The sequence below is a fragment of the Globicephala melas genome, chromosome 12 (genome assembly GCF_963455315.2).
Source record: "Globicephala melas chromosome 12, mGloMel1.2, whole genome shotgun sequence".
Taxonomy (NCBI): domain Eukaryota; kingdom Metazoa; phylum Chordata; class Mammalia; order Artiodactyla; family Delphinidae; genus Globicephala; species Globicephala melas.
The window spans coordinates 53701742-54855174 of record NC_083325.1 but is presented as its reverse complement, the minus strand read 5'-3'; the positions used below and the strand labels follow the sequence as shown (position 1 = coordinate 54855174).

Sequence of the window (1153433 nt, the reverse complement as noted above, 5' to 3'; positions counted from 1 at the left end):
AGATGTACATGAAAATCATTTGAGAAGTATAAAAATGTTACCAATATTGGTTAACTTGTAACCTAGGTTTGAACCTCAAGGGATGAGGTTAGAAAAAGAAATGCTAAATAAGTTAAAGCAGACTCTTACTCATCTTTGTGTTTGTATCCTGAGAACTTAGTGCCTGGCACATGGCAGGCAATCAGTAAGTGATTACTGAACTGCTCAAAGGATTAAGAATAAAATTAAATAATATAATGCTTTATAGAAACCTTTAATATGGTTACTTAACATTTCATGTCATTATTTAACTTTTTGTACTTGTTTTTATCATCTCTCCCTGGACTTAATCTCCAGTCTTAATACACAAAATGAATGATCTAAACTGTTAATTTATTTAAATGACCTGCAACACCTCCTTCCTGGGAGGTGAATGAAGTACCTTAAAAGACACTTGGCCGAAAGAATGAAGTCATTTTTTTTTTAAACAAAGAAATACCACTCTATTTTATCATAATTTCTAGCAAAAAAGCATGGGACTAGAACTCAGGAGGCCTGAGTTTTAGTCCAAATCTTTGCTACTATGAACCATAAAAGAGGTACCATCTATAAAAACATAACAAAATTTCTCAGGCCTTTGCACAGACAGTGCCCTCTAAGTGAAATGCTTTTGCTCCCACTCTTTATGTGGCTGGCTCCCAGTTCATCCTTTAGTTCTCATCCCAAACATCACTTCCTCAGAAAGATCTAGTCTGAAACAGATGCTTTCTACAGCACTTTCCGTTACAGCAATTATTGCATTTTATGGATTCATCTTTTTAAGGTCTATCTTTAGAACAAGACTGTAAGATGTGAGCCATAATTATTTATTGAAGGGCAGGAGGGAGGGATGGAAGGAGGGGAAATTGGTCAAACTGGGAAGCCACTCAAATATTATCAACCACCTTAGTTAAAGGACTTCATCCAGGAAGTTTTAGGTGACGAAATCTGCCAATGCCAACTTATAAGGGTTCATGATGGGAGACGCTGTATCAGATCTAAGTTAGAGCTTAGTTTCTCTCAAGTCAGAGCTTAGATGATATTATGCCTCTGTTAATTCACCATACCTTCTGCTAAGGTCACTATCCTTCAATTATTAGATATCATTTGAGATGACTGAGTAAAGTATCTTAAAAATCCCTACAACAGGGCTTCCCTGGTGGCGCAGTGGTTGAGAGTCCGCCTGCCGATGCAGGGGACACAGGCTCGTGCCCTGGTCCGGGAAGATCCCACATGCCGCAGAGCGGCTAGGCCCGTGAGCCATGGCCGCTGAGCCTGCGCGTCTGGAGCCTGTGCTCCGCAACAGGAGAGGCCACAACAGTGAGAGGGCCGCGTACCGCAAACAACAACAAAACCCCTACAACCACTATCCTAATTCAGATACTATTAATCTCACTGTCCCCAACCCCCTTTCATCTATCACACATTCTTCTGCTAGTATAAATTTCTTTCTAACACTGCTGAGAGTTCACTGTCTTCTGCATGAACTCAAGCCTGCTTATTCTGATACTGAAGGGTCTCTGGGAACAATCTACCCTTACAAAATACTTCCTATAAATCCTATACCCCAGGATGAAAGAACTATTTAAGAAATCAGAAAGAAATAAAACTCTGTTTGCAGATGACAAGATATTATATGCAGAAAATCCTAAAGACTCCACCAAAAAACTATTAGAACTAATCAACGGATTCAGTAAAGCTGCAGGATACAAAATCAACATATAGAAATCAGTTTCATTTCTATCCACTAGCAGAATATCTGAAAAAAATAAAATACCATTCACAAGATGAGCAAAATGATTAAAAAAAAAAACAACCTAGGAATAAATTTAACCAAGGTTGTGAAAGATCTGTACACTGAAAACTGTAAGACTTTGATGAAAGAAACTGAAGACATAAATAAATGAAAAAATACCCCGTGTTCATGGATCAGAAGAATTAATATTGTTAAAATGTCTATACTATCCAAAGCTATCTATAGAGTCAGTGAAATCCCTATCAAAATTCTGAATGGCATTTTTCACAGAAATAGAAAAAACAATCCTAAAATTTGTATGGAACCACAAAAGATCACAAATAGCCAAAGCAGCCCTGAAAAAGAACAAAGCTGGAGGCATCACACTTCCTAAAACTACACTACAAAGCTATAATAATCAAACAGAATGGTACTGGAATAAAAACAGAAGCAAAGACCAATGGAACAGAATCAGAAATAAACCTTCACATATATAGTCAACTAATATTTGACAAGGGAGCCAAGAATACTCAACAGGAAAAGGATAGTCTCTTTAATAAATGGTATTGGGAAAACTAGATAATCACATGCAGTAGAAGAAAATTAAACCCCTATCTTTCACCACTTACAAAAATTAACTTGCAATGGATTAAAGACTTTAACATAAAGCCTGAAATCATAAATCTCCCAGAACAAAACACAGGGGAAAAGCTCCCTGATACTGGTCTTGGCAACAATTTTTTGGATAAGACACAAAAGCATAAGTGAGAAACGCAAAAATAAGTAAGTGGGACTACATCAAACTAAAAAGCTTCTGTACAGCAAGAGAAACAATCAACAAAATTAAAAGGCAACCCAAGAAATGAGAGAAAATATTTGCAAGTCATACACACACGCGCACACACACACCACACACACTATTCAGCCATGAGAAAGAAAGAAATTCTGCCATTTGCAACAATGAAGATATACCATGAAAGCATTATGCTAAGGAAAATAAGTCAGACAGAGACATGGAAAGACTGTATGATATCCCTTACATGTGAAATCTAAAAAAGCTGAACTAAAAACAGTGCATAGAATGGTGGTTGCCAGCGTCTTGGGGTGGGGAGAAACGGGAGATGTTGGTCAAATGGTACAAACTTCCACTTCTAAGACGAACAGGTACTGGGGATCTAACGTACAACATGGCAGTCATACTTAACAATACAGCGTGCACGTGCACGTACACACACACACACACACACACACACACACTCATATACTTGAAAGATGCTAAGAGTAGATCTTAAATGTTCTCACCACAAAAAAGAAATGGTAATTACATGAGGTAATGGAGGTGTTAACTAACACTACAGTGGTAATCATTTTGCAATATATAAGTATATCAAACCAACAGGTTGTACACCTTAAACTTATACAATGTTAAATATCACTTGTATCTCAATGAAGCTGGAGAAAAAACAGGAACTACTTAGAGACTTCCCTTTTCTACTTCTTTGTTCTACCTCTAATACCTTTAATACATTGCCCAACCCTATCAAACTCCCAAACGTGAACAGGACTTACCACATCCATCAAGCCACACCCTAAACCTCATTTTCTCAATAAAGTCTTACCTAATTTCCTACACTGGGAATAACTTTCTCTCTTGAACTCTCAGAACTATTTGTATTTTTCTTACAGCAGTCAACACTTCTCAGTCTTATATAGACATTATCTTCACATATTAATCTCACGTTAGCTCCTTGAGGGTGGATTTAAGTCTTATTTACTTTTCTCTCTCTTTTACTAGAAAATAACACTCTTTCTGAGTATATATACAATAAGAATACATATGCTCATTACTGAAAACTCAGAAAATATAAAAAAGTATATAGCAAAATGCCAGCTATAATTCCACCCTCCTGCAATAATCCATGGGTAGAATTAAAATATAAAACTATGTTAAAACGTATTATATATATGTATGTATACCAACTCATTTTAAAAGCACAGGTCATATTATACACTGAATCTTGTCTCTTTCTTTACTTAATGAGACCATTTGTATGACTTGGTTTATCTTATCTCCCACAGTGTTTCAAATACAAAGAAGCTTTATTGTATATTTTGCTTTGGAAATTCAACTCTAGTGAATCTACCCATTGATAAGACACTATTGTGTTTGGGGGAATAATAAAAATGTTCCTCAGTATTTATAATATTCTTTCATATGGTGATACAGTCCTAGTTTATTAATTTTCATTACTTTTAATATTTCCAATAATCCTCAGAAAACCACAAGAGAGAACTCCAGGTCTTGAATTTTAATAGTAAAAAAATCAAGTTCCCACTTTAATTCAATTCCAACTAACCATTAAAAAAAACAAAAAAACCCCTAAAAACGTGCTTCAGTATATTTCCATATATTGCACACCCTGCTGTCCTACCCTAGGGTACTGCAGAGGGATTCTGTAAAGTCTATTCTGTATCCTTTAAGCAATTCTGTACACATTCACTATAAAAACTGTGTCATCAGTAGACAGCCATTCCTAAATGATTACACTCAATGATGTTGTACATTGGCAAAGCTTTAAAGTAATTAAGATGCAGCCTCCTCTCGCCTATTCATGTGACAAACATGCACCTTATGCTAAGCATCATACTGTGAGTTACGTGGAATGAAGAAAACACAATCTCTACCTTTAAGGGGCAAAGAGAATTAATAATATTGATTACTACCATAATCCAGGAAACATGCAAGCTGCTTTACATACATTATGTGATTGAATCTTAAAGAAAGATACTATATTCCCTTTTAGAGATGAGGAAGCTTAGAAAGGTTTAGTAACTTATTTATTATCACACTAGCAAGTAGATGACAGAAGGAGAACCCACTCATGCCTTTTGTGCTTCCTATTATGTCTTGCTTATTACACAAAGAGAGCCGCATGATTTCCTGCTGTAGAATCTCTAATCACTATTATCTGAATACCTGAGCTTTATTTCTGCTCTGATCAGTGCCTTACTAATACTGATAACATGCATACAGAGTACAGAACTCAACAGGCAGACAGCTTCTCTCATTTTCAGATACATACACTGTGCACCTTCGATGAGAGAATTTATAACATTTTCTAGAAAATACAAATGAACTACTCGAGCTATAGAAGCACCTGTCCAAGACAGCATACTCCACACTTCCCTCCGACAGGAGGACAGATTGAGTTAAAGACAGAAATATAAGAAAGTTCTGAATTAATTTCACAGTCCTTTTTCATACTAGACTTTTCTTTGAAAAATGTCAAGAGAAACTAATAATTTTCTGGGATGTGTGCCTCTATTTTCAAATCCATTATAAGCAGTCATCAACATAAAAACAAGGAGGCCAAACACCACCTTTATGTCTCGTCCACCATCGGCACTTTTGGGAAAAGACATGGAGTAACAGTAAAGTATACCTGAGAGAAAAATGATTACTGATGTATTCACAAGTTTATTTTACTCATACTAAAAGTAATATTTCTTAAGGCGATGGGTCCATCTTCTCTGAAATGATTTTTTTAGGAGATACAGAATTGTTTAATAGTGAAATTAATCACAATTTGGACAGACTTTATCGTTGCCCTTTGACTTATCAATTTCAGTAAGCAAAATTTCAATCAAGCCTAGATAAAATATACTAATCCTAAATAGCCCAGGTTTGTCACCTACCATTTCCCGTAAGCTGCTTACCATAGTGAAAAAAAAGAAGAAATTTTAAATTAAATGCCAAACACCTGCAGACAGCACTTGTTTGGCTGATTAACTTATAGACAAGCATTACAAATAAATCTGAGCATGGTCTGCAGCAAATTAAATTCCACTGCTTTTAAGAACAAAGAATTCCTTGGCAAAGAGGATTAGCAACTTTACACACAGGAATGCCAGTTTAATTTAATTGTTCCACAATCCAAGATTTAATATGCAAATATCATTTTGATATATAACAGTGAATTTAACAAAGTGAAGAAACAAATTCAATATACAACCAGGCTGCCTTTTCTGAACTGTAATTATATACAATAAAGAAGCTGGCCGAGTCTCTCCCTCTCACCCCACATTATTGAGACTGAATTATATTAACATGAATCAGAACATGTGTAATTAAAGGTTAAAATTTGTAAACATATTCTAATTAAGAGTCTAAATAGCTGTACAATTAGAATACTGGAGTTAAAATCATACCTCAATGATCTTCTTGGCCTCTTTGTAATTTCCTGTTTGTAGGAAGGCAAAGAAGAGATCATACAGCATAGTCATTTCACCTTGTTCTTGGCTCACAAAGTCCATTGCTAGAGAGGAAAGAAGAAAATATATTAGAAGACAAAATATAGACTAACACTATATCACTTGAAGAGTTCTGAACAAATACAAGAAAACTTTAAAACAAATATTTAGAATAACTTAAAGGTTATAGCTAAATCAACCAATTTTCTGTCACATTCCTTATGTAACAGCATACATTTATGACATTAAGTACCTGTGACTAGCTTCAAAGAGAACTGGTGAGGATAAGGCTGAAAATCTCACAAAGGCAGATCATCAAGAAGCGGACCAAAAAATAACAGAGAGGGGCTTCCCTGGTGGCGCAGTGGTTGAGAGTCCACCTGCCGGTGCAGGGGACTGGGTTCATGCCCCAGTCCGGGAAGATCCCACATGCCACGGAGCGGCTAGGCCCGTGAGCCATGGCCACTGAGCCTGCGTGTCCGGAGCCTGTGCTCCGCAACGGGAGAGGCCACAACAGTGAGAGGCCCGCGTACCAGACACACACACACGCAAAAAACAAGAGGGGTGACTTTTCAAAATGAAGTTACTAAAATCAAGTACATTTATAATGTTAAAAATATACCTGATATTTTTCAACTCAAAAGTGAAACAAAGTTTCTCTGGATGTGCTTGCCTTCCTGTTAAATTCTCTCTTCACAGCAACACATTAAGATTAAATAAGCAAGAGGGGAAAAAAGAAAACTAACAACACTAACGAATTAGAAGGTGACTAACCTTTCTGAATTAGATCAGTCTCGCCTTTCTCTATCAGTTTACATAGGACATCATGAATCCTTGGTAGTATTTTATACTTTTTATAGCAGTCAATCGTGACTTCAAGAGCAGTAGGTAAGTCATCCCTTGGAAACATCAAAATATTAACAATGAATAAAATATATCTAATTAATTTGAGAGCTATACAATGACCAGTCAAAAGGTACACGAGTGAGTTTTATTTAAGGTAGAATACCACGAAGCCAAATTGGAAAAAAAAAATACAAGAAACAATCCTTATATAAAAATCAATGTTCAGAGTACAGACATCATTAGTGGTTCCCTGTTTTCCCTGCTTCAACTTTTATTATTTTGCTTGCTAAATGGTACTTATTAAAAAGTCCAAAAGATGAAGGCATTCTCTCAGATTATATATAAATTGCTATAAGAATGCATTATTCTAAAAACAAGGACTACTGTCAAATATTTTTTCCAACTACTTTGTGTTTATGGTCCTCAATAATTCCAGATTTGGGAAACTTTATTAAATGTCCATCAACAGTCATCAAGAACTTTTCAAGCACTTTCACCTTTCTCATCATATGTTTCATACTGCTGCCTCTCCAGATAAGGAGGAACTAACTTTTTTTTTTTTTAATTTACTTTTGGCTGCGTTGGGTCTTTGTCGTTGCACGTGGGCTTTCTCTAGTTGTGGTGAGCAGGGGCTACTCTTCGTTGCAGTGCGTGGGCTTCTCATTGCTGTGGCTTCTCTTGTTGCGGAGCACAGGCTCTAGGCACTCGGGCTTCAGTAGTTGTGGCGCACGGGCTTAGGTGCTCCGCGGTATGTGGGACCTTCCTGGACCAGGGCTCAAACCCATGTCCCCTGCATTAGCAGGCGGATTCCTAACCATGTGCCACAAGGAAATCCCAGGAAGAAGTAACTTTAGGATTCATACATATAGAAACTTACTGTTGCTAAACCTAGGATATTCTTAGGGTTGGTGAATTCTAGAACTCTTTAAAAGCTTTTCATAAGAGGGTAAGCTTTTAAAAATTATTTCCAATTATAAAATCGAAGCTTCTCTTATGTGGTTAATTAATTAAAATAAAAAGATATTTTCATTAAGTCAGTTTATTAAATAAGAGTGTGGAAACACATTCTTTTGTGTCCTCAAAACCTACTATTTCCCTTGGAAAATGACAGTATGAGAAATTATTAAGACCTTGAAAAAGCTGTAGAGATTATGTGATCCAATTCTACTTGCCACCTTCCTTTATTTTTAAATAGATGAGGAAATTAAGGCATCTAGAGATTGACTGATTAGCCTAAGGCCACCAGGTAAACAGAGAAAGGCACTGTCATCAGGTCCCTGGACTCTCCCCCGGTTCAGTTGAGTACATCTAATTATACATTATGCTCTATTAAAAGCAATGTTGTTTGTTTAACCTAATAAGGTGGTGTAATATGGAATAAGAAATTAAAGATTTTTGAAAAGAAAGTATGAAATGTATTAAAAAAAGAAGCATGGTTAGAGACATGGACCAAAGTACAAGTAGCGATAACAGTGACAATCTTTGTGGAGAAAACACATTTCTCTCACATGTGCAACAGTTTTCAAAAGGAAGAAAGCCTTTTAAAATTTTCCATTGAAGCCCTAACATTTTGGTTCATTATACAAATGTTATGTTGCCCTAGACTGAATTACCATTTTATCTAGATTAAGGTTTTAAACTGTACTAAAAAGTAAAATATCATGAAGAAGCATTAATTTTACTACAATACTGACACAGTGAAAATGAGCCTATCCTGACGGAACTCTACCTTATCCCCTTACTAAGCCCTGTTTACAGTGCATCTTCCGGCACCCCACAGAGTCATTTGAATTTTTGTCATTTGGGGTGAAGACTAAATTACAGGTTAATTTCAAAACTGCAAGTAGATGTTGCAGGCTAGATTACTGTCATACAAGAGAAATGCTACCACATATGATATAAAGCTTTATATAATCAGTATTTTCCCTTGCTTCAGATACAAGTTATTACCTTTTTACAATTCCATTTAATGGAAAACTACCAAAATATTTAAGAGAAAAACTAACACACACTGATTTTTAAAAAGCAGTATAATTTGCTTTTTCAGATCAATTTCCAAACTAGGATAATATTGTCTCAATTGTATTTTCCCTACATTAGGTCAAAGCTATCAATAAATGAGTGAATAATTGTTCTGTCAATCAAAGAGACATGTTAATAGTCTTTGGTCTCCAAATATATGCTTCTGAAGATTATACATGCTCAGAACAACAACAGAAAAGACAAGTATAGCAAAATGGAAATAATTCATATATATTTGTTAGTAATTTTAAGTAACAATGTCACTGACCCCAGGTTGCCAACAAAATGAATTAGAAATCTATAGTGAAACATTTTGTACAAAGTGTGCTTACTGATGATAGAAATGAACTAAGGTCTAGTCCTTTCTTTTCAGTCCTTATTATCTACATTCTGACTTGTGTTTGGTTGGATCACGTCACTTTAAAGAGATAAAAATGTCCACGCCTCGTATGATTTGATGTCATCATTAATCTTTCCTATTAAAGCTTGAAAACTTTGGGTGAGGGAAATGAAAAATATGAGAAAGTATATAAAATTCACATTACTGTGAAAATAGTTGTATACGCATAGGACTTTTGAATTTCAATCCCAATTGATAAGTACTACATGCAGCTTGGCTACAGCAGTGTGACACATTTCTAGAAGTGGTGATGAAAGCAGATTATCACAAGAGTTGAACTCAAGGACCTTTGGGTTCCCTCCCAGTTCTAATACTCTAAAGCGAGGTTCTATGAACTTGAACTTGTTAGGTTCATCATCTCAAATGTTTCACACCAGCAGAAAAAATCATCACATGAAAATACCACTTTTATTAGGCTGGATGAAATCAGTAAGTGCAGTAAAATATCAAATGGGAAAAGGTGGAAACTGCCTTATACCCAAAATGTGGGGGAAGACTTTATCAATCAGTGTAATTCTAGTTTCTGTGACCTAAAATGATTCTGTGATTTCCTTTGTACACTTTAAAACACTAGAACTGATTTAAAACTCTACTCTAAAATAATAATCTTTTGAAGAAATCTTGTTGAAAACATTAATTCTGGATTCAAAACTTACTCCATGCTTATTTCAGTATACACACACGCATAATTCCTAAAGCTTTATATACAAACGGGTCACAAATTTTTAAAAGTCCAATCCTGATAAAAATTTAGCCACTGCTTTCACAAACCTCAAATAATACTAAGTGAAAATCAACTCTATAACATACTATTATCTCTAAGAAAAATCCACTGTGATATTTTCAACGACTAGACACCCTCCCAAAGTATTTCAGTGATATACATAAAGTGATTTTCATAAATAAAACTATACATGCTAATAAAAAGTAATCAATCATTTTAAAATATTTTTGATTGATGTAAATTAACTCAACATAGCCTTTATCAAAATTCTGGGAGCCTATGAAATAAAAACAGAACAGTGGAAAGGAAGATTCTATAATTCTAAATTTTAAGAACACACATATATATAATAGACTGAGTCCAATAAGAACATGGCAAATCTGATGTTACCTCTTGTGTTAGTCCTTATTATGAAATGAAAGTATGCTTTATGTCATTGACAGAAAAACAAACCCTGGACATAACATTTATATGAGGCTGATCATAAAACTATCTACTTAAAGGTACCAGAAAACAAAGTCCTCCTAACTCAAATTCCTTTATATATAACTGTAAAAATCACAAATGTGTTTCATACAATCTTGAACAAGAACAACCAGTGACAACTATCTACCTACTGGTAGCTTTAAACTTAATCTCCTTACCTATAGCAAATAACTTCCAATTTAATCAAAATTTTAAATGACAAATATTAATTTTTAATTGGAATAAAGTGCTTCAACATTATGCATAAAGTGTTAGTGAAGTGGCGATTTACCTAAAGAGCTTACTGACTGAAAAGCTCTCAAAATCTGAAATCACTGGAGAAAAGAGGGGCTTTAGGGGAGAAAAAAGTTCAAAACAAGGGAGGGGGAAACAAAAAACACCTTAACACTCTAAAAACTGACTATTCTATAAATCTTAAGCAGATGTTCAGTGTGGAAAGAAATCAATTCAGGAGAAACCATCGACTTCACAAAAATTATTCTGTGAAGAGAACCAGCCCTTGAAAGAGCTAAATGTTTCTTTTTCTGTTCATCATCTATAAATGCGGAATCTTCAAGGAGACTAGTGTTGCAATTACAACTAATCCTCCCAAAAAAATTAACTGTGTTGAAGGCTTTGTAATTTCCCTAGGTACAATTTAGCTGTCACTTACTTTCAAATTTACTCAAACATGCTTTCGGAACAGCACTAACTTCACATGTCAAGTGCTTTCCAGCCAATTGAGTCTAAACTGGAAGTCAGTGTTAAACAACTGAATGATTAGACAAGATAGCTCATTTCCCTGCTCTTTTGTTCAGAATAAAATGCCACATTTACATTATCAGGCTCAACAGGATTTTCTGACAGAGGGAGAAAAAACCCTACTGAACACTGTCCGTACTAAGCACATGAAGCCTGTCATTTACCAATCATCCTTCAAAAAGCAATAGCCATGAATGTAACTTAATTACGACCCAATGATCCTTGACGAAAAATCATCTTATCACTGTCCTGTCCCCCTAGGGCAAATGAACCACTTTTGTCCTTTGGCACTGATGATGCTAAATTCTTAATTGCAATAATGGAGTAAAAGAGCCAAACCTCCTTAATTTCCTTTCAGCACATAAAGAGTTTTACTCTAGAAGGCGAGCATTCCCACAAATAATAAAAGTATCCAGTACAAATGAAGATGCCAAAATTAAAGGGGAGTATATATGACAGAATAACCAGCATTATAAAAAGTGTATTTCCCACTTCTGCAACATATTGAAGTGTTACAGTAAGTTTTAAAACGTATTGGTATAGGTTCATCTTACAGAAATTGTGACCTTTATGAAGAACTCAAGATTAATTTAGCAAGAGTTCTGGGAGGATTATATGGACAAAGTCCATGATTCACTTAAATGAAATGCATGTGGGTATATACAGATTATAGCACAAATCAGCACAGAAAAATCCTAAATGGAAAGCAGAAATTAAAGATTCTTTGATCATTTGCGCTAAATAATCCAGTTAAACAGCTTCAGATATTTTTCATATGAAATGAAACCAAAATGGATCAGCTATACAAGTGAATCTGAAACTGCATCATACAAATTTTTATGCTTTAAAAACTAATGGCCCAAATTTCATTAATTTTATTTCCTTTATCATAGCATAAAGACTAATCAAAAGCTCTTTTAACCTATTTTAAAGCATTTCTTTCTTCCTTAATATGGAGGATCCAGGTCATCTTTCTGGATCAGGCATGATTTCAATTAAAAAAATTTTTTTAAGTAGTTACAAAGGAAAATGTTTAACATTCATGTGGACTACATGTAGACATGTGTCTTACAGAACAGTCCCAGTGTAAATGAAACACATGAAAATTTTGTTCAAATCAGCAAACTTCTTTTCAGTGCAAGTATTATTTTGATAATACAAATCAGATTAGTTTAACAAGTTCTTCAAAATTTTGCAAACCTGTTATTTTGGATTTCCTTTGGCAAATGAATAAAAACAAAATGTATTATTTTTCATAACTGTAAAACTTTTAAAACAATATCCAAGTAACAAACTGATACAATATTAAATTTCTCCTGTGTTTTATCCAATGCTGGAAAAGTCAGTCCAAAATTAATATCTATTGAATCTTAAAGATCATCTTTCTAAGGAACTCAACCTCGCAAATTTGTTCTAGAATTACAATTTGTAAGTGACAGCCTTCTTCAGAGTCTTTGCAATGACTTTCCAAAAAGATGCTTGCCTTTGAAAGGATGAAGATTTTGTAAAGTGTTCTGAAATGTTTCTCATAATTCTACCTCAAGTTTGAATAAAAGCCTCATTCTCCAGATGAGTTCATACCTGCTGAGGCCAATTACCTGATATTATTGAAGATTAAACATATTTAATCAAATCAAATACATGTAGACTTTTGGGCAGGCTAGCATAGTTAATCCTAGTACTGCACTTGTCATGATTCTGAATTAATTAGCTATCTTCCATCAGTTGGGAAAACACAATTGAAAATAAGTTGCAAAGTCAACGTTTTCCTCCAACTTAGCCCCCACCAGGAGTGCTACTACTGTTTTCTGCTAAACATGAAATTTCCTTTATCTCCTTTTAATTATTCTCCTGACTCTAAAAGAGTCAACAAAACCTTTTTATCATGACAGATGAAACTGAAGATCTTGTCATGGAAACTGCCTCTGCAAAGCAAAGATAGCAAAAAACAAAAACAAATTCAGGCAAATAAAAATAGAAGGTAATTTCTCTTTGTATCTGAAAGTAGTAAAAAAAAAAAAAATCATAAAAGAAACTAATTTAGATTTCTCTAGCCCAATTAACAGGGACAGTCAGATTTTACTGAGACACACAAATCTCTGACTGTACAGTAGAATCTGAAGCACAGAGTATGCTCCACATTAACATCTGAATCCCATGCTATTTCCATTTTCCCTTGGGGGAAGTTCTCCTTGGTTCATGAGCCCCATCTGCAGACTTCTTCTGGAAAACTTTTGTATCTCCTCTGTCTTCAAAGTATTTCTATTTGTAAGATACTTTTTCTACCATGGCCTCATTTTCATTGTTAATTATTTTATTTTTGCCCAGTGGTGGAGGAGGGCCTAATTCTTCTGGGCACTGGGCCCATTTCTTTCAAATCCCTATGCAGAGCTCCACATGCAATTTGCAGAGACGGGTCTTTTAAACAATCAAAAAAATTCTAGGAGGAAGCATATTAATTATAGGATTTCTATATAAAGTAGGCTGTGAACATGAGAACTCAATAACACAATAATTGTTTGAATCACTATTTCTTTAAAAAGATGTAATGCTGAGATTGTGGAGGTTAAGATTTAGCCAAATCATATTAAGCTGATAAACTATTTTTTGATTGATGGCAAAGAAATTATTTCATAAAACATTTATGTGCATGTATGTGTGTGCATATATATATGTGTGTGTACACATATTTCCTAAAAAGAGTTAGTTAAAAGAGATGTTTTTATTCCACATTTTAAATTCAATACTAAATCATTCATTATATTCAATTAATTATACCCCCTAATAAATAAAGAAAAACTACCCGAAATGTGGGAAGAATATGAGAACCGTTAAGATTTATCTTTTACTTTTCTCCTGACACTGATATGGCAACATCCAAACTAAAATTAGAAAATCACAATCACAAAATAAGCAGATTAAAAATTGCATTAAGCCATGGAAGAGATGACAAAGAGGTAAGATCTGAGAAATTTTTTAAAATGGAAAAGAAAAACAAACACAAAAGGAAAAGAATAAAGGATACTTTATCATCTTACTAAAATGTTTCACTCATTACAAGAGAGTAGGTTGACTTTATGATTTGCACTGGAAAAAATACCTTAAATTGGGCACCAACATAAACATTCCAAATGTAAAAATTTTCAAATTCAGTAAATCTCACCCTAGTAACAAAATTCATCTTCTTCCCACAAGACACAGAGACATCTTCTACAGTATTTATCGAAGCCAGAGTAACTACTGTATTGGTACATGCAATTAAAATACTACATGGAGGAAAGGACCAATGAAGAGACGCTGCCACATCATTACCTGAATAACAGTCATGAAGCATAATCAAAAGCCCCAGAGAATCCTTCTTTCTTATATTTATTAATAATTAACACTTATAAGGCTCAAAACTGGGAAAAACTAGATTTGGCTTCATGTAATATCATCACATGCCCCATACAAAAAAAAATCACCATAGATCATTCCATTGAGAAGTAATCCACAGGACCACAGGGCGGCTGGTGATTTTATAGGTCACCTACTCCACAGAAGTCCTCTTATTCTGTGGTGAATAACCTCCAAGGCTTCCACAGCACTACAGAGAATTTACAAAGTATAATCCCCAAATGATTAGATTCATTCTTTCAATGCCAACATTTAAAATTGAAAATTCAATTAACTTACTTTTCCAGATATAGGGTGACCAATGGGGAACTTAAGGTAGTAGATGGTTTCGCTAACCCTAGAGTCACGATGGCTTCATGCAACTGTTTTACTGTTTCAGTTTCACCTCTTAAAGCTGCACCATTTAGGATGTGGAAAAAGGACAAGACTGTTGCATCTTTGATAAGAACATCCTTCTCTTTCATCTCCTTTAGAATGTTAATAGCATCTACAATGAAGTAGCACAAAAGACCCTTAGGTAATTTCATGTAGGGAAAACAAACTGCTATTAAAACAGCATTTCAAGCCCAGCAGGAATGTAAATTCTAGTGTATAATGCCGATTTCAAGTTAATTACTACTTGCATTTCTAAACGAGACTACAATTATAAATCCACAATAGCATGGTTTTATCATTTCCCTGCAACTTTGACTACAAATTATAGATAGGGACTGTGTGCCCACTCTGCACCACATAACCCTGTACTGTCTGCCCTATAGCTGTAAGATCCTCCTAAATGGATGCTTTTATCGTTCAGAGCTAACATCTGCTAAATCACACCATTGTTTCTTCAGCAGATGGCTTGTCAGGAGGCCAGATAATAAAGATGTGTTTACACTGTATATACAGCCAGACTAATGGTCTGATACCGATAGGGCCTGTTTGCTATGTCGATACTAATTAGCCAAGCAGAGCCAATGAAAGCTTTCCAAAAGACTGCATGTTAATACATTAGATTCATTAAGCTTCATTAGGAAGGCAGAAACAAACATTTTAGGATATGGAATAAGTTCATTTTTATAATGTTGTTCTTAATTATTGCACAGAAAAAATGTTTTGACCGCTTTACAGAAAATGATTTTTAAAAAGCAGTCTAATCTTCATAAAGAATTTTGTGTTAGAAAGGCTTCCTAGGAAAAAAGTCAATGTTCAAATCAAATATTTTCTCCACATTTTTGACTATAAAGATTTTTTAAAAAATCTTCTCTAGGAATAAAAGAGAGGGAGGTTAAAAAAAGAGTTTCAAAATAAAGCCCAATGAGAAAGAAACAAGCAAACAGTAAGAATAAATTATCAAGTGTAATTATATTATGTTTAGCATTATCTCAACTACGAGAAAATTAGAGTATATACATCAACAATATAATCGGCTAGGCTCTCCCCACAAACTTCTATGTAAAACCTTATTAAAGTACACATTTTGTTAATGTTATTAAAAGTGAAGACAAAGACTCCTGCAAAATTCATATTCTTGAATAAAGGTTATATTTATAGGTTTTATGTTCAGCCTTCTAATGTTCTTAAGCGAAAACAAAGCCATTAGTGCAGGCATATAGGCAAATTGTGCCATAAGTCATGATCTTCAAACTCAATCCAAACAGCAATGCTAATAAAAACTAGCTGCAGAAATGCAAAAAGCACTGAGCTGTGCAAATGTAAATGACAAGCTTGCCAATCCATTAAAACTAATGGCCTACACTGTCCATGCAGCTCTGGCTGGATTCACATGCAAATTTTGCAAAGTGTTCAAGCACTTTGCAAGACATGATATACCATTAATATCAATTCACATGTTATTCCAGTGGCAAGATACTTGCATCACATGTTTCCTTTATGTGCTGACGCTTACCTTGGAGCTTGCCATGTTTTCCCAATACTTTTACAAGTCTTACATACTTGCTGGTATCAAGGACAGCAGAAGAATCTAAACGGTCACTAAAAATTAAAACCATATTTATATTATGTTAGAAGTTGTTTAACTGTTAAAAGGACTGCAATATCTACTTGATCACTTTTCAAAAACTCATCAGAATCTGAACTGTTATTAACATTGGCCTCTACAATTTAGTTAAGGTTTATTTTTGAAGCCATATACAAATCCACATGTAATTATATTCAAAGTGACGAAGTAAAAATCTAACACTACATATATATTGCATCTTTCCATCTGCAAATGACACTAATAAGGAACTCTTTTGCTTCATGGCACTTAAGGTGATTCTAACTTTGTCATGAATACTGAAATACCCCTGAAAGACATATTTTTATTTGGCAAACGTATCAGGATGGGAAACCAAAGATACCTTAGAAATGGACAGAATTTTGTTTACCCTACAGTACAGAAAGTGGAATATTTAACAAGCTTTATAAAATAGTTACCATCACCACTGTTGTCATATGCAGTTGTATAATCAAGAGGAAAAAAACTTTGGCTTTAAGGAATAGAACGTCTTATCATACTTAAACAAAGACTCCTTGCTGAAAACAAGCCATAATTAATCAAAGAGTCTTATAGTATGAAATTTCAAAAACACAAAAGAGAATTTTTTAAATTCACATTGTATGAGAGTAGTAGTCAATCTACATGATCCATCAAGGACTGTATATCAGCATACATGCTGATGATTTGTTTCAGTGCCAGGGTACTCACAATTCTCGTTTCAGGTTCAATGCCTCTTCTGCATTATCATGTCGACAGCACAAATTTATTAAAGAGGCATAGCCACCGATAACCATATCTGATTCATATTTTGCTTTCAATTCAAGAGCTTTATGCATGTTCTAAAATAAAGGATGGAAGTGAAAAAGAAATAAGAAATTAATATAAAAATAAAATAAAATTTCTAGTTTCAATGTTCAGAGTGTAAAAAAAGTTAATAGTACTTTTAAAATAAATGGATTCATGTTATTAACTTCACCTTGCTCCCTGAAAAGAAATGGATTCATGGTATTAACTTCACCTTGCTCCCTGGTATTTTTATTTGCCTTTTAAAAAGCAGGAAAAGATATATATATGTGGGGTTTAAAAGATTTGTTATCTACACTGCAAAACAGGCCACTATGCCAAATTTGATGTTTTAAGGTTTGGGTACTGTATTATAAAAAAAAGACTTCCAGATTAAATATGTACCAAGTGAGCCCTTACTCACCGTCCAATTTCCAGGCACAGAAATGTCTATCACTGCAACGTTCCTCACAGTCTAGTCAATATCCAAGTAATGTAAGGAAATATTTTAGAATTTAATAGTACCATGTTATAACCTTAAAGTCAGCTGTTATTTCTGTTCCCCTAGAAACACAGGCATAAGACCAAATGATACTGAACTAAAAACCGAAAAAGTCTAGTGATATACCACAAATTGCAGACGCACACTAAAATGAACACAAAGTACAGCTGGACGCCTGCTGAAAAAAGGCAAGAGACCCTTTATCTCAGAAAGACTTTTTTCCAGCAGGAAAATGGAATTTCAATCCCTGCATTAACAACCCAGTAATATTTGACTTGCAAATGACGACTGCATGTATCAGTTGCTTGACAATCTAGATATAAGAGACCGGAGCCATGGCTTGAAAGGACATTTGGCATGTATGATAAACCTATCATGGCTGTTACTATCATTCACTTTGCAGGTTATTGTAAACAAACTACAGTAACCGGAAAACATGCCATTCAAGGTGTAGCTGAAATTAGCTAACCTTTCATTTAATTGCATTCTTCACAGACATGATGTATAATAATTAATTGTAAAAATCATAAATATTATATTTGGCTTTGCTTACTTTTATCTATAAAGAATTTTTTACCTTAATAGCGTATTTGAAATAGTTATAAGTTACCTCTTCTGAACACAGCATTAATATGAGTTGCTTCAGGACATCTCCTATAGGTTGATTTTCAGCTTTTAGTTTTTCAAGTTTAGACTCCAAATCAGATGATGTAGGCTGCGTAGTCTACAGAAATGGAAAGAAAAAAGAAGGAAAGAAATTTCCTACAAAGAAAATGCACCCTTTGTCACTCTTCCCTTTAAACTGACCTTTCCTAAATGTCATAAATGCTATCATGGATATTAATCTAGGGATCTGGGGATGGACTCCAGGGGTTTATAAAGCTCCTGAGATTATATGCAAATTTCTCAGATACGCCGATTTTTTTGAGATATGCTGATTTTTCTGAAATAGCTTTTACCAACTTCTTAGAGGTACACTGATGACAAAAATGTTAGGAACCACTGGTTTTATAAGGACACAGTCTAGAACTCTCATTAAATGTGGTTACTATAGCATGTAGAATCTACTCAAAAAGCCTACTTACTTTTCGAGAGTCTGTCTTCTCTCTTTCAACCAACATATTAACATCCTAAAATTGGGATTTAAATTAGAATCAGAAAACATGTGTAAAATATATTAGCAAATGTCAAAAGCAAATTTTGGAAATTTCATTTCATTTCACTGTTATTTTTCCATCTTCCAAAATTTTGCAGAAATTCTGTTCATACTTTATAATCACTGTAATAAATACTTTAAACACGTTCTTCAATATATAAACAGCATTTACCAACGATCAATGAAAAGCCTTGTTTTAAAGGTTGTCATTTAAATAAACTTTTGGCCAAAAGCAACATATTTAAATAAAATTTTAACATGCTTTTATATATAAATTAAGCATTTTAAAAAGTTAATTACTGTTTCACACACACCTTAATCAATTCAGGAACGTGGTAGCTATCCAGCAGATTACGAATGCCTCTGTATATATTTTCAGGAATTTTTACATTCTGTGCAAAGGGAAGGGAGGAGAAAAAACAACTGAGTTTTAGACAACCAAACTGAGATTTGTCTAACAGAAATTATCTCAGACATAATTTAAGTCTCCAACTCGTCTATGTCATTGAGAAGTGGTCTGGTTGTACTTAAAAGCAGCAATTTCAAATCTAATAGATACATGTCAGGCAGGACAGGCATTATATAGCAAAAAATGAAATGGTACCATCTCCATCAGCTGATGGAAGTATTGTCTCAAATGCTCCTCCTTGGCCTGTACCTCTGAGTCACTCATGCTGTCAATCAAGTTATAAAGAAAATAGCCAACAGCTTCTGTGGAAAAAAAACAAGAGAAAGCACTCCACTAAAATTACTGAGACTGTCATGTTATCAAGATTAATTTATAAGAAATCATTTTGGTGTGAGATGTCACCCTGATGAGAGGCTCTGAAATGGCAACAATGATCACTGAGGCATAGAGATTATGTGGTTTGGGAGCACATATCTAACTGGTGAGTGAAAGGAATATTAATTATTTTCAGACCGAGTGACAGCTTTTCAGTACTGAATCTTACTTCAATCTATTTTTTTCCACCACTCTGTGACAGAAGTTGTCCTGCCCAAGGCCTTACCCCTTTCCTGTCCAAATCACAAATAGTGAGAATAAATAAATGCCTTGTACACATTTCTATACTAATTTTTTGGTGGGCAATACTTAGTAGGGAAACATAAAATTAGAGAGGACTGTTAAATGTTGAGTATAGAAAGTTAAATAATTTTAATAAGCAGATACAGTAATCCTGTGAAGAGCTGCCTATTAAGCCAATGAAAAACCGAGATTATCAAAGATGCTTTGTAACAACAGTAATTTTCCTATGCATTCAAGCATAAAATGTATAGGGCCATGTGTTAATACCTAGGATAGAAAAATACGAACTTTCAAGAAGGGTACCTTCTTACAGAAACCCATATATTCTAGGCTTTATTATGTGAAAACAAAAATCATTAAATGTCAAATAATATATTTTAGGTAATAAATTATATTTAAGTGGAAAAATCTACAAGACCGCTTTACTATTTTATATGTTTGATTATACTGGCAAAACATTAAAATCACATAAACACTAAGGATTACTAATTTTTAAGCCTATTTTGATTGATTCTATAAGAAGCATTTCCTCAATATCTAAAAAAAAAAGCCCTCCCAACCCTCCCTTTAAAAAAACAATTATGATAAAACCAAACACCTCACAGATCTCAAAATGTTGTGGTTATCAATATAAAGATTTATAATCAAATGTTTTCAAATTTCACTTTCAAAAAGAAAATGTTTACTGCTGTAATCCTTCTAGTCCATCATTACACAGAAGAATGGATTTGTGGATAAGTTACAATCATCGAAATTGAAACGCTACCCGTTGGTCCTGGAGGCTCCTGGCAATAACGTCCATCCTTGTACAACAGTTCTGTTATCTGGTAAGACAGGAAATGCGTGCATTGCAGCAAGAGAAGCAAACAAGAACAAATACAATCTGAAATTGAATTCTTGAAATAATAAAGCCTCTCCCCAGTAAGGTGTTATTCTGTATCATAGTAATTCAACACCATCCCCACCTGCCAAGGAGATTGTTTCGTTTTTAAATAATAGGCTTGTCTTTTAAAAACAAAAACAAAACAAATCCATGTTGAAGGAAAACTGCAATGTTTCATGAAATGTCACTAAGAAAGCCTCTAAACTGATCTTTTATATACTGTTTTAAATAAACTGTTATAACAGGAAATATCTTATAGAAATTATCAACCAATGTTATTTGTCATTGTATTGTTTTTGGTCTTGTTGAAATTGGTCCAGTTTCCTCCTTTTAAGTGTAGTTTTACAGAAATAAGAAAGTAAAATTCCCTGAACCACTAAATAACTTTTTTTTTAAGTCATTTTAATGGCATTAAAACAAAAGGGGGTTGAAAGTTCTAACATGTTTGTTCTCATTGATTCTTATCAACCGAATACACAAAAACTAAAGACTTACTCATCAACATTAATTCTGTCCACAAAATTTCAATTTAAAAAATTCAAATATATATTTTATGATGAAAACGATTACAAAACCTACATACAGTACTGACATCTAACTTTTGATCACAGTACTTGACTATATATCCACGGGCAGAAGATAATAAGAAAGGAACATAGTTTTCTGAAGTGATATGAGTTAGGAATTCTGAATTACCTCATGTGTATACTACGATTGAACTTATTTGTTCTTTAAATAGTGCCCAGCACATACCATAAGTATTAACAACTCAAACTACAGCAGCTTCTTCAACTATTTATTTTCTAATATGGAAAATAAGGCAAAACTGACCATACCCCACTTCACTCCACCATAAAATCATGCTACTGTTAATAGCAATTCAAAGGTTAAGGTAGAAACTGTTCAAAAGCAAAGCAAAACAAAACAATCCTTACCTACAAACTGTTTTTTAACCAACACAGACATGCGTAGAAGGTAGACAATAAATTCTACCAGAAGCTGTAGCCATACATCAGACATGACAGCCAAATTTAACACCACATTTTGAACAAAGACACATTTAATAAACCAATGAAAAATCTTCCTAGTCAAAAAATTAGTTCTAAATATAAATATCTCAACCATATATTATAACTGACTATATAGTTTGAATGGCAGTTTAAGTAATACTAAAAACAGAACTGAATGAAAATAAGATTTTAAAAATTATTTAAATTGGGAATTCCAATCAATAATGTGCATTCTGATTTTATTAAGCTACAAATATTCTTGTAATTCAGCATAAGGATCATTGTACTTCCTGCATAAAAGCAGTTAACTTCTTAAAAAGATAACAGTTTAAAATTTATTTGTATATCATTCATATATAGATATACATGTAGATACACAAACATATACACACATGCATATATTTTTAAAAATAATTATTAAATCTGTATGGTTACTGCAATAACGTTAACAGTCGTTTTTTGGAAAAGTTGAAAACCTTATGAAGAATTTAGGACAAAGTAAAGGATCACCTCAATAATAAATTTCATGCTCCAGGAAAGCAGTTTTAAAACTAAAATGACCAACTTGAAGATTCTAAATTCACTTAATTTATAATGATACATGACAAATATATGAAGCTATTATAACTTTTGCTTTTTATATACCATGTTATGATTTGCAATATTAGGAATACTTACCTTGCTCCAAAGATTTATATTCATAGACCTGCAGGGGGCAGCAAAGGATTAAAAATAAACCCAAAAGTTTAAGAAACATTTTTAAGTTAAAAGACACTAGCAATTATTATATGCAATGCATACAGATCAAAGTCCTAAAAAATGTAAGTAAATAAGTGTTTCCAAAATCAAGGTGAATTTTCAAGCCAAGGTAATTTAGAAAGATTGACTCTCATTTACTTCGAACCCTCAAAATAAGATTTACTGATTCTTGCTCTTGCTCTGATTCAAGAACAAGAATCAATAAATCTTGGGGTCCCAGTTTGATGGAGCAGGATATTTGCATGGTCTCAAAGTGTCTACCCAAGACTGCTTATTACTTGTAATGGTAAAGACAGTAACCACATAATGGAGAAATCGAACCAATATCTTCACTGAGTGATCAAAATTAATACCACTAATGAAATGCTGATGGACACATTTTATTTTTAATTTTGTTTTTTTTTTTTTTGCGGTACGTGGGCCTCTCACTGTTGTGGCCTCTCCCGTTGCGGAGCACACGCTCCGGACGCGCAGGCTTAGCGGCCATGGCTCACGGGCCCAGCCGCTCCGCGGCATGTGGGATCTTCCCGGACCGGGGCACGAACCCGTGTCCCCTGCATCGGCAGGCAGACTCTCAACCACTGCACCACCAGGGAAGCCCTGATGGACACATTTTAGATTTAATTCCCTGAGAAGGACAGAACATCACTCTTGCGGTATTCCAATCAGGGATGTAACATGAAACTAATTATGGGGAACCATGAGGAACATTCTAGAAAATAACCAGCCTGTATTCTCCAAAACTACTAATGTCATAAACGACAAAGCCTGAAGAACTGTTCCAGATCAGAGAAAATTAAAGAGAAAAGACAACTAACATCCATCCCTGAACTGGATTCTGTTCTGTTCTGGAGGAAAAAAAAAAGAAGAGCGAGAAAGAGAAAATAATTGATAAAACTGGTATATGAGCTATATTAGATAAAAATATTCCATCAACGTTAAATTTCCTGAATTTGTCAACTGTGATGGAGTTGTGTTAAGGGAACATCCTTGTTCTGTAGAATTATATACTGACATATTTAAGGATAAAGGGTCATGACATATGCAACCTAAGCCCAAATAGTTCCAAAAAATTAAAATTTATATATACATGCATGTATAAATAGATGGAAAGAATGTATAATGATAATGTCAAAAATGCTAAAAGTTAAATAAATGGGATATATAAAAGTTCTCTGTACTACTCTTGTAATTTTCTATAAATGTGAAATTATTTCAGGAAAGCAAAAAGAACGGCTCACCCAAATTCTGACTGTTTAAATGAAAAATCATTTACAAAACTGGGTAACCAATGAATCCTAGTCTTATACTATTTAAGCTTTGTAAACTTAATGTCTATAAGCTTTGTATATTTAAGTCAAACACAGAATCTACTTTAAAGAGACTAGTTACATTTTAATGATAATTTTACAATGCGAATATGATTTATATATTTATTATAATTATGTATATTATACTTAACATTGTAAAATACCCACAAAACTTACAGGCCTTTTTAAAAATTCATAGCCCTCTTTAAACTTGAGGTTGGGTAGTTTAGGGTGGACTGTTTTGGTATAGTGAGTTAATAAGGCACTTATTTCAACTTTAAAAACATTCAGAATGAACTACTGACACACATGACTACTTGGATGGATTTCAGGGACATTACGCTGAGTGAAAAAAGGCCAATCTCAAAATATGATATACTCTATGAGTCCAGTTATATAACCTTTGCAAACTAAAATTATAAAAATTGAGAACAAATTAGTGGCTGCCATAGGTTAGGGATGGTGGATGGGAGATAAAGAGGTACTGGGGGCAGGGGGTAATTTGTAGTGATGGCATAGTTCTGTATCTTCACTGCAGTATGGTTATGCAAATCCATACGTGTGATAAAATGAGATGTAACCATTGGGGGAAAATGGATGGAGAGTATACAGGCCCTTTGTGTCCTATCTTTGCAACTTCCATGACTCCATAAGTACTTCAAAACAAAAAATAAAAACATGTTCCATGCCCCTCTAGAATCCTCTGCCTTATGATAAAAACCATCCCTCCTACTAAAGCACATTAAGAAAAAGTTTTGAAAAAGATGAAATCTTATTCGTAAGTGGGGGAAAAAAATGTTTACGAAGCCCTGCATTTAATAGTGTTTCTTCCAGTTTTGGAAAAAACTCTTTGAGTAATCAGTTAGCAGAAGACATGATAAACTGACCTAAAAAGTGTATCTCTAGGCTGAACTGGAAGACAATCTCTCAACTGTTACAAGAAAGTTTTTCATCTCATCCATCCACTGATTACAGAGCAGCCTCCTCTGACTACCTGACACTTCCATATGTTAAAAAAAAAATTTTTTTTTGGGGGGCCAAATAGTAAGTGAAAAAGAGTGAGCACTCAAAATATGAAGATATGGACTTCCCTGGCAGTCCAGCAGGTAAGACTCCACGCTCCCAGTGCAGGGGGCCCGGGTTCGATCCCTGGTCAGGGAACTAGATACCACATGCATGCCACTACTAAGAAGCCCACATGCCACTACTAAGAAGCCCGCATGCCGCAACTAAGAAGTCTGCACGCCGCAACTAAAGATCCCTCATGCCTCAAAGAAGATCCTGCGTGCTGCAACTAAGGCCTGGCGCAGCCAAAATAAATTAATTAGTTAAAAAAAAAGAAGATAAAATGCTGTGCAGTGAAGAATAAGATACACTAAAAATCTATATTGATAAAAAAATCAGTCATCTTTTTTGGTTAGGCTAGAATCTGCTTTAATTCCAAGAAATCTGAACCTGTAGATAGATGCTTACCACACCTAAGGAACTGGGGTCGGGGGTGGTGGTGCTGGGGAGGAAGGTGGGAATAAGGGGAGTAGGGAAATCAGCTTGCAAGGACTTGAGAAGCCAATGCCCAAAATTGCACAATATTAAGTGGCAAGATTTGCAGTGGTTTGTCATCTGTCCTGTACCATGGACCCCTTTGGGACTTCGGTGAATTCGTTTTCTCAATTACTGTTAGTTTTGTCAGGTGTGATAACATTACAGTGGTTGTTTTATTTAAAGTAAGTTCTGAGGTATATAAGAGACAGAATGACAAGAGGTCCATAATTTTAAACAGTCTAGGGGAAAAAAGGGGGTGGGGGTGGGGAAGGAATAAATGAAACAAGACTGCCCAAATCTTAACTGTTGAAGCTGGGCAGTGGCTACTTTGGAGTTCTACTTTCGTGAATGATTGAAAGCTCCATAATGAAAAATAAACACATACCATCTCTGGTCTAAATTTTACATCTCTATTCTAACTCTCAGCATTAATAAACTGGGCTTTCTTTTTAAGAAAAGCTACTTTAATCATATCTTTCATCAAACATCAACTTAATGTAGAACAAAAAGTATCCCTAAGATAGTAAATTGCCATCAAACCTGGCATGAAGTACCTAGGGAAGGCACAGAGGCAAACTTTCAAAATTGTACATACATCTAAAGTAACTGAAAATGACTAAAAGCACTACCTTGAATGTGAAGCTTCATGACAGATGGCACAGGTCCAGAAAAAACAAACTAAAAAACCCCACACAGAATCTTTTCAACTAAGCTGTGTGAAGGATAGTTAACACTTCTTCATCACACACTCAATCCGTGCAATCTGGCTTCTGGCCCCAAGCCTCCACTGGAAGTACTCTTACTATTACCACTCATCTCAATTCAAAATTCAACTAACAACTTCTGGTCCCCTTTGACTAAGTTTTGAGATTTGTGTTGTTGATCATTCCCTGCCAGTCTTCCAGTGATGCTACTCAATCTGTTTCAGAAATTCTCCTTCCCTAGGTGCTCCTTAAAAACAATCCTCTGTACTAGGTTCCAAGTGCATTTTATTTTTTAATTTTTAAGACAATCCTGCAAGCAGGCATTTAAATTCCCTGTTTCACAGAAGAAGAAACAGACTCAGAAAGGCTAAGTTTAGAATTATCTTCACCGGAAGTTCCACAGGCACCTAAAAGGATCCCACGAATTGTTGATTATCTCTTGCTGTTGTCCTATTCCCCCACCTACCCTTACCAGTACCCTTTTCTCCCCGCTTCAAATATCCACTGTTAGTCTTAACCTTCATTATGTCAATCTTTCAGCAGCTGAAAGCCATGACTCAAGGTCTAAACTTCATAACTTAGAATGAGAGCAATTGTGAAGAGCCCCAGGCTACCACTTTGGCTTTATTTCTTGCCATTATTTCATGGGCAACCATTATGTCAATCTATCATCAGGTTCCCAAATGCACTGTTCCCTCAGCTTCAATGCCTTTGCCTGGAATGCCCTTCCTTCCCCTGGGCAAATGCTTATTCATCCTTCAGCACCTTCTCTACACATCTTGCCCTGACCCATTCCTCCCCTAACCTTGGCAGAAAGAGACAGTGATTCAGTTATATATACATATATATATATATTCTTTTTCATTATGGTTTATTACAGGATATTGAATATAGTTCCCTGTGCTATACAGTAGGACCTGTTGTTTATCTCTTTTATATATAGTAGTTTGCATCCTAAACTCCTAATTTATTTCTCCACCCATTTCACCTTTGGTAACCGTAAGTTTGTGTTCTGTGGCTGTGAGTGTTTCTGTTTTGTAAATAAGTTCACTCGTATCATATTTTAGATTCCACATAAAAGTGATATATGACATTTGTCTTTCTGACTTACTTCACTTAGCATGATAATCTCTAGGTCTCTCCATGTTGCAGCAAATGGCATTGTTTCATTCTTTTTAGGGCTGAATAGTATTCCATTTTGTGTGTGTGTGTGTGTGTGCATGTGTACACACCACATCTTCTTTATCCATTCAGATAGTATCTTCTCCTCTATATATTCATAATTACCAAGATAAGTTTGCAGTTGCTTTCCTATTTTCTGGTACCTAGTTAACAAGTTGGGGGCAAGAAGATTCCTTTTCATTCCTGAATTACCTACTACCTCACAGTCCCAGCCCTTAACACACGCTAAGAGCTAATATTTCCTGAGTACTCACAAACTGTACTTCATGAAGTACTTCCCTTCTCCTTGTAAAAATGTCATGAGTGGGAGCCTCACTGGCTGACTGAAAAGAGGAACTTAACACTGGCACTTAACTTGGTTGACTGTGACAGGGCGAGTGTCAGAAACTTGATTTTTTTCAACATGTGAAAGGCAGCTCTGCTCCAATGGTACAGATTCCCACTTGTCAAGTTCAAACTCTTGCCATTGGGTCAGAAAAATCTCTCCTTATATCACACAGAACTCTTTATCTATGGACTACGAAGACTTAAGTGCCTCCAAGCCAATTCTCAAACATTTCTCTTTTTGGTATTTGCCAACCAAATTTTTGAACTATCTTCAGCGACATTTTGTCTCTTAGAAGTGACAATATTTCTGGGGTGGAGTTTTCACTAATATACAAAATGTACACTGCCTTCCTTCTCATTTGAACATTTTTCAGCTGGAACTATTGTTAAGAGGAAAGAAAGTCTTATTCATACTAAACATATTCTTGCCCTGGATTTGACAGAAGAATTCACTAACTTTACCAGAGTAAATGCCCTTTCAAATACTTTAAAATAGCTTTATTTTTTTAAAAAAATTTTAAAGTAAAAATTCCCTAATAACCTTGAATAATCTCATCCTAACTAATAGCAATACTGAATTTTAAATATTTTATATAGGTGACTTCGCCTCTTTAGGCTACCAGTTTGGTTTATACACTGGGAAACTTCGGGAAGGCATGACACTTAATTGGTATTCAATGACCATCTCCTGAGCTTATCAATTTACAGAAATACTAGCTTGCCACTTAAACACCACTCTCAAAATATATGAAGAAAATAGTGTTGGTCTTTCAAAAATATTGTGGGATAGCATAAAAAATTAATCTGGGCCCAAATAGGTTACAGAACACATGGGAGGAACTACTGCCTCTTGGACCATGGATCTACCACTATTAGGCAGGTAATACTAAAGGCAGATAACTCTTACAAAAATTGCATTCCAATACCGAAATGCACATCCAAGTTTCCCTTAGAATTAGCTGAAGTGACTATGCTATCTCATTTAATGTTTTATAACTTATTTCTGATAACTATGAATAATTTTTTCTGGTAACTTTAAGTGAATCTCTTACGGGCTAATCCTTACAGGAGCTGCAGGAGTCTACTGGCAATACCAATCAGTTTGGTTTTCAGAACAGCTTTCAGTCACTCAGCCAATTCTAAAGTTGCCAGAAGAGTACAACAGGACCCTGAGAAGCATGTGATAGGTGACTGTTTCAAAAGCTGTACTGAATGTACTGACAAAGGGATTTGAAAATACATATACTATTTGGCTCAGCATCAAATGAAAGAATAGAAGGCTACATTAATGCCAAGATAATGGACTGTAATGACTATGTTTTGAATTTTTAATAGTTTTGGGGGTGGGAGGAAAAGAAAGAAATTACCTCTGGTCAAATACTTCAAATTTTGCACATTCTTATGATTAATGCCAAATTACCACAACCTGAAACTTTTCGGTATCTGCAATAAGAAATTCATCAACATAATATAGTTTTAGAACCTACAGATTTAAAATATTTCTCTGGAAGGGACTAATTAAAACTTGTTTTTATAGGGCAGACTATCAGAGCAGAGAGACCTTGACAAATACAGAGCCCTGGAGAACTGCAGAGGGTTGTCCTCAGGCTTCAGCTAAGTACTGATAAGCATGTTCGAGTGAAGAAACAATCTGAAGTCCAGGAAACTACCTGAGAACTTTCCAGAAGCTCAAAAAAAGACAATGCCCAGAACCCACACATGGAATTGGAATAGTTCACATTCCTAATAATCTCAAAATACATGGGCTAGCAGATAGAATTATCAGTATCAGGAGGATACTACCTTAATAGTAGGGCTTGACTACTTTAGTGGGAATAATCCTAGACTAAAAGCTGCTCTAGGACTTCCCTGGTGGCGAAGTGGTTGGAAGCCTGCCTGCCGATGCAGGGGACGCAGGTTCGTGCCCCAGTCCGGGAAGATCCCACATGCCGCGGAGCGGCTGGGCCCGTGTGCCATGGCCACTGGGCTTCCGCGTCCGGAGCCTGTGCTCCACAGCGGGAGAGGCCGCGGCAGTGAGAGGTCCGCGTACCGCAAAAAAAAAAAAAAGAAGTGTCGGATTTGTGAAATATAACAACTGCCTTTCAAACTGACTACGAAAAATAATAAAGGTAAAGAAGGAAATACCCATCATCTGCAAGTTTATATGAAAAACTTTTTTTCAAGTCTTTTGTCAAGGACAATTATATGAAAAGTCACTATATTTCACTTCATAATGCATTATGGGTTCTTGTTTTAAAATCTGGCTCTACTAGCATTTTTATCTACTTGATTATGTGTTCTGTATTTTCAAACTTTATAGGCACAGACCTTGGTTTTTTTTTTTTCTTAACTTCAGGAAAACGGCAATTATTTAAATGTATGTAGGTGTACGAGAGGAGTGGAACTGCACTGGCTAAATAAAGAATGGCAACAAGAATCCCTCCTACTTGTTCTATCTCTTCTTGCCTGCAATGGAGGTTCCGGAGATGTCAACAGAAAACCTAGTGCTTCCATCAACAAACAGTCTAAAAATTACTGGGATCAATATCAGAAGTCATTAACATTACAAACAAAGAAAGAATGACAATATTAGAAACTTACCCTTTTGCAACCACCTCTGCTAACACCTGATTCAACAAGGACTACCAATGGCTACTATCACCACTGAGTGAAAGGTGCTAGGAAACAGGGTAGACGCACTATCTCAAAGTATCACCCCACAGACGCCTTACTAATTACAAAGGAGATGAGATTCCTTTGCAAGGAAGAGAAGTGGGGGCCACCAATGTAAGCAAATGATCAAAATTAGCTGATGGCACCAAAGTTAGACACCTGACATTATATTCCTTAAGAACTGCCAATCACCTATGAAATATACTTGCTAAAAATGTTCAATCTGAGTCTGATCGTGAGGGAAAAATTAGGTAAACACAAAATATGAGAGGGACATTCTATAGAGAAAGAAGCCTTGACTCTTTCCCCACCACCACCAAAAAAGTAGGGAATTGTTTTTAAGAGAATAAAGAGATAGCAATCAAATACCATGCATGAACTTAACTGAATCCTCAAAAAGTAAAACAGCTGTAAAAGAATTTTAGAACAGCTGGGACAATCTTAACACAATGTATATTAGCTGATATTATAGTATTGTTAATTTTTAGGAGTGATACTGGTATTGTGATTACATAGATGATGACCTTATTCTTAAGAGAGATATATTGAAGGATCCAGTATCATGATGTCTACAACTTCAAGGAGTTCAGCAAAAAAGGAGAAAAAGTGTATATATGTATATGTCCACATGTATATATTATAGAAAAAGTGTATGAGAGAGAAAGCAAGTCAATATGGCAACATATCAACAATTGGTGATCTACATAAAGGGTATGTGAGTATTTCCTTTACCACTCAACTTGTCTTTATGTTTGAATATTTTCAAAACAACAAAATTGGGAAAAAAGGTCATTAACATTCCCTGAGCACACCGAGGAGGAGAGTAGTATTACACTGAATAAAATTCCTCTTGTAATTAAGTGCTCAAAGTATAAATCAAATATACATGCAAATCTGTCTATAACTCCAACCTGCCATATTCAAAGAGTGCTTTCTTTTTTTGAAACAAGACCTCTACCAAATCAGTATGAATTTCTTGGAATAGATGATAAAAAAAGGCAGCCTAAACTCACAACTACTTAGTAGGAAGAATAAAATAGATAAGGTTATTTCAGGTAACTAGTATACTGGAAGATAAGAATATCTGTTTCTTTCCTCACACAGTACGTCAAAAAGGAGAAATCAGTCTATATTCAGGCAAAGATTATATAAGGTGATCATCTTACCTCCTAAAGCCTAGAATTAGGCTGCCTCTCAATGAAGCAAATGAGAGAGGCAATGTATTTGATTCCACTGCAAAAGAAAATAATCATCATAAAACCCCAGACCAAAACCAAAAACTTAAATTATCAATTTATTTGAAAGCACATTTATACCAACACCTTTCAATTTTCATCTGGGAAATATTATTTTTAAAATGTTAAAGTTTGCATACAAAGTTAATTAGAAATTGCAGAAATATATACTGGCAATATAAGCTATCCTTTTAAAACACTTTACTTCATTTACATAAATCTATACAACTAATGAATTTATAAATATTCTTTTCTATAAATGGCAATTAACTAATCTACCAGCATACTCAAAGTCAGTCTGGTACACATACCAAGGCTGTATGTTACTGGACAACATGGCACTATGAAGGGAGAGACTTTAACTACCCTTTAAAGACAGAAGATGAGGGGGAAAGTTCTTTTCTGAGAGTGTTGTTGGATTCTGTTGAACCACTCACACTTCCTCATTCTATTTTCCACATGATCTATGACCTGCATTCATGCAAGAGTGACAATCTAAAGTCATAATAACCTCTTTACCTCTGTTATGTAACTGATTTATACTGATCTTTCACTTTTCTGATGATTTGTTTGCTCTACTATTCATTTTGGTATTTATACAGCCTTGTATGTTTCAATGCTGACATTCTAAGCCTGATTTGCCTTAGTATAAGAATCAGGCCTTAATGCATAAGACCTGGTTCTCCACATAACCCTTGCCATAATTATCTTGGGACAGAATCACAGTAGGCATATCCTGAATTTATTTTTCCCTGTCACTATATTAAAATAGTGCCATGTTATAAGTAATTGTTTTAATCTTTTCAGTATATATGCAAAGCAGCTGCTGAATGATTCAAGAGGGATGGAATTAGATAGGAACTCATAGTGGAGGCAAATTCTGAAGACAGAATTAATAAATACAGTTTAGGTAAAGATTAAGATAGCTGGTTAACTTAAAAAAAAACTCATGGGAAAAATCACAGTAGGTTTTAATATTTGCTCATCTCCCTAAATATGAATAAAAATTTAACCCGCACACACAAGGAGAAATACTTTAGACTGACTGTTAGATCCCTTGAACAGGAAGCATAAGTTTCTCAGTGGTTTCATGTGGCATTTAAAACTCTAAAAATCGTCTCTGAAATGAGCTGTATTTAGTCACTCAGGAATTTTAAAGTGGATACACCACATGCTTTTCGGTAACCTTTAATTTTGCTTGATCAAATTAATTTCCATGCCTATAAAATCAAGTGGGAAAATGTTTCTTACTACTCCACAAACTTGATCAAAATAAGCCATTTAATAAGTCAGGGGGATGGAATGTACAGCATGGTGACTACAGTTAATAATGCTATATTTCATATGTGAAAGTTGTTGAGAGAGTAGATCTTTGAAATCCTCATCACAAGAAAAAAAAATTTTTGTAACCACGTATGTGGACGAATGTTAACCAGACTTACTGTCGTGACCACTTTGCAATATACACAAATACTGAATCATTATGTTGTACACCTGAAACTAATATAATATTGTATATCAATTATACCTCAATTTAAAAAAAAAAGACAAGGGCTTCCCTGGTGGCGCAGTGGTTGAGAGTCCGCCTGCCGATGCAGGGGACGCGGGTTTGTGCCCCGGTACGGGAAGATCCCACATGCCGCGGAGCGGCTGGGCCCGTGGGCCATGGCCGCTGGGCCTGCGCATCCGGAGCCTGTGCTCCGCAACGGGAGAGGCCACAACAGTGAGAGGCCGGCGTAACCACCCCACCGCAAAAAAAAAAAAAAAAAAAAAAGACAAGCCATTTACTTTTCTCTACTACCTGCCATTCCTTGTAGTAACCAAAAGTGCCTATCTATAAGCAGCCTACAGGGAATACCAGCAATTATAGAACTAACTGCTCTTCAAAGATCTGTAATTCAAAGGGTGAGGAAGCTGAAATCTTCTTTAGTCTTTAAGTTCATGGCATTTTTCTTCTTCACATTTAATAAACAACCTCTTGGAAACTTATTTCTAAACTATTCAAATTAGTATTTTACAGAATATTATCAAGTTTTTATTCATTAAAAAGGTGACCAAAAAAAAAAAAAAAAAAGGTGACCAGAAACATCTCAGCAAGCTGGAAGGCTGCTGACAAAAAGCATCTAGTTTCCTTAGCAACAAACAAGTGTGAAAAATTTCAAGAGATTGACAATGAAGTGGAATGGATGGTATGATAAAGGGAAAAGGCAGCTCTCATGTATCCACCTTATGCACCTAGATTCCTCAGCTAATGCTTCTGTTTTCATCTTGTCAGTATGGAAAATCTATATATTATACAGAGTAGAAGGCAAAATCAATACTCTCGGATAGCAGCCAGCATTAATACTCAACCTTACACTCAAATAACTACACCTCTAACAGTCAACGCTTTCATACTGAACACTTCGCCTTCCCCTTTATAATAATACAATAAACTATTTTAAATATCTCAAACACAGATAATATATACCAGTAATCTGGTTTTAACAAAGCTTCCACTTACACAATTTGAATATACGTTAATAAAATCTTAACTTTTAACATTTCAGTGTGCTAGAAATTGATGTTTGTATATTTATTTTTAAATGATATCTCTTTCACAAGATATGAAACACTGTCAAGATAATGCCATAGATATGTTAAAAATTAAAATTAAAAAATGTCTAATTTATTAAATTAAAACATAGTACAGTGGAAAAATAAGTTCATAAGATTAGATGATCTTGGTTCTGACTCAATCACTAACTTTGGGCAAATCATTTAACATCTCTCTGCCTTTCTTCATCTATCAATGGAGGAAGTTTATTAACATGTGATGAACGTTGTAAAGCACCCTATCATTTATAAGTGTTTGGAAACATTTACTGTGTTTTTAATAATGAGGACTGGGAGATGGCTTCGTGTCACTTAGGGCCATAATAAGCATTAGTTTAGAAAACACTTTCAAAAGCAAGATCTCATATGGTTCTCACAACTCCCACAAGGTAGACAGATAGGCAATACTATCCCATTTCATAAAACTGAAAGAACAATACGGGTATTTGTTTCAGGTCCTATAATCAGCAGCTAAATTATAAACATGGACCCAAGTCCTCTGGGTCCCCAGTCCAACCTAACACCATGTTATCTCCAAGGTCCTATTAACTTTAAAGTTACTTCCAAATTATCTACAAGTTAAACTCATAAACTATCTTATAAGACTAACTTAAATAAAACATATAAAAACTTCCTTGCTTTTGAGGAAAATACTTTCAACTACCTGAGGCAGGCAGTGAGGGCATGAACCACCCTGTATGCCCTCAAAAGTAACTGAAATTAACACCTGTCAAGCTTTCTTCTAATGCTGCATACTTACAAAATGATAAAATATAGTCTAAGTTTCCATTTACTGCTTCAATTCTCAATTCAGCTTGAGAAAATATACTATCTTCATGTAGACATCCATTTTCCTAGGGATAAAGCATATTTCAATGATAATACACCTCAGCAAAAAATATTTTGATATGTCATTCAAACTTCCTGTTTTCCCATTTCTTTATATGACCGTATTCTGATAATCCTTCATTTAAAAAAGACCGTTTTCTAAAATAATGCAAATAAACTGAATAACCAAACTTCAGCAAAAGCTATGAGATACAGTTCCAACATCCCAAATTAAATGCTTATCTTCAAATTCATATAATCTGTTACCCTTAGAGTGTCTTCCTTCTAGGAAGAGTTTACTATTGAAGACATTAGAACAATTCTCTAATTAACAACAAAATGAAAATTGAATGCACTGATCTAAAATGATATTTTAAGACATATAATGAGGTAAAGATCAAATTTATTTTTATTTAACTTCAAATGGCTAATGACTTATCTCAACATCGTATTTAATAATTTAAGTATATGGGCTGAAATTTAGCCAAACATGTTTACTGAACCACTTTATAATAATAGCACAATATTGAAAATTAACTAATCAATAATAAGAAATGAATAAAGATAAATTACAGTATATCCACACAACAAAACATCATACAAACATAAACAATTATTTGTGGAATTACACACTATAATGTAAAGGTGCCGTGAAAAAAGTAGGCTTTGGGGAAAAAGAACATGTGGGAAAATTACTTTTTTAACAGTAAAATATGTATAGTACAGTGTCAAAATACACTGTTAAATACTCAGGGAAGAAAGGTAAAGACACTCAAGACATAAACTCTCCCTTGAAGAGGACTGGAATTATGAAATCATTTCAAGGAAAGAAAAGAACACTCTAACACAATATTAGAAAAATAAAGGCGTTATGTGAATAACCACCTAGGAAACAGGTCTTCTGAACAAAATATTTCTTACTAAAATGTGTGATACTCCGCCATGTTGTTCCTAATTGCATAGCACTTTATTCTGAAAATGGAAAGTGTAACCATTGCTGCCCCAGTGCACTGGGTCAATTTTTCATATGCCCCTTTATAAATGCCTTACTTATTCTGGTGGGCAGAGGAATTATCTGGCAGGAAAACAATGCTCTGGGGTCAAACAAAAGATTACTTACAAAAAAAAAAAAAACAGAATAGTAAATATACTAAGAGTTTATTATGAAAATTCATATAGAGGTGAAAAGTAATATTCAAAAATGAAAGGTGCAGTTGCACTGTAGAGTGGGATTAAAGAGTGAAACTATTTCATTTAAATTTTGTCTGATATTGACATACTGTCTTTTCAACACACAAGAAAAATACTACTTCACCTTTATAAGACTTTTAAGTTTAGTAGCTACAGATGCTAGACTTCCCTGGTGGTCCCGTGGGTAAGATTCCATACTCCCAATGCAGGGGGCCCAGGTTCGATCCCTGGTAGGAGAACTAGATCCCGTACGCATGCTGCAACTAAGAGTTCACATGCCACAACTAAGAAGCCTGAATGTCACAACTAAAGATCCCACATGCCACAACTAAGACCTGGTGCAGCCAAAATAAATAAATAAATATTAAAAAAAAAAAACTACAGCTGTTACACTAACCAATATTTTTACAAAGCTTCAGAAAATTATATACCAACATAACCATTTTAGTCTCAGCTCAGTGACTTTTTTTTTTCTTTGATTACCACAAAACATTAGGGAGGAAAAATGTTCTTCAATTATGAAATTAAAACCACACTTGCACTCACCTGCAAAATAGCACGAACTGACTTTACACTATCAAAGCATGGAAACACGTAATTTATGTATGTCTCCTGATTAGGAGTTACTCCTATTTCATGCATTTCTTTGAGGACTTCAACTATACCTGTAAAATCAAATTTAGAAGCACAAAGATGAGGAACTTGGAATAAATTAACAAAAAAATCAAAAAGTTCAGTTCATTTACTTTCTGAATTATAATGTAGGAAAAGTACTCAGCATTTTGTTTATCTGAAAGAGAAAGAACAACAGAACTGGATAATAAGATGATAAATGAAAAAATTTTATTGCTCCTTCCTTCATCTCTCCCTATTAATTCAGGAGAAAGTGCTAAGGAAATACCCTAGAAATTAAAAGAAAAATGAAAACAAGCAAGATGTTTAGTAATTTCCAGTATCCCAATTGAACAGAGATCATAAAACACCACTGCTATCACAGAGCAATATGGATCTACAAAATAAAACTTGACATGACTAAATACTGCAGAGAGAAGAGATTAGAGGAATGGGGTGAGAGGAAATCTTTCCAAGACAAAAGTGTTGTTTTTTTTTTTTGCAGTACGCGGGCATCTCACTGTTGTGGCCTCTCCTGCTGCAGAGCACAGGCTCCGGATGCGCAGGCTCAGCGGCCATGGCTCACGGGCCCAGCCGCTCCACGGCATGTGGGATCCTCCCAGACCGGGACACGAACCCGTGTCCCCTGCATCGGCAGGCGGACTCTCAACCACTGTGCCACCAGGGAAGCCCTGTGCTCTTCTTCATATGCAAAGATTACTGAGCACCTGACAGGAGGACATAGCTGCTTTTCTTTTCTTTTTAGCTGCTTTTCAATTACTTGTAATAGTCTTGTGCTAATCTAATGTCCTCAATGTCCCTTCTGGCCAGTATTGACTGCTTTGTCTGATAAGACACTACAGAGAAGTGACAAAACAAAAACAGGTTTTGCAATTTAAAGAGACCCTACCTTTCAACCCGGGTTCTTCCACTTAATGGCAGTGTAAATCTGAGCAAGTAACTCCACTTTTCTGAGCCATTTTCTTAGCTTACACACTAGAAATGGCAATATGCCAGAACCGTGCCTTCTAGACACTTTAACATGTACCTTTTGGCTTGATCCTTCTACCCACCATCCATGGATTAAGCAAGGCAATACGAGTCAAGGCACTCAATAAATAGAACAATTTTCTGACCTATAAGATTCAAAAATTGTAAATATTACCCACAGGTATGGAAGAAATTCTGTGGTCTAGGCCTACAGGAAGATGGAGGACAATAGAAAAAACAGAACATACTGAACAAAAAGAACCGCAGTATTACAACTCAGTTTAGATCAATATATCAGGTTCATACTAACAAGGCTTTCATTTCAGCCTACTGGGTGGGCAGGGAGAAGCGGGGGTGTATACTTCTCTATTTAAATAAAGCCGGAAATGCCTTTAGAAGTCCAATAATCTGTATTTTAACAAAAGTGTTAAAGTAAGCGATTTCTTCAAGATCAGAGACGTGTCTTGAAAAAGAAACCTTGTCTCCTAATTGCTGGCAGGTGCTTGTAACACTACAAAACTGCAAAAACCTACACTTTTCCCTCCAATCAGAAGGATGTGGGATCAAGTCATTTTGCATACAGGAATGATAATACAGCTGCCTATTTACTTCTCAGGATGGTCATTAAAACTAAAAAAAAAAAAAAAAAGTGTGAAACCCTAAAAATACTAAACAAATGTTAACAGTAACAGTGATTTAATTTTTTTAGCTGTCTTAAAATACTCTAATAATTTCTAAAATTTAGCATAAGGTAACTCTATTTCATTTTCTAATGTTTGAAAACAGGCCAACAAATTGATTGCAGATAGAAGATTCCTATTCCTATACAAACACTTCCCCTCATCATCTATGCCTCAAATATATTTTATTCTCTTAATTTATTTTTCCAATAATGTTTTTCAGGGAGGGGAGTGCATTCTGCTCATTTAGATGACCTGGGTTGGTAGCATTTGTAACTCATGTATCTTTCCAACTGAAACTAAAGCAGGTTTAAGAAAACCTGGGTTCACACCATTGCTCAGCCAAGTTCAATCACTCCCTCAAGCACTCTTGAGGAAGCACACAAGGATATTCCCTTCAGTAACTATAGTTGGACAGGAAGAGGGAAACACTTCTCAATAAGGAGAAAGAAAGGTGATTGATCTGACATACCTACAAATATCCTCCTCAAAAATACAATTCATATTTCTTTTTAAAATAAAAGATTAAAATAATCATATATTAACTTAGATAAACGAGGATCCCAAACCTCTGTGAACTTAGAAAATCTAAACAATCTAGTAAAAATATTTCAAATGTAGGCACAAGAAAGTTTATGAATCTAAAGGAAAGTCTCCATTCAAAAAGTTTTATAAGAATTAAAGTAGTTCAAACTATTGGGAAAGATATATGGTTTTCCTGAACAAATTCCACCAACTAGGACTCTTTACTCCACATAATTTTAGACTCTGCCCAGAGCGCTCACTTTACGAGGAGGCAATTTCTTACTTTTTAAAAAGTATCATCTACTCAACCATTCACTCAACTGGCATTTAGGTTTTCATACCAGCCCTTCCTTTTATATTTTACCTGTTTTATATTCTTATTTTCATGTTTCCTAAATATACCAAGGGATGTAGATAATCCCTCAATCACTCTGCATTATTTCCTCTCACTTGGGCCAATTTGCTAAAATTCTAAGAGAGGACTTTTCCATTTGCACAACAGAGAAAAATACTAGCAAGATAAGCCATGAGGAAGTCATTATAAGAATCTTTTTTAAGGGTTGGCCAAATTTGCAGCCAGGAAAATTCTAGAATTCAATGAAAGTTTGATCATCCTATTGTTGAACACTTGGTTCAGTCTGATCTGACCTCTACATACCTTTCTTTGATTTCCTGAAGGGTTTTATTTATTCCTTATGAAACACTCCTCTACATCCTCCATCTCTGCAGCCATTATTTTCTTCTGTTAATTATTTATTTCTACCAGTTTATAATGACTTTCCCCAGACAAAAAACAAATTCACTGCACTAAAAAGAATCTTACTTTCTTATCTTACACTAAAGAAACTATATAGAATATATACAGCCATTTCCCTGTTACATGAAGAAAAGACTATAGAATACATACTTTACTCTATTTCAGGACTTCCTGCAAAGGAGAAAGTACTTTTTAAAAACTGTAAAACAGCTGACAATCTCTTGTACTCTCAAGTTAACTTTCCAGCTTTCCTATTTTTCCAGTTAAAACCTTCACTGATTAAAAAACTTGGTACCACTTTTAAAATATGTCCTTAATGCCAAAATCGATACCTAATTTTTAACCAATAGCTAAGAATTTTTATAAAACAAGTACGGCATATTTACAAGTGTCTAATATGGAGGTGTTACGGTATTAAAAATAAGTATTTACAACAGGAGGACAGAAATCCTAGTTCTAATCCCAGCACTTCTGACAACTAGATGTGGAACCTAAGATCAGCCACTGAATCTCTCTGGGCTCTCAGTTCCTTCATTAATATAATGTGAGCTTTCAACAAGGCACCTTTGATTCTACGATTCTAAGAAAAAAATGGCTTCAAGATAAAGTCCACTTTTCTACTAGTTTGAGCTACAACTATGGAAAGAATTACCTGAATTCTTTCATGTTTACTAAGTAGTAAAAATGTAGTAACCAGTTCAAGTCTAGATACCATGATAGGCTGAGAAAAGGAAATTTACCTGATGAATAAACAAACATTTCAACAGGAGTACCAGAAGTATTTTCATATCTGTGTATTGTGGACAATACTAACATGGCCAAAGATTTTCATGGAATGATGTAAACTTTCTGTGGTTCAAAAATACTAGGGTTAAAGGTTAACTCTTAGAGTTTTCAGAACTGGAGGATATGCAAAGAGTTAATCAACAAGCATGTTGTTTTCACAAAAATTTTTCTAAAAAGGATTTAGAGACTTTTACAGCCAGAAACAATTAGGGAATACTTGTTTCACTATTTCCTTTAAACCAGAAGACGGCTATATATTTAAATAAAATTGCAATATGAAAGTCTGCTAAAAGCACTTTTTTTTGTTGTTTGTGCATTTTGTTTGTCACCCAATGTCATACTAACAACTCTGCATCTCATTCTAAAGCACATTATACGGCGAGATAAAATGAAAAAGACCATTTTTTGTTTCCCCAAGGGGGAAGTACTTCTGTTAAAAGCATCTTTTTATGAGACTACTCTTTCTGAATTACCAATAATGCAAACCAAAGAATTAGATACTGTACTCTAAAATTTAATATTTGTTCAATTCTTATTCATATCCTATAGACATCCCATGTGTACAGGTAAAAGTATGCTAAATGCTTAAACGTACTTAAGAACCTGAAAGATTGAACATTTCTGTCCTTCAATCAGTTGGCTGTCAGGTCACGAGCATTCATTTTGCAATAAAAGTTTTCCTGCCTTTCCTATTATTTTAACTCAGCTCAGTTAAGAAGAAATAGACTGGTCCACAAAGAAAATGGTCTGATTGTATATATTTTATCTTTAATAAGGCTAAACTAATTTCAAACACTGTATGTATGTAAAATCAAGAACTAAAGAGTTTTTTGAAAAACTTAAAAACAATGAACTATTTAAAACCACAATCACAAGTCTGAATATCAAGATCAGAGATGAATTAAGAAATGAAATTAAGGGCTTCCCTGGTGGCGCAGTGGTTGGGAGTCCGCCTGTCGACACAGGGGACACGGGTTCGTGCCCTGGTCCAGGAAGATCCCACAGGCCGCGGAGCGGCTGGGCCTGTGAGCTATGGCCACTGAGCCTGCGCATCCGGAGCCTATGCTCTGCAACGGGAGAGGCCACAACAGTGAGAGGCCCGTGTACCGCAAAAAAAAAAAAAAAAAAAAAAAATGAAATTAAGATGAAAGAAATCCATTATGTTTGTTTTTTAAACGTTTACCTAATACTTTACTACGACTTAATTCTATTTTCTCATAAGATCTAACAAGCATGTTTTCCCAAATAATTAAATGTGTGTAGAAACTGTTATACTGGATATCTAAACCACTATTAAATCTGTAAAAGGTAAAACCTAACCTTGAACATTTTTCTCCTTCTGATGTCCAACTAGTAATGGCCAGAAATAATGAGTTCTGATAGGAAAACCTTCTTCCTTCAGAGCCTTCATTAGAGCTTTTGCCAAATCTGAAAGAGACACCATAAAATATTACAAAGCTACCTCAGCAAAACTTACTTATGTGGGTTTCAATTACGAGAATATAGTACCCATTTTTTTGGCTAGTAAAGCACAGTGGAGTGTGAACTGGAAAGGAGATGTGTGCATCTGGGCTTCCTTTAACTTCTTACAGTAGTCTTTAAGCTTCTCTGCAGGCTAGAAAAGAAAGGCACCACATCAGCTGAATCTGCAAATATCCTACCATTTGACCTTCTGCAAATATTCTACCACTTTTGAGATAAAAAATTTGAACTTCTCACCCTCTTTCTATCCAATAATCTTCCAACACAAAAACAAACTTCTCTTAATATTTATAGTTGGTCTAATCTCATAATACGTTCTCTTATTTTAAAGAATATTATTTCACTGCCAATTACATTGTCTACAAAGAAAAAATGGACTATGTAAATACCGTATTCATAGTCACACAGTGTCGTAAAAAGAAACTGCCAAAGTCACTCAGACTGTCTTCCCTTGATACAGGACATGCTAATAAAATCTGCAATGCTGTATCTTCCAATTTTTCTGTGACTAAAAGCAAAATGAGGTTCATTGTATCTGGAAAGAAAACAAAGACATCTTTTGTTACCGATTTGAACAATATTTCTACACTGCTACCAATATGAAAGACAAACTTATGAACTACAAATACGAAAAGGATTTATCTGCCTACATAATAGTGAAACACTTCCAAATCAAAACATTCCCACGTATTCATTCACTCAAGTTTTTCAGTTTATTAAGCTGACTTTAAAAGAATCCTATGTTCATCTACCACAATACCCTATTGTTAAAGAATGCCCTTTCCATCATATAGAAATAGTAATTCTTATTTTTAGAAAAATCATGAAAGTAAAAATTGTAAAACTACCTGGAATATATCTTCTTTCATATGTAATTTTTTCCAAAATTTCTGAGACATATTGAGGATATCCAGCTTTACTGAAGCTAAAGATAATTTGCAATATATCACGATCCATAAGGTAAAGATCAGACTTCTCCACTTTCTCCAGGGTCTATAGACAGTTCCAGAAATTAGAAGAACAAGTTAGGCACAAGTTTGTTTTTTTTATTAAAGCTAAATAAATTAAAATACCAAGATTTTAAAAAATTAGAAACACATACCATCTAAAGGTTTAAGACTTCTTTTATGAAACAGAAAAACATTCTATTCCAACAATAACTGTTACATCAACACCAAAGTACTGAACTATAGTAAGAATTCTCCTTCAAGACTGTCTACAAGAGATATCTTTAAAAACATATAAACTACACTTTTCTGCATCCTGCAAAATGTAGCACAGTTTATACAAATGATTTTAAAGTATGTTTATTTATATAAGTCACACCTGTTTAACATGGTCAATGTCACCCTTCTCGGCATATGCATTCAACAGTGCTAGGTATGTGTCTGGACCAGGCTCAATTCCAGCCTCTTTCATCACTGTGAGAATATTTTCTGCATTCTCCATATCTCTGTAAGTTAATTCAAAGAAAATAAAATAGATTACCATAATACTGCCAAATGTCATATCATTTAATCTAGAAAGTATTACTTACGCTTATTAAAATTAAAATTCTTAAGTACCATTTAGAATCGTTAACATCAGAAAAGAATAAATACATATTAAACTGGTAACAGATTTCTGAAATAATAAAGATCATAAACATCTCAAATTTTTATAGGTAACTTTTCCAAAAGAGAAACCAAATTAAATAATAATTACATAGACATTAAATAACGTGCCCTCTTTCACTTGGTATGTTGTGACTTAAATTTACCTTTTTAGGAAAGAATAACATTTAGTAAATTATTCTTCAAAAATAAAAATATTTTCCAGGTCACTAGCAGAGTAGTTAATAAACTTTACAAAGTCAGTTACTTTGGATCAAGTCCAATTTTTAAAACTGAAATCTTCAAATAAAAGTTTGATGAAACAGATAAATTTAAGAATAATTTATTTTAAGATGTGCATGTTCTACCACACACACTCAAGATTTTTTTTGAGAGGTAGATAAACATAGTTTAAGAATTTTCCACAATAATTTTCTGTAATTTAAATCTCACTTGAGAATAAAACCTTAGGTGGAACATTACCCAGCTCTTGCATGCCCTGTAACAAGAGCACTGAATACTGCCTCTGTGACTGGAAGATCCTTAGTTTTCATAAATCCAAGAATCTTGCTGCAACAAAAGAGAAATAAAAATACTTCTTGGAAATACACATGAAAAACACCTTTTACAACATGTGCACACAAAATTCCACTCCTTGAAGTTCTATCAATAGTCTTGAAGTACTCTTGTTAAAAACACTAGGTAAGTTTTAAAAATCTGATTGTTTCTTCTGTACTAATTAACCTTTAAAAAGCATAAAGTTTAGTGATTCATTTCATTAAAAATGAGATTGTACATTTCAATTTATTTCTTATTTCCTAAACCCTCCATCCAAAAGTATTAATAAATTTTACATGAGCAGAGAAATGTCATAACTAATTTTATACAAATCACTGAAAAAAGAGAATATTATCAGTTTTATAAATGAATACAGTGTAAATGGTTAAGAACATTTACTTTTGGAAACAGCAATTAAAAAAAAAGTAAAGTCAGCTATGTACCTCAACAATTTTAAACTTCTGCTCCAGTAAATGAAATTTTTAATTAAAATAGCAATTTTCAATTACATTTCCCCTTTTACAAAATTTTATATTTTATCTAAGTCATATGACCAAATTTGCTAGGTTAAAATACTTCTGAAATAATTTTCTTACTAAGTAGAAACTTAAAAAAAAAAAAGAATGAAAATATTCTAGGTTTACAAGACTTACAAAGTTGTTGGCTTAAACATACATTCATAGAACTACATACCTGGCACCTTCAATATCTCCCATATTACAATAAGCAGCAATCAACCTTTGGTATGTCACCTGTCAATGAAATGGGCCAGTTAATACTGCCTAAAAAATTTTTTTTTCTGGGTAAAAATAAAAGTGGATATGATCAATAAACATTTATAATAACAACTACTTACTCGATTTGGTTGAATGTTTGCTTTCTCCATTTTTTCCAAGAAGTCAGTTGGTGAAAATTTATACTCATTTTGAAGGTAGACTTTAAGCAAAGCATTATAGTGACTTACATCATACACAGTACCTACAAATGAAATTTAAATCAAATTTTTGGAAGAGCACTTAAAGTCATACCCTTTAACACAACTGAAATATGTGCACTTAAATGTAACAAACAAGGAGGGTAAAATGATCACTTCAGCATTATACCCCATATTTAGACCCACCTATATAGAAATTCTGCCAGAACAAAGGAAACTAAGTATACAAGAGAATAATTACTGAATTAATGGACAGTTACAAGTAACTGCCTATTCAAGGATTAAAAGTTCTCTTACTTATGAAGCACAGTATTCCCTTCCTGTTAGAAAATGCTGACAAGACCCCTGTATTTTTTTTAACATATTTATTGGAGTATAATTGCTTTACAATGCTGTGTTAGTTTCTGCTTTATAACAAAGTGAATCAGCTATACATATACATATATCCCCATATCTCCTCCCTCTTGAGTCTCCCTCCCACCCTCCCTATCCCACCCCTCTAGGTGGTCACAAAGCACCAAGCTCATCTCACTGTGCTATGCGGCTGCTTCCCACTATCTATTTTACATTTGGTAGTATATATAAGTCCATGCCAATCTCTCACTTCTTCCCAGCTTACCCTTCCCCCTCCCCGTGTCCTCAAGTCCATTCTCTACATCTGTGTCTTTATTCCTGTCCTGCCCCTAGGTTCTTCAGAACCATTTTTTATTTTATTTTTTTAGATTCCATATATATGTGTTAGCATACGGTATTTCTTTTTCTCTTTCTGACTTACTTCACTGTGTATGACAGTCTCTAGGTCCATCCACCTCACTACAAATAACTCAATTTCATTTCTTTTTATGGCTGAGTACTATTCCATTGCCTATATGTGCCACACCTTCTTTATCCATTCACCTGTTGATGGACACTTAGGTTGCTTCCATGTCCTGGCTATTGTAAATAGTGCTGCAATGAACACTGTGGTACATGACTCTTTTTGAATTATGGTTTTCTCAGGGTATATGCTCAGTAGTGGGATTGCTGGGTCATATGGTAATTAATTCTATTTTTAGTTGTTTAAGGAACCTCCATACTGTTCTCCATAGTGGCTATATCAGTTTACATTCCCACCAACAGTGCAAGAGGGTTCCCTTTTCTCCACACCCTCTCCAGCATTTACTGTTTGTAGATTTTTTGATGATGGCCATTCTGGTGTGGGGTGATACCTCAATGTATTTTTGATTTGCATTTCTCTAATGATTAGTGATGTTGAGCATCTTTTCATGAGTTTGTTGGCAATTTGTATATCTTCTTTGGAGAAATGTCTAGTTAGGTCTTTTGCCCATTTTTGGATTGGGTTGTTTGTTTTTTTGATATTGAGCTGCATGAGCTGCTTATAAATTTTGGAGATTAATCCTTTGTCAGTTGCTTCATTTGCAAATATTTTCTCCCATTCTGAGGGTTGTCTTTTGGTCTTGTTTATGGTTTCCTTTGCTGTGCAAAAGCTTTGAAGTTTCATTAGGTCCCATTTGTTTATTTTTGTTTTGATTTCCATTTCTCTAGGAGGTGGGTCAAAATGGATCTTGCTGTGATTTATGTCAGAGTGTTCTGCCTATGTTTTCCTCTAAGAGTTTTATAATAGTAAGACCCCTACATTTAAAGTGGCTGAAAGATTTTTCCTTATAAAGCAGTCCTTGCCACATTACAGATACCCTGAGATGGATGAATTGTGACTGCAGTTGTTATATACAGGTAGGACTGTGCTAACAATTTTGCTTATTTACTAACCAGGCTACTCAGTGTTTGAAGGCTCCATTTCCACTCCATTTCTAGTTGCTGAACACCATTTCTAGTCTGCTATTGTTAATTACCTGTATTCCAATGCCCTTTGTTTTCTTTCTATGTTTTTTGTTTTTGTTTTTTTTTGCGGTATGCAGGCCTCTCACTGCTGTGGCCTCTCCCGTCGCGGAGCACAGGCTCCGGACGCGCAGGCTCAGCGGCCATGGCTCACGGGCCCAGCCACTCCGTGGCATGTGGGATCCCCCCGGACCGGGGCACGAACCCGTGTCCCCCGCATCGGCAGGCGGACTCTCAACCACTGCGCCACCAGGGAAGCCCTCTTTCTATGTTTATCTTGCCTAAGGCCATATCAATTAAGGTTACCACTCAGCCTTACCATACCAACGCACAACATGACATCAGGGTTACCATATCAATACAGTGCTAACATGTTTTACTAAATTGTCAGGAATTAAATTTTATATCTTTATTCAACTGCCTGTGGCTACACAGGCCTGTGGTGTCAGTTTGACATTCAAAGCAGTAGAGTCCTGTTCTATTAAATTAAAACTTGTGTTTAACCTTAGACATGTAGTGTATTTACTATGTTTCAGGCACTGTACTAAGTGCTCTGCATACAAAGGTTGAATTACTCTTCACAACAGCTTTCAGGAAGGTACTGTTATCATCCCCATCTTACAGATTAGGAAAACTGACTCTTCCATTTACCCAAGGCCACAAGGCTAGTATGTGACCATAAATTTGAATGTAGGTAGTCTGCCTTGAGAGCCCAATCTCTTAACCATTGTAATACTTTATACAGGGCCTTATAGGAAACCATATGCAAGTCCACACCTGTAATATAATTATGCAACAGGGTTACCATGCAGTGTCTGAGAACTTTCAAAAAACCATCAACTCAAGCTGAACTCTTAACAATGGTTGGCTACAGCTCTAAGGCTGAGGAAGTTATATTCTATAATTTTATAAAGGTATTTACTCTAGTGTGCTGGAAAAGCTGAGGAAACTGCTGAAAATCCAGATAAGTAACATCTACTCTGGATTTTCATACAGATTTTAGTCAAGATCAATGTTAACATAACTGGGTTTCATTTCTTTATTTCTGCCACATTGACATGGTTCTACAGATGACAAAAATGTTTCTGTGAACTTCAGTAAAAATTTTATCCCCCTATTTACTATTATGTCTAGTTAATTTCATGGGTCATTTCTCGAAGAATAATTTTTTAAAAATACATAGTGTATCTTTCATAGAGTAAATTAAAATCTTTAAAATTTAAATTAAAAACTCAAAGTTTAGGGACATAATCCTAAAATATCTTACTTTAATAATCAAAAGCTATATAATAGCATTTCCTTATGTACCTTACCATATACCCTTATACCTCTAACACTATCTCATGGCTCTGGCTCTGCTATCCATTACTTTTAATGTTTTAATATTATGTTCTTGTTCAATCTCGTTATGTAATAATTTTGTAAATTGTCATCCACTTACATTTATCTTATACTTATTTTGTTCAAACCTGAAAGAATATCCTAAAATATTACTATTTTAGATAAAAGCCAGGTTTCTTGCTAGATTAGTGCTCATCCATTGGTGTATTTTGGATAATTATTCTCTCTTCCATGTATTACCTTGTGCTTGCCCACAGTAAAAGTTACCTGTCACTTTTGTGTCATCTCACAGGGCTTTTTATGTGTAGTTATGTTAATTAGCTTGGCATTTTACTGTTCAAGAAAAATATGTGTCATCTGAAAACTTTAAGATGTCATTATATAGTCCCCTTCATTAAGATTATATAAATATATTAAATGTGGACCTGTCCTTAATACCAATACTTAAAAACATGTTTGCACTTTTTTGTTCAGAGTAGTTTTTATCCCCCCCTACCTTTGTCTCTAAACCAGAGTTCTAATGATCAAGGTTTTTTGCAATCCCAAATAGATTAACAGCCTTTGTAAGAAATAGTTTTCTAAAAAAATTACATCTATCTTTTTCCAAAATGTGATTATTTTCTTAGAGAATTTTTTTTAAGTTAGATTTGACTGACTGGCCCCAAGAGTGGAACTGGGTGTCTGGGGAACATAGGTCAAAGCCTTTCACTATAAACTTTATTGAACCTTTTGCATTTGAACCATGTTAATATTAACAGATTTACTATTTAATGAAGTAGAATTTGAATTTTTTTGAAGTCAAGTTAAATTTGCTTGAACATTTTCTACAATTTCAACTATTACTACTTTAGTACCCAAGATGTGCAAAACACTGGAAGGTTCATGACAAAGATCTAAATATGAATAAGATAAGATCATCAGCCTCCAAGAGAAGAATATCTATTAAAAAGACAAATTCAGGGACTTCCCTGGTGGCGCAGTGGTTAAGAGTCCACTTGCCAGTACAGGGGACACAGGTTCAATCCCTGGTCCAGGAAGATCCCACATGCCGCGGAGCAACTAAGCTCGTGTGCCACAACTGCTGAGACCGCGTGCCATAACTACTGAAACCCACATGCCTAGAGCCCGTGCTCCGCAACAAGAAAACCCACCACAATGAGAAGTCCACACACCACAACACAGAGTAGCTGCCACTCACTGCAACTAGAGAAAGCCCGCGTGCAGCAATGAAGACCCAATGCAGCCAAAGAAAAAAAAGACAAACTCACAATTCTAATGCAGGAAACTGATGAGACACTAATTGGGACTGGAGGTAAAACTCTAGAAAGGAGGGATTTAAATTATAGCTTGAAAAATGGATTGACTTAAAGAGTAAGAAACAAAAGAACACTCCAGAAAAGATAAATAACCTGAATAACAAAACTTAAGGAGACATATATTATCATGATGTGGCCAAGAAGTACACCAGAAGTAATTCTATTTTTAAAAATTTAGGGCTTCCCTGGTGGCACAGTGGTTTAGAGTCCGCCTGCCGATGCAGGGGACACGGGATCGTGCCCCGGTCCGGGAAGATCCCACATGCCGTGGAGCGGCCAGGCCCATGAGCCATGGCCGCTGAGCCTGCGTGTCCAGAGCCTGTGCTCTGCAACAGGAGAGGCCACAACAGTGAGAGGCCCACGTATCGCAAAAAAAAAAAAAAAAAATTTAGCATATGGCAACATTGAAATGAGAGCCTATCATTTCCAGACTAAAGGGGACTAAAGAATCCCCTTTAGTCTGGAAAACTCAGTTCCAGTCTCGGATCTGTCACAGCTCATTCTGTAACTTTGGACATATTACCTAAGCTAAAAAAATCTCTTGCAGCTTAAAAAAAGTCTGTGAACAAGAGTCACGGTGGCAATCTACCAGGTTTCTAACAATATTAATTCAACAACTAGTTAACAAGTGTAGTAAGTTCAAAGCATTATTCTACCGGCAAAGAGAAAAACAAAGATGTTATGAATTCTACTCTCACAAAGGATATACAGTATAGAGAAAAGACATGTTTGTGAACAATTATAATAGAAAGTAATGCGTGTCTATCTTTCTATTGAGGTATTAATGTTATGACTATTATGTAAGGGCTCTTTTCTATTTTAGAATATAACCATTCTCACAAATATTTCTCCCAGTTCAACATGTGTTTTTAAATTATGTGACTTACTGACATACAGATATTTCTTGTTTGCTTTGTTAAGATTTTCTTAAATCAGGAATGAACACTGAATTTTATCAAATGATCTTTTAAACTATTTTATTTTTTGAATAGGTACTATTCATAGCCCCAAAATGAAAAAGTATAAAAGAGTATAGGGTAATCAACTATAATTTTTTTAAAAAGTATACAGTAAAAATTGTATCTAGTGTTTATCATCCTTCCAGAAATATTTTAATATCATATGCACATACACATATAAACATTTTTCTTCAGAATGGTATCAAACTATACACTCTGTTCTGCATCTTAATTTTTAATTATATTTTGGAGAAAACCCCACATTAGTATATGAAGAACTCCATTCTTTTAATGGTTGCACCGTATTCCATTTTACAGACACTCCATAATTTATTTAACCAAACCTCTAGTGAGGGACATTAGAGTTGGTTCCAATTTTTACTTTTGCAAACAAGCTACAATGAAGAATATCCTTTTGCACATGTGAGTATATCTATCTAAACTCTAACAAACAGACTATGTTGTACACCTCAAGTTAATATAATATTGTAAATCAACTGTACGTCAAAAGGAATTTTTTTAAGTATAAACATATTAAAACACTGAAATGCTTGATATGTTAATAAATTCTAACAAATAGAAATGCTTCGTCAAATAGTATGTGCACTTATAACTTTGACAGACTAAATGTCTTTCTACTTCGTTCTTTTTAACTTACCCTAAAAGTAATACTTGTTATGAAAAATTATTTTATTCTTAATGCCCCTAGATGTCACTATAACTCACCAAATAAGTCATATCACAAAAAAATATGAATCAAGTAAAACCCTTCCATAAAACTGAACTACAGCATTTATGAAAAGAAATTCTTTTTTACTAAAAGAGAAAGTATCTACACCCTTCATACACATCGTATATTCATACAATCATACCCAATTTCTGAAGTTTGTCCCATATCCTATGAGCAAATTCTGTTCTCTCTGAGAGCTTTAGTTCAGGCAAGAGAGAACCACAGCTGCGCAGCAGAAGCAAGGCTTGATTACCACCTCGGCTACCTATGAAAACAGGTTAATGTATAATATTTAACATAGTAACAATACCATGCAGATAAATATCAAAACTTAAGCTGAAATCTGTAAATATTTTAAAATCTCCTGCCTCACTAAAGATAATATTAAAAGAATACTCATAAATCAGAAAAATCCTATCCCAATCAACAAGTATCATTTACAATGTTACTACAAGTTTTTAAAACTGATCTGTTTTCTTACGGAAGCTAAGGTTATAAATCTATACAATCTGCAAAACTACAAAGAACCTAGTGCTTACTGCAATAGAAAGGCTGAACTTCTCAGTATCTTATGAAAATAGTACAAAGCAGTACAATTAAAACCCAAGAATATCCAACTTAGGTTTATAATCCTCTACAAAATATTAACTTCCTTCTCCCTTTATCCACATGTCTCTGAAAGCTGACTTTAAAACAAAAACAAAAATAAACCACTTATTGCATGATTCCATTTATATAAAGTATCCAGGATAAGCAAATCTACAAGGAAGTACACTAGTGGTTGCCTAGGGCTGGAAGGGATGGAGGTCTGGGGACTGATGTTTAGGAGTATGGAGGTTTCTTTTGGGGGTGATAAAAATGTTCTAAAATTGACTGCGGTGATAGCCGTACAACTCAATGAATCAAAGAGAGAAAATGATAAAAACTGTCTTTAAATGCAAGTTATTACTGATACTTCTTTAGTATCCCTCATCATTAGATTCTACAGCTTAATGTGACTGAAATCATGGATGGGCTTTGGGAAGCTGGTGAATGCTCTCAAACTATATACAAAATTATGTGTGTGGCTTGCACGTGGGCTTTTGTGTGAGCATGTGTGGTTAGGGTTTTTTTTTTGGGGGGGGTGTTGAGGGCAAGTTTCTATCAGATTATCAAAGTTGCATAAGTGACTCAAATAAATTTTAATAGCTAAGTGAAAATGAAAGGGAAATAGTGATTATCAGTCTTTCTGGGAATTTGTCATATGTGATTATCTTAGGGAAAGCAGACACTATACAACAGAAGAAAAACTAATATCTTCCAAGAAAATTTACCACTCAAAGTGATTCCTTCATAAACTGTGGGAGAAGACCATTTTTATTTGCTAATTTTGAAATAAACATGCAAAACAAAATGTTTTACTCAAAACTTTGCTCTGATGAGTTGGAAAAACAGATCACAATCATAACATAAAATCATGAATAGAAATAACAAAATTTGAAGTATCAAGTAATGTGCTCTATAATGAGCTTACCACCAAACCACTACTTAAGTTCAACTTTTTTAACAGAAAATCTTGAAATACCTGAGTGGCAGGTGTTATCAAAGACTTTTTGTAGAAGAGTCTTAGGGATGCGGCCAGTTCTTCGGACAGAATTATCTAGCCTCATTAGAGCCCAATCAAACTGACTGGTATTCCTTCTATGAGAAGAAGTGGCCTCTTCTTGAAGATAATTCTTTTTTTCAGCAGCAATGGCATACAGCCTGGCTTGGCTCAGTAGCTCTCTACAAAATGAAAGACAATTAGAAATAAACTATGTCAACTACTAACCACATAGGTCATCTTTGTGAGTAAAATTTATACAAAGCTTTCTTATTAGTTACTAAATACCTAAATTCATAGCACAATAGCAAAAATGCACAGGGAAGTATAAATTGGTAGGGAAGAAAGTTTTGACCTTTGCTTTAAATGAAGTCACATGCACATAAATTGCATGCAAATTAACCTCTTGAATAACTGTTTGACAATATCTGGATAACTTTTCACATGGAATCAACTCAAACTAAGACAATAATACAGTATGTTTTAAGTGTTTTTAAATCTCCCTTAACCAAAACCAAGTCAGTGAAGGAAAATGAAGATTATGCTACAAAGCTCTTCTCACCTCTGCAAATGAGACAAGAGATATAAAATATATCTAAAATTCTGAAGAATTCTAAAGCAGTCTTCAAATGCTTTCCAGGTGTTGCTTATTATGAATTATTAAGAAGACCAATTTCCAAGTTAAAATTATACATTTTAAAGGATCATTAACAACGAAAGAATTTCCCATCTTTCTAAATAAATCTGAAACATTTTACAGTGATGTTTCAACTCTCAATTCATATGTCAAAATGCTAACTGTATACTTTTCTAATCATTTTAACAACTGTAACCAACAAATATAAAACTAGATTTCTGCTGTTAAACATCATTAATTTGGGGAAAGTCAAAAGGAAAAAAAATTAAGGTCAGACTAGTACATATGTATAAAAAGCAAACAACCTTTAAACCATTCAACATTTTAATAAAAGAGGTCTAGCATGCAGACCAAACGCTCCAAAACGTGAAATCAGAGGTATTCTACGCTGTAGAAATAGGCTCTACCTGATTTACAAACATCAAACTTAGAAATAATCCTTATGTGTGAAGGAAACCCTGTCATAAATCTTTGAATTGAATTTAAACTCTTTCTGTGCATTCAAATCTCACACAAAATTATCTAATTCTCAGAGATTTACATCTTTACCTCCAAATATCTTAGACTTTTCAGAAGTAGCCAGTAAGTATAACTAAATAATACTAAGTATATAGTAACTAAGTATAATGTAAAAACACTCTACTTACTAATTTGAGAATGCGTTTAGGATGACAATCACATTTTTCTAGCATGTGCACATTTTTTACCACAATTACCAAAATAAATATTTACATACTAGTGAGTTTAAAAATAAAATTGTTGACTTCCTATCCTATGTTATTAACCTGGAAAACCAGTCACAAAACTGAATGATTAAGTACCTGATGTTACATTAAAGAAAGCTACACCAGTAGTTTCACAACAAGGTTATGTAAAACACAGAGGCAGTAACTGATACTCCACTAGAAATTCTACCACTGTGACCTGGGACAAATCACTCTGGCCATCAATGATTCCACCTATGTAAATCAGTAGACTGGAAAACAATGGAAAAAATCAAAATAGTAACTAAACAAGACAATGTCTTATCTTGTTTAGTTAAGAAGCCTAATGATCAGCACTTGCAGATGGCTAATTGATTAAAGTTAGTTAAATGAACTGAATTAATTAAATGCTAGATTTTTACCTATAAACCACAGAAGATACATGCCTACATATACTTATCCCTTATTTTCAAAAGTTTTCTCTGGCTGTTTGTCTGGCTGTTACTAACCTATGCCCTTGTTAGTCAGGCAAACACAAAATATTATTTTAAATCACCCAGAACAATGTGTCAGGTTCAGGAGAGTGTGCAATAATATTGTTCAACAATGAAAGCTAATAACATAAGAGATTTCAAAACTGTAGTGAAGTGTATTTGTCAATGTTTTTTACACAACCCAAATCTGATAAACTGTGAAGGGGCATAAAAATAAAACCTCTGTTTAAAATGCAGTTTTAAAATGTAAGATCAGGGACCTCCCTGGTAGTCCAGTGGGTAAAACTCTGCGCTCCCAATGCAGGGGGCCCGAGTTCGATCCCTGGTCAGGGAACTAGATCCCGCATGCATGCCGCAACTAAGAGTCCACATGCCACAACCAAGACCCTGTGCAGCCAAAATAAATAAATAAATATTAAAAAATAAAATAAAATGTAAGTTCAAACAAACACAAATAAAATCCAGGCAGAAAACAGAGACGTTAACAAACCAGCACTGCATGCTGAACATTCTAAAGCTAATTTTTCTCACAAAATAAATCTTTAATGCTGCTAAGTCTCCTTCACGTGTGTTTGGCTTTAATTAGTTAAGTCAAAATATGAATCTACTATAAAATAAACTGGGGAGGGGAAGAGTTACATATTTAAGTCAAAGGATTCTTCACTCTTCAAAAGGATTCTCCAGGGCTTCCCTGGTGGCGCAGTGGTTGAGAGTCCGCCTGCCGATGCAGGGACACAGGTTCGTACCCCGGTCCGGGAAGATCCCACATGCCGCGGAGCGGCTGGGCCCGTGAGCCGTGGCCGCTGAGCCCGCGCATCTGGAGCCTGTGCTCCACAATGGGGAAGGCCACAACAGTGAGAGGCCCGCGTACCACAAAAAAAAAAAAAAAGATTCTCCAGTGCTTCCTCACATGGCAGCGCTTTCTACATTTCTTATTTGACACAGAATTTATTTTTAAATTCACTTGAACACACCCTGAAGGAAAAAGGGTGTGTTCACAGCCTAGAACGATAGGTATGTTGTGATAGAAAAGAAAGGAAAGAACAAGTGCAGGGGTTAAGGTGGGTCCATGCAAGGTAGGAACCTAACCATCAGGCCTGAACAAGCTGGAATGCACTGCCTCCAAAACCTGATGACCAAGTGATGTAAACACATAAGGGAAAATTATTTTATCATTTCACCCAAGTGTCATAAATGGCTCCTTTATATTTTTGAGTTAAATTTCTCAGGTTCCCTCCTGAGACTCCAGCACTCACAACCAACTTCCAGGTTACCCATGAATTTTCTCTGGCAAAATCTGGCATTTAAAAAGTTATTTTTCTCAGGTTTTGTTGTTTTTTTATAATGGGTGCTAGTGTTTTTTGACTCTTTAGTGAAAAAAATAATGATTTTATAGTTGAGCGTCCATATTTCAAAAAGGTACAAGGACTAGATTATTATTAGATTATTATAAACAGGCTTCCATGGGTTCCCTAATTAACAGGCTCCCCTATTAAGCCTGTCACTTTTAAAAATCAATGCCTTACTTTTTCAAGGCATTTTTAAGTTTACAGAAAAACTGTCCAGAAAGTACGGAGTTCCCATGTATTAGACCCTCTTCCCCGTCCACCTAATTTCCTCTATTAACATTCTGTATTAGTGTGGTACATTCGTTACAAATGATGACCAATATTGATACATTTTTATTAGCTAAGGTCTATAGTATACAAAAATGTTCACGCTCTGTGTGTACATATCTATGGGCTTTGACAAATACATGACATGCATTACAGAACCACAGAATATTTCACTGCCCTCAAAATGCCCTATGTTCCACCTAACTCATCCCTTCCCCCTCCTCCTGAACCCCTAGCAACCACTTTTTACTTGTCTTGTGTTGCCTTTTCCAGAATGTCATATAGTTGAATCATACAGGACGTAATCTTTTTCAGATTGGCTTCTTTCACCTAGCAATACACATTTAAGGTTCCCCTGTGTCTTTTCATGGCTTGATAGTTCATTTTTTTTAGTGCTGAGTAACATTCCACTGTATTGGATGTACCACAATTTGCTTATCAGTTCACCTACTGAAGGACATACTAGTCGCTTCCAATTTTGGGCAATTATGAATAAAGCTACTGTAAACATGTATGTGCAGGTTTTTGTGTGGACAGAAATCTTCAACTCATTTGGGTAAATATCTAGGAGTGTGACTGCTGGATCATATGGTAAGCTTATGTTTATTTATCTTTGTAAGAAACCGTCAAACTATCTTCCAAAATGCCTGTACCATTTTGCATCCCCACTAGCAATAAATGAGAGTTCCTATTGCCCCACATCTCACCACAGATGCCATAGGTGTTTTAGCCATTCTAACATGCATGTAGTGGTATCTAACTGTTGTTTTAATTTGCAATTCCCTAATGACATATGATATGAGCATCTTTTCATATGCTTATTTGCCTTCAGTATTTCTTTGGTGAACTGTTCAGATGTGCTAATTTCTCAACTAGGTCATTAAGTTTTCTCATTGTTGAGTTTTAAGAGTTCTTTGTATGTTTTGGATAGTCTCAGTGTTTATTTCTTTCAAGTAAACTTTTTATTGAACTGTTATTCATTCCTTTTAAACTCTGAATATACACCAAACTAATCACATACATTTTTAAAACTCTCCCTTCCCTATTCTCTTCTTCCTTTTTCACTGCTATTATGAGCCAATTGGGCATCACTCTAGAGCTATCAGAGTTTAAAGATACAGCGATAGAATAGGTATAGTCAGTAGCTAATGTTTATTACGCATTTAAGACATGCAAGGTAATAGAAAATTAGGACTATAATCTTGATTTTACAGATAAGAAAAGTAAAGTAACTTGCCCAAAGTCACAGTAAAAGCTAGTTAAATGACAGGACCTGTACCTGTACATGGGTAATTTCATTCTGAAATGAGCTCAACATGGCGGAAGGGCATCAAGGAAACTAATCTGGCTGCAACAGGCAGTTCACACTGGAAAGTGGTAAAAATTAAACCTAGGCAGGGAATGTGAGACGAGATAAGGGGAAGTCTACAATGGCTGATAACGACAGGATTTGGATTTTATGACATGCTTATAAAATACAAGACTGATTTTCACAATGCTGCTCTCACAGAAGCATATTTTGCTGAACTATTCTGTAGGCAATAGGTATCCAAATTTCTCTTATGTTCTCACCAATCCCTTATTTTAACTATTCTACTTGAGTTTTCTTTATTTAGTCTGTTGGTATGGTTGATTACATCAATTGACTATTCAAACCTTGAACCAGGCTTGCACACCTGGAATAAACCCAACTTGGTTGCAGTATATAATTATTTTATACATTTTATGTATATACTGATTCCAATTAAGTTTTAACATGTTAAAAATTCAAAAAACAATGACTCCTCCTAAAAGTGGTTGGTATTCCTTTCAAATTTCTTCACTGCTACTGACTACACCACCTTTACATTTTTCCCTCAAGCTCAAAATCTTAGGATAATTGCTCAATCCCCCTCATCCTTCACAGCGCATCTGTTGAGCCCTCAGATACCTCTTTATTTCTGAGTTCCTTGTTCAATCCAGAACACATGGATTTTTGCAACAAAACTCATATTAGTTTCTCAGGCTTCAGCTTTTCTTCATACAACTGCCAGATCAATCTCCCCCAAAACCGTCTCATGCCACTGCCTCTTTAGGATCCTATAACTGTTTTTTTTACTTTTATCACAACACCTAAATTCTTTCATTTATTGATTCAAAGAAGATTTATCAAGCACCTTCTATGTATAAAGCACTGTGCTAGGATCAGCCTTTCTACTTATCTAGTAAGTAAACCTGATAATCAATTAGTTAAACTTAAAAAACAAAACAACAAAACCCACGAGTTGTGTTAAGTTCTATGACTCCAATGAAACAACAGTAGGGTTCTACTTTGGATTAAATGTACAAAGATGATGACACTCAAAATTTTTAACTAAGGATGAAAGGCAGCAGCCATACAGATATCAGAGGATGAGTATTCTAGGCCAAGTAGAACAGTCAGTAGACCAAGTGCGTGAGCAACAGATGGTATGAGATTGGAGAGGACGGCTGGGCTAGATCATGGAGGATTGCGAAGGTAAGGAGTCTGGATTTTATTCTGGATACAGATTTCATTCCAAGTACAAAACTGTATATAACCCTACTGAAGGTTTTGTAAGCAGGGGTTGTGGTATGATATATTTCTGTTTAGAAAAGATCAGTCTAGCTGCAGGGTGGACCAAAAATTAGACAGCAGCAAGAATTTAATAGAGATACCATTTAGGAAGCTGTTGCAGCAGTCCAAGTGAGAGACTGAAGCTTAGAGGGTGGGCGCGGAGATGAGAATCACCAAGGCTCCCACCTGATTCAACTGCAAATTCCAGGCAACAAGTCTTGCCAGTACAATTTGTTAATTCTCACTTCCATGTAATAGAGAAAAATTCATGTAAAAGAGCCCTACAGAGTCTCGATTAATCCTCTGTATACATCTTAACGTATTATGTATCATTTTCATAACACTTGATAAGCACAATCTTAGAGACAAAAACAGAAGGCTCCATGGCATAGTGGAAACACACCAGCTTTCAGAGTGTGGGCTTGAATGTAAAAATGTAAAATGGTTATTGGGATAAGGAGGGGAAATTTTGGCAATTACTCCTGATTTTTGTCCTTAAAATTCTTGTTTAAAGTCAAATTTAACAGGAATATTTTATGTGTTTAAAAAAATTAAGAATTTCCAACATGGCCCCTAACTGTAAAGTCTATATTATAAGGAGAAAAGAAAGAAGCTTAAGAACAGAAGAGCTTGTACTGAGAAGTCTAGTATTCCAAATTTGCTGACACCAGACTCAATAGAAACCTAGATTCCAATAAGAAATGTCTAACATATTCTTTTTATATCTGTTGCCATGTTTCCTGGGAACTATCACTAATTGTAAGCCAAAAGTCTCTAATTATATGAAAAAAAAAAAAAAGGATAAACGGTTAGCCATTATGCAAAATTTAGGCCATTCAAGACATTCTCATTGGAAGGGGAAAAAAAAACAGACTGTCCTGATTTCAGGCTCTGCCATTTCTAAGATATGTAACTTTGGGCAAGTTACCACAACTCTCTCTAAGCCTGTAAAATCTCAGAGATAATAGTATTCACCGCACAGGAATATCACAAAGACTGAGATAATGCAGTGTTTCCCAAAATATTGCACTTCTGCCAGGAAAATGGTTTTAGATAGCATGTAGACAAAGACTTTCTATTTCTGTAGTTTTATTTACTTCAATAAATAGTTTAAAATAACTATTGCATCTAGCTCTTTATCTTCCTAGAATTCTTGCTTAAAACAAAATTAAGTTATAAAATGTCAGTTTAAACCTAAACCCAATGAAAAGAAAAATGCTAAACATAAATAATAGTTTAGGTAGTACTAGATTTGGCAAAAAAATGTGAAGGCAGTACACAAATGCCCAAGGTCTGGGCAACACTGAGAAAAGTATACATAAAGGACCCAGCAAATTAAGCATAATAAATATTAACTACATCATTTCTTCTTTTAAAAATGTATTAGCAGAAAGTACAAGACTTATTTTAAAAGGCCTACTGAAATCCAAGCTATGCTGTTTAACAGGTACGTGACTCTGGGAAAGGTATTTGGTTTAAGCATCAGTTCCCTCAAGTGAGAAAAAGTACCTACCTTGTAAAGATCACATAAAAAATAAGATTCCTAACAAAAGAGTGCTCAATAAATAGTTCTTATTATAGAAGGTACTCAATAAATATCTGCTGTTTGATCTTTTAAAAAATCTTTTGTAAAGCTGTCACAATGAACTTTCTCCCTGAAAAATTCTCCCTGAATTTTCCAAGACCTCAGTTCTCCGAAAACTCTTGCCCAGCTAAGCTGTCCCCCAAACACTGCTTTATGCTCTACGGTAAGTCACAGAACTTCAGAGTAAAAAAGTCACTTGCAACCCTTCTACACTTGGTAACAGTCTTCTGACTTGAAACACCAATGCCATTCCTTTCCACCTATCCAGATGTCCCCTCCATCTCAGGCTCCTCCAGTCCAAAGGGATGTCTCCTTTGTCTCAGCCATGACAGGAACTAACAAGAGTCAGTTACCCAGGCTGGGACCTTAGATGTCACGTGGAGCAAGATATTCTGTAGAATCTATCAATATAAAGCAAGAGTGGGATAGACTAGATTATTCTAGAGATGCCCTCCAGAGTTTACATTCTGAGATCTTATCATGTGCTTACTTACTTGTGATAGTCTCTAATTCCTCAATTTATACTGTATTATGTATTGCCTTTTTTAAAAAATGTTTTTATGTCCATAAGTAATCCCTTTAGCACCTAAAACACAACATATTCAAAGCACTTGGGAACTGAGAATCACAGCATCTGCAGTTGAATCCCAACTGGAGATTCCGGATAAATTACTTCACCCTTCTAAACCTCAGTTTCCTAACTTGTAATATCAACCCACAGAAGATGAAACGTGTGTGTGATAAATTCATACAAACACAGTTTGACAATGGTAAAGATCTACCCCAAAGGTACTATTATTTATCCTAATCTCCAAATCAATTCTTCCTAATTCTAACATTCTCTCCAAGCTCCTGTTCTCTTTCCTTCAGAAAAGGAAGTATCTTTTCTTCAGTTCTGCACCACCTAGTTGTGGCCCTATTAAGCCTAATCTGCAGTATGTATCAATGTTGTTCCTCACTGGTCTATCTATCCCCAGTCCCTATTTCTCCTAGGGTCTTTGTAAACTTTGTCAAGAACTGTACTTCTCAAAAGCCTCCAACGGCTTCCGACCAACTTTCTAATCAACGCTGGTAGCTTTAAGAAACTGATTGGGGACTTCCCTGGTGGTGTAGTGGTTAAGAATCCACCTACCAATGCAGGGGACACAGGGTCGAGCCCTGGTCCGGGAAGATCCCACATGCCATGGAGCAACTAAGCCTGTGTGCCACAACTCCTGAAGCCCGCGTGCCTACAGCCTGTGCTCCACAACAAGAGAAGCCACCGCAATGAGAAGCCCGCGCACCCGCAACCAAGAGTAGCCACTGCTCGCTGCAACTAGAGAAAGCCCACGTGCAGCAACAAAGACCCAACGCAGCCAAAAATAAATTATTTTTTTAAAAAAAGAAATTGATTGACTTTTGCAGTATCAACTTCCACTACATCCCACCCCACGTAGACACACAGGATAAAAGTATGGCCTCCAAGTTTCTTCCACCTCTTTCTTCCCCTGGAACATTCTGACTGCTCATTACCACATGGCCTCTTAAACTTGAGCAATCCCCTACCACAAAACAAATGTTTCTTTCCTTCTTCTCTCTGAAATGCCACAGTATTATATTCCTCTCTATGGATAGCACAAACATAACATGTTGTACATGTGCCTATCATAGTCCTCTGTAATTGATAAACTTAAACCCACAGGGAGCAGAGGCTGAATCGCAACTCCAAAGGACCCAGACAGACTTTTAAATGTGCTGAGAACGTTTTTTTAATGAGAGGTAAACAAGGAAAAGTTTTCTCTCCTTTCAATTTTAGAAGTCACATCATTCTGTCATAGGGCAATATGTGCTCTTCACCTTTAAGATAATCATCAATCCAGATCCGCTTCCAAACTGATTTAACTCAAAGCTTACCTTTCCTCTGAAGCACCTAAGTATTAATAAATTCTAATAATTTCACTCAATAATACTCATCTGTCCTTCTCAGACATTCCTGGAAATCAAGATCAGGGTGAATTTGTGGAGATCCACTGCACTACATGAGTGGGTTAAGTACCCCTTCAAACTCCTTTGCATCCCACAAATACTCCTCCCTCAATATCTAAGATTTTCATTGATTTATTCAACAAACATTTGACATCTACTATGTGCCACAAAGTCAGACACCAGGGGAGGCAAAAAGAGTAAGACAAAGTCCCTGCCTTCAAGGAACCTTCAACCAGGTCTGGAGTGCTGGTGGGTACACATGCAATAGTGTTAATGGGTGCTTTAGTGATTCCGGATCTGAGAGAAAGCACAAGAAGGGAGTGGTCAAAGGGAGAAGCCAGCAACAGAGATTAAACAGAGAAGAGGAGACACATCCCAACAATGAACATCACAGTCAAAGGTAAAGAGATGTGCAACGTGCTCCATCAAAGCCTTGCTGGTTCACAGACCAGCAGCACCTTTATCATCTGAGGGCTTGTTAAAAATGCAGAATCTCAGTCCCCTACCTATACCTACAAAGTCAGAATCCTCATTTTCAGAGGATCCCCAGGGAATTCTTATGCTCATTACGGTTTCAGAAGCCCTGCTGTGGAGGACTCTGAAGTAGTTTGAGATGGCTAGCACAGAGGACACCATGGGAATGAACTCACAAGAAGTGAGGCTCCAGAGGCATCTCCAGATCATGAAGCACCTTATCCTGGAACAAATGGAGCCACCACAGTGTCTAATTCTTAAGTAGGAAAATGACAAGATCAAATTACCAGGGTAACTACAGAATAAAGTAGGGGTTGGAAGAAGAGGGAAATCATTCCAGATGAAGTAGCTCTAACAGAACTTAATCATTTGTGCAATCAATACATAGGAGGGAGGATGGGAACAGGGAAGTGTCAAAGAAATATGAATGAAAAATTTCTATAAAGCTGACAGAAATAGCAACATTCACTAAAACAGGGGACGCACGAGGAACAGACTTGGGAGGAAAGATGAATCCAGTTTGATATTTTCTTTTTTTTTTTATTTTTAAAATTGAAGTATAGGGCTTCCTGGTGGCGCAGTGGTTGAGAGTCCGCCTGCCAATGCAGGGGACACGGGTTCGCGCCCCGGTCCGGGAAGATCCCACATGCCGCGGAGTGGCTGGGCCCGTGAGCCATGGCCACTGGGCCTGCGCGTCCGGAGCCTGTGCTCCGCAACGGGAGAGGCCACAACAGTGAGAAGCCCGCGTACCACCAAAAAAAAAAAAAAAAAAAAAAAAATTGAAGTATAGTTGACTTACAATGTTGTGTTAGTTTCTGGTGTACAGCAAAGTGATGAATCCAGTTTGAGATGTATGGGTTTGAAGTACCTATAGGTCAACAAGTGGAGGTGCATAGTAGCAGGCAGGCACCTCCAGGAGGGAAAATATTGCCATCATCAGATAGGCAGGTATCAGCTGATGCCCTAAAAATGGAAGAGGTCACCCAAAGGGAATGAAAAAAAATGAGAAAACAAAAGGACTAAGGACAACCACCGCCACCCCCCAAAGATATCAGCATTTAGGAGATGAACAGAGGAAAAAGGATGCAACAAAATGAGAAAAATTCTAAAGAGAATAAAATCAAGAAAGAGTGGTGTCATCTTCAATGCCAATAAAAGGGTTTCATTAAGGGGGAAATGGGAGACAGTAATGTCAGAGGTCAAGGCCTAAAGAGTGGATCTGGGGGCTTCCCTGGTGGCGCAGTGATTAAGAATCTGCCTGCCAATGCAGGGGGCACGGGTTGGAGCCCTGGTCCGGGAAGATCCCACATGCCGTGGAGCAACTAAGTCCATGTGCCACAACTACTGAGCCTGCCCTCTAGAGCTCACGAGCCACAGCTACTGAGTCCGCGTGCCACAACTACTGAAGCCCGCGCACCTAGAGCCTGTGCTCCGCAACAAGAGAAGCCACTGCAATGAGAAGCCCGCACACTGTGACGAAGAATAGCCCCCACTCGCCGCAACCAGAGAAAGCCTGCGCACAGCAACAATGACCCAACGCAGCCAAAAATAAAAAAATTTATATAAAAAAAACCAAGAGTGGATCTGGTTAAGAAGTCCCTTAAAAAATTAAATGAAATAAACTTACATCTCACACATGCCTAATTTTAAAAGCACCCTCTCTCTCTCTCTGTATATATATATACACACATCTCAATGGCTCTCTGTGGGTGATAGAATTAAGAGTGATTTTTAGTTTATTGCTTCCCCCCCCAATATTTTGCAATTGTTCCTGAAGGCACATAAGTTCTAAAATTTAAAAATACATAATAAAAAGCTAATAAATAAAACAATGATGGCTATTCCCAGTGGTGTGACTGCAGTGGGTCAAAGAGCAAATTCGAAGTGAAGAAATGAAGGAGACAGGAGTACAGACAGGAAGAAGAGACTGGGGAGCATGTGGAGTTAAGTCCAGTTTCAGGAAAGGTTTTGTTTTTCAGGTGGGAAAGATGTGAGCATGCTTACAGGCTGTGGGTAGGAAACTGTATAGAAAATGTTCAGAGTCCAGGAGAACAAGAAAACAAACACTTCTTTACTGCCTGCTATGAGCTGAGCACACAATGGTGAACAAGACTAAGTTCTAAGGAAACAAGCAGCGGGCAGATAAATAATATCAGACAAGTGAGCCATGCTGTGATACAACTAAAATAGGGTTTGCACTGAGTGTTGAGGTTAGGCCTCTCTGAAGAGATAGCATTTAAGTTGAGTCCTGAATGACAAGAAATGAGCTTTAAAAGAAGAGGGAAAGGCCTTGTTACCTCTACTTCACAGACAACGAACTGAGGATCAAAAAGGCTAGGTAAGGTTATGCAGCAAGTAAATGGAACCCAGGTCTGATGAGCAGACCAACACCCTCTCTACTAGATTGTGTTCCCCCTACTGTTTTCCTCAAATGCAACAGCGAAGATGAACTGTAACATCGACCCTCCCCTGGCCTCACAGGGATGTTAAGGACTAGAAAAATATAAATCATTGGCACAACTTTCTCAAAAGAACCTCTCTGAAAGCCAAGAAGTGTAGATCTGTGAAAGCAGAGGCACAACTTCTAAAGGTTAACTGTTCAGGCCTAATGAGAAAATTCAGGTAGGCTCCAAGTCATAAGCAGACTACATTCCAAAAATGTATAACTAAGTTGCTAAGAAGTCATAAAACATTTCCTCCATGTAATTCTACACATAAAGTAGGTTTCCAAGCAGGACCACAAAAAATCCACGCAATCACAGCTATTACTGTTACTATTATAGTAACTAATACAGCATTTACGAGGAACCAGGCCCTATGTTAAGAGCTTTATATAGATAACCTCATGTAATGTCACCAACACTATTACTACTCCCATCTTATAACTAAAGAAACTGAGGCCTGTCAACGTTACGTAACTTGTCCAGTGGCATCATGCAAATAGAGAAGCCCACAGTCCAGCCCTGGTCTATTCCAGATCCTCAGCTCTTAGTCCTTATGCTGTCTCCCAAAGTACCTCTATTTATAAACACTCGTCTTTCAAAATCAGTTTTTCTTCAACTCTAAAACCTCAGTGCCCATCTACCCTTCTCAGGCGATCAGAATACTACTCAAACGTAAAACAGATAGCTAGTGGGAAGCAGCCGCATAGCACAGGGACATCAGCTCGGTGCTTTGTGCCCACCTAGAGGGGTGGGATAGGGAGGGTGGGAGGGAGACGCAAGAGGGAAGAGATATGGGAACGTGTGTGTGTATGGCTGATTCACTTTGTTACAAAGCAGAAACTGACACACCATTGTAGAGCAATTATACTCCAATAAAGATGTAAAAAAAAAAATACTACTCAAATTAACACCTTCATCAAGCTTCCTTATCCTCTCCTTGGCAAAGTCTATACCAAACTTACCCCCTGATAAACCTCAATCCATGAGAGCATTTATTCACATATTTGACACCCACTGAGAACTTAATTTGCCTTTGCACCCCCAGTTCTCACAGAGTGCCTAGAATGTGTCCACTTACACATTCACTGACATTTACAGAGTCTACTGTCCCGACTCCCAACCCACTGCACATCTTCGTAAATACTGAGGTAAACTCCACTGAAGAAAACGGAGGCAAAAGCCCACACTGATGATAATTAAACTTCCACCTCTAAATTACCCTTTGCTCACCCAAAATTCCCAACCTATCCTCCCTCCAAAAAGAAAGCTCTCGAAACTTAAATCGTAGATGGTTACTAAGCACCAATAACGCTTGCACGTGGGACAACACCCGAGCCGGTCAATCATAGAAGAGTAACACTTGACCCCCTGCAGCAGCCTTCAAAGACCCTCTCAGCTTCTTAGGACGTCGATAACCCGAGGGCAGGGTGACCGAGTCCGAGGCGGCGATGGCAGGATCCATGACGGAAGCAAGCCACGTCCGTGGCCGTAACCTTCGAAGGCGACCAACCCTGTCACCCTAAACCCCCCGGTGAGGAGCGTGATACGAGGCCCGGGGACGCCTGGCCCTGGAGCAGCGAGGAGGGTGTGGAAAGAGCACAAGTGGGACCCGGCCCTCGCCCACGTCCACGACCCCGAGGAACTGCCGCGCTGCAGGCGGGCTGAGAAAGCGGCCGGACACTCACCCGGCGACGCGCCCGGCGCGAGCGGCGTGAGGACAGAAGGCGGCGTGCGGCCGCCTCGGGCCGCCCGCTAGAAGGCGCAGGGAGAGCGGGAGGTGCGGGGCCGCCCCAGCGCGGAGGAGCCAGCGGGCCGGTCTCAGCAAGGCCGCCATGGCTCCGCCGTCCCCACCGTAGGCTGCACGCTGGGCAAGGATGGGGGAGCACGTGACCGCGGGGTCGTCCGGCGCGGGAGAGACCAAAGGCCGGGCGCGCCAGACGTAGGGGGAGACACGTGTTGTTATAACTTGGAAGATTGAAAAACCTGTTTCTCCCAGGACATATGATCCCCACGAGATATGTGCATTACAAGGTAGCTTGATATATCATTCCAGGGAGCGTCTCTTTCCGTTCTCTTTCCTTCACGTCAGCATGTTCAGTCTCTCCACCCCTTCACTTTTCAGTTGGTAGAGTCGGAAGAGGTCGACTCCTCCCAGGTTCGCGCAAGGGCTTGCGGGGGGCCAACTAGCGAGAACACCCGGGAACTCTCGAGAAGAGCCGACTGTGAAGAACCCGGAGTGTGGGACTTTTCTCTGCAGAGTGCGGGCGTTGTAGCCAACGTTACGCGGTTCCCGCTCCAAGCCGAAGATGCCGCGCCTACTGAGAGGAACGTACTATAGTCAGAAGTGTGGGACAGGAAGAACGTTAAGGACCTTTGCACTGTGCTAGGGGCCTCCAAGGTTAAATGTGATGTGATTTGTGTGCTTGGGGCCAGGGGACAGTGTAAAGGTATACGGAGGTACAACTTTTAAGTCCATGAGCAGTGCCTTGCTTTACGAAATGGATGGATTATAACGAAGGTCGTATAGTTTTAAAGCTGGCGGTGAACGCATTATATTCCCCAACTCCCACCCCACCCATTCCTTCAGTAAATGCACCAGCAAGATAACAGTATAATTAAGAGTCCTGAAAAAAAAAAAGTCCTGAGCCAAATCTGGGGATAAAATAGGAGGCCCCCAGCCTTACGACCTGGAAGGGTACCCTGTGCATGTAAATCAACTTAAAAGATTTTTTGCATATTATATATGTAAATTTGGGTTACAAGTTCCCAAGTTACCCAAAGGTTTCGATTCATAAACATAACTTTTAAAACAGTACTGTAATATGCCATCTCAGTTTGTAAAAACACTAATTGACAGTCAAGTTATGTATGTATTTTCAAACACAATTCAGAGCAGCTTTCTCAGCAAAGTTTTGCCGGTTCAGTATCTGTTGGGGCAATCGGAGTTATGTGGGAAGCCGAGAACAGGCTTCAAAAGTACAGACAACTCTCCAGCGCCCTCTTCACCTAGCTGTATTCTAAGCATTCCCAGGTGAAAGCTCAGAAGTTTTTTCCGGAAGCCCGACAAGGAGCTCCTTGAAAGCAGGAACCGTGCGACCTTTTCCTGTAGCGGAAGCACCTACCCAGTGCCAAGCACACGGTAGGTTGCATTAAATAATTACTGAATAAATGTGTTTGGAGGTTATCCAGCTCATTTCTCCTTTGAGAGATGAGAAAAATGAGATCCAAAAAAAGGTTAAATGATTTACTCTGGGTAATACTACTAGGCACTAGGATATAATTTATTCACTCATTCAACACTGATTTATTGAACACATATAAATAGTGTTCTCAAATAGTGCCAGGCACTATTTGAGATGCGGATACAGCAGAGAACAAAAGAGACCAAGTCTGGATTTTGATTCGATTGGCTCCAAAGTTTAGTTTGGGAAGACAGATAAGAACTGTGATGTAAAATAAATAAGGGGAAAGGAATTGAGGGTGGTATGCTTAACCCCCTCGGAGAACAATGAGGACGGTGTGGATGAGAAGAAAGAGCAAAGGGGGTGGCGGGGACCGTGGGCGTTGGGCCTCATCATGCAGAGTGTTGTAGTAAGGACTTTGATTTTTATTCAGAATGAGATGGGAAACCACTGGAAAGTTTAGTATGTTGTGATATGAATCCATTTGCATTTTTAAAGGATTACACTGGCTGCTGTTTGAAAAGGTGATTTTAAGGGAATAGGGAGACCAGTGAGGAGGCTTTTGCAATAATCCAGAGTACATACAGATGGTAGTGGCTTGGAGAAGGGGGGTGGCAGGTGAGAGAATGAAAAAGGGTCAGATCCTCACTCTACTTAAATAGAACCAAGAGGATTTACTGATGGATTGGCTATGGGATGTAAGTCAAAAATGACTCCAAAATTTTTGACCTGAGCAATTAGAAAGATAGAGATGGCACTGATTAAGAAGGGAAAGACTGAGGGAAAAGCAGATTTAAAAGGTGAAATCAAAAGTAATCTGGAATATTAAACTTGAAGTGCCTGTTAGACATCCAAATGTCAAGTTTGAGTAGGGGGTTGGCTGTATGATATACAAGTCTGGAGTTCAGAGCTAAAGATACACTTGGGAGTTTATAGTCTGTATCTATTATTTGAAGCCATAGAAATGAATGAGAAATGGACGAAAGCACCTAGGAGGAAAATATGGATAGACAAAAGATGAGGTCGAAGGACTGAGATTTATGACACTTCAGTATTTAGAGGATGCGAAGATGAAAATCCAGCACAAGAAACTGAGAAAGAATAGCCAGAGAGGTAGGGGGAGAACCAAGAGAGAGTAGTGAGTTCACAAATAACAGAGAGAAACCTTTCAACCATGGGAATTATCAACCATGTAAAATGCTGCTGTTCTGGTAAAATGAGCACTCAACATTGACCATAGGATTTCTCAACTCAGAGGTCCCTGGTGATGCTTAGAAGAGCCATTTTGGTGACATGCTGAGCTAAATGATTGAGCGAAGCAAGTTTAAGAGTACATGAAAGAAGGGGAAGTGGAGATTTAAATTTAAATAAATTTTAAAATTCAGTTCCTTAGTAATTAACCACATTCAACCACATATAGCTAGTAGCTACTGTATTGGACAGCACAGAGAACATTTTCATCATCATAGAAAATTCTACTGGACAGTGCTGCAGTAAGGGGTGAAAAATTGATAATGCAGCATAAGACGGAGAAAGAGTACATTGAATATGCAAGACGGGATGGGATCCAGTACAAAAGTGAAGGGATTGACTAGGTAAGAATCCAGACAGTCCAACCAATGTCACGGAAGGAAGGACAAGGCATGTGGTTGCAGAATCAATGAGGCTGGTAGAGGCAGTAGTGAGAATGAATGCATATTCTTTTCTACTTGCTTCTAGCTCTGAAACCCTTAATCCACAACCAAGATTCTCTCTGTTCTTGTACCAGGCTTCCTCTTGAAGTATGAGGCAATACTGATGAAATTTGTCTAGGCATTCATTTATTCAATCATGAATGTATTCACTATTAAACCCCTAAGTTCTGCCAGGCAGCAAGTTAAGTGTAGAAAAAAATATGATGGGCAAAAGCAGGCATGGTCCTTACTGTTACGGAAGTTACCTTCTAAGGGACAAGGCAGATATTAATCAAATAATCACACTAAATGAATTAAACACTGAAACAGGGGTTCTGAAGGAAAGAGACATGTTTCCTTGAGCGAGTATGCCTCACCTGGGAATCAAAAAACGTTTCCAGGGAAGGGATCTTTAAGTTGAGGTCTGAAGGATGACTAGCTGTTAACACATGCAAGGTATGTGCTGTGTGTGTGTAAGAGAGAAAGAGTGGTTTTGCCTGTTTTTCAGTCCAGACGTAACCAAGTTGTTCTCAGATTTCTTTAGTCTCCAGAAGATGTGACAAAGTGGAAGAGGAGCCCAGGTTGAGCATCCTTGGTTTCTCCCTCAAGTTATTCTGAACTATGAAATGCGTTCAACTGTTGGTTAGAAAATTAGGGGTCCCCATCCCAGTAAATAGAATAGCCTCTGAACAGAATTTTAACAGTTTAGAAGCCAGACTTTGCAGAAGTACTTAACTGCTTTTTTTTTTTTAATGTGTAAAACTGGTGATATCTACCCTTTCCTCCCAGGATTATTTGGGAATATTAGTGACGTACTTACAGGCGCATAGGAAACTGTGAAAAATAATGTTACTACCATCAATATTGTTGTTGCTTTTCATAATCGAGTCTAAACCTCATGAATTTGGGTTCTTCTCCAGTCTCTCCCTGGGGTCCAGTTTTTGACCCCAACATCTTTTCTGCCTATTAATCTATGGCCAGTGTCCCAAATTCCTAACTTAGTTTTCCAGTTGTTAAATGCTTAATGTAAGCAAAGCACGGGACAAGTTACATCTCAGGGCAAAGAAATTATTCATACTACATTTGATGAGCTTAATTTATACGACAGGATAAAACACATATTGTATATAGATAACCATTACATTAGGCAGTGTGATGAGTAGAATGAAGAAGAGACAAGCCAAATGATAGCCAGGCAGGAGAACAGAAGAAGGTTTCATAGTGGGAATGATATTTCAGCCCTCATAGGCTGGGGAAGATGTTAAGTAGTAGACATCATGGCGAGAGGACTTCTAGTTAGAGGGAACAGTAAAAATAAAGATACAGAGCTCTCCTTTCTGTATATACATCTTAAACTGCAGAAAGTGTTTTTGGACACAGAAGTTTGCCCAGAGCCTATCGAGTAAAGGAGAGGATCTGTAAACCAGTGGTGTTCACGCTTCCGTGGCTATGACCAATGGTAAGAAAATACGTTTTATAAGTGACACAAATACACACATACCAAAAACTTTTATAAAACAGTAATGAGCCTTGCTACACGTGATGCCATTAGATATTTACTTATCTATTTTCTATTTCATTTTTTAAAATGCTGATTGATCCTAATTCAAACAAACCAGCTATAAGAAGACTTTTTTAGACACGAGTATAATGCACAATACAAGAATTATTGCTTTTTTAGTGTAATAATGGGCTCTGTTGCTGTGTAAGAAAATACTTGTATATTTTTAGAGATACATGCTGGCATATGTAGAAGTAAATTAACATGCTGTGTGGAATTTTCTTGAAGAAACCTCCCCAAGGAATAAAAGTTAGAACAAAAGGACATAAGAAGCAAGTGTGAATACCCTGCTATATTTAAAATCTGGGTGGGTGTATAGGAGTTCATTTTACTATTCTCTCTACTTTATATATGGTTTTAAGTGTTCATAAAGAAAAAGATCTTAAATGCTGGTTGTATTTTGATTTCACTATTCATTAATACAGCATGACTTGGAGTTTGAAAAACACTGTACTCAGTCATGTCAATATAAGTGCAGGGTAAACAGAAACAGGCAGATAAATGTATCAGACTGTACCTCTTCGAACTGGAGACGTGTTCATGGGAACAACATTGTTGATTGACTTCTCCAGCAAATAGTTGCTCACACGTTAAAACTTGCTATTGTTGCTAAGTCATTTTACATAAAACATGAAATATCTGAGATTGTAGCTAATACAATCTAAGAGAAAGATTTTCATTTAAGACCAAAGTTTAAAAAAAAAAAAGATTTAACTTCAAAATTCTTAGCTGAAAGTATGGTACTCAACGCCCTGAATGGGAAATTTACAAGGCGGTGGACATTAATCTCACTTAGGTCAAATTAACCTTTTCTTGGCCTCATATAATTTATGAGGAATCGCAAAGAATCAAAAACTAGAGCTGATCATTCATAATTGTTTGTTGGCCTTTTTGGAGTCTCCTCCGATTTTCACACAAATACATCCAAACTACTGTGAGCAAAGAACCAAGTGATTGCCTTGAGTTTAAAAGCCTGGTTTGCTTAAAAGCCTTAACATATTTTAAGCAGCAGATTTAATGTTTAGTTATGATTGTATTTTTCCTTAAGGCAACTTGTCTGATGAATCAAGGGCTTCTTCCATCTGTGACTACATTTTTCATATCCAAATTTTTACATGTATGTAATTCCCAATTATTCAAAAAATATTCTGCTCAGACCTTTATTTGCAGACAGCCCCGAGATTCTCATTATAAGTGGAGGTCCAATTTGTCATTGTTACACCCTTCAGCAACACTTCCATCAAACAATAATTCTTTCCTAAGTGCACAAACCAGGAAGACAGGTGCAGGGTCATTTACTGTAAGAAAGTAACCAGCATTGGCAACAAGGGGTTATTGCTGATATTTTCCCAGTGTTACCATGTGTGAAGGCTGAAAGTTTATGTGTTTCCCACAGGGCGGATAGTGTCCGGATAAATCAATATAGAATAGTAGTCAAACGTAATTGGCATTTCAATGTACTATACAACTAAATCCCTTCAAGACAGAAAACAGTTATCATCCTTGTAATAGCTGAACATAAACTTTAGGAAGTCTTTATTAACAGTCATTGTTAATTCCTAAAATGTGACATGGGTCTCTTAAATTTCCTGTTTAACTGAAGTTTTTGTTGTTGTTGTTGTTTTTAAGGAACTAGAAAATATATTTAATTTTCTAAGAGCAATAGGTAATACGAAATTTTGTTTTAGCTTGTGTCTCTCCAAGGGTTGGAAAGTAATTTCTTTTACAAGTTGGATACTTTTATGCAATTTACCTTCTGATAATTTCAGTTTAAGCTGGAGAGGGAAACTAATAGACTTTACTTGTGCTTAGTAAAGAATATATGGATTTTTCATTGCATTAAGTTGCAAAGACATTGATATGGCTATTGTTCTTGGCTGCCCATCTTGCTTTCCAGGCCTGACTGGGAGGAATGCAAATCACCTGCAAGTGTGGCACAGCAAGCAGGATGTAGAACCAATGTGTGTCTTGGGGTTGTCTCCCACTGGAAAGTGAGTGGTGTGTTTTCGTTGAGTGTGGGACAGTTGAATTATATTAGATTAAAGCACTTTTTTGAATTATATATGGCAAGAAAGATACGTGTTTATCACTGCATGTTAGAAGGAGACTGTCAGCATTTTTTTGTCATTGTTCCACAATGTTTCCCCTACATTCATGCTTCTTCTAATTTCCAATATTACACCCCACTAGTGGTCAAGGGATCAGCACATGAGCCAGGCCTAGCCTATGAGAGAATCCCATCCTTTTGGCTAGAGTAATAGGGACCCAAAATAAAGCAAATGGCATAATTCATAGAATTTTTAACTGCAGCTGGTAGGAAAGACACCTTATTGTAGAGTTATCAGCTATGAAAACGTGAATCAGTAATTGCTGGTGGCATTCTCCCTGCCCCACCAAGACACCTGTATGTAGTAGGAGAGAATGAGAACAACACAGAGAAGCAGAGCCAAGGTCTGGAGAGAAGGCTTATGACTTTATTGGTGTTTCCGTATCCAGTTGTGCTTGAAGACAGATTTACCCCTGGACTTAATTACCAGGTACATGAGCCAATAAATCACCTTTGTACTTAAGCTGGTTTCAGAGAGCTTTTGCTGTTGCACTAGAAAAAGGCCCAACTTAATACATACTGACTTTGGGTAGTACCATTATTCTCCATAGTTTTAGGTTTAATTCTTTAACAGCATGCTTCCTCTAAACATCAGTAAGTTGATTTTTAAATTATTTTTAGTGTTTTAATTCATTCTCTGTGTTCTCACTGCTTTATCATTTTGTTGATTATAACTTCATTACATTAAAAAAAGATAACACACTGAAATGTTGAAAGATTAAAATATAAACAAGCTATACTCCAAAGTTTCAACAAAAGGGAACAAGTCAAGAATAAATGAATTTTTTAAAAAATCAGATATACTCCAAATTGAAACTAACACACCAAAAATATTCCAAAGCAAAATTGTGCAAGGAGGTTGAGGAGAAACACCCTAGAACAAAGGTGAAATGGTCTGCTGACCAAGTGGCTTGGAAATAAGACACTCAAAGAAAAAAGTCTTGGGGCTTCCCTGGTGGTGCAGTGGTTGGGAGTCCGCCTGCCGATGCAGGGGACGCGGGTTCGTGCCCCGGTCCGGGAAAATCCCACATTCCACGGAGCGGCTGGGCCCGTGAGCCATGGCCGCTGAGCCTGCGCGTCCGGAGCCTGTGGTCCGCAATGGGAGAGGCCACAACAGTGAGAGGCCCGTGTTACCGCAAAAAAAAAAAGAGAAAAAAGTCTCCACACTATATTCTACCACCATCTCCCCAAATGTAATTAGCTGCACTAGGGAGCTTAGTTTCTTTAACTTCTACAGACCCCGTATTTTACATAACTCCCCAGGTGATTCTGATGCACACCAAATTATAAACTCATTGAGTGAATTACATACGTTAACTAATTTAATGTTCCGAACGGTTCTATAAGGTGGGATCTGTTAGTAACTACATTTTATAAATGAGAAAACTGAGGCACAGAAAGGCTAATTTGCTCCAAATCACACAGCTAATAAGTGATTGAGCCAGGTTTGAAACCCAGGCAGGCGGGTTCCAAAGCCAGTGTGTATCTAACCACTATCCTACACTGTTTTCAAATAATAACCACAATGCAAAGGCACAGCAGTGATGGTGACAATTGCAGGCAGGCCTGTAGAGGAATATGTCTTCGTTCATTGGGGGTCTTTTGCTACTCTGCCTCCCAGGAACTCTTCCACCCCAACCAACACTGATTTCTCTCATTTCTGAATTTATATTCAACTTAAAATCAGTATTGCACAATTTGGCATTTAATTATGCCCCTTTCATTCTGTTAGTTTGGCCTTCTCAACTGGATGAGAAATTGAGAACTCAGGTCCAGTTTTACTTCTCCCCTTGCTTGTAGCACCTGGTGCAGGGCATCAGAAAGTTATTTGTCGACCAGATTTGTAAGCGCTAAATTGACTTTAGAAACCTGTGACGTGTGAATTTTAGATTCATTTAGGACTGATTTCATGAGATTGACATTACATTTAATCAGTTCCTACCCATTTGCAGTTTTAGATATTTAACCAGAGATTTCCTTCCTTCAGTCACACCAGATATTCTTTTGTTGATCCGCACTGCTCAAAGCCCCCATTTATTTTGCTGATCAAATCGGTATGGGAACGTTCCCTTCCTGCAGCTGAGAGTGGTTCGTGAAAGATTTTCCTTTGGAGAAAGTTTCCAGCAAGCTCTTTCCTCTTTGACTTTTTTTTTCTTTTTTCCTTTAACATCTTTATTGGAGTATAATTGCTTTACAATGTTCTGTTAGTTTCTGCTGTATAACAAAGTGAATTGGCTATATGCATATGTATAGCCCCATAATGTTCCCTCCCTCTTGTGTCCCCCTCCCACCCTCCTTATCCCACCCCTCTAGGTGGTCACAGCACTGAGCTGATCTCCCTGTGCTATGCAGCTGCTTCCCACTAGCTATCTATTTTACATTTGGTAGTGTATATATGTCAGTATTACTCTCTCACTTCATCCGAGCTTCCCCTTCCCCCTCCCCGTGTCCTCAAGTCCATTCTCTACGTCTGTGTGTTTATTCCCGTCCTGCCCCTAGGTTCACCAGAACCATTTTTTTTCTTTTTAGATTCCATATATATGTGTTAGCATACGGTATTTGTTTTTCTCTTTCTGACTTACTTCACTCTGTATGACAGACTCTAGGTCCATCCACCTGACTACAAATAATTCAATTTCGTTTCTTTTTATGGCTGAGTAATATTCCATTGTATATATGTGCCACATCTTCTTTATCCATTCATATGTCAGTGGACACTTAGGTTGCTTTCGTGTCCTGGCTATTGTAAATAGTGCTGCAATGAACACTGTGGTACATGACTGTGTTTGAATTATGGTTTTCTCAGGGTATATGCCCAGTAGTGGGGTTGCTGGGTCATATGGTAGTTCTATTTTTAGTTTGTTAAGGAACCTCCATACTGTTCTCCATAGTGGCTGTATCAATTTACATTCCCACCAACAGTGCAAGAGGGTTCCCTTTTCTCCACACCCTCTCCAGCATTTATTGTTTGTAGATTTTTTTGATGATGGACATTCTGACTGGTGTGAGGTGATACCTCATTGTAGTTTTGATTTGTATTTCTCTGATGATCAGTGATGTTGAGCATCTTTTCATGTGTTTGTTGGCAATCTGTATATCTTCTTTGGAGAAATGTCTATTTAGGTCTTCTGCCTATTTTGGATTGGGTTGTTTGTTTTTTTGATATTGAGCTGCATGAGCTGTTGTATATTTTGGAGATTAATCTTTGTCAGTTGTTTCGTTTGTAAATATTTTCTCCCATTCTGAGGGTTGTCTTTTCATCTTGTTTATGTTTTCCTTTGCTGTGCAAAAGCTTTTAAGTTTCATTAGGTCCCATTTGTTTATTTTTATTTCCATTTCTCTAGGAGGTAGGTCGTAAAGGATCTTGCTGTGATTTATGTCATAGAGTGTTCTGCCTATGTTTTCCTCTAGGAGTTTAATAGTGTCTGCCCTTACATTTAGGTCTTTAATCCATTTTGAGTTTATTTTGGGGTATGGTGTTAGGGAGTGTTCTAATTTCATTCTTTTACATGGAAGTGTCCCGTTTTCCCAGAACCACTTATTGAAGAGGCAGTCTTTCATCCATTGTATACCCTTGCCTCCTTTATCAAAGATAAGGTGACCATATATGCATGAGTTTATCTCTGGGCTTTCTATCCTATTCCATTGATCTGTATTTCTGTTTTTGTTCCAGTACCATACTGTCTTGATTACTGTAGCATTGTAGTATATTCTGAAGTCGGGGAGCCTGATTCCTCCAGCTCCGTTTTTCTTTCTCAAGATTGCTTTGGCCATTCGGGATCTTTTGTGTTTCCATACAAATTGTGAAATTTTTTGTTCTAGTTCTGTGAAAAATGCCATTCGTAGTTTGATACGGATTGTATCGAATTGGTAGATTGCTTTGGGTAGTATAGTCATTTTCACAATGTTGATTCTTCCAACCAAAGAACATGGTATATCTCTCCATCTGTTTGTGTCATCTTTAATTTCTTTCATCACTGTCTTACAGTTTTCTGCATATAGGTCTTTTGTCTCCTTAGGTAGGTTTGTTCCTAGGTATTTTATTCTTTTTGTTGCAATGGTAAATGGGAGTGTTTCCTTAATTTTTCTTTCAGATTTATCATCATTAGTGTATAGGAATACAAGAGATTTCTATGCATTAATTTTGTATCCTGCTACTCTACCAAATTCATTGATTTGCTCTAGTAGTTTTCTAGTAGCATCTTTAGGATTATCTATGTATAGTATCATGTCATCTGTAAACAGTGACAGTTTTACTTCTTTTCTGATTTGGATTCCTTTTATTTCTTTTTCTTCTCTGATTGGTGTGGCTATAACTTCCAAAACTATGTTGAATAACAGTGGTGAGAGTGGGCAACCTTGTCTTGTTCCTGATCTTAGAGGAAATGGTTTCAGTTTTTCACCATTGAGAATGATGTTGGCTGTGAGTTTGTCATATATGGCCTCTATTATGTTGAGGTAGGTTCCCTCTATGCCTACTTTCTGGAGGGTTTTCATCATAAATGGGTGTTGAATTTTGTCAAAAGCTTTTTCTGCATCTATTGAGATGATCATATGGTTTTTATCCTTCATTTTGTTAATATGGTGTATCACATTGATTGATTTGTGTATATTGAAGAATCCTTGCATTCCTGGGATAAACCCCACTTGATCATGGTGTATGATCCTTTTAATGTGCTGTTGGATTCTGTTTGCTAGTATTTTGTTGAGGATTTTTGCATCTATGTTCATCAGTGATATTGGACTGTAGTTTTCATTCATGGGACATCCTTATCTGGTTTTGGTATCAGGTGACGGTGGCCTCGTAGAATGAGTTTGGGAGTGTTCCTCCCTCTGCTATATTTTGGAAGAGTTTGAGAAGGATAGGTGTTAGCCCCTCTCTAAATGTTTGATAGAATTCGCCTGTGAAGGCATCTGGTCCTGGGCTTTTGTTTGTTGGAAGATTTTAAATCACAGTTTCAATTTCAGTGCTTGTGATCGGTCTGTTCATATTTTCTATTTCTTCCTGGTTCAGTCTCAGAAGGTTGTGCTTTTCTAAGAATTTGTCCATTTCTTCCAGGTTGTCCATTTTATTGGCATAGAGTTGCTTGTAGTAATCTCACATGATCCTTTGTATTCTGCAGTGTCAGTTGTTACTTCTCCTTTTTCATTTCTAATTCTGTTCATCTGAGTCTTCTCCCTTTTTTTCTTGATGAGTCTGGCTAATGGTTTATCAATTTTGTTTATCTTCTCAAAGAACCAGCTTTTAGTTTTATTGATCTTTGCTATTGTTTCCTTCATTTCTTTTTCATTTATTTCTGATCTGATCTTTATGATTTCTTTCCTTCTGGTAACTTTGGGGGTTTTTTTGTTCTTCTTTCTCTAATTGCTTTAGTTGTAAGGTTAGGTTGTTTATTTGAGAGTTTCTTGTTTCTTGAGGTAGGATTGTATTGCTATCAGCTTCCCTTTTGAACTGCTTTTGCTGCATCCCATAGGTTTTGGGTCGTCGTGTTTTCATTGTCATTTGTTTCTAGGTATTTTCTGATTTCCTCTTTGATTTCTTCAGTGATCTCTTGGCTATTTAGTAGCCCACTGTTTAGCCTCCATGTGTTTGTATTTTTTACAGTTTTTTTTCCTGTCATTGATATCTAGTCTCATAGCGTTTTGGTCAGAAAAGATACTTGATACGATTTCAATTTTCTTAAATTTACCAAGGCTTGATTTGTGACGCAAGATATGATCTGTCCTGGAGAATATTCCATGTGCACCTGAGAAGAAAGTGTATTCTGTTGTTTTTGGATGGAATGTCCTATAAATATCAATTAAGTCCATCTTGTTTAATGTGTCATTTAAAGCTTGTGTTTCCTTATTTATTTTCATTTTGGATAATCTGTCCATCAGTGAAAGTGGGGTGTTAAAGTCCCCTACTCTGATTGTGTTACTGTTGATTTCTCCTTTTATGGCTGTTAGCATTTGCCTTATGTATTGAGGTGCTCCTATGTTGGGTGTAAAAATATTTACAATTGTTATATCTTCTTCTTGGATTGATCCCTTGATCATTATGTAGTGTCCTTCTTTTTTTTTTTTTTTTTTTTTTTGTGGTACGTGGGCCTCTCACTGTTGTGGCCTCTCCCGTTGCAGAGCACAGGCTCCGGACGCGCAGGCTCAGCGGCCATGGCCCACGGGCCCGGCCGCTCCGCGGCACGTGGGATCTTCCCAGACCGGGGCATGAACCCATGTCCCCTGCATTGGCAGGCGGACTCTCAACCACTGCGCCACCATGGAAGCCCTGTAGTGTCCTTCTTTGTCTCTTGTAATAGTCTTTGTTTAAAGTCTATTTTGTCTGATATGGGGATTGCTACCCCAGCTTTCTTTTGATTTCCAATTGCATGGAATATCTTTTTCCATCCCCTCACTTTCAGTCTGTATGTGTCCATAGGTCTGAAGTGGATCTCTTGTAGACAGCATATGTATGGGTCTTGTTTTTGTATCCATTCAACCAGTCTATGTCTTTTGGTTGGAGCATTTAATCCATTTTCATTTAAGGTAATTATTGATATGTTCCTATTACCATTTTCTTAATTGTTTTGGGTTTGTTTTTGTAGGTCTTTTCCTTCTCTTGTGTTTCCTGCCTAGAGAAGTTCCTTTAGCATTTGCTGTAAAGCTGGTTTGGTGGTGCTGAATTCTCTTAACTTTTGCTTATCTGTAAAGGTTATAATTTCTCCATCGAATTTGAATGAGATCCTTGCTTGGTTGTAGGTTTTTCCCTTTCATCACTTGAAGTATGTCCTGCCACTCCCTTCTGGCTTGCAGTGTTTCTGCTGAGAAGTCAGCTGTTAACCTTATGGGGATTCCCTTGTAATTTGTTGCTTTTCCCTTGCTGCTTTTAATATTTTTCTTTGTATTTAATTTTTGATAGTTGCATTAGTATGTGTCTCAGTGTGTTTCTCTTTATCCTGTATGGTGCTCTCTGTGCTTCCTGGACTTGACTATTTCCTTTCCCATGTTAGGGAAGTTTTCGACTATAATCTCTTCAAATATTTTCTCAGACCTTTTCTTTTTCTCTTCTTCTGGGACCCCTATAATTCGAATGTTGGTGCATTTAATGTTGTCCCAGAGGTCTCTGAGACTGTCCTCAATTCTTTTCATTATTTTTGTTTTATTCTGCTCCTTGGCAGTTATTTCCACCATTTAATCTTCCAGCTCACTTATCTGTTTTTCTGCCTCAGTCATTCTGCTATTCATTCCTTCTAGAGTATTTTTAATTTCAGTAATTGTGTTTTTCATCACTGTTTGTTTGACCTTTAGTTCTTCTAGATCCTTGTTAAATGTTTCTTGTATTTTCACCATTCTGTTTCCGAGATTTTGGATCATCTTTACTGTCATTACTCTGAATTCTCTTGCAGGTAGTTTGCCTATTTCATCTTCATTTATTTGGTCTTGTAAGTTTTTACCTTGCTCCTTCATCTGTAACATATTTTTTTGTCGTTTCTTTTTTTTTCTCTCTTTTTGATGGGTGGTACTGTATTCCTGTCTTACTGGTTGTTTGGCCTGAGACGTCCAGCACTGGAGTTTGCAGGCAGTTGGATAGAGCCTGGTCTTGGTGCTGAGATAAGGACCTCCGGGAGGCCTCACTCTGATTAATATTCCCTGGGGTCTGAGGTTCTCTGTTAGTCCAGTGGTTTGGACTCGGAGCTCCCACCTCAGGAGCTTGGGCCTGACCTCTGGCCTGGGAACCAAGAACTCGCAAGCCTCGTGGCGTGGTTAAAAACATGAAAAGAAAGAAAGAAAAAAAAAGGAGCAGTACAATATCAAAGAATAAAAAACAAAATAAAATTAGAAAGATAAAAAATATATTAGGAAAAATAAAACTGTAATTGAAACAACTACAACAAGGTAAAATAAGACCACAACAGAAAAAAGGAAAAAGGAAGGTTGTGTGTGGTGGTGGGGGGGGGGGACAAGCCAAAAGGAGAGAACAATAACAAAGTATAAAGAATAAAATAAAATTAGAAAAATAAAAGATTTATTAGGAAAAATAAAAATTTAAAAGTATCAACAGCAATGAATCAACAAGGTAAAACAGAACCCCAATCTAAAAGAAGAAAAAAAAAAGCCTTGGCTATGGGGGCGGAGTTTAGGCGGGGGTGGGGGGGGTGTGGTGGAACTTAGGTAGGGGCGGGGTTTAGGGTGGGGCAGGACCTAGGAGGGTGCGGGGAGACCTTAAAGCGTCGGGCAGGGCTTATGCTTAGGACCTGTGCAGGTGGGGAGAGGCAGCATGTGGAAGGGAGGGTCTCTGGAGTGTGGAGTTCCCGAGTTTGGAGGTAGGGCCCTGGGTGAGGGTGTGTGGGTGGGGTTTAGGCCCAGCTCGTTGGAGGGGGTCTCAGAGGGGGTCTCCGAGTGTAGAGGTAGGGCCCTGGGCGGGGGTGTAAGGGCGGGGCTGGGGTTCTGAGAGGCAGGGGGGAGCCTCCAAGGGCAGAGGATTAGGCCTGAGCCCAACAGGCTCCCTGGTGCCTAAGTGGACAGGGAAGGCACTGGCCGCATTCCCTTCCATTCCTTCGTGCCCTTCCCCCACCATCTCCCCCAGGGTGTCCCCCGTCACCGCTGGACCCCTAACCGCGGGTGGGTCCCGCTGGCTGTAGGAACTCCCCTCCCCCAGCCACCCCTCAGGGGTGCCTGTCCTGGAGGTCCGGCCTTTACTTTTACTCCCCCTTCCCTCCCTCCCACTCCCTCAGGACCTGCGTGGCTGGAGGGGGCCTCGGGGGGCAGAGGATGAGGCCCGGGATCTCAGCAGGCTCCTGGGGGCCCAAGTGGTTAGGGGAAACCTGGTCACACTCCCTTTTGATCCTCTGCCCTCCCAGTGGTCCCCCAATTTACCCCTTACGGGGTGGGATCCCTTCCCCTCCCCCAAATGCCCCTCAGGGGAGCCAGTCCCGTCCCGCCTCCACTTCTCCTCCCCCTTCACTCCCCCAATGCCCCACATCCTACCTGGTCGCTGGGGGTTCCTCCCGTCGCCTGAGGTGTCTGCGGTACCCCACCGGTGCCTGGTAGGTGCCCTAGTTGTGAGGAGACGTGAATTCTGCGTCCCCCTAGTACGCCATCTGACTCCGCCCTACTCTTTGACTTTTGTTTGCTTCCTAGAAATGCCCGTGCTGGGGCAAAATTACTTTATCCAGATGCCAGTGATTGAAAAGACATTCTAATTATCTGTTGATGGTAAATCATAAAACTTTTTTGGAAACCCTTTTGTCTAGCCTGTGAACCTTCAGAGGAAAAAATGTTTTACGTGGTATCACTAAAATAAGCTTGGTATTTGGAGATGCTGTAGGCTTGATTGTGTTGAATTATAAATTGAATCATTACTAACATCTGAGAGGTTTTCAGGGATTGTTTTATTCAGCTTTGCTGACTACGCTGCCCATAGCAACTCTGGCAGTGATTCCCCTACTGGCGCGAAGGGGCTGCCCCGCTGCAGAAATTCATGACGGCTGCGTTCGCCTGCAGAGTTTGGAAAGATCTAAGTCTTTGGAGACTAGAAATGTGTTTTTCCCTTGTCTTAACTGGCAGTATGAGCCTCTGGCATTTCAAAGTGCAAGTCATTAGTGTCCACCGGGGTGATGTTAATCTGTCTGTGTTTCAGTCCCAGGACATTTTCCAGTTGCTTCTGCCACAACGATCTCTGCTATCTCAGTGCCTCTGATGACCCTTGTGAATTCAGGAAGCTCTACAGTGCCAGCTGGACTTCACAGAAGCCAGTTGCTACCCGATCCTCTTTCTCTTCCATCTTTCTGCCATCTTCAAAGAAATCTCAAAGCTTATTTAAAAGGTGTAGCTTCTGCCTGGCATTTTCAAATTTGAACTGAGAGAAACCTGTTCTTGTTTGGGTTTTTTTTTTTTTTTTTTAATTCTCAATAGGAAGGAGACTTTCCTTTATTTTGAATTTAGGGCTTGAGTCATACTTAAGCTGACTTTGATCACATTCAGGAGAAATAGAAGACTAGCAGACGGAGAGGAGGGAGACATGAGAATTGCCAGAGAGCAAACAAAAACAAGGCCTTTGAATGGTTGGAAGGGACTCAGGAAAGCCAGAGGGCCCTGGTGATGTTCAAAATGGGTGTGTGGAGTTGAAATTGTCAGGACATCCTATCCTCCTCCATCTTCCCAGAAAGACTAAGCTGAACCCCTGCTGTCTGAGCTATGGTTTGGGGGAGGACCCAGAAGGGGGAGGGTGTGCCCCTTTCATCAAATTGTTCCAGACTTCCCAGTGGGTTAATATGACATGGAGCCAAACCACACCAAAGAGCTAGTTGACGGTTGTTAAGAGCGTTGGCCTTTTATTTCATCAGGAAAACCAAGGCTGTAGGTGCTGATAAAATGCCAGATTATTCAGAAACAAGTGTCTGGGATTGGACCAAGTGTTGTCTGATTAGCATGCAGTGTCCATGCTGGAGTCTGGAGAGAAAAGCCGCAGAGGCTGCAGGAGGGGTCGATGGCAGGGAACCAGGAGAAAAACAAAATTACCTTTCCCTATGTTGTGTGGTGAAATATCATACTGTAGAATGCCCCCATCTCCAATACAGGGTACTCTCCAGTAATGTGCTTTGGCCTAGGCCTTGTTCTAGAATATGTGAGGCAATTATTCTACCAGCCTCCTGAATCTCTGCTCATAAACTTGGCTTTCTTTCCTCTTACAATTCACTGTGTGTAAGACCAACCCTCCCACTTTCTTCAGATCTCACCTCCTCTGGCCTACTCAAGGACTTCACTCCTGATATTTTCACTTCTTTTTCCTGCACCATTAATTTCCCCTCTCTATTAAATCATTCTCATCAGCATGCATTCTAATATGCTTTCCATCTTAAAAAAAAACTCTCAAGACTCTACTTCTCCTTCCAGCTATTCTCTCTTTTTTTCCCCTTACAATAAAATCCCTGAAAAGCGTTGCCTATACTGGTTTTTTTTTTTTTTCCTCCATCAGTTTCCATTCATTCTGGAACTTATTCACATCAGGCTTTTGTCCCCACTATTCCACTTACCAACATGTTTGTGTAGCTAAATCCAGGGGTGAATAGTCCTCCTAAGTCTATTTTACTGGACTTCCTCCTTTTCCAGCCTCTAAATGTTGCAGTGCCCTGGGCCTCAGATTCCTTCTGTCTCTACCTTGGCAATCTCCTCTTCTCGTGGCTCCATATACCATCTTTAGGATGATGACATCCAAATTCCTATCTCACTTCTCCTCTGAGGTCCAGTCTCCAGTTCCTACTTGGGTGTTTAATAGGTATTGCAGACCTCCCATGCCCAAAGCAGAACTCTTCATTCCCTGCTCTCTCTGACCCAAACTGCTTCTCCCACAGTCTTCCCTGTTTCATGGCTATTCCATTCTCCTAATTCCTCAGTGCAAAACCCTAAAAATCATATTTTTCCTCCCCTCTCTCTCATACGATGCACCCAGTCTATCAGCAAGTTCTGTCAACTCTACCATCAAGTCATACTGCACTTCAAAACACTTCTTGCCATTTGCATCATCATCTCCCACCATTATCAGTTCTCACCTGGACTCCAAAAATAACCTCCTAATCACTCAACCACAGTCTGTTTCCTGCATAGCAACCGAAGAAATATTTTCAAAACATAATCGAAAAATTTTATTCCCCTAATCAAAACTCTTTATGGCTTTCCCATCACACGGAGAACAAAATTCCAAAGTCCTTACTGTGGTTGCATGAGTTCCTACCTGATGTGGCCCCTGCTCATTTCTGCAGCCTCACTGACTTGTTGGTGCCTCTTTCCACTCACACTAGCCTGCCTGTGGCATCTCCAACACGTGAAGTTTATCTCTCAGGTGTCATAGTCCCAGGTTTCATTTATAGTAACAGTATACCATTTAGGGAGCTCCTACTGCAGGCAAGCCAATACATAAGGCATTTTTACCTATATAATTTTTAATTCTAACCATGGCTCCTCAACACAGATATTACTATTATCTCCTCTTTACAAATGAAGAAACTGAGACTCAGAGAGGTTAGGTAATTTGCCCAAAGTAGCAGAGCCAGACAGTGGTAGAACTGGGATTCACATCCAGATGTGTCTGGTTTTAAAGTCTAAACTCTTCCCACTGCACTCTGTTACTTCTTTGTGATCAGGATATACCAGTGCAGACTTAATGCCCTCAGTAAAATGTTACTTTTTTGGTGGGGGTGTGGTGTGTGTGTGTGTGCATGTGTGCGTGCACTCATCTCCTGGTGCTCATTATAAAGTTGACTTAATGCTTTTTAAAGAGGTTACTGAGGAAATTGATCTTGTTTGTAAACTCCTTAGATTTCCAGAAGTGTTTGTGTGTGTGTGTGTGTGTGTGTGTGTGTGTGAGGGATATAGCATCTTCCCACCTGAGTGATGGAGCCTGTAGGGCTGGGGAACAAGCCCCAGGGTATCAGCTGCAGTGAAGGCTCTTTTTTGTCTCCAAATGCTAATAGTTCTGGATTCAAAATCTTTTCTCTCTTTGACTGGACCCAGAGATAAAACAAAAAACTTACAGCATATAATTTGGCATTTTACTGGTACGGTAGGCTCACAAAAATTTTGTTCTTCCTGACAAGGCTCAGATAATTCTATCAAAATAAATCTCTGAAGGAAAAAAGCTTTCTTTTAAAGTCTATGAGAAACCTTTTCAAGAACAAAAATAACACTTAAAACCAATATTCTATGTATCTTCTTTTTCTTCTCTTTTTCAGAAGAAATTCTGATAATAGAAAATAAAAATGTCAGGGGGGAAATGTCAAAATTTGGCAAGTGTAGAGAGTAAAAATTTCCTCCAACACTGCACTTTGAATTTTAAAGAGTTTTGGGCACAGGTTGTGCAGGAGTCAGATTTTCACAGCTACGTGTATCCTTCGCCAGTCCCCACATCCATGAGTTTTGTACTTGGTCATCGGACCTTGACTGAGAACATGACTGTGTTAGGGCTCTCCAAAGAAAGAACCAATAGGATATATAGAGAGATATATAAAAGGAGTTAATATTATAGGAATTGGCTCACAGGATTATGGAAGGCAAGAATTCCCCAAATCTGCCATCCACAAGGTGGAGAACTGGGAAAACTGGTGGTATAATTCAGTCTAACTCTGAAGGCTTGAGAACCAGGAGTGCTGATGTCCAAGGACAGGAGAAGGTGGATGTCCCAGCTCAGGTAGAGAGCAAATTTGCCCTTCCTCCACTTTTTTGTTCTATTCAGGCCCTCAGTGGATTGGATCATTCCCACCTACATTGATGAGGTCACTTTCTTTACTGAGTCTACCCATTCAAATGCTAATCTCATCCAGAAATACTCACAGACACACCCAGAAATTATGTCTAACCAACTCTCTGGACATTCCTTTAGCCCAGTCAAGTTGACACATAAAATTAACCATCACTATAACCATTTCAAAAGCCAAGTCGTTTAACATCTACTCTAATGGTCTCTCTTAAGTTTGCTCTCTCAGGCCTTGTGGACACTTCTCTGCCCAAAATGTGCTTGATGAGAGATGGCCAGTTCCTTGCAGGTGGATTTCACAGAAAAGCTGAGTAGTCAAACTGAATTTTCTGTGCATTTCAGTAAAGTCACATTTACCATATGTTCAACATTGTGCTAGGTAGTATGAAGGCTACAGTGGGGAGGAAGAAGAGAGCAAAAACTCATTTACTGAGGGCCTATTGTATGCCAAATAATTTATAATGCATATATAATTTGATGATATATAGGTTAAACATTTTTCTTCATGATTAGAGAAGAAAGGAGGCTTTAAAAGGTTAAGTACCTCAACTCAAGCTAGGGAATGGAGGAGTTAGAACTGAAATTAAGAATTGTCTGATACTAAAAAAAAAAAAAACCAAAATTGTCTGATACTAAAACATATGCACTTTCCACTGCACTGTTTTGGCACAGGCATGGAACTAAAGTTGAGGTTCCCTTCCAAATGTGCTATGATCCCAGATGCAATGCCAGATTTTCCAAATAACAAATTCTGAAAGAATTTGGAGAAGAGGAAGAATGAAGTAATTGGATTATCAAAGAAGGTTACATGGAGGAGGCAGGGTAGGAGCTGAACATTGAAATCTGGGTAGAGTTTTTATGAGAAAGAAGGAAAGTCATAGAGGGGAATTACAGTCTGGGAGCCAGAATGAGTCAAGAAATAGAGGGGATTGATAGTAGCATGTGAGGGGTGAAAAGGCAATTGCTCTCTGCTGCTGAGAGTGTGTGCTGAAAGCAGGAGATAGGGATATACAGGTATTATGCTCAGATTGGAGAGTACTTTCAAAGCCAGGTAGAGTTATAAGTAGAGAGATATGGGGAAGAGTGGATAGCCCATGTGCCTTCCAGAGGGAGATATTTTATCATCAACGGAAACATGGTAGAACTCTCAGTGTATGTGAATCCTCTACCTACACTGGAAAATGTAAACCATAATTTTGTTATGCAATATAGTAAAAAATAAAGTTACTCTTCAGATAGAAGATAAAATACATACAACTATGACCATTTTGACATAGTGCACACAAGGACCTTCAATTCACCATCAACAGTGTCTCAGAAATAAGAGAAACAACCATGTCTGCTTAGCGGAACAGTGGTTGTCAGCACCATGGACAGCGATGCTGTGGCGGCACGCTGCAACTCCAGGCAGAGGAATTTAGACTTGGTGAAGTAGATCTGATAGTACCAAACCAGTGGAATGGAATCTTTCAGGAATTTCAAAGATGAATCTTTCTACCAAGCTTCCCTTTCTTTGGACTCCCACCAGGGGGAGGAGAGCCCCAGATGTGCTCTCTTTAGAGACTTGATGTACAGATGTACAGAAAACTCAAAGCTTTCAGAAAATTAAAACTAATTGTTTTTACAAAGATTAAGGACCCTGGAAGAAGAAAATGAGTAGTGGCATTTTTACCCTTCTGAACTCAACTTTCCCTTACTACCAAGACATGGAACTCTGTTGTCTATAATAGCATCCTAAGACCAGCCAATCCTCCCTAGTCTGAGGCCCCCAGCTTGCTTCCTGCTGAGGCCCAGGATAGAAAAGGACAAGAAAGCTGCAGAAGCTGGGTGGTCTAATTCTAAGAGTATAATCTGAGGTTGTCTTTTTTTTTTTTTTCTGGTTTCTTAATTCTCATCTGCAAACTTCTCAATCAGGCTTAGCTTGAGGTTTGACATCTGAGGGCTGGAGCCAACCTAGTATTCTTTGATTAAGAGAGAAAAAAAAAGGAAGGAAAGATAAGTGTAAAAGGATTTAGAACCTATTAAAAGCATCTGAAGCACATCTATTTTTTTTTTTTAAGGGACAATTCTGTCGCTAAGGGGCATTATCAGGTTTGTTCTTGCTTAGAGATGTTAACATGACTCTGATGGGACTTCTTCCTGATAACAAATCTTCAGTGCATAAAGCATTCTTATTGTTCTAAGTCGTCAGCATGCCATTCATGGGGTCTTCTTCCACTCTTTCACTCCAGGCTGACCTCAAACTAATGACTATCACCAATTGGAAAGTTCTACTTCTCTTGTCTAGTGCTTTGCCCAATTCAGACCTTAAGGGCCTCCACACCATAGTTCTTACTGTTCGCTCTGCCTGCCATGCCCTAAACACTCCTCACCTTTGTCTATTCCTGAAGATTTTGCCTATTGTTTAAGCCCTGAATATTCAGAGGCTTTTCCTTGTCTCCCAACTAAATAAGGAGCCTTAAGGCCCCATGGTATCTATAATGCATAGCTTTGCATATTGGTAGTTTGTGCCTTTGGATTATCTCTCTTCCACTAGATTGTAAATTCCTTGAGAGCAATAATTGTGATTTATGTTGTGTGTACCACAAGCAATCCATAAGTATTGGTTGAATTTAATTATTTGGAAAAATGCTATCTGGCTACATTTGTGTACCAGTCCTTCAATTAGACCTTCAAAATAGACTATGAAGGCTGAGAATCTCTTAGAAGTGAAGGAAAAACAGACAGGACTTAAGTGGATTGCCACCAGTCACCTCCTCTTCTTGCCTCTCTTGAATTCCTTTGTAGCAAAGAGAATGCAGTGTTGGCTTCCTCATTTAATCATTACTGTGGTTTTTGAGGCTCTTAAAAATTAACTTTAATGCTTTTTTAAAATGCCACTTGACAACAGTGTACAGGATTTTACATAACTACTGTATACCGGAGGTGTCTTCAATAGAACGTAGTGATCAAAATCCAGATCATAATTATATCCCGTCAGTGTTTCCATTATAAGCTCCTCTCCAGAAGGGTTTGTTACCCATTTGTTTAATTTCTATCAGGCTTCACCTTGACATGCAAGTTTCTCAGTGCCACTATAATGTAGGGAATCTTTTTCTGCCTCAAAATATACATTTTAATCAGTACAGCAGTTCTGTATGTGGAATACTGGGTTTCTCTGCTGGGCAAGCAGACTCAATTACCCACACTGGACATTCATATCAGCACTGGATATTCATATCATATCTGGGGCAACTCTGATGGTCAAGGCTGCGGCACTGCTCAGGGTCCCCTGCGAGCCATCGTGTGGATTGGGTGTCAACCCTGAACACAAGTGATACAAGGGCTCTTGGGAACATGAGTCACTTGTGAGTGTTTATCACCCTGAATCCTCATGTTAAAATGCTAAAGACAAGGGAGAACTCAAGGCATTGCTCATCCAGGATGCCTGGCCTCCTGTTATCTGCTGACCTGGACTAGCAATGGATCCTCAGGAAAACAGGAGGCTCTCTGATCCCCTCCCCAGGAACCAGTCTTGTTTTCTTTCCTCTGGGTTTGCCTCAGCCTTGGAGACCCAAGTTTGTTGCCCTTTCACTCCTCCTAATTCTGAGAACTTTGTACCTGTCAAGGTCAGGGGTTAAGGGGGGAAGTGCTTGCCCCTCACAGTTCTATTCTGGGTGGAGGACATTCCTGCTCTTCTCTTTTTCCTCAAGTCCTATTCCTCTTGATATTCTATTTGTTTTTAGACATCTCTAGTGGATTTTTACCTTCTTTATCTTTACATTGAATTTTCCTGGGGCACTTCTGTGATATTAAAGCGCAGAGAGAGGCAGGGACTGGAAGAATAGAGGGAAAGTAAAATTGAAGTTGGTTCTTTTGATTCTCACAAGTTTGTTGTGGGAATACCTCCTAGAAAACTTTCTATTTAGAAATTTCCTGCTTTGGGAATTCTACCAAAAGACTTGCTCTGTAGCTCAGGCCAATTACTTATTTGATCTGTTACCTTAAGTGTCTGGGGTGGGGATTCATTATTCAATGCACTCAGCAAACACTTATTGAGCAAGCAGGAGAAATACAAGCCCTTTCCTTATGCTGCTCACAAGCTAGCTGAAGTAATAAACAGTTAAACAAGCATGGACAATATGAAAAAAGGAAATATAGGTCCGGAGGGAAATATACAGGAGCTCTGGACTGCAGAAGGTTTAAAGGTGGTTTCCCAGAAGTATCACTTTAACTAAGGCCTGAGCATGAGTAAAGATGACCTGGCAGGAGAAAGAGAAAGTGCATTCCAGGCTGAGGTCCCAAGGCAGAGAGAGCCTGGTCTGCAGTGATGCACCTCATATGTTGGATACTCAGAGCAGATTCTTGTTAAATACTCCCTTGCTATTCAACACAATTATTCAGTAATAATCATAGATGAAACAAAGGAATAATGAAAGTCATCACGAGAAAAAAATTTTTTGTGACTGTGTATGGGGACAGATGTTAACTAGAGTTATTGTGGTGATTGCTTAGCAATATATATGAATATGGAATCATGTTGTACTCATGAAACTAATGTTAATTAGTTTATAATTAACATTAGTTATAATGTTAATTATACCTCAATAAGCACACACACAAGAATAATGGCCAGTGAAAAATGCAGATAGTGAAAAATCTTTTGCTGAATATCATGTGTATAATCATGCCTGTAAAACTTTAAATAAAACAAAAAGATATTATTATACAAAAAAGAAAAAGGTAATAAAATGACACATTAAATTTAATAATTTTTTTTTTTTTGAAAAAGGGGAAAAAACTTATACCTACTTATTGGTCTGTAGCTGAACAAATACTAACATTATAGTTTCTGGTTTTGAAATATAGCTTCTGCATCTTTGTCATTGACTATATCAAAACTGCTTTTCTTTGCACATTCCCATTCAGTAGTCAGTATAGCCAGATTTGTCAACATGTCTTCACTCATAGTTGATCAAAAACATTTTTATTTAATTGTAATTTTGATAAGTTTCTTTCACGTGAGGCAACAAATATGCAAATAATTAGGAAAAGTTTGGTAGAGATTCATAAAAATTCCATTTCACAATAAATTCCAGAGACTGCAATATTCTTTTTTTTAATTTTATTTTATTTTTATACAGCAGGTTCTTACTAGTTATCTATTTTATACATATTAGTGTATATATGAGACTGCAGTATTCTTGTCTTTGTTTCTTCAGGACTGACTCTAGAGACTTTTAGATATTTCCATTTGGAGCTTGTATTTGTGTTTAAAATTGTGTTTCTTTACAATCACTGTTTTGTATACTGTTATTGTTATTTTTAATCTACTGTTAAGTGATGTTTGTGCTTTGTGGACTTGGATGATCTCTCCTTCCACTAGAATATGCAGTAGAATACACATCCACAGGAATATGTAGTATCATAGGGGCTGGAGACGTAAGAGCAAGAACCATACCAAACCGTTAGAAACTTACTCTTGAGATAAATGCACATAGCTGAATTCATATGCATGGGACACAACTGTATAACTGAGTGTCCCAAATTAACTTTCACAAAGAATACAGTGTTTATTAAAAGTAATAAAAATGGCCTAATTTGAAGGTAGTGTATGTTTTATTAAAAATCAACAGATACTACAGCAATTGTTTAGATGTTAGAACTACCAAAGAGGCTTTTGTATTTTATCAATGCCCTTCAGCCAAACACAACCAGGGACACACCCATAATGTAGTTGAACAAACTGGGTTTATTGTTGCAGTGAGGGAGCGCACACCCTGGGGAACCATGGGATGTCTCAGTAAGAGGGTGCTAGAAAGAACCTATTTGGTTTGGATTTGAGCTGTGGTTGGGTAATTTGGTGGAACGTCTAAGGAAGCAGGTCTAAGAAATACAAATTCCCAGACCTCTCAAGAAATGTCAAGATCCAATCTCTGATGGCATGGTCCTGTCTATTTAGATCCAGAGCAGAGTCTGCTCCAGTGTTTGCCAAACTTCCTGGATAAGAATCACCTGGGGGTACTTATTAAAATATATAAATTCCTGCACACACCCCTGCCACATTAATCAGTCTCCTGGGTAGGGGCCTGGGAACTTATATTTTAATATGTGCCTTAGGGGATTCTTGCCACCAGGGAATTCTGGGAAATAAATATTGATGTCTTCCTTTTCCTTAAAAGGGAAGCTTTATATTAGATAATTTAATAAAGCTTAAGAGTACCTGGCTAGTGTTTGGAGGAAGGAATACAGCTGATACATCAAGATAAAATTTGGATGAGTCTATGATTTAAACATAAAAACATAAGTCCAGGACTTCCCTGGTGGTGCAGTAGTTAAGAATCTGCCTGCCAAAAAAAAAAAAAAAAAAAGAATCTGCCTGCCAATGCAGGCGACACGGGTTTGAGCTCTGGTCCAGGAAGATCCCACGTGCCGCGGAGCAACAAAGCCCGTGTGCCACAACTACTGAGCCTGCGCTCTAGAGTCTGCGAGCCATAACTACTGAGCCAGTGTGCCACAACTACTGAAGCCCATGCACCTAGAGCCCATGCTCCGCAACAAGAGAAGCCACCGCAATGAGAAGCCCGCGCACCGCATTGAAGAGTAGCCCCCACTTGCCGCAACTAGAGAAAACTTGCATGCAGCAACAAAGACCCAACGCAGCTAAGAATTAATTAATTAATTAGTTAATTAATTTTTAAAAAGAGTGTAAGTCCATAAAAATTGATAGGGAAAGTATAGGTGAATTTTTAAAATATAATCTTCAATAGAGATTTTGAACTTTCTAAATTTCAAAATACAAAACCATAAGATATTAAGGAAAAGACTGACATGTATGCTTGAATGTGACAAATTTCAAAATATGTATATTAAAAAATAACCACAAGGTTAAGACAAACTTGGAAAATACTTGCAACCCAATGGCAGACCCAAGTTGTGTTAAGTTGTTAAGAAAAAGATAAACAGTTCTGTTAGAATGGTGAAAGGATAGCGTCAAAAGATAGTTCACAGAAAAAGAAATAAAAATGTGAAATCTCACTCTGAATTAAAGAAGTTAACTAGCGTTTGGGGTTCTGTTTTATTTTTTCGTTTTTGTTTTTTGCCCACCAGAAGGTTGTATCACTCAATCAAACATTTAGGCATCTTTACTAATAGTATATTTTTAAAGACCAAGATGACAACAATGTTTTAAGATTTTTCTTGTTTTAACATTTATTGTTGCCATTTTAAATCATAGCAATTTAATGCCTTGATTGCTCTGTACATCTGAGTTAGATTGTATTCAAAATTATATTTTGAGGAATATTACATACCTGCAATTGGATACTCTGGGTAGGTGAGGTAGCCACCTTAGGTTTCCCTAAGTTTCTTTAAGAACAGTTGTTCTCAAAGTGTTGTCCCCAGACTAGCAGCATCAGCATCACCCAGGAATTTGTGAGATATGCAAATTTTCAGGCTCCTTCTCAGACCTACTGAATCAGAAATTCTGCAGGTGCAGTGTACCAATCTATGTTTTAACAAGTCTCCAGGTGACTCTGATGCTAGCTTAAGTTTGAGAACCATTGCCTGTGAGAGTCCTGATCCTATCTGCAACTTGGCCAGTCATTTCATCATGTGGATCTGTACTTACACGGCAACTTAGAATACTTACACGTATTTGGAAATATGTCCTTGAACTCACTACCACTTATTGCTACTTTTTAAAGTTATTGCCAAATTGTCTTCCAAAATAGTTGTGCTAATTTGCTTAGTGTATTGCTGAATAATTGTTGCCCCATGTCCTTAGTCAATACTGATCCAAAGTTCAGCTTCGGGGTATAATTACGGAGAATTGTCTAAAGCATTTCATTCAAGATGTGATTCTCTGAATTTACCCTTGAATCTAAGTCGGGATGGTGGCTTCCAGAAGTTGTTCTGCTGAACCTCAGAGGTTCTCGGGCAGGTGGGGATGGACAGGAGATGGAAGGACAAGGGCTCTGCTTTCCCTTTCAATCAGAACTGTTCCAACTGAATTGGTTTTAAGTGTTAGTACTCCGCATGAGATTTCCTTTTTAACAAAGAAGTCTGCTGTTAAAATGTTTGAAAATACGGGCTTGGTTGTCAAAGACCAGAGTACCTGGACTACATTGTTTTGGCCCTCCATATATTTACTTTAAAAAAAATCAAATTCATCAATATTGGGAGGCATTATTAAAAAAAAAACAGCTTGTAGAAAAACATCATTGTATTTACTATACTAATATATTTTGAGAACACACCATAACACAGTGCAATGTCCCCTTTATGCGGACTTTATGGGACCAAAAGCTTGTGTCTCAAAACCGTGAATTCTGTACTTCTATTGAGCAAATAGTGAAATGTATGTGTTATTCTGTTTTCCTTTTTGCACTGGCTACAAGAAATCTTAGAACCACATTTTTGTGTTCTACCTTATTTGTAGACCCCCACCACCACCCTTTGCCTAGATTTTCTCCGTTAATTTTTTCACTGTTTATCTTACTAAAAGGTCTTAAGTTAATTTTTTAATAAGGAGGGGTATAAATAAATAAGTAGTAAATAGGAAATGATTAACATTGGAGTGGTAGTGGAAATTGAGGCAGTGAATGAGATCACCCAGGGAGGGCAGACGATAAGAGGAGAGACCAGGGCCAAGGATGAAACCCCCAGAATAGCAAATTTATGTGGTTGGCTGAGGAAGGAGAAATCAAAGAAAGAGAGCTAGCAAAGGAGAGCATTTCAGGAAAGAGGAGGTAGTCAGTGGTGTCTGAGAGTAGAAACAGGTCACATAAGATAAAAACTGAAAAAAGGTCATTGGATTTAACAACCAGGAAGTCACTTGCGACCTCAGCAAGAGTTTCAGCAGAGGGGTGTAGGCATCGGCTAACTGACACGGGTTGACAAGGGAATGGAAAATGAAGTAATGCAGACAGACCTTGCAAAAGGTTGGCTAAGAGAAGAATAAGAGAAGGAGATGGCTAAAGGGGGATATAAGATGGGAAGGGGGGCAGTTTGTATTAATTTTTAAAGATAGGATAGATACAAACGTGTTTATATGCTGAAGGAAAAGTTCCAGTAGAGAGGGAGGGGTTAAAAGTACAGATAAAGAGAAGTGACAGAAATTGGGGGTATCAAGACCCTGGAGGAGTGGGGAGGGTAGAATCTCTGAGTCAGTTCCTGGGAAGGGTCCTGGGTGGAGGTGTGTAGAGAGGAGTGAAGATGAAGGGCACTGAGGCTGGGGCATCAAGGAAATATTTTCACCCCCACACTAAAAGCCACTTAGAAAAAGGTGTTCATGAAACGGATGAAAAGAAGGTCCTAATATTTCAGACAAGCTAAAAGAAACTTTTTAAACTGATAGAAGATATAAAAGAATGACAATGTGGAATCTGAAAATTTTGGAAATGAAGTGATAAACCCAGGAAAGAATTCGAAATAAAGGGAAAATTTTATTTCAGAAATGAAGACTAAATTAGGAAAACACAAAAGAGAATAATAAGCTCAATAGATAAATGAGTGACTGAAGGGTAATAGAGAGTAAAAAGGAAAAAAGAGATTTTAAAAGGGATATAGGCCAAAACAAACTAAAAACATAAACATGTTTCTTAGGGGAGAGGGAGAGAATAGAATAGGAGGATCAGGGATAGTTAGAATTCTTTGAACATACATTGTTTTGTAGATTTGACTTTGAAACCATGTTAGTATGTTACATAGCTATAAAACAAAATATTTAAAAAGCAATCCTGAAAGTAAAACACACACACACACACACACACACACACACACACACGGTAGTCTGATTTAATCTCTAAAGATTTCAGTATTCTTCAGTAATCCTAGCCAAAGTCCTTTCTGCTTCAATCTTGTTTGTTCCTATGGGAAGTCAAGGAAGACTTGAACAGTTTCCTCACAATAGACTTTTTCATGGGAAGGGAGTTAGTAGAACTTCCCTTATCCTGGGCCAAAAATCTCAATTCTATTTCACTTTTCTCTGAGGTCCAATTTTAGCCAGATTCCCAAACTTTCCCTTGATACTTTTACAGTTTTTTTTAGATTTGCTGCAATAGAGACAGGAGTCTGATTCATGACAAAAACATTGTAAATTTGGCTTTCATTCACAATTACCTATGACAGCAGCATTACCAGGAGATTAAAGAATATTTAAAGAGGCTTGGAAATTGCCACAGAGTGATTGGGGAGATCCCAGGACATGTAATTTTTACTGGTATTGCTTATTCTCATCAGTTTCTTTGTCAACATCCCCAAGTAATTTGGCAAAGAACACTCCCTCCAGGCTAGATCTGGTGGGTGACAAGAGATGATATGCTACTTGCCCTCATAGAACTTACAGTTTAGTGGGGAGAAGTGGCTGCCATACACGAAACCAGGAACAGAGCCCAGATTTAAACTGAAAATAATCACTCTTCAACAATGTTGAGCTGTCCCCTGTATTTTCCGAATGCAAAGTGTTGTCAGTTCCCAGGGAATTACAATGAGGTGCCCTCACCCGCATTAGAACTAACAGGTATGGACATCTAATTGATGAGACCAGCTGTCTCAAGAGAGACTTCATGGTCTGAAGATGGGTGAATGAACACCTGAAATGGAATCTCCAAGATACCCGTGGATTAGATGAACTCAGTCAGAAAAAAAGAAAAGCAGTGATTTTCCTGGAATCTGGAAAGCAGGGTGAGGGGGATGGAGGATGTATAAAAGAGAAATAAACCCTTGGTAGGATTTGGGATCAGGCAACTGCCATATATCATCTCACTTAACCAATAAACTTGTGAGGCTGATTGTACCTGCTCACTGTGCAGATGAAAAAAAACAGAAATTTAAGTAACTAGGCTTAAATAATTTGAGATCCACCTGCTTTTCAAAGCTATAAGCCTCTCATCTGTGATAGCAATGATCTCTCTTTTGGAATGATCCTTGACATCTCCTAGAGCATCTGTTGGTAGGAATACTCTTGCTGTAGGAGTAATGTAGAGCTGGGAGGTAGCTGAGTTGGGAGCTTGGCCGATTCATTTTTCCCATCTGCTGTTATTGGATCAATAGTCATTAGAGACCTCCATTTCACAAGTGAGACATCTTCTGTTATAGGTTGGGGCCTCCAGGAAGCAGATTTTTTTTTTTTAATGGTTGTTCTTTCTCACCATCATTTTTTAAAATTTTATTTTACTTTTGGCTACATTGGGTCTTCGTTGCTGTGCGCAGGCTTTCTCTAGTTGCGGTGAGCAGGGGCTACTCTCCGTTGTGGTGTGTGGGCTTCTCATCATGGTGGCTTCTCTTGTTGTGGAGCACGGGCTCTAGAGCGCAGGGTCAGTAGCTGTGGCGCACAGGCTTAGTTGCTCCGCGGCATGTGGGATCTTCCAGGACCAAGGCTTGAACCCGTGTCCCCTGCAGTGGCAGACGGATTCTTAACCACTGTGCCACCAGGGAAGTCCCCGTAAACAGATTCCGAGAAGGAGTTTAGCAGTCAGTTTATTTGTTAGGGAGTCCTCTTGTGATTAATACCTATAGGGAGGAGAAGAAATTAAGCTTGGGTAAGGGAGAAATTAGGCTGCGATACTCTCCCAGCAAAGGCCTTAGCCAACCCCCCAGGGAACTCCAGAATCAGAATGACCCCCTTGGAGTTGTTCCAAGTCAGGCCAGTCTTTATACCGCCACATTGATCAGTAAGTGGGTGCCAGCTGCCCCTGGAAAGAAGCATGACCTTGGAGGGGCAGTTTCCTTCACTCAAGGCTAACAGCTGAGGGCCAAATGCCAGCAGCACTCCCAGCAGCTGGAAAAATAAGTCCTTCCTACCTGAAGGGCATCTGGACCATGCATCACAACATCCACTAAACCTCCCAAAAGTTGTGGAGGCTCAGCCAAAGTGAAGACTTTAGCCCAAAGGATTATCCTGTTGTTCCAGTTCCCATGATTTATTAGTTCACATTTGCCCATCTCAGTTCATTTCAGGGTATAGCAGATTTTTCACAGTAATTGACATGCAAAGAGGAGAGGTGTTGTCTGGAAGAATAAGCCATCTGACTAGAGGGAAGGGCAAAAAGCAAAGTTATACAAGAGTGACCCTGTTGTCATGGTTGGTGGGAAAGAAATCAGAATGGCATGATATATCCGCCAGAGGTCATTGAGAATGGCTGGTAAGCAGGTACCATATTAGTTCTGAATCAGATTTAAAGGTCACGATGCATGGTTCCTCCTCCATCCACTATAAGACTTTCTTAGATATATTGAGAAATCATTGTGGGAAAAAGCTTGACCAGCCTCATTCTCCCTAGCTGCTCCTCTGGGTCCTACTATTCTAACCCAGGGCCTCCAATGCAAGCCCAGAGATGAGAAAGAGGAAGAAAATATCTTTTAAAAATGATGATAATATTCCCATTCTCTGCTCACCCTGGAGGCTTATTTTGAAAATCACAGTGATTTAACTTGTTAGCGGTTTAATTCACTTTTAAAAGATTAACCAGACTAATTACTCATCAGATTTCACCACCTTTGTCAGCCTCAATAAGGATCCTTTGTTACAATGATTAATCTGTTTTAATTGCAGCTTCTCTCAGAGCAATAATTCAATCGCACAGTATTTGCCGAATCTATGGAAATCTTGGAAATGCTTTGACAGCTGAGCTATTCTTGGGAAATGAAAGTAAAGGAATATATGTAACTAACAAAAAGTGTTTTATAGCATATCATTAATATGGATTTTCCCTCTCTGACAGACCTTGCTCAACTTCAGTCCATGAAGCTGCTTGCTGTGCACGTCAGTTTGCCATTCAGGAACTACCAGGAGGTAGAGATCAATTAACACAGGTGACTGGATTTTCTCCAGTTGGTGTCCTCAAACATACGTTAATCGTAGTAATAATCATAGCAAATATACATCGGTCACAGGGAATGTTAATTAACTAGCCAGTGTCCATAAATAATCATCCAGTTAAGGGAGTGGATCCTGTGTTGATCATTCTATTTTCTACCCAACGCTTCATCTTCATTCATTTAACTGCTGTGTGCTTTCCAAGTTAAGGATTTTACAACATTAGAAAGATGTCTGTAGAACCTGGTAGAGAGATGAATTGTATGTGGCCAATACTGATCTCAAACTTACAATGTATTTTAATGGTATTATTGTTTAAAGCACAGTGGTTCTAAGACCTTTGGAGTTGATTCTTGGCTCTATCACTTATTAGCTATGAGACCTTGGGGAAAATGAGCAGTATCTGGCCTCCCAGCCTTCAGTTTCCTCATCTGTAAAGTAGGTATGATAATACCCACCTGATAGTGAGGATTAAAATGAGGTATTACATGTAAGACCCAGCACACCACCTAGAATATAGTAAGCATTCATTAAATTATTTTTGAAAAAGCTATAAGCCTTTATACTTTAAGAAAACCATATGAAGATGAGAATCAGGGATCTGATCTCACAATAACCCAGAGACAGGTAGGAAAGGTGTGCTACTGTTGTTGTTTTTCACAGAAGAGGAAACGGCATAGGGAGGCATGATGATGTCAGTAAACACATGATATATGTCCATCAACTAACTACTCAATCAAGCAAAAAGGTTGCCCTAAAGCCCACAGATGCTGAGTCCCATTGCAGTGCTTTTCCTACTGCCACCTTGGAGGCATCAAGGTCTCTGAATGAGTAGAGTAGTTGAGAACAGAATAACTAACTCATTATTTGTTGACAAATATTAGCCCCTCTGTGGGATATATGCATCAATAATAGCTAATAGAGCCAGGAATTACCTCATTTAATTCATATAGCAAGGCTAGCAGGTAAATATCATTATTGCCCCCATTTTACAGGTGAAGACACTGAAGCTTAGAGATATTAAATAACTTGTTTGACAGATTTAAACCCAGGTCTGTCCAACTCTAGTGTCTGTGTTTTAACCATATACAATTCTGCCTCCTGCCAATCCCACTTTATAAGATGCCGTTTTAAAAAGGGAAAGTTTTAAGTAAGACCTACCTGGTCTATATGGTAATTAATCAGTATGCTTTAAATTTCCATCCTAGTGGTTCAGGCAACCACGACTCAACAATTTTCTTAACTTCTGAACCAGAGGTTGTGAATACTGTTGTTCCTTCACTTGGGGAATGGCACTGGCTGTGAAAAAAATTAGGAAGTAAATTCTTCCTTGGATATTTATAATACACATTTGCATGGGGAAGGCTCTGAGAAATACTATGGTTTTAAAAAAATTGTTTAATTGTGTTAAACCTGATTCATAAGCTTATCTGACCATAGAACTCTTCTTTTTAGTTATAATCATTGAGAACTTATGGGAACCCATTTATATTCATTTACATAATAATCATGGGCAAAATTTATAGAGTACTTAGTATACTTATAGAGTACTTAGTATACTTAGTATAGAGTACCCAGACACTGATCTCAGAACTTCACATGTTTTCACTGATGTTATCTTTTTTTAAATATTTATTTATTTGGCTGCGCTGGGTCTTAGTTGTGGCACATGGGATCTTCGTTGCGGCATGTGGGATCTTTTAGCTGCGGCATGTGGGCTCTTAGTTGCAGCATGCGGGATCTAGTTCCCTGACCAGGGATCGAACCCAGGCCCCCTGCATTGGGAGCGTGGAGTCTTAACCACTGGACCAACAGGGAAGTCCCTGTTGTATTCACTGATGTATTCACTGATGTTATAATACTCTTTTTTTAACATCAGTATTAAAAAAAGAATAACATCAGTATTCACTGATGTTATAATACTCTTTTTTTTTTTTGCGTTACGCAGGCCTCTCACTGTTGTGGCCTCTCCCATTGCGGAGCACAGCCTCCGGACGCACAGGCTCAGCGGCCATGGCTCACGGGCCCAGCCGCTCCGCGGCATGTGGGATCTTCCCGGACCGGGGCACGAACCCATGTCCCCTGCATCAGCAGGCGGACTCTCAACCACTGTGCCACCAGGGAAGCCCTATAATGCTCTTATGAAGCAGGTGTTTTCAGAATAACCTTATGAGGTAAATGTTTTTCTTAAACAATTTTCCCAAGATCACAAACTATTAAGTGGCAGAGGCAGGATCTGAACTCAGGGTGTTTTTCTCTAGAACCTGTGCTCTCACAGCTGCCATGGAAGAGCTGATGTAGCAGGTCATACTCAAAAGCATGTCATGTTTTTCTAATTTAAATATGGAATAAGTATGCTATATCAAATTTCCATTTTGATTAAATTGACTCAACCAAGGAGGAAAAACCTGGCAAAACCACCTCTGTGAATCAGACACTCAACACAATCAAATTTGTCTATATGTTATTGATAACTACATTTTTTCCCCTATAGTGCTGTTTCATTCTTAAAATACTTGATCCAGTTTTGGGCATCTGCTTATATTTTGTGACAGACACAGAGGTAACATCCTCTTATCACCATATCTCTTGCCAGGTAATAATCACTTCAGGTTTCCTCCAGGACTAGTACGCCAAGATCAGACAAGTAAGAATTCTCACTTAGGGACTTCCCTGGTGGCACAGTGGTTAAGAATCTGCCTGCCAATGCAGTGGACATGGGTTCGAGCCCTGGTCCGGGAAGATCCCACATACCGCGGAGCAACTAACCCCGGGCGCCACAACTACTGAGCCTGCCCTCTAGAGCCCGCGAGCCACAACTAGAGAAAGCCCACGCGCAGCAACGAAGACCCAACACAGCCAAAAATAAATGAATAACTAAATTAAATATATGATCGCCTTTAAAAAAAAAAGAATTCTCAGTTAGAGAAAGTGAGGTGATCACCCATCTCAAATAGGAAAGCTGTTATTTACTCCAGAATGGCAAAGGCACAAGAATTCTCTTTTCTCTTCTTTGCTTTTCCTTTCCTTACTTCTCTTTTACTTTATTTGGTTTCAGGTGGAGCAATGGCTTATGGAATGACAAAGTTTGGGACTCACTCACTTAACTGAAGTTACCCCAGCCTAGAAGAAGGACGAGGAGAAAAGGCAATGGCCCCAAAGGTGCAGAAAGCCCAAAGAAAGCTTCCAAGTACTGTTCTTGCCTTCTTTTTCTTTTGATCCTCTCTCCCCATAGGGTGGCTTTTTTTTTTTTTTTTGAAGCACACTTTTCCAAGTTGTTACATTAACAAATTTGCACTGATTTATTTATCCTTGTCATCTAAAGACCACCTTGTTGGCGGATGGTGAACTTTTCCTTTATGCCAGGCCTGCTGCACTGTCTAATGTCACAAGTGTCTGCTCACATTAGCTCCCGGAGACTGGAGAAGATTCTGCATAGTGCCTTTCCAGCAAGTTGATTTGACAGAATGAGTCCCCATGCTAGCTCATGGCACTTATCAGTTAGTCAACTTTCCTCGGGGAGGAGAATTTAGAGTGCACCATATTCAGTTTCCAAATCAACTGCTGTCCCCTCAGGAAGCTGTGTGTTGCATTATTAAAAGAGATGCCTTCAACTACAGCACCATACTTAAACATTCATCCACATTAAAAAAAAAAAAAAAAAAGAAGCAGGAATGAGGCAGGCAGCACCACAATTCCCCACACTCTTCACTGTTAACTCTTTCTCCCCAGGTTTCAAGTCTCCCTCTTTGAACAGTCCTGTAACTTTTATTGGTGAGCATGAACAGTGTGATTTTGTGACTGTTACCTTTACATAAAGTGGGGGTGTTTTTGCATTACTTAGGCTGGCTATAATCCCTGAGCTCCAATAGCAAAGTTAAATCCAAAAATCTAGCTGCCGGAAACGGCAACAACTTAGATTTATCTGTTACCTACCTCTCCCAGGAGTTCAAATGAAAAGCAGGAATTAGTTCTGAGTTGAAGATGAACAGATTCGAAGCTCACACTTTCATAATTATAACTTCAGATATTTCTAATTTTTTAGAACAACAAAATTTGTGGCCAGGTTATCTTTATCGTTCCAAAAGAGAAATCGACAAGATTGCTGGAGAAAAGGAGGGATCCTTTTTAAAGCTACATGTTGATATAAATATGAAAATGGATTAAACTCTGCTTCCAATTTCCAAACTTGTGTACTTCAATGAATATTAAATGACAGGACCCTATCATCATCATGACTTATTTACTCACCAGAGTTTTTATCAAAAAGGGACTGGAATTGCCTGTGGAGCCTGAAAGTCTCCTGTAATTGAGTTTAGAGTGGTAAATCCACTAAGCAGGCCACGGCCCCAGAGACACCCCTGAAACCCACCTGTCAGCTGGTGTTAGATCACAACTCAAACAAGGCATGGCTGCCTGCTCCTGCGAAATGCTGATGTGGCCCAAAACAAAAAAAAGAGAAGTGATTTCCCCAGGGATGAGGGAGGGCTGGGGGCAAATCATGGGGGTTGGGAGGGCAAGAGAAAATCTCTCATCTAACAGCTGCCTGATGTCAGCTGGAATCATGATCTGAAACTCAGCTTGGGAGGGGAACTGGCCAGGGCCTCATTCGGTAAGGTGTCATTTCTTTATTCCAACATCCGTTAGGTAGGAGCGTAATGGAGTGGACAAGAAGCTTTTTCATCACGGATGAGCCATGGAAAACAAAGCCCAGAGTTTCAGTGAGGATAGAGATACAACAGGCTTAGGACTGATGCAGAAAATTTCACATCTGAAAATGGAGGAAACTGTCCAACTGAGAGCGGCTGGACCAGTCAGGGATGGGAGCAGAAACATTTTAAGCCAAAAGACTATCATTCAGCCAATAAATGTTTGTTTACTAGTGCTAATTACTGTATCAGTTGCTGAATATATCAAAAGAAATAAGACATGGAGTTCACGGGTTTTTGAGCACGAGCCACCCTGTTCTTCTTGCTTGGCCCTGCAATAAACCTTTCTCTGCTCCAAACTCTGACAAAAATAAATAAATAAATAAATAAATAAGACATAGTCCTTGCTCTGGAGGAACTTAAAATGTAGTTGGGGAGACATGCAGATAAGTCAACTATTACAATACAGCGTGTGTCAAGGGCTATGAGAGCAAAAATATGTGCCTGAAACAATAAGTAAGGAGAAGGTGACATTTAAGCTGGGTTTTTCAGGATAAGTAAGGTTTTGCCAGGCAAAGGAGAATAGGGTGTGTGGGGATGGCAGTAGGAGTGAGAAGCTCTTGCTGTATGGAGGAGACACATGATCAAAAGGATCAGAGTGATAGTCTTATAGGGCTCCCAGAGGCTCGATGTGCCTGGATCATCTCTCAGGACTAACAGAGTAGATGCTGAGAGAGATGGGACTAGAGAGGGGGAGAGAGAAGCCGAAAGATCAAGGACTTTTGTCAGCCTGGCTAATAAGTTTATCCTGAAAGCCATGGGGAGCAATGGAATGAAAGAATTTTAAGCAGGGGAGTGGTGTGGTCAGGTTTACCTTTTAGAAAGACTAGTTTACCTGTTGTGCACAGCACGTATTAGAAGGGGTAAGGCTGGAAATAGGAAGGCCATGAAGGAAGCCATACAGAAGTATCTGAGAGAGGGGGTGATGGCCTACACCAGGGAAAGCGCAGTGGAAGGGGAGGGGACAGATTGAGAAATACTGTAGAAAAGAATCAGCAGTATTTGGAAGACAATTCAAAATGGGAAAAGAGGGAGGTATTCAGGATGGCTTCAAGGCTTCTGGCTTGGGTTTAGGGTTGCTAGATTCATCAAATAAAAATGCATGCAATATTGGGACATATTGATACCAAAAAAATAACTCCTTGTTTATTTTTTTTTTTTTTTGGCTGTACCACAAGGCTTGTGGGATCTTAGTTCTCCAACCAGGGATTGAACCTGCACCCTCAGCAGTGAAAGCTTGGAGTCCTAACCACTGGACCACCACGGAATTCCCAAATGATTCCTTGTTTAACTGAAATGTAAATTTAACTGGGAATCCTTTCTTTAATCTGGCAAACCTACTTAGGTGACTGGATAAATGTTGGGTCATTTATCAAGCTGGGGATTAGAGGAGGAGACATAGACATGGGAGAGGGGGCCAAGAAGGTGAGGAGTTTACTTCTATTTATATTGAGTTTCAGATATCCAAGGGATATATCTGACTTCTGATTAACCCCCAATACCTTTCTGCCCTTCTTCTGCAAGGATAGTGTTAGCTGGCACATGGCCACTCAGCTAAAGACTTTACTTCCCATCTTCCCTTGCAGAAATCGTCCATGTGACCACACTCTGGCCAATAGGATGTGAGAAGAAGTGATGTGTGTCTTTTTTTTAAGATAATGCATATAATTTGTAATTTTATTTTATTTTTAAAATTAATTTTTATTGGAGTATAGTTGATTTACAATGTCGTGTTAGTTTCTGCTGTACAGCAAAGTGAATCAGTTATACATATATCCACTCTTTTTTATTTTATTTTTTAAATAAATTTATTTATTTATTTTTGGCTGTGTTGGCTCTTCGTTGCTGCATGCGGGCTTTCTCTAGTTGCAGCGAGTGGGGCCTATTCTTCATTGCAGTCAGTGGGCTTCTTATTGTGGTAGCTTCTCTTTGTTGCAGAGCAAGGACTCTAGGCGCGTGGGCTTCAGTAGTTGTGGCACGTGGGCTCAGTAGTTGTGGCTCACGGGCTCTGGAGCACAGGCTCAGTAGCTGTGGCGCCTAAGCTTAGTTGCTCCACGGCATGTGGGATCTTCCCGGACCAGGGCTCAAACCCATGTCCCCTGCATTGGCAGGCAGATTCTTAACCACTGCGCCACCAGGGAAGTCCAAGAAGTGATGCGTGTCTCAGAAGGATCGGGCATGAATTCTCTGGACTCTTCTCCTTTCCTCTGGCTGAAAGATAACCAAAACTGAAATAGCCACCTTGGACTCCGAGATGAAAAGCATATGTTGAGGATGGCAGAGCCATCTAACTTGCCCTGGGCCATCTACCATATGAGAGAGAAATAAACGTAGCCTCCACCTTAATTACCAAGAGGAAATGTTCAATGAGCAGCTGGAAATACAGGCCTGCAGCTTAGAGAGAGGTGTGCGCTAGGGAGGGAGAATTGGGAGTGATTAGTACACAGGCACTGAATGAGGCTTTGGGTTAGATTTCCTAGAGGAAAAGTGTGGTGTGAGAAGAACTAAGCACAAGAAAGTCAAATGCTATCTTTTTTCTTTTGACGTGTTGTTTTTTGGAGACACGACTTTAAATTTACCCTCAAGTTAATAGAGATCTTCCAGGATTACTAGCATGGATGTTTGAGAATTTTGTTTTCATTTCCAAAGCTTTTCCACTCTATCTAGCCATGCATTAATATTCAGTACTACTGAATTTGTTTGTATTTGGATTTATATTTCAGCACTGTCTGGGAAGGGGTAAGTTATCATGTTCTGTGAGTATTTGGACACTTAACACACGTCCTGGTGGCTGTGCTAGTGTCTGTGGTAGGGTCAGTATACATGTGTGTAGTTTGTGCCTTGGATGTGTCAGCACACGTGGTCATGTGTTCCTCTGTGTTCTCGCTTGTTGATATGCCCTAAAGACATCTTTGCTTGTTGTCTGTGGGAGGTGCTGGTTATATTGGCTAAGTTAGTAGCCAGTCCCTAGCACTGCCAAGATATAGCGTTTTAGATTCTTCTCACATGGAAGTCTTTTGTCCATTTTGGAGACTGTAGAATATTTTTTTAAAAGATCATTTCAATTGCCTTTTTAAAAAAATAGACTTTATCTTTTAGAGCAGTTTTAGGTTCATAGCAAAATTGAATGGAAAGTACAGTCATCTCCCATGTATCCCCTGCTCTCACACATGCATAAGGTCCCCCGTTATCAACATCCCCCACCAGAGTGTTATATTTGTTGCAATTGATTAATCTACATTGGCACATCATTATCACCCCAAGTCCATAGTTTACATTAAGGTTCAGTCTTGGTATTGTACATTCTGTGGGTTTGGGCAAATGCATAATAACTTGTATCCATCATTATAGTATCATACAGTATGGCTGAACCATTTTGCATTCCCACAAGCAAGGAATGAGTGTTTCTGTTGCTCCACATCCTCACCAGCATTTGATGATGTCAGTGCCTTGGGTTTTGGCCATTCTAATAGGTATGTACTACTCTCTCATTGTTTTAAATTGTCTTTTCAAATCCAAAATGTTTGAAGGAAGAGTCTCACAAAATTCTCCATGGTTATTCCTTGCCGCTTCTATGTAAGTCTACCTATTCTTCTCAAACCCCAAACTGATGCTGAGTTTTACATAATATCATATGAACTGAGATCCGCACAGGGGTTAAGGACACCACAGTGTGTGTGTGTGTGTGTGTGTGTGTGTGTGTGTGTATTTTGGAAATTTCTAAACATACTCAAAATTAGAATAAAAAGAACCTCCATGTACCCATGACGCAGCTTCAATTATTATCAACATTTTGACAATCTTGTTTCATCTATCCCTCCCTTTTTTCCTGCTAGTGTGCTTTAAAGCAAATATTAGATAGCTGAAACATTTCAGTTTGTACATTTCATTCAGTTTGTATCTCCAATTGATACGACTTTTTCCATTCCACAGTGTCATTATTACCTAACAAAATTAACAACAGTTCTCAATCTCATCTAAACCCAATCTGTGTTCAAATTTCTTGATTATCTCAGACATCTTTTTAGAGTTGGTTTTTTTCAAAATCCATGTATTGCATATAGTCATGTCTTTTTGGTCTCTTTTATTCTAAAGCAGTCCACCCTCACCATTGATTTGAGGAGGAACCAGGTAATTTGTTCTGTATAATATCTTGTGTTCTGTATTCATCTGATTGAGTTCCTGTGGAATCAAGTATGTAATATCAATGTAATACCAAGTGATATCAAGTAATATGTTCCTCTATCCTCCATATTTCCTATAAACTGGTAGTTATCTCCAGGGTCTTGATTAGATTCAAGATCAATATTTTGGCACCCGTACTTCGTAGTGTGGTGCTATTACTATGAGGCATATAGTATCTGGTTGTTTCACTTTTAATGATGCCAAGATTGATCACTGGGTTTAAGTAGTGTCAGCCCACAAAGTTCCCATTAACCTTTCACCTGATGATCTTAGCATCTATTGATGATTTTTACCTAGACCCATTATTTCATTTGGAGTATTAGTGATTTTTTTAAATTCTTTTTTATTAAAATGCCTCTTTTTTAAGACTTTTTTTGATGTGGACCATTTAAAGTCTTTATTGATTTTGTTACAATATTGCTTCTGTTTTATGTTTTGGTTTTTTGGCCACAAGCCATGTGGGATCTTAGCTCCCCGACCAGGGATTGAACCCACACCCCCTGCATTGGAAGGTGAAGTCTCAACCACTGGATCACCAGGGAAGTCCCTAAAAATTCTTTTATTCCTTCTGCACTTATTAGCTGGCACTCTTCTAGTTCCAGAATATTGCTGATAAAGGCAATAATGTAAGTGCCAGGGGCTCAGGGTCAAGTGAGTGTCCTGTTTTCCTGGCCTTGTTCCATAGTTAAAAAGATCAGTTAACTCTCCTAACTACACTGGTGGTCAGGCCTGAATTCCAGGCTCATTTCAACTGAAGTGACCCTTTGTGTTCAGATAATGTTGAAGTCAGCAAGTATCCTAGAGATGGGTCCACCTTGTGCTCCAGGAAAAGGGGGCTCTAGGAGTTGCAGGGGGGCCTCTTCCTAAGACACCAGGAGCTGAAGGCCTCTCAGAACCTGAGGCCTGACCACCAGAGACTGGCTTTGCTGGTTTGGAGAGGGCTCTCTTTAGCCTCTCCCACCCGAGTCAGGCTCAGTCTGGGGGCCCTGGCTCTCCTGCTTTTCAAGGAAGCAGCAGCCATTCAACCACTGGCCCTAGGGACCAAATGTCTGAGTCTCTGGTGCTTTAATTTTCTGGTGCTTCCTCTGTGTCCTCAGATGGACTCTGGGCCCTTTTCTCCCCTGGTTTGGACACTGGGCTCCACACCTTCTTTGAGAAATAGAAACAGAGCTGATCTCCTGCCTCGTGTACCTCCATTAGCCCTTTCCCCCATCAGAAGTCTCTTGAAGAAAGCCCCAGGATGAATGGTCCTGCAGGCAGAAGCCAATTCTGGGATTAATACTCAGCTCTTAGGGACCAGGATGTGAGGGGAGACTGGGATCCATCAGGTTGTATAGACAGCTCCCTACTCAGCAGGTGAGTAAATCATACAGACCATTCTTTCCTTAGAAGGTGAGCCTCTATGGGAAAAATGGCACCAACATTCATTTCTGGGGGAGATGTATTTTAAATTCTGTATAAAAATGTACCATAGTAAGAGTTCACGGTACACATTGTTGGGTTTTAAGAAATGAGACTTTTAGTCCCCTCAAGACGCTAATTTTAAAAAATATATATGTATATTCTTCAAAATAGTCACCTGCCTTTAAATGGTTACAAACCACAGAGGAAAACCTGTGTTATTCTTCAAATTCCCACCAATAACCATTTGGCTTTGCGTGACTTTAAGCTGTTTCTAAAAAATCAAATCCACTCTGAAAGCACAGTGGTTTGCCTTCATGGAGGGCGGCCAAAGAATATGCTGCAGGCTGAATGCAGCCCCCAGAGCGAGGAAAGCGTTTGCCCCTGAGCTACCCATACTTGGACACTAGATGGCAGGCTTACCTTCTAGATGGAAGTAAATGGCCCTGGCAGCCCTGCCTCTGCTTCTGGCAGCCTCACCCTTGGGACAGATCCCACAGGCATTTAGTGGGCTCCCCAGGGAAGGTGTGACCAAGCCTTGGTGTGAGGAGAGGGGAAGAGGTGTCTGATTTGGGAACTCTTGCCTGCCTGTCTGCAGTTGCAATGGAATCAATGTCGGGGCCCACAGGATCCCAAAACTCATGGTTTGTGGCCATTGTGACACCCCTGGGGTGCCAACCGGGCCCTCCTCACACCTGTTTGTCCCAGGTGTGGGACTTAGAAATGTCTCCAGCTTCCCTCGGTTTGGCTGAAGGTGCAAGGTCTTTCAGATGTCCCAAACCTGGGAGGTTATACTTTATGCAGGCTTTTATCAAACAGAAGCCCCTGCTGAGTGTAAGGACTGCTGAGGGCCAGGAAGGAAATGTACAAGCCTGTGCTGACCCTGGGCGAGGTCTGTGGTTTCACTAACATTCAAGACTCATGGCATTCTTTTTTTGTTATTATTTTTAATTTTCTAGATAAGTTTAGTTACCATCTGTCACCATACAAAGTTATTACAGTATTATTAACTATAGTTCCTATGCGTACATTACATCCCTGTGACTTACTTATTTACTTATTTATTTTTATTGAAGTATAGTTGATTTACAATATTGTGTTAGTTTCAGGTGTATAGCAAAGTGATTTGGTTATACATATATATACACACATATATGTATATATATATATTTTTTCAATTCTTTTCCACTATAGTCGATTATAAGATATTGAATATAGTTCTCTGTGCTGTACAGTAAATCCTTGTTATTTATTTATTTTGTATATGGTAGTGTGCATCTGTTAATCCTCTACTCCCAATTTATTCCACCCGCCTTCCCCTTTGGTAACCATAAGTTTGTTTTCTATGTCCGTGAGTCTGTTTCTGTTTTGTAAGTAAGTTTATTTGTACTATTTTTTAGATTCCACATATAAGTGATATCATATAATATTTGTCTTTCTCTGTCTGACTTACTTCACTTAGTATGATAATCTAGGTCCATCCATGTTGCTGCAAATGACATTATTTCATTCTTTTTTATGGTTGAGTAATATTCCATTGTATATACATGCCACATCTTCTTTATCCATTCCTCTGTTGATGGACACTTAGGTTGCTTCCATGTGTTGGCTATTGTAAATAATGCCACTATGAACATTGGGGTGCATGTATCTTTTTGAATTAGAGTTTTTATCTTTTCTGGATATATGCCCAGGAGTGGGATTGCTGGATCATATGGTAGTTCTATTTTTAGTTTTTTAAGGAACCTCCATACTGTTCTCCATAGTGGCTGCACCAATTTACATTCCCCCCAACTGTGTAGGAGGGTTCCCTTTTCTCCACACCCTCTCCAGCATTTATTATTTGTAGACTTTTTTTCTTTCTTTTTTTTTTTTTTGTTGTTTGTCTTTTTGCAGTACGTAGGCCTCTCACTGTTGTGGCCTCTGCCATTGCGGAGCACAGGCTCCGGATGCGCAGGCTCAGCAGCCATGGCTCACGGGCCCAGCCGCTCCGCGGCATGTGGGCTCTTCCCAGACCGGGGCACGAACCCGTGTCCCCTGCATCGGCAGGCGGACTCTCAACCACTGCGCCACCAGGGAAGCCCTATTTGTAGACTTCTTGATGATGGCCATTCTGACCTGTGTGAGGTGATACCTCATTGTAGTTTTGATTTGTATTTCTCTAATAATTAGCAATGTTGATCATCTTTTCGTTGCCTGTTGGCCACCTGTATGTCTTCTCTGGAGAAATGTCTGTTTAGGTCTTCTGCCCAGTTTTTGATTGGATTGTGTGGTTTTTTGTTATTGAGCTGTATGAGCTGTTTGTGTATTTTGGAAATCAGTCCCTTGTTGGTTGCACCGCAAATGTTTTCTCCCAGTCCGTAGATTGTCTTTTCATTTTGCTTTTGGTTTCTTTTGCTGTGCAAAAGCTTGTGAGTTTAATTAGGTACCATTAGTTTATATATTTATTTTATAACTGGAAGTTTGTGCCTCTTAATCTCCTTCAGTTGCCTCATAGCATTCTTAACACGCCTTCTTTTGGTTGCTCCTGCTTTCCTCCCATCCAACCTAACCCTAAACCCAGGGTTTAGACATCATTATAAGTCCTGCTTGAGGACAAGAACCTTCACTGGTTTACTTCTGGATTCCTTGTGTCTGGCACAAGGTGAGGGCTCAGTGAATGTTTTTTAAATGAATGGTTGATCAAATGAATTAATGTTGAAACTGAATAATCATTTAGTTTAACCTCCTAATTCTGAAAAGGGTCCCAAATGAATGGAAATGTATTATATTTTCTAGATTGCCTATTGAGATTCCACCCCAGGATCTGAACTTGGGATATGCCTGAACCTTTCTTACATCTAGCTGAAATCTCTCACGCTGCAACTTGAGACAGTTCTTTTTGCTGTGACCTCAGTGCAAGTTGATTATGGGATTGGGGAGTAATATTTTTATGGGCTGAATTCTGTCCCCCCCAGAATTCATATGTTGAAGGTCTAGCCCCCAGAACCTCAGAATGTGGCTGTATTTGGAGATAAGGCCTTTAAAAAGGTGATTACAGTAAAATGAAATTGTTAGGATGGGCCCTAATCCAATCTGACTGGTGTCCTTACAAGAGGAGGAGATCTGGACACACACAGAGACACCAGGGGTGCATGCACAGAGTAAAGGCTGCAGGAAGAGGCAGCAAAAGGGCAGCTGGTTGTGTGCACACCGAGCAGAGAGGCCTCAGAGGAAACCTAACATGCTGACACCTTGATCTTGGACTTCCTGCCTTCAAAATGGTGAGCAAATAAATATCTGTTGTGTAAGTCACCCAGTCTAGGGTATTTTGTTATGGCAGCCCTAGCAAACTAATATAAAGTGATATGATATGATATGATATGATATGTGATATATGGTTATAATGTAACAAAACACATGATACATCATGTTTTGCCCCTTTTGTCAGCATGTCCAGTGTCTAAATGACTCATCTAACTGCTGTTCGATATAACATCAGGTAGGTGAGGTTTTCACCCTACCTCTGGCCCCTGGCTCTTACCTGGCAGGCAGGAGGGCTGAAAGACACCCTAAAAAAGGAGAGATGTTCACAGCATGGGCTGCCTTCCCAGGTCCTTTTTAGAAAAAATGGGCTCAAATGTGATGCAGAATAGGCTGATACAGTCCTCAGGAGAGGGGCTTCCCAAGCATCACAAAAGCCGAGCTCCCCAAAGAGGTCAGCGTGGCCTCAGTGGCCCAAAGTTCGACACATCAAGATAAATCAGGTTTGTCAGAGAGAAAAAGCAACAAAAGAGGCTGCTTGTTGGAGATTAGATTAGATCAGAGAAGATTTCATAACGGCTCCACATCTTGAGGATGGAGGACTTGGGAGGGCAGGAGGGAGGGCACAGGGCTGGCTGAGGACGCAGCAGAGACTCTGAAGCAAGAATCAGCTCAGTGAACAGGGAACAGCCCAGGGTCAGAGATCACTGCAGTGAAGCTGTGAAAAACAAGGCAGTGCTGTCTCCTTCCAGAGTCACGTTTAAGTGGTAGGATTTGGTCTTGAGAAAAGTGACTGAGGGTAACTTACTCTCTCTAAAGTGGAAGCTCTGGGTCAAGCTAAGGGGGAGGGGCCAGGATGGATGGAGGAAGCTAAAACTGAGACTCAGCTCTTCTGGGGCGTGGCCACTAGGACGTCTCTGGGGCGTGTCAACCCACCTTCCTTATGCTGATGGAGACCCTCTCTCTCCTCTCAGAAATGCCACTGTGAGTAGATACCACTGGAGAGGAGAGAGACACACCAGCAGGAGCACACATAGAAGGAAGATCATCATCCGTAAAGGGTTTCTCCTGCCTTGGCACAGACATGCAAGAAGGGAAGTGGGGAAACGACCTTTTTCCTCTGTCCCTAATTTCCAACTTAGCCTGGCTCCGATATGGGAACTAAGACTGGACCTTGGTCCTTCCTCTGTTAGTGCCCTTGGCCTCTTGGTCCTGGACTCCAAGGATTAGCCTCCCTCTTCCCTCTGCCCACCCCTCTGTCTCACCACATTCCTCCCTCCAGGTAGCTGGTCCTGCAGCTCCAACTATGTGTCGGTGGGTCACAGAGCTGGGTGGGTGCACTTCAGTATTGGGTAACACTGGGCCCTGAAGAAAGAACCAATCATGAAGATATCATCATCAAATAGATGATGGTATCATCAGATAAACACCCCCATTTTTCTGATGAGGTTGTTGAGACGAAAAATGGGGAAAGGATCTGCTGAAGGTCACATAGGGCTGATCAAATCTTCTAATAGACGTTACCAGAGACATATGCCAAAGCCATGTGAGTCATTAAAAAACACATCCCATAGAGTAATAGCTCAATTCCAGTCTTTTTTTCTGCCTATGTACCAATCCAGTCTATTTTTAAAAAGTCAGTCCTTGAAGCACTATATTATCCCCCCAACCACTTTATGTCAAATAAAATTCTAACATGAAAATAGATGCACATGAAAACAGATGGAGACTGCTCCCGTGAAACCACATCTGGGAGAGTGGTTACTTCTGGGTCCTGGGTTCTGTAAGACACATCAACATGGTAGATGAGGGACAGGCTGACTCTGGTGGTGAAACATCTGAGAACCAGGCCATTCAGAGGGGGAACTAGGGAAACTCAACCTGCAGAAGAAAATACTAAAGAGAACCATGACAGTGAGCTTCAATCATGAAGGATGAAGGTGGGAAGGGCAGAAGTCACATATGTATTGTTCCTTAGGGCAAAATTAGGACCTAATCCTGCTAGAAGTCAGATTTAGGTCAAGAGAAGAAAGAACTTTCCAGGCTAGAATGGGATATTTCTTTCTCCTCAGTCCTCTTGGGAAAGCGTTGTCTTAGCTTGGGCTCCTATAACAAAATACCATAGGCTAGGTGGCTTAAACAACAAACATTTATTTCTCAGAGTTCTGGAGGCTGGAAGTCTGAGGTCAGGGTGCCAGCATGGTCAGGTTCTTGGTAAAAGCCTACTTCCTGGTTTATAGACAGCTGCCTTCTCCCTGTATCCTCACGTGGCAGGGAGAGAGAGATGGATCTCGTGTCTCTTCCTCTTTTTGTAAGGGCATTAATCCCATCAAGATCCCACCCTCATGACCTCATCTAACCATAATTACCTCCCAAAGGCCCCACTTCCAAATACCATCATATTGGGGATTAGGGTTTCAACGTATGAATTTGGGAGAGACACACACGCACATTCAGTCCATGACAAGGGTCTTTGGTCAGACATAATTGATATTAACAAGAGAAGGGCTATTACCTTGTAGCCGTTTCCCTCTGAGAGACAAAAACCTCCTCAGGGACCTCAAGGAACTGAGTACTCTCCATGATGCAGCCAGCATTCTGCAGAGAAGGCAAAACTATAGGAAAAATCCAAGGAGGCCGTGGGGGAGGAGAAGAGAGGAGAGAGAAGGGGCTCCTGAATGCTGGGTGTTGTGGTACTTCTCAAGCAATGGTATCTGGCAATTCGGCCTTGGCTGGGGGTAGGCAGGACACGGGGCTCTCTGGCTATCACGAGGTTCTGGTGCTTCCTGTGTGGGGACCTGGGAGCCATTTTTCTGAGCACACGGGAGTGGAGCAAGCCCACAGTTGTGTTGTGGTTTCCTTTGTACATGATGATTGCAAACCCACAGTCGACATCACACGTGGGATATTTTTGAACAGCATGATGACAGTGGCACATTGAGGGCCCTCAGTCCTCTCCACTGGAATGGAGCAGAGAGGGACGCAGTGGCAGTAAAGGCAGGACCATTGTTGTATAAGAAACTCCAAGTATTTGCACTCTGTCGTTCTCTTCTTCCACCCATGTAAGCTCTCTGCAGCAGAGCTGCAGCGTATAGTTGTGTAGGTACACTACAACTGCTGAAGGCGTCATTCACAACCTGTGCAGCTCTGACTGGCAGCTCTCTGTGAAGTCCGAGACCACAAGGAACCCAGGAGCCATGCCCAAATTGCCATTTCAAAAAGACCTGTCACCTTGAGAGGGGCAGCTGACCTTTTCACAAACATCGGTATGAGATTGACAGGATTCCAACCACACAGCCAGTGAAAGATGAGCGGCCCCCGGTTATCTCCCTATGGGAGATGACCTTCGGGAAAATTACAAAGTCAGGGGTTCTCAAGTTTTCACACCAAGTTGGATATCTTTCTGTTCTTTTTCTTTGACATCGCACAGAAGCAACTTACCAGTGGAATATGCTGATGGAAAATGTTGCATGTTTACATCCCAAAGTATAAGTTATAGGCTTAATTTTAGCCTAATGTGATTTGAAATGGGAAACCATAGTTGCAAATAGCCCTGAATGTGATTAAACTCCAGGGGGGGTTGGGAATAATGGAGACATGACAGACCACCTCACAATAGCTTGCTCCACACAACAGGCTAATGAAATTACGTACCTGACACACAGTGTATTTTCTGAAAACTGAAAACGCACTTAACATCTCTGCAGTTGATATGCCAGAGATTTTTTTTTCCTATAGAGAAGAACATTACATTTTAAAATTATTTGTTATATCTTTTTAAGTTGCCAGGAAAACCTCTCTGATTTGGCAGTACAACTTCCTAGAGAACATATGACTCTCCTGAAAAAAATCCCCCTTCCTTCTTTGTTTTAGAAGAGAAATTTGGGAAGAAGAATGATAAATTGGTCATGATGTTGGGGAGGAGAAAGGTTGATGTGGCCAGAGTCACAGGACTGGGTTTAAAATAAGAAAGAGTTATCCTGGTTTCCAGAGAAACTTGGGATGGGGATTCCTGCAATCACTGAGAGCTGAACTGTGGACATTATTTTGGTCAATCTGGAAACTTTCTCCATCTCTGGGTGGGAGGAATAGAAGGGAGTAGAGGGTGAGGGCAAGTGTTTTTTTTTTTTAATAAATTTATTTTATTTATTTATTTTTGGCTGCGTCGGGTCTTCATTGCTGTGCACGGGCTTTCTCTAGTTGCGGCGAGCAGGGGCTACTCTTCGTTGTGGTGCACGGGCTTCTCATTGCAGTGGCTTCTCTTGCTGTGGGGCACAGGCTCTAGGTGCGTGGACTTCAGTAGTTGTGGCTCGTGGGCTCTAGAGTGCAGGCTCAGTAGTTGTGGCACACAGGCTTAGTTGCTCCACGGCACGTGGGATCTTCCTGGACCAGGGCTCGAACCCGTGTCCACTGCATTGGCAGGCGGATTCTTAACCACTGCGCCACCAGGGAAGTCTCAAGTGTGTTTTGAAGACATTTTTTTTTCCTGTGAAAACATTCTTTTTTGATCCCTCTACTCCACCTGATTGATCTGCTTCCCTTTATTGCAAAACTTCTTAAAAGTTCACTAGTCCCTCTTGAAACCACTACACTTCGGGCTTTTGCCTCCACTACTTAATAAAACCACACTTGCCACTTGTCACCAAAGGCCTCCCCATAACTCAACACAATGGTCAGCTCCTAGCCCTCCTCTCACTAGGCCTATTGGCTGTTTTCAACATGACGGATCATGCTTTTCTCCTTAAAATAATTTCTTCCAGGAAACCACCCTCTCCTGGTTTTTCACCTTAAATATGTCCAAAACTAGACTCTTAATACCTACCACTGAAATTTGTTCTTTCCTCATGCGTATCAGTTAACGCTTAGGCCAAAAATCTTGTAATCATCTTTAACTCTTTTTAATATCCCACAACCAGTCCCTGGGCAATTCCTTCCCAATCTACCTTCAAAATATAACAGAATATAACCTTTGCTCACCACCTCCACTGCTGTCCCCCCGCACCCCGGTTCAAATCATCTGCCTCCCTCCCCTGGGTGATTTCAACAACCTCCAAACCACTTGCTGCTTCTGCTCCCCTCCCCCAACTCAGCGACTGCTCTCAACACACTAGCCCCTGTGAGCTTGTTAACATTAAATCAGATCCCAGGATCCAGACTTGGGTTCTTTCTCTATTATCCTGCTGTCCTCCTCCTTCCAAGAAGGGCATGGTCACTTCTAGATAGGGGGACAAGGAAAGGACTGGGGGAATTAGGACCTGAGTCGAGCCTGAGTAACAAGGAGGATTTGAATGGGTAAGGGGGGACAGTGCACTCTGGGGAATGCCACAGGCAAGGTCCTTAAAGCAGCCAGTCTCCTGATGCATTCAGAGATTGGAGAAGGGCCCAGGGGGGTAGACATCCAACATTCATGTTAGGGAGTGCCTGGAAAGGTTAATCTGCGTCAGCTGGTAAAGGGCCTTGAATGCCGCACTCAGGAGTTTGGTCCTTATCCTGCATTTTTCCAGTAGGCTTGGGCAGATGGTGAGTGGGAGCGACTATGAAATTCACTTAGCATAGTTATCTAGCTGCCTGCCAAGTAGACTATTTAGTCCAATTCACAGGCAGAGCTTTGTTGAGCATTGAGAAGTCACTTGCTCCGTATGAATCCAATCACCGCACCTCAAAGAGGGAACACACAGCTGCCTCTGAAAAAGCCTGCCCCACACTCTGACAACTCAATTCATGAATATGCTTTTCCAATGTCTGACACTGCTGCTTAGCAAAGATATTATGGGACAAATCCTTGATTTGACCTTTTGTATCTCTATCCATCCCACTGTGCTAAAAGCAATTACGTGCATCTTGTGTGTGTCTGCTGGAATGGGAAGTCACTTAGCCAGGGTCCTTTTCACACTCCAACTGTCCTCTCGCTCATTCCTTCCCCCTCTCACCACAGCAGCACAGCAGGCCTCCTCCCGCTGCTTGGCAAGCTCTGAAATGGCATTAGGGGAGGTGAGCAGGGATGTAAACAGGTGGAAACAGTTCTGTCATGGTGATTAGCATTCCCTCGACCAGGCATACCTCCAGATGTAAAAACGGGGCTACAAGGGAACAGGGAGGAGAAAGCTGGCAGTGGAGCGGGAGGCAGAGGAGGGCTGACCCCACTGTCAAAGGGCGGCCAACCTTCTACAAAAACTTCCTATGAAACAAAGCAAGCCCAGTGTCAGGGTGGAGGTAATGGTCCCTGTCTAGGGATAGGTAACCCATCAGCCACCTTCTTCACCTGTAGTAGATTTATGTGTGCTAGCGTCTGTGGGATTAAGTGTGTGTGCAAGTATCCACATATGCGGGTGTGAGAATGCACAGTTGTCTGTGGGTGTCTGCATGTTGTTGTGTGCTTTCCAACACCTGTGGGAGTGCCTGTGTGTTATCTATGTGTATGTGCTTATAGGTCTGGATGCCCAAGAGAACGCATGCTGGTATCTGTCTATATATGTCTGAGGGCGCATAGCTGGAGCTTGCATGTATGCACGACTGCACGCATGGTACGGTATATTTGTCTGTGTACAGTCTGTGTATGGGGCATTGTTGGCCTGTATGAGAAAAGGGCTGGGTGCGGAAGAGCGCCCCATCCTTCGTTTTGATGGAGCGGCTTGGCACGACCATGGAAACCACTCCAATCCTGGCCAGGAAGAGGAGCCTTATTTTGCTAAATAGCCTAAGGGTCTGGTCCTTCAGGAACTGATACCCTCGACTCAGTTCCCCAATTCCCCCAAACTCGAGCCCTGAATGTGGTTGAAAGACAGACTCAGAGCTAGGGAAGATGTCCAGGAAGACAACAGAGGGAGAGGGTTAAAATGCTGGAGGCAAGACCCTGGAGAAATTGGGAGAAGATCGAGGATCTTTTTTCTGAGTTTTTGTATATAAATAATTTACCTTGGAAAAGTGAGCTGGCCTCTTGGGCAGGAGGTAAATGCAGACAATAAAATAATGGTGAGTAAAGTGATCTGCTCCCAGCCCAGGCTCACCCCTGATTGAGTTGAGGCTAAACTGGAGGAGAGGAAACAAAACTGGCAGGTGGGGGAAGCTCATCAGAGCTGATTTGGACCATCTCTGCTGCCTGGAAGGGCTCTCTGCTCCCAGCCCTAGGTACAATCACCTGATGGTGCCGCCATTGACTCTGGAAACTAGGGTAGAAAGGAGATTAGCAATGCCTGCAATCAGAACTATATATTGTTATCCAAAAAGACCTCCTCAACACAGAAGATTTTACTGCAGTTGGCAGTTTCCTGCCACTCCAACTTCCAATCAGCAACGTGTGACCCAGAGTGATCTTATCACCCATTCCAGGCCACCTCTGAGCCACTCAGATTATTCTCAAGATAGGGAGGGGTTGATGAAACCCCAGGGTCAGGTTGTATGCTTTTAAAATCATCCAAGAGTCTCACTCAGACAGACCTTTTATGATTACTCATTGATTGCTCATGGTATGCAAGTTAAGAATAGAGATAAAAAACAAAATAAAAATTATCCATGAGGATACAACCTGGAAATAACCAACATTTAACATTTGATGTGTATCTTCCCAGGCTTTTTTTCCCTTCTGTATGTCGCTATATCTATATATATCTACGAGCTGTTTTATAACTTATTTTTTCACTTATTAATATGTCAAATATCATTTCATGTCAATGAAAATCTACACCATCTTTTTGTAAATTTATTTATTTATTTTTATTTTTGGCAGCGTTGCGTCTTCGTTGCTGCAAGCGGGCTTTCTCTAATTGCGGTGAGCGGGGGCTACTTTTCATTGTGGTGTGTGGGCTTCTCATTGCGGTGGCTTCTCGTTGCAGAACACAGGCTCTAGGTGTGCAGGCTTCAGTAGTTGTGGCATGTGGGTTCAGCAGTTACGACTTGCAGGCTCAGTAATTGTGGCACATGGGCTTAGTTGCTCTGCAGCATGTGGGATCTTCCCAGACCAGGGCTTGAACCCATGTCCCCTTCATTGGCAGGCAGATTCTTAACCACTGTACCACCAGGGAAGTCCCTACACCATCTTTTTAAATGGCTGCTAAACATCTCATTGCATGGGCATACCATAATTTATTTAACCAATCTTTGTTTTTTAGATATTTAGGTTTTTCTTTTTCTTTTTAGTCCAGATTTTAAATTTTGAGATCATGGTGTCCAATGAGTTGTTTTTTTTGTAAAGTCTTTCATTGTCCCTTTGGTGGTGCTGGTAGCAAGGGTGATATTAAAAGTAGAGAGCTTGACCCTAGGGTTTCATCACTCCCTCCCCACCTTGAGAATAATCTGAGGAGGCCCAAAGGTGACCTGGGGTGGGTGATAAAATCATGCAGGTCCCACTCTGGGGACTGGAAGCTGGAGTTGCAGGAAGCTGCTGGTCGTTATGAAATCTAGTGTTTGGAGAGCTTTCTGGAGTGATGTGTGTGTATTATCTGACTGCAGGCACTGCTAACTTTCTCTGGGAAGCTGCCTTTCTGTCCAAGTTCCAGACACAATGGCAGCATCGCTGGGGCCCCTACAGGGAACAACCACTCTCTGCCCTCAGTCCTTCCAGACAGCAGAGAAGGCCAGAACAGGGAGCAGAGACTTCCAGCAGACCTGCTCAACCTCAGCAAAGGGTTTTTTCCTATTCTGCATCACTCACTCTGGTTTTTATTTCTACCTGGATCTCCTAAAAGTTTGTTTTGTCTGCTTCTGCTCCCAAAAAGGAGTTCCTTACAATCAATTCTGTTTAATCAGTTTACTCATTCATTTAGTCCATATACATTTATTGAACACCTATTATGTGCCATTCCATTGTGCGGGCACTTGGGGAGACAAAGATAAGTAAAACACAGTCCTTGGCCTTCAGATATTTCCTGAACAGAAGCAGGAAGCAAAGAGATAAAGCCTGAATCACAGCTCTCATTTTCCAGACTCAGGTGAATGCCTCCCTACTCCGTAAACCCTCCCCAGGCAGGGGGCAGGGCTCCCCCATCGTGACTCCCACATCTCAGCCACCACAGCCCTGACCACAGGATGGTCCACAGTTGAGACTGAGAGCCTCTCAAGGCCAGGGGCTGGATTCTACCTACCCGTCTGTGCCCAGTGCCTGACCAGTGCTGGATACGCAGCAGAGAAAATGCTTAGTGAGTATTACATAGGAGAATGCAGTGTGGTCACCACCAACAACCAGCCTTAGCCCCACTGGATCATCATTCCAGTCATTTGCACTGATGACCAGTCCCCTCCACTCCTGCTAAGGATCTCAGCTAAGCTTGGAGGCTCTGAAGCCAGAGTGTGTGGGTTCAAATTCTTTTTTTTTTTTTTTGCGGTACGCAGGCCTCTCACTGCTGTGGCCTCTCCCGTCGCGGAGCACAGGCCCCGGACACGCAGGCCCAGCAGCCATGGCCCATGGGCCCAGCCGCTCCGCGGCACGTGGGATCCTCCTGGACCGGGGCACGAACCCGTGTCCCCTGCATCGGCAGGCGGACTCTCAACCACTGCGCCACCAGGGAAGCCCTCAAATTCATTTTTTATACTTACGGTGTGATCCTGGGCTAGTCACCTGACAGGTCCGTGCCTCAGTGTCCTCATCTATGAAATGAGGGTAAGAATAGGACCTACCTCGTCACCATGCGTGGTGAGGATTATATGGTTAATACTTGTAAAGCACTGAGAGCAGGGGTGGACACATTGTAAGCTCTCAATAACGGCCAGCTGTGACCATTACCATGATTCATGTTTCAGCTAACCTTGCAAGGCTTGGCTTCTTGTGATTAACTCTTTTGATTCTTTCAAAGTAGCTCTGCTCTTTCAGGTTCCTCTCCCCAGAGACCTGGACTGTGCCTCCTGGAAGCTATTAAGCATAGCTATTAAGCATAGTAATGCCCTGCATTACTCTCCTGCATCAGACAAAGTTCTTGGCCTCTCTCAAGCACATGTCTCAGGGATTAAAGGAAGGTCTCTGTCCTCCCACCTTTGTATCAATACAATGGAAATCTGACCATTGGCTCCAAGGTGGCCTTTATAACTTTTCCCAGGATCTTGGAAGCCCCACTCATGCTAATAGGGTGTTGGTGGTCTGCAGCGATGTCTAAGCTTCTGAGGTGGGCACATAAACTCCCAGGCACAGTGGCACATTGTCTCCCATCAAAAGAAAATGACGGGGCTTCCCTGGTGGCGCAGTGGTTGAGAGTCTGCCTGTGGATACAGGGGACACGGGTTCGTGCCCCGGTCCGGGAAGATCCCACATGCCGCGGAGCGGCTAGGCCCGTGAGCCATGGCCACTGAGCCTGCGCGTCCGGAGGCTGTGCTCCGCAACGGGAGAGGCCACAACCGTGAGAGGCCCGCGTACTGCAAAAAAAAAAAAAAAGAAAATGATGTGTGCTCCAGGTTGTCCATCTAGGCTTGGGAATGGGTTGCATGGAATTATGCACATTCTCAGTCCTTTGTGATTGGTCTACAGTACACTTTTTAGCAGAGGCTTGTCTGGAGTTAGGAAAACTACGTGGGGCTCAAGCAAGGCAATTCCTTGATGTGAAGGAGGTGAAGTCTGTCCCCAGTACACTCATCTGTCCAATCGATGAATTTTTGATTCATTCAACGAATATTCTTTGAATGACTACTATGTACCAGGCAGTGTCTGGTGCTGGGATGGTGCCAAATCCAACATAGAACCTGTGCCCTTGGCGCTCACAGTCAGCTGGGGATACGGGTGATAAATGATCATATTATACAGTGCATTATGTGCTACGATTCGGGAAGCACGAGGAGCTATGGGGATGCATGGCAGGGGCATCAAACCCACCCTGAGATGAGTAGGGAAGGCTTCCTTAAGGAAGCAATGTCTGAACTGAAATTTGAAGGGTGAATAGGAGTTAAGACAGCCAAAGAAGTGAACACAGTATGTCTTAAGGCCAGAAAGCAAAAGAGAGCAGGGCATGATGAAGGGTATGAAGTTGGGTGCCACAGGATTATAGCCTTACAAAGGCAAGAGTGAAGAGAGATAAAGCTGGGGAGGCAGGTAGGGGCCAGATCCTGACTGGTATTCTGAGTCTTGTTAAGGAGCTGGACTGTGTTTCCTGCCCCCAAGCACTTATCCCATGTCCCATTCCTCCTGATTCCCAGGTATGATGTTTGCTGATAAGGCCTGATACCCATGGGAAAGGTGGAGAAAGGGGCTGCATTTTAGAAGAGACCTCAGAGGAGGAATAAAAAATTTTGTCTGAAAGAATGACAGCCAGTGGGATGGACAGCTTGGAAGTGAGGAACCCTGCCTAAATCCTCTTCAAGCTGCAACTTGTAAGTAACTGCTTGCTTCTAAACTCAGGGAACAAGTTCTTTTCTGTTTTTCATAAGAATCAGGTGGACCAATTTTTGCCCCATGAGGACACATAAGCCTTAATCCTGTGCACAGTGTGAGGAGAGAAGCCAGTGAGCACACAGGAGCAGTTTAAATAGACTTAGTGAGGTGACCTCTGTGACAGGGCCTCAAACAGCAGACAGCACATAGTGGACATTAAATAAATAACTGCTTAACTTGCTGACACCATTTCCACTAAGCATCCTCAGATGTTCACCCTGCCTGAGTGCCAGGCACAGAGTACAGTGAGGGGGCAACGAGCACGTGGTCCAGCCCAGCAACTCAGACGTCTCCACTGTCGGTGCTCACCGCACGCAGTGTAAGTGCACGTGGCGGCGCACAGTGGTACTGAGGCCTGACCAGTGGTTGGCTGAGACAATTAGAGCTTTGGAGCTCTCTTCTGGACAGTTTCCTGGAGGAGATAGGACTTGAGGAGGGCCAGAGAGTATTACCCAGGCAGAGAAGATGGGAGTCAAGGATGGGAAGGTGGCATGGGTTTTGCTAAGAGCTGAGAGCGGGACCAGGATCAGCAAAGGCATGGGCAGAAAAGGCAATCCCAGCCAACCACAGCTAGGTTCTGCAGTCAGCTGGACCGGAGTTTGAACCCTAGCGTCACCTCTTATAAACTGGGTGAAGCTGGATAAATTACTTACATTTTGTGAGTCTCAGTTTTCCTCATCTTTAACACTAATAAGAACTCAACTAACGTGAGGAGCAACATGGCATAAGCCCTACGCTACCGAGGTTAAGAGCAAGGATTTAGGGGTCAGAGAGAACTGGTTTCAGCTCACACTCAGCAAGCTACTATTTATATGGATTTGGGTAAATTAATTACCCTCTCCAAGGCTTACTTTCTTGTTGGTCATGGGGATTGTTGTAGTAGATGTCAAGATGAATGAATGAGGTAATGCAGGTAAAGGATGCAGTGCTTGGCATCTCCAGCATGATTGAGTGCTAATTACTAGGTAATAAGGTGAGAGAAATCCATCTCCAGGAGGAGGGGAGCGTGAAAGCAGTGCATTGCAACTTCTTCCAGGCTGGAGGGTCCAAGCCTAGAGGCTTCCTCCCATCCCCATTACCCAGTGGCTGGAAGCTGCCTTAAGCAAAGCATACGATCTACCTGGAACTGCTGAGCGCCCCTAGAGCTGCCAAACCAGACATTACCATTATCATATGAACAGCATGGGTGCTACCCATAAGACAGCTGAGTGCTACCATCTGTGTTTCAAAGGACAGGAAGAGAGTAGTCTAACCAATCAGCTACAAAGGGCTGAATGTGACTGCAGATGCATGGGTATGGTGGGCAGTGTTGAGTGAAAAGAGTGGGGAAAGAGGAGGTGACATCAAGATTCATTAAGTTCTATTGACCTGTAGGTGGTGAGAAGTCAATGCTGGTTTCTAGTGGAAAGTTTTATTGTGGATCAAAATCTAAAGAACGAAAGGGTTTAATGTTTTCCAACACAGACAGCTCACTGCTGTGTAGGTTTGGCTATCATTTTGTTTTGCCTCCTGAGGCAAGTTAATTTGCAAGCAGAAACATATTCTTTTCCCTACCTGGAGTTGGATCAGGTCTAGCTAGATTAGAGAGGGTCCGTCCCATGGGAAATGGAACACAGGGAAACCAGGGCCCCGGCCCCAGCCTCTGCCTCCTTCTGCCCTGCACTGCTTTGAAGCATACCCATTCTGGCTGTCTTTATTTCCCTAGCTGCCGTTTCTACCTCCTACTTAAAAAGGATCTCTTTCATTAACATATTTGTTTATGTTTGTTTTTTACCCTAAATTGTTGAGTGCCTTTTAATGTGCTAAGTGTTGCATCAAGTTTTCACACTCTGCTGGGAAAGGCAGACACATACAGGTAACATTTAATGCAGGTGATAATTGTTTTCGTAAGGGAATGAGCAGGTGCCATAGTTGCTTAGAGGAGAGGATGTAATAAACATTTCAAAGTGCAGTGGCAACGCCCACTGCCTCTCTCTGTCCTGAGCCCCTCACTGGAGAGCAGAGCAGGGGTCAATATGGAGAGAATACCCACTCCAGGGGGACCTGGGAGTACTGGTACCCTCAAGCTCGGTGACAAAGCCTGGGCTACATGTTTCCATCAATTGCTTTTTTGCTGTTGTTTTTTGGTTTTGTTTTTTTTGGCCACACCGCACAGTTTACGGGATCTTAGTTCCCCGACCAGGCCCATAGCAGTGAGAGCGCCGTGTCCTAACCACTGGACCACGAGGGAATTCCCTCCATCAGTTGCTTTATCTGCAAATCTTGGCTGTGTGTCTTCTGTGTGCACAACTGCATGCTTGACGTTTTTGTGTCAGGAACTTGGGTAAAGAGATCCTCGTATGGACGGTCTTCAAGGGGTTTATAGTCTAACTGGAGAGTTTAAAAACTAAGATAGCAAACAGATGTGATGGGAAGGCATTTTTTTCTCCTTTCCTTTTGTTCTTGGATTTGGGTGCCTAGCAGGGTGGGCTGACAGAGGATGAGAGACCCTTTTCTAGCACGATTGGGTACAGGCTGCTCACGGCCCAATTTGAGGGAGAGCCATTCACATAGACAGTGGGTGACACTACAGGAGGAGTCCCGGGCAGTGCAGAAGGTCAAATAATTTTAGAGATTCCATTCCCTGACAGACCACTATGAAGCCCTCTTTCTCTACTTGCCGGGGTCCAGGATCCAGTACCCTCTAGAGTGGATCTATTCAATAGAACTTTCTGATGCTGTTCTTTATCTGCGTTGGCCCATACAGAGGTCACTAACCATATGTGCCTAACGAACGTTTGAAATGTTGCTAGTGTGACTGAGGAACTGAATTTTTAATATTATTTAATTTTAATTAATAATCTAAATAGTCCCATGTGGTGTGTGGCTAGCATTGGACAGCACAGCTCTAGCGTGAATCTGTATGGATTGAAGGGTAGATAGCCTAACAAGAACTAAGACCCCGGACATGAGAGCAAAGAGGTAAAAAGACTCATGGGCTGTTGAGGAGGAAGAAGATGTAAGCAGTTCAAGCGTGAAAAAGTTTCCTCTGCCAATCACGAGGGAGCAGACTTTTAAACAGCACTAAGAAAACCAGTGCAAAAAAACTAAGTGGCAGGTCACGTATGTATGATTTCGTTTATATGAAATGTTCAGAATTGGTAAATTCATAGAGTCAAAAAGTAAATTAGTGGTTGTCAGAGGCTGGAATAGGGAATAGGGAGTGACTGCTTAATGGGTACAGAGTTTTCCTTAGGGCCATGAAATGCTTTGGAACAAGACAGAGGTGGCGGTGGCACAGCAGCATGTAGTACTGGGTACCACTGAATTTTGCACTTTACTATTTTTATTTTATTTTTTATTTTTTCAGAATTTATTTATTTTTTGGCTGCATTGGGTCTTCATTGCTGTGCGCGGGCTTTCTCTAGTTGCGGCGAGCGGGGGCTACTCTTCATTGCGGTGCGTGGGCTTCTCATTGCAGTGTCTTCTCTTGCTGCAGAGCATGGGCTCTAGGTGCGCAGGTTCCAGTAGTTGTGTCTCACAGGCTCAGTAGTCATGGCTCACGGGCTCTATAGCGCAGGCTCAGTAGTTGTGGCACCCAGGCTTAGTTGCTCTGCAGCATGTGGCATCTTCCCCGGACCAGGGTTCGAACCCATGTCCCCTGTATTGGCAGGCAGATTCTTAACCACTGTGCCACCAGGGAAGCCCAATTTTGCACTTTAAAATGACTAATTTTATGTCATGTAAATTTTGCCTCAACTTAAAAAAAAAAACCAATTAGGTGGCAGAGCGTGGGAAGGTTGAAGGTTATTACTGAGAAAAACAGGTGAATGCTCCTACATCGCTAACTTTCCTTGTGGTCTCGAAAGAGATGATGTATGGTGAACACCCAAAGTAAAGGACTTTTATACATTCTTCAGGATTCTGTGTGAATGTGTGTGTGACCACCAACATGTAAGATCATTTAGAGCCTAGGCTATCCTACGTCTTCCTATCCAGGACAGAGGTGTATGCTGGCATGGTCAAGGAGTATAGTTAGCAATGACCAAGGACTAGACTATGAAGGGGAAATGATATCAATATGGCTTGAAAGAATACAACCTCAGTCATTTGTCTGCTCTGATTTGGTCATTTGGGTTTTGTTAGTTTCTATAGATTTGAGGGCTTGAGAGGACCCAAAGAGATCATTTGGCCATTCCTCTTCCCTTGGACAGTACCACTCTCAAGTGAAGGTGACCAGATGGCCCAGACTGGCAGTTATAGAAGTACTAGTAGTAGTAATGACTTCTATTTATTGAGGGCTTACTCTGTGTGCAAGCACTGTGCTAAGCACATCACACATATTTTTGTGTTTAAATCTCTCCACAAGTACGTACTTCACAGGTGAGAAAGCCAGTCCAAGACACTCATTCAAACCAGAAAGCATCAGAGCCAGGATTCAAATCCACAAATCTCTGACCCCAAAGGCTATGCTCATAACTGCTACTCTACATTGCTTCTGATGTACTGTATTTATTTCATTATGTTTCCTGGGTAAACGTGACATCCTAAATGGGAAAAAGAAATCATCCCTTGGCCATGCCTTATACATTTCCTCTGCCATAACTTTGTTTGATTCTCCTCTTTGTCTCTCAGATTCCACTCACCCCTCAAAGGCCAGCTCAAGCCCACAGTCTCCGTGACGCCTTCCCATTGTCATTTTAGATCAGAATGGTCCCTCCCACCTCTAGATTCCTGTGGCACTCTTTCTTTAATTTCTTTGATAGATTATATTTTAAGTGTTAAACTATAATAAATTTTACTGTACAGTTCAATAAATTTTTGTGTATTACCTGTATGGCCATCAGATCAAGATATCAAAGGTTTCTGACACTCAGAAGATTCCCTTGTGCCTTTTACCAGTCCACAATCCTCATTAGACTTCTATTACCATCTGTTAATTTGTCTGTTCTTAAAATTTATATAAATGGATAATACAGTATGTAGTTTTGTATCTGGCTTCTTCGCCCTGTGATATTTGTCTATGATACTCATCTATGTTGTCATTTAACAGCATTTTATTATTTTTATTGCAATGTAGTATTCCTTTGTATGAACGTACCACAATTTATTTATCCATTTTCCTGTGGATGAATGTTGGGTTTGCGATGGTTAGTTTTATGTGTGAACTTGGCTAGGCTATAGTACGCAGTTATTTAATCAAACACTAATCTAGGTGTTACTGTAAAGGTAATGTGCGCATGTCGTAACATCTACAATCAGTTGATTTAAGTAAAGGAGATTGCCCTTGATAATGTGGGAAAGGCCTTACCCAATCAGCTGAAGCCCTAAAGAGCAAAAACTGAAGTTTCCCAGAAAAAAAGTTCTGCCTAAAGACTGCAGTGTTGGGAATTCCCTGGTGCGTGCCTCAGCCAAAAAAAAAGACTGCAGTGTTGACTCCTGCCTGAGTTTCCAACCTGCTGACCTGCCCTACAGATTTCGGACATGTCAGCCTCCACAGTTGCATTATCCAATTTCTTGAAATAAATTTCTTAATATATGTATGTATATGTCCTATTGGTTGTTTCTCTGGAGAACTCTGGCTAATACAGGGTTGTTTCCAGATTTTGGAGATTATGTATTCATAATATATATGCATATTCTTATATATGTCTTTTGGTGGACATATACACTAATTTCTCTTGGTTATATCCCTAGAAGATAAATTGCTGAATCATAGAGCTTCTTTTCCGAATCACACACATGATTATTACTGACTGCCTGGAATAATCGGTTACATATAAGGTAAATTGGTTAGGGCTAAAAGGGACTGTAGAATTTGTTTTGTCCATATTCTTTACTTTCCATGGGAGAAAAGTGAGGTCTAGAGAACAGTTATCTGCCCATGGTGATAGAATTAGTTAGGTACATATTTAATTATTGCTGGTAGAATATTTTGGGCTGCAAAGAACAAAAAACTGAATTCAAATTAGTTTAAACAATAAGGAAATGTATTACTTCATACAAGAAAAAATTCACTGGTATGGGAGCTTCAGGACTGGTTAATTCAGCAGCTCAACAATATCATCAAAGATCCAAATTCTTTTCACTGTCCTGTCATCCTCAGGGTATTGGCTCTGACATCAGGCTGGTCCTTGCGTAGTCAAAAATTGAGTACAGAAGTTCCAGGCATCAGGCACATCAATGTCCAAAGGAAGAAGAGTTTGTCTCTTCTTTTCGTCTCTTTTGGAAGCAAAGAATCTTTCTCTGAAATCCTCCAGCACATTTACCCCCATATCTCTTGGTCAGAACTGGGTCAGATAGTTACCCTCATGTCAATTACTGTCAAGGGGAATGAGAACCTCATGACTGAGTTAAATCAATCAAGATTTATTCCTGGATCAAGGATAGAGTCTTTCCTTCTGGACTCATATGGAAAAGAGGTGGATATTTGGACACAACTGGGGTTCTGCCAGCAATGGAAGAAGGGAGGATGGATATTGTGTAGTGTATCCTACATTAGTATGCCCAGGTAGCTTAAAACCAACTTGAGGACAGGAACAGTTTTGCACTTTCTTGACTCCTCCACAATACCCATGAAGATAGTCAGGGGCCTCTAAGGATTTCTCTGCTAGTAGAGGACAGATTATTTCATTTTATTTTATTTTAAATTCATGTCCCGTTTTACATATATAGAGTAAATAAATGTATATTCACTCAATCCTTAAAGGTTCTGAGTGTAGTTTTCATTTTTCTTGTATTTGGGATTTACTGGGTTTCTTGGACTGGTGGGCTTGTAGTTTTTATCAAATTGGAAAATTTTCAGCCATCATTCCTTCAAGTAGGTTTTTCGTCCTCCCCCCTTTCAGGGACTGCAATTATACATATATTAGGCTGCTCAAAGTTGTCCCAAGGTTCACTGATGCTCTTTTTATGTATTTATTTTTATTTTTTTCTCTATATATTTCTATATATATTTTTCATTTTTTGACTATATCTTCAAGTTCAGTAATATTTCTTCTGTAATGTCTAATAATCTGCTGTTATTCCCATCCAGTTTATTTTTCATAACAGATGGCACAGCTAGAAGTTTGATTTGGATTTTTAAAAATATCTTCTGTTTCTTCCCTTAATTTTTTGAATATGTGGAATACAATTACAGTAACTGTTTCAAGGTCCTTCACTGCTAACTCTAATATCTGCGTCAGTCTGGATCAGTTTTGATTGATTATTTTCCTTTTTATGAGTCATGTTTTTTGGCTTCTCTGTGTGCCTGGAAATCTTTGATTGGGTCCTAGACATTGTGAATTTTACCTTGTTGCCTGCTGGATATTTTTGTATTCCTCCACCCAGTAATGCCAAGCCATCATCTAAGGCTTTTCTCATTGTCTAGAGGTTTATGTTTATCTTATTTTTGGTAATTTTGCTGGGAATATACCTTGGAAATCACAGTAGTTTGTCACTCAAGTATCTATATAAAATCAGCAGTGCTTATTGCTCTAACAACTTGTAAGGGATGAAAAAAAATTTTTTTCATCCTACCCTTCTAGGTTCTTGGCTGGGGCTCTGAAACAAAAGACATTTTAACAAGATAAAAGCATAGACATTTATTTAATATAAATTTACATGACATAAGAGTTTTCATAAGGAAAAAAAGACCCAAAGAATGGTGAAACCTGAGCATTTTTAGGCTAGGTCTGATGAAAAGTGGAAAGTTGTGGAAAAATGTGATGGGACAAAAGGGTGTGAGCTAAGAGTAGTAAACTATGGGAAACTTAGCAAGTCCTGTTCATTTAGATTTTTCTCTGTGTCCCTCTGTCTTTGGATATAAAAATGCCCCTTACCATGTTTTGGGGTAGTGTGTCCTGAACCCCATCAAACTCATTTCATCAGACTCAAAGAAAATTCAGATGCTCATAGATTCCTTGTTGATTGGAGAGTGTGTGTTGCTGTCCCTCTACAGAGAATTATGATTGTTTTCTGCCCTCATAGGTAAAATGTGTTCCCAGCTTTGGGAGAGCAAGGAGCAAGGAGCCACGGCTTCAAGTTGCCCCTAAAGACTCTTCTCATTCTGGGCCTACACTGTGCTTCCCCTGGTGGGCTGTGAAGCTTTCTTCCTTTAGGGCAGCAAGACAAGTTGAATGAGGGTGGAGGAGAAATAGATCGTTCCTGAAATCAGACTTCCTTGTCATGCAGCAACTGCTGTCAGGCCTAGGAGAGAAGAACATCTCAAAATTCATCTGCAGAAAGGGAAAAAAGAAAGTCCACTCACATTGGGGAAAATGCCACAGTTAATCACTGACCAACAAAAGCTCTGCCTGAGTTAGGAGTGCAAAACTAGACCCTTTGGCTTTACCATTGACTGAAATTTCTGTAGTCTGATCTCTTAGTAAACACACACACACCCACACACACCCCTTCTGACCCTGGTCCTCCCCCTTACATCAAGGGGAGGGGTGATTGCATCATGGTTCTCCCTGGCACACACAGCACACCAAGTGTTTGCCTATAGTCAGCCAACATGAAGTCACTGAAACCCTATGCCCACTAGATGCAATCAGTGCTTTGTTATTTGTTGCTCACGTGGTTTCTATCCTGACTGCTCTGCATAGTTTGCATCCTGAGATGAATTTAAAAGGACTGAAAAACCTTTTGTTGCCTGGAAAACTGTTTGGGGGGTAGGAACTGAAATCCCAAGTCAATGAACCCCCTGGAAGGGACGCTGAGGTGAATACTAGATGTCTCCCATGGGCCAGGGAGACCTCAATTATCCTCCTCTTTGATGGCAGGCTGAGGAGGGGGTGTTGTCTATATTCTATTCAATTGGCAAAAGCAGCCCGTCTGGTCACTGGCTCCCAATAATGGTCCCAACTCCACTTTCCTTCCAGCCATCAGGAATGACACGTGGAACATAAAACACAGAGCAGCAGGGCTGACTGCAAGTGGACGAGGGGGGGTTGCTGCCTACAGGGTGTGGTTTCAGAGGTTCAGCCTGTTGGCTATTGCCTCAGTTTTACTCTTGGGGCCTCCTTCCTCTAGTTTAAGGCTCTGAATCTTGTGTGCATGTGTGTGTGTGTGTGTGTGTGTGTGTGTGTGTGTGTATCAGTGGGAACATTAGCTTAAGAATCCCAATTCTCAAATTTTTGTTTCTCACACATTTTCCTCACTTTGGATGACAAAAACTTACTTCTATCAGAGAACCCAGTTTTGTTTTATTTAACAAACAAAATAACTTCCGGGGAGTAGGCAAAGAAATAAGGCCAACACCACTGAAAATCTGTCTCAAGTAGATAAGGCATTCATAGCAGTATTTTACATAGTAAGGTAAGATATTCCTGAGGCCAGGGATCCTATACAATATTTAGAAGACTGTTGCCACTTCTTTATGCCCTAGAACGTTACCATGCTCTTGTTCTCTGTGTCTCATTTCATCAATCAGGACTTTTGTTCTGCTCCTAAAAATCGATATTTTTATGACGAAAAATATATTAAAATAACTTAAAATAATCTTAAACTCTATTTCGAAAAACATTTTCTGAAAGTACCGTTTTTATACCACAGATTTGATTAAAAGTGAGTAAATATTTCAGAAAAGGATCAACAAGCCCTATTTCATTTATTAGCCAAATAAACACAGATTTTAGTAGGTTTAAAATATTCATTCATTCAACAGTATTTACTGAGAACCAGTGTGAATAATAGTAGCATGCATTTCATTTGTGTCATTGCTTTATGTCTTTCATTAAGTAATGATAATTTTTGTAACTTTAGTAACAAGTATGTTTCCAGTATCGTACTTCCTCCCTTGCAATAGAGATTTGGTGAACTTATTAAAAGTTTATCCCTGGATGACATTAAAAAGAAAATGAAAGCAGCCGTATAAGCTGAACTCACCTCATACAGCAACTTGAAGTGGCCTCAGCTATTAATGGTACATCATCATATCCCCACGGACTGTGACAAAGAGGTCCAGACAATTACCAACACAACTTCTTCTCTCTCACAAAAGAAGTATGCAAATAAGATCAGGTGCACTCATTTCCGTGGGAACATTGAGCCAACTTAGAATTATTAGTAAAGTGCCTCAAACTTCAGCATTCTATTATTGGTCACAAGTTAATTTCCACATACCTCACACTCTAGTGGGAATAGCTGTGTTGGCTAGGAACCAGTCATCAACACCTCAGTGTGAATGAAGATCTGAGAGGAGATTCTAAGAGATGAAGTGAGGTAGAGAGGAGCAGAGAACAGTGGGTACTTGGAGTGGGGAGGGGGCACCCTGGGGGGAAAATGTCTCTAACTTTCTAGTTTTGCACAGAAACCCTGGTCTCTGGAATAACCTCCCTAGGTCCTAGTCCTACTTTCTCCAAAATCATACAAACTTAGTTCCTTACAATTACGATTCCTATTTTATTTCTACTAATTGCTATGATTACCACTACTAATTACCATGACAGAAAAGGGAAGTCTGCTCCTTTGAGAGCTTTTATATATTGACACTCATTAGAGTGACCATTTCTGGTTAAGTTTTTAAATGCTTTAAAATGGCTGCAGTGAGGTTGGGAGTAAATATTGTTACTATAGTTTTAAAATATAAATAAATAAAAATAATAATTCCATTAGTTACAAGAGTTAAAATATGCCATAGAAGAATTGGCAATAGCTTTTACTACTATAAGTATATAGTATATATACTTGAAATTTAAAAAAAATTTCATAAAGATGATGTATTTCAAATCTGTGTGAAAAGGATAGATTATTCAATAAATGAGGTACCTATTTGAAAAGAAAATAAAGGTGAATCTCCATCTCACCTCTTATATAAAATACATTTTAAAAGATCTACAATTAGAAATAAAATAAAGGAATCCATTAAAATTCCAAAAGATAAACTGAGTGTGTATTTTTATAATCTTGGAGTAAGGAAGATCTTTTTAAATAGAAACCCTCAGGAAAAGATTGTCAGTTGGGGCTTTTTTTAAGTCAAAATATCCCCACAGGGGAGAAAAAGTCTCTTTATTCCACAGAAACAAGGATGAAACAATAAGATGAAATACACATACAGCATTTACGTACAGTGACTGTAATGTTTTATGTATTAGAACAAATAGTCCTATTTAAAAAAAAATGGGCAAGGACTTGAACACAACTGTCCCCGAACTGTTGAGCACAGTAAGATGCTAGATGAAGACTCTTTCGAGGTCACCAGCCCAATGCCCCATTTTACACAGGAGGGAACAGGCTCAGAGAGGTTCAGTGACATGCCTCATGTCATCCAACCCGTTAGTACAGAATTAATTCCACTTTACCTTGACAACCATCTATAGAGGTCTTTATACATCAAATGTAAACAAAAGCAGATCAAGTTGCGGCCCTCCCCATTCAGACCTGCATGTGTGGCCCCTGGGAAATCATCACCGAGAGCACTGGAGAAGCAAAGGGACATCCCAAGGCTCCATTTGCACTCTTGGCTGCAGAATTCCAGGGACCCAGCTCATCTAGTTTGGCTGCTCTTACAGCAGCCTTCAGAAGCTTGGGAAGTGAGGCACTGAGTTAAAAAGACATTCCAGGTCAGCCCCCATTTGTTTGGATGACAACCTCCAGCCCAGATCCGTTAAAGGTCACTGCCTGCAGGGCCAGGCCTTGCCAACAATGGATGCAAAGATCAGACCTGCCATCCAGGAGTGGACGATTATACAATCTGAATGGGAACCAAGAGGAGGGCAAAGAAAGCAAACTATGTACAAGCCTAGTGGCTTCCGTTCTCACCCAGGCCAAGGGTTCCCTCAGTCTAGCCTGCCCACAACTGAAGGCATGGGAAATAAGTATTATAAGGGAAATAGGTAGTATACCGATAGATTAAACTTTTCTAATGGCCTTGTATTTGTTATTGAAACAAATGTATGTATAAAAAACATAACTGGAAAATCACAATCATGATTTCATTTTATGTTTTTTAAGGATGAGCCTGCAGTAAATATTTGTGTAAAAAAGTGACTTCAGAACAATAGTAAGCAATTAATGGTGCAGGTATTATTTGAATATGGCAGAAATTCTGAATGTGATATGTAAATGACTTAAGTCTGAGAAACACTGATATACTCCATTTTTAATAATTTTTTTTACCAGCCCTGGAAAGAAATACATTTTACAAAGACTGCCAACCCATACATACATCCATTTATGCAGCTGTAACAAAGATTTTGAGACATGATATTTAACTCTATTTGTGCGATAGACTCTGGACCCTAGATTCATCTTAGACTCCCATTTCCTTTCTCTTTCCCTTTCTCTTTATGTTTAATTGCCTTGAAGTCCTTCCTGTCAGTTCTGCTTCTAAAGGCTCTTTCTTCATCCCCTTTTCCCATCTTCAGTGCGTTATTCCTGGTCAATGTCCTCATCACCTTTCACCTGGACTATATCCTAACTTATCTCCTTCCCTCCAATCCAATTTTTCTCCTTCAATCCACCCTCCACACTGCTGCCAAAAAGGTTTTTCAAAAACTCTGATCTAACCCTGTTGTGCCAGCGTGCAGGATTAAAAGTCCAAGCTACTCAGTAAGGCTAATTTAAAGGCACCTGGTTGGTGGCTCCTGCTGACCTTCCAAATCACAATACTGGCAAAATCAGGACTAGAAACCCAGGTTCTTCTCGACCTATTATGCTGCCTCCTCCAAGAACCTCTCCTTGTTGTTTTCATTCCACAGGTGATACTTGCATGGGTAAGTCCTTGCCGTTCTGGCACAGGGAGTTTTAAGGAAAGCCTGTCATGAGGCAGAACAACATAATGTCACAAGTAGACAAGACACGCACAAGGGTACTGTGTCCCTTGTGCATTATGAACACTGAATGTCATAGTGTAAGGCATAAAAGGAGATAGGGATAGAAGTGAATAAAAAGGAATTGAAGTGTCTATTAGGCAATATTGAATTCATGTTGGAAACCACCAATACTGCATAAGGATTATCTTGGCCATCCTCACTTTGCAGTTCTCTCACAAGAAGCAGGTGTCTCCAGTGAGCAGACAATGACTCACTGGTTAAATTCTGGTGTGGATCAGTTTAGGAGAGTAGAGTTTATCCCCCTCCCCTCCTCCCACAGGTGATGTTGGACTTGCCTTACCCAATGGAATATTAGCTGACAGGACACAAACAGAGGCTCAAACGTGTTTGTCTATTCTGACTTGGCCTCTTGAACTGACCACCCTATGCCAGGAGAAGAGCATGCCTCAGATAGCCATTCGCCTTCCATCCTGGGTCTGGAAATGGAAATAAGAGGAGCAGACCTGTGTCAGACCATAAGCCTGGAGTCTAGCCTAGCTCAGCCAGCCCAGGTGAGCCCAGTTGGGATCAGACGAAGGCTGCCTTGCAGACCTATTCACAAGAAAAATAAATGTACGTTGTCCTCAGCTACTGAGATTTTGAGGTGGTTTTACAACGCAGCAAAAACCAACTAGTCCAAAAGTAAGGCGGTTTTTGTTTTCATCAAATTAAAAATCAACTCTTTGTTTTCCTTTTGTGGATCAACTACAGGAAGAAAGTAATAAGGACGCGGCTGACCTTTTCCTAGCCCCCAGCACATTTCTAGGGCATCTCCCAGCATGCCGGTTGCATAATGCGAAAGCTCCGCAGCCTCATTCTCACATTAGCCTGACGAGAAAGTAAATTAGGACTGTTACACTCCTCACTCCCTCCCCCACTCAAGTCACGGTGACGCTCAAAATAAAACAGAAAATCCAGTGACCCTTTGTTTTTAGAATATCCACGCCACTGTTTCTCCTTTCAGAAACTGGGGATTGCTTTTATCAAGGGTCTCCGGCGTTGGAGATCCCATCCCCACGTAGTTCTAACCATAATTTTTTCTAGCGAGAGTTCATGATGCCCGAGTCCTTTTATAAAAGGAATGTTCCCAGGAGGAAGCCAGCAGGGTCAACGCCACAATGTCTTATGGCCTGGATTACACAGACCTCGTTTTCCTCTAGCTGAGGTCACGGTGCAGCTTCTTTCCTATCTTTTTAGGCCCCTCTGTGTTTTCCTTCCCCTGCCCGCGTCTCTACAGCTCGCTCCCGTTTTCACCGGTTCCTTCCACCGGCTGAGGACCACTTTCCCGCAGCACGGAGCCTCCGCGCCATTGAGGACGCTGTCCTCCAGGTGGCAGTAGAGAGCTACTCCCTGCCCAGCCGCTTACGTCACCTTGTTTACCCGGCTCCGGGTCATTTTTAGATCTAAGATCACAGGATGTTAATTGGGCCAATGATTTCCCATTCATTTTGGCAAAAGGCCCTTCTTGTGGGCGTCGGGACAAGGATGATGTCCTTCTTGACAGTGAGATTTTGCTGCGGGGAGTATTTATTTGCAAAAACTTGGAATTTCATCCTTAGGAGATGGGAAAGCAGCACGTTGGTCTGTGGTATGGACTTGTTTTGGGGTCACTGTAGTTTTGGAGCCGAACCAGGGTGGCGTTAACTAGGGACAGAGGGGAGTCATCGCCAAAGCCAGCTGAGAGCCCTCAGGCAGAGTCTGCCTTTTTACTTCCCCTTCCTCCTTGTAAAATAACTACTCAGCAGGAAAGCATTTGGACTTTGGAACTTGGAGAAATAAGGAAAACGGCTGATTTGGTCAATTTGTGTCCTGATACATTGTGGGGAGACGCCTTGAAGCTCAGGGACTGGGAGGCTCCTATTTCAGTTGCCTTCACCCAGAAATTGGATCTGAATATCTCATTGTTATAAATCACAAGTTTCATGGGCTGGAGCTTTTCATCCTAACAACAACAAGCATCACTTATTACTCCTTATTTATTACTTCTACGCTACCCAGCTACTGGTGAGGAATGGTGAGGCACAGAGGAGCTGAATGGCCTAGCTCATGTCCAAGTTCTGTGTATGTTTTGCAAAAGTAAGACCTTCAGAAGCCCTGGGATCTCTGCTCTTTCCGTACCAGCTTTGGTGGGTAGGGGACGGAAGGAGCTGGGAGTTTGTCTGTGACTGTACAAGAGGTAAAATAAATGAATAGAATTCCTTAATCCCTTACAAGAAGAGAGTAGATGCATCTTATGCTAAGGGAAAGAAAGAAAATCTATAGAGTAATGTAAAAAATAAACGGGCCTCCAAGTTTCTTAAGTACCTGTTTTCCCCAACCACCTCCTATCTCACTCATCCTTTTACACACTCCTGCTGCTGCTGCTGCCGCATGAAAACCAACTACCAGAGAGGGCAAAGTCCCTCTCCCTCAAGCAGTGTGCAATCCAGCAGAGTAATCACGCTGGCCTGGAGAAATAGATAGTTTTCATGCAGCCAGGAAGGGAAGGAAAATTCAATTCGGTTCCATTCAACAACCATTTCTTGAGCTCCTAATCTGTGTCAACTACTCAGACAGGCTATATAGGTTATAAAGACATGAAAAAACATGGTTCCTGCCACTGTGGAACTTCAAGTCTAGTAGAGTTTATAGTCATAGGGAGTTTTTTGTTCCGGTTTGAAAGCGCATAATGAAAGAAGAATTGAAAGAGACAGAACAATAGAAAGGGAGAATGCCAGGTAAATGGCTTGGAAAAACATTCCTCCGCTTTGGCGTCTGCTTGCGGGTGGTGCTGGGGACAGGGCCTGGCAACAAAGGCAGAGATGCTCGGTGGAGAACGGGAGCCCCCCACTCCAGCCACTTGGAGGTTCTAAGGAGGCCGAGAGAGGGAGAAGCGGGAAGCTGCTTGCTCAGGGTCAAACAGGGCATCTAAGGTCAGGGATTTGGAGCCAGTCAACAAGAATCACGTAAACCTCCCGGTATACATCCAGGGCAAGCATTTAGATCCAGCTTCAGTTTCTCACACTTGTGGATAGGAAGAAATCTGTGACTGGGAAGACATAAGTGGCCCCAGGTCCACTTATCACAAGTAAAATCACCTTTTTAAATGCCTTTTGTTAAGAATTTGGTGATAATTCAGATCCATCTTAATCACAGGGAGGAGCAAATGAAGAGGAAGCAAACAATGAAAATTTTAAATTTTTTACAGTTATATAAAAATGTTAAAAGATTTTTAAAAACTTTTTGTTTATAAAACAAATACAGACAACAGCATAAAACAAACGTACAACTTAATACATTATAGGGCAAATGCCCTAGTAACCTTCTAACAATTCAGGAATGGAGACAGAATCATGTCAGGAAGAACTTTTGTTTTTAAGATTTTGTATGCATTTTAATTAATTTATTTTAATGTTTATTTTACATTGGAGTATAGTGGATTTACAATGTTGTGTTAGTTTCAGGTATACAGCAAAATGATTCAGTTATAAATATACATATATCCATTCTTTTTCAGATTCCTTTCCCATATAGGAAGCAAGAACTTTGTAAGCTACGGTAACTGCTGCAGCTTCCAAGGAACAAGTGGACGTGTCACTTGTAGGATGTTCTGAGACCTCCAAGGAAGAAAAGGGCCCTTCCATCATCAATCAAGCAATATTTATGGAGTGTATATAATAATGCCACATACCAAGTATAGGATCGCATCCCCACACATTTACCTGAAGGAGGTGAGAGAAGAAAGAAACCAGCATTTAGTGAGTGCCTACTGTATGCTAAGTGCTTTACCTATGTTACCTCTAAAAGAGATGAACTAAGCGTTAACCCTCACTACAAGTCTGTGAGGCTGGTGTTATCCCCCCTTTACGGTTGAGGATACTGATGCCTGGAGAGGTGAAGTAACTTGCTCACGGTCACACGGTAAGTAACAGGCAGCTGGCACTTGAACCCACGCAGCCTGGCTCCAGAGCCATTCTCTTTACCATCTCTCTACATAGTACGCTAGAAACTTCTGTTTGCCCTCTTAGGTCACTCTCACCATTCTCCACCCTGCTCTGTGCTGCAAACCATATCAATGGGCTCCCTTACCCTTAGGCTTCTAGTTGGGTTTACCAGTGGGTATCTCAGGCAGGAGGGCAGAGGGAGGGGGAAGCACCTGTAGGAGGGCTGTGTCCCTTGACGCATGGCCAGAGCTCTTATCAGGTGGCTCTAAGCACACAGGGCACTCTCTCCAGGTTCTGGTGACCGCATCTCCGCTCCCCACTTCAGGCCTAGGGGTGGTCAAGTAGCTGTTACTTATTGCGCTACCTCTGTGGTTTCCCTACATCCTGCCCACACCTTTGTAAATAGCCCCTTTATTCAACACTCTCCTCAAATTACCCAATTTGAGTTGCCATCTGTTTCCTGCCCAGGTCTGGCCTGATATAAATAGGAAGTCAGGAAAGCAGCAGCTCAGAGGCCCCTGTCCCTTTGTGGGCAGCATTCCTCATGGGTATAGGACAGTTGCAGGTGAATCAAGACCTGTCATTTGAAAGGCTTCAGAATGTTTGTGTGTGTGTGTGTGTGTGTGTGTGTGTGGCCCTGCAGAGGGAGATTACCCCCAAAACTATGGGCTTCCTGAGTCAAGACAGACCATAAGCAGTTCTGTTGGTTTAAGGAATACTAGGCCTTCTGGCAGAAGAGCTAAAGGGAGGAAGCAGAATGTGTGGGGAAGATAAGGAGAGGGGCTCCCATTGCTGTACTGCCTGGGTTCAAGTCCCAGCTCCTCCCCTTACCACGTGTATGACCTCTGGCAGGTCATTTAACATTTCCATGCCTCAGTTTCCCCATCTATAAGGTGTGTTCGTAACGGTAAATTACTCGATAAATGTAATGTCTGGCCCACATTAAAGGTTATATTGTTGAGGGAGCTCAGGAATGAATTTTTCGACCTTTGAGAAATTCAGGTCAGATTCATCTTCCCCAGCCCTTGGGAATGATGCAGTGGGATATCAGGAAGCGAACTGTGTGAAGCAGATTGCCATAGCTGGGATCCTGGGAGAAGTATGGAATCCCAAAGGAGACTCAGAGCATGGAACCCTTCCAATCAGTACCTCTTGGCTCTGTCCTGGATAAGACTGCTACTTAAGAGCACACAGAGCAGATGTCCATCAGAAGACCAGAGCAAATAAAGTTACTAGAAAGATCTCACACTAAGAGAATGAAGAACCTTCTTCTTCTCCCCTTCCCAAAAGCTTCCCTTCTGTAAATATCACTTCGCTCTCCTGCACTGTCAATTTCTCTGTCTCTAAAGGACTGTTCCCATAGGTATATAGATGCTCTAATATCTCCTATCTGAAACTCTCCTCTGATTTCATATCCGATTCCATTTCTCTGATTCCATTCACAGCAAAAGTTCAAAGAGCTGTCTGTAGATACTTCTTCCCCTCCTATTCTCTCTTCGGCACAATCCATTGGCATTGCACTCCCTACCGCTCCCCCAAACCTCTCTTCCCATGGTCATCCAGTAAGCTCCACATTGCTTCAGCTAATGGTCAGCTTACCATCGTCCTTGGCTCTCAGCCGCATTTGGCCCCGTGGGATGACGCTCTTCATGTCGACATATCTTCCTGCCTCGGCTTCCGTGGGTCTCTCCTGGATCTCCGCCTTCCACTCCAAGTTCGTTAGCGTGCAGTGGCAGCAAGCTTGCTACCCGAGAGCTCTCGGGGTGTATGGTGTGCAGAGATTAGCTCATTTATCGGTTCGTCACAGTGCCTCAGGAAATGTGAAGAAACTTTCGTCTTCAGTAACCATTAGATGCACGAGGCTGATGGGAGTTGGAGAAAAGATGGGGAGCCAAGGGGAAACACTGGAGTCAGTGCAAGAATGACCTCTAGTCTGTCTGACCTCGCAGCCCTGGGAGCTCCCAGCAGTCAGATGCTGACATTCGTCTCTGCATTTGTATGGTCCACTGGCCCTTATTATTCCTGTTTTACAAGGGAAGGAAGGAATGGGATTTATTCATGTTTTTTTTTTTTTGCGGTACGCGGGCCTCTCACTGTTGTGGCCTCTCCCGTTGTGGAGCACAGGCTCCAGACGCGGAGGCTCAGCGGCCATGGCTCACGGGCCCAGCCGCTCTGCGGCATGTGGGATCTTCCCGAACCGGGGCACGAACCCGTGTTCCCTGCATTGGCAGGCGGACTCTCAACCACTGCGCCACCAGGGAAGCCCTATTCATCTTCTTGGACATGGACATATAAGGAGAGGCAGTGCCCGGATAGGATCCTGGGCAGAAGAAACCCCCACCCTTCCCCATCCATGTCCTGCAGTGTCTCCAGAAAATTAAATCCAGTCTACAACACTTTCCAAACCTTTACCAGAATCAGTCCTCTCTTGAGCAAACTGGATTGGACGTGGGACCAGAGCTTAGTCCCAAGAGATTAGCACCAATAAGGAAGATTTATCATCTACTTAAGAAATCCAGAGGTAGCTTCAGGGATGGCTGGTCCATAGCTCAACAATGTCAGAGAGGCCACACATTCTTCCATTTCTCTGTTCTGAAGCCCCAGCCTGTCTGCCTTGTCGGCAAACAGTCTTCCTCATGATTTTAAGATGGTGGGCACAGTTCTAGGTGTCACATGGAAACACAACAGCATCCAATAGCAGAAGAGGACTGTCTCTTCATATGCCTTTTTATGCAAGGAAATCTTTCTGAGAATTCCCTCAGCAGACTTATCATCATATCTCATTGACCAGAATGATCTTATGTGCTTATGTTTGACCAAGAAGAAGACAATCACCACAGTTGGTTGTTTCAGTCAGATTTTATTCCTGAAGCAGGAAGGATGGTTATTGTCTAGACAACCAGCCAGTCCTCTGCTCCATTGTTTGTTTAGCAACATCCCAAAAAAGTCATCTTCCTATTATGTGTGGAGGCTTTGGAGGCACTGACATGACGGTTTAATGTCAACCACTGCAAATGTAGAACCTAAATGCTAGAGATCTTCACACACAGAGAGGAGGTGTTCAGGGAATGTCCTCTGAAGCAAGGCAGAGGTGCCTGGGTCAGGTTCATTCATGGCCAAGAAGCAGCAGTCTTGGAAGCAGGGCTTGCCAAGGAAGCAAGGGAGCTCCCCAAGCTTCAAGCTGGCACTCAGCTCCCAATTACGATTGCAGAATTATTAGCTTTAATTCTGTGAGAAAGGAGCACATCAAAGCCAGAAACCTATGAATTAAAATGTTGACTAATCAAGCTAATTATAGTTCAGTCATCTGAATTTTCACACAATGAGCCCGAGTTCTCATGAAAGCCTTCTCTTGGGCAGGAGGCTTTGATGATGAAGCAGCTATTTATGTCCCAGATCCAGTCCTCCTCATTCTGGCCAGGGAATCCTCACTGGAGTGCCTTTTGCTCACTGAAAACCCTGATGGGTTCTGCCCCAGGTTTTTTGAAAGCTGAAGCAAACTCAATTGAAGCAGAGATTATGAAGATGTTGGGAGAAAGATTCCCCTCCCTGGAGAAAGATCTAACCAGTGTGTCAGGATGTCATGATGGGATTCTTTTCATTTTCAGTTTTATTCCAGATTTAAAAATACTTAGGTAATTTACATAACCTAATTATACTTTAGGGAGAACCTCTTCTCACTTCACATGTCTCAGTTATCAGATGCAGAGTGGTATAATAAATTTTAATCACTGTTTAGATGTTCTTTGCTGCAGAGTTAATAATATAGACTAAGCCTAAATCTTTGATGAGCTACAGGAGACGCTTTTTGGTTGTCACAACTGGGGAGGAGGGATGCTGCTGGCATCTAGTGTGTGAGGCCAGGGATGCTGCTAAACATCCTGCAGTGCACAGTTTAGACCCCTACGACAAAGAACTATCTGACCCAAAATGTTAATAGTACTGAGGTTGACACCCTGTGTTAAAGGGTGAAGGTTCACTCAACACTGGTTATCCATTCGACAGCGTTTTTACTTCAGTGGTGTTACCTGCCACCAAGATATATTTGGGCAGATTCCTTTACAGTTAGCATTTCTGAAATAGTGCTAGGAATAAAGAAACAGCTTAAATCCATGACAGTCATAGTCTCAAGTCTTGCAGAAGGTGATTAATTCCTCCTAGTCAATATGCTTGCTCTTCAGGTAGCTGGTACTTGATGAATAACAATGATGTTTATGGATGTGCAGACCCACTAGTTAGGAGTTCTTCCTGTGTGGATAAAGAAGTAGGTATACAGAACATGATCCACTCAGTATGTTCCTGTCCCCAAACTACCTCTTTTTAAAGGAAGTTTTAATTAATTCTATCATAGGACTTCCGTGGTGGCACAGTTGTTAAGAATCCACCTGCCAACGCCGGGGACACAGGTTTGATCCCTGGTCCGGGAAGATCCCACATGCCGCAGAGCAACTAAGCTCGTGTGCCACAACTACTGAGTCTGCACTCTAGAGCCTGCAAGTAACAACTATTGAGCCTGTGTGCCGCAACTACTGAGCCTGTGTGCTGCAACTACTGAAGCCTGCGTGCCTAGAGCCCATGCTCTGCAACAAGAGAAGCCACCACAATGAGAAGCCCGTGCACCACAAGGAAGATTAGCTCCCACTCACCACAACTAGAGGAAGCCCATGTGCAGCACCGAAGACCCAAAGCAGCCAAAAAAAGAAAAAAAATTCTATCATAAATATTATAATAGATAAGCAATAACAAGGTTTAAAATCATGTAAGATCTAGGTACAAATTAAGTCCTCTTATTATTAAACTTAACTGTTATCAAACTGTGAAGAGTGCCATAGGCCTTACTCTCACTTACTAACTCTTTCCTGTTTTATCAACTGCATTTGGAGCTTGAAGTAATTTGCTTTTCAACATACTTTTGACTGCAAAGATGTTCTGTTCCGTCTTGTCCTTTGGAGAAAGACCACTTAAAAATTGTTTTAAAGAGCACATCCACATAATTTAAAAAATCAAATACCCTTAAATGACTAATGAAATTCAGCAGTTTCTTTCCTCATTCCTTTCCACCCCTCCTAGTCTTACTTCTTCTGGCATTCACACATTACTATATTTAAAATAATATGCATGTGCTATTCTCTTTTGGTTCAACAATTTTATTTTATTTTATTTATTTATCTATTTGGCTGTGCAGGGTCTTAGTTGTGGCACGCAGGATCTTTGTTGTCACGTGTGGGATCTCTGGTTGCGGCCTGTGGGATCTAGCTCCCTGACCAGAGATCGAACCCAGGCCCCATGCATTGGGAGCACTGATTCTTAGCCACTGGACCACCAGGGAAGTCCCTGGTTCAACAAATTTAAATGTATTAACTTCCTGTTTTGGTAAATAAGGATTTAGCACTCTTTCCAGCTATCCCCTCTGTTTTACCTCCCTAGTTCTCCCTACATATTATATATTATAATTTTTGGTTAAATTAGTATTTGGCTTCTACATCGTACACATGCAAGGAGAGCAGAGCATTGTAGTATACTATTATTTTTCATTATTACTTTTTGTTTTTCCTGATGTTAATAATGGTTTTTAAAATTTTTTTATTTTTTATTTTTTTACTAGTGACTACTTTAAATTTCCTCTTTTACAGTGCCTTTGGTCAAAAGTGTCACACTTATGACCTAATTTCTCTTTGCAGGGGCCAAATTTAGCTGACATTCTGAGTTTTCAGCCCTGGAATGCCCTCGACCTCATGACTTACTAGAAGGAGACTCCAGCCTACAGGCATAGCCCGTTTCCCACCACCAGCTTTATTTTTCCAAAACAGGTCATTCTTCCATCAGAGGTTTTTATCTCCATTTAAGAACCTAGCTCCGGCTCATTTTTTATGGCTTCTTGCTAGGAGCCACGTAAAAGTAAATATTTGAACCCTCATCACTATGGTTTCCTGAGTCACATATCACACGTTATTAAACAGCCAACACTGGTTTCTTCAGAAGGTCCCGGGGCATTACTGGTTCCAACACAGGTGAACACAAATTCAGTAGCTTTTAAAACTACCGGTGGGCAGCATTTACAGATGGGGCCTCTGGGACCTGTTCTCTCCTTCTTGGCTTTATGCTGTTGCTAGCTGCCCTTTGGATCCAGGACCTTTAGGATGCCTGGACTCTGAACCATCCAGGTTTAGAATGGTGTGGAACAAGTAGCAACCATCTTTTGGCTTCTGCTTTCACTGAACATGGTCTATCATATCGCCAGGATCCATTGCCCTGTCCCTAGTCCTCTCTATAAGGGTCTATGCTATTGCCAGTACATGGAACCCTGGTATACCTGTCCCCAAGCGTGAGTTGGTTTGCCGTAGAAGATGAGAACACCAATGTTGAGGAGAGCAAACCTCACTAAAACATATTCATGGTTCAATTCATCCAGAAAAGAGCTCATTCAGCAGAGGGTCTCCATCAGAAGAGCTCCTTTCCTGAAGTATGCTGGCCTCTCAAAATGCTGATAGCAGCTTCCTGACTTAGCTGATTCAGCCCTGGTCTGCCTGCTCTTGGAGGATGCTTGATCACGTCAGCTTCCTGGCGATAACTGGGCTGAGTCTATCATGCCTGTGTCTATTCCTATACCCTGTCTTATAGACTTTCTTTACACCCCAAACTGAGCAGTGTGGAGGGAAGTCAAACAGTACATACTACAAAACCTTGAAGCATCTGGATCTCTCCCCAAACTCAGTGACCACTAATTTTTTTTTTTTACATCTTTATTGGCGTATAATTGCTTTACAATGGTGTGTTAGTTTCTGCTTTATAACAAAGTGAATCAGTTATACATATACATATGTTCCCATATCTCTTCCCTCTTGTGTCTCCCTCCCTCCCACCCTCCCTATCCCACCCCTCCAGGCGGTCACAAAGCACCGAGCTGATCTCCCTGTGCTATGCGGCTGCTTCCCACTAGCTATCTACCTTACGTTTGGTAGTGTATATATGAGTGACCACTACTTTTAACAGAAAGATGCTCTCACAGATGCTGAAACAGTGGCACTGTATCTTTTCCTCAAATGCAGCCTTGGCTTTCTACTTCTGTATTTATTTTTAACAGAACTACATTTAGAAATACATGACCAACTATACTAGTAATAATAGGTGGAAGAAGAGAAGGCGTGTGTATGGATTCATCTTCCTAGGTATGTGTGGGTCCAGTTAATATTTAAAACGGTCTCGAGTTCTCCAAGCACACATTGACTGTCTGATGGGGGAAGGGGTGAGGAGAGGGACAGGTGGCAGTGGGAAAGTTGACCTAAGATTAAAAATTAATGTATTCAATTTTCAAATTAGATCATTGTTGGCAGATGGCTATGAATTTTAATATAATTTCGTATTTAACTTTTTTGGAGGAGATTTAGACTCTATTATTCACCAACTAGGCAATTTATGAACTCACATTTCAGCTTTAATTCTACCTTATCACAAGGAGAATTATAGGGCTTGAAAACCTCCACCAATCATCCTCTATTGGAAAGAACCGCACCCAAAGCCAGCCAGGGCAACAGGGATCCCTAACACGTTTTTCTGAGACTTCTAATTTAAGGTATTCGACAGCAAGTTTCCTTTGGGAGCAGAGTGGTGTGCCACTTTTCCATTCTGTTCACCTCTGCTGTGTTTCCTCTTCCCATGCTCCATGCAGCTGGATAGACTGAGGAGCCCCACCCCCACCCCAGGCTTCTTCCATCAGCTTCAGCCTCAGTCTTAGAATCTTCAGGAGCCTGCATTCCTGTTCCATGGGCTGTGAAGTTAGGCATGCTGGATCAGGCCACAGCCCTGGGCCAAAAGGGAAGGAGAGTAAACCCCACTTGGGGTATGGGATTTGGGCTGGAAGGAACTAACCTGATTCCAGAGGCTGGCCCCACAAGAGTGCTTGGTCTATTCAAGACACAGTGGCCAAAGGGAAAAGAAAGCTTGGGCAAATAGTGGTACTGTAGTGTCCTATTTGGATGGTATGTAACATGGAGAGATTCCAGGCAGCAGCAATCATGCAGGAATTAGATCCAGCAGAGATGTAGTTCTGGAGGAGCTGAATGTTCACGGAGGGTATCAGCAAATGGATGTGGCCACCAAGAGGAGTGTGTTTTCCTTCAGGGAAAGAAATTGGCCAGAAGGCAGGGTATCGGGGCCTTGAATAAGCAGTCTAGGGATCAAAATAAGGCTCAAGGGCTTTCCTGGTGGCGCAGTGGTTGAGAGTCTGCCTGCCGATGCAGGGGACACGGGTTCGTGCCCTGGTCCGGGAAGATCCCACATGCCGTGGAGCGGCTGGGCCCCTGAGCCATGGCCGCTGAGCCTGCGTGTCCGGAGCCCGTGCTCCACAACGGGAGAGGCCACAACAGTGAGAGACCTGCGTACCACACACACACACAAAAATAATAAGGCTCAAGTTCTAGATGGAAGGTGGGGTCTCTTCTAGTGGTCATTGCTGATGCAGCCCTCCTCACCCCACCCACTGTCTCTGGACACCTAATTATATCTTTGGAGTCAGTGACCACCTTGCTGACTTTTAGATCTCCAGTCTAGACACCTTACCTGGACTCCAGACCTTCATATTCAGCTGCCCATTGGACCCCTCCACTTACATGTTCAAAAAAACCTCACCAGCTTTTCCCAACCTACTCCTCTTCCTATGTTCTTTATCTCAAGGAAGGGGCTCGTTCTTGACTCTTCCTTCTTCTCATCCACCATATTTAGTCTTTCATCAGCCCAGTTGCACCTGCCTTCTAAATAGCTCCTAATTTTCTTCACTCCTTGCCATTTCACTGTTAATGTCTTAGTTCCGGTCACCATCACCTCTCACGAGAATCTGCACTATAATCTCTTAACTGTTCTCCCTGCCTCTAGTTATGCATGTCCTATGCCAATCCTTCCCCCTAAATACAGCTTTGATTTTTATCTCTCTTTTGCTTAAAATCCTTCATTGGTACCCATTGTCCTGAGAATAAAGTGCAAAATTTACTAGCATGACTTAAAGGCTCATGACCTGCCCTGCCTGCCTGTCCATCTTCATCTCTTCCCCTTTCCTCCACATCATCCTCCCACCGTATTGAATTTCTTGCAGGTCCCTGAGGAAGCCTTGATTTCTCTGGCGTCCTCAGCTGTGTATGAGGGGTTCTCACTCTCTTCATCTGAGTAAATCTGACTCATCTTTTAGGGTTCAGTTCGAGGTATTATCTTCTTGAGGACTCCTTCTCTGGGTAGGTCCACCTCCCACAGCCCAAATCTCCTCCTTCCCTCATGCTTGTCGCCACTGTGTGTCTTCCAGACTAGACTGTGAACACTTCCAGGCAGAAACCAGGTCTCTGTCAATGAGGAGCAGCACAGCAGTGTGAGACCACGGGCTTTGGAGTCAGCCAGACTTGTATTTGAAAGCCAAACCTGGAGTAAGACACCCTGGGCAAGATTTTTATCATCTCAGGATCTCTGTCTCATTAGCTGCAAAAACAGTACTTCCTCATAAGCTGTCATAAGGATTCAATGTGGTAATAATACAAAGCAGCTGGCACTGAGTCTGACACATCATGGTTGCTCAGTAAATGTTGGATGAAGAAAGTGCAGGAAGAGAAGCTCCAAACAGAGCTTGTGGTGAGCTGTGAGAGAGCCTTTGTGGGTCACCATGGCCTCGGCCATCCTGGCAGAGATGAGGCAGAGCTGAGTGGAGTTAAGGCCAGACTCTGTCTCTAGAGGAGGTGCTAACTGAGCAGGAGGAAGGTGACATCCAGGGCCGGTGGAGAGCAAGACAAGGAAGACTAGAAGTGAACGTGGGAGGTCTCGGTGAGATTGCCTGCATCACTTGGCTATGACAGGGCCGTCACTCCAGGCCCAGCTCCAAGGGGCAAGCTTGACAAGTGCCTGAAGCTGGCATTGGACAGTAGGAAGCACATCCTCCTCTCTGACTCGGGAGCTTTAAAAACACACTTGCCTGGTCCCCACCTCCAGAGATCTGGTTTCAAGTGCTCTAAAGTAGACCCAGGGCTGAGCATTTTAAAAACTCTTCAGAGAATTCTAAGGCAGGGAAGGCTGAGAATCACACTGTAGAATAGAGGAGGTGCTATACCTCATAGGCCAGATAAGGACCGAGTTTGCTCCTATAGCCCCAGACTGTTCCGCTGAGCATCACTGAGGGGGTGGGAGGTGGGAGGTGGCTGCTGCTCCCTTGCCTGCCCTGGTGAGGACTGGCTCAGTACCAGAGCGGGCCCATCCACAGACCAAGTGGCAGGGAGCAGGGAGACACAAGGGTAGAAAAAAATGAGGCTGATGGACATAGTCTTTCTGACCTCAAAATCCCAGCCTGCCTCTCTAGCCCCTCCCCAGAGGAGACCAGTTGCTCTTTGGGAGAGGGAGGTCCTTTGGGAAGTGACGGGTTGGAGGAACACCTTCTCTTCCTTCATATCCACTCTGATGGCACAGGGGAAACCAGCGGGGAGCTGCTGTTCGCTTCTCCGGGGGGGGGGAAAAACTCAGTGATGGAAGCTTAGAACTCATGGTCATTCTAAGAATGTAAGGAATTTTTTTTTAGATAAGAAGTAAGTCCCCAGCCAGCTGCAGAACCCTTTTAGCTTGAAGAAGTCATAAACAAGGATGAGAAAAAAGGAAGGGAGGAACTCATGAAAAATTAGATCTGCTGACATTTGTTTGGAAACTGCCTAGTTCTCCACTCTGTGGATTGCCACAATCTGTATGTGTAAAAGGTAATCAGGATGATGACACCTATTACAGTTCACAAGGAATAGACCCACCAAGAAGTGGTATCATGAAGTGACTTCTAGTAAAAGCTGCCCTTTATTTTATCACCCTGGTCCTCACTAGACCCTGCAAATATTTCATCATGCAAACCCGATCAAAAGTTATTGATCATGAAGAAAGAATATATATATATATTCATATATATATAAAGAATATATATATGTGTGTATAACTGAATCATTTTGCTGTACATCTGAAACTAACACAACATTGTAAATCAACAATATTTCAATAAAACTTTTTTTTCAAGTTATTGATCGTGAGTCTATGCAATGTAAGCAGTCTCTTTCTCAGCTTCTTCCTGGAAGGGAATGAAAAAAAAAGATGGCCATGGATCAGTTAGAAGTAAAAGTGGCATCTCCTCTCCTTGACATTGAGTGCAGCGGCATAGCCCAGGGAAGGAGAGCAGATGGAATAAAAAGTAACAAAGGGCAAGAAGTTTACCTGTTCCTGACCTTGATGTGCTCCCATCTCCCTAGTCCCACCCCACCCTCATCACCCTTCACCTATATACACCTGTATGTACACCTATACCTCTTATCACCTTATTGTAATTTCAGTGCTGTACAAAACTAAAGCTTTTGTGTCAACAAAGTATTCCCTCCTTCCCCCACAAAAGAGCATGAAATTTTGTAAAGCGGTTCATTACCTTCCTGGAACTTACCTCATTGTAGAAAGACCTGAAATTAAAGGGGCTTCCGTTCCCTATGGGCAGAGACTCGACATGAGACTCGACATAGACTATTTTAGTTCAAGCATCTCTTCCTTTCTGGAAATTAACAGCTCAAGTCTATTGATTTAACATGCTGTCCCTGTGATGCAGTGGGGATTTCACACAACTAATGGGGACAGGCCGTTCTATGATTACTTAACCTTTCCGGTCTTTTGTTTTTCATATTTTCTTTAAAATGAAAACAACTCAAATATATGAATCTCTTAGAGCGAACAAGACAGAAATATCTGCACTTCCTCTTGTATTTTAAATATATATATTAAAATATACTGTCAAAATAAGGGAATTTCAGTCTGTGTCTCTGCAATGTCCTTCTGATTTTTTTATAAAAGAGCAGGCTCCAGGACACATTAGGACAAGAAGTAAGTGACTGGGCAGGGGAGGGAGGGAGGAATGAATATAAGCCTTCATTTTCTTTCTTGGGTCTCTGTCTCTCTGCCTTAGAGTAAGTCTGGGGCTGTGTTTGCTTGCGATGATATCAGCTTGCTGTGGGTAGAAATTATGATGGACTAAATTAGGAACCATGACCTCAGTGTAGGAAGAAGGAGGAGGAGAAAGGAAGGGAGGCCAGAGCTGCTGTTTAAAGTACAGTTAATGGAATAATTGCCAGGATCCATCAGGTACTTTATACAAAATTGAATTGTCAGGGAAGATTCTCCACGCCCCCCCGCAACTCTTTTTTATTGAGGAAGAGGCAAAGTCCTTTTACCTCATGATTTTAAGGGCAAGGAAATTCTTCCAAATTATGGGGGTGGGGGAGAGATAAAAAAGAAGTCTTATTACCCAGGCCACTTAGCAAATGTTCAATGAGCACCTGCTATGTGCAGAAGCCTGAGCGGGGCGGAGGAGAAACCCCACCCCCATCATGGAATGTGGAGTTGCCTGGGTGGAGAGCTCACTGTGACATCCTGGCTTGGGCCCTGCTTAGACAATGTCTCAGTCTCACACACTATCATAAGTTGGTAAAATTTGTCTCTGGAATCCTCCTCTCTACCCCTACCTTGTCTGGGGTCATTGCTGTGTGGTTGACAGGTATTGCTTTTGTGGCCCCCAGCCAGAACTCTTCCCTTTTTTTTGTTTTAGTTCTTTCCTGAGTGGGGTAGTTGAAAGAGCCCTCCCTGGGTGAATTTTGGTGAGTCATTTCACTTCTTGGAGTCTCAACTTTTTCTGTAAATAAGAATAGTAATAACACTAACGTTGTGAGGATTAAATTAAATAATGAATGTGAATTAACCACAGCTAATTTTTATAGAGATTGTAGCTTACGACAGGTGCTGTGCTACTAAATGTTCTGTGTACAATATCCCATTTCATCCTTCCAACAGCCAGTCATGCAGGCGTTCTCATCCCCCTTTTACAGGTGAGGAAACTGAGGTTTAGAGAGATTAAGTAGCCTGCCCAAGTCACAGTGCTAGTTCCTTTAGGTGTTAGGATTTGAATTTAGTTCTGTCTTACTCTAAAGTCTATGCTGGTAACCACAGTGCACCACTGCCTCTATAAATATCCCTGTAAAATGCTTTGTCAACAGAAGATAATTTTATTAGATACAGCTAATACACGGAACCATTTATTATTTGACAGATTTGAAGGTACCAAGGACCACATCATTTGCATACAAAAAGTGCAGAACAATTAATTTACGTAGAATTTCAGGCTTTTACAGGTGAAAGGGAACTTTGAGATGATCTAGGCTGTGTTGTTCAAACTCAGCTTCTCAGAGGTCCCGTACTGAGCTATGCTTTTATCTGTTTTAAAATTTATTATGATTTCTAAGTAGGATTTTGTCTAAGACTTACTCTTTTCTAATTCACTCACTGTTATTTTACAGTGGCCTTTTGGTGGGGCATTAAGAGATAAAGAGACTCAAGATTTCCTGACTTCTGTGCAGGTCTCTCTTTACTCCTCAGGGCTAACTCTTGACACGATGTGTCCAATATGGTAAAGAATTGAGAATATGAAAAATTATAATCAAGAGAGGCTTTTTCAAAAAAAAAAAGAGAGGCTTTTTCAAGGGAATTTCTTAAGAACACACATACATCTGGCTGATCTAAGCAAAGGCAGTGAAGGACTCAACAAGTAGAAAGTAATTAGGGGCTTCCCTGGTGGCGCAGTGGTTGAGAGTCCGCCTGCCGATGCAGGGGACACGGGTTCATGCCCCGGTCTGGGAAGATCCCACATGCTGCGGAGCAGCTGGGCCCGTGAGCCGTGGCCACTGAGCCTGCGTGTCCAGAGCCTGTGGTCCGCAATGGGAGAGGCCACAACAGTGAGAGGCCCGCGTACTGCAAAAAAAAAAAAAAGAAAGAAAGTAATTAGGCATGGTAACAAAAATGAGAAGAGAAGATTTCAAAGGGGGCTTGGAAATGATGTCAGTGATAACTATTATGTTGTTGTCTCCTATGGGAATAAGCAGATAAATACCATCCAGTGAGGCCCTTAAATTCATTTGTTCATTCAACCATCATTTATGAAACATCTACTGTTTGTCAGGCACTGTACTAGGCAGAAGGACCACAAAGATGAATGTCCCTGCACTCAAGGGGCTGACTAACTGGAGTGGGAGGCGAGGAGGCATAGGCATTAGTGTGGTGAGAGCAATGATAGAGATTTACAAAGAGTCCTGGGGATACTTTGAGAAGAGACATCTCATCCTGGTATTAGTGGGGAGAGGATGGTGGTCAGGAAACCCTTCCCAGAAGATGTAACACCTGAGAAGAATTTCAATTAGGGGAAACTGTCATGGGAGGACATTGTTCTGGCCTTAAATAGAAGAGAATTTAGGTTTTTTTCTACCTTTTTCTGGTGAGGCAGAGATGAGCTATCCAGCAAGCCTCCTTGACCATAAGCCACAAACTGATCAAAACCCTAACCACATTGCCTCAGGGATATTGCTAACTAGAAGTTCTGCTTTCAATTACTATAAATAGTTTCTTTTTACAAAGATGAAAACAGCTATTCTTCAGAATCACTTTCCTCAGTGATCACCTGGGTCTCATCTCCTTTGGATGATTTCTAAATAAGCGTATGCTGTGGGAGCCGCGCTACGTATCTATTGGGTACTTGAGGAAATACAAAACTGAAGTGTACTAGTTAGGGAAGGCTAAATTGTTGAAACAAATGGACCCTAAAATACAGTGGCTGAAATCCAGCAAAAGTTTATCACTAATAAATTGGAGAGTATTCCAAGTCAGCAGCAGCTCTCTTCCACACGGAGAATTGTAGCCCCAAGCTCCTCCATCTGAGATTCTGCTTCCCTGGGGCCTTGATGTCTATGTTCAGTTAGAGGATGGGGAAATAATGAGTAAACACTTTCTGAGAGGGCTACACCCATGACAGCACATATCATTTTTTCTTGTATTTTATTGGCAAAAATTAGTCACATGGCCACATGCGGTTGCAGGATCTGCTAGGAAATGTGTTTCCAGACTGAGCAGCTGATTTCAAGCACAGCCGCTGATAAGGAAGAAGAAGATTTTGATGGGCAGCTACTGCTTTCATCGTATAAACTGAGAGAAAGAAAATGGATAATCACAGAAAATCTAAGCTAGAAAGTTATTAATAAAAATGGCTCTCACAGGGACTTCCCTGGTGGTCCAGAGGTTAAGACTTCACGCTCCCAATGCAGGGGGCCCGGGTTCAATCCCTGGCCAGGGCACAAGGTCCCACATGCCACAACTAAAAGATTCCGCATGCTGCAATTAGAAGATCCTACACACGGCAGCGAATATACCACACGCCGCAACTAAGACCCGGCGCAGCCAAATAAATAAATAATTTTTTTAAATAAAAGGGTGTGGAGCCACTGCAGAGCCCTGAATGAAGATGAGGCTCCCTGCCCTGGTAAGACCTTTAAAAAAAAAAAAAAAAAAAAAAGAATGGCTCTCACAAATCAGCAAGTGGTACACCTTAAAGTTACTCAAGGTTATATGTCAATTATACCTCAATAGAGCTGGGAAAGAAGAAAAGCATGCTTCTTAGCTCCAGAGCATTTTATAGTCATTCGCTTGGTAATATCAAAGGATTTATCAACCCTTTCAAGTGGATCCCCAACAAGGGTCCTCCTGCCCAGTGTCATTGGAGCCAATCGAACAAGACCAAGTTTGGTTCAAAGCAAAGTTCTATCCTTTAATCAAAGAATGGAGAGGTGCAGCCTTGCGCGCTAGAGCACAGGCTCTCAGGACAGGCCGTGGGCGTGGGCGGGGCTGCTTCATAGGGAACTTGGCAGTAGGGGAACGGAAGGGAGTGGAGTTCCCGCAGGGAGTGGGCGGAGCGGTTGGCGGAGCCGGGCGCGGTGCCGGTGCAGCATCTCTGCACACGGCCTGCCACCGCCATCTTGAATTGGGTGTAGTTTGCAGCTTCTGCGCACGGTCTCGAAGCTGAAGTGTCGGGTGCAGCCACGTTGCACCAGGATCTCTGGTCTGAGGTGCCGGGGGCAGGGCCTCTGCACACAACACCCCGTGAGCAAGTGAAACCAGACTAAGCACAAAGGAAAGGAAAAAAAAAGGTTAGACTTTATTACCCAGATTCTATTTTTATTTCCTGAGTATTGTTAATGGGCTTTGCCGGTGACACCTGCCTGCTTTCTTACAAGTGTCAGAAAAAAAGCCTCTTCATAAATGGAAAACACAGGGCCGCAGCCACAACCAGGTGATGGCTTGTTGGTTAAAACGCTGATTAGTTTAAAAATAATTAAGGAATCTAACAACTAGGTAGATAATATCAACAGCAGTAAATCATGAGCAACTGTCAGATTTTTCCAGTCAGAGCAATTTAGTAATACTACAAATATTTTCCAATGCCTTTCCTGCACTGAACACTTTGGAGTAACATACAAAAAGGCGTTGTCATTTGAAAATTTAAAAAATATATTTGTGTGTATATGTATGTATAAATGAAGATTGAAATAGAAGTGGTATAGCCCAATGACACTACTGATTGCCAAATGGATTGTACAGAAGAAAAATGTAGGTATGGTCAGAAGCATGGAGAAAGCAGGATTTGGGCAAAGTCTCGAAGTGTATGTGAAATGTTCATAGGTGTAATGGATAGGAAGGCATTATGTATGTGAAAGTTCCAGAAATAAAAGAGAACAGAGAGAAGATTGTGGATAAAGAAATGGATGACGTTGAGTCATTATGGTGGTGATTCTCTATGAATGGGGTGAGGATGGGCAAAATAGGAAGCAGTCTTCTCCCTGTGGAGCAGAAATGAGGCAGAAAGTTGTGTGTGTTGCTTTAACAGCTCCCTAAGTAATGCTCTTATACATCTTCACTGAAACATTTTGAAATACTATTTAAATATGTTATATTCGTTTATTGAAAATATTTTGCTTTTGTTTAAACCTGGAGTAGACTTCAAGTTTTGAAGCACCTGAAAAATCTTTCAAACAAAAATTAAGATTCCACTTAGTATAACTGTAACTGGTACAGTGTGCTTAATAAGTGGCCAGTTGATTATTGAATTGATAGACACCTTAAGGTAGGTTTACAGAATAACATGGGATAGGCAGAATTCTAAAGGTATCCCTCAAGATTCCTGTCCCTGATTATTCAGTCAAAACTAATATAAGTAGTGGTGTGAAGCAGCTATAATTATGGTCCCAAATTAGTTGCCCTTAAGACACAGAGAGCCCTTTAAAAGCAGAGCTTTTTCTCTGGTCGGTAGCAGAAGAAGCAGAGATTGGAAGTGTAAGAACTCAGTGTACCATGGCTGACTTTGAAGTTGGAGGAGGCCATGTGAGAAGGAAGGTGGGTAGTCTCTAAGAGCAGACAGTGGCCCCTGGATGACAACCAGCTGCCAGACACTAGATTCTACCAACAAGCCAAATGAAGTTGGAAGCAGATTGTTTCCAAAAGCCTCCAGAAAAGAGCCCCACCTGGCCAACACTTTGATTTTGACCTTGTGATACTCTAAGCTGAGAGCCCAGTTGAGCCAGCCCAGTCTTTTGTCCTACAGAACTAAGAGCTAGTAAATAAATATTGTTTTGAGCTGCTAAATTTACAGCTATTTGTTACATAACAATAGAAAACTAATATAAACAGATACCTGAATTCAGTTAAGCAGAGGTTGTACACTTCAAGACTCAGCTCCAATCCTCTGTGAAAACTTTCCTGATCACCCCAGAGTGATCCTTTTCTCCTCTTTAGTCCTAATAGACTTTGTTTTTATCATTTCGGAGTTAGATATCACAGTATTGCCTGGTACTTTGTGTACATGACCTTTTTATGTCCCCAGATGGTAAGCTCCTTGATGGCAAGGAATCCAGTCTTTATGGTTCTGCTTCTAAGAGTATTGGAGCATAGGAGGAGGTGGTAGGCAAGTCTGATTTTCAAGAATTTTCTACTAACAAAAGCAAATGAAATGTTCTTGAGACAGAGCAAGTAGCTATCGTTTTCTCTCAATAAGTAAGAAGCTGAGACAACATTCAGCTGCTAGGATCAAGGTTACGGATCTCCTGTAACTGCCAGCCTGACCAGGTCCTATCGCTACATAATGGGCAAACCAGAATGACTAGTCTGACTCATAAAGGTATAATTGAGACCCTTCTAGTTATGAGTCTGTTTTATTCTTAGTGCCAGTTATTACTCCATCAACATTGCTTCATCCAGTCCCTGTCAGCTGCTGAGGCTGTGACCATGGCAGGGTGGTAAGCCCTGACTTGAAAATTATTGATACAACATTCTTTTCTTAGGTAATCACATGAAGACAGTCTTACCAGCTTCCAGGAGCAATATCCTTTTTTTTTTTTCCTATAACTTTATTTATTTTTGGCTGTGTTGGGTCTTCATTGCTGCACGCGGGCTTTCTCTAGTTGCGGCGAGGGGGTGCTACTCTTCGTTGTGGTGTGCAGGCTTCTCATTGCCGTGTCTTCTCTTGCTGCAGAGCATGGGCTCTGGACACGTGGGCTTCAGTAGTTGTGGCACGTGGGCTCAGTTGTTGTGGCTCATGGGCTCTAGAGCACAGGTTCATTAGTTGTGGTGCACGGGCTTAACTGCTCCGTGGCATGTGGGATCTTCCCAGACCAGGGCTCGAACCTGTGTCCCCTGCACTGGCAGGAGGATTCTTAACCACTGAGCCACCAGGGAAGCCCAGCAATATCCTTTATTTCTGAGAAACTCTCTCATGCATATGTAATCCTAATATGAGTGGATTTTATCCTTTTATCAATACCTCTATGTGTGACCCACTAGTGTAAATAACAAATTTTAAAAGCACCCAGCACATTTTATACACCTGTAGACTGATTCTGTAACGAGTTAGCAGCGTTCTTACATAGTTCAGGAAGAAAATGTCTGCTCCAGGACAGGGAATTAATTTCTCCTTCATCCCCCCATAGGTAGCAAAGGAAGAATGATCCTCTTTTGAGGTGCTCTATAGTGCCAGAAGGAGTGATCGGACAATGCCTGAAATAGAAGAGTTTTGCTTGGGACTAGTGTTTAACCTGAGGTTATAATGCCTGGTTTTAGGAAACTGTCATGACATTCAATGGTGATTTTATTTGTTAAGTTTCAGAAACTAAATCAAACACAGACTTAAATTTTTTTTCAGATAAAAAAGATTTTTAAATTTACTACCAATATTTTTACTGGACTTTCTCAGCCTCATGCTGTAATTGTCTTTTTATTTTTAGACTGATCTGTCTACTCATTTTCCAGTTTTGCAGTAATTCAGAAAGTATCCTAAACTCCGCCTACTCAGTCACCCTTCCCCCCCACCACATTCAAGTTCAAATCCATGATGTTCTACCTCCAAAATATCTTTCAAAAACATTCTCATTTCTCCATCTTTATCCTCACTGCATTGGTTAAGGTCTCCAGTCTCCCAGACGGTCTTTCCTGAAAACTAGACCTGGAATTATTTTTCTAAAACAACAATCTAGTCACGTCATTCACTGTTTTGCCTAAAATGTTCTGTCCCGCCGCCAGAGTATACTTCAAACTCCTGAGCCAGACGGGTTGTATCTTTGCCTGCTTTACTAGCCTTACCTCCTCCCATCACCCACATCCTTTACTTCTTCAGTGTTTCTCAAAATGCTGTCCTTGCACCATCCCCAAGAAAATCACCACTTATTGGGAATTCCCTGGTGGTCCAGTGGATAGGACTCCGCACTTTCACTGCTGAGGGCGAGGGTTCCATCCTTGCTAGGGGAACTAAGATCCTGCAAGCTGCATGGTGCGACCAAAAAAAATCCTGAGTCCTGTCTGAGGTCTATAGAATCAGAAACTGTGAGGTACGGGGCCAGAAATACGCATTGTTAAACTCTGGGTTGATTCTCAGGCAACATGAAGAATTCGGTAACTGCCAGGAGCATTTGCCAACTACTTGTTCAATGTCCCACATTCTCTCCTCTACATGCCTTTACCTTGTGCTGTGTGACACACACACACACGCACACACGCGCGCGCGCGCACACACACACACACACACGGTTTTTTTTTGCCTGGCTGAGTTTGGACTCTGCTTCTAAATTAGTTCTAAATCTTCCTTAAGAGTCACCTATGGCAAACCTTCCTTGACTCCCCTAGGCTGGCTGAAGAGTTAACCTCTGTATTGCCCTTAAGGCATACAAGTGCAATTTGTTATTGTTGCTGCTGGTTATGCATCTATTTCACTGCCAGGTGAGCTGTTTACAAATAAGTGCTGTTTCTTTCACCTGTGTCCCCAGAGTCAGAGTCCTGAGAATGTAGTTAGTGGTCCCTAATAAGTATTTGTGAATGTGTGAATAAATAAATGCACAATTTTAAGATCTTATTAAGAAAACATAATTACCATAAAAAAGATAAAAATTTTAAAAACCTGGGAGTATGATTAATCCAGACGATCATGTCTGAGAAAATTGATTAAAAAAAGACAAAGAAAGAAAACATAATCTGATATAGAGGAAAAAATTAAAAGAGCTTTTCAAACTCAAGGAATTTTGCTTTTCTCTTTTAGATGGTCATTGGTTGTGACTCATAGCATCAGTGATTCCAATAGCTATCACTGATAGATTGCCCTGTTAGAGATAAAAATTCCTGCTTCTCTGAACTGTTTATTTCTTTTTTTATTTTATTTTTTTTTTGTGGTACGTGGGCCTCTCACTGTTGTGGCCTCTCCCGTTGCGGAACACAGGCTCCGGACGCGCAGGCTCAGCAGCCATGGCTCACGGGCCCAGCCGCTCCGCGGCATGTGGGATCTTCCCGAACCGGGGCACGAACCCGTGTCCCCTGCATCGGCAGGCGGACTCTCAACCACTGCGCCACCAGGGAAGCCCTGAACTGTTTATTTCTTCCTGATGATGTTCTGAGTTTGGATGCACTGTGCTATAGAAAGCGTAGATGAATCTGGGAGTTGGACAGTCCTGCCAAATACTAGCTGTATAACTTCAGGCAAATTGTTTTTCTCTGAGTCTCCTTCCTTATTATGTACGTCAGAGAAGACTTTCTATGTATGCCCAGAGGGAATAATACATGTTCTCATAGAGGGAAAATGGGATAAAATGAAATAAAGTGTGTAAGACATGCTAGGTAGTGAAAAAAATTATTATTGTCTTTATAGTAAGAAAAAACCTAGATTGTTTCTGAGTTTCTATTGTATGTCAAGTATTTTATTAGATATTGGGGAGGGAAGAGGAATGCAAAAAATAGAGAGTGCATATACCTTCTAATTCAGGGCTGCCATAACAAAACACCACAGACTGGGTGGTTTATACTATAGAAATTTATTTTTTCATAGTTCTGGAGCATAGAAGTCTAAGCTAAGGTACCTGGCAGGTTTGGTGGCTTCTGAGTCCTCTCTCCCTAGCTTGCAGATGGCCATCTTCTTGCTGAGTTCTCACATGACCTTGTGTCTGTGTGGGCACATCCCTGCTGTCCCTTCTTCTTCTAAGGACACTAGTCATATTGGATTAGGGCCCATCCTAAAAGCCCCATATTAACTTAATTACTTATCTTTAAATACTTATCTCCAAATACTGTAGGTTGGAACTTCAAATATGAATTTAGGAGGAGGACACAATTCAGCCTCTAACAGTCACTGCAGTTTTGGGATTTACTTTGTCATCACAGCATGGAATAGCTTATTGTGATCAAAACAGTTTTCCTGGGAACAGGAATGAAGATGTGTTTGTTTTGAACATACAAATTTATGTTTATATATGAGGATGTGTGTTGGCATAGGTGTGGGTATGTGTATATGTGCTGTGCAGAACGTTATAACCTGTGAATGAGTTATGTGATACCAAGATATCATTCATTCATCCTTGAGATAGGTAGGTAGGTAGGTCCTGGGAGGTGGGAATCTCTAGACTACTCAACTTAGGTCATGAGCAGCCCCCTCTGTACACCGAGTGTATCATACAAATATTATCTTCTATGTACATAATGGTTTTTTAAAAATTCCAAAGTACTTTTACACACTATGAATAATTATATACCATGTCAACATAAATATTTTATGAATGTCCCCTATTTTATGGAATATAGAGAAAATTTATTGATAACCTAAGTGCCAAGCACTGTTCTAAATTCACTATTCTAATACATAAAACTCTAAATGAGTTATATATATTGACTCATTATATTCTCAAAATAACCCTACAAAATAACTTTACAAAACTATTGATATCCCATTTTACAGATGAGGAGACTGAGGCACAGGTGGGTTAAAGACTTGCCCATTTGCAAAGATGGTAAAAAGTAGAGCCAGAATTTGAACCTAGGCAGCCTGTCTCTAGTCTTTCTGGCGCAGCACTTATAGCCGTTGACAATTTCAAGCAAAAAAAAAAAAATTAGTGAATGAATTTCATAGTTGAATTTTGGAATTTCCTTTTTTCTCCCCTTATGTCTAACAGGCAGTGATTGAGTCAAGTTTACCTCTTTGATGCCTTTGAAGTGTGGTTATTTTGCTTTATAACAAAATTAAATCCTTGCTCTGAAAAACGATGTACTCCAAGACATGAGTAAGCACAGTGTAAGCTGAAGATCAATGCCATAATTCCAATCAATTCAATTCAGCAAAGTATTTGTTGAGTAACTGCCATGTGCTAGGCTTTGTGCTGTGTGCATGGAACACAGTAAAGACTGAGATGACACTGTTCCTTGCATAATAGTCACCGTTACAGAGGGGTTTATGGTATTTTCCTCAAATGTGTTACTGAAGAAAAAGTTAAGGGCCATGGTCGTTTAGATGTCCACTGAGCTACTAAGGAGAACTAAGAAATTAAAATGGAGAATTTAAAAATATTTATTCATTCATTTAAAATGTAATAAACCCATTATATGTTAACAAAATATATTTTATGAAAAACAATTATTTCCAAAAACAAAAAATCCAGTGAGAAAAGTGACATTTGATTTGTTTTTTTGTTTGGCTGAGTTCCATAATGTCATGCTTAATAAAAACCAGATTCTCGTATTTGCTTCTCATATTTGCATTCAGTTTGTTGACATATGTTGTTTGGGTTGAAACACACGGAAAAAAATCTAACCTCACACAGGTAGTCGGGAAAGGAGGAGAATTTTTAACAGTCTTTTCAGATGATTATGGACAGTCTTTGATATTACACCAAAACTTGACAAGTTGTAGTTTCTTAAAGGTTAGTTGGAATCTAAAAGCTGACCTTTTCATATGCTGTTATATTAAAATCAATTTATCTATCTCACACTTTGGACATTTTACCTATGCATGATTTTATAACATCATGCATTATCATTCAGAAGACATTGAATGATAACTTCTGTGAAGTTATGCAGATCTTCCAAATGTTGACACATATTATACAAACAAACAAAAATCACATTCTTTAATATTACCACTGACCTCATTGGCAAGGTCTTTAAACACTGGGAAGCTGTCAAGTTCGCAGTGTCAGATACAAGGTTCCTAAAGCTTGAAAGCTCAAATTTATCACTGGCTACAAATACCGTCAATTGTCTTCCTTGAAGTGACAGACCTACTTCATTCATTTTTGAGAAAATGTCTACCAAATACCCAAGTTTAAATAGCTATAATTTGTTTACCAGTCATTCTTTTAAGTCAAAATGGTGTTCCATGAAAAAAGCAGTTAGTTCAGCTTGTAACTCAGGGAACAAGTGCTTTTCCTCATAGCCCCCTATTTTTCAGTATGCCGCACAAGGGCTTTATGTGTACTTCCCATTTCATCACAGATGTTAAAAAGACATGTACTCAGGGATAAAGACTGAATAAAATTGAGATGTGTAATTGTTTCATCAAGAACATTCTTAAGTGAAAATGGCATCTGAAATTTAATTTATTTTTTTGTTTGTTTACTGCTAGTGCTTGGCAGAGAACAATATAATGGCTATTATTACAGTTTGGTACAAATGCTTTCACTTATGTTAAGGCACCAGGAGTTTTACCCACCATTGCTTTTGTAGCATCAGTGCAAATGTCAACATAATGAAAAAGGCAAATAATAGTTGATGTTATTAGGAAAATAGTTTTGACCTTGTGGACCTCATGAAACGGTTTTGGTGACCCCAAGGGGTAGGCAGACCACAGTTTGAGAACCACCATCACAGAAAATAACCATATTTCCTCACAAAGAACCTTTGACATCTGAAACAGAATGCTGGAGTAGAACACTGATTATGATATATGCCTTTTTAATGGGGCAACTACTATAAAAATCACATAATGGGAAAACAATATGATTTAGGACTAATTTAGATTTTCTAATATGCTTAAAAACAAACTTCGGGTCAAAAGTTTAAAGACTTTAAAGTTAGCTTAGCTAATTATATTTTTGTTTTCAAGCATTAAAAGATCTGTCAATGAGACAGTTTTCTCTCTCCTGTTACTTATTCTCTAAAAAATAATTACATTAATGGGAAAGTATCTGAAAAGGCATTTCTCCAAAGAAGATACACAAATAGCCAATAAGAATATGAAAAGATACTCAACATCATTAGTTATCAAGGATGTACAGATCAAAATCACAATGAGATACCACTTCACACACACTAAGATGGCTAGAAATAAAAAAGCCAGATACTAACAAGTATTGGTGAGGATGATGAGAAAGTGGAACCCTCATATACTGCTTATGAGAATGTAAAATGGTCCATCTACTTTGGAAAACAGTCTGGGAGTTCCTCAAACAATTAAACGTAGAATTTCACCAAGAGAAACAAAAACATGCCTACACAGAAATTTGTATATAAGTTCATAGCAGCATTATTTATAATAGCCAAAAAGTGAAAACAACCCAAATGTCCATCAAGAGACAAATGAATAAACAAATGTGATATATCCACACAGTGGAATATTATTTGGCCATAAAAAAGGAATGAAGCACTGATATATTCAACAATATGGATGAATCTTGAAAACATTATGCTACCTGAAAGAAACCAATCACAAAAGACTACATATTATATGATTCCACTTATATGAAATTTCAGAATAGGCAATCTGTGGAGATGGAAAGTTGATTAGTGGTTACTTGGGGTGTAGGGGTGAGGAGTTTGCAGGGGTAGATGAGTGATAGGGGTTTCTCCTTGAGATGAAAATGTTCTAAAATTGACTGTGGTGATGACTACACATATCTGTGAATATCCTAAAAACCATTGAACTATATACTTTAAATGGGTGAATTGTACGGTATGTAAATTATATGTCAATAAAGCTGTTCTCTGCCCCCCCAAATCAACTACATTATAGAAAAAAATTAACTGTATGAAAAATTTTTAGATAATTTTATAGAGGGGAGACTAAAGCCCCAGAGAGAGGGGTGATTGACCTAAACTCACTCAAAAGCTGGGACTAGAACCCAGGTTTCTTGTTCCTGTAATAGAATGCATTTCATCCCCCAGAATAGTATTACAATACCCCTTTCACTTCTGGGAAGAAAATTCCAATGATCATACCAAATGCATTCAAACTGGAGTTAGCCTAAGAGGTAAAAAGAAAGTATCTACTAGAAAAGTACTCTATCTACAATTCTGCTCTGAAAAAGGTCACCCTTTGTGGAAAGAAATGGGAAAATGAGCAGAATAAGAGAGGAGAAATAGAATTCACCTTCTTGCTTTAAACACTAGGCCATTTATGGGCAGGCTTGTAAGTAGTCACACTAGTTGCACAGGCTTTTGCCAACTCCTTTAAAAATAGCTATTCATAAAAACAGTAAACACAAAATGTAGCACAAACGTTTTTGTAGGTCCACAGACTAGTAAATATCATACCCCTTCATGGTCGAACACATTGTAGTGGACAGCTTGGTGCTTGTCTCACAAATGATTTTGTTCCAGTGCTAGGCAGAGCTATAGGGATGCCTCTGATATGTGTAACACTTTGAGTTTCAACCTGCTTTTACATAGTATCCCTTCTGATGCTTGCAACAGCCCTGTGAAATCAATAGGGTAGGTATTATTAGCACCATTTTGCAGATAGGAAACTATTTTTAGGTAAGTAGGACAAGGTTTTGTTATCATCCTCATTTTATGAATGAGGAGTCTTATTTTACACAAGCGGTATGGTATAAATAGCTGCAAGAGAGAACTTAAACTTGTAGCTGATACATGAAAATTTGGGAACTATTTAAAACTGGAGAACAAGGGAACAGTGTACAGCAGGGATACTCACGGAAATGACAAATTTATTGGTGCTTTATATTTATGACTTCCATAAACTACTTTTAAACTGACCAGACCCTGAACTTGCAAGCCCTGATATGCTGTAGAATGATTGACAGTGCTGCCTCCTTGCACAGCTTTAGGGGACACCATTCATATGGAGGTGACACCATCCCCATAGCATTAGACATTAGTGGTAGGTGTCCCGTGGAATTAAATCAGATTCCTAAATTAGACATGCTATGTAGATATCACAGACACGAGTCAGGCAAATCTCAAGGTCCATCACAAATTCCACCTCCTCCAAGAAATCTGCCCCAATATTCTGTCCTAGCAGTCCATTATATGCATTGTATATTTTGGTATTTCTTTATATTTCATTTCATTTTATTTATTTTTTCATTTTTAAAGACACATTGTTTTCTTTCTAATCTTACAATTGATACATGTTCAATTCAGACAATTAGGAATACATAAAATCATAAAGTAAATAATAATTAACATCCATAATCTTCATCCCTTAGAGATAACCACCATAGCCTTTGGATGCATTTCCTCCCGTTTCCCCTCCATTTTAACTATAATTTATCTTTTTATATTATTCTTCCATGTTTCATCTTTAAGTATTTGACCCCTGTTAAGTTTTATCTTCTTCAAAATATGGTAACTTTTTGAGGATAAAAACCATGTTATTTTCTACTTCTTTATGCTCTACACTTTCTTATGCATAGTGATAAGTACAGTAGTCAATAATTCAATTGAATTAGTTTATCTTCAATAATTTGGTCGTTTGGTATTATAGGTACAGTAAAGAATGTAAGTAAATCTACAAATATATCAGTTATTCCATGAATAATAGTTCCCTTTGAATTTACTAAGTTACTTACATTTCATGTATATAATTTTTTGTTTGTTTGATTGTTAGTTTTGGTTAAACTTGGGAGACTTTATTTACTTCCCCACATCACCAATCATGGATATGAGTGGCTAAGGCTTCTATCTCCTCAGGAAAACACAGCACAATTGAGTGATCACAACCTTTGGAGAACTTCAGTCTTTGGTTGCAGCATTTAAGAGCTCCTGGTTTTGGTCCCACAAGCCCTTTTTGAAGTGACCTATGTATGTTTTTGGGTTTTTTTATTTTCTGTGTTGGGTGTTCATTGCTGCGCGCGGGCTTTCTCTAGTTGCAGCAAGTGGGGGCTACTCTTCGTTGCATTTCGTGGACTTCTCATTGTGGTGGCTTCTGGTTGCAGAGCACGGGCTCTAGGCGCGCAGGCTTCAGTAGCTGTGGCACGCGGGGTCAGTAGTTGTGGCGCACGGGCTTAGTTGCTCTGCAGCACGTGGGATCTTCCCAGACCAGGGACCCAACCCGTGTCCCCTGCGTTGGCAGGCGGATTCTTAACCAGTGCGCCACCAGGGAAGTCCCTATGTTGTGTTTTGATGTTGGGATTATTGCCTTAAATCTTTTTGCTTCTTTTGCTGAATCATATGGAAAACAAATTTGAATTCTGTTTATTAATGCTATTAAGTTTCAAGTGCTAACTTCTGGTAGAACAAATACCCAATCATTTGAACTGTTAAAAGATAAATTGAGGCATATTAAAAATTTTAAGAGTTTATCTGAGCAAAACTCAGTTTAAATCAAATCACCAAAGTTAAATCAAATCACCAAACTGGAAAGTGCTCCACCAACAGGAGCTAGGGGAAAGATTTTACAGAGAAGAAGGAAGCAAAGCAAGGAGATTATTTGATGGGCTATAGCTTAAGCATTCAGTTTACTTGGGAAAACCTTATTGGCTGTTTGTGATCGGTTGTGCTTAGATTTTAATTTCTTAACCTTGAGAAATTTACAGGATTGGGTTTGGTTTGCTTATGTAATGCCACTAACACATTAGAACCATCTCAGTTTAATGACCTCCTTTTTAATTAATTTAACAATTGCTATATCTGGATTGCATTTTCTAAGAAAGAAAATATTATGTAGCTCGTAATTCCAAATAGTTAATCTAAAAATTAGGGCTTTAAGGAAAAGTCTAAAATAATTTATAACAATTAATTATTTTAAAAAAATCAGGGGTTGACTTCAGATGTATAGAAGAGAAACTTGACTACAGTAGTAGCTTAACCAAATAGGAATTTAATTTTCAAATAGCAGGAAGTCTAGAAGCAGGTAGTGTTGCCAGCTTTAACAAATAAACATACAGGGCATCTAGTTACATTTGAATTTCAGATAAACAATTTTTTAGTATAAGTGTCCCATGGGACAAATGTAACTGGGCCACATGCATTTTATTTGGCATTCATAGATGCAAGCTGTTTAGGGCTGGTGCAGCTGCTCAAGGATGTCAGCAAGTTCCTTCTAGCATCCTACTCTACTATCCTTTCTTTGTGGCTTTTGTCCTCATGGTTGTAAGATTGGATACTGTACCTCCAGGCATCAACTCCATGTTCTAGGCAGGAAGATTGGGGGAAAGAAAAATGGAGAATACAGTAGTCCTAAACCAACTGAGTCTGATCCTTTGAAACAGGAAAACAGTAGCTTCTCTGGAAACTCCATCTTGTAGACTTTACTTATATTTTATCCGCCAGAACTGGGTTGCCTGGCCACTGCTAGCCGCAAAGATGACCAGGGAAGTGAATATTTTTAATTGGGTACTCTGCCACTCTGAAAAAATTTGATTTTCACTAGGAATGAAGGAGAGAAGTGTAGACATAGGATAGGCAACATGCGATATCTACAATGAAAGGTAAAAGTAATTTTCAGTGACTATTTTGAATTTTATTTTGACCACACAAATATGCATGGTGAATTTGAAAGGTGAAAGAAACTCAAAAAGTAGAATTTCCCATTGTTAGTCTTAACTAGTCTTAGGGTCCTCTACCTTCCTGAGAAATTATCACCCATAGATTTAAGGATAGCCTTAACTCTAGCAAATTAGTGGTGAAAGCTAAAGAGACTGCTGGTAGTTTGACTCAAAAATGGAAATGGGGTCCCTAGAGCCATGCCCCAAAGACTATAGCAAGGAAAGTGTGTCTCTTGCTATAAGATGCATATTGATTATGTTAACTTACTGAAGTCTATTAAAAGAAATTCATCTCAAATAGCAATAGTGAATCCTATCTCCGTAGGCCAAAACCTCTTAAACCTGATAGAACAATTGTCCTCTCATCCAACACAATTTTACAATGAGGTTTTCTCCCTTATCTAAAGCGATTTTCTTACCAAGAGACAATTAACTAACACTGGACTCAACCTTTTCAAACAATTAGCATCAAATTATTTCTTTTCTTGTGGAAATTGAAGAGAAAATCATTAACAAATGGTACCAAATTGTAAGATTTTTTTTTCTATTTAGTATTTCTGTTTTGCAGTGGTTTTACAAACACTATTGGTTCTTTTTTTCAGCAGGAGTTTCACAATCATGATGGGACATTTTCTGCCAATAACAAAACCAGGGACTCGTCTAATTTGGGACTATCAAAAGCAGTATCATGTGGTGACTGTAGCCAGTTTCATTTTTCTGTGCCAGTAGAGAAGTATATGTAAATAAGAATATAATTTTCACCATGACTAATGCATTTCCAGTAATTATTACTAAGGTAAATTCTCAAAGCAAAACAGACATTTAGTTGTACTGAACTTTTTTCATTTTGTTTTGTTTTTACAACTTGGCTGCCTGTCTGTCTTCATTAAGGTAATACTTATTTGATTTCTAGTTAAAATAAAAGATTTTTGTCCAACCGAATTAACAGAATGATTATCTTGTCAGGGAATAATGAAAATGAATATTTCCTCCATTTTTTTGGAGTGGTATAGTTTTTACAAGCTCCACAGAGGATAGCATTCAGATAAGGTCACACCAAATAGGAGTTTTGCTCATTGGATTAAAAATAGATCAGCTCAAAAAAAAAAAAAAAAAATAGATCAGCTCAATGACTCAGCAGGTAGCTTATTGCAGTTGCCTACTAAGAACATCCTAATTCTTCCTTGTACTACATCACAGTGAAGTACTCATGTGGCTTTATGGGGATTAGCTTATTCAGCTATTAGAAATAAGATCACAGTATATCTAGGACATTCTGTGAGATACAACAGCACTGAGAGTATTATGGGTCAAATTCTGGTTAAGTATAAGTAAGCATATATTCAAAGATTTAAGTTCCTTTTAAGAAATTTATAATAATGTGGCTAAATTGAAAGTGAACTGTGGAATCAGGTTACAGAGAGCACTTGATTGTGCTTGGATTTTAGAGCAGTGCCTGTTTCATTGTTCCATGAGGCTTCCTACCTGATTTCCCCTCCCCCTGCCATATGGGAAACCTCAGGGGGGCCTTTAATGTTTTCCTTTTTTCTTACTCGCATTCAGGCAGTGGCCAAGTCACCTCCAGTCCCAGAATATTCAGGGATGGTCTAACAAATGGAGTTGGTATTTCTCCTGAAAGGAGACAGGAATAGAAGGCCTACCTTCCTCAAAAATATCTCCCTCCAAATTATTGGCTATCCATAGGGAAACACTTTAAGCTAGTATCTTCCATTAACATATATTAATATATCCAGCAACTACTTGATAATCATCCTTTTACAGCCTCCAGATATTAGGTGCCAGAGTAACGTAGATGAATAAAACCAGATCTTGACCCTCTAAGGGCTCCTTTTAACTCCTGATTTATTAGACCCCTGAGTAAATAGATAGGTAAGTTACAATGTGAGGAAAAAGAAAAGCAGGAAGGTGGGAGAGTCAGATCTTGCAGGGCTCTGTACTGGAGAGTCAGCCAAGGTAGCAGGCCAGGGAGAAGGAATGGCGTGAAGGCTTGTAGGGGCTTTGAAGGGAAGGAAAAATCAATGTAGAGGCTCTGAGAAGTGCAGAAAACAAGTTTCATTCTCATTAATTCATTTTTTTATTGGAGTATAATTGCTTTACCATGGTGTGTTAGTTTCTGCTGTACAACAAAGTGAATCAGCTAAACATATACATATATCCCCTCCCTCTTGGGCCTCCCTCTCCCCCGCTTCCATCCCACCCATCTAGGTCATCATTAAGGCTCACCTTGGAAACACTGCCTAGTGCAGCCCATTCCTCTCCTAGGTCAGGCCCTCAGCAAAACAGAGGTAGCTTCAGTTTGGTTGGCAGGCAGTGTGTTTTCCGTTTGGGTGGCTGTTTTTCCTCCAGGATCACCAGAGTTACCTCCCCCTCCCCACACTCCCATGTGGAGACCTGTTCTAAAGCTACTGACTGAGAGCAAAAAGTTAAGGAAGACTTCATTGATAAAGGCTTCAAGTGAGATCCCTGCTAGTAATGTTTGCTTTTTTACACAGGAGTCTGGGAAGCTCTTAAGACTGTTCAAACCAGACCACTAAACTCCAATCTAATGCCATCCTATAAGGTTAACTTAAAAGGTATTACATTAATTCAGCAGGGAGGCCATTAGACTGAGGTGGCTCTGATGTACTGGCCGCCTACAGAAGCAAACCAAAATCTAAGCATGCAAATGCTGAAAAGTTAGGACAACCAATCACAAACTGCCATCTAGGCTTTAGCTATAGCCAATCAGTAATTTCCTTACTTTGCTTCCACCTTTTCTCTATAAAAGGCTCACCCTCACCCCCCACCCCCCGACCAGCTCCTGTGGGTGGGACGCTTCTAACAACTTCTGGTTTGGGGCTGCCCAATTGGAATAGACTTTTGCTCAAATAAGCTCTTAAAATGTTCAATATGCCTCAGTTTATTTTTTAACAAAGATTAATCTTACTCGGTATCTCAAGTCTCTGTCCTCGACCTCATAGTTTTACTTATTTTCATTGTGTTAGTTACCCTTGTAAATGGCTTTCCATTCATTTGTTCAGAGTGAATGCTATTTTTGTTGTCAAATATGAATCCCAATGAGAGCAGTAAAAAATATTTATACTTCCTTTAAGAGTAGACCTGACTGTAAAAATAGATAGATAGAGAGAGAGAGAGAGAGAGATGAATAGATAGGTGGATTGATAATTTTCTAAGCATTATTTCAAGGTTCATCGATCTTGCTTGGGAGCCAGTAATAAGGCAGACTTGAATATATCCTCTACTCACATATTTCTTGGAACATGATTGTTCATAACCTCCAAGAGGGCAGAGACTCATCTATTGTCTTTGGTCCCCAGCACATGGCTCCTGCCTGACACTGGTCTGGGGATCAGTGGATTGAACTGCAGCAGCTTCACAGTTGCTCCCAGGTGCTTGAAGCTGAAAGCTGTCAATCATTTCACAAGATTTACTGAATCTTCTTCTTGGCAGAGGAATTGTGAGTTTATATAAAGAGAATATATAATATTTAACTGTGAGTTTATATATCGGTCTAAGAAAATGACTTCAAAAAATGTACAAGGCAATATAAAATTGAATATAAATAAATGGAGTGAAAATATAGTGTATAGAGTTAATCTCTGAGAATACTGACTGATCTTAAGTGCTGGAATAAGTATAAGGGCAAATACAGATTTTCTCCCCCTCTGAAAATAAGCAGAGAGATTTTCCCTTTCTCCATTTACTTTCTGAATTTCTTTCTCTGTCCTTGTCAAATGTATGTAAATCTTTGTAATGGCTACATAAGCCTCTGGCTAGTCTCACAACTCAGGAATGTTTCCTCAAGGACCTGGGAGCCATCTCTTTGAAGTGTAATCATCAAGGAAAATAATTCCAATCTCCTGGAAGATGGGTTTTTTGGGAAAACATGGGTCTAATTTGTCACCTGACTGTAAATTGTAAAAGCTACCTAAGTATTGAATGATTTGTGTCCACTTAGCTGTATAAAAGAGGGAGATTCCCTTCTGTCTTTGTAATCCCTTTAGCAGGTTACCTGTGTGGCATATCACGTTCTGGTTTAATCTTATTCAAAAAAAAAATTTTCCCTTTTTTTTTCCTACCCTTGTGGAGAGCTTTTGAATTGAAGAAAGATTTGTTTTGATTATATTTCCCTAACACAAACATGGGCTGAGCTTTCTGGCAGCTGAGATATTGATGTTTGGTAGATTTCAATCATGACATTAATTCTGTTTTCTTTAAGTAATGGAGAATCAGTGTAGCGTGGTGGTCAAGGATGTGAACTCTGGAGTTAAAACACTTGCCTTCAAATCCTGGCTCAGTGACTCACCAGCAGTGTGACCTTGTACCAGTCAATTGGAAATCACATCGAACTTCCCCCAAGTCTAAATTTCCTCATCAACTTTTTAAAGCCTCAGTTTCCTCATCTCTAAAGTTGTGAATGACAAATCAGCCCTGCCTGAACCTCATGGAGAGCATCCCCCCACAACAAAGAGAGGCTCTGTGGCTGGCAGAAGTAGAAGGGAAGGCTAGGCAGCCCACAGCAACCGCTGTGCAGACCACTGTTAATCTGCCTCTCCGTGCTAACTCTGTGAGGGATGGGGCTGTGTCTCACTTTATAGCTTCAGTGCCCAATGTAATACCTAATACTTAATAGTTGTTATTTTAATGAATAAACAATGAATGAGTAACTCCCATAAGCAAAGTTTTAGGGGTCACAAAGCTGAAACAAGGACTACAGAGAGTAACAGTGGGAAATACAATTAAAATGTAGGTTAAGACCATATAGTAGGGAGGCTTAAATGCTAAGCTGAGGTATTCATGCACTATGTAGGCGGTAGGGAACCACTAAAAGTTTATGGGCAGGGAAATAATACGATCAGAGCTAAAGCTTAAGAAGAGTAAACCAGTAGCAACATCTAGAATGAATGGGTGGTAGGACTCCTAGTAGATGGGAAGATGTTTCTAATAGAAGATGTTTCAAACAGAAGGCAATCATTCAGGTTAGAGCAGTGGTTCTCAATTGGGAGTGATTTTGCCTCTCAGGGGACATTTGGAAACGTCTGGAGACATATTTGGTACTCATAAGTGAGGGGGTGCTATTGGCATCTAGTGGTTGAAGGCCAGGGATGCTGCTTAACATCAGCAAAGTGTTATCCTGCACAGCAAAGAGTTATCCTGTCCAGAATGTCAGTAGTATCCCACTTGAGAAACTCTGGGTTAGAGATAATTAGAATGCATAACAAGAAGAGAACAGATGCGGCAGACATGAGTGGCACTGTGGAAGGGGAATACATAGACTTTTGAAAATGACTGTGTCTATAGAGCAGAGGAGAAGGCAGAATTAGAAGCAAACAAACAACAACAACATAAAACATTCCAAGGTTTAAAGCAGGTATCTGGGAAGATGATGTCAGGAACAGGAATAGAGAAGTCAGAAGGAGGGCCAGATTTTAAGGGGGAATGATGAATTTGTTTTGAGTTTGCGATTTAACTGGATACCTTAGCATAATTCCAGAGGCAGCTAAAAATGTACTTGTGGAGCCTAGAAAGAGGCTAAGACCAAAGATATAGATTTTAGGAGACACTTGCAGTGAGTTATTGGTTAAAGGAAGGTGAGCAGGTAAGAGTACTGAAAAGGGGCAAAGAGGAGATGTGGTCTGAGAACAGAATTTTGAAAGCTTGGGAGAAAACACAAAGGTCATATTACTATAAGACAGTGATGTTTATAAAATCATCTTATTTTTCAGAATATTGCTCTACTTTAGCAATTAATTTCCTCCCACAAATCCAACATATTAATTAGACTACCTGGAAGTGGGTCATTCCTAACTGTTCCTAAACTCTTCTTAAATCCATATCAAAGAACCTCTTGTTCTCTTGTTTTTAAATAATAGTTTTATTAAATTCCTCAAATCCTCTTATAAATCCCAAACATATTCTCAAGCTTGGCTCAGTAGAACAGCATTTTTAAAGCGTTCTTTTCCTTTTATTCTGTGACTATCTTTAGCATTTAAGAATTATTTAGAAATTATTTTCAAGACTGGCCTTCTGCAAAATTGAGAAGTATGTTATTTGATTTCAGACCATAACAAGCCTCTGGCTTATTTGCTGTCCATAGAGGAAAAGAGTGTGAGCATGAGTTTATATCCCAGCTTTGCCATGAGTGAGCTATGTGATCTTTGGTAATATTCTTTCTCTCTCTCATTTAGAAAATTTAATTATATCTACAAAAAGGTACATGAGTTTTGTCAGAGACTAACATAAACATTTAATGTGGTAGTTGCCCACAGACCCATCCCAGTATAATATTACCCAAACCTTTACTGTAAATTCCTAGGCACAATTCAGAGGCATTACAGATTTTTTAAAACTTTCCAAAGTTTTTATTTTGAAAAATAGCAAACCTACAAAAGGTTGAAAAAATAGTGCAATGAGCAGCCATATACCCTTCGCCTAGATTCATCTATCATTAACTTTTGTGACATTTGGTTGTTCTCTCTGTCTTTGTCTATCTATCTACCTACTTATATTTATATTTTGCTAAATGACTTGAAAGTAAGTTATAGATATCATGAAACTGTATCCCTAAATACTTAGTATACATATCCTAAGAACATGGACATTCAGCTATAAAACCACAATATTATTATCTCACTCTAGAAATTTAACATTGATACAGTGTACTATCCAATATATATACAGATTTTAAAATTGTTCCCCAAATGCCCTGTGAAACAGTTTTTTTTTTTTTTTTTCAAGGTAGGATTTGGTCAAGGTTCATGTTTTTCTAGTCTGCTTTAATTTAGAAAAGTCGTCTACATTCTTTGGTCTTTTGTGACACTAATCATTTTGAAGATTACAAGCAAGTAATCCCACAATCTGGAATTGTCTGATTGTTTCCCCCTGATTAGTTTTGGGTTAAATATTTTTATAAGTATACTACACAGTATACTACACAGAGGATATAATGTATCCTCTCATTGTATCACTTCAGGAGACACGTCATATCAGTTTGTCCCATTATTAGCAATATTAAGTTAGGTCACTAAATTAAGTCTTTCAGATCCCTCCTTTGTAAAAGTGGCTTTTCCCTATTTTAGTTAATAAGTAATCCATAGGGTGATATTTTAAGACATGTAACTAGCCTATATTGTGGTCTTGGAGTTCTCATCTGGCCTAACCTTCTTAGTAGTTTTTGCCAGTTTATTAAGTATGGTTCACCAGAAAACTTTTTTTTTTTTTAGTATGTATAGTATCCCTTTTTTTTTTTAAGTATGTGAAGTATCCTATATAATTTGTTTTGTTTTATTTTTTGCTTGAGTTAGCTAGAATTGGCTTCTGTTATTTTCCACCAAATACCGATTCCTACAATATGAGAAAACATTGTATAAAATTCCTACCTCACTGGGGTAAAGATCAACATTATCTTCAGGGTTTCAAATATGACTGTGATACCACACAAAGGCCCATGCCTACAGGACCTCCAGATTTTTCAGGATACATGTAGAAAAACATTTTCTATCAGGATGTGTAACTGGTGAGCCCTCCTATGCCTCAGATAAATGATACACAAGCCCATGGACTGATCATTGTTACCTAGCTGCAATGAGACTGTGCTGTTTGTGATGCTTAGTCATTGTCATAACTCTGTGGACAATGTAGCATGATGAAACTAGTGACAGACATTATATCCAAATCCCAGTTGCTAGATACAGATGACCTGGCTTGCTAAAGGCAGATTTTACAACCATATTAGGTAATTTTGCTGGGATTTCAGGGTGACATGGGTTGTATTTGTTAATATAATAGTCGTAGTAATAGGAAAACTAAAATCTCAATGACAATTCAATAGAAACTTAATTCCTCTCTCAGTCAATGTCCAATTGGTGTTTGGTGAATGATCTTCCACATAAGAACTCAGACTCTTTGATATCTTCCATCTCATGATCTGCCATCTTCTGGTCCTTTGCTTCCAGTGGCAGAAGAGAAAGGTCACGTAGGTTTTTGATTTTGGTTTTAGAAGTACATGGTTTATACAATCAATTTTAAACATAGAACAAGAAAGAAAATGAGATAAATAACCAGAGTTAAAATAAGGTACCAGTAGGGTGGACGGATCACTGGAATTCTATGTTATGCAGTGTTCACAAGTGGTCGAGCAAAGAGTTTCAGCATATGGAAAGCACCGACACAGGCTACTTCCACTGGGGAAAAGCAGGGGCAAATACACCCGGCCAAAAGCTATTGCTCACCGGCAACTATGCAGGAGGGTTTCATGGGCCAGGCTGAAAGTGCTGCATATCACTTCTGCCCACATTGACATTCTGTCAGCCAAAACTCAGACCACACCCATCTGTAAAGGAGGCTAGGAAACAGGGTCTAGGAGCAAAGTGATAACAGCTTTGAAAAGAGCCAGTCATTCTCTCCCACAGAGGCTGTAGGAGTTTTGGCAAACCTCCACCTCGTGGTTACCTGTGAAGCTGAGAGGGACTGTGAATGCTAGAGAAGTTGCAGTCACCAAACACTCCAAGCCTGATGGTCTCTGTTGTTTTTGGCTGGTTTGGCCTCACTGCTGCAAACTTTTACTTGTATTAAATATATGTCAATGAGTGCTACATTTCACTGAGGTCTCAAACTTACTCCTCTGCAGGATTACTTCAATAGCTGAGAAGCACTCCCACTACTTTCTTAATGTTTCTTTAGAAATGTTAAAGGCATCTCTAGCTAGTCACCTAATTGTAAAGAGTGTATGATAAGTTTTAGATAGAAGCTGAGCTCAGCAGTGTACAAGTATGAAAGTGACCCTATTCATCACCACCCGTTTTAGTTAAACGTCCCTGCCCGGGTGAAAACTCAGACTTATATCCAGTTACTCCCCAGATAACAAGTCCTTTCATCTCTTTCAAACATCAGGGGGTCTTGTCCAGATTTCCAGAAGTATGTATGTCCAGGAGAAAAGTGACACAGTTTTGGTGAGCAGCCAAAAGTCTGTAAGAGGTTTGGTAAACCCTCACTTGTGGTTTTACCTGGAATAAGTTATTGAAAAAAATATTGAAAATGTGTTGCTGACGGGCATGGTGCAAGGAGAACTATTAAGGCCTAAAATGAAGTTAAAGCAGGAATTCAAAGAGGTAAAGTGAGCACCAAAGTTGGATTAGCCCTAAAGTTTCTGAAGAACTCTGGTGACCTTGAGATTCCACTCTGATGGCTGCACAGAGTTTGGGGGACAGGAGATAAAGGTTAGGGCCTATTCAGGTAGAGCGTCTACTAGGAGATCTGCATAAAACCAGGACCCCAAAAATCCCAAGGAAAAATGAACTTATCACTCAGGAGTAGACAGCAAGAAACTTGTATCTTGAACTTGATCCTAGTTGAAGACAATGAGATAGAAAAATGAGACAGAAAAATTTCCCCTGAGCATTTATAACACAAGCTGATCTCCAAGTGGATTTTCATTCCAAAAGCCTGCCCCCTGTGAGGTTTGAAAACCTCAAATGATCATTGAACTTGAAGTGGTCTCAGGTTGGTAGTTCCCCCAGGCAACAGGCAGGAGGACTGCAATTTCAACCTGGACCTCAAAGAAATTCCACAGATGAAATGCCAAGGCCAATGATTCAGCTCTCAGTAAAAAAAAAAAAAAAAAAAAAATTTAACAATGCGAGGAAATAAGGCACTCAAAGCTAGAACTAGCAGAAACAAAACAGAAGAATCAGATCTGCAAAGACTTCAGAAATTGCAATTGTCAGGCCCAACATAAAAGTACTGTGTTTAATGTGTTTAAAGATATAAGAGTGGCTTGAAAATACAAGCAAGGAACAAAAGACTATAAAAAAGGTTAAGCAGATATGATAAAGAGCCAAACAGAATTTCTGGAGATGAAAATTTTAATAATTAAAGTTGAAAACTCAGTGGACAAATTAAGCATCAGAATACACTACCCAGCAAAGTTATCATCAGAACTGAAGGAGAGATAAAGAGTTCTCCAGATAAGCAAGAGCTAAAGGAGTTTATCACCACTAAACTGGTCTAACAAGAAATGTTAAAGGGTCTTCTTTAAGATGAAAAGAAAGGGTGCTAATTAGAAATAAGAACACATATGAAAGAGGAAATCTCATTGGAAAAGTAAATATATAATCAAGGTAGTGTGTTAATTACTTAAAAAGCTAATATAAAGGTTAAAAGACAAAAGTAGTAAAAACAACCATAACAACAGTTAAGGGATATACAAGATAAAAAGATGTAAAATGTGACATCAAAAACATAAAACATGGGTGGGGAAAGAATAAAAGTGTTGAGCTATAGAATGGGATCAACCTTAAGTTGTTATCAACTTAAAATAGACTGTTATAGACATAAGCTGTTATATGTAACCCTGATGGTAACCACAAAGCAAAAACCTGTAGTAAGTACACAAAGATAAAAAGAAAAGAATATAAGCATACCGCCAAAGAAAGTCATCAAACCACAAAGGAAGAGAACAAAAGAAGAAGAAAGGAACAGAGAGGAACTATAAAGAGAGCTAGAAAATAATAACAGTATGGCAATAAGCACATAGCTATCAATAGTTACTTTAAATTTAAGTGGACTAAATTCTCCAATCAAAAGACAAAGTGGCTGAATGGATTAAAAAAAAACAAGATCCATCTGTATTCTGCCTACAAGAGACACACTTTAGATGTAAGGACACATACAGACTGAAAGTGAAGGCATGAAAAAAGATATTCCATGCAAATGAAAACCAGAAGAAAGCTGGAGTAGCTACCCATGTATCAGGCAAAGTAGACTTTAAAACAAAAACTGTAATAAGAGACCAAGAAAAGGGTATTACATAATGACATAATAATAAAGGGGTTAATCCATCAAGAGGATATAACATTTGTAAATGTTTATGCACCCAACATAGGCGTACCTAAATATTAAAGTAAATATTAACAGGCCTAAATGGAGAAATAGACAGCAATACAATAATAGTAGGGGACTTTAATATACCACTTACATCAATGGACAGATCACCTAGACAGAAAGTCAATAAGGAAGCATCGACCTTAAGAAACATGGTAGAACAGAGTGACAACAAATATTTACAAAACATTCCATCCAAAAGCAACAGAATACACGTTATTCTCAAGTGCAATATGGAATATTTTCCAAGATAGACCATGTATTAGGTCACAAAACAAGGCTTTATAAGAGAACTGAAATGATATCAAGAATCTTTTCCAACAATGGTATGAAACTAGAAATTAATTACACAAAGAAAACTGGAAAATTCACAAATGTGTGTAGGTTAAACAACATGCTACTGAATTGCTAATTGGTCAAAGAAGAGAAACATTTTAAAAATACCTTGAGACAACTGAAAATGGAAATGTAACATACCAAAATGTATGGAATGCAGCAAAAGCACTTTTAAGAGAGAAGTTCTTAGTGATAAATGCATACCTCAAGAAATAAGAAAAGCCTCAAGTAAACAACATAACTTCACACCTCAAGGAACTAGAAAAACAAGAACAAATGAAGCCAAAAGTTAGTAGAAGGAGAGACATAAAGATTAGAGCAGAAATAAATGAAGCAGAAACTAAAAAGACAAAGAGATCAATGAAACTACGAGCTGGTTCTTTGAAATGATAAACAAAATTGCTAAACCTTCAGGTTGACTCACCAAGAAAAAAAAAAGAGAGAGGATTCAAATAAATAAAATCAGAAATGAAAGAAGAGATATTACAACAGATAACACAGAAATATAAAGGATCATAATAAAATACTATTAAAAAGTACATGCCAACAAATTGGACAACCTAGAAGAAATGTGTAAATTTCTAGAAACATACAGTCTACCAAGAAGGAATCATTATGAAATATAAAATCTGAACAGATCAATTACTAGCAAGGAGCTTGAATCAGTAATCAAAAGCCTTCCAGCAAACAAAAGTCCATGACCAGAGAGCTTCACTGGTGAATTCTACCAAAGATTCAAAGAAGGATTAATACCAATTCTTCTCAAACTCCTCCAAAAACTAGAAGAGGGGGAAAATCCTCCAAACACATTTTATGAGGCCAGCATTCCCCTGATACCAAAGCCAGACAAGGATACTATTAAAAAAGAAAATTACAGGCCAATATCTCTGGTGAACACAGATGTAAAAATCCTCAACAAAATATTAGCAAACCAAATTAAACAATACATTAAAAGGGTAATACACCATGATCCAGTGGGATTTATTCCAGGGATTGCTAGGATGGTTCAACATCCGCAATCAGTCCATGTGATATACCTCATTAGCACAATGAAAAATAAAAATCATGTCATCATCTCAATAGATGCAGAAGAAGCAGTTGACAAAATTTAACATCCATTTATGATTAAAAACTCCCCCCCAAAAAAAAAACTCTCAACAAAGTGCATATAGAGGGAATTTACTGCAACAAAATAATGGCCATATATAACAACCTAGAAGAAATGTATAAATTTCTAGAAATATACAATCTACCAAGAAGGAATCATTATGAAATATAAAATCTGAACAGATCAATTACTAGCAAGGAGCTTGAATCAATAATCAAAAACCTTCCAGCAAACAAAAGTCCAAGATCAGAGAGTTGACAGTTGACATTATACTCAATGGTGAAAGGCTGAAAGCATTTCCTCCAAGATCAGGAACAAGACAAGGATATCCACTCTCTATGATTTTATTCAACATAGTAAGCCCTAGCCAGAGCAATTAGGTGAGAAAAAGAAATAAAAAGCATCCAAATTGGAAAGGAAGAAGTAAAACTTTCACTATTTGCAGATGACATGATGTTATATATAGAAAGACTATATAGACCTAGACTCCATCGAAAAACTGTTATAACTAATAACTTAGGTAAAGTTACAGGATACAGATTTTTTTTTTGGCTGCGTTGGGTCTTCCTTGCGGCACGTGGGCTTTCTCTAGTTGCAGCAAGTGGAGGCTACTCTTCGTTGTGGTGTGCGGGCTTCTCATTGTGGTGGCTTCCCTTGTTGTGGAGCACAGGCTCTAGTTGCGCAGACTTCAGTAGTTGCAGCATGCAGGCTCAGTAGCTGCGGCACATGGGCCCTAGAGTATGCGGGCTTCAGTAGTTGTGGCACTTGGGCTCAGTAATTGTGGCACATGGGTTTATTTGCTCCACAGCATGTGGGATATTCACGGACCAGGGACCGAACCCATGTCCCCTGTGTTGGCAGGCGGGTTCTTAACCACTGCGCCACCAGGGAAGTCCCAGGATACAAAATTGATACACAAAAATCTGTTGTGTTTCTTTACACTAATAACAAACTATCAGAAGGAATTAAGAAAACAATCTCATTTACAATTGCATCAAAATAATACAATACCTTGGAATAAGTTTACCCAAGGAGGTGAAAAATGTGTATTTTAAAACTGCAAGACATTAATGAAAGGAATTGAAGAAGACACAAACAGAAAGATATTCCATGCTCATGGATTAGAAGAATTAATATTGTTAAAATGTCCATTACTACTCAAAGCAATATGCAGATTCAAGACAACCTCTAACAGAATTCCAGTGGCATTTTTCACAGAGATAGAACAATCCTAAAATTTGTACAGAACTGCAAAAGACCCTGAATAGCCAAAGCAATCTTGAGAAAGAATGACAAAGCTGGAGGCATCATGGACCCTGATTTCAAACTATATTACAAAACTATAGGAATTAAAGCAGTATGGCATCGGCATAAAAACAGACAGACAGATCAGTGGAACAGAATGGAGACCCCAGAATTAAACCCACACATTTGTGGTCAATTAATTTACAACAAATGAGCCAAGAATATACAATAGTGAAAGGATAGTGTCTTCAACAAATGGTATGGGGAAAATTGGACAGCCAAATGCAAAAGAATGAAACTGGACCACTATCTTACACTATACCCCAAAACTAAATGAAAATAGATTAAAAATTTGAAAGTAAGAGCCTGAAGCCATAAAACTCCTAGGAGAAAACATAGGTAGCAAACTCCTTGACATAGGTCTTGGCAATGATTTTTAAAATCTAACACCCAAAGCAAAAGCAATAAAAGCAAAAATAAACAAGTTGGGACTACATTAAACCAAAAAGCTTTTGCACAGCAAATAAACCAACAGAAAAATGAAAAGGCAACCTACTAAATGGGAGAAAATATTTGTAAATCATATATATGATAAGGGGCTAATATCAAAAATACACAAAGAACTCATACAAATCAATAGCAAAAAAACCAAACAATCTACTTTAAAAATGGGCAGAACATCTGAATAGACATTTTTCCAAAGAAGACCTACAGATGGCCAACAGGTACATGAAAAAATGTTCAACAACATTAATCATCAGGGAAATGCAGATAAAAACCACAATGAGATATCACACCTGTTAGAATGGCTATTATCAAAAAGACAAGAAATAACAAATGTTGGCACAGATGTGGCGCAAAGGGAAACCTCATGCACCATTGATAGGAATGTAAATTGGTGCAACCACTGTGGAAAACAGTATGGAAGTTCCTCAAAAAATTAAAACTAGAACTACCATATTATCCAACAATTCCATTTCTATATATTTGTCTGAGAAAAACAAAAACACTAATTCAAAAAGATATATACAATCCATTTTCATTGCAGCATTATATACAATAGCCAAGATATGGAAACAACCTAAGTGTCCATTGATGGATGAATGGGTCAAGAAATTGGGTACACATATGCAATGGAATATTACTCAGCCATAAAAAGAATGCCATTTTTGATAACATGGATGGATCTCGAGGGCATTATGCTAAGTGAAATATGTCAGACAGAGAAAGACAAATACTGCATAATCTCTCTTATATGTGGAATCAAAAAACAAGGCAGGCTCATAACTACTGAGAACAGATTGGTGGTTGCAAGAGGTGAAGGGTAGGGAGTGGAAGAAATGGGTGAACTTTTTTTTTAGTTTAAATAAATTGAATAAAAATTTAAAAAAATAGGGCTTCTCTGGTGGTGCAGTGGTTGAGAGTCTGCCTGCCGATGCAGGGGACACGGGTTCGTGCCTCGGTCCGGGAGGATCCCATATGCTGCAGAGCGGCTGGGCCCGTGAGCCATGGCCGCTGAGCCTGCGCGTCCGGAGCCTGTGCTCCACAACGGGAGAGGCCACAACAGTGAGAGGCCCGCGTACCGGAAAAAAAAATAAAAAATAAAAAAAAATAAGTTGAAAACTCAGTAGACGAATTAAGCTTCAGAGTAGAAACAGCTGAGAAGAGAATTTGTAGAAGAGTCCAGTTCAAGCTTTTAATCTTGTAACTTCAGTTCCGTTGAGGGCAATTTCAAAATTCCAGATTTGTTCAAAGCTGAATCTTCTTTGCTTCTCTAGCGCAGGCCTGCTTCAGGCCTCAGAGCCTGAGGTCGGGGAGATGGCCTTGTCAGCTGCTTCTTTCCTCCGAAAATACCTCCCCCACTTCTGTGGGCTGTTTCTGACCTCTGCCACCCTGCGCCAGGGGAAAAAGTGATTAGGGGGAAAGGGAAACAGTTTTGTATGCCTGGTACTGTGTTATCTGGTGTCAGTGCCCTCTGGGTATGAAGACTATCCAAAGACGACACTTTTTCTCCAAAGATGACACTTTCTCTCCAAATTTTTTCCCAGAAGTACACCGTCTGCTTCCACATATTCTGACTATAGCTCCTTGTTGCAGACAGCACTTCTCTGGCTGTCAGCTTTTGATAACTCCCTCAGATCTGGACTTCTGGTGGTTTCTTTCCCAATTGGGGAGCAAGAAGACAAGATTCCTTTTCAGATGATCACAGGCCAGTGCTTTTTGTGGATTCCACTTTATTCCCTGAAACATACTACCCTTTGCCTCCTGTATGTGAAAGGCCATTTTACACCCAGTATGGCCCTGCAAACAAGTGAAGCTTCAGCTGTGTCTGCAGCCTTCACATTGGCAAGGATTAGACCCAAGTCCTTCTTCCTGAGACTCCTGGAGACAAGTTCTGGGAGGTCTCCTTGAGGTACTTCTCATTTGGCTTGAAGTGAGGGGGCAGCACACTTCTCCCTGACCCCGTGTGAAGGTGGGGGGAAGAGAAAGCCCTTTCCAAAGAAATGCTCACCTTCCCATCTTCTCTACCTCAATCTCCTTATACTGTCAAGGTCAATGGTGAGTTCATGAAAGACAGAGTATTTACACACTTAGCAGGTCCAGAGTGACTTGGGAGTACTGGTTACCCATTGTGTTGATTTCAGCTTTGGGAGCCTGGCCAAAAATGAAGAGAGAAGTGCCATTTGAATATCTTGTTTCATTGGATTTTATCCCAAATAATTAAAATAATTACATTTTTTTACTGAAGCAAAAAAATGCAAATAAGATGCTATAATTTCTTTGATGTCAAAAATTCAAGACTGAGGGCTTCCCTGGTGGCGCAGTGGTTGAGAATCCGCCTGCCAATGCAGGGGACACGGTTCGAGCGCTGGTCCGGGAAGATTCCACATGCTGCGGAGCAGCTAAGGCCGTGCACCACAACGAAGAGTAAACCCCGCTCGCCACAGCTAGGGAAAGCCTGCATGCAGCAACGAAGACCCACCGCAGCCAAAAATAAATAATAAAATAAAATAAATAAATTTATAAAAAATAAAATTCAAGACTGAAAATGCAAACCACATAAGGGCAGAAGATATTTGCAATGCATATTACAAAAGTTAATGCATATTATTCAGACTACATAAAGAATTCTTACAAAGAGATAGAAAAATGGACGAAAACTTGAACAGGCCCTTCAAAAAAGAGGATATCCAAATGACCAGTGAACATAAAAATGTGCTCAAGCTCAGGAGTTATCAAGGAAAAGCAAATTTAAAACACAATGAGACACACACACACACACACACACACACACACACACACACACACACACACCATTATGCACTCACCAGAAGAGTTAAAATAAAAAACGGAAAATACCAAGTATTGATGAGAATAAGGAGCAGCTAAATTTTTCCTACACCAGTGGGGTGAGGGTGTAAATTAATACACCCACACTGCAAAAATGTTTAGCAGTAGCTATTAAATCTGAACTTTTGACCCAGCAATTTTATTCCTTGGGTATTTACTCAATAGAGCATGCATGTTGTACTCTAAAAGATGTTCTCATGAATGCTTCTATCAGCATCATTCATGACAGCACCAAACTGAAAACAATTCAAGTATCTATAGATAATAGAATGGATACATAAATTGTGGTATATTCATACAATGGAATACCATACAGGAATAGAAATGAATGAACTACTGTTACAGTAAAATAGATGAATCTCATTTATGTAAAGGAAGTAGAACACAAAAGTATTCATACTGCACAATTTCATTTATATAAAGTTTGAAAACAGGCAAATGTATGGTATTGAAAGTCAGAAGTGTGATTTCCTTTTGGGAAGAAGGAGGGAATAGTGATTGGGAGAGGACAGAAATGTCATATCCAATTTCATGCCCTATTGGTATTACATGGTGTGTTTGCTTTGTGATTTCTCATTGAACTGTACCCGTATGATTTGTGCACTTTTCTGTACCCATTTTATACTTCAATAGAAAAGCAAGTTTTTTAAGGGGGAAAGAACATTCTATAAGAAGACAAAGATCAAATGTGGGTCAGAAATATTAATAAACACTGATTTTGAGTCTGTGTTGTTTCCTTCCTAGATTAATGACAACGAACTGATCTCTGTGAGGCTCAGTTTCTTCATTTATGAAATAGGAATTATGTAATTAATCCTTCCCCAGAGGATTGTTGTAAATGTCAAACGACAGGATATATATAAATGTGCTTTGAAAACTGTAACAAGCATCAGTTACAATAGCAGATATATATAAATGATAAAAATTTCAAGGCCAATTTTTCTTCACAAATTGTTCTCTTTCAAAAAATCATATAACACCCAACTGAGAATCAGGTAACGGAGCCCTCCCATACTATTTAATCCTCATGAGTCACAAACAGATGTACTATATGGCCACATAGATATGTGAGTCTACAAGATAAATTTAGAAGCTTTTCACGGTAACAAAATATTGGCATCTTAACACAACTGACTTGTCTCGGTGGACAAGTGTAGGAAAGACTCTTAATCTCGATATCTCAACTATTTGGTTGCAAATAACAGAAACCAACTCAAGCTAACTTAAGCAAAAAAGAATGTGGAGGTGTCTCAAAGAACTCAAGGGTAGTAAAGCAGTTGGGCTTCTGGAATCAGAAACTATTCAGCCTTGAAGAACGTGGCAGAACTTGCTCTCCTGTCTCAGCCGCGCCTCTTTAAGGTTGTCTGCTTCATTCTTCCCTCACAACAGACTGGTTCTCTTTCCTTCCCTGTGCACAGAATGGGGAAGGATGGTCCTAAAACAGTTCTGAGCTGACAGCCTTTCCTCTCAAAAGACCAGCCTAGCCTGATGGGCAATTTCTTGGCAATTTCCTGGGAGAAAATCAGTTTAGCCTGGCTTGGGAAGAATGATCACTCTGGGTTGGTCAACTGGCCAGAAGTACAGGGTCATTTAGTACAAATGTGTTCAGTGCAAATAGTCCACTAGGGGACTACTCCAGTGGGCAAGACGTAAGTTTTCAGTAAAAGGGAGTTATGAGCTGGGAAGACATCCATAAAAGCTTTTGTTGCAATTTCCTATAGATTTTAACTGTAGTAGTTGCCTGCTTTCTACCTTTCCTCTTCTTTGAGAGTTGTTCCCACAACCCTGCTGAGAATGGATATCAAACCACTTGACTCTTGCTATCCAGGTGACAGCTGAGTGGGCCAGGGTTTAATATCTGACACATTACAGGCCAATCATAGTTTTTCTGTCTGAAATTTGGAAATGGGATGTGAAGGCTGGGTCAGTTACTCATGGGTCCTGGACTTGTAAAACCATGGAAGGTTGATATTGGAGTAGCCATGCTAAGGCACATTCAGGCAAGGGAAACTGACCTACAGATACACAGTGAGATAGAAGCAGCTGACTGGAGAAATGGAAGAAAGACCATGCTGGTTTTAAGAAAAAGACACTGACTGGTTTCTGACCTTCCAATTCCCAGGTTCAGTCTCGTGCAGTCTTAATCACCAGTGTGCAGTTGGGTTCCATGAAATCATCTTGTCTGTTTATTGCAGATACCAAACTAGCTCAGTCAACTTGAGTAGATTTATGTTTACTGTAACCAGGGCAATCTGAATGAATTTGAAAACATCAGGGCCCAGCGAGTGTCCTTTCTACCCCACACAGACATGAAGTTTTTTTGCTTTGAGCTCTGGCCACAGTTGTACAAAATCAATGGCTCTTTTTAGATTTTCCAGCAAGACATTATTTCATGCCTACCATGTTTAGCATAAAAAGCATTAACAAAGAAATAAGACACGTGGTTGTAGCCTCAGGGGCTACAATCTAGTTGAGAAGAGAATACAAAACACACCTAAAACAATTAGAGACTAGAAAAAACCAGTATATAATTAAGTGTTAAATTTCAGGACACAGAAACATTACTATCATACAAGAGACAGATCAAGATCCTTGTGGCTTGAATGGGCAGAGCTGAGAGAGGAGGGGGAAGGGTTCCACAGTGAGCAAACCAGCAGGACTGGAGAAGAGGGTTCCCATGGCTAATTGGTAGGAAATTTGCTTAAGAATAGTTCTCTTATTTCTGATTACTAGCTTCTAGTTGGTGGAGAGTTCTCTTGTAATGTTGGGAAATTATGAAAGCACATTGCTTTAATTGATGTTGTTCTTCTCTGTAATCTCATAGCATTTTCAATGCTCGGTCTGCTTTCACTCACTTCAGCTTAATATAAGGAGATTAAATTTCCTGAGGCCAATCAGCTGTTTGTCCTACTCAATGAAGTATTTTGTAAAATACATTAACAATTGTGTCTAAAAATCTCACTTTCTTTATTGTATGTTGTCCTGTATGATGATGATTAATCACAAATAAACCAAATACAGTCATCTAAATATGAACAAACATGTGAATATTCATGTAGCAATTAAAATTCACAAAGTGTTTTGCTTTATAAAATAATCACCCTACAGTAAGTACATCTGGGAGGATCCCACATGCCGCGGAGAGGCTGGGCCTGTGAGCCATGGCCGCTGGCAAGGTTAACACCAAATAAAGGTCATTGTTCATTAATTTTACAGGTCAATTCTGGAATTCTAATAATAGTTTCATAATAATGTCATAAAAGAATGTACATATATATATATATTTTTTTTGCGGTACGTGGGCCTCTCACCGTGGTGGCCTCTCCCGTTGCGGAGCACAGGCTCCGGACACGCAGGCTCAGCGGCCATGGCTCACGGGCCCAGCCGCTCCGCGGCATGTGGGATCTTCCCGGACCGGGGCACGAACCCGTGTCCCCTGCATCGGCAGGTGGGCTCTCAACCACTGCTCCACCAGGGAAGCCCAGCAGGCGGATTCTTAACCACTGTGCAGCCAAGGAAGTCCCATAATTTGTTATTTTTTAAATGTCATATTTTAAATTTATAATTCAGGCATAAATACTATCTAAACAAAATTTAAAACATATTTAGATTAAAATGTTAATTTAGAATAGTAACGCTTTTGTCTTAAATTGTTTTTAGAAGTACTTTTTAGAAATCATTTTACATAAGAAACTCAAAACGAGGGTTCACAGATATTACTTTCAAAATATAACTCAGAAGCAAAGCAAGGTAAAATGTAGTGTAAAACTCCAGTCTGGACTTTCTTTTGCAATTCACTTGGCAACAAAATATTCAAAGAAAGAATCATACATAAGAAGTTTACCAATCTTGAAATACCCCATTCTTAGACAAAAAATAGGGACTTAGGGGAAAGGAACCGGCATTTATTAAGCTTCTATGCTATGCTAGGCATTTGCATAATTATCTCATAGTAATCCTTACTTTACAAAGTAGATACGATCTCCTTCTTATGTAGTAGAAAATGAACCTCATAGCAGCTAAATAACTTCCTCAAGGAGTCCTGACTGGTGATTGCTGGAACCCAATTATTATCTTGTAAATTCACAGTTTTCTCTTTTCCCTTCAGTAGCTATTTTATTTGAAACTGTGTCAACCAATGATCAGGTTAAATTTCAAAATCTCAGAATCTCAGAACAGGAATTTCTTTTTCTGTAATCATATGAAACTGAAAAATGTCTCTCTTACAGAACTATTTAACATTGTTAAAACTGTTTCTACAACTCCCTATCTCTTTTAAAAGTCGATGAAATAAAGAAAGAGGGAGGGAGTCAAGATGGCATACTAGGAGGACGCAGAATTCGCATCTCCTCACAACTAAGGCACCTACCAGGCACTGTGGGGGACCACAAACACCTAAGGGGACGGGAAGAACCCCCAGCAACTGGTTGTTTCCATTATAGTTTTACTCTTACTAATATATTCTTTATCTTTCTAATTTTATTTCCTTTTTTATTCTTTGATATTTTACTGTTCCTTTTTTCTTTCTTTCTTTCTTTTTTACTGCGCCACAAAGCTTGTGAGATCTTGGTTCCCAGGGTGGAGGCTGGGCCTGAGCTCCTGTGGTGGGAGCTCTGAGTCCAAAGCGCTGGACTAACAGAGAACTTCAGACCCCAGGGAATATTAATTGGACTGAGGCATCCTGGAGGTCCTCATCTCAGCACCAAGACTCAGCTCTGTCCAACTGCCTGCAAACTCCAGGGCTAGACGTCTTAAGCCAAACAACCAGTAAGACAGGAATACAGTACCACCCATCAAAAAAAAGAAAAAAAAAAAAAAGAAATGACAAAAAAATATGTTACAGATGAAGGAGCAAGGTAAAAACCTACAAGACCAAATAAATGAAGATGCAATAGGCAACCTACCTGAAAAAGAATTCAGAGTAATGATAGTAAAGATGATCCAAAATCTTGAACACAGTATGGAGAAAATACAAGAAACATTTAACAAGGATCTAGAAGAACTAAGGAGTAAACAACCAGTGACGAACAACACAATTACTGAAACTAAAAATACTCTAGAAGGAATGAATAGCAGAATAACTGAGACAGAAGAATGGATAAGTGAGCCGGAAGATAAAATGGTGGAAATAGCTGCCAGGGAGCAGAATAAAGAAAAAAGAATGACAAGAATTGAGGACAGTCTCAGAGACCTCTGGGACAGCATTAAACACACCAACATTCAAATTATAAGGGTCCCAGAAGAAGAAGAGAAAAAGCGTCTGGGAAAATATTTGAAGAGATTATAGTTGAAAACTTCCCTAACATGGGAAAGGAAATAGGCAGTCAAGTCCAGGAAGCACAGAAAGTACCATACTGGAAAAACCCAAAGAGAAACACGCCAAGACACATATTATTCCAACTATCGAAAATTAAATAAAAAGAAAAAATATTAAAAGCAGCAAGGGAAAAGCAACAAATAACATACAAGGGAATCCCCGTAAGGTTAACAGCTGATTTTTCAGCAGAAACTCTGCAAGCCAGAAAGGAGTGGCAGGACATATTTCAAGTGATGAAAGAGAAAAACCTACAACCAAGATTACTCTACCCAGCAAGGATCTCATTCAGATTCAATGGAGAAATTAAAACCTTTACAGGTAAGCAAAAGTTAAAGCACCACCAAACCAGCTTTACAACAAATGCTAAAGGAACTCTTCTAGGCAGGAAACACAAGAGAAGGAAAAGACCTACAATAACAAACCCAAAACAATTAAGAAAATGGTCATAGGAACATACATATCGATAATTACCTTAAATGTAAATGGATTAAATGCTCCCACCAAAAGACATAGACTGGTTGAATGGATACAAAAACAAGACCCGTACATATGCTGTCTACAAGAGACCCACTTCACACCTATGGACACATACAGACTGAAAGTGAGGGGATGGAAAAAGATATACCATGCAAATGAAAATCAAAAGAAAGCTGGAGTAGCAATCCTCATATCAGACAAAGTAGACTTTAAAATAAAGACTGTTACAAGAGACAAAGAAGGACACTACATAATGATCAAGGGATAAATCCAAGAAGAAGATATAACGATTGTAAATATTTATGCACCCAACATAGGAGCACCTCAATACATAAGGCAAATGCTAACAGCCATAAAAGGGGAAATCGACAATAACACAATCATAGTAGGGGACTTCAACACCCCACTTTCACCAATGGACAGATCATCCAAAATGAAAATAAATAAGGAAACAGAAGCTTTAAATGACACATTAAACAAGATGGACTTAATTGATATTTATAGGGCATTCCATCCAGAAACAACAGAATACACTTTCTTCTCAAGTGAACATGGAACATTCTCCAGGATTGATCATATCTTGGGTCACAAATCAAGCCTCGGTGAATTTAAGAAAATTAAAATCATATCAAGTATCTTTTCTGACCACAATACTATGAGACTCGGTATCAATTATAGGAAAAAAACTGTAAAAAATACAAACACATGGAGGCTAAACAATATGCTACTAAATAGCCAAGAGATCACTGAACAAATCAAAGAGGAAATCAAAAAATACCTAGAGTCAAATGACAATGAAAACACAACAACCCAAAACCTATGGTATGCAGCAAAAGCAGTTCTAAGAGGGAAGTTCATAGCTATACAAGCCTACCTCAAGAAACAAGAAAAAATCTCAAATAACAATCTAACCTTACAGCTAAAGGAACTAGAGAAAGAAGAACAAACAAAACCCAAAGTTAGCAGAAGGAAAGAAATTATAAAGACCAGAGCAGAAATAAATGAAATAGAAACAAAGAAAACAATAGCAAAGATCAATAAAACTAAAAGCTGTTTCTTTGAGAACAAAATTGATAAACCATTAGCCAGACTCATCAAGAAAAAGAGGGAGGGCTTCCCTGGTGGCGCAGTTGTTGAGAGTCTGCCTGCTGATGCAGGGGACACGGGTTCGTGCCCTGGTCTGGGAAGATCCACATGCCGCGGAGCAGCTGGACCTGTGAGCCATGGCCACTGGGCCTGCACATCCGGAGCCTGTGCTCCGCAATGGAAGAGGCCACAACAGTGAGAGGCCCGCGTACCGCAAAAATAAAAAAAAGAAAAAAAAAAAGAAAAAGACGGAGACAACTCAAATCAATAAAATTAGAAATGAAAAAGAAGTTACAACAGACAACACACACAAAAAAACTCATCCTAAGAGACTACTACAAGCAACTGTATGCCAATAAAATGGACAACCTGAAAGAAATGGACAAATTCTTAGAAAGGTATAACCTTCCGAGACTGAACCAGGAAGAAATAGAAAGTATGAACAGACCAATCACAAGTAATGAAATTGAAACTGTGATTAAAAATCTTGCAACGAACAAAAGTCCAGGACCAGATGGCTGCACAGGTGAATTCTGTCAAACATTTAGAGAAGAGCTAACACCCATGCTTCTCAAACTCTTCCAAAAAATTGCAGAGGAAGGGACACTCCCAAACTCATTCTACGAGGCCACAATCACCCTGATACCAAAACCAGGCAAAGATACTACAAAAAAGAAAATTACAGACCAATATCACTGATGAACATAGATGCAAAAGTCCTCAACAAAATACTAACAAACCATCAAACAACACATTAAAAGGATCATACACCATGAACAAGTGGGATTTATCCCAGGGATGCAAGGATTCTTTAATATGCAAATCAATCAATGTGATACACCATATTAACAAATTGAAGAATAAAAACCATATGATCATTTAGATAGATGCAGTAAAAGCTTTTGACAAAATTCAACACCCATTTATGATAAAAAACTCTCCAGAAAGTGGGCAGAGGGAACCTACCTCAACATAATAAAGGCCATATATAACAAACCCACAGCAAACATCATTCTCAATGGTGAAAAACTGAAAGCATTTCCTGTAAGATCAGGAACAAGATAAGTATGTCCACTCCTACCGCTATTATTTAACGTAGTTTTCGAAGTCCTAGCCACGACAATCAGAGAAGAAAAAGAAATAAAAGGAATACAAATTGGAAAAGAAGAAGTAAAACTGTCACTGTTTGCAGATGACATGATACTATATGTAGAGAATCCTAAAGATGCCACTAGAAAACTACTAGAGCTAATCAATGAATCTGGTAAAGTAACAGGATACAAAGTTAATGCACAGAAATCTCTTGCATTCCTATACACTAATGATGAAAAATCTGAAAGAGAAATTAAGGGAACACTCCCATTTACCCTTGCAACAAAAAGAATAAAAAACCTACCTAAGGAGAGAAAAGACCTGTATGCAGAAAACTATAAGACACTGATGAAAGAAATTAAAGATGATACACACAAATGGAGAGATATACCATGTTCTTGGATTGGAAGAATCAATATTGTAAAAATGACTGTACTACCCAAAGCAATCTACAGATTCAATGCAATCCCTATCAAACTACCAATGGCATTTTTCACAGAACTAGAACAAAAAATTGCACAATTTGTATGGAAACAGAAAAGACCCTGAATAGCCAAAGCAATCTTGAGAAAGAAACACGGAGCTGGAGGAATCAGGCTCCTGGACTTCAGACTCTACTACAAAGCTACAGTAATCAAGACAGTATGGTACTGGCACAAAAGCAGAAATATGGATCAATGGAACAGGATAGAAAGCCCAGAGATAAACCCACGCACATATGGTCAACTAATCTATGACAAAGGAGGCAAGGATATACAGTGGAGAAAAGACAGCCTCTTCAATAAGTGGTGCTGGGAAAACTGGACAGCTATATGTAAAAGTATGAGATTAGATCACTCCCTAACACCATATACAAAAATAAATTCAGAATGGATTAAACACCTACATGTAAGGCCAGATACTATAAAACTCTTAGAGGACAACATAGGCAGAAGACTGGCAGAAGACCTAAATAGACATTTCTCCAAATAAGATATACAGATTGCCCACAAACACATGAAAGGATGCTCAACATCACTAATCATTAGAGAAATGCAAATCAAACTACAATGAGGTATCACCTCACACCAGTCAGAATGGCCATCATCAAAAAAATCTACAAACAATAAATGCTGGAGAGGGAGTGAAGAAAAGGGAACCCTCTTGCACTGTTGGTGGGAATGTAAATTGATACAGCCACTATGGAGAACAGTACAGAGGTTCCTCAAAAAACTAAAAATAGAACTACCATACGACCCAGCAATCCCACCATTGGGCATATACCCATATAGCACAATATTCATTGCAGCTCTGTTTACAATAGCCAGGGCATGGAAGTAACCTAAGTGTCCATCAACAGATGAATGGATAAAGAAGATGTGGCACATATATACAATGGAATATTACTCAGCCATAAAAAGAAACGAAATTTAGTTTTTTGTAGTCAGGTGGATGGACCTAGAGACTGTCATACACAGTGAAGTAAGTCAGAAAGACAAAGAAAATACTGTGTGCTAACACATATATATGGAATCTAAAAAAAAAGAAAAAAGGTTCTGATGAACCTAGTGGCAGGACAGGAGTAAAGACACAGACGTAGGGAATGGACTTGAGGACATGGGGAGGGGGAAGGGTAAGCTGGCACGAAGTGAGAGAGTAACACTGACGTATATACACTACCAAATGTAAAATAGGTAGTTAGTGGGAAGCAGCTGCATAGCACAGGGAAATCTGCTTGATGCTTTGCGACCACCTAGAGGGATGGGATAAGGAGTGTAGGAGGGAGACTCAAGAGTGTGGGGATATGGGGATATACGTACGGCGTATAGCTGATTCACTTTGTTATACAGCAGAGACTAACACAACATTGTAAAGCAATTATACTCCAATAAAGATGTTAAAAAAAAAGAAAGAAAGAAAGAGGGAGGACTCTTTTAGATTAAAAGCATATAAAGAGGGCTTCCCTGGTGGCGCAGTGGTTGAGCGTCCACCTGCTGATGCAGGGGATGCGGGTTTGTGCCCCAGTCCGGGAAGACCCCACATGCCACGGAGTGGCTGGGCCCGTGAGCCATGACCGCTGAGCCTGCGCGTCCAGAGCCTGTGCTCCGCAACTGGAGAGGCCACAACAGTGAGAGGCCCATGTACCGCAAAATACATAAATAAATAAATAAAAGCATGTAAAGAGATTGACGGGACCCAGGGCACACTACCCCAAAACATGGAAAACCATTTCCTCCTCTACAAGATATAACAAACAAATGCAATGCATACAACTTTATTGGATCCCGTTTAGGAAAAAAACAAATAGAAGAGATATTCTTGGGACAATGGGGGAAAATTGAATAAGAACTGGATATTGAATGACATAAGTGAATTAATTATTAATTTACATTGGGTAACATCTTACGGAAAAACCCGAATGAATTTTTTGGCCAACCCAATATTTAAGAGGTAAGTGTTATGATACCTGCAATTTATTTTTAAATGATTCAGCGACAGTATAAAATATGTATAGATAGTTCATTGGTGAGTGATGAAATAAATATGGTAAAATCATAAAAATTGTTTGATCTGGGTGGAGAGTATACAGATATTCATTGTAATTTTCTTAAATTTGTCTCCATGTATGAATAAGTTCATAATAAAAAGGTTAGAGAGATAAAAATCAAGTGTGTAAACTTCTGCTTAACCTCAGTTTTTTTTTTAAGGACACCACAAATTATGTAAATTAAATAGGTGAACTTCAGTCAACTGTCCTACAAATTCAAACCAGTTTCATTCAAAAAGTGAGTTTTATTCATTTGTTGAGTATCTACTCAGTTGATAACATTGCATTCATGCAATGCTGATTCAAAAGTGATGGAGAAGACAAGAATACAGCGTTTGGGATTAGGATTAGCACATGTTAAGAAATTAGGATAATAACGAGAGTTGGAGAGTTTAAGAGTAATGGGAGATCTCTGAGGACTGCACTAGTGGGATCTTGAGCCTATCCTTTAAAAATGGGGAGGATTTGAAAAGGAAGAATTAAAAGATTACAGTTGAGTGAATCAAAATGAGCAAAGACATGGAAGTGAGGAGGAGTTTACATGTTTCATAAATCAAAGATATAAAACTGTCATTCTAAACTTCAGATCTCTTGGAGAATACTGGTACTTCTTCACTGAGTTGGCATAATTCCAGACTAAAAGTAAGAAATGTGGTCAATGCCACAATATTACAAGTAAATGCATGATTTCCTTTAGGTTTTTTGAAATTTGAAAATAGCTATGTTAACCAAAATTTCAGAAATGGAGACTTAATTGAAATGAAAAGGTGCTTATTTGGGGCCTTTATAAGCCCCCCCACTTTGTATTTGGGGTTTGTTAGGACTGCAGCCCAGGAGACACAGATTCAAAAAGCACTTGAACTATTATACAGAGCGGAGGAGGCTTTTAAAGGCGAAAACAGCAACGGTACATTAATTACATGAATTGTTTATCAAGAATTATAATTGGAGCTGGCAAGAAGTACAGGTGCTTGTTACATAAAGATTAGTTGGGGTCCAAAATGGTTGCAGAGTTACAAGGGGAAACTCTGAGACCCATAAGGTTGCGGTTGGCAGGTGCTATTCTGAATATGGCAGGTGGTGTCCTTGGGTCTGGTACAATTCAAAGAAAGTTCAAGGCCTCAGAGATGGTGCAGAGATGTGTCTAAGACTAGATCCTGAATGGCTGCCCAATGCTTTTTTGTATGCCTGAACTGTGAGCTCTTAGGTTCCTTTGATTAATTTTGCACACCATTAGAGGTGCTAGCTACTAATGCAGGGGCTGGTAACTTTCATTGCCAGTAGCTATTAGGTTCTTTAGGTGTGAGATGTTGGTCTGGGCTAATACGGTAGCCAGTAACTAGTGGCAGCTGGTAAAATAGGCCTCATGTAAAAGCTAATCTGGGCCCCTCCACGAGGGCCTCCAACATATAAGGGAGATGAACAGATGATCTCTCTGCACATTGTACGGAGTTAGGCAGGCCATGAAGTCGTTCTCAGAAGTATGGTCCCTGGTTCTTTTTTTTTTTTTTTTTTTTTTTGTGGTACGCGGGCCTCTCACTGCTGTGGCCTTTCCCGTTGCAGAGCACAGGCTCCGGACGCGCAGGCTCAGCGGCCATGGCTCACGGGCCCAGCCGCTCCGCGGCATGTGGGATCCTCCCGGACCGGGGCACAAACCCGCGTCCCCTGCATCGGCAGGCGGGCTCTCAACCACTGCGACACCAGGGAAGCCCGTCCCTGGTTCTTATAAGCATTATCTTAGCCAATTTTAATGACGTTCTTTTTCACATAAAACTAAGGCCTACTTGAAACCTGCTGAGTTATCGAGGGTTATGAGGTTCTGATATTCATAAGCTAAAATTAGTGATTTGTTAGAATTTAGTGAGGACTAATGCAGTGTTTTTCTAGGAAGATAGGGTGCATGCAAAGCTATAGCATATGCACATAAATGGTTGGCGGAAATTCCCACAATTTTCAGGAAGGACACTTTTGTTATCATTGCTTCATCAGTATTCTTTTAGGTTGGTTATGGTTTTCCAAAGTTGCTGTTCTTCCATTCCATGCTCAATTAAGCTTCAATAGGGGTTTTGATTAACTAACAACATGCAGTACTATATGTTTGCATCAATAGTGTTTTAGCATGGAATTTTACAATATTTAGACTTCAGAATATGTACACATTGTTTAAATAATAAATAAGTCATACTAGAATTGCAGAAATAGATGCATACATAATCTCCCCCAACTTTCCCATTGAGTGGTACTTCATTGTTATCTGCAACTCTTTTTCCATTGGGAAATGAGAATGAGTATATAGGAAAGCAAGTATAGGGTGTAGATTTTTCTAGAGTTTTCTCTACTGCCTAAAGCTGTCATTGGCAAAAACTGTTTGAGACCAACAGTTCTGTTCCTATTACCTGCTATTAATAAATGCCAGGGCTTTCTCTTTTTATGAACAAAACAGCAATCTAAATTATACAGGGTAAATTTGACAAATACTATGATCTATTAATATTAAAATATCCATCTGTTTACATTTCTTCTCTAGAGTATAAAATTGCTAATCTGAGAAGCAAGACACTGATGACATTCAGACAACAGAACTTTTCTAAAAGGATTGTTTTAATGGTCAACCGTTAAAAATCAACCCAATGAAGTGATGTAAGAATTATTTGCTGTAGTAGTAGTTAGAAGTGACAGCATGATCTACTTAGGATATAAATGATGGCTTAATTTGTCTGAGAAACTACTGTTTCAAAGTGTTAAATTGAAATTTTATATCTGTACATATGTTACATGAATATATAAAATGTATATGAATATTAACTATTAAGCTTATAATAGATAGAATGGTAAAATGTCTCTTTTTTTTTCTTTCATCATGCACTTTAGGATACCTAAACTCCAGAAAATTCTTTGCTCTGTTAAAGATTAAGCCACAGAAATTTAGCATGAGTGATTGCTCACTGTTCTGTGTAATCTGAGTTTACGGGTGTCTTTCAGTTATGAGGATGGACCATAAAAGATGCCGTTGATAGGCTGACTGGTCTAAAACTGACAGAGGTGTGTTTGGCCCAGGCAATTTTTAAAAAGGAATTGAATTAATTCTTAATATTGAAAAACTGGGAAATTTACATAAAAGTCCAGATGTGAGGTTTCTCTTGGGAAAAAAATAAAGAAGAGGAATGCTTTTGCCACTGGGCCTTTATTCACTACTTAGCCAGAGTGGTGAATTAGCTGGCCCATTAGCTGGATACTTGTTATTCCCTGACACGGATACTGAGGACCAACTGCCATTTAATATCATGCTAGTGCTGTATGTTTTCTTATACTCACGTGCTTCACTCAGTTACTGCTTGGCCTCTGTAGGCATTTGAGTATAGGATATCTGAGTTAACTTACAGAGACCTTGGGATATTTATGGAATTTCACCTACTGTATTATCATGTAGGCTCAGTCCCATATAAAAGTGGGAGGCGGGTACCAATTTCAGAATGCTGCCCCTGTATTTTTAAGGAAAATCCAACTGCAGTTGATTTCTATTCAAGTATAATTTCATTTGTTAGCTAATGTTACCGTGTTCATTAAAAATACACTGCCTTAAACATTTTTCCAGTTATGTTCTGTGGAACTCCAGAAAATGGTGACTGGAAAACAAATGCCTCTCTAGTCAATTAATTTAGGGAAGCACTGAACAGTAGTGTCTCCTCTTGATTCTTAATGCATAGAAGCGTAGAGAAGGCTCTGAGAAGTCCTGGAGCAACTTTATTTAATGGTTAATCAAATAAACAAACTTATTTGGCAGAGTAAGATTTCTTTCTCTGAAAAATTATTCACTGAAAAATCTTCACTTGGAAAATGCCTCATCCATCCCTCCATTCATTCATTCAACAAATAGATATTGAATACCCACTATGTGCTAGACTCTGTGAAGAAGACAGAGATGGCCATGACCAATATTTTTACATTATATGAGCCCCTCACTTCTCATGAAGGCATTAACTGCACTATTTTTTGTTTTGCCAGTAAGAGTAACTTTGTTAATGGAGAGTAAGAAAAAGTTGGAAAGAAACATTGACAAGGGCTTCCCTGGTGGCGCAGTGGTTAAGAATCTGCCTGCCAATGCAAGGGACACGGGTTCAAGCCCTGGCCTGGGAAGATCCCACATGCCGCAGAGCAGCTAAGCCTGTGCGCCACAACTACTGAGCCTGTGCTCTAGAGCCCGCAAGCCACAACTACTGAGCCCGCGTGCCACAACTACTGAAGCCTGCGCACCTAGAGCCTGGGCTCTGCAACAAGAGAAGCCACTGCCATGAGAAACCCCCACACCACAACAAAGAGTAGCCCCCGCTCGCCACAACTAGAGAAAGCCTGTGCACAGCACCAAAGACCCAACACAGCCAAAAATAAATAAATAAATTTATAAAAAAACAAAAAAACACTATAAAAACATTGACAAAACTGGCTTGTTATGGGGAATTATATAGAAGACTGAATGGGGAAATCGCAGTGCCTTGAAAGAGGCAATAAACTTGAGCAAGCTTTGGGGAAAAGAAATCTTATTTGGGGCATATGTATCAATTAGGATGTTTTGGGCTATGAATAATAGAAAATTCAACCAAAGAGACACATATAATAAGGAAAATTATTCTCTCCCTTACTGAGAAATTCAGGGATAGAATGATTCCAAGGTTGTTTAATTCAGTAACTTGACATCAGTGATTAAGGTCCTTTCTACATTTCCTCTCATGCGCAGTGAGTTGGTCTTTCTCCTCAAGCTTGCCCCTCCATAGTCACAAATGGCTGCCACAGCTCCAAGCATCACATCCTTATAAAATAATAATAATAGCTAAAATTTACTTCATACTTTTATTTATTTATGTATTTATTTATTTGGCTGCATTGGGTCTTTGTTGCTGCACGCTGGCTTTCTCTAATTGCAGTGAGTGGGGGCTCCTCTTTCGTTGCTGTGTGCGGGCTTCTCATTGTGTTGGCTTCTCTTGTTGTGGAGCATGGGCTCTAGGCACACAGGCTTCAGTAGTTGTGGCTCGCGGGCTCTAGAGCGCAGGCTCAGGAGTTGTGGTGCACAGGCTTAGTTACTCCACGGCATGTGGGATCATCCTGGACCAGGGCTCGAACCCATGTCTCCTGCATTGGCAGGCAGATTCTTTTTTTTTTTTTTTTTTTTTTGCGGTACACGGGCCTCTCACTGTTGCGGCCTCTCCCGTTGCAGAGCACAGGCTCCGGATGCGCAGGCTCAGCGGCCATGGCTCACGGGCCCAGGCGCTCCGCCGCATGTGGGATCTTCCCGGACCGGGGCACGAACCCGTGTCCTCTGCATTGGCAGGCAGACTCTCAAGCACTGCGCCACCAGGGAAGCCCGGCAGGCAGATTCTTAACCACTGTGCCACCAGGGATCAAAAATTTTCATTAGGGAAATTTTCAGACACACACAAAAATAGACAGTGATATTACATAACGAACCCCATGTACCTACCACATAGCTTAAACAGTTCTCAACATTTGGACTATATTGCTTCAACCATCCTTCCCCTGAACGTCTTTAAGTTTCAGTTTTTAGTCCTCTGATTTCTATACCATCTTCCTCAGAAATTTGTCCCATTCTTGTGACTCCCGGTACTGCCTCAGTGAATCTGAGCCTCAAATGTGGAGCACAAGCCCCTTCCTTTGAAGAACCTCACTTAGTTGATGTATAGGGGGAGGTTTAGTTACCCTCCAGCCCCAGAGATTACTCTTGGTTAGTCTAAACTATCTATGATAATTTCATTCCCCTTAGGGTGATTTGGTTTAGGAATGTGCATGTGATGCAAATCAGGCTAGCTAGTGACACTTGAGGGGCAAGAGGCAGGAAATGGGAGGTTCTAAAGAGTTGTCCTTACCCTTATAAGGGAACATGAAAAAGGTATGCTCTTTTGTTGGAGCCAGACTGCCTGCAGTTGTATCTCAGTGATGCCACTCACTATTTAGGTAACTCTGAACAAGTTACATAACTTCCACACCTCAATTTTCTTATCTGTAAAATAGGATGACAGAAACAATTCATGGCGTTGTTGTTGTAAGGAACAAAGGAATTAATATATGTAAAGTGTTTAGAACAGTATCTGGCCTATCAAGTTGGAGACTCTGGAAACTCTCACTTGGAAGGGACTTCCTGTCCTTGCTTCCCCAACCCCTCTGCGGCCTTGTACCTTCCGTAACCCTTGTCTAAGGTTTGAACCCACTCTGGGACTTTGAGACAAGTTCTGGTCCCAGGCAGGGAAAACATAAGAAACCCTAGTTTGGCCTCTCACTGGTTCGGTTTCCATTCATTTCTGCTGCTGATCTCCCCTGGCTGTTCTCGGATTCTCTGGCTTCCTCTCCTGTCGCCATTTCTACTTGGCCTCAGAGCCTGAATTTCTCAACCCTGATCTTCAATCTTTCTGTGGCCAGGTCCTGATAAGATACCTTTCTCTGGACTAGTTATCTAACTGCTGGGGTCTCTGCTATTTTCCAGAAACATAAGGCCTTTATCTAAAGGACATTAAATGTGGGCCTTATTATGAAACATTTTAAACTAGTAGCATTCAAGTCCGGCATGTCCCTTTCATCATGAATTTTTCATTTGAGAGTTTTCTTACAACTATATCCCTCCATACTTGTCGCTAATATAACCAACCTGTGACTTTACTCCTGTGCTCATCACCGTGATGACTGCTTCATCCTGACAGTCTGCTTAGATTCTCAAGATCAGCACTCGTATCCAGCTTTAATAGCAGGAGGTAAAGAGCTTTCAGACAAGGTAAACAGGAAAGGAGTACTTGCAGGTGTGGAAGAAAAATAAGGGAAAAGTAGCCCAATGTTTCCCTTTAGGTTTCTGAAACATGAGCAAACTACCAGATTGCATAAGCAAATGGAAGTGCTACCAAGAAGCAAAAGACGAAAAGTTGGCAGAAATGTAGTTTACTGTAAAAAGAAAACAAAATATAACAAAGCAAATGAATAATGTAAATGAGTTTGGGCATAAATGCTCAACATAAATGCCTGATGGTAGTTTTATACAGCCAAGCATGTTTAAACATTTTGTAGTTTTGCAGAATTTATATCGCTGGGCTCCAAGTAAAAAGTGTTTCTGATAACACCCCCGTGTTGTAACCATAATCTCAATGATCTCTTATGCATGACACTCACCTTAAAACACAGAGGCGCATCTAGCTCTGAGGCAGCCAGCTTTGGCCTCCAAGGCTGTGGGGATTGCATGCAGGATGGCGAGAGCTTGATCAACTTCCTGTCTTCAGAGGAAGCAGGGCAGGGCCTGCCCAGCCTTGGCAGAGTGGTGTTGAGGAAGGGGAAATCATCCAGTGAACCACTCGAGATTCCCCCGAATTCAATTCAATAAGTGATTATTGAGCAGCCACTGTGTACGATGTACAACAAAAGAAATAACGTCTTTGCTGAACTGGAGATTACTGTCTCACCAGGATTATTACTCCTCAGAGTTTACCTTTTCTTTTCTTTTTTTCTTTTTTGCAAAGGGGTCCTTTGGTGAATCCTGTGGATCCCTTCCCAGGATAATGTTTTAAAATACATAAAATAAAGTTCATAAGATTTCAAAGGAAACCAATTATATTGAAATAGTCATCAAACTTATTAAAGAAGCAAATTTGTGATACAGTGGTATATATGTTTCTTCATGAATAAAAAGATCTAATGGTGAGTCTAATAATTCCTGTAATTTCAAAATAGTGTTGATTGTAAATATTTCGAGAGCTCTGTAACAACTCTAATGTGATATAAAGAGATCAGTAATCTATGATGATGATAAAGTCACAGTACAGTTACTGCTACTGTGGTATGTTGTCTACATTCATAAGAAAGAAAGGCTAAATTTCAGTTAGAGGTTAATAAAAATAAATGTGTAACTTTTTTCCCCTCCAAATTCATAAACTTGTGAATTCAATCCCCTTGGACTCTGTGGACCTCAGGTTAAGAACTTCTCATTGGGGGTGTGTGTGTGTGTGTGTGTGCACATGTGCTCATACACGTGTCCTTCAGACGGGGTAGCATGTTGGAATTATAAATTACCTAAATAATTAAAATATGAGGTAGAATAGGGTAAGTGCGGTAGGATTGCAGCAGCAAAGTGCTACAGGGATTCAATAGGGAGAGGAAATCTGAAAAGGCTTAAAAATAGGTAAAGGGGAAGAAAAGAGAGTGGAGAGAAGGGAGGCAGGTATATTAGCTTCTGGGTCATCCTTTTCTTCCCATCCTCCTACTCCTCAGCTCATTAAACTACCACTGGCTTACTTTTGGAGCTGGCCCTAGGTGGAGTATGATTTAGAGCAGTTCTCAAACAGTCTGATGTCAGTATCCCTTTGCACTCTTATAAATTATTGAGTATCCAAAGAGCTTTTGTCTGTGTGGGTTATATCTATAAATATTTATTATACTATAAATTAAAATTGAGAAATTTAAAAATATTTATCAATTTATAGTATATGTTACATAAATAGCATTTTTTGGTGACACATCACTATTTTCTGTAATAACAAAAATATTAGTGAGGAAAGAGACATTGTCTTATATTTTTGCAAATCTCTTTAAACTCTGGCTTAATAAAAGACAGTTGGAGGGGCTTCCCTGGTGGCACCGTGGATAAGAATCGGCCTGCCAATGCAGGGGACACAGGTTCGATCCCTGGTCCGGGAAGATCCCACATGCTGCGGAGCTACTAAGCCCATGCGCCACAACTACTGAGCCTGCACTCTAGAGCCCGTGAGCCACAACTACTGAAGTCCGCCTGCCTAGAGCCCATGCTCCGCAACAAGAGAAGCCACTGCAATGAGAAGCTCATGCACCACAACAAAGAGTAGCCCCCACTCGCTGCAACTAGAGAAAGCCCACATGCAGCAACAAAGACCCAACACAGCCAAAAAAAAAAAAAAAATCCTAGTTAAAAAACCAAAAAAAGACAGTTGGAATCTGTATTTGCTTTTGCATTCAGTATGTTGCAAAAGCAACATACTGTTACATAGCCCCTGGAAAGCTCCACTGTATTCTTGTGAAAGAACAGGAGTGAAACAGGCAAATAATGTCTTAATATCATTGTGAAAATAGTTTTGACCTTGTAGACCCTCAGGGGTCCTCAGACTTTGAGATCTTTGATTTAGGGATTTCTTTGAACATTTTTCTTCTTTGTTTTATGACTTGAATTTTCTTCAACTACGGAAAAAGACGAATTCTATAACTAGAAATACATGATATGTGTGTGCTTGTTGTCTTCAAATATATGTGTGTTGGATATCTCTTGGTGTCCCTCTAGACATCCAGGTGTCCCTCCATTTCTCCATCTTGTTCTGTGACCTATATGGATAGCATCAACAGGCTCCAGTTGGGTTTGGCCAATGGGTAGCACCTGTGGGAGATCAAAGGGAGGGAGGAGAGTGAGGCTGGGGTATTTATCCCCTACTTGAAGAGGGCTTACTTTGTCCTTCACCACAGGTCAGAGTTCTTGTCACGGAACCCTCTGCATACAACGCTCTCCAGGTACAGGTTTCTGGAAGCCCTTCCTACTCTCATCCCTTCAGGAACAGAGGTGATACCATGCTTCCCTATTACTAGCCTGAGGGGATTAGACTTTATGATTTATCTCTACCCTGCCTGCATCTTTGAAAATAGTCCCTTTATTACACTCTCCTCAAAATTCCTAATTTGGTTGCACCAACTGTTTCTTGCCCAACTCTGATTCATGCAAGCTTTGAGAGTTACATGACCTTAGGGATAAACTTCAGTTAAAGTATCATCCATGGCGCCAGATCCACTTAACCTTATGGAAGTTAGAAAGCTGTGAAGCCCTGGTGTCTCAGAGCCTAAGGTCTTTAATGGCTTGGGAATGAAAGAGCTAGGTGCGTTGAGGACCTACTGGTATCTGCAAAGATTTCTTGGTTTTGCCTCTGCTTGATTTTACTTTCATCTGTGCGTGCATACATAAAACAGAAACATGGCTGCAAAACTATGTTTGGATGAAGACCAAATATATATTTCTTATTATACCACAATATCAGTTAATTAATTCCACAGGCAGCAATGCCTATCACCTACCATAGTACCTGATTCACAGTGAACGCTTAATACATATTTGTAGAGTGGAGCTGGTGAAATTTTTTTAAGAAAACAGGTTTATTAGTGGAACATTTCCAGTGGTTAAGAAGGGAGAGGATCATTCTGCTCAAATCAGACTACTTGAAGTTTGATTCTGAAGCTCCTTGTCAGAGAATATAGAGAATATAGTCTGCATATAACAGACTGCATATAACATCTGCATATAACAGGCACGTAAATATGCTGAATGAATAAATGAAATTTCTTCTCTATGACATATATTCTGATTCAACTGTGACAGGCACTGTATTTGGTGCTATTATATACCATATCTCATTTAATCTTTAAAATAGTCACGTGAAGTAGGCAGCACTGGATTACCAAGTGTGGGCTTAGTGCCCCAGCAAAACTGGGGCACCCAAATTTGGAAAAAATTGATATCTGATGTCTTATTTAAAAAAGAACTTGAGAATACTATAGTCAACATTGGAAAAATTAGAACCTTTTCTACATTACGTTTAGTATTATTTCCATTTTAAATTATGTATTGGGGAGTGCTTTGTATTATTACTGAGAGTGTCTAAAGCTCTTCATCTGACTTTGGAAGATGTTATGATTGCTATTTTACAGAAGGGCAAACCAAGGCTTGTTGACTAGCTGAAGATAGCTTAGTTACTAGCTGAAGCCACATAGCTAGTTTGTAGAAGAGCCCACTATGATGGTATTCAATGTTTCTGACACATTATATATGTTATAATGGTACACATCAATTTTGTGAATCTTCTTGGACCTTCTCTATTGGTTTAGTGTTTTAATTAGATAAAGTATATAACAAAGTTAACCTAAAATCTTTTTGATCCCTGTTATATTCTCAGCACCTAGAACAGTATTCAAAACATCCTTATTTTTAGTGATTGAAAGAATGCATGATGAGCCCACCTAAATGATTGTGCTTTGTATTAATTTTGAGGTCAACCAAGGGAAAGTGAGAAGGACATCAAGCAGACCAAGAAAATTCTCTGATGCCCTTTGCGGTTGCTTGGATTCTCAAGACAAGGGTCCCTAGATGTCTCCATTTTTATGATCTTTAGCATGATTCCTGTTTTGGAAGCTGGGATCCTAGATTCCCTTACCCCTATATAAGGTGTGTCAGGCAAAGGAGTATGATTTAAAGAAACAGATTTTATAAGTCATTGAAGAAATATTTCCTGAGGACTGTATGATCCCATACTGATAATAAAGGGGACAAGGGAGAGGCAAAATCTAAATGGGTCTACTTCTTTTTCTTATTATTTGTCTTCCCAAGGTGCAGAAGTAGGGAAACTGAATTTTAGTTTATGGTGTCTTCATTACCTATGCTAGAAGGTCTTAATTTTTGGTGTTCATAAAAACCACCTTGGGGAATCGTTTAAAAATTCAACTAAGTCTTGTCCCCAGAGTCCCTGATATTATAGATGTGAGTGGACCCAGGAATCTGCACCCCAGGTGATTCTGATGCTGGTGGTCTAGACACCATGCTGTAAGAAACACTATCCTTACACAAACTTGAGTAGATCAAGACATCTGAATTGCAATCAAGTCTTTATTTCTGCCATCCTCACCATGGCTAGGACAACTGCCCTATTCTTAAATTTGCCCTTCTCCCGCAAACACTGACAGCCCTTAAGCTGAACAGCACTCTGTTGGATCTTACCTTAAATTGTCTACCCAAACCAATTTACACCGAAGTATGAATAAGGTTTAAATTCTTTTTCAGGGAATTTTCATTAAAAAAAAAAAAGTGTCTTAAGGTACTAGAATGCCTTCGTTACACTCTAGTTATCATTCTTTTGTTGGGGGTGGAGGAGGGGCAGATTAACCTGGCAGTACCTTTTAGTCTAATTCAGTTGCTGGAAGAATTAAGTCCACTTCCCTCACCCTCCTATTGAGTCATTCATTCTAGACTAATCCTGTATCTTTGTGAAGCCTTCCTCCGTAAACTTACTCACAGGAGATCCTTTACTTCACCGTCACCACGTTTCAGTTATAGCACCCATCATCTTATACCTAATTTTTGTACTTCAGCTCTCCGAACAGTGCCTGGCAAATAGCAGGCGTTCAATAACTGTGGAGCGAACGAATGTCAAAGACTAGGCCAAGAGTTTCTAAAATCAACGTTGACTAAGAAACAAAACACGGAAATGTCAAGGGCTGAATGCCAGGCAGTGCGGGCCGAGAAGGAATAAAAATAACCCCTAACAGCACAGAATCCTCCTGAAGGGATCGCCTGTCTCATTTTCTCACGTCGCTTTTTGTCCTCTCCTGACACCCCAATTTCCCGCTCTCTAACTCATTTTCTTCGCTTCTGGGGACAGGTTAGGCAGGTATCCCAGTTCAGCTGCTCTGATTGGTCGGCGATGATTTCATTGTTAGGGAGCATCCGGGCCTTTCCCCTCCCCGCAACACCCCCTCCAGAGCCCTGCCTCCCGAGGTTCCCTCTCCCGCGTGCGCCCCACCCGCTGGCTAAAGCAAAACAACCGCCTCTCCCTAGATCGCTTCTTGTCCTCGCCTGCGCCTTCCCTTCCCGTCTCGACGTCTAAGAGAGGCGTTTATATCCTCCAATGGGGGCCTAGTAGGACTTTGTTTGCCAATCAGCAGCCAACCCCCTGCAATTCCGGGTGGGACTAGGCCTCCACACCTATAATTGGACAGCCCGCTGGCTCCTTTATGGCGTTTGTTTTACGCGAGGCTTGGAGGTCAAAAATAAAGGGACATGGTCCTCACAGAACGAGAAGCCTCCGCAAAGACTCTGGGTTTGACCGTTTCCGAAGACTAGCCAATCGCTTTTCGAATACTTCCCCGCCTTTTGCGCGTTCATTTAAAAAAAGCCGGTGTGACGGACTTGGAAATTGGTTCCGTGACGGACATGTAGAGAAAGCCAATGATTGAGAGTTCGGGCCACCCTTTATACCAATAAGAAAAGACTATCGCTAGGACTCGGGCTTTGAGAGGCGGAGCGCAGGTGGGCGTTATTTGATTGACGACGGTCTCTACGTATGGCTGTTAGGGTGGGTTGGTCCCTGACGTCCGGAGGTATAGCAGAGGCGGGGCTGAATGAAGTAAAGGGTAATGAAGGGTTGGGTCTCACTCAGTGGGCGGTGTTTGATGGATAGTTGACCTTGCCAATTGAAGGTGGTCACTGATGCCCAATGGGAAATTAGGAACACAGAGGAGGGGCATTGTGGGCGGGGAAAACTAAGGACGGCGGCACAGGGGCTGCGGGACTGGGAGGGAGGGCGGTGATTGACGGGCCGTCCAGCAAACCGGGTACAGCGAGATACCGCGCGGCGTGCCAATGGGTGGGAGCTGGGGGTGGGGCTCTCCGAGGGGCGGGGAAGGACAGGGTGCGGGGAGGGGGGTTGCAGAAGGAGCCGAGCGGCTGCTGCTCAATGGCGGAAAAGCCGCCGGTGTTCTGACCGCTTCGTCCCCCTAGCAGTTGCGGGGGAGTTTCCTGCCGGCGCGGCTGGAGTCTCTGTTTCTCAGGGTTCGGTGGCTGGAAGATGCTCCAGAGAGACGAGGCTGCGGCGGAGGAGGTGGCGGCGGCCGAATCGGCAACGGCGCTAGGGTGGAGAGAAGGCGGCAGCGGCGGCGGCGGCGGCGGCGTGCGGGGCCCAACGGTGTAAACAGCCCCGGAGGCGGCGGAGGCGGTGGCCAAGACCCCGAGGGGGAAGCGGCGGCTGAGCCAGGGTCGCGCCTCCGTTGGAAGCCTGGGCTGAGTGCAGCAGAGGGGTTCTGCGGCGGGCGCGAGCGGACGCCCTAGACCTCGCCTCCCTCCCTCGCCCCAGGTAAGGCCGCTGGGCGCCCCGCCGCAGGGGGAACGGCTCGCGGGCACCGCCGAGGCCCCGGACCGTTTTCGGGGTGCCGCCGAGCTGCGGCCGGGACCTCTCCCCGCTTAATCCTCGCCTCTTGCCCTCGGCCGCGGAGCCCAGAGGAGCGGAACGCCGGGCCTGGCTCCTGGCTAGGCCCCTTCCCCAGCCGCCGCCTCCGCGCTCGGCCGAGGCTGGGAGAGGTTCGGGGCAGGGAATTTTAGTTTGCTCAAAAGCCTGGAAGTAAACTGCTTGTCCCTGTTCTCTGCGAGCATCTCTTTCACCTGAAAGCACTGGGGCTACTCCAGGCCGTAACTCGTCCCTTCCTGGTGCATGCCTGTTTGAAAACACTACCTTTTCCCATTTGTTTCCTCATTAGCTTCTGCCTTCCTCTGCGCTCCATTTCACTTCCTCGTTAAATCTTCTTTCTCGCTCTTCTGTCTGCGCGTCTCACCACCTCCTTCCTCCTTAGCGACTTTATTTAAATCTTTTCTCTTTTTCTTCTCAGGAGACTCCGGTCTTCTCTTCCCTGTCTTCCCCAGCAATCCTTTTCGGGTGTCATTCTTTTTACTAGTGAAGTTCTTAAATGAAACTGCTATCGTCAGTATCCCAAATCTACCAGAGGCCCATTAAGAATAGACTCACCAGCTTTAAGTGGCAGATCAGTTTCTGATTTCACCGAGCCTAACATCCTTTTTAAAAAATTGTATTATTAAATGTAGAGTGTGGAAATAGCCCTGAAGTTATGTTTAAAATGAAGGGCTCAATGAGTGTTGGAAATAGTTATTTCATTTTTCAAGTTGCATGACCTCTAATGTCAGATTGAGCAGATCTAGAACATTTTTGCCCATCTTGTTTGGCAGAATGCTTCTTAAGCGTTTTGATAGCGGCTCACATTCATCACTATTCAAGTTGGCTTAAAAACAATTTGAAAACTTTAGAAAAAAGACATGAGAACAGCTAGGAAGCTGTTTTGATGAAGTCACTGTTAAATACCTTTTAAAATAGGCTCCACATGTTTAATGTATCAAAATAAAGTTGGTGGGAGTCTTGTAAAAAGGATTATTTAGGAATTTGAGTAGTCTTAAGAGTTATGTAGCTATTTTGAGAAAAACATTCTTTTTCTGTTAACAAACGTTTACAACTCCTGTGATGTGAGAATTACCGAGGTTTACTGTGGGATTAACACAGGAACTCATTTTATTTGAGCTACTGCATGGATGTGGAAGTGGTAAATTGTTCAGATTAGCGTAGATCAGTATGTTCTAGGAGATGCAGAAACATGTTATCAACACTGAATGTTAATAGACATTATTTCATTTACTTTCTCTGTTGTGCAATAGCAAAGTTCCTAATGTTGGCCTGCTTTTAAATAGAGCATTTCTAAATAAATGGTGAGGCAAGTTGTTCTAATTATTATAGTAGTCTTTTCCAAGTGTATAGCCTTTTAAAAAGATACAGTTGCAGTTTTACTATTAAAATGGTAATTTCTTTTTTTAAAAAATTTATTTATTTAATTTATTTATTTTTGGCTGCATTGGGTCTTTGTTGCTGCCCACGGGCTTTCTCTAGTTGTGGCGAGTGGGGGCTACTCTTCGTTGCGGTGCGGGACTTCTCGTTGCGAGCAGGGGCTCTAGGCATGTGGGCTTTAGTAGTTGTGGCTCATGGGCTCAGTAGTTGTGGCTCGCGGGCTCTAGAGCTCAGGCTCAGTAGTTGTGGCACATGGGCTTAGTTGCTCCGCGGCATGTGGGATCCTCCCAGACCAGGGCTCGAACCCATGTCCCCTGCATTGGCAGGTGGATTCTTAACCACTCTGCCACTAGGGAAGCCCTGAAATGGTAATTTCTTAAAGGAATAATATTGTAGGCTTCTTGAATGGACAAGGGGTTGTTTCAATAGAACTTTTATTTAGTATTTAGAACAGATTTTGTTAGTCAACAGATTTTCTTTCAGGGATAATCCTGATTTTTACTGTGCTTCTTACCTTCTCTCAGTGTCTTCTTTATCTTTTTTTTTTTAAATGGTTGTTTGTCTTTTTTCCTCTTCATTTATTTTTGCTCTCATAAAAAGTCTTACTACAGTTTCTGCAGTGTTTATGTTGCACTGTCAGCATGGAATAGTATTTTTATTTGATCTTTCATACCCGTTAGTTAAGATTTCCCCAGTTTCTTGGACATTACCCTTTGGATTTGTTCATGTTGTGATTATTCTCTGTGATGTGACCATCAGAGCTTTCAACACCTGTTTTCTTATACTGGGTGATTTCTATAAAGACTCCAGGAACAGGTGAAAGCCTTTTCAGTTTGTCTGATAGGTCAGTAAATATTAGCTTATGTTAGTAATTCACATGTAATTACCAAATCCCTTAAGATTACAGCATTTGAAGGAATAATATAGTGTCTAAAATATCTGTGCTTCTAAGAACGCCTCATTCACAAGTTGACGAGGTCAGAAAAAGTGGCTGTCGTTGAAAGTTTATTTTCTTATAACGTACATTTTTTTTATGGAGTTTTTTGAATTAAAATGTGACGCTGATACACTATCTCTTGGCATTCGTGGAAGAGTAGAATTTGCCATAGTATTGTTTAGCGATTGTGGAGTTTCATTGAAAACTGGCTGAGCCAGTAGTGGAAAGATTGCAAACATGTCCTTGTAGATGGATTGGTAAACATTTATTGCACGTGATACTGGGAGTGAATGTTCCCCCCCATACTCAGTGGTGGTAGTTACATGTATTATCTACATTATATGAATATTTGTATATTATACGTAATTATTTAAAAGTATTTTTGACATTATCTAGCATAGAAGGTAAATAAAATAGAACTCTACAGTAGTCCTTCATAAGATATTAATAAGGTGAATAAAATCCACTTATTAAAATATACATGGCATTTTACTTTTTTGTGAAATATGCCTTTCACAGTTCACTGATTTAAGGAAAAATTAGTAGGGAAACAACTGAAGTATCAGAGTTCTAAGAGTTAAAATTTTTTTAAGTTCCAAAATTCTAATAGGAAAATTTATTTAAGTAATACTTAGGTTAAAATTACAATGAGTGGTAAGAGAATTTTGGGGAATATGGATTTTTGATGATTTTTCACACTGTGTGGATTAGGAGGATTGAGTAATTGGGGATATGAATAAGATTCCTAGAAATTGAGAAAACTACAAAAGTGTAATCTGGATTACTACCCATCTCACTATCCTGTACTCAAACTGAACGGTGAAGGTAAAATAGTGTCGATTTGGGGAGTATTGATTTTTATAGTTTTTGCTTGACTGTCATAAAATTTATAAAGTAACAGAGCTTGTCATCAGCTTCTAGCAGCTGATCTAACAAGTACAGGTGAAGAAAAAGATACATGGGGACTTCCCTGGTTGCGCAGTCGTTGAGAGTCCGCCTGCCGATGCAGGGAACACAGGTTCGTGTCCCGGTCCGGGAAGATCCCACATGCCGTGGAGCGGCTGGGCCCGTGAGCCATGGCCGCTGAGCCTGCGCATCCGCAGCCTGTGCTCTGCAACGGGAGAGGCCACGGTAGTGGGAGGCCCGCGTACCGCAAAAAAAAAAAAAAAAAAGATACATGGGGTTCATAATCTGTTTTTTATTCTTGTCTTTGTTGGTGATACTTCTTTACATCAAAACATTGATTTAAAATAAAATAACTTTTGATCTTTCCAACTAATTTAAGTATGCTTATATCTCTGATTAGCCATTTTTGAATCTTTTTTTCAAATGAAACATTTCTAAGGTGATTTAACCTCCTTGTTTAGATTTGACTTGAGTTACACTTTTCAGCATTCTGTCTCTCTGGTTTGTCCCCAGACCAGACCACCACCATTTAGACTAGAGTGATTTGATTAGATAGTTGAATCAGTGTTATAAAAATAAGTCTTCACTGAATTCTTGATAAAGGTATAAAGCTTTCCACAAGTGTAGTCTATCTACTGTAGTTTCATTTCTCAGGTGTTATGAAGATTTTGAGATTTAGTTTTTAGTATCATCTAGCAACCTAGGAAACAAATACCATGTGGTAGCTCATACCTTTTTTTTTTAAGTTTTCAAGTGTTTTATTTCTCCTCTTAAGTTTAATGTTAATGACAGACATAAACATTTTGCTCTGAATTATGGTAAGCCATGACACAGAATTTCTCAAGTAAATTTTTTTTTCTTTTACTACAGCTAACTTCTGACCACATCTGCAATATCTTAACATGATACCCTTCGTAATAACTTACTGAAGAACCCAGTAGTTTAACAATCAATTGTAGTTTTAGCTTGTTCATATATTTAGACATTTAACATGATTTGTAACATTTAAAGCATAGTTTGCCAATTTCATGCTTTTATGACTTAATAAGTAGTTTAATAGTAACTTGCTAAAAATGGATTCATAGTTTTCTTTTGGAGTATGTTAAAATATCAAGATTATATTTATTGGCTTTAAATTGATTTATTTCTTGAAAATTAAAGATCTTAAAGTTAAGAAACATAATGCTAGTTGGAAAACTTGTTTTGCATCCTTTTGAATAAAAGAAGATCTACTAAAACATGGTCTGAAGTTTAGATGAGAGAGAAACATTGCAAGACTTGTATTTAATATTAAGGAACTTGTTTTACTTTTAGAGATGGGACCAATTACTGGTAGTGATATAGGGAGGGTAAGACCTGTGTCTGGTATTGCTGGTGCTTTTTGTCTATGTAGAATGATCTCCATTTCAAAATAGGCTGTGAATGAAAAGTGCATTTGTATGAAAGAAATATGAAAAACCTTTTCTTTCATGGAAAACTGTTGTCAAATGTGGTTATGTTATTAGGTATAATCAAGTTTGTTATATAAGAAAAAAGCCAAGTGTATAGAGTTTGTTTGATAGGTAGTACATACCTGAGAAGTAGGTTTGATAAATTTGTGAAGTTCTGAGGGATTTCAAAGAACTTTTAAAAGCTTGAGGGTAATGTCACTGATTCTTAAGTATAATTGCATTTTCTTGGTGTAGGTATGTATAAGTGCGCTCCTAACCTTGAAAAGGGATGGTTAATAGATGTTCTTATGAATAGGAGAATCTAGGAGTGTCCATATTACTCATGGGTGCTTAAGCTATTTTGGCAAAGAGTTTTTCTTTTTCCCTTTTCTGATTAAAGCAATCAACTCTGAGTTAAGGAACTGGTGCTATCTATTGAACACAGGTGGCCCTTCCTAGTCTCTTACAAAGAGCAAATAATTAAACTCAAAGCAACTCTAAATGATAGAATGTGTGGGAGATCAAGTTTAGATATGAGAGGCTTCTTGTTACTTTTACTTCTCTAGGCTACCAACCCATTGAGAAGTAAAAAAATTCAGTAGAGCTTAATAGTATTTAGTCTGTGGGCTACCCTCCTCTTACGCCCCAATTATTCTTGCATTCAGAGTGCCTTCTAATATGCAAGGTTCCATTCCAGGCAGGAGGCCCAACAAAATAGACACAATCCCTGCCCTCGGAGATCTTCTGTTCCGATAACAAACTCTTCCTTAATTTACATTACAACTCTGCTTCCTTTGTGGATGATTTAATTATGAGTGGGATTTGGCATGTATGGTGTTTTCTACACTTTGCTGAGAAGCTATGATTAGAGCTTTACTATTTTTGACAAGAGAGAGGGAAGAAGAGTTTTTCTGTAACTGGACAAAAACTGGAATATGAAAAGAGGAAGTAGGAAGGGGGAAATATTGTTGTACCTAAGATTAAAATGTGAGCCAAAGATAAAAAAAGAAATCCCTACATTAGGCATGAGGGAAGCTGGGGGAAACACCATGTACTGTCCAACTTTGGATAGAGGGGTTCTTGGACAGGAGAATGGGAGAAAAGATGGGAAAATGGGAGGAGGGCAAACAGGTCTTTTAACAAGTCTGGTTTAAATAACTTGGGATGTACCTATAAAATATATGTTATTATTTGTGTTTAGAAAAGACCCTGTTGTTTCTCTTCTTTTGCGAATATAGCTGAAAGATTAATGGTTGGCCAGTAGTGTCTGAAATACTGTCACTGATTTGTGACTGCTGTTCTGTCTCTAGTTATAAGACCGTTCTCTTGAAGATAGCTGATGGAGTCAATCTGTCTCTTAGGTTTATTGTGCTCATATTGATCTGTATATAGCCACTGCGTCCCTTAATTCCGTAGTTGTGGTATATTACTTGAAGTTGTGTCTTTGTCTTCCTGCATTGTAAGTTTCTGGATGAGGATGTCCTCTTGCACTTATGATGAAGTAGGTGCTTAGTTTTCTACTTCTGTTCTTTAACTTTACTAGTGATGATCCAATTTGGTAAAGATGGCTCTTCTTGAGTTTACGCAAACATTGCACACTTATAAGCATGAGAGATCTTTGATGTTTGTTTTTGTTTTAATGCATAATGGTCTTTTGCTTTCATTAGTGAGTCATTGAGTTAGAGTTTCATGTGATCTTGCTTGCTGCAGTGAATTGAGATCGATTTTTTTATTTTAAAGCAAATCAACTTGTGTTTATTTCAGTGCCCCAATGTAAAAATGAACACTAGTTCCATTCATGACCTAAGATACCTCCTTTATAGCACTCAAATAAGCCTTCAAATTTCTAGTTTCACTTTTAATGTGTTTATCACTTTTATCAAAATTGATGTGCAAAAGAACTTGTACTTTTGAATATATTAAATTTAGTACTGTAATTCAGACCAGGTTCATGAAGCTGTTCAACATTTGGACATCTTTGAGTGCCTGTATTTTAGATGGAAAAACAAGACAAAAACAACCTTACTTGATTTCTTAAATTATCTCTTATAATTGGGTTTGTTTATATGATTCAGAATTTAATTAAAGCTTTGGTGGTTCTAGGTCCTAAATGTAAGGAAACTGAGTTTAACTTCTTTATGTTCAGCTCTTCTGGAGTGTTTTGAATCAAAATGTGAAAGTGAAATGGTAACTTTTAGCTCAGTACATAATAGAGTTAAGTTATACTTTCATTTTGTTTTTGTTTTATAAAATCTAACTCTAGTTCATAAGGGAAGTAGAGGCTTATAAGGATTAAGTGATGATTTAGAATGTTATTGCTCTTATCTTACATCTTGAGTCTTTTTCTCAGAGATAGGTTTGTATTTTAGTTCTGGTTATTTGCTGTTGTACTTTTGATTTGTGTTGCTTTTTCTGCCTCTGTCTTTGCTTACTTGATTTTTATTTAAGTACAGGGTGGCTACCAGGTCTGGAAACACAGATGCATACACAATAAATGGTTTATTGATGTTATAGAATATGTTAAAATAATATTTATGTTTTCAGACTTTATGACCATCCTACAAAGTAGAATTCATGTAGGTGGGTCTTTTGTTTTGGTTCGGATATATATTACATGGCCAAGTTACGGAGTCAGGTATAAGGTATATTTTGAATATAAAGGAGTAGAAATGCATAGTTAATTATAGAGAGCTGTCTGGAATAACACTGACCCTGGGTTTTAAGAGGACTGAAAACGATCTAACAAGGTAAAAATAAGTGTGATGGTTAACTGGTTGTGTGATATTTTGTCTAACAAAGTTTGGGAGATGCTAGATAGCAGTAGCTTCAGGATTATACTTGAACGATGGTCAGAGGTGCTGGCCAAACAGTGATGACATTAAAAGAGTATGTTTTTAGGCCTTAAATCTGTTATCTTCTTAGTCATCTAAGAATGAAAACTGGTCTACATCCACAGACCTAGGTGAGAATTAACTGTTTCACAAATGCGCATGAGGCGTCTTTTCCAAAGATTTAGATACATATTTCTGAATCTTTGCTACTCTATGCTTTTAGGTAATGCTGTAGGATGCTTGGCACTGTTTTGTTGCATATGTTTGTATGTGTATATTAAGTGTAAGAAAGCTTTGTACTAGGAGTGGGCTATGTTTTTGGAAAAAGTTCCAAAAGGAGGAAGGTGATTGGAAGCATAGACTCTAAAGTCAGACCACCTGGATTTGAATCCCTCTTCCACCACTCTGTAGATGGGTAATTTAAAGCAAGTTACTTAATGTTTCTAAGCCTCAGTGTTCTTGTTTGTTAAGTGAGAATATTTCATAAAATTGTTGGGTTGGGGTATTCCAGGTAGTCATTACCATAGAGCCTTGGAACATTTGAGTGCTTTCTCTTATTGCTATACTAAATGATATATGGTAAACCAGGAGGCAGAAGACCCTGTTTGAGGTTCCCACTGAACCTTTTAATGATCCTGTGACTTTGTGAGTTACTTATTCTTTCTCCAATTTAGTGGCTTTAATCTGTAATGTAATATTTTTGCATTAAGGCAGAGGGTTGGACCATCTGATGTCTTGAGGTTCTTTTGACTCTTAAATTAAGAGTTCTGGGCTTCCCTGGTGGCGCAGTGGTTGAGAGTCCGCCTGCCGATGCAGGGGACACGGGTTCGTGCCCCGGTCCGGGAAGATCCCACATGCCTCGGAGTGGTTGGGCCCGTGAGCCATGGCCGCTGAGCCTGCGCGTCCGGAGCCTGTGCTCCGCAGCGGGAGAGACCACACAGTGGGTACCGCGAAAAAAAAAAAAAAAGAGTTCTGTTTTAAGATTGTCATTTTCTACCAAAGTGTAAGCAACACAGGGACAACAACTGTGTTAGTTTTGTGTGCAGATTTATCCATGTATCTATATTATATTCTATAAATAGTTGCTGAATAGATTTTCCCATAAAAACAGTATCTTTCAGGGGGAGGAGAATAGAGAGTAAGAAGAGGGGAGGGAGGTTTGCATTCCTTCTCAAAGATTTGATGCTTAACGTGTTAAAGGTATGAACACAAATTTCCTGCTATTCAATTTTTATTTAGTAAGTAAATATTGTCTGCTAGTGTTAGATACTTTGGGGGACGAAGATTATCTGAGTCTGCCATGTGTGGTATGAGGAAAGGAGTAAACGTGTATATGAATTATTATACAAAGTGAAAAGTAAAAATGCTATAAAGGAATTATCAGTATGTTTTATATATTAAGAATCTTTATAAAATGTATAAAAGTCAAATGGCAGTATAATTAGATTGTCTTACCTTGTAATTGCCTTGTTCTCACTTTTAGAAATCAGATGCTTAAAAGGAAAAACATCAGGGTTGTGAACTTTAGGAAAGTTTAGGACCTTGAGAGCTTTTAGGGAAACTTAAGACTAATATTTGTGGAGGAGATTGATGAAAAAAATTTAATAAGTATATAATCTCATTGCATTCTGGTGTTTTTATTATGAAAATTTTTAATCCTATGGAATATTGTAACAGTACATTGAGTTCATATATGCCACCACCTAAATTCGATGGTATTTTATATTTTTGCCCTATTTGCTTCATCCATAATCTTGCCGAACCATTTAAAAATAAACTATAGACATCATGTACTTCACCCCTAAATACTTAAGTATGAATCTCCAAAAAATGACATTTTCCTCAATACTTAAAATATTTTTATCGTACGTAACACAATTATCTAATCCCCAGAAGTCATGTAATCCCCAATCCAGATGTATATAGTTTTTTCCCCTCCATACCAAGGTCCAGTGAGGATCTTGTATTACATTGCATTTGCTGTTGTGTCTCAATTCACTTTTAAATTTAAACACCAGTTTTAAAAAATGACTTTCTCAAGAGACCAATTATTTTGTAAAATGTCCTGTATTCAGAATTTGTCTGTTTTTTTTAAACTTGTTTAAAACTTAACTAAAGACTGCGTTGAATTCAGGTTAAACATTTGGCCGGGATACTTCATAGGTGATGCTGCTTCGTATTACATCACATCAGGAGGTACAAAATGATTGCGTCGCACTATTTGTGGTACTAAGTTTGATTGCTGGGTTAAGGTGGTGATTGCTAGATGTCTCCATGGACAAGAAACATTTTCTCTTTTATGATTACCGGGTAATTCATGGCATACTTTGTTACTATAGAAATCCATTTCTCCTTCAGACTTTGACTTAATGGATTTATTGATTTTTTAAAAAAATTATATTTATTTTATTTTATTTTTATTTTATTTTTTGGCTGTGTTGGGTCTTCTTGCTGCGTGTGGGCTTTCTCTAGTTGTGGCGAGTGGGGGCTACTCTTCATTGCGGTGGCTTCTCTTGTTGTGGAGCACAGGCTCCAGGCACGCAGGCTCAGTAGTTGTGGTGCACAGGCTTAGTTGCTCTGCGGCATGTGGGATTTTCCCGGACCAGGGCTTGAACCTGTGTCCCCTGCATTGGCAGGCGGATCCTTAACCACTGCGCCACCAGGGAAGCCCTTGATTTCTTTTTTAAAGATGGATCTTGACAGGGGTTATCAAACCGTAGCTCACTGGCCAAATTTGGTATGCTGCCTGTTTTTGTAAATAAAGTTTTATTGGAACACAGCCATGCTCATTTGTTTGCATACTGTCTGGCTGCTTTCCCACTACTATGGCAGGGTTGAGTAGCTGTGACAGAAACCATATGGCTCTGCAAAGCCCCGAATATTTACTATTTGGTTCTTTAAAGAATAAGTTTGCTGACCCCTGATTTGTATTCTTCTGTTTTTCTCATTATGTTGCTAGTAGTGGTATAAAATTGGTGTTTTATATAATTGGTGTTTAAGTGTTGCCTCTCCTGCATCCTGATGTTATTCAAGGTATAAAGGTTGTAAAATTGTGAAGTTTTTGCTTATGTCCCCCAAACCATAAAGTATACCCAGTTATAGTGCTATACATGGTATACAAAATCATATATTAAAACAAATATTTCAGGCATAAAAAGAATAAAGAACATAAAGTACCCACTACCCAGCTTATTTTAGGGTATGGAACACTATCGGTATAGTTGAAGCCCTTCTGTAATCTTCCTGGATACCATCGTTTCTTTCCCACTGTCTTGAATTTTGTGCCTGCCCTCACATATACAATCTCCATGTGTATCTATGTGAAAATAGCGTATAAGACTGTTTTAAGATAGTTTATAGTTGCTGAGCATGATTGTATATGGAATTTTTTAAATAAAATTAGCTTTTTTTACTTAACATTTCTGCAAAGTTTTTCCTTGTTGATCTATTCCTCTTTTTAAATAGTATTGCATAGTATCCCATTGTGTGATCATAACACATTTTGTCTAGAGTTTCTGGATGAACATTTGGATTATTTTTGTATTTATATACAATTGTGCTGAAACATAAATTACATCTTTTTGTATATATGTGTGAGAGTTTCTCTAGAGCACAAAGTTAGGAGTATAACTGCTGAACTTAGGTTATTCTTATCCTACAACCCACCTAAATATTTTGAAATTCTCTCCAAAGTGGCTGTACCAGTTTATACTCTGACCAGTGGTATATAAAAGTGCCTGTTGCTCTATGTCAATATCAGTGCTGTCCTATATAAATATAATGTTGGTCATACATGTAACTTAAAATTTTCTTGTAGTTACATCATGTATTTTATGTTTAACAGCAAGTCTCAATTTGCATTAGCCACATTTCAGATTCTTACTAGTCACAAGTGGCTAGTAGCTACTGTATCAGACAGCACAGCTCTATATCCTTGTCTCCATTTGGTACTGAGAATCTTTCTCCCCCTCAATGTAATGAGAGAGAAATTATGTTTCATTGTGACCTTAATTTTGCATTTTCCTATTACTGTGAGGATGAACATTCTCATATGTTTATTGGCCATTTAAATTTCCCCTTTTGTGTATTTGCTATTATCATTTCCCCTATTTTCTATTTTCTTGTTTTTTTCTTTTTTTAAAATTTTATTTGTTTATTTTTGGCTGTGTCAGGGCACTCGGGTTCTTCTTCGTTGAAGCAGGCGGGATTGTTTGTTGCCGTTGCCGGCGGGTTTTCTCTTCTCTAGTGGTGGTGCGCAGCCTCCAGGGCGTGTGGGCTGTGGAGTTGAGGCACCGCGTGGGCTTAGTTGCCCCGCGGCATGTGGGATCTTAGTTTGCTGACCAGCGATAGAACCGGTGTCCCCTGCATTGTAAGGCGGATTCTTTACCACTGGACCACCAGGGAAGTCCCTGTTTTTTTCTTAATGACAAAATCTTACAGGCATAGATATGGATTTACTTTGCCATTAGAATGCTGGTGTTTTTGTTAATCGTGTTTAAGAGTTTTTACGGATTAATTAGACAGTATCTCTATAAAATGACACATTAAACATTTTAACCTAAAGCCAGTTTTAAAACGACTCGAAAAGTATTTGGATTGAAGTGAATCCTTGGAAGAATAATGCTTGAATGGTTATATGAGGGAGAGAAGGGGGACACAGTGATTGCTTTATACTTAACAATCCTTTGTGTATATTTGTTTTCCTTCCCTTTGCTCGGGGCTTAGTCTTGCTGCTTCTTTCCTTGACTCTAATCTCAAGGACCCGTAGGAAGAGGTAGGCGGAGTGGATTCTGGCCTAGAGCCAAAGATGCTTTCAAAAAGGGCTGTAGGGCTCCACTGAGGTAGGGAGTTGGGGATGCTTTATGCTGCATCTGGAAACAAACCAGGTGACAAATTCATTAGTGTGTCCTATGTCTGCAGTTAAGTGGATGTAGTTGTCTGGGTGCTTTAAATGTGAAACGCAAAAAGTAAAATTCCTGGAAATCCAGAACTGCCTGTACTTAATAAATGTTACAGTGGATGATAGGGGTTAATCAGTCTTCCAATATAATATTTTTGTGAATGTTGGAATGGCTGACAGGATATCTTTTCTTGAAGAAGTATTTTTTACCTTACTGTGTATTTTACTCAATACTTGCTAGGTGCCAAGGTCACAGATTAGGATGTGAGGGGATAAGGAAGGTGAAAATGTTAAAAGGAATATGAATGATTGTATAGGAATGGTGAGAGGGTGGGGTGAAAGGTTGAAGAAGGCATCAAGGAGGAGATGTTATTTCATGGGCGTGTTGAATGATTTGGTTAGCTTAAAGAGATAGGGCAAATTGTGAGGTGGGAATAAGCATGATGTACGTGGCCTGTGTAAGTCCTTGGCTGGGCAGGTTAGAGAAGGTTCCAGACTGGATATTTTGTACTCAATTTTAGTTGGGGAGTGGGAAGCAACTTTATCTTTTGGGAACAGGTAAGGTATGTTTTAGGGAAATCAAGTTGGTGGTAATCTGTAAGGTGGATTGAAGGAAGGGGAGATTGAAGTCAGGGAGACCAATTAGGAGGCTGTTAGATAATCCAGAGAATAGGTCATAAGGCTCAAGATTATGATGGAGGACAAGTGAGATACTTAAATGGAAGATGTGTTGGGACATGGTGTGTAGTGACTGGATTTATATAAAAGATTTATGGTTTCTAGCCCAAGTTAATAAAAGAGAGATTACGAATAGGTAGATTAACAGGTAGTTAATACAAATAGTAGTTAGATTGGGATATGAAGGTGGTTTGGGGGCAGAGATGAAGATTTTGGTTATGTTACGTTTAAAGAGCTGTGTACAGCAACCAAGCTTAATCATTAAAATCCAGACTAAAATTCATCTGAGAAGTCAATCTAGAAGTGATGGTTGAAGCAATGAGATTGGATCAGAGGGCAGATACTATGTTTTGGGTTGAAGGCTAATTACTGTTTTGGGGGGCCCACTTCCCTCTTGAATTTAGGAGGCTGAAGGAAAAAGTATGAACATGAATGATTGTGTTTTGAATTCGAGTGTTTTGAAAGTCAGCAGAAGTGTCAAGAGTTTCAGGAAGGGAGGAATTATCAGTAGTGTGAAGTGCCACAAAGTACCTTGTCTTGAGAAGCCTCCTTTTTAGGACCAGACTGATATATGAGCTAATTTTTTTGAGCAGGAGCCTATTCTACCAAGCAAAGCATCAGTGTTTGAGTTGTTTTGCCAGGAATATTGGGGACTTTTGTACTGATATGGTTATATATCGTATCTTTTTCTTATAAATTTATTTACTTTATTATTTTTGTCTGCGTTGGGTCTTTGTTGCTGCGTGTGGACTTTCTCTAGTTGCGGTGAGCGGAGGCTACTGTTTGTTGCAGTGGCTTCTCTTGTTGCGGAGCATGGGCTCTAAGGCACGCGGGCTCAGTAGTTGTGGCATGTGGGCTTTAGAGCTCAGGCTCAGTAGCTGTGGCACGTGGGCTTAGTTGGTCTGCGGCATGTGGGATCTTCCTGGACCAGAGCTCGAACCCGTGTCCCCTGCATTGGCAGGAGGATTCTTAACCACTGCGTCACCAGGGAAGCCCTGATAATGGTTATATATCTTGAGAAAATATTCTCTGTATGAAACATTCTAGATAAGTTGTTCATACTATGACCATGTTCCTGGGTAAAGTAAATTCACTTTGGTGAATATTAGGATTATGATTGTACTTTAGAGTCATGTTCTGTTCTACTTCACTAATTTCTTATAAACATAGCACTAAAATGATTAGATAATCAAACCTGCAAATAAAATTTTCTCCAAAAGCTTCATGAAACCTTTGCTCTCTGATTTTTATTTATTTATTTATTTTTACTTTTTGTAATCTGGAGTCATTTATTTAGGATGGAGAAGAGGACAAAGAACAACCAGAAGTAAAATCATGTAGCCCTGAACTTATTTTTTGTCATTGCTAATTGAAAAACTATTGGGATTAGGAAGAGCAGTTATTTTATTCGTGAGCTGCTTTGCTGAAGTTAAGAAAGGTCATTTCTGTCAATATGTATGAAGTCAGTCTTGTAGTAAAATGAACAAGCATAAAATCATGACAAAGTCCAAGCTACCTTTAGCCCTTGTTTCATCATCCAGGTAGTCACATACAGGTAGGACATGAACTCCCTCTGATTTCAGCAGCTTGAGCTGAAAAAGACAGTGTTAGGGTCAAGGGGGAAAATGCTTTAACCTTATAATATCAAGCTTTTAATGGACACATGCAGGTAGCTGGTGATGCGTTCTTTATACCAGCCTAAACTACTTTCTTTGGGCTTTCCTCAGCCTTCTTCCAAATCTGAGGGCCCAAAATTTTCAAGAGCCATGGAAGCAACAAAAAGGAACAAGCTAATGATAAACACAACATGGATGGATCTCTGAAACATTATGCTAAGTGAAAAAAGCCAGACACAAAGGAGTACATACTGTATGATTCTGTGTACATGAAATTTTAGAAAAGGCAAAACTACTCTGACGGCAGATGAGTGTTTGCCTAAGTCTAGAGGTGATGGGGAGATTATCCTCAAAGGGGCACAGAGGAACTTTTTGGAGTGATAGAAATGTTCTGTATATTGTGGTGGTGGTGGTTACACAAGTGTATATGTTTGTCATAGCTCGTCAAATTGTATATGTAAAATGGGTACGTTTTATCATACGTAAAACAACAGCAGCCGGGGTCTTCAGCAACAAGGACAAGTTGGGCAGCAGAATGGAACTTTATGGATTGGACTCTAATCCGAGGTTTTCGTAGTGAAGTGACCTGTTTTTTGACAGTAAAGCTATCTAACACTGGTGTTACCTCTTCATGTGTCCTAATAGGGAGTTATACATATGAGAAGGTAATTCAGACAAATGCAGTGGTTTTACTATATTGGGAATATAAGTAAACATGTATATATATAAAATCAACTAAAATGGTCTGATAATATCTAGTTTATTTAAAACTTTTTTTTGGTTTGCTGGTTTCAGAAGTCATTGAAAGGATTTCAGAAATGAAAAAAGCTTTTAAAGAATATTTAAATAGTATAGTTTTGCCTAGTTGGAAAAACTTCAGAGTTCAATACATTATCCATAGGACAGTCATTCTCTTAAACATCAGATATTTTCTAATGTCAGTTTATATATGAATAGTTGATCTGGGACATAAAGTGTACTTTTTTTTGCTATTTGAACATATCTGATTTTTATGTATTATGTTGCTTATGATAGACTAAGGTATGATTTGTGGATTATAATGATAATAATAGGTAATACTTGTAAAGCACTTTATGCTGGACACTGACCTATGCAGTTAGCCTGCACTGTCTTTTTCAGTTACTACAACTGCTCTGTGATATAGATGCTTTTATTACTCCTGTCTCTTAGATGAATACATCATGGCTTTGAGGAAATTAAATAATTAGGTCAGGGTGACACAGTAAGTGGTTGAGCTGGCATTTGAATTCAAGTTTACTTCGTTTTAACGCCCATACCTTTTTGTTTTTATTTTTTTTAATGTAAAAAAGAAGTCTTGAGGGGGGAGTGGTGATTTAAAAGAGAGGGCATGACTTGGGGTTTCTGCAGATCCTGTGACTCATAATAAGTGTACCTTTGGTACCAAAGAATCTGACATTCCTAGCTTTTGATACCTCATGATGGCAGGCAGTGCTTCATGGATCTGGTCATGATGTCCGTTGGGAATGAGGTTTCTGTCATTCCTAAGGTCTTTCACGCAACATTCTGGCTCTGTGTCTTCAGGAGACCCTTTCTCCTCTTTCGCTTCCTCATCCTCACGTGCTTATGTCATTGTCTCAAATCAGGTTCCCCTGGAAGGCCTCATGGGAACAATATTTCCTGAGTTCTTTCATGTTCATAAGAGTTTGTTTATGCTCTTGTACTTGAAAATCAGTTTTGCTGTATGTAAAATCTATGAGAAACATTTCTTTCTTTGCATATCTTAAAGTATCATTGTTTTCTGGCATAGAGCATTGCTGTCAGTTTGATGAAAATCTGACAAAGCCTGAATGCATATTCTTCACAGTTCAGATATGCATGTAGTCTAATTTTTAGAGTACACTGTACATATCCAAGCAGTGATATGTTTTTGTTTTCTCATTAAATTGGCAGCTAAAACGAAATGCCACTGTCAACAAAGCTGTTTCCATTTTATGACCTACTTTTTCCTTACTGAAGGACTATGGGAGGGATTAAGAACTGGTACTGTTACCCCAAATTTGAAATTTTTAGCTATGCTTTTGAGTTAGAACAAGAAATCTAAGTTATTCTCGTATGTGGTGAACTTCACTTATAAATTCATTTCACAAAATCTGACTTACTGAGTTGTTTTCATAATCTAATCTAGAGCTATAGTTTCCAAATTTGGGGAGATTCTTAACACTACGCAGCATATTTTCATCAGTAACATCTCTTTATTACTGGAGCTGGGTGTAGTCAATGCCTAGTTACCCAACTATAATGAAAACTGTTAAAACTATCAATTTAACAATTATTCAGACCCTTTTGAACTTTCCATATCTACTATTATTTCAAAAATCTTAAACAAATGCCACTCATATAAGAATTCACCAGAGTTGATTTGGAGGCAGAGAGAACTTTTGATTTAATTCTGAAAGCATTAAGAATTGGAACGAAGGATGAGGGCCAAATGTTGTGTTTAGTGAGAGGGAAAAGTATTCTTCCTTTGCTTCTTATTCAGAGACTAGTGTTTAGGATTTGATGCAGATATTTGTGAAAGAATATGTTCTTTAAGGCTCTGGATTGGTATTAATACTGTGTGACTCACAAGTCCCAAGCAATAAGCTTTGTGGGGGTTTTTTATTTTTATTTTTTTAACATCTTTATTGGAGTATAATTGCGTTACAATGGTGTGTTAGTTTCTGCTTTATAACAAAGTGAATCAGCTATACATATCTATCTATCTATCTATCTATCTATCTATCTATCTATAGCTATACAGATATATCCCCATATCCCCTCCCTCTTGTGTCTCCCTCCCAGCCTCCCTATTCCACCCCTCTAGGTGGTCACAAAACACCGAGCTGATCTCCCTGTGCTATGCGGCTGCTTCCCACTAGCTATCTATTTTACATTTGGTAGTATATATAAGTCCATGCCACTCTCTCACTTCATCCCAGCTTACCCTTCCCCCTCCCCATCTCCTCAAGTCCATTTTCTACATCTGCATCTTTATTCCTGTCCTGCCCCTAGGTTCTTCATAACCTTTTTTTTTTTTAGATTCGATATTTGTGTGTTAGCATACGGCATTTGTTTTTCTCTTTCTGACATACTTCACTCTGTATGACAGACTCTAAGTCCATCCACCTCACTACAAATAACTCAATTTCATTTCTTTTCATGGCTGAGTAATATTCCATTGTATATATGTGCCACATCTTCTTTATCCATTCATCTGTCGATGGACACTTAGGTTGCTTCCATGTCCTGGCTATTGTAAATAGAGCTGCAGTGAACATTGAGGTACATGACTCTTTTTGAGTTACTGTTTTCTCAGGGTATATGCCCGGTATGGGGTTGCTGGGTCATATGGTAGTTCTATTTTTAGTTTTTTAAGGAACCTCCATACTGTTCTCCATAGTGGCTGTATCAATTTACACTCCCACCAGCAGTACAAGAGAGTTCCCTTTTCTCCACACTCTCTCCAGCATTTATTGTTTGTAGATTTTTTGATGATGTCCATTCTGACTGGTGTGAGGTGATACCTCATTGTAGTTTTGATTTGCATTTCTCTAATAATTATTGATGTTGAGCATCTGCTCCGTTTTTCTTTCTCAAGATTGCTTTGGCTATTCAGGGTCTTTTGTGTTTCAATACAAATTGAATATACAATTCAATACAAATTCAATACAAATTGTGCCATTTTTCTAGTTCTGTGAATAACGCCATCGGTAGTTTGATAAGGATTGTATTGAATCTGTAGATTGCTTTGGGTAGTAGAGTCATTTTCACAGTGTTGATTCTTGCAATCCAAGAACATGGTATATCTCTCCATCTGTTTGTATCATCTTTAATTTCTTTCATCAGTGTCTTATAGTTTTCTGCATACAGGTCTTTTCTCTCCTTAGGTAGGTTTATTGTTAGGTATTTTATTCTTTTTGTTGCAGTGGTAAATGGCAGTGTTTTCTTAATTTCACTTTCAGATTTTTCATCATTAGTGTATAAGAATGTCAGAGATTTCTGTGCGTTAATTTTGTATCCAGCTACTTTACCAGATTTGTTGATTAGCTCTAGTAGTTTTCTGGTAGCCTCTTTAGGATTCTCTATGTATAGTATCATGTCATCTGCAAACAGTGACAGCTTTACTTCTTCTTTTCTGATTTGGATTCCTTTTATTTCTTTTTCTTCTCTGATTGCCGTGGCTAAAACTTCCAAAACTATGTTGAATAATAGTGGTGAGAGGAGACAACCTTGTCTTGTTCCTGATCTTAGTGAAATCGTTTCAGTTGTTCACCATTGAGAATGATGTTGGGTGTGGGTTTGTCATATATGGCCTTTATTATGTTGAGGTAAGTTCCCTCTATGCCTGCCTTCTGGAGGGTTTTTATCATAAATGGGTGTTGAATTTTGTTAAAAGCTTTTTCTCCATCTATTGAGATGATCATATGGTTTTTCTTCTTCAGTTTGTTAATATGGTGTATCACATTGATTGATTTGCGTATATTGAAGAATCCTTGCATCCCTGGGATAAATCCCACTTGTTCATGGTGTATGATCCTTTTAATGTGTTGTTGGATTTTGTTTGCTAGTATTTTGTTGAGGGTTTTTGCATCTGTGTTCATCAGTGATATTAGCCTGTAGTTTTCTTTCTTTGTGACATATTTGTCTGGTTTTGGTATCAGGGTGATGGTGGCATTGTAGAATGAGTTTGGGAGTATTCCTCCTTCTGCTATATTTTGGAAGAGGTTGAGAAGGGTAAGTGTTAGCTCTTCTCTAAATGTTTGATAGAATCTGCCTGTGAACCCATCTGGTCCTGGGCTTTTGTTTGTTGAAAGATTTTTTTTTTTTTTTTTTGCACTACACGGGCCTCTCACTGCTGTGGCCTCTCCCGTTGTGGAGCCCAGGCTCCGGACGCGCAGGCTCAGTGGCCATGGCTCACGGGCCCAGCCGCTCCACGGCATGTGGGATCATCCCGGACCGGGGCACGAACCCGTGTTCCCTGCATCGGCAGGCGGACTCTCAACCACTGCGCCACCAGGGAAGCCCTGTTGAAAGATTTTTAATCACAGTTTCAATTTCAGTGCTTGTGATTGGTCTGTTTATATTTTCTATTTCTTCCTGGTTCAGTCTCGGAAGGTTGTGCTTTTCTAAGAATTTGTCCATTTCTTCCAGGTTGTCCATTTTATTGGCATAGAGTTGCTTGTAATAATCTCTCATGATCCTTTGTATTTCTGCAGTGTCAGTTGTTACTTCTTCTTTTTCATTTCTAATTACTGATTTGAGTCTTCTCCCTTTTTTCCTTGATGAGTTGGGCTAATGGTTTATCAATTTTGTTTATCTTCTTAAAGAACCAGCTTTTACTTTTATTGATCTTTGCTATCGTTTCCTTCATTTCTTTTTCATTTATTTCTGATCTGATCTTTATGATTTCTTTCCTTCTGCTAACTTTGGGAGTGTTTTTTCTTTCTCTAATTGCTTTAGGTGTAAGTTTAGGTTGTTTTCTTGAGATGTTTCTTGTTTCTTGAGGTAGGACAGTATTGCTATAAACTTCCCTCTTAGAACTACTTTTGCTGCATCTCGTAGGTTTTGGGTGGTCGTGTTTTCATTGTCATTTGTTTCTAGGTATTTTTTGATTTCCTCTTTGATTTCTTCAGTGATCTCTTGGTTATTAAGTAGTGTATTGTTTAGCTTCCGCGTGTTTGTTTGTTGTTTTTTTTTTTTACAGATGTTTTTCCTTTAATTGATATCTAGTCTTACAGCATTGTGGTCAGAAAGGATACTTGATATGATTTCAGTTTTCTTAAATTTACCAGAGTTTGATTTGTGGCCCAAGATATGGTCTGTCCTGGAGAATGTTTCATGTGCACTTGAGAAGAAGGTGTATTGTGTTGTTTTTGGATGGAATGTCCTATCAATTAAGTCCATCTTAATATCAATTAAGTATCAATTAAGTATCAATTTAAGTACCTTAAATATCAATTAAGTCCATCTTGTTTAATGTGTCATTTAAAGCATGTGTTTCCTTGTTTCATTTTGGATGATCTGTCCATTAGTGAAAGTGTGGTGTTAAAGTCCCCTACTATGATTGTATTACTGTGGATTTCCCCTTTTATGGCTGTTAGCATTTGCCTTATGTATTGAGGTGCTCCTTTGTTGGGTGCATAAATATTTACAATTGTTATATCTTCTTGGATTGATCCCTTTATCATTATGTAGTATCCTTCTTTGTCTCTTGTAATAGTCTTTATTTATTTATTTATTTTTTAATAGTCTTTATTTTAAAGTCTATTTTGTCTGATCTGAGAATTGCTACTCCAGCTTTCTTTTGATTTCCATTTGCGTGGAATATCTTTTTCCATCCCCTCACTTTCAGTGTGTATGTGTCCCTAGGTCTGAAGTGGCTGTCTTGTAGACAGCATATATACGGGTCTTGTTTTTGTATCCATTCAGCCAGTCTGTGTCTTTCGGTGGGAGCATTTAATCCATTTATATTTAAGGTAATTATCGATATGTATGTTCCTATTACCATTTTCTGAATTGTTTTGGGTTTGTTATTGTAGGTCTTTTCCTTCTCTTGTGTTTCCTGCCTAGAGAAGTTCCTTTAGCATTTGTTCCAAAGCTAGTTTGGTGGTGCTGAATTCTCTTAGCTTTTGCTTGTCTCTGAAGGTTTTAATTTGTCTGTCGAATCTGAATGAGATCCTTTCTTGGTAGAGTAATCTTGGTTGTAGGTTTTCCCCTTTCATCACTTTAAATATGTCCTGCCACTCCCTTCTGGCTTGCAGAGTTTCTGTTGAAAGATCAGCTGTTAACCTTGTGGGGATTCCCTTGTATGTTATTTGTTGTTTTTCCCTCGCTGCTTTTAATATTTTTTCTTTATTTAATTTTTGATAGTTTGATTAATATGTGTCTTGGTGTGTTTCTTCTTGGATTTATCCTGTATGGGACTCTCAGCGCTTCTTCAACTTGATTAACTATTTCTTTTCCCATATTAGGGAAGTTTACAACTATAATTTCTTCAAATATTTTCTCAGTCCCTCTCTTTTTCTCTTCTTCTTCTGGGACCCCTGTAAGTTGAATGTTGGTGCGTTTAATGCTGTCCCAGAAGTCTCTGAGACTGTCCTTAATTCTTTTCATTCTTTTTTCTGCTCCGCAGTAGTTATTTGCACTATTTTATCTTTCAGGTCACTTTTCCATTCTTTTGCCTGTTATTCTGCTATTGATTCCTACTAGAGAATTTTTAATTTCATTTATTGTGTTCATCATTGTTTGTTTGCTCTTTAGTTCTTCTAGGTCCTTGTTAAATGTTTCTTGTATATTCTCCGTTCTATTTCCAAGACTTTGGATCATCTTTACTATCATTACTCTGAATTCTTTTTCAGGTAGACTGCCTATTTCCTCTTCATTTGTTTGGTTTGGTGGGTTTTTACCTTGCTCCTTCTTCTGTGTGTTTCTCTGTCTTCTCATTTTGCTTAACTTACTGTGTTTTGGGGTCTCCTTTTCGCAGGCTGCAGGTTCGTAGTTCCCATTGTTTTTGGTGTCTGCCTGCAGTGGCTAAGGTTGGTTCAGTGGGTTGTGGAGGCTTCCTGGTGGAGGGGACTAGCGCCTGTGTTCTGGTGGATGAGGCTGGATCTTGTCTTTCTGGTGGGCAGGACCACGTTCAGTGGTGTGTTTTGTGGTGTCTGTGACCTTATTATGATTTTAGTCAGCTAAATGGGTGGGGTTGTGTTCCTGTCTTGCTAGTTGTTTGGCATAGGGTGTCCAGCACTGTAGCTTGCTGGTCGTTGAGTGGAGCTGGGTCTTAGCGTTGAGATGGAGATCTCTGGGAGAGCTTTTGCTGTTTGATATTACATGGAGCTGGGAGGTCTCTGATGGACCAGTGTCCTGAACTCTACTCTTCCACCTCAGAGGCACAGGCCTGACACCTGGCCGCAGCACCAAGACCCTGTCAGCCACACGGCTCTCTCTGGGCTTCTATTTTGACAGCAACAACGTGACTCTGGACAGTGTAGACCACTTTTTTCACCAATTGGCTGAGGAGAAGTGTGAGGGCGCCCAACGTCTCTTGAAAATGCAAAACCAGTGCTGCGGCCGTGCCCTTTTCTAGGATGTGCGGAAGTCTTCTCGAGATGAGTCTGGTAAAACCCAGGAGGACACTGTGGAAGCCGCCATTCTTAGGGAGAAGAACCTGAACCAGGCAGTATTGGATCTGCGTGCCCTGGGTTCTGCCTGCACAGACTCCCACCTCTGTGACTTCTCTAAGCAATAATCTTTGAGTATTTGTGTCTTCCCTCAGCTTTGAGAAATTGTTTTTCTTGTATTCCTTCTTTGTTAATTAGTTCTCTTGTTCTGTTTCTGGAATACTTATTTCATCCGTTGTTGTACTTCCTAGATTGAACCACTATGATGTGCACTTTTTTTTTTTTTTTTGTATTTGTCATACAATCTGGGAGGTTGCTTTGACTTATTTAAACTCCCAAACACTCTCCAGCGAGGGTTTTTTTGTTGTGGGGGTGGGAGTGGTAGAGGTAATCATATATTTAAATCTGAAGATCTATTTCTCATCCTGTGTTCCATTTTCATAGCATCCTGTTCTTGTTTTATGGAAACAAGAACCAATATCTTATTCAGTTTCTAAGGATTCTGACTTCTGATTTTTTAAAAATCCCCTTTTGTTGTTGAAATTCCCTTTACAGTGGTGTCTTTGTCCCCTCCCCTACTGTTTATCATGGTCTTTGCATTTCATGCTGCTAGGTTTCCTTATATGTCTAATTATCCTTGGCTGTCTGTTCATTCTTACTCTTAAATATGAGCAGAAAATTCATCTTAAGTTTCTGATTTTTGTTTGGGGGTAAAAGTCTGACAGAAGCTTTTCTGCATACGGACTAGGTGTGAACAGAGGGTGAGGTTAATGGTTCTCTATAACTTTCACTAGCTCCCCCTATTTTCATTCATGTACAGTCTCCCATTTTACTGTGTCCCCGTGCAGGCTGTGTCTGAGTTCTGTCCAGGAGTCTCTCCCCACTTCTAATTTGTTACTGGCATATTCTAACTGCCAGTCCTTCCATTCTGTTTTGTTAATCACCATGCTTCCATCTGCTTTATACCTTGCAAAGCTTTTTAATATCTCTTCCCATGGATGGTGCACCTCTTACTTCCCTCTCCTGCCTCCTAAGTTGTCATTGTTTTTTCTACTTTAAAAAATTCTTTTACTATCATTTTGAATGGTGTATTGGGAGGGATTGGAGAAAATGGCTGCATTCCATGTCTTGAACTAGAAAATCGTTTATCACTTGGGTTAATATATCAGTATGAATCATTATTTTCGTTACAAAAATATTTCACTAAAGATTAAGCTACCATAGGGCATTTGTTTGTGCACAGATCATTATTTGAAAATAGGAGTATAGAGAAATTTAAAAATACTGGATTTTGAGAAAATACTGAAACTTTTAAGTCTCATGTCTTCTTTCCTATAGCACTTTTGAAGCTTTTCTCCCATTTACTTGTTCCCATTTTTTGAAAGATTTTTTCTTTTCTTTTGAAAATAATTTTAAAGAACTCTCAAAATTTAGTAGGCTGATGAAGTTAAATGAGTTAATCTCTTATTTATAAGTGTTAGACCAGGCGTCTGTTAAAACAGAAGTGACATTTATTTTGGCTAAACAGTTTCTGTTCTACATATGTGTTTACATAGCATTTTCACACTCCATAAATTGAACAGAGCAAGTGGGTTGACTGAATTTTACTGTAACATTTGTCAAGGAAATGGGTATAGATGACCATTCAATAATAAGAGAAATTGTTGCAGAATTATTCTGTTGAAATTTTATAGGGGTGTGCAGCTTTTTCAACAGCATGAAAATTTTCTTGCAGCGTGCAAATTTAAATTGATTCTTGACATAAGGATTTATGTGCCCATCATCAAGATTTAATGGACATTAAATTTTGCTGTTTGCATCAGACTGCTCTCATAAAGAATGAAAATGTTACCAGCTTTATCTGAGTATTATCTCACCCCATCTCCTCTTTCCTAGAAGTTAACTATTATCAAGTGGGTCTTGATAGTAGTTTTAGTTTTTATACTGCTTAAGCATGTTTTTAATACCTTTGCTGTTTATTCGCACATCTAATCTATTTATTGGTTTGTAAGTTTTTTTTTTTTGTGGTACGCGGGCCTCTCACTGTTGTGGCCTCTCCCGTTGCGGAGCACAGGCTCCGGACGCGCAGGCTCAGCGGCCATGGCTCACGGGCCCAGCCGCTCTGTGACATGTGGGATCTTCCCAGACCAGGGCACGAACCCATGTCCCCTGCATCGGCAGGCGGACCCTCAACCACCGCGCCACCAGGGAAGCCCGGTTTGTAAGTTTTATAATTTTACATAAATAGCGTCACACTGTATGCATTTTTTTTCCAGCTAGCTTTGTTTTTGAGATTTATTCATGGTGATACATGTGCATGAAACCCATACTTTTAACTTCTGTATATGTTACATTGCATCAGCATCACTGGCTGCTTCTCCTTGCATAGAGATGAGAATTTCTCTAGGGTGAATAGTCTGTAAACCAACAATTCCATGGGAAGTTATGTGCATCTGAACTCTACCAGATATTACTCTGAGATTTCTGATGCTGTCTGGTTCCTGATTCTCTATGTGTGACCTGTTCTTTTCCCTCTGGGAATTTTCAGGGTTTTTATGTCACCAGTGTTTTGAAATTTCGGTTACCTTTTTTGTTGTTCTTGTGGTTGTACTTTCATCAGTTACTAGGCACTTTCAGTCTTGACATTTATACTTTTTAGTGCTGGGAATCTTTTCTGAATCATTTCTTTGATAAAGTTCTTCTCTTTGTTTTTCTTGTTCTTTCTATTAGTTGGACTGATCTGAAAATTTTCCTAGTTTCATTCTTTCCTATTTTAAGTCTCTCTGTTGTTGTTTTTGGCTGGGTGTGGGGGTAAGGTGCAGAGAATCTTTTTGGGGTTGTTTTTCCAACTTGATTTTGTGACCTTTTATTGAAAAACGTCTGTCCTCATTTTAGTTCCTAAGAGTACTTTATTTTTCTCTGAAAAAATTTTTTTATAACATCTCATTCTTGTTTCATGAGTACAATACTCTTATTTCTCCTGATGATGTTTTTTTTCTACTCTCTTTTCTCTCTGATTCCTTTTTGTTTCTTTGGTTCTGTTTTTCGTGTTGTATGTTTTCCTTCTATGTCTGGTAATCTTTGGATGCCTATTCATATTTGAATTTGGAAGCCTTATGTGAATGGATGGAGACTGTCATCTGGCAGGCCTCCCTGTAGGGTGACCTGACGATTTTGTAGAGTGTTCCTGTAAGTAATCTGTAAGGGATTTTACTGAATTTTCCTCAGAGAGCAGTAGAGCTGTTGCCTGCCTGAGGTTTATAACATTTCTGGAAGTCGAGTTGAGAAAGAAGGCTGAGGGTTTCACTAAGACTTTTTTACTCTGACTCTCAACTCAATCTGTCTCTGAATCCAGAGCCTTTGTAGTTCAGCCTTTTCAAAGTAAACCTCCAGTCTTTTCCTGTGTGTAGTAGTTTTTTTTTTTTAATATTTATTTATTTATTTGGCCGTGCCAGCTCTTAGTTGTGGCGTGTGCTATCTTTAGTTGCAGTATGCAGGGTCTAGTTCCCTGACCAGGGATCGAACCTGGTTCCCTGCATTGGGAGCATGGAGTCTTAGCCACTGGACCACCAGGGAAGTCCCCCATGTGTAGTAGTCTTAATACATGTCTGCAAATTGTTTTTTAATCCTCCTATGTAAGAGGTGTGTCCGTGTCCCTCTGCACTGGCCTTAGTAACTTGCTTGTAACCTACAGCATGTAGCTCTGGTGACACTCAGAAGAGGCCATGCAGCTTCTGCTTGGTTCTCTTGGGACATTCCCTCTGGGGAAAGCCAGGTGCCATGTAAGAAGTCTGACTACCCTAACCTAGTCAAACTGGAGAGACCACTTACAAGCACTCCTGGGGACGAGTCCTACCTGAATTCCTAGCCAAGAGCTTCTAGCAGCTGCTAATCATTAAATGAGATTTCAGGTGACTACCGTCATCCCTTGGTATTGGGGGGTGGGTGTCGGAATTGTTTCCAGGACTGCTGACAGTTAACCAAAAAATGGTGAAGTATTGGCATATAACCTATGCACATCCTCCCGTATATTTTAAATCATCTCTAGATTACTTATAATACCCACTACAATGTAAATAGCTGCCAGAGCATGGCAAATTGAAGTTTTGCTTTTTGGAACCTTCTGGAATTTTTTCCCCCAATTATTTTCAATCTGCAGTTGGTTGAATCCACAGATCCAGAACCTGTGGACATGGGGGACTGCCTGTGTCTCCCCAGCCATTATCTGTGTGCAATAATATGAGAAACCCCAAGTGAGAACTGCTCAATTGAGCCCTTACAATTAATGAGCCAGTATTGGTTATAAGAATAACTAAAGCTCATACTTATTCAGGGTCCCATTTAAGATATACCACATTACATTTAATCGTCATATCTCCTTAGGTCCCTCTTGGCTATGTGAGTTGCTCAGACTTTTCTTGTTTTTTTTGACCTTGACAATTTTGAGGAGTACTGGTCAGGTATTTTGTAGAATGTCTCTACTGAGATTTGTCTAATGCTTTCTCATGATTAGACTGGAGTAATGGGGTTTGGGGAAGAAGACCACAGAGATTAAGTGCTATCTTCATCGCATTGTATCAAGAGAACATACAGTGAACATGATTATGACTGTTGATGTTGACCTTGATCACCTGGCTGAAATAGTGTGTCAGATTTCTCCACTGTAATTACTCTTTTTGCCCCCCTTTTCATTTTGTGCTCTTTGAAAAGGAAGTCCCCAAGCCCAATCTACACTTAAAGGGTGGGACGGTAAATAGTCCATCTATTTGAGTGTGGAGTATCTACATAGATTACCTGGCATTTGTCCACACTGGAGATTTGTGTGTTCTCTTATTTATTCATTTATTCAACCATTTATTTTTATCAGTATGGACTCATTAATATTTATACTTTGGGTTATAATCCAATACTACTTTATTTTGTTGCTCAGATTATTCTAGCTTTGTACAAAAAAAATTTTTTTTTGTTTGATCTACCATAGGCCAGGAGTGGTGAATTAATTCTGTTCTGTTATTTCTGGTTCTTTACCCTTGTGTTACTGGTAGTTTTTACTTATGTATTTTGGTGTAGTGTTATTCCACTTATGGAAAAACAGAAGACTTTTAGGAAAGACAAATAGGTCTTTAGGAAAGTAGATGGGAGTTACGATAGTCTTTGACAGTGTTTGATTTCTCATCTCAGGTGATAGGAGTCAATGTCCTCTATTATTGGAAACCTCCCTTGAAAGTGGCATTTTTGTCTAGTTAAATTCTTTTGGAAGACTCTGCTTTTTAGGTAGATAAGGGGAGTGGGGTTTAGATAAAGCCTCTTTCTGCATCTATTGATTTTCAGATGTCTTGAAATAATTTTTATGCCACTGGGAGATAATTTGCATCCCTTCACATGTTTGAAAGAACAACAGTTGAGTTAGAGATAAAACACTCTGTCATGCTTTGCTTCCTTGAAGTCTGACACTGTGCCACTTCCCTGTGCATAGCACTTTGGAAGACTGAAAACTAGCCTGATTTATCTTTTCCTCTCCTGCTTTAAGTGGCTTTATTTAGAAGGGTGTGGGAGAGTGAGGAATTGAATTCTCATGGCATTCTTTAATTGCCTTTAAAATCAAATAGCTTAAATATAGCGGCTAGTTTTTCCTTAAATTGTAAATATGTTTCCCCCACATCCTTTGTAGACGTGGCTGTATGATATTTCATCCTGTAGATGAGGGTTTATTAGCCTCAGCACTGTTGACATTTGAACTGTTCTTTGCTGCAGGCCTGTCCTTTGCAGGGTAGGATGTTTTACAGCCTTCCTGGACTCTTATTAACTAGATGCTACTGATATTCCCTCCCCACATCAGTTGTGACAATCAAAAATGTCTGTAGACATTGCCAGATGTATTCTGGGGGCCAGAATCTCTCCTGGTTGAGAACCACTGCTATAGATATATTCCATTCTTCTGTTGTTAGAAATGCAAGTTATTTTTATATTCAGTATAAATAACACTGTAATGAACATCATTATACACAAAGATTTTTCTCTTTTGATCTGTTATTAATGGTGAATTACATTAATTTCCAAATATACAACTATTTTTCTATTCCTATTATAGAGGATTTTTTCACATGCTGATAGATTCTATTTGCTAGTATTTTTAATATTTTAAAATAATAACAATATTTATGTACAATTGGGGTTGTTTCTTTAGGTAACTTCTGAGAAACGGAACCACTGAGTCAGAGTTTCCAATTTTATAATCTTGGTATTTTTAGGATGCATTTCTAAGCCACCCTAGCATGATGGGCAAAGTCACAGGTAGAAAGATTTTTCCATAGCCAATTTATAATCCTTGTTTTATCCACACTTTAAATTTTGAAATAATTTTAGATTTACAGAAAAGTTACAAAGATAGTAGAGAGAGTTCCTGCATATCCTTTAACCACTTTGGTCAGTGTCAACTTCTTACATTACTGTGGTGTATTTGTCTAAACTAAAAAACCAACATTAGTACTATTCTATTAACTGGACTCCAGACTTTATTTATCTGGATTTCACCAGTTTTTCTGGTAATTCCCTTTTTCTGGGCCAGGATTCAATCTGGGTACCACATTATATTTAGTACCCTTGCCTTTTAGGTCCCCATACGTTGGTATAACTATCTTTGATTTTTAAAAAAGAAGGAAAAGTTTGTAATGCATCAAATACTTAAGCCTTGAGTTTAAGAAGATGAATTCTAGGCTAGTCTGCTTTAGTCTGAATCCTGACATGCCACCTAAGTTGTATTGTCTGGATACACTGGGTATCTCACTTTTCTCAGTTGTAAAATAATAATATTAATAGTGCTAACTTTACTAAGTTGTTATTCGATTTAAATGATATAGTGCACATCAGTCTCTTAATGTAAAGCCTGGCGTGAAGAGCTAACAAAAAGACTAAGCATTTTTATTATTGCTGTTTATATTAGTTTTTTAGTCAAAAGAACAACATACTAATCTTTAGAAACCCTTGGGGAAAATCTTGTCCACGGGCCTGAGGCATCCCTGACACTACCTCTTCTGTTTGATAGGAAGCAGATGGGATTGACAGATTGTGTTATTCTTGTGCAGGGCTTGCCAATGTCCATGTGCCCCCTCTAAGAAATAGTGTGCCAAATGTAGAAAGGAGAGGGGGAATTTTGCAGTATCTGAATGTCCTTTGTTGAAATTTTATGATTTGCTTTGTTTAAAGATTTTTGGTTAAAGGTTTCTTTGAGAATTCTTTGCTTTTTTGATATTTGTTTTTTTAAAGGGTAGAATTTAAATGAGTTAATGTTTGTGAAGCATTTAAAACAGTGCCTGCCACAGAATGAGTGTTGTGGAAGTATTTACTTATTCTTCAGTGCCTCAAATAAAATAAAAGCATATTATGATTACTTGTTATAATGAGCCTCTGGAGCAAAAATTAACTGAAATAAGAGGTGAGAGGACCATTAACCCTCTCAGATTAGTCACCTGGTTGTCCTTGAAAGGGTTTGGTTTCTGACCAAAACTCTCTGCAGTCCGCCCCCTCATGCTGTTGAGACAGCAAAAGATTCTTACCTTTGGCCAAGAGCCTGATAAAAGTGTGAGAACTATCTGGCATTTGTAATTATGAGGGAATAAAGGCAGAATGAAGTGCTTCAGGCATTTTTTTTTTCTCTACATGACTTGCAATTTAAATATCATTACAATTAAAAGTATCTAAGTGTGGTTGCTCAGGAATAAATGGTCTTAATTTTGGTAGAACCTAGAGAGACAGCATTAAATTAGTTTTGAAACATTTTGGTTATGGAAAATTTCAGGCGTACCTAAATGTTGAAATAACAATGTAAATTGAGCCCCCATGTACCTATCACCCTACTTCAACAGTTATTAACATAGAGCCAATTAAAGATAGTATTTTTAAATTGCTGTGAACTCTCATAACATCATCAGTCTAACAGCAATCATATTCATTTTTTGTATATTTTCCTTTATATGTACAAATTTTACATTATTACATGAGTACAATTTTTGTATTATGTTTCTTTCTAAGTAGTATTAGCAATAATCATTTTAGTGGGGATCACAATTTTTATTTTATGCCCCCGAACTCCCCCTTCTTTTATTAGCTCCTCTTTCCATATTCTATTTTGACTTTAGCTTAGAAAGGGCACTCATATTTTTATGTTGCAGTAGATGCCAAGATGATGCATATTGGTTTCTATGTATTTATAAACAATAGACATCTTCTAATGTAGAGGTGTCTTTTTCTCTTTAATCTTTGGTGGGAGTAGGTGAGGAGTGCGTGTAAATTTTTAAAAGTTAAATGATTGAAGGACAACTGTACTCCAGTTTTTAACTTAATAGCATCCTTTCAGCATCCCTAATAAATAGCAATCTTTTAAGAAATGTCTTAATGTTAACCAGACACCTGCTAGATCTGCCCTCTGGAATAAATGAATGTGCCATTTCTTCTTTTACAAGGACACGGGGACTTATTACCTCCTCTCTAGTCTAAGCAGTCCCAGGTTCTTCAGATGTTTGTTATATGATGTGTTTTTTGAGCTGCCTGCTGTTCTCATTCTTCTGCTTGGGATATATTTTAATTTTGTCAATGTTCCTCTTAAAATGTGGTGCTTCAGAACAGAATGTGTTGTTTTATATCTTTGGTAAGTCAGAGTACTGAACCTTATAGCTTTAATGAGCTTGACTTGGGAACCATGGTTCAGCCTCCCATAATGTGAGCATTGTCAAATGCAGATTATTTCTAGTAAGCCAGCTACTTCATTTGGTGCTCACTTGCTCATTCAATCATTCCATAAATATTTATGGAGTGCTTACCATGTGTCATGCGTAGTTTTAATCATATTGTCAGTGAGCAAGACAGATGTTTCTCTTCTCTTGGAGCTCACATTCTGGTTGGTATCAGAAAAGTAAAGAATTTAATGAGAAACTGTTTCAGGAAGCTATGAGTAAAAGAAAACTGGAAAATGAGCTGTGATGTTATTAGGGGAATACTTTAGATTGGGTAGTCAGGAAAGGTCTCTTCGAGTTGACAGCTGGGCTGAGATCTAAATGTCAAGAAGGAGCCAGCCATGCAGGTATGGGGGTGGAGAGGTAAGGGCGATTCCAAGAAGAGAAAACAGTAAAAACAGGAGTCCAGAGATAAGGGAACAAGCTTGACATGTTGAGTGAATAGAAAAGTCCACAGTGGCTAGAGAGTGTAAGGTTGAAGACCTAAACAGGGGTCAGATCATAGAGGGCTGTAGTAAGTTTGGGTTTTCTTTTAAATTCAATGGGAAGTCAAGAGTGACATGATTTCATTACATTTTGAAGAAAGATCACTCTGGTGAATGAATTACAGACATGCAGAAGTGGAAGCAGAACCACTAGTTACAGTAGTATTCTAGGCAAGAGACGATGATCACTTTGGGATGGTGCAGCTACAGATGAGAGATGTGGACTGATTCTGATTCTGGATATATTTGCAATATAACTGATAGGATTTGCTAATGAAATAAATGGTGTGTTTGAGAGAATGCAGAGTCAATGTTCTGACATACAGATATTTTTGTTCATGTGAGGAAACAGATTTGTTTCAACTCTGGAGGAAGAAACCTGGCATATTTTATTTTATTTATTATTATTATTTTTTTTTGCGGTACGCGGGCCTCTCACTGTTGTGGCCTCTCCTGTTGTGGAGCACAGGCTCTGGACGCGCAGGCTCAGCGGCCATGGCTCACGGGCCCAGCTGCTCCGCGGCATGTGGGATCCTCCCGGACTGGGGCACGAACCCATGTCCCCTGCATTGGCAGGCGGACTCTCAACCACTGCGCCACCAGGGAAGCCCCACTGGCATATTTTAAATATTTACTATGGTGTGTGTTGTTGATGGTTAAGAGAATGGACTCTGGAGCCAGACAGCTTGGTTTACAATAGCTCTTCTGCCTACCTTGGACAAGTTACTCAGCCATTCTTTGGCTCAGCGCCCTCATCTATAAAATGAGGACAATAATAATATCTACCTTATAAGGTTGTTGCAAAGATTAAATGAGTTGATTGATATAGGTGTATTAGGCTTCAGTGGCTGCTAATATTAAAGAGCCTATGTAAATGTTAACTTTTATTATTTTAAAGGATTTTGCAAGGGTAATTTTGAGTCGACATAATGTTAGCCATATGCTGACTTTATACACCGATCCCTATGTAAGATACAGTTCTGTTTAATTGGAACTTCGTATTTTTTGTCTTTCCTCAGGGACATCTGTAATTTTTTGTTTACTGCCATTGTGAAAATATGAAAAAATTATTTTTTGTTTTCCTGTAGCTCTGTGTTGCTAGCTAAAATCTGCTTAATACTGCATTTGTACCAAGTCTCTTTCAGAGTGTGCTTATACTACAGTATCTTACACTGAAGAAATGTCTTGCAAGAGGTACCAGAAATATTGGGTTTTTGCTAACATGCCTCGTAATACAGATTTTATATTCCTGTTTAGAGAAGTATCTGTTAATCCTATTTCTGTAAAATTATAAAGTACACCATGAGAATTTTGTTTTCACCTTGTCTCTTACAGAAGTGCAGTTCATTTAAGTAGAATTTGATACTTTTATTTATATCATAGCAGTACTAAATATTTAGTCTTGTTCTAAATTCTTTTCAGAAAGGGGCTTTTCTGTCTGTTAGTGGTATATACATCTCTTTATGAATTTATGATATGCTTTGCCCTAGTTTGATGCTAACTTATAGAGACCATTAATTACATCTCAGTTTTTATCTTGCATTGAGTGTAGAATTCATGCTTTTTAATAGCAGGATTAACCAGTGGGTTTACTACTTCAGGGAAATGACAGTATATTAAAATGAACAGGATGTATCTGCTAGGTGTTAATGGCTCACTCACCATGTCAGTATGAGTGATTGTTTCTTTGATTTGTTTGCAGGGAAAAAATAACCTTTGGGTATCAATATATTGATATTTTTAATGGTTTACATTTTTATAGATTATAGCTTTTGATTGCTAAAGAAGGATTCACTATAAAGGAATTTTCCTAGTTGAAATAACATTCATTAAATGTCATTAAATTTGTTATTTAATTTTTATTACATTTACATGGTTTAAAATGGAAAAGGTACAACATAGTGTATAATGGAGAGTACATCTTTCATTACTGTCTTCCAGCCTCTTGATTTTTCTTTCCCAAAGGTATCAGTTCTTTGTATGCTTCCAGAAAATGAATACATACATTGATGCATGAATATATACAGCTATACATGTGCACACACGTGTATATATTCTTTTTTAAAAAAACTGTAGGGTGTTATGATTTATCATTTAGTATGTATCATAATTCATCCCTATTAAATAAAATTATCAGTTCCCAAATGAGTGATACTAAGATTTTTTTGTGTGTTTTACTTCTGCCTACATATCGTTTTGTACACGTAGGAGTGAACCTGTAAGTAAATTTTTAGAATTTGGCTGAAGATTATGTGCAGCTGTAATTTCTGGTAGACATTATTAAATTGATTTCCACTGAGATTGCACCAGTCTGTTGGTGCCAGCAGTGTATGTTTCTGCATCATCTCGTCAAGAGAATGATTACCAAACCTTTGATAATCTGACACATGAAAAATGTTACCTTAGTGTAGTCTTAATTTTCATTTCTTTTTTGAGTGTTGGGTGCAGTTTAAGATCCATTTGTGGGTTTTTTTGGTCCATTTTTCTATCATGTTGGTCATTTTCTTACTAATTTATGGGACCTTTTTTATATTAGGGAAATGAGCTCATGATATGCAATACGGTTCTTTATTTCTTATTCACGTAGTGTGCTTTTGTTTTACTTTATGCTTCCTTAATTTAGTGTGTTTTCTTTTTTAATTAAAATAAACATTTACACAGTTTAAAGAACCAAATAGTTCTATAAGCTCCTCTTCTTGGAGAAGATTCCCCAGAACCATTTCGAACTCTTGCCGCTGATTCCTTTGGAATTTATCTTCAGATTTCTAAACAACTGTGCTTCTTGATTATTTTTTAGTTCTAGGAATTATCTATCCCATTATGGAAGGTGAGATTTAATCACTCCATTACCCCAAACACACACACACACACATATACTCCACATACCCTTCTCGCCCCCCCCCGACCCCCCCCGTTCTTCCTCATGTTTTCCAGATAGGATTACTTTTTATTTCCTGCACAATTTCTTGTTTTCCTTGGAGTTAATAAGTTTTGTTTGGTGTGCTAATCATTAATTTAACCCCCAGTTTTTCCCGAGTTGAGATCAGTGCCATTCTGATTCTTGAGCTTTTGTATGAAACTTTTTTCTTTCTCTCTGAAAGCATATAGGCTCTGCCTACCTCCAGTGTTCTGAAATTTTTGATAATGTGCCTTTGTAAGTATCTGTTTTCATCCATTGTGCTTGGCACAGAGTGGGCCCTCTCAGTCTTGAAATTGATGCCCTTCAGTTTGGAAATTTTTTTAGATTATTTAAAAAAATTACTTCTCTCTGACAAAGCGAGAGAGAGGCATGGACATATATACACTACCAAACGTAAGGTAGATAGCTAGTGGGAAGCAGCCGCACAGCACAGGGAGATCAGCTGGGTGCTTTGTGACCGCCTGGAGGGGTGGGATAGGGAGGGTGGGAGGGAGGGAGACGCAAGCGGGAAGAGATATGGGAACATATATATATATATATATATAACTGATTCATTTTGTTGTGAAGCTGAAACTAACATACCATTGTAAAGCAATTATACTCCAATAAAGATGTTAACATGAAAAAAAAAATTACTTCTTCTCTTCAATTTTCTGTGTCTCTTACTCCTGTTATTTGGCTCTTGAACCTCCTGGACTGATCCTCTACTGTTTTACCATGTCTGCCTTGTGCTCTAATTTCTGGGAGTTTCCTTCAATTTTTATCTTCCCAGCTTTCTCTTCTATGATTATGTTTTTACTTTACAGGAGCTCTTTTGTTCCTCTGAATGTTCTGTTTTTCCTTTTAATAACATCCTGTTATTTCATGAATTCAAAATCTTATCTTTCTGAAAGGAGTTTGCTCACTTGCTTCTTTCCTCCCTTCTTTCCTCAAATTTTCTTTTCCTAACCTCATCCCTTTCTCTTCCAAATTGCCCTTTTCTGCTTGTTTTGGCCCCCCTCTCTTCTTCTAGGGAACTTCTTCTATGTTTGTCCATGGACTGTCTGCTTATATTTTAAAGTGGGCATTGAATAGCTGATTGGAAGCTCTGTGCTTGTCCGTGGGATTTGTTGGCTGTGGGTTTCACTGTAGGGTGATTTGGCTGAAACATTTGAGTAACCTCCAATGTTAGCACCTTTTGATCTCCCTTTTGGGCTAGTGAGATTCTGAAGAGTAGAAAAACAAGGGTATACATTTGATTGCCATCATTTTGAAAAATCGAGTGTCTGAAAAAGGTTAGTATGTCAAATAATAAGTACAAACTTTCACTTATGTTTTTTAAGTGTAGCTTCCAGCCCTCATCTCTGCCTGGTATTCTTCAGTTCCCAAAGTCCTGTTTTACGTTCTTCAGAAATAAGCCTTCTCTTTGGGGAGTGAGCGTTGTATTCATTCATTCTGCTACACTGAACGGGAGAGGAGAATTCTGGGGAGTCCAACTACTTCTTCAGTACACTTTCAGTCAGTGCTCCAGTTTGTAGCCCAAGCTTCACTTCCACTTCCAGAGGAGTTTAAGCTAGTTTGCTTTTTTCTTTCCTCGCAGCTGGCTTAGTTTGTAACTTAGCATTCCACTAAGGGTCTTGGTTCTTCTGCTTCCCAGGCTTCACGTGTACTTGTTGCTGTCTCCACTCCCATTAACTTTATCTTTATGGATATAAAAGGTCCCTTATGAAGTGTAGCAGAATTTTAGAAGAGAAACAAATGTTTATGTTCAGTCCTTCATCTTTAACTGGAAGTCCTTTACGTGAGTCATTAAATATTTCAGCTCATTCAGAGATAAGCTTGGATCAGGTAAAGCTAAATGTCTCAGCTTTTTTGTGGCTGTTGTTTTTCATCTGTTTGTGCTATCAGAAAGTTCTTTGAGAATCTGATGAATGTTTCGAACTTCCTCTGAGAAAAAATAATTAAAATAAATACACAGTATTTTGTATACATTTTATTTTTTAGAATTTACATTCTATCAGTTAGGGGTATTCTCTACTGAAATGTTAGTCCCTTTTGTCAAACAGTGCTCAGCAACATGGAGAAGGATTGACTTCCTTTATGTAGAAGGTAAAACTAAGATTCCACCAAAGATAGCCGTGCCAAACCAGTGACTCCTTTAAAAAAAAAGAAAAAGCAAATCCAAATTGGGTAAATAAGAAAAATATAATAACAAGCAAGTATAATTCTGTGAAAAGGTAAATTTCAGCAAGAAGACTGCTTTTGGTTTGAATAAAATGTTGACATTGAAACTTGGTTCCACATGACATGAGCACATTTAGAGTGGTGTAAATGTTAATATTTAATATAAGGCTTATCATAAAACAGTATATAGTTAATTGCCTTGTGTGTGAGAGACGCTACTTCCAAGAGTTCGGAAGGATGATAAATACTTCTGATTGGAGTGTTTTATAAAATTTCATATAAGAGGATGTGCTTGACTTGGAGGTTTTGTTTTATTTTTTTTTAAGTTGGAGTAGAGGATATGGTTGCTATCATTTTGGAAGCTTTGGGGAACAAGCCCACATAACTTTTAACTTTCATTTAGAAATTGAGAAGTCTGGTTCAAGTTCCTAAATCCTTTTTTATTCTTTTTTTACATTAATCAGGTATTGCATATGAGATATGAACTTGGCCAGTGGTACTGTTCTATCTATTATGGGTTGTATTTTGGTCTTACAGTGTCATATATAATCTTTTACCTGTTGGTAGCTGGTAATTCACTTACTAATCAGACTCCCAAAACAGAATTTCAGAACAGTACATGTTCAGTATTGTTGTGTATAGCTTTTTTTCTAAGAAAACAGATACTTGGTAGAGCAAGGAATCAAACCCAATGTTTAGGCATTCTTTTTCTTGTTTCCTACAGTTCACTGTCTTGAGATTATATGTTTATTGTATGTGTATGTATTTTGGGTACAAGTTGGTACTCTTATTTATTATCAGAAAATATTTAATTTTTTAGGCGCTATGGGTTTCTTGGTTCTTTTGAAGTCTAGATAGATGTGGGTACTCAAATGCATAGTTTTCTAGGATTTCTGTTGCATGAAGGTTTCCCAGATCATTTCAGTAAAATATGGCACTTGGTCCTAATAATCTCTTCTAATAGATACTTTTGTAATTCATATGAGGAAGTTTTCATGGCCAAACCTTATAGGTGATTCTATGAAGGGAAACTGTTAAATGTCATAACTGTTAAAATGACTTTATGAGTATGTGAGAGTAAACTGTTACTTCTTAAAAAAAAAAAAAAAATCCAGGTCCAAGCAGGTAGAGGTCAGTCCTCTCATTCCCAGCTCTTTTTCTTAAGCCAAAATTTTTCTCTCCTTTGGGAGACTCTGTCCCTTTTTACTATTGCCCCTCAGTATTGACTGAGGCAGAGAGCATTCAATTTACCTTCAGTGCCCTCTCTAGAACATGGACATGAGACTTTTCCTACTTAATTTGACATGAGTTAATTGAGATAAGAACTTTTAAACTTTATTAAAGGTAGAGGAACTCCAAGGGGAAATAAACGTAGAGCACAATAGCCAAATACATAATCTAGTCTGTGCCTAGCCTGTGTACAGCTTCATTCATATGGTATAATTCTTGGATTGCCTTCATGTAGTGGACACCATTTAAGCATCCATTATTCCAGATTCCACTCCTGGATGCTGTCCTCCCTGGAAGTCTTCCTTTGAGAGAATGAGGGTCTTCTATAACACAGGAGTGATGAGTTCAGGGATTTTTTTTTTTTTTTTTTGGCTTGAGTCCTTTCTCTTTTCGGTAATGTAAGAAATGTCTATTTTCTTTATGGAATCTACTCCAGTTCTAGGGGGTGTATGGACTAAGGGTAAAGGCCACATAAGAAATTTATCACATTTATTAGGGATGGAAATGTTGCTTTGTTAAACCACTTATGTCAAACTAATTAAAAAAAATCTTCCAACACTTATTTAGTATTTGTTTTGGCAGGAAGATAAAGAAACAAATTACTATTTTGGGAAATAGGTATACACAGAAGGACCGTTAATTATGCAGAGTAGCATGTGCTAAGTGCTAAGTGGATGGTAAAGAACTGTTAATGAAGTTTAGTAGAGCACCTTGGGGGAAAGGAGTTCTGGGAAAGATAGGACCCAAATCTGACATTTCAGGAAGGATGTAACTGTGCAAGGATGGGAGGAAGTTAAGGAAGGGGAGGGCACAATTTTAAAAATAATTCATTGTCTAAATTATGGTAGACGAAATACTCCTGCTTTTTTTTTTTTTTTTAATATTTATTTATTTATTTGGCTGTGCTGGGTCTTAGCTGCGGCACGCGGGATCTTCATTGCCGTGTGCAGGATCTTTTAGTCGAGGCATGCGGGATCTACTTCCCTGGCCAGGGATCGAACCCGAGCGCCCTGCATTGGGAGCACAGAGTCTTAGCCACTGGACCACCAGGGAAGTCCCAACAGTCCTGCTTTTGATTTTAGACTATATTAGAATCAGTTAGTACAAATGTTCAGTACGATAAGTGTTTTTTCCTTCACCTTTATATTTCTAAGTTACTTGTTATTTGAAAAAATGAAGCTATATTCTTTGAGGACCTATTGTTTCCTACTGTGCTGTCAATTTTGTTTATAAATATGTAATATAGGTGGGCTAGATTGTAAGCTGAGGACAGCTTTGAAGTAAGTTGGTCCCTCTTACTTGATTGATGAGAACAAATCAGCCAGTCTGCCAGCAAAGGCAAGGGAACTAGAACTTTAAATTCAAAAGAATTTTTAAAACACAATGCTTCAGATAATTTTTCTTGTTCTTTGTCAGAGTTTATCGTCAAAATAAATGATTAGCCAAGTGCACTATGTTTATTGTTTTTAGGAATAGTAGAGAGTTTTATCCAGGGAATCGGGTGTTTTGTAAGTCGAGATTAGCTTTTGTTCTTCTCCAGCAACTATGAATCCACTTCTTTAGATGAAGTTCTATTCCCTAGATATGTTTAGGGGGAAAGGGAGAAAAAAGCCTCTGTTATATGGATCATTTGACTTAAGGAGTAGAGATGACTTTGAGTGAGCTAAAGAGGGGTTTAGAAAACGGGAACCTAATACTCAGTTTTGAAAGTGTTTCATCTGGTGATGAGTAGTGTTAGTATCTTAGTATGTGCTTTTGCATGTATTTGACCTTATTTTGAACATTATAGTAATATTTCAATTTGAGTATTTAAACAGCCCTTTAAGTTTCGTTTAACCTAATTTTGGCTTGTTATGTGTAAAGATTGCCCACCCTCTTCCCTCACCCCCTTTCAGAGTTGGTTTGTAAGCAAGCTCAAAGGTATCAGAGTCTTTTAATGTGGAGGCTTATTCCAGAAAAAAATGTCAACTCCAAATCTACCTATCTAAATTTTAGGGCCTCTAGAATTTTTTTCCCAGATTTGTTCTTCTCAATGAAAAGCAGTTATTATGAGTTTGGTTTGCTACTTGCTTAGGCAAGAAGGGCATGACACATCTTTGAGTTCCCAAATCTGTGATTCTAAGATAAGTAGACAGTGGACATCTCAGCAGGAAATAATGTTATTCTTAGAATTTCAGTGCTTCTGCTTTGCTCCTTGAAATGCTCATGTACACACACACACACACACACACACACACACACACACACACACACACACACAACCATACCAAATTAATTGTGCTCTTACTCTTCTTCTGGTCTTTGTATATGCTGGCTATTTCCTTCTCCCACTTGCACCTTTTAGGTCTCAGCTTAGGCTTCTTCCTTTGGAAAAATTATAACTACATAAGACTTTTTTGATACCTCTTCTTGGCATACCTGTATTTATCCCATTATAGCCCCTGTATCACAGTGTGCCTTCAAAACCTGTGCACTGGTCTTTGTCTTCCACCAGACTATACATTCCTTTAGGGATGGGGGGCATCTTATTCCTAGTACTTAATACAGTGCCTGGCAGGTAGTAGGCAGTCAGAAAATGCTTGGGTGAGTGTCTAATGTACTGTTGTTAAAGTACGTTTAAGGTATTCCTGTGGCAAATACAAGTAGGTATGATTTATTGCTGTATTTTATGTACTGATTCTGAATGAAAAATTTTAGAATCAGCCCAGAATTGAATGCTATATACTATATACACACATGTGAAACCTTTTAAGTGATTATTAAAAATGTGATTACTTAAGGTGATTATAGCAAACTACTTAAATAAAAAAGACAGCCAGTAGTCCCCAGTCTTCCGTGTATAACTCCTTTTAAAATACCATTTCTCAGGTGCTTACTTTATAGTACAATTACTGTGTTCCATTGATTAAGCAAGTAAATAATAACATTATGCTGCTGTGAGTTCAGTAATGTATTTATCTCAAAGAAGGCAATGGAAAAAGACATGTGCAGAGAATATTGCTCATTCAGTCTTTAGACAGTGCTTGCTATGCATATATTCTCTCTCAGTCTTGTAAAACCTCTTAGGCCCGCAGAATTGTATAGACCAAGTGGTCTCTACAGGGAGTATGCAGGACCATCCATCAATTGTCTTTCATCTTGAAAAAGGCAAATTACATTTAATATAGTGATTGACACTGGCTTCCCCACACTGTTAGTATGTCAAATGGGCTGGTGAGAGATCCTAAGGAACGGTAGAATTTTTACTTCCTCACTTGTATTCATTGCTGTATCACATTAAAGTTTACATGTGATTACATTGATTTTCCATGTGATCTAGTTTTTTGTTATTGTTGTTCTTGTTTTGGTTTTGTTTTTTTAATTTGTCTTTGGCTGCATTGGGTCTTTGTTGCTGCGCACAGGCTTTCTCTAGTTGCGGCGAGCTACTCTAGTTGCGATGGAGCTACTCTTTGTTGCGGTGTGCGGGCTTCTCATTGTGGTGGCTTCTCTTGTTGTGGAGCACAGGTTCCAGGGGCGCAGGCTTCAGTAGTTGCAGCATCCGGGCTCAGTAGTTGTGGCTCACGTGTTCTAGAGCGCAGGCTCAGTAGTTGTGGCTCGTGGGCTCTAGAGTGCAGGCTCAGTAGTTGTGGCACACGGGCTTAGCTGCTCCGCGGCATGTGGGATCTTCCCGGACCAGGGCTCGAACCTGTGTCCCCTGCGTTGGCAGGTGGACTCCCAACCACTGAGCCACCAGGAAAGTCCCTCCATGTGATCTAGTTTTAACTAAACAGTCTTCAAAAAATGAGCAAGTGACTGTAAAAGATTCCTATCAAAACATTAGATTAATTTTAATTATAATAGAGCACATACAAGCACACAGTGTAAAAAATGTTAGAACTCCTAATCCCAGTATGGGCTCTTATTATGGGGTAAAACCTATAATATAATCAGATCTCAAATATCAACCTCTCAAAGTTTGAGATTGTCAAAGATTATTTGAAATGTGGATCTCTATTTACTGTTGTTGAAACCATAGCTTGCCCAAGTGTATAGTGTGCTTGACGTATGGCTAAATCATAGTATAAAATCATAGCAAATTAGCAAGACATTTTAAAAATTGCATTCGGAGGGTAAAAACTAACCTTTATGAGTTTTCCCCCCCCAGAGGTGTTTGATAGAGCCATATAATATTCAATACAGTAACTACAAAGTTTCACTAAATTTAATTATAAATGTTTACAAGGCCCTTTGAGGTTTCTTGCTGAGTAGTAAAAGACAAAGCATACCACTGGGGAAACACTAGTTTTTCCTGCCTTGGTCAAAATGACTGAAATAATACGTAGAATATGTGGCCCCAAATTAAAATACATTCCTTTGTCATCACATGCCTTTGAAACATGTAGTAATCATTGCCAAGTTGAAGAAACCAGTGTGAGAACTATTACACATGGGAGATTTAAGATTGACTAAAATATAGGTGTTTGTAACATACGTTCCTCTTAGTATTTGCTAAATTTTGTTTCAGTAATAAAGTCTGTTTTTTTGGGGGGAGTGAAGAGTAAAAGCAAAGAGATGCTAGACAGATGTATATTCTCAACAGTAAATGCTTCTTTAATAAAGATAACCTTTTTTGGAAGAAAAATCATAGTCACTTAAGGTGAAAATTGTTCACTGCAACATTCATAGGAAAATTACTGCAGCAAAGAAATTGAACCAGGAGTTCAGAGCTATTAGGGTGTCATCAGTGTAGTTAATTTTATAAAAACAAGACCTTTAACTTTAAGATTCAGTGAGCTATTTACAGTGGTGATGCCAAAATATGCAGACGCTCAAGCCCCCTGTATAAAATGGTGTGGTATTTGTATACAACCTATGCACAACCTCCCCATGTACTTTAAATTATCTCTAGATTACCTAATACAATATAAATCCCATGTACAAGTTGCTGGTGCAAGGCAAAGTCAAGTTTTGCTTTTTGGAACTTTCTGGAATTTTTTTTCCCTGAGTATTTTCAGCTTGTGGTTGGTTGAATCTGAGGGTGTGGAACCAGCTGATACTGAGGGCTTACTGTGAATGAAATGAGAAATGACCAAGAAGGTACAGTCTGCCACATAGAGTTTTGATGATTATCTCATAGCAAAGTTTTTTGCTTTTGAAGAGTTAGAGAACTTAAAATAGTAATTGCTAATTCCTATGCAGATATTTTTGGATAAAAGAAAATACACTCTTAATCATGCCATTCAAGATGAAGCTTACTTACTAAGAAAGTAATTGTCTTAAAGAAAGTAGTGTTAGTGAAAGAACGGTTGAGAAACAAATGTTTGGAGATGGTTTGTTTTGTGATTTTTGTTGGGGGAAAAAAGATCTATATAAACTTTAAGCACTTGGGAATTTAGGTATATGTTCTAGGAAAATACATATGTGCACCACGATTGTTCAAAACAGCTCTGTTTTATACTTTAAAAAAATGAGAAATAACTCATATTGATAGTGAAATGGATAAAAATTGTGGTACAAACATACAGTGGCATATAGTGAATGAACTACAGCTCTATACATCAATGTAAATGAAATACAGTGTTGAGCTGGAAAAAAAAAGTACTAGAGTAAAACATACTGTATTTTACATCAGTGTAAGGTGTCAAACATATAAAACTAAACAACCACACATGAATATGGTTAAACTAGAAGAAATACTAATTATAAAATTCAGGATAATAGGAGGCTTCAGTGGTCTTGATAATGTTCTATTTCTTAAACTGTATGGTAGTTTTAGTACTCTTTAGCTGTGTGTATACATTATATAAAATATGTATGATATTTCATGATGTTTAAAGAATTAAATCATTATGGGACAACCGTAACTTTAAAATGAGATCAATATTGAACGTAAAAAAATTTTTACTGATTTGTGAAAGAATGCAGTCGCAGTTACAGCCAACAGGTGTGCTGGTGACCGAAGCTCAGTCAATTAGATACTTAGATACCTGTTTCCCAAACTTTGAATCTTGAGAAAGTGACTTTCAGAAAGAAATTAGACGGAACGTAGAAGATCACTGCAGCAGCAGGCAAGGCTGTTCTTGGTGTAACTTTCACAGTGTTTGGCTGCCCAGCCTCAGGGCTCCTTTGTTTCCTGATGGTTTTCCAAGCTGGCGTTCCAGGCTCCCTTTGATTCTTAGGGTCTCCAATAGCTTTCTATTGAAGACCCCTCCTTCCTTCTCTTTTATCCCTAAATTAAAAACAAATTTGGAAATAGAAATTTCCAAACTATTTTTAAAACTCTTCTAAATGAGGAACTCTTGTGAATTTTGAGCCCATTTCTTGAAATGTGAAACAGCAGAACCTTAATTCGAAGAACATCAAGATAAGGGAAATGATAACAAATTTTTTTTTTATAATTGGTAGTTGGGATTGAAGAGTGGGTGATAAATACAGTCAACAATTCAGTTTCATTTGCGTTTAGCTATCTTTATAAGGGTGTTTTTTTTTTTCAGGTGAAATAAGCATTAAAAACAATCTAAATTAAAATGTGCTTAGAACTAGGCTTTCAAATCATTTTATCAAAATATCAAACCAATGTGCTAACAAATAAGCATATTCTATTACATTGTTCTCAATACAAAATACAATTTTTTTATCATACTTGAATGAAATTAATTTTTAGGTCTGAGTAAAATCTTGTCCTTCCAAAATTCCTTTTTATAAATATCTGTGTTTGTAATTTATTAGTACAGTATTATATATAACTCATGAAAATTTATAAAATTGCTGTAATTTATAAATATTATATATGGTGGTTCATTGGGTTTTTAGGAATAGGAATATTTAGTTTTATTGTAAAGCTAGGTAATGGTTACAGCTGAAAAAGATATCTCACAAAGATACCTAGATCCAAATGAAAGTCAGTTGATCTAGACTAGTGTGTCTCAAAATGTGATTCTTTAGTCACCAGCAGGCTTTTTTGAAGATCCCATCCGAGATCTACTGGAAAAAAAAAAAATTGAGGGTGTGGGGATAGGGCCATGGAATTTGCATTTTGAGCAAATAATAACAGCAAACATTTTATGGTGTTTACTGTGTCTCAGGAACTGTTCTAAGCACTATATGTTAACTCATTCTTCACTGCAACCCTGTCAGGTGTAGGTACTATTGTTATTATTCCCATTTGACAGAGAAGGAATTTGAGGTACCAGTGACTAGGAAACTCAAGATCACACAGCTAGCAAGTGTTAGGGCCAGGATTGTATGTGGAAAACGTACCAGGCATTCTCATCCCCACTGTTCCAGTCCAAGTCATTTGAAATTGGAAAAGCTTTATTCTAAAGTAATAGTAAAGCTGAGAGGGAGGGTGATGCATAGTGGTACTTTACAGTTCTCTCTGTGGGCTTTAAGTCTTTGTCAGCCAGCACTGAGTAAAAGCTGTCCTAATGTTACTTCATGGATTGTGAAACACGCAATATTAAGTAGTATGTTCTTCAGCACATCATTAAAGTTATATTTGTTTTTATGGGTTAATGGGCTTCAGTCAATCCAAGTAAAGTTTTTTATTTGATGTGCGGTAAAACCTAAGTAAAATCACATGTTTGTAAAACTGAGATTTTATGTTTTAATTAATTTGGGGGGTTGTCTTCAGGATTACTGGGGGGAAAATACTTGATTACAACACTTGCTTTTGGAAGTCTTTCTAAAATATATTAGCATGCTTTTCTACCTTAGTAGATTGAACAAGATGTTGCATCGTTCTGAATATTCTCACTCCTGCGGCTTATATATTGAACCCTAGAGTTATAAATTGAATTAAAAAAAAAAAAAACTTAACCAGGTTTTGTTTCTTTCTCCTAGAATGGTGGTTCTCAACTTGCTCTATGGACAAATCACCAGGGAGGCATTTTTAAAAAGATATTGATATCTGGGTCCCATCCCCAGAGACTCTAATGTGCTAGGATTGAGAAACTACTATTCTAGAAGAAGGGTATACGGGGACATTTTCTTGGTTTCTTTTTTGTTGTTGTTCCAGTAAATTTTGATAATACTGAAAAATATACTTGATCAGGAGTTACTAGAAAATAGATAAAATATTGTATATAAATGTTCTATCAAATTTAAACATGTAACACCTACAATTTTTTTTTCCTTTCAGATTCATTACTAAACATGGGTGCATTTTTGGATAAACCCAAAACTGAGAAACATAATGCTCATGGTGCTGGGAATGGTTTACGTTATGGCCTGAGTAGCATGCAAGGATGGAGAGTGGAGATGGAAGATGCACACACAGCTGTCGTAGGTATTCCTCACGGCTTGGAAGACTGGTCGTTTTTTGCAGTTTATGATGGTCACGCTGGATCCAGAGTAGCAAATTACTGCTCAACACACTTATTAGAACACATCACTAATAATGAAGACTTTAGGGCAGCTGGAAAATCAGGATCTGCTCTTGAGCCTTCAGTGGAAAACGTCAAGAATGGTATCAGAACTGGCTTTTTGAAAATTGATGAATACATGCGTAACTTTTCAGATCTCAGAAATGGCATGGACAGGAGCGGTTCAACTGCAGTGGGAGTTATGATTTCACCTAAGCATATTTACTTCATCAACTGTGGTGATTCACGGGCTGTTCTGTATAGGAATGGACAAGTCTGCTTTTCTACCCAAGATCACAAACCTTGCAACCCAAGGGAGAAAGAGCGAATCCAAAATGCAGGAGGCAGCGTAATGATACAGCGTGTTAATGGTTCATTAGCAGTGTCTCGTGCTCTGGGGGACTATGATTACAAGTGTGTTGATGGCAAGGGCCCAACAGAACAACTTGTTTCTCCAGAGCCTGAGGTTTATGAAATTTTAAGAGCAGAAGAGGATGAATTTATCATCTTGGCTTGTGATGGGATCTGGGATGTTATGAGTAATGAGGAGCTCTGTGAATTTGTTAAATCTAGGCTTGAGGTATCTGATGACCTGGAAAATGTGTGCAATTGGGTAGTGGACACTTGTTTGCATAAGGTATGTAAGTCTTTTTTGTTATAATTAAAATGCCCTATTAATTTTGAAAAGACACGGTAAGTAAAATTAAGCAAACTTAGTTTTAAGGCTTTTAATATTTTCATTAGGGAAGACCTATATATTTAAAAATTATTTTCTTCACCAGAAATGAAACCTTTTTTTTTGGTTGTCGTCCTCATTTGTCTTAATCTTCTAATTTGCAAATTAAGTTTAATAAATTTGTGGCATTTGTTGTCATTTAAATAATTTATGGCTTTTTGTTGTGGCAGAGGCATCTATACACATTTGTGACTTTTGATTAAAATTCTCAACATTGGTAGTAGCCGTCTTGTTTTTTTTTTTTTTGCAGCGGGGGGCCGCACTGTGCGGCTTGTGGGATCTCAGTTCCCCGACCAAGAATTGAACCCAGGCCCCGGTAGTGAAAGCCCAGAATCCTAACCACTAGGCCACCAGGGAACTCCTGGCAATAGCTGTCTATGCAGCAGTTTCATAAAAAAACATGTAGAGAGGGTATGATTCTATATTAGATATACAAAAGATCAAGAGCCACATAGTATTGGAAGATACACCAGAAGCCTAGACTAAGTAAAGTTTTGTAATTTAGTTCTGAGCTCACTAGCAGCTAAGACAAAAACTGAAGTAAGAGTTGTATATTTCTTATTCTGTAGTAAAAGAAGCTTTTTCCTAGCATAAAATCTAAAAGGAATTTACATGTGACTGTATATAAATAATATATGACATGGTAGATAATATTTTTAGAGGAGATAATCAGAATTCTTTTCATACAGATGTTTTTATCATTACTGATTAAAAAACCAAAGACTAATATAAAGTGCAATCTTGTTAAGAATTCCTTTGGAACACAAAAGTTTAATTTACATTTGCAATATTTTATGAATCTTAACTTGATACAATAATAGGGAAGAAAATACAGATAATTAGCAGTTTCCTTGGATGTCTTTAAAATGTTCAGTAGTTTCAACTGGGTTTTTGACAGCGTCTACATAGCAGTCAATTAAAATTTTAGCTATCTGGCCAGTGCCTAAAATATATAAGTATTCTGTGACTCTGAAAGGCTATCAAGACAAAACCAACCTTTGGTTATGTGATACAAAGGTTTTGCCTTACTTATTCTGTCTAGATTAGAGCCACTCTATTTCCTCACCATGTAAAATGCTGGGGAAGATACAGGCATAGCCAAAAAGTTTTTCAAAGGATCTCTGAGTCTATGGAAATGCCCAGGTTTTGTTGAAGTATCTACTTCTTTTCCATAGAATGGGAAGAGACAACTTCAAAAAGAGAAAATGTAAGGGCTGGTGTTTCCAGCTTTTTTCTGAAAGGATTTTAATGATGGTATCTCTAGCTCTTCTGTTTTTTGTTTATTTGTTTTTGTATTGTATCCTTTTTGCTTCTCTAGATGAATTAAACACAGAAATATTGATGGTTGTCAGTGCTGGAATAGTATGTGGTTCTAAAGATGTCTATCTCCTTGGACTCTATATGGAGAGCGTCTGACCTGCAGCTTTTTGAGACAAAAGCAAGCATATGTTTTTGCCTAACTAGGAAGTGAAAACAACATTTTTCCCGATTATTAAAAAAAAAAAAAGTTATTGAAAAGCAAGCCAGATAATACAGAATATATATGTTTTTAAAATTTATATAATACAGAATATGTAAAGAAACACTCAAAAATTTTGCCACCCACCTAAGTGGGCTATCTTCATAATTGCAGTATTTATTTTTTCAGTTTTTTGCCTGCCTCTGAATGTGTGTATTTTTATAAAAATGAGATCATTATATTTGTTATTCTGTAGTCTGCTTTTTCATTCAACAATATATTGTAGAAAGATCTCCATGTCTGTATGTATCTATCAAAATCATATTTCATGGTTGCATAGTGGAGTGTCATGTAGTTTTGAGAGAATAGCCAGAAATCTATTAGATCTGTAATTTGGAGTAAAGAAAGAAGTTTATATTGTGGATAAACTGCACTCTGCCTTCCATTGAAAGGATGTTAGTTTTCAGGAATTTTGACCCAACCCTTCTGAATGGGGTTTGAATGATTCTGGTGGTATATCTTCATTTGATAGGTTTCATCAGTTTAAATTGATTATTTTTTTTTGTTGATGGTGTTAAAAGATTCTAGGCAGAATCCCAGAATCTCAGAAATGATAAATGATAGTCATAGAGGGACAAGGGGTTGGAACACCAGCCTCTTCCTTTAACTTAGTTGAATGAAGTTGGCCATCGTAGTTCCCTTTGAATGAAGTTGCATTTAAATTGAAATCAGTTTTGAGAAGCTTAGTTAGCTGTTTTGTGTTGAAACACAGCAGACATATGAATTTTTTGAACTGCCACATGCTACTTATGGAATTAGATAAGCTTCTTATCCATTCCTGTTTTTCTGACTCCATAATTTTGTCATTCCACTTGTTTGTATTGTAAAACCAAGGGTTAGCAATATTATAAAACAATAGGATTAAAATAGAACATATGATTGCTTTGAATTTAGTCTGAAAGATTGAATTTAAATTTTAAAATCCATGGAAAGCAGGTAGGCCAGTGCTAGCCGTTAGCAATTGCTCAGTAGGTGTTAGCTGCCTTTTTTTTTTTAATGGTGGAATAAATTTATTTTTAAAAAAAAATTTTAATTTTTTTATTGGAGTATAGTTGATTTACAGTGTTGTTAGTTTCTGATGTACAGCAAAGTGAATCAGTTATATATATCCACTCTTTTTTAGATTCTTTTCCCATATAGATCATTATAGAGTATTAAGAAGAGTTCCCTGTGCTATACAGTAGGTCCTTATTAGTTATCTATTTTATATATAATAGTGTATATATGTCAGTCCCAATCTCCCAATTTATCCCTCCACTCCACCTTTCTCCCTTGGTAACCGTAAGTTTGTTTTCTACATCTGGGACTCAATTTCTGTTTTGTAAATAGGTTCATTTGTACTATTTATTAAGATACCACATATAAGTGCTATCATATGATATCTGTCTTTCTCTGTCTGACTCACTTCACTTAGTATGACAATCTCTAGGTCCAGGTGTTAGCTGCTTTAAGAGAAAAGATAGAGTAGATCCGGTTTTTAAGTAGGTTTTTTAAAGATATTTTCCTGATAATAGATTTAAATTAAGTGTTGGGAATTCCCTGGCGGTCCAGTGGTTATGACTTGGCACTTTAACTGCCAGGCCCCAGTTCGATCCCTAGTCAGGGAACTAAGATCACGCAAGCTGCATGGCGCAACCAAGAAATAAATAAATAAAGTAAAATAAAAAATAAATAAATGAATTAAGTGTTAAAATTTTTCTAGCACTTCTAACGTTTGTCATTCCCTAATAGTTTACAGGGACTTTTATATGTTAACTCATGAACTCTTGGGAGATTATGATAACCATCAAAATCACAATAGTATAAAAAAATTGCTTTTTATGAGCCAAATGCAGTATACTCTAAGCACTTTACACATACTTTAATTTATTTTTCACAACAACCATAAAAGGTAGTTAGCATTATTATTGTTAAAGATAGTCATTTTTCAGAGTTGCTATTTAACAATATGAAGCTACAAGTGTTGGATGACTCTGGTCAGGTATTACCCTATTTAGATGATTAACTTTAGGGAAGAATGGTCCCCAAGAAAGCAGCTTCCCCATTTTACTGCCACTGCTGCTAGCATTTGTGGTGTTTATGCTAACTAATATCAGGTCACATAGAATATGTGACAGCTGTTTGCATAGCCTTTCATAACTTATAGATCACACTCATTTATCCTCATAGTAACCTTCTCAGGTGAAAAAAATTAAAATTTTAATTTCCAATTTGCAAGTAAGGAAATGGAGGTTTGTCATTAAAAGACTTTAAGAAAAATAAAGAAAAGGAAGAAAGAAAAGCTGTAAGTCAGATATTTGGTGAGTTTTGAAGCAGAGTCTAGAATCCAAGTTTTCTGACTTAAGTTTTGTATATATGTCGCCAAACTTTCCCAGAGGATTTGATGAAAAATTTTTTCCTAAGGGAAACATTAAGACTTTCCTTTTCTTTTTTCAATAATTACAAGATTAAAGAATTTTTAAACAAATGCAGTGATGTTTGAAGTAAAGTTATTAATCTTTATGTCCCTCCTTGTCAGTCTCATTCCCCTTAGGTAACCACTGTTTACAGTTTGCTATATATCCTTCCAAATAATTCTCTGTGTTTATTCATACAAATAGAAGTATAAAAACAAGGTTTTCTTTCCTTTTTAAAAAAATTTTTTTATATTTTATTTATTTTTTTATTCAGCAGGTCCTTATTAGTCATCAGTTTTATACACATCAATGTATACATGTCAATCCCAATCGCCCAATTCATCACACCACGACCCCCCACTCCCCCGCCGCTTTCCCCCCTTGGTGTCCATACGTTTGTTCTCTGCATCTGTGTCTCAATTTCTGCCCTGCAAACCGGTTCATCTGTACCATTTTTCTAGGTTCCACATATATGCGTTAATATACGATATTTGTTTTTCTCTTTCTTACTTACTTCACTCTGTATGACAGTCTCTACATCCATCCACATCTCAACAAATGACCCAATTTCGTTCCTTTTTATGGCTCAGTAATATTCCATTGTATATATGTACCACATCTGCTTTATCCATTCATCTGTCGATGGGCATTTAGGTTGCTTCCATGACCTGGCTATTGTAAATAGAGCTGCAGTGAACACTGGGGTGCCTGTAGACACCTGAATTATGGTTTTCTCTGGGTATATGCCCAGTAGTGGGATTGCTGGGTCATATGGTAATTCTTTTTTTAGTTTTTTTAAGGAAACTCCATACTGTTCTCCATAGTGGCTGTATCAATTTACATTCCCACCAACAGTGCAAGAGGGTTCCCTTTTCTCCACACCCTCTCCAGCATTTGTTGTTTGTAGATTTTCTGATGATGCCCATTGTACCTAGTGTGAGGTGATACCTCACTGTAGTTTTGATTTGCATTTCTCTAATAATTAGTGACGTTGAGCAGCTTTTCATGTGCTTCTTGGCCACCTGTATGTCTTCTTTGGAAAAATGTCTATTTAGGTCTTCTGCCCACTTTAGGATTGGGTTGTTTGTTTTTTTTAATATTGAGTTGCATGACCTATTTATATATTTTGGAGGTTAATCCTTTGTCCATTGATTCGTTTGCAAATACTTTGTTCCATTCTGAGGGTTGTCTTTTCATCTCGTTTATGGTTTCCTTTGCTGTGAGAAAGCTTTGAAGTTTCATTAGGTCCCATTTGTTTATTTTTGTTTTTATTTCCATTACTCCAGGAGGTGGATCAAAAGAGATCTTGCTGTGATTTATGTCAAAGAGTGTTCTTCCTATGTTTTCCTCTCAGAGTTTTATAGTGTCCGGTCTTACATTTAGGTCTTTAATCCATTTTAAGTTTATTTTTGTGTATGGTGTTAGGGAGTGTTCTAATTTCATTTCTTTACATGTGGCTGTCCAGTTTTCCCAGCACCACTTATTGAAGAGACTGTCTTTTCTCCATTGTATAACCTTGCCTCCTTTGTCATAGATTAGTTGACCATAGGTGTGTGGGTTTATCTCTGGGCTTTCTATCTTGTTCCATTGATCTGTGTTTCTGTTTTTGTGCCAGTACCATATTGTCTGATTACTGTAGCTTTGTAGTATAGTCTGAAGTCAGGGAGTCTGATTCCTCCAGCTCCGTTTTTTTCCCTCAGACTGCTTTGGCTATTCAGAGTCTTTTGTGTCTCCATACAAATTTTAAGATTTTTTGTTCTAGTTCCATAGAAAATGCCATTGGGGCTTCCCTGGTGGCGCAGTGGTTGAGAGGCTGCCTGCCAATGCAGCCGCCTGCCAATGCAGCTTCCGGTCTGGGAAGATCCCATATACCACGGAGTGGCTGGGCCCGTGAGCCGTGGCCGCTGAGCCTGTGTGTCCGGAGCCTGTGCTCCGCAACGGGAGAGGCCACAACAGTGAGAGGCCCGCGTACCGAAAAAAAAAAAAAAGTGCTGTTGGTAATTTGATAGGGATTGCATTGAATCTGTAGATTGCTTTGGGTAGTATAGTCATTTTCACAATATTGATTCTTCCAATCCAAGAACATGGTATATCTCTCCATCTGTTGGTATCATCTTTAATTTCTTTCATCAGTGTCTTATAGTTTTCTGCATACAGGTCTTTTGTCTCCCTAGGTAGGTTTATTCCTAGGTATTTTATTCTTTTTATTGCAATGGTAAGTGGGAGTGTTTCCTTAATTTCTCTTTCAGATTTTTCATCATTAGTGTATAGGAATGCAAGAGATTTCTGTGCATTAATTTTGTATCCTGCAACGTTACCAAATTCATTGATTAGTAGTTTTTTGGTGGCATCTTTAGGATTCTCTATATATAGTGTCATGTCATCTGCAAACAGTGACCATTTTACTTCTTTTCCAATTTGTATTCCTTTTATTTCTTTTTCTTCTCTGATTGCTGTGGCCAGGACTTCCAAAACTATGTTGAATAATAGTGGTGAGAGTGGACATCCTTGTTTTGTTCCTGATCTTAGAGGAAATGCTTTCAGTTTTTCACCATTGAGAATGATGTTTGCTGTGGGTTTTTCATATATGGCGTCTATTTTGTTGAGGTAGGTTCCTTCTGTGCCCACTTTCTGGGGAGTTTTTATCATAAGTGGGTGTTGAATTTTGTCAAAAGCTTTTTCTCCATCTATTGAGATCATCATATGATTTTTCTTCTTCAGTTTATTAATATGGTGTATCACATTGATTGATTTGCTTATATTGAAGAATCCTTGCATCCCTGGGAAAAATCCCACTTGATCATGGTGTATGATCCTTTTAATGTGTTGTTGGATTCTGTTTGCTTTTTGCATCTATATTCATCAGTGATGTTGGTCTGTAATTTTCTTTTTTTGTAGTATCTTTGTCTGGTTTTGGTATCAGGGTGATGATGGCCTCATAGAATGAGTTTGGGAGTGTTCCTTCCTCTGCAATTTTTTGGAAGAGTTTGAGAAGGGTGGGTGTTAGCACTTCTCTAAATGTTTGATAGAATTCACCTGTGAAACCATCTGGTCCTGGGCTGTTTGTTGAAAGATTTTTAATCACAGTTTCAATTTCATTACTTGTGATTGGTCTGTTCATATTTTCTATTTCTTCCTGTTTCAGTCTTGGAAGGTTATACGTTTGTAAGAATTTGTCCATTTTTTCCAGGTTGTCCATTTTACTGGCATAGAGTTGCTTGTAGTAGTCTTTTAGGATACTTTGTATTTCTGTGGTGTCTGTTGTAACTTCTCCTTTTTTATTTCTAATTTTATTGATTTGAGTCCTCTCCCTCTTTTTCTTGATGAGTCTGGCTAATGGTTTATCAATTTTGTTTATCTTTTCCAAGAACCAGCTTTTAGTTCTATTGATCTTTGCTATTGTTTTCTTTGTTTCTATTTCATTTATTTCTGCTCTGATCTTTATGATTTCTTTCCTTCTGCTAACTTTGGGTTTTGTTTGTTCTTTCTCTAGTTCCTTTAGGTGTAAGGTTAGATTGTTTGAGATTTGTCTTGTTTCTTGATGTAAGCTTGTATAGCTATAAACTTCCCTCTTAGAACTGCTTTTGCTGCTTCCCATAGGTTTTGGATCGTCTTGTTTTCATTTTCATTTGTCTCTAGGTATTTTTTGATTTCCTCTTTGATTTCTTCCGTGATCTCTTGGTTACTTAGTAATGTATTGTTTAGCCTCCATGTGTTTGTGTTTTTTACATTTTTTTCCCTGTAATTCATTTCTAATATCATAGCGTTGTGGTCGGAAAAGATGCTTGATATGATTTCAGTTTTCTTAAATTTACTGAGGCTTGATTTGTGACCCAAGATGTGATCTATCCTGGAGGATGTTCTGTGCGCACTTGAGAAGAAAGTGTAATCTGCTGTTTTTGGATGGAATGTCCTATAAATATCAATTAAATCTATCTGGTCTATTGTGTCATTTAAAGCTTCTGTTTCCTTATTTATTTTCATTTTGGATGATCTGTCCATTGGTGTAAGTGAGGTGTTAAAGTCCCCCGCTATTATTGTGTTACTGTCGATTTCCTGTTTTATAGCTGTTAGCAGTTGCCTTATGTATTGACTTGCTCCTGTGCTGGGTGCATATATAATTGTTATATCTTCTTGGATTGATCCCTTGATCATTATGTAGTATCCTTCCTTGTCTCTTGTAACATTCTTTATTTTAAAGTCTATTTTATCTGATATGAGTATTGCTACTCCAGCTTTCTTTTGATTTCCATTTGCATGGAATATCTTTTTCCATCCCCTCAGTCTGAAGTGGGTCTCTTGTAGACAGCATATATATGGGTCTTGTATTTGTATCCATTCAGCAAGCCTGTGTCTTTTTGTTGGAGCATTTAATCCATTCACGTTTAAGGTAATTATCGATACGTATGTTCCTATGACCATTTTCTTAATTGTTTTGGGTTTGTTTTTGTAGGTCCTTTTCTTCTCTTGTGTTTCCCAGTTAGAGAAGTTCCTTTAGCATTTGCTGTAGAGCTGGTTTGGTGGTGCTGAATTCTCTTAGCTTTTGTTTGTCTGTAAAGCTTTTGATTTCTCCATCAAATCTGAATGAGATCCTTGCCAAGTAGAGTAATCTTGGTTATAGGTTCTTCCCTTTCATCTAGGTATACCATGCCACTTCCTTCTGGCTTGTAGAGTTTCTGCTGAGAAATCAGCTGTTAACCTTATGGGAGTTCCCTTGTATGTTATTTGTCCTTTTTCCCTTGCTGCTTTCAATAATTTTTCTTTGCCTTTAATTTTTGCCAGTTTGATTACTATGTCGGCATGTTTCTCCTTGGATTTATCCTGTATGGGACTCTCTGCGTTTCGTGGACTTGCGTGGCTATTTCCTTTCCCATGTTAGGGAAGTTTTCGATTATAATCCCTTCAAATATTTTCTCTGGTCCTTTCTCTCTCTCTCTTCTCCTTCTGGGACCCCTATAATGCAAATGTTGTTGCGTTTAATGTTGTTCCAGTGGTCTCTTAGGCTGTCTTCATTTCTTTTCATTCTTTTTTCTTTTATTCTGTTCTGCAGCAGTGAATTCCACCATTCTGTCTTCCAGGTCACTTATCCGTTCTTCTGCCTCAGTTATTCGGCTATTGATTCCTTCTAGTGTAGTTTTCATTTCAGTTATGGTATTCTTCATCTCTGTTTGTTTGTTCTTTAATTCTTCTAGGTCTTTGTTAAACATTTCTTGCATCTTCTCAATCTTTGCCTGCATTCTTTTTCTGAGGTCCTGGATCATCTTCACTATCATTTTTCTGAATTCTTTTTCTGGAAGGTTGCCTATCTCCACTTCATTTAGTTGTTTTTCTGGGGTTTTATCTTGTTCCTTCATCTGGTACTTAGCCCTCTGTCTTTTCATCTTGTCTATCTTTCTGTGAATGTGGTTTTTGTTCCACACGCTGCAGGATTGTAGTTCTTCTTGCTTCTGCTGTCTGCCCTCTGGTGGATGAGGCTATCTAAGAGGCTTGTACATGTTTCCTGATGGGAGGGACTGGTGGTGGGTAGAGCTGACTGTTGCTCTGGTGGGCAGAGCTCAGTAAAACTTTCATCTGTTTGACTGCTGTTGGGTGGAGCTGGGTTGCCTCCATGTTGGTTGTTTGGCCGGAGGCAACCCAACACTGGAGCCTACCTGGGCTCTTTGGTGGGGCTAATGACTGACTCTGGGAGGGCTCACATCCAGGAGTACTTCCCAGAACTTCTGCTGGCAGTGTCCTTGTCCCCACAGTGAGCCACAGCCACCCCCGCCTCTGCAGGAGACCCACCAACACTAGCAGGTAGGTCTGGTTCAGTCTCCCCTGGGGTCACTGCTCCTTCCACTGGGTCTCGATGCACAAACTACTTTGTGTGTGCCCTCCAAGAGTGGAGTCTCTGTTTCCCCCGGTCCTGTTGATGTCCTGCAATCAAATCCCACTAGCCTTCGAAGTCTGATTCTCTAGGAATTCCTCTTCCTGTTGCCAGACCCCCAGGTTGGAAAGCCTGACGTGGGGCTCAGAACCTTCACTCCAGTGGGTGGACTTCTGTGGTATAAGTGTTCTCCAGTCTGTGAGTCACCCACCCAGCGGTTGTGGGATTTGATTTTACTGTGTTGCGCCCTTCCTACCATCTCACTGTGGCTTTTCCTTTGTCTTTGGATGTGGGGTATCTTTTTTGGTGAGTTCCAGTATCTTCCTGTTGATGATTGTCCAGCAGCTAGTTGTGATTCTGGTGTTCTCGCAAGAAGGAGTGAGAGCACGTCCTTCTACTCCGCCATCTTGGTTCAGGGCCTCTTCTTTCCTTTTTTGTTTTTTGCTTTTTACAGAAATGGATCATGTTATGCATGTTACTTTGCCACCTGCTTTGTTTTTCTTAAATCATAAAAGTCAATATTCCTTTAAGTTATTTTTTAAAAATAACAATTTGATTTCCCTTAATTCAATTTATATATCACCTATTAGAAGCTTATTTATTTTGAAACATGAGATATAATACCTGATAGTTGGATTAAGTTAGGGGAAATTAATAACATTTTCCGAAGGCAATATCAATCCAAATTATTGATAAAACATGGAAAATGTACTTAAATTGTATACCCCCAAAATAATTGTTTAGCCCTGAACTCAGGAGTTTTTCTATTATAGTTTTCAGAAAATATGATCATAAATAATGCTACTTTAAAAGTAGACATAATTAGAGTGGGGTGTGGCTGGGTTTTTTGAAGTATGGAAGAGAAGGATGTAAAAATACAGTATATGTAGTGTAGAAATCCCCCAACTTTCTTTGTTGATGGTGTCTTGAGTATCTCAGTAAGTTTTTTTACAGTGCTACTTAGCCGTATTAATACCTAATAGTTATGAGTATTAAGTAGTTAGAGCCAAACTTAATGAGTATACAAAATAATTAACAAATAATACTCATACATTGAAAAAATGTTTTATTTCATTCTTTTAAAAACTACAGTTACATACTGATGACATGTGTGCACCTGTTGGACAATGCACAACTTCTCAAACCTTGGAATCATTAGGCACTGTCACACTTGTTTCCTGTATCACATTGACTTTTATGAGGACTTGCTTTTTAATCACAGTAACTCCCAGAACCCCAGCTTTGGAAAAATAGGATGTCATTGAGAGGAATATAGTGCTGTCTAATGTTAAAAGTGTGAACTACCTTGAGCTAGTTTGTGAGGTGTCCACAGATGTTGAGTATCACTGTGTCGTCCCCTTCCCCCCCTGCATTTAAAATATCTCTGAGTGCACTGTGGCATCCTGGGGCTTCTTGGCACACTGTTTAGAACCACGGGTTTGGTATTAGAACCAGACAGCTGGGATTTGAATTATGCTCTGCCACTTAGTGCAAAGCCTGGGTTTGTTCATCTTATAAAATAGAGGTAATAATATCTTCTTCATGGAGTTGCTGAGAGTAAAGCTTTTGGCAAGTGCATGAACAGTATCTGGTTTACAGTCCTCAATAAATTTTAGTTCTATTGATGATGGTTATGAAACGGAGGTAGATTTGTATGAAGGGAAATAGAGGTTCAAGCAATAAAGAAATGGTGGGAGAATTGAGTATTCTTGAAAGGAAGTGATGATAGGATGCATCTTTCATGGATGGCTGAAAATTTGGGCTATTCCTTAAGTTTGGCTGGTTTTTGAGCTCTGTGTAAATGAGATAACTGCAGTGAGCTGCAGGTTAAAAAATTTGCTTTAAAAAATGAGGAATATTTATGGTTCACTTATCAGATACTCACTTACTAACTTCGGTAGTGTTAGAGATTCTGTTCACAACCTATTTCATATGCTGTGTAAAGACTTGATCCAGAACACTTCTTTGTGACCATGCAGCATTCATCTTTAAAGCTAACAGCATCAAATTATTTAATGATTAATTTTAGATACCCTTACTTATAGCAGGGGCACTGGCTACTTTGATCTATAACTGTCTATTAAAGCTCTCATTCCTTAGAGTACTACTGCTGTGCTATTGTCAAAATTAAAAAATGGAAAGGGGCTGAAATAATTAGTTTTAAACATCTGGCTAATTGCCTTAGTTGTTCAACTTGATTTTTTTTTTTGAATCACATTTCAATTCTGGAATTTGCAGAAAATTTATACTGAATATGCAAGGATGATTTATCTCTAGAAAACTGAAGAGGCATAAAGGGAAGTATCTTTTTCAATTGCTGTATAAAAATTACTGAAACACACTCATACTTTGTGTTTAGGGGAAAATCCTCTTTATGTAGAAATAGAAACACCATCATTGAAATCACACGTGCCAAGGTTAACACCTAACATCTAAATTATTTCCTTTAAATATCTTTGGGTACTTTAAATATACTTTGGGTACTAAATTATTTCCTTTAAATATCTTTTAAACTTCTTGAAACTATCTTTTAGTTAATTTTCCAAATGATAAGATGTATGTTTTATAACTTATAAAAATCTAATGGAAACTATATAGATAGATAGATTGATTAGGAATGGCTAAACAATCATGCTGTTGTTAACAAAATAGAGAATGGTTAGAAGAAACTGGATTTCTAAAAATGTAAGGTGTGAATTCTGTTTATTCATGAAATTGCTTTAAAAAATAATCATTGGTATTCAAGTGATGCTTGATTCTTGAATATCTGTGGTATAAAGATTTTGCCTGACCTGAATTTATATGGTAAATCCTGATTCCTGTGGAATGTATTGCTGTTTGGAACCATAGGGTTTATATGTGGGATATGTGTGTGTATATCTTCATATATATATATATATATTTTTTTTTTCATATAGCCAGTGTAGTATTTCTAATATTAAGTCATTATGCAAGTTTTGGTGGGTTTCATTAAGGAGTAAAATTCTTTTGGGCCAATTTGGAAATCCTAATTCTTTTTCCAGATATTGAGAACTGGGTTATATACTCATCATGATTCTTTCTACTAAAGCATCAGAATTCTGTGCAGAGGGTTATTCTTTTTGAAGCCTTCTTAAGACCCAGCCTTTAGTGCCTTCAAACTTTGCTCCACTGAGTTTTAGGAGATTGTGGCAGAAGTTTTTCAAGACCTGCCTATCTTTGGCTATGTCATGTGGGTCCCAAAAAGGTGGCAAGTCTTAACCAAACAATGCCTGCCTAGATTCTGGCCATGATGACTGAAAAGACTAGACTAGCATGGGTGTGACCTTGGCTCTTTTCACTTGGGTTGGCAAATCCCACCGCCATTGACTTAGTTTCTTAGAGTGGTGAATAAAATTTTAAAAAGGGAGTTAATGGGCTTCCCTGGTGGCACAGTGGTTGAGAGTCCGCCTGCCGATGCAGGGGACACGGGTTCGTGCCCCAGTCCGGGAAGATCCCACATGCCACAGAGCGGCTGGGCCCATGAGTCATGGCCGCTGAGCCTGCGTCTGGAGCCTGTGCTCCACAACGGGAGAGGCCCACGTACCGCAAAAAAAAAAAAGGAGTTAAAAAAATCACTATTCCAAGAACAGTTTCATTTTGTTCTAAAAAAAAACTCAATAAAAGTAATATACCTATAAGAAAACTAGTGAGAAAATGTTTTAAATTTACTGCTTATAGTCTCACGGTAATAGAGTACTATATATTGTTTCCTTTTCCTTTTGTGATGGTGTGATTAAAAAGGCAGCAGTAAAATTTGTCCTTAAATTAGCAGTTTTAGCTACTCTCTACAAATCCTTACACTGTAATTCTGTGTAACAGTCTGATGTCATTTCTTCAAAAGTTATTACATCTGACTACAGTGTATCTCAGTTTGATTGTTTGATAGTGTACCCTCAGAAGAGTTTCCAGTTTAACTTTTCTTCTCTGCTTGTTCATTTTAGTGTCTTGGGTATCCTAATGATCAACAATTTTCAGCCAAGTCAGTTCAATAGAGTTTCAGTAGCACTGCTCTGATGCAGGTTAATTAGCTAGGAAAATAATGTATATTTCTTTGGGAGGATGCATTTGGGGCTTAAGTCACTTTGGGAATATGCAATCTTGAGTGGGAAACAAAGTTTTTAGAAGATTTAATATATGTGAAGATATCTTCATTTCTCAGGTTGTGGAATGGTGGTGGATAAGAAAAGGTACACGGAATCAAAAGTCATAAAATAATTATGATCTATGCATACCTGGAGTCCTTGTTTCTTCAGGGTGTGCTTCAAATAGTTCTTTGGAATGAAAATGAATGTGTTGAAGGTGTACATTCTAGATGATTAAATAAGTAATTGCTTATTGTAATTAAATCTGTTTTGAAGTAAATAATAGAAAGTTGGTAGACTATTGAAGTATAATTTTTCTTTTTCTTTTTTTTAATATACAGGGAAGTCGAGATAACATGAGTATTGTACTAGTTTGCTTTTCAAATGCCCCCAAGGTCTCAGATGAAGCAATGAGAAAAGACTCAGAGTTGGATAAGTACTTGGAATCACGGGTGGAAGGTAAGACAGATGCTTTTTTTTTTTATTATTTAGAAGGAAAGGAAGATTATTATTCCTTGTTTATCAAATAGTTCTTTTAAAATTTCCTGCAGCTTTTGGACTAAAAATAAATTATTATTCAGGAATGAGGGAGAGGAAAACCTAGTCTCTTTATCTTCAACATAATTTGCTAATTTGTTTGGGTTTAAATCTGTTATCTTACTTGTTTACATATGTTCCATCTGTTCTTTTTCCCTTTTTCTCCTTCCGTCCCTTTTGGGTTAATCAGTATTTTCCATTCCATTTCATCCCTGCATTTGCTTATCAGTTATACATCCTTTTAAATATTCATTTAGTGGTTACCCTGATAGAGAATACATGTTAGAGTCTGTGACAGGATCTCCAACTTAATACTTCATTTTGATTTTATATGTGCTGCTTTTTAGATATAAAATTACTTTTTATGAAGTTATATTATGTCAGTTTTATTTATTTATTTTGCCTTGATATCATTCTTAACAAAGTTCTTTCCTCAATTCAGGGTTACATTTTTTTTTTGGAACAAAATGTAAAACTTTGTTTTATATATTTTTAACTTTTTATTTTATATTGGAGTATAGTTGATTAACAATGTTGTGATAGTTTCAGGTTTACAGCAAAGTGATTCAGTTACACATGTGCATGTATCTATTCTTTTTCAAATTCTTTTCCCATTTAGGTTGTTACATAATATTGAGCAGAGTTCAGTGTTACATATTGACCTATATTTTTTCCTAACACCGTTATGGCTTGATTATTATTATTTTTTAATAGTACACTTGAATGATATAATTAATGATTATGTTGTAGTCAGCTTGTCAGATTTGTCCTATTACGAGTCATGTTTTAGATGAACAGTAGCTATAGTAATTGGTAATAGTTTTGAAATGCAAAAATTTGCAATTTCAAATGTGTAATTACCAAAGGAAAACTACCTTCTCTTGCAGATTTAGAGAGCGGGGACAGATGTATCTTTTCTAGCTTTACAGCTATCTAGCCACACACCATAAACAAAGGTGCATAAAGGTTTTGTTTTTGTTGGTCTGCAATTTCTTCAGCTCTGAATTGTCAGTGAGTTCTGTTTTCAGGGTAATGGAAAGATAAGAAATGTGGGAACACTTTGAAGACAATGTCAGAGGCACTCTTATTCCTGTTGATAATATCATAATTATTAAGAGGAGCTGTTTATAGGAGTTTTTAATAATACACGTTTTCTAAAAGGTCTAGTGTATTTGGGTGGGGGATTGCTGGCTCAACTTTACCAGAAAGCAAGAAGAATTTTCTTTCTTTTTTTTTTTTTTAAACATCTTTATTGGAGTATAAGTGCTTTACAATGGTGTGTTAGTTTCTGCTTTATAACAAAGTGAATCAGTTATACATATACATATGTTCCCATATCTCTTCCCTCTTGCATCTCCCTCCCTCCCACCCTCCCTATCCCACCCCTCTAGGTGGTCACAAAGCACCTAGCTGATCTCCCTGTGCTATGCAGCTGCTTCCCACTAGCTATCTATTGAATTTTCTTATTGTCCTATTTCTTCATTCACAAAGAAGAAACTAAATAGTTTTCATTTGGGGAAGAACTCTAAAATTTGGTCAATTACTAGTTATATGACTCAACCAACTTGCCTAATCTCTTAAGGCTCCAGTTTCTTTATTGTGAACTAAAGGTAAAAACACCAACCATACAGTTTGTTTTAATAATAAATGAGATAACTTTAAGTACCTGGTACGGTGCCTAAGTCCTCAGCAAACTGTAGGTTTTATAAACTCTTCTATAACAGCTAAATTTTAATTTCTTCTGTTTATTTGTTTGTTTATTCATTCATTCATTCATTTATGGATGCATTGGGTCTTTGTTGCAGCACGCAAGCTTCTCATTGCAGTGGTTTCTCTTGTTGCAGAGCATGGGCTCTAGGTGCGCAGGCTTCAATAGTTGTGGCATGCGGGCTCTAGAGCGCAGCTCAGTAGTTGTGGCGCACGGGCTCACTTGCTCCGCGGCATGTGGGATCTTTCCGGACCAGGGCTCGAACCCATGTCCCCTGCATTGGCAGGTGGATTCTTAACCAATGTGTCACCAGGGAAGCCCCCTAAATTTTAATTTCTTAAATGTGTGGTCAGTTCAGCTCAATGTGGGTTAACATTTAATATTAATTTTCTTCTGTATAGTTTTAAAGTTTCCAAAATATATGTTATATGGCAAAGATGACAGATATGTAATAATATGATATGGTCTTGGGGGCTATGGTAGATACTTGATTATTAATCATTCAATCAAAAAACACTTAAAAATCATTGAAAAAGCAGCCACTACAAATCAATATGCCTTGGTACCTAACTTCTTTTTTATAAGGTAGCGTTGTTCAAGAGCATTATATTTCTATTAGGGTTTTAGATCATGTAATCTGACATTAAAATTTTGAGGTGAAATCATTGTGTGTATTGGCAAGTCTTTGTATGTGTTTTTATTGGGAATGCAGAGGGGAGGTATAATGTTAAACAGGGAATAGCCTTTAACCTAAATTGATTAGATATTTGGTGAATACCTTCTACATGTATTCATTTCTTCAGCTGTCCCTGAGCATGTGTGTTACTGGGAATGCAGCAGAAAACAAAAGAAATACATTCTTGATCTCATGGAGTTTATAACGTAGTAGAGACCTTTTTTTTTTTAATAGAAGAAAAATAACAGTAAGCAAACAGTAACAAGGAATATTGGTTAGGCAGTTCTCTGAGGAAAAACATTTGAGCAGATACCTATATATGGAAGAGAGTGGCTATCTGGGGAGGAACATTCCAGCAAAGGGAGCAACAAGGACTGAGGAGGGAATATGCTTAGAGTGTGTGGCTAGATGAGAATGAGCTGGTGGAAAAGTGAAAGATGAAGAGAGATTGCTAAGAAGCAGATCATGTAGGGCTCTGCAGACTAAAATGAGGTCTTTGGACTTCATTCAAATGGTGCTGGGAAGTCACTGGAAGAGTGTGAGAGTGACGTGATCTGACCTTTTTTTTATATAAATTTATTTTATTTATTTATTTATTTTTGGCTGCATTGGGTCTTCGTTGCTGTGTGCAGGCTTTCTCTAGTGGAATGCGGGGTCTGTTTTTCTTTGCAGTGCATGTGCTTCTCATTGCAGTGGCTTCTCTTGGGGCAGAGCACGGGCTCTAGGTGCGCAGGCTTCAGTAGTTGTGGCATGCGGGCTCAGTAGTTGTGGCTCACGGGCTCTAGAGCGCAGGCTCAGTAGTTGTGGCGCATGGGCATAGGTGCTTCCCAGCATGTGGGATCTTCCCAGACCAGGGGTCGAACCCGTGTCCCCTGCATTGGCAGGCTGATTCTTAACCACGGTGCCACCAGGGAAGTCCCTTGATCTGACTTTTAGAAGGATCTCTCTCAGTTGCCATGTGAAGAAGAGATTGTAAAGAGTGGACAAGAGAGGAAGCCAAGAGACCAATTAGGAATCATGCATTAAAGCAGGTGGCAGATGATGGTGGAGGACTGGACTGCAGGGGCACCAGTGGGTTGTGAAAATTGGCTGGTGAAGTGCTAGACTGCAGTGGTTCTCAGTGGCCGGTGTGGGGAGGAGGATGGATTTTGTCCCTCATGAGACATGTGGCAATGTCTGGAGACACTTTTGGTCTCAGACTGAGAGGGTACCACTAGCGTCCAGTGAGTGAGGCCAGGATATTGCTTAACATTCTGCAATGCATAGGACAGCCTTCACAAAAAATTGTCAAAAACATCAGTAGTGCTGAGGCTGAGAAACGCTGCACTGTAGAGATACAAGTGTAACATAGAAAAATTACAGTCCTGCCTTCATGAAGCTTGCAGTCCGTGATCTAGTAAATATCATGTACAGTTGTAGTATCTAGCAATACACCTATGCCAGGTGTGGGTCAGAGAAGAATTTGAGAAAGTGACACATAAAGTTGAAACCTGAAGTATAAATACACTTTAACCATACAAAGAGGCTGGTTGGATTGATGTAAAAAGTGTTGCAAACCAAGGGAGGAAGTATATGTGAAAATCTAGAAGGTTTCTTTGAATAGCACCTTTGGAGATACAGGTAGGAGTCGGAGCAGAGTTGAATGGGAGCAGTGAAAATCAAGGTCACAGTGAAGTCCCTGTGAGGGACACATGGGAAACAGTTTGGAGTTTGCATCTTGAGGTCTGCTTAGGACTCTGCTTTTTTGTTGTCTTAAAAGTAAGTTTGCTGTTGTCTGATTTTTGAGGATTTTATGTCTTAATACTGGCCAAATGATCATGCTTTAAAAATCTGTTTTCCATAAATTGTAAATATAAGTGAAACATGGAAATGTTTTATTTTGTTCTAAGTATTAGCAAGTTCTGAGATTTGTTTTCCTTTTCTGTTTTAAATAAATTGTGGAACACAACTAAGTATCAAAAAACCTATAAAACAGTTTTTAATTTTTCCCTTCTTATAGTCCTTATCTTTCCATTGCTTTTGTTTTACTGTAATTATAGCATTAATAACTTTTACATTTTTACATAAAATAATAGATCAAAAGTGTTTTTCCATGTGGCTGTGCTGTGCTCATAGGGATCATTTTTACTGATTATAAACCATTTCACTCAGTGGCTATACCAAAATTTTCTTAACTGTCCTTTTATTGGACATTTAATTTGTTCCAGTTTCTGCTTTTATGAATAATGCTAAAATGAGTATATATATGCAAATAACTTTTTATCTTACTTTTTTTGTTCCTTGTGTTGTGATAGTAAGGTAATATTTGCATTTTATATTTTAAAATAGGTACTACCAAATAGTACCTCTTGTTTCACTGTGTGAATTCTGAGTTATCACATTAATTTAGGAACTCTTTTTAAAAACCTACAGAAATTATGGAGAAGTCTGGTGAGGAAGGAATGCCTGATCTTGCCCATGTCATGCGCATCTTGTCTGCAGAAAATATCCCGAATTTGCCTCCTGGGGGAGGTCTTGCCGGCAAGTAAGTAGAAGAAAAAGAACAAATTTTGACTTCATTTATAGTTAGTAATTAAATAATTTTTGGTAAGAAGTACATCAATTATCTAAAGATGAAATGGGTTGATAGTTCTTATACTAGAGAAGAACTCTAAAATTTCATCGAGAAGAGATTTTCTTTTCAAGGCATTATTTATTATACTGTTTGAGGATGAAGGTCCTTCTTTCCTTGGTAAATGAGAACAAATGGATTGTGCAGGATCAAGTTCTGAGTGAAATGCAGATATTATGTTCTTGGCAGGTATTTAATGAAGCAATTAATTTTTGAGTGTAGTTAAGATACGAAGTAGTATTTAAAATACTCAGAAGCTTAACAACTGTATGTAATTTAATAAAACTAAAGCATATTTCTTTTTAGGCGCAATGTTATTGAAGCTGTTTATAGTAGGCTGAATCCACATAGAGAAAGTGATGGGGTAAGCTTTATTTTATTTCTTAAGTATTTTAAATAATTTTATAATACAAATACTGGAAATTATGACTGCTTTTCGTTTTAAGGAGTCAGTTAAAATTAAAGGAAATATATTGAAGTGGAAGGTAGAGATAAAGTTCTGTTTTGTAGATAGGTTTGTTTTCATTTAATGGGCATCAAATACCTTTTTGTGTGGGCTGTACTTACTTCTTCCCTGTATGTCTGCCTTTCCTTCTCTTTCTCCCTTAAATATTAATTTTGAGGCAAACAAAGAATGTGCTTTTAAATATGTCAATTTCTCCTCCAGCAGGCTGTTAGCATCACTGGAAGTTAGCAATAGTGATGTTATTATTTTAAAGAGTAGACCTTTACCTTTCAGTGCCCCTTTGTGCCCAGTTGAACACCTGAGGATAATTCATTTTTAACATTCTTGTTGTGCTGTGGGTATATCTGTTGAACTGGGATAACCATTTTGTTGTATCCTGCTGTGCTTCATCAGAGCAAAACTCTTTGTCCCTTTACCTTCCTTAGAAATACTGATCAGCTGCTCCTGTGTAAGTTTTTTGTTTTATTTTAATACTAGTATGAGCAGGCAAAACAGTGTCCTTTTTAAAAAAACTGCCCTAAATTTCAAAGTCAGTAATTCAACTAACTGTTTTCTCATAGACAAGTTATGAGTTTTCAATCAGAGACAGATTATGAGTTTTCAAGTTTTTGGGCATCTAAAAATGAACAACTTAATTTTAACATGTATGCTTCAGAGATTTAAGGGAGCCAAACATAGTAATGAAACTTGTTGAGAAGAAATAGACTCACCCTCCAAGTCTCTAGCTCCTCTTGGCAGGTCTTGAGAGAGACATCAGCCACTGGTAGAAATTATGTATCATCTCAATTGCATTGTTTTCCAGGGTTCATTATTGTACAGCAATATCATATAATTTCTTTTTTCTTAACAATAAAAGTTATACTGATAAAAAGGGTAATTTTTATAATTAATGCATTTTAGTTAGTTGAATAAATGATACTATATATTGCTAATAACAGAATTTATACCTTGGCCTGGAGCAGTGATTCTGAGACTCTTTTGTGGCACGTCCCTTAAAGTATTAAGAATTGTATACAAAGATGTGGAAATTAAAAATAAAGATATGTCATGTGATGCATTTGAAGAACCCTAAACCAAACAAGTGAGGATAAGATGTTGATACAACTAAAAAGATGGTAGTAATTGGGAGGTAGAGTAAAGAGAGTCTTACCTCTTCAGCTAGATTATAGGTTCCACACAGCACCCATCACCAGGTTTGGAGGAAATGAGACCTCAAATAGTTATTGATTCATTATTAGCCATGTAAGTACTCCTGTTCCCTCATGTGTTTGAAAATGCAACCCCAGTGTGTAATCTGAAAAAATTATTTCATAATATACTTGCTGGATTTCTTGGTCTCTCAAGAACGTTGGCAGCTTTTACTCCAAAAAAAAAAGTTTGTAACCCAGAATTTCTGTTTAACATCTACCAAGGATGAATTTTAAACTTTTTTAAAAAATAGAAAATACTTATTGTACATAGTAGCTATATAAACAGTGAATAAATAGGCAACAGAACCATGAAACTCAGAAGAGATGCTCAGGATATAAAACTGGCCTTAAAGACCATTATTATATGACTATAAATTAAGGGGATGTGTAGTTAATCACCTTTATATATAAGCTTTCTAAGACTAAACACTGACAATCCACCGTGTAATGAATTGATATGGGAGGAGACTATGAAACAAGGCATGGTCCCCCATCCCTACTCTCAATGCACCTGGCAGTGTAGATATAAACATACAAATTAATTAATAAAAGGGTTTCACATCATTTACTAAAGGATAAAAAGAAATGACAAAATATAGAATGTGATTAATTGCCATGTGAATTGTACAGTGATTGCTTGGGAAGTCAGATTTTCAGAGAAAAGATTGGTTTTGAAGAATGGTTTGAATGGCAGAAAGTAAAGGAGGATGATGATAGTTCACATGGATGGTCAAGGCAAGAACAAAGTTTAAGCTATCTTTGAAAGAGAGGACATCGTTTTGGCTAGAGCAGAGAATTGCTATGGTGAAAAATAAGAATTCAGGATGCCAGAAGTATTTGTGAAGAGACTGGACACACCTTTTGAACTTTGTATTTTAGAGTGTAGAGCCACCCTGTGTTTGCAGCATAAGAATGACAGACTCAAAGGAGTATCTGGTATTTTAATCTGTTAGAAACATATGCAATATTAGATTAAAGAGATGCTGGAAGTCAAGTAGTTGTGAAATGATCACAGAGATGATAAGTATAAACTCATCATTAGTAGATAGATGTGTGGATTAGAGAAACTTCCTTGTTTACTGTAAAAACTCACTTTTGCAGCCCAGAATCCTATTTTGGGAAACATTACTTTACCCTTTCAGAATAATCACAATCTTAGAAAAATGTTGAACCATAATCACAAGTAGAAGAAATGTACTAAAAAGTACAAAAGAAACAGAAAACTGAAGAACTTATAGAGGTTTGATTAAATTCTTAGCTCTTAACTTTACCTACGATAGCAGTGAGTTAGACACAGAAGTGCTCCATAAATGCTTCTCAGCTTGGTTAGATCCGTGCCATGCGGAAGATGCTGCCAGGAAGTACACAGTGGCAGGGGCTGATGTAGTTAACTTGCAGAATGGGAAAGACAGAGGTATGGTAGAAATACAGAGGAGGAGAGAGTTGGGAGGTGTTATTTTTTTAAATAACAAAAATAATTTTTTATTCAGATATTTTTAAAAAAATGAATGCTCATCAGAGTAAATCAGAGATTATTTAGATTCCTAAAATGTCTACTTTATGTCCAAGATAGAATTGTTCTGCTGTGAATGCCTATAAGTAGTACCATTAGAAATAGGGATTTATTCATTTTTCTTATATTAAAAAAATCTTTTGATTAATAAAAGTATTTTTAAAAGCTCAGTTGGATATAAGTCAAAGTAAATCATTTAAAATATATTCAGAAAGTTCATTATTTAGGGGACTCTTCTTAAGTTGCTTTACTAAATTTTTGTTTTTTAGTTCAACTTTCTGGAATATGTTCAGTCTTCTTAATATAAGCAATACTGATATTTTCCCAGCTTTAAAATCAAAATCTGTAGAAAAGAGTTAAGCATGAATTCTTAATAAAGGGGTTCGTGAATCCCCCAAAAGTTTTTGCAAATGTATTTATGTGTGTGCATACACATTATTTAATGATTTAGAGTAAGTCTGTGGTTTTCATTAGTTCCTCAGAGGAGTCTGTGACTCCCAAAAGAATAATCACCCAGAGGATCAGAAAAAGTAAAACTGCATTTTGCTTTAAGTTGTTATATAAGGTAGGGCTCTGGAATCCCCCCTCCCCCGACTGCCCTTCTTTTAAAATGCTAGTTAGCTTGTTTTTAATTGAAGAATAGTTGATTTACAGTGTTGGGTTAGTTTTAGGTGTACAGCAAAGTGATACACAGTTTTCTGTTTTGTTTATGTATTTACATATATATATTCTTTTTCAGATTCTTTTCCGTTATAGGGTATTATAAGATATTGAATATAGTTCCCTATGCTATACAGTAAGTCCTTGTTTATCTAAAAAAATGCTAGTCTGGTTTTATTACTAGAATTTAAATTCTTTGGGATCTGGGACTTCATCTGATTTGTTTATGGCTATATCACAGCACCTACAGCAGTGCTGAGCTCTCTCACCTGGCATACACTGAGAGCTCAATAAATACTAGTTAAGTTAGAAATATTTCTGTTTCTTTCTTTCTAGTAGTTTGCAAGACTATCTTTTTTTTTTTTTTACATCTTTATTGGAATGTAATTACTTTACAGTATTGTGGTAGCTTCCTCTGTATAACAAAGTGAATCACCTGTATGTACCCATATATCCCTGTATCCCCTCCTTCTTGAGCCTCCCTCCCACTCTCCCTATTCCACCCCTCTAGGTGGTCACAAAGCACCTAGCTGATGTCCCTGTGCTATGCAACTGCTTCCCACTAGCTATCTATTTTACATTTGGTAGTGTATATATGGCTAAGACTATCTTTAAGTCATGTATTTTAAAAAATAATATGAGGTTACTAATTAGAAGGAAAGTTTATTTTTTGAGCTTTATATTTTCCATGCCAAAAGGTTCACTTCTTCCCTCAATGGAGACTTAAGATGCTTTTGAATCAGTATACCACTGATCAGGTAGCTATGTAAGTTGATGATTTTCCAATGATAAAGGGGGAACTTGTATTTACCCAACTCCTACTTGTGCTAAGTCATATCTATATATCTATATCTAAATATTAGTTATAGGTAATCTCCTCAACACCCTTCTCTTACAGAGAAGACTAAGAATTGGTGCAGAGTAGCTTGCCCAGGTTGCAAAGCTAGATAAATCGAGTAGCCAGAATTTGAATCTAACTCAGAATGACTCCAAAAACTATTCCCTTTACACCTTTCCATGCAGCCTTTCTAAGATATTTAGAGATTACATATGTGTCTGTACCCCCACCTCTGTCTGTTGTGCAAGAAAAATCATTTCCCGTTCTTTAGTGAATCTCATGTTTAATAGTCTTAAAATACTCTGTGTTTTGATGAGGAATATTTTATAAACTTGTTGAGACTAAGTAGTGAAGCCCAGTGTCTTATTAGTTATTTTTCATTTAAATACTCATTTTTATTCTAACTAAAAAAACATTTTAAGGCATTTGGATTTTGAGAAGGGGAGGGAAGACAGGACAAAAGCCCCCCAAAATCTCCCTGTTCTGTTTTCACATTATTAAGTTTTATATACAGTTTTCTTCTAAATTTTATTTCAAATAGATCAATTATATTTTTATATCACAGTTTTAGGATTTTGTGAATACTAGGTTTTTTGTAAATTGTTTCTTGTTTACTTTTTCACTTATCAAAGCATTTTTATGGAGAAGACCTACCTACACTGTTTGAAAATGCACTAATTTTAGTCACTATTTTTTTTTTATTCTTTTTTTTTTTTTTTTTTGCGGTACGCGGGCCTCTCACTGTTGTGGCCTCTCCCGTTGCGGAGCACAGGCTCCGGAGGCGCAGGCTCAGCAGCCATGGCTCACGGGCCCAGCCGCTCCGTGGCATGTGGGATCTTCCCGGACCGGGGCATGAACCTGTGTCCCCTGCATCGGCAGGCGGACTCTCAACCACTGCGCCACCAGGGAAGCCCTAGTCACTATTTTTTAAGGTGTCATTTGACATACCACTTCTTGTAGCTATGTGGTCTTGACCATTTAAGTGACTTTTTAAAATTATTTCAGATTGATTGAAGTTTACATGATCCTTGAAGATAACATAATTTATTAGATTCTTTATTAGTCACTGTTAATTGTATCTCATGAAGTCATATTTGAGAATCTTCTAAAAATTATTTTTAACCTGATAAGCAGGGCATGGGACTCCAAAAAACATAGTAAATATACTAGCATTCTTCACTTTCTCTCCACTGTTTTAGCTAATCATTTGAAGAATTTCACTAATGACAACTATTTTTTAAAAATTGCTGCAAATAAATATTAGCTAGTTAAATTCCATTTAAAAAAATTTTTCCCCCCTTCTCTTTGCCCTCTGCTTGATGTATCCATATTCCTGTGTCTTCTTTGGTGTAAGGCAGTGTTTTCATAATGAGAAATTTGATTCTCAAGCTGTGTAAGTCTAGATGACAGTAAAACCTTAAAAACAAAATCTGAGGGAAAAGTCCTAAATTCCCATTTCTGTAATTGCCTTAAATTTATTTTGCAGAATAATTTAAAACATCCCATCTAATATGATTTTTTTGTCCTATAATTTTATTAATTTTTCTGTGACAAGGAAATGCATTATAGACTTCAATATGAAATAATTTGTGGTCCAGTTCTACAATAATTTTAACCAATATTTATTTAGTAAGTGTCTATTTATATGAGGCACTTAGTATGCAACAACTGTTACCATAGTGTATTCAAAAGAACATTCAGAGGGACATTGATGTTAATTACACCTGTACAGAAATCTGAGTTCTGTCACTTACTAGCATTGTTACCCTGACCAATAACTTAAATCTTTCTGAGCCTTAGTTTCTTCACTTATAAAAACTAGAGTTGCAGTATCTATTACGTAGGGTACCTGTAAGGATTAAATGAGATTATGTATATAAAGTTCTTAGCCACAGGCATTAATTTTCCTTCTCTAGGTGGTAGGGAGGATACAGAAAGGAATCGAAATTATCTTTATCTCAGAGATTTTACAGAGATTTGGAGAGACTTGTGAACAGTTGCAAGGTGGAATTAATTGCTGTGGTAAATCTATAAACGTGATGTGCTTTGTGTGTGAATTCAGGTAAAGAAGGTGCAGCTAAACAATAGATTCCTTTTCTGATATTAATGAGAATCCATGGGAGAGTTGTATAACATTATTTTGAGGAATCAAATGAAATGGCTGGGGAAGAGGTTTCACCCATCCATTGTCTATCTAGCACAATAAGAAACTGTAATTTGCTATAATATAAAATGACTTAAATGTGGTCATTAACTCAAATTCTTTTCAATTGGCCATTGTAAATCCATCCCTACTTAATTTACAGTTTGGGTTTTAATGTGTTTTTTATAAAGCAACTACTTTTCTCTCCCCAACTACCACTATTACAGCAATTCACAGAAACAGATGATTACTGTAATAATAAATGTGTCAGATGGAGAGTGAGATACATCCAAATACAACAACCTTTGATCCAACCGTATCAATAAGCTCAAAGAAGTAAGACAGTTTATCAGTGGTTCTCAACCTTTGCCGTGTATCAGAATCACCTATCAGGCTTTAAGAAAATCACCCCAACCCACTGAATATGAATATCATGGGATGGAGCTTTGGCATCTGTATAATTTTGAAAATTCTACAGGTGATTCTGATGTAAAACCAAGGTTGAGCTCTCTATGTGTAACTGTCCACTTGAAGCAGATTTTTTTTGTGTCCTAGGGAGTTGTCAAAGGGAGTTGTTGGTTTGAGGGGTTTTTATTTGGAGAGCAGAGAGGAGTCTTATGCCCTTCATTAAAAGTTCTTTGTGATATACTCTCAAATAGAAAATTTCCTTTTGGTAGACCTGATTAAAGACTGATAAGGTTTACGACTAGCAAGCATTTATCTCATTGTTCCATCTTAACCTTTCCTGAGTAGATTCAAATGAGAAACTTTATTTAGGGAAATAACATTTATTTAGTACAGAAGGAAAGGTAAGGGGGGAAAAAAGAGAAAAATCTTAACAGAGAGCACACTTTATTATGTTCTCTCCACACAATAAATTTTGCAAATTAAAAAAAGTTATTTTGATAGTTAATATGCTTGATGTAGAAAATTGGAGAATTCAAAGAAAAATAAAGCTTCTGAAACTTCACTACCCATTATTATCATTTTTATATTGCTGTATTTCCTTTCTTCCCAGACATTTTACATAATAATATCCTAAAAAATATGGACAGAACACACATATACCTACACATAAAACATATGTTATACACAGTATCACCTCTTGCTTTTTGCCACAGGGGCGATTTAAAAAAAAAATTCCAGTGCTCTGATTTTTCTAATAAACATTGCCATTTATTATGTGGTTATAGTAGTATTATCTTTGTTGTAGAATTATAGAGTAACAGCCTCCAAAGATGGTTAAGAGTTTGTAACAGATCATCTGTATCAGTAACCTTTTTGTATTTTATTTTCCCAACACTTTATGATGAAAACTTCCAAACATATAGAAAAATTGAAATAATAAAGTGAACACCTGTACACCTTCTACCTAGACTCATGTTTTAACATTTTACCGTATTTGCTTTCTCTCTCTCTATGTATACGTAGATGACTTTTTTTTTTTGGGACTGAACCTTTGACAGCAAATTGCAGATATAATATTTTAGCTGTAAATATTTTGGCATGCAGCTCTTGAGAATGAGGACATTTTTCTGTATACATAACCATAACATTATTATTATACCTAAGAAAATTGATAATAAATTTAATATTATCTAATATTGAGTCCAAATTTTCCCAGTTGCCCATAGAATGACTGTTATAATTGTTACATGGTCTAGTCCAGTTGTTACCAATCAAGCACATTAAGCAAGCCTTTAATGAAGCTCCCAATTTTTTTTCCCATTAACACTGAACATGAAGAGTCTAAGCCAGCTTTTTATAGGATGTCCTACATTCTGGATCATATGATTGTTTCCTTGTGGTGCCCTTTCACGTGATTCTTTATTCCCTGTTTTCCTGTAAATTGGGACTTAGCTTTATTAGAGTCATATTAAACATTTTCGGCAAGAACACAGGACATAACTTTGTACTCCCTAACGCATCACATCAGGAGTCACATATTACAAGGTTGACTTGCTTTTAGTCTGTCAGCATATCAGTATGATCAGCTTGGATATTAGAGCTTGTTCTGTAAACAAGATTAAGTAGCTACTATTGTAGAAACCTGTAGGTTTTACAAAATTCAATAAAATATAAAAGAATTGAGTAGTTTACTATTCATATCTTATTATAATGATTAAAATGACTGTCTATTTTAATCTAGAGATGTTTTTAGTAAAATATTTAAAGACAAAAAGTAAATAGAAATTTTATCCACAGAAGCTTTACAATTCCCGCAAAATCTAGTTTAAATTTATATAATTTTACATTTTGTATCTCCTCTCCTTCCTGTCATTTAGCAGAAATGAAGAATCTAATGGCTTGCTTTTCTGTCCTTTCCTATTGCTTTAAACACTAATTTCCTTTTGTACTAAATAATTATATCCAATTATTGTTTTTTTAATTAAGTAAGTCAGTTTTAGGAGATGCTTGTGTTGGTGTTGAATTTTAATAGCCAAGTAAATTTCAGATTAAGCTTCAAATATCGATGTGAAATAAAACATAAACTAGTTCGTGATCATTTGCTAAAAATTACTTGAGATATTTCAATTGGAAATTTTGTTAATTGACACAAGTAACACTTGATACTTATTTAACGAAATGTTCTCGTTCTTAGACTATATTACTCATGGTAGAGAAATGAGTGTTTTGCTGTGATATGTTATGAAATACATGTGATATCCTAGTTTGTCTACTGACACTGGGGTCTTGAATCTTAAAAAAAGGCCTCCGATGAAGCAGAGGAAAGTGGATCACAGGGGAAATTGGTGGAAGCTCTCAGGCAAATGAGAATTAATCATAGGGGAAACTACCGACAACTTCTGGAGGAGATGCTGACTAGTTACAGGCTAGCTAAAGTAGAGGGAGAAGAAAACCCTGCTGAACAAGCTGCTACAGCTACTTCTTCGAACAGTGATGCTGGAAACCCAGTGACAATGCAGGAAAGCCATACCGAATCAAAAAGTGATCTTGCTGAATTAGACAGCTGTACTGAAGATGCAGGGACAAAGATGAGTGGTGAAAAACTATGACTTTACTTTGTGGTAATATTTTTGTGATCTTTGATTTGATGGTTTTTACTTAGGAAGTATAATGTATGCATTTATATAACCATTTTGTTATTTGAATCTTGGTAAACTAGTTTTATTATAGTCATATAGCCTTGTTTTTTAAGAAGGCCTTTGCATACATCTTTATCAGATAGTTTAAAATTGGCTATTTAGAGTACTTTGAATTTAATAAAATTATATGTCATTTCATATTGTATGCCAGAAATGAGGCTACCAGTTATTAAAGTCAGTAGTTAAATTCATACTTGATAGGATTAGAGATTACCAATTAGCAAGATTACTTTACGTTGTGGAAGAACTTGTTAATGTAGAATTATACTGCTTCACGTATTAGTACACTCATAGTTAGCTTTGTAATAAATTTATGTTTTCTTTAGTAATTTTAGTTCTTCAAAGAATGGCAGATGCTGGCCTGTAATTTCTTTTTTCAAGGATGATAATTTGTGTGTTCTTTGACTTGTTTATATTTTACATCTCTGTAGTTTTATTTTTTAGTAGTTCTGAGGTACTGGATGTGTGGTTATTTTTCCTTTCTCTGTATTCTTTATGAGACATAATTTTTGAAAAACCTATGTATTATTCATACAGCTTTGGTTTGTATATTCTGTATAGCCTAACTACATACATCAAAATGTATGTCAACCAAGTGTTTAGAATGAAATTATAAGTGTTTAAGTCCAAATAAAGCATGTGATGTGGAATAACCTATGCATGTTGTACTTATTTTTAAATTAATTTTTTGAAAACAACCAGGTTTGGTATATTGGAAAAATACTCATTCGAATTTCATTTGTATGTATATAAAATTTAGAAAACTTTGGCTAGGTGCGGTTTTCATTAATTAAAAGGAAAAAATTTTTGAGAAGTCTTGCTTACTCAAAGTAAATCTATTCTGTTTTTTATCCCCTTTTTGTGATACAAAATATTAATCTTTGGACAGTATGGACACATGTAGACATGTCAGAAAATTGCCGTGATGAGCTTTTTAAAGATTGTAAGACTGTGAGTTTTGCTATAAGTATTCATCAGATATAAATGCAAGAATTATAAGATATTTTAAATAGTGGCACATATGAGTTTCACTTTTGCTAAAATGAATTTTTAAAATACAGATGACTCAGTCACATGGGAAAGTATTTTTAAAAACAATTATTTTGTGTATGTAGAACATTTTAACTTATCTTTTTCATGTTTTATATTTATCATGTGTCTAAAGTTGCTTAAGGTACAGTTGAAACTTTGGAATCTTAGGATGTAGCTGTTTTTTTTTGATCTATTTTTCCAATGCCAGAATATTTTTAAGTGGTTTGAGAAAGAGGAAGGCATTTGGTGGAAAGGGGAGAAAAAAACCCAACCAGTTATCTATCTATGTTAGGTAGATCCATGTGTGTATACACACAATAAACAGTACACACACCTCTATGTAAAAATTACCTTTTCAAACAAAGAAAGGAAGGTAACTTGTTCATCTAATTTTGTTTTCTTTTGAAGTTCAATCCAACCTGGAAGTGGTGTAGGTAAATAATAATAATATTCTTCCTTTTCTCTTCCTGTAGGGTGCTGGAGATCTAGAAGACCCATGGTAGCCTTATAAGCCTTCTAAAATGCTTTTGATTCTGAAAATTGGGGGAAAAAAACTTTTAATCACAATTTTCTTCAGTACAAGGGAAAAAATATTCTTGTGGATTCCCAGCGTTTTGTGATATGAGCAGAAAATCATTAGCATTTCCCATCATTTGTTCATATTTGTGTTTTCTGGTAATTGCCACTTGTAGCATTGCCTGTACTACAGTATTTTTTGCCAACCTCAGGCATACTGGTTACATCTATATTGAACTTTTGACCCTAGAAACCAATGGAGTTATTTCACCACAAATAACGAATATGCCTGAGGTGCATGGGAATATAGTTAGCTGTACTCTGAAGATACATTATGTGTTTTTTTTTTTTTTAAACAAGACACACAACATATAAGCATGTAAGAGTAAAGAATTGTATGAGATGTTCCTTTTTTCAGTTCACCAAGTTGGAAGCCTTTTGCAGCTCTGTGACTTAAAATTTCATTTGAGCAATTTACTATAGGATTTATATTTATTATTAATTGTTATTTAATTTTTTTCCAATTTTACCTGTATTACCAAACTGGGTTCTCCAATAATGTCCAAATTGTAATGTTGCCTGCTTCAAGATAAAGTGTATTTGGCAATAATATTATAAACCTTTACAAATTTTATGCATGTACCTACCACATCCTTCAACTCTCACTAGAAAAACCTCTTGAAACCAAATGGATTAATTTATGGCTATTTATAATTTGCTTTGCCATCTCACTGCTGCAAATTTTTTTAAATGAGATTTGCCTTTATAATGTAAATTGTGATTTTTGTTTTACATGTGGGTTTCTATAGTTTTAATTTTTCAGCTTTTAAGATACAACAAGTTTTGTGTAATTTGGTATAATTTTTAATTGTTTACGTTATTTTAAAAGCTCAGAATATCACTGAAATGACTATAAATACATTTAAAATTATCTATTTTAGATCTAAGGAAATATTACAGAGATATTTTCATGGGTTCAGTAACCTTTCATTTTATAACATTGGGCACGGTACGGAGTGGCTGTCACATAAGGTACTTGAAGATTATTAGTTTAATTCTATTTTTACAATAACCTTGAATCCTTGAATTCTTTTGAGTTTTGCATGTAGCCAGTTAATGCTGAACATGAAGAGTGAAATATTTATCTAAAAGAAGCTATTGGGGTAGGAGAAGCAATGAATGTATCCATTTGTACATGGTTTACATGTTGTGGATGCTTTGTAAACATTTTCTATCTGTTTAAATTGTGTTTCAGCAGGATGTAATTGCCCTTGTGTGTAGTTAAAATGAGTCATCATCTGGTCCTGTGTGAAATGGAATTCATGGTATTTTCTGTAACATTTTCCTGAAGCTGTTTCTGGAGAGCCACACATTTGAATACAGCTTTCTTGATCATTTGATTTATTGTGCACCTGATTTTTGGTCTAAAAAGGAATTATTGCCACAACATATTTTATTTATTCTTTAGATTTTAGCCTTGTAAGTTGAAGTGCTTTACATGATAATGTTAAAAGCTGTTTGTCCCTTGACTGGGTTTGGGGGGTTGTTAAAAGCTAGGGAATGAAGAATGCAAAATGGTTTGTTGTTCAAACTGTCCACTCTGATCCAACCCTGTACTGATAGTACCTTTCCAGTATGATATTGTGATGTTTCATACAATGCAGTGAACATAACCAACTTGTTACCTAAATAAAGAATTGATAAAAACAGTGTGACATATTACTATTTCATATGATACTTAAAAATAAAAGTCCAGTTTTGAATGTTATTTTAAACATTTTATATAGTTAGAATATTTATTGTGAAAAATTTCATACAGAACCATGTAGGTGAATTATAATTCTAAGTAAGAATTAACCAAACTCTAAAGGACAATACTAAGTAACCCCTTATCCACTCCAAAAACATTTTTTATACTACTTTAAAAAATCTTTCTTAGGGGGTTTGGTGGCCCTGGAAATATAAATAATGTGTGAGTTAGCAAAAGAAAAGCCCATATTCAATACTTATTAATTTGAATTCCCTAGTCTAGCTGTTCTCAACCATTTTGGTATCAGGACCCATTTATATTTCTAAAAATTCAAGATCCCAAAGAACTTTTGCTTTTGTGGGTTATATCTGTTGATATTTATCGTATTAGAAGTTAAAACCAAGAAATTTTACATTACCTGTTAACATAAATAGCATTGTTTTGTGAAAATAATTATTTTGTAAACAGTGTGAAAAGTAGCACTGGTTTTCATTTTTGTAAATCCTTTAATGTTGTACTGGATTCTCCTATCTGCTTCTGCATTCAATTTGTTGCAGTGTGGCACTGTGTTCGAAGTATATGAAGAAATCTGGCCTCACACAAATATGTATTGAAAGAGAGTATTTTAATAGCTTCAGATAATTGTGGATATTCCTCTTTGATACATTATCAAAACTTCGGAATGGGTAGTTTCTTGAAGGTTAGTTGCAGTGTGAAATCTGAAACTTTATCAATCAGTTTTGTTCTCTGTTACATTAAAATCCATTTGATCTGTCTTGCAGTGTGAATAGTAGATCTTTGACTTTTGCGTGATTTTATAATATCATGCATTGGTCATTTGGAAAATACTGGTTCATTGAATTATGCAGTTCTTTAGAACATTGACATCTTATTATGCTGTGTTTATAATGTTAATATAACTGATCTCATCAGAAAAATCTTTTAAGTATTAGAAAGCTGTCAAGCTCACAGTGATGGATACAGATTTTTCAAAATTCTAACTTTCATTTGAAAGGGGAAATTTTATCATTGGCAACAAATATTGTCAGTTGTTTTCCTTAAGTGACAGGGCTTTCTTCATTCATTTCAGAGAAAATGTCTGCTGAACAACCATAGTCTGTGAGTCATTCTTTTAAGTAAAAACAGTTTTCATGAAAAGTGGCTACTAGTTCAGCACACATCTCAAATAATCACATAAGAGACAGCCATCACACTTCAGCATGCTATATAGCCAGTACTTCTCATTTCATCATATAGGATATTAAAAAGATGTGTACTCAAGGGTAGAGGTGTAATGAAATTTTTACTGCTAAAGAACATTGTTAACTGGAATTGACTAGTTTGATGCTACTTTTTTGGTTCATGCTGGGGTGCCTATAGTTTTTTTTTGCACAGTCAGTGCAAATATCAGTACTTTGAAAAAGAATAAGTATTAGTATTATTAAAATAGTTTTGATTTCTTGGACCTCCTTGAAAGGTTCTCTGGGACCCCCAGACCTTCAGAGTTGCTGCCTCATCCTTTTGGACAACTTGACAATGTCATTTATTCCAAATATTAGTGTCATAGTAAGTGAATCTTAAGACATACAGATCTGACATAAAATTTACTTGGGGGAGAGAGGTGGTGTTTATATGTTTACTGTTACACTGATACTTAGCAAGATAAACAAGGTGGAGGCTTTAATATTATGTTGTTTTTTTTTCTCCCAGAAAATTCCTATGATGGGTTTCAACTTGGAAAATTTATGACTTAAGATTGTTTAACAGTAGAGTTTGGTTTTTGTATGGCTTATATTTGAATTATTTAAATCTTTTAAAAGGTCTTCAATTATTGTAGATTTATGTTATTTCTTTGAGAAGGTCTCACTTCAATATTGAATTTTTAAATTCATATTTTAAATAAAATCATTTCACCATGACTGAGATGTCATTTCAGGTGGGCCAGATAAAGACAGGACTTTTCTTTTTGAATGGTGATTAAGTGGGTCAGGGTTTTATGCTGAATTTTTTTTGTTGTTAGATTTAAAAATTTTCTGAACATTCAACAAGGTTGGGGAAAGTTAACCATGGAAGTGTTTTTTTTTAAAAGCACTCTTGGGAATTTCGTGGGGGTCCAGTGGTTAAGACTCTGCACTTCCACTTCAGGGGGCATGGGTTTGATCCCTGGTTAGGGCGGACAAAAAAGAAAAAGCACTCAATTTCTGTTACACATTTCTTGCCCAGTTATGAGGCATGGTAATTATAATATTTACTTAAGATACTTATTACTTGACTTTTTGGTTTTAAGTGTGTTTGGATAGCGAAGAATGACTGCAACTCTCTTTTCTCCCTAAGCCAGGTTTATTCTCAGATGTGTAGGATTCAGTCGGGTCTTGTCTTTTCATGGTCTGTCAAGCAATTTATGTTGCTTGAGTTAAACTGAGTTTTTATTCAACTTCAGTCATTGAAGTTAACCTGAAGATGTCCACTGTATTTCTTTTGCTAGCCAAATCTTATCCTTCTCCAGAATTTAGATTGCATTTTTAAATGACATCTCGTATTTATATTTCTTCTTCCAAATTGCCTTTATTTGTATTTTGAAATTAGTCTGGTTTGATAAGGGAAAGCATTTGATAAAGATTTTAGGACACATTCTGTTTTGGGTAGCTAAATAGTATTATTGAAAAAATACCATGTGATTTTCACATATTAAAACAATGCACAGGGCTTCCCTGGTAGCGCAGTGGTGGAGAGTCCGCCTGCCGATGCAGGGGACACGGGTTCGTGCCCTGGTCCGGGAGGGTCCCATATGTGGGCCCGTGAGCCATGGCCGCTGAGACTGGGCATCGGAGGCTGTGCTCTGCAACGGGAGAGGCCACAGCAGTGAGAGGCCCGCGTACCGCAAAAGAAAACAAAAAAACAATGCACAATGTGCGTAAAATCTGTAAGATAGTCAAAAGCTAGTATAATCATTAAGACTAGAATTTAAGTTATTTCAAAGCAATCCTGAGAGTTACTTGCTTTTGCAAATAAATTATTAGGTTCACATTATAACAATTTGCATTGTCTTTTTGTTTTTGTTTTTTATGGCCACACCATGTGGTTTACAAGATCTCAGTTCCCTGACCAGGGATTGAACCTGGGCCCACAGCAGTGAAAGCACCAAGTCCTAACCACTGGACTGCCAGGGAATTCCTATGCATTGTCATTTTTTTATGCTCAATTGCTGTGTAAGATTTTTTTTTTTTCTATTCAACTTTGGGGATTATTCTGTAAACCTTAATGAAAATGATAAACGTTTATTTTTGCCCAGTGTTCTGGTGACTTATGGATGTTACATTGTAATTGGAAGTAAAACAGTGTAGCTACTAATACAGAGTAAGTTGCTTTTCAGGCCGCATCACTACTGATTCTCGCTTCTTGCTGGCTTTCCTGGCAATGGTATCTTCTCTCCCTTATTTTCTTTTTTAAAATTAATTAATTAATTATTGGCTGTGTCGGGTCTTCGTTGCTACGCACGGGCTTTCTCTAGTTGCAGCAAGCGGGAGCTACTCTTCGTTGTGGTGCGCAGGCTTCTCATTGCAGTGGCTTCTCTTGTTGTGGAGCACGGGCTCTAGGCACGCAGGCTCAGTAGTTGTGGCTTGTAGGCTCTAGAGCGCAGGCTCAGTAGTTGTGGCACACGGGCTTAGTTGCTCCACGGCATGCGGGATCTTCCCAGACCATGGATCGAACCCATGTCCCCTGCATTGGCAGGTGGATTCTTAACCACTGCACCACCAGGGAAGTCCCGCATATTTACATTTTAAACTGTAGACTGGTATCACATGCATCACTCTGACCTCCTTCCTTCGTCCAATAAGGTTGGACCAGTAAAAGTGCCCTGGCATGCTCTGTTGGAGCTTAAGGCAAAAGGAAAATTAAGTAATAATTGTCACTTTAAATTTTTTGATATTTCGTGCGTCATGGTTTTTGCATTCATTTTGATTCTTGTAACTGTTGGCATTAAAATATTTATCTTGATTACCGAATTTAGGCACCTCTTATATTTTGTCTTCAAGGCAAGTGCCTCACTTGTATCACCTTAGCCCCAACTGATAAACATGTTAATTCTTGGGCCTTTGAAGTGACTGTCTCTAGACAGTTTTCCTGTTTAAAGGCAGACATTACCACAGAGGAATAACTCTCCCTACTAGTCCTCTTTAGCATAGATCAATTTTTTTTTTTTGCGGCACTTAGAGAAATGAGGGAAAGGCTGGTATAAGAATAGAATCCTGTGCTCTAGAAGTGGCTAGTTGCTACTGACTTTGCTTCCTTAGGCGGTGAGCCATCTTCTTATAGTTTGAAAACGTAATGCTGAGGGAAATAGCAAGTTCCAAAAGGATGTCATTTATGGAAAAGCTTAAATCTCCAAAATATATTTCTAAGTGAACTTTTTTTTTTAATATTTTAGTATCTTTGAAATTGAGAAGTGTCTTAAGTCAATGGCATCTTACAATTGCCATTGGCTAGGGAGCTCTCATGGCATAGTTGCACCAACTTGTCATAACTTCATATTTTAATTTCATAATTAGGTTTTGTCAAAGTCTAAGTCTTAAAAACCTGTTACAATAAGTATAAAATAATCCTAAGTGTTATTAAAGCATTGTTTCATGGTTTAATTGGCAACATTTTTTCTTAGTTTTACATAAAGGAATAGTGTGTAAAATAATGAAATCATAAAGTTGATGAAGTATGGTACATAATTTATAGACATATAATATGTATAAAACATGCATGGGAAAAATACACATTAATTTAGGACAGTAGTTACTTCAGAAGCATTGGGAAGTGTGAGAGTTTTATTTTCTCCTCCCTCAAAAATAAAGTTATAAAAATGTTAACATCTGTTAAATCTGAGTAGTAAGTAAGGGTGTCTTACATTCTTTTATGTAATTTTCTGTATGTTTGAATTTTTAATAAAATTTTGAATTAAAAAGTAAAATACAGAAACTAAATGAATTCAGTTGTTCTGGGTTGCCTTCCAGGAAGCAGGCACCAATTTATAATCCCAGCAGTATACAACAATGATGCTCATGTTTTATGCTTTCTTGCCAGTATTGCACATTGCCAATCTTGTGGGTATAATATTATTATTTGTGATTTTCTTGATTTAATTCTCAATTATTTGATTACTAGTGAGATTGAATTTTTTTCTCATTTTTTTGGTAATTGTATGTCTTTTATCAAAGCTTGTTCACATAAGTTGCTTATTTTCTATTAACACATTGATCATTTTTTATTGATTTGTGAGAGCTCTTTATGTATTTAGGAAATTAGCCATTATTGTTACATATGTCACAAATTATTTTCCTGAGTTCACCAGTTGCCTTTCAGTACTGTTTGTTTGTTTGTGTGTTTGTTTGTTTAAGGATGTCAAGGCATGGATGGGACCAAACAAAACACATCTAACTGATACTGAAACCTCCTAATTCCTGAAAAGCTACAAGCTCAATGACAGGATTTTTCCCCAGAAAACCTTATATCATGCTACTCTGTGTCTGTGCTTTTTCTTACACAATAACTTTTTGTTCCTATGCCAGCTTTTCCTGTAGGCAGAATAAAGGCTTTCTAATCACTATGATTGGAGAGTCACTAGAGAGAGCTAAGATGCTGTCATCTGAAGAGTACTGGATAGTTCTCCTTGGTCAAAAATAATTATCTTTTATTCTCCATATGCTGTTTTAAGAATAGAGTGGGGTGTATTTTTTGTTTTACTTTTTAAAAAAAATTGAAGGAAAATTTACATGAAGTAAACTGCAAAGATGTTCAATTTGATGAGTTTTGAGAAGTGTCTCTTGGTTTTTACATTGAATAGTGTTAGAATTGTATCATTTTCTTTAACAGTTTGAACCTTCAGTTGTATACTTAGACAGCCTTTTCACCTTCTGAGTAAGTATTTACATATATTTTCTTTTACGATTTTGACCTTTTTATTGTAAATATATAATACAAATAGAACTTACTTGGAGTATTACTATAGTGCAAAAACCTAATGTAATATTTTCCATTATTCCCTCAGTAGCTAATACATAAACCAGTCTTTTTTGTTTGTTTGTTTTCCGATTGTCTCTTTTTTTTTTTTTTAGTTTTTACAGTTTTTTTATTGAGGTATGATTGACATAAAACATTATATTAGTTTCAGGTGTACAACATAATGATTCAATATTTGTATATATTGCAAAATGATCACCAAAATAACTCTAGTTAACATCTGTCTGCATATATAATTACAATTTTTTCTAACGATAAGGACTTTTAAAATTTACTCTTTGCAACTTTCAAATAGACAATACAGTATTATTAACTATAATCACCCTCCTGTACATTACATCCTCATGACTTCTTTTTTTTTTTTTAACATCTTTATTGGAGTATAATTCCTTTACAATGGTGTGTTAGTTTCTGCTGTATAACAAAGTGAATCAGCTATACATATACATATATCCCCATATCTCCTCCCTCTTGCGTCTCCCTCCCACCCTCCCTGTCCCACCCCTTTAGGTGGACACACAGAACCAAGCTGATCTCCCTGTGCTATGCGGCTGCTTCCCACTAGCTAGCTATTTTACATTTGGTAGTGTATATATGTCCATGCCACTGTCATACAGAGTGAAGTAAGTCAGAAAGAGAGAAACAAATACTGTATGCTGACAGATATATATGGAATCTAAAAAAATGTTTAAAAGGTTCTTAGAATATATTTTTAATTCATACCTTCTTAGTAGACAGCTGACTTAATCACTTACAAAAACCATTTCAATTTCTATCATTTCCACCAGATGGCAGTCTTGGGCACATCCACTTGTAAACCTGTTGAGAACTTTGGTGACAAGAAAGGCAGTGGCTGGCAGACCTTACAAGGCCTTAAAATTACAGGAACAAAAAGGTTTTTTGTAAACATGAAAGACAAACGAACCCAACATTATGTAATTATAGTATTTATACTGCTGTTAACCTTTAATCTTACAGCCCATTCATTAATGGAGGCAGAGAAGAACATCGCTGCACCCTTCAAAATCATATCTTGCTCTGTCCACGTGTTAATTACCTGTGGCTTCTTGGCAGTACTTTTGCTTTTATTCCAGGGACTTTCATGGTTAAGGGCAGGCTTTAATAAAAGTCATTATTGTTTCCCTTCTAAAAGCACCATTTAAATCAGAAGTTACTGGATTTCTAAATGTTTATGTAAGAGCATCTTGTGACTGATTTTATGGCGCCCAGATCTCATCTGAAATATGAGGTACAGTGTTTATAGTTAATGTAAAGGGAAATAGGTTTGTAAGTGGCTTATTCTACATGAATACAAATCTTAATAACCCCCCTAAATTAGACACTTTTTAGCTTAACTTTGATGACTTCAAAGACCTGCCTTTAGGAATATAGAAGGTAGTGAATTTCTTGATCAGGCAAGGAATTGGCTCAAGTATTTTCTCATAGATGCTTTTTCCAGTGGCCAAAAGAGAGTCCTTTTGGGCAACAATACATCATCTAGGTAAGCTCCCCTTTTGTACCTTTTATTACAATTCCATTTGCTAATTTACTTATTTTATATTTCTTATTGTGTTATGAATGAACTGTTTTTCTTCCAATATATTTTTAATTCATACCTTCTTGGTATAATCAGGGAGTAGTAATTGACTGACTGAACAGTAACTATATACATTCCCTTTCTGAGAGATTTTATTTCCACTCTGAGATTGAAAGGTACGAAAAAGTATAAGAACAAAAAGAACAGGTTCGGTCCTTATGCAGAATGATATGCCAAGGTTAATTCTTGCTTTTCCAAAGAAAATTGATGTAAATATTCTAGGAGGTAATATAGAAAAAATGTTGACAGACAGTAAATAATTTCTTTTAGGGTAAATCATGAAAAAGTTTCCTTTTTAAATCCCTGATGATTCTAGGATATAGTTATGTGGAACAGCAAATTTCTTTCATGTATTACATGGATTTATTCATGTTTTGTGTGATCTCTGAGAATGAATGTTGAAATGGTCTTAAGGGAATCTCAGCTATGCAGTAATTATGCCTAGAGCTTTTGTGTAGTGTACCAAGACATACCTTTAACGAAGACAAGTTGAAATCAGTTAGAATTAGGTTCATGCCACATATTTTCAAATAGTTATGGGTAATCTAAATTATATAGATAAAGCCATAAGTTAAATACAGCTGGAAGATTGGCTATGTAAAATTATCTTTGAAAAGGAAGCAGTTCCCTTCTAAGAACCCATGTTTGTATATATTTATATAATATTTTTTAGGGCTCTTGGCTTTTTCAGGGTGGGACACACATGAATCTGGCAGTTAAGACAGTGTTCCCTATTATAGTATAACAGCGTATACAGTACGCTAGTCAAATGTCTTTCACAATCAAAAGTTTACACGTCAATGCTGGCTGCTTTAACACTTGGGAAAATTTCACTATCAGAAAGCAACACACTCACAAATGTTTGTCAATTTGAGAGAGAAATTGTGGCCCATAAAACAAACTCTGAATGTTTTGTAGTTTTACATCCTCAAAAGTTTTAACATAGTAGTTCTGAAGAATTGTCATTTGTGTATTCTTCAAAGAGAGTAATTTTATAACTGGACAGATCTTTAAATACATATTTATGAAATCTCAAAGTTGGAAAATCCCTGAATACCAAATGGGCCGCTGATCCAATTCTCCGGGGACCAGAATCTACCTCCATTTTGGGGGCAACTCTGCCTGTCCTGGTTGGTTCTGTTTCTTCCTATCATTTGTCTTATGAACCCCTTGGGGCCAAGCATTTAACCATGGCTGTTATGATGACTCCCAGTATCTTCTCTTTTCTGTCACCAGTTACTTCACTGATACATTGCGGCTTCAATTGCCTTTACCATTCAAACCCCAATTCTGCAAAGGCTCTAGTTTTCTGTATCTTAAAGTATACAACCCAGAACTGAACATTTATAGGTAGTAGAACTGTTATCTTTTGTTCTAGTTAATGCTCTTCTGTTCTTCTATTTAACATTCAAATACTGAACTAGCTTTTCTGACACCCACATGAAATTGTTTCAGTCTCTGAGGTTAATTATTTTTACTGATGTTAATAGTCTTTCCCCATCCTACACTTGTGCAGTTGGTGTTTTGTTTAACCTGCTTTGCAGGACCTTCATTTATTCTAAGTTTTCTTGTGTTAGATTTATTAACCTTTTGAAATATTTTTGAATTCATCTAAGATATATATGCTATCTTATTCTTTTTGGTCACTCCAAAGTTTGATAGGTAAACACTCAATATTGAATGAAACAAATCTGAGGACAGTGGCCTGAGAAACTTCTCTTTGATGTGATACAAATTGCCCAGTCTATTAATCAGCACCCATTAGGTAAGAATTTCAGCAATTTACTGATTCATCTATCAGCCCGTTTCTCTCCAAGTTTGTCTATAAGAATATCATGGGATCTTACATTCCTTGCTGAAGTCCTGCATTTCCCAAATGTTAGTCAAGTAACTGCCCCCAAAAGTTCATGAAGTTAAGTCAAACCTGTTGGTACGTAGTGAACAATGTTCTCTTCCAAAAGGCTTAAAAAACATTATCGTTATAAATAAGGATCTATTCTAGGGCCTTTCCTGGCCCTAGAAGTTGTCCCCATTTTTCACCTCTTCCAAAACTTGGAACGGCATTTACCCTTTCTGATATTGTGGCCAACACCCACTCCACACTTCTGTATAACTACAGTGGGCCACCCAGAAATATTCCCAGATTTTCAGTATCGTTTCCTTGTTTTCCATTAGCATAAAATAGGAAATCGAGTTCTTATTGGCCCTGTCACTTGTGTGTAATTCAACTTATTTGGAATTTTCATTTTGACCCTATTCCTGTAGGCCCATGCAAATTTAGGTGTTTATTTTTACTTGCGGTGTTTCTTGTATCATTTATGAGTTTTTGAGATTCTGAACTTGTTACATTTCTTCCTGTGTAAACTTGTGGTTCTTGTTTTTGTTTTGTTGTTTTACTTCTTTTAGGTACATCTCTCTTTTAATTCTTATGTATATGATTCTTCAATTTAAAAAGTATTTAAAAAAATAACCCTGATGCACTTAAAAAAAAAAAAATCAAATCTACAAACTTGGCGTACAGCCTGAGGCCAAGTGTAGCATGTGGACTGGACAGAAAAGAACAGTGCCACGTCCAGAAGATGCTATTCACATCACAGACATTGGGTGCTCTTCTATACAACTTCCTAGCAAGTGGCAGGAAGGTGTTCTTACGAATAAAATTAATATAGTTATATTACAACAAATATCTGTCAGGTGGGAAGTAAGGTGACTTGAGAAAGGAGTCCTTTTTAGAGAGTTTTTTTTTTTTTTAATTTATCAAGGATGCCACATGGGCCAGCAGCAGCACTGGAGCCTGGTATTTATTCTAGGAAAGGAGATGATGTAGCTTCTCTCTTTACATTCTTCCCTACCTATATTATATCCTCTTTCCATTAAAAAAAATGGGAAAAGGTAGCACTGTAGGAGTGTGGCAGAGGAACTGAGGAGCATATAGGTGATTGTAAAGGACCAACTTTGGCTTTCTAGCCTTGAGTTCAGACTTCTTGGAAGAGCCTCTCTGTGATACACTCTGGCCACCTTTTTTTTCACTTGTTTTTCTTGACTTTTTTGATTACTAGGGCTCCAAATATAGCAAGTAAGAAAGAAGGTATTAGAATGGAAGAAAATGCCCCAGTTGTAGACAGCTTTATAAATTTCTGCAGGTATATGAATTATATATAATGTATATATAGGTAGTATATTTCTTGGCACACAGTTCTGTGTACATGCTATACTTCAATAAAAACTTATTTTAAAAAAAGAAACTTGGCTGGTGCAGTAAACTTCCTATATATTTATTTTTATTTATGTGAAGGTTTTGTTTGTTAATGGAAGACATGAAAATATTGAGTAGATGTGATGGGTATGCTTTAGATAGTATGAACTGAAATATAGATTATGTGTTTTGTGAAAAACTCAGGGAAGTGGGAGGTAGAGGGCAGCCTTCAAAAAATAGGCAGCATTTTAATCAGGGTAAGCTAAACTGATATAACAAACAGAACCAAACCTGTAATGGTTCAAAAAATAGGTTATTTCATGCTCATGTATAGACCAAGTTGAGTGTTCCAGGTAAGTGGCTTCTTTCTTCCATGTAGTGATTCAAGTCTAAGACTTTTTCCATCTTGTGGCTATATCATCACCCAGGGCCTTGCTATCTGTATCCAACCAGCAGAAGAGGAAAGTGAGCAAGGAAAAGGTACACCTGCTTCTTACAAGTCTCATTAAACTTAAGGGGCATTGAAATCATACAAGACATATATTTTCTGACCACAATGGAATTAACCTAGACATCAATAAAAGAAAAATAAGAACAACACACTTAAATAATCAATATGCCTAAGAATAAATTGTAAGGGAAATTAGAAAATATCTTGGCTAGAATGAAAATGAAAATCACAACATATCAAAATTTGTGGGCTACAGCTATGACAGTATTTAGAGGGAAATTGAAACACGTATTAGAAAGAATGTAGGGTCTCTAGCTAATTAAATTTTACTTTCCAAATTAAGTAACTACAAGTGCAAGAAAAGAAGAAAGAAGAATAAGAACAGAAATCAGTGAAATAGGAAACAAAAAAGAAAAATCAGAAGCTGGCTCTTTGAAAATATCGATGAAATTGATAAACTTCTAACCAGACTGATCCGGAAAAAAAACAAAAACAGAAATTATCAATATCAGAAATGAAAGGGGAAATCAACTATATACTCCAATAAAGATTTTTTAAAAAGGAAACGAAAGGGGAGATACCAGCATGGGTCCTACAGACATTAACAGAAAAAGGGAATATTATGAAATATTTTATGCCCATGAAATTGATACCATAGAGGAAACATTTGAAAGTTAATCAGTGTAATTCCACCCTGGGAGTGAAAAAAGAAAAACCATATCTCATTACATTCAGAAAAAGCATTTGACAAAATTCAAGACCCATTCCTGGTAGAAATTCTCAGCAACCTACAAATAAAAGGGAACTTGCTCAGCCTGATAGAGGGTAACTATGTAATACCTAAACCTAATACCATAGTTAACGGTAAAAGACTAAATACTTTCCCTCTAATACACCAAACAAGGCAAGAACGTCTGATCTCACCACTTGTATTCAATACTGACTGGAGGTTTTAGCCAGTGCAACAAGACTAAAAAAAAAAAAACAAGACAAAACAAACAAAACATACAAATTGGAAAGAAAGATACATAAAACTATTTGCAGATGACATGATTGTGTAAGTAGAAAATGATAAGCTATAAGTAAGATACTACAACTCAAGCTTAGCAAGGTCACAGGATACAATGTCAATGTTCCAAAATATATTTCTATATATACTAGGAACAAACAATTGAAATGAAAAAATAATGCCATAGCATCAAAAACCATGAAATACTTGGAGATAAATTCCATGAAGTATGTGCAAGACCTGAACACAGAAAACTACAAACCATTTTTTTTTTTTTTTTTTTTTGCGGTACGCGGGCCTCTCACTGTTGTGGCCTCTCCCGTTGTGGAGCACAGGCTCCGGACGCGCAGGCTCAGCGGCCAAGGCTCACGGGCCCAGCCGCTCCGCAGCACGTGGGATCCTCCCGGACCGGGGCACGAACCCGCATCCCCTGCATCGGCAGGCGGACTCTCAGCCACTGCGCCACCAGGGAAGCCCTACAAACCATTTTGAGAGAAGACCTAAATAAACGGAGAGATACCACATTATTGGATGAAAGTTTTAATATGGTTAAGATGTCAAAGCCAAATTGATTTATAGATTAAATGAAACCCTAATCAAAATGCTTAGCCATTTTTTTGGTAGAATTTAACAAGCTGATTCTAAAATTTATATCTAAATGCAATTGGATCTCAAATAGTCAAAACAACTTTAATAAAGGATTAAATTGGAGGATTTATAATGCCTGATTGCAAGAATTACTCTAAAGCTACAGTAATTAAGATAATGTGCTTTTGGAATCTGTGTGTGTGTGTGTGTATATATATATATATATATATATACACACACACACATACATATGTGTGTGTGTATATATATATAATCTGTGGAACACAATAGACAGTCTAAAACTAGACACTGTAACTATGTAACACCTATATGGTCACTTGATTTTTCACAAAGCTGACAGTAATTTGGAGACAGGAAAGTCTCTTCCACAAATAGTTCTGGAATAAACACATACCTATATATTTTTTAAAATCAACTTTTATCCCCTTATGTCACACAAAAATTAACTTGAATCACAGACTTAACTGTGAGAACTAAAACTTCTAGATGAAAACATTGGAGGAACTTGGGTTAGGCAAAGCTCAGATAAGAATAACTTCTGCTCTTCCACAGAGAGACACTGTTAAGAAAATGGAAAGGCAAGCCTAAGGCAAAACATCTCTGATTAAGGAGTGGTGTTTATAATAGATATATTTTTTAAATAGTAAATATTGAAAAATTGAGGATTTTACCAAGGAAAAAATACAAATAGCACATAAGCACCAATGCTCCAAGTTACTAGTCATTAAGGAAGTGCAAATTGTAATACTGCTACAACTCACTAGAATGACTATAGTTAGAAAGACTGGCATTGCCAAAAGTCAGCGAGAATGTGGAGTAAGTGGAACGCTCACATATTGCTCATGGGTAGGTAAAAGTCCAACCGTTTCAGAAGACAGTTTGGCAATTTCTTATAAACTTAAATATTATACTAACCTTATGACCCAGCAATTCCACTCCTCAGTATATACCCAAGAGAAATGAAAACATGTCCACACAAAAATCTACATGAATGTTCATAAAAGCTTTATTATGGTCCCAAACTGGAAACACCTCAAAAGTTCATCATTGGTGAAAGGATTAAACCGCATCCATACAATGAATGCTAATTAGCAATGAAAGGAACAAACTAGTAATTCATGCAACAACATGGGTGAATCTCAGAAGCATTATGTTAAGTGAAAGAAGACAGACACAAAAAAACATCATACTGTATGATTTCATTTATCTACAATTTGAGAAAAGGCAAAATTTAGTGACAGCAGATGAGTTGTTGCCAGGGGCTGGTGAGAGGGATATGAGGGAACTTTTGGGGGCTATGGAACTGTTCTATACCATGATTGTGGTGGTGGTTACATAACTAGACATTTGTCAAAACTCATCCAATCATACACCTAAGAGTGGTTAAGTATGTATTTTATATGTCATGAATCTGACTAAAAGAACAAAATAATAAAAAGAATTAAGAATGTGTTAATGTAAATTTGGGTTTATGGGTGTTTGCTATAATATTCTTTCAGATTTGTTTTATATTTAATAATCTTCATTTTAACATATTTCCAAAGATATGAACTTGAGATAAAATTCACAAGAGAAGAATAGTCCAAATTTTATACTGAGTTACTTTTCACATGTGCTCCTCTATGTGACCTGCTTAGGGTAAGTAACACCAGGGATTTACTATTTATGTATTTATTTAGTAGTTATCTGTATATATAAATGTATTTTTTATTTGATTAATTACTTAATGGTTTTCTTGAGCAGCTGCTGGGCTGATGGGGTTGGATGATCTATTTAAATGGACTGAATTATATGATGTTGATGGATATAAATTGATCAAGTCCACTTTATTATATAATCCCATCTGCTACCCTCTCCCAACAATCAGGAAGTCTTACTAATAAAACATAAAGTTAAAATTTTGTAAGAGTTATTAAAATTTTTATTGAAATTCAGCTATAGAAGATGCCCATAGTTGATTTCCTCAAGAGCCACAGTTTTGTAACCTTTTAGAACTCTCTCTTTTGCATGGCATCCTCACTAATGCAGCATTCCCCAAACCAAAAATAATTTCATTTACTACATATAAGGAGTAGAATGCCTCCATTTTAATTTTGACTTTCATTTTGGTGTTTCCTCAAGCTTAGGAAAGTAGAATTCTACTCTTTTAAGCAAGACTATTGCCTTTCTGGTACAAAGGTATATAGGCTTAGGGTTGCATCCTTAGAGGCTTTTGGAGTGATAACTCTTTCTTTTTAAATTTATTTTATTTTTGGCTGCGTTGGGTCTTTGCTGCTGCGCGCAGGCTTTCTCTAGTTGTGGCGAGCGGGGGCTACTCCTTGTTGCGGTGCGCAGGCTTCTCATTGCGGTGGCTTCTCTTGTTGTGGAGCACGGGCTCTAGGAGTGCGGGCTTCAGTAGTTGTGGCACACATGCTCAATAGTTGTGGCGCGGTCTCTAGAGCTCAGTAGTTGTGGCGCACGGGCTTAGTTGCTCCGTGGCATGTGGGATCTTCCCAGAGCAGGGCTCGAACCTGTGTCCCCTGCATTGGCAGACGGATACTTAACCACTGTGCCACCAGGGAAGCCCAGAGTGATAACTTTTTAAAAATAATAATCCCTTAACATATTTAGTTATTGCTCTTTATTCTGTAGTTCTAGGTTGACAAACTTTGTCTGTAAAGGGCCAGAGAGTAAATATTTTAGGCTTTGAGGACCAAATGGTCTCTGTCTCTCAACTCTTCTATTGACAAGGAGCCACAGATATAAACAAGCGCAAGTGGATGTATTCAAATAAAACTTCATTTACAGAAACGTGTATTGGGCTGGATTTGACTTGGGACAAAACTTTGCTGACCCTGGTTGGAAATTATAAACACCCCCCAAAGCAAATCCATTACTTGTTGTGACAAAGGGTTCGTAGACTCATAGGTACTTCTGTGAAGAGAACTAATAATGGTAATGGTACTTCTATGAAGAGAACTAATAATGGTAATGATGGGGTTCAGGACATGTTACCCCAAAATATGGCACCTTGGCATATTGAACATTTTAAGCTGAAGGAATTTGAGAAATGGCACATGCAGTAAGGATGTTCTGACCTTCCCTGAAGCAGGTCATAAAACCCTCTTGTGAGAGATTTATGCCCTCCCCATACCAGGAGGAAAGGAGCATCTTTATCTCTGAAGACAAAGGGACACAGAGGACTCTGAATAAATATTAGCCTTGCTAAGTTTCTCCAGTTTCCTACACTTACCTCATACCTTTTGTCCTATTATATCTTTCCATTCTTCAGCAAACTTAGCATAAAAACCCATTTCTTCAGGTTCTCATTCCCTTATGAAGGCTCTCATGATAATACTTACATTATATGAATTTGTATGCTTTTTTCTTGTTAATATGCCTTTTGTTACAGGGGTCTCAGTCGAGAACTTAAAAGGGTAGAGGAGAAAGATATTATTCCTCCCCTACAATAATAAAGTGTTCATTAGGAAGGCTCCATATCAAAATCAGGGTATGCATATTCTGTGACTCTGTGTGATGAACTGTGTACAAAACATCTCTCATTCCTGGAAAATATGAAGATATTTGTCCAAGATAGCTAACAAAATATTTCATGTATTCGATTATGACTTTGCTTGGTAAAGTTTGCCTTAGTTACAAGTGTAAATTTCAGAGAGTAGGTTTTACTTCTATTTTGTTTCCCCTTCTATAAGACTATACTTTTTTATATTTAGCAAGTAACCAAAGATGACTACTACTCTTGTTAAAATAGTCCAACAAATCAAATTCACTTCTGTTGAAGATTTAGTTCCACAATTTTTCATTCTTGGTTATAAGGAGTAGATAAGGACATGACTAACATCAGTGACTAGAACCTATACAACTTGTGGTGCTCCCTACATTGAGATCATTTCCCCCGATTTAAAGCTGAGTTACTAATTAAGGACTAACAAATGATCAATTATGATTCAAGTAAAAGTACTATCATTAAGTAGAACTTGGAAGAACTAAGAGTCCTTGTCCTCATGGTCGTATTCAAATTAAACAAATATATTTTTAAAGTGGAAATAGAGGAAATAGAAGCAAGAAGTATATGATGGTAGATATGAGCTGCCGCTTCTTGCCAGTTTTTACTATGAAAGAGAACTAATATTTATTAGTTTTAGTACTAATATTTTAGAACTAATATTTATTAAAACTAGTATTTCTTATTTAGTGAGAGAACTTTCCAGTTGCCTCTTGGGATAACTGAGGATGGAGGAATTACCTTTAAGCAGATCATTCTTGTTTTGTGAAGAATAATTTGAGAGGTTCCCTTTAGTTCTGTAAATGTAGTGAGTAGACCCCATTGTCCTGATAGTTAATACTTGATAGTAATTGTTATTATTATAATGTTAACAGTAGCAACTTTTATCAGTGACATAGGCCTTGCTCTGCAAAGCTCTTTGCTGGGGAGGAACCTAACCAACCTTTACAGGAGGAACCTATTGCCACTGGTAGGTAATTTGTATATGCTATTTAATTAAATTTAAATCATTTAAATTTAATTAAAATTTAAAATTTATGTGTATTTTATTTAATCTTCATAACAACACTATGAAGTAAGTGTAGCCGATGAAAAAGCTGAGATCCATCTAAAGAGACTGAATGAATTACCCAAGACCACAAAGCTTAGAACTGGCTGATCTGGGATTCAAACACATGTCTATTTGGCCCCAGACTTTCCCATTTCACCATGCTAGTGAAGATAAGTTACCATGAAATTGTAACTCCACCCACAAGAAGAGAGGAGAGCACTTAGTGAATTTATTGATGAGTTCTAGTAGTTTTTTTGTGGCATCTTTAGGATTTTCTATGTCATGTGCGATGACGGTTTTACTTCTCCCCTTCCAATTTGGATTCCTTTTATTTCTTTTTCTTATCTGATTGCTATGGCTAGGACTGCCAATACTATGTTGAATAAAAAGTGGCAAGATGGGGCTTCCCTGGTGGCGCAGTGGTTGGAAGTCCGCCTGCTGATGCAGGGGACATGGGTTCATGCCCCGGTCTGGGAGGATCCCACATGCCGCGGAGCGGCTGGGCCCGTGAGCCATGGCTGCTGAGCCTGCGCGTCCGGAGCCTGTGCTCCGCAATTGGAGAGGCCACAACAGTGAGAGGCCCGCGTACTGCAAAAAAAAAAAAAAAAAAAAAAAGTGGCAAGAGTAGGCATCCTTGTCTTGTTCTTGATCTTAGAGCAAATGCTTTCAGCTTTTCACTGTTGAGTATGATGTTCACTATGGGCTTGTCATATATGGTCTTTATTATGTTGAAGTACATTTCCTCTATACCCACTTTGTTAAGAGTTTTTATCATAAATCGATATTGAGTTTTTACAAAACCTTTTTCTGTACCTACTGAGATGATCACATGATTTTTATTCTTCATTTTGTTAATGTGATGTATCGTTTGATTTGTGAATACTGAACCATCTTTGCATCCTTGGAATTAATCCCACTTGATCATGGTGTATGATCTTTTTAATACACTATTGAATTCATTTTGATGAGAATTTTTACATCTACGTTCATCAGTGATATTGGCCTGTAATTTGTGTTTGATATCTTTCCCTGGTTTTGGTATCAGGATGATGCTGGCCTCATAGAATGATTTCAGAAGCATTCCTTCCTCTGCTTTGGAATAGTTTGAGAAAAATAGGTGTTAACTCTTCTCTAAATGTTAGAATATTCCTCTGTTGCCTCATTTTGCCTGATTCACTGCTTTTGTTTCTACGTATTTGGTAGGTTGGTTGCATTTTCCAGTCTTGGAGAAGTGGTCTTATGTAGGAAACATCCTGTGGGGCTCAGCAGCACACTCCCTTGCGGTCACCAGAGCTATATGCTCTAGGAGTTCCCTCTATGTGAGCTGCTTGAGTCCTTCTGTTGTGTCAGAGGGTACTGTGGGTGTGCTGGTAGGTGTGGTTGGCCTCTGGTCCGGTTGGTGGTCAGGCCCTGCCTAGTGCAGAGGCTGCCAGGCTCTGGTGGGCAGGATTGGGTCCTGGCATGACTGGCTGCTTGGCCAAGGGAGTCCTGGTCTTGGTGCCAGCCCACTGGTGGAGCAGGGCCATGTCACAAGGCAGCTGGCTACAGAGCTCGTGGGAGGGACAGGGGTGCTTGGGCTAGTAGTGCTGGCTCACTGGTTGGCAAGCTGGATCCCAGGTTAGCTGGCTGTAGGGTCGGGGGTCCTGGAGCTAGTGTCAGCCTGCTGGTGGGTGAGGCTGGTTCCTGACAATGATGGCTGTGGGATCCATGGTGTCCTGGAGCTGGTATTGGCCTGCTGGGTAGGTGGGCCAGGTCTTGACATGGCTGGTTATGGGGCCACTGTGGCCCCAGGGTTCATGTAACCCCACTGGTGGGTGAGGCTGGTCCCAGGGCTAGTGCTGGCCCACTGGTGAGTGGGGACAGGTCCTGGGCCCTCTGGTGGGCAAGCCCAAGTCTCAGGGAGACTGCAGGTTCAGGTGGCTCTCAGCAGCCAACCTGCTGGTGGGTATGGCCGTGTCCCACCCAGCTAGATGCCTGGCCTGGGGTGTCCTAGTACTAGAGCCAAATGGCTGGCGGGCGAGACCAGGTCCCAGCGCTCATCAGCTAGAGGGAGGATTCCAAAATGACACTTGCCAGTACGGTGTCCTCATGTTGGGATGAGATCCCAGAAATGGCTGCCGCCAGCATCTATGTCCCCAGGGTGAGTCCCAGTTGTCTCCTGCCAGGAGACAGTTTCTCGGTACTTGGGACTGGGGCACGAACCCGTGTCCCCTGCATCGGCAGGCGGACTCAACCACTGCGCCACCAGGGAAGCCCTTTGTGGTTCTTTCATTTTTAGTTGTAGATCTTTTCTGCTATTCTTCGTGTGGTTCTCATCCGTAGTTGCTCTGCAAATAGTTGTGATTTTGGTGTGCCAAACTTACGTGGGAGGAGGTGAGCTCAGGGTCTTCCTACTCTACCATCTTGGCCTGAATCCTAGATTATTTGTTAATATCTTTATTGAGCAAAATAAAATGCTGGTACCATATTTTGATTTCCAATTTTTTTTTTTTTTTTTGGAATTTTCCTTGCCTATAAAATCCCAAAGTTTGGGCATCATTGTTCTAATTACACACAAACTAGCTGATGGAATATTTATTGTTTAGGACACAGATTATTTTTTTCAGGACTTCCCTGGTGGCACAGGGCTTAAGAATCTGCCTGCCAAGGCAGGGGACACGGGTTCAATCCCTGGTCTGGGAAGATCCCATATGCTGCGGAGCAACTAAGCCTGTGCGCTTCAACTACTGAGTCTGCTCTCTAGAGCCCACGAGCCACAACTACTGAGCCCGTGTGCCACAACTACTGAAGCCTGTGTGCCTAGAGCCCATGCCCTGCAACAAGAGAAGCCACTGCAATGAGAAGCCCATGCACCACAATGAAGAATAGCCCCTGCTCGCCGCAACTAGAGGAAGCCCGCCCACAGCAATGAAGACGCAATGCAGCCATAAATAAATAAACAAAACAAAACAAAAAAAACACTGTTACAACTCAACAGCAAATAATGATTTATTTGCTGATTTTTAAAATGAGCAAAGGACTTGAATAGACCTTTCTCCAAAGATGATATGCAAATGGCTAACAAGCACATAAAAGATGCTCAATATCACACATCATCAGGGAAATGCAAATCAAAACCACAGTGATGTACAGCTTCACACTCATGAGGATGGCTACTTTCAAAAACAAAACCAGGGCTTCCCTGGTGGCGCAGTGGTTAAGAATCTGCCTGCCAATTCAGGGGACACGGGTTCGAGCCCTCATCCGGGAAGATCCCACATGCTGTGGAGCAACTAAGCCCGTGTGCCACAACTACTGAGCCTGAGCTCTAGAGCCCACAAGCCACAACTACTGAAACCTACGCGCCTAGAGCCTGTGCTCCGCAACAAGAGAAGTCGCCACAATAAGAAGCCCTTGCACGCAACAAAGAGTAGCCCCCGCTCACCGCAACTAGAGAAAGCCCACGCGCAGCAACAAAGACCCAATGCAGCCAAAAATAAAAAAATAAAAATAAATTTATTTTTTAAAAAAGTATTGTGAAGGTACATGATAGATTAATTGCATTAAAAGCCCAATTAATGGCTTCCCTGTATGTCCTTTGCTCTGTAACTTCTCACATTGGCTCTGGCCTTGGTACATCAAGTACAGTCAAAAAGATGCTATGTGACTTCTGAGGCTAGGTCACAAAAAGGATGCAGTTTCTGCCTTGCTTTCTCTCTTCATCTGGGACACTCACATTTGGGACCATGCCAGAATGCTATGAGGAAGCCCAAAGTAGCCAATGTGGAGAGACAGCATGGAGAGACCCATGGGTAGAGAACTGAGACCCCCCTAGCTGACCCCCTAGCCAGCATCAACTTCACCAGAAAGATAATGGGTGGCAAAAAAGCACTGAAAAGATACTCAACATCATTATTCAAAAGGGATGTGCAGGGCTTCCCTGGTGGCGCAGTGGTTGAGAGTCTGCCTGCCGATGCCGGGGACACGGGTTCGTGCCCCGGTCCGGGAGGATCCCACGTGCCGCGGAGCGGCTGGGCCCGTGAGCCATGGCTGCTGAGCCTGCGCGTCCGGAGCCTGTGCTCCGCAACGGGAGAGGCCACAACAGTGAGAGGCCTGTGTACAGCAAAAAAAAAAAAAAAAAAAGGATGTGCAAATTAAAACAGCAATGAAATACCACTACTTACATACTAGAATCACAAAAATTAAACAGACTGAACATAGCAAGTGCTGGCAAGGATGTGAAAGAACTAGAACCTCAGACGCTGCTGAATGTAACGTAAGATGGTGCAAGCACTTTCTGAAATAGTTCGGCAGTTTCTTACACGGTTAAACATAGACAATGTACACCTTCCATATGATCCAGCCATCTGCTCCTAGGTGTTTACCCAAGAGAAAAGAAAACTATATCATTACAAAAATTTGTACCTGACTGTTCACAGCAGTTTTATTTATAACAGTACAAAACTGGAAAAAAAATACATGTTCAGTTATCAACAGTGGTGTATATTCATAGAGTTGAATACTACTCCATGATAGAAAGGAATTAACTAAACACTGGGATACCACTATAATCATATTGGAATGGCTTATATCCAAAACACCGACAACTCTAAACATTAGCAAGGACGTGGAGCAACAAGGAACTCTCATTCATTGCTGGTGGGAATGCAAAATGGTACAGCCTTCCAAAATAGAAGACAGTCTGGCAGTGTCTTGCAAAGCAAAATAGAGTCTTACCATAAAATCCAACCATCACACTCCTTGGTATTTACCAAAAGGAGTTGAATACTTATGTCCACACAAAAACCTGCACGTGATGGTTTACAGTAGCCTTAAAATTGCCAAAACTTGGAAGCAACTAAGATGTCTTTCAGTAGGTAAATGGATAAACTCTGGTACATCCAGACAATGGAATATTATTTGGCACTGAAAAGATCTATTAAGCCACAAAAAGACATAAGGGAAACTTAAATGCATACTACTAAATGAAAGAAGCCAGTCTGAAAAGGCTTATACTATATTATTCCAACTATATGACATTCTGGAAAAGGCAAAGCTATAGAGACAGTAAAAAGATCAGTGGTTGCCAGGGGTTCAGGGGGATGGAGGGATGAATATGTGAAGCACAGGGTATTTTCGAGAAAGCGAAACAATTCCATTATGACACTATAAAGGTGGATACATGACTGTGCATTTGTCAAAACGCTCAGAACTGTACAACGCGAAGAGTGAACCTTGATGCAAACCAGGGACTATAGTTAATAATGTATCAATATTGGTTCATCAATTGTACATCAAATGTACCATGCTAATGCAAGATGCTAATAATAAGAGAAACTGCAGACGTAGAAGAGAAGAGAGGGGTATATGGAAACTCTCTGTAGTTTCTGTTCAATTTTTCTGTAAAACCACAGCTTCCTCTAAAAAAAAAGTGTTAGTTAATAAAAATGAATGAAATATTGATACATACAAGTTGGATAAATGTCCAAATAATTATGCTGAGTAAAAGAAACCAGACAAAAGTTACATACTGTATGGATGATTCCGTTTATATAAAAATCCAGAAAATGCAAACTAATCTATAGTGATAGAAAGCAGATCAGAAAGCAGGGACAGGCATAGGCTGTGGCGGGTGAGGGTGAGGTGCAGGGAGGGGTAGGAGGGAGGGACTACGAAGGGGCAAGAGGACACTTTTGCAGGTGATGGACATGTTCATTATTTTGATTGTGGTGATGCTTTCATGGATATATACACATGTTAAAACATCAAATCGTATACTTCAGAGTGCAGTTTATTGTATGTCAATTATCCCTCAATCAGTCTGTTTTTTAAAGGTCAAAGCCAAAAAGTAACCCAACCATTTACTAATTTTCATGACACTACAGTTGTTCATAGGCCAGTTTGAACACTGGTCCTGGCTGGACTCACTCAAGCATCTGTGGTCAAATGGCTGGCTGCCTGGGGACTGGCTAATCTAGAGGACCCTCGATGGGAAGACTCCAGAGTCCTTCCCATTATCTCCCACATCCTGCAGCAGACCAGCCTGGACCTAATCTACCCGTGATGGCAGTGATCTAGAAGAGGAGCACTTTTTAAAGCCTCGTTTTGTGTCAAGTTTCTTTTTGTGTCATTGGCCAAAGCAAGCCATACGTCTAAGTCCAGACTCCGTGTGTCAAGGGACTAAGGAATGATGGGGCAAAAGACCATTAAGGGATACAGTGATGCCATTAATTAGCTACTAATACAATTAATCTATCATGTACCTTAATGTTTTAATTTGTATTCTTTAATTCCTTCAGAAAGGTACTTTTTTTCAGTTACTTTTATGTGATGTTAATTTCTTATATATAATTTGCAATCCTTTTTAATCTTATTGAATGTAATTTAGCTACTGATTTTAAAGGTTTGCATTCATTCTTTATATGTAGAAATAGTAAGGTTTTGTCCTGACATCTGTCACATTTTCAAGTTGTTAACATTTCTTTTGCTATTTGTTTTGTTATACTTTGTTATAAAAATGTTTTAAAATAGTTTAACTTCCAGCAAAAACATGTTTAGATATTTTCCTTTGATTTCAATGATTATATAAATTGAACTTCCTTCTCTAGCTGGGACAAATCTATTTTAGTGTTTCCTTCTACTTAAAACTGTTTTACAGCTGAGGTAACAGAGGCTCAGAGAAAATTTTGTCCAAGATCAAACAGAGAGCAAGTAGTGGAGGCAAGCTTGAATCTCACTTCTTCTGACTTAAAATTTCACTCATGAAACTGTGTCAAGGTAAGAACATTTGGCTAAGTGATAAAAATCTACATTTTTGTGCAGAATGTACTTTCCACTTTTCTTTTTCCCCCCTCCCCTCTCCACCTCTTCCTTCTAATCCTCCTGCTCCCCCTCCTCCCCCCTTTTTTCATCCCCCCCTTTTTCTTCAGCATAGGGTTAGGTCTATCTATCTTTAAGTAACTACTTTTATTCATTTAATAATCTACCAGGCACTGAACTGGATGCTGGGAACTTAAAGATGACTATGCAGCAGATCCTACCCTTAGATCACAGAGGCTATAAACAGGTAAATGCAATATGGCAAATCTTTCTATTTTAAATGTTTACTAATCTGACAGGTTATATACTGTAAGTTATTTTGGTGGGTTTGCTGCTGAGTGGAAGTCTTTATGAGTGAATGGCTTTAAAATTCATTTAATGAATCCTAGTACATATATATTTTAAAATACATATATATAATATAAAAATACATTTTTTAATTGATTACTGCTTTCTATATGTTTGTTTCTGTTTAATTGCAGGATGTTTCTGGGTCCTGTGATAGCCTCCATTGTTCTGTTATCTGTTTTCTAGATAGTTCATTCTTCTTTGCTTTATTATTGTGATTGTGTAACTCACCTGGGATTTGAATTTCCTGAGAGATTATCTTCATTATCTCTGATTCTTTGTTTTGATTATCAGAGTTAGCTCTTAAAGCTTCCTTAGTGTTCTTGTTCCTTATTCATGTTTAGAAGTTTTAACAGTCAGTGTGTTTGGCTTTCTACAATCAATATTTCCTTCTAAGTCACCTTGAAAGTAAGTAATACTGATACCTTGTATTTGTTGGGAATTCTTAACTTTGTGGCTATCTTTTCCGAATTGCCGCCAACTTCCTCTTCTCTCCAGTGTTTCCATACTTGTTCATTGAATCCATGTTTTCTTTCTGATTTTTGAAGTTTGCTTTTTTTTTCTCTCTTTAGTTTAAATCTTGAGTATGGGATATTTATGAATTTTGGATGGCTGATGTTAGGAGGAGTCACCTTAAACTGAACTCTAGCACCTGACTGGAAGTTCTAGGGAGACTCCAAACTCAGGGTTTCCTAACTTACATTTTTTCTAATGGACGAGTAATACATATTCATTACAGAAAAATCAGAAAAAGTTTAAAGAACAAAATGGGTATCACGCATAATCTTAGAACCCAGAGATAAACACTGTAAACACTTTTTCTAATAGGACTTTACAAATCTACATGAAAAAAATTTTTTTACATAATCAGGACAACTACTTTATAGCCTGCATTTTCCCCACTCAATGCAATAATGTGGGATTTCTTCCATGTCATTAAAAATCCTCGAAAATATGCTCAATGGCTAATATTCCATAACATGGATGCACAATAATTTACTTAGCTAGTCTTGAACATTTTGGTTGTTCCCAATATTTGTTGTAATAAATAACACTAATTAATAAGCCTATTATTCATAAACTTTTGTCCCTGTCCTGAATTATTTCCTTAAGATAGAGTTTTGGAAGTGGAATTGCTGAGTTGAAGGATATGAACATTTTCTCCCCTCTTTTTATTATGAAAGTCATATATGCTAAGGACAGATAACTCAGGGTAAGGTATAAGTCCAAGTATAGGTACAAGAAAAGCGTTAAGTCCAAGGATTCTCATCCTCATTCTCTTATTCTCAGCCTCCAGGCAACCACTAGCTGAAATTCAACATGCATGCACAAATGTGTGTGCTATTTCTTCCCACATGATTCTGATCATATTATACTTCCTCTCCTTATCCAATTGTCCAACATCACTTACTAAAAAATCTCTCTTTTCCTCACTGACTTCCTCACTTGTCATATTCTAAATTCCCTTCTGTATAGGGAGTAGGGGTCCATTTTTGATGACTCCAATCTGTTCAATTGATCTTTTGACTTATCCTTCTTCAGTAACAACTCTTCATTTTTCTGGAGTTTTTATTTTAAAATCCAGTAGAGCTAGCCCCATTTATTTATTTTTAGCCTCTGAAAATGTTAAATGCCAGATTACTTTCCAGAATTATTGTGTCAATTTACACTGGATCCTTATCAGTACTATAATCTTTTAGAAATTCTTTGCCAATGTGATTGAAAATGCTTATTTATTTCTCTAACGTTAGTGAGTTGATTTGTGTTAAATATGTTTACATTCTTTTTTCACGTTTCCTACTGACATTTTAAAATTGATATTACGAAATTTCATATATGTAAAAATATGTTGAACAATATATACGTATCTTTAATGTTAAAAACATAAGTTCTTCGGCGTATTTATTACCAATGCATTTCCCAATTTGTCATAAGCTCTTCAATTAGTATGCTTTGTGATATAAAAAATTCAAAAATTTTATTCAGTCAATTCAATCTTCTTTTGTAATTGCTTTTATTGTTTAAATGATCCTCCCACCAGAGACCAGATGATTATTCCAGATTGTTTTTTAAAAGATTCTAGTTTGCATATTCTGGAAGTTCGAAGTATTATTGTTGTTATTGTATTTTATTTATAAATTTATTTATTTATTTTTGGTTATGTTGGGCCTTCACTGCTGTGCGTGGGCTTTCTCTGGTTGCGGTGAGCCGGGGTTGCTCTTCGTTGCGGTGCACGGGCTCCTCGTTGCGGTGTCTTCTCTTGTTGCAGAGCACGGGCTCTAGGGGGGTGGGCTTCAGTAGTTGTGGCACATGGGCTTAGTAGCTGTGGCTCGCGGGCTCTAGAGCGCAGGCTCAGTAGTTGTGGCTCACGGGCTTAGTTGCTCCACGGCATGAGGGATCTTCCTGGACCAGGGCTCGAACACATGTCCCCTGCATTGGCGGGTGGATTCTTAACCACTGCACCATCAGGGAAGCCCCTGTTATTGTTATTTTTAATAAAATGTGGAGAGATCAAAATGGGACATTTCTGTCATGAAATTGTATTGTTATGATGTAGAGTTTTCTTTGCATTTGTATGATTGAATACTTAGAACTTAAGTATTTATAATTAAAAGTTATTTTTATAATTTAAAATTATTGTAAAACTAGGGGTATTTTTGCATTTTGTTTTTTATCCCCAAATAGTAACTGCATTTCAGTTAGCGTCTGTTGTGAAAATTACCATTATGTGTTTGAGTGATGAAGCAATTTGAAGACATAAAAGTTAAATTCCTTTAATTAAAAAAAATATACAACATGCCTAATTAATAATGATGAGAGATGCCACTTATTGGATGCATTCAACGAGCTAGATATTGGGATTTACTCATTTTTAAAAATAACTTAGTGAAAATCAAATCGCTCATTCCTCTGTACCAATTACTGCTTCTAAGTAACTCTACAAAATAACAATAATATTAAGAATTCATATAACTTTCCTCATTTAAAAGAAAAAAATTCTTATTTGATCAAATGAGTCATAGAGCTGTTTATTATATGTGCCACTGATTAAACGGGAGCCATGAATCATTGCATTCTTTTAAGGTTTGATAATCTTCTAGGAAAGCACACCTAACTTTAATGCAGTTTCCTCAGGGTTGCAAATTTGTATTTTATACTTGTCAATGATTCAACAACTCTTAATGCTCGCATTAAGAACTGTTTACCTATAATAAAGCACTTGAACTTGCTAGACATGGAATTCCTCATTCTGCCTCTCCCACTTTGAAAAGTGCTTCCAAGAATGGACAGCCATTTCCTCTTCTGGAAATAGGAAAAACTGAAAAAACTGAAGGCACCTGGGGTCAAACTGAGCATACAAATAGGTATTTATCAGGTTGGCTTGAATTGAGATAAAATAAAATAGCTTTAGTAACAAAGGTTTTGTTGTTCCCTGCCTCCAAATCCTCTTCCTCTTGCATTTATAGGAGAAGAGACCTTCAAAACAAAAAATAAAAAGCCTGTTTCCCCTTGCAAAATTTGGTGTTTGTTTCTTTTTCTCAGAGCTAGCTAAAAAGAAAAAAGAAATGTAAGCTATTTTTTTATTGTGGTAAAATATACATAATATAAAATTTACCACTTTAAGAATCTGTAAGTGTACAATTCAGTGGCATTAAGTACATTTACATTGGTGTGCAGCCACCTCCAGAACTTTTCATCAGCCGAAATGGAAACTTTATATCCATTAGACAAAAACTTCCCATTACCCCCCTCCTTCCAACTCCTGGTAACTACAGTTCTGCTCTGGTCTCTATGAATTTGTCTAAGTACTTCATATAAGTGGACTCAGACCATATCTATCCTTTTGTGTCTGGCTTCCTTCACTTAGCATAATGTCTTCAAGGTTCATCCATGTTGTAGCACATGGTCAGAATTTCATTCCTTTTTAAGGCATGTGTCACATTTTGTTTGTCCATTCATCCATTGATAGACACTTGGCTTGTTTCCACCTTTTGACTGTTGTGAATAATGCTGCTTTGAACATCTGTGTACTCAATCAAGTAACACCTTAAATTGCAATGGAACCCTGTGTCCTCTTCCCATTTGCCCTCCTCTATGCCCAGGTCCCAGTCCAGAAATGAATCCCTCAGTGTAGTGACTATAGTTTCATCAGCCTCACAGGTGTAAAGAGAATTTTTTAAAACTCCCTTTACCTTTACCCTTTCTTCCTTGGCTGGGCAAAGTCCAGCCAAGTTTATTCATAAACCACGAAAGCTCGTTAACACGACCAAGCAATTCAGCGAGTTCCCTTCCCACCTTTGTTACTGCAGGAAGGCACTCCGCAGGGATAAGATTGTGAAACATGGCTGAGGATAAAGGCAAGAGAGATTCCATTGGAATGAGTATGAAGGGAGGCCGGACAAACAACGGGTTTGTACAAAATGAAGACATCCTGGAGACGGACCCGGACCCAGGCAGCCCAGAGGACAGCCCACAGCACAATGCCGTGGACATCTTTGGCCCTGCGGAGCCCGACTTGAAGGATGTCCGGCCCTACGCGGGGATGCCCAAGGAGGTGCTGTTCCGGTTCTCGGGCCAGGCCCGCTACCGGGTGCCCCGGGAGATCCTCTTCTGGCTCACCGTGGCTTCTGTGCTCGTGCTCACTGGGGCCACCATAGGCATCATTGCCATCTCTCCGAAGTGCCTGGACTGGTGGCAGGCGGGGCCCATGTACCGGATCTACCCGAGGTCTTTCAAGGACAGCGACAAGGATGGGAACGGAGATCTAAAAGGTGCGTGCCTTGAGAGTTTGGGGCGTGTCCGAGATGAGGTTGTAGAGGCCTCTTTCAGTTCTTGAAGGGCATTATGCCTGGGTTGTGCGGTAAGCACATTCCATCCAGTATGACTGGTCACGCCACGTTTCTCCTTGTTGATGATGTTTAAAAGCCCCTCAGCAGAGCCCAACAGTTCTTCCCATATGATGAAAGGTTACTTGCTGGAGCCCTTTGAGCCCCCAAAGAGCTGTTTAGTTTATTGCCTGCTAGGAACCTTTGCGTAGTTGGTCATCCATTCTAACTTCCTACGTGGGCAAGTTTCCTCTTGAAATGTGTCCTGCTTCTGTGCACTTTAGAGGTGGTTGTCTCAGAGTGACTGTTTAGCATTCCTTTTCCAGCGTGCACAGTGGCTGGTTTGGCAGTCTGGTGGAGAGTTTCTGATTGGTGAACAAAGCATAAATAATATTTTAGAAAAAGATTAAGTGATGTCTTTAAAATGTGTAGGCTGAGTCTCTAAAGCTTAAATTCTGAGAAATGAAGGAAAGAAGAAAAGGCACAGAGTGGGTTGGTCATTACTTGAATTAAGGATTATTTAAAAACAATATCCATATTAATAAAAAAAGTTAAAAAAATTTAAAGTTATGCTAATAATTTCCTAGTGTGTTATGTGTGGAATGTCCTAATTATTTATTGTGTAAACAAGGACACAAACCATACACAGGAACTGTCCCAGGCAGATTGGATTGGTTGATATGGTCACCCTAGTTAAGGGCAACAATAAGGAACAAATAAACTAATAAGGTAATTTTTGATAATGATATTTGGCTTGAAGAAGACAAAACAGAATGATTTAATAGAGTATGGGAAGTGGAAATGAGCTTAATCAAACTTTAAAATGTTATAAATACACTCTTGAAATCTCCAACTTTCCTGATAACTAATAAAAGGCTTTTCTTTTTCACACTCATATAATTTTTCTCTTTTTAAAGTCATCCTGCATCTTAGCTAATTGAACTATTTTCTGTCCTTCAAGATGCAGTTCAAACCCGCTTCCTTCATTAATCTGTATTTAACCTCCCGATCAGTGGGTGCGCTCCCCTCCCCAGAGCTCTTGTGGTGCTTTGCAGGAGCAGCACCTCTGATACTGCCTTGTAAGTGTCTGGGTGAGTTTCCTTCCAACCCCCAGCCCCCAGCATGGTCCTAGCACCTGCTTCTTACAAAGGAAATGCTTTGCAAAGTGATGTTTTGATGGAATAGAGCCCAAAACCCTAAACCCAAAAATATACTCCCCACTTCCTGGCCCTCCCTCTGTAATCTCTATCTAAATTCTCCTGCAAAGGGCAACTTCTAATCACCTCTCACATTTGCCATTTCCAGTAACTTTTCCTTGAAGGACTGGCTGCTTCCTATAATTAATAGGTATTTTTCCTTGAGGTTGAGGGGTTTTTTTGGGTTTTTTTGAGGGGGTTTTGTTGTTATTACTTGAAGAAAATGTTCCAGGTTTCAGTTCAGTTTACTGCCTTCTGTCCCCTGGAATGTGGGCCTAGGAGATCCCTTGTTTACTTTGTGTCTGTTCAGCCTCTGTTTTTATCATCCTGTTCCTTTGTGCTCGTTTTTGATATAAATCAAAATTCTGACTTAAATCTGCCTTAAAATTCTTTTGTTGCCTTTTGACACTCTGTGTGGTCTGACAGCCACCCACATAGGGGAACTGAGGTACAATGAGGACAAAGATAAGCAGCCTGTTACAGGGGAAGAGCCCCAAGGCCAGGAGTCAGGGGACTTTGTGCTTTGGTCTCTGTGACCTCGGACAGGCTGATTGTAGGGAGCCACATAGAGTCCCACAGAAAGTTACTGGAGGCTGAATACTAAACTCAACTCTGGCTCTGCATTTAGGACTCTGAACTAGAAGCACCGCCCCCCACCCCCCCACCCCATGCCACTATCTGCTAATTATCCTACGAGGTCCCAAGTACAGTTTCATTCCCATATCTCTTCTCAGCCAACTCTAGAATTCTCTTCTGTATAAATTCTTGGCTTCAGCAATATCCAAAGGAAATAGAATGTGGATCACATAGGTAATTGTCAGTTTTCTAGAAGCCACATTAAAAAAGCAAAAAGAAACGAGTGAAATTAATTTTAATAATATACTTTGTATACTCCAACACATCCACTGTATCACTTCAACATATAATCAATATAAAAATATAAATGAGCTATTTTACATTCTTTCTCTTCATACTGAGTCTTCAAAGTCCAGCGTGTGTTTTTTTTTTTCTTTTTTTTTTCAGCGTGTGTTTTACATTTACAGCATATCTCAATTCAAACTAGTCACACTGCCAGTGCTTGATAGCCACATGGCAAGTGGCTACACACTGGACAGTGCAGCACAGACCACTTGACCATGAGGGGCCATGTATTATTCTTCTTCGTACCTTGGCACTTAGCCCAGCATCTGGCTTGGATTAGGTGCTCAAAAACCATGTGTAGAATAAATTAACAATAGTGTAGTCTTGGTTTTAAGTATAAAATATGAACAAGCCACAGACAGATTTTTTTAAATGTTATGCATCGATGTTAAAGGTCAAAGGTTATTGCTAGAAGATTAATTTGCTGTTGTTGGTAGAACTAGACCTTGCTATTTGAATTTCACCCATATTCAACAAATTCTAAATATTTCTGTCTCAATATAAATATTTCCACCTTAGACCTATTCCTTTTATTTTTAATCCTTCAACTAAAAAAACCAAAACTTTATTTATTTTTCATGGCTTTGACTTTTTCATTCAGGTATTCAAGATAAGCTAGATTACATCACAACTTTAAATATAAAAACTCTTTGGATTACTTCATTTTATAAATCATCCCTTAAAGATTTCCGACATGGTGTTGAAGATTTCCGAGAAATCGATCCCATTTTCGGAACAATGAAAAATTTTGAGAATCTGGTTGCAGCCATACATGATAAAGGTAAATTAATGGAAGGTGGGTGGGATGGGTTAAGAAAAGCATTTCTCCAAATGCTTAACTTAAAGCATTTTTTCCTTCACTGTTACATTATTCTAATATAATCTTGTCCTAACATTTGAAATGTTTTCATTCATTAGGTTTAAAATTAATCATCGATTTCATACCAAACCACACCAGTGATAAACATGCTTGGTTTCAATGGAGTCGGAACCGGACAGGGAAATATACTGATTATTATATCTGGCATGACTGTACCCGTGCAAATGGCAAAACCATACCGCCCAACAACTGGGTGAGTACCGATGTGCTTGATTAACAGAGGGAAAATGGGCAGCTCTTTAGTGATTAAACTGGTTATTTACAAAGCCCCGTTAAAAGAAAAAAAAATGATGGGTATAGTTTATGGGAAGGGGAACAAGTTTCGCAAAGAAATAGAAATAAAGTCCCAAGCCTCCTAATCATTTGATTTTGGATCTGGAGTTTTCATTTTATTGTAGAGCTGATGTATTTCAGCAAATTAAAACCTATGCTCTCTATTAATGTCTTCTTCCTTTACTTCCCACTCTGTCCAGCTTAAACTCCATGTCCTATTTGTTCAGTAACTGTCTTGCTACTCTTCAGACCCCTTTGCCTTTCTGGCTTTTTGACTCCACTGTCGAACAAAACACTAGCCATAAATAAACCCAACCATCCATTTTCTCTTTACCTGAACCTCGGTGTCTAAGCCTCTGGACACACTCATTGTCCCCACCTGAACTGATCCAGCCATTCGTTTGGGGGAAGTTTACTAAATCCAGCTGATCAACATACCCTCCCGCCTCTTGCCTTCTCCCCATCTTATCACTCTCGGCAGCAAACTCTACTTTAAAGAAAGAACAGAAGCCATCACACCTGCCCCCATTCCCACCCTCTTCCTAGTCACTTCTTTTGCAGCTGAGACCATGTCTCTCCTGTCTGGGGTTACCAGACTTACAAATGAAAATTCAGGAAGCCCAGTGAAATCTGAGCTTTAGATAAACAGTGCATAATTTTTTAGTGTAACATATTGCATGGGACATACTTACACTAAAACAGTATTTGTTGTTTATCTGAAATTCAGATTTAATTGGGTGTCTTATATTTTATCTGGCAACTCTACTCTTGTCCCAGGACAGTCCCTCTGTCCACTCTAGCTCACCTTCTCTCCTGCTTTCTGCGGAGCCTTTTCCTCTGGATCGTCTGTCCCCCCTCCAGGGCCTCCTTCTTGACCTCCATAAACATTTAAAGAGGCTGACTCCTGGGCATCAACTTTTAGATGACCCAAGGGCACTCAAAGGACACGTGTCAAAGCCGACTGTGTGATCTTCTCCTCCAACCTCCCGTATCCCAGGTTCCATGAATGGCACTAATGTGCAGCCTGGTGAACAGGCCTTTAGCAAGTCCTGGCACTTTCATCTCCCTAATTTTTCTTTTCCCTGATCCACCACCTTTGAAAGTGATGATGACATTAGCAAACATTTGCTAGATGCTTACTGTGTGCCAGGCTCTGTGCTAAGTGTTTTATATTCATTAATTTATTTAATTCACCCTACAATCTTATGAGTTAGGCTTTAATTCCTATTTTGCAGATGAATAGACCAAGGCAGAGAAATGTTAAGCGCATTGCCCTGGTTCACAACTAATACATGAAAGGGCTGTGGACTGGATCTAGTCTAATTTTTACCGAGTGAACATAAATTGGTCTTAATTTTACATTTCTCTAATTGCTAATGATTATTATCTAATTACACTGAGGTCTTAATTTTACATTTCTCTAATTGCTAATGATTATTTATCTAATTACTCGTTATTAATGTAGTAGTTGCCTAATTACTAATGATGTTGAACACCTTTTCATCCATTTATTCACTTGAGCTTCCACTTCTGTGGAATGCCTGTTTAATGGTTTCTTTCCCCAGTTTTTTGTTGGATTGTTTGTCCCTTTGAAATAGATTTGTGGAGTTTTTTTTTTTTTTGTATTTTATATACTGATCTTTCTGTATACTGATATATACCGTAAAAATCTTATCCTGGTTTGTATCCAGGTGGGCCATGAGGTGATCTGGCGAGAGTATGTTTCCTCAAAAGGCATCAGCTACTACTTAGCTTGGGCCAGTTGTTGCCATGGAAATGTGGACCCAGTGTGACTAGGTCTTCCAACTAAAAAGAAAATATTATGCAAAATCCCTCAGTTTGTAAATGCTGTCCAGATGTTCTCTTTAGTGTGAAATGAACAAATGGCTCAAGACAGAGCCCTGAGGAACCCTCACACAAGTTCCTCCTTCTGGAAATGCCACGGACATGAGCATTTCTAGAAGGAGGAAAGCCACACCCATGTCAGACGTAGCTGGGAACCAACACCTGAAGTTGCTAGATTTCTTTTATTCCCGAGGACTAGTAGAGTTTTAATTTGAATGATTCTAATACTTTTCTAAGGATACAGTTTAAACACTTGCTCTCTCTGGATTCAAGCTCCAAGACCAATACAATATGTCTTTCTCCCAAATTGGCCACCATTTGCTTTTCTTCACAAACAGGATTCCAGAGCCTGGATAGAAGATTCAAGGAAATATATTAGAAATGTCTGCTCCTTAAGCTGGCCTTTGTCCTGCCTTTGAGAGCATTGGTTTCATGTTGTGGTTGTTGGGAACAGCTTCTACTGTACAAACACATCACAACCACACTTGTGGGGCATTAGGCCAGTGGATGGCATTTTTGGGAATTAATTTACCTAGCGCTCCCGCTAGAAAAAAATTCTGGGGATTTGTGCACTCAGTCCTCAAGGGGCCGGGATGGCAATGATCATTCCTTTGTGGGCGATACCATCATAGGAACCGTGCTAAGCAACTGATTTGCTATTTTCTGTTTGCTAGTTAAGTGTATATGGAAACTCCAGTTGGCACTTTGATGAAGTACGAAACCAATGCTATTTTCATCAGTTTACGAAAGAGCAACCTGATTTAAATTTCCGTAATCCTGATGTTCAAGAAGAAATAAAAGTGAGTATAGACACCCACACAAACTTCTCTGTTACATGGGTGCTTAAATGGTTATTCGATATACTTCATGTTAAAAAACGGTAACTATGTGGGCAAAATCAAGCAGTGCAATTCAGTTCCGGGATTAAGGTGTCTGAAGCAAATACAGACTCTTAGATATGTCAGTGGCTCCTTCCTTCCTCTAACCCAAATAATCGAAGTGGGAGGGAGGCAGAAACGCCTGTTGCCTTAGCTCTGAGGTGCTCATCTGCCTGTGACAATGACCTGGTGCGGTGAGGCGGGGCCAGAACAGGGGCTCGGGGGGTCCAGCTCCTGTGTCCGGACCCAGCCCACCACTGGCTGCAGGGGGCTTCTGGGCGAGTTATTTGGCTTTTGCGTGTCTTGGATCCCTCATCCATGAAACAGGATTGATTGCAGTCTTTGTCTCAGAGAACTTTTAGGAACATTAGATGAGATAACCCATGCAAAACACTTCTGTATTCACTCAGTAAATATCAACTTATTGTCTGCTCCATGCCAGGTCCTGTTCTAAGCAATGGGAATGAAGCAGGGCATCAAAGCCCTGCCCTCAAGGAATTCCCAGTATCCTGAGGGGAAGGCAGACAATTAACAACTAAATATATAACATGTCAGGTGGTGATGAAGGCTTAGGGTAAAGAGCCTCGGAGTGCCAGGGAGAAGTTGGCTCAGAGACACCACTATATTGAGGTCCCATTTGCACAAAAACCTGACATTTGAAAGGGAGTCATGTGAACATCTGGGGGAAGAGAATTTCAGGCAGAGAGAAGAGCAAATGCAAAATTCTTTGGGGGAGACTGAGCTCCACATGTTTTAGAAACGGTCTGGGGGCCGGTGTGCAGGGCTGCCAGATACAGCAAGTAAAATTACAGGACACTCAGTTAAATTTTAATTTCAGTTAAACAGAGAAGTACCATATTGGAGACATTCTTCTACTAAAAAATTATTCACTGTTTATCTGAAATGAAGGCTTAACTGGTTGTTCTGTATTTTATCTGGCAACCCCATCAATGCACTGCAGTGAAATGAGGGAGAGAGTAAGGGAACTGGGGTGCAAAAACGAGGGTGGGAGCTGATGCCGCGGGGCAGTGGTTGCTGCTGTAAGGGACGCGTGCTGAGTTAGAGACAGGACGGGAGAGCTCCCTCAGCGCCCAGGTGAGAGCTGATGGGGCTCACACCTGTGTGGTGGCAGTTCCAGCAGCACGTGGCACATAATTCACAATAAACATTAGCCATATTGTTGTTTCCATTATTGCTGCTGCTTCAGCTCTGATGGGCAAGAATTTAGGTTAGTGGGGTAGTGCTCTGAGGTAGGTCAGGAGGAGACCCAAACAGAACGGGACAGGTAGCCGTGGGTCCCTTTCTACAGTTCACCACATCAGCCAAATAGAGAGGATGCAGGCTGCCAAGTTGGAGTCACTGACAACACCTGCACCCCTTAGTCTGTTCTTGTTTTGTTTTTAAATAACAGCTTTATTGAGGTGTAATTCACATACCATAAAATTCACACCTTTCAAGTGTATAAGTCAGGGGTTTTAGTACATTCACAGAGTAATGCAAGTATCACTACTGATTGCAGAACATTTCCATCACCTCCAGAAGAAACCCCATACCCACTCGAAGTCACTCCCATGTCCCCTCATTGTCTCCCCCTGGGCCCTGGCAACCACTAAGCTACTTTCTGCCTCAAGGGATATGCTGTTCTGGACATTTCACATAAATCGAATCATACAGTACCTATCTAAATGTCTATGATTTGTATCTATATTTATAATTTGTATTTAACTATTTGAGAAACTGTTTTCCAAAGCAGCTGGACCATTTTACATTTTTACTAGCAGTATATGAAGTTTCCAATTTCTCTGCATCCCCATCAACACTTGTTATTGTCTGTATCTTTGATTACAGTCATCCTGGTAGGTGCGAAGTGGTATTTCACTGTGGTTTGGATTTGTGTTTCCCTGATGGCTAATGATGTTGAGCATCTTTTCATGTGATTATAGTTTGTTTGTATATTTTCTTTGGAGAAATGTCCATTCACATCCTTTGTCCATTTAAAATTGTGTTATTTGTCTTTTTTGCCAAGTTGTAAGAGTTCTTTATGTATTCTGGATATGTGATTTGCAGTTAATTTTCTTCCTTTCTGTAGGTTGTCCTTTTACTTTCTTGATGGTGCCCTTTGAAGCACAAGGGTTTTTAACTGTTATGATGTCCAACTTATGTTTTTTTCTTTTCTTGCTTATGCTTTTAGTGTCACATTTAAGAACCATTGCCTAACCCAAGGTCATGAAGATTTAACTCATGTTTTCCTTAGAAGAGTTTTGTAGTTTTAGCTTTTACACTTAGGTCTCTGGTCCAGTTTTTGTTCATTTTTGTATATGGTGATAGGGAGTCTAACTTCATTCTTTTCCATGTAGCTATCCAGTTATCCCGGCAGCATGTGTTTACAAAAGATTATTCTCTCATCATCGAACTATCTTAGAACCCTTTTGAAAATCAATTGATCATAAATGTCGGGGTTTATTTCTACACTGTCAGTTCTGTTCCATCAATCTATGTGTCTGTCCTTATGCCAGTACTGTCTGGATTACTATAGTTGTATAGTAAGTTTTGAAATTGGGAAGTGTGAACTCTACAACTTTGTTCTTCGTTTTAAGACTGTTTGGCTATTCTGGGTTCTTTGCATTTCCCTATGAATTTTATTATTTGTTTGTCAATTTCTGCAAATAAGCCTGCTGGGATTGTGTTGAATCTATGGATCAGTTTGGGGGAGTATTGCCGTCTTAACAATATTAAGTCTTCTGATCCACGGACGCAGGATGTCTTTCCACTTACTTAAGGTCTCCTTTAATTTCTTTCAACAATGTTTTCAGTGTACGAGTCCTGCACTCCCTTTGTTAAATATATTCCTATAGACGCCTTAGTTCTAAGACTATTTTTACTATATATGTTTTCCAGAATTTAGATGAATTGCTTTGCGACCTCAAGGAGTAGGCACCTTGTCAAGGCAGCCTTGTCTCAGTTGGGATAGGGGAGGTGGACATGGTCAGCCAGCTAACTAGGGGTTAGTTTTTGTTTTTGTTTTTTTTTGTTTTTTTTTTGCGGTACGTGGGCCTCTCTCACTGTTGTGGCCCCTCCCGCCGCGGAGCGCAGGATCCAGACGCGCAGGCTCAGCGGCCATGGCTCACGGGCCCAGCCACTCCGCGGCATGTGGGATCCTCCCGGACCGGGGCACGAACCCGTGTCCCCTGCATCGGCAGGCGGACTCTCAACCACTGCGCCACCAGGGAAGCCCCAGGGGGTTAGTTTTAAACTTCTCTGTTGGAGTGTGGACTCTCCTCTTCTCCATCACTGAAGATCATCTGCATACTCACACCCCCTCTTTGGGCCCCTACCACTCTTATTAGGCACCTACTTTGTGCTTTACCTGGATCATCTCATTTAATGCTCAGAAGAAGCCTAACTTAAGAGATTTTATGACCATTTTACCGAGAAGGAAACTGAGGCTTAGAGAGGTGACATCACCCACCTTGGGAGTGAGGGGACAGGATTCAAACCCAAGCACTGAGATTCTGGAGTCCACATTCTTAGCCACAACTCCACACCTGATTTGAGGCAAACTACTTGTCTCTGTGTGTTTCACTTTTCCTGCATAGTTTTTTAAAAATTAATTAATTAATTAATTTTTGGCTGTGTTGGGTCTTCACTCCTGCACGCAGGCTTTCTCTAGTTGCGGCGAGCGGGGGCTACTCTTTGTTGCGGTGTGCGGGCTTCACATTGCGGTGGCTTCTCTTGTTGCGGAGCACAGCTCTAGGTGCAGGGGCTTCAGTAGTTGTGGCTCGCTGGCTCTAGAGCACAGGCTCAGTAGTTGTGGCTCACGGGCTTAGTTGCTCCGCGGCATGTGGGATCTTCCCCGACCAGGGCTCGAACCCGTGTCCCCTGCATTGGCAGGCGGATTCTTAACCAGTGCGCCGCCAGGGAACTCCTCTGCATAGTTTTTGCGAGGAGGTTTTCAATTGGAAATTCATAAATGGGAATGTAAACCAGTTGTTTTATCCGGCAGCGGATTTCTCCAGGCTCGTTGTAGCTATGTTGGTGGCTTGTCTGGAGATGTGTAGACAAGTGTGATAAATTCTGCCAAAATGTGCCAGCAATACATAAATCCTTTCTTGGCTAACCCAGCTGTTCCCTTGCAGGCATCCAGGTAGTGGAGCACGTGAATAGGAGTCTTATTTACTGAACCTGCAGGATGAAATCCCTCTTGAGATGAATCATTATTGCCTCTGGTTGAGAGGTTAGACATTTCTGTAAGGCTGGTTTAGAAGACTTCTTATTAGAAGTAAATGAGAAAGGCTGAAAGCTGTAAGGGAAAGTTCTTTGCTCATGGAAAGGGACCTTTCACATGAAGGGGCTTCTGATACCCTCCTTCCCCCCAGCAGCACTTATCTCTGCAGCAGAGTTAAGCAGGTTAATAATTTGCAACGCTGAGAGTCTGTGGTGGGGAGGCATTTGGAATGAGCCCTGCTTGCAGACCAGCTTGTACTCAGAGTCTGAGCCTTCTTCTGCTGGGCTCCCATCCGATTTCAGCTTATCTGCACAGTGGGAGGCTGGCAGGGCAGCACGGAGCACCCTTCTCTCCTCTTAGTCCTCCCCCCTCCCCCTGCCTTGCACTGGCCGTTTGGGACTTGGCTCTGCTCCGAACCTCTCGGGGCTAGAGCATTTTCAGCTGGAGAAGTCAGGAGGTTTCCTCAGAGGAGGTGGGAGCTTATATTTGTCTAGCTTTTTTTTTTTTTTTTTTTGTGGTACGAGGGCCTCTCATTGTTGTGGCCTCTCCCGTTGCGGGACTCCGGACGCACAGGCTCAGCGGCCATGGCTCACGGGCCCAGCCGCTCCGTGGCATGTGGGATCTTCCCGGACCGGGACATGAACCCGTGTCCCCTGCATTGGCAGGTGGACTCTCAACCACTGTGCCACCAGGGAAACCCCTGTCTAGCATTTTATACTTTTCCGATCACTTTGGTTTTTACTTGCCCTCCAAATCCCTTACTTGACAAATGAGGAAACCGAGGCCCAGAGAGGTGAAGTGACCAGTGGATGAGCTGTAGAGCAGGGAAGAGACTCCGATGGCCTGGCCCCATGTCTGGGGCTCAGTGTGACCCTGAAACCACCACATGGGAAGGCTGAGCCCTGGTGTAGGGGAGTAGTATGTTCATGGCAGCTGGGCACTGGGAACCAAGATGCCCTCCTGGCCTAAGATGGAATCAGAGCATAAATGTTGGCTCTGCTCTGCCCCTATTAAGCATGGTATTGCTGGAGAGAAGCAGCTCAATTCAAAACAAAATTTACTCATTACCTTCTTTATAAACCAGCTCTGTGCTTGATGCTAATCACTGCATGTTCTGTATGCCATGCACTTCATTCTAAATCATTCCCTCATTTAACAGTATGTGTTGTGTATTGGCCATTCGCCAGGGTATGATGCTTGATAATATGGGCCCATGTTGTGGCCATCACAGGCTATAATATTATATTATATTCTGGAGGGGGAGGTAGACAAAAAGGAAATTACAATAAAGTGTGCTAAGTGGTCATGACAGTGGGAAGTAGGAGAATGCAGGGCAGGCACCTAACCTGGACACAGAGTGGGAGAGACTAGGGTACGCTTTACAGAGGAAGCAGTGTTACCTAGAGGATGAGTAAGAATGAGCCAAGAGAAGAGACACAGGTGGGAGCGTTCCCCGCAGAGAGGAAGCAGGGTCACGGCACAGTGAAGGTGCTGGGAGTTGTCCAATATGGAGACATGTTGTCCGGAGGTGGGGGTGGGGTGACAGGACGAGATGAGAGAGGAGGGTAGGAACCAGGTCATAAGCGGCATTGGAGGCCACGGTAGCATTTGGGTTTAAAAGGTCTTGGGCAGGGAAATAATTTTTGATTTGCATTTGGAAAAATCAATCTGGTTGTGGAGAAGGGGCTTGAGTAAGGCAGGTTCGAAGGTGGAGGGACCAGGGAGGTGGATGGTACAGTGACCAGGAAAGAATGGTGGGGGCTTTGGGCCAGTGAGGGTGGTGGGGTTGCAGAGGCATCATCAGGCCTTAGAGAGGAGTCCAGTATGACTCCCAGGTTTCAGATTTGAATGCTGGCTGGGTGGTGGGACTGCTTCCTGGGATGGGAGACATGGGAAGAGCAGGGGTGGCGGGGGGTGGTCTCAGTCATGCAGAGTTTGAGCTCTCTGAGAGACATCCAAGTGCTCAGTGGATAGCTGGATATAATGACATGGAACTCAGGGGAAGGTGTGGTCTGGAGATAAGACTTTGGGATTTGTTGACACGTGGACAATGCCCACAGAGGTCAGGTAGGTAATATCAGTGAGAGAACTGGGCCAGCTGAGGTGAACAAGGGGGCCAGTTGTCACTTAGCTCGTAGGGGTTGTTGTCATGTGGAAATGAGGGCCAGCTGTAGCAGGTCCTGCAACTAAAAAAAGTAAAAGTAAAGGAAGGCCACATAACAAGTGGATAAGGTGCCACACAGGGTTCCAATTCTGACGCACCACTTATTGCCGTGTGACCTCGATCAGGGCACATCATCTCCTTGTGCCTCAATTCCCCCGATGGTAAAATGGGAATAATAATGGTACATACTTTGTGGGGTTGTTTGGGGATTAAATGGTTTAACCTTTGTAAAGCACTTAGGACAGTGTGTTGCTTTTGTATAAGCATTAACACTTGTTAAATAATCAATAAATGATAGATAAGTGAGTCAATACTGTTGTGAAGCGAAATGAACAGAGGGTATAAGATGGAGCCCCAAGGAGTATTAATATTTAAAGGAGTGTTGAGCAGACAGAGGAGTAGCAAACCAGAAGCGGGGTGTCCTAGAGCCAAGGCGTATGAGTATTTCTAGACAACAAGGTTAGTCTGTGTTGTCAGACATGGCAGAGAGATCAGGTAATATAAAGACCAAAGCGTCAGTTGACTCTGGCAGCAGTACCCCTAATCCTCACAGAATTCCTGCAAGGCAGGTATTATTTTATTGATGAGGAAACCAAGGTTTTTGGAGGTTATGCAGATAAGCTAACTCATGCAGCTGGACAGTGGGGGAGATGGGATGGTACCCAGATGGGTCAGATTCTGGAGCCCATGATCTAGGTCCTGCTTCTGGAAGAGTTGACAAAGAATTTTACCCAGGTTTCTGGAGAGCAGTAGGGCTGGTTTACTTTCCTTGCTTATAAGCAGAGGATATGGTTTTCTCTCTGTCCTTCTGAAATAGCCTGTGCTTTCTCATTCCTTCTTGAGATGGATGACCTGGGATTTATGTCATTATCAAGAGGATGTCTTATATATCATCACATGTAAGAGCAGAGCTTTTCTCTGTTCCAAACCTGGCTTTTTGGGTAAATGGGTCCAGTAACTTCAGTCATCTCAAAAGGAAAGATTTGCCTCGAGGATTCGAGAATTTGGATATCAATACAGTAAGTCCCCTGCATACGAACGAGTTCCGTTCCGAGAGCGCGTTCATAAGTCCAATTTGTTTGTTAAGTCCAACAAAATTAGCTTAGGTACCCAACTAATACAATCAGCTATATAATACTGTACTGGAATAGATTTATAATACTTTTTACACAAATAATACATAAAAAACAAACACAAAAAATAAAGAAAACATTTTAAATCTTACAGTGCAGTACCTTGAAAAGTACAGCAGTACAGTACAACAGCTGGCATACAGAGGCTGGCGTGGAGTGAACAGGCAAGAAGAGTTACTGACTGGAAGAGGGAGAGGGGGTGGCAGATGGTAGAGCTGAAGCTGCAATTTCACTCACGCCTGATGTTGATGGCATTGGTTCTGGTTCCTTGCTGGATTCAGTTCTATCTACCCTCTTGAAAAAACGATCCAGTGATGTCTGGGTAGCAGCTCTCATCCTCTTCCCGTATCTCCAGAAAGGATACTGTACTACTGTACTCTATACAGTACTGTACAGTAAAGTACACAAAAGCACAACCACGTGTAGAGGAGGCATGCACGTGACAATGTATGCCAGACGCATGAACTAACTTACGTGATTGTACATGCGAACGCACATTCGCATCTTTGAAAGTTCGCAACTTGAAGGTTCATATGTAGGGGACTTGGTGTAATGCTGAACTGATTCCTTTTTCACTCAGAGCAGCAAGTTGTTTAAGGAGAAAAGAATGAAAATGTGCCTGGTGGAACAGGACTGTGTGATGTCATGGGAGTTAGTCAGAAATCGGGAACACAGTGTACTGTCCCCAGAGTCCTGTTGTCCCTACATGGGTCACCCAGACCTGGTGGAACCAGGCTCCTTGCCCATTTCCGCATCTGGCCCCTGGGGGAGCTTAATTGGCATAAAGAGAGGGTTAACCATTAAAATCTGGAGCTGTCTTTTTTCACCTGGTTGAGAATAAACAGCACGAAGCAAATCTTTTTCAAGAGCAAATTTTGGATTATCTGGGTGAAAACCTCAGCGTTTAAAATGACTCCCCAAAACAAGCATCCAACTTTTGCTGTTTTGTTTCACCAAACAATGATAACATCTCTTCTTGGACTACAGTGAACATCCCTGCCGGGGCCGTGTGCCTACGCTGGCGTGCACGTTCCTCATTCTTTAATGTTGGGTTAATAGTTAGCAATGCTGAGATCCCCAAAGTGAATGAGGACCCCATGAAGAAAATGAGTAGCTTTATTTTAGGAAATCAGTCATCAAAAGCTTAATGTTTACAGCAGCATGGTGTTTAATGTTTTCCCACATTTTTTTCAGAGGCTGCTTGGATGGATTACAGTTATTTGTGCCCCACCCCCACCTAGAGCCCCTTCCAGTGTTCCCGCTTGTAGAGAACAGCGCCACCTGGGGGTGGACCCGGTTTGCGTGGGATCTGAAGCTTGTAAGAATTGGGGGACTTTTTGAAATGAAAAAGAAAAAAAGAGTATAAAATTAGGTACAGAAGAATGAGTGCTCATTTAGAATGAAAAGCGAATGTGGGTAGGAGCCCATGCAGTGAAGGGTCCTGAAGCTTCAGCTTCGTTAGCTTCACGCTAATTGGGCCCTTAGAGCCCACTACAAATGAGGCAATTCTGCAGATCCTGTTCTACAAATGAGGCGCCTTCATATCTGGTGACTTCTCCAGTTGAATCTCTAACCAACTGCCTTCCCTTCCCGCCATCCTGCTGCGCTGACCTCCCTGGCAAATCCTGCTCTTTCACCCCCTTGTGTAAGCTTTGTGTAACCAAAGCTCCTTTCCTTCAAAGTTTCATCGTGTCTGTGATTTAAATATTTTTGCATTAATATTTGTCCAGCTAAGGATTCTAAAAAAATCCGTGAGACCTAGGACTGTGTTTATGTTGTGTTGTATTTTGCTCATGGTTCTAGTACCAAGGCTTATTAGCTAAGTGCCTGGTCCCTAGTTGGAACCCAAATACTTTTTGAATGAATGAATGAATTTGTGAAGAAGGATGCTAGATAAGAATAAATTTGTGGGTTTTGTGCCTCAAAGAAAAATTCCACTGGGTACGGCCAGCTTAAGGGTATTCGGGTCAACTGTGGTCAAGATGAGGATTGTCAGCAGCAGAGCCTGCTCTTAACATTTGAAAAATTTGTTCAAGCTTTGCCATTCAAAATCTCACCTTGAAGAGGCTGACATCAGCCTTGCGTTCAGCCTGTAGAAACCTTTGGGAGCCTTGGGACTTCCCTGGGGGTGCACTGGATAAGACTCTGCGCTCCCAATGCAGGGGGCTGGGTTCGATCCCTGGTCAGGGAACTAGATCCTACATGCATGCCGCAACTAAGAGTTCACATGCCACAACTAAGGAGCCTGTGAGCCACAACTAAGGAGCCCACCTGTGGCAACTAAGACCCAGTGCAACCAAACAAATAAATATTTTTTAAAAAAGAGAAACTTTTGGGAGCCTTGAACGGCAGCACTCCAGGCTCCATATGCACATGTAGATACAAGAAACATTGAATCAAGCAAGTGATTCTGGGAACAGTCCTTATTTGGGATCTATAGCTCTGTTCCCCTCACTAGGTGAGAATTGGCTTCTTCACTCCACTACTTTAAATTACAGGTGGTTCTGCTCTAATGTGATATACACATTCCTATAAAACCTTCCTTTCAGCAAGGATTGAGCTGAAAGGAGAGCAGGGGAGCCACTGTCCCTTTGCAGGAAGGTGGCTTTTGGTGGGTGCAGGAGTAGGCCCAGCTGGGAGGGGTTGGCATGCGAGGGGAGCTGAGACTAGGCCCTCTGCTTTTCAAGGTCACCTGGTCCTCCTAACCTCCCCAATACAGGCCAAGTCATCCTCTGCCTCCATGCTTGACTCATGCTGTACCCCAAACAGTCCAGAATGTTCTTCTAGAGTCACTTCCTGATCACATCCCACCAGCCAAGTTCAAGCTCTAGCTTTTCCTTGCTTGGCTGTGCCCACCCATATTAAATTTGATCTTCTCGGAGGTCCAATAGTCATGCAGAGTAATCTCCTCCCATGATTTTGAACCGTGTCCTGCCTTGTGTTAGGTAACCCTCTCATGTCTCACGTGTCCCCAACTACTCTGTAGATGCCTCGAAGCCAGGGAACATGCTGTACTTCTTTGGTGTCCCAACAGTATCACACCATGTTTGACTCATTCAGGCTTGATACCTCATTCTTTCATTCCACGACTGGTTCACTAAATAACAGTTGCTGGGTCAGTGGCAAGGGAAGCAGAAATAAAAGCTGCAGTTCTTTCCCTCCAGAATCTCCCAGTCTGGTGGAAGAGCCCTTCATGATTGGGCGCTTAATTGGTGATTTTCTCTGTTCGGAGTGACCTTGAAGGAACTGGGCACGGGGCAGATGAACTACGTTCCCAGTTTCTCCTGAGTCCCATCTTTCATTTTGAGTGGATTCTTTAAACTTTGGGAACATGCTCATAGCATCAATTACAAATGTAACATTCTGAATTCAAATATGAGAGAAGAACGGGAGCCCATAAATGCAGTTATTCAAAGTTCATTATGCTCAGACACTGTGGTGCTAAATAGGTAAGAATACGAGTGCTGTGCTTGTTTTATATGTGGAGGTGACTGTTTTATGATGGAAGTCATTAACAGACAAGGCCTTTATTAAACCTTATGACAACAATGTGTGGTTAACGTAACCAAGTGTTTCACTTCTTCATGTTTAGGAAATTATACAGTTTTGGCTCTCAAAGGGTGTCGATGGCTTTAGCTTCGATGCTGTTCAATTTCTTCTAGAAGCAAAGCATCTGAGAGACGAGGCCCAAGTGAATAAGAACCAAATCCCGGTAAAGTTTTAAACATATACGTATATATGTTTTAAAAATATATTTTTAAACAAACATATATTTATATATTTAAAAATGTTATATATGTATATTTTTTTCTGAAAATGTCATCAGAGTGTTGTCTTTTTTAGCCTGAGACACCACTTACCAGAGGGAAGTGTTTTGAATCATTTTCTTTAGAAAATACAGAGGAGTTTCAAATGCATGTGACCAGATATTTCCTTCCACTGCTTCCTCCTGAGTGATCCCTATAGGAGTCCCTCGAAGACGAGGTTTCTGGAGGGCATGGACAGTGTGGACTCCACCGAAGGCCATAACTTACTCACTGTGATTTTGTCAATCACTCAAGCTCAGGGGAGGCGGCCTAAATTCCCCAAGTGCTTTTGTAGTCATTAAAGGACACACAGGTAGAAGGGAAGGGAACTAACACTTGCTGAGTGTCAGTTGTATGCTATTTGTTGTATCCATTTAACTCTCTCAACATCTTGTGAGGTTTTATGATCCCCATTTAGCAAATCTTAGAGAAATTAATTTATCAGGGTGACAGAGGTGATAAACAGAATTCCACCCAAGCCTGCTGCAGAATTTGGGCTCTTTGTGCTTCCACACCAGTGGTTCTCAACCTTCCTCCCATGTCACACGTGAGAGAGTAATAATCCCATGCCCCCCTCACTCCTCTAGTTGACCACCATTCTACAGTCTCTCTGTTTTCAATGGGCAAGTAGACAGTAGTCCTAAAATGCATTCCAAAATAACGGATTTGTACATTTACACAATGAAATGTCAAAATAAATGAATTATAGTGACACAGCAATATGGGTCAATCTTAGTGATATAACGTGCAGCAAAAAAATCTAAAATTATTATATATAGCATGATGCCCTTTTTAGAAAGTAAAATTAAATTCATATGGTCACCAGCTTGATAGTCCTGAGTAACAAAGGGAAGCTGGCCATGCATGGGCTAATTATGAGACCATGTCATGAACCAAAGTTTATGATTAAGCTTTTTTTTTCTTTTGTTGCACATGATTTCCAGTAGAAAGGAAAAATGAAGGGGAAAAATGGTTGTGTATTAGCCAGTTGTCCCAAAGATAAGCACTTATCCTTGGAGGAGAAGAAATCTCAAAATAACCTTGCTAATTATAATAAGATGTCCTAAGACAGGCATATGTTTCCAGTCAAGACAAATGATCAGAACAATGGGTTTTGTGTGCTACCCAAGAAAAACTTAAATAACATGTAATTTCCGGAAGACATCTAAGATTTCAAAAAACTTCCCTTGATCTAGCAAGGGAAAATCACTTATAAAAAAGGGGTCCACTGAATGGATAGCAACTCATGGACTCTCTAGCCTGTCCACGTCCTAACCCAGGACTTACAAACTGAGCCTGTATTAGACATAATCTTTTACTTTGATTCCAGAAGATTACTGTAACCCTAGGAAGGCAGAGAATGAGTATCACAAAAAATTACTAAAACCCTGGAAATGTATAACGGTAAGAATAAAGGACAGAAATGGTAAAGAAACAAATTTAAATGCATGATATTAATAGTTTTGTCAGCAGATAATGTAATAATACACTCTATAATTTGTTTTGTTTGCCTTTAAAAATGTCTGGTGTATTTGGGACAATAAAATGTTTAGGAGGATTTTATTAAATACATTTGTAATCAGTGTTTAGGTGTTTAGTAAAATTTAACTTGTTTACTAGATTTTAGTTAATATTTTATACACAAAATGAAACACTAATAGTTTCTAATGTTCTTTTCCATCCACAAATTCCCTTGAGCAGCATAAGTCCTAGGACCATCTTTGAGCATGTGTGTCTCAGCTTGAGCCCTTTGAAGAGACAGTCCGTATTCACATGAGGCCAGCTATGGGCATTTGACATGATGGTAACCATGCTGTCCTGTTTTCAAAGGACACAGTCACTCACTACTCGGAGCTGTACCATGACTTCACCACCACACAGGTGGGAATGCACGACATTGTCCGCAGCTTCCGGCAGACAATGGACCAGTACAGCAGGGAGCCTGGGAGATACAGGTAACCACGGGCGCAGTGTGTGATCTGCACTTTATCCCTCATAACCAAGCATTCTTAAGAGATAGTTATAATTTAATAAACCACATAATTACAATGTATCATAACTCAGTTATGCTAGGGCCTGGTATAGTCTCTCACGTTCCTTAACTTTGCTGATTTTGTTTCCTCTTTTGTAAAATGAAGCAAATCCCACAGTACTTATTCACAGGAATTTTGTGAAGATTAATTAAAAGATAATATCCAAAGGTTAGTCATTAACCATTACTATTTTTTATCATTATTTGACCTGTTAGCATGCAAATGTTCCAACTAAACTGTTAGCTGTTAGGTTAGTTAACATGTCTCAGTTTTCTCAACAATGAAAAAGTGATGATGACACCCCCATAAGGTTGTTGTGAGATTACATGAGATAATGTCTGTGAAGCACTTAAAACAATGCCTGGCACATAATAAACACTCAATGAATTTAACTCTTATTGTGTTTATATAGATTACCCAATAGAATCAGTGGAAAAGGAGTTCAAGAAATTTCTTCTCCTTAAAGTAGGTCCTCTGATCACTATTCCCACTTTACAGATGAGGAGACTGAGACTCTGAGCATGCAGGTAATGGTCACATAGGTAGTGGCCGCAGAGATGGGACTGGAACTGAAACACGCGCGCTCCAGATACTATGTAACTTATCCGTTAATGTAATGTCTCAAACAGCTAAAACCAGCATTGATGTGGGTCATTTCAGGCTAATATGTCTTCCCTGAAGAGTGTTTGGTTTTCAACAACTGAGAGTGCACCCCAATAATAAAGTGAGACTTTATAGGGATTCCAATACAAGGGGAATTTGGGGGAACCCCTCTTACCTTATATGCAGACATATACTGTACATTCTAAGTGGAGTGATGAGAATTGCTAAATAAAGTCTTCCTGCAAGTTACTGAGTTTCATTCAGAGTTAGAAGGAAAAGAACAGTATTGACTGAGATCCAAACGTGTTTCTTTTAGACATGGCTTAGTATTAAGCTAGTCTTTGGGTTTAATATGAGAAACTGCCAGGTGACCCAGTGTGCCATTTCTTAGTCATCTGGCTTGATTCTGCTTCCTAGTGAGCCCTAGCCAATACTGTTAACAGTATGCATTCACCTCCCAACGTCCTGTCCATGAGACACAGCAGCTGCAAAGCACTTTCCCAGTCTCCTGACAGGCCCTGATGTCACTGCACTGCCAACTCTTACAGGTTCATGGGGACTGAAGCCCATGGAGAGAACATTGCCAAGACCATGATGTACTACGGTCTGCCTTTTATCCAAGAAGCAGATTTTCCCTTCAACACTTACCTCGGTAAACTAGACATGCCTTCTGGGAACAGTGTGTTTGAGGTTATCACATCCTGGATGGAAAACATGCCAGAAGGAAAATGGCCTAACTGGATGGTAAGTCCTTATGCGCAGCTCAGCATACGGTGCTGGTGTGCTTGCTGAGTAGTCCTCTGAAACAAGGGGCACATTTGTCTCTAAGTGACCTTCACCTTTCCTTCATTTTGTGATTTAGTGAGCCAGATGCATCCCAGCTCCTGACCAGGTTCTTGTCATTCTTCATTCTTTTCCTTCTGGTTCTGAGACTAGATAATTTCAACTGGGCTGTCTCATTTGCTGAGTCCTTGGCCAGTTCAAATCTGTCCAGCCCATCTAGGGAATTTTTCACTTCCTTTATTGTATTTTTCAACTGCAATTTTTTTCATAATTTCTCTTTATTGACAGTATCTATTTGATAAGGCATTGTTCGCATACTTTTAAAGAATCCTGTAGATGTTGTTTAGTTTTTGAACACACGTATAAGAGCTGATTTAAAGTCATTGTCCACTAAGTCCAATGTTTGGGTTTCCTCAGCCAACTTTTCTGTTGATGCTTTTCTCCCCTCTGTATGGGCCATACTTTCCTGGTTCTCTGCATGTCTTGTATTCTTTTTTGTTGTTGAACACTGGATATTTTAAATAGTAAGTATAGAAATTTTGGAAATCACATTCTCCCCTCTCCAGTGTTTTGTTTCTTCAGTGACTTTCTTGGATTAATTCTGTAATATCTGTGTTACTTGTTGTGTGTGACCACTGAAGTCTCTGCTTGGTCAGCTAGTGATTGTTAAGATTCCTTAGATGCCTTGAACCTGTAAGTCTCCCAGCCTTTGCTGAGGGCTGTGTGCGGGGTGGGCATGCTTTCAACACTTTGGCAGGCAGCTTACAGCTCCGCCTTAGTCTTTCCTTTCTGCTTGAGTTTCAGGGTTAGCCAGAGGGGAGAGATTAGATTCTTGGGGCTTCCCTGGCTACCTGTGCAGCCCTGTGCATGTGTGTAGGCTTCTAGATTCCAGGAAAATGTCAGAGCCTTTCAAAGCCCTTTATGGTCATCTTATTCCTAACTTTAAAGTTTTTTGGTCAGTCTCTGTTTAGCCCAGGTTGGTAACACCACCTCAGGCAAGTATTGATAATCAATTGCTGCTGACTGTTTTTGGCAAATGCCTTGGGGATAAGACAATCTGCACAGTTAGCTTTGAGTCAGATCAGATAAAGAAAAAACCCAACCAAAAGTGAGCTGCTAGAAAGGTCGAACAGTGCCAGTTCTCTAGAGATGGAGCTTTTGATGAACTCAAAACCTATTTTGGTCCTCCAGTGGCTACTAGGCTGCTGGGTTTTACATTTTCTGTTGGTTTTCAAGGCTATCTTGAATCTGAGGGGAGGGGCATGAGATTATGGCCAGTTAAAATGATACAAAGCTTGCTCTTCTGAGATCCAGCTGTTTTTCTTGAACACTCCTTGTATTGTTGTAAGCCTTTCATTTCCAAGTTCTGAAAAAGTGGATTTTTACAGTTTTTGCCAGCATTCTCCTTGCTTTCATGCTAGAGATTTTTGGAGGTCCTTACTCCACCATTCCAGAAGTACCCCCTCTCTATACAAATTTTATAATGTAGCACGTTTTTTCATATACTCAAAGTCTCATATCATAGGCAACTGGATCTCAGCCTGTGAGAGGCCCTGATCTCTGTCCAATGCTAATCTTGATTTCAGTTCTGAGAAAGAAAAGTGATCTAGGTTCAGAAGACTTGAGAAATCACAGGGTTTCTTGTCAGATGCTTTTGAGATAATGAAAAGAATAAACGGTGGAAAAGTTTGACCTAATTTTCTGGCCATAAAAATAGAAAAATACAATGGTCTATAAAAAGATAATTGTAAAGACAGTTTTAGTAAATCTAAAGAATAAAAAAGCAAGCTCCCTTTTTCCTGAATTCTAACAACCAAGTTCATATTCTCAGACTCAAGTTCAAAGGCTGGTTCTGCCTCATGACCTTAACCTGAATAAATGATGCAGTCTCTCAGAGCTTGTTTCATCATTTGTAAAATGGAAAGGTTAGGTGATTTAAATAAACTCTTAAATAAGGACTAGATGTTAAAATATGTAATCAGAACATTTAACAAAGAAATATATTTAAAAATACAAAGTCCTGTACAAAATTTCTTCTTAGACTGTAAATATTTTTGTAAAAGTTGATTTACCTTTTAACTTAATTTTTTGAATAGTTCAAAAATCACACACACACAAAGGGACAGATCAGAAGTCTTTCTCTCACCCCAGTCCCCTCCACCTGTTCCCTCCTTGGAGGAAACACTTGTTTCCTTTCCTGTCAATATTCTCTTAATCCAAATGTGCAAAAATATTAGTATGTACCGTCCTACATTTCATCTTATTTGCAATATGAATGTGAAGTGAGCTGTTATCACCATTTTGTTGATCATAATGGCCAAGTCAGTCAGATGGTCAATTGTACAGCAAGGAACTGGTTAGGACTCAATTGCAGGCTTGCTGATATGAAGGTACCCATGGTTAACCACGTTTTTCTGCCTGGTGGACTTTTTGTGAAATAGGGTAAATCTTTCAGCAAACTCTGTATAGAGCTGTGCTCTTAAAATAAAGTATCTGCCTTTCAGACTGGCGGACCAGACAATGACCGGCTGACTTCTCGTCTGGGGAAACAGTATGTCAACATCATGAACATGCTTGTGTTCACACTGCCTGGAACTCCCATAACTTACTACGGGGAAGAAATAGGAATGAGAAATATTTTAGCCACAAATCTCAATGAAACCTATGATGTTGTAAGTTAATATAACTTAACCATGCACCATACCAAATCCTCATTTTTTTGCCAAATCAGAAAACTTACTATTTCTATTCTGCTGCTGAAAATCGTGATTACTTAGCTTTTGTGTCTCACTGTTTGTTAGGCAGTGAGAATTTTCCAGCTTTCTTGATTGGGGAGCTTGTTAAAAATGCTGCTTGCTGAGCCACACAACTGAATTTCTTGTGTAGAGCCCACGATCTGCATTTCAAAGATGTTTTCCAGCTGATTCTCAGGTGCACTAAAATTTAAGAAGCCATGTTTTGAGTTTCGAATGCCCTCTACCTGAAACATGGAATTAAGAACATTTATTATAGTGCTTGTCTGTATTGCTAGATCTCGCTTGGCCATAACATAAAAGGAAGAATCCTTGTGCTAACAAATGTAATGGACAGCCTTAGGCCTGAGAAGTTTAAATTTTGTTTTTTGTTTGAGGCTATGGATCTCACAATTGTGTTGCTGGGCAGATGAAAGACCTTGAAGCTATAATTTGTATGGTTAGCTTTCAATGGTGAGATCCAATTTCCCTAATATTTAGTCACAATGAAACCTTTTCTATTTAAGCTCCTAAATTTGTGTGTGCACTCATGTGATAACCAGGCTAAAAAGGATACAGTCTAGGCTCACCTGTACATGGCTGCATGCCTGAATTCACCGATCACTGTATCACATTATAATGAGTTTGTAAATGGCACATTTTGAAATCCTACATCACTCATTTTTAGGGAAAAGCAGCAAAGATTCCAAGCATGTATCAATGTTGTTAGTAGTTTATTTACACTCAAGATGTCATTAACTATTTTCCAATTGAAAGTGTAAAACGGGTTTATGTACTGAATATTAAGGCCTTTTCGTTATGAATGCTAATGAATTTGAGTACTAGCTGAGAAATATAGGGAATTAAATACTTCTGAAGTAAATCATGGCCAAATTACATTTCTTTTAAATAACCAGACCACTGTTTTTTTTCTTTATGGTCTTTTGACATAGGATACTCTTCTCTCAAAGTCACCAATGCAGTGGGACAATAGCTCAAATGCTGGTTTTTCTGAAGGCAATCACACCTGGTTACCCACCAGTTCAGATTACCACACTGTGAATGTTGATGTAAGTATCAATGAAAATTTCATGCTAACTCCAGAACAGGAAATTAGTTCATGTTGCTGACAACATACACTCACCTTGAGTTGTCTAAAACCTTAACTGATGCTCTTTAAATCAATCACATAGACTTCTTTTGCAGTTTTCATTTTTAAGGAGTTTGTAAATCATGTTTTTGTGGAAATACAAACTGGTGCAGAAGTGCACCATCTGAAGTATCATACAGAATACACAACTCTTCATTGGAATGACTTTGAGCTATGAAATATTAAGAACATTTTATGGAGGGCTTCCAGCAAGCCTGCTATCCTTTCTCCATTCCACCCCCCAAAGGAAGGAAAGAAAGTAGGAGATCAATCAATCGAGGGTAAGATTCTTGAGAGCAAGGCTGTTTACCTACAGAAACTGAAGCATGAATAATCCCTAAAAGTAGCTGTTCTGGAAAAGCATACCCTTCAGCTTTTGCCTATACTATTTTCTGTTCTCATGGTGATCAACTTAGCCAAGTTCAGCAAACAAATTTCTTAAACAGGAATGCATTAATTCCAGCAAAGTGCTAAACACATTTCCTTAGACCAGAAAAATGTGAAATGGCTTCAGGTGAGTTTCAGGTGTTTTCACTGGAAAACAATCTGAACTATTTAATGGGGAGAGAAATTACTGGCATCACATGAGGATACAAGTTTTATAGCATCTACTAAGTATTTTGAAAACAATCCCCAGATTATTCTGATACGGAACTTCAGGCAAACCCTCCTGGTTCCCACATCTCCCTGATCCAAGCACCCCAGTGATAACTTTGTTTTTTATGGTCATAGGTCCGTGAAACACAAAAATTGTATATTAACATTTGTGTTTTGGATTAAGTGCACTTACTGATTTTCCTTACGTCCAAATGTCCAAAATATTCCCATAGGCCAATTTGAATCCAATATGTAAGAAATCCTACATAAAAAAGTACAGCAGCAAAGATGGAAAAATGTAAATGCAAATTAAAATAATGGTCAGATCAGTCAGGTCGTTAAAATGATCATGAGTAATGCTTGGAGGGATGCTAAACCATAATCAAATAACCGGAAGTCCCAGGCAATGCCATTTTAATAAAACACCTCCATAATAGCTCTAGAACAAGGTGAGAATTTAGGTACTTTCTAGAAGATAGAAAGTAAAATTAAGATTACAAAGAAACAAGAGCATAGAAACCATAATCTAAAATACACAGGAGAAAACAGCACTGACAGGTACAGGTGAGAGCACTGCAGGAATTCATCCACCGCTGCAATTGGCTGCCCCAGAATTTGCCTGAGGAAAAAACTCAGGGCCTGTTTGGTGATCATACTCGTGTTGAATGAGTAGAGCAAAGCTTGAAATAGTGTTAAACTTCTACAAGCACAGTCGAAGAAAGAAACGGAGAAGAAAACCTAATTCCCTGGGATGATTCACTGAGGAATGATCTCCAAAGTAAGAGTTTTTACTCCTCAGTTCACAGAGGCCTTAAAAGGAGGGTAGGACCCTAGGTAGCTGGTCACCATTAAACAGGAAAAGAACCCCTACACCCCAAAGACAAACCAGACATACCTCCAAGTTGGCTTCTCACAGTTAGTAGAGGCAGGCAACTGAAGACAGGCAAACAAGGAGTATCAAATACAAAAGGAAATGAATCACCAAAAATCACACTACATTTGAGAAAAATTAAGGCCATGAAAGAGAAACACCATTCCTAACAAAACATTGTAGAAAGCGAAGAAAATGTAACATAAGACTTCATTATTAGTAAAACTGCTCCCTCCCTGAGAGACTATTGTTTTATGTAGCCCTTGTTTTATGTAGCACTCTTTTAAAGAAGTGATTAGGTATCTTAGAAATATGAAAATATTGTCAAAATAAACAATAAAATAGAAGTTCTAATTAGTGTGCTGGAAAACTGACTCAAGGGTTTACCCCAAAGTGTACTGTAAAAAGACAAAGAAGTTTTTTCTTTTTAGAACACAACATGATTATATTTTAATACACGATCAAAATACGAAACACCATAGTAAATTGATAGCAATAATAAAGGGCTTTTCATTTGCATTGCATGTAACAAAAGACATTGATATTCCAAGGGAAATGGAAAACAAAAAGGCAAAGAAGTTAACAGTATAAAGAGAAAATTTTTGATATGTGGAGAATAAATCTAGAAATTCCAACATATAACAAAAAACAAATTCTAGAAAAGAACAGAGACTAATAAAGAGAAAACCTAAAAATATACAGAAAGAAACCAAACTCGGAAGTAGATTGCCTGAGAAAAGGACTGAAGATTGGACTGTCATCAGACTTCTCAACTCGATACTAAAACACATTAGAACTTTACCTTCAAAGTTGTAATGGAAACTTGATTCTAAACAAAGAATCCTATATCCATTCAAACTAGCATTCAGGAGCAAAACAGAGATGGAAAAGCAAGGACCCAAATTTTACCATATATAGCCAGTTTCTGAAAGAGAAATTGGGGACTCCAACAAAACCAAAAAGGAATCTAAAAGGTGGACATGATGTATAAAACATAGTGAGGAAAGGAACCAACAAAACTTAAGGATGAATAATTTTTGATACATAATGTAAAATAAGGTATTCTGGAGTAAAAATCTTAGTGATTTCTTTCTATTTGGGAAGTGGTGGCAGGGAGGGTGTGTGTGTGTGTTTGAGTGAGCAAAGGCACATGTGCGCAGGCTAACGCACTTTACAAGGATGGAAACAGTAACTCACTCTAGATTTGAGCTGTCCAGTAGCCACTAACCACTGTGACTACTAAAACAGAATTAAAAGTTCAGTTCCTGTTTCACACTAGCAACATTTCAAGTGCTCAGTAGCTAGTGGCTACCATATTGTACAGCACAGAAACAGAACTTTTGGCACTGCAGGAAGTTCTACTGGACAGCACTGCTCTGTATGTTGAAAAACATATGTTTTAAATGGTTATTACAGTTTTAAGGGTAACCATCAGAAGAAAAGACACAAATGTGTAATTTTTGAACGATACTGGAAGGAAAAAAATTACATAAAGAAAACCAATTGATCCAATAAAAAGCTAAAAAGGAAGAAAATAAAACATTAGTACAACTAAAATAAAAAATAAGGCTACAGGATTATGTCTAAACATATGGTAATCACAGATATGAATGGGTTAAATTCACCTATTAAAAGATATAAACTCTTAGATTAGAAAACAAAGAAAATCTGACATAAGAGATATAGCTAAAACAAAAGGACAGAGAAAGAATTAAAATAAAGATATTACAGGCAAATGCTAACAAAAACAAAACTTGCCACCTGGCTGTAGCTTTCAAAACAAAAAAATGCACCATACCCTTTAATTTAGTAATTTCATTCCTAGATATCTGTATCTAGGAATACTTGCACATGTGGAAAATTCAAGGATCTCTACTGCAGCACTGTTTTTTTTAAAGAAATATAAATTTATACAACATTTTTAACCTATCCAATTGGTATTTTTTTTTAACATCTTTATTGGAGTATAATTGCTTTACAGTGGTGTGTTAGTTTCTGCTTTATAACAAAGTGAATCAGTTATACATATACATATATCCCCATATCTCCTCCCTCTTATGTCTTCCTCCCACCCTCCCTATCCCACCCCTCTAGGTGGTCACAAAGCACCGAGCTGATCTCCCTGTGCTATGTGGCTGCTTCCCACTAGCTATCTATTTTACATTTGGTAGTATATATAAGTCCATGCCAATCTCTCACTTCTTCCCAGCTTACCCTTCTCCCTCCCCGTGTCCTCAAGTCCATTCTCTACGTCTGCATCTTTATTCCTGTCCTGCCCCTAGGTTCTTCAGAACCATTTTTTATTTTTTTAGATTCCATATATATGTGTTAGCATATGGTATTTATTTTTCTTTCTGACTTACTTCACTGTGTATGACAGTCTCTAGGTCCATCCACCTCAGTACAAATAACTCCATTTCGTTTCTTTTTATGGCTGAGTAATATTCCATTGTATGTATGTGCCACATCTTTATCCATTCATCTGTCAATGGACACATAGGTTGCTTCCATGTCCTGGCTATTGTAAATAGAGCTGCAATGAACGTTGTGGTACATGACTCTTTTTTTTTTTTTTTTTACATGAATCTTTGAATTATGGTTTTCTCAGGGTATATACCCAGTAGTGGGATTGTGGAGCACTGTTCTTAATAGCAGAAGACTCTGGAAATGATTTATATATTTCATCAATAGAAAGCCAGTTGAATCAATTATGGTTAATCTATATGAGAGACAAGTACGCAGCTGTGAAAAAGAATGAGGGAGTTCTCTGTGCATTGATAAGAGACCACCTCTAACATGTACTAAATAATTAAAAAAACAGCGTACATAATGGTAACATGCCACTATTTGTGTAAACAAGGGAAAAGTATGTCTACCTATGTCTGCATAGGCACAGAATGTATTTCATATGAAACATAAAATGAAAGAATATAAACAATTATAGCGTCTATCTCTGGGAGAGAAAATGGGAAGCTAGGGGATAGTGTTGAAGAAAACCATTTATATATTATTCTTATAATTGAATTTTATATTGTATGCATGCAATTTTCTATTTAAAAAAATATAGTTACAAAAAGCAGATGTGGAAATATTTAATAGCAGACAAAATAGAATTCAATATGAAAAGCATGAGACAAAGGTGATTTTCAAAAACTGATGAAAGAACATTCCCCTATAAATCATGAATCTATGCATCTAACAATACCTTTAAAATGTATAAAACAAGTACTATGAGAAATGCAATTAAAGACTGATAAATCAACAATTACAGAGAGACACTTCAACATACTTCTAGAAAGTGGTAAATGAAGTAGACAAAAATAATAGTTAACACTTACTGGGCACTTCTTATGTGAGTGGCACTGAAGTATGCTTTTTCATGCATTATCTAAGGCTATAGAAAACGTTAGTAGTAATTTGACAAGTCATATACATATACCATATACATGTACCATAAACACCTTTGTACCTGATAAACACAGAATAAACATTTTTTTCAGACATTCATTAGATATTCACTAAACACCACACATTACGCACCTGCCCCAAACAACCACCAGTACCTCTGAGGTCAACATGGCTGGCAAGACTACAATGAAATGAATGCTATCACTGATTTGGCAACAGCTTTTATGAAGACAAATTTGGCATTATGTATCAAGTATCCATACTCCTTGACATAATAATTGTCTTTCTGATATTTATATCTTAAATAAGTAATCCAAATATGGGGGAAGCATATTAGAAACTTGAATGTCAAAATGAAAGGGAATGATTAAGTATCGTATAACTATTCATTAGAATATTATTCTGCCATTAAAATGACATTTAATATAACAAGATGCTTAAAATGTTAAAGGAAAACAAGAAAAGTACATTAAATTATGTATATTTTATACAGCTGTTAAAATTAATCCCAATCTTCTTTAATGGGCATATTTTAACTTTCACTTTAGGCAGCATTTTGCTTTGCATCCGTTTCTGCAATTTTCTGTTCATAATTAGCATCTGTTAATGTTACACCAACCTACACATTATTCTACAGAAGAGAACAGAGAACTCCAGTTCACGAGAGGTGCTCGGAGTCCATGGCCATGATGGCTGCTTTTCTGCCAGTTAAATATAGCATAAAGGGACTTTCTTTAGGCAAGTTAAATATCCATTAACTTAAACACGGACATTTAGTGGAGTCAAATTTGGCCTCTACATCAGCTCTGGCCAAGATGTAGCAGAGAACTGTGCACGCAGCAGTCACTCCCAGACAAGGTGAAACCCTGAATTTGTAGTTTCTATCGGTAGTTAAATAAACTATTCTTACCTACTTATTAATACTTAAAAGTTGGTAGTTGTTTTAAGGGTTAAAATAGAAGCAAGTTTTCTGGGGAAATAATTCCTTATTTGATACTCTTAGAATCAAACATTTATATGAATATTCTTTTTTAAAAAAATAGGTCCAAAAGACTCAGCCCAGATCAGCACTGAAGTTATATCAAGAATTAAGTCTGCTTCATGCCAATGAGCTGCTCCTCAGCAGGGGCTGGTTTTGCTACTTGAGGAATGACAACCACTCTGTTGTGTACACAAGAGAGCTGGACGGCATAGACAGAGTCTTCCTCATGGTTCTGAATTTTGGAGACTTATCACTGCTAAATCTAAAGGAAATGATTTCAGATATTCCCACAAGAGTAAGGATAAGGTTAAGTACCAATTCTGCCTACAAAGGCCGTGAAGTTGATACGCATGCCATTACACTGGACAAAGGAGAAGGACTCATCCTTGAATACAACACGAGGAATCTCCTTCATCACCAAACAGCATTCCAAGATAGATGTTTTGTTTCCAACCGGGCATGCTATTCCAGTGTATTGAACATACTGTACAGCTTGTGTTAGGCACCTCTGTGAAAGAGATGGCGACGCTGGCATTCTGTTCTATTGTAAGCATTTGCAGTAACTTCACGTACAGCAGCATGCTGCTGGGTGAACTTTATGATCGGTAATTCTTAGATATTTCTGTAGCTTGAGTGAAACTGCTTTAGGATAGGTTCTCAAATGTTTTTCAAGAATAATAAAGTGTTTAAAAGAAAATTATCCCTTGCAGGAACTTGTAATTTTTTTGAGTTAGCATCAATAAGAGATGATCAGAGCACCTTAGGACTCCAGAATATTAGAGAGATCTAATGAATTTTAATGTGAGGAATATCATCTTCTTCCATAAAATGCAGGTACAGAAACTGGAGGATGACTTAACTGCTAGAGTATCTAAAAATGTTCACTAGCAAAGAAGCAGGACCTTGATTTGTAAACTGTTCAAAGAAAATCAGAGTAAAACAAACCTGTTCTGATGCGGGAAAGGGGAAAGTTCTGCTGTCACCAATCCTTCCTTCACTCCCTTCTCTATGTCCTTCTACAGAGCATGGTTTGAAAACTACTTTCCTAGGTTAAGGGGCGTGTGCATCAATGGAGACAACGGTATAAGCAAGTGAGCTGTATACAAAACAAAATCTGGACAGAGAAGCAAATTTTAAAAATTATTTACTAACTTAAAAAACTCACTTTTGTTAATGTAACTGGAAATATGACTATGAAATATTTCAGTGTGTTTCCAATTTCCACTGAATGCAGCATTTCAGAATTTTAGATATTTCTTAAGATTCTCGAAAACACTGGTGCTGTCAAGTCCAAGTTCCTCATACAGGAATTTAATTTGGGCTGTAATCTAAAAGAAACACATTTAAAAAATTAGATAGAAGGCCTTTGTGGTACAACTCCAGTGTTCAAGTCTCTCCTTGTCCATCCATCTTCACCTAACCCTGAAGTCAGCAATTTATGGCAAAGGTACTTTTTATTTGGCACAGAGGCAGAAGGCTCCCCACAACTGAGATTCAACTACTTTCTCTGACAGAGCTCCTGTATCAAGTACCTTTTCTCTTTATTGACTCTGAGTTCTTCCTTCCCCCTCAGATCTCAGCCATAGACTTGACAGTTGGTGAAGCAGCCGGCACAAACCCTGCTGTAACCACTGAAAGGCTGAGTACAACACATCACTAATTGGGGATCTGTCAACTTAAAGGGGCTTGATAGCATACCTTTTTGTGAGAATCCTCAATCACATGACTGCCTCCAGGCTGAATATCTAAAATAATATTGGGGGCTTGATAACCTGAAACAGTTAACATATGAAACAATTAGAAGGTTTCGGCCAACTGAGACCCACCCATTTCACCCGGCTCCTTCCAAGCACTCTATTAAAATAACAGCGAAGGAGAAAGGCATAAGCCACGACCACCACCAACAACGAAGACAGGAGAGTTGGGGAGAGCAGTAGAAAACAAATTCTTGAAACAGGAAAAGCAGGAGGAGGCCCAGAGGCAGAGGAAGCTGGATGGAAGAGACTACAGGGCTACATGGAGAAGGAAGCCAATCGGTCTTACGGAATCTGAGAGCCTTGTGACCTGCAAACACCAACTATAGCAATGAGTGAAAGTGAGACACAGAACTGAATACAGGGCAACTGTCTGGAAACTTGTATGTGAGACCCTCCAACCCTGAGCCCAGAAGGTCCTGGCATGTCTTGGCAAGGAAAAACAGAGTTCTTGTCTAATAAAATGGAAAGATCTAGAGAAAATTAAAGTTGCTAGTTTGGGCACTGAAGCTGCAGAGCAAAAACTTCAGAATTTGTTTTTAGAGATTCCCAAGAATAACAGCTCAATTAATTTTGTTAAAGAATGAATGATATGATACGGTATGATAGTACACCTCCAAGTTATGTAGATATTTAAATTTACTTTTTTCTTTGTGCGTTCCCTACCTTATTTTAATGCTGTCCTTTGAAAAACAGGCGAGGCAGTTATAGTTATTACATTTGCTTCAAATGGGTAGTTGACACAGGAAAAACTGATTTGTCTAAAATCATGGGTGACTGATTTGGTCTGCAGTACTACTCTGAGCAGTACACTGAAGGTGACAGTCCATGTAGCTACGTCCCCTGCTCCCAGGTGGTCTCCTACCTTCCCCGGTGTCCTTAGCATGCTCCACGATGGCTTCCTTGAGTTTCTCAGTATAGTTTACAATTCCTTTCAGAGGTACACGTTCGTCGTTTTCATAAGCTGTGATGTGAATTGAAGGATAATGCTGAAAGAAAAGAGATGTACAAAGAATTTATATTATTCCTTATGGTCCCTTTCCACCTTATGGATTATGAAAAACAATTACCTCCAATTCCTTTTTCCCTAAGTGCTAGAACTTTTTTTCTCATTTGATATTCTTGAGAGATATGTGGCATCACAATACTAGACTACTTGTTACCTGGAATAACCTTTTCTTGACTAGTGAGACCTTGATCTTATTGAATCTAGTCTCCTGAGCTATTAAGTTGAAACAAACATGGAGTATGAGCAGAGAAGGGGCTGAAAGGTGAGTATTATAAGGAGAAACAATCTAAGGCCTTACTAAATTCCTGCTTTGGCTCGGGTAAATATCCTTTTCATTATTCTCTCTATCACTTCAGCATAGTATATCATAACTGTCTTTCACTACCTTAGGTTTAATGTTTTGATAGGGACAGTAACGTTTTATGTAGTTCTTGTGTTTTTCATCAGATGAAGGATTCCCCCACTCTTCTAATTCTTCTAATGTCAGAGGAAGTGTAGTGTCCATCATGGTGTTGAGAACATCCAAGAAAGGTGCCTTAAAAAAAAAAAAAGCCAGAGAAATTTAAACTTCAATTAATAAACTGGTAAAATGAGTTTCAGATAAATACTATACTTTATGAATATACATGCTGACATCACAGAACAAAGCTCAAGAAGTTATGTACATTCCCAGGAGCCAGATTTATTAGCCAGTCTGTAACCAAGGTCTGTGATTTATAACTGGCTTTTAAGGTATTCAGACTCCTTAAATGACAAAGGATTTATCTTCCAATTTCCCAATTTTTGCCTTTAGTTTTGTTTCTTTTATTCACATAATAAATGCCACCACCTCACATCCATTAGGCTACTATAAGAAAAAAAAGTGTTGGCAAGGATGTGGACAAACTGGAACAATTGTGCACTGCTGGTGGGCATGTAAAATGGTGCAGAGAGTATGTTGGTTTCTTAAAAAATTAAACTTAGAATTATCATATGATCCAGTAATTCTATTCCTAGGTATATATCCAAAAGAAATGAAAGCAGGGTCTTGAAGAGTACACCCCTGTTCACAGCAGTATTTACAATACCCAAAAGGTGGACATAACCCAAGTGTCCACTGATAGATGAATGGATAAGCAAAATATAAATACAATGATACAATGAAATTCAGCTTTACAAAGAAGGAAAATCTGACACCTGCTACAACACAATAGACCTTGAGAACATTATCTAAGTGAAATAAACCAGTTATAAAAAGACATATATAAAAGAAAAAAAAGACATATAAAACATTGTACGATTCCATTTATATAGGAGGTAACTCAGTGTAGTCAGATTCATAGAAAACTAGAATGGTGGTTCCCAGGGTCCAGAGGAAGGGGAAATTGGGGAATTGCTATTTAATGGGTACAGAGTTTCAGTTTTGTAAGATGAGGAGTTATGGAAACTGGTTGCACAACAACGTTGAGTGTACTTAACACTACTGAACTGAACACACTTAAAAATGGTTAAGATCGGGGCTTCCCTGGTGGCGCAGTGGTTGAGAGTCCACCTACTGATGCAGGGGACGCGGGTTTGTGCCCCGGTCCGGGAGGATCCTGCATGCCGCGGAGTGGCTGGGCCCGTGAGCCATGGCCACTGGGCCTGCACATCCGGAGCCTGTGCTCCACAGTGGGAGAGGCCACAGCAGTGAGAGGCCCACGTCCCGCAAAAAAAAAAAAAAAAAAAAAAAAAAGGTTAAGATGGTAAATTTTATGTTATTTTACCACAATTAAAACTTAAAAATAAGGGCTTTCCTGGTGGCGCAGTGGTTGAGAATGCACCTGCCAATGCAGGGGACATGGGTTCGAGCCCTGGGCCAGGAAGATCCCACATGCTTCTGAGCAACTAAGTCCATGTGCCACAACTACTGAGCCTGCACTCCAGAGCCCATGAGCCACAACTACCGAGCCCACGTGCCACAACTACTGAAGCCCACGTGCCTAGAGCCTGTGCTTCGCAACGAGAAGCCACCACGATGAGAAGCCCACCACTGCAAGGAAGAGTAGCCCCCGCTTGCCACAACTAGAGAAGCCTGCATGCAGCAACGAAGACCCAATGCAGCTAAAAATAAATAAAATAAATTAAAATTTAAAAATAAAACCCCAACTACACATGAATAAACTCAGTTGGACATTTTACATTATAAAAAGGTAATAAATGCTAATTGAAGAAAATCTGAAAATTATCCAAGTTGAAAAAGAATATCACTCATTGGCTTATAACCAGTATTAAAACATTTAATAAAATGGGAGCTGCTTTGTTTATGTAGTTATATGATCTTCTGTTAACATGTTTTGCAGCTTTCTCTTTTATTAACATTAAGCAAATATGGGCAAATGCAATTCTTTTTGGCTTCCTAGCATCTTAGCTCCTTTTCTGCATTTGGAATATCCCTAACCTTACGAGACAGCCTGCCTCTCACTGTAGAGGAGCTAAATGCCAGATAGTTCCTTTCCCAGCTTTCCCTCAGAGTGAGAGTAGCCACATGACTTAGGTTTACCAGTCAGACATAATGGGCTCCAAACTTTGAATGAATTGTGGGATAACTGCGTTACCTCCAATTCTTCACTATTACAAGCAATGTGGGATAAATATTCTTATATATTTCTGATTATTTCCTTTCTGATTTCTTTCTTTTTAAAAAATTTATTTATTTATTTTTGGCTGTGTTGGTTCTTCCTTGCTGCATGCGGGCTATCTCTAGTTGTGGCGAGCGGGGGCTACTCTTCATTGAGGTGCGCAGGCCTCTTATGGCGGTGGCTTCCTGTTGCAAAGCACGGGCTCTAGGTGCACGGGCTTCAGTAGTTGTGGCACGCAGGCTCAGTAGTTCTGGTGCACAGGCTTAGTTGCTCTGTGGCATGTGGGATCTTCCCGGACCAGGGCTCGAACCCGTGTCCCCTGCACTGGCAGGCGGATTCTTAACCACTGCACCACCAGGGAAGCCCTCCTTTCTGATTTCTGAAAGTCAAAGGTTAGTTGCATTTTCTTTATAATTCTGACATTAGTGTCTTTGTGCATAGAGTTTTTTCCCTTCTATACTTAGTATTTCTATTAAAAAACAGATGTACAGATCAGGAATATTTAACAGTTATTTACTTAATACAAGCCCACAGTGTATAGCCCACACCCTTAAAAAAAAAAAAAAAACCTGAAAATAATTTACTCTCCATCTTAGTCATTATCTTCTAGAATATCTATTGTAGAAGAACAAAATTTGTCACCCCCAGATTATTTCAAGCTGAAAACAATCAAGGCCCAAAAGACTCAGGAAGAAACTTTGATATTCTCCCTAACAGCCTGAAGAATTTAGATAGAGGGTGTATTACAGGAACATCACCAGATAATAAATATGGACTAGCTGTGGTGGGGAAATGCTTAGAGACCAGAGTCCACTCTGTGTCCCATGGTCTCTGCTAACCCAGCAAACATCTGTTTATCAAACTTTTGCTTTTCCACCTCCATGTGAACTGCCTTCTACCCCTTGAAGTCTTACCCCTAACATCCTCTTTCGTCTTTAGCTGAAGATGGTGTTTAAGGTGAATAACCATGGCCACCATTCTGGTCATTTTGGTGAGTTACTCAGTCTACTGGGTCTCTTCCATGTATACATGTTATTAAACATTTGTTTGATTTTTCTCCTGTTAATCTGTCTCATGTCAATTTAATTCTGAGACCAGCCAGAAGAACCTAGAGGGAAGAGGAAAATTTCTTTCTCCCCTACACTAACCAGGAAGCAGAAGAAAGATGGAGGTGAAATGAGCGGCTATAATTTCATAACTTTGGACATCAGGAAAAGACTATAGAGCCTTTTCAGAACAGGAAAAGATATTTCAATTGAAATATAGAAAAATATTCCTAAAGACCATTAATAAGAATAGAGTATGTGAAAACAGAGAGGCCCTAAATCCAGGACTGAAATGTTGATGGGCAAGAAGAGTCAAAGGATTTCACACATTCCAGAGTCAGTGTGCTTGACCTGACTTCCTGGATCTGGTGTTTCGTATATGCTTTGTCTCTTTTCCACCAACTCTAAATGTTCTTACAAATAAAAAATGATCAGTGGGAATAGCCATTAATATCCTTCAGAGGAAATCCTTAAATATCAATAAAGAATACTGTCAGGGAAGTTCTCCCAGAGCTGTAATTCTATGCTTAAAATTTAAAAGCTTTGTTATACTCCTATGCTATGGTAAAACTGTAACAGAAAATTTTTCTTAGAGCATCTATTACTTCACGCCTCCCTATTCTGTAAACCGTAGAGGCAGAGTACTTACCTCCAAAGTCACAGCTCTCAGCAGCTCTGGATTAGAATTACACAATGCTCCCACAAGCACCCCTCCAGCACTGAAAGCAGTCAGGGTTGTTAGACTTGGCTGAGAAAAGCCTTGGCCATGAAGTGTCTTAATGCAAGCCTCTAAGTCAGCAAGGCCATTGAGTTTTTTAGTTAGACGGCCATCAGCATGCCACTGGAGGCCTAACTCACCACCTCCCCTGAAATTAAAGGGCAAAAAAGTTTTAGTGGGGAAAAAATGTAAATGATATATAGGTCAGGGTCAGCACACTACAGTCTGCGGGTTAAATCTCCCCAGAGGCCTGTTTTTGTATGGCCCTTGAGCTAAGAAGGATTTTTACATTTTTAAAGGTTGGGGAAAAAAATATCAACCAGGAATATGCAACAGAGACCATATGTGGCCTGCAAAGCCTAAAATGTTTACTATTTTGTTCTTCAGAGAAAAAGTTTGCCAACCCCTGACACAAACAATCAAAAATTGATTCAAGCCTGTGCTGAGACCTGGGCGTGCAGTGGGGAGCAGCAGGCGTGGGGCAGGCATGGGGGCCTCATGGGCCTGGCACTAATGTCTCGCTTTGTGCCTCCCCGACTCCATCCTCTTCCCTGGCGTGCCGGGCCCTGCCAACCCTGCAGGACAGCCCCGACTTCCTCTCAGAGGAGGACCGCGGACTTAGAGCAATAAATGTAGATCTTCAAAGTGATGCTGCTCTACAGGTGGACATTTCTGATGCTCTTAGTAAGAGAGAGAAAGTAAAATTCACTGTTCACACAAAGAGTTCATTGCCAAATTTTAAACAAAATGAGTCTTCTGTTGTTCGACAACACAAGGAACTTATCTGGCTTCGTGATTCCTTCATTGAAAGTGAAGACCATGCAGGTTACATTATCCCTCCAAGCACCACCAAGACCCTATTTTGATGCCTCAAGGGAAAAACTACAGAAACTTCGAGAAGGGTCTATGACAAAGGAAGAATTCACAAAGATGAAACAGGAGCTGGAAGCTGAGTATATTTGGCAATATTCAAGAAGACCAGGGTGGGAGGGAGGGAGATGCAAGAGGGAAGAGATATGGGAACATATGCATATGTATAACTGATTCACTTTGTTATAAAGCAAACATTGTAAAGCAATTATACCCCAATAAAGATGTTAAAAAAAAAAAAAAAAGAAGACCGTTGCAGTGCATGAAGTGTTCCTGTGTTGTGTGGCAGCACACCTCATTTTGAGGAAAGATTTAAATTTCTATGTCTTCCTGGAATATAATCAACATTTGACTGTGCGAGGACAAAATAAAAAAGAGAAACTTGAAGATTTCTTTAAAAATGTGGTTAAATCAGCAGATGAAGTAGTTGTTTCTTGAGTAAAGGATGTAGATGATTTCTTTGAGCATGAACGAACATTCCTTTTAGAATATCATAACCGAGTTAAGGATGCATCTGCTAAATCTGACAGGATGATGAGATCCCACAAAAGCACTGCAGATGATTACAGTAGAATTGGTTCTTCATTATATGCTTTAGGAACTCAGGTTTCTACATATATGCAAGTTTTTCTTAAAGGTTCAGAACTGTTTGATAAAACCAGAAAAAGTGTCAGCTGATGAGGACCTCAAACTTTCTGACCTTTTAAAATATTACTTAAGAGAATCTCAAGCTAAGGATCTCCTCTATCTAAGATCTAGGTCACCACTGGATTATGAAAATGGTAATAAAGCACTGGATAAAGCAAGAGTGAAAAATAAAGGTGTTCTGTAGGAAGAAACGTCCCAACAATTATGCCGTCAGAAATTTGAAAAAATATCTGTATCTGTAAAACAAGAACGTAGAGATTTTAAGACAAGAAGAGTTGCTGCATTCAGAAAAAATGACTGGAACTGGCAGAGTCAGAACTGAAACATGCAAAGGTAGTGTCATATTAAAGATTTAATAATTTAAGTGACATAATTTAGTAATGAGTCAGTTATGAAACCTTATTCTAATTTTAAAAATAGAGAATCTTAGAAATAAGAGGGATTTTAAAGATCATCTAATTTAAACAATAATATCTATTATAATAGATCTAATGGTTAGCTTTGCAAGACTCTAGTACCTAATATGGAAAAACAGTATCATTTTTTGACTAGTTGTTAAATAAATCTTCCTTAAAAAAAAACAAAACTGACTCAACAAATATGCTTTGAGTGCCTGCTTACTGTTTACCAGACATTGTGCTAAATGCAGGCCTTAAAAATATAAAAAAGTAGAATCCTCTGTCCTGGAGGTCATAATTTTGCGGGGAAAGAGAACAGCTACCAAGCAATGTGGTTGCTGCTATAACAGAACCAGAACCAGAGGAGAGAACATCCACCTGTCAGGTTAGGGGTATATACAGGAGTCAGGAACATGAATGCTTTAAGGAGGTGATATCTAAGCTGAGTCTTGAAGGAAGAATGTGAGTTCCCACTAGGGCAAAGAAAGGGAAGGCATCAAGACACAGCATGTGCAAAGGCACAGAGGGGAAAGACGTTGTCATTTGAAAGCATGTAGCGAGGCTGGATGTGCAGGATGTGCATGTCTGGAGAGCAGGACATGTTTGGGAAGCGATGACAGATGCCACTACAAAGATAAGCCAAATCATTAGGACGTTAAATACTGCACTGAGGTATTTGGATTTTATTGTGGAGATGGGGAAGTGGTAAAGAATTTTAAGCAGAAACATAATACTAATTGTGTCCTGAAAACAGCTTAAATAAAATGGAAGTTAGAGTGGAAAAAAGGGAGTCCAGCTTAAGAGGCTATTTTAGAAAAACCCAAATTCATGAGAATTAAATGGAAATAATAATGTAACTAAGAAAGTACAGTGCTTAGTTTATCTATTCTAAAAATCCTAAAAATCTGGTGTAAAATCCAAAAAATCTACCCTTTTGCTTTTGGGATTAATTAATATGTTACTGAATCAGGTTCTACTAGCACAGGTTTAAGAATACACAAATTCAACAATACAAATGAGAAAATAAACTTCTGCTCCCCAATATACTGTTATTTTGAACATGTGACAATACTCCAGTACTCACATTCCAGGCAAAATGTGTTGACTCACCGAACGTGACAATATGCTAATATCCATCCATCGTCCACCAACACCCGCCTTTCAGGCCTGAAATTCATTTTCAAATCCATTCCATAAGCTCCATATACATGTACCAGGAGAGGTTTCTTCTGCAAGTCTTCAGAATCCGTTTTATGGAAAATAGTCATTGGCACTAATTTTCCATCCTGGAAATGAAGATTTACTATGCAGGTAAGGAAGTCTTCTCAAACAGTTTTAACCCCAATTTTATGTGCTGCTTATTGATGTTGAGCACCAACTTCATTTAATTAAGACAAAAGAGTTATGGTCTCTAAAAATCCCTCAGGTCCTTAATTTTCAGCTACTCTGCTGACCTATAATAGTAACTAGAAAGGAACAGCAAGAGTCTGGCTTGAAAACAGTTTATGAAATGTAGCTTTTCAGGACAGTAAAGTGACTTTAAAGAGTTCTTCACTACTCAGTATAACAATTTTTTTTCTTTCACAACAAGCCAAAATACCTATCAAGGTTAGATATACTAGCACGGTATTCTTCCTATACCTCAGGTTACATACGGGCATTTCTCATCTTTGAATATATACAAATATGCTAATTAAAGAAGTTTTAACAACTCAATTTTCTGTACTCAATAGTCAGAATTCTTAATCATTAAAACCTGAAATCTCTTACTGACCTAACACCCACCCACATCCTCTTCAAAGACCTATTTATTTTTAAAATGTTTAAAAGCAGTTTAAGTTTTATAAATTTTAACATCTAAATTATTTTTAGGGCAAGTAACTATACTCCAGTGTAGTTCACACTCAACTGACTTCCTTTCATAGAAAAAGGGTAGAAAATGTTGGTTCTCACCCTGCTTACAGAAACTTAATGAAAAAGCACTAGTTTACATAAGGAAAATAATATAACCAGGCCACTCTCCCTATTTTTTTCATTCCCATTTTGGAAACTTCTCTTTGGGGCACTAGAGTGTTATCAAATAAGGAAGAACTCTTCCTCTCATTATTATACCCGTTATGACAGTGTAACTGAATTTTCACCGTAACTGAATTTTCACTTCTCAGTAAGATTCATTCTTATAAAATGATGCAGATTTATTTCTATAAAATAATCTTGTTGTGTTCATCTTCCTGCCTCCTACCCAACTTCACTTAAACAAGCAGAGAAAAGCTTGTTGGTTGAAAACTTATGAAAAGGAAGAGGTAAGGATGGTAGCAAGTCCCGTGATGGCCTGAATCCCTGAGTTCATCAGCAGTGCAAAAATGCCTGTAGTTACAGCAGCTTCCCTTTAGCAGTTGTTTCCTTCTTCCCTAAGGTACGAAGAATCCCTTGGCTCTCCAAAAGCTTAGCTTCACTGTTCTTTCCATTTGGGGTAAAATTACAACATTTTGGGAGATTGGTATAAATCCCATCTTTGTAAAACAAAACAAAGCCTAAACATATGTATTTTGTTGACAAAACCCCAAGATCTGGAAGGTGATAATGTGTTAACAATGATTATTTCTATGCAGTACAGCAAATAGGACTGAAAAGTAGTCATTTAAACTTTATACATTCTATATTTTTGTATTTGTTCTAATAAGCGTGTATTGCTTTTATAAAGTAGTTATTAAAGTAGTCTTTGCTTCAAGATATTTTTTAAAAAAATCAGTGAATTAAAGAAAAAATTCACAAGGAAAAAAGGCTTCTGTTTTGATTCATTCTTTGTCAGTACATGCAAAATTATCTGATGTATGATGTGCTAAGCTCTGAGAATTCCTTAAATTCAAGGCCATGGTTTATGTATTAATTTGTTCCTCACTTGCTCAAATTTTCTTCTCTACTTACTACCTCCCCAACCTCCCACTGCCCCCGGACAATCTTCCCTCTTTTACGCTAGACTTTGGCCATACTGTTCTCCTTTATACTTCTTGAATGCATTATTTCTCCCTCAATTCAGGGCCTCTGCACAAAACAGAATCCTCCTTCCCCTTTTCTAGCTTAACTCTTGATCATCTTACTTCCTCAGAGAAGCTTTCCCCAATTTCTCCAGACGAGGTAAGGTCCCTTTACCATATGTTTCCACTGTACTCAGTACGTCTTCCTTGGCAGCAATCAGTACATTAGTAATCACTTCTTCAAAATCTAGCATCTTCCCCACTAGATTTAACCTCCATGAGGGCATGGAGTCTATATTAGTCTAGTTCACTCTAGTCAATTGCTTACTACCTTCATAATTTTTGTCATAACTACACAGAAACTTGATTATTTTCTTCTTGAAATCAACTTTTAATATTCAAATATACACAACACATGAAACCAAGGGCTTGCTATGATGGTTATAAATTTTCGAATCCATGTTAAAATAAATGCATGAGTATCAGAAGTTAAAAAAAAAAAGTCCATGTACCCCCTAAAATCATTTGGGTCTTGCTGTGGAGTGTGAGATCCACTTTACTAAACTGTGCTAATGTAATCCCAGCAATTGCACAATACTTGACAAATAGTATCCTTTCAACAAACAGAGTGGGGATCACAAAGACTTACCTCGCTTTTGGCTTCTATACGTAAAACACGACTAGTCTTTGTGATTGGGTCTTCATGTCCAGTTTCCTCAAACAGTTTACCTTCTGAAAACTTATACGTGTAATACTTAGGGGGGCGTATAGGAGAGCAAAGCTGAAAGGGGCAGTTCTTTGGGTCTGAATTTGTATCCATTATGAATCCACAGGCCCAAGGTGGGAGCTGAAGAAATAAAAGTTATTTTTACTCTTTATCTAGACACTAAGTATTATTAATTAAATTTCTGGGTCTGCTCCAAACAAGATGATGTGGACATCAAATTTATTTTTATCCATTATCACATAATGCCTCATCTAAGGGTTACTTCAGCACAACAAAAAATATTTCAAGTGAAAAACAAAACTCTATGCAAATGACCAATAAAATAAGGAAAAAGTACAGGAAAATGGTTTATCATGAATCTAGATTTACATGAAGTCTCCTTCAATAAAAAAGTTTATTTTGGGGGTATATAAACTTGGGCAATGAAACAGCAAAATGATTAAGAATAACAGCAAATCAAGTAGTAATTCCAGAACCCAGAAACAATCTCCAAGATCTCTATTCTCTATTCTCATAGAACACGATATTTCTCACGTGTTTTTAATAATTTATCCAGCAGCCCTTACTCTGCTGCCTGGACAGCATAAGTGATGACAGTTATTATTCCAGGGCTACAAACTGGCTCAGCAGCACTAAAGCATTTACAATTTGTTTTTAACTTTAGCTCCCAGGGTAACCATTGTGCAGAAGAAAACCTTTCCCGCACATCCACTCTGAGAGACTCACAGCTATTACGCTTAAGATTCTTAACTTTAAGAAAAAAGGAAAGAAATCAAAATTTATTCTCTCAGAGCAGCAGGGTCCAGCCTCAAACCTTCCACTAACATCCCTCTTACACCTTTTAAAGAACTCTAGTAAGCAGGCTGACAGTTAGAAATGGTACTGAGAGTCAGAACATTAAAAGAAAATTGCCTTTCTTTTCCTGAGTAATTGTAGAAAGAGCAAATTCCTTAGAAAATCAGAGGTCTTGGCACAGCAACGTCACTGGTGGGCACTATTTAGAAAGGGTAGGTGGGGGATGTATGCATAAAGAGTGTACCATTTAACCTGTAGAAACTATAGCCAAAGAGCTTATGTTCACAGAGCAAATTCCTTGCAATTAATCCAAAGAATCCACTGCCCTGAAACACCAGGGACATAAATTTGCAATGTCTCTCTAAAAGAGTTCCTAATTTATTCTCCTCAGATTGTGGGTTACTTTCAAGGATAATTTGTTTATTTAAATATAAGCCATAACTAGAAAGAAAAATGTAATCATGAAAGTTGGGAAATCTGGTAGCAAAAGTGAAACGAGTAAAAATTGAGACCTCAGTGGGAAGAAAAGGAAGAAGCATTGCTATTAACCTTGTAACACAGGCCTCAGATTGACGGCACAAGGCTCCTCAGCCCTCAGCGGTACAAGTTTTTCTCCCCTTTGGTGACACTTTAAAACATTTTCCATGTGACTCATGTAGTAAGTTTAGTTTTTTTGGGTTTTTTTAGTAAGCTTAGTTTCTGATTAAATGGTTCCAATAAATCAAAAAGTCTTTTGGGTGTATTTCTTAAACTAATGGGACCAAGGTTAAAGTTTTAATCATAACAAAAACTGTTCCATGGCTATGGACTTTTTAAAGTTTGTCCAGCTGATATAGAGGTATTAACTATCTCAAGGATATCTTCAGCCACATTTCCTATTGAGATAAGCCTGCAGTATCATCTATGTATATTAATGAACAGAGCCTGAGAAGAATTATAAGCTGGCCAGGTGATATGCCGATATTCCTTGAGATATTTGACAGAAACAGGTTTAGTTTAAGCATTCTACCAGCTAACCACAGTCATTTCATCAAAAGAATGATTAAGACATACATGCTGAAAGAAAATCAGCCCAAGCATGCAGGCTGCTCCAGATGAATTGATGTTAGCACAAAGCAAAACATTTCCTAATTTGCTTTAATTAAATATCATAACCAAATAATATATCATAACTAAAAACATCACCAGGAAATACTGATGACATGATGACCAAGGATATGAGGCAATATATTAAGGGCTTCACATTTTCTATTGCTGAGATTGAGTTTATAAAGCTCTTTTAGTCAAGTGCGCACTGGGCAGAGATGTTACATACCGAAATACTTTATAATCCACTCACAGTATGGCTTACAGATGTCCTTTGTATATAGCACTGTCTGTGCATATTAATCAGTGTTATCCAGTTCATAAAAAGGCTCTGATCTATAGAATTCTCTTTAACTAGCACCTGGTATATAATATAGTATTTGATTCCATGTGATGATGACTCAGAACATCATACTCATATCATAAATAGGTACTACAGGTTGGGAAAGGTCAAGGAATAAAGAAATAGAGGATACAGAATAAATGAAAGACATGATGTTTGTGTTAATGGAAGTTAAAACAATGGAAACTGAGGCATATCTTAAAAATATAAAAAATATAAAAGGCCATATTTACTTAGAAATCACATCTTAGCAAAGTCTCATGACATTCCTAATTCTGAAAGAATTTTGTTATAATAAATGCATCGCCAGAAATTATATATTTTCTCCCATCCCTATTCCTATAGACTACAATAAGAACAGATGCTCTGCCAGTTTCTGGATTGAAGATGTCTGAATTTGGCATCAATTAGCAAGTGAAAAGACACACTTTTGAATTCAGTAGATGAAAGCAGTTAACAAAACTGCTGGAGTTAAAAATCACCATTTTTGTTTTAGGACATTTATACAGCCTTCTAAGGCACAAGACATTACATTTGATAATTTGATAATTTGATTTCATGAAGTAGATGGAAAATTTTGCTTGTTTTATTTAGGCCCTAGTTATTTCTTATTTATACCACTGTAACAATCTCAAAACTAACCTCTATGCCGCTTATCTCTTGGTGCTTTGGTGTACTCTAACACAGCTGCCCGATAACCTCATGAAGTACAGCTTGACTCCTTAAATTATTCCCCTGTCCGCACACTTCACATGTTCCCCTCTTCATAATTTACGCATAAATTCACCACCTTGACAGTCAAAGAATGTCAAATCATAGCTTCATCACCTAGAAATTTATTCTGCTTCAATAAAAATGAATTATTAGCAGTTTCCTGAACATTTTCTGAACTTCTCCAGCTTAGAGCTTCATTTGATGGACTTTCTCAGCCTAGAATACCATTCCCTTCCCCACCCATCAAAATCCTATCTATCCTCTTTGGTTTATCTCAAATTCTACTTCTCCTCAAAGCTTTCCTGGGCCCTCTTCCTTTCCTTTGGACCTCACAGCACATTTTATGTTTCTGATCCCACTTATTTAAACCCATCTTATACTTGATCTTTGTGTACTAGTCTAATCTCATGATAAACTGTATTCTCCTTAAGGCCTGATATTTTGTCCTACTATCTTTCCATTCCAGAGCGCCCAATACAGTACTTTGCACACAGAAATTTGATAAACATCCAGTGAATTTACTGAAATTGCATTTCAACAAAAATTGTGATAGTAGTACAGATGGGGAGGTACAAGTGGTCTGTTTGCTGGTCACACAACTCCATATCAAGCAAAACAGAGGGCTCTCTTCTTCTCTTCAGTGCATGCTATCTAAAGTCACATATTAATGCTGCCTTAAAACTGGGCAGTAACGTTACCGTTCACCAGTTTTAGCAATAAAATTGGCAAAGAGATGATGAAGACATGAGAATGCAGTGGCAGAAACATAGTAGCAGAAACACAGTGGGTATGACTACTATCCCCACTGGGGGTGTGGGATGGGAACAGGAGGCAGTGGTTAGGCACCAGCTGCCAAGTTGGCCTCAGTTATTACTATATCTAAAGTTGTAGAGACATGTGATATAGAGATAAGCAGAAAGAGAAATATAATGGCACTTTACCTCTGAAATTCATGCTATAAGACAGTATTTTTAAGTAAAAGTGCACAAAATGGAAGGTCCTCTAAGTAATTCTAAAACAAACCTCCTAAACCTGATAAAGACCCAATATGCTAAATTCCATTTAAATTAATTTCCTTTTAAGAAAAAGTATATTGGTATTATTCAAAATTTGATGTTCTGTTAATAAACTGCATATATTTTGACTAATGTATTATCTTTCGAAAATTAAACATACCTTTAGAGACCGAACTGAATCGTCAGCCAGACCAATCACATTAACATAAAGTAGATTGCTATGCTTCAGGAACAGAACACAGTGATCCTTAAACATGTCCAGGTCTACAACTTTGGTATTTCTCTTCATTGTGAAAAATAAATCCCAATTCATAATAGCAGGGGTATCAGCAGCTGTTCTCATTAGCTGTGTGGAACAAAATTAGAAGAGATCTAGGTACCAGAACATGATTACTACTGCATCCAGAAATGAAACCACTGAAAACCAGACCATACTCATCTTCACTGTTTTATGAAGAGCTGAAGGAACTAACTCTGCATCAGGGCTGAAGTGTGAACATCACCGTATGAATGAGCCCAGGCTAGGGTGCTGGGTGGGTATAGCCCAGTGCTTAGCTGACTGGTCAACCAAGGGACATTTGAGTGAGAGTACTGACAGCTAGTTGACTGTGGAACTATCAATGAGCCTAGCCAAAACCAGTAAAAGAACTGCCTTTTGGAGATCAATCCAAACTGCTGACTCACAAAATCATAAGCTTATAAAAGTTTTTTAAGCCACTAAGTTTGGCTTTGATAACTAATATATTCAGGATAGAGTATGTTTTCATTTACTAACCTTTTTAGGTACAATTAAAATATGAAGAGGTATTAGCTCTAAGGGAAGAGAAAGGGGATTGGTTCTACATAGGAAGATAGCATTAGTTTTTACAATACCCAAAGCTTACAAAACAATAAACTTTTAGAGCAAGAAATGTTGATGTTAGTGTAACACTCCCTAAGAGCCTAAATGGGGACCAGGAGGATACAGGATTTACCTTGAATTCTGTAGGCTCGCCAACATTAGTGAGAATGTATAATTCATCATCTCTGTGTTCTATGTAGTAAAGGACCCCGTGTATTCGCTTCTGGATAAGTACTGGTGGGTCCCAAGGGCTCATGCCATCTATCAACCACACCTCTGAAGTGGTCTTGTTCATAATATTCATGGTGAGAAAACGACTGTCTTTTGTAAGATAAAGGAAAACAAAAAAGCTGCACAGAAGAAAGAGGGAGAGAGAGATACGAAAACCCAATAAATTTCAAATGCAGGCTATCTTGTTAATGACAATATCTCACTGGTGTTCAGTATATATATTAATTTATAATGCAGACAGAAAATAAAAACTCCTTAGTGAATACTGCTTATAAAAACTGGCTATTATATCTCTCATTTCCTCCCCAAAGGCATTCAAAATAATTTTTCTCTAACGTTTTATTATAAAAAATTTTCAAACATACAGTAAAGATGAAAGAAATGTAAGGTAAATACCGATATACCTACCACTAAGATTCAATCATGGCTAACATTTTGTTATATTGTCTTTATCACATATCAATCCATCTTTTTTTAAAAAATGCATTTCAAGGTAAACTACAGACATCACCTAACTCTCAATCACATTAATAGATTATAGGACTTTTTCCTGAGAAGAGGAAATAAACTTCCTAGAGGAGATATGTAACTGTAGGGAAGAAAAGGGACACAGAGTTTCCTTTGTTTTTCTTCTCTGTGCATGTTGGATATCCTTTTTCCTACTCTCCTAGTTTTTACAACAAAACAAACAATAGGAAGAAAAACCCTCACAATCTCACTAACCTAACACATTTTTTAAATTAACTATTTTAATTTTTCGATTTTTCCTTCTAAGGCTTAATTGTATTTTATACATGTCTTTTTTTTGTGTGTGTGGTACGCGGGCCTCTCACTGCTGTGGCCTCTCCCGTTGCGGAGCACAGGCTCCGGATGTGCAGGCTCAGTGGCCATGGCTCATGGGCCCAGCCGCTCTGCGGCACGTGGGATCCTCCCGGACCAGGGCACGAACCTGTGTCCCCTGCATCGGCAGGCGGACTCCCAACCACTGCGCCACCAGGGAAGTCCTATACATGTCTTTAAATAGATGTAGTTATTTAAAAAAATATAGATGCAATTCTGACTTCTGCATTTAGGATTTTTTTTTTTTTTAATTGGCTGCGCTGTGCGGCACATGGGATCTCAGTTCCCCAACCAGGGATAGAACCTGCGCCTGCTGCAGTGGAAGTGCAGAGTCTTAAGCACTGGACTGCCAGGGAAGTCCCTGCATTTCTTCTTACACATATTATCATCTTCCCCTACATTAGTTATACAGTCTGTGATCATTATTTTTAATGGCTACATAATATTCTATTGAGTTGAATTATCATAATTCTTAAAAATGTAGATTTTAATGTTACATTGTAATAAATATAAAAGGGAATATGTCATGAAGACAGTTTCCCTCTCCCTAACTTAAAAAATAAATTAATTTGGTTGTGCTGGGTCTTCTTAGTTGTGGCTGGTGGGCTCCTTAGTTGCGGCCGGTGGGCTCCTTAGTTGCGACTCACTGGCTCCTTTAGTTGTGGCATGTGTGCTCCCTAGTTGCAGCCAGTGGGTTCCCTAGATACAGCAGGCAGGCTCCTCAGCTGAGGCTTGCCGCCTCCTTAGTTGTGGCATGAGAACTCCCATCTGTGGCATGCATGCGGGACCTAGCTCCCCACCCAGGGAACGAACCTGGGCCCTCTGCATTGGGAGTGCAGAGTCTTAACCACTGCACCACCAGGGAAGTCCCTCTTTCCAACTTTTATAGTTATTTCCTTAGGATAAATTCTTAGTAACAGAAATACTGTTTTAATGATTAAGTATTTTTATGACTCTTGATCAATATAATCAAATACTATCCCAAGAGCATTACACTAATTCATATTGACACACTGGATGCCTTTAAATATTCTACCTACATGTTTCCTTATTACAAAAGTAATTCATACTGAAAATACTAAAGAATATAAAGAAGGACGATAACCCTGAATTCCACTCCCCAGAGATAAGCATTTTGGTAAAATTCCTTTTGTACTGGATTACATTACCATGTTTGTCAATTTTATTTCTTTGCAGTGTGTCCATTTTAAACTTGGTGATGTAGTTTACATTATTGGTCTATAACCATCTCTTTATAAATTAAGGACATTAACTTGTCTTTTTGGTTGAAAATACTTTCCCCCATTTTGTCATATGGATTTTTTTTCATCTTTATTGGAGTATAATTGCTTTACAATGGTGTGTTAGTTTCTGCTTCATAACAAAGTGAATCAGTCACACACACATATGTGTCATATGGATTTTAATTTATTTGTTTACAATAGTTTCTGACATAAGAGTCTAATATTTTAGATAATCAAGAATATTGGTACTAACCCTTGTAATTTCTTCTATTGATTTTATGCTCTGGAAATATTTCAACCAAGCTGAGTGAAATACATATATTTTCACCTAGGGTTTTTTTTTTTTTTGATGGTTTTATTTTTACCAATAGATCCTTTAAATCTTTTAGTAATGTACGCTAATGTACAAAGCGATGAAAATTATTTTCGTCCAAATATTCAATATTCACATTCTAGGGTCTGTTTTAGGGTTATCCTGGTCTCTTTTATTGGTCTGTCAATTTGTATTATTTTAACTGTTGTGCCTTCACATGTTTTAATATATTGTTGTAAGGCAGATCCCCTGCCCTATCTTACTCTTTATTTTCAACACTTCTTTTGCTACTTTTATCTACTTATTTATGTGTAATGATGACACAGGTAATCAAAAGATAAATTACTCAGTCAATTATCTGGCAGACATGTGGTTACAGGGAAGTGAGAACACAAGCATCTCTGTAAGTAACAGTTTTCTTAGAAAGAGAAGTAAAGTTGTGGTAACTACCAAGCAAAAACCTACAGTAGATACACAAAATATAAAGAGAAGGGAATCAAACTATATAGCACCATGGAAAATAATCAATTCATTAAGGAAGACAGTAGGAAAGGAAGAACTGGGAACTATTGATCCAAAGCAGCTAGAAAACATGAAAAAGATGGCATTAGTAAGTCTTTAGCTGTTATAAATTACTCTAAATGTAAATGAATTAAATTCTCCAATCAAAAGGCAAGAAGTGGCTAAGCAGATAAAAAAAGAACTAACTATATGCTGCCTACAGTAAGAGATTCATTTCAGTTTCATGGACATACATAGGGTCAAAATAAAGAAAAAGACATTCCACACAAGTAGAAACCAAGAGGGAGCAAGGGTAGCTATACTTGTATCAGACAAAATAGACCTTAACTCAAAAGCTCTAACAAGAGATAAAGAAGGCCACTACATAATGACAAAGGTGTCAATTCGTCAAGAAGATTTATAACAAGCATAAATATATATGCACTCGACATCAGAACCCTCAAATATATTAAGCAAATATTAACAGATCTGAAAGGAAAATAGACAACATAATAATAGTAGGGGACTTTAGTAGCCCACTTTCAACAATGGATAGATCATCCAGGCAGAAAATCAGTAAGGAAACCTTGGACGTGAACTATACTTTAGAACAAATGGATCTAACAGACATATACAGAACATTCTGTCCAACAGCAAAAAAAAAATAAAAATACCATTCTTCTCAAGTGGACCTGGAACATTCTCCAGGACAGATTATGTGTTAGGTCACAAAATAAGTCTTAACAGGAAAAAAACTGGAAAATTCACAAATATATGGAAATTAAACAATACACTCCTAAACAACCAAAGGGTCAAAGAAGAAATCAAAAGGGAAATAAAAAAAAAAAACCTTGAAGTAAATGAAAATGGAAATACCACACACCAAAACCTAACGGATGCAGCAAAATCAGTTCTAATAGAGGCATTTATAGCAATAAACACTTACATTAAGAAAAAAGAAAAATCTCAAACGAACTTCACACCTCAAGAAACTAGAAAAAGAAATAATTTTGGCTAACCTTACTTGTGAGAGCAGAATACTGAAACCTGGGGATCAAAGCAAACACAGTAAAAAAAACAGCTCAGTCTCAGAAGTTCTACGAAGACCTTTATTACATTTTCTCTACTGGTATGCTGCTTTTCCCTCTTGGTCCTTCCCTTTGGATTAGGGCTGTTAAGTACAGTTGACCCTTGAACAACATGGATTTGAACTGGTGGGGTCCACTTATACACAGATTTTTCTCAATAAATACATACCACACTACCACACCATCTGCGGTTGGTTGAATACTCTGATATGGAACAGTGGTTAAAGAGAATACTCTGATATGAAACAGTGGATAAACAGTGAATACTCTGATATGGAACAGTGGATAAAGATATGGAACAGTGGATAAAGAGGGTCAACCGTAAAGTTACAGGTGGATTTTCAACCACACGGGAGTCAGTGCTCCTAACCCCCAGTTGTTCAAGGGTCAACTGTATTCAGAATCGACAAACTAATCTGTGCTTTAGAGATCAGATGCCAAACTAGGTTTAAACATACTTAATTATGGTTAATTCTTTTTGGGGTAGAAAAAGCATACTAGAAGCCAAAAATCAAGAATCTTAAATGTATGTATAACTCAATCTTAGAACTTAGGATAGTAACAACATATGGCAATTAAGTACCTTATTCAAGGGTATGACTCACAGGGTCAATTTTGAGTTATATTCACAAGATGTGAAATGGTTCACAATCATAAGTCATTGATACAATGTAATAAATTACTAGCTTAAACTGTCATCTCCAAAAGATATCCTTGACAAATAACACATAAAGTAGTGGATCGTATGAATAGCTGGTTCTAGTAAATTCTCATTAAAACAATCATCATCAGAAAAAAGCAATGACAGCATTACTGAACCCAGAATGTTAGTTCTATGGGTTGGAATAATACAATTTCTCCAGACCTCAAGTTCTTTATATAAACTGGGTGTTGTATAAGATTTTCTTTAAGGTCCTTGTCAGCTCTGAGATTTTATTAAGTGAAGGGTTACTTTTCTTGTTTGGGTATCAATTTTACTGTCATAGATTTGGTGTTAAAGATAATTTTTCTCTCTTGCAAAATCTGTTCAGACATTGTCCAAATTATACTGTAAGAGGTGACAGGACCCTGGTGTTAAGAAATAATTTATCATAAATCATTTGGAAAAGTGTATCTGGCTAAGAGTTAAGGGATTTTGCCAGATAAATTTATTATCATTTCCTCCCAAGCATGGGTAAGTGGTAATATGAGGCATAAGTCCTGAAGCAAAAAGAATTAGCTTTAAGGAGGAATTACCAAAGTATTGGGGAAAGTAAAATTTAAAGACCAATGTATATCATGGTTCAAAGCAAGCAATTTAAAATTCAGGTAACCTATATGAAATAAATGGTGAATTCTGTGTAACTGGCACCATGGTTATTCTAGTTACGACTTACAAGAGATTGATAATTGCTGCATGGAAACCATATTAAATGTTTAATTAACAACTCCTCTCATGTGTCAGTACAGAAAGAATGTTAGTGACTCAGCATTTGAATCTAATGATATATTTGTGTTCACTCTGAAGTTTGAATGTAACTAATTTCCAATTTTGAATCTAAACCACTTATAAAAGAATGCTTATGCTCCTCTTAGCCTTATTATATCTGATTCCAGCCAAAATCAATGTTTTAAGTCAACCAAAAGCAGCACTTTAGATAACTAGAGAAATATTCTGAAGAAAAAGACTTAATTGCATTGTTTTAGTACCTTGGGTCTTTTTCTGTGTAAAAACGTTCATTACGCCTGTTATCACCAAAAGTGGCTCGATATACATCATGACAGCGAAGGTTCCTCTGGAAGGTGTAGAATAAAACATCTTCATCTTCTTCATCCTTTACCCATTCTAAAAGAAAATAATTAAGGAATTATATATATCCACCTATTTACAGTTTAAAAAAAAAAAGGCACAGTGCATTCTAATTTTGAGTGCCAAATAGAAGAGATGTGCAAGTTTATCCCTGGAAATCTAAATCTAACATAGGTTTGACTATGTCTAACCCCGTTATTTATAAGCCAGAGATATTTCCAGAGAATAAGATACTACTACATCAATTCTAAGTTTTCAAGTAGTTATTAGTCTCAGGGTACTCAAGTTTCTAAATAAGAGATGAATATTCAATATTTAAGAAAGACTTTGGTAAAGTCACATTTGCTTTCAGGAGATGAATTATGTTTAGATCTACAACCTCTAAATTTGAGGAAATTTTGGACCATTTTCTCTCATGCCTAAATGTTTTCTGCCTGTTTTCAAGCCACAGGATATCTCAAACTACCAAATATGGTGTTTTCTAGATCTTACCAGAGGCTGTCAATGAAAGTTTTCACACAATTACATCATGACTGCCACCTGGCTGACAGTGACTGTAAGACATTATTGTATAGTATGCATTCTGATTTTAGAGAGGTTAAAATGTACAAGAGGTATGCCTTAGAATCAATTAGATACGGTATAATTTCTATTCACTGCAAAAGCATTTAGTTATTAAACAATGGGGACATTTATGGCAGAAAATAAAAAGGGAGGATAAAGTATAAACATATATATCACTCAGTGATAAATGATAAAATTTAAAGTTGGTTCTATTGGTAAAAATATCGTAGCTTTTATTGAATAAGTTAGTTCATCGTGTTCCAGAGTTCCTTGGTAGTGACCCTGGGCAATGTGCTATAATGGCTTAACAAGATGATGTGAAATGAAAAAATCATACCCAAGCTTAAAGTTGAATAAAATATTAAGAGACAATTTATGTGAAAATGTACTCTAAATAATAGCAAAGAATTACTGATATATTAACATATACTGTACAACCTGGACTCCGATTACAATACTTTTAAAAACATGAACATGAATTTGGATATTTAACTAAAGAAGGGAAGGTCTCCTGAATAAGAGGCACAGAGGAAGGTATGGAGTCCACAGGGATAAACAGGTCAGGCATTCATCCTCTCATTCACTCACGTGAGCAAGTAAAAATGTTTGCAAAGTGTGGACAATCCTCTTTACTGTTGCCTTTTCAATGTAGAAGACTGTTTTGGTTGGTGGCTTACCAAAACTGGACACATTTGGGAAAGAAGCTTCCATTACAGGTTGATCACTGAGCTTCACAACTACACAGGTAGATGCTTCAGAATCTTCAGTTCTTATCTTGGCAGCTACATATTTTTCATCAGGAGCAACTCTGATACAATCAATGAAGGGTTGCTCTAATTTAAGTTCCTCCAAATTGAACAAAACTTCATAATTATCATTGTCTGCTGCATAAAGAAAAGGATAAAGGAGATAATTCCACAAAATATACTTCAAAAAATTTTAAATGGTATTTCAATGTTTTAAACTAGCATTCCGCTTCTGTAAGAGGCTACGTTTTGGCATCTTTGAACACTGACAGCAGTTTGATGTGTACAGAAAATGGCATTAGTATTTAATACTACCCTACGTTATTCAATATTATTCAATGCATCAACCTACGTGATGTTACTTGATAGTTATAGTCTAATATTTGTAGACCATATAGAACCTAGAAAAGTAAGAAAACGTTACGTGACCCTGAATAGTCTATATAGTGCCTAGCACAGTATCCAGGATTTGGTAAATGCTCAAAAAATGCTGGTTCCCACCTCCATTCTCTCTGCCAGAGCTTTTGAATGTAGCTGTTAATTATATCTTAGGTAAACCCAGAAATTAAAAAACTACTCATTTAAAAAAAGAGAAAAAAATCAGAAATTGAAAACATATTTTCTATACCTTTGAAAAATCAATACCAAATTTCCAATGAAAAATGTGAAACCTGAAAAATCAGATATTTCTTAAAAGGAAAAACTGTTTTGTACCTTCTTCATCTTTGGAACGAACCAAACAGCAGCCCTCTTGATAATAAACAAAACCACCATGTTTAATCTGACAATGGAAAGAAACAAATGGTTTATTTAATTACAATTTATTCAATAATTTAAAAACAATTTAAGTAATTGTTCAGTGATCTGACTAGTCAAAATGAAGAAATGAGATCTTTTATAAGCAAACGTGTTGCAGTCTATGAATGAACATATAAAAAATACAAAATGAATCACTTTTTACAATATAGTGATTAAAATATGGTTTTCATATGTTTACAATCAATCACTGGAGGAGTTTCTAATACATAAATGTAAGAGGCAACAAAGAGAAGGCATTAACGAAACCTACGTCAGTTATGACTGTACAAACCACTTTAGCTTTACTTCTGTAACATCTGACAACAGAGATCAAGTGGCATCTTTAAGATAATCCAAAATGATGCAGATGTGGAAACTGTGACTTAGACTAGTCTGAAAACCCAGTCAATTACTTTCTGAGAGTCTTTCCTTTAAAATATGCTGTCACTGCCAATTGTCCACGGTTTGATCTGATTTTACACAAAGCATCTCACCCTCTGTGAGGGTGATAGATAGAGACAATTTAAGATTGAAAGACTATTACCAATATATGAATCATGCTCTTGTCTAATTCCTACATATTAAATGCAACTGATTGATATGATTTCAGGTAACTTAAGACAATTACTACTTGCTAGTTAGTGGCATAATCTGAATCTGGAATTCCTCATCCTTAACCTATTGCTATTTCCATTTTAGTACGTATGTAATTTTCATTCATAAGCTGTGGTTGTTTTCCAATCTTACCGAAAAATTTTCAACATGCATGTTCAATCTGTTTCAACTGAATATTTATGACTGTGGTAAACACAAAACAGTCAAGCAAATATTTGGATTTCATGGTATTGTACTATTTAAAGTGAATTTTCTTTTATTAAAAAAAGTACAGATAGAACAATCAAATAATTTTCAAGTAATAAAACATTATGAGTTAGTTTCATTTGAACTTCTCCTTGGGAGTATTTAAAAAATTTAAAAACAGAATTGTTTTTTTCCAAAAACCAGAATTAACATGATATGCTTGGAAATTCATCTTGGCTTTGATCTTTATAATTTATTTAAAGGACCATACTCAGCTTACTCTTTGTTCTTTAAGTTTTTCAGCATAAAGGCCAAAAGCAGTGTAATTTTGATGTGGGATTATGTTTATAAATCACAAGGTATTTTATTTGTATCCTGACTGGTAATATCAGATTTAAAAAAAAAGATATGATATCCTACCTCTGCATTGATGATTTCGTATTCTTCTTGTGGCTGTGTTTCTAATTTTGTTCTCACTTTTTCAAATGCATCCATGTTTTCTGAGAGGGATTTTTTGTTTTCTTGTTTAATAGGCAAAAATTCCTGGAAAAAGTTTTATCAGTATGATCATAATATTTCAACTAGGGAGAAAACCTTTGCTTTTTAAAGGTAATTCTTATTTCCTTTTCATTCAAGTACTACAACGTTAGGTCTATACCTATGAAATAATATGCATTTCACAGATCTTAAATGTTTCATAAGCTCAATACATTATTTCCTCTTTTTCATTTAAAAATGTAAACAAGTAAGGTGGATACTTGATGACTATACTATTAAGTCAAATGGCTAAGTCCTTAAGATGCAGTAGTACTAAGAAGCGCTGGAAAGTCTTCAGAAATATTATGAGAAAGCAGTAAAGGAAATCCTATGAACATTTACATATTTAATAGCCAGGTGTGAGAAGTAAAAGTCTACTGAGTTTTATAAAGTACTGAAATACCTCCTAAAAAGGGGAAAACGTCAAAGGGAGAGGAAGACATTATCATTATTAATAAATGTTCACTATTATTTTATTCACAGCAAGAGTTATGACAAAAAGTTTTTCGTACTTTATATCTTCATTAGCCATAATTTTTCTTCTCATGGAGATAAGGAATCCTCCGCATAGAACGGTTTATTAGCTCAAAAGGCAAATTAATGCTTTATAAAACAGAGCTTCTCTTTGAGGTTAAAAAAATATATACATACTCATCTTCAAAAAGGAAAAATAATGGAAAATTAACAAGTAGAGATATAGGTGAAAGCTAAAATAAAGCACTCAGTGTCTTATTAGGAGTATCTAATAAGCTAACAGCTTAAGTAAGTTGATCTCTGGTGAGCATATAAATATCATATGAATTATTAAAATTTGGATAAGGCAAAACCTTAGTTGTCAAATTAAAAAAAGGGTTGAGGGGCTTCCCTGGTGGCGCAGCAGTTGAGAGTCCGCCTGCCAATGCAGGGGACACGGGTTCTTGCCTCGGTCCGGGAAGATCCCACATGCCACGGAGTGCTAGGCTCGTGAGCCATGGCTGCTGAGCCTGCGTGTCCGGAGCCTGTGCTCCGCAACGGGAGAGGCCACAACAGTGAGAGGCCCGCGTACCGCAAAAAGAAGAAAAATAAATAAATAAAGGGTTGAATAATTCAACACTCCACAGGTTTCCCTTGCTTAAGGAAAATAATTCTAGCCAAGATTTTAAATGTTAGCTTTCTGCCAAAGATGACAACTGTAGTGCCAGAAAGAGCACTAAGCCTTTGGTTAGGACCTGCAACAGCTGGTAAATATTTATTGCATAAGGGTATCCATGATACTTTACCAACAGTGTAGAGAATGTAAGCTATAAATACAGTTTATATCACAAGGAGTTTACAGTCTAAAATTAAACACAAGAATAAAACAGAAAAATCACCAAAGCAAATTAAATGAAAAAATAATCATTCACAAAGTTTTTTAGAGTTTTTGAGATGCTTTATGATTTGGACTAGATTCACATTACCAACAATGGCTATTACAGTAGTCTAAATCATTCAGTCTCTACTTCAATAATAAAATTAATGATTAATGATTTGAAATTCAAATTCTAAAGGCTCATTTTTTTTTTTAGTATTTCTACAAAATTTAGTGTTAACCTTTAGTGAGGCAAAATATCTATACCAATAAGTTCCTATTATCAACCAAGGCACAAATCAGAAGATCACTAGAAATCTATCTTGAAACTAGAACTTAGTGGTAGAAGCTACCTTTTCATATCCAGATATATGCTTATCTATTCTGTTAATTCCTATTAGAACTTTTGAAGTACAGTCAGGATGGCTATGAAGAGAGTATCTCTTTCTACTACCTTGCAGCTCCTAGCACATTGTAGGTGAGGAGCTGGGCTCTGTGGTACGTGGGCCTCTCACCGTTGTGGCCTCTCCCGTTGCGGAGCACAGGCTCCGGACACGCAGGCTCAGCGGCCATGGCTCATGGGCCTAGCCGTTCCGCGGCACGTGGGATCTTCCCGGACCGGGGCACGAACCCGTGTCCCCTGCATTGGCAGGTGGACTCTCAACCACTGCGCCACCAGGGAAGCCCGGCTCTGCCACTTTTAAACACCCATTCTTATTGAGAGCCATGGCCAATGCCAGGCTAAGGCAACAGGGCTGGGCCCAATATCTATCCTCCTAAACTTATTTTACACTCTTGATTAACCTTTTTCTGTATCACAAATCCAAATAAACTGAGCTTACGTGAACCAAAATAACCCTGAAAGCAATAGGATTTTTAATTGCCTTAATAAAATGGAAGTAGAATTCGAGAGTTTTGTAAGTAATTCCTCAAAAGGAATTACTTCCAGGGAAACTGAGATTTTATATAATAATCATAAAGTACTCCAAATTGGTTTTGGTTTAAGTTCTGTCGCCAAGAATACCCACTGGGTGTTTTAAGCTTTCATTTCAATGCCAGCTAGCATTACCATCAGGGTATGCAGCTAAACCTATCCATTTTAGCCAAGTATCTTAATGCAGGGGTTCCCAACCTCTGGGCTGCGAACTGGTACCTGTCTGTGGCCTGCTAGGAAGTGGGCCACACAGCCGGAGGTGAGCGACAGGCGAGCGAGCAAAGCTTCATCTGCTGCTCCCCATCGCTTGCATTAGCACCTGAACCATCCCCCCATCCCCCGTCCATGCAAAAACTGTCTTCCACAAAACTGGTCCCTGGTGCCAAAAAGATTGGGGAACACTGTCTTAATACATGAATAGTCTATTGGTTTTAAGGGAATATACTACCTAAAGGAGCTGAGGTGAGGAGAGCTTTAAATTTTAAGAAAGTTACATGTACAGTATCACTCAATTAGTGGAAAAAAGCAGCATTCCTTCCCACCTTCTGGGTGGCCCACCACAAAACCATTTTACAACGGAAACTCGTAAGACAAGAGAATGGAATATGTAAACTTCACATTTTATTAATTTATTTTTTGGCTACACTACGTGGCATGCAGGATCTTAGTTCCCCAACCAGGGATCAAACCTGTGCCCCCTACAGTGGAGGCATGGAGTCAACCACTGGACTGCCAGGAAAGTCTCTGTAAACTTTATTACAGCAAATAATAATGAACTCTAAAAACAGAAAATAGCACAACAGAAGAACAGTGGGCAGCTTTTAGTCAAGATGGTGCCATTAATTAAAGGCTCATTCCAAGTCTGGGGCAGGGAGAGTAAAAAGTAGGCTTAGGTCATTTGTGTCAGAAAGCAAGAAGTGTTCAAAGGTTCATGGAGATGTGTCAAAAGAACACAAAGGCCAGTTTAAAGGGGTTCCTACTAGCCACATCTGGGACAGTTTGAGCATCAAAAACAATAATGACTGTAATTGATTATAATAAACTGAAAAAAATAAAAACAACAATTTAAAAAGAAGCAAAAAACAAAACAGACACCTAACTAAAATAAAAAAAATAAAAAGAGGGTACAAAAATAGGGGGAAACTCTTCTTAACAGAATACTCCCACCTAATAAATGTAGAAAGAATAACAGAAATAGAAAATCATTAGCAACCCCCAGTGAAACAAATGATTAGGGTAAAGATCATCCTTGGTTTATTAAACTCATTAGATGAAATGATGTCAGGTAATAAAATATTTGCACAAAGTATTACCTTAAGTCTACTTAGTAACTGCAAAGGGAATAATGGCCTGTTAACAATGGAGAGAACTAGCAGTTATCACCTTAACTGAAATTGTCAAGCTTAGCACCATTAATAATGGGACAAGCTGAGATTATGTGTCTTCCTGAAATAATGTTAATATGAGACATTTCAATTTAAGACAGAAAAAAGAGAAGAGTAAACCTAAAGGAACTAGAAGAAAGGAAATAAAATTAATTTGTTTCAATTAAGTTGATACAGTAACTAACGAGAAGATCAACAAAATAAAAAAGTTGGTTCTTTTAAAAAATGTACTAAGGGGCTTCCCTGGTGGCACAGTGGTTGAAGAGTCCGCCTGCTGATGCAGGGGACGTGGGTTCGTGCCCCGGTCCGGGAGGATCCCACATGCTGCGGAGCGGCTGGGCCTGTGAGCCATGGCTGCTGAGCCTGTGCGTCCGGAGCCTGTGCTCCGCAACAGGAGAGGCCACAACAGTGAGAGGCCCGTGTATCGCAAAAAAAAAAAAAAAAAAAAAAAAGTACTAAGAAAGACATGTATAGCAAAACTGATTAAAAAAATGATAAAACATTACGAGTGAAAAAAATGGCATAATTACAGATATAGTAAAGATTATTAAAACTTAAAATAACATTCTTTATGCTAATATATTTGAAAACATGATAGAATGGATAATATTGAAGAAAATAAATTACCAAAACCAACTAAAAAAAAAGAAAAGCTGTATAAGCTAATAAATATCAAAGAAATTGATAACTAAGTGTTCCCTTCTTAAAAGAGACACAAAACCCAGATACTTTCAAAGGTAGCTTTCTCTAATCCTCAAGGAAAAGATAATCTCATATGTCAACTATTTAAGAAAAAAAATGCCAACTATTTAAAACTACTCAACTTATTTTATCACGCTAATATAACCCTGACACTAAAACTAGACAGTGACATTAGACAATTAAAAACCAATCTTACTGTAAAATATGGATTGAAAAAACTCTAAAATTCATAAATCAATGTATTTTTAAAAAGCACAAAATAAAAACAATAATAGTAACAATAAAATCCTATGTGACCAAGTAAGATTTACCTTAAGAATGAAAGGATGGTTCAATGTTAGAAAAATCCATCAATCACAAATAAAGGAAATAAATCTTAGGCCCATTTCCATTAATGCAGAAAAAAACAGAAAATAATGCACTTAAAAAATGATAAAAACCTTAAATTAGGAATAGAGGAACTTCCTTGACTTAATAAATGATCTCTCTTTTTTTACACAAAACCATACTAATCATCTGTGAAACTCTTTTCAAGGCTCTTAATTATATTCATTTAAAATATCTAGTTATATTTGCTGCTTATTTTCTTATTCAAAAAGTGACTGTTAAATGAAGGAAACTAATTGTTTCCAATGCTCCCTGCTTCTAATTTGTCTCCTTGAGCCCAGTAAGAGTTTTGCCCTTCTCATTCCACTGACTGCTCTTGTCAAGGTCACTGATGGCCAGAGATATTATGGGGGGGAGAGACAAGATGGCAGAATAGAAAGACGTGAGCTCACCTCTTCTTATGAAAACACCCAAATCACAACTAACTGCTGAACAACACTGACAAAAAATTCCTGGAACCTACCAAAAAAAAGATATCCTACATCCAAAGACAAAGAAGCCACAACGAGATAGTAGGAGGGGGGCAATCATGATAAATCAAATACCATACCCGACGGGTAGAGGACCCACAAACTGGAAAATAATCATACCACAAAAGTTCTCCCACAGGGGCAAAAGTTCTGAGCCCCACATCAGGCTCACCAGCCTGGGTGTCTGGCAAAGGGAGGAGGAGCCCCCAGAGAATCTGGCTTTGAAGGCCAGCAGGTTTTGATAACAGGAATTCCACAGGACTAGGGGAAACAGAAACTGCACTCTTGGAGGGTGCACACAAAGTCTCATGTGCACCAGGACCAAGGGAAAAAATAAATGACCTCAAAAGAGCCTGGGCCAGACCTACTGGCTGGTATTGGAGGGTTTTCTGTGGAGGCAGGGGGTGGCTGTGGCTCACTGTGGGGACAAAGACACCGGCAGCAGTAGTTCTGGGGAGTACTCATTGGCGTGAGCCCTACTGGTGGCTGCAATTTTCTCACCAAGACCTGGCCCCACCCAACAGCCTGTAGGCTCCAGTGCTGGGATATGTCAGGTCAAACAACCAACAGGGCAGGAACACATCAGCAGACAGGCTGCTTAAAGTGTTCCTGAGCACAGAGCTTCCTGCTAAACATACCCCTTGACATGGCCCTGCCCACCAGAGGGACAAGACCCAGCCCCACCCACCAATGGGCAGGAACTAGTCCTTCCCACCAGGAAGGCTGGACAAGCCTCTTAGGCTCATCCACCAGCAGGCAGACAGCAGAAACAAGAAGAACTACAATCCTGTAGCCTGTGGAACAGAAACCATAATCACAGAAAGTTAGACAAAATGACATGGCAGAGGAATATGTTCCAAATGAAGGAACAAGATAAAACCGCAGAAGAACATCTAAGTGAAGTGGAGATAGGCAATCTACCTGAAAAAGAGTTCAGAGTAATGATAGTAAAGATGATCCAAGATCTTGGAAAAGGCACAGACTCAGAATATACAAGAAATGTTTAACAAAGAGAAGAACTAAAGAACAAACAAACAGAGATGAACAATAAAATAACTGAAATGAAAAATACACTTGAAGGAATCAATTGCAGAATAACTGAGGCAGAAGAACAGATAAGTGAGCTGGAAGACAGAATGGTGGAAATCACTGCTATGGAACAGAATAAAGAAAAAAGAATGAAAAGAAATGAGGACAGTCTAAGAGACCTCTGAGACAACATTAAAGGCACCAACATTCACATTATAGGGATCCCAGAAGAACAAGACAGAGAGAAGGGACCTGAGAAAATATCTGAAGAGATAATAGCTGAAAACTTCCCTAACGTGGGAAAGGAAACAGTCACTCAAGTCCAAGAAGCACAGAGAGTCCCAGGCAAGATAAACCGAAGGAGGAACATGCCGAGACACATAGTAATCAAACTGACAAAAATAAAGACAAAGAAAAAATAATAAAAGCAACAGGGAAGAGCAACAAATAACATACAAGAGAATTCTCATAAGGTTATTAGCTGATTTCTTAGCAGATACTCTGCAAGCCAGAAGGGAGTGGAGGATATATTTAAAGTGATGAAAGGGAAGAACCTACAACCAAGAATGCTCTAATCAGCAAGGCTCTCATTCAGATTCAATGGAGAAATCAAAAGCTTTATAGACAAGCAAAAGCTAAGAGAATTTGGCACCACCAGACCAGCTTTGCAACAAACGCTAAAGGAACTTCTCAAGGTGGAAAAGAAAAGGTTACAACTAGAAACAAGAAAATTAAGAATGGAAAAGCTCACTGGTAAAGGCAAACATACAGTAAAGGTAGGAAATGATCCACATACAAATATGATATCAAAACCAGCAATCGTGAGGAGAGTACAAATGCAGAATATTGGAAATGGATTTGAAATTAAAAGACCAGCAACTTAAAACAATCTAGTTTACATATAGACTGCTACATCAAAACCTCATGGTAACTGCAAACTGAAAATCTACAATAGATATACTACAAAAAAGAAAAAGGAATCCAAACACAACAGTAAAGTTAGTCATCAAATCACAAGAGAACAAAAGAGGAAGGGTCGAAAAAAGACCTACAAAAACAAATCCAAAACAATTAACAAAATGGCAATAAGAACATACATGTCGATAATTACTTTAAATGTAAATGGATTAAATGATCCAACAAAAGACAAAGACTGGCTAAATGGATACAAGAATAAGACCCATCTATATGCTGTCTACAAGAGATCCACTTCAGATCTAGGGACACATACAGACTGAAAGTGAGGAGATGGAAAAAGCTATCCCATGCAAATGGAAATAAAAGAATGCTGGAGTAGCAATACTCATATCAGACTAAATAGACTTTAAAATAAAGAATGTTACAAGAGACAAGGAAGGATACTACATAATGATCAAGGGATCAATCCAAGAAAAAGATATACCAATTATAAATATACATGCACCCAACATAGGAGCACCTCAATAAATAAGGCAACTGCTAACAGCTGTAAAAGAGGAAATCAACAGTAACACAATAGTGGGGGACTTTAATACCCCACTTTCATCAATGGACAGATGATCCAGACAGAAAATCAATAAGGAGACACAGGCCTTAAATGACACATTAGACCAGATGAACTTAATTGATATTTACAGAGCATTCCATCCAAAAGCAGCAGAATACACATTCTTCTCCAGTACCCATGGAACACTCTCCAGGACTGATCACACGGTGGGCCACAAAGTGAACCTTGGTAATTTAAGAAAACTGAAATTGTACCAAGAATCTTTTCCAACTACAATGCTAGGAAAAGAAAACTGTAAAACAAAACAAAACAAAAAACTGTAAAAAACACAAACACGTGGAGACTAAACAATATGCTACTAAACAACTAATGGATCACTGAAGAAATCAAAGAGGAAATCAAAAAATACCTAGAGACAAATAAAAACAAAAGCATGCCAATCCAAAACCTATGGGACGCAACAAAAGCAGTCTTAAGAGAGAAGTTGATAGCAATAAAATCTTACCTCAGGAAACAAGAAAATCTCAAATAAACAACCTAACCTCACACCTAAAGCAAATAGAGAAAGAAGAACAAACAAAACTCAAAGTTAGTAAAAGAAATCATAAAGATCAGAGAATAAATAAATGAAATAGAGACAAAGAAAACAACAGAAAAGATCAATGAAACTAAAAGCTAGTTCTATGAAAAGATAAACAAAATTGATAAACCTTTAACCAGACTCCTCAAGAAAAAAAGGTAGAGGGCTCAAATCAATAAAATTAGAAATGAAAAAGGAGAAGTTACAATGGACACCACAGAAATACAAGGGATCATAAGAGACTACTACAAGCAACTATATGCCAATAAAATGGACAACCTAGAAGAAATGGACAAATTCTTAGAAAGGTACAATCTCCCAAGACTGACCCAGGAAGAATGGAAAATATGAACAGACCAATCACAAGTAGTGAAATTGAAATCTGTGATTAAAAATCTTCCAACATACAAAAGTCCAGGACCAGATGGCTTCACAGCTGAATTCTATCAAACATTTAGAGAAGAGTTAACACCTATCCTTCTGAAACTCTTCCAAAAAACTGCAGAGGAAGGAACACTCCCAAACTCATTCTACGAGGCCACCATCACCCTAATACCAAAATCAGACAAAGATAACACAAAAAAAGAAAATTACAGGCCAGTATCACTGATTAAGATAGATGCTAAAATCTTCAACAAAATATTTGCAAACTGAATCCAACGATATATTAAAAGGATCATACACCATGAAAAAGTGGGGTTTATCCCAGGGATGCAAGGATTTTTCAATATCCACAAAACAATCAGTATGACACACCACATCAACAAATTAAAGAATAAAAAACATATGATCATCTCAATAGAAAAAGCTTTGACAAAATTCAACACCCATTTATGATGATAAGTCTCCAGAAAGTGGGTATAGAGAGAACATACTTCAACATAATAAAGGCCATATATGTCAAAACTATAGCTAATATCAAACTCAGTGGGGAAAAGCTGAAAGTATTTCCTCGAAGATCAGGAACAAGACAAAGATGTCCACTCTTGTCACTTTCATTCAACACAGTTTTGGAAGTCCTAGGCATGGCAATCAGAGAAGAAAAAGAAATACAAGGAATCCAAATCAGAAAAGAAGAAGTAAAACTGTCACTGTTGCAGATGACATGATGCTATCCATAGAAAATTCTGAATAAGCTACCAGAAAACTACTAGAGCTCATCAATGAATTCAGTAAAGTTGCAGGATACAAAATTAATACCTAGAAATCTACTGCATTTCTATGCAGTAACAACAAAAGATCAGAAAGAGAAATTAAAGAAACAATCCCATTTACTCTTGCATCAAAAATAATATATAGGAATAAACCTACCTAAGGAGACAAAAGATCTATAACCACATAACTATAGGACACTGATGAAAGAAATCGAAGATGACACAGATGGAAAGACACACCATGTTCTTAGATTGTAAGAATCAATACTGTCAAAATGACTATACTACCAAGGCAATCTACAGATTCAATGCAATCCCTATCAAATTACCAACGGTATTTTGCACAGAACTAGAAGAAATAATTTTAAAATTTGTATGGAGACACAAAAGACCCTGAATAGCCAAAGCAATCTTGAGAAAGAAAAACAGAGCTGGAGGAATCAGGCTTCCTGACTTCAAATTATACTGCAAAGCTATGGTAATCAAGACAGTATGGTACTGGCACAAAAACAGAAATATAGATCAATGGAACAGGATAGAAAGCCCAGAGATAAACCCATGCGCCGATGGTCAACTAATCTACAACAAAGGAGGAAAGACTACACAATGGAGAAAAGACAGTCTCTTCAATAAATAGTGCTGGGAAAACTGGACAGCTACATGTAAAAGAATGAGATTAGAACATTCTTTAACACCATACATAATAATAAACTCAAAATGGATTAAAGACCTAAATGTAACAGCAGATACTATAAAACTCTTAGAGGAAAACATAGGCAGAACACCCTTTGACATAAATCGCAGCAATATCTTTTTCAATCCATCTCCTAGAGTAATGGAAATAAAAACAAAAATAAACAAATGGGACCTAATTAAACTCAAAAGCTTTTGCACAGCAAAGGAAACCATAAACAAAACGAAAAGACAACCCACAGAATGGGAGAAAATATTTGCAAAGATGCGATCAACAAGGGATTAATCTCCAAACTTACAAACAGCTCATGTGGCTCAATATCAAAAAAACAAACAACCCAATCAAAAAATGGGCAGAAGACCTAAATAGACATTTCTCCAAAGACATACAGGTGGCCAAGAGGCACATGAAAAGATGCTCAACATCACTAATTATTAGAGAAATGCACACCAAAACTACAATGAGATATCACCTCACACCAGTCAGAATGGTCATCATCAAAAGTCTACAGGGCTTCCCTAGTGGCGCAGTGGTTGAGAGTCCGCCTGCCGATGCAGGGGACATGGGTTCATGTCCCAGTCTGGGAAGATCCCACATGCTGCGGAGCGGCTAGGCCCATGAGCCATGGCCGCTGAGCCTGCGCGTCCGGAGCCTGTGCTCCGCAATGGGAGAAGCCACAACAGTGAGAGGCCTGCATACCGTAAAAAAAAAAAGTCTACAAACAATAAATGCTGGAGAGGGTGTGAAGAAAAGGGAACCCTCCTACACTGTTGGTGGGAATGTAAATTGGTACAGCCACAATGGAGAACAATATGGAGGTTCCTTAAAAAAACTAAAAATAGAGCTACCATATGATCAAGCAATCCCACTCCTGGGCATATATCTGGAGAAAACCATGGTTTGAAAGGATGCATGCACCCCAATGTTCATTGCAGTGCTGTTTACAATAGCCAAGAATGGAAGCAACCTTAATGCCCATCGACAGAGGAATGGATAAAGAAGATGTGGTACACATATACATTGGAATATTATTCAGCCATTAAAAAGAATGAAATAGTGCCATTTGTAGCAACATGGATGGACCCAGAGATTATCATACTAAGTGAAGTCAGACAGAGAAAGGCAAATATCATACCACATCACTTATATGCGGAATCTTAAAAAAATGATACAAGGGGCTTCCCTGGTGGCGCAGTGGTTGAGAGTCCGCCTGTTGATGCAGGGGACGCGGGTTCGTGCCCCGGTCCGGGAGGATCCCACATGCCGCGGAGCGGCTGGGCCCGTGGGCCATGGCCGCTGAGCCTGCGCGTCCGGAGCCTGTGCTCCGCAACGGGAGAGGCCACAACAGTGAGAGGCCCGCGTACCGCAAAAAAATTAAAAAAAAAAAAAATGATACAAATGAACTTATTTCCAAACTGAAACAGACTCACAGACTTAGAAAACAAACTTATCGTTTGGGACTTCCCTGGTGGCGCCACAAAGAATCTTCCTGTCAATGCAGGGGGCATGGGTTCGATCCCTGGTCTGGGAAGATCCCACATGCTGTGGAGCAACTAAGCCTGTTCGCCACAACTATGGAGCCTGAGCTCTAGAGCCCACGCTCCACAACTACTGAAGCCCAGGTGCCCTACAGCCTATGAGCCACAACTACTGAGCCCACGCGCCACAACTACGAAGCATGCGTGCCGCGACTACTGAGCTCACGTGCTGCAACTACTGAAGCCCGCATGCCTAGAGCCCGTGCTCTGCAATAAGAGAAGCCACCACAATGAGAAGCCCATGCACTGCAACGAGAAGTCCACGCCCTGCGACAAACAGTAGCCCCCATTCACCACAACTAGAGAAAAGCCCGCACGCAGCAATGAAGACCCAATGCATCCAAAAAATAAATAACATTTTTTAAAAAAAGAAAAACTTATGGCTAACCAAGGGGAAAGGTGGGTGGGGGGAGGGATAAATTGGGAGTTTGGGATTGACATATACACACTACTATATTTAAAATAGATAACAAACAAGGACAGTACAGGGAACTCTGCTCAATATTCTGTAATAACCTAAGTGTGAAAAGAATCTGAAAAAGAATAGATACATGTATAACTGAATCACTTTGCTGTACACCTGAAACACAACACTGTTAATGAACTATACTCCAATATAAAATAATTTTAAAAAATAAGATATTACTTCATTAAAAAAAAAGGTCACTGACGGCCACTACATCACAAAGTACAAATGTTAATTCTAGGTATTCACAGTACTTGACCTATCAGCATTATGAAACAGTTGATCACCTCCTCCTCCTAAAAACACTTTTCTTCACTTGGCTTCCAGGACACCTCATTCTCATTGTTTGCCTCCTATCTCACTGGCCCTTCTCAGTGTCTTTAGCTAGTTCCTACTCAACTCCTTGGCTCTTACCATCAAAATACTCTGGACCACTTCTTTATCTATAGTGTACACTAATTCCTTTGGTGATCTCATCCAGTCTCATGACCTTAAAAGCTATTTATGTGCAGAGGACTCCTAAAGTTATATGTCTAACAAGTATGTCAAAAAATGTCCAAAACTGAACATCCAACTTCCCCATGTTCCCTCTCCCCACAAAAATCTCCTGTTCTGTAGGCAATCTTTCCTATTTTCATAAATAACTCTTTCCAAGCTCCTCATGCTTGAAAGTATGTCTTCTTTGTCTTTCTCTCTTGCCACAATCAAGTGATCTGCAAACCTTGTCAATTCTACTTTCAAGATATATCTAGAATGTGACCACTTCTCACCTTGTACTATGCTGGTGGTACCAGTATCATTTCTCCTTTGGATTACTGCAATAGCCAAAATGCTCTGTTTCTACCTCTATCTTCCATAGTCTATTTTCAACAAAGGAACTAGAGTGAGCCTGAAGTCAGATTATATCACTCCTTCACTCAAAACCCCATCCAATGGTTTTCCCATCTCACTCAAGAGGAAAAATCCTTATAATGGTCTGCAAGAGCCTAAAGGATCTTGCCTCATTACCTTGCTGACCTCATCTGCTACTACATTCCTCCCTCAACCACCTACTCTGAGCCACACTGGCCCTTTGATGTTTCTTGAATATGTTAGGCTTGCTCCCACCTTACTTTCTTAGAACTTACTGTGCCCTATGCCCAAACACCTACTTGAAGCTATTGCTCAAATGTCATCTCAGTTAGGCTTGCCTTGACCACTCCACTAAAATCACAGTTCACCCTATCCCAACATGGCCTATCTAATATTTCCTTGTCCTATTTTATTTTTCATTGTACTTATTGCTTCTGACATACTTTATATTTTACTCACATATTTTTTTATTCTTTCTCTATCCCTAGAAGTAGAATGATAAGCTCCATGAAGGCAGGTATCTTTGTTTCCTTTGCTCAATGCTATATACCCAATGGGTAGAATGATGCATAGCAGGTGTTCAACATATAATTGCTGAATTGAATGAAACACAGAGAGCACAAAACATAAAAATTTAAAGACTTATTTAACAAAAGATATCATAAACAAAGTGAAAAGAGCACAAATATAGAGAAGATATCTATGCACAAATAAAAGACAAAGGATATGTAAAAACCTCCTATGAATCAGTAAGAAAAAGACAAACTCAATAGGAAAAATGGTCAAACATCATCAATAAGCAATTCAGGAAGACAAAACAAATGATGTCAATAAACATGAAGAGATGCTCAACCTCATTATTAGGGCAATGAAAATTAAGCAATAATGACATACTATTTACCCATCAGCAGGGCAAAAAGGTCTGATAATATCAAATGTTATTCAAGATATAGAGATAGGATTCTTATAGATCCCTTTCTATCTTGAGTGTAAGATAGTTCTATCAATTCAGAAATTAATTTAACAAGAAACATTAGGATGTGAATACAATTAGGAATTCAAATTCTAGATATAGACTCTAGAGAAAGACAAGCACACATGGATAAGGAGATACATACAAGATTGTGCTCTGCAGCTTTTTTCTTGGGTAAGTCTGGAAATTGGAAACAACCTACATGCTTGTCCAAAGAAAACAGATTAATTGTGGCATATCATAGAATATTACGCAGCAGTTGTAAAAAATGAGACAGATACATATATTAATGTGGAACCTCAAAATCAGAATGTTGAATAGCAAAGCAAGTTATACAATTGTATGTACATTATTTACCTAAAAAAAACATGCAAAACAATATTATATATGATCAGTGGATACAAATATATATGCTATCAAATTACATAAAAATACAATGGGGCTTCCCTGGTGGCGCAGTGGTTGAGAGGCCGCCTGTCAATGCTGGGAACATGGGTTCGTGCCCCGGTCCGGGAAGATCCCACATGCCGCGGAACGGCTGGGCCCGTGAGCCATGGCTGCTGAGCCTGCACGTCCAGAGGCTGTGCTCCGCAACGAGAGAGGCCACAACAGTGAGAGGCCCGCGTACCACAAAAAAAAAAAAAAAAAGAATGGAAAAAGGTTAAGGACAATGATCACCACTGGGGAGGTAAGGAAGATAATGTGATCAGGGAAGTACATAGGAGTCTTCAAATACATCTAACTTTTCTGGTTAAGAAAAAAGTCACACTGAGTAGTGGATACATGGGTATTTGCTATGGTATTCTCTCTCTCTTTGTATATATCTGTAGTGACTTATAATAAAAGATATTTAAAAGAAAGGTGATGTGAATCAAGTTACCTGAGGTTTGGTTCTGACTCCATTAATTTTTATAATTTTTTAAAATTTTATCTTGGGCTCAGTGACTTTAGTTTTTTCATTTGTAAAGAAAGAACTCACACATTTCCTGATATCAAAACTTCCTAGAATGTTATGGCAATCAAGAGTGTAGTACTGGCCTAAGGACAGACATACAGATCAACAGGATAGAACAGTCCAGAAATAAATCCTTACATTTATGGTCAGTAGATTTTTGATAAGCGTGCTAAGAAAATTCGATGGGAAAAGAACAGTCTTTTCAACAAATGATGCTGGGCTAAGTGGATATTCACAAGCAAAAGAATGAAGTCAAACTCTGACCCCTCATAGCACGTACAAAAAATAAATTCAAAATATACCAAAGACCTAAAGAAAGCTCAGATTAGATGATTTCTTTAGTCTTTCTTCAAGCAGTAAAATTTATGGTTACATGAAAAGAAAATATCATTCATTCAACTATTAACTCATCCACAAACATTTACTGGTTATCTAGTATGTGGCAGTCATTAATGCTACGTGTTGGGCATATAAAGATGTACATTGTAAAATTTTGTCTTCAGGGACTTACCAATGTAATGGAAAGAGGAAAAAAATTTAAATAATAATAATTATATAATAATAATAAGTAGCACAGAAGTAAACACAGTGTCATGCCTTTTATGGCTTCAACCACTACCTATACATGGACCACTCTTCCCAACTTCCAGACTCATATATCCAGCTGATGAGTAAAGTCTCCAAATCAGTAGTGAGTTACATTTACTCCTTCTCCTTCCTCACCCTTAACATCTGAGTAACGGTAAGGCTATACATGTGACTGTGAAATAAGTCTGTTCGAAACATAAAGATGATCCACATGTGTTTTCAAATGTTGTGATTTTGAAAAGTTAACATGATGTCTATCCCAGTTAAGGGGGATATCACCCTGCAATCAAATACAGTAAGAAATCGGAGGGAATTCCCTGGCGGTTCAGCAGTTAGGACTCGGTGCTTTCACTCCCATGGCCCAGGTTCAATCCCTGGTTGGGGAACTCTACTAAGTGGGATAAATAAAGATCAGAGTAGCTTTGTGTCAGTTTAGGTCAGGTTTTGCAAAAAAAAATAATAAGTAAATATTTTTGTAAGGGACTTCTGGATTTTAGAATCCAAATAGATCAGAGATTATCACCCTATGTTCTCTATTATTCTACTAAAATGCCCCAAATAAAATATAATCACTGTAACTGTGAAGTTTGACTGATTCTATCTCTTCAATCCTCCCTCAAATCTTACACTTCTCTCCATTTTTCTGGCTATGTCCTTAGTTTAGGCTCTCATCTTCATTCACCTTACTGACAAGGCCTCCTACTTCCAATCTATTTTCTGCAATTCTGTCAGAGGGATTCTTCTAAAATGCAAATCTGATTGCATCTACATTTTTCAATGACTTTCTATTGCTTTTAGGATGCAGTTCAAATTTCTCACAAGATTTACACAACTGCCTATACATGATCCGGCCCCTGCTTACTTTTTCTGGTTCATCTTTGACCATTTTGGCTACAGTACTTGTAGGGATTGCCCTCTCTCGATGTGGGGCTCTTACAAATGTTGCTCCCTATGCCTGGTATTTCCTTAACTACACTCTCAGTTCTTTCTATTTTGTCTAGCTCAATCCTTTATTTGGGGACTTAGGTTCAAGAATTACACTGCAATCCACAGAATGGCATTCTATAAAATAGATGTAGGCCCCTATTTATGGGGACAGTCATTCACTCAACAGTATTTACTACTATGTCATGCACTGTCTCAGACAATAGGGAAGCATTATGGAACTGACGACACGGACCCTGCCCTTATGGAATTTACATTTCAGCTGCAAAGACAAAACAAAAAAGGACACTGAAGTAATAACTGTGGTAAAGTAGTGAGAAGGAAACAAGGTTAAGGTAAAAAATGAGCTTCAGTTACTTTGATTACCATGGTCAGAAATGGCCTTTCTCAGGAGGTAACATTTAATCAAGACATAAAATAGGAAAAGGAACTAGACATGCAGGTGTGAATGGGATTAGGGATTCGTATGTAAAGGTCCTGAAATAGATGGGAAAGAGTTCTGTTCTTTGATCCAGGAGATGACCGTTGTAGCTTGACCAAAGTGAACGTGGGCAAAGTGGCAAGAAATGAGATCGGGGCTAGATCTTGCAGAGTCTTGGGGAACAAGACTAGGAAAATGGAGTTTATGTTTATGTGTTAAGAACTTCTGGAAAGGTTTTAAGCTACAAAGTGACATGAGTTAATTTATATTTTAAGATCACTCTTCTAAATGTATGAAAATGTGTTGGAAGGGAAGATGCAAGCAAGAAACCTAGTTAGGTAGCTTCACCAGTTATCCAGGTGAGTGATGATGGTATAGATGGAGAAATATGGAAGATTCACCATACATTTTAGAGGTTAATGCAATGTGTTTCTGAAAGCATGTCAGACATGATGGTATACATGACTTGGAGTATATGAATATTTAATTAGAAAGACTATAACTAGCACATCAGACTGGTGACTTACTATTATTCCTTGGGATGAGACAAGTTGGTTACACAAAAATAATTAAGTAAATAACAGGCTAGGTGGTATAGTGACATGGTAAAAATCACAAAGCTTGTTTGGTATGCACTGTTAACGGATGTGATGGCAGGGTAAAGGAACAGAAGGAATAAAATATGGTTCCCCATGTTCTGCCTTGAACAACTGAGTACAGAGCCATGAGATAAAGAGGAGCTGAGTCAGGGCTGGGAGAGCTGAAGTTCAACTGTGGACAGTTTGAGAAGTCAGTAAGATGTCCAACTGGAGATTAATTCTGTGCAGCACAGAGGTGAGTCTGGGATGAAAATAATAACTGCTATGGTACTAAGTCCATGCGGATGGAAAAAATTACTTAGGAAGAAATTAAGGAGAGAAAAAAGCGCCAGGACCAAGCCCTGAGAAACTTCGCAGTTGAGAAGTTATATGGAAGCAAAGTTAGAAAAGGAGATTGAGAAGGTTTGCTTTGTAAAGTAGGAGAAAAACCAGGAAAACGTGGAGTCAAGAGGCCAAAAGAGTGTTTCAAGGAGGGAATGGTCAAGCATGTCAAATCTGCTGAGAGCACCTCTGAGATGAGGAAAGGGAAGTGTCTACTAGGTTGAAATATATTACATCTTTGGTGACAATGACAGAGGTTTTAATGGAGGAGGGGAGCCGTACTACAGCAGGTTAAAGAGTAAATGGAAACTGGAGAAAAAAACAAAAAATAAAGAAGTGGAAGCTACATACAATTCTGCAGCCTGTGGAACAAAAACCACATTCACAGAAAGATAGACAAGATGAAAAGGCAGAGGGCTATGTACCAGTTGATGGAACAAGAAAAAACCCTGGAAAAACAACTAAACAAAACGGAGATAGGCAATCTTCCAGAAAGAGAATTCAAAATAATGACAGTGAAGAGGATCCAGGACATCGGAAAAAGAATGGAGGCAAAGGTTGAGAAGATGCAAGAAGTGTTTAATAAAGATCTAGAAGAATTAAAGAAAAAACAAACAGAGATGAAGAATACCATAACTGAAATGAAAAACACACTAGAAGGAATCAATAGCAGAATAACTGAGGCAGAAGAACGGATAAGTGACCTAGAAGACAGAATGGTGGAATTCACTGCTGCAGAACAGAATAAAGAAAAAAGAACGAAGACAGCCTAAGAGACCTCTGGGACAACATTAAATGCAACAACATTCGCATTATAGGGGTCCCAGAAGGAGAAGAAAAAGAGAGAAAAGATGCAAGAAAATATTTGGAAACATTATAGTCGAAAACTTCCCTAACGTGGGAAAGGAAACAGCCACCCAAGTCCAGGAAGCGGAGAGTCCCATACAGGATAAACCCAAGGAGAAACATGCCGAGACACATAGTAATCAAATTGGCAAAAATTAAAGACAAAGAAAAATTACTGAAAGCAGCAAGGGAAAAACAACAAATAACATACAAGGGAACTACCATAAGGTTAACAGCTGATTCTCAGCAGAAACTCTACAAGCCAGAAGGGAGTGGCATGATATACTTAAAGTGATGAAAGGGAAGAACCTACCACCAAGATTACTCTACCAGCAAGGATCTCATTCAGATTCGATGGAGAAATCAAAAGCTTTACAGACAAGCAAAAGCTAAGAGAATTCAGCACCACTAAACCAGCTCTACAACAAATGCTAAAGGAACTCCTCTAAGTGGGAAACACAAGAGAAGAAAAGGACCTACAAAAACAAACCCAAAACAATTAAGAAAATGGTCATAGGAACATACATATCAATAATTACCTTAAACGTGAATGGATTAAGTGCTCCAACCAAAAGACACAGGCTTGCTGAATAGATACAAATACAAGACCCATATATATGCTGTCTACAAGAGACCCATTTCAGACCTAGGGACACATACAGACTGAAAGTGAGGGGATGGAAAAAGATATTCCATGCAAATGGAAATCAAAAGAAAGCTGGAGTAACAATACTCATATCAGATAAAATAGACTTTAAAATAAAGAATGTTACAAGAGACAAGGAAGGATACTACATAATGGTCAATGGATCAATCCAAGAGGAAGATATACCAATTATAAATAAACATGCACCCAACATAGGAGCACCTCAATATATAAGGCAATTACTTACAGCTCTAAAAGAGGGAATCGACAGTAACACAATAATAGCGGGGGACTTTATCACCTCACTTACACCAATGGACAGATGAACCAACAAAAAATTAATAAGGAAACACAAGCTTTAAATGACACAACAGACCAAATAAATTTAATTGATGTTTATAGGACATTCCATCCAAAAACAGCAGATTACACTTTCTTCTCAACTGTGCATGGAACATTCTCCAGGATAGATCACATCTTGGATCACAAATCAAGCCACAGTAAACTTAAGAAAAATGAAATCATATCAAGGATCTTTTCTGACCACAACGCTATAAGATTAGAAATGAATTACAAGGAAAAAACGTAAAAAACACGAACACATGGAGGCTAAACAATACGTTACTAAATAACCAAGAGATCACCGAAGAACTCAGAGGAAATCAAAAAATACCGAGTGACAAATGACAATGAAAACACGATGATCCAAAACCTATGGCTGCAGCAAAAGCAGTTCTGAGAGGGAAGTTTACAGCTATACAAGCCTACCTCAAGAAACAAGAAAAATGTTAAATAAACAATCTAACCTTACACCTATAGGAACTAGAGAAAGAAGAACAAACAAAACCCAAAGTTAGCAGAAGGAAAGTAATCATAAAGATCAGAGCAGAAATAAATGAAAAAGAAATGAAGGAAACAGTAGCAAAGATCAATAAAAGTAAAAGCTGGTTCATTAAGAAGATAAACAAAATTGATAAACCATTAGCCAGACTCATCAAGAAAAAGAGGGAGAGGACTCAAATCAATAAAATTAGAAATGAAAAAGGAGAAGTTACAACAGACACCACAGAAATACAAAGCATACTAAGAGACTACTACAAGCAACTCTATGCCAGTAAAACAGACAACCTGGAAGAAATGGACAAATTCTTAGAAAGGTGTAACCTTCCAAGACTGAACCAGGAAGAAATAGAAAATATGAACAGACCAATCACAAGTAATGAAACTGAAACTCTGATTAAAAATCTTCTAACCAACAAAAGTCCAGGACAAAATGGCTTCACAGGTGAATTCTATGAAACATTTAGAGAAGAGCTAACACCCATCCTTCTCAAACTCTTCTAAAAAATTGCAGAGGAAGGAACACTCCCAACCCCATTCTACGAGGCTACCATCACCCTGATACCAAAACCTGACAAAGATGTCACAAAAAAAGGAAATTACAGACCAATATCACTGATGAATATAGATGCAAAAATCCTCAACAAAATACTAGCAAATAGAATCCAACAACACATTGAAAGGATCATACACCATGATGAAGTGGGAATTATCCCAGGGATGCAAGGATTCTTCAATATACGCAAATCAATCAATGTGAAACACCATATTAACAAATTGAAGAATAAAACCCATATGATCATATCGATAGATACCGAAAAAGGTTTTGACAAAATTCAACACCCATTTATGATAAAAACTCTCCAGAAAGTGGGCATAGAGGGAACCTACCTCAACAAAATAAAGGCAATATATGACAAACCCACAGCCAACATCATTCTCAATGGTGAAAAACTGAAAGCATTTCCTCTAAGATCAGGAACAAGACAAGGATGTTCACTCTCACCACTATTATTCAACATAGTTTTAGAAGTCCTAGCCACGGCAACCAGAGTACAAAAAGAAATAAAAGGAATGCAAATTGGGAAAGAAGTAAAACTGTCACTGTTTGCAGATGATATGATACTATACATAGAGGATCCTAAAAATGCCACCAGAAAACTACTAGAGCTAATCAATGAATTTGGTAAAGTTGCAGGATACAAAATTAATGCACAGAAATCTCCTGCATTCCGATACACTAATGATGAAAAATCTGAAAGAGAAATTAAGGAAACACTCCCATTTACCACTGCAACAAAAAGAATAAAATACCTAGGAATAAACCTACCTAGGGAGACCAAAGACCTTTATGCAGAAAACTATAAGACACTGATGAAAGAAATTAAAGATGATACCAACAGATGGAGAGAGAGCCCATGTTCTTGGTTGGAAGAATCAACATTGTGAAAATGACTATACTACCCAAAGCAATCTACACATTCAATGCAATCCCTATCAAATTACCAATGGCATTTTTTCTACAGAACTAAAACAAAAAATCTTAAAATTTGTATGGAGACACAAAAGACCCCAAATAGCCAAAGCAGTCTTGAGGGAAACAAACGGAGCTGGAGGAATCAGACTCCCTGACTTCAGACTATACTACAAAGTTACAGTCATCAAGACAATATGGTACTGACACAAAAACAGAAATATAGATCAATGGAACAGAATAGAAAGCCCAGAGATAAACCCACACACCTATGGTCAACTAATCTATGACAAAGGAGGCAAGGATATACAATGGAGAAAAGACAGTCTCTTAAACAAGTGGTGCCGGGAAAACTGGACAGCTCCATGTAAAAGAATGAAATTAGAACACTCCCTAACACCATACACAAAAATAAACTCAAAATTGATAAGAGACCTAAATGTAAGACCGGGCACTATAAAACTCTTAGAGGAAAACATAGGAAGAACACTCTTTGACATAAATCACAGCAAGGTCTTTTTTGATCCACCTCCTAGAGTAATGGAAATAAAAACTAAAGTAAACAAATGGGACCTAGTGAAAATTCAAAGCTTTCGCACAGCAAAGGAAACCATAAACAAGACGAAAAGACAACCCTCAGAATGGGAGAAAATATTTGCAAATGCATCAACGGACAAAGGATTAATCTCCAAAATATATAAACAGCTCATCCAGCTCAATATTAAAAAAACAACCCAATCAAAAATGGGCAGAAGACCTAAATAGACATTTCTCCAAAGAAGACATACAGACGGCCAAGAAGCACATGAAAAGTTTTACAACATCACTAATAGAGAAATGCAAATCAAAACTACAATGAGGTATCACCTCACACTGGTTAGAATGGGTATCATCAGAAAATCTACAAACAACAAATGCTGGAGAGGGTGTTGAGAAAGGGATCCCTCTTGCACTGTTGGTGGGAATGTAAATTGATACAACTACTATGGAGAACAGTATGGAGGTTCCTTAAAAAACTAAAAATAGCATTACCATATGACCCAGCAACCCCACTACTGGGCATATACCCAGAGAAAACCATAATTCAAAAAGACACATACACCCCAACGTTCACTGCAGCACTATTTACAATAGCCGGATCATGGACACAACCTAAATGCCCATTGAAAGATGAATGGATAAAGATGTTGTACATATATACAATGGAATATTACTCAGCCATATAAAGGAACGAAATTGCGTCATTTGTAGAGACGTGGACACATCTAGAGACTGTCATACACAATGAAACAAGTCAGAAAGAGAAAAACAAATATTGTATATTAACGCATATATGTGGAACCTAGAAAATGGTACAGATGAACCGGTTTGCAGAGCAGAAATTGAGACACAGATGTAGAGAACAAACGTATGGACACCAAGGGGGGAAAGTGGTGGGGGTGGGAGGAGGTGGTGTGATGAATTGGGAGATTGGGATTGACATGTATACACTGATGTGTACAAAATGGATGACTAATTAGAACCTGCTGTATAAAAAAATAAATTAAATTAAAAAAAGAAGTGGTAGCTACAATGCTGTCCCACTTCATGAACTATTATTAAAAAAAAAAAACTACTGTGAGAGTACAATTTTTCTTTTCTTTCTGGCTTTCCTGATGATGTTTTGAACCTGTGAGAACCAGTGATCCCACAAATCATAGATCACTAGTGCCAGTGAAGGAGGTATCTGTCAACCTATCTACCTTAGAAACTACTGTAAGAACTGCTAATCTATACTGCAGAGAGTCAATGAACAAATGTTTAAGCATTTTCTTTTCCTTACTTGGTTTTCCTTTTGTATATCATTCAATTTATCATGATCAAAGATTTTAGGAATTATTTTTGTAGGCAGAGCAGAATAGGATGATGTGAAAGATAAAGAAATGTGGTATCTGGTTTGATGCTAGTCTTTGAATATTACTAGCTGGTGCATGAGCGTAATGGAATAAGTTCCTCTTGCCATGTGGCTAATGTAAAATGGAAAGTCAAAGTATCTGCCAGTAAGAACTTCAGAACTAAATGAATTCAATGAGGTTTAGGTCAGCAACATTTGATCACAAATGTGTCTAGTTCCTAAATGCAGGTCCACTGTCACTGGCAGACTGAGAATTTCAGAATTAGTTGAGGAACTTAAAACAAAACAAAACAAGAGATCCCTAGGCCTCAGCCATTAGAGATTCTGATCCAGCACATGTGGGGTGACATCCAGGGACTTGCATTTCTAAAAAGTTCCCCAGGATTTCTGACACACAGCCTGACTGCAGGAGTTGGTACTAGAGTCCCAAATGTATAGATGGCAATTTGTTGGTAAGGTAACAAGGTAGAGATAGAAAATCACGAAATTTTAGCATTTGGAGGACTTTTAGAGAACACCAAGTTGAAACTCCCCTCTCTATTTCTAGTCAGAAAGATGAGTCCTGACTAGTTCACAGACACACCAGTGACGGCTAGATCTCTTGCTTTCTGGCATTTCTATGATATTACACAGGCTGCCCTCTCTTACTCTTTAGTTAACTTATAAGTCTTTAAGTAAATATATTTTAATTTGTCTACAGGCACTAATTACTTTTTCTAATTTGTTATTCGCATAGGAGTGGACAAAGTTGGAACTGACTGGATGTTTACTTAAATGTGCATTCTTGACTACAGGTCTCTTCACAGCTTCCTCAGGTTCCAGTGATCGTAAAGGACAGAGACCGCAGTTTTTATAACATATCATTTCTCACAGAAGGAATGGTTGATATATGACATGTGAAAGCAGGACCACTACCAGGTGAAAGAATTATTAATAAAGCTCCTTTTCTTGGAGTCACTGAATCAGGTTAAAGCTTCCAGGTGACAGGATTCCATGAAAGAGAACTGAAAAGTTGCTTCAGGGACAAATGGAGGGGAAAAAATAGTCCAACTCCTGCACAGGGTGTGAGCTAATCTCACAGCTGTCACTCTGATGGTAATTTCTGCCTACTATTTATAAACTAAGACTTAAGATAAAAGTACAAGATGACAAAGTGTTCTAAACACAATTCAAAGTAAAAAGATCTAAATGCTAAAATATGTCCAATAGGTAAAATTTTAAAGTTTATCTTTCTAAAGTAGGACCCGTGTGCAAATACACACACACACAGAAATAAAAATGAAATAAAAGACATAAAAAATTTGAGTACAGAAAGTGCTAAACTAAGATGCTATAAAAAGAAAAATTTGAATGACTTAAGTGTAAAGACTAAAATTCTAGGACTAACAGATAAAGTTGAAAGCAAACAGCAAAACTCCCCCCAAACTCCCCATAACAAATAAGTATGAGCTACGAAAAGAGCAAAAATTAAATTGAAAACCAGAAGAATTGAAGAGAATATTAAAAATATCATTTTTCTAAACAGATGAAGCTGCTCAAGTGCCTGTCAACAGATGAATGGATAAACAAAATGTGGTATATACATATAATGGAATATTATTCAGCCACTAAAAGGAACAAATTTCCCAGATATGCTACAATACGAATGAACCTTGAAAACATTATGCTAAGTGAAATAAGCCAAACACAAAAGGATATTACATAATTCCACTTATATGAATTATCTAGAATAGGGAAATTCAGAGAGACAGAAAGTAGATTAAAGGTTTCCAGGGGCTCAGGAAAGCAGCAGTGGGGAGTTCTTGCTTAATGGGTATTTTTTTCAGGTGAGGACAGGGTTTTGCAAATAGTTGTAACAGTTGTACAACACTGTGATGTAATTAATGCCACTGAATTATACACTTAAAAATGGTTAAAGTGGAAAATTTTGTTACCTATATTTTACTACAATAAAAAAATAAGCCAAAACAGACTAAAAATATTAGTATGTAACAAAACGATTAAAACCAGAAATTAAGATATTAAAATAACAAAATACGTTAAATATTGCAAGAATATCACCCCTAAACACAATTTAAGGAATCTAAGGAACATAGTAAGTATGAGGTAGGGGAGGGGTGTCAAAGAGCAGCATAAATAGCTTAATCTCAAATAATTAGGATGCACATATAATTTACTATCCTAAGCAAGACACTTCTGAGAAGAAAGGGGACACTATTAATAATAACATAGGGAAAATATGCGTAGACTGAGACTGTCGGAGGCAACCCAGGATATGTGGTCATTCTACATACAAGAGCAACAGGTCCTCAAAGTTGAGGTCATGCCCACAGCTTGGGGTCTGGCCAGAGTACAATGGTCTGAAAGCATCTTCCTGAAGGACACAAGTGGTATAAAATGCAAATCGCTTTTTCGTTGTTTTTTTTTTTTTTTACAGAGAAGTAACACAATTACATGGTCTTTACTTAAGTTTCCTAATTTGGGATTCATAAAACAATCAGCATATTATTAGATTTTTATTAAGAGCTATTATGTTAGTCTAGGAATTTTAGAAAGCCAAATTATACTTTGAACTGCACTGGCAGGCACAATAAGGAGTTCTTAAGGTGAATCATTTTTTATAAATCTACAGTTTTATATATTACATTAGAGCTCTATAAATATATATGTATATATTCTTTTATACGTATATATATGACTACAATTAAGCCTGAATATTTAAAAAATCAAACCAGAATTACTGAGAAAATTAGTAACTGATATCCAACCCATTCTTTATTTTTAAACTAAAATTAATCTTAAAGGCCTACACATAGGTTAACTTAAACAGTCCATACCTTACATGAGAAGTTCCGACTTGGGATGTTTCTTGCTAACTCTGATATCCTGGGTTTATTCTGCAGACACTTGGTTAGGTGATATTTTTTCAATTTTATTCTATTGTAATAATGATCAGCGAAGTTACAGTGATTCACATGCTGTTTCTGCATGCATTTCCCAAGGTGAGGAATACTATACTTCAAAGGCTGAAGAAATAATTTGCTCTTCTGCTGCATGATATCAAAGTCCCTGGTTTATGCTCCCTTTGCGGCTGCCAGCACGTGAATGATTTTCATAGGAATGATTATATAGTAGTGGGTTCTTAGAGCATCTAAGATCTGCAGTTCTTATCCCTCCCCTTTGGGGCTGTGTACCCCTCCAGTTACAAATAACCGCAGACAGCTGATAACTCAAAGTATCTGAAAACTTGTAAAAGTTAAAGTTTAATTTAAATCACACTTCTTGGCAGATGTGACATAAATGTCTCATTTGTAAAGTCAATCCTGTCAGGCTCAAACAGCACTGATTCTGGTACACACATGGGCAAACTAAAACAAACAGAAAACAAAAAAACAAAATAAAAATTTGCAAATAAATACATAGACTTAATGGAGGCATCTCAGGAACTCTGAGGGCTTTTAAAGGCAAAACGGCTTTGATTTCACAATTCATAACTTATCTTTGGTTTGTATGTGGAGGATAAACTGGAAAAGTCCAATCACTTAATAAAGGTAGAGGAGAAGGGATTAGTATTTATTGAGTGTTTGCTTCGTGCCACATGCTTTTATATACTTCATTTAATTTAAACTTCATAGGGACCTGATAGAGTAGCTATTATGATGTTGGCTTTACAGGTGAGCAAACTGTGGCTCAGGAAGGTTTAAGCAACTACCCCAGGTCACCTGAACAGTAATAGTAGAGCAATAAGTCTATCTGGACATAACAACAACTGGACTTTAATGTCAAAAAGGTGTTTAGCTCTTTAGTTGAAAAAAACAAAAAACACTTCAGGAGGCACACATGAAATGTGACGCCACCTGTTTTCTGTTGGGAAGCTGGTGCTTATTAACCTATCAAGGTAAGTAAAGCTAGTAAGTAGTTAAGTCAGAGAAACCTGGGTTCAGGTCTTCATTCCTGCACTTACCACCTGTGCTTAGTTTCATCATCTGCAAAATAGAGATAATGATCCCACTTACTCTATGAAATAGCTATTCTAAGAATGATACAATTTATGTTAAAATCTTAATGAAGTGTCTGGCACGTAGTAACCACTCAATAAACGGTGGCTACTATTTTTAGGGCAGGAAAAATCTAGGTATGTTGCACACTGTTGAATGTCATCATGGAAGTCTTCCACAAATTGCTCCTCGGTATCAAAGGTATTTACACAATAGTGCGTCAGCTTTACCACAGCTCGGATCCGCTACGACGCCCCTGCCCCTCTTAACCTCTTTCTATGTCGCAGCAAAATAACGGGGGAGTGGGTATAGGGGATATGCAGTTGACACCAGCAAAAACAAAGTAAAATAAAAGAAAATAAAATAAAAGCCCTAAACCACTACATCCGTGCCCGCAGCCTCCATCCATCCATCTTTCACCCACTGGGAAAAGACAGTAGGCAAGGCTGGGGATAGGGGTAGGGTAGACGAATGGGTGTTCCTGGGAGAAACCGTTCGTTTTCCCTGTGCATCCGAGTGTGAGAGGGAGCGGTACCATGTGCCACGCAGTGAAGGGACATCGGTCAAAAAGCTAGGACCAAGGGACTGAGGGATGGTTGGGTGGGGGTGAGGACGGGGTGAAGGGAAGAGACTCCCAGCCTACGCCCCCCATACGTACGCAAACTGAAAGTCAGTCTCGCTCTAGACACCGAAACGAGTGAAGGCAGGCCGGAGAACCCGATGCTCTCAGGAAGGAGCGCAGCTCCCACCTCAGTCACGGTCAGCCGAAGTCTGCGTTCTGCAGCTAGCGGAACGACAGCCTACCCAGAACCGCCCGGAGCTGGTTTGCAGCACGCCGTCTACGTAACCGCCGTCTGGCACGAGCGCTAAGTGGATTCCGCCATCTTTATTGTGGTCAGGAATATTTTTCTTTTTTTACTTCTCCTGGGTTCATTAACGCTCAAAAATATAAGCCTTTTGGTTCTTTGCTAGTCTTCAGAGCTCGAGATGAAACAGGAGAGAAGGGAACCAAAGGGGGCGGCGTCGCACTAGGTCTGCCACAGTTCCCTCACTCTCCGGTCTGCCCTCACTCAAGATGGCCACCAGCAAAATGGTGCAGTGGCGAGAGCCGCGCTGCCCTGGTTGCTAAGGAGACGCGACTACCGGAAATGCGGCATTCGGGGAGAGAGCGCGCGCTAGGGCAGTGGGAGGGAACCCCGGCGTCACAGATCCTGACAGGGAAGAAGTAGGCAGGTCCTGGCAGGGGGGAGCTGTGGCGGCGGTATCTCGCCAGCTCCAGCCGGATGGAGTCTCGAGTCGCGGACGCAGGGGCCGGCCAGGCTGAGCGCGCAGCGGGCGAGGGCCGGACAAGCAGCAGCGCCGCTCAGGGACCCGCAATCTCGGCGCCCTTGGGTGCTGCCCGGTGGAAGCTCCTGCGGCAGGTAAGGTAGAGCCCTCTCGACTCACTTTTGCCTTTGGCCACTCCCCTCGCAAGCGACAGGCAGCTACTCTCCCCTTGGCAGCTCTGGGAGTTCCCTCACAGTTTTGCTGGGAGCCTCCTGAAAAGCGCCCCCTTGGTTCACCTAAGCGTCGCGCCAAAAGGAGGTATCAGGTGGCATTGGGCAGGGAGGGGGCAGCCGAGGCTGAGTCCTGGGAAACTCAGCTCGAAGGAGAAGATCCCTTTCTAGACATTAGTCTGCATCTGAGGGACTTTTCTCCTTGCTCGCCAGTAGGGTCGGTGGCACCGCCGCTCCCCGGTCCATACTGTTCGTTCCTGCTTCTGTTTTACTTTCTTCCCCTGGTTTCTTCCCCTTGCTTCTTAACTCCTAGCCTGGTTCTAGCTCCAAATCTGTCCCCTCTCTTGGTGATCAGCATGGTTGACTGTGTTGGGACAGTGACGTTGCACGTGTTGCTTCGGTTTCTTTCGTGGAGCGGAGAGCGAAGGCAGTTGCAAGAGCTGCCCCGGCGCCCTCCCGCTTCGCTTTCACGCGAAAGTTACGTGTTTATCTTATGGTTTGAAGAGATCAGAGAGATTCTCGGTGTCTAAGTGTGTTGATTTTTTTACTGGCGGTTATCTTTTAGCACTTAAAAGTTGCTACTGTTGCTGGTAACTTCAGTCGTATGCAGGTTTGAAGATTTTCTGATTTGACGACACTGACGCTCTTTCCAAACTGCTTGAAGTGAAATCTGTTTATTGTTTACATCCCAGTGTTATGCTTCTGCCTGGGGTGTCCTGCCGAACACTTTATTCAACAGGACATTTTCCATTTCTGACTTATATTTCGAGGAGAGTTTCCCAGCTATTGCCAGGTTACTTGAGATTGTGCTTTTAGTATTTTGGCGGTTACTTTGTTTGCAATTGTATCGAGTCACCTTTTCATACAGTGGCCTTCCAGTGCTGTCATGACAACTCAAAGATCATTTGTTTGCTGATGCATTGAAAGCCTTTGCAGGGCATTAATGATCTGGTTTTGCAATTAATGTTACAAATGGTATTATAGGATAATAAAATGCAAGTCCTCATAGATCATTATCTGTAGGAAATTTCTATAGTGAAATAAACATCAACTAAATTTAAAGTATCAGAATAGTAAATTAGGGCCTTAAAATGATCAATCAAATCTTATCGTGACGACTTCAGTAATTCCTAGTAAAAATTCTAGTTGACCATCTCTTATATTCATTCTGAATTGTTGTCTACATTAGAATAAGGATAAGTTTCAGCTATGGCTGACACTTGAACTCCTCACATGCTTTGAAGTTTAATGTTTTGGTATACATGTGCCCGCTGTTTAGAGTCTTTCTACTTCTCTACTTGATGAATGACTGTTATCCTTCAGACCTCTATTTCAATCTCCTCCTATGTGAAGGCTCTGCTGACTCCTCTGGCTGAGTTAGACCTTCAGCTCACTATATGGGTGAACCTCATATCACATTATTTTATGATCATTTGATCAGAGTCCAACTTTCTCACTACAATAGGAGTTCTTCCTGGGAAAAGGTGATATTTTATTAATCTCCATCTCCTGCACCGGCTCTCGCTAGTTGATTTTTAGTAGATACTGTTACATATTGTGGAAAGGCTGAGTAAGGGACAGTCTTTAAGTGGCCCACAGCATCTCATCCTCAGTGTATTGTATCAGTGAGTAACAAATAACTACACTGTCACAACTGCATTCAACAGTGAGCATTTATTCTGTTTGTGGGCCACCTGGGAGTTGACTGACATAGGCTGTGATCAGCTGAGTGGCTCTATGCTGCATGCTTGGTCCACATGCCTCTAATTCTGGGCTGACATGTTCTCGTAGTGACGACAGAGGTATAAGAGAGCAAACGCAACCACTGAAACACATTTTAAGCACCTACTAATATCCTGTTGGCCAAAGTAGGATACTTAGCCAAGCCTAAAGTTAGGAGGCAGAGAAGTATGTTTTTTTCTTTGAGGGAGCAGGGGAGAAAGTGAATATTTTTCTATAATAATCGAATCTTCCATGTATTTTAAACATTTGCAGGCTCTTAGTAAATATGTTTTAAATGAATGGACCATTTGCATCTTGTTAGCATCCAACTGGAAAACTGTGAGGAATCTAAACAATGCTAAAGATATGCAATTCTTTTTCTCTCTCTTACGTGACATCTTCATGACATCTGCTATGTCTCCTTGTTTTCTCCCTCACAATTCTCTTTCCACTAGGGCTCCAGTGCTATCTCATGGCCCTTCACGTTAACTGTTCAATATTTTCTATGTTTTATAATTAACATTTTTGAGAGAAAACCTGGTTGTCCTAGTTCATCATTTGATACTAGGTCACATTGCTCTTGGGTGGCCTCAGCCTGCAGTGGCTTGAAGCAGGATTTTGGTTCATGGCCGGAGACTGAGGTTGGGCCGTGGCAGTGAGAGTGCTGAATCTTAGCCACTAGACCACAAGGGACCAGTGGCCAGTGACAAGGCCCTGGCCCATCAGCTGTTGTAGAAGTGAATTTCCACATAGAGATGGAAAGTAGTGAAACAAGTGTTTATTAGGAGGAAAAGAGTACCTGTGGATAGATACATGGGCGACCTCAGAGAGAGAGTTGTGTCCTCGTGGTAGTTTGAATCACTTTTATGGGGCATTTCTTCTGGGTTTCCTTTGGCCAATCATCTTGCTTTGTCTGGTTCTGAGTCCATATCGGTATATCTCAGGGTCCTCCCATGTGTGTGTGCGTGCATCTCTTAGCCAAGATGGATTCCAGCGAAGAGGTGTATGGGTAGGATGGCATCACTTACTATGGGGTAGCACCCCCTCCCTTTTTGACCTTCAGGGAGCCTTTCTGGGCGTGTGTAGTGGAGAAGGTCTCCTTGACTTCAAGAATGAGGAATATGTGGTCTTTTATCTCTTATCTGGGCAGGGCTTAGCTCTTCTCCCTCCTGCTATTTTGGAGTATCTGTCCACAGGGGATGAACTCTGGCTGCTCACCCTGGGGCCCATCTATCTCCTGCCTCAACATGGAAAATTGCTGACTTTTGAGTCTAGTGCCCACTTTAATCATATGAGGTCTGAGAGTCTATGGATCAATATCAATAGAGGCTGTGGATATTCCGTAATATTTTTCTCTTCGTTGTGTCTCATTACCTGATGGCAAAGATAGCTGTTGGCAACTTCATCATCCACCCAGCTAGTGATCCAGAAGAAATAACCCTTTTCCCCAACACCCAAATCATTTCCTCCAAAGAACTCTAAGAGGCGAAGTTTGCACCAACTGCTGTGTCTAGGAGACTAGTGCACTTTGGCCTGCGTCATGAGCCCACCCTGTGGCAGGGAAAATAACAACCCTACCATTATTGCATAGGGAGAGGGAGGGGCATTTCCCAAGGGGAAGGGATGTAGAGCAGATGAAAAAGTAGCAAATGACCATTACATGCTTACACACATCTCACAACCACCTACAGAATGAATAATGGGGCCTAGAGGTCTGAATACTTGGCTGAAGAATCTGATTAATGGAATATTTCACAGTACAATTTATTTTTATTTTTTTAATTAAATTTTTTTTTATTTTTTTAGTTTTTTGGCTGTGCCTCGCGACGTGTGGGATCTTAGTTCCCCAACCAGGGATCGAAACTGTGCCCCCTGCATTGGAAGCACAGAGTCTTAACCACTGGACCGCCAGGGAAGTCCCTCACAGTACAATTTAAATTAAAGCAGGATGATATATGTTTGAGACTGTCAATGCGGAAAGAGACAGCATGATTTCTGGAATAGAATTTCATACAATTGATTTTAGTCCCAGATCTACCACCCTTAACTATTTGTATGATGGTGAGCACCCTCTTTGGACCTCAGTTTTCTCATTTGTAAATGAGAGAGTGGGACTAGATTTCTTTAAGACCTTCTTCCTAATAATTGTTATTCCATTAGTTTTTGTAATATTTAATTCATGACAATACCAACAGGTGGTATAAAAAAGCTTGTGAAGAAGGACAGTTAACTTGGCAAGCAACTCAGCAGGGAAGGGCAGGATTGTGCACTGGCACTATTCAGTTCACGTGGTCCAGTCTGAATATTTAATAGAGGGAATGGAGAGTGTTTGTTAATCCAGAGAATCAGTTACTAGAGATGTACTGTATTTTGTGCTCTTTTTAGGCCTTCTGATTCCATTGTAGAAAATGGCAGACAGACACCAAGAGAGCATGTCTTAAGAATGGTTGTGTGATGTGCTTGTAGATCTTGCACTGAGGGTTGTGGTTTAGATCCCTACATAAGTGAAGAATTGAGGGATGGACTCTTCATTGGTTTTTATTGGCATCACTTGGATCACTTTCTGCAGCAGGGGCTGAGCAAGGTCATTTGTGCTTTTTCACTCTTTTTTTTTTTGCATAGAGAATTATTTGTTGACAACATTTTATACATCATTGTATTTATAAGGGTTTTTTCCCATTGTTTAAGTTAAACTGACATTTCAATGGATTATAGAACTTTATACTGCTATAGTCACAGATGACATAGATTTTTGTGTACTCTGCAGAACATACTTTAACCTTAAGTGTTTACATGTAATGCTCACCCCTGACCCCCGCTGTTCAAACCTTGTTGACATATACATCAGTGATTGGAGGAGATTTTCTTTTTTATGTCTCTGATTTATTAAGATTAATAATTGGTTTTGGGCTTTCCTGGTGGCACAGTGGTTGAGAATCTGCCTGCCAATGCAGGGGACACGGGTTCGAGCCCTGGTCTGGGAAAGATCCCACATGCCACGGAGCAACTAGACCCATGAGCCACAACTACTGAGTCTGCGTGTCTGGAGCCTGTGCTCCGCAACAAGAGAGGCCGCGACAGTAAGAGGCCCGCGCTCCGCGATGAAGAGTAGCCCCCACTCGCCGCAACTAGAGAAAGCCCTCGCACAGAAACGAAGACCCAACACACCCCAAAATAAATAAATTTATTAAAAAAAAAAAATAATTGGTTTCATTGGATTCCTTAAAAATATTTAGGATTGTGTTTTAGGTTAAAAAGATGAATGTGAATGTTTTCTTGAATTAGAAGTATGTAGCTTATCAGTCTAAAAACAAAATATTCCATCAATAATTATTTTGAATGAAATGAACTTTTAACTGTGCAGTAAAGAAACTAAAATGTTTAGAAGGCTCTAGGTGTGAAAGCATTTGTCTTTTTTTTTTGAATTTTATGTTTTGTGTATTGGGTTGGTCAAAATGTTTGTTCAGGTTTTTCCATAAGATGTTACAAAAAAACGCAAAGGAACGCTTTGGCCAACCCAATATTTTCCACAATTTAAAAAATTTTAAAAGCAAAAACTTTCTAGAGCAGTGAATTTTGAGTGGGGTTTGGAAATTTACATATTTTAACAATTGCTGCAGATAAACATCTTTTCATGCTTATTTGCCATCTGTATATCACTTCAATGAAATGTCTCTTCATGTCTTTTGTCCATTTTCTTTTTTTTTTAAAGATGAACATATATTTATATTGGTAAATGTAAAAGAGAGAAAAACTAACATAGTATTGACTTATTTTAAACATTTTATCAAGGCACTTTTTTTTTTATACAGCAGGCTCTTATTAGTCATCAATTTTATACACATCAGTGTATACATGTCAATCCCAATAACCCAATTCATGCCACCAGCACCACCCGCTCTCCTGCCTCTTCCCCCTTTGGTGTCCATACGTTTGTTCCCTACATCTGTGTCTCAATTTCTGCTCTGCAAACTGGCTCATCTGTACCATTTTTCTAGGTTCCACATATATGCGTTAATATACGGTATTTGTTTTTCTCTTTCTGACTTATTTCACTCTGTATGACAGTCTCTAGATCGATCCACGTCTCAACAAATGACCCAATTCCGTTCCTTTTTACGGCTGAGTAATATTCCATTGTATATATGTACCACATCTTCTTTATCCATTCATCTGTCGATGGGCATTTAGGTTGTGTCCATGATCCGGCTATTGTAAATAGTGCTGCAGTGAACATTGGGGTGCATGTGTCTTTTTGAATTATGGTTTTCTCAGGGTATATGCCCAGTAGTGGGATTGCTGGGTCATATGGTAGTTCTATTTTTAGTTTTTTAAGGAACCTCCATACTGTTCTCCATAGTGGCTGTATCAATTTACATTCCCACCAACAGTGCAAGAGGGTTCCCTTTTCTCCACACCCTCTCCAGCATTTGTTGTTTGTAGATTTTCTGATGATGCCCATTCTATCCAGTGTGAGGTGATACCTCATTGTAGTTTTTTTTTTTTTTGCGGTACGTGGGCCTCTCACTGTTGTGGCCTCTCCTGTTGCGGAGCACAGGCTCCAGACGCGCAGGCTCAGCAGCCATGGCTCATGGGCCCAGCCGCTCCGCGGTATGTGGGATCTTCCCGGACTGGGGCATGAACCCGTGTCCCCTGCATTGGCAGGCGGACACTCAACCACTGCGCCCCTTGGGAAGCCCCCTCATTGTAGTTTTGATTTGCATTTCTCTAATAATTAGTGATGTTGAGCAGCTTTTCATGTGCTTCTTGGCCGTCTGTATGTCTTCTTTGGAGAAATGTCTATTTAGGTCTTCTGCCCATTTTTGGATTGGGTTGTCTTTTTATTATTGAGCTGCATGAGCTGTTTATATATTTTGGAGATTAATCCTTTGTCCGTTGATGCGTTTACAAATATTTTCTCCCATTCTGAGGGTTGTCTTTTCGTCTTGTTTATGGTTTCCTTTGTTGTGCGAAAGCTTTGAATTTTCACTAGGTCCCATTTGTTTACTTTTGTCTTTATTTCCATTACTCTAGGAGGTGGATCAAAAAAGACCTTGCTGTGATTTATGTCAAAGAGTGTTCTTCCTATGTTTTCCTCTAAGAGTTTTATAGTGCCCGGTCTTACATTTAGGTCTCTTATCAATTTTGAGTTTATTTTTGTGTATGGTGTTAGGGAGTGTTCTAATTTCATTCTTTTACATGGAGCTGTCCAGTTTTCCCGGCACCACTTGTTTAAGAGACTGTCTTTTCTCCATTGTATATCCTTGCCTCCTTTGTCATAGATTAGTTGACCATAGGTGTGTGGGTTTATCTCTGGGCTTTCTATTCTGTTCCATTGATCTATATTTCTGTTTTTGTGTCAGTACCATATTGTCTTGATGACTGTAACTTTGTAGTATAGTCTGAAGTCAGGGAGTCTGATTCCTCCAGCTCCGTTTGTTTCCCTCAAGACTGCTTTGGCTATTTGGGGTCTTTTGTGTCTCCATACAAATTTTAAGATTTTTTGTTTTAGTTCTGTAGAAAAAATGCCATTGGTAATTTGATAGGGATTGCATTGAATGTGTAGATTGCTTTGGGTAGTATAGTCATTTTCACAATATTGATTCTTCCAACCAAGAACATGGGCTCTCTCTCCATCTGTTGGTATCATCTTTAATTTCTTTCATCAGTGTCTTATAGTTTTCTGCATAAAGATCTTTTGTCTCCCTAGGTAGGTTTATTCCTAGGTATTTTATTCTTTTTGTTGCAGTGGTAAATGGGAGTGTTTCCTTAATTTCTCTTTCAGATTTTTCATCATTAGTGTACAGGAATGCAAGAGATTTCTGTGCATTAATTTTGTATCCTGCAACTTTACCAAATTCATTGATTAGCTCTAGTAGTTTTCTGGTGGCATCTTTAGGATCCTCTATGTATAGTATCATATCATCTGCAAACAGTGAGAGTTTTACTTCTTTCCCAATTTGCATTCCTTTTATTTCTTTTTGTACTCTGGTTGCCGTGGCTAGGACTTCCAAAACTATGTTGAATAATAGTGGTGAGAGTGAACATCCTTGTCTTGTTCCTGATCTTGGAGGAAATGCTTTCAGTTTTTCTCCATTGAGAATGATGTTTGCTGTGGGTTTGTCATATATGGCCTTTATTTTGTTGAGGTAGTTTCCCTCTATGCCCACTTTCTGGAGAGTTTTTATCGTAAATGGGTGTGGAATTTTGTCAAAAGCTTTTTCTCCATCTGTTGAGATGATCATATGGTTTTTCTTCTTCAATTTGTTAATATGGTGTATCACATTGATTGATTTGCGTATATTGAAGATTCCTTGCATCCCTGGGATAAATCCCACTTGATCATGGTGTATGATCCTTTTAGTGTGTTGTTGGATTCTGTTTGCTAGTATTTTGTTGAGGATTTTTGCATCTATATTCATCAGTGATATTGGTCTGTAATTTTCATTTTTTGTAGTATCTTTGTCTGGTTTTGGTATCAGGGTGATGGTGGCCTCGTAGAATGAGTTTGGGAGTGTTCCTTCCTCCATAATTTTTTGGAAGAGTTTGAGAAGGATGGGTGTTAGCTCTCCTCTAAATGTTTGATAGAATTCAGCTGTGAAGCCATCTGGTCCTGGACTTTTGTATGTTGGAAGATTTTTAATCACAGTTTCAACTTCATTACTTGTGATTGGTCTGTTCATATTTTCTATTTCTTCCTGGTTCAGTCTTGGAAGGTTATACGTTTGTAAGAATTTGTCCATTTTTTCCAGGTTGTCCATTTTACTGGCATAGAGTTGCTTGTAGTAGTCTCTTAGTATGCTTTGTATTTCTGTGGTGTCTGTTGTAACTTCTCCTTTTTCATTTCTAATTTTATTGATTTGAGTCCTCTCCCTCTTTTTCTTGATGAGTCTGGCGAATGGTTTATCAATTTTGTTTATCTTCTTAATGAACCAGCTTTTACTTTTATTGATCTTTGCTACTGTTTCCTTCATTTCTTTTTCATTTATTTCTGCTCTGATCTTTATGATTTCTTTCCTTCTGCTAACTTTTTTTTTTTTTGCCGTACGCGGGCCTCTCACTGTTGTGGCCTCTCCCGTTGCAGAGCACAGGCTCCGGACGCGCAGGCTCAGCGGCCATGGCTCACGGGCCTTCCCGTTCCACGGCATGTGGGATCTTCCCACACCGGGGCACAAACCTGTGTCCCCTGCATCGGCAGGCGGACTCTCAACCACTGCGCCACTAACCCCTTTGGGGTTTTTTTGTTCTTCTTTCTCTAATTGCTTTAGGTGTAAGTTTAGGTTGTTTATTTGAGATGTTTCTTTTTTCTTGAGGTAGGATTATATTGCTATAAACTTCCCTCTTAGAACTGGTTTTGCTGCATCCCACAGGTTTTGGGTCGTTGTGTTTTCATTGTCATTTGTCTCTAGGTATTTGTTGATTTCCTCTTTGGTGTCTTAAGTGATCTCTTGGTTGTTAAGTAGTGTATTATTTAGCCTCCATGTGTTTTTTTTTTTTTTTGCAGATTTTTTCCCTGTATTTGATATCTAGTCTCATAGTGTGTGGTCGGAAAAGATACTTGATACAATTTCAGTTTTCTTAAATTTACCAAGGTTCAATTTGTGACCCAAGATATGTCTATCTTGGAGATTGTTCCATGAGCACTTGAGAAGAAAATGTATTTTGTTATTTTTGGATGGAATGTCCTATAAATATCAATTAAGTCCATCTTGTTTAATGTATCATTTAAAACTTGTGTTTCTTTTTTTATTTTCATTTTGGATGATCTGTCCTTTGGTGAAAATGGGATGTTAAAGTCCCCTACTATGATTGCGTTACTGTCGATTTCCCCATTTTTGGCTGTTAGCACTTGCCTTATGTATTGAGGTGCTCCTCTGTTGGGTGCAGAAATATTTACAATTGTTACATCTTCTTCTTGGATTGATCCCTTGATGATTATGTAGTGTCCTTTTTTGTCTCTTGTAGTAGTCTTTATTTTAAAGTCTATTTTGTTTGAAACGAGAATTGTTACTCCAGCTTTCTTTTGATTTCCATTTGCATGCAATGTCTTTTTCCATCCCGTCACTTTCAGTCTGTGTGTGTCCCTAGGTCTGAAGTGGGTCTCTTGTAGACAGCATATTACGGGTCTTGTTTTTGTATCCATTCAGCCAGTCTATGTGTTTTGGTGGGAGCATTTAATCCATTTATGTTTAAGGTAATTACCGATATGTATGTTCATTCCTGTTACCATTTTCTTAATTGTTTTGGGTTTGTTTTTGTAGGTCTTTTCCTTCTCTTGTGTTTCCTGCCTAGAGAAGTTTCTTTAGCATTTGTTCTAAAGCTGGTTTGGTGGTGCTGAATTCTGTTAACATTTGCTTATCTGTAAAGGTTTTAATTTCTCCACCGAATCTGAATGAGATCCATGTTGGGTAGAGTAATATTGGTTGTAGGTTTTTCCCTTTCATCACATTAAATATGCTCTGCCACTCCCTTCTGGCTTGCAGAGTTTCTGCTGAGAAATCAGCTGTTAACCTTATGGGGATTCGCTTGTATGTTATTTGTTGCCTTTTCCTTGCTGCTTTTAATATTTTTTCTTTGTATTTAATTTTTGATAGTTTGATTAATATGTGTCTTGGCATGTTTCTCTTTGGGTTTTCCTGATTAATATGTGTCTTGGCATGTTTGTCTTTGGGTTTATCCTGTATGGTGCTCTCTGTGCTTCCTGGACTTGATTGACTATTTCCTTTCCCATGTTAGGGAACTTTTTGACTATAATCTCTTCAAATATTTTCTCAGACCCTTTCTTTTTCTCTTCTTCTTCTGGAACCCTTATAATTTGAATGTTGGTTTGTTTAATGCTCTCCCAGAGGTCTCTGAGACTGTCCTCAATTCTTTTCATTCTTTTTTCTTTATGCTGGTCCCTGGCAGTTATTTCCACCATTTTATCTTCCAGCTCACTTATCCATTCTTCTGCCTCAGTTATTCTGCTATTGATTCCTTCTAGAGTATTTGTAATTTCAGCATTTGTGTTGTTCATCATTGTTTGTTTGCTTTCTAGTTCTTCTAGATCCTTGTTGAATGTTTCTTGTATTTTCTCCATTCTGTTGCCAAGATTTTGGATCATCTTTACTATCCTTACTCTGAATTCTTTTTCAGTTAGGTTGCCTATTTCATCTTCATTTATTTGTTCTTGTAGGTTTTTACCTTGCTCCTTCGTCTGTAATATATTTTTCTGTCATTTCTTTTTTTTTTTTTTTTTTTTGATGGTTGGTGCTGTATTCCTGTGTTACTGGTTGTTTGGCCTGAGACGTCCAGCACTGGAGTTTGCAGAAAGTTGGGTAGAGCTGGGTCTTGTTGCTGAGATGCGTTCCTCTGGGAGTCCTCACTCCAATTAATATTCCCTAGGGTCCTAGGTTCTTTTTTAGTCTAGCGGTTTGGACTCGGAGCTCCCACCACAGGAGCTTGGGCCCAACCTCCAGCCTGGGACCCAAGATCCCGCAAGCTTCGTGGAATGGTAAAGAAAAAAAAAAGGTAAAAGAGAAAGAAAGAAAAAAAGCAGTACAATATCAAAGAATAAAAAATAAAGTAAAATTAGTAAGATAAAAAATATATTAGGAAAAATAAAACTACCATTGAAACAAGTGCAACAAGGTAAAGTAAAACCTCAACAGAAAAAAGAAAAAAAAAAGCGGGGGGAACAAGCCCAAAGGGGAGAACAATTACAGAGTATAAAGAATAAAATAAAATTAGAAAAATAAAAGATTTATTAGGAAAAATAAAAACATAAAAGAATCAACAACAATGAATCAGCAAGGTAAAACAGAACCCCAGTCTAAAAGAAGAAAAAAGAAAAAGAAAAACAAAAAGCCTTGGCTATGGGGGCGAATTTTAGGTGGGGGCTGGAACTTAGGCAGGGGCGGGTTTAGGGTGGGGCAGGACCCAGGCATTTGGTGTTATGTTTGATCATGGGGTGGGGCCTAGGCTCAGGACCCATGTAGCTGGAAAAGGCCCTGAGGGGGGGCCACGTTCAAGTGTGGGGCAGGGCCTCTTCTTAAGACCTGGGTGGAAGGGGAGAGGCAGCACATGCAAGGGAGGGCCTCTGGAGTGTGGGGTTCCAGAGTTTGGAGGTAGGGCCCTGAGTGAGGGTGTGTGGGTGGGGTTTAGGCCCAGCGCATTGGAGGGGGTCTCCGAGTGTAGGGGTGGGGGCCTGGGTGAGGGTGTAGGGGCGGGGCTTGGATTCTGCATGGCGGGAGGGAGGCTCTGAGGGCAGAGGATTAGGCCCGAGCCCAAGAGGCTCCCTGGTGCCTAAGTGGACAGGGAAGGCACTGGCTGCATTCCCTTCCATTCCTTCGTGCCCCTCCCTCACCATCTCCCCCAGGGTGTCCCCCGTCACTGCTGGACCCCTAACCGCGGGTGGGTCCCGCTGGGTGTAGGAACTCCCCTCCCCCAGCCACCCCTCAGGGGTGCCAGTCCTGGAGGTCCGGCCTTTACTTTTGCTCCCCCTTCCTCCCTCTCACTCCCTCAGGACCCGCATGGCTGGAGGGGGCCTCGGTGGGCAGAGGATGAGGCCTGGGATCTCAGCAGGTTCCTGGGCACCCAAGTGGGCAGGAGAAACCTGGCCACACTCCCTTTTGATCCTCTGCCCTCCCAATGGTCCCCCAATTTACCGCTTCCAGCATGGGATCCCTTCCCCTCCCCCAGCCGCCCCTTAGGGGCACCAGTCCCATCCTGCCTCCACTTCTCCCCCTTCACTCCTCCCATGCCCCATGTCCTACCCGGTCGCTGGGGGTTCTTCCTGTCCCCTTAGGTTTCCGTGGTCCCTCACCAGTGCCTGGCAGGTGCCCTAGTTGTGAGGAGAGATGAATTCCGAGTCCTCCTAGTACGCCATCTTGACTCCGCCCTTGAAATGTATTTTTATTATTCAGTTTAAAATACTTTCTAATTTCCATTGTGTTCTTTTTTTCATTCACAGATTATTTAGAAGTTTATTGCTTAACTTGCAAATATATTTGGTTTTTCATCTCTTTTTATTTTTCATTTGTTTATGACTATTAGAGCGCTTTATATCTTAAAAAAACTTTATGGGAAATGTCAAACATATACAAAAGTGGAAAAAAATAGTTTAATAACCACTCAGGTATCCATAAGCTTCAACTATTTTTAACTCTGGACCAAATTCGTTTCATTTCTGTTCTCTCATTATGCAACCCTCACCAGATTATTTTGAAGCGAATCTCAGATATCATATTTTTTTCTATAAATATTTCAGTATGTACCTATACAAGATGACATTAAAAAATTAATTACAATACCATATCCTATCCAGAATAATTCCTTGATGTCATAAAATATCTGGTCAGTTTCCAAAAGTTTTCCATTGTCTCCTAATTTTTCTTTACAGTTTGATTATTTTGAAAACAGGATCCAAATTAAGTTCCAAATATTGTTATTGGTTGATATGTACAAGTCTTTTTAATCTAAATATTCCCTCAGCATGTCTCTTTTTCAACCCTTGCCGTTTATTTTAGAAGCAACTGGGTGTTTTGTAGTTTCCCATAATTTGAATTTTGCTAATTGCACTTGATGATGTTGTTTAATGTGTTCCTCTCTCCCTGTATTTCCTATTTCCTGTAAGATATAGAGGCTTGATCAGATTCAGATTTGATGTTTTTTGTTTTGTCTTGTTTAATTGGTCAAGATGATAGTGGTGTGAGATTTCATCAATAATCATAGTGATGTCTGGTTATTTCTCTTCTTAATGATGATTACCTAGGTTCATGAATTCATGAAGGAGTTGAAAAATGGTGATGTTCTGTTGTTCCTTCTTCATTTATTACTTGGAATACTAGTATAAAGAGAAATTTCCCCTCAACTTCCATTTGGATATTCTCAGTTATGGTTCATATAGAAGAGACAGATAAATACTTGATTTTTTCTCCTCATTTACTAGTTTTCAAAATAAGTTGGTTCTTTAGCATTTTTCGGTGATCATCAATGAAGTATTTAAAAAGTTACTGTTATGAACTAATGTGTTTCAACTCAGTTACATTTATTATCTTTGTTAATGCTTGCACTATCCCATCAGTCCTTTTGGTATAACCCTTAATTTTGTATGGCTTTCTTGTTTTCTTGTGTGCATGATGTTCCAGACTTATCTTGTACAATTCCTGCCCTTTTTCCAAGGGCCTTACTTTTTTTTTTTTTCTTTCTTCGTTTTGGCTGTGCTGCGTGGCTTGCATTATCTTAGTTCCCTGACCAGGAATTGAACCCATGCCCTTGGCAGTGAAAGTGTGGAGTTCTAACCACTGGACGACCAGGGGATTCCCCTTACTTTGTTTTAATAAAAAATGGTATTTAGAGACAGCAGTATGTGCAGTAGGTGTGCTCATTGCTACTAGTTTGGTCATTGTTTTTAGACCTTTTCAGTGGTCAGATGTAGGAAATATATGTACAGTTTTAAAAAATGAAATACATCATTAGTTTATATTATACTTTATTCAGATTCAGAGCTACAGAGTTTTTGCTTAACCTCATTAATCTTACAGTTGTATCTCCTTTCTTCCATACTTAAAAACCTAGTTTTCAGTGGCACCAAGAAAACTACTCATTTGATTTATCTTCACACACACACACACACACACACACACACACACACACACACACACACACACACACACACACACACACACACACCAGCTCAGAATAACATACCTGCCCCTGCCTAGGTATTAAGCTTTGAAATTCAACTTTTACCCCCTAAGTCTACAAGCTGTTGAAGGTGCTGCTTGTCTTCTCAGCTCTTTCTTTTGGAATTGATGAATGTCTCACAAGAAAAGTGGTTGCAAAAGCCAGACTCATCTCTCTAGATTTACCTCCTTTTAAAGATATTAGACTGGTAGATCTTCACTATATTCTTTGCCCTCTGATGCCTTCGAGTAATGTTTTAAAATATTTTGTGTATGTTTTCTAGTTGTCTTCAGTAAGATGTTGGTCTTTTCCAGTAATCTGCCATTACTGGAAAAGAAAGTCCCCTTACCACTTAAATGTTGAAAATTTAATTTATATTTATATAATGTGACGACAATATTTGGTTTTATTTCAAAGGTTCTGAAACAAAAACACCTGGATGATTGTCTACGACATGTATCTGTAAGAAGATTTGAATCATTTAATCTGTTCTCAGTAACAGAAGCCCAAAAAAGGGAAACTGAAGAGGAAGTTGGTGCCTGGGTTCAATATACAAGCATCTTGTATCCTGAATACAGTATTTTCTTAAGGTAAACATCACTCTAGTTAAGATTTTTTTTTAAGTTTTTTTCTCTTGTAGAAGAAAACAATCTAAGAATCTCATTGTTCATTCTATTGAGTTTGCAGGCAATCTTTATCAGAACTTAGGTTTTGCAACTTTGTGTTTGGAATCCTGCTGCTTTAACTGGGTCTTACTGTATTCTCAGAACTAAAAATAAAACATTCTAAGGAATGTATCGGCATTTGAGGATAAAGTTCAAATCAAAGGGTTCATTTAACCATTGTCTCATAGCATTTGATTATGAAAAAAAGCCAAGTTCTTTTTGAGGCAAAGAAGGCTGAAAGTGAAAACAGAATTTTTCCAAACTGCTCTTCAAGTAGTAGTTATTTGAAAAATCAAGCTTTGGTATTTTTCCCATTCATGTTTTGTCACTTTCAGAATAGAATCTTAGGAATAGGAGGAGAAAATTCACCCAAAACACTGATATCGTGAGAAGCATACAGATTGTTCTGGCTTTAAAAATCATTAGAAAAGAGATAAGAGAGTTGCAAACTGAAGTAACAAGATATCATTTTTACTGAATTAATTTTCTCTCACAGTTACAGTCTAGCATGTTGCAATATTACTGCAGGTATTTGATTTTATAAAATCTGCCTTTCTTGACAAGATTTCACCTTTTGAAAGGGAGGGAGGAGCACATTTACAGTAACTGTAAGAAGAGCAAAAAACATTTTAAGTGGAAACGTGTCTGAATACAGTTTAGGTAAGGTCAGGAATAATTTTAAGAAAAAAAGTTTTCACAAAGGATGTCTATTTATAGTATATGTTTCCTGAACTATTTTAGTTTAAAATATCTCAGCTCTAAAAGATACCATTATAGCTTAAAATTTGGGATTTGGATAAAAATTGACTAGAGTGGACAGGGGAATGCAATTAGGATGTGGTTTCATCATGTTGATTTATTAAAAACTCTAAATAGAAGGTAAAAATTTAAGGATTTGTGAGTTTGCCTGTACGTTCATTATGAGATTGAAATTAGAATACCTCAACTGCCTGGCATTCTGATGGAGATAGTTTAGTCCTTGATTAGGAAGGAAAGAAAAATGCATTAAATGCTTACTGTTTGCCAAGTACAGTACTGCGTGCTTTGATGTATTCTAATTCATGTACTCCTTACAATAAGTCTGTGAAGTAGGAATGAAGATGATTAAACAATTGGAAGATAGAATCTATAAGGATATTAAAGAGAAGGAGAAACAGAGTAATACCCCTACTGGTAGGGGTCTTCAGGTATAAAGTTCTAAAACTTATCTTCTACGTCTACGGTGACAAGAGGCAGTAAGTGTAAACTGTACCAAGAATAACTTCCTGACATCTTCAAGGCCCTGGTAAGGCTTAGCCAGAGAGAATGTGAAATCTTCTGTTCTTGAGAGCTTTCAAAATAAGGCATGGTTCTCCACCTGGTGGAGATGGTGTTGATGTAGCACCAAGACACCTCTCCAACAGTTTGGTTCTTTGTGATATATCCATTTTTGAAAGAATAAATATATCTATATAAATATGATATTAAATCCTAGTTTATAGAAAGATGACAGGTGACTGAGCTAGAATTTAGGCCTCATTGGCTGCCAAGATTTTTTCTCTGTTTTTCAAACTAGCTAATATCTCTCCATATCAATAGTGCAAAAATAACGATAGCTTACACATACAGAATTCTAGAGCTGAATTCTGATCTTAGAAAAAAATAATCCTAACAACATTAATAATGACTGACAATTGAGTGCCTACTATGTGACAAGCACTGTTGTGAATGGTTTACATGTATAAGCTTATTTAATTCACATAGCACCTCCTGAGGTAAATATTGTTTTTATCCTCATTTTACAGATGAGAAAATAACTCGATTGAGGGCACACAGCCAATAATTGGTTGTGCCCCTATTTAAACCCTGGTGGTCTGGTTTCATGCCTGTATAATACTTTTAAAAACGTTTGTTTTGAAATAATTACAGGCTCTCAAAAAGCTGCAAAAATAGTACAAGGGGTTCCATGTACCCATCACCCAGCTGTCTCCATCAGTAACATCTTATATAATGATAGTCACAGCCTGCACTTTTAACTTCTACACATCCTGCCACTTGTGCGGCAGTCATATATACATTTATTCACTTTTCAGATGAAGGGATTGAGGCCTAGATAAACTAATTTCCTCATTGATTATTCTGAGCATTCCATTTCTTACTCCATAATCCTGATACCGTATAGGAAATCACTGATATTACTGTAATTGCTTAGGAAGGGCAGGATTTCTGCCAAGAATAGTTCATTCCATTCCATTGCCAATTTTGTTCATGTTGATTTCTTATGGTTACCACTTCTCCTTGTTTACTGTTATCTACCCAACATGGATTTCCATTCTTGCTCCTTTGATATCTTGTATCAACTCTTTTGTCAGTCTTTCCATGCCATTTCTTTAGCTACTTTTATCTGTTTTCTTCAGTGTTATTTGAATTGTGAGCACTCTAAAGTTTAAAAAAATTACTTGTAATAGCCAAAGTAGTGGCTTGGAAAGTTGTTTTGAAATGCAGTACCATCATCATCTTCTATATTTTTTAAGTTTATTAACGCTATGCAGTAAAAAAAAGTGGTGAATAGTTTTTAAATAAATCAGTAAATTCATTTCCCTACATATTGATTTATGTTCCTTTAAAGTTTTATTAGACTTGAAATGAATACCTTAAGAGAGTAAATAACTAGATATTCGTGAATTCAGAGTACATAGTTGTACATTGTTTATATTATTAAAATGTATATAAGCAGTGGCCTGAATTAAAATTTTGATCATTTCCTGTCAGCTTTACATGATGATACTTAAAATGAAGGAATAAAGAATTTCCCCTGGTGACTTTTCATCAGAAACAAAAGTCTGGACAATGTAAAAGTTAGGTTATGAATTCTCCAAGATCTGTTGTCTTTTCTGTATATCTGAGGATGGTCGACTCTTTGCTCCAAAGTGAATGTTGAGACTTAGTAAATTAAAATCCAGGGTATGGCTCCTGCTTTATTCCTTGGCAAAGTCTTCTTGTTTCCCTGGTGTTCATTTCTTAGAATTTTATAGAAGAGGTTCTTGCTATTAGATAGATGCATGTATAGAAAACTAATATATACCAGGAGGTGTTTATACTAAAAATCCTTCATTAAAAATTCCTTGTTCCTGGGACTTTCCTGGTGGTCCAGTGGCTAAGACTTGTGCTCCCAATGCAGGGGGCCCAGGTTTGATCCCTGGTGAGAGTACAGTGGCTAAGACTTGCGCTCCTAATGCAGGGGGCCCAGGTTTGATCCCTGGTGAGGGAACTAGATCCCTCGTGCTGCAACTAAGAGTTTGCATGCTGCAACTAAAGATCCCATGTGCCGCAACTAAAAAAGATCTCGCATGCTGCAACTAAAAGATCCCACACGCCGCAGCAAAGATCCCATGTGCCGCAGCTAAGACCCGGCACAGCCAAATGAATGAATGAATGAATGAATAAATATATATATATGAAGGGACTTCCCTGGTGGTCCAGTGGTTGTGAATCTGTCTTGCAGTGCAGGGGATGTGGGTTTGATCCCTGGTCAGGGAACTAAGATCCCATGTGCCATGGGGCAACTAACTAAGCCCATGTGCCACACTACTGAGCCTGTGCGCCACAACTAGAGAGAAGCCTGCGCACCACAACGAAGAGCCTGTGTGCCACAACGAAAGATCCCATGTGCTGCAACTAAGACCTGATGCAGCCAAAAAAAAAAAATATATATATATATATATTTTAATAGATCTTTATTGGAGTATAATTGCTTCACAATACTGTGTTAGTTTCTGTTGTACAACAAAGCAAATCAGCCGTATGAATACATGTCCCCATACCCCCTCCCTCTTGAGCCTCCTTCCCATCCTCCCTATCCCACCCCTATAGATCATCGCAAAGCACCGAGCTGATCTCCCTGTGCTATGCTGCTGCTTCCCACTAGCCAACTATTTAACATTCAGTAATGTATATATGTCGTTGCTACTCTCACTTCACCCTCCTACTCCATGTCATCAAGTCCATTCTCTATGTCTGCCTCTTTATTCCTGCCCTGCAACTAGGTTCATCAGTACCTTTTTTTTTTTTAGATTCCATATATATGCGTTAGCATACGGTATTTGGTTTTCTGTTTCTAACTTACTTCACTCTGTATGACAAACTCTAGGTCCAACCACCTCACTACAAATAACTCTATTTTGTTTCTTTTTATGGCTGAGTAATATTCCTTGTATATATGTACCACATCTTCTTTATCCATTAATCTGTCAGTGGACATTTAGGTTGGTTCCATGTCCTGGCTGTTGTAAATAGTGCTGCAGTGAACATTGTGGTGCATGTCTCTTTTTGAATTATGTTTTTCTCAGGGTATATGCCCAGTAGTGGGATTGCTGGGTCATATGGTTGTTCTATTTTTAGTTTTTTAAGAAACCTCCATACCGTTTTCCATAGTTGTTGTATCAATTTACATTCCCACCAACAGTGTAGGAGGGTTCCCTTTTCACCACACCCTTTCCAGCATTTATTGTTTCTAGCTTTTTTGATAATGGCCATTCTGACTGGTGTGAGGTGGTACTTCATTATAGTTTTGACTTGCATTTCTCTAATAATTAATAACATTGAGCATCTTTTCATCTGCCTCTTGGCCATCTGTATGTTTTCCTTGGTGAAATGTCTATTTAGGTCTTCCACCCATTTTTTAACTGGATTGTTTGTTTTTTTGATATTGAGTTCCATGATCTGTTTGTATATTTTGGAGATTAATTCTTTGTTGTTTCATTGGGAAATATTTTCTCCCATTCTGAGGGTTGTCTTTTTGTCTTGTTTATGGTTTCCTTTGCTGTGCAAAACCTTTTAAGTTTAATTAAGTCCCATTTGTTTATTTTTGTTTTTATTTCCATTACTCTAGGAGGTGGGTCAAAAAAGATCTTGCTGTGATTTATGTCAAAGAGTGTTCTTCCTATGTTTTCCTCCAAGAGTTCTGTGTCTGGTCTTACATTGAAGTCTTTCATACATTTGGAGTTTATTTTTGTGTTTGGTGTTAGGTAGCATGCTAATTTCATTCTTTCACATGGAGCTGTCCAGTTTTCTCAGCACCACTTATTGAAGAGGCTGTCTTTTCTCCATTGTATGTTCTTGCCTCCTTTGTCATAAATTAGATGCCCATATGTGCGTGGGTTTATCTCTGGGCATTATCCGGTGCCATTGATCTATATTTCTGTTTTTGTGCCAGTACCATACTGTTTTGATTACTGTGGCTTTGTGGCATAGTTTGAAGTCGGGGAGCCTGATTCCTCCAACTCCATTTTTCTTTCTCAAGTTGCTTTGGCTATTTGGGGTCTTTTGTGTTTCCATATGTATTGTAAGATTTTTTGTTCTAATTCTGTGAAGAATGCCATTGGTAGTTTGATAGGGATTGTACTGAATCTGTAGATTGAATTGGGTAGTAGATTGCTTTGGGTAGTATAGTTATTTTCACAATATTGATTCTTCCAATCCAAGAACGTGGTATATTTCTCCATCTGTTTATGTTATCTTTGATTTCTTTCATCAGTGTTTTATAGTTTTCTGAGTACAAGTCTTTCGCCTCCTTAGGCAGGTTTATTCCTAGGTATTTTATTCATTTTGTTGCAGTGGTAAATGGGAGCGTTTCCTTAATTTCTCTTCTGATTTTTCATTGTTGGTGTATAGGAATGCCAGAGATTTCTGTGCATTAATTTTGTATCCTGCAACCTTACCAAATTCACTGATTAGTTCTAGTAGTTTTCTGGTGACATCTTTAGGATTTTCTATGTATAGTAAAAAACTGTATTAAAAAAAATTTCTTCTCCTTGACTTATAAGTTGCAATTTCTTGTTGTATAGAGATTACTGTATAGATACTAGAAATTGTTGTTCCCCGCCCCTGTATTTTAACTTAATTTCAGTGTAATAGGAATTTGCATATTCTGGAAACTTTAAAATACTTCCATTTATATTCAGAACCATAAAAGTGCCTGAGTTATTCATTTATAAATGTATACAAGTTCTAGGGATAGAAGAAGCTGAGAGGCCTGAACTGTCCTCCTTTCTTTGAATGACTCCTGTTACTATGGTAATTGCTGAATTAGAAGCCTAGCATTCTTGCGTTTTGGCCTGTCCTGGAGGCTTAGAATGGGCAAGAAGTCAAGAATGACTTTGTAGGGCTTCCCTGGTGGCGCAGTGGTTGAGAGTCCGCTTGCCGATGCAGGGGACGCGGGTTCGTGCCCTGGTCCGGGAAGATCCCACATGCCGCGGAGCGGCTGGGCCCGTGAGCCATGGCCGCTGAGCCTGCGCATCCAGAGCCTGTGCTCCGCAACGGGAGAGGCCACAGCAGTGAGAGGCCCACGTACCACAAAAAAAAAAGAACGGTAGTACAGCAAATGCACTGCATTGAGATCATGTATTGCTTCTCTAAGGAAAGGAAAAAAAATAAAACAAACCCTCACCCCACTGGATTTAGTATGTACCCTGTGAGCGCACACTGAATAAAATCTTGTGATGGGAATGATATGCTTATGAAATTAGATGTATGGCAGATTATCCTTATATGTGTAGTGTATCATAGGTGCCCCTTTAAAACTTGGCAAGGTTGGTATCTGAGGCAAATATGAATACTGAATTTATATTTGTTTATTTATTATTTTTAATTTAAATTTATTTATTTATTTGTTCATTTTTGGCTGCGTTGGGTCTTCGTTGCTGCGTGCAGGCTTCCTCTAGTTGCAGTGAGCAGGGGCTACTCTTTGTTATGGGTGCGCAGGCTTCTCATTTCATGGAGCTTAAATCACAGATATGGGCTAATTGTAACTTAATTTTCTAGGTTATTTGAAGTTCAGTCATGATTGTTTGTGTAGTTTGCTTACATATACATATATTCAAAGTTTCAGTAAATTGAAATATTCCCTAGATACTTTTTCAAATTTTCATATATTATGTAGAAATAATCTTTTAGTTTCCTATAACTAGTAGATGTAAGACTGAAAAAAAAAACTCTTCAGCCATTTATTTTCGAAAGATCTCCAAAGTAGTTGCATGGAAAATCAACTTTTTAAACCTCTTTGTTCTTATGCAGCCTCTTAGGACCCATTCTGCTCTCTGGCTTACTTTTTCTGATTTTGGGGGACCACTTTTCTTTTTAATCAAGGTAAAATTAATCATTTTAACCATTTTAAATTCAGTATATTCACGATGTTGTGCAACCATCACCACTCTCTAATTTCTGAAGCTTTTCATCAACCCAAAAGGAAGCCCCATCCCCATTACTAGTAACTCTCCATCTTCCTCCTCCCCCTAGCCCCTGGCAACCACTTAGCTACTTTCTGTCTATATGGATTTGTCTATATTGCCTATTCTGGACATTTTATATAAGTAGAATCATATGATATGTGGCCTTTATATTTGGCTTCTTTCACTTAGCATAATGTCTTCTGATTCATCCATGTTATAGCATATACCAGTACTTCATTCCTTTATTATGGCTGAATAATATTCCATTGTATGGACAATACCATATTTTGTTTATCCCTTCATCAGTTGATGGACATTTGGGTAGTTTCTACTTTTTGGCTATTATGAATAATGCTACTATGAACATTCATGTACAAGTTTTTATGTGAATGTTTAAGTTTTAAATTCTTTCTTTTAGGTATGTACTGAGGGGCCAAATTACTGGGTCATATAGTAACTCTTTGTTTAACTTTTTGAAGAATGGCCAAATTGTTTTCCACAGTGGCTGTGCCATTTTACCTACTAGGAATATATGAGGGTTCTAGTTTCTCCCCATTCTTGCAAGCACCTATGACTTTTCCTATATTATTATTATTTTGTATTATTGCCATTCTAGTGGGTGTAATCTTACTGTTGTTTTGATTTGCAGTCCCCCAGTGACTAATTATGTTATATGTTTTTTCATGTGCCCATTGGCCATTTGTATAACTTCTTTGGAGAAATGTCTATTCAAGTCCTATGCCCATTTTTAATTGGGTTGTTTGTCCCTTTGTTATTGAATTTCAGACTTCTTTATATATTCTGGATACTTAACCCATATCAGATATGTGATTTGCAAATATTTTCTCCCATCTTCTGGGTTATCTTTTCACTTTCTTGATAGTGTCCTTTGGTGTACAAAAGTTTTTAGTTTTGTTGAAGTTCAATTTATCTATTTTTTTCTTTTGTTGTTTGTGTTTTGGGTGCCATATTTAGCCCTCACTTACTTTTAACCTCTGGTTTCAATCTCTTGATACCTTTAGGCTTCAAATTTTTCTCTGGTAGCTTTTCTTTTTCCCCTCTTCAGATAATTATCTGCCCCAGTTACTTGCTCCTTAATCCTTACCCCATAGGCCATTCTTTAGAAAAACTCAAAGGTCCTCAGTTCTAGCATAGCTTTAGGTGCTTATGAAAAAAATTTCTTGGCTTTGGGAAGAAAAAACTGGCTACTGGTAAACTTTTTTCCAGCTTTGTTGAGATATTGATATAATTGACATATAACATTGTATAAATTTAAGGTATACACTGTGTTGACTTGATTCACATATATTGCAAAATGATTAGTACCATACTACTAGCTAACACTTCTATCATGTCACATAATTATCATTTCTTTTTTGTGGTGAGAATATTTAAGTTAAAGGCTTGGGAAACAAGTTAAAGCTTCGGAGTTTAGGAGAAGATGGAGTGAACTTTTTATACCCTGGATATGTTAGCAAAATGTTATGACTGTTATATAACATTAATTATCAGTGTAATGGTAAAACTGAAGTTTGATAAGGTCCCTTCCTTGCAGGTATTACTGTCTAATAACCACATTGTCCAGGCAGGACCTAGGTAAACAGTTGAAAGATTAAGGGTAGACAAGATCTTATAGAGTTGACACTTGAATAAAGTATAGATGACTCTGAACAAAGAAAAGTCCTTGAGTTTGGGCCAATTGAAAGGGAACTTGAAATAATCAAACTGAATCTTTACCACACTGTGTTCATGGCAGTTTTCCTATAAGTAGGACTAATTCTTATACCATTGAAGACAATGATTGTTGACATTTTTCTTTCATAAGATGCCATCTTTTAGGGTTCCTAGACTTCGTAGATAAATGATTTTCATTTTTGTAAGTTACTTAGAGGTATAGGATTAGTTTTCCTGTCTCCCCACCCTGATCCCATTTAATGTCATAGGGTATACTTTCTGCTTCTTGGCTTCAAGAAATAATGCTTTCAAGAAGACAAGTTTTATGTCACACTTTCTTTTTTTTTTTTTTAATAAATTTATTTATTTTATTTATTTATTTTTGGCTGTGTTGGGTCTTCGTTGCTGTGCGTAGGCTTTCTCTAGTTGCGGTGAGCGAGGGCTACTCTTTGTTGCGGTGCGCGGGCTTCTCATTGCGGTGGCTTCTCCTGTTGCAGATCACGGGCTCTAGGCGTGTGAACTCAGTAGTTGTGGCTCACGGACTCTAGAGCGCAGGCTCAGTAGTTGTGGCGCACAGACTTGGTTGCTCCGCGGCATGTGGGATCTTCCCGGACCAGGGCTCGAACCCGTGTCCCTTGCATTGGGAGGCGGGTTCTTAACCACTGTGCCACCAGGGAAGCCCTGTGTCACACTTTCTATTTTTAATACTGCTTTTAACTTTTAAACATGCATTTTACTTTATCCCAGTTTCTGCTTTTTAGAAATCTTTAACTTCTTGCAAAATATATGTACCTTTTTTTTTTTAACTCTTGTCTCAGATTTCTTTTCAAATGTTTATTTCATCTTGATGAGAGAGAGAGAGATAGAGTGACAGAGAGAGCGTGCGAATGTGCATGAGAGAATGTCCTTATTAAAACTAGGCCATAAAGCAATTTCACTTTTAGTTATTTATCCTAAAGAAATAATCAGAAAGGGGCTCAATGCTATTTCTACAAGGGTGTTCATTGAAACAATATGCATAAAGCACAAAAGTGGGCATAATCTAAAAATCCGTCGTAAGGTGTTGGTTCAGTAAATTATGGTGCATTCATTGGACTACTTGGCAGCCATTCAAATCATGTTGCAGGAGAATATTTAATGATGTGGGAAACTTTATAATATGTTAAATGAAAAAATACAAATTGAAAAACTGTATGGACAATGTGCTCTCCGTTATTTAATGACAGGTCTATGAGCATAGCATAAAATTTGAAGGCTATATACCAAACTATTAACTGTGGTTACCTCTGCATGATAGGATTATGGGCAGTTTTTTCTTGAGGAAACTGTATATTGCTTTTATATTTAGGAAAAAGTTTTTTGAGTTCTAAGCTGTATTGCTGATCATTTTAATAGCTTCATCTTGTGCTTTAGATGTTTAATGCTTTGTTCTTTTTCCTCTCTTGTCTGACATGTATGTTGTAGTTTCCTAACATGGAAAAGTTAGGCGTAAATAACCTCTTCTAGAATCTTGCATCCACAGAGAAGGTGCAGAATCATTGTGTTATGAAGATGAAAGTTGGATTTGTGGTTGATAACTTCATTGCCTTAGGTTATGATATTGTTGAACCCAATGGTTATTGGGTCAGTGATTATTGCAGATAACTTTTTGCATCCTCACTTGGTCACTCCATGAAGGAACTTGGTCTCTGTGATAGAAATAAAATGTTGTTCTGAAAAGGGTATCACAGTTTACATGTGTTCTCTTACTACATGTATTAGCTTGCTAGGGCTCCCAGAACAAAACACCGCACATTGGATGGCTTAAACAGCAAGATTATTTTCTCACAGTTTGGGGTCTAGAAGTCTTGGATCTAGGTGTTGCAGGTTTGGTTTCATCCAAGACCTCTCTCTTTGACTTGCATGTGGCTGCTCTCTTGCTGCCTCTTCACGTGATTGTCCCCCTGTGCACATGCCTTATTGTCTCTGTGTGTCCTAATCTCCTTTTTTTGTAAGGATATGTATATATAATATATATAATATATATGAATATATATATAATATATATAATATATATTATATATATATTAGGGTTTACCCTAATGACCCAATTTTAACTTAATTAACTCTTTGAAGGCCCTATGTCCAAATTCAGTCCCATTCTGAGGCACTGGGGGTTAGGGCTTCAACATATGAATTTTGGGGAGACAGTTCAGTCCATAATAGTATATATCATTTGTGATGAGTTTTAATGACAAAGTAGTATGGATGAAGTAAATTTTATTGTGAATTATTAATGGTTATTATAAACTATTACAACATCTGAAAGAACTACAGCTGTAAGTTATATAGGGGAGAATGTAGAAGATTGTAGATGTGTTAGCACCAACTTTTTGTAATCACCACTGGAAAAGTAACTCAGACTCTATGACCTACTGATTCAGGTCACACCTAATGTGATTCAGGAGTCCTGGCTAACACAACACTGCCACTAAAATTTGGGAAATGTATTGGTAATACGCCTTCTGCCATTCTTCGAAATAAATTTATTTTTTTTTCTCCTAGCTGGGCTACATGACAGGACCCTGTGGTGGCTGGTGTCTCATGGTCCTAGAGAAATTTGTAGACCCTCTCCCTTATATACTCTTACATGTGACAATGGTGATTGTTTTCTCCCCAATGAATCCTGGGGCTGACCTGGACTTTTAACTCACACTGCTACAGTCTCCTGCTTGTGGATCCTTCCTAGGGGTCTCATAGAGTGGGACCTGTTTTGTGATGTATCCAAAACTGATCTCTTTTGGGTTAGTAATTCCTTAAGGGAATGTTCTTGTTGAAATACAAAATATTTTCATTTTCTACCTATATTTGGGAGACCAAAGGTGACTATCTCTTAGGAAATATAGTCCAGAGTTTTAGTTTTTCTGTTTCATTGTTACTGTGTTAATGTAGTTACGATCTATAATATTGGTGGAATTATTTAAGCTTCAGGAGTGTCAGACTGGATTTAAAGTTTTTCCTCATTCAAATAAAGGCATACTGTGTTTATGTGTTATAGGTGTATAATGCATTTACGTAGATGTGTGTATATATTCACACACATACTTGGTAAGATAGTTTGATTAAAAAATAAGAAATTTGGGCTTTTATGGGTAATTGCTCTATTTTTAAATTAGTGGGGTCATGGAAGGTTCATGGAATATGAAGTTCAGGTTTTAGCTCTTCCAGTTACTTGCTGTGTGATCATAGGCAAGTCTTTGAACAAATTTTAACTCCTTATAATTGAATAAGAAACTAACTAGGGGCTTGCCTGGTGGCACAGTGGTTAAGAATCTGCCTGCCAATGCGGGGGACACGGGTTTGAGCCCTGGTCCGGGAAGATCTCACATGCTGCAGAGCAACTAAGCCTGTGCGCCAGAACTACTGAGCCTGTGCTCTAGAGCCTGTGAGCCACAACTACCGAGCCCGCGTGCTACAACTATGGAAGTCCATGCGCCTAGAGCCTGTGCTTCGCAACAATAAAAGCCTCTGCAATGAGAAGCCCGCACACCACGATGAAGAGTAGCCTCTGCTTGCCGCAACTAGAGAAAGCCCGCGTGCAGCAATGAAGACCCAATGCAGCCAAAAATAAATAAATAAATAAATATATTTTTTAAAAAAAAGAGGAATAGAATTAAGATCAGTGAGCAAGATACAAAACATTTGCCCCCTGACATTTAGAACTCCCTGTAAATGGAATGTGCAGACCTGAAGGTCTGTTAGTTCTTTGTGACTGAAGTTCTGAATTTGTTGGGTCATAATAGAAGGAACTTATGTATTGTGGAATGTGGTAATGAAAGTTGATTGTTTATTTTCATTTTGAGAGTCTCAAAGTGTAGGGTTTTGTTTTGTTGTCTTTATAAAGGTAAATAATTTATGTCACATTTATATAATTAAAACAATAACTATAAAAATATTTATTAGTACTTTAAAGTGTAGATTAATCATCAAGAAATGTCATAACATTAAATATCCCAAAGACTCATCTGTTATTTCTTTTCCTTCTCCCTCTAGTGGGCAGAAATATTTTAAAAACACCACATGGAAAGGGTTATTAGTATTGAGCGTATCACAATATAGTCTCAGCTTTTTAGAAGATTAATAAATGTTAATATTTCAGAATCATTAAAGAAAATGCTTTATTCCTTTCTAGGCATAATAGTGGATCTTTGAATGTTGAAGATGTTCTTACCAGCTTTGACAATACAGGAAATATTTGTAAGTTATATACCCACTGTATAGAAATATTTTTAGTGTTTTTAAAGTGAATTTTTAATTTTTTTCACAGTGTTTATTTTATTGATGTGTGTGTGTGTGTGTGTATGACAGAACATAGGTCAGGAGGAACACTGGATTCTCCAGTACTATCCCTTTTGTTTCTTGTTTTCATTTTGACCTTTTCAGTTAATCAGACCAACAGAGGGGCTGTCTCTCCCTTCTTTGCTGTGTTTGGGTGTGTGTGTTTCTACTTCTTGCTTCTTCTCTCTTTCACTAAAGAGTGAACCCAGAACATTTTTCTTTGCTGCTAATATACTTTAATACCAGAATGATTTTATTTTATGCATTATTATAATATTATAGGATATATTGATTTCTTATCTAAGTCTCTGATTAAGTCATAATAGATTTCTCCACTGAGAAAATCATTTAATTATAATGTCACGTAATGAAAGAAATCAAACAAGAAATATCCTTATATCACTGTGTTAAACAGCATACCATGATAGAAGCGGTGTACTCCTTTATGTGTTGCATAGGCTATTTTTCTTAAGATAGTGGATAATCAATGAAATATTACCATTTTAAATGTAAAAATTATACTCAAATACTTCTCAGGAAATTTCACAACTGTAACTACTTATTGTCTGAACTAAAATAACATATTCTGCTAACAGTACTACGTTATCAAATGCTTTCTAATTTTCGATCTGCATAGAATAATGTCCAGCAATACTCAGGCAATGATTTTGTTCTTATGCCCACACGATGGCAAGCTTTTGATTGTGGAGGAAAAAAATTTATGTATTTTGTCACTAAGGAATCTAACTATCCTAAAATTATCCTAAAATATTTAAAATAATGTAGGTTTCTTTTTCACGGATAGTGTTAAGTATATCTTTTAGTTTCTCTGTGTTGGCACTTGCTGAATTCTTTCCCAGTATTTTTCTTGGGGGTTGGGGCAAGGTCTGGGTAAGGGATACTAATGGTGGTTGAGGACACATTCTCCTTTAGTTCTGTGGTAATGTAAAATATCATTAAGTCAGGCTTATGCATACCCAATTTAGGAACATAATTCTAGAACCTTAAATGTGGATTTTTGATTTGGTAATGTAAAAATCAAGTACTGTTCCCAATGGCTCGGTATGAAGTAGGGCCACTAGCTGGCAGCATTATGTAAAATAAAAATATTTTCCTAAAGGTCTAAGCTATTATTTTGTGTATGAATAATGTGTTACACCCCCCCCCCCCACCGTAAGTTGTTGTTGCATTGACAAATGCAGAAATTGTATGTTAAAAGCTTTTTTTTCCCCCACTGCTGCCCATTGTTTGGTAGAAAGGTTTGAGCCTTTGGATTGAGACACACCTACATTTGAATCTTGGTTCTGAAATTAATCTTGAGCAATTTATATTATCTCTTTGAACCTCAGTTTTTTTTCATCTCTTAGAAATGGACATAATGTATGGAAAGTGTATAACATATTGTATTCCTCATACTTGATACTCGGTAAATGAAACTCTTTATTATTACCAGTGGTGAGTACCTCTAAAGCTTTGCAGTTTTTTTTCTAATAATGAAGAAAGTATTTTTAAAAATTATTCTGGGGCTTCCCTGGTGGCGCAGTGGTTGAGAGTCTGCCTGCCGATGCAGGGGACACGGGTTTGTGCCCCGGTCCGGGAAGATCCCACATGCCGCAGAGCGGCTGGGCCCGTGAGCCATGGCCACTGAGCCTGCGCGTCCGGAGCCTGTGCTCCGCAACCGGAGAGGCCACAACAGTGAGAGGCCCGCGTACCGCAAAAAAAAATAAAATAAAATAAAATAAAATTCTGATGTTTTAAAATAAACTATTTTGATTGAACTAACAAGGTGGGAAAATAGATCAAATTAGAAAAATAGTAATTTATTAAAATGTCTTGTCATAAATGTGGTCTTTTTTTAAAAAATAAATCTATTTATTTATTTATTTTTGGCTGCCCTGGGTCATTGTTGCTGCGCAGCCTTTCTCTAGTTGTGGTGAGCAGGGGCTGCTCTTCATTGTGGCGTGCGGGCTTCTCATTGTGGTGGCTTCTCTTGTTGTGGAGCACGGGCTCTAGGCGTGTGGGCTTCAGTAGTTGTGGCACGCGGGCTCTAGAGCGCAGGCCCAGTAGTTCTTGTGCCCGGGCTTAGTTGCTGCGGAGCATGTGGGATCTTCCCGGACCAGGGAATCGAACCTGTGTCCCCTGTACTGTCAGGCGGATTCTTTTTTTTTTATTCTTTTTTGCGGTACGCGGGCCTCTCACTGCTGTGGCCTCTCCCGTTGCAGAAAACAGGCTCCGGATGCACAGGCTCAGCGGCCATGGCTCACGGGCCTAGCCGCTCCACGGCATGTGGGATCTTCCCGGACCGGGGCACGAACCCGTGTCCCCTGCATCGGCAGGCGGACTCTCAATCACTGTGCCACCAGGGAAGTCCGGCTGGCGGATTCTTAACCACTGCACCACCAGGGAAGTCCATAAATGTGGTCTTAAAAACCTGAATGTATTGCCAAGTAAGAAGTGATAAAAATAAGACTTCTTAAAACATTTTGTTTAGTGTAACTTTTATATTATACTCTTTAAAAATGTATAATGATACTTCAACTTAATGTAAAATTGATAAATTCCTGTTACAATAAAGTAAATCTTGATTATAACGTTTATATAATCTTTGCCAAGGCTTAAAGTGATCAAGGATTGAAAAAGTGATTTCTCATTTGATGTCTCAAATGTTTGATTTTACCCTAATGGTGACATTAGATTGAGTTTGTGACTGGAAAACCCAGCAGAGGGCGCTAAAATCACAATTCTGTCTCAACAGATCAATATAACTGGAATAAATACCTTGAATAGTAACCCTAAGCTTTCATCATGTAAACATAGAAATATGTATGTGTAAACATCTGTATTTGATTTATTTCTTATGTATTTAATATATTCAACAATTCATTAATACAAAAGAATAGATTTTCCTGACTGATATTTTTCTTCATTTTTTTTCATTTTTCTTTAAACAGGACAATTTATTTTTATTGTTATTCATTTTAATTAATTAATTAATTAGTTATTGGCTGTGTTGGGTCTTCGTTGCTGCACGCGGGCTTTCTCTAGTTGCAGCGAGAGGGGGCTACTCTTCGTTGCGGCGCGCGGACTTCTCATTGCAATGGCTTCTCTCGTTGCAGAGCATGGGCTCTAGGCACGTGGGCTTCAGTAGTTGTGGCACACGGGCTCAGTAGTTGTGGCTCGTGGGCTTTAGAGCACAGGCTCAGTAGTTGTGACGCACATGCTTAGTTGTTCCGCGGCACGTGGGATCTTCCAGGACCAGGGATTGAACCTTTGTCCCCTGCATTGCTAGGTGGATTCTTAACCACTGTGCCACCAGGGAAGTCCCAGGAATTATTCATTTACTTCAGGAGTTAGTTTACAGGTTTACATAACTTCCTGATAATAGAAAAAATAACTTAATTAAAATACTTTATAGTTACAACCCCCCATACATGTTTATACAAAATACACATATGTGAATATATACAAAATATATTCATGTTTAGTGGAACTATTAATCTCAATTTTAAGTTAACTTCAAAAACAAGTAATGCTTTTATTCATTGTAAATTTTCAAAGATGAGACAATCAGTCTTAGTCCGAGTTTGTTTATGCTCTCACCAGAAAGATATGGAAAAAATCTTTAATTTTGGAAAATTAATGAAACCTCTAGATAATTTATTTCCTGATATGTTAGAAAAGAAAATATTCTTTATGTTTACCTCTGTTATTTTTACATGTGTGGCTTGCAAAATGTTTTATGTTTTTGAGATATCCTTTCAGTATTTGAATTCCTTTGAATGTTGTAGGAAGAAATTAAAATGAATCTCCACACAGTCATTTCTCCATAATGATTCATTGCTCTATAGGATATGACCCCAATCTTATTTTTACATGTTTATATTTGCTGCTGTGGAAAACAAATTATTTTGAAAGTCAAGCTTCTTTTTTGCTTACCTCTAACTAGGGTTAGGTATGCATATTCCATCTTTGGGTTCTAGTACTTGAGAACGTACTTCCTTTTTAACTATCAAAGCTACTCTGTGGAGAGGTTGTGTCTGCTATTGATTCATCATGCCTGGAAAGAGATGCAATCAAGCAACCTAGGGAAAAGTATAGGATGCATCCTTCACTTCAGACGAGGTGCTGGCTGCTTCTGTGTTTCACGTAACATGCCAGCTTGGGTCACAAGAGAGTACTCTGCAAGCACGCAGCAGATCTCTTGCTTCTGTTTTCTCTGTGGGCAGAGTCTCCTTTCCAGCCAGTCCCTGACCTCCAAAGAAACCCCATCATGCTGTATCTCTTCTGAAACCATTTTCTCTTTCTCCAAGTCATCTCTTTCCTCTACTGAAATGAATTTTTGAAAAATGTGATTCTCTTCAGCACTTAGTTGATCCAAATTTACTGTCATAGTATATAATACAACTATTTGCTACGTGTGAAATCTCATCAGTGCTTGGGATATAATTGCTTCACTTGGACTTTTTAGCACGTCGTCCTTGACAGCATGAACATATGATTAATACTTCTCATACAATTTATTGTATACAATATATACAATATAATGTGTATAAGCCATTAAAGGCTTAGGAAGCCAATAGTTATTATATTTCATTACAGTAACCTAGTGTGATTCAGGAGTCCTGGCTAACACAACACTGCCACTAAAATTTGGGAAATGTATTGGTAATACACCTTCTGCCATTCTTTGAAATTTTTTTTTTTTTCTCCTAGCTGGGCTACATGACAGGACCCTGTGTTGGTTGGTGTCTCATGGTCCTAGAGAAATTTGTAGACCCTCTCCCTTATATACTCTTACATGTGACAATGGTGATTGTTTTCTCCCCGATGAATCCTGGGGCTGACCTGGACTTTTAACTCACACTGCTACAGTCTCCTGCTTGTGGATCCTTCCTAAGGGTCTCATAGAGTGGGACCTGTTTTGTGATGTATCCAAAACTGATCTCTTTTGGGTTAGTAATTCCTTAAGGGAATGTTCTTGTTGAAATACAAAATATTTTCATTTTCTACCTATATTTGGGAGACCAAAGGTGACTATCTCTTAGGAAATATAGTCCAGAGTTTTAGTTTTTCTGTTTCATTGTTACTGTGTTAATGTAGTTACGATCTATAATATTGGTGGAATTATTTAAGCTTCAGGAGTGTCAGGCTGGATTTAAAGTTTTTCCTCATTCAAATAAAGGCATATTGTGTTTATGTGTTATAGGCGTATAATGCATTTACGAGATGTGTGTGTATATATACACACATACTTGGTAAGATAGTTTGATTAAAAAATGAGAAATTTGGGCTTTTATGGGTAATTGCTCTATTTTTAAATTAGTGGGGTCATGGAAGGTTCATGGAATATGAAGTTCAGGTTTTAGCTCTTCCAGTTACTTGCTGTGTGATCATAGGCAAGTCTTTGAACAAATTTTAACTCCTTATAATTGAATAAGAAACAGTAACTAGGGGCTTGCCTGGTGGCACAGCGGTTAAGAATCCGCCTGCCAGTGCAGGGGACACGGGTTTGAGCCCTGGTCCGGGAAGATCCCACATGCCGCGGAGCAACTAAGCCCATGCGCCACAACTACTGAGCCTGCACTCTAGAGCCTGCGAGCCACGACTACTGAGCCTGCATGCCACAACTACTGAAGCCCGCGTACCTAGAACCCGAACTCCACAACAAGAGAAGCCACCACAATGAGAAGCCTGCGCACCGCAACCAAGAGCAGCCCCAACTCGCCACAGTTAGAGAAAGCCCACGCACAGCAATGAAGACCTAATGCAGCCAAAAAAAAAAAAAAGTAACAGTAACTACCTTGTAGTGTAGTAAACATCATATTAGGTAGCGTGAAAATAGTATGTAAACTGTAGATAATATTTGTATTAGTTTTTATTGTTAGTATTGATATCATGTCTCATTTGTTCTTAGACCTTCTCAATATCTTTGATATTGGAAAATAGCACAAGACAGGAAATATTTTTGGTGTGTGCCATCCTGTTTTAATATTTTGTACATGAAAACATAGTGCAAAGCTACATTATTAAAAGTATAGTATTACTGCAGAAATACATATATAAATCAGTGTTTTAGAAAAGAAGGTTCAGAAAGACAAAAATATATGTGATTTGTCACATGATGAAGATGGAATTTCAGTAAGAGTGGAAAGGATAGATTTTTCAATAAATAGTATTGGTTAGGAATTTAGAAAAAGATAACAAACCAAATCTCTCCTTTATACTATATAAATACCAAAATAAATTTAAGATAGATTAAATATTTAATTAAAAAATTCTAACACTCACAGATTTTTCAGATGAATAATTTTAAGATGTTGAAATAAGGAAGGCCCTTCTACGTGTGACGCAAATCCCTTGAATTTAAAGATGAATAGATTGACTAAATAAAGATTTAAAGTCACTTTATTCAAAAAGTATCAAAAAAGTTGAAAGACAAATGACAAACTGGTAATTATTATTTATGAAATATATGCAGAGATGTATTCTCTTTATTGTGTGAAGAGCTCCCACGAAGAAATAGCAAAAACAGGCTGTAGATCTATAAGAAAAAGACAAAGCATAGTTGAAAATTAGAAAAAGGTATTTCACAAAAGTAATACCAATACTCTATAAACATATCAAATGATTATTTTACTAGTAAAGAAGTAACGAAGTGCAATTAAACCAGTGAGATAGAATTTTTGTTATCAAATTGGTAAAGGTGAGAGAAGATAAGCCATGTTCAGCGAATTGTAGGGAAATGGGCCTTCGCATCCACTGTTGGTGGGAGGGTAAATTGATTGTACTTTTCCAGAGGCAATCTGGCAATATCTTTCACAATGTTAAGTACCCATTTCATCTGACTAATAATTCTTTTTCTAAGAAGTAGTGAAACCAATATGCAAAGGTGGAATGTAAAGGAATTCATTATAGCACAGTGAATAACTGGAAAAAAACATAAATCTTTAATTTTAGGTGACTGGCTAATTATGGATAATTCATGAGATGGAATATTTTGTAGCTGTTCAAGATCTCTAAGACATATTAGGTTAAAATATTACTGCAGGGAATATGATTCGATTTCTGTAATATATATACACTCATTAAGTAGGTATGTGTATGCATAGTACTATGTCTATATATTCATAGTGTTTGTTAGGGTATTGGAGTTATGCATGATTATCACTTTCTTCTTTATGCTTTTTAGTATTTGTTTCCTTATGGCTTGTATTAGGTAATGTTGTTTTTATTTTGAAAAAAGTAGATATTCTTTAATTTACAAATTGAGTATTAATTTTTTTTTTACTGAAAGCTGTGATAAAACTCAAATTGCATAGGACAGTACTGTGGAAAAAAGGAGCAATTCATTTTACTACTGATAAAAAATGTAAAGTATTTTATTTTTTTTTAAAGAAGATGTTGGGGGTAGGAGTTTATTAATTAATTAATTTATTTTTGCTGTATTGGGTCTTCGTTTCTGTGCGAGGGCTTTCTCTAGTTGTGCCAAGCGGGGGCCACTCTTCATCGCGGTACGCGGGCCTCTCACTATCGCGGCCTCTCTTGTTGCGGAGCACAGGCTCCAGACGCACAGGCTCAGTAGTTGTGGCTCACGGGCCTAGTTGCTCTGCAGCATGTGGGATCCTCCCGGACCAGGGCTCGAACCTGTGTCCCCTGCTTTAGCAGGCAGATTCTCAACCACTGCGCCACCAGGGAAGCCCTAAAGTATTTTATTAAACAGCACTTTTGTCCAAGGAGCTCCCAGCATTGTTGGATGTTAATGTGCTAATCTCCCAATACACTTAAAAGAAGTCAAAGATCAAATCATTCTAGCCCCATATTAGGTCATGGGAGTATAAGGAGGTTAAAAACTCAATGGAAGAATTTTGAGCTTGAACAGAGATAATTTGTAAGTGCTCTGTTGAAAAATAAATTTTAAGGTTCAGTGCATTATATGGTTAGCATGGTATGCTAACCATATAATATGGTAATTGTCTGCAGCCTTGAGACTATAGGAGGCCCCAGTGAGAGTGGGGAGCTGATGTCAGTATGCAGCACTGGCTCTGGATTTGGCTCTTAGGCCCTCTTGAGAATCACAATGTGTGTGTAGTCTTTATTAGAAAGACTTCTAGAGGATAGGTTAGAAATGATTTCTAGAGGGTAGGTTAGGTCTCTAGATGGTAGTTTTCCCAGATATGTATCTCCAACTGTCTGACTTCCTAGTTGCAAGTTGTCAGGCAGTTTTCTCTTTTGACACAATATTGGGTAAGCATGCCCCTAAGCCATAAACAGAGTCACATGCATTTGCTTTTACTATTTACCACAGAAGGAACATTTAGAAGATGTCTCTTTTTAATTCACTTTAAAAATTTTTATTTGAAATAAAAAAAATATGGAGTTGTAGTGATTCTCTTTGATAAAAGAAGGTGCTGCTATCATGAGGAAAGACTGAAGTAAACCCTATAATCCTTTCTAGATTCATAACATGTATTAATGCTTAACCAAGGTATTAATACTGGAAGGTAGTTCATGTCTTTGTCATAAACCTGCTAGTTTTTCCATCCTTTATATATTTGAAGGGATGTTCCTAATTTAAGTGCCTCCAAGTTTTAGCAGAAGATATGCCAAGCAAGCCTGCGTCCCCCCCAGCAAATACTAAGTAGTACTTCTTTATCTTCTTTTAAATAGCTACCATTTCTTTTGCATCCCTTACAATATTAGGAACTTTGTGAATACTATTCCCATTTAATCTTCTTAACAATTTTGCAAGTGGTGAGGAAACTGATACTCAGATAAAGATAACTTGCTTAAAAATTAATATTTAGTAAGTGACCACAGAAGAGTGTTTGCCTATTCTATTTCTTAAAGGTAGCATATCTCCAAAATGGCAAGAAATGAATTTTAAAAGTTCATGGGAGAAATGAAACTAAAAGTGGTAACTTGGAGTGCTAGAAAATAACTTTGGCAAATGGAAAAGAATTCTATCCAGTGGATTGTGTCTCAGAAGGGACTAATTAAAGGTCACTGGAAAATGGGCTCTCTAGGGTTTCTGAAAGGTAGTTGACAATCTAATGGCGTGGGGATTTCAGGAGTGAGGATGGGGCGAAAGAATGCATTTTCTTTTAATAGTCTAAAACCAAATGTGGGTTTTATTTTATTTCAGATTTTCTTTTCTTTTTTGAGAAGTGCTGCTTTTTGCAGAATAATAGAATAGTAATACTGATTTGTGTTTTTACATAGCCCGTTCTCTAAGGTATTCAATGTGTTTCTCAAGCTTATGGTTATAGTGATATTTACAAATTGCTTATGTAAACACAAGTCACACAAAAGGCTCAACTAAATGAATATTTCTGTCTTTAGGAAAGTAGTGTGGATTTGGACAGCCTTTCCACGGAGAATAGTGGATATTTGGACATTTGTATGGCCTGTATGTGTTGCCCGACGCATGAATGCTTGATGTGAACAAAATATTTGATGACTGAATGAATTTAGTATTTGTGTATATGTATCTCATCTTTTTTATGTTCTCCTCTCTCACCCTTCCCCCTCCACTCCCAGCCTTGAATCTAAGTGTTTGTGTTATATCCTGGGAAGGTGGGGACAGTTCATGGAAGGAATGAGGAAAAGTTTCCTATCATTCTGTCTGTGTATATGAGTTGGAAAATGTGGATGTATTATGTGTATTGGAGATGCCCCACATGCTCACAATCTGCTTGTTCTGGATCAGGTAGAATTTTTGCTCCTGGTGGCAAATTCATGGTTTGTTTGAAGCCTTTGCCTATCCAGGTGGTTGTAGGCCAGACTTTTGTGTCTTTGCCATTTCTCAGGACTCCATTAGTTTCTGACTAAAAGATGTGGTGGAACCTAGACTTAAAACTTAAGTATCATTTTTAATTGTATGATAGTCAAAGAATGACAAATAATATTTTGATGAATCCTGGACGTTGGTTTTATTTTAATATTTGACAACTTTATGGAATTTAGTGGGGATTCGTTGGACTGATGTTATGAACAATTGAGAAGTGGCATGTATTTATGTAAACCATGACTTCTCTGCTTGTACTTGTCCCCTGCATACCTTTAAAGGAGAAATTAGAATAATTAGAAGGGGGAGATTGATTCATATTGCCTCCTTTGATCTTTCTCTCTTAGGTCCTACAGATTTGTAGTTTGTATTCTACAATTTAGCACTGACTTTTGTATCATATTGTATTAACTATTTGTTAATCTTTTTCTCCCCCAAATAAAATATAACCCCCCAGATTGCAGGCACAATAGCCTCTCTGGTTCAGTCTCAAGGGGTGTTAGTCTAAAGTCCATGCAACAAAAGTATTTTTAAATAACTTGGGTATTTTACCTCTCTTGATTAAATGACTTGAAAGCAACACAGTCTTTAGCAATTTTTCTTTTCTTTTTTTCTTTCTCCCATCCTCTATTGTTCCATATTGATGCTGATTCTGCACTTTTACATACAAAACAAAGAAAAAACTTCAGAAAACAATTCTCTTGTATCCATCATAAGATAATTCTTGTCTTCCCTTTTCCCCACTTTCCTTCTGATTCTCCATCATAGTACTGAGGAACTAGTCTGTCAAGGTAGGATCCTCCTTGGAGGCTGTGAACCTGGGGTAGTCAGGGGCAAGAGACTGAAGCAGATCAGTTTCTTTTAGTTAGGGTGACTATACAGTCAAGTTTGTCTGGCATGATCCCAGTTTATACCTATCATTCTTAGCACAATTATTAACAGTGCCTCCTTTCACTCCCCAAATGTCCTGGTTTGGATGATAAATAATATTCCAATTTTTAGAAGCCCAAGAAAGAGAAATATATTGGAAGCTTACATCAATTATTTATATCTAGTCACACCTCTTAATTCTGCCATAGTACTTTGCACAAGGTCTGGCTCAAGTGGTATTCAATATGTATTGATTCATTTGAATCCTTAGTCACACTCAAATGAATCATTCATTCACCATAAGTGTATTTGTATTCAGTATACATAACAGAGAGGTAAATCTAGGCCTCAATTTTTGAGGACGTATACTACAAGCCTCATAAACTAAAACTGAAATTAGAACACATAACAAGTTTTGATTAAGCTAATGCAATAATTGAAAAAAAATTGAATTACTGCCAAGATTTGAAAATAGGAAGATTCACATAACAACCTAGATTTCCACTTTCTCTTTGAGAAAAATAATGATCTAGTGGTCTGAGCCTGATCTTACTTGGTAATCATTATCTGGAGCTTAGCAGATTCTCCACTTTGCGCCCTCACGACCCACCCACAGATATTTAAATTTGCAACTTCTGATACATACTGTGTATTTGGAGGCACTTATGGCAGGTTTATCTTTGTACATTTTCAGATCATTTAGTTATATATTTAAGAAGAGTCAATTCTGATTAGTCATTTTATTAAAGCTAATTAAATAAAATACTTGTAAATTCTTTTGGAGATCAGCCTTTTTTAATTCAACAGATTAGTCATTCATTTTGGGGAAATTTTTTTCCGATACTAAGAATGTCAGTAACTATTAACTAACATTTATATTGTTACATTTAATAGAAAATATTTTAAGATATTATTTTAAATATTTTTCAATAGCCAGTATCTTTAAGAAAACATATTTTTGAAACTTAATCACTTCAGTTTAAAATTATAAAATATCTTGAAAAATGAAATTGAAAACTAGTATAGAGCTATAGGAGAAATTTTAAATATTTGTGGGTGTATATATGTGTATGTGCATGTATATGTATATGTGTGTATATAAAAATATATAGTTAACTTTATCTTTGCCTCTTTATAGATTGGAAAAGAAAGAGCAGTCTCAACAAGTGTTTATTAAGTGCCTATTATGTGCTGTCCGGCATTTTCAATTCTCAAATGATTTTTCAACCTTGACCTACTACAAAGAAATAAAACATTCTTTCTACACATGTTGAAGAAACTACTGTATTAAAATCTAGATAAATATCTCATTGTCTGATGGATCTAGGTACATGGATGGTCTCTGTGAACTATGTCTTAAGTCTCATCAGCAAACATCTTTTAAAAATAATTTAAAATGGCTACATTGTTTCATTAATGAAGAATTCACCCTGGTAAGTTTTAGAATATTGGCAAGAAAACGGCTTGATTTTAACTACATTAAATATGAATTTAATGGCATGGACATATTATCTCAGGACATGATTTCATTTGTATATTTTTAAGGCTTAAAATATTTTCAGTTAAAATTCTCTATCTTATAGACCATCAATTTGAAGTCTTTTCTGATGCCTTCTGACCTGTTCCAGTTCGATCTTTATGCCTGCTGCAAACCTTTCATCTTAAAATCTCCCTTCACTGTCATCCTGGGGATTCTTATCATTTCTCTTTTTTGTTGGATTTCCCAAATACCGTGGCTTTCTCTTTGTTTACTCCATCATTTTGGGTGATGATAAACTCCTGTAGGTCCCTGAGACAGTAAGGGGAAATAATTTTTGAGTTCTTGTGATACTTTGGCAGGAAATAAAATAATAGAATTTGAAATAGTTTCTTCTTCAAAATTTTACAGCAGTGTTTTGCAGCTTCTAGTGTTTCATTTGAGAATTCCAGGGCTATTCTAAATCGTTATCTTTTTTTTTTTGCGGTACGCGGGCCTCTCACTGTTGTGGCCTCTCCTGTTGCGGAGCACAGGCTCCGGACGCGCAGGCTCAGCAGCCATGGCTCACGGGCCCAGCCGCTCTGCGGCATGTGGGATCTTCCCAGACCGGGGCACGAAGCCGTGTCCCCTGCATCGGCAGGTGGACTCTCAACCACTGCGCCACCAGGGAAGCCCCTAATTCTTTATCTTTTTTACGAAACTTAGTTCTCTCTGGAATTTGACAGAATCTTTTCTTATTTTCACTATTCTAAATTTTACAATATGGTATCTTGGTGTGGCTTAATTCTCAAACATTGTTTTGGACATTTGGTGGGCACTCAGTGTAGAAAGTGACGTTTTTCAATTCTGGGAAGTTTTCTTGAATTATTTCTTTAATGGTTGCCTCCCTTCTGTTTTCCTTGTTGTCTCTGGAACTTCCATTTTTCAAATGTTGGACATCCTGGACAGGTTCTCTCTCTTTTCATCTTCTGTTTTGCATATTTTTGACTTTTTCTGTACTCTCAGGGATATTTCTTTTGTAATAGAGGCCTTCATCAAATACCTGGTGATCTTTAAGAGCTGTGTACTATAAAACTGATTGGACGCTATGAGGATATCCTAGCTTGTTGATTGTGGATTTTGCTGTGGGATGATCTGACTGGGCTGCTCCTTGGGGAACCTTGGATGTCCATATGTTTGGGTGTTTCTCTTGAGCTGGTCCATTTCCCAGAGAAAACTCTTTGAGTCTGCTGCCTTGGGAGTGTGTATATCTTAGCTGCTAGCATTTTGGGTTGGGTAGGAAGAAGAGTCTCAATATTCATTTGCTCACTTTCTCTTTAAAAAAATATTTTACTTTATCTTTCACTGCCCTCCCTCATCTGTGCTAATGCCCTATAGTCCAGAGCCCCTAGGATTTTGCTCTTTGGAGACTAGATGGGAGGACAGAGTGGAGGAGGGTTAGTTGCTCAGCTGTTTGGAGAAGGAGATAAGATTTCAAGATCTAACTGCTTTCTAAATATACTTTCAACAAATCCTTCTGTATTTAGCCCATTCTCACCTCCATTCACAGAGATGTAAATGACTTCCCCCACTGCCAATTTAGGATTCAGTTTTTTGCTGTCATCTTCTTGTGCCTTTATGAACTCTCGTTTTATTTTCACGTCTACTTACTTTTATTTTAGAAAGGGAGTGGAAGCTAGTATGTATATTCACTCTAACATCTTTAATTACCATTTTAACACACACATATGTGTGTATGTATATATACATACAATATGTATACACACACATACATCAATCTCACATAAATTCTAACAGCTTAAAAATAACTTAATAGGGGCTTCCCTGGTGGCGCAGTGGTTGAGAGTCCGCCTGCCGATGCAGGGGACACGGGTTCGTGCCCCGGTCTGGGAAGATCCCACATGCCGCGGAGCGGCTGGGCCTGTGAGCCATGGCCGCTGAGCCTGCGCATCCAGAGCCTGTGCTCCGCAACGGGAGAGGCCACAACAGTGAGAGGCCCGTGTATCGCAAAAAAAAAAAAAAAAAAAACTTAATAAAATTTTTAAAACTTCATTTAAGTAGACCATATATGGTTCTTGTCAGATGTACACTAGAAAAATATTTCCAGTTTAAATATATGGAGATGAATCACCAAGGCTTTGCACATGTTTTAGGAATTATTTTCTTCCTCATTTCTGAATCTCTCTTTAGCCTTCAAGATTCAGCTCAAATGTCACCTCCTCTATAAATTCTTTTCTGACTCTCCTAAGCTACACTTCACTGGTCCTTCTTATGTTTACCTGTAGACTTAAAAAAAAGAAAAGTCATTAAAACATCACATTGTATTATAATTGTGTCTAAATTACTCACTGGACTGTAAGCTCCTAGAGACAGGAATAATGTTTGTATCTACAGTGCCTGACATAAAGTGAATAGTCAATAAGTGCTTTGTGGATTAGTGAACTTAATATTTAAAAAAAGGGACACACATTTTTTAAAAATTTTTAAAATTTATTTATCTTTGGCTGTGTTGGGTCATCGTTGCTGCACGCAGGCTTTCTCTAGTTGTGAGCGGGGGCTACTCTTCATTGCGGTGCGCAGGCTTCTCTTGTTGTGGAGCATGGGCTCTAGGCCCGTGGGCTTCAGTAGTTGTGGCACGTGGGCTCAGTAGTTGTGGCTCGCAGGCTCTAGAGCGCAGGCCCAGTAGTTGTGGCGCATGGGCTTAGTTGCTCCATGGCACATGGGATCTTTCTGGAACGGGGATTGAACCTGTGTCCCCTGCTTTGGCAGGCAGATTCTTAATCACTGCACCACCAGGGAAGCCCCCCCCAAAAAGGAAAACACATTTTAAATAAATTAGGATATGATTATTTTATAAATTGTTCACTGTGAAAAATAATTTACTTTAGGATTCCTTTAAATAATCCATATCCTTAGTGCTCTTAAAATTCCATTATGTGCTTTTTTTTTGAGAAATACATTTATGTCTAGTGTCCCTTTTGCATATCTGTGTGCATATACAGGCATTCTATATTGTTCTACTTTAGTAGGAATGTTACTTATATTTTAAAAGAAATAAATGTTATTCTGTTACACATTGGTGACATTTTTCCTTCTAAATAACTTTTTCTGGGAGAGCACTAAGTGGCCATTCACCTAGCCTTCTGATCAGTGCAATGTATTTTAAGCAGCTAGTTCCAAAATACATTCAAGTAGTATGTCCTATTCCTCATGAATTACTATTTCTTTGCTTAAATTTCCCACTTGGACCACCAGCAATCTCTTAAGTACTTTTCCTACCAGCTAATGCTAGCTTTTAAAAATCTACTTAATGTTACTCCTTTCTTTCTCTTTATTGCCTCTGTCACTTAATATACCTCTATGCCTGTCTGATATTGTTCCTTTTCAAGGTCTTTTTATGCTTTTAGGATGATCTTTCTTAGTCTCTTTCTACTGTCTTAGATGCTTTGATTCTGCTGTTTCTTCATTGCAACGAGCTCAGTACAGGGAGCAAATAAAAATGGGTGACTTTTTTAAAAAGTTATGTACAATATTAAAAAGAATACAAGTGCTGGTGTTTAATATTTAGTGTTTCAGAAAGGGTTTTGATAAACTTTTATTAGAGCCGTTCATGGAGATAGATGGGATTTGTTTAAATTTCATGGATAAGGGGAAAAGGGGAATGTTAAATTTGCCAATTGTTAAAGCTGAATGATGGATAAATGGGAATTAATTATTTTCTATTCTTTTATTTTTGGGTATATTAAAACTTTCCCATACAAGGTGTAAAAAAAAAAAGTCATTTTTCATTCCTTTTCACCTAGCAATCCTACTTTTTGGTATCTGTGCTCCAGTATATAAGGACACATGTGCAGGGATGTTAATTACAGTATTATTTGGGTTGGAAAGGAAAATACCTTGGAAACAGTCTGTTGAATCTATTCCTATTTAATGGAATTGTTGGATAGATTATGGTATATCTGTACAATGGATTATTATGCAGCAATTAAAAAGAATGAATTGAGTTATATGCTATATTCTGGAGGGATGTCCGAGATGTATTGTTAAGTAAGTTGTATAGTGTGTGTAATGCAATTTTATTTTTATAAAAAGAAACTGTGTGAATATGCCAAAGCTGAGAAATATATACACCAAATTATCGTTATTGGTTATTTCTGCAAAATGGGACCTTAGGACTGGGGTGGGGGAAAAATTAACCTTTTCTGTATTAATTTTGTATTGTTTGATTGATTTTAAGTATGTATTACTTTGAAGGGAGGAAATGTAGTAAAGATTTTTAAAATAAATGTAAAATTAGAATCTTTTCAAAATGAGTGTCAGTTCATCCATGATAATAAAAACTCTTTTTACAGTTTTAAACAGAAGTGGAAAGTGATGTGCATATAGGAAAGCAAATGATGAATTATATCATAGTTTGCCTTCAGAAAGAAAAATAAATGAATTGTTGATACTCATGTCTATGGATTGAGTATATATTGAACTCTGACCCTATTGCCAATCTTCCAACAGAAATTGCCTGGTGACAATTAGAACACTTTGGCCACCTCTGCATTAATTCAGTGGTTCCTAAAAATCTGTGCCTAAAACTCGAGTTTTTTTGTTACGGTGATTGAACTAATCTATTTCATAAATAAAGATGTCCCATTTTCAAGAGGCCAGTTGAGCTTAGAACTAGGGTACATAGTTAGGGTTCTTTGATTGCAAGCAACAGAAACTCTGGCTAACTTAGGCAAAAAGAAATGTTTTGAAAGGATACTAAGCAGGTAATAGAATTTAAGTTTCACTTGACAGTTGGGCATTTTGCTTTGTCTTAGTATGCCTCTAATATATTTCCTGCTTTTAATTAACAACATTGCACTGAAAGTTCCTAGCCAAACACCTTTTGTCATCTGGCCTTTCAAGGATTAAATTTACTTGTCTTTACAAAAAATATATATATATATTTTTAAGGGAAACGTATACCATCAGTTGTTTACATTGTGCTCTAGTAAATGGTGAGTTTGGAATTATAGTTTCATTTATTATAAGAAGTAAAGCATTCAAATACTTATGGATAACCTCAACCTACATGTTTTATTTTAGAATTGTCACCATTGAGTTTTTTCTTTACTATTGCATCAATGTCTGTGTGTGTGTGTGTGTGTGTGTCTTTAGCATAGTGTTTTGGTTTATCTTTTTTGTTTCTTGTTTTAATGGTAAAATTTCCAGGGAGAATCATTTTAAATGCTTTTTTGTGTTAAATTATAATTTTGTACCTATGCTATATAATTTCTATCTACTTAACTGAAACACACTGATTTTACATTATGATTTTTTAAAAATCTGAACAAATTTTGAATTTTTCCAGTTAATTGTCTGTGTTTCACAACACTCTTAACACTATTTTTATTATAAATTATAAATCATTTATATTATATATTATATGTAAATTATGTGTACATATAAAAATTATTAAAGACCAGCTTTAATATTTTTCATTTAGAGAAGCATAAAATTCTTTCCTGTGTACCAGATATAGGGAATACTTTCTCTTATATAGGATACATTGCACTTAAAATAGAATCTGGCTCATTTTTCTCCTTTCCCTACTTTGGGGCCAAGCTTTCAACTGGCAGTAGGAGTAGAGGTGTAAGTGGCAAGTTCAGGGCCAAACTTTCTAACTAACCTTCCTTCCTTCCTCTTCTCTCTTCCCCTTTTTTGGAGTCAAGGTTTATGCTCAATATGGGCAGCGATGGCGGGGGTCGTAGGTGGGGGGGCGGCGGTTAGCAGGTGTGTACATTTGAGGTTGAGTTTTCTGCTTTGCAGCTGAGAATCTGGTTACATATCAAGGGGTGGAGAGATTGAGCAAATAAATAAACACATTTGAGGATATGAGAGCTAAGTTTCTCAGTATCAACAAAGGGAATTATAAATGTGGAAAGGCTGAAGGATAAAACAAACCGTGTGGTATTGAATTAGAATTGGGAGTATCAGAATGAACTTATTGCTTTGCTGGATAGATAGAGAGGTGTGTGTGTGTGTGTGTGTGTGTGTGTGTGTGTGTGTGTGTGTGTGTGTGTGTGTGTATTTCCTAGCTCTGTCTGGGTCTGATAGCGGTGAGCCCACCTTGCACTCAGGTCTTGGTTTCTAAATATTCTCTGCTAAAAAGAACTAGGGCTCTTTGAAGAAATGGCTGACCCCAGGGCTGGGCATTTTATGTCATAAGGTAAGGAAGTACTCAAAACGTGAATAACACATGCCCAAAGAACACAGGACCTGGTTTGAAGATAATTGAACAAGTCTGAGATAATTGAGTATCAAAATAAATGATAAAAACAGATTGTAACCCTTTGTGTAAAATAGGACTCCATGAATTTATACTAATATTCATAAATATAAAAATGAGGGAGAATAGAAAATTCTACCTATATCAGAATGTCATTTAGTAAATCTAGAACAGGCAGTATAAAAATCTAGAACCCTGGCACTAATGCCATTTTGGGCAAGATAATTCTTTGAGGGTGGGGGGAAGGAGGGAACTATTCTTACATTGCAGGATATTTAGCATCATCCTTTCCCTCTACCTACTAGATATTAGCATCCCTCCCTACCTCCAGCCTCCAGTTGTGAAAAACAAAAATGTCTCCAGACATTGCCAAATGTCCCCTAGGAGGCAAAAATCACATCCCCCTATTCTCAATTGAGAACCACTGATCTAGAAGGAATGATAGAATTACAAAATTACCTTTGGTAATTATCATAGTAATAACTGATTGAGACATGAATTATCAATGGGTGCTAAAACAAGTGAAAATTTGATAAGGAATAGGATATGTATTAATCTCAAAATATCTCTCCATAAAATACTGATTACTAATTAATTGATACATACAAGCTTATAATTAACTTCACAATAGGAAAACCCAGCAGTTACCACTATAACCAGGTAGTAAAAATTAACATCATCACTAATGGGGCAAATCCTCCTAATATGAAGCACTGAGAGAGCACAGCATTGCTTCTGTGATATTCCTGCTGAAAGTGTCAAGTCATGAGGGAAATCAGACAAACCCAATGGGGACATTCTACAAAGTAACTGGACTGTACTCTTCAAAAATGTTAAGATCATGGAAGATAGGGAAAGACGGAAGATCTGTTCTAGATTGAAGGAGACAAATGAGGAGTGATAACTAAATGTTAACGTGGGGTCATGAACTGGATTCTGGACCTACAAAGGACATTATAGGGATGATCAGAGAAATTTGAATGGGGTTTGTGGATTAGATGGTAATGTATCAGTGTTTGCTTTTTGATTTTGATGATTGAATTGTGGTCGTGTAGAAGAGTGTCTTTTATTTGTCAAACACACTACACCTCCTTGAGAATTTTCAGTTTCTGTTCTCTGTGTCTTTTCTCAGTTCTTTGTGTGGGTGGCTCCATTACATGGACTCAGTTGTCACCTTCTGAGAGAGGCCATCTCTAACTACCCTATCTAAAGTACCTACCCTTTCAAAATCTGTATCCCTTTATGTTGTTTGTTTTATTTATAGCATTCACTGTTACCTGTGATTACCTTCTTATTTCTTTGTTTAATACTTGGGTCCCACTACTGAATGGAAGCTCCTGAGAGCAGAGGCCTTCTCTGTACTGCATCCTTGGTCTAAAACAGTTCTTGATACCTAGTGGAACTGCAATAACCATTTGTTGAATCAGTGACTGTACCTATGAAATCTGGCCTTCTCTGTCATCTGATTGGTCATGTAACTAATCTGGATATGTTAAGATGGGTCAGCAGGCACTTTCTAAATGTTGTAGAAGTTAGCGTCTACTGAGAAAAGTGGTTTGGATTGGGGTGTGGGAGTGGAAGGGAGAGAGAAGGGAACGATTAAGAGAGAGAAAAGAGTACAATTGTTTGGTATAACCTAAAATACTCATGGATATTGCTTGGATGTGCTTGAAGGTTTGGACTGAATACAGCTTCTCTAGGGCATATTGTCCAACCATTGAATTAAGACCCAATGAGTTGTTGGCATCTAGTTCATTCTACTTTTTGTGCCAGCCAGACTCACTTTAAGGCTGTAAGCAGTTTTTTTGTTTTTGCTTTTTAAAGAAGCAGAGGCTAAACATTGTGCAACACAGAACAGAATGGTAGAAGTAGGTAATATTGAGTAATTCTGATCTCAAGCTCCCATGTCTTACGGTCTTAAGGAATACATATATACCTTTTTCCTGTGAATTAATTCTTAAATAATCACCCAGAATTGCTTTTGACATTGCAGCAACCTTAGGCCATTGTGAATTGAGACCAAAAAAATGGCAGATAAGCTGCAAAATTATTGCCATATTAACTGACCAAGAACGTAATTTTGTTGCCTTTTAGATAGGTATATTTAAGGTAGAGCTATATGGGCAAAGTCAAGGGAATACTATCACAATTAAAAATGTAAAACCTCAAAAACTTGATCAGTTGAAAATATACTTTTTCATCTTATTAACATTTTAACGTGCCTTCTTCTGAGCCATTAGTTACATCTATGTTTAGAATTTATGAGATTGCCCAGTAAAAGAGATTTCAGACATTCAAATGAGAGGAACAGCATGGAATGTGATGCCTATATAAAAACATTGTTTTAGAAAGATAGGGATATAAAAATTGAATTTTCAGTGGTGTTTGATTAATTGTTTTGTGAAGAAACTTGAGATAGAGGCCACTTTCCTTACTGCCCCATTATGTTCTCTGCTTTTTCTACTATCTCCTCTTTTCTAGCAGTTCACTGCTAAGGATACAGTAGATGTATAATGAATCCTTTCTTAATGAATGAGTGAATGCCTGACTGTGTATTATGCAGAAAAAAAATTTCTTTAGACATATTCTCTGCTCTGAAAGTATATAAGTAATACATTGTTTATATAATGTAATACATATTATCTGCTCTGTATATATAATTAATATATTTTCTATACAATAGCATTTATGATATGCAGTGTGTGGTGGATACAAGGATGGATACAGTCAAGATTTTGACCTTAAGGGACTCTACATTCTAAAGGCCTATGGACAAGATCACACTGCATTGTAATTAATTTGCTAAAAGAGATAACTTTGAATGTTGTCAAAGCCTAGGAGAAGGTGGACATCTTTCTGAAGTGGGAGGTGGATTCAGCAAAGACTTCTGAGAATGATGTAATGAATAACCTTCAAGGGCACTTGAAATAATAAGAGAATGACATGTCACTATATTTAAATTTAAATGCACAATTGTGTGATGCTAACTTTAAGGGTAAAGTTCCTAGGACAGCGATTAATACATTGGAAACAACAGAAAGAGGGGACAGAAACACAGGACTGAAGCTAAAATATCCGACTGTAAGACATGTTCTACCACTTCTTGGTGGAGAAGTCTTGGCCAAGTCATTTGCATTCCTGGGGTAAATCTCACGTGATTATCTTGATTAACTTTTTATGTATTTCTGGATTTGATCTGCTAATATTTTGTTAAGGAGTTTTACATCTGTGCTCATGAGGGATATTGGCCTGTGGTTTTCTTTCTGTGCAGTGTCTTTTTACTTGGTTTTAACATCAGGGTAGTGCTGGTCTCTGAGTTGGAAATTGTTTCCTAGAGTTTTTGTTGAATTAGTACTATTTTTTTCCTTAAATGTTTGGTGGAATTCACCAATGAAGTCATCTGGGCCTGGAGTTTTCTTTGTGGGAATGTTTATAACTCCAAATTCCATGTTCTAAAGTCTGTTCTAAAGTCTGATGTTAGAGTAACCACTCTAGCTATTTTTTCCCCTTGATTGCTTTTAAGATTTTCTCTTTATTACTGTTTTTTAGCAGTTTAATATAATTTTCTTTAGTGTGGTTTCCTTTAGGTTTATTCTACTTGGATTTGTTGACCTTCTTGTATCTGTAGGTTTATAGTTTTCATGAAATTTGGAAAATTTTCTGCCTTTATATCTTCAAATGTTTTTCTTCCTCCTTCCTTCAGGACTCTAATTATATCTGTGTTAGAATGCTTGCTATTGTCACTGATGCGCTTTTTCCAGTGTGTTTTCTGTGTGTGCTTCATTTTGTGTACTTTATTGCCATGCTTTCAAGGTCACTGATATTTTCTTCTGTAGATTCTAATCTGCAGTTAATCCCATTCAGAGTATTTTTCATTTCAGGTACTATATTTTTCATTTCTGGGTGTTCCATTTGTGAAATTTCTATGTCTTCTAGCTGCCTTCTCATCATGCTCCTGTTTTCCTCTACCTTCTTTAACATATGGGGCATGTTTACATGAACTGTTTTAACATCCATGCCTAATAGTTCCATCATCTCTGTCATTTCGGGTTCAGCTTCTATTGATTGATTTTTTTTCCTCCTGGTAATGGGTCATATTTTTCTGCTGCTTTACATGCTTGATGATTTTTTATAGGATGCCAGATACTGTGAGTTTTATGTTGTTTGCCAGATTTTGTTATGTTTCTTTAAATTGCATTGGACTTTGTTTTAGCATATAGTTAATTAGAATCAGTTGGATCCTCTTGAGGCTTGCTTTTAAGCTCTATTAGAGTAAGATTCAGAGCAGTCTTTCGTTACAGGGTAAATTAAGCCCCATTTCTAAAGTGATATTCTTCTTGAGGTTTCTAGTCAGTGTCCCATGTAGTATAGGTCTGGTTGGTGGGAAAATGTACTATTTCCAGCCCTGTGTAAGCTTTGGTAGTCATTCTGCACACTCTTTTCTGGTGTTTTTTTCTCCTTTGGATACTTTCCTCTTATGCATATGCAGATCAATTCTTAGCCAAAGAGAGAACTGCATGAGACCGTCCTGCAGATTTCTAGAGCTTTTTCTGTGCACCTCCTTTCTGTCTGGTATTTTTTCTTCCACAAATACTAGCTGCTTTGCCCTCCTGAAAATCTAATCTCTGTCTCTTCAACTCAGAAAGATTGTTGGGCTCTGTTTGGGTCCCCTGTCCCAGTTATGGCCTAGGAACTTCTCTGGGTGGTAAGTTTTGGTGCAATTGTAAGGATTGCTTAGTTTGTTTCTTTTCTCTGAGGGATCACTGCCTGTTGTTTAATGTCTGAAAAACATTGCCTCATACTTTGTTATCTGATTTCTTAGCAGCTTAAGGAGGGAGTGTAAATTTGGTTCCTGTTATTCTACCTCAGCAGAAGTCTCTTGCCTTCATTTTATTTTTTTATTTGTTATTTTAAAAAATTTATTTATTTGTTATTTTTGGCTGTGTTGGTTTTTCGTTGCTGCATGCGGGCTTTCTCTAGTTGCCACGAGCGGGGACTACTCTTCTTGGCGGTGTGCAGGCTTCTCATTGCAGTGGCTTCTCTTGTTGAGGAGCACAAACTCTAGGCACATGGGCTTCAGTAGTTGTGGCACACAGGCTCAGTAGTTGTGGCGTGCAGGCTCAGTAGTTGTGGCGCACAGGTTTGTTGCTCCGCGGCATGTGGGATCTTCCCAGACCAGGGCTCAAACCCATATCCCCTGCATTGGCAGGTGGATTGTTAACCACTGCGCCACCAGGGAAGCCCTTGCCTTCGTTTAAAAAGACATTTCACTGAGTATAGAATTCTAGACTGCATATTTTTCTTCTTTCAGTTTAAAGGTGTTGCTCCATTGTTTTCCAGCTTGCATGGTTTTGATGAAAAGCCTGCTGTAATTTTTATCTTTGTTCTTTTGTATATAATATTCCCTTTTGCCCTGACTGCCTTCAAGATTTCCTTTTCATCTTTGGTTTTCAGCATTTGATTATGATGTGCCTAGATATGTTTTTATTTATGTTTATCCTGCTAGAGGTTCCATTTCTTGGATTCTGTTGTTTGTTTCTCATTCACTTTGGAAACTTCTTGACCATTACCTGTTAATATGTATCTTCTGTTCCTTTCTCTCTCCTCTCTTCCTTGATTCCAATTACACATGTGTTAACACTGATATTATTCTATCAAAATAGAGCTCTTGAATGCTCTAGTCTGTCTGTCTCATTTTTTTTCTCTCTTTGTGTTTTAGTTTGGGTAATTTCTATTTATCTGTCTACAGTCAAGTTCACTGTCCTTTCCTCTGCTGTGTCCAGTCTGTTGATAAACTCATTGAAGGATATTTTTAAAATCTCTAATATCATGTTTTCAATTTTAGCATTTCCATTTGACTCTTTTTAAGAATAGCTTTCTTCTTGCTGCTGACATTCCTCATGTGTTTATTATTCTCTTGATTGTTTTGTCTCTTGAGAATTTTTTTCTCTTAATTTTTGTTTCTGTTGTGCTTTATAATTGAATACCAAACATTGTAAAAGGACAGCAGTGACCTGAGGTAATATTCATGCCAAGAATATTAGTGGACATGTCTCCTCTTCTGTTAGGCTGTTGGGGGGAGCGGTTCAGTCAGTCTAGTCAGTAATTGAGCTGGGTTTACGTTTTGCTGTTGCTATTGTTATCTTCAATGTACCACAAATTTTAAGTTGTTCTCGTGGGCTGCCATTTACCCTGTGCTTAGTTTGAAGCCTAGAGGCCTGGAGAGTTTTTCTCAGAATTTCTGCTCCACTCACAGCTTTCAGCAGGCTTTGCATATATGCAAAGTACTTTGATATCAAAGTGTTGCTGGCTGTCATTGTCATTACTCCTCGTAAGATTCTCTCTTTCCTTCAGTCTGTCCATCAGAGTCTTCCCAATCCTTTCAATTTAGGGCTCAACATATACCTTCTGCATTAAATATTACCTGACTAACAAACATTTGGATAGTGTCAAATAGTTTACAGTACATAAAATGTTTCACTGCCTTAACTTTAAAGGATTGGGAGGACTTGGATGGAAAGACAGTGTTAGCCGGCCATATTTTGATATGAAAGTACTTTTTCTTAAATTAGTTTTTCTGTACCTCAGATGCTATTCATTCATTCATTTATTCATTGTCTCTTGTTGTGCTTTACCAGACTTTGGGGTTTCATAGTCATATGGCTTAACTGTAGTAGCAGGTAGTACCTACTACATTTCCCAACGCATTGGGAAATCAGAGACATTTAATTGAGGCCTGGGTTGTTTTGGAGGCAGAGGACAATAGCAGAATATCTCCTTCACTCTTTTTTTTTTTTAAATTGGAGTATAGTTGCTTTACAATATTTTGTTAGTTTATACTGTACAGCAAAGTGAATCAGCTATACATATACATATATCCCCTCTTTTTTGGATTTCCTTCTCATTTAGGTCACCACAGAGCATTAAGTAGAGTTCCCTGTGCTATACAGTAGGTTCTCATTAGTTATCTATTTTATACATAGTATCAATAGTGTATATATGTCAAACCCAATATCCCAATTCATCCCACCCCCTTCCTTTCCCACTTGGTGTCCATACGTTTGTTCTCCACATCTGTGTCTCTGTTTCTGCTTTGTAAATAAGATCATCTATACCAGTTTTTTTCAGATTCCACATATATGCGTTAATATATGATATTTGTTTTTCTCTTTCTGACTTACTTCACTCTGTATGACAGTCTCTAGCTCCATCCATGTCTCTACAAATGACCCAATTTCGTTCCTTTTTACGACTGAGTAATATCCCAGTGTATATATGTACCACATCTTCTTTATCCATTCCTCTGTTAATGGACATTTAGATTGTTTCCATGTCCTGGCTATTGTAAATAGTGCTGCAGTGAACATTGGGGTGCATGTGTCTTTTGGACCTTTACCTTCAGACTCCATGATAATGGCACTGACAGTAGAAAAGCTCTGGTTTACAGAGAGATTTAGTTTTGTTTTGGCCAGACATTGACTAGATACTTTGAGAACCTTGTCTAATCTTCATTAGAGCCTCTATATGAATTATTTCCCACTTAGTTATTTTCATCCACAGGTGAAGAAACTGAGTCTCAGAAGTGTTAAGTGAGTTGCCCAAGTGTGCTCAGCTAGTTTAAGTTAGAGTGTAGCTTTGATCAAGGTCAGTCTGACTTCAAAGACTGAACTCTTTCCATTATATCACTGCCTCCCAAAGCTCAGAGATCTTGTAAGGAAAGGTAGTGTTCAGAGACCTCCAATCAAAAACCTTCTATATATTTGTTTTTAGATGTTTATTTCAGCTGATAATCTTTTATTGATAGGTAAGAACAGCTAACTAAAATTCAATGAAGTATCAGGGCTTTATTATGTGTCCAGCATTGTTGTAGGTATGTATTCTCTTTCTCTCTCTCTTTTAAAAAAATAAATTTATTTATTTATTTTTGGCTGCGTTGGGTCTTCGTTGCTGCATGCGGGCTTTCTCTAGTTGTGGCGAGCGGGGGCTACTCTTCGTTGTGGTGCATGGGCTTCTCATTGCAGTGGCTTCTCTTGCTATGGACCATGGGTTCTAGGTATGCAGGCTTCAGTAGTTGTGGCTCGCGGGCTCTAGAGTGCAGGCTCAGTAGTTGTGGCGCACAGGCTTAGTTGCTTCACGGCCTGTGGGATCTTCCTGGACCAGGGATCAAACCATTGTCCCCTTCATTGGCAGGCAGATTCTTAACCACTGTACTACCAGGGAAGTCCCAGTATGTATTCTCTTAATATTTTGCATTTGACCCCCAGAGGCAACTATGACCTATTTATTAGTTGTGGCCAGTATGACATTTCTTAAGTCTTGTGGCTCAGAAACATTTGAACTTTCTTATCATGTGGGGTTAGATGATTTAAAAATTAGGTATTGGCCAATTTTTGTCTCCTCTTGAAATTTCATTTGAACCTTGGTTTGATTTTAAAAATAGATGTTTAATGTGTTATCACAAATAATATGATAAAAATTTGGAATTTTGTCAAGTCTTTACTTTTGTTTTTTGGGTTTTTTTTTGGTCCCAAAGCACATCTTAAAACCATTTTATAACAGGTTAGCCACTATTACAATGGCAGATTTGGATGGCTAAATATTTAAAAGCACAATAGAAGACTTGTTTATATTATAAAAATTGGTAAGATGGTAATATAAAATACTTGATCTTTAATTCTGGTATACCCATAGACTATAGAAATTTTAATAAAATAATCCATATATAAAAGTTGGATTAAAATTTTAATCCTTTTTAAAATTTGTCATTAAAATTCATAGAAGCAATATGATGGATGTATAGGAAAGAACTGGGTTTGTTTGTTCATTTATTCAGTCATTGGATTAACAAATATTTACTGTGCTAGATACTCTGTTAATCCTGGGATACAAAGATAAACAATATCTAGTCCTTGTTTTCAAATGCTTTATAGTTTAATAGAGTAGACAAATAACTTGCTGAATTATAATATAATGCTATGATGTTGTAATAGGTATATGAGACAACTACTATGGAAGCACAGAGAAGAGCTAAGAATTTTGTACATGTTTTAGTACTTTTTTTTAAAACATAGTTTTGGTTTTTTATACCAATTTTTGTAGAAAGTCTGAAATTATTAGGGAACATGTTTCTGCAGGTTCTTATCATGTGCCATCAGAGAAGCAGAATGTAAGAAACTAGTAATCCAGCAATAATATGCATAAACTGACAAACTTAAGTACTTAGCTTAGAGTCATCTGTAAATGGAAATGTTTTCAATTCCATAAACAAGTGGATACCAGTTAGATACCAGTATATTTCACAAGCCTCTTTGCTTGATACATGAGCATACTTGCAAGCCAATGTAAAACCTGAAGGATCCTCTTAAAATTGAGAGCTGTGATCAACCCTGAAGTCAAAGTTCCAAGGCTAATCAAACCCAAGGTAGGCTTTCATTACTGTCATTTCATCTAAATGGAATGTAACTCTGAATTATTTGAAGCAATATTTCAGTTGCCTATTCTGTAATATACCAAAAGACTAGTGGAGAAATAACTTCATGAACAAGTGGAGGATTGCTGAGGCAAAGAGTAATTGCCTGATACTAATGGGGTAGCAGTATAGCCAGAGATTAAAAGAGAAGTTTAAGAGGTTAAAAACAACAGCTGTGTTTAAGGGTTAGTAAATTTTAGCTCACCTCCAGAAAATGAAGCGATTAACTTGTTTTTATGAAATCATTATGTATAATATTCATTTAAAAAAGAAATTGATAGCTCTAAGATATTAAAGAAATTTTGGCTATTTTCCTATTGGAGTTTTGTACCTTAACAAAGGAAACAATCTTTTGAATACCCATCTTGAGTATTAAATTCTCAAAAGTGGTCTTTACTGTTATACTCATTAGTTCCTACTTGTCACATCTAATAGTAGGAAATGATTGTTTTGTTTTATAATAAAATGCTTCCTGTGTTTGAGCAAATATAGTTTGCAATCTTTGTAGACAATACTTCGGACAACCAAATTGGTTAGGATAGACGTGGTCATGATTAACTTAATATTCTGGCTAACAGAGTTCATTCATTCATTTATTTTTGATATGTGTACCAAGTATTAAGCTAGGCAATGGGGATACAAAGGTTAAAAAAAAGACACTGTTCTACAGAAACACTACATTTGGTTTTCAAAGTTTCTGAAGACTTATAATCCAAGGAAATACACATTTTTAATTCATATTATATTAAACATTGCATTTTTAGATGATTTGACTGTGAGCATATAATTCCATCTAATTTTGGTTTTCTCATCTATTCAATGAGTGCATTTGGATTATATAATCTACAAGTTTCCTATTTAGATTTTTAAGATCCTTAGTAGTCTGAGTACATCACGATTTTGAATAAGGCCTAAATAAAAAAAAAAATCCCATCATAGGTAGCAGACAATATTTTTGTATTTCTAAAATTAGCATACTGAGTATGCTAATGCATATAGCCTTAGACAATGTAATATGACTACCTTTCTGTTACATATTGTATCCACTGTTGGAGCAACCTTTCCCCAAGTTTTGTCCCAAGTTCTTTTTAGAAAAAAATCCACTTAGGGAGGTGGGGAGAGGAGGAATTGGATGAAGGCAGTCAAAAGGTACAAACTCCCTGTTATAAGATAAATAAGTGCTAGGGATATGATGTGCAACATGATAAATGTAATTAATATAATTAACACTGCTGTATGTTACAGATGAAAGTTGTTAAGACAGTAAGAGTTCCTAAAAGTTCTCATCACAAGGACAATTTTTCCCCCTATTTCTTTAATTTTGCATCTATCTTAGATGATGGATGTTTACTAAACTTATTGTGATAATCAGTTCATGATGTATGTAAGTCAAATCATTACACTGTACACCTTAAACTTATTCAGTGCTGTATGTTAATTATATCTTAGTAAAACTGGAAGAAAAAATTCCATTTATTAAACTATTTTTATAATGGTTGCTGCCAGTTACTGTTGTCTTTTTAAATTGTCATTATTCAAGGTAGTCTTTAAAAATTTTTTTCCCAATGGCAATCTAACCTCTTCAGTTTCAACTGACTCTTTTAACCTCCCTTTCATCATTGATTGCTGACCAAAGCATAACTAATATTATTAAGAAACTTTGGCTTTGGTTACACAGTCAATCAAGACTTTACATGAACATTCTTTTAAAATTGTTTTCTTCAACAGACAGTATTACTGAATCCCCTGTAATTCTTCTGCCAGGACTTTGAGAGTAAAGGCATGTAGTTGAGACAAGACAGCATATAAAAGTAACCACAAGGAGATGGAACTGATTGTCATGAACATTATATTCCAACCAATTGAATAAAACAGCTAGAGATAACCCACAAAGCATCTATCTTCATTTCATATATCCCCTGCAGCGCCTACTGTATAGTCTATACCTATAGTGGAGGAGCAAATATTTGTTGAATGAATGAATAATCAAAATAGTAGAGAGCATAAATTTGCCACAAATTGTTTTTGGACTATCGGTATTTATTTAAATATATGCTATATGAATAGAAGTATGGAGATCCTAAAGAAGAGGGAATTTAAGTACAAAAAAACTGTTGCTGTTTTTTTGTTTTCCATCTGTAATATTCCCCATTTTAAGCTTCTTTTATATGAATTTAGCTGCATTTGTTATTCTTTATCTCTAATTTCAACATTTATAAGTTATGAAGTATTTCAAGTACACAGAAAAGTAAAGAGAACATGAGAAACATCCATGTAGCCACCATCCTGATTTAGCCAGAGTAGACACTGAATTTTTTATAGCAGTATATGGTTATAAGTCAGTCCTATATTAATTAGTTATTCCCACTTTCTCCAGACTATGGTGATAGTGACAAAAATTAAAGAATCACTTGGATAAATTAATGGTTATACTTTCTTTGAGCCCTTTTCTTTGGCCTTTAAATTGGTCCCTTGGCATTACTTGTGTGAATTTCTAATGTAAACAGAGAGAGCAAATAGTGTGTGTGTGTGTGTGTGTGTGTGTGTGTATGCCTGTGTGTGAAATCTATAATGAAATCACAGTTTAGAGAAGGAATTATACGTTTAAAGTCTTCAATTTTGTGAAAACAATGATTCCACATTTCTTCAAGTGGCTGCCATAGAATGGAAATTGAAATCCCTGGGTGGGAAGTGTGCTAGAAATCATAGTATTCCTTTTCAAAGTATTTTGCATGCCCTTATACATACATTCAGTACTTCAATTCTGACCCCTACACACTGAATCATGCTGTGATTCATAATACTGTGTTATGTTTTAAATTCAAATATTGTTTTTAAAGGGAAATTGCTACTAATGTTGGCTAAGCTGCACATAATAGTTTACTAAATGGTTATAGGTTTGATTCTTCTCATGTCAATCTAAATGTGAACTAATATTATTCAAAATCCTTGTAAGATATTGAATAATTGTTTCAGTTAACTGAATGCTTTACCAAATAATATCAATTTATGAAGTGTAGTTGAGTTCAGTGCATTTATTATTTAAAGAAAAAAGTAATAGGTGCATACCTACATAATTAAATGTTAATGGATATCTTTTGAGTAGCCCTGTGTTTAGAGAAAGAGGCAGTTTGGTATTTTAACAGAACAATTAAATGATAGATCATTGAAAAGTTTCAAAAGTAATGTATGACTTGGTTTGCTCTGTTTTTCATTTAAGTTTTTACATTTTTATTTTTAACTTTTACTTTTTAAAAAAATCTTTATTTTGGGCTTCATTGGGTCTTTGTTGCTGCGAACGAGCTTTCTCTAGCTGCAGCGAGTGGGGGCTACTCTTCCTTGTGCTGCGCAGGCTTCTCATTGCGGTGGCCTCTCTTGTTGCGGAGCATGGGCTGTAGGCGCGTGGGCTTCAGTAGTTGTGGCATGTGGGCTCAGAAGTTGTGGCTCATCTGCTCTAAGCGTAAGTGCAGCCTCAGTAATAGTGGCACAGGAGCCCAGTTGCTCCGCGGCATGTGGGACCTTCCCAGACCATGGCTTGAACCCATGTCCCCTGCATTGGGAGGCGGATTCTTAACCGCTGAGCCACCAGGGAAGCCCCATTTAATTTTTTAAAAGAGCAACTTTATTAAGATATAATTTACGTAAATAAAATGTACCAATTTTGATGTACATTTTGATGTTTTGAAAGTTTTGTATATGCATGTAACTACTATCACAATCCAGATATAGAACATTTCCATCAGCCCAAAAAGTTCCCTTGTGCCCTTTTCTAGTCAATCCCTAATTCTCCTCCTAGGCAACCATTGATCTGTTTTCTGTCACTGTAGATTAGATTAGACTCTTCTAGTGATTCGTATAGATGCATCGTATATATACTCTATTTTTTTTCCTCTAGCTTCTTCCACTTAGCATAATATTTTTGAGATCCATCCATGTTGTTGGGTGTATCTGTTGTTTATTCCTTTTTTATTGCTGAGTAGTATTGCATGAATATACCCACAATTTGTTTATCCAGTCATCCGTTGATGGATGTTTGGGTTGTTTCCATTTTTTGGCTATTTTGAATAACACTGCTGTGAACATTCATGTACAAGGTTTTTGTGTGGGCATATGTTTTCATTTCTCTGGGGTAAATGCCTAGGATTGGAATTGCTGAGTTGTATAAGTGTATGTTTAACTTTGGAAGATATTACTAAACTCTTTTCCACGGTAGTTGTACTTATAATTTTACATTGCCTCCAACAATGTATGAGAGTTCCAGTTGCTTCAGATCCTTGTCCGTACTTGGTATTGTCAATCTTTTTAGTCATTTTACTGGGTATATAGTATTATCTCATTGTGATTTTATACATGTACCTCATGGCTATGATGTTGAGCATCTTTTCATTTGCTTACTGGCCATTTGTATATTTTCATTTGTGAGGTGTATGTCAAATATTTTGCCCATTTTAAAATTGGGTTATTAAAGTGTCCTAACTTTTACAAATATCTCTTCTAATTGTATAATGGTATTTGTTTATCTTTGGGTTTCCAAATACCAAGCATAGTGCAAGTAGTGGGTACTCAGTTAATGTCTATGGTCTAAATAATTTGTCTTTTGTTTTGACTGGGTTTTTTTTTGCAGTACGTGGGCCTCTCACTGTTGTGGCCTCTCCCGTTGTGGAGCACAGGCTCTGGATGCGCAGGCTCAGTGGCCATGGCTCACGGGCCCAGCCGCTCCGCGGCATGTGGGATCTTCCCGGACCGGGGCACGAACCCGTGTCCCCTGCATCGGCAGGCGGACTCTCAACCACTGCGCCACCAGGGAAGCCCTGTTTTGACTGTTTTTATGTTCATTGGCTCACTGGCCTAACCAGACATCCCCTGAGCTATTATCCCAGTTTTTTAGATGAGAAACACTAAAATCTGTACAAGGTCATAAAAAGTATATAGTGAATCCTGGACTGAAATCTATTCATTTCTTTCCTCATTTAAGTACTGGAGGGAGAGAGGGAAAGAGAATATATAAATGCTTTGTTACATATGTCTTGCTTTCTAATTTTTATAGTACTACAGGAAAATAAATGCTTAATAACAATTGCTAACATGATAAATCGTTAAGCATATATAAATTTTATAACTTCCACTGTTAACTGATAATAATTGGTTTTGTATCAATCACAATTTTGCCTCAGTGTTTCTATATGTATTCATTTATGTAAAGTTCTTGAGAAATGTTTGGATGAAATAACAAAATAACACATAAAGATGTAAATATACAGTATTTATGTAGACATTACTTCATAATTTGAATTGCTACTGATTGAATTATTGATATAGGAATAGGTTTGAAAAAACAATTGTATAGACACTTTGTGGCAAGCATAATGTCAGAATATTATTATACTTAAAACAGCACTCTGTACATTTCATGAATATGAGTTAGAGATCTTAGTTTTTAGCTTGTTATTTGGTCATTGAATAAAGATTTTTTTATGGAAATCAAAAAAATTGGTTATTGATGAGTTGTAGGGGTTCATTATATATTCTGAGTATGAAAACTCTATCAGGTATGTATTGAGAGCATTTTCTTCCAGCTGGTGGTTAGCCTTTGCATTTTCTTAATGGTATTTTCCAAAGAGCAAAAGTTTTTGATTTTGATAAAGTCCAATTTATTAACTTATTTTTCTATGGTTCCTACTTTTCGTGTCCGTCTAAGAAATCTTTGCCTATACTAAGATCATGAAAATTTTCTCCTATTTTTTCTTCTATAAATTTTATTGCATTGGCTCTTATATCTTGGCTTATGGTCCATTTTGAGTTAATATTTACATATGACATGAAATGGAGGTCAAAGTTCCTTTTTGTTGTTGTCGTTGCACGTGGATATTCAGTTGTTCCAGCACCGTTTACTGCAGAGGCCGTCTTTCTCCATTAATTTACTCTTGCATCCTTTTTGAAAATCAATTGATGGTGTATGTATAGATCTATTTCTAGACTTTCTATTCTGTTTCATTGATCTATCTTTTATGCCAGTATCACATTGCTTTGATTATTGTGGCTTCATAGTGAGTCTGGAAATGGAGTAAGTCTTCCAAATTTGTGTTTGTTTTTCAAAATTGTTTTGGCTATTCTGGGTTTCTGCATTTCCATATAAATGTTAGAACCAACTTATCAATTTCTATTAAGTCTACTAGAATTTTGATTGAGGTAGCACTGAATTTATAGATGAATTTGGGGAAAATTGACATCTTAATATTGTTATGCAGTCCATGAATATGATATGGCTTTCTCTTTATGTAAGTATTCCTTAATTTCTCTCAGCAAAATATTGTAGTTTTATTTTACAGACCTTGCACATCCTTTGTTAAATTTATTCCTAAATATTGCATTTAAAAAAAACCATACTTTAAATCACATTTTTTTTTTTACATTTTAATTTCCAGATGTTTGTTGCTAGAAATCAGTTTATTATTATCAGGAAATATATTTTAAATACTAGTAAGATAAATTATTAGAAAAAGCTTTCTACCTATGAGATCCAAATAATTTGGCCAAATCAAACAAATTTTGCCAAATTTTGTTTTGTAGTTAACTTAAAAGATGTAGAGGGACTTCCCTGGTGGCACAGTGGTTAAGAATCCACCTGCTGACGCAGGGGACATGGGTTTGAGCCCCGGTCGGGGAAGACCCCACATGCCGTGGAGCAACTAAGCCCATGCGCCGCAACTGCTTAGCCTGCGCTCTAGAGCCCGTGAGCCACAACTACTGAAGCCTACACGCCTAGAGCCCGTGCTCCGCAGCAAGAGAAGCCACCACAATAAGAAGCCCATGCACCGCAATGAAGAGTAGCTCCCGCTCGCAACTAGAGAAAGCTCACACGCAGCAACAAAGGCCCAACGCAGCCAAAAATAAAAAATAAATAAGTTTTAAAAAATTACTGTAACTTATTCAGGAATATCATATAAAGACAAGCACCTGAGTGAAATAAATCCGATGTAGTTTCAATAAATATTAAAAAAATGTAGATAATTTTTAAGAGGGTAAATTTAGTAGTTTTATGGTATATGTTTTTCAATAGATACATTATTCTTTTAATTTGTTTAATATAATACCAGGTAACAAATTTAAAATGAGATAATTGGTTACTTTTGGGGCTTTTCTAGTCATTAAACTTGACATGGCAATTAGAATTATTACATTTCAGTAAATTTTTGCATTTAGCTTATATAGTATAAGTTCTTGATTGTGTGTCTTCTTTTCTACTATATTACTATATAAAATGTTGGCAGGATCTCCCCTCAAAATAAATAGAAGTATATAATTATAAAATAACATGATGTAAATCCTAACAAGTCACTTCGATGAACATACTAATAACTTCAATAACAGTGAACTATGGGGCTTCCCTGGTGGCGCAGTGGTTGAGAGTCCACCTGCCGATGCAGGGGACACGGGTTCGTGCCCCGGTCCGGGAAGATCCCACATGCCGCGGAGCGGCTGGGCCCGTGAGCCATGGCCGCTGAGCCTGCACGTCCGGAGCCTGTGCTCCACAACGGGAGAGGCCACAACAGTGAGAGGCCCATTTACGGCAAAAAAAAAAAAAAAAGTAAACTATGTGCACATGTTTGAATGTAATGTTAACAAAAAATCCAGTGGTTATTATAAAAGTATAATGATAAAAATAAATAATTTCTGAAAATCATTTAGCATAGTCTGATAATGTTAACTGTTAGCTCCTCCCTCCTTTCCCTCATCATTCATTTTTAACCCTAAAATAGTAAAGTTTAAATGGATCTTTACACTTAAGTGAATGTGTCAATGCAAATAAGAGCATGGTTTCATGTAACAGCTTTCAGTACTTTATATTCTTTGCAAATTATCTTTGAGATCTATTTCTAAAATCGGAGTGATCATAAAGATTTCAGGATTACCCCTTCAGTATTTAAAATTTCATCTTGTATGAATTTACCTTGAGAGCCCATTGGCTAAAGCATTTGACCAAGTAAAACATTTTCTGGATTCATTTTGAATTTAGCTTGTACTCTGAAATGTAAAACAGCTGTTTACAAATGTTCAATTTTAACTGATAAAATTTTAACAGATTGATTATTTAATTTAATTTTAAACTATTTAGATTTAATTTTAATTTTAACTGATTATTTTATTACTGTAGCTCTCTATTAACTTACTATGAGCATGTTAGTACTGCATTTTTCCGTTTAGTAAGAAATCATCTGAACAAAAACTGCATTTAAGTAACATAGTTTGAATGGCCCAGTATATTCAGAGAGAATATTGAATCATTTCCATTAGAGTGAAGACATTACCATATCTGGGTAAGTTTTAGAAATAGTGTATTCAGTGATTTATATTTAAATTCCATAGAGATTATAGAAATATTAATAAGTAGATAAAATTGATTGCGTTTAGTTACCTGTTTAAAAATGGAAATATATTTATTCCTTCTCCTTATAATACATTCTCACTGGAAAAAAAAATTCCAACAATATAAAAATGTGAAAGTCCTCTTGAAATTCTATCCCATAGAGGTAACATGTTAATGTCTAGTGTATTTCCTTTTAGACTTTTTTTTTTTTTTTTTTTTTTTTTTTTTGCGTTACGCGGGCCTCTCACTGTTTTGGCCTCTCCCGTTGTGGAGCACAGGCTCCGGATGCGTAGGCTCAGCGGCCATGGCTCACGGGCCCAGCCACTCCGCAGCATGTGGGATCTTCCCGGACTGGGGCACGAACCCGTGTCCCCTGCATCGGCAGGTGGACTCTCAACCACTGCGCCACCAGGGAAGCCCCCTTTTAGACTTTTTAATGCATGTCTAAACATAATTTTTAAAACAGATGTTGAATCATGCTGTATATATATTATTCTATACTCACTTTTTTCTTCTTTCTCTAACTTAACAGTAAATATTAAACATCTCCCCATATCAAGCCATCAGAATTCTAGTTCATCTTTTTAATGGTTGCATAGTTTGCACTGTGAACTGTTCCTTATTTTATTAGACTCCTCATTGATGGATGGTTAGATTTTCCTTGACTTTATTTTAGATTTCCTTGACTGATATTTTAAACAGTACTTCAAGGGATATACTTGTATTAATTTTTTATTGTTCTAACAAATCATCACAAACTTAGTATCTTAAAACAATATAAATTTACTATTATCTTACTATTACACTGATCACACTGGCCTAAAATCAAGATATATGCATCGTTTCTGGAGTCTTAGAGGCAAATCCATTTCCTTGCCATTATCAGCTTCTAGAGTCTTCCTTCATTCCTTGGCTCATAGTCCCCTTCCTTCATCTTCAAGATGGGGAATCAGGAAATCACCCCTGGAACTGTTGAGTTCAAAAACATATACCTGACGTATAGCTGCCATTGTACCTTCCTTTTTCACCCATGTAGTTAATGGCTGGATACTGGAATGCTTTTGCAGAAGAACTCAACATGTATGTCACTGTGCTTCTAATAGCAATAGCTAGCCAAAGTATTGTCTTATGTCCACATTTCAAATCGCATGTAAGTGAGTCTAAGTGGTGCAACCTATTTCACATCCAGAACCTTAGCTATAGTAGAATCTGGAAAAGTAGTTTTCCTGCTTCTGTAATACAAGAAGTCAATCTAGAAGGTAGTTGGAATGTATGCTGAGTGGTTCTATTTCACCATATCTTGCGCAGTAGATACCTAGCCATGTACTGAAAGATAGCTACTCGTGTGTGTTTGCTGCGTGGAGGTTGACCAGGAGCTAGGAAAGTGAGTCCTTCTATGTGAATCGGTGTTCTTAGCTGCAAACATCAGAACTCATGCTAGTTGGTTTAACTGAAAAGGAATTTATTAAAGCATTGGGGAACTCCAGGAATCCTAGGAGAGCCAGAAGGCCAGACTTAGGGGAACACACCGAGTACAATGCCCAAATCACATTAGGACACTGCTTCAGTGAAGGCATCATTCATGCCACCACTTGGCACTGAATCCATAGACTGTGTTGGATACCATGGTATACTGCCTCTTCAGTTTGCTCACTAGTAAACTGAAGTCATGTGCAGGCGTATTTGATTGGCTGAGCCCACTCTAGTAGCAGGGTAAGATGGGAAAGTGAGTTCTGGCTTTTACTCTAGAGAGGAGGAATTCACAATGTGGAAAATTTTCCAGTTCTTAAAAATGATGTTTAGAAGTTGCTGAGTATCTATAGACGTGAAGATGTTCAATATAGTGAGCAATGAGTTGAAGACAAATAAGCTATATTTTATAAACAATGATCTGGTTTTATATCATATCTGAATTCCTCTTTGTCAGCTCCTAACTTTTTCATAGATCTGGTTTAAACAGTCCAGCGTGTCTCAGTTGGGTAATAGAGGACTGTTTTAGGATATTTGTAGGCCTTAGAATTTTTGTCTTTGGAGGCAAACTCTATGAAGCTCATTAACCTAACATCCCACATTAATACAACTTAAGTACAAGCACATGTATTAAATTGCAGTTTACTACTTCTGTTTTGTAGACATTTATCTGAACTTTATGAAGTAAGATCCTACAGTTTCTGTTTTGTATGTTGGCACATATTTATTTTAGATTTCAAATATTTTCATAAGTCTTTGGGAAGCACATAGGCCTTAAGCAGTATGTCTCTAGTGCCTAATGCATCAAACAGCCTTAAAACTCTGTGTGGAATCCGTTGTCCAAACTTGGACCAGAGGGTTAAATTGGTAGCCTTCCCCAGCGAGACAGGGTGATGAGATCGTTAAGGGGAAAGGAAGAGACAAAAGTCAGGCCATTAGATACCTGTATGTGTACGGTATAGTAAAAGAAACACACAGCTAGTTGCTTTTCTCATGGCTTAGAAGATATAAATCTGTTTTACGAAAATGTAAAATTAACATATAATTTGCCATAAAAGAAGGAATGTGTAGATACTTAAAATAATATGTGTATCACAAAATCAAACCAAGCAAACACAGGTACTTCGTTGTTTTTTTTTTAACATCTTTATTGGAGTATAATTGCTTTACAATGGTGTGTTAGTTCCTGCTATATAACAAAGTGAATCAGCTATACGTATACATATATCCCCATATCCCCTCCCTCTTGCGTCTCCCTCTGCCCTCCCTATCCTACCCCTCTAGCTGGACACAAAGCACTGAGCTGATCTCCCTGTGCTGTGTGGCTACTTCCCACTAGCTACTGTTTTACATTTGGTGGTGTATATATGTCCATGCCACTCTCTCACTTCATCCCAGCTTACCCTTTCCCCTCTCTCTGTCCTCAAGTCCATTCTCTATGTCTGTGTCTTTATTCCTGTCCTACCCCTAGGTTCTTCAGAAGCATTTTTTTTTTTTAGATTCCATATATATGTGTTAGCATGCGGTATTTTCTCTTTCTGACTTGCTTCACTCTGTATGACAGTCTCTAGGTCCATCCACCTCACTACAAATAACGCAATTTCGTTTCTTTTTATGGCTGAGTAATATTCCATTGTATATATGTGCCACATCTTCTTTATCCATTCATCTGTCGATGGACACTTAGGTTGCTTCCATGTCCCGGGGTATTGTAAATAGAGCTACAATGAACATTGTGGTACATGACTCTTTTTGAATTCTGGTTTTCTCAGGGTATATGCCCAGTAGTGGGATTGCTGGGTTGTATGGTAGTTCTATTTTTAGTTTTTTGAGGAACCTCCATAGTTCTCCATAGTGGCTATATCAATTTACATTGCCACCAACAGTGCAAGAGGGTTCCCTTTTCTCCACACCCTCTCCAGCATTTATTGTTTGTAGATTTTTTGATGATGGCCATTCTGACTGGTGTGAGGTGATAGCTCACTGTAGTTTTCTGCATTTCTCTAATGATTAGTGATGTTGAGCATCCTTTCACGTGTTTGTTGGCAGTCTGTATATCTTCTTTGGAGAAATGTCTGTTTAGTTCTTCTGCCCATTTTTGGATTGGGTTGTTTGTTTTTTTGATATTGAGCTGCATGAGCTGCTTGTATATTTTGGAGATTAATCCTTTGTCAGTTGCTTCGTTTCAAATATTTTGTCCCATTCTGAGGGTTGTCTTTTTGTCTTGTTTATGGTTTCCTTTACTGTGCAAAAGCTTTTAAGTTTCATTAGGCCCTATTTGTTTATTTTTTCTTTTTATTTCCATTCCTCTAGGAGATGGGTCAAAAAGGATCTTTTTATTTATTTATTTTCTCAAATAAATTTATTTTATTTATTTATTTTTGGCTGCATTGGGTCTTCGTTGCTGTGCGCCGGCTTTCTCTAGTTGCGGGGACCAGGCCTCTCATTGCAGTGGCTTCTCTTGTTGCATACTCAGCATGGGCTCTAGATGCACGGGCTTCAGTAGTTGTCGCACGTGGGCTCAGTAGTTGTGGCTCACAGGCTCTAGCGCACAGGTTCAGTAGTTGTGGCGAACAGGCTTAGTTGCTCTGAGGCATGTGGGTCTTCCAGGAGTAGGGCTCGAACCCGTGTCCCCTGCATTGGCAAGCAGATTCTTAACCACCGCACCACCAGGGAAGCCCCTCAAAATTGATCTTGCTGTCATTTATGTCATAGAGTGTTCTGCCTATATTTTCCTCTAGGAGTTTTATAGTGTCTGGCCTTACATTTAGGTCTTAAATCCATTTTGAGTTTATTTTTGTGTGTGATGTCAGGGAGTGTTCTTATTTCATTCTTTCACATGGAGCTGTCCAGTTTTCTGAGCACCACTTATTGAAGAGGCTGTCTTTTCTCCATTGTATATTTTTGCCTCCTTTATCAAAGATAAGGTGACCTTATGTGCATGAGTTTATCTCTGGGCTTTCTATCCTGTTCCATTGATCTATATTTCTGTCTTTGTGCCAGTACCATACTGTCTTGATTACTGTAGCTTTGTAGTATAGTCTGAAGTCCGGGAGCCTGACTCCTCCAGCCCCGGTTTTTCTTTCTCAAGTTGCTTTGGCTCTTCGGGGTCTTTTGTGTTTCCATACAAATTGTGAAATTTTTTGTTCTAGTTCTGTGAAAAATGCCATTGGTAGTTTGATAGGGATTACATTAAATCAGTAGATTGCTTTGGGTAGTATAGTCATTTTCACAATGTTGGTTTTTCCAATCCAAGAAAATGGTATATCTCTCCATCTGTTTGTATCATCTTTAATTTCTTTTATCAGTGTCTTATAGTTTTCTGCATACGGGTCTTTTGTCTTCTTAGGTAGGTTTATTCCTAGGTATTTTATTCTTTTTGTTGCAATGGTAAATGGGAGTGTTTCCTTAATTTCTCTTTCAGATTTTTCATCATTAGTGTATAGGAATGCAAGAAATTTCTGTGAATAAATTTTGTATCCTGATACTTTATCAAATTCATTGATTAGTCCTACTGGTTTTCTGGTAGCATCTTTAGGATTCTCTATGTATAGTATCATGTCATCTGCAAACAGTGACAGTTTTACTTCTTCTCTGATTTGGGTTCCTTTTATTTCTTTTTCTTCTCTGATTGGTGTGGCTAAAACTTCCAAAACTATGTTGAATAGTAGTGGTGAGAGTGGGTAACCTTGTCTTCTTCCTGATCTTAGAGGAAATGCTTTCAGTTTTTCACCATTGAGAACAATGTTGGCTGTGGATTTGTCATATATGGCCTTTATTATGTTGAGGTAAGTTCCCTCTATGCCTACTTTCTGGAGGGCTTTTATGATAAATGGGTGTTGAATTCTGTTGAAAGCTTTTTGTGCATCTATTGAGATGATCATATGGTTTTTATCCTTTAATTTGTTACTATGTTTTATCACATTGATTTGCTTATATTAAATAATCCTTGCATCACTGGGATAAATCCCACTTGATCATGGTGTATGATCCTTTTAATGTGCTGTTGGATTCTGTTTGCTAGTATTTTGTTGAGGATTTTTGCATCTATGTTCATCAGTGATATTGGACTGTAGTTTTCTTTTTTGTGTGACATCTTTGTCTGGGTTTAATATCAGGGTGATGGTGGCTTCGTAGATTGACTTTGGGAGTGTTCCTCCCTCTGCTATGTTTTGGAAGAGTTTGAGAAGGATAGGTGTTAGCTCTTCTCTAAATGTTTGATAGAATTCGCCTGTGAAGTCATCTGGTCCTGGGCTTTTGTTTGTTGGAAGATTATTAGTCACAGTTTCGCTTTCAGTGCTTGTGATTGGTCTGTTTATGTTTTCTATTTCTTCCTGGTTCAGTCTCAGAAGGTTGTGCTTTTCTAAGAATTTGCCCATTATTTCCAGGTTGTCCATTTTATTGGCATAGAGTTGCTTGTAGTAATCTCTCATGATCCTTTGTATTTCTGTAGTTTCAGTTGTTACTTCTCCTTTTTCATTTCTAATTGTATTGATTTGAGTCTTCTCTCTTTTTTTCTTGATGAGTCTGGCTAATGGTTTATCAATTTTGTTTCTCTTCTCAAAGAACCAGCTTTTAGTTTTATTGATCTTTGCTATTGCTTCCTTCATTTCTTTTTCATTTATTTCTGATTTGATCTTTATTATTTCTTTCCTTCTGCTAACTTTGGGGTTTTTTGTTCTTCTTTCTCTAATTGCTGTAGGTGTAAGTTTAGGTTTATTTGAGGTCTTTCTCGTTTCTTGAGGTAGGATTGTATTGCTATAAACTTCCATCTTAGAACTGCTTTTGCTGCATCCCATAGGTTTTGGGTCATCATGTTTTCATTGTCATTTGTGTCTAGGTATTGTTTGATTACCTCTTTGATTTCTTCAGTGATCTCTTGGTTATTTAGTAGCATATTATTTAGCCTCCATGTGTTTGTATTTGTTACAGATTTTTTTCCTGTAGTTGATATCTAGTTTCATAGTGTTGTAGTCCAAAAAGATACTTGATACGATTTCAATTTTCTTAAATTTACCAAGGCTTGCTTTGTGACCCAAGATAAGATCTATCCTGGAGAATGTTCCATGAGCACTTAAGAAGAAAATGTATTCTGTTGTTTTCGAATGGAATGTTCTATAAATATCAATTAAATCCATCTTGTTTAATGTATCATTTAAATCTTGTGTTTCCTTATTTATTTTCATTTTGGATGATCTGTCCATTGATGTAAGTGGGGTGTTAAAGTCCCCTACTATGATTGTGTTACTGTCAATTTCCCCTTTTATGGCTGTTAGCATTTGCCTTATGTATTGAGGTGCTCCTATGTTGGGTGCATAAATATTTACAATTGTTATATCTTCTTCTTGGATTGATCCCTTGATCATTATGTAGTGTCTTTCTTTGTCTCTTGTAATAGTCTTTATTTTAAAGTGTATTTTGTCTGAAATGAGAATTGCTACTCCAGCTTTGTTTTTATTTCCATTTGCATGGAATATCTTTTTCCATCCCCTCACTTTCAGTCTGTATGTGTCCCTAGGTCTGCAGTGGGTCTCCTGTAGACAGCATATATACGGTCTTCTTTTTGTATCCATTCAGCCAGTCTTTGTCTTTTGGTTGGCAGCATTTAATCCATTTACATTTAAAGTAATTATTGATATGTATGTCCCTATTACCATTTTCTTAATTGTTTTGGGTTTGTTATTGTAAGTCTTTTCCTTCTCTTGTGTTTCCTGCCTAGAGAAGTTCCTTTAGCATTTGTTGTAAAGCTGGTTTGGTAGTGCTAAAGTCTCTTAGCTTTTGCATGTCTGTAGTATTTAATTTCTCTGTTGAATCTGAATGAGATCCTTGCTGGATAGAGTAATCTTGATTTTAGATTTTTGTCTTTCATCACTATAAATATGTCCTGCCACACCCTTCTGGCTTGCAGAGTTTCTGATGAAAGATCAGCTGTTAACCTTAGGGGGATTCCCTTCTATGTTATTTGTTGCTTTTCCCTTGCTTCTTTTAATATTTTTTCTTTGTATTTAATTTTTGATAGTTTAATTAATATTTGTCTTGGTGTGTTTCTCCTTGGATTTATCCTGTATGGGACTCTCTGCCCCTCCTGGACTTGATTGACTGTTTCGTTTCCCATATTAGGGAAGTTTTTGACTATAATCACTGCAAATATTTTCTCCTTTCATTTTCTCTTCTTCTTCTGGGACCCTTATAATTCGAATGTTAGTGAGTTTTATGTTGTCCCAGAGGTCTCTGAGACTGTCCTCAATTCTTTTCATTCTTTTTTCTTTATTCTGCTCTGCAGTAGTTATTTCCAGTATTTTATCTTCCAGCTCACTTATCCGTTCTTCTGCCTCAGTTATTCTGCTATTGATTACTTCTAGAGAATTTTTAATTTCATTTATTGTGTTGTTCATCATTGTTTGTTTGCTCTTTAGTTCTTCTAGGTCCTTGTTAAACGTTTCTTGTATTTTCTGCATTCTGTTTCCAAGATTTGGATCATCTTTACTCTCATTACTCTGAATTCTTTTTCAGGTAGACTGCCTATTTCCTCTTCATTTGTTTGATCCGGTGGGTTTTTACCTTGCTCCTTCATTTGCTGTATATTTCTCTGTCTTCCCATCTTGCTTAACTTACTGTGTTTGGGGTCTCCTTTTCACAGCCTGCAGGTTTGTAGTTCCTGTTGTTTTTGGTGTCTGCCTCCAGTGGGCACGGTTGGTTCAGTGGCTTGTGTAGGCTTCCTGCTGGAGGGGACTGGTGCCTGTGTTCTTGTGGATGAGGCTGGATCGTTTCTTTCTTGTGGGCAGGACTGCATCTGGTGGTGTGATTTGGGGTGTCTGTGAACTTATTATGATTTTAGGCAGCCTCTGTGTTAAGGGGTGGGGTTGTATTCCTGTCTTGCTAGTTGTTTGGCATGGGGTGTCCAGCGATTGAGCTTGCTGGTTGTTCAGTGCAGCTGGGTCTTAGTGTTGAGACGAAGATCTGTGGGAGAGCTCTCGCTGACTGATATTTCGTGGGGCCAGGAGGTCTCTGGTGGACCAATGTCCTGAACTTGGCTGTCGCACCTCAGAGGCTCAGGCCTGACACCCGGCCGGAGCACCAAGACCTTGTCAGCCACACGGCTCCAAACTCCACACTCCAGAGGCCCTCCTTTCCACGTGCTGCCTCTCCCCTCCAACATAGATATTCCTAAATGGTAGCAAGTGATAATAAATCTTTGTCTACTGTGGAATCATTTTTAGCAAGGATCTGTTCAAAATTAACAAATCATTCCTTTTATTAGCCTTGTTAGTCTATGTGACAATTTAATTAGAACTTACTTTTCTGTGTTTTCGTGTTGCTGAAAAAAATCTCAGTACTTTTGTGAATGAGGAGGTCTACCAGTTTCAGTTTCTACATTAGTTTTTTTATAAATCTATAAGCAGTTGTATACATTTTATGAGGTCCAGGAAATAGCCTTAAAAATATTTTTTATTCCATGATTGGTAGTAATCATTTTTTAAAGTGCAAAGAGTGTCACAATTATCAGACAATAGATGATGTAGTACCATCATTCCTTCTTTTTAGTATTTAGAGCTTTTTGCTCTCTGAGATACTCATACAACATCACTGATCATCGAAGCTTAGATGAATACTCAGGAGAGAAAATTACACAATTATTTTAGGTAATTATATATAAAGATGTATTAATTATAAAAATCTAACATGAGTTTAGTAATGATAGGATATAGCTTAAATCTCTGGCTTCTATTTTAACAGTTTCCAAGAATCACATCCAGGTATATGAAATAAAAAGGTGACATGTTCATCTGTGTATAATTTGCATAATTCTGCATAAGTTACACAGTCAAGTCTCAGGCTGTTTCTAATTAATCTTTATTGTTGCTTTCAATGAGTCTTTTTTCTTTCTTTTCTGTTTCATGAAAGCAACAACAGATATTTAGGACTCAACCAATACGTTTTCCCTAGTTGTGAGAGAGGGAATACGTATGTGAAGAGGAATAATATACAAAGTGTGGGTACAGTGAGGTGCATCTGAGACATTACTTGGATTTTTAATAGGCCCTTGAAAGTAGTATCGAGAATTTGGAGCTAAAAGCATTTAATAATATTTTAAAAAATATTAGTTTGATGGGGTGTGCCCAGGCTTATTACTCAGGACAGAGTATTACCTATCTCTTAGCCTGCATTCCGCTGGTAGAAGCTTACCTGTTTTTTCCCCTTAGGTAAAGTTTTTTTTGGAAAATTGTCTAAGCGATTAACTGTCACCTCATTATTGTTGTTAATCACTTCCAGAGCTCTTTGCTATTATCCATCACAGTGGTCAAGAGGATCACAAAGAAAGTGCTAAATCTTTATTCACAAAGAAAGTTGACTGTTGGCTGCTGCCTACATCAGCTATATATTTCCTTTGAACATTTATGGGATAGTAATAGTTAGAATTAAATTTCTAGAAGTGAAAACCATTAAGATATACAACTAATATTTCCTCAAAACCATTTACATTATTCTCCTGTTCATATAGTTCTTTTAAGCAGTTTTCTTGAAAGGTTTGAAGAAAAGACTTTTTGCTGTTTAAAAATTTAAAACTTCTTAGCAATGTGAAGAAATTTTATTTACATTTTTTCACTCTTAATTAACCTCTTTATTTCATGTGTCCTTTCCCAGTATTATTGAGATATAATTGACATATAACATTGTATGGTTTATAATGATTTTATATTGTTTATTATATATGTGATAATATTTCACATATATTGTGAAATGATTGCCACAGTATGTTTAATTAATATCCATCACCTCACAAAGTTACAAAAAATTTCTTACCTTGTGATGAGAACTCTTAAGATTTACTCTTAGCAACTTTCAAATATAAAAAACAGTATTGTTAGCTATAGTTATCATGTACATTACATCTCCATAACTTATTTATCTTATAACTGGAAGTTAGTGCCTTTTGACCGTCTTTACCCAATTTCCCCATCCCTTGCCCCCTCACCTCTGGCAATTACAAATCTGATCTCTGTTTCTGAGTTTGTTTTTTTTAGATTCCACTCATAAATGAAATCATCCAGTATTTGTCTCTGTCTGACCTATTGCATTTAGCGTAATACCCTCAAGGTCTATCCATGTTGTTGCAAATGGCAGTATTTCCTTATTCTTTATGGCTGAATAGTTTTCCATTGTATATGTAAACCACGTTTTCTGTATCCATTCATCCATCGGTGGACACTTAGGTTGTTTCCATGTCTTGGATATTGTAAGTAATACCGCAGTGAACATGGGGGTGCAGGTACTTCTCCTTCCTTTCCTTTGGATGTATTTCCGGAAGTAGAATGTGGAATCATATTTTTGTTCTATTTTTAATTTTTTGAAGAACCTCCATACTTTTTTCCATAGTGGCTGCACCAATTTACATTCCCATCAGCAGTGCACCATGGCTCCCTTTTCTCCACATTCTCACCAGGATTTGCTATCTCTTATCTTTTTGATGACAGCCATCCTAACAGGTATGAGGTGGTATCTTATTGTGGTTTTGATTTGCATTTCCCTAATGATGAGTGATGCTGAGCATCTTTTCATGCACCTGTTGTCTGTTTGAATATCTTCTTTGGAAGAATGTCTATTCAGGTCTCTTGCCTGCTTTAAATTGGAATATTTATATATTTGCTGTTGAGTTGTATGAGTTCCTTATTTATTTTGGCTATTAATCCTTTATCAGATGTGTGGTTTGCAGATATTTTCTCCCATTCTGTAGGTTGCCTTTTTTTTGCGTATCATTTCATTTGCTGTGTAGAAACTTTTTTAGTTTGATGTAGTCCCATTTATTTATTTTTAATTTTGTTGCTTGTGCTTTGGATATCATATCCAAAATATCATTGCTAAGACCCATGTCAAGAGGTTTTTTCCCTATGTTCTCTTTTAGAAGTTTTATGGTTTCAGGTCTTATGTTTAAATCTTTAATCCATTTTGAGTGATTTTTGTATAAAATAAGGGTCTAGTTTCATTCTTTTGCATGTGAATAGATTTACATGTTTGATAAAAACATCCATGGACTTTTCTTTCAATAATAAAAAAGCCAAAAATTGAAGTTATAAAATGAAGATGCTCTCTCAGCTAGGAATGCTTTTCTAGAAATGTAGAAATGCAATTATCCTTTAATAAATAAGCATATCTTCAAATTGTCTCAGTAATGTGTCACTGAAAAAAACTAAAAGATGACATTGCTACTCACAATAACAATACAAAATGAAAACAATTGCAACACAGATCCAGGATGTTAGAGATGAATGAAAAATTATCTTGCTTTTTATAATTAAAGTTTGCTAGTTTAATATTTATGAACAGGCTTATAGACTTCTTAATTACTCAGGTGAAATACTATTGTCTTTGTTTCTAAAGAATTCTCTTTTTCTTCCTAAATCAAAAATGGAGAAAACTTAAAGCACATGACTCAGTTATAATTTTTAGAACAACAGTGGATAACAATGTTTTTAAAGACTTAGGAATCTTTTCATCACTCTGACTTATCATTTCCATTCTGTATCTAGTTTTTTGGTTGCAAAATAATAGGAACTGATGCTCACTAACATGAGTAGAGATAAAATTTATTGGATGTTGGGCAATTCCTAGAATCTGTGAGGAAGGCTGGAAAAGGCTTGAGAAATGGACAGGAGACAAGGCAGGCTGGGCCCAGGAACCTCTGTCCAGATCAACCTCTGTAGGAACCTTCTAAGAGGTGAGGTGCTTTTTGTTGAAGAGATATGTAGGAACAGTGAATTTCCTGGGTTATCAGCTTACAGCTTTACGTTTCTCATTGTAAAGTGAGCTCCTTTTTCAGAATCAATGTGGTGTGACATACCAAATATCGTTTATACATTCAGTCTCGGTTTTTCTTTCTTTCTCATCTTTCCTTTATATCCTCAACCTGCAGTAATAATAAAAGTATCATAAATAATTTTTTATTTTTAAAAAAATTTTGGCTGCCCACGTGGCATGTAGAATCTTAGTTCCCTGACCAGGGATCGAACCCAAGCCCCCTGCAGTGGAAGTGCAGAGTCCTGACCACTGGACTGCCAGGGAAGTCCCCCATAAATAATTTTTTAATGGATTCCTCAAGAGGAATAGTGTTTCTTCTACTGGTTGTCTTGGTTTTAATGGAATTATCTCAAGAGTGAACCCAGATGTGAGGACAAGTAATCATTTGTTTAGGTTCAGGCTCTTACCTCATATAGCATCTCACTTATCAGTTCCCTGTCTCTTGCCTTCCTCTATTTTCCTGGGCTGCAGAGATGCCATCCTGTTAAGTACTTATATGAGCACACTTTTCACATTGAATTGTAATTTTTAAAAAACATCTCTCTTTTCCCCATAGACCATAGATTCCTGGAGAATGAGAAACAGGTTGTATTTAAATTTATTTAATTTAAATTTAATTTATTTTAAATTTATTGCCTGCACCTAATCTATTTTTGGGATATAGAAGGGCTCCATTAAAAAAATCAAAGTAGGGCTTCCCTGGTGGCGCAGTGGTTGAGAGTCCGCCTGCCGATGCAGGGGACACAAGTTCGAGCCCCGGTCTGGGAAGATCCCACATGCCGTGGAGCGGCTGGGCCCGTGAGCCATGGCCGCTGAGCCTGCGCGTCCGGAGCCTGTGCTCCACAATGGGAGAGGCCACAACAGTGAGAGGGCCGCGTGCCACAAAAAAAAAAAAAAAAAAAAAAAAAAAAATCAAAGTAACATGTACATATGGTTAAAATCAAATATTTTGAAGGGCTTATAATGAAAATCAACAATCCCTTTTCCTCCCTGCCCGACCCCTGTCCTGCTTCTCAGAGGCCAACGCTTTTAACTTTTCTAAGTATTTTTTCTGGTAGTTATTTCCATATTTCTTAAAAAATATCCTTATTCTATTATTTCTTGATTCATCAGTTTTAGACAGCTTATGTTGACTACCCTCCAACATTCCTGAGATACACATCTCTCACTATTTTTGGTTTTATGAATAATCAGTACATATATTAACTATGTAAATAACATTCACTACAGAGCCAAATACTATAATTATATTTTCTCTCTTAAAGAGTTTTCCTTTCCCATCCCTTTGCACAATTTCTTTTGTATCATTATATTTCCTTCCTTGTACAGCTTTTCTACTGCTTCTGTACTGTATCTATTTCTTAATTTTTTTCAAGTCCTCTATCATTATAGGTTTTTAAATCAGTTTTTTCCCCATTGTCTTTCTGCTCTAGTCTTTTTTTTTTTTAAATGCTTCAAGCATCTGCACTACTTTCTTTTTTTTTAATTAATTAATTTTTGGCTGTGCTGGGTCTTTGTTGCTGTTCACGGGCTTTTTCTAGTTGCGCCAAGTGGAGGCTACTCTTCGTTGCAGTGCCTGGGCTTCTCATTGTGGTGGCTTCTCTTGTTGTAGAGCACGGGCTCTAGGTGCGTGGGCTTCAGTAGTTGTGGCTCACGGGCTCTAGAGCGCAGGCTCAGCAGTGTGGCGCACAGGCTTAGTGGCTCCATGGCATGTGGGATCTTCCTGGATCAGGGATCGAACCCATGTACGCTATGTTGGCAGGCAGGTTCTTAACCACTGTGCCACCAGGGAAGTCCCTCTGCTCTTGTCTTGACTGGCTTTTTTTCTTTAAGCCACAACATGGCTAGCAACTAGGACTTCCTCTTAATATTCTCCTGGGCTGAATCTCTTGTTTTTTTGCATCTATGCCTACCTTGGTATATGGTGTACTTTCTTGTTTTGTGGAATCATATCTTCAAGTAACTTTCTAAGAAAGAAGGGGAAATTTTCTGAGTTCTTGTATATCGGAAGAAGTATTCTATCTTCACACTTTATTATTTGATTGGTTATAAATTCTGCTTAGAAAATAATTTGCCCTTTAGAACTTGAAGGCCCCATGTGTTGCCTTCTAGCATGTTGCCTTCTAGCATCTAGCGTGGCAAATGAAGAGTCTATCATTTGTTTTGTTAGAAGCTGTTAGGGTTTCTTTTTGTCCTTGATCTTTGAAATTTCTCAATGAAAAGGTTAGATATGTATCTTTCAAAAATGGATTCTTCTGTGCATGGATAGGCCCTTTTAATCTGAAGACCTGTATCCTTTAGTCTGAGAAGTTCTTTTGTAATATTCCCTTGATCATTTATTTCTCATTTTCATTTTCTCTGTTCTCTATTTTGGAACTTCTGTTAATCAACGTTGGATGAATTTGATTGAGCCTTTGTTTCTTATTTTCCTCTCTGTCTTCTATATGATCACTATAAAAATTAAAATAATAGAAAAGAATTTATGGTAAAATGTAAATTCTCAGCCTAATCCCATTTATCCTAGTTCCCTGAGGTAACCCTATACCAGTTTTTTTTTTTTCTCTAACCTTTCTAAAGATAGTCCAGGCATATTGTGGCAGAGATTGTACACGAAAATACTTGTTTTCCTCTTTCTAGAACCACAGCTGAACTGTGATTTTCCAACTTCCTTTGCAGTTAGATGCAACCATGTGACTAAGTTCTAGCCAATAGAATGTGAGCAGAAGTGATGTGTGCCGTTTCTGGAATGCCTTAGCTTTTAAGAAGTGGCTAGGTCTTCCCTTTTGTCTTCTACCAGGAAGATGCAGTAAATAACGTGGCCTCTAGAGGATGGTAGAACCATAAAATAGAAGGATCCCGGGCCTTTCACTGCTTGAAAGAAAGCAACCGATTGACCAGGAATAGAAATGAACTTCCATTGTATTTGAGCCATTAAATACTCTTGGGCCTGATGGTGGTACCACCTAACTTTACCTAATACACACATTTTTCTTTGTTTCTCTTTGTTTTCTTTTTTCCCCCCACCATTTGTAAGAGTTTCTTCTCTTTATTATCTACTTTTCTAGCAAATTATTAATTTCTAACACTCTTTCTTGTTCTATATATTTTTTCCTTCTCATGCACTCAGTTCTTATATATGCAGTATCTTCTTGAATCTCTCTGAGGCTTTCATAATTTTTTTTTAATCTGTTTCCCAAATTACTTCTATTTTCTCCCAGCTCATTTTTTTGTTTGTTTATCTTGGTCTTTCTCTTTTATGTTGCAGCTTTTCCTCAACTGTTTGTTGAGCCTTAGTTTTTCAGTCATATGTAAGAATGAGACAGCAGAAACCAGTTGAGAGCTCTGTGCATATGTGGGTAGCGAGCTGTTTTAGAATGATCAGGTGGAGAACTCCTCATGTTTCAATGGCAGAGTGTTCCCTCTGTGGACTATGAATTTCTTTTTCTATTGGGTAGATACATGGCTGCTAGAAGATGAACTACTCTGTATATGGACTTAACAGTTCCTCTAGTTTTAGCTCTGATCTTACTCCTTTACCCTGTATCTGGTGCATCAAAGCCTGAAAACTCTAGGATTCTGATGGTACGTTGTCTCCCTTCTCCATTTTTGTGTTCTTCTGCCTTGTTTTGCTAATTGCCACTCTTCCATCTGCTTTCCATCTTCTATAGGGACATGATAGGGATAGTCTTTTTTTCTATCATCAACCTCCATATTTCTTCGTGCTGTTGTGGGTTTGTAGTTTTTAACTCGTCTGTTACCATTTTAGTGGACCCTCTAGAGGAAGAGGAGATAAAGTGTGCTTTCAGCGTTCCAAATTCTGCTGTGGTCTGCTGCTGCATGTGCGAGCCTGCTGCAGCTTGTGTGAGTCAGCCAGCTCCGCCTACATAGCTGAGAGCAGAGTGGGGGCAAAGCAAAACGTATAGAGTTTTGGTTTTTAAAATATATGATACAGAACATTAAACAAATCTTTTAATTTAAAAAACTACCCCCTTTGATAAATAGTAAAATCTCACACCCTCCTTTAGTATTGTTCAAAATTAGAACACATTCAATATTGTGACTCAAAGTTAAGGGACAAAGTATTGCTTTGTTTTCAAATTGCACAGATTCCTTTAGAGAGACTGTGGTTCAGAATCTACTCCCTACTAGCATTCCATCCTATCTATAGAGAGTTGCTAATTTAAAGACTGCATTGCATCTTGTAGCTCTTGACTTAAAGAAGTAAATGTTTAATTGCATCTACTGTGAAAAATTCAGCACACATTTCAGGGGAAATTTTGAAGAATATTTCTGACCAAATGATACAGCATTATAAAAATAATGATAATATTAGCTCTACTTCATATATATATACACACATATACATACATGTGTAAGTATATATATGTTTCTATTAAATTTGCTTCTGTGCTATAGGATACTTAGAGAAAAACCTGCCTTATGTACAAAGTGACTTCTTTTGTACCTTAGTCTACCATAACTTGAATAGTATTTTTAATTTTAGCTGTATTCTAGAAACAGAAATTCTTTAAAAAATGCACATCAAAAAAATAATTTGCTTCTTCCTTTCTGTTTTCGTTTGCTCTCTCTTCTTCATTCTTCTTTATAAAGTAACAGACATAATGATAATGTTAGGATATGTCACCAGCATTATATAGGCCTATGTACCTGGTCTCATAAAAGGGGTTCAACCTAAAATTAATAAAATCATACTCATATTTTTATAATGACTTCATTCATATTAGTTATAAAAATGAAGAATAATTAAAAATAAAAGCAAGCTATTTAACTATAGATAGTGGCCAGGTTTTTAAATGAATGCAACTTTATCTTACCAAAAGACAACAATATTTCAAACCTAGCTGAGAAGAGACTAATGATCTGCCTAACTAGTATCTACTAACCATTGTTTTAACATCCATTTTGATGGAGAAGATTTACTTACATTGTGAGAAAAAGAATGTCATGACTAAAAGAAGAAAACAATGATTGCAAATTATCATAGAGGTATAAAGATGAGGTTATTATAGACTCTTTGATAGTTAATAGAGCAATCAAAAGCAATGACATTTGATATGAACTTTTGATTACAGAGAAGGCTATGACTCATTTTTACATTCATACATCTAATAGAAAATTTTCAGATTTATAAGATTGACCCTATGTTCATTTTTTTGGTAACACAATGAATAAATGATGTTACATTTTTCAAAGGGCAGATGAACTGTTGAATCAAAAACCGTATGTATAAAATGGAGACTATTTCAGGGAGACTGATTTAATTCTCCCTCTGGTTCTATCAAGGATTGAATCCATTAAGCAAAAAACTTTGGCTTTGTCCGTGACTTTAAAAAAAAAATGAGAATCATTTTATCAAGTAATTTGCTTTATAAGAATAATTGGAAATTATGCCAATTCTAAAATATAGGTAAAAATTTTTTGAAAATAATTTAAGTGTTTGTATAAAACAGAATTCAGTAAAGGCAAAGGCAACTCAGCATAATCGGTGAAAGGAAAATGTACTTAGTGGAGGGGTTGCTTGACTGTAAGTAAAATAAATATTTGAATTTCGGTACAAATAAAAATTTGTGATTCTACCATTGAGAATGATTTCCTAGCGATTAGGAAAATCTAAATAACTAGTCATAATGAATATCTAGGAAAATATTTGGTGTGGAGGAAAATGCTAAGAATTTGTTCGTACACACTGTAATCAGATACATTCCCAAGATCAGTTGTCTGGTGAGACTGAAGAGTACTTGTGATTCAGAGTAGTCAGATTACCAACAAGCACACCAAAATGAGATACGTAAGAGAGTTTTGGTTGATGCCGCATTCTAGCCATATATGACTAGGAAGCAAGTGAATAACACTTTGGTATAAGGATGGTGCCTACAAAATATTTACAGTTAGGCTTCAGATGTAAATTAACATGGAGCTCAATATGCAATAAATAACCTCTGCAAAATACACTAGATTCAGGATTTCCCTGGTGGTCCAGTGGTTAAGACTCCATGCTTCCATTGCAGGGGGCATGGGTTTGATCCCTGGTCAGGGAACTAAGATCCCACATGTCCCACGGTGTGGCCAAAAAATATCTATATATCTATATATAGATATGTATATTAGATTCATAGTATAATAAATATATGACCAAAACCAGACTATCTATTTTCCTTTTTGATAAAAGTGTTGAAGGGTTTGTAGACTTGGTTAACTCTTTTAGTAAACACAGTCCAAGATTTTTTTAGAATTCATATGTGTGTGTGTGTGTGTGTGTGTGTGTGAGTGAATGTATCCAATTTTCTCAGGCTTCACACCAACCTAGAGCTATGGAGTCTTATTATAATAATAAAAGTTCCACTGGCTCTTAGAACTACTGCTCTTGCAGGACCTCAGCAATGTGCCCCTGCAGTATTCCTGAGAGTCCCCAAGAATATCACAAATGCTCACACACAGGGCCTCTTGTACCTGGTATTCCTACACCTGTCCTACTGTAGTCTCTTGTCCTACTCCTTCCGGGCAGTATACTGGATAGTATACCATGGTAGTATAGAATGTGGAGTGATTGGTGGTGAAGCAGGGGAGCATGCATTTCTCCCTTTTGTGTTTCTCTTTATTAAAAGGGTTCCAAAAAAGTGTTACTTTTCTCTGTCTCTCGTATAGAATCTTCAGTGAAACAGTTCTTCCAGTTTTTTTTCATGAGTCCCATGGAGGGTGCTCAACAACTAGAGTCATTCTTCTTGTCCAACAACTCTTCAGGGTGACATCAGTGTGCCTAGTTTCCTCCTTCACACTACTTTTTGTTTGTCTATTTGCTTTTAGGACAAATTTCTTCTTAGAAGTTTCCTCAGCAACTCCCCCACCCCAATCCCGCCCCATATACTTTGTTGGCTTCATCTCACTAATGTACTAGATGTGCAAACAGCCGACAGACCTTGGGTTCTTCCCCAGGAGGCTCCTCAGCTACCACAGAGGTGAGGTTCTAGAGGGTCAGGTGCCAGCCTCCTGCCTTTGGAATTAGAGAAGATGTAATTGCCGTCACTTCCCCAGGAGGAAAAATTCTGTTAGCTCACAAAATGGCTGAACCAGTCCTGTGCATATTCCCCCTGTTAAAGCCATTTTGATTTTATGCAAACTTATCTGTTGTTTACTACTTTGTTACTTGTTTATATTAGTTTTCTTTTTCCCTTAAAAAGGATTTAATGGCTTTAGCTTGTGTAAGGGAGCCAGAAATTTGGGGGATCCAACTCTAGATGCAAGCTTGTCATGACTCTGTGAGTTTGTAAAACTATCGCAGACTTTCAAGGATCTCAAAGCAAGGGCAGCAGGTGTTTGTCCTTGTGCAATGTGCTCTGCCTGCTGGAGTGACTGAACCCGGCTACTGAAGGAACAGAGGTTATTTTGCCTTTTTTTGTCTTTTCTCCATCCACTGGGGGCTTTAAGAATGCTTTGAGTCTAGGGAAGGGATTTGAAATATAGGTTGTGAGAATCTCTGTTCCAGCCATCTTGAACTTAAATCAAAGACCTAGCCCTTTTTGTAGGGCTCTTTGAGCCCTGCCGCCCCAAACAGGTCTCATCGGATGGGTTCACCTGACCAGCCCAGAAAGGTGTGATCCCACTTAGACTCACCTTGGCATCCCTGCCCTACAAACTATACAGCTGACTGAAGCAATGTGGAATGTGTTAGCTTGGTAACTCAAGTGGTTTTATGTAAAAAATTTTTTTTAACTTTTCAATATTGTTAATTCAAACTAATATGTCTAGATACAGATCATATTCCATCTATAGTTGCGGTTGGTTGTTCAATCTGAATTAGCCTTAACCAGACCTGTATCTTTGCCTTTCTTGATTTTTATTTGATCATATTTACTTTTTCATCATCTACCATAGTGAAACTACTAATGACTTAACTGGGTTACCCTTCCAAAGTTTGGGGTTTTGTTTTTAGTTTCTTTGTTTTTGAGAGTGTAATATTTTAATGAGACTAAAAAAGGAATGTGTAGGACAAAAGAATAAAACCTACTAGAGTTAGGTTAACTTATAATTAGGTAGGCTCTCATTAAGTAGGGTAAATAGAGTTTGTGATAGATATCATGTATGGGGGGTGTGTGTGTGTATAAAAATATTAAGACAAAATTCTCTAAATAATAAAAATAGTAAGTCACCAAAGGAGAAGCTCTCTATAAAGAGAGCATTGTTTTGGGAATTATGACTTGAATAGCAGAGTGGGCTTTCAGCTCTGAATGTTTGAGATTCTCAGTTGTAGGATCAAGCCAACATATTCCATCTAGAACAAAGGTACTCTTGCTGGAGCATTTGGAATAACCTGCCTTTTGGTCTCTGATGGTATAAAAGAATCTGCTCAAACATATGCTCTCCATCAACTGTAAAGTTAGGGCCTGGAATCACACCTTTCATTTTCTTTTTTTCTCCTTTAGCAGCCCTGAAGAGTTTTCACCAAATTGCAAACTGGAGTCAGGTAATAATGTTTGCTTCTGAGCTTTCAGAGGAAGCTGTTTATTTTAGTAGGCAATTTTCATGTGTGATGGAGTGAAATGTTGAGAAGGCAGCCTCTCATCAGTGGACAAACAATGCCTAAGAATTTAGCTAATGGCCCCCCTTCAGTGCAGAGAATAGATGGCAACAATTGTACTTGCAGACTAGACCCAGAGCTACTTGTTTGGCTGCTAGGTGTTAATGCAAATTTGTTCTTCAGCTCATTCAACCCTGGGGCTCCCATCCTTTGATTTAATTAAATGTAATTGGTTACATTGCTCCTCCCAGGCCCCTGAGGTGTTTTTGTTTATTGCTTACTCTTTGCAATAAAGCTTCAATTCATGGCACAAAATGCTGGATAAATAAGAGTCTTTTTCCTATGTTGGATTTGCAGCGAGATTATTCTTTTCAAATAGTTTGGCTTTACTGTTAAAAGTAAATGACCAGTGAAATAAACTCATTGGGTGGCAAATGTAGCATATCCAGAAGCAAGGAATTAGGTATGGTAAATTACATGAGATTAGGAAAAGATATGAAGTTGTAATGTTAAATTAGTGAAGATTTGCTAAAGTACTAAGAGATATCAGCACTGTAAATAAGTGAGGCTTTAGTAAGTAAGATTATCATTGTTGTAGCACATTATTATTAAAAAGTTACTTTTAAATGCCAGCTATGAAATAGTCAGTAAAGTCATTTTTTAATCATGCAGAATTCTCTTATAAATATGCAAGTGACATTTTTGGGGACAAAAGCGAGAATGATACTGACTTAAATTAGGTCAGCACAATTAACCTGTTTCTTTTTAATGCAAGGTTTTTTTCACTTCTGCATAAGTTTGTTTTTTTTAACCTGAAGATACTGTAAATAACATTTTTTTGATAAAGTGATTATTTTTCCCTTTCAAGTTTTCATTTTAATTTGAGAAGTGGGATAAATTATCTTTGTACTAACTTCTGAGGAAGCGCTCAGAAACTTAGGAAAATTGAATACTATCATTAGTGCTTCCCGATTCAATTTTTTTTTTTTTACATCTTTATTGGAGTATAATTGCTTTACAATGGTGTGTTAGTTTCTGCTTTATAACAAAGTGAATCAGTTATACATATACATATGTTCCCATATCTCTTCCCTCTTCCATCTCCCTCCCTCCCACCCTACCTATCCCACCCCTCTAGGTAGTCAAAAAGCACCAAGCTGATCTCCCTGTGCTATGCGGCTGCCTCCCACTAGCTATCTATTTTACCTTTGGTAGTGTATATATGTCCATGCCACTCTCGGCTTACCCTTCCCCCTCCCCATATCCTCAAGTCCATTCTCTAATAGGTATGTGTCTTTATTCCTGTCTTAACCCTAGGTTTTTCATGACATTTTTTTTTCCCCTTAAATTCCATATATATGTGTTAGCATACAGTATTTGTCTTTCTCTTTCTGACTTACTTCACTCTGTATGACAGACTCTAGGTCTACCACCTCATTACAAATAGCTCAATTTCGTTTCTTTTTATGGCTGAGTAATATTCCATTGTATATATGTGCCACATCTTCTTTATCCATTCATCTGATGATGGACACTTAGGTTGTTTCCATCTCCAGGTTATTGTAAATAGAGCTGCAATGAACATTGTGGTACATGACTCTTTTTGAGTTATGGTTTTCTCAGGGTATATGCCCAGTAGTGGGATTTCTAAGTCATATGGTGGTTCTATTTGTAGTTTTTTAAGGAACCTCCGTACTGTTCTCCACAGTGGCTGTACCAATTCACATTCCCACCAGCAGTGCAAGAGTGTTCCCTTTTCTCCACACCCTCTCCAGCATTTATTGTTTCTAGATTTTTTGATGATGGCCTTTCTGACTGGTGTGAGATGATATCTCATTGAAGTTTTGATTTGCATTTCTCTAATGAGTAATGATGTTGAGCATTCTTTCATGTATTTGTTGGCAGTCTGTATATCTTCTTTGGAGAAATGTCTATTTAGGTCTTCTGCCCATTTTTGGATTGGGTTGTTTGTTTTTTTGTTATTGAGCTGCATGAGCTGCTTGTAAATTTTGGAGATTAATTCTATGTCAGTTGCTTCATTTGCAAATATTTTGTCCCATTCTGCGGGTTGTCTTTTGGTCTTGTTTATGGTTTCCTTTGCTGTGCAAAAGCTTTGAAGTTTCATTAGGTCCCATTTGTTTATTTTTGTTTTTATTTCCATTTCTATAGGAGGTGGGTCAAAAAGGATCTTGCTGTGATTTATGTCATAGAATGTTCTGCCTATGTTTTCCTCTAAGAGTTTGATAGTTTCTGGCCTTACATGTAGGTCTTTAATCCATTTTGAGCTTATTTTTGTGTATGGTGTTAGGGAGTGACTTAATCTCATACTTTTACATGTACCTCTCCAGTTTTCCCAGCACCACTTATTGAAGAGGCTGTCCTTTCTCCACTGTACATTCCTGCCTCCTTTATCAAAGGTTAGGTAACCATATGTGCGTGGGTTTATCTCTGGGCTTTCTATCCTGTTCCATTGATCTACATTTCTGTTTTTGTGCCAGTACCATACTGTCTTGATTACTGTTGCTTTGTAGTATAGTCTGAAGTCAGGGAGCCTGATTCCTCCAGCTCTGTTTTTAGTTTTCAACATTGCTTTGGCTACTCGGGGTCTTTTGTGTTTCCATACAAATTGTGAAATTTTTTATTCTAGTCCTGTGAAAAATGCCAGTGGTAGTTTGATAGGGATTGCATTGAATCTGTAGATTGTTTTGGGCAGTAGAGTCATTTTCACAATGCTGATTCTTCCAATCCAAGAACATGGTATATCTCTCCATCTATTTGTATCATCTTTAATTTCTTTCATCAGTGTCTTATAATTTTCTGCATCGAGGTCTTTTGTCTCCTTAGGTAGGTTTATTCCTAGATATTTTATTCTTTCTGTTGCAATGGTAACTGGGAGTGTTTTCTTGATTTCACTTTCAGATTTTTCATCATTAGTGTATAGGAATGCCAGAGATTTCTGTGCATTAATTTTGTATCCTGCTACTTTACCAAATTCGTTGATTAGCTCTAGTAGTTTTCTGGTAGCATCTTTAGGATTCTCTATGTATAGTATCATGTCATCTGCAAACAGTGACAGCTTTACTTCTTCTTTTCCGATATGGATTCCTTTTATTTCCTTTTCTTCTCTGATTGCTGTGGCTAAAATTTCCAAAACTATGTTGAATAAGAGTGGTGAGAGTGGGCAACCTTGTCTTGTTCCTGATCTTAGTGGAAATGCTTTCAGTTTTTCACCATTGAGGACGATGTTGGCTGTGGGTTTGTCATATATGGCATTTATTATGTTGAGGAAAGTTCTCTCTATGCCTACTTTCTGGAGGGTTTTTATCATAAATCCATGTTGAATTTTGTCAAAAGCTTTCTCTGCATCTATTGAGATGACCATATGGTTTTTCTCCTTCAATTTGTTAATATGGTGTATCACATTGATTGATTTGCATATATTGAAGAATCCTTGCATTCCTGGAATAAACCCCACTTGATCATGGTGTATGATCCTTTTAATGTGCTGTTGGATTCTGTTTGCTAGTATTTTGTTGAGGATTTTTGCATCTATGTTCATCAGTAATATTGGCCTGTAGTTTTCTTTCTTTGTGACATCCTTGTCTGGTTTTGGTATCAGGGTGATGGTGGCCTCGTAGAATGAGTTTGGGAGTGTTCTTCCCTCTGCTATATTTTGGAAGAGTTTGAGAAGGATAGGGTTAGTTCTCCTCTAATGTCTGATAGAATTCGCCTGTGAAGCCATCTGGTCCTGGGTTTTCGTTTGTTGGAAGATTTTTAATCACACTTTCAATTTCAGTGCTTGTGATTGGTATGTTCATATTTTCTATTTCTTCCTGATTCAGGCTTGGCAGATTGTGCATTTCTAAGAATTTGTCCATTTCTTCTAGGTTGTGCATTTTATTGGCATAGAGTTGCTTGTAGTAATCTCTCATGATCTTTTGTATTTCTGCAGTGTCAGTTGTTACTTCTTTTTCATTTCTAATTCTATTGATTTGAGTCTTCTCCCTTTTTTTCTTGATGAGTCTGGCTAATGGTTTATCAATTTTGTTTATCTTCTCAAAGAACCAGCTTTTAGTTTTATTGATCTTTGCTATCGTTGCCTTCATTTCTTTTTCATTTATTTCTGATCTGATCTTTATGATTTCTTTCCTTCTGCTAACTTTGGGGTTTTTTGGTTTTTCTTTCTCTAATTACTTTAGGTGCAAGGTTAGATTTATTCGAGATGTTTCCTGTTTCTTAAGGTAGGATTGTATTGCTATAAACTTCCCTCCTAGAACTGCTTTTGCTGCATTCCATAGGTTTTGGGTCGTCGTGTCTCCATTGTCATTTGTTTGTAGGTATTTTTTGATTTCCTCTTTGATTTCTTCAGTGATCACTTCGTTATAAGTAGTGTATTGTTTAGCCTCCATGTATTTGTATTTCTTACAGATATTTTTCTGTAATTGATATCTAGTCTCATAGCATTGTGATCGGAAAAGATACTTGATACAATTTCAGTTTTCTTAAATTTACCAAGGCTTGATTTGTGACCCAAGATATGATCTATCTTTGAGAATGTTCCATGAGCACTTGAGAAAAATATGTATTCTGTTGTTTTTGGATGGAATGTCCTATAAATATCAATTAAGTCCATCTTGTTTAATGTATCATTTAAAGCTTGTGTTTCCTTATTTATTTTCATTTTGGATGATCTGTCCATTGGTGAAAGTGGGGTGTTAAAGTCCCATATTGTCAATGTGTTACTGTCGATTTTCCTTTTTATGGCTGTTAGTATTTGCCTTATGTGTTGAGGTGCTTCTATGTTGGGTGCATAAATATTTACAATTGTTATATCGTCTTCTTGGATCAATCCCTTGATCATTATGTAGTGTCCTTCTTTGTCGCTTCTAATAGTCTTTATTTTAAAGTCTATTTTGTCTGATATGAGAATTGCTACTCCAGCTTTCTTTTTGTTTCCATTTGCATGGAATATCTTTTTCCATCCCCTCACTTTCAGTCTGTATGTGTCTCTAGGTCTGAAGTGGGTCTCTTGTAGACAGCATATATATGGGTCTTGTTTTTGTATCCATTCAGCCAGTCTGTGTCTTTTGGTGGGAGCATTTAATCCATTTACATTTAAGGTAATTATCGATATGTATGTGCCTATTCCCATTTTCTTAATTGTTTTGGGGTGTTATTGTAGGTCTTTTCCTTCTCTTGTGTTTCTTGCCTAGAGAAGATCCTTTAGCATTTGTTGTAAAGCTGGTTTGGTGGTGCTGAACTCTCTCAGCTTTTGCTTGTCTGTAAAGGTTTTAATTTCTCCATCAAATCTGAATGAGATCCTTGCTGGGTAGAGTAATCTGGTTGTAGGTTTTTCTCCTTCATCACTTTAAATATGTCCTGCTAGTCCCTTCTGGCTTGCAGAGTTTCTGCTGAAAGATCAGCTGTTAACCTTACGGGGATTCCCTTGTGTGTTATTTGTTGTTTTTCCCTTGCTGCTTTTAATATGTTTTCTTCGTATTTAATTTTTGACAGTTTGATTAATATGTGTCTTGGCATGTTTCTCCTTGGATTTATCCTGTATGGGACTCTCTGTGCTTCCTGGACTTGATTAACTATTTCCTTTCCCATATTAAGGAAGTTTTCAACTATAATCTCTTTAAATATTTTTTCAGTTCCTTTCTTTTTCTCTTCTTCTTCTGGAACCCCTATAATTTGAATATTGGTGCGTTTAATGTTCTCCCAGAGGTCTCTGAGACTGTCCTCAGTTCTTTTCATTCTTTTTTCCTTATTCTGCTCTGCAGTAGTTATTTCCACTATTTTATCTTCCAGGTCACTTATCCGTTCTTCTGCCTCAGTTATTCTGCTATTGATCCCATCTGGACTATTTTTAATTTCATTTATTGTGTTGTTCATCATTGCTTGTTTCATCTTTTGTTCTTCTAGGTCCTTGTTAAATGTTTCTTGCATTTTCTCTATTCTATTTCCAAGATTTTGGATCATCTGTACTATCATTTTTCTGAATTCTTTTTCAGGTAGACTGCCTATTTCCTCTTCATTTGTTAGGTCTGGTGAGTTTTTATCTTGCTCCTTCATCTGCTGTGTGTTTTTCTGTCTTCTCATTTTGCTTATCTTACTGTGTTTGGGGTCTCCTTTTTGCAGGCTGCAGGTGCGTAGTTTCCGTTGTTTTTGGTGTCTGTCCCCAGTGACTAAGGTTGGTTCAGTGGGTTGTGTAGGCTTCCTGGTGGAGGGGACTAATGCCCATGTTCTGGTGGATGAGACTGGATCTTGGCTTTCTGGTAGGCAGATCCACGTCTGGTGGTGTGTTTGGGGGTGTCTGTGGACTTATTATGATTTTAGGCAGCCTCTCTGCTAATGGGTAGGATTGTGTTCCTGTCTTGCTAGTTGTTTGGCATAGCGTGTCCAGCACTGTAGCCCGCTGGTTGTTGAGTGAAGCTGGGTGTTGGTGTTGAGATGGAGATTTCTGGGAGATTTTCACCATTTGATATTACATGGCTGGGAGGTGTCTTGTGGACCAGTGTCCTGAAGTTGGCTCTCCCACCTCAGAGGCACAGCACTGACTGCTGGCTGCAGCACCAAGAGCCACACGGCTCAGAATAAAAGGGAGAAAAAGCAGAAAGAAAGAAAAAAAGAGGATAAAAGAAAATAAAATAAGGTAAAATAAAATAAAGTAAGGTAAAATAAAATAAAGTTATTTAAAAAATAATTAAGAAAAAATGTTTTTTAAAGTAAAAAAAAAGGGACGGATAGAACTCTAGGACAAATGGTGAAAGCAAAGTTATACAGACAAAATCTCACACAGAAGCATGCACATACACACTCACAAAAAGAGGAAAAGGGGAAAAAATAATAAATCTTGCTCTCAAAGTCCACCTCCTCAATTTGGGATGATTCGTTGTCTATTCAGGTATTCCACAGATGCAGGGTACATCAAGTTGATTGTGGAGATTTAATCTGCTGCTCTGAGGCTGCTGGGAGAGATTTCCCTTTCTCTTCTTTGTTCTCACAGCTCCCTGGGCTCAACTTTGGATTTGGCCTCGCCTCTGCGTGTAGGTCGCCGGAGGGCGTCTGTTCTTCGCTTAGACAGGACGGGGTTAAAGGAGCCGCTGATTCGGGAGCTCTGGCTCACTCAGGCCGCGGGGAGGGAGGGGTACGGAGTGCGGGGCGAGCCTGCGGCGGCAGAGGCCAGCGTGACGTTGCACCAGCCTGAGGCGCGCTGTTCGTTCTCCTGGGGAAGTTGTCCCCATATCCCGGGACCCTGGCAGTGGCGGGCTGCACAGGCTCCCCGGAAGAGAGGTGTGGATAGTGACCTGTGCTCGCACACAGGCTTCTTGGTGGCGGCAATAGCAGCCTTAGCATCTCATGCCCGTCTCTGGGGTCGGTGCTGTTTAGCCGCGGCTCGCGCCCGTCTCTGGAGCTCCTTTAAGCGGCGCTCTTGATCCCCTCTCCTCGAGCACCAGGAAACAAAGAGGGAAGAAAAAGTCTCTTGCCTCTTCGGCAGGTCCAGCCTTTTTCCCGGACTCCCTCCCGGCTAGCCGTGGTGCACTAACCCCTTCGGGCTGTGTTCATGCCGCCAACCCCAGTCCTCTCCCTGCGCTCCAACCGAAGCCCGAGCCTCAGCTCCCAGCCCCGCCCGCCCCGGCGGGTGAGCAGACAAGCCTCTCGGGCTGGTGAGTGCCGGTCGGCACCGATCTTGTGCGGGAATATCTCCGCTTTGCCCTCCATACCCCTGTTGCTGCGCTCTCCTCCGCTCCACGGCCCCGAAGCTCCCCCCGGCTCCACCACCTGCAGTGTCCAACCGCGAAGGGGCTTCCTAGTGTGTGGAAACCTTTCTTCCTTCACGGCTCCCTCCCACTGGTGCAGGTCCCATCCCTATTCTTTTGTCTCTGTTTATTCTTTTTGCTTTTGCCCTACCCAGGTACGTGGGGAGTTTCTTGCCTTTTGGGAGGTCTGAGGTCTTCTGCCAGCGTTCAGTAGGTGTTCTGTAGGAGTTTTTCCACGTGTAGATGTATTTCTGATGTATCTGTGGGGAGGAAGGTGATCTCCGTGACTTACTCTTCCGCCATCTTCCCCCTCTCCCCCGCTTCAATTTTTAGTACCAAACTGTGTGAATGATTTTTCCCCTTTTTGTCCTGGTCAGTTGGGTAAAATAGCTGGACAGTAACTGGTATTTATTATAGTGTTGTCTTGTTAGTTTCTTTATTACTTTCTTCTTATCCTGGCCTTTATTTTATCCCTTTTTTACTGTAGAGGTATAAGATACTGTGCCAATGACATTTTCATTAATGCAATAGGCTTTCTAAATCTTGCTGTGTCACCAGCTTGTATCTCTTCTGATGGAAAAAAATGAAAAATCCATGATAAGAGGTATATACAATAAGGTATTCTCAGTGCAATATAAAGCTTAAATTTCTCACAATAGGATTATTTTGCAGGAAATTTTTTTCTAGGCTCCTCTCATATTGTATTGCTGAGAAAATGGAGCCTTAAGCCCATCACATTGTGCTATCAGAAATTTAGGCCTTTCTTCCAGTGGATGTGCCAGGTGATAACCAAGAGGTAATTATAATGGAAAAACTAGAGGACACTCCCCTTGGGAGGTGGAGAACTGGCCTCAGATGGCAGCCCAAAGGTAAGTGTTAAGAGGAGAAATGGAACAGTGTATTCACATCTTGGGCATGAGCTAAGAGGCAGTGCTTTATTTCAGAGCAAGTTTTAGGTAGCCTCTGTCAGCTCAGGTGTAGGCAGAAAACCCAGCTGTGGTCCTAGGTCTGAAAACCTTAGATGGAAAGTATGGGCTTTGTCAGATGGGTTCAGGATGATGTAACTTCTCACCTAGTTTACATGAAGGAGTCACAGTTTAAAATAACTCTTGACCCACATACGGGAAAATAACCCATTTAGCATATTACAATGTAGTGGATACTGCAGGTCTCTTCTGTAAATGGAATATAATGTCATAGGCAGAAGGGAGGGAAGTGTGCCAGTGGTGTTTTAGATAAAACCAGATACTCCTCTCTTGTACTTGAGTAATTTTCCTTCCTGTGCACTGGTAATAATAAGCCCATTGCCTGTCCCCTGACTGCGACTCTCCTGAATCCACAGCTTTGATTGGAAACTCTCAACCCCTGACCGGCCTCGGGAGCACTGATTACAGAGGCACCCCACACACTTCCCTCATAAACATTTGGCAGATCAGGAAATGCTGAGAAGCAGTGCCCCTGGCTCTCAGAAGAGGGTACTGGTGGGAGAAGAAATAGAACATTTTCCCTCTTGCAGCTGTCAGAGAGTGATTATGTCAAATGGGTTTTCAAGGAGCCACAAAGTAATTACAGGGTAACTTCTTGACATTATTTTCCAATGTTTGACTCAGCAGATGATGATGATTAATTGATGTGTATTATTTTATGGCTCTCGGAAACTTTGATACTTTAGATAGAGGTCAGACTAAGTCTTCATTTAGACGAATATAGCAAATTTGCCTTAAATTTTAAGTTAACTCTCCCTCTGTAATAGACTCAGATGATTTTTTTAACTAACTACTAGTCTTCTGATGGCTAATAGAGACTGTTTGGGCTGCCTTTTTCATGTAGATTTTAAAAAAGATCAAATCATGTGCTTTCAAACTAGTATTTTACTCTTTTACTGAGATGTTACTGTGGATTTCTGGAGCGATTGGGAGAATTAAATGAAAGTGCTTAATGCCTGGCACATGGTAAATGTCAGCTATATTGAAACATGACATTGTAATCATTAAACATTAAAAAGGTATTTCCTTGTATGCTGTCTCATTAATGTTGTGGTCTAGGTAGCAGGGAAGAATCTGACACCCTGTTCATTTTCTTCTATAGTTATATTGGTTTATATCTTTTTATTGATTTTAGTTCAATTTGAAATATTTTGGAATATTTATACAATGGACTTGAAATATATTTGCATTATGTGTCCTTTTCCAGGGCCTATCTTACACATAAATGTCTATATTAATAGATTCCAAGCAAGTAATTGATTTAGGTAGGCCAAGATCTGGACATTTGTGACTGATATAATAGAAATTAAGACAGATTAATTAAAATAATAAGTAATAAATATAGTAGAGCTTTTATTATTTTACTCTTTGTCAATTTTAAGTGTATTTTTTTCAAATCAAAGTTGTCAGTGATGTGAGAAGTGTTTAGTGATTTTCTTAGACTTTCATAAACTTGTTTACAAAAAGATGCTTCATAGCCAGAATGTTTCTTATGAGAAGAATGGAAACGTGTGACATTCTGACAATTCACAACTCCTTATATTTGGACTAAATAGAAATAAGTTGTCTTAAGTTTCGATTTTGCCTTTGTTCCATATAAAATATTTTCTATTTGCTGACCCACAAACTGTTCACCAAAAAATAACTACTATGCGTATGAATATCATGTGAATGAATGACTTGATTATGGCATAAATGCTAATGTTTGATGAACTTTTGAGAACATGCTTGAGTATAGTTATATAAGGAAGTCCTCTGAGTAGGTTTTTTTTTTAAGTTTTCAGGTATCAATATTTCATTCAAAATTATTATTTTCTCATAAAGTTAAGGGAATATCTTAGAATCAAGTTTCTTGCTATAATAGGTTTCTCCCGTGTACTTTTACATATGAATGCATTCATTGTGTGGTGGCGTCTGTGCACTGTGCATGTGTTTGTGTTGTAAATAAATGAAGTAGGTGAGCTATTTATTGGCCATACTGTTTCTGCCTGCCAACTAGATATATCGTCAACATTCCAGGTACAAAAGATGTTTAACCAGTTCAACTGAATAGTCTTCCTTTGTCTCCACAAAATGTGTTTCACAAAGAAAAGATGTTGCTCTCATGGTAACAGAAGGATGGCAGTCTAGGGTTTGCAGTGCCATCTTTATTATGTGTATGCTGAATGAAAAGAAACCAAGTATTCAACTGTGGGCTGTGTGGTTGTGAGGGATTTTTTTTTTTTTTTTTTGGTGTTGGTTGTGGTCTCCATTGATAGGATATTTTAGATTTTTAAAAGCTGATTCACCTTGTTATACAGCAGAAACTAACACAACATTGTAAAGCAATTATACTCCAATAAAGATGTTAAAAAATAAAACCATCTGTTTATAGGAAACACAGGGGGTGCACCCATCTGTTGAATTTACTATGCATATTGCAAATAGCAGATGGCTCAGCAATAGGTTTATCCTTCTGTAGGAATTTGTTGTTTCTAAAAGTAACAAATGTTTGTCTTTCAATATTAATACATCTTAGGACATTTGACTGGGGTGTGTTTTCCTTGTAAAATAACGCTCTCATTGGCAATCTGATCTACATGTCTCTCATCAACTGCCTAAACCTTGCCTGGTTCCTCTGAATCATCTGCTTCCTTGCTCTATTCATGCTCCACCCTTTGACATATTTGATATTTTTTATTCTCTACTAGAATTATTATCAGGAAACATTAGGTGCCCAGGTCCTATTATGTATATTTACTCTCTATCTCTATGATTGCACTAGCAAATTTACACACACTACCTATAAAAAAAGTTGTAATACATTGGCAACTCTATATTATTATGTACATAACTCAACTTACAATGTTTCCTTTATTTAGATGTTCTACAGCTCTGTGATTCCTTGAATTTTTCTTTCTTGTAAAGTATGCTCCAAGTTCCTTAAGCATGGTACCGTGCTTCCTTTTCTTCCTATAAACTTATTTAAATATGTTGTTTTTGTTTAAGATTGTGAATAGGGGGGCTTTTCTGGTGGCACAGTGGTTAGGAATCCACCTGCCGATGCAGGGGACACAGGTTCGATCCCTGATCATGGAGGATCCCTCATGCCGCGGAGCAACCAAGCCCATGTGCCACAGCTACTGAGCCTGCACTCTAGAGCCCGCGAGCCCATGTGCCGCAGCTACTGAAGCCCATGCACCTAGAGCCCATGCTCCGCTACAAGAGAAGCCACTGCAATGAGAAACCTGTGCCCTGCAACGAAGAGTAGACCCCGCTTGCCGCAACTAGAGAAAGCCTGCACGCAGCAACAAAGACCCAACGTGGCCAAAAATAAATAAAATAAAATAAATAAATTTATATTAAAAAAATGATTGTGAATAGGTACCAAATAATATTTATAACATATATGAGAGATAAAGATGAACAGAACAGCATACATCCATAAATCCACTACATTGAATGAGTGAATTATCCAAAACAGTAAGAAGGGGGCATATGTATGGATATTGAGGGGTAAATGGATAATGTGTCTGACTGGGTTGGGACCAGAAAAATCTTTCATGGAAATGGATACTTAGTCCAAGCCCAGCTCGTAAAGCTGCCATGGAGAACGTCCCTTTTCTTTGAACAAAGTTTTTGGCCATGGCAGCTGGGCAGCAGGCCCTCAGCTAAGTATGATGGTTACAAGCTGGATGGCCAGCATTTCAGATACTGAACAGAACTCAGGCACTTTCCGTAGCATTTCATATATCCAGATGAGGATTCAGTAAATGCTGTCTGTTATTTTCATGGTGATATGATTATGTGTTTTGGTGATATGATAATTTTAATCCCTGTTTCTCTAGCTCTTGTTTCTTCAAACTTTTCCCATAAACTATTTAATTTCGTGCTCTCCTTTAAGTTCTTCTTCCTTCTATCACTCTTATCCTAGCATTTCCCAAATTTTTAAAGCAAAAAATATCATGGTTTATTTCTATTTGATGTATCTATATTCATCCCATGCCTGTCTAGAGGTATTCTAATTTTTTACTTTTGTAGCATGTATATTCCTAAGGCCTATAAAAATTGATATTTGAAACTGAATTCAACTTATATTTTAAATTTAGAGTTCCATGTTTAATAAAATAAAGTCGTCATTCAGGTTTTTTAAAAATTCAGGTTTTTTGAAACCTCCTGTCTTTCCTCATCTAGTATTTACTGAATACAAATACAAGTTATTTAAATTAAGTTTCTGTATAAAAATACTTCACCTAATTCAAAGTAGCCTCAATTTTTGTAAGTCTTGCTTGATGTACATGAAATTTGAATTTTCTTTTTAAATAAAGGAATCTATAGATATCCTCAGGCCTGTAGATTTCACCACGCTCTCCCATTCTCTGCTCTCACTATTCCCTGCACATGTCATTCCATCTTATCAGGTGACAGGAACTGTGAGCTGTTACTTTCTCTGTGGGGCTTATCTCATGTCCCCTAGCAGAGTTGCTGGTTGGCTTCTCTTTGTGCCCAGAGCTCTCTGTTTATACCTTAATTGTAACAGTTGTCCTATTATACTGTAATTATCTGCTTACCTGCCAATCTCCTCAGCAGACAGGGCAGTGGCTTTGTCTTATTCCTTTTGCCTCCCCAAGCTCAATAAACACAGGTTTGTTGAATGAATGAAGTAATCGTGTGTGTGTGTGTGTGTGTGTGTGTGTGTGTGTGTGTGTGTGTGAGAGATCCATCAGAGGACCTCCAGAGATGCTGTTAATTCTCCTCCTTTAAGGACTTGATGAAATTCAGCTGTTTTATGAAAGGTCTCCTCCCCTTTTTCGATAAAGGTTGCTAATAGGTTTCCAACAAAAATGGCAGAAACCTGGACTGCTAATTTACTGTTTATGTTTGCATATATTAAACTAGGACCCCAGATGAAAAAATTGGAGTAGGATGTTAATCACAATTTGAGGTCAAATCAATTAGAAAACATAAGTAAGTTTGTCGTTATTTCCAACTTCACATAATGGCATCATGTGGTCTTTGGGGGCACATATGTTTTGGAATATGAGCATCGTTAGGTTCTTTTGAACAACTGTACACCAGCTCATGAATTTATATACATAAATACTACTAATTAACATTTGTTTATTATTTTGCATTTCACTGCTATTTACTATCAGATTTCGACAATAGATAATTTTGTAACCTCAGTTTTATAAAAACCACTAGTATTTTTGGTCCCTAGCAACCATTTAGTATGTAAATTAGGTATTCTCAGGCTTAATGTACTTCATTTTTATAAAACAAATACATCATTAATCTGATTAAGTTCTTGGATGGGAGTGCTGTCCTCAGATCATTGTGGATCGTTTATTGTTGGGCGTGCATCCAAAAAAAATTCAAGCATGGCACTTACAGTCTAGGTTTAGGAGAATTGTTGAAATGTCCTAAATGACATTTTCCAGAAGAATAGAAAGGCACTGCTTACTTACAATTGCAAGCATTACCTAAAACTTAATGATGTTCTTACCCTTAATTGCAACTCAGTTTGATGATGATTCAGTGCCTGAAATTATGCCGTGTTTTGCTTTGATGTTAAAAAATGTAAAACGAAATAAAGGTGATCCAAGTGAATCAAAAATAGATTCTGGCTTTCCAGTAGTGACTTAATCACTATGTTTCTGAATTCAGAAGGTGCTTGACTGTCATGGCTATTATTTGGTATGTCTTTAGCTTTTAGTCAAATTTACTACTTAAGAACTGAGAATGTTTAATATTAAGGTTAAAGAAAGTTCATGATGTTCTAATTTATATAGCAGAAGAAACTTTTAAAGAAAATTTACAACAGAGTTTACTGAATTCTGCCTTCTTATTTCCGTTTTCAAAGTTGTGTATCCTCTGTTTGTAGGTAGTCTTTGTCTAATAAAACATGTATAATAATGGCTTTCATTTATTGAATGTCTACCATAGTACCTCATTCATCCTCCTAGAAATCTTGTGAAGTTGTTCTGTTTATTCCTATTTTACAGATGATTAAACAAAGGCTCAGGGAGGTTAAGTTAGTGCCCAAAGGCATGCAGATAGCATGTGGTTAATCTAGGACTCAAAAATAGTTCTCACTCCAGAGCCGCTGCCTCTTCAGATAGGGGAGAGAAAGAAAGGGAACAGATTAATTTACAAAGGTCACAGGGGTTGGCAAACTTTTTCTATAAAGGGTCAGATAGTAAATATTTCAGGCATTGAAGACCACACATACATGGTCTTTATCACATATTCTTGTTTTTAATTTAACATACCTTTAAAAATATAAAAACCGTTCCTAGCTTAAGGGCCATATAAAAACAGGCAGAGGGCCAGATTTGACCGGAAGTTCTTAGTTTGCCAACCTCTGATTTAGGACAGTGTCAGTGAGCCCTGTATATTTTCTCTGGACTATGTGGCCTTCCATTCCCTACTTCTTGGAGGGTAGTCGTCTCAAAGCTTTTCTCCCAGCCCTCAGTTGGCTGCAAGGACAAAACGAGTTCCCAAAGCCTCATAAATGACTTTACAAAAGACCAAAAAAAAAAAGTAAATATTATTATTTGTATTATCTAATTATAGAGACAAACATTTTGAGTCATTGCTTAAGTAGTGAGGGTGGCTTTTTGTTCATACTTTGCCCTTCCTTTTTAAAAAAAGTAATATCCAGTGGACCAAACACACGGTCCTGCTACAGAGGGGATGTTGAATGGTTCGCTGTGTAATTCAGTCAATAAACCAAACTGCCAAAGTCAGATGTACAGGCAGTTTTCCAATGAAGTCGATGGAGCATTTATTATGTATCAGGTTCCATCCAAAATGACTCCATTCCTTGTCTAATTTAGTCTTTGCAAACTCTTCAAGAGGCAACTGAGGTTTAGAGAAGTTGAGTAACTTGTTCACAGTAATACAACTAGTAAGTTACAGAGGCAGAATATGGATATGGGCAATATGACACCAAACCTATACCCTTAAACAGAAACTTAAATTTTTTGTGCTTTAAGAAATGTTTGATCCTTCAGTATAACAGTCATTCATTTGAACAGAATAGAACTGAAAAGAGGACACTGTAGCTACAAACGTAGTAGGCTGTAAAAATCTGAAACAATGTCTGGGCAATTCTAGGAGCAATCTTAAGAATGAACAAAAAAATAAAATAAAGGTCCCTGAGTTTAAAATAGCTCCTCAACTAATTAGAATTAATTATATGTATTATCATGTTTAGTGCCTTTAGTTCATATGTGATGCTTTTTGTTTCATGTGAACATGAAACGATATCATGTGAAAACTGATATTTTAGAAAACTGTAGTAAGAGTAAGCTAAGTGAAAGATAAATTAATTCAGCCAATATTTGTGAGTGCGTGTTATGCCAGAAACTGGGTGTCAAATAAGACACAGTACTGTGCATGAGTAACTTATGGTCTAATAGGAGGAGAGAGAGAGAGAGAGAGAGAGAGAGAGACAGGTAGAAAAAGACAAGAATCACTTGTAGTATATTGGGATTATCCACTGAATATGGCCTGTGGGAGGTCAGAGAAGGCTTTTCAGAGGCAGGGAAGTCTATACTGGTACCTGGAGGTATGGGAGAAGGTGTGTCCGACTCAGAGGCAACAGCACAAGCCAAGAACCAGAAGTGAACTAGGAAGGCTTAGTGAGTTGCCACAACTCCTTATTTAGTGAGTCTTGAGTAAGAGCCTTTGGGGAAGGAAACAAGGTGAGGCTAGAAGGGTCAGAAGCCCCAGATTGCAAAAGGCCTTTTGTACCCTATGCCAGAGAGTGAACTTGATCCCTAAAGCAGCAGGGAGTTAATGAAGGTGACATGATCAGATCTCTGTTTTGGAAACATTTTCACTCTGGCTGCAGCATGAAGAAAAGAATGGAGGAGAGCAAGCAGGGAGAACAATTAAGAGTTTGGGGATGTGGCAATGGGGATAGGTAAGTGGGTGGATTCCATAGATTAATTAAGAAGGTAAAATTGATAGAACATGATGAAGGAGTAAACTGAAGGTGGGGAGAAGTTAAGGATGACATCTTGACAACTTGTTAGGAAGAGGCAATGGGACATAGAGATAGAACTAAAAGAATTGAGAAAATGTACAGAAATTAGTAGGAGTTTAGTTAAAGATGAGATGTCAGCAGAAGGTCTTTGTGTATTGTAGTGGGATTGTTTCTTATACTCTGCTTTTCTACCTAAATAATTGGCTGTTATTTGTTCCCAGTTTTGTATTGTACTACTTATTCACCCAGTCAATCTTTTTTTTTTTTTGCGGTACGCGGGCCTCTCACTGTGTGGCCTCTCCCATTGCGGAGCACAGGCTCCGGATGCGCAGGCTCAGCGGCCATGGCTTATGGGCCCAGCCGCTCCGCGGCATGTGGGATCCTCCCAGACCGGGGCACGAACCCGTGTCCCCTGCATCAGCAGGCAGACTCTCAACCACTGTGCCACCAGGGAAGCCCCAGGTCAAACTTTTTTGCTACAACTTGTATTTCAATGCAATGTTTTCTCCCTATCTCTACCTTGAAGATTTTCCTCTCAGTTCTCTGAAAGACTTCCTAGTTTTTTAGATACAACTGAAATGCTGCTTTCTTGTTAAAGCCTTTCCAGATTCCTTCAGGCCCGTGACTCCTTCCTTTATACTCCCACAGTACTTAGTTTTTTCTTCTACTGTAGCACTCGGCACGTATTGTAATTATCACTCTGTATGTCATCTGTCTGTTTGGTGAGCTGGAACAGAGGTTGCTTTTATATCCTTAACATCTAGCACAGACCTAGACTTATAATAGGTGCTTGACTGAAAGAATAAATGAATGAATAAAACATCCCACCTCATGTTTGAAACATGCTTCAGTTCTTCCAACTACCTGTTCTTTTGTGCTACTTTTCTTTATCTTCTTCCCTGTCACATGTTCTTCTGTCCTACCTGGTAGATTTTAGAGCTTATGAAATACGTGTTTAAAGATTTAAAATATAGTGCCTTGAACTCCTTAGAGGAAAAGTCTATGAATAAATAATTAGACTCATTTCACATCAAAATCTAAAGGGTAAAAAACTGTTCGCTATCATTTGGTGCTTTATTCACTTGTATGGTAATCTAATGGCACATCCATTGTTATCACTGAACTATACTGAAATATTTTACTCTCGGGGCTTTTTCATCTGACAAAGGAGGCTTTTTGAAAATGAAAAAACATAGTTCCTGTCCCTGTTATGCTAAGGGGCAACTCACTAGTTTTGTAACGCACGGGTTAATATTACCGTGTTTCGTAGTGAACATTACCTGAGGAAATTGCTATTAATATCACTGCAGCATGTATGTATATAGGTCCTGTCATCGTTGGGGTATGTAAATCAGGAATGTTGCTGAAGAACTACTTAGCATTTTCTTGGGGGTGAAGTGCTTAGTTTTGGAATTTAATTGTAGGTTTTACATTTAAGCTGTTCAGTATTACTCTTATAAAGGTTCTATAAATTTCTTGCTTTGTAGTTTAACAGATTTAGTCACTACAGTTGAAAGGCATCATCCTCATAATGAAGCCAGAAAAGAATAAAGGTTGATCATGCAGGGCTGGCTGTCTGTGACATTGAACAATAGAGCTTGACTTCTTCATGTCTGTTAAATTAGACTATGGAGTGTGCTTATCTTGCTGCAATGATATTGAATTGTAACAAGAAAATGTTATGTTGTGCGGCTCTGCAGAGGGGGTGTGCATCTATTCTCACTTCACTCTATGGGGAAAGCTTAAAACACTACTGAAGCTGCCTTGTGAGCTTAATGTCTAATGGCACAGACTGGGCATAATACTGAAATAAAAATAAATAAAGAAAAAAATGCAAAGGCCTTTAAATATCCTGTGAAGTTTTATCCATTGCAGTCTTTCTTTAAAGGACTGAAGGCAGCTTAGGAAGGATATGCTGGAAAAATTCGATTTTGAAGAGGTCTTTGAAGGAGATAAGTAATAAGGCCTGAGGGAAAAGTAAGAGGATATTACGTTGCATAAGTGACAGATTGATTCTAAACTTTTCTACATTTGTACTTGATACAATTCAACTCAGTTCTCTAAATATTAATGAAATACCTTCTAGGTTCCCAAACACTGTGTTGGATACCATAGGAGGGTTTTTTTGTTTTGTTTTGTTTTTGCGATACGCGGGCCTCTCACCATTGTGGCCTCTCCGGTTGCGGAGCACAGGCTCCGGACGCGCAGGCTCAGCAGTCATGGCTCATGGGCCCAGCCGCTCCACGGCATGTGGGATCTTCCCAGACCGGGGCACGAACCCGTGTCCCCTGCATCGGCAGGCGGACTCTCAACCACTGTGCCACCAGGGAAGCCCCCATAGGAGGTTTTGAAACAGTGTGTGATTCAATCCTGCCCTGATGAATTTAGTATCTTTTTTGAGGAGATGAAAATTAAATCCATGAAATAACTTCTTAGAATTGTCGGATGTATGAATGACAGTATTGTAAGCTGTCAAGATCATTTAAAATTTTGATTCTGTTATTATATGTATCATTCCCAGATGTGTCACATGAGCATTTGATAGGCATCCCTTTTATGTCTTAAGTCACTATTAAAAATACCAAAAAGTCAAGGGCAAGGTTAGGAACAAGAGAGAGCCTCTGACACTTCCCACGCTTGTTCTTTGCAAATGTTTGTTGTCTGCTCTTGAACACTGCATTAGTCTCTAAACATGTTTAAAGCACCTAGTTAATAATCTGTTATAGAATTTTATCATGAATGTTAAGCTACTTTTCAAGTTTTTTATGTATACTTATTTAACTTTTCCAAAAAATCAACAATAGCTTTTCTATAGTTCTGTTTCCTTTTTCTCTCCCATTTGTCATGATTCCTCAGTGTGATTACTAACAGAGGATTACAGATACAAGTTTTAAATTTAGTTAGCATGGTGGAATATAGATTGGCCTGTGTGTAGATTCAAACACTCTTAAAGCAGATCCTCTATTGTTTCCTTACTTACTGTAGGCTGCATTTTCTTCTTTATGTTTTTTATCTATCTCTTCCTCTCTGAAGACCATTTTCCTTCCCAAAGAAGACTGTATCAATCCAGTAGAAGTAGAAGGTGAGAGTTAAAGTAGCTGTATTTGATGTCCATTTCCTCTTCTTCCTTAATAACAGAACCAAAACTCAAGTTTTGTTTAGGACAAGAATGTGCTCAGTGAAAATACTATTTGGATAACTTAGAGCTTGTGGGGAGCCTTTTGACACATTCTGGCCAATGAAATGTAGGGGGAAGTTGCTGGGTGGAGTGTATTAGTTAGCTGATACTGCATAACAAATTACCCCAAAGCTTAGTGGCTTAAGACAACAATAAACATTTATTGTCTCACACAGTTTTGGAGGTCAGCAACTCAAGAGAGCTAAACTGTGTGATTTGGCTTAGGGTCTCATGAGGTTGCAGTCAAGATATCTGTGGGCCTGCAGTCATCTATGAAGGTTTGACTTGGAGGATCTTTTAACCACTATGTTTTATTGCCTAATAATAAATAATAAAATACCACCTACCCTAGGAAGGTAACTCTGAAATGTATCGAGCACTATTATAGACCAAATGCTATTAGGTACTTCAGGATGTTGATTAGAATTAAGTACATATTAATAGCCCCATTCATTGATTTCTCTTCTGTTGAAGAATTAGGATACTTTGAATCCTCTCTCATTCCTCTAACTTGCTTTCTTTTGTTGAACTTTTGTTATCTCTCTGAGAAAGACATCCTTCTCCATCTGACCAAATAGCCATTGTATACTCTCACCATTTGACCTAAAATAAACAAACAAACAAAAAATAGCACAGACTAATACAAAATTAAGTGTTAAATTATCATCCAAAGTCAAATCTTCCAAACAAGGGCTACATATATTAGGAATGAGAGATATCAATAATGGCAAGAGGCCGGGAAGTACACATCATTGTGTGAAGAGGAGACTGATTGAAAAATGACTAACCCCAAAGCAAGAGGCACTTGGATGATGATAAATAAACTAAAGAAAGAATTGAAAACCATGTCCATTATCATATGTAGCTTTGAGACAAGAAATCATTTGCTGTACTATGAATAGAGCTTAATATGTATAGATTTCTCTTCCTTTAAGCAGTATTTCTCCCATATATACAAGTAGCTAAACATGTAAAAGTATCAAGAGGCTGCTAAGTATAGCATGTAACTAGCATTATAGCTAGGATTGGTGATGGTGTGGGATATCGGTAAGGGGGCATGAAGCAGCACCTGAAGCCTTGACTGACATTAAGTATCTTGTTCCTCCGCACACCCTGTTCTTTGCCTGATGGTAGAAAAAGCCTACAACAGCTTATTTGGGATCTTAATCTCATGGGAGGTGATGTTTACTGGAAGAGAGAAGGTCTTGGTAGTATAATTCATCAATAAGTTGGTCTTGTGTTTGATTTGGAAATATTGGGGAAGTAAAATTCTTAGTTGAAAGTTTGCAGGATTTGTATCCAGTCATCAGATACTTATTGAATGTCAGTTATATGTCAGGTTCAGTGGTGTTGATTATTCATTCTCAGAGTCTCCTGGATTTGTTCTTTCCCTTATGTTCTCAATCACTTCAACAACCTAAGTTCAGACCCAGTGGCTTTCTTCCACCTCTGTCTTCTACCACTTGTATACCCTGTGTGCTGCCATGGGCTGGTGGTATCAAATCCACACATGTTGATCCAGAGCGAGGCCTTTCATCAATCACAGTCTTTGCTCTCATGTTTATCTTCTGTCATTCTTCATTATAACCACAAGGAATTATGGCCACACCTATGTCTTTACCTTCATTGTCATATATATTGATGATTCTCACATCTGGGCTTTTCTTTTTTCTTTCTTCATTTTAGCATTTATGAAGGCAGCCTATACTTGGTTACTCAGGTGTTCTTTTCTTAATGTCATATCCTGAAAAGTGAAAAATTTTGGTATATCGAACCATTTAAGACAAGTAAATAATTTTTATTTATCTTCTCAAAATTTATATTTTTATTTAGTGCATATATGACCCATCTAAATATTACTTTGTTATAGAAACATGGACCTCAGAATTGGAAAAACCTTAGAGCTTAGAGTACACCCTCCTTCCTTAATTTTCAGGTAAGGAAACTGAGATTCAGAGTAGAGATTTGGCTTAGGGCATTTGACTAATAAGTAGGAAGACACATTTTAAACACATTTAAAACACACATTTTATAACTCATCATTGAGTGTGCTTTCCACTAGAAAAACTAATCCCTCTTATTCTCCTCTTATTTTATATATTTCATTTTATAATACCCAAGGTGCGAGCTATATTTTCTACCCTCCCCCCCAATATCCATAACATCAGTGCCATACGGTAATTTTGGATAAATAAACTTGGAAGTGATTTAATTGTCATGTAGATGTATGTGAATATATCAGTCATAATGGGATAGGTTACGCTCAGTAACAAACAGCTCACTCCTCTAACTTCAGTGACTTACAACACCAAAGTTTCTTTCATGTTGTATGTTTATCTTGGGTTTATTGTGGCTCTGTTGCACGTTGTCTTCAATCTAGAATGCAGGATGATGAAGCAAATTCTGGAACAATTGTAGGAGACAGAAAAGAGACACAGTGAAATATGTACATACTGGGTCTCACCAGAGAAATTTACATGGTAGAGCCTGTTGCCAATAGAGAGGAAACGCGTAATCCTTCTCCAAGTAGGGGCAGCAAATATTTTTGAAAAATAATACAAAAAAGACATCTACTGTGACCTTAGATAGAGTGTTGAGTAACATGCATTTCAGTCTGTGGCGCACACACTATCATCATTGGTCCCTGCATGGCCACTTTGTCTTTTTATTCATGTTTGTTTGTTTATTTGTTAAAATGTATTCTTATAAAATGCATACTGTTGTTTGGGATATGTATTTTGAATTTATATAATGGGTATTATTTAGATTGTATTCAGTTTCTTGATTTTTTTCATTCAACATTATATTACAAGGTTTATCCACATTGCTGCATGTTCATCCAGTTTGTTGCATCTGGTGAATCCATAGTATTTCATAAACATCCACCACACTTTGGCTATTCACTCTCCTAGATTGCCTTTCATTCTCCACCAAAATAAATGATGCTATGTGCGAATTTCTTTGGACTGTATACTCAGGAGTAGGTTATATATTTAATTTAACTAACTAAGTATTGCTGTGTGAATATTTTCACTAACTTTTCAGAACTATTCATTCTTGGTATTACTAGAATTTAGCAACTTTCTGTATTGTATCTTAGCCCTCAATGTGACTAATTCTGTAAGTCAATCAAGTCTATCCAACTGAGAATGCACATATAACTAATGTGACATGTAGTTCACACCTGTAAAGAGATTTTTCGCTAATGATGACCTATAAGCAGGTGTTATAAACTGTTGTTTTCATGCGTTGTTTTATATTGCTATAAAACCCAATCATAAATGGATAAACAAAATGTGGTATAATTTTCAGCGATAAAAAGGAGTGACTTGCTGATACATGCTACAACCTAGATGAATCTCAAAAACATTATGCTAAAAAAAAAATTTAAAAAAAAACCATTATGCTAACTGTAAGAAACCAATCACAAAAGTCCATATATTTCATGATATCATTTATATGAGCTATCCAGAGCAGGCAAATGCATAGAGACAGAAAGTAGATTAGTAGTTGCCTCTGGCAGGGGACTAGGGAGTGAGTGCCAAATGATATGGAGTTTCTTTTTGGGGTGATGAAAATGTTCTAAAATTGATTGTGGCGATGGTTGCACAACTCTGTTAACATATGATAAACCATTGAGTTGTACACTTTAAGTGGGTGAACTTTAACAGCATGTAAATTATATCTTAATAAAGCTGTTTAAAACAAACAAACAAACAAACACCTCAATTGGATCATTTTCCAAGAAACAGGTTGGAAATGAGTTCAAGGCTGACCCCTTAGTTTCCTTCTAACTCTGTGGAAAGAGTAAGGGAACATTTTCTCCTCCTGTGGGAACCTGAAGGGAAAGAATCAGGACAGTTTTATTTCTGAGCTCTAACCTAAGTTATTTGAAAATAAACCCAGGCATGTTATTTCAACTAACAATCTCTGCACTGATATACCTCCCACCCCTGATCTTTTGTTTAACTGTTCGCAGTTATGTTCAGGACATTTTTACTTATATGACCCACCACTGGTCTCTTCTCAAATATTGAATTTCTGCTCTACCTTCAATTTTTATATCTCAATATTTAGAAAACTTGGGCATCTTTTTTCTCATTTCTAGATCCAGCCTTTTATCATGTTATCTTAAAATTATTTTCCAAATATGCCTCCTTTTATTCATTGGACTTGACCCTGCCCAAAAGGAGAAAGTTTTCAAAATTTTAGAAAAGAGGATTGGCAGATTTGTGCTAATTATAATGGTTTAAAAACAGCAAGGAAATTTTTTCTTTCAACAGTACTAACAAATATCTGACATAGCACTTTTGTGAATAAAACTGGAAAATTTAGTTCTTTCACTGTTTTACGTATGTCATGTCATAGTCACCGTAACATTTGTGTTTGTCAAATCTATGGTAGTTTTTAAGTAAAGTATCAAAATCCTTGATAACTAAGGGGTGCTCAAGTGACTTGAATGCTTCAGCTTGAGATGGGTCAGCTTTTGGGGTCAAGTTGTGAAGAGAAAGCCATCACATACACTTCATCAACACTGTGGAATGAGAGACCAGTGCATTTACTGAGCAGTGGATTTCCAGTGAGCATATAAACTAATTGGTGGATGAACATGCCCCAGGAGCAATGATTTTAAGGTCATAGCAGGCTCAGTGAATAATGCTGACTTACACTGCATCTCACTGATAGCTGATCTTACCAATGAGCAGTTTAGAAGCATTCAAGCCTGAACTCTCTTCCCTGTGCCTTGAATGGCATGTCAGTGGTCACTGTTTTTGACATCCTTTATATTTGTCCAGTCAGCTCTAAATCTTTAGGTTGGGCTTCAGAATACTCAGGAAAGAAAAGAGAAGCAATTATTTTCAGTCATTGAGTTTTGGAGATCTTAGCGTTAATTATGCCAAACATTGTTGGTTCATCAACAAATAAAAATGTTAAAAGGCTGTATGAAGCATTCCAAAGTTGCTTAGACGTAGTTTATGGTGATTAAGAACATCTTGTATACACTAACGTATTTTTAGATACACTTTTACCCATGCATGCTCATGTATAGTTTCAAAACCAAATATTCAAATTAAAGCCATTTTCAATTTTGGAGGATAAATATTGAAAAGCTTATTCATTTTAATTAGCATACACTTTTTTATCATTTGGAAAAAGGAGAATAAAAAAGTGCAATTCACTATTTCTGTGTGGAGCCCATAATAATTTGGGATATGTAAAATATTTCAATAAAACAAAATCACAATGTTCTAGCTCTAGTAATAATTGTTAAAAAATTATTTAAATAATAGTGGGCTTTGAGATTTACAGAGTTTCCTCCCACTTAAGTCTTTAATTTATAAGCAATTATTTGAGCATTAAAAATGTGCTTTACCTATTGTTTTTCAATCCCTGTGCTCTCTGACCTGTTGAAGTTTTGCAGGAAGTGCCCAATCAAAGGATTTGAGGAAGCAGTACTGAACATTCTTTGCAAGTGTTCATCTGAGAAAACGAAAGTTAGAGGTTAAGCTGGCATTCTTGTTGGTGACTCAAATTTTAAAACTTATTGCCCATTTAAATAAAATGAGTGAAAAGCAGAAGTGATGTAAACTCGCTACATCTCCTGGAATCTTAGGTGTGTTAAAGAAAAAATAATTTTATTGTAGCCAGAGAAGCACATTTATTCCTAGAGAGAGTACCAAGGGTGGTATTCTTTTGTTGAAGTAGAGATTTGAAATAGAACAGTTGTTTTTCTTAACATACATGTATTATATTAGACACAATGTTGTTAGAATAGTTTTAGTTTCTGATACGTTAATGATTAGAAAAATCATTATCCTATTTCTCATTTTGTAACTCAAAACTAAACAAAAGATTTTCGTTTCTTGGAGGACCTTATTCTTTCCTAGTGATGAAATATGTTCCACTGTTACTGTCATATCTTGCCTTTCATATTAAGATACAATAATCAGTCAAAATCTAACACAGAATTATTTAGATTCAGTTGTCTCTATTAAAACAAAGCGAAATCATAGTTTTTAAAAATGGAGATGATCATTTATGAGACTCTAGCTGCAAGCAAAAGCAGTAACTATTATCCCTATAGGTTCATTATTCGGTAAAGCATTATAATCTTTTTGCTATTATTTTATTTATTTATTTATTTATTATTATTGTTTGGCTGCATTGGTCTTCATTGCTGCATGCTGGCTTTCTCTAGTTGCGATGAGCGGGGGGCTGCTCTTGGTTGTGGTGCTCGGGCTTCTCACTGCAGTGGCTTCTCTTGTTGTGGAGCATGGGCTCTAGGCGCCCGGGCTCAGTAGTTGTGGCTCGCGGGCTCTAGAGCGCAGGCCCAATAGTTGTGGCGCACGGGCTTAGATGCTCTGTGGCATGTGGGATCTTCCCGGACCAGGGCTCGAACCCATGTTCCCTGCATTGGCAGGCAGATTCTTAACCACTGTGCCACCAGGGAAGTCCCTATTCTTAATTTATTCCAATGAAATATGTTTATCTTTTATCAAAAATTTCTGTTTCAGATAGATAGATATATAATACTTAAAGCATTACACAAAATGTTAATGATAACATCTAGGTGGTGGGTATATGGGTCTTCTCTGTAAAATTCTTTCACATTTGCAATATATGCGAAATTTTTCGTAATAAAATTTTTGGGAAAAGCTTTTTATTTTGATTGAATGTCATGGCCAAAAAGCCAAAATAACATTTCATTTTTGAAAAAAATATAGTAAATATTTTAATTTTCTTTTATTTTTAACAAAGCAATGCAGATACAATATAATTTATGTTGGTAATATCACATATTAATCAGTTAGCAAAACGCAAAACTGATTCTTAATTGTAAATCTGTTCACTGAATCCCATTCATATTGGGTTGGTGGTTGAAAAAGCTAATTTGGGCATTTTTAACTGAATCAGGGCAATTACATCAAAAGTAGATTTTTAGCCGGAATCATTTTCCATGTTGTTAATGGGACAATGACGAAATGAAGTATTGGGAGAGCTTTAGGAATAAGATGTAGTTGTGTATTAGGACCTGAGTTAGTTTAATACAGAATAAATTTTCTTCCCAGTTACTTCCAATGTACCTTGGAGTGTGAAGAGCATCGGTAAATCATGCTTATTAAGCTTTTAACTAGGCAGAGTGCTGATTATCTCAGATCTTAGAGAGAATATTTTGTCCTTAAAGTAAGTAAATACAACAGCTGCGTCTTTTGCATATTTTTCTTCTTGTTTTCATTCAACTGTTTGCCACACATATGCCTGACGTATTGGTGACTCATAGAAACAGTGCTGAAATGTAATGTGTGTAGTGTATATGCCCACTCCCACCCCCTTTATTTTAACACACTTAAAAAAAAATTTACTATTGTTACTACCCTGCAATCTCTTTTTGGAAGACTTGGCTTACAAAGTTTAATCTTGCTAGAATACTGAATTTTATTTTACCTTCACCAACGATGGAGTCTATGAGTTTGTAAGTCATTATACCTTTTATTTTCCAAGGTAGGAATCTAGAGGTGATTTTTTTAAAGTAAAATTTATTTTTAATGTCATGAGTATTCTCTCTTCTCACACGACTAATGTAGTAGCTTCTGTTTATTAATGAAAATAAAAACTTGTGGAAAAAAAACATTAACCTGGTCCTTGCATTCATTGGATATATTTACAAGTCACCTGTAATCAGTTTGGTTACCATCTCTTTGATATCCTGTAGCCGTTATTGCATGCTTTGGGGGTTATGATATCATGCTTTAGAAGAAAGGTTCAGCTGTGGGTTTTATATGCTTTTTTTTATAGTTGTTCACAGTATCCCATACTAAATTATACTGTGAATTATTTTACATTAGCTAGTTAAAAAGATGTCTAGGGGCTTCCCTGGTGGCGCAGTGGTTGAGAGTTCGCCTGCCGATGCAGGGGACACGGGTTCATGCCCCAGTCCGGGAAGATCCCACATGCCGCGGAGCCGCTGGGCCCGTGAGCGATGGATGGCTGCTGAGCCTGCGCGTCCGGAGCCTGTGCTCCGCAATGGGAGAGGCCACAACAGTGCGAGGCTCGCGTACCGCAAAAAAAAAAAAAAAAAAAAAGATGTCTAATTGATTTGCTATGCTAAAATATCAAAGACTATATGCTGCAGGAGTGATGCTTCCAGTTAACAACCTATCATGTATTCATGGAGACGACAATGCTTGCTCACATATCAGCAATATTATCTAATTTGGTGTGCCCAGTGTTGTAATTCAATAATCTGTTATTAAAAATAGATATGACTATAGGGAGCAAAACCACATACAAACCCATAAACGTACATATGTGCATGTTTACTTATGCTCACATATCTATTCAATGAGTTTTTTGTCTTACCTGCTATTAATGCTGCACTAGTGAGTCAAATGGAAAATATGTATTAGCTTTAAGGTAAAATAAAATAGGTTTTGATTTACTTCAAGTGAACCATCTTATTTAAAATTAGCCTAGGGGTTTTGTAAAGAATGCAAGTAATCTAAACATAATAATGCACATTGCCCAATTGCTTCTGTGTATGATACAGGTTCAGTTCTGTGGTGCTTTGACAGCCCATTACTGAATGTAATGAACAGCTATTTTTAAACAGAAGAAATTCAGGTTGACAGCTTGGCAATGAAATTCAGCTAGTGGGATAATTTTTGTCATCTTTAGTATAGAGAATGGATTCAATTTGGTTTAAGGAAATTTGTATCATGTAGTTTATAGAGCACACATTTTTATTAAAAGATAATTTTTTGTCCATTTTGGGGGGCAGACGTTACTGTTAGAGTATGGAATCAGCTTTTAATGCATATTTTAATGAATTGCTGAGACATCATCTCTCTCTAGAACCTAGGTTTAAAATCAAATTTCCTTTTTTTCTTTCCTGCTGTGGGTGAAATATTCAGTCTAGTAAAACAACTGTGAGAGTGACTATGAAAGGTGTTTTTCGACGCTGCTTTTTAGTCTTTCAGAGTTTAAAAGAAGTAGCTTTTTAGAAATAAGTGAGTCTTTGGACATGGATATAAAGCTTGAGGCAACGTTGTCTTAATGGAAGTAACAATTAGAATAGCATGGAGGGAAAGGAGGAAAATATCTGCCTGACTGTATATTTTAGAGAAATTCTTTTACCAGGGATAAGGGGATGGTAACATCTGGTTTTGACAACTCTTGAAAAAGTTAGAGAGACTTGTTCTTCAATTCTTAAATAAAATAGTTGTATTTTAAACTCAGGTCATAAAATCTGAGGGTAAATCAGAGAGAATTATTTCATATTTTTCTGTTTAGAACAAAATTTGTCTGAGAAATTTAATTGCTACTTTTTCCAAGTGCAACTAATGATAGGGCTTTTCAGACAGAAATCTGAGGTTCAACATTGAGGATTGTGTTAAATGTAGCCTGAAAAAACAAACAAACAACAAAACAGCAATATATTATTCAATGAAATTTGAGTGAGTTAAATAATTAAATTAAATACTTGACCTAAAATGGGCCAGTCATGTTTCTGGCCCAACCAATAAAAGAACCTAAGTCTATAGCATTGGTGGAAATTTTTAAAAATTGTCAGAGTCATTCCTTCCAAATATATTGCCAGAAACCTCCATTCATGGGTCTTTACCACCCTTCCCTGCTTCCAGAGAATCTTCTTTGGGTCTCCAAGGGGCTAGCGCCTGAGTGCTAGCTTTGCTTAAGGACTATGCCTTAAATTAGGAAAATAAAGCCAGTAGACTTTTCCATTCCTGATATGTTTCTTTATTTTACTTATCTCTTGAAAAACATTATGGCCCCGAACATAATGTGACAATGAATCTGTGTACAAGTCAAGCGTTTTTGGAGAGGCTTTCGTGTTAGGTCACTACTGTACTCTTTAGAATTGTATTATGTCAGTGAATCAAAAGAATTTCTTGACATGAAAGAATTGGTGCACCTCAATAAACATTTTATTTAAACCTAGAGAGGATATTGTTCATCTAACAGGATCTAGCTTATTTCTAGCAACAGTGCCATCAGTTTGTATCCTGAACCTTGGGCTCTTGATTTTGTTGTGAAGTGACCCTCTTGAAATCTTGGTTTACCCATTGACAGAGGACCTTGTATGAGGCAGAAGGCCATTATCACATTAGCCCTGCTTCTCTATGGCGTCATGGGATGCTAGCTCAAGTGCCTGAAGAATATTTTCACTTTCTTGATCACAGAATAATTTGAGAAGGTACCCAGGTACCCAGGTGTTGAATTAATAAAATAATTTATTACATTTGGTGTTATTATTCATGGGGAGGAAACCATTGGCAAAGTGAAAGCAGGACCGGTGATGCTAAAACCAAGCCTAGAGATCTATTTTTTAGAAGGAGGCTTAGCTTTGAAGATGGGTAGGATGAAGGAAGTCACCGGTAATTCCAGTAAATGCTTTCTGTATTATCTAGTTTCATTTTCCATCTACTCACCATTTAAACCGTACTTTCAGGTCGGGCAGTGTAGGGAAAGGAAAAGAAATTGTGTACCCATGATACACTATGGAGGGCTTGAGGAAAATATGATATGGCAGTGGTCTGCAAGATACTGAGAAGGTTTCCAACCCAATTATCATCCATTGCAGCTGGAAGAATTTAATGGGATATGGTCCAATGAAACAAACCTGTTGAAACGTTCTTGTAGTAAACTCTAGTGTCTTGAGAATCAATACTGCGTGATAGTTAAGAAACCTTCTGTTTGGAGCCTGACTGCCTGGGCTTGAGCGTCATCACTTACTAGCTGTATAACTTTGACCAAGTTATTTAACTACTTTGTGCCACAGTTTCCTTAAAATGACAAAACTTCCAGGTTTAGTATAAGAATCAAATGAGTTAAACATTTAAAGTTCTTAGAACAATGCTTGGCGTTTAGAAAGAGCTTAATACACGAAATCTATTATTGTTGTTGTTTCAAGATTCATTTTGTACTTATTCTTACATTTTTATAATTTTTAAAAATAATTTCAGAATCTGTTATAGCTGGAATGTTCCTTGTTAAAGACCTGAGCCTAACTTTGGAAAAAGAAAGTCAAAGTAAGAACTCAGTTTTAGTTGATTAATATTTATCAACCATAAATATTAAGTAGCATGGGGTGGGACTTATAAAATGTTGAAATCATGGCTTCTACCCTTCTAGTAAACTTGAGAATAGAGAACATGCTATATGCTGCCTATCTTTGTAACCTAAATTGTATCTTGTATAATTCAAATAGTTGTTCAGTGAAAGTCAGATCAACATGAATCCTAATATATTGCTAGTACATATTAGACACTTGATAAGTACAACTTGAATGAAAGGATATGTGTGTGTGTGTGTGTGTATGAGAAAGTAAGTGTTCACTATTTTCACTGCTGTTGGAGGACTTAAATTATAACAGGAGAGTTTTAGGTTAGATATAATTAGAAGCACCCTAACTGTAGGGTTGTGAAACCTTCTAGTCCTTTACTAAGAGAAATAACAGAATCTATGTAATTGTAAAGAATAGATTAACAGACAATATTTAACTCTTTATTTGCTGTAGGAGAATATTTAGATCTTTATTGAGAGACCATCAAGCCCTCTTACCCTCTAATTCTCAAATGTATTAAAATTTGTACATTCTTGTGAAAGAAGAAGCAAAAAGACCTTAGAATGAAAAGATTTAACTATAGCAAACTTTACGTTTCTACATGTCATCACTCTCTTTTAAAGGAAACCAACTAGGGGAAAGTGAAAGAAATCACCACTAATAACTCCCCTCCCTTTTTTTTTTTTTTTTTAAGTGGTAACTATGCTTGGTGAGAAGGGGCTCATAAGAAAACTATTTTGGCTGAGGCAGCCTGCCTGTCCTTGTCATGATCTTGACTACAGTTGGAGCTGAAATCCTCAAGCTAAATATTTTTCTTTTCCTTCTTCTCTGAGAGATCAGTAATCACTTATGCTATTTTTCTATTTTGAGACGACTCTTTCTCCAGCCTGAGTATGTTTTATACAAAGCTAGTGCCTGGGATACTATCTCTGACTCATTCAAGCAAGCTTCTATGCTGTATTGTTAGAATAAATTCTGTTTAAAATACTTAGTGAAACATAGAATTCATAAGAATTATTGCTTTAGATTGCAGCTGCAGTGATACTGATCAACATTCATCATAAAGGCAGTTGAATGTGATTTATTTATGTTTGTATGTATGTACGTATGTATGTATGTATGTATGTTTTGAGTAGGTAGTATATGATTCAGAGTTCAAAATGTCCAAAAGATTATATACTGTGAAAAATCTCCTTCCCATCCCTAGCTTTTATAAACCCAGTTTCCCTCCCTAGAGGCAACCACAATGACTGGTTTCTTTTGTATCCTTCCAGAGTCATTTTCTGCATACAAACAAAAACATATGAGCGGATGTATTTTTATATACTTAAAAAATGGAGATGACTTTCCTTTTGTAAACTTATCACTTTCTGAAAGGGCAATAGATGAAAGCCAAGGAGGCCAAGAGCTTCTTCTGTGAGTGTCAACTTGCCTTAAGTCATTTTCTTAAAAGTGCCTAGTATGTAAGAGTATTTGAAAAGAGATAAATAAGGAGAGAAACCAAAGATGGGTTACACAGTCTCAGTAATTGTTTTCCTCTTGAAAATTTTTCTTCTCAAGACAGAAAGTCCAGATTTTACAAATTTGAGATAGCTAGTTCCTCCACGACTTGTGGAAGGATAAGATAACAGAGTCTCTTTGGAAACTAACAGCAAACCCCAAGATTTTCTTGAAAGCACAGAGCAGCATGCACAAGGGTATAAAGAAGAGCGTGCCCCATTTTGGAGTCAGATTTATCTGGGGTTGGAGACTAGCATGAGGACCTAGTAGCTTTGTGACCTTTAGGCAGTGCCAGAGTCACCTCCTGAGACTCTGTAAATTGGGAGTAATCAAACTGAACCTTGTGGTGTATTTCAGAGGACTAAATGAGAAAATCTAAGAGAAATAATATCTGACACAAAGTAGGTACTCAATAAATGTTAGCTTCTTTCTTTACCAGTCCATTTAAGACGAAAAGGCTTACTTTCATCAGATTATGTGTTTAGTCTTACCATGTTTCTCAGAATTGAAAACAGCATTTAGAAAGAAGTTATAGATGATCCTTTTGCATGTATTAGATTTTTTTTTCACCCAACAAACAGCTTTTGTGTAGTGCTTTAACAATTTGCAGAAGTTAGCTTTCTGTTTTCTTCCTAATATCTGTCTAAGGGAGATGAGAGAAATTGATGAAAGGAGATTACAGATGAAGATGTCTCTAACAATATTTGATAAGTTAAATTATTTTAAATGTTTTCTTCCTTTTTGTCCCAATTGTAGTAGTATGAGGTTTCCAAAGGCTGCAGTGATGGACATGGAGAAGGCAACTAGCTGGGATACTGAGGCTCTCAGATTAGGTTTTAACTTCCCGAGTATAGCAATAAGACAAATAATGAGGCAAAAATATCACTGAATTTTAAGTGACAGATAAGCAGATTGAAAATTCACCAACTTTTTGAGTTTTAGTTACATTAACTCGCTGTGGGATCTGAACTAGTCACTTCACCTTTGTAGTCCTTAGATTACTTCTAAATTAAAAAAAAATTTAAAAGTCTGGGAATAGTTCCCTTTACAGATTCTCTCAGAATTACACCTGTAAGCACTATGTAAATTTATAAAAAATAGTTTTAAGACCAGCTTTACAATTTCAATGGTTATTGTATATTCAAAACAGCTATGGAAGCACTTTATTTTCATTTTAAAGATTTACAATTAAAGTGATTTTATGTATACCTCAAATGCCTGATTATATACAAACCCATTACAGGGTTTATGCACACATTAAATCCTTTATTATGGGGTTTTGTGCACATTAAATGCCTCGTTGTTATAGATTGTTGTTTTTCTTGTTACCGTTAAATGTAACATTTCCCTAGGTGATGAAATGTATTATTATTGGGAACATTTATTTTACTGTGTGTTCAGTATTTTAAAAGAGAAAGGTATTTAAACAGCAAAGACGTAGCTGTTATGAAATTTATTTTTTTATAAATAGCTTTCAGGAGAAATCAGAGCAGTGCTTTAAAATTACAGTTAAAAAAATCATTTAATCATCACACTCCTTGTTGGCTAATAGGGTACTAAGTGACTTTCCCCCCCTCTCCCTGCAATAGGCTATTCTTGATCCGCTCCCTAAGTGGACCTAAGAGTACTGGTATATTTTATGTTAGCAAGCCTTGATAGCAAAGTGCTGAAAGTTCAGGGGGCATTTGTCTCCTTTCTCACAAATTCATTTAAGTACCAGTCTTGCTGGAGCTTTAACTGGGGCAGACAACTATACAAATGACTTGAGATAAAATGAAAATAATGGACTGAACTGAGTTCTGGGGATGGTAGTTATGCTGAACACACATCAATAAGCTTGGAGTGTGATTCTATGCTAATGCCAGCCTGATGGATCAGCTTTCTCTTTTAGCCTGGAGGACCATTAAGCTCTGGAAGCTGGGTCAAACTGATAGAGTCTGCAAATACAGCCCATTGGTTAGTAGCAGTAAACTGACTGTGATTCCAAATGTGCAAAACTAACATTGCTTAAAAACCCTCTATGATCAGGACATAGATCAGGAAGAAGATAGTATTATGTGTTTTAATTTGCATAATCAAAGCTTCTCATTTTTCCACCTATAGATAACATAAAAGGGAAAAAAACAGCTGTGACTACTTCTATTATGTTGTTAATCTTGAATCACAGCAAATAATTTCCATAAAAATGTAAATAACTTGTTTCAAAAGAAAAGAGCATAATGAAAGATTTTCAGTGTTATTTCTTTGGAATTAAACTGTAGGCACAGTTATGCAGTTTGGTAATGAGGAACTTGGGGCTAGGAAATGTGAGAAAAGTTTTTTAAAAAATTGTGAGCCTTGGGCTTCCTTGGTGGCGCAGTGGTTGAGAGTCCGCCTGCCGATGCAGGGAACACAGGTTCGTGCCCCGGTCCGGGAAGATCCCACATGCCGCGGAGCGGCTGGGCCCGTGAGCCATGGCCGCTGAGACTGTGCTTCCGGAGCCTGTGCTCCGCAAAAGGAGAGGCCACAACAGTGAGAGGCCCGCGTACCGCAAAAAAAAAAAAAATAATAATAATAAAAATTGTGAGCCTTTTTAGTGATTTGGTTCAAACTAAAACTTGCTGCCTGTGGTAAGTCAGATTTCTTTTAATGCTTGAGCTTTGAAATAGTAGATGTAAATTAATATTATGACCAAAATGACAGGAACTTGATCATTTCTTTTTCTACAAAAGAAGCAAAAATGAACTAATTTGTTTCATAGCAAAAATTAAAATGAACAATACCAGAATGGAAAGAATCCAGAAACACTTTACTTTTATGGAGCACAAATGCTAAGAGGACTCTGGTATTATAGAAAAGAGGGCCTTCTACTCACACACCACTCTTTATTCCTTTTACTCCTTACTTTTTGTATCTAAATATACTATAACTATGGAGAACAGTCCTGTTTTTGACTAACAGTTATTTTGATATATAATACTTAAAGTTCTATACTTTTTACTTGAGGCTATACTATAAGGCTTTGCAGACTTATCAAAAACCTTTACTTCAGGGCTTCCCTGGTGGCGCAGTGGTTGAGAGCCCGCCTGCTGATGCGGTGGACATGGGTTTGTGCCCCGGTCTGGGAGGATCCCATGAGCCGCGAAGCGGCTGGGCCCGTGAGCCATGGCAGCTGAGCCTGCGTGTCCTGAGCCTGTGCTCCGCAACGGGAGAGGCCGCAACAGAGGCCCACGTACCGCAAAAAAAAAAAAAAAAAACACAAAAAAACACATTTACTTCAAATTCTATTGTCGACATTTTTGTGATGTAGGAACTCTGTTCTTTCATTTAAAAAACATTTATTTCAGGCACTGTCTTGGGCACTGGCAGTGTGGTTGTCCACTGTCTTGGGCACTGGCAGTGTGGTTGTCCTCTTGGAGCTTTTTTTTTTTTTTTTTAAATAGGGGAAACACAGCAAACAAGTAAACAAAGACAGAATGTCAGAGTGTGATGGGTTCTTATAGGGAACTTTTCTATCTGGGACTCTACTCTGACCATGTTTCTGCCAAATAGACTCAGATATCAAATATGATGCTGTTTTTTCAACCCAAGATTTCTAGACTGTCTCAAAATTTTTTGAATGTAAAGCAAATAAGTATACTTTCGTTAAAGAAGAATTAAGTGCTTTTGTGTACCTTGCTGTAATCCAGACTGGTATCTATAAGAAAAACTTACTGAAATTCTGTATGTATGACTTTTTCCCCTGGAGTGCTTAATATGTGTGCCAGCTCTCTTTAAGCACTTTACTCATTTATTAATTTATTTAAAAAACTCTAAGAAGAGGTATTATTATTATTCCCAGGTGAGGAAACTGAGGCAAAGAATGTTAAATAACTTGCCCAAAGTTGTATAGCGAGTAAGTGGGCGAGGTGGGATTAAAACCTAGATAGTTTGGCTCCAGAGTCAATGTTCTTAATCACTATTACTCTATGACAATGTGAAGAAGTTTTTTTAGCTGGAAGTATGTTGCTATATTAAAATGCTAGTTCTGGGAGGGCAGGGAACGTGTCTATGTTGTTCAACTCTCTCCTTGCACTTAGCACTAAACCTGGGCTATAGAGGGTACCCAATAAATATTGGTTGAATGAATGTATGTAAATGCGTATTATTTGTTTATATCCAAAGTAATATTCCATATCAAATTCTTTTAAAAATTTATTTTGCTACTTATGCTTTTTTGGTGCCATAAGTATATGCCTTGTGTGTATAATCCAGCGCCAGTTAGAATGACTATATGATCACTTACTAAAGATGAGTTAAAGGTAGAGCCAGAATTCCTTGGCTTTGCTCAGTTCCATTCCCTGTCTACCCTAGGTATGTGGGATTTCTCAGTGGATTACATCAGAATGAGCTCATAGTGTATCCTTGCATAATGCTTTCTACCCTTATGTTCTGAAAGGGTTAATTCATTTTCAAACTATGAGCAGTTTCTTTCTGAAAGTGAATTTACTAATAGATAGAATGTAATCTTGCTTCCAAAACGTTTCCAGTAAAATGGAGTAGCAGAGACTTGCATATTGCCATTTCCAATTTTGTTTCCTTTCTCCCTGCCTGTGTTTTTGGAGGAGACAATAACATTATTTTGTAAGTATTAAACTGATATATGGTTGAAATAATGGAGGGTTTCTCATATTCCATGGTTTCTTTTAGAAACAAAAATAAAGCAAAAACAGTTTTTAAAAATACAATACACTCATACTGAATTTTGAACAATAATTAAAATTATTATTGTATGTTAAATAATAAAGTAGGATAAATAATAAAGCAAAAATAAATCGTTCTCATCACTCAAAATAATTCATATTCTCATCATTTAAAGCTATTAATTCTGTTAATATTTTGGTAATTATTCTTCCAGATAATTGGAATATTTAGGTACTTATGTATTTTAAATAAATTAGTTTATATTTTATGTATCATTCAGTAACCTGCATTTTTTCACTGAACAATAAGTTTTGGATTTTTTTCAGGACAATGAACACTATATGAACATTGTTATTTTTAATGACTTTTTAACTTTATTGTTTGGATTTATCATTCTTTTATTGGATTCCTAATAATAGACCTAAATTCCTTTCTTGCTTTTATTTTTGGCATTGCAAAGAAAACTACAGTGAATACACACACACACACACACACACACATAAATTGTTGCTGGATCAAAGATTTTATTTTGTATGCCATTGTATAAACTCCTTGTATTTATTGTTAAGGAGTGTCTGTGCGTAAGAGAAATATTATATAAATGAATAGAAATATAACTTAGGTATGAGAGTTTTTTTTAAATACTTCTTAAGTCTTTTAATCTATATATTTGCTATCTCCTTTTATTTTTTCCCCTTGCAATTTGTTAAGAAACTGAGTTACTTGTCCTGTAGATTTTCCTATAGAGTCTGAATTACACACCCAGGTTGTCATTTAACACGAACCTCTTTCTTCTGTGTTTCCTATAAATTAATAGATCTAGAAGCTTGAGGTGTTTCAAGTTTTTCCTTTCTCCCTCCTTTCCTTCCTCCCTTCCTTCTTTCCTTCCCTTTCCCTCCTCCTTCCTTCCTTCCCCTCTATCTTCCTTCCTTTCTTTCTTCCTTTCTTTCTTTCTTTTCTTTCTTTCTCTCTCTCTTTCTTTCTTCTTCATAGAGCATGTTATTCCCCTCTGCCAGAAAGCATACAGTCTGGTTGAATGTCTTATTGTAATATTCACATTACAGTGAACAGTAAGCCACCAGTCCTTATGTTAATGTCTTTCAAGTCATTTGAGTTGTTATTCCAGTTCCTGGATTTGCATAACAAACTACTTCAAAACTTAATGGCTTAGAGTGACATCAGCAAGATGGAGGAATAGGAAGCTGTAGACCTCAGTGGTCACAGAGATACTGATTTAACACATTATACTGTCCAAAAAGCCTTTATGAGAACTCCAGAAACCAGTTAGGAGGTTGCAGTGCCACAGGCAAACCCAAAGCCAAGAACAGCTATATTGAAATGAGTAAGAAAAACTGTTTCATTTCATCCATGTCAGCCTCTCCCCCAAGCTGACATAGCTCAGAATCAGGAGGAAAAGCCCAACTTATGGCTTCTCTATTTGGAGGGAAGGAGAAGAGTGGAATGTACCTCTGAGTTCTGGCTTTTGGGGGGCTGCCTCAGTGACTAGATTCTATCTCACCTGACTCTAAATACTGACTGAATTGGCATATCTTGGATGCCAGGGAACCACAGAGTACAAAAGAGAGCTCAGTGCCAGAGAGCCTGTAGCATCAGGTTGTTACAGTGCCAGAGAACCTGTAGCATCACAGATACAAACCAGAGGGAGCAAGAGACAGCAAGCTTCTGAAAAAGAAAATGGCAAAGCCCTCTAATTGGGAAATTACACACACAAAGCCAGAGAAGACACAGCCCCATAGAGAGTTTGAGAAGCCCCCAGAATCTCTAGCTGGGCTGACTGTTGATTATGTTTTCCATACCAAGCCAGCTCATAAAGATTGGGAGAGGTGGATGTTTTTTTCAAATGCATAAATCACCGCAAAAGATAACAAAGCACAGGAATAAACAGGGAAACGTGGTATATGTGGCCCAAATCAAAGGGACAAATTAAATCTCCTGAAATTGGCTCTAAAGAAATGGAGATCTATGAATTACCTGCCAAAGAATTCAAAATACATTAAAGAAATTCAATGTGCTACAAGAGAACATAGATAACTAGATGAAATCAGGAAAACCATCCATGAACAAAATAAGAATACCATCAAAGAGAAACTATAAAAAAATAACCAAATAGAGTTCAGGAGCTGAAGAATACAATAACTAAACTGAAAATTTCATAGAAGGGTGTCAAGAGTGGACCTGATCAAGCAGAAGAAAGAATCAATGAACTTGAAGATGGGTCATTTGAAATTATCAAGTCAGAGGAACAAAAAGAAAAAAGAATAAGAGACTTATGGGACATCATCAAATAGATCAATGTCTGCATTATGGGAGTCTCAGCAGGAGAAGAGAGAGAGAGACTGGGGCAGAGAGCTTATTTAAGAAATAATGGCTGAAAACTTCCCAAATCTGAGGAAGAAAGTAGACACCTAAGTTCAGCAAGCTTAAAGGACTCCAACTAAGATGAACTCAAAGAGGCCAACACTGAGACACATTATAATTAAACTGTCAAAAATGAAAGAGAGGGGCTTCCCTGGTGGCACAGTGGTTGAGAATCTGCCTGCCAGTGCAGGGGACACAGGTTTGAGCCCTGGTCTGGGAAGATCCCACATGCCGCGGAGCAGCTGGGCCCGTGAGCCACAATTACTGAGCCTGCGCGTCTGGAGCCTGTGCTCCGCAAGAGAGGCTGCGATAGTGAGAGGCCCACGCACCGCGATGAAGAGTGGCCCCCACTTGCCACAACTAGAGAAAGCCCTTGCACGGAAACGAAGACCCAACACAGCCATAAATAAATAAATAAAGCAAACTGTCAACAAGTAAAAATAAATAAACACTATAAAAAAAAAGCATGTGCTTAACTAATTATAATAAAAATGCAAAATTTAAATTTCCTTTAAAAAAAAAATGAAAGAGAGAATCTTAAAAGCAGGAGAAAAATCACTTGTCACGTACAAGGGAGCTCCCATAAGATCAACAGATTTCTTAGCAAAAACCTTACAGGCCAGGCAGGAGTAGGATGATATATTCAAAGTGCTGAAAGAAAAAAAATTGTCAACCAAGAATACTAAATCTGGCAAAACCGTTCTTCAGAAACAATGGAGATAACAAAAGCTGAGGTTGTTCATCATCACTAGCCCTGCTGTGCAAGAATTGCTGAAAGGAGTCCTTTAAGTTGAAATGAAAGAACAGTAGACAGCAACACAAAAGCATGTGAAGATATAAATATGCTCTCTGATAAAGATAGGTATATAGACAAATACAGAATCCTGTAATACTGCAATAGGTATATAAATAACTTTTAATTTAAGTATAGAATTCGAAAGATAAAAGCATAAAAAATAACTATAAAACTTTGTTGATGAATATAAAAAGATGAATTTATGACATCAATAACATAAAGTGGGGGGTAGGGTTTTTGTAGGTGACCAAAGTTATCAGTTTAAAATAAATTGTTATAATTATAAAATGTTTTATGTAATCACCATGGTAACCACAAAGAAAATACCTATCGAAGATGCACAAAATGAGAAATGAATCAAAGCACATCATCACAAAGGAAGTCAAGAAGAGAGGAAAAGGGGAACAAAATAACTACAAGACATACAGAAAACAACTAATGAAATGGCAATAGAAAGTCCTTCCCTATCAGTAATTACTTTAAATGTAAGTGGATTAAACTCCCCAATCAAAAGACAGAGTGAGCAATAGTCTCTCTCGTTTTCAGTTGCTTGTTCTCAAATTGGCCCTTTCTGCTTTCCAGGCAGGACCTGTTTGTGATTTAGAGGTGTCCATGGATTGTTCCCATCTGTTGTATTTTGTCATTCATGGAGATGTCTTGTCAACTAGCTTTGTTGTAGTTGTGTCTATGGGTTTTGGTTTTTCTATTTAAAAAGTTATGCTGCGATCCTGAATTAAGAAACTAAATATTGAATTTTGCTGTGTATTACTAAAACAATATCCAGAAAAAAAATTTCTTTGTATATAGTATATATACATGTCTGTTTTCCCCTTCTCTCAACAATCTTAGGTATTAGCTCTCTTTTGAAATTGTCAATTGGCAAAAAATAAGACCTTATTGAATTTTTATTTATATTTAATCAATTGCACGGTTAGCCACTTTTCCTGTATTTATGATCCATTTCATTTTTTTCTATTGTGACTTGTTTATTCTTTTGTCTATTTCCCCATTACTATGTTTATGTTTTAAAATTAATTTTGAAGATCTCTCTGAATAATAGGGATATTAACCTTTTTCTTGTCATGTTTTGATATTTCTTCTTCAGATATTTACCTTTCAGACCCTGAAAATTGTTTTAAGATCCTGTATATTTAAATGTGTCAGTATTTTCTATTATTATTTCTTATCCCATGAAATGGTAATAATATATATTATTACGTTACTTAAATTATGTATGGAATACTTTAAATCAGTGATGTTTAAAGATTAACCAAGGTATGGGTCTTGGAAATTCCTGAACCATGAAGCTTAGAAAATTGTTGAGAGAATCAAAGATGGACAAAGTCATATTTAAATTTAAAGATACTGAGCAATAACCAGGAACATATATATTCTAAACTAAGGCAATAATTAAAAGTTAACTCAAGGAACTGAGATGTTATGGATGGTACATGTTAACAGAGTACTTGAGGTATAGAGTTTAGGAGAGGTTAGTGAGGTAAATGGGAATTGGTTTAGCTGATAGACACATATACATACACATATTTATGTACATGCACTCACATATATATAGACATATACATATACTTATGCATGCATATATATTTATGTGTACATGTGTCTGAGATCTAATAAATAGAAGGTAAGAAGTATTGGCTTTATATAAGGGATATATATATGTATTTATTTTATATATATATATATATAAAAATATATATGGTAGGTATTTAGGCATTTGTTAGGTATTATAGATCCTCAAAGTAAGGGGATCAGTTGGGTGAAGAAATAAGAAAGCTAATATGTATAGAATGTTTACTCTGTGGGTAGCCATTGTGTTTTCACATTTTTTTTTAAAGTAAACTTTACTATAACCCTGTGTGGTAGATATTATTATCCCCATTTTGTAGGCACTGGGAAAGTAAATTGACATGTTAGAAAGAAGGTGGACTTTGGAGTCTGGTAGTTAGATGGAGTAAGCTTAACCACTGACTAGCTGTATGACTTTGGTCCAATCACTCCTCTGTGAGTCTTGGCTTTCTCAGATGTAAAAAGGAAATAAAAATAGTACCTTACTTCAAGGGGTTATTGTGAAGATTTTCAAAGGAATTATTTATGATTTTTCCCAAAAGAATAAAATAAACAATTCTATTCTAACCAGTACATGGCATTTGCTTTTAAGTTCATTTGAATGGTTATTATTTCATGTTATAAAGATTAAATGAGATAATGTATATAAAGTAGATACCATAGTAGTCATTTCATAAATGGTAGTTATTACTATTATTGTTGTGAGGCTCAATCTAATAACTTGTACAGGGTTTGAACTGTGTATCAGCCTTCAATACCCTCTTTGAACTAAAATATACTATCTAAAAATTTTATAACACAAATATCCCATATCTCCTTTTTCATTTTAACAAATATTTATAGATGCTAATGTAAGCCAGACCCTGAGGATACAAAAAAGTAAGACGTGCTTCCGGTCATGGAGGAGCCACAGATGGTAGAGAGGGCAGGCAGGTATAAGAAAGAAGAGATTGATTTTTTGAAATTATGTAGGTCAGAAAACAGTATTTTGGAACCTGGTTTTGACAGACTTCGATTCTCCAGATAAAACAAGTTAGTGTTGATGAGATTAAATGTTGGAGTCAAATAATAAAATATATTTATTTATATACATTTATTACCTCCTTCTATAATCATGAAATTATATTTTTCCTAGCTACTTTTAAATCTGTGCGCATTTTCTTCCTACTTCTGCTGAGATTGATATGTGACCAGCCCTTTTTAGTTACCATCATGAGGAATGAACTAGAGGAGAGGAAAATGGGGGAGAAGCTGACTTAGCATTTGCTCTTCCAATGCAGTGTGTCTAAATGGATAGCTCTACCATGACGTTTCTTTCAGTTCCTCTTGGATTTGGAGGAGAGGGGCAGAAGGAATGTTTCCATTGGGGAAATAGTAGTTAAATTGCTTCATAGTACATCCTCCTATCAATTATTACTAAAAAGAAAACCAGAGATATGGATTGCTATAGGCCAAAGTATGTTTTTGTGGGCATTTCCTTTCAGTTTCACTTTAAGAAAAATTATAGGCCTCAATTATAAACCAAATAGTTTATATAATTGAAACCTCATTAATAGATTTTACATTTTATTTACCAAAAAGCTAATAATCTATGTTTTAAAAAATAAACATTGAATCACTAACAAATTAGATCTGAATAAATAATCTCACTGCTGGAGGACCATAGGGGTGGGTTATACAGCAGAACTTGTTTTTTATAAAGAGCACTGTGTCTAGTACATTTTAGAAATAATTCCATAAAATAGTTTACATTTTAAGGGCTTCCCTGGTGGCACAGTGGTTGAGAGTCCGCCTGCCGATGCAGGGGACACGGGTTCGTGCCCCGGTCTGGGAAGATCCCACATTCCGCCGAGCGGCTGGGCCCGTGAGCCATGGCTGCTGAGCCTGCGCGTCCAGAGCCTGTGCTCCACAACGGGAGAGGCCACAACAGTGAGAGGCCTGCGTACCGCAAAAAAAAAAAAAAAAAAAAAAAAAAGTTTACATTTTAAAATGTAGATTTACAGAGTTTAAAAATTGTGAATCACTGTACTGTACACCTGCAACTTATGTGTTATACATCAACTATACTTCAGTAAAAAAGTAAAATTAAAAATAAATAAAATATAAGGAATAAAAGAAAAAAGTAGATTTAGAGGAAAAATATCTAGAGAAAATTTAAGTTATATACAACAAATTCCATTGTCCACATTCTGGACAATGAAATGTTTCCATCCCATGATTTTACTCTGTGTGGAATTTTTTAGTAGATACTCTGAGGTTACAAAATATAAAAACAACCCTCTATCCTTGGGGAGTTTACAGTTTAATATGAGATAAGTAAACTATGTGGTAGAAACCTAAATGACAAAACCTAAAGCAGTTTATGGAGAGAAAATCCAACTACCCAAGAAGGTGGTAGACTTGCTAGAATCATAGACCTCCGCCTCTGTGGCTGATTTTGGGTTAATGGGGTACTCATCATTTATCTGTGCTCTTCTTTTCGACTGCCTTTCAAACAGCAAACTGGAACCAGTTGTTCTATTTAGAGATTATCTGTCAGGCACCATCCAAATTGAATACTGTCAAGCAGCAATTACATGAATTCTAGCACAGGCTATCTGCCTACTTGCAGCACATGGCAAAAAGACGAATGATCTGTTTTGGAACTCCATTCATTTCATCACCTCTTGTGTGGTATATGAACATCATAATAAGCATCGTAGTTCTTCTTTGGAATTGTAAAATATCTCTTGAACTTAATAGAAATTTAGAGTATAGAGAGAAAGAAAAAACTAGTCATGTGCTAGAGTAATTTGAAGAAAAAAAATATATGTATAACCAGGTCAACATATTTTGTTACTATTTCATTCCTATATGTCTGTGAACCCAACTAGATCTAAAATCTCTAAGGCAGTGACTGCTTCAGATTCAAATTCAGCAAACAACTGTGCTGGGTGTCTTTCCTGATCTTCCTCACCTCTTTAGACTAAGTGCTTCTCCTCTGTATTCCAAATAGCATTGTATGTTATCTCTAGCAATTGCATTGACACCACTGTAGATGCATCGATACACCCTCTACTGAAATGCCCTATTTCCACATTTGCTCTCTTATATTTCTAAAATATAAGCTCCTCAAACTAGTAACTTTGCCTTTCTCAGTACCTGGTACATAGAGGGCTGTACGTAAACTGAATATTTATAAACAACATAGACGTTCAATGTGAAATACTGTCTAGGCACAAGAATGATGTGAGAGATGCAATTCAGGAATATTATTATTATTATTTGAACACACTTGATTCTAGTGTTTACCAAAAATATATGTAATTGAAAGAGCCAAAATGTAATCTTTCTATAGCGTGTGGTGTTAGTTTAGTATCCATCATGTTCTTTTGTATCCCATTGAACATTTAATAAATTTTATTCATATCTAATTTAAGTTTTAAATGAGATAAATGAAGGCCTTAACAAAACAGAAAGAAATTCTTAGTAAATATTAGGAACTTGTCTTGAATAAAGGAATATAAGACTGGCCTTATTTTAAAGTAGGAGTTTGTAAACATAGATAAGAATAGGTAGGATTTTTGGAAAGAATCAACTGGTGTTCCCAAAGCAGAGCTAACAACATCTGGTGTATATTACAAGGATGGTCCCCAAAGGGAAGAAGCCTGTTGGATAGCCCACTATTTCATTTTATTTTATTTTATTTTATTTTATTTTATTTTTTTGCGGTATGCGGGCCTCTCACTGTTGTGGCCTCTCCCCTTGCGGAACACAGGCTCCGGACGCGCAGGCTCAGCGGCCATGGCTCACGGGCCCAGCCACTCCACTGCATGTGGATCCTCCCGGACCGGGGCACGAACCCGTGTCCCCTGCATCGGCAGGCGGACTCTCAACCACTGAGCCACCAGGGAAGCCCTAGCCCACTATTTTAAAGGGAAATTTCATTCAGGAAGCCTCATACATGATCTCATTTTCATTTTGATTTACTAGAAGCATATGGTGGGCTATCAACAGTACCCTTCAAATCAAAATGCATCATCATTTAGGAACTTCTGAAGGGGAAATAGACTGTGACTGCACTCTCTGAGAACCATCTGTTCACCTACCTATGTCCCTTAGAACTGAAGCTTTAGGATATCCTTCAAAACCTATTCTTTTGTTTCTTATCATATAATGTATGGTGACTGAAATATTGTATTTGATTTATGTGTAAAACAGAATTAAATAACTGGTTAAAAAAATGAGAGGACTTTACTTGATAATTTAAAAATATATATATTTATATTTAAGACATCTAAAATGCCTTTTGTCCTCAGGGTAGCACTGTAGTTCTTTGGTGCTCCAGTTGATATTGCAATTTAATACTGCACCTACAAAGAAAATTATAGTTTTAAACTGTTTATTCCAAGTGTTTTCACAATGAAGACCCTGCAAAAGTGGTACAAGTATGTGGTCAAAAAAAATGAAGTAGGAGATTATTAATTCCTTGAAGGTCAAGAATATTGCAAATTCAAATGATCCCACTCATTATCGATATGGGGTCCCTTTACAGGTTTGCATATTGTAATGTGTTCTTAAAATGGGATTGATGTAATGACTTTGTAGCATCTGCTACAAAGCTGATGAATTCTTTTTTTTTTTGCTCTGAGATTATTGTGTGGTAATATATATCATTCAGTTTTTTATAGTGCTTTATGCATTTTTAAGAATTTTGAGTGACCCAGTTTTGTAAAATAAACTGTCTTGTAAAAAAAAAATGCAGTAGCATCATGTGTTCCATGTAGCAGTTACTCAATTATTTTTGTTTTCAATTAAATTAATGGAAAGAGCTCTTAATTTGTAATCCACAGGCTTGGTGGCTTTGGGCAAGTCATGTAATTTCCCTTTCCTTCAGTTTCCTCATCTTTAAAATGGGTATAATATCTCACAGGGCTGGTCTAAGAATCAATGCTTATGAATAAAAAGCCCCTAGCACATGACAAATGGTGGCACAAACTATATCATAAATATTATTATTATTATCCAAGTGGCTTAATGTTGAAATAATAAAACAGTTTTTACACAATTGTATCAGCGATAGCTCTGGGTCATAGACTCTGGGAAAGTATTTATAGTGAGGATATAGAGAATTTAGGAAAATAAAAAGACTATGTAAATGATATTTGAGAAACACTGTGACAATGTAGTACCACATACAATTCTGTCTATCTAAGTAATCACTTTCTTTTAAAAAACATACAATAAAAGTCCAGTTTGATACAGTTCATTATTGAGTTTTTAAGAACTCAGAGATTTGATCTAATAAAGCACTTAAAGTTCATAGTAGAGCAAACCCACGATGCCATCAGAAAATTTGGAGAAACTCAGGATTAGGGTATATACATGTATCCATCCTGAGAATCAGTGGATATTTATAGATCTGGTATGTTAGTTTCAGTACAATGATATGCTTATATACAAATATATATCAAATAAATTTGCTTAACCCTATTACAAATAAAAACTATTTTAAAATTATACTTACCCACCATGGTTTGGAAATTTCACAAAAATTAAAGTTGAAACTAATGATCGAATAAATAATTCAAAAATAACTCGAGTAGGTAGCTGAGAAAAAACATAAAAACTCGGAAGTACAGATTTAAAGCCCAGTTATATAGAATTCTTTGCTGCTAGTACATTTTTGAGCACTTACAGCTTCTTCTGTTCCTCTACTTGCCTAGCTGCCACTTCTCAACTATGAAAGGGATTAAAAGACAATCAGAGCTTTTGTCAGTAGCACAGCATAGTCATTTGAAGAAGTTGGTGGCCAGACATGAAAAAACATGTAAAGAAAAAATTAAGGTGATAGGCCTAAATTCAGGACTATCAGTATGTTCATGATGGTGAAGATGTGGGTTAAGCCTCATCACAGGTGAAAGATGGTAGTGTGAGAACTTGGGATTAACAAGCTACCTCACACAAAGGGAGGGATGATACTTAAGTGTACAGTCCTAAATGGCAAACGTGGGGTATGTATGGCTGCAGTGACAATTTATTTCAGTGGCCTTAAAGAATTTATATGTACCATAGAGTTAATGTGTAAAATTAAGAGCAAGTATGTTAAATATATTCTCGGAATCTGTGACTTTGTGAACAAGATCAGAATGATACTCAAAAGCAAATCACAGGTTTTTTTCTACAAAAACTTGATAAACATCTGGATAGTTGGCTAAATTTTTCAATATTCATCTATCTAATATTTTAGGAATAGTCAACATTTCAATAATAATTTACTTTTTGATAGCTACAGATTGAGTATTGTTTTGTTTCCTTGTTTTGTCCTAAATCTATATTCTTTTCTTGCTATTTGCTGTAATTACAGATAGAAGTTTGAAGTTTAGTATTTGCAATATCTTGCTGTTGAATTCAAATTGTCAGTTGATGGCATGTCTTCAGCAGTATAGTATATGATATTTATTTATTTTCATACTGTGAGTGCTACTTGACTCTGACTGAATGTTTTTTTGTTAGAAGATTTTCTTCGCTTTATAAGCCTACTTTATTTTGGCTCCTGAATATGTCAAAATTCTTTACGTCAACCCTTGGTTATAACACCTTTTATTTTTGAATATTTAAAATGCTCTCAAGGGACTTCCCTGGTGGCGCAGTGGTTAAGAATCCGCCTGCCAGTGCAGGGGACACGGGTTCGAGCCCTGGTCTGGGAAGATCCCACATGCCACAGAGCAACTAAGCTTGTGTGCCACAACTACTGAGCCCGCATGCCACAACTACTGCAGCCCACGTGCTTAGAGCCTGTGCTCCGCAACAAAGAGAAGCCACCACTCGCTGCAACTAGAGAAAGCTTGCGCACAGCAATGAAGACCCAATGCAGCCAAAAAATTAATTAATTAAAAATAAATAAATAAAATGCTCTCAAATCTTTAACAATGACAAAGTCATTAGCTGTTTTAATTAATTAGTATGGACAAAATAAAAACAAAGGGGAACCTTTTGTTTTGTCATTCAGTGGTTACAATAAAAACATGGAAAAGTTAACTGACTTTCTTTTCTAAGAAAAATTATGTTGGCCTCTTTGGTACACGTTGTTACCCATGGTTTGCATTTTGAATCCTCAACAGTAAACAACTTTTTAATTTACTTTAATTTTTTAAAAACTTTATTGAAGTATATTTGATTTACAATGTTGTGTTAATTTTTGCTGTACAGCAAAGTGACTCATATATATATGTATTCTTTTCCATTATGGTTTATCATAGTTTATTGAGTATAGTTCCCTGTGCCCTACAGTAGGACCTTGTTGTTTATCCAGTAAACAACATTTTAAATGTTTAAATTTGCTTAAGATTATCTAAGAATGCTACAAGAAACTGTCAGTTTTATGGTTACTTCATTATAGAGTATAATAAATTCTAGCAAGATGGGATTATTTGTGGTAACTGGCATTTTACACTCTGTAAACATTTCCCTTAATCTTGTCCCTTTGCACTGAGTCTCAGCAGAACGCCTCTCTTTTGCAGCCTTGTTGGTACAGCATGACAGTAAGTGACATCAGATTAGCAACTGGAGAACATTTTGTGAAACTGCTTATGGAAGTGAATTTGCGAGTTCAAGCCTGTGTTTTTTCTGATCTCAAATCACCTGGCAACTTTAGATTCAGGCAGAAGTTGAAGTTTATTTTACAAAACATGAAAAAGCTTTTAAACCAGTGTATTTGAGGTAAATCTGTAGCAAAAGTGAGGCCACCTGCTGTTAAGAAGAGTGCTTACACATTCAGCACATTTCCGTCCCCAGTAGAGGGTACTGCGGAGTAAAACGCTGTCATTATTGTTTAGATTCTATAGGTGGCAGCAGTTCCTGCAGTTTCAGAGCTTAACAATGGCTTGATTTGTGGGTCTAAGAATAAAGCTGTCATGAACTCATGGGATCTTTATACTGTAAGGGCTCTTCTTTGAAATGTGATACATGAGAAAATTATGTTTAGTTTTTAGTGTCTCTTTTAAGATTTAAGTAGCTTCTCTTTCTTTTGAGTTCTATTTTGTATTTTAAATCATGTCCCCAAACAAGCGTTCACAGCCATAATTTTATGGTGTTATATGTTATGAAATATGTCTTTAGGTAACCAGAGAGGAAGACATGATAGAAACACTTTTTTCTTTTCCTCTTTCCCCCTCAATTGCAAGAATAATCAATCCATTGTTAATTTTTAATGTCGATGCAATCTTGGGAAGGAAATCCTAGTTGCTATGTGAGCATAATTTTCTTCATGTTCAGGAGCTGAGTGATAAATGGTTTAACATTGCCATTCAACTTTGTAGGAGGCTTTGAACTAAATTGTAGCACCTATAAAGAGTGATTTTGTAGCCGTCTTTAATATATACTGTGGTTTCCTGTTAGTGAACTCAGAACTGAGGAAGTAAGCACTCTTAGAGCGATTCCATCACCTTTTGCCTCTGAGAAGAAGCAGAGTCATTATCAGTATGGCTGGTCATTTACACAAACACACACACACAGACACACACCCCTCCAACCATCCAAAATAAACTCCACATTAGGTATAAAGATTGTTTATACTATAGATTATATATAAATTGTTTATAATAAAGATTGTTTATAAAGATTGACCATTTAATTTTAATGGTCAAAGTGATTATTTAAAAAATTTTTCCCTGCCAATTATTTTATTTAATACAGAGAGTTGCAAAATCCTAAATGAAATGAAACTAATTTTTTGGTTCAGATTAAAATAGTTAAGCTTACCTCTGAAATGTTTACTCAGAAATTTAGCAACCTTTGTCTTATTGCTCAAATAAATTATCCAGATACTTTAAAATGATAATTTATTCAAATTAATATAAAAATCTGGGACTCTTTTAAATTTAGGAAAGACTAGGTTCTTTTTATTTATCATTTGAGATAACAGAGTAGTAAATTAACTTCAATATATGAGAATCTAATATATTTTGAAGGGAAGAGGTTAAACTGTTTTTTTCTTTTGGAGCTGACTTTTTTTTTAATAGATCTTTATTGGAGTATAATTGCTTCACAGTACTGTGTTAGTTTCTGTTGTACAACAAAGTGAATCGGCCATATGCATACATATGTCCCCATATCCCCTCCCTCTTGAGCCTTCCTCCCATCCTCCCTATCCCACCCCTCTAGGTCATCTCAGAGCACCGAGCCAATCTCCTTGTGCTATGCTGCTGCTTCCCACTAGCTAACTATTTTACGTTCGGTAGTGTATATATGTCGATGCAACTCTCACTTCGCCCCAGCTTCCCCCTCCCATCCCGTGTCCTCAAGTCCATTCTCTACTGACTTGTTTTTATTAAATACCTTATAAACGCTATTGAATCTTAGTTTTTGGAATTAATCTACTTCTATGAAGTGCATACATTATTGACTCTGAAATTAAAACATACATATTTTATGCACTGTATGTATCATGTAGATATGTGTGTATGTATTTCTTATAGATAAAGGAAATGTAGCTTTATGAAGTATGGAACATTTGGATCATACAAGTTGAGAGATATATGCCTATATCTATCATCCATATATCAAAACATTTATTCATCTGTACGTTCAGAATGGAGGTTTTCATAAAGAATGATGAGTGTTACATATATCTTCATATCACATTTGATGGGTGTGAAAGGAAACAGAATTATAAAAGCAAAAAATTTGCTAGGAACCTTCCATGCTCTTAATATGTGTATTGTGTGTGTATTGTCTGCTACCTAACAAACCCATGTTTTTAAAGCAGCTACTAGGAACAAGAATACAAGTCCGATTATTATTATTATTTTTGGCTGTGTTGGGTCTTCGTTGCTGCGCGCAGGCTTTCTCTAGTTGCAGAGAATGGGGGCTACTCTTTGTTGCAGTGCGAGGGCTTCTCATTGCGGTGGCTTCTCTTGTTGCGGAGCACAGGCTGTAGGCACATGGGCTTCAGTAGTTGTGTCTCGCGGGCTCAGTAATTGTGGCTCGTGGGCTCTAGAGCGCAGGCTCAGTAGTTGTGGCACACGGGCTTAGTTGCTCTGCAGCATGTGGGGTCTTCCTGCAACAGGGATCAAATCCGTGTCCCCTGCATTGGCAGGCGGATTCTTAACCACTGCGCCACCAGCAAAGTCCCTCAGTTTATTTTTGAATATACTTAATTTATATGTGCATATGAAATCTATTTTTGATGGCATAATGATAATTTAATTATTTGTAAATACATTTCTTTTGTCCTTGCTGTTATTTTTGGCATATTTAAAATAGCTAAAATCATAGCCAGCATCCGTCACTTAAGGCAAGGCTCTTACGATTATCTGGGAGCATTGTGTTCTCTAAAAATATTTCAGCCAGATACACACCAAGATATTACAAAATGAGTTCCATTATTTTTGCAGTTCTCTTTTAGAAACTTACGTTAAAGTTAATTCCATTTTCTTAGTTTCTTATGTAATTGTGAACATAAGGGTGATCACTTAGCTCTAGTTTGTAAATTTTATGAAGTATTTTAATAAAATGATTTATGTCCTTCCAGGAATTTATCTTGCTATTTAACAATATAGTCTCTAAAATTAAAGTTGATTTTACTTTTTGTGAGTAAATTACTCTGTTGAATGAAAAAGCTTTTGATTAGTGAGATATTATGATTGCTTGCAGTTGTTTTCAGCAATTGAAATGTATGTAGGCTTAAAAAATAAAATAAAAATATTTTAGGCGTCATAACTATGGAAGAAGAAAATGAGGTATTTGGTTAAGCTTGAATGGTTTAGACTCATTTAAACCCAAGTATTACTATTTCTTTTCAATTCCTTATAATTAAAAGTTCTGCTGATCTATTTTAAAATGATTTTGCACTTTATTTCCTCATATTCAGTAATAGCAAACTTTAATATTAGTAAAATGTTACCTAAAAGATGTTCACAGAAACTGTTTACATGTTTGAAAGGACAGGGTAAGTTTAACTCACATATTCTGAGGGGAATTTTAAGGCTTAGAGAATAGTATGACTAACTGATAGGGAAAGACCTTCAAGAGAGGATGCATATAGGTGTGAATTGGAGAAAGCAGCTGATACAATAAACCCTAGATTCTATGTAATGGGTGGTGAATGGAATTTCTCATTAATTGAATTTTTCTAACCCATTGTTTATACATGCACACTGTACATGTGATCAGTTTTGTAAGCTTTAGAATATAATAAGAGAAACAACTTTAAACACATACTAAAAATTGTTGCTTCTTATAAAAGGTATTCAGGAGGTCCAACTGGAATCTTTAGCGTGAATGATTACCATTATGATCATCTATTGCTATTTTAGAATCCTGTTTATAAGGACTTTAAAAGAATTTGATAATGATTGAGCTTTATGGTTGCTTGGGTTCCAGATAAATGAAAGTTTTAAAATATTTTAATCTGTAAATTTAAGTAAGGATATTTATGATTTACAAACGTTTAGCTAAAATATTATTATATAAACATAGTTCCTTTCTGAGTAGTATAATTTTTTTTTTTTTTTTTTTTTTGCGGTACGTGGGCCTGTCACTGTTGTGGCCTCTCCCATTGCGGAGCACAGGCTCCGGACGCACAGGCTCTGCGGCCGTGGCTCACAGGCCCAGCTGCTCTGCGGCATGTGGGATCCTCCCGGACCGGGGCACGAACCCGTGTCCCCTGCATCAGCAGGTGGACTCTCAACCACTGTGCCACCAGGGAAGCCCTGAGTAGTATAATTTAAAAGAACAGGGCCCCAAGCAACTTTTTCTCCGAGTGGCTTTCAACAAATTCCAGGATCCTAAAAGTGGTCTCATTACTCACCCTACGAGAGCCCTGTCCTTTCATGGGCCTGAAACTCTGTAGAATCCATTTTGGGTACTATTAATGAGCATGTTTCTTTCTGTATAGGGAAGAGTGATGATTGGAAAGGGCAGTTAGTATCATAAACATGCCAAGTATTACAGTATATGGGGGGAATTGTTCTCTGCTTTCACGGATGGCACATTTTCTTCATGTGCACCTGGTCCCATGACCCACAAAAAGGGCCGTGTTAGCCATGGGCGTATAAAATCAGGCTCTGCTTAAAGTAAACATTGTAAAAGGCACCAACTGTACCACAAAGAATTATGATGCCAGTGCTACAGCTCTGAGTGCTCTCAAATCAAATCAACAAGTATACAATAGCATGCATGCTGTGGGCAAGACGTGTGCTTAGCACTGTATGAAAATACAGTGAAAACTCCTGTGATTGACATTTTCCCATTCAGGCCTGAGAACCTGCCCCATCTACTCTCTCACCTAAAGGGATATGTTGCCCACAGGCAGTATGGGGAGAAAAAAGCCCATTGTGAAGTTTAGCCTCCCTACTTAACATTTAAAGTCAACTTCACATTCAATTTAAGTGTTTTTCTCAGTCTCTCACGTCCTTTTGTAAAACCAATGATGAGATCAAAATTAATTACTCATGAATTCAGCCACAATTATTGAGCTTTAGTATTTTTGAGGTGTAGGTATCCGACAGTCCCTGTCCTGAAGTCCATTGTAGCCTAATGGACTATACCAGTCTTAAAGTCATCACCCAATGAATGTCGTATATGAAATGGGCAATACAATTGCTCTTCTATGTGTAGAAAGTCTGTATAGGAGTAATTATAAATACTTGATGGTACAGCCCAAACTTGGGATCCTAAATTCTTAACTTTTAATCATATACCATTGTGCTTCTAAAATCTGCTTGTTAAGTTGGGTGTTGAGAATTCAGAGCCGCAAGACCATGTGAAAGTATTTATGTAGCTGAAATTCTAAGGGAAAATAATGCTGTTACAGTTCTCATAAAAATATAAAACAAAAATATATGAGAAGTCTTTCATTTTAAAAACTGATATTCAAGTAAATTTGGGTTTAACCAAAAGAAGAGTAACCCTGGAAAACCCTTTGCATTCTAAAATTCTAACAATATTGTGATTCTCCTTAATTTTATTTTTTTATTTAAAAAAATTTAATATAATTTTTAAAGTTTACTTTCCATTTATAGTCACTACAAAATATTGGCTATATTTCGCATGTTGTACAATACATCCTTGAGCCTATCTTACACCCAGTAATTTCTACCTCCCACTCCCCCACCCCTATATTGCTCCTTCATAACCATAGTTTGTTCTGTATATCAATGAGTCTGCTTCTTTTTTGTTATATTCACTAGTTTGTTGTTTTTTTAGATTCCACATATAAGTGATATCATACAGTGTTTGTCTTTCTCTGTCTGACTTATTTCACTTAGCATAATGCCCTCCAAATCCATTCATGTTGCTGCAAATGCCAAAAATTTGTTCTTTTTATGGCTGAGTAGTATTCCTGTGTGTGTGTGTGTGTGTGTGTGTGTGTGTGTGTGTGTGTGTGTAAAACATCTTCTTTATCCATTTCTCTGTTGATGGATACTTAGGTTCCTTCCATATCTTGGCAATAGTAAATAATGCTGCTGCAAACATTGGGGGCCACGTATCTTTTTGAATTCAAGTTGTTTTTATTCCCTTTAATTTTAAAGGGCAGTGTAAATGGAACATCTGAATATCCTCTGAGACTTTAAGAGTATATGATGCTGGCAATTATCATAAAATATATTTTAGAGAAATCTGAAAAATTGCCTCCTTAAAAAATGTTTCCATGCAAAATCTCTAAGGGACTGAAGCAAATTTCTAAGAATCAGGGGATTGCTCCTCAAGCAGTGCTACGAGCCTTCAGTCTGAAACACCTCATACTGCTACCCCATGTGTTCTTTGCAGAAATTAGTGCTCCTTATTACACAAAGTCCTAATGGTGAGAAACATTCCAAAGTGACCTGAGGTTATTGGGCGGGAGACAGATGAGGTAGCATTAGAAGAAATTGACAAATGATTCTAATATTTATATGCAAATGCAAAGGACCAATAGTAGTCAAGGTAATCTTGAAGAAAAAGAAGAAATTTGGAAGATTCAAACTATTGGATATCAAGGCTTATTATAAAGCTACAGCAATTAAGAAAGTGTGGTATTGGTGTAAGGATTGATAAGCATCTGATGGAATATTATAGAGTCCAAAAACAGACCCATGCATATATGGAAACATAATATGGGATAGATGGCACTGCAGAAGAATGGAGATGGACAGTATTTTCAATAAAACATTCTGAACCAACAGGATAACTTTATAGAAGAAAATAAATCACGATCCCTTACCTTACATCATATACAAATATCAATGCTAAGTGCATTATAGATCTAAATGTGAAGCATAAGACAATAATGTTCTAACAAAAATATGTAAGAATATCTTTATGTCTCTGAGGTAGACAAAGCTTTCTCAAACAGAATTTAAAAACATAGCCATATAGGAAAAGATTGATAAATTGGTTTATATTATAATTAGGAACTTCTGTTACTGAAAGACACTGTTCAGAAAGGGAAAAGGCAAGTTACAGAACAGAAGATATTTGCAATGCATATAATTTATGATTATATGCATTGACTTGTTTCCAGAATATATGATAGATTCTTACAAGCCAGTGGAAAAAGAAAGAATCTAGTTTCACAAATGCAAAAGACATCATCAGGGACTTCACAAACAGGATATCCAAATGGCTGATAAACATAGAAGAAGATACTAAACCAAAATAGTCACCAGGGAAATGTAATTTAAAACCATAATGAAATACTGATACACCCCCAAGAGAATGACTAAAATTTAAAAAACTGACAAAACCAAGTGTTGATAAAGATGTGGAGCACTAAAACTCATATGGTAGTGGTAAAACCATTTGGAAAACTGTTCAACAGTATCTGCTAAAGCTGAAAATATATGTCCTGCTACCTGGCAATTTCACTCTTAAGTACAGTAGACTCTACAGAAATGTGTGTAAGTGTGCACCAAAAGACATATACAAGAATGTTCACGGTATTATTCATATAGCTAAACACTGGAAAAATGCAAATGCCCATCAACATTAGAATAAATAAATAATTAGAATAAAGAACTTATTCATAGAATGGAATATGATAAAAGCAAAGAAAATGAATCAGCTACTTTTACACACATCTGGATGATCTCATAAACATAATGTTGAGCAAAAGACACCAACTCAAAATAATACTTACTATAAGATTCCATTTATATAAAGTTTAAAGGATGGCAAAACTATAGTGTTAGAGATCAAGATAATGGTTACATCTGGGGAGGAGAGAAATGGCACCAGGGACGCTTCAAGGGTGCTGGTCATATTCCATTTCCTAAAGTGGGTGTTGGTTATATGGGTGTGTTCACTTTGAGATAAATCTTTCAGTGATGATTGTATTATTTCTCTGTTTTTCTGTTATGTAGGTTGTACTTCGACAAACAAGTGTAAAAAAAAAAAGAGAGAGAGAGAGAGAGAGGTGACAGGAGTTTTTTTTCAAGCTTTTCAAATAAAGAGCAGGGGGAAAACTGGCCAGAAAGTGGATAAGGACCTCTGGATGCTCTTTTTCTGATTTGGGGGAGGTGGTCTACAGAGGAGATCAATCAATATTGTTCACTCAGCCAGAAACTCATAACTTGTACTGATGTTGTTCATAGAATGTCATAGTGCTGCAAGGTTCTGTGGGCTGTGGTTCTTTACCTTCATGGGATAGTGTTTATAGACCTGAGTGTTGTCACGGCCAGGAGCTTTAGTCATAGAACTTATAGCCACTGAGCTTTGAGCACATGTTGCTCAGCACAGATACCACTTCCCCTGAAAGGCTTTCCTGACCTATGAGTTTGGGCCAGGTGTTCTTCTGTGCTCCCACAGTACGAATCCTTAGTATAGGTACTCCCACCCACTCCAGACCCTGTAAGCTTCTTGAGGGAGTAACTCAATTGTCTTGTTTACAGTTCAAATCCCAGTGCTAGCCTAGCATGGTGCCTGGTACTCAATAAAACAATTACATGAATGTATGTAAGTCAGATGTTCATAACATGAGAAGTGCCTGTGTTTAACCATTTTATAGATAGATTTGATCATTTTGAAATATATAATTCTTGATAGCACTTAAAATTAGGATGAAGAATTTAGGACCCTTTTTTAGGCACTTGCCTTTTGTTGTTGTTAAGTTTTACAGTAAATTAGAAACTGGAAGGGCCTGGTTCTCCTGATTCTAGAACATAGCACTACTACTTTTTCTCAAAGTAGTAGTGTCCTCTTCTTGAAAGTCTCTGGTTACTCTATAATATGTGAAATAATTTCTTTTTCCTGATAACATAGAGTTTAGTTTTATTTTCAGATTGCTCTTGAATCATTTAAAACCAGAAAAGAACTTTATAACAAAGTTATTATAGATAATAGTGTCTCAAAGGTTTTGAATTTTTGGTATTTCCTTTATTATACAAAGTTGAAATATGAACTGTAGTCATAATTAAAATCAAATAAAGAAGCCAGGCTTGAATTTCATATTTTTACCTTTGGTATGCTTTCTGTCAAATTAACTTTCTTTTTAAAAAGTGAGATTTTGACATTGGAGTCCTAAGAACAGAGGTCTGTGTCATACCACAAATATAAACTGTTTAATTTAAAGATAATGCCAAAACCAGATAACTAGAGTGAAGACAAACGAAATCTTTCCTTTTGTATTGGTTGTTGTGTGAAGGCAATCAAGAGATATGTGAAATGGATGTAGGTCCTCAAATTTCATCATTTTATGCATTCACATAGATAAATAGAAGACCATGAGGCCCTTTAATTTAGAAATTCCCGCAGTTCTCAATATGGTGGCTCTCCAGTGGATTCAGCTGTCACCTGTTCTAGAGGCTTTGACATCACCTCTTCCTCAATGAAGTAATTCTGCGTTAGCAGATAGATTTTCATATTCATGGCCTACGGGCCAGATTCCAAATGCTTTTTGGTATTTTCTTTATATCATGGAACACTTAGGTTTTAGGTAGTTTCTGCTTCATATTTACAGTAGCTTTGTAAAGCTTTCTGTAATATGTAAGAAAGTCTAAAATTGAGGGTTTTCTTATATAATTATATGAAAAATATTTTAGATGTATGGAAGAATGGCATGCAATATATGTCTCCTACCAGCATTAATAGCATTAGATCTCCAAAAAACACTCTTTTTTTTCATATGTATCAGTTGCCTATCTTTAGGGATATGAAATGTGTAAATTTTCCAGTAGCATGTAACTCAGTGATATTTGTATTATTTTAATAACTTATTTGTAAAGTGATGTTCAGTTGTGTTACTATGAAACACAGAATCCTCTCCAGGACATTTTTTAAGTCCAAGTATATGTATTACAAACTAGAAAAGCCTTAGTTTTATGAGGTCCATTTAAAATACTTATTATATCTCTATTGTTAATTTTTCTAAATTTGAGCTGATTTCACTAGGCAATGTTTTCTTTTTTTGTTGTGCTGTTTAATTTTGGAACTTTTTATTCTTCCTGTAGTCTGGTGGTTTCCAGATCTATTCGTCCATGGAATACTTTTTATATTATGATGTCATGACAGAACTCCAAAATGGATTCATGAGATATATAGTGAATTGTAAGACTTGGATTAACATTGACAGAAAAATAAACAAAAACTTTACAAAAGAATTGCTGTGAGAAGTACCAGTTGTGATTCTTATGCTTTGAAAACAGAATGGAAGAAATGTTGGTAACATATTAGAAAAGTTGGATTATTGTATAGAGAACAAGAAAAATTCAATTTAAAATGAAGTTTAAAAGGGGTTTCAATGAGAAGGATTTTTTAATGTCTTACCATATATCCACTTAGTATAAGGACAGTGTATCATAATTAGACCTGCATACCAGGTGTGACATCCAGTTTATGTTATTATATTTTATTTTTAATGCAGAGAAATTAAGAATCCTTTTTCACACACGTGTTGTATAGAAAGGAAAAACATACAGATTATTTTGCAATTTCCAACAGTTCACTTCTCATTTTTCTAGCAACTAAAAACTCTATTTTCATTTTGAAGTGTTTTGGATTTTGAGTACATGAGTATTATAACTCATGTTCTGAAAGCAGTATTTTACTAAATGAGCAGTATTTTAGTTTTATTTCTCCCCATTCCAGCCTAATAATTCAATAAAATCTAAATTCAGCTTTGCTATCTCCTTTGTAAAATGCTTAAAAGTAAACAAACAGGAGGAATGGAAGGAAGAGAAGAAAATAGTATGAGGTCACTTAAGAATGATAAGTAAATGCAGAGTATGCAAGGGATTGTGACAAGATCTTAGCTACTTCCACTTTTTGAGGTTTCCAGCAAGGCATGCCAAGGACTGGAGTGGCTGGCAGGGGAAGTCCAGTCTCGGGCTATAACAGGTATTAGAGAATTTTAAAAAATAATAAAATTGAAAGTTGATCTTTTTTTTTGTGGCGAGCAGGGGCTACTCTTCGTTGCGGTGCACGGGCTTCTCCTTGTGGCTTCTCTTGTTGTGGAGCACAGGCTCTAGGCGCGCGGGCTTCAGTAGTTGTGGCTCATGGGCTCTAGAGCACAGGCTCAGTAGTTGTGGCACACGGGCTTAGTTGCTGTGCAGCATGTGGGATCTTCCCAGACCAGGGCTTAAACCCGTGTCCCCTGCATTGGCTGGCGGATTCTTAACCGCTGCACCACCAGGGAAGTCCTGATCTGCTTTTAATTATCACTATGTGGCAGCATTTTTTTTTTAATGGCAGGGTTGAAAATATTTCTCCCTACTGGGGTAGAACACGCCTACCATGCCCTACTCCTTAGTACACCATTGGTTTCCATTGTATTTGAAAAGTGAAGAAAATGCCAAAACAAAGTTTCAAAAACTGTGGAATATTTTAAATATCTTAATTTAATAAACTAATTCTTATAGTACAAAAATTAATTTAATTGAGCTATTCATGGGGTGATTACATAATTTATAAAAATATTAATTCTCAGTGCACTGTAATGAATGGCTTGTCTTTCAACCTGGTCAGTGTATCTCTTGTGACTATACACCTGACCTCTTTTTGATGTTCTTTGTGACTGTGAAGCCTGGACCATACGCTTTTCTTGCTGCTGTTCTTTACTTATTGTACCCATCTGGTAACTAATTGCCTTAAAAGTACCTTGAGAAGGACTTCCCTGGGGGTGCAGCGGTTAAGAATCAGCCTGCCAGGCAGGGGTCATTATGTTCAAGCCCTGGTCCGGGAAGACCCCACATGCCACGGAGCAACTAAGCCTGTGTACCACACCTACTGAGCCTGCGCTCTAGAGCCCGCAAGTCACAACTGCTGAGTCCATGTGCCACAACTACTGAAGCCCGCGCACCTAGAGCCCGTGCTCCACAACAATGAGAAGCCCCCCACCGCAATGAAGAGTAGCCCCTGCTGGCTGCAACTAGAGAAAGCCCACACACAGCAACAAAGAGCCAACGCACCCAAGAATAAATAAATAAATAAATAAATTTTTTTAAAAAAAGTACCATGAGAATAAACATTATTTGAAACTATCAACAAATTTATATAAAATCTTGGAGAGCATAAAATTCAGAAAATGTCTTCCTTCTTTCTTTTTGAAATAAACTAAATAGCAGATTTAGTTCTACTAACATTATTGATTAATCTTCTCCCCCCAGCTTTATTTAGATATAATTGACATATAATTGGTTCGCCTTAAATCTAGATTCCAGCTGACCAACTTTTTGAAATATGAGACACTAGCTAGTAGATTGACTACTACAGATGTGAGACTGTTATCATCTAGATCTTAATTATGATTTTATTGCCCATTGGACTTTGAAGGACAGAGGAAAAAAGGCAGGTATTAAACATAAACCTTAGAGAGACTATGTGAAGATTAATGAAATTATGTCTCTTATAAAGCATTCAAGTTCTCATTTGTCTACAGAATGCTGACATGTGAGAATAAAGAAGAATATTCACTAATGTTTTCTAACATTTATTTGAAATGTTAACAGAAGCAGGTCATATTTGCAATTGAAGCTTTAGTCAATGGTTAAGAGTTTATTCCCTCTTAAATTTGTTATCACCTTCCATTAACTTATTTTTTATGTCAGTGCTTCTATCCAACATGGACAATATTAAATTGTAAAGTTTCTAAAGTGTTCTAAGTTTCTTATTTTCTATTCTCTAAGTTTCTTATTTCTTATTCTCTAAGTTTCTAATTCTTCTTATTTCTAGACAAGAATAAAAATGCAAAAAATATTTCAGAAGTTAAAAAAAAACACAACTGATCATGGTAAGCAATGTAATTAAGGTGTTTTGCACCTGGTAGTATATTTGGCCAACATAAATGAGGGCAAAAACAGAGATGGACTATTGTGATGACATCTCTTGACACATCTTCTTTGGACCCAACACCATTGATGGTGTTTGTTTGTAGGTTGGCTCTTCTTTACCACTTGGTCTGTCTTTGGTGCTGATCAGTGATGATAATGCAATTCATGACAAAATACTTTTTATTTAATATTTTCCCAGGGCCCCAAATGGGATACAATTCTTTAAAGAATATATAAAATAAAGGCTTTTCCTTAAGGCATTTGTACCTACTTTAAGGATTTGTAACAGAACATGCTTCTTTGATTGTATTTATTAGGGCTAAGTAATCTGATCTTTGGGGAACACACTGTATCTTATTTTTTGCTATATTGAACAATGGTCAACAGGAGAAAATTACTTTGGCTCCTAAATAAGTTATAGAAAAGGACTTTAGAAGAAAGTCATCTATGCCAGGAATCTTAGGCTTAAGAAACATACCCTTGGATATACTGTGTATTTAAAAACCAAGTAACAAAACTTCTTTTTGCTTTTAAGTTTTAGTTCTGAACACCTTCTGCTCTTCCAATCCTGTTTGAAAACTTGTTCCTTCTCTGTCTTTTTCATCTAAACAACTCAAGAGTATGTTCTCTTATTTTTTATTTATTTTGCAAAGCATTAATCAAACTGTTGATGGTAAAAATAATTTCTTTGATAATAATGATTTTTGCTTTTTGTTGTTCTTCTTGATGAAATTTTTCCCGGGGCAAGTTGATGAGGATGTTTTGACCACCTGATTTTTACCTGCTGCCATTGACTTTTCCTTTTTGAAGCGAGACTAAGCATTTGACAGCTCTTTCTTTGGTAATTCACAGAAGAAGAAGCCTTCAGGAAAAAATATTTGTACTTGATTTATAAGGGGTAACTAAATTTCTTTGTTGTTTATTTTTTGGAATTGTGTTAAAGAAAATTGTGAAATTGTAATGACTAAGTGCATATGTTTGGAGGTTTTTACTTTATTTCCTTCACCAAAAAAACAAAACAAAACAAAAAACCCCCAAGCAAACCAGTAACTGTTAACCCTAATTTATTTTTACTCTTCAAGTGACATTACTTTTAACTGGCTACATTTGGATAATAAAAGCCATGGATTTCAAATCACTTAGTAATTTGGTTTCATTTTTAACACAATTAACACCTTTTCATCCATTTTTATATAAACTTCAAACAACATATGTTTTAACTTACTGCCAAATAAGAAGAAATGTGTTACATTAAAGTGCATGTTGTTTGCTTGTGCATTTGGAAATACCATTCATTTTATAGCAATTTTCAGTTATTTTTCTGTCACTTTGTATTCCTATTCAAAGAGACATACAGAAACCCTCACTCAAAACAACTCCCTTAGGGTTTACTCCTGGATGTCAGTAGACATGAGCGGGAGGTACAGTATGCAACAAGCTTAGGTCATGGAAATGTCAACTCTTGGTGACTTGCATTTATTATTCTTTGAATTGTGTCCTCTTGAAATTCTCTGAGGGGTATTTAAATTTTTTTTTTATGTTTAGGTGGGTAAGACAGAGATACACCTCACTTTTTTCCCCCCTCCCTCTGTTGATATAAAAATTGAGACACTCTCATTTTCTATGACTTGGTCCAAATTTTAAAAATGTGTGTGGCCAAGGGATAACACATACAGAACGTGAAATGTTAACGTAAAAAACTAGGACATAAGACTGGAAACTTTTTCAATGTTAAGATGCCATTTAAAGTGTTAGATTGTTTATAATCTAATGAAGTGAATCAGATATTAGAGAAATTCAGAGCAAAATAGATTTTAGTACGTTCTTTCTGTTACTTTTGGGGACTAGAGACAGTTCTTTTGGTGGAGAATTCAGAGGAGTCAAGGGATTAGCAGACATAGGTACTAATACCTGTGTTGCCTCTAATGAGCTTTGTGACCTTGGGCAAGCCATTTTATTTTCTGAGCCACAGGGACTCAGGTCCTCTCTAACTGTAAAAGTCTTAAGTTCTAATATGACAGCCAAGGCAGTGCAGGATCACTGCAGGATGGTGTGATGATCTCTGGGTGCTGGGAGGGATGAGGTGCATAAGTACTGACTCAGATTTAGTCTCTTTGGGTAGCATAAAATTATCTGGGGAAAGGGGGTTATTAAAAACAGTTAATATGTATGTTCCGCCTTTTTTCTTTTACATCCCTTAAAAATGGCAACAAATTCAATTTAGTAGCCATCAACAAAAGGTGGGTTAATATTTTTCTCAGACAAAGGAAAACCAGCACAGCTGTTAATATTGGTAGGTGTACACACACACATATATATACACAGAGAGAAAGAGAGCAGTTTCTGTATTTTCCTACAATTTGAAAAGTTTGTTAGGGTGACCGGAATTTTTTCTAGGGTTCTGCAGCAGATTCTGTGGGAAGCTCTCTGTCTGGAGAGGGTGTGAGGTGTTTTGTTACCTGAGTGGGCAGTTTGCCAGTTTACTCTTCATACTGTGTACTTGTCTGTCTGCTATATTTAACATGATTAAGGAGCATCACAGGATAAGATGTGGAGGAATAATAGAAAACGGCTCTTCTGGAGCTTCACTGTGGTTCTAAGACAATAGTGCACTGGGAGGTTAGAAAGGATCACTTCTTGCAAAAAAACATAGAGATATCTTTAAAGTCCTTTTTCTTTAGCACTTTAAATTGTATCAAGAATTTTTTTTAAAAGAATATGAATTAGAATTACCTAAAACATATTAGGATAGGAGAGAGAGGCTCCTTTATGGCAAATAAGGATTAGATAAAATTTATAATTAGTAAATTAGAAAAATTGAAAACATCCTCAAGAAACTTGCTCTGACCTGTTTCACCTCCTGCCCCTGCTAGGTTAGGTGCCCCTCTGTGAAGCACTTGTGAGCAATACTCTGTGTCTCCCTCTCACTGTGTGAGGCACACACTCACCATCACTAGTTGGAGAGCTCCTTGAAGGCAGAGACTACGCCCTGTTTGGCTTAGTGTTTTCACCTATGTCACACAGTGGTTGCTCAGGAAATATCTCTTGAATGATGTCGGGTGTAGTGAGATGATAGACGCTAATTATGTCCACATGCATGTAAAATCAAAGTGAGCAATATGTTTAGGTTTGAAATCCTCTCACAACCCTTCATTAAGAAACAAATGTTTCTGTAGCCTTCCATAAGAGTTGATATTTATTATTACTGAGGGCTGAGTCTGAAGAGTACATATTTGTAAAATATTTAAATGAAAAATTTTCATTACAGTTTGATAATATGTAAAAAAGTTGGTCAAAATATATTGTCAAAAAAGTTGTCACTGGGGCTTCCCTGGTGGCGCAATGGTTGAGAGTCCGCCTGCCGATGCAGGGGACACGGGTTCGTGCCCCGGTCTGGGAAGATCCCACATGCCGCGGAGCGGCTGGGCCCGTGAGCCATGGCCGCTGAGCCTGCACGTCCGGAGCCTGTGCTCCGCGACGGGAGAGGCCACAACAGTGAAAGGCCCACGTACCGCAGAAAAAAAAAAAAGTTGTCACTGGATTCTGGTAACTTGACTGTTTTGGGGTTTTTATAAACCTTTATGGTGTTCATTTTGACGCTTTCTTTTTTCATGGCCAAGGATACGAGTCTTAAGCAATTCTTACTCACTACGAGTTGTTGGCCGGCAAATGTGAGCAAGACAGATTTGGACCCAGGCTGAAGTATCTGGTCAGGCCCCACTCTTTAGCCGCTGTCACAGTGTAGTTCAAGCAGTGATGTGTTCATTTCTTATTCCTCATTAGTGTGAGGTCGCAGGGAAAGCCACCAGTAAACAGCACCGGCCAAAATTTGACTCTCATTCTATTGGGCTGCTGTTGAGTAGATCCAGTTTTATTTGTATTAATGATTAAAGTAGATTTCGTCCATGTACAGCTGCATGTTTTTGGCAGTATCTCATATTTTCTTATGAAATCTAATATCTAGTAGCTCAAAGTAAAGAGTGATAAATATTCCTACACCTTAAATTCAGCAAAGTTTTTCTTTCCCTCTCGTATTCATAATAAGGCCATGGCTGCAGTGCACCATAACCAAGTGTATAATTTTTAAAATATCAAAGCATTTGCAGTTTTTCAGATTTCTGTTGTAAAAGTCGTCAGTACAATTTTACATTATTCTTTATATTGACTGATCTAAAGATTTGACTGTTAATTTAACCAGCATTATGATACTTTTCCTCTAGAATAAATCAAAGCTCTTTAAATGAATTGATTCCTTACTATAACAGTAAAGAGTATACAACAATCATGTTTTTCAGACAACATTGCACAGTATTGTCAATACATGAAGAAAAGAAGAACAGCTGTTGTCTAGTGAGTGGTTAAAGGTAAACACCCCCTGCTGATTCAAAGAAACATAGGCACCCTACTTTATTATGTATGTGTAAGTAGAGCTCAGTAGAAAATATGGTCAGATTTCATGTATATTTCATAGAGCAACAACAGTATTTTCCACTTTTGACTAATACAGCCCTAAGAGCCCACCCTAATAAGTAACTTATATGATGCCATATGCCCTGAAGGCATGCAATAAATATTAGCTGATGATGAGAGATGAATATCCTTGCTTTTCAGTGCTGCACTTGAGATTACCAAACCTTTTAGGTAGAGTTAATTAATATCTGGTGGTCTTCTACATTCCTAAGGGAATACGACTTTGAATTATCTCATCATAGATAAATTTGTAAAGTCACAAAAGTAGTAGTCCCAGTTTTGGACTTGGGAAATGACATTTCACTGAGTAATGTAAATTACATGGTAATGTAAATGCTCAATTCTACTGGCCATTTAAGTCTAATGTGTAGGCATCTGGGGACTCTGATATACTCATTTACTTGTAAGTGAGAACCTTCGGTGCTCCTGGCAGTGCTGTTTGTTGGCATCATTTGTTGCATAATTAGTGCAATAGTGGATTTAGAAGTTAAGTGTCAGCCTTTGGCTGGAATTATCTGCTGGCCAAAAATCCTTAGCCATTTTCTTGTTTGGGATTTTTTAATTGGAAAAGTTAATTTAATTTATTATTCATATATACAGTACATTTGTTATGATTCCTTTGTTTAAAATGAGACAGAATATGAATTAAAACCAAATACAGTCTTAAAGGCTCCAGAGTAAATTAGAAAGCTGGTTTCATACATCTTCAAAAATTATGGTTTTAAATTTTATTATCTGATTGAGTATTTCACCTCAGTTAATACTGGGGATGTTGACAGATATTTAGACATTTATAATTAGTCTGTTTATTTTTCATAGTCATAAAAATAAATGACACTGTTCATTTGGACACTGTTCATTTTTCATAAATGGAAAAGGCAATAGTATAGTATTGGGAACAAAATACTTGGGAAAAGAAATAAAAAGTGGACGTGTACAGCTCATTGTGTGAGAAGGGATGGATTTGAGGAATTCATTCTTTAGTGTTTAACTTTTTAACTCAGTTTTCTCCATGTAGGCATGACAAAAGCTAAGAGAAAGAGTAACGAAGACCTATTTTTGTGAAAAAGAAAAAAACAAACAAAAAGAAAACACGAACATATTTATATAGATTTACAAAAAATATACTTGAAAGCTGCATACCAGAATTATTAACAAGATTACCTTTGGGGATCAAGCCTCTAACCAGAGGGTCTTTTCTTTTTTTATGTTACATACCTCCATATTATTTGAATTTATTTTGACGAGCATGTATTAAACTTATAATTAAAAAATATTAACGAAACAAGCAAAAAGAGAGGAGGGGAACAGAGACAGAGACAGAGAGAGAATATGAAGGGCTATAGGAAGTCAGAGAAGGGCTAGAGAGGTAAGTACTAGGGCTCAGAACTGGATTCTAACACATCGTTCAGACCTTGCTGGCTGTGGGGAGAGGGTGGAGTCTTCTTGCCAGAAGAGAAATCAAGAGCCCAGGCCAGTGGGGAAGAAGTGCGGGCCTGTGTGAGGACGAGTAGGACTGTAGAGTGGTATGTTGTGCAGTGAGATTGGAAAGGTAAGGTGATTCATTATGGAGAAAACTTGAAATAAGGCATCAGTGATCATGGAGTATAGTTAGGATATAAGCATTTTGTGGCAAGAGTTTTAACCTGGGAGCCCTTGGGAGTTCAAGTATGTGTTTCTATTAAGAGAGATCAGTCATAGTGAGCCTTTATTATTATCACTATCATTAATAATAATAAATAGTATTATATAAAAATAATTTAATAATTATTATTACATTTATCAGAAAATAAGCAATGCTTACCCTCTCTAGACAGCTTCACAGCTTCAGTACGGTGATGCAACTTCAGGTTGCGGAGTTGGCTGGGTTATATCAACATTTAGAAATGTAGCAATTCGTTTTCTTAGTTTTGTTGATGATCCATGTAAAATATTTTATAAGTTGTCTTATACGAGATTATGCTTTTACATGTAGAAATTGAAGTATAAGAAGCTATTTATTAGCTAATGGAATGGGTTGATTAATCTTTTACTGAACTGCATCAATAATATATATAGACAGAAACACACATATACATTCTCTATGTAAGGTTAAGATCTATAAAGCTAAATATATTCATTAGTATCACTTAGGAGATGGTCTCTCTTTCTTCATGTTTCTTTGGCAAAAGCTAGCAGTTCTGTTAGCAGTGGTTTTGATGATAAAATCCTGTAATTCAAGAGGTTGGCTTATTCAACTAAACAACTACAACCTTGGGTGATGCTGGACCAACTGTGAGGGGTCTGTTCTCTTGAGACCTGGAAAGCTGTTCCTTTGCTGAACAATAGAATTGTTGATTTCAATGATTAATTCCTCTTTTGGCTAAAGGCTGCTGAATGAAAACAGTGCTTATTTGGGAATGAATCTGTTGCTAAGGCAACTGATATCTGCTTAATTATTGGCCAGTATTCCCATATGAGATTGTTGGAAATCACCAGATTATCCTGAGCACTTTCAGATCTTGAATTTGGTGGTGATGATGGGGCATGGGGAAAGAATTTCTCTCCAGTGTATAATCAGAAATCTCCCATTTGGGTTGGCATAGTGAAGGTACTAGGTTTGGGGTGGAGGTAAAAATATAGGTAACCACATCATAATTGCAAAATATCTTGCATTGTAAGAGATCTTGTTACTTAAGACTAGTTGTAGTTATGTGATTAATGACCTATGTTCAGTCTTTTTTTTTAATTGAATTCTTTGACATCTGTAAAAAAACATAGTGTGTATAATTAGTCATTTATCCTCAAGAATGGGCAAATATAAGGAGAAACCTGCAAATTCTACTTAAGTAATTATGCTGACAAGGACTGTCTTCAGCACTGTCTGAAGCCATTCATGTGAATGTATCTAGTGGTACATTTGCTGACCTTGGTGAGTGACCTCTTTCTGCCTATTACTTTATAGGATCATATAAAAAACCTATGGTTTCTTGTCTCTCAGCAGTGAAGTTGTTTGATCATTTAAAATTAATTGAAGCTTTGAGATAGTCAGTCTCAAGTTCTAGTGTATTCATATCATGCTTACTTCATAATTGTTCTCTGGTGTGAAGGACATAGTAAGAAATCAGTAAAATTCTTACAAAATGGGATTTGTCGTTATAATCTTATTGTATGTCTTATAAATACTTATTGTGAATCACAGAGATCATACATTATCTCATGTCCTTACAACAAAATGGAATTTACTGTACTTATCCTCTGACAAACCTGGTGAACATTGATGAAATTCTTCTAATATTACTCAGGTTGTCCCAGATCTTCTAGTTGAGTGAATGTGAGGTTCTGACATGTGACTGTGATTTTTGTCCTGTGGAACCATGTGGATTTTTCAGGAGTCTCATGTGAAAGGCTTTTGGCACTACAGTACTGGGTAAAATCTGCTTTGTGATACTTTTGGATGGCTATGGTCCTTACTCAGGATTAGCCTTTCCATGTTTCATTCATAGAGATGACACATTGGTTTTACGCTTAGGGTAGAATTGAATATGAAGATGTGTCCTACGTATTGGAACAATACTTGAGTTGGATTTCATGTACATATTTATTATCTATTCTAGACTTTGAGAATTTCACTCTTCATTTTAGCCTCATAGCTTACTTCATAGCTTCAGGAAGTAAATACAAATAAGATTTACTTGATGAAAATATTAAAATACATGAACAGGGACAATAGCCTACAACACTGTTGCTAAAACATAAGCTCAAAGCCACAGAATATAGGCTCAGATTTGCTGCTGTCTCTACATGTGTCTTTAACATCATTAATCTAGTTCTCATGCCTGGGTTTTCCAATATCTACCAAAGTTCTTCCATCTAAGGCTGATAATATAAACATACAATTAACTCCATGATACATTTTTCATTATCCTCCTTTAAGAAAACTCTTTTGGGGCTTCCCTGGTGGAGCAGTGGTTGGGAGTCCGCCTGCCAACGCAGGGGACATGGGTTCGGGCCTTGGTCCGGGAGGATCCCACATGCCATGGAGGAGCTAGGCCCGTGTGCCACAGCTGCTGGGCCTGAGCTCTGGAGCCCGCGAGCCACAGCTACTGAGCCTGCGTGCTACACTGCTGAGGCCTGCGCGCCTGGAGCCTGTACTCCGCAACAAGAGAAGCCACTGCAATGAGAAGCCCGCGCACCGCAATGAAGAGTGGCCCGTGCTCGCCGCAGCTGGAGAGAGCCCGTGCAGCAACGAAGACTCAACGCAGCCAAAAATAAATAAATTAAATAAATTTAAAAAAAAAAGAAAACTCTTTTGAGCTTATGTCTTATTTTAAATATGTTTAAGTCTGAACTATGAGATGTTATTCTTTGAAAAGCATTTCTGTGCCTTATTTTTCAATTCCATAATATTTATAAAATTTTCCAAGATATTTGTTATAGTCATCTATCTTATGAGATTACTTTTCTGGATTATTGTAAGGAAAAATATATTTTTCTAAGATTATACAAAAAGAATTCTCTTTGATTCGATCATAAAAGCTTGATCCAGATTATTGCATATATTAAAGTCTATGCATATCAATCCATTAATTTGTTTTGTCATATAATAGTTGATTTCATTTTCCAACAAAAATATGGCATGTCACCATTTTCTCAAATTCATTGAAGATTAAAGATGTAGAGTATATTTTGTTAGCATTTCCTTAGCTCTTATTTTTGAAACGTATATTTGTTTTGTTTTCTGGGACCTTGTAGTTAGTACTAACTTTCAATTTGCTTAATATATATGAATGTATTTGATGTGAATATTATATACATATTTATGAGAAATCTTAATCTTTATATACATATATATAACAATGTTCTTTTTCTTTCTGCAAGGGTAGTTTTTTTTTTTTCCCAAACTAAGCCTAGTTAATTGTTTAGTCAGTGGTTTATTTCTCTTTGTTTATAACCATGTGTAGTTATCTTTCGAGAAAGCATTGACATGCTATTTCTACTAGATACTTTCACTGGGTGAGATAGAACTGTTGACTGTATGTTATGTGTGTGTGTACCAGAGAATGTAAAAGAAGAAAAGAGAAATGTTCCATCACAATTTTGAAAGGTACAACTGAAAGTGCTACATATTTCTGTTGAACCTAGAAATGTAATTTGGAGCAGGAGTAAAGAAATAGACTTGTAAAGTATAACTTTTCTATACCATGGTGCATGTAGCACATCTTATTCCATCTTTTCTTGATACTTTCTTCAACTGGTAAAATAACTTACGTGTAAGCTTTAGCTCAGCCATGACTGAAACAAATTCAAACACTGGTTCTACTTGAGAATTTTTTTTTTTTTTTTTTGGCTGCATTGGGTCTTCGTTGCTGTGCGCGGGAGCTACTCTTCGTTGCGGTGCGCGGCCTTCTCATTGCAGTGGCTTCTCTTGTTGCAGAGCATGGGCTCTAGGCGCCTGGGCTTTAGTAGTTGTGGCACGTGGGCTCAGTAGCTGTGGCTCACGGACTCTAGAGCGCAGGCTCAGTAGTTCATGGCTCAGTAGCCCATGTGGCGCATGGGCTTAGTTGCTCCGCGGCATGTGGGATCTTCCCGGTCCAGGGCTTGAACCCGTGTCCCCTGCATTGGCAGGTGGATTCTTAACCACTGCACCACCAGGGAATTCTCACCCTTGAGAATATTTTTAAGGCCCCTTCGAATGTCTGAATTAGATCATACATTAGAAAATGTAAAGGTCATATAAGGCTTGCCTCTGGCAAAAATCATCAAATGGATACACATTTACCATTGATGTTTCCCAACTTACCAGCCATATCTCATCAACTGAATTATCTTTTCCTCCCATAAACCCTGCCCAGTGATCTTGTGCATCCTCTGCCAAATTAGGATCCTTTTCTTCTTGACTCTCCAGCCTGCTCTCTTTCTCCTATTCCCTTTCTACACTCCAAGCCTTCCCCATCTTCCATGCCCTTGCACCCTTTCCACTTCTTTTAAAAATTGCCAGTCCTTCACTTCAGTCCTTCTGTGTCCCATTCTCCTAGAAATTAGTCCAATGTACTAATCACCGTTAATGGTTGATACTGTATTCTCCTTTTCTGGTTTTCCATGTTAATAAGAATTGTGACTTACTCAGTTTTTTAGTGAAGAACCCTTAAACGTAAACCCACTTGATGGCTCGATTTGATAGTACAGATACTATTTCAAGCTAGTTCATTAGGTATTTATTTCAAAGGAAAAAGAACACTTATAGCCTATCATGCATATTCACTTTCAAGACAATAATTTAAGTATGAGATTTTGACTGTCCCTTAAGGAAAACTGATTTTAAAAGAGAGAAGGCAAAACTTTATTCAATAATTATGATCTATGATACAGTACACTCTAGTTGCATATTCTTAACCAATTAAATGCAAATATTTAAATGAAAATATTGTGAATTAATAGCATATACAATTTTGGGAGATAGAAAACATTTCTTTTTTCACTCATTTAATTATTTTTAGTCTTTGTGGTGATGACTGCTGTTTTTCCCTCTGCTATAATTCTGTCAGAGTTGTTTAGCATATATTATATGTAAACTCTCATTTGTCAAATTCTGAAGGGCGCATTTTTATTCTGTTCATGTTATTTTTCTTACCCCCCAAAAAAATGCAACAAAGGAAGGACTAAAGTCTATTCATAAAAAGATTATTTCATCCTTAAAATTCCTTTCCCATATTCTATACTTCTGTTTGTTAGTATAATGATCAAAATTTTTTTCCTGGTATTTATTTAACTCCTCCCTTGCTTGTGTCGTTCAGGTTTGATCCAAGAGGAAGCAATTGAAGTACTTCTGATCTACCCTTTTTAGAAACTCTGCATTTCAAGATTAATAGTTGTAGGAGTGTGAGGGAAAGCAAGAGTAAAGAGGATATAATGCATAAGATAGAGTACTCTTTCCTAAGACATTTATGGTCTATTGGGAAACCAGATTACTACATCTAAAGCAAGCTATTAGCAAGCCAGGGTAATTTTAAGTTCTAAGATATGTGGAAAGGTTAACAGTATCAGGCTTCAATGAGAAAAGAGAAATTACAACAGGCTTGAGATGTCAGAGAAGTTTAGGTTGAAATTTGATGGGCAAATGAAAGGGAAGAGGACATTTGAGAGGGAAATGTTGGAATACCCCTATCACCTTTCTCATACCAAAGGTGATATATGCAACAAACTGAAAAAAAGAGAAAAAAAAATTCTTAGCTTCTAGGTTTGCTCACTGGTCCCCAGGAAGCCTGTCTAAAGCCAGTGGACTGGCGCCTTGTATTTGTAAGCACCCTGTTCTAGTAAGCTCGGACAGCTATTACAAAATACCATAGATTGGGTGGCTTAAACAACAGAAATGTATTTCTCACAGTTCTTGAGGCTGGGGAAGTCTAAAATCAAGGTGCTGGCCTATTCAGTTCCTGGTGAGAGCCCACTTCCTGGTACATAGACGTCCGTCTTCTTGTTATATCCTCACATGGCCTTTCTTTGGTGCCTGCACATGAAGAAGAGAGATCTTGTGTTTGTCTCTCTCTTTCTCTCCTAAGCTTTTTTGGGGTATAATTGACAAATAAAATTGTAATGTATTTAAAGTGTACAATATGGTGATTTGATATACCTTGTGAAAGGATTCCCACAGTTGAATTAATTAACACATCCATCACCTCACATATTTACCTTTTTTAAAAATTTTTATTTATTTTTGGCTGTGTCAGGTTTTAGTTCGGCACATGGGAACTTCATTGAGGCATGCGGGATCTTTCGTTGCGGTGCACGGGCTTCTCTCTAGTTGTGGCATGCGGGTTCCAGAGTAGGTGGGCTCTGTAGTTTGCGGCACATGGACTCTCTAGTTGAGGCGTGCAAGCTCAGTAGTTGTGGCATGCTGACCTAGTTGCCCTGTGGCATGTGGAATCCCAGTTCCCTGACCAGGGATTGAACCCGCGTTCCCTGCATTGTAAAGCGGATTCTTTACTACTGGACCACCAGGGAAGTCCCTCACATATTTACCTTTTTTGTGTGTGTGTGAAAACACTTGAGTTCTACTCTCTTAGTAAATGTCCCTCATACAATGCAGTATTATCAACTATAATCACCATATTATACATTAGCTCCTCAGACCTTTTTTATCTTACGACTGAAAGTTTTCCTCTTTTTATAATGACACTAATCCTGTCATGAGGGCACCACCTTCATGACCTCATCTAAACCTAATTACCTCCCAAAGGTCCCGCTTCTAAATACCATCACATTGGGGTTTAGTGTTTCAGCATCGATTCTGGGGAGACACAATATTCAGTCTATAACACTCCCAGAGCTCATGTTTGCTATGCTCAGTCCTGCCTTTCCTTTGCCTCCTTGTCTTCCCTCAACACCCTGGGAGATAAGATACACTGCAAAGATGACTGTAGGACTTATTCCAGACTTAGTTTAGGGCCCTTCCTTTAGCTTTACATAGTTGTATTAGTTCAGAGTTTAGATATTTATAAATGTTTTTGGATTTATGTTTAACTATTTTCTCAAAATTAACTTTTTGAAGAAATTGGCTCACCTTATACTCCATAGAAGTAAATATTTGGCTTTAGATAAATGCGGTTTATTTATTTAACGACTACTTAATAGATGCCTATTATATGCTCTTTTCTGAATTTTGGCCTAGGAGTTTGTTCAATTTTCCTGTCCCTATACTTACAAGGGCAGATTTTGGTGGGGCATAAAAGCAGTTGCTGTGAAATAGTTATAATTATTACTGAATACATGTTTTTAAAGAACTTTTGTATACCTTTTATCCCCCTCAAACTCTTATTGTGCATATAATTATGTGCAAAGTATTGTGCTAGGTCAGGGGTTTATAAACTTTTCCTTAAAGGTGCAGATAGTAAATAGTTGAGGCTTTGTGGGCCATTTGGTCTCCATTACAACTCCTTGACTCTGCCACTGTAGCATGAAAGTAGTCATGGACACTACATAAACAAATGAACGTAGCAGTGTTCTAGTAAATTTTTATTTACAAAAATAAGAAGCCAACCTACAGACCTTACTTTGCTGGGTGTGCTAGGTGATGGGGCTACAAAGATGGATATGACATGATCTCTGTCTTTGAGGCATTTGTAGTGTAGCTAAAGAGACTGACTCATGAGAGAGAATTTCAGTGTGGTGATAAATGCCAAGATCAAGGTAAGAAGCACAGGGTAGGGGCACATATCCTCTTTTGGAGGTTCAAGGAAGGCTTTTTGGAGGAGGTGAAGGAAGGATAAGAGTTAATCAAATGAAGCAAGGTGGAAGATAAGAGGAGCAGCATGAGCAGTGACACTGGTTGGGGTTGAGTGGTGGTGGGCATCTGCTAATAGTGTAGCATCACTGAAGTATCCAGAGCCATTTGTCCAGTAGCAGGATTGAAGAATTAGATGGGGCCAAGTCATGGGAAAGCCTTGTATGGTGTGCTCAGGAACTTATTAGGTTAGAAAATTTTGAGTTACACGTGCTTCTGGGACAGCTAAAGGTGTGTATGCCCAGCTGAGTGTTTGAAAGTACTGTCCTAATATAGATTGGGAACCATTAGCATCTACATAGTTGTTAAAATCATGAACGTGGACGAGATTGCCTTGGAACTGGGTAGAAAGTAGAGAGCAGGGAACAAAGGACAGAGCCTTGGTAAACAACTGATGTTTAGGGAGTGGGCAGGGAAGGGTAAGGCCAAAGGAAGAGTCAGAGAGAGGAGAGAGAAGTGGTGAAGAGCATTGTCATAGTAGCCAAGTACACTTATGGGGTACAATGTGGCTAAGCTACGGTGGAAACAAAAACCATAAACAAGAAACACAGAAATCTCAAGGGCTAACCACAAAGGTTAATTTCTCCTCATACAAAGTCCTATGCAGGTTGGGTGATCATCTCCATCCTTGAAGTGTACTTTGTAGAACTTGGGTTTCAAGTTTGCCATGGTGACATTGGCAGGAGAAGAATGAGATGAAGGAGGGACACCAGTTCTTTGCTGCCTTGGTCTGGACTACTTGGACTAGAGCTAGTCACATGGGCGCAACCTAAATGCAAAGGAGGCTGGGAAGTACAGAGGACTCCAGGAGCAATCATAGTCTTTATCTTATACGGAAAGTAACGAGTTACAAGAAGCAGTGGGCAGACAGTAGTATCAGTACAATGGAAAGGTCCACCTGAGGAAAAAATTTAACAAATTTTAAGAAATGTGAGAATGTTCCAGATAGGGATGCCATTGGCATTCAATTATTTTTCTAGTGAGCACCTCCGATTTTCCTGGGAAGCTTCTTATTATGTCAGAAGGAGCTTTGTGAATAGAAGAAAGAGGAGGAAGAGATGATCTTCCTGCTAAAATGGGAACATGCTTTTTTCTACTTAGACAATGGAAAGCAACTCATGGCTCAGTTTTTTGTTTTTTAAGGGTCAAAATTTAGATTGCCAACATCTATCCTTCTCCCATTGTAGAACAGGTTTAAAAATACATAATTTTGAGGAAAATGATCAACAAGAAGATACGTGGAATTTTATTTTTTTCATAGTGCAATAGTTATAATGCCCTAATTTGTTTAAGAAAAAAAAAAAAAAACTCCAGCCGAGTAACCAAAGATTGGTTGAAATAGAATAGACTGTGTTGAAATAGAATATATTGGCATCTATCACATACAGTAAGGGTAAGTATTGTTTTTTGAAACTTTTCTTTCAATTACAGGTGTGTGTGAATATTTATGTGTTTATTCTTATAAAAAACATTTCTTACTGTGGGTCATGGATGAAATGAGGTTGAAAGATACTAGAGTAGATACCTTGCTGGGATTCAGGGTGTAGGTCAACACTGCTTTTGACTTATGAATAGATGCATCCCTCAGGCTAGATACCTGGAGCTGAGTGAGAGAGGGCTCCAGGCGAGAGGAGATATTACAATCAGAAAAGGGGAGGAGGAGATGTCTGCCCTTGAGAAAGCAGTGTATTTTGGTAGAAGGCATGTGGGTGACAGAAAAGAAGATGGTCCTGGTTATCTGGAGGCCAGCCTACTTGAAGGAAGACATCTAGGCAAAGTGCCTGTGTGCTTTGTCAGCTGTTTTGGTTATTGATTGCTTGCATAATAAACTGCTTCAGAACGTAGTGGATTAAAGCAACCATTTTATTTTGCTTGTGATTTTATGGGTTAAGAATTTGGGTGGGCTTCCCTGGTGGCGCATTAGTTAATAATCCACCTGCCAATGCAGGGGACACGGGTTCAAGCCCTGGTCCGGGAAGATCCCACATGCCACGGAGCAACTAAGCCTGTGCGCCACAACTACTGAGCCTGCGCTCTAGAGCCCGCGAGCCACAACTACTGAGCCCACGTGCCGCAACTACTGAAGCCTGTGCACCTAGAGCCCATGTTCTGCAACAAAACAAGCCACTGCAATGAGAAGCCCATGCACCGCAATGAAGAGTAGCCCCCACTCGCCACAACTAGGGGAAGCCCGCGTGCAGCAGCAAAGACCCATTGCAGACAAAAATAAATAAATAAAATAAATTAATTTAAAAAAATAAAAGAACTTGGGAAAAGCTCAGCTGGCCAGAGAAGATGGCTCTTCATCCGCATGTCGGATGCCTCAGAGCTCTTTGGCTACTCTATCTCCACATATGTTGTCATCCTTCAGGGTCTCTCCACGTGGCTTGACTTTTTTTTCTTATAGCATGGTGGTTTCTGGGTAGTCACATTTCTTACATGGCAGTTGGCTTCCAATAATGAGTGTTTCAAGAGACAGGAAGTAGAAGTTACCAGTATGTTAGGGCCTGAGCCCAGAAACTGGCACAGTGTTATTTCTACCATATTCTATTGGCCCACCCAGGTTCAAGGGGAAGGGAAATGGACTTTACTTCTCAATGGTACTGTTATCAAATAATTTGAGGCCACTATGTGCTACATTGGCCAATCTATAGTGATTATTTTAGAAGGGTAGCCCTCTCCTAAAATAATCTAGTAAGGTTTTTTGCTGCTTTTATTGGAATTATTAAGATCAGAAATAATTATTATGTTAGTTCAACTATTTTAAACTTTTATTGTTTCCTTTTTCCTTTTAATTACAATTTTGAATGAATTATAGATTCACATGCAGTAGTAAGAAATAATACAGAGAGATTGCATGTACCCTTCACCTAATTTCCTCCTGTGGTAACCCTTGCAAAATAATAGTGCAATATTACAACCAGGAAATTGACATTGATATAATCTACCAACCTTATTCAGATTTTCCCAGTATACGTATATTTTACGTATATTCACTTGTGTATGTATGCAAGTACACGTGTATTTAGTTCTATGCAATTTTATCATATGTAGGGATGTGTATCCACCACCACAGGCAAGATACAGAACACTTCCATCACCACAAGGATCCCTCATTTTGCCCTTTCATAACCACATCTACCTCCTCTCATCCTAATCTCTGGCAACCACTAATTTGTTCTCTACATCTATAATTTTGTTATTTCAAGAATGTTATATAAATGGAATCATATGGTATATAACCTTTTGGTATTGGCTTTTTTTTACTCAGCATAATTCCCTTAAGATTCATCCTCATTGTTGTGTGTAGCAATAGTTTGTTCCTTTTTACTGTTGACTGGTATTCCACGGTATGAATGTACCATAGTTTGTTTAGCCATTCACTTGTTGAAGGACATCTTGGTTGTTTCCACTTTGGAGTATGAATAAGACTATGAACATTCATGTACAGTTTTTTTAATATAACTTTTTATTTCTTTGGCATAAATACTTCGTAGTGCAATTGCTGGATTGTATGGCAATTGCATTTTAGTTTTAAATTGCCAGACTTTTTCAACTATACCATTATTCATTTCCAATGTACGAGTGATTCAGTTTTTCTGCATCCTTGCCAGCATTTGGTATTGTATTTCTTATTTTAGCCATTTTAATAGGTGTATAGTGATATCTCATTATGTTTTTAATTTGTATTTCCTTAACAGCTAATGATGTTGAAGATCTTTTCATGTGCTTATTTGCCATCTATATATTCTCTTTGGTGAAATATCTGTTCATGTCTTTTGCCCATTTTCTAATTGGCTTTGTTTTTTTTTACAGTTGAGTTTTAAGAATTCTTTATATTTTCTACATACTAGTTCTTTGTTGATATCTAGTTTGTAAATATTTTCCTTTAATCTGCAGCTAATCTTTCCATTCTAATAGAATCTTTTGCAGAGCAAAGATATTTAATTTTGATGAAGTCCAATTTATCTGTTTTTCTTTGTGGACTATGCTTTTGGCGTCAAGTCTAAGAACTCTTCTCCTACCCGTAGATCCTGAAATTTTTTCTCCTATGTTTTGGCCTAAATTTTATAGTTTTATATTTTACATTAAGTCCATATTCCATTTTGAGTTAATTTTTGTATATGGTGTGAAGTTCTGGTTGACATTCATTTTTTTGCTGATGGAGGTCCATTTGCTCCTTTAAGTTTTTAAATACAGTGCATTTAAAAATGTCTCAGATAAGGAGAAACAAGAAGTTTTAATCTGTGCTTGTTCCAAGGAAAAGAGGGAACAGAAAATGACTAAATGGCTAAATGGTAGGAGTATAAAAGGGAGATAACTGAATAAGGAAAGTTAAAATTCAAGGAGAAAGAGCTGAGAACTACTTGTATACCTCATCCCTTCTGCAGAATATATATATTTCTATTCAAGAGGTTTTCTCATTCTTTAAGGATTTTGTAATATAAGTGGATGATTTTTTTCCTGGTATATGAAACAGTTTTCAGAGATTTTTATTTAAATATATTATTTTTCTTATTTGTTCTGGATTATACCTGATTTTTGACATTCAGGGACAATAGCAGTTTGTTTTAGTGAACATCCATGTAATTTATTCTTTATTTGTTGTGGTTGAAATTATGTTAAAATCCTGATTATGATCTGGTCAGAAGTAAGCCCCATTTCTCATTGCAGGGGGACTTTATAAATATAGATACCCACGAACCCAAAATTTTAGTGCTAGTGATGAGTAATAACATGAGGTGTTTCTTGTAGTATAAATAGTTCAAGACATGCATCTCATATACCAAATTGGGCTTCTGTAATGAGTCTACTTTACTAATTTTCCACCAAAATTAACTCTGTTTAAACCATTCTTGCTTTTTGTCATATTTCAAAATGTGTTAGCTAATATTACTTTAAATAATCAGGGTATCATTTTTATCTTGCAAATTTATGCTGATCAAAAAATTTTCAAATTTGAAATGTTTATAAAAATGACTGTGTGACAGAATGGCAAACATAGTCTTTAAAATGTTTTAATTTTAAAAGCTCACAAGGCATTTAGAAAGGTAGTACCTACCAGAAAAGCATTATCTTCAATATTATTTACCTGTTCATTGTGGAATTCACAAATTTGTTCACTTTTTTTTTGAAATTTGAATATGTGGGTCCTTATCATCAGAAAGGAATAGAAAAATGAAGGCAGTTTGGAGCTGAATAGAAGTTATTAATGAGCTTAGCTTTGACTGAAATGACAGATTAATGGCTAAATCTTCTTCTATAACAAGTCTGTTAAAACTTCTAGCTTGCTTCAGTAAATTCTTTTTGTCATTACAAATTGAAGGCAAAAGGCAAAGTAGTTTTAATTTCAATTTTGAAATTCAGACCTTAAATCTTTAGTGACCTTCATTCAGAACAAGGACTGGTTGTACTTCTTTGGAGCACTTAAAAAAAAAATCTTATGGACATTATGAATCATGTAACACATAACATTTTCTTCTTTGTATTGACTATAAAAAAAACACTGAATCAAATCGGTAGACTATATATTGGTATGCTATACATACCATATATCGGTAGGCTATATATGTGGTATGCCTCTGTAACTATCCTGACTTAGTCTCATCTTTTTTCTTATGCTGTTTGCCCTGATTTCCTCATCATTTTAGAAATTCTGTTGATAATAGTAATAATGATTAATAATTCATATTTATTTAATGCTTTTTATAAGCACTCTACAAATGTTAAATTAAACGTTTAATATCCCTCTGAGATAGGTATTTTCATTATCCCCATTTTATTGATGAAGTGTAGAGCAGTGCTACTCAAAGTTCAAGTCTGCAATGAAATTAGGAATTTGTATAGAATGGAATCAACTTTCTGCTTCCTTCGTCAAGAAAGTCATGCTATAAAAAAATTATCTGTGGAACTAAACAGTGTGCCTGTTGACACAGTCAGTTTTCATTCTATGCAAGGAATTTAGTCACAGGCTGGTAACAAACAGTCCATTGCCAGTCTGGATGTTACTGAACCAAAACTTGGGTCTGTTCACCCGCACGCATTAAAGCCAATCTACTGACACCAGGTTGTGGTGAAGAAAAGTGCAGTGTTTATTATAAGGAGCCATACAAGGAGTCTGGGATGGGTGATGCTCAAAAAACCCCAATTCCCTGATGGGTTTCAACAAAGCATTTTTAAAGGCAAGGTGAGGGAGGAGGGTCGCAGGGTACGTGATCAGCTTGTGCGTAATTCTCTGATGGCTTGATGGTGAGGTAACAGGGCAGTGTCACAGGGGTTAACATTATCAATCCTTAGGCACCAGTAGGTCTGGGGGCTATGTGCTCATGGTCATCAAGTAGTCAGTTTCTTCCATTTGGTGGGGGGTTTAGCATCTGTGAAACAACTCAGGAAATGTGCATCAGATACTATTATCTAGGTACTTCAGAGAGGAGCTAAAGCAGAGGATATGAGGGACGGGGTCTGTCCCAGGAAAGCCCCATAGGATCCTGCTCGGTTATATGGAGACCAAACTTTGAGTAGCAATGTTCCAGAGTAGTGTTTCTCAAACTACCTGTGATGAAGGACCATTGAGAGTGGATTTCTTTTTAAATGTTCAAAACTTGTGGCCTGATACTTTCATAAAATACAGTAAAAACGTTGTGGTAATGTCAAAAGTTTCTCCGCATTTTCTGTAATTACCTTGTTTTGGACCAGTAACAAACAATTTTCGAACTGGCTTGGGCAGACCATGCTTTGAGAAGCACTAGTATAGAGCATATCTGTGTATGAATTGTGATTCTAGATTCTAATGAGAATTACAGTATCTTATTCAGTAGTAACATATGAGGATTGTCTGATTTGCATATGTGTAAACCTATGGCCACATGGTGGAGAATAGCAGAGTAAACATCTAGGTGTTAATCCTGTCTAGGATAAACACCACTGGTTTAACCAGTTTGCATACGGCCAGTCAGAGCCAGGGATATACAGGGCAGAATACCTGTAGGAAAAATGTTCACAGGATGGGAGTTTCCCCACTATATAGTTTAAGAACCCTGAGTCTTCACACACAATGGACTTGTTCTCACTGCAGGAAAGCATGATTTTCTGATTTCCTCAAACTTAAAGGTTGAGTGTCAGGTTGAAAGTTCTGAACTTCACCCTGATGAAAGCCCTAACACAAGATCTCATCCACAGTGAGAAGGGGGAAGTGGGAACAAACATCCATGCCTACAAGGGACCGTTGTGGATATCCACCTACAGGTTATAGTACTGTGACTCTTTTCCTTACCCCAAAGGAGTGTGTGTCCTCACTTCCCCTCCCCCCATCTCCCTTGCCTTACTTCTCTTTTTCTTGTTTCCATAGCACTTCTCTTCTAACGTCACTACACAATTTGCATACTTAGGTTTTGCCTCTTGTATCTCCTTGTAATTTCAGACTTTAGAACAGTGAGATATGAAATACAACATTCTGAGAATTTTCTCTGCTGGTGGGTGGAGGAGGGTGCGCCCAGCGAAGTTGCTCTTTCCATTGCCTTCCTTAATTAAGTCAGCTGTGGCACTTGTGGTTCCCGGTGCTACTGCTACCCAAGGAGCTCAGACTCCAGGCTGCCACTACCTCGCAGGACAAAAATCATCCGATCCTTGGCCATTTCCATATAATTTTGTACATCAAACAAAATTTTTTTCTCTTTATGTTTTTTTCTCTTTAAGGACACGGTAGTGTCATGGTTAAAAACAGGGCATAAAGTTATTAGCTCCTCTCCTTAACCAACATTTTGACTTTGGACAAATGACTTCACCATTCTGTGTCTCATTTTTTTTTTATAAACTGAGGCTAGTAAATCATAGGCTTGCTGTAGAGATGAAATAAGGAAACACACATAAAGCACCTGGCATGTTGTAAGCATTCAGTGAGTGGCAGCTATTATTATTATTATCTAGCTTTTATGGATGAATTTTAAACATGGCACAAAATTGTATTTTCATTTATCTTATTTTGACAGTATACCTCCTCTTCTGACCAACATTACTGAAATTTAAAGAACATTTTTCCTACCCTTTTATTATTGCTAGCCTGTTTCAAGTGTCCTCTAACTTTTTTGCACTGCCTCAATTCCTGGGTTATGATGTGTATGAACTACAGTAAAATAAAGCTAGTAGTTTTTCAATATTGGAAGTCCAACTGGTTAAAGACGACATGAAAACATATCTATACCTAAATCTATACCTGTATAAGGTTTTTTTTTGTATAAGATTTTGAAAGGTATAATATATTGCTAACTTAAGATGGTTTTATTATTCTTCTTTAAAATTGAATTTTGATTTGTATTTTGGGGTTTTTCTTAAAATAAAATAAATGTAAACAAACTTCCTTTCTCAAAGCGAATAAAATGAATGTCAGTTTTCCTAGGATTTCCTGAGGGACTTGCAATGATATGAGACACGCTGCCTCCCATCTGTGTGTGTAGAGCCAGTTCAGAAAAAAAACTTTAATTACATTTGGTGTTAATGTTATTCACAAGAAGTCATGCCTTTTCATGGAGTTAAAAAACATTCTGATGAGAGCTTTGATAACTTCTTATATGTGTTTATTTTCATAGCTGGTGCTGACTGTCGATCATAAGTTCTAAGCCATGCAGAGGGAGAAGTGCCCTCAGGCAGCTCTTCTTTGTAGCCCACTGCAGAAAGACAGATTGCCCCACTGCCCCTCCCCCACCTGCACCCCACCCCCATTTTTCACACGCAATTAGGTGGGGACCAAAGGAGAGGGGGCTTGGAGCATAGGAGTATGGCCAGTACATAAGAGTGACTCAATAATTGTTGTTGAATTAATGAATGAACAAACTAGGAATATCAGAGCTAAATTTAACTATTCAGTTGTAGCAACTAGATAGCTGTCTGATACATTGTATTTCTACTCCTAATTGCTTTTTTTTTTAATTTTTAATTTTAATTTTTTGGCAGTGCTGCAAGGCTTTTGAGACTTTAGCTCCCTGACCAGGGATTGAACCCACGCCCTCGGCAGTGACAGCGCAGAGTCCTAACCACTGGACCGCCAGGGAATTCTCTAATTGCTTTTATTTTTAAATTTTTTCTTCCAGTTTTATTGAGATATGATTGACATAGGGCACCGTATACATTTAAGGTGTGTAGCATAATTATTTGACTTACATACATCATGAAATCATTATCACAATAAGTTTAGTGAACATCCATCACCTCATATAGATAAAAAATTAAAGAAATAGAAAAGAATTTTTTTCTTGTGATGAGAACTCTTAGGGTTTATTCTCTTAACAGCTTTTATATGTAACTTATGTTGGTGTTAATTATATTTGTCAGGTTGTGCATTATATCCCTTCTACTCCTAATGGCTTTTAAATTTTGGTTATCCTGCTTTATGGATGCTTTAATATTATAAGCTCCCTCTCATATTTGTACAATAAGACTTAAGCAAGATTGGTTTCAAGTGCATGGTGTACATGCAAGGAGAGCTCCTCTTGGGACTCAGGGCCAGTTCCAACTGTGCCTTGCTCTAAATGCAGCCTGCAGCGCTCGATTTATTCTGACAGTCTATAAAAGACCACCAGAAAGGCTGGGACAGACATTTCCCCCAGCTTCCAAGACAGAAGAGAAAATGCTAAAAAGAAAATCCCTCAGCAGTTAGAGAAATCAGAGGGTGAATGGTTATGTACAGGCCAGCATGAAAAGCACCACAAAAGGAGATGAAGAAACTGAATTAGTTGTCCAGAGTTAGGACCTGTATCCAAGAAGGGCAAATGTTTTTAGGAGTGCGATTAAATTTACTTAATAAGTTTGTGCCAAATAATGTACCAAAAATACCTTTGGCCAGACCTTGATGATTGGCTAGTTAGAGAGAGGTTGATAGAAGGATAGCATGACATAGATGGTCCAGAATGTCCAAATATAGCCAAGGTCTCTCCTCTCTAAGGACTAAGCAAGCCTAGTGCTGCCTCGTTCTGAGAGCAAGTGAGCACTGGTTTATGGGATTTGCTAGTTTGTACCAGGTGTAAAGTCAAAAGAGGGAGTGCTGTGCAGATTAATCAAGGGTGTCTAACTCCAAAGCAAAGGATGTTGACGTGGTAAGAAAGGCAAAGGAAGAACTAAGGAGATTGTAAATGCCGTGAGAGCAGGGACCTTTTCTGTCTTATTCATTGCTCTGTTTTTAGCTCTTAGACTAGGACCAGACACATGGTAGATGCTCAATAAATAGTTTTGAACGATCATAGGAGCACCTTCTTTTTATTTGTTTTTTGTTTTTTTGTTGTTGTTGTTGTTGTTGTTTGCGGTACACGGGCCTCTCACTTTTGTGGCCTCTCCCGCTGCGGAGCACAGGCTCCTGACGCGCAGGCTCAGCAGCCATGGCTCACGGGCCCAGACGCTCCACGGCATGTGGGATCCTCCCGAACCGGGGCACGAACCCGCGTCCCCTGCATCGGCAGGCGGACTCCCAACCACTGCACCACCAGGGAAGCCCATGGAGCGCCTTCTGACAGATTAAGTGCAAGGTCAGTTATGTGCGAGGATTATTGCGTTATCAATTAAATTTATGCCTAGATTTCTCCCTATATCCCTCTGGAATATTTTAAGATAATTAAGTATGTATTGAAGGAGTATGTTAGGTAATTGTAGGATATAGTTGCTATGATTTATGGGGTGGGACAAGGGATGGTTTAGTATATTTGCAAGAGAGGAAAGTATTGGGTATGAGGCCTGTATAGCCTCTGAGAAGTTGGGTAGCCTGTGAAGGCCTCCTGCTCATTTGTACTAGGCCACATGGCAAGTAGATCTAACCCCATGTACTTTTATGTTTTAATCTCTATACGTATAACTCTAAGGGATGGGAGAAGGGAGTGGCTAGGAAACAGCAGAGGATCCTAGGATTAACATCGTCTACATAGTCATAACATCATCTACAAAGATTACCTAGAAGTGAATGGGGCCTCACTTGTGGTTCCCATTTCCATAAGAGATTCAGTCTACTGCTAGATCAGTTCTTCAGGTGCCGGCTTTGGGGTCTGAAAAGTTTTTTAGGAAAGTGGCTCAGGTCACCAGTAGAGGCTTTTCAGGGGCTGGGGAGGGGTTAGGAGGAATTTTGGATTTGGGTATAAAGAGACTTGTGACACTGGGTCAGAGTGCTCAGAGCCTGACAAAGTAGCCCTTCAGACTCTGGTGGGATATCTACAAAGTATGTAGACTATTCTAGAACACAGGGGTTTGGGGGAGGTAAATGACCAACAGAACAGACAATTTATTCACCTGTCAGTCACAAGGGAAAATCTTCTAAGGGAAAATCTGAAATTGAGAGATCTACTCTGTTACATGAACCAAAGATATGACTTGAAAAACTGGGGGAATCATGGCACCAATGAATGAGGCAGGGAATTTGGACGGTGAATTGGTGTGGGAAGAAGGATGGTCATTTTGGTTTTAGAAATTCTGAGTTTAAAAAATGACAGCACGGCCTGTTGAAATGTATAGTAGGTAGCTAGGAAGAACAGAGGAAAGCTTAGGCGAGAAGGCAAGTTAGGGGTCGTTTGCTCTTTGTCCAGCTCCTCTGGGAAAGCAACGAACTGCAGACACATTTAGCCTGTTGCTACATGGGTTTTTAGGCCCTTTACCTGCGTGTGGTCCAAGAGCACAGAGCATTGCTGTGGCGAGTGGAATGGTGAGAATACAAAGCAGTGACTTCCATTTATTAGAATGAGATTCTAAAGAACAAGAGTCACAGATAAGCAATTTTCTTTGCTAATTTTTTTTTTCTTAAGAACTTCTCATTATTCTCAAGGTTCTATCAGGAAATATATGCTCGAAGCCAAACAAAACCGACTCACTGCTTATGGAGAAATGCATCAGGGTGGCCGATGGTTGAAAAAAAGAGTCTTATATAGAGCACCAAATGTTCTAGTAATCCTCCAAACCATGCCGGTTTACTTAAAATTTCTTTCACAATTCTCATTAGACTCATGCAGTAAATAAATTAAGTACCTTTCCCACTGGGAGTTTTTTAGAAACACTTAATGAAGTAAATGCCACAGTGTTAGATCAGAGGGGAGCCATGCTATTGAATTATTTTTAGCATGCATTTCTAGCTTAATTTTTTGTTGGTTTCTTTTGATCTGGGTGCAACTCTTAGCCAGATAATATGGTTCGGGGAACAGAGGATAGGGTGAGAAAGAGATTTGCGTTTAAAGTCTAGTACACATAACCAAGAAAAGCCACTTCTTTCTCAAAGGTTAAAAAATTTTATTTGATAAGAATACCTCTCTAAACATCAAAATGGCCGTATCGGGCACAGCTAAAGAGACATACTATTAACTCATTACCCTTGAATGTTTGGAAAAATTCTTTATGCTTAATTTTAACTATACTGTCCTTTTAAAGAAAAGTATTATTATGTACTATTAAAAAATAAACATACTTAACAATAAATATTTTAAACTGTAGCTTAATCTTTATAATTAAGAAAGCTTTTTGAGATCTTGAAAGGCCTTAAATCATCATCAGAAGAATTAATAATTATAACATAAATGTGCATAAGTGTTTGTTAATCGAATTTCTGATTTTAAAAATTCCTTAAAAAAAACTATAGGCACATTCTTTGAATAACTGAAAACAGTTACTAAAGAAATCAAAAATTAAAGTTTTGGGGAGTAAAGACAATGTAAAAATGCATCAGAGAAGATGCATTGTGCCTGGAAACAAACTGTGTCTGGTGGGAAATCTTAAATTTTGATTAATTTACTTTCTGAGCAACTTAAGAATTAATGAAATATAAAATTAGATAAATTACAGCAATAATTTTCCACCATTGAATTGTTCAACAGACTCTTATAATTTTCCAGTGGTGTACTTTTAGAAGTATGAGATTTTATTCTGGAAGGAAATAAAAAACCCAGAGTTGGTTTTCTTTTTGCACGGAACTCTATAATATTTCTGTACACTGTCTCAACAGGGAGTGGTGCTCCTGATTTTAACTTGCAGCCTATAGAGAGCTCAGTCCAGCCTTTTTGCAATCTCCAGGTAGTCAAAAAGTATTGAAAGGTGTAATGGGAAACAAAGTGGAAAATGGCAGTATCCTACGTTACAGGCCAAATGGATAACCCCAAGAGAAAGATTTTGACAGCCATAAATATTTCATCTCTCGGGGCCCTGATGCTACCGTGTGAGAACAATTTAGTTGGAAAGATCATCAATAATTAGGCGACATCTCTATCACACCTTTTACTGAGTTGAAATTTCGCTGACATGAATAATAAGGGGTCTTGTTTGACATTTAACAGTTTAATTAATTTGTTTCCTAAAGTGAATGATGTTTTACACTGTGATTTTTCAATACGCCATCTCCATATACTTGAATTTTTTTTTTCTTTTGCTTTTCTTAGGAAACCATTTCGTTTTCCTTTTCACTTTATAAATTACCTACCCATCTTGACTCTGGTGCTAGCTAGTGTTTGGTGGGGCTTAGGGGGTGGGGCTAGGGTTTGGAAAATTGGGGAAGTGCTGCAGATCTTCTCCTCTAAAACTATTCAGTTTTAGAGGAGAAGCAATGTAGGAGTATGGAAAAGAAAAAAAACACTTTTCTTTTTGAGTAAATGGTGTTTTGTTGTTGTTGTTAGACCAAAACACAAGTCTTGTCTCTTTGGTCACTCTAGTCATGAAGGATCATCAAGGGGCCATTATGTGTAGTCACACCTGTCATGTGGTATAACTATTTGTACTATTCCTTATATGTTACTGACTTTATTGGTTTCTGCATACCTTCAAGGTATGTTGCATATGAATGTGATATCTGCAGTGCTTGTTTTTGAAAATAAAACACATAATGTTTGGTAAAGGTCACTTCTAAAACAGCTGCTATGAAAGTAGGAGGAATAATCCAGCGTGACAATAGAAAACATGAATCTACTATGTATTCTTGCAAGTAGAAATAGATTTTTGAAAAGTTAGTCAACACAGTTACGTTATTTACTCTAATTGCCCCTATACAAACCTCAACCCCCCATCTTAAACTCTTTCCCTTTGCAAAGAGTTTTTAAAAAAACGAAAAACAAAGGTGTGTGGGAAAGCCACTTCTCTCCCACTTGAACCTGTAGGACATCAAGGTAAATAATACATGGGTATTCTTTAGAGTACAAGTGTCCTTCACTGTCTGATTACAATGTATATTTCTGATTGTTGGAGCTTAGATGGGTAGACGTACCCAGATGAAATCGAGTGAGTGCGTGTTCGTGACAAGTGTGAGTAGGAAGAATGTCTTTGAACATGTCATGCTGAAGAGACAACGCTGAAGTAGTGCAGGTTGAAAACTGAAATGGGAAGGTAGTCTGCAGCTTTGGGGCAAAGACAATCCAGGACACACCTCCCACATGATACATCTTTCCTTGTTACTGCTCTTATTTTGTAATGGTGCCGAAAAAGTATAACAGGTGCCACTACTTTCCCGAGCTGTTTTAGGGCCAAATAGGATGAAAGTGATACGGAACTGATTTTAACTATTAAACCTCTCAGATGGATAAACTATTAATACTATCGTAAGACACCATGAGATGCTTCTCCATAATAGAGTGCTAGGAAAGTTGAAATTGCTGCTGTTGTGTATCTCAGACTTGTTAAATCTGTTCCAGATCCATGGTGAGGTAGATTGCTTCCTTCCACGGATGGAAATTGAACATCTTCCCCCTGCACATGTGTTTATAAATAAGCTGAGACATAAACTCTTCCTTTGGAACATATTTTGAAGCAGAGATGTGTGTTCATAGAGAGTATTATGTGTATTACTTAAATGTTTCTCTTTTCAAAACAGCTGGTTTCCTGTTTGTAATTTTGAACCTGTATAATTTTTATCATGATTTTCTTCTCCTCTGAACTGAAAGACCATCTAATAAATGAAAATACTTTATATTCATTTTTATTAAGTGCTTTTCTCTGTCTGCCTTAGTACATGTATAGCAAAGTATCAAGAATAATTTACTAAAGATAATTAAGCACAAGCCTTGAGTGAATTTCTTCTGCCACAAAGACTTAAATGAAATCGTTGAGTCAGCATGGTTTGGATTAAAAAAAAATCTTTGACATAAGGCATAGGAGATGTATATTTACTAAATGCTTTTACTATGTGCCAGGCACTGCGCTTAGAACTCAACATAACATTATCTCATTTGGTTCCAACAACCCACGAGGTAGTTTCTATTATAATGTTTTTATTTTGTACACAAGGAAACCAAAGCATTTAAAATCACTATGCAATACTTCCATTCATCAACACTTCCACTACACAGCAAAGGTCTACTTTCCTGGAGGTTCCAGTGACATCTCTGGTACATTCTTCCTTTAAGCCCTCACTGTTAGCCTCTAGGGTCCTAATCCAAAACCAGTGCCATGTGGTTCAGATTTTGTTACAACAGTACCATGCTTCCAGCAGCTAACTTTGTTCTGGTTATCTTCGTTACATTAAAAAATCATACCAACCTTAGTGGTGTAAAACCACAACAATTTTATTATGCTCATAGATTTGGTGGATGAAGAGTTTGGGGAGGGTACAGCAGGGATGGCTCTTCTCTGCTCCATGATGTCTTGGACCTTTGCTGGTTAAGACTTGAATGGCTGAGGGCTGGAGGATTGTCTTCTAAGATGCTTTCTTTGCTTACGTGTCTGATACCTGAGCTGGGACCATTTAAAGGCTGGCTTAAGTGGTACTGTTGATTGGAGTACCTTTCTATGATCTCTCTATGTGGCTTGGGCTTCTTCAGCATAGTGCTGGGTTCTAGGAGGGAGGGTCCTGCAAGGAGGCCTCTAGAGAGCAAGCATTACAGGAGCAAGGATCAAGCACAGGTTGTATGACGCTTCTTACCTAGCCTCAGAAGTCACAGTATTGCTTCCACCGAACTCTTGGTTGAAGCAGTCACAAGCCTGCCCACATTCAAGGGAAGGGGACATAGAATACACCTCTTGATGGGAAGAGTATCAAAAGATTGGGGGTTCATGTTTTTAAATCACCCCAGGGCTTCCTTGGTGGCGCAGTGGTTGAGAGTCCGCCTGCCGATGCAGGGGACACGGGTTCGTGCCCCGGTTCGGGAAGATCCCACATGCCGCGGAGCAGCTGGGCCTGTGAGCCATGGCTGCTGAGCCTGCACGTCCGGAGCCTGTGCTCCACAACAGGAGAGGCCACAACAGTGAGAGGCCCGCGTACCGCAAAAAAATAAATAAATAAAATAAAATCACCCCAGGGATGGTAAAATTCTGGGGGGTAATACAGTCTGGGTTTGTGGTCCAGTAGCTTCCTTCCAACACCCCAGACCCTGACTCCCACCCATGCCTCATCCAGGAGTTTCTCCTTCCAGGGCTAAATGCAGCTTTCAAGATATTATATATTTTATTAAGGATGAGAGCATTTCTATCCAAAGGTGGTATTATTATTATTATTATTATTGCCTTCCTTTTGCTAATGGTCTTCTCCTACTTATTTTTCTCATCTTCCTCCCTTTCTTCTTCTTCCTCCTTCTTCTTTGTCCTTCTTTTCCTCCTCTTCCTCTACTTCAGTGGTGCCCAACCTTTTTGGCACCAGGGACCGGTTTTGTGGAAGACAATTTCTCCACGGACTGGGGAGGGGGCGATGGTTTTGGGATGATTCAAGCGCATTACATTTATTGTGCGCTTTATTTCTGTTATTATTACATTGTAATATATAATGAAATAATTATACAACTCACCATAATGCAGAATCAGTGGGAGCCCTGAACTTGTTTTCACTTGCCACTCACTGATAGGGCTTTGATATGAGTCTGCAAGCAGTTGATTTATTATGGTCTCTCTGCAGTCAAACCTCTCTGCTCATGATAATCTGTATTTGCAACCGCTCCCCTCAGATCCATCTAGATCATCAGGCATTAGATTCTCATGAGGAGTACACAACCTAGATCCCTCGCGTGCGCAGTTCACAGTAGGGTTCTGGTACCAGTCTGTGGCCCGGGGGTTGGGGAACCCTGCTTTACTTCTCTTCCTCTTTCCTTCTCCCTCATCATCTTCTTCATCATAAAGCAGTATGTTCTGGGCATCCCTTAGTATCTGTTCATTTTTTGCTGTTGTTGTTCAGTGGTTGTTAGCTCTAAAGACATCTGAAATCTATAATATATCTCAAGCTGTAAAATCTGAAAAGAGGACAAGAACACAATGGAGAAATAAACAGCATAAAAAGCTAGAATGAATATCAGAGAGCATTTTCAACCTGCAAGTGCACTGTATCAGTAAGGAGTAAAGTTGAAGGAAATGCTTATAAAACAATATATAGTTTGTTGTTTTAACTTCCAGGGAGATAAAGTATGAGAAGCTAGTTGGACTCCCCAATTCCCCAAGGGTAGCTGGTACATGGTATTTCTGGTACAAATGAGAGAAGGAAACTGCCAACCTCATACAGATCTTCTTATCCTGTCAGTGCAAATCACGTAAAATGTGAATGGAGGGCTTCCCTGGTGGCGCAGTGGTTGAGAGTCCGCCTGCCGATGCAGGGGACACGGGTTCGTGCCCGGGTCCGGGAGGATCCCACATGCCGCGGAGCGGCTGGGCCCGTGAGCCATGGCCGCTGAGCCTGCGTGTCCGGAGCCAGTGCTCCGCAGCAGTGAGAGGCCCGCGTACCGCAAGAAAAAAAAAAGAAAGAAAATGAATGGAATTGGGGGAGGTGTATTGGCCAGAAGAATCTGTGAGTATTCCATGAGTATAGAAAAGCACAAGTTTATGGCACCCATTTCTTGAGCTCTTGAGTCATTTGTCAGTCATGCATGCTAATGGGGAAGAATGGTGACATCAGTACTCAAATATAGTTGTTTTAGGGTTATGCTTTGCTTGCTTCGTATTGTTTGAGCCCATACCAATTTATATTGTAAGAAATAAAGTAGGACCCATCTAGATAGCAGGTAAATAATCAGTAATCAGCTTAATATTTAAAACTTTAAGCTGATAATCCACTAAGTGAACAGTGCCTTTGCAAAAGAGAGGAGAAATTTTTAAACTTGGAAATTAACTGAGTCAGGATGGCACATGTGAAGTTGAACAGGAATTTTAAAAGAGCATTTTTCAATAACTCAAATAGCTTGTGTCACAGAAGTCCACAGTAATTTAAAATGTCAATGCAAACTTAACTACCTTGAGATTCTTCTGCCATGCACTCCCGTTAACACCCCTACCTGCCCTAGTCTAACACTTTAAACATTAATGTAATTGTTTACATTGTCTACTTCCCTTGTTAGACTGGAAGCTCCTTGGGGAACCCTAGGAGTACCTTGTTTACTTCTGTATCCTCAGTACCTGTACATATCTTGTAAATAAATAAACACCAGAGCTTGAGAATTCTGTCCTTCACCTAATCAGTGATGCCCCAAGGTACTGAGGATTCCTTATTTTTGCAGTTCGCTAAGCCTTACTTTATGCTCTAGAAAGCTTTGTATATCCCTCAGTTAGCATTTATATCATTCTGTTGGAATTATTTGTTTACTTACCTGTGTATGACAATAGACTGGGAGCTCCTGGTGGGCAAAATTCATGAATCCGCTGGGTCTGGCATCATGCTTGGAATTAAGCATTTATTTGTGGAATTGCTAAATGAATGAATGATTTTCTTTTTCTGTTTTTCTTCTAAACAATAGACATCATGCCTCCTAAGATCTTTTTTTTTACTCTAAGAAGTTTAAGAGACTGCATGAGTGCAAAGTATCATAATAAAATGACCAGTTTAGCTTGTTAAACATCCCTTTGCATTATTTTCATTTACTATTCATTTAAAACCTTTTATATGAAAATAAGTGAGATTAAGATATTCAGCAAATAGTAGTAGTTATAGTAATAGTAGTAGCAGTAGTACTAAAAATATTTTTAGACATTTATAAAAATTTCAAGCTAGATGATACAATTATATACTAAATTAGACTACTGTTATTAAAACTGTCCATGTTTGGCTTCTTGATGACTAACATCCAACTGCAACCATTAGAAAAAGTATTCCTTCCTTTTGAAAATTTCACTGCACATTTTCACAGGAAAGATTATAATCATTTCTATTTTTTTGAGTGTTATGTGCTTTACACCATCCTATGTCATGCAACCCTTATCGTAATTTTATTAGGTGGGAATCATTGTACTTATTTTATAGGTGAGAAACTGAGGCTGAAAGAGAAAAATTCATTTGTTTGAGGTCAGCAGCTAATAATTAGCAGAGCTAGAGTTCAAACCTGGGTCTGTCAGATCCCAAACCTGTTGTCTTAAGCGGTATGTGTCTTTTCCAAGATTTCAGACTGGAATTTTGTCCCAGTAAATTGAATATAAATATGTAAATAATCTTATAAAATTAATAGCTACTATATTAGAAAATGCATAATGCTAAGGATATTCATAGGTAATTTTCTACTTTTTTTTCTATATATAGGGATAAAATGCCCCAAGCCTGTTTTTTTAATAAGACCTTTATTAAGGTATAATTCACATACCATATAATTTACCCCTTTAAAGTGTATAATTCAGTGGGTTTTAGTATGGTCACAGAGTTTTATAACCATCACCACAACCAGTTTTAGAACATTTTCGTCACCCCAAAAGAAACCCTACACCCATTAGCAGTTACTCTCCATTTCCTCCCAAGCCCCCTTCCCTAGGCGATCACCCCAAATCTTTTTTAATGTCCTGAAATATTCTAAGATTGTTTACACTTGGAGACACTTACAGAGCTTTAGGAAGCAGCAGTATTCTGATTTTGTACAGCATGTTCATGAGTGTTTTGTAAAGTTTTTTCTTTTCTTTTAAATAGACTACCTTCTAAAGTAGTTTGAGGTTCACTGCAAAGTTGAACAGAACGTACAGAGATTTCTCATCTTCCCCCTTCCCCCACATATGCACAGCTGCCCCACTCTCAACCTCCTGCAGTAGAGTGGTACATTTATGGTAATCGATGAAGCTACACGACATGTTGTCACCCAAAGTCCATAGTTTACATTGGTGTTCACTCCTGGTGTTGTACATTCTATGGGTTTGGACAAATGTATAACAACATATTTATCCACCATTGTGGTATCATACAGACTGGTTTCACTGCCCTAAAAATCCTCTGTGTTTCACCTATTTATCCCTTATAGTTCTTTTTAAAACTGTAGAATTACAGAATTCATAATGGAAAGGGATTTAGAGATAATTTAGTCCAACCAACCAATTGGGAACAATCTAGTAGGAATTCTCAGTCTCTTCAGCTAGGTTTATTCTTTTTTTTTTTTAATTGAAGTATAGTTGATTTACAATGTTGTGTTAGTTTCAGGTGGACAGCAAAGTGATTCAGTTGTGCGTGTGTGTGTGTTTGTGTATATACACATATATATTCTTTTTCAGACTCTTTTCCATTATAGGTTATTATAAAATATTGACTATAGTTCCCTGTGCTATACAGTAGGTCCTTGTTGTTTAGCTGAATTTATTCTTTATTTTCTTATCGGCTGTCATAGATATAAGCATTTTCTTCTTTTCTTTTGTAGTTCCCCTTTCCTTAGAACAAATGGTCATGTCCTAATTTACAGTGAGCCAGGCAATAAATTTTAGAATTTAACAAGAAAATAGTATGTCCTTAATTCTTATTTTATCAGTAATAAAAAAAACTTTTTATAACAGAAAATTTCAAAAATATACTACAGGGACTTCCCTGGTGGCACAGTGGTTAAGAATCTTTCTGCCAATGCAGGGGACATGGGTTTGAGCCCTGGTCCAGGAAGATGCCACATGCCACAGAGCAGCTAAGCCCATGCTCCAGAACTACTAAGCCTGTGCTCTAGAGCCCACAAACCACAACTACTGAGCCCGCGTGCCACAACTACTGAAGCCTGTGTGCCACAGCTACTGAAGCCTGCATGCCTAGAGCCCGTGCTCTGCAACAAGAGAAGCCACCACAGTGAGAAGCCCACACACCGAAACGAAGAGTTGCCACAACTCACCGGTAACTAGAGAAAGCCGCGCGCAGCAATGAAGACCCAAAGCAGCCAAAAATAAATATATTAATTAATTAATTTTAAAAATACGCTATAATAGAGAGAAACTTTCAAAAATACACAATGGTAGGGAGCACAACATGTAATATATTGAATCTTCACCTGTTCCGTAGTTATCAATACATGGTCAACCTCTTTTCATCTATCCTTCTATGCGTTGCCACCCTCTCCCCAACTGTCTCAGACATCATTCATTTCATCCATACATATTTCAGTATGTATTTTAAAAGATACAGCCTTTCAGAAAAAAATTAACACAATGCCATTATCATACCTTAAAAATTGCCAGTAATTCCTTAATGTCATCAAATATCTAGTCATTGTTCAAATTTCCCTGAATGTATCAACTTAAAAAAAAAAAAAAAAGCTGTCAGTTTGTTTGAATTGGGATCCAAACAACATCCACCCACTGCATTTTAATCTATGGTTTTAATCTATGGTTTCCTCTCTGTTGTTTCCCCCTCTCCCTTGAGTCTTATTTGTTAAAGAAATTGGTCGTTCTTCTTGCTGTTTTTCACATTCAGGATTTGCTCATTGCGTCTCCGTGGTATTGTCTAATATATTTTTCTCCTGTAAACTGGTAGTTAGCTTAAAAAACTTGATCTGCTTTAGGTTCATTTTTTTGGCAAGAATATTCCTTTGGTGGTATTCTGCATTTTCATTTCAACCGAGTATCTGGTTGTCTCTGTTTTGTGATATTAGTGGCCGTTATTTCATTAGAGGTTTGCAAAGTGGTGATATTCTTTTTTTTTTTTTTTTTTGGAATATTTATTTTTGCCTGTGTCAGGTCTTAGTTGTGGCACACAGGATCTTTCGTTGTGGTATGCGGGCTTCTCTCTAGTTGTGGCATGCAGGCTCATGGACTCAGTAGTTGTGGTGCTCAGGCTCTCTAGTTGTGGTGCATGGGCTCCATAGCATATGGGCTCTGTAGTTGCGGCATGCAGCTTCCTAGTTGTGGTGTGCAGGCTCAGTAGTTGCAGCGCGTGGGCTTAGTTGCCACGCGGCATGTGGGCTCTTAGTTCCCCGACCAGGGATCGAACCTGCGTCCCCTGCATTGGAAGGTGGATTCTTAACCACTGGACCACCAGGGAAGTCCCAAAGTGGTGATATTCCGATGCCTTTATCTTTCTTCACTTATTAGCTGGAATACTTCCATAAAGAGAAACTTTCTCTTATTGATAACCTGTAGTACAGTTCTTATAGGAAAGGCAGACTAAATGCTTGACTTCTTTCTCTTTACCCTTTTTCAGAATAATGAATCAGTTCCCTAGCATGCTCTAAAGGAGACCAAGAAGGTTATATTTGGTTTGTATTTTTAGTATCAATATGAACTCGTAGCTTTTTAACCTATTTGATGTGTTTCAATCCATGGCAGTTATTATTCTATTTGATACTCAAACTTGAAAATGACCATAAAATTTAAAAATTGGATCAGTTTAGGGTGATTCTGTTTGAAATGGTTTTCACCCATAGAATTTAATAAATAAAAAAGCTTCCCTGTGTAGCTACACAGGATTTTTCCAGGAATATATCTAATACATAAAGTGGATTGAACCTTCATAGGGCCTTTATTATGCATATATACTTACATGAATGTGTTTGTGTGTATCTCTGGGACTATGTATGGTATCCTAAGGAATGATTACATATTCACCTTTATAAAAGAGGTCCAAGTCATCTGCTTTGGGCTGGAATTGTTTCTAAGGTGAGAGCCATTCTGTAGCAGCCCTTCTGGACCTTGAACATGAGCACAGCCTCCTTCGAATAAGTTCCTTGGCTCTGACCACAGGAGAGGAGCCAGGCTAACACTCAGTGATTTGTCAGGTTTACCTGCATTTTCATAGTATTTCTATAAAAGAAATTTGTCCTAAGTATCAAATTGCTGATTTTTCCAGTGACAGAAAGGTTTCATGGGGACTTCTGTTGTTATTTACATGTATATGGAGAAAATTGCAATCTGTGAGTAATTTGAGAAATTTCAACAGTTTCAGCAGTAGTGATCTAGAAATTGAATGGGTTTCAAATACAGTGTTCCAGTGCAGTGCTGCATATATAATGTATGTGCAGCATATGCTGAGGTCTTTTTCAAAACATTTACATTAAACCTGTCAGGTATTTATGAATAGCAAAAATTAATTTCCCCTAGTTCTGTCATCAGTTAGAGAAATGGATTTTAGCATAGAAGACTGTCAGTGTTTCCTGCACACCACAACAGCTCACTTCAATGTCATAGTATTACACCAGGTGGCCTTCTAAGAGTCAGCTTAATGTGATTTCAAATGATAGGGTAGAGAATGTGAGGGAAATTAAAATAGTATCATACTTATGATTTAAAAGCAAGTTAATTACAAGGGCTTGTTAATAAACAAAGAAAAATTCAGGATGTATTATCTGTTACATAGCGTATCGATAACAAGTGTGATGCTTTGAAAACAAAAAAATCTACCACTATGTGACTTTGAGATGACTTAAAAATATTGAATTAAATTGTGGACCAGTGTGTTAGTCTACTAATGGCCTTATAGCATTTGAATGAATTTCTGGATATTCATTTTAGCTCTTAAGGCACTTCTAAAAAGCATTGTTTAACCAAAAAGATTAGCTACATTGTTGGCATTTTATCTAGAAAATCCCTGATGATGCATTTGATGTGAATGATTCTAACAACACTGGACTTTGTCAATGTTCAGTCAATGCATTTTCTCCAACTGATTACTTTTACATTTCGTAAAGGGCCAAAACACATGCAATATCACTATTACTTTTAAAGCAAGACACATTTCACTTGCTGAATGATTTAGTGTTTTTGATGGTCATGGGTAATGTTCCTTCCCAATGCTCCTGTCTTATATATTAGAGAAAAGGAAAGAGAATGGTATCTGATGTGGGGATTTTTTTTTGCATTTTTGCATTTTATTTTATTTATTTTTTTATACAGCAGGTTCTTATTAGTCATCCATTTTATGCACATCAGTGTATACCTGTCAATCCCAATATCCCAATTCATCACACCACCACCCACACCCGCCACTGCTTTCCCCCCTTGGTGACCATACGTTTGTTCTCTAAATCTGTGTCTCAATTTCTGCCATGCAAACTGGTTCATCTGTACCATTTTTCTAGGTTCCACATATGTGCACTAATATGTGATATTTGTTTTTCTCTTTCTGATTTACATCACTCTGTATGACAGTCTCTAGATCATCCACGTCTCTACAAATGACCCAATTTCGTTCCTTTTTATGGCTGAGTAATATTCCATTGTATATATGTACCACATCTTTATCCATTCATCTGTCGATGGGCATTTAGGTTGCTTCCATGACCTGGCTATTGTAAACAGTGCTGCAACGAACATTGGGGTGCATGTTTCTTCTTGTTTGTTTTTGTTTTTTGCGGTATGTGGGCCTCTCACTGCTGTGCACAGGTTCAGCGGCCACGGCTCACGGGCCCAGCCGCTCCACGGCATACGGGATCCTCCCGGACTGGGACACGAACCCGTGTCCCCTGCACCAGCAGGCGGACTCTCAACCACTGCGCCACCAGGGAAGCCCGCATGTTTCTTTTTGAATTATGTTTTTCTCAGGGTACATTGACAGTAGTGGGATAGTTGGATCATATGGTAATTCTATTTTTAGTATTTTAAGGAACCTCCATACTGTTCTCCATAGTGGCTGTATCAATTTACATTCCCACCAACAGTGCAAGAGGGTTCCCTTTTCTCCACACCCTCTCCAGCATTTGTTTTTTGTAGATTTTCTGATGATGCCCATTCTAACTGGTGTGAGGTGATACCTCATTGTAGTTTTGATTTGCATTTCTCTAATAATTAGTGATGTTCAGCAGCTTTTCATGTGCTTCTTGGCCATCTGTATGTCTTCTTTGGTGAGATGCCTGTTTAGGTCTTCTGCCCATTTTTGGATTGGGTTGTTTGTGTTTTTATTATTGAGCTGCATGAGCTGTTTATATATTTTGGAGATTAATCCTTTGTCCATTGGTTCGTTTGCAAATATATTCTCTCATTCTGAGGGTTGTCTTTTCGTCTTGTTTGTAGTTTCCTTTGCTGTGCAAAAGCTTTTAAGTTTCATTAGGTCCCATTTCTTTATTTTTGGTTTTATTTCCATTACTCTAGAAGGTGGATCAAAAAAGATCTTGCTGTGATTTTTGTCAAAGAGTGCTCTTCCTATGTTCTCCTCTAAGATTTTTATAGTGTCCAGTCTTACATTTAGGTCTCTAATTCATTTTGAGTTTATTTTGGTGTATGGTGTTAGGGAGTGTTCTAATTTCATTCTTTTACATGGAGCTGTCCAGTTTTCCCAGCACCACGTATTGAAGAGACTGTCTTTTCTCCACTGTATATCATTGCCTCCTTTGTCATAGATTAGTTGACCATAGGTGCGTGGGTTTATCTCTGGGCTTTCTATCTTGTTCCATTGATCTATATTTTTGTTTTTGTGCCAGTACCATATTGTCTTAATTACTGTAGCTTTGTAGTATAGTCTGAAGTCAGGGAGTCTGATTACTCCAGCTCTGTTTTTTTTCCATCAAGACTGCTTTGGCTGTATAAAAAAATAAAATAAATAAAATTTAAAAATTAAAAAAAAAAGACTTCTTTGGCTATTCAGGGTCTTTTATGTCTCCATACAAACTTTAAGATTTTTTGTTCTAGTTCTGTAAAAAATGCCAACGGTAATTTTATAGGGATTGCATTGAATCTGTAGATTGCTTTGGGTAGTATAGTCATTTTCACAATATTGATTCTTCCAATCCAAGAACATGGTATATCTCTCCATCTGTTGGTATCATCTTTAATTTCTTTCAACAGTGTCTTATAGTTTTCTTCATACAGGTCTTTTGTCTCCCAGGTAGGTTTATTCCTAGGTATTTTATTCTTTTTGTTGCAATGGTAAATGGGAGTGTTTCCTTAATTTCTCTTTCAGATTTTTCATCATTAGTGTATAGGAATGCAAGAGATTTCTGTGCATTAATTTTGTATCCTGCAACTTTACCAAATTCATTGATTAGCCCCAGTAGTTTTCTGATGGCATCTTTAGGATTCTCTACGTATAGTATCATGTCATCTGCAAGCAGTGACAGTTTTACTTCTTCTTTTCCAATTTGTATTCTTTTTGTTTCTTTTTCTTCTCTGATTGCCGTGGCTAGGACTTCCAAAACTATGTTGTATAATAGTGGCGAGAGTGGACATCCTTGTCTTGTTCCTGATCTTAGAGGAAATGCTTTCAGTTTTTCACCATTGAGAATGATGTTTGCTGTGGGTTTGTCATATGTGGCCTTTATTATGTTGAGGTAGGTTCCCTCTATGCCCACTTTCTGGAGAGTTTTTATCATAAATGGGTGTGGAATTTTGTCAAAAGCTTTTTGTGCATCTATTGAGATGATCATATGGTTTTTATTCTTCAATTTGTTAATATGGTGTGTCACATTGATTGACTTGCATATATTGAAGAATCCTTGCATCCCTGGGATAAATCCCAATTGATCATGGTGTATGATCCTTTTAATGTGTTGTTGGATTCTGTTTGCTAGTATTTTGTTGAGGATTGTTGCATCTATATTCATCAGTGTTATTGGTCTGTAATTTTCTTTTTTTGTGACATCTTTGTCTGGTTTTGGTATCAGGGTGATGGTGGCCTCATAGAATGAGTTTGGGAGTGCTCCTTCCTCTGCAATTTTTTGGAAGAGTTTGAGAAGGATGGGTGTTATCTCTTCTCTAAATGTTTCATAGAATTCACCTGTGAAGCCATCTGGTCCTGGACTTCTGTTTGTTGGAAGATTTTAAATCACAGTTTCAGTTTCATTACTTGTGATTGGTCTGTTCATATTTTCTGTTTCTTCCTGGTTCAGTCTTGGAAGGTTACACCTTTCTAAGAATTTGTCTATTTCTTCCAGGTTGTCTGTTTTATTGGCATAGAGTTGCTTGTAGTAGTCTCTTAGGATGTTTTGTATTTCTGCGGTGTCTGTTGTAACTTCTCCTTTTTCATTTCTAATTTTATTGATTTGAGTCCTCTCCTTTTCCTTGATGAGTCTGGCTAATCGATTTTGTTTACCTTCTTGCCGAACCAGCTTTTAGTTTTATTGATCTTTGCTATTGTTTTCTTTGTTTCTATTTCATTTATTTCTGCTCTGATCTTTATGATTTCTTTCCTTCTACTAACTTCGGGTTTTGTTTGTTCTTCTTTCTCTAGTTCCTTTAGGTGTAAGGTTAGATTGTTTATTTGAGATTTTTCTTGTTTCTTGAGGTAGGCTTGTATAGCAATAAACTTCCCTCTTAGAACTGCTTTTGCTGCATCCCATCAGTTTTGGATCATCGTGTTTTCATTATCATTGGTCTCTAGATATTATGTGATTTCCCCTTTGATTTCTTCAGTGATCTCTGGGTTATTTAGTAACATATTGTTTAGCCTCCATGTGTTTGTGTTTTTTACATTTTTTCCCCTTTAATTGATTTCTAATCTCATAGCATTGTGGTCAGAAAAGATGCTTGATATGATTTCAATTTTCTTAAGTTTACTGAGACTTGATTTGTGACCCAAGATGTGATCTATCCTGGAGCATGTTCCATGTGCACTTGAGAAGAAAGTGTAATCTGCTCTTTTTGAATGGAATGTCCTATAAATATCAATTAAATCTATCTGGTCTGTTGTGTCCTTTAAAGCTTCTGTTTCCTTGTTTATTTTCATTTTAGATGATCTGTCCATTGGTGTGAGTGAGGTGTTAAAGTCCCCCACTCTTATTGTGTTACTGTCGATTTCCTCTTTTAGAGCTGTTACCAGTTGCCTTATGTATTGTGGTGCTCCTATGTTAGGTGCATATATATTTATAATTGTTATATCTTCTTCTTGGATTGATCCCTTGATCATTATGTAGTGTCCTTCCTTGTCTCTTGTAACATTCTTTATTTTAAAGTCTTTTTATCTGATATGAGTATTGCTACTCCAGCTTTCTTTTGATTTCCATTTTCATGGAATATCTTTTTCCATCCCTTCACTTTCATTCTGAATGTGTCCCTAGGTCTGAAGTGGGTCTCTTGTAGACAGCATATATATGGGTCTTGTTTTTGTATCCATTCAGCAAGCCTGTGTCTTTTGTTTGGAGCATTTAATCCATTCACGTTTAAGGTAATTATTGATATGTACGTTCCTATGACCATTTTCTTAATCATTTTGGGTTTGTTTTTGTAGGTCCTTTTCTTCTCTTGTGTTTCCACTTAGAGAAGTTCCTTTAGCATTTGTTGTAGAGCTCGTTTGGTGGTGCTGAATTCTCTTAGCTTTTGCTTCTGATGTGTTTTAAGAAATCATTTAAATTCTTATTTTAAAAATCTTTCTGAAATTTTAACGTGTAGAAAGTATTTGTTAACCTCTGACAATGACACAATATTTCCAGGTCTAGGTTCTTTTTAAAAATTATTGTTAATAGTTTTATAGTGTGATGGCCTTAGAATAAGAGATGACAAAGATATTCCCTATTGTGCATATGAACTTGTTGGGGGCCTGATACATACATACATACATACATATATATATATATATATATATGTATATATATATATGCATATATAATATGTTATAATATTTGTAGCTATGTATCTTAATATATGATATATATTATATATAATATATGTTCTTTATACTAATATATATTAGTATAAAGAACAGAGACTGATTTTTTTAATTTATAGCTTATAAAAATCTCATTTTGTAGTCACAATATAAACTGTAGATCAGTTCTTCTTTCTCTGGATTGTACTGTTAGGTAGTTATTAAACCTATTCTTGTAAAGATTATTCCAAGGAATGTTAATAGTTTTTGTTCCATTTTGTTTTTAAGATTAAGAATCAAACCCAATTCTCAACTAGTCTCCTTTTAAATAGTGGGTACAATACACCAGGGTTACATGGAGTTCAAATACTAAAAATATATGGCTCTACTTACACAATATTTTATATTGTTTTCCGTTTAAAAATTGCCTCATTTAATATACTATGGTATAATTTGAGACTGCACAACCATGTTATAAAGAATTTCTTTGTATAATCCAGCTGTTTTTTTTTTAATTTTTAAAAATTTGTTTAATTTATTTATTTTTGGCTGCGTTGGGTCTTCGTTGCTGTGCGCGGGCTCTCTCTAGTTGCAGCGAGTGGGGGCTACTCCTTGTTGTGGTGTGGTAGCTTCTGTTCCAGAGCATGGGCTTAGGCACATGGGCTTCAGTAGTTGTCTTGTGTGGGCTCTAGAGCGCAGGCTCAGTAGTTGTGGCTCATGGGCTTAGTTACTCTGCAGCATGTGGGATCTTCCGGGACCAGGACTCGAACCCATGTCCCCTGCACTGACAGGCAGATTCTTAACTACTGCGCCATGGAAGCCCCCAGCTGTTTTAAGGTTCTTTAAATGTCCTAGCTGACAGCCCACAACTGCTGTGCAGATGTAGTTGACAAAATTTTATTTGAATGAGAAAGACAACTGACATATTCATAGTTTATCAAAGGCCATAGCATTATTAGTCACAGGAGCCAGTGTTTTGGTTCCAGTCATATATCCCTTTTTCCTTTTTCCTTAAACTAGTTTATGGTTATTGGTTTTTAACATTATATATTGATATATCTATTTAATATAAAATAAATAGTAATACGACAAATCTCCTTGGTATGTATAGGTATCTATTTTATTTGAAATTTGTCTATGTCATGGCAGTTTTGATAAACCTTTAATATCATGAGAATATCCTTGTATTTTCTGTTACATACAGGCTCCCTTTAAGAAAAGTAAGCCAAATATTTTTGAGTACACTGTAAAAGACCATAATTTATGCATTTTGGGGGGTGCTATATCATCATTATAAGGCATCTTCTGCAAGAGTTTAAGCATGAGAAAATAAAAGGCAGGAAAGGATATTTTTAGAGACTATTCAACTAATTTAAAACAAATGTTATGTCATAGTAATTCAGAATTAAAACTCTTGATTCTATTCTTTGTAGTGCTTTCCTGCACTTCTATGTGTAGTATGTATGTATGTACATGCATTTTCTAAATATGGCTTCTTGCTGACCAGTTCATTTTTTCTCAATATCTTAATCAATTAGTCGCTAAAAAATAGTACTTACAGCATAGAGAGAGGCTAGCTATTTGCTTTTGAAGTGTCAGTATGTTGGAACAATAAGATGTTTTATTGATCAAAGTTACAATGTAAAAGTGTCTAAAAAATCACGATTATTAATATTACCACATATAGATTATGTTGACAGATGCACAGGCATATGAATTCAAAAGCAAAGTAAACCTGATATGCAGAAAAAGAAAATAGTTAATACAATAGGAAACATGGGTTGGAAGGAATCCAGAAATCTAAAAGTTTGAATATCTGCTTGCGTGCTATAGCACTTGGAATACACTTAGACTTGTGCCACAAACATTATTGAGTTCCTACTACATATCAGGTTCTGTATTTGGTATATGAGATGAATATGACAATTTGCCTGCCCTCATGGAGCTTAAAGTATATTGGAGAAACCTGGCATGCAAATAAATAGTGACAAAGCATAATAGGTATAATAGGATGCATACTTTCCAGTGGGAGCACAAAAGGGGGCAAATTTATTTTCCTGTGGGAGCCAGGGAAGGCATCTATTAAGGGACATCAACTGGGGAGACAGAAAAGAGAAATGTAGAAGGTGAAAAAAATTATGAGGACTTTGTAAGGTCATGTTTAAGTATCTGACTTTTATCCTGAAAGTAATTGTGTGCCATTGAAGATTTTTTTAGCAGGTTGACAGATCACATTTGTGTGTTAGAAATGCAGTTTTTAAATGGCAGAGTAAAGATGGTGGTATCTACCATCTTTACATTAAAGATAGTAGTTACCTGCACCTTTACTCTGAGGGACAAATCCAATAATCTCATTTTTAAAATAAGGGAATGGATGCATAGGCTGTTATTAGGAGCTTTCCTGAGAGTTTTTGGCATAAAGTCTTGAGAAGCAGGATGGGGTGAAGCATGTTGTAGGAAGCAGATTTTTGGGAAGGTGGGATTGAGGAAAGAGATACTATATCATGAACAGCCCTGGAGTGCTAACTTCATTTGGCTCAGGGGAAGGAAGGACTGAGAGAATTTATTCCATCTTATGTCCTATTAGAGATTCTAATAGCCTAATAGCCTGCACTGTGGCGCTGACTCTCCCCAACTTGAACCTCCCGCAAATAGCTGGCCATGGAGAAATTCACCTTGCTCAACAATGAGTAATAATTAAAAAAAAAAAAAAAAAAGAGTAAGCAGGATCAACACAGAAAACAAGGAAAATGAAGGAAAGAAACAGAAAAAAACAAGTAGCAAATAAACACCAGAGAAGTGTTGGAGTAGAGGCAAGAACAATAATTAGTCATGAATCTAAGATATAAATAAATAAAAATAAGCAAAAAAGAAAGATGGAAGAAGGAAAGAAGGAAGGGAGGGAGAGAGGGAGGAAGGAAGGATGGAAGGAAGGAAGGATGGAAGGGAGGGAACAAAACCAAAAAAACTTAATGAAGTATTTGCTTCTATAAGATAAGACCAGGATTAGAGAAATAAGAAATCAGAGCAGATATAATGATTCAACTGAAGAAAATGAAATATGAGTTGCAAAAAGCTCAGGAAAGAGGAAGAAGAAATAAAATAAAAACTATTACAAAAATGAAAGATATATAGTTCATTGTCTGTGGAATGATCATATACTTTATCATCCAAACTTGAACACCTACCAGGGAGGAAAGGTTGGGGGGAAGGATAGATTGGGAGTTTGGGATTGACGTGTACACACTGCTATATTTAAAATAGATAACCAACAAGGACCTACTGTAAAAAAATAAATTAATTGAAAAAAAAGAACACTTTGGGGCCCCATTAATAACATGCCAGGACCACAGGCATAAATCGGGATGTCCTGGGCAAATCGGGACTTATGATTACTCTTTATTCTGCCATCTTAGAATTTCTATGAATATTTTCTTCTCTTACTGATAATTGGTTTTCAGAGAGACTTCACATGGGTGATTGATTCTGTCTGTGGTACATCTATTCTCTTGTGTTCTCATTTGCATCCTTTTCTTTCATTTTTTTTTCTTTTATTTTTTATTTTACACTAAGGAGACCAGTGTATTCATTGTATTCTGATGGCTTTCCTTTCCGAAGGGATAGATTGGTTTCTCCTTCAAAGTTATCTTCTAACTGACCCTGAGTCTCTCACTGGGAAATGATCATTGTCTGTGATACCCTTCCCAGGGAAGAACTATGTTGGCCATGTTTTTACACACACACGTCCCCCACACGTACACATACACAAATTCTATATTTATACAACACACACTTTAACAATTTTTTAGCTTCAAACTTACAGAAAAATCTCATACCCTTTACTTGAACTCCTGTATCCTTTACTTGGAAATAACAATTATTTATATTTTGCCCTGTTCACTTTAACATTCTCTCTTTCTTTGTATATTTACATATAATCTTTATATAAATAAATATATATGTAATACCTCTATATATAGCTTATCTTTTAATATCTATATCTAATATCTACCTATCTATTTATATATCATCTATCTAACTTGTGAGCAAATTGCAGATAAATCCCTTTATCCTTAAGTACTTCACTGTAAATTTTCTAAGGAGAAGAATATTCTCCTACATAACCATAGTACAGTTACCAAGATCAGGAAATTTAACATTGATACAAAACTATTATCTAACCCATAATCCATGCTTGATTTCATCAGTTATCTCAATGATTTTCTTTTAGCTATTTTTCCTACACAGTATCCAATTCATGATCATGCATTTACTTATCATGTCTATTTAGTCTCCTTTAATCCAGAACAGTTCCTCAGCCTCTCCTTATCTCATTTGACCTTGACATTTTTGAACAGTAATAAAAGGCCAGTTATTTTGTTTAATGTCCTTTAATCTGGGTTTGTCTTCTGTTTCCTTATGATCAAATTCAGGTTATGACTTTTGGCAGGCATATCACAGAAGTGATGATGTCTATCAGGGCATCATATTGGTTTGTCCCATTACCGGTGATGTTGACTCTGATCATTGTATAAGGTGATATCGTCCATGTTTTCTACTGTGCAGTTGCTATTTTTCTTTCATAATTAATGGGTAATTGTGGAGAGATACTTTGAGACTATTTGAAAATACTGTTCCCCATCAAACTTACACCCATTAATTTTAGCATACATTGATGAATCATGCCTGAATAAATTACTATCCAAAACATTCCTTCTACATTTATTGGTTGACATTCTGTTGTTAGGAAGAGTTTCTCATTTCCCCTCTCCCATGTATGTATGTATGTATGCATGCATTTTAGTATGGACTCATGGATTCTTATCTTATTCAATGGATTAAAATCTTTTGCTTTCATTATTTATTCTGATGCTCAAATTGTCCCAGTCAGATTTGGTCAGTGGGAGCCCCTTCAAGCTGGGACTTAAGCCCCTTTGTCGTTTTGGCATGGCCCTATCACTTTTAGTACACTTTTTAACTTTCTGATACAAGGTATTTTAGGCTCATTTTATGCTTTCCCTGCCCCAGTCATGGGATCAACCAGTCCTCTAAAGAACACTGGGTTTTTTTAGTGGAAAATGTTATTTAGAAACCCAGATATGGGTTCTAGGTGTGTTTATTGTTCCTGGGATGTTAATGCTTTTAGGCCCTCGTGGGGACAAAGCTAAAAAAAAAATTCATATTTATATATATCAACTCGTACTGATGTCTGCATCCCATTGCAACACTGCCGTGCTCATTACTGCTTTTTCCCTTTCCATATTTGAAACTTTCTCCTTTATCATTGAAAAACTCAGCTCTCATTATCCTCGATATATTTATTCATTTGCTGAATCCTAGAGTATATAGAAAATAGTTTGAGCATTGCTCACCCATAAACACTGCAAAAACCAAACCTATTTACTAGAGTTCAATATTTGTTTATAGTTCTTTTTGTCTTTAGACTGAGGTATGAAGTCAAAATAATTGTGTTCAAAAATTAGTCCCTCCATTACCACTCCCGCAACTGCCGCCACCTTCAGTGTAGTTATTTAGTTGAAATACAGTTAATGTTCACTTGTTTTTATTTGTGTTGCATTTTAAGGTTTTCCCCTCATCCTTGTTGGTTTTGTGGTATTTTATTTTTTTAATGCATAAAGTATTACCACGGATACAGAAGTTGAAAGTTTACAAAAAGGAATACTCAGAAGTATCATTCTGCTCCCTGCCCTCCACCACTCTTCCACTCCATCCCCACACACCTCCTCTAGGTGATTTATCTCCTTAGTCTCTGATTTATCCTTTCTATATTTCTTTTGCCAAAAAAAAAAAGGTATATTTATTTTCTTATTTTATTTTCTTTCTTACATAAGAGATACCTTTCTATATATACTACTGAACTTTGCTTTTTTCACTCAACAATATATCCTAGAAATCACTGTATCAGTTCATACAGATCATCCTCATTCTTTTTTTTATAGCTACGTATTACTCCATTGCGTTGATATATCATGGTTTATTTAACCACTCTATTGTGTATAGACATTTAGATTGTTTCAAATATTTTGAACTTAACAAAAAACGCTGCAGTAAATAACCTTGGGCATATGTATTTTTGCATCATTCAGATATTTCTTTAGGGTGAATTCTGAGAAGTAGGACAGCTGGGTGAAAAACTAAATGCAAATGTAGTTTTATTATGTTTTGCCAAATTCCCGTCTATAAGGGTTGGTCCAGCCTCCAATCCCACCAGCAGTATGTGAGTGCCTGCTTCCCCTCAGCCTTGCCACCAGATGTTTGGTCAAGCCTTTTAATTGTTGCCAATCTGATAGGTGAGAAATGCTATCTCAGTGTAGTTTTAATTTGTATTTATTTTATTATGAGTTAAGTTGAACATATTTTCATATGTTTAAGAGATATCTATCGAATGTAAATGTGATTTTAGATCTTTCCTCCCCTCAATTTTTAAGAATCTTTTATCTTTGATATATGTTTCTACCAATTGATTTTGCTTATAGTGTTCGTGAGTTTTTTGGGGATTTTTTTGCCATGCAAAAGTTTAATTTTCCTTAACTTTTATGCAGTCAGATTTACAAATGTTTTCTTGTATTACATCTGGATTTTGAGTCATAGTTAGTCTTTCCCTACTATTGGATTATAGAGGAATTTACCCATGTTTTCTTATACTACTTACATGGTATAATTTTTTACATTTAAATCTCTGATGCATTTGAAGTTTATTCTTATGTATGATGTACAATATGTTTCTAATTTTATCTTTTTTCCAAATGGCTCTCCAGTTACCCCAGCACTATTTACTAAAAAGTCCACCTTTATCTCAGTGATTTGATGTGTCACATTTTTTTGCATACTAATTTTTATATATACTTGGTCTATTTCTGAACATTTTATTCTATTCCACTGGTTTGTCTATTCATGTGTCATTATCACAATATTTTAATTATAGAGGCTTTATCTTATGTTTTAATATCTGGTATTAATTACCAGATCATAGTCCCGTCTAGTCCCATCTCATAGCTTTTTTTTCCCAATGTTTTTCTCACTAATCTTGCATGTTATTTTTCTATACAAACTTTAGTAACAACTTATCTAGTTTCATAAAAAATTGTTAGCATTTTACTGAGATTGCATTGAATTTATAGATTAACTAGGGAAAACAGACATCTTTATGATGTTGAATCTCTCTGTCCAAGTATAGGGGATGGCTTTCCATTTGTTCAAGTTTACTCTTCGTTTCTTTCAGGATTATTTTAAAGTTTTCCTCATATAAATTTTGCACATTTCTTGTAAAGTTTATTCATATTTTATCTTTTTTGTTGCTACTAAGAGGGAGTTTTCTCTACCATTATATCCTTGAATTGGTTATTTTATGTGTATTTAAAGGCTATTAATTTCTGTATATAATTTTATATCCTACGATACTGAATTTTTACGATTTAAACACACATATATATTCGTACTAAGACTGTTGCTTCAGAACAGCCTCAGAAAGTAGCCATGTCCTCATCTCTGTGAATATAATCAGCTCAAACCTAAGTTTGTGCATAAATTATTTTTAGATACTGTTCCATAACTTCTTTCAGGTCTTTTGGAGTATACTTATCAAATGTAAAGTGGTCATTATACAATTCTATATAAGGCCCTCAAAAATCAGCTAAAAAATCTGGAACAAATACTTATTGAACTGTTGCCATACATAAACACTGTGAGGCACTTGGTTACAGAAAAATAGAAGGAGGAAGATGACAATGAAGACCTCCACTCAACTTGAGAGCCTAACTTAAGGAGATAAGATTTTCTGTCTCTCTCTCTCTCTCTCTCTCGCCACATATATATATAAACTTGGCTGGTAGGTCAAGGCATTACATAGAAGGAACTAAATGAATTAGTTGTAAGACAGAAGGTCAGAGGAGAAAGTAGGAAGGAGGGGGACTCATGGAAGAAGTAGAACTACTGCCTGGCCTAGAGGTAGGCACGGTATTCAGAGAGACTATAGTCTCAGGGTAGCAGTTATGGAATGTGTCGGGGTGGGGAAATTTCCCCCTCTATCCCTCTTAAGTTCTTGTGGCTAGACTAATAATGAAATTGACATAAGACAGATTAATAGATGCAGGGAGCACACCTTTCACATGAGAGACTTATTTCCTACTTTCAGGGCGACAGAGAGGAGGGTCAAGGTGTCCCTCTTGCAGTGGCCATTTCTTAAGTAACTTTGATTCAAAATAATCAGTATTTTGGGGTGGCCTGCCCTGAGCCCCAACAAATGCATAAGGCAAGGACCAAATAAAAGGTCAATCCATCATGGCTTCATCTGGAGAGCTGTGTGTGAGAGTTAAAACTGGAAACCCAGACTAATGGTCAGATGATGGAGACCCTGGTACCAGGTTAGAGAGCTTGGATTCCATTACCCTTCTTCCTTCATTCCCCACCCTCCTCATTAGCTTTTAAAAGCCATATTTCCTTTATTATTATCATAGAGAATGTGGTTTTCAAACCACATAGTTTCTTTGATGCAAATTATCTCTTACTAGTTGGTCAATAGGGGAATGAAGTAGGAATAGCACGTGGAAATTGTGTTGGTTTATGGACGATTTCCCCATTTTTTGATTAGTTTTGAAGCCATTAGGAGCAAGTTTTCTCTAAGTTAAAGAGAAAACCTGAGCACTTTATGAAGACCTCATGAGAAAATGTGAAAATCTACGGAGTGCCTTTCTTTAGTGCAAATAGTGGCTCATTTAGTGGCTTTATGAACCTCTATCCCTTATGGCTGTGATAAGCCCTCTGTATAGCTGTGAACACAGAAGAGGCAGCAAAGACATTTACTCTGTATTAAAACAATGAGTTAATGAAGAATGCTATGCTCTGGATTTTCATACTTCTAATTTTTATAAATTTATTTATTTATTTATTTATATTTGGCTGTGTTGGGTCTTCGCTGCTGCGCACAGGCTTTCTCTAGTTGCATTGAGCGGGGCTACTCTTCATTGCGGTGCATGAGCTTCTCATTGCGGTGGCTTACTCTTATTGTGGAGCATGGGCTCTAGGTGCGTAGGCTTCAGTAGATGCAGCACGCGAGCTCAGTTGTTGTTGCTCGCAGGCTCTAGGGTGCAGGCTCAGTAGTTGTGGCGCATGGGCTTAGTTGCTCCATGGCATGTGGGATCTTCCTGGACCAGGGCTTGAACCCGTGTCCCCTGCATTGGCAGGCGGATTCTTAACCACTGCGCCACCAGGGAAGTCCCCATACTTCTAATTTTTAATGCAAATGATCTCTTTAGAATCAAATGCCCTCTAGGACCTATATTTAGGTTTAAAGCTGTAAAGAATTGACTATATGCTAAGTGTAAATATCCTCAGAGGTAAACTATGCTAGTGCTTTTATTAGGATTGTTATTATTTTCATTTTATTCTCTGGTTAAAAGTTTTAAGTGGTCTGAACCACTTTTCTCACAAGCTGTATTATTATTATTGTTTTAAATATTTATTTATGTATTTAGCTCCGCTGGGTCTTAGTTGCGGCACGTGGGATCTTTAGTTGCAGCATGCGGGATCTAGTTCCCTGACCAGGGATTGAACCCGGGCCCCCTGATTGGACCACTGAACCACCAGGGAAGTCCCTGTATTATTTTTTTAGTGCGTAATTTTGTAGAATGAAAAGATTTTTCAGGAAAAAGTTTTTACAAGGCAGCAAATTCTAATCTTTATCAGATATTTACACAACATAGTTGACCTAATGCGATAATTATGTATTTTATTTCTCTTAAAATAAGAGAACTATGAGTACACTTATGAGTATTCATAATACTGTTTTAGTCTAGAGTCTTATCTAATTAACTTTATTTGTTGACTTGTTTTAAAATGAAAATCAATGTAGATGAATAATATGAGTTAGCATTTATTTTAATTTCTGTTCAGAGGGTGGTGTATATTGGTCACACCAAATCCAAGGGGCCATGATAGGCCAAATGAAGTTGATGAAATCCCATAAGTACACCAGACAAAATCTATTAGGCTACTGTTGGAAATAATTTGAAATAGATATGTTTGGGATAAGGCTTAGTAGTTTTAACTTAGTGCCCCTGAAAAGAAGGGTATGAGAAAATAATTTCAATTTTGGTACTACATGAAATATATCCCGTGTTTATTCCTAAACTAGTCAATGAAATTCTCTTCTTATTTAAAATATGGTTTTATGATTACCTGGCCATTGGGAAATTTAGCAATTAATGTCAAGGGTTATTTACTCTATTACTGGTTCAGAAATGCCTATTTATACAAATCAAGGGGGATTTTCAGCAGCTTGAGCCTTCTTTTTCTTTTTAAGCTGGCAGAGTCAATGGTTAAAGGAGGAAAATTCTAAATTGATTGAGTTACAAATGAATACAGTGTTAATTAAGCCAGGCCATTGTCTTTAAAGTGGAGTCAGTACATTGGAAGTCGGATTTCTCTTGCTGTTTAGTCAAACTGCCTAAGGCTGCAATTGCTTCCTTATTAGGTTACTGGCTATGGGGAAATGTCATTGTTTGCTGCTGTAGCTAGGCTTTCTGTTAAAAATCACAGCATGAGGCTTAAACTGCTGCAACCATTATCCAGTGCTAACATGTCACTAAAGGTCTGCTAATAGAACAAGGGGAAAAATATCAATCTTTAATTTTAGAACAGCTGAGTAACCTGTAGCACCTGTTCATTTTCTCTCATCAACCCATTTAAAACAAGACTAGAGTGATCCTTTGATGGGCAGGCGATGAGATCCTAATACCATTTTTTTCTCTTTCTTTTCTTGTCAGAGGAAAATGTAGAATTAAGTCTGAAGAAAAGAGAAAGTAAACTATAAGTAAATTTCTCTTAAAAATCAGTTAAAAGGTAGGATGAGCTGATGTAATCCAATGATGACTAGGTTTTTGTTTTGTTTTGTTTTGTTTTGTTTTTTGCGGTACGCGGGCCTCTCACTGTTGTGGCCTCTCCCGTTGAGGAGCACAGGCTCCGGACGCGCAGGCTCAGCGGCCATGGCTCATGGGCCCAGCCGCTCCACGGCATGTGGGATCTTCCCGGACCGGGACACGAACCCGTGTCCCCTGCATCTGCAGGCGGACTCTCAACCACTGCGCCACCAAGGAAGCCCGATAACTAGGTTTTTATAAAATTTTTTTAAAAGGATAGTTTCCTTTTCTGAAATGCATTTTGTAGATAAAAGCCAATCGATGAGGACATACTACAGTCGTCCAAAGAGCGCATTTTCTGTAGAGAGCAGAAACTCTTTCAAGCTGTAGATAACAACCAACTTATATTTACCTATTCAGATCTAATAAACAGAATTAGAGCTTGGCAGCTGCTAGCTTTCCCGGGTGGAGCTCAAGGCTCCATCACAATATGGGGCAAAATTCAAGAAGGCTTTGTGGCTTGCGCTTTTGAAGAGGTGAAAGCAAAGTATGGCTTCTGCAAACCTCTAGTATTAGCAATACGAGTTCCAAAACATTTCCAGTGCACAAACTTATGGTTACCAAAGGGGAAAGCTGGGGAAGGATAAATTAGGAGTTTGGGGTGAACAGATACACACTACTATATATAAAATAGATAACCAACAAGGACCTACTATATAACACAGGGAACTAAACTCAATATTTTGTAATAACCTATAATGGAAAAGAATCTAAAATAGAATATATATATATAACTGAATCACTTTGCTGTAGACCTGAAACTAGCACAACATTGTAAATCAACTATATTTCAATAAAAATTAAAAAAAATTTTGCAGTGGTGCTAGAACAAGTACTACATACTTAGAAAATAAACACAAAATAATAAAGCAACATACACTTTAGTAAACCTTTACAGTCTCAGAGTATATCCATCTTTTATTTAGCTAAATTGAAAAGTAAATAACTATTAACAGCTGGTCACTTTACTAGGTATTCGGAACACTAAGATGAGTGATAGTACATGTACCCTGCTCTCTGTAATGAAACTCGCGATCTGTTATTGATCCTCTCTACAAAACCTTTCTGTAGCACTAGTACACATATAGTTCTTGTTTGGCTTTTGGGGGGGGATTTTTTTTTTTTTTTTTACAGGTGAAGAAATTGAGATACAGAGAGGTTGTAACTGCCTAAGGTCACAAGATAAATGGCAGAAGGATTAAAAGAATCCAGTATTCTGACTTCTAGTCTAGGGCATTTTTAAAAAACTATATCAAGATAAAGGGACCAGAAGGGAGAAGGGAATTATAGAGGCGCAGTTTTAATTGACACCTTGTGGAATAATGCAAGAATGGAGTAACAATATGAGAGCATTAGATTCAAAAATTAATTGTAATGATGGAAATCCAGAAGCTAGATATATTTTAAATATCTTCAAAAGGAGATGTCAGTAAAATAACAAATTGCACCTTTTATATAGAGAATTATGTTTGTAACGTTCATTGGCATCTAATCACATTCTTATAGATTTGCCTGTTGAAAACACCGTAGACTGCTAGGACATACACACACACATACACACACACACACACACACACACACACACACACACACACACACACACACACACACACACACACACACACACACACACACACCTACACACACACCCCTACACACACAGCCCACATATACCTTTGACCAATTTCACATCTGAGATCTGACATTTAGCCCTAAAATCTCCTTAGCCCAAAGCTGCTGTTGTCCTTGTCCCAGCATTCCAACTCTTAGCATTTTCTTCCGTAGTCACTTGTGTGCTGCATCTGTCCTGAGGTCTACATCAGAGCAGGCTCAGCCTCATTCTGCCACGACCATTTCCATCATCACAAGTACTTGATCTGTTTCACATTTTATGGAATCGATAAATCTCATCCCTAAAGAGTCCAGCAGGCCTTTGATTCCTGACCTGACATTTGCTAATGCTATTCCTGATGACCTGCCACTACGGATCTGCAGCACTGCACTCTGTGTTTGACAACACTCATAATATGAATCAATATTCAGCATTCAGTAAGTGAGCTGGGGAGTCATTTCACTGCTGCAAAAGGCAGCATTGCCCCTGGGCAGCTGTCAGAAATGGGTAGTTATTAATAGCCCTCTCTTTTCACTTAGCATAGTCAGTAGGGGTCAGGCATGAAATGATTTAATCAGTTTATGATATCTGTGACAGAGAGCACTTAAAATGTAATCACAAAATTTAGGTAGAAGTGTCCCTGGGCTGTTGTAATGTTTTTCTCACTTAATTTTCCCTAATGCTGTTACAGTGCAGTGCACACAGAGAGACTGACCGGACCACGAAATGACACATCACTTGGTGTTAGTTTCATTTCTCCCTCTGCAAACTTGTCTTTTTCATGGGATTTTTCACTTTAAAATATAGACTGTAAATCCCTAAGGGTAAATGAGGATAAGTCTCTTGGGTTAGCGTGCCTGGCTCTGCAAAATGTGTCTGGTGTTGAGGGGTCTTGTGGGTGGAGAAAAGAGAACCTGATTGGGCAGAAGAGACTCAAGCTCTGGTCCCCAGAGAAAAGGTGAATCACTAGAAATAAGAGAACATTATCCAGGTACAGAAACTTCCACTCCAGTATCAGTAATCTTACTGGGCCTTTAGGCAGCCACTTGGAAATTAGCTTAACAGAAGGAAGAATAAAAGATGTCTAGACTGGTTTAGGAGGATAGCACCTCAGTGGGGATTGATCAGGTTGGGAATTCAAGGTTCATGTAAGAAAAGTAGGAGAGGTGAAACCTAGAGTAGGTGAAAGAAGAACCTAAAACTTAAGACTGTGAATGAAATCATTACAAGTTAACAGTTAACAGTACGTGGAACAAGATCGGTACAGTGGTTGGGGTTCAGAAAGAAAGACCCGGGTTTCAGATCCCATCTTTGTACCTTAATTTCCTCATTAGAAATAATATCCATTTCATAAGGTTAGTATGAGAATTAAGAACTTACGTAAAGTATCTGGAACACAGGAGTTGCTCAAATGATATTACTTCTCCTTCTCTTTTTGCTTATCCATCAAGGCGTAATTTGGTTAACCATAGTGCAGTCAGGGGGATGGTATGGAACTGAAGCTCAGGTGGAAAGGGATCATCACCATAGCCATCCCTGACTCTCCCTCCTACAGCACTGTCCCCACCACTGGCATGCTTGACCATCAGAGGCACATTTGTCACTCTGATTCTGACGGAGAAGTGGGGAAAAGCCTTGGCTCAGGACATTTTCCTACAAATTTAAGGAAATGGAAGAAAGACAAAAGAATAGAAATATGCTGGGCTTAGATTTGTGATTCTAACATTAATTAATGTTTGCCCCCAACTGGGCTTAGTTCTTTCATTCAGCAGATATTTACTTAGCACCCTACTATGTTGGCATAGTTTTATGGAGACAGCCAGCTCCAGGTCCCCTCCTGCCTCATTCCTGACTCTGTTGAATGTCATAGAATGAATGTTTGACAAATACATGCCACTTCTGGTCCCAATCTAGAGTTCTCTGTGAATCCAGAGCCTTGAAATCTCTGTCATTGTCCAAGACCCCTTTCTCTCTAAGTGCTTTGGTTTGCACTGGTTCGTTCCCTGTTTTTCTAAACGAGGAAGCCATGGTCTCATATGAAACCATGAGCCCTGATAGCAGGTGTCTTCTGTGATAGGAAGAATTCTAAAATGCCCTCATGATTCCTGGTCCTTGGTGTACACTCACCTTCTTCCAGGTGTCCAGTCAAACACTACTGTATGTATTGCTGTAGAAGGATTTTGCAGTCATAATTAAGGTTCCAAATCAGTTGACCTTAGGCAGGGAGATTATCTGTGTGGACCTGACCCTTTAAATCTGGATCTAGAGGTCAGAGATGGGAAGTCAGAGATTGGAAGCATGGGAAAGGTTTGCTGACTCAAAGATGGAAGAAACCACATGGCAAGGAGAGTGGGTGGCCTGTAGAGCTGAGAGCAGCCCCTGGGTGACAACCAGCAAGGAGCAGGGGACCTCTGTCCTACAGTTGCAAGGAGCTGAACTTGACCAACAAGAATGAGCATGGATTTTTCCCCAGAGCTTCCAGATGAGAAAATGTGGTCATTACCTCAATTTCATCCTGTGATACCCTGAGCAAAGAACCCAACTACACCGTGTTGGACTTCTGACCTACAGACCTATGAACTGATCAGTGGGTGCTGTTTTAAGCTGCTAAATTTGTGATAATTTGTTATGCAGTAATTGAAAACTAATACCTTGTCTCTCTTTTGCTCTTGCCTGTTCCACTTTCATTTCCTCCTATGTCAGAAGAAAACATGATCTCCTTTTTCCGTGTTCACATCCTGTGTTCATTTCAGGGTCATCCATTAAGTTCTTCTTTCTTTTGGAGGAAGATGTTCTCAGTTCACTTGCAGAAACAGATGGTTTTGATCTCCTAAAGGTAGTGAATGACTAAGGCTTGCTTACTTTAGTTTACCACCTCTGTCCACTTCTTTGGACTCTGTTTGGTGACTAATCACTCAGGCACCCCCCAGGGGAATTCTCTGCAAGAGTACCTTGATTATACTTATGTAGTCCCCCAAACACTGAAAATGTGCATTGGGTGGCAAACAAAATTTGCCTCAAGGGAAGAGAAAAATCCTTCTCTCACAGCAGGAAGACTCAGTATTTTCCTGTCAAGCCATCTGCCACAACCTCTTGAACTACTCATGTATTTTAAAAACACTTCTTGCCAGAGGATTATTATCCTTTTGTTTATTGGCTTATCTTAAGAACCCCAAACCCTGAAACCCCACTTAGCCTACATCCTACGTGATGTCCACCAACCACACCCCGTCCTGGGCTCTCATATTAGGACAAAATGGATCTTCTTGAACTTTGGTCATGTATTTTTGTCCCAGACTCAGCTCTGTCGTGTTAAAAGTCATGGTGTTATGTAGAGAGCATCTTTACTTCATCCTTTCCCTGTTCAGTGTATAGTTCTTATTAGCTTTAGATTCTAGGATTTTTAAAACATGAGATTCATTCTGATCTTCTTGACTTGGCAGAAATGTTAAAAGGAAGGCAGGGAATGGGGAAGGGAGCTGCCAGGAAAAGGAGTGTGTTGGGGAAGTCACATTCATAGAAATGCCTTGCTAAAGAGACGGTGTCGGCACGAAAACATCAGCATATATATTTTTAAGACTGACAACCATTTGAGTGCATTTACATATAAAATGCATATATGAAAACTTCATATGTGGAGATAGTAAATGGTTTAAATCACTTATGGGGTGTCTGCTATGAAGTTAACATTAAGTTGGCTCTTGGGGAGACAATGAACAGGTAGCTTATAGGCTCCTCATATCTTTTTTTCCCTTCCCGTTTTATTGAGATATAATTGGCATGCAGCACTGTATAAGTTTAAGGTGTACACTGTATAAGTTAAGGTATAAGTTTAAGGTGTACAGCATAATGATTTGACTTACATACATGAAATTACCACTATAAATTTAGTGAACATCCATCATCTCATATAGATACAAAAAAAAGAAAAAAATATTTTTTCTTGTGATGAGAACACTTAAAATTTACTCTCTTCACAACTTTCATATATAACATACAGCAGTGTTAATTATATTTGCTATGTTGTACATTATATCCCTAGTACTTATTTATCTTATAACTGGAAGTTCGTATCTGACTTCCTTCCTTCAGTTCTCTCTCAAATCTGATCTCTTCTTCTATGAGTTTGTACGTTTGTTTGTTTTTGAGGTAAAGCTCCTCATATCTTTTTTCCTACCTCCATGTGGTGAATATGGGAAGACGTCATTACTAAATAATATCTGTTGAGCATCTATTCACTGTCTTCTGAACCGAAGATGCTCTCTGAAAGCTTATACTGTCTGGATGAGTTGAATTCTGTGGTTCCCTCTTTTCCACTTGTCTTCTAATTTGGGATTAAGGCAATGATGTATTACCTCATACTTTGATTAAAGATGCACATGAGGACCATTGCAACCATAGTATAAGGAAACTGTAGATCTCATATGTATATTCTCTGTATATCTTCACAGGGACTGCCAAGAATGGGGCTTGGGGCTAACGTTTTAAACTACCCATAAGTGAGTGTCTGTCTACCTAAATTCCTGTACACAATCTATGACAACTTGCAAGACAAAGTCAATTGTTTTTAAAGCAGTTTCTTCAGTGTTTTGTTCTGTAAAAAGCTATCTGTTCCACTATTCCATCTATTCCACTCAGCCACACAATTCCAGGAGTTCCAGAGTTCAGGGTAGAGTACATAGCAGTAATCTAATCACAAGATTACATAGTACTATTTAATAGGGCAGAAACCCACATCTGCAGGATCTTCATTCTCTCTCTGAGATCGCTGAGTCAAAGAACTGGATGGGGGGCTTCATGTCGTCTAGTGGGTGGGCATGCCTTATATAAGGCATGATTGAATTCATAAATGTACTCCAGAAACCTGAGCACGAAGACCTTAAATTCCCACTGTCCAGGTGACTCTAAGCAGATGGCTTATGTGTAATGTTGGAAGGGTTAGAAGTTCTGAAGGGAACTATGCATGTTGCCCTTTGTATTCCTCTGCCCATTACCGACGGGCCTTGAAGCTCCCTGGAGTTTTATGCATAAGAAAGAAAGATGTCAAATTTGCCTTCTTGAGTAGTTTTATCAGGGTCACCTGTGATCTGTATTTAATATTCTGTTGCAGTAGAGTTCCCAACAAAAAGACGCTGGAACATAGCCAGTCCATTATCATCGAGGCCATGCTTGCTTTTTTTTTTTTTTTTCAGTACACGGGCCTCTCATTGTTGTGGCCTCTCCCATTGCGGAGCACAGGCTCCCAACGCGCAGGCTCAGCGGCCATGGCTCACGGGCTCAGCCGCTCCGCGGCATGTGGGATCTCCCCCGACCGGGGCAGGAACCCGTGTCCTCTGTATGGCAGGCGGACTCTCAACCACTGCGCCACCAGGGAAGTCCCACGCTGACATTTTGCCTATAGTCATTATTACTTATGAATATTTTTAATAAAATTCAGAAGAGAATCTTTTGAGAAAACCTCATTTTATTTCTGGCTTTCTCATTAGCAAGCCGTGCAAACTGAGCTAAGTCACTTACCTATCCAGGGCTTGCCATTCTTCTATAGAAATGGGAGATTTTACTTGGTGAGCTTTACAGTCCATAACAACTCTAAAATTTTGTACAACTGGGGTCGTTGCACACAAAATACTATAGCAGTGCTCAGAATCAGGTATGAGGTCTGAAACAACTACTCACCTTCGTATTTTCCATTTATCAAGCACTTACTATGTTTCAGGAACCATGCTAAGCAATTTACATACATTACCTTATTTATTTCTCACAACTGTTCTGCTAATATTATTCCCATTCTATAAATGAGGAAACTGAGACACAGAGAAGCTAAGTAATTTGTCCAAAGTCACACAGTGTATGATGATAGAGTTGACATATGAAAACCAGTCTGTTTGACCGCAGAGCCTGCCTCTTAACCATTGGGCTACTTTGCCTCCCGTTATTCAGCCTTAGGCACAGAATAAGTTTATGTAGTTTAAGCAGGACATTTCCCCCTGATGGTCATTAGACAAATCTGTAATAATTTTAGAAGAAAAAGATAAATATTTGAAAGGAAGAGAATAGGAGAGTTGGAAAGAAAATAAAAGACCTCTTTTTAGTCTGCAGTTTCCTTACCTAGTATAAGGAATATTAATGTGCTATCAGTATTGGTAATATTAATACCGAACTGAAATTGTTGTTAATGGCTGTCATAAATCTTCAGCTTCATTTGTGTATATGTGATTGAGGATGATTTTCCATTCTTCATTATTCCTCTGGACAGTATGAGTGTGGACTCCCTGATGTCTTACATCTGTTTCTGTGCATGTTACAGACAGGGCATATTTAGGATGACCATATAATTTATCATTCTAATAGGGACACTTAGAGGAGTGAAAGAGGGTGCTATTAATAACTGTGCTAGAACAATGGCATGAACCAGGACAGCAGGCCGTATAGTTACCCTGGGCTTATGAGATAGGTTTGTGGTTCTTATTCTGGTTGACAGGAAGAGGTTTTCAGATATTTAGCCTGAAAAATGAAATTCTCTCTTGGACTCATTAAAATTTAGTGACTCTTCATGTCAGACATTTGTTGGGCAACATCCACATGCCAAATTCTACTTGGCGTGAGGTAAAATGATGCTTAGCAAAAGAGTTCAAGGTCAGAATACTCCCTCATCACAGAAATTAAGTACCAGACATGTGCTATGATTTAAAGTTTTATGGCACATCAAAATCTTTTGTTGAAAATTTGTAATGTCTTCAGCAAGTAACACATGCTATTCAAGTACCTGTAATTGACCAAGATACAACTGGCACTCTGTTGACTGTTGACTGTTGACCTGGAAGGTCATGTGTAGATAGCACATGACCCTTCCTCATTTTATACTCTGTTCTCTCATACAAGTGCTGTGATTCTAGGGTAACTATCTATAAATACTACCAAGAAAAGACAAGTTGACTTTTAACCTCTGTCATATATCATTTTATCCTTTAAAAGGACATGGCATCCTTTTGTTCAGGGTATGACACAGTTTTTTGTTGTTGTTATAAGTGTGCTCTGAGAATGGTATTTCTTCTCTGTGGTCTACCAGAGTTGGATGGTAAGATATTCAACAGTTGTATCCTTTCTCTCTCTTTTCTAATAAATGATAGCAATTATTTTCACAGCTTGGATAGAGTTTCTAACTGTAATTTTATAGTAAAATAAAAAGAATAATTTACTAAATGAAGATATTTTAATGAGTTTAATTTAAGACATCTGCCTTTCAAAGTAGCTTTTATTTAGTAGCATACCGGTTACCTTCATTGTTTGGTTGGGTATTCTGGTACTGTAAAACACAAAATTTACAAAGTAGGTTCTAGGTATTAATATTAAGTGACTTGCAAATAAAGAAGTATGGAGAATCTTAAGAAACTGATACTTGTTTAAGTTTCAGGGAGGTTTGCTTATCCATTGTGACCTTTGTTGCTACTTCATTCATTCATTGAACAAGTATCTAGTGTCTGATACTCAGTAGCAGTTACTGGGATAACCATTAGACATTCAAAGATGAATAAAATATAATTTCTGCCTTCAAGAAACTGTTTCATGGATGAGAGGGAACATTAGGATAGGAAAATCCAATAGTTAGTCAAGCATTATGCTAGAGGTATGCACTGGATAATGTAGGAGCACAGAAGTCCTCCTGGTGGTTAAGTAAGTGGAAACTGGACCCAGAGCACCAGGGTTTGAATCCGACTTTGCCACTGTTGGCTATGTAGCCTTAGACAAGTTACTTGACCTTTTTGTGCTTTGTTTTTTCATCTATAAAATGAGGGTAAAAATGAGTTAATATTCATAAAGCCCTTGGAACAATGCCTGGTAAGTAGCAAGTGCAGTATTATGGTCTGTTAAATAAGATAAGTAAAACAGAACAAATGAGTAGAAATTAACCAGCTGAAGGGAGCTTTGGTTGGAGTGGGAGTAGGGGAGATAGGTAAGTTTGAGCAGAGGAAACTGCATATGTAAAATTACTTGGCAAGAGTAGTCTTGGAATTGCCAAAAAAGTGGAAAGGGGGCAGCAATGAAAGAAGAAACTGGAGAGGTAAGAGTGAACTATATTACACGGTCTTGTAAAAAAGCATAGCAGTGATTCACATTTTCAAATGCATATATATATATTGTTTTCTTTCTTTTTTTTTGCGGTACGTGGACCTCTCACTGTTGTGGCCTCTCCCGTTGCGGAGCACAGGCTCCGGACGCAGGGGCCCAGCGGCCATGGCTCACGGGCATAGCCGCTCTGCGGCATGTGGGATCTTCCCGGACCAGGGCACAAACCCGTGTCCCCTGCACTGGCAGGCGGACTTCCAACCACTGCACCACCAGGGAAGTCCCTCAAATGCATATTTTTATGATATTTACATAGAAGATAGATTGGGAAGGGAGTTAGTCCAGAGGCAGGGAGACCATCAGAGGATGTTGACATAGTTCAGATAAAAATCATTGAGACCTTAAACAAAGGGTATTGATAATGGGGACGGAGAGAAAACTGATTAGAGAACTCTTATGAAAGAGTTTTCAGGACTTTGTGACTGTTCGAATGTGTGGGATAAGGGATGAAGGGAAATCAGGTGTGACTCCCAGGTCTCTGGCTTGTCTGACAGGTAATGCTGAAGTAGAGGCTATAGGAGATAAGAACAAATTAGAGTAGGGATGGAATGGGAGGGTGAGTTTCAGTTTAGGTATATTGAGTATTTGGAGTCTGTGGGCCAGTTAGAAGAGCTGCCCCAGTAGGTCCTTGGCTGTTTAGAAGGTCTGGAGGTCAAGAGAGAGGTTTCAGCTTGGAGAAATGGATTTGGGAGTCTTCTTCAAATATGCATGTGAGTGAAAGCCATGAGAGTGGGTGAGATTACATTAAGAAGAGGAATAAAGAAAGAACTGAATAGAACTTAGGATAGATTTCAGGTGATCACTAATTTAAAGGGTGGATAGTAGCATAAAAACATGGGAAATAGACTGAAAAGTAATACCCAGAGAGGAGGATAACTGGGAGAAGGTGTTGTCATAGAAACGAAGAGAGGAGAAACTTTGCAGAGGGAAAGAGTGGTCAACCATGTCAAATCCTCCAGAGATGTTGGGTGGGATGAGGACAGAAAAGTGTCCATTGAATTTAGCAACAAAGAGGTCATTATTGATTTTGGCCAGAGCGACTTCCAAGGGTAATACGGAGTGGCAGCCAGATTTCAGTGGGTTGAGGAGTGAATGCGAGGAAAGGAAGTCTGATTTGTCTGTAAAGGAAAATCAAGACATGGGGCAGAAGAAAGGGGAGAGTGCAGGGTTATAGCTGTCTGAGTCGTAAGTGGCATCTTCATTGCAAAGTGAAAAGCTATTAAAAGATAAATGCAAGTTAGGAGGATGTAATATTGTTTCAGGGAGAAAATATTCACAAAATATCCACCCCACCTCACCCCCATGAATGCAACAGCATGAAAAACTTTGTCTTCTCTTGCCAATGCGGTTTGCTTCGTCTCTTTTCACTGAGAAAATGCCTTCTTTATTAATTTACCTAGACATAGGATTCATTTATAATTAATGATAATGTGGTTTGCAAGTATTATTTGTCACAGAAATGTCCAGTGGAAATAATAATGGTAATAACTGCCTTTTTTTTTTTGGCATTACTTCAATTGTATTCATAGCTGTTAGAGAACAACATTGAAAGGAAGAATTGCGAATGTTTTTCTGTTTTGTTTCTGTTTGCGGGGGGTGAGGGGCTGTGTTTAAATGCTAGTGCATTCCCTCATTTGAGGAAGTAACATTAACGTGAAATAAATAGGAAGCAATACTGAACCATGTTTAATAAAGCACTTAATTTTATGGTTCTGTGAGGTCAATCCTTTTGTGTGTTTGGCCATCCTTTTTTTTTTTTTTTTTTTGTGGTATGCGGGCCTCTCACTGTTGTGGCGTCTCCCGTTGCGGAGCACAGGCTCTGGACGCACAGGCTCAGCGGCTCACGGGCCCAGCCGATCCGCGGCATGTGGGATCCTCCCAGACAGGGTCACGAACCCGTGTCCCCTGCATCGGCAGGCGGACTCTCAACCACTGCGCCACCCGGGAAGCCCCTGGCCATCCTTTTTTGAAGAAGGGGAATATTAGTAGATGGTCTGGTGATGTTGCTCCTGATCTTGAGCTGACTTGCTGGAATACCTTAAACAAGTTACTTAATTTATTTCCACCTTCCCCCTCTCCGTCTCTCCCTCACTCTCTCTCTCCCTCTCTTCCTCCCTCCCTCTCTTTCTTCATCCATGTGTAAAATAGAAACAGTAACAATAGTAATAATCTCTTTTAAAAAGTTTTTTTGGGAAAAAAGTTTTTCAAATAATTAAAAGAATGGTTGGTACCATATTTCTGAGTCACTGTCCATTTGCTTGTTACCAGCAGACGATCACTTTATGTGGAGAGATGACTTTTTTCAAGGCACTTTTGTTTTCAAGGTTTTTCTGTTCCATATTGCTATTTGTCAAATATAAGGGATAGACAAATGTCCCTTTTATTTAATATATAATAACATATTAAGGGAGACTAATAATATATTAAGGGATAGGAGGAAGTTTAAGAATTACATTAGCTGTTGCTCTCTATATCAGCTTAAGTTGCCCATCCCCACCACACGTCAGTCAATTTAAAATACCTGTTAGCAGGACCTTGACTGGCATTAAAAGGAAACTCATGTGATGACTTTCTCCTTGAGATGATCAACTGCAGCAGTGTTGTCAGGTTTCTTTAAAAGCTCTTTTGCACTGTCACAGCTTCCTGGGTGCCGGCTAAGTGTAGACCTTATGGGCCGATATACACAAACAGAAGGATCTAGGGAATGCTTTTATCTTCTATTGTAGCCTCAAAGAATGTTTCCTAAGACAAAAGTCCATCTTCAATAGACAGGGTTCAGAGAGACTCATTAATTAATTCTCAGAATCTACAACAGATGATTCTTCAAAGGCTTAGAACCACGAAAGCCATCCAACTTGAGAGCTGTTGAGTTAGAGCACGACTTAGTGATGGCGTTGTTTTAATTAGGATGCGATAATCACAGAATCATGGCATGATCATGTTGGAAGGGATTGGACAGTCATCTATTCTAGCTTCCCCCCCATTGCAGGAACCCCTCCTATAAACATCTTGACAGATTTGTGAGCATTTTCACTAGTAGGAAATGCACATGGTTAAACTGTTGCAGACATGAGGAAGTGTTCCCCAGAATGAGCCCAAATATACTTCTCTGTTATAATATACACTCTGTACTGCTCTCTAGAGCCCCACCCTATTTTCATGAGAGTCTTTTAGGCATTTGATGATAACTCTCATGTCTTTTCTATTTCTTCACACTAAGAAATTCTGTTTTGCACAAAATGTTTTTTTTTTAAACATGGTCTTCATCTTTTCTCCCTCTTCTCTACCAAATCTGTCATCCCTTTGAAAGATGTGTCTTGCACAGGGTCCAGTATAGTGGACTACTGCATCTGTGCATCTGGACCCTTTATCTACTTAGTGAAGCCTAATTAAGGAATAGGTGAGAGTCTAGCACAGTGCCTGAAACAGTTGGTTGAACTAGAGTTACAAATTGGTTCATGATAAAGCACTTTATGGATATTGAGAATCATCTTCTTTTTCATTTGAACTGCTAGCAAGCTGAGTATTCCCTAATTTATACCTGGTATTTGATTTATTGTTTTAAGATAAATAAGCTTCTTTACATTTCTACCTGCTAGATTTTATCTGAATTTGAATTTATTGGTTTCCAACTCATTTTTTATTCATTTATTTATTTATTTAATTTTTGGCTGCATTGGGTCTTCACTGCTGCACGCAGGTTTTCTCTAGTTGTTGAGAGCAGGGGCTACTCTTTGTTGCAGTGCGCAGGCTTCTCATTGTGGTGGCTTCTCTTGTTGTGGAGCACGGGTTCTAGGCGCACAGGTTTCAGTAGTTGTGGCACACTGGCCTTAGTAGTTGTGGTTCGCAGGCTCTAGAGCGCAGGCTCAGTAGTTGTGGCACACGGGCTTAGTTGCTCCGCGGCATGTGGGATCTTCCCGGACCAGGGCTCGAACCCACGTCCCCTGCATTGGCAGGCAGATTCTTAACCACTGCGCCACCACGGAAGCCCCTCCAACTCATTTTTATGCCAATCAATTCAAATTTTTATTCATCATCCAGATTATTATCTAACCTTCCTATTGGAGGAATAGTCCAAAATTTTGCTCTTGAAGTCTCTTTCCAAGTTGTTGATAAAATTTTTGAATAGGCTAGATCTAAACACACAATTCTGGGGGTTTCTACTAAGACAAGATGACATCCACCAACTAACTTGGCTGGTTGTTCTTGATCTTGTTCATAAGAATCTTCCTGAGGCTTAGTTAAATGCCTTCTTAAAATCAGGAGATACTCTGGCATTCTCCTAATGACAGGCTGATTGATCTATCAAATAAGAAAAAAAAAAAGAGGATATAAGATGAGTTTGGCATACTTTCATTTATTAATATCTATAGTTTGGGGTGCCCTTTGGCTATAGTGTTACCTAATATACCTTTTAAAAGAATCTGAACATAGACTATGTACATTTCCATTCCCCTGGCACCTCCCCTGTTCTTTGGGATGTCTCAGAGTTCCTAATATTGATTCTGCACATTTGCCCTCAAATTGTTTCAATACCCTGGGATGTAGTTGGTCTCAGATTGCAAACTTCAATTCATTTGAAGTGACTTCATGCTGTTTTCTTACTATCTTACATCTTAGATGGGGCTTTGAGTCCTTATTTTTGATTCTTATTCTACCCTTCCCAGAGAGAAAATTAAATCAGAGCAAAAAAAGGAATTGATAAGTACTGCCTTCTTCCTGTCTGCCTTTACTATTACATTGCACACCCTGGACACTGGTTCTGTAACATTCTTGTTTATCTTCTTGTTCCAAACAACCTTTTGTAATCTTTATAATCTTTTTCTTTCTTCTTGCAACTTCAGCATTCTGGAATTTAACCTTTCTGACACCATGTTTTATAGGTTCCCACCAACTTTCCAGCATAAGTCTGGCAAGATGAAGCTCCCCATCACTGCTACATCTAAAAAAATGTCAACTTCATATCTAGATTTAGAAATAGATCATCTTAATTCTCCATCTGACTGGTAATTTATAGTATGTATACTCTCATAAGACTATCATTACTGTTTTCCTTTCTTACTGTTTTCTCTCTTCTTTCCTATTTGTATTAGATTGTTATATAGATAAATATGTTTTTAACGTACAATTTAGTTGTTAGTCATCTCTATGAATTGATATATAGGTATGTAAGTCAGGGTTCTCCAGAGAAACAGAACCAGTAGGAGATACATATAAAATATATATGGAGATTTATTATGAGGAATTTGCTCACATGATTATAGAGGCTTAAAAGTCCCATCATCTGCTGTCTTCAAGCTGGAGACCCGGGAAAACTGGTGGTATAATTCCAGTCCAAGTCTGAAGGCCTTGAGACCCAGGGGAGCTAATGGTGTAAATTCCAGTCCAAGGGCAGGAACAGACCGTGTCACAGCAAAGCAGGCATGCCAGAAGGAAATAAATCCTCATTTCCTCTTCGTTTTGTTCTATTCAGACCCTTGAGGGATTGGATGATACCCACCCACAATGGGGAGGGCAGTCTACTTTACTGAGTCCACCCATTCAAATGCTAATCTCATCTAGAAGCACCCTCACAGACACACTGAGAAATAATGTTTAATCTGGGCATCCATGGCCCAGTCAAGTTAACACATAAAATTAATCATCACAATAAGCATTTGACTTTATTTTCCCTGTTGTTTTCTTCTGAGATGACCTAGTGACTTCTCCCAGTATAATTCTTCTAAGTCATACCTCTAGGCCTTTTTTATTCATATTCCCATTTTGCATCAGTCAGTTCAGCCATGTACTGCCTGCTTTTCAGGAGGCGAATTATATCCTTCATCAGGAGTTTTCCATTTGCTAGCTTAAGCTGTAAGATATACAGGAAGCAATTTACGGAGTCTAGGGCAAGTGGCAACTAAGACATTAATGACAAACCTTAAGATCTGGTCACAGATCTTAGATCTTGGGCCTCCTTAGTTACTTGTGACAGAGTAAAATAGATCTGATGCTTCTAAATGTACAGGGAAGTGGAATTATCTGTGCAAGGCCAGGAGGATATGGATTGCTCAGGGAAAGTCTGGGAAATCACCAGACAGTGACCAAGTAGGGAAGTGAGCCCTGGACAGGGCTGGAGAATGTAAGTAGGAGAAAAAACTAAGCCTTCATTTAGGGTAGTGATGGTAGTGATGGTGGTCGTGATGAAGTAGCAGTGGTGGTGGAGTTGCTTTTACAGGTAATGAGCTTGAACAGAATGAAAATACAAGATCAAGTTGGTAGGAGGTTTATTGGAATATTCTCCCGAGGGCTTTGTAACTTGCCACATAGCTGCTGACTTTGAGTCAAGATTCCTCTGATGTGTTGAGCTAGTGAGAGGGGCTAACAGCTCCCCATTTCACCCTGTGTTTTGCATCAGAATTTCAGATCCAGAGCAGTTTCACAATAAACTAGTTCTGCTTTTCTCTGTTTATCTTCCTTTCTCTTCTAATCCATTTGCTTCATGGTACAATTATAATTATTATTACAACAGTAGGACAGTTGTTAACAACAATAATAGCTAATATATACTTTACGAGCTTTCATTTACATGCTAAATACAAGTATTAACTCATTTAATCCTCACAATAGCTCTGTGAGATAGGCATTATTATTTCCATTTCACAGATGAGGAAAATGAGGCTTAGAGAGGTTGGGAAACTTGCCCCAGGTCACACAGCTAGAAACCAGGATTCACATCTGTCTCCAAAGCCATGCTCTTAAAATATGAAATTCCCACCTGCCTAGCCTGCTTAAGAGGACCTGCATCCATCAGTACTGGTGGTGTTGGTGTTGGTGGTGGGATATGAATAAAAATAATAACAAAGTGCATTTCACAATATACAAAAATTAAAAAAAATTTTAACAGACATTATACCATTTGATCTAAACAACAATCCTGTGCTGTAACTATTATTATTCCTATTTTACAAAGAGAAAAATAAGGCTGAGATTAAATTAAACCTCACAAAAGTTTGCCTTTACTGAACTTTTAAAATATTTTTTTTTCTGGGCTTCCCTGGTGGCGCAGTGGTTGAGAGTCCGCCTGCCGATGCAGGGGACACGGGTTCGAGCCCCGGTCTGGGAAGATCCCACATGCCGCGGAGCGGCTGAGCCCGTGAGCCATGGCCGCTGAGCCTGCGCGTCCGGAGCCTGTGCTCCGCAACAGGAGAGGCCACAACAGTGAGAGGCCCGTGTACCGCAAAAAAAAAAAAAAATATATATATATATATATATTTTTTTCTTATTATAAAAATAATCCTATAACCCTGCTACTTAGAGATATCTACTCTTTACTCTTTGAGATATATTTTCCACAAGTATGTATGAAAATTAATATAGTTTTTAAAAAGGATTATGCTACAAGTACTGTTTTATAATCTAACTTTTTTAAACTTCAAAATATACTATAGCCATTTTGATGTTATTAAATATTCTTCTACAATATTATTTTAATAGTTGTATTGTTTTTCATTTTGTGACTGTTACCTTTGTGTTCCTGATACTGTCTCATAGGGGAAACAGAGTGAAGATAATTATTTAAAGGGAGAGTATAGAATCAATAGTTGCACATTATTAATACAGTTGATGTTCAAAGCACATTAGTTGATTAAACTTTCTTCAGAGTGCAAAGGCCTACATTCCGAGTATTTATCAAGCTGCTAAATATTGTACTTTAACTTTTTGCTGGGCCTTGTGGTATTATTACCTCTATGCAAGTATCCACCATTAGCTATAAGTGAATCTTGTATGTTGTCCTGATTTTTTTCTACTAGGTTGTAGATTCTCATCTTTGTGTCTCTTGCATTTCCTAGCATAGTTCTGGTCAAGAGGCCCCTTCCAAATCGTTCAAATTTAATTTACATTCACTTAATATATGGCAGAGATGGCTTAATGGCAATGCCTTCAAACATTTTTTAATCCATAAATTGGATCTGAAAAAGAAGTAAAAATTAAGAAAAATAAGTGTGAATAGTCAGGCAAATGTGGTATCTTAGAAAGAACACTGGATTGGAGCACGAACATGTAGCTGTAAAACTTTGTCACTACCTTGCTGAGAGAACTTGAGAAAGTCACTTGACTTCTCTGGGTCCCTATCTTCCCTTCTTGAAAATGAAACTATTACATGAGATGATTGCTTCCAGAACTGATATGTGAGGATTGTATAATTTAATATTGCCTGAATTTATACTTTACAAAAAAAAAAAAAAACCTCAGGAACAGATTCTAAAGCAGTTCTGAAGTTTGTGCATAGGAGTCACCTGGGGAGCTTAAAAAGCAAACTAACAAACAAAAACCTGATGCCGAGATCTCACCCCAGAGAATCTAATGTAAGTGAGATGGAATATGGCTTGGGTTTGGAATATTTAAAAAACTCTCCAGGTAATACTATGTTCAGCCAAAACTACTGTTTTAAAAGATCTCCCCACTGTCTTGTTAACAAGTGATCAAGTCCCAGTCATGCCACAAGTGTTACTATTTTGACCCTAAAAATAAATAGGAAGGCTGAATTTTCAAAAGTTTTTCAAAAGCTATTTTCAAAAGCTATTTCCTCCCTTTTCACACAGAGGTAGTTTGCCATACCATATTGTGTTGTCATACCACAACATGTGTTTGTGTGTGAGTGCATGAGTGGGTATATATAGCCCATAAATCTGTTGGGTAAATTAGATGGGACTAAAAAGGAATTGAGGATTACAAATTATCTCTACCGGCTGTTGAATATTTCATGTCAATTAAACATTTGCAAAAACCAAGTATAGTATTATGATCCACTTGTAACCATTACGAGACTGGCACATCTCCATACAGCAATAGCCATTGCTGAGGCTACTGTACTGCTCTGGCACGAATCATAATAAATTAAGGTCCCCCTGGCCATAATGAACAGTAGTATAATTTTGTAGTTATTCTCCTAGCATGATGAAGCAGCCAGGCAAATTGAGTTTCTAGATAAATTTTGACATATGGGTCTTATTCCTCAAGAAAAAGAGCTCTTGTTGCTCTGGCTTTGTTCCAGAATTCTGCAGAAATCCACAATGTAGCTTATTGTTGCATTACGAAAAGGTACTACAAGTTTTTTTGTTTTTTTTAATGAAAAAGAACAAATTGCTAAGTTCAGTTAGTCCTTTGGGGCAGAATTTGGAATTTCTTTTCAGTCTGTCTGCTGGATCCTATGTGAGCTATTGTTTGACTTACACAGGGGCAGTCCTAAAGGCCTATGAACCACAAGGCCACTGTAGGGGCTTCTAGTTGATGGTGGAAGGATCAGGCAACCTCTTCCCCACAACAGTGAAATATGTTAACACGATTTTTTTAAAAATCAGCCATAGGAAAGGATTTAAGAAGTTGTGGCAGAATCAACACAGATCTAGGCCTTTTAACTGGCAATCTTAGAGCTCCACTTGACATTGATGAGTAGATGCAGTTTGAGGAATTGTGTAAGAATTATCAGGTAAGGATGCTTTGAATTAAAAAAAAATTAAGGCAAACAGAAAGCATGCATGTTAAAACATCTCAGCTGACCCTGCCTTCTATGCTTATAACAAGGATTAATGTAAATGTACATTTAAGAGTTGGGCCCTGATCTGTAAATATTTCTCAGGGAGACAGGGTTCTAGGGTTAAACACCCAGTGGTGGCAGAAGCAGAATTGGAGTGTCATTGTATAGCCACAGTCAGAAGCTTGAGGGAGGACAGATACCGTGGGAACCGGTATTCCAGAAGTAAATTCCACTAATGAGAGTTACCAGTTGACCCCCAGATTCCTCTGTAGGTTTGTAAAGAGTATCAAGTCTATGGTTCTCAGTAAGGAATTATTGGGATGATTTAATAGAGGAACAGAAATTTTCCTGCAGCTCTTTTAATAGTACTGGCTCAGTCTTTGGGTTGTTCAAAGAACTCTACTACTGTCCTAATTGACATTAATTCAGCCCTTCTGTCAGGCTTATGTGACACATGCAATGCAACCATCAGTCAGTGGCATATTAAAACGCTCTCCACAGGACCACAGAGCTGTGGGTGACCTCTGCGTGGACATGATGTTTGCCGAGTAGGAATACTCATATTTCTGCCTTAAGCACTGCACAGCAACAGCTATCAAGTATGATGGGAAAATTATGTTCATTCAGCAGTGTCCCTTCTCTCTCTTGTAAATCCTTTCTCATGAAGTCAGAGAAAGGATACAACACACACATGCACAGTTTTGAGTAACGTTGTCTAGGTGAGTGCACTGATGGAAGTGGGGTCCCTTTTGGAGGAAGCTCAATTTAGGGCTCAGCTTGTTTTCTGGAAGGAAAGGATTGCTGTTAGGCAGAGACAGATATGGGAGGGATGAGAAGTGGAAGAAGATGAAAGGAGAGGCTTTCCTGGGTCGGGTTTCTTCTGCAGTTAGACCTGTTGCCCTGGCACAGCCGGGCTAGCCAAGCCAGGCATTAACCGTTTCTTCACCAGCACAGCCATAGAAGCGGGCTTCAAAGTTGACGCTCACTGCTCTCCCCTTGGATCTAGAACTGTTCATTCAGTAGATGTTTATTGAGTGCTTACTTAGCCCTGGGGAAACTGGTGAATGAGGCAAAATACCATTCCTGCCCTCATGTAATAGTTTACAAGCAAGCCCTGGAAAGGTTGTTTACTTGCAACTGTGATAAAAGTTGCTGTTAGAATTTATAATAAGGAGAGCCAACGTTGCTAGAGTGGGACTGGGGTGACTAAGGAATGCGTTCCTGGGGAAGTGACAGTTAAGCATAAACCTAAAGGATGCACTGGCAAAAGAGTGGGGCAAAGTGTTCTAGACAGCTGGCAGAGCATTTGCAAAGTCCCTGAGATAGCAAGGAGCTTTGTACTGAAGGAACTAAAAGTCTAAAAAGGCCAGTTTGGCTGGAGCAGGTAAGCAAAACAGGAGAGGAAAGAGAAAGAGCCAGACTTTGTAGAGCCTTATGGGCCATGGCAGGGGTTTTGCCCTTTATCCTAAAAGCAATGGGAAGGCATTGAAGGTGCAAAGCTGGGGGAATGACATGCACAGCCTGGTACTTTTAAAGAACCGTCTGGTTACAGAGTGCATAAAGGACCAGGGCTGAAATGGGGTGTAGATTCTGAGAGCCCCGGGGGGAGGCTACTGCTGAGGCCCAGATAAGAGAACTGCAACAAGGGAGACAATGGTGGAAGAGATAGAAGGGAGAGGAGTGGAAGCATTCACGATATATTTATAAGGTGGAATGGTCAAGTCTTGGCTTAAAAGCAGTGATGATGGTTGAAATGCCAATCTTTAGGACAGTCTCAGAATTTCATTTGGCCATCTTACCTCAGTTTTTAGATTGTTTAGATTAATTCTAGACAGAGCCTTAAACTATGTATGTGTTCTGCGAGACTCTCATGAATAAAAATCACACTCTGCTGTGATTTTTATTCATAGAACAATTGTACCCAGAGACAACTCAATAGGAAAACTATTAATAATTGGTGATAATATCATCTCACTGCTTCAAAATAAATGTTTTTCATTTTCAAAAGTTCTAAGTTCAGTTACTTGCAATATTTCTGCTTACATGGTAAAAGTGTATAAATAAAGATGCAAATATCATAGGCTTCTTACAGCTTATTATAGGAATCATGATTTTCTTGGAGTATTTCACTAAACTTGCATATGTAATCCAATGGAATATATTCATTTCAAATGATTCTGAGTCACTGATTTTTTTCCTACTTTAAAGATGAGTTTTGTTTAATAACTTTACATTCCCAATCAATATACTATTACTATTATTACTCTCCCTCAGTAGTTCTGTAAAATCCCTTCCAACTCTGAAATTCCATAATTTTCCTGCCTCTCTTCTTATCTCTCATCCCATCTCTTCTCTCAGTTTTCAACCTCTCTCTTTGTGGAGGTAGTGGCTGGCACGATCGATGTGGGTTAGAATATTCAAGGAGTGTAGTTACCAAGAGAAGCTTGAGCCCCGGTCATTGCCAGTCCTCTTTCCTCAATTTCCTCTGTGCGTTAGCTTCAAGTGCAGTCATTACTCATTTAGTCCTCAAATAAAATGCTTTTTGTTGCAGTGACAATTTTTCCCTGGTATAAGGCAAAATGGCATATCAGTTTGATAATGTGAATTTTATAGCAATTGGCAGATCTTATTTGTATGGTGAGTTTTTATAGTTATTGGTTACCTTTTGTTTTTTTAAGTTGCCATTTGGATCAAGGAGGATTTTATTTCTTAACTAGGATTATTCCTTTATCTGATATTAATTTAGGAGTGGTTTTTACCCTCTAAATACAAAATTTATAGAGATGCTACGTAGTTAATTTTTTCCCTTTTAACTAGATTATCCCCATATCAGGTATTTCATAAAGCCAGGATAAATGTATTTAAGAGAAAATGCCCATCTTATGAGTAGTATTTCCCCCAAATACAATGAGGCCCACTTAAAGGAATACCTGAAATAAAAATAATCCTAACGATAGATCTAATGCATTCTGTCTCAGACCCACTGAGTTCCTTTAAACCTTATTCAATAAATGCCTGATTAATAAATAATCTTGTTAAACGAATAAAACCCCAGTGTGCCAAATGGAGACATACAAAGCAATCATGATCAGACTTGTTATGGGAGAATGATAGATGAATAAATCTACTGTGCAATTAATTTATAACTGAACTATGATGAAATCCCAGTGGCAATGCTAAATCTGTGAGAGGAATAGATTTATCATCTTCTTTCAAACAATTGCATTCCAGGAATTTAACAAAATACTGTTATCTGAGTCTCCCCATAACAGAGGTATCTGTTCATTTACATGGGGGAAGGCTGTTCCTTCTGTGCAGTCAGAGCTAAATAACTGTTTATTGTTATTGATACTAACCACAACAGGAGCAGTCTACGATGGAAACTACTAATGCCGATGGCTGTTCTTATGTGCTCCTGTTTTTTCAGACTTGATCAAAGTTGCCTAATTTTTAGATAGTTTGGTGTAAATAATTCTGCTTTTTAAAAGATTAAAAGCAAACCAACAAAAACAGGCCACAGGCTATTTTGAAAACAATCTGTACTACTGTATAATGTGATTCCGCTTAGCTTATGAATACATGAATTTGGGGACCATGTTTTAAGAAGATCAACAGAGATTGGTAGGATATCAGAGTGTTACATATTTTAACTTCAAAAGACAGCCTACCGTATTTTAGTCCTATTCTACTTTTAGATGGGCACTTATTGATACAAAAAATAAAAGATAAAAAATGTTTTGAGCTAAAGGTTAGATAATCTGAAGTTCATGACTGCTTAGATTCAGAGCATGGTGGCAAGGTTAAAAGAGATTTTAGGATCAAAAAACAAAACCACGTTTAATGCAATCTTTGTTTTGGGGGAACTAGAGCAGATATTTTAAATCCAGTCCTTTTTACCAATGTAATGGAATTTGAGATAACATTTGAATAAAAAGGTAGATTTGTATAGGACATAGAAAGATATAGACTTTAACTAGAGGTTTACTTTTGTTTGTCTGTATTAGATAGAAAAATAAAGAATTTGTAGCAGTGAGGTAAAAGAGGAGAGAGTTCCTTAAAACTTGAAGGAAGGATGAAATTGTCCCATTAGGATAATATTTGAGGCCATGTTTTATTAGTATATTAACATACATTCAATTAAACACACACGGACTCAGGTTTATGCAAGTGAAACTTAAACATCATTCTAGTTTAAATCTAGTCAGCTCTTTTCACAGTTAGTAGCTATGCATCATTTTTTAAAATTAATATAATGTTTATATGTAGCAGTCCTGTGTATTCTCTTCTTTCTATAACAAGTAACTACTTTATAATTCCATTTATTTGCACAATTATTCATAATCAATGTTATACATATAGCATTGTTCTAAGGCATTCTTTGATATAATCTTGGGTATGAATAAACAAAAAGAAATAAAAGTTATAGATCTTTCAGAACTTATATTGAGATGACATTAATGTATGAAATAAATCATTAGAACATTGTGTTTGACATGTCACTCATTTATGAACTATCTTCATGAATTACTGACAAATACTCTGCTACTTAAAAATATTTTTATTGTGATAAAATATACATAACATAAAATTTACCATTTTAACCAATTTTAAGTGTATAGTTCAGTTCATTAAGTACATTCACATTGCTGTGCAACCATCACCACTAGTCATCCTCAGAACTTTTTCATCTTCCCAAACTGAAACTCCATATCCATTAAACAATGAATCCCCATTCCCCCTTCCCTTCAGTCCTTGGCAACAACGATTCTTTTTGTCTCTATGAATTTGACTACTCTACGTACCTCATATAAGTGGAATCATACAATATTTGCGCTTTGTAACTGACTTATTTCACTTAGAATAATGTCTTCAAGGTTCATCCATGTCGTAATATGTGTCAGAATTTCATTCCCATTTAATGCTGAAAATCCTAACTCACTACTAAACTAGAACATCAGTATCATTTCCTATAAATAGAAAATTTTCATAAAATAACATTACAATATTAAAATTAAAAATGCTCTTCTATCTTGCCTACCACTAATGGTATATATTCTACTCTGGAAACACTGCCATAGAAGGAGCTAAGACCTGTGGAGGACACAAGAATAAATAAGACCCAGTCTAGGCCTTCAATGAGCCTTAAGCCTAATAGATGAGTTAGGTATGTGTAAGACTTTTTTTTTTTCATTGTGCTCATAAGATGAACAAAACTGCTATAGGAATTCAGAGGTAAAGATTATTTTCTGGCTTAGGGGTAATAGGGAGGGGAGTTAAGGTAAGATTTCATAGGGAAGGTATATTTGCGATAAACCTTAAAGGGCCAGAAAGGTTTTGACATGCGTAGATGAAGGGAAAATGAGCAAAGGTGAAGCATTTAGAAAGTAAAAGCAATGTTTACCAAATGGCCAGCCTAATTCATCATGATTTATGTGAGGGAATCATGGGCAATAAGTCATGGAGAGTCATGGAAGCCCATGCCAAGCTTGCTGTATATGCTTCATATCTTTTCCTTCAGCTATCTTATCTTTTAGTGTTCTTTATGCAGTCCCCCTTTAAGGCTTTTGTGTCTTGTTTAGGAAGGCTGTCTCCATCATAATATTATAAAAATATTCTCTTAAATTTTCTTCAGTACTTCTATAAATTTTTTAAACATTTGGCTCTGTGATTCTATCTGGAATTTAGTTTTACATATGATATGAGGTAAAATTCCAAATGTGTTTTTTCCATATGGTCTTCTATTTGTTCAAACAAAACATATTAGTTAATCTTTTCTTCACTATTTTGAGATAGAGTCGTTATCATACACTATATCCGTATATGTAAGTGTGTCTGTCTCTGGATGCTCTGTTCTGTTTCACTGATTTGACTGTTTCTGCTTTAATTACTATATGTTTATGGTTATGTTTTGATTTTTATTTATTTATTTATTTATTTATTTATTTTTGACTGCGTTGGGTCTTCGTTGCTGCATGCTGGCTTTCTGTAGTTAAGGCGAGCAGGGGCTACTCTTCGTTGCGGTACTCAGGCTTCTCATTGCGGTGGTTCTCTTGTTGCGGAGCATGGGCTCTAGGCGTGTGGGCTTCAGTAGTTGTGGCTCGCGGGCTCTAGAGCGCAGGCTCAGTAGTTGTGGTGCATGGGCTTAGTTGCTCCGCAGCATGCGGGGTCTTCCTGGCGCAGGGCTTGAACCCGTGTCCCCTGCATTGGCAGGCGGATTCTTAACCACTTCAGCCCCAGGGAAGCCCTATAGTTATGTTTTGATTTGTGATCAGGCAAATCCCTCCCTCATTATTCTTTTTTTTAATAAAGTATTTTTTTAAATTTATTTATTTTATTTTGTTTGTGCTGGATCTTAGTTGCAGCACGTGGGCTCCTTAGTTGCAGCTTGCCGGCTCCCCTAGCTGCGGCATACGTGTTGGATCTAGCTCCCTGACCAGAGATTGAACCGGGCCTCCTGCATTGGGAGCGTGGAGTGTTAACCAGTGCACCACAGGGAAGTCCCCCTCGTTATTCTTCTATTTAAACTTTTCTTGACTTTTCTTATTTATTCTCCCAGGTGAACATTTGAATCTGTTTATTGAATAAAAAATACAAATTATATATTAAAATGTGCTTTAGGATTTGTTTTAATCCTGTATGGTAAAACATGCAAATACAGAAATGATTGTCCTGAAGAAAGAAGCTTATACTCATGGATCTCTAGAAGCAGGAGGCAGGGCCACATGGAAAAGCACCAGGGTCAGAAAGGAGGCAGAAGAGGAGAGGGGAGGGCATGGCCTAGAGCCTTTATTGGAGTTTTCATGGAAAGGAATGGGTGAGGCAGGGTAGATATGTTGACTAGCTTAGTATTGGGTAGTTTGAATAATTTTGGTAGGCTCTGGGCTGTGGGGGTGGTCCCTAGTTTTCCAGTACCTGGCCCTGGGGTGACTTATAGCAGGGAGAATATTGATTTGATGTGTGAGAATTTGATAAAAGGGTTGGTTGCAGGTGTGCGTTCTGGATTGATTGGTTTGTACATCAAAGTCACTCTTGCAAGGGGAGTTGTTTGCTTTCTCTAAGAATTAGCTAGCCCTGGGAAGGACAGTCTCTCCAGGATCAAGGCCCCAAATGCCAGTGCAGCAAGAATGCCCCCAAAATGTATATATATTGTCCATACAAATTGTGATTTTGATTGCAGCTGCATTGACTTATAGAGTAATTTGATAACGAAATGACATCATTACAATATTGAATGCTTCCATCTAGGAACACGGCATGTCTCTCTCCATTTATTTAAGTGTTCTTTTATGTTTTCAGTAGCATTACATATTTTTCTTCACATAAATCTTGCCCATTTTTGTTAGATTTATTTTATAAATATCTTGATAATTTTTGTTGCTATTCTTTTTTGCCTATGTCTTCACATAGCATGAAACCCTTATAGGATCTTATTTCAGTAATCAATCATTCATTTAATTTCCCAGCAAATATTTTTTGATGACTTATAAAGTATGGGTCAGATTCTAAGGTACCCACTAGGCATCCCCCTTCTTGGAGACCTAATATCCAGATCTGGGAGATCTGAGCATACCTGTGGAGATGTTGAACATAGGGCACAGACAGTGGAGTAGGTCTCAGAGAAGATGAGAATGGATGAAATAAAAAAAACAGAGGAAGGAGGAGGCAGAAGCAAAAGAAGACCCAGGGAATCTGAAGTAAAGAAGATGAAAGTTATGGGATGTAGTACTCAGTGGCCTCAATATATTTCAGTGATTTGGGAGGCAGTCGACTGCTGAAAATGAAGAGTCAGGGGCAAGTTTGAATGGTGAAGGATAGTTATTGTGAGAAAAATAGAAAGCCTGTTGGATTACCTGCGGGTCCAGTATGAAGGTGATCACTGATCAAAGTCAATGTGATCTGACTTACGCTGATAGCCTTCAACAATCACAGGAGCAGGTGAGGAGAATGTGGTTGGTGAGATTACCCAGGTCTGAGGATTAGCATGTTAGGATTAGTGAGGGAGGGGAGTCAAGAATAATAGTAAGTGCACTGTTGCAGCTAGAGACTGCTTAGGATTTGCTCAGAAATAGCCTCACTGGCACAGTTTTAAAAATGCAACTCAAAAGATAATCATTGACACTTAAGTAGCCCCATATCTTCAATACTCATCATGACCAAGACAGAAATATTGCAAAGAACATTCATTCATTCAGTTTCTGTGAAAAGAATGATTGTGTTTGATGCTGGACATATTTTTAAGGAGTTTATTTCCAAAAGATATGCTTTCTTGGACCATTTATTAATACTGTTTCTTCAAAGGTATGTGTTATTCAAATATGCAATATCTGCTGTAAGCATTCTAGTTAAATGATTCCCCAGAGTAGGCAAATCACTTTGATGCTGGTTGGACCAGGGAAATACCATGAATTCCCAGATGCTTTTTTAATACAGATGAGTTATAATGACAAAAGTAATGAGACTTTTTGAATGTCTCATTTTTTTCTATTATAGCTTTATATAAATTCAGCATATGAATAATGCTTGAAGGTAAATTAACATTGTTAAGAAGGATATACCATAATATAAGGTACGTTAACATTTACAATATAAAAGAGACCATTTATTAAAGAAAATACCATTATACAATAATGAAGCTAATAATTTCATATGGAAATAATACTGTATTAATTTGATGTATTCATACTAACAGTGAACATGATATTTTAAATTTTACTGTCACATAATTATGCTGCTACTTTATGAAATGTTATACTGTCACCTAGAAAAACCCTGCTCTGAGTGTAGATCTGTGATCTTCAGCTTGAGATGGCAGATTGTAATGTGTCACGGAGGTATTTTTAAGTGAAGAGGTGGGAAAAACTCTTGGCTGAGTCATAAAGCTGAGGATTCTTTCCTCTTCAATTTTCTACCTGGAGCAAGGCTCTCCAAGATAACACTGGCCTTTAGCAAAGAATTGAAACACGTTTCTGCGAGGCAAATTGGGTAATTGGGTGTGATGTTAGCTTTGAAATGAGCTGTCTTAAGGTTGTGAGTCATGGTCTGTATCATTTTTGCTGAAAAAAAAAAAAGCATTCAAAGAGAAAGTGAGAGCTAGAAGAATTTAGAGGCCGAATAATTCTGTTCTGGTCAGCAGACAATAGCATTACAACTGTGAGTGACTATTCGATAGAGGTCTCTTAACTCCTTGACTCTAGTTATCTGTACTGTTTCAAGAAATGTGTTTCTGTAAGGAAAATGAACACATATGAAAGCAATTGATTAAAAGTGAAAAGTTGATGCATTGGTACATTGGCATAAATAATGCCTCAAAGTTTACTCAGTGGTGGAAACAAAATCAAAATACAAAGCTACCTCTTTGACTAAAGTTTGCTAACATTTCAGGAAGTAGGTTGAAGTGACAGTGGGTAGTGCGATAAAGCAGACCTATTTCTTGCCGTGGCATTTTACGGCTGTCACTGGCAGTGTGTTTTCTGATATCAGCTACTATTTATACACTTACAATTTCTGGTCAGATTAGGGTGGAAGGTTGTGGTTCCCAGGTATATAAAATAGTATAATAATGTTCTATTCTTTTTGGAACAAATTTGTTACATGAAATGTCAGATGAGTCATTTTGCTCATGTCAGATATTTGAAAGTAATGGAAAGATGCCAACATGGAGGCCCAGTAATTCATGCACTGGTGTAATGGAGCAAATGAAATGCAAAGCTCTTGTACAGGTCCAATTTCAGCACCAAACGCTTACCTGTCAGTCAGCAAAACTGTCCCTGAATAAAAATGAACCCCATCTGAGAGGCAGAGTATTTTAATATACATCATATTCTTTGACTCCATTGCGAGGTAGAAGCTACATGGAAAGAAAAAGAATACTGCTGAAAAAGACATTTAACAGCAACCCTGGAGCATGCTGGAAATCTTGCTCGCGCTGCTGCCCACAAAAGGTTTTTGGTTTGCCCTTTCTCTCCTGAGCTATTGACAAACTCTTTAGCATTGCTCGCCTCCTCCCCCGTATCTCTTATCTACATGGAAAGGTGGCTGATTTACCCCAGACAGTGAGAGATTTGGCCACTCAGGGATGTGGAAAACAAGTTGCAGACAGGTAACTTTATTGCTGTGTGGGTGCAGCTGGTGCATGGATTTATGGAAGTGACAATTAAAAATGTGTGTCACAGAAATTGAAAGTCAGACATACCCTCGTAGAAATGATTATGGCCCAAAGAGACTGCCATTCTTTTGAAAAGCCTTTCATTTTGGAATCGGTTCCCACTTTTCTATGTGACAAGCATCGTACAGAAATGAGGTGTCCTAGTTTTTTTTTTTTTTTTTTTAAACCCAATTCCTTGTGGTTTTTAAAAAGCAAATGGGAAAGTTAAGAATTTGTGTGCTTCAGTGCCCACACATTAGGGCTCCTTGGACCCTAACTCTAGGAGTCATAATTTGTTCTACCTTTGAAATACCTGTTTTCCATTTCTGTGTTTTAAGACTCTAAGTGCTTATAGGAACCTAAGCAGCTATTGAAAACCAGTAATGACTAGTTCTTCTAAATGTTAATGATTGAGAATGAACTAGCAATCAGGGCTCAAAAATAAAATTAAAAAAAAAATAAAGTGTATTGTAATAGAAACGATGATAATTAAATCAAGCCAAGTTACCCTATACTTATGACTGTACTAAAGCTTGAAAAATTACGAATATAGAGAACATTTACATAAATCCTCTATAAATGATGTACGTGGGGGAAAAAAAGGAAAGAAAGAAAACCATGGTCACAGGACTGAATTTATTTTAATCCCCTGGTTCAAGTGGCCCTAGAAATAATCATACTTATATCAATCTATATTGCATGACTTTTGTAAGATGTAAAAATAGTGTTTTTCACTAAATTGTCACTTATTATTGTTCATTTAGGGCCACTAACATAGAAAAATTTCTCCGCTACAGTGTCAAAAGAATAGGGACAATTTGATGTTTTCTTTTGCTGCTGTTTGTTGATATCTAGACCACTGTAGCTTGATTGCCTAACATTAAACCTATAATAACAGTGCAATCATAGCAGTATCATCATGAATGTTGTTACAATAGAAACAACATTTACACGGCTTCAGAATGGTAGTTATCAAACTTTTTGTCATGAAGCGCTTATTCACTAGCATTGATCTGCCCGGGTCAGTTGTTAGCTCTTCTCATCTGAGGTGTATTGATTGTATAATCAGTAGATAGAGGCTGTGGGCAGATGAAATTCAGTGTTGTTGGGCAAATTATCGGCTGCTTGCCTGTTGACCTGGACCCTGCTGGTTGTACCTTAGACGCTGGTGGGATTATTACTCATTTCAATGACCCTACTTTACGATAGAGCACTCTGTATTATTATGAAAGATAAATGCCATCCTGCTTGCTGTGCTTGTGGTTGACTACACAAATGTCAGAATATAGCTAGTCTGAAAACTAGAAAGTACAAGCATGTTTCAGGTGATATTAAGAGGAGAAATTTTCAAAGACTTTGCCTTTTCTGTATTTGTCTCTCCATGTGAATATAATGATGAAAAGCTTGTGTGAATCTAGCTGATGATAATAATGAGCCCTTCTGTGTATGTAGCAATTTATCGTTGACTAAGGATTATGACAAGTCAGTTAATATCCTGATTTTACCAATAGCAACATCAAGGCCTACATTAAGCTAAGCAAATGGACTAAAATCTCATGGTCAGTGAGCCGCAGAGCTAGGAATTAAGTCTATTTCCTCTGAATATAAGTCAAGTTTGTTATATTCTATGGCAGTGCCTTATTAGGTTATACGACCTGACCATTGAATATGTGTGTACTGAAAGATCTAATGTTTCATCCATCTAGATCAGGAGAAAAAAAAAAAAAAAAAGCCCTTAATGTTATTTAAATAAATTATTGCATTGGGTAACTTTTGAGACTATTTGAGCCATTAAATATGTATAACATTCCAAAAGCCAGGGTCTAGCATTGGACTATTTTAAAAGGCAAAATCATTTTATATAAAGAGCAATGTGAATTTTATAGCTGGTGGCTCTCTAAAATCTACATGTTTCTAATGAAACATTTTACTTATGTGGGAAGATTCTCCACACTCATTTCTTTTGCCATTCCTTACTTTTTTCAGTCTGGCTACTCTTAACACTTTGAAATCTTCTACCCTCGTAGGTAACTACAGTATGGCATCAGATCCTAATGTCTAGACTGGGCCTTTCCACTATGTGGAAGCCTATCTTGATATTCAAATCACTCCACACATGTGTTTTTAAAAATCTGACAGTGTTCACAGTGGCATATTCACCCTTTCTCTCTGAAAAGAAAAATGTAAAAAGAGTGTACTTTACTAACAGTGTAGTGCCATAAAAATACTAACACTTTGGAACTGATAATTCGAATAATAATCTTGATGAAGGGACATTTACACATAATTCGACATCTCTAAATGCTCTTGGTTGTGTCTAGTAAGCTGTCTCATTCTTTCTTTCTGCCAACTACTCGAAGATTGTATTGTAAAGGTCAGTGGTTACCTGCTCATTGTATTTTAAAGGCATCCTCACAGCAAGTAGTCCTATAAGCAGGTACTGCTGTACCACATTCTTCTTTGGTCTTAAATTTTGCAGGTGTTGAATCATGATTAGGCAATGATTTTTCCCTTCTTGAAAATTATTTTACAGTCTTAGTTTTAAAAGACCGAATGATCTCTTACCTAAAATATTGCAGGAGATAATGGGTGAAGTACATGAAAGTTACATGCAGAGGTGGCTTGGAGTTGAGATATTTAGCACTTTATATCTCTGTGAGCACCAAAGAAAACAGCTGTTTGAGTACTCCTTAACAGATATCTTACCTAAACTGGACAAATAGCTAAAAAGTAACTCCCAGTTTCTGGGATTTCAAGCCTTTCAAGAGAAGCCTTAATTTGTGTGCATATTCCTTTCCTTTATCTTATGGCTACTGAAATATGAACTGACTACCAGAGAAATATTTAAAGGAAAATAGTTATCTTTTTCAGACTTTCCTCCCAAAAAGTAAAACACATGTAGTACTTATATAGTCATTATTTGTATACTGATCCTAGTGTATTGTTAGCTCTTCACGTCTGACTTATTTTAATATTTCCTTCATTGCTTAATACTATGCTTTGAATGTAGAAGGAATGCAAAGCTGGATTGGAATGGACTGGACATTCAGTCAACAAGTATTTATTGAGGGTCTACTATACATGAGACACAGTGGGAGGCATCAAAAACAGCAGTCAGTGAACAAGACACACATAATCCCTGCTCTCAAAGCCCCTGATGGGAAAGAGGTGAGACAGACATTAAGCAACTAATTATATAACTAATTGTTTAATACAGTTTTCACTTTAATATTCTATGCAATATTAATTGACAAGTGTATAAACACACCATATGTAAGTGTATGTCTAAGTACATATATGTATATCTAAGTATATATGTGATGTATAAGTGTGTACATATATATTATATGTAAGTGTATACATATATGTGTATATATGTATGTGTAAGTGTGTGTGTGTGTGTGTGTGTGTGTGTATATATATATACACTCACATAGTCATCACCTCAATCAATATATAGGATATTTATGCTACCCAAAAAAGGTACCCTTGTGCTCTTTCCCGGAGTATAACCCATGACTTTCACCAGGTCCCTAGATTTGTCTTTCTTAGAGTTGCAGATAAATGATCTCCTGTAGTATATATAGTTTGTGTCTGGCTTCTTTTTCTCAGCCTGATATTTCTGAGATTCATCCATGATTTGTGTGTATCAGTAGTGTTTTCTTTATTACTACTGATTTGTATTCTATTTTATGGATATACCACAGTTTATTTATTAATTTATTTGTTGATTGACATTTGAGGGGTTTTCCCCCCAGTTTATAGTGATTATGAATACAAGACCTATAAACACTATGGTAGAAGTCTTTATGTGGACGTATGTTTTCATTTCTCTGAAATGAAAATATGAGGTGGAATTGCTGGATGGATAATATAGGAAATATACTTTTAACTTTATGAGAAACTGTCAAATTGTTTTTCCAAAATGGTTTTATCTTTTTACATTGCCACCAGCAGTGCTTGAGGGTTCCAATTGCTCAATGTGTTTGCCTACACTTACTATGGGGAAGTATAGTAGTAACTCAGAGTGGCCAGAGTGGAGGTGGAGAAAATTAGACTACAATCTCCCCCTTCTTCTCCCTCTTCTTATACTGTTTTCATTCCACTGCTTCTCTGGGAAATAACAATACAGATCCAGAAGCTATGGCATATTCTGAGGAAGGTAAGGAGTTTTGATAGGTGGGAGATGGAGGAGAGAGGAAGGAGAGAGAGAGACCAGATAGGGAGAGGTGTGCTGTGGAAGTAGGCTAGGATTATATTGTGAAGATTTGGGTATTTCTTTGTTATATTCTTGGACTTCAAAGGCAAAATGAAGTTGTTTTTAATGGGGGAGGGGAGGGTGTCAAGATCAGGTTTATGTTTTAGACTTTTGTTTTAGAAAGACAATTCTGATGAACATATGGTTGTTTGTATGAATATGATCAGAGTAGAGAGGGGATCTTCTCAGCTCTAGGATCAACATTAGCTTTATTCTTTCTTTTCTCTATTCCTTAGAAATTTCACTAGTTCACTGACTTTAGTTATATTCCCAACCACCTCCTGGTATATTCTCTTAGATGCCCTAACTTTACCTCAAACCCAACATATCAGAAAGGAAAACACCCAAAGTCATCATTTCTGTTCACACTCGTTCAACTCTGTTTCCATCACCATTCTTCCAGCGCCTAAGCTAGAAACCTTGGAATTATCTTGACTTTTCTTTCTTGTCTTCTTTATCTATTTTTTCATGAAGTTTGGTATTTTTTTATCTTGTAGGAATGTCTCTCGGGTTTGGTTCTTTTACTTCTCTCTGCCACATTCCCATCACCTTAACCTGCCTTTCTGCACCAATCTCCTAACTTGGTTTTTCTCTTTCACCAAGCACTACCTTCAATTTTTTCCACTCCTGCCAGATAAATATGACATTTCACTTTCTTCCTGTCACTCTTTTGAAAGGAAAAGAATCTAGCCGTTACTGGGGACACTCCAGTAGGCCCTTTCATACGTGATTTCATTTAAACCTGGGAAGTAAGTCTCATTAACCACATTTTATATAACAAAAACTAAGGCTTCCAGCAGTAGAACTGGAATTTGTGCCTAGTTCTATCTGATTCCAAAGCCCATGGCCTTCCCTCTGCTCCCTTTGCAAAACTACAGTGGGTCCCTTTAGCCAACAATTTTAAGTCCCAACATTTCTGGTCTTCATAGCCCTACAAAATCTTCTCCCCTCCCTCAAATCATAGTCTCCCACCCTCCCCCTCCCCCTCAAGCTAAACTCTTATATTTTCCAGTATTCTAAAATAAGTTCTGTCTCTTCTGGTCAGGTCTGCTATCTCAAAGATTGAAACGCTGCGTGTTGTTTTGCCCTTCTGTCTTTTCATGTAACATGTGAAATGTTTTTCAAATAACATTTCTCCTCTGGAATTGTCCATGTTTGCCCAGATAACATTTAGCCAACTCTGATTCTCACACTGTCACAAATTGAAGTTGGTTCAAAGAGTTTTAAAGGCCTCACCAATCTTTATGCTAAGGATTACATTTGAGAAGGTAAATACAGAACATAAAGAGATCCATTTCTGAAAAACAAAATTTAGCCCTGGTTTTCAGTTTGGGAAATTAATGGAAAAAAAATTATTGTTACAGAAATAAGATTTAGAAAAATTTTATTTTATAGTAACAATTAAGAAAAACACAGACTATTGTTCTTGCATCAAATTCTCGTCTGTCAAATTTGTCTTCCTGAATGGGCTTTGTAGGTAGGTGCTGGTGACCTGAGTATGTCTGAAATCAGCTACATCATAAAGTCTCAGTCAGAGTAGAGTATTCCAAAGAGAAATAAGGAAAAGGAAAATAAACTTTTTTTCCCTTTGGCTAATCAACATTGGCTCCAACAGAGCAGTAGAAAAAGGAACACTTGTGGAGAAAAGAAATTTGGCCTATATATGACACCTTATTAATACTTTGTTCATGCCTTGTTCTTTTTGTTGGGTAAGCTCACTGCCAGAAGTCCTAGAGATTCCTGTATTTTTTAAATTAAGAATTTCAGACCTCTGAGCAACAATTCTTCAGACTATACAAGCAGCACTGTTTAATGAGAAACTCAGATATGCATATGAAAAAGGAAGACATTTGGTTTAAGTAAGAAGTGAAAGCAAATGAGAATATGAAATTAAAGAAAGGATAGCTGAGATTGACCATCCCTAAGGAAACATCTTTGCATGGGGAAATTATTTAGAGAGCTTCCCAAGAGTTGTGCAGAAATCTCTAGTGCACTCATGTTTGTGTAACCCCAGACAGAATCCTTAAGGATGCCCAGACAAAAATATCACTTTATAGAGAGAGGCAGAATGACAGGGAAAACCCTTGCAGTGAACCATCTCTCTCTTTCCACCAAATATAAGATCCCTGAGAGCCAGGACTATGACTGATTCATCTGTCTCTCTTGGTACCTAGAACCTTGCTTATCACCTAGTAGGCCCTCCGAGTGGCAGAATAGTATAGTGAAGAAGAGTTTAGGCTCTCCAGTAAGCCAGACAAGAATTTAAATCCCTGCTTTGTTAACAGCTTGTTACCTGTTATTTAATCACCTTAAGCCTCAATTTCCTCACCTGTAAAATGGAGATAATTGTATTGCCTTTCATCACATGGTTGTTGTGAGGATTAAAAGATCTGATGGTAATAAAGAATTTAGAAACATCCTTGGCACATGAATTCTCAATAAAAAAGAACTATTATAATTTTTATTGTTAGTTAATAAAATGTTTCATTAAGCTGACCTCAGATAATTGCTTAAAGTATCCTCAGTGATGTTTATATCTTACTTGAATAGTTTATAAAATATAACCTCATCTGATGAGATTATGGATTGCAATGCTGCTCCTTAACCTGTTGCCCATAGGGTAAGATGAAAGTACTGGTGTATTTTAGTCTGTGAGACATGGAAGTGTGCCAGAGGGCCTGGGATATTACCTTGTATTCACCATATATGAATAATGGCCCACACTGAAATCATTTTCATCCGCAAATGAAAGTCAGTTATAAACACAAGTCCTACCTATAGAAACATTTTCACTGTTAATTTATGGATAATATTAAATGCTCTCTAAATTATTGAGTAGAATGCTGAACTAAAATGGGAGACACTAAGTTAAAATTAACCTGATACTGTGTATTGTAAAATAAGGAATGCAACAATAATTTTTTGAATTAAAATTCAAATATTTATGTTAGCTATACATAAAGCATAGTATTCAATTCTATAAGACAACAGAAGATAAGCAAGATGGAGTTCCTGGAGGTGCTGTGGTCTAAAGTAGGAAATTGGGTATCTGCATGAAATGATAAAAAACAGTAAAAAGGCTTGTTGATTAAACCAAAGCAGCTTTAGTGTCCAGCTTTTTAAAATGGGGGCAAATTATACCTCCTATAAGCCAGACAGGTTAATTTTGACACCTTTACAGAGTCCGTGCTTGATGAAATCATTGAACAATCAGTCACCACACAGGAGAGCATGAAGCCCTGAGTAGTCATTCTCCTGGCTTTGCAAAGAGCAAATTGTACCAGATCGATTTAATTTCCTTCTTCAAAAGATTGACAGTTTATACAAACATTTAGGAAGCAGGATATGTAATTTATCTGAACTTCAGAAGGGATTTTGATTCAGTCACACATGACATTTCAGCACTAACTCAAAGGATGTGGTCCAGTCCAGAGTATATACCTGTAGGAAGGGGTCCACTTCACTGACAAGTCACAGTTGAAAATGGTTACCAAGGGCTCAGTATCAACCACAAATCTTGTCCCAAAGAAAGCCCTGATACGAGTACTTTGGAAAGTTGTTATAGTTTAAATGAAATGATCTTAAACCATGAAAATGAACCATTCATTATATACTCTATGCAGGGCAATAGGACCCAGTTCAAACTAGTATGCTGTAGGCATCATGAGCTGTACCAAAGATAGATACAAGATAGGAGCAGCTTGGTCATAAATACGACAAAAAAAGACTTGGGAGTCAATAGTGAAACCCAATCCATGTATGGCTGAGCAATTCTGTATTGTTATTTATAAGCAACACATAATTTTAGGGTGTGTAAAAAGGAATATGATTTGCAAGCATGAGGAGTCCAGAGTCATTACTCTGTAATAGTCAGTTTTAATCACAACTCTCAGGCTATTCTAATTTTACACTGCAGGGAAGCTAGAGGGTCCAGAGAAAAACACTTTAAATGTGTAAGATGATGAATAGATGTTTTTTTAAAGTTCAGACTAGAGAAGAGAGACCACTCTTCAAATTGTACAGAGGTATTATTTCATTTCATAGTCATTTGTTGAGTAACAGCTGTATGTCAGATTGCCAGGATAAGTTTATGGAGCAGTTGTTTTGTTTTATTTTAATTTTCACAGGGGAGCCTGTAAAACAAATGAGCTTAAATGTAGCGAGAGTTTGGTTAGGTGAAGGAAGAATTCTTTTACTGTTGAGGTCATTAAACACTAAAACATGTTATCAGAGTTTCTGAAATATTTTTTCTTGGAAGCTGTTTGAAAACAGAATAGACAGCCTTCTGCCTAAGGGTGGCATAGGTGTCCAAGGCTTTGATTTAGTCCAGTGGTTCCAGAATCGGACAGTGTCAGGACTGCTTGGATAAAAATTTTTTTTAAAACAGCCTTATTGAAGTATAATTGACCTACTATAAATTGCACATATTTCAATTGTATAATTGTATAATTTGATGTTTTGACTTATTTATATACCCATGGTACTATCACCGCACTCAAGATAACGAACATATTCATCATCGCCAAAGGTTTTTTCATGCCCCTTTGTAGTTCTTTCTCCTACCCCTCTGTAACCATTATCTGCTTTCCGTCACTAGAGATCAAGGTGCATTTTCTAGAATTTTATTTAAGTAGAATCAAATAGTTTGTACTCTTTTTCACCTGGGTTCTTTCGCTCAGTATATTTATTTTTGAATTTTATCCATGTTGTAATGTGTTTCAATAGGTCATTCCTTTTTTATTGCTGAGTAGTATTCCATTGTATGAAGATACACACGCATGCACAGTTTATTTATCCATTTATCCATTGATGGACATTTGGGTTCTTCCCAGTTTTTGGCTATTACAGGTAAAGGTGTTATGAACATTTATATGTAAGCTTTTGATAAGACATATGCACTCATTTCTCTAGGGTAAATACTTAGGAGTAGAATCGTTGGATCATATGGTAGATATATATTTAACTTTGGGGAAAACTATCAAATTGTTTTCCAACATGGTGGTTCCATTTTACACTCCCAGCAGGTGTTGTGGGAGAGTTTTGCCAACAGTTGAAATGATGAGGCTCTTTGATTTTAGACATTCTAGTAGCTGTGTAGTGGTATCACATTGTGGTTTTAATTTAAACTTCCCAAATGACCAGAGATGTTGAGCATCTTTTCATGTGCTGATTTGCCATCTGTGTATCTTCTTTGGTGAAGTGTCTGTTCAGTTTTTTTTTTTTTCACCACTTTCTAATAGGAACATTTGTCTTCTTATTATTGAGTTTTGAGAGTTCTTTATTCTCAGTACAAGTCTTTTAGCAGATAGATGATTTGCAGATACCTTCTCCTGGTTTTAGCTTGCCTTTTCATTCTCTTAACAGTGTCTCTCAAAGAGCAGAAGTTTTTAATTTTGATGAAGTCCAATTCATGCTTTTTTTTTTTTTCCTTCCATGGATCATGCTTTTTGTTCATGTCTAGGAACTCTTTGCCTAACCCAATGTTACAAATGTTTTCTCCTGTGTTTTCTTATAAAAGTTTTAGAGTTCAAGTTTTATAGTTAGGTCTTTGATCCATTTTGAGTATTTTTTTTATGGTACAAGGTATGGATCAATGTTCTTATTTTACATATGGATATGTGTTGTTCCAGTATTAGTTGTTGAAAAGACTGTTCTTTTTCCACTGAAATGTCATTGAACCTGTGTCAAAAATCAGTTGTTCATATACGCGTAGGTCTATTTCTGGGTTCTCTCCTGGGTTCCATTGGTATACTTGTTAAAGGGTGTTCTGAGACCTAATTTCCAGTGTGTAGAGGGAGGATTTTCTCCCCATACCACCAAGAATGCTCAGGATACCAGCTGGGTATCCTACAATTCAACTCAATTCTGACCCTATCTCCCCAGAGATAGCAGATTCCACAGGTAGGAAGTTCAGTCCTACAAAACCACCCTCCATTTCAGATGCCAAATGCAGGCCCAGGTACCTGTGCTTCTGATCAACTGGCTATAAATCAGAAGTTCTCGTGACCCCTTCTTTGGGTGTGTGTTTTTTTCTTTAAGATTTATTTATTTACATTTATATTTTATTTTATTTTTGGCTGCATCCGGTCTTAGTTGTGGCATGTGGGATCTTCACTGAGGCACGCGGGATCTTTTCTTGCAGTGCGTGGGCTCTTTGTTGCGGTGCATAGGCTTCTCTGTAGTTGTGACGTGTGGGTTTTCTCTTTTCCAGTTGTGGCGCACAGGCTCCAGGGCACATGGGCTCTGTGGTTTGCAGCACACAGGCTTCTCTAGTTGAGGCGTGTGGGCTCAGTATTTGTGGAACGCGGGCTTAGTTGCCCTGCGGCATGTGGGATCTTAGTTCCCTGACCAAGGATCAAACCCATGTTCCCTGCATTGTAAGGCAGATTCTTAACCACTGGACTGCCAGGGAAGTCCCCCTTCTTTGGGTTTGATTAATTTCCTAGGGTGGCTCACAGAACTCAGGAAACCCATTTACTCACTGGATTACTGGTTTATTATAAAAGATATGATAAAGGATACAGATGAACATCCAGATGGAAGAGATGCATGGGGCAAGGAATGTGGGAAGGGTGCAGAGCTTTCATGCTCTCTGAGAATGCCACTCTACCTGAATCTCCGTGAGTTCACCAATCCAGAAGTTCTTCAAACCCCATCCTTTTGGGTTTTTATGGAGGCTTCATTACATAGGCGTGGTTGATAAAGCATTGGCCCCTGGTGGTTGATTTAACCTCCAGCTCCTCTCCTTCCCCAAAGGGAAACTTCCAACCCTCCAATCACATGGTTGGTTCTTCTGGCAACCAGCCCCCATCCTTAGGTGACCTAGAGGCATTCCAAGAGTCACCTCATTAACATACAGAAGACACCTTTATCTCTCTCACCACTTAGGAAATTCCTCGGGTTTTAGAATGTCTAGTATAGCACCAGAAACAGGAATGAAGATCCAATATATTTTCTTGTTATAAATCACAATATTATACTCGTCAATCTTTATACTGAAACCACACTTTCTTGATTACTGTATCATTATAGTGAGTCTTAAAATCAGGTAATATCACTTTCAACCTTGATCTTCTTTCTCAAAGATGTTTTGGTTATTCTAGGTCTTTTGCATTTCCATATGAATTTTAGAATCAGCTTGTCAATTTCTATTTGACTACCAGGATTTTGACTGAGATTGCATTGAGTCAGTAGATCATTTGGGGGGAATAGACATCTCAACAATATTGTCTTCTAATTCATGGACATGGTATATCCCTCCATTAATTTAAATTTTATGTTTCTTTCAGCAATACTTTGTGATTTTCAATGTACTAGTCTTACACATTTTTTGTCAGATTTATCCCTAAGAATTTTATATTTTTCAATGCTGTTGTAAATTTTATTTTCAAATTTTAATTTCCAATAGTTTGTTCCTGGTATATAGAAATACAGTTAACTTTGTGTATTGACCTTGCTTCCTGCAACCTTACTAAGCTTATTAGTTCTAATGGCTTTTTTTGTACAATTTTCTACATAGACAATCATGTTGTGTGCTACAGTGACAATTTTACTTATTCCTTTCCCATCTAGATACCTTTTCTTTTTCTTCCCATACTGCACCGGCTAGAACCTCTAGTATAGTGTTGAACAGAAGTGGTAACAGGATATCTGTGTTTGTGAGGGATATTGGTCTGTAGTTTTCTCATAATATCTTTGATTTTTGTATCAGGTAACTTATAGAATGAGTTAGACGATAGTCTTCCTTTTCAGTTTTCTGACAGAATTTGAAAAGAATTGGTATTATTTTCTCCTTTAATGTTTGTTAGAATACGCCAGTGATAACATCTGGGCCTACTCATTCTGTGGGTGAATCAGAAATCTGTTTGTAACAAGCTCCCCATCTGATTCTGTGGTATATCCACATTTTGAAACCACCGGTTTGATAAAATGTGATCTCTTAAAGTCCAATCCAATCATCAAGCAGCCAGGGAAGTGGCAGTTCTCAAGAGGTAAAGGGATCATGATCAGCCAATGACTTTCTTTTTTTTTTTTTTTTTTGACGTTCATCTTTGAACTGTGTATGCATCATCATAGAGCTGTGTCACTGAACTGTGGAACTCTCTCCCCCAGAAAATTCCATGCAGAAAACTCTGTCAGGAGATCATTCTGACAGAATTGTGAGAATTGAAAAAAGTCTAAAGTTTACCTAGTATTTAGAAGCATGCATATGGTTCCTTTCTGTTTCATAACCAATGGAAAATTGAACATTTGCTTTAATCTGCCATGAAATCAAACTTTTTAGAGAAAATTATGTTTTTATAAGGAAAATGAGTTGTCCCATGTTACTGATTAGATATTCACTCTGTTAAAGTTTAGAATGATTAAAATCCTTTTCAATAATTCTGAAATTTCCCCTGATAAAAGTCACCTTAGAGGTTGTTTATTATGCAGTAGATTCAAGTTAGTCTTTTTGTCTTCTGGAGAACAGCTTTCTGTGGCAGTTTCCTAAGTGCATACTAATTGACTAGTTGATCCATTTGTAACATATTTGATGAACTGTGCTGTGACTGTTTTCATAAAGGTCCAGCTGGTTAACTATTTTTGTAACTAAATCTAATCCTAGGAAGGTGGTACTAATTTGTGAGTAACAGCTTCCATTAACTACTTACATACCTCTATTTTGGTTGACTAAGTATAGAATCATTTTTTTAAATCTGATGCCCATAATTCTTTATGGTGAATCTGTAATCAATAGTGTTCACCAGCCAGTGATATCACCACCTTATATAGGAAACATGTCAATTTCTGGGCTCTTTGTTAATTCTAATTTATGTTCCAGTAGGAAATGGAAACATAATATTATGTGGTAGATGGTGTGTAAGCATATATATTATATTCCCTTTAGCTCAGAGGATTTTAACCCACTTTATGCCATGAGCCCCTTTGGTATCTGGTGATGCTTATGGATCTTTTCTCAAAATAATGTTTCAAATGTATTAAAAAAATTATAGAAATACAGAAGAAACCAATTACATTGAAATACAGCTATCAAAATATGTTTAAAACACAATTGTGATATAGTAATATATGTGCTTCCTTATTAATACAATAAAATAATAAGATCTAGTTACAGATTTAATAACTTGTAATTATTGTAATTTTTTAAGAATGAGCTACTAAATGGCATTTTGAAATAACTGCAACAACTATAATGTTACATGAAAATATCATTATTCATAGCCTACTTTGTAATCAAAGGAAATGCTAAATTTTAGTTAGTTTAGTAAAAACTATGGATATTTTTTCCTTCCAGGTTCATGGACCCCCGTCCACCAGATTCTTTCCATGAATCCTAAGAACCCTTGCCTACCTTCTGTTCATTTTCAATAAAAACTTTGTTCTGAATCAAAAATCCAAGTTACACAGAAATAAATTATGAAGAAATGGGGGGGAAAATGAAGGTCCAGTTTTCCTTGTGGAATTGGTTGAAAAGCTTTATTCAACATTTTTATATACATTTTTTACATTCCATTACTTCCTGCTGGAATTAGCATTGTCCTCTTCAATGAACCACTAATGAACAGCCTGACAAGTATGACTTAATCATACAGCACTTTTAATCTGTGAAACCTATTTAGGATGTTAGCATAAAATAGAAATATAATGATATAAAGGAGAAAATTATATGAAATCTCAGCTCAGAAGAACCTAATGGCAGCAAGTTTGGAATGCTTAAAATCAGAAGTCCTTTGGGTCTTGTCTTGGAAGCTTACTTATTGAAGGCCCTGGGTGGTAGGTGGTGATTAGAAGATATAAGAAAACAAAAAGAAAGAACAGATAAAGTCATGTTTTCAAAATACGAGGTTCACAAGAGTTACATCCTATCACAGGTGTTCAGTATATATGCCAAACCTCATATTTGCAAGTTGCTAACTGTCATTGCATGATTAGATTGAATAATTGCACATGTCGGTAAAAAGCCATAATTACCTAAGAAAAATGTATGCATTTTGTGTAGGTAGGCTTCATCCATTTAGCATATCTTTTAAATTCTGACCAACTGTAAAACTGTTAGCAATGTAGAGGTAAAATCCTGTATTTTCTGTGGATCCTGACACCTGTGGGTTCTTGATCATTATTTACAAAACAGTTAGCTTTAACATTTACATGGAAAAACACTTAAAACTAGTGAAAATTGCCTAGCCATGAGAAGCTTCGGGACTTTGTTAGAAATTTCTGTTGTTCTCCATTTCTTAAACATTGTGACAGTAACTCATAGTTTATTTACAAATGAAAGTAACACTTCATAATACTTGGCAGCTTTCCAAACTAGATATATCTGTCCTTGTGTGAAGGGCTCTAATAACCCTATTGTAAGATATTTTTTGCTGACCATCTGGCAGTTCTCAGGAACCCATCTCTTTCAACATTTTATAGCTACTGCACTAGTTACAGCTAATCCTTTCAATGAATGAGCTGGAAAATGTAGATACATCAATATCATATTCTTTTAGAGCCCATTTAATCCGTGCCCTATTATTATTTTGTTTAATAGGGCCATTATCTTCTATGGAAATGAAAAGTAATTTGTCGGAATCATTTCTTAAAATTTAAAGATCAATCTATGTAAATTTTTTTTTAAATAAAAGAAACCATAGTTTATTTGTTTTTTTTTTAAAGAATCTCAAATACACTCATTAAAAATCTCAAAAATGGGAATCTAGGGCTTAGATTCCACACACATTTTTGGTCTTTTTTCAATCTGGGTTCTCAAATGTCTAGTATAATAACCAAGCTTGGGTTGGGTTGACTGTGTTCCTAAGAAGGAGTTTATATTAATGGTGGAGTTGATACCTCATCAAGGTCAATGAAACAATTTGTATGTTTCTCTTATAGTTTGCTTTAAGAAGCTAGGAAGAGATTCATTCCAGTATGGGAATTTTATGAATTTTCCTTCAAAAGCAATTTGGTACTCTGTGGACTTTGAATAACTAATGGTTTGTAAATTCCTTTTTTGGTGGTTTATGAATAAGAGTCGTGGGAAGTGTCCAATGTTCTCATTTTAACCTAGGTTTTACTTCACAAAAAACTTCTGTTGGTTGAAGAATTTTGTTAGAAAAACTGTTACTTATTTCCATATTCTGAAATTTATTATGAAATAAATTACATTTATCATTGAATCAAAATGAAAAAGGTATTGATCCTTTTTTCAGATTCAGAGTTTAAAGCTCTGTTCAAAATACGTCTGTCCCCAGCTTCTTCATCCCATTACATACCACCACCATCATGAGACCAAGTTTTTGACAGGAAACCTTCTCTTGCCCAATATTTTTCACTTTCAAATTTAGGTACTTTAACTTGCAAGTTTTTCTCACATACACACACGCACACGTACTCATGCAAACTCTTCCTACAGGATGAAATTGATTATTCCCATAGTTTTTTTGTATCAAAATTAATTTTTAAAATTTCTTAGAGAGTTTTATGGTGACTTCTGGGAAATCATTTCTCCTTGTTTTCTATCAGATGGAGATTGAAACTAACCTAATGTTAAGTAGGCTCAGGAAGTTATGTGAGGTTTGGCCAATGATTTAGCTGACACTGTCGTTAACAGTCCCTCAGCCTCCTTTGTTGATACTGTCTTTTCTTCTTCCACTTACCAGGTTTCTGTCATAGCCTAAACTTAAGGAGGGAATAATATCCATGTCCATAATGATAACATTGGGCTACATTTTGACACTCTTTGACTGAATATAAATATTAGCTATGCCATTACTTTTTTTTTTTTTTTTTAAGTCATAAAACTGGAAGAAATCTCAAGAGGTCACTTACATAGTTTCCTTTCTTGGAGAGACTATGTTTCCAGAAAGAGGAAATCTATAGTCGTTGTTCTAACATGTTGTTACTTTTATTATCAAATACTTTCACCTACCTGAACAAACTCTTTCCTGCTATTCTCTAAACTCCATTCTCCTTATATTATTTTCTCTTGTTATTAAACATTGAACACCTTCAGGTTTTTTTTTTTAAGTTCTTTTCAAAACTATAGCATTTAAACTCACTATTAAACATTTTCCTCATTCTCTTAATTATTTTTTAAAAAAAATTTATTGGAGTATAGTTGATTTACAATGTTGTGTTAGTTTCAGGTGTACAGCAAAGTCAATCAGTTATACATGTACATATATCCACTCTTTTTTTTTTTTTTTTAGATTCTTTTCCCATATAGGCCATTACAGAGTACTGAGTAGCGTTCTCTGTGCTATACAGCAGGTTCTTATTAGTTATCTATTTTATATATAGTAGTGTGTATATGTCAATCCCAATCTCCCAATTTACCCCTCCCCCCCATCCCCTGGTAACCATAAGTTCGTTTTCTACATCCATGACTCTACTTCTGTTTTGTAAATAAGTTCATTTATACCCTTTTTTTTTAAGATTCCACATATAAGCAATATCATGATATTTGTCTTTCTGTGTCTGACTTACTTCACTCAGTATGACAATCTGTAGGTCTATCCATGTAAAGTAATTGGGACTAACTAATGTGAGTTCTATCATTGAAAAAGTGGTTTCCTAAGGTGTTCATTGTGTTTGTTTAGGCAAAACACTAGAATTTTAAGAATCAAAAGGTCAAAACTGAAAGATGCTTAGTGGTCACTTATTTCAATACCCTGAGACAACTAAGACACAGAAAGGTGAGATGAGTCATCTGAGGTCTCTTGGTCAGTGATTAAGAGCTCTTGAGATGTGGGTTTTCTCCTCTATGATCACACATCTTGCTTGTCCTATTGATTGACATGAGAGTGAGTTCTTGTACAGAGCAGAGTTATTACTGAAAGTGGGGTCGGGTTGCTCGCTGCTCAAAAGCCAATAAAAGAGGCAAGATTGATGGAAAGGAAAGTTTGCTTTATTTCAGATGCTGGAAATCTGGGGGAGAGGGTGGACTCCTGTCCAAAGGCTGACACCCTGCCCCCACTGGCAACTAGTGGGCAAGAACTTTTATAGGCAGAGGGAGAGGGCTACATGTAGAAACAGCACAATCAGCTCTGACAGTCATCTTGAAATTGCTCATGCAGTGGTCTGACCGGTGTCATCTTGATTGTTTTTAAATACAGTTAATCTTCAGTTCTAGGGTCGGTTTGTTCCCATTTCTTTGAGGCCAATTCTTGGAATTGTGGCAACTTTTGTCATGGCTACTGTCTGGTTATCATGTAGTTAACTTTTCCCACCTGGTGAGGGTTTCAGTATTTACAAGACAGCTCACAAGATATGGCTCAGAATACTATCTATAGCCCTTGAGAAGGAACTAAAAGTCCTTGACTTTGCTTACTGACTAAACTATTACTGTTTTGTCCTGTGTGCCTTTGCTTCTGTATTTTCTCACTTCTCTGATTAACCTTATTCTTTGGCTAAAGTTTTTCTACAGACAAAAGGCAGGCAGAGGATATGGGGGGAAAGGGACACAGGGTCCTGCTCCGTTTCAGACTCTTGTATATTCTTATGTTCTTAAGAAATTATGATGTCAGTTACAGAAAACAGATAATTTTAGACCAGAGGGCACACAGCAGAAACAAGAAGAACTAAAATCCTGCAGCCTGTGGAACAAAAACCACATTCACAGAAAGATAGACAAGATGAAAAGGCAGAGGGCTATATACCAGATGAAGGAACAAGATAAAACCCCAGAAAAACAACTGAATGAAGTGGAGATAGGCAACCTTCCAGAAAAAGAATTCAGAATAATAATAGTGAAAATGATCCAGGACCTTGGATAAAGAATGGAGGCAAAGATCGAGAAGATGCAAGAAATGTTTAACAAAGACCTAGAAGAATTAAAGAACAAACAAACAGAGGTGAACAATACAATAACTGAAATGAAAACTACACTAGAAGGAATCAACAGCAGAATAACTGAGGCAGAAGAACAGATAAGTAACCTGGAAGACAGAATGGTGGAATTCACTGCTGTGGAAGAGAATAAAGAAAAAAGAATGAAAAGAAATGACAGCCTAAGAGATCTATGGGACAACATTAAATGCAACAACATTCACATTATATGGGTCCCAGAAGGAGAAGAGAGAGAGAAAGGACCAGAGAAAATATTTGAAGAGATTATAGTGGAAAATTCCCTAACATGGGAAAGGAAATAGCCACCCAAGTCCAGGAAGCGCAGTGAGTCCCATACAGGATAAACCCAAGGAGAAACATGCTGAGACACATAGTAATCAGTTTGGCAAAAATTAAAGACAAAGAAAAATTATTGAAAGCCACGAGGGAAATACGACAAATAACATACAAGGGAACTCCCATAAGGTTAACAACTGATTTCTCAGCAGAAACTTTACAACCCAGAAGAGAGTGGCAAGACATATATAAAGTGATGAAAGGGAAGAACCTACAACCAAGGTAATTCTACACGGCAAGGATCTCATTCAGATTCGATGGAGAAATCAAAAGCTTTACAGACAAGCAAAAGCTAAGAGAATTCAGCACCACCAAACCAGCTTTACAACAAATGTTAAAGGAACTTCTCTAAGTGGGAAGCACAAGAGAAGAAAAGGACCTACAAAAACAAACCCAAAACAATTTAGAAAATGGTCATAGGAACATACATATCTATAATTACCTTAAATGTGAATGGATTAAATGCTCCAACCAAAAGACACAGGCTTGCTGAATGGATACAAAAACAAGACCCATATATATGCTGTCTACAAGAGACCCACTTCAGACCTAGGGACACATACAGACTGAAAGTGAGGGGATGAAAAAAAAAATTCCATGCAAATGGAAATCAAAAGAAAGCTAGAGTAGCTATACTCATATCAGATAAAATAGACTTTAAAATAATGTTACAAGAGACAAGGAAGGACACTACATAATGATAAAGGGATCAATCTAAGAAGATATAACAATTATAAATATATATGCACCCAACATAGGAGCACCTCAATACATAAGGCAACTGCTAACAGCTATAAAAGAGGAAATCGACAGTAACACAATAATAGTGGGAGACTTTAACACCTCACTTACACCAATGGACAGATCAACTAACGTGAAAATAAATAAGGAAACAAGCTTTAAATGACACAATAGACCACATAGATTTAATTGATATTTATAGGACATTCCATCCAAAAACAGCAGATTACACTTCCTTCTCAAGTGCGCACAAAACATTTTCCAGGACAGATCACATCCTGGGTCACAAATCAAGCCTCAGTAAATTTAAGAAAATTGAAATCATATCAAGCATCTTTTCTGACCACAACACTATGAGATTAGAAATGAATTACAGGGCAAAACACGTAAAAAACACAAACACATGGAGGCTAAACAATACATTACTAAATAACCCAGAAATCACTGAAGAAATCAAAGAGAAAATCAAAAAATACCTAGAGACAAATGACAATGAAAACACGACGATCCAGAATCCATGGGATGCAGCAAAAGCAGTTCTAAGAAGGAAGTTTATAGCTATACAAGCCTACCTCAAGAAACAAGAAAAATCACAAATAAACAATCTAACCTTACACCTAAAGGAACTAGAGGAAGAAGAACAAACAAAACCCAAAGTTAGCAGAAGGAAAGAAATCATAAAGATCAGAGCAGAAATAAATGAAATAGAAACAAAGAAAACAATAGGAAAGATCAATAAAACTAAAAGCTGGTTTTTTGAGAAGATAAACAAAATTGTTAAACCATTCGCCAGACTCATCAAGAAAAAGAAGGAGAGGACTCAAATCAATAAAATTAGAAATGAAAAAGGAGAAGTTACAACAGACACCACAGAAATACAAAGCATACTAAGAGACTACTACAAGCAACTCTATGCCAATAAAACAGACAACCTGGAAGAAATGGACAAATTCTTATAAAGGTGTAACCTTCCAAGACTGAACCAGGAAGAAATAGAAAATATGAACAGACCAATCACAAGTAATGAAACTGAAACTGTGATTTAAAATCTTCCAACAAACAGAAGTCCAGGACCAGATGGCTTCACAGGTGAATTCTATGAAACATTTAGAGAAGAGCTAACACCCATTTTTCTCAAACTCTTCTAAAAAATTGCAGAGGAAGGAACACTCCCAACCCCATTCTACGAGGCTACCATCACCCTGATACCAAAACCAGACAAAGATGTCACAAAAAAAGAAAATTACAGACCAACATCACTGATGAACATAGATGCAAAAATCCTCAACAAAATACTAGTAAACAGAATCCAACAGCACATTAAAAGTATCATACACCACGATCAAGTGGGATTAATCCCAGGGATGCAAGGATTCTTCAGTATACGCAAATCAATCCATGTGATACGCCACATTAACAAATTGAAGAATAAAAACCATATGATCATCTCAATAGATGCAGAAAAAGCTTTGACAAAATTCAACACCCATTTATGATAAAAACTCTCCAAAAAGTGGTCATAGAGGGAACCTACCTCAAAATAATAAAGGCCATGTATGACAAACCCACAGCCAACATCATTCTCAATGGTGAAAAACTGAAAGCATTTCCTCTAAGATCAGGGTCAAGACAAGGATGTCCACTCTCACCACTATTATTCAACATAGTTTTGGAAGTCCTAGCCACGGCAGTCAGAGACGAAAAAGAAACAAAAGGAATACAAATTGGAAAAGAAGAAGTAAAACTGTCACTGTTTGCAGATGACATGATACTATACATAGAGAATCCTAAAAATGCCACCAGAAAACTACGAGAGGTAATCAATGAATTTGGTAAAGTTGCAGGATACAAAATTAATGCACAGAAATCTCTTGCATTCCTATAAACTAATGATGAACAATCTGAAAGAGAAATTATGGAAACACTCCCTATTACCCTTGTAAAAAAAAGAATAAAATACCTAGGAACAAACCTACCTAGGGAGACAAAAGACCTGTATGCAGAAAATTATAAGACACTGATGAAAGAAATTAAATATAATACCAACAAATGGAGAGATATATCATGTTCTTGGATTGGAAGAATCAATATTGTGAAACTGACTATACTACCCAAAGCAGTCTACAGATTCAATACAATTCCTATCAAATTACCAATGGCATTTTTTACGGAACTAGAACAAATCATCTTAAAATTTATATGGAGACACAAAAGACGCCGAACAGCCAAAGCAGTCTTGAGGGAAAAAAACGGAGCTGGAGGAATCAGACTCCCTGACTTCAGACTATACTGCAAAGCTACAGTAATCAAGACAATATGGTACTGGCACAAAAACAGAAACATAGATCAATGGAACAAGATAGAAAGCCCAGAGATAAACCCATGCACCTATGGTCAACTAATCTATGAAAAGGAGGGGAAAAAAAAAAAAAAAAGAAAAGGAGGGAAAGATATACAATGGAGAAAGGACAGTCTCTTAAACAAGTGGTGTTGGGAAAACTGGACAGCTCCATGTAAAAGAATGAACTTAGAACACTCCCTAACACCATACGCAAAAATATACTCAAAATGGCTTAGAGACCTAAATGTAAGACCAGACACTATAAAACCCTCAGAGGAAGACATAGGAAGAACACTCTTTGACATAAATCACAGCAAATCTTTTTTGATCCACCTCCTAGAGTAATGGAAATAAAAACAAAAATAAACAAATGGGACCTAATGAAACTTAAAAGCTTTTGCACAGCAAAGGAAACCATAAACAAGATGAAAAGACAACCCTCAGAATGGGAGAAAATATTTGCAAATGAATCAACGGACAAAGGATTAATCTCCAAAATATATAAACAGCTCATGCAGCTCAATATTAAAGAAACAAACAACCCAATCCAAAAATGGGCAGAAGACCTAAATAGACATTTCTCCAAAGAAGACATACAGATGGCCAAGAAGCACATGAAAAGCTGCTCAACATCACTAATCATTAGAGAAATGCAAATCAAAACTACTCAGACAAGTACAGGTTTCTGGTAACTGACTATACTGCTGAACTGAATGAATAAGCATTTTCAGAACTCCAATGGAAAACTGATGAATTCATAAAAGTGCTAACAAGGGCTTCCCTGGTGGCACAGTGGATGAGAGTCCGCCTGCCGATGGAGGGGACATGGGTTCGTGCCCCGGTCCGGGAGGATCCCACGTGCCGCGGAGCGGCTGGGCCTGCGAGCCATGGCCGCTGAGCCTGCGCGTCTGGAGCCTGTGCTCCGCAACGGGAGAGGCCACTACAGCTAGAGGCCCGCGTACTGCAAAAAAAAAAAAAAAAAAAAGTGCTAACAAAAGATCAAGATGAAAAAATACTAATTACATGAGACTGAGTGAACTGATGAGGATGATTATAATTTTTGTGACTTTCTGTTTGAATAAAAAAAAATCCCACAAGGAAAAAAGAAAGAAAACAGACACTTTTATACTTTGAGCTTCTTTAAAATGTTTTTAATAGCTCCTAATTCTGTTGATAGAATTATAATAATCTATAGGCAAATTTTCCTTTTAATCAGAAATATATAAAAGGAAGTAAGATTTCTGTGTAGCTCATGATCATTTGAAGAATTTGACACTATACTAAACTAAATAGCTCAACATGAGTGTTGTTCAAGATGAACTACTCCAGAACATCAATTAAATGTTTTTGTGTTTGGATCTACCTTTTAAAGTATATTATAAACTCAGCTATCTACTGCTTTCCAAAATCTAGACTTTTAAATGAGCCTCTAGAGTATTAGCCAAAAGTAATCCCCAATGCTGTAATAAACTATGTGTCTAAAATACCTATTTTGTCAAGTGATTTGAAAGGAAAACAGATGGTCAGGAAATTAAATGATAATATGTGATCGTTCAGAGAAACAGATTGGCTGAAAAAATTGCCTCTCGAAATGACCAATATCCTTTTCCATTTAAGTAACCCAGAAGATCAGCTTCTCTAACACTTGAGACTTAAAAGATCTCAGATTCTATGATTCTCACTCAGTGTTGGAAGAGACTATAGAGTGATGGTATCGAAAGCCAGTCCACAGACTAGTACTAGCCTATGACAAGCATTCTGTGTGAGCACTTTAGCCTGTCAGTAGTGAAAGGAAAAAGAGGAAAATGATGTGGTAAGTTTGTCATAAAGCTAAAATACATCCAGCTTTTTATAATTGAAATGTCATTTTTGAAATGATAGTGATAATAGATCTTTGTTTTTATTGTTTGTTTTTATAATGTTCTTAGCAAAGTTGGGGTCTTCAGACTTAAAAAAAAATTAAACCATTTAGGAAATTATAAAAATCTGGGCACCATTGCCTTAGATGCCAGTTCAATTGTCTACTCTTTAGAATATAAAGTACCTATGATAGAATTTCAATTATTTAATAAAAGTGGAATAAATTACTTAGAAGGTTCTTAGTATGACCCCACCCATCACCCCCAAGATTACTCTGAAAGTCTGGTCTTCAACTGTTTTCAATAGATTATTGCAGCGGTTTCTAGGCAGTGATTTTTTTTTCCCCCTTCCATTTTCATGACTATGCTGAAGCTTTCATTGAAGCTCAGCCTGCATCTATAGATTCTGAACTGTTTGTCAGTATTAGTAGCTCATAATTGTGATTTGTCATGCAGCACCTCTTACTGTTCTTATAACACTTCTGTGGTTTTAAAAAGTTATTTTGGTAGCAGTTCCTTTATCATCAGAGGGAACATTTTGCCTCAATAGGAAATTCATTCTGTGCAGACAGGCTGCAAATTCCCATGACATGGCAGGCTCATCTGTCAAAGAATATTTTTTATTCCCATTACCTCTTTGATTACATTCAGAATGCCCCAGTAATGCTGATGAGATCATTCTAACTCTTAAGAACATTTTCCTCATGTTTTTCATTATCTCCATATAACATAAAAAAGGTTTAACTCACAGTGAAATGATAGAGAAATCTCTGTTTTTCTCTTTGAGAAGTTGTTTTGGGAAGGAAGGTTCATATATAAATCTTTTAAAATATTTTTAAAACTAGCAGTACCTGTATTTATTTCTTAACTGAATGCTAATTTGCATGTATGACATTTACATATACTATGGGTTCTATTAGTGAATGGTTTATACACACAAAAAATTTTCTGTTTATTGTCAAGTCTACCTATAATGTACTGAAAGAACAGGAAATACTATGAATTATTGGTACATTTTTTAGTGAAATGTGGTGTTTTATGTGCCATAATGAGAACCAAAATAGGTAAACACTCGGCTATGTGATTTAAGAGCAGAAATATATAATTGATGCAATTAGATGCCTAATTGGCATTTTAAATGAAGTCTGTATTTGTGCATATGTAATTATAATTTGAAAATATTCTGAATATTTATCCTCTATTTTTCTCTGAATTACAGCACTATATATATATGCTCAGGATTTTATTTTTTATTTTTAAAAAACTTTTTATTATGAAAAATTTTAAACATTCACAAAAGTAAAGACAATAATATAATGAGCCCAATATACCCTTACCCACTTTAATAATCAAAGCATGCCGATCTTGTTTCATTTATGTCTCCATTCACCATTCTCTCCCCACTAGATTATATCAAATCAAATATCCTTTTATCCTTAATATAAATCATTTCATCTTTAGTTTCATCCATAAATTGTATACCAATAGTACATCTAAAATATTTTTTCTTGATGCTATCAAATACACAAAGAGTTCAAGTTTCCCTCCCTCTTGAGTATCTCAGTGTGTGTGTGTGTGTGTGTGTGTGTGTGTCTGTGTGTGTGTGTGTGTGTGTGTGTGTGTGTGTGTCTCTGTACATTTTGTTTGACTCTGGATCAAATTAAAATCCACACATGGTAATTGCATTTGGCTACTGTTTTTCCTGAACCTCTTAAACATAGTTTTCCTTCTCCTTCCTTTTTTATTTTCTTGCCAATCATATACAAAAGAAAGTGGGTCGTTTGTCCTGTAGAATTTTCTATATTGTGGATTATTCTGATTGTACCCCCTTGGGGGTGTTGCTAACAGGTGCCCCTAAATCGTTAGTTTTGGTATTTTAAGATTATCTTCCATCTTTGAATGTAAAGCTCAAATGTCTTCATTTCTCTGCTTCATTTGAGTAAAGTACTTCATTTACTTCATTCAAGGAAAGTCCAATTCCCAATCTAACTTTTTTTTTTTGTCATACCTGTCAATCCATTTTAGGTATTTTAGGAGAAAATTACATATAAGACGAGTGCTTTCCCACTTGTTCCCAACCTCAAAAAGAGAGATTAATCAACTAAAAAATTTAGCTTATTCTTACTTGTGGGTGGCATAGAGTTTCACTGAGGTGTACAAAGGCCATTTTAAGCATTTCGGTTCTTTGCAAGTGAGTCCTAATATGGTCAAAATTCTTAATTACTAAGTGCTTCTTGACCATTGTATTTTTGTGGAATTCAGTTTCTGAAATTACAAAATGTGTTCTGATAAACCAATTCACTTGTCTTCCTAACTGTTCTAATTGAGTGTTTCTCTGCTTGCTGGGGAGGAGTAGGGGAGAAGATACATCCAGAAGGATGTATCAGGATTACCAATAAGACTTTTAATGCCCTCTACTCTTCTCCACCCGCCCCTGCTGAATTGAGGAATACGATTGCAGTGAAGGCTACATGGAATCATCAAACATCCATCAGTTGTGTTGGGGGTGGAAAATAGGTTGGAAACCACTGTCAACAGTGGTTGTAAGGCCACTTAAGAAAGGCCCTCGTGAGGAAGGTGCTGTATAAAGTTGCAGTGTGCCTCATTAACTTACAAAGACATCTTAGCCCAAGATGTTGACTATCAAGAAGACAAAAAGGTAAGAACAAATAATGGCCTCTCTTTCCCCACTAAGGAAGACTTGATTCACATACATAGAATAGATTAGGGATGAGGATACATTTCTGACTAGAGAAATGAGTTTATTCTTTTAGTGGAGATTTTTTGAGCATCTACTTGGTGTTGCAGTGTGCACATCTCTGAGGGAGAAAATGAATAACAATTCGAAGTGTCTCTGTCCCCTGAGAGCTTATAGTTTAGTTGAAGAGAAAAGGCACATTCACACAAAAGACTTAAATAAAAATGAAAGATAATATTTGATTAAGCATTAGGATTGGGGATGAAAAAGTTTAGAAAGCAGAATGAAGCCGAGAACAAGGGCCAAAGGATTTCTGAGGAAATTCGGGGCTTCTCCTATTTGGGAATGATTTTATCATGTGAAGTCGATGACTCTCTCCAAAAGCTCTTAAGCTCCCTCCATATTTATGATTCACACAAGAAAATTACCCAAATTACCAAAATCTACAGTTCCAGTGAACAAAAACTGTCAGTACAACCAAAATAATGTACCCTTTCAATTAAACTGACAAGCTACACTTGCAACGTATTTGCTAAAAATAAATGAAACATCTCAAAGTAAAAATAAGGTATGAGTAGTAAGCCCCAATTGCATTATTATTTAAGTGAGGGTGGCAAAAAACAGAGGTATTAACCTTTCTGTGTTGGAGATTCTATGGAGAATTGATGCCAGCTGTGGCGCTTTTTCCCCTGAAAGATAATTGTATTTATATACAGAATTTTGCATATATTTCAGGATTCATGGATCCCTGGAAGCTCACCCATCAACTCCAATTTTTAAGAATCCTGACATGTAAGAATAAAACAGAACTAAACTTTCTACTCCCCCTTAAGTGATGAGAAGGTTAGTAGGCTTAAAGCTACAAACATTTAACAAATTGGGTCCAAGAACAATGCTAGGTCCAGAAGGGTAATCAGAGCAAAAGGCAGATGGGCTTAGGGAGGGTGGTGGTCCTAGGATGTTATCTGAAGCTGGGTTTTCATATGTACCTGAAAGCGTAGTCCATGGTTCAGCTGAATCCATTTAAAGAGTGTATACTTAGATCCTTTAAGGACAATACAGATGAATTTTGGCTAAAATTAGTAGTAAAAAAATGAAGAAATTGCAAAGTAAGTTACACTACCCCTAACAGACTTAACTGAAAAACTTGGGCTCTGAAGGACCCACAAAAGGAGTTTAAATTATTTTCTTTAGCCCATTAAGCCTGGGTAACTTTCAAATAAACTGTACATCATGCCTCAGTAGTACCATATGTAACTTTAAAAGCCCTTTATTTAACTTTTATGTATGCGAATTGTGTTGAAAACTAACAGGAAGCTGTTGTCATTAAAATTATCAAAACTTGATAATATCACACAAAAAAGAAAGTTAATTCATAGGAATGATGATTCAGGAAATAGAATAACCAGTATATATTGTTGCTTTAAAGAGGAATAGCTGTCAACATATGTTATCAATAGTTAAAGTCTTCTAGAAAATTTCAAATAGCTCTCTGCCAATCCGTAAAGATAGCATCACATTCATCACCATAGCTTTAGTTGTCAGGAATGATGTTTTGTTTATTTGTTTGTTTGTTTTTTAATTTTGGCTGTGTTGGGTCTTCGTTTCTGTGCGAGGGTTTTCTCCAGTTGCAGCAAGCGGGGGCCACTCTTCATCGCGGTGCGCGGGCCTCTCACTATCACAGCCTCTCTTGTTGCGGAGCACAGGCTCTAGAGCGCAGGCTCAGTAGTTGTGGCTCATGGGGCTAGTTGCTCCGCGGCATGTGGGATCCTCCCAGACCAGGGCTCGAACCCGTGTCCCGTGCATTAGCAGGCAGATTCTCAACCACTGCGCCACCAGGGAAGCCCAGGAATTATGTTTTTATTGGTGGAATTTTATTTGTAGTAGTTTCTCTTACTCTGACTAGTAGGACAATTATAAATATATCCTTATTCTTAAGATGAAATACTTATTTAGCAGTTACACAGCTGTGGAAGTATAGCACAGTACTTCACTAGTTCCTATTCTGTTAAAGGTCCATGAATAGAAAAAGGCTTACTTGCAACTGGACCAGTCCACCAAAAAAATTATTGAGATCATTGACCAGGTGCAGATGAAAGGTTGACTCAGGAGTTAGGTTCAAAGTTAATTGAGAAACATGTTTATTGCAGTCACGACAGGGCCTCAAAAGTGATTTTAAAACTCATTGAATGGATAACTAATAAGACTATTTTCATTATTGTTGAGCTTACTTTTTAATCTCTTCCTCTCTTTTTTCTCTCTCTCCTCCTTCCCTCCCCCCACCCTCTCTCTCTCTCTCACCCATTAACATTATTGGCTTTTAAAACCTAAATCAGGATTTCTTTAAATAAGAATAGGTCTTTGTCAATCTATTATCTCTTCTGCCTGCATATAAATTTCTTCCATACGCATTATATGGCAATAGGGGTAATGGTGAAAAGGAAAAGATGAATGGGTATAAGGATATTAAGAATCCATGGTTCTTTTACATAAGATGTCAGTGGGTCTATTTGGGAGCAATATAAGATTCTGGTATTTGCTATTATTTTAGTAACATAGCAGTGTCACTGATGTGAAATTTAACTCATGTATTTATTTTTATTTGTATAATTAGTATTTGAGTGTCTGTAGTATGCAGTGTACACAGCAGAACAAGCATACCAGTTATTAAAAGATTGAACTATTTCTACAATAGTTGGGAGATAGCACTGCTGTGGGTGCCATATCCCACCTTCCATGCTCTGAAAGTCCCAGACCCTCTTCCAAAAACCTCTAGATCTCCTTATGATCCAGTAAATAAAAGAACCATAAAAGACACAGTAGAGGGTCTTCAAGACTTTAGTGTGAAGGCCAGCATCGTTCTGATTGGGCAGGACCCCATGCTGTACCAGTTGTTAAAAGTAATATTTAAATCACCTGGGCTATATGCAAAACACTGTGTTTAACTCACCAGGGAATAAAAAGGTGAATAAGTCACATCCCCTGTTCCCAAGGAGCTCACAGATGAATCAGTAGTAGCGGTTCTAAAACGGCTGACATTTACTGAGCACTTACTAGAAGCCTGAGCACTGTTCTAAGCATGTTTCATATATTATCTCATTAATCCTCACAATATCCTTAGGAATTTGTTTTATCTCTTTTACAGATGATAAAACTGAGGCATAGAAGGATTAAATAATTTTTCCAAAGTCATACAAACAATAAGAGGTGAAGCCATAGTACATATCAGGCAGTCTGACTCCTGAAAGGGCATGGGAGGATGTGTGTAGAGTTCTAATTTGCGCCTGCACTCCAGGTACGTTCAAGACGCTGGAGATACACCAGAGAACAAAACAGACCAAACTTTCTGCCTCCACGCAGCCTGTATTCTTATGAGCAAGATAAACAGAAAATAAGTAAATGAATAAACTATAGAGTATAACAGATGGTGAAAAGTGCAGGGGGGAAAAACAAGGCAGGGGAGGGGTGGGGTGTGCTGGGGAGGTATAGCTTGCAATTTTAAATAGGGAAGTCAAGAAAAGCTTCAGTGAGGAGACATTTGAATAAAATGCTGAAAAGCCATGAAGGGAACAAGCCCTTTGACTCTCCAGAAAGAAAAAATACTCCAGGCAGAAGGAATACAAAATGAAAACTCAAAGCCACCGGCATGTTCATAGAACAGCAAGGAGACCAGATGGTTGGTTGGAGTGAGCAAGGGGACAGTAGTAGCAGACTGGGTGGGATAGGAGACAGTAGTGGCAGATGGATCATGTAAAAGAAAGGGGCAAATTATTGGTATATGTGTATCCACATTGAAACATGATTCTGGGGAAGATGCAGAGACCAGATTAAAAAGGGTCTTGCAAACCATTTTTAGGAGCTTTACTTTATCTTGATGGCAGTGGGGAGCCACTGAAGAACTTTAAGCATGGCAGTGACAGATCTGGCTGCCATATAGAGAATGAATTAGATGTAAGCGCAGACCCTTCAGGGTCAGGGAGGAGCAGTAATCAAGGTAAGATCATGATTTAGCACCCGATCTATGACTGCAGCCAGCCAAGGGAATAGAGAAAAGTATACAGATGGAGAGAGATTTAGGAGAGACTCACTAGAACTTGGTGATTGCTTAGACATGGTAACCAAGAGCAAGTGAAGACTCCAGGTAATTCCCAGGTTTCTGCCTTGAGTAGCTGAATGGATGATGATGCCATTCACTGAGAAAAATTAAGTTTTTTTGGTATTTAGATGAGATGACAAAAATGGTTTGGGCATATTGCATTTGAGAGGTAATAGACATGGTCTGGGCAGGGTTTAGCATATAGATTAAAGACAATAATCTTGTCCACTTCAATTCTTGTTGGTATTTTAAAGTGCTGTAATGTATTTTTACAAACATACCCTAAGGTGCCTGTTTACATACCAACCTATTTTAGACCTATAAAAAATTTTGCATTTATCTGCCAAGCAATTGCTGTCCCGTGGAAGGAGAGCTCTGGTGAGTACCTGTCCCTTTGTTGTCTCTATTTCTAATATTCTATAACCCACTTTAATTTGTCATTTGATTTAGATGACTTAAAGGCTTTTGAATCACAAGCCACGTATATACTAATAGAAGAGCCTTCAACAATATTTTTTTTTTGATTCACCAAAAAAGATGATCATTTCTTGATCACAAACAGTAACATTTCTTGTCCTCAGCTCAACCTCATTATAACTATACATTTAAGCAAACTCAGATATCCTCTGAAATGAGTCACCTCATCCCAGGGTTCAACTGACATGAAGAATTACCTTATTTTAGTCAGAAAACCTTAATTAGATTAGGTTGGCCTTTCTGGACTTTATGTGTTGCTACATACAGGAGTTAAAAACCTTGATCTATGTATATCACACAAATCAGGAGAAGACCAATGAAAGCAGAAATGAACTCATGTTTCTGTATGCAGCTGCTTTGATGAAGACATTTCAAATAGAAACTGGAAAACCAGAAGCACAAAACTAAGGAGATAATAGCCAGTGAAGGGGAGAAGTGATTAATTCAGATCAGGAAAAAGCTGCAGAGCTCAAAGAGACTATGATGAAATTATTAGGGGCTATTGGAGATGTAATCCATATCTCCCTGTCACATATGTTCTATGTGATAGTACCGTGAATGTCATGGGAGAAAATTAATGCCTTACAATATAAACATGTTTAAACTTTATGAAAAATACCCACACAAAAGACTGATTTGATATATATACATTCAGAGATGGACAGGGAAGTTCATCTGCTGCATGGTGAGAGCAGCTGACAATCAGGAAACTCAAAGTTACATTCTAGCAGAATCTTTTATTAATATTGACCCATAATTGTGGCTCTGTAAAATTTTTCATCTTATTCTATTTATATAGTGTCCTTTGTAATATGATAATGCATTTCAATTATTATTGTTGGATTGCAAACAAAATGCATCCTAGACATACATTCCTTAGATAAGGGAAAAGGCCCAAGCTCTGCTGCTCTCTGCTCTTGGGTAAAAAAATTTAAAAGAGTTCTACAATTTTGTTTCTTAAAAAAGAACAAATCTTGATGAAATTTTAAGTTCTATTGGGATGTTTTATAAAATTATATTATTAAAATTCTAAAAGAGTTTTAATCATAAAGATGGGAGGCTTGAGTGTGAGATATAAATATTAACATTTCTTTACTTTTCTCCAATAATTTATATTGCTCCCTGGGTCACTGAGCTGTATCTTAATTTTGAAGTTACCTGGAGTTCTACCTTGTCACAGCCTGACCTAATGTGTGTGGGTGAGTGAGGAAAACCACTTAAATAAAAAGAGTGTTGTGACTTTAAAGAATACAATGCATTTTCCCAGCATGAGCATTCATGATGTTTCTGCAGAAAGGGAGATGACATAGGACAAGGGATTACTTTGTTTTGATTAAGGATTGAATAAATGTTACAGTACCAGTGCTTTGTCTATACACAGGCAACAAATAAGTATGTGATTCTGAATTGCAAAAATGGGATAAAGGTGGCTTATATAAGAAGCAAATATAGCAGAAACATACAAATATCAAACTTTCCTTTATTCAGACATCAAGAAAGTATATCTGAGCTGTTCTTTTTATCTCATTCCTATTTCTCCCATGCAATGCTTTATATACACTTTTAATAGTTAAACTGCTTTTAATGGATGAATTTTCATTTAAAAGTAAAAAAAGATGTTCTTTGCTTCAAGCAGCAGGTGTGTTTTTAATCTTTAATAGGTCACCTTCCCGAGTGCAAGCAGGCAAGCTGTTATTGATCAAAGAGGTTTTGTTGGGTAGCTCTCCGATTATTGAGTGACAAACTTTATTGAATTTGACTTAACAGAAGTCAGAAGACAGCTGAAGCATAAGAGCTTGCACTGCCATCAGAGTCATTTTACGACAGCCAGGGAGCAAAGCTCAGAGATGGATACTGAGCTCTTTGCTGGCCCTTGGAGATTAACTGAACAGCCTTCCTACCAATTCCCAAGCCTGTCAGCAGAACCAATTAGATTTTCAACCAGTAGACAAGAAGGGTGGCACTTGGGGACCTTTTTGCTTTAGGTCGAAGGCTTTTCAGACTGCGATGAGATGACATTGATGATGACACGTTGAGCATTGGTTGGTTTTAAGACAAGTTAAATTAGCAGTCTTGAAATGATTCCAACTGTCTCCTGACTTCTCACTGTTGCCATATTCAGTGGATCCTGTCAGGAGCAAGTTGATGACTTAATAGTCTTTCTTGAGTGGATTTGAGCACTTTGGCTGTGTGTTTATATGTAGTTGTCATGCTTAAAATATTCATATGAAGGTTTGAAATATTTATTTGAAGGCGCCTTCTGCAGAGTTCAGCAGTAAGGCTCTCAGTGCTTCTACCTACTTTTTATTTTATTTTATTTTTTGCTTCTTTAAGCAGTTATTTTGTACAACTACCTTTTATTCTATTTCATATATAATTGATGACAGTGTTTCATGTAGTTATTGATTACTTCGTTTATGATAAAGTTAAAGAGCCTTTCTGACATCCTGCTTCTCTTCCAGACTACTGTATATTCAGGTCTGCTTACTTCTCATAATAGTTTGGGAACCGTGGGGATTAGGGAAGCCACCGTTGTTTTTACTCCATGACCTTTTATCCAAGAAACTGAGGCAGCTTTTAATGGAAGGGATATAAACACAAGAATGAAAACATGTATGTATTAACAGTGCAGTTAATCTTGTCTTAAATGATATAGACAGGGTATCTTTGAGAAGCTTCATTTTTGACCTTGGAAAAGTTTTTCAGGATACTTGTTTGAGGTATTGAAAATATCATTACTCAAGTCTGCATTTGCACTTAAAGATTACTGAATAGTCTTAACCTCTACTAACCTTAGAAAACTATTACGGGTGTACTTTTACATTATATAGATAATTGAGATTTCTGATTTAAAGTTTTTGATATTCAGCAGAGTTACGTGGCGTATAACTCATTTACAATAATTTGCAATTTGTTGTACCTCTTCATTTTTATAAATGAGAATGATTTTAACTGATTATATTTGTGGAGGTACGTACATATGCATCTGCAAATGTGTGCATATTTATAATTCATATTTTGTAACAAAGTTATATAATTTCTACAGTTACATTCTGGTGTTATTAGTTGGTAATTGCTGACCCCTCTAAAGGGATGAAAATGACAATATTTTACATGTATAAATGATTTCAGGCTACTAGAGAACTCCTTTGCTGAATGAGACAAGGGCTAGCACCTTGGAGACCTACAGTAGTTAAGTCCTTTCTGTAGACCTTGATTTACAAACAGAGCACCTTTGGTGTATGTACTTAACACTGGATTTGGAACTCTGACCCTATGGTTTCATAGGTATACATTGCTTGGGATACAAGTTATAATGTGTGGGAAATAAACCTTTCAACATCAGATCATATTTTCAAATGGATTCTCCTTGCTGCTTTTTAAGATAGCCATGTTTGGTCAGAACCCCATGTAATCATCACCCAGTCCCAACAAGCAATAATCCATGGCCAGTCTTGCCCATCAAAATCCCCATTCATAAACAAAAAACAAAAAAAACTTAACGTGAGCCATGGCCGCTGAGCCTGCGCGTCCGGAGCCTGTGTTCTGAAGCGGGAGAGGCCACCGCAGTGAGAGGCCCGCGTACCGCAAAAAAAAAAAAAAAAAAAAAAAAAAAAATGTTGATACGTTTCTTTCCTTTTTTCTAAACACACACATTTCCCTCCTCAAAGCTGTTTTTATATTGTTCTTTGATGCTTATTTTTGACTCCTCCTCCTCCTGCCCAGCCAAGCTGAGCATTTCAATAGCACTCTCATCAGCACCCTTAAAACTCTCATCCCCTGACCCTCTCTTATGCTTACTCATCCAATCACCAGCCACATAATAAAGCTAACAATTGGTTTTCTCTGCTCCTGCACTGCTAAATGCTGCTGAAAGAAAATGCATAAATGTTGATTGCACCATTACATTTATGATTTTCAGCCTCAGGTGACCCCGTGGTACCACCTGGTGATCAGTTTACCGATTCCCCACAGGAGCTATTTCAAATATGTCCTTCTTTCCTCAATTCCCCAACCTTGCCTCTAGCCAATATCATTAGGCATAATAGATGACTTGGACTTCTGGTTCTCTGTGAAAGAGAGAGTCATGAGTTGTATCAAATTTCCTTTCTTCCTCCTAATTTAAATATATCTTCATTAATCTTTAATTCCTAACCTCTGTCTCAAAATAAAAAGGTTCCTTCTTCCAACAAGGTTAATATTTAAAACCATGGACTCTGAAGCCAGATTGCCTGGTTTAGGATTCAGGCTCCACCTTTTCTTGACTGTATGTCCGTGGGCAAGTTTTTCAACTCCTCTGTGCTTCAGTTTTCTCATCTGTAAAATGAGAATTCTAGTAGTTCTTGTCTCTAGGGTTGCATACAGAATTAAGTGACTTAATATATGTAAAGTTCTACAAACAGAGGCTGGTGTCTGGCGCAGAAGATATCACAATATACGTAGTAGTAGTTTTTTTTTTCTTTAATCAGGGTATAGTTGTTTTACAATGTTGTGTTAGTTTCTACTGTACAGCGAAGCGAAGTAGAGTTCCGTGTGCTATACAGCAGGTTCTCATTAGTTATTTTATACCTATTAGTGTATATATGTGAATCCCAATCTCCCAGTTCATCCTCCCCGCTTCTCCCCTTGGTGTCCATACTTTTGTTCTCTACATCTGTGTCTCTGTTTCTACCTTGCAAACCAGTTCATCTGTACCATTTTTCTAGATTCCACATATAGGCATTAATACATGATATTTGTTTTTCTCTTTCTGACTTACTTCACTCTGTATGACAGTCTTTAGGACCTAGAGGCTGTAGTAGTAGTTGTTATTGTTATCTTTCCAAGACTCTACCTGTGTTCCTGATTGTGATAAGTAGCGTAAAGAACAGGAGGAAGCTTCTTACATAGGTTGGTCTGGGAAGGCCTCTCTGAGGAAGTGACATTTGACCAGATATCTAATGGGTGAGAATAGTCTAGTCAAGTGAAAAACTTAGAGAACACATCCTAGGCAGAGAAAACTAGTGCAAAGGCCCTGAAAGACGGAAATTGTTTGGTTTTTTGAAGAATGAAAGGAAACTAGTTAAAGCTGAAGTGTAGCAAGAAGGGAAAGAATGCCTCAAATGAACTTGGGGAGATGCCTGAGGCCAGCCAGCATCATATAGGAACCTAGCAGGCCACCATAAAGGGTATACATTTTATTCTAAGTACAATGGGAGGCCATTGAAGCGTTTTAACCAGAGGAACAGCATGATCTAATTTGTATTTTTAAAGATTACTCTTTTTGTTTAGATTGATTAGATTTAGATTAGATTGATTAGATTGATTGATTAGATTTAGATAGAGAATAGACTGTTTGAAGGGCAAGAATGGAATAGGGAAAGGTTGATAAAAGATTATTGCATTATTCTAATTGAGAGATGGTAGTGATTTGGATTGTGGTGGAGCAATTGTAATGGCATGAAATAGATGAATTCTAGATATAATTTGGGAATTCAAATGGGGACATGGTGATGGATTGGTTGTGTGAGGGGGATGGTGAAAGAAAGGTAAGAATCAAGAATGACTTTTAAGTCATTGGCTTGAACAATATGATAGATGGTGGGGTTATTTATATAAATCATTCTCTAGCAAAGTCCACAGTCTCCAGGCAGGCAAAGGTAAAGATAAAGTATAATCCAAGATAAACTACAAAGTGACACATTTAGGTTTCAAAATGGCCTTGCTTTCTCATTCCTCTTAGTATGGTAGATGGCAAGGAAAACTTCCACTTACTTATATCTAATGCTTTTTTTTAACTTTTAAAAGTCAACTTTATAAAAGTACAATTTGCATACAATGAATGTACCCATTTTAAATGTACATTTCAATGAGTTTTAACAAATGTATAGATCTATGTAATCACTGCTCCAGTCAAGTTATAAAAAGTTTCCATTACTCTGAAAAGTTTGCTCATGTCCCTTTGTTGTCATGCCCAAGCCCTGGTCCCAGTCATAGCCCTAGGAAACTACAGATCTCTGTAATTATCACTATAGATTAGTTTAACCTGTTCTAGATTTCTATATAAATGGAATTATATAGAATGTATTCTTTTGTAGGTACCTTTTTCCCTCAAATCATTGTTTTTTGAGATTTATCCATATTGTTGTATATCAGTAATTCATCCTTTTAAAATTTTGTAGTATCCCATTGTATGAGTATATACCACAATTTGTTCATTCATCCACCTGTTGATCAACAGTTGGATTGTTCCCATCTTGAGGCTATTGTGAATCAAGCTGTTAGGAACATTTACGAACATTTGTGTACAGGATCTTTTATGGACATCAGTTTTTATTATTCTTGGATAATACCTGGGAGTGGAATGGCTGGGTCAATGTGATATGTATGCTATATGTTTAACCCTTTAAGGAATTGCCAAACTGTTTTTCAAAGTGGTTGTATCATTTTACATCCCCGCTGGCAATGTATGAGTTTCAGTTGCTTCACATTCTCACCAATACTTAGTAAGATCACTCTTTTTAATTTTGGCCATTATAGTGGCTCTGTAATGTTATCTCATTATGCTTTTAATTTTCATTTCCCTGATGATTACTGATGTTGATATCTTTTATGTGTTTGTATATCTTCTTTTGTGAAGTGTAAAGATTCTGTTTAAATTTTTTGTGTAGTTTCTAGTTGAATTGTATGCCTTCTTTTTATCAAATTGTAAGAGTTCTTTATATAACCTGGAAACAAGTCATTTGTTTGATATATGAGTTGCAAATATGTCCCAGTTGGGACTTGCCTTTTCGTTTTCTTTATAGTGTTGTTGGAAGAGCAAAAGTTTTAAATTTTGATGAAGGCTAAGTTGTCTTTTTTATTTCCTTTTTCTTTTTTGGCTAGTGCCTTTTGTGTCCTGACAAATCTCTGTTCACACTACCATCATGAATCTTATTCTCCTATGTTTTCATCTACAAGTATGAATTGTTATCTTTCAGTTTAGGAATGTTATACATTTGGATTTTATTATTAATATGGTGTGATATAAGGGTCAAAATTCATTTTTTTTCATACTGATATCCAGTTATTATGGCATTATTTGTTGAAAGGACTATCCTTCCCCCCGCCCCCGAATTACCTTTGCATCTTTGTTGGAAATCAATTGACCATAAGTGTTCAGATCTCTTCCTAGATTCTCTTTTGCTCCATTGACCTATATGTCTATCCTTATGCCAATACCACACTGTCTTAATTATTATAGATTTATAAGTTTTGGAATCAGATTGTGTAAGTCATCTAATTTTTTTCTCTTTTTTCAAAAGTTGTTTTGGATATCCTAGGTTATTTGAATTTCATATAAATATTACAATCATCTTGGCAATCTCTATTCCCACAAAAGCCTGTTACTATTTTAATTGGAATTGCATTGAATCCATAGATAAATTTGGAGAGAATTGACATATTAAAAGTCTTTCCATCCATAATCATAATATATCACTCCATTTATTTAATTTCTCTTTAATTTCCATCAGTAATGTTTTATAGTTTTCAGTAAACAGGTCTTCATAGTTTTTAGTAAACGGATCTTGTTCATCCACTATAGTGTGCATACTTATTCCCATTATTTATGTTTTTTTAAAAATTGCTTTTGTTAGTGGTATTGTAGTTTTATTTCATTTTCCAATTGTTTATTGCTAGCTTATAGAAATACAATTGATTTTGTGTATATTGACCTTGAATGCTGGGACATTGCTATATTCACTTACTAATTCTAATAGCTTTTTTGAACATTTCATAGGATTTGTTTTACCATATCAATAATTACTTTCTTTTTAAATTTTTTATAAATTTTGAATTTTATTTTATTTGTTTTTTTATACAGCAGGTTCTTATTAGTTATACATATTACTGTATACATGTCAATCCCAATCACCCAATTCATCACACCACCACCCCTGACGCTTTCCCCGCTTGGTGTCCATACGTTTATTCTGTACAACTCCGACTCAATTTCTGCCCTGCAAACCAGTTCATCTGTACCATTTTTCTAGGTTCCACATATATGCGTTAATATACAATATTTGTTTTTCTCTTTCTGACTTACTTCACTCTGTATGACAGTCTCTAGGTCCATCAACGTCTCAACAAATGACTCAATTTCATTCCTTTTTATGGCTGAGTAATATTCCATTGTATATATGTACCACATCTTCTTTATCCATTCATCTGTCGATGGGCATTTAGGTTGCTTCTATGACCTGCCTATTGTAAACAGTACTGCAATGAACATTGGGGTGCATGTGTCTTTTTGAATTATGGTTTTCTCTGGGTATATGCCCAGTAGTGGGATTGCTGGGTCATATGGTAGTTCTACTTTTAGTTTTTTAAGGAACCTCCATAGTGGCTATATCAATTTACATTCCCACCAACAGTGCAAGAGGGTTCCCTTTTCTCCACACCCTCTCCAGCATTTGTTTTTTGTAGATTTTTTCTGATGATGCCTATTCTAACTGGTGTGAGGTGATACCTCATTGTAGTTTTGACTTGCATTTCTCTAATAATTAGTGATGTTGAGCAGCTTTTCATGTGCTTCCTGGCCATCTGTATGCCTTCCTTGGAGAAATGCCTATTTAGGTCTTCTGCCCATTTTTGGATTGGGTTGTTTGTTTCTTTAATATTGAGCTGCATGAGCTGTTTATATATTTTGGAGATTAATCCTTTGTCCATTGATTCGTTTGCAAATATTTTCTCCCATTCTGAGGGTTGTCTTTTCGTCTTGTTTGTAGTTTCCTTTGCTGTGCAAAAGCTTTGAAGTTTCATTAGGTCTTATTTGTTTATTTTTGTTTTTATTTCCATTACTCTAGGAGGTGGATCAAAAAAGATCTTGCTGTGATTTATGTCAAACAGTGTTCTTCCTATGTTTTCCTCTAAGAGTTTTATAGTGTCCGGTCTTACATTTAGGTCTCTAATCCATTTTGAGTTTGTTTTTGTGTATGGTGTTAGGGAGTGTTCTAATTTCATTCTTTTACATGGAGCTGTCCAGTTTTCCCGGCACCACTTATTGAAGAAACAATCTTTTCTCCATTGTATATCCTTGCCTCCTTTGTCATAGATTAGTTGACCATATATGCGTGGGTTTATCTCTGGGCTTTCCATCCTGTTCCATTGATCTATATTTCTGTTTTTGTGCCAGTACCATATTGTCTTGATTACTGTAGCTTTGCAGTATAGTCTGAAGTCAGAGAGTCTGATTCCTCCAGCTCCGTTTTTTTCCCTCAAGACTGCTTTGGCTGTTCGGGGTCTTTGTGTCTCCAAACAAATTTTAAGATTTTTTTGTTCTAGTTCTGTAAAAAATGCCATTGGTAATTTGATAGGGATTGCACTGAATCTGTAAATTGCTTTGCGTAGTATAGACATTTTCAGAATATTGATTCTTCCAACAAGAACATGGTACATCTCTCTGTCTGTTTGTATCATCTTTAATTTCTTTCATCAGTGTCTTATAATTTTCTGCATAAAGGTCTTTTGTCTTCCTAGGTAGGTTTATTCCTAGGTATTTTATTCTTTTTGTTGCAATAGTAAATGGGAGTGTTTCCTTAATTTCTCTTTCAGATTTTTCATCATTAGTTTATAGGATTTCTGTGCATTAACTTTCTATCCTGCAACTTTACCAAATTCATTGATTAGCTCTAGTAGTTTTCTGGTGGCATCTTTAGGATCCTCTGTGTATAGTATCATGTCATCTGCAAGCAGTGACAGTTTTACTTCTTCTTTTCCAATTTGTATTCCTTTTGTTTCTTTTTCTTCTCTGATTGCCGTGGCTAGGACTTCCAAAACTATGTTGAATAATAGTGGCGACAGTGGACATCCTCGTCTTGTTCCTGATCTTAGAGGAAATGCTTTCAGTTTTTCACCATTGAGAATGATGTTGGCTGTGGGTTTGTCATATATTGCCTTTATTACGTTGAGATAGGTTCCCTCTATGCCCACTTTTTGGAGAGTTTTTATCATAAATGGGTGTTGAATTTTGTCAAAACCTTTTTCGGTATCTATCGATATGATCATATGGGTTTTATTCTTCAATTTGTTAATATGGTGTATCACATTGATTGATTTGCATATATTGAAGAATCCTTGCATCCCTGGTAAAAATCCCACTTCATCATGGTGTATGATCCTTTCAATGTGTTGTTGGATTCTATTTGCTAGTATTTTGTTGAGGATTTTTGCATCTATATTCATCAGTGATATTGGTCTGTAATTTTCTTTTTTTGTGACATCTTTGTCAGGTTTTGGTATCAGGGTGATGGTAGCCTCGTAGAATGGGGTTGGGAGTGTTCCTTCCTCTGCAATTTTTTAGAAGAGTTTGAGAAGAATGGGTGTTAGCTCTTCTCTAAATGTTTCATAGAATTCACCTGTAAAGCCATCTGGTCCTGGACTTTTGTTGGTTAGAAGATTTTTAATCACAGTTTCAGTTGTGATTGGTCTGTTCATATTTTCTGTTTCTTCCTGGTTCAGTCTTGGAAGGTTACACCTTTCTAAGAATTTGTCTATTTCTTCCAGGTTGTCTGTTTTATTGGCATAGAGTTGCTTGTAGTAGTCTCTTAGAATGCTTTGTATTTCTGCGGTGTCTGTTGTAACTTCTCCTTTTTCATTTCTAATTTTATTGATTTGAGTCCTCTCCCTCTTTTTCTTGATGAGTCTGGCTAATGGTTTATCGATTTTGTTTACCTTCTTGCCGAACCAGCTTTTAGTTTTATTGATCTTTGCTATTGTTTTCTTTGTTTCTATTTCATTTATTTCTGCTCTGATCTTTATGATTTCTTTCCTTCTGCTAACTTTGGGTTTTGTTTGTTCTTCTTCCTCTAGTTCCTTTAGGTGTAAGGTTAGATTGTTTATTTGAGATGTTTGTTGTTTCTTGAGGTAAGATTGTATTGCTATAAACTTCCCTCTTAGAACTGCTTTTGCTGCATCCCATAGGTTTTGGATCGTTGTGTTCTCATTGTCATTTGTCTCTAGGTAATTTTTTGATTTCCTCTTTGATTTCTTCAGTGATCTCTGGGTTATTTAGTAACGTATTGTTTAGCCTCCATGTGTTTGTGTTTTTTTACCCTGTAAATCATTTCTAATCTCATAGCATTGTGGTCAGAAAAGATGCTTGATATGATTTCAATTTTCTTAAATTTACTGAGGCTTGATTTGTGACCCAGGATGTGATCTATCCTGGAGAATGTTCCATGCACACTTGAGAAGGTGTAATCTGCTGTTTTTGGATGGAATGTCCTATAAATATCAATTAAATTTATGTGGTCTACTGTGTCATTTAAAGCTGTGTTTCCTGTTTGAATCATCTGTCCATTGATGTAAGTGAGGTGTTAAAGTCCCCCACTATTATTGTGTTACTGTTGATTTTCTCTTTTATAGCTGTCAGCAGTTGTCTTATGTATTGAGGTGCTCCTATGTTGGGTGCATATTATTTATAATTGTTATACCTTCTTCTTGGATTGATCCCTTGATCATTATGTAATGTCCCTCCTTGTCTCTTGTAACATTCTTTATTTTTAAGTCTATTTTATCTGATATGAGTATTGCTACTCCAACTTTCTTTTGATTTCCATTTGCATGGAATATCTTTTCCCATCCCCTCACTTTCAGTCTGTATGTGTCCCTAGGTCTGAAGTGGGTCTCTTGTGGACAGTATATATAAGGGTCTTCTTTTTGTATCCATTCAGCGAGCCTGTGTCTTTGGTTCAAGCATTTAATCCTTTCACGTTTAAGGTAATTATCAATATATATCTTCCCATTACCATTTTCTTAATTGTTTTGGGTTTGTTTTTGTAGGCCCTTTTCTTCTCTTGTGTTTCCCACTTAGAGAAGTCCCTTTAGCATTTGTTGCAGAGCTGGTTTGGTGGTGCTGAATTCTTTTAGCTTTTGCTAGCCTGTAAAGCTTTTGATTTCGCCATTGAATCTGAATGAGATCTTTGCCGCGTAGAGTAATCTTGGTTGTAGGTTCTTCCCTTTCATCACTTTATATATGTCTTGCCACTCCCTTCTGGCTTGTAGAGTTTCTGCTGAGAAATCAGCTGTTAACCTTATGGGAGTTCCCTTGTATGTTATTTTTCATTTTTCCCTTGCTGCTTTCAATAATTTTTCTTTGTCTTTAATTTTTGCCAGTTTGATTACTATGTGTCTCGGTGTGTTTCTCCTTGGGTTTATCCTGTATGGGACTCACTGCGCTTCCTGGACTTGGGTGGCTATTTCCTTTCCCATGTTAGGGAATTTTCCACTATAATCTCTTCAGATACTTTCTCAGGTCCTTTCTCTCTCTCTTCTCCTTCTGGGACCCTTATAATGCGAATGTTGTTGCATTTAATGTTGTCCCAGAGGTCTCTTAGGCTGTCATTTCTTTTCATTCTTTTTTCTTTATTCTGTTCTGCAGCTGTGAATTCCACCATTCTGTCTTCCAGGTTACTTATCTGTTCTTCTGCCTCAGTTATTCTGCTGTTGATTCCTTCTAGTGTAGTTTTCATTTCAGTTATTGTATTGTTCACCTCTATTTGTTTGTTCTTTAATTCTTCTAGGTCTTTGTTAAACATTTCTTGCATCTTCTCAATCTTTGCCTCCATTCCCCCCCACCCCCCCACCCCGAGGTCCTGGATCATCTTCACTATCATTATTCTGAATTCTTTACAGGCTGCAGGATTGTAGTTCTTCTTGCTTCTGCTGTCTGCCCTCTGTTGGATGGGGCTATCTAAGAGGCTTATGCAAGTTTCCTGGTGGGAGGGAATGGTGGTGGGTAGAGCTGGCTGTTGCTCTGGTGGTCAGAGCTCAGTAAAACTTTAATCCACTTGTCTGCTGATGGGTGGGGCTGGGTTCCCTCCCTGTTGATTGTTTGGCCTGAAGCGACCCAACACTGGAGCCTACCCGGGCTCTTTCGTGGGTCTAATGGTGGACTCTGGGAGGGCTCACGCCAAGGAGTACTTCCCAGAACTTCTTCTGCCAGTGTCCTTGTCCTCACAGTGAGACACAGCCACCCCCCGCCTCTGCGGGAGACCCTCCAACACTAGCAGGTAGGTCTGGTTCAGTCTCCTATGGGGTCACTGCTTCTTCCCCTGGGTTCTGATGCGCACACTACTTTGTGTGCCCTCAAGAGTGGAGTCTCTCTTTCCCCCAGTCCTGTCAAAGTCCTGCAATCAAATCCCACTAGGCTTCAAAGTCTGATTCTCTAGGAATTCCTCCTCCCATTGCCGGACCCCCAGGTTGGGAAGCCTGACATGGGGCTCAGAACCTTCACTCCAGTGGGTGGGTTTCTGTGGTGTGAGTGTTCTCCAGTTTGTGAGTCACCCACCCAGCTGTTATGGGATTTGATTTTATTGTGATTGCGCCCCTCCTACCGTTTCATTGTGACTTCTCCTTGGTTTTTGGATGTGGGCTATCTTTTGGTGAGTTCCGGCATCTTCCTATGGATGATTGTTCAGCCGTTAGTTCTGATTCTGGTGCTCTCGCAAGAGAGAGTGAGAGCATGTCTCATAGGATTTTTAAATTTACAAGATTTTATCTTCTATGAATAGAGACAGTTTTACTTCATACTTTTTAGTTTGTATGCCTTGGTTTCTTTTTCTTGCTTTATTGTGCTGGCCAGGACCTCTAGTGCAACACTTAATAGAAGTGTTGAAAGTGGATATCTTTGTCTTGTTTCTGATCTTAGGGGAAAGCATTTAGTCTCACCATTAACTATGATATTAAGTATAGGGGTTTTTGTACATGCCCTTTATCAAAAGAGGAAGTATTCTTCTATTTCTAGTTTGTTGTGAAATTTTGTCATGAATATGTGTTGAATTGTGTCAAACAACTTTCCTGTATTTTTTGAGACAATTATATTGCTTTTCTTGTTTTGTTAATATGGTAAATTACATTTGATTTTCTAATGTTAGTCCAACCTTTTATTCCTGAGATAAACCCCATTTTGTCATAAGATACTATCATTTTTAGATATTACTGAATTTGATTTGCTATTATTTTGCTAAGGATTATGTCATCTATGTTCACAGTACTCATAATGGTTTATATTTTTCTTGAAGTTTTATTGTAGTTTCTTTGTCTGGTTTTGGTATCGGGGTATTGCTAGACTCATAAAATAAATTGGCAAGTGTCCTTTCCTCTTCTCTCTTTCTGAAAGAATTTGTATAAGATTGATAGTAATTCTTCCCTAAATGCTTGATAAAATTAACCAGTGAAGTCATCTGGCCTAGAGTATTCTTTTTTTTTTTTTTTCAGCTGTACCACTCATGGGATGTTAGTTCCCCAACCAGGGATTGAACCTGGGCCCTCAGCAGTGAGAGCACAGAGTCCCAACCACTGGACCACTAGGGAATTTGGCCTAGAGTATTCTTTGTGGAAAAGTTTTTATTTGCAGATTCAATTAAATAGATAGGGGGCTTCAGATTTTTTATTTCTTCTTGTGTCAGTTTTGACAATTGTGTCTTTCAAGGAATTTTTCCTTTTCATGGGTTTATTTTCCAAATTTCCTTATTTATAATATTCCCTTATTATACTTTTAATATCTATAAGAACTGAAGCTATGTCTCCTTTTTCATTCCCAACATTTGTATTTCATTTCTTTCTTTTGTTTCTTCTTGAGCCGTCAGTCCATCTAGAAGTTTATCAATTTTACTGATCTTTTCAAAGAACTGGCTTTTGATTTCACTGATTTTCTCTATTGTTTATCTCTTTTCTATTTCATTGCTTTCCACTTTTATCTTTTTTATTTCCTTATTTCTAATTACTTCAGTTTTAATGTGCTCTTCTTTCTCTAGCTTCCAAAAGTGAAAGCTTAAGTCATTTTTTAAACCTTTTTTTTCTAATGTAAGCATTCAAAGCTGCAAATTTTCCTCCTAAGTACTATACATGCAACAAATTTTGATATATTTTAATTATTCAGTTCAAAATATTTTTAATTTTTCTTGTGATTTATTCTTTGACCTATGGATTATTTAGCTGTGTGGTGTTTAATTTTCAAGACATCTTTATGTTACCCATTTCTAACTTAATTTTAATTTGGTCAGAGAATGGATTCTGGATAATTCATTCTTTTAAATTCATGGAGACTTGTTTTATGGTCGTTCATATGGTTTCTTTTGGTGAATGTTCCATGTGAATTTGAAAGAAAAATGTATTTTGCCATTGTTTGATGTATTGTTCTGTAAATGTCAGTTAAATCAAGTAGGTTGATAGTATTCTTCTTCTCTTTTACATCCTTACTAATTTTCTGCCTACTTGTTCTATCAATTACTGAAAGAGGAGTTGTAAAATCTCCTATTATAATTACATATTTGTCTATTTTTCTTTTCATTTCTGTCATTCTTCCTTCATGTATTTTGAAGCTCTTATATTTGTTGCATACATATTAATGATTGTTGTGTCTTTTTGATGAATCAATCCCTTTATACTTATGAAATGTCCCTCTTTTTCTTGGTAATATTCCTTGTGTGAAGTCTACTTTGTATGATGTTAATATAGCTACTCTAATTTTCTCATGATTAGTGTTTGTATGGTATATCTTGTTTCAGCCTTTATGTTTAACCTATCTACCAATTCATATTTTGTGTACATTTCTTGTGGACAGCCATACAGTTGGATCTTGGATTTTGAACCCACTGACAAATTTTGCTTTTAATTGGACTGAATTTAATTGTCGATATGGTTGTGCTTAAGTTTACAACTTGCTATTTGTTTTCTGCTTGTCGCATTTAGTCCTTTTTCTTCCTGTCTTCTTTTGTAGTAATTATCTTTTAGTATTCCATTTTCTCAACTATTGGCTTAGTGATTAAACTCTTTGTTTAAAGTTAGTGTTTGCTCTAACTTTAAGGTTTAGCTCTAAGCTCTAAGGTTTAAACTATATAACTTTAACTGATATCTACCTTCAAATAGTCTTATACTACTTTGCATATAATGTTAGAACCTTCAAAAATGTACTTCCACTCTTTCTACTGTCCTATATGCTATTGGTATTGTACATTTTACTTGCATGTGTCATAAACCTCACAATACATTATTATTTTTGCTTTAAATGGTTATCTTTTTTTAAATTAATTTTTATTGGATTGTGGTTGCTTTACAATGTTGTGTTAGTTTCTGCTGTATAAATCTTTCGCCTTTTACTAAAGATTTCCGTGGAAAAGAACAGAAACAGTTATCTTTCAAAGTAACTTAAAAACAAGAAAAATGTTTATACTTACCCATATACTTACATTTCCAGTGCTCTTCATTCACTTATATAGATCTGAGTTTCTATGTAATATAATTTCCTTTCACCTGAAGACCTTCTTTAATCATTTCTTATTATGCGGGTTGGCTGGCAATCACTTCTGTCATCTTTCATTTGTCAGGAAAAGGCTTTATTTTTTCCTTCATTATTGAAGTTTCTTTTCACTGGACATAGAATTTTAGGTTAATGGGGTTTTTTTGTTTTTTTGTTTGTTTTGTGGTACGCGGTACCTCTCACTGTTGTGGCCTCTCCTGTTGTGGAGCACAGGCTCCGGACACGCAGGCTCAGCTGCCATGGCTCACGGACCCAGCCGCTCTGCGGCACGTGGGATCTTCCCGGACTGGGGCACGAACCCGTGTCCCCTGCATCGGCAGGCAGACTCTCAACCACTGCGCCACCGGGGAAGCCCAAATGGTATTTTTTTCTTTAAATTTTTCTCTGGATAAAGACTTCTAGTTTGATAGCCTTTTTCTTTAGCATCTTAAGGAGGTCATTTCATTGTTCCCTGGATTGTATTATTTCTAATGAGAAGTTGGTGGTAATTCTTACCTTTGTCCTTCTGAATATACTGTGTCTTTTTGGAGGGGAAGTGCTGATTTTAAGATTTTTCTCTTACTTATTTACAAAACAAATAGACTCATAGACATAGAAAAGCAACTTATGGTTACCGAAGGGGAAAGGGAGGGGGAAGGATAAATTAGGAGTTTGGGATTAAAATATACACACTTTTATATATAAAATAGATAACCAACAAGGACCTACTGTATAGCACAGGGAACTATATGCAATATCTTGTAGTAACCTATAATGGAAAAGAATCTAAAAAAGAACATATATATAACTGAATCACTTTGCTATACACTTGAAACTAACACAACATTGTGAATCAACTGTATTTCGATAAAAAAAATTTTTAAGTGTAAAAAAAGATTTTCTCTTTATTACTGGTTTTCAGTAGCTTGATTATCATGTGCCTTAATATGACTTTCTTTGTAATTATCCTGCTTGGGGTTTGCTGGCCTCATATATGTTTTGGTTTAAAATTTTCATCAAATTTGGGACTTATTTCTTGGAACATGTTTCTCACCCATTTCTCTCCCCAGTCCTTTTTGGGGCTTCAATTATGTGTACGTTAGACTACTTGATATTGTCCCACACATCACCAAAGCTCTGTTCAATATTTTTCATCCTTTTTTCTCTCTTTCCTTCAGTTTGGTGAGTTTTTAATTACTATTACCAATCTTTTCAGCCGTTGACTAATCTGATGTTAAGCTCCATTTGGTGAATTTTAAAAATCTCAGATGTAGTATATTTTTGGCTCTAAAAGTTTATTTGGTTCCTTTTTTATATTGATAGTTTCCATTTCTCTCATTATTTTTATGTTTTCCTTCAATCCTTGAATATGTTTGTAATATCTTTTTATGACTTCTTGTTCTGCTAAATCTATTTGTCATTTCTGGGTCTGTTTTATTGATCAAATTTTCTTTTGTTTTTGATCACATTGTTTTCTTCTTTGCAAGTCTAGTAAGTTTTTGAGGATGCAAGAGGTTGTGAACATTACATTGTGGAAGGTCTGAGTTTTGTTTTCACTTAGTAGATTCAGTTCAGTTGCTTATGGATCAGCTTGAGTCTTTCCAGGCTTGTTTTTGGTTTTAAGCTTTGTTGGGCATGTCTAGAGTAGCCTTTATGGCTAGGTAAGCCCTACTACTGTCTTATGTTTTGGCATTTTCACTGAATGCCTCCAGTATTCAGTGCTATCTCTCCACTATGCCTGGATGGAACTGGAACACCTTGCAGCCTGACATTCTTTGCCCAGCCTCATGGAGTCACTCTGTGGAATCACAGCTTAATGCTCAGGCAAGGATTCAAGAGGGACCCTATACAAATTTCTGAATCTCTGCTTTTGCATTGCTCTGTCCTCTCTGCTATTCTCTCCTGCAAATTCCAGCCACCTTAGCCTCCCCTAATTCCATCTCTACCTCCTTAACTCATCAAGTCATCCATGTTCTGCTTGGAGTGATCTTAGGACTCACTGCATTTTTCTCCCTTCTCCTGGAGATCACAGTCCTGTGCTGCCTGTTGTCTAGTAGCTGAAAGCAGTGGTTTCATATATTTAGTCCAGTTATTTACAGTTGGGGGTCAAGTCTTGTACTGTTTTTGATCATCATTAGAAGCAGAAACATTCTAATGCCTTTTAAAGATTAATAATTGTTTAGAAACTCACTTACACATCATCCCACAGTGTTTATTAAGCACCTGCAATGTGCTAATAAGTACCATGCCAGGATCTGAGGATACAGGGAGATATTAAAGAAGACAAACATGTATTATAAATAATTAGAAAGATGTATGGGAGCCCGAAATAGGACATAAGTAACTATATGGTAGGGGCAGAGGCATTGATGAAGAAATCTAGTTTTATAGGTGTTCGCCAGGTTGAGGCTGAAAGAAAGGACATTCCAAACAGCACAATAAGTGGAAAGATACAGATATATGAAATAGCACAATGTACTTACAAAGCTTGTTTTATTAACTGATCATTCATTTAGTAAATATATCTTCAGTGTCTAGTAGATGCTATGCAATGTGCTAAGGGTTGGGTATCCAAAGTATGAGTGAGATGTTCATGATTCCTGCCGTCATAGAACTTCCAGTCCAGTACTTCAGTGTGACTGGAGCATAGGGTGCCCCGATTGGAGTAATATTTGTGAGTGAGGTAGCAGGAAAGGCAGGTTGAAGGCATGTTGTGAGGTACCTTAAATGCTGCTCTAAGGGGTAATCATTGTCCTAAAAGCCACTGTCCTCCAAACATTTTTGATTATAGCCGTAAGTTTTTTTGCATATTTACCCCAGCATATGTATATTCATTTATTAATAAACTATATGTGCACTACTATATCGACATATTATATATTCTATAAAAATATACAAAAAAAGAAATGTAACAGGATAATGTAAATGAACATAGATATTCCAGTGTTCTCTTCCTGTATTCCGTGCTTCATCTTGCACATCCCAGGCTTGCACCCCTCACTTTGTAGCTCAGCAGGCAATGGGAAGCTTTCAAGATTCTCGTTCAGGAAATGAAACTGATCAGAATTCTGCTTTATAAAGATTCCAAACATGACTTTTATTCTAGTCATGCTGAATAATGCTTTTAAAAGCAGAAAAGAAGCTGAACTAATATGATTCCTTCCAATTCCAGGATTATATAGCTGGGGCTGCTCCTTAGAAGAGGTTAGGATTCTAACCTACTGTGGTCATTTGTTGTATTATTAAGATGCAATACACTAGACTGGCCAAGTGACTTAAAGCAGTAGAATATCCAATGTGGAGTTGGCGTTCCCTGCAGTGGAACTGACTTTGCTACATGCAAGTCATCACTTAACACTTTGGCAAATTACTTTCGGATGCACCTGTATTATGTCCAGAAGTGCAGAAATAAAGGCTCGGCATACTAGATAAGAAGCTGGACCTTGGAAACAAAACTGAGTAGTGTTGGAGGTCCCAGAAATAGTAGTACAGGCTAGTAGGCAAGCCTAAGTCAGAGCAGCTGAAGACGGCAAGCAGAATGAGAAGCCAGGTGGTTGAAAGGATAGTAACCAGGAGGACAGAGTTACCAGAATTAGGACCAGGTGCCTCTAAGCCAGAAAAACAGAATTACCAGAGTTAGGACCCAGGAAGTCTGCAAGAGCTTGGAGAATGGATGCAAACAACCAGCCCCAGGGAAAAGCTGAATGTCTGAGAGGTGGCCTGCCTCAGCTCCACAGAGTCTCTGTGCAACCACGGAGGCAGCTGCCCAGGTGGAGCAGAGAACCTGAATGGAGTGGGACACGAAAAGGCTGAAAGAAGGATGCTTTGGAAGTAGTCAGTATGGTCCAGATTTATTTTCTGGCTGGAACGTTTCTATTCCCTATTTCCAAACTCTCAACACTTCTCTTTATGGTTTTAAAAAATACTATCTCATAGAATAAAAGAAGTTCTTCCTAAAATTATATGAGAATGTACTGACTATATCCTTCTATATACACTTCCTATGTAGTTTAAGAGAAAAGATATATAAACTTCTACGAATTGGAGATCCACATCCAGAAAACGTCTTAATGTCAAGCAGGAGAGAGTTCAATTGCCTTTTCCAGCTCTTCTCCAGCTTTGATTTTGTCTCCTGACTAAATAATTGTTGAGGCCAATGTGCCTACCTCTTGTTCCATTTTACTTACCCTATTTCAAACAACGGAAGCACATTACCTCTCTCTAGAAACAGAAGCCGAGGACATTCTCTGTTTTGAGTTCACCTAGCAGTAGATAGAGTAGTACTGCAAGTTCACAGGCAATTTTGGCAGGTGAGAGAGAAAAATTCAAGTTACCAAAGTATTTGACATACTGCGGCTGAAGCTGGCCTACGGCTGGTGGGTGTTCGATAAAAACAAAATGAGCCATGGCCGGGGGCACCTGTAGGATGGTTAATGGCAGTCATTTAGCTGTCATTCATTTTTCAGTTCAAATTATTTTAAAATACTTTGTTAGTTCGGAATGTGTTTGCTTAAGTCATTTCAGTAGTAATACTTTTCTCCAGGAGTCAATTAGGTATTCATTTTACAGCTCTTGCATAATAGCTGAGAAAACTGCAATTGCACAAGCAAAGCACAGATAAACACCAGATTATCATATTAAAGTCCTTATTAGTCTGTCAGGAGAATTTTTTTTTTCACTGAATGCTTTTTGGTTTTTTATTATCCTTTTTTTTTAAAAATTAGGATTTTCCCAATGTTAGTTTAGTTTTAAAGAAATATTATTCAGGTCTCCATTTTCATTAGGAAGCTAGTCTTTTCTCTACCTTCTCCACACATATTAACTTCAGCCTAAAATAGCAAGTTTCCCTTTTAAAATTTTAAAATATATATAAGCTGTTTAATTCTTTTTCTGAGCTATCCAATGACCTCTTTACTTAAAGGTGTTTTAGCAAAAGCAGACCTCTTCCTACGTCAGATTTGACTTAACAGACACCTATTAGCAATCCTAAACCCAGAACGACAGGGGTTATTTAAAATAATACTAAGTCTCCCATTTATTTACAGAGTTTCTATGGTTTTTGAGAAGCCACCATATTAAAGTGTTCTCACATTTATATACGCATTTATGTGTTTGTGTGTGAAACTGTATCTACTTTCTTTTCAATTATGGTTTCACTTCCTGGAAGGCAGGAACTGTGTCTTTTGACAGATATTTCTCTTCTGTTTCAGATTCAAGGCAGTGTTAGGAAAGTCAGGCTATCAGTCAATATTGTTCAATTTCTATTTGAGATAAGGTGTTTTGTCCCAAGATTTGAGGAGAATCCACAGAACTCCCCCATGAAATCTAAAAGACTGTCTTTCTCCTATTGCAGTCATTATTCCAGGTTAAAAACAGGAGGAAAGAAACTAAAGTTACTTCACTGTGTCATGAGAAGCCAAAAATTCTGCCATCTGCTTCAAATGAAAGCTTTCCTAATGAGAATCCAAGGCAGAACACTATGCGTTTCTTCTAGTTCCTCACAGATAGAACGTCTATTATTTTTCACATGGAGCCAAGACCTCTTAAGGGAAAGGAAATCCTCCTCTAAAATCAAATTGTAGAGTGCAATATAATTTGTGATTTTTTTCTCTTATTAAAAAAATGGCATGGGATCTTAGGCAGCCTGACTGTCTGTGTGTCAGCTGTGTAGGTCCTTCCAGGAGAAATGTTTTTTGGTCCATAAGAAAAGTAGACAAATAGGAGATGCCCTCCCAATATCGCGTGATTAATTGCCTCTGCCGTTCCCTGACCTTCGCCCACTCCAGCACATATGGTCAGTGGCAGAAGCCTTGGACAGCCAGTTTTGCTTTCTTAGCTGGCAGAGGGGTAGAAAGAACACATTTGTAGTCACTAGCAAGACCAAGCCCCCAAAGGGTGGAGATTTGGGTTGTCTGAACTGCCAAATTAGCTCCCCAAATGGTTTGTTTCATGGCAGGTTTGATCTTTTCATTATATCCTGAATTACATTTATTTCCTTTGGGTTTTTGACATGGAGGCAGCAAGACACAAGAAAACCAACCAAGACTTATCCTTTGATATTCAAGAAATATTCCAATCAAGACTAGATAGACTGGGTAATATTCCCAAAGCCAACTTGGAATATTAACAAAGCTAATTCAGGTCAGGCTGACTGAAATGACTAGTTGGTGGGGAAGCTATTAGTTTATTTTGTTCATCTGAACTTCCAGTGTGTTTTGATTAAGGTAGTGGATAGATTATGGTTTGCCTGTTACCCAAACAGCACTATCGTCCTTCAGAGTTCCCAGGGGTTTTTATTCAGTTCTTATGGACAGTTTAGTGCAGTGCGTTAAGAGAACAGATGCTGGCGCTTTATTGTTTTGGCCGAGCAACATGCAGGATCTTAGTTCCCCGAACAGGGATCGAATCCGTGACCCCTGCATTGGAAGCATGGAGTCTTAACCACTGGAGTGCCAGGGAAGTCCCTAGACTGCATGGCTTTAAATCACAACTCTGCCACTTTCTAGCTGGGTAGACCTGGGCAAATTGCTTAATCTCCGTGCTTCAGTTTCGTCATCCATAAAATGGGAATAATAATGGTACTTACTTCATAAGATTGTAATGGGTTATAATAAATGACTTGATAAACGTAAAAGCACTTAGAATAGTGCCTGGTACATAGAAAGCACTATACAAGTGTAGCAGTAGCAGTGGTATGGTTATGTATGGTAGGGTAACTTTCAACACCAGCTCCTGTTTTCTGTGGTTGAATATTTGTATACTAATGATAGCCTAAAGCCCCTTATTTAACTCCACCCTGTTGCTTAATACTATGTGGGGAAGGCAGATCACGCAAATGAAAGCTTAGTTTTTCCATCTGTAGTCACTCAACCTTCAATAATCCAACTGGAGATTACCCATGTTGAGGACTATCCATGGAGGTATTTCAATTTAGGGCTATTTTACTCTCTTCAACCTATTTCTAAGGGCACCTCATTTAATAGAGGTTGATTCGGTCCTCTGGGGATAGGAGTTAATTTTATGAATTATCTAAGGATGCCAGAATAACTTAAAAACTTATAATGTATTTGTAAGTATTTAGGATTGATTCATGTTTTGGGTTGTCTGAACAGCTATCCCCCAGCCCAACTCGGTTGACCCGGGGATTAGATGTGATTTTATTGCAGTCTTGACGTTTCACCCGGTGGGAGGCGGCGACCAAGTACCCACTGAGCATCCATTTCCCACCTGTTTGAAAACTGAGCTTTCCTTGTGGAACACACATCCATCCACTTAATACCTGGGTTTTGAATAGTCACGTTAAGCAACAGACAATTTAAAAGTCATTTTACTATTGATGTGTCATCAAACAGACAATATGACTATATGACTATCAATAATATGACTTTTGGTGAAATGGAATAGAAATAATACTTTAAATAGAACCATCATAACTGAAATGATCAGTGGTTCTTAGTATTTTTAAAGCATCATTTGTAACAATGTAATACAAAGAAATATCTTCTATGGTTTCGTTCCCATTCGATGTAGAATTTTGCTTTGGAAGGTACTGTTTTGAATATCTGAGAGCCTGAACTCCTCTGCCTATTTGGCCTACAGGTGCAAAACATAAGCCTGGCTTCACATCCTGGCTTTGCCATTTACTAGCTCAGTGACTTGGGCAAATTACCTAACTCCTGTAGACCTCAGTTTCCTCATGCATGAACTGGAGATACCGTCCTCATAGAAATGTTGTAAGAATTAAATATAATAATATAACTAAAGCACAGGGACTTCCCTGGTGGTCCAGTGGTTAGGACTCCGTGCTCCCAATGCAGGGGGCCCGGGTTTGATCCCTGGTCAGGGAACTAGGGAACTAGACCCCACATGCTGCTGCGAAGATCCCTCATGCCACAGCTAAGACCCGGTGCAGCCAAATACATACATACATACATACATAAAGCACACAGTACAGTGCCTGCATCTCAGTAAAAATTAGTTGCTTCTGCTGCTATTACTACTACTAATAGTGCCATTGTTCAACTCAGGTTTTTGTCCCTAATAGAATCACCAAGAAGTACTGTGTGGAGGGCATACTTTGCTCCGGTGATGATAACACTGAAAAGATTAGAGATATTTCCAGTCTTCCTTTAATATCCCAGCGTTAATCTGTCAGCCATGCATTTCCCCAAAACTTTTGAACATGTCCAGCTCACTCCACCTCGTGGACTAATTAGTTCCATATGCCTGTTGTGTGCGGTGTAAACCTGACATGGAGTGACCAAGGCCACTTGTTCTGGCTTCATCGAGCGATGCCTCCCTCCTTCTTTTTTTGGTGAACATGTCACTTCTGATCTTGAAACACACTGAGTGATTTTTGTGTGTTGCTTCCTTTATCTCACACATTATCTTCTAAACCTAAAGAATCTTCCAAGTAATGGTATGAAAATACAAATATCTTTTTAAATGTCAGCATTTCCCTCAGTAAGTTCACATTCAAGAGTAAAGCAGTAGTTATTTCTCTATCTTCACTTCTAATTTTTCTAGATTCTACCATAGGTAATTCATGCTTGCCTACATTCTTTTTCTAATGTTACTCTTTTAAGCTCCTTTCAAAGAATTATAGGGGAATGTGGTCTCATGAGCCCATTCAGTCTGGTTCGTTACTTCGGCAAACATGACTTTCCATGTATTAGGGGCAGCAAGTTTTTCACAGCTGAGATGATAGCATAGCCCTAACCTTGCAAAAACAACCCACCTAAACCAGTAGATTCAGACATATATCTGGCCATCATTTGTTGTTCCTGTTATAAAGTTATACTGTTATTAATTTTTTTAATATTGTATTTTGTCTCATGCCAGACATGAACCAGAGCTTTAGAAGCGAAATACCATCCTTGTACCTGTATTAAGTGTAACCTTCCTGGCATCTACTGAGCTATCCTTACCCATCTTGCCAGCTGGCATCCCAGAATTTGGGTGAAAGACTTCTCTGGCATACTCTTCTTAAAGGCTTGTGTTGTTTCCATACCTCTTTAATAGTTTGTGTCTTATCATAAAGACATAGTATATTGGTAATGATACACTCGTTTGTATTTTTTCTGCCTCCTATACAAAAATAATTAATGGAAAATATTTATAAGGGGACATACTTTTATACCTTTGTGGGCTAAAAATCATCTTGAGCACCAGTCTGAATAATGCAGGGGTGGTATAGGCAGGTCTCAGGAATAGATGAGAACAAACCTAAAGGGTAAGCAAAGAATGGGCAGAGAGAAAATAAGGGTGTAGAGGAAATAGAGACTCATCTGGTAGAAAGGAATAAAGGGCTCTTTGAATTGTCTCAAGTGCTTGCTAGTGACACTGGTGGCATAAGGCAGCTGTGCTGAGTCTAAGCTGAGTGTCTTCCTGATCTCCTGTTTCCTGGGGCTGAAAAGGGTACAGGTCTTTCATCCACATTTATTATAATTTAAGGAATGAGTGTGATCTGGGTCTTTGAAAAGAAGACTGGTCGTCAGCAAGCGTTCCTTCTGCTTCCCTGCATTGTGTGTCTGTGATTATGTGTGTGACTTTGTAAGAAGTCTCTGACCTTCTCTTTACACAAATTCTCTTGTTTGTGAAATAAGGCATGCTCTGATCGGGGTGTTGGCAAGCCTGAAATATGTGTCTGAACTACTGTGCAGGAGGATTGCACGGGTTGGGGGTGGGGCGCCCTTGGGTCCAGTCTTCCTAGAGCACAAAAGGAAGTGACACGCTGGGACCCAGCTGCACTGAGGCTCAGGGAAGGTTTGGTAAAGGATTTCATCCAGTGCATGAAACAGTTATTGTTTCTTTGAATAAACAGAACATACAATTACCCATGGATGACTCTCAAGCAAAAGGCTCATGTTGAGTGTCTGCTGTGTTCATGGCATGGTTGTAAGCCTAATGGGTCATAAGATAAGAACACCTAATCCTTACTCTGAAAGGACTGACAGTAAAATGGGCAGGAGAGACAGACTGGCAGAAAATGCATACATAGAACACTATGGATATAAATAACTATTAGTATATCAGTCAACAAATGTCATGCTACCTTATTTTTGTTCAGCATCCATCATACTTTTCAAAGAACTTCCAATTAAATTATTTCCCATGAGTATATTGAAGGTGCTCTTCCATTTAATTTGCCAGATTTAGGCTATTTAATATTTTTTAGAAAACACCAGTGAAAATAAGATATTTCAATCAGTTAGATAGATTTTGGAGCACTGTGTAGGGCATGGAGAGGGTAAGAAGTAAGGGAGTTCAAATTATCCAATTTACTGGAAAGTCAAAGACACAATATAAAACAGTTGAAAAATAATACAAGAGAAGATATATAATTATATACTAAAATAAGGGATGGATTATATTGAAGTTATTCAAAGGAGAGGAGTATTGTTATGGGCTAGAGAAGTGAGCGAGGGTACGATGGAGGAAAAAGAGCTTAAGCCAGTTCTTATAACATGAATAGGAGCTAGATGGGCAAAGATGACCTGAGAGAGCTTTCAAGCTAAAGGAAATAATACCTAACTTGTAAAATTGTCCTAGAAACATTTAAAAAGACAAACTTTTAAAATATTCATTCTTATTTATTACCTGGTGGGAAGGAGTAAAATATTTCTAAAGGACTTTAGGAATTTTGAAAATTGTAGAAATTTTCTGTGTTTTTCTCAGAAAAAAAAGTAAATATCCTTCATTTAAAAGTAACCTTTAACCTTTCTGGTATGATTCAGAAATGTTTCTGTATTTGAACATCACTGTGACTCTGCAGTTATACCTTTTCCCCATGAACCTGGAAAGATTTTAGTATCATACCTGAGATCAGTTAACATTTCTATATTATGTGGGTATGATGGATATGAATACAATATGATAAAGTGGACTAACTAGAGATAATGACACATTGTTGAGATAGTGGTACGGATGAAACATTGCCTCTGCTCATTGCAGGAGAGTTGCAGCAATTCTCTCAAATAGTGATCACTTCTCATGGCAAAAGACAGTGTCTTCATATTTCTTCACTTTAAGTCAAAGCATAAATGTAGGCAGAGATGTTTTTAACTAACATGACTATGATCGTCTATGTGCCATTTAATTGTTCATAGAGATCAAATTGTACTAGTGCAGAGGAATTTGAATCCAATCTCAAGCTGTCAGTGGAGAATGTCAGTCATTTCAGTAAATCGCCCCCTTAGTGTCATCATGTATAATTCTTTAATTTTAGGCCTGAAAAACTCTGAAAGAAATATTGTGTAAAAGGTACCAAAAAGAACTGTCTTGTGTAATACACTTTATGTAGTGTTTGGAAACAAAAATGGACCCCACGACCCCTAAGTCTATAAGTTGATCTTATCATGGTACGCAGAGTGGTAACCATTAACTAGGCTTGTGTGTTCTTTAAAAAATTATAACATGTTTTTGAATTATGCATTTAATTTAACCTATCTTAACACATGGAAGTTTTGATGTAGTTTCCTTTCTCAAACAGTTCCAGAGAGTCAAAGTGATTATCAAGGCGGAAAAGCCTTTTTGTATTTTCTTCAAATGTTGAAGCCATGTATGTGAACAACAAGGCTGATGAATTTGCTGTTTTATTTAGTTGACACTTTAATTCAAAATGTAAACTGAAGTTTCTTTTCATTTCTTTGCACTATTAATATTATTCTGTTTTTGATTAGCTTGGGTAAAACTGTTCACTGGTGTCATTTTTGATAATTAGCCTTTTATATCTTGAGGTTTTCGGTAAGCAAATAAATATTTTAAATGTAATTGGTGCAATTACTGTATGTGCGTTGAACAACTTTATATTGAGCTTCATGTCATGTCACATTTTTACGCTAGTAGGTTTTTTATGATTTTTTTAGTTGTATGTGGTATTCTTCTGAAATATATAATTACCAGCTCAGCCCTGAGTTGGAGAAGCAAGAGTTCTGTTGTTCTCTCAGACAGACTTGTATTGAAAGATACAGAAAAGCTTGCTTTCTTCTCACATTCTTTCCAAAATCCATAAAAGTTGTTCATGTCCGAATTTTTACATCTTGTGCAATCCCAGCATCACCTTATTCTAGTAGGAGTGCAAGCAAACAGCCCAAGCTTAGTCCAGATTTGATTTGATAGAAACTAGAAGGTTGGGGGCAGGGGATGTAGGGTGGTGGTAATTAGGAGGCGGGGGGGGGGGGTAAAAACTGAAGGAAACAAGAACAAAGTAAACATTAGCTAAACATGAACTTTTACCTCTGGTCCTTCCTCCATGGAATCATACAGCATGGTGAGAAGCTTTAAGATGGCACATCTGCCCAAAATGCCACCTGGCAGCATGTTCGGGCCACATGTGAATCACAGCAAAGAGGCATGGGGCAAGGGTTAGTGTAAAGGTGAACACAAGGATCAGATCCCCGGCTGCAGGGGATGTAACTGACACATGACTCCCAGCTGGGGCCCTCTAGATTTACCCCAACAGTGGCACCTCGGCCATGCTTCTCATCAGACACCAATGAGTCGGTACAGTAGGGGGATGCTAAGGCAGATTCATGCCTGCGAGATTCAGGACTGCTTAGTAAGTGACTTTTTTCCAGCTTTATTGAGGCATAGTTGAAAAATAAAATTATAATATATTTCAAGTGTTAAAAAAAAAAAAATGGTGAGTACAAGAACGGAGAAAGTAGCATAGCTCCAGGAAGTTTAGGAGAGGTTTTAGAATCGCTAGACAGAAAAGAAGTCTTAAAGAAAACCAAAAATGAGTGGGAAAAGGTCCTCATTCACAAAATCCATTAGCAAACAACAACAAAACTAAAAGGAGTTAATGTGGAGAATGAATAGAAAAGATGAAAAACTTCTGGACTCCTTACTAATCCTCTCTTTGAAAGGGCAGGGAGACTGGCTGTGATGAAGGACAGATTCTTACCAAAGGGCCAGAAAAAGAAGTTATCTTTGCTCAGTGTCAGACTATTCTGTTTCATAGCATTGTAGACACTATAGTGACACTTATGGCCATTATAACCCTACATGTGTTCCCATTGCATGTTTAAGAATTTTTCTGCTTTAAAAAGAGATTGAGAATCAGACTGAGAAGAAAACTGATTGTGGAACAGTTAGAGGGCATCATTCTGGTGAACATCAATTGTGGTATCATAGTCTGCTTAAATTATGATGAAATCATTGGAGGCATCAGATCAAAAAGCAAATTGTGGGAAAGCTATTTACAGTTTAGCATTTTCAGTTTATGTGAGAATATGGATTCCGTGTACCAAAGGGAGTAGTTCAGCTCAGATAGGATATGCATAGCAGTATCATGGATGTTTACTGTGTGTTTATAACTTTACCAAGTTAGATATTGCTAGAAGTTTTTTTTTCTTAAACAATATTAAATTCTATGATGTTTCAGAGGTCACCTGAGTTGAATGGCTACTTCACCTGTCTCAAAATGAGATACTGAAGGAAAGAGAAACATTAACAAATTTCTTACAATTCCATCTAGTGATTTGGAAGCTGAGTCAGTATTTACTACAGTAAAGCCCATTAGATAACTTAAAATCTTCACTACCTAGGTGTATGAAGTCCTGTCAGACTCCCTCCCTCAAATCCGTACACTGTGCTGAGATGAACGTTTGCCAGACCTGCTCTTTAAGCTAGCCTAGAACACCTTCCCATGAGAAACTTTCTACCTTTTTTTTTTCTAAAACCATGGGGTTTCAATAACCTAACATTTATTGTAATTTGGAGATACTTTATTCAAATTACTTTAAAGAAAACCAAAACCAAGCACCAAGTTTCCTTAGTGAGAAGCCAAAAGACTTTAGAGATACTAGATTGTCAGGGAAAGTATAGTTGTGCTTTTTAAAGACCTTCATATTGGCCAACTCTGTGGGCTGGTTAATGTTTTAGATGAAAGAAGGGTGAGGACCAATGGGTCTGTGCGATTCTCTGGTTGGAAAGTGAGAATCACATGAAAAGACTATTAGGGAAAATATCTTTCCCGGTTACTTTTCTTATAAATGGTATATTTTAAAAATATTCCTTGAGTTCTCTTACAGTACTTAATTGCAATGAAAAGTTCATCTACACATATCCTATTATCACTTCATGCCTCCTACTCTAAAAGTGAATGATATTTGCTGTTGGTTTTAGGTCAGGAGGATTATCACAGCTTTTACTTTCTATCAAGAGCCTGAGCTTTGGGGTCAGGCAGACCTGATATGAGTCTTAGAGCTGCATTTCACAAGCATATCTGACCTTGAACAAACAGGCTCTCAGAGCCTTCCAGGCCTCATCTATCCAAAGGAGAAAATAACACTCAAAATGTCGTTTAGAGTTTTAAACTAAATGATATATATGTAACTACCTAACACAGTGCCTGACTCAACAGACAGTAATTTTCTTTCTTCCTTTTCATTCATTCCACGGACATTATTGAGCACCTACTCAGTGGCGAACATTGTCCTAGATACAGGACTTGGGAAACAGCGCATAATTCAGCCCTCTAGGAACTCACAATATGGTGGGAAAAGTGGTGCAACTGAGCAGCATACAACAGACCAAGGGAACAGAAAGGAGGATGCAATTTCCTTTGCCTGGGAAAAGTGGGGGAGACTACTCTGAGATGATACACAGGCTGGGTTTGTAAGGAGGGAATACGTAGAAAAGGGAAGAAAGGCATCTCAGGCAAAGATATGGACTAAGGAAAGGTCAGTGCAGTTGGAGTTAAAGGATATGGTTTGAGTAGAGGAGTAGCATAGAATGAGTCCAAAAGGAGGTGTTTGGACCTTGTATGCCATGGGTATTCAGTGAAGTGACATAGTCAGATCTAGACTTAGAAATCTACCCCCATCAGCCATATGGACAGATGACAAGAAAGCCCCGTAGGAAGGATGCTGGTGAGGAGGCACTCGCCCTATTCCAGAACAGAGGCTGAGGCCTGACCTGAAGCAGGAGTGATAAGAATGAGGAGAGAGTGGATGGGAGGGAGTCTCAGAGGCAGAACCTATGGAGCTTGGTGCCTGGTTGGGTATGGTTAGATGAGATGGAGATGGGAGTCAGAGATGACAGCAGCTTGGTGGATAATGATGTCATTAGTTTACGAAGAGAATACAGAAGGCTGTCAAGGGAAGATGAGTTCAATTCTGGACTATTTATACTCGAGGAGTTCAGGAGACACTGGTGGAGATGTCTTACAAGCATTTGGATGCTCTTGGTCTGGGGCTAGAGGCATAGCTTTGGCCCTCACTGATAAATTAATCATAGTCAGATCTTTGGAATGGATGTCCTCATTCAGGAAAAGGATATAGAGTGAGAAAAATGGGGTCCTGCGAAGCACACCTAGGGGGCCAGCAGAGAAGGAGAAGCAGACTGACATGGTAACACCTAAGACAAGAGGAGAATCAGAATTATTTCAGAAGTAAAGGAAGGAGAGAATTTTAAGCTAGGCGTATAGAGCGCTGTTGAGTGCTGCAAATAATTTAAGGGAAAAGAAGAGCAAAAAGTGGTCATTACATTTAGCAATCGGGAAGTCATTGGTGATCTTAAGAAGAGGCATTTAATGCAGAGGTGAGGGTGGAAAGCGTTTCTTTGAGTGAGTTAGGAAGTACAGGCAGGATTAGCTGAGCCTGTATGAGTCACCTTTTTAAAAATCTTTAAGAAATCATGGAGCACGGAAGAGGTGCCCCAACGCTAAAAATGGGCAAATGCCTTCTCAATTTTTGAACGCTAATGTAAGCTTAAGCTTCGTGGCCCCTCCCAGGGCCTTAGAAGAGGCCCATGCATGTGGAGGGCCATGAAGCTTGAGCTTCCTGATCCTCACAGTAAATCCACCTCTATCTGAGAGAAAAGCAAGGACCGCCTGTACAAGAATGTTCCCTACACCACTGTTTGTAATAGGAAAAAATGGAGACAGACAACCTGAATGAAGAAATAGTTAAGTGAAAGCACATTCATACCATGCATCTGTTAAAAAGAAATGCTAAGTCTTGTATGTATTGACATGGAAGGGTGTCCATGACATATTACTCAGTGAAAAAAGCTAGTTTTAGAACATTGTGGACAGTATAATCCCATGTATATAAAAAAGAAATGTGTATACACACAATGGCACACACACATACATAAACACGTATACACACACACATATATAATACATATATATTTCTATTTCTAGTTAGATTTGATAGAAAAAGCTCTGGAAAGCCCACCCAGTTGTCAGCAACTGTTACTCTTGGAGAGTAGGAATAGGAGACTGGAGTTTGGTGATGGGGAGACTTTCATATTGTCTTCTTACATTTGTATATCATTTTAATTTTTGTGAATAAATGCATGATTCTTTTGTTAATTTTCACAAAAATACAAAACTTTTAAATCACATGTGAGGTATAAGTTAAGCTATTTCACTTATACAAACTCTATCTCAAGGAGAGCATAATGGCATCCTTAATATTTGAAGCGTAGCCACTGAAAGAGAGATTGGATTTGTTCTGAAAGATACTGAACTGCAGCAATAGGACCAATGGGTGCAAGAAAGAGATAAATTTTTGAAACTATAAAAAGTTAAAAATATTTATGAAGACTATTTTTAGCAACATGGATGGACTTGAGGGCATTAATGCTAAGAGACATAAGTCAGACAGAGAAAGACAAATACTGTATGATATCACTTATATGTGGAATCCTAAAACTACAACAAACCAGTGAATATAACAAATGAGAAGCAAACTCACAGATACAGAGAACAAACTAGTGGTTACCAGTTGCAGGGCCAATATAAGGGTGGGAGAGTGGTAGGTACAAACTGTTGGGTGTAAGGTAGGCTCAAGGATGTATTGTACAACATGGGGAATATAGCCAATATTTTGTAATAAGTATAAATGGAAAGTAACCTTTAAAAATTATATAAAAAAGTAAAAATTTTAAAATATGCTTATAAAGACCAGACATAGCAAGCTTGGAATCATGTTAGATGTCACCAGGTTTTAAGAGGCTCTTCACAGCTGTACTTTGTATATGGCCCTGCTTTGGTCACGTTTGGCCCCTTTGTTAGAAGCAGATGTTTCAGCTTCACTTGTGAGAGTTTGGAGTCAACCTGCTTGAGACAGTATGTGTAGGAGTTCAAAGCAGGGCTCTGAGGCAGATCACCTGGGTCCACTCCCACACCATCATTTACTAAGCTTGGGTGTGTTCCTTAAGCTTCCTAGGTCTCAGCTTTCACATCTGTGAAAAGCAGTAATCAAAGTAATACTACCTTTGCAAGCAGTGATACCTTCAAGGTGGAGTTAGGGTTGTTTTCATGTCTTCCCCCACCACAGCAATCTCCATCAGCCTGCTCCCCTAGACCACCCCCAGTAAATATACGATCTAAGTGAAAAAAAATTGGGCCAGCTAGGTAAATACAGCGTTCCAGCAAGTACTTTATTCATCCGCTTCTAACTAAATTGTGACTATATAAACCCTTTGTTTATAAAAAGTCATCTAGGGCTTCCCTGATGGCGCAGTGGTTGAGAATCCGCCTGCCGATGCAGGGGACACGGGTTCGTGCCCCAGTCTGGGAAGATGCCGCGGAGCGGCTAGGCCCGTGAGCCATGGCCGCTGAGCCTGCGTGTCCGGAGCCTGTGCTCTGCAACAGGAGAGGCCACAACAGTGAGAGGCCCGCGTACTGAAAAAAAAAAAAAAAAGTCGTCTAGAGCCACCACTGCCTCAGAAGGTTTCAGTGAGATAATTAATGTAAGACTTTTAGCACAATGCCTAGCACAGAGTAAATAGTCAATGAAATAAAAATTATATACACACATGTAGCCACTAAATCAAAATGTTACTATAAGTGAGATGACATTTTTAAAGATTCTGGGGGTATGTCTGTCAGGTTTTCCTTTCAGTATGTGGGGAAAAAAAAAAGGTTTGATGATTAAAAGCCTGGCACACTCTTGGTGCTCTTGGACCTCCTTTCCTTTCAGTTTTCCTGTTCTTGAGGTTCAATGATTTTTCTCATTCCTTTGTTCATTCAACAATCATTTACCGAGTATCTAGTGAGTTCCAGGTTCAATCCTACATGCTGGTAGTACTAAGATAAAAAAAAAAAAATATATAGGGGCTCTGTGCACAGGGAGCTCCTAGTCAGGAGAAAGAAGTTTAGATAATTGCAATATGATGTGATTAGGGTTAAAATTATAGGTGTGTAAATGATATTAATGGAGAAAGCAGAAAAGTGTATGGAAGTGTGTTTGAGGAGCCAGAGAAAGCTTCATAAAGGAGGAAACACCTGAACCAGAGCTTGAAGGGGGAGCAGGAGTCTGCTAGGTAGAAATCCTTTGTTAGAAGATGGGTGGAGACACTGCTTGATGTTTGGTGTGAAGTTTTCTATGACCATTTATAAAACTGAAAAGACAATAAGTTTGATTTCTCTTTTTCCCAGTATTTGGTTGTAATGACAGAAAACCCAACAAGTAATAATTTAAACAGGTTAGAGATGTATCTAATGACACAGGCTTCATCTGTCTTCCTGTTCCACTATCCTTATTACATGGCTTTCATTCTCAGTGTCAAAAGGGCAACTGTTCCTTCAGTCATGGCATTCTCCTTGTGAGGCTTTGTAATTCTATCAGGAAGGAAAGTCCTTCCCCAGAATCTTCCATTTATACCTCTTAGATAGAAGGGCCACACGACCACCATGAACTGTGGGGAAGGCTGAAAACTTATTCTGGCGGAAGAATGTAAGGAAAGAGGAGGCTGTGAATGGGCTTCGCCAATCTACAGTGTCTACCAGAGCAAGAAACACAACTTTTTTCATTAGCAATCAATAATTTGGTCTTATTTTTTTATAGTTGTTGCCACTTGTATTCATTTCCTGGAGCTCCTGTAACAAGTATCACAAACTGGATTGCTTGAAACAACAGAAATGTATTGTCTCACAGTTCTGGAGGCTAGAAGTCCCAAATCAAGGTGTCAGCAGACACCTAAAAGCTATCGGGGAATGCCTCCTTGCCTCTTCCTAGCTTCTGCTGATTTGCTAGCAGTCTCTGATGTCCTTGGTTATGCTTAGCTGCATAACTCCAAACTCTGCCTGTCCTCACATAATGTTCGCTTTGTGTCTCTCTCTTCATGTGACCAGTCATATTGGATTAGAGACCCACCTTATTCCAGTATACTTATATTAACCTAGCTAATTACATCTGCAATGACTCTATTTCCAAATAAGGTCACATTCTGAAGTATTGGGAGTTAGGACTTAAACATATCTTTTTTTTTTTTTTGGTCTGGGGGATGTAATTTAATTCATAACATCATAACTTTGCACTTGATATATAAATAAGAAATGCTCTATTTCCAAATTATGTTTCTTTATACCTAGGTTTTGTAGAGAACTTTTAAAAGCTTTATTTTTATTCCTAGTTAAATTTCAGTTTTATTCATTTTAACTATTTTATTCCAAGTTTATTCCAGTTTTGTAGTTAACATAATTCCTACTTTTCCTAAAATAATTTAGGAGGTAATTAAGAATAATTCCTAATTATCTAAAAAGTAATTCCTATTTATTTTAACTAGCAATTATTTTAATTAGCAATATGAAATACTACTTGATAATCAGTATTCAAATAACTGGTTACAAATTTAGCAAAAATAATTTTTTAATCCATACCTAATACCATATGCTAAAAAAATGTACAAATGTGTTAAACAAGTTAAATAGTGTTCATAGAACTACAGAAAAACAAAGAACTTAGTATTTTGAATATTTGTGTGGTTATAAGAAACAGTAGAAATCATAAAAGAAAAGATCCATAAGTTCTAAGTGTATAAAAATGTAAAGCTTTTTGTTTTGTTTTGTTTTTGTTTATTTTTTTTCGGTATGTGGGCCTCTCGCTGTTATGGCCTCTCCCGTTGAGGAGCACAGGCTCCAGATGTGCAGGCTCAGCAGCCATGGCTCACAGGCCCAGCTACTCTGCGGCATGTGGGATCTTCCCGGACTGGGGCACAAACCCGTGTCCCCTGCATCGGCAGGCGGACTCTCAACCACTGCGCCACGAGGGAAGCCCTGTAAAGCTTTTTGTGCAAGAAAAACTTTGTGGGGAAATAAGTTTGGAAAACGTTATAAAAAAAAATTCAGACAATAAACATAAACAATATGTTACATAAAAAATTCATATAACTATTAAGACCCCAACAGATAGATAGCTAAAGGATGTGACCAGGCAATGTATTAAAACACCATGTTTGTTAAGCAAACATATAGAAAAATGTTTATTAATCATTAAAAAGTACAATTTACAGTGCAGTGTAACTGATAAATTATTGCATTGCTGATGGTGATATAAATTGATACAGTCCCTTTGAAAAGCATTTGGCAAATACATCCAGAGTTATAAAAATGTTTATACAATTAATATTTCTGGAAATTTAACCTAAGTAAATAGTCCTAAAGAAGAAAAAACTGTGCTCATAAAGTTACTAATAAACTTTATGCAGATCTTTGTTGATTGCAGAATCATTTGTAATAGTGAAAATTTGGGAGCCATCTAGTTTCCTGAGAGCAGAGGCATGGGTGACTGAATTATTGATGCATCCTTTTGTTAGAATACGCAGCCATCAAAAAGTGTAATAGTGAAGACCTGTGGCAACGTCAAGAAATACTTACGTTTTAAAGTTACATGTTTTTTTAAAGTGCCATATATGATTGCAATAATGTAAAATTCAAAAGCATGCACATGAGAAAAGTCAGCAACCATGACAGTAGAATGTGCAGAAGGTGTTAGGGAGCATGAAGCTGTGTTAAGGTGTCATGATTAAGCATCATTTTCCCATCATTTTCCCAACTTTCTTATAATTTAAAAGATTTTAAAGCATATTCAATTTACTATTTGGTTTAAAATCCCTCTGTACTTCTTGAATGTTAATGAAACCATTAAGAGGTAAAAAGAATTTAATGAGCTTTCTGGAAAAAAAATTTGCTCACAGTAGTATTGTAAATCACACTAGATGTTTTTCTTTCATAAGTAAGTCTTGTACTAAGTGGTAGGATTGCTCTGATAGGAAAAATGACATTTGAAGAAAGCTTTTTAGTATAGTGTATGTGCAGTGCATGATTTGTGGCTGTTTTTGACTGGTGAAGTAATTGTTTTAATCCTGCCTCATCATTCACTTTAGTTTGGGTTTTATGGATGAGATTTAAAAGCCATAATGTCCAAAGAAAATAACTTACCCTTAGGCTGGAGAAAAATAGTTTTTACTTTCACCATGACAAATGATCTCTTCTGACTTTGTAGTTATGACTTATCAGTGTGGACTTAATGCCAGATGATCTAAGCAGTTGACACTATTTTAGCAATCTCTTTATTTGCATTCTTATAAAGAAGAGGATTTGCTCCTCCCTTCTCAGAGGCCGAGTTTATAAGAACTGTAAAAACGTGATCATTTGCTCTGCTCCTTGTTCCTGGTGAGCTGTACCTAGCATATTCCCTGGCTTGCTGGGCTGCCCACTGTCCCCGAGGGAACGCAGGCAGCCGACTCTCTTTGGGGTTGTGAGAAATAACCAGGGATGACAACCCCTTTGGGCCGTCCACTGCCCAGGCTTGATTAGATTATGCCTCTATGGTTGACTAGGCTTTGAATTCACTAGTCTGAATTCACTACCTGAAGATTAAAGTCAGTAGTAGTGCATCTCACCGCCTCCCAAAATAATACACACGTATACTTGCATGCATGCGTACACGTGCACACAGGCTTAGTGCAAAACAACCAACTTATATCCCTTAGGAGAAAAGGCGTCTGGTGAGGTGGGTGTGGGAGTGATGATGGAAAGAAGTTAATCCCTGTCTCCAAAGTAAAGACTAGACAATGGGGATCCGTGCAAAGCAGTGCTGGACAATTGACATCTACTGGCTCCCTAGTGAAACACAGCCTGCCCTCAGTTATTCAGGGTCTGATCATCCAAAGTGTGGATTATCCAGGCCATATGCTTCTCCTTCTTTGCCATCTGGCTGGTTGCCTGGCTTCCCTTCTTATTAACGGAGAAAATACTCAAAATACCTCAGTCCCTTTCTGCTAAACCATTTCTGTTACCTGTACTCAACCTTCTCTTTAAGCATATTCAGTGCACATTTTGGTCCAATCTGGTCACTTGGGATATTCTGACAGGACATATTGGTTAGTTTCTAATGTACAGTCTTGGGCTTGTTGATCCTTGCCTCATCATAGTCCTTTAGTCATCTCTTGGATATATTATTTATCACTTCAGCTAGCTAGTGAGCTCCTTTAAAGTAAGGAGCATCTCTGCCTTTTACATCCTCTTCAACTGGCCCAGAGAGCTCCTCTTCACAGGGTGGGTGTGAGACAAGTGCTGTTGGCTGACTAAGTACTATTCATTGTCATTTCAACCAGGTAAGTCATAAGAAAGTCACAGCAGTAAGGAGCAGTAAGCAGAAATGCCATTTGCTATAAAAATCAGCTAACTAAAAAAAATAAATAAATAATAAAAAATCAACTAAAAGAGAATCTCAGACTTTTAGAATTGGAAGGAGCATTAGGGATAATTTTATCTTGTTAATGGGAAACTTGGACTCAGAGGAGTAAAGGAACTTGTCTTTGATCACCCAGAATATTTGTAGCAGAGTCTGGACTAGAATTCAGCTCTTTAGAGCCTATTTCTGTTATAATCCAGATTTGAAGGGTTATGTAAAAGAGGAGTCATGCAGAAGGTATGCAGAAAAGGAGTGGCTTAGATTACATTGCTGGGAGGAAGAGAATGTATTAGTGACAGGTAACCAAGATTAAAGAAAAATTTTATCCCTCTTTTGTATACATTAATCTTTTGGGGTTATAGATATTATAGGAAAACAGCAATTATTTGGAGTTATTTTTATTTGTTATAAAGACTGATCTAAAACGAGAATTGAAAAGCTCTTATCCAAGTGCCTAGAACAAACTTGACATAGTAGGAATCAATCAAAATTTGTCAAGTGAAAGAATGAAACGAAAACCCATTTTTCAAGGACTAGGACTACTCTTTGGTTCTAGCATTACCAAACCCATTTATGAAAAGTATTAGAGTCTTTCTTCGAATCAAAATTTCTTGTTTTGGCCACATATTTCTAGACAAACAGTTCAGCTACAAATTACAATGAATTTAAGTACCTGTGGATGTCATAAATTACCAGAGAAAACTAGTGCCATGTTGCTTACAAATGAAATGTCTATTGAATATTTTATGATCTTAGCCTGAACATCTCAGATATGATTAATATAAATTTCTGAGGTAAATCTCAGACATCAGATTACATTTCCAATTCCAGTTAGGGGGGGAAAAACTTTATGTGATTTTAAAGAGTATTTAGGTTTAGAACTCTATAATTCATGAATCTTTAAATGAAGGCAAATTGATTTATATTGCTTTCTTTAAGATTTTTTTACATAACTCAATACATGTTTACTGTAGGAAAAATTAGAAAATGCAGGTAATCTTAAAGAAGAATAAAACCACTGTTAACCCCAGGAGTCAAAGATTAACTGTTAACTATTAATGTATACCCTTCTAGACCTTTTTTCTACGCATGTCCATGGGGTTATATACTACACACTGTTTTAAACTTGCCTTTTTCCGTATCTCGTGAGTATTTCTCAATGCCAATAAATATTTCTAGAAGCCATTCTTAATGGTTGCAGAGTATTCCATTATGTATGGGTACCATAATTTGTTTCACTAATCCCTTGGTTTTAGCTATTTAGATTATTTCCCATTTTTCACTATTATAAATGATGCTGTGGTGAACTTCCTTATTTGTACATATTGATTCCCATGTTCAATGATATTCTTAGAATGGATTTTGAGGAGCACAGTTGCTGAATTTAAAATATACTTAGTTGGAAGGGTGGAGAAAAATGAAATTTTAGGTGTCAAAAAGATTACTTTCATATAGACTTGAAATTCTTTCAGAAACTAAAATGTCCTTAGAGACTTTGTACTTAATTTTGGTTCTTCTTAATAAACACATTTTTTATCATACATTGACACAATTGTATTTGACAAATGGTAATCTCCCAAACCCATAGTTTTAGATGGTTTTCAAATAATTAAATGCTTTAAAATGGTGGTGTTCTCTTAATAATAGTAATAAATTATGCTGATCGCTTTCCCCTCATTATTCTCAAAAGCTGGATGCTTTGTTTGGCTGGTTGACATGAGGCAGTTTCTTGCTGGGGGCACAATGTCATTGGACCATATGCACTAATCTTTTTTCCCCCCTGATTTTACCCATTTCCAGGCTGATTATGTAAACAATAAGGTGTTGTCCTTTTAATTAAGTGAAAATGACACATTACAGGTGCTTTTCAACAATCTGAACTTATCTGCTAAATAAGTCTTGCATTATCTATACCCAAATGAGAATATAATTGTTCAGGCAAGGCCACTCTAGAAGACTGTTTAAAGCAAAGAGCACAAGAGTCTTCTCCAGTTTTTCATGCAATGGGATGTAAGATCAGCGCTATCCAATTAGGGCAAGAGGAAACAAGGGAGGGAGGGGAGAGAGGCTACGCTTACCGAGCTTGTTCAACTTGATTATATTACAATTTTCATGATAAAGTCTGCAATAACCTTTATCTTTTTATATTTAATTTAATGGTCTTGGAATCTGGAGAAGCCAGCCCACCTTATCATGTAGCAATCATCAGCCTCTTCTGGTACAATTTTGTGTGTGTGCTAACTAAAAGAGACATGAAATTAAAAATAGGTCAGAAGGCTTTCCATTTCAGTTTTGTTGATTCATGTGGGTGAGGGGAGTGGGGCAGGCTAAACATTAGTTTCTTTTAAGTGATATTATGGAGGAAATAATCTATAACGAGCAAAAAGGAGATTACAGCACTATGAGAACACTGAAGATTATGTTTTATGAAATGAGTTCTTTCTAAAGCATTAGAGAAGTATAATTATAAAAACTATTTCAAGTTGCCTACAAGTGGTTTTTGCTTGAAGAAAATAAGGGAGTGTTATTTATTTGAAATATTTTGTTTATCTTTAAGTGAGGCTGTGATGGAAGAGGTGATGTGTTTTACTAAATTATTCATTAATTCATAAGATAATTAATTTCTGTCCTATGAGAAATTTTTCTCAAAAGGAATTACTAGTTTTTTCTTTAAAACAAAAGAAGTTGTACAAAAATAATGGTACTTCTAAACATATGTTTGGAAGACCGGGGCTTAAATAAGAATGGATAATGAATGTGGACTCTGAGACATAATAATTTTTTTCTGAAAAAAAACAATTAACCAAAAGCAATAGTTAGTTCCTCTTTAGGTGTCTCTAGAAGGCCTGTGCTTAATAGTAAGAATGGATAATAAATGTTAATTCTGGGGCATTTGTTACCCACAAGCTGCATTGCTGCAGTGAAACAAATTACAGAAACACAAATACTTGTTGAAACCTCGGTAGGCTGTTTCTCCCTTCTCCATTCCACGTGACAGTCACTCTGAGTTTCACTGAGCTCATTATGCCCTCTAATTATAACACTAAGGAAGGCCTCCAGAAAAGGCTTTTTGTTGTTTTTGTTTGTTTGTTTGTTTGTTGTTTTTTTTTTTTGTGGTACACAGGCCTCTCACTGTCGTGGCCTCTCCCATTGCGGAGCACAGGCTCCGGATGCGCAGGCTCAGAGGCCATGGATCACAGGCCCAGCCGCTCCGGGTCATGTGGGATCTTCCCAGACCGGGGCACAAACCCGCGTCTCCTGTATCGGCAGGCGGACTCTCAACCACTGCGCCACCAGGGAAGCCCTGTTTTGTTTTGTTTTGTTTTGTTTTTTGCCACTAACACTCTTCCCATCCCCTCACCATTACCTCGAAAATAAGAAAAAAAATTATGACAAGAATTAGCATGGGCAGAACTGATCTTCTGAGAGAAAAGTTCCTATTTTAAGTGATATAACACAATTTCATAGCTTTCAAATGCACTGGATAAATACTTTTCTGTCACAGCAAGTGGGAGGGTAAGCATCCTCTTATATACTAATGCCACAAATGCTCTCAAGAAGCAGCTAAAACTTTGGCTAGCTGTTGTCAGAAAGAACCACAAAACTAAAATGATTCATTTTTGGCGAGACATCTGGACATCCAGATGGGTAATATTAATGTGTTTAACAAGTTAACTCTTTCAGATATCTGAGGATATAGGTAATTTCCAATTTGTTCTAAGGTACTGATGAGGGTGTAGTCCCACCCAAAATCCAATTTGTGTGAGAGCCATGTGAAGACCATCCTCTCTCAGAATGGAGTTTTAGAGGAAGTTCCAGACCCCTTTTACATTTGAGCCTTCTAGTACATTAAAGAACTGAAGAAATGCCAAAACAAGGTTGCAGAAATTATCAATTTATTTTGCGTGTTCACCTATAACAAATCAGGGATTTAAATTTGCACATCCAAAATGTAATCACCACAGGTCTCACCTAACTCATTTGGAGAGAGCTTTAAATCTTAACACTGAGGCACCTCAAGAATACCATGAATCTGAAGTCCAGACCAAAATGACCTCCCTTTCCTCCCCACAAAAGGATCTAGCAGGTCAGAAATGTGGTTACATGTGCCATCGAGGTATTTCTGGCCAAGGTTGGGCTTTCCATGTTTTATGTTGTGTAAGTTTGGAATTAAACTAAGTCTTTAAGTGCATGAATAGATGAACATGGAGCTTTTTGTGAACAAGTCATGCCTCTGACTACAGGTTTTCCTGAGGCCACTTCTGAAGGTAGGTCGCCACTTCGTTAAAACACGAAAGCAAGGCAATTCTGTTGTTCAGAATCTGTCTTTGCCAGCTACATGCTTACTACTTTGTACATTCTTAGGACAAAAAATATTATCTCAGTAACAGAGAATGACTGACAATGGTGGGTTCGCAAGCATTTCTATTAACCAAAGAAAGAAAATGAACTTGTACCCTTTAGAGTCGGAGTCCAAAATAGCACAGCAAACTCAACATTTCTTTAAGATGTTAGGTTTTAGTTTTGAAATTCACATGTTATATTCTTCTCCATACTCTGTTTTTATATAAGCTAATGGTGCCTCATCCACCAATCTTTGGTTAAATTTGATTCTCGCATACACTGTTTGATTCTGTGGTGCTGCATAGCCCTGGCACACCACTCTGTACCCCTGATGGAGTGTGTGTACTGGAGTCCATAAATGCATATGCACATAAGGGATAGTATCTTTTGTCCCCTATGATTATCCAAGGTTTACCCCTATTGAGTTATTATGCACATGGCAATCAGAGGTAGCTCTAGGATTGGTGAGGCTCCCAGAAGAAGCCTTCATGTAGCAAGTTCCATTCTACCAAAGTAATCCATTTTTTATTTTTAAAATTAGTGTGTTCTCCTTTATCATGTTAGGCTGCGGGAGGGTATTTATGATGGTGTAACTCATGACCATGCTTGTTACAAGGTTCAAGGCCAGTGGTTCTTAAAGACTACATTTTTTAAATTTGTAGGATATTTTTTTAACTATCACATTATTGGGAGAAGCTCCTGGCCAGGGATGGGGAATCAAAGGATACCAGTACCCTGTCTCCCATTACCATTAACATTTTAACTAACATTTGTGTAGTAAAAACATCTGAGCTGAGAACTCAGCTCCATTTTACATATAAGCACAAATGATTTTGGGTACAAATTTTTTCTGAATTTTTCAGAAATGTAGCTTCTTGTAAATCAAAGAAAGACTACATTTTGTTTTGTTTCAGAACTTTACTCTTCCAGAAAATCATGTCAGTTGACAGCAAAAGCCGCTTATAACTGAGCCTCCGAGACAGAACACCTACATCATTCTGTAATTGCTGTTGCTGTATTCAAGGTGATTCTACACTTAAGAACAAGCATCTGACTGCTTCCATATGTCTTCTAGTGCTATCCTGCCTGAGTATTTACATATTAATATACATATTATTTATTATGAATTTTTTTGTCCTGGTGTCCTATTTAGGGCATTAAAAATATATCTTCCTAGGTAGGTGATATTACTTATGAATTTCATTTCAGGAGATCAAAGGAAATACAAGATAGTTATAAAAAGGGCACATTGGATACGCTAGAGTAGATAACCACTGCCCTAAGTGATGGCCTAGTTGACTGTATATTAGAGCTGCCTCTGCACAGCTGCATGCTGAAAAATTTCTTTAGAAAAGTGTGATTTAACGTGAAGACGTTGACAGGTTAGCAAAGTGTTTAAGACACATACTTCAAAGTCAGGCAGACTTTAATTCACATCTTAGCTTTGAGACTTACAGCTGTATGACCTTGGGCAGTCTGTTTACCCTCTGTTAGACTTCATTTCCTCAATTGTAAAATAAGATAACTTGTGAAACTCCTTCGACAAGGTTACTATTGCTTTTATTCTCCTCATCACTCTTAGTGAAGAGTCTCATGACAGATTACTTTAAGTGTCTTCAGAGTTCAGGTTCCTAAGGAAGATTATGCCTTCTAAAGTGCTAGTCTGTTTCCTTTTAGACAGTGGGAGCCATTTCATTCATGCCGTTTTACTCTTGACTTTGACTGTTAGTGCACATGGAGCTAAGTACTCATGCTTAATTGCTGTGGCTTTCCTCAGACAGGGCTTCTTAATATAGTTTGCCCCCATTTCATTCTCTCCTCCCCTCTCCCCCTACTAAATTTTGCACTTTCATCTTTTGTTGTAAATTGTAACAAATTCTTTTGAAAGTAGGTAGAAAATAAATAAATAACATGAGAATGAAATAATAAGGCTCCATTTTCTTTATAATGCTTTATAGTGTTTATTTCTAAAGATGGCAGCGTTTCTTTTTTCCCCTTCTTGTATGCTATTTGTTAATGACAGTATGTCAGATCTTTATTGTATCACTTACATGGGAAAACATGATAATAACTAAGATGATATTTTACCACAAATACCCATCCATAGAGTTAGTTCAGTATAAATTATTTACTTCTATTTTCTTAGCAATAATCAGAAGAATAATATACATTGCTGTATCTTACCATATCACTATAGAACAGTGGTTCTCAAAATTTTTGATCAGGACCCCTTTGCACTTTTAAAACTTATTGAGGACTCAAAGACCTTTCCTTTATGTGAGTTAAATCTCTCAATATTTATATTAAAACTATGAAATTAAAATTGAGAAATTTTAAAATGTTTACTTACAAATCATTTAAAAAATAAACCTATTATATATTAACCCATTATATATTAAATCTTTTCTATATTAACATAACATAATTTTGTGAAAAATGAGTAGATTTTCCAAAACAACAATAAAACATTTTAGAAAAAAGAATAGTGTAATGTTTGTGAACACATTTATTGTCTTTTTTTTCTATTTTTTTTTTAACTGAGGTATAACTGACGTTCAACATTATTTTAATTTCAAGTGTACAACATAATGATTTGATATTTATATATTTTGTGAAATGATCGCCACTGTAAGTCTAGTTAACATCCTAATGTTTGTCTTAATAGAAGATAGCTAGATTCTCCTGCTTCTACAATCCGTGTGTTACAATATCATACATCATGTAATCTCATAAGAAAATGAGAGTGAAAATGACAAAAATTATTATTATTACTATTAACATAACTTGGACCTTATGAACCCGCAGAAGGGTCTTGGAGATGTTCAGGACCCTGGATCACACTTTGAGAACTGCTACTATGGAACATAGCCAGTGAAAATGGCAATATAAGAAAAAGAAATAATGTCTTACCCACATTTTAATTTTCAGTCATTTCAGTGAGCTACTAAGTTTTTTTATATGTGCCTCTTCCCCTTCTCCCAAAGTTCATAGAAACATTAAGGTCAAACTATAGCTGATGGGAATGTTTAGATTTTTCCTTTAAGATCTGGACAATGTATTTTGAAAGCTACTAGTGATATATGGAATCATTGTTATGCTTTTGGCAATAGATTTTTTTAAAAAATACATGTATTGAACAGAAATAATCTTTTTAGTTGTGGCATATAGGAAGACTTAGCTTTTTTACTCTTCCGGTCTATAATAGTAAAACTAGTTTTATTAAACCATTATTTTTATTTGTATGTGTTACTTGTTATATCATCTTTATACCATTCAATAACTAGAGTAGAGCAGATTGATTTCTCTTATTTCTGCCATGAGGTGGTTCATAATGAAAGTTAGATGGTTAATTTACAGAGTAGCATTAGGTTCAGAATGAGTTAGTACAGAAGAACAACACATTTTATTTTACTGTATTTTATTTATTTTTCTTTCGGTAACTGGTTGTGAGCAAGACTTTAAGCCTTTGTATTGCTGTAAGGACACTCTAAGGACGGCAGCTCTGCTTTCAGTGCGATGGAATCTCCATTATAGTGTGATGGTGCTGGTTCCAGTAATTAATTGGGCTTTCTGTTTCTTTTCTAGGAAAGAACAATCTTAAACTTTAAAGTATTCCAACAGGGGAGACTGAGGCGGCTAACGTTTAACTTGCCCAATGGTAGCCTTAGAGTTAGGTTCTGGATATTTTGAACAGGTGATAAACAGTGTTTTCTGCTTATGAGACACATCCCAAGTCTCTTTAGGTTTCAGAAGGTAATAAAATAAACATGGGCAAATGTGTCAACTGCTACCTCCAATGACAGCAGTACTCCCTGCTGGGCCCAGGGAATCACCTTAAAATCATGTAATTGTACTTTTCATAGACGGTCAGATTGTGCCTTTGCCTAAAAAATAGCTTGCCTATCTATCTATCTATCTATCTATCTATCTTTATAATATGTGTGTGTGTGGGGGGGTGTATATATATATATATGGGCCAAAAAGTTTGTTCAGGATTTTCCATTACATCTTCTGTTACATAACTTTTTACTTTCCCAAGGACTTTCAGGACTGTCAGTTAAGTAGTATAGGTTTTCAAGGTTAGAAAGGAATTTAAAGATGATCTATTCCAACCCCCCAAAACTTGTTGACGCTATTCAGTGTCTTAGATGAGTTGTCATTCTAGCTTTGCGTGAATACTTCCAATTATAGAAACCTCATGATTCCTAAGGCAAACCCTTGTGATTTTGGACAGCTCCAATTATTGAGAAAGCTTGTTCTCAATTTGACCTGAGACAAACAGATACCCTTTTTTTCACTATAGCACTTCTAATGTTGGAAGACAACTTCCATGTTTCATTCTTACATCCTCATGAGCTTTCTCCTCTCCAGACTCAATCAACTCTATTCTTTATCTGGAAATTTTGTTAGCCCCTTTCCTACTCTTGTTCTCTCTTCTGCTGCTCTGCTCTAGTTTTCAATGTCTGCCTTAAAAATTATGATACCCAGAATGACACTTAGTACTCCTATTGCTGAATTAAGGCCATCTCCTCCCTTATTGCCATTATATGCTATTGGATCTGAAGATCTTCTAGCTTCTCTGGCAACTGTATCGTATGGATTTATACTGTACTTACTATCAATGGAAACTATGTCTCAGCCATATCAGTTACTGTTAAGCTATATTTTCCTCCTGCACTTCCAAAATTGGACATGCAGTTCAAAACTCAATCCATTATAGACCTAGAGTCTGTCATACAGAGTGAAGTAAGTCAGAAAGAGAGAGACAAATACCGTATGCTAACACATATATATGGAATTTAAGGGAAAAAAATGTCATGAAGAACCTAGGGGTGAAACAGGAATAAAGACACAGACTTACTAGAGAATGGACTTGAGGATATGGGGAGGGGGAAGGGTAAACTGTGACAAAGCGAGAGAGAGGCATGGACATATATACACTACCAAACGTAAGGTAGATAGCTAGTGGGAAGCAGCCGCATAGCACAGGGAGATCAGCTCAGTGCTTTGTGACCACCTGGAGGGGTGGGATAGGGAGGGTGGGAGGGAGGGAGACGCAAGCGGGAAGAGATATGGGAACATATGTATATATATAACTGATTCATTTTGTTGTGAAGCTGAAACTAACATACCATTGTAAAGCAGTTATACTCCAATAAAGATGTTAAAATGAAAAAAAAAAAACTCAATCCATTAAAATTTGAAAGAAAGGTATTCTTTCTTGTTTTTTGGTTTTTGATTGGGGGAAATAACTTTTTATTTTATTGCAATTTAAATCTACAGAAAAATTTCAAGAATAGTTCAAAGGATTACCATATATCATTTACCTCGATTTACCAGTTGTTAATATTTTACCCCATTTACTTTATCATTCTCTAGAGAGGTAGAGTGATATAAATTACATAAGATGTAAATAGTTATGTATTAATTTTTTCCAAACAACTTGAGAGTGAGTGGCAGCTATCCTGACTCTTTAAATATTTCCGTTTGCATTTACTAAGAATAAGAACATTTTCCAAAATAGCCAAGGTATAGCTACAAAATCAGGAAATTTAACATTGATATAATGCTATTATCCAATCCATGGTCTATACTCAAATTTCACCTATTACCCCAGTAAAGTTCTTCATCGCTTGTGTGTGTGTGTGTGTGTGTGTGTGTGTGTGTGTGTGTGGGGTGGGGCTGGGTGAGGAGGAGGTGTAGTTCCAGGATCCAGTCCAGGATCGTGTGTTTCATTCATGTGTCTACTGATTTCTCTACCTTAGAAGATATGTTTTTAAGCTTCAGAAGTTGGATAATAGCTGTGGAGATTCCCCAGGACTTGGTCCATAGTTTCCACATCATTGACTCAACAGACATTCAACTACCATCTTTAAATAAATAAGTAAATCTGTTTATCTCTGAAGTTCCCCTTCTATGCCATCTCGTTTTGCATCTTGACTCTGGACATTTCAATGTAGACGTCAAGAGGGCAGCGACTTTCTAGAGGCCTCAGTCTGTCTCCACTCAAGTCCATTTTCATGAGCTTTCCATTCAGTGAGCCCTTCTTCTCCTTCCTGCTGACATGACATGACCATTAGCTTGGTCTTTCTTCTTGCCCTGAGGCATCCATGTTAGTCATTCCCCTATGCCTATATTCAAGAGTTTTTGCTCACCTATAACATCTTATCATTCACCCTCTTTAGCTGTTCAAACTCTGTTGATTCCTCAAAGTATCTTGTTTGTGAATCTTTTCACTCATTTATATAACAAATGTGTATTGATCACCTTCAGGTGATAGGTAGTGCTCCTAGGTGCCAGGGGTAGGGCAATGAGTTTGATTTTAATTTATCAATTCATTGCCCTTGAATTAAGCAATGACAACCTTACCTCTTCTGAACTTCCTGAATAGTTTATTAGACTTGGAAAGCATTTGTCCATTAGTGTCCCTGTCCTCATTGTATTACTGTGATTTGGTTATGTTTCTTATATACCCTATAAGCATCCTGCGGCTGAAAAGGGGGTCGTATGGATTTATACTGTACTTACTATCAATGGAAACTATGTCTCAGCCATATCAGTCCCCTTCAGTATCTAGTCCTGTATTACATGCACATACCCAGTACAAATTTGTTGAATTCATTAATTAATTAGTCAAAGATCAGAGCTTCAATTAGATTTGGGGTCCATATGTCAAATTAGGAAACTGCTGCAATATGAGGGCCTAGGTGAGAACACTGGCTACAGGAATAAAGAGAAGACACATGTGAGAGTTGCCACAAAAGAAGTGTAAATGTTCTTGCCCCTAAAGGGGATCAAATCACTCACCCATCAAATTGACTCAAAGTCAAAGAGGATGAGGAAAAATATGGAGATAGAAAGAATTAGGCAAGGCATGCAAATTTAGGAGAAGAGTTTGAATTTAAATAATTTGTATTGAAGCTTCAGAGATACATCCAGATTGAACTGTTTCTCAGACAGTTAGAAATACAAGTTTGATCTTTGGAAAGAGGTTAAAAGATTTATATTTATAACTTAAGTATAAATAAGGAAAAAATAAAATGTAAGGAACAAAATTGTCCAATCTGAATAAGGAAGGTAGGAGGTAGTGGTTCTGAGCAGAAATTCAGGCAGTTTCATCAAGTCATTGGTTGTCTAAGAAATAAAGACTGAAAGAATATTGGACTTTTTAACATTCTTTACCCGAGGACTTCCCTGGTGGCACAGTGGTTAAGAATCTGCCTGCCAATGCAGGGGACACAGTTTTGAGCCCTGATCCGGGAAGATCCCACATGCCGCGGAGCAACTAAGCCCGTGTGCCACAACTACTGAGCCTGCACTCTAGAGCCCTCGAGCCACAACTACTGAACCCATGTGCCACAGCTACTGAAGCCCGTGCACCTAAAAAGCGCATGCTCCACAACAAGAGAAGCCACCGCAATGAGAAGGCTGCGCACCGCAACGAAGAGTAGCCCCCACTCGCCACAACTAGAGAAAGCCTGTGCACAGCAACAAAGACCCAACGCAGCCAAAAATAAATAAATAACTAAATAAAGTTTTAAAAAAAAAGATATATAAAAAAATATTCTTTACCCTAAACTTGACTAAATTCTGCCACTTTTTCTTTAACAACATTTTTCCACTGCACTACCTACTCTCAGCTTGATGAGAAGGTCCAGGGCTCCTCCTGAGCCACTGACCCCCCAGCATGTGATAAGTAAAGTAAGCAGGGCTTGGTGTCTTTAAGCTTCCTGTCCTGCAGACAGGGTAGGAGGTGGAGCCCAAGGTGTAAGTTCAGGAAGGATGGAGGGGTACCCATCACATTCTCCAGTCCAACTTTGCCAGTAATAAAACTGACCTTGTATTTTGATCTACTTTTGTCTCCTGGTATGTGATCTCAGTTAAGAATCTATAGAAAAGAAGTAACAGATTCCAAAAGCGGTAGAAGAGAAGCAACCTCCAACTTCTGAGAGGGCTGCAAGGGAAGCAGGTGCTCAGAAGAGAGCTAGATGGGGATATCTTCTGCTAGCGATAGAGATGAGTAGGGGAGTGAGTCATGATGGAATTAGTCAGCACGGTCTCTTAGAAGAGGTGGTGTCAATTCCCACTAGAGTTGGGAGACTTTAGCTAGAAGGGAAGGGCCATTAGGAAATGGTTAGATCTTGGTGCTCCCAGTGTGGGGTGGTCTGAAATGGAGGCTCTCTTTCCATGAACACAAGCTGATGCAGAGGTCTCTAGGGTCTCACCTCTCCCACAGCTAAAATGCCCACTTCAGAACATTTTATGAAATGCCTAGATGAGTACGGTTTCAGACTCTGTAAATGACTTGTACAAAGATGTAAGGTTTATAAGTACAGAAGTTTTACTCCTATAATTATTCCCTCAGTACCAAACTTCCCTCACTGCTGATTAACTCCCATCACCATAAAAGCATGTGGCAATATCATTCGTCTTAAGAAAAGGAAAGAAAAGACCTTTCTTGACTATAGCACCTCTAGCTATCTTGTTCCTCTGCTCCCTTGATAGCAAAATGCCCCCAAAGAGTTGTCTGTACTCTTCTACTACCTCACCTCCGGTTCACTCATTCTTCTTTACTTTTTGTGGGAAATATGCATACAAGAGAGGATATATAATGTGTATGTTTAGTTTAAAGAGAAATAAAAAGTAATACCTGTGTCCCCACCACCTGAAACAGAATGTTACCAATGTTTTACAGCACCTCCTGTGTGTCCTTCCACAAGCGCATTCCTCTCCCTCCACTGCCAAAGCAATCATTCTTTTGAAGTTTTGCCATCATTCTCTTGTTTTTCTTTGTAATTTACCATATATGTATGAATCCCTAAACAATACATTTTGTTTTGCCTGTTTTGAACTTTATATAGATGGAGTCATATATTCTTCTATAACTTGCTTTGTCATTCACTGTTTGGTTTTTGTGTGTGTTTTTTTTGGCTGCACCACGTTGCACACGGGATCTTTGTTCCCTGAACAGCATCAAACCCATGTCCCCTGCAGTGGAAGCCCAGAGTCCTAAGCACTGGACCACCAAGGGGTTACCTGTCGTACATCCTTAGATTAAAAAAAAAAAAAATCCGTATTGGGTGTGGTTCATTTTCACTGCAGTGTAGTATTCTACTGTATGATCATCCCATAATATATTAATTAATTAATTTATTTTTGCTGTGTTGGGTCTTCGTTTCTGTGCGAGGGCTTTCTCTAGTTGTGGCAAGCGGGGGGCCGCTCTTCATCACCGTGCGCAGGCCTCTCACTATTGCGGCCTCTCTTGTTGCGGAGCACAGGCTCCAGATGCGCAGACTCAGTAGTTGTGGCTCACGGACCTAGTTGCTCCGCGGCATGTGGGATCCTCCCAGACCAGGGCTCGAACCCGTGTCCCCTGCATTGGCAGGCAGATTCTCAACCACTGTGCCACCAGGGAAGCCCCATAATATATTTTTCTATTTTAACTATTCATGGACTTGGGTTATTTCTAGATTTTTTTTTTTTTCTTTTTTTGCTGTTACTAACAGTGCTACTATGGGAATTCTTGTACTTGGCTCCTAGTGTGTGTGTACAAGAATCTCTATAGGTTCTGAGGAGTGGAATTACTGGCTCAATTTTACTGGATATTACCAAAGTATTTTCCTAAGTGTTTTATCAATTTATATTACTATAAATACTAGAAGAAAGTTTCTGTTCCTCTACATCTTTGCCAAAACTTGGTACCATCTAACTTTTTACGTTTTTGCTAGTCTGGTAGTTCAAAATGGCTACTGATTATGGTTTTCCTGTTTACTAATCAGCTCCTTTCAATGATTCTTAGCTTTCATGTTTCCTCTACTGTAAAATGCCTATTCATGTTTTCAGCCCATTTCTCTATTGGATTGTCTTTTTCTTATTGGTTTTTAAAGCATTCCTTTTATATACTCTGGTTGCTAATCCTTGGTCAGTTATGTGTTACAATGATCTTCTGTCACTTTTCAGCTTGTCTTACCACTGTCATGGTGACTTAATGAACAGAAGTTCTTAATGTGTTAGGTTGAACTATAAGAAATCACTGATATGTGATCATTTTTGACCTACATGTACAATTCCATATGGTTTGGGGAGAGCTTATTAAAACACAGATTGCTTGGCTCCACTTCCAGAGTCTCTGATTTTGGAGGTCTGGAGTGGGAAGTGAGAATTTGCATTTCTAATAAGTTTCCAGGTGATGCTGCTGATCCAGGGACCACACTTGGAGAAATTCTGCCTCAGTCCCTTCTGTCTCTTCAACAGCACCTTTAGCCAGTCCTCCCTCCACGGTTTCTTAGAGATTGTACTCCATGCCTAACACAGAGCCCACCACTACTGCTCACCATGGCCTCCTTTTTGTCGAGGAAGTTCTTGACCTATTAATCTTCTCCGGGCCCTGCGTCACCTTAGTTGACTCCACTAGGCCTTCCCAGTCCTGGGTGCAGATAGCTGGCTAAGGAACGCTTGCCATGTTAATAGATGCTGCCATTTTGTTCAAAGCTAACAGGTAGCTTTTAAAATGCCCCTGTAGTATTGATTAGCTGACTTTGTAGTCTTTTTTTTTTTTTTGCGGTACGCGGGCCTCTCACTGTTGTGGCCTCTCTCGTTGCGGAGCACAGGCTCCGGACGCTCAGGCTCAGCGGCCATGGCTCACGGGCCCAGCCGCTCCGTGGCATGTGGGATCTTCCCGGACTGGGACATGAACCCGTGTCCCCTGCATCGGCAGGTGGACTGTTAACCACTGCGCCACCAGGGAAGCCCTGTAGTCTTCTTTAAGAGTATACTGCGTGATTGAAATTATTTTGAAACAATATTAAGTCATGAATCAAACTCACTGTCTTGTCATGCTTCAGTACCAAGTATCCTTGTCAAAGACCATCCCCCTTTCTTTTTCCCTTCAAAATTTCACTTGAAATCTCTATCCATTCCTATCATCGGTTAGGCCCCCTTATCTCCAACCCTATGTGTGACACCCATGCATTTTTCTGGAACATGCATGACAACCTCAAACATCTTAATAATAAAGCCTCAGGTGGGTAATAGGAATATAGAGTAAAAATTAAATATAAATACTTAAGTCCTTCCTTCTAGCTTCTTCACGGCAAGTTTTCTGAGCAGTGACGCTATTGGCTTTTTTGGCCTCGGTAAATCTGTGTTGTGTGGGGCTGCCCTGTGCATTGAGGACGTTTAGCAGCATCAGTGGCTTCTACTCATGTTGCCAGTAGCACCCCACTCCCACCCAGTGTGACACCCAAAACTGTCTACAGGCATTGCCAAATGTCCTCTGAGGGTAAAATCTCCCCTGAGAACCACCAGTATAGCGACATCTTATGCTTAACGTGAGTTTTCACGGATTTGCTTGTGAAATATTATCAGCTGGTTTGGGCCTTTCAATTTCAATCCCCAATCCTTCTTAACCATCTCCAATTCTTTCTTTCATGTATTTCTCTCATGTCTACGGTGAAAAGAGGAGGTTACATTTTCATAATTGTTCTTTACTGATCCGCAATCTAAGACAAAAGGCAGCTCTCACCAGACACACAGAGGCAGAGCGCAGGACAGACTTCAGATTCTTTTCCTATCCTTCCTGTAAGTATTAATCTCACCATAGGATGGTGATAGTTACTGTGATTAATATACTTTTAACTGTAATGCGATTACAGAAAATCATGCCACAATTGCTAGAGCTAAAACTTGACCTGCCCTGACAGGATGATGAAAACTCAATACCATTCTCCCTGACCCTCCCCACCCCCACACTCCCCCAAAGAGTCTTGCTTCCTAATGAGTAAGAGTAGTTTAAGCTGCAATTATTTCCTCTTACACTGACTGTCCTTTTCACCCTGATTACTCTTTGGATGTATAATGGGGAGATAGCTGCTTGCAGGCTAGCGAGGAGGTCTGGTGAATGGCAGCAATACATACTTGGGAAGAGTGCATTCTACCCTCAGAACCACCTCCCCAAACTGAATGCAGCTCACAAATGGAGTGGGTAGAGCTTTTTACAATTTTGATTTGAAATGCCACTTTTCTAGTGTCTGTAGCTAAAACAGTAAATAATTTTCTTTTGTTGTTGTTTTGTTTATTTTGTTTTTGTGGTATGTGGGCCTCTCACTCTTGTGGCCTCTTCCGTTGCGGAGCACAGGCTCCGCGCTGGGCTCGCGGCATGTGGGATCCTCCCGGACCGGGGCACAAACCCACGTCCCCTGCGTCGGCAGGCGGACTCTCAACCACTGCGCCACCAGGGAAGCCCTAAAACAGTAAATAATTTTGTGGGGGTTTTCTCCTGCTGCTCTCAGTTTGACATTTGCTGATCCCCTCTTGAATTTACGTTTGCAGAAGAAGACAACCATTTGTATCATTAGGCCTTGCTCCTTTTTCGTTGAGTTTACGGACCTTCTCCAATTTTGTCTCCTTTGACATGAGCAGAGCATCTATTCATCCAAAGGGAACACCATGACACAGTTAGGGAATATGGCTTGGGAACACAGAGGGCATTGTATCTGTTTCCTAATTTCAGAAACCCAGAATTGCTTTATTTGCCATACTATCAACCAAGCTCTGGATTACTGGAAACTTTTGTACATTTATAGTTTTGTTTTAATTGAGATACTACAACTCTGAAGCATCATAAGGTCTACAAGTACCTTGTAAGTCATTTTTTATAAAGACTAAACAATAAAAATGTTTTGTACAGGGTTAAGTGAATTTTATCTATTTGTAGCTATTTATTTGAAAAGTATCTGTTTCGCTTCACATATAGATATTTCATAACCACTTAGTCAAAATAAATCAGTACCTCAGTTATCAGTAGTTTTTTCTTAAGGGAACGTTAGACACCAGAACAGTGCTGAAACAAAGAATGATAATGATCCTAATTAATTGTGTGTTTCTTGGTAGATGACAGAGCACCTCCATATATATGATTTTGTTTGTTTTTAAAAGTTGACACTATGGGCAAAGAAAGAAGCCTTGGGACAATGAATGGTTAAAAAAATAAATAACCAAAGACCTGTGCCCAGTGTGATTGGTTGGTTTGCTAATCAAAAGGAAAAGAAGAGTTCTGATTTGGTGGTGGTGGCTTTACAAACCAAGGCACTTGCTGCAAAACCTGGAAACTCAGGAGAATGCCAGATAAAGGAGCCTGGCAAAATGAGAACAAAGGAAAGGAGGAAGAAGAAAGAATATGAAGGGAGACTAGGAGACAATGGTGGGGGGGCGGGGGGGTCACTGGAAAGAGAAGCAAAGATTTAAACACTAAGAAAATGAGAACATCAGTTACAAAGAAATTGAGAAAGGTAGGGGCACACAGCCCAGCATAACTGAGCAGCCTTCTAGGACACCCACCCCTCAGGACAGCAGGCTCACAGAGTGAAACAATCCAATGCCTGGTTGGTTCCAAGCACCTAGGAGCTCTTTACTTCATACCATTCCAGCACAGTCATTGATCTTCATAGCAAACCCCCTTCATGAGGAATGAAGAAAAATTTGAATCATGTTTGCTATTTTTTATGCACCAAAACCTTAAGTGTTAACTAAAGGAAAAAGAAGTTAACTGAAATTTCCCCATGAAAGAAGTCTACACAGAATCACTCATCTGACAGGGCTCACTAAATTTGACATTTCAGGATACCTCATTTCTCTACTTTGCTGTATATGAGTCAACTAGAATACAGTCAATTCATTATTATGAGAACTACTTAAGATGGGAGGAAAAGTTGATAATCCAAGATGGTAACACAACCCACTGTGATTTATACTTGGTTATTTACATTTGTGTTTTGATATTGTACACTTACCCCTTTGTGTTATAGTGATCTGTTTACATTTGTTCTCACCGCTAGACTATCAGTGCCTTGACTGCAGGGACCATCTCAGTATCCAAAACCTAGAGCACAGTCTCTGGCACGTAGCTGGGGTTTAATCAATGTTAGTTGAATAAATGTGAAGAAATAGATATATCTGATCTAAGAAATCACTATGAACAAAGTAATGCCTCCACACAATGAAAACACAGTAACACCTGGAAAGCTTAACTACTTGTCTCTCAGACTGCTGTGAAGCCCCCAACCTCAACCCAAGTGCCCTACTGTAAATCTTTCCCCAGAACAACGGAAGTGGTTAAGTGTTCAGGTGTCAAAATGCTACCCCACTGGGCTGCAGGCTGCATACAAAGTTATATTACATTGAGTTTGAAATGCTAACAAAGCAAGTAATTAAGCTGAGTAAGTGCTAACTTGCTTGAAAGCAAGATTGGAAGCTGATAAACCAGAATGCTGATAATTAAGAGTTGATTATACAGCTTTGTTGTTTCTCTACCCTGCTAATAGCCTCTCATTCTTGGCGTGTAATGATTTCTTCCCCCCCCCCCACCCGCGAGGGAAAAAAAAAACCCAACCATCAATCTTCTGCACTTTTTCTCTGCCATCCTGGGTAAGGCGTGACCTGGTCCTTTCCTAAGCTAAATCCTCCACGTGTGCTCATCATCCTTTTCTCCTTCCTAGCCTATCTCTCGCATCTTTTACCTCTCTCTCTCCACTAATTTCTTCTCTTCTGTTTACAAACATGCTCAGGGGTTACCAGCCTTTAAAGGAAAAAAAAAAAGCAAATGAGAGTGTGTGAGAATCTTTCCTTATTCTACAGTCCCTTAAGCCTCCGCCATCTTTCTTCTCTATGTTCTCTAAACTCTTGGAAAAGGAATCTGCATTCCTCGTGTCCTTAGCTTAACTGCTGATTACTTCTTATTCCCTTAAACTCTTCTACTGGTTTCAGCACTCCTATGAAGCTCTTTCTCAAGTTATTGATGTATTCTTTTTTTTTTAATTCATTTATTTATTTTTGGCTTCGTTGGGTCTTCGCTTTATTTTGGGTCTTCGTTGCTGCTCGCGGGCTTCCTCTAGTTGTGGCGAGCGGGGACTACTCTTCGTTGCGGTGCGCGGGCCTCTGATTGCAGTGGCTTCTCTTGTTGCGGAGCACAGGTCCTAGGCGCACAGCCCTCAGTAGTTGTGGCACGTGGGCTCAGTAGTTGTGGCTCACGGGCTCTAGAGCACAGGCTCAGTAGTTGTGGCACATGGGCTTAGTTGCTCCACGGCATGTGGGATCCTCCCGGACCAGGGCTCAAACCCGTGTCCCCTGCATTGGCAGGCAGGTTCCCAACCACTGTGCCACTAGGGAAGTCCCTATCTATGTATTCTTAATTATCAGATTCCAGAATCTTCATTTTCCTTGATCTTTCAGCATTTCACATTGTTGACCTGCCCCTTTTCTGAAATGTGTCTTTTTGTGACTTCCATAACATTTTACCTTTCTGGTTTTCTTCTCACTTATGACTTCTCTCCTTCCCTCTCTTCCTTCTTTCCTTCTTTCTTTTCTTCCTTCCTTTTGGTAAGAGAGGCGAAGAAAGAAACTAATATTTAGTGACATTTAAAACAAATTACATGCCACGTGTTTCGCCATATTTTCAAATATTACCTCCTTTTGTCCTCACATCAACCCTAGGATATAAATATTATTACCCCCACTTAAGATGTTATTTATTTACTTATTTATTTATAGTTGTGGTAATACACACATAATATAAAATACCATAATAATCATTTTAAGTGTACAGTTCTGTGGCATTAAGTACATTCACATTGCTGTGCAACCATCACCACTACCCATCTCCAGAACTCTTTTCATCTTGCAAAACTGAAACTCTGTGTTCATTAAACAATAACTCCGTTACCCCATCTCCCCAGCCCCTGGCAACCACACTTCTACTTTCTGTATCTATCTCTCTGTATCCACTCGAGGTACCTTATATAAGTCAAATCATATAGAATTTGTCTTTTTGTGACTGGCTTATTTCATTTAGCATAATGTCTTCAAGGTTCATCCATATTGTAGCATGTGTCAGAATCTCCTTCCTTTTTAAGGCTGAATAATATTCTATTGTAGGTATATATCATTTTGTTTATCCATTCATCCATTGATTATTCCCATTTTATAAACAGTGAAACAGTGGCTCAGACAAGTAAAATAACTCATTGAGTTCACATAACTTTTCCCTATGGAAGCCTTCTTCTAAATTCTTTCTTTAGTTTTATTCTCTCTCTCTCTCTCCTCTTTGCGAATCTTATCCCACATCTTAAATTATAATCTCCTTATGGAGATTATAATTTAAGAGGTGTAAATCCTACACTTAACCTTAAGTGTTAAGTGCATATCCTACACTTAACGTTGGTACTGAATCCAGTTCCATATTTCCAGTAGATCCACCAGAATCTCCCTCTGATACCTTTGACTCACTATGTACAAAACAAGCCCATCATCGTTTGATCCTCAAAATAGGCTTGTCATTCTGACATTCCTGTTGCTGTTAATGATGACAAATTCCCTGGTCACCTGGACCTAAACATCTGAGTCATCCTTGAGCCCCTTTTCCTACATCCCCCAAATTCAGTGTCATAAAGTCCTGTCAGTTGTGCTTCCCTAATCCTATTCATACCCATTTCAGCCTTGCTGTCCCTGTAGAAGAGGTCCTATAACGAGGCGGATCTAAGAGCCTAGGTTGGGTTCAAATCCCAGCTCATCCACTCCCTGGCTTGGAGAAGAGGGAGGGTGTTGGACTAGTCACCTGACCTTATAGAGCCTCAATTTCCTCATCTGTGGGAGAAAGCCCAATGTGCAAGGTATTTCGATTAATAAATGTGATAATATTTATAAATAGCCCAGCACAGGACTTCTGTGGTGGCACAGTGGTTAAGAATCCCTCTGCCAATGCAGGGGACACGGGTTTGAGCCCTGGTCTGGGAAGATTACACATGCCGCAGAACAACTAAGCCTGTGCGCCACAAGTACTGAGCCTCAGCTCTAGAGCCCGTGAGCCACTACCACTGAAGCCTGTGCGCCTAGAGCCTGTGCTCCACAACGAGAAGCCACTGCAATGAGAAGCCCATGCACCGCAACAAAGAGTAGCCCCCGCTCTCCGCAACTAGAGAAAAGCCTGCACACAGCAACGAAGACCCAACACAGCCGAAAAGAAAGAAAGAAAAAGAAAGGAAGGAAGGAAGGACGGAAGGAAGAAGGAAAGAAAGAAAAGGAAGGAAGGGAGGAAGGGAGGGAGGAAGGAAGGAAGGAAGGAAGGAAGGAAGGAAGGAAGGAAGGAAGGAAAAAGAGATTTATAAAAAGAAAAAGCCCAGCACAGTACCCAGCATTTAGTAGACGCTAAGTGGTAATTCTTTCTTCTCTTTTTAAATTCTATCTTCCTACTTCTAGTTCACTAGCCTTCTTCCCTCATAAGGAGTTTTCTTTTCAGTATTTAGTTACCTGCAGGAAACAAACCACTTTTTTTTAGCATTGTTTTGTTTTACAATGCCCTGGATTCTATATACCAATCAGAGGACAGTGATTGCGTTCAGAGTTGATGCTTCATATTTGTGTTTGAGACTTGATTTGACATTTAGAATTCCTAAAACAATCTTGGAAGGAATTTCCATCTATTAAACTGCTACACCAAAATTGTCTTATACAAAACAACTTAAAACTGCAAGATTTATTGAGCCCAGTCTCATTTTTGAAAAGACTGTTGTTATGAAGTCAGTGAAGTGAGATTTCCGTGGTTAAGAACAGTTGGAGGGATTAATGGAGAGGTGGCACGAGCTTATTGATAACTTTGAGTGTACCAAGAGTTTTAACTGGGTTAAGTGGAGTCAGCAAATATTCCCCCCGAACACCAAAGTACAATTTGGCAAGAAAACAGGCCAACTTGTGCATTTTCAGCAGAAGGGGCACTTGGGTAGAAGGCTGTCTTCTGTTCATGGAGTAAGGGAATGTAGGCAAATTAAATCCCAACTTCCTCATCAGCAGTCTGCACTCTGGGGAGCTGTCCAGAGTAGCCAGGTCATGTCCAGCTGCACTGAAGATAGAAATTCCACGTATGGATCCTGAACTGTGTTTCTTACGTAGCTGGGTTGCTGGGTCTCAGAAAACCCACTAACCCTAACAACAAAATCGCCAAATAATCTTTTATCAGTGGTTTGGAGAAAGGCTTTAATTATAACTAGGCATGGAAAAGTTAGACCTGTGATGCAGCACTTCAGATTGATCCTTTCCTTTCATGTTTCAGAATGGTAAGCAAGGAGGCAGTGAAGATGGGGGTGGTGTTAGTTCCCCATCTTGTACTAGACATCCAGGCATAGCCATGTATATAGTTCTGTAAACTCAACCGAGCATTCCTTGAGATGGCTGCTCCCTCATCAGTGAACCCATGACCACCCTTAGTACCACACTCCAGCTTCAAGCTAATGGTCCAGGCCTGTTGAAGATGGCCAATCTATCCAAACACTTGGGTTGGATTCACTACTTCTGTCTCATTCCTGAAGTATGTAATCAAATTCTAAAGGCGGATTGCTTGGTGTTCTTATTTTTCTTTTGCACAGTAAAAGCAGACAATGCTACCGAATGCGTAACTTAGCAGTTCATTTGCTACTTCCTGATGTTTTGTGTTTTATTTTTCCCTCATGGGTAAATGTGAATGCTTGTATGTTGTCTTCTGAGTTTTTCTTCTGATAGCCTCCTTTCCTGTCTATTCTCAGACTTTCTGTTCATGAGCTCTAAGAATGACATTCTCTGGTGTTCTGTGTTCATGTTCTATGAAAATGGCAGACTGCTACTCACCCTTATTTATCCATAACTAACTATCTTGCCCTCAATCCTATTTTTCTCTCATTTTGCTTGAGAATCTTCATTCTCTGGTCTCCACATTGAGTTGATAAGCTCTAGGAGTCCAGTGGCTGACTGGGGTTTAAACTGATTTGGTCCCAACAGTACCTTAACAGAATCCTCCTTCCATTCCTTTATGAATTGGATTCCTCAAACTCTTTTGAATGAACCATTGTGATTTCCTCTAAGGTGATTTATTAGAGTTGGGTCATGGAGTTCAGAATGAAAGTATGAACTCAAAAATTCAAACTCACGTTTTTGGGGGATGAGTGGGTAAATAAACTCTTTTAGGATATTGTAATCATTTATTTGGCTATTCTCTTTTTCCACTGCCCTAGCCCCCTAACACAGTAAAATTAAATTTTATAAATGTAGCTCAAGATTCAGCAATGACTCTGTTTGATGTTATACTGCTGCCATGCTCTCAGACATCTCTCCCCCTCACTTTTTTTTCCACTCCATGTACTGGCCTCAGAGCAGAGGGTTCAAGAATAAATGTATTACCAAAATGAAGGAAACAAGACTTTGAACTTCAGAGTGAAGAACTGTAAAGTGGCCAAGAGTCTGATTACCAGTCACGCTTCTAGATGGCTTATTAATGAAGCAATGGATTGTCCACAAGGGGAAAGAAATGCCATTAGTGTTTTACTCTAGGCACGGAAGTTCCTATTTAAGGAAAAGTAAATGCATAGCGTGCACCATGTCCGAAAACTAATTTTAATGTTAACAATGAGTTGAGTATTCTCGTAGTGATGAGAAAATATTCCAGCCTTCATTGCCTTCCACAAATAAGTTGCTGGAAGTAAACGAGGTGTGCTATTTCAGTACCAATTTAGCAATACCTCTGCTCTATTATCAGCAACATGCACAGTTGGTTCATGGCGGAACACAAACCACTCTTGTCTGTGAATAAGCATCAGGCTGACTGTGCAGGATGATAATTGCTCTGCCTTCACTTCCTTTGGCACCTACTGATCTCTGCTAAGTGGTTAGTAAAACATTTTTGTAGGAATGTCAAGCGCTTCGAAAAATTTGAAGGACTTAGTTTTTGATTGCTCTTTTTCTTATGTGTAAGTTTGAGGGAAGTTCATGCAAAGCCGTTCCAACGCTGCCATTGCTCCTAGGAAGTGTCTTAAATAGTAGGGTGCCAGGGTGTCTGTGCTTGGCATCTTTTAATCAACTGTGTTTTCTTTTGTGTTATACTGTGAGACGGACTGGATGTGTTGGGATATCAAGTGACTGTCTTCAAATGGATGGCAAATTCACTAAAGTGAAAATGATTGTGATAGTTCCCTCATTTCCCCCTGCAGTGTATGTAAAACTGACTTTTAAAGTGTTTAGTGGATAATGGATCATGTAAGGTCAGTACTAGCCATGGCGGCCACGGCTATTATTTTCTCTTTTCATGGGAGGATGCTCAGCAAAATGAGATTGTCACACTCTTTTTTTGAGAGGACAGCGACAGACAGTTAAAAGCCTCTTCACGTAAGGATGTTATTTCATAAAGACACCAGCACTGGATTATCCCCTTCACTTTAAACTTCTGCCAGCTTGTACAAAGAGATAAAACAAAATAGCCTCGGTCCCAGGGGTGGGGAAGTGCTGGCCAGCTCAGCCTGGGTCCACAAGCTTTCATTTTGATTAGTCACATGTAAGGAAAATTCACTTAGGCTGAGAGGTAAATTTAATACCAGTTATGCCCATGCTGTTCATATCACAACCATTTTCACATGATGCCACTTAATTCCCTAAGCAGCAGAAAGGTAAATCGGTGGCTGGCCAGCAAAGGTGTCACAATGCATTAAGACCAGGACTCGCTGCAGGGGATAATGGTTCTGATTGCTGTTGACTCATGTCTCCACCAACTGCCTCATGTAAAATAAGTGACATTTAAAAGACATCAAGATGTGAGAAGAGGTAAGGGAGAGAAAAAGAGAGAGGAGGGTAAAAAGTATGCGCTACTAAACTTGCCACCTGAATGTGCAGTTTCTTTTCCACCCTAAGTGGTAGGAAATGATAACTCGACATGCCATGGGTGACCTGCACTAAGCTTTTAACTTCCTGTCTTGTGTTTTTAGAGAAAAATCTGTAAAATTGCTTCTGGGAACTGCTCCAACATGTTATCATTTATTCCAATTTAATTTTTTCTAAGTTTTATTCTTTTGCCCTCACGTATCAGTCTATTCATCTCTGTGAAAGCCTGAGGCTGAATCAAGTTAGGCAATGGTGACAAGAGGCAGTCTACTTTCTGAAGGCTCATTTATGTCTGTTTTTATAAAGAGAATCAAATTCCAGTTTACAGTAAGCATATGCTTCAGTTGACATCTGTTTCTAAGACTTGGACGCTTTGTTTGCATAACAGTCACCAATAAATGGCCTTGTTTTAAGTCTGCTCACTGAGTTGTATGTGGGTTGTTCAGCTGGGGATTTTAGTCGCAGCTGATCCCCTACCGCTCATAGCTGATAGGAAGGGGGAAAATCCGAGAAGGCCAGTCCTATTTATTAATGCAGATTTTAACATTCTCAATGAACCACTTATCCAGTGTGATTCGGCAACCAAATCCTTATTCGCTCAGGGAGAGGAGGGGGTGTTCTTCAAAGTGCTGAATTAAAGCTTACCAGCTTTTTTTTTTTTTTTGGAGGGGGAGGGGATGGGGAGGAAGGAGAGAGAGCAAGGCCCTTTCTTTAGCCAGTCTCTAATAATTCAGAGTACAATGAGAGTGAATCTTTAAACAGGACATCATAAAACAAGCTTATGTTTAATGAATTTATCGTTAACTAAGAGTATCAGACGTTTGTAGAGCTCTAAGTGTGGGCCTTTTGTGCAGTCTCGATGCTTTTTTTTCAATACCACTTAAATGTCAGTTTAGAGTTTGATAGAATGGCTGTGTATCCTTCATTCATCTAATTTTGTTTCACTTTAAAGCATACCTGATTCCACATGCGTGGGAAACAGGAGCAATATTCAAATATTTCAAGATGTCCATGTGACTATCTTTAAGATCATTAGTGCTAATTAAAGAAGTTGCTACTTGTGTTAAGCTGCTTCGAAAACAAAGCTAATCCGCAGTCTACGTAAATCTGCCCTTTCTCCCCCTGCCCCCTGAAAGGCATGCCAGCAGTTAAAATATTAAAAGTCCAAGGATGGCATCTCTGTGCTCCAGAAGGTAAACCTGATTAATAGAGGGTTTTACTAAATTCTCAGATTTCTATAGAGGAAATCTGACTTTTGTATATTTGAAAATATAGTATTCACTGACTTTAGCATACTGAACTTTTCCCCCTGAGTTATTGTGTAATATTCAGTAATCATGTATGAAATGTGTGTAACATTTTTCGAGGGGATTTACATATCAACTTTTCCCAGTGGAATCAACAACAGTAGCATGAAATGTATCTATTCCATTTACTCTTATCCAGTGCTCCTACTTTCTTTTTCCCTTTAATTTTTATATATGGTAAAAATTTCATTGAAGAGAGATTTTAGATGACAGGACTGTAATTTTAAACCCAATAGAAGAGGTGTAAGCAATTTGAGCTTAGCTGAAGCATAATCTTAGGTTGTCAAGAAGAAACCCATTCTCCCTATGCTAATCAATCAGTGTATCAACCAACCAATCATCTCTTCAGCTTAGCATATATCCTAAGGTTTGATATATCTATTAAATGCCCATCATGCAGCTGGTCTCTGGATGATGAGATTCCCCCTATCTTGGCATTTGGCGGCCGATGACTGAGCTATCACAGCCTCAGATAAATACCAAGCTGGAGATTTCAATCCCATTCCTGAGTGCAGAGACAATCCAGAAACGTTGGAAATATTCTTAGTAGAGAATACACAGAAAATTACATTTCTCAATGCCGTGTTGTGTGTGGAAATTGTATATATTTCATGATTTCCCCTCCCCAGACACAACAAAATAAAATAAAATGACTGTTTTATTATGATTGGAATGCTGGTAATCGAAAGAATTGTTGGAATCTGCTTTGAACTCTTTTTTTTTTTTTTTTTGGCTGCGATGGGTCTCTGCTGCTGTGCACGGGCTTTCTCTAGTTGAGGCGAGTGGGGGCTACTCTTCGTTGCGGTGTGCGGGCTTCTCATTGCGGTGGCTTCTGTTGTTGCAGAGCACGGGCTCTAGGCGCACAGGCCTCGGTAGTTGTGGCACGTGAGCTCTAGAGCACAGGCTCAGTAGTTGTGGCACACGGGCTTAGTTGCTCCGCGGCATGTGGGATCTTCCCGGACCAGGGCTCAGACCCGTGTCCCCTGCATTGGCAGGCAGATTCTTAACCACTGCGCAACCAGGGAAGCCCTGCTATGAACTCTTAATTGCAAGACACATTACATGTAAGTATTTGAATAAGTAAGAATAGTGACCAATCAGATGATAAATTTCCTGAAAACAAACAGAAGCTCAATTTTATAAAGCAAGGCACATAATCATTGTAATTATCGGGAAAGGGGTCACTATTTCCAAATATTGTACATTGCTTCCTGGTCTCAATTCAGAGGTTCTGATATTAGATGAGCTACAGCTGTATGTGTCTATAGCCTCTTCCACCAGCCATGGTTTGGAGACAGTGAGTGTTTCCATAAAACTGTTTATCGAGAAATAGAAACCAAGAGGAATTAAATTTAATTGCTAAGAGCCTGTGAATACGTTGAAATTGGAATGTGTATGATTCATTTCTTCAAGCACTGATTTCCACCTGGAAGGTAAAATTCTTTCCACAAGATGCAAATTCAAATCATGATGTCTTTCCTACACTGTTGTTCAAGTCTCTTACTCTGAAAAGAGAAGCAAGGTGAGGTATTAGGGCATTGCGGTCCTAACCCAAGCTCAGCCACTGACTAGCTAAGCAAGCCCCTTAGTTCTTTAGGCCTTACTTCATAAATTGAGATTTCACTAAAGCGCCCATGAAAAGTAGGAAGTAGTTATTCTCATCATATGTAAACACTATTTCATCTTCTTCCATAAGGTTATTGTTTTTCATGTCAATTATGGTATGAATTTCGCCTTTTACTATAGTGTTTGCTCAGCCAAAATCTCTTTAGTGCTATTGGGCAACATAAACCGATGAAAAAGATATTCCAGGCTAAATACAACACTCTGGGTTTGAAGCCATGTTTTTCAGTCATTTGTTGAGGCTGGGGCCAAGGAAGAGGAATGATGGAGTTCACAGTAACGTGAACTGTTTGCTGCTGGAGAGAGAAGGGAATCTGTTTTCTGTCCTGAGAAGTCCAGCATGAGTCCGTAGAGACCATGATGACTTCTCCACTCTCAACAACTCAGCCCGTGCACTTTGATCTCAACTTAAGAACACTCATGTGTCCTGGTGTGAAAGGGCCAGTAACAATATAACAGCTCTAGAATTTCTGTATATTTTTCTCAACAGAAAGATAACCGTGGTGTCAAGTCCAGAGCAATAGTTCAGTTTAAATAGTGTATTTTGAAGGCCCTTCTCAAGGAGTTGTGATTCTCAGAGAAAACACTTTGCTATATGGGTTAAGGTTACAAATTTTATCGTAGCAAAGAGAAGGGGCCAAAAAAAAAAAAAAAAGAGCAACAGAGAGAATCATTTTCTGTATCTCAAGTCACTTAAAGGGCCCATTCTGGGACTCATTCCAGGCTGCTCTGATTAGAGACGTGCATGTTTGTAGATATCCACAGATAAGTCCCAGATATGAGCACCCATGACATGTGCTCTGCTGAATGAGGCAAAAGGATTGATATAGAGAAAGATGGCCTATTGAATGTGGATTCTTTGTTGCTGGCCTGGAAACTTGTAAACATGCACCTTTCAGGCCCAGGACAGCCTTACTCCCCAGAGCATCTATCCTGTCTTCTGGTGATAATTGTCCTGCCAGCTCTGCAGGTTTGTGGATGTAGATAAGAAAGCCAGTGAAAGTGGATTGAGCCCAGTTAGAGACTTATCCACACTAGAACTGACCTGTGATTGCACTACCAGGTAGAATCAGGTTCTAAGTAGATACATCATATGAAGCTCAGCAAGTAGATCTTGTAAAAGAAGAAGGATTCATTTTTCATTGTTGTGAGTTCCAGGTTTAGAATGTTTTGCTACCGTTCTGCATGAATCCAGCATGCCTTCACATACATCATGTAAACATGCCACAGAGAAGTAAGAGAAGCAATGAGCTCCCTGTCCTGAAGGTGTTATGTTCAAAAACAACATAAAGGGCTTCCCTGGTAGCGCAGTGGTTGAGAGTCCGCCTGCCGATGCAGGGGACACGGGTTCGTGCCCCGGTCCGGGAGGATCCCACATGCCGCAGAGCGGCTGGGCCCGTGAGCCATGGCCGCTGAGCCTGCGCATCCGGAGCCTGTACCCCACAACGGGAGAGGCCACAACAGTGAGAGGCCCGCGTACCACAAAAAAAAAAAAAAAAAGACAACATTAAAAAAAAAATCAAAGTATTTTTTATGAAAGCTTGAAGGTAGTATCAGCAAAATTTCTTTATCAGAGTATGATTAATGTTTGCTTTTCTATTATGAATTCTTTTAAATGGAAAAGGGGGCGAAAACTGCAGTGAAAATTAAAGAGGAGGAGATAAGATGAAAGGGATAAAAGAGAAACTGAAGGGAAGGGAAGGAAGAAAGTAATGGACAAAGTAAGGGGCTCCACTGGGGCCACGGCTGTGGTCTGTCTGCTCTCTGGGTCCAGTCTACATTTTAGGGAGGGAGTTCCTTCAGCTTAGAATGTTTTGGGGCTTGAGAGGCAGTATTCGCCCAAACATCAGGCCCCAAGGGTTGACCACTGTTGTAGTCAGCTTGCGCTGCTGAGACAAAATGCCAAAGACTGGATGGCTTCTCACAGTGCTGTAGGCTGGCAGTCCAAGACAACATAGTTTCTGTTGGGGTTTCTCTTTGTGGCTTGTAGGTGGCCACCATTTTGCCATGTGCTCACATGACTTCATCTTTGTGCAAGCACAGTGTGGGGAGGAACACTCTTTGGAGTCTCTTCTTATAAGAGTGCTAATCCTATCATATCAGGGACCCACCCTTAGCACCTTGTAATTACCTCCTTATGGGCTCTACCTCCAAATACAGTCACACTGCAGGTTAGGGTTTCAACATATGAATCTGGGGTGAACACGATTCAGTCCATGGCAGCTACCAATTGTAATAACTAAAAAGAATCTCTCCAAAGGTGTCTTTCCAACTTGCTGTTGAAGAGACCACTATTAACCAGTACATAACCCACGATGCTTATCAGGATTCTGGAAGCATTGTGCACAGCCATTAAGCAGCAGAGCAGAGGAGGGGAGAAACCAGGCACAGAAGGGAGAGGGTGTACAGTGAGTGCTTTATAAACACTCTGAATGGGTGAAAAATAATGACCTCTGACTTCTTTGTGGTTCTTAATTCATGCTGCCACAGATTGGTTGTAAGGTCCATATCACACTGTGATATGAAAGTATTAATTGAATATGGGCAATCAGAATGTCTATGTGAATAATGACCTAGAAAATAATATTCTGCCCATTCAACAATAGAATGGGGAACCAAGGCTTCACTTGGCTATACAGGTCTCTTGATGGAGTCAGATTTTATTTTAAACCCTGAGGTACATGCATTTTATGTCTTATTTTAGCTCTTAAGGCTGATATGAATTTCTTTAGAGTAACTTAAGAAGAAAGAGAATTAAGGGAGGAAAGATGCCAGTATTGTCCTTTTGGTTTCATTTGTGACTTTCTGACAGATACCTTCATCAACTCTCATCTTGAATAGTCACCATTCCATTAAAAACAAACCCATGAATTTAATTAATATTAATGTACCAATGTCAGTTTCTTAGTTTTGACAAATGTAAGATGTGACAATGAGAGAATCTGGGTGGAGGGTAGCCAGCAACTCTCTATACTATCTTTGCAACTTTTTCCTTTTCTGTAAATCTAGACTTATTCCAAAATAAAAAGTTTATATTTAAAACCCAGGTATGTGTGTTTTACAGTGAGCATGTCAATAAGAAAGCCCCTAGCTCTACATTTACGGGAGCATTTTCTCAATGATTCTACAAATGAGTGCTCATTTAATTTTGATATCCTGAGAAGCTGATGGCTAACCCTACATTCATGTCTACCATCAGACAGGTCCCCGGTTGATCATGCTGAGATGCTCACTTATCTGATATTGAATCAGAAAAAGAGGAGGATTTAGAATTATCTGACTTTTTGGAATTCTACCCAGCAGTAAAATAAAATAAAACAGAATAATCTCTTTGCATGTTTACTAGCCAAAGCATACTGTATCACATTGTAAGTTGCTTTCAAGTTTGTGTTTTCTATTAGGCTTGCCATGTGGCATGTCTTCATGATCATGTGAAAGTGTCTAATGGTTATTGTAAAATTAGAGGCTGTCCAAACAAAACGTGAAATCCTAAAACTTTCTCTCCAAAGTGTGATAATTCTTAGCTATACTAGTAAACAGTTTGACATGTGTTTAAACATAATTTGATTTTTTTTATCAGATTGTCTTTTTTTTTAAGTATGTCTAACAAAGTAACTATATAATAGAGGAGACGGTATGTGATTTTTAATTTTTATGTTAGTTTCTACCATGTTCTAGGCCCATTTGGATTTTTGAAAAAGAATAAGGTAATAGAAAAATGCATATGTGAGTCCCTGTGATTACTGCATTGTTTTACTTAGATTTTTGTGTCCGTCTTTTCCCCTGAAGAGTGAACTCGTTGAGAGTAGGAAATGTGGCCTCAGTGTCTAGCCCAATTCAGTATATAGTAAGGATTCAGTAAATATTTGTTTGAATGAATAATTGAATAAAATCACATTTAAATGAGCTACTTCCACTTTGAAGGGAACCAAATAACTGCCTCTTGATTTACTGTCTTCACTGCCCTTGTTTTAGGATGGCCTCACAGTTTGGACTGGTTTTTATCATTGCTATCATTCAGCTATGTATACTACCCTTTCGAATCCATAAAAAGCATTTAAAAGAAAGAGAAATTGTTCATGTTTCCAAACCTATTAGAATGCCTTTTCAAATATGTCAGACACATCTTTGTTAAAATTAAACCAGGGATTGGTTTTGAGCGAATAGCCCTATATCCTTACAGATGCTGTGGATGGATGCATCTAAGCTGCTTATTATATTGATGGGTTTTGCTGCTCTGCAGCAAATGAAAACAGGCAGCTGCTTCCTCCATCAAAGCAAAAAGCAGCCTGAGTTTTTATTAACCAAGTGTTCATTTCTTCTATTGCCAAAATTCTTACACAAAACAAAAGAGCAGTTTTAGCACATTATTGCTTAACTAGACATGAACAACTGACAGCAAGTGATAAGCCTGTCTGCTTTTCACAACTGGTAATCATTTTTGGAATAGATGTTTTAATATGGTTGAATATAAATTTTGTAATTTACATCTACAATGGTACGTAAATTTATAGATCCAGTTTGTTGCAGGAGAATGAAGGCTATAATCACAAAAGGCTTTTCCCAGTGTTGTTTAATTTTTAATGACTATTTGAAAACTGGGGAAGGAAAATGAAATCAAATTCATTTCTTTAAAAAATACAAAGAGGTGTTAAAGACAATCATACAAGTTGGTTGGAGCCATTTGTAGATGGCCCCGACAGAGCAAGACCCCTGTGTTGACAGCCAGGACGTGCCTCGCACTCCATTTCCACATTAGTTGCAGTAAGCCACCCAAGCTCGTGTACCAGCAGAAATTTCTGGAGAGGGGACCATCATGTTTCCCTCATATCAATGAATAATGATGAGCAGGGAGACAACAAGGACAGGGCCTTGGCCGTTTTGCACAGCTGAGATTCCCAACCACCTCTCATAGTGTTTCCTTTGGTTTTGTTTTTTTAGCTACCTGAATATTATACATTTACTTTCAGATAGAATGGCAGAGAGGGGTTTATTTATTTATTCTTTAATTTATTTATTTTTTTGCGGTACACGGGCCTCTCACTGTTGTGGCCTCTCCCGTTGTGGGGTACAGGCTCCGGATGCGCAGGCTCAGCGGCCATGGCTCACGGGCCCAGCCGCTCATCGGCATGTGGGATCCTCCCGGACCGGGGCACGAACCCGTGTCCCCTGCATCGGCAGGCGGACTCTCAACCACTGCGCCACCAGGGAAGCCCGAGGGGTTTATTTAAAGTGGGTTTAGACTGAACCTCAGCAAGACGTTGCCTTATTTATCAAGTCAATTTGCTAAATGGTGTCTTACCTTTTGGAACGTGCTAAAGGCAATTCCTGCTATAAAAAGGGGAGGTGGTCCTACTCATCCTCCTTCCTAAGTGGAGGAGTTTGGAATGAAGGCAGTTTTGAAATGCTGGTGTCTTCCAAATGACACTGCTAAATAAACAAGTTCTGTTGCCTAACTAGCCTAAGGCCAGGGCCGTTTTAATAAATGTAGTTGTGGCTTTGGCATCTGTAGCATGTGCCTCCTAAATACCAGTTTCTCTCCGGGGGGGCTTTCATAAATGCACAGAGCATGCGCTCCACGTGGAACACAAAGTTTTCAATCTGTTTGGAATTCAGTAGCAGTGTTTACCCGGAAGTGAGATAAAACTGGACTCCAAGGCAGGAAGCTGCTGTAGAAATCAAATTCAGGAAGCATACGTAACTCGAGGAGGACCACACTGTCCTTACTCTCCTTTGGTGTTCCATGTAACAAGTGTGTGTCTGCATGGGTGAAGTGATTAGATACCTAACATAAGGAACACTAACAGTTATTTCTAATACTTTCCTCTTTGTTCCACTCCATTCGACACATTACTGCTCTTACATGATGTTTCAAGACACAAGACAGTCCTGTTTGTAAAAGGGTGAGCCTACGCTGAGGGCCTTGGGGGAGGATGTTACTTGGAGTAAAACTGGCAATGAAAGTCTTCCCTTTTTTTTTTTTTTTGGCCTATGGGAAGGATGTGTGCTGCATTCCTGGGGGAACCCAGGCCATGTTTCTCTCCTGCTCAGAGCCCTCTGGTCTGATTTCCTGGGTCTACCTTTCGGAGAAATGACTGTTCTCACTTTCTCACATCCTCTCTGACCAATGGAGATGGAACATTTACTCACCCAGAGAGCTCACACTGGGAGATTCTTCTACCTGTGCTTTGAGACTTTGGGAGAATTTCTTCTGCCCAAAAGGTAGTTTGTTACTCTGAGGAAGTAATATGTTTGAGGAAAAAATACAACATATATCTGAGAACTGTGCTCAGTATTGGAAAAGGAAAAATTGGACTTGAGGAAGTTGTCTGTTATTAATATGCTGGATTAGGTAAATAAAAAGCCATCACAAATACAATATATAGATGTAGGGTAGTTCTTTCCTGAAGCTGTGAGATTTAATTTACAAAGGCAGTTCTAATTCAATAAAAGTGGACATGTTATGAAGACTTGAAAGACTATGAAAACCATCTCTAAGATGGTTTTGAATCCTTTCTAAAATATTTCCTGAATTATAGTACAAATAAAACATTTTAACCAACCTAATTTCTTTAAAATGTCATGGGCTAAAGCCTACTGACGATTTTATAGCTTTAGTTTGGAAATGCACAATTATAACGATCTACAGGCATTGAATTTAGAGCTGGAAGGGTCCTCAGAAATCAATTTGACCCTTCCAATTTATTCTTGAAACTAGAGCCCAAATATGATTTGTCCAGAGTCCCAAAATTAGTTGTTGAATGAGTCATGAGAACTAGAAACTAGCCCTTTTGATTCCAGAACCAGACACCAGGGTTGGGGCAATTAGTGTAGTGCTTAAGAGATGGAGATTTAGAGAGTGAGTAGGTGGGCTCAAACCCTGGCTATGACATTTAAACTTTCTGTGCTTTGGTGTACCTCGCTGTGCCCCTTAGCTGGCCATAACGACAGTACATACCTTATAGGGTTGTTTTAAGGATTAAATGAGATAATCTATATAAAGTACACAGCTCAGTGTTTGCCAGGTAGTAAGTGTTCAATAAGTGATGCTAATAACAACAACAAACACTAATTGCACTTACTTGGTGCTCTTATATAGTTCATTCAATCCTCGTGTTACCGAGTCCAAGCTTATACTGCTTGCTGCACGAGAGACCAGTAAATCCGGAGACGAGTTGGTGGACTTTATCTGGAAAGTTTATCTCCAACTTTATCTGGAAAGGCAGCAGATAAAGAAGATGGTGCACTAGTGTCCCAAAGAACCATCTTCCCCAAATTAGAATTCAGGCTTCTTTTATACTAAAAGGGGAAGGGGTGTGGTTGGTTATTGTAAACTTCTTGGTGTCCCAATCCTTTGTTCTTGCAGCTGTCCACTAAGTCAGGTCACATGTTTCTGTAAACCTCCAACAAGCAAGTGTTATTCTGTTCTGCAACTTTTTATCTCTATAAGAATGGAAAATGTTATACCTTAAAGGTCAGCGCCTGAGGATGTATTATCCTGTATATTTCAGGCTATAGGCAACATTCTTAACTTGTAGCAAAAGCAATAGAATACAAAGGTTAAAGCAAAAGAAACAGATCGAATTTGGAGTCAGATTTGTTCTTCCCTATTACATTCCCATCTATACTTACAGTTTAGACAGTATTATTACTACCAGATAAGGAGTTGATGCAAGGAGAGCTTAAGTGACTTGCTAAGGTCGCAAAGCTAATAAGCCTCAGAGCTGTCTTCCAAGTTCACGTCTTCACTGTCTGAGCCGCTGAACCTGTGGCTGTGGCTGCAGTGTGTTCCTTTTTCGCAGTGGTGCTTCAGCATCTTCCTCGTCCTGTCTACATTTCTCATGTCACTTAGTTGATTTCACAGCATCTGCTCTAAAACTGACCATCAGACTGAAGGCTCTGGTCTGGGGGATACTCTCTGAAGACTCTCCATCCCTGCCTCTGCTTCACACTGGAGCCGGGACTCCTTTCGGCTTTCCCTTACCTCATAATCATCAAATTAATAGGTATCTGAATTAAAATATAAGTTTTAAAATTTAATGCATTTCTAATCAAATCACACCCATAAGCCGACCCAGCTTGTAGTCCTAGAAGAATTTATTATTGAAATACCTGGGCAATTTTTTGTGCCCCTTCACTTCCACATGCTCGTTATCTATATCAGTTGGCTTCCACTGGAACAGAAGAAATAACATTGCAAAGCAATTCATTTGGACCCTTGTTTTTGCAATCTGGTGGACAGCAGTATAGCACAGAGGTTAAGAATAATGGCTCTAGAGTCAGATTACCTGGATTCAAATTCCAACTCTATGACAAAACAACTGCCTAATTTGGGGGAAGTTTTCATAACCTCTCAGTGCCTTGATTTCCTCATCTACCTTGTAGTGCCTGGGCAGCAGTCAGCATTCAACAAGCGTTAGAATGTCACAGAGCAAGCGTCCACCCTCTCACTGTACTGAGCTACACGGACGTTCCCTCTCACCCAGACATATGCGTGTTCTCCATGATCTCTCTCCACAAACACAGGGAGACTCGTGCTTAATAATTACTGTTCAGAGCAAGTCTGTTAATTGGTCAGAGCAGAGGGACAAATATAGAACAAGTATTGTCCATATATATGGAATTCTTACTTAGGATCGATTTTCTAAGTTCCCATAGTTAGGACAGATTTTTCCAGCATTCAGTTTTGGTTTGATTTTGTGGGTTATCGATTAGAAATAATAATCTCCCTGAAGGTGTCATAAAAATATAATCAAGATTGATAAAATTCCCTGGATAGAAACATGTCAAAATAATAAAGGCAACAGCAGCAGCAATAGCAAACATTATTAAAAAATTTGCTATCTCCCAGGCACTAAGTGTCTTACATGCATTATCTCATTTAATCCTCACAACAATGGTATGAATAGGTACTGTTGTTGCAACAGGGGAGAGCCAAATCTGACTACATGTTGGACCTGTTTCTTTTACCTTAACCTTTGCTTTCCACTGCTTTTGTTCACTAAAAGGATACTGTCTATACATAACGACCTGCCTCAGGGAACCCTGCCCCTGTGCCTGAATGTTAAACCAAAGTGCCTTTGTTCAGGGAAACATCCTGACCCTGTCCACACAGAGATTGCCGCAAGAAAGAAGAAACACATCCCCTCCCCGAGGCTGGACATTCCAAGGGATATTTGCAAATCTTATGGCCTTTTTACTTTATTTTTTTTTATTTTAAAAAATTAATTAATTAATTTACTTATTTATTTTTTGGCTGCGTTGGGTCTTCGTTGTGGTGGCTTCTCTTGTTGTGGAGCACGGGCTCTAGGCACGCAGGCTTCAGCAGTCGTGGCGCTCAGGCTCAGTAGTTGTGGCTCGCAGGCTCTAGAGCACAGGCTCGGTAGTTGTGGTGCACGGGCTTAGTTGCTCTGAGGCATTGGCCTTTTTACTTTACGTGCTCATCTCCTCCCCCATCTCTGTGCTATAAAAGAAACTGGCATCCAAACCCCGATAAGATGGTTATTTTGAGACACGAGTCTGCCGGTCTGCCGGCGTTCCGAATAAAGTCGTATTCCTTGCCTCGACACCTCGTCTCTGATTTCTTGGCCTGTCGTGTGGCGAGCAGAGCGAGCTTGGACTCAGTAACATTATTGCTTGTACTCAAATGAGAAAACAGAGGCGTTACCCAGCAACAGCCCCACCCCAGTAGTTATTCTCTATTTCATTAACGTTTTATTTTCTTCACAATATTTATCACTATCTAAAATTACTTTGTTTATTGCCCCTATTAATCACTGCTGTATCCCCAACTCCTAGAACCCACCTGGCTGCCAATAATTATTTGTTCAATGAATGAATGAGGCTTAAAATTTTAGGTATTTGCCCAAGGTCACATAGCCAGTAAGAGCCAGTATTCAAGCTGAACTCTACTTAACTCTAGAGCGTGAGGTGTGGTTCTTTATTGTAGCTTTTTATAGCTTGAAAGCCCCCTAGCGTAATCTTACCCAAGCCTAGTATTTCGTGGATGAGGATACTGATGCTCAGAGAGGCTAAATTACTTCCAGTATCACACAGACTGTTAGTGGTAGACCCAGAATCAGACCCCAGACTGCTTGCCGTGTTTTTGTACCATGAATTCAGCCTGAGGAGGAGGTCGTGTAAAATTGAAGGAAAATCCTATAGGTATGTGCTGTACATCATCTACCCACTTCTTCATGCCATAAACCTAAGTCACACTTGACACTTCCGTCTCTCTTACCACCCCCTTCATCTAATTAACTAATAAGTCTTGTCAGTGTACCTTCTAAATATAGCCCAAATCTTTCCACTTTTCTTCATCTCCACTAACCATCACCCAAGCCACCATCAGCACCCACCTAGGTAATTGTAGTAGTCTCCTGCCTAGTTTCCCCCACCTCCTCTTTTTAATCTATTTTCTCTAGAGTAGCCAGACTGATCTTCTAAAATGTGGATCTGATTATACCACTCTGCCGCTTAAAACGTATCATTTATTTTAAGGTGCAATTTAAAATTCTTAATATGGGCTTTGAGGCTGTGGGGTCTGGCCCCTAAACACCCCTCCAGTCTCATCTTGTCCTACCTATTCCTTTCTCATTTATTCTACAGCTCCACTGACCCTGTTTCCATTCCCGGAACATCACGCTCTTCTTTTCAAAGCTTTATTTCATGGTGCTCCCCTTCCGTGGACCATTCCCTCCAGCCCTGTGCCCCTCTTCCTCCTCTACCTGGCTGTTCATCCTCTGGATCTCAGCCTACATGCCATTTCTACAGGGAAGTGTTCCCTGATGGACTCCTCCCAACCTCCCCTCCAACCAGGTTAAGTCCCCTATGATTGGTTCTCAGAAGCACCCTCTATTTTTCCCACACAGCATTTATTACAGTTATAATTAGGGACATTATTTGTGTAATTGTCTGTCTAATAGTCTCCTTCCCTAACAAGACTGAATCTCCAGTGACAATGCTGTATCATTCCCTGCTGATCTACAGGGCCTGAAACATAGTAGATGCCCAATAAATATTTATAGAGCATTCTGTAGTCTTCTTATGGATTTCTAATCTGGGTTGAAGCATCAGTGACAAAGCAGAAATGTTTAAGGAGAAGGAGACAGAGCATAAACACTGAAAACAGTCCAAGACGTTTACCTACCCATTCCAGCCATTTTAATAATATCCACTGGTGCATTTCTTCTTCCAGAAGAGTCAACGGCTTAGCTAAAAGTGTGCTGGGCTCTCCGTTTAAGCCTCAGGTTTGAGAGAGGGCTTACTTCTGACTCCTGCATGATAGACATGATCATTTCGATGGAGGAGGGTAAAGAAAGCTGCTGCTGGCTGTCCAAACATCAGCTGAGCACAGAAAAGCCATGTCTCTGCCTCAAGAGCTAGGTGTGTTGTCATCATGGGGCAAGTACAAGCTGTTAGAGTGAGAAGAGGGAGTCAGCAGTGCTGCCTGTCGGATGCTGTCTACATCTGACAGCACGGACTACAGGGAAGCAAAAAGCTCTCAAATGGAAGTGATCTAGAAAGACCCATGCTTGGATAGACTCGTGTCTCAATATCTACAGACAGTTAATTTTAGGATTTGTTCAGCCTTTGGGTTAATGATGAATGTGTTTGTTTCTAAATTAACCACAAAACTTGGTATTTAAAGTAATTCTAAACAAGCTACTTCAGAGATGAGAAAAAAGTGGTTACATACATGAAATAGATCACATCACCAACTTTGCCCTTCATTATTTCTACATAGACAGCTAATTTTTTCATATTTTAGTGTTGGCTGACTATGGGTTTTCTGAAGTCTAACAGATTCAATAGGCCCAGTTCTGACAGAACTATCTGTAGGGAATAAAACCTTTGTTCAAAAAAAAAAAAAAAAGGAATGAAACCAAACGACCATGGAAATCTAAGAATAATATTCTTTTTCTTCCAAATAGAACTCTTGTTTAGCTAATGCTTTTATGGAGGTCCAATGGATGAAAAAGGTCTTTTCTCCTATGAGTTAAAGTAATTCAATTTATACAGAAAGCACTAAGGAACAGGAAGTCACGTGACTGAATAACTTTTAAGGAAGTGTCCTAATTCATGGCATGTGTTTTAGAAAACAAGTTATCTAGAATAAGCCATTAATTTAAATGTTTTGTAATGCTTTGGGGACGATCAATACTTTAGCTGCTGTAAATGCCACTATGATCATTCTGCTCTGCCTCATCAGATGATATCAAGAATATAGCAAAAGTGCCTATAATTGATTGATAGAACCCGACAATATTATTAATGGAGTATAAAAGTCTTGAGGAAAAAAAAAAACCCTCGCCATTAGCATCCTTGGCTTGTATGTCCTTCCAAAAATTATTCTCATCACTTTTCCAATGAGTTTCTCTCTGTTACATGAAGCAGAACCGCTGTTAAAGGGATGTTTTTAAGACATAAACCCACAAGGATGACAAAATAAGAGAACATAGAACATAATTTTGGAAGCCAAGAAACACATGGATGAGATGTCATTGACTTAGCAGATACTAGAAAGCCAGCAATTGGGAAAGTTGAGAACCATCCCAGTTCATACCTGAAACTTTGAAAGGCTCAGGAATTGGTGTCACCAGGTAATTCTAAAAGTAGGAGTTGAGGGGGCGCTAAAATAAGGAGGATTGATTGAAAATGGGTTAAGAAGCAGTAATTTCCCCATTCCAGGCTACTGGGTAACTTCCCCTTCTGTACTGCCAACAGAAGAGGAGGTTTATTCTCTGGAGAGGGTTAAATCAAGGGTTTTTGGGTTGGAGGACAATAGGCACAGTTGAAATCAGAGAGTGCACCAAAAGCAGGGTGGAGGGACTAGGTTAATGTAAGCTGACTGATTGCTGAGCCTCTCCACTCACACCCCACCCACACTCCTCAGCCCTCTTCACCTCCAATCAGCTTTTTATCTTTCTACAATCACATTTATGTAAACAATAAAGAACTACCAGACATATCTGAGGAAAGCTTTTAATGTGACAGGTACCAAAACCAATAAACAGAAAAAAGCAACATGAGGAAGACAAACTATGTAAAGATAAGAAAGCTTAAACTATAATTAATATTTTCAAGTAATTTTTAAAAAGTATTGCATTCATGAAACAGGAGTAAGATGCTCTGAAAAAGAAATATTCAGAGAACTACCACCAATGATAGCATAAATGAAAAGAACAATAAAAGAGCTGGAAGATCAAGTTGAAAAAAACTTCCAAGAAAGTAGAAAAACAATAAGAGATGGAAAGCAGGAGAGAAAAGATAAAAAAATTAGAGGATGAGTTCAGGTGATTCAACATCCAAATCATAAGTTTCAGAGAAAGAAGACATAAAAATGGAGGTAAGGAAATAATCAATGGAACTTCCCAAGAACCTTTTTTCAGGAATTGAAAAACATGGAGTTTCCAAATTGAAATCACCATTGAATCATCTAAGCTCTCTAACATTTACCTTCCACACACTTTTTCTCAAGAAGCTGCCGGAGCCTGTGTTACAATAAAATGAGGAAGTAAATCAAGAAAGGAAGACAAAGCATAGAGGACATGAGAGATGGAACACAGCAGAAGGACAAAAGGAAGCCTGGAATGATAGGGAAGATGGATTTCAGGAGATCAGAGCTACAGTGGTGCACTAAGTGTATTGGGCGTCCAGTCCAGACCTAGGCAGGTCAGGAAACACAGGAGATATTTCCTAATGAAGTTGATAGAATACCTCATGTGAGTGACTGTATTGAATGGGGAAATCAACAACTGGATTTTGAGATTCAATAAAAAATCTTAGCAAATGAGAGGAAAAAAATGACAATTATAAACTCCAGATGGGGGAAACATTATGCATGAGAGAAAAACCAATCCTAGTTTACAACATAGCTCGGTTGTTGTTTTTTTCGTGGTTATAATAAAATTGACAATGAGTAGTGACCTTACCAAATTATAATATAGCTGTATTAGAAAGATGGTGATGGTGGATGGTTGAGGAGTATGGTATGTGTGGTGTGGGGAGAGGAGTAGAGATAAAGGCCAAAAATGCTCACCTTCCATAATGGGGGTCATTAGATTTTGCCTAAACCTGAAAAATCAAGAAGTAACATTATAAACATGTATGTAGAAAAATGTAATTACCAGAAGAATCAGCTAAAAGAATTGAAAGCAGTAATTCCTGAGGAAGGAGAAAGATTGGGCAGGCGGGCTGGGTACTACTGTTTTGTCTTAATCATTCTCATAAAACTCAGTGGCTCTTTAAACTATGTATGTGTATAATTGCTTTAAAAATAAAATCTTTTTTAAAAGACCATTACATTCTCATGGAATGGAATGAGAAAACTTTTTAAGATAACAGCTTTGAGATATAATTCACATACCATACAATTCACCCACTGTTTTTTTAGTATATTCACAGAGTAGTGGAACCATCATCACAATCAGTTTTAGAATATTTCATCACATCTAAAAGAAACCTTGTACTCAGTAGCAATCACCCCTCATTTATTCTGGACATTTCACATAAATGGAAAAATAAGACATAAACATCTGGTCCTTTGTGTCTGGCTTCTTTCACTTAGCATAATGTTTTCATGTTCTATCCATGTTGTAACATGAATCTGTACTTTATTTCTTTTTATTGCCAAATAATGGTCTGTTGCATGGGCATACCACATTTTATTTAGCCATTCCTTAGTTGATGGACATTTAACCACTGGACCACCAGGGAAGTCCCCTGGAAATAAACACCTTTATTAGGGGTGTAGTTTGGTACAGCTTTGCAGGGGTGCAGTTTGATATATCAGAATGTGAAATGTACTTGACTTTTGACCACATTTCCCATTTCTGGGTATTTGACCTAAGGAGAAAAATTATATGTTGGGGAAAAAAATGTGTCTTTATTTTACCACTTTATAATCTCATAATATCAAAAACTTAGAAATTAACTTAAATGTCTATCAAAAGGAAACTGGTTAAATAAATTATGATGCAAACATAAAATATTTAGGCAGTCATTAAAAATGATGCAGGTATAGTATTTTTTTTTCCCATGGGAATCTATCCATCATACAGAGTAGGGCAAAATGAGATTATTGAATACATCCATGAGAAGATCCCACTTGGGCAAAATATCTTTATGCCTAGAGAGATCTTTCGGAATGATGTCCAAAATGTTAACAGCGATTATATACTAGTGGTGGAATTTTAGGTGATTTTTAAACTTTATTCTTTGAACCTTTTGTATTTATTTAGTTAAACATCAACCTCTGTAATTTTGGGGAGAAAATTATAAAACTATTGTAAAAGACTATGCCTTTTAGAAGTCAAATTTTTGTACTTAATCAAGGCTTGAATTTTAGTTAAATACCCTTCCCCTAACATTATTTTCTAAAACCTCAAAACCATCTACTAAAGGCATAAAGAAATTCATTATTGTGGTGATTATATTCACTTGGTGTGGAACACTGTCTTGGGCTCTTCCTTCAGAGAATTTTATTATGTGTTTTAGTCTTTCTGGAGTTCTTTCTGTGTGGAGGTAGGCCAGGTATTAGGACTCTGGGGTCGTGCCAAAGCTAATCATTAGGATCAGGCTAAAAAGGTTCTCCATGTGTTCTGGTTATTAGGATAATTGTTTGGGGTTCACATATTATCTCTTCCACTCTTTTATCCTCCTTTGCAGGAGAAAAACATTAACAACAACTTTCATTTTCTTTGAGATTGTTATGAGTTAGAAGCTGTTCTAAATACATTTCATATACTTTACTCATTTAATCCTCACAGCAATCCTGTAAGGTTGATATTACAACAATGTTATTTTACAGATGAGGAAACTGAGGAATAGAGAGGTTCAGTAATCTAGCCAAGGTCACTCAGCTAGGGAATGCAGAGCTGGGGCTGGAGCCCAACTGAGTCTGGTTCCTAAGTACCTGTGATCTTAACTGCTACACTCCACTGCTTCTCTGACTTTCCTTCTAAATATGACTGCAGACACTTCTTGCTGGTTTAATTTGTTTCTCCCCCAAACTGTCATTTCTACCAGAAATGCCAGGAAGGCTGAGCTAGTGAGTACACCTGGCTGGACTTTCCTGCAACAGATGCTCTATAGAGTCATTTCTTTGCTGTTTGTATGTCTATCCATTGATTCTCTTAGGATTTTATTTACCATTTCTTTGACATCATCTTCTCTGAAATGTTTGCATTTCTTACTCCTTGAAGCTGGAGATTCATCTGGGAAAATTAAGTCACGTTAGGTGTTTCAACTTTGCATCAGGACCCATTGGAAGAGTGCTTAGTACTAAGGCAAGGAACATTCCCTGCTCTTTCCCAAGACCACATGGCATTCTCAGCCCCAGGCGGTGCAGGATGCCTGGTACCCTGCCTGATCTTTAAGTCTGACCATATGGGGAAAACATAATTTTTATAAGGGTATAGTTTATTCAGATTATAAGAGCAATATATATTCATTGTAAAAATTTTTGGAAAATACCAAAAGTATAAAGAAAAAAATTATAAGCACTTGTAATCCTGGGATAACCACTAGAAACTATAATTTCCAAGCATGTCTGTCTTCTCTTAAAACAATTTATATTCATTCATGAAAACTGTATGTCTTCTAAATAAATGATTTACAGATGATAATTTTAGAAAATGCCCCTCCATGGAATTTAGTGGGTAGGATTATTGTTAAATTGAAAGATGTACTAAAGTTGGTGAAATTTAAATTTCTCAATTTTATACTCCAGTTTGATTTTTTTATTGAAGAAATGAAATAATTATGCATATTGAAAAACATTAGTATGGAATCAAACAAAAAGATATAATGACCTCAGTGGTTTTATTTGCTCCTGCAAATGATTTTTCCATTTATTTTTGCTGAATATGAGCTGCATATACAGTTTGTCTTCGGCTGATACTTATGAATTGACCAAAAAGAAGATTCATGTGTACGAGAGTGAGATCTACCTGAAATACCATTTAAAATTTAATTTTGGATATTTGTAATATTGGTTGTTATTGTTTTACTGTTTCGTTGTGACTGAAATCTAGTAAAAATGATTTAGGATATTATCCTATTTTCCTGGGAAAAGAGTTATAATCAACAACAAAAGAAATGCATGTGATATGACGTTACTAGTAATAATTATGGTAAGTTTGAGTCAAGTTGAAATAGCTTGTACTGAACATTATTTTCAAAAAGCCATTTCTTAAGAGAATGACTGTAAGGAGTGTTTGTAGAAGAAACTTCTGTAATCAAAAAGCCTATATCCTCTTGTGTTTTCCAGGCATCTGGCCGGCTGAAGAGGTTTTGGCTTACTACTGCCTCAAGCACAGTGATGTATTCAGGTACAAAGCTGCACCTAAAAATTTGTTTAGCGCACTATGGGTACTGTGTCTGCATCTTAAAGATCTCCATGATTACATTCTTCAAAGTAAACTGTTAAAAATATATATATAAGAAAGGAAGAAAGAAAAAAAGGAAGGAAAGGGGGAAAAAGGTCATGGTGAAAACATGTTGCTTCTGAAAAAGAAATCTGAATTGCCTTTGGGTACTAATATTGCACAGCAAGCTTTTTGCTATATGTCAAAGGCTTTTGATTTCCACTCAAGGCATTTTATTTCACTTAGATTTTGGGGAAACAAAAGTGAAGCTTCAATCAATCCTTACCAATTGTGATGGTCAAAAAAAACAATAAAGACATTCTTTAAACTTCTGCTAGGGAAATCACTACAGAACTTTTGATAAATAAATACCCCACAGCTATGATTTAAAGATGCCATCCCACCCTTGATTTTAAAGGTATTTTATATACCCAAGACAATATGTATTTGTAAAATATAAATTACCATTACAGATTCATGCTATGGAAATGAATGTTTTCAACTGTCAATGTACATTATAGATTAAACCCATGGATGAGATTCAGGAAAAAGAAAAAACTCCTTTTTTAAAAAAATGCTGAAGATGTTTGGTAGACCCAGAAAATATGGGTTTTTTCATTTTATTCTCATTTTATAAAAGTCATCCAGTATATGCTTCCTGAATAGCCCATTATGATTCCAGACAAGCCGTTAGTGATCATTTTAACAATATATACTTATAAGATTGGGTGTGTGCTTTAACAATATGTATTTACAAGATGGGGTCAATAATATGTAGTTTTTGAAGCTCTATGGGTCCATATTTACCAACCAGTCTGTAATTGCTTTGAACAACTAAATACTCATTTTGTGTATTTCAGAATATGAATGTCCTTGCTTGGCTTCTTTTCCTCCTCTTCCTTCTCTTTTCACCTCTCCCTCCCTTGATTGTCTCTCTCTTTCTCTCTCTCTCTCTCTTTTTTTTTTTATCCTGTTGAGGAAATAAACTTCCCAAACTGGGAAGAAGAAACGATCTCTTAAAGAGTCTAAGCATATAAAGTAAGAACAGGGCAGTATTGAATTGGGCTGCAGAGCTGCCCTAGAAGTCTGGCATCTGCTCATCTCGCTGTGCTTAAGCTTGCCTGGAGCGCCAATCAGCGAGCACTGGGCCAGGGCAAGAATGTCACACATTGAGGGCTGATATTTAGGCACAAAGAGGAAGGTAAGTGCAGAGTGCCAGACTGCACCCCCCCCACCCCACCCCCAGACTGTCAGCTTTAACTCTGAGCTGCTTTACTTGTGAGCGGTGAAGTCAGAGCCCAGTCACTACTTGAGCCTGGGTTTGCTGGCTTAACCATATTATGTCCCTGCATTGTTTATTCACTGTGTTGTGTTGGGGTCAATTGTGATTTAAGTGTTAATTGCTAAATGCTCTTTGTGTAATTGTTCTTTATGGGGGCGGTTCAGCTTTCCAAAATGTTTCAGTTTGTTTTAGAATTTTTTTTTAAATTCAAGATTGCATGTATTTGTGTGTGTGTGTGTGTGTGTGTTGTGTGTATGTGACCATAATATAGGTATATACACACTCATATATATTCTTCATTTACTTGTCTAACTAACTGTTTTTGAAGGAATGAATGTGGATTAACAGTGTTATCCTTTCCTAACAATTATCTTTCGCTACTCTAGCTAGTTTAGTTCTAAAAGACAGCGCCATTGACAAGGGAAAAAAAGGGAACCTTCTCCGATTTTTCAGCTCAGCGGTGGTAATGTTGCAGTGAACACTAATGAGGGAACCCCCACTGATTTGCCTGCTTTGTGACTTTTCTATTTCATAATTATTTTTAAAACGCAAAACGACATGCGGGAGCCTCGTCATGTCTCCACAGCTTCCCGGTAGCGCCGTTCTTACTGCAGATGGCAATTCCTTCTTGTAACATATATATCTCTCTGACCATTTTCATCTAATTTGTGTGGGTTCTACCATTTCTTTTCTCTCTTTCAGGGACCTTGCTGTGTGTGAGCTAGGGGGTGGCATGACATGCTTGGCTGGGCTCATGGTAGGTCTTTTCTCAATTCCAATCCCATTCAGAGGGAGGAACAAAAGGAAAAATGTTCCAGGGCCTCCAACTGCTGGGTCAGAGAACCGTCAACAGCATCAGCTGCGGTCAAGCTGCCGGGTCTTGAGAGACCTTCTAGATTGACTTACTTTCGGATCATATTGATTTTATGGTTGCCTCGATGAGCAGAAACATTTTACCTCAGTGTAGTCAATATTGCTTGTTGTGACATTCCAGGCCTCGCACAGTGTTTCTTCGCCATAGCGAAAGCATTTTTTTTTTTTTTTCAGATTATAGTCCCATTTGCTAAGATACAGGAATAGCCCGGCGAATCACAGTTGGAGCACCATGATATAGCTGCTAATGTTTTGCCTGCATTATTACACCAACAAACATGATCCAGAGCGCTCAGTAATTAGATTCTTTTGAATTAGATTGGCCATTCAGGAACGTCGTTCCCCATTCTCTGGGTTCTGAGTCATGTATTCAGGAGATATTATGTAGCAGCACAGTGCATTAGACAAGTTTTTATGTCTCTACAAATAAAAGCATATTGTTACACTGATTGGCATTTGACAAACCTGTCGCTCTTACACAATGTGTCAGGGTTACAGCCCAATGTGCGAGCATGTCAAAGCTCACAAAAAAATTACCCTCACAAAGCCATCTGCCTGCAATGCAAAGTTATATGAAGGGCATCAGGCAGTCAGACAGAAGCAAGCTGAAAGGCAGAGTGACAGCCTTGTATGATGGCTCTACTAGATAAACAGAAGCCCACAAATGAAAGCCTCTCAGAATACCATCATCCGCTGTCACAATGCAATTACCGAACAGAATGATAGCAAGATAGAGGCTCCCGCAAATGGAATGATAAAAGTATTGACTGATTTGATTGAATGATTAAAATAATGCAGACATAAAATGAAAAAAGATTGAAGATTGTTACAGAGAAATAGGTGAGGAAGCATGATACTGAAGGCTTGTCACTCCTGTCTTCACTTCCACACAGACAAGCATATTTGCTCATTGTTTGCTGTGCTCCCTTCTTTTTTCAGGTTGCTATTTCTGCAGATGTCAAAGAAGTTCTGTTAACTGATGGGAATGAAAAGGCCATCAGAAGTATCCTTATTCAGATAGAAAACGGGTTTGTTGTGCTCATTCCTTTTTCCCGGCTGAGTAACAATTGATATAAAGAAAGACAGCATGGGGTATTAAAAGAGAGTTCCCCACACACACATGATAAGTAATTAAGAAAAAGTAGAAATATATGGAATTCATTGGATACGACTAAGTGGTTTGTTTTTTTTTAATTTCAATGGATTTTTATAGTCACTTCTCATTAAAGGAGCTTATGATTTGTGGACCACTCAAAGCAATAAGAACGTTTGTTTCATAATAATTTTCAAGCACTCTTGTCCTTTTATTTCCATTGAAATTTGCCGGGATAAAATAAATGATTTAACATTTATTATATTGGATATTGCTTGTAAAAATTAACTTCCAGCTTCATGTTCATTATTACCTTTCTTCCGTTTGATGTTGTATGTGCAGACCATGCAATATTATACCTACTCTAATTCCCGAGGAGTTCCCTATATCTCCTCACTGGAAACGGCTATCAGTTTTTCATTATTTCCTTTTATTTAGGATTATAAAAGCTATCTCTTTTGTTCTGCTATGCTATTACAGTTCAAACCCCATTGTATTAGATTATGCTTTACGAATATGCACACAGAGTTCATGAAACTTGAACTGTACTTTAAGGAAGCAAGCATAATTTGTGGCTACTTTAGCAATCGAGCTGATTTGTTCAGGAGCAGTTAACAGCCGTTAGAAATTGAGAGGAAAAGTGGAGGATATATTTGCTTTGGATTTTTTGGTGTGCCTTCCATTTACATTATGAAAGAGGCAATCTACTTATTTGGATTTTAGGCCCCTAAAATGCCAAAGCAGTTTTGATTTTTGTAAGAGGTAAGCATCCTGCTAGAGCCTATTTTCGATTTTCTTCTTCTGCCTCTGCTATATAATTTTTTTAAAATAAAATTTGCAGTAGCTGTATCAGGCTGCTCAGACAGGAGAAAGGAGGTGCCAGAAGCACAGTAGCTAATATTGTTCAGCGGCACTTGTGTGCTCTACAGAGCCCCACCCAGCTAATTGCCTGACACACTTAAAAAAAAAAAAAAAATCAGGAAGGAAAAACAGCCAATCACAATCTTGGCCTTTCACACAGGGGAAAGAGATCACAAAAGGTGCTTCCTTTTTTAAAATGCAGGATTTTAATCATGATCTTCAGACTGTCGCAAGTTTCTCAAAATATTCCTGAAGATGAGCGATATTGTTTCATTCACTCTGCTTTATTCTGAGTTCTTCCATGCACTGTATCATTTCACTCTGCTCCTCCTCCACATGTCAGGGAACACAGAGAGCAACAGGAAGTCAGGTATGCTGGCTCAGCCCCAGCGATGTTTTTTGGGGGGAAAAAAAAAGCAGGATTATTGGGAAAAAGAAGGTCATTTTAACCACGGAAACTTTCAGATTGGGCCCAGCAACCTGAGGTCTTTCTCAAGGCAGCAGGTGTCTTATTTAATAGCATCAGAAACCAATTAGAACTTTTATCAAACTATGGGAAGCATCTGTGGTCAGTATGTAAATTTAATTGTACTAAAATTATTGTTGAGCTAAACTACAGAGCTTCCAAAGAAGGGAAGCAATGCTAGTCATTAATTAATGCACCTTTGCTTTAAACAGCAAAGATGCCATGCCAGCTCTTGAAATCAGAGAGGAAATCTCAGATTCTGTACTCACTCCGCTGGCCTTTCAAAGAAATGATTGGTACAGCCCCCTCCCAAGAAAATGGATTTTTAACATTTGGTCCTCAGAAGCTCAGCCCTGAGAGTGCTTTATTGTGCTGGGTTTTACAATGGGTTTAATATAGCAGGGTGCCAAAGGGCAGGAGGGGAAGAACTTTACAATGTAGATAAAGTAGGTCCTTTCAGGATGCAGACCAAAACTGTTAGTGTGTTTTATTTCATCTCTTAGGACTTTCTTGACAGGGTTTAGTTTTTATCATGCAGTTGTTCTATGTTTGTGTGCCTTTTTCTGTTGTAACTAGATCTAATTTTTTTTAATTAAGAGAAAAAAGCATGCATAAAGCCTTAAAAATTGGCAACGTGTTTTTCCTGCTTTTGATACTAATGTTATTCTTGATTTGCTACCAGAGTTTATAACTGGCATTCGTTGTAAGCTGTTTTACCAAGTGAGGTTAACATGAATGAAATATTTTTTTTTCTATTTGTGTGCCCACTTTCTGTAAAATAACAGATTCACTGAATCACATACTGTTGATGCATATAGATTGAAACAAATTCATTTAAAAATTACTGTTTACATCTTTCCTTTAAAATTTTAGGAAGCCTAAATTATATAGCAGTTGTAGGATATTATCCAAAAATTACTTTCTAAAAAGTAAAAGTGGATGTCAACAAAAAAGAGGGAGAAACATTGCCAGAAGCCAGAAAATCTCTAAGCAAAGCTGCTAATTATTCTTAATGGGCAAGATGAGCACATTAAGAAACAAATGAATACATCAGTGAAATGTAATTGAAAATCGACCTGGCAATCACACATCACATCTGAGTATTGGCCTGTATATTATTCTCATCATTTAAAAAATTATTTTTGTTGTTCTAGGCATCTGAATTGAGTGAATCCAACTGAGTCTTACTTCCTAGTCGCTTAAGCTTCTAAGATTGTGATTTTTACCTTTAAAAATAGCATTTTCTGATATTTCCTGTTTATCTTCTGTTATTTCTATTTTTAAAATATATGAGGCAATGAATGGAGGCATTCTGAATCTTTATATCATAGAAGCATATCAACCAGTTGTAAGGTTATTTATTGTCTCCATAAAATGTATCAGACGGATTTGGCTATGTCTTCTAGAGCTCTCTACCTTGAACCTAGAATGCTAGATGTGGATTTGAGATTTATTAAACAGAGATATCTAAAAAGAGAGTAAGACTCGAGGTATAAGGGAATGTTGTTAAATATTTTCTCAGACTCATGGGTATATGTCCCCGAGGTTTTCCTCGGCCTTTAAACTGCACTGCTGGGTCTAACCCAGAGCCCCCTAGCTGAGAGCCCTTCAGATGCTGTTTTATCTGTACCCAAAGGGAACAAAGGATAAATCAGAAATGGGATCATTTGGTTCATCCAGTTCTCGAATTTATCCTAAAATAGTGTGAACTGTGTTCCCTCTTCTTCGGCACAGCCTTTTTAGTGTAATGAAGAAAGAAATCTCCAAGTGCCCCCAGATAATAATTACTCAATAAAGTCTGGAGCTGGTGTTGACAGTGACATAAGAATAGGGGAAAGAAATGGTATACTGAGTTATTACTGATGCCAAGCCTCTTCCAAATCATAATGAATAAAAGTACAACACCTAAGGTGAGCAGCCCTTTCTGGAACACTCACTAATTCACCTAACACAAGTACCCTGCCCTGACCCGTCCTTAGTAAACACCAAGCAGGGTATCTGCAGAATATGGTGATGCTTGGTGACCCAGCCTCATGACTCTGACCCGAGCATCTTATCCCCACAATATGCACCATCTGGGTCATGATCTTGAGCTTAGGATTCTCCAAAAATTGGTAAATCTCCTGTGAATTTTAAAGAAGATACCCCTGGCTTAACATTATTTTATTTAACAACATCCCTGACTTGAATAATTAATAAATGAAGCTTCATGTGACTGTGCAGCCTGTGGATGGTTGAGACCTTGGGAATGCCAGGCCATCATCCTGGGTCCAGGCCCCTTCCTCCAATGTCAGTGTCAGCTGTTCTACTATTTACTAGATAGATCCAAAATGGACTCTGTGTGCCTCATATTGGGTAGGAGTTCAACAAATAGCTTTGGAAATTAAATTTAAGTTAGCTAATAAATTAAGCTAATTAATTAATTAAAAGGAATTAAACCACTATTAACTGCATACCATTTCAAGTGCGAAAGATATAGCAGCGAACAAGACAGACCAAGTTCCTGTTCTTGGAGGACACAGACTATACCTATACAGAGCACATTTATACACGTGAAAAACACTGAAAATCTACAGGGCAGAAGTTCTTTGATTCCTTCCCGTCATTTAAATTCTACAATAAAAGTGTTCACATAATAGTTTTGAGCAACAGGGAAAGGAAATAAAGCTTAACTGCCAAACCTCACTTTAGTTACCATCACCAGCCTCTCATCCCTCCAAAGCTTTTGCCTGAATTACTGAAAAAGATAATGAATTGATATGATTTAGGCACCTACTATGTGCTACTCCATAAGGCTATAAAATAGCTACATTTTTCCTACTCTTGAGGTGCAGCTCAGAGAAGTTAATTTACCCAAATTCACACAGTCACTAAGTATCAGAACCAGTGCTAGAAGTCAGGTTCATGTGACTTCATAGCTTCCCTGCCACCCCCATTAAACCATCTCTTCACCAAAAACTGGAATGATTTGGTGAGTATCATCTTGCACTGGAGGAAAAGGCTTCTCATCCATAAATGTACAGTTGACATTGCTAACAGAGTGCAAAACGCCTCTACATCGTACTCGCAATTCATATGAGTAATAAGCACATTTAAGAATATTTCACAGCATTTAAATTAACAAATATTGCCACATCAGTGAGGTGCAATGAAACTAAAGGTAGCATAAACCAAGAAAGTAATGCTTTGTGAATCACAATGTTATTATTTTAAAAATACTTTCTTGCTTAAAGAACAATGCCAACTCTCAAAAATGTATTGAATATATGCAGCTACTGATAAATATAATAATCACTAATTGCAGGAGGAGGCTAATATTTTAAACAAGATTTATATATAATTAGCTTAACTATATTTATGTATATAACATATATAATTTGTTCAAATAACTATTATTATACAAACACACACACACACACATATATATATATATATATATATATATATATATATATATAGTAAGGATAAAAATCAACTGAAACAAAATTAAGGTGGATCCCCGCTCTTGAACCATGCTTTGTTTGAAGAGAAAATCTAGTTATAGAATCCTGATTTCTTTTAGCCACAAGCATATATCCTAGAGCTCAGAAGTCCAGGTGCCCAGACTAGGAGACTGAAGGTGATTGCTCTGTATCTGTTTAATCAGAAATCACATTAAGGCTTTCTTTGCACCCAGCATCTCCCACTGGAGTCTTCCAGAAGGGGGGTGCCTTCAGAGAATAGGATTTGGTACATGCTGTTGAACACTATCCCGGACAGACTGGCTCGATTTGATTGAATTCCCTTTATTACCCCGAAGTGACACAGAAGAATGAGAAAATCTATTATTGGACACAGCGCCAGCCAGAGGAACCACCTCAGAATTTGACCTAAAGTAAAGGGCGGGGAGCAGAATATCAAAATATATCTCTTAAGGCAATATTTTAATATACTGTGGCCATTTTTTCTCTAGGTACTTGTTTTCATATAAAAAACACTTCCTAAACCACAAACTATATTTCCTTCCCAGTTCTAAAAATAAAGCAGCCTAAGTACTGCTGTGAATTTTTTCATTAAAATAAAATTGCTTCTAGAATATAAATACATATTCTTGCTTCAGCCTGATCACCTGGACTCACAGTTCTATAAATTGTATAAAAGTATATAGTGTTAAGATGTTTACTAAAAATTATTAATAGGTTTTCTGAGTTATATAATTTAACTTCCCTGTGACTATTTTATAAAACGTATTACCTCCACTAACAAAATAATATGTTTGGCTTGACAAATTAGTCATGTACTCATACGACGCTACAGGTGTACCTAGCACATTATGGCATGTGGTTTGGATGTCATGGAAACGCTGAGAAGGGTGTGGCCATAGTGTGGGGGAACTTAATCAAAACCAGTTGTCAGCTGACTCTTTACTAATTTTGTTCTCAGAATAAAGACGTCAGCTGTCCTTTTTCTACAAGACATTTCATTTAGAAGACTTTCCTGAAATACTTTCTTCCTGAAATAGACAAAACTGTAGGCCGATGTGTCATTTTAGTTAATCAAAACAAGTAGGCAAATTAGTCTCTTTTATTTTTTTAATGAATGTAATTTAACAGTATTTAATTTGCATACAGGAAAGTTCACCCAGAAAAAAAAAAAAGTCTGCATTATAGCACTTTTGTAAACCTCAACAAAGCCCTTCATTAGGAGACCTAATTGATTTTTCCTACCCACTCCTGGGGGAAGAAAGCTATCACAGTACCTGCTTATTCACTCAGAGAAGAAATGGGTGTGCCGGGTGTTTCAAGCAGAGATTTAGGTTAAAATGTCCTGTGGCTCTGTTCTTACAGGGAGATCTTGGCCAGTGCTTGCTTTGAGCATTCAGGAAATCTGTTTTTCTGAGCAATAGGGGAACATCGCTTGTCTGCTTGGTGTCCTCCCCATGGGCCCAATTTAGTTCAGCTTGCAACCTTCACTGGAATTATTTTATTTCTTGTTTATTTAAACCTTGCTTTATTCCAAAAGAGGGATTTTTAAGGCTTCTTACAGTGACACACAGACTATACCATATAAAATAAAGGAGAAAGCGAGGGCAGTTGGACAGTAGAAAGCCAGGAAAACATCACGAAGGCAGGAATAGGACCGGTAGAGGAAAGATGCGCCATAGAGCACTTGTAGTTGTTCAGCTGAGATCATCCATTTGGCTCTGAGTTGCACAAGGACCAGAGCAAAAAGAGAAACAGGAGCAGTTCTAAGATTTATAGTGTCCAGAAGCTGAAGCAAAACTAGTTGATCTGAAGTCCAGTTTTTCCCAGTGTTGAAACCTGACATGATTTGTCCCATGGGTCCTCATGAAGATGGCGCTCTGTGCTCTAATGGACCAGCTCCTCAAAACATGGCTTCAATAAATATGGCTCTTTTTGTACAAGTCCTTACATGTCAGCCGATGGCCAAAGGCCAGACTGTAAGTCTGTAAAGACAATTCTTCAAGGGGCCTTTCACTTCAGAAGAATTTTCTTCTTCAGTAATTAGTTTTCCCTCAGAGATTCTCCAGCCTTTCTCCATCCTTCCCTTCTCACTTCCCCCCAAGTCTTTCCCTGCAGCTCATCCTCACTCTCCCCACTGTCATTTCGGAGACTGAAAATACTTCAACTTGGAGAGTCTCAGAAGACTGCCATTGCCCTCCCCGCTGACGGAAAGAGGCTGACCTTGGGGCTTCTAGCTCTTTTAAGCAAGTGGGGCCTGGCACCTGTGGCACAGTCATCTTCCCTGACCAGTGCTTATCACCCTGGGCCTTGACAATGTGCTCCCTGAAATGTATATTTCACAGGTGATAAAACTACAGTCCAGGGAATGAAAAGAGCTTGCCTGTGACAAGTAATTCAACATTTGGTGGCAGAGCCAGGGCTACACCCTCTCCTCCTGCCTCACACGCTACAGCTCTTCTCACCATGCTGATCCCGCATACAATAAGAATATCGTAGTGTTTGTGGGCCTCTTTCTGGCAGGGAGTCAGTTGACAATCACTGCAGAAGCTTTCTTAACTGTGGCCTATAGACGTGAGAGACATCATCACAAGGAATCAGACGGCTGGTGTGTTTAAGACTGGGAACGTATCAAGCTGGTAAGATACCTTTTTGCATTAAAACACTCTGGTTGAAACTGCTTTTCTCAGTACTATGGATGATTATTAAAACTAACAATAGCTAATATTTATTAAACATTTACTGTGGGTCAGGCACAGTTTTAAGCACTTTAAAAGTATCTTATTTAATGCTTACAAGAACCTGTAATGAAGCAGGCAGGCGTTTTCATTACCTACAATTAATAGATGAGAAAAACTGAAGATAACTATGTTAAACACTGGGTTGGGAATGACTTAAGGATTGAGAGGGTGCAGTATGAGGTTGGGAGAAGCCCAGCCTGGGACCTTCTTGTGAATGGCTCTATTTCACTGGTTCTCAACCTGGTGGAGGGGGGCAATTTTGCCCCAGGAGACTCTTCTATTGTTATAAGTGGGGCAAGGTGGTTGCTACTGGCATCTAGTGGATAGAGGCCAGGGATGCCGCTAGGCCTGTGCAAGACATCCCCACACCCCTCCCCACAGCGAAGAACTCTCTGGCTCAAAATGTCAATGGAACCAAGATTGAGAAACCCTGTTCTGTTTCATGGTTTTAAAATAGTCTAGGTATTCATTCCCTTTTAGATTCTGTTCCTTCTTATCCAAAGTAGGAGAATTGCTTACCCTCAACCAAAACAATGGTGTTTCCTGTGATGCTACATTTTAATTTTGCCCCGTTGGTATGGACCTAGAGGAATAAGTAATCATTTAGTAATTTTCACAAGAAATATCTGTATCTGTGTATTTTTCCTTTATGTGTTTAACCACAGACATTATTGGAAGAACAATCTAAGTTTTAATTAATTCTTTAATTACTGTTAATCTGTCATCCTTTGACATTTTGAGTTTTCTCTGTGTTTGAGGATGCTTTCCCACCCCAAACTGCTCAGCTTGCAGGGGAACAAAGGTGGATGAATAGCAACAATGCTTAAAAACTAAAGTGGAAAACATACTGGGATGAGGATATGGAGTAGTGATAACTTCTTTTTTCTTATATTAACTGGTGAATATAATGTGTCCATGTACGAATTTTTGAATCCTGCATTAGAATGTTCACAGTAGGCTGATGGCACAGGGGGCAGTATGCTCTGTGTTTCTCAAACAAATGAATAAACCAGTTCTGTTTCGCAGAAAACCTCCAGTAGGTCCAGAGAAAGAGCAATCTCCTACCTGGGTATTCTTCATTCTTAGGACAGCTTTTATTCCACAGTGTGGACTGCCATACCCTTCTGTGGAAGACTTCATTTTTGGATGTGATTTTCAACCTGGTCTTTTAGTTATCAATCAAAAACACATTTTCTATGTTGTCCTCATTTACATTTATTTAATGCTTAAGGTCATTTGTGACCATTTGAGTGTATTTCAGCATATGGAATCAGGGAATAATAGATTTCAGCATCATGCTGTGAAGAGAGATTGTGTTTTTACAAGACATAATGTTGTTTACTGGGTGTTAATAATCACTAATTAATAAACATCTAGAATTCTAAAATGTTGCATTTTGAGGAATAAACATGTCAGGTGTTTAACTTATGGAGTGCAGTAGTATTTTCTATCATCCCTTCATAAAATAATGAAGTTACATAAAGAAGCAAAATGTCATTGTTCAAAACAGGGTAGATCCAAAATGCCTTTGTTTCTATTTATTGTTCTCAAAAATGCTATTTCTAATATATTGCTCTGAGATGTACCTGGACATATAGTCTGTATGTCAGTAGTCGTACAGAAACTTCCAAGATGAGGGGTTTTTTTCCCGTCTTTATTTCATATTAATTGTGGTCAGTTTCTTTTTTAACCACTGTAAGCATTTCGTCCAAAGTCTACGAAAGCACGTTGCCAGGAAACAGGTGGATGAGTCAGTCCTTGAAATGCCTTGATCTCATATTAAGGAGCTACTTGACCACTTAACCTTCAAGAAGCTAAGAGGAAACTGCCAACCAATGATGTAATAATCAGCGTTCCCCTTCTATCCACTGCTTTCCCACCCATAGCCAGTACAATATGATGAAAGCATTAGCTCCATGTGAGAAGAAATAAAAGGAAACCGTTCACAAAAGAGCTGAGATATAGTTCAATATTCTTTTTTAGTGCCTCAATGCATATGCAGAATTTCTCCTCCAAATTGGAGGTGTGGAATAACAGTAGCGACAGATAACTAAGAGGTATTTACCATAGCTACAAAGCCCACACGTGAGCCAAATATTTCTGCTATTAAAAAGCACTTCAAAGCTTGACATGAAGTTTGTAACAGCTGAATGTCTTCTGTGACTTCATTTGCAAAGATGTAAAGGCAGAAAGGAAAATCGTGGTATGAGAACTGTGAACCTCGGAAATGGTGTTTTTTTAAAAAAAAAAAAAGAGAGAGCGAGAAGGCCCCCAGAAATTTGACTGGCGTCCCAAGCTCCTGTTCCCCCTGCTCTGCCAGTGTTCTCAGGAAGCAGCATTCATCCTGCTACCAGCCTCTTCCTTCAGGGCAGACCCAGTTGGTGAGTGGCCTGAAACTTATTTTGAGGGCCCTCTTTAGGAGCATGAGTTCGATTATACCTTTTACTTTGACAGATTTTACAGAAGCTTACAACCACGTGAACCCATCACTGGGGCTGCTTGTGGGCCCGGGAAGGGGCCTGTGAGAGGGAGGGGGCCCCAATGATTAGGCTTCATTAGCTTGACAGTAAATCCATTCCTGCTCTCATAACCACCAGCCGCCTTGCCTGGAATAATGCTCTTCCCTTCCAAACCCGCTTATTCCCTCCGTTCCATTTTAATCTAAGTGTGATTGTTGCTAAATATGAAAGACGTGTTTGCAAACGCCTGGAAGCTTTAGCCCTGGCTAAGAAAGATGTAGGATGCACATATATGAAGGATATAGCCGTTACCTCTCACAGATCTAAATACAGTCATTTGATGGTTCATTCGTTGGTCCATCCATGCAGCCACCTATCAACTTAACTAATATACCCCAGGTATTCTGCCTTCGAGAACATAAATACAGAGTTATAGCAACTAACTCTTGAACAAAGAAAATCATGCTACTAAATATAGCTAGAGTTTGGTGGAAGAACAAGGATATTTACAGCTTCTCAATTGTTAGGTTTATCTGAAGCTGTCTTCAAAACTGTGACTGTCTAATAAAGAACCATTCAGAGCTTTTGATGTCTGCATATTTCTAGGTATTCCAGAATTAGTGAATGGCGTCATTCTCTGGTTAATAGTAGTTAACAGTTACAATATTTTAAAAAATCGATTAAATATACCCTGCTATGATATTAAAAGTAAGTTTCTACTTAAGAAAAGAGTATCTTTGTGTGAAAATTCTAGTGAATTTAGGCCTGTGACTTTTTTTATTATTCTTTGATAAACCATTAATTTTAATAAACTGTGGAACTCATAATAACTTTTAAGACTCTTTTATAACCCAAATTTTACCTTTATGTGGGCCCCCAGGATTGGCTATTGGCTCCATTGCCCTACTGCTTTTTAAGATTTATGTCTTCTTGGAGGCTCATTTTCCTTTAAACATTAAATTGGGGATGTGAAAAATGATTTAAGGGCTTCCCTGGTGGCGCAGTGGTTGAGAGTCCGCTTGCCGATGCAAGGGACACAGGTTCGTGCCCCAGTCCGGGAAGATCCCACATGCTGCGGAGCGGCTGGGCCCATGAGCCATGGCCGCTGAGCCTGCGCGTCCGGAGCCTGTGCTCTGCAATGGGAGAGGCCACAACAGTGAGAGGCGCGTGTACCGCAAAAAAAAAAAAAAGATTTAAGAATGTAAATCCCAACCAAGGGGGATAAAATTCCTGACTTATTCAGGCCTTCTGCAGTCTGCCCGCACTTTCCTCACTCTCTTCATTCAGTGTAGCTACTGTTCCCCACATACACCCTCTCCTTGGGTCACCCAAGCCTCTTCACTCTTCTGCAACACATTTGGTCCTCCCCATCTCTGGTCTTTGCCAGTCTTGTCTCCCTCTTCCTTATCCATCTAAATCCTTTCTTCTAAGGCGGCTTAATTACCATTTCCTCCCGCCTTCTCAGGAGGCAGCTTGCCCTAATGTTTTCCTTCTTTTAACTTCTGTTGGCCCTAGAGTAGTCCCCCAGAAAGCATGGCATATTCTCTCATTATTCAAAGTGTGTTGCCTATTTTCATGTTCATTGGTTCATTCATTTCTTGGTAAATACTTCAATCACCTTCTGTCTGCCAAGTACTGTTTTGGGTTGTTAGAGATGTAGTGATGAACAAGACTGAGAAAGTCCATGCCTTCTTAGAGTCCACATTCTAGCAAGGGAGACATAATAGCAAGGACATAAAGGCAAGGACGTAAAGGCAAGAACATAAAGGCAAGGACTCTACTTAGTATGTTTTATATTCCCTGAAGCAATTAGTACACTTTATCCCTGTTATAGGAAAGGTTTTAAGATTTGCATTTGGAGCACATTTTGAAAGACATGATAAATGACATGATAAATGAAAGATAGGATAAGATATGAATCCACAGGGCTTATGGAACCAAACAGTTTTTAATAGAAGAAAGTCAAGCTCTAGAGATTCAGACATCAGTTTATATATCAGATAGCTGACTTTCATTTCAGGACAGGCTTCTTCTCAGGCATGCATATACAGTGTCTGTAGACACTGACATGGTGAGTAGGCATTTATCTGTCCTTTGTCAGGTTGAAGAGGAAGGTTAGAAGAAGGTAACTGAGATAAGAAAGCTGAGGGCTCTCTAGAAATTTTCTGATAAAATACACCTGTTAGCGAGTTTTGCTAGAGTCATGGTAACGGAATCTCAAGAACTGCTGAGGATTCTAGAGATACCACAGTCCTGTTTCCTTCTGTTGCTATCTTGGATATGGGAAAATGAAATACCTAAGTGTACTTTCTATTACTAACGTTTTTTATTTGCTTGACACATTTATAGAAGGGCTCATATCCCTACTACTTAGTGTTTCTTCACTGAAGAAACCAGCTCCCACAGGGTGAATGTTACCTAGTTTTAGATATTGTGCTAGAGTTCTCCTTTTTGTGTTTATATGAGCCAGATTTTAAAATTTGGGGAGCATGGTATTTTTAGGGGCCCTCTTAAACTGCAGCAAATTAAAAATTAAGGCCTTTTCTTATAGAACAATTTGTGTTCACTCTTTGGACATGTTGATCCTGACTTTTTATCAAGGTCAAAATCTCACTACCAAAAATTGGCCAAGTTCTATATTGATAGCCAGGTGTGCATGTCAGACCACTGCATCCTCTGTGAAAATGCCTTCCAGTTTTAACAGAAAAATCCCTCCTTCATAGAAATTTATATCACAGAACGTACATATCAAATAAAAATGTCTTAATTTTCAAAGGAGTTCCTCACTTTAAAATGGACAAGGGGGAAATCTTTAAAACTTTTTTTGGAGAATGGCCATATGAGAATCCATTGCTAAAAGATAATTTATTTTTTACTTTAATAATGGACATGACTTATTTTCAGTATTTGGCTATTATAAACAGTGCTGCAGTGAAATGTATCTGTACATAAACTGTACATTTGCAAGTAAGCGTATCTACAGAGCAGATTTTCAGAAGTAGACTGTCTATTCATGTGGCCTTATCAAGCTGTGTAAATTACTAAAGTTTGTAATATATTATCATATCTGTTAAGACTAGTCTCTTGCCATTATTCTTTCTTCCTAGAATATTCTAAAATCATGTTGATATTTGTATTATGGTGACATTTTCATTGTGACTAAAAAAATATATATGAATTAATTTACTAAGACTTGACAGCTTATGTCTCCGAGTCTTCTATTCAAGAGCAGGAAGTTTTCTTTTTAAGCTTTTTTAGGTGTTTCACTAGCATTTAAAATGTTTCTTCATTTCTCTTGTTAAGTTTATTTTTAGAAACTACCTTTTTTTGTTTCTTTTATAAATGAGATCTTTCATTATATTTTATAACTGGTTATTATTTGTGTGTATGTATATAAAGAAAGCTATAGGGTTTTGTATAGCAAATGTTTAGTCACCTCAATGAGTTATTATTTCTAATACCTTGTCAACTTATTCTCTTGAGTTTTCCAAATAAACAATCACATCATCTGCAAATGATGGGAATTTTGTCTTCTTTCTGATTCTTGTATCTTTTTTCTTCTCTTGTATAATTTTATTGGATAAAAAAAAATCCCAGGATGATATTAAATATGTATCTTTGAGTCTGGCTTTGTTGGGAATCCTCTGGTGTTTCACCATTAAGTATGCATTAGCTTTTGAGTTGAAATAGAAATGATATTTTCTATCTTGTTAAGGACTTTTTTTTATTGATTCCTGTTTTTAAAAGATTTTACCATAAATAAATATGGAGCTTTAGCAGATGTCTTTTCATCATGTATGGAGATGATCAAATTGTTTTTCTTGTTTCAGCTACAAGCTCTACAAATTATTCTAATACTAAAGTTTGAGAACTTCTGCTCCAGGTGGTCATTTCTGTGATTCTGAACTGACTTTAAAGCTGATCCCATCCTCTGGCTTTATGCTTTTGTTCGTAACTTAACCGAAATAAACTTATTTCAGAGTCCAAAAGGAAGACACTGATTAATTTTTTTACTAATTATATTTGCCATTTCAAATATCTCTGATTCTATGATTATGACTAGTCCAACTTGTGTTATTCATTTCAATGTAATAAAATGTAATTTAGCATCTGATACATGTAAGGCACTGTGATGGGCCCTTTAGGGGTTACAAAGATGAGTAAGTTGAGGTTTCTGCCTTAGGAAGCTCAAGATATGCAGGCAGATGAGAGATAGACACTTGCCCCGCCAGCAAGATATAAGAAGAGTCTGCTCTCATTGGGTGATTCATGATGTGTAGAAAGAGACAAGCAGCCAGTTCAAGGTGGGGGGATCTGAGAAAGCTTTATGCAGGAGGTGGCTGTTGGGCTTTGGTTTAGCAAATGAAAAGCAAGGGAAGAAAAGCAGCTGAAGAGGGCATTCTAGGTATAAAAAGCAGGGAGGACACAATCAAAGGCATAGAAGTAGGAAAGATGTGTCTAGGCAAATTTAGTTATCTAGTGTGATGAATGGAGAGAGGCTAGAGGCCACAGACCATTTAGGAAGTCATTGCATTGGGGCAGAGGGGGAGGTTAATGGGACAGATCGTGTAAAGGGACTTCTAAGGTGTCGGGCAAGGTTCTGTTTCTTGATCTGACTGGTGGTAACAAGGGTATTTGCCAAATAATACTTAGTTAAGTCATATATTTATTTCACCTGGTTTTCTCCTTCAGTGTCTTATTTTACAATAAAAAGGGTTTTGTTTGTTTGTTTGTTTTAAAGGCTTCTCAGTGATTCCAGAGAAAGGGAAAGAGGTAGTCCAGGCCTGAATAAGAATGGAAAATGGTGAACAAAGAGGGGACCCATTCTGGAGAAGTGACCGTGGGTGGGAACTAAAGAATACAGAAGAGTAGTAAGAGACAGCAGCTTGGGGCATGCTGCATTTGAGGTGGTGTAGAAAATAAACCTGTATTTGCTTTGTGACAATAGCTAGCAAGCGGTGAAGAATAAAGGTTCAAATCTCAGGAAAGTGTTGTGCTAGAAGATGTGGAGATCAATTCAAGAGATAAGAGCAGAACTATGGAAACTAGAGTCAGAAGAGAAGATGGCCAAGGACAGCATTTTGGGAAATTACTATGTTTCAGGAGCAGCGTAATAGGGGCCTGGAAGGGATACTGAGAAAGGACTGGAGACAGGAAGGCTGGTTCAGGGTGGCGTGGTCTAATACTTCTTCTTAGTGGAAGCAGGTCCAGGATTGGGTGATCAGCAGTGTGAGCTGCTGCATGTTGCTGGAGGTCAAACAAATTGCAGAGCAGTTCTAGTGACTGTTGTGAGAAAGGTCATATTGCCAGGACAGGTGAAGCAACGAAAGTAGGCTCTTCCTGCAAGATTTGATGGCAAAGGGAAAGAGAGAAATAGAATGTGGACTAGAGGGAAGCAGAGTTGCAGGAGGAGTTGGGCATGTTGGCAGGCATGCCAATACGGCTGAGGAAGAAGAAATAAGTATGATGGGGGCCAGTATTTGATGGAGCAAGGACCTAGAGCAGTGCTTCGCAAAAGCAGGGCCTCCAGACCAGTAGCATCAGCATCACTCGGAAATTTGTTAGAAATGCAGATTCGCAGGCATCTCAGTTTGTCTCACGCCAAACATACTAAATCAGAAACTCTGGGATTAAAACCCAGCAATCTGGGCTTCCCTGGTGGCACAGTGGTTGAGAGTCCGCCTGCCGATGCAGGGGACACGGGTTCGTGCCCCGGTCCGGGAAGATCCCACATGCCGCGGAGCGGCTGGGCCCGTGAGCCGTGAGCCGTGGCCGCTGAGCCTGCGCGTCCAGAGCCTGTGTTCCGCAACGGGAGAGGCCACAACAGTGAGAGGCACGCGTACCGCAAAAAAAAAAAAAACAAAAAAACCCAGCAATCTGTGTTTTAACAAACTTTCCGAGGATTCTGATGCATGCTCAAGTTTGAAAGTCAAGAGGAAGGAATGGTTTTATCCTGCCCATAGGTTGGGAGGTGGTTCTCTTTGACAGGACGAGTGACCCTACTTAGAAGAGAAAAGATGAAGAAGAAGAAAAAGATGATATCAGATAATCCCAGGCTCTCAGCAAGGTCATCTGCTGAGAAATTTTTTTCAGTGTGAATTTTAAATCACAAGGTAGGAGTCCTATCAGAAATTGACTTGGCTTTGCATTTCAGGTTGAAACTCCAGCCTCAAAGCCAGAATGAAAAGACGTAAGTTAGTGCAAGAGTAAGGAAGGGAAACTAATATTTATTGAGCAACTATAATACACTTTTGTATACCCTGTCTTATTCAGCTCATTATCGTTGTGCAATGCAACCATTACTGTCTCTTTTTTATACTTGAGGGCATCTCTCAGCTTCACTGGCTTGTAAGTGGTGGAGCTGAGATTTGAACTCAGAGCTTTCTAGCTGCAAAGCCCATTATTCTTTCTACTGTACTATACCTGTTAAACTTACCAGGTTTGACATGCCTGTCGCTATTAAGATATTTAAAGCATGAGGAGTCCTACAATGACTCTTGGTTTTATATTTCTATCTGTAGAATGGTACTTTGCTTTGTAATGCATTTCGAACAGAAATAAGATTTTGACATTATGATGAAATAAAATGGAGACACATACATTTTACTTTACTGTCAATATAATTACAAATAAGACGTTGACATGATTTGGGTGTTGGTCAAACCATCCTTTACATCTTTATGTATGAATTGTTATGCCTTAGATTGTAAAGCTCATATGGGGCAAGGGACCTAGTTATATGTATGTATATACCCTGCTGTCTTTCAGAAAGCATTTTCTTTTTAATTTTTAGTTATGGTGAAATTGGTATCCAATAAACTGTATGTATAATTTTATAAGTTTTGAAATTTGTGTACACCCTAGAAACCATCACCATAATTGAAATGCTAAACATGTCTATCACCCCCTGCCCCAAAGTGTCCTCTTGACCCTGGGTAGCCCCTCCTTTCTGACCCTTGAAGTTTCCTCCCTTTCTAGGAAACCACTGATTTGCTTTCCCTTACTCTATATTAGTTTATGTTTTCTAGAGTTTTAAATAAATGAAATCATTCAGTATGTGCTTTTATTTTTCAGTGTTCCTTCAGTCAGTAAAATTATTTTAACATCACCTATGTTATTGCATGTATCAATAGTTCTTTCCTTTTTTTTCCTGAGTAGTCTCCCATTGTATGGCTAAACCTCAATTTTTTTATCCTTTCGCCCATTGATGAACTTTGGGTTGTTGCCAGTTTGGGGCTGTTACAAGTAAAGCTGTTATGAACATTTGCGTAGATGGATATGCTCTTTGCATGGGCATATACTTTAACTTCTCTAGGGTAGATACCTAGGAGTGGAACAGCTAGATCATGTAGAGGCATATATTTAACTTTTAAAGGAAGCTGCCAAACGGCTTTCGAAAGTGGTTGTATTTTATATTCCCCTCCGTGGTATCGGAGAGCTCCATTTCTCCACGTTCTCCTCAACTCTCGATGTGCTCAATCTTTTAGATTATAGCCTTTCTAACAGATGTATAGAGGTATCTCATTGGGGTTTTAATTTGAATTTCCCTAATGACTAATGATGTTGGATACCTTTTCACGTGCTTATTTGCCACTCTTGTATCTTCTTTGGTGATGAATCTATTCAAATGACTTACCCATTTTTTAAAAAATTGGGTCTCTTATTTTCTTATTATTAACATACTCAGAGTTCTTTATATGTTCTGGATATAAGCTCTCTATCAGATATATGATTTGCAAAGATATATGATATTTTCTCCCAGCCTGTGGCTTGTCTTTGCATTCTCCTCCTAGCATCGTTCAAAGTGCAGAAATTTTTAATTTTAATGAAGTCCAGTTTACCAATGTGTCCTTTTATGGATCATGCATCTTGTGTCATATCTAAGAAATCTTTTCGGCCTGTGTGCATGCGTGTTGCGTGATGCTGGGGCACAGTCTCTTAGCTCCAGAATTGCTCAGAGAGGGTTTAGGAAGGTGATGGGGACTTTGATTTCAGAACCTCCGTGTGGCTGTCAGGGTCTTGGTGCTCTGGATGGGTGTCAAACCTGAGCCTCTGAGGTGGGAGAGCCGAGTTCAGGACATTGGGCCACCAGAGACCTCCTGGAACCACATAATATCAATCGGCGAAAGCTCTCCCAGAGATCTCTGTCTCAACTCTAAGACCCAGCTCCACTCAACGACCAGCAAGCTTCAGTGCTGGACACCCCATGCCAAACAACTAGTAAGACAGGAACACAACCCCACCCATTAGCAGAGAGGCTTTTTAAAATCATAAGTTCACAGACACCCCAAAACACACCACCAGATGCGGTCCTGCCCACCAGAAAGACAAGATCCAGCACCACCCACCAGAACACAGGCACCAGTCCCCTCCACCAGGAAGCCTACACAAGCCACTGAACCAACCTTACCCACTGGGGGCAGACACCAAAAACAACGGGAACTAAACCTGCAGGCTGTGAAAAGGAGACCCCAAACACAGTAAGTTAAGCAAAATGGGAAGACAGAGAAATACACAGCAGATGAAGGAGCAAGGTAAAAACCCACCAGACCTAACAAATGAAGAGGAAATAGGCAGTCTACCTGAAAAAGAATTCAGAGTAATGATAGTAAAGATGTCCAAAATCTTGGAAATAGAATGGAGAAAATACAAGAAACGTTTAACAAGGACCTAGAAGAACTAAAGAGCAAACCAACAATGATGAACAACACAATAAATGAAATTAAAAATTCTCTAGAAGGAATCAATAGCAGAATAACTGAGGCAGAAGAAGGAATAAGTGAACTGGAAGATAAAATAGTGGAAGTAACTACCGCAGAGCAGAAAAAAGAAAAAAGAATGAAAAGAATTGAGGAAAGTCTCAGAGACCTCTGGGACAACATTAAACACACCAACATTCGAATTATAGGGGTCCCGGAAGAAGAAGAGAAAAAGAAAGGGACTGAGAAAATATTTGAAGAGATTATAGTTAAAAACTTCCCTAATGCGGGAAAGGAAATAGTCAATCAATTCCAGGAAGTGCAGAGAGTCCCATTCAGGATGAATCCAAGGAGAAACACACGAAGACACATATTAATCAAACTATCAAAAATTAAATACAAAGAAAAAATATTAAAAGCAGCAAGGGAAAAGCAAAATAACATACAAAGGAATCCCCATAAGGTTAACAGCTGATCTTTCAGCAGAAACTCTGCAAGCCAGAAGGGAGTGTCAGGACATATTTAAAGTGATGAAAGAGGGGCTGCCCTGGTGGCACAGTGGTTAAGAATCCGCCTGCCAATGCAGGGGACACAGGTTAAAGCCGTGGTCCGGGAAGATCCCACATGCTCAGAGCAACTAAGCCCGTGCACCGCAACTACTGAGTCTGCACTCTAGAGCCCGCGAGCCACAACTACAGAGCCCACATGTCACAACTACTGAAGCCCACACAACTAGCAACTACTGAAGCCCACACAACTAGCAACTACTGAAGCCCACACAACTAGAACCTGTGCTCCACAACAAGAGGAGCCACCGCAATGAGAAGGCCACACACTGCAAAGAAGAGTAGCCCCCGATCTCTGCAACTAGATAAAGCCCACGCACAGCAACAAAGGCCCAACACAGCCAAAAATAAATAAGTAAAATAAATTAATAAAAAATAAATAAGTAAAGTGATGAAAGGGAAAAACCTACAACCCAGATTACTCTACCCAGCAAGGATCCCATTCAGATTCATTGGAGATATTAAAACCTTTACAGTCAAGCAAAAGCTAAGAGAATTCAGCAACACCAAACCAGCTTTACAGCAAATGCTAAAGGGACTTCTCTAGGCAGGAAACACAAGAGAAGGAAAAGACCTACAATAATAAACCCAAAACAATTAAGAAAATGGTAATAGGACCATATCAATAATTACCTTAAATGTAAATGGATTAAATGCTCCAACCAAAAGACATAGACTGGCTGAATGGATACAAAAACAAGACCCATGTATATGCTGTCTACAAGAGACCCACTTCAGACCTAGGGACACATACAGACAGAAAGTAAGGGGATTGAAAAAGGTATCTCATGCAACTGGAAATCAAAAGAAAGCTGGAGTAGCAATTCTCATATCAGACAAAATAGCATTTAAAATAAGAGGAAAAGAGGCAAAGAAGGACACTACATAATGATCAAGGGATCAATCCAAGAAGAAAAGATAACAATTGTAAGTATTTACGCACCCAAAAGAGGAGCACCGCAATACATAAGGGAAATGTAAACAGTCATAAAATGGGAAATCGACAGTAACACAATAATAGTAGAGGACTTTAACACCCCACTTTCACCAATGGACAGATCATCCAAAATGAAAATAAATAAGGAAACACAAGCTTTAAATGATACATTAAACAAGATGGACTTAATTGATATTTATAGGAGAATCCAAAAACAACAATACACTTTCTTCTCAAGTGCTCATGGAACATTCTTCAGGACAGATCATATCTTGGGTCACAAATCAAGCCTTGGTAAATTTAAGAAAATTGAAATCGTATCAAGTATCTTTTCTGACTACAGTGCTGTGAGACTAGATATCAATTACAGGAAAAAACTGTAAAAAATACAAACACGTGGAGGCTAAACAATACACTATTAAATAACCAAGAGATTGATGAAGAAGTCAAAGAGGATATTAAAAAAATACCTGAAACAAATGACAATGAAAACACGATGACCCAAAACACATGGGATGCAGCAAAAGCGGTTCTAAGAGTGAAGTTTATGGCAATACGATCCTACCTCAAGAAACAAGAAAAATCTCAAATAAACAACCTAACCTTACACTTAAAGCAATTAGAGAAAGAAGAACAAAAAACTCCAAAGTTAGCAGAAGGAAAGAAAGCATAAAAATCAGATCAGATATAAATGAAGGAAACCATAGCAAAGATCAATAAAACTAAAAGCTGGTTCTTTGAGAAGATAAACAAAATTGATAAACCGTTAGCCAGACTCATCAAGAAAGGGAGAAGACTCAAATCAATAGAATTAAAAATGAAAAAGGAGAAGTAACAACTGGAACTGTAGAAATACAAAGGATCATGAGAGATTACTGCAAGAAACTATATGCCAATAAAATGGACAACCTGGAAAAAATGGACAAATTCTTAGAAAAGCACAACCTTCCGAGACTGAACCAGGAAGAAATAGAAAATATAAACAGACCAATCACATGCATTGAAATTGAAACTGTGATTAAAAATCTTCCAACAAAAAAAAGCCCAGGACCAGATGGCTTCACAGGCAAATTCTGTCAAACATTTAGAGAAGAGCTAATACCTATCCTTCTCAAACTCTTCCAAAATATAGCAGAGGGAGGAACATGCCCAAATCCATTCTACGAGGCCACCATCACCCTGATACCAAAACCAGACAAGGATGTCACAAAGAAAGAAAACTACAGGCCAATATCACTGATGAACATAGATGCAAAAGTCCTCAACAAAATACTAGCAAACAGAATCCAACATAACATTAAAAGGATCATACACCATGATCAAGTGGGGTTTATCCCAGGAATGCAAGGATTCTTCAATATACACAAATCAATCAATGTGATAAACCATATTAACAAACTGAAGGAGAAAAACCATATGATCGTCTCAATAGATGCAGAAAAAGCTTTTGACAAAATTCAACACCAATTTATGATAAAAACCCTCCAGAAAGTAGGCATAGAGGGAACTTACCTCAACACAATAAAGGCCATATATGACAAACCCACACCCAACATCATTCTCAATGGTGAAAAACTGAAACCATTTCCACTAAGATCAGGAGCAAGACAAGGTTGCTCACTTTCACCACTATTATTCAACATAGTTTTGGAAGTTTTAGCCACAGCAATCAGAGAAGAAAAAGAAATAAAAGGAATCCAAATCGGAAAAGAAGAAGTAAAACTGTCACTGTTTGCAGATGACATGATACTATACATAGAGAATCCTAAAGAGGCTACCAGAAAACTACTAGAGCTAATCAATGAATTTGGTAAAGTTGCAGGATACAAAATTAATGCACAGAAATTTCTTGCATTCCTATACACTAATGATGAAAAATCTGAAAGAGAAATTAAGGAAACACTTCCATTTACCACTGCAACAAAAAGAATAAAATACCTAGGAATAAACCTACCTAAGGAGAGAAAAGACCTGTATGCAGAAAACTGTAAGACGCTGATGAAAGAAATTAAGGATGATACCAACAGATGGAGAGATATACCATGTTCTTGGATTGGAAGAATCAACATTGTGAAAATGACTATACTACCCAAAGCAATCTACAGATTCAGTGCAATCCCTATCAAACTACCAATGGCATTTTTCACAGAACTAGAACAAAAAAATTCACAATTTATATAGAAACACAAAAGACCCCGAATAGCCAAACCAATCTTGAGAAAGAAAACCGGAGCTGGAGGAATCAGGCTCCGTGATTTCAGATTATACTACAAAACTACAGTAATCAAGACAGTATGTTACTGGCACAAAAACAGAAATATAGATCAATGGAACAGAATAGAAAGCCCAGAGATAAACCCACACACATATGGTCACCTTATCTTTGATAAAGGAGGCAAGAATATACAGTGGAGAAAAGACAGCCTCTTCAATAAGTGGCACTCAGAAAACTGGACAGCTACATGTAGAAGAATGAAATTAGAACACTCCCTAACACTATACACAAAAATAAACTCAAAATGTATTAAAGACCTAAATGTAATGCCAAACACTATAAAACCCTTAGAGGGAAACATAGGCAGAACACTCTATGACATAAATCACAGCAAGATCCTTTTTGACCCACCTCCTAGAGAAATGGAATTAAAAACAAAAATAAACAAATGGGACCTAATGAAACTTAAAAGCTTTTGCACAGCAAATGAAACCATAAACAAGACGAAAAGACAACCCTCAGAATGGGAGAAAATATTTACAAATGAAGCAACTGAGAAAGGATTAATCTCCAAAATATACAAGCAACTCATGCAGTTCAATATCCAAAAAACAAACAACCCAATCAAAAAATGGGTGGAAGACCTAAAGAGACAGTTCTCCAAAGAAGATATACAGATTGCCAACAAACACATTAAAGGATGCTCAACATCACTAATTATTAGAGAAATGCAAATCAGAACTACAATGAAGTATCACCTCACACCAGTCAGAATGGCCATCATCAAAAAATCTACAAACAATAAATGCTGGAGAGGGTGTGGAGAAAAGGGAACCCTCTTGCACTGTTGGTGGGAATGTAAATTGGTACAGCCACTATGGAGAATAGTACGGAGGTTCCTTAAAAAACTAAAAGTAGAACTACCATATGACCCAGCAATCCCACTACTAAGCATATATCCTGAGAAAACCATAATTCAAAAAGATGCATGTACTGCAATGTTCATTGCAGCTTTACTTACAATAGGCAGGACATGGAAGACCTAAGTGTCCATTGACAGATGAATGGATAAAGAAGATGTGGCACATATATACAATAGAATATTACTCAACCATAAAAAGAAACGAAATTGAGTTATTTGTAGTGAGGTCGATGGACCTAGAGTCTGTCATACAGAGTGAAGTAAGTCAGAAAGAGAAAAACAAATACTGTATGCTAACACATATATATGGAATCTTAAAAAAAAAGAAAAGAAAAGGTTCTGAAGAACCTAGGGGCAGGACAGGAATAAAGACGCATACCTAGTGAACGAACTTGAGGACACGGGGAGTGGGTAGGGTAAGCTAGGAGAAGTGAGAGAGTGGCATGGACATATATACACTACCAAATGTAAAATAGATAGCTAGTGGGAAGCAGCCACATAGCACAGGGAGATCAGCTCGGTGCTTTGTGACCACCTAGAGGGGTGGGAGAGGGAGGGTGGGAGGGAGCCACAAGAGGGAGGGGATATGGGGATATATGTATACGTATAGCTGATTCACTTTGTTATACAGCAGAAACTAGCACACCATTGTAAAGCAATTATACTCTAATAAACATGTTAAAAAAAAAGAAATCTTTTCTTTTTAAAATTTTATTATTTTTTTATCATCTTATTAAACATCTTTGGCCTTCATATCTACCTAATCTACACATTCTATTCAGAGAACAACTTAATGTAGGGACCTGTTTCTTTAGTGCCTTCTGTGTGCCAGTCTCTCTGCTAAGTATATCCATACACAATTCATTCAAATGATATATTTATTGAGCAGCTATTATGTGACAGGGACTGTTCTAGGCAGTGGAAATACATCATGGTACAAAACAGATTTTAGAAATCTCTGTCCCTAGTGTGCTTCTACTGGAGAAAGAGAATTTTAAAAATTAATAGTTTATTTATATAGCATATTAAATGGTAATAATAGCTATAGAAAAGTAAAGAGCAGGTTAAGGGGGTTCAGGAGTACTGGAGTGGAAATGAATGATTGCAGTTTTAAGTAGAATGGTCAGGGTAGGCAGGTCTGAGAAGGTAAGACACTCAAGCACACTTGAAGGAGGTAAGGGAACAAGCCATAGGGGTATCTGGAAGAAGAGCATTCACACAGAGTAAGTGGCCAATTTAAAGGCCCTAAAGCAGAAGTGTATGACTGGTGTATTCAAGAAATCATAAGATCAGTGTTGCGAGAGCAAGGGGGAGAGGAATGGAAGATGAAGTCAGAATGGTAACTGGATTGCACAGGGTCTTATAGGTCACTGTAAAGACTTTGGCTTTTACTCTGAGTGAAGAGAGGAGCCATTACAAGGTAGTAAATAGAGAAGGCTCACGATTTGATGTCCATTTTAGAAGGATCACTCTGGCTGCTCCCTTGAGCAGAAATTGTAGGGTTATAAGCAATTAGGAGACTATACAATAATTCAGATGAGAGATGATGGTATTTTAGACCAGGGTGGGAGCACTGGAGATAGAGAAAAGATGGATTTTGACATATTTCAAAAGTAGAACTAACTGCATTTCCTGGCATATTCAATGTGGGGTGTAAAAAAAAATAGGAGTCAAGGATATAGTCAAGGTTTTTGGCCTGAGCACCTGGAAAGATAGAATTAACAAGATGAGAAAAACAGTTATTGATATGAATTTGGGGAAAGATGATGAGGAATTCAATATTAGAGATATTAAGTTTGAGATGTCTATTAGACATCCAAGTGGAAATATTAAAAGTTGGATATATGAATCTGGAGCTCATGGGAGAAGTGCAGGCTGGTAGGTCAGATAAGATGAAGACTAAAAACTGAGGTGAATTTAGCAACGTGGAGACCTTTGGAAAGTTTGACAGCATTTTTGGTGGAACAGTGGGGACAAAAGCCTGATTGGGAGGAGAGAATTTGAAAACAGATTTTAAACAACTTTTTCCTGGAGTTTTGCTGCAGACGAGGAATAAGGAAATGGAGCAATAACCAGAAGGGAGGATAGAGCAGAGAGAGGATATTTTAAGAGGGAAAAATAGCTGCTTGAATGTTTGAATACTGATGGAAATAATCCAGTAGAGAGGAAAGAACTGATAATGTAGGCTAGAGAAGGAAGAATTGCTAGAACTGTGCCGTAGAACAGACAAAAGGGGATGGCTCCCGTGTATAAGAGGAGGTACTGACTTTAGATAGGAGTATGACTAATTCGTCCATGATAATAGGCAGGAAACAGAGTATGTAGGTACAGATGCTGTTAGGAGTGTAAGTGTCGTGGTGGGAGTTTGTGGAAGTTCTCATCTGATTACAGCAGTTTTGACAGTAAAGTAGGAAGCAAGGTCATCGGCTTGAAAGTAAGGCTGAGGGAGGAAGTGTTAGAATTTTGAAAAGAGTGAAGGTGGTACAAAATAATGAGCTAGGAGACCAGAAGAGTCAATGGACAAGGGAAATGAAAGAATAACTGCCGGACATCAAGAATCCACTTGTGGTTCATGGTCATGCATTTTAAGCAAAGCCAGTCGGGATGCTTGTGTGCTTTCTCCAGCCACATTCAGGTGCACACGTGCAGTCTTGGAGCAGGCGGAGAGCTGGATTTAACAAATACGAGGACATGAGAAAGGGACGAGGGAGCGAAGGGGGCATGCGAGGGAATAGTTCAGATGGTTGGCTATGGGACCTACAATGGACAAGGAGGGAAGACAAATGTTAGGGAAGAGGAACAGTGACGTGGTGAGAGGATCAGCAGATTGTAGGCCAGTAGGATGGAAGAATGCTTGGAATGAGAGTCCCTTCTATAAGGGGTGAGCTGTGAAAGATAGAGGGGCTGTCAGAGAGTGGGTCAGGGTTGCAGTTATTGGTAAAGACGAGGACTGAGAGCAGGGCTACTTCATGAAGAGGCCATGGACTGGTACCAGTTTGTGAACTGTACATTACTGAGCTGCAATGAGGTAAGTTCAGAAATTGAAGGAAATGTTTAGAAACACTACTGTGACATCCAAGCCTATGATAAGTGGACTTGTATTCAGAATGTCTTTGCTTTTTAAATCTCATTTGTCTATTCATTTGTTGTCGTATTTTACAAAAGTAATGGTCTACAACAGATGGCTATAAACAACAACAAAAAATCTGGTCCTGCCCCACAGCTGAAGCACTGCTCTAGCGTGCATGACTGTCACGTGACTGTCTTGAGGAGGGTGGAGGGCAAGACCATCAGAGGAGAGGAGTTGGAAGGACTAGTTTCTTGAATATTGAAGTCACCGTCATCTCTAGCCCTCCGAGATAGAAGCCACCTGATTCCACCACTCTGGGGGGCACCATTCTCATTGTTTGCCATGTGAACAACAGAACTCAGAGTACAGTGTGAATGGTGCCCTTAGATTGTTCACGAAGGTGGCCCTTGCTATCTCCATTTTACAGATGAGACAACAGACTCAGAGAGGTGAAATAATTGCCCAAGTTCACATAGCTAGTAAGGGAAGGAACCAATATTTGAACTTAGGTATGTCTGTCATGCCAAAGCTAGACTCTGTCCATACACCCCTCCGTCTTTGTCACCTGCTTACAGTTATGTGGACAGCATAGCCGTAAGTCTCATAAAAACTGGGGAAAAATGCCTTTTGGGAATGTGTTGTGGTCCATGTGGCTAAGATGAGCATTTCCATTTCTTTTAAAATCATGACTTGTTACATCTGCTGTGCTAACCCACAACCCATTGCTGTCTAGACCCATCTTTCCGGTTGGTCTTTGTTGAACCGAGAGGCTGAAACACCGCAGGAATCCAATATCACCACAGGATTTCCTGCACTTTCTGTTCTTGTGCTTTAGTCATTACACATGTATTAGAAGCCTCTTCTAAGTAATGGTTCATGAATGATAAAATGATGAATAGTTTTAATACTTTTCTGCCCCAAATCTGTGCAATGGAGACGTTACTTTTATGATCTGAAAAGGTCTAGCATAGATCTATATTTTAAACCATCTTGTTCATGTGGAAACTCTCTAAGACTCTTAGGTCTCTGATGAGGGCTGAACAGGCCTGCTCTCTCACTGAGCCTGAGTCCCAGCTGCACTGGAAGCCTTGGCGTTTCCAGAAAAGTTGGTGTTGGTTGTTTCCCACTCTCTCCAGGTGCTTGGAGTATTTGAGAAATCAATCCAAAGAAAAAGCAGCATTAATCTCTTAGGGGTTTCCTGGTTTCCTCCATTTCTTGGCTCTCCAATGGGCCTGGGAAAGTACAACAACGCTACAGTTAATTTATAAAGCTCATGCATGTTTCACTGGACCTGTGAACAGAGAAGTCATCCACTTGTTCTGGAAGCCCTCCCTGGAGTTCTGAGTCTATATGCTTCCATAACACATAGGGCGTGGCGTCAGAATTATGGCGCTGCCTCTGTGAAGCATGGCCTGTGGTACATCACAGGGCCTGACACACAGTAGGTACTCACTAAGGCTGAGTCGAATGAGTGAATAAACAACTGATGTTCAGTCTGTATAGGTATTTTTGTGGTGATGTGTTTAATCTTTTCTACCTTAAGCAAGTCACTAGCATGGATATATATTAATGTATATGAAAAGAACTTTGGGACTTATTTTTATATTCAAACATATGACTTTTCACCCAGAGAAGATATAGAAGAAATAAAGAACCCACCAAGATAAGCAAATAAAGCTGGACAGAGTAGGCTATGCTCACTCAGTTTAGTTTTAAATAATAATCAAAATAGATAATAGGAGCAGAATTTTACTTTGAAAAGTAATACTGCAAATCCCAGTTGATGTGGTGGGGAGAGGAGTCATTAAAATACTTTAATATGGTAAAATGCTAATTATCACAGTTATTCATTGAAAGTAACTTAAAATCTCTGGTTGGCATCATAAGCATAACTAGAATTTTCAAATACATGTTATTAATTATTGTTATTAATATGAGGTTTAAAACCTGATCCTTTTTGGAGACTAAGTATCAGGAGAGGTGAATTTTAAAATGTGCCTGAAAACTCACAGCAACCAAATGAAAGTTGGTATTCTTTTCTTCCATCTTGCCAAAGTACTCATCACATTCATAAGAAATGCAACCGACATGCCAGGCACTAAGTTTCACATCATTTGTTTTTATAAGGCTGTATTCCAGTAGATGGGGAATACTTTGATTTTAGTATCTACTTCATTGATGTTAAGAGTCTAGGCTCATTCTAATGACCATGGTCAAGATAAGATATTTTTCCCTAGTTTGTCTACACAAACCTATAAGAACTAGCAAAAGCTTAACTATTGTATTTGAATAGAGAATTCTTCCTCTTCTAGATCTGAAGACTAAATAAAATATGGAACAGACAGTTACATGCCTAGTTTTTTTTATTATGCCTTTTGAAATAATTTGTATATACCTTTTAAATAATTTCACGTGCCACAAAAAATAATGTTAATAGCTCAAAATCAAAAGTTAAAAAAAAAACCCTAAGTATAATTTTTAAAATCTTTTTCTTCTCAAGCGTTTTACGATGGGATAATGAGACAGATGTCTCTCAACTGGAAGGACATTTTGACATTGTTATGTGTGCTGACTGGTAAGTACATAAAAATCATAAAACTCCTGTTAGAAAAAATAGCTTTGCTGGAGTAATTGGGCTGTGCTGCTTTGCTGACGGCAAAGCAAAGTCAACAAATGAGGCACAAAGCTGCCTTAACCTCAACAAATTAACATTCATCTCCATGTGACAGTTATAAGGTAGTCTTCTATCACACAGTAACTTCTACCACATTATTTCCCAAAGATTGATTTTGAGAAGCATTTCCATTTTCTGGAATTGCCTCTGTTTCATGCTTGACGTATCAGTAAATGGACGACTTAGGCAAATTGCAAATAATTATGGCTCGGAGAGGAATAGTCTGGAGAAAAAGGAGTTTATCAACACAAACAGCTCAATTAGCTTACTTCTTAGGAGAGATCTGACTATTGATATACGGGAATATATATATGTATGTGTGTTTGCACACATATACACTCCAGCGTATAAACATATCTGTGAAATATCTTTAGGGAAATAGCTTTTCTTAAAATGTATGTTTGCTATCTAATATTTTCAATGTCTTCAATTATGATATTTAATTATACATAAAACAAGAATTATAAAATTACATTTTATTGTTATGCAAATAATAATAGTAAAATCTCTGTCAGATGCCTGCCTTTTAAAAATAATTTACATTAGATATTTAGTCTTCTCTTTTAGCCCAGTCTACTTATTGTTAATGAAAGTCTGATCCTAAGTTACAAGATAAATATGTATCAAACCTTAATAATGATTTCAACTAATCTTATGTATTTTCTTCGTGTATTGAATAATAATATGAGAAACATTGACAATTCACAAGTATTTTTCCTGTTAAGGGTAAAATCTTATTTGTAGTTTTATCATGATTTTTAAAATGACACTATGGATTTGAAAACACAAGTTCAGATTCTAAAGAAGTTCTATTATACTGATAAACCCAAACACAAGATCCATAACCCAGAGAACACTTTCCTTATGCGAGAGTTGAATGAATGCAATGAAGTTTTCAGGAAGTCTTTATTTTAAATTATTATTTAATAAGATTTTCAGTGGCTAACTTTCACCTAAGTCAATGAAATTAGACTTGCTTTCTGTTTTCTTCTGAAAAATACTTGTCAAGGAAACAAATATTTTCTTCTATTCTTAGTTGAGATTTTCTAGTTTTTCATGGCCATTTTAGTCTCTCTGCACCCAGTTTCAGAAAACCTTTTTCCAAAAAAAGAGAGAAGCAGATTTTTGACTAATCATTGATATTGTGTCTCAATATTACAGCCCTCATCTAATCAAAAATAAGGAGCTAAAACCTCACCATATGATTTGAGCAAGTAATTTAGTAAATGCTGTCCCTCACCAAATATGAGAAAGGATTCTCCAGGTTTCATTGCACAGATGAAGATAATGCAGGCAGGATTAGATCAGATTAAGCATGAAAGTCAGATCAGAGAGCAGCGGAAAGAGGGAAGAAGGGTAGAATCTTGGAGGTTTAGATGAGGGTCGCACATGGATGGGCTCTGATTCTGTGGGGAAGTCAGGTCTGGCCAAGAGATTTAAAGTTAATTTTGTCCTTTGCACAAATGTCAAAACAGCCTGGCTCTGTCATACCTTGTGTTATGACACTCACACCATGTCATCCTATTTGTACCAGGGAAGCAGAGGAAGTCAGATTTAAGCTCTTTTCTGATTAATGTTCTCAGTTAGGTTAAAAATAGCCACACAACATGTTTGAAAAGTAGTCTTTTTTCCCTAGCCAACAACAGGATCCTGTACAACTGATATACATAATGCATATTCAGTTAAGCCTTTCATTACAAATACATAACATAATAATACAATGTTATACGTACACACACATACCATATACATAAATACACATCTAGTCACTATTGAGAATTTATGTATTCAAATGAACTAAATACACCAAGTTTCATTTTATAAATGGCTTTTCTATGCATGAATTGTTAAGTTTTCTTTTCCTCCGGTGTTGTCAGTGCCTGAATGTCAGCCTGTTTATAATTTCCCATTTGTAAATGTGAAACATTAAGCCACTCTCACTGCGATGCTGATACTATTTCCAAAAGAAATGCTTTGGTAATGGTCTGTCTTCATATTCACAGGGATGGGTAAGCTGTTCAGAAACTTAGAAAGTACAACGATGTTCATAATATACGTGTTGTGCATATAGCAGGGAAGCCCAGGATTCCATGTGTTCTTTATGTCCTGTTGGATTGATGTTTCTCTGTCAGAGTTATTGCACGGATGCTGCTTCTAGGGGCAGGCAGGCAGGCAGGCAGACCATGCTGCTATGTGTTTTTTTTAAAGAATGTCACAGAGGAGGAAAAGAAAGCTCTCTTTAGACACTACCTCCAAGATGAAACCTGAAATAGTCAGTGCCAGAAATAGGTGCCACACATAAATAGATCACGTTAAGTCTCACACCATCCTTGAGTCCTTGTCAGTCAATGAGATCTGGATTAGGCCACAGGAATATGAAGCAAGAGTTGGAGTTCAAATATTAGGTACATGGATTAAATTCTTACTGAAGCATTTCCAGCAAGGGTGGCATTGTCTGCTTCCCTGAATAGCTAACCAGTGGTACTGCTTGATCCCATTTACATGAAAACAAGCTCTATTCACAAACCTATTCCAAACCCACATTGTGGTTCAAGTAAAATGCACATGATTACAACGAGCAGCGATATGTTTATGTTGTTAAATCATTCAGATATTCATATATTTACATTCAAACATTCATAAACCTGTAGGCAATGAGGGAAATAACTCATTTCCCAGAAGAGACAGTCTCTTAGTTCACATCTAAATTTAGTAGCTCAACTAGATTATAGAATAAAGAGGCACACTGAAAGCTAGTCGTTATTTCACCATTCAGCATTTTGGACAATGAAATATAGTTTCATGGTTCAACAGTTCCTAAGTAACTTGTAAAATGTCAACTTTGAAATAAACAGAAGGAAAACTCAAGGTGCAGTCATACCTGCAAATGGATGCTGTTGACAAATATAAAAATATTAGAATATTTAACCACAGGTATAGAAAAAAAACCCTCCTATTAAATTCCTTGGTTGACTTGTTTAATGTTGAATTTAATATAAGAGTTCCTTTCTGCTGGAATGCAATCCAGCCCGGTCCTTGCTGAGTTTAGAATAGCGAGTGCTTGTTAATTTTAAACCTGCCTTTCCAGACTCCTGTTCAATCACAATATTCTGAGAGTCTGGTAGTAAGATGCTTTTTATCCAGTGAACACTTCCATTCAGTGTTTGATGGCTTTCCAGTTTACTGTAGCTCTGCAAAAATAAAAATGATTCTGTAAATAAATTAAAAAAAAATAGTTTCTGCACATTTGGATTCTCTAAACGCTTGGAAAGCAAGTCTGAAGCCACCCCTAGCCAGACACACGGAGCTAGGTCTGCAGGACGGTGTGCACCACATCTGCATGCCTCCAGCCTGAGACGTTGGGAAGAAATGGGGAAGGTACATCACTTCACTTGCTCTCCCAGCATTTTTATACTAACTATATACAGTGGATTGTTTTTATTTTCTATCATGTTTACTTTAAATGATGCAAAAAGTTTGGGTTTTGTGAAGAAAAAATTTTTTTCTCAAAATAGGCTCTAGGATTTCTTTGTTTTCTTCCAGATGCTGTGATCATAGGTAGTTCTAAATCACAACTCACAGACCTTTTCACCTGAAAAGACCTTTAACCCAAATGTAGTCAGCCCTCTTACCTCACACCTGAGGAAACTCAGTCCCAGAGAAGATCTCGTACCTAAGGGATGGCACCAAGCGAGATCAGAATACGGCTCCCCGGCAATCAGTTGCTAAAGACTGATAGAGGCCATTCCGTCTGCCGAAAGTTAAATCTAAAACAGTGAATGTAACTGAGCATATTTCACCGTGAAAATTACATAGAGGTCTTCCTCTCTGTGGATGCTGACAGAAATGTCTCCTTGTTCTCTGCACTAATTAATTTCCCTATGAGAGGAGCTGGAGCTGCTCTGTGCTCTGCAGAAAATCCTGACTGATTCTAAGGGAGGCGATGAAAATGGCCTGGCACCTTTCCTTTGTCGTATAATCTGTGATTCAGATCAGTGGAACAAGGCAAGCGTTGATTCCACAAGTGAATTATATAGAGGTGTGTGTGTGTGTGTGTGTGTGTGTGTGTGTGTGTGTGTGTTTGATGGCCAAACTAGGCCGACTGTCGATGTATTCTGATCAGTAACTGAAGGGAGAGTTGAAATGGTATCTTCACCCCAATCACTGACCCACTCAGCCTTTTTTAATAGATCCACTTAAGCTACTGCTGTTCTCTGAGCCCATTAGGACTTATTTAAGGGGTGAGTTTTCAGGAGATTATATATCACTCCCACTAAAGTACGTTGAAATTGCTGATAGGATGTATCCTACTAAGCGTTATAAATTCTGCACCAGAGCTAGGTAGAAAGGTGAGCTTGCTTGGAATAAAGACCTATTAGAGAACTACAAAAATTACTTTTGGGAAATTTGACTTGCAGTGATGGAGTAGACAGCATTAGCTTTCAAATAACTGTGTTTTGATTGTGTGCTCTGTGTTAAGCTGCATTTTCTAGTGAGCTGTGAGGTTAACATTTTTGTCACCATTGCCAACATTAAGTAGAAATAGTACTATATTAGGTTATGCTTTTTTAACTGAAGTATAGTTAATTTACAATGTTGTGTTAGTTTCGAGGGTACGGCAAAGTGATTCAGTTATTTATATATACATATATATATATTCTTTTTCAGATTCTTTTCCATTATAGGTTATTATAAGATGTTGAGTATAGTTCCCTATGCTATACAGTAGGTCCTTATTGTTTATCTATTTTTTTATGTAGCAGTGTGTATATGTTAATTCCAAACTCCTATTTCCCGCTCCCCTTATAAGGTTATGTTTTGAGCTCAGCTTTTAAGTTGTTGCTTATTTATCTCTAACAATCTTACCAGCTCTTAGGATGCACAGGTATAAATTGAGAATGGTGTTTTGCCTGGTGCTGTGTATCCCAACCAGCCAGGTCTCCTGTGGACCCAAGTAACTGACAGAGGTATTTTCTCACAGTGGTAGTCTTCTTTAAAATGCTTAATTATTAACATTTAAGATAGTATTACCTCACAAAACAATAAGGTATATAGTCCTAAAGAGAACATTTCAAAACACTTAAATACAATTCGATTCCTTTCTTATCGATCCTTACTGGTTATTAACCACTGATGAATATGGCTAAAAGGCAAATTTTTGTAGCATTCGAATTAGACACATTTTGTGCTCTAAGATTTAAGTGCATAGTTTTCTGGAGCAATAAGAAATTTTCCCATGGGTAATAATCAGGTTATCCTGATTATCCTGATGGATAGTTTCCCATTCTAGAGATCACTTCTAGCTCACCTTAAGAGGATTCTTTTTCCATTGCTCAAAGCAGAACTTTATAGAAGAAACTTCCACTGAGCATGTCATGGTGAAACCCAAGCACTGAGAACTACAAAAAGCCGCTCTCCCCACTCCTCTTAAGTGAGAGACTTAGGAGAGAACCTGGTCTGGTGAAACATCCTACGTAAATGCTGATTCCTCCCTAGCAAGACCAGTGAAGGAGTGCATACAGCCTGTTTTAGAGGCATTGAAACCCACCCTGCGTAAGCTCCTGCATTTCAAAGACTGTGTTGTTCTGCCAGTTAGGCAGTAAGTAACTCTTCATTGAGCCTCCTCTCTGTGTGTATGCTGGGCCAGACCTAGTGACGCAGAAATGAATACAGACTGGAAGCTCCTTGAGGATGGGAACTTCGTCTTATTCACAGCTTATCTCCAAGGCCTGAAACAGCCCCTAGTATACAGCAGGTCATCAACAAATATTCATCAACCGACATATATCATTCATTTGATGCCCACCGCAGCCACAGAGGTGGGCCCTCATTGACAGGAAAACTGAGGCCTCAGATGAAGTGACTTGCCCAAGGTCACATAGCAGAAAGGTCAGAGCCAGAGCCTAGGAAACCCTGAACTATGCTCTCCCCTTGTCTGAAGTGTGGCTCCACCAGCAGCGCTCCCACTGACAGCTGATACTCATCCTTAGCTCGGAGGAGGACGACGCAGGGCCCCAGAGTAGGTGGTAATTAGCCATGCTGTTTGGGGAGCGGGAGGCCAAATCAGAGGGACCCACACCAAACTACAGCATTCAAAATGGGAGCAGAGGCTTTGCTTAGGCCCCTCATGGGATAGCTGATGCACAAGGCCATCCAGTGTTCTAGCCTGCAAGTCCTGGATAAGGAAACTCTGTCCTAAACTTCCAAGATAAGGCCTGGTGAAGACAGGGTCAGACTGATCCAGCCAAAGAGGTGACAGACCAACAAGAGAAATTCTCAAACCAGAAAAGAAAAATGAAAAATCACATGAACTGGAAAAAAATCAACATGGAGATCAAGGGGGAAAATCCAGAGTTGCCATGGTCTCTGGGACATACTGCCTAAACCTGGTCTTTGTTTATTCCTAGGTCACTTGTTGGCTCTAACCTCAGTGCTGTTGCTAGTCACTAAAAACTATCACCACCTGAGAGCTGTTTTGTGGTTAGTGTGTAATAGGGCCGGTGGTTTGTTTTTGGAGGGTGGCCTCACAGCACCCTCAGTGGGCAGAGGGCACAGGTCTACAGACAAGTGTGGGGAGAGCTTCATCTCCACCAGATGATTTCCCCCAAACAGCAGCTTAAAAATTGTCCCTTTCACACTAACACATGGCCAGTCGTGTTGAATCGTGGCCCATCGCATGTTGATGACTTGACTTTGGTTGGATAACACTGACCACAGTATCTTTTGTTTATTCCAGTAAGACACTTGAATGGAAGGAAACATTTCTCTTTTTTAGTGTTGAGTAAACATGTGTAATTGGTCTTGATCTCCATTAGTATCATTAGTCGTGAAAACCCAGTTTAATCTGGATTCTGTTCTCTTCTCAATGTCAGCCTGTTTCTGGACCAGTACAGAGCCAGCCTTGTTGATGCAATAAAGAGATTACTCCAGCCCAGGGTAAGTATGTTTCTATTTTCTCCTGAACACTGGCTTCAGAATAATTAGTCTGTGCACAAAGATGGAGAGAGTAATGGAATGGCAGGATTAATGTCATGTAATACTTTAATACTTATTATGTCCAACTTCAATTGGGTCTTCTGATCTATCAGATTCTTTCCTAATCATAACTAGGGAACTTCTTACCCTTGGCCTTCTGATAAGGAACACAGTGGGTAGTAAAATAAATGAAACCACTTCAAAGATAGTGTGAGATGATTTTTATCAAAGAATTTCTTGAGTCTTTTCCTTTGATAACAATATCTTCATATTAAAGTAGAAGTATGATATTGAAAGTTTTCTGTTGACTTCTGTCATTATAAATCCCTTCAATGGTTACCTTTGTCATTGGGTATTTATTGCAAAACAACATTTTTCTTTTTATTTCTGTTTATATTCAATAAAGGGGCTTCAGATGAATCTGTATATTAATCTGTTCTTTGCTTTAAAAGGAAGCCATTATTTACATATTATAAACATTAGGTCACAATGAAGCCAAGCATGGCATAAAATATTGTGCACATTTTTACATTTATATATCCATTTATGCCTGAGAGTAAATTACAGAGTTTTTATCCACTCTTATTTTGGGGGGCTGTTATACTAAGCTAGGAGGTCCTGCAGCCTAAACAGAGAGTTAATATATATCTATTTAAAGTAAGAAAACAAGCTTAAAGCACATGCATTAAAAAAAAAAATCTTATAACTATGTAAGACTCTTGCTGTTCCATAGGGATTTAAAATAGGTTAACAATGTTAACGTAGTCTAAGACAGGAACTCACATTTATCTGAGAAAGGACTATACTGTGTGTGTGAAGTATTTTCTAAAGTTTTATCTCTTCTTTTAAAAAAGGTTTGCTCTAGTCTTCTGACCTCAGTGAGACTTATAGACTAATACCTTTCAATCTTTCCTTTATATCTTTTTCACATTGAAGGTTCCCAGAGCAATTTGATAATCATCCTTTGCCTTACACTGTTGCTTTTTATTTTGTTATCTCTATATACCTCAGAAACTTTAAATAGCCCTCTCAGAGGAGTAACCACAGCTTTGTAAGTGGTAATCAATTCAATTAAATTGGCCTTCTCAATTCCCTCTGAGGTGGGTAATAGGTCTGGAGGCAAGGAAGGGGCATGCGCCAAGATATTAATGGCAGCTGTCGTGGTTGAGTGAGCAGCCCAAGTTGAGGGCAGAAGGAATTGGGGGCCTCTTCATCCCCCCATTAGCCTTAGGTGGTTCTCATGAGCATTTGCAAGATCAGGATTTTCAGAGAGGGGACGGAGATTCTTGGACGTAAAGGCTTCTAGGAATACTATCATACGTAAACACAATTTCAAGGACTCCTGGATCTCACAGCGCACAAACAGTACTTCACTCATCACCAACACCCCTTCAAAGCCTATTTGCAGCAGATTTGCATGATTTACATAGTATCTATCGTAAATCATGAGAACGATTTACGAGAGAAAACTGCCCAAGCTATGAATAGATCTACATGGAGATTGAACTGGAACGTCTAGCAGCTCTCCTGCACCCTGTTAAACTCTGAACGATGCTCCCCCTAGTCTGAAGTGGGACTCCACACAGCGGCCTCCTCTGAGGACAGCAGTGCTCCTACTGACAGCTGATACTCACCCTTAACTCGGAGAAGGATGAGGCAGGGCCCTGGAGTGGGCAGTACTTACTCATGCTCTGTGAGGAGTGGGGAGGCCAAATCAGAGGGGCCCGCATCAAAATGCAGCATTAGAAATGAGAGGAGGGGACCTCGCTTAGGCCCCTCCTGTCCTGCAGGCCTGCTCAGACTGCGGGGTGTTCTAGTCTAAGGGGTCAGGGGTCCACCCTAAGGGGGGAATCCCAGTTGTGGATGGCACATGGACATACTGAAGTTCCCACCCAGGGGTCCCATCCCCATTGGGAGGTCTGGGGAGGCAAGGCATTTGCACTCCCTGGGCCCCCACCCAGACGGACTCAGGAAGGGTCACCTGGACTCAGCAGGGAAGAGCAGCAGCTCTCTATCCCATGCCAGTGGGCTGGAAGGGTTCCCAGAGCTCGGGGGCACCCAGCGGATAACTGCACTCTTCTCCTTCTTAGCTCCCAGGGCTGTTGTCCTGCTTCCAAAGGACCTCCCCCTGATGAGTGTCTGTGTGTGGGAGTCACAGTCCAAGACTAAGATAACACTAAAGGTTTTAGTCTATTACAATTTGAGATGCTGTAATGTTTTCTTGAGCCTAGACCACCCCTCCCTGGTTTTGTGGCCCAGAGGCTAAAGGTGCCATGAGAGGCCCACAGAGAAACAACCTGGGCAGGTGCACTGGTGGATTCTGAGTTCTTGGTAATTCAGGGCTCAGCAGACTCAATGGAGACAAAACAAGTTCTCAGGGTACTCAGCAAAAACTGCACTTTGGCCAAATGCTTCGAATTCATAGGAGGGCCCAGTTTCTGAAGGCAAAGTATCAGTGGGTGGAGTCAGAAATACCTGCATACAAAACTTGTCATTCTTACTACCTAGCCACTTACTGGATTCATCTCTCGGAGCCTCAGTTTCTCATCTGTAAAATGGGGAGTAAACAAGCCAGTGCATTGGAAAGCTTTAGCACATGATTGACTCTGAATGAGTATGTGTTCACTCTTATTACCTTGAAGAATTAGGGAGACTTTCCAGCTGTGATGAGTATAGAATATAGGGGGCTCTTCACAAAAACTGTTCTCAGAGAAATGGTTGGCAGGAGGGGAAAATTTTTTTTCTCGACCTGGACTTGGACGATACCTACACATAACTGGGCCTGCTGCAGTTCCCTGCACCCGTGTCCTGCATACCTGCTGCAGGCTCTGCAGAGGTCCGGGGGATTGTCTACCTGGATGAAGATGACACTTTTTAGTACAGATAACCCTACCGAGGAAGGTGAGAGAAATTATACTAAGCGGCCAGAATGAAACCATTGCAACACAAAGGTTCAGGTGTCAAGCTTGGGAAGAAATGGCTTCTGCCATTACTGGGGAGTATGGTTCCTTGATTTCTAGCTAAGGCAGCTCTGCTGTCTGGAGTCAGAGGATCCAGAAGCAAAGAAAGTAGAGGGAGGGGAGGGTTCCCCTTGCTTTTCAGCTTTTATATTGGGGGTCGTGGATGAGGTGGCCCTCAGAGAGAGCTTAGCCACCAGGGTGGGCTCCTGGCTTGACCAGGAATAGTAGCAGATCCCAGGGCTGAGCCTAGATCCTCGGGCAAATGGGCACCCATGCCTGGAAAGTCATTACAGGAAGCCCCAAATGTCAGGAGGAAATGATTGTTACCTGTCCCGGATGGAAACTTTCCTCAACTTACTGGTTGAGAGACACTGTCAAAACATCTGACTCCTGCCAGAATGCTACAAGGGACTCTCTAGCAAACTTACAAGAAGAAAAGAAAAGATCTTAAAAAGGAATGAAACCAGCACATCTTACTCATTCCAAGAAACAACATGTCCCTCCCCTCCCGTACCTTTTTCCCTCCGGTGAGTGGCTTCTTGTTGCTGACAGGTAACCCCCTATCGCTGTGTTCCTTAAAGACCATCAGCCATGTCTGATATCGGAGGACCCAGATGTAATTTAAAATACAGCCACACAAGCCTACAAGTTGAATTTCAGTCCGGAAGTGACAAGCAACCAATGGCATCTACTAATATTCCTCTGAAATGGCTTTGGGTGGAAGGAGGGGAGCCAAGCCAGTTAGTGTGAGTTTACTCAGGACCATGCGGAGATGGATGGGGATGCAATATGGACAGATCTCCAGCTTGTTATAGCTGCTAACCATTGTCAAGAATTCGCTATCACTGTGGAATTCATTTAACCTCCTGTAGAAGCTGCCCTAAGTGACTGCCAAATTCCCGGAGTCCTGACTACATGCCAGCCGTGCTATAAAAGTAAATCATGGACTCTCATTTGAGAAGAGCACTTTCTTTTTACTGACATATTTCCTCACCTTTTAAAAAATCTAGCACCTCTGCACCCATCTGTACAAACCTCTGTTTTTGCTTATCTCAGGGAAGTGCCCTGTGAGTGTGGGTTCAGTGGCATGAACTGAGATGGTGCTGAAGGACCCTTGGTTCCTGTCTGCTTGCTGGGTCAGAGGCCCAACAAATCCTCCTCTGTTCTTGGTGAGGACCTGTGTTCCACCATACCTGGCCCTCCAGGTGTAGGAATAGAGAGTCCCCAGATGGTTTTTAAGACCCTCAGAACAAGAGCCTAGCCCTTAGAAGTTCTTCTTGGAAGTCCACCCAGTTGTTCATCCAGTGCTGAGTCTCTGCCCCTGAGGAATTTATAATGTGGTCATGGAGATGTAACATACACACAGATGAAATTACAGTGGACAGTGCAAAATGGCTTATAACAGCCCAGCACTTGATCCTATAGGGCCTGGGGCTGTTTTTATTTGTTGTGTGATTTTTTTTCTAATTTACACCTTCTATAGAACGTGAGATGCTCCGAGATTTGAACTCGTCTTGATTCAACAAACATTTGTTGAGCCTCACACTGTGCTGGGGATTGTGGGGTATAGATAGGAATAATGTGCACTTTGAGCATCTCACTGTTTACCAGGGCAGATTAATGCACAAGCTCCTGGAATTATAATGCTATATGGTAAGCACTAGGGATACAGCACGAAGAGTAACTAACTGCCTAAGGAAGGGTTCCGTAGAGGCAGCAGTATTTGACTTTGTTCTTGAAGAGTAAGAAGGCCATTCTAAGCCTCAGAGGAAGGAGACTAGAAAGTAGCATCCCTGGTGGAGGGGACAGTGCTCACAGGTGGAGAGTACGAAAAAGCATGTTGTGTTTGCAGGAGTTTGCTCTGGTTGGAGTGTGAGAGTGTCTGTGTGGTTTGGGGTTAGGGTTGGGGAGGAGTGAGGGATGAAGTTAAAAGAGTTAGTTTGGGTACCACTTTAAGAAAGGCTGAGAACATGATGATGGAGAGATGGGACTTTATTATGTGGGTCATAGAGAGCCACTGAAATGGAGATAGAGAGCCATTTTCGAGCTATGGGTCCTAGAAAGATCACTCCGGCCAACATAAAAGCTAGTTTGGAATAAGAAAGAACTTGAAAGCAGCAAGGCTCTTCATGGGTCTACCGTGGACCAACTTCTACCTAGAATTGTTCAGTTAGGAGCTAGTGAAGGCCTAAAGACGGAGAAGAGGGAACCGAATGGGTGTTCACTGACAGGTTCCTTCAACAAACATTTCTGGAGTGCCTCCCTGGGGAAAGAATAAGGTACAAGGGTTTTAAAAGGCAATGTCACGATTTCCTGGTTTCCAGTTTCATTTTGAAGGTGAAGGGTATAGACTTGTTTGGCATACTTAATAGGTGGTATTCAGCTGTGTGTGTGTGTGTGTGTGTGTGAGAGAGAGAGAGAGAGAGACAGAGAGACAGAGAGACAGAGAGAGAGAGAGACAGAGAGCGATGGGTGGATGGTTTGGTGGGTAGTGCCCTGGGAAGTGTAGAGGTTTGGGCCAAGGATATTGAGTTCCATTTTAGGCAGAATGGGTTAAAGATACTTTCGGAACATCCCCATGGAGAGCTCTAGCAGGCACCTGAAAATCTGGGTGTGGGCCCTGGACAATGGTGAATGCTGCAGTTATGTACTTGGGAGTTTTTGATGCATAATTGATAGCTGAAGTTGAGGACTTCAGTACAGTCGCCTAGAACTGTATAAAACATGAAGAAAAAGTAGGCAGAGCCCTGGGGACTACTGACAATGAAAGAACAGGTGGAAAAAAAGAAGCCAGCGTCGGGGACTTAGAGACTGAGGGAAATGTAAGGGAGAAAGCAGACAAAGGCAGCATCTCAGAAACCAGGTAAAGAAATGGTTAGAAAATAAACACACGCTTAAACATGTAATTGGTATTTAATAATTTATTGCCTGGAAATGAAAAACGCATAGCATATTACTTGTAAAATAAGTCTGAAGAAGACTTATTTTTTCCAGACGTGCACACCCTTTAATATATGAGTATAGATTAGTCTAGCAAAATAACAACTGAGCTTACGATGTAAACAATATCATTGTTGTTTTGTGGAACTACTCCTCTCTCCTCTCCAGGGATAAATGAATTCTCTCAAATTTCTGCTCATCAGTCAAAATTTTACATTCAATTGAGTGTTCATTCTGAGTTTAAAATGATTCGGTGACTGTGAATGCTTAGAAAGTTGTGCTTTGGTAAATTGAAAATAATGTTTCTAAAGTGATGGGCTAATTTGAAATCTATATTCTTTTTCTTGTTTTGATTTTTGCAGCCTAAATTGTAAGATGTATTCCTCTGACTGTACCAGACAAAGTGTCCTCCTCCACTGGGGATATGGGGGTCTTCTAAAACCGTTCATTATGGGGCAGATGCTGGCACTCAGTAGGGCTCAGTGGATGCTTATTGAATGAATGGAGGATGTCCTATTGTCCCTCCTAAATATTAATCCACATCTCAAAGGTGTCTGCATTCAACGAAATGAAAAAGAAAACATTTTGAAACTCATAACTGAGTAATTAAGGATTAAAACTACTGCTCGCTCTTTCTCTTTCTTGTGGGGACAGTATTGTGCACAGAAAGCTGCCCTCTGAAATCCCATTATAGCCGCTGACTCTGTAAAAGCTTCTTGGAGAAAATCTTTTCTAAAGAATAAGCAATAGAACGTGGCCTTCGAATTCCCAGAGACTTGTGTTTTTCAGATTATTCAGTATCTAGATTTAGTTTATTCTCTCGACAAATATTGATCGTCTACTCTGTGCTAGGCACTGAGAAAATGCAGTGAATAAAACATTAGAAGATCCCATTGTCATGGAGCATACATTCTAGCTGGAGGAGACGGGCAATAACAAACAAGGTTATGATGTGTGCCAGTGGTGATGAGGGCTAAGGACACAACTAGAGCAGGGAGAGTGGGTGGGGAGGGATGGGGAAAGGCGGCTGTTTTAGGTGCGGTGGGTACAGAAGGACAGGTAAACTGAGACACGAGCTCAATTGCAGTCATCTTACAGCTCACCCTAACCAACAAAGGGCTGGGGTGAGGGCAGCATGTGTTTTGTGAATGCAAACATCAACCCAACCACAACCCCTTAGTCCTGTAAACATTATGATATATAATTTAGATAATAGCTGTTAAAAATCAACTCTTTGATTTTAATGGTAAGACAATATTTGCAGGTGACTTTAAAATAAAATGACTTCCATCATTCAAGAGTCCAGAACGGGAGTCAGCTCTTAGAAAATACTAGAATGACCTACTAGTGTTCCCTCTTTTTTTTTATGGAGACTTCTGCTCCCCTGCTGAGACCATGTATTATATCTAGTTTCACATCAAAATGAATTTTTGCTGCTAAGTTTGAAAACCGCCTGAAAATAGCAGTTAATATTGGAAAAGCTGACAGAACCTTAAGTTTACTGGCATGATTGGTGCTGCTGTAATTATGTGCCTGAGTGTATACATGTCTATGTAACACAGTATGAAAACACACTTGATGTCCAGGACAGTGTATCAGTGTGTTTTCTTGCAGCTAAATGAGGGGAAGAGAGAAGGAGAGGGAGTTGCTAGAATTTTTATAGCACTGTTAGGTGGTGTAGATGCTCCTAGTCTTTCTTACATCTATATAAACTTGTTTCTCAAATTATTTTCATGTTCAATACCTCGTTTTACCCTCACAACTTGCTCGGGCTCGGGGGTGGAAGGCAAGGGAGGCTTTGTTTTTCCCACTTCATGGGTGAGAAAACTCAGTGGGTCAGCTAAGATAACTTGAGTTTCTTATCTGAAAAGATGAGGAGATTGGACTCACGTCATCTCCAAGGTCCCTTCTAGTTCAGCAGTTCTATGACATTATTTTTCTGATTTTCCTGAGATGACACCGTGTTTTATGGTGGAGATCCCCTTTAAGTCCAGACCCCTTCCTGCCACACGGTTCCTTCTTCTTCAAGCCCTTCACTGCATGTTTAATCATCTGTAAAATGTAACGTCTACCGTACAACATTGTTGCAAAAACTGTTGAGGGGATTAAAGGGAAGGCTTGTGAAGCCCCTAGCAAAGTGGTAGCTTTTATTATTTATTATTGTCATCACTATTACTAATAAGAAGGCAATGTCGTGTAGTGGAAAGAGCATTGGCATTGGAGTCAGGTCAGTTTCCAGTCATTTACTGGTGTGTCATCTTGGCCAGTGATTCAACCTTTCTGAGCATTCTGTAACATGCAGCTGAGAATCTCTACCTTGTTGGGTTGTTTGAAGACTAAAGGAGAGGATGTATACAGAGCACTTATCCCAATGTCTGCCACGTCCCAGATGCTCAATAGACAGTTGGCAGGTATGAATGGTAAACCAATTTTCAAAAGAAACTGGGATAGGGACTTCCCTGGTGGCACAGTGGTTAAGAATCTGCCTGCCAATGGAGGGGACACGGGTTCAAGCCCTGGTCCGGGAAGATCCCACATGCTGTGGAGCAACTAAGCCCGTGTGCCACAACTACTGAGCCTGCACTCTAGAGCCCGTGAGCCACAACTACTGAAGCCCGTGCGCCTAGAGCCCGTGCTCCGCAACAAGAGAAGCCACCGCAATGAGAAGCCTGTGCACTGCAACGAAGACCCAACACAGCCATAAATAAATTAAATAAATACATTTATTAAAAAAAAACAGGGATATATTTTCATGATTCCCTCAAAACCTGAAGTGTTATTTCATAGAGGTGAAGTATAACCCTGAAATTAACAGAAGCATACAGTCATCTTTTAAACAAATAAAAGGAAAAAGAAGATTCTGAAGTTTAGTCATTCTGTGCACATCTACAAGGGAGAAGAAAAACTCACATGCACCTAGTAGTTAGCAAATGGTTGCTGTAGAGTTTCATGCCAGAGAGTCTTCTGAAATCCAGTATATACTTTACTCAAGTCCTCCCACTCTCCCCACTACAACAATCTGATAAGGTTGTGCAGTTTATTTAGAAAAGCTGGATTGCCCTGATTTTACCACTTCCTTTGAAAAGTAATCACTTGAGGGGACTTCTCTGGTGGTGCAGTGGTTAAGAATCTGCCTGCCAATGCAGGGGACACGGGTTCGAGCCCTTGTCCGGGAAGATCCCACATGCCGCGGAGCAACTAAGCCCGTGTGCCACAACTACTGAGCCTGCACTCTAGAGCCCGTGAGCCACAACTACTGAGCCCGCGTGTCACAACTGCTGAAGACCACGTGCCTAGAGTGCATGCTTCGCAATGAGAAGCCCGCGCACCGCAATGAAGAGTAGCCTCCGCTCGCTGCAACTAGAGAAAGCCCGCGTGCAGCAACGAAGACCCAAATGCAGCCATAAATAAATAAATAAATAAATAATTTTTTTTTAAAAAAAGTAATCACTTGAATAACTTTGAGGGACTGTTTTACCATAATGATGACCCTTATGAAGGATTCAATGAAGTTGGAAATCAAGATCCTGTAGCTCTGTCTCTGGCAGCATGGTCACAGAAAAGGCTGGTGGCAGAACTGAAATGCATTGTGGTTACTTATCTCTGTGGAGGATTTCTTGGTACTGAATTTCCAGGGCACAATAAACTAACATTGACAGGCATCTGTGGCCACATGCTCTGGAGCTGTGTTGCAGATGTGTTGGCAGCTGCTAAGGAGTCGCAAGGTGGGTGGCACTGCCCTGGACCCATTATTCTAAAATCTAGTTGATGGTTTAAACCAGTGGACCCAAGAGAGGTATGTATTGTACAGAAAACCAGCGTTGAGTTCCCTGTTGTTTATTACATGCATTGTTTGAAAATGATAAAACATAGCAACTCACCATTTAAATGACTTTTTTTTTCTTATTTGATGTATATCTGTCCTTGAAATTATTCTCACTGTGGATGCCCATGCTGTGTGGACGTCTAAAGACAAATGAGTTTTCTACCTGAGAGCAGTACAATTAAATGCTTTGACTAATGTCTGTTATGTTTGGTTGCCTTCCCGTTTTAAAATGTGTGAATTTCCTTTTTAACGTTCTAGGGGAAAGCAATGGTATTCGCCCCACGCCGAGGGAATACTTTAAACCAGTTTTGCAATCTAGCTGAAAAAGCTGGGTTCTCTATCCAAAGACATGAAAATTATGATGAACACATTTCAAACTTCCACTCCAAGGTTAGTTTTCTGCTTGTGTTAGATAACACTTTAATCCGCATTGCATTTTGAAGAGATCATGGTCTTTTTGGCAGGTAACCTAAATATTTGATTAAAGGACTCCTTAGGTGTGCTGCTTCTGAACAGCTATTTGTATCTGATTATTTTGTGTGGCAAAGCCATCTTTTATCTTTGCATGTCTAGAAGGATTGTACAGAAACCATTCCTGTTTACTCCTTTCTCTGAAACTAACTAATCTCTTCATTCATAATAGACTAATTTGTAGGATACAGGGGAGGTGGCATAGAATGAATGATAAACAAGCATTTATATTTTAATGAAAAACCTTCAGCTTTTAAGTAGGTTAAATGCTTAGCTTCACTGAAATAAATAGAAGGTGAATGTCTAATTGTATCATGTTAGACTGTAAATCTTTATCTCTGCTTGCTTTATGGCTGGGTCAGTTGGCAGCTTGAGACTGTTAAATCTCACAGAATTTCACAGTTGTGGGGTTATATGTCAGATCGAGGCGCTACAAGATTTAGGTCAAAAGCACTTATCTGAGAGTGATTCTAAGCTTGCTTACATAAAGCAATGTTATCAGCCTTTTTATTATTTATAGGTATAGAGCAATATAGGACACTGAGAGGCCAGTGTTCCACCGAAAACTTTTTAGGAATCTCACGTTTGCTAATACATATCACAGTTACTAGAATAGCATGTACTTCTTCTGTAATTTTGTGCGGTACAGAAAGGTCCCTTCTCTGAGCTAGTCTGACCTTGGCAACAGACTTTGACTTGTCAATTTTGCAAGTCGTGACCACAGAAAAGTAAAGCCTTGACCTTATTTTTCTCCTGGGAAAATGTGAATAGCATTCTTTATTACCCAGGACTATGATATAATGTAGAAGTGTGTTGACTTTTGAAAAATTATATGCAAAGTGGATCTGATCTTCTAAGCAATAAAAAGGAAATCTTCACTTTCTGGAAATGGGTTCATTTCTTTGGGTCTCCAGGTCTCCATTTAAGCTCCTGGGGGGGAAAAAATGATGCTTTGTGAACTGAAAGGGTTAAATCACTTCCTCTCACTGGTGGAATCGGGCCCTTTTGCTTACAATCAGAAAATAAAAACAGAATGGCATGTTATTCAAATCTTACCTGCCTCTAGAATGATGTTCTCCCTTTTTCAACTCCTCTCCAGAACAAAAGGAATGGCTTTGAGGGTTTTACCTGGTCAGGGAAGGGTCTCTCCTGGCCCCCTGGGCTCTTCTACACAAAGGGATGAAAACAGCCTCCTCTCCAGGGTGGGGCTAGAGCTACAGGGATCAGCTGACGGCTGCTTCTTGTCATGTCATTCACTTTCCCCCTGAAGGACAAATGCTTTTAGTTTCTCAGTCATAGCTCAGGAGAGCAAAGGTGAGGGTTTCTCCACCAGCAGAAAATGTCAGCATTGTGCCCCATACCCTCTGTCTCCTCCTGCAAGATCTGAAGTGTGTTGGGTCATGCCAGGCATTCAAGTCCTTAGTAGCCACCTCTTCTTTGTCTAGGACTTTAGATTGTCAGCACCTAGTGGGCAGCAACCTCCTCTTTTTATTTCCGATGTTGTACACTACCCTGCTAAGCATGGCACGTTTTATAAATCACTAAACATGCCTCTTAGGTTTATACTGTGCACCATACCCACAGTACCCTGTAAATAATCAGAGTCTGATTGATTGGTCGCACAAAATAAATTTCCATAATAACGAAGTGGCCTTAGTGTTTATCTCATCATAATTGCTTCAAAGTTCAGTTCCCCACCTTGCTGACACTGGACTAAGGAATAGTTCCCCCTCCTCTTTTGGTTCTTGTTGTGACAGGTGAGAGTTGCATTTTGTTCTCAGGAAGTAGAACCCTAGGGGAATATTCTGCAGGCTTGGGGTGCCCTACCTAGATGGTATAAACGAGCACCCATGATGTATATTTTTCATGATGCGGGCAATTTCAGCTGGCTTCTTGTCCTCCCGCGTGTAGCCAAAGAATGCCTCTTGTCCCTTCTGTACCAGAAGCACAGAATGCCCGGCTTTTCTGCTTCAGCAGCGGGTTTAACCGTGTGCTGACTGGACGGAGAGGGGCCCCGAGGACCCGACTCTGGCTCGCACAGGGAGGTCTCTTTTGCAAGAGGACGATGCCCGGAGAGGATCTCTACCAGAGTCCGGACACAGAGCCGCGGGCCCGGCTGCAGAGAGTGGGGAGCGTCCCTGGTCCTCGCCGGGCCCAACTGCTCATCACGGGGGCGCGGGGACGGAGACCGAAGCCAGCACCGCGGTCCGCTCCGGCCCCTGCCCGCCTCCCGCCCGCGCGCCCGGGGCTCCGGGGATGCGCAGGGGCCGGCGCGGCTGCCGGGATCCTCCACCCTGGCCGCTTTTGTTTGCCGCGTGCTGAGAGCCGGGGCTTAAAAGTTTTCCATCTTGAGCGGCAATCAGCTTTCTTCCTCTCCATCCCTGGCCAAACCCCCATGGTCCCAGGGACGAGCCTGCTCCCAAATGGAGGAGCAGCGTCTTCCTTCAGGCAGCGTGTTATCCTCTTAGCCCTACTGTGTTGGAATAGGGCGTAACCAGCTGGAGGACTGTAAGACGCCTGATAATGCCACTCTTTTCCGCTGTCCCGTCTTAATCTTGTTACACAAATGGTTGTGAAGAGATTCATGAATTTTAATTTTGCCCTCTGCATTAGTGCCTCACGTCACTCATACACAGCTGCCTTCTATGCCGAGTTTTTCACCCCTCCTCTTACAACAGGGGAAAAAAAATTAGTTACAATCTTGGCAGTAGTGCAAGGTAAAAAAAAAAAAAAAAATTGCAGATTTAGGCAACCACCCATGAAGCTGATTAACAGTCATGATCAGGAGGAACAGCTTTGCCTCTTAAACTTTTCACCTCTCATTGTTAACTGTGAAATTTTATTTCCGTTAAAAAGCAAGCCTGTAATCAAAACGGTGCCATTCTGCACTTTTCTGCCAGTGCTTTTGTGAAATTGTGCCCACACCGTGCAGCCACTGTGCTCAGAAGCCAGGCAGCCAGAGGTGTAGCGTGTTTTTAAAATATTGCCTTTCTGTTCGTCCAGGCAACGGGGAGAAAAGAACACACTTCCCTCTCCCACCTAACCTCTTGGTCTCCTCCAGGCTAGGAATCAAACGCGTTGCCCCGATGTTAGGGCTCAAAACCCTTAGGATATTAAGATAGCCAATTGTTTAGCAAGCTAGAGACTTGACTTAGAGATTACAGCTGGCTTGAAATGAGTTGATAAAAATATTCTCAATCATGCAAATATTCCTTGAAATATAATTTTACATGCCATAGTTTTCTTTTCCTTTTTTTTCTTTAACTTTTGCAAAACCACCCATGTGTTTGTTTTCTGTATTTTTGTGTTTAGCCATGAAAATAGGCTGGGGCTCGGCTGTGAAGGCAGTACATTGTGTTAAAAGCACGGCCATATTGCACTTCTGCTTATCTATTCAAAATGCCACATTACAAGTGGCTGGTTTGTATAATCTGTGTGGTGTGCTGTTGATAATTGTGGATACTGTAAAGGGTAAACAGTCTGAACTTCACTCCCGCTGCTGCTGTTCGCACTGTGGCGAGGCTGAGCATGTTACATCCAATTATGAAGTAAAGCATGATGCCACTAATAGCAGCTATATAATACAGTTCAGTCCTCAAAGACCCTGTTTTAACCTATGAAATTGGAAAATCGTTTTATTCACAATTTGCTTTTTGTTTGTTTTTTTTCAAGGTGCTTTTTTATTTCTTAAAATTATAATTATTAATTGGGCCAAGAAGTACAGCCTGGGTACATGGAATTATTCTTAAACCACATAACGTTCCCCCATCGAAGCCAGTATTTGCTAACAGCTTTGTGTGTGTTCAAGTACCCTCACGTAACAGCCTGCATTCGGAAATGATCTGGTGCTGGGGTGTAGGGCTGCCTTTGAGGGTTGTCGGCGCTTTCCTATAGCTGGAAGGACTCACAGTCAACATGGGGCTGGCCCCTGGCCTCTTCTAGCAAGGAAGCCTCTGCTTTGGCCTCCAGAGGTCAGCATAGAATCCAAGGTAAAAGTGATTTCTAACCCATATTTACCGAAGAATTATTTATCCCACATATTACCTCAGGGACTTTATAAAGAGCTCATTTGAGTCTCTGTATATTAGTGCATTGTGAGTGAGTAGGTCAGCTGACTCACACTGAGTAATCAACTTTCCCTTATCCCCAATCCCAGAGGAAGAATTTAGCTAGCTTGGCCCCCTCTTCCCTCTGTAAAATATTTCAGTGAGCTCCTTCTATCACTAGGGCAACTGGCAACAGAGGTATTTACAGTCGGTAGTCCCGGTTATAGTGGGTTTGGTTTGGGAAGTTTAGGAAGCCACTTTGGGGGCATTTTAAAAAATTAGATTAAATCGAGAGATGTTGACAGATGTGTGTTTAGGAGTAACACTGTCGTTACTTTGGTGGCAACAAAAATTCATGAGGATCTTTCTAAATGGACAACTAACCATCTGTAAAAAGGGCAAACGCCATCAAGGGAAACAGAATGAGTGACTTCAGCGATCGTACCACCATCAGTTCTTAGGAATATGGATTCGAAAGTAGAGACTGCGTTGGCTTTATGTTTCCCAGAGGAAAAGGAAAAGTAGGATCACTGCTGCTGTCCTTAATAGTGAGGGCATGTCACAGTTTGGGAATATGATTTAGAAGAAACATGCACTTTAGAAAGATTCGAGTTAACGTGCCCCAGACCTACGAATGCAGGAAAGTGTCATGCTGGAGCCATTTATTTAGATCCAGGGGAGGGCGGGGTGGGATGTTTGTCTGATCTGAAACAATAAAGGAATGGGTTCCATGTATAATTAAAAGAAATATTTATTTCTGATCCTTATAAATCCAAAAATAAATTCACAATTGGCTCCAAAACACCAGCTTCCAAAATAGCAATTTTGTCTTTATAGATAGCAATGTATTATTTGCTAGAATAAATATAAATACGATTCTGAAAATTATTCTAGCTGAATGAGGAAAAGTGTACTTTAGATTTGAGAACTCTGACTGGACTTTTAAGTCTATCATGGGAAGGCTCTCAGAACTCCACCTGAATAGTACCGAAGATTTTGCTGCTCCTGTTGTTGGAATCTGTTTTCCTCCTCGGAGAAAACAATGCTTGAATTACTTATCATTAATACTGAAACCCCTAGGAAGCAGCTGGAGAGCCTCTGAAATGTCTTAGGCCCCACCAGTCTGTCCCTTGTGCCCAGGTCTCCAAATGATCTGAAACGCCTGCCGGCCTGATTCCTGGGGCACTGACAGGGGGCAGAGAGATCCAGGAGCAGAAACTTTGACGCCAAATGGCTGGTCTGGTGAAGATGAGCAAGCCCCCAGCTCTCCCTGTGCCTAAGTACCTCGGAGTCCACAAAGTCATAAAAGCATCCTGGCTATTTATGAAAAAACACCCTACCCCTCACCAAAAAAAAAAAAAAATCCCAGCTTGATACATAGTATTGTCTTGTCACTGCCACTGAGGACCACTTTGGGTTGCTTTTTTGTGCTTTATTTTTCCAGAACAATATACTTAGGTAAGAAGTCTTCCTTCTACTCAACTTTAAAACTGATTGGTGAAAATTCCTAACTGGAGTCTCCTTACCCTTTTTTCCTCTATTATTCTTTTTCAGTTGAAAAAGGAAAACCAGGATATATATGAAGAAAACCTTCATTACCCACTTCTGCTTATTTTAACCAAAGATGAATAGAAGATTAAGCTGCTCGAAAGACAAAGAAAACATCCAGTGCACAGGCAGGATTTTCACAAAAACAGAAATCTGTAACGGGTATAATATGAAGTAAGCCGTTGGCTCCCTGAGATTTTCAAGCCCCCAGGACATGGGCCCCAACTGCCTTTGCAACATTCCATGTGTGGGTTCCGGGGTCCACCTGTCCTCACCCACGTTGACTCCCCAGCCGTCCTGCTTGTTGCTCTTCCTGCACCAAACTTTTTTTTTCTTTTTTTTTTCTTTTTTTTTTTTGGTGGTACACGGGCCTCTCACTGTTGTGGCCTCTCCCGTTGTGGAGCACAGGCTCCGGACGCGCAGGCTCAGCGGCCATGGCTCACGGGCCCAGCCGCTCCACGGCACGTGGGATCTTCCCGGACCGGGGCACGAACCCGTGTCCCCTACGTTGGCAGGCGGACTCTCAACCACTGCGCCACCAGGGAAGCCCTGCACCAAACTTTTGTCTTTAACTAGGTATAAGCGGCCTATGTGAGATTTGAATTGGGCTTGAGAGCCACCCAAGTATTTTTCCCTCTCATTGAGACAGAATTTCTTTTGGTGATTCCCACCCCACCCCCCACCCCCCCTTTAGAAAATATCTTGGTCTTTGTTCTATTTTAGTGGGGGTCATTTTTCATCTGCCAACCCAGCAAACATGATGATTCTTTCCTGGTTAAAAAAAAGAAAGAAAGAAAGCAAATCTTTCAGATCACCCTCAAATTAATTGTATTAAATCTGCCATCTCTGTTTTGCTGTCTCTCTCTCTCACCCATTCTCCTTTTTTCTTTTAAACGGGATGTTTTTTTTCCCTATAGATGTATAAGAAATGACTACATCAGCCCAAAGCCTCATAAACTGACCGTTTGTCCTCTGGACACAATAGCATGGCCAGCCCTCTGCTCCTCCTCTCCAATTATGTGTGATTAGTCTCAGTGCGTTGTGTCAAGGAGGAGGAGTGTGCTGAGTGCTTATTATCTGTTTAGGTACAAGAAGAGCACATTTAGGCTCTGACTATGGATGAAAAGTGAGCCTTTATCAGGGCTCAAATCTACTGCTGTTCTCCAGGCCTCTTTCAAAAGAGGTCCTTTCCAGGGAAATTTTGAATAAATGGTTGATAAAACGAGATGGCAACCAGGGCGAGTTTTTAAAAACTCAATCACACAATTATCTGATTGAAAGTAAGTATATATAGTCCTGTGCAGCAATGCAAGTGTATGGTAGACATTTATATGTGCTACCTAGGATTAAGAGAGAATGACTTTTCTGCAGGGAACCCAAGCCTCTCCTTGCCTGGTTCATCCCGGAGATGCTCTAATGCCTTTTGTGGAAATTCAGATGTTTATCTGTAAGGAATCATCTGTGTCCACTTTCACAGTAATGTCATTAGTAGGTTAGCTATATATCCTCCTATCTTTAGTAGAGGCAAAACGTGTATTTAGCGTGATACAATTAAAGTGATAGGTGGGAGACTGGGGGCGAATCCTTTTGCATGTTAAGCAAACTTAGCTGTCATAAAAACAGCGACTCTCAGATGTCTTCTCTGCTCACTTCTATCATCAAACAAATTTTTCACCATCAGTTTGCATGTTCTTGTATTCACCACTTTTTCTGCTCCATTAGAGCACCTAGATGGATCTCTGAAGGCATAGGTCAAGTCGCAGTTAGATCATACATTTCTTTCTCACAAAAACTTGAATTGCAATGCCAAGTGATGGGCTAACATCACAATAACAGCAATTTATTCCTCTTTGGATAAAACAGCAGTCTATTCTCAGTGCTAGATAAAGACCAGGGCAATGCAAACCAGCCATTTAGCTGAGTAGTTCAGCTAGTGGCAGCTCTCCTTTGGCGACTGTATAGGTTGCACACTGGCTTCCTATTTTCTTGTTTAAAAAATCAGAATTCGGAATGTTTTAAAAGGCAATACAGGTAGTTCCATTTATACTGGTGAAAATGCAGAGAAATGATTTCTTCCTGCAACTAAATCTGCCAGACAAAGAAAACCCATCCCTGCAGTAGCATCTAAGATCGCCTGTTCTTATTTTTTCTTGTAAAATATAGAGCATCAGAACCATGAGAATAGTTCCATTTTTTTCTCATGAAAATACATGAATTGGCGAGAATTCAGTTTACATTTGTGTGTTGTGGGTGTAGAAATCCAGTGTCCTGGAGATGTCACTAGTCCAGGCTCTTTGGAAGTTTGTAAGAAACTAATGTTGTATATTATTGAATAGTTTAAAAGTGTTTTTATTTTCTCAAATTTTGGCGAAGTGCCGATATTGAGAGGGGAAAAAATTATAGCTGCTTTAGAAAGTTTATCCACTTACATTTCTTTTGAACTTTATGGTTAAGAATTGTTTCTCTGCATCGGTATTGGGTTGCATAATTGCAATTGAAATGCCCCATTTCATAATTGTCTGTGTAATTGTGCCTGTGTTTGTTTCAAAACAAAGCCTGTCTGAAATCATAAGAATTATTACTGTATTCCTGTTTCCTGTGTACCTGTATCTTCTGAGAAAACTCACAAATCTCTTTTGTCATACTAAATAGATTTGGTTGGGTGTGAGAATGTTTCTAATATCGCCCATGGTCAGTTCTAATGCGGTGATATGAACAGCCACATACAAGTTGGTTATAAGAAATATATTTTATTTTATAGCAAGACATATGCTGTGAATTGGGATAAAAGTGCTAGAAAAGACTACCTAAGAGGTTGATGCTATTTTGTATAAATTGTGTATTTTGTTGGCTTTTTGACTGAGCACGAAAATGTAACTTCCATTAGGGTAGGGTAATTTAGGTGCTCTGTATTCAGCAGAAAACTTGTCGGGCCATAAAAGCTTTTCTGGCTGGTTCCTCCGGTGTTTTCAGAGAAGAGCTGCCCGCCCCTTGCTGTTTTTCCCTTTGGCTTCAGTATGGGCTGAATTCACCACTGCATACCTGTTGAATCAATTTGGGGGATCTAGCAGTTAACTGAGTGAATGGAAGGATTAGTGGCCTTTTGGAGCCCTATTTCAACAGCCAGGTGTCTTTCCTAAACTAGTTAACTGCTTTTGACAGTTGAAGAACCTGGTTTTAATACCACAGGCAGGAGATTGTTGACGTAGCGGGGTTTTTGTGTTTTTTTTTTTTCTCTTTACTATCAAAGTGGGGCATACCTTCTTCTCCTAAGGGTTAGGCTTCTTTTTTAATAGGAATGGACTGTCCCCTTCCCTCAACACAGCTTCCGTGGGGCTTTTGTGCTTAGTCAGCATTTGACTTGTTTCCAGTCTATGCCAAGCAATTGGGTGGCATTGTCCAGCAGTGGACTCGGGGGAGGGGGCAGAATGCTCACGCAGGGGAGGGAGTCATGTGTACGTAGATACACACACATAGACACACTCACAGGGAAGATAAGGCTGTTTAGACCCTCAATCTGCTTCCAGATTCCAGGTACACTCCCCACCCCAGATCAAAGTCTCCTGAGTTGAGACTGTATGAAATGTCAAAATTAGGCTGAGTGTATCCCAGAGAGGAAAGATTGATTTGAAAGTCAGACTGGGTCTCCTTAGACACTGAATTTAGACAGTGGGCAAATATGTTTTCCTGAGTGGACTATTTCCAAATTAGGAAGCAGCCCGTTGGTGTTTAACAAACCATTAGGCCTGAAATGCCACGTTTAATTCTCAGATTTCATTTTACCCAGAAACCTTACTGCCCAGACTGTGACTAAATGCTCACTCTGTTCTCTGCCCTGGACGTCTGTTCATTTGCAGTCTATCTTTTGCCTTTTTTGTCCCCCTGACTTTTCAATTAATACATTTTTTAATAGATAAAACAGATCATACTGTGACTTTTAAAATGTCAACAAGCTTGTAAACAGAAATGTAATAAAATGGCTAATAGGAGATTCAATAGTTAATAGAGGGCCTGAAGTGTGAGCAAATACAGTAGCTGTATATTGGAAACTGTGCAAGTGAAGATGGCTTTAGTATTGCAAACTGAGGAAGAAAATTGTTTTTAATTAGCACCTTCATAAGAACTGCTGATTAATACTGTTTTGTTTGGTGAAAAGCTTTCAGCTGAGTAATTTGTACAGCCATTACAACAGTTTTGTTAGAGCGGGACTCCTGTTGTTAAACACAAACAGCAGATGATAATGGTGGAAGATGAGTTTGTCATGTAACAATTTACCTTATTGAAAAAAGCTTTATATTAAACCCAATACAGTCGGTACCAGCAGAAATCACATATTTTACATCCTCCCAAAATTGCAGTGTGCCATGCTTATATTTTTTTTTTCAGGGACTGGAAGCAGATTTTATATCATTTATAAAATTATATACACAATTTAAAGGTGGTATAGCATGGACAGACCACTTTCTCAGCAGCAGCTTACATCGGAGCGGTAAAGTGGCCGTGTATTCAAACACTTTCTAACTATACAAAGCAGGTTGGAAAATGGAATCCTAATTAAATAATGTTAGATGTAAATTTGCATTGGGACTGGATGTAGGGAAATAAGAATTAGTGTTTCTGCCTTAGGTGAGTTTATCACACATAGGATCTTTAAAAACAAAAACCTCTTTCGCAAGGAAAGTTTAATTAACCTTTTCTCTTCTTTTTTTGGAGGTGTTTTTAACCGACCAAGGAAAAGAGTACACATTCAGTGAGACCTGACCAGGGAATAAGAGGCTGATTTCAGTGAACTCCCATCAAATGGATATTGCCCTAGCCAGAGGCATGGGAACTTTTCTTTTCTTTTTAAATAAAATGCAGTGGTAAAGCATATTTGCATTAAAATATTACACAGACCAAGGCTGGTAAGAACTGTAAATTATTGGAGTGGCGTAATAGAGCATGAGATTTTTTTTTTTTTTTAGACAGGCCTTCGGGGTAATAACAAGGGTTGAGGCTCACGACAGTGCCAAATAAGCTTTAGACAGCATAATAGTCTGCAAAGAAAGCCACAGAGCACTAATGTGAAGGAAGAGCTGTCCACCACATGCAGCAAAAATCACCAAAGGTCATTTTATGGTAGCAATTGTGACATAAAATTGGTGGTCATGCTACATGCCTAATACTCAGCACAGCTTTATAAATGATGGGCCCCTAGCGATGGCTGTCATTAAGTGCTTTCATCATAATAAACTTTAAACTGTTGGCTTTATGAATCGCCAGCTAGCTTCAGCTGTTCGTTGGATGGAGCTTGCAGTGCCTTAAGTGTGACAAGACCTATTAGGAATTGCAACCATGTTTCAAGCGTACTTGGCTTCCCCACTCCTGGGGTGATTGCTGCCTATTAAACGGCGTCTGGGAAGATTTTCCTCCAGCAATCTCTGATCAAGAGCTTTTTTGGGCTTTGACCTGCATTTCCTTCAAGACTTTCTCTGAGGAGTTTTATAAGAGCAAAACTCCAGAGGATTTATAGCCACTTCTGATTAATACCTTTCCAGTTTTTCTAGCAACTCTCCCACTGCTGCACAGAGAAAAGCTTTCATTGTTCCTGAGATGCTTATTTGTGACCTTTTCTCTGCTTCCTGATTCCCTCTAACGTGTTCTCTCAGTGAAATCCTCGAGGTGGAACCAAGGCAGTCGGTGAAGTTGTTACAGCTGGAGAGACAGAGGAGGAAAGAGGGAGGCTTTTATATTTTTAAAGAATTACATGCAGGGCAGTCTGGCCCCGCCCATTTAAAATACCCGCTGTGACGTCACGGGCCGCTGCCGTACCAAAAGCATCCTTAATGAGCCCTCGGTGTAAACCGAGCCGACACGTAAAGATTTCATGATTCGAATTACACTTTCATTAACCTTTAGCATAGGAAGTCTTTTAGTTTCCATAAATCTTACAGTGGCTTACCGTCTGTCCTACTGATGTGAATAATAGATGTTTGGGGAAATCGCTCTTTAAAAACCCAGGGTATTTAATTTACAAGGGCTAAATACGTATTTCAGACTCACTCAGCAAGAACTTTAATTACTTCTTGTTGATTTTTCTAACTTGGAGGTCGCCCCCCCCCACTTCAGTTTTCTTCTGCTTGACTCAGGTTTTAGAGATGGTAAACGCTTTCAATGTCTAAGTCCCTGCCTTAATACTCTTATTAGTCTTTTAAGCTAAGTAATGTCCTCCAGATAGTTACGGGAATGTCTCAGGTGTGGACCATTACACAATTAAATTAGCAAACCTCAGAGGGATTGGATTAGGACTCAGCACTCAGCAGGGAACACCTGGAGATGCTAGGGCCGAGCTGGGTTTCTGAAGAGCAGGGCTCTGGCCGTGAATTAATAGTGAGGGTCGGCCCGCTAGGTAGCCTCAGTGACAAACTTGTCTTACCAGGTAAAGTATCGCAGGCTAAACTATTTTTTCCTGGGAGTAGGTTTCTGTGGCCGTCGGAGTGAACAGGACAACCGTCAGCCAATGTGGCAAGCTGAAGGGAAAACAAGAGTTGGAGGACTCGTGGCTTTTCACGTACAAAGGCATCCGCCCATCCCTCCCCGCGAGCCAGCCAGGGATGGACAAGTGCATTTGGAGGCTGCTGCCCAGGTGCAAGGGGTGGGGGCAGGGCGGGCTGCAGAATGCCCCAGAACAAAGGCGCCTCCAGGGGCCCGTGCAGAGGTCACCTGCTGCCTCCAGGGCAGATTAAGGAGGACTGGAGAGGGCATTCGGAGGAAATGGTGCTGTTTTTCTTTGGGAAATCAATTCGTCCCACGCTTAATAGGACATTTTGCCCTCCCTCCTTGGGAGTCCTGGGCAATGTGCTTCCAGGTCTCTCCAAATCAAGTTCGGAAAGAGGTGGCCCCTTGGCCTGCCCGAGCTCCTTCAAACAGCCTGTGCCCACCCCACCCCCCAAGAATCTCTCCTGCTCTCGGCCAGGTCTCACTTCCCTGTTCTCCCTCCTTTAGGCTCTCCCGCCCCTCTCTACCCAGGCTCCTTTCATAAGGAGGCTGAAAGTGGAAATTTCCCTCACTCCCTTACTTTGAGTTTTCTTTTTTCCCAGTGACCTGGGCTGCACTTTGCCCCCACTCCCTGGCTGCCAATCTCCTCAGGGTTCGGGCCTCTCTCTTGCCATTCTTGAGGGCTCCCCCTCCTTGAGAGCTCCGGGAGGCCCAGCCTTCCAGAATCCGATCTCCTTCCAACACTGCAGACCCCCTGCGGAGGAAGGAAGAGGCTTCCTCCGAATGAATGGCCGGTAAGGAGGTTTTTAATTTGTCTGGAGCTACAAGAAAAAGGCCTCCGAGCTGTGGCCCTCCCTCACCTCGTTTGGAAGCCCCCCGCCTTCCCGGTGGGCACTGTCACCGTTCCATCCCAGGCAGGTCCACCAGCAGAACGGGGCGGAGGGGGTCTGAAAATACTGGTTTGTTGTGTGAGAATCGCCTCCACAATTTAGAAGAAGGGCTTTGTCAGTTAGATTGCATTTTTTTTATTGTTTGCTGGCTACCGATGTGAGAAATTTGGAACTTGAGCAGTTTCTGTCACACAGGGTCAGCAAATGCGCTCAGCCCATCCCGATCTTGATTTGCAATCGGCCTTCTGATGGCCGAGCTCTCCTTGAGCTTGGGGGAAATGTCACTATGCTGTCCCCAACATGGAAGACGGTACATTTAAAAGCTTTGCCCACCTGACCTGTGGTTTCACCTCCAGGTGCATTAGCCTTCATTTCCTTCACGGGCTTTATTTTTAGGAGCAGAGGCCACAGCCCTGATTGGCCTGTGTTTTGAGTGGAAGGCACAGGCTCTGTGTCTTTTTTCTCGGCCAAACCACTTATGTGAGCAGCATCTGAGGATGCCAGGAGAGAGCAGAACGAAGCAGCTCCCAGCTCCCAAGTTGCCCCATGTCTTTCCTCTCTGCCCAGCTTCTCCTGCTCAGCCCACTTCAGGCCCCGGGAGACCACCTTCAGGCTGGGTGACAGAGATCTAAGGGGTTCTAGCCTGCCTTCCCCTGGCTGTCAGTGTTTTGGCCTCACCTCACAGCCAGGCTACTTCTAGCCCCTACTTTTGTTACCTAACACAGGTTCATGTACTCCATGCAGTGAGGCCGAACAATACCGAAACATCAGAGTTTGGAGCAAAGAAAGGTTTATTGCGGGGCCATGCAAGGAAAACATACCCCCAAAAAACCTGAACTCCCCCAAGGGTTTCAGCAAAGAATTTTTAAAGGCAAGGTGAGGGAGGGGCGTGATTGGTGGTCGCACACTTGTTGCTGTCATAATCTTGGTGCAGGAATGCTCTGTAGGTCAGGTCATGATGTTCCTGGAAACCTTGGACAAGACAAATGTTATTCTCTGTTCTGCAACTTTTTAATCTCTTTATGAATGGAGAAGTGTTATACCCTTAAAGGTATACCTTGAGAATGGGCTAGCCGGTATATTTCAGGCTATAGGCAACGTTCTTAACTGGAAGCAAAAGCAATAGAATACAAAGGTTAAAGGAAAAGAAAGAGATCTAATATGGAGTCAGATTTGTTCTTCCCTATACACTTACAGCCTCCCTCCCCCACCTCCAGCAGACTAGATAAACCATAGAGTGGTTTCAGTAATCTCAATATGAATATGATACTGAAGGAGTTTATCTGACTCTTCCCTTATGATTGAAAAAAAAAATGGCAGCAATACTTTGCAGCTGTTCCCATCAAGAAATGGAGTCTATTTCTCCATCCTTTGGTCTGGAACTTGATTTGGCTTACTTTGGCCAATGAGATGTCAGTAAACATGAGTACAAACAGAGGTTTGAAAATCACTTGCACACTGAGGTTTGCTCTCTCTTGATGCCTTTGGAACCAGCTACCATGTGAAAAAGCCCAGACTATCCTGCTAGACACCGGAGATGTGTGGCCCACTCATCCCCATCATTCCAGCCATGTAAGCGAAGGCATCCAGGACCAAACAGTCTCTGGCAGACCCAGCTGATGACTATAGCATGTGAGCGAGCCAGGTGAGTTGGCATAAAAACTGCCCAGTTGAGTCCAGCCCAAATGGCCTACTCACAGAATCATGAGCTAATAAATGGTGGTTTCAAGCATCTAAGTTTTGGGGCAGTTTGTTACACAGCAATAGATAACTGATACAATCTTGATGTTTTCTCTCTGAGGTACTTTTCTGCATCCTTAAGTGTACTTTGAAGTACCAAAACTTTTGAGATAATGCATTGCCTAAAATGTATTGAGTTACATAGTGACTAATACTGTAAAAAAACAAAAATAGGATTCAGGTCCCACAGGCCTCACTCACCCTTCAGAAAACCAGCCTATTGCAAAGGCGGATCACTCACAGGCTCCTAGCAGAAGACACAAGAGAAAATGGGCTGTGGGAGGAAGTACAATGGACTCAGAATAACTAGATTCTAGCCTGGGCTCCCCCCAGTAACAAACTGGTCATTTTAGGCAAACTACTTAATCTTTCTGGACATGTGTTTCCTCCTCTTTGAACTAGATAATTTAATTTCCCATTTCATGCTAAATTCTGAAGCAGTAAAGATAAAAACATTCCATTGTCAATCAGGGCCAGAGATTTTGATCACCTCAGGGAATAGGAATTCTCTGATACTACCAAGAGAGCTGTCCCACATTAGCGTGGCCCTAGAAAATACTTAGTACTTCTCAGGAGACTTTCTCCTATGAGGTTCTAGAATGACCTTGATGTTTCACCTTGCTCTGCCCCAGGCTGAATGCTAGGGAGCTGCCTCAGGTACCCACTTTGGGGGAAGAGGAACAGTGGAGAACTGAGCACCTCCATGTTTATTCACTAATAAATGTTTTTTTGTGTGCTGTCACCCTGTTAGCTGCTGGGGATCTAATACTGAATAAGACCCTGTGACATGCTGGGGCCTAGTGAGAAAGACAAAATTGCTCTCCACACAAGGAGCTTGCATTGTTAACAATAAACAAATGTGGCAGTGCATTTATAAAATAATTATAAATTGCAGTAAATTCAGTGAAAAACAGGTAGGGTCCTACTGGTAGAGAGTAATAGAGGGGCCTACCTCAGACAGGACGGTGGAAGAAACTCTTTCTGAGGGGTGTCAGTTGTGAGAAGGAGCCGTCATGCAAAGAGATGATAGTGGGGAGAGGGGCTCAGGCAGAGGGAATGTGGACAGCATGCCCCGAGGTGGCCCAGAGCCTGTGGACTTCGAGGATGAGAGCAAGGCCAGTGTTGCTGGGGCCTTGTGAGGAGGGACGTGAGATGGGCGAGAGCCAGCCTGTGCAGGATTTAGTGAGTTTGGATTTCATTTGGAGTGTGATGAGCAGCCATTGAAGGGTTTGGAGTCATGAGAACGACACAGTCAGAGGGACATTTTTTAAAGATCACTCTGAATGCTGGATGGGGTGTAGTTTAGAGGAAGTGGCGATTCCAGTGAGGGAGCTCCTGTAATGTGGTGGTCCTGGTGAAAGACAGCGGCCATGTGGACCAGGGACATGAGTGATAACGGGGGAAAGAGGAGCAAACTGATTCAAAGTGTGTGTGTGTGTGTGTGTGTGCGCGCCATAGAATTAACAGGATTTGCTGGTGGCTTCCTCATAAAATTACAGGTGAAGATGTCAACCTAAAGGTCTGAACCTTCCGCTCTAGAAATGTAAGCCCTCTTCCCTTAATAATCTACCTCGCCCCCCCCACTCCCGTAATGGGATGTGTGGAGCTATGAGGGGGACAAGCCACAGAGAGGATGCCATCTCCACATGCTCTACTTCAGCTTCAGGCTCTGCACATTTATGGGCACCTGGGAATGGGGGGTCTTCATATCCTGATGCCTTCCTGGCCCCCCAGATTGACCCTGCCTGACATCCTCCTATTCTCTCAGAGCGAGAGGTGACAGTAGCTAGATAGGACGGGGCTGTAGGATAAGGACTCTATTTCTATTTGTGGCTATAACCCCCAACCTTTCGTTCATACTGTTTTCCTGGGCCTCCGGCACGCTTGGGGATATTCAGGGAAAGACCCAAGGATGTCAGACACTGGCCTCTGTCCTGGTCCTGAGGCCCCACTGAGCTCCACAGGTGCAGAGCAAGTAATCGCCTATGAGGCAAGATTTAAGGAGCACAGGAAAGCCTTTGGGTGGGAAAGAAATGTGTCACTGATACTGAAATTCCACCAACAGACCACCTTCCCCTCAGCTCAAGGCAGGGGTTACTGTCAAAATGAGGCTCCTCTGGGAGAGGTGATGCTCTCTTGGTCCTTGGCGTGAAAGATCTGAGGCCAGGCCTGAGTGAGGGTGGAGATATAAAGCAGGCAGTGTGGAGAGGACACAGGGAACCTAGAGGAAGTAAAGGGGCCCAAGACCTGGGGAAAAGAGCAGAAGTGGGGGAATCCAAGTGTTGGAAACCACTCGTCAGCCTCACAAGGTTACCTGGGCCAGGAGGGCCATCCTGATTCAACAGTGCACACACCTGATGGTGCGTCCTCCCCATGCATGGGAATATGAGCACAAGGCAGGTGATGTCCCTGCCCACACAGTGCTCATGAACTCAGAGGGGAGACAGAGCGCGTCCTCATATGAGACAGATGCATGGAAAAGGACTGGCCAAGGGTTGTTAGAGATCGACAGGAAAAGCAAGTACCCTCTGAAAGAGGAGGCAGGGTTTGCATTAGGCCATGACTGTTCTGGCAGGAGGAGGAAAGGCCCTACCAGGGGAATGAAGCTCATGAAGATTTCAGGAAATGTGGACTTGGCAGGAGTGCGGGTTAAATGAGGTAAAGAGTCATTCATTCACTCATCCCACAGACTTTTATCGAAGCCTAACAGGTGCCAGGCGCTCAGGGGAGAGCCGTGAACTAGAGCGACAAGTTCCGTGATCTCACTAAGTGGCATTTGATGGAGGGAGAGAGGCAAGCTACGAGTGCACGGATCAGACTGGTTCAAATCAGGAGAGATGTGGTGAAGACAATAAAATGAGTCGATATTTTAGGAAGTGACTAGGCCTCCTTTAGATACAAGGTCAAGGAAGCTCTCTTGAAGGAGGCAGCGCTTTAGTTGAAACCTAAATGAAAAAGCCAACCTTTGGAGACTGAAAGGAACAGCATTCCAAGCAGAGGTAACAGCAAGTGCAAAGGCCCTGAGGTAGGAGCATATCTGCAGAACCCAGGTTTGTGGAGCGTGGTGGGTGAGCAGAGTATGAGGCGAGGAGTGTGCAGGGCCTTGTAGGCCATGGAGAGGAAGCCGGATTTTATTTCAGTGGAAAGCCACCAGAGGAGTAACATGGCCTTGACTTCTCTGTTTAGAAGCTCACTCTGGCTGCTGCGAGGAGTATCGGTACGGGGGGTGGGCGGGGTATTTAGGAGAGAAAGTCGGAGGCCCATGAGAAGCTGTAATAGACAGGTAGGAGGTGACAAGTGAGGGGAGAACACAGGGAGCCACCTGAGGCTGGATAGTGAGGAAGGATCACCTGTTCAGCCCAGAGGGCTGGACTTCGTCCAGGAGCAGCGGGGGCCATCAGGACTGCTGACCTGATGGGACATTTCCAAGGAGCTGGTGTGAAAACATTCCTACTGGTGGGCACACCTATGGAAGCAGAGTCCTAGGTCTGTCCTGGTGTGTGTGGGCTGAGTGCAGGACCTCGCCTAGGGCTCTGAGACATGAGCCTGGCCCTTCTGATGGGCCCTGAGACCTTGAGGACCAGCGCACTGACCCACGAGAGCAGGGGCTGTGCCTCATTCATGAGGCATCCTAGCACCTGGCACGCAGTAGGTGATGGACAGGAAGGCGGGAGAAAGGAGGCTGGACGAGAGCCAGCCCAGGACATCTCTCTGGCCCCATCTCGACCCTCTTTTGTAGGCTGCATTCAGGGACTGGCAGAATAGTCACAAACCTCCCAGCAGACACCTCTGAAAGGTGTCCATGGAGATCACATTTCCTACAATTGTGGGACTAAAGGACAGCCCCAAATGAGGACTGGAAGGACCCAAAGGGAAATAGTAGCAGCAGCTCACATTCACTGAGTGCTTACTGTGTGCCAGGCCTTTTGTTAAGGGCTTTACATGTATTATCTCATTTTAGCTTCACAACAGTCCTCTGACATTGTTGCTGTCATCATCCCCCTTGTTACACACGAGGAGAGTGAGGCTCAGAGAGATGAAATCAAGGAGAGGGCAGCTGGCTGCCTGCCCTCGTACCATTACCTCTGAGGAAATGATGTGCCCAGAGGAACCCCGGCCACTCTGCCTGGGATCGCCTTGCCCAGAGGAAAAGCCCACCTAGAAGGAAGGCTCACAGGTTAATTTGCATGCAAAGGAAAAGAAGGGTGGCGTTGCCAGTGCCTGCTTGTTAAGACTGTAGAGTTGTCGAAGCAAATCAACAGTTGGAAGCTGGATCTGAGCAAGGGGCCCTGAGCTCCATGGCTGTGGTGTCCATGATTTGGCCAGGTGCCAGACCGTCCACGCCACCAGATGCGGACACCTCTGGGGCCCCACTACAGAGAGATTGGGGGTCCACCGCCCACCGAAAGTTGCGTGCCAGACCTTTATGCCCTGCCTCCCACACGCATGCGTGTGTGTGCGTGTGCGTGCGTGTGCACATGCATGCACCCATACACACGGGGCCTGCCTGAGAAGGAGCTATTCTTGGATTTTAGGCTCTGGCTCCCAGGACCCCAAGTGGTAGCCGATGGTTGTGTGGTCCTGGTGGCCAGTCTCTAAAATCACTTTAAATGCTTCCTTTGCTTTGGGACTTGGTGGCTCACCCCTGAGATGCACATTGGGAACTTGGTTAGATGGTGTCGAGCACTGTGGCCCCGGCAGCTTCTCCCGCTCAACTGGGCTGAGGTTAAGCTCAAGGGCCACCAGATCAGCAAAGGCCAGGAACATCCTGCTCTGGGTTCCCTTCCCTTCCCCACTGGCAGGGCAGAAACCAAACCCTTGACAGAGAGATCGAGTATGCCAGTGTGAGGATTCACCCCCTCCCGGTGATGCAGCTGCTTCCGAGCATCCCCGCTATAGGCAAAGATGATGAAAATGAAGGAAAACTGGAGAGAGGAGGAGAGAGCCAGCACATAACCTTGTTAGCATTGATGAGCCTCTCTGGGAGGACAGAACAAAGGATGGGTCGTCCTCCCCAGGAAGCAAGAAGTGAAAAGGAGACCAAGAGTTAGCAGATGTGCTGTGAGTATGGATAAGAAAATTGTACAGATGATCCACAGAGAAATTATTCTAGGGTAATTCTGACTCTCAGCACAGAGGAGCCCCCACACAACTCCGTCTCTCAGGTGCCTGTTGCCTCGCTGCCTGGTTGCCAAGTAGAGCAGGAGGGTAGAGAAACTTCCATTCCCTTAAAGTGCTTTAGACATCACTGCAGCCATTAAAATAATTGAGCCTAGTTAGACATTTCTCTCTCTTAGAGATTCTCTGTGAAGAAGCGAAGAAGGAGGAACTTGGGTGGGGTTTGAGGTAGCACGCTATCCTCCAAGGACCTTTGGTCTCAGTTGTGGGTCCTGCGTACTTGGGGTGGGCAGGGCGCTCATCCCAGAGGTCTCTGTTGCGTGCAAGGCTCAGGACGGACAGGTTTTAGTTGGTCATTCATCTGACCAGCGTTCCCTTCCTGGAATTTTTGTTTGTGTGTTTTTAAGTTCGGAGTAACAACATTCTTGGATGTCAGTTGCGTGTTAGATTTAGATTTTTCCACCTTTGTTGGTGGCAGCAGCACCCTGACCTCAACAGCTCAAGTTTCTAACCCAGGTTTTGCTGCAAGGGGGTCTCCAGAAAGGGGCTGAGGCAAGAGAGGGGTTTACTCAGCTCCTTCCATCCCAAATTAAATATTCAAATGGGGTTTGTTCGAAGGCATTGTTGAGGCTTGAACTTCAATTGAATGGAAAGGCATTGTCCCCCGAATAAAGGTTTCATTAGGCCGGCCCGCAAACCTTTCCCCTCATCCTCTGGAGGAAACAATCTGGGTGACAGCCTACCCATCATAATCCCCTGCTTCAGCATTATGGTGACAAAAGACTCTTAATACAGAAAATGGTCAGGGGGAGGAGAAACACTTCCCAAACAAGGGGTCTCTCCCTTCTAGGCCAGGTAACAAAAGGTCCGGAGGAATTTGGTGAGGCCTCCTGGCCACCTGCCAGTTAAGCCCACGGTCAGTGGATTAACTGCAGCTCTGACTGAGTGTTTGGAAAGGCAAGTTACATGACAGAGCAAACAAAATTCAGACTGCGCTTTACACATGGTAATCCCAAATTTAATAAGAGCCTCACCGCTGGGAAGCCAGGGCCGAAAAGGTAGCTGGGGCGTGGGGTTCTCTTGTTCCCAACCAGGGGTGTCGCCATTGGTTCTGGGCAGCCTCTGGCCCACCCCCCTGGGGGCTGTGGCTTCAATTAAGAAAGTTCCTCCTGGCCCTTTGGGTGAGGTGGCTGTTTGCCCTCCTTCCAGGCTTCAGGGACCTTGTCTGGAGATGAGTCACGACTTTGTCTGGTCAAGGCTGGGGTGGTCAGAAGGCCATGTGAGCCTCAAGCCCTAAGGGCTGCATCGGAATCTGCCTCCCTGACCTCTCTCCACGAGCAGAGCTGAGGCTTCAGGCGAGAGCCCGTGGAAGCCTGTGATTCAGGCCTTGGACAATGCTGACGAGGGCCGAGTCAGTTATCAGACCTCTGAGGTGGACCACATGTGGTGTTGCACTCCGGTCACCCTGTGGGTTATTTTTCAGTTAGCTGAAGGAACGTTTCTTCTGGGGCTAGCTTCATGATAATCCATTTGCTCAAGAGAGTTTTCTTGAGCACCTGCTATATGCCAGTTCTGTGCTCAAGTGCTTAGGGCATCAAGGTGAACAGAAAACAGACATGGCTTTCTCCACAAACATTACAAACTGAGATAAGTGCTGTAAAGGGGAGAGAAATTGTTCCATGAGCCCACATGATGGAGGAATTTGACAAGTCAAGGGGAACTGGGAAGGCTTTCTGAGGAAATGGTGCTGGAGCTGAGATCTGAAGGTTACCTAAGGGCAAAGGCAGGCTGGGGGTGGGAGCAGGTGGAAGGAAGGACGAAAGGGAGCCTGTGGTGTTGTAGAGCTTGTAGAACCTCTCAGGCCCTGTGGTGAGGGGAGAGGATGGTGTGCCCAAGGAGGGGCTGTCCTCATTCTATCTCCTGGGCACCTCACACCTGTACAGTACAGGAAGAAATCTGGGGAAACCAGGCTCTCGTTTATGTGGACCATGGTACGAGTGAGGGCCATGAGATGCTGAATATCTGGGAGCAGCACTTTCCTGGGGAGACCCTAAACCTCAGGTGGGCCTCCTGGCCTAGGGGCACCAAGCTGCCAAAAGATGGAGCAATTAAAATGATAAACAAGTAAAATTAAAAGAATAAAAGTGTCTTAAGCTCCTTATAGTTCAAGATGGTGAACCCAGGATACACATTTGCCTCCTATCTTTCCAAAATTTTGTTGAGATAAAGTTTTAGAATTCCAAAAAGATGTAAATGTATTATATTATATTAAAGAAGGGAGGAAGAGGCCACCAACATATAAGAGAGGTAAGCAAATTTCTGGAATATGTCAGGAGTATGGGAACAGTTATCAGAGGAACCAGCTGAAGGAAGCCACACACAGGATAAGGGGCAACAGAGGAGATGGGAGCCAGGTCACCCACAAAATCTCAGAAAGTTTCAGGGAAGCCCATTCAGGCCAGGTGGGTGCACAATTGCACAGTAATTCCATCTGTGCATCTGTAGTTCTTTTGTATTTGACATCAAAAGATACCCAAGGATGGGACTTCCCTGGTGGTCCAGTGGGTAAGACTCTGCGCTCCCAATGCAGGAGGCCCGGGTTTGATCCCTGGTTGGGGAACTAGATCCTGCATGCATGCCGCATCTAAGACCCGACACAGCCAAGATAGACAGACAGACAGACAGGAAGAAAGAAAACCAAGGAGGCATATGTGTGGCATGAGGAGAAACACCAGCGTTAAGGAAATATATGAAAATAAGCAGAAAAATCTCATTAATTCCTGGGGAAACAGGATTCAGGAAACTAAAGATGACTTTAAAACTTTTTTAGAATTCTCAGGGTTGGAAATATAATACACTCTAAAACTAGTATTTTGAGAATAGGAATGAGCTCTTGGAAATTAAAAATGCAATTGGTGAAATAAAATATTATTTAGTGGAAGGACTAAAAAAAATGGATGAAATCTCACAAAGCATTCAGCAGAAAGACAGAAAAAGAAAATATGAGAGAAAAGTAAAAGACATAGGAGAATAATCCAATATCTAACTAATAGGAATCCTAGAAAGAAAAAAGCAGAAATTAAAGAGGAGAGAATTAGCAAAGAAAGTACAGAAGAAAATTTCTCTGGGCTGAAGAAAGGCTAGCCCTGACATCAGAATGGCCGTCAGTCATTGTGTCCAGCACAGTGACTGCACAAGACGGACAACTAGATGCATCCTGGCCAAATTTCAAACTCTGAGTATAAAGAGTAGGTTGTAAAAGGCTCAGAGAGAATGATTGGGTCACCTACAAATGAAGAGCAGTAAGAATGGCATCAGACTTCTCCTCAGCAACACTAGGCACCAGAAGATAATGGAGTCATGTCTTTAAATTTCTGAGGGAAAATTGTTTTCAGTTTAGGATCCCATATGCAAACTCTCAGTCAAGTGGAGAATGACATATGGTTTTCAGAAAAACAAGAATACATAAAGTTTGTTTCCAATGTGCCCCTTCTTAAGAAGTTACTTGAGGCTAGACTTCAGTAACACTAGGACCTAAGATAGAAGAAAGAAGAAAAGCTGGGATGTAACCTATAAGAGCAGTAAAGAGAAGTTTCCAGATGTCAGGTGCACAGCAGTCTGGACAGCAACAACCCACGTTGGAGCAGGATCCCAGAGGACTCCGAGGAAGAGGGCAAAGGCAGTTCTCAATAGATTAGAGATGAGGTATCACCTCACACTGGTCAGAATAGCCATCATCAAAAAAATCTCCAAACAATAACTACTGGAGAGGGTGTGGAGAAAAGGGAACCCTCCTGCACTGTTGGTGTGAATGTAAATTGATACAGCCACTATGGAGAACAGTATGGAGGTTCCTTACAAAACTAAAAATAGAATTACCATATGACCCAGCAATCCCACTACTGGGCATATACCCTGAGAACACCATAATTCAAAAAGAGTCATGTACCACAATGTTCATTGCAGCTCTGTTTACAATAGCCAGGACATGGAAGCAACCTAAATGTCCATCAACAGATGAGCGGATAAAGAAGATGTGGCAGGGGCTTCCTTGGTGGCGCAGTGGTTGAGAGTCCGCCTGCCGATGCAGGGGACACGGGTTCGTGCCCCGGTCCGGGAAGATCCCACGTGCCGCAGAGCAGCTGGGCCCGTGAGCCATGGCCACTGAGCCTGCGCGTCCGGAGCCTGTGCTCCGCAACGGGAGAGGCCACAACAGTGAGAGGCCCGCGTGCCACCAAAAAAAAAAAAAAAGAAGAAGAAGATGTGGCAATATATACAAATGGAATATTACTCAGCTATAAAAAGGAACAAAATTGAGTTATTTGTAATGAGGTCGATGGACCTAGAGTCTGTCATACAGAGTGAAGTAAATCAGAAAGAGAAAAACAAATACCATATGCTAACGCACATATGTGGAATCTAAAAAAATGGTAGTGATGAACCTAGTGGCAGGGCAGGAATAAAGATGTAGAGAACGGACTTGAGGACAGGGGTAATGGCAGGGAGAGAAGCTGGGACGAAGTGAGAGTGTAGCACTGACATATATACACTACCGAATGTAAAAGGGATGGCTAGTGGGAAGCAGCCGCATAGCACAGGGATACCAGCTCCGTGCTTTGTGACGACCTAGAGGGGTGGGATAGGGAGGGTGGAAGGGAAGCTCAAGAGGGAGGGGAAAAGGGGGAAATATGTATACATATAGCTGATTCACTTTGTTGTACAGCAGAAACTAACACAACATTGTAAAGCAATTATACTCCAATAGAGGTATAAAAAATAGATTAGAGAATATAACTGATAGATTTAAAATAAGACTGTGATAATAGCAAATTATGCAAGAAAAAAGATAGGCAACTGGAAACTCCAGGGGAACATTGGTTAAAAAAAAGTCAAGATCTGAATATGAAGCAAACTAAAAGTGACATGATATGAAGAAAATGACAAAGTGTAAGGAATGAGACTCCCTTTGATTTGGTGCTGGGCACATTCTCCTTGGAGAGGCTCAGGGGTCACGACAGTGAGTTGAAGAGCAGTAAGTGTAGTCCTAGTGTTATTACTATATTTACATAAAGCTATATAATAACAATAGAGAAAATACGATCCATTTCCCATTTTAAGAGTCAACCTTTAGATAAAGCTTAGAAGACTAGGTTGTGTAGTAGGACAGAATATAAATTTCAACAGCCTTATTAATGTGAAAGTACGAGTATCGTGGCAGAAGATGGGACCTGGAAAAAGAAAGAAGAAATAGAGGAAAGGATAGGAAATCAGTAACAATCTCTTAATTTAAAAGTAGACAGTCAAGAGGTGCTCTTGAAAGATGATGGATCAATAAATACAGGTTTAAGCATGTTGTTGAAGTTACAAAGGCAAACAGTAGAAAAATGGAATAGAATATAAATATTGAACATTGAAATTCTTTCACACTCGGAATTCCACCGACACCATTCTAACAAGTTGGTAAAGGAAGATATAGAGATATAAATACATTAGAGTTACGTTGTACATGACTCTACACATTATATGGGGGAAGCCACCTTAGGTCAGAAAAAATACAATATTATGAAATGTTTGGAGCTATTAATTCATTTTTTATCTGAAATACAAATTTGAGGCGGCATCCTATACTTTTTTCCCCTCTCAATCTGGCAATCCTAGATCCATTGGGAGAACTAAAAACCAGACAGCTCAAAGAGGTGTTGCCTCTGAGCGGTGGACTGACAGTGGGAGAAGCTGGAGCATTTCTATCATGAGCCCATGTGTAACATTTGGTTTGTAACCATATACGTGCATTATTTTGATAAGAATAAAAAAATATTTCAGACGTGTTCAGTGCATGCAGTAAATCAATTCCTTATTTTGAATATATAGGAAGAGGCATGTAATTTTCTTAATAGCAAATCAGTGCTGTTCTATCCCACTGGATAAATTTTAATCAAGTATTTAAAGAATATTGGTTTGAGATATTCATTTTGTAAATATTGTAGATATTGGTGTTTTAAACCTGTCAGACACCTACAGGTCTTGTGTACTTGGGCCAAGTGTGGCCAGATGCTATGGGTCCCTGAGCTTTAGGAACTTGGAATTTAGTTGAAGAGGCAAGATATATATTGTGTGCAAAACAGCTAACCCTCCAAGGGAGGTTGGCTTCCATTTCTAGAAGCCAAATGATGAAAAAACGTGGTAGGTCCTAAATGTTACAGGAGCTCAGCTGAGGGAAAAAACTAAGGCCTGGCAGGACCATGATGAAGGTGGGCCTTAGGGAGGAGGGGTGGGATTTGGAAAAGGAAGAAACAGGAATGCCAGGACTTGCTTTTAAAGTCTCTGTTTTGAACTGTACCTTAACACAGGAGCAGACATCTGTCCCCCCAGCACCTCCAAATGTACCCGAAGAAGCATTCCTTTTTCTTGGGTCCCTAAACCTGAGATGGGCTACTTGGTCCATTGTTAAATGCCCAGGAACCCTTTCAAAGAGATGAATCAATGGTCAAAAGACAGTTGGGACTCTAATAAACATGTTAAAAAAATTTTTTTAATTAAAAAAAAAAAAAGACAGTTGGGAACCACTGCTCTGGTTGTCTAGGCAAACCTTGGCCAGAAGTCTCCAGGCCTTGGCAGACTGAGAGGACAAGGTTAAACCCTCAGGAGAGGTTCCTCCCCTGTTAACTAAATGCAAGGTGTTGACCTTGTTTGGATCCTGATTTGCGAAACCATCTGTAAAATCCACTTACAAGACAAATGAGGAAATTAAACTTTGGCTCAGTATTTGATGATATTAAGAAACTACTATCAATTTTTTCATGGGATAATGGAATATGGTTATGTTTTTTAAAGAGGCTTTATCTTTTAGAAATACATTCTGAAATATTTAGAGCTGAAATGATATGATACGTGGGATTTGCCTCAGTATAATCCAGTGTGGGGTTGGGGGGAGGGGAGTGAGGAAGGGTGAAACAATACTGGCTATAAATTGATAATGGTTGAACCTGGGTAATAGGCCCTTGGGAGTTCATCACTCTTTAGCATATGCTTGAGATTTTAATGAAATTCCTCACTTAACATTCCTTGCTCTCTCAATAGACAAGGTAATACTACCTTAGACTTACTTAACACGTCTGGTATACATTTACATCAAATAACTCTTTTGATCCCTTTATTACCCCAGTCGGGCAGTTGGGAAATTTTGCTGATGAGGAAATAGAAAAGGACAAAGGTCCTTAGAGGCCTTTGACTTGGAGAGAGGATCTTTCCCCTCTCCTGAGTTTAGGTGGCACAGGTAAAGCCACCTTCCTCGTGGCTTGCAAAACATGTTACCTTTCGGAGTGCTCAATAAAAGTATCCCCTTGGCTCATTTTTTCAATGTACCGCTGTTGAACATCTGCCATTTGTCACACCTTCACGGGGCGGCAGGAATAAGAGAACAGACATTTTCCCCACTTCAAGTTCCTCACATTTTTTTCCAAAATCAGATGTAATATATCTCCTAAATTTCAAGACCCTTTAGCTGGAAATTCCCTAAGCTAAGGAGGTAGAAACCACAGGTGGGGAATACACCACTGCTTCAACAGCACCCGAGAGCTTTCTAGCCAATCCCTGAAGACTGAATCACAGGATAGGGCCTCTGGTGGTTCAGATCACTGCAGCTCCTGTCCTTCCGTCTGGGGAAAGAGCCAGCACAGCAGGGAACTCATGCCTGGGGCCACAGCATCTTCCCCATAACCTTTGCCGCAGGACCCCAAACCAGAGGCCTGAACACCCCCTAAGCCTGCCACTGTCTGCAGCCAAAGAGCCAGGACGTGGAGCCAGGCAACCTGACAGGCAGCTGCCTCCCACTGTAACGGTCCCAGCTCCCCCGTCAGCCACTCTCCCTTCCCCTGGATGCTGGACTCTCCCCTTCCTCAGCTAGGTTTTCTCCCCCGACCCCACAAGCACATGCCTCTCCCAGTGTCTCTCTTCTTCCGACAGTTTCCTGTCAGCCAGGCATTTTGTGGTCCCCCCCCCCAGCATTCCATCTCATGCCACCCCCGTCCTTTATTCTCCCCATGGGGCTGAAACAACCATTGCTGAGGTCTCTAGGGATGACACTGTGAAGAAGACCCATCCACGATGGGCTGAAAGCTGAGGCAGCCACTTTTCTCATTCTGGCCCTCCCAGCCTGCTTCCCCCCAGCCCTCCTAGTTGTGCCCTTTCCTCTTCCTCTGTCTTCTCAGTCAATACCTCCCGTGTCCCTCAGGCTGCCCAATGATTTCAATGGCCCAGCTCCTCAGGACTCACTGCAGAAGATCCTCCCCAACTGGAGGGTTCTGCCCCTCTTCCCAGCCATGCTTGTCTCTTCCTTCGACTTAGCCTGGGCCAACTCACTGCATAGGGACAGCCACACCCACGTCGGCCCCTGCCCCACTGTTGTTGCTTCTCTTCCTGGATCCTGCATTTTAAATTTGAGGAGGGTTTATCGAGCATTTATTATATGCTAGGAACTGTACTAAATACTTTCGTGCCTTATTTCATTTAATCTGCCAAACAATCAGGTGAGCACTATTATCTTAGAGAGGTTACAGAGCTTGCCTGGGCTGGCACAGTCAATATTTAAACCAGGCAGTCTGTCTCTCCAGAGAGAGTTGAAGCCAGGGTGAAGTGAGTAGCAATTGTCATAAATAGAACCACCACTCGACTTAAAGAGATCTGAGCTCTGCTTCTAGCTCTGCCTTGAAACAAATGTGTGATGATGGGCAAATCATTTAACCTCTCTGAGCTTCACTTTCCTCATCTTAAATTGTGGGTCGGGGAGGTAGGAATAATAGACACTCTTTCATGAAAAATATATATGTTTGTAAACATATAACAGTGATTAAGTGTGTGAACTCCCGTGCCGGTTTGTCTGGGTTCAAATGATAGTTCTCTGCGGTTTGGGAATTATGTGACCAAACTGCCTTGTGTCTCAGTTTTCTCATCTGTAAAATGGGTATGGTAATAATAGTACCTATCTCACAGAGTTATAGTGAGGACAAACTGGTGCATGTCAGATGCTTAGAGCCCTGTCTGGTGTATAGTAACTGACATCAGCCACAATTAATATAATTTTATTATTATAACAAATGGTCTTTTCCATCAAAAGTCTATGATTTAGAATTTAGGTTGCATTAGAACTTTTAGCACCATTGTTAATATAGCCAGGATTTTCGTGTTTAGAAATTAGGATGTAAGGGCTTTTTAATAAGATGAAAAATTCCCCCACTTGTATAGTAATTCACTCCTTTCAAAACACATGGACATGTAGACTTAATAGGACCTCATAACTCTGGGAAGTCAGTCATAAAACTGTGTGCATTGGAACAGCTCTCCACAGGGATCAATGCGTTTGAATTCATATCAGCTCATTTTGTCCCCACCCCACACTGTGAGGCAAGCAGGATAGGTAGGTAATGTGCCCAATCAGAGATGAGGAACCTTTACTCAGTGTTAAGTAGGTGACTTGCTCAAGGTCATACGTTAATGGGTAGTGGAACCGGCAATGAAACAGGAAGATCCCAACTCCCAGTCTAGAAATCTTTCCAGAAAGAAATCTCTCTGTATTCTGCAAAGTACTTTGTGCTTATACATGTGTTGGGTTCCAAACCTGGAATTTTCCAGATGGCAGAAGGATCTCCTCTCCTGTAAGCTAGGACATAACCTACCTTTATGGAGACCGGAACCCCTTTCTCCACGTGACTGTGGTGTTCAGCGTCATTGCTACCTCACAGAGGGTGAAAAAGGAGAGGGCTCTGGAATGAGACAGACCCTGGTTCTCATCCCCATTCTGCCACTTGACTAGCTCTGTGACCTTGGGAAAAATCACTTAAAATTCTTTAAACTCCTCTTTAAAATGGGGATAAGGATTACCACCTCGTAGGGAAGCAGTCAGAATTGCCAATAACAGGTGGACGTATCAGAAGGCACTCGATAAATGTAGTAGTGTAAAAAAAAAAGAAAAAGAAAAAGCTTTTTTCTCCAGAAGGCCAGCATGGCTAACAGACCCAGCTTCTGCTTTCATTTGTTTCTCCAGGATGCTGGCTTGGAGAAAGGTAGCAGGCAAAGCAGACAGGTGACTTTAAGTCATGAAACATATATTCTCACCTTGGGCACCTGCTGTTTTAAATGACTAAATTTTTCCCCCCCGATACAGCCATCATTTAGCAAATACCAGGGCTAGTTACTAATTTAAAAACATGTTCAGCCTGTGCTTACAGAAACTGCCATTTTCCCCCCCTTGGGAATGAGTTTTTAGTTATGTTTTTAAAATTAGCTGGCGCTTGAATTTCATTTTCCATCCAAGCTTCCCTGTTATCTGTAAGGTCACAGAAACACGTAGGCGGTGGACAGTCCAATCCTAGATATTAGGCTCTTGGAATTAAAAGCCGAAATAAGTAAATACAGAATGCCCAAGGATTTTTTTTTCAGAGCAGAAAGCCGGTCCCCAGCGAGCTGCAGGAGCCAGGTTTCCTCCTTAAGTGGCTGTTCCTTACATTTGGAGGTGAAGCCTGAGGAAGAGGAGTAAAAAGACCTGTGACCTATATCTTCAAGGTCTGTTTCTCCTCCGCTCAGCAACAGGAAAGAATCAGAATGCATTCTGGAGGAAGAAGAAAAACCCAAGTGCTGATTTTCCCTTTAAGCCATTCCAATCACAGGCTCGCAGTTAAAATAATGCTCACCTACTGCGCTTCCAACTGGGCCATCTACCTTTTTCGCTGGCGGGGTCATGCCCAGTCAAGCCTGACGAGGCTGCCACCGGCCCCGTGAGCTCGCTGCAGCCCGGCTACACCTGTTTATCACCAAGTCACTTCATTTCCCTTCCCCTCCTCCCTACTTGAAAAGGAGCATTAATTAAACCGGTAAACAAGCCGGCTCCCATTCTAAATCAGGGCTGCAGGCAACGGAGAGATAACTTGGGCTCCGGAGAAGAGGGATTTTCTGTTAATTTATGGAATCCACCGTCACTCTCTCTCCGAGCAGCCTGTTCCCGGCTTAACGGGGAAATTGAAGCAGACAGCCTTTGTCTAAACACTTCTTTTGCCCAGAATATCTTAATTTTTCTATTTGAATGTTTAATAAGGTTTGGGGTACTGCTGCTGCTTTTTTAATTTTAATGGTGCAGACGTTTGGGTGTTATCATTTGGCTGGTGGCTGCAGGGCACCGTCCTCCTGGGGCGTGGAGGGAAGGACCAGTTTTTTCAAGCTGGGCTCCGACAGCCGGCGAAAGAAGGAGGCTGGGGTTTGGGGGAAGTTTGGGGGGGTCCTGAAGTGAGGGCAGCCCAGCAACACTATGCCCACAGGTACCACACTTTCCTCTTGTTTGTTCCCCAACGCTGTCGGTGCCTGCAGATGCCCCGGGAACGCACCCCGGGCCCCGGCGCCCGCTTTCTTTCTCTCCCACCCCTTGGAGCAAACCACCCAGGGCAGGGCGTCCGGCTGCGCCCCGGCCGGGCCTGTGGGGAACCTTCTCTGCCAAAGGGCTGGACCACTGCTCAGAACCCCGCGCTGCCTCAATTATTTCTCCTAGAAGGAGGCTCTGTGTGTGTGTGTGTGTGTGTGTGTGTGTGTGTGTGTGTGTGTGTGTCTTATTCCCCACTGATATCTGGAATTCCTCAGTTTAAGTGGGAATCACAGTGAAATTGTAGTTTTCATTAGATTACAGACAGTCCAAGAAAAAAACCCTCCGTAAATTTTTGTCATTTCCGATGTAAACCTTCGTGAAAAAATACAGGAATGTCTTATCCATATTTCAAGTCATCCTGCTTCTCCGGGTGGCATATCCAGTAATCATGTTGACAAATTAATGGTAGAGAATTAGTTGTACATTAAAGATTTAAATTATATTATGCAGCACATTGTCATAAAATGATATAAAACAATAGGAAAATAAATGTAAATGAATTCAAGTTACTGACATGTAAAACACCAGACTGACATCTGTACACTTAGCGACGCGCTCAGCCGCGGGGTGCAGCGCCGAGCTCCGACGTGGCGGCCCCAGCGCGGGGCTGCGGGCGGTGTGTCCTGCGCGCGGGTCGGCGAGCCAGGGGTTAAGTGGCGCCGATCGCGGCCCTCCCTCGGCTCCCCTCCTCTGCGTGCAGATTTTCAGGCCCACCGAGCCGCCCGAGAAAGTTTTCAATTCGACGAGGCCGGAGCATTTCAGGGGCTGAGCTCCTTAGAAAGCTGCAGGGCCCCCAAGGGCCGACTGGCAGGGAGGGGGCGGCATGCCCCGTTCTGGGCACGCTAATTACGAGGATTCGGTTTCCCGGGTCTGAAGGAATGCATTACCTGCAGCAAAGGAGGCACGGCCTCTCAGGAAGGCCCCGAGAGGAAGTTGAATGCCCCAGTGAATTCCAGCCCCATCCCTAGGTTTATACCGAGAAGCCCAGCCCATGCTGAGAGACTAATCGCTTGGCCCTTGTCAGGGCTGTTGTCCAATCAGCCCCTGAATAGCAAAACTTCACAATGCCGAGTATGAATTAGAGGGGAACAAATGTGGATGCAGACTTTTTTTGCAACAATACCTAACTGAGCCTTTCAGACAGGACAACGGATGCACAAAAGCTCGACGGAAATTGGAGTAACTTTTGGAGGCCCTTGTAGCTCCCGTCAATAAGCGTTAGCTTCATAATGGCTGCATGGGCCTCCTCCATTAACACCCACCCCCCCTTTTCTGCGAGATGGATCAATTGTTCGTGAGGTTGGGGGGAATTGTCATAAAAATTGGGCATTTTTGTTGTCCTTGTCTTGGAAACGGTTGCTCTCTGTTGAACACGGCCCAATGGATTTGTCTCCTTTTTATGTGAATGGTGGATTTGGTCATTACCTGGCCCACCATAAAGTACTGACTACGCCCCCTCCCTGCTCTGCCCACCCCCAAAAGGACAGAATAGCTTCTTGAGCTATACAAATAAATGTCAGGTCTCTGTTTTAAAATTTAGCTTTGTTTACCCAACAGAATGGAATTCATTACTGTGTAAAAGTGGTTCCATTTTCTGATCTTTTTATTCAAAATGTTGAGAGTATCAAAAAGCTCATTTGAAGGTCACAGGTTTATGTATCTATTCTCTTAAGTGTTTTAGAAATTCATATGGAGGACACAAAAGGTGGAAAATGTGAAAACATACTGTTCATTGTTTATCCTAACCTTGCCATGGTTATTAGATAAATGAGTGTAGGGGGGAAAAAATGGCATTAAAAGCCATTGTGAACCGGGAAATTTTTTTTCCCCTGAAGACTGTTAATTTTAGCCCTTGATCTGTAAATGTCAATTTCTAATTCTTTTTACTGAGCAGTTTATATAACTTCTGCATTTCAAGTCTATAAAAAGCTTTTGCAGACTTTTCATAATGTAAGTAGCAATTTATTTCATTACAGTTTGAATTTTTTATGTAGTTCCTATGGACGTTTTGATGAAATTGTCAGGCTTAAAAGCTGGAGTGCTTTTCATTTGGGGGTGTGTGGACTTTTTTTTTTTTTTTTTTTGCTCCGGTCTGTTCTTGCTGGATAATTTAAAATTAGTGAGATTAATCAGTTCAGTGATGTAAAAAGACCACGTTTTGGTTGGAACAAGGTCTGAGGCAAAATCATTTTATTTTTTTTTTTAGTAAATGATTTAAAAGGTCTTTTCAACTAGTTATCCGAAGCCGATATTTAACTGTTACTTATTCCACTAATTTCTATCTTTTGTGAAAAGAACCTTCCAGCCTAAATCTCCTCGCTCTGTCCCATGCTAATTGCAGCTTACATTATATAAATGGCTTTGTAAAGAAAACTATAACTCGGAGCCTTGAAAGTTGCGTGTTTCTATTTGCTCAAACTTGATGCACTTGTTTGGAGAGGGTCATTGCAGGGAAAGCTGTGTAGCCTGTAAGAATGTCCTGGATAACAAGCTTAAACAGAACCTTTTGTTGTGCTTAGTATTCTCAGGACTCCAAAATGAGGCCTCCTTTTTCTAACTGCAGGCTGAAGTGGTTCATTACTGCTGTTTCCTCCGCCAGGCCAGGGCTCAGCCATTCCCACTACTGAAGGTCTGTAACTTCCTTAAAAAGAGAGAAGGAAAACATGGCCCAGAAAGGTCTTGTTAGCACTTCCTATGTGAAATTAGCAGCTTTCTAAAAGGTACAACTCCAATTACCTCACATTGTGGAGGCGAGCACAAACTCAACAATAAGCACAGCCCAGCAAGTGACATTCTGTCTTTCTAGAGTTACTTCCCTAATTAGGAATGAAGAAGCTCTATTCTGCTGAGTGCATCTATTTACAGTGGCCACAATGCTTTAACTTGAGCATCCTTCTCAAAGACCAGTGTTAAAAAACACAAGTGCTCTTTTCGCAGAGCCGGCTATGGTGAGGCGACACATTCCTAACGGTTACGCCCTTGGAAGGAAAAAAAAAAAAAAAAAAGTGTAGCCGCTTTGGCCGGATTGTTAACACTTCAGGATTCATTTTCCACAATAACGCCCCTGCTCAGAGAGCTCTGGGAATTACAGTGGACAATGGGGAGGCATTCTTAGGAGGGTCTAATGATGGAATAAAAAGAAAAATATTTATTGCTTTTGACAGTTCCACAAGGGGCAAAAAATCCTTGTCGTGGCTAAAGTTTCCCTAGCTGTTGGAGGAAGGATGGCTCACGGGGACTCAAACAGTCCCCCTTCCTTTGTTAGGAGGCTGAGGACCAGGGCCATGCTGGGAAATTAAAGATTAGGTTCATTAAGGTAAGATAATTGTGCAGAGGCATTGTTGTTGATACAGGTGGAGAGATGGGGGCTGGGATAGGAAGCCCACTTACATGTAGGGACGAACGATTAAACAGGCTTAACAGACGTGCCACTCAGCTATGTTTATTATTTGCTTGGTGGCCGACCTGTGCTTTCACTGTTTCGTTAGTCAACAGCCTCCGCAAAGGAGGGCCAGGACTCCCTGCCGGGAACCAGGTGGAAGAGAAGGCAAAGCAGTTTCTGGAAAGGAAATCCAGTCCTGTGGGCCCTCCTCTCCCTCCGATGGCTGTCCCTACTTCTAAGTTTCCCTTTGTCCCCATCCCGGCCCGACAGGACCAGCCTTCCCTGAATAGGTAGAGGGGACAGTGCCCTCCTACCTGAGATGTGTCTTTGGGTCTTTCTGGACGCTGACAGGAGATGTTTGTGCAGGAGAGCACATTGGATGCCCCTTTGAAAGCAGGCATTGCATGCACCCTTTCCTCTCAATAGAATCTGGTGATTGAGTTTTCAATCTGGGAGTTTTTACCAAATGCTTTCCTTCCCCAGAGTTAATGTTATCTCCTCAGAAACTGGCTGTTTTGGAAATCTGGGCTACCTATCATTCAATTCATCCATCTGAAAAAACAAAAAAACCAAAAAATACCCAAACATGCCCCCCCATCCTACACACACACACACACACACACACACACACACACACACACACACACACACACACACAACCTCTCTCTCTGCATTGTTATTGCAAACGGTGTTTGTCTTTGTTAAAAACAGCCCCTCCCTGCCCCCTCCCTAACTTGGAGACGCATAAACACTGAGAACTTTAAAAAGAAAAAAATGTGAGTCAGTCTGGTGGAATTCTTGTGAGCATGGGGTCCACCCCTGCAATTTGTTTGAAGGGAGAAGGTGCAAAGGGAGGCGCCCAGGTTGTGGTCAGGTGGCTGAGCGTGCGTCTGGTGCGGCGTTCAAGGAAATCATGCCCACACAAGCCTCCCCTTTCCCCCCAGTGTCTTGGGCATAAGGAAAAAGGTCTTCTTTACTTTGGGTGGGGTCAATAGTTCTATTTCTGGTGAGCAGCTGAGAAATGCAGTTAGAGTTGGAGATGTCTTTGATAACACATATCCTAAAAGAGAAGCACTTGTTTATTTGCATGCTAGGGTCACTTATTACACAAAAACTCACCAGCTTTCTTTTCTTTCCCCTCCTGCCCTCCCTCCAGCCCCCCTCTGAGGAAAATAAACAGTGTCATAATGATTTTGGTAAATAGAATGCTTTTTAAATCCACCTAATCATGGGGCATTCTGAGAAGGCATTCTGAGAAGACCCTAGGATTTAGTTAGTGTTAGTGTGTAAAAAAGACTTAATTTTAGAGAGGTTTACATATATATATAGATATAGAGAGAATATCACACGGAGAGAAGATTTTTCAGGAGTTAAGAACGAACATGTTTTGATTCCTTCAGATTCTATCATGTTGCTGCACTTCTTGTTGTTATTTTCTGTTAAAGGGAAGGTGACATTAGATTGTTGACTTCCTTGAGCCTGCCAGGCGTCTATAGCGTAGAGTGAAACGGAGAGTCTTTATTTTCATAGATTATATCAGAGAAGTTTGTGAATAAAACATTTTCAGTGTAATGTGCTTATCAGTTAGGGCAGAACTAGAAATAATTCTGAAACAAGCAGGCAACATTTACCAAACTTCTTGGTGTTTTTCTCCTCTTGCACTTATGTCAGGATTTCGTTTTATTTATTTCTATAAAGTGTCTTTTGTCCTTGAGAATGTTGAATAGACTTCTTTCAAAAGTTATCAGAGACCGGTCTGATAAATCAGGGGAGAAATTAGGAACATCTGAGTTATTTTCTACGATGGGTTAATGAAGAGATGAGGATTTGCATTTTCTTTTAAAGACCTAATGAGCAAAAAGCAAAACAGCGGAGGGAGGAAGGCTCTGAGGCTGCCACACTGTGATTTATCAGAAAGCAGAAAGGAAAATTTGATACAGACAAGATTCTCAGCCGCGGCTTACTAGAAGTGGAGTTAACTTTTTGAGAACAAGTGGGTAATCATTGGCCTTTTACAAATAAAAATATAGCCTGAAAACCTCCTTACAGTGTCCTCAGCACTTAAACATTTATCTCCACAAACGGCCCTTTAACAGAAAAGAAAAACTGTTGTCAATAATCAGAAAAGAAAACATTGCTTCCTGAACTAGTGGAAACTGCATTGATATTTTCAACCCTGCTGACTTGAGATTGTTAAAAACCTTTTCAATAAGAGGCTTTTTCTTTACTGCCTGAAAAAAGAAAAAAAGCCTGTCATCCCATTGTCATATAAGGAGGGAAGGCTGATTTTAGAAATTATTTATAAGTTTGAGGTTCTTAGAACAATCGCCTTGAATTTGGAACTGTGATTAAAGTTGGTCGAGGGATGGGAGTGCAGGCATGCTGCTACACTTCTCCGGTGTACTTGGAAGATTTCTCAGATGGGAAAGAAACCCAGAGCTTCTTCACTTCAGCAAACTGGAGCTCCATCCTTCCCCTTCCAACGTGCTGCGGGCCAAGGAGGCAGCAAACCAGGCAGCCAGGGAGGATTCTGAAAACCCTGTAAATTCTGCTTACTAAGCCAGGAGGGTTTTAAATATCTCAGGCTATTTGCATCACAATTTCTGGAAATTCTGTTGGAACTTTAACATTTTATCTATTTCATAATGATTTTTAAAGAAATTTCCTACTCATAAAACTGTTTATGGGCTCTTTTGTACTTTATATTTGATATGAAAATATGAGAATATACCGTGTTGAATTTTAATGAAAGCTATTAGGTTGCTATTCCCTAGTGTCTGCAGTTTTTTTTAATTAAGGTGAATTTACATAATATAAAATGAACCACTCTAAAGCATACAATTCAGTGGCATTTAGTACATTTGCAATGTTGTGTCCGTAGTTTCATTTTTAGACATCACTTCTCCCAGTTGCACAATCCCCAACAAGTCTTTGTAGAATAGTTATTATATACTGATACTCATTCAACAAACAAAATAGTCACTGAGAAAATTGTTACACGAGTGGTACCAGGCTAAGCTCTGCTGTGGGTTATAAAGATGAAAAGGGACCTCCATGTCCTCAAGAATTTTTTTTTTTTTTTTTTTTTTTTTTGTCCAAGAGAGGTAAAACTTGTGCTGCAGGCATCAACAACTTTAGTCAGGGAATACTTATTAACTTTATTAATAAACTTTATTCAGCCCCACAGAGTTTTATCATCCTAAAACCTCACGGTGTTGCTGAGTATTCCTCGGCAACATTAGCCAGGATAATTAGACTACAAAGCCTTGAGAATATTTACTGTACTGTTTTTCTCAGAGTGATTTCATTTTCTCTGACACGTTTCAAAGTTTCCAAAACTTGTAATACTTTGTTCAGCATGTTCCCTTTGATGGGTGTTTACATTGAGTGGGTCTTTTATTTCAGTGTGAAATTCTCTCTGTAGGCTTTCAGCAAATTTGAGCTTGTGTGGTGGTAAAAGGTGGGAGGAGGCTCCACGGGGATAGAAGTTGCTTAACTTTGCCGGGAGAACTATGCATTTTTTTCAGGAAACTTGAAGGCAAATGCTGACTGTGAGGCCAATGGTCCAGCACACTTGAAGGGTAGTGACAAAAGTGATGAAACCAAGAATGCATGTACCCTAAACTAGATTTTAAAGATGAAAACTGTTTTGGGCTTCCCTGGTGGCGCAGTGGTTGAGAGTCCGCCTGCTGATGCAGGGGACATGGGTTCGTGCCCCAGTCCGGGAAGATCCCACATGATGCGGAGCAGCTGGGCCCATGAGCCGTGGCCACTGAGCCTGCGCGTCCGGAACCTGTGCTCTGCAACAGGAGAGGCCACAACAGTGAGAGGCCCGCGTACCACAAAGAAAAAAAAAAAAAGAAAGATGAAAACTGTTTAATGTAAGAAAAAAAAAAAGCATGATCCATCTGTTAAAATATTTATCTTTTTCTGGAAAAATATATCTTTTTCAAATAAGATCTGTATTTTATACTGAAGATGGTGTTGATGATGATAGTGGTGGTTTGGAGGTGAGAGAGTTGGTGCAGAGGAAATGTGACAAAGAACTTGCCTCAGTAAGGTTAGGTTATACAGCTTTGTGTAATTGGTGAGTGGAGGGTCTTCTTTGACCTAGAATATGGAAAGATAGGACTTCCCTGGTGGTCCAGTAGTTAGGACTCCCCGCTTCCATTGCAGGGGGCATGGGTTCGATCCCTGGTCAGGGAACTAAGATCCTGCGTGCCCTGCGGCGCAGCCAAAAAACAAAAAAACAAAAGAATGGGGAGGCTTAAGGAACGGTATTAAATTTTTTTTTAAAAAGAGAAAGATAGAACAAATGGACAAATATTTGTTGGGTCCACTTTAAGCAAAGGCTGTGCATAGTGTCATTTGGGGGAAGAAAGACAGTAATCAAAAGAGCACAGTTTCTGGTTCTGGATTGTTGTGGGTTCCAGTCCTAGTTCTGGCACTTTCTAGCTGTGTGCCTTTGGGCAAGTTACTTATCTGCTCTGAGCCTGGATTCCCTCCTCTGTAGGGACAATAATGGCTGCCTGGCAGGGTCCCCTGTGAGGATCCTCAGTAGCGTGGTGCTAAATCATATCCCCTGTGCTCAATAAACCAGTAATTGCTAAGACAAATACACATGTCAGTGCTGTTTGCCGTGCCTTTCAACCAGAGAACACAGTCTGACATTCTACCAGGGAGAACAAAGTACCATTTGGTGTGAGTTTTGCAAATCATAAAGCACCAAATTAATTTGTCATAGTGTGTGTGTGACGTCAGGGGAGATCGTTTTTAAAGCCATCTAAGAAGGGAGGGAGGCTTCAGGATTAGTTATTTTGAATGGGAATGTCTAGAACCTGTAGCTTTGACTGTTGAATACCCCGTCTCTTGCAGCCGCTGAAAGCTTACAAATAGCGCCTGAAAAATTATTTCAATTTGCCATCGTGCTGGAACCATCAATTTATACCTGAAATGTGTCAAAATGTTGGGTATTTCTATAATGATAAAAATGATTGGAATTGCCGTGTTTAATTAAAATGTTAATCCACTGTCATCTTACATGATCTCTATTTATAGAAAATTTTCTATTTGCTGTTAAGATGTTTTATTATTAAATGAAAATCCTGCTGTTTAGCCAATGACTGATGCTAACTTAAGCAAGAGGTGACAGTCTGCTAAGGGTGAGGAGAGGTGACTCTATCAGAAGACTGTCTCTCAGTTGAAGAAGGAGTGATGCAGGGGAGCCAGAAAGACCACCCTGTCTCAAAAATCCTCCCCAGCCTTCTCCCTGGTGTCCAAAATCGTTTAACAATAGACCTGGCTGAAATGCAAATGCTTTGGGTAGAAGGAACACAAAAGTTTGAGTTAACAAAAATGCCTGACACCCAGTCCTTTTTTGAGAATGAGGGTGGGAGGCTTGAGGGGTGCAACCTGGGAAGAAGGAAAGGTATCCTGACTGAATTTATAATTTTCCTGAAATTGACCCTGAATCAGAGGAAAACCAGATTTCCTGGGGGTGGAGGGAAGGGGGAAGGGGAAGGGGGAGGGGGATTGAGCCTGAAACCTTGACCTTAGGAGCTGATATTGTCTCTACTCTCTTGTCTAGAGGATGATTGGATACAAGGGCAGTCTCTGCTGAGGTACAAGAGCAGATCCTAGGGTCTGCATTCTGCATCCTTGGGAAGGACCTGGAATATTCCAACTACAAGGGTCCCTTCTTAGATTGGATTCAGCTCATCCTACCTGGGTTACTTGCCCAACCAACCTTCCCATCTGACTCTTTCAGGGCTTGAGGGATGTCACCTTCATACCATCCATCCCCTTCCTCTAACTCCAGTCACCTTGGCCCTACCCGCCCCCTTACTACCTGTGTTGATGTAGCTTCTGGCTCTTCTTCCCCATTCCTTGGTCTGCTATTGTTTCCTCTTCCCCATTCATTGGTCAGCTTCTAGCTCCTCCTCCCAGTCACTGGACTTCTTGGACTCCTTCAGCTCCTGACCCTTTGGATGTGCTTTCCCAAGTGGCTTTTGTTCTCCCTCCCAGCCCAGTCCTTCCTGGGGTGGTGTCTCCAGGATCGACCCGTTCCACTCACTTCCCACCCAAGCCTTCGCCCCAGCACCACTCTGTGAAACGTCAGTGCTTTCTTCCCTCGCCTGCAGGACAGCTTCATAGGAGGTGGTGTTGCAACATCTCAGCCTCATGCCTGTACTTCTCTACAAAAGTTGCTGGCCCTGGGAGGCTCACAGAGCCCTGCCTTCCTGCAGTTACTGTTTCCTCCTGCTTAATGGTTCTTCCCCCCATCTCCCAAAGCCAAACCGTACTCAAGGAATACCTCCTGTGTGATGCCTTCCTTGATTTTTATATTTTATAGCCTTCTCTGGGTAAAACTCATTTAAAAATTTGTAGTAAAAATACATAAAATAAAGTTCACCATTTTAGCCATTTTTTAAGTGTAAGTTCAGTGGCATTAAGTACATTCAGAATGTTGTGCAACCATTAGCGCTATCCATCTCCAGAATTTTTTCATCATCCAAACAGAAACCCCACACCCAGTAAACAGTAAGTCCTCATTCTCCTAGTGACTTGGAACTTTTATTTCACTTTCTGTCTCTATGAATTTAAATGCTCTAGGTACCTTCTATAAGTGGGTTCATACAATATTTGCCCTTTTCTATCTGTCTTATTTCACTTAGCATAATGTTTTCAAGGTTCATCCATGTTGTGATATGTCTTGGAATTTCATTCCTTTTTAAGGCTTAATATTTCATTGTATGCAGACCACATTTTGTTTATTCATTTGTCTGTGGTGGACATCTGGGTTGTTTCTACCTTTTGGCTATCGTGAATAATGCTGCTGTGAGCACTGGTGTACAAGGGTCTGTTTGAGTCCCAGCTTTCAGTTCTTTTGGGTATATACCGAGGAGTGGAATTGCTGGATCCTGCGGTAATTCTATGTTTAACTTTTTGAGGACCTGCCAAACAATGATAATTTCTATGACCCATGTATGAGACACTTTCTGGTTTACCAGATGCTGGCTGTTCCATTAGCTTCTCAGAGCAAACCTATGAGGCAAACACTGTTATTAACATCGCCTTTATTCAGGTGAAGAAAACAAAGCTCAGAGAGGTTCAGTGACTTGATCAGGGTCACTCACCATGTTGCTGGGGACTTTGGCCTTAAAACAAGATTATGTGACTATGGTGTCCATAGGCTTTCCGGTGCCATCCTTTCAGTGTCCCCTCATTGCTTTATCCCTACTGCTGGAATGACCTCTAGGTCACCATGATTATGAACATGTCTGAGCCCCTTTCCAGACTGTCAAGCTCAAGGACAGGGGCTGTGTCATGATTATCTTTGTCTCTCCCATGCTGCACAGCGTCTGGTACATGATAAACCCTCAATAAATGCCAATTGAATGGGTAAATGAATGAATGGGGTCTTAAGGGAAAGGAAGGTGAAAGGAGGGAGGTGCCACAACAGAGAAATGGCCCAGAGGGCCTCGTGTTACCTTCCTGTTCTGCCCCAGACGTGCAGATGGAACTGGTGTCTCCGCATTGATGGTGACCTCTACCCCCTCGCTCCTCAGAAGTGTCCTTTCTCAGTCTGATTTCCCTGGCTCTGGACATTTCTGGTTGTGACGTGTTCCATATACTGTCTTGATGCTCACTGCTCCTCTGCCTCCTCGGCTGCCACTGACGTCAGGCATTAGGTCTGTTACCCCAGCACCAAAAATAGTGCCAGGCACCAGGAGGTGCTCGGTACATGGCTATTGGCTGAATGAATTTTGCAATGACTGGGCCTCAGGGTGTCACTCCTCCTCACTTGTCCACGCACCAGTGGGAGAGGTGTCAGATGGAATGCAGGAGGCCCAGTTAAATGTGAATTTCAGATAAACAACAAATACTTTTCTTTAGTATTTAGTACATGCTTATGCTAAAAAAGTTGTCCATTGTCTATCTGAAATTCACATTTAACTGGGTATCCTGTATTTTTATTTGCTCAATTGGCAACCCTAGTCACTAGGTACTTCTTAATGTCACATCACCAAAATTCTCAGAAATGCCAAGGAGAAGAGTAGGAAACTGGTTTTCCAGAGCTAAATTGCTAACTATTTTCTAATCTTAAAAATGCAGACACGGGACATTTTTTTTCCTAAACGGAAAATAATCCTACACATGCAGCAATTTAATTCCCATTTGAAATTGCAGTTTCTGGCTCCTCTGCTCTGGTGTCAGAATATTTCAAGCGTCCATACACTCTGGCTTCGGCTAATCTTGGCAAACCCAAACCATCCGCTCTGGGGATGTACGTGCCTGTGATCGTTTGGGACATTCCCGAAGGCTGACACGTGTGAGTCTGGCTCACAGCAGGCCAGCCATCCTGATGTGTGGCATTTATTCCACTCATCTTTCTGTACGTTCTACTGAGCTTGACCATTCTCTAATCCAGAACTTCCTGCTCAAGACTTTATTAGGAACCTGACTCGGTTTCCCCAGAAGCTTCTTTTTCATTGTGGCACTGGCAGGAGACGCTCTCTAATCTCCCCGAGGGTCCTTCTGAGTTCACCTGAGTGAGAGGCCCGGGATCAGCTCCCTTCACCGGATGTACCTCAGACTTCCTGGAATGAAGGAGGGGCAGGGGCTCCTCCCGGGCGAGGAGCAGAGGCTCTGCCCGTTTGACAGGGGTAGAGTCTGCTGGGGCTTGGGGCACTGGGGGTGCTGGGGCCCGAGACCAAACTGGGGGAGGTGGGGGCTGCCGAAAAGGGCCCAGAGAAGAAAGGAAACTCTTTCATGGGTGTTTACTCCTGTGGTTATCCTCCTAAACACTGAATTTAAAACCCCCTTCCCCTGGCTTCTTGTCTAACTCACCTAATTTAATCTTGCCAGGATGCAATTACTTACGCGTCTGCTGATTTGGGGATTTCTAAAAAAACATTAGCTTTTCAGCCTTAGGAGCAGCTGCGCTGATGAAAAGCAGTGGACAGGAGGTGTGGTGCTGTGTGAGCGGCAGTCGTGACAAATGGAGGGACCGAGAGCAGAGACACGGGGGGGGGCACGGGGCTGCCCAGCCGCTCAAAGGCACTTTCAAAAGTTTGGGGTCTCTCCCAGGCCATGACAGGCTGGGAGGAGGGCAGAGAGGTCACACAACCCAGGGATGTCCGTGTTACTGAACGTCTGAACTTGGCACCTTGAATTTAGGAAGTTCTTGGGCTGAGGGACTGAAAAGCCTGTGTCCTTCCAGGGCCTCAGTTTCCCTCAGGCTCAAAGTGTGGAGGGCAGTCTTGGTTACCAGCTGTCCAGGACAAGGGGACGCTGCAGGGACTTGGCCTACTTGGGAAGACAGATACCATGCAAAGTCAAGTTAGAATAGTTCCCAAGTGAACAGAGCCGAGGATGCCTTTCCAGAAACATCTGTGGGGTGGGGAGGCTGGAAGGTACAGTGGTTCCATGCGGGGTGAGTTATTCTTTGAAAGCTCTGCTCCCCTCTGGACTAGGAAATGGAATTTGCCTCATAACCTAAAATCCCAGCTTTGCTTTAGCTGTTACTCACTTGAGGGGACCTGGTGGGAACTGGATGACATGGGGCCAGGCAGTCCAGGGAAATCAGCCTGCCCTTTGGGACTGTCCCAAAGTCCCCAAATTTCCCAAATGCTGGGGCTCAGGCTGAAACAGAACACCCCCACAGAGACCTCATCAGCCAATGCCCCATTCCATTCTGTTTTCAGAGGGAGGAGTTATATGGGGTAAAGTAGCCCTAGGTTGTATTTTAGAATCTATAATTGAAAAAAAATTTTTTTTGTTTCTATCAGGAGATACATGAGAGGGGGTTCCATGGAGATGTCATCATCTGATTACAGCCACTTAAGGGATTATATAGAAGACTTGACCTGTGAGTTGCCCTCTGGCCATCCAGTCAATAAGGAAGGGGCTGAGGGGGGAGGTGAGAAGGGGGCGTAGAGGGGAGATGGCAGGTCAGGGTTGGTGGGTACCGTTAAGTCCCACAACCCTTGCTCCATCAGGAAGGGCCTCCTGGTGGGCACAGAGAAACCATCTAGAGACTTCCGAACCCTCAGGAAGGCCCAAAGAATGAACCAGATCCCAGCCATCCAGAAGCCTGAATCCAAAACACATCAACTGTTTCCTTCCTGGATCTGGGGGTTCCCTCCCAGGCAGGACCCTCTCTGACATGACCAACAAAGTAGGTTATTTTGTGAAGTTCTGAGAGATCAGATGATGGGGTTTTATAATCTCCACTTCTCCATTCTCTTCCCTTTGTGGAAAGTTATGTTCATTCTATGTTTGTGCGATGTATAGGTTCACTGGGAACGGGGTTTTGCTGGTGACACATGGGACAGGAAGAGCTGGACTGGCATGGGGTGGGGGGCTATAAACAAGCCAAGTCTGTGGTTGGGGAGCCACCTGGATGAGGTGGGGAGTGGACCCTCCAAACGCTCCTGAGAATAGAATCAGAGATGGGGCAAGGAGGCTGAGTGAGGGGAGTGGGCGGGCCTTCCTCGCTGAGCCTCTCTCCTGGGTCCCCCTCTTCCTTCCCATTTGCGCATTGATGATGTGGCGATGGCCAGAGGGGAGCCAGCGAGCTGGCCTCTTGTATAATCCGATAATTGGCTGTAATCCGTGTATGACATATTTGGAGATCTGCCTCCCCATTAACTCCTACTTGAAGGATAATCACATCTCCATATACGAGCCTTTGGGCCAAGTTCTCCCCTCACATTTCTGAAGCTCCTACCATGGACTCCACTCTACTAAAGACAGTTGTAATTGCCCACACGCTGTTTGTTACATTTTTAACTTACCATAAAAATTTTTTTAAATCTATATTCAAAGGGAGAGCCCTCATTGTCATCTTTGAGTAAAGGTAGGAGAAAAATTCTTAGACGCTGGCAGAGTAGGGGTCTGTTAGGCAGAGTATGCATGTACTCCATGTGACAGAGAGGGTCTTGACAAGAATCCTGGGCATAGGGGTGCAATGCTGAGGGGCAGGGATTCACATCATAGGTGTGAAACTACAGCAGTGCATCTGGTTGCCATGGAAACAGCGCTCGGAGGTTGTAGACGTGGGAGGGCCCGGGTGGGAGGCCTGATACTCTTTCTAGGAGGGGGCAGCAACGAGCCAAGGTCAGGTAACTGTGCGAAGAGTCTGGTTTGGAGCTTCTGGGAGTTCAGCCCTTTCTCTGTGCGCTGGCCTCTGAGCATTGCTCAGCACTGCCTGCTCTCTGGGTGCGAAACCATTGAAGGAGAGGACAGAGACTCAGAGGGACTAGAGGTTGGGTGGGCAGTGCCTGCATTGCCCGCACAAAGAAAACCTTTCAGCCCCTGAAGTGTTGCTCCCCGGGGCAGGAGGAAGCAGGCTAATGCAGGACAAGCGTCCAGATTCAGGCTGGAAGTTTGTGTTGAATATGGTACTACGTGCTGGTGATGAGTTACCCATTCATTCAGGCAGGCCTGCGGACGGGGTGGTGACATAGATGATAAACTGCGCGGAGGACCAAAGGGCCCCTCTGTTCCCAAATATCCCTCCAGAACTTGTCACAAGGCCTGACATCCCACCATTTGTGTTCCGTGCCTTTGTCCTAAGCATCTTCTCCTCAGACTTTTCCTTCCCACTGCAAGTTCTCCTAAGGAGGGGGTCCCACATTGAGTCCTTGTGACCTGGGCGTGGACTCGTTTATCAAATGCTTTGGCAAGATCAGAGCAGCACAGAGCCTCAGGGAACTGGCTAGAGGAGGGATGCTGGGAGAAGGGAGAACGATGGAGAAATGAGGGGTGGGAGGTTCCAAAGGCAAACACTCTGACCTTTGCAGTTTGTCCGTGTACCTGTCCAGGCTTGATGGGCAGCTTGGGTGGTGCGTTGAAGGCATTTCCCATGATTCCTACCACTCTTCGTTCCGCCGTGCTTGAAGGCCTGATAGTTCAGAAGGTTGAAAGGCGGGTGCTCTGAAAGGCGGCAGTTGCTACTTGGGACACATTAGTTTTAAGATCCCAAGCATCAGGAGGTGGAGAACAATGCTTTCCCAGATGCTGCTGTTTGTCTCTCTTTGTGCTGGACCCAGGATGCCCAGCAAGTAGGATACCAGATTAAACATGGGACACCAGGTCAAATTGTGCTTTCAGATGAACAGCAAGTGGTTTTTGTTTTGTTCTGTTGTTTCCTCTTGTTTGTTTGTTTTTGTTTTTAACATCTTTATTGGAGTATAATTGCTTTACAGTGGTGGGTTAGTTTCTGCTGTATAGCAAAGTGAATCAGCTATACATATACATATATCCCCATATATCCTCCCTCTTGCATCTCCCTCCCACCCTCCCTATCCCACCGCTCTAGGTGGTCACAGAGCACCGAGCTGATCTCCCTGTGCTATGCGGCTGCTTCCCACTAGCTATCTATTTTACATTTGGTATGGTTCTTCAGAACCTTTTTTTTTTTTTAGATTCCATATATGTGTTAGCATACGGTATTTGTTTATCTCTTTCTAACTTACTTCACTCTGTATGACAGACTCTAGGTCCATCCACCTCACTACAAATAACTCAATTTCATTTCTTTTTATGGCTGAGTAATATTCATTCATTGTATATATGTGCCACATCTTCTTTATCCATTCATCTGTCAATGGACACTTAGGTTGCTTCCATGTCCTGGCTATTGTAAATAGAGGTGCAATGAACATTGTGGTACATGACTCTTTTTGAATTCTGGTTTTCTCAGGGTATATGCCCAGTAGTGGGATTGCTGGGTCATATGGTAGTTCTACTTTTAGTTTTTTAAGGAACCTCCGTACTATTCTCCATAGTGGCTGTACCAATTTACATTCCCACCAACAGTGCAAGAGGGTTCCCTTTTCTCCACACCCTCTCCAGCATTTATTGTTTGTAGATTTTTTGATGATGGCCATTCTGACTGGTGTGAGGTGATACCTCATTGTAGTTCTGATTTGCATTTCTCTAATGATTAATGATGTTGAGCATCCTTTCAGGTGTTTGTTGGCAATCTGTATATCTTCTCTGGAGAAATGTCTATTTAGGTCTGCCCATTTTTGGATTGGGTTGTTTGTTTTTTTGATATTGAGCTGCATGAGCTGATTTGTATATTTTGGAGATTAATCCTTTCTCAGTTGCTTCATTTGCAAATATTTTCTCCCATTCTGAGGGTTGTCTTTTTGTCTTGTTTATGGTTTCCTTTTCTGTGCAAAAGATTTTAAGTTTAATTAGGTGCCATTTGTTTACTTTTGTTTTTACTTCCATTTCTCTAGGAGGTGGGTCAAAAAGGATCTTGCTGTGATTTATGTCAAAGAGTGTCCTTCCTATGTTTTCCTCTAAGAGTTTTACAGTGTCCGGTCTTACATTTAGGTCTCTTATCCATTTTGAGTTTATTTTTGTGTATGGTGTTAGGGAGTGTTCTAATTTCATTCTTCTACATGTAGCTGTCTAGTTTTCTGAGCACCACTTATTGAAGAAGCTGTCTTTTCTCCATTGTGTATTCTTGCCTCCTTTATCAAAGATAAGGTGACCATATGTGCGTGGGTTTATCTCTGGGCTTTCCATCCTGTTTCATTGATCTATATTTCTGTTTTTGTGCCAGTACCATACTGTCTTGATTACTGTAGCTTTGTAGTATAGTCTGAAGTCAGGGAACCTGATTCCTCCAGCTCCTTTTTTCTTTCTCAAGATTGCTTTGGCTATTCGTGCTCTTTTGTGTTTCCATACAAATTGTGAAATTTTTTGTTCTACTTCTGTGAAAAATGCTATTACAAGTGTTTTTTTAGTCTAAGTATGTCCCATATATTGCATGGGACATAATTATGATTATTCATTGTTTATCTGAAATTCAAATTTAACTGGGCATCCTATATGGTTATTTGCTAAATCTGGCAACTCTACCTGTTAGCGGCTGGGATTCCAGGGCCCTTCCTTCAACATGAGGCTTCTGAAAGGATTGGCAGTGGTTTCTATCCCTCTCCCTCTCCCCCTCTCTCCCTCTCTCCCCCTCTCTACACCTCCCTCCTCCCTCTACCATCCCTTCTCTACCTCTCTCTCTGTCTCTCTTTCTCTCTCTCTCTCTCTCTCTTTAAAAACAGAAGTTTTAGAGTCAGACACACCTGGAAGCAATCCTGTTCTAAAATTTATGGACTGCATGATCCTGGTCAAGTGACTTTACCTCTGAGCTTCAAATCCCTCAAGTAAGATGGGGATGATAGTAGGGCCTCATGAAGCCAAGATTAAATGAACTAATTTATGGAAAGGAACAAATACAGCATCTAACATCATAAAACTGGCAAACAGCTTTTGAGCTGTTAGTGCTCCTTTCAAGCTCAGGTATTGATGTGGACAGGTGCTGTCTATTTCCATCCCCACTCTGACCCAGGGGCACACCCTGGCACCTCTTCCAGTGAAGAAGAATCCTCTCACACAACAACATTTGTGAGCAAAGGAGACTTTCCTTAGGAGAACCAGAGGTGGGAAATTAAACCAGGCCAAATCTGGCCCAACACCTGCTTTTGCACAGTGGTTGAGCTAAGGATGGTTGAAAAAAAATCAAAAGAATAATATTTTGTGACACATGAAAATTGCATGAGTGAAAACTCACATCCACACAAACACCTACACACGGATACTTATAGCAGCTTTATTCATAATTGCCAAAACTTGGAAGCAACCAAGATGTTCTTTAGTAGGTAAATGGAGAAATAAACTGTGGTACATCCAGACAATGGAATATTATTCAGCGCGAAAAAGAAATGAGCTTTCAAGCCATGGAAAGAAGTGGGGGAAACTTAAATGCATGTTACCAAGTGAAAGAAGCCCATCTGAAAAGGCTACATACTGTATGATTCCAACTATATGACATTCTGGAAAAGATAAACCTATGGAAACAATACAGAGATTAGGGATGGCCACGGGTGGGGGCAGGAAGTAGGATGAGCACAGAGGCAGAGTCAGAGGACATTTAGGGCAGTGAAATTATTGTGTATAATACTATAATGGTGAATGCATGTCATTATACATTTGTCCAAACCCGTAGAATGCCCAGCACCAATAGTGAACCCTAATGTAAACTATGGACTTTGGGTGATTATGATGTGTCATTGTAGGTTCATCAATTGTAACAAAGGTACCACTCTGGTGGGGAATGTTGGTGGTTGGGGAGGTTTGGTGTATGTGCAGGGGATAACTCTCTGTACCTTCCCCGCAATTTTGCCATGAACCTTAAACTGCTCTAAGAAAATAACATCTTAATTTTAAAAAATTATATGAATGAACAAATTTTAAATTGGTGCACAGCCACACTCACACTGTCTATGGCTGCTTTCCCTCTGCAACGGTAGAGTTAAATTGTTGCAAGAGACTGTATGACCTAAAATAATCTGTAGTCCTTATAGAAAAAGATTGCTGACCCGTGCTCAAGGAGCTCGAGAAATGAACAATGGCTCACCCTCAGAGCAGGGTAGCATACAGCAGTCACACGGGCACCCACAAGGGTAAATCTCAGAATATAATGTTGAGTGGGGAAAAAAGGAATTTTCAAAGGATCCATAAAATATGGTACCCATCATGTAAAATTTTAAGCAGCATGTATTACTATCGCATATATTTTTTATAAGTACGTACATAAGTAGTAAAAGTTTAAAAAATGCACTGGAATAATAAATACCAACTTCAAGACACTGGTTACCTTTGGAGAGAGAAGAAGAGGAAGTAATGAGAGAAGAGTTTTAACTAATTGTTAACATTTCCGTTCTTTTTAAGAAGGATGATATGAAGTAAATATGATACAATATTTGCATCTTTAATGTTAGTGATGAATACTTTGGTAAGTGTTATATATATATATGTGAAGATGAATATGTAAGTGCCTTTATGTATTTCTCTGAAATGTTTCCTAAGTAAACCAAGCCATTTTGGGAAAAGAAAAGAGAGATTAAATAACTCACTCAAGGTCACCCAGCTGGGAAGAGGCAGATTTGAAGAACCTGGATTTTTTTTTTTTTTAATTTTAGTATTTTAATGACCTCACTTCCATTTCCATCATGGTTGGGAACATTATGCCAAAGTCCATTCTCTCTCTCTCTTAATTGAAATACAATTCTCAAACCATAAAAGTCACTCTTTAGAGCATAAAATTCAATGGTTTTTAGTATATTTACAAAATTATGCAACCCTCACCACTATTTAATTCCATAACATTCCATCACCTCAAAAGGAAACCCCATACTCAGCAGTCAATTCCATTCCACCCTACCCCCAGCCCTTGAAAACTAATAGTTTACTTCCTTTCCTATAGATTTGACTAACCTGGAAATTTCATTTAAATGCAATACTGTTTACGGCCTTTTAAAAGAATGCTTTCTTTCATTTAGCTCAATTCTTCATCTATGTTGTAGCAGGTATAAACACTTCATTACTTTTTAATGGATGAATACTATTCCATTGTATGGATATACCATACCATAATTAGCTATCTGTCAGTTGATGGACTTTTGGGTTTTTTTCGCCTTTTGGTTACTATAAATAACGCTGCTATGAACATTTGTGTGCAAGTGTTTGTGTGAACATATTTTCAATTATCTTGGGTATATAACTAGGAATGGAATTGCTGAGTTTGACTTTTTGAGGAATTGCCAAACTATTTTCTAAAGAGTCTGTACCATTTTACATTCCCATCAGCAATATGAGGGTTCTGATTCTCCACATCTTTGTTAACACTTGATATTGTTTTTTTAAAAATTATTGTTATAACCATTCTAGTTGGTGTTAAGTAGTATCTCATTGTGGTTTTGTTTTTAATTTCCCTCATGGCAAGTAATGATGTTAGGTATTTTTTCATGTGCTTATTGGTCATTTGTATATCTTCTTTGGAGGAATCTTTGTTCAAAACCTTTGCCCATTTTAAAATTGAATTGTTTGTCTTTTAATTGTTGAGTTCTAGGAGCATTTTATATATTCTGGACACTAGATCCTTACCAGATATATGATGTGTGATTATTTTCTCCCATTCTCTGGGTTGTCTTCTCACTTTCTTGACAGTGCCCTTTCAATGCACAAATCTTTTTAATTTTGATGAAGTCAATTTATGTATTTTTTTCTTTGTGTCTTGTGCTTTGATGTCATATCTTAGAAACCATTGCCTAGTTCAAGGTCACAAAGATCAACACCTATGTTTTCTTCTAAGAATTTTATAGTTCTAGCTCTTACATTTAGGTCTTACATTACGATCCATTTTAAGTTAATTTTTGTATATGTTGTGAAATAGGAGTCCAAATTCATTCTTTTGTATGTGGATAACAGTTGTCCCAACACCATTTGTTGAAAACATTTGTCTTCCCTCATTGAATTGTCTTGGCACCCTTGTCAAAATCAATGGATCATAAATGTATGAGTTTATTTCTGGATTCTCTATTCCATCAATCTGTGTTTATCCTTATGTCAATAACACACAGTCTTGATTACTGTAGTTTTGTAGTAAGTTTTAAAATCAAGAAGTGAGACCTTCAACTTTTGAAGAACACGGATTTGAACTCAGTCTGTCTGACCCCAGAGATAAACTCTTAACCACATACTCTACATCTCCCCTAACTTACTGGTGTAAATGTTTAGTGAAAGGTCTTTCTCGTTCTGCCTCCCCTAAGAGTTTATAAATAAGAGTAGAGGTAAGCCCCTTGGCACCACCAGTGGCATCAAAGAGTGTGGCTTAGTCACTCTAGTGGGCTCCTGGGTCCTGTCCATTCCTGTGCAGGAGAGGACCCCAGCCTGCCCCCGAGAATTTGATGACACCCATGGGGTCCATCAGGAAGCAGTTCAGGATGCCTGGCAAAAGGAATATGACGAGATGCCTCGATGTAGGCTTGGTATCCTAACAGGCCTGCTACAGAGACAGTGGCCTAGGGTCATGTGGAAGGCATGGGCTCCATGTGAATCCTTTCAGACTTTGTGGGGCCAACAAAGAAGATTCCAGAAATTTTGTCCTCTGAGTCCTTGTTGAAAAAGAATATTCTCCCCCTCCTTTCCCCCTCCCCTTAGAATGGCACCTACTAAACATCCCTAGCATCCTTTCCGTCTCAGAATGGGGAAGTGGGGAACCAGATGGGAAGGGTCTTAGGCAGGTGCAAGTGGACCTTGAGCGTGATGTATACTTCCCATCGCACCCAGCTGTCCAGGCCATGGCAGCGAGGCCCAGGGCACAAGGGAGTCAGGGTTCCTGCTCCTGTGCCCTCACTCTCCCCAAATCCTATGTTCCTCTCACCTCCAGAAATGCCTTGTCTTTTGTCTGTTTTGTCTGGCCTATCCATCCATAAGGCTCATTTTAAATCCCACCTCTTCCAGGAAGTCTGCCCAAATCCCCAGCCCACTGAGGCCTCTCACCTCAGAACTGCTCCAGTATTTGTTATCCAGAGCTCTCATGGGTTCCTTAGATGTTGCTTTGTTTGTTACTCTTTCTCATCCGCTGGTTTGATTTGTGAGTGATTTGAGCTCAGGGTCTGTGCCTCTTTTGTAGTCTCCCATGATCTCTAGCACAATGGCAGGCACACAGGAAGCATCTACTGTGTTGGTGAATAAATCAGTGAATGAATAAACAAACGAAGCATATTTGAAGAAGCTCCTGGACTTCTGTTCTTAAGGAAGGAGAGAGCCCCAAACTAGGTCAGGGGAAAGCCAGCCCGGTCTCTCCACCCTAGTCTGGCTTTGGGGAGACCTCAGACACCCTCAGCATGGCGGGGGAGGGGCGTGCCTGCTCCCCAGCCTTGGAGAGCAGGGAAGAGAGAGGGAGACGCAGGGCCCAGACCAGATGCCGATGGGATGGATGCTGGGGTCCCTGACGGGGGACCTTGGCATTGGCCTCCCTCTTTATATTTTTGTTTATTTTTCTGTTTGTGCCCAATTACCTCAGACAGTGCCCCACGCTGGCTAAGAAATGTGAAAACAGCTAAAGACGAAATAAAGCAAAAGCGAAAAACAAGGAAAAGAGGGTAAACAAAGAGAGAATTCACCTTTCATTCGCCTGCAAAGTCCTCGGTTGGGGAATGAAGTTAAGACACAAAAGCTTTGCAACAACAACATTGTGGGGGAAGGCACAAGAGGGAAGCCGAACAGCCATTAAAGCAATTAAGAAAAGATTAAGGTCGCTTGTGGTGGAGAGAGAGAGAGAGACCCGTTAATCAATAGGCCAGAAATCACAGCAGGCTACAAAATTATAAGACCAGGCAAACTGGAGAACACACAGGCTTACCTCAACCAAGATGCCTGAGTAACTCAAAAGCAGAAACATTATATTCATTTCTTAGGCTTGGGGAAAAAATGCTTTTTAGGGGCACCCTTTCCTTTTAATCAGCTAATGGGGCATCCTGAGGTGGGGGTGAGATCCATACTGATTTCAAGGCAAATTCTAAAGCATCATGGCCTAAAGAAGAGTTCGTAACAATGCATGATACCAATGTGACTGGGTTGGAGGGAACATCATAGCAGAAACCTATGCGATACTATTAGAAAGGATCTTAAAACTCCCTGGGGGAGGTTATATTATTTTTCTCAAATATGTGCTGCCCCTTCCTAGGAGGACCTACATCCCTGCCCCATTGGCGGTGGGCTTAGCTGTATGACTTGCTTTGGCCAGTGATATATATGTCACTTCCCCACAGAAGTTTTAATAGCCAGCACACTGTTTGCCCTGGGCTTTTTCCCCTTTGCAACAACAAACCCAAAATGTTCTAGACGGAGTCTGTTTCCTCATTTCTGCATCCCAAAGTGAAGCCAGGGTTGGGCAAAGGCTCAGCTGACTGGCAGATGACGTATATTGTGAGCAAGAAATAAACTTTATCGTTTGACACTACTGAGAAATGGGGGCGGGGTGTTTGTTACAAAGCCTATCCTGACTGATACATTTCCTTGCAACATGTCACTGATGCATGGAACCTTCAGTGGCTCCCTATTTCTTACAGGATAAATCTCAAACTTTTGGTCCTGACATCGAGACTTTCCCTTGCCCCCACTCATCAGAGTGTTCACCATTCCCTACGTGTACCCCACAGTCTTGCTTGACTTCTTTTCTCACTCTGCCCCAAATACCTTCTTGGGCAAGTTTTGCTGAAGGTCTCCTGGGTTAAGGGATCTGAGTTACTCAGGCCTTTGATCCTGCCCTCTCTGCTATGTCCTCTGTGAAACCATTTCTAATCACCCCAGCTCAAAAGCCATCTCTGGACTGACCACTCTATTTCATGATCGTATCATTCAAACAACATTTATTTTGATTTAACAAATATTGAAACATATGTAGTGCTTGCTGAGTGACAGGTACTGTATTTGTAGCTTTATGTAAATTAGCATATTTAATTCTCACATGACCCTATTATTCCCATTTCACAGATGAGGAAATCAGGGCAAAAAGAAGTTAAACAAATTCATAGAGCTAGCAAGTGCCGGGTGAGGATTTAAACCCAGGGCACTTGGGCTCCCTGCTCTTAGGCTCTGCAGCACACTGCCCCACATGCTCCTGCACTATCTTGCATGTGGCCTGGGTTACCTCCCCAACAAGATGGTAGGGCTCTGGAAGTCAGGGAACATTTCTACATCTCTTATCTTCCCTGGCATTGAGCCCCAGAGCTAGCCTGCTAGCTCCCTGCCAGGATCTGTTAGTTGATTAAAAATTTAATGGGTCACTTCATTTCATCCATTTCTTTGCCTCCAGATAGAATAGAAGTGAAGCCATCTCAGAGAACGTATCTTCTCTAGAAGGGCCGTTACACTGTAGGGGAGGTGTCCTGATGTCTGGCTCAAGTCTCTCCTGCTGCAACATTATCTTGTTTTCCTTTGTTTCAAGCTTTATAGCAGGATGAGCAGCTCTTAGAGTAATAACTATTATTTTATTAATCATTATTTAGATCATTATTTTATTAATTCCTTCCATATTTGAGCTCTGTCTTGTTCCGCCCAAAATATATGGTGGCTAATAAGGAACCGTAAAATACAACAGAATACACATAAAGAGCGATAAAGGATGACCAAAATACACCGTTGAATAAAGAAAAAGCACATTGCAGGACAGTGCGTACTTTGTGAACCATTTATAGAATTCATACAAAAAATTAATCTACTCACATAGTTCTATAATTTCTTTAATTTATTAAGATTAAAAAAGAAAGGTCTGAACTAAAGATAGTGGATACTGCTAGGGTTGGGGGGTAGGAAATAGTCCTAGAGAAGGATGGTGGGCATTTCCACTTTCTGTGTAATGTTTTATTGACTTGAAGCAAATATAACAGAATATTAACAGTTGTTAGTTTTGTATGGCAGGTACCATATATAATATTATTTTATGTGCTTTAATTTTGGAAGAATATCTCAAAGTTGTATTTACATGCTCTATGAGCCACTAATTGATCTCTAAGCTCTCTAAAGGGCAATATAAAGAAAGGAGCCAGGTCACTTCTATCATTCGTGAGTGTCCCCAAGTGAAAACGTATCCAGGTTTTGGAGGAGTCCAGAACCTGGTACTGAGAACCCCAGAAGCTATGCTGGTTCCAGAGTGTCTGGGGGAGGGTGGTCACAGCAGGGTGTTGGGAGTCTGAGAGCGTGTGTGTGTGTGTGTGTGTGTGTGTGTGTGTGTGTGTGTGTGTGTGTGTGAGAGAGAGAGAGAGAGAGAGAGAGAAATTGGAGGAGGGAGCTATTTGTTACAAATCTGCATAGATGTAGCTCTTCGCCTAAATTGTCTGTTCGAATGACTCAGGTGGGGACCACCCTCCGCCTGCTGCTGGGGGAGGTCAGGGACAGCCTCCTCATGCTGGTCTTGCCACCGGCCAATGACTCAGTTTTTTAAATGGCATCACAGCAAGGCCCAGTTCATAAAGCGATTCTTCAAGGAGCCACACTTCCATCGGGCAGGCCCCAGCTCTCTGCTCACCTGGCCTGGGGTTTTCAAGCCCCTGGAACAGTAAAGGAGCCGTACGTCCTTAAAGCAAAGAAATGCAAACTACTCCTGCCCTTGGCCAAGCCTGCAACCATCACTGGGAGGAGGTGAGGTGGGGGTGGTGCTGCCCGAAGGTACCTGGGAGGATCACCAATGTCTTCTTCCCCTTGTGAGGGAAAAGCAGCCAGCCGGGAGCGGAGGAGACTGGGGACTCACCTCTCTAGACGGCCAGCCCTCCTCCTCTGGAGGTGAGACCACGGAGACTCACTTTCCTACCAGGTTTTTCCTCAGAAAGCATTTGAAATTGGCTCCAGCACCCAAACGCACAGTGATGCAGGCACCCAGGATCAGCTCCAGGTGAGGCCCAGGAGTCTAGCCTGAAAAACGTGGAAGGCAGGTGTAACCAAATCTCTAGCTCACACCCACCCTGTCAAAAAAGAATTCAAGAATGTTAGCCCAGACGGGCCGCACTTCCTGGTGTGTCCCCTGGATGCCCTGCTTGGGAAGCGAACCCCCTGTAAACTCATGAAGTGTGAAAGCGGGCCTTTTCCAATCAGTTAATGTGGCTTTCAGAAGAGTCGCTCTTTCCCTTCCTTAGGGCAGTAATTAGCAAAGAGAACCAATTGTCTGTTCAGAACACTTCCTCCCTAAACAGCCATACTTCAAAGCCAAGGGGGTGGAGCCAGAATCCAGGCCCCCCACTTGGTAGGAGGCACATGCCTTCAGCTTGCTAAGCTTCGGCTTCCTCATCTGTAAAGTGGAAATAATCTTAATAATGTACTTGCCTGGGTTACTGTGGGGGAAACGCCCATTTGCTAATCATAAACGTTAGTATTATTATTATTTATGTGGGTGATGGTAGCATTTCTACCCATAAGTTCTTCCCCCTGCCTTCTGTCCTCCAGACAGATCTCAATTCCTTTGTGACTTGACCCTCCAGTGCTCCAACTGCTTTAATTGATTTGCTACCGGGCAGTGAGCTGTTTCACCTCTTTGGAGCAGTGCAAGCTTCCGTCTGATCCTTGAGACAGTTTCCTGGGTCCGTCGATTTGGGGGGTTCTGAGGTGTGTATCACTGAGTGACAGGACACTCAAATCTGTAGCTGCCTTCTGGAAAGGGCGTCCCCTTCTCCCTCTCTCTCCCTACTCCCCCTGCCATCTCCAGGGGAGAGTGAAAATTGGGAGTCCGCTCATCCTGAAGGACGGGGCTTGAGAAAAGTTCTCTTAGCTCTTGCTTTGGGACAAGGGTCTGTGAGCCGAGAAGGGCTGGTGGTTGGATTGGTCAAGTTCTGTGGAACGAGACAAGTCATTTCCGAGGTGATAAGAGAGACTCATGGGCCTTTACAAAGAGGGAAAAGAAAAGGCCTACTGGCCATTGCGGGGGAGAGTGCCCAGGGACCCTCACTAAGCCCCTGACTCACAGTAGGGCTGTCCTCATTAGCATGCCGGCACTCAGGGCCCCTGGGAGCCACACTTGATAGATTATCCGGAGCTAAGAGTAATCCCAAAATCCACGGTCACAGGCTCCAGGAGTAAAAGAGAGCTGGGAATTGGGTGGGTAGGGGGAAGGGGCACTGGCTACCAGACAAGCAAATAATATTCCTATTCTAGCGCAAAGATTCTCGAACTGTTTTTGTTTAAGGACCCCCTTTCACTCTTAAAAATTATTGAGGACGCCAAAGAACTTTTTATTTATGTGGGTTATAGCTGATATTTTGATTATATTGATATTTACTGTATTAGAAATTAAAACTGAGAAATGTTTAAAATGTTTATTCATGTATTTTTAAAATCACCGTACTAAGCCCATTACATGTTAGCACACATAGCATGTTTTTATGAGGAATAGCTATATTTTCCAAAGCGAAAAAAATCAATGAGAAGAGTGGCATTGTTTTGCATTTTTGCAAATCCCTTTAAGTGTCTGGCTTAATAGAAGACAGCTGGATTCTTGTCTCTGCTTCTGTATTCAGTCTTTTGTGATATAAGACATTATGGAGCTTCTGGAAAACACCAATGTGCACTCCTGAGAGTGAAAAAGGCAAATCATATCTTAGTATTATTTTGAAAATAATTTTGACCCAGGGGTCTCCAAACCATACTTTGAGAACTATTGTTCTAGTGAACAAGGGGAATAACCCTTCTAAGGTTCCAGAGCGTCTTTTAGCTTTGTAGCTTCTCCCCTCTTTACTCTCTACCTAACCCTGGTCTGTATCTTAGCCCTTTCACAGAATAAAAACCCTACCAATGTGCCAGGCACTGTGCTAAATGTTATAGAGACACAAAGAAGAAAGAGCCAAAAGCCGGGGCTGGAGTTCAGCTCTGTGTCGCCCTAGGCTCAGAAGATGCGGTGCTCAGCCTACAAGTGAAGGAGAAACCTTGGCTCCTTCCAGGGTGGACCGGAGGGAGACACACACAACACGGTTAAAGAGCCCATCAGTGCTGCCGGTGATGTGCTGTGTGTGCTGAAGCAATCAGAGAAGTCTTCATGGAAGAGACGAGATTAAGAGGGACTAATATGAGGGACTTCCCTGACGGCACAGTGGTTAAGAATCTGCCTGCCAATGCAGGGGACACGGGTTCGATCCCTGGTCCAGGAAGATCCCACATGCTGTGGAGCAACTAAGCCCGTGGGCCAGAACTACTGAGCCTGAGCTCTAGAGCCCGCAAGCCACAACTACTGAGCCCACGTGCCCCAACTACTGAAGCCAGTGCGCCTAGTGCTCCGCAACAGGAGAAGCCACCGCAATGAGAAGCCCGTGCACCGCAACCAAGAGTAGCCCCCGCTAGCTGCAACTAGAGAAAGCCGCCCGTGTGCAACAACGAAGACCCAACACAGCCAAAAAAAAAAAAAAAAAAAAAGTCTAATAGGATCTTCCTGGCACCTTAGAGCCTGAGAGAAGGGCAGGGCTGAGTGATAGTGAACTTGAGAGAGATAAAGGAGACTAGCCTGATGGATAAGGGTGCTAGGGGAGAAAGCATAGCTTATGGCAAAGGGAACAAGAAGCTGCAGGTCAAAAGCGGGGCTCCTGCATGCGGGGCCCTGCGTGGTCCTGGCCACTTTCTCCAGGGTGCAGACTGTGAGCTATTGTGGATCGGCGGAGCCTCACCTGGACCTCCTGTAACAGCTCCCCAGATGCTGCCCTGCCATTAAAATCTGGGCTGTGAGGACTCTCAGGACCCCACCGTGAGGTTGGGTCCCTCAGCCCTGGGTTCTGGAGGCCACATGCCCTCAGGGGCCCACTTGGGGCTTTCTCACCTTCCTCTCTGACCCAGTTAGCTAAGTCCCTGGCTAGTACCAGGCTCCTGGTTTCTGCATTTAAGGCCAGCATTCTTTCCATTGCACTACTCACTTCCCTGGATAGCTATGGAAATAGAAAAGAAAGAAAGAGAGAAAGAGAAAGAAAGAAAAAGAGAGAGAGAGGGAGGGAGGAAGGAAGGAAGGAAGAAAAAAGGAAGGAAGGAAGAAAGAAGAAAGAAAGGGGGGAGGGAGGGAGGGAAGGAAGGGAGGGAGGAAGAAAATGGGAGAGAAAGAGAGCAAGAGGGAAGGAGGAAGGAAAGAAGGAAGGAAGGCAAGGAAAAGAAATGATGCAGTTAGACAAGAATAATCGTTAAGTCCTTTCTGGCTCCGGAGTTTGGCAAATTCTGTTTAAAATGTGCTAAATGCCTGCCCAGTACTCTGGCAAAACTCTTGTTCATCACGTCCTAGTGAAGCGTGTGTAGACAAGGCAGCTCCCTCGGTGGACCTTCCCCTGCATCATCCTCCAGAGGAGTGAGACCCCGGAGATGCAGCTAACGCTACAGCGTTTTTTGAAGATGCAGCTGGGAAAAGCTTGAACACTTCTCTATAATGACACAAGAACCAGAAAACGAGAAGCTTCCTTACCCTGGTGAGACTGTAAACCTCTCCCTCATTGTCCTTTCTCTTTCTGCTGCTTCATCCTCGCGTCCCCAAGAGTCAGGCATGACCCCCGGCTGGAGAGAAGGACCCATATTGCCCTCTGCATATCTCCTGGTACAAGGCCCAGGGCCACCTATTATCAAATGAGTAGTCAGTGGTACATAAAGGAGTACAATAATGTAGGATAGGTAAGAGTGATGGGATCAGGCAAGTGCTGGGATGTGGAGGATTAATGAATTAGGGACCAAACTGGAGTGGATGGAGAGCCTCAAGAAGGCCGGAATGAAGCTAATTGAAGATCTGCTTCCTATAAGTCAACTGCCTGCCCCTGGAGACTCAAGTCTGTGTGGCCCGTAACATGCAGATTGGCGGGAGAGCCATCCTCCTGGCAGGCTGGAGAGAGCCACTGTTTCGTGGAGCAAGGTAAGACAGAGCAGCTTAAAGGAGAAATAGATCAACGGAACAGTGGGGGCCATTTGCTTTCTACCTTGTTCCTCTTTCTCCAGGTTCTGTGGTCTCTGATTAGCTCTGTGACTTGCTGGGTGATTTAACAGATCTCCTTTTTTTTTTGCAGTACGCGGGCCTCTCACTGTTGTGGCCTCTCCCGTTGCAGAGCACAGGCTCCGGACGCGCAGGCTCAGCGGCCATGGCTCATGGGCCCAGCCGCTCCATGGCATGTAGGATCTTCCTGGACCGGGGCACAAACCCGTGTCCCCTGCATCGGCAGGCGGACTCTCAACCACTGCACCACCAGGGAAGCCCACAGATCTCCTTTTTTAAACTTTCTGACAAGGAAGCTCCAAACTTCCAATAAACCAGCTGTAGAAAGCCAGCCAGGACCAAAGGAGGGAGCCAAAGGGGGTTTGTGAAAGCGCGGCTCTCTGGGGAAGCTGCAAAGATTTGTGTGTTAGGAATTCTCCTTCCAAGTGCTTCCTGCTGCCCTCTGGCCAGCCCTGACTTACCCCAGAGGGCAGTGGGACTTTGGCCAGAGGAGGGAGATGGGGTACAACCTGGATGGGAGGCAGGAACAATGGCCTGAGCCTTGGTCGTTGTTAGGAGCCCAAACCCTGGGAGAGGGGCCAGGCCACGTCGGCGAGAGGCCCATAGTCCCGAGCCCAGGTTGCTGGAGGACTCGCTTGTTCTTATGCCCATCAGATGCTTTTACAAAGGAGACTTGGGTCCAGGGGACAGCCTTGACTTGCTGGGGTGGAGCCGATTCTCCTGTCCACACCCATCTCCTTCCCGTACATGCGTGATCCTTCAACTGCTGTTCTGCGGGAGAGATGATGCCAAATGTTGCTCTTGGTGTGGGGAAACAGGCCTCCTCATACACTGCTGTAGCAGTGGAGATCGGTGACCTTTGGGGGTATATATGATAAAGCCTTCAACAAGTATATGCTCTATCTGGGCAGCTGCATTTCTTGGAATGTATTGACAGGAAATAACCAAATCGTGTCCAAAGGTGAAAGTACAACGATCTGCTTATTGCACTGTTGTTTATAACAGCAACAGAACCCTGGAGAAGCCCTAATCACCCGCTGATGGGGTGGGTTAATAAATGAGGGTACAGTCATGCCTTGGAGCAGTCTACAACCATTCCAGATGATGCTGTGGGCACATATCTATCACCAGGGACATATATTCACAATATATTTTTAGTGGCAGTTTATTTAAGTGGCAGTTTACAAAAAAGCATTGCATACTATGATTCCATTTTTTTTTTCTTTTTTTGGTAAATAAATATCACATATATGAATGACAAAGGTCTAAAAGGATATATATCAAGATGTTGACAGTGGTCATCCAGCAAGAGGGGTCTCAGGTGGTTCTTTTCTTTTTCCTTAATTGAACTTTCTAAATTTTGTATAATGAGTATATACTTGAGCAAATTTTTTAAAGGCTAAGGTGGAGGAAACTGGGTTTGTGGCTGAGGGGTGAGCCACATATGGTTCTGTTACCAGTCAGGTTCTAGCTTGCCTGTTTCTGATTGTCAAATGCAGCAAAGCAGGACAGACTCCACTTTCCAGAAAGATCTTCAGGAGACAGAATCTCCTAACACAGCACAGGCAGCTCCGGGAGAGGGTCGAGCCCAACTCGAGAGAGCCTTCAGGGTATATTCAGGGTCTCAGAGCCCCCCTACTCTTCCTCCTAGAAAGAGAAAAAGCCCACCAGGGCAGGGGTCCTGAAATTACCTGCCCCACTGCCTTCAGGGGAAGCCCTCCCAGCTTCTCATCATGCTACCCAGGTAATGGGTAGGGCGCATGTGAGAACAGCAGGTGGTAAAAGAGAATAGATCGCATAACCTGAATTTATCTGATGTTCCAGTCGAGAAAATCTTCTGATGAAGATTTTCATCAGAAGCGTTAAAATAAAGTTTCTGAATAAAAAAAAAAAAACCCAAACCACAAACCCACATTTCCCCGCCACACCCCGCCGTGTCTGTCTCTTAACTTTTTCATTCCTCCATCAAGGAGTAAGGAAGACAGGCATCTCTAAGGCATCCCACCTTTTTACTTGTGTTAATTTAGGTAGCATGTGGGATAAAATCATTGGTGAAACAAATTAAGAGTTACCTCCCACATACATTGCACATTCAGATCTGTGTCTCCTAAGCGTATTGCAGTAGATACCTCCTCCCTCTCCGAGATTCTTTCCCCACCACCCCAATTTTATTGAGATATAACCGTGTATTAGTTTTAGGTGTATGACATAATGATTTTATATATATATATATATATATATATATATATATATATATATATATAGTGAAATGATCACCACAGTAGTTTAGTTAACATCCATCACCTCACATAGTTACACATTTTGTGTGTGTGTGTGATGAGACCTTTTAAGATCTACTCTCCACGAATAAGTGAGGTCCTACGGTATTTGTCTTTTTCTGTCTGACCCTCTCTGAGATTCTGATGGATTAAGTAGCAGCTCAAGGATCAGTAGCCAAGTGTAAAACAAAATACAGCTTTAAGAGTGTCTGAGGCAATACTCGATAGCCCCCCAGTAGGGCTCTGATAACAGCAGGGCTGGAGAACCGGTTTAGGCTTCAGATCAAAGTGGCAAGTGCTCTTCCTTTTCTCCCAGAACCTAAGAGTGCAGTGCTAGGAAGGGTCAGTTTGAAGCACATTTGTAGAGAAAAAAGAGCAAGACAAAATAGTTCATGTGCCAGGGCTGCTAATGCCCAAGTGATAAGCTGACTGGGTATCCCAGACCCCATGGCCACGCTGATGTGAAGCAGGAAGTAAAAGAGGCAGTGGGCAGGTGTCCGTGAGCCTTTCACGTACAGTGACTGCCAGGCTCTAAGAGCTTCCCCTCCTTCTGTGGGGAGAGAACCTGTACAGTGAGCACGAAGTTCCCCCCACACCCTCTGGGTGGGAAGAGAGCTCAGAGATGTTCCGTCCTCGCTGCAGACAGAGGCAGAGGCGCGGAGGGCAGAGGGGAGAAGTTTCCTCTCTTGCCAGCAGGGCCTCACCTGAAAGGGCTGAAGCTTGCCTTGAGATGTGACCTCATTCAGCCCCACCTTGGGTCCAGACCGTCGCTAATCTCTGCTCTTCTGAGGTGTATCTGCCTGGCCTCGGAGAGACCTTGCAGAGGTCACCTTCCTGTCTGGAGATGGCTCAGCCTTGTTCCTCCAGCTCCCTGGTTGACCCATCTGTGCCATAGGAATGCTGAAATCGCTCCCTGGAATACCCTGAAGCCACTCGAGACCTCCCTGAAGGAGACAGTAGTCCTTGGTCACCAATTCTGTTCCTCCTCCTGAAGGGCTAATGAAAGACAGTAGGGATTTCAGACAGGAGAGGACGGCTTGGGCCAGAGGTTGGGCTGAACTTTTCTTCCCAGAAGACAGACCTAAACCCCAAAATGAAATTTCATAAATGACTTGTCCACTCTCTCCTTCACACAATGAGGCAACATGGAAGATTAAATAAGGATCTCTAATACCATCCAGTTTCCTCATATTTCAGAATATGGCCTGAGGTATGAAATGACTAAAGATAACTGTTCCCTTTTCTGGGCACTGAGTTCTGCCCACAGGCCCTCGGAAGGAGCAGGTTTAGATGGCCGTGACTTGCCTTATCTTATCCTTTCCTCCCTCCAGCTGCAGCTGATTGGACCAGGGACGGCACTTGACGTAAGAGAAGCTCGTTCAAGCTGGTGAGCTCAGCCTATCAGGGGCTCCCTTGTATATGCAAAGTAGGAGTATTTGGGAGTGGGCATTTGAGATAAAGCCCATGTAGAATGGGAGTTGGAATTAATGCCAGGGCAGATTCAAGCCACACGCAAGCCAGAAATAGAGGGGAGTTAGGGGGGCGGGGGAAGCAGAGCAAGATGGTCTGCAGAGAGAATGAAGCAGACTGGGAGAGAGAAACTGAGGATAAGAAAAAGTGGGAAGGGAGGGAAGGAGGATGGATAGAGGGAAAGACAGGTGCAGACAGATGGAGAGACACAGAGGGCTGGGAGGGTGCGGGAGGGAAACTTTGTGGCCCCCCACGGCTTCCTCTTCACCAGCTTCAGTTTCAAGAGGCCTGAATTTCCTTTATTTCTATAAGATGCTTCCATATCCTTTTAGTGATCAGCCCTCTCTTTAAGTTTCTCTTTCTCGTAGCCACTGAGCACTGATCCCAACCCTGACCTCGCCATTGTAGCAGGAGGGGGCTCTTGGAGAGGGCTGGAACCTGCCACTGGACGTGTCTTGTGAGTGGAACAGGCACTTGAGGACAGAGCCAGTTGCAGGGACTAAATGAAATCATGGGCAGGTTACACATGGAAGTCTGGGCAGATGAGCAATTGGCATCTGAAAAGAGAATTGGCAGACAACTGTGTGTTTGGGCTGAGAGACAAGAAACGGCAGGAAGGGAGAAGGGAACTGGCCAAGTCAAAGCAGGTTCTAGTTCTGAAACACTGGAAGGAGACTCACCGGAGTGGATCCCATAACCTGAACTGGGAGCCAAGATGGGCTAAGACCTTGGGCCTTATCCTCTAAAGACGGAAAAGATCTCTCAAAAAATGATAAGGAACATCTTTATAAGTGTTTCCAAAAGCCCCACACAGTTTGTCTTTATGTAAAGGAGTTGCTATCACCAAACCACTTCCTGCAAGCTTTGGAAAACTCCAACTCCAAAGTGCCTGGGGCCTCTGTCTCCCTCCACGAATCGCTTCTCCTATTCATGGTCAGTTCTCATTATTCATAGGTGTTATGTTCTATAAAGTCACCGTAAGCACTGAAATCACAAATACTGAGCCATTGCTACTAGGGGATATACGGGGTTAGGGTCCTGCAAGCCTCTGCTCACGTTTTCATCAGTTGGTGAGTACCAGATAACCTTGGTTTATGTGGTTCTATTCAAAGATACCCTATTTATTTATTTATTCGTTACTGAAGTATAGTTATACTTGATTTACAATGTTACGTTATGATGATTCATTAACATTGAACTCATGGCCAGTAGCACAATAACTCACGCCCGAACAAAGCTTAACTAACACATATATTTTCTCCGTAAGGCTCATCACGGCCTTCTTGCCCTCAGGAACGCTAGAGAGCCCAACTCAACATCCATGACACCTGCGAACTTCCCACTCTTCTGAGCCTTGCTACAACTATTTCTGCTCCTCTGAGTATCATTTCCAACCCTCCCTTCCAACACCCTTTCTACAACTTGTGGAACCCCCAAATTCCCTGACACCAGGTGAACACACCTATTTTTCAAGCTCAGATCCAGCACCACCTACTTGGGGAAGCTTTTGCTGAAAACCCAGATAGACTTAGGTTCTCCCTCACAAGTCCTTGCTCTATTATCACTGAACCCTTATCACACTGGTGGTGTCATTGTTTATGGGTACACCTCCTCAAAATGACAAGAGCTCTTTGGGGGAAGAGAGTAGTATTCATTATTAATTGTTTAAAAATTTTTTTAAATTTTATTTATTTTTGGCTGCTTTGGGTCTTTGTTGCTGCACGGGCTTTCTGTAGTTGCAGCGAGCGGGCGCTACTCTTCATTGCGGTGTGCAGGCTTCCCATTGTGGTGGCTTCTCTTGTTGCGGAGCACAGGCTCTAGGTACATGGGCTTCAGTAGTTGTGGCTCACAGGCTCTATAGCTCAGGCTCAGTAGTTGTGGTGCACGGGCTTAGTTGCTCCGTGGCATGTGGGATCTTCCCAGACCAGGGCTCGAACCCATGTCCCCTGCATTGGCAGGTGGGTCCTTAACCACTGTGCCAGCAGGGAAGTCCCCTCCTTATTACTTTTTATTTTTTTTTTTTAATTTTTTTTTTTTTTGCGTTACGTGGGCCTCTCAACTGTTGTGGTCTCTCCTGTTGCGGAGCACAGGCTCCAGACGCGCAGACTCAGCAGCCGGCCATGGCTCACAGGCCCAGCCGCTCCGCGGCATGTGGGATCTTCCCGGACCGGGGCACGAACCCACGTCGCCTGCATCGGCTGGCGGACTCTCAACCACTGCGCCACCAGGGAGGTCCCTTATTATCTTTTATAGCCATAGAGCCTAGCACAGTACCTGGCTCCTAATAGCTACTCGGTAAATATCTGATGAGAGAATCAGAGAATCAGGTAGGAAGCCCAGTTACAAAAGTCTACCCTGGGCTAGTAGCAACTGGAGACTTTCTCTGACTCTCTGCAAATTTACCTACTAATGATCAGACTTGGTCCTATCCGAGGCTGAGCTTACAGGAAGGGATCTAGCCCAGAAGAGGCAAGTGAAACCCGGGCAGGGCCTGGAAGTGTTCATCATTGTAGCCAGGTGAGCACAGGTAACCACTAACTTTCAGCGGAGGAGCGTCCATGGCCACTCACAGCGTGGACAGCCAAGTTCCAGGCCTCAGATAGTCAGCTGAGCTGGTGAGGTGTCAGGGAGCTGTTCCAGCTGGAAACAGAAGGAGATGCATGTGTACAACTGCACTTACTTACAAAAAAAGGCTGAGGAATAATCTGCTTCATTAACATGACACCGAAACTTCTAATTGTAACACTGGGTCAATTAAATAGCTTAGCCAACAAGCTACGCATAAAGACCATTGCTTTCCTAACTTTCTGTCTCCATCTTTTTATTAGTTTACCCCCTGGCCACTATATTTTAAAAGATACAGTCCATCAAAGAAATGGCATTTTATGTATGTATTTATTTATTTAAAAAATTTCATTGGAGTATAGTTGATTTACAATGTTGTGTTAATTTCTGCTGTACAGCAAAGCGATTCAGTTATACATATCTATTCTTTTTCATATTCTTTTCCATTGTGGTTTATCACAGGATGTTGAGTATGGTTCCCTGTGCTATACATTGTTGTTTATCAATTCTATATATAATAGTTTGCATCGCTAATCCCAAGCTCCCAATCCTTCCCTCTCCCACCCCTCCTCCTTGGCAACCACAAGTGTGTTCTCTCTGTCTGTGAGTCTGTTTCTCTTCCATAGATATGTGCATTTGTGTCATATTTTAGATTCCAAGTGTAAGTTATATCATGGGGTATATGTCTTTCTCTTTCTGACTTACTCTGCTTAGTATGATAACCTCTAGGCCCATCCATGTTGCTGCAAATGGCATTATTTCGTTCTTTTTTATGGCTGAATAATATTCCATTGTGTGTGTGTGTGTACACACACACACACACATATATATATCTCATATCTTCTTTATCCATTCATCTGTTCACGGACATTTAGGTTGTTTCCATGTCTTGGCTATTGTAAATAGTGCTGCTATGAATATTGGGGTGCATGTATCTTTTTGAATTATGGTTTTATCTGGGTATGCCCAGGAGTGGGATTGCAGGATCATATTGCAACTCTATTTTTAGTTTCTTGAGGAACCTCCATACTGTTCTCCATAGTGGCTGCACCAATTTACATTCCCACCAACAGTGTAGGAGGGTTCCTTTTCCTCCATACCCCCTCCAACATTTGTTAACAAATGACATTTTAAGTAACTCCTTTCCCGTTGTTATTAAACAGTTAAAACTGCCAATCAAGCTCTGACCACCAAGAAATGCCACGTGGACTCAGTCTGTTCCAGCCAAAAGTAGACGCTTGATATTTACTCTGCTTCTGATAGTTAAATCTATGACTTCTACATGGATTTTACAATATTGAGATAACTTCAGCGTACCCTTTATTAAGAGTTTCAATAGCCTCTCTTTGGAAACCTCAGATTGAGAGTAGCTGACATCAACGTCTGAATTCACCAGTGGCTTAACGCTGACTCCTAACATGAGCCAAAGCGTCAGAAGTTAAATCCGGGAGTGCCAAGGCCCCTGTGTATTGGGATCATTGGCTTATGTGTCAGCCTCTCCTACTCTTCTCCCATGGTGAGCATGTTGATGACAAGGGCCTTACTCTGCTCATCTTGGCATGCCTGGTGTCTAGAACGTTGCTGGGGACACAGTAGGAGCAGAGCAAGTGTTTGTTGAGTGAAAAAATGACTAAGCAAATGAATGACTTATGGGCCCCATTCAAGGCCCTTGATCACTTAGACCACATAGGCCTCACCCTCCTCAACTCCCAGAACACTTCTTACCTTGGCTGGGTAGTTCACAGTTAGCCACACTTTCACATCACATTTTCCCTTTTGTCCTGTGGCCATTTGTCTCCTGGAGTGTACTAACTCTGAGGGGCTAGTCTTGGCTTTCCCCTGTAAGCTCACTAGTTCCTTGTAGGCAGCCTGTACCCTCTACAGCATTCAATAAATATATATTGAGCTCGTTAGTCAGTTGGTGTAAATTATGAGGTACCTAAAGGGAACACTCATCCAGGTGCTGTGGGCCGTTCAGGCAGAAGCCATGGCTCCTTCTTATAGGAGCTTGCACAATAAAAAGAGTGAGAAATTGACTAAGAGAATGACGGATGCCTATTGCAGACAGGAACCCACTTTTTTTTTTTTTTGGCTGCGTTAGGTCTTTGTTGCTGTGCACGGGCTTTCTCTAGTTACGGCGAGCGGGGGCTACTCTTCGTTGTGGTGCGCGGGCTTCTCATTGCGGTGGCTTCTCTTGGTGCGGAGCACAAGCTCTAGGCGCTCAGGCTTCAGTAGTTGTGGCACGTGGGCTCAGTAGTTGTGGCGCACGGGCTTAGTTGCTCCGCGGCATGTGGGATCCCTCCGGACCAGAGCTCGAACCCGTGTCCCCTGCGTTGGCAGGCGGATTCTTAACCATGGCGCCACCAGGGAAGTCCCAGGAACCCACCTTTTTAGCTACCCCAAGGCTCAGGAAAGATAGGTGTGTTGGGGTCCAGGGAAAAGCCAGCAGCCAGAGGTGAAAAATCACTGAACAATGCCTGGGAGATGGGTTCACCCAGGCTGCTTGGTATACCCGGGAAAAAGGAAACCTTACTCCAGAATGCATCGCCTGGATGGATCTGCTTTTAGTGCATGCCCCCCAGAGAGTCTCTTCCTCACGTGCCTGGAATGTTTGGCCTTGTTATAATAAGAGATTTCCCATCAAGGAAACATTTCAGTCCCTGCTTGATGAGGTTGGTGGTCTCTAATTTTGCTCTCTTAAAACACCACCCTCTCACACCTGCATCTACCCCTCCTTCCCCCAGTCACCAAAGGAAAACCCACCAAGTCACTTGGGTACCAGCTTGTGGCAGCCTTTTAACCCTCCCCTTCCACGTCCTTGCCTTCCTCCTGCCCTGGAAGGGCAGCTGCCACCCTAGTAGAAATACGGAAGTCAATTTGTGCGGCGGGTACAGCGTTTTAGCATACTGAGTGGTCCAAATATTTAAATATCTATGATATAGGAAGCGTGGAGAACATTAAAAACCACTTTCTCCCTGCTGATTGCAAGAGAGGAAATACACACAGCCCCTGTTCTCCTGCACGGTTGCAAAACTGCTGGCCTAATCATATTGCCTATGTAAAGCCCCTCTCCCGCCTCCTCTAGTCCGGTTTTAGGTTGCATTTACTGTAAACAAAGATGTATTTTGGGGGGGCGGTTGGATTGAGTTTATTGTTTATGTAAATCTCTTAGAATGTGACATAGCAAGATAGCTTCCTATGTTGCGTTGATCCACATTTTAGGCCAACAGCCAAAGTATTTTATCTTTTCCTTCATTATAGTGATCTTCCAATTAGCCGTGGTCTGTAATACCCTGATTTTGGTGGCAGTGGTTTGGACAGGATTGTTTGATAGTTCTGCTCGAGAGGCAAAATAAGGGGCCTTATTATAGAAGTGCAGAGGTTGTGTGGGAGCTGAGTTCTGTTGCAAAGTTTGCCGATAAGGGGAAAACCGGCCCTTAAGCGTCCATTCTGTTCTGTATATTAACACTTCTAATCTGCACTGCTGATAAAACTGCAAGCCATTTGCCTTTGGAGGAATTAGTTCTGCCTCACTTGTGTAACCAGGCGATGGTGATTAACCTTTAAACTGTCCAATATTCCCAGCAGCCTCCTGCTCCAGATTAGAAACTATTTAGTTATGACCAAGTAAATTAACAACACTCCCTCCTCTGAAGAATGAGATTTGGAAGGTGGGTGCATTTTAAGGTGGAATTGTGTTTTGAATTGGTGAGCCATCCTTCTAAGGTGCTTATTTCCTCCTTGTTGAAGTCGAGGCTGCCACATTGGGGGCAAAGGCTCAGCTGGGGGGTGGGGAGGCGGGAGAAAGGGGAGGGGGACCAGTTGTCCCGGTTGGGTTTGCAGATCTGAGATTTCATGGGCACAAAGGAAACCTGTCTGAGGTTTAGATTTCCTTCCCTGTTATCATCCAGGTTAAGAAAAGGACTCTAGCTCTCCTGCTAGACCCACGCCACGCTCACGGTGGGATTGAGTGGTTGTTCCTAATGGAAAGACTAAGGAATAAAGAAAGTAGCTCCCTTACCACCCTGCTCCCAGTTTCTGCCCGGAGTTGGATGTCAGAAGAAGATGGCAACTAACTTTCATGTTTCAGACCCGGGGATCTGCCCACCGCGATTGCATCTGCCCAGCTGAACTGCAGTCATGCTAACAATCCCGCTTCAGCTCTCGCCTGTCTGCCCATTTCAAACGTGTCATTCATTTATCACTGGAAACATACCCTCAGTGGTGAGGGCCAGGCAATCATGTAATCGTGTCATGCCTGAAATCCCCAAATTGTTGGTCCTCCCTGGATAACAAATAAAACGGAACAACAGCCCTCACTGCCACCACCGTGCCACCACCCAAGCCTGGTAGCAGCCTTTTCTGTTTTACTAGTTTCATATTAGCTTCCTCCTTAAAAACTGCTAATCTAGATACTGCATTAGCAGGTTGTCAGTCAAGCTGCCATCCACGGTGAAGCCTTCTTCATATACCAATTTAAATCATTCATGGTCTTTTCTTTGGCATTATTCAAAAGATCATAATAATTTTCTTGTGCCCACAGCACAAAAAAATCAATTATTTCCCCACAAAGACTTGAAAGTACTTAGCGAGTGCGGCAAGAAAAGCTGAGGGTGATATCAAATTGAAATTGCACTCATTACATACAACACAATTAGTTGCCACTAGCCTGGCCGGGCTTTAATTCTGAATGGCATATCTTTATTATTACAGAAACAAGCATGCAAATGGCATTGTTCAGGATTTGCCGAAATCAATAGGATATAGTGCTGTGTGTTTGGTGGCCACTGTCACTCACGCTGCTGTGGATGTGAGATAATGTGTGTGTTTGAATTAATGAAGGGAGCAGGCAACATCATAAGTGACACCCAAATAAAAGAAATGGGTACATGATATTTGTAATTATTCTACTTGTGTTTTTGTTGTAAATACTTGTGCTTTTTGTTTTTTAATCAAAGGATTAATTGCATTTTAATAAGGCATTATGATTTGCAGAGCTTTAGTTAATTAAAACTTGTAGTATATAATTATGAAGTGATGCTGAGATTTTCTAAAGATCACCCATATGTTCAGAATATGTATAATTTTTCTGTTAAGCAGTTGCAATCTCCCCCCCCCCCCGCCTTTCTCCTTGGTCCCTCCCCTGCCAACAGAAGACGTGGATGACTTACAGGAAACGTTGGTGAATCGACAATTCCAGGTGGATTTCTCTAAGTGGCAACTAGAACCCAGTTTAGGTTATTGCACAAATTAAAATGACTGTGAAGCAACACTCATGTGATAAAGTGTGGCAGAAAACTTTCTTGTCGACACTTGCTTTCCAGTTAATCTTCCCAAGGTGCAGCACTGTAGAGGTCTGGAGAGCTGATGTGAGTTTGAAGTGCAAACATTGTGATTCTAGATCTGGGTGAGGTGGTACCACTTGAGAGTTAGACCCCGGCTGGTTCCCCAGGGCCTAGGACCCAGTCCCAGGGGAGCCACTGAGCCCCGCCCTTGTCCTCCGAGACACACAAGAACTTACTGGAGAGGGGTGGGGTGGGCAGAGGGGATGCTGCATGACGTAGGAGCTTGGAATTCCCGAGTGTTATCATATTAGCAATTCACAGTGGAATCCAGCCCAGAGATGTGTAATCGCGTTTCCTGTAGGTGTGTATTGTGTGAAGGCTGATGGATTAATTGCTAGATAGATGGAACAGAGCTAAGGTAAAACATTATTAAAAAGTTTTAAAATCTTAATGTAACATTTTGAAGTTTGCTTTGGGGAATTTTTTCATTTCAGCCTCCTAGTTTTCCATTCTCTCTTGGATCAGGAATCTGTTGTCTTCACAGAAGGAGGGATCTATTTGCTGAGAGCTTAGGATGTGCTTTGTTGAGACCACGTGGACCTGTGGTGGTGGACAGATGCAGGAGCTGGCGGCTGGGCCCCGTGCAGCCAGTGGTACGATGGGATGAGCTGACTTCAGAAGGCTGGACTCCATTTACCCTTTGGGACCAGTGTTGGCTGGGCACCCAAGGGCTAATTTTTCTCTCCCTCTAAAGACCCAGAGGCTGCAACAAGGAGTATCAAGACTCCCCAGTCCCCCCAAAGTAACGTGAAGAAGGATGATGTTGAAGGTAAGAGGATTCTGCAGTGTTTGTGCTCCAAACCTGGTTTTCCAGGAGACCCTCAGTAGTGCCCTGAGTAGGGTGGCCCAAAGCTGATTTAAAATCTAATATTATTGGCTTGGTCATGGCTTCCTATTTTAACTCTGAAAACCTAGAGTTTGAAAAGGTGGTTCATTCAAAGCTTGCTAACATATTTGCTCAGCAGCACAATGACGTGTGATGGAAAATAAACTCTTGTGGCTTGTTCATCCTATCAGCCGTGGCCTGTAGCAGGGAAAGAATGAGGGAAGGTCAGTCAATTATGTGTGGTAATCACCGTAAGCATATTATCTGAGACACAGATGTCTTCTATGACCCCACACGACATGGCTATTAACCTCGGAGTGACATAAAAATGTAGTGGGCTTGGGGGGAGGAGTGGAGGTAAGCCAGACTTTCTGTCTAGCCTTGTCCACAGGCTCAGGAGAAAAAAAAGAAAGTTGTGGACATGAAGACTGTTTGCAGGAACCCAGCCAACAATCTGACCCCTGCTTACCGAGGCCAGATCCCCGTGCCCCTCCTTCCCGAGACCTTGCTGGAGGCCTAGTCAGGTGAGGAGGGACTCGCCTCATCTGAAAACAAGGCCAACGAATTGACTCGGGAGATACCGAGGACACACAATGGCCCTGGGATGCTACTTTCTGTTCACCAGAGAAAAGGAGAGAGGGAAAAGCGATTTGGGTGTTGGTATGGGTGTTTAAATAAGTTGACCTCCAGTCTTGGATGGTGGTGGGCAGGGAAGACAGTGGGGTCACCCAGGCATGTTGGAGGACGCAACTGGGTTACCCAGGGGACCCGGACTGATGGAAGTCAAGGTTGTTATACCTACCAGGCTTTTACCCCCAAGTACAGACGGGATTCTGGCATCTCCCTGGAGAAGTTCGGCCAGAGCCTCCTTGTATGGGGCTGGGCACAAGGGTGATGTTCCAAGAAAGCAGTCGATGGGCTGTTAACTGGTCCGGGGTGGACACACACACTTAGGGAAGCACCTGCCCTGTGAAACACCCTGGACTGGACGTTGAGGATTCCTGCCCTCCAGGAGCTTATGGTCCAGGGTGGGGGGTGAGGATGGGGGGAACCTTGAACTGGAATAAGTGCTGCCCTCATTTCCAAGCATGTTAGGGCTGCTGGAGTAGGTCTACAGAAAGGGTTCCATGTGGAAGTGAAGAAGGGACTGTTCGAGGGGCTTGGAAATTTTTCCCAGAGGAAGTGCCAATAACAACTGTCTTTGGAGGAACTTACCAGGAGCCGGGAGCTGTCCTGGGCACTGTCCCTGCCCGTGGTCTAAGTCTCACAACCCTGTAAGCAGCACCGGACCTATCGTGAACTTGAGAATCAGAAGGGTAAGGCCACTACTTCCGAAGGTCTCACAACTGGTAACAGTTGAGACGGAATTCGGAGCCAGTTGACTCCAAACTCCACTAAAAAAGAGGATGTATTTGCCTGGCAGGCGAGAGGGACAGCATTTCCGATGAATGGAGAAGTGTAAACAAGGGCGCGAGGTGCATCCAGGCAGTGCAGGGACAGTGGGGCTGGGAGCAGGTGGAAGGTGAGTGACCAGGGAGCCAGGCAGACCCCGTCCCAGGGCCTGGTGGCCCACGCCACAGGGTTTGGCTTCATCCCGTCAACAACAGAAGGACAGTATGATCAGATGTGTTTTTCTGAAAGGTTTCTCTTAGACTTGCAGGGCGAATGGACTGGAGAGGCTGAAGATTAGAGACCTGAAGCCAGTTAGGGAATTATTACAGCAAGTCCAGGTACAGGATGGTGACACAAGATGACGATGGAGAGGAAGGGGTGACTATCCCGGGTGTTAGAGGGAGACCAGGAGGACCTGGCAGCTGAAGGCAAGTGGTGGTGGGGGAAAGGGAAGAGCCCAGGATTACCTCAGTCCCTCACAACAACTTCTTACATGTCTACAGTCCGACACTGCTTTCACCTGCTTTTAGGATAAAGACATTAGGGTTTGAAAAGATTAAGTCACTTGCCCAAAGCCAACAGTCCCTATTTTATCCTAGCCATGTTTGGGACCCAGTTTCTGGCTCTGTAGCCAAGGCTGTCACTGTTGTCCACTGCGTGTGTGTGCGCAGTGGTGGGTGGGGACTGGGTAGTGATTCGCTCCTTCGGGATGCTTCAATCCATGCTCACCTCTTCCATGTATCTCCTCCCTTCTTTCCTTGCCCTAAACTTTCTCCAGTGAAAAAGAAGTTTAGTGACTATTATGAAAATTGCACTGATAACTGCAGCAACTTTTATATTTTAAAGCCATTATGAGAAGGTGATTGCACCAAATGAGCTACAGAAGAGATAGTGTTGCAAGGATTAGAAAAACAAAACGCCAAAACCTTAGAACAGCTTAATCTAACAGGTGCTCGGGCCGCATGTTTTAGTGGGCGCCACACAATTGTGGTGAACATGACTAATAAATGACCTTATTAAGTATTATTTTACAAAGTCACAGCAGACATGGTTGGGTGTCTTTTCAGCATCCTCTCTGACCCCCACCTTCCTAACAGAGCCTATCTTGTTCCGGTTCGACCTACTTCATGTGGTCTTCAACTTCAGGGGATGCTGGCTCTGGTCCCAGCTCCAAAGGGCAAGGCAAGTCGTTATTGGTCCAAGATGGGCCTGCTGGTCCCCCTAGACATGGGCGGGTGATGTAATTCTGGAGAGTGAAATGTGGATGGATGTGCTGAGAGTCTTCTGGGAAATGTGTCCTCTCTCCTAAGGAAACCCATTCCTCCCCAGGAAGAAATGGTCTCTCTTCCCTCTATATTTTGTCATGTCTGGATGTGATGTGTCCAGTTGCAGCAACCATCATGTGATCATGAGGAGAGCCAGATACTCACCCAGAAATGGCCAGGGAGAAAGATGGAAATGGCTCTGGGTCCTCCATGATGTCACTGAGCCACTGATCACACGCTATAGAGTTGCCTTATCTCTGGCCTTTGTGTGCTGTGTGATCATTTTAAACTTCCTTATAGTAGAAATCAATTTTTTCTTTTTAAAAAAATTTGTGGTAAAATATACGTAACGTGAAATTTACCATTTTAGCCATTTCTAAGTGTACAGTTCAGCGGCATTAAGTACATTCACATTGTTGTACAGCCATTACCACCATCATCTCCAGAACTTTCATCTTCCCAAATGGAAACTCTGGACCCATTAAACACGAACTCCCCATCCCCCCTCCATCCAGCCCCAGGCGACCACCACGCTACATTCTGGTTCAATGAACTTGACTACTCTAGGAACCTCATGTAAGTGGAATCTACAGTCCGTATCTGTCTTTTGTGCCTGGCTTATTTCACTTAGCATAATGTCCTCAAGGTTCATCCTTGGTGTACGTGTAAGTCATTTGGAAATAAAGTTTCTGATACTTGCAGCCGAAGGCATCTCAAGTTATAAACCCGTTAAAATATGGTTCAAATTTTATCTTGGCCTCATTGATTCTCAAGTATAATGGTTAGGAGTATGGACTCTAGAGGCCAAATCTCTGATTTTTTTTTTTTTTTTTTTTTTTTTTTTGCGGTACGCGGGCCTCTCACTGTTGCGGCCCCTCCTGTTGCGGAGCACAGGCTCCAGACGCGCAGGCTCAGCGGCCATGGCTCACGGGCCCAGCCGCTCCGCGGCATGTGGGATCCTCCCGGACCGGGGCACGAACCCGTGTCCCCTGCATCAGCAGGCGGACTCTCAACCACTGCGCCACCAGGGAAGGCCCCAAATCTCTGATTTTAAATCCTCACTCTACCACTAATTGTGTGACCTTAGAAAACATGCTTACCTCTCTGTACTTCAATCCTCCCAGCTATAATATTACCTCCTGCATAGGACTGCTGGAGGATTAAATGAGTTATTCCATATAAAGCTCCTAAAAGGGTGTCTGGCACACATAATTCTTATCATCATCACTATTATTGCTATTATTAGCTATGAGCGGGCAGCAGTTTTGCCAGCTTTCCCTGAATGCCGTGCATGGGTTTATCCTGCTCTTAGCCAGCCATTAGTAGACAGATTATGGGGAATGTTTCTCCTCCTTTGCCTGGTATGAAAGGTCAGGGTCCTCTCCAGTCCTTCTTGGTCTTTCTCTTGCTTAGGTCTTCCTGCTCCCATCTGAGCAGCATGACCCACTTCCTCCTGACCCAAGGTCAATTCTAGAAAGACCAACTCCAAGGTCCCAGAACCTAAAGGCCCAGAGGCAGCTGGTGCTATGGGCAGAAGACCCAGGGTGGGCAGTCGGGCAGCCAGATCACTCCTCCGAGAGTCCTGGGCTCAAGGAGAGAGGTACCTGAGGGATGGTGTATGACTCTGGGTAGCATGGACCAGAAAGGGTAAAGTAAGCCTGGTCCCTTGATTCACTGTGCGGGAATCTGAGGACGTGATGGGCCGCAAGGATCTGGTGGGCAAACTGAGGGAGGGACCAGCAGGCACAGAAAGCTCCAGAGACCAGGATGCTTCTCCCCCAGCAGTTCTGGGGAAGGAGTGTAGCAGCCCCTGCTCTAAACCCCAGTGTTGTCACTACAGAGGAGCTTTGGATGTGACAAAGGAAGGAGCAGAGAGGAAGAAGATGGCTTGAAAGCATAGAGTGTGGGAGTCAAAGAATCAACTCTGGAGATAGGAGAGTGTGTGTGTGTGTGTGTGTGTGTGTGTGTGTGTGTGTGTGTAATGTGCCTTAATTTCCCCATCTGCATCAAGGGGAGGTAGGAAAATGCCTGTCTTTCTGACATTATGAAGATCTTGTCCAGAACAAATGAAATATATAGTTGATAACACGGTATTATATATCGACTATAGTTGATTAAACTATTATATAATTAAAAATTTAAAAAAATGAAATAATGCCTATGCTTTGAAAAGAATAAAACCTTCAGGGTAAATTGTTATTAGTGTGCCTTTGCAAGATATCATTTGACCCGACCTCATGGTGACAGAAGGAAATTTGCACTCATGGCATGATGAGAACACAACCTTGCCTGTGCCCCATTTTGCTGCCAATGAAAGGAGGCCAAAAAGACATTTGAGGAGACCCGAATGTCGGTTCCCAACTACCTGCTTTACAGAAAGGCTCATGTCTGCAGGGTAGGCCCTGGAGTGCTAGGTGGGACTGAAACTCTCAGGAAACCCTTCTGGACAGAAGGGAACAGACTCAGATTTTTATTAGCGGGCGGAGAGCTGAGGAGGACTAGAGCCCCTAGAAGCAAGGAGGCTGCCTGATAAACTATGTATCTGGTGGAGGGACAGGAAGGAGATAAAAGATTTAAAAAATGTAATAGAAGATTTGCTTACACTTCTTGGACTGGTAATTAAATTTATTTATAGTTATGGAAAATTTGGGGAAAGGAGGAAAAGCAATTTAAATGCAGAGTTTTCACAGGGCGGCTGCAAATGGCTTGCTTTAACGCGCCTCTGAAGGTTAACAGAATGGCAGGGAGGTCAGACTGAAGTGCATATGATAAGTGACAAGTGTTAACATGGCAAATCATGTATTTAAAATTACTCTGAGCTTTATCAAATGTTTCCTCTCAAAAATAAACTATCCTGGAAGGAAAGGTTAACTGAGAAAAGAGTATTACTCTAATGTTTCCGTGATGACCGGGGTGGGGGAAGGGAAAAGGGTTCTGTAATGTACGAGAAGCGGTGATAAATATAAATAGGTTGTTATGGTATTAAGAGTAAAGAAACAAGAATGTTCCAAACTTACACTGCACTGGGGGAAAAAGCAAGAAATTGTTGCCTTTGCTCTTCGTCTTCCTTGTCTCCATAAGCCGAGCAGCTTCCCAGCCCAGTGGAAAGGAGACACCGACAGATGGGCTGTAGATGACAGAGTAACAGCCTGTGCTGCCAGAGCTGTAACTAGCCACAGTCAGCCTTGACCATTAAGAGGTATCCGTAGAATTCTCTGAAATCCTCCATCCACCACTTCCTCACCTGCTCTCCATTTCTCACAAGTCTTCTCTCTGACCCTGCCTGGTTGAGTAAATCATTGTTCTTACATGCAGCACTTTGGAACAATCTCCAAGGTGTATCTGCAAGTGGAAAAAGTGAAGTGCACTATATTCAACAACATGGAGAGGTCTTAAAAATGTAATATTGGGGAAAAAAAAGAGCAAGACACAAAAGAATGTATACAGTATGATTCCATTAACATAAAGTTTAAAAACAGGCAAAGCTGAACTTTACTGTTTAGAGATGCATTCAGAGGAGGCAAAACTATAGAGGAAAACAAGGAAATGAATACCACAAAGTCAAGATAATGTTTCCCTCTGCACGGAGGTGGGGAGTGGATGGGTAAGGAGAGGCAGACGCGAGGCTCTGGAGTGCTGGCAGCGTTCTGTTTCTTGATCTGAGTGGTGGCTACACACTTTATAGTTATTAACTCTATTTATGTTTTTTTCATTTTCTATGTGCATATTATTTTCCCCCAACAATTTTTTTTCACAAAATCTAGGTACAGAACTGTGTGTATAGTATACACACAGTATCTTATTTTCAGAAATAAGATACATATATGTACAAGGCAAATACTAATCAAAATAACTATTCATATCAGACAAAATAGAATTTAAGGCAAAAGGCAAAAATGCAGATAAAGTGAGACACTACATGATCAATAGAACAATTAACAAATAAGGCATGATTATCATGAAATTGTATGTGCCTAATAAGGTAGTTTCAAAATATTTAAAGTAAAAACTAACATAATTATAAGGAAAAAAATTAAATAAAAAATTACAGTGGGAGATTTTAGTACACTTCAATCAGATTAATAGATTAAGCAGAAAATATAATATATAAATAATAATATTGGGTAGCAAAAAGGGGACATAACTACAGAAGCAGTAGAAATTTTAAAATCATAAAATAATCTATAGACAACTTTATGCCATTACATTTGGAAACTTAGATAAATGGAAAATTATCAAAATGAAAAGCAGAGGCATACATCATCAAAAAGTCTACAAATAATAAATGCTGGAGAGGGTGTGGAGAAAAAGGAGCCCTCCTACACTGTTGCTGGGAATGCAAATTGATGCAGCCACTATGGAGAACAGTATGGAGGTTCCTTAAAAAATTAAAAATAGAGCTACCATATGATCCTGTAATCCCATTCCTGGGCATATCTCCAGAGAAAAACATGGTCTGAAAGGATACATGCACCCCAATATTTATTGCAGCACTATTTACAATAGCCAAGACATGGAAGCAACCTAAATGTCCATCGACAGAGGAATGGATAAAGATGTGGTACATATATACAATGGAATATTACCCATCCATTAAAAAGAATGAAATAGTGCCATTTGTAGCAACATGGATGGACCTAGAGATTGTCATACTGAGTGAAGTAAGTCAGATAAAGAGAAATATCGTATGATATCCCTTATATGCAGAATCTAAAAAGAAACCATACAAATGAACTTATTTACAGAACAGAAGCAGACTCACAGAGAACGAAATTATGGTTACCAGAGCGGAAGGGTAGGGGGAAGGGATAGTTAGGGAGTTTGGGATCGACATGTACACGCTGCTATATTTAAAATGGATAACCAAAAAGGACCTACCATATAGCACAGGGAACTCTGCTCAATGTTATGTGGCAGCCTGGAAGGGAGGGGAGTTTGGGGGAGAATGGATACATGTATATGTATGGCTGAGTTGCTTTGCTGTGCACCTGAAAATATCACAACGTTGTTAATCGGCTATACTCCAATATAAAATAAAAAGTTAAAAAAAACTAACTCAAGGAAATTTGCTAACTTTAAGGACCTGCAATCATTATTAAATAAATTAAATCAGAACCTAAATCCATCATCAAAACAAAGTGTTCCAGAGAATAGAAAGTAAGAAAAAACTAACTTGTTTTATACAGCTAGTTAACCTTGGTATTAAACCTGTACAAGGATAGTAGGATAATAGGAAATTGTAAGATGGATAGAAAGAAAGAAAGAAAGTCATATGGCAATGTTACCTATGAATGTAGATGTAAAATACTAAATCAAGTCAACTTCAGGAGTGTTTATAAGCATAATATGTCTTGACCAAGTAGGATTTATCCTAGGAATGTATCACTCAGTAGCAGAGGGTATATCAATGTTTAGTAACCACTTATCAGATTAAAAGAGAAAAAACTAATAATCTCAGCAGATGCAGAAGATATTCAATAAAATTTAATACTCTTTCATAACTAAAAAAAAGAGAAAGAAAAAGAAAATGTTATCTAAATAGAAGGGACCTGTTTTAATCTGATAAAGAGTGTCAGCCAAAAATCTACAGTCTTACTTAAATTTTGAAGTTCAGCAGGATTTCCTTTGATGTCAAGAAAAAGACATGGATGTATTCTATTGTTCCTCGTAACAAGATTTCACTTGAGGTCTGAAAGATGTAATAACACAAGGAAAAATATTAGTTATAAGGAAGGAAAGAGAAAAAAATTATTATTTACAGACATAATTATCTACATGGAAAACCCCAAACCCAAACTTTTAGACCTAAGAGTCTAAGTCTGGGTACAGCACAAACACACAAAAGCACTGGAACTTCTAGACACCAATAACAACCTATTAGGCAAGACTTACTATTCAGTGTAATTCCAAACAAAGTTCCAATAGGATTTTTCACAGACCTTAATCTGACTCTAAGATTTGTACATTAAAGTAGAAACGCATAATTAACCAACATAAATCTGAAAAAGAAGAAAGATAAAGGATTTGTTTCATAAGCTATCAAGACGTATTTTCAAGTTGGCCACTTCACCAAATGCCAATTTGTCAAATGGCCAATTCAATGAACGGCCAGTTTTCCAAAAGCCAATTTGCTGAAGAATTAATTACACAAATGACTGACTCACAGAATTTGCAAGATGTACTGAGTAGCCACAATGTGTTATAAGCAATTTTCTTGACTTTAGTTATAAGAATTCTAAGCAAGGGTATATTCAACATAGTAAATATAGTCAAGGATATATTCAAGACTATATACCTCAGGTATAATCATCATATACTCATGATATAATTAATGACTTTACAATAACATAATCTTCATTAGTATATTCTTATAAGCAATATATATGAGAAAAGATAAAAATCTATACATGAGTGTATTGAAGACTATATTAAAATATTCAGGAATACATTCTTCATAAACTAACTTTTCACAAACCAAATATTCCTTCACATGCTGCTAACAAAAATGTAATTTAGAATATACATATTCTATATAGAGAATATGAGACTATAAGAGAAAATAGTCTCAAGAAGAATATTGTCATATTTTAATATATTTATTAATTTATTATTTAATATATTCAAGAAGCTTATTTCTTAAAATTTTTGAAAAATTAGTTAATATGATAAAGGTTAGCAAATTGGACATTAGATGGATTGACTTAAAAATTGGCTTTCGCAGAGACTACATATTGTGTGATTCCGTTTATATGACATGTCTGGAAAAGGCCAATTTTTAGAGACAAAGAACAGATCAGTTGTTGCCTAGAGCTGGAGGGGTGGTGAGTAGGTGTGGGGGTTAATTACAAAATGAAGGAACTTTGTGGGACAGCGGAAACGTTCTTAACCTGAATTGTGATGATGGCACGACTACAAATTTACTAAAATCACTGAACTGTACATTTGCAGTGGGTGAATTTTAGAGTATGTAAATTATAACTCAGTGAAACTGTTAAAAATGGGAAGAAATGGCTTTCAGTAAATTGATTGCCAGCATAATAATCTAGAACTATTATAAAAATATAGTAATTAAGACGGTATGGCATTGGTATAGGAGTAGATGGAAAGAACAATGGAGTAAAATAGAAAGCTCAGAAACAGCTTCAAATATATGTAGGATCTTTATGTACTACAGAGGCAGTACTGAAAAATAAGTGAGGAAAGAATGGACTATTCAATAATTGGTGTAGTACCACTTGGCTAACCATATAGAAACAAAATAAAATTTGATATCCATATTACATCATGCACAAAATTTAACTCCAGATTTATTACAGAGCTAAATATAAAACATAAAACTTTAGACTTCTGGTTTCTGGTCTGCCTTAAAAGAAGCTTAGAAACCTTCACATCATCCTAACAATAAGTACAAAGCTGAACAAAGTGAAAAATCAACAAGTCTTCTTATATCTGTCAGAGAAGTGAAATAACTGGGCAAACAGCTGCCCACAAAGTTGGACAGACAGACAGATGGATACAGAGAATTACAACATCCTGGAGCAGAAACCACCATGGGAACCAATAACAGGGTAGGAAATCCTAAACTGTAATTGACAGATTGCTGGAGGCTCAGTGTAGACAAGCCCAAGAAATAGAAGCTCCAGGGAGACCCAGTCACAGAGCGGGCCTTCACACTTTTGTGAGTTTTACAACCAAGAGCTCTATGAGGTTCTCATAGTGAATACTGGAGAAAAATCCCCTTGGGCTTCCTGCATAGGGAGGAGAAAAGGAAGCATTTTGAAATACACCAGAGCATTCTGTTCTTTTTAACAAGGCCTGCCCTCAGGAGAACTCTTTTAAAAGAGCCTAAGCTACCTGGGGGAAGGGAAATACCCAACTCCGCCCCACTCTAGACTTCCATGGGGGGAAGGGAAATACACAATCTAGTCCCTTCTGGTCATCCTTCCCCACTGAAGGGAGGAAAAATTTCTGAGAAGCACTGGTGAAGTTCACAGTCCAGGGCCACAGGCTTACCAAAAGATGGAGACCTAATCATAGGGCTACAGGATGCATCCCCTCCTCCCACATCTTACACCTACATTACTAAAGGCTCATTACCCCAGTTCCACTTAACCAGGGCATCATGTCCACCTTTCAATGAAAAATTACAAGGCATACTAAAAGTCAAAAAACAGAGTTTGAAGACACAGAACAAGCATCAGAACCAGAGTCAGATATGGCAGAAACGTTGGAATTATCAGGCCAAATTTTTAAAAAAATTATGATAATATGATAAAGATTATTTTTTAAAAAGTAGATAGCATGCAAGAACAGATGGATAATGTAAGCAAAGAGATGGAAATTCTAAGAAAGAATCAAGATAAAATGTTAGAGACCAAAAACACTAACAGAAATGAAGAATGCCTTTAATGGGCTCATTACTGTTCTGGGACATGGCTGAGGAAAGAATCTCTGAGCTTGAATTTATAACAATAGAAACTTCCAAAACTGAAAAAAAAGAAAAAAGAAAAAAGACGGGGGTGGGGGTGGGGGGTCGTTGGGCAAGAACCCCAGAACATCTGAGAACTGTGGGACAACTACAAAATGTGTAACATGTGTAATGGGAACACTGGAAGGAGAAGAAAGAGAAAAAGGAACAGAAGCAGTAATTGAAGCAATAATGACTGAAAATTTCCCCAAATTAATGTCAGGCACCAAACCACAGATTCAGGAAACTCAGAGAACAACAAGCAAGATAAATACAAAACAAACAAATAAACTACACCTTAGCATATCATATTCAAATTCAGAAAACCAAAGATAAAGAAAAAACCCTAAAAGAGGCCAGAGAGATAAAACACCTTACCTGTAGAGGAGCAAAGGTAAGAGTTATATCATACTCCTCAGAAGTAATTTAAGCAAGAAGAAAGTAAAGTGAAAATTTAAAGTGAGTAGTATTCTGTTGTATATAATATACACCACATCTTTTTTTTTAACATCTTTATTGGAGTATAATTGCTTTACAATAGTGTGTTAGTTTCTGCTTTATAACAAAGTGAATCAGCTATACATATCTCCATATCTCTTCCCTCTTGCATCTCCCTCCCTCCCACCCTCCCTATCCCAACCCTCTAGCACACCACATCATCTTTATCCATTCATCTGTTCATGGATATTTAGGTTGTTTCCATGTCTTGGCTATTGTGAATAGTGCTGCTATGAACATAGGGGTGCATGTATCTTTCCAAATTATAGTTTTGTCCATATGTAATGCCCAGGAGTGGGATTGCTGGATCATATTGCAACTCTATTTTAAGTTTTTTAAGGAACCTCCATACTGTTTTCCATAGTAGCTGCACCAACTTACATTTCCACCAATAGTATAGGAGAGTTCCCTTAAGAAATCCACTTCAAATATAAAGACACATACAGATTAAAAGTAAAAAGATGCACAAAGACATCCCAAACTAAACCTAATCAAAAGAAAGTGGGGGGCTTCCCTGGTGGCGCAGCGGTTGAGAATCCGCCTGCCAATGCAGGGGACACGGGTTCAAGCCTTGGTCTGGGAAGATCCCACATGCCGCGGAGCAACTAGACCCGTGAGCCACAGCTACTGAGCCTGTGCGTCTGGAGCCTGTGCTCCGCAACAAGAGAGGCCGCGACAGTGAGAGGCCCGTGCACCGCGATGAAGAGTGGCCCCCGCTCGCCACAACTAGAGAAAGCCCTCGCACAGAAACGAAGACCCAACACAGCCAAAAATAAATAAATAAATAAATAAAATTAAAAAAAAAAAAGAAAGTGGGAGTAGCTATATTAATTTCAGACAGAGCTGACTTTAGAGCAAGGAAAATTATCAGGAATGAAGAAGGACATTACATAATGAAGAGTCAATACTCCAAGAAGAGATAATAATCCTTACTGTGTATGCACCTAACAACAGAGCATTAAAACACGTGAAGAAAAAACGGATGGAACTGCAAGGAGAAATAGATGAATCCACTGTTATAGCTGGAGCCTTTAACACCCCTGTATCAGAAATGGATAGATCCAGGAGGCAGAAAATCAGTAGGTACATAATTGAACTCAACAGCACCATTAATCAATTGGATATAATTGACATCTCTAGACTACTTCATCCAAGAGCAGCAGATACACATTTTTCTCAAGCTCACATGGAGCATTCACCAAGATAGACCACATTCTGCGTTATAAAACACATCTTTTTTTTAACTGAAATATAGTTGACATAAAATATTGTTAGCTTCAGGTGTACTACATAGAGATTTGGCATTTGTATACATTATGGAATGATCACCATGGTGAGTCTAGTAACCATCTGTCCCTATACAGAGTTGTTACAGTAGTATTTACCATATTCCCTATGCTGTGTATTACATCCCTGTGGCTTATATATTTGATAACTGGAGGTTTGTAGCTCTTCATCTCCTCCACCTATTTTGCACCACCCCCCACATTCTTCTTTGGCAACCACCAATTTGTCCTCTGTATCTATGAGTCTGTTTTCATTTTGTTGTGTTTGTTTTTAGGATTCCACATATAAGTGAGATAATATGGTATTTGTCTTTCTCTGTCTGACTTACTTCACGTAGCATAATACCCTTCAGAGCCATCCATGTTGTCACAAATAGCAAGAGTTCATTTTTCTTAAGGCTGAATAATAGTCCATTATGTGTGTGTGTGTATAATATATATATATTTCACATCTTCTTTATCTTTTTATGTATTGATGGACACTTAGATTGCGTCCATATCCTGGTGATTTTAATAGTGCTGCAATGAACATAGGGGTGCCTATATCTTTTTGGATTAGTGTTTCTGTTTTCTTTGGTTAAAAACCCAGAAGTGAAATTGCTGGATCATATGGCAGTTTAATTTTTTGAGGAATCTCCGTATTATTTTCCAAGCGGCTGCACCAATTTACAATTCCACCGTGATTAAGGGTTCCCTTTTCATCACATTCTCTCCAGTGCTTGTTATTTGCTGTCTTTTGTTAATAGCCATTCTGACAGGTATGAGGTGGTATCTCACTGTGGTTTAACTTAGATTTCCCTGGTGATTAATGATGTTGAGCATCCTTTCATGTGTCTGTTGACCATCTATATGACTTCTTTGGAAAAATGTCTGTTCAGGTCCTCTACCCATTTTAAAAATCAGGTGTTTTTTTTTTTTTTATGTTGACGTGTATGAGTTCTTTGTGTATTTTGGATATTAACCCCTTATTAGATATATTGTTTGTAAATATCTTCTTCCATTCAGTAGGTTGTCTTTTCATTTTGTTGATAGTTTCCTTCACTGTGCAAAAGCTTTTTAGTTTGGTGTAGTCCCATTTGTTTATTTTTGCTTTTGTTTCCCTTGCCTGAGGAGACAGATAAAGAAATATTGCTAAGACTGATGTCCAAGAGTGTAGTGCCTATGTTTTCTGCTAGGAGTTTTATAGTTTCAAGTATTACATTTAAGTCTTTATCTATTTTGAGTTTATTTTTGTATGTGGTGTGAGAAAGTAACCCAGTTTTATTCTTTTGCATGTAGCTGTCCAGTTTTCTCAACTTCATTTATTAAAGAGGTCATCTTTTCCCCATTGTATATTCTTGTCTCCTTTGTTATAGATTAATTGACCATATAAGTGTGGGTTTATTTCTGGGCTCTCTATTCTGTTGCATTGATGTATGTGTCTGTTTCTGTGCAGTACCATATTGTTTTGATTACTGTAGCTTTGTAATATAGTTTGAAATCAGGGGGCGTGATGCCTCTAGCTTTGTTCTTCTTTCTTAAGATTGCTTTGACTTTTGTGTTTCCATACAATTTTAGAATTCTTTGTTTTAGTCCTATGAAAAATGCCTTTGGTATTTTGATAGGGATTGCATTGAATCTGTAGATTGCTTTGAGGAATATGGTCATTTCGACAATATTAATTCTTCCAATACATGAACCTAACAGTCTTTCCATTTGTTTGTGTCATCTTCAATTTCTTTTATCAATGTCTCATAGTTTTCAGAGAACATGTCTTTTACCTCTTTGGTTAGATTTATTTTGAGGTATTTTATTCTTTTTGATGCAATTATAAATGGGATTGTTTTCTTAATTTCTCTTTCTGATGGTTCATTATTAGTGTATAGAAATGCAACAGATTTCTGTATATTAATTTCATATCCTGCAACTTTACTGAATTCATTTATTAGTTCTAGTAGGGTTTTTTTGGTAGCATATTTAGGATTTTCTTATATAGTATCATTTAATCTGCAAACAGTGATAGCTTTTCTTCTTCCTTTCCAGTTTGGATTTCTTTTCTTTTCTTTATTTTTTCTCATCTTATTGCTGCGGCTAGGACTTCCAATAGTATGTTAAACAAAAGTAGTGGGGGTGGGCATCCCTGTCTTGTTCCTGATTTTAGAGGAAATGCCTTCAGCTTTTCACTGTTGAGTACAATGCTGGCTGTGAGTTTGTAATATATGGCCTTTATTATGTTAAAGTATGTTCCCTCTATACCCATTGCATTGAGAGTTTTTATCACAAATGGATGTTGAGTTCTGTCAAAAGGTTTTTCTGCATTTCTTGAGATGATCATATGGTTTATATTCTTCAGTTTTTTTTAATGTTGTACATCATGTTAATTGATTTGTGGATATTGAATCATCCTGGCATCCCTGGGATAAATCCCACTTGATCATGGATAAAACCCACATGATCCTTTTAATGTATTGTTGAATTTGGTTTGCTATATTTTGTTAGAAGTTTTTGCATCTATGTTCATCATGGATATTGGCCTGTAATTTTCTTTTTTTGTGGTGTCTTTTGTTTTGGTATCAGAATGATGCTGGTCTTGTAGAATGAGTTCAGAAGTATTCCTTCCTCTTCAATTTTTTAGAATAGTTTGAGAAGAATAGGTGTTAATTCTTCTTTAAATGTTTGGTAGAAATCACCACTGTCTTCCAGATTACTAATCTTTTCCTCTGTATGATCTAATCTACTGTTGATTCCTTCTAGTGTATTCTTTATTTCAGTTATTGTATTCTCCAGCTGTTTGGTTCTTCTTTATATTTTCTAACTCTTGTTGAAATTCTCGCTGTGTTCTTCTATTCTTTTTTTTTTTTTTTTTTTTTTTGTGGTACGCAGGCCTCTCACTGTTGTGGCCTCTCCCATTTTGGAGCACAGGCTCCCGATGCGCAGGCTCAGCGGCCATGGCTCACGGGCCCAGCCGCTCCGCGGTATGTGGGATCTTCCCAGACCAGGGCACGAACCCATGTCCCCTGCATCGGCAGGCGGACTCTCAACCACCGCGCCACCAGGGAAACCCCTCTTCTATTCTTCTCCCAAGTTCAGTGAGCATCTTTGTGATCATCTTGAACTCTTTACTGGGTAGATTTCTTATCTCCACTTTACTTAGTTCTTCTTCTGAGGTTATGTCTTGTTCTTTTGCTTGGAACATATTCTTCTGTCTCCTTATTTTGCCCAATTCTCTGTGTCTATTTCTATGTGTTAGATAAGTCAGTTACATTTCCTGATCTTGAAGAAGTGGCCTTATGTAAGAGATGTCCTGTGGATCCCTGTAGCGTGCTCCTCTCTGATCGCCAGAGCTATATACTCTGGAGATGCCCCCTATGTGGACTGTGTACACCCTTCTGTTGTGGTGGAGCTCACTACTATGGGCAAGCTTGTCGGTGGGGCTGGCCCCCATCCTGGTTGGCTGTGAGGCCATGCCTTGTGCTGTGGCTGTGTGTATGCTAGAGGGTGGGATAGGCTTCCCATAGAGCTGTCCACACTGCTGGGAGGAGGGGGCATAGGGCTGGTGTTGGCCTGCTGGTGCATGGGGCTGCATCCCTGGGGCTAATAGGCTAGAGGGAGGATTCCAAATGGTGCTTGACAGTGCTGGTGTTATTGTGGTAGAATGAGCTTCCCAAAATGGTTGCATCAGCATTTTTCCTTATCTATCCATGTTGATACCTTTAAATATAATCTGTCCATTTTAACCCCTTTATTGTAGTTTGTTGAATAAACACAGCACAATTTATTCCTTTTTTTTATACTAATGAACATTTGGATTGTTTCCAATTTTTGGTTATTACAATGCTGGAATGAACATTACTGTAACATCTCCCTGAACACACATGCAAGTGCTTATCTAGGGTATTTAACTAAAGATGGATCTACCGGGCCATAAGATATGAACATTTCACATTTTGCTAGATGTTGTCAAGTTGAGCTTCAAAATTTTTATGCCAATTTGCATTCCCAACAGCATTGTGTGAGAGTTCCTATTTGCCATATCCTTTTCAACAATCAGAATTTATTTTCTGCTGATCTTATGTGTGTGAAATGATCTCTCACTGTGATTTTTTTTTTTTTTTTTTTGCAGTACATGGGCCTCTCACTGTTGTGGCCTATCCCGTTGTGGGATAAATATAGTTATTTACGGATACCATGTCAGTTAGGACTTTTTGAATGAAAGTAACAGAAACTCCAGTTCAAAATGGCTTCAGGGGCTTCCCTGGTGGCGCAGTGGTTGAGAGTCCGCCTGCCGATGCAGGGGACATGGGTTCGTGCCCCAGTCCGGGAGGATCCCACATGCCGCGGAGCGGCTGGGCTTGTGAGCCATGGCCGCTGAGGCTGCGTGTCCGGAGCCTGTGCTCTGCAACGGGAGAGGCCACAACAGTGAGAGGCCCGCATACCGCAAAAAAAAAAAAAAAAAAAAATGGCTTCAGTGGTGAAGAGATTTATTATCTCAACAAAACAAGAAATCTAGAAGTAGGGCATTTCCAACCTATTTAATTCAGCAGTTTACTATGTCATTAAGGACTTGGGTTTATCTGCCTTTTCATTCATCAATCTTAAACATGTTCTCTTCAGCCTAAGTCCCCTCTGGAGCACCATATGGCTACCACAATCCGAGGGGCCACATGTAGACACAACAATATGCAGTGAAAGAGAAGGACCACTTCTGTCTTACACATCTCGATTATAAAGCAAAGATCCCTTAACCAGACCACTCAGTAGACTTCCCAACTGAATATCTCCCTTGTCCAGAATTGCATCAGTGTTCTTTCCCAAAGCAATTACAACAAGGAAAATGGGATTGCCAAGACTGGCTGAGATCATTAAGTAATGTTGGGGGGAAAGGTGAACACCAGGACAAAATTGGGGCTCTGGGTAGAAGGGGGAAAGTTTAATCTGCAGGCAATTAAATCAGTCAGTATTTAGGAAATAAAATGCCTTCTAGATTTTTTTTTTTTTTTTTTTTTTTTTGCGGTACGCGGGCCTCTCACTGTTGTGGCCTCTCCCGTTGCGGAGCACAGGCTCCGGATGCGCAGGCTCAGCGGCCATGGCTCACGGGCCCAGCCGCTCCGCGGCATGTGGGATCTTCCCGGACCGGGGCACGAACCCATGTCCCCTGCATCGGCACTCAACCACTGCGCCACCTGGGAAGCCCCCTTCTAAATATTTTACACAGAGAATTAGATGTTTATGAAATCTCTAGAGGATTGGAGGAGCAAGGCATGGACTGAGCCTCTAAGAAGATTCCTAGAACATCGCAATCCAGTTGCTACTACCTCTAGCTCAGAAAGGAAAGCAGGACATCAGGAGGCCACCTGGGAAATACTGAGTTCAAGGGCACATTGCCATAGCTATGATTCAGGAATCAGGAAGCTTATACGGGAAACCACTGCCATAGTGACAACTGCCTAGACATTAGACATAATTCAGCTGTCACCACCTTTGCAAGTACCTTTCAACACCTCCCCCTGCTCTCCCTACCCACACACACACAATGGATACTGGACCATGGCATCTCCACAGCTTTGCTCACCAACAGCAAAAAGCCCCAAACAACTGGAAGACGGGCTGTGCCACACTAGCTTCTAAATGTTGCATTAAGGGCGTATAATTAGTAGAACCTAATATTCATCCGGAATCCTAACTGCAAGAGAGTTCTAGAAATTTAATTTTTAATTTTCCAGCCTCAGCAATACAGGAAGTTATTCTGGAAGAAGATGAGAATGAATGCTGTCAACCAATGGACTAGTCCTTCACAGCAAGAAACAGTATCTACTGCTGTCCATCCCTTTGCCTACCCACACATTCAGTATAAAAAAATGCTCCTACCCACAAAATACATTCATCCCCCCAACACAGGAAAGAGACAACTCAAAATCTCATTCAGTTACAGCATCCAGACCCAGGTCCAGGATCTCTGAGTGATGTAAGTTCTTGTCAACCAAGTCCTGATATAGTGGAACCAGGTGCCATCTCCCAGTATCCACTGGGGAAAGGAGGTGGTGGCATCTGAACTCCATCCCGTGTCCAGGTAGTTGCGACTACAGTGCAGTGACAAAGGGCTAAAGTATATCATCCATCTCCAAAACACTCATAAGACAATAAAAAAAAATCTCATTCAGGAAAGGGAAAAAAGATTCCCACACATGCACACACACAGTAATCACAGCCCACAGCACCTGTCATAGTCTTCTGGATTCCATGTACTGAAAATGCTCTGTCAGCTCATCTGGCAAATCTGCTCTCTTGGAGAATCTCCTTGTTCTTTGTCCTTACGGCCATATCTGAGGTGGGCATTAGGGGGAATAACTTTATCGTGGCTTTGCAGCTTTAAGAACACGTACTTTAGGTGTCCAGTCAGGAGCTGGGGGATTACTGTGGAGGCGCAACAGTCAGTCCCAGGTTGTCAGCAGTCTTGAGTGTCTTTGGCAATGCAGTTCCCTTAGTAGTTTTCCTGTCTATTTGCTTCCAGTGAGTTCCATGGGCTGACAAAGCCAAAATCTTGTCTGAACACAATCTTTGAGTTTTTGCCTTCTAGCCATGTCCAGTTCCTGATCTTCAATCTATTGGCTTCTGTCTTAAGCAATTCTATCTGTCTTGAGTGCAAAAAGCCCAGTTTGTCAGGAGAAGACTTGAGAGAAGCGAGACGCTTAGACATTCCTCTTGCTCCATCTCCATCTTTTCTCTGCTGCAGGACTGCCTTCAACCATCTAGTTCTGGTAGGACTTTACCAAAAGCAGTAAGGAGTAGCTAACTCCCCAAGATTCTGAATTTCTTCAGAATGTGGTCTATGTCCCAAGGAACAATGGGGGACTCTTGTTATGAATCAAGGGTCCCCAACTTCCCAGCCTCCTCTATCCTACCACCTCCCCTCAGCCAATTTCCTGTTTAGAGTCTGATACTTGAGCACCCACTTCTTGATAAAAAATAAAGGGAGGACTTCCCTGGTGGCACAATGGTTAAGAATCTGCCTGCCAGTGCAGGGGACACAGGTTCGAGCCCTGGTCCGGAAAGATCCCACATGCCACAGAGCAACTAAGCCCATGCACCACAACTACTGAGCCTGCGCTCTAGAGCCCGCGAGCCACAACTACTGAACCCGCAAACACAACTACTGAAGCCCACGTGCCTAGAGCCCGTGCTCCGCAACAAGAGAAGCCACTGCAGTGAGAAGCCCGCACACCGCAACGAAGAGTAGCCCCCGCTCGCCACAACTAGAGAAAACCTGTGTGCAGCAACGAAGACCCAACACAGCCAAAAATAAATAAATAAAATAAATAAACTTTTTTAAAAAAGGGAAATAATCTGAATAGGTCAACAAAAACACACACACTTAAAGAGTATAAAAACATTAACTGGATACATATTGAATTCATTACACTGGTTGCCTACGGGGAGGATGAGACTGGGGAGGGACACAGGAGAATATATTATCATAAAAGTCATCTCATAAAAAGATCTGAATAGATATGATAGAGTATTTTCCTGTTTCAGATGACATGGGCATTCATTACATTATCCTCTATGCTTTTATGGTTGTTTTTTTTTAATTTAAGATTTCAAAAAGCGGGGTGGGGCGTGGATGAACACTAAGCAAAGTGATCAGTGGAGCACAACAGACAAGGAACTGGCAGCTAAGAAGTTCCCAAAGGGATGGTCTCTCATGGCCAAGCACAGGCCACGCTTGGGATCAGAGCACATCCGGTGCATGGTCGAGTTCTGTCTCTATCCTCTGCTCTGCCCATCTACCTCCTGGTCACCTTTCCAGGCTCTGCAGAAGTCCCACTCCTCCAGGAAGCCTTCCCTGACTATTCCAGCTCACATTCATCTCTCCCTCTACTTAACTATCAGAACACCTAAAGCCACTGCTCACTAGTGTATCACTAGTTCTTTATTTCAGGAGTTTTAGATAATCCAAAGCAGTGAGGTCCAAAGCCCATGAGGGCTGCTGCAGAATTGACGGGGACTGCATGATAAATGTATAGTCTTGATTAGCTGGGGAACACCGAGGAGGGTCACTGCTTCTGTGTGGCCCTGACATTTTACGTACCCCCGCCAGTCACTTCCCAAACCACAAGCTCATTAATGGAAGACGGCCTCGAATGTCACTGGCTGACAGTGTGCAGCTGGCAGAAACGGGCCCATTTGCCATAATTCAGCAGGTCCGGCTCTCAGCTCGGATGAGCCCCGATCCCCTCCAAACGCATTTTCCTTTTGTGTGATATATGTAAAACACTCCTAATGTGAGGATCCTCGGAGAGAGAGAGCTCACACTGCCTGTCTAAGTGTTTTTTAAAGAATCGAGCTCTTACCTTTTAAAATTACACCGGGGTGGTATTGTTCAAATATGTAAGACTGAGTACTCCAGAAAGCGGCAAGAACAGGATACAATGCACTAATTTTACCCCACTTTGACTTAGAAAATATAATCGGTACTTACAAAAATTGTAAATACTAAAGAATCAAGGGAATAGGATTATTCTAAAATAGAGCACTAATACATCAAACAAAATAGCTTTTGCTAGTCTTAACTGAGGGCCATTATCTACCAGAGAAGATATACCTGTAGCCTCGATAAAGTAAAGAAACACAAATGACTAAAGATGCTTGCCAATATTTCTGGGAGGGGTGAGGGGTGAAAGGAAAGAGTCCACAACGAGATAGAAACTTGGAAAAGCTGAGTGATTCAACAGGGTAGATAATTAGCCTCAAGTGTGCCCACGAGGGGGCAAACCTTGCCTGGTTCAATGACCGTAATTTCCATGGGGGTTCTGTCCTCCTCCTTCCTGAATTGCTGTGGCTGTCACACAACCCAGGACTGCCTTATTTACCTCTTGGTGGTTGTGTGCAATCATTGCAGGTGTCTCCCCACCTAAATGCAGCCCCCTTGGGGTAGAACCATGCCCCAAATTTCTCTTCTCTATCAGTTCACATCCTCCTACTTACAGCCCGCTAACCCACATAGCAGCCTTGAGTTTCGAGGCCTCGCCCACTTTCTCCCCGTCTCCGTGTCCCTGCCTGTGGTAAATGGAAAGGACTGTACACAATCTACCATGCAGCTCTGGTGTCTTCCTGAAGGTGTGCAGAGATTAGTAGGAGGCGTTTGTTTTGGACATAATTCCAAGATGGAAACGTGCTATTAAGGTACATCTAAAATTTAGAGTTTAGAAGATATCAGTTTGAATTACAGGGACCAACACTGGTGGAGAGTTGAGGGACAAGTGTGGGGAAAGGGGTCCCCAATCACTTTGCCAGAAACTATAGACTGTTTGTGATGACCAAGCAATGTGTATTATGTCCTTCATCGTTGGTCCCCTCCCTTTTTATGGGTGCCCAGTCTTTACAGGCTCCCCTGTGGCCACCAAGTTCATGCCCCTGCCTCTGAGCATCATTGGACCTCAATAATTCCAAGAACATGAGAGGAAAGACCAATCTGAGTAGAAATCATACTTTTTGTGCTTTTTACATTTTGCGTGATTCTCAGTAGAGGGGAAAAAAATGAGTAGAGGAAGCTTTCATTTCATATTATATATATGTATATATTAGAACATTTCTCTTATTTTTGTTCTCTATAAAAAAAAATCTGGATCATTTTTATTCATGGGCATTGAATGCAGTCCTAGGGTCTACGTGTTTTCTTTTCAACGATCATATGTGAAATGTATTTATTGGCTCTTGACTCTAAAAGAAAAGCTGAAAATCAAAGTCAATATTTGCTCGAGTAAATATCTTCAATACGTCATATTTTTGTCATCTGTCATTGTTAAATTTACTATTCATAAAAATATCCTATTTGAAAATAATTTGAAAATAGTTGAAAATAATTTGTAAATTAGATTTTGCCCCTTCCCCAAATTTCTGAGTAGGCATCATCTTGCCAGAAAACAATTGTCAATTATGACTTAAATGAGTCACTCTTAGCCAAATAATTTGAAAAGCAAAATTTTAAAAGTATAAAAAGCATTTTGCAAAAAACATTTCCTGTGGAAAAAACACACAAGTGTATTTAGTGTGGGTGTGAGCAAATTTTAATATGTTAGATATGATATGGGGTGGGAGCTCCAAATTAAGACAGCCTTTGTCCATGATGGTTTTTGGATGAGCAGTGACTCCAGTTTGGTCTCTACGAAGAATTTCTGTCTTGGTTCCCATGGAAGACTTAAGTTTCCATTTGTTGTATATGTATGTGTGTGTGTTAAAATATATATATATATATATATATATATATAACATAAAACTTGCCATTTTAACCATTCTCTTTACTTTAAAAATAAATAGAACATCGGGACTTCCGTGGCAGTCCAGTGGTTAAGACGCCGTGCTTCCACTGCAAAGGGCGCAGGTTTGATCCCTGGTCAGGGAACTAAAACCCCACATGCCACACAGTGTGGCCAAAAAAAGAAACACACACACAAAAAAAACCCCACAAAAAACCCCATAAATAAATAAATACAATATGGTATTTATATAGCCCATATCATTATTTTGGGCACTTGATTATTCCTACTCTGGATTGTTCCTTAATTGACTTGTGTGTATCTAGTCTTTTCTCTAAGATGGTAAGCTTCTTGAGGTAGACAGCAAGTAGCTTCTTTTCTTTTATGAGGTGTGGGGCTAAGAACACAGCTGAGTATTTAATTGGGACTCAGTAAATACTCACCAACTGAGTGAATGAATATGTGAGTACATGACAGAAATCTTAATGAGACACTTGATTCAAAGCTATGCAGTGCCATACTGGTTTTCGAACTATTTGGTACTATTTTGTGTGGGGAAAACCAATGTACCTACTTCAGTAGAGTGGAGGTGCTCGGGATGAGCTGGGGTAAAGGAACTCAGGCCCCTTTCTGCCTCCAAGTTTCTGGAAGCCTCCCCTAATCCGCACCAGACTGAAGAGAATCTCTTTCCAGGGTCAAAGAGCTCCTGAGGAATTCATTAACTTTTCCTGGAGCTTCTGCTTCTCTAAATTTCATCTGTGTCCCTGTAGGAAAGAGTTGAACACAAGTCATAAGATTCTCCCTTTCCCAGGATAAATAATTCTCATCCATTTACCTTTCCCCTCGGCACTCATCCGAAAACCGTTAATGGACATTTTGCCTCTAACTCCTTCCCTGGTTTTCACCGTTTGTTTGTATTCTGGGACCCATATACCTGCACAAAAACTGAAATCGAGCCCATGACTTGGAATCAGGTGGCTTGGGTCCAAATCCTAGCTCAGACACCAGCTGTGTGGCCTTAGGCAAGTTACTTAACTCCTTTGACTCTTAAGTTTCCTCCTTTGCAAAATGGGTTTGATAATACATAACTGACAAGGTATGAATTAAATGAGATAATGGACTTGAAAACAGTGCACAGTAGATGCTCAATCATGTTTATACATTTTAATATAACTTAGTTATTGCTTCTGGTTCTGGTTCTTCCGCTTTCCTCTGTCCCTTTGGATTCCCCGTGATTCTTTTTTTTTTTTTTAATTTATTATTTATTTTTGGCTGTGTTGGGTCTTCGTTGCTGTGCACGGGCTTTCTCTAGTTGTGGCGAGCGGGGGTTACTCTTCATTGCGTTGCGCGGGCTTCTCATTGTGGTGGCTTTTCTTGTTGTGGAGCACAGGCTCTAGGTGCGTGGGCTTCAGTAGTTGTGGTGCACGGGCTTCAGTAGTTGTGGTGCACGGGCTTAGGTGCTCTGCGGCATGTGGGATCTTCCCAGACCAGGGATTGAACCCGTGTCCCCTGCATTGGCAGGCGGATTCTTAACCACTGTGCCACCAGGGAAGTCCCTCCCTGAGATTCTTGATGAGCACACTGTTAATCAGTGGTCATTTCATTAATGGCTGCATGTAGTTTTGAAGCATTTATTTATATATATGATTGTATATTTGTTGCCTCCTTACAGACAGATGGTATTTAGATTTATGCCATTTTTTAGAGAACTCCTTGTGAATAGCTGTAAGATTGACTTGTCTGACTTGGGAACATGTTGTCCTTGCCTTGTCAATTGCTCTCAGCAGAGTTCTCCTTTTCTTCTCTGTGTCGGAAGTGACAGAATGGCAGATATGCATGAGTTCCCTGGAGAACAATGAGAGGCTTTACAAAACTCAATTTGGGAGACTACACATGTGGTGTAGTTACAGAGTGACATTCCCGTGACACTTGCAAGTGGGAAGTGAACTGGACACCGGATGAAGTGAGGGAAGTTTGGGGGCAGAGAAACTTGCTTCCTTAAGTTACAAAACAGAAATGCCCCCAACCAGGCAGAACTGCCCAGGGGACTCTGTATATGGGGTGTGCAAGGTTAATTAACCATCCACCCCCTACGTCTGCCATCAACCCCTTGACCACCCCTGCAGGTGATGACTCTGAACTCCACAGGACAAGATCTGTTTACTGAAATACTCTCTTCTTTTCTTTTTCTTTTTATTTGGGGGTGGGGTTAATGAGTACCTCTGTCCTTGAAATCTCTAGTGGCTTTCTAGTGATTATTAATTCTTTCTTCATTCAGCAAATATGCATTCAGTGACTGATGAACAAAGTAGGAAGATCCTCGTTCACCCAAATAGTCAATCTGAGGGTGACACACTGATCCCTAGAGCATCAGCTTGGAGGGAAACTCTTTTCTTCTACTTTTGACCTCATTCAACTTCTTCTTCTTCAGATGCTATGGTGAATAATCTAATACCAAATTCCAATTCAATTTGATCCAATTCCAAATCTTGTGTGAGTGTATCCAGTTAGACAGAACCTAATTCAAATCCAGAACCCTAGCTGCAAGAATATTTCAGAAATGTAGTTTTCATCTTTCTAATCTGTCCCACTACAAAGAGAATGAATGGAGGAAAGGCTGAGTGAGCCAATCCAGGGTACATGGCACACCAGTGTAACTAGATCGTGGAGAAGATGGGCTTTGAAATAGGCCTTGAAAATGTGTAAGATTTGTGTTAAAAGGGAAACATTCATGGAAGAGAATTCCTGGGTGGTGAAGAGGAAAAGTGAACAGGGGATAATAAGAATAGCTTACCTGGACTGGGCCAGAGTAGGCAAGCTAGGAAGGCATGAGGAGGGTAGGAGTTTGGAAGGTGTTTAGAGAAGACTTAACTTGATCCAATAAACAGGGGAGTGGGAGAGACACTGAAGGTCAAGGAAGGGAATTTGAAGAAGGTGGTAATGCTACCACTCCTATTAACATAATCAATATACACCTGCTAAAAGGTGATCGCCTACCCTTCAACTCTTCTACAGTTCTTAAACTCTACGAGTAGGTTGCCACTATGATTAGCATATTATTTTGCTGGTTTAATGCTTTCAGAATCAGTATGCAATCCCAGGAAGTAGAGAAATGCTTTTAAAAGCAGAAGCGGGGAGTCCCCTGACGGTCCAGTGGTTAGGACTCGGTGCTTTCATTGCTGAGAGCCCAGGTTCAATCCCTGGTGGGGGGAACAAAGATTCCACAAGCCACATGGCATGGCCCCCCAAAAATTTTTGTAATAAATAAATTAATTATTTTTTTTAAAAAGTAGAAGGGAAAGTATTTCCATCCTAGAATTCTATACCCAGGCAAACTATCAATCAAGCATAAGTGCAGGGTAATGACATTTTCATTCATATATAAGCTCAAAAAGTCACCTCCCCCTTGTCTTATATATCTTTTTATCATGAAGCATCAGAAGGAGTAAACCAAGAAAGAGGAAGACATTGGATGCCAAAAGGAAGGAGTCTAATACAAGAGCAAAGTTGAGGGAATCAATGAGATAATCATAAGAAAGATCCTAAGGCAATGACTGCACAATAGCCTAGGGAATACCCAGTCCAGTTTGAACCAGGAGGACAGAGAGCTATGGGATGGAAATCTCTAGGGAGAAAATAAAAATTGATAAAATTCCTAATACTTTAAACATATCGAGAGAAGACTTACAACATTTAGGGAAGAATTAATGATAAGTATATAGTAAACTAAGGAAAAGAGAGAGAACTATTGACTCTACCAAAAAAAAAAAGGAAAGTACAAGAAAGGAAATATAAGGCTTCCCTGGTGGCTCAGTGGTTAAGAATCCGCCTGCCAATGCAGGAGACACGGGTTCGATCCCTGGTCCGGGAAGATCCCACATGCCGTGGAGCAACTAAGCCCGTGCGCCACAACTACTGAGCCTGTGCCCTAGAGCCTTCGAACCACAGCTACTGAAGCCTGCGCGCCTAGAGCCCATGATCCGCAACAACAGAAGCCACCGCAATGAGAACCCGCGCACAGCAACGAAGACCCAACGCAGCCATAAATAAATAAATACATTTATTTATTTAAAGAAAAAGAAAGGAACTAGAACCTAGAATACATATAGCTCCACAGTAAATAATTATTTTCATAATCATAGTAATGTAAACACTAAACATTGACCATTTCAAAAATTATGCTATGACAACGTTGTGAGCCTGGGGGCAGAGAAGGTGTTGGTGGGGAGGGTGTGAGTGTGAATGGGGTGGTGGGGGAGGTGTAAGAGAGCCCCAGACTCATCTTCCTTAGTAGGAAGTTAGTGGACAGGGTCTAATGGAACCCATTTAGATAAATGGAACTAAGTAATAGCTTAAAGATTTGAAATTGTGGCCTCTGGGGACTGTGAAAAGGGAGTTGGGAACGAGCCTTATAGAGTTACATTTTTTACTTTGAAACTATGTAACCATACAACTTTGATAAAAATAACGTTCTACAAGGATTTACAGTAAATGCTCAAGCTTAGTTCTCTGATCACAGTTCCCCTGTCACCAAATGCCCTGTCTCAGACCCTTCTAGCTACTAGCTACGAGCTACTGGCGGGCAATTTACATCAGACCACAGACTGGCCCTGGCAAATAGGTGTCTCAGACTTTGTTGAATTCTACGTTTGTTGCAAAATCAGAGTCTCTTAAAATCTTTGGGAATCTCTTAAAATGTTAGTATTACCGATAGCTTCAGCTTGTTTGCAACCTAGGGAAGACACAATGGCAGGGAGGAAGGCTCTGGAAGCAGCAGGCCTTTTAAAGAGCTGCTTTGGTCACGGTATGCTCTAGCCAGGGACAAAGCAATTTAAGAACTTTGTAAATATGGGAGGAACAAAGATACAACACAATCTAAAAATTAGTTTTTGTCTATGGCTTAAAATTATGTGTTCTATCCCTCCGGGGCAGGCTGGGAAAATAAAGGACAATTGCTCAAGGAAACCAATATATAGAGCTGCTTCTGGGTGAAACATCAGAAAAACGCCGTAGGGCTTCCCTGGTAGCACAGTGGTTGAGAGTCCACCTGCCGATGCAGGGGACACGGGTTTGTACCCCGGTCCGGGAGGATCCCACATGCCGCGGAGCGGCTGGGCCCGTGAGCCATGGCCACTGAGCCTGCGCGTCCGGAGCCTATGCTCTGCAAACGGGAGAGGACACAACAGTGAGAGTCCCACATACAGCAAAAAAAAAAAGAAAAAGAAAAAGAAAAACACTGTAATATTTTCAGCCCTTCCCCTGGCTATGTTCTCTCTCTCTGTACTTCCCTTGGGCTGCCTGGCTTTTGGAAGAGTGGGAGATAATCATTATTGTTCAGGAGGGAAGGAAGGCCAATCGTTCAATGTTGGAAATTTAGAGAGTGTTTCATTTTCTAAGCTCCCAGTTACTAATGCATTAAGTTCTCTGAAAAATTCTCTTCATTTTCTGTGATTATTATTTTTTTCTTTCTAAGCAACATAAAGCTCCAGTAGAAGGCAAAGACATCTCCTCGTCTGAATTACTGCCACCGTGAAACAGATTGAAAAAATATATCGTTTTATATCAACCAGTAGCATCCCAGTCCACGGAGGGGTGTCTTCTAAAGCTATCAAGATAGGATCAGAGTATTAATCATTTCTGGAACAGTGAGAGCCCCAACACAAGCCAGCACCCACAAAGGCTACAGCCCCAGGGCCAGCTGCTGCTGCCCAGGACAGACACCCACTCAGGATTCAATCTCTGAGCTCTGTGACCGAGAGCACGTGCCTCCTGGCTTCTGCTATTTGCCCAGACACTGTGTCTGAGTGGGCCCTGACCTCCCAGAGCTGGGAAATCACAAAGCCCTGGTCACTGCTGTCAAGAGGGCCAGGAACAGCATGGGACTGCTGCAAACACACCCACACACATACAAGTGTGCACTAAACACACGTAATCAAATACTCCTCGTGGTGGACATACACTTATATAATGCAGGCTGGCCCCATGTGAGGCTGTGCAACACCATGGTTAAGAGCCCAGCTTTAGAAGGAGACTGGATTCAGCGTTCAGCTGTCAGTTACTTAATTACTCTAAACCTCTGTTTTCTCATCAATTAAATGGGGATAATAATAGCACCCACCTCAGGGGGTTTCGTAAGAATTAAATGAAGCCATATGTAAAGAGCTCTAGCCCCGTACCTTGCGTATGAAAAAGATTCCATTGGTGTTAGCTGTTATCAATAGTAAAAATTGAAGTTTACAACTCAATTAGGTATATTTATATTTATTTATTTATGGCTGTCTTGGGTCTTCGTGTCTGTGCGAGGGCTTTCTCTAGTTGTGGCAAGCCGGTACCACTCTTCATCGCCATGCACTCAATTAGGTATATTTAGTCAGGACTGGATAAATGTTTGTATTGATGGTAGGAACCCTTGTGGATCAAAGAATTCTTCCCTTTTGTGGAATGTCTTCCCAAAACCTTCTTGGGGGAGGGGACTCCTGGTGTATTTAAGTATCTGTTTTCAGACCACTAAGTATCTGATGGAAAGGCTGGAGCTGTGAGGTACAGAGAGATTCTGTAAGAAATTAAATAGATGAACTCTGAGAAGGTAAAGTGTAACTTAATGCAGAAGTAGGAGTTTTATAAAAATTCCTTTTACGTCCAGCTCCAGGAGCATGTTGGGGAGTTCAGAGAGAGAGACCATAGGACCACGGTACATCTGATTGTCTGTGCTTTCTATCTGAAGGTAACTCTCTCCTGTGACTAACAGTTTGGCAGCAAAGAAGCATACTAGTGGGTCCTGTAGGTGGCTTTGATAAAGCCTCCCGTTGTTGTGAGGTTGGTGCCCTTCCTGGGTGGGGGGGCCCGCCTCCATCGCCAGCCCTGAATGAGAAATGGTCCAAACAGCTGAGTACCTCGTTGGGCTGTGTCTTTCCTCTGGAGAAAGGCCCTCTGCACCCCACTCTTCCTGCCTCACACCAACCCCAGGGAAGATTCTGGGAGGACTCTCACAGTTCCTCCGGAGCTCACGCCATGGTTCCCTGGGCTTGGACCCTCTCGCCTAACCACGGCACTGTGCAGGGCCAAGGCCCAATGCTGGAGGGTGAGAGATTTTCTTTTCGTTTCGGTACCAGCCAACAAAATGACTTTTAAGAGTCTGGCAGCCCCTGGGAGAAGGAGGTAGTTAACTCACCAACATGCCACGTTTGTGTACTTCCGGACCAAGCCTTTCTCATCTCCTATAGTCATTGGGTAGCGACACCCCACACTCTGTAGGGTGGGTGCTACTGGCCCCATTTCACATGGGAGGAGATTAGGGTTATGTGACAGAAGGTGACGCAAACTAGTTGAGTTGTGCCATCTCTTGGCCTCTTGCCCACAGGTTTTTCCACCTCATGGGACCCACAGATACAAAAGTAGCCCCTTTCTCATCAAAGGCACCTGTAGCAAGTCAGGGCTGGGATTGTAAAGGGAATTCACATATAGTTCCCACATCAGGAAGTTTACGGTCCACTGGCTGAAACAGAACACACATACACGAAAGGATAACTGACAATGATTACTCAGCAAATCACATTAGATGTATGGTGTGTGTGTGTGACTGTCTGCCCTTGAGAGCTTACGTCCTAAATGATGCAAAGAAGGCCAGGGTGGAAAGAGGGTCTGACCTGGGCATGACCAGAGTGCCGAGAGGGCTGCGTGGGGCTGGGAGGGGTCCAGCTTCAGGAAGCAGAGCAGTTTGAGCTAGGCCTTGAATAACAGCCAAGTGGAAAGAAACTTCGAGAGGGTTCCAGGCGGGGAAAAGACGAGCTTGTGTGGCTCCTTTCAGCGGCCAGTGAACCTTCCAGAAGTGGAAGGTTCTTGTGTGGGCGAAGGGGATGGCAGTGAGGAAAGGTAACGGAGACCAGGCTGTAGAGGGCCCGGGGGGCAACTGTGATGGTTGACTGGCATCCTGTGGGCAGTGAGGGTTCTTGAAATTTCCCAGCAATGGTGTGGAGTAGGTGCAGCACTCAGAAGGTGATGGGGGCAGCGAGTCCAGGTAACTGCCCACAGTCACGGGGGGGAGTCGGTGAGCTGAGGGAAAGGAGAGGACAGATGGAGAAGTGAGTTTACCGCGAGAGAAGAGGAGTGGGGCTCTGGGATCAGATGGACCTGGTTGGCGACCCAGGGTGTGATCCTGGGCATATTACTTTACCACCCTGGACCTCAGAAACAGTACTCATAGATGTAAATAATAGCGGTACCTGCCTCCTGCTGGGAAGTTTATAAGGGATAAAAAGTGCTCAGGGGGACTTTGCTGGTGGCGCAGTGGTTAAGAATCCGCCTGCCAATGCAGGGGACACAGGTTCGAGCCCTGGTCGGGGAAGATCCCACATGCCGCAGAGCAACTAAGCCTGTGCGCCACAACTACCGATCCTGCGCTCTAGAGCTCGCGAGCCACAACTACTGAAGGTGCGTGCCTAGAGCCCGCGCTACGCAACAAGAGAAGCCACCGCTCGCCGCAGCTAGAGAAAGCCCGCGCGCGGCAACGAAGGCCCGACGCAGCCAAAAATAAATAAATAAATTAAAAAAAAAAAAAAAAGCGCTCAGGGCAGTGCCTGGCATACAGGAGCTATTACATCAACAACAACTACTACTGCTTTGCTATTACTACTTTTATTAGTGTAGGGCAAAGGGAAGGAGGAGTTAATGACAGGAGACTATGGTCTAACAGCCTGAAAGTAGGACGTCTGTGGACCAGGACGGAGGGCAGCCTCCACATGCCCTGTGTGGAGGCCGCACGGGCTGGAGCCCAGGGCGGGGGTGGCGCCTGCCGGCCAAGTAGAAGCCCCTCCCTGCTGCTTGAACTCTCCTTTCTTCTCTCCTGTGTCCCAGCTGCCTCCAGCTTCTAGAAATCAGACTTCATTCCCAAAAGGAAGGAGCATGAGGCTTCTTGGCGGGGAGTGGGGGGAATCTAATTCTACTCGGAAAGACTTTTCCCTTTCTTACTCTGTCTCCCACACAGAAGGGCAGGGGGGCAGGCAGTGAGGGAGGGGGTCGATGGAACCCGGAAACTCAGCCAAGGCAGCCCCTCGCCCCGCAGCACCGCGCGAGGGCTTTCCCTGTGAGAATCAGTTTCAAATATGAGGTTGATTTTATTTCCCCCCGTTGCAATTAACGGAGAAAAATATTTCAAAGCTGTATAATTAAAGGCCGGCGTTTTATTAAGGTTTAAAATAGTCGCTATGAAATTTGCTCCTGCCCCTGGTAATTACAACGTACATCTTAGTATCCCCCTGCTTGCCAGCCCCGAGATAACAGCGCAGTGTGTGCTGCATTTGGCTCTGCAGAGAAGGTAAAATCCTTATCTTATCTCCATCTGCACACAACAACCAGCCTCTCTTCCAATTCAACCCTAATCTTCTTAGTAAATAATACTGATATTTTTCACCATAACAAAATGGAGCTGGTGCCAGATTCTCACTGATAACACTTCTCGTTTACACACCGTTCTCTGTCAAAATCGGCCCGATTTTTCTTAATCTCTTTAACTTATCAAAAAAAAAACTTTTTACATTGGGCCATAGTAAGTTCCTTTCTACCAAATAATAATATTATAAATAAATCCCTTTGCCTACAGGTGACTCATTGAAAAGATCCTCGGCCTCCTCATTTTCTTCATGAATGGGAAATTGTTCTGCTCTTCAGTTTTCCTCTAACTTTGGGGTCCACACCGAGCCAATCGTTCCCAGGCAGGCCCTGAGCCACCTTCGTATCTCACAGGGGGTCAGCTTGGTCCAGGATGTGCAAGCTCGTTCTTTATTTTCATTGTCCTGGGTGGTAGGCTTCCCCCACCCCGCCTCCAACTCGGTCTGTCCAGGGAAAATGCAGCGATTTCAGACAAATCCTGGCAGGCTCTTCCCCAGCCTGCAGAAACCCCACCACCAACACACACACACACACACACACACACACACACACACACACTGGGATAGGCCTTTGCCCAGAGCCCCATCTTGGCAGCAACAGAGACCCAACTGCCTTCTCCTATCACCTTTCAACATGAGTCTCAGAATGTCATGCAACCAGGGAAGGCAAAACCAAGAAGTCTTTATCACACAGCAGGTATTTATTGAGCACGTACTGTTTGCGCATTCCAGGCTTAGGCTAGTAAGGATTCCAGAGATAGAAAAGCAGTTTTGGCCTGCCAGGAACCCACCGCATATGCAGTAGGCTCTCTCTGGGCATGAGGAAAAACTTCCAACTGGGAGGAGGATTAGGGTTTAAGAAATGTAAGATGTTATAGGAAAAATAGGATTGGGGGAAGGAGGTTGAGAATGAGCCCTTGGAAGCCTTGCTGATCTTTGTGTTATCACTAAGATAAAGCAGAAGGAAGAAGATAGTGACAAAGACACTATCAATAACATTTTACATAGTGCAAATTAGTAATAATTGGCACTGTACTGGGAGATCCCAATTTCCATTTCCAATTTCCTTGTTCACTAGAAACATTCTATGATTTCCCTCTCCTGCAGTTTCCATAATATGCTTGTAAATTTGCTTTGCTTTGTTGTAGCTAATGCACACCTAAGAGGGGTTTTATTTTCTTTGTCTGTCCTCCTTCCAAATGCCCAATGCTTTCTCATTCTATAATGTCCCCATCGTGGGCAGCTGCCTCCTATCTCTGGGGCCTTGATTCTCTGGGGTGGGGGTCTCCTCCCTCCCCTAAGACCCTGATGAATCCAGATGGTTAGACAGCAAAGACTGGGGATGCCCTGTGTTTAGGCATTTCTCAACCCCATGTGGGTCTTAAATACCCAGGACTGTGGGATGTGGGCTCTGTCCATGGTACATGTCTTGCCGAAGCATGTGACACCAGCCTCTTGCCTGCAAGCCGAGGGAGTACGGTTCTGATCTCTGTTTGCTCTCCTTATCTTCCTTTCTCTTTTCCTAGGCAGCATTGGAAAACCCTTCCATTTTTTATTCTCATCATTCTGCCTCACATGCCCTTTTTATTCCTGATACCCAGTTGCCTCATCATCTGGGAGGCAGGAGGATATAGTTATTAAGAATCAGAATCAGACAGAGCTGAGTTTGAGTCCTAGGTCTGCTACTTGCCTGCTGTGTGACTTTGGGCAAATTACTTAACCCTTCTGGGCCTCAGTTTCCTTATCTGTAAAATGGACTTAATAACAAACCTATCTCATAGGACCAATGTAAGGTGTTGAATGTTTTATAATCTGATTTTAAAATCTATATATGTACCTGGATCAATAAATGCTCAACAAAGACTCAATAAATGATAATTATGGTTAATAATAATATTAATTGGACCTCAAAGAAGAGAGGTGTCAGTGTTGGGTGGGTATCATTGGTATCATTGGCTGGGAATCTATCCAGAGTCATAGAAGTTCAGGAGAGCTGCTCACAGAAGGCCAGGCAAGTTCTTTAAAGAGGACCTCTGAGCATTTTGGTTTGGAGATATCTTCAGAAACTCAGTGTTTGCTTGACCCACCGACCTCTTGGGAACAGCATGAAGGGCACAGACAGTACAATGAACAACTTTGTGCCCTGATTAATAATAAATAATAAAGACTCAAAAATGTGCAAAATTCATTTTTCAAAGTGAAATTCTTCCTGATCATCTTGAAGGCCAATTTAATCCAAGCTATGTCTACGAAACTCTCCAAGATCTCAGGGTTGCTGTTTACACGGGCCTAGTGAGGAATTTTTATACGAAAACAACTAGAGATGGATCTTGGTGCCAGACCTGCCCCCTCCTCTCTCTTTGTGGGGCAGTCATCCGTTAGCGCTGCCACCCTGTTGCTTCCACTTCTTTAGCCTTTCCAGCTGCTTCTCTGAGATTCCCTCCTCTTCCTAGTTACACTTATGTAGTTGAAGCAGAAGATAATCCAGTGTGTCAGTCACTCCCTAGCAGTTGTGTTTGGACTTGTATTAAGTGTTTACTGTGCACCAGGCACTATGCATAGTACGGACTCTTTATGTATGAACTCATTTAATCTTCCAACAACGCTTTTAGGCAGGTACCTTCTGGGCCCCCTACCATCACCAAGCTTGTCCCCTCCAACTTGACTCAACCCTCCACAGGTACCCTGGAGCTTTCTCCATCTTAGAAGGCCCTGCCAGGTCCCAAGAACTGGAGAAAAGACTTTTAGACCTTTCCCTCACGGCCTCTCCCTCCTTGATCTCCAGTCACTGCAGCATTGTTATTTCATCAGAAGGTGGGTATTGTGCTTTTTTCCAGCAAGATTCTGAGGGCTTTTAGGGCATAGATCACACCACAGAATCATAAACATCTAGGGCTAGGAGTTGTGTTAGACATCTTTTCATCCAACTCCTCATTTTATAGATGAGGAAACAAAAGTCTGTAGAGACAAAATACGTTTCTTTTGTATTTCCCGTGACTTCCTGAAGTGGGTGGATACATAGTAAATGCTCAATAAAAGCAAGGCCATCTGTTTGGATCCAGCATTGTGCCAACATTTACTATGAAATCTTCAGTACAAGCCTGTCTAGCGCTTGTTTTAATTGACTGTGTTCACATATACACAACATACCAGTATCCCGCTTTAAGAAGATCTAATATACTAACTTTCCAAACCAGATAAACTAACGTAAACTATTCATACTAAAAGGCAGGGTTGGGCTTCCCTGGTGGCGCAGTGGTTGAGAGTCCGCCTGCCGATGCAGGGGACACGGTTCATGCCCCGGTCCGGGAAGATCCCACATGCCGCGGAGCGGCTGGGCCCGTGAGCCATGGCCGCTGAGCCTGAGCGTCCGGAGCCTGTGCTCCGCAACGGGAGAAGCCACAACAGTGAGAGGCCCGCGTACCGCAAAAAAAAAAAAAAAAAGGCAGGGTTCCTTTAAATAGCTACTATATTTATGATCAGGTTGGATTTTAACACTGAATTTAAACTGAATTTTTCAGCCGCGTGTCAACTGCAGAGACTAAGGCCCTCTTGTGCTTTGCTTGCTTTGCAAACGGAATGGATCTCTGAAGGAGTCATAGTCCAACAGATTATCCCCTGAGTCTGAACCTTGGTTAATGAGTCATCAGCAAACCCAGGCTGGCTGGATGAATGGGTAGATGTGGGTATGGAGATCAGGCAGCTCTGGGAAGCCAGATCTCCAGGTAAAAAGTGGGAAGTGGGAGATGGCCAGGTCAGCACCGTGCCCCACTCAGCTGGGGTGCGGTCGTGCTCCTCCATCACCAGCTTTCTCAGGAAGTGTACCACAGTCAAGGCCAAACGCTATCCACTGCCTTCCTTGCCTTGCCATTGGTCATCCCAGTGTCCTCTTACCTCCGTAGTCCCTCTCTCTTTCTCTCCCTTCTCCCTCTCCCTGTCTGTGTGACTATGTATGGGAGACGGGAAACAGCCAAGTAACAGTGTTAAAAATAGATTTTCTATTATCTGGGCGATTCTTTAATGTGCGTATGAAAAGGACCCTGGTCCTTTAAGAAGTCAGGAAGTAAACACTGGAAGCTCTTGCAACAAGGATAGAGGAATTCTGAGAAGATTAAATAGACGTAAACTGCTGACACAGGGACATTAACTACCTCCACGAAGTCCCTGCCCTTCTCAATTATCCACCCTGAACAGGAAGACAGCCTGTTCTATTGGACCCAGGTTACCATAAATAGACCCCACTGTTGACTTTATTGCTGGAGCCCACGAGGTAAGCATGAGGCCTGAGGAATAAACCTGCCTTCAGAGGCCTCCCTACCCTTGCCAGGGACTGCAAATGACCCAGCATCCTTTAGGATCTGAAACAGAGAAGTTCCTATGTGAAATCCCCCTTCGTCGCTCACACCCCCTTGCCCTCTGCTCACCTCCCCACTCTGTGAGCCTTTCAACACCTCCAATTTAGTCCGTACTTGAGTGTTTTGCACTCACTGCCACGTTGTTCCATGAGTGTTCCCTGCTGTTTCACTTGATTATATTTTCTTTACTCAATTATATCATAAGTCTAATAATAATAGCAAACATTTAGTAAGTGTGACTCTTATGGGCCAGACACTGCGCTTAGCACTTGACATATATAATCTCATTTAATCCTCAAATGACCCCTGAAGGTAAGAATTTTATTTCCATTTTACAGATGGCAACACTGAGGCTCAGAGAAGGTAAATATTGTCTGAGCACTACACGTTCATCCCTCTACAGGACATGGTCTCCGCTGGTGCCAGGTGCAAGTTCTTCCCTTCCCTCCCTGTCAAGGCTCCACACATCATACTCACTTGGCAAATGCCACCAACCAGCGTCTCCTCCATCCAGGGGACTTGGAGCTCAGGTTCACGAATGTTGAGAGGTGTCTTTTCATGGACGTGTTGCGGAACGCAGAGTCCCTGCCTTCCTCTGCCCTGCTCCTCCTCACGCGCTGTCTGGCTGCACTTCCAGGATAGTGAGGATTACAGGGTGGTGAGCCAGGGGCCCAGACATCTGGAAAGCAGGATCTGCTTACACCCAAGAGGCCCTTTCCAGAATGTGAGGCTGAATAGTGGCTGGAGTTGTTGGTATTTGCTCCGCGGCAGCTGTTTCAGGCCCAGATTGGGGATGCTGGTTAGGGTGTAGGAGACTTTCAAAGTCAAGGGCAGAACCTCCCTGCCAAGTATGGACCCGCCCTGCATGTGGCAGCCTTGATTGGACCCTCGTTTATTATTGTAATGAGGATCCCTTTTTTAATGTGTTTTTTCTAGCCCTCATGGGGCTGAACTGTTACTTTTCTCACTTGACTTTTTTTGCCTATGAAATGTTTTGGATAAATACGCAGCTGAAATGGCTTGTTACTGACTGTGTACATTTTTAGTTGAATGAAAAGTAAAAAAAATACAGCATTTCACATATAAAATATTCTGTTAATGTTATATAATTTGGCTGTGGAGTATCATTTTGCTTTTATGAAAGGGTTTCATAAAAAGGGTTTCATATACCCTCAGGAATAGCAGATGGCTAACACGCAGTAATTATCGGTTACTAAATATCACTTATATCATACTGATCTATTCAAGTATAACCATGTTAAATGTATAATTTTTTAAAAGACAAAAGGTAATGTGAGTGCTTGAAACTATGGTGGGACTTAAGTAAACGGGAGGAACTGTCTAAGGTGTAAGCAACCTAGGAGCCCTGTTGGGCAGCCGAGCCCCACTCCCCGTCGCTCGTTGCCCTCTGCTCTGGGTTTTCACAGGGAGCTGGGCTCTGCCGACACACACAGCTGGTCAGGGCGGGAATGTGAGGAAGGATGTCGTGTGGAGGTCAGCACTTGAGCAGATGTTCTGAATTCTCGGCTCAGAAGCTGATGTTTAGGACTAGCCATAACTGCCATTTTCAGCATAATTTCTATTTGGCTGTGAGTCAGTGAGGATTCAGAGACCCCAGGATGGAAGCTGAGTTGGTCCAACAATGAAGCTCTCTACAGGCTATGAATCCCATGTGAAGCCTCTGCTCGATGCAAAGGCCAAGGATGATTTCCATTCCCCAGAACAACTCCCCTCAAAGCTCACAGACCTTCAGGGTCCCCAGCCCTTCCCTGTCGCTTTGTTCCCAGAGAATGAAGTCCCAATCCAGGTAGCTCAAGTAACTGCCATATTGGGGAAGCCAAACTGCTGTATACAGCAAGTGCCTAATCAATGGTGGCTGTCTCACTGGCACAGAGGAGGCACTTCAAAGCTGAATCAATGTGGTTTTAGGTTGCCTGCTTGGTTGGGATTAGCAAAGCCTAGGGTGGCAAGTAGATTTCATCTCTTGGACCAATTCTGATCAATCAGTTGGGGCTTCTTGGAGCACCTTCCTGAAGAAGCTGAAGAGTCCCCATTTGAGAAAAAGGGTGTTGTAATCACCTAGTGATGTCTGCCATGGACATGGGCATGAGGGAGGAGCAAGAGTTTGGTGCATATTTGATAATCCGGCTTGCTCTAGATTGAATGTTTCTCCCCAAACTTCATATGCTGAAACCTAATCCCCATTGTTATGGTATTTGGAGGTGGGGCCTTTGGGAGGTGATTAGGTCATGAGGGTGGAGCCCTCATGAATGGGATTAGTGCCCTTATAAAAGAGACCCCAGAATGATCTCTTGCCCCTTCAGCCATGTGAGGACACAGAGAAAAGACAGCCACCTATGAACCAGGATGCCCTCAGAAGACATCTTCTGCTAGCACCTTGATCTTGGACTTTCTAGCCTCCAGAACTGTAAGAAATAAATGCCTATTATTTAGAATCCACCCAGTCTATGGTATTTTATTGTATCAGCCCAAACACAGCTCTACTTGTCCTTAGATCTCATCTCATTGTCACCTCCTCAAGAGGTGCCCTAACTTCTCAGCAACATAGCATAGGGTTTGAGAACACAGGCCCACCATCAGGATCTGAATTCTGACCCTGCTACTTACTAGCTTTGTGATCTTGAGCAAATCTTTTAACTTCTTTATCCTGCCGTTTCCTCATCTGTAAAATGGGACCAATATTAGTACCCACCTCAGAGGATGATTGTGAGTATTAAATAAGCTGAGACATTGATATTACCTATGACAGTGTCAGACCCAGAGTTAAGTCCTCCTGAAGACTTTGCTAGCCATTATTATTATTTCCAGGCTAGCTCCTGTGCCACCGCCTAATCGTCCTCATCCAGTTGTAGTTTACCTTTGCAGTGTGGTATTCGGTTAATGTCTGCTTCTCCCCCTACTGTCTGTCCAAGAAATGGGAATGGATGATTTCCAGGACTGGGTGACTCATTATGCAGGAGAGAAAGAACTGACAGCTCTGGGGACACCTCAGCTCTCCTCCAGATGATTTTCTCCTGCAGCTTATGGTTGTGCCACATTGTTGCAGGAGAAAGAGAGAGATGGTGGGGGAAGGCATAGGAGAAGTCATAAAGGAGGGGGGAGAGAAAAAACTAGGCGCAAATAGGAGGGAAAGTGGGAAATAGAGGGAGACCACCTTTTAAAAGGTGGGAAATAGGAAAAATAAGAAAGTTAAATAAGCAAGTGAGAAGAGGAGGGGGAAAGGAATGGAAAAAAGGGCCAAACGCTGAAGGAGGTGAACATTTTGAGGGATGGGGGTGTCAGTCAGGGAACAAGGCCACTGGAAGCCTTAGGCTATCTGAGGATCCCCTGGGCCCTGGAACAGATTCTCTGTTGGGGGGCAGGGCTGGGGGAACTGCTCCAAGGCTAACAGCGTGGTCTCTGGCCTCAGCTGCCTGAGTGTGAATCCTGGCCCTCCCCCCTTACACATACTGCCTGAATAACCTCAGGCAAGCCACTTATCTGAGCTCTGATTTCCTCATCTGTAAAACTGTGATAGAAAGTACCTGTCTCACAGCATCCTTGTACAGTCTGCCCTCTGTGTCCGCGGGTCCAACCAACCACAGCCCATGTATTATGGTTACAATCTGGGTTGCTTGAATCCGTGAATGTGGAATCCGGATATGGAGGATCGGCTGACTACGGAACTTCAGCATCTGCAGATTTTGGTGTCCATGGTGGATCCCGGGACCAATTCCCCGTGGATACAGAGGGTACTACAGATTCCCTCTAGTACTAAAATAACTCACGTAAAATGTTTCAGGTTGTTGGCACACAGTAAGCTCTCAGTGAATGCTAACAATAAGGATTGTTATTATTAGAAAATGCCCAGTGGACCTCAGGATCTCTAATGCATCCTCCCTGTGCTATGGTTTTATCGAGTGCTCAAAGCTCGGGAGTACTAAGCTTGCAGCACCAGAGGTTAACTTGCTTCAGCACCCTTTTACTGAGGATTCCTCTGTTTCAAGCTCTGTGCTGGGCCCTGGGGATAGAGAAGAGGCCCCAGAAGTCACTTTGGGCTCTAGATAGGAACTGAAGCCCATTCTTAGGACAACCTCCTGATAATGTGGGGCTTTCTCGCTCCCAGCGCAAGTCTCCGTCCCCAGAGTGGTGGGAGATGCAGCCAGAAGCTGTGAACTGAGCCAGATAGAGGGAAGCCCAGGAGAGGGGGACATAGGTGCACAATTCCAGTGCCCGGATTCCAGCTCCAGCTCTTCTGCAACCACTATGGGACCTCGAGTCTGGTGACTTCTCTGAGACCGTGTTTTGCACATTTTTAAGTCGGGGGAAGAATGCCTGCTGTAACCTATTTGTAGGATTACAAGAAAGCGAGATTCACTCAAATGCCCAAAGTTTTTATTTTATTTTTTTCAGCTTTATTGAGGTATAATTGATGAATAAAATTGTAAGATATTTAAACTGTACAATGAAATGATTTGATATACATTTGGATTCCGCCCCCTTGAGTTAATTAACACATCCATCACCTCACATATTTACCTTTTTTTTTTTTAAGTTCTAAATTTAAGTTCTACCCTCTTAGCAAATTTCAATTATACAATACAGTGTTAGAAACTGTAGTCACCAGGTTTTTATCATGATAATTATTTGTGCACAAAAAGATGATAAAGTTTCAAGCCAGGATAGAAAATCCTTCTGGAGGGCTTTTTCTTTTCTTTTTTTTTTTTTAAATAAAAAAATGCTCTGACTAGTATTAGAAAAACAATGAGAAGGGGGCTCAGGTCAGCGGAGGGAATAAACTCTCAGGGGAGACGTGCTCAGGGCAAAGGGGTGGCCGGATGGCCTGTAAATGGTGGGACTGAAGTGAACCCTTGCCCCTCTCTGAACTTCCTCCTTTAAGGACTGCACAGGAAGGCAAGGTCCTGAAATACCGTAAGAATGGTGTTTCTCATTCCTCTCCAGTCCAAACAAGGAAGCCGGGAAATCTTGCAAGGGCATGTTTTAGTTCAAAGGCCTCAAGTCCAAAGAGCAGAGTAAGTTCAGCCGGAGTCAAGAACCAAGGTCTCGAATGCTCACAAGGTCTGGCCCTAGGTCCCCGAATCTCCCCAGGCATCTTAGCCTCTGAGAAAGCTTTGACTGGATCTCGCCTATTGAACCTGGATCACTGATATGTTGGTTGATGTGAGGTCAGTCAAATCAGATAGTAGGGGTTGACTGGTAAATGGCTTCTTTCCGCATAGAGTTATATGAATAACTGAAAAGAACTTCATTTGTTTGTTCATTCAACAACTATCTATCAATGAACGTCACACTATAGAATTCTAGAGGCTGAATGGAAATTAACATGACTGTTGGGGTCCTCTCAGAGTCTATGCTCACGTGGCCACAATGAAATCTTTTTTGAAATGTGAAACCACAAATTTAAAGGGACTGTTGGGCTACCTTAAATGTATTCCATTTCCAAATTCCTTTTCAGGAAGGCAATAATATCTATAATTCAGCACCACAAACAGTTTCCTCATGTAGCCTCCCAGACAGTACTATCCCTCCCACCACCAAAAGATAACCTCTATCACCCCAAATTCATTTTGCCTGTTCTTGACCTTTATGTAAATGGAGTCATACATATAGTGTGTACTCTTGTGTATCTGGCTTCTTTCATTCAACAATATGTTGTTGTGTTTATCAGTAGTTTGTTCTTTTTCCTTGCTATGTAATATTCCATTGTGTGACTATACCACCCTTTCTACTGTTGATGGACATCTGAGTTATTTCCAGTTTGGGACTATTACAAATATAGTTGCTCTGAATATTCTTTTAAATGTGTTTTTGATATCATAAGTACTCATTTCTGTCAGGTACATACTCTCTTAATTTTAAGTTTACCAAGTTGAAATGGGTCTTTGTGGCCACTTGATTCAAGAAATGTCAATATTCCTAATTGGAAGAAAATGTCTTTGTATTCCACTAGTTTGCAGTAAGTCGTGGAGCAGCCATTCCACTCAAAGACTTTCTATTCTATTCAGCGTATCTGAAACCACAACAAACTCTTCTTAGAGAGAATCGTGCCCAGCATACACTTAGAAAAAGTATTCATGATGTACAATACATCATGCAGTCATATGCAGAATTCTAAGTCTATGTGCTACAACAGACTCAGAGCAATTTAAAAATCAGAGTAAATGGGTTTTTTTTTCATATCAAGATTCAACTGGCCTGGAAAAACTAATTTTAGAGTGTGACCCCCAAAGTTCTAAGCAGATAAAAAGAGGTCAAATCTGAACAAACCCTTACTAAGTTGATGGGGATAGAGAGCCAGGGAGCAAAGGTGAAAGCTATGGAGACCTTCTGTCCACCTGGAAGCAAGACTCTTACTTCCCCTTGCAATTCTGTGCTTATCTTTTATGTTATATCATTATCAGTTGAACTCCTCATGGCCACTGTCCTGAACAGTTCCCCAAAGGCAGAGGGCTTACAGGTAGCTTAATGCACCTGTATTACCTAGTCTGTGGTACCCAGCACGAGTTGATGTGAAAAATATTTAATTATTAATTTTGGACATGTCATGCTCTTCTCCCCTACTAGTGATATGAGGGAATTTGGACCATGGCTTAGGAGACAAGTAGTAATAGTGGTAGAAGCAGCTGTCATTTACTAAGTACTGGTCACTGTGCTAAGCCCCTCACATTGCTTATCTCCATTCTGTTAGCCCTATTTTACAACTGTGGAAACTAAGGTTCAGAAAGTGTAAGTAACTTGCCCAGGATTGCACTGTTAATCTGCAACATCAGCATTCAGAACCTGGCCTGGCCACAAAACCCAAGCTCTCTCCTCTACCTCATGTGGCAAACTTGTGTTTATATGTCACTTTCATGTCAATTTGCCAAGTGCCTCTTCATACATTTATGTCACTTAATTTTCATGACAAGCAGAGCTGGGCATGCCATTTCCACTTGCCAGTGTCACACAGCTGGTAAGTGGCAGAACCGAGATTTGAACCCAGGTTGTCTGACACCAAGCCCAGTTTCCATTCAACTGTACCACAGCTACCTTGTTGTTTTTTTTTTGGTACGCGGACATCTCACTGTTGTGGCCTCTCCCGTTGCGGAGCACAGGCTCCGGACGCACGGGCTCAGCGGCCATGGCTCACGGGCCCAGCCGCTCCGCGGCATGTGGGATCTTCCCGGACTGGGGCACGAACCCGTGTCCCCTGCATCGGCAGGCGGACTCTCAACCACTGCGCCACCAGGGAAGCCCCACAGCTACCTTGTAATGGAAGCCTTCTCCCCAAGTCCCTAGAACAAGTCTTGTTTTCAACACCTTTCAGTTGATGGCAATTCAAGTTATCTAGAAAGTGAAGAGAGAAATTTCATGCTTTGAAAATAGAGTGCTTTTAGAAAATTCTAGGCTCTCAGCTGTGTTGAGGGGTTGGGCAGGTGGTGGTCCCCATTTGGGCCAAGTTGCACAGAGTCGTGGCATAACCGCAAGGATCAGGCCTGGAGTAAATGAGGTGATCAACAGAATAGATTTCCCTTCCTCAAGAGAAATGTGAGGCTGGTGAGAAAAAAGCCCAGGGTATGCGTACTGCTACCCACCCTCCCTACCCCAATCAAAAAGAGTTCCTCCGACATACTGCTCTGTTCTCATCCTTTAAAAGATATTATGTGTTGCTCATTGAAAGGTGTACGCTCCTTGAAAAGTACAATGTTCTGTATAAATGCAGGACGGTGGTGCCGTTATTGTTATCGTGATTATTTCTGCAGGGGAAGAAGAGGAGGGGCCACAGGGGGTGGAGGTTCCTTCCCTAGCCCCCTCCCTCCTGCAGCGTCTGCTGACTGATTGGCAGGATGCCTCTGCTAGCTAGCTAGCTAGCTAGATAGAAGAGAGTCAGACCAAAAGTATTGTGTGAGGACATCACGAATAACGCAGGCAGAATGATTCAAAAAGAAATCAATGGTCCTAAAAATAGCAAGGAGACATTCCCAGAATAATGTCTTAATGGGAACAAAGGAGTTGAATGACGAGTTGTATTGTAAAAAGTCAAGTGTTTTTAAAATGTCTATGTAGAAAGATGAGTGATTAGTTTATAAAACTGATAAAAGTTTATCAAAGGGAGACGAAGGCCTGGTGACATTCAGGCTGAGAGGCCCCTGGGAAGGGCCCACTGGGAGAGAACCCACCTCCTCCTGTTAGCTGCCACTTCTTCCTAGTATCTTGGAGGAAAGAGCTCCTGATGAGACAGTCTTCTGGTAATAAAAGTCACCCAGGAAATAAGGAGCATGCAGACATGACAAAGCATTCACACACATACATGCATGTATACAAGTGTGTGCACACACACCTGCTCTAGTTTGGTTCTTGGGTTCATTGTTTTGTATCACATTGTGCTGTGCTGACTTGTGTGCATTTGGTTGAGTTTGAATGAATTGTGCCGAATTCATAATTGTCCTCAGTGTGGGTGTAGAGCATGTAGATATTCCCAATTTCAACCAGAGGGGAGAAGTGAGTCTTCAGATAAGAATCCTGAAACACAAAGAAGCACCACCTTACAAGGACTCTTCAGAACTCTCTCTGGCCTTGCTCTCTTGGATAAGGACTCAGAACCTCAGAGAAAATGCTGATGGTGGTCCCCAGCAAGAGAGCTCTTGTGAGGCTCTTAGATTCTGCTGTGCCCCTGCCCCACCATCACTACCTCCACAGTGATCCATTGCAGGATTGGGGTCAAGCTGATTAAGGAAGTTACATTTTTATAACTAATCGCGACCATAAAAGATAAAAGTTTATTTATTGGTCCAAGGGTTACTTTAGCAATTCAGTACTATCATCAGGGGACCAGGCTCTCTGCATTCTTTATCCCACTTGTCTTGCACTTCTTGGCTTGTGTCCTCAAGCTTATTGCCTCATGGTTACAATACGGCTGCCACTGCTCCTTAACACAAGAACATGTAAGGAAAGGTGGGAAAGGGGCAAAAGAGTTTTCTCCTTGTGATGCTCTTTTATCATGGAGGAAAAATTTCCCCAGAAACCACAGCAGATTTCCCACCGTATCTCATAGAGAAACTGGAGAGGATAGAAGGTCTTGGGCTCTGGGCTCACACACAGGCTCTTCCACTTACTACCTGTGTGAACCTGTGAAAGTTCTGTGTCTCTATTTCAACGGCCATAAAATCATCACAATAATAGTGCCTATTTCATAAGGTTGTTATGAGGATTAAAAGGGTCAATATATACAGAGGTCTTAGAACAGTGACTAGTACGTAGCGAGTTTTCAATACATGTTAGCAATAATTTTGGGTAACCTTTTCATCATCCTCGTCATCATTTCCTTGGCCAGATCTGGGTCATATGCACAGGAGTGTCTCTCCACTCAGAGGCTGTGACGTTAGAGTCATCAGCAAGGATTTGAGTCTTTAAAGCGTCTTATTAACAACCAAATATCACAGGTAAAGAAAACCTTAAGCCTTTGACTTCTAATACCTTAGTCCAGGAACTGGCTGCTACATAACGTTCATACATAGTGGCTCACTGGGAACTAGGCTGGAAGAAAAGAGATGAGAGAGAGGCGTCTGGGCGGTGTAGGGACCTGAGGACAGGTGTGCTCAGAAGCCCTGTGTCACACCTGGCTAACTTTGCAGTTTTGTCCAGAGTGAAGGAAGCATTCAAAGGCCACATCATCATCTGACTATGTGACTATCCTAGGCAAAGTTACAGGACGGTACAATTCTCACATTGACATTGATTCAGAAGATCATAGGAGGCTCAGGGAGGCCCAAAGACAAGATTCCCTGGGTCCTCATTAGCATACATTTTATTGTGCCAATCAGCTTGAGTTCCTTAAAAGCAAAGACCATTGAGTTCCCATTCTTCTGCCGCCCCCACAGTACCTTACATAGTACAGACACCATGTTTTCAATATTGACCTGTTGGTCATATTCTCCCAGATAACAGCAGATGTCCTGCATTTCTAAGGGAGATACCTGGTGCATTAAAGGCAGCCAGACAATGCTATCTTCCAGGTTGGTGCCCATCTTGATCCTTTGGGAATCAAGGAGGAAGAGACGGTTAAGAAACACTAATATGTCAGATCCTATTCCGTGTCATCCTTTGGCTGGCAAGCACAGTCATAGAACTATAAGGCTTTTCTGTAGCAGAGCCCCAGTGTCCAGCTGTGGAGCTGGGAGGCAGGTGTATTAGAGTCAGCTCCCTGATTCCTGGCTCGCCCATGGACGATGTGTTGTTGGACTGATTCCAGAACTGGCCTCCTGATCTTCTGCTTTCCTGATGGTGGCAGAAGCAGCAGCTCCCTGGAGGGTCAGCTCTGTGGTGTTATTCTGGGAGTCATTCCTGGAGCCAGGCTAGAACCAGTTCCTGCAGCTCTTCTAATGGTTTCATGAGGACCCTGTGTTAAATACCTTTCTGCTTAAAATCTAGAAAGGGGCTTTGTCTCCTGCAGCTTCACTCTGATAAAACTGAATGTATTATTCCCACTGAGGACAGAGCATGGAAGGGCAGAAGCTTTTCTTGGAAGCTACATGGAATTCAGTGGGACAGAATAGTGTTTTGAAGTCAGCTGGCAGATTCTCCTTCTGGGACTAAATCGTTGAAGATCTGGACTTTATTCCCTAAGTGCAGCTACAGAAAATAATGGCATCATGTTATACATTTTACTGTTTGAGTGGCACCTGCATGCCCACATTCAATCATCACATCCTAGAGCTCTGACAGGAGTACGAAGTAAGCCTAATATTATAATCCCCACTCTCCCAATTAAGACACCATTGTTCAGAGAGTATGATCCAAGGGACCCTGACAAATATCTCACCAAGGGTTCCAAAATGTCAGATCTTTCAGTGCCTGCAATTCCACCATTAGAGACTCATTCCTCTTGGATTAAGCACTGATCTCTACAGGTTCTTCTTTTAAAATCAAATTGTCCAGGATCGAGGGCCATACACTGAGTTCCTGACATGCCACTATAAATGAGTTCTTAATCTTGTTTCTAATAAGAGGGTTGCGGCATCATAGGAGCACTCCATGCCTACAGAGTGGGGAGGGGGGGTGCGTTTGAGAAGGCACTTGCCAGGAGAAGAACCAACCTATGCCAATGTTATTTTTCTTGGACATGATAACTTTTCTAACGGCCAACCCTGCCGTCGTCACACTTCTTTTCTCTTCAGAATGGGAGGAGGTCACAGACCTGCTGGTGGGATAGCCATTGCAGCTGTAGGGGCGAGGGGTGGATTTGAGAGTATGAAACTTGCAGAGGAGACAGACTCCTTTCCTTTGCCAGGAAGCTTGGCAGGGTCGGACCCCTAGAAAACCCAGTGTGGTCCGGGCCTTGCCAGGGCCCCTGAGGCTAGAGTGGCAAAATTACCCAACTAGGTAAAGAGGCGACAGCTAGGGAGGATTTACTTTGTCAGCAGTTTACTGGATGATTTCCCCGTGCTCAGACAAGGATCTCAACAGGAGCTGCCTTGCCTGTCTCCAGCAAGCCTCACCCTTCCTGCAAGCTGCAAACAGCCGGTGTTCACTGTCGGACCAACATCCTGCCCCCTACCAGGGTGGCTGACAAAGAAAACTCACAGGAGACAGCCTAGAGCCAGCCAGGAGATGCTAACCCAGGAAGATGGACCCGCAGAACGCATCACCAGGTTGAAGCCAGCCGACTTCATTTCCCCCCTTGATGAATGTTCTCCAAAGGAGGCGCCGGACTCGGGGGCGGCTCACAAAAGGATTCGATAGGAAGATGTGACACCTCCTCTTAAATTCCTTCACCGTGTTTCTGAAGTTGACGGCAGTGTCGGGAAGCGAGGCTGATAAAGTCCACTGTCCCCTCCAAGCGGACTAATCAGACGTGAAGTCTTGGCAAGAGATAACCAGGTTATAGGAGAGCCAGAATGACATCACATCAACTCCATTTCAGATCCTGTACACACCAGTGCCCATCACCACTCCAGGTGGCTGGCATCCTCCACGCACAAGAGGTATTTTCAGACCAGGACGTCTGTCCCCCCTTCCCTCTGTAGCTGTCACTCTGGGGTATGCCGGGAGCCCGTTTGTCACTATGTGTAAAGCCTGACACGTTAAGGGCCGGCCACTCTGGAGGTGAAGCCGGCTTTGTCCTGCCCTCCTCTCCTGCCCCAGCATTTGTCACAGAAAGACCTTGCCCTTGCCCTGGGCATCTGAGCCAGAGGCCAGGGGGTGTGCCTTCCCGAACCCGCCCCTAGAGAATCAGAAGGAGATTTCCATTGGAAGAGTTGTTCACATCAATAATGAATTCCAAATCATTTCTTCACTTCAGTAGTAAGTGGCTGGCATACAATCCTTACCGCTGGTTTGCAGAGGTAATTGATTTCATGTAGTTTAAAGATGGGGAAAAGAATCAACCCAGAGCGGGTTCAGAGGCAACTGTGAATGCGAATCGGTTTAATTATAGCTCCATCTTTAGCTGACATGGGTTCTTTCCTCTTCGAATTAAAATATCCAAGCAACTTGAAATGTAGCAGCGATGAATTTTTCCTGTTCTGCTCCCTTCCTTTCCTCCTGACTCAGGGCACTGTTACAAGCACACGCGAGCTTTTTTCAATAGATAGTTAATGCGACACGCAAGAGTCGCCTGTGTGACACAGATAACTCAGGGGAACAGCGCAAAGTAAATGAGATGCATTAGTGTCTGGATGGGAACTGAAGATAGAAGTTCTCAGAACTTCTTGTTTAATTTATAGCAACGGATTTCCCTCCTGTGCTTAACATTTCAAAATAGTAATCACATTCTGAAGAGGAGATGTTCCCTCTCCAGGTACTAATATCAATATGTAAAAGAAAATCATTAACTAGCTGTACCTCTCAGCAGCACCTATTATATGTCAACAAGCTAACTGAGGTGATAAAACAAACTGTTAGTGGAAATTTAATTACTAGCCATTGAGATTTGGGCAAAGGACTGGGGATTCTAGATTCATTTCTCTGGCACCAGAGGCTGCTGGAAGCAACCGTTCACCCGGAACAAACATTTTTAATAGGTGTCTTCCTTCCCTCTCAAAAATCGGAGCACCAAAAGCCAGTCGAAAACTTTCCAGATTTGGTTCTTCTGGGGTGGCAAGGATGATGTGGAGCGGAGGCCTGAAAAAAAAACCCCAAAAAACAAGGAAAATGAAACGATCTGTTTCCATCCATTTGTCTGATCAACTTTGGGGATGATTGGGGCCTGTGAGGTCATTTTGCAAATGATTCCTGAACCTCTAATTATGTCAGAGTCCTGGCCAATGGCCACTTGAAAAGCTGGCATGATTCGTCTTTTATAATATTATAAAACAGGGGCCTGCCCTCTGTGAAGCTAGCTAAGCTGGTTTCCCTTCTCCAGACACCCCATCTGTGCCAGTCTAGCTGCCCCCAGCCACACCCCAAAGAACCACTTAACAGTACCTTCTCTGCAGTAACTTCATGCTCCCTCTCTGCCCATACCCACCCCCTTCATTCACCCTGGGTGTGAGCCCAGCTACAGTGTCTGGGGAAAAAATGGTGTCCAATAAAAGGTTCAGTGTATGATAGAGGCCAGTGTGACTCAGATGTCACCTGGGAGCCAGTTGCTCCAAGGTCTAGGTTAAAAGGGCATCAAACCGCACCAGTCCCACCAAATGCCAAACCGACTCACGAAATTTGTGCAAATTCCTGGGGTCCTTATCACCTCAGGGCCACTTCAGCTTCCCATGATTTCAACCCTTGAAGGAAACTTGGCCACCTTTACAGTTCTACAAGGAAAAAAAGTTATCCATATCAAGTACTTTCGAATTGGTGGACCCTTGTGATATCAGGGGGTCATTGTACAGCCCTCTGCCTACTTGCATCTTCATTCTCTTCTCCCAACTCTGCCTTAAATTCCCCTCTTTCCATTACGCAAAAGAACTGAGCCAACCTGGGTTGGGGTGGGATGACTGACCTTCCCAGTTTGGCTGGGACTGAGGGGTTTCCTGGAGAGCAGGACTTTCAGTGCTAAACCTGGGACAACAAACTGGAAGGTTGGTCACCTTAGAGGAAATGACTGTCCCAGCACAGTCCCAGACGGTGCAAGCTATGGAGGAAGTGACACTTTCTCCTCCTTGTTATATTAGTGTCTTTCTTCCTTGCTCTTGGGGAACGGCCCCTTACGGATCATTGCTCTCAACCTTAGCTGCACTGCACAATCATCTGCAGAGATTTGAAACATCTCAGTGTCCAGGCCACATCCCAGAACAACTGAGCCAGGATCTCTAGAGGTAGGGCTTAGGCAGCAGGGCTTTTTAAAGTTCTCCAGCTGATTCCAATGTGCAACCAGGATTGAGAGCCAGTGCAGAGGAGAAGGGATTTCCAGAAGCTCTGAAGATCGAGGACCCTTTGGTTGTGTCTAGTCAGCAGCCTGAACTCTTAGAAGCCTCAAAAGGAGTCTGTGTTTGGGTAAAATGAATGATGTCCAAATGTGTTATGTTTCCATCTGAATCTACTGACTGCAATTTTTCAGCCTCATTAAAACGGCTAAACTGCACTTATCACTCCCTTTCTTCTTTCTCCTTAAATAAAGTCTTAGGCTTGCAACTTTCTGGGCAGGTGGCTAGAACTGATTGACATCTCAGGCAATCCAAATGCAAATGACATGAAACCCCAAGCCCATGCCACAGGGGACCTTTGTAAAAGGAAGTGATAACTGCACTAAAAATAAGTGTTTAGCTACCTAGGTGACCTTGACAGGCTCACGTAACTCTCTGGCCTGGTTATCTAGCTGCAAACCAAGCCTAAATAATCGTATCAGTCTCTTCCTGTGCAGAACTTCTGAATCATTGGCCTTAAGGTCTCTTTAGGTAATTCCACTTAGATCTGAAGATTTGAGATCCCTGACTCGGACTCTAAGCAGAGAGAAATCTCTATTTTTGCGTCTGTCTCTGAAAACTTGATTGATGTTTCTGCTGCTGCTGTAGATACAGGTACCAAGAAAATTTCCAATCAAGTCGGTGAGGTTGGGTAGAGACTGCTGGTTTCTCAAACTCTCTGCACCTCAGTTTCCTCACCTGATACATTAGGATGCTAGTAATGACCCTGCCCACATGGAGGTGGGGGGTGAGGAGACAGTGTGATGGGGATAAAGTTGTGTCTTTCACGTAGTAATTCCACAAACATCTATTGCACCTTTATAGTAAGTAAGTAAATGGTCCTTGCCTTCAAGGAGCTCACCATCTAGTAGTTGTCTAGTAAGAGCAGCCAAAGGCTTTGTACAGTGGAGTGTACTCTGTAAAGTTAAGAGATCGTGGTGTCATTGACAGGAAGCCTTTGGAAGCTGACATTGTCATGTTCGGGTAGACCAGTTGAATTTAGTCCAAGTGAGTAGAATAGAGAGGCTTACTTTTTAGCTGTCGTGGTAACATTATTTAAAACAGGAAATGTTTAATATTTACTAAGTGTCTAAAGGATTCACAGCCCCTTCCTGGTGTGGTTGTGTGTCTAACACTTCACAACTCTTCACTGTGGGGTCTGTAACAGTGACTGACACCACTGCTTCCATTTCACAGATGGGCAACCTGAGACCAGGAGTAAAGAAAAGTTGGTAGCAGAGAAACGTGCTCCAGAGGGAAATTCAGACTTTCCAGGCCAGCATCCCTGTGCTTCCCAAGAGAACTTCCTCTTCCTCAGCCTCCTTTTTCAATCCTGAGAAACCGCAAGGTCCAAAACACTGTTAATTCGCTATTAATTTGCATTTGCTCTTCCTTCATTATTTTGCCTCTCTTGACATTCACGTGGGATCTTAGTTCCTCCACCGGGATTGAACCCACGCCCCCTGCATTGGAAGTGCAGAGTCTTAACCACTGGATTGCCAGGGAAGTCCCCTACATTCACGCAACTTCTTGATATTCGGGTCTCAGCTCCGAGGTCACCTGCTCAGAGAGCTCTTTCCAGGCTCAATTAGCCTTGCTGGTTCCTCTCTATCAAATCATTATATTTTATAGTCTCCATAGCACATACTACTGTCGGAAATCATCATGTTCATTTGTCTGGGTATTGTCTTCTCCTATTAAATTGGAACCACCATGAGAATAGGACTTTGTCTCTTTCACTGCTGTATCCATTATGCCTATAACAGTGACTGGTACATAGTAGGTGCTCAATAAAAATGTATGGCATTAATGAATATGTTTGCATCCTCTCCAAGATACTGATGATGGGATGGCTAGCACAAAAATAATGGAAATGTGTGTCTCAGCTGTTAGAGCAAGGCTGATCGGCTGCCGTGTCTGTGCCTCAGCTTTCTTGCCTGTAAAATTGGCAAGCTACACCCACCAGAGGATCTAAGGAGAGAGGTGCTGTGGACCGAAGGAGAAAATGGTGGCGAAAGTGCTTTGACGAGTGAAAACGCGAGCTAAGTGGGAGATGTTATTATCTTCCACCATCTGCTTTACTTTAATCTTTTTTTCCCTCAGTAAGCGGACCTATTGATTGCAGCTTGCTGGAGGAAGCTCTCACTGTCTAATTACTGCCCCAGCTCAGCCTGTCACTGTGTCCTCCGCAGTCAGCACGTCCTGACACTGACCCTTGATACCGCAGTGCTTGGCAGATCAGCTGGTTCGGGCACTCTGCGCCCAGCCCAGAAGAGGCAGGTCCCCTCAGCCGGGCCTAGGAGGGCCGCCCCAGAGAGACAGGCAGCTGGGGAGAGGCAGGGACACAGGTGCTGCACAGCCAAAGGCGGCAGGAATGTGATTCTTCCCTGGAGCCAGGGGCCTGTGGCCAGGCAGGGATGTGTCCCGCCATGATACACAGTTGTGAGCACTCCCAGATTCTGGCTTCCACGACAATGTTCCCTACAATTTTTTTCTGGCCTGAGCTAATATTAGTGGAGGCGGGGGTGGGTGCAGGCAGTGGTATGAGAATAAATCATGTCTAATGCTGGACAATAATAATTCCTTTCCCTTAAATTGTAGAAAGCTTCAAAACATCCAGCGTATTTTCATATGCATTACCTTCACTTGACCCTCACAATGTGATGAGTATTCCTTTTTTTTTTTTTTTTTTTTTGCGGTACGCGGGCCTCTCACTGCTGCGGCCTCTCCCGCTGTGGAGCACAGACTCCACGCGCAGCCTCAGCAGCCATGGCTCACAGGCCCAGCCGCTCCGCAGCATGTGGGATCCTCCCAGACCGGGGCACGATGCGTCCCCTGCATCGGCAGGCGGACCCTCAACCACTGCACCACCAGGGAAGCCCGAGTATTCCTTTTTTTATAAGGATGGGATGTGTGGTCTTTAAAACTGAGGGCTGTGATCTTCCCAACAGACAAGTAAGGATGAAGGGAATTGGAACCCAGGTTTTCTCCATCTAGACCAACGGCCTAGCCCCTCACAGGCTGGAGACAAATAACTTGAGTTGAAAACAGTCCTTGAGAGAAATTCCCAGAAGGTATCAGGACTTTAAAAGTGCTCTTAAGGAAACAAATACTTTTTTGGCCTGCAGAGGAAATAAGAAAAGACATGTCAGTCTGTCATTTAGAAGAAAGAAAAGGGACATATAAGCAAACAGCAGAAGATATTTTTAAAATAATTTCTAAGTGAACCACAATTTTGTCCTGGGCTTAACACCTCAGGAAATAATTGAATCAGGTAAACCCTAGGATAGAAAAGTGCCATGTAAGCAGGTGCTTGGCAAATCCTTGTTGAATGACCAGGTGAATATTGACCTGGATTATAAATAGCCTGTGTAGCTTTCTTCACTCATCTTCGTGAGAAAGAATTCATTTTTATCAGATACAGAGTCACAGAATGCTCTAATATTGCTATGCTGCTTTACTTTTTAGTTTAAAAACTCTTTTTTTTGTGCAGTATCTCAATTGATCCTCAAATAACTCTAGGAAAGAGATGATTTTATAGGTGAGGAGACTGAGGTTTGAAGAGATCTGTTGTTTGCTCAGGATCAGAAAGACAGTAGGTAGCCACGCCCATTTCTTACAAGACAGTGGACTAAATGCTGATCGATCTACCCAATGAAAACAACTATAAACTCTGGATAAAATTAAAAGAACACTTTTCAATGTACTAATGAATTGGAAAGAAACAAAGGAATATTCCTAGACAAAAACTAGGTAGAAGTGAAATTGCAGAGAAATAAATGGACCACTGAAGTTAGCTTTGGCCTTGAGGGCATGTGACAAATCATGTAAACTGGTTTTGTTTTCACAGCCTTATAGGGCAAGAGGGAAAAGAAGAAAAAGCCTAGGGCTTACCTAAGTTGGGGGAATATAGTAGAGATACCCTATGCATAAAACTGAGACCCCAAATTACTGCCCCATCATTGTAAAGATGACTGAGAAATAACCTAGACTCTACTCCTACCAAAAGGACTACAAGGAAAACTATATATATCCAGCTTTGACTCTAAACAGAGGGGGAGAATTTTTCTGAGAATTTATAACCATGTGCCGGCTCTTCCATGAGCTTACATGTCAAATGCATACTCCCCAGTGGTCCAAGAAGCCTACAGTTAAGAAGCTGAGGAAGTGAATCTAAACTAGTAGTGGTCCCAGAGACCTAGGGAATAAGATGATACCTCTCTGAAGGAACTTTAATCCAAACCTCAAATAATTCCCATAGATAAAGTTTCAAAGATATAAACTCACAGTCAAAAATCACAAAACATTCAAGGAAACAAAATACCATGAGCAAGAGCCAGCAAATAGCAGAATTAAACCCACAAAGAAATCAGATATTGAAATGATCAGACATACATATAAAGTACTTTGTGTAATATATTTTAAAAAGTAAAGACAAGGATTAAAAGTATGACTAGCAGTAAGAGGCTATAGAAATGCCTAAGCAGATTAGAAAAGAATTCAAATAGATCTTTAAGCAATAAAAAAATATTAAATTGTTGAAATTTAAAAAATAGATGGCTTCAACAGAAGATCAGATATTCTGAAAAGAGCATGAAAAAAAATTATCCAGAATGTAGCTCAGAAGGACAAAGAGAAGGATAACATCAGAGAAATATTTAAGAGACATGCAAGATCTGGTGAATCTGGTGTTTTACTTACATCAAGAAAATTATAGAGGAGAGGAAAGGAAGAGTAGGGCAGAGGCAATATTTGAAAAGTTAGGAATTTTCCATGGATTCTGAGCAAAAAAATAAGTCAAGAAGTATAAATAAAAGATGAAATTACATGGCAGAGTAAGCCCTATGAGTCATACCTAGAACTTGTACAGATATTTGGGTCCCTGCCCTTTGTTCTAATCTCCTATCGCAGCTTTCCCGAGATCAAGCTGGGAGTGATTAATGGAGATTGTGTTCATGCACCAGCCTACTGGGTTATACTGTACTAAACTTTGTGGTCATACAGCATCGTATAATACCAAGATTGTACCTGAGCTTGAGCTTGGAAGAGGAAGATATTTTTCCAGAAAGTCTGATGTGATCCTTCTTCCCTTAGAAATTACCATCTACAACAATGTATTCCTTTATGAAAGCTGGAGTCCCAAAGCTTATATCTCTGTCTCTCTCTGCTGTGTATTCTCACGGTGTCGACTTTCATCCGAATTTTTTAGATAATCAAACCTCATCTGAATTATCCAGGTCCACGTTTGAACTTTCTGTCAATCCGAACATACAACTGGTATTTATCAGTATAGTTCAATACACATAACCGTGTATGTGGCAATGCACATACCCATGCACATCACACTGCAATCACGGAACGCAAAAGACAGAGAGGAAAAATCTTAAAAGCAGCCAGAGAGGAGAAACATTATTTTCAAAGGAATGATAAATGGAGTAGCAGCTGGCTTCCCAACAGCAACAATGGACGCCAGAACACAGTGGAAAAAAATATCTTCAATGTGTTGAAAGAAAATACTGAGCAGCCTAAAAGTCTATACTTAGAAGAAATACATTTCAAAGCATTTTCAGACAAATTGATTTTTTCTTTTTTTTTTTTGCAGTACGCGGGCCTCTCACTGTTGTGACCTCTCCCGTTGTGGAGCACAGGCTTCAGACGCGCAGGCCTAGCGGCCGTGGCTCACGGGCCCAGCCGCTCCGCGGCATGTGGGATCCTCCTGGACAGGGGCGTGAACCTGTGTCCCTTGCATTGGCAGGCGGACTCTCAACCACCGCGCCACCAGGGAAGCCCCAAATTGATTTTTTCTACCAACAGACCCTCACTAAGGAAAATTAGAGCATACTGAAAGATAAAATACCATTTCAATACATTTTCCATAGCTGTGGGAAGCAGTTATGGCAGTTCTTAGAGGGAAACGCTTAACCTTAAATGAGATTAGAAATGAGGAAATAGAAGCTAAGTACTAATGAGCTAAATATCTGACTTAAGAAGGTCGGCAAAGCTGAGGGATCCAACCTCAGCCTGAAACCTTTGCCACAATCTGAGATAATTATGTCAAAGCGTGAATTACCTCTCAGAGCACTTAGAAAGGTCCAAACATATGTAGTGATGAAATTATTGACAGCCACACATGTCAGAAATGACACTACATTTTTATGTCCCTGGGATGTTGGTTCTGGGAATTGGGGTGGCAAGGATGGACATAAGGGGAGCTTGGAGTTAGAGGATGGGGGCAGGAGCAGGACCAGCCCTCCTTGCCCTTCCCTCAGGGTGAGAAGCCGTTAGATTCTGCCTGTGTCCTGGTCTCTTTGGGTCCAGGCGTCTGGCTCTGGAGTGAGCAGAGGCCCATGAAAACAGAGGCAGGAAAATTCAGAAGCGCACCCATTAAATGAAGGATACAAAAGTAATTGAGACACAGTCCCTGAAGGGTTAGATTCTATTTTTGAGGTAAGGGTCGCACAGTTAGGAGACTAAACATCTCTCCACTCAGGACAGCTTCAATCTCCAGTCCTCTTTATATAAGCGTGCGACTTTGCGTCTGCCTTTTGGGTGGAATCCACACCCTGATGTGATTCACAAAGTCTGCCGTCCAGAATTGACAGGGACTCTCTATTTCTCTATTTCTCTAACACCACTCCCCTGGGTATCTCAGTCTTGCGTCACACAGGCTGTGTGATCTTGAAACAAATTGTAGCACTTCCCTGAGACTCTCAAGTCTCAAGCTGGCTGATGTTGTGAGTATAATTGAGTTGGAAATGTGCTCAGGCGAGAAGGTGTAATAAAACACAAGATGTTGATTGTCACCAAAGTCTAGCCTCCTTTAGGGGCCTGGTAAAGAGCCCCAGTACTCTTTGGTTGTCCTGCATGCATTCTTCCTATCAGAGCCAACAGTCTGATCCAACAATTTAGGAAAATTTAATTCTGCTTGACCTTAGATAACTCACGTCTCTCTGAGTCTCTGAGTTGTCACAGTTTTGCTGATTTGTTTGTTTTTAAAATATCTGTGCATATCTGCTTGGTTTTTGTTTTTCCCCACAAAATAAAGCGTCTGATTAGAGGAATGACCCTTAACCTTGACTTTATTTAGAATCACCTGGAGAGGCATCAAAACACACTGATGCCTGGGCCCCTCCAAGGTTGGTTGAATCAGACTCTCTGGGAGTGGGATCCTGGCTCCAGCCTTTGGAAGAGGCTCACCGAGGGACCATGAGGCACAGTGAGGGCTTGGACCCTCAGACTAGAAGGTGCCTGCAGTCCTTGCCGGCTCTCTGATTCTGTGACCCATGCCTCTATATGGCCGCAGCTTGTAGACCCTCGGGATACAGCACAGATGAGCTGTCTGAAGCATACCACAGTACTCAACAGTCCTTGACCTTGGCCAGTGCTCTTAGGGTCATTACCTCAGACTCATCCAATGTCTACAAAACTGCCCACTGGTGCCCTAAATCGGAACCGGAATCCTGGCCTATAGGCCATTCCGGTATGTGAAGGCACAGGAAACCCAGACCTACACTAATAACAGAGCGACTACAACGCACCAGAAAGGTGTATACCTAATTGCTAATCCTCTTAGCCACTTTTCAATACAGGCTGCATGCTTTCCATTTCAAAAAGGAAACATACAGAGTGAAGTAAGTCAGAAAAAGAAAAACAAATATCGTTTATTAACGCATATATGTGGAACCTAGAAAAATGGTACAGATGAACCGGTTTGCAGGGCAGAAATAGAGACCGAGTTGTAGAGAACAAATGTATGGACACCAAGGGGGGAAAGTGGTGGACAGGTGGAGGTGGTGGTGGGATGAATTGGGAGATTGGGACTGACATGTATACACTAATATGTATAAAATAGATAACTAATAAGAACCTGCTGTATAAAAATAAAATAAAATAAAATTCAAAAATTGAAAAAAAAAAAGGAAACGAGGCTCAGGGAAGCAACTTGACTAAAGTGATAGCTGGTGAGTTGGTGGGGCTGAGATTCAAGCCTGAGTTTATCTGGATCCAAACCCCACGTTCCGACTATTGCACCTACTTGGCCAAGGATGAGGCCGTGCCCCAGGTCAGGAGAGGATAGCGTTTCCTAAGGGAGACCCACTGGGATTCGTCTAGATCATGAGCTATCAGAGGTCCCGGAAGGAGACCCTCAAAATCAGCTAAAAGCCAAGTCCCATGTCTCCTCAGCTCCAGGCTCCCCTTGTGGGGAGACAGTGCTCTTGACTAACACACATCAGGCTGCCAGCCTCAGTTTGTATTTTTACAGTCCACTAATTAGGCCATTTTAACTAATTTGTTTGCATTTTGTATGAGCAAGTTGGGCTTTTGGATTGACTAATGTAATTGCAGCCGGTTTCTGCCAAACACAAATTACTCAGTATAGTGTGGGCTGGAGAGAAAAGCAAATATTTAATAGACATCAATACCCTTGTAGCTTTTTAGTGGAGCCTTTTTTTCCCCAATGGAAAGTTGAAATAATTTCTCCTTCTGCTTCTGATTGAACTTTCATGTTAGGAGATTACTTTTTAATCTTTTTTTTTTTTTTTTAAATAATGAGGCAAATGCTTTAGTGGCTCTGTTGAGGTTTATCTCTGATCCATTTACCCCTAAGCTCAGGAAACTTATGGGACTTTTCAGTTTCCAGGCTGACTTTGCACAATCCCTTTCTGCTTAGGTCACTCCAGCGACCAGCAACTCATCCACATCACTGATTGTCACAGCTAGAAGGGGCCTGAGAGTTCACCTAGTCTAGTGGTTTTCAAAGTGTGGTCCCTGGACCAGCAGGATCTATATCACCTGGGCACTTGTTAGAAAGCTAATTCTCAGGCCTCCTGGATCAGGAATTTTGGGGGTAAGGCCAAGCAAGCTGGGTTTTAACAAGTCCTCCAGGTGATTTGAATGCATGCTAAACTCTGAGAACCGTTGATCTAGTCCAACCGTCTCATTTTACAGATGAGGAAACTGAGGCCCAGGAAGAGCCTGTGCTTCTGGTCAACAGCAGGGACTGGATCTGTTTCACACATGGCACATTCCCCACGTTTAGCCCAGTGCTTGTGGTAAGCATTCAGTGAATATCTGCTGAATGATGGAATGAAACAAAGCCTCTTCGTTCTATTTTACTCCGTCAGTGTTTTCTCTTGCTCTGAGAAAGGATGGAGAACTAGGGGCGGGACTTCCTGGTTCTTGCTTTGTGAGGGGGCAACAATGGGACTTGAAACATATCCTGTGGCCTGGCCCTTAGAGGGATGGCAGCCCTACTCCTACATGTTTGGTCCCAAGCTGTGGGACGATGTGGTTCACCCATCCCTAGCCCAGTGAACTGAGCAGGTCCCAACCCCACTAGCAGTTGTTTCTGTTGCTTTCATAGGCCCTAACATTGTGTGAGGCAGAACCAGGCCCCCTGTTTTGGTGTTGATTCCCTGACCAATAACCTCAGCTCAGCTCATGAATGGGAAGAACAAAGCTGAGATCTAAGTCGTGGAAAAGGGGGTTTCTAAGGAGGGGTTGCTAGGAAGGTGAGTCCCTCAGATTAAATTACTGGGTCCTGTGAAGCCAGAAAAAAAGTCCTGGTCCTTAAAGCTTCTGATTGTAGATCTGTAGAACCCTGACACCTCGATCTGAATGAAGTACATTCCTCTCCCTTCCTTGATCCCCCAGGTCTGGCCTGCTGACCTTCTAGGAAATGAGAAGGAAGGGAAGGCAAACAGTGCCCATAAGTTTTCAGACAGTCAAGGGAGTTTCCCAGGGACGTGAGGAACAGGCTTCCAGAGAGCACACCTGGGTCCTCAATCCTGTTAAATTCTCCTATGAACTATCTAAGCAACTAAAAGTACCAAGCCATGTGGATGGAGCTTATGTGCTTCTAACCTCAAGTTCAAATGGCTCTCATGACTTGCAGCTGCCCAAATCCCTTACCTCTGTTTGTCTGCAAGCCTCACAGGGCCCTCGGAAGAATAGTACAATCTTTCCAACCCTCATGGCACCCTCCCTACCCTCCCTTGGGCTCTCAATGCCTTCACAGTCATTTCCAAACTTCTCTGTGACCTTTCCTCAGGAAAGAACTTGATAAACTCATTCACTAACAGGTGGCAGCAACTAAAAAAAGATGCCACTTCCACCCCATAGAAAATGTAATCAAAGATTCCATACCCCAGTGCTAGCTATTAGTTCCTAATATGTTGTAGCCTGTGTAACCCCCAACCTTCTGAGAACAGGTCTCCATCCATGTAAGGAATCAGTCCTCTGGGTCAACTTCTGACCCCTTAGGCCAAACTCTCCCTCCAGGCATTTAGGAGTTGGCCAAGAGAGAAGTGAATACGGTCTGCTGGTCACCTGAAGTCCTAGAATTGAGGGGGCCTTGGTCCACCATGCAAACAAAGAAGCAGAGACATCAACCAACAGAGAGGCTTGAACTAAGCAGAGGCAAGAGTGAGTGAGGATGAGAATGGCACCTCTCTCCTGGTGCCTCTTCCACTTCTGGTCCCAGACCTTTCTGAGGCAACTACTCCTGCAGTTTGGCTCCCTGAGATACTTTTGTATCCTTAACCGAAAGTCCCTCCTTATTTTAATGATGCTAGTTTGACTGGGTTTCTCTTGCTTGTAACCAGGACATTCATTGAGTCCCTCACAGAGCTGGGTACAACAGAGGTGTCCAACGATTCTTTGTGGAAACAAATGAGTGATGCTCAATTCACTGATTCCTGAATGCCAGTCCTCTCACCCAATGAATTGCCTACAGTCCTAGTTCAGCATACGAAGTCCAGACCCATCCCTGGACATTTTGATTTAGTCTATGGTTGGGCCCTGTGGATTTGTATTTTTATGATTCTCCCTAGGCCTTCCTGGCAGAGAGCTGAATGGGTACCTAGTTTTCTCTGTAGACGAATTCTTACCTCATGTGTTCTTGAGTTAAAGAGTTCTCTTGTAAAGGCAAATTTTATCAGCAAATAATTATTGGACATCTACAAGGAGTAAGCTAAGGATATAGCAGTGAGGAAGACATGAGGTCCTGGCTTCCACAGGCTTACATTCTAGAACAAGGAAATGGAAAATAAATTAACAAATAAATGAAGAAGATATTTCTGAGGGCGAGACGTGCTGTGAAGACAGTAAAACAGGGTGATGTGGTAGAGTGACCTCAGGAGCCAAGTTAGAGGGTTCCTCGGGGAAAGCCACTCTCAGAGGGTGCATTTGAACTGATTTCAACAGGAAGAAGCCACCAATGGAAATGTGAGGGGAAAGCATTCAGGCCGAGAGAAGAGGATATGCAAAGGTACTAAGGTGGGAGGATTGGGGATGGGGCGTGGGGGACTTGGCATGTTCAAAAACAGACAGAAGGCCTGTGTGGCTGCCATGTGCACGTCCTTGAGAAGAGCAATCTTAGTGGAGGGGTCGGGGCAGGATACAGACCGCATAACATCCTCAGCTCTAGGGGATTATTTTATGTCGAAGAGGAGCAGGTAAACGGGGCGGGAGCTGGAGGGGTCAGCAGACTCAAGGGAGGAATCCGATGGTGGTGACTTGGTTCATTTATTGTTACTGAAGTGCACTGCACGTCGATGGGAACGATCAGCACAGGCTCCCGTGTGAGTGCCCTGCCTGTCCCACCCCCTGCCCTCTATGGAAGGGTCATGCGGTCGTTGTGTTTACTGCTCTCATTGCAATGGCCCCCCCCAGGCCCCCTCCCCCTCCACGTTGCCTAAGATGGCAGACCCTCGGGGAGACTCTGACCACCCCCCAGACCGCACACCATCTTGAGCTGCAGTAGGTACTGGAATTATCTGGGGGCCCTGGCCTTCCACGGCGCCCTCCTCAGGGAGACTCTCACAGCTGAATCCTGTTATGTCTACACATCCTTGCCAACTTGGTCCTTCCCAGAACTTCGTGTCTCCCAGTTCACCTCCCAGGCCTTACCCAATGTGGCTCTGTCCACCCTGATCTGACTCAGGCTGCTACCTACCTCTCCCCACCCTCCCAAGCCCTTCCACTAGGTGCACTGGAAATCAGCACAGCTCCTATCTCTTCAATATCTTTCCTGTTTTTCTCTTCTTACATTAACTGAAGCTCATTCTCCCTGAGGCCTCACTTGGCAGCCCTCTTAGGTGGAAGCTGTTTTATCTCCTACACTCCGTAAACCACTGAGTTGGAGGTGAGATGGAGTCCGTCTTGTTCCCATTGCTACTTGTAGACCACTCTCTGCTCTCCTTCAATAGCCCCTGCCACTTTGACAATTTGACCATTATGCTGTATCTCTTGTTTGTCCTCCCTGTTGCCATCCTCCTAGTCCCCCTGCCAACCCCACTGAAGATTCTGTCCCTTACTCACTTCCTCTCAACGTTGTTGTCTGTCCCCAGTTTGGTTAACTGTACGTGACCTCTCAGTACCTTGACCTCCCTGACTTAGCCTCTCACTCCCATGGCCATATTCTAGATCCTACCATCACCTCTGGAATCTGGACATCAAGCTCCCCACTCTTTGACCTCTGATCCTTCCAGCTCTCGTATTCTCCAAAAATGCTTTGACTTCATTATGACCTCCAATCCATGGATCAAGCCCCCCACACACACACACTTTCCCATCATCCTCCACCTTTCTCACTCCTTACCACCCCTCTCACCAATTTAGCTTCCACAGCCCGCCATTATCCTTAGTCATTCCCATTGCCCTGAAGTCCATTGCCCCTTTCTACATCCATCAGACTTGCCTGGCAAAGCCCCAACCCTGATTAAACCCAACCGCGATTGACATGTATACACTGGTATGTATAAAATGGATGACTAATAATAAATAAATAAATAAACATTAAAAAAAAACACACCAAACCAACCACCCCTGCTGGCACTGGAGCCAGTGGGCACTTCTGGAGAACACCACACCACCGTGCTCACTGCCTCCATTTAGACTTGTGCTAACAACACTGCACAGGCATCCTAGTAAAATGTCCCCGTGAGCTCATTTCCCCACTTTCTACGATTTCTCCTTTGTCCTTAAACCTCCATTATCCCCCAAACTTCCAGCTTGTGACCTTGCCTCACGCTTAAGACAGAGCTAATAGAAGCAATTGGTGGGAACAGCCTCATCCCCCACCTGTCTGCATCTGTACTCACACTCTGTCTTCCTGCCTGTTTCACTGACTGTTTCAACGGATGACGTGTCTTCACTCTGATCAAAAGCCAATCCTTCACTTGGGCTGTGGAACCTGTTGCCTGTTCCCTTCTCATGGATTTTATGATCCCTCTACCCCCTAGCTCTAGTATCATCAACTCCTCTTCTTTACTGGGTCATTCTCATGCACATACAAACATCCTCTATTATCTAGAACAGGGATCAGCATACTCGTTCTGTAAAGGGCCAGATAATAAATATTTTAGGCTTTCTGGGCCATATGGTCTCCGTCATGACCACTCAGCTTTGCTGTTGCAGCAGGAAAGCAGCCATAGACAATATGTAAACAAACGGGTGTGATGGCAAAGACAGGTGTACGTGGATCTGGCCTGTTGCCATAGTTTGATCAAGAGCAATATGTAACCTCTTAGGGGGTAAGCAACAGTCTGTTCTCTCAATAAAATTGTGATGGGACTTCAGATACAAGACAGAGTCATGCTGGTAGGCAGGGGGCAGAAAAGAGAAAGTAAAACACGAGCCACAGGCGATAGAGTGAAGAAGAGCCTAGAAGGTGGGGCCAGAGGAGAGGGGTACAGCTGAAGAATATGTGAGAGGCTATTGGGTTGGCCAAAAATTGCCTTCGGTTTTTTAAGTAAAAATAAAAGACACATGTTTCATTTTCACCAAGAACTTTACTGAACAACGAACGTATTCACCCTTTGGTTCCAGTACCTTCTGCCATTTTCCAGGCAACTTTATAGTTCCATCTTCCCAAAACTTTTTATCTTTTTGAGCAGAGAACTGTTTCCAGGTGCCTTTTACAGTCTTCCAGGGAACTGAAATTCTTTCCATTAAGAGAATTTTGTAAAGACCGAAATAAATGGAAATCTGAAGGTGCAGTGCCTGGTGAATACGGCGGATGAATCAGAACTTCCCAGCCAAGCTGTGACAGTTTTTGCCTGGTCGTCAAAGAAACGTGTGGTCTTGTGTTATCCTGATGGGAGATTATGCGTTTTCTGTTCACTGATTCTGGATGCTTTTCATCAAGTGCCGCTTTTGGTCCAACTGGGAGCAGTACTTGTTGGAATTAATCATTTGATTTTCCAGAAGGAGCTCATAATAGAGGACTCTCTTCCAATCCCACCGTATACACAATTTCACCTTCTTTGGATGAAGACCGGCCTTTGGTGTGGTTGGTTGTGGTTCATTTCACTTGCCCCATGATCTCTTCCGTTCCATGTTGTTGTACAGTATCCACTTTTCATCACCCGTCACAATTTGTTTTAAAAACGGAACGTTTTCATTACGTTTCAGTGGAGAATCGCATGAGGAAATATGGTCAGGAAGGTTTTTTTCGCCTAACTTACGTGGAACCCAAACATCAAAGTGATTCACATAACCAAGGTGGTGCAAATGATTTTCAACACTTGTTTTTGGATATTCTGAGTATGTCGCCTGTCTCCCACGTGGTATAATGTTGATTGTTCTCAGTTATTGTTTCCATTTGATCGCTGTCAGCTTCAACTTGTCTACCCAACCGTGGAGCTTCGTCCAGCAAGAAATCTCCAGCACGAAACTTCACAAACCACTTTTGACGCGTTCGATCAGTCACAGCACCTTCTCCATACACTACACAAAACTTTTTGTGCGTTTCAGTTGCGTTTTTACCTTTCTTAAGATAATAAAGCATAATATGCTGAAAGTATTGCTTTTTTCTTCCATCTTCAATATTAAAATGGCTACACAAAAATTCACCAATTTTGATGTCTTTTTTTAAAATGCACACTGATATGACAGTTGTCACATACAATCTAACAAGATTGTTTTATTTTGTTTTGCGGTACGCGGGCCTCTCACTGGTGCGGCCCCTCCCGTTGCGGAGCACAGGCTCCGGACACGCAGGCTCAGCGGCCATGGCTCACGGGCCCAGCCGCTTCGCGACGTGTGGGATCCTCCCGGATCGGGGCACGAACCCGCGTCCCCTGCCTCAGCAGGCAGACTCTCAACCACTGCGCCACCAGGGAAGCCCTAACAAAATTGTTTTGAATGAAGTTAAAGACAACTAAGTGCTACTAGAGCCATCGTATGAAAAAAACCCAATGAACCTTTTGGCCCACCCAATATTTAACCCGAATCAGACGTGGGACCTAGTTGCTCACTGGGAGCATTTGCCGCCTGGGGCAGCAGTAGAAAAAAAGGTAATATAGGGGAAACCGAAGAAAAGAAAAGTTAGCTGGAGAGGTCAGGAGAAAAGGACCTGGCCAGAAAGGGCCTGGAATTAGGACAAATAGGTTCACACTAAACTCATGTCTGTGTACTGAACACACCTGGGCTCTGCCTGTGCTCTCTGTTCCTGTCATTTTCAAGCAATTCCTCTGCACCCTTACCTGTCCTTCTGCTCAGGAAGTGTGGCAGATTTGCTTAGTCAATACTGGCGAACCTACTACACGACCACAGCTGAGATGTGGCCCCTGGCTGCAAGGAGCTTACCATCTGGTGGCACAAGGTTGCAGAACATTGACTAATAGGCTATAGAGGATGTTTGCATGTGGATGCAAATGATCCAGTGAAGATGAGGAACTGATAGAGGGAGGTGTTGCAGGATGTGGAGGATAAGGAAGGAATTCCTGGAGGAGACAATGCCTGAGGGAGCTTGAAGGATACGGGGTCAGACCGGTGGGGTCAGGGGGAAATGTGTAAAAAGTTTCTGGCAGAGAGAACAGCACAACCAAAGCCCGGGAGGTGTGCAGATGTCCAAAGAAGGTATTTGACAGCCTGTCTTTGCAATTGAGGATAATAAGGCAGTCTTGGATGGAGAATGGTGACCCAGCCTTAGCCCAGGACACACCACAGGAGGTGACAAGAGGCGGCAAAGCAGGCTGCATTCACAGTGGACACGGTTTCACCTGCAGGGAACCTACCCAACCAAAGGGACTTCAGTGCACCTCTTCCTAACCTGTGCTCTGAAACGGTTAAATAAAAGGAAGAATATCTGGAATTTATGAGATTGTCTGAAAAAGGAACTTTGTATTAATTATCACACGCAGACTGTAATTATGGGTTGAAATGAAGGTTGTTTTATTTGTCAGGTGAGAAAACTGGATGCCAGGCACACTTACAGTTTCTCAGGTTCTGAAAAGTGCCCCCCCTCACCTCTACTCTCACCCTTCCAGAGCCCGCCTCCACACATGCACACACACACACAAACACACACACCCTTATCTCACGGTACCCAGTAGTCACATATGTCATCTTAGGTCCAACACCCAACCCAGGTGTTGTTTTCATCATCAAATGAGAGACAATGGAATTGCCACTGATTTTAGAAAGAATTACTCAAGGATTTCTTTCTTTCTTTCTGTCTTGTTGCTTTTTGTTTTTGTTTTTTTCTTAGAAATAATGGAACAACTGAATAGCCAACAGCCAACAATGAAAATAGGATGTGGCTATCTCCTATCTTTTGCCCTTTATATCCAAAACAGCTTACAGAAATGCACAAAATAGCCATGCAAATAAAGACTTAACCATTGCCTCCAAAAATCATCCCCAACCCTGTGCTTGCTTTTTAGTGGTTTCCAAAATGACAACGTATTTACCCCCTCAGCTCTCTGGTTTGATGTCTGCCCTGATCAACTTACAGGGACAACTGACACACCCTCTCTTCTCGGATATGTCCCGGCCTGCTAAGACTCATGGGTCTGGGTGTACCAGGGCCTGAGTCAGTCCAATATCCATGCCATCCCCAGGCAGTTACCTGAGATCCTCTGCCCTCGCTGGGTAGGCATTCAGCAGGAATCTACGCTCTTTGTGCCCTACCATGCCTGGCCACTGGGGGCACAATTGATTTCCCTTCCTTATCCTATGGTGTGAGAAATGGCAACATTCTTAGCCTAGTTCTGGCATAACTAGAAGATTTCAAAAACTGAAAACTGAGGCACAATAAACACAAAAATGTAGAAATGGAGGAGTTTACAGATTTTAGATTGTGAGACTATTAGATTGTTGAGCCTTTATGAGACAAAAGACCTGTACTTGTTGGAGGGGTCCCTGAGGTCTAGGAGGCAGACAGGACAGCTACTCACCTAAGAGACAGGGAACCAAGCCTAAGGGAAAAGAAAAGCCGAAGATTATGGTAGGGCAAAAACTGGAGATCCCGGGAGGTGTCCAAACCAAGGGGTCTAGAAGCAGATGCTAAGATTAGAGGCTGGGTGACACTTAAAGGGCCAGAAGGAAAACCAAAACACCCCAGCCTTTAGCATCTGGCCAAAGATGAACTTGCTGGCAGAGTTTTGAGTTGCACTGATTCTTTCCTTTGGCTTTAGGTTACACCCTTTCCCAACTTCACTGACCCTCAAACATTGATTGTAAAATCAATATTAATTGATAATGGTTCTCTCATTGGAACACATCTCAAACATATGCAAATTAGCAAATTCTTCCCTGGCCACAGTGGGCAAGGGCTGATTCTACATCGGAGCAAACTCCAAGGAATCGAGACCCCTTGAGCAGGTAGAATCTGACCGAGGAAGCCTTGTGCAGGGGTGAGCGAGTGCCCGTAGGCTGCTCCCCTGAGAGCAGCGTGGTGGTGATGAACAGACGTGCAGACAGGGGACGAAAAGGGCAGGCCTTTTAGGCAGTGATGTGAAACTCTCAGCCGTCTGGAAGGATGGTCTGAAAAGGGATGGCTAGGAAGACGGGACAAAGGACTCTTCTAGCCAGATATTTTAGATACCTCTGAATTACCCCATTATGGTCAACATTTAGGGGCCAGGATTTATGATTCAGAATCAGGTATTTGTGGAGGGGGGAGAGGTCCTTGTGATTTTTGAGTCTCTGAGAAGAGTGAAGATTGTGGAGAAGGCTGAGCGTACAACTAGATTACAAACCCGCATGGGGCGGGGTATGTCACCCCCTTAGAGTAACAGATTACTCACACCTGGCATATTCTCTGAGTAGGAAGGGAAGTAGCAAAAATGGAATGAGAATAACAATAAAAACGAATTAGCTGCTATCAGATGTTTTCTCCATGGTTTCTGCTTGCCCAGGTCTGACTGGTATAGATTATAATTAGTCTCTGCTTGCAGATGTGTGGTTCCAAAGACTTGTGGATTAAGGAGAAACTCTAGAATTTCTCAGTACCTGACAAGTCGTAATGTGAAGAGCTACACTTAGTCCATTAAAGATTTTTCACAGTGACATTTGAGTGCAGCTTGAGAAACATGCCACCTTGCCATTCATCATTTTCAGGGCACGGGTGTCGGAAAGGAGGTTGCTATGAAGAACAAAACAAAATGGATTGCATGTGTAGAGGCGAGCTGGCGAATCCTGATAAATGTACTTCACTGAATGTCAACAAATGTCACTTGAGAAGCCATTTGCAGCTACCATAACAGCCTCCCAAACCCAACGAAGAGTAGCAAAAACAGGCAAGATGAACTGGGCGTCCTGCTTCCGCATGAATAAGCAATCAGCCCTCTCAGAAGTTACACCAGAAAGTTGTTAAACTTGATAGAAGAAGCTTTTTCACCCATACTGACGCAGACTATAGATTGCTACAGAGGGTTGGAGACCTTCTGGGGACCTCAGTGCTGTGACTCAGGGGAGGATTTAATCACCCCCTCTGTCCCAGGTGGGTGCCTTCCTTCTGTGGGTGGAGGGACTTGCTGTCTCCAAGGCATGCTTTCTGGGCTCTTCCCTGCCCCCTCCTCTGGCTGCTTCGGCTGAGGCGACAGACCTCTTCCCTGCTCCCAGTCTAGCCTCCCTTGCAGTGGGATCAGCAGCCCCTCCCTTCAGCAGGGGCTGAAGATGTGACCTGGGTATCAGGACTGCAGGATGCAGCTCTCACTTGCCATATCAAGAGAAGACCTAGCCGACCACCCTGGAGGCAGGCTTTCCCTCTGTCATTCAAGAAAAGGCTTTTCAACGTGTCCTCTGGTTAATGTGAAAATCTGAGTCATGGATGCAGCTTCTGGTGCAGCTTCTTGGTGACCAGGCCATGACTTTGCATCCACGTGACTTAGGATTTCTAGAAGGCAGGGCCAAGTTTTCTTCAGAATTCGGCTTGGGTCAAGATGGTCCACTCTTTCTCCTCAGCTTGGTGAGTCTCTACACTTGGCTGCAGACAAGTAAATGGAAAGAAGATCATATGCTCAGAAAAGCTCTCCAGGGAAATGTGAAACTAATTAAAATTCCAGCCCCTCTTCATTTTCTAATCTCTGGGGGCCCCTTCTTCTCAACACATACACACACGGTCAACCAATACTTTTTTCCTCCTTGATACCAAGAGACTGACAGAGTAGCTTGAATTCGTCTGGCCTTGTAAATACACCACACACACACGCGCACACACACACACACACACACACACACACACACACGCAAGCAGGTTGCCCACATGAATTGAGGTCAGTTCAGCTTTCATTGGAGAGATGCTGTGGTGTAGGGCTCACATACAAGAAGCCCTTTATTGAACACGCGTCCCCGGCTCTGCCCCTGAATGTGTTAATGTACAGATGTCCTCTTCACACTGTTCTGCCGTATGTTTAGCCTGTGTATGGTAGAACTGAACACATTTTACAACCAGGAAAAGATGGGCTCTTTGGAAAGTGAGCTTCCCTTGGATGAACTTGGCGGGACTGTACATGGAGGCGGGGTAGGAGCCCGGCTCCTCTTCAGCTCCACTGACCGCTGAATCCTTCATAATCCTTGGTGTTTCCTCCTTTTGAATTAGGTGCTTCCGGTGCAAGGGCCTTTACTTGGGTCTCCGGAACTCGAAAGACATCTGTTTATTATTGAAATGGAATTGCCCTCAATTTGTTGACTTTCGTGCTTCGTTTAGGAAGAAACAGTGGCTTGTTTAGGGAAAAAAAGAAAAAGAAAAAAAGAAGCAGCAGCAGAAGAAATCCAAATTTCTGGAGCAGAGGTGGAGGTGAGGGCAGAGTAGAGAAGACCCGCAGGAAGAATGGAAATGTAAGATCCCGAGCCCGGTGCATAATACAGCCTAGCACTGCTATACTCGGTGAAGGTACTTTCTGAAGAGTGAATCTCTGCTGTGTCCTAATGTGGATTGTGTGTCCCAGGCACAAAACCCTACTAAAGCATAAAAACACATTCGGAAGAAAAGACTAGATGGGTGTAAATGTCCCAGCTTGGCAGTATTGTTTATTTTTCTGGTTGTTGTAATTTTAAAATTTGTATATTAAAGATCAAACTAATAAGCATCTGTTTCAAGGGGAGGAAAAACCAAACTGTCCATAATTGATTAATATCACCCAAATCCTTCAACTGCTGGAGGCCAGAGCTATGTAAAAACCTACCTTCCTATTGTTTCATCTTTAAAGAACAAAAACAGTCTTGCCATATAGACAAAGGTAGCCAATAACTCTGTCTCTCAGGGAGGAAAAGTGAAGCTGAATTGGGTGAACCACATTATTCATCCACTAATTAGTGGCACTAACTGGTTTCCTTGTTTCTAATCCACAGGCCATTTTCAGTGGACTCTGCTCTGTGTATAAAAACCTAAAAAGCCCCCTTTCACCATTTTACATTCCAGGATGTTTCAAACAAAACATTAAATTGGTACCCTAAGAGGAAGGTTTGTTAAAAACAAAAACCAAAATTCCTTACAATTGCAGGAATCCCCTCATTTTTGCAAGAATGGAGAAGTCTCCTCTGAGTAAGAACCTTCACTCAGTGCCTGGTGCCAATGGGCATCGTTCTGTCGGCCCTAGACGTCATCAGTAACCCCAAACCGAGGTCCCTCAGCCTGAATGAGGGAAAAATACAACATTAAATGGGGAGAAAAATAAGACAGCTTCAGGTTAACATAGCAGGCAGGCCATCCTAAGGAGAAATGTTTAGAGGAATTTGTTATCAACCTTCTAAATAATTTCATTCATTCATTTAAATAAGCACTTTTAAATGCCTGCCTATGTCAGAGCTGTCACCATATCTTAACTGGATACTAATTCTGTTTCTAAGTCATCCTCACCATCTCAAATCACACTCAACCTTCAAGGCTCAGCTCAAACTCCACCTCTTTCAGGAAGCCTTCTAAGATTTCCCCCATACTTCCCTTCTGTGTGCTCCCAGCCTGGACACCCATAAGAACAGCACTGTTCCGTGCTGTCCCGACCTATCTATGTTCCTCTCCCCCAAATGAATATTAGCTCCCTGAGAAAAGGGTTTCCATCTTATAACTGAGATGGTCTCCCCTAATATGCTCTTTGGGATGGTATTTAAGAGAACTGAAAGCACGGTTATCTTTCACCCACGTTGCGATTTAAACTACCTTAGTTTAAATATATGGGAAACAGCCTTCTCTTCCTTGGCGATTGGTAGTATTCAGCATTCAATGCAGGGGAAATATGCAGATGAGGGAGATGCAAGTGGGCAGCCCATCTAGATAATATGGGCCCTCTCTGCAGGGGAGGCAAAATCCTCTGGTAGGAGGAGCCGAATCATCCGAATAATTGCATAGATCTGGCCTTTGAGGCAAGTGTCACCCTTTTTGATACACTTGGGCATTTAAAGCAATTTCCCCCACCTCTGGATCAAATATGCTTTAGAAACTTGGGAGCTGACACTTCGTCCAGATATAATGGGATAGAAACGGAGAGAGTTCACTTTTTTTTTTTTTTTTCTGGAACTGCCAGCATTGAGGCACCTGAGCTTCCTTCTGAATACCCTGACTTTCGTTATTGCCCCGCAGGAATAGTTTGCCGTGTAGGAATCATTATGCTTTCCCCCCTTTATCGCTGCCCAAGAAATCACAGGAGAGAGAATACTTCCCTCCACCAACACAACAGAGAGAATTTTACTATTGGAAAACTAAGACTTTTCGTGAGGGTTGCAAATGTTGATGACTTTCGGCAGAGAGATTTTTTTTAAACCAGGAATTCAGGAATTCCCTTCCTTCCTTCTGATACCTATTGTTTTCATATGGGCCTTTCAGGGAAACACCTTTCTTACAATTTTTCAAACTTTTAAGTGCCAGAAGTCCACCAAAGCAGGCAGAACCCATCACGTCTGCGTCCAACGTCAGGCCAGAGGAACCTACGCGTCAAGTCGCCTGGTTTAGCAAGTTCATGTAACTATTATGCTCCTATTGGGCTCTTAAAAAAAATCCCACCTAACATAATTCATAATAACCTTTCTTTATCATCTCAAACATTTCATTTCAGTGTCTGTAATATTTAGTTCTTTCCCTACCCAATTAGGGAAAAAAATCTGCCCCGATTTTAGGAAGAAAAAAGATCTTTAAAGTTTCTAAATTTAAGAATGGTTGAAAAGGGTTTTTTCCCCCTCTCAAATCAGCATTCAGAAAAATATATTTATACATTCATTTACTTCTGGTGTGAGAACAGAGTTGCCGCTTTTGCTCAACGGAAAAGATTTTTGAAATGACACAAATCTGTATGTGTGTGTTTCTAGAATTAATACACTTGTATTCACTGAGGTAGTGGGCTTTCCAACTAGGGGAATCCGCATTGGGAGGAGTACCCTGCCTAGGGAGCATTTAAGGAAATGTTAATATCCAAACAAAAGCAGTATTACCAGTGCTATCCACTCCCTCCCCCAGAGGAAAAACAATTAATAATTTGCATATGCTCATGACACAAATTAAAGACAAAGGGCCCCTCACAGACTGTGGTTACTATGCAGCCCTCCGCAAGCTGCACAGCCCCAGCCCTGCACTGTTCTTGCTTCCAAATGAATAGCATTAAGCTCAGTAACTAAAAATAGTGGTTCCGGGCCCTCTGGCCCATTCCCACTGTAGAACCGTGTTTCCCCAATGAAAAACGTCTTCCAATCTCTCCAGAGCTTCTAGGCAAAAAGAACGTATAGTTCTAAGGGGAAAAAACGTATATACTTTGCCCTTTTTATTTTAATGGCCAAACACTGTAATGCTAGCTAAATGGAAATTCTTGTCTGTTAATAGGTTTCTTTAGTTTGTAATAAATAGGAATGCTAATGACTAAAATTTGGTATTTGGTATGCATTAGCTTTTGTGAGCTTTTCTTTACAGTCCTCATTGACATGCAATATGGCAAGCTTCCTTTGAAACATATTTATAAAATAACTACAGTATAATTAAACCAACAAAGCCATCTTTTAAGTAAGCTTAATAGCTCAGGTTTTTTTTCACCTGGGTAAAATTTTATTTTAAAAAGAAAAATAGTTATGCCTCAATCCCACTGTATATTTTATTCTGTGCATCTAATATTTCCTTTGCATCTACAATCTATGCATATCTAATTCTTTCTGACAACTATGATTATTAATAAAGTGCTCATGAGAGATATGCTTCATAGCTTCTTCAACAAGAATAATGTTTTTTTGTTAATGGAAATTGTAACATATCTTGACAGATACAGTATATAAGGTCTGCTTTTTCTTAATGGTTAATATTTCTGGGCTGAATACTCAAGGAGCGGATCAACAGATATGGCAGGTAATAATCAGAGAGGATGCTATTTTATACAATGTAACTAAAAATATTTTAACGATACAAAAGCAATAGATAAATAAAAGCAATTTTGTTTAATTTTGCTTTCAGTGTGCGAACAATTTTTGGTTTACGTTGCTGCAGTGGCCGGTGTGTTTAACAGAGGTGGAAGCTCGCAGCGCAGAGTGATCGGTACACACGCGGCTCTGCCTTCTTGCAGCCGAAGGGTCCTGCAAGCGCCCTTTCTCTGCTCTCAGCGGCTTCAGCGTCCCTCCCAGGGACGCAGGGCCCGGCTGAACGCTAATTCTTAAAACACAGTGGTTCAAGTTCACCAAGTTTTCCTCAATTTTGCAAACCGTTCCTCTCGCTCCGTGCCTCGCGGTTTAAGACCACGCGATTTCCCAAAAGGAAAAACTCAAAAGACACCAGGCGTCGGACGGGAGCAGTTGGAGCGGGTCTGGTGCTCTTCGGCCTCCCGGACCCCTGCCCGTCCGGCTCTGCCCCAAGCGCCTGGCTCCCTTCTCCTCCAGACTCCGGCCTCTCCGCCCCGGGCCTGCCAGGCTCCCAACTCCGCCCCGTGCCGAGAATAAACACAGTTGCCATCACTGTTATAATCTTTATTTCAAACTGTTTCCAAGGTTACAAATTATCGTGCCTCCCATGCAACAGGTTCCTCCGAAGAAGCGGTATCATTACAGATTAACTGTAATGTGTGGGATTAGAATAAAAGCACAAGGGATTAGGTAAAAGGGGGGACGCTCGACAAATAACGCCCGAGCGCACCTCGACTGAGAGGCAGAGGGTGGAAGCCTCGTAGACACTGCTGCCCGGGCGCCGCGGCTCCTCCGTGAGCTCGACCCGGCTCCTCCGCTCTCGGCCCCGGAGCGGCCAGGGCCGGAGGGGCCCGAAGGGCTGGCGGGGCCAAAGGCTGGACGCCGGAGACGAGGGACGCGGCCCCCAGCCTCGGGAAGGCGAAGGGCCGGGAAGCCGCAGCGGCGTTGTGGGCGGGCGGGCCTATGGCCCGGCTGGGGGCCGCGGGTGGCACCGCGCCCGGGACACAGTTCCAGCGCCGTACGCGGCGCCCGGAACGCGGCGAAGGAGACAGCACACTCACAAGGGGGTCACCGGGTCTCGGGTGTTGCCGACACCGCATTCAAGGTACAAGCCTATGGGGTCCGTCCTCGTGTAGCTCCCGCGCCGGCGCCACTCTCTGCGGGTCTAGGATAGGGAGCCGGGGCCCGGCGGCACTGGGGTGGGCGGCGGCGCAGGCCGCCCGCGCCCTTCGGAGCCCACGACTCGGGCCTTGGCCGCCCGCCGAGGCCATGCGCCCCATTCGACCACCTCCCGGCCTGGCCGACCCCTGCCCCAGAATTCCAGAAAGTCCCCGAGCTCCTTCTCCCCTCACTCCGCGCCCTGAAGGGCTGGAGCTCGCGCGCCAGGCCCAGCGGGACTCGGGCCTGCCTTGGGCCACGGCCTCGGGCCGCCCCGAGGACTGTTGGTTTGTCCCGGTGGAGGGCTCGAGGCTGGAAAAACAAACAGGGCTGGCGTGCAGGCTTGGGGTGCGGAACGGCCGGGGGCTGGAAGGAAGTTCGCAGTGTGGCCGCGGCGCCGAACAAAGCCCCCTCTTCGGGAGCCCCGTCACCTCGCGTTGACCCCGGGCCCTCGCCTCGGAGCAGGCCGCGCCACTCGGGGGTCGCACGCCAGGGCCCCGGGCCTCCGCCGCCGCCAGAGCCCGGGCTCTCCTTGGGTCGCGCAGGCCGACCCCGCGGCCCGCCCGAAAGGCGCGAAGGTTAGCTCGGCCGGCTGGGCAGCCTCACCCCGCCACCAAAGCCAAAAGAGCAAGGCCGAGGGGTGACTCCACGTTGATGTCCTCCGCCAAGAAACGGGGTGACCCCGGGGCGCGCTGGAACCACAGAGCTGCCAGCAGCCCCGGAGGGGCCAAGCGGTCTCCCAAGTAGACCGAAGTGGGCGACCAACTTCGCCGAGATACCCGCTTCCAAGAGAAGGGCCCCGGCTGAGGAGGCGGCGGGAGGCGACTGTCGCAAACAGCTGTTCCTCATACATATTTCATTACACAATCAGATAATGCGTCCCACCACCTTATCAATTATTCCCAGATAAACATTTTCAAGACGTTTTGACATCTGTCTTAGTGCCTGCTATTAATTTAGTAATCACTGTAGTTAAAAATGTATGGGATTTTTGCCTTCGGAGCACCTCCTCTCGGGCGCGCGGGCCCAGTGTTTTTGGGCTGTGACTGGAAGCCTGGGCCCTCCGGGGGTGAAGACGCCTTTGGAGGTGAGGCGGCCTCTCTAGCGCATTGACACTGTTAATGGAAGGGATTAAAGGGGTGTCTGGTTATTTTTATTGTTGAAGGTGATGGTTGCCCCCTCCCCTACCCGCATAACCCCCCCTCACTTTCCCGCCCCAGCCCTGGACCGGACACCAAAGTTCAACCCCTTTGCCTCGGGCAGAGGAAATGGTTAGCTTCTATCTGGGCGGCAGGTTTCTGGTGAGGAAGACGCAGGCAACTGCAGTTGGCTCGTTTGGGGCCAAAGAGAGGGAGAAAGGGGGGGTGGGGAGAGAACTCACAATCACGAAGAATTCATCACAACAAAAAACTCTAACAACACAGTGCACCCCATTCCAGAGGTCACAAACCTCCGTAGTTTTGCCCTGAGCCGGGTGGCTGGGCAGAGGTGACAAGGGCGTTTAGGAAACACAGAGGAAAATAAATTCGCTCCAGTGACTGTACATGGGGCATTTGGGGCTATGAGAAAACGAGCTGCTTTTCTGCTTGAGTGATACATGTTGCAATGAGCTTAGCTACGTACCCGAAATTTTATAAATCAGACAAGCAGAGTTTGAAGAATCTTGTAGAATTCATTGGTAGGTAATAGCCAACATCTCCAACTCTAGAATGCTGATTGTTATTTATTATTGGAAAGGGTCTAAATAAGCTATCCAAAGAGGGGAGAAAGAAAAGCCCTGAGGGAAAGGAGTTTGCCTCCATGTGTCCTGAATCTCAGCTACAGCGAATGGAAGTTACACTTCGGGTTTGGGAATAATGGTCTCCTTATTCGCTGCCCCCGCCTTCGGTCGCAGTCTCTTTCCGAGGTGCAATAGCAGGGGGACTCTTCGGACTCTTATTAGGGAATAAGGAGAAACAGACCTGGGAAAAGAAAAGGGTCTTGGAAGAAACTGCCCTTCCAAGGAACATCAATGGACTCTAAAGTGATTTTCACTGTTTATTGTTCAAACATCTACCAGAACGACTCTTGCTAAAATTTCCAGGAATTAAGTGGGGAGTGGGAAGTGGGGGGGAGTGGGGAGTGGGGGAGGGGGGAGGGGGAGGGGGAGGGGAGGGGGAGGGAAGGGGAGGGGACTGGGTAGTGGGGGGAGGAGAGGGGAGCGGGGAGAGTGGGTAGTGGGGAGAGTGGGTAGTGGGGACTGGGCGGACAGTGTTTGACCCCTAAAGGGAAGAAATTCCTCCCTACTCATACCCCTACTCCACCCCCTACATTTCTCGGGCAACTACATCATCTTCAACCTGTCCTCCTGCCCCGTGGTTCATCTCTTTCTCACAAGAGGAAGCTTCCTCTGCCCCTTACAGGGTGGTCATCTACTTGCTAGCCCAGAAAGTCCTCTTCCCCGCTCCACCCTATTTTTGACTAAAAGAATCTTTCCAAACTTACCCTCTACTTTTAGAAAGAGAGTTGGGGAGGGAGGTGAAGTGGATGGAAGGGCACCATCGTCCGCAGGGTGCCAGCCTCTTCTGCAGGAAAACCATGATGGTGGCTACTGTCTGGAAGGTTTCCCAGGAGTGGTCAGGCAAAAGGAGCTGAAACCAAAATCAAGCCTGTGCACTTGCTTGGGCCTTTTGGGAGAGCCACTCTAGGAATCCCTCTTCCAAACCCCTGCAGCTTGACCGGGACAGTGGGCTCTGTTTGGAACTAAGCAGTAGGGGGTGAGAACTTCCTAATATCTCACAAAGAAAATTAGTCTAACAAACCAAATAATTCAGTTTGCTTTGGAGTGTTCTTTTGTAAACTTATTTGATATAAAAGAAATTGGGATGGAAGTGAAGGCAGGAGGGTGTGCAGCTGAGCTAAGGTTCTCTGTAACGACTAAATTTTGCATAAAGAGAGAGAAAGGGGCAAAAGAAGGGCCCTCTGGCTTCGTGAACCCTGGTTGGAGCTGAACGCTCCTATTAGGAATCTCCCGGCTTTGAGTGAGGGCATCTATGCTCTCTCCACCCTATCCTTCTTTGGAACACAATCTCCTAAACCAATAATAACAACAAATAAATAATCCGGGTCAAAATGAAACTTTCCTGGATTGCCCTCTTCTGGGTGTCTCCAGCCCAGCCTAGAAGAAGGCGAAAGGGTCGGCTTTGGGGTGAATGTGGTGCTCTTTCTAGTCTCCAGGACTTGACCTGAAACCTTTCACCCAGTCGGCTCAACAAAGTTTCTCCCTCGGGAGCCAACGTCCCTCTAGCAGGAAGCCCTTGGCCTCACGTCCGGCATCCTCATTCGGGCCACTCTCCCTGTAGGTGCTTTCCTGCACATCTGCCTGTGGCTGGGGTCACTCCGCGCGGGCACTGCGGCTTTTGTCCGCATCTGGACAACTGGATGTGCACCCGTGCATTCAAATAATTCTGTCTGTGGACACTTCATTTTTCCTCAACTCCTGCTGTTAGTATTCCTCTAATTCTCCCGTATGTATTCGGGTACAATTGCATGTACGTTCCCTGTACAGTCAGGTGACTCAGCTTAAGCCTGAGCTCGGACGTCTGCGACCTCCCGAGTCTGTATGGGGAGGAGAAAGTGTGTAAGTGTAAACTCGGGGCTTTAGGTGGGGTGCGAGGTTAATAAGGCTTTCCGGCCCCAGGGCCTTCTAGGCCTCTCTTACACCTTCATCTCCCCATCTTCTTAACTTTCCAGGAGGAGGGCGATCCTGCGCCTCGCTCCTTCCGGAAGGGTCGAAACAGCCTTTGGGATCTCTCTTGGTGGATTTTGGTCGGGCCAGGCCAAATGGGAGGGGTGGAGGAGTCCACGAGGTTGCCTCGAGGCTCGCGACTGCACCTCTCCATTCAGGACACCAACTGGCCCAGTGCGCCCCGGGATCCTGGGGAAGTTGCAGGACCCAACAGTGGAAGTCTAGGCGCCTCGGGGTGAGTGATCTACGTGTTTGGGGGGGCGAAACTCTCCTCCTCGGCCTCCCAGGAGCAGCTGTATTTGTAACTGGGAACTGGCCTGGACCCGCCCCCTCGGCCCCTCCTCCCGCCCCCACCTCGGCGCTCCGAGCTTAGCCGGATGCAGGACCGTTCGCCCCGGCCACCGCCAAACACCCTAGGGCCACGCTATCCCTTGGAGCCCTTGCTGAGGCCCAGGGGCCTGGAGCGGAAAGGAAGGGTACGAAGCAGGGTGGTCGGGTTCGTGCTGCGAAGGCCTTGTGATGTATCCCTCCGCCGGGAGCAGCCTTGCGGGCCCGCGAGTCTTCCAGTCTCCGAAGCCGGAGGGAACGCTGGCCTCCGGCTTGCTGGGATGGGAATTGGGGGTGGCTCTCCTGCGACTGGAGGCTGTTCTCGCAGGGATCGTGCGGGGACCGGTGCGTTCCTGGAATCCTGTAGTTGTGTTTTCTCGTGAGTGTGAGAGAAAGATGCATACTCGCGGCTAACTTCAGGTCAGTTTGTTCGTAAAAGGCCGTCGTCAGCCCGTCGGTCTGTCTCTCCTGTGCATTCGCACAAAGTGAGGCCACCTCTCCCCACCCTCCGTACAGCCTCTCAGGCCCGGCCAAAGGGCCAAGGCCTGGGGGCCCTGAAGCCTGGAAAGGTGAGGCCCTTGATATGCGCTCCCGGTGTTCTGATCGTAAAGTCCACGCTGCCCAGGTGCCCACTCAGGGTCAACTAGGAAACCTACGTGGGAAAGGGGGACTCGGAGAGCTATCCCCACACCCAGTGCAGGATGAAGTCCCAACCTCGGCGCTCTGGACCTACAGACCTGGAGTCTCACTGCCCACCCAGCCGGTCACCCGGATTGGCAGCGGCGGCGGGGGGGGGGGAGGGAGGGATCGTGGAGTTGTGCTGGTAAAGGTTGGAGGTGGGGATGAAAAGAGGGGAGAAAAGAAACTAGACTGGGTGGCGATGGGACGTGGGGTGGGGATGGAGTTGGGACAGCTTTTGATAGCGCCGGCTTTTCACCCTGCTTTGGGGAGGTGCGTCGGGCTGCGCCGTTACCCCCCCCACACACACACACCGGAAAATAAAGCTAATGATGTAGTAATTTAGGAGGGGGTAAGGGGCTGGGCGAGAGGAGGGAGGAAGGATGGGGAACGCGCCCCGAGAGCGAAGGCAAACAGCTGTGGAGGCGCTGCCCGCGGCTCAGGCTTCCCAACAGGTTAGCTAGACAGGGATCCACCCGGCATTTCGCAGGAAAGGGTGGGGGTTGGGGGGAGACTGAGCGAGAGGGGGAGAGAGCCTCGCAAGAGGACAGAGGGAGGGAGAGAGCGAGAGGAGCCAGAGCGCGCGCCGCGCGGTTTAAAAGGAGACACACTTCCTAATGAATATTTATCCGCCGCTGCTTCCTGCTCCCGGCTTCCCTTACCTTTACGCAGGTAAGACCCTCCCTGCGCCCCAACCCTGGGGGCCCTCCCAGCTCCCCCACTCAGTGTCGGGGCAACGTTGTCAGGGCGAAAGGGTTCTTGGCAGCCGGGGAGGGGGAGTAGGAGGGCGACTCCCTCCCGGCTGCGCTTGGGCGCGGGGGATGGAGACCCAGCACTGCCAAGGCTGCGTGCGTGGGCTACCCGTATGGAGTCGGTGTGAGTGCTGTGTAAGGGTGTGAGTGTGAGAGGGAGAGGATGTCAGCCCGGGGGCGCGAGCGCCTGTTTCCCGCGCGCTCTGAGGACATTTCCCGACTTTTCACTCTGACGCCCCGGATTTCTTGCCTTTGCCTTTCTCTGCTTTCCCCTCCTCCCTCCTCCGCCCTCGCCACCTCTCCCACCCTATCCCCAACCGCGGCCGCCGAGACGCTCTTCTGCGGGCTACTGTACAGCTGGCGCCGGCCTCCCCGGGCCGGATCCCGGCCTCTCATAAAAGAGGGTGTATAGTTGGGCTTCTGTCACAAACCCCCACACAGAGGCCGCGCGGCCACGGTCCCCTTCCTGCCCGCTACGCTCTTGAGGAGCTGCGGCGCATTCCCCCACCAGCACACACACCTCGGGGTGCCAGGGCCCACAACGGACCTAAGGGTGATCGGACCCCGGGGGCACTGGGTGGAGTAGTCCTGGGCTGCAGCTGGGAGCCGGAGGACCCCCAGGGAGAGAGCGCCGCTCATCCCCTCCCCCACTTTCTCCTCCCGCCTTCGCCCGCGGGAGGAGCACAGGGAATTCGGGGCAACCAGGGGGGAAACTGGGAGGGGAGGGGGGAAACTGGGAGGGGCTGATGATATAACCAGAATTCTTAAATGGACTTACTTGGCCACCTGTTGAGAATCCATTTGGGGTCGGCCGGCTCCGGAGCTGCGCGTGGTGGACACACAAAACCAAACGGAAAAAGAAAATTCTTTCTCTGGCCATTCCCGGCGCGGCCCGTCAGACTCTCAGCTCTGAGCTATGGTCGGGCGGATCCAGAGCCAAAAGCAACTTTGCCAGGTCCCCAGCCACCCCAATGCCTCCCTCATCCCACGCCTCCTCGGCTCCGAGGCCGGGGACTCGGAGCGCCCGGACTCGGCGCTCAGGGCCCAACACCGGCAGTTCTGCTTAAGCCGGGACAGGCTTTCTAAGCCCTGCTCAGAAGTCAAGAGCAGCAGCGCCGCCGCCTCTGCTTGGCCTTTCAAGACGCGGTCGCTCCGTATTCTTGTGCCTCGGCCTCTCTGGTCGCCCCCGGACAAAGCCCCCGGAGCCGGCGGCTCCCTTCCCGCTAAATCCCCTTCGGGGTCAATGCGCTGCCAGCACCGGGCCGCGCGCTTCTCCTGCCAGCCGTGTGGCTCTTAAAGAGCGCACCCCCCCACCTTCGCCCTGCGCTCTCCCCCGACCCCCGCCTCCCCGCCCCTCTTCTCTGGATCTAGCCCCCCACGCCGACGCCTCAGGTCCCTCCTGCCCCGACCGAAGGCCGCGGACTCCTAGCCCCCTCCTCTCGCCTCCTCCCCTGAGCAGTTGGTGGGCCTCGCCTTGGGGCCACAGAGCTGAGTTATACCCTCTGCCTCAGGACCAGTTTCTCTCCAACAGCGTCCACTCCTCTCTTCCCCCCTCCTACCTTTGCCCTTTGCATGGATCAAGGCCCAGGGCACTACCTTGCCCAGGTCAGAGACGATTCCTAAAAATAGTCAGTTTGGGCTTGTATTAGGAGGTCGTAGGATGGATAAGGGGCGGGGCATGCCAGTTGAGCTGGGGGAGAGAAAGAGAAGAGGGGTAGACCAGATGGACTCTGAAAGCTCTGCTAGCCCAGGGCCTGCCTGGCCTTTTGGCAGAGGGTGAGGGCTGGATGGTGCCACTCACTCCTAGAGGGGGCCACCCTGGAGTGGGGTCCAGAGGTTACCAACCTGGCCAGCCCATGTGTGTCTGAGGGATTGTCCCATGGGGGGGGCACCTCCAGAAGGCCCAGAGTGTCGATCTGAGAGCAGACTGCTTCCCAAGCTCAGTGTATTAATACTCCCAAAAGTAACCTTTAAAAGCCCAAGAGCTGGGTGAGCAACGGAGGACCTTGAGTGACAACTGTCCAGGGAAAAGGGCATGGGGGGAGGGGGCAGCGAGAGGAAAAAGTCGACTCTTTCAGAGGACTGAAGCACAGCTGTTAACAAGATTCCTGACGTCTGCTGGTCAACAATGTCACCTGCCCCACCAAAAAAAAGGGAAAGTAAGATGGTGATTTGGTCCCCCTTCCTTACAGAGCCCTCCCTCTCTTTCTCTCCTTCAGGCCTGTTTTAGTCTCAGTCTCACCCTAGCAGCCAATTGGTCTTGTACAGGGTGGCCCCTTGCCTAGAGCACTTTCTTCAGGCCTCCTGAAGGCCAGGTGTGTGATCAAAGAGAAACCAGAGAGGGCATGGCTGGAAGTGTGGGCAGGGACAGGGTGGGCTGTGGTACTTTGCCTTCCCTAGTGCCAACTGTCATAACATTTGACTGTGCTTGAGGTCTGTGGATGGTGGGAGCAATGATGGTGTTCCCGCCCCTTCTTAAATCCAAGCCCTAGCACACCAGTTCTGGCTGTCATAGAGGATCTCTGCAAAGAAGTAGGTGCCTTCTGAGCAGTGGAGACCAGAGGAAGCCGGAGCGGGAAGGAGATGGAAAGCTGACTCTCCCCTGGGCATCTCTCCTCTGCCACCCCAACATTAGTCCAGATGCAGTTCTTTAAGGAACTGGGGTAACTAATTGATCTGAAATTGGCCCTCTTGGGAAACTTTGGCAGTGCAGTCCCTGGGCTACAATCGGAGGCCACAAACCATCCCCTAGTCCCTATGGCTCACATCCCCCCCAAGTCTCCCACCTCTTCTCTTGGGGCTGGGTCACCACAGCCAGCTAGGCCCGGTTTGTGCCCACTCTCCAGGACGGTGGCCCAAGACTGGAGCCAAACTTCTCTTGTTTGAGGATGTGGGGGGCGGAGGGGCCTTCGGCGGGCGTTGGGGCTCATTAGGCAGAGCGGGGTGCCGAGAGGTGCGCGCCGCCGGCCCGGAGGCCGCCTTTGAGCGGTCGGGGCGGCTTCATTAAGCGGCGCTAACAAGGCATACAAATGCCGGCCCAGCAGCTTTCTTGCAATGCCGGGGCCTTAGCAGGGCGCCAGGCTAATGAGGGTCACTCAAAGGGGCTGATCAAATATTCAAATTTCCCCGCACGCCGGGAACTTTTATGTACGGAGAAAGTTGAGGCAACTGAGCTGTGTTTACTGTCCGTGTCGACAATTGCTCGGAGCGCGGGTCCCCGGAGGCTAAGGGGGGGGGGGGCGCGGGAAGGGAGCAGTTGTTGTTGTTGTTGTTGTTTTTCATTCAAAGGAAAGTAATCGGGGTCCTTGAAGGACTTCGCGGCCTCCCCGCCTGCGTGCTGCTCTCCCCTGCGCCCTCCTCTGCCGCCCGCGCCAAGGGCCTCAGTTTGTAGCTTTCAGGGAGGCCAGACCGCGGGCCACCCGGCCAGCTCCCGCCTCCCGATGTCTTGGGGGCCGGAAGGGCGTTGCTCCCCAGGACAAACTGGCCTACGGAGCTGAGCAAGGCCGAGTGGATGCAGCTGCCCCAGCCCTCGGGTCTTCCTCTCTGGGAGGCTTCCAGACCCCTTGGCTTTGCCGGTAACCGAAACTAAGAGAGTGGGACTCTCTTAGGCACCTCTTCTGGTGGAGTTGAGACTGCCTGGGTTGGGGCTGACAGTTGTAAATAAATGCCCGGTAGGTCCTGGTAAGAGAAGGACATCTTCCAGCCCAAACGCCCTTTCTCCCCCCATCACCTGTACTGCTGTCCTTCCCATCTCCTGGGCCAGGATTAAAGCAGGGACGATGGTGACAATTTTGTGACCTCGGCCTATACGGGTGCCAAATCCCCGGAGTCTGAGCGGCCAGAGGGCGGAGGAGACCTAGAGGCTCCGCGGGCTGACCTGTCTATCCGGATCTCCCTTCTCTGAGAGACCGGGGTGCAGGAGCCCCCTGCGCGCCACCTCCTCCAGGCGTCCCCCAGGCCCACCTCCCACCCCTGGCTCTGCCCAATGCTTCGGGTCCCCAGAGCAGCAGGGCAGGCAGCCTGGGCCCCAGAACCTTAGGTCCTTCGTCTCCTAACACCCTTCCCCAATGCCCAGAGTCTGGGAATTTGGGAGGGGAAGCTTTGGTGCTCCACATCCCCTCCCCAGCCCCCCGCCAGCACCCTTAGACCGACATGCTGTGGAGCCTGCGGTCCCAGCTCGGCCGGGAGCCAGTCCAGCCATCCGCGCCGAGGACTGGCCGCCCCGCCTCCCTCCCCAGCTCTCTGGACTCTCAACTTACGTACTCCGGCCGGCGGGCGTGGTGCTTCGGGCCGGAGCGGAGAGGCGCTGGCAGCTGCGGGGCCGCGGGGTGGGCTCGGTGGGCGGCGCGGAGCTCGGCTCTGAGGGGAGGCTCTGACAGCCGGGGGCTGCGCGCCCGCCCCGCCGCGCCCGGCCCTGGCCCGGCGCACAAAGCTGCGCGCCTGGCTGCCTCCCTCCGCCCGACTTTGCACCCCCAAGCCGCTGGAGGGGTGCGGCGGGTCGGCAGGCCCCCCGGCTGAGGCTGGGGTCAGGGGTGCCGCCGGGCTGAGCCTCAGAACCACTTGCTTCAATTCTTCTTGAGTGGCGACGGTTTTCAATTTCAGCGCTTTCGGCTGAGCCCACGGCACCTGCCCAGCCTCCCTCCGGGGCTGGTCGGGCGGCGGCCGGGAGAGGCCGGGTCGCCCCAACCCGGAGGCGGGGGTTGCGGGCACTGGGAGGGGACTGGCTGGGTTCACCCGCCCGCCCGGCGCCTTGGGTCCTCGGCTCCAGGGGATGCAGTTTCGGGGTCACGAGCTGTTTTCAAAAAGTTGAACACAATATTCGGAAACCCACCCGTAGGAATTCTCCCCCCACATGCGGCACAATACCCACTCCCCTCCCCTTTTTCATTCCTTCCTCCCCCGCTTCCTCCTCCTGCCCCTTCCCCCTCCCACCCCTCAGCCTATAATCCTTCCCCTACAAGAGAAAGGGATCGGGAAGAAAAGATGAAGTGTCTGTTTTTGTGTCCCAACCTTAGGGCTCTTTCTGGGCCCACAGTGAACGACCGCCTAGAGCTTCGCAGCTTAGCAGAAACGGACACACGGCTGGGAGGAAGATACACGGAGGGGAGAGATACACGGAGGGGAGAGATACACGGAGGGGAGAGATACCCGGAGCCCCACTTCGTGGGGCTTGGCGGGTCTTCCCTGTGGGCGAATATTTTCCTGCCGCAGTCAGCGGGTTTAGGACCAGCGACCCTGGCTGACTGGGGCTGAGTGGCCGGTGTCGGGGCCCCCTCGCCCAGCCCACAGCCTCCCTGCCGCAGTGGAGCCTCCAAAGCAGCTTGCATTTCTCACCCCGGAGGCCTGGTGCTCGGGGAGTCAAGGCCTAACAAGGGCCAGAACTAGGGGTTTAGGGGCTGGGACACTTGCAGCCCCTGTCGCGTTAGGTTTCCTATTTAAATTCTCTCACAGTCTCTCTTTCTCTCCTCCCTCTTTGAGATCTCCAAAGTGGTGTGGACTCAGCGCCTCACCCCCAGATCTCCATCGGAATGTAGAAAAGATCTTTTTTTTTTTTTCAAAAAAGTTTTGAATTCCTCAATGATTTTTCTTCTGGAAAGGCAGCTTAGGATAATTATTTCAGCTTTATTGAGGGCAGATTAGTTGAAGTCTGGATGCTGCGTTTCAATACACGTTGTACACGGGCCGACAATGTGGGCATTGTTGGCTACTGTGTGTGAACTCATTCAAAATATACACTTTTTAACACCACACCGAGTCCTGTCTAAATATACACAGTGCTCAGGGGAAAGACGTCTCTGACCCCGACAAATCTGCGTAAATCACACTTCCATAGTTACAGAAGCCTCACAAAGGGAGGCCCGGCTCAAGATGCTGATTACATGTTCTTAAAAGCAACATACCTTAGAATAAGTACCCATGCCTGGCCTGGAGGCTGCAGTGGCCAGAGGGAGGGAGGGCCCTCCCCATGCTATGGGCCTTCTGGGGTTTGTTTTAGGCTTGTGATGTTACTTTCCTTAAAGAAATTAAACAGTTTTATAATTTTTTTTTCTTTATAGTATGAGCAAACAAGCAATTTTCAGGCCTATCCATTTCTTTGGGGCAGCCTCCAAAGTTTGAGTGGCCTTCTGGGGCTGGTAGGCAGACCCAGACCCCTTGGGGGCTGTGGGGTAGGTGGCATCTTGGGAGGGGGGCAGAGGGCTTCCAGGCGTCTCAACCCAACTTCCTCCACAGCTCCTAGGGAGGCAGCTGAAATCCGGGGGGGGAAACAAAGAGGCGGGTTGCTTTTTAAGATGGAAAGTGTACTGTTATTTCTACTGCTCTTTTAAAATATAAGCCAATAGGGGAAATCAAGGCTCCGTGACTGGGAGCAGGGTTAAAGAGAAGCCAGATGCAATGCAGAGGAAGTTGGGGTAAACGTGGCCGAGGACTGCGGACCAGGGAGGCCAGAGCGGCTTCCAGCACCCTAGGTCCTGGGCTCCAGCTCCCAGGCGCCGGATGCCCCCCAAAATCCGAGATCCTGGGGCGCAGCAGCCCGCCAGACCAGGGTCGGCGCGCGGTGGGCCCCATGATCTCATCTCTCCTTTCTTCCTCGCCACTATTAGTGCTCACATAGGCAGAAAGAGGCGGCCCGACGTGCACACCATGTGCAAACCCTGCCGGCTCCGCTGGCCCTCGGCCTCTCCTTGGGGGCTGGCCCTCGGCGTTCATGCAGCGTGGGGAGCCTCTCACCTCCCAACAAAATCCCCCCTTTAATTGCTCATCCCATTCAACAACTCTATGCCCATGGCTATTAAATTTTCTGGATCAACTTCTCTGGGGAAGAGGAAAAAAGAGGGAGCTCAGAGACAGTAAGAAAAGGAGAGAGAGAGAGGAAGAGAAGGGGGGAAGTGGTGAGATTAAGAGTTGCAAAGATTAAAAAAAAAATTCTCTTTCCCCCCTTCTCCCTCTTTCCTTGCTCTCCCCCTCCCCCCCACTCTGGCTAAGTGGTAAAACCGTCCTTACGTTCTCGGTATTGATTGGCAGGGCTGACAGTGATTGGCAGCGGTTGCCGTGGCAACGCCACAACGACACGCCGCAGACCAATAGAAAAGCGAAACAAAATGTTTCAATGCTGCACTCACTGTGGATTTAGGGGAGATATTATGAGGCTGTTGTCATTAGGGCGATTGCTGTGGAATCGCTGAATCTTGACTCGGCGGTGGTTGGCTCTCGCTCGCTCTCTCTCCCTCTCCCTCTCTGTCTCGGATTCTCTCTCTGCGCGCGCGCACCGGGCCGCTCTCCTTCCTCCCTCTCTATGTGGCTGCGCGGGTGTGTGTGTGTGTGGATGTGTGTGGGGTGTGGGTGTCCCTTACGCCCTTCCTCCTCCCCCTCCTCCTCCTCCTCCTGCTCCCCCCTCCTTTCCTTCTCCTCCTCCCCCCTCTCCTCTCCCTCCTCCTGGTCCTCATCGCCCCTCTCCTCCTCTTCCTCCCCTCTCTCTTCCTCTCCCTGAATTTTCTCCTCTCCTCTCAGGTCAGTCCATGGTATTCCGCTCCCCCCTAGACCTCTATTCCTCCCACTTCTTGTTGCCAAACTTCGCCGATTCTCACCACCGCTCCCTACTTCTGGCGAGTAGCGGCGCCGGGAACGGTGCGGGAGGCGGCGGCGCGGGAGGCGGCGGCGGCGGGAACTGTGCGGGAGGCGGCGGTGCTGGCGGAGCAGGCGGCGGCGGCGGCAGCGGCGGCGGCTCCAGGGCCCCCCCGGAAGAGTTGTCCATGTTCCAGCTGCCCACCCTCAACTTCTCGCCGGAGCAGGTGGCCAGCGTCTGCGAGACGCTGGAGGAGACGGGCGACATCGAGCGGCTGGGCCGCTTCCTCTGGTCGCTGCCCGTGGCCCCCGGGGCGTGCGAGGCCATCAACAAGCACGAGTCGATCCTGCGCGCGCGCGCCGTGGTCGCCTTCCACACGGGCAACTTCCGCGACCTCTACCACATCCTGGAGAACCACAAGTTCACCAAGGAGTCTCACGGCAAGCTGCAGGCCATGTGGCTAGAGGCGCACTACCAGGAGGCCGAGAAGCTGCGCGGCCGCCCGCTCGGCCCGGTGGACAAGTACCGCGTGCGCAAGAAGTTCCCGCTGCCGCGCACCATCTGGGACGGCGAGCAGAAGACGCATTGCTTCAAGGAGCGGACTCGGAGCCTGCTGCGGGAGTGGTACCTGCAGGACCCCTACCCCAACCCCAGCAAGAAACGCGAACTGGCGCAGGCCACCGGCCTCACTCCCACACAAGTAGGAAACTGGTTTAAGAACCGGAGACAGCGCGACCGCGCCGCGGCGGCCAAGAACAGGTCAGTGGCGGGGCCCGCGGCCTGGCTACACTCTCCGGGGCCGGGGAGGGGGAGAGCGGTTGAAAAGAGGGTGAGCGGACAGGAGGCGGGAGGCCAGCGGCTGCCGAGCAAGCGAGAAGCCGAGACCTCCTGGTCAGCGGGAGAAAGTTTCTGCTTGCCCAGGAGCGTGGAAGAGGAGCGGGCGTGGGTGTATTGATTGCTTTGCCCTAAAGGGGCTCTCGTCAGGGTGGAGAGAGTGTGTGTGAGGTCCTGAGTGCCCATAACCCTTGGGTCGTGTCCCTGGGAGCCTGAGCCCTGCGCTGCACCCGCGCCAGCCTCCTCAGCCTGGGATCCAGCTCCGGGCTTCTCTGGAGCCTACAGACAGGAAAGGAAGGAAAGCGCTCCTTGCCACCTGGTTCTTATTTCCACGCATTGCAAAAACCCCAGGGAGGAATCCACGAACGTCTGGGAGAGGAAACTGAATCTGGGTCCCTGGCATAAAGGGGAAGGGCCGGTGGCCACCGTGCAGCACGCCTGTACCCAAAGCCTTGCAAGTTGCCTGACCAGGAGCAGGAGAGCCAGGCTGGGAGTGGAGAGGCTGTGTGTGTGTGTGTGTGTGTGTGTGTGTGTGTGTGTCGGTGCTAGCCCTCCTGCTGAAGCCAAGGAGCATCCCCCTGGTCCATTAAATTGGGAAATAGGAGCAGAAGCTGCCTTGCTGCCCGGCAAGTTGGCCACAAACTCACAAAGTTGCACTGGGCTTGACCTGTCAGCAGAGCTGGGCCTGGGGGAAGTAGGGAGAAAAATAAGAAGAGGGGGAAAGAGGAAAGGAGTGGAGAGGAAGAGGGGAAAGGAGGAAGTTGGGTTAAAGACCTGATGGAAGGCCTGCGTCCCAACCCTGCCAGGGTAGGCACTGGGCCTGATGCACTGCAGGGAGCAGGGCTGCAGTTGCCGACAGCTGCTGGGGCTGGGGACTGGGTGTGAGCTCCTGGAGGGAGGGAGTGTGTTCCGTTTTAGGTGTCCCAGGCCTAAGCCTTTGGCCCGCTCACCCTTGCCTTTGCAGCCAACTTTTCGCCCGATGGGGGCAGCGCCCAGGGCCAGGGGAAGGCCTCCTCGCGGGGAGAACTGAGAGACACTAGGTTTACGTAGCAGCTGCCTGGCCTGGGGAAGGGGCAGCCGGAGACGGCTCTGCACTCCCCTCCTGCCTTCTCTGTCTCCCGCTTTCCCTCTCCCTCCTCTTCCCCCACTTTTTTGCTCCCAGCTTCCTCATTTTCTCTTCCCCCGATCGTGCGCTCTGCTCGAGGATCCAGAGAGCAAAGCCAGCCGGTCCTACCAGGAAGAGGCGGCGGGCGAGCAACCCGCAGCTCTTGATTTGGGGGAGCTGAGGCAGGAGGCATTGAGGGGACCCAGAGGCACGTCCACTCCAGAGGCAGCCGGCTGAGTCGGAAGAGTCCCAGGGGCTGGGGAAGAAGAAACACCCAGCCTCTCCCCGACTTCTGCCCCTTTGGGGCTCGCCGTTCTTCGCAGTGTGCGCCCGGGCCTCCCCTCCTCTGGCGGCCGGCCTCGAGTTCTACCTCTCCCCCCGAGGCCCGCCCCGATTTGGGAAGCCTTGGGAGGCTCCAGAGAACGCCGGGGAGGGGAAGACGGGAGCCCAGACCGAGCTGGGGAGGCTGCAGCGCTCAGTGAGCCGACAGATGCCTGGAGGAGGGGTATACGCAGAGAGCGAAGTCGGGGGCGGCGGCGAAGGGCGCGGGGTTCGGGAGGCAGAGGGGCACGGACGGCTGCGGAGCACCGGCGGCGGCATGCCCGGCTTCCCGGCGGCACGGGCTCAGGGAGGCGGCTTGGCGGAAACGGGTGTTGGGGCTGCCGTATCAGGGCGGGCGCCGCTCTCTGTCTCCCGCAGGCTCCAGCACCAGGCCATAGGACCGAGCGGCATGCGCTCTCTGGCCGAGCCCGGATGCCCCACGCACGGCTCGGCAGAGTCGCCGTCAACGGCGGCCAGCCCCACCACCAGCGTGTCCAGCCTGACGGAGCGCGTGGACACCGGCACCTCCATCCTCTCGGTAACCTCCAGCGACTCGGAATGTGATGTATGATACCCAAGGCCGCCCTCCTCCCCCTCCTCCCCCTCCTCCTTCCCCTCCTCCTCCTCGACCTCCTCCTCTTCCTCCTCTTCCTCCTCCATCCCCAGAACAAACCGAAATCAGGATACACAATCATACACACACCCAAGTACACACACACTTCCACTCCAGCCAAAAATATATAAAAACCAAGAAAAATAACAAACGCAAACCATCAACAATTCCCAACCACCATCTACCACCACGGCCACCCCAAAGGACCGCGACGCCAACAGACAGTCACAAACGCTGATGCTGCGGGCAGAAAACATAAAAGAGGTGACAATTGTATACTTTCTAGGACAAGCACGGCTTCTCCTTTTGGTTCCCACGGACCCGGCACCCCACCTGCATGACGATTTATTTGTATCTGGGAAAATACTCTCTCTAGTTTAAAACGATTTAAAAAGAGTCGACTATACAAAAACCGACCGCCACCACGACGACAAGACGACAAAAGCAAAACAGACAAAAAGAAAAAAAAAAAACCCTCCATCTCCGTTCGGAATTTGTTTAAAAAAAAGAGAACTCCTCGAGAGGGAAATAGCAAATGTTTCTCGCCTTTTGTTGCGCTCTTTTTTCCTCTCTAGCTCTCTTTCTTTCTCTGTTTTTAAGTCCAAGTATTGGTCAAACAAGATGCAATCTTCTGTTTTTTGTTCAGCAGACAATCATTTTCTTGTTAAGCACCTTTTTCTCTCCACTCTGTCACTGCCTGTGTGGGTACTGGTTATAAATGTGGAAAAAGAATAGTTATGACTGTAACAGATTTTTATTTTTATTTCAAAATTTTATATGAATTATGTATATCTTAATGATCGGTCATTTTCCCAGTTTGTAATATATGTGTAGAAATTGCCTGTATATGAGATTGCTTTTTCTCCTCTCCCTTTCTCTTTCTTTCTCTCCCACCCTCTTCTCCCTTCCCGCTCACCTGTCTCTTTCCTTTTTGGGGTTCCCCTCCCACTCGATGTTCCTGGCATCGACTTGGCAGTCAAGGCGTGGCGTGGCGAGCTGGGTTAGGAAGAGGGACCCCGTCGCTAGCGAAAGCGGAGAGTGAGACCGTAGTATTCTTATGCAAAAGCTATTTCAAGTATTTCTTAGCTGCTTTGGAGATATCTCTCACTCCCCGTAGGGCGCTTTAACTGTTATCTTAACTGCGTGTTTATCTATATGTAAAAACTTTCTAAAGCAAATACAGTATTCTCCATTTTCTTATCACTCCCGGAGACTGGTGTTTTTATCCGCTCCTGTGCCGGCAGCCCCGGCGTGCAGCAGCCCGGCCTTCGCTTCCACTCCAGCTATGCCGCCGGAGCTGGAGCAGAATTTTAAGACTGTGTCTGAGCTTTTTTCTGGAGAAGGGGAGCGGAGGTGGAAAGATGGGAACAGGCCCTTCTGAAAAGAACTAAAGCCAAATCCCGAGCGAAAAGGCAGAGAGGGTGCAGGGAGAGGGGATTACGGTCAGTTGCTTCAGCGCAAGATGCCAGGCCTAGATCCCCAGGAATTGCAGCCTTGCCGCGGCCCTGGTGGGTCTTCGGGAGCGTGTTGGCGTCTTTTGGTTGTTACTGCCTTTTTTTTTTTTTTTAAGGGGAAATACACAAGTTTGCCAAACGCAAGCATAAATCTAGACCGGAGGTGACAGGTTTTCTCTTCTTCTGGGGGTGGGGTGGAGGTCGGGGGACAGCTGTAGGCCAGATGAGGAGGGTATATAGAGAGAGAGGAGGTAGTTTGAGTTTAGGTAGTTTGAGTTTAGAATCAGGATGGACTCCCTCCTCACCGCCCGCATGTGCGTCTGTGTGACTGTATGACTTGCCTTATGGCTCTCTGCCTCCTTGAAATTTCTTTTCGTCTTTTGGGATCAACTGGAGTGTCTCGAGCATTTCAGAGTTGGGTTATACTTTAAAACGACCCCCCCCCCGCCGAAATCACTGCCTTTTGCCAACCAGGTTCCCGCCGGCCCCTGGCCTCCACGTCCCGCGCGGGGGGTGGGTTGAGGGCCCACAGTTCCCTGTGTTGGGGTGGCTGGCGGTGCCTCCGCCGCTCTGGGCCAGGCCGGCCTGTGCCCCAGGAGGAGCCGAAGAGGTAATTTCAGAAAACTTGCCTTCACTTGAAAGTCCAATTTCCAAAGCGAGTAGGATTAAGGAGAAACGTGCCTGGAATTTCGCGCCGGTTTCTAAACTAATTTTGATTTCCGATTTCCTTTTGTCCCCAGCCCGGCAGCACCATTGGGTTTACGTAGGCCAGGCTGGGCAGAAAGGCGGCCAGGCCGGGAGGTGCCCTGGGCGCAAAGTGGGGCCTTGTGCGCCCAGGGCATGCGCTTGCGTGGAGAAGGTTCTCGCGTGCGTACTTACTTAGAATCGGCATCCAGACCACCTCAAGAGCTTCCAAGTTCTGTGGTCTGGCACGCAGTGTCAAAATCTGTGCGTGTGTTCACTGCCCGGGGAGACATTCCTCATGGAGCCACATTTCAGGCAATAGTGACCCAGGTAGTAGGAGTTTGGGGAAGGGGCTGCCTGGGTTCTACTCAGCCTGGGCCTCTGTTCTGGTGCACAGAATGATGTCTGGGGTGAGGGGCTCGTCCCCTACCCTCATTTTCAAATGGCCTGTCACATACTTGACCCAGACCTTGGGCCTGGAAACCCAAGGCGTGGCTGCCTCAGACAGTGTGGAGTGTCTGGAAGGACCCTACCCAACAGACTGCCCAGAATTATGGGTGGAAAGGAAGGTATGGTGCTGCTAGAGGGTGACCCCTGGAAGGGCCTTGACTGGTGACACTAGTGAGCAGATGCCTTTTTGTCTGGGGACAGGGGACAAACCAGTGTTACTGAAATGCTTCCTTCTCCCAACGTACCCAGCAGAGAAAGCGTTTGGGGCAACCAGTGCCCATTCCTCCTTCTCCACTTCAGCCTTGGGGGCCTAGCCCCGTTGGGTGTCACCAGCCTGCTATCTGTCTTGCTGTCTCTTGTCTGCCACTCGCATCTCCTACATTTCTGCTAGGTCTGTACAAATACCAGTACTCCACTCTGCACTTCCTGCCCTTACCTAAGGATTCCCTGCAGGAGAGGCATGAGTGCTGGTTGTGAGTGGTGTGGATGTGTGCAATTCTGAAAGCTGGCTTCCACCAAGCAGTCAAGGTCTACATATAAAGGGGTGTGTATGTGTTGTGATGTCTGATATAAAAGTGTGTACGTTGAATCAGTCAGTGTGTGCCCAGTGTGTGTTTTCATGTCTATCGCCTACAGGGTGGGTATCTGTGGGAGGTTTGGGCGGTTTATATGTCCCTAGTTCTGCAAGGAGTGGCTTAAGTACACCTACAGGGTGCGTGTGTGCAGGAGTTTCCGTGCAGTGGACATGTGTCTTGTGAGTCTTGAATCTGGTGTGGACATGTGTGGGTTCCCTTGTTCTAGTCAGTTCACAGATACGACCGCCAGGCGGCTGCCCACGCCACCTCTAACCCTCCTTCCTCTCCTTTGAAGGAGTGGGGAGTCACAATGGGTCTTCTTTGACCCAGAGGGCAGAGGGGAGCTGGGCTCTTTGGCTTCCCCAGTCCACCCGTTACCCTGACACACTGCGGATGTTACACTGGATTTGGCCCCTGCCCCTTTAAACATCAGAGCGAGGGGAAAGAGGCCCCTTTCTGGCCAGATCTCTCCTTTAATCGGCTGTCTGCCCATTCTCTTTCTGGGTCCCTCAAAGCCACGACCAAGGCAGTCAGTGTCCCAAGGGCCGCCAGGGTAGAACTCGAGGGCAAGGCCTGGCTGAAGCCCTGCTGGGGAAAAGCCATCGCAGCTGCTAAATGTAGCCCCCATGGCCTGGGAGTGTTGCGGATTCTGCCTTGGCAAGGGGAGCGGGTGTGCCCATGAGTGCTCTCGCATGGGCCTCAGCAGGCTGGGTAAGCAGGCCTCAACGTTCATGCAGCCCCTCTGTCCGGGCCAGCCCGTGGGTCAGCTTCTCTCCAGGTGTGCCAGAGCCGTGGCACACGCCGCCTGGTCGCATCCCTGCTTGTGCGCCGCGCACTTCCTTCTGGTGCCCCAGCCAGCGCACTCTGGCTCGGAACCTTCCCTGTGTGCATAGGCCTCTGGGTACCTGTATCTGGGTCGCCTACTCTAGGGTGTAAGGGGCTTGAAGAATAACAGCCAATTTGGGAATATTTTCTTCGTTCCTGCCTCCCTCAAAGAAAAACAATGGTGTTCTGGGATTTGCACCAGAAACCTGAACGGGAGAATGGGATGTGAACCCCGGGAAAATCTGTATCAAAGGCATTGACCTCTAGAAGCTGCCTGCCCGAGGGAATATAGGTCATTCTGCCCCTTTTCCGGCCTGCTCACCTCTCCCTCCTCGGCCCCGCCCCCAGCTCTGCCCACCAGGCCCCTCTTCTGGCCGTCCTCGAATCCTGCAGAATCGACTGCCCAGCGCCAGTGCAGTTGATTATCCCTGGCGAGACATACAGCTGATTAAAATGAAATGACCTGGAAGCTGCTACGGCGCGGGGTGGGGATGCTGATCAATAGTGGGATTGGAGGCACAGGAGCCTGGCCAGTCTGGGATTGCTGTTGGAGGCCGTGGACCAGCCAGGGATGGCTGGACTTTGGACGCACGGAGGGCTCCAGTGATGGCTGGGAGGGCCAGGCCCAGGCCTAGACGAACCAAGTGGGGGTGGAACTGGAACCCTAGTGTGGGCTGTGGTAGTAGAGTGGCTCCCTCAGCTTGTTCTGAAAGGAGAATGGGCCAGCCTGGAATATTCGGGACCCAGCTCATCGCTCAGGTCACTGGAGCTCACAGCCTAGTCCCAGACCCGTGGCGCATTGGGTGTGCTTGGCCTCTCCAAGCAGGGGATGTCTGTATCTTCTCCCTCTCCCTGTCTTTCTCTGCCTCCTTCCCTGCCTGGGTCTTTGTGTGGCTGTCACCTGAGGCACCGGCTGCCACCTTGGAGACCTTCCCGGGCCCTCCCCTACACCCTCCACCCCTAAGAGTTGGGGCTGAGATGTCCAGCCCACCAGGGATGCTCGCCCCCAAGTTCTTGGGCTCAGGTCCCTCAACTTCCCACGGCCCAGGCCCCTTCCGGCCCCAGCTGAGTTGAGCCTCCTGCCCCAGTGCGCTGGCCGGTGTGGGTGTCTGGCCCAAGGGAGGGCAGGAGAGAGGCAGGGAGGAGGGGAGCCGTGCTAGCCGGGGTCCGATTTCTCCGGTCAGCTGAGCACAACTTTCCATTCGAGTGTATTCATGCAGCGGCTGATTGAGCTCGGCTGTGTCAGGCGGGGCTCCGCAGGAGCAAGCAGGCACAGCTAGGCTGACAGAGGCTACGCCACACACACACACACACACACACACGCACACACGCACACACGCACACATCCTCGATTATCTACACAAATATTACCCCTATGTTATGCACACATCTCAGCCCCAAGCCATGTCATCACAAACACAGTAGAGCCCTTTCCCTTATACGTCCGCCTGCCCCCAGAGCAGTTTCCCAACATCCGTGGACCTCCTTCCCAGCACAACATAGGGCCTGCCTTTCTGATTTCCTCTTTACAGATTCCACATCGGTCCTCAGACACAAACACAAGAACCTTCGTTCTCCTTCTCCCCTGCAGGCACACTCTCCAGGGTATGCACACTCCAAACCGCACAGATGCACACACACACATGGCCAGTCTCACAATCACATCCTCCTATTGAGCTATCCAGAGCTATTCACACCGCTAAAGAAACACATCAGCATAAAACAGCCTTAGCACCAAGAATGTTTAGAGCATAGCCTGTGATACACAGTGAGCTGGGGCTCACCAAAGGTTCACATACGAGAAAAGGAGCAGATGAGCAATAAATACAGTCAGAGAACACAGCCACTACACATCCACCAAAACAAACACAAACACAAAACAAACAAAACATACGCAGAGGAAACCCTTAGATACACAACATACTATGCACCAACCCAAAGACATAACAGAAATGCCACCCAGAGACACTTCAACCCCCAAACCACACAGCCTGACTCCAGGCACTCAAATGCCACAATTTGCCCAACCTCACGCACTCCCAGCACACACATGTGCAAACACACACACGTGCAAACACACATACCAGGCTAGGACCCCAAAGAATATAGGCAGAGAACTACATAAACACCGTCAGAGAAACATGCGTAATCTTGGGAAGAGTCAGGTGAACAGGGGCCTCCATTGTATAATCCAGAACAGGAAAGGAAGGGAGAATAAAGAAGTGGGAGAGAAATTATAGAGAGGGGAGACAAGCAAAAGGAGGAGAAAGAGAGAGAAAGGATGGGGGAGTTGAGACAAAAAGTGGGGAGGGGCAGGAAGAGAAGGACCAGGGGGAATCGGGGAGCAGCTACTTCTCGGGCTCAGGCAGGGGGAGGGCCAAGACCGGTGGCAGAGAGGGGGCCTGTAAGCCCAGGAACAATTCCATCTCCAACGAAGCGCCTAGGGGAGCCCACGGACTTGTGGTTGGTTGGGACTGGGAGGTGAACTGAGCGCTGCCAGGGTGCAAGGTGGCCTGGGGCCCCAGACTGACCACTCCCCTGTCGTCTGGGGAGTTCCGGCGGCTTCCTCTGCTCAGGAGAGACCCACCCAGGCAGCACCCTCCTCACTCCTCTGCGTCCTCAGCAGCGTCCCCTCTCACGCTGCACACTCTCAGAGCCCCCCACATGACTTCACTCCCACCACACACGCAGCCGCTCCCTGCACACACACAGGCACACGCACTGCCTCCCACCCCCTTGCACAGCACGGAAGCAGTCTCCACTCCCAGCAATCTCTCCACCTTTTACAGAGAAGTCCGTGACTCTCACGGATTTATACACACACGTTTTTTGTTTTTTTCCCGGAAAAGGGAAGGGCCTAAACCTGCCGGAGTCTAACCCTTCAGACACTGAGGACTTTATAGAATGTGGCGGCAAGAAAGGAAGGCGCACCGCAAGTCACGTACACTTGTATGTATGGCCTCAGGCTCTCACTGCCGGGCTCGGGAGAGAGCCTCTCCGCGGGGCCCTAGTCGCTCTACAGACCCCAAAAGCTCAGGTGTTCTCCTCCCCTTGGAAAAGGTGGGCTCGGGGCCGGGGATGAGTTCTTGGACCCCTGGAGGTGAAGGAAGCGGAGTGTGTTCGGCCCAGGAACCTAAACAGAAGGTCTGAGGGGCCGAGGCAGGGCCGAGGCAAGGCCCAGCGGTGAGCGGAGCCCGGCGGTGTCGGGGGCCGGCAGTCCCCTGGGGTCTGGGAGGATGCCGCCTCGGCTCGGCGGGCGTGCGCTCCGCTCCCCTCGGGCCCGCTCCGCCTCCAGGCCTCCGCGGCGCTCTCTGGCGCTGGGCCTTTGTCCCAGCTCCTGTGGCTCGGACTCCGGCTTTCTTCTTTCAGGACGCTGGGAGGCGCTGTGACTCAAGCCCCGGCCTCTCGGGGCCAGACGCCCCGCTCCTCCTGTCCCGCCGCCTCTCCCCGCCCCGCCCCCGCCTCCCTTGGATCCCCCGCGGTGCTGGGCAGCCCCGGGCGATGGCCCGGGTGTTCCTGGAGGCGGCCTGGAGCCCTTCCAGGCCGGCAATAGCTTTAGTTGGTGGGATTTTGAGATGACTATTTACCGTCATAACTAATTTCCGACCTTTGTTGAACAGAAATTCTTAGCAGGGCCCCTTGATGACCGAACGCGCTGCTAATTACGGGCGTGCGCGCCTCTGGCTCCGCAGCCCCGGACCCGCGCCGCCGCCGCCTGCCTGCCTTCGCCTGGTCCCGGACGCCCTGGCGCGGCAGGGCCAGGCTGGACTAGGGGGAAGGGACGGACCGAGGTATACCTGCGGGCGTTCGGAAGCCAGGCCCCGGCCACCACGGCCTTTCTCTGAGGTGGAAGCGGCTTTGATTACAGGGGAAGGAGAAACGGAAGCTCGGAGAGGGCCGCGACTTGGCCACTGTCACACAGCCAGCCTGTACCTTCACCCCGCCACCCTGCGCATCCGGTGCCTCCCTCTGGTCTTCCTCGCCCGTGCGCTTCGCTAGTTGAGGAAATACTTTCCTAAGAGCCTTATTTGGGCGCGAAAGATTAGGAAAAATGGGGGAGAAAGGAGTGGGGGAGGGCGGGGAGCAGCGGCCCCAGGCTCTGCAGGTCCGAGGGCACCTTCTCTCACGCTCCTGAACTTGGACCTTGCAAGGAGGTAGCCCCAATCAAAAAGCTCCTCCTACAGGGCCCGGTTGGGGGAGAAGCGCCGGGCAAAATGCTACGTGATGGCTTTCTATGAAGCCCAGTGGATGAGCGGGATTTCAGTGGGCTCCTTTCCCAGATTGGACTGGGCTCTGCTAGAACCACCAGTGCTGCCCAGTGGCGTAGGACTCCGTGGTGTGTGATGAGTATGCAGTGAGACTGTCCACATTCCCATGAGATGCAAGAGGAATATTTACCTCATGCCCTTGTGACACTTCTGCCTGTAGATGTGCCAGAGGGGGAGGGACATTGTTGAGAGCAATGTATGCTTGTGGGTACCACTGCGTCCAACTTAGTCCAAAAATAAGACCTGAGTGGAGAGGGAGGGCCAAGCACAGTTAAGCCTCGCCCTCAAGTTACAATCCAGTGGACAGTCGAGGTACCACTGAAAAACCAACAAACAGACCCCAAGAGCTGCAAACGGAGTATTTTGGGGAGGCAACTTGGGGATTAATTACAACTTTGGGAGCAGGAACAGGAAAGGAGCAGAAGAGATGGCTTTGGCCAGAAAGAGCAATTGGATTCCACGGAGGAGATGCCAGGCAGGAACTGCAGGAGCGAAAGCATGGAGGAGGTTGCATTCTAGCTCAGAGCAGTGTCGTGTGGCTGGCGCTCAGGTGCACAAGGAAGTCTGAGAGAAGTGGGAGTCTGGGTCCAGCTACAAGATCAAGTAAGTTGTGTGGGCGTGATCCCATGGGCACTGAGGAGCCAAATAAGGCCTTATGGAGAGCTTTAATGATCATACCCAGAGCTCTGCTTCAAGACTTGGAGGGAGTGAGGCTGTAGGCTGGAAGGCAGGTTAGGAGGCTATTCCCATAGACAGGCAGGAAGTGAAGGGGACCCGAGATAAGGCTGCAGGGCTGGTTACAGACATTCCCCAAGGAGTAATGAGGGCCAGTGGGAGACACGGGCTCCCTGATGATGTGATTTCAGTGTTGGTCCCCTTTTCATGGATCTGTGACGTGGTCCCAGATTTCACCTTCTAACCCCAGTTCCACCAGAAGCATCATGACCTTCAGCCTCTCAAAAGTCTCACACGTCCTCCTTAGAGGGGTCTATCGGTGGATCTCGAGCCAATCAGACCCGTGCACCTTTTCTGGAAACCCTTACCCTACCGAGGATGTTAGTGGCCAGGTCTCCTCCCATACCCACCGCCGTCCACTTTAGTCCCACCTCGCAGCAACATTCACTCTGAGGGGGTGCTAGGGTGAGGAAGGACGGCGAAAGCTTGAGCCTTAGGGCCGAGGCCTGGCGATCCTACGGGGAGTAGTTGGTGTCACCCGAGGAGACCAGCACACTAGGTGAATGGGAGTGTGGCCTGCAAGCAGGATCCCAGAGAGTCAGGGATGGAGAAGGGGACCCAGGACTCATGCGTCTGGAGATTCTTCGTCTTAGCGCGACGGGCTCTGCGCAACTTCTATGCGCGCAGCCGTCTGCAAACCGTTTCCGCGCGTTGTCCGGGTCTCGGGCTCAGGGGATCCAGACGGCCTAACGCGGGAATTTGCCGTTTGAGCCATTGGGACACTAAAGAAAGCTTTCCAGGCTGCAGCAAGCGCTTCGACGCGGAGAAGGCGTCGGCCTCAAGGCAGCTTGGCGATCTCGTTACAGATCGTTATTGGAGGAACGGGGTTTTAGCGAGCCAGAGAAAAGTTCAAGTCAAACTCAAGTCTCTTGGCATCGAGTGCTGCGATCCTCGCGGCCTCTCCGTCTGCCCCTCTTGAGCCCGGCGCGTACGCGTGACCGGGCGAGCCTGCGCGAGTGGGCGTCTGGTGCGTGGCCTCTGTGTGACTGCTCGCTGGCACGTGTTTACTGCGTGTGCGTGGGTGTGACAGGTCTCAGAGAGTAGGACGGGGAAACCTCAGCTTCCAGACTCGCTCTCAGGTCCTAACCTGGGCTGTGAGTGGGAACGCGAAAAGATGAAGGCGGACCACGGCTGTGTTCCGCAGAAGAGCTCAGGACGTGAGCCCGCCCTCGGAGAGATCGGGGAGGAAGAAGGGATCCGTTCCCCTGCGGGTGGGGAGGGGTCGGGGTGGGTGCAGAGGAGAGGAGCGGGGCAGGGCATCTAAATTCCATGAGTCCCTCCAGAAGCTTCCAGACACCAGTTTAGGAGCTTTTCTGAGCTGGACACCCGAGGAAGACTCGTCTTCCGCCTCCGGGACCCTGAGATCCTGGCCGTGACGCTCAGCTTCGACCCCGCGGTAAAGAGGCGGGATGCCCTTCTGCTCCGGATGTGCGCGCCCAGGCCAAAAGCAGAACCAGGTCCGAGGTGGCAAGGCAACGTGCGCTCTGGGCCATTGGCGGGTTTTTGGTGCCACCTCGCGGCGGCGGCGCGCAGCGTCTCAGCCACCTGCGCCGCGGGCTTTGGCTACGCAGTCGGGCTGCGGGGGGAGGGGCGGGGTGGTGGTGGGTGGGGCTGGCCCTGAGGCCTTTGCTTTTCCTCCTGGTTTTTCCGAGCACCGCTTCCCCCAGAATCGCCTTTTTCCACTTTTAAAGGGGTCTGCGATGGGCCGTGCCCTGTCTTATACCGAAGTCCACAGTTCTGCGTCTATGGGACCCTCCACCTTGGCCTGTGGGATTTGGGTTCACCTTCCCAGCTCCTTCCTCTCTCTTTACTATGTGGTCCCGGAGCTGCCCGCCTGGACTTGTACTGCGTGTCTCATGCAAAGTCTTCCTTTCTCCAGCACTATTCACTTCCTCTCCCGCAGATGCCTCCGGGTCTCATCCAGATGGCGCGTGGGCCCTGCTTCCACCATGATAGCCCATCTGGCGGGAAGCCACACTCACCTAGCACCCACTCATCCCCTCCCCAACTGCTTGCTGAGTGCCTGCTGTGTGCCGGCGCTGCGTTACACTTCTGGCACAGCGCGTGGCAACGTGGACGCTGGCCATGCGATCATAGTTTACCGGAAGCAGAGAAATGCCCTACACAAATTGATTTCAACGCCCACGTGCAAGCATGAATAAAGAGAGATCCCAGAGGAGGGCATCTGAAGCCGTTCTTAACCCTTAAGTACAAGTTTTCCAGGCTGGTGAGGAGGAAAGGACCATCGGGTACCCATGAGCTTGTCCGAAGACACTCATGGGTGCGGAGAGGGACAGATGCTTTCTTGGGGTGCTCCTTGGTCTGATGGTGCCTCCTCTGAACAGTGCAGCCAGCCTTGGCTAATGTATTTCATAGGATAATAAAACGTCAGAGGTCAGAGGAGCCTGTGGAATCACTTCCTTCCCAGTTTAAAGCGATCAGGAAACAGACTCAGGATGGCTCAGGCTCTGGCCTTAAGTACACAGTAGGGTGGCCCATAACCCTACAGAGTCCCAGAGAGTGCGGGAGGAGGCTGGGCTCCATCCGCCAGGATCTCAGCGGGGGAGGCCGTTGGTGGGAGGGGGCAGGCTCCATCGCAGGCTCTTTTCCTTTCACAAGGATAGTTTTGCTCACCTGCTTCTCTCTTAAGCAGCATAAATACTGCTCTTCAGTCTCTTCTCGACGAATCTCAAACTCAGAAAGCTCTGTTTTTGCTTGTTTGTTTGGTGTGTTTGCTGCCAAAACTATTTGGCGGCAAAATCTGCCCTAAACTGAAGTGAAGCTATTTATAGTCTTTATTTATCCCACTTGGCACCGATATCAGATGTTTCACTGTGGAAATATTGTGTTTGATTACAGGTACTGCTCTGTACCCCCAGGGTGGTACTGTAGAGTATGTCAGACAGGCACAATTACATGTATCTTCCTGAAATCCCCCAAATTCTGAATTCCCAAACACATCTACCCCAAAGGTTTTGGGCAGGGGATTGTGGTCTATTGGATTGAGCCTGTATTGTCTAAGGATAAGAGGTTCATGGTGAGGGAAGGTGGGGGAGTTAGAATTTAATTAATGTACGTGGATGAACCACAAAGGCTAAAGTACACAGGAAGGTAGGTCAGGTTGGCTGTGACGCAGGGTCACAGAGCCAACCCATCAAAGCTGGTGGCATCCCTGAGGGCCCGAGGGGCTAGGGTCTTGATTTCTACCCAAGCTGGAGAAAGCAGATAAATCCTGGTTCCTGGCATCAGGGGCAAAAGAAGGAGCCTCGGGGCCCTCTAGGAACACTGATCATTCTGCATGTCTTCCTGCCATCCAGTTGGAGGACTGGCCCAGGCCCAGGCCCTTGTCTCCAAACATCTTTTTCCTCCTTGACACATCCAAGCCCAGTGTAGGTTTCTACGTCATGGTTAGTTGAGCTGACTGGCTCCCAGGTCATATTTGGTCCATGGCAAACTGACTGGCATCTTATGAAGTTCCAGGTTATCACCGAGGAGGGAGGAGGTCCAGGCTTCCTGTGGTCATCTGGGCCTTTCTGCAGCAGCAGGACTGGTCAGCAAGGGGGCGGGAGCTGCCCTGTGTTCAGACCTGGTGAGCTGCGTGGCACTGTGTGTGGTCTTATAGGTGAACCTCCAAACAGTCTTTGGACCTCATGAGCACTGGCTCCATCCTGCCTGCCCTTCTGTGATAGAAGTCAGAGGACCTGGAGGGAGGTGGACACAGAGGATCAGCCTCCTCTGCCCCTGGCTGGGGACCACCTGGGCAGCTCAGTGCTGGTGAGAGAGAGAGCAGGTGGGCAGGGAGAAGGGTTAGGATGAAGGCCTGGAATGGGAACGAGGCTGGGTCTTTCTTCTTCTTAGTCCGGGGCCTAGGTCTGAGAGTGACACTTACTGCCTTAGTCAAGGCCCTGTGGGGTTGTCCTCGGTGAGCTTTTTTTTTTTTTTTAATTGGAGTACAGTTGCTTTACAATGTTGTGTTAGTTTTGGAGGTACAGCAAAGTGATTCAGTTATACATATATATATATATATATATTCTTTTTCAGATTCTTTCCCATTATAGGTTATTACAAGGGATTGAGTAGAGTTCCCTGTGCTGTACAGGAGACCCTTGTTGGTTATCTATTTCATAGGCAGTAGTGTGTATCTGTTCATCCCAGACTCCTAATTTATCCCGCTCCCCCTCCCCCCTGCTTGGTGAGCTTTGGTCAGTGCACACAGCCTCCCGAGCAGCAACACCAAAAATGTAAAATTGCCTTTTTCATCCGAGTGAGCTCTAGAATCTTCCTCCCAAACGGGGGTAGGGTTAGAAGGATGGAAAGTGGAGGAGGAAATAGTCAAGGCCTGAAAAGGTTTTATTGTTTTAAACGGTGGTAAAATACGCGAAAAGTTTCCCCTCTTTAATCATTTTTAAGTGTACAGTTCAGTGGCATTCAGTACCTTCACAGTGTTGTGCAGCCACACCACCATCTAGTTCCAGAAGGTTTTCATCAGCCCCAGAGGAAACCCCATGTCCATTAAGCAGTCACTCCCCAGGGTCCCCGCCCCCCTCTCCCCAGCCCCTGGCAACCACCAATCTACCCTCTGTCTCTCTGGAGGAACCTATGCTGGACATTTCATATAAACGAAATCCTACTGTACGTGGCCTTTTGTGTCTGGCTCCTTTCACTTATAATCTTTTCTAGGTTCGTGCATTTCTAGCACGTATCCTACTTCATTGCTTTTTATGGCTGAAAGATACCTCATTACATGGATATGCCGCATCTTGTTTATCTATTGATATCTATCAGTTGATGAAAGGGGATGTTAGCCCCTTGCCAGGGGAGGACTGAGTTAAAGGGGGAGGACCTGCCAGTGATTGTGTTTTAGCTACGGAAGAAAAAGTCATCCAGGCTGAGCCTACTTGGCTGTTGTAGTTTTCAGGGGCCTCCTCCCCAACACACATCTTGCACACCCTGTTATTTCCCAATATATCCATGTAGAACAATTCTATCCTGACCCTGAATGAAAAGAGGAAATGGCGCTCAAAGCCGCCCAGGAGAGGAGATGAAGGCATCTGAGGGCATTTGGGGCCAGCGGTGGTGGTGACCGTGAAGTCCCACCTGGAGCTCAGGAAGGCTCGTGGGGCAGCCTGGGATGAGAGAGCAGGCAGCCGGGTGTCCTGCTCCATCCCTGTGGGTTTCCCCACCCCTGCTCCCTCTTCTTACTGCAAAGTCAAGGGGAAGATGCAGCCTTCACCTTCACTGGAAAAAAGGGGCTTGATTCAAGAAGCTTCAAAGTTGAAAAAACAAAAAGTTTCCTTTCAAGGAAGTCTGCAGTTCTGCAGAGATTAGATCTCTGACTCAACTGCTAGGCTGACCCCTTGCTCAGGGCCAGCTCTCATTTTGTTTTTAAAATAAATCTATTTATGTATTTTTGGCTGAGTTGGACTTTGTTGCCGCACACGGGCTTTCTCTAGTTGCAGCGAGTGGGGGCTACTCTTTGTTGCAGTGCGTGGGCTTCTCACTGCAGTGGCTTGTCTTGTTGCAGACCACGGGCTCTAGGCGCACGGGCTTCAGTAGTTGTGGCTCGTGGGCTCAGTAGCTGTGACTCGCGGGCTCTAGAGTGCAGGCTCAGTAGCTGTGGCACACGGGCTTAGTTGCTCCGCGGCATCTTCCCGGACCAGGGCTTGAACCCGTGTCCCCTGCACTGGCAGGCGGATGCTTAACCACTGCACCACCAGGGAAGCCCGCAGCTCTCATTTTTAATGGCCATTCTCTCCCCGAGTTGGGCTCTCCCCTTGATGCCAGCCTTTACCCTTTCGCAGGCCAAGGGAAACACTGGATTTCACCCTCCAGGTCAGGTTGGGGACAGCCAGGGGCCCACTACTCTCAACCCTGGATGCCTCGGGGAAAAGTCCATCACTACCATAAAGCTACGGATAAGTGCCTCAAGCTTTCACCTTTTACATGAGAGACACCACCCCAAAGGAAGGAAGAAAAGGAACATTGATTAACTGCTTCCTGGGCATCAGGCAGTGTCCTAGGTTCTTTCACCATCATATTTCTTTTAGTGCTCCCAGCACGCTGGGTGATTACTATTTATATCCTCATTGTACAGTTGAAGAAGTTGAAGGCTGAGAGAAATTGTAGGATGCTTGCTAGTTTTCTCCATCACTCCAAACTCACCTTGCAGTCATGGGAGAACTGCTTAGAGACGGGGTGGGGATGGTCACCTGAGCTGGGAAGAGTGACTCAGGGAGACCTGAGTCATCCTGGCCTGTCCAGAAGCAGAGGCAACAGGAACTCTGCAGGTGACCCAGAGGGGGGCTGTGGTTTTCAAAGAGCAGGAGGAGGGACTCACCCAGGCTGTGGGGAGAAGTTTACGGTGCAGTGCAGTAAATACTAGACAAACACGGTGTCTTCACTGAGATACCCTGGCCACCAGAGAGCCCAAGACCGCACTCTACCTGGCCTGACGGTGCTTTGGGTGTATGGCTCCGTCCCCGACTAGAGTGGGGCAGGGCTGTATTGAACACCCCTTTGTATCTCTCACAGCACCTAACCTAAGCCTGGCCCATATTTGTTGAATCACTGAGTGAGTGAAAAATGCCGGCTCACCGCAATGGGAGAGGCCACAACAGTGAGAGGCCCGTGCACAGCAAAAAAAAAAAGCTAGCTCAGGGCCATAGACAAAGAAGCCAGGCGTTACCAGTGTGCCATGGGATATGCTTAGAGAAATCAACAGGTGGCCCAGGTAGGACATGCTGAGTCAGAGAGATCCCTGAAAAGGAGTGGAGGTGAGGACAGCCTGGGCAGGTGGGATGGCCTGGACCAACAGGAGGATTCTCTACAGTCAAATGTAAGGGAAGGAACCAGGCAGCTTGCAAGGAGGAAGTGCTAACAGGACAAGAGCAAGGGAAAGGGGTGGGGCACTCCTGGATAGGGCTGCTAAACAGAGCTGTGTAGGTGGGGGGTGGGGTGGGGGGAGGGGGAAGGAGGGGCATCTTGGAGGTGATGTCGCACTCAAGTACCTGGAATTGAGACTTAGAACGTCCTTGTCTGAGGGCACCTGGTCCATCTGGATGGTGGTACTCAGAGCTCTTAACTGGTTCTAAATCCACCCATCTGATTTTGACCAGTTTTAGAATCTTCCTGTCTTTTCCTGTCCAGCTTCTTTATTGAATTTCAAAGTCATCCATTTCAACACAAATCTTCATGCCTGTTTGTCTTACTGTAAACACAGGAAAAACATATGTGCTCAAATTGGCAACCCCATTTTTTCCACGTGGATGTGTGGGGTGCGCTGGCTTTGCATGGCGATAGCTGGTTAATGAGTGTGCCTGGAGTACCAGGTGAGGTCGTGGATTTCAGGGGGGAAGACAAGAAAAAGAACTCACTGTGTTTGGTGTGCATTAGGGCAAAACCACTATGTACCCCCACACTTTGCAAGCCCCTTCCCAGCAAACACCTAAAACCGGAACCTAAAACTGGAACCCGTAGTTTTTGTAGGTCAATATCTCTCTGTGAATAATCCTCACACACATGCCACAAGCCCAAGTCACCACTCGAATATGCATTTAATTTGATTCGAGGGAAAGGATAAATGTACCCCTGGCTCCCTTGGGTTTGAAGCCCATGTGCAAACACCCTTTTCAGAAAGATGGTGAACTACAGAAGTCATAAAGGGTAGAGTAGGAGGCCCGGCTTTGAATCTCAGAACTTCCATGTTGTAACTCTGCAAACTCGAGCATTCGGTCTGCTTTCCTCACCTATAAAATAAGTACAAGAGCACGTATCTTGCCAGGGTGGATGAAACATTAATGAGATAGTGTACATTTCCAGCACCTGGTGTACAGTGAGGGCTCAGTACCTGCCTGTAGAGAGGACCCAGGTGGGGTGGTGGCAACTCTGAAATGGGTGATGGCGGCTGGGACTGGGGTCGACCCAGCGAGTGGGAAGCTGGGAGGGTCTGTGTCCAGCTCTGATTCCGGGCCACCTTTGCCCTCTTCTCCTCCATTCCATTTCAGAGCATCCGGCCAGCCCACCCCATCCCTCCCAGTGCTGCTTCTGTGCTCCTCTGTGATATGGAGGACCAAAGTGATGGGCTTTGTGCACTCGTGGTGGACGCGGTCCAGGTCTCCAGGATCCCCTCTCATTCCCACATTTTAAAGTCTCTTTGGTCCTGTGGCTCCATGTTTTCTAATACCAAGGGGTAGGGGCAGGGTGTGGTGCGCCCCCAGGCCCACTGCACCACCTTTGCTCTTTTGCACCCCAGCACAATCGTGGCCTTCTCCCATTTCCCACTTCCTGCTGCCCTTCCTCTTCATCCATCTCTCTCCCACTTGCTGGTTGGACACTGACTCATCACAGGCTGCTTCCCCACCATCCTCCTTCTCTAGGTGCCTCCCTCCATTGTGTCCTCTGCATGCCGCGGGCTTCAGCTACCAGTTTCCATATTACAGAGGAGAAAGTGGAGGCAGAGAGATGGGAAGAAGTCTGCCCAAGACTGAACGCCAAAGCAATGTCAGGGCCAAGGCAGGCATTCTGCTGGAGGGAAGGGTGCCTGGTAAACCCAGGCGACCAGCGAAGGGGACCCAGCCTCCGGTTCCCTGCTGAAGCTTCCCAGCTGTGGCTGTGTCTTTCCCACACTTGAAGGGCAGCATTTCCCAAACTTACCTAAGGGTGCTCGAGGCTCTTGTCAGACAGTCAGCATCCTGAGTCCTTACTGAATTGGAATCTCTAGGTGCTCCAGGTGATTCTTGTGAGCAAGAGATGGGAAAACACTTCTGTAGGACCTTGCCGCTCAAAGTTTGCATGTGCGTGTGCGTGTGTGTGCGCACGTGTGCACAAGTGTGCGTTGGGGGGGAAATCCCAGCAGCATTGGGATCACCTGGGGACTTCTTAGGACTGCAGGGTCTTAGATCCCACCCCGACACTCATTTAACAAGACCCCCGGGGGACTTCCATACACAGCTCCCTCTCTGGGTTTGCAATTCCTCAAGGAGGTGACATTGTGTAGGGGGAAAATCAGGCCTGTGACCTTAGTCATGTCATTTTACAGATCCGAGCCCTTGCCTTTCTCCTTTGTAAACTGGTGGTAATGATACTTGCCAGGGGCTGTGGTCATCAGATTGGACGCCAAGTCGGAAACAGTTCACAACGTTTAGAAAGGATGACTGTTGCTATTGTCTGGCCCCGGCCCTTGCTGTTGTTGCTTTCACTCTGGCCACCCTGGGACTCCCCATCCTGTCTGTCCTCTCACAGGTGCTGACCTTCCCCCCCCTGCCCCAGTGCCCAGGCTGACTGCCTGAAGGCAGGGCTCCTGGGCTCCTGGGCTCCTGCAGATAAACCCCTGGGGGAGGTGGGCGGCACCAGGTGGGTACCTTGGCCACACCCACACCGCCTCTCGTCCACCCCCACCTCTGGTCATGGAAGCCGGATGCCTCCATCACTCAATGGACAGACTCTGCAACAGGAGAACCGGGAGGACAATGACAGACAGAGCCACGTTGCCAGAGGGACAGACCCACGGCCTCAGCCCAGAGCCACCGTGCTGGTCTCAGCAACAGCCCACGCAGATATTGGTTTGGGTGATGGGCAGGCCTTTGGAGGATGATTGAGGCTGGAGGATGGCTGGACTGGGGTCAGCAGCTGGAACAACACAGGAGTGAGGAAAGGTGCCTGGAGTAGAATATGTGTGTGGAGGGAAGTACCGCTGTGTCACCAAGCAAGGTGTTCCTCAGTCAGCTGGACGGCTTCAGGATGGAGAAAAAGATGAGGCTGCTGCTAACCTCCCCAGAGCCCACAGCATTTCTTTGCTCCAGACAATTCCTCCTCTACTAAGATTTTTCCAACACCTCTGCCCCAGGTGGGTCCTGGAGCCCCTTGGTCTGTGCCCTGTATTGGTGATAGCTGTGTGTCTTAGATTTTCCTGTCCCTTCCCTTTCAGTTTTATACTCCCTCCGGTTTGTTTCCATAAATGTCCTCCTGTGTGTCAGATCACATGTCCCCCTTTAATTTTTGTCTCAGAAAATAGAATAGTTATATTTACACGACTTCACCGAGTTTGATTTTATAGAAGGTGGAGGAACAGCATAATTATTAGACCCCATTTTCCAACTCATTGTAGATTTCCTATTCTGTCTCCCCAGTTGCAAATGTTATTCAATCGACAATAATCATTTCTGGAAGTCTTCAGTCCATGGCATCAAGTTACACTGCTTTAAGTGGTATCCAACCACCAACCCAGAATTCCTTCCTGGGGGGCAGCCCCCAGCTTGCTGGGACACAGCCCTGCTTTCTCCCACGTGGGTGGTGCTTTAATGGGGTCACTCGTGAAAAAGGCAGACATTCTCTCCCTGGATGTGATTCAAGTAGCCCCCTTGGAGTACATTCTTCTGAACAACCCCACCAAGATCTATAAGGTGTTTTAAAAAATCATGAATCTGAATCCCCAAAGCTTAAAGTATGTGAGAATGTTAACATGGCAGGGACCTCCACAATTAGACCACCTGATCTCCAGGTAGGGATACAGAGATCCAGGGAGATCCTTACCTTAGCAACCTGTACTGTTCCAAGTCTCGGGGTGACCTCCCAGGTGCTCTCATCGGTTTCCTTTACACCATAGTTCTGGGGGCCTTTGTCGTGAATGGAATTGGAAGATGGGTGTCTTAGGACTGGGACGCCACTCCTGAGGCTTTCTCCCCTCCTAGAGGCAAAGTTGGATTCTCCTTTCAGGGCCTGGCAAGCTCTTCCCGGGGGATTTGCTGATCCTGGCAAAATCCTCCTTCCCACCCCTTCTTCCTCTTTCTTTTCCCAAGTCCCCACCCTCTTCCTCTTCCTCTTCCCCCTCTTCTGGCCCTCCTCTCACCTGCCTTTCTTGAGAGCCCTGCCCAGGACGCCCCCTTTCTGGAGTCCCCAGTGCCAGGCCCCTGAAGGCAGGAGAAACAGCGCCCCGCGCCCCCCGGCCCCCTGAGCGCGCCTGCTTCCCTGCCTGGTGCCGTGGCAGATGCAGCATCTCCTGCTTTGTTTCCCATCCTGAAGACGAGCAGCTGCTGCACTAATTACCACCAGCGGGGGGTCCGGGCCGCGCTGACACTCCTCCTGCCGCTTAGGAGGCGGCCCAGGGTGGGAGGTTTTTAGGAACCCAATGAGCTAAGCCAGCGTTGAGCATTATTCCAGGCATTTTAAACACTCGTTAAAGGCTTTGCCGTGTCTCACTTCAGTACACATCATGCTCCAGTTACTGGTAGGAACCACAGGGGCATCCGCCTGGGCAGCACTTATCAATATTTTAGCACGAGAAAGGCAAATGATGTTGAAACACTGAACTATATTTCCATCTGTTCAAGCTGAAATGGGACAAGCACAGCTCAGGAAATGGAATACCTCCTCCCCAGCTGCCTCGGAAGCAGCGATACCCACTGGCCTGGTCTCTGCCCCTGCCTCAATTTCTCCTTCACCTCCCTTCTCCCTTGGTCCCCAGTGTTCATAGCTTGTGGGCGAAGGTTAAGGAGCTTGATACTGACTAGATGTTGGGTTTGTTGGTAAAGAATCCGAGAGTGATCCCTCTCTTGTTACAGTGTGCCTCACCCATTGATTAACAGGGAAAAGCGGGGTCCAATGTGACCTGCCCACTTTGGTGTCAGGGGACATCATCTCCATCCCCTGCACTGGCCTGGCTCAGTGCCTGAAGAATGTCCCTCTTGCAGCAAGACCCAAGGATGGGTGGTTAGACCTGAAAAGGAACGCACAGACCATAAGCAGGTGCATAACCTCTGCATAAATACTGGACACAAATAAAGACTTTTTTATTATATTCCCATTTTCCCTGGAATAAAACACAATTTACTGGCAGGAAAGAACCTTGAGAAATATTGATGTTCAGTTGTCTCAAAGGATTTGAAAAGTTCCTGGGGTGTGGAAAGCAGGAGTGGCTGTCATGGACGCTGAGACCAGACATCTCAGATGATTTAGTGCCCCCCTCGAGATAGAGCACATGGGGTAGGTCCACCAGCTGGGCCCCCAAGAGATTCACAGCATTCAAGGAATAAGGAACCCTCACCCTTTTTGTCCCCAGCCCTAAAGCAGAAAGAGGGACTGCTTCCTTTCATCTTCCCTCAGACTAACTTTTTGCAGCTTCTTCTCTTTGAGGCTGTTCTGTTTAATTGGATTCATCTACAGAGAAGTAAGGATGGGGTGAGGAAGGGCAAGTGGGTGCGTCCAGAGCCTGCAGCCCCCAGGACTCTGCTAAGGAGGGCACTGTGGGTCGGCCTCACTCCTTAGGGCTTGCGGTATATACGTTTGTCTCAGGGTTTAATTCCCCCTGGCTCCCATGCTGGTGGCCAGGCTGGTGGTAACTTGCCTTGTAGGAAAGGGGCTTCCATTGTGGCAGCAGCAGCAGAGAATGAAGGCCCATGTCTGTCACGGGAGATTATGGGCTGTGAGAGCCAGAGACCCACTGATTTCATCTATCCCTCTGCTTGCAGACAAGACCACTCACATCCCCAGCCAGCTGGGGGAAGAGTGGCTTCCAAAATCTTCAGAAATGGGTCCTCTTCTTTGGTCGGGACAGGGGACAGAGGAGGAGAAATAGCTAGTAGCATTTGAACCAAATAGGCAAGTGCTAAATGACATCACAAAGAATCATCTCTGAGATCGGATGTTGAATGAATATTCAACGGTCAAGGCCATTACTGACAGTCCTGGAGAAGAAAGTTCTTTGCAGGCATTTGTGCCTGGGTGAGGCTGGTGGGGAGATAACAAAGTGCTCAGCCCTGCAGGAATCTGTGGAGGTTGCCCAAGCAGTGTAAAAATAAGGACCTATTTGTAAATTTAAAAATGTAAAGTGTTTACTGCTATCAAGGAAAGCGCTTTTTTTTTCTTTCTTTCTTTCTTTTAAGGAGAGTGCCTTTTAACCTCACGATCTCTTAAGACTCAGGATTAATGTTAAAATGTTGGAAAGACACAGCCTCTTACCTCCCCCTCCCTTGATCATAGAAGATGGGGCTAGTAAGGGGGAGAGAAAAGAGGGCTCTTTGGAAGACTTGTGAAACAAGCCCAGAACAGGGTCTTGTCTAGGAGGGGTCCACCCCAGCATCCTCATAGACATTGCCCTACTAAGGAACTAGGCAGAACTCTAAGAAGGACTGGTAAAAGAAAGCAGAGGGAATCAGACAGTGCATTGGCTATAGACAACATATATGAGCCTGAGTTGGAAAATAGCATGAATTAAGATTGAAGCCAGTACCCACGCCTCTCACAAACAGCACTTGCGGGTATTAGACTGAGTGCAGAAAGGGAAGGCCAGGGAAAGTGATTAAGTGAGCACTTACTTTTCCCTGGGTGCTGTCCAAGGTACTTTACGTGAATTATTTCTCACAGAGCCTCAGAGATAGAAATATTATTAAACCCATTTGACTAATGAAAAAACTGAAGGTCAGAGAGACTAAGTGGCATGCCAGATGAGACACTCAAGGTCACTGAGATAGTAAGTGGCACATTCAGAACTGGAAGCCACATTTGTACACCTGCAAGGCTCATGTTCTTTTTATACCACATGTTGCATGTGACTCCAGTGTCAAGGGCTAGGGGTGAGGAAAGGGAACAGACAGAAGGCAAGATGGGGCTTCCTGGAGGCCAGAGGGAAGAGGGCATTGCGGTGTAGGAAAATTGTGCCTGCAAGTTTATTGGGATGTGGCTAGTCCACAGCCTTGTGAGTCTGGAAGTGCAGAAGAAATGGCCAGAAACCAGAGCATTCCTGAGAGGGTGAGGACAACTGCAGAGTGAGTGCAGGTCATCCTGGCGTTAGAGGAGCAAGTTCAGAGCCCAAACCAAAAGACCACCATACAGAGCCCAGATGGGGGACCGGTGGGCGGCCCGCATTCCTGGGGTTCAGCATGAGTGTGTGTAGGCAGCACTGTCAGGGGATGAGAACACATGACGAGGGCGGGGGAAGCAATTTCCTTACCTCATGAGACAGGCTAAGGCTGTTAGGCATCAAGCTATTGACAGTCAGGAGACAGAGCAAATGTGAAGATTCTTTAACCTGTGACTTTGCAGAGCCTCGTAATGGCTGTAGCAGAACCCATTTTTGTGCGCTCTGCCTATGGTGTGTATATCTCATGACTGAAGGACCACAGGTCAGAAGTTAAGGAGGAAGATCAGTGTCCATCCAGCAACTCTGCTGCAGAAATGACAGAGAAAATAGGAACTGGAGTTTGGAGTGCGGGTTGGTGGGTGTTTTTGGACTTAGAGAGTCATGTCTCTCATCAGAAACCAGCATTCACAGTACAGATGCATGTGGAAGTGAACATGAGAAGAGTCTTGATCATGAGGCCAGGCCCCTGAGACCCCGAGGAAAGCTTCCTGGAGGGGGCCTTATGGAGGCTGGAGAGTGAGTTATTCAGAAATCAGAAGGTTGCTCAGGGTTGCAGGCATCTCAAGAATCAGAGTTATATGGCTGCCACCTTAGCAGGTGGCATTGGTTGACTCTTCAGCTCCATCACTGACATCATCAGACCATTTTTTTCTGTAGGCACCAGGGTCACACAGTCTAGCACCTGTGACAATGTTTCAGATCTCAGCAGATCTAATCAGCCCTGAGAAAAGGGCCCAAGATTTAGGAAGAGGGGCTCTTCAATCCTTTCTAACTCCCTGCCATTCCCCACTGTGGGGAATATGCAGTGAGGACACAATCCTAAACGTGCTGGAGCTCTCAAAATGAACCCCCTTTGACCTTCACCTCTGACCTGGGGATCAGGTCCTCTGGCACACCTGCCACAGAGGTATGAACGAGGCAGACCTGTGCACTCTCTGATGTCTGCCTGTCAGTAGGAGAAAACAGCCCCTGCTCGGTTTTCTAAACACTCATCAGCTTGGTAAGTGACCCAACCACAGATGCCCAGACTGCTGCAGACATGGAGGGAGCTGCTGAAGGAATGCCAGGCAAAGGTTCTGGGCAAGGATGGAGGAGGGTCCCCGGAGAATCACTGATTCCCCACTGAAGTCTCTGGAGCTCGACTGAGGTGTGGCTGTATGCGGGGCCCTGGAGTGGTGGCTTATGGGGCCCCTGGGACGCAGACAACTGGATAAATCATCATGAAGCTGTCTGCTCTGTCTCTCCCATCTTCATGTCCTCAGGAGCTAGCACAGCGCACAGGAAATGTCAACGTGAGATGCCTGTGAACCTGGGGACACACAGATCCTCTCGGTGCTACCGGAGCCTGAATCCTGCAGAGCAAAAACTCCAGCAGGGTTGGTGACCCTTCCTGGCTCTGGTTCAGGGGTCTCTCCACTTGCTATGGAATTCTGTGTTTTTACTAGAGATGAGCCTCAGAGGCAAGGGATCTTGACCGATAAGAGTCAGTATTTTGAACACATCTCAGAGGCGATTCTGATGTGTGGCTCGCTATGGGACCCTCAAGTATACACACACCTTCCTGCTTGAGACGTGCTGATGGGCAGTTCCAGGTTTGTTCTGCAGGCCAGATGGGCTCCCAGGTGGGACAGGCAGAGGGAAGAGGTGGAAAAGTGTCAGAAAATTCCCTCTGCCCCAAAAGATTCCCTTGCCTAACCTGCCAATCCCACCTTAAATCCCACCATGAAGCATCTCTTAAGTCTTTGGTTAAGTGTTGTCCTCTCCAAAAACTCCTAACAATGCAGCTCTCTCTATAGAGTCCATCCCTCTTTCCAAAGGTTGGAAGCTGCTGGAAGCAAAAACTGTCATTTCATGTGACCCAGGACCCATCCTGCCTGTGAAATGGGCTGCGCCCCTGTACCTGCCCCCTCCCAGGAGCCGAGTCTTCCCCCTTGCCCCACAGACCAGCCCAGGGCCACCAGCTCTTAGATTCTGAAGTAGTCCTTTGAGAGGGCAGGGTGACATCTCCTCTCTCTCTTTGCCATTCTCCTTCCGGTCTCCTCCCAGCCCAGCATTTAGGGCAAAGGCACAGGGAGCCAGACTGTCTGCCCCCACTCGGCACTGTTGCCAGGAAGTGTCGGGAACAGCCCTGCTGCCCTGCCGCTTGCGCCAGGCACCAAGATGAAAGAAACCCCAGAGTGGCAGTTTGGGATTTTCTAGTGCCCTGGGCCAGAAAGGCTCCCTGCGAGGATTCGTGGCTTCCTCTTGAAAAAGCCGCAGCTACTCTCTCAGACAATACCTCCTATTTTGGGGCTCTCTGGCCCCCCTTTCCTAACCAAGCAGCCCAGTATTACAAGGGGCTCTGAATCTGCGGAGGACAGCTTATCTTAGAACACCTCTGGTGACAGGAAACTCACCACCTCCCAAGGTAGCCCGATCCGTCTCTGGTTGTTCTAGGCAGTGCTTTCTTGTACTGACTCTGAAGCGGTCTCTCTGCTGTCTCTTCCATGGGTCATGGTTCAAAGCCTGCAGCTCCATCCAGGGGCAGCGGAGCACTGATGATCCTACTATCAAGGGACAGAAAGAGGGCTTGCTCCAAGCCCCTCCTCCACAGGAATTCTGGAGCGCCCACTGTCCACGGGATACCACCCTTCCTAATGAGGGGATACTTTCAGGATCGTTGTCCTCAGCGAGCTTCCCACCCCTCCTCCAGTGGCCCCTGCTGTGCCCGCAAGCACCTGTCAACTCCCTGTTCCATTCAGCTGTCACTCCGGCCAGGGTCCTATCACCCCAGGCTCCCATGCACAGTACTGAACGGGGCTGCTGGGAGTTTCCTTATAGTCCCTGGCACTCTGAACCCTCTTATCCACCAAGTGCTTGTCCTGGAACCCCTCACCGGGTTTCCCTAAGCCCCTTTACCTCTTTCCCCATCAACACAAGGCCTGGGTCCCAGCCACCAGCCCAGCCACTGGGGGGCAATGGACCGGAGTCCATGGCAAAGGGCTAACAGGCTGTGTCTTTGGAAACAGAATCCACAGCCTTCTTCACTGAGCTTTTCTGAACCCCAGACTACAGGGTGTGTATTTTTTTTACTGTGGTAAAATACACCGAACGTGAGCTTTACCATTTTAATCATTTTTAGGTGTACAGTTCCGTGGCATTAAGTACATTCACAATGTTGTGCAACCGTCGCCACCATCCATCTCCAGAGCTTTGTCATCTCCCCCAACTGAATCTCGGTATCCGTTAAACAATAACTCCCCATTCCTCCCTTTGCCCATTCCTTGGCAACCACAATTCTACTTTGTAGCTGTGTGAATTTGGATACTGTAGGTATCTCGTATAAGTGGAATCATACAGCATTTGTCCTTTGGTGACAGGCTTATTTCATTTAGCATAATGTTTTCAAGGTCATCCACGTTATAACATGTATCAGAGTTTCATTCCTTGTTAAGGCTGAATTAAAGTATTCATTGTGTGCATTGTATCCATTGCATACACGTATCACATTTTGTTGATCCATTCATCCACGGACAGACACTTGGTTTGTTTGCACCTTTTGGTTATTGTGAATAATGCTGCTATGAACATGGGTGGACAAATATCTGTTCGAGTCCAGAGTGTGTATTTTACATGCTGCTCAAAGGGCTTCTGTCTCTGCCCCTGTAACACACACATGCTCCAATCAAACGGAGAATTCCCCCAGGGCAGGGCGGGAACCTCATTCTTCAACGATGGTACAGCTTGCACTGTTTCTCTCATTATATCAACTCTTTCTAGGGTGTTAAAAAGCCCTACTGTGTTTTTAAAGACTATCAAGTGTAAGCCCAGTACTGGAGTGGATATACACGCTGCCTGTTTTCATAGGTGGCACTTCGATGTATTGTGTTGGGATATTATTCTAGATCGGACTGGTAAATACTATGTTTGAGGTTGGGTTGTCATTTTTATAACTGTCTTGGTATTTTATCAGCATATTTATCACTTTTGATATACAAAATGAGCTGCAAGCATTTATAGAACAGTAAAAGGATATATTTAATGTGACTTGTTTTTAACTGAATAAGAATAAATCAATAAAAATGATTAAAATGAAAAAGAAAAAAAACCCAAACATGCAATGTGTATATCATTCCAGTACTGGGCTTATACTTGGCTTTCTTTAAAAAGACGGTTGGGCTTTTTTACTCCCTAAAATGTGTTGATGTAATGCAAATGCCCCCCATCCTCATCTTCCTACTTTCCACCATCAGAACCTTCATAAGGGCTCTGATGAGTCAGTGTGACACCAACTAGGGAGTCTGGCATTTTGCAAGGCACAGTGCCTTAACCCAAAGCAATGAATCTGCAATAAAGGAATTTCAGTCATTAGCTGTGGACAGAAGAGAGATTTGGGGTGAAGAGTCCTTCTCAAATTATGCCTCTTATTTTGACACACTCAGAAGCTCCAGATTAGGGGAGGTATAAGGTCGTTTACTCCATCCCCTCTTCCAGTCCCCAGCCCTCTTGATCTCACCAGCCTCTGCCTGAACACCTCCAGTGCCTGAGAAACAACACCGCCACCACAGCCAGCCCACAGCATCTCTGGACTCCCCTCGGAAGAGCTCTTCCTTCTCGAGTCAATGACTCTCTCCCTGTAGCATCCTTTATGGGTCCGTTATCTACCCCCTTGAGGCTACTTGGGACCAGTCAGCTCCCTTTTCTCCAAATGCAGCACCCCTTGAATGTTACAGGCAAGTACCCAATCACCCTGAGGGTGAACATCCTGTTTTTTTAAAAATATATTTATTTATTTATTTTGGCTGTGCTGGGTCTTAGTTGTGGTATGTGGAATCTTCATTGTGGCATGCATGTGGGACCTAGTTCCCCGGCCAGGGATCAAACTCAGGCCCCCGGCATTGGGAGCGAGGAGTCCTACCCACTGAGCCACTAGGGAAGTCCCTATATCCTGGGTTTTGATGTTTGTTCTAGAGCTCCACGCCCAGACCTGACTGTAGGACCTCAGCCCAGCAGCAGCCGCGGGGACCTGGTTGGTCCTGCTCCACTCCTAGTCTCGGGGACGAAAGCAGTGCTGAGAGCAGGGTGTGGGGGAGGGAGAGAAAGGTACCAGCTGCTGTTGAGTGCCAGCTATTGTTGACCAGGCTCTGTGGTTGGTTTTGTACACATATTATCCCATTTGGTCTATTAGTCCCACTTCACAGATGGGAAAACTGAGGCTGTGTGAAGTTAAAGTTCTAGGACTCCTGACAAGAGTTTGGGGTAAGCGTGAGCCACTGTGATCTCACTTTTTGAATAAAAGCTGCAATAGCAGCAGCAGCAGCTCCCCTATTTCCCTAAACCGGGAGGTAAAGGGGGAGAGAGAAGGTGGTCCTTATATTCTCAGAATTGCCTAAGGGGCTCTCCGAGACGGGAGTGCGGGAAGGGGGAATTGCAGTGTTCCAGGGAGAAACTACTGGCTGTGGGCAGGACCCAGGCTGGTGTGGACTGAAGCAGCCCCCAGCCCTGGTCTAACCTGTCTCCCAGGCCCTCTCAGCCTGGCCCCTCAGGGATTCTGGAGCCAGCTGCCCAGGTTGCTGCGTGGCTTTCAGCTCTGTTTTCGGCATATCTGGCGCTTGTCCCTCTGACCTAGGGCCAGAGGAATTCAGGAAAAGTCAGAGTTAAGGTATACACATACACACACACACACACACACACACACACACACACACACACACACAGAGGAAGATTCCTTCCTGGGTGTGGAGGTGGGGGTGGATGTCTGCATCTTGGGCTTGGCTATTGAACCCATTACGTTAACAGGACAAAGAGCAGAAAGAGGGGGAGATGTTGAGGCTCCTGTCTGCTCCCCATCCCTCCACCTCCTCCCTACCCATCTGTAATGGGTCAGGGTCCTGGCAAGGACATATCATTCCCCAGTTGAGTAAGAAGAGGGTCTGAGGGGCTTCCCTGGTGGCGCAGTGGTTGACAGTCCGCCTGCCGATGCAGGGGACACGGGTTCGTGCCCCGGTCCGGGAAGATCCCACATGCTGCGGAGCGGCTGAGCCCGTGAGCCATGGCCACTGAGCCTGCGCGTCCGGAGCCTGTGCTCCACAACGGGAGAGGCCACAACAGTGAGAGGCCCGTGTACCACAAAAAAAAAAAAAAAAAGAAGAGGGTCTGAATAAGCTGAACTGAGGTCAGAGTTGCCAGGCCGGCCCCAGGGGGAGAGAGGCGCCCCCTGGCTCTCTCTGGCTGCCTCCTTCTTGCCCGCTTGTGGGGGCTCAGGTGGCTCACACCCTCTTGACCAGCTGGGGTGGGTATGGGCCTATAGCCTGGACCCAATGGGCCGACCACCTTGTTTCCCAGCCTGAGACTTTCTTGCTGTCGCTCGTGATTCTGCTTTTTCTTTTTCTCACAGATGGAGCCGCTGAAGCTTGGAGCCAATTTGGGAGGGGACAGCAAAGGGGCCATTCAGCCCATGGTGGTTGGTAGCCCTGCGGCCTCCAACTTCCCTGGAGTTAAAGGAATCTTCTGAGGAGTCCCACGGGGGTGCTCACCAGGTCCCGCAGCAGGGCTTGGGCACAGGGTGGTGGTGACTATGGGCTCATTGCCTGTCTCCTTGGAGCTGCAGTTTCCTCTTTGTAAAATGAGAGCGATGATACCCACCTTGTGGCTTTGTTATGAGGATTAAATGAAGCAAAACACTGAGCAAGTTCTCCGCACTTAGTAGGTGCTCAATAAATACTGATTATTATGATTCTTATAGCTATTATTTTTGTCTTGTCTATTATTATCCTCTGGCACATTCTTCCCTCAGGAATGCCTTGGGAGGCCCTGGGTTCAGATGCTCTTGTGTTACAGTCTTCTAGCTCTAACTTCTTCTTTCTAATACCTGGCACATCTACACCCACATGGATTATTTTTTTCTCATCCTTTGTTGCAAAACCTGCTTCTCCTCCTAAATGCCCCAGTTTGGTTAGTGGCACATCATCCCCCGATATATGGAGTCACCCCCATATCCTCTCTTCCCCTCTGCCCAATGGGCAACCCACCTCCGAGCCCGGCTGCCCCGCTCCCAGAAGGATCAGTCAGTGGCTTACCTGCGCCTGGAGTGTTTTTACGTGAGTCCTGGACAAGTAAGCACTTAGCACAACATTTGTTTATAAGTCTGTCTCTCCTGTACTGAGGGCCTAAGGGTCACGTCTTCTGTTTGTTTTTAAGGCAGGTATCAAAGATGGATGGACAGATGGGAAAGAGGCCATGGAAAAGCACTGTGAATCTTGGGTCTAGCAACAGGGCCGTCATCCTCTCTAAACTTTAACGGAGTCCTCCATCACCTCTTCTAGAGCACTCAGGCAAATGGAGCGACCATGTCTTCCCTCCATAGGATGTGTTGATCCCAGGCCCAGAAAGGATAGGGCACTTGCCTAAGGACGCAGAGCACATAAAAGGATTAAGATGTCGGAATGTAGGACATTGAGGGGATTGACATTGCCAGGGCCTCCCAGTTCTTAAACAAAGCTTCAGTGTGTTTCTCTGGAGCCAGAAAGAGTGGGTGGGTTCAGAAGGGGATGACACAGAGCTTTGGGAGCTGCTCTCAAAGCCAGAGGTTTGGGAAACTTGTCTCAACACACACACAGGAGAGGGGAAGAGACAAAATCAAAGCGAGTCTAAGACAATATTTGGCTCAGAAATATGCTGGAAAGAACTGTTCTGGGGAAGGTTTCCATAGGACACCGTCTCTTTCCTCTGATGAGGCACTGATTCCTCTGTTCAGGTAGCAACGCTGGCCCCTCGAAGGAGGCATAATCAGGCCCTCTTTGGCAAAGGTGGACATACCCGGTGAGCTGTTCACGAGTGCACAGAACTGAGCATTGCAGGTCAGGAGATTTAGAAGTGAGCAGGCTGGGGTAAGGTGGCAGAAGATGGAGGAGGTGTGGCGAGGACTGACAGGGGAGCAGAGGGAGGGTGATGGTGTGTGGCCACTGGAACAAGGGTAGGTGTAAATAGCCATGACGGCCGGTGTTTACTAAGCACCCAGCGGGTACCAACAGCCATGCAAGGTAGGTATTATACTCATTTCACAGATGAAGAGACTGAGGTTCAGGGAGGTCAAGTTAATCACCCAAATTCGCAGTGGCACAATCAGCATGGAACCCAAGTCTAAGTGACTCCAGACTCCAGGTTCTTCCCTCGATGCCACATAGAGAAGAACTTTGGGTTTGGATCTGGGGACCATGGTGACAGGACCTGTTAGCCTAGAGGAGGGATAAAGGATTTCATGACGAGGGCAAATCTCCCAACAGCCACCTCCATAAACACACACACTTAGGCCCGTTCCTTCAACTGGCTGGAAAGTGCAGGATTTGGAGTCAAGAAACCAGCTTCATGTCCCCCAATTATAGAGTGAATGGCCTCCCCGTCTCTGCACATCATAAAATGATGACCAGCGTCATGTCTCCCAAAGAAAGTGTGTCACACACTTAAGTCCTCAATAAACCACATGGCGCCTGATAGAAGTTAATCATATTTTGATGATTTACTTTATTGTTGATGTTGCCACTGCTCATTCCAAACTGAGCTGGCGATGTTTTAAGAGGCCTGATCTAACCGGAGTGTGAACAGCACGGCAGTAATTGACTTTTCCAGCTTTGCCCTCAGCAGCCTGGTGGAACAACCTGGCCATCTTGTCCCAACCCCACCTCTAGGCCACCTCCTCACCCCCCTGCCTCCTTGCCCATCCAAGCGCTTGACATCACTTCTCTCAAACTTTCCCCTGGAAGAAAGCTCTGAATTCTTTTTGAGAACGAACTTCACACCCTAATAACAAGGTTTTACTCTTTTCTTGGGTTCTATAGGCCCTGCCTCCCTTCCCCCCTCCTCCCTGGGCAGCCTGAATAACGTTTTCAAATGCATAAAAGAAAAGACAGAGGACCTAAAAGGAAACCAATCATTCTGAAATACAGTGATCAAAATATTTTTTAAAGCAGCGATATAGTAATATATGTGCTTCTCCATTAATGGATTAAATAATAAGATCTACTGGCAGGACTAGTAACCATTGGAGTTTTGAAGCAGTGATGTGCACGGATGATATCTGAAAGTATCTGTTATCACTGCTAATACTACTGTGGCTGTTTGCCTACTTTCATAACTTAAGAAAAAGCGAAATTTCAGTTAGAAGTTAGTGAAGATAAAGCTGTCATTTTCTCCCCAAAGTGAAGGACCCCTTGGAAGCTTATCCATTAATCTCTTGCTGGGGAGGGAGGGTGGGAGGGTATCTGTGGATTCCAAGTTTGAAACCCTTGTTTTACAGCAGTGCTTTTCACCGGGGAACCGATTAGAAATGTAAATCCCCCCAACCCCACCCCCCTGAAAATTTAGTGAATCAGAAACTCATCAATCTGAGTTTGAACAAGCCTTCGGGTGGGTCTGATGTGTTTTCAAGTTTGAGAACCCCTGTCATAGAGCGAGGTGGGACACAATTTCTGAAGTGGACAGCATGGCCAAAGTGGCCCCTTACCCATGATCAGTAGCCCTCTGCTTTCTCTCTCTGCTTCCTCCACACTAGCCCTTAACCTAAGGTGGACTGGTGGAGTGGAATTTAAAAACCCAAGATTCTTGTTAATGCATAACAAAGTGCTACAAAGCAGCTTCTGTCACAAGGGCAGAATAAAATACAGCTACAAGGACAGAGGCTAAGGTTCTGCTCCTTTATGTACATACAGAATAATTGGCCTCCTAATTATCTCCATAGAAGTGAGAAAACTTGCTTAGCTTATTAGCACCTTTATTAGTACTAGGAAATCATGAGACACCCTTAATAGCTTTCTTTTTATTTTATTTTATTTTTTAACATCTTTATTGGAGTATAATTGCTTTACACTGGTGTGCTAGTTTCTGCTGTATAACAAAGTGAATCAGCTATACGTATACATATATCCCCATATATCCTCCCTCTTGCGTCTCCCTCCCACCCTCCCTATCCCCCCCTTCTAGTTGGACACAAAGCACTGAGCTGATCTCTCTGTGCTATGCGGCTGCTTCCCACTAGCTATCTATTTTACATTTGGTAGCGTATATATGTCCATGCCACTCTCTCACTTCGTCCCAGCTTACCCTTCCCCCTCCCCATGTCCTCAAGTCCATTCTCTATGTCTGCGTGTTTATTCCTGTCCTGCCCCTAGGTTCTTCAGAGCCATTTTTTTTTTTAGATTCCATATAGATGTGTTAGCATGTGGTATTTGTTTTTCTCTTTCTGACTTACTTCTGTATGGCAGTCTCTAGGTCCATCCACCTCACTGCAAATAACTCAATTTCATTTCTTTTTATGGCTGAGTAATATTCCATTGTCTATATGTGCCACACCTTCTTTATCCATGCATCTGTCGATGGACACTTAGGTTGCTTCCATGTCCTGGCTATTGTAAATAGTGCTGCAATGAACATTGTGGTACATGTCTCTTTTTGAATTATGGTTTTCTCAGGGTATATGCCCAGTAGTGGGATTGCTGGGTCATATGGTAGTTCTATTTGTAGTTTTTTAAGGAACCTCCATACTGTTCTCCATAGTGGCTGTATCAATTTACATTCCCACCAGCAGTGCAAGAGGGTTCCCTATTCTCCACACCCTCTCCAGCATTTATTGTTTGTAGATTTTTGATGATGGCCATTCTGACTGGTGTGAGGAGACACCCTTAATAGCTTTCTAATGATCCCTAGAGGAGGGAGCCATTTTCATCACATCTGCTGGCCATTACCAGGTAATTACAGAGCCTTTTAGACCTGGTCCACACAGAATGCGGCAATGGCAAATTGATCAGTGTTGGTACGGGTTTTGCATCCCGTGCTGGTGAAGGCACTCCATCTCTCACCAGCCCATGTCTCTTTCCAGAGCCACAGCAGCATCCTTCCCGAAAACTCTGAGAAGAGGACCCTCACCATGGTGGGCTGACAGGGAGAACTGCCAATTTGCCAATCTCCCAGGCAGCCTCGGGAGACCCAACTCTCCTCTGATCTTACTTCTTAAAAGGACATGGGCATGTTCATCCTATCCCAGTCTCCTCTGGGAAGGACGGCTAGGCTTACAGCATTTCAATTCTACAGCCCCAAGAGCACAGGCTTTGCAAAGCTGAAGGCATATTGATAAGCAGGGCTGCGGTTTCCCACCTGGCTGGAACGTGGCACCCCTGGAGGCCTTGGGTCTCTGGGGCACTGAGCTTTAGGGCAAGAGCAGGGAGGAACAGAACCAGCATGCAAAAGGAATCAAGCCTACATTTCTCCAGCAGGTGGCACCATAACTTAACCTTTGGTGCCTCCATCGCCAGGGACAGCAGCTCTGAGTTTGCAAACCAGGAATGTTAAGTCGCCACCTGGGACTCCCCCTCTCAGGATTTGGGGCTTTGATAGTGCTTAGGACAGCTAACTAACCCCGACTAACCTCCATACCGCTGTCCTCCCAATACCTGCCATATTGCTGATTCTTCATCTGAGCTTCATAAACAAACTTGTCAGAAATACTTACTGTCTTAGATCTCCTGGAGCCCTGAGGAAGAATTTGGGCAAGTCCTAACTATGCTCTCCATCACCTAAAATTCTGGAGTTTTCTCCTAAACACCCCAAGTCTCCTTGTAGAGAGATCTGCCATCCAGATGTAAAGCTTCCAAAATCTACCTGTTTCCTTGGCAGAGAGATGAAGAGCTTGGGCTAGGAGAGTTTTGTGATTCTATAGTCCACAGTCCCTCCCTCCCAAGGTGGTCCGTTCCACTATCTGGTAGCTCTGATTTTTGGGAAACACTTTACTTATTGTCTGGTTATCCTCTGCTGCATAACAGCTACCCCCAAATTTAGTGACTTAAAAAAACAATCATGCTGGGCCTTCCCTGGTGGCGCAGTGGTTGAGAGTCCGCCTGCCGATGCAGGGGACACGGGTTCGTGCCCTGGTCCGGGAAGATCCCACATGCCGCGGAGTGGCTGGGCCCGTGAGCCATGGCCGGCCACTGAGCCTGCGCGTCCGGAGACTGTGCTCCGCAACGGGAGAGGCCACAACAGTGAGAGGCCCGTGTACCGCAAAAAAACAAACAAACAATAAAAACAATCATGTTGACCCTCCTACACTGTTGGTGGGAATGTAAACTGGTACAGCCACTATGGAGAACAGTATGGAAGTTCCTTAAAAAACTAAAAATAGAACTACCATATGATCCAGCAATCCCACTCCTGGACACATATCCAGAGAAAACCATAATTCAAAAAGATACATGCATCCCAATGTTCATTGCAGCACTATTTACAATAGCCGAGACATGGAGGCAACCTAAATGTCCATCAACAGATGAGTGGATAAAGAAGATGTGGTGCATATATACAATGGAATACTACTCAGCCATAAAAAGAATGAAATAATGCCATTTGCAGCAACATGGATGGACCCAGAGATTATCATACTATGTGAAGTAAGCCAGAGAAAGACAAATATCATATGATATCACTTATATGTGGAATCTAAAAAAAATGATACAAATGAACTTATTTACAAAACATGAACAGACTCACAGATAGAAAACAAACTTATGGTGGGAATTCCCTGGCGGTCCAGTGGTTAGACTTGGTGATTTCACTGCCGTGGCCCAGGTTCAATCCCTGGTCAGGGAACTAAGATCCCACAAGACACATAGCACGACCAAAAGAAAAAAGAAAGAAAGCAAACTTACGGTTACCAAAGGGGAAAGGTGGGGGGAGGGATAAATTAGGAGTTTGGGATTAACATATACACACTACTATATATAAAATAGATAATCAACAAGGACCTACTGTATAGCACAGGGAACTCTACGTAATATTCTGTAATAACCTATATGGGAAAAGAATATGAAAAAGCATAGATATATGTATATGTGTAACATATGACTGAATCACTTTGCTGTACACCTGAAACTCACGCGACATTGTAAATCAACGATACTACAATATAAAATAAAACTTAAAAAAAACCCAACAACCATGTTCTTATATCTCACGACCTCGTGCGTCAGGAATTCAGAGCTCACGTTCCTGGCTGATTCTTCTGTTCCATGTGGCATTGACAAAGGTCCTGCGGTGGCATTTAGTTGGCTGATGGGCTGGTCTGCAGGGTGCAGGGCAGCTTCTCTTGTATGTCTGGCTGGAAGACTGGGCTGGGCTGGGTCTGTCAGAGCCCACGTGGCCTCAGGGAAGTGGGGCTCCTGACACCAAAGCTCAGAGCTCTGCAAGTGAGGGTTCCAGTGATGAAGGTGGAAGCTTCATGGCCTCTTACGACCCCTTGGAAGTCACATGATGCCCCTTATACCATATCCTATTGGTTGAAGTAGTCAGAGGCCTGCCCAGGTTCTAGGGGAAGGGAGACAAATTCTGCCTCTTGGTGGAAGAGGTGTAAACAGATTTACCACAGTGTTTTGGGAATTCCCTGGCGGTCCAGTGGTTAGGACTCTGCATTTCCACTGCCAGAGGCCTGGGTGCAGTCCCTGGTCGGGGAACTAAGATTCCCCCGAGCCAGGCGGTGTGACCAAAAAAAAAATTGTTTTTGCCACCGTGCTTTGAAACCACCACACTTTTTGAATCAAAATTAGATTTTCTAAATCTGTCTCTAATTCTACACTTACTACATCTAGTCCTTCTTCTCTATTCAAACTATTCTCTCTTCAATTCACAACATAATCCTTTGGGGTGAGACAAGAAAATAACAGAACTTTCATTCATATTTTAATTTTATCTATACAATTTAAAATGGGGCTTTACTAATATTTCATATATAAATTGAGGCTGGTACCCACCTTTAGGTCATGTTTCAGGTGGAGACATGTTACCTGCTGTATACAAGATACCCTGAGGGAAGAGTTGATGTTCCCCAAAAGGCTTGTCAGCAGGGCCCTTAATCATTTGTCTTGTGTTACAGAAGTGCTTGACTCCCAGGATGATCATATCTAGATTTAAGGAAGCTACCCCTGCCCAGATGGTTAAAGAAGCTCAAGAGGATTTTGCAAGTAATCTTTAGGTTGAAAAACTAAACAATTAATGCAAGCAGAACAATGAAAACAAAGGAAACACCAGTGAGATACCACTACACACCTGGTAGAATGGCCAAAGTCCAGAACATAGACAACACCAAATACTGATGAGGATGTGAAGCAACGGGAACTCTCATTTCTTACTGATGGGAACACAAAATGGTACAGCCACTTTGTTTTTGTTTTTGTTTTTTTGCGGTACGCGGGCCTCTCACCGTCGTGGCCTCTCCCGTTGCGGAGCACAGGCTCCGACGCGCAGGATCAGCGGCCATGGCTCACAGGCCCAGCTGCTCCGCGGCATGTGGGATCTTCCCGGACCAGGGCACGAACCCGTGTCCCCTGCATCAGCAGGCGGACTCTCAACCACTGCGCCACCAGGGAAGCCCGGTACAGCCACTTTGGAAGACAGTTTGGTGCTTTCTCACAAAACTAAACATATTCTTACCATTTGATTCAACAATCATGCTCTTCGGTATTTACCCAAAGGAGCTGAAAACTTATGTTCACATGGAAACCTGCACACAGAAGTTTATAGCAGCTTAATTCATAATTGCCAAAACTAGGAAGCAACTAAGATGTCCTTCAATGGGTGAATGGGTAAATAAACTGTGGTACACTCAGACAGTGCAATATTATACAGCATTAAAAAGAAATGTGCTATCAAGCCATGAAAAGACATGGGGTAAACTTAAATGTATATTACTAAGTGAACGACGTCAATCTGAAGAGGCTATATACTGCATGATTCCAGCTATGTGACATTCTGGAAAAGGCAAAACTATAGCAAGAGTGAAAAGATCAGTGATGACCAGGGAGTGGAGGAGGCGGACAGGATGAATAGGCGGAGCACAGAAGATTCTCAGGGCAGTGAAACTACTCCGTGTAATACTATAATGGTGGACACATACCATTATACATTTGTCCAAACTCATACAAAGTACAACGTCAAAAGTGAACTCTGAACTATGGACTCTGGGTGACAATGATGTGTCAGTGAGGGAGGCTATGCGTCTAAGGGGGCAGAGAGTATATGGGAAATTTCTGTACCTTCTGCTCAATTTTATTGTGAACCTAAAACTGCTCTGAAAGTACTCTGTTAAAAATATGTATTCTGGGGCTTCCCTGGTGGCGCAGTGGTTGAGAGTCCGCCTGCCGATGCAGGGGACACGGGTTCGTGCCCCGGTCCGGGAAGATCCCACATGCCGCGGAGCGGCTGGGCCCGTGAGCCACGGCCGCTGAGACTGCGCGTCCGGAGCCTGTGCTCCGCAACGGGAGAGGCCACAGCAGTGGGAGGCCCGTGTACCGCAAAAAAAAAAAAAACAAACAAACAAACAAAAAAAAATATATATATATATATATATTCTAATGGCAAAGCAGGCACTTGTTCAGTGACACTTCATCTGGTGACACTTCATCTGCCATGTTATGGAGTAAAAACAATGATATCCTAATCAGGTTAGACAAGGTCAGACCAAAAAATCCAAAAAAAACAAACCAATCAAATTTATCAAGGCTATTTGAAATATGAATTTACATCTACTATTGTTACTGATGTCCTGTTAAAAATGCTATAAACAATGTTATACCTCATTCAGTTCAAATTATTTTTATATGTTTTATAATGTACAGAATATAGTATAAAATATATTTAAAATACACATATGGAACAGGCGCAAATGTTTTTATCTGATGCAGCATGTGAGCAATAAATTTTAGACCAATGAAATGTATTTCCATCTTTGCATTAATTTAGCAAGCTTTTATCAAACATGCACTACATGCACATACTGTACTAATACTAAAGATACAAAAAACATGTAAGGTCTCTGCATTCAAGCATTTTGGAAGGGAAGGGAAGATATGTAAAAAAAGTAGTTGGAGTGAAGTGACATGATGGAATTGTTTACAAAATACTGCGAGGCACTCTAGTAAGCGTAGGTCAGTTGTACCTGGGGGAGACAATCTTGTAGGTCTTCACAGAGGAAGTGACAATATGATCTGGGGTCAGAGTGAAACCCTCACCTCTGCAGCCAGTGCATGATGGCAGACACTTGCTCCACCTCTTCCTTGGCCCTTCTCCAGCTCGGTTTTGGCTTCTGGGCACAGTGATCAATTTTGCACACAATGTCCCACAAAGAGGGAAGGAGGACATTTCCAACCCCCTTCAAGGTGACATTTGGAGCTAGAGCATGCACCCCATGAGGGTAGGTCCTACATCTGGCACGTGTTTGTAGACTGGCACTGGGTATGATGCCTGGCACATCAGAGACTCTTTTTTTAAAAAAATTATTTATATTTGGCTGCATTGGGTCTTTGCTGCTGCGCGCGGGCTTTCTCTAGTTGCAGCGAGCGGGAGCTACTCTTCGTTGTGGTGCACAGGCTTCTCATTGTGGTGGCTTCTCTTGTTGTGGAGCATGGGCTCTACGCGCGTGGGCTTCAGTAGTTGTGGCACGCGGGCTCAGTAGTTGTGGCTCGCGGGTTCTAGAGCACAGGCTCAGTGGTTGTGGTGCACGGGCTTAGCTGCTCCACGGCATGTGGGATCTTCCTGGACCAGGGCTCGAACCCGTGTCCCCTGAATTAGCAAGCGGATTCCCAACCACTGTGCCACCAGGGAAGTCCCACATCAGAGACTCTTGATTAGTGTTATGCAACTGAATTGTATTGACCTTCTGAACTAGACCAGCTCATTGGTTAACGTCTTTGGAGAGTAGTTAACGATAATCCCTGTGCCTTCACCTTCAGCTCCCTAGCCCACACATTTAGGTTATTATCCACCCTTAGTCTGTTATCTGCTCACCTCAGTTTACCTGTCACTGGTCTGCCCACTCATGTGCCTTTATGAGATGTTCCTGAATTTGCTTTCAACCTCTGAATCCTTCACTCGCTAGGAGAGCACAGTGTCACATGCAAACCTAGAGATTTCACCATGATCCTCCAGATCATTTATAAAAATGAGGTAAATAGTTTTGGTATTGATCCTCCAGTCTGGGAAGGGGATAACGTTCTCTGTTTTCCAATAGCTCAACACCCGCCCCCCCACAATTGCTATTAAGGAACATTTGTAGATTTTTAAATCTCTTTGTCGGTTCCCAAACTCTTACAGAGAGTGCCAGCCTGAGAAAAGCCTGAAATAAAAGTGGGAACATATCCAGTAGCCTCCTGAGTCCAGACAAATTCATCTAGGGACAGGAGTAGCTGAAAAGTTTCTTCATTTAGCTGGCCGGGCTATGCTGAACTTACGTTTTCGCAATACCCTCTGTGGCGACAGCATGCGCTGGAGAACTAGGAGTTACAACTTCTCAATTAAGCCACTTCACTGCCTTACTTCATTGCAATACTTTGAATGGAGTCATGCAAGTTTTCCGTACCTTTGTGAAATAGGCATGGTCAGAAAATAGAACACCTCAGAGAAATAGAGAAAGAATAAAAGCAAATTACAGACGTAAAAGGGCCATAAGGTTCCAGGAAGGAAGATTATACTCTTTGAATTTGTAAAGGTAGTTTTTAGTTAGAATTACATATGACTATCGATACATGTGTCAGAAACCCAAGAGATTAGTAGCTTAAATAAAATAGGGGTTTATTTCTCTTTTATATTAATGAAGTCTAAAGTAGGAGGTCTAGAGCCAGAATATCTACTCCAAAGTCATATTAGATTCAGGTTCCTTTTGTCTGACTGCTCCACCAACTTTAGCATGTTGCCTCATGGTCTAAGGTGGCTGTACTGCGGAGCGGCTGGGCCCGTGAGCCATGGCCGCTGAGCCTGCGGCCATCACACTATAGCCATCACATTTACATTCCTGTCAGCAAGAAGGAGGAAGGGAGAAGAAAGGGATCCTCTTCCTTGAAAAACACTTCCAGAAGTTTTCATACAACACTTCCAATAATATTCATTAGCCAAAACTTAGTTATGTGGTATATCTAGCTGTAAGGGAGGCCAGAAAATGTGGTCTTTATTCTGGGCAGCATGTGGCCAGCTACAGATTGTGGGTTCTATCATTAAGAAAGGTGTGAAGCTAAATAAAGGGAACCAATAGCCCACTGTGCTGAGGTGGGAAGGTGCAGTCCCTTACCAGAAAGAAAATGAAACTAATAACCTATCGGGCTTACACACAAAGCACTAAAGAGTGTGCAAAATAATTCTTTCCTTATTTTTTTACCCTTGGGTCACCTAGTCAGTCTATCTTGAGCTCACCTTAGACAGTCATCAGGAAGTGTATTTGTCAGGGTCCTCTAGAGAAACTGAACCAAGGGAGGCCTTATCACACATAAAAAGATTTAGTTCCCTCTGGTAATCGCTACTCTGTTCTCTGTATCTACATGTTAGTTTTTATTTGTTTTGTCTTGTTCACTTATTTTATTTTTTTGCTTTTTTTTATATTCCACATATGAATGAAATCATGTGGTATTTGTCTTTCTCCATCTGACTTATTTCACTTACCATAATACCCTCAAAGTCCATCCATGTTGTTGCAAATGGCAAGATTTTATCTTTTTAATGGCTGAATAATATTCTATTGTATACATATACTACATCTTCTTCATTCCTTCACCCATTGATGGGTACCTAGGTTGCTTCCGTATCTCGGTATTGTAAATTATGCTGCACTAAACGTAGGGATGCATATATCGTTTCAAATTAGTGTTTTGGGGTTTCTTTGAATAAATACTCAGAAGTGGGATCGCTGTATCATACGATAGTTCTTATTCTTTGAGGAACCTCCATGCTGTCTTCCACAGTGGCTGCACCAATTTACATTCCCACCAACAGTGCAGGAGGGTTCCGTTTTCTCCACCTCCTTGCCAATACTTGTTATTTCTTGCCTTTTTGATAAGTCATTCTAACAAGCATGAGATGATAATTTATTGTGGTTTTGATTTGCATCAGAAATAACGTTTAATCAGATACCTGGCCATCTTGTGGCCCAGTCAAGCTTCACATAAAATTAACCATCAGAAGTCCACCCCTTGTTAACTTGGCATACACATCTCCTTAAACCATACTTAATGTGCAAATAAAGACAATAACCAGGTCATAATTCCAAACATGATACAACTACCCTGAGTACAATGAAAACACACTAACCCCCTCCCCAGAAGAGGAGGAAAAGTCCTTGAGCAATGTTTACTCTTCTCCTTGATATCCTGTAAACTTAAATACTATGGTGTAAAATGATAATATGTAAATACTATAATGTAAAGTCAATACATCTTACGCTACATGAGAAGGAAATAAGAGAGGGAAAAACCCAAAGATATTTGCTTAATATATATGCATATATACACACAAATATAATCATAACAAAATAAGGAGGAAATAGTCTTGACAATTGCAGTCCTCATTTCTGTAACCAGTCACATAGTTGTAGCTCGTATTTATAATTGCCTTCTTCCATTACCCATTCTGTATTCCCTTTGCCTTCAGCAAGGACCTCAGCTGGTCATAGTTCTTTAACTGGTGGTGTGATTCTTGAAGGCTCTGGGCCATTAGTAGTCCTGCCTGGTCTGGGTTGTTGCAGTTTTCCGTTGACCTTAATTACGGGGCATGGTAATAGTAAGAGACGCCCTAAGGGATCTCCTGTATCCCAGACATGCTTTGCATTACCTCCATAGTGCAGTAGCAGTCCAGTTTCTCCTTGGTAGTCAGAACCAATCACCACAGCCAGCACAGTGACTCCCGTCTTTGCCTGCTGATTCAGAGGCATGGGAAGGTGGCTGTCTTAACTCCCAGTTCAATGGAATCACTGTTGTGTCTCCTGGTGGAAGCATTTCTCCTTCTGGAACTAAGAGCTCTAGGCCAGCAGAGCATAATGTGGGAACAGAAAGCAGAAACTTTCCTAGTGGGTCACTAGGGGGAATAGTGAGTTGTGCCATTCCCACGTCTACTCCTTGATTCCTGGACCTGTGAATCCTGGCTATGGGAGAAATAGCAGCATATATTGGATGCTGATTCAGAGCATATACAGCTTTCCTGGGAACCTTGCCCCAGTCATGCAAGGTATTGCCACCCAGCTGGTGCTGTAACTAAGCTTCAAAAGATCATTACGCCTTTCTATCAAGCCAGCTTCTTCGGGATGGTGTGCGACACGGTAAGGCCAGTGAATCTTACGAGCGTGGATCTGTTGCTGCACTTCTTTTGCTGTGGAGTGAGCTCCTTGATCAGAAGCAGTGCTGTGTGCAATACCGCAATGGTGACTAAGGCATTCTACACGCCCATGGATGGTGGTTTTGGCAGGGAAGGTAAATCCGTATCCTGAGTAAGTGTCTATTCCAGTAGGAACACTGTTGGTGGGAATGTAAATTGGTGCAGCCAATATGGAAAAGAGTATGCAGGTTTCTCAAAAAACTAAAAATAGAACTACCATATGACCTAGCAATTCCACTCCTGGGTATATATCTGAAAAAACCACAAATTCAAAAAGACACATGCACCACAGCGTTCATAGCAGCATTATTTACAATAGCCAAGATATGGAAGCAACCTAAGTGTCCATCAAAAGATGAATGGATAGGGGCTTCCCTGGTGGCGCAGTGGTTGAGAGTCTGCCTGCTGATGCAGGGGATACAGGTTCGTGCCCCGGTCCGGGAAGATCCCACATGCTGTGGAGCGGCTGGGCCCATAAGCCGTGGCCGCTGAGCCTGCACGTCCGGAGCCTGTGCTCCACAATGGGAGAGACCACAACAGTGAGAGGCCCACGTACCGCAAAAAAAAAAAGATGAATGGATAAAGAAGATGTGGAATATATACAGTGGAATACTACTCAGCCATAAAAAAGAATGAAATTTTGCCATTTTCAGCCACATGGATGGACTTGGAGGGCATTATGCTAAGTGAAATAAGTCAGACAGAGAAAGACAAATACTGTATGATATTTGTCCTCTATCCACAGGACAAATACTGTATCCACATTTATATGTGGAATCTAAAAGATACAATAAACTAGCGAATATAACAAAAATGAAGCAGACTCACAGATACAGAGAACAAACTAGTGGTTACCAGTGGGGAGAGGGAAGAGGGAAAGGGCAAAATAGGGGTAGGTGATTAAGAAGTACGAACTAGGGACTTCTCTGGTGGTCCAGTGGTTAAGACTTTGCCTTCCAATGCAAGGGGTGCAGGTTTGATCCCTGGTTGGGATCCCACATGCCTCGGGGCCAGAAAACCAAAACATAGAAGCAATATTGTAACAAACTCAATGAAAGCTTTAAAAATGGTCCACATCAAAAAATCTTAAAAAGAAAAAGAAGTACAAACTATTAGGTATAAAATAAGCTACAAGGATATATTGTACAGCATAGGGAATATAGCCAATATTTTATAATAACTATAAATGGAGTATAACCTTTAAAAATTGTGAATCACTGTATTGTACACCTGTAAGATATAATATTCTACAGCAACTATACTTCAATTTAAAAAAAGATTCTTTGTCCTTTGACAGTTTGATTATAATATGTCTCACTGTGGCTCTCTTAGACTTTATCCTACATGAAGTTTATTGAGCCTCTTGGATGTGTAAATTAATGTTTCTTATCAAATTTGAGAGGTTTTTAGCCATTATTTCTTGAAATATTCTTCCTGCCCTTTTCTCTCTCTCCTTCTGGAACTCCCAGTATGCATATATTGGTATGCTCGGTGGTGACCCACAGGTCTCATAGACTTTATTCATTTTTCTTCATTCTTTGCTCTGTTCCTCAGACTGGGTAACTTCACTGGCTAATTCTTTCTTCTGTCAGCTCAAAACTGTTGTTGAGTCCCTCTGGTGAATTTCTCATTTCAGTTACTGTGATTTTAAACTCCAGAATTTCTATTTAGTTCCTTTTTATTGTTCCGATTTCTTTATTGATATTCCCTATTGGGTGAGACATTGTTCTCATGCTTTCCATTAGTTCTTTAGACATGGTTTCCTTTAGCTCTGTGAGCATATTTAAAATAGATGATTTTAAAGTCTTAGTTTAGTAAGTCAATGTCTAGGTTTCTTTAGGGGCAACAACAAAGTAGGAGGAGATTGGCTTTGCATCAATCTTAGATTGCCTACCTAGATGTTAATGTGTGAGAGAAATAATCTTCTATTATGCTTAAGCCACTCTTATTTGGGTTTTTTTCCATCACTTCCAGCTGAACCTTACCCTAATTAATACACTATGCAACAGATGAGGAAATGAGGCCCAGAGACGTGAACTGACTTGTGGTCTGTAATGTAGGAGTGGTATCTCCACATGTATTCCTCACCACAGAAAAACCAAGACAAGCAAGACAAAAAACAAAAAACCGTACTCAAGTCATAATAATAAAAAAATAATATATAGATAGATATATAGATGCATGAAAAAGGAAAATTGACAGAATACAGATTTCTCTGTTTTAAAATCACTGAGGACTGACTAACCATACAGAATCAGTAGATCCTTTTCCTGGGATTTCCTCCATTTCCCAGTTTCCCTTGCAGTTGGGTTGGTCAAATGACTAAGTTACCGCCAATGGAATACAAGTGGAAGTGATGTGTACCACTCCAAAGCTGTCCCCCACCCCACACCTCCCATGCCTGTCTTCCATGCTTCTTACCCACGTGGCAACCAAATGCAAAGGACTCTAAGGGTGGAGGCACCTGATAAGGAAGCCTTGGTCCCTGAATCACCCCACGGGAAGCCACTTGTTGTCCAGAAACACCCCACTGGACTGTTATGTGGATGAGAAACAAGCTCTTGTTTGGGGATTCATTTGTTTGCAGCCATACCTAATACAGTCTCTTTTCCTGCTCTTTGCCTCAGCTCCACCTGCTTGGAAGTTGGCCTGTGCTGGGTAGACTCGGAGCCTGAGGAAGACTTCTGTTGCCACAGCTACTAGATATGGTGACATTTTCACTCTTTCCTGACTCAAGTTTGGTGCCCAACACAGCCCAGCTGCCGTGGGGTGACGTGGCACTACCTGTTTGTGCCTCCCTGCCCCCTCTTGGTTCCTGGTCTCTAGGGAGGGAGGCACTGCCTAACCCCTGAGACTGTGTCTTGGCTCCAGCCACTGTGGACATTCATCCTTGCTCTGAAGTCATGTCTATTTAATATTCCTACTTAACATTTATCTGCCTTTAGGGTGATTGCTTAACTTGCTTAACTTAGTTCTTTATAGAATAATAAGTAAATGATAAAGGGACTCGACTTCATCTACAACTCTGAACAGACACCAGCGTCTAGCCTTTCCGCGTAAACAGAACTCTTGCCTCTCTTCCCATTTTCTCCAGCTAAAAACACCTACAGCCCTTTGGGGACCACCCACAAAATTCAGTATTCACCTGCTGAGGAAATCTCTCGCTCACAGCTCATTCGCTGGGAGCCGTAACTGACAGGTCTTGAGCCCAGTGAGAGAGCGCACTTCTAGTTCTCTTCTCTGCCCACTTCCCCTTGGGGAAGGTATGGAAGCGGCCTGTTAGAAGAGACCCGTTTCTCTCAGTGATTAGGCATTCTTTTTAGTGATTTCCGGTATGGGTTATTCTGATTTTGAGGTACGTTTACTTTAAGTCTCTATAGCGGCATCCAGAGCTCCATGATGGCTGCCATCTCTCTGCATCACTCCCCCAAACCCAGGGGAACAATCTCTACTCTTTGGGCTGGTTTGGTATCTGCTATTTTCCCCAAACTCAAGAATTCACCTCGGGCTTCCCTGGTGGCGCAGTGGTTGAGAGTCCGCCTGCCGATGCAGGGGACACGGGTTCGTGCCCCGGTCCGGGAGGATCCCACATGCCGTGGAGCGGCTGCGCCCGTGAGCCATGGCCACTGAGCCTGCGCGTCCGGAGCCTGTGCTCCGCAAGGGGAGAGGCCACAACAGTGAGAGGCCCGCGTACCGAAAAAAAAAAGAATTCACCTCAAGGGACTTCCCTGGTGGCTCAGTGGTTAAGAATCCGCCTGCCAGTGCAGGGGACACGGGTTTGATCCCTGGTCTGGCAAGATCCCACATGTCGCGGAGCAGCTAAGCCCGTGCGCCACAACTACTGAGCCCGCGTGCCACAACTACCGAAGCCCAAGCGCCTGGAGCGCGTGCTCCGCAACAAGAGAAGCCACCGCAATTAGGAGCCCTCGCACCGCAACGAAGAGTACCCCCGCTCGTGGCAACTAGAGAAAGCCCGCGCGCAGCGACGAAGACCCAACGCAGCCATAAATTAAACAAATAAGAAATTAAATAAATAAACTCATAAATTAATTAATTTAAAAAAGTCACCTCAACAACAGAGTGCAGAGGAAAGAGCCTCCGCTAACTTGGGCCTCAGGAAAGTCACATAGATCACTTTCCTTAGGCTCCCATCCTCACCTGTCAACTGGGGAGAAGAATTCCTTTCCTGCCTACCCTATACAATGGTGAATATTAAATGACAGGAAGTTTTTGAAACCACTGACACCCTGCCGAGTACCATATAAACACTAGGATTACCTATATTGTTTTGTTTTTAGAAACTACTCAGCTTCACCCTTTCTGTTTCTAATCCCCTCCATCTCCCTTCCCCCACCCCATCAGGGTCTGGCTCTTCCCTCAGGAGGAGAAGGGAGGAGTGATTCACACCTCCTGGTTGGCCTCCTTAATTAAGCCTAGCTTCACTCTCCGACCACTCCCTCTCTTCCTTCTCCTTGGACCAGGTGACTCCCTCAATAGTTCAGGTGTCTCAGGGCAGCTTTCCAGGGTCGCCAATGGCTCTGCCTCGGGACAATAGGGTATTTCATACTCCCTGTCTTGAAACTGACAGAATCACCTAGCTCAGGTGGAATCTGAGCGCTTGTTCCAACTACAGCTCCGCGGGTGGAGAAGGGAATGGGGGCTTCCGGTGGGGTCGAAGTGTGTGTGTTGGGGGTGGGAGGAGGGAGTGGGGCGGGGATGGGCCCCGTGTGTTCTGGTCTTTGCAGAACAGTGTCTGGGCTGCCCCTCCTTTCTGACCTCCTCGCACCGCAGCAGTAAACCTGTGTTAATTGAACGATGCTTTATTTACTGTCCACCAGACAGAGAGCCCTGTCCGCAGCACAGGATTGATGGGGCTGGGGGGGGGGCGGACCGAGAGGAGGGCGTCCCACCCAGGGCTCAGGTCTCAGCCCTCAGGATCCCCGAATCAGTCTCATCTTCCCGAGCAGAATGGAGGAGACGGGGTCGGAGTCTCAGGAGGGCGAAGACGGAGGCGGCAGCAGGGTCCCAAGGGTCCCAAGGTTCTATCTTTACTATTGAGTAACCCGCGCTGGGCGAAATCCGCTTCTTGGTACCCGACGGTGCGTCAAGACTACACCGTAGAGCGCAAATGAGGGAACGGGGTAATTACGCTGATGGTTGCGGAGATAAACGCTCTCCCCCGACTTCAGCGGGTCACTGAGGCTTTGAGCTCCGCTGCCGCAGCTCGCTCCGGAGCCAGTGCTGGTTCCGAGTTTCGCATCGCCCTCGTGCTGCCTCCGATCCCCGCGGGAGTCATCTGCGCCCGCCTCTGCCACCCGGGGCCCCGGGACTAGGCGCCGCTCCACTCCCGGGCACCCCGCTCGTCTGCAGCCGGTACCCTGGGAAAACGTGCGCTGAAGACTCACAGGGACCAGGTTCAAATGCAGGTCCCGCCGCTGTAAACGTGTCTGACTCTGGGCAAGTTCCCGAACGTGACTTCTCAGTTTCATGTACCAGTAATAATAGCTTCTTTGTGTGGCCGCTGTGAGAATTAAACAGATACCAGGTGTGTAAAGTGCCTTATGCGGAGTAAGCGTTCACGAAATGGCAAGTATGACCTGTTACTCTGGGGACCACGAAGTCACCATCGAGCTGCGTCTCCACGGCCCAGGGCAAGCTACCCGGATGATTCTGCCAGCAATGAGCTTTTGAACTAGTGAGAGGTCCTGGCTGGGCAGCCAACACAAACCCTTGGAAAAGCCCTGAAGGAAGGGAGTCGAGGGCCTGCAGCTCTGCAAGCCCCACCCCCGCGGCTTCTTTTGCCTTCCTGTCTGACCCGTCATTCCCTTTATAGGACCTCAGGCGGCTGGTCTGACTCCCCGGCCGGGGCAACCGAGGCTACACTCCGCCCGGAGACTGCAGAGTCCCAGGCATGGGCCAGTCGGGCCTGAGTGCCCTGAGCCGGGATGGCTACAGAGTTGCGGACAGCTTCATCTCCCGCGGCGCGACCCAAGCCGCTAGTTCAAGGGCCAGAGGAATGAGGCTGCCCAGTCCCTTGGTTCCCTTGCTCCCCTGTGCTCAGGCCCCAGAGCTTCGCGTCATCTCGAGCAGCGCGCGGGTCCCTTGTCCCAAAAAGCCGGTCGCGCCGGGCCTGGCATCGAGTGCGCGGCTGGGTCTGCGAAGGCCTCGGCCGCCCGGAGCCGCAGAATTTCTCCTTGCAGCGCGCCAGAGTCCGAGCGGGTGCGCGCTACTCAGAGAGCGAGGAAGCACTTGGTACTCCGGGTGGGCCGGGCCACTGGTAGCTCTGGATTTATCCCTGGCAACGGCCAGGGCTGCTACCGTCCTAAGCAAGGCGTCCTCCCACGTGTCCGCCCTCGTGCCAGCCTATCGGGTTTGTGAGTCCTCCAAGAAAGGGAGCCTTTGGGGCAACTAGGGGCTCCTGTGGGCCTTGCAAGGTGCGCTTTCTTCAGGCGCATCCTCACGGTCTTTCTTAGACTCTCACCTGGTGGGGGAGCAGCCCTGCTGCTGAGATCGAGGGGGAAACAGAGTGGAAAACTCACCCCACTGGAGGGCACCCAATCTGATCCTCTCCTCTCTGATTCCACCCCACAACCCAGGAGAAACATTTCCCAAGTTACAGCTGTACAGGAACCCACAGAGTTTCGAGAAGAGACTCCTGCGAGGCGACTCTCGAGGCCTTGACCCTGACACAGGGACTCGAGACCTTTCCGGGCTCCACTGCGCGGCCCCCAGCAGCAGCGACCCAGAGACCCTCTTTTCCTCCCTGCTCACCCTGCCCGCGTCCAGCAGCGGCTCCAGGAATCGAATCAGGAAAAATCCGGGCAGGGTTGGGTTCCCGCGGCGCGAGAGGAGAGGCTGGTTCTCTTCCAGCCCCAGGCGCCTCCTTTACAAGCCGCATTCCGGGCTCCTCCGAGCGCCCTGGTCAGCTCACTGGCTCACCCACACACCTCTGGACTCAAAAACAGCCACGGTCTCAATGCACACGTCGGCCCCACCTATTCACACCAGCGCGGCTTTTCACCCTATTGCATGCACACACTCTCTTATGCCTTCTCACACCTCCCAGTACATCCTTACGCACTAGGTGGTCGCTTCCCTCTCCAGCATCCCTAGGCAGCTTCTAGTGCCCAGGGTACCCAAGCCGTAGTGTTGGAATGGGGAACACGAGAAAATGAAGGGGCCCAGTCAAGAGCCCTAGCCCTCCTCTGTCCTTCTCCACCCGCCCCTCAATACAAAAACATTCACAAGTTTCCTGTCCGGAGGCCCGGCAGCATCCCAGCAAGAGGTGGGCACTGGTGGAATCCAGGAGGCCAAATTCCCTGTGTCCTGACTCTGGTGTCCCCACTCGGCTGGTCCCTGCTTTTCTCAGGGGCCAAAATTCTGTTAAACAGGGACTGAGTTAAACTGAGGACCAAGTAGACCGGTGTTCTCCCCAGATCTCCCTGGCTCTGTTTAACCTTTTCTTGTGTGGCAGGCCATCACCACCTGCTCCTTAGGCCACTCCCTGGAGATGCTCTTCGCAGAAGGGACACCAGGTCCAGGCCTGCCCTGAAGCCTGGAGAAGGGTGCTGAGTGCGGGGTGAGGAAGGAGACTGCGCGGGGAGCACAGCCAGCCCTCACGCTCCCGTCTGCCTTCAGTAGCCCTTGGCTTTTACAGCCCCGAAGCAGATGAGCCGGCCAGCTGCCCTCAAGGGCTGGGTTCTACCTCCTTCATTAGGGTTTTACCTTGGAGGGTACATGCATATGGGACCTGGCTGGGAATAAATGAAAGGTGAACATGGTCAGGGAAGCCGAGAGGGAGGCTCCCGCTTCTAGCTGCTGCGTCCCTTCAGGTGGCCTGAGCAGAACTCTCGGCTTCAGTGGCTACTGGCAGAGGGGAAGGATGACAAGTCATCGGGAACACTGTTCGGTGAACACCGGCGGGGAATAGCTGCGTTCACCTGGCAACATCTGTGCAAAAGTTACGTCCAGTTGGCGCGGTCGGTCTAGTGGAGTGTGGAATGGAGGACTGGCTTGTATAGATTTATACAGTGGGTGATTAGCTGCTCGGTTTATTTTCAGAACGTCTGCATAGTTTCCCCTTTTAAATAAATATTTTCGGAGTTAGCTTTCCAAGGGGGAGGGAAAGTGGGAAGTTGCAACAAGTAGCGCCACCAAGCCAGAATAAAGCTCCAGGACAGGCAGCCCGCCCCCTACTGGCAAGTGAGAACTCCCAGCAAACTCCATTGAGTCCACCCGGACCGCTGGATCGAGGGTGGGGTCCCTGACCGTCTGCAGCCTCGGGCTAGGACCGTCTCTTTCTCTGGGCCACAGCTGCCTAGAGCCAAGGCCTTCCCGGCCAGCCGGGCTTCAAGGCTGTGTTCTGGCCCCAGCAGGTCCCTCGGCTGGGACGGGCTGCTCGCTGGGGCGCCGGTGGGAGGGTGGGTTTGAAGGCTTCTGGGGAGAAGCAGAGGTTTGTGTTTGTGTGAGTACAAGGAGGAGGGAGGGGCTCATTTGTGTAGGTATCTCCCTTTCATCTGTGCAGGGGCGTGTTTCACCTGAGTGCCTGCGTTTGTGTGTCTGTAAAAATGGGTTGAGTGTCTATGTGTGTTTGTGTGTGTGTGAACATATGTGTGACGGAGTATGATATTTCCCCGTGTGGCCACAAGTGTGAGTGGGTGAGTTTTTGTGCTACCCACAGTGCCCAGCACAGTGAATCGAATGACAAATGTGTACGTGTCCTTGTGAAAGTTGATACAGAGCCTGTTTGCCTGTGATTGTGAGTGCAGAAAATAGGAGGCAGGTAGGGGAGATGTGGGCTCCAGGGACTACTGTGTTTCCTCCCTTCGAGAAGTAAGGACGGGTCTGTCGGCTCAGCTCGGCTGACTCGAGGCAGCTTCTCGCTCCCTGAGCCTCTCTGGACCCTCAGACAGTAGCAGGCTCTATGCCCCGCCAGTCAGGGGGGCGGGCCACTCGGGCCCAGGATGACCTGAGTTGTCCCCTGAGAGCACAGCCTCCAGGAGAGGCGACAGGAGCTGCCAGGACTGCACTTCCTCTTGGGGGTGCAGGGGCCGTGGGGCGCCTGATGCCGTCTTATGCTGCTAGGGATTCCCTTGACCCCCACGACTGCACAGAGCTTACGCTGAGGCAAAGCCTCCCTCTCCAAGTTAGTCCGCCCAGCTGCCCGCGTCCCCGAGGGTCTCGACTGGGAAGGAATCCTTGATATTTAGAAAGTCCGCGCAGAAGTGCTCTCCGCGAGCGCTGATTTCACCGGCGGAAAGCGCCGGAGAAGTCCTGGAGCTCCAGGATCACGGGGTCAGAAGGGCGCCTCCTCCCCTCCATCCCTTCCCACCCACGGCCGGTCGGAAGCGTCCGGGTCGCGGAGGAGTAATGTGTATGGTACCAACAGCCACCGAGACCTGAGACGGAAAAGCCTCAACTTTCTCCTCGAGGAGTCCCGCCGGCTTCGGACCTGCCTGGACCGGCTTAGACTTGTCGCTTAATGGGGAGGGAGGCTGGCTCCCCGAGAGGGGAGGGAGCGCCGCAGGTTGATTTACAGCCGCAGAGGCACCTACGGCGCACCACGCACGGAGGTGCCTCCTCTGCCTGACCATCCAAGCCCCGGCGTCCGCTTGTTCCCGTTTAGAACACGCGCCCGGCGCGCCCGGCTCCCCGAGTCTCCCGGACTTCCCTTCTCCCCAAGCCCCTTCATCTCCACGCCAAACCAACGGATTTCTGAGCGTGGAGACCTTCGTTCCACGGCTACACGCACGACCCGGGCTTCGCGGCTGGACCAGCGGCTGCCCTTTCGGCCCCGCGAATCTGCCCAGTGCGTCGTGCCTGGTTCTGGGGATGGCGACCACCGCTAAGGCGTCCGCCCTTCAGGAAACCTCCACGGCCCGACCTGTTTCCCAGCCTTGGCATGTCCAAACACACGTAACCACGTTACGCACACAGCCTCTCATTTCCTACCCCCATTCCCAGGTGAAGAAAGAGGCAGGTGAGGGCACTGCTCGGCTGGTGGGGGGAGAGGAGTCCCCAAGAGGGACAGGCCCCTTCCCCGCTCCTGCAGGGAGCTTCCCGGACAAGAAAAGGGGCAGAGTGCTTTGGGGCAGGAGGTTTCCGAGTATTCAGCCCCTTCACCTTGCGACTCATAAACGTTGTGTGTGGGGGAAGGCGCCTCCCGGTTTCTGGGACTCATGGGGCTTCGCTGCCCAGAACGGTCCACCCGGGGTGTCGAGTCCCTGTAGGGAAATGAGACACAGCTGCACTCCCGGCTCGAGGGCCTCGTGGTATATATCCATATATATATATATATTTATGATTTCTAATTTTATTATAAAATAAAAGCAGAAATATTTCCCGAAGAACATTCACATGAAGACATAACAGGGAGATGGCAAGTCTGCGGCTCGGAGGCACGCTCTGCCGGGAGCACGGCGGCCACAGTCCCAGGAGGAAGAGGAGAGCGAGTGGCGGGGCCTCACCAAAGCAGAGGGGCAAGCGGCAAGGGGGCGTTCAGGGGCTTCCCTGCCGCCGCCCTTGCTCTTTCACTTAAGTTACTAGGCAGCGCTGACACCTGCAGCCCCCAGCTGACCCCGGGGGGAGGGCCTCTGGAGAAAGCCCGGGTTCAAAGGCCCTGTCTTTTCTTTGCTCTTCCCCCTCCCACTCCCACCCCCGTAAAGTGAGGAATAGGGGGAGGGCAAATAGACCGCCAGGCACGAGGAGAAAGACCGACGCGTACAGCCCGCGAGGTGCAGAAGGCTGGCGGAGAGGAGAAACCGAAAAACAGAGATAGAGTAATAGAAACCTAGCGAGAGATGGCAAGCCGGAAGTACAGCGGGAAACAGAGACAGTGCAGAGGGGGAAAGCAAGAAGAAGAAAGGGAAAGGAGAAGAGAGAAGAGAAGGGGAATGAGAGGAAGAAAGAGCAAGGAAGGCAAGGGAAGAGAGCGGAAGAGGAGGCACGGAGAGAGAGTAGGAGAATGGTGTATAATTTATTCCCTTCCCTGGTTCAAGACCCGGTCCCAGGCCTCCAAAGGATCTCCAAAGAAGCAACTTGTTGAAAATAAATCCCGAACAAAGACTAAACCAGAGAGCCATCCGCCCTGCCCGGGCCGGCAGTTCTGCCCGCTCAGCGCGCGGGTCTTCCAGTACCTGGTGGGGCCGCCGGCGCGGGGCGCCCTCCGGACACGGTCCTTCTCAGGTCCCGAGCGACCAGCCCAGAAGGCAAGCGCGTCGAGGCAGGCGGGGCTCTAGGAGCCCAGGTCCACGAGGTTGGCCGACATGGGGTTGAGGATGGAGTCCTGCAGGCCGTGGTGATGCTGCAGTGGGTCCGAGCCGCCTCCCCCCGGCACAGGCACGGGCACGGCGCTGGGGCCCGGAGGGTGGCCCAGGCTGTGCAGGGACGGCAGCCCGGGTGGCGGCGGCGGGCTGAGCAGCAGCGCGGGGCTGGACGACGAGTGGTCTGGCGTCCCCGACGGCGTCTTCTCGTCCTCCGAGCTGCCTAGCACAGACTTGCCACTGCCGTTCAGCGACGCAGCCAGCGGATTGTGGCTGTTGGAGTTGGAGTTCTCGCTGTTCTCCCTGCAAGTGCAGGAGCAAAGCAGCCGGGTCAGCGGGGAAACCGAGGCTGATCGGCGCCGCGTCGCCCTGAGCCAGAGCCGCCGCGCGCTGCCTGCGGGTGTTTTCGGTTTCTAACATGTTTCGCGGCCAAGCCTGGGCTCTGGCTCTTTCAGTCCCTCCAGACCCGATTTCTCTCTTATACCTCCTCCCTGTATCGTTTCTATCTCCCCACCTCTCCTGCTCTCAATCTCACGAATATCTCTCTGCTCTCCGTGTGTTCTGCCCTCCCTGCCTACCCCCACTGAGTGGCTGACTTTTCTTTTCCAGAGCAGAGGGGCAGGGGAGCAGGGTTCATGGGAGTTGTAGGGAACAGGGACAGGGAGGAAGAGAAGGTGCCTGGGTTTTCAGATCACTCTTGGCTACTCAAGCCAGCGTTTGTTGCGGAGAAGTGGGTCCAGGAGAGTCAGGGACCCTAGATTCTAGGCTGAGGGTCCACTTGAGGTTGGGGATATCACAGGTCCTCATCTCCCTTTGCTCTTCTCTGCTTGAGGGAAAACCCGGTCTGAGGGACAGGTTCCTGGAGCTAAGGGTCTTTTCCCTCTAGTTCCAAACTGGCAGGCCTTGTTAGGGTTTTCCTTGCTTGGCCTAGGAACGAGGCCCTAAGGATGCAGGACTCCCTTTCCCTGGTGGCACAGCAGAAACTTCAGCTGGGGGCCTGAAGCTGGGGTGTGGGGGGCAGCTTCTGGGAGAAGAGAGAAGTTAGAGTGAAGGGGATTGCTAATCCTGGCCTAGACTTTTTCACCATACCAGAAACTGAGGGACTCTTCAGCCCTCACCTGGGGCCTGACCTGAGAACTTAGGTCTTCAGGACTCTGGATGCATTGTATTCTGGGGGGAGGGGGACCTCAGCAGGGAGAACCCACCTCCTGCCCTGTCTCTGACCGTCGGACAGCCCCTGCCCAGATTTGGAGGTTTGAATTCTTGGGTAGATTCTCTCTTTACTGGCTCCCCAGGGCCTTTTCTTTCTGTTTTCCTGGAAGGGAACTTCCCACAGGGCTGGCAGCTGAATCCTTACAACTGTGGATGCTCCAACCTCATGGTCTTAGAGACCAAGGTCAGCTTGAAGCCACCCCCCCCCCGCCCCCCCGAGTCCCACCGCTGATTCCACTGTTCAGCACCCGTACTCTGACCCTGGCCATTCACTCCGGGCTGCACACACCCCGTACCACAGACCCCGGGTGTCTCGTTCTGCTCTTACACTCAGGCTGATTCTGTTCCCACAGTCAGCTTCTCCCCCTCCAGATTTGGGGTTCTGAGGGGCCAAAGCCACAACGGCCTCATGGTCAACTGCAAGGCTAGTTCAGCAAGTCCCGGTTTCCCTGAGGACAAGCAACTCCCAGCCTTTCTGCTGCTCTCAGCTCACCCCAGACATACCGACCTACCTGCCAAAGAGGGTAGAGCCTGAGCAGAGAGGAGCTAAGGGCTTGGCAGGCCAGGGAAGGACTGCTGGGTCCAACGAGGCAGAAAAAGGGACATGTGTTTCTCTTCTCTCCTAGAGCTGACACTTCCTCCCCAAGCCTTTCACCTCTTGGTCCTTTCAATCCGCGATAAGACTTTCCCTATCAACCCTCCTATCCAGACAAGGAAAATTCTTCCAGGCCGCTCCACATCCACGTCGTACCAGGAAAGTTCCAAGCCCAGTACTGACCCCAAATCACACGGTCTGTAGCTGAGTGAGGCAGACGGGAAGCCCTGGGAAGTGCTGGTGAATTCTCACAGGCAGTCTAAACCCCGCACCCCGCACCGCGCCCCCCCATAGTCCTCGCCAAAACCCTGTGTCCTCCGACCTTCGGAGGACTAACAGGCCTTGCCCGCTGTGCGCCCCGTGCCTGGAATCCAGGCCTACCGTCTTGCCTTTGTCCCGAAGGTCGCTGCTTCTCCACTTTTGCTCACAAGCGACCAGGGAGTTCGTTGACAACTTCCCGATTGCTCTGCCCGCTTTAGACAAATTTCGGATCACTTGGTCGCCGGCAAGCGCCGTCCGGGTCAGACCAGGCTGCAGCAGGGCCCTTGCTGGGACGAGCGGGCCCAGTTCAAGCCTCTTCAGTGCCTGAGTGGACGCCCTGGGACCCCCTCCCTCGAGCCCGGGGTAGCTGGCGCCGAAGTTCTACTTACTCGTACCTTTCCTTGGCCTCGGCCGCCCGGTCGCGCTGCCGCCGGTTCTTGAACCAGTTGCTGACCTGCGTGGTGGTGAGGCCCGTGGCTTCCGCCAGCTCGCGCTTCTCGCGGGGTGAGGGGTAGGGGTTGTGAGCGTACCACTCGCGCAGCACGCTTCGACTCTTTTCCTTGAAGCAGTAGCTGGTCTCCTCGCCGTCCCAGATGGAGCGCGGCAGGGGAAACTTGCGGCGCACTCGGTACTTGCCCACAGCGCCCAGGGGCCGGCCGCGCAGCTTCTCCGCCTCGATATAGTGCGCCTTGAGCCACAGCTGCTGCAGCTTGGCGTGGTTGTGCGGCGAGAACTGATGGCTCTCCAGGATCTTGTAGAGCTCGCGGAAGTTGCCGCGGTGGAAGGCCACCACCGCCTTGGCCTTGAGCACGCTTTCATTCTTGTGGAGGTGCTCGCAGGCGGGCAGAGACCACAGGAAGCGGCCCAGTCGCTCGATGTTGCCGCCCTGTTGCAGCACCTCGCACACGCACGCCACTTGCTCCTGCGTGAAGCCGAAGGTGGGTAGCATAGACATGGTGCCGGTTGCGCCCGCCCGCGCGCGCCCTCAGCGCGCCGCGCGGTCCGGCATGGGCGCCTCCCCGCCGGACCGTCCGGGCCAAGAGGCGGGCGGGGGGGGGGGCCCGGCCTGGCGCTGGCTCCCGGAGAACTCCGAGTCACTGCAGGACGTCCCCGAGCCGGCCGCGGGTCGCGCGCCGCTCCGCGCCCCCGCCGCCCGCGCACTTCTCCTGAGTCCTCGTCCAAGCCCGGGGGCCGCCCGGGGCGCCGCTCCGCATGCTCCGCGCCCTCCCGCCCGCCAGCCGCTCCCTCGTTCGCTTCTCGCTAGCTCTCCCTCCCGTCTAGCTCGCTCGCTGCTTTTTTAATAATATTATTCTAAGCGGGCATGAGGCGCGGCGGCCCGCGCCCTGATTGGTCTGGTTATCTGACCCGGGGCCTGCCCGCGCCAGACAATAGTCGGAGTCAAATTATTCGCCATGGAGACGCTGTCAGTCACTGGTAACCCGAGCCCGGCGGGCCTGGCGGCTCCCCCCGGCCTGCTCCGCTGACAGATCGCCGGGCTCCGTGCAAAGCGTAGGGCAGCCCGAGACGGGAGCCGGAGGCGCTCCAAGAGCCTGGGAGGCGGAGAGGGCCGGGCAGAGGCCAGCGGCGGCGGTGATTGACGGGGCGGACGCCCAAAGAGCAAGGGAGGAGCTGGACCCGGGAGGCGGGGGGGGGCGGAGTGGAGACGCGCACTGAAGAAAAGGGGAGGACCGAGGTGGGGAGGGAAGAGAGGAGAAGAGAAGGCGGAGGACGTTAAGGGGGTGCCGGGAAGAAGGGGAGGGAGTGGGGTGGAGGGAGCCACGAGGGGGAAGAAACTTTGCCCAGCTTTTCGCAAGGCCGCGCCGGCTGTCCCCCGGGTCGTCACGCCGCTCCCGGGGCTGCTGTTTGCCGGGTGGATTCTGCCCAGGAGCTGACCAGTGGGGTGGGAGAGTTTGGACGCGCTAGGGCGCCCCTTAAAGATGTGGCTTTTCCCGCTGACAGTGCCCCACCCCCATCCTAGGAGTTCGGGACCCGCGAGGTCCGCGAGGGAGAGGGGGAGGGAGAAAGAGAGAACTGAGGAAAAGTTGGCAGTGGCTACGGGCGGACGCTTGAGAATCTACTTCTTGGAGGATCCCGCCTTTCCTCCTTCTCTTCACCGGGCCGGCTGCCCCGCGGCCGGTACCGCCCGGCTGAGCTCTCTTGGCTCTTCGCTGGGCGGGGACTCAGACTTAACCCCACGGGTCCCACGGCCCGAGAAGCTCCCGCCACTTCCGTGTGGCCTCCACGGAAGTTGACTCCGGTGGGCAGCGCCGGTGGTCTGCCCATAGGGATGCGAGGGCAGGGAATCTGGGATGGTCTTGGCCCTTCTCCTGTGGGTGGTCGGGGAGGCAAGATCCACCACCTTCTGGCCTCTCAGCTTGGACTCGGCTCTGGCCAATTCCAACATGAGAACCGGGTCGCCGAGCTCCGGAATGAGGGGCTTAAAAAGGGGAGCCTATTTTTTGCTTCTTTGTCACGGCGCGTGTGTAAACACGTGGCGCTGGTTCTCTGGGAGAAGGGCAGGCGAGTAGGTGGGAGGGCTGGAGTGGAAGAGGGGGTGTTGCGGCTGTTTCTACGGTTTTGAAAAGCCCCGGGGTTAGCTCCTTCCCCGACTGGTCTTTCCCACCTCCGTTTCCCGTCTTGGCTCTGAGCTGTTGCAGGCTGGAGCCTCGCTGGCTCCCAGTGCCAGGACTCAAGCCAAAACAGAGCCCCGGCTCTGCCTTCAGCTTAGGACTGTGTAATCTGCGTCTAGGCCACATTTCTTGGTTCCTACACCTTTAAATTTACTCAGAAGTTTGTGCTAGGAGCACTGGAATGCGGGTCCAGAACCCTGGGTTCAAGCTGTGACTTTGCTTGGTGTTTTTGAGCAAGTCTCCTACTTGTTCCTCTAACCCTTAGTAACATTTCCCAAAGTTTCCCCCCTGCTCTAGCATTCTAGATGTCCTGTGGGGGACTTGCAGTCATGAAAGAGTGGAACCCTGTGATACTCCCTAAGACTTTTGCCTCTGGGGGCCTGTCCAGATATATGGAGACCACAGGGTTATCAAAGTGTGTTCCAAGCCAGTGGCAGGGACAGCTCCCTGCAGAATCTCAGGTGGCATGCTCAGAGCCTGCATCAGTCTGCTGAGAGGAGCCCTGCTGTGTCCAGGCCACTTTATCCAGAGTCCCGTGTGCTGCCACACAGGGTTTGCCCCAGAGTCGGGCTTAGAGGACTCTGGAAGACATGAGGAAGTACTTACCCTTGGCTGCAGTGAGGTTCAGAGCCCACCTTACTCGTCCCAAGAAAGGGCAACCTACTCTTTCCAAGACCTCTTCCTCAGCCACGTGGTTAATGACTGGCAGGCAGGTCCCACCTCTGGCCATGGCGGTCTTACATCTTGGCAAGATCAAGTCCTAACTGTTGGGGAGCACCCTAGTCTGGTGCAGGTGAGTGGGACTGGTCAGTAACTTCCTGGTGTGAGACTTTGGGCCAGTTTATGGTCTCCACCCCATTCTCTCTATTAGATGAAGCCTGCGTGATCTTTCAGGTCCCTGTTGCCGGAATGAGTCTAAGAATACTAACCTGGAAAAAGTGGGTAAACTGCAACCTCAGCCCCAGCTTCCACTGGGAATATGCCCCTCCCTGGACCCTTGGAGCGTCAAGATTGAAATTCCTTCGGGCCTGTGTCCTGCCCATGTTCAGCTAAGGCAGATTTTCTGGAGCTTCAGACTCACTGTCCCTGCTAGTGTTGCTCTCTTTGTGGCCTCTGGGTGCTGAGCCCAAGGGTCAGACCTGCCAGGAGAGCACACGCGGTACCTGCCATCTTGGATAATATAGTGTGTGCCATGTGAAAAGAGTGAGCGCAAAACCCTGTAACATCATTACTCAATGCATGGGTGTGTGTCCATATGCCACTAGTTCTGCCCTTCCCCCATATCTGTAGGAAACCAGTTTTAGCAGGTCTGGGCTAGAACCTTTTGCCAGCAGAGGCAGCTGAGCGCCTGCCCTAAAAAAGGCTAGGAGCTCAGCTAGGGTCTCTTTACACTCTGCAGCCCCCTCCCTGCCTAGCCCCCTCCCTGACAGCCTTTGCCACAGGACAGAGTACTTGGCAGGCATTCAGGTCCTCCAGGATTTGATAGATGCCAGCCTGACCCTAAGGCAATCTCAGCCCCAGGTTCCAGTGCTCAGAGCAGCTGCTGGAGAGGCCTGAGGGTGCCAGACACGGTGGGTCTACCTCACCCCAATCCAAGGAATCTGTGGACTATGCAATCTATTCCTCCCCTAAGACACACTTGAAAGGCCTGCACAACTGGAAGCTCCATGGCTGGGGAGGAGAGAACTTTGTAGACCTGTGGAAATGTGGGCTTTATTGAAACGTCTCCTTTCATCTCCAAAGTGGGCCTGGAGTCCTTTGGGATAGACTTTCTGGAAGGCAGCAGCAGGGGTGGATGGGTGAGCTTTAACGAGCCCACACTGACCCAGTGCCTTTGCCCCGACTCTTGGTCAGGGACAGTCTGAGGCTGGGCCCCCCGCAGATGGTACCCATTGCCCATCCCAGGGGCAGCACGTGGCCCACTCCCGGGACTTTCGGAGAAAGGGAGAAAACAGCGGAACCAACCTCGCAAGGGCTCCCCTGACTTTGGTTTGGGGCTTTTCGTAAAGAAGGGGTTGTTAAGGAAAAGGAGCTGCTAGCTGGCTATTTCCAACGCCAGCAGAGAAGGGGGCGGGGTTCGGTGCCAAACCAGAGAACCAGACCTTTTCTTTTCTTTAATCTTTATTTTTCCAGCCTATAAAGATTGCAGAAATCCCCTGGGCAGACTCCGGCCCTGGCGCCGCCCGCCTCAAGCCCTCCCCGCCGTTCTGCATCTCTGGGGTGTCCCGGCCCGGGGGTGGGGAAGCAGGGCGCTTCCCCTCTGCGACCGCGGCCGCAGAGCCCTGTTCCCCCCACACTCACTCCCACCCGGCCTCCCGCTTGGGCCTCGCTCGCGTTTCGGTGAAAGCGGGGCTCCCGCCGCCGCCCCGCCGCCCCGCCTGCCCCCTGGCATTTTCGACCCCCCGCACCGCACGGTTTTCTGTGTTGGCCGACTTTTGGGGCAGGTCAGGGCGCGGGAATTACGCTCGAAGCAATTCTCCGTTTTTGAAGACGGTTCCGGTGGCGCCCGGGGATACAGGGAACTGGGCTCCGGGTGGCCGCCCTCGTGAAACAGAGCGAAACGGTGCATCGCCTGCGCCGCACGTGGCTGGCACGGTCCCGGGCCCCCAAGGGCCGGAGCAGCAGCGTCCAGCGGGGGCAGCCGCTGCCCCTCCGCCCTGCGGGCCTTTTGCCCCGGACCCATGCGGCGGCCTGGGCCGCCCTCAGGAGCAAACGGTTTGGAGGCCGCAGGCTCACAGAGGATCTGGTTCTAAACGAAAAGAGCGAGAACGTAGGGCTTGGGGTCGGTCTGGAGGCTGGCAAACCCGGGAATAGGCCCGGGACGGCGCCAGGGCCGAACAAGACTTGAGACGGGTCCCCAGGTCCCGGGCGCTGCCCGCTTGCCTACGACGCCCGTCCCGGCTCGCGGCCTTGCGTCCCCGCCCGCGGTCACGGCTCGGTCCTGGAGCCCTTCGTACCCGCCCCGCGCTCCCTCCGGGGCTGGCAGGGGACGCCGGGCCCCTTTGCCTGGGAAGGGGTTGGGGACTGGGGGGCGCGGGCGCGGGCTTGGGGGATCGGGCATCCGGGTGAGGGGGCCAGGTTCTCGGCTTTGGGGTCAGGAAGCGGCCGAAGTCCGCCGCCGGGTTTTTTCCGCGGAGGCGCGGAGGACCTGGGCACTGCGGCCCTGCCTTCGGCCGGGTCTGCCCGCGAGCGCCCCCACGCGGCAGGTCCCAGAGTCCGAGTCCGTGGGTCGATGCTCGGTTTCCCGAAGGCCTCTAACGGAGCAGGGAAAGGGCGCCGGGAGGGCCCGCAGGTTCCTCCCTGCTCACCACCCCCAGCACTAACCGGCCGGATGCACAGGCAGAGAGGACACGAGAAGTGGGGTGCGTCCGGGCAGCGCGCTCCCTCGGAGACAGACACACACCCGTTCCGAGGCGCATTAGGTTGCCCGGGTCTGATCCCACGATCCTTGGGGAACAGTCACCGGCTTTTCACCCTCGCGTGTCCCCCCGCCTGGAGACTCCGGATCTGCCTGGCACACAGTGGAAATGTTCTAATGAATGTTTGAATGACCAGTGGGATCTGACTGACAGCAACAACTGGGAAGTACCAGGCCAATAAGAGAATGGCCCTCTTCCGCCTCTTTCCTTCTGTGCTTCACTTCCAGTCCCCTTCCGGCCCTCCTTTCTTTGCAGGGGAAGACTCAGATCTGTGACGGCTTTCTCCAACCAGAAGTACTGGGTGCTGGAGTCTCTGTAGGGCTGTGCAGAGGCTACAGACAGAACGCGCTGCTCTTAGAAATTACAGATCTAACTGCCTATAGCATTACCAGGTCCCCCTGGGCTGCAGGAAAGAAAGTTTTCCAAGTAGAGTTATTCTAGTTTTTGTGGGGCTGCTGTCTTTAGTTGCATTTCCTTAGTTACTTTACAAAAATCCTCTGTAGGTAACGTGTAGATCAGGTTTCCTGTAAGAAGTGACTTTTTTTTTTTTCTTCTTTCCATTACCTGTGAGAAATTCTATCCGAGAGTAGGGATTCCTGGCTTGGCACTTCTCTCTCACTGCTGTATCTATTTTTATTACCATTAATTACAGTGCATCAGTCCCACTCATCAGTAACACCCGTCCCCCTGGCCGCTGACTGCTCTTGGCTCTCCTGACTTGGGTAGCACCTGGGCCAGAGGGCACTCCCACCCCGCCATTGAAGGCAGTCACACAGGGGTTTCCACCAAGTTCTGCAATTGAAAAGGGAACCTGGAAAAAGCCAAGATTATTCTTAACTTGGAAATCCAATACTTTATTTTGTTGTCTCTGTGAATTAAGGCTAAAATCCAGGGGCTGTTTCTTATAGAAGAATGTTTGCTAATTAACTTATGCACATTGCTGTGAGAATGCTTTAATAAAGTAGGTAGAAACAAGATACAGCCCTGCTGGGGAAGGCACGTAGCTCAGGGAAACGTGTGCCCGAGGCTGCTGCAGAGGATCCAGGTCAATGTCAGCCTCTAATAGATGTCCTCTGGTAGCACCGTGGCATTCTGTTTTGTGACGACAGGTGGGGTTGGCCCTTTGGCCAACCATTCTAATACAGTTGCACTGTTAGTAAACGCTCACATATAGGGCAGATAGGCTGGGTGGGGCCGAGGACGTGGGCTTTGGCAGCAGACAAGCCTGGGTCCTTGGTCCAGACCCACCACTTAAGTAAGGCTCTCAACCTTGGAGCCTTATTTTGCTCATGTGTAAAACGGGGATAATAACCCAGTGTTGGCACACAACAAGCCTTCAACGTTTGCTTATTGAATACAGTTGCATTGGGGATTGGAGATAAAAGTTTGTGAAACATCTGGCTGACAAGAGGTGCTCAATAATTCAGGCTGTTTTTATCGGGATGTGATGGGATGGTGTGTTTACACAATTGCATATGATTAGTGTGATTTCAGAAAGCACCTGACTTAAGTGTCAAAAGGCAGATTTAATTTCCAGGTGACAAATATTATCAAGCCCCTCTCGATTCCCAGACCCGGGCTAGGCACTGTGGGAAGTGCTCAGTTGTGTGACGGGAGGTCCTGGAGCAGTTGGAAAGACAGAAGCTCGTACGTGTGAGACTCCCTTGGTCTCTGCAGTTCACCATCCGCGGCAGCCTTGGAGAGGGTGTGGGCTTTGGTGTCAGGCTATCTGGGTTAAATCCTGCCTCTGCCACTTAATAACGGGGTGACCAAGGGCAAGCTACTCAATCTTATGGAGTCAGTTTCCCAGTCTAGGGAGAATAAAAAGTAGGCATAACAAACACCTTTGCTCTCAGGGGCTGGGGAAGTGGAAATGAGCTAAGCATGTGAAAAGGCTGGGTCCCCATTCGGAAAGGAATAGGAGAACTTCAGGGGCCATAATGTTTTCTATTATCTTACGGTGTTTTCAGGATTTTGGTCTCATTAAGACAATTCTCAAAGCAAAAGACAGCTGCATACGGGCGTGACATCGCATGTTCCTTTAGGGTTGAGACCAAGGCTTCTCCCCCTGTTGTGTTTGCTCTCAGCGTTGAGGACAAAGCAGAACTCACGCTGAAAGCCCCATAGGCGGGTGTGGATTGTGATTGTGCGTTGTGACCTAGAGTAAACGGAGTGACTCCCTTCTGCTCCCTAACTCCTTCCTTCTCAGCCCCCTGTGCCTTGAGATAGAGCCAGGAGTATCTGTTCAAATGTCTTCCCCCCATAGAGTATCTTCTGTATACAAAGCAGTATACTAAGGCAGAGTGGGTACCATAATCCTATAAAGTGGAGATTATTAGCATTTACAGAGGAGGAGATAGGTTCAGAGGTTAAGCAACTTGACCAAGGTCATACGGCTGGTAAGGAGCCTCTGAAACTTCAGCTCTTAAGGCCAAAGTCCATACTATCAGCCATAAGCCAGTTACTGCCTTTAGTTCCTTTGTCACAGCAAAAGTAATAATAGGAAGAATTTACCGAAGGCCTATGTGCCAGGCATTGTGACATCTCACATAATGTCCAAACACCTCCATGAGCCAGGCATAATTAACTGCTCCATTTTGCAGGTGGTGACACTGAGGCTCAGAGAGGTTGAGTACAACTCCAGCAGCTATGGCAGAGCTGAGTTCTTGAATCCAGGCTGTTCAGCTGCAGAATCTATGCTCTGACCCACTCATTGAGAGCTTTTCCACTAAACTCTCCTCCCTCACCCCCAAGCCTTTCTTCTCTCTGAGTTCAGGTTCCCCAGGCATTTCCAGCTACCAGCGGTTAGAGTTCCCTGTAGGTGTCAGGAAGATAGGGCTAGGCTCTAGGAAGAGCCAGCTCTCCCTGCCTCAGGTTTCAGCCTCCACGCCCTGGGGCTCGTGGCCTTCGCTCCCTGCCAGCCCCTGCAGGGCAGGAGTCCACTGTGACCAGGGCAAGCTGTACGGCGGAGTCCACTGTGACCAGGGCAAGCTGTACGGCGGTAGCCTCAACCCCAAGTTGATAAAGTCTGGTGTGTACTCATGGCTCCCATTACGTCTGGGCTGAGCTTGTGGGACTCAGAGAATTAGTGTCTGAGGCAAGGCACTTGGATGTGCAAGCTCAGAAATTCACTCAGACCAACAGAAGAGACAAAGGGATGAATTTCTTATAAGGATTCAGGGCTAGCACATGGATTCCAGGGCAGGGGACACCACTGTCCTTAACAGCGGTGGAACTAAAAACTGGAAACTAGTTAGATATCAAGGCAGGCACTTTTTCTCCCTCTGGGTGTCGGAACAGTCTCCTCTCTCGGAGAATCTTTGTTCTCTCTCCGAAGAGCAGCGCTCTCTGTTTCTTCTCCTTTTAATACTTCCCTAGCCTTTAGTATGTCCCCCGCGCCGGGTACTCAGGAGGCACTCCCAAATCTCTGCCCCTGTTCCAAATTCTTGAGAGAGAATCTTATAGGCTCATCTTGCGTCGGGTGGTTCCCAGCCCAATCAGTGATGCTGTGTGGGTGGGCGGGCGGGACTATATGGCGCCCCGCCCAATCCGCAGGAACTGTGAGTCCGGCCGTGGAAGAACGAAGTGATCGGTGGGCGGCTACCGTTTTCTAGTCAGCTATGGAATGCCCAAGTCTAGGGCCTGGTACCCAGAGGCATTAAACAAATTAGTTCCTTTGCTTTCCCCTTCTCCCCACTCCCCAATGTGGTGCCTTTTCCAGTCCATCCATCATAAATCAGCCAGAGTTACCAAATCAGAGCCCAGATATGATGACCCGACTCTGTGTTTAAATTCCTGTACTGGCACCTGTTAACCTCATGATGAAATTTAGACTTCTTAGCGTGGCTTATGAGGCCCTTTATCATCGGACTTTGCATGTATATCTGGCTTATTTCTCCACACTGCCCACTTCTTTCTCAAGACTTTAGCCATCCAGAGTGATTAACGTGCACTCTTCCACTGCTGTGGTAGAAACCCATCACCACCCACTTATGCCTCCCTGACCCTGGGCTTGGCTGTGTGACAGGCTTGAACCAATGAAATGTGAGTGGGTGAGCAGATGCTTCTATAGACATTGCAAAGTGCCACCAGGACTCTTTCATCTTTTGCCCTCGTACCCCAGATAGGTGCTGCTCCAGCCCATGTCACAGGATGAAAAAGAAGATGGAGCAGAGCCCCACCTGAAGCAGGGTCACAGGTGGCCTGCAGCCTACCACTTCTGGTAAATTTTCAATGCTCTTACAAGTTTATTTGGCCAGAATTAATGCTGCCTAGGAAGAGCTTGCAGAATGGACGTAAGGCTGCAGGTACAAACAAATCTTCCCGAGTCACCCCCCACCCTCCGTTCCCACCATACCCCTTCTTTTTAAAAGTCTAGTCTATCCTGTACAGCAACCCAGCAGATGGATGGACAGTGAGGCCTTTATAAATCAATGGTGGATCCCCCACTAGAGCTGGCATGATCTGGGTTCTTGAAGGTGCTCTTTTGAACTTCTTACTACACAGGACTCACCATTTCAGATTCCATAAGCTGAGTTTGCTCCATAGTTAATCTATGTTGGCCAAAGTCAGCATCTAGCCTCTGGGTGTGTTTGAAAACTCAGAGGTCATGGGATGTTGTCCATCACACACGCACGCACACACAGGTACACATGTTCATATCCGTGGAGGTGTCTAGGGACAGGAAATCACATACTGTTGAACACATATTCCCAGCCATACTGGGCACAGTCCTCCAGCATTGACCCTAGAAGTTCAGATCCTTCTGTGGGTGGGTCTGTGATGGGCTATGAACCCAGCATGTAGTCCTCTCCACCCATGGCTGTGAAACTGAAACCTCCTCCTCCCCTATGCTTTCAGCAACTGATTAATACTCACAGGGGCTATTGGAGCTCTTGATTCTCAGTAGATTGTACTACCAGCTGACACATTTCCTCCTCAAAGAACCTACACTCTAATTTTCTACACAGAACATACAAGCAAAAATATGTAATTTCAAACAATAAGTTAATGGTAAGAGTAAACAAAAATAGTCTAATGCAGATGCAAGGTGAAGTAGGAGTGGGTGAGTGTTCCTTGTAGTCAGCCGAGGCTGTAAGGAAAAGGGGAGGGCTGGAGCCAGGGCTAGGACCGGGGCAGACCCAGGAAAAAGGCATCGGACGTGAGATAAGCATAGTTAGAGAGCAGGTGCAGGGTGTGAAGTCCATGAACATTTTATAAAATGAGATTTCCTTATGGGAAAGGCTTAAACCCACAAAGTTTATTCAGCAATACATTTTGTAGCCTCAGCAGGACTTTAATTTAGGGTCCTTGTTTAAAGGGTATATGGAGGAATTCACACACACACACACACACACACACACACACAGAATCAAGCGGGAATGTGCATGCACACATATAAATAAATGTATATATAGGCAAATACCTGTCCCTGTACATACACATATGGACACACACAAGCACACATATACTTATATTCATAGGAAATGATGAATACACAGTTATGCTCACATGAGGAAATAATTCTTGAAATCATGGGCACCATTTCATTCTCAATGCGCTTTATACCTGATTTGGTCACCCCCAAACCAGCCGTCTGTGAGAGATGACTCGTGATTTGGGGTTGTGGGGGAAGGAGACAGGTGGTAAGAGGGTAGGAGCTGAAACTAGGAAATGTAATTACATTCAGTTTACTGAGCTTCTCCCCTTCTGAATAGCAAGCATTCTTAACCGGAAAAGTTTGTACATTCGACGCATTATAAACTTTGTGGCTACTTAGGCCGTGGCCGGGGATGGGACCGTTCTTAAGGAATCCGTAGTTTCTGCTAGTGTTTTTTCTGATGCTTTCCTGACCTACCTTAGCTATACCTGGGAAGGCCTCCTAGGGTTTACGTTCATCGCCTGTACCCCTGTAGCTCTCCCAAGTGAGAGAGTGAGATTTCTGGGAAAAGTCAAAATATGTAGAAAAAAACAGAATCCATCAATGCACAATGGCATCATCGGGTGACAGCCATGGATGGCAAATGCAGTCTTGTTGCAGGGAGGGGGGTGGTGCTCACCGTGTAGTCTGAGAACCATGCAAAATGGGATGAAGCTAATCTGAAGAGCAGTGGCTCTCAACTTTGGGGGTCAGAAACCCCACTGGAAATGTGAGAGAAGTCCTCTCTCCAGGGAAATGCTCATAGGCACATACCCACCAAAGGTGGCATTCTCTTGCAGGAAGTCAGAGCCCTGAGCTCGTGCCTGGATCTGTGGTGTGTGCAGGGGAAGGGCCGCTGGGGCACAGCCAACCGCTGGAGGCCTGGTGCTTCCTTGGAGTTTCTAGCACTCCTTTGTGGTCAAGGACAAAGGTTTTGTCTCCCTTCACAGCCGCTAGCCTGACAAGCAAAAGAGTGGAAGAATCTTTGCACTCACCCACCCCATCCCACAGAGCAGGAGAAGGGGTCTCCCTTCTCATCAAGGGCAGGCACCATTTTTTGCCTTTAGTGAATATGGGCAGTTTCCTCAGACACCAGTCCCCCTCCGCCGCCAACACCCGTCCCGGCGGTTCAAAATTAACTGGATTGAATAATTTCTCCCTTGCAGGCTTTGTCCATCCGTGGTCATGGACATAGTCCAACACCCAACATGGTGCCTTGTCCCAGAAGAAGCTCAAAAAAAGGTTTCTGTTAATTTATCAATAATAGCTATCTTTTATTGAATGCTACTATGTGCAGACACTAAGCAAGGGGCTTTAGAAGCAGGATTTCATTGAATCTCCTGACAACTCTATGAGGTGGATACTATTAATAGGCCCATCTTACAGAGAAAGTGTGTACTCCTGATGCACGGAAGGTTAAATTAATGAAGTGGGGGAGGAGGGAGTTGAACCAAGGTCTGCTTGCAGAGTCTGGGCGTGTAACCACTATCCTATGTTGCTACTCTGAGCAACATACCTGTTCAGTTAATGTTGATACACTGACCACGATTCGGCAGTAGCCAAAGGGAGGAAGGGGACTTGAAGAGCTGCCCACATGCCAGGAGGGCTAGTTGATGCCCGCACGACAGAGCGCTGTGCGAGGCTAGGGGGCACCCCTCACCCCCTGCCCCTCCTCCAGGCAGGTCCCAGTGGCAACCTGAGCTGGAATGCAAGGACGAGCCAGTGCAACACCTTACTCGTATTTTGTTTCAGCGATGGCCCGGGCAGGAGGGAAAGCGCCTCATTGAAATAATTGGCTCATTCTGGAATGGAGATTCATTTCCGACTGTGCGCTCCCGAGCTGGCCGATGTCAGAGGGAGGATATTTTCATAAGGATGAACGTTCTTGATCGTTTCCTGCCGCAAAGGTCTCCCCCTCAGCGGTCACGGGGCCTGTTATCTAACACCCCCCTCTGCTTCCAAACATATTCAAATGAAAATAAAGCCCCTCTATGAAGAGCCCGAGCTTTCGGACCTAAGAACAGGCACGGGGTGCTACCGACTCCCCGCTCATGGTGGGAAGGCTGAGAAGTATTTGATTCAGTTCAGCATAGACTTTCTTGCGTGTCTGAAGGGGGGCTGGGCATAAGTTTGGGGTAGGAGGGTGTCAGGCTTTTGCTTAAGATCCCACCATTAAGTAGTTAGTCACTTTGTGAAAATGCGAACCAGTGGGTCCGGAGGACAGCATTCAAGGTGTCTGTGAACTTGGATGGGAAAAAGTGCATCCTAATTTTCACTGACCTCTAACTAAAATTTAGCAGCTCCTCCAAGAATGGAGGCATCAATCATGGCAGTCCCAGGCGATACCTGTGACGTCCTCACCAGCAGAAACCACAGATATTTTCCTACCATGTTAGAGTTGGCGCAGGCACCTTGAAATACTTACGCTCATCAGTACTTTGGAATTATGGTAGTGATTAGACCTACTGCTAGATCTTGCAATTTAAAATGTTAATAAAGATGCATATATGTTACTGTATCATTTTAAAAATGATTTTTATAATTATACTTCAATATAATTTTCTTTGTAATCATGAGTATTTTCTTTTATGTATTAGAAAGTATTATTCTGAGAAGGGGTGCGTAGGACTCACCAGATGCCGCAGACACAAAAATTGGTCCCCTGTGAAATCGATGTATATTTCGGGATTCTTCCTTCAGTACGGGGTTGCAGCTGTTTTGAAGAAGAGTTCATTGTTCGCCTTTCACCTGTTCAGAGAGGCCCTCACCAGACATCAGGGGGAAAGAGGAACAACCTGGGGAACCTTAAGAGGTTCTGATATGTTTAAGCCTCAACTTTCCATCTATAAAATGGGGTGGCCAAGCCCGTCAACAGGAGGTGCTCTCTTCTCATTCCTGACTGGTTGGGAGGTTGGCAGAGCTGTTCATGCTCCAGGTGCCCGGATTTGACACGGCTGGACGCTGAGCCTGGCACAGTGGCTTCACAAAGTCAGCTGGATCCCCTGCGCTTCCTGCACGCCTAGATGCAAATGGCTTTTTTTCATTTGGGATCCAAGATGCTGAGTCACTGGCCAGACCACAAGAGTAGTTTTTGTTGTAGAAACAGTCCAAGAGGCCGCTCCCCTAATCCCTGCCCAGCAAGCTAGGCCTCGACCCAGTTCTGATTCTGAGAGGATGCCTCCAGGAAAACACTGCAGGGGGTGTGGGAGTGGGTGGGGCTTAATGAAACAGGTTCTAGGAGGGAAGCCCAGGTTTCAGAGTTTCCTAGGGGTGAGCCCAAGGCAGGTGCCCCTCCCCTATACTTTGTCCAGAGTCTATGTTGTTCCTGAAGTCTTGTGCACCCAGTAACAGGCTCCAGTCTGTGGGGACCCTGAAGGGGAAGGCAGTTCCTGTTTGTAACGCCCTGACAATTAAGCCGGAGGTGTGAGAGGCAAGCCTAGCCCAGTAGGTACAACACACCTCCCAAAAGAGCTTAGGCGGTGCCCAGACAGGCCAGGACGAGAGGCCTGGAGGGAGCAGAGTGTGCTAAATGGGGGGGCAGAGAGTTGGCAAAGAGGCAGAGGCACAGGGGAGGGCATCCTAGGAAGGGATGTCAGCCTGAGCACAGAAGCAGGAGGGGTTTTGACTGGTGATAGTGAGGGGGCACTGTGGTGAGATTAACCAGGATGGGAGTAAAAGGCAAATATTGGAGCAGCGTAGGCTGTGGGAAGTAGGGTGTGGATTATGAAGGACTGGATGTTCGTTGAAGTTGTTTTGAGCAGGAGAGTTGATTCTGGCTGTGTTGCAGGCTTGCAAGGAAGGGCAGGACTCCAGGTTTCTGCATCCAGGCTCTAACTTATTCCTGAGTTATGGCTCTCCTATCTTTCTAAATGTAGCAACCTTCCATCCATCCATTCACTTGTCATCCATTTATCCACCCGCTCATTCTCTCATCCTCTGCCTTCCTCCCCACTCCCATCACTAGTCCAGAGACTGTTCTCTGCTGGGTTCCAGGTTTCTAGAGTAGTTCCTGGCATACAGTAGGCCCTCAACAAATAGTTTTGAACAAATTCTCTCCCTGAGCGTTCACTTAGCTGTTCACATTTTGCACAGGACGCTTCTCCTGGAATATTGAGTCCTTTTGTCCCTGCTTATCACTGGAGCCACATCTGGTTATTGGGTCACTCCACTATCCCAACAGAGCCTCAGAGAGTCCCTTTCTTCTCTAGTTTAGCCTTGAACTGCATGAAAACACCTTGAACTGCATGAAAGAAGACCTGGGTGCTGGTTTCAGCTCTGCAGAGGCAAGATGCATGGCCTTGGGCACTATCATTCTCCTTGTTTCCTTGGCAGAGAGATGTCAAGCTTGGGCTAGGAGAGCTTTGAGAGTCTCTGGACTCTAATGGGCTATGATTCTATAACCTTAACTCATTCCACTGTAGGGCAAGGGAAACCACGTTAAAAACTGCTTGAATTCAAAGGGAAGTTTCTGCAGAGTCAGCGATTTAAGGTACATTTCTTGGCCACACAGAGATGCCCTAGATGAATGGCTAACCATTCCTCAGCCCTAGGAAACAATTCTCTTCTGATAGTCCCATTATGAATGCATTACCCCCTTCATCATTGGGAGGATACAGGAGCGCCCAGAAAGGGACTTAATTACTCTGAGATTACGTTACTTTCCTGATTAAGTCACTTAATAAATGACCACATCAAGTAGCCTGAAGCGAGGCATTTCCTAAGAGGGCCTAAATCACTTTTAATTTTCAGGGCTGTGTGTTTTCCTTGTGAAGCCTGGAGCGGCCATGCCCAGCTTGCCATCTGAGAAACATTTCTTCAAGGTGTCAAAAGGACGTGTCATGCATTTGGAATGAGGGCTAAATTAAAAGGCCATATAACACGTCGTTATATAAATAGCGGGGCTGTTTCCAATATAAACCACCCATTTTGGCTGTCTTTTCTTGAGTGGAACAACGTGTAGTGGGACACTTGCCTGACATTTACACCCCCATAAGCACATACAAAAACAACTATACACACATGTACATACATGCATAGGCACACATGCATGCAGGCAGATAGGGAGGTGCAGGGCCCCTGGAACATGACATACCAATTAGCCACCAGGATTTGTTGCTGCAGAAAAGGTGGGAAGATCGGTGACTGCTAAGTTGGCACTTCTAGCTTTCATGCCTGTTCTGAGAATGGCTTAACTCAGAGGTGAGGGAAAACGGAGTGATTTCATCCAACTTCCTCAATTGTTGTTTTTTAAATTAATTAATTAATTTTTGGCTGTGTTGGGTCTCTGTTTCTGTGCAAGGGCTTTCTCTAGTTGCGGCAAGCGGGGGCCACTCTTCATCGCGGTGCGCGGGCTGCTCACTATCGCAGCCTCTCTTGTTGCGGAGCACAGCCTCCAGACGCGCAGGCTCAGTAGTTGTGGCTCATGGGCCTGGTTGCTCCGCGGCATGTGGGATCTTCCCAGACCAGGGCTCGAACCCGTGTCCCCTGCATTGGCAGGCAGATTCTCAACCACTGCGCCACCATGGAAGCCCACCTTCCTCAACTTTAAGATGAGGAAACCATTGCCCAGAGAGGTCTGGGGACTTGCCAGAAAACACACAGCCAGAGGGAGCCATGCCAGTATAAGGACCCAGGTTTCTTGGTTTTTTGTTCCACATAGCCCTACCCTCTGAGGTTTCAAGGGTATCATTTACATCAGTGAGCAAAATGGCTGTCCTTGTCACTCTGATTCTGCTCTGCCTGGAAACTGGGCTGATAGGCAATCTCCAACCCCCATCCTACCTCCCCACCCCCAGCTCTTGTTGTCCCACCTCAGCCCAGCCACACAGCAAGAATGTTCTGGGAGCTATTTCTCCCTCCCACCCCAGAATTCATACCCTGGTGTAGTCTTTCCAGCACCGAATCTGGGCTGGCCCTTTTAAGCATTAGAGTTGGTGGAAGCAACACTGTGTGGCTTCTCAGGTCATAGAAAGCCTTGCAGCTTCTGTCCTGGACTTTGGAAACGCACAATCTGGAGAAAGCTGCTATGGTGTAAGAAGTCCACTGCTGAGAGACTACCGTTCTGTGAGGGAAGCCCAAGCTACCCCATAGCAAGAGTGAGTAGAGGTGTCTCCCAGCTGTTGCTACCGTCTGGGCCTGGGTGCCTGACACATGCATGAAGAAACGCTTTTCGGATTCCCAGGCTGGTCAAGCCTTCCCAAGACTGCAGCTCCTGCTGCTACCTGAAAGCCACTGCAGGAGAGACCCAAAGGGAGTGCTGCCCTGCTGAGCCCAGAAGCCATGAGAAATGGACATAAATTGTGGTTTGAGGGCCCTGCATTTTGGGGGCGGTTAGGCTGCAATAGATAAAAGGAAGGGACACAGACGCGTGTCATGCTTTCTCCCAGCTCTGCCTGCTGCTAGCCAGGGCCTCCTTCACCCCATCCCCTGGGTCCAGTCTCCCTCTCCCTCACCCTGAAGTTATCCCACCTCAGACAAGCCACAAAACAGATAATTGAGAGCAGGCTGCCTTGGCTAGTGATTTTATCCCAGGGAGAAAACTAGTGCTGTTGTCAGCGAGAGGTCCCAGCTGCTCACGGCGTGTTCTGAAGCTTCCGGCTCTGGAGAAGCCGTTGGCTTTGCTTCTACCTCATGCCATTAAGAGAGCATTTCCAATACCTGACAGGGGCTTTCAGATACTTTGCTGTTCCCATTTCTGCTTTTTAGCCTTGAAGGTTTTTTCTTTTTTTTTCATTTTCAGTTTTTACCAGTTAAACTCTCACTGGGTGGGATAGCCCACAGCCAGCCCTTCCAAGACAAATGAGGGTGAAAGAACTCAGCTCTCAGCTCAGGAATAAGCAAACTTCTGGGAAGAGAAAAAACCACCAAGCACTCCTAGGCCTTTTCCCCAGACTCAGTAATGTGCTCCATCCATCTCTTCCTGGCCCTATGGGGCTGAGGGACCATCTAGAGTAAATAGACCAGAGGCTGACCTCCAGAAAGCCTAGGGGGTGGTGAGAGGGCAGGGTAGTTTTCCAGAAAACTAGACCCAAACAAAACAAACAATTTCTGGGCACCCAATGTCATCAGGTGCTGGGCTGGGTGCTTCCTCGTTGGGTAATTTACTGAACCTCTCTGAGATCTGAGAGCTCCTGGCCCAAGATTGACCTCAGGCTAAGCTCGGGAAGGTGCTGATCTTTCATTCTTACCATGGGGCTCCATCACTATCTCTAGTGGCCTGGAGATCTACCTCCTGCCCCCGGGGAAACCGAGGCTCAGACAGGCCGCTTGGTTGGAGACTTCAGAGCTCTGAGAAGTGCTTCCCCTGTTCTTGTTTCCCCTGTAGGGCTGCCTGATTTAGCAAATAAAAAGGCAGGACAAAAAAAAAAAAGAGAGAGACAGGAATCCAGTTAAATTTCAATTTCAGATAAATAACAAATACTTTTGAGTATAAGTATGCCCCGTGCAATATTTGGGATACAACTATGTTAAACAATGATTCGGTGTTCCTTGAAATTCCAATTTAACCGAGTATCCCATCTTTCACGTGGAAGTCCTGATTTATAATGCTCTGAGTAATTCTTCATTTGAGGAAAGGGGTCTGCTGCAGAGGAAAATACATTTACAAGTTATTGATTTAGATTAACTCACTTATCTGGCTCCCTGCGGGAGCCAGCCGTGAGTCAGGCTGGGAGCTCACCTGGGTCAGGTCTTTGGTCCGGTGTTACCTTCTCTATGGCACTGTCCTTGATCGCCCATTTAAAATGGTACACCCCCACCCCTACCCACTGGGGACCTTCCCTGTTGTATTTTTCTCTATATTCTCTGCTTTATCTACTCCTTTCTTTTATAGTCTCTCTCTGCCTACTAGAATGTAAGCTCCACGACAGCAGGGATCTCATTTGTGTCACTCACAACTGTATCCCCATGTCCGTATCCCCAAGTGCCTGGCACTTGGTCGGCTTGCAGTCAACATTTGTTGGATGGATGAACGAAGGAATCTGGGACTCACGGCTCACAGTCAGAAGCTCTCCGCTCTGAAGCCCTCTGCTTTCCCTGTCATCTCTTTGCTGCCCTGCAGCCTTCTTGGAGCCAGGGAATTTAGGCAACAGCTGCTTTTGGGGGACCATGTGAGGATGCATGTTAGGGGTGGGCTTGGGGAGGGCAGCCCTTGGAGCTTTGCCCTTAAATCCCAGCCACTCCTGCCGTCCTGCTGGGTGTCCGCAGCTGCTGGTGTCAGGCAGGAGAGTAGCGGAAGGACTCTCAGGAAGGGAGAATGGTGTGACTAGTGCGCAGAGGGGCTCTCTCTGCAACGATGGGAACTTAGAGCACAGGTGCTCTTTCCCAACAGCACTGCCTCCTTGCTCAGAGTAGAGAGGCGAAGGTGTCCCGGAAAGAGCTCTGGACTAGAGTGACCCAGTGTGACCGAGTGCCCGCCTCTGCTCTGCCGGTCACCACCTACTGAGGGGCGGAGGGTGATGGGGAACTGCCCTTTCCATCTCAGGCTTGCAAATCACTGCTGGCCTGGAACCCTCACAAGTAGGGGAGCTGATCCCACCCCCATTACCAAAGACATATCCCAGCCCGAGTCCAACTGGGACAGATTTTTTTTTCAGAAAAAGAATGTCAAACACCTCTGTCAAGGCTTTGACTTTGTAAAAATAATAAAATAAAAGATTCTGGAAGAGATAAGAAAAGAAATTATATATAACTGGAGCACAAGGGACCTACGAGGTCTTGTGATCAGACCCCATTTACTGATAAGGAAACTAAGTCTGGAGAGGCTGGGGTGGGCCCTGTTCCTCAAGTGACTCGGAAGGGCTGGGGGTAGGGGTGCAGAGCTAGAGCCAGGCTCCCTTCCCCCCATCTTGCCACCTACACGCATCTAGAAGTTAATGCTGTTGGGTGACTCTGAAAGTGGGTCTCAAGGGGTCAGGTCTATTGTTTGGGGAGTTCAACAGCGCCGAGAGGCTTAGGGTCTGCAAAACAAGAGACTCTAGGGTTTCTGGTGCCGGTTTCTCCAGGCAAGGAATGGAGGCAGAGCCTCGTCACAAGAGTGGCCATGGGCTGTGGGATTTACTTGCTCTTTTGCCATGACCTTGGGCAGATCTTGTTAAGGGATGAGATCCTTGGCTTCCAGAAGCTTCCATCCCTTAACTTGATGGGTGTTAGGTCTTGAGTGAGCTCCTGGCACGTGTGAGGGAGCGAGGGGTAGGGGAGCTGGCACCTCACCCCATCACAGGGGGCGCGAGGTCAGGGAGGGCCACTGGGAAGGACGGGGTCCATGAAGCTTCCTCCACAGATGGGGCTGGGGGGCTGGAGGGGGAGGGGGCTTGCCCAAGGTTTCATAGCTAGAGATGCCCCACTTCCTCCCTTGGCCTCCCCCTCCTGGACATAGCAAACAGGACAGCAGCATCTTCCTTTTACTGAGTCCTGATGAAGGCCGGCCGCAGTGCTTAGCATGTTACGTGTATTAGCTCACATACAATTCCAACAGCAATATGAGGTCGATGCAACTTATTCGCATTTAATAAATGAGGGAATGGAGGTCAAGTCTCTCGTGTAGCATCACGCAGCTAGGAAGCTGCAGAGGAAGAAGGAAAAGCCCTAGCACCTAACACTGATTTTGTGGGAAGGGCTTCACCTCACTGTGAGGTGAATGCGGAGGGAACCCCACCTTTTTTTACCTCTGCTGCTTAAGGACCCAGCTGTGCCTTTGAGCTTTCCCAAATTCTAGCCTTATTGGCTTAACGTGCAAACAGATGCCACTTCAGCTTTGCAGCCAGGGGTCCTCATTTATTTTGTGAACGATTCCATTTATCAGTAGCTTCATTACCATGTTCTCCGAGTGTCCAGATTACAAAGTTTATAAATAATTGTTTTCTTAATTGAAACATGTCAGGAGATTACAGGTGAGAAGCAGTTAATTATCTTTCCTTTCCAAATGGAAATTGACCTTAATTGTGAAATATTAATCCACATGTTTTATGCATTACACGAAACCCCCATTTTTGACATGGAGAGCAAGGAAGGCAGGTCTGAGGTTACATAATTGTTTTTAATGTAAGTGCATCGGTTAATTAATACTTGCAAAAAACCCAAGGTTTTTCAGGAAACTTACAATTACAGTCAATTTAAATGTACAGCTACATTAATATGGTGACAAGTCCAATAATACAGCTTAAGTGATTGCAGGCTAGTGCTGAACAGATGTGTGAACAGGCATGCAGGCGCTGGGTTGAGTATCACATCTTATTGGAAAGGAGAGCAGTCAGAGACCCCACTCCTGGGCCCCAGCCTCGCCTCCAGCCCGGACTTCAGCCCCAGCCCTGTTGCACGATTGTAGAGCTGGCCCCTGATATGGGCCACAGACAGATCTGCTCTCTCTTTCTATATTTTTTAAAAAATTGTTTATTTATTTTTGGCTGCATTGGGTCTTCGTTGCTGTGTGCGGGCTTTCTCTAGTTGCAGTGAGCGGGGCTACTCTTCGCTGCGGTGCGCAGGCTTCTCACTGCGGTGGCTTCTCTTTGTTGCGGGGCACGGGCTCTAGGTGTGTGGGCTTCGGTAGTTGTGGCTCGTGGGCTCAGTAGGTGTGTCATGGGCTCTAGAGTGCAGGCTCAGTAGTTGTGGTGCACGGGCTTAGTTGCTCCGCGGCATGTGGGATCTTCCCGGACCAGGGCTCGAACCCACGTCTCCTGCATTGGCAGGTGGATTCTTAACCACTGTGTCACCAGGGAAGCCCCTGCTCTCTCTATTTTGATCAAGACATGACATGCACATCTGGCACTGAGGTCCGCATTTTCTTTCTTTCCGTAGCTATCGAAGAGAGTTATTTCTCAGCACTGAGAAAGTGGGCACCTCTCAGACTGGTTAGAGTCCAAAAGGGTCAGAAGGGTCCAAGGAACCCACAAGAGAGAGAAGAGCACTGGAGCTGCTCCTTCTTGCCCCCCTCCTTCTTAGCCCTTCGACCACCTTCCTGTAGATAATCCATTCATGTATCACCCATCAGTTGCCAGGGAGGACAACGACACCTGCACGGGGAGCCGGGGACGCTGCTGCCCCTCACCTGATGGCCAAAGCTGATTGGTTCACATACACACCTGACCATGCTGGGATAGTCTGCCTTCTTTTCTCTAGGATGTAACTTCGAGCCAGCGAAGACGAGCGTTGGCACCAAGTGCCCTGAAGAGAAGGGCCACAAATTCTGCTGCTCAGGCCCCCAGCTCCCCTGCGTCCTCCTGGCCTGGGGGTGCAGCTCTTCACTGGATCCTGAGGGCTCTTCTAGATATCTTCCAGTACATGCTAAGCCCTCTCCTTACCCCCTTATTTATGTATTTATTTATTTAGCCAGCCACTGTTGGTGTCTGGTACCAGTGGCCACAAGAAACTTAACGAGGACCAGCCACTTCGTGGTGAGGTTTGTAACCTGGCCTTCCCAGCTCACCAGCTCTGTGACTCCCGGCAGATCTCTTTCTCAGAATCTCCATTTTCTTATCAAAGTGAGGAAAATAAAAGACCGAATGCATACATGTATTATAAGGATTTTATGAGATAATCTATGTTTGGCATACATAATGTTCTGAAAAAATAAACAAACAAACCTGTTAGCTGCTGTTATTATTACAACTTGAGCTTAAAGAGCTGCAAGCAGGAACTCTGAGTTCCCTTTTACCATGCTTGGTGGAGCACATAGATAACAAACACAGATGACAAAGGGGTTTACACTGATCTTTAAGTGGCCTTTTGACATTCAACGGAAGGTACTTGACCCCTGACAGCAAATTAATTTCTAGAACAGGGTCCTAGCCTTGGTGACCATTCATGGTTATCCAGCTCTTTACATCACAAAGGGGAGTCCTGTGGGCTGCTCTGCACTTTTTTTTTTTTTGCGGTGGTTGGGGTGGTGGTGGTGCTGTGTGAGTTATGCAGGATCCTAGTTTCCTGACCAGGGATGGAGCCCGCATTCCCTGCAGTGGAAGCGAGGAATCTTACCCACTGGACCACGAGGGAAGTCCCTGCTCTGCGTTGTTGATTGGAGCTAAGTCTGAGATGATGAGGTCAACCTCTGAGCACAGAAGCCAGAGAAACAGTCTTCCAGACCACAGGCAGCACCTTACTTAGCCAGCCAGTATGTGCCATGGGTCATCGGGGGCCTGGGAGAGAGTGTGGACGGCTCCATGTAACACTTCACCACTGCTGGAAACAGCTCAGAGTGTTTGACCCCAGCTGAGCCTGAGGCAGGGGTTGTTAGCCAACTGGGGTATCAAAGACTGGGATATCTGGGGTGTGAGACTTGGAAAGCATGTGAGAGAACTCTGCCTCTTGGGCTCAGATAAAACTCCACATGGATTTAGCTCTGGAAGGAGATTCTCCAGGTGGAGTGAACAGCTGGGACCAAGAGGCCATGGTCTGCCGGCGTGATTCATCCCTGGGTCTCTCCCATCCTGATACCCACTGCCCCTGCCTTGTTGGCCCCAGGAGCAGGGGCTGCTCTTTTAATGCCCCAGCCCAGTTGGACACAAATGCTTCTCTTAACTCCTCTTAGCTCAGCTGTGACAGCTGGAATTTCTCAGAAGGCTTCTTAAAGGAGGGCAAAGGGAAATAAACCAGAAAATAAGAGTAAAAACCTGTCCAGCTTCAAGAAATCAGGTCCCTTCAGCTCTGTCTCATTCCCAGGAGGGTCCCAAGGAGAGATTCTCTCATTCATCCTCATCCCAAGGGTTGGGACACGTCCGCAGGCCCCTTGCTGGCTTTCCTTCTTAGCCAGATCCCCGTCGCCGTCCAGAAGGGCCCTCATGCACATCTTAGCCCACCCTGGTTCTGGCCAGAACTCCTCAGGCTCCCCCTTCATCTGCAAGACCTGAAGGGTTCAGGAAGAAGCTTGGTTCCTCAGAGAAGGTCCTGTCTTGCACAAACAGGAAGCAGTCTGGCCCTGTGCAGGTCCACTGTTGCAGGAGCATCTATACAACATGTCTGGAGGGGTGGTTTCTCATAAAGGTTTTACCTACACACTTATTTCACAGGTGAGAAAACTGAAATTCAAACGAGGTTAAATGACACGCCCAGGGTCCCTGACTGACGTGAAGGTCAGGATTCAATTCATGTCCCCTGATGCCAAGCTGCCTTCTCTTTATTTTATTTCACACAGCCTGCTAGTTTATTATTTCATGACTTCCGTCCTCACTCCTCTCTCCTCTCTCCTCTCTGCCCCAGAATTCACTGTCGCATGACCAATGTCGCTGAAGCTGCTTTGATTTACTGATGGAGAAAATGTTTACAGAAAGTCAGCGGAAAAAAAAAGAAAAAGAAAGTCAGCGGACACGCAGTAAGTCCTGGTTGAGTTACGTTGGCAGAGTTGTTGATAATCGTAGTGATAATAATGAAACTAACCGATGCATTTTAAAGGGGGAAAGAACTTTCGTTGAAAGGGGATAAAAAGAGAGCAGTGACTTAAAATCCAATGACTTTGCAGGAGCAGGGGAATTTTTCCTGGGATTCCGTTTCAGCTCCGTGTGAGCTTTGGTGGGGGGATGTACCTGTTTCACAGGAGTGTGGGCGATAACATAACAATTACCATTAAATGTTTTTCTTTGAAGATTTTGCAGTCGAATAACTAGGAACAGCAAAGGTTTAGTGTGAGAAGCCAGGGAAACGTGGCCATAGGAATAACGTTCACATTTAATTGCTTTAAATGACAGCCTCAAATACAATGCAATTAAAAACATACAATAAACATGTGGTGGAATTTAGAGCATCTGGGTCTGTTTAAATTGCTCTTGTTTTTCAACATCAAGGGTATTATTGATAAAAACAAAAATCTTTGTAATCACTAAATTTAATCCAACTAACGATGATGAGAAGGCCGTTGTAAACATGAAACATAACTTGAGAACTAAAGCTTACATATTTTCCTCATTGGGAAAGGCATGTTTTGAGTCATTTGCATTGGAGAAAGCTGCAGAACCATCGAGGCAGGGCTTCTGGGCTGAGAGGCTGCCAGAGAGAGCCCCCAGCCAGCTGGTACTTCAGAACGATGCAACTGTTGGTCACAGTGATTTTGAGCAGCAGTTGTTAAGACCTTTGGTCTCATACCCATAGGAGGGAGAGAAGCAAGTGTGCATTGAGGTAGGAAGAAATTGAAAATCGGTAGAAGAAAAAAAAATGTCCCCGGGGAGAAACGTTGCCTAAGAATAAAATATAAACGAACCTATTTATGTTTGGCTTTTGCAATTCAAGTTTTAGGTCTAGTTTTACATTTTTATCCCTTCTTGATTCCATGGGGAACTTTCGCCATCAAAATTTCCATTGAATTAACAAGTATTTATTGAGTGTGTGGTCTTGGGCACCATGGGGGCTAGAATATGACCCCTCTTCTTGTTTGTGTAAATGGAGGTGCACTCACTTGGGAACAGGCACTGCTCTGGAACCATCCAAGGTGTCTTTTCTGGGAACATGGTGACAACAACTGTTGGCTGGTCTTCTCTATTTGTGCCTCACCCCTGCCTCCTAATTCACACACGTAGTTTTGCCCTAGTCGGTATCATCCCTTAATAAAACATGAAAGGATTCTTGGGACTTTATAAGGACAGCAAAAGATTAATTGAGAAGACCCAAATGCACACAATGGAATAGACTAATACTTAGTTTATTAAACAGCTATCCCAAGCACATCAATAGAAACAGTAAATTACATATCACGGATATACATGATAGGAGCCATGCTCTGATGGTTAATAGCACCTCCTCCAAGTTCCATATTGGTCTAACTTTCTAAGGAGGGGCTGTCCGAGGCAGCGTTCTGTCCCGGTGTTGTATCATCATCCAATCTGCTTCTGTGTCCAATCTGGTGTCCATACTGAAGTGCTCCTTCCTCAAATCGAAGGTAACATATTATTGCAAAACTTTCTTATTATTGATGTCTCTCATGTTCAAGTTCAGTCTTTTAAACAACATTAGCTGTACTTCTACTGCGTGAGCTATCTACCTGGCCACCATGAGGACGGATCCATGAAGTACTTAACTGTCGGAGATGGCTCTCTGGATATACTAAACTGTTTAGGAATGTTTCCTAGCACAGACCTCTGTATACTTCTTTGAAAATGTTATATATTCTGAGTGAGGAAAAAAAATCCATCAACTCATTAGAAAATGGGAAAAAGACATTTACAGAAACTCACAGAAGAACTCAATAGAAGGTAAACTAAAAATATTCAAATCTTATGAAAAGATGCGTCTCTCCAATAACATACAAGGAAATGTAAAACAATATCAACTTTTAAAATTTCCTGTCAGAGTAGGAAAGATGACAAATACTGCTGATAACCACTTTGGCAAAGGTATGGGGGAAATAGGCACTTCTATGCTGGGGATGGGAGAGTAATTTGTACAGTGTCTTTTGGAGAGCAATTTGGCTTTGTCTGTAACAGTTAGAATGGACATATCCTTTGAATCAGAAATTCCACGTATAGGAATTTATCCTATGGAAATACTCACACAACTGTGGAAGAAATAGATATATTCATTACATTATTTATAATAGCATAAAGTTGGAAACTCCCTGTTAATCATTAGGGAATTAGTTAAAAAAACTATGGTAATTCCATAATCCACACAATGGAACCCTGTGTGATTATTGAAAAAAGATGAAGTGGATCTATATGTGTCCATCTGGGAAAAGGTTCACAATACACTCAAAAAACCAAGTTGTCCATAAGTGTGTATACTTTGACTTTTTTTTCTTGAATTGTGTTTTCACGTGCACAGAATTTTCTGGAAAAAAATAAGGGGTTTATCTTTGGGGGGGAGGATTTATGGCATACTTTCACTTGGTACTTTATAGACTTTTGCCTTATTTGAATCCTTTTTTTAAAAACAAGGAACCTGAATATAACGAAACAGAAACAGACTCATAGATACAGAGAATAAACTAGTAGTTACCAGTGGGGAGAGGGATGGGGGGAGGGGGAAGATAGGGGAAGGAGATTAAGAGGTACAAATTACTAGGTATAAAATAAATAAGATACAAGGATGTAATGTACAGCACAGGGAACATAGCCAATATTTTATAATCGCTTTAAGTGGAGTATAATCTATAAAAATATCAAATCACTATGTTGTACACCTGAAACTAATATAATATTGTAACTCAACCATACTTCAATTTAAAAAAATAAAAAAACAAAACAAGCAACCTGTTTTATTTATAAAATTAGAAAATTCACAAATAATACTTTTAAAATAGAAGTCTATGGGGGCTGCTATGAGATGAGTTTAGAGAATGTTAAATCTTGGTGGGAAGCACTGGCTTTCAGCCTATGACCCATTATCCTCTCTCCCTGTTCAGGAGCTTTGTCTCTGGGTCTCATTTACATTTCCCCTCCTTCCTCTTCCTAGCTGGACCCTCCTAGGGTCCGTGGCTGGGTCTGACAATTAAACTGACAAAGACAAACTAACAGGAAAAAAGCATACAAGTTTTATTAAATTTCATAGTACAGACCCAAAGAAGTGAACAGAGCAGAAAGCTTTTGTACCTTTTAAACAAAGAAACAATAAATTTTTGAAGAATTGACAAGACAGAGGGGTTTGGGTTACAAGTAGAAAATGGTGAAGAAATAACTAGGAAGATAAGGGTTAGTTTAGCAAGGTTTGTTTGTGTGGATTTCTTGGCCCCCAGTTCCCTGTCTCTGTTGATAAGAATGTCTTCCTTCCTCCTGGTGCAGAGAGGGTACCTTTCACATGGGAGTTTTATGGCCTGTTTCAGGGAGGAAGCATGAGGTGGGGGGGGGTCAGAGTGAACTTCCTGCTTCTGCCATTATTTTTTCAAATTCCTTCAGCTTAAGATACACCAAGATGCCATATCTTGGGGGTAGTGTGTCTTGGACCCCATGACCAACATCTCCCCTCTTATGTTGACCATGTGACTTGCCATCTCAGTAGCATCCTGTCTTCCTCACCTCTCGCAGCCAGTTTCGCCAAGTCCGCAAAAGCAGCCTGCATGGTGTTCTTATATCTCTCTTTTGCATCCCCAGCAAAGTTGAAGAGCCTTTCTTGAACTTTACATCCTAATGTGACCACAACTTCCCTGAAACTCCAAAGCATTGTGTTTCCTTCTCTGATGCACCTGTCTGTTCTAGTTTGTATTGACTTAGTTCTGTGTGTTTCTCACCCTCCCTCCCCCACTCTATCTGGATCACAAGCTCCTTGAAGTAGAGGACCTTATTACTCACATTTACCTTTACCTCTGCAAATCTTGCACAGGGCCTCATGTGGTAGGTGCTCAAATTACTTGCTTGTTGGATTAACTTGAATCCCAGACTCCAAGTGCAGTGCATTGACTCGAGTTGAACTGGTCCCTGTTACTGCCTGTGGTCTGAGGACCCCTTTAGACCTGGCTCCCAATCTCCGGAGAGGCCTGAGGAACAGGTGCTACTTAGGTTCTGGTGGTTGTAAAAAACAGAGACTGGGCTTCCCTGGTGGCGCAGTGGTTGGGGGTCCGCCTGCCGATGCGGGGGACGCGGGTTTGTGCCCCGGTCTGGGGGGATCCCACATGGCGCGGAGCGGCTGGGCCCGTGAGCCATGGCCGCTGGGCCTGCGCGTCCGGAGCCTGTGCTCCGCGGCGGGGGAGGCCACAGCAGTGAGAGGCCCGTGTACCGCAGAAAAAAAAAAAAAAACCAAAAAAAACCCAGAGACTTACTTAAGCTACCTCAGGAGAAAAGAAGATTTATCTTAAGGATGCTGATGGCCGGGACCAGAATGTGGTCTAGAGCTGAGGGAGCTGGCACAGGCGTCTCTCCCACGAGTGGCCTGGTTGCTCCATCTCACTGTATTTCTGCATCTCTTGGTGTATCTGCTCCATTCTCCTTCTGATAACTCTTTGAGTCTGGCTTCTGTAACCTGTAACTCCTGTTCCCATGTAACTTTGGCTTATACTAGATTATCATGGCCTCTCTGGTTTCTTCTTACATCACAAACCTTCTGTTTTAGCCTTATCGCTAATTATACCCTTCCCTTGGCGTTTCTTGGTTCAAGTGCTATAGAAAGAGAATCCGATGGGCACAGTTTATTTTTTGGATTGGCTGCCCTTGATCCAGGTGTCTGCCCCCGGTCCAGTCAGCTCTTGCAGTGCTAGAACAGTGGGAAGAGTGGGCCATTAAGGCCCAAATATGGCTACTTAGCGGCTACCCTTAACACAGGTGTCTTCTGTCACAGTAGCGTGGAGGGTGTGTCAGGCTTCTGCAGCTGGTTCTGCCCAGTTTAGGGATGTCATACAGTGCTGTCTCTAGCTGCTGCATTGGGAACCAGGAACCCAAGTGAACGAAGGAAGGGCCAAGAGAAAGGACCTCCTGGTTGGCTGGAATCTCAGTTCTCTCATAACATTGCCTCGCCTGCCCCCGCACCTTCCCACCAGACAATGAGAACGTTTCCCAACATGAGATGTATGAGGGTGAATGGGCTAGAAGGAAATCAGCAAACAAAGCAGTCCTCATACTGACGTGAGGAAATGCTGTGAATTTTACAAGTGAGAACACCGATCTTCACTAGGAAGATCACAACGAGAGAAAAAGAAGATAAACCCAACAGAGAACTTGATACCCAGCCAACTCAGAGGATGAAATAAGCCAGGCCCTTAGGATGCTGAAATGAGAGTCTAATAAAATGGCAGGTGATGTAATCAAGAGTAACTGCAGGTTTAGATACGAGAGTGCATTTAAAAGGATTGAGGATTGATCCTCCAACACTATTATAGGGTTGACCAACAAAGGGGACGCATCCTAGCCCTTCTGTTTGCAACTTCAAGGGAATTTCCTAAATTGCCAGTGGATTGGTCTTTTCTGCACTGCAGGAATTTTCTCTTGGTATGAATATGAGGATATTTTAAAAGAGAAAAGAAAACAGTTACAGAGCAATCTTTATTCTGTATTTTGAGGATGATTAAATCCCTTTCTCCCTCCCTCCCTCCCTTCCTTCCTTCCTTCCTTCCTTCCTTCTTTCCTTCCTTATGAACATGTCTTCTGTCCAAGGCTTAGTATGCACGGAGTTTTTTACTCAGCAGCATGAGAAGTACAAATATATCCAGTACCAAAGGAAGTCTATCATTTATCGAATGCTTACCATGTGTCAGGTACTGTCTAATGCTCTTTACACATATCAATTATTAGCCTTAAAAGGTAGGTACTAATATTATCCTCACCTGTAAAAGGAAGAAACGGAGGCACAAGCGGTTCAGTAACTTTCTCAAGATCACGGTCAGAAAGTTGCAAAACTGAACATTTGGCCTCAGTGCCGGTGGGACTATGACCAATGTTAGTGGACCACTCGGGCAATTGCAGGATGTGCAAAGAGGGAAGCTCAGTGAGGGAAGGATGGAGGGAGCAAGAAAAGGAAGGGTCTGCTTGTCAGCTCACAGAGGACCCATTTTCCCCAGGATGATTTTTCTGGAGAGGGGAGTCTGAGGGGGGAGAAGGACCGCAGGGGCAGTTCAGTTTACCACAGGTTCCATCTGAGCCATTAAGAAACATGGAAGCAGGGGCTTCCCTGGTGGCGCAGTGGTTGAGAGTCCGCCTGCCGATGCAGGGGACATGGGTTCGTGCCCCAGTCCGGGAAGATCCCACATGCCGCAGAGCGGCTGGGCCCGTGAGCCATGACTGCTGAGCCTGCGCGTCCGGAGCCTATGCTCCGCAACGGGAGAGGCCACAACAGTGAGAGGCCCGCGTACCGCCAAAAAAAAAAAAAAAGAAAGAAACATGGAAGCAGCTGATAGGGAAATCAGTGGAACACGAGTCCTGAATTTGAACGCTGCCTTCACTGCTTCCTACCTGTGTGACCTTGGACAAGCCTTTTATCCTTTCTTTCCATAGTTATGATCAAGTGAGGGGGCATTTTTTATACTCTGAAGGGCCATTCAAACATTTGATATGAAATGTCCATGGCCAGGTGGGACGTATTTGAGTAGAGCTAACTTCTGTGCCAGTGGCCAGCCCTTGCTCTGTATTGAAAGTACAGGACTGGTTCCTCAGTCCTCAGCCAAAATGTATTCATTTGCGTTGACCTGTCCCTTCAGTAAAGGTGAGTCCCAGCAAGGATGTGGAGTCTGGAGGAGCTGCCCTGAGAAACACTCAAGAAGAGAAAGGCCAATGGCTTTTCTTCGGAGAATTTGCTCCAGGACTATTACCATCTTTCTCAGACTAGCAACTTCTAGACCTTCATGAGGAATTACTAAGACAAGTTGGCTTGTGGCAAAATAAAAGGGAAGAGAAGGCAGGCACAAACGGCCCCATATCGTATGATTCCGCTTACGTGAAGTGCACAGAAGAGGCAGATCTATAGAGAGAGAAACCAGATTAGCAGCTGGTGGGGAATGAGAGGAGTGTGGAATGGGGGGTGCTTGCTGATGGACAGGGGCTTCTTCTTGGGGGTGATGAAAGTGTTCTGGAATTAGATAGTGATGATGATACACTCTTGGGAATATACAAAAAGCCTTTGAAGAGTACACTTGAAAAGGGTGGATTTTGTGGTGTGTGAATTAAATCTCAATTTAAAAAGGTACAATTAAGAGAGGAGGCTCCCAGCAAGCTTCCCACTGCCATGAAGATTTCCTCATCATGGAAGTCTCTCTGAGTGGAGGCGAAGCCATAGGGACCCGGAGCTGCAAAGAATGCCACCCACTGAGGGGCCTGACTGAGGAGTAGACTCACAGGCAGATCCCCACACCCCCCGGCCCTGAACAGACGGCCTGTGGAGAGAGAGGTAGAGAGACCGCTCCCCAGGCCCACTCCTCACTGGGCAGCGGAAGACCACAGCAAGTCAGCTGCCGCAGAGGGGACCCAGGTAAAATTTCTGCCTTTGAAAGCATGCCCCGAGCACTTCAAGATGGTCCCTGGGAGAGGAAGCTCTGACCCAGACTCGGCACATATTTTGTGATTTGGTGGTATTGGGTGGGGGGCGGGGACTGGTCCTCGTCAATGTCAGTCTAGAGCTGAAGGGTTGAAAGACTCCCTTGACTCTTTGCACCTTCACTTTTGGCTTACCTCAAGCCATGCACTCTCTCCTTCCTCCTGGAGGAGGTCCTGGGAGGAGAATGCTGTTTTTTTTTTTTAAGAAAATATAGTAAGCATTCATCTTGGTCTACAAATTCAGGTTCATGCACACACACACGCACCACTTTCTGTATTTTCTTTAAATCAACATAATTCCAGCTGTAAGCTCCCATCCTGTGCGCTAGTGGGAATTTGGTCATTGCTGGCTCCACCTACCACGTGGGCCCAGGCAGCACCAGGGTCCGGTTTACATGGTACCTGGAGGTGTGGAAGAGCCTTCAAGCTTTAGTGAGTCAAACTCCAGGCCTGAGTTCTCCCTTGAAGTCTGGCAGCATGGGCTGGGGGTCTTGCATGGGACAGGGACCCTCTCATCTTTCCTGCTGGGATCTTACCACCTCTCCCCGGAAGCTGCCCTGAGTTGTGTGGAGGGTCCCTGCTCGTGCAGGACCCATCACAGCCTGTTTTATCCATCAGATACAAAAGCCTAAGAGCTTTTCAAGGGCTCAGAAAAAGTCTGATCATCGGAAGAAAATCCATGGGCTCCAAAACACAAAAAAGAGAACAGCATAATAGAAATGAAGAAATGTTTAATTGTGCTTAGAAATCGAATACTGTCATCCTCATCGTGAAACTTAATATTCATGAACACTGCACTCTATGTGAAAACAGTTTGTTACTTAGCTTCTCTCATTTTGTGAGAATTTCTGTGTATAATAACGTTTGCTAAGTCATTCTTGGTCAGGAAAAAATTAGCAGCACCAGGGAACAACTCTAGAACCCACTAACCCTTCATGCTAGGCAAGTTTTCTTTTTCTTTTCTTTTCTTTTACTTTATTTTAGGCTGCGTTGGGTCTTTGTTGCTGAGCACGGGCTTTCTCTAGCTGCGGCGAGCGGGGGCTACTCTTCATTGTGGTGCACAGGCTTGTCATTGCAGTGGCTTCTCTTGTTGCGGAGCACGGGCTCTAGGAGCGCAGGCTTCGGTAGTTGTGGCTCGTGGGCGCTAGAGTGGAGGCTCAGTAGTTGTGGCACACAGGCTTAGTTGCTCCGCAGCAATGTGGGATCTTCCCGGACCAGGGCTCGAACCTCCGTCCCCTGCATTGGCAGGTGGATTCTTAACCACTGTGCCACCAGGGAAGCCCTAGGCAAGTTTTCTTAAAGCAGAACTTTGCAAAGTTTCATGTGCCTGGTGAGTCATGGGGATCTAGTTGCAATGCAGTTCTGATTCAGTAGGCCTGGGGTGGGACTGAGATTGCGTTTTCTAGAAAACCTCCCAGGTGGGGTAAAAGCTGATGCTGGTCATCTCCAGACCACATTTTGTGTAGCAAAGCTCTAAGGCATGCTTTCATTTATTGCTTCTTGTTCAAGAACCTCCAGTACCCTCAGCTGACTTTAGGGTTAAGTCCAGAGTCCACTGGTTCCATCAAGTTTTTTTTTTTTTTTTTTTTTTTTGGTACACGGGCCTCTCACTGTTGTGGCCTCTCCCGTTGCAGAGCACAGGCTCCGGATGCGCAGGCTCAGCGGCCATGGGTCACGGGCCCAGCCACGGCTCACGGGCCCAGCCACTCCGCGGCATGTGGGATGTTCCCGGACCGGGGCACGAACCTGTGTCCCCTGCATCGGCAGGCGGACTCTCAACCACTGCGCCACCAGGGAAGCCCTCCATCAAGTTTTGATACTTTGATATTGACACATCTTCCCCACTGGGGTCCCAATGAATTTCTGTGTCCAGGCGATGCTTCTTCCAGCCCCCAGGCTTATTCCTTTGTCCAGGCTGTCTCTCTGCCTATAACGCCTTCTCTTCTGATCTCTGCCAAGTGGGACCCTGTCTACTCTTCAGCCTCCCACCCGACTGCTGCTTCCTCTGTGAAACGTGTCCAGACTTGCCTGCCAATATCACTTCCTTCCTTCCCAAAATTCAGTTTTTGTGATCCTCAGTGTGGCTCTGATTACGTACCCTCTCCTGTTGTTAGCTAACTCTTTTGAAGATGTCTGTCTTCCTTCTCTGACTAGGCTGTAAGGCGCTGGCCAATGTTGCCAAGGTTTCTCACTCTTTCTGTAGTCTAGACTTGGCTCTGTCATTAATTAGCCACACGATCTTGGAAAAATCACTTTATTTCTCTGGGCCTTGAGTCCCTCATTTGTAAAACGAGGAGTCAAACTAACTCAGAGACTGCTGAAAGCCTGTCTGCTTCTGAAATTCCCTGGTTCCATATGGTTCTGACTGCCCCACGTTGCCTAGGACATGGTTGACATCCAAGAACACACCTAGTGGATTTAATTAAATTGAAATTTTAAGCAAGGAAAGTCTATATGTCCCCAGAGAGGTCATGGATAAATGGCCCTGGGGCAATGCAACAAATCACGGCTGTAGGAGAGATTCATTCTTCCTGAGCCTCCCCCATGTCTGGAATTTGCCACCTTTTCTCAGTGCTAGGCTCTTCATTCCTTCTATTCTTTACTGAGACCACAGAGAAAATAAAATGCAATGAGGGAAATGCTTAGGGGTGTGAGAGAGAAACAAGAGAGGAAAGGGGGTGGGAGAGAGGGAGTAGGGGAGGGAAAAGTAGGGGGGTAGGAGAAGAGTGGAACATGAGGTCATGATGTGGAGGGACCAGACTTCTCAGAGATCATCTGTCACAGCAACCTAGCCACCAGAAGATGTAAATAAACGAAGACGGTAATTCCATCTCAGATTTGCGGTGCTGTGAACAGCCCGTGGAAGCTCCGCTCTCACGGTGTGTCATGTCACCCACAGGCCTTGATGGAATTAGAGCCCTAATTTATTTATGGTTGGGGATATGCTATTCCTTATGGCATTGCAATTGTCTTTTATTTTATAGGCTGCTTGAAGCAATTTAATATGGTTGGATCCTGCAGAGGACGCATACCAACAAAACTCAGCAAGTGAGAGTTGGCTGGCTTGTGGGCTCACGGACAGCCAGCAGTCCAGAGCCATGCGAGGCCTGCCGGGAAATGGGGCTTCAGGTTTTCATCGTCCTCATGGGGATCTCCCTGAGGAAGCAGGGACGCTACAGCGGGATCATCAGTAGTAGTCAGGGTAGGGATATTCTTCTCAGAGACCTGGCCTCAGCGGCGCTGGAAACAAACCCCCAGCAGGATCAAAGAAGGCCACAGTTCAAGAGGACAGCTCCTCCGTGTTTGGAGTGGAAGCAGGACTTTGTTCAAACCACTCCGCATCATATATGGAGGGCCTCGACCATCAAACAGTGTAGAATAGTGTCAGGATTTGGAGTCAGAATCCCTGCATGCATGTCTTGCCACTGTCTGTGTTGTCTTGGGCAGGTCACTTACCTGAACCTCAGTCCTTACAGGTAAAATGGAAATAATATTTTCATACCGCAGAAGGTTGTTGAGACGTAGGTAAAGTGCTTGATAATCTCTGAGTGTTGCATAGACGGTGGCTCCAGCCGGGGGAGGCAACGTGTGGCTGACTTCACCTGTGGCACAATCCCTCCTCCAGAAGCTCTTGAATCCCTAAGGGAACCAAGTCTCAGGACGATAAGGCCGCCTACTGGCATCCTGCATCCCCTGTGCTTTGACCAACCGTCCTCATGGGTCCTGAGTCCTCTCTTGCTGAAGTAACCAGACACTAGATGTCTCCAGGCTACACCACTGGCAGGCTTTAGATTCTTTTTTATTTATTTATTTATTTATACTTTTGGTTGTGTTGGGTCTTCATTGCTGCGCGTGGGCTTTCTCTAGTTGCGGTGAGAGGGGGCTACTCTTTGTTATAGTGCGCAGGCTTCCCATTGCGGTGGCTTCTCTTGTTGCGGAGCGCAGGCTCTAGGTGCGCTGGCTTCCCTGGTGGTGCAGTGGTTAGGAATCCGCCTGCTAATGCAGGGGACACGGGTTCAAACCGTGGTCTGGGAAGATCCTATCGTGCCATGGAGCAACAAAGCCCATGAGCCACAACTACTGAGCTCACGTGCCACAAAGACCGAAGCAGGCTTTAGATTCTAATGGGCCAGGGAGTTCTTATCTCTTCTAACCTTTCCTCTCATCCCTCTTCTGCAGGAGTAATACATGCTTTGTTCATTTGATGGTTTTGTACATTAACTTTTCTGTCTTGAGACCATGGTAAGCATTCATTATGTCCTGCAGCAACATATTTTTTCCGTCTAGATTTCAAGTTTCTAGAACGTTCTGGAGTTTCACTTGAGGAAGACAGAGCTAGGCACAGACAGGAACTACAGTTGAGAACTATGTAACTTACTATATCCTAATTCCTCTGGAACACAACTGTATGTATTTTAAAAAATTGTTAAGTGCTGAAATAAAGAGGGGACTTCCCTGGTGGTCCAGTGGTTAAGACTCTGCATTTCCGGGCTTCCCTGGTGGCGCAGTGGTTGGGAGTCCGCCTGCCGATGCAGGGGACACCGGTTCGTGCCCCGGTCTGGGAAGATCCCACATGCCGCGGAGCGGCTGGGCCCGTGAGCCATGGCCACTGAGCCTGCGCGTCCGGAGCCCGTGCTCCGCAATGGGAGAGACCACAACAGTGAGAGGCCCGCGTACCGCAAAAAAAAAAAAGAAAAAAAAAAGACTCTACACTTCCAATGCAGGAGGTTCAGGTTCCATCCCTGGTTGGGGAGCTAATATCCCACGTGCCATGTGGCACCGCCAAAAAATAAAAAAATAAATTAAAAAAAAGAAAAAAAGAAAGGAAGAAAGAGGAAGAGAGGAAGGAAGGAAAAAAGAAAGGAAGGAGAAAATTTTATATAACTGTACATCTTAGTATACACTGTAATTTCTTCACCTATGAAATGAGGAGTTTTGACCAAATGTCTCTGGCTGTCACATCCTATTAATAATATCCTATAGATCTATAGTTGATTCCATCATTGGCAAATATATTACATAGGGTTCAATGCCCATAGCAGACACCATTAATTAATCACAGCACTGTTCTGTGCTTCAAACAGTATCTTCCCAGATCATGTTACCAAGAGATGAAACCCATTTGGCTCCTGGGTTTACTCATTCAATCACCAAACTATTACTGAATAACCTTCATTTTTTTTACTTAAAATTTTTTTATCTTCCAACCTTCCCTATTCCCTTAGCTCCCTCATAACCATTACCATGCGGGAATTTCTATGAGAAAAATGCAATGGGTATGATTTCTGGATGAAGCCAAGAGGAGCAACGTCACGGAAGAGGTGGCATTTGAAGTATTATTAAAACAACACTAATAACCACTACCGTTTAGCAGAGGGCCTGTTCTATGACTGGCATTGAGTCTACACTTGATCTTACTAATCCTAACAATACTTCAAGATACTTATTATTTTTACCATCTTACAGATGAGGAAACTGAGGCTCAAGAGGAGTTAAGTCACTTGCCCAGGGACACACAGCATACAAGTGGCAGAGCTGAGATTCACCTTTGTAGCCCATGGTGGGTAGGATGTTCATAGATTGAAATAAAAGGAAGGAGACAGAGGCAGCACCTAGTAGCACCCCCCAAAATGTAATATTTAGGTATAAATGTAACAAAGTACATCTATACAAGATCTATATGAGGAAAACTACAAAGCTCTGATGAAAGATATCAAAGATGTCAAACCATGGTGAAAGCTATCTCCATCCAAAAATGGAGAGATATTCCATATTCAAGGATAGGAAGACACAATATTGTCAAGAGGTTAGCTCTTCCCAACTTCATCTATAGATTCAAGGCAATCCCAATCAAAATCCCTGCAAGTTATCTTGTGGATATCAACAAACTAATTCTTAAATTTATATGGAGAGGCACTTATATGGCCCAGAGCACAATATTGAAAGAGAACAATGTTGGAGGCCTGATGATAAGACTTACTGTAAAGCTACAGTAATCAGGACAAGTGGTCTTGGTAAAAGAATAGACAAATAGATCAATGGGACAGAAGAGAGCCCAGAAATGGACCCACACAGATATAGTTAACTGATCTCTGACAAAGGAGCAAAGGCAATTCAGTGGAGCAAAGATAGAAAAACAAATGGTGCTGGAACTACTGGACGTGCAAATAAAAAAAGAATCTAGACACAGACCTTACACCCTTCATAGGTAGAAACAGAGGGGAGGGGACAGAAGAGGCCTGAGGAAAAGAATATTGGATAATTATTTAAAACATATTGCAGTTGATATGTAAATGGCCCATGTGTAATGAGATCAGTGTAAGATGAGCACACGAGGAAAACTGGCCCTTTGGAAAGCAGACCCAGGCATCCCAGAGCAGAGAGAGCCACCCAAGGTCACTGAGCGCTCACCAGGACAAGAGGAAGGAGCAATGGATCCACTAGAAAACTTCTGCAGACTGGGGAGCCCTGTGTCTCCATTCCTGCAAACTTGCTACAGGAGGGGGCAGGCCTCAGTTCTGGGTAGCTCGTGTGCTGTCTTCTGTGAAGAGCTCATGACTGGACGGGTAGGTTCCAGGATGAGTAGCAGGGTCCCCCCGCTTCACGGTTCATTGTAGAGAATAGAGTGCAGAGGGGTTGGTGGTGGTTCAGCCTTCGTAATGTTATTCTCTGATCTCTCCAGATTAGGGGGAGAAGGGTGTGTCATTCAATGGTCCTCGTAAAGTCTGGCTACCAAGAGGAGCAAGGGTGCGTTGGGGTGGCCAGGCCAGGCTGGGCCAAGTCAATGGGAGAATTCGGCCGAATGATTTCCTGAGGCAGCTCTAAACATCGGCTCAGGGTGAGGCACAAACAGCCGTGTGAGATTCTGAGAGGGAAACGACGGGGCAGGACAATCCCGGGATGCCTTCTTCCAATGGTCTGAGCAGGTAGTGGGTACCATGAGGAGGAAGTAGAGGACCTGGGGGCCAGTTCCCAACTTGATGGTAACGATTTCAGCGCCTTCCAGATGAGGGGGCAGAGTGAGGGGAAGGCTTACGAATGGCTCGCCAATTTCAGAGAGGTTGTTGGACATGATGGCCGGTGCCCTTTTCCGGGGAGGATGAGGATAAGAGACTTGAGGACATTCAGTGAACGAGGTTCTCACAGTCAGTGTGTCCCCACAATCACTTCCCATCCCTGGGCCTCCGTTTCCTCATTTTTAAGTGAGACACTTGGAGTAGATGGCTCCCCAGTGTGCCTTCCAGCTATACATTCTGTCCTATGAGAAGACACAGGAAGCCCTTGTCTTCAGGGAACTCCGAGTCTAAATCAGGAGGCTCACGCCGGGCACAATGTGGAGATGAGTTATGTAGATGGTGAATGTGGAGACGAGGGGGTGAGCCGGGGAGGCCAGAGATGCTTCAGGAAGCTCAGAGCTGGGGGCCTGGGGCCAGGACTGAGCTGAACTGAAGCCCTCTGATTGGGATGCAGGTCGGATACTGGCTGTGGTTGTGAAGCTCTTTCTCAGACCCCTGGCTGCCGGGCCTCCCCACAACCTCACGGTGGGGCAAGGGGCCGTCTCACAGACCCTGCTCCTTGTAAGCTCGGTGGCTCTCCTGCCTCTTTGGGCCACAGAGACGCTAACCTGCAGGCCCTGAGAGGCAGCTCAGCCCGCATCTTGAACTCATTTTCCAGCACGAGGGGGTCTGGTTTTATGTCGCAGTCCAAGGCACGTGTTTACTCAGCTTCTCTGCTCCCCAGCCCAAGGAAAGATAACTGAACTTGATGGATAACCACTAATTGGATCATTACCTTCATTTTGAAATGATTGCCCCTAGCCACCGGGGGCATTAGTTCCAAGCTGGGGCCCCCCAATCCGGCCCCAGGCAAGCTGTGGAGCAGAGGACGGCTCCATCTCAGACCCCAGCAGGACCGTGACCCCGCAAGGGCTCACAGCTGTGCTCCTGCCACACTATCCCCTCCAGCCAGCCCCCTCCCTGCTCCACCAGTCGGGCTGCACCTTGCTCCCTTGGACACTCCCTTCCCCCTCCCCCATGCCCCCTTGTCCTTGTTCCCAGTGCTCCGGGGAACACAGCTCCCACTGAACCATCCTCTCTGCTTTTCTGACCATCCCTCCCTCAGGGCACCACCTCCCTAGGTCTTCCTGCGTATGCTTTACCTCCCCAGACAGAGAACAGGGTCCTTGAAGGCAGGCCAAGCCCTCTTCTCTCGGGCTCCCCTGCACTGCTGGCACTGGTCTGGGCACCCAGCAGTGGCTTCTTAGCTGATTGATGTTGTGGGGCAGGAAGGGATGGGCCGGAAGGGAGGGCGATTGATTCCAGCTGAGGAAGGAGGGAGGCAGGCACAGGCCGAGGGGAATGGATGCCAGGCGGGTGGGGGCAGGAGGGTCAGTAGCTCTGAAGGAGTCTGCCCCCCCTCCCTGGTGGCTCTGACCTAGGAGCTTGGGTTAAAAAAAATAGTTTACAGAAGTAATCCCTCTGAGAGTGATTAAATAAATTACCATAACTCCTGAGATGAAATATGACAGCCATTAAAAGTGCTTTGAAGACTATTTAATGATATATAGGGATAAAACCAAGTTACAGGATATAATGTAGAATAGATTCCATTAAAAAATGTTGTTGAAACATACATATAGGATGATGGTAGCTGACAGGTACTGGGCGCTTACGGCACTGCCTGCGTCGTGCTCTGGGCTTCCTCTGTGTTAGCTCCTGCAGGCTTCATACCAATCCTAGGAGCTAGGTTCTGTTCTTATTCCTATTTTACGTATGTGGAAACCGAGGCACAGAGATGAAGTAACTTCCAACTTTCTCTCTTGAAGCCTTTGGAGCTCTGAATTTCTTATGCTGCCTTGAGGGCCCTTCCACAGGGGAATTAGGTCAAAACTGACCAGTCATGTTCTAGGGAGTGTGGTTGGGGGTTTATTTTGTGGAAGGTGGACCAGTTGTGCTCTGTGTGTTCCCAGAAGAGAAGGGGGGTGGGGGTACCTGGAGGAAGCACGACTTCAGCTGCTGGGCAGGGAGGAACCCTGTGTCCCTGGAAGTGATCAAGAATTAGCTGAGGGGGCTTCCCTGGTGGCACAGTGGTTAAGAATCCGCCTGCCAATGCAGGGGACATGGGTTCAAACCCTGGTCCGGGAAGATCCCACATGCCACGGAGCAACTAAGCCTGTGCGCCACAGCTACCAAGCCTGTGCTCTAGAGCCCGCAAGCCACAACTACTGAGCCTGCGTGCCACAACTACTGAAGACTGCGCACTTAGAGCCTATGCTCCACAAGAGAAGCCACCGCAGTGAGAAGCCCACGCACCACAACAAAGAGTAGCCCCCACTCGCCGCAACTAGAGAGAGCCCACGCATAGCAACAAAGACCCAACTCAGCCATAAATAAAAAAATTAAAAAAAAAAAAGAATTAGCTGAGAACCAGCTTCCTTGGACACTGGAGAGGGGCTTTCACACTAGGATGACCTCTGAGGACTTCTAATCCTCACAGCCTATGAAGAATGCCAGCCTGGGAATGAGATCTAGGCTTTCCCTGCCCAGGTGCCTGCACATAGAATCCAGGGGCTTATGAGTTGCTGTTTCACCCCTCATATGATCTAAATGTTTGTATCCTTCCAAATTCGTATGTTAAAACCCTACCCCCTGCATCTGATAGTATTAGGAGATGGGCCCTCTGACAGGTGATTAGGATTAGATGAGGTCATGAGGGTGGGGACCTCATGAATGGGATTAGTGCCCTTATAAGGGTCACAAGAGAGCTTGCTCCTTCTCTCACCCTCTCTGCCTTATGAAGATGGAAGAAAACAGCTGTCTGCATCTCAGAGGAAGGCCCTCACAGAGAATCCCACCACAATGTCACCCTCATCTTGAACTTCCAGCCTCCAGAGCTATGAGAAATACATTTCTGTTGTTTAAGCCCCTGAGTCTCTGGTACTTCGTTATAGCAGCCCATGCTGACCAAGAGCCCCCTCTGGGACATGGGTGCCCTATCCTGGCACTCTCCAGATTTCCTTAAGAGAGTATAAACCATGGTCATTCCTCCTAGCCCTCTCTGTCTCTCGAACACCCATGTGCTCCATGTGCTAGAGGCCCTGGAGCCCAAGAACAAGTTTCTCAACCTTTTCTACATAGGGGCACCTGGGCAAGTTTGGGCAGTGAAAGTGAATATTCTGGAGAAAGGTCATGCTACCCCAATAACAGTGTTGTCCTGCAGAGAAAGGCTTGGAGTAGGGAGACTGAGCGTCTTTTGTCCCCTCCTGAGATGTTGTGTAAATCTGGTCTAGCCGGGCCTGGGAGGTCTGAGACGTATGTGTGTGGTGAGGTGGGGGGACGTGTCTCTTGACTGAGATCTTCAACGTCCACTTACGTTTTCTAGGCAATGTCCTGACCTTTGAAAAAGGACACTGGGATGAGAAATTCAAGCTGACATCCTCCCGTTATCTCACGGTGTGCCCACTGGTGTTGATTGTGGTGTTTGGTAATAAATCAATCAAGTTCTCTTTATTGCCTGGTAAGTGTGTATCCAGCTTTGCATGTGCTTATGCATGTGTGTGTGTGTGCGCGCGCACACATACATGTCTGTGTGTGTGTTTGGGGACGTGAGGCATGAAGAGAAGGCGTGGCCCTGCTCTGGGGGTTAGACAGACCCAGGAGGAAACCATTCATAGTAAACCCACAAAGCTGGACGCTGCTCTGTGGAGTTGGAAAGACTAGAGTGGCTTGTCAGCCACGAAGCAGCGCGTGCCTGCGGTCTGAAAAAGCCCCGAGTAGTCCTATGCCTTTTATACTTAGTAAAATACCTTTTACTCTGTGTTTCAAAAGAGGTCACTGAGCGCCCTCAGATGTGGAAGGAGTTGATAGGAAAGCTCTGGGCAAATCAGCCGCCTCCACCAGCCAAGCCCGTCCCTCTGCACTTTCTCCTTCTACTTTTTCTCCCCACTCCCCTCGATTTAAACCTGTGGGGAAAATACCCCTCTGATTCTGCCCTGTCCACAGCATCGCTTTTCTTTCTGGGGGGGGGGAAGTGGGGTGGCATTTACTGGTGTTGAGCACCCAGGATGAGAGGCCTTGGTACTGGGCACTGCTTCTTGGGGACAGAACGTGAGCGAGACCCAGTGTTTATCCTCCTGGAACTCAGGAGGGACACTGCAGAGCCACAAGGAGTCAGGGTGTCAAGGACGGCATGAGGCTCCACCCCCCGGGGCGGCCGTGGGTGCTGCGAGCAAAGGTGGGGAGTGTGCGTGACAGGGGAGGGGCCGAGGGGTCATTTGGGGGAAGGCGGTCAGTGTGGGTCCAGCCTGACTTTTGAGGGTGAGCGAGCACCGGCCACGCTTAGGTTGAACAAGGCGGCAATAAAGGCTGCTGTCCAGGCCCTGCAGAACGCGTGACCTTTCTCACTGACCCTGGCACCCCGGCCAGGCAGGGATGCAGCCTGACATCTGACTTAGTCTCTGCTCTTCCTTGCGCCACCTTCCCAGAAATCTGACCTTCTCCCCTGGACCTGTCTGGATATTTCCTACTGGGCTCCGTGGGAAGCATCCCATGGCTGTGTACTCAGGATGTCTGCCCAGGCTGCGCTGAGGGCAGAGCCAGGCTCTGGGGCCTGGCCTGGCAGTGGTCCTCTCTCTTTCCCAGGTGTGAGGAGGACCCTCTGGAATGTCCCCACCTGCCTGGGACTGATTCTGATGGCTCCTCTGACCTGGTAGATGCGCCCTGGTTCTAGGCAGCACCAGCTTCCTCATCTCCCCCGACAGGGCCTGTCTTCCTTGGACCCCAGGTTTTCTCCCCTGTGCTGACACGGTGCTCCTTTCCTCAGGACCCTCGGGCCCAGGAGGAGTTGTTAACTTCTCGGTGGTCCCCGTGGACTCGGCCAGTGCCTCCTCTGAATCCACTGACCTGTTTTATCTGCAGGACACCAGTCAGTTCCACATTCTGCACTCTCCTTCAGGCAGCTCAGCCCCACTCTTTTGAACGGTCCCTCTATGTCACTCTGTGGGGCTGGTTCTAACTCTTGGCCATGACTCTAATCTGCTGACCACATGGCAGCTGCCCTCTTCTGTCTTCCCCTCGACGGGATGTGTCTTTAGCTCTCCCCGCCCCCTCCGTCTCTTTCTAGTATCCATCTGGAGAAGGGAGAGACAAACAATGAGCTGAGTGTTTTACTTTTTTTTTTCCTCATTTAAGCCTCTCAACATCTCTCCTACATGGCGTTAGGCTTTTTCCCATAGAGAAGGAATCTGAGGCTCAGAAAGTTATTTCAGTTGCCCAAGGTCCTACCAGTGCTGAGGCTGAGCTGGGTTAGAAACTAGTCTCTCTGGCTCCAGGGCCCCTGCTCAGTTTTTGTTATGGGTTGAATATGTCTCTTAAAAAGAAGTATTGAAGTCCTAACTCCTGGTACCTGTGAGTGTGACCTTATTTGGTAATAGGGTCTTTGCAGATATAATCAAGTTAAGATGAGCTCGTAGTGGATTAGGGTGAGTCCTAATACGATTGCTGGTGTGCTTATAAGAAAAGAAAATTTAGACAGAGCCCCAGGGAGAACACCATGTGAAGACGGAGGTGGAGATCGGTATGACACCTCTACGAGACGAGGAACCCCAAGGCTATTGGGGGAGAGGCATGGAACAGATTCTCCTTCAGAACACCGCATGGAACCAACCCTGTGGACACCTTGGTTTTGGACTTCTAGCCTCCTGAACTGTGAGAGAATAAATTTCTGTTATTTTAAGCCACCCAGTCTGTGGTCATTTGCTGTGGCAGCCCTAGGAAGATAATACAGTTCCTTATACTTCACTCCAAGGATGCCAAGAATGCCTCTTTCTCCTGGCCTAACACCAGTGGACTCCTTCAGAAGCCACTCTCAGAATCCTTCTCTCTGGGGTTGACTCAGATCTGATTAAGAGCCTCTTGCACGAGTCCACCTGGGAGCCGCCCCAGAAAGGGACAGAGGACAACGAGTAAGTAAGCAGCTTATTCTTGCAGCCATCAGGGAAGGCTTTGCGGTGGCAGAAGCGTGGTGGAGAACAGAAATTGGAGATGAGGATGAAGAGCTGATTTGAGTGGGAAAGGAGAGCCGTGAATGTAAACGCACCTGGCATAAGGCACGGTGTTTATTACATAGTAGGTGGTCAATTAATGTCAGCAAAAGAACCTTAAAAAATGTGAGATGTCTTGAAAGCAGCTGGAACCAGGTATGAACCACTGTTAAGTTTGCTAGATACAGGTTTTAGGCAAGAGTATTGTTTTTTTTTTTTCTGTATGCGAGCCTCTCACTGTTGTGGCCTCTCCCGCTGCGGAGCACAGGCTCCGGATGTGCAGGCTCAGCGGCCATGGCTCATGGGCCCAGCCGCTTCGTGGCATGTGGGATCCTCCCGGACCGGGGCACAAACCCGTGTCCCCTGCATTGGCAGGCAGACTCTCAACCACTGCGCCACCAGGGAAGCCCTATTATTTATATTATTAATGACAGGTCAGGCTCTTTGCTGTCCCGCAAGTGCCCCATACACATTGAGTCTCTATGTCTTTGCTTATGATCTCTTTACCCACTTGGAAGTCCATCTTTGTTAGTTAGGATTAGATATGGATGCAAGTAACAGAAACCCAAGACAACAGTGGTATGTTTCCCTCCTGGAATAGTCTGGAGGCACGTCAGGGCTGGTATGGGTGACTTAGACCTTTCCATCCCTGCTGTGCCTGGGTTGCCATTTCCAAGGCCACCTTATAGCCCAAGGTAGCTGCTGGAGCTCCAGCCATTACATCCACATTTCAGCAAGGAGGAAGAAAAGACAGAGGGCAGACTTCTGTCTCTAAGGACACTCTGTGGGAGTTGCGTATGCCACCTTTTTATATATTCTATTGGCCAGAAATTAATCCCATGGACACATCTACCTTCTGGAGAAACTAGCAAATGTGGTTTTTATTCTGGGTGGTCATGTGCCAAGCTAAAAATCAGGGTTCTATTATCACTGAAGAAGGAGAGAAGAATATTTAGGGGAGAACTGTGGATAGTATCTCTGCCATTCCCTTTGTCTCATCTCTGTAGATCCATATTTCATTTTTCAAGATCGAGTCAAGTTCATCTTCCAAATAAGGAGTTTTTGTTAGGGAGATACATAGCTAGTCCCTATGACATGTTATGCCAGGCAGCGAGCTAACTGCTTTCCATGGATTATCTCATTTAACCTGCGCCACAGCCCTGTGGGCTAGGCACTAGCATTGCCTCAGGTTTATAGATGAGGAAATGTGGCTCAGAGCCGTGAAATGTCACAGTCTAGGTTTCCTGGGAAACAAACTCTGAGATGGAGTTTAGCAATTGGCGGGCAGGACGTGTATCAGAGAGCGCTTTGGGGGCTGCATGCCTGTGGCAGGGAGGGGATGGAAGCAGGATGGGGCAGAGGGAGAAGCTGAGCTGTGATGTGGTTCCAGAAAAGGTCTCAGCGGAGTTCCCAGGGAACGCGGAGCTGGGATAGCCCTGCAGAGTCGGTCCCCGTTGGCACTAGGAGGACAGGCCTTTAGGCCCCTGTGCTGATCACTCATTTGGACACAGGCTGCCCCAGGAAGGGGCCTGACCTTGGGCTAATCACTTTTCCGCTGAGACAATCCCCAAGGAGGCTGACAGCTGAGGGCTTTCTGCCGGCAGCACATCCCATGGCTGCTAGTATAAGTCCTTCCTTCCTGAAGCAGAATCCTGGAGGGATCAGAGTTCCCCACATGAAGTCACGTGACTGAGCTTGCAGCAAGTAGCCAGTGACAGAGAGACAGGACTAGTCCCAGGACATCTGACTCCAGAAATTAGGCTTCTCCTTCGCAACGAGGCCCGGCTTGCTCAGAGTCACAGCTAGCAAGGAACGCCCACAGTCCAAGCACCCTCATCGATATTCTAAATCAATTTGCTCTACTGCCTCTCTAGGGTCTCCAGTGGTGGTTCCTCCTGGGGACTTTACCTCTGTGTTTCCTATGCACCGGGTTCTTTTTTTCTCTCTGAACAACCTCTGGCACTTAATACTACTTTGGCTGAACTATTTCGAGTCACTCATTTTTTTGTTGTTGATAAAGGGCTTCTAGGGGCTCAGCCCTCTGCCAGGTGGAGTTGGATTCTGAGGACAGATCCTGTCCCAGCAGAGCTGCAGGCTGCTTGGAGCGCTGAGGCTGACGCCCGCGGAGATGTCGGCGATTGAGGCAGGAGTGAGTGGCCCTGTGAGTCCTGTCTGCCAGTGCTCTGGGGTTCAGAGGAAGGAAAGAGTGACTGGGGCTGGATTGAAATGCTCCCGGACTCCACCCACCCATCACAGGCTCCCGGAGGCTGGGGCCAGATGTTCCCCTCTTTCGGAATCCATCAAGTGCTAGTAAATGGGAAGGGATTTTAGAATCAGAGAACTAGAGGAGGATAGTCGTGTTTCTTATCTCAGAGATGGAAAACAGAGGCCCAGGAGGCAAAATGACCTGCCCAAGGTGACACAGCCAGGCGGTGGCACGGCTGGACTGAGAACCTGGGTCTTCTGACTCCCGGCCTTGTCCACCACCCGGAGTTGCCCCTGCTAAGTGAGGGCAGAAGGACCAGACGCAGACTTCAGGCTGGTCCCTGCCTTCTAACATTCTCAGCAACACATTCAGGACCACCACTGTCACCAAGAGAGAAACATAACATCGGACTGGGAATAGCAGGCCCGTGGAAACACCCCGCAGAACCCTATACCCTATATACCCTGATTTCCACCAGCCCAGCTGCCTCCTTGCCTGTTCAAGGCAGCTACCCCAAGAAAGGGGGCTGCGGAGAAGAGAGCACAAAAGTCCTTTCTATTTGGGGCTTAGCACCTGGGACTGCAGACAGCGCCAAGCCGAAGGAGAAGATTTAGGAGTGATTCCGTAGGAAGCCAGAGTGTAAGAAGCTTTAGCTCAACAGTTCAATAAGCGAGAAGCTTTTGCCCACCGCCTGAGAGAGGCTCCCTCACACACTGTAACCTGCATCTTCCCCCGAAACATCTTAGCTCCATGAAGCAATAAAACAGTCTGGCCTAAGTTACTGAACTTCTTTGAAGTCCTGAAGCGGCCCATAAATAAGGTGGGTACTTTGGAAGGGAGCGTTTTTTTTAGGAGGGATCCCTAAACGGCGTTCAGAGTCACATTGATTTGTAGCCGCCTCTAAGTCAATTTCCTGGGGTTCATAAATCTTGATTCGAGCAAAACGAAAACGTCATCAATATTTATTTGATGCACTTCTTACCACTCCTTAGGAAAGGAAGAAAAAAAAAAAATGTCAGCATTCTCACCCACCACCCGGGAGCAGGCATGGGACACGGCCGTTCCTGGTTCCTGGCAGACTATTTCGTTGTGAACCATAAACTCCGGGTAACAAATGTACCATTTCATGGTCAGCAAGAGTGGTAACTGTCACTGGAGAAATAAAACTGAGTTATTGTTTCCAGTTTCAAAAGAACAGCAACAAGTATAAAAAAAAAAAAAAACTGTATGTGATCTCTCTTCAGACACCTGCAGCCATCTAATGTTTCACTGAATCCTGCCACAGAAATGCATAGCTTCACTCACTAATCCATATGGCTCCAGAGACCACTGTTACATGAGAACTTCAACTGATGGGGCCAGGCAGCCCAGGGCAGCTTAATCTTTTTTAATTCAAATCGACTGAGTCCCATGTGGCCGGGAGATGATACCCTATATGCTGCAATCAGACTGACCTAGACTTCTCGTGCTCTAAATGATTAATGAAACTGCCTCGAGTTTGTTTCTATGGTGATTGGAAACCCGACCCGGACAGAGGAATCTGCCATTCACGGGAACAGAACCGAAAGGGGGGGCACTGGGGACCCTGGCCGCTAGTCGCTAGTCGGGAAGTGGGGATGCACAATGCAGTGAGTTCCTCTCCCAAACCTGCCACTGGGCTCAGAAAGTGGGGTGAGAGGATAGGAAAGAAAATGGCTCTTTTAGGGAAGTTTTAACTTGACTCAACTGCAGAATTATCTCCTCCCCACCCCCAGAAAAATCTACAAACTCTTTAAGTGTTTCTAAAGCAAATGACCCCAAGAGTTGAGGGAAGACAGTATTGAACTCACTTTGGGTTTCCTAAAATAAATCCATGAATAAATAAAATAAACTAAAACCCTGAAATCTTTTGATTCCTTCTTTAGAATGAATGGTTTTGTCCATTATACATGTTACAAAACCTGCCGAGTATCTCACATTACTTGTTTACTCTCTGGTCATGTGTGGTTTTATTTGTTTTTCTTCCTCATTTGAAATAAGTACCATTTGGGCTTCACACAGCAAAACTTTGCAGTCAGAACTGGCAGAAGTAGGCAGCGTGGGACTTCGGGGACATTAGATGCTGCTGACAGAGAAGCAAAGGGTATGAATAGTTAGTGCCAATGGTTACCTGCTGCCGTCTGCCTGGAGGGACAGTTGGGTCCTGCTTCAGGATAGAGTCAGTCCTAGCTTTCTCGTCAGAGCCCCCAAACCCTGCTCGGGTGTCCCAGCTCCATGAAATCCTGAACCTTTAGAGAGGTCACGCCGAAAATACCAAAGGCCATACCTTGTCATTTTAAAATCCAAGGCCATTGACCGAGGAACAATGACTATAAAAGTTGGTGAGGGCATCATTCCCCTTCTTTCATTCTCCCTCCACTGCCCACCTACCTTTCTTCACAAGATCCCCGGCCACCTCCTTAAACATGGTTCCCTACCTGTAAACCTTTGATGCCCATGTTCCCTAGAGAAGAAATTGCAGACTTTAGTAGGACCCACAAGGCCTTCCAAGGTCTCTCCCCACCTCCTGTTCCAGCTCGATCTCCCACATATCTCTGCCATCTGTTCCCTGAATGTCTTGCATGATTCCCCCATTCTCTGCCTTTCCTGTGCTGTCCCCTCTGTCTGCGATGCCTTCCCCAACGTCTGGGTCTGTTCCCCAAGACCCAGCTCAAGTGCCGTCTCAGCTAATGGGCATCCCAGCTCCTCAGCAGAGATCCTCCTCTTTCCTTCCTAATATGCCTTTTATCTTAGGGTGTCCCAGGCTCCGCCTTGCATGATAGGACATCTTGGTCCCGGTCACAGGGCTTGGCACATGCTGTGTGCTCAGTCTGTTTGCTCAGTTGAATTTCTTCTTCCAACCCTGCTCCTTGGCCCCTGGCTCCACGGTTAGCTGGGAAGTTCATCTGACCACCATATTTGTTGTCCCCCTGATGGTCACTACTAGCTGTCCCCAGAGGAGCAAAGGCTTCAGGACTTTGTGGATCAGGAACGCTTCTGGGAAAGCAACCCGGAGCTGCTCTAGTTTGGCTCTAAGCCTCTCTTCTGACCAAGCTGGGGCTCACTGGGCCCAAGCTTTTACAGCAGTTTCTCCAAATTGAAACCTTCCCTGTTGAGGGCCTGAGCTGGTTACAGCCAGGCTGGGCGCTGTTTAGAGGGTCTGTCTAGCCCAAGCTCTCACCCTAGCCCCTGACTCGGCCCTGCAGGGGTGCAGCCGTCAGGCAGCGTCCTCCCTCTGCCCTTGGCAAGAGGAGGGGAACCTGAGTAAGAACCGGCCTCAGCCAGCCTCTCGCCCATCCAATTAGACATTTCCACAAACTACCTGCTGGTGAGCAATCCCTTGGCCTTATCTGACTCTCCCACGGCGGGGGGTATCATGTGTGCCTGTTGTGTTCTCTGAAGGCACAGGTGGCAGAGCTTGGGTGTGGAGCCCTGTCGAGGAGGGAGCGGTATGCAGACGCCCAGGAACAGATCTTTGGGTGAGCAGAGACAGGGTGCTCCGTGTCAGTGATGAGCCCGCATGCGTTACGTCCCACATAGTCCCCATTTCACCAACTGACAGACCCCATCCCAAATCTCTCACCTGGACTCCCCCGCGCCCTAGCACAGAGCTCGTGGCATACGTCTCTGACATTTGTCCCGGCCTCTGCTTCACTTGTTAAACGGACAAGGTCATAACCCCTGAGTCTGTAACGCTTTGTAAATGGTAAGGAATATCTCTCCCCTGTTCCTCTTCCCTTCCCTTCCCCATCACTCTGTCCAACCAAACTGGTACTTGTCGTGGCTGTACATGTTTTTAAATCACATTTTATTTTCAGGGGTTCAGAAAAGTCCCATTGCTTCCATTCAGAAGGTTCTTCCCTGGATGTCGTGGGCACTCTGCCTGGGCTAGGCGGGGGGTGGGGTCTGGTGGAGAAGACTTGGGGGAGTTGATTGCTGAGGTGAGGAATGTGAGACGTGGTGAGAGGGAAGTGAAGCCATGAATATTTAGATGAGGAGGAGAGTGGAATTCAATCTGACCCTGATACACAGGAGGATTGGATTGATAGCAATAATCTAAAATTAGAAGCACTCAGTCATGGGAGTTTAGAGCTCAGACTCTAGAGACAGACTAGGTTAAAAACTGAATTTGCCACTTACCAGCTGAATGACCTTGGGCGAGTTACTTAACCTCTCTGTGCCCCAGCTGCTTCATCTGTAAAGTGGAGATATTAAAGCCGTTCCTCTATAGGATTGTAGTGATGATTGAGTTCCTGAAACAATACTTGACACATAGTACACGCTAGCTGCAGTTACAACTAAATAAAGATCAACTTCATGTACCTTCCTCAGGATTTCTCTTCTAGAGTTCCTTTTGCTGTTTTCCCAAACTCTCCACCCCCCCGCCCCCCTTTTATTTGTTGTGGAGGAAAGGAGGGTCTAGCTCACTGCTGTCCAACAGAAATAGAATACAAGACACATAATAAGAAATTTAAAAATTTCTAGAAGCCACACTAAAAAATTTAAAAGAAATAGGCAAAATTAATTCTACCAGTATATTTCATTTAACCCAATACATCTAAAATACTATCCTTTCAACATGCAATCAATACAAAAAATCATAGATTAGATTCGTAGGACTGGAGCATGTCTGAGGTGGGTGTCCAGAATTTCAGGCGCTGGCTTGCGCTAGCCCCAAGTTCAAAGTTATCCCCAGAGAGAATTGAACCCACAAGATTTTGGAGTGAAGACCTTGCTCCATCTTTGCCCAGCCATCTGTGAGGAGGTGGGGAAGGGAGCTGCATCCCTACTGTCTGCTCCTATAGAGGGAAACTGAGCCAAGCTCTGCCCTGAGGATGCTCTGGGTTAAGAGTTACTGATCCACAGGGAGCAAAAATGAGATGGAGCAGAGGGAATCCACCTCTGTCTTTTGGAAGTTAAACATTTCAATTAAAAGGCCAGATTATCCAGGTCTAAATCCTGCTTTGATTCTTAAGTTTTAAACTTTGCTCCTCAATTTTCCCATCTGTAAAATGGGGTAATGATAGTACTGACCTCAAACAGCTGTTAATGAGGATAAAATAAGTCTTGCAGAGCGCCCAGAATGGTGCCTGTCATGTAATATGTTTGTCAAATAAATGCAATATTTTAAGGAACTACCAACTATTTGATTCACTGCAGTATCTCCAGCCCATATAGGTGCTCAATAAATATTTGTGGAATGAAATAAGTGCTTTCAAGGAGAGCTTTGGCAACAGATAGAAGGAATAGTTCAATAAGCCACAAAAGTTACTCCAGCAAAAATCGATGATTGCTAACGTGTCTCCCGGGGGTGATGACGAGAGGTGAGTGTGGACAGCAGAACTTACTTTGTGACTGGGGGGCGAGGCTGGGGGTCTTTCTCTGCTCCTCACCCACTGCTCTTACTGTTTCCTCCATGTGTTTAATGAGTGTTTAAGGGCTACCAGTTTCAAAAGGTGCCAGTGATGTGGTCCAGGACACCCCCAAGTCTCTGTCTGACCCTGACTTCTAGCTTTGTCTATCTTTGGGTGAACTTGGGGTGTGGCAAAGGCTAGCTGGGTCACATTACACAATTCCAAGGAGAACAATCCAGAAACACAGGCCATTCTCCCAAGGACATGGGAGTTGACACCACGATGAACATACTCCTCCTGTCCCACCTCCCACCCCCCGACGATGCAGAGTGGGGTTGAGTAGAGAGAAAGAGGATAAACCCTATCTGCCATCTTCCTGTCCCATGGCTTCCCGTAACTTCCAAGGGAGTCCAAGTGGACTCCAAAATGTGCCCCCCTCCCCGGCCCTGCCCCCCTTTCTATGGTGGGGACATAATTAAATAAGGTATCACCTGTTGATAATCAAATGAGAACGACATATAACACATTGTGTGACCCAACAACATTGAGGACCATTAGAATGTGTCTCTAAAGATTGCCAAGCCCACTAGGGCAGGTGGCACAAGAGAATTACAGGGAGGTGGGATTCTGAGGATGCTTGGGCTATTTTAGTCAGTCTGGGGTATTCATTTGTTTGGCTAGTAAACTAATGACACCTTAAAAGCACTGAGTAACCACGGCCCCCAGTTTCCCACCAATACTCTGATTTTATCTCATAGGGACTCTGTGGCCCAGCTCTTCACCCCGGCTCCTGCACCAGCCCTGGCCCAGCCTCTGGTGTGCATGTGGGCTGCAGTCCGCTCCCCCAGACTGTAGACACTTTGGGTTCCTGTAAGTAGCTTTGACAGGACTCAGCAGTATTCCCTGGATGAAAGCTGTTTTCTTTTAAAAAACAGATGTTGATGACAATAAAAGTCTCAAGAGGAGGCTACAATATAAGTGGATTTTTAAATCACTTCTACTTAGAGGAATTCACAGGACATGTTTTAAAAAATATAGCCCCCTACATGATTCCTATTAGTAGCTCCATTGATGAAAAGACTCAACCACATTTGGTTGAACATCCTTAATACTAAGGGGCACCTCAAAACACATTTCCAGATGAAAAATGATGTAGATTTTTTTTCTTTTCAATTAGGCTTAACTTTCTGTCCGTGACTCTCCCGTTACCTCTGTTTTTATCCTTTTTAAAAATTAAAAAAACCCCCAACAATGCAAGTAGTCTCTTTCATTTCTGAGACAACTAAAAAGGAGAAGCAAAAAAGTAAATGATTTTATTGATATTTTTAACTATTTTAAAAATGGGAAGCACGTTAATATGATTGAAAATCTAAGAACAAAAAGATAATCACCAAAACCCTTCCCTCCCACCCCACTCCAGCCACCTTGCTCCCCTTCCCAAAGGTAACCAGCATTGTCAGTTTTTTGTGTAACTTTCCAGAGATATGTCCCTCACAAACAAGTATACACCCGCCAATTCTTTTTTCCTTTTTTACATATCATACACACATGCTGTTCTCTCTATTGTTTTTTTCAGTTAGCGATATATCCTGGAGATCATTCCTTTCCATTATATAAGACTTTTTCATTTTTTCCAGCTGTATAGTATTTCATTGTATTCATTTAGTAAGCTGGCTGCAGATAGATATTTGGATTGTTTCCAATCTGTTGCTATTACAAAATGTCTGCAAAGAAGTGCTTTGTATACATATAATTTCTCATGTATGCTTATATATCTGTAGGATAAATTTCTAGAAATGGTAGCTTAAGGTCAAAAGATATGGGCATTTGTAACTTTGATGAACTAAACTTTCATTTAAAAGTCACTGGCGATCCCTTCTCCAGGGTGAGTCATGTTACCATTTTTTATGTATAATTTTCCAGAGTCGCTCATTTAATAAGCACTTACTGAGCCCCTAGGGGCTGAGTGTTCTGTTAGGCACTGGCCACACAACACTGAACAAAACCGACTTTGAGACCAGAGGGGAGGTACGCTGTGGGCAGAGCAAGTGCTCAGAACTGCTCAGGACACTTGGGTGTGAAAGAGTTATTCCCCCCAAATCCCATCACATCTGGCTGTCAGCACCACCCATGCCATGGTCTGCACTAAGTTCAACATTACTTGTTGGGGTCATTTCCTTTCCCATGGATCATCCCAAAATCCTGGGGTTTTTGCGGCCAGAAAATCGGAGGCGGCTCTCGCATGCTCATCCCACTGCCACGGTCCTGGTGGTCCTCACATTCTGCCTGCTTTGCGAGCATCGCCGGCTCCCAGCCCTTGGCCGTTCCCATCAACCCCCGTGTGGGTTCCCACCAGCCAGGATTGCTTCAGAGTTGGAGGCACAGGCTTTCCAACCTCAAAGGAAACCCTCGTCCCTACTGCCTTCTGCACCTGGGAATTACTCAGTTTCCTGCTTTCTTTTCAAAACACCAGTTTCCATTCCTTCCTTCCCTTGCCCAATGCTAACTGCCTCCTCAGAAACCCACCAACACCTGGGAGATGAGACACTCCCCCAAACCTAGACATTAAACCACAGAGGTCAAGCTGCTTTGAGAATTGGGGGAAGGGAATCCCATTTTCCTTCTTGGGTTTTCTGTATTCATGGGACTAAAGCAAAAATGTATATGTATATGTTATGCCATCGCATAAATACATAAATTAAATTATAAGTGCAAACTATAAGTGCTGTTTTCTTTACTGCTGTATTCCCTGCACCTAGAATAGTGCCTGACACATAGTAGGTGCTCAGTAAATATTTGTTGACTGAAAGAATGAAGTATTATGAAGAAAAAAAAAAAGGGAGAACGCCTGAGAGGAAAAATTAGTTAGTGGTGACTGCTTTGGACTGAGTAGTCAGAGATTCTCCAAGGAGATGACATTTCCAGTGATCCTTGAGGATCAGAAGAAATCAGCTCCGTGAAGTGTACGCGGAGGAACTGTCCAGGCAGAGTGTGGGGGACCTGAAGAGGAAGGGAACTTGCAGTGAAGCGAGCACAGGAAGAAGCCCTGGGCAGCGGTGGCACAAGGAGGTGACAGAGGAGGGCAGAGGCCGATCGGGGGCAACCTTGGAGGGTGTGTTAAGGAGTATAGACTGAATGCAAACCGTAATGCAAAAACTTTCCATAATTTTAAGCAAGGGAATAAAACTTTTTTTTTAGAATCTCTTTGCATTTTGGAAGGATCTTCCCAGCAGCTGTATAGGAGTGGATATGAGCACTGGATAGAGAAGTGGGTAAATAAGAAGATCATTAAGAGAGGCCATTGCTGGGCTTCCCTGGCGGCGCAGTGGTTGGGAGTCCGCCTGCCGATGCAGGGGACACGGGTTCATGACCCGGTCCGGGAGGATTCCACATGCCGCGGAGCGGCTGTGCCCGTGAGCCATGGCCGCTGAGCCTGAGCGTCCGGAGCCTGTGCTCCGCAATGGGAGAGGCCACAACAGTGAGAGGCCCGCGTACCGCAAAAAAAAAAGGGTCATTTTAATCATCAGAGCAAGAACAGATGAGGGGTGTGGAGAGGATGGAAAAGTGCGGGAAGATTTAAGATACGTCTTGGGGACAGACTTGGCAAGACTTGATCCAATGTGGGAGATGAGAGAAAGAGGGATATTTTAAGTATTATTGTGAGCTGGGAATAATTGTGAGGGGAGGGGAGATTGCCGTTAAGAGATGGCTGAGGGAGGCATGCTGCAGAGTTTGTGTGTCTGTATCTCCGGTGTGGTGTGAAGAGTAAAGGTAAGACTCAAACTGCCTGGGTTCTGGTCCTGTCTCCCAGGTCAGCCATGGGATACTGGGCAAGTGACCCACACTTGTGCCTCAGTTTCCTCATCCTGAAGAGAATAATAATAGTTCCTTCTTACATTTTTGAGGGTTAATTGATTAATCAAATGCTTATAATAGTGTCTTTTACATAGTAAAGTACCTAACAAAATTCAGCTATTTTTATTATCTACTTCTACGTTGGCATTTATTTATTTTATTTAGTTAGTTTTGGCAGTGTTGGGTGTCCATTGCTGCACGCAGGTTTTCTCTAGTTGCGGCGAGCGGAGGCTACTCTTCGTGGCGGTGCGTGGGCCTCTCTGCAGTGGCTTCTCTTGCTGCGGAGCTTGGGCTCTAGGTGCACGGGCTTCAGTAATTGTAGCACGCGGGCTCTAGAGCGCAGGCTCAGTAGTTGTGGCTCACAGGTTTAGCTGCTCCGTGGCATGTGGGATCTTCCCTGACCAGGGCTCGAACCTGTGTCCCCTGAATTGGCAGGTGGATTCTTAACCACTGCACCACCAGAGAAGTCCCTACATTGGCATTTAAAACAGATGGACAGTATTCCATTTTATGAATAAATTACTTATCCAGATCCCCATTTGTATTGCTTCCAATGCTGCAGCTTAGTAATAATAGGATAGTGCAGACTCAGGAGCTAAACTGCTTGAGTTCAAATCCTGCCCATATATTTATTAAATCTATAATTTTGGCAAGTTACCTAACCTCTCTGTGCCTCAGTTTCTTCATCACCAAAGGTGAGGCTAATGATAGCACCTGTCTCAGAAGCTTCTATAAGAGTGAAGCGAGTTAGTGGGTCTAGATCATTCAGAACATATTAAACACCATGTCAGCATTTGCTTTTATCATCATGTGCCAGCTTCTCTTTTAAGCATGTTACGTGTATGTCCTCACTTAATATTTATAACATCCCTATGAGTAGGTACTACTCTTAACCCAATGTTACAGACCAGAAAACTGAGATACAGACACGATTTGAAACTAGACTCCAGAGCTCCTGGTTCTAACAACTACTATCAATGGCACGTCAATTTATATGTATCTTTGCTCATCTGTACAACTATTTCTTTAGGATACATTCCAAGAAATGGAATTGCATGATTTAAAAGTTCTTTTAAAGTATGACCTTTGATACATGAACACATCATTTTCCAGAGAGTTTGTAGCAGTTTACAATCCCATACAATTTACAATAGCTATGTTTTCTTGGTGAATTACTCTCTCTACTGTTAAGTAATTCTTATTAATTCACTAGATTTGGAGCAGTGGGTGAAGTCATGCCCAGTGACATCGCTGGTGGAAGTGACTCTCTCGGTGGCAGGTAATCGGGTATAGCGGCTGGCTCCCCTGGCCTTAGTTGTGCGCTGGGGTAGGCAGGCTCCTGGTGAGGCCAGGCATGTGGACAGCAGAGACTGGGAAGGGGCAGGACCACACGTTACGTTTAGTTGTCACATTCCTTAGTCTTCTCTGACCTGGAACAGTTCCTCAGTCTTTCTTTTCATGATCTTGATTTTGAAGAGTGTCATCCAGCAATTTGTGAAATGCCCCTCAATTTGGGATCAGACAGGGAATAACTATTTTAAATATGTTACAGAATTTAGAGGAAAAGATGGATATAATGAGTAAAGAATTATATGGGTTTTTCAGAAAAGAAATGGACATTCTAATATAAAACCCAATGAAAATTCTAGAACTGAATAATAAATTATCTAATACCATTCCACTTGATGGGATTAGAAGCAGATAGGACATTGGGTATCACAGAACAAAGGATCCATGAACTTGAAGATGGGACAATACAAATTAATCAAACTGAAGCAAAGTGAGAAAAAAAATTTTTAAATGAACAAATTGTCAGTGACACATGGAATAATATCAGATCGTCCAATGTATATGTAATTGGAGTCACAGAAGAGAGAGAGAGTATGACAGAAAAGTTTTCAAGAAACCGTGACCAAATATTTCTCAGATTTGATGAAAAACATTAATACACAACCAAGAAATTTAACAAACCTCAAATGGGATAATTTATTGACACCTAGACCCATCATGGTCACATTGCTCAAAAAGATAAGAAGAAAATATTAAAAGAAGGCAGAGCAAAAAAAGATTCCATACAAGGTAACATGGATATGAATTATGATTTTTTAAAAATTAGAAACAGTGCAAGCTAGACCACAGTGGAACAGCATCTTTAAAATGCTGAAAGAGAAAAACCTTCAAGCTTGAATCCTAGAGCTAGTGAAATGATATACCCTTCAAAAATTAAGGCAAAATAAAGACATTTTCAAGTAAGCAAACGTTGAGAGAATTTATAGTCAGCAGACCCTCAATACAAGAAGTGCTAAAGGAAGTTCTTCAAACTGAAGAGAAGCAATCCCAGATAGAAACACAAGTGAACAGGAAGAAATAAAGAGTTCCAGGAAATAGCAAGCATGGAGATAAGTAAAAAAGATTTTTGTCTCTTTCCTCAGTTTCTTTAAAGTACAATTGACAGTTTAAAGCAAAAAGAATAATAATAATCTATCATGGGGTTTATGACATAAGTAAAAATAAAATATACGACCATGAATACAAAGCACCAAAGGAGATAAAGGGAAGTTTATTGTTGTTTAGTTTTTCACTCCATGTGAAATAGCATAATACTAATAAATGGTAGTCTCTAAAAAGTTAAAGTTGCATATTGCAATCCTTAGAGTAAGAACTGAAAATAAAACAAAGAGGTATAACTAAAAATCCATTTTTAGAATGCTAAAAAATAATCTCCAAAAAGTCAGGAAAAGTGGGAAAAGTGAACAAAAACAGAGGGACAAATAGAAAAGAAATAGTAGGTGGTAGATGTAACCTAATATGATAATTATTTATCAATAATTACATAAATGTAAACAGACTAAGCGCCTCATTTAAAACCTGAATGCCTTGGACATATATCTGGTTCTAATAACATTATTGGCCATTCGGTTTCTAACTTCCTTTTACTGCTTTGGTTTTAACTTTCTTTTTACATTTTCTGGTACCCGTGGATTTCCTTTGTACTTTTGAGATAGGCTAGGTAGGAATTATATTTAAATAAGAAATCCCATGTGTTTGGAAGGAGGACAGGGAATCTGGGGGCTGCTTACAGTGGTTTGGTTCATCATAATGGCAGCTTTATTTTTGAAATTTGAATAATTAATCCATCCTGAATTTTTGTTTTAAGGGAACAGATAAGTTTCTAACCTCATTTTATAAATTACTAGCCTATTGCCCTTATTTGTTAAATAATCTAGCCTTTCTCCACTGATTTGAGAAGCTACCTTGATTTCAAACTAAACTATTTTGTACCTTTGTGTACATTACTGAATTTCCATTCTGTTACCATGGTTGTCTGTTTTGTACTATTGTTTCTGCTTTACATTATTTCAGTTTTAGTGTCTGGTGGGTGAAGGCTCCTGTCATCACCCTTATTTGAGAGCATCATAGCTATTCTATTCACATGAACTATAGAAGAGTTTTGTTAAGTCTAAACATTTTCTGTCCGGACTTTATTTTGGGATAATGTTAAAGATGTAACATAATTGAGGGGAAGAATTGGTATTGAAGTGGTATTAGATTTTTCCTCCTCCTAGAAATGTGACATGCTTATCCACTTATTCAAGACATAAATGTCTCAGGCTTCCCTGGTGGCAGTGGTGAAGAATCCGCCTGTCAATGCAGGGGACACGGGTTCGAGTCCTGGTCCGGGAAGATCCCACATGCCTCAGAGCAAATAAGCCCGTGCGCCACAACTACTGAGCCTGTGCTCTTGAGCCCACGAGCCACGACTATTGAGCCCGTGAGCCAGAACTACTGAAGCCTGCCTGCCTAGAGCCTGTGCTCTGCAACAAGAGAAGCTACTGCAATGAGAAGCCCGTGCACAGCAATGAAGAGTAGCCCCCGCTCGCCGCAACTAGAGAAAGCCCGCGCGCAGCAACGAAGACCCAACGCAGCCTGAAAACTAAGAAAAAAAAAGACATAAATGTCTCTCAGGAAAGTTTTGCAATTTTCTTTGTGTGGCTTCTGTATGTTTGTCATAAGGGTATTCCTACATCCATATTTAGGAACTTGTTTTGCTACAGTAAATTAAATCTTTTTATCATATATATTTATCTACACATACAGTTTTTCTTGTCCTGAATTTATATTTAATGAAACAAAGTATTACAAGAAAAGTTTTTCTTTTAAAAAAATCATTAATGTGATATTGTATTCAAATTATTTTTCTTCCTCTTTTTTAGCCAACTATTTTTATTGAGGTATAATATGTGTACAGTAAAGTATATAAATGTATTAATTAATTAATTAATTTTTGCTGTGTTGGGTCTTCGTTTCTGTGTGCGGGCTCTCTCCAGTTGTGGCAAGCGGGGGCCACTCTTCATCGCGGTGCGCGGGCCTCTCACTGGTGCGGCCTCTCTTGTTGCGGAGCACAGGCTCCAGACGCGCAGGCTCAGTAGTTGTGGCTCACGGGCCTAGTTGCTCCACGGCATGTGGGATCCTCCCAGACCAGGGCTCGAACCCGTGTCCTCTGCATTGGCAGGTGGATTCTCAACCACTGCGCCACCAGGGAAGCCCTATAAATGTATGAATCTTAAGTGCTCATCTTGATGAATTTTTCCACACGTATACCTAGGTCAAGGCATGGACTCTTTCTCTCATGCTCCTTCTCCACCTACACCACCCCCTGAGGTAACTATTGTTCATTTTTCTATCAACAGGGAAGAGTTTAGCCTCCTTGTGAATTTAATATAAATCGAATCATGCAGTATGCATTTTAGTGTCTGGATTCTTCCACTCAATATAATAGCTTGAGGTTCACTCACTTTGCTGCACTTAGTAGTAGTTTGGACTTTGTTTTGTAGTAGACTACTACTACTACATTAATATGTAGTCGTCTGTGTGTGTATGTATACATCTGTGTGTGTGTACTCATACACATAAATATTTATATACTCTATACCACAATTTATCAATTTATTTACCCATTCGCCTATTGACGGGTCTTTGGGTTGTTTCTAGTTTTGGGCTATTATGATTAAAGCTATTATGAAAATTCTTGTACCTGTGTTTTTAGGAATATACGTACACTTTTCAGTTGGGGGTATACCTGGGTGTAGATTTGCTGGGATATAGAGTGTGTACATGTTAACTTTAATATATACTATCAAATGATATTCCAAAGTGGTTATACCATCCTACACTCCCACCATCAATGTTTGAGAGGTCCAGTGGCTGCATAACCTCATGGACATTTTGTATTATCCGTCTTTAATTTTAGTCATTCTAGTGGGTTTGCAGTGGCGTCTCATTAGGTTTTCATATGCAATTACTTGGTAAGTGATGTTCAACACCTTTTCATATGCTTATTGGCCATTTAGATATTCTCTTTTTTAAAGTGCCAGTTCAATATTTTCACACATTTTAAAATTGGGCTGTTTGAGTTTTCTTATTGATTTGTAGTTTTTCATAGATTTCAGGTATGAGTCCTCTGTCCTATCTGTTCAAAGATATTTTTCTGGGGCTTGCTTTTTACTCTCTTAATGATTTCTGTTGATGAACAGAAGTCTTCAATTTTAGTGAAGTTCAATTAATCAGTTATTTTTCATTTAGGGCTACTGCCTTCTTGTGTCCTGTTTAAGAAACCTTTGCTTACCCCAAGGTCATGAAGATAGTCTCCTACGGTTGCTTCTAGAAACCTTATTGTTTTACCTTTCATATTTAAATCTACGATTCATCTCAAATCAATTCCTGTACGTCATATGAGGCAGGGGTTCACAGTTATTTTTTTCCCAAGTTTCAGCACCAGTTGTTGGAAAGATCATTATTTCCTCCACTGAATGGCAGTGGTATTTCCTTGTGAATCGAGTGATCATACAAGTGGGTCTGTTTCTGCACTTTATGTTATTATTGGTCGAATTATCTATCTTGTCACTAATACCACTTTGTCTTAATTACTATGGCTTTTCGTCTTTGTAAGACTTGAAATGTAGTAGTGTAAATTCTTCAATTATGTTCTTTAAGATTTTCTTAGCTATTCTAGGTCCCTTGCATTTCCCTGTAAATTTTAGAATCAACTTGTCAATTTCAGCAACTGTAAACTTTCTGGATTTTGATTGGGATTGCACTAAATTTATATATCAGTTCAGGGAGAATTAATGCCTTAACAATATTGAGTCATCCAATCTGTGAGCACATGTGTGTCATTTAGCTCCTTTAATTTCTCCCATCAATTTGTTGTTGTTGTTGTGTTTTCAGTATATAAGTCTTGCATACTGACTTGTGTTTTGTTAATACTTGTAAATTTTGTTAAATTTATCACTAAATAGTTCATATTTTAATGCTATTATAACGCTGTAGGGTTTTTAAGTTTTCATTTTTCTAATTTTTTTATGGCTCTTTTACAGAAATACAGTTTTATTGGTTGACTTTGTATTAATTCAATTATTAGTTCAAACAGTTCATTATAGATTCTTTGGGGATTTCTACATAGACCATTATGGCAGCTGCAATTAAAGAGTTTTACCTCTTCCTTATCACTTTTTAAGGACTTTTATTTATTTTTCCTTCTGAAAGGGCTTCCAGATAATCTCTCTATAGACTGATGGTCCTAATTCAAGTCATGTGTAAAATGATCTATAAAAAGTGTCAGAACAGAGAAGGCTTAGTTGGAAAGCATATTGGATAATTTAATTGAAGCAACAATGGGTGAGTATGATTCCTCACTGAATGCCCCTGTTGATAGAGAATGTTTACCTTCACAAAAAGATAAGCAGAAAATATTAAGAGAAGGTGGAGCAAAACAGAAAGATTACATACAAGGTAACATGGATATGACTTATGATTTTTTAAAAATTAGAAAGAGCGCAAGGCAGACCACAGTGGAACAGCATCTTTAAAATACTGAAAGAAAAAAAATCTTCAACCTTGAATCTTAGAGCTGGTGAAGTGATATATTCTTCAAAAATTAAGGCGAAGTCAAGACACCCACACATAATAAACATGCACATCAGCAACCACACGGCGAGTGAATCACCTTCACGGCAAACGTAAGAAAATTTTACCTGAAGGAAAATTTTTGTTCAATCACCAAAAACGCTCAAGAACTTGAGTGAGAGGTCTCAAGACAAACTTTGCTTATGTCAAGCTTTGTCTCTTGATCTTTTGGGACTCTTTGGAAAGCAATTTTCCCTGTATTTATCCACCTAAACACAGACAAGATAAGGGCAGGGTTCCTATTGTCTATTCCTACTCTGTAGTGTACCAATCAGGTGTTCCATGAATGTTCCTTGAATGAGTGAATGCATGACTAAATGAAAAGAGTGAATGAGTGGAATTATGGATAAGAGAAGTCAGCCCCAATCTTCAGTTCTCTTTGACAATCCACCCTGTTGAACTTTGAATGTATCCGCTATTTTCTGTTGCATGTTCAAATAATCCCAACCGTTTCCCATTTAGAACTTGGTTCCACTAAAGGAATATTCCAATCCATAGTAGACTATGTTCAAAGATGGCCACAGCCATCTCTCTCCCCCCACCACTGTAATCCCACTTCTCAGAGGTTGCCAATGGGAACAGCCAAGCAATAAAGTAGGAGAAGTGGATGTTGGACTGAATTAGACCTTTTTTTTTTTTTTTGCTGTACGTGAGCCTCTCACTGTTGTGGCCTCTCCCGTTGCGGAGCACAGGGTCCGGACGCGCAGGCTCAGCGGCTATGGCTCACGGGCCCAGCCGCTCCGCGGCATGTGGGATCTTCCCAGACCGGGGTACAAACCCGTGCCTCCTGCCTCGGCAGGCGGACTCTCAACCACTGTGCCACCAGGGAAGCCCTAGACCTTTTTTAAAAGCTGAATTTTGTTGTATCAATCCATGTCTGTACATTGTATAGTTACGGTCATGGAAGAAATGCCATAATTATTGTCTAGCTTCAATGAGCTTCATTCGCCATCTGTCAGCTCTGGCAGGGCAATGAAAGAGGCCCCTCTACTCCATTTATTGAGGTAAGTGCTTTCACTCTCTGTCCACATTCAACACTCCTGCCAACGTCTACCAGCCCTCCACCCCTCACACTATAGTTTACTCACTATTCATGCTCATGTCCCTCTTGGTATACAACTTCCCTAGACCCTACTGAGCCCAGCCCCGTGCTTTGCAAAAAGTAGGCCCTTGGAACAATATTTTCTAGATGCACAAAATAAGGGAGGAAATGAGGAGAGGGGTAGACATAAAAGATGAGTTACAACTAATACTGAATGTTATATTCTGCAAGGTATAGTATACATACATTAAACTACATTGGATTCCTTTCTAGTAAATACGGTTCTGGGCTTAAAGTGGTTTTTCGAGAGGCATTAGAAATTCCTACTTTAGCTTAATCACAATGTTTAGTTTTCTCTCGAAGGCACCTTATTTATTTAATGTCACAATACTCAAATCATTTCATTCTACAATGTTCAATAAACAGGAAAAAAAAGAAACCCTCAACATCTCTGCTAAATTGTTACCAACAAAGTAAACATTTCTCCCCCAGTTTTTCGGAGTTGATTAAGCACCAGTATATTTAAAAATGTTTCCCAAGCCTGAGAAAGTCTCTCCTCTGAACATACAACCATTCGGTGTCGAATGTTTTCCTACCACTTGATTACAATTTGGCAGTAGGTTCTGAATAATTTACAAATTTAAAATTTCTGTGCCCAAAACACACATGTGTTTGCAGCTAAACAGACTTGAAAGAATATGCAAATTGCACTTTTATGTCAAAAATGAGTGAATGCAGCTTCACGCAGAGAAAAAGCTAACTGCCACCCTCATGTTTTTGTTTAGACTAATCTGTGTGCTGTCGCTCCCACATCAGACTGCATCAACATTTTCTTTGGGATATTAGACGTAAATGTTTATGGCTGCAGATAGCCTAGAAGGGATTGGCACTTATTAAAAACGACCCTGGAGTATTTTCTTTGGTTTCCACATAAATATCCCGGGGAAACGTTCAATCAAACGAGGCTGCCAGGTGGAGGGAAATGAACATTGTAGCAGAGCCCTGGGGTCTCCCGGGTCCTGTGAAGTGAGGGGCCCCATCCAAGAATGGAGTAAGAAGGCTGACCCCAGAGAACTGGGTGGGGCTGCCTTCTTTTCACTGTGGAAGATAAGGCAGCGGCTGACTGGAAATGTCTCTCCCTGATGCCAGGAATCCAACCCTCTCCACAGACCAAAAAAAATCACATTTAAAAGAGCCATCAAAAAACTAGATACCATATGTGGATTTCATCCCACCTTCAGCTGTAGGGGCCAAGGCTGGGTGTGGTATCAAGACGGGACAACCTCCCACGGGGCAGTCGGTGTCACTCAGGCAGGTGAGAGCCCATCGTATCTTCACAAATGGCAGGAACTGGTTTTCGAAGTTTAGGCCTGGAAATGTTCATTCTTGAATCCAGAAAAAAGCTGAGAAACTTATCCTAGGCTCTCAGACGCTGAGGATACTTCTAGCTCTCCCTGCTTCAGCTAAAATGTATTCAAAAGCCACTACGTAAAGGCCTATTAAGTTGTCCTGATAAAAATCACTTTAATTAATCACCGTCCTCCAGCTTTTCCCCTAGACTCCCTGAGATCTAGGGAATGTCATCCCCCTCTCAGTGGCCTTCTACCCCCTCTCATCCACTACAACAGCTAGCGCCAAGGTCGCAAACAGCCTCCACAAGCCCAAGCAAAACGAGCAATTTTCAGTTCCCATCTTATCTTACCTCTCAATGGTATTGAACTCTTGGCCTATCCCTCCTCCTTGAAACCTCTTCTATGGGCTCAGTGACACCATCATCATTTGCTTTCCCTTTATGTCCAGCTACTTCTGTCTCCTTTGCTGCCTCCTTTCTCTCTACACCGTCTTCCTAAGTTGACAGATCAAATGCCATACGATCATTTCAAGAGGCACAAAAAAAGCATTTGACAAATCCAACACCCTTTCACGTTAAAGACACTCAGCAGACCCGGAACAGAAGGGAACTTCCTTAATCTGATAAAATACTAATACTCGTTGAAAATTAATACAGATTTTGGTACCTGGAAGTGGGAGCTGCTGTAATGGATTTCTGAAAATGTGAAAGAAGGAAATTGTGCTGTTTGTGACAGCACGGTTGGACCTAGAGGGTGTCATCCTGAGTGAACAAGTCAGAGAGAGAAAGACAAGTGCCTTATGATCTCACTTATATGTAAGTCTAGAAAACAAAACAAACGAACAAACAAACCAAAACAGAAACAGATTTGTAGACACAGAACAAACTGGTGTTTGGGAGAGGGCAAGGAGTGAGAAGTTGGTCAAAACAGGTGAAGGGGATTAAGAAATATAAACTTCCAGTTTTAAATAAATAAGCCATGGGGATGTAATATACCGCATAAGGAATTTAGTCAATAATACTGTAATAATTTTGCATGGTGAAAGATGGTTACCGGACATATATTGGTGATAATTTTGTGATGTTTTTGATTGTCAGATTAACTATGTTGTACACCTGAAACTAACATAATATTGTATGTCAACTATACTTCAATTTAAAAAGTCTTTTAAATTAAAAAACCCCAAAATATCTGAAAATGCAGAACGGGCTTTGGAATTGGGCAGTGGGCAGAGGCTGGAAGCATTCTGAGGAACATGACAGAGAGAGTCAGACTGCCTTGAACAAACTGTTAGTAGAAATATAGCTGGTAATAAATCTGCCAGTTAGGACTCAAAAGGCAATGAGAAGCACAGTAGAGAAGACATCACTTGCCTTAGGTAATACCTACATCATCACCAACAGGCTGTTAGTAGAAATGTAGGTGTTAAAGGTGGTGCTATGAAGGCTCAGAAGGGAACGAGGAACACGTTACTGGAAACTGGAGGAAAGGGGGTTCTGTTAGATATGGCAGAAAGCTTAGCAGAATTTCGTCCTACAGTTATGTGGAAAATAGAACTGGTAAATGATGGATTTCGACATTTAGCTGAAATTTCCAAGCAAAGTGTTGAAGGTGTGACCTAGTTTTCTTGCAGCTCATAGTACAATGCAAGAGAAAAGAGACAAATTGAAGCAAAAACCATTTTTTAAAAGAAGGATCTGGGATTTCATGATTTGGGAAATTCTCAGCTTAACCAGATTGCAAAAGATGCTAAGATTAAGAGATTCCCTGTCAGGGAAGAGTATTACTGGAAAAAATTTAAGAGTGTAGCTGGGCAACCTCTTGCTAATACCTCAGAAAAACAAAAAAGTTAGGATACCTAGTTACACAAAAGGCTCTTAGAGAGTAAGTGTATAACACATAGATCCCCTCTGCCATCTCAGCAGAAGACAAAAATAGAGGTGGGATTATTTAGGAAGAATCTGGGGAGGGACTTCTTGTCTAAAGGGACAGAGACAGAGTCTTAAGAATTTTATACCAGCAGAAACACTGCCAGCTTGGCCCAATAGGGACAGAGAGCAAAATAAAAGAAGGGTCTTGGACCCCCAACATTCTGCAGGCAGGAAACAGGCTGATAAAAATACTCAGCAGTAAACACGTTGCCATTCATGTAAAAAGGAAGGATGACTCAGAATATGGAGCCGCAGGTCCAGGGGTAGAGCCATGGACCCAGAGGTTGGAACTGAGAGCCCCAGAACATTGTTTCCAGACCTTGTAACCCAGTGGAGTTGGCCTGGCTGGATTTCTACATTTCGGGGGACCGGTGACTCTTTTTCCTTTTCCTTTTCTCCCTTTTTGAATCAGAATGTCTGTGCCTTTTTTACCTTTGTATTTTGGGAGCATATAACTTGTTTCTTTACTTTCACTTGTCCACATGGAGAGGAACTCTGCTCCAGAGTAGATTATACTGAATCTCACTCATACCTACGTTGATGATTTAGGTGATGGTATTTGGAACTTTTGAACTGGAGAGATATAGGTGAAGTTTTGGATTTGTTGATGCTGTAATGGGTTGAGAATTTAGGGGATCTTGGGATGGGGTAAAAGTATTTTGCCTATGGGACAGACATAAATCTTTGGGGGTCAGAGAATGGAATATGGTGGGCAGAATAATGCCCCCCTAAAGATATCCACATCCTAATCCCTGGAATCTGTGAATATGTTACTTTACGTGGGAAAAGGGACTTTGCAGATGTGACTAACGTTATAGACATTGAGACGGAACGAGTATAATGGTATATAATAACCAGTATAACTTGAATCCTTAAAATTGAGAACCTTTCCTGCTGTATTCAGCCAGAAGAAGATTTTCTTCACTGTGGAAGAAAAAGGAGAGAGATGCCACATTGCTAGCTTTGAAAATGGAGAAAGGGGTCCATGAGGCAAGGAATGTGAGTGACCTTTAGAAGCTGGAAAAGGCAAAGACTCCCCTAGAGTCTACAGAAAGGAAAACAGCACACCTGACACCTTGCTTTTAGCTCAGTGAAGCCCATGTTGGACTTGTTAAATGTAGAACTGGGAGATAATAAATTTGTATTGTTTTAAGCCATTGAGTTTGTCACAATTAGCTACAGCAGCAAAACAAACACAGTTGTCTGTGAAAAAGCCATAGATAACACCAACTTAATGATGAAAGACAAGGATCAAGAACAAAGACAAAGATCAAGAACAAGACAAGAGGGACTTCCCTGGTGACGCAGTGGTTAAGAATCCGCCTGCCAAGGCAGGAGACATGGGTTTGAGCCCTGGTTGGGGAAGATCCCACATGCCGCGGAGCAACTAAGCCCGTGCGCCACAACCACTGAGCCTGCGCCCTAGAGCTCACGACATTCAGCTACTGAGCCCATGTGCCACAACTACTGAACCCTGCTCACCTAGAGCCCGTGCGCCACAACAAGATAGGCCACTGCAACGAGAAGCCTGTGCACCACAACGAAGAGTAGCCCCTGCTTGCCGCAACTGGAGAAAGGCCACACGCAGCAACGAAGACCCAACACAGCCAAAAATAAATAAATAAATAAAATTGTATAAAAAAATTACTCTCAAAAAAAAAAAAAAAAAGAACAAGACAAGCTTGTTCATTCTTGCCACTTCTATTCAACATTGTACTGGAGGTTCTAGCCAGGGCAGCTAGGCAGGAAAAAGAAATAAAAGGCATCAACACCGGAATGGGGAAAGCAAAACTAGCTATGTTTACACATGAAATGATCTTCTATACAGAAAATCCTAAGGAATCCATTAAAAAAACTATTAGGACAAATAAATGAGGTCAGCATGGTTGCAGGATATAAGATCAATATGCAAAAATCAGTTATATTTCTATAACACTGCCAGTGAACAATCAGAAAATAAAACTAAGAAAATAATTTCTGGGGGCTTCCCTGGTGGCGCAGTGGTTAAGAATCCACCTGCCAACGCAGGAGACACGGGTTCGAGCCCTGGTCCGGGAAGAAGCTACATGCCACGCAGCAACTAAGCCCGTGCACCACAACTACTGAGCCTGCGCTCTAGAGCCTGTGAGCCACAACTACTGAAGCCCATGTGCCACAATTACTGAAGCCCGCCCGCCTAGAGCCCGTGCTCCCAACAAAAGAATCCACTGCAATGAGAAGAACAAGCACAGCAACAAAGAGTAGCTCCCGGGCTTCCCTGGTGGCACAGTGGTTGAGAGTCCGCCTGCCGATGCAGGGGACACGGGTTCGTGCCCCGGTCCAGGAAGATCCCACATGCCGCGGAGCTGCTGGGCCCGTGAGCCATGGCCGCTGAGCCTGCGCGTCCGGAGCCTGTGCTCCTCAACGGGAAAGGCCACAGCAGTGAGAGGCCCGCGTACCGCAAAAAATTAAAAAATTAAAAAAAAAATAGTAGCTCCCACTTGCCACAACTAAAGAAAAGCCCACGCGCAGCAACGAAGACCCAATGCAGCCAAAAATAAATAGACAAATAAATAATTTTTTTTTTTTGTGGTATGCGGGCCTCTCACTGCTGTGGCCTCTCCCGTTGTGGAGCACAGGCTCAGTGGCCATGGCTCACGGGCCCAGCCGCTCCGCGGCACGTGGGATCCTCCCAGACCAGGGCACGAACCCGCGTCCCCTGCATCGGCAGGCGGACTCCCAACCACTGCGCCACCAGGGAAGCCCAAATAAATAAATTTTTAAAAAAAGAAAGAAAAGAATTTCTAATAGCATCAAAAAGAATAAAATACTTAGGAACAAATTTAACAAAACAAGTGCAAGACAAGCACTGAAGATTACAAAATGTCACCAAAGACTTAAAGAAGACTTAAAAAAATGGAAAGACATCTCATTCTCATGGATTGGAAGACTTTATAATGTTAAGAGTGCAGGCTCCCCAAATTGGTCTTCAGGGTCAATGCAATCCCTATAAAAATCTCAGCTGGCTTCTTTGAGAATATTAACGAGCTTATTTTAAAATTCATGTGGAAATTCAAGGGACCTGGAATAGCCAAAACAATCTTGAAAAAGAACAAACTTAGAGGACTCACACTTCCTCATTTCAAAACTTACTACAAAGCTACAGTGACTGTAGTATCGGCATAAAGATAGACATGTAGATCAATGGAATAGAATTGAGAATCCAGAAATAAACCTTTATGGTTTTGGTCAACTGATTCTTGACACAAGGGTGTCAAGACAATTCATGGGGAAATAATAGTCTTTTCAATAAATGGTGCTGAAACAAGACAAGGTTGTATGTGAAGGATATTCACATACAGAGGAATGAATTTGGATCCCTACCTCCAAAACATATACCAAAGTTAACCAAAAATGATCAGAGACCTAAGAGTGAGAGCTAAAACTATAAAACGTTTAGAAGAAAATGTAAGTTTAAATCTTTGTGATCTCAGATTAGGCAATGGTTTCTTATATATGATACCAAAACCACAAATGATAAAAGGAAAAACAGGTAAGATGAAGTTCATCAAAATTAAAAACTTTTGTGCTTCAAAGAACACTGTCAATGAAGTGAAAAGACAACCCACAAGGAATGGAAGAAATTTTTTGCAAATCATATATCTGACGAGAGACTTGTATCCAGAAGAAAAAGACTTGTACACTCAGTAATAAAAATTAAAAAAAACATTTTAAAATGGGTAAAAGATTTGAATAGACATTTCTCCAAAGGAGATATGCAAACGGTACACATATACCATATGTAGAAGATATACAAAAAAGATATACAAAAGCATATGAAAGAATGTTCAACACCATTAGAGAAATGAGAATCAAAACCACAATGAGGGGGGACTTCCCTGGTGATCCAGTGGTTAAGACTACACAGTCCCAGTGCAGGAGGCCAGGGTTCGATCCCTGGTCGGGGAGCTAGAGCCTGCATGCATGCCGCAACTAAGAGTGCGCATGCTGCAACTAAAGATCTCACATGCCACAACAAAGGATCCCGCATGCCACAACGAAGATCCTGAGTCCTGCAACTAAGACCCGGTGCAGCCAAAACAAACAAACAAATAAATATTAAAAAAAACCCAAAACACCCACAGTGAGATGTCACTTCACACCTACAAGGATGACTATAATAAAAAGATGAACAATAACTAGTGCTGATGAGGATGTGGAGAAATGAACTCTCATACATTGTGATGGGAATGTAAAATGATTCAGCTGCTTTGTGAAAATGGTTTGGCTGTTCCTCAAAAAGGTAAACATAGAGTTACTTGATGGCCCAGCAATTTTATTTCTAGGTATATAAGGGAATTTAAAACATGTTCACACAAAAACTTGTTCATAGCAGACTTATTCATAAGAGCCAAAAAATGGAAACAACCCACATATCCATCAATTAATAAATGGATAAACAAAATGGATAGTTATATATATATATACACCATGGGATATTATTCAGCTGTAGTAAGGGAAAAAAATACAGCTAAATGCTACAACATAGACAAACCTCAAAATCATCATGCTAAGTGAAAGAAGTGAGACACAAATAAAACGTTCAGAATAGCAAATTCATAGATACACAAAGCAGATTAGTGGCCACCAGAGGCTGGGGGTGGAAATGGAGAGTGACTGCTAATAGGTACAGGGCTACTGTTTGAGGTGACAAAAACATTCTGGAGTTAGATAACTGTGGTGGTTGCACAACTCTGGGAATATATTAAAATATTGAGCTGTATATATATATATATATATATATATATATATATATATATTTTTTTTTTTTTTTTTTTCAGTACGCGGGCCTCTCACTGTTGTGGCCTCTCCCGTTGCGGAGCACAGGCTCCGGACAGGCAGGCTCAGCGGCCATGGCTCACGGGCCCAGCCGCTCCGCGGCATGCGGGATCTTCCCGGGCCAGGGCTCGAATCCATATCCCCTGCACTGGCAGGCAGATTCTTAACCACTGCGCCACCAGGGAAGCCCGAGTTTTGAGGTTTTCCTCCTCCACTTGTAGGGGCCAGATTTAACTTACGTGACTAGTTACTTATTGGCTGTGTGTTAGGCTCCTACATGGACCACATCTGGGTTATCCTATCTGTACCCACTGTTGGGTGGTGATGGACACTTGGACTTGGTCAGCCTCAACCATGTGAGCTGTAACATGCCTCTGCTCCTTATTAGGATTTAACTTAATGGCAGTATAAGCTACCCTGTGTATTTGCTGAAAAGCAGAGACACTAAAAGGTATGCTACCAGCCTCACAATTCTGCCCTTCTCCCCACAGCTTTGCTGGAGAAGCCTTAGACCAGGAGTAGAGACGGAGAGGTGTAGAGGAATGCATTTTGGAGAAGGTTCATTTTATCCTCTCTTCTGCTGACAAGAATTGTTGCGTGTTCAGTTGAGTGTGCTGCATCCTGACCTTGACCCTTGCCCTTTCCTGCTCTTTCAGAGCCCAGGTGTCTTACAGTGGCTGACCACATACTGCCTAAGCTCCATGCCTTTTATGTGGTCCAGCTCACACTGTTGGTGACCAATAAGCACAAGCTTAGCAGGTAAGAACAGAGGCTTAGGGGGTCAGACAGCCTTGAGTTTGACTACTGTGTGACCTTGGGCAAGTTACTTTACCTGTCTGAATCCCTGTTTCCTCATTTGGAAAACTGAGATAATAATACCAACTCCCTCATGAGGTAGGGAGAAGAAGAAATGAGCTAATGTAGGGAAAGCAGAGCGCCTGGGACATGCAGGGGTCCAGTAAATGTTAGCTGTCACCACCACCGTGATCATCGTTCATTTTCATCATCATGATTGTATTCATCAGTTTTAGCTGCAAGTGACAGAAGTCCATCTCAAATGAATTTAAGCGAAAAGGAAAATATCTTGGCTCAGTTAATTGAAAATTCCAGGCACAGGCTGAACCCAGAGTTTCAACGATGTCATCTGTGCTCAATCTCTTTCTGTCCAAATCACTCCACTTTCCTCTGTCTTGACTGCATCCTCCAGCGGGTGACTAAAACGCAGCTGGGGGACTCTAGCCTGCAGAGGCCCACCTGCCTTGTCTTCCCACCAAAGCCTTGTGTACATGCATGTAGAAATGCCAGCCCACATGTCCAAGCTCCATCCACAAACCCACCTCCCCGTGAACAGCCTCCCTTGGCCACCCCTCCTCCTCTGAAAGGCAGACCTGGGGACGAGGCTTCCACAGGCTCTGGAAACAGATTCAGGGCTGTTTGGGCAGGCAAGCCTGGGGTCCTGGTATCAGGAACGTGGCCTGTGAATGGGAACAGAAAGGACGCAGACTCTAGATAGGCGTGTTCACGTGGTCCCACAGAATCATGACCCCAGGAGGAAGGGCAGGGCTGGATGAGGGCTGAGCAGGGCCTTCTAACACAAGGGGCTCTGGTTGCCAGGCCTAAGAGAGCTATTTACTTTTTATATAGTACATGTTTCATATGGCGATCGTTGTGGAACAGTCTAAAAGCAATTCAAGACAGGATACCATTCAGTGTCATGGAGTAAGAAAGAAAGGATTCCTTGAGAAGGAGGCCTTGGAGGATGGGAAGATCAGGATAGACCAGGACATAGAGAAGGGCATTCCGGGTGAGGAGAGCAATGTGAAAAAAGGCCATGAGGTCAGATGGGATCTACTGTGTTGGGTCAATGGGGAGTTCAGTCTAGTAATACAGAAGGTATCTGCTGGGAGAAACAGATGATGGCCCATGGGGCCTACTGGTAGAAACTTTTTAGAAAAGCTCTAAGGGGGAGTCCAGGTCCAAACCTGTTATAATAAGAACTGGGGAGACTTTGAAGGTTTGTGAATAGAGGATGCTGGTTGAAAGTGGTGTTTGGGAAGCTGGACCTGGCAAGCACCATGTTGGTGGACCAAGGGGCCCACCCAGAGCTGAGATTTGGGGGAGTGGAGGAGGAACCAGACAAGGATTACTGTGAGGATGATGAGTGGGGGTGGGGGAGGAGTGGCGGGAGGAAGAGAGCTCTTATGCATGGTCAATGGAAGAGGGTAAGATGGCAAAGGGACCAAATCCAGAGCTGATGTCACCAGGAAAACCGAATGCCTAGCCCCGGGTGAGCTGTGTACAAATTCTTCCCAAGTTGAGCTGTCAGGACAGATGGGATGGACACAGGTCCAGTCTAATTTGTGGTTAAGATGATCAACTTAACTGCACCAGGTGTTTGCTTTTCATTTTTGTTCCAGTCCCCTGATGGGCAAATGAAATTCAGTGAGTCCACGCGATCTGACCTGGCCGCGGTTACTGTGTCTGGGTGTCCTACGGGCAGAGCTGGCGCCTCAGGCTCAGGCTGACGCGCTGGTGAAGTTCCTGTGGGCAGAACTGAGGGCTTTTCCCTGGCTGGTTTTGCTGGGCGGTTTGTAGGGCCTTGTCTGTTGACTGGGGGTGAATGCAAACTGGAATGTATTTGTAAAGGGGGCTTCCAGGCCTGGCCTGTACCCACCGGCTTCTCATCTGAGCAAGGGGAACCGCAGGCATCTGGCCAGCCACGAGACTGTAGCTGCGGGCCAACAGGTCCAGGCAGGCCCCTGCGGAGCTGTGGCTCCTAGAGCAGGAAGTACTCAGAGGGACCAAGGGTATTCCTGGGTGAGAGAAAAATCACGCCGGGCCATGCGATTCCCCCCAGCCTTTAAGCCAGGCAATTTGTAATTATGCGGTATCCATCAGCCCACAATTATTTATTTACTCCCTGTTCTGTGTCTGCCTTGTTGGTACCACATGAGAAGCAGAAGAAATCCAAATGACTTCTGAAGAGTCTAGTTTAAGTATGAGGACTTGGGTTCAAGTCCAGCTCTACCCTGTACCACATAAATGGACATTAACAAGTCCTTTAACTTCTCTTGTCCTCGGTTTCCTTGTCTGTAAAATGGGCACAGAAACACAATCTATTTAACAATGTTGATGTGAGAGACACATGAGGTTGATAATGATATATAATAAGCAGGCAGGTGTTTATTCTAATCTAATAAATGGAGATTAATGTAGTTTCTAATTTTATAATATTTGTTAAAATAATAAAATTTGTTCTAAAATTCAATGAGTTCAGTGAAACTTTTCCTTGCTCTTAAAAAGCAAGTAAACTGATTAAGGGAACTAAAACTAACACAAATGTAACAGGAATGAATATAAGAGAAAGAAAATATACCATATTTTGTGAAACAGAGGATAAGAGCCACTTGACATTTTCTCAATATTGGGCCAAATAAATTTGGTCATTTTCTTCCTTTCTTACTGCCACCTACCTCTTTGGAAGCATCTGGCTTCCCCCTAAGTTCCTAAAGGTGGAAAATATCTACAGTCAGAAGCTACTGTCCTCTCAGCCCCTGTTTACAGATGGGACAACCAAGGCCGTGGGAAGGGGAGGAGTCTTGTACTGCAAAGATTGCACCTTTAGGAAGCGGTAGGGCTGGGACTTGACCACAGGACTTCTGGCTCTTTCCATCCACTCTATTGCCCTCTGACCTGGAAGTCATCTTCCAGTGTAAGATCTGGGTCATTGAAGGGGGGACCCCTGGCTCCCTACCCACTTCATTGCAGGCCATGCCTTGCTTTCCTTACCTGAGCGAGTCCCTCACACATGACCATAGGGGCAGAAATCACTGTCTTTGAAAATATTAATTTTGGAGTTAAAAAAAAAAACCCAAACAACAAAAACAGAGCAATGGGGATTTTCAAATGGCAATGAGGTAGAGAGACAGGTAAACACCCCTGTAACAGTGCTTCTCTCCCCAGGCAGGGGCCTGTCCACTCTGACCTTAGACCTTCCCGGTCCACACAGCCCATAGCTGTGGCTGCTCTCTGAGCAACCTCCAACCAGAAGTCTTGCAGAAATGCCTGACTCTGACCTGTGGCTGGGAAGGATGAGGAGGGTGGGGCTGTCAGGGTAGCTACAGCAATAAGGATGCCCCTCCAGGTGCTTTGGTGGTGGTAGTCGGAGTCCAGGTGGAGGGGAGCGGCCACCAGCCTCCCACTGAGCTCAGCGCTGGAACTGGGGGCAGCCAATAACTCTGCTTGGTTTTGCCATTTCCCTATCTGGCAGGAGTTGCTAATCCTTCATTACTAAAAATAACTTCTTTATCCAGGACCCAATCAGCATGAAACCTCCTATCATTTGGATGCTATTTCTTCCAATCCTGTATGGTTACTGATTTTCCTAATGATGTCCCTGAGGCCCTGCAACACCCTGGAATGCTTTCTGAATCACTGAGGGAGAATGCAGCTGTGTTCAGTCTAGTTTTAATGTGATGTGATTCTTACTTGTTTTTCCAAAGCATCGAATAAAAGGCAACTCTCATGGGAACTTCCCAAATGTTGTAGAGAAACAAAAGACACCTGTCTATGGAATGACAGTACATCTGGTCATTTCAGCCACTTCCGGGCACCTGCACGTCCATGTCAGTCCACGCGTATCTGCTCAGCTCTGGTTAGAGCTGTGAGGTTGGGTGTTTGTGGAAGTGGTGTGAGGCCCGCATTTTTTGTGTATCCTCCTTCCCTCGTTTGACTGCAAAGTTCTCAAGGGTGAGGAACATTTCTCATCATTTGTCTTCCCAACATGCTCTGCTGATGACTGCTCACTCCAGGAGCCGAGTCCCTGGGGCTGCTGAGCTCACTGCAGGGCCCACTCTGGCAGGATAACTGCCCATTCCTTGCAGACTCGTGTCACCTGCATAAATGTAAACCTGCCTCCCTAAGGTGGCAAATCTTGGCCCTTTCCCTGGAAGTGTCTGCCAGCGCTTCTCTCGAGGAGAGCTATCCACTCCCTAGTTTCTGCCCGCTCTCCTCACAGGCTGCCTTAATTACACTATCTGCCTCCAGGGACCAGACGTGGTGAAGGATGAGGGGAACTGGCTGGCAGGGCAGAGGCGATAGGAAGCGTTGGTAGCGAGACGGTAGGAAGCACAGATGGGCGTTGCCCTCTTTCCATGAAGTGGCTCCTATAACATAAGGCCCTTCAGGGCAAGGATCTTCCATGCCCAGTTCACCTTTATTTTACCAGCACTGAGGAAAGTGCTCTGTTTATGCTCAAGAAATATCTGCGGGAGGAACAGGACTTGGGGTCCCAAGTCAGCTCAGACATTCATGAGCTCCATGCATCGTTCACTGTCCTCATCTCTAAACCGAGGGGGCTACTTTTGTAGTTCATTTACTGTATTATATTTCATTGCCTAAATCTCAGAAACGTAATGTTGAGTAGGAAATAAGAGTAAGTAGTAGACAATGACATGCAATATTATCATTTTCCAAAGCTCAGAAGACAAGCAAAATAAAATGATATGGTCTTTAGAGATCGATAGTATCTCATCAGCCATTGCCACGATAATGCTGCGTAACAAACTAGTCCCCAACTCAGTGGCTTACAACATTCATGTATTCTCACTCGGGCGTCTGTGGATTGGCTGGGAGTTGGCTGATCTAGTCTGGACTCAGTTGGGTTTCGTTCTGACTTCAGCTTGGGTCCAGGTCTGCTCCACGTGTCTCTCATCCTGCTTGGACCAGCAGGTGAGCTCTGGAGCATGTCCTTCTCATAGCAGAGGCAGGAATACAAGAGGAGAAAGTGGAAACACGTGATGCCTCTTGAGACCTAGGCTCAGAATTGGCATCCATCCATGCCTACAGCAATCTACCGGCCAAAGCAAACCTAAATCACTGGGCAGGGAAGCGTATTCCACCTCTAACGGGAGGAACTGCAAAGTCATATGTCAAAGGGCATCTAAAGGACTTGGAGCAATAATGTAATCTACCTCGCAAACATTGCTGGCAAAATTATAAAAATAATCAAGGGAACGATAAATACAAGATTCAAGGTAGTGGTTATTTCTATGCAGGAGGTGTGAGAAAGGAATGGGAGGAGACTTCATTGTAATGGTCTAGTTCTAAGAGGGTATGGTGGGTTCGCAGGTTTTATGATTACTCTGTGTTCGGCTGCACCCCACAGGCCTGCAAGCCTTATAGTTGCCCAGTTGCAAGATTGAAGAAAAAGCCCAGAGGCAGTGACAGAGACGTCAGTGGACCGTTGGATAGGGAATCTTACAAGTCTGAAGCAAAAGCTCTGGAGCAACACCCCACTGTGTACAGCAGACAGCAAGAAGGAAAGGGCAGCAGTCTTTCCTACCGGAGGGAGGTGATGAGGGGAAGGAGGCTACCAGTTAAAGGGGGAAGTGACTGTCAGGTTGGCTCATCAGTTACCAGGGAAACCAGCAGCAGGGGCAGAGGGCAAGCATGTAGGCAGTTACTGATTAAGTCCTATAATTAAGAGGATTGGACAGTCATGTGAGTAGGATGTAGGTGGAACAGGGACTGGTCAAACAGATGTACAGAGAGAGCAAGAGAACAGCCATCTTGAATGCCCTGACCATAAATGATGGTTTGTAATTTTTTTGCGGTACGCGGGCCTCTCACTGTTGTGGCCTCTCCCTTTGCGGAGCACAGGCTCTGGACGCGCAGGCCTAGTGGCCATGGCTCACGGGCCCAGCCGCTCCGCGACATGTAGGATCCTCCCGGACCGGGGCACGAACCCGTGTCCCCTGCATCGGCAGGCGGACTCTCAACCACTGCGCCACCAGGGAAGCCCCTGGTTTGTAATTTATGTAGACATTATTCTGTCCGTGTCAAATCTTACCTAATAAAAACAGTAAGTTTAAATAAATACTGGATGCGATACACTGATAGGAGAAGTTCTTTCCGGTGCTGACATTGTATGTCCTACAATTCTAAGGTAAACAGGAGCTGAGAGCTCTCGTTTGACGATGGAAAGCCTCTGAATATTCAGCAGTAGTCCTGGCTACCCAGCACCCAGAAATCAACCCGTGCTGGTTCTGTCTCAGGCCCAGTGGGGAAAATGAGAAGATATGTTCTCTACGGGAAGTCTCTAGAAAACAGTTTGGATGGCAGCTGAGATAGTACTGAGATCCCTGGCTTTGATTCCAATCTCACTGGACTGAACTCTTAACTGAGACACTCGCCAGCTGTGCAGCCTTGGGAATATTACTTAGCCTTTTGGAGTCTATTTCCTTACACGAGACAACTGTACCCTGGAGCGTCGCTATGGATCCTTGAATAAGTGAGTTGCTATTTGCTTTCTGATGTTGAGCAGAGAGGCCACCTTAGTTAGTTAATTAGTTAGATAGTGAGCTGCAAAGTCTGATACCTGTGTTTGAATCTCACCTGTGCTGCTTATAAGGATGGGTGCTCAGGCTGTGATTTAACTTTTCCAAATCTCCGTTGCTTTCTGTAATGTGGTGATGCTAACATTTTTCTTCAAAAGGCATGTTGGGTTTAAATTAGGTAGTGTGTACCATGAATCTGACGCACGTAGGGGCGTTCAGTAAATGTTAATCCCTTTCCCCTCCTGCTTCCAGCTTCTACACAGCTTCTTTCTGGCTGTGGCTCAAAGAGGATGGGGGGAAAAGGTCAAGTTCACGGCCAGGTGTCTTAAGGAGAATCCCAGTTCCCTTGGCTCCTTGGTATGGGTGTCTCAGGTGTGGGTACTGGGAGGGGGGTTGGACCCAGGGAGAGATTATGTTTTCCATTACCCAAACATCTCCAATTTCAGCCTCCAATTTGGGGAAGCAAAATCATTTTGGGTCCCCACACAGTATCTGCCTCTGGAACTGATTATCTGCTGTGTTAAGTTCAGAGGCATTCTGATAAGGGTAATTGAATTAGGCTTCTCGGATGGGAGAGGGGCTCCTACAAGCAGGCCTGCTGCCACAGTAGGGGGTCTCTCTGTCCAGGCCCTGCAGGCAGGCTCTCCCTCCACACTTCTCTATGGAGCACGCCCTCCTGGGGTGCCCAGCGCCTCCGGCTTTGCCTTTGAAGATCTTTGCAGAGCAGCCTCTCACACTCTCCACACTTACAAGGCCATCGTGCTTCCCTGGGGTCCTGCCCTGAATCTATTCCCAGCCCAATTTGGAGGCGTGGGGTATGGGGGGAAGGGAGGGGAGAGGAGTCTTCCCTTGAGGCAGAGGAATTTCTGGAGGTCAAGGAAATGTCTTTCCTGGGGACAAAAGAGCAGGAGGTCAAGGTTCAAACGATGTTGACCTAAATTTTTCCCAATTCCGGAGAGTTTCTCTCTCAGGAGAACTTGCCTCCACTCGCCCAACAATCTTGGCAGGACTCTGCCCATCTGAAATGACAGAAGCCCGGTCATTTGTGGATATGACTGTGACAGCAACCACTCAAGTTTTCAAAAATCAGCAGGCTGCAAGAAAAGTAGTTTGATCCCCCAAATGTGTGCAGACTCAGCCGCCATTTCTCACACCTCATTATGGTCTCCACACCCCCGCTCTCTCCCCGTTTCATGACCAGCGCTGAGAAAATCACAGGGTTGTTGTCTATTGCTGCATACCTCTGAGGGGCTGTTTCTTCTTCCTCCCACCAAACCAGCGTCCCATGGAAACTCAGCACAAAAAGGGTGACAGAGCAAAGTGACTGCCCACTGTGCCCCTCAGGGCTCTCGGTTCCATGATCTGTGGGTCCCACGCTACTTCTCTAACTTCTGCCCCACCAACCATCCTGTCTATCCACCTCCGGAGGAGCCAGTGAGCTCCCGTCATTATTATAAACAAAAGTGATGCAGTTTTAGAGACCACTAGAATAGATGTGGGTTCGAATCCTGACTCTGGAACTTAGTACTTGTGTGATCTTTGGCAAGTTAGTAACTTGGGAGGATTGGCAATAAAACAGAGGTTCTCAAGCTTTCTCAGTTTATGGTGTCCTCAGTATGTCAGTCAATTTTTCACAGTGTCTCTAGGCCTTAAGAAACACATAAGAGTCCCATTTACTAAAAGTTAGAATCAAATAGGAACCCTCTTACACTGTTGGTGGGAATGTAAATTGGTGCAGCCATTACAGAGAACAGTATAGCGGTTCCTTAAAAAACTAAAAATAGAGCTGCCATATGATCCTGAAATCCCACTCCTGGGCATATATCTGGAGAAAAACATAATTTGAAAAGATACATGCCCCCCAATGTTCATAGATGCACTATTTACAATAGCCAAGACATGGAAGCAACCTAAGTGTTCACTGAGAGATGAATGGATAAAGAAGATGTGGCATATATATATATATATATATATATATATATATATATATATATAAAATGGAATAGTACTCAGTCATAAAAAAGAATGAAATAATGCCATCTGCAGTAACATGGATGGACCTAGAGATGATCATACTGAGTGAAATAAGTTAGACACAGAAAGACAAATCTCATATGATGCCACTTATATGTGGAATCTAATAAAAACATACAAAAGAAATTATTTGCAAAACAAAAGTAGAGTCACAGATATAGAAAAAACTTATGGTTACCAGGGGATAAAGGTGGGGGAGGGATACACTGAGAGAACGAGATTGACATATACACACTACTATATATAAAATACATAACTAATAAGAATCTGCTGTATAGCACAGGAAACTGTACTCTATATTGTGTAATAACCTATAATGGAAGAGAATATAAAAAAAAGAATATATATATATCTGAATCACTTTGCTGTACACCTGAAACTAACACAACATTGTAAATCAACTATATTTCAATGAAAATTTTTAAAAAATTAGGACCAAACAGCTTAAGTATCTATGTCTTGACAAAATAATAAATATATATTAAAAGAAAAAAGTAGTAGTTTTATTTCATTCTTAAGTTAACAACAATTACTTATTAATGAGATGCATGCACCTCTTGCAACTCCTCAGACCTTGCAATCTGATGGGACCCTGCTGCCCTAATCCCTTGTTCCATGCTGATTTTCATATGGTTCTTGTTTATTTATTGCAGCTGCCACCAGAGAGCCAGCTCCACAAGATATGACATCATGGAAAGGAATGTAGTGTGATCTCACGTTAAAACTGTGAACTACCTTGAGCTAGGAGTTTGTACAGTGTCTAACAGATATTGAGTATCATACGTTTCCTTCAAAATCTAAAATAACTCCCGGTTCCCCTGTGAGTTTGCTGCAGCACCCCAGAGTGGGGAGTATAACACTAATGTTTGAGAAATGCCTAACATATTATAGGTGCTTAAAAAAAGGTAGCTATTATTATTTCTCTTTAAACTTTTAAAGTCACTGTTGGTTGACTTATGACTGCATTGCCATGCCACCAGACTAGACTACAATCTCATTGAAGGCTATCTTATCCAGCTAAGACAGTCTTCAATGAGACTGGCACTTAGTAAGTGTTCAATAAATGTTTCTAGAATGGATGGATGGATGGATGCCTTTTGGACCATCCATCTGTTGGCTCATTCATACTAATTTCCATCTGTCCATCCATCCATCCATCCATCCATCCATGCATGTATCCAATCAACAGTAGAAAGTTGACTCTGCTGTCAGCTAGAACTGCCTTGCCTCCTCTGCCCCCCTCTAGTGGATGGTGTTGGCTTCTCTTTGCCTTCTTGTCCTACCTCATGTTGCCTTGAGGAACCATCATTCTTTGGGCTCCAGCTCTGGAATTGTTCTTTCATGTGTGGAACTTTCTTTCTCCAAGGTCTCTGCAAATTCCTCAAGGATAGAAACAGGTCTAATTCACTGAATCCCCATACTTTTTCCGACATGGAACGTTCCCTGCAGGACTGAACATAAAGTAGGTGCTCAGTAAGTACTTGTTAAGTGAATTATTTGATTTATGCTACGGCTCTATGCAACAAACCAATGTCAACATTTTGATCAATTTGTCTAGTGACTCAATTACAAAAATTGGGCTGGTAGTGACCATCTCATACATAGAAGGAAGGAGGAATTAGGATGACTTCAGCAGTCAGTGAGGGCTTTGCTGAGAAGGAGGCCTGGGTGTTGAGTGGTGGGGCAGGATTCAGAGGCGCTGAGGAATGAGGCAGGCATTCAGGATCGTGATAGTGGGCACAGCATGAGAAATGGCCTGAAGGAGGAAATGGGCTTGGTGTGAAACAAAAGGCTTAACTGGATAGAGAAGGAATGAGATGGCGTCATGTGGGATAACGTTGGATTAGCAATTTCTAAGATATTGAAAGCTAGGGAGAAGTATTTAAAAATGTGAACATTAGTAGTTAAGTGGAAGGTATACCATAGAGTTGATTGTGTAAAGGTGGTTGCACCATATTGAATCACTTTACCTAAAGAAGAGGGACAAGGGGTGGAGGGGAAATTAAAATAATATGCCCTGTTGCAGGAGAGGTCCAAATGAAAACATTTTGCTGGGGTCTAACTGGCCATAGGTCTGATGGTTTTCTATCCACCGCACAAGTAAATAGCTCAAGGGCAGGCTGCCGGCCAGCGTAAAACTTTATGTGGAAAATACTGCCAGTGTGGCTATGGAAAATGCCCTCTTGCTGACCATAATTATACAGAATGTGTGCAAATAAAAGCTGAAGGAAAACACTTTTGCAGTGGTGTATTTTTTCTGTTCTTATTTTGACAGAGTGGAAGACAAATTCATAGACGTTTTTCTCAGTCTCCCCGTAGGGGCAGAATGAGCTCATGCGGCAAGGCTGGGCTGGGGGTTGGGTTTCAGAGAGAGACCCCAAACTAGCTTCTACACAGAGACCTACGTTTATGGGTCTTTCGGGCCTGAGTTAGCCTCGGGGCAGCAGGGGGATTGTTGAGGAGGAGCCCAAAGAGGCATTGCCTTGTTTAGCTCTGCCTAACCAACAAGGTTTGATCTCATTCAGCCAAAGGGAGATGGGAGAGGTTGGGATGTTCAAACTATGATACCCACCTTTTAAGGTTAACTTCGGTGGAAGGTGATTCCTCTCCGTCTTCAGCTGTTTCCTGGGTTTCCCATCAGAGATAACCTCTAACTCTGAAGAAGCCCACAGCACAACAAAGGCCTCCAAGAAAGCCCTCTCCAAGCGGCAAGATGGCAGATTTGGTTTCTTCAAATTTTACATCTGCCCTTCCAGAAAGTTGTCCTTTCTCCTCTTTTCTTTGACGTTTTTAGGAATACTTGAGTGAAAAATGCTCAGGTGAAATCCCTGTATTTTCTAGTCTGGCTGTGATCCATTCACAGATTACCCGGCCCCTTCAGGGCCGGGCTCCAAAGTGCCAAGGGGCAAAGGACCATCAAAGAAGAGGCACAACAAAGGTCCCTGCAGTTGTAGAAGGTTTGCTTCAGGAGCATGTACTCTGGATCTGGAAATGGATCAGGAACGGGAAAGCTAGAAGGAACAGTGGCGGCCCTGGAGACCAGCCCTCCCTGCCAACATTTCTCGTTCTGTCTGCCTGTCTGTTCCATTCTCTTCTCTGCTCACTCATAGTTTGTTATTTCACCTTGCATATGGCCCATCATGACTGCTGGCTCCCTTCACTTGTGGCAACTCTCTAGACAACTTTTGGTCTCTGTTTCCAAAGCTAACTGGTTGTTTCTCTGTGTCTTAAGAGAAATATAACTGGCCAACTGCTCTCGATCATTTTTGGGGGGCAGGGCCTAGTGCTCCGGTCAGCCTGTGGCTTCACGGCCCTCGTGTTGGGCACCCACCCAGAGTGCAGTCAGCTGAGGGGTGGGCAACATGCCACTCAGGAGGAGAGACTGTGAGTTGGGGTGTGGATAAAGCAGGCATCGATTGCCATCTCTAATGCAACAGTCATTCTGAACAGCACTGGTGGACAAGGTTATGGCAGGGACTACACACACACGTAGTTTTTATCAGTTTAGCTAACATTTATTTTACATGTGAAAAATATTTTTATAGGAATAAAAAACCTGGCTTTGAATACCATGTGACTGTGATATAGTCTAAGACATATAGGTGTGTTTATACCCAATAATATCCAAATGACTTGGCAAAGAATAGAAACTCTTTAGTATCATGTTGGGAAAAAAAAAGAACACATTCCGTCAAAGACAAAGAAAAATGATTTGACCGACTGAACTTTTAAAAATTTGCTTTTTAAACAAAATTTCTTCTACCCAAGGGAGAGAGGAGAAATAGTAATGTTTAGGTTACAATCTCCATTTCTTTTTCAACTTAACTTCCTGGTAGGACAACCCTCCTTTGTTCCAACCCATCCTCTGGGATACGTAAATGCGACCAGCACCTGTGAGCATGCATTCAGCATACACTGGACCCTGTGGCAGGTCCCCTCAGTTACAGCAGATACTGTACTCAGGCATAGCAGAGGGATACACAAAGGGCGGGCATGTCATTTAGGATTAGGTTTGGCTACTTGTAACTGACATCCAAAACAGCAGTGGATTAGACAAAGAAGTTCGTTTCTCTCTCAAGTAAAAGTTCAGGACGACGGAGTGGCTTTACTTCACAAAACCCTCAGGAACCCAGATTCATTCTGGGGTCTCCCCATTTGGGGGATCTCCAGTTCACAGGCTGGTCCCCCTGCTGTGGTCGAGAATGGAGTGCCCCCTGCCACGTCTCTGTTACAAGCAGCAGGGAAGAGGAAGAGGGGAAGGGGTAGCAGAGGGCAGGCGCCAGCTCTCTTTTAAGGAAGGTCCTTAGAATCTGCCACACAAACTTCTCCTTGCATCCCATTGGTCACATGGCCACACCGAGCTACCGGAGAGGCTGGGAAATGGAGTCTATTCCAGATGGCCATTTGCCAGCTAAAAGTTCTACTACTATGTATATTAGTCAGGGTTCTCCAGAGAAACATAACCAATAGGATGCATTTATAATGTAAAAAGCGATTTGTTATAAGGAACTGGCTCATGTGAGCATGGAGGCCGGCAAGTCCAGAATCCTCAGGGTGGGCTGGCAGGCCACAAAGCCAGAAGAGCTGAGGCTGGAGTTCCAGTCTGAAGACCAGCAGGCTGGAGAGTTCTTTCTTGCTGCCAGTCTTTGTGTTCCATTCAGGCCTTCAACTGATGGGATGAGGCTCACCCACATTATGCAGGGCAATCTGCTTTATTCAAAGTCCACTGATTTAAATGTCAATCTCATTCAAAAACATCCTTACAGAAACAACCAGAATAATGTTTGATCAAACATCTAAGCACCATGGCCCAGCCAAGTGGACATGTAAATGACACCTATGTGTCATTTATGTGTCAACATCAATATGGCTATTGGGGTACAACAGCAGTCCCCGTCACCCTGGAGATCAGCAACTTCTACTCTGAGCAGGAACGTTAAAAATCCCTGAGGGCAATGACTGTGTTTGTATTGGTCACCACTGTATTTCAGTGATTTTCATAATACTTTGCACAATAATGGTGACCATTATTTGTTGAGTGAATATTGTTTGTTTGATAAGGAACAAAGTTAACGTATAGAGAGGATTAAAATGAGTTGGAACCACAGATGAGAACAGGATCAGCAAACTCTATAAAAGGCCAGAGAATAAATATTTTCAGCTTTGTGGGCCATATGGCCTCTGCCCAAATCCTCAACTCTGTGACTGTAGGGGAGAGCAGCACAGATAATATGTAAATGAATGGGCATGAGCAGATCTGACCCACAGACAGTAGTGTGCCAACTCCTGGACTAAAATATCAGAGCTGGGAAGGACCTAACCTCTCATCTGATAGGAAACTGGAGTTAACTGGCTTGGTCAAGGTTACACATGGGTAAGTGGCAGCAGAAGTGGGAATAGATGATAGGTCTCCTAACTCCTTGTTCAGAGCTTGAGCCCTAACATTCAAAAATTAATTTTTGAGGGTCAACAACGTAGAATGGACAGCTCCTCCTCCTTACTCAGTGTCACAGACCTTAGAAGAACAAGATGTGTGTGTGTGTGTCTCTGTGTGTGGCTTGTGTGAGGGGTATGTGTGTGAGTGGTATGTGCGTATGGCGTGTGTATGTATGTGTGTATGGTATGTGTGTGTGTGTGGTATGAGTGCGTGTGGTGTCTATGTGTGGATTGTGTGTGATGTGGGAGGACTGTGTGTGTGTGTATGTGGTGTGTGCTGTGGTATGGGGGCGCTTGTGTGGTTTGTGTACATGTTGACGGTCATGTGGAAGGATTATTGTCCTTCTGTGAGTCTGAGAGGGTACTGGTGTGCCCTGACATACGTCAGCTTCTTTGTCAGAGGAGACAAGAGTGTAGCGTGACAAATCCATACCCACTTACTGAAGTTATTCATGCGTTAATGGGTAGTTCATAGACTGAGGCCTTGTCCTCTTGGTAAGCAGTCATACTGATCAGGATAACAAATGGGAAGAAGATGCCAGGTGGTAAATGACGGGAAAGAGAAAGCCTGACCCACTTCCCGGAGTCTGAAACTATAAAAGCCAAGCTTCGGCCACTGCGGCTGCCATTAGCCATCCAATACGGTAGCCACGAGCCATGTGAAGCTACTAGGCACTCGAAATGTGGCTGGCATGAAATGTAGACCGAAGAACTGAGTTTTAAATATATTTACATTTAGTTCATTTAAATTTAAAAACTAATACTTAAGTTATTAGAAAACTTTTAAGTCTGTTTGGAACGACCTGTTTATATGAATCTACTTTTTCAACTGGATATTTAATGTAATTTAAATACAGATCTAGTTTTTCTAATAAAAATTCAGGATATGAAGAGAGAATTAAACTACACATGGGTGGTGAGGGTTTCAAAGGTATATGGGTATGTCCAAATCATCATATTGTATACATTAAACATCTGCAGGTTTTTACATCAGTTATACCTCAATGAAGCTGTTAAAAAAATAAAAGTAAACTACAGATGAGAACCTCAAAGCTTTAATGCAAAACAAAAGAATTTAAAACATCTCATTAATAATTGTGTATATTGATTATATGTTGAATACGTGTTGATAATTGGGCTATTGTATGTTAAATATATTATTAAACTTAATTTCAACTGTTTCTTTTTACTTTTTGTAGTGTGGCTACTAGACAATGTAAAATGACGTACTTCGCTCATGTTGCATTACTGTGGGACGGTGCTGTTGTAAACACACCAACCCTACACGGCCCCAGGACGTCCTGATCTACGCTCTCATTTTCCCTCTCAGCTCCTACAGCAAAATTTGTCCTAACCAGGGTTCGACAGCTTCTCTGCTAGTCTCTGATTGTTTCATAAAACCATCTTTCTTTCCTCCCTGGTTGGGTGGAAGTGGAAAGAAGACTTCGGCACTCTCAACAGAGCCCAACATACAATAGGGATGGGACGGGCTAAGGACTGAGTGGAACAATTCCTGAGCTGGAAATCTGAAGGCTGGGACTTTGCTCTGACCTTACAGTAGACACAGTGGCGATTTTTGCAAGCCACCCCACTGCCCTGCGCTTCACATCCCTCACCTCTGAAATGATTCCTTGCACTCTTCTCAGGACTATTTTAAACATAAGCATTAATATCTGAGGAGAGCTGGAGAAAATGGAAATGCTATTCCAACGTTAAATAATTTGCATTATAAAGTGGAGGAATTCTGCTCTGGCCAGCCCTCCCTTCCCTCTCCTTCTATCCATTTAGCAAATACTAAGTGCTAAATGCCTGCTTCGGGCCAGGGCTGCACTGGGCTTACTGCACATCACAGACCATCTTCCTTACTTGGCTCTACTCCACCCCTTCCCCGCCAGGGGAATCCTGGTCGTCTAAGCGTCTCACGCCTTCTCACCTCCTGGAATCACCTGAAGTTCACAGACACACCCTTGGGGCCAACAGTAGTTTACCCAATTTCATCTTCATCATGAACCCTGCATGAAGCCCTGAGGAAGAAATCAGCTCACACACTGCGTTTCAGGGCCCCCGTTACCCCCCGCATGATGAAATGTACACAGAGACCCTCAAAATTGGTGTTAAAAGCACATAAACCTCTTGGGTTGTTGAGATTCTAGCCCAAGCAGGGTGTGTGTGTAATATCACTAAAAGCAGGTATGATGGATAAAAATGAATGATGGCCCCTTCTCAGCGTAAACCAAGTTGCTCATCCCTCAGGGTTGTTTATAAATAGAGGGGAGTCCATTTGTTCACCATCCCGGGGACAGGCCGGCACTCCATTTAGATAACGACCACATTTTGTGCCCAGCCATCACTCTCCAGCTTGCAAGGTGGTGATTAATCAAACAGTGTTTTGGTTTCTCCTGATACACATCTAGTTCTTCCGGTTTAGAGTGAGCTGAAGATGGCTTCAACAGTTTACAGAACAGCCCGGGGGCCAGTACATTAGAAGGCCGTGAGAATGAACGCCTAGGAGGGCCTATCGGGCTGGACATCGCAGTTGAAATTACAAGTTGAGAGCAGCTGCATGAATATGGATTCCAGAAGTTTAGTCCAGTGGAGGCCTGGCCTTCTGGGGTCATCACTGACCTATTATGCTCAGTCTGAGAGAGTGAATAACACTTGTCATTAAGATAGAGACACATGGAGTTGAAGGAACACCAAAATTGGACAAATCAGAAGGCGTATATTTTTCTGATAAGGTACTCAGATACAGACCAAGGGTAATACGGTCTCCCCACAGCCTCCTCAACTCCATCAACAGCAATGAGGAGAGGCCCCGGCTTCCACGTGCTCTTACGAGACACTCCCACCCCAACACTCACAGCCTCGGGATCATGATCTGCCTTGCAGACCTTCATGCTCTTTACCCCTGTTTACGTCAATCACGCAAGGAGCCCAGGACTCCCAGACCATCCTTCACCCCTGAACTCTCCCCTCCAGACAGCTCCACAAAGCCCAGTCTTAGCCTGTCTCCCATTCCCCCAGTTCCCCAGGCTCTCTGGGTCTCATGGTCCATTGTATCCCCTCCATCCGCTGCTTCTCTCTGATGCTCTCTCCATGCTCTTGTTCCAACCAGAAGCTGGCTTTCCACTCAGGACACAGCTTCCTCTGTATCCCTCAAGTGGGGGCTGTTTCCTCTCCTCCGTCTCTCATGCTGCTGGGGCTGGGGCTGGAGTAGTGGCCCTCTCTGATCCTCAGTTCCGCTTGGGCATCGCTGTTCCTCCCTCCTCAATAAAACGCCTGCTTTGAAGCACATGCCATCAGCCTACAGACCCTGTGAGCGTCTCCTGTTGCAGTCATCTACGGAGCCCCAGCTCACTGTGCTGTTTCCCACACTCTGCAGTTATAAGTTTTGGTGATTCCATCGTCCATGAAGGGGATCCTCCCAACATCCAGACTTCTCAGTTCCTTCACAACCTCCTCTCCAATACCTTGTGTGCTACCCTATCACAGACACACACCTTATAACCTTCCCATCACTAATGACTGCCACCCTCTCACAATCTCAATTTCAACCCCGCCCCCCGCCTCTAGGATCACCACCTGCTGCCTTGTAGTACATCCCTCTAGTACTTGATTCTAACAATCCTTTGAGCTGGGGCTGCCATACACAGTTGTGTATCTTGGGTACTGCACAGAAGTCCTTGGCCAAGGGGACAAGTGGGCCTTGAAATCCAGCCCAAGCTCCAGAAATGACACTATAAACCCTGAATCATGGCTCTATCCACCCAGGGGAAGAGGCAGCTTTTTCTTTGCACAGTTGTGGGACCATATCACATAGAGGGGAAGTGTTTATCTAATTCATTGAAGACACTCCGTGAACTAGCACCAGCTCTGGTTTAGCCCCACTGGGACCTAGAACTTAGTGCTCTCACTACTGTTCCAATGCCCCTCATGCCCTTCCCTCCGTTGCCATCTTAGATTACATGTTCTGTGATTATAATCCCTTCTCTCAACTCCCTGGCCAACTTTCTCCCTTCATTGTATTCCTGGCAAAAGCCCAATCCTTTCAAAATGGAAACTTCCATGCCTGCACCCGTGTAGCTGAATATGGCTGGAGAGAAACATACATGGGTTCACGTCCATGAGCCCTAACTCCAAGCGGACCCTTAGTTCTGCCCGGTACTCCTGGTCTGGTCACTCTCCCACATTCTCAGATATCGATCTGTTGTCTATACCCAGTGAGAGCCTGCCCCCCATTTCTGTGAGAACACGATCAGCAGAGCCCTCCACATGCTCCTGACACGACATCCACCCACGTGTCTGCATCTGTCCCCCATACTCTGCCTTCCCTCCCACACTGTGCGTGAACTGTCCCTGCTCTTATCCAAAACCAGCCCCTCCATTAGTACCTCAGATACGTCCCTTTTGCCTTACAAGGGCTTTCTGTAATCATCCTCTCTCCTTTCTTTTGTGTCATCACATTTTTTCTACTACTGGATCCTTTATATGAGTATATTAATGTGTTGTTATATCTCCCATATTTAAAAAAGCTCGCTCTTTACCCTACAACCTCCTCCCATTTCTCTGCGCCCCATAGCAAAACTTCTCTCAAGAGCGGGCTGTACCCGCTGCCTGCTCCCCATTCCCTCTCCAATTCAATCCAGTCAGGCTTCTGCCCTCACCACTCCACTGAAATCTTTCTTGTCAAGGTTCCCAATGACCACCATGTTACAAATCTCTTGGTGAATTCTCAGTCCTCATCTTACTTTCACCTACAGCAGCTTTGACACACCTGATCACCCTATCCTTCCTGAAACTCTTTTCTTGGCTTCCAGGACTCTACTCTGTTGGGTCTCCTTTTATGATTGGCTGCTGCTTTTCAGACTTCTTTGCTGGTCCCTTCTTCTTTGTTTCTTCCTGCTCTAAGCTGGTTCTTTCTCATCTCCTCAAACGCTGAGCACTGACATGGCCTTGAATGTCCTTGGGCTTTGTCTCTATCTACACACACTCCCTTGGTGATTTCATCCTTTCTTGTGGCTTTAATTATTGTCTATGTGCTGATGACCCCCACATTTCCATCTCCAGCCCCCTGAACTCTAGACTCACATATACAGCTGCAAGCACAGTATCTCCGCTTCATTATGGGACTCGGACATAACATGAAGAAGAGCTTCTGATTCTACCATCCACCCCAACCTGCACATCCTCGTCTTCCCATCTCAGTAAATGGCAACTCCAACCTTCCAGTGCCTGGGGTGCCATCCTCGACATCTCTCTTTCTCAGCTCTCTCTTCAAAATTGATCCAGAAACCAGTCACTTTTTGTCATCTCCACTACCACCACCAAGGTCCAAGTCACCTTATCTTTCACCTGATTTATTACAGTAGCCCCAGTCAGGGACTTCAGCTGGGGCTGTGGTCAGATCAGCTCCATAGTGGCCTGAGCTTCCTTACAATATAATGGCTGGGTCTAGGGACAAGCGAGAGAGAGAGAGAGAGAGAGAGAGAAAGAAAGAGAGAAAGAGAGAGAGAGAAAGAGAGAGAGAGAGAGAGAGGGAGAGAGAGAGAGAGGGAGAGAGAGAGAGGGAAAAGCTGTGTTGCCTTTTCTATCCTAGCCTTACTAAGGGAAAGGTATTACATAAAGTACTGAAGGCATAAAGATGAATAATAAGTAGTTTTGAGTTTCCAGACTGGAAGGGTACTGGGGAACTTCACATGTTAGAACCCAATGTTCCAAGTGCTGTCACAGGATTAAGCAGGGGGCACCGTGGGAAGTGAGATGATGGAGGTAAATCAGAATGGGGGGTTTGACTTGAGTCTGAAGGCTAAGGAGGAACTACAACGTGGAGGAGTAGAAAAGGGCTTCTATGTAATGCTCACATGCTAGAAAAAGAGGTTAAAAAGGGACTTATGGAGTTAACAGCTGAGAGACCTTGGGGTGAATCAGATAGACTTCTTGCATTTACTAGTTAAACTTGGAGAAATTATATAATCTCTCTGAACCTGTTTTCTCACTTACAGAATGGGAATTATTCTTTAGACTTGAGAAAACTCCTCTCATAATGTATGACACTTAATAGGCCTTCAAAAAATAATGATTTTCCAAAATGAGTTGGTTCAAATTGCCCAATATAGGTTTTTTGAAGTTTTTTCTTTCACCAGTCCTATTCCAACAGGCCCAAACCGTCTCCAGCGTTTCAACCTAAGACATAAATGAAGAAATCTGGGGAGCAGAAAAGCAGAAAGGTTCATTTCCCCCAGTCGCAGTTGAATCAAAGCCACACAGCCTGACTTACTGTATCTTCTCGTTCACATTCTCAATGCAGAAAGTCCTCGCAGCCGGCCATGGACTTGGTTCTGGGGCCTAATTTGGGGTTGCTGTCCCAAGATCTGGACTGGCCAGTGAGGCAGATTTCCAAGTCACGTTCCCCGTTATATCAGCTGGGGCGGACAGAGAGTGAAGAGAAAATAAAAAGGAAATAGAAGGTTTCCTTTTAATTCAACTTTTCAAAGTCTGTGCTGTAGAGGATAGAGTATACAACAGCTGGTCCCTGCCTTCTAGACGCTTACAACATATTTGAAGGGACCAGACACAAGCATATGAATCCAGGAGTAGAAGTCATAGGATATATCATGTGTTCCAAATGTCAGGACAGAAGGTACGGACCCTGGGGGCAGGGGAAGCTGGGTGGGAGGCTTCTGTCTTGTAGAAGCTGTGGTGGTCAGAGGTGTCCGCAGCCTGCCTGTCCAGGTCTGACTCTGCTGGGGCACATGCTGTCTCTGCACCTACTCTCTTTTTCAGCGGTTCCTTCCAAGACTGCAACTTTCTGGAAAGTGCGTGCCAGCCGGACCCTAAAGCCATTAGGCCACAGATGCATCAAAGGGCCTGCCCCACATGCTTTGAGGATTAGAGTCGGTCTTATTTAACAATCTAATTAATGTTTTGATAATTTAACAATTTTGTATGCTTTCTGGAGGGCTTTCGAGGGGAGCGACCTTGGCAAATAAAGCCACGTTTCCTTTCATTCTTAGAGATGCCTTTTCTGATCCTATTAATGAGAAACATCCTTTCTATCTGGGCTGGGCCAAGAGAGTGAGAACAGGCTTTCCTGCTATTGGGATGCGGTGGGGAAGCCCCAGCAGTGTGGCCAGCGAGGGATGAGGAAGGTGGGGGGCAGAACTGCAGCCGTCCTCTCAGCGCTCAGCCACCCCAGTGTGAAGCCCAGCCCCTGTTCACGTTCTACTGTAGCCCTCAGAGAGTGCAGCACTGCGAAAGGTGCTCTGACAGCGCGCTGTGCTGCATGGACCAGGCTCTTCCACTCTCTGGGACTTCATTTCTTCCTATTTCAAATGGACGTGGCAATCCTTACCTGACCGGCCTCAGGGGGTGATGAGCCAGGCCAACTGTAGCAGCGTAGGAATCACTGGGGAAGTTTAAATTACAGCCTGAAGCCCAAGGACAAGGAGTGCACAAGCTCTTGGTAGGCTGAGGTGCCCTCCAGGGAAAGGCACAACTACCTTCCTCCTTCCAGATCAAGGCCCTGAGGAGTGGTGGTGAGCAGCACGGGCTGGACGCACGGATGGGGGTTCTGATTCCTGCTCCATCACTGCCTTGCTGTGTGCCCATGGGTGCACATTAGTTAGCCCCCCTCAGCCCTTTCATCTATAAATGGGTACAACAATAGCTTCATCCTTCGTAAAGCTACCGTGAGAGTCAAATGAGGTGATGTACAGGCAGTGCTCACTTTGCAGAGTTCAACTAAGTATGAATTTCAGTTATCATGGTGTAGTTCAATAACACCGGTCCCAAAACATGGCTGCAATTTCAGTTACCGTGTGTATTAACTGTGAGTAATTGCATGAAGAACAAACTTCTCTGCTAGCTCTTTGACCCATAAATCTCTAGGTAAATGACAGAGGCACGTCATGATCAGTGACCAATTGCATCACTTCTTGCAAAGCCTGTCGGTGACTGGTCCCGGCACATTTGTTACTCAATTCACACACAGGCAGCAAAGCATGTAGCTGTGCTGCCTCCTTGTGTCCCAGTGATAAACCCATGTGCTAATCACAAGAGGGAGCTGGCCAAGAAAAACAAAAGTGCAGCAAAGAAATAAAAGTGATCACGTTGGAAGTGAAATTCAAACTCAACATAAATGGAATCAGAGAAGAAAGAGCTGACCACGGGAATGTGGATGATGCCGCTCTTTGAGAGACTCTTGTATGCAGTGGGAGGAGCTAATGAACTTAGTGGCATAAGTGTGGAGAATGGTTGTGATGAAAAGGGCGAAGATGTCCCAGAGGAAGTGACACCAGCAAAAAACTTCACCTGAAAGGAAATCTCAGAAATACTCCACAACAGTGAAAGTACAAATAGTGTGTTAGAAGCTGATCCAAACTTAGAAAGGAGGATGACAATTTGCCAAGGCATAGAAAAGATGCTTGCTCTGTGTCATATGTTCTACAGTGAGAAGGAGGCGACCACTGTTCAAATTTTCCTGATAGACTTTTTACAAAGAAACAGTACATGTTAGCTCTTAACGTTTCTAATGTTTTAAGTTTCAGTATACTAAGTAAATGTTGGTTTTACTATTGTATTTCATTTCAATAAACATTTAAAAATGACAGTAGAGAGGTCTTAATGTTTTGACAAAAATTTTAAAGTTCACAGAACAATTAACATTTTTCCCCATGACTATTAAGATGGCTTTTCAGGGTTTCAGCACACATGGTTATTTTATAGTCCCTTACTATCAAGCAAAGTGAGGGCTCCCTGCATATACAGATAAATGCTGATAGATGGTAGCTGCCCTTATTATTACTCTATTGACCCAAGGAGTCCAAAGGAGCGAGTTGCATTGACTCTTCCATCGCCCTTTCTACTCATCTATCAGGTCAGAACACACTGACTGAGGAAACCCTGGGACAATGAGAGGTTATAATAACCAAGAGGAGGACGGGTCCTACGTTGGCAAGCCTTATCCGAGAACTTTTCTCTTGGAACGAGTAAGTGACTAATCTTCAACCACAGGCCACAAGGTCTGTGGAGATTTGCAAATGCTTCTTAGCATCTTTGAGGGTGCTTCTAAGATACTCCACATTTGGTGGAATCTTCAAATCCCACATTTAACTGAGCTGACGTTAGAATGGATAGAAACTTTCTCGTGGGTTCAAGCACCTGAAGACCACCCCTCCCTCAACCAACTCAAGAGAAGGGGTCTGTAGAGAGGGCCACAGATGGGTCCTGAATTTCCAACTCCCTCTCATTTCTCTAGTGAACCAGTCACTCTAAATAAAGCACTTATTTTATGCTCAGGTGGAAGGAAGGTGTGTGAGATGGGGAGGCAAGGGTTGTAGATGATTTGGGAGATGAGCTCTGTGCCAAACTGCCAGGGTTCAAATCTTGGCTCTAAACCTTGTATCTGAGGGACTGTGGGCAAGTTACTTACCCTCTCCATGCCTCAGTTTCCTCATTTGTAAATTAAATAGGAGTATCTTAGTCAGTTCAGGCTGCTATAACAAAAATATCATAGACTGGGTAGCTTAAACAACAAACGTTTATTTCTCACAGTCCTGGAGGCTGAGAAATCTAGGATCAAGGTGCCGGCAGACTCAGTGTCTGCTGAGGACCTGCTTCCTGGTTCACAGACAGCCATTGTCTTGCAGTGTTCTCACGTGGCAGAATGGCGTGAGAGAGCTCTCTGGAGTCTCTTTTATAAGGGCACTAATTCCATTCACGAGGGTCCTACCCTCATGACCTAATCACTCCCCAAAGATCCCGCCTTCTAATACCTCCACACTGGGGACTGGGCTTCAGTGAACTTTGAAGGGGCACACACATTCAGTGCATAACAAATAGTATCTATGGGGTTGGCCAAAAAGATCGTTCGGGATTTTCGTACCATTGTATGGAAAACCCCGAATGAACTTTTTGGCCAACCCCATACTTATACAGATGAGAGGTCTACAAGTGATCACCTATACTAAGCCCTTTGCCTAGTCTCTGGTATATAGTGACTGCTCCATACATGTTTGTTTTATTACAAAGTAATTAGTTAAAAGAAAAAAAAAATTCACATTCACACAGAAAGTTCCAGAAGATCAGATTTTTACCATTATCCAAATAAATTAACTCTATCCTAAATCATGTGGTACAGAGAATTTGTGCTGCCGGTATAAAGACGTAAGCATTATTGGGAGGCAGACCTCCGTGATCCAGTGGTAGCTTCCCAGCATCACCCATCTTATGGGCTCTCACTTCCTCTTCACCAAAATTAACTGTTCTCCTCTGAATGAGATGCTACTGGGTTAATTATTTATAAAAAGAAGGAGCTTCCCTTCATCTGTCTGCACCAGTAGGGACCATGGTGGCCGCTGTTTTATTTGCTGGAGGTGGGGGCATTCAGATCCTCTCCCAACCCTCTCCCCACCTTCTTCTTGTTAGCAGTGGCATGTTTTTTTGAGAGAGTGGGCTAGGGTTAGGGGTTAGGCTGTGGGAAGAGATGGAGATAAGGTAAGAGCATGACCTTGTCCATGAAGTTCTGGCCATTCCAGCCCATGCCAAGCTCTTCCTTCTCTGATCTCTTTATTACCACTGGTCCTTGGCACTCAGCATATCCCATACATTTGTCAGGTGTCATCCAGCGAGGTAGATATTACCACCCTTGATGCTAAGATGCCATCTTACCTCTCACACAGAGAGCCCTCGACAGCTGTAAGCAGTAAGTACATGCTGACTGACCAAGAGGAGGGACCTCTCAGGGAAGTGGGGTGGAGGCTCTTGGGCTGGGAAGAGCCTGGTGGGATGGTGAGGGTTGGACAGCCAGAGCCTGCGTCTGTCTCATTTTTCTCCCCATAACTGGCAGTCAGGACAGTTTCCCGCCTCCCACCGTGTCGGCCTGGGAGTGTGCCTTGGATGATTTAACAGGTCTATGAAATGAAAGTTGGAAATGGGGGAGCTGCCCTTTCTGGAGACAGTGGGAGGGAAGGGCCCCGTCCCTCTAAGGACCGTGTGGCAAATAGGACAGGCCGCATCATTTGAGAAGCCCCGTGCAAAATGAAAATGTGAGGCTCCGTGTTCAAAAACTGTTGATAACTTTAAGAACGTCACAGCAGGGCATTAGACCAAGTGTGGGCCCATGTAAGCACCTGGAGCGCTTCCTGTGGACGGTCCTGACAGTTCAGTGTTTACACAGAGCATGGTGATATCCAAAAGAAAACTGCTTTTGTATTACAGCTCAGTTCCTTGAACTATGTAACATGTGTATCAATAAATGCATTTACTCCAAAAAAAAGAGCAGGGCCCTGCACTGCACAGGCCTTGAACCCACGAAGCCTGCCCTGCAGCAACCCAGGAGCTCTGCCTGGCTGGGGCACGGCACATTAACTCACCACCCACCGCTCCGAGCCCTCAGTGGGCTGGGGATGGTGGTGTAAGGGAGGAAGTACATAGCGTCCAGCTCCTTCCTTGCTGGCTGAGAGGAGGGATGGGAAAAAAGGAATGCTGGCAGGGCTAGAGCGCTGTGCCCTCAGAAGAGGCCCCAGCGGCCCCACGGACGGAAATGTTAAACACAGAGTCTCTGTGTTTATCTCACCCCATCGTCATGCAGCGTGACTAAGGCCTGCCTGCAATTCTACCCTGGGTGTGCTCGGGAGGAATCACAGCCTCTCCATGACAATATTTACTCCGCTGTTGCCCGGGGGAGCACTAAATTCAGAGAATGGTGGTGGTTTTTTCGAGCTCTCCACCCTCACGCGCAGCTGCTTCTGCCCGCTGAGAGTGTTCTGGTTTGGGTCAAGAGTAGGATGCAAGTCATCTCTGGGAGAAAACCCAGGGGAGCCAAGACCTTCAAACTCTTACTATGGCTACCGACACAGTTCAATTTGCCCACCATATTTGGCCTGTGAGTGGTTTTGTTTTCTCTGAGCTCTTTGGGATGAGGACGGTGGCCAGGCCTTCTCTTTCAACCCTGCCCCCTCTGTACCTGAGGACCTATATGTAGGTGCCATTCACAGAATGGAAGGAGGAAGGGAGGGGGGCCAGGAGGTCTTTCTCGTGTGCTAAGTGTGTTGGGCATCATGAGTTGGCTAGAGGTGGTGTGGGAAGGAGGGCCGAGGAGGATCTATGTGCTCCTCCCGCGGGAGCCATCTCGTTCTCAGCTGCTCAAGGCAGCCCCAGCTGACTGGAATTCAGGTGTTGACTTTTCCAAATACTTTAAGAGCAATGAACGCTTAACAGCTTTGTGAAGCTCCCCACAGAGGCACCAAGGTTTTCCGAAGGATTTAGCCTGTCGTGAGTGTGTAACGCCTAAGAAAACTCTGCTTTTGAGAGTGATGTCCCAGAAAAGCCACGTAATACAGGGAGATGAGCCTCCTGTCTGCAGGAGTCTAGCAAACAGAACGTCCTTTTGCTTCCCATGGATACTTCTATCCTATTTGCATTGGTGGCAATACATTTCCTCTGGCATTGATTTCTATATGTCAAACCTATCAACCTACATTATTAGAATGATTGCACAGGTTTTTATCTTTTTTTTTTTTTTTTTGCGGTACGCGGGCCTCTCACTGTTGTGGCCTCTCCCATTGCGGAGCACAGGCTCTCAACCACTGCGCCACCAGGGAAGCCCAGGTTTTTGTCTTTTATCTTAATAGCATAAGCTGATATATCTAACTAATGTAAAGGAGAAATAAGAGGAAAGTAATTTGTTATAAGCTGAAGTGTCACTATTTTAATCTATGTAATGTATATGCTATATATATTATGTTATATATGACATGTTAGTGTTATATATATTTTGTCAATTTCAGTTACTTAGAGGTAATTTAGGACTCCTCCCTCCAGACTACCAAATACCCAGATCCTTCCGTCTTAATTAATCTGGACACTTAATGTTGTTACATGCATACATTGAAGAGAGAGGCTAATTCTTTCAGCTGGTGGCTTCATTGGACTGCTAGCCATTCTGCCTTTTTATAATGTGGCACAATTACATCATACCATATGTCAGCAAATTGTCATTTGCTCTGTATCTTTTCGAATAACTTACTATTACACATTTCATTTGCAAGCAAGATTGGCTGCAAACTACGTCATGCTTTTATGAAGTTGGGCCTTGATAATGGAACACATATGTATAGCAGTCAGTATGTCAAGGGTGACCATGACGATTGCAGCCTTTTCCAATTGTTTTAGCCAATTTACAGAACTGAGTAGTAAACAGAACTTGCTACAGGGCTAACTTGATACTCTACTGTTTTCTGTAGTGTCTTTACTTACAAGTTTTCAAGCCTGGAGGGGCTGGGGAATTTTCTTCAAGCTAGGTCCTTAGTATCCACGATTCCCAACTTATTTCCCCACCACACAACTTCTGAAGCTTTTTCCCCCACTGTTGCCACTCACCTCACACTAGAGACATCCTTTGCACACAAAGTGACAGACTCTTGGTGGCTTCTCCAACAGCAACTCTCTACCGCTTTCCGGTTACCAGTGGTGATCTCCCGCCATAGAGTTCAAAATGGCTGCCTCGGTCTGGTCATGTGACCCAGTCCTGACCAGTGGGGCCTGAGGGGACGTTGACCTGAGGCTTCTGGGAAATATTTTCCTCCTCAAGAGAAGAGCAAAGAGAAATGGCATTTCCGGCATTTGGGTGTGGAGTGTGGCAAGTAAGAGAATCCACACGCGGAAGATGATGGAGCAGAAAAATGGAGAGAACCTGGGTCCTAATGCCATGACCAAGTCTCTTCATTGACCGATCCTGCTCCTGCCCAGCCTTTCAACTTCTTGCTATGCGCGCTGATAAATTCCCATGTTTTTTTAAGCCGCTTTTAGTTTTGCACTTTGTTATGAGCTGCTGAGAGCATCCCTTCCAACTAACAGCATTCACTAACTAATGGTACACGTAGTAGATGCAGAACTCTATCAGGTATTAATGAAAAATTCAAAAGAAAGAGAAAATGGGTTTGTTTCCTTGAGTGAAATTATAATCTAGTTGACAGAAATAAAATACAAGTACAAATTAAGAATTTCTGCCCAGTACCTCAGGTTCATGTGCAAAGTACTACGGTATAAGTTAAATACAAATTGCAACAATTTCTGCAAGATTTGTTTATATTATCAGTTTTCAACATGGTGTTTTCAGTGTAAAGACAGGACCAAAGAAAAATTAAATATAAAACGTGGCTCCCTCCCTTTTCTTTTGTGAATCTGCTTGGAAGCTGACTTTGCTGTCTTTGAAAGCCACATACTCTGGTGTTGTTTTGGAAAGCACTGGGACAGAAAATATTTCTCAGAAATGGGAACTCACCTATAGAGGCTGCTGAACGCATACACTGCCGCTTATGTCTGATTTGAAATATGCAAGCAATTTGCCTCTTTAAGAATCTATTACCATCGGGTTAATAACCTTCACCTGACATCTAGAGAGTAACTCATAGGCGCCTTCATGTTCTTTTAAACTCTATCTGCGGCTGAGCAGTTAGCCAATGTTAGCACAAATGCCAATGTGATGGTCAGAAATAATAATTTTGTGCCTCTCAGTCTTCCTGGAAGCCACTTTCATTAGGCGTGTTCTGAAGATGGTAACAGAGTGCACTTGTAGGTTTGTGTTACACGGCATTAATTATGGTGGCAGCTCTGACTCAAACTTTCAAAGTTTGGTGAAATAAGCCTCGTTTGGAAGATAACCTGGTCAGTGGGGCTTCACATGTGTTCCCAGAAATACCATGAAATAAGACCATGATCTGAATTCCCTTAGAGGAGTCGCGGGGGTCCGGCAGCTGGGGAGTATCAGGACTTGATAGGACCACTGTCCTGATAGGAGGAAGTGAGAGTGACAAGAGGGGGTTTATGGATGCTGGTATTTCTGTTGTGTTGCGGTAGAGAGACACAAATGTAGAGTACAAGAGCTGCATAAACTCCAGATCCTTCCACAGAAGCCTTCCGTGCTACCTCAAGTTCAAGCTCCTCACCCAGCTGTTCAGCTCCTCTGCCCCACAGTTGGTCCCATTCGTCTCCTTGCCATCCTCCGAAGTATGTTCATTCTGGCTTCCCTGCCTTTGCTCATGGAATGCCCACTGCCTGGAATGCCTCTCTTCTTCCCATTTTTCTTCTACATCCCTCCTCCCTGCCTGTTCTTCACTGCCTAGCTCAAGTCCCATCTCTTACAGGACTATCCTGGTCCTCAGCGAGCTCTCTCTTCTTTTTTTTTTTTTTTTGCGGTACGCGGGCCTCTCACTGTTGTGGCCTCTCCCGTTGCGGAGCACAGGCTCCGGACGCGCAGGCTCAGCGGCCATGGCTCACGGGCCCAGCCGCTCCGCGGCATGTGGGATCTTCCCGGACCGGGGCACGAACCCGTGTCCCCTGCATCGGCAGGCGGACTCTCAACCACTGCGCCACCAGGGAAGCCCTCTCTTCTTATGATAATAGTAATAACAATGTATTAAGCATGCAGGGTGTGCCACGTAATTCACACTCACTATTGTTCATCCTTGAAACACCCCTTGCAGATAGATAATTTGAAGAAATTGAGGTCCCAAGAAGTTTTAAGTGACTTGCAAGAAACTACACAAGTAAAACGTGGCTGAGTCTGGATTCCCATCAGTTCTATCTGGCTCTAGCTGTTCCAACTCTTTGACCGTGCCTAATTGCCTCAGCTTTGGCGCCTCCTATCCAGACAGCTTCGCCTGCTTGGAGAGGGAATAATCAGGACTTTGGCCTTCCAGACTGCTAAATGCTCCTAAGTCATAGGCAAAGACTGTGCCATGGTGCACAGTATGGGTGTGGTGGGGTGTTCTGGATGTGAAAGCCTACTGTGACGGGATGGGGTTTTCCTACTCTCCATACACTGTTTCCATCCATCCCCACCTTGGGACCTGGTATGCACAGTGAAAAGGTCATTTGGTAACGCAACTCAAGAAATTTGATCATCAGAGCTCTTAGCAAAATGACGCTAGATTTTCTTGCAAAGGTTCCACCTCTAGGAGCTAAAGGCCCCAACCTGCTCAGAATGGAATGAGATAGAAATGCAAGCTGCTTAACGTTTATCAGAGGCTAGGGAGAGGCTATAGGACTCAAGGATCAGGGGACAAAGGATTAAAGTGGAGAGGATCTACAGACATTAATGATTTGGTTTCCTCATGATAGAAAGAGGGGTGGCCCCCTGGCTCTTTTTGATCAAGAGCCATGATCAAAGGACTTGCGGGGGAATTCCCAGGTGGCGCAGTGGTTGAGAGTCCGCCTGCCGATGCAGGGGACACGGGTTCGTGCCCCGGTCCGGGAAGATCCCACATGCCGCGGAGCGGCTGGGCGCGTGAGCCATGGCCGCTGAGCCTGCGCGTCCAGAGCCTGTGCTCCGCATGCGGGTCCTAAAAGGATCCTCAGTGGCCGACTGAGGAGCTGGGGGACGGGTTGAATAGGCAGAGGGGTACTCCTGAATTCCCGCACTACTGCAGACTTCAGGTGAGAGCTCTCCTTGAAAAGGAAGGGTTGTTTGTTTTTAGTTGCTTTGTATATTCTAAGTTTCAGGAAAAATTGTCCCACTCTTGGAAATGGACAAGAGTGTGCTTTCCTGGGTTGCTTTGAATGGAGTCTGTTGTCTAGTGGACCCTCTAGGTCCACTGACTCAAAGGGATTCAGCTTTGACTCTAATGATTAGGCTAATTAACAATTCTAGGGATACAAGTAAAGTGGTAAAGGATTTATAGCTGAAAATGATTCTAATCTATAGGAGTCAAAGACATTTTGTCCAGTAGTGATACAGTTATTTCAACCCTACTGACAAAGTGATCCCGAATAACACACTTTGTTGTGTTACAGGCTGTTAACCGGTTTTGCAAGTAGCTAGCAAATTCATTTCCGATTACCTGTACATGTATGCCTGTTCTTTAAATTCTTCTTTGAATTAGTTTTAACATCTTACTGGTTCTCTCACTTAATGATTTAAATAAAATCCTTGACACATGTTCATTCTGTATTTGGATAAAGGTCATGATTTTACCTTTTGGAAAATTATAGTTTAGCGTGGACTCAGAGTGCTTGGCTCGCTGAGGATGTTTGATAATGAATTCTGCTTTACCTTCTGCCTACTAGTGATGGCATCGTCCTGAGCTGAGCAAATGTAAGAGAGGCAGGGCTGTTTATGTTTGTCTTTCAGCTGTCATACCTCAGTGACTTGTGGGAATCATCAAGGAATTCTCATAACTAGAGTACCTTCTTAAAGCATTTTTAGCTCTCCTTCCACCGTCTCAAACCATCTGTGGTAAGGAACCAGTATTTTTATTTCCAATCCACTGCAGAATAATATTTTTGTCAAATATAATAAAAGTGAATTACTAGAAAATAACCAAGTGCTCAGATGTTGCAGCTATGTCAGATGGCTATAAAACTTGTTGAGTGCTTTCCCTAAATTCTCATACTTATCTCATGGAAGATGATTACAAACAGTTTGAAGGCTGGCACTGGTTTACGGTTTATACTTTGGGGAGTACTGCTTTATCTAAAGGGCAGAAAAGACTTCTATTTCCCTGGACCAACTTGTCCTACAAAATCCCACCAGACCAAATAGGCTCAGGTATACAGAGTTCTTCCTTGTGGTTGGGCAGGTTTGGTGAGTAATATAAAGTACGGGGACAAGGACTGAATCTCCAAATGGTTCAATCAGTTCCTTATTCTGAAACAAGGGCCCTTCCAGGATGAGGCTTCTGAAAGGAAGGTCCTCCATGGACATTCTTGCACTCCTAACTTTCCTCTTCCAAATCCAGTTTCTTGTCTTTATTCCTCTTGTTCCCTGTATTAAGTCAAATACAGGTCTGGCTCCTGTAATAAAATCCAAAATAACAGTGGCTTAAACAAGATGGGAGTTTATTTTTCTCTAGCAGTCTGAGCATGAACAGTCCCTAGCTATTATGACAGCTTTACAGTGTGTGAAACTGACTCCTGTCTTGCTGCTCTGCTATCCTATCCTCAAAATAACACCTTCCCCTTTGTGGTCTAGGAGCCACTCCAGCTCTCCTGCCATCACGTTCTAGCCAGTGGAAAGGGGGATCAAAGGAAAAGATGAGGCCATACTCCTTCCTTCTAGGGACATGACCCAGAAGTTGCACATATGACTTCTGCTCACATCCTATTGGCCAAAACCTAGTCACACAATGGTTCGCTGCCATACCAGGGATGCTGAGAAATGTAGTCCTTATTCTGGGCACCCATGTGCTCAGTTAAAATTCAGAAATCTGTTACTAAAGCAAGAAGAAGAGATGGATATTGGGGGCCAACTAGCAATCTCTGCCACCATCTTCTTAAAGTTTCTGAGTCAGGTGCCGCTGTTTTTCCTTCAACAGTTCCTTCTTCCAACAAAAGGAGGAAATTCTGCCTCTTAGTACCTTGTTCCTTACAAAACTTTTTCTTTAAAATAAATTTATTTGTTTATTAATTTATTAACTCTTTGGCTGCGTTGGGTCTTCGTTGCTGTGTGTGGGCTTTCTCTAGTTGCAGCGAGCGGGGGCTACTCTTGGTTGCGGTGCGTGGGCTCTAGCTGCACAGGCTTCAGTAGTTGCAGCACGCAGGCTCAGTAGTTGTGGCTCACGGGCTCTAGCGTGCAGGCTCAGTAGTTGTGGCACACGGGCTTAGTTGCTCCGTGGCATGTGGGATCTTCCCGGACCAGGGCTCGAACCCGTGTCCCCTGCCTTGGCAGGCGGATTCTTAACCACTGCACCACCAGGGAAGTCCACGGCTATTTTTCTTACTAGGAAGTCAACACCTAAGTAAGGCAATACTTGAAACATTTAAAGGCACTATAGCATACTCTCACATGGTGAGAAGACTCTTTCTCATATTAGCATGGTTCGGCTCTGCCTGTTTGGGAATCATTGTGCTGAAGAGCCCTGGACTCTCTCCTGTCCCACCTGAGCCTGCTTGAATTACTCTCCCTTTGTTATCCAGGAGGGATGGTACCAACTCCGCATTCTGTATTCCAAGAAGCCAGGGATGATCATAAACAACTAAAACTTATTGAGATTTACCAAGGGCCAGGGGCTCCCCTGACAGCTTTACTTGGATTACTTTACTTAATGCTCATACTGACCCTTTGAGGTTGGTGGTATTAGTTTTCAATTTACAGATGAGAAAACTGAAACTTAGAAAGGGTGAGTAACTTGCCCAAGAGAATACAGAACCAAGCTCCCAAGTGGTTTAGATTCAAAAGAACATTTATATTTTTATTTGAAAATGAACAGTTATTGAGAATTTTTCTAATGATCACTTTCTATCATTTTTTTCTAATTATCAATTTGCACCGCAGCAAAGTGTGAAGAGAAGAAATCGACATCACCCATCATACACCATTTTCACAAAGAAAGACGGTGCTGTAAAATGTTGCTGTATTTCCTTATAGCCTTTGCCTCGGTCAGTCTGTGTCTCTCTATGTTTATCCCTAGTTTTACTTGAATAGCTAATAAGCTAGGTTTTCCCAGAAATGCTTCCAGCTCGTAGGCACACTACGCCCCCTCGCTGTTAGCGTAGCTTCTGCTAAACCTCCAGCTTCACTGTGACCTTCAGAAATCGCTCAGTTTGGAAGTAACTGCAGGACGGGGCCCTTGTCGTGTAATATCCACACAGGGAAACGCCTGGAGAGGTTTTTCAGGCAACAACAGTAATGCTCGGATATGTAAAAAATGTCATCTGTGCTCTTCAAGTCGTAACTCAAATCCTCCCTGTTGGCTGCAGCTTGAACCCCAGGGCTGCAGTGGAGACAGGACGTGTGGCTCGGTCCCAGTCTGAAGGCCTCAGCTATCAACAAGAAATTCCCTCAGAGGAGATCCCAGGCTTTTTCAGGCAGGAGCCAAGAAACTGAATCATATGATGACATTAGATAATTTTTAAAAAATGAAGTAGCTCCAGAAGGATAAAATGCTCGGGACTATGCATTCACAGGCAGTAACTTACCCCGCTCTGCGTGGTGTCGGGGCCTACAGACTTGGGACATGAAAGACAAAATTTTACCTGACTAAAGGTAGCTTTCCTCGAAGCCAGTTTAATCTGGAAATGTTCCCTCAGATCGTTTAGGCGGAGCGACGTTAAGGAGCCTGTGATTCTTCGAACGTGGGCACATTTGGCCAGACGTTTTGGGGCAGGGAATACTCCCAGGATGCCACAGAGAACAAGACGAAGCATTCTCAAGCCTTCTTTTCTCTCTCATCCATCATTTAAGGCCCATCCTTCTCTCCTCTGAGTTCTTTTCCACATGTACTGATGCTTAGCAAAAGATGCCTTGTTCCATAAGCCATCTTTTGAGGGCCTCAGCGGCTCGTCTTCAGCGCTGGACGCTGCATTCATGGTGGCCTCTCTTGCTCTCCCCGGTGTCACCCTCATGGCCAAGCCAGGTATTACAGCACACAGCAGCTGCTGAGTGTTTTATTTGTTCTGCGCTAAGCTGCAGAGGAAACATTTCTGAATCCAGCTACGCCAAAGAGCTCCCCAGACAGGCTTCTGGGGGCTCTCCATTCCCCCATTTAATCCTCACAATTCTCTGTGAGGTACTGTTAGCCCCAATGACAAAGGAGGAAGCTGAAACTCAGAGAGAGAGGTTTGCTCAAGGTCCCGCAGTGAGCAAGTGGCAGAAGCAGGGCTGGAAATGAGATTTTCTGAACCCCCGAGTCCAGCATTCTTGCCCTGATATGACAGCTGTTCTCACTTCGCCACAATTAGCGGGCTGTGGGAAAACCTGTAGCAATGTGTGTGTGAGGAGGGGGCAGAGTAGCTCTTCCACGGCCCCTGCATTGCTTTGTCCGCGGGCCCATCGCGCCAGGCCGGGCTCCACGGTGCACTCTGGGCAGCCTCGGGCTCCTCCTTTTTCTACTGAGATTCTTTCATTCCTTTTCCCCTGCCCCCTCACCTCCCTGCCAAACACAGAAACGACCCCAGGAATAAAATGCAAGAGCTCGACCAACACAAAGCAAAGGTTAGAAATTGAATGCCACCCCTCCCGAAGCCAGGAAATTCCAGAGACGCGGTTCTCATGGCAAGGGGACTTCAAGTTACATATTTTGCAGTCTGGCTAACCAGTTGTACTTTGCAGTGTGAGGCTTAGGACAGGGTCTGCCTGTGCCACGAGGGTGCCTCCGGGGCTCTCAGACCCATATTAGATTGCACGCAGGCTGTACTGTGGATTAGCTGTGAGATGTGCAAATGTATGGTTTACAATGTGGTAAGAGCCTCGTGGCCCCCGGGAGCAAGCTCTGAGAGTGGTTACTCTGCGGGGCTGGTGTTGGGGGGATTTGCCCTTCAAACCTCAAGGCTGCGTTAGCATAGTTGGGGCCTACGGAGCTCCCCTGCCATAAGCAGCGGTCTACACTTCATTTAAAGTGATTTTCACGAGCCCTCCCTCTTCCCACGCAAACCGATGTGTTTCTCTGGGTAAAACCTTGAATGCTTCCCAAGTCCGCATAAGCCAGATGCCCAGGGTTTTAGAATCGGAAGGCTGGTCTCTGTTGGAAGCGGTTTCCTAGTCAGATGTGAGCTAAAGATGGAGGTCTCGTGGCCTACCTCCCCCTGGTCTGTGGGTCCCCAGTGAATGGGCAAAGCCCCTGTTCTAAAGGTCTTAGACTGAGCACCTACTGCCCACTGCCCTCTGGCCCCAAGGTAGGGACTGGAGAGTTCTCCAGCCCATGGGCAAGGCACACGGAGGACCCTCACCCCAGCCTGGAGAACAGCAGTGAGGAAACCCCAAGCTTTTCTCCAAAAGTCACCCTAGACTGGAAGCTGGAGAGGCCCATGTTCCTTTCCTGAGTCGTCCGTGACCCCACAGAGCAGGTCCCGGCTCTACACGTTACTTCCATGGTCCGTGTTTCAGCAGTGGAAGCTGAACCCGAGTCTCAGACAAATCACTGAATTGGCTGTTTGACTCGGGCATCTTTCTGGCTTTTCTTCTGCACTCATTTCTCCCTTCTAGACCCCTCCTCTATTTCGCTAGGACCTTCTTGTGCCTTGCAGGTCCCAGTCCCTTTCCAGGCCGGTCTGCCTTAGACCCTGTTCCCCTCTGGAGCTCTCTCCCTCCCCTCCTCTAACCCTCTTCCCCAGGCCTTTTGCCAAACTTCCTCCGAGCTACCTGTCACTCACAAAAAATCTGATAAAACTGAGTGATAACAGCTGATGTTACTGGGTTCTGTATCTGAAAAGCATAGTAACAAATACTCTCTCTTTAATCTCACATTAGCCTGTGATGTTCTTGCTGGATGGAGGAAATAAATATCTATCTTTCAAACAGGTTAAGTGGCCCACCCCAGATCAGGCAACTAAGAAGTGGTAGGATTTGAATCCAAGTCTTCTGATCCCAAATACCTGATACCCTTTCCTTTAGGAGCTGCTGCTTTCTCACCACTGCCCTGCTGGGGGTTCACTGCTGCTCAAGACTTAATTTGTTACTTATCCCAGTGGGGTTTGTGTTTTAGGAGCCGGCACTTCTGCCAGAAGAGCAAGCCAGCAACAGAGCGAGGCTGGTGGGAGTGCCCTTCTGACTCTCTTCCAAGCAGACGGCTCCCACTTGACCTGCTCAAGAGAGAAATGAGCTGTGCTCATGCAAAGAGCTTCTGAGGGTTCTCTGCTGCCAAATTCTAGAAGGCAGAGCCAGGGAGAGGAGACACTGCTGGAGGTGCCGTTTGGAGTGACAAGCTGACACTGTGGAGCCCCCAGGCTCCCCTCCTCGCCCTCCTCTCCCCTCCAGAGGGTTGTATCTTCGCTCCGAAGCAGAGAGGCTTCTCTCAGAGACTCTGGTTGTGGTTATAAAACTGTTCCTGTTGACTGGGAGGTTCATTCCTAACTGTGAGGCTGGTAACACCCCTCCCCCAGTCCCCAAGAAAGCCCTGATTCCCCTTCCCTCCCTGCCTTTCTCCCTTCCCCTCCCTTATTAAATATTTGTTGAATGAATAAATGAACCAATGAATGCTGCTCTATCCCTCTGCTCTCAGAGCCAAGTCACCCAGACAGTTCATTCTTGTAGACGGAGCCTGAGGAGTTTAAGAGGTCACCTTGTGCTGGAGCAATGCTCAATTTTTAAAAAATGAATTACTAATGTAACCCGTAAGGTCCTATAGTTTTGGCTAGAGAAGATAACTTAGCAGAAGTCACTTTAGTTTACAAGCAAATGCATTCAGATGAAAAGTGATGCAGGTCCCTTTTACATAATTGAACTAGATGGTTGCCCATTTGGTGTTAACTGGAGAGGGACTGGAATAGCTCTTCTATCCGAATGTCACTCACATCAGCCTGTCTCAGTGCCTGGGATTCCGCCATTAGAGATGCATTACTTGGCAGTTTTAAGAGCCTCTTAAACTCCTTGCCGTTGACAAGCTTTGTCAACAACTCAATATGTGGTTGGTATGACACTAAATATTCAGATACGTGCATCTCTGTGGTTGGAATTGCATAAAGATAGCATCATTATCCTAATCAAATTAAAGAAAATCTACACATGATGAAATTCACATGCTTCTTATTTTCTGAAACTGAAGGCACTTGGCTGACTCTGATTTTGCCTCCCCCTTTCTTCCCTTCCCCACTTTTGTCTTCTATATTCAGATACGGGTTCAGGAGCACCTTCTGCTCTTTGGGGTCTCCAGCAGGACAAAGTCATGTCCATGGATTCCAGGCCCAAAGCTTAGAAAGGGAAGGGAGGGCACATAAGGAGTAAGTGGCGTTGGAAAGCAGAAAGATGGGGAGACAAGGGGACAAGCAAAGAATAGGACAGGAGACAGGAAAAGAAAGGTGCTTTCGGTGGGGACAGGAAGGAGAACTATGCACCCATTTTGTACAGGAAGCAAAGATTCGTCCTCGTGGGGCTCAGGCTCTAATCCGTTCCCTGGACTCATCTTATTCCAGTTTGTCTTAGGGCCTGCAATCCTCCCTTTAGGGATGAGCTGCTGCAGAACTCGACAGCTCTTTTGCAAACTTCACCGGCTAGCCTGGGGTTGGTTCTCTACACTCTGCTTGGAACTGCCCATCCGCCGTCGTCTTCTGTTCCTCTAATTGAAGGTCAGGTGCTGAGGCTGGGCTGTGCAGACCGGGCCTCTCATGTTGCTGTTTTGTTCACACCTTCCTCGGCACCTTCACAACCGGAAAAAAGAAGTTCCAGGAAGAACTACATGTGTGGCTTGGGCGTCTCATTGAGTTGCTCGGTGGGACTGTCTACCCCAAGTGCGGGATGATGGAGATAGAGATAGGAAGTTCAGCAGTGGCTGAGCAGTGGACTTTCTCCTTCGCAGCATCCAGCTCACAAGCCTCTGTCCTCTGGGTCCTTGTTCAGAGATCTGGGCGGGAGTCCGGGAGTGGGTGCTGGGGCCACGGTGTTAACTGCTTCTGGAGAACCAGACTGATGAGCAGATGTAGCTTTGCCCGTTTTCTTTTTTGAACCAAATCTGTGCCTAGATATTGGGTGTTTGGAAATCAGCCTTGACCCGACGTCTTCAGATGTCAGGGCCATGCATTCGTCCCCTTGGGCGGTGTTTTCTAAAGCGTTGGCTCTCCACCGCTAATGAGAGTTTCTGTCCCCATAGCATGACCTGCAGTGGGCAAAGCCTGCCTCACCCTTTGAACTTCTGCTGGGGCTTCTGGGCTACAGGCGTGGGGAGAGAATTCACCACCCTTTTCGACTCTCGCTTCCAGGGTGGGTATTCATGGTTCCAAGGGGCTCTCTCCTCTCAGCCTCCCAAGCATCTCATTCTACCTCCTTTAGAGCTTTGAAAATACTCACCAAAACTCAGGAAAAGACTTCTACCTTTAGCTTCTCCTACTGAGCCAGAGGTTTATAACTTAACTCTCTTTCCCCCAGTACGAAGAAAAAAAATAAACCCACTAATATGTTCACATAAATAATACTTTTATGAAAAATACCCAGGGATTTAGAAACAACAACCAGGAACCTAATGAGAAGCCCAGCATTGTGTTCCAGTTTTGAAAATCTTTTTAAAAATCGGTTTGATTCTCACACATACGTCTGCATCCAGTCTGCTGTGACATCACATGTCATACAGGCTGTGACAAACTCCAATGTACAATTGTAAGAGAATGAGAATGAAGAAAAGCAAATAATATCTTTGTATTATTGTGAAAATAGTTTCAGCTGATAGACCACATTGAGAACGGCTGCTTTACAACATCAGAGTTGATAGGTTTCCCAGCGTCAACTGCCTTCTCTTACCCAGGTACACACATGCTTGCGCACGCTTGTCTGTCTAGTATTTCTGTTTTGGTAATGTCATGACGTTCTTGGGATAACTGAAAACTGTGCACTGGGAATCAGCATCCTGCATGGCTAGCTAGCGACAGAACAGAGGGAATGGTCCCACTTTAGAGCCACAAAGTCTCAGCTTTGGATCCTGGCTCCGTCACTGATACACTCTGGCCTGGGGACTATTACATAATCTCTTTAAAGCCTTGGTTTCTTCTTCTGTAAAAGGGGACAACAAGAACTTCTCTTCATAGAATTGTTGGGAGGATGAAGGACACATATGTGTAGAGCAACACGTATCGTATCTGGCAGTGGGAGAACAGGTGTTCAATCCACAGCAGTTATGATTGTTGTCATTGCTATGATTTTTCAATAATGACGTAAGCTACATGAGTGTGAGGACTTTGTTCACTTCTGTAACTCCAGACCTCTAGCGAGTGTTCCAGAAATATGAATGCATGGCAATTTACACAAACAACTTCCTTCAGAACCTCTTAGCCTGACTCAGCCTATGAGAGAAGATCGGGTGGTCCCTTCCCCTGGGAGCTCTTGGTCTAATTAGAGGGGAAAAAAAAGACCCACACTTGAGAAACGGGGCAGTAAGCAAAGGTGTGTGATGAAGGGTCACAGGCAGAGCTGCCAGCCTTTATTGCAGTGGCTCACAGGTGGGAACTTCTAACACCTGGTGCGGGGATTGCTGTTGGCTCTGAGGTCTATTTGCTGGCTGTTGTTGTTGTTTTTAACCCCTCTAGCCACTTGCCTGCACAACCATGCAGCGGGAAGGAGCCAAAACAGGTTGTCCTCAAAGATGACTACCGCCAAGCCCTCCTCTGCACATGCGCTGCCTCCCATTAAGAGGTTTATTTCATCTGGGCTGGCTTCAAGACTTACTTTGAACAGTAGCATGCTGTGGAGATGGTATTCTGGAACTTCCAAATGAGACTTTCTTAAGGCAGCTTCTGCTTCCTCCCTCTTGGAAGCCCGGGGCCATGTGAGAAGTTGGGCCATCCTAAAACTACCCTGCTGGGAGGAAGGGCCACATGGAGAAGCATGGAGGCACCAGACATATGCATGAAGCCTTCCTTGACCTGCCAGCATGGCCCAGCTAGCAGCTGAATGCAGCTACACGAGTGACCCCAGTTGATATTATATGAAGCAGAATTGCCTGGCTGAATCCAGCTAAGCCACAGAGTCCTGAGAAATAATACATTGCTGTCTTAAGCCATCATGTTTTAGAGAGGCTGGTTTCACGGTAAGAGAAAACTGAAGCGCGAGGGCAGGGGCTGGGCAAGAAGAGAGAAAGGTGGCAGAGCTACTGTGCTCATAAACCTCTGGGTCTGGTAGACGGCACCCTTCCCCTCCAGCCTCTGGGCACAGAGCAGATAAGGAGACTAGACACACCTTTGCTAATGTGCGTCTGGATTTGAATTTATATCCCCAAAGGAAATTTCATAAACAATTGTCAAGTAGAAAAACTTTAGGTAACAGACGGCAGAGCTCCCAGGAGAGACATGTCCAGGGGTCCCTATTAGTAAACGTGCTTATCCCTCCTGTGGGTAATTGCCACTATTATGGGTTTTCTCTTGAGTATTTTTATTTTGCATTCTACTTCAGTTGGGGCTACCTAATTCCTGCTGCCAGGCCTTTTCTCATGCTTTTCCCATTCTCTAGACTACCCTTTCTCTTCCAGTCGAATCCAACGATCCTTCGACATCCCACCCGGCCCATCAGCTCCACTGCAGGACTGTCCTGACTCCAGCTTGCCCTGGTCACACCCTCCCATGAAGGCCCACGGCTCCTGTTGTGTGTCACATACATTTTGCCACTTAGAATCCAAGTATCACAGGTGATTAGAGAGGACTAGACCTCAGAGGTGGATCCCAGAATAGGAACCTGGAGCTCAGGGAAAGTGACTTGCCCAAGGTTTTGCAGTTAGTTAGTGGAACACGGAGCACCAATACGGCAGCTCCATGGTTTTGGTAACCCACATTTACCAAACATCTGAGTTAAAATGGAACCAAACCAGGACCACTGAGAACTGGCAAGAGCAAATTAGGTTTATCCGGAGGCAGTGCAGGGGATGCACAGTGTCTTGAAGAGCCAGAGGCAGACCCAGAAGATGCGGAAGAGGAGGAGCCCTAGATGGAGACCCTGCTCGAGAAGGGAGGTCGCTGGAGAATGAAGGTGGAGGGGTCCTTTGGCCATCAGGAGATTCAGAAGCAGAGTAAGAAAACTGCCAACACGTGGGACTAGACTGAGGTGAGAAAAAGTATTTGAGTTATTTGCATAAAGCCCATTCAAACTATGCAGGAAGGTTGGGTTTTTCCAGAATATTGACACTTGGGACCAAATGGTGGCCTTGGTGCCAAGAAGTGTTTGTACACCCATTGCCAAGACCTTTAAAAAGTTAAACATTCTGTGGTGGAAAAAGCTATTCCTTTATTTGTACAATGTGTTATTTTGCACCTAGGGGAAAACACGGTGACGTGAATCACCCTACGTTTCCATCCCTCTTAAGTCGGGTTGCGTTTGGGAGAGCCAGTAGACTTGAAAGCAGTAAGCATGAAAAATAAGCAGCTTACTGAAGTATTTCAAAACAATTCCTTCTTCTCCAAATGGAATCAGTCGATATTAAACAGAACACAACCGGCTGATGTAGGAGGGTTGGGGAACGGCAGGAATATGAATGTCAGTCAGAGCTGACTGTGCTGAAGATGGTGTAATGTCCCAGGCATTGCTTTAAGCACATTGTCTCACTGAACAATGAGGTAGTACTATTATTTACACGTGAGGAAGTAAGGCTCAGAGCAGTTCAGGAACTTGCCCTAGGTCCCCAAAGTGCTGGGATGATAATTCAGGTCTGTCTGACCCCAGCCCAGCTGATGATGGATGGCCAGGGAAGCAACAGCATGGAGATCTGAGATGGGACCACAGACAGGCATCAAGCCCTAAACCGAGAACAGTTTTGATGTGCTTAACATCGGGAAAGGATGGATAATCTGCCCTTTAGTGACTGTACCACTTACTGGCTACCTGAGACTTCTTGCTTTTTTCTGTTATTTACATTTTCATGCATTTTTATCTTGTCCCCTCAACTGGACCAACAGCTCACAAAGAAGGGGACTGTCTAGTGGGTCTCTTGCCCCCTGCTCGGTACCTATTATGTTCAGAAGCCCGTCAGTGAAAACATAACTGATTAATTAGTCTTGTCAGTTTCTTGCTCTTCCCTCTTTGTACATGAATGACAGTCAGGCCTGTATATTTTTTAAATGTGGTGAATAAACTTTGTAAACACTTGACTGGGGGGTTTCTAAATTCTCTATCAGTGGAATGAATTTTAATGCTGCCCCCAGTTTTAACGAAATTCCCTTTATGCTGCTTCAGGTTGATGTTTAGAAGTTTACACTAGACTGTTTGTCAATTTTTCTTTTGCATTTAAATTGTCATTCTAGTGAGGTGAACAAAATGAATATTCAGGCTATCAAAATACCATCTTGGGGCTGTCAGACTATTGCGAAAGTTGTTTTTTGCTTTAAAGAAAAAGAGGCTCTACAGTTGTCCTTTAGATTTTTTTTTGTTGGAATAACATGTTGGCATTACAATGCTGAAAATATGGTCAAGAAGAAAAAAGAGAAAACACACACACACATACACACACACACACACACACACACAGGTTAATGCTAACCCTCCACTACTGTGCACCTGGGAGCACGGAGCCGACCCTATCAGGGTCTAGAATAGTTGACAGACTGTCAACATGTCGATGACTTTCTGATCTGATTCCATTTGTTACTCTCTCCCAGGACTGAAATGGAGAAAGGGTCACACATCGTCCTACCTTTAGCAACAACTAGAACATCTTCCCAGCTGGAGAAGGGAAAGCCTCCCTCAGCATGATGCCAGCTTGGAAGGCGAGGAGCTGTAAAGGCCCCTGGGTTCATGTGAGTAGGGTTTAGTCTGGGCATTGTATAGTCTCAGAGAGAATAAAAAGGTTTCCTGAGGGAGGCTTGGGCAGCACTGGTGAATCAACTATTGTCGTATCGGACTTCAAGGAAGTCCAGCATTAGGAAGTCCCCCGTTTTGTGCAAACTGATCAAATACAGATGTTTCCAAGGGGTTGACGTTATTCACCATGACTTCACTGGAGATTGAATGGTGGCCAGCCGGTCAGCAGTGGGGTGAAGGCATGTTTTGGCGAAGGGGTGTAAATGTATATACAATCGACAGGATGTGGATGACACTGGACAAACATCTCTTCTCTTGATAAATACGTGTTTTATTTCCAAAAAGTTTTATACCAAGGAGATGTAATGAAAAATAAATATGGTTCCAGGCTTTGCTTAGGTGTCTCTCATGTATGTCAAACTCTGAAAGAGATGACGGGGCAAATATAGGGTTCAAACTTCCGTCTTCCTGAAATATCAGTTTTCATATAAAACTCATCAGCTGAGCTAAGTATTAGGCTTGATCAATGGCAGGAAACTAGGGGATCAAATGCTAATAAATCAGAAACAGATACCCCCTCTCGAGCAGAAAATATATCACAAAACTGACAACGAGAAAATCATCTGATGATTTTTTTAATGCATGCGCATGGAGAAAAGGAGCTTTTTTAGGGGGAGGAGGAGGGCTGCATCTTAAACAGTGACAAAAAATAAGATTCTTAAACACCTTAATCAGACTTTTACATGAACATATGCAAAAGAAACAAGGAAGATCCTGATTTGGGTGAAGGCTGGCTCCTGAGGCATGATGTGTTTGTGTGGGTGTGCAGATATTAAGATGGCAAAGTGAACACATTAAAATCTTACTACTAATATTTTGCTAGATATTTTAATGCATTTTCTCTCTTCCAGAATTACATCTGCAGCCCTCACCCCTCTGTCTTTTAAAAATGTATCGTCTCACAATCCCATTCCCTTACTTCTTAGTATTTTTTCTCATTCATTTTCATTTTGTGAAGTAAATGTTCTAGTGTAATAAAACGTATGTCCAGAAAAATGCACAAATCTTAAATTCACAAATTCCTAAGCTTGATGAATTTTCATAAAGTGGACACACCTGTGTAACTAGCACCCAGCATAAGAAACAGAACATTACCAGCATTCCCCAGAAGCGCCTCTTGTCTTATGTTCCCGTTGCAAACAGAAATCACTATCCTGACTTGTCACACTATGGATTTGTGTTGTCTGTTTTTGATCTTTATGTAAATGGATTCTTGGATGTATTCCTGCATCTGCATTTTTGCTCAACATTATGTTTGTACAATTCATCCATGGTGGTTTGCTGCGCACTTATTAATATTTTAAACTGTATTGTTTTTAATAATATACATACATTCATTTCATTAATGTAGTCTTGTAGGTACAGAAATGTCTCTATTTCAGCACATTGACCGGCATCAGTATTCAGAAGAAAGTTCAAAAGAGTAAACCATCCCCAGCAGAAATCACAAAGAATCTACTGAAAAAATTCTGAATTGACTTGATGGTAATGAAAGGCACATTATCACCAACAACTCTGAAACGTTCATCTTTGTTTTCCCTAAAAATACACATACAATTATTTTTTCTTTTACCCAACTTAAACAAGAATCCAGAGAGTGTGGTCCTGCTGCCTGAATGCAAACTGTTTGCTTCTGTGAAAACAGAGCAAGCTCAATTAAATTAGAAAATCCTGGTATTCAGTAGGACCAAATTTCCCTTCCTTCCTACTTTGCCGTTCCACAGTCTATCACCTAGAGTAATTAAGACCAGGGAGGTATCATCTTCACTGGATTAACCTTAACTAAATTGTGCTCATTCAACATGTGCCCTTTTGATTAGTCCGAGCAGGGCCTGCTGTCTCGGATACACCCACCTTGTAATTCTACACACTTAATTAATTTCAGATGAATAGCGGAGAGGATAAGCTAAATTCTCTGATTAATAAACTATAAGTCCTTATTGTCTGTCAGAGTAGCTCAAGATTTTCATTCTTCCCTTATTTCTTTGCCATGCAAGGGTGAATGGAGATTGAAATGTGCACGCACACACACACAAAACATACACACAGCTGCAAGTGTGTGAGGTCGGTGAACAGATCCCTGAGCAGTTTCATCACTGTAAAGGGCAGACCTTGAGAGAGAAAATACTGCAAGAATTGTTGGTAAAATAGATTATTTTTCTGCCAAGCGTAATTTTTAATGTCCTCCTTTACCTGAACCTTAGTTTTTATTTGCACATATTTTCGTATCCACGTACAGATACAAAACTTCAATATTAATGCCACTAATTTTGTACTTTTAAATGCATTTCTCAGAAGTAAAATACTATTAATAGTCTGAGAACCTTTCTGAGAAATGGTTTGAAGTTATGTGTTGAGTCATCAAATTTGACAGCTCTCAAATATATAATCAAAATTTGCCCTCATGGGCATCTCTGACAGCAAAGAAAATTATTTCCTTATAATAACACAGATCCCAAGGATGTTTATACGCTATAATTTATCTCATATTAAAAGATGGCTCGAAAATTATACAAGATAGATTTACAGCCTCTCCTTCAACCCAGAAAATTTGTGTCTGGTTATTAGTGACTTAAAAACTACTACTGATCTGCATAATTGTACATAAAGAGTTTCCCCAGTAGCTTTTATGTCCTATGATTCAACTTAATGAGGTCAATTATATTCAGGGAATTTAAATTACTGATACTTAGGGAATATAGCCAACATAGCTGTTAGTTTCTAGTTGGTATGCAAGGAATTCTAGTTACATAAGACAAAAATAACATATCTTAATATAGCCAATTTTATGTTTAATTAAGCAGAGACTTTTTTAAGGCCATTAACCTATTTTATACAGAAAATTGTTCAAGAAACCATATACTCAACTCATTTATGTCTTCAGATGTTGGAGCTGTTCCGATTTAGTCTTTGTTCTAAAATGATTAAAAAAAAAACCTTCTAGTAATTCTGTTAGTATTTTCTACTAGTTTAGAAAGTTTAACTGTGAAATTCTTGCACTCCATTTTTAACCACAAATTCCCAAACTACTAAATATTCCTACAAGTTAAAATACTGCTCAATAATGTACCACTAAATGAGTGACAGGGTGTGGAAGATTTTACTGATCATTTTACTAATTGCTCATTTGTGAAAATTCTCAAACTGGTGGAGTCATTTGGTTAATTGAATGCAAATATTAAATAATTTTTGATTGATGACATGCATGCTGATAGGCACATCGTTTTCCAGGATGCATCAGCTAAAATGCTTTATCAGGTTTGTATTATCTCTTCCATCCGAGGCTGGGCACATGGGCATTTTAACTCATGTCAGGAAATCTTATTCTCTCTGCCTTCCCTAAAACCAGATCCTACATTTGACCTTTTAGAAAAACACGAAAGCAAGTAATTTAAGTCAGCCCACACCTGCACCATCTTCCAAAATATCCTCATATGAATGTTTAGCACATCTCATTCCTGAGCAACTGAGGCGGCCAAGGGACAATTTATTCCCTTTAAAGAACAAAACACTGACATTGCAGTGTGTCATGTTTGCGGTTGCAGTAAAGTGTAAATATTATTCATCAAAGGGCAGCTAAGCTTGGCCCTGCGATTTAGATTTACTATACAAACCAACTATTTTTGAATGATGGAATTAGGCATTTACATAAGGGGACTTAACAGTTCTTCAGCCTGGTTATGTTCTGCTGTTTATGTTACACAGTCGGAACCTGTGAATGCTGTTTTGGGTGATACATTACTAAGAATTTTTACATCAGGAAAGTAACCGTATTATCCGGGATTGTTAGCTGTAAGGAAAGTTGTTTAGCTGAATTCTGCACCTTAAAAAAGTAATAGAAAAATTCCTTAGAAAGTCTCCGAAAAATATAGTATAGTAGTCTCATCACCTAGCGATTTAATCGCCGTGTGTCTCGTACTCCTGTTGGCCTCTTTTAACAGGACTTCCATCAATAAATTCAAGTTTTTGTTTTTGCTTACAATCGGAATTTCAATTAGGGCAGGTCCACAGAAAGGAATTAAAGTTTGGATCCTTTTCGACATCATTTGCAGCTATTTATCACTCTGTCTGGTAAGAATAGCTCCCCTTTCCGCACACCCATTGCTGCCGCCTCTCTCGCTCGGTAAATGAGTCTCTGCGCCAAGCAAGGTCCCTCTGGGCCAGTTCGAATTTCTGTGCCTTCACCCTCGGATTGTCGGATCCCCCTCGTCTTTTTCGTGCATATCTCTGAAAAAAAATGTTTTTAAAAAAATTCGTGGTATTTCTACGCACGGATGGAAGGCAAGCGGGAAAGGAGGGTGCAGGTGCGGGCGGTCGGGCGGGCGGCGGCAAGGGCGCGGCGGGCTGGTGGCGGCGGCGCGGAGGCTCTTTCCGGCGCCGGGGGCGGCGCCCCAGGCCGGCTGCGGCGCCCGTTTGGCGCACGTGGCTCTCGGCGCAGCGCAGCCGGAGCGCAGAGAGTTGGGTGTCGGCGGGTGCCTGCGATTTCCGCCTGGAGCCCGTCGCGCTGCGCCCAGCCGGGAGGGAGGAACGCCCGGGGCCCCGGGGACGGCGGGCGGCGCGGGCAACGCTCGCTGACCCGGGGCTCCGGCGGGCGGCGTCTGCGCGGAGTCCCGCCGAGCACGCCCCGCGGCCGAGGGATGTCCAGAGGCGCTGGGCGGAGTGTAGGCGCCGAAACATATCTCCGATTCGCCGGAGGCCGACGGGAGGGCCTGGGGCGGCTGGCTAGGCAGCGGGGCAGCTCGGTGGAGAAGGCCCTGCACCCGGCGCAGCGGCCGCCCCTCCGGACCTGCAGGTTTCCGAGGGGAGTCGCTGCCTTAGCGGCGGCGTGCGGGGGCTGCCGAGCTTGGGGCCCGAGAGACGGGCAGGCACGGGGCCAGGGGACTCGGGGTGGGGGGGCGGTGTGGGGCCCGGCCTGGGCGCCTTGTCCGGCGGCGGAGGTGGGCTGCCGCCAAGTGGTTTGCAGCCCCGATTCCGCCACCTCCTGGGCCACGGTAGTGGGCCCGTGGAGACAGGCAGGGAGAGGCGAACGAGGGTTTGCTCGAACCCTCAGGGCCCGGGTCGGAGGGCAAGACCTTAGGCGAGGGTGGCCGCGCGGCCTGGGAGCCCCGAGACCGGACGGCATTAGTGGAGCCGTCCCGACATAGGGGAGTTGGGGGGATGGTTGTGAATAAGTACGGAATGATCAAGGCTCCGGGTTTTTTCTCTTCTCTCTCCGCTTTCCCCGAAGCCCTTTAGAAGCAGGCGATTTGCGGAAACGTGGCTGCCCCGCGCCTCGGGCTCCCACGCCGCATCCCGCCCCAGGGAAGCGCCGCTCAAACCTGACCCCGGCTTGGGGACTTGACCCGGGCTTGACCTCTCCCTCCGCTCCGCCCGCACTCGCGGGATCTAACACTGCGGGCTGCCGGCCAGGACGTCGCCAACATCGCTCCTTAGTCTCGGCGCCCAGCTCCGGGCTCTGGCGCCGAGCTTCCAGGCTGGGGTCGGGACCACAGGACGGTGTATTCTGCGGGGTTTGGGGGTAAGCAGGGGAGAAGATCCCGGCTCTCCGGTGTCGCTAGCGGGTCAGGCCCAGAGCGCATCCTGCTCGCTCCGACCGTGCCGTGGAAGAGCGAGGCCTCCCCAGCAGACCCGGCTAGCCAGGGTCGGGGTTTCCCGAGCAAGGCCGGGCATTTGGGCTCCTGGCGGCCGAGGCTTTCGCGAGGGTGGGTATCCTCCAGCCACTTTAGGGAAGAAGCGACGAGGCCAAGGAAGTTATGGACGACGGGGCACCCACCACTCCCTGCCCTCAAACTCGGGGGCTCCATTCCCTCTGCGGTTACTTGCGGCGCACCCCATTCCTCCCCAACACACTGCCCGCAGCGCTCACAGCCAAAGCCCGCGGCGGTGTGCACCGGCCTGTGCGGGGTGGAGAGGCGGCCCTCTTTGGGTCTCCTGCCTGTCACATCTGCACTTATTTAAAGCTCGGCTGGTGGTCCTCGCTCTCTGGAATGCCGATTGTGGGCCTGGCTGCCTACGACATTTGCACTGATTAGCGAGCCGGTCATGGGGGAGGCCAAAGGCGGGGCGGGGGGGGGAGGGGGAGCTTTGGGGAGACTCGAGGTTCACAGTATTCTTCTTGACCCCGTTCCGAGAGCCAACTTGTAACTCAGCGATTCCCACCGCACCAGATAGCTGAGTGTGTCAGGAAACAGGCCTGAACTTCGAGATCGTTCAATGTGTATAGGAAGTGGCCATTGCACTTTAGCGTGTATGTTGTGGTCCGTGTGCACGCACAACCCGAAATCTGAAGGCTCCAGCGCTGAATCAGGCAGAGTGGGTGGACAAGTGCTGCGGCCCCACGCCACTCCAGGCCCTACAGGTGTGCAGGCAGCGTCTGAGATTTGCAGCTTCCTCAACGCTCGACTCTTAAGAAATATCTGCGGGTGCAAGTCCACAAAAAGAGATTGACCTGCTGCATTTAAAATACTGTAAACAAGCTTTAAAAAGGCACAGGATGCCTGCCTCAGAGTCCACACCCTAAGGGGAAGAGGCGTGGGGCAAGTTCGTTGGTGAAAAACAAGATGTGTTCCACCCTAAGGCGAGTCCCACAAGCGTAGGGTCCGGAGAGAGGCAGTTTTCATTCCATAAACCGAGGAGAGCTCAGTCTGATTTTGCATTTGCCTCTGGACTTGGTATAATTAAGGGTGAAAATAAGGCCCCTCTGTATTTCTATTCCCCTTTGCTGTCTGTGACGCCTGTACCCCAGAGGAAAGTTGTTTTAGTAATCTGGAAAAGAGAAACCATGTGCTGAGTCAGCAAAAATCATGCACCAGGCCAGTTCAGTTCAGTAACACAGCTGTGTGTTATGCACACGCTCTCTAGGCCTTGCGGAGATAATGAAAAATATATTGGAATTTTCATGGCATAGAAATGCCCACAAAGCCCGTTGGCAGTTGAGAGTCATATTAAATTCTGTGTCTTCTAATACAAGAATTCTGTTCTGAACATGTCTTCTAACAAGCATTAGACCCAACTCCATTTAATACGAGAGAGGACAAGACAAATGCAATTCTCCAAACAACCCCCAATTTTTTTTTTTTCAAACGGTTGTGCTGCAGAATGTTTAAACATTCCTTTCTGCTTGTGTTCCTGTGACAGACGTTCAAGGTGGCTCCAGTGCATGCAATCTGATTTTTCATTTTGAATCATTAAAAGCATTTCTCGAAAATGCATCTTTAAAAGGTCCGACGAGTCTCCTTGCAAATCCTGTTAGAACCTTAATAACCCATTGGTGGTCCCGCCTTCCCCTTTATGTGCATGGAATAAATGTATTCACAGAGAGCCACTTGGAAGGCAACTCACTTCTTAAGCAACTATTTTGGAGAATGATTTCTTATCTTTTAACTGTACAAGTCTTATCCCAATTTGCAGAACTGGAGCATTTCAACTTTGGAACTACAGCCCAGATCATTGCATTTTTAGTGAGAGTATTTCTGGGAATACTTCTTCATAATTCTCTTAATCTCTTAGTTGGAAAATGTGTGGCTTTTTTCTTACACTAGCATATTGCGTAAAAAACCAGCCAAAAGTTTGCTTCTATTTCATTCATCTTTTCTATCTTAAAACTTAAATAGTACAACTTTTATGCTTTTACTCTTTGAATTCTTAAAGATATAGCTGACTTTTTTAGGTTGTTTCAGCATAATGCAAAAACATCTGGATGTAAAATGAAAAATTTAGTCTGTCACCGAGGTTCCAGATGTTTGGTGCTGTGTAGACAAAACATCAGGATGAGTGACTGAAATTTTTCTCTCCTAGCCAGATGGTTTAGTGCCTGGTGCTTCTATAAGGAAGCATATTTTCCTTTCTCTAAACATCACATCCTACTGTATCCCACGTAAGGCATGATTTACGCTCTTTCATCGACAAAAATGCTGGGCCATTTGGAGTGTAGCAAAGCAATCCGTAAGTGAAACTCTCAGTATGTGTTTTGGAAAATGTAGTCCAAGTACAAGTGTTCGTGTGTACTTAGGAGGGAGTGGTGGTGGAGGAGCCAGAAATGGGAAGGTAAGAGAGAGAGCCTTGTTCAATGGGGGGAATGACTTGACTAAAAGGACAGCCTTCTAAGAATCCATTTGTGGCATCCCATAGTCTTAAATAGGCTAAAGGTAGCATTCAGCAGCAGCTTGGACAGGGCTGCCTTTTGCCTGAGATGCAACTGGGCTGTGAAATATGGTTGTGTCCTCTGAGGCCCTCTTTCCCCTTTATTCCTTCTTGAAACATTGTAAAATAAAACAAGTAAATGTAATGTAACATAAAAACATGATTGCACAGGTGGGGAAGTTCCATATTTGAAAAGTAAGGAAACAACGTGGTGAATATTTAATCAGTCAAAAAATATAGTGCCAGTGAATAGATTTCTCTTCATGTGAAATGTCACCACACTTTACAGTTGTTAAACTGGGGGATGAAGAGAGAGCAACATTTCTTCCTTCCCCAGAATCACAGAGATTAAGATCATGAGCAGAGTCTGAGCTTTTCCAAGTCACTTTGCCTTAGCCATGCAGAGAAAGAAGGAACAAATACAAGAGAGGCCTTCCACGAGAATCAGCAGATGAAATCAAACCCAGAATGAATTCCATTCTACTTATTACCTCACACACTCCCTGCGTTATAGAAGAGTGTTTAGACAATGGATGGCAGTGAATGTTAAAACATCATAAAATTTGACCACGTTAACAATTGCTGCAAGAAAAACATACCATTTTGAATAGACCTTCTTATAACTCAGTATCTGAGACTCAGATAATAAGATCCGGGATTTCAATACTGGCCCCAAATCAATTTTTAAAAATAGTTTACAGGGATCTAGTAGAGTTTCAGGGGTACACATACTGAGTCATCAAGAGTCTTGAAAGTCAAAAAGGAATCTTTAACACCATATAAAACAGAATCACAGTTATTTTTCTTGATTGCTATAATGGGGATGTTTTGGGGACTTTTTGGTGATGCATTTATTAGGATAATAAAATGAGGGGGCTGGAAGAGACTTACCCAGACCTCCTCTCTCCTTTTATAGATGAGTACATTGGGCACCAAAAACATTAAAGGACCTACCCAAGGTCACATATTGAAAAAGTGGAAAAGTCAGAACTAGAACCGCTTAGTTCCGGTTGTGACAGAGTCTAGAGCTCGTACTATGGCAGCTTGCCCTTGGAACATTACCACTCTGCTCAGTCACAGATTTCCGAGCAGTGTCCAAGAAACTGACACCCGTCACTACAGGCTGGAGACAGCTCAGAACCATTCATTTGTGTTACACATCTAAGAACAATAATACAAAGCCAGCACGAAGGCAGAGTTCCCCCATTTGTCTCCATAGTAAGAGGGACTATTGCAGAACAGAACTAATAAAACTCCAGCAACTTCAACAATTTGGCTAGTGGTCCTGATGACAACAAACGACAGCTTAGCTTTTTATAGAGAACTTGCAGCACCTTGGAGGAATGCCATGCACACAAACTGCTACAGTATCTTTTCTTTGAAAATAATGCATTCAGACATTCAAAGTAAGTGACCTTAATGGGGAGGAGGAGGTGGCTGTAGCCATGTCAACACGATTCTTTACAGAAGACAAAGTGTTCCACCTGACTCACAACCATCTTAACTCCCTGTTCCAGTGGCTTGTATGATGAAATGGAAGGTTAGGAGGCATTGGGTAGGTGGAGGGTGAAGGATGGGGGTCGGAGGATCAAAGAGGAATGCGCTGCTTAAGGATATTTAGATAGCAACTTGAAGCATACATACGTCCCCAGTTTTCAGGATCTAGGACCTCACTGGTTCGGTTCTTCACGGCATGAGCGAAGGAGTTGGTCTCATACGTGATGTTACCAAACCTCTTCCGTTTTATGTTTTATTTAACATCAAATGAGAACACAGAAGCATTGCTTCTAAGAAAGGAATACAACTCTTCATCCTGAGTGTTTTGGTCCAAGAAATGCAAGTAAGGATAGCGATTAGGAGAAATGGGGGTGGGAGGAGTGAGTGAAGTCAAGACTCAGTATTCGGAGTTGTGAGGGAAGAGACAGTCATGTTTCCATTGGCCTGGAGAGAGGAAAGATCCTGTTAAGGCCTTCTCTTCAAGCTAATCCAAGGTCAGTGCCTCCTGAGAAGCAGGATCTGGCCAGAATTTGAATTGAGGGATGGGAGAGGTAGCAATGCTGGGAAAAGAGGTCTGACAACCTATATTCTTCTTTTGAAATGCTTAGGGGAGCAACTAAACCAGCCAAAGTTAAACCAAATAAAACCAGCATGCCCGCTTACCTCTAATTTACTCTCCCAAACAGATCATCATTTGGGCTATTCCCCTGAAGTCAAGCATGAAATCTATTTAGCCGGAGAGCTACCCATTTCCTCTGACCTGCAGAAGAGATGCCCTGTTCTCTAAGAATCCCTGGAATGCCAGAATCCAGAGAAAACTGGAGCCACATGCCTGGGCCCCTTGAGATCCTCCCATTCCTACCCCCATGCCAAAGAAACATGTTAACAAAGAAGGAGCAGACTTTCAGCACCACCTGACCCAGAAGCACAGCTGCTGATTCATCAGTGTAGGTCACTGCATGACTTTAAAGTTGCTGTGGATTTAAGAGTGTCTCTTATCAACTGGAGGATTTAAATCTTTTTTGCGCCTGGGACCTTTTGGGCAGTTTTGTAAAACCTATAGACTCCTCAGAAAAATGCTCTTAAATGCACAAAGGATATTGAACTAAAGTTATCCGAATAATTTTAAGAAACAAATTTGTGAGACAGTATTACATTTGCTTCCGTATTAACCCATTAAATGTAAAATCTACTGGTAGGTCTAATAACTTACGTAATATTGAAATAGGGATAAGTGTGAGTGATAATTCAAACTATCGTCAACAACTATAATGTGATACAAAGGTATCTGTGATTTCTGTTGGTGACAAAGTCACAGGGACAGCCAATGCTGTCTATGTTCATAATGAAAAGGAATGCTAATTTTGAAGTAGAGGTTTGTAGAAATGAAGATGTAATTTTTTCACACCCAAGTTTATGAACTTCTGCTTTTATGTGATTACATTTCCAAATCACTTGACTTCCAAGTGAAGGAAGGACCCCTTAGGAGGAAGAGCGGTTCTAGTAGTACTTTAGACATATGCAGTGGTCATAGCCGTTTGAATCTGTTTTGATTGGACTATACTGAGTCCAAATTTGGAAGTTAAACGTTGAGCCTGTGATATTAGACTTGGTCTGAGGTGAAAAGTAACTTTATATTGTAATCCAGTAGAGTGGAGATCTTGAGAAGTGTTCCCTTGCCAAGAGGACACTGAAGGGAGTGTCAAAGATCACCTGTCAAAGTGGGGTGGGGAGGGGAGGCATAACCAGAGCCAGGAAGGACTTGGTAAGGTGAGTGGGTCACCTCTGCTTGGTGCATGAGCCTGGGGTGGGGCTCAGACTGGAATGTGAAATGCAGAGGGACCTAGGGAAGGGTTACTGACTGCTGATGGCAGGCAGAGAGTCTCCCAGGAGGATGACAGTTCCAGCCTCCAAAACCTGTGGCCACAGAGGAAATAAGTCCAGGCACAAGTCAGAAATGCTATAGCCTCCCCCCAGGGAATCTCTAGCAAGCCAGTGGAGCAGAAGGGATCTGCAGGTTAGGACAGAACAGCCTGTAGCCTGGGAACCGAGGGCAGAGAGAGAGAACCCAAAGCAGAGGGGCTTCCTGAAGGTGAAGAAACAGGCTGATATTATGAACTTCACTCAAATTAAGAACTTCCATTCATCAAAAGACATCATCATTAAGAGAATGAAAAGGCAGACCACAGACTGTGAGAAAAATATTCACAACATGTCTATGTGACAAAGGATTCATGTCTGAGAATATGTAAAGAATTCTTACAAATCAATAAGAAAACTACAAACCAAAGTTTATGAATGAACAAAAGACTCAACAGCTACTTCACAAAATAGGATATCCAAATGGCCAACAAGCATATGATAAGGTGCTCGATGTTATTAGTCATCAGGAAAATGCAAATTAAAACTTCCCTGAGATACACACATAACAGACAGGCCACAATTTAAAAATAAAAACAAAACATTGACAATATTAAGCATTGGAGAGGATGTGGAGCAACTGAAATTCTTACATTGTGGGTAGGAATTGGTATAAAGTGGTACAACCACTTTGGAAAACTGGCAATAGCTACTGAAACAAAGCATCTGTTCATAACCTAAGGCCCAGCAACTCCATTCCTAGGTAGAGGCCCAAGATTGCATTTGCCCATCAATTGATGTACAAGAATATAGCTTTATATACTTTACATGTTTATAAATATAAATATTATATAAAGCTATATAAATATACATCAACTTCATTCATTATAGCACCAACATGGAAACAACCCAAATTGCAGTCTGTTTATACAGTGGAATATCATATAGCGATGAAAAAGAACGAACTCTTGCAATACACAAAGTGGATGAATCTCACGGATATAATGTAGAGCAAAGGAAGCCAGACACAAAAGAGTACACATCGTGTGAGTCCATCTACACGAAGGACAGGCAAAACACAGCCCTAGCACTAGAAGTCAGGATAGAATTTACTTTTGTAGGGGGTATTGATTGAGAAGGGGCACAAGGGCACCTTCTGTGGTGCTGAATTATAAATATTATTGACTTTCTGAAAAGTGATTTGGAAATGCAGTCAAGTAAAAGCAGCTGGCCACACTGTGGATTCAGTCCTCCTGACTCTGTGGTTTTATGT

The 1153433-nt window shown here is 40.8% G+C and overlaps 7 protein-coding genes, 2 non-coding genes and 1 pseudogene across 15 annotated transcripts in view; 6 read left to right on the top strand and 4 right to left on the bottom strand.

Moving 5' to 3' along the window:
• Positions 1–67342, bottom strand: part of LRPPRC (leucine rich pentatricopeptide repeat containing) — a 106209-nt gene extending 38867 nt beyond the window's left edge. Inside the window, exons 1-25 of the mRNA XM_030857794.2 lie at positions 67170–67342; positions 52973–53172; positions 51551–51673; positions 45146–45267; positions 44983–45041; positions 44215–44301; positions 43466–43592; positions 42988–43132; positions 42529–42674; positions 42167–42272; positions 41978–42085; positions 36854–36972; positions 35049–35142; positions 31625–31691; positions 22640–22667; positions 20835–20892; positions 19646–19752; positions 19356–19433; positions 18971–19015; positions 18496–18609; positions 17309–17439; positions 16508–16593; positions 14899–15106; positions 6779–6903; positions 5963–6069 (exon numbers count right to left, since the gene is read on the bottom strand). Coding sequence (XP_030713654.2) covers positions 5963–6069; positions 6779–6903; positions 14899–15106; positions 16508–16593; positions 17309–17439; positions 18496–18609; positions 18971–19015; positions 19356–19433; positions 19646–19752; positions 20835–20892; positions 22640–22667; positions 31625–31691; positions 35049–35142; positions 36854–36972; positions 41978–42085; positions 42167–42272; positions 42529–42674; positions 42988–43132; positions 43466–43592; positions 44215–44301; positions 44983–45041; positions 45146–45267; positions 51551–51673; positions 52973–53172; positions 67170–67318 — 2739 coding nt within the window. The 5' untranslated portion in view covers positions 67319–67342. The remainder of the gene's footprint in view (positions 1–5962; positions 6070–6778; positions 6904–14898; positions 15107–16507; positions 16594–17308; positions 17440–18495; positions 18610–18970; positions 19016–19355; positions 19434–19645; positions 19753–20834; positions 20893–22639; positions 22668–31624; positions 31692–35048; positions 35143–36853; positions 36973–41977; positions 42086–42166; positions 42273–42528; positions 42675–42987; positions 43133–43465; positions 43593–44214; positions 44302–44982; positions 45042–45145; positions 45268–51550; positions 51674–52972; positions 53173–67169) is intronic.
• A 101353-nt stretch (positions 67343–168695) lies between these two features.
• LOC115854355 (small nucleolar RNA SNORA25) lies at positions 168696–168820 on the bottom strand. Its single transcript, XR_004039979.1, has one exon. It is a non-coding gene; the product is annotated as a small nucleolar RNA SNORA25 (small nucleolar RNA).
• A 42587-nt stretch (positions 168821–211407) lies between these two features.
• Positions 211408–291975, top strand: PPM1B (protein phosphatase, Mg2+/Mn2+ dependent 1B). 3 transcript variants are annotated; one of them, XM_030857792.2, is made up of 6 exons: positions 211408–211849; positions 258426–259285; positions 273610–273727; positions 278602–278713; positions 279107–279164; positions 290223–291975. In XM_030857792.2, the coding sequence occupies exons 2-6, from the start codon at positions 258440–258442 to the stop codon at positions 290250–290252; spliced, it is 1164 nt and encodes a 387-aa protein (XP_030713652.1). In that variant the 5' UTR covers positions 211408–211849; positions 258426–258439; the 3' UTR covers positions 290253–291975. The 3 variants fall into 3 exon arrangements, with proteins under 3 accessions (XP_030713652.1, XP_030713653.1, XP_030713650.1); XM_030857793.2 differs by lacking the exon at positions 290223–291975 and adding an exon at positions 288322–289374 and having other exon boundaries at positions 258426–258568; XM_030857790.2 differs by lacking the exon at positions 290223–291975 and adding an exon at positions 288322–289374.
• Positions 291976–315905: 23930 nt separating this feature from the next.
• SLC3A1 (solute carrier family 3 member 1) lies at positions 315906–353218 on the top strand. Its single transcript, XM_060309392.1, has 11 exons — positions 315906–316487; positions 320899–321360; positions 324133–324312; positions 324450–324604; positions 327204–327329; positions 338522–338641; positions 340566–340690; positions 341920–342115; positions 344659–344826; positions 345840–345956; positions 351956–353218. The coding sequence occupies exons 2-11, from the start codon at positions 320931–320933 to the stop codon at positions 352394–352396; spliced, it is 2058 nt and encodes a 685-aa protein (XP_060165375.1). The 5' UTR covers positions 315906–316487; positions 320899–320930; the 3' UTR covers positions 352397–353218.
• PREPL (prolyl endopeptidase like) lies at positions 350147–407218 on the bottom strand. Of its 3 annotated transcripts, none has more exons than XM_060309390.1 (15): positions 407055–407218; positions 405236–405766; positions 378773–378895; positions 377468–377534; positions 376685–376891; positions 375344–375479; positions 369571–369787; positions 368757–368942; positions 364565–364762; positions 362048–362223; positions 358953–359169; positions 355043–355192; positions 354514–354637; positions 353593–353666; positions 350147–353222 (listed from the first exon to the last, which is right to left on the bottom strand). In XM_060309390.1, the coding sequence occupies exons 2-15, from the start codon at positions 405452–405454 to the stop codon at positions 353133–353135; spliced, it is 2184 nt and encodes a 727-aa protein (XP_060165373.1). In that variant the 5' UTR covers positions 405455–405766; positions 407055–407218; the 3' UTR covers positions 350147–353132. The 3 variants fall into 3 exon arrangements, with proteins under 3 accessions (XP_060165373.1, XP_060165374.1, XP_030713649.1); XM_060309391.1 differs by having other exon boundaries at positions 376685–376888; XM_030857789.2 differs by lacking the exon at positions 405236–405766 and having other exon boundaries at positions 407055–407216.
• On the top strand, positions 359282–360887 carry LOC132598265 (sorting nexin-6 pseudogene; annotated as a pseudogene).
• A 381-nt stretch (positions 407219–407599) lies between the features above and the next one.
• CAMKMT (calmodulin-lysine N-methyltransferase) lies at positions 407600–810516 on the top strand. 2 transcript variants are annotated; one of them, XM_060309607.2, is made up of 11 exons: positions 407600–407817; positions 422698–422870; positions 435999–436063; positions 752521–752581; positions 754602–754656; positions 755712–755775; positions 763226–763292; positions 784763–784837; positions 791809–791872; positions 801896–802027; positions 807709–810515. In XM_060309607.2, the coding sequence occupies exons 1-11, from the start codon at positions 407680–407682 to the stop codon at positions 807784–807786; spliced, it is 972 nt and encodes a 323-aa protein (XP_060165590.1). In that variant the 5' UTR covers positions 407600–407679; the 3' UTR covers positions 807787–810515. The 2 variants fall into 2 exon arrangements, with proteins under 2 accessions (XP_060165590.1, XP_060165591.1); XM_060309608.2 differs by lacking the exon at positions 784763–784837 and having other exon boundaries at positions 807709–810516.
• LOC115854351 (U5 spliceosomal RNA) lies at positions 684685–684797 on the top strand. Its single transcript, XR_004039975.1, has one exon. It is a non-coding gene; the product is annotated as a U5 spliceosomal RNA (small nuclear RNA).
• Positions 810517–964489: 153973 nt separating the features above from the next.
• SIX3 (SIX homeobox 3) lies at positions 964490–967367 on the top strand. Its single transcript, XM_030857702.2, has 2 exons — positions 964490–965295; positions 967175–967367. The coding sequence occupies exons 1-2, from the start codon at positions 964490–964492 to the stop codon at positions 967365–967367; spliced, it is 999 nt and encodes a 332-aa protein (XP_030713562.1).
• Positions 967368–1021636: 54269 nt separating this feature from the next.
• SIX2 (SIX homeobox 2) lies at positions 1021637–1024687 on the bottom strand. Of its 2 annotated transcripts, none has more exons than XM_070046871.1 (2): positions 1024122–1024687; positions 1021637–1021967 (listed from the first exon to the last, which is right to left on the bottom strand). In XM_070046871.1, the coding sequence occupies exons 1-2, from the start codon at positions 1024685–1024687 to the stop codon at positions 1021637–1021639; spliced, it is 897 nt and encodes a 298-aa protein (XP_069902972.1). The 2 variants fall into 2 exon arrangements, with proteins under 2 accessions (XP_069902972.1, XP_030713639.1); XM_030857779.2 differs by having other exon boundaries at positions 1024128–1024687.
• Between the last annotated feature and the right edge of the window lie 128746 nt (positions 1024688–1153433).

Excerpts from the sequence above, each read along its gene's own strand:
- CAMKMT (XM_060309607.2), top strand. The coding sequence starts at position 407,680 with ATGGAGTCTCGAGTCGCGGACGCAGGGGCCGGCCAGGCTGAGCGCGCA. Across the intron at positions 752,582-754,601 it reads AAGCACAGTGATGTATTCAG|GGACCTTGCTGTGTGTGAGC; the intron begins GTACAAAGCTGC and ends TCTCTCTTTCAG. Across the intron at positions 791,873-801,895 it reads AGAGATTACTCCAGCCCAGG|GGGAAAGCAATGGTATTCGC; the intron begins GTAAGTATGTTT and ends TTAACGTTCTAG.
- SLC3A1 (XM_060309392.1), top strand. The coding sequence starts at position 320,931 with ATGGCTGAGGATAAAGGCAAGAGAGATTCCATTGGAATGAGTATGAAG. Across the intron at positions 340,691-341,919 it reads AGGGAGCCTGGGAGATACAG|GTTCATGGGGACTGAAGCCC; the intron begins GTAACCACGGGC and ends CAACTCTTACAG. Across the intron at positions 344,827-345,839 it reads TCAATGAAACCTATGATGTT|GATACTCTTCTCTCAAAGTC; the intron begins GTAAGTTAATAT and ends CTTTTGACATAG.
- PPM1B (XM_030857790.2), top strand. The coding sequence starts at position 258,440 with ATGGGTGCATTTTTGGATAAACCCAAAACTGAGAAACATAATGCTCAT. Across the intron at positions 259,286-273,609 it reads TGGACACTTGTTTGCATAAG|GGAAGTCGAGATAACATGAG; the intron begins GTATGTAAGTCT and ends TTTAATATACAG. Across the intron at positions 279,165-288,321 it reads CACATAGAGAAAGTGATGGG|GCCTCCGATGAAGCAGAGGA; the intron begins GTAAGCTTTATT and ends TCTTAAAAAAAG.
- SIX3 (XM_030857702.2), top strand. The coding sequence starts at position 964,490 with ATGGTATTCCGCTCCCCCCTAGACCTCTATTCCTCCCACTTCTTGTTG. Across the intron at positions 965,296-967,174 it reads GCCGCGGCGGCCAAGAACAG|GCTCCAGCACCAGGCCATAG; the intron begins GTCAGTGGCGGG and ends TGTCTCCCGCAG.
- SIX2 (XM_070046871.1), bottom strand. The coding sequence starts at position 1,024,687 with ATGTCTATGCTACCCACCTTCGGCTTCACGCAGGAGCAAGTGGCGTGC. Across the intron at positions 1,021,968-1,024,121 it reads GAGGCCAAGGAAAGGTACGA|GGAGAACAGCGAGAACTCCA; the intron begins GTAAGTAGAACT and ends CTGCACTTGCAG.
- PREPL (XM_060309390.1), bottom strand. The coding sequence starts at position 405,454 with ATGCAGCAGAAGAGCAAATTATTTCTTCAGCCTTTGAAGTATAGTATT. Across the intron at positions 376,892-377,467 it reads TCGTTCCAAAGATGAAGAAG|CAGACAATGATAATTATGAA; the intron begins GTACAAAACAGT and ends TTCTTTATGCAG. Across the intron at positions 353,667-354,513 it reads TGCTAAGGACACCGGGGAAG|GTTATCAAGCCCCCAATATT; the intron begins GTAGGAGACCAC and ends TAACTGTTTCAG.